The sequence below is a fragment of the Pseudophryne corroboree genome, chromosome 1 (assembly GCF_028390025.1).
Source record: "Pseudophryne corroboree isolate aPseCor3 chromosome 1, aPseCor3.hap2, whole genome shotgun sequence".
NCBI classification, from domain to species: Eukaryota; Metazoa; Chordata; class Amphibia; order Anura; family Myobatrachidae; genus Pseudophryne; species Pseudophryne corroboree.
Window position 1 is genome coordinate 370,285,083 of NC_086444.1, and position 1,153,433 is coordinate 371,438,515.

Sequence of the window (1,153,433 nt, forward strand, 5' to 3'; positions counted from 1 at the left end):
CACCATGCGGTAGGTGGAATGCATGGCAGAAGTAGATTAATTTTGGCTTTATCAATTATATGTTATATTCCTTGTAGGACTCATTATATTCATGAATTTTATTCTTGCATTTCCATTAGTAGATTATCCATTTATTGGGTGGTAATAGCATTCTATTCTGTATTTCATTTTGACCAATTAGGGAACTAAAGGAAGTGAGGTTACACCTCTAGAGGTATAAATAGATCAGGTCCTCACACACCAGTTCACTTGACATTCAGGAGAGAAGGTAGCCACAAGGTCCAGAACTCTGCTCTGTAAGTAATTGTGTGGTATTATTCCATTTTTCTTGTTTGATTTATCATTCTTCTAATTGATGAAACCTATCTAAGTTAACTTATAGTTGGATATTTTTGATTCTTCCGGATTCTTGTCCGGTATGATTGGTTTTAAAAAAGTAAGTTACCGACTTATTCCCTGACAGAACCTTAATTTACACTTACAGAATATACACTTATCTAATTTTATTTAATTTATTTAGATTTTATTTGGCCTTCCCCTAATTCTTGAGGACAGTTTATAATCTGCTATTGGCACTCTCAGAGTCTAGATGTGAGTATAAAAACTAGAGATGGCTAGTGTTAATAGTTACTGGATCTCTAGTTGAGACATTTCTCTCCCCTAGATACCTCTACTACATCCTATACGGAAGACCCATTGATGTGCGAGATTCCTCTAATTTAATGTGAGTGAGCCATGTCACCTTGTAGTCATCAGGTTGACATTCAATTAGGATAAATCTGATAGAGTTTATCCCCCTTTTTAGAACCACCTTTCACACGATACCATAACTAACAGTGGAAATACCCTAACCAACAGTGATACTACTATAAGGCTATAGGGAATCTACCCGAAACCATATTCATAGTAAGTAGTCACTATCATTACCAATTAGTATTGCGATCGTTGAGAATGATTCTCTCTTCTCTCAATGTCTAATTTTATGAATGTATTAGTTATTCACCCTTGATCAATAATTGAATGAACATTTGTAATTGAATGAACATTTGTAACTGAATGAACATTTGTAATTGAAATGTATTATGCGATATCAATTGATACTCTCCTTCTTTTGTTCTCTTGCTCTTCCTCTTCTTTTTTTCCTCCACGACCAGCTGTGAACTGTACCCCTGATGAAGTCCTTATAGGACGAAACGCGTTGGGTTTTATGGAAGTATTTGTACAAATGGACAATGTGTTTATGAAATATTGTACATCTGTATGATTTTAATTGAATGTTTTAATGCTTGATTAAAAAACATTGCTATTCAGTTCATGCTGGTTTCCAATATCTGGAATTTAATATTGTAGAGCGCCCTCTGAAAACTGTATCTATACCCTTGTCCATCTCCCACTAGCAGGGAGATTTTCTCACGAGGTGCTGCCTAATTGAATATAGCGCGAGATTAGGTTATTGTTGATTGGTAATATATATATATATATTTCGTAACTAATTATTATAGCAGGAAACTATATATATATATATATATATATATATATATATTTATTTATACATACATACACATATCACGAGGATGGTAATGGATAAATATATCATGTGTGGGATCATATTTTCAGGGTCACATAAGCAGTAATCCAGTGGGTGTGAGGATATTGTCTCATATTGCGGTAATAAGTTATTAGCAATACCGGATTCCTGTATGATAATGTGGTGGGTTTAAATGGTCTTGGGGCGGGAACTCAGATGTAAACAACAGTAATCACATCTCAGGACTTAGTCATCGCCCACCGGTTGAGCTGACCAATGATCCCCAGTGCACAGGATATGTCCCACCCCCAGACCAATGGAAGAAGGGCATACATTTCCCATTGTATTGTGTTTTGGACCATTGTATAAAAACAAGGCCTCCTGGCCGGTCTCAGTCTAATTTTCTGAAGGTCATCTTGCTAGACTGACTGAGGACCGGATCCAGGTGGCGCAGGCGAACAAACGTATGTATCCATTGGTTGTAGCCTCTTCTCTGTGATATTGTTGTATTTCTGTGTATACCCCTTTTCAGTAAATATTTGTTGCTGCTTTGGACCACAACATAACATATAACTACTGGTGTCGCATTCCATTTCTGTTAAGGGTTTAAGGTGTATTCACCCACACGTGTAGCTGCATTGTGCTCACAGCGTGTCGGCGTGCTTACGCAACGTGCATACATTTCATAGAGGTTTAGCGCACACACATAGCGGCTGCAGCGGCCCAAACCACTGAGTAATAAGGTACGGCTTTTTCCTGTAAATTAAGCGAACTTAACAGTCTTTAAGATTTCAGTTATAAATACATTTTATTTAGTAACTAATATTTACTGCATTTGTAAATTTGTACTTTTACAGTATCAAACATCACAAAAACACAATGTAACAATTAAAATGTAAAGTAATAGTATTAATATAAGTACTAGCAATAGTATTCTGTGAATACTCACAGATTCTCAAGTGGGAAAATGTGCAAATGCCAGTGTAAGCATTTCTCTTGTGTACTTCAGAGTGATGGACTAGGCAAACCCTGCAGCACCCACTTTTCTTAACTGAGCATTACTCAAGTGCGCCAGTGGATCCGATCACTCCGCCATCAGTCGCAACATCAACTCCTCAAGCTATCCCCACCTGGAGCTAAAGGGGCCTACACACGGTGAGATTTGTACCATATGAGATTTGTACCATGCGACTTCCCTTGAAGGCCTGGGAGCAGATATTGCATATACACACGGTACGATTTGAACCATGTGCAATTTGAACCATTTACGATTTGTACCATGCTAAATAAAAAAAGCTAATTTAAATAGTGGGTTGGTATTACAGCATACTTGCCTACCCTCCCGGAATGGGCGGGAGGCTCCCTAAATTCGGGTGACCCTCCCGGCCCCCCAGAAGAGCAGGCAAGTCTCCCGATTTCAGGGTCACCCCCTGCCCGGCTGCCCACTTAGCGAGTAAAGTGGGCGGTCCGGGCAGGCGATGACACGATTCTTGTTGAATCACATCATCATAGCCACGCCCCCTGCTGTATAATGCCGGTAATAGCGGCATTACACGGTGGGGGCGTGGCTTACATGATGCGTCCAGAAGCCACGCCCCCATTCCGCTTCTGGCCCACCCTGCTGAGCCGACCGGCTGCTCTCTCCCGGAGAGAGCAGCCCAAAAGTCGGTAAGTATGTATTACAGGGGTGTGGGTGGCATCTTTTCACAGGGGATAAATAACGGCGGCCATTATAAGAAAAACATTGGTAGTCAGTGGTTTTTAATACTTACTAAAACTCAAGGCTCCAACTGCTGCTTGATGGTTTCCTTTCCTTCCTCCACACAGTGTGAAAAGAGCAGGGCTCAGGGAGTGCCTTGGGTGACATAAATCGTGATCGCAATGCTTTTCTGTACACACGGTGCAATATACACTGTGTTTTCTTGCAATCTGATCACATCTGGCATGCATGCATATGAGATGTGGGCTTGCGATACCGACATGGTGGGACCACGCATCGGCATCGCAAGCCCTGTACACAAGGTGCGATATCCACCATATTCGATGCGATTTAAACCATTTGGTTTAAATTGCCTGTGCACACCCCTTTAAGTCTCCCTTGTAACTTTCTTAAGATAGAGCCACTGGGGCTGTGATCGAGATCACAGCCAGATGCTGAAACATGTAATGATACTCCCATAACATGTCCATGTTGCCACCTCTTTTTGCGATGACTTTAGGTCACCTACCAGCAAGAAGTACTATTAAGTCTATTGCAGTTAGATTTTGTTATTGTGACCACTCCATAACTACTTCAACTTTGCTAGTATACACTGAAAAACATTTCTTAGTAATAATGTAGATAATGGAATTTTTAACTAAAAACACATTTTTGTTCTTTGAGTTCCTGCAAAATCAGTTGTATATGTCTTGTATTCTTGAAAACTGAGGTTAAGGAATGAGATATTGTTTAAATAACCACCACAAACTTCTCCAGATACACTCTACACTTCTCATTAACTAAGTCCTGGCAGACACCTTAGGCATTGCAAAAGTACTTAACCAGGTATTCATAATGCTCATTGAAAGTATTGAAAGTTACAATGGTTCCTCAGTACTGGAGGCACAAGCTTGGGTAACATCAAACCTGCCTATTTTACTGGAATTTTTGGGAAACTCCTCCTTTTTGGGGAGTTCTGGGAGAGTAGACTAACTTCCAGCATCCAGTGAAGAGGGCAGGGTGGGGGCATGATGATGTGTCACCCTTGGTTCCCTATACCACTGTGATTCCCTGCCATGATCCTCTGCAGCATAGACTTACAAGTAAGTGACGTCTAAGAATTTGTTGTTACACTAAATTTGTGATTTTACAGTAAGAGATAATAATAATAATAATAATAATAAATAAATATTCTTCTCCCATTTACAACTGGCAATATATGCAGTATGTTATTTAATTGCAGGACTTCACCATGTAAGCTGCAGTGAAATCATTAAACACAATCACAGCTCTGAAAAATTTGTGAAAGTGCCATACATGCTCTACATGTTAAACATAGAATTTGACAGCAGATAAGAACCATTTGCCCCATCTAGTCTTCCTTAAACACATGTACACACACACACACACTTACACCATACTTACCTACTCTCCCGCATCCTGTGGGAGACACCTGATTTTTGGGGTAGTCCCCCCGCAACCCTGGAAGAGTGGGCAGCCCTCCTGCATCCTACCCACTTCCTAGTGAAGTGGGCAGAATGGGGAGATTAATACAAAAAACACCCGGGATCCTCAAGGAGAGAGCGGAGTTTAGTGACACAGTCTTTGTAAAGGGCTTAATGACACGTTAGTATTCAATCCCACTTTTTTTTTTAATACCTTTCTGGTAAATCCTTTTCTCATAGTCCATAAGGGATATTGGGGACACATTAGTACGATGGGTATAGAGGGGGTCCAAAGGATCCAGTGACCTTTCAATTTCTTCCACTGGGTGTGCTGGTTCCTCCCCTCTATGCCCCCTCCCACAGGCAGTTATAGGTAAAATAGTGGCCGAAGGAGAAATGACATACTTGAGAGAAGTAACATAACAAGAAGTGTGGTGAGATTTACACACCAGCACACCATAACACAACTGGGCCAGCAACAGCTGGCAATAAACAGCAATGGCTGAACAGATAACACCTAACATAGAACCTGCAGAAAGTCTCCGCACAGAGGCGGGCGCCCAATATCCCTTATGGACTAAGAGAAAAGGATTTACCGGCAGGTAGTTAAAATCCTATTTTCTCTAGCATCCATAAGGGATATTGGGGACACATTAGTACGATGGGGATGTCCCAACGCTTCCATAATGGGCGGGAACGTGCGGAGACATCTGCAGCACCGCCTGCCCTAACTGGGTATTCTCTTTGGCCAGGGTATCAAACTTGTAGAACTTCACAAAGGTGTTCTTCCCCGACCAGGTAGCGGCCCGTCACAGTTGTAAGGCCGAAACTCCACGGGCAGCCGCCCAGGAAGAGCCCATCGATCTAGTAGAGTGGGCTTTCAGAGACTCAGGAACAGGTAAGGCTACCGATACATAGGCCTGTTGGATAGTAAGTCGAATCCAACGAGCAATGGACTGCTTGGAAGCAGGGCAACCCGTTTTCTGTGCATCATAGAGCACAAACAAGGAATCAGTTTTCCTGATCTGAGCTGTACGCTTGACGTAGATCTTCAAGGCACGCACAGCATACAATGTGTCCGGAGGAGTAGAAGCGTCGGAACAGGACGGAATCAAAATAGGTTGATTCAGATGAAACGCCGAAACAGCCTTTGGCAGGAATTGCTGTCTAGTCCGGAGCTCCACTCTGTCCTCGTAAAAGACCAAGTACGGACTTTTATACGATATGGCTCCCAATTCTGAGACACGGCTAGTAGAAGCCAGTGCCAGTAACATCACCGTCTTCCACGTGAGGTACTTGTCTTCTACCATCATCAGAGGTTCAAACCAGGAGGACTGTAGAAATTTCAACACTACATCCAAATCCCAGGGTGCCATAGACGGCACAAAGGGAGGTTGTATATGGAGTACTCCTTGCAAGAAGGTCTGAACTTCTGGCAACACTGCCAATTTCTTCTGAAAGAAAATGGAGAGAGCTGAAATCTGGACCTTAATGGAACCCAGACGTAAGCCCTTATCCACACCAGCCTGCAGGAAACGTCCCAAGTGAAACACTGCAGGCGGATACGTGGGTTCCTCGCACCAAGAGACATATCTCCTCCAGATATGATGATAGTGTTTTGACGTCACAGGTTTCCTGGCCTGAACCATAGTTGCAATAACCTTCTTGAAAAGGCCCTTGTGAGCTAGGATGTTTCGCTCAACCTCCATGCCATCAAACGAAGATGCCGTAAGTCCGGGTAGACGAATGGTCCTTGCCGAAAAAGACCTCTTCTAAATGTAGAGGCCAAGAGTCTTCGACGAACCTGTCCAAAAGATCTGCGTACGACGCTCTCCAGGGCCAATCCGGGGCAGGCAGAATTGCTTGTACTTCTTGATGCCGGATCCTCTTGAGCACCTTCGGGATCCACGGAATCGGAGGAAATATGTAGACCAGCCGGTAAGGCCAAGGCGACGTCAGTGCATCCACTGTGCACGCTTGAGGGTCTCTGGTTCGTGAGCAATAGGAGCGAAGGTTCTTGTTGAGATGAGACGCCATCAAGTCAATCTGGGGGCAACCCCACCGGTTGATGATCAGCTGAAACACTTGCGGATGTAGGCCGCACTCCCCTAGGTGGAGATCGTGGCGACTCAGGAAGTCTGCTTCCCAGTTGTCTACTCCTGGAATGAAGATTGCGGACAGTGCCATTGCATTTCATTCTGCCCATAGGAGCATTCTTGATACTTCTCTCATGCAGTCCCTGCTTTTTGTCCCTCCTTGTCGATTGATGTATGCCACAGCCGTGGCGTAGCCCGACTGTACCTGGATTGCTTGATTCCGGAGCAGAAGGGAGGCCTAAATCAGGGCATTGTAGATAGCCCGAAGTTCCAGAATGTTGATCGGAAATAGGGCCTCTTGGGCAGACTACCTTCCTTGCAACTGCACCCCTTGGGTGACAGCTCCCCATCCTCGCAGACTCGCATCGGTAGTGAGGAGAATCCAATCCTGAATTCCGAAGCGTCAACCTTCTTGGAGATTGGAAGACTGCAGCCACCATGTCACAACTGAGGGCCTGAGCTGACGGGAGGCAGCCTCAGTTGTAGGGGCTGAGATGTACCGGAACCTGGGAGGTTGTATCAGACCCCTGGACATGTAAGTAACATGAATAATAACTGCCCGAAGGCGTGACCACGACAACTTAGATAAAAGTCAATGATGTTTATTATGACAACTCCGCATCACAGCAGCAATAAAAGAAAACGTAAAAGTCAGCAAAGAATAAATACAGTTCCTGAGTACTACAGCATGGCAGGAGCCACAGGGCACTGGTAGTGTGAGATAGTTCTTATGATCTTCCAGATGGAAAGTCCTTACCAGGCCCGGCTGTAGCAATGGAGATAACCCAGGATTGTACCAGCTGGTGTTCCAGGAAGAGCTGGGTTGCTGAAGGTAAAACAGCTGCTGTGGATACTGGCTGGAACCAGACTGTTGTTAGCACGGAGTGGATACTGGCTGGAACCAGTTAAATAATAAATGAACTTTGGGAGCGATGAAATGTGAACTGAAATGTAGAACTTGAGAGCGGAGAAATAATAATTCCGGTGGAGAGTGGTAAAGTGTAGAAAGGACACCGGCCCTTTAAGGGAAGCTGTATTCTGCTGGAAGCTGAGGCTGGAAGCAGGTAGTGTTGTAGCTGGAAACAGATGAATCCACAATGGATTGGAGAGTCAGGCTACACCGCAGGTGGAATGCTGGTGCGGGTCTCTATGGTGGAAGTCTTGAGACAGGAGCTGGAACCTGGAAGACAATCATAGAAGAGAGACAAACAGGAACTAGGTTTGACAACCAAAGCACTGACGTCTTCCTTGCTCAGGCACAGCTTACTTATACCTGCAGCAAGGAAGGGGTTGGCTAGGCAATTATGCAAATCAACAATACAAACAGCAGATTGGTGGAAATGATCAGATGACAGAATCCAAGATGGCTGCGCCCATGCAGACACTTGGAGGGAAGTTTGGTTTGTAATCCATGTGGTCTGGGAAACAGTAATGGCGGCGCCGGCCACCGGAGACAGGAGACGCCAGGCTGATAGATGCACATTTAACCACGCGGGCACAGCGGAGGCCGCGGCTGATGAAAACACCACTCTGACACTCTGCATGTGGAAACTCAGGAACAGCGGAATCTGGTCCTGGAACGCTGAGCCCGCCTTAGGAGGCATCTGAAGGGTAAGTAATGGCGTCCAGATACCCGGATCGTGACAGCACCCCCCCCTTTAGGAGTGGCCCCAGGACACTTCTTAGGCTTTAAAGGAAACTTTGCGTGGAAATTTCGGACCAAGGCAGGAGCATGGACGTCAGAGGCATTGGTCCAAGAGCGTTCTTCAGGACCATAGCCCTTCCAGTCAATGAGATACTGAAGTTGACCGTAACGGTGACGTGAGTCCAGGATCTTGGCCACTTCATACTCAACGCCTCGTTGAGTTTGGACTTTCGGAGTTGGTGGAAGTGAGGAATGAAACCGATTCAAGATTAGCGGTTTCAACAGGGAAACATGGAATGTCCTGGGTATTTTTAAGAAGGGAGGTAACTGGAGTCTGTAAGCAACAGGATTGATGACTTGATCAATTTTAAAAGGACCGATGTAGCGAGGTGCAAACTTCATACTGGGAACTCTTAACCTCAAATTCTTCGTGGATAACCATACCCGATCACCCACCTTGAGAGCAGGAACTGCTCGACGCTTCTTATCCGCAAACTTCTTGTACCTGAACGATGCCTTGAGCAGAGCTGATCGTACGCTCTTCCAGATATTGGCAAACTGATGCAAGGTGATATCCACTGCGGGAACAGAAGTTGCTGGAAGCGGTTGGAACTCAGGGACTTTAGGGTGGAATCCAAAGTTGGTGAAGAATGGTGTTGAAGAAGATGAAGAATGATACTGGTTGTTATGACAGAACTCGGCCCAGGGAAGTAATTGAACCCAGTCATCTTGAGAGGAGGACACATAGATGCGGAGGAAGGCCTCCAAGTCCTGATTCACCCTCTCAGTTTGACCATTGGTCTGAGGATGGTAAGCCGTGGAAAACTTTAACTTGACTTGGAGGACTTGACATAAACTTCGCCAGAATTTGGCTGTGAATTGAACTCCTCGATCTGAGATAATTTCTTCTGGAAGACCGTGGAGTCGGAAGATCTCTTGTATGAATACTTGAGCCAACTTGGAAGCTGACGGAAGACCGGTGAGAGGAATGAAGTGTGCCATCTTGGTGAACCGGTCAACTACCACCCAGATGGTATTGAACTTGTTGCACATGGGCAAATCTGTAATAAAATCCATCGACAAATGGGTCCATGGTCGACGGGGAACAGATAGTGGAACCAGTTGCCCCGCAGGCGACTGGCGGGATACTTTATGTTGAGCACACTTTGGGCAAGATGCAATAAACTCCAAAACGTCCTTTTTCAGAGTTGGCCACCAATAGGACCTAGAGATAAACTCCAGGGTTTTTTGGATACCTGTATGTCCGGCAAAACGGGAAGCATGGGCCCAATGCATGAGCTTCTTCCTTAGTGTCGGCTTCACAAAACTTTTCCCTGATGGGGGCGTAGAGTCCATCCCTACCGTGGAGAATGCCAACGGATTTATAATAGGATGCTTGTCTGAAGACTCTGACTCATTTTCTTGCTCCCATGAGCGGGAAAGGGCATCGGCCTTGCGATTCTGAGAGCCCGGACAGAACTGGAGTTTAAAGTCGAACCTGGAAAAGAAAAGTGCCCATCTGGCCTGACGAGGGTTGAGACATTGTGCGCCTTTTAGATATAGAAGGTTCTTGTGGTCTGTAAGGATGGTGATTGAATGAGAAGCTCCCTCCAACAGATATCTCCACTCCTCTAGAGCGAGCTTGATGGCTAGCAACTCCTGGTCGCCAATGGCATAGTTGCGCTCCGCTGGGGAGAACTTCCGTGAGAAGAAACTGCAAGGATGTAAATGACCATCTTTAGCCCTCTGAGATAACACCGCTCCTACTCCAACGGAGGAGGCATCCACCTCTAAGATGAAAGGAGAGTCGACGTCAGGCTGTTTCAGGACAGGTGCAGAGATGAACCTCTGTTTTAAAAGATGAAAAGCTTGCATGGCTTCTTCAGACCACTTGGACGGGTTAGCACCCTTCTTGGTGAAAGCAGTAATAGGCGCCACAATGGTGGAAAAGTCTCGTATAAACTTTCGGTAATAATTGGCGAACCCTAAGAACCTCTGGACCCCTTTGAGGGTTAAGGGTACTGGCCAATTCTGGATTGCTTGTAGTTTCTCAGGATCCATCTCTAGTCCGGAACCGGACACAATGTACCCTAGAAACGGAATGGACTTGACTTCAAAGACGCATTTCTCTAATTTGCAGTAGAGATGATTGACACGGAGACGGGACAGAACCTCCTTTACCCAGAAACGATGTTCCTCTAAATTGTTGGCAAAAATGAGGATATCATCTAGATAGACCACGACATGACGGTATAGAATGTCTCTGAAGATCTCATTGACGAAATGCTGGAAGACAGCTGGAGCATTGCTCAATCCGAAGGGCATGACGAGGTACTCATAATGTCCGTCACGGGTGTTAAATGCGGTCTTCCACTCGTCACCCTCACGGATCCGGATGAGATTGTATGCACCTCTCAGGTCCAGCTTTGTAAAGATGGTAGCTCCGCTAACTCTGTCAAAGAGCTCAGTAATCAGGGGTAAAGGATAGCGGTTCTTGATGGTAATGTCGTTCAAACCTCTGTAGTCGATGCACGGCCGCAGACCACCATCTTTCTTCTTTACAAAAAAGAAGCCTGCGCCGGCTGGAGAAGAAGAAGGTCGAATGAACCCCTTTGCTAGGTTCTCTTTTATGTATTCCTCCATAGAATGCGTCTCGGGGAGAGACAACGGATAAGTTCGGCCTCGAGGTGGAACCTTCCCTGGAACGAGATCAATCGGGCAGTCCCATTCTCTATGAGGGGGAAGGATATCAGCAGAAGCTTTACTGAACACATCCGTGAAATCTTGATATGGAGGAGGTGGAACATCAGACGACCTGGGGGAGGAGGAACAGACAGGCAACACTTTAAACAAACATGTCTTAGTACAGGAGGAACCCCATGCCAGGATTTGCGTAGTCGTCCAATCAATTGTAGGATTGTGAAGACGGAGCCATGGAAGGCCCAGGACCACAGGATGTGTGGCTCTTGGAATCACTAAAAGTGAAATAAGTTCGGAATGAAGAACTCCCACTCTCAGACGAACTGGTAGAGTCCTTAGAGAAATAACTGTATCAAAAATTTTACTGCCATCCACAGCAGTTAAGGAAAAGGACGAAGGAAGTCTCTCGGTGGGTAGGGACCACCGTTTAACATAGGCTTCGGTAATAAAGTTCCCAGCTGCTCCGGAATCCAGGAGGGCAATGACGTTCTGATAACGTTGAGCAACTTGAAGCGAGACTGGGAGGTTACAATCTTGAGGAGATGGAGAGGAGATCATTACTCCTAGCCGGCCCTCTCCTTGGCGAGCTAGGATTTGGAGTTTCCCGGACGTTTGGGACAGGCATTAATGGTGTGAGACGGAGCTGCACAGTACAAACAGAGAAACTCGGAGAGACGTCTTCGGCGCTCAGCAGGAGTTAAACGGGAACGGCCAATTTGCATGGGTTCATCTTTAGTTGGTGACAGTTGGCGAGGAGGAGGAGCAGAAGATTTTGGAGCAGATGATCTTCCACGCTCAGTTGCTCTCTCTCTGAAACGTAAGTCAACTTTCGTACAAAGTGAGATTAACTCATCTAACTTGGAGGGTAAGTCTCTGGTAGCTAACTCATCTTTAATACGCTCGGATAAACCATGCCAGAATGCAGCATACAGGGCCTCGTCGTTCCATGCCAGTTCGGATGCCAGGATCTGGAACTGTATAAGATATTGTCCTACAGTACGTGATCCCTCGCGTAAACGGAGAATCTCAGACGAAGCTGAAGTTACCCGGCCTGGCTCGTCGAAGATGCGCCTGAATGTTGACACGAATGCAGTGTAAGAAGATAGCAGGGTGTCGGACCTCTCCCATAACGGTGATGCCCAATCGAGGGCTGAGCCACTGAGAAGAGAAATAATGTAGGCAATTTTTGTACGGTCACTGGGGAAATTGCCAGGTTGTAGCTCAAACTGAATCTCACACTGGTTGAGAAATCCCCTGCAGAATCTTGGAGATCCGTCAAATTTTGCTGGCGTTGGAAGATGAAGACGTGGAGCAGGAATGGGTAAGGTGGGTGGGGTTATAGCTGGAGTCACTGTGGTTGACGCACCAGACGCGCCTGATCCACGGAGAGTGGTCTGAATCCCATCCAGCCGAGTAGAGAGATCCTGGAGACAGCGGATGATGTGGCCCTGTGCAGCCTCCTGATGTTCTAGTCGGGCTGCCAGTTCTTGCATCGGCCTGGCCGCTTGATCCTGGTCTCCGGCTGGATTCATTAGGTCAGTGCTTACTGTCACAACTGAGGGCCTGAGCTGACGGGAGGCAGCCTCAGTTGTAGGGGCTGAGATGTACCGGAACCTGGGAGGTTGTATCAGACCCCTGGACATGTAAGTAACATGAATAATAACTGCCCGAAGGCGTGACCACGACAACTTAGATAAAAGTCAATGATGTTTATTATGACAACTCCGCATCACAGCAGCAATAAAAGAAAACGTAAAAGTCAGCAAAGAATAAATACAGTTCCTGAGTACTACAGCATGGCAGGAGCCACAGGGCACTGGTAGTGTGAGATAGTTCTTATGATCTTCCAGATGGAAAGTCCTTACCAGGCCCGGCTGTAGCAATGGAGATAACCCAGGATTGTACCAGCTGGTGTTCCAGGAAGAGCTGGGTTGCTGAAGGTAAAACAGCTGCTGTGGATACTGGCTGGAACCAGACTGTTGTTAGCACGGAGTGGATACTGGCTGGAACCAGTTAAATAATAAATGAACTTTGGGAGCGATGAAATGTGAACTGAAATGTAGAACTTGAGAGCGGAGAAATAATAATTCCGGTGGAGAGTGGTAAAGTGTAGAAAGGACACCGGCCCTTTAAGGGAAGCTGTATTCTGCTGGAAGCTGAGGCTGGAAGCAGGTAGTGTTGTAGCTGGAAACAGATGAATCCACAATGGATTGGAGAGTCAGGCTACACCGCAGGTGGAATGCTGGTGCGGGTCTCTATGGTGGAAGTCTTGAGACAGGAGCTGGAACCTGGAAGACAATCATAGAAGAGAGACAAACAGGAACTAGGTTTGACAACCAAAGCACTGACGTCTTCCTTGCTCAGGCACAGCTTACTTATACCTGCAGCAAGGAAGGGGTTGGCTAGGCAATTATGCAAATCAACAATACAAACAGCAGATTGGTGGAAATGATCAGATGACAGAATCCAAGATGGCTGCGCCCATGCAGACACTTGGAGGGAAGTTTGGTTTGTAATCCATGTGGTCTGGGAAACAGTAATGGCGGCGCCGGCCACCGGAGACAGGAGACGCCAGGCTGATAGATGCACATTTAACCACGCGGGCACAGCGGAGGCCGCGGCTGATGAAAACACCACTCTGACACTCTGCATGTGGAAACTCAGGAACAGTGGAATCTGGTCCTGGAACGCTGAGCCCGCCTTAGGAGGCATCTGAAGGGTAAGTAATGGCGTCCAGATACCCGGATCGTGACACACCACAGGAGTAAAATCCTGGCCCGGGGTGACAGTTGAATCATCCGGTGCATCTGGAGATGGGAACCGGACCACTTCTTCAGGATGTCCAGTTGAAATGGTCTGGCATGGAACCATCCATACTGAATGGCATCGTACGAGGCTACCGTCTTTCCCAATAATCTTATGCAAAGATGAAAGGAAACCAAGTCGGTCGGTGAACCAGGTGAATCATTCCTGGAGAGTTCTCACTTTATCCTCTGGGAGGAACGCTTTCTGCGCTACAGTATCCAGTAGCGTTCCCAGAAATAGGAGCCGCTGAGATGGCTCCAGGTGGGACTTGTGTAGATTGTGGATCCACCCGTGGTGTGACAGAAGGTGTATAGTGCGATCTATATGGAGCAGTAGGAGCTCCCTGGAACCCGCCTTTATCAGGAGATCGGCCTTTATCAGGCGATCGTCCAGGTAAGGGACCACGTTGACCCCCTGGACCCTGAGCTGGAACATCATTTCCGCCATCACCTTTATGAACACTCTCGGAGCTGTAGACAGGCCAAACGGTAATGCCTGGAACTGGTAGTGATCGTTCAGCAGGGCGAACCTCAGATAGGCCTGATGAGGAGGCCAAATTGGGATATGGAGGTAGGCATCCTTGATATCTAGGTACACTAGGAATTCCTGATGTTCCAGGACTGCAATCACTGCTCTCAAAGATTCCATCATGAATTTGAAAACCTTTAGGTAAGGATTCAAGGACTTCAGATTCAAAATTGGCCTCTCAGACCCGTCTGGTTTTGGCACAACGAACAGACTGTAGTAGTAACCTTGTCCTTATTGTGGCAGGGGTACTGGAACAATGACTTGGGACTGGACCAACTTTGTGATGGCCTGTAGTAGCGTATGATGCATATTTTCCAAAGCTGGTAAGCTTGATTTGAAAAACCGTTGGGGAGGAGCACCGTCAAACTCCAGCTTGTAACCCTGAGAAATAAGGTCCCTTATCCAGGCGTCCTGGCAGGAACTTACCCAGATGTGGCTGAAATTACGTAGCTGGGCTCCCACCTTGAGATCATCCCGGGGTGGGTGGGCACCATCATGCTGAGGTCTTTGCAGAAGCTGAACTGGTGCTCTGTTCTTGAGAGCCAACAATGGCTGGTTTCTTAGGTTTACCCTTGGTGCCTCTAGCTGCATTTGATGCACCTCTGGCCCTAGATCGAAATCTGGTGGACCGAAAGGACTGAGTAGACGGTCCCGGGTAGGTATGTTTAGCAGGCGGAGCCCCTGAAGGGAGAAATACGGATTTGCCAGCAGTAGCTTTGGAGATCCATGCGTCCAATTTGCCTCCAAAAAGCCATTCACTTGAAAAGGGAAGAGATTCCACATTGCATTTGGAGTCAGAATCTGCAATCCACTGACGTAACTATATGACTCAGCCATAGCAGTAGTCCTACCATTAATATTGCCAATTTATTTTAGGGAGTCACAAAGGATTCTTGCCATGTCCTGAATGTGTTTTAGGAAAGTCACCGTACTAACTAGGGTCATGTCACCCGAGAGACCCTCCTGAATTTGAGTAGCCCGGAGTGAATTGCATGTGTCATCCAACAACCTGCAATAATCGGTCTTTGAGATATGCGTGCAGCAATATAGATGGATTTCAGTGTAGCCTCAATTTTCCTATCCCCCAGGTCTTTTACCGTAAAGGATCCCGAAGCTGGCAGTACTGCCTTCTTAGAGAGGCAAGAGACTGAAACATCTACAGCCGGAGATTCTTCCCAAAATGTTCTACCCTCAGGGACAAAGGTGAATGTATGCAACAACCGTTTTGACACTTGATATTTTTTATCTGGATTCTTCCAGGCCAACTTAAATAAATCATCTAATTCTTTAGAATCAGGAAATGTGACAGTAAGTTTGTCTTGAGGGAGGAAAAATGACTGCTGATTTGCAGCGTCCTCTAGGGGGAGCTTTAGCACATCCCTAATAGCTAAAATGAGGGGTTCAATACCCTGTGTAGGAGTGGAATCCCCACTTAAGGGATCTACACCGTCCCCATCACCCAGTATATCATCAGAATCTGATAGAAATGCAGGCAAAGCACGTTTTTGTGCACCTGTATAAGACGGGGGGGGGGGGGGGGGGGGGGGATGGGAGACATCAGCCCTGGCAGCTAAATCTGCTACTGCTTTTTGAAGTTCTTGTGTTTTATTAGCATTGGCAGTCAGCTGAGATGACATATCAGACATCATAATTTTGATAGCCACCAGCCAGGTGGGCTCATAGTCCTCTGCATTTTGTGAGGACTGACTACACTGCTCACATGATATGTAATCAGATGAGTGTTAGGGTCTCCTGCCCTGTGCTGCCACGTCGTCATGGCAACCGGGAGACAAGTGCTAGTGGAGTAACCTGAGCGCAGCTGATTCTCCGGTTCGGGTCTTTTGCTGTGCAGTGGTTATAGGCTCTGTGCACGGCAGGGGATCCGGTGCTGGTTTTTGTGCTCACAGTCTGTGAGGTCTGAGTGGGGCGTGGACAGCACCTGCTTTATAAGGCCTCTTTTCAGGGTAAGCAGATGCTGCTGAATCTTTGTTGGTTAGTCAGTTCATGAACGTTAGCCAGTACTGTGTAGCTTTGTATTTGTTTGTTGCTTACTGCAAATAGGCCTGGGAATTTGGTATTACACTCTGCCAATCCAGACCTAGCAGTAAGACTGGAGTCAGTCGTTTAGCTTGCTGGGGTTCTGTTACACTCTGTGAACTTAGCAAGTTTGCGGCTGTATTCTAAGACTTGCCTGTCTAATCCTGTCTCACTGTGCTAGGTGTCAGGGGTCAGTTTAGTGGCAGTAAGCTAAAACCTGTGCACTGCAAGTGAGAATTAGGATTGTGGAGATTCTCCTTGTGTCTATCATTCCATCTCTGACCAAGGAGTTTACTGCCACACCCGTTGGTAACCCTTTAGGGTTTTGCTGTTGCCCTTAGCAACAGCATTTCGAGTACTCTACGTATTAAAACACAACATCTTGCTTTTTCCATCTTAGCAGTTCTAATACAAGGGAGATACCCAGTTCCTTAGCCTCTGGGCTTCTCTGTTCACTTTGTGTGTATTTTGTTACCCTATCACCTTCTGTGTACGTTATGGCATATCCCCCAGTTTGTCTGTGAGTCCATCTGTTTTGCATAACAGTTCAAACACCAGTACATTCCTGCAGACACTGGAGTGCATAACAGTTCTCACACCAGTACTTTCCTGCTGGCACTGGTGTGCATAACATATTCAGCAGCCTAATACTCCTGTTGAAATTTTGTGGGAATATGGAGCATACCCCTCAAAATATGTTGCAACAGGTGGTCGATCAGGTGCAGGTCCTGACTCGACAATTTAATGATTTGTCCATTAAAATGCACACCTCCCAGGCTGCTGGCGGAGCTCCCGCAGCAGCAGCACCTGCAGGGGTTAAGGAGCCGAAAGTAAATCTCCCGGATCGTTTTTCTGGAGATCGCTCGCAGTTCTTTTGTTTCAAGGAGAGCTGCAAGCTATACTTCCGGCTTAGGCCTCAGTCTTCTGGGTCGGAGATTCAGCGGGTGGGCATAGTGATTTCCTTGCTACAAGGAGACCCACAGGTCTGGGCATATGGGTTGCAGCCTGACTGTCCGTCGCTCAAAAGTGTTGATGCTTTTTTTACGGCACTGGGCATGTTGTATGATGACCCTGACAAGACGGCCTCAGCCGAGGCTCAGATTTCGATCCTTAAGCAAGGGCGAAGGCCAGTTGAGGTTTACTGTACGGAGTTTCGGAGGTTGGCCCATGATACCCAGTGGAATGACCCAGCCCTGAGACACCAGTACCGAAGAGGTCTTTCTAACCAGATAAAGGACCAACTGGTACAATATCCCTTGCCTGATAGCTTGGATCAGTTCATGCAGTTATCCATCCGGGTGGATAGACGGCTGAGAGAGCGTAGGCTTGAAAGGGAGACTGAGATTTCCTTCCTTCCCAAGGGAACCTCAGACTCTGAGGAATTTTCTGAGGAGCCTATGCAGATTGGGGCTACCCGCCTCTCCTCGCGTGAGAAGACGCGGAGGAGGCAGCAGGGGTTGTGTTTGTACTGTGGGAATAAAGGTCATGTGGTAGTATCATGCCCAGAAAAGCCGGAAAACTACAGGGCCTGAGGGTGATGGGAAATATCCTGTCAGGCCAGAAGTCAGAATTTCCCAAGAAGACTTTTATCATTCCGGTGACCTTGAAGATCCTCGGTCAAACTGTCAAGACTGAGGCCTTTGTGGACAGTGGGGCCGACGGGGTTTTTATGGACCGCCAATTCGCCCTGAAACACTCTGTTCCCTTAGTACCCTTGGCATCGGAAATTGAGATTTGTGGGTTAAACGGGGAACCATTATCCCAAGGTAAAATTACCTCTTGCACTAGCCAGATTTCTTTGTTTATTGGAGCCACACACTCTGAAAAATTGTCCTTTTATGTGACTGTCTGTACTTTTGCCCCATTGGTGTTGGGGTTACCCTGGTTAAGGGCCCACAATCCTCAATTTGACTGGGTCTCTGGGGAGATTCTTAGTTGGGGTACTGATTGTTTCAGGAGTTGCTTGAGCCTTCCAGTCAGGCTCTCGCAGCTAAGTTTGCCAGGATTGCCAGGGTGTTATGCAGATTTTGCGGACGTGTTCTCCAAAAAAGTTGCAGAGGTACTACCTCCCCATCGCCCTTATGACTGTGCCATTGATTTGTTGCCAAATGCTAAGCTTCCCAAGAGCAGGTTGTACTCCCTGTCACGTCCTGAGACTCAGGCTATGGCAGAGTACATTCAGGAGAACTTGGCTAAGGGATTTATCAGACCTTCACAGTCTCCAGTTGGGTCGGGGTTCTTCTTCGTGGGTAAAAAGGACGGTTCGTTGCGACCCTGCATCGACTTCAGGGAATTGAACCGTATCACGATTAAAAACTCATACCCACTGCCTCTCATTTCGGTCTTGTTTGACCAGCTTCGTACTGCCACCATTTTTTCTAAGATTGACCTACGCGGTGCGTACAATCTAATCCGAATAAGAGAGGGGGATGAATGGAAGACTGCCTTTAATACCCACTCAGGGCATTATGAATATTTGGTGATGCCTTTTGGGCTCTGTAATGCCCCGGCAGTCTTCCAGGATTTCATGAATGATGTGCTCAGGGAATATTTGGATAGATTCTTAGTTGTATACTTAGATGACATCCTAATCTTCTCCCATTCTCTGGAGGAACATCGGAAGCATGTACGCTTAGTCCTCCAGAAACTCAGAGACCACCGGCTTGGGGCGAAGCTGGAGAAGTGCGAATTTGAAGTTCAGCAAATCGCATTTCTAGGATATATTATCTCCCCAGAAGGTTTCCAAATGGAGGGTTCCAAGGTACAGGCAGTCCTGGATTGGGTGCAGCCCACTAGTTTGAAGGCGCTTCAGCGTTTCCTGGGCTTTGCGAATTTTTATAGACGATTTATCGCTGGATTTTCGTCTATAGTGGCGCCCTTGGTGGCACTCACTAAGAAAGGGGCGGATGTTGCTCACTGGTCTTGTGAGGCTAAAGCGGCTTTTGCCCGTCTCAAAAGGGCATTTGTTTCGGCCAAGGTGCTGTGACACCCAGATCCAGAGCGTCCTGTTGTGGTGGAGGTGGATGCCTCTGAGATGGGTATTGGGGCAGTGCTTTCTCAGATGGGAGTGTCTGATAATCGCCTTCATCCCTGTGCTTACTTTTCCCGTAAATTTTCGCCTGCCGAGATGAATTATGACGTGGGTAACCGGGAATTGTTGGCTATTAAGGATGCACTCGAGGAGTGGAGACACTGGCTTGAGGGGGCTAAGTTTGTGGTCTCAATTCTCACTGACCATAAGAATCTGGCATATTTAGAGTCAGCGAAGCGTCTCAATGCCAGGCAGGCACGATGGGCTTTGTTTTTTGCTCGCTTTAATTTTTTGATAACATATCGCCCTGGGTCAAAAAACATCAAGGCTGATGCGCTCTCGCGGAGTTTTGCTTCAATCCAGGAGACCACCGAGGAGCCGTTGCCCATTGTTTCCCCATCATGTATTAAAGTGGGCATTACCCAGGACCTCTTATCATTAGTCCTTAGAGCACAGGAGCAGGCTCCTCCAGACCTTCCGGTAGGTCTTTTGTTTGTGCCTCCTAGGTTAAGACAGCGAGTGTTCCTGGAATTCCATGCCAAGAAGTCGGCAGGTCACCCGGGTATTGCCAGAACTCGGGAGTTGCTATCTAGGGCGGTGTGGTGGCCCTCGGTGGCTAAGGATGTGGATCAGTGGGTTCGGGCATGTGACATCTGTGCCCGAAATAAGACTCCTAGAGGGGTTCCTGTTGGCCCATTACATCCACTCTCTATCCCATCTAAGCCATGGACCCACATTTCATTGGATTTTGTGGTGGACTTGCCCAAATCCTCGGGGATGACAGCCATCTGGGTTGTCGTTGACAGGTTTTCGAAGATGGCGCACTTCGTTCCACTGGTTGGGCTGCCATCAGCCAGACGCCTGTCTGAATTATTTATGCTGCATGTTGTGCGTCTCCACGGGTTGCCACTTGATGTGGTCTCTGACCGCGGATCCCAGTTTGTGGCCAAATTCTGGAGGGCATTTTGTTCCGATCTCCAGATTTCTGTCAGCTTGTCGTCAGGCTACCATCCGCAGTCTAATGGGCAGACTGAAAGGGTGAACCAGTCCTTGGAGCAGTTCCTCAGGTGTTATGTCTCCAAGTGTCAGACTGACTGGGTTGCTCATCTGTCCATGGCGGAGTTTGCCTATAACAACGCGGCTCACTCTGCTACAGGGATCTCTCCCTTCCTTTGTGTGTATGGGCATCATCCTAAGGCCAATTCTTTTGACCCCCTGGACTCCACGCCTGGTGGTTCCTCTGTGGTTTCGGTCCTTAGAGGTATTTGGCGGAAAGTGAAGAAAGCCCTTGTGTCTGTGTCATTAGTGACCAAAAGGGTTTTTGATAAGCGGAAAAGACCCTGCAGCTTCAAATTAGGAGACTTCGTCTGGTTGTCTACCAAGAATTTGAAGTTGAGACAGCCATCTCATAAGTTAGGGCCCCGGTTCATCGGCCCTTATAAGATCACCAGGGTTATCAATCCGGTGGCATTTCAGTTAGATCTGCCCCGTTCTTTGGGTATCAATAAAACATTTCATTGTTCCCTTTTAAAACGGGCGATTAGTAATCCTTCTACCAGTGGAAGACCTTCCCCTCTTCTGATACGTGGCCAGAGGGAGTTTGTTGTTGAAAGGATTCTTGACTCCAAGGTGGTTCGGGGTCGGCTGTCATTTTTGGTGCACTGGAAGGGGTATGGCCCGGAGGAGCGGTCGTGGGTGCGCAGTTGTGATCTTCATGCCCCCAGACTGATACGCTCTTTCTTCTCGCAGTTCCCCGATAAACCCGGTGGTAGGGGTTCTTTGACCCCTCGTCAGAGGGGGGGTACTGTTAGGGTCTCCTGCCCTGTGCTGCCACGTCGTCATGGCAACCGGGAGACAAGTGCTAGTGGAGTAACCTGAGCGCAGCTGATACTCCGGTTCGGGTCTTTTGCTGTGCAGTGGTTATAGGCTCTGTGCACGGCAGGGGATCCGGTGCTGGTTTTTGTGCTCACAGTCTGTGAGGTCTGAGTGGGGCGTGGACAGCACCTGCTTTATAAGGCCTCTTTTCAGGGTAAGCAGATGCTGCTGAATCTTTGTTGGTTAGTCAGTTCATGAACGTTAGCCAGTACTGTGTAGCTTTGTATTTGTTTGTTGCTTACTGCAAATAGGCCTGGGAATTTGGTATTACACTCTGCCAATCCAGACCTAGCAGTAAGACTGGAGTCAGTCGTTTAGCTTGCTGGGGTTCTGTTACACTCTGTGAACTTAGCAAGTTTGCGGCTGTATTCTAAGACTTGCCTGTCTAATCCTGTCTCACTGTGCTAGGTGTCAGGGGTCAGTTTAGTGGCAGTAAGCTAAAACCTGTGCACTGCAAGTGAGAATTAGGATTGTGGAGATTCTCCTTGTGTCTATCATTCCATCTCTGACCAAGGAGTTTACTGCCACACCCGTTGGTAACCCTTTAGGGTTTTGCTGTTGCCCTTAGCAACAGCATTTCGGGTACTCTACGTATTAAAACACAACATCTTGCTTTTTCCATCTTAGCAGTTCTAATACAAGGGAGATACCCAGTTCCTTAGCCTCTGGGCTTCTCTGTTCACTTTGTGTGTATTTTGTTACCCTATCACCTTCTGTGTACGTTATGTCATATCCCCCAGTTTGTCTGTGAGTCCATCTGTTTTGCATAACAGTTCAAACACCAGTACATTCCTGCAGACACTGGAGTGCATAACAGTTCTGACACCAGTACTTTCCTGCTGGCACTGGTGTGCATAACAATGAGAGAGGGGAAAATCTGGTATGACACACACTGCATAACGTTTGTTTTACCATTATGAAAACACACAGTACACATACAACAGACTGATAACAATGCAAGCCTGCCCTATTGCAAGTGAGAGGAGACACAAATAAGAGAGGACCCAGCACACACCACGCTGAAGAGCCCCAGTGAGGTTGCCAGTGTTTCAATCTAACAGTGAGAACTGTTTTTACAATGTAAATCCCTCAGAGGAATTAATCTGTGCACAAATAGTGGTTCTCCCCCTAACTAAATACCCTGTACCAGTGATCCAGCGTGCAACATTCTGGAGGAGCTGTAAGGCTGCTGCTGCTGCTTATGCAGAGGAAGGCACCAAAGTGCTGCTGAGCCCGCTCTAATGTAGCTCCGCCCCCCATAATGGCACCGGAGCTACCTATATATATATATATATATATTTATACTGGCCCTTTCTCCTAAACCTGATGTAGCTATACATGAATGCTAGGTACAGCCATCGGTTGCCAGTCTCACACAGGAGCAATAGCGGATCCCCAGGAGGGACCCGTATGCCTCACCTGTGCTGCTGCCACACCAAGAACCAGGGGACGCCCCTAGCAGGGCCCCCGATGTGTACTCACCACCGACGATCACCTTCAGGCTATGTTAGGGGTGTGCGGCGTGCTGCGGTTGCGGAACCAAGGCGTAGTGCCCCGCTGAACAAACAACCCCATAGGACGGTGGTCCTGCAGCGGGGAAGCGGCTCTGCACCTCAGGAGGCCGGTGACCATCCCCTCCCCTAACTCCCACGGCGCAGGTATGCTGTTGCCAAAACAGCATACCGAAATAAACAAAAGGTTAAAATAAATTAAAGAAAAACTCTGGAGCTAGCAGAGTGTGCATCCTCTCCTGAGGGCACTTTTTTCTAAAACTGCCTGTAGGAGGGGCATAGAGGGGAGGAGCCAGCACACCCAGTGGAAGAAATTTAAAGTGCACCGGCTCCTTTGGACCCCGTCTATACCTATCGTACTAATGTGTCCACAATATCCCTTATGGATGCTAGAGAAACTATGGACTATAAAAAGTATTGTAAATAATTGAGGCATTAGAATATAGTAACCCGAGGGTGAGCATCAGCCTTGTCTCTGACTAGTTCAATATGATGAGTGCGTTCCACCACATCACTGCACTCTGCAGCGAACCCCAACAGTTCGAGTTTTATGGTAAGAACTTACCTTTGTTAAAACTGTTTCTGTGAGGTACACTGGGCTCCGCAAGGAAAGACATAGGGGTGTAGAGTAGGCTCTTGATCCGAGGCACCAACAGGCTCAAAAGCTTTGACTGTTCCCAGAATGCATAGCGCCGCCTCCTCTATAACCCCGCCTCCCTGCACAGGAGCTCAGTTTTTAGTTAACCAGCCCAATGCAGTAGCAGGAAAAGAGACGACAACGGTTAGTAGCCACATACACCACACTCTCACGACAGGAGAAGTGTTAGCGGCTAATGCCATACCAACCCAAAGTAGCTAAGTGCGTCAGGGTGGGCACCTTGTGGAGCCCAGTGTACCTCGCAGAAAGAGTTTTAACAAAGGTAAATTCTTACCATAAAACTCGTTTTCTGCGTGGTACACTGGGCTCCACAAGGAAAGACATAGGGGATGTCCTAAAGCAGTTCCTTATGGAGGGGACGCACTGTAGCGGGCACAAGAACCCGGCGTCCAAAGGAAGCATCCTGGGAAGCGGCAGTATCGAAGGCATAGAACCTTATGAACGTGCTCACAGAGGACCACGTACCCGCCTTGCACAATTGTTCAAGGGTCGCACCACGGCGGGCCGCCCAAGAAGGTCCAACAGACCGAGTAGAATGGGCCGTAATGTGAGCAGTGTCACACGCCATAGGTGGCGTTCACCGCGCTTACCCCTGCGTGCCTGCTGGTCTGTGTTGCGGCCTCCGCCTTCGTTGGTCCACGGGCTCCAGCGCCTGAAGTGGATGCCAGTGCTTCTGTCCTCGGCGGATCTCTCTGCAGCATACCCCAGTGTCTCCGGCATTTCCAGGTGTCAGTTGTTGTACAGCTTCCAGCGTTCCCAGCCGCTGCTGGCTTCCACTGCGCTCTTGTCACCAGTGCTTCTTGGAGTCAGCGTGGGCTGCAGGTTAAACGTCGCTCTCAAGTTATACAAGTCCTCAGTGTCTTTAACCCTCGCTCTCAAGTTATACAAGTCCTCAGTGTCTTTAACCCTCGCTCTCAAGGTATACGTCTTCAGTGTCTTTAACCCTCGCTCTCAAGTTCTTCAAATCATCAGTGTCTTTGACCACCGCTCTCAAGTTCTTCAAATCATCAGTGTCTTTAACCACCGCTCTCAAGTTCTTCAAATCATCAGTGTCTTTCACCACCGCTCTCAAGTTCTTCAAATCATCAGTGTCTTTAACCACCGCTCTCAAGTTCTTCAAATCATCAGTGTCTTTAACCACCGCTCTCAAGTTCTTCAAATTATCAGAGTCTTAACCACTGCTCTCAAGTTCTTCAAATCATCAGTGTCTTTTAACCACCGCTCTCAAGTTCTTCAGTCACCAGTATCTTTTACCGTCACTCACAAGTACTCCCTGGACATTTCTCCATACACTCCTTCTCTGTTATGTGACATTGTGTTGCTCTCTTCCTGCAATAAAGTCCTTTAATATTTTCACCAAGCTTTTCTGTCAGAGTCCTGTATGAGGAAGACCTATATCAAGCCATCCCTGTTCCGACCCAACTGTGGTTCCTCTCCCCTACCATCGGGAGAACCCCCGAGTTCACAACACCCCCAACCTAGGTCAGTGACAAGCAGGAGCTGACAGACCAGCCCTCACATAAGCATGTGCAATCACCATTCTAATCCATCTGGCCAAAGTCTGCTTGTGAGCAGGCCAGCCCCGTTTGTGAAACCCAAACAGAATAAAGAGAGAATCAGATTTCCTAACAGAAGCAGTTCTCTTCACATAGATACGGAGAGCCCGTACCACAACCAAAGACCGCACTTTGGGAGACATATCAGGAGAGACAAAGGCCGGTACCACAATCTCCTGATTAAGGTGGAACGAAGAAACCACCTTAGGTAAATAACCGGGACGAGTCCTAAGAACCGCCCGGTCACAGCGAAATATCAGATATGGGGAACTACAAGATTGGGCACCCAAATCTGACACTCTTCTAGCTGAAGCAATAGCCAGCAGAAACACCACCTTAAGAGAAAGCCACTTAAGATCAGCTGAACCAAGAGGTTCAAACGGAGACTCCTGTAACGCCTCCAAAACCACCGACAAGTCCCAAGGAGCCACAGGCGGGACATAGGGAGGTTGGATACGCAACACACCCTGAGTAAAGGTATGCACATCAGGTAAGGTCGCAATCTTTCTCTGAAACCACACCGACAAGGCAGATATTTGAACCTTGATGGAGGCCAGACACAGGCCTAAGTCCAGGCCCTGCTGAAGAAAGGCCAACAACTTGGCTATACTAAAATGCCAGACCCTATAGTAAATCCGAGCAGAAGCCGGTTTCCGGGCCCGCAACATAGTTTGAATGACCTCTTCAGAAAACCCTTTATCCCTTAAGACGGAAGCTTCAAGAGCCACGCCGTCAAAGACAGCCGGGCTAGGTCCTGGTAGACACAGGGGCCCTGAACGAGGAGGTCTGGGCATTGTGGAAGTAGAATTGGACACTCTGACGATAGGCCCTGCAGGTCTGAGAACCAGTGCCATCTGGGCCACGCCGGAGCTATGAGAAGCAGAATTCCTCTTTCTTGCTTGAACTTCCGAATTACCCTGGGCAGGAGTGACACCGGAGGGAACACGTACGGCAGCTGAAACCTCCACGGCACCGCCAGCGCATCCACGAGTACTCCCTGGACATTTCTCCATACACTCCTTCTCTGTTATGTGACATTGTGTTGCTCTCTTCCTGCAATAAAGTCCTTTAATATTTTCACCAAGCTTTTCTGTCAGAGTCCTGTATGAGGAAGACCTATATCAAGCCATCCCTGTTCCGACCCAACTGTGGTTCCTCTCCCCTACAATCGGGAGAACCCCCGAGTTCACAACACACCCAACCTAGGTCAGTGACAGTATACTCAGGCCACATGGAACCGGGGGATCGGAGCCCAGAGGCAAGTACCATCCAGGACTTGATTTCTCGAGTACAAAGTTAGGAAGCAGCACAGGGCCAGGTGATGCATTATCTCCAGGAATGATCTGGTCGGCTGGATCAAATTCAGACTTCTCTGGTCTCAGTAGTGCCGGCCTCAGCTCCAGTACCCGTTCCAGTGGTTGTCTCTAGTAATATTCCATCCTCCTCTGGAACCAGATCACGCCTTCAGCTCCCTACTCCTTCTCGCTATAATGGGAATCCAAAGAATTGCCATGGTTTTCTCAATCAGTGCGAGGTACATTTTGAACTGCTTTCACATAACTTCCCTACTGATCGGTCCAAGGTGGCATACATTATTTCTTTGCCTGAGGGTTCAGCGTTGGATTGGGTGTCTCCGTTATGGGAGCGATCTGATCCATTGGTTTCTAGTTACACCAATTTCAATACGTCATTCCGGAGGATCTTTGATGAGCCCGGCAGGACGACCGCTGCCTCTGCAGACTTGCTTCGTGTCCGACAAGGCTCTCGTTCAGTGGGACAGTATGTGATTAATTTTCAGACCATAGCCTCAGAACTGCGCTGGAATAATGATGTACTTCGGGCTGCCTTTTGGAACGGGCTCTCCGATCGTCTAAAGGACGAGTTGGTCACTAGAGATTTGCTGGATTCTTTAGAACAGTTGATCTCGCTCTGTGTAAAGGTAGATCTTCGCATGCAGGAACGAGGTGGCGAACGTAGTCGGTCAGATCGATCAAGGGTCCGATCTCTTCCATCTAAGTAAACGATTATTCCAAGTCCTGATGAACCCATGCAGATTAATCGATCCCGGCTGTCCCCACAAGAACGTCAGCATCGTCGTGAGGGTAGACTCTGCCTCTAATGTGGAGCCACGGATCACTTTCTCAAGTTTTGCAAGTCTCGCCCGGGAAACGGGCAGTCCTAGCTTGTTCAGGAGGAGTCGAGCTAGGAGTTTCTTCTAAACCTTCTCCGCCAGTGGACTGTTTACTCTCCGTGTCTCTGTTCTCTGAGTCAATAGTCAAACCCGTTAAGGCTCTGCTGGACTCAGGGGCTGCAGGGAATTTTATTTCCCTTTCCTGTGCCCAGGATCTGGGTTGTCAGCTACGATCGGTCGAACGACCTATTACGTTGACTGCTATCAATGGTACCCACATTTCCAACGGTCTGATTTCAAGTTGTACAGTACCAATCAAGCTGCAAGTGGGAGCTCTGCATCAAGAACACCTGGAGTTCCTAGTGATTCGGGAGATGCCCCACGATCTGGTTCTTGGCCTTCCTTGGCTTAAACTTCACAACCCTCACGTCGACTGGAGTTCGACACAAATAACATCTTGGAGTTCTTTTTGTCATTCAAATTGTCTCACCCCAGTCTATCCGCTCCGTGTATCTTCCAAGTCAAATGAAGGGCTCATTCCGGAGGCCTATATGGAGCTTTCTGACGTGTTCTCGGAGAAAGCGGCCGATCAGCTACCACCGCATAGACCCTGGGACTGCCCCATTGAGCTCACTCCGGGGAAAATGCCACCTCGGGGTCGCACTTATCCCTTATCATTGCACGAGACCCAAGCTATGTCGGACTATATCAAGTCTAATCTACAGAAAGGATTCATCCGCCCCTCTACTTCTCCGGCGGGGGCGGGTTTCTTTTTTGTGAAGAAGAAGGACGGAGGGCTGAGACCATGTATTGACTATCGTGGTCTAAATGATGTCACCATTAAGAACAAGTATCCTTTGCCGCTCATTACGGAGCTCTTTGATAGAGTTCGCGGAGCCCGAGTTTTCACCAAGCTTGATTTAAGGGGAGCTTATAATTTGATACGTATCCGACAGGGGGACGAATGGAAGACGGCCTTCAATACCAGGGACGGGCATTACGAGTATCTGGTAATGCCGTTTGGCCTCAGCAACGCCCCTGCCGTCTTCCAGGGATTCATTAACGAAGTCTTTCGGGATATGCTATACCTAAGTGTAGTGGTATATTTGGATGACATTCTGATATTTTCTAAAAATCTCACAGAGCACAGAATACAGGTCAAAGAGGTACTTCTTCGATTGCGAGAGAATCATCTTTATGGCAAGATTTCCAAATGTACTTTTGAGGTTCCTTCTATTCCATTTCTTGGTTACATCATTTCGGGCACAGAGCTTCGTATGGATCCAGAGAAACTCACTGCCATCTGGGACTGGACTCAGCCTCCTTCCTTGAAAGCGGTACAACGATTTCTGAGCTTTGCAAATTACTACCGGAAATTCATAAAGGGATTCTCTACCATCGTGGCACCCATTACTGCCCTAACCAAGAAGGGTGCTGACCTAAGTCTTTGGTCCTCCGAAGCTGTAGCAGCGTTCGCTCAGTTAAAGGCAGCCTTTATGTCCGCTCCAGTCCTTCAACAACCAAATTTTTCAAAACCATTCTTCTTGGAGGTTGATGCTTCCTCGGTAGGCATAGGTGCCGTGCTTTCGCAGTACGCTCCAGATGGGAAGTTACATCCATGTGGTTTCCATTCTCGCAAATTCTCTCCTGCGGAACAGAATTACACCATTGGAGACAAAGAGCTTTTGGCAATAAAATCTGCCTTGGAGGAATGGAGATATCTTTTGGAAGGTGCTAAACACCTAATTACAATTTTCACTGATCATAAGAATTTGCTGTACCTCAAGACGGCCCAGTGCTTGAATCCCCGTCAAGCTAGATGGGAGCTCTTCTTTACCCGGTTTTCGTTTGTTATTAAGTACCGGGCTGGGACTTTTAACACCAAGGCTGATGCTTTATCCCGTTCCTTAACAGCTTCGGATGAGGAGAATTCCATTGAGAAGGCTTTGATTCTCAGTCCAGTTTCTATGTCAGCGGCTCCCACCGCTTTGGGTCCCCATCCTGGGAGAATGTCTGTGCCAGCTAAATTTCGACCAAGGTTGTTGCAGTGGGCTCATGTTTCCAAGTTTTTCGGTCATCCTGGAGTTCAAAAGATGTGGGACTTTCTACGAAGGTCTTACTGGTGGGACACTATGAAGAAGGATATTCAAGATTATGTCAACTCATGTCCTCTGTGTGCTCAGCACAAAATTCCTCGTTTGCCTCCTGCGGGGTTATTGCATCCACTGTCCATTCCTCAGAGGCCTTGGACCCATATCTCTATGGACTTTGTCACCGAATTGCCCCTCTCCAAGGGTCACAATACTGTCTGGGTAATTATCGACTGTTTCTCTAAGATGGCACATTTTGTACCTTTGACTGGGTTACCATCAGCTCCCAAGTTGGCTTTGTTATTTATCCGAGAACATTTCCGCCTGCACGGCTTACCTCAGGAAATTGTCTCTGACCGGGGGGTACAATTCACTGCAAGATTCTGGAGAGCTCTCTGTACGGCCTTACAAATAAAACTCAAGTTTTCATCCGCTTACCATCCACAAACCAATGGGCAAACTGAACGCGTCAATCAAGATTTAGAGACTTTTTTCCGTGTTTATCTTTCTCCTTCGCAAGATGATTGGGTGGAACTGTTGCCATGGGCCGAGTTTGCCCATAATCATCTGTACCACTCTTCGACTGGTGAGTCCCCATTTTTCATTAATTATGGGTTCCATCCTCAAGTTCCTGAATTACCCATTTGTCCTCCGGAGGAGGTTCCTGCTGCAGCCTCTACTCTTCGGCACTTCAGCCAAATTTGGAGTCAAGTTCATGCTAATCTCAAGAGAGTTTCCGGTCGCTATAAATTCTTTGCGGATAGGAAGCGACGAGCAGCTCCCCAATACAAGGTTGGTGACAGGGTATGGCTTTCCACCCGCAACCTCCGGTTAAGGGTGCCCACTATGAAGTTCGCCCCAAAGTTTATTGGTCCTTACCCCGTGTTACAAGTCCTGAACCCGGTTGTCTGCAAATTGGGATTGCCTTCCCACCTCCGGATACCAAACTCCTTTCATGTTTCTCTCCTTCGCCCCCTTATTTTAAACCAGTTCCATTCAAAGTCCCCAAGGCCAACCTCTGCAGAGTCTGAAGCTGGAACTGACTTTGAAATCAAAGCTATTCTTGACTCTCGTTATCTTCACAAGAATCGACAGTATTTGGTGGAGTGGAAAGGTTTTGGCCCAGAGGAGAGGAGCTGGGTCAAGGCTACTGAAGTTATGGCTCCCCGACTGGTGCGGATTTCCATTCCAGACATCCAACAAAACCTGGAAAGTGTCCGGGGGCCACTCCTGGAGGAGGGGGTACTGTCACACACCATAGGCGGCGTTCACCACGCTTACCCCTGCGTGCCTGCTGGTCTGTGTTGAGGCCTCCGCCTTCGTTGGTCCACGGGCTCCGGCGCCTGGCTGGCGCGGCTCCCGGCGGTTCTCCGGGGCAGGGGCGCCGCCATGACACCCGGCATCACGTGGGCGGGGAGCAGGTGACGTCATCAGACTGTTCCGCCAATCCACCGGAGGCGGGAGATTCAAAGGCAGACGCCGGGCAGCGCCTCGGGCCTGAGTATCGTCTTTTCCCCTGAAGTGGATGCCAGTGCTTCTGTCCTTGGCGGATCTCTCTGCAGCATACCCCAGTGTCTCCGGCATTTCCAGGTGTCAGTTGTTGCACAGCGTCCAGCGTTCCCAGCCGCTGCTGGGTTCCACTGCGCTTTTGTCACCAGTGCTTCTTGGAGTCAGCGTGGGCTGCAGGTTAAACGTCGCTCTCAAGTTATACAAGTCCTCAGTGTCTTTAACCCTCGCTCTCAAGTTATACAAGTCCTCAGTGTCTTTAACCCTCGCTCTCAAGGTATACAAGTCTTCAGTGTCTTTAACCCTCGCTCTCAAGTTCTTCAAATCATCAGTGTCTTTAACCACCGCTCTCAAGTTCTTCAAATCATCAGTGTCTTTAACCACCGCTCTCAAGTTCTTCAAATCATTAGTGTCTTTAACCACCGCTCGCAAGTTCTTCAAATCATCAGTGTCTTTAACCACCGCTCTCAAGTTCTTCAAATCATTAGTGTCTTTAACCACCGCTCTCAAGTTCTTCAAATCATCAGTGTCTTTAACCACCGCTCTCAAGTTCTTCAAATTATCAGAGTCTTAACCACTGCTCTCAAGTTCTTCAAATCATCAGTGTCTTTTAACCACCGCTCTCAAGTTCTTCAGTCACCAGTATCTTTTACCGTCACTCACAAGTACTCCCTGGACATTTCTCCATACACTCCTTCTCTGTTATGTGACATTGTGTTGCTCTCTCCCTGCAATAAAGTCCTTTAATATTTTCACCAAGCTTTTCTGTCAGAGTCCTGTATGAGGAAGACCTATATCAAGCCATCCCTGTTCCGACCCAACTGTGGTTCCTCTCCCCTACCATCGGGAGAACCCCCGAGTTCACAACACCCCCAACCTAGGTCAGTGACAAGCAGGAGCTGACAGACCAGCCCTCACATAAGCATGTGCAATCACCATTCTAATCCATCTGGCCAAAGTCTGCTTGTGAGCAGGCCAGCCCCGTTTGTGAAACCCAAACAGAATAAAGAGAGAATCAGATTTCCTAACAGAAGCAGTTCTCTTCACATAGATACGGAGAGCCCGTACCACAACCAAAGACCGCACTTTGGGAGACATATCAGGAGAGACAAAGGCCGGTACCACAATCTCCTGATTAAGGTGGAACGAAGAAACCACCTTAGGTAAATAACCGGGACGAGTCCTAAGAACCGCCCGGTCACAGCGAAATATCAGATATGGGGAACTACAAGATTGGGCACCCAAATCTGACACTCTTCTAGCTGAAGCAATAGCCAGCAGAAACACCACCTTAAGAGAAAGCCACTTAAGATCAGCTGAACCAAGAGGTTCAAACGGAGACTCCTGTAACGCCTCCAAAACCACCGACAAGTCCCAAGGAGCCACAGGCGGGACATAGGGAGGTTGGATACGCAACACACCCTGAGTAAAGGTATGCACATCAGGTAAGGTCGCAATCTTTCTCTGAAACCACACCGACAAGGCAGATATTTGAACCTTGATGGAGGCCAGACACAGGCCTAAGTCCAGGCCCTGCTGAAGAAAGGCCAACAACTTGGCTATACTAAAATGCCAGACCCTATAGTAAATCCGAGCAGAAGCCGGTTTCCGGGCCCGCAACATAGTTTGAATGACCTCTTCAGAAAACCCTTTATCCCTTAAGACGGAAGCTTCAAGAGCCACGCCGTCAAAGACAGCCGGGCTAGGTCCTGGTAGACACAGGGGCCCTGAACGAGGAGGTCTGGGCATTGTGGAAGTAGAATTGGACGCTCTGACGATAGGCCCTGCAGGTCTGAGAACCAGTGCCATCTGGGCCACGCCGGAGCTATGAGAAGCAGAATTCCTCTTTCTTGCTTGAACTTCCGAATTACCCTGGGCAGGAGTGACACCGGAGGGAACACGTACGGCAGCTGAAACCTCCACGGCACCGCCAGCGCATCCACGAATGCTGCTTGAAGATCCCTTGTCCTTGCTCCGAAGACCGGAACCTTGTGATTGTGTCGAGACGCCATCAGATCTACGTCTGGAAGGCCCCACTTTTCCACGAGGAATTGGAACACTTCCGGATGGAGGCCCCACTCTCCGGCGTGTACGTCCTGACGACTGAGAAAGTCTGCTTCCCAATTTAGGACTCCCTGAATGAATATTGCCGTTCCGCCCAATGTAGAATCCGTGAGACTTCCTTCATTGCCAAACAGCTTCGAGTGCCGCCTTGATGATTTATGTAAGCCACTGTGGTGGTATTATCCGACTGTACTTGAACAGGACGGTTCTGAATCAAATGCTGGGCCAGGTTCAACGCATTGAAGACCGCCCGCAATTCCAGAATGTTGATTGAGAGGAGAGAATCCTCCTTGGTCCACTGACCCTGAAGGGAGTGTTGCTCCAGCACTGCTCCCCAACCTCTTAGACTGGCATCTGTCGTCAACAGGACCCAGTCGGATATCCAGAAGGGATGGCCCCTGCACAATCGTTGGTCCTGGAGCCACCAGTGCAGTGACAGACAGACCTCCGGAGTCAATGAGATCATGAGAGACCTGATCCGGTGAGGCAGGCCATCCCACTTGTCTAGAATCAGCCTCTAGAGGGGGCGAGAATGGAATTGAGCATACTCCACCATGTCGAATGCTGATACCATGAGGCCCAGCACCTGCATCGCCGAATGTATTGTCAAAGTCTAAAAATATTGCAGTACACACATCACGTACAAACCACACACAGATGGCCTCCGTGCGCGTAGTTGTACTGCCGTGCGTGCGCATATTCGCAATTTGCGTATGGTCGCTCCCGCGGTCCTGCGCATTAGCGTGTGGTATGAGTATTTATGGTAGTCGCATGCAAAAGCCATAAAAACACATTACATATTTAATCCAAATAGTGCACAATGTACACATAGTCTCCCTGCATCACACCAGCAAGTTACTACAGATTAAATGGTATCAGAACAAAGGGATTCACCTTTACGGGATATGAGGGGACAGAACAAGGTTATAAGGTGGTGTTTGGTATCCAGCTGTAGGGTATATTAAGGGAAATATTCCGGTGTTGGTTTGCAGAAGATCGCACGCTCCTGCGAATAGTTATGTGCAGGAGCAGAATATAAATATAAACTGTATTTACTGTACATTTGGTATGCGGCGGGAAACCAGAGGAGACCACCTGCAAGTGCACCTGGAACAGACATCGCCCACCTATTCAAACCAACCTATGACCTCTCCTGTACTGTAAATGACCATCCCTGTGTCCAATGGACAAAGAGATTACAGTATCCATTGTGTTAGGTTTTGGAAGATTGTATAAAAGAGCCAGCTGCATGCCTGGTCACACACAGACTCATAAGGTCATCTACCCTGATGACTGAGGACCAGACTGGGAAGCGCAGGCGAAACTAAACAGGTATGTAACATTGATTGTAGCCATTATTTTATTGTATTGTTTATATTGTTACCCCCTGCAAGTAAAGAACCGTTGGTGGGTTAGGCCCCAACCAAGTTTTGAATTACAATTGGTGTCGTGTTCCTTTTCCTTGCTAAGGTTTAACGTGTATTTACAACCACTTGGGCTGCTGCATTGTGCTAACAGTGTATAGGCCTGTGTACGCAAACTGTGTAGTCCCTACGCCCTTTCGGCGTACATGCGCAGAGTGCGTACACTGTGCGACCTTCTGTACGTAAGGTTTGTAAATTATATAAAGGTGAAAGGTTAATCACTGCGGCCGCAGCGGCTCAATATTAAAGTGTATCAAGTGTGTTTAAGGTATATGCTTTTTAGTCCTGTAAGTAAACCAGCGTTTACAATTGGGGACATCGTCCGGTTTTTACATGCTCACAGCCTAACAGGTCATAGCAGACTTAATCTATCAGCAAAGGGCGGAAAGTTATCCTACGTAACCTTTTCCTGGTCGATGAATGTGCTGAAAACCCTATTTGTGTGCTGTTAGATTGCGTCTGCTCTGTCTGGTCTGCAGAGGTGCTGATAGAACCCGTAAAACAGGAAAAAAAAAGCTATTTAAAAATCTGTGAATTTTTTTGGGCGCCAAAAGCGTACACAAAGGGCACCGATACTTTGCATACCCTCTCACATTGTTGCAGCAAGATTCAGATTGCTAGAGTCATTTAGATCTGTGTGAAATCGGATACATTTGTTGCTATTTAGTTAAAATTGAAATAACAGTGTTTAAGGAAGTAAATCTAAAGCACAACACGCAGGTCTGGCCTTGTCGTTAAAGGTTACACAGAACAAGCGGTTGTGCTTGTGAGCGATTATAGTTAGTATTGCTCACATTTATAGAGTTGTGTGATTTGTTTTATTGCGGTCACACGGTTTTGTACACGTGTCTCGGACAAAGTACAGGACTGCGCACGCAGCGTAAAAGACACACATGGTCGCGTGTTTACGCAAAGTGCGTAAGAGTGCGGACGATAAGTACAAAATTACACGATCGTTTTTGTTCAGTTAAAAGGTGGGACAGTAGCCATGCTACAATAGCACATAACTATCCGGTTTCTAAAGCAGATTAGTATAAAACGTTTGTTTAAACTGTATTGCCTCTGGGGGTAAAGCTGCCAATCAGAACGCGTGAAAATTTTTATGTACAGAAAAACAAAGCATATTTCAGTGAGTGAAAGTAAGAGTGAACGTATTGAACCCCGGGAATTCGGGATCCCGTCGTGTGGTACACCAAGTGAGTGGAGGCTTGGCGGCGTGAGGCGGCTGACTCACGATAGTATAGATTGGAATACTTAAGTCGTGAGGAGACTTACACAGGAGCTTGGTAAGGAATTGTGAACTTTGTGACCCAAATAGTTTTTTTGATACGTTCCGGCTGAGGTTTCGCAGCTTGGGATTCGATTCCAGTGGTCGTAGGGCAGATAGGTAACAAGTAGCAATACGCTGTGCGATTGGACCGCGCGTTTGTGGGTGCGATATATAGCGCAACTTGATACCCCTTTTACAATCTTTTGCGTAAAATCGCGGTATCATTAGCGCCGTGTAGAGCATACGCAAGCGTGATTTGTGTATAAAAAGTGCATAGGGAGATTTCGCTGGTCTCTCTCAGGAAAATCTCCAACAACAGATATTTACTGGAAAGGGTAAGTTACTCCTAAAAACTTCCAGTAAATATAGGTCAATTAGGGGCCCTAAGTTGGGTACATCGCCTTCGCTATCGACAGTGTATGGTAGTACCGGCCAACGTGGGCGAGAATGGGTGGAAGCGCTCAGAGAACTTTCACCGTCGCCTTTTAATGAGTATTTTGGTATTTGTGGGAATAGCCGAGAAGGCAAGGCTCACAAATTATGGGAGCCAGTTGCTCAACTAAGGGACGTATGGTAGCCAGGGTTCAGGCTGAAGAGTTGGGAACGAGAAGGTCAGAATTGCGGCCGTGAGGGTCAGCAAGATTTATTATGTGTGGAAAATATGGTCTACACGCTGAAGTTTACTGTGACGAATGGGTACGTATGACTGACAACGATAGGGTATCATCCCCTAGGGTAGGCAGCTTTGAGCCAGAGGTATTACAGAACCTAAGGATAAGGATATGTCTGATAAAATCCAGAAAACAAAGGACTAGACAGATTGTTTAAATTTATGGCAGCAAGAGTGGGATGTGCAAAGGGAATTAGCTCGCAAAGCAGGTTCCAAACCTAGCAGGAATGAGGACACAAACACACCATTATCGACACAGGTCAAGAGGGAAGAGATGGCTACAGTCAATGGTATATCTAGGAATGATAGTAGAATGCAAGAGCAATGTATTAACCCTAATTTTTGCAAGATGTAACCTGTTTTGAAGTCTTTTCAAGGTTATAGGTCACAGGAAGATGAAAGACCCATTCAAATCGCAACTCCCATTCAGGCAGTCGCCGTGCAGGAAACTCAGGTGGGGCCTATCCATCCAGTTAGAGCAGTAACAGTATTCCCCACTGAAAGAACTGGTGAGGTCACAGCTACCGGTAAGTGTGAGACGGGTCATTGCACAGAGACAACAACACCTTACAGCAAACAGATTAGGAACGGAATGGTAGGATTACATCCTGTCTTGGAAATAGTAACTCCCAATGGGGAAACCGATAGTCAGGGAGTAATCCTCACCAGGAATAATGCAATGTATTGCCCGTGGTCCAGAGCTGAGCTGCGGTCAATCATATCAGAATTCCCCGATCCCCGGAAGCATTTAGCCAGATGTCAGAAGTTTATCAGAGATCTGGGTAATGCTCATGAACCAGCTAACAAAGATTGGCAGATATTTTTGAAAGCGTGCCTACCCCCTAATATTGACACCCAAAAATTTATCACTGATTGCAGATTCTGAATATTTCCATCAGGCCCTGCAAATAATGGATAGATACATTGGGATATCAGATACAGGGAACGATGCGAATTACAGGGAGGTGGCTGTCTCTGTGCTAATGGATGGACTCAATAAGACAGTAAGGGACAGGGTACAAACATGCCTAATTGGAGAGGGGCCACAGTAGCTTGTCAAAGAGAGTGCGCAATTGAACACCACAAAAATATTGCTAGGTGCAGAGAACAACAGGAGGAAAAGCTGATGACAATAAGTCTACAGGCTCTTGCAGCAAAGCGTCATCAGCCTAAACCCCAAAACCCTGGTAGTTGGAAAAGATCGAGAATATGTTACATTTGTAAAAAGGAAGGGCATTTTGCCAGAGATTGTAGGTATAGTAGAACACATAGTCAATATAGACCCCTAGACAGAGAAAACAAGCCACATTATTAAACACATAGACGGGATCAAGGGACATATAGTAAGGAATCACAAGCCATATAGAAAACACAGATTCGGTTAATGGGAAGAACGGAATAAATGCAACTTTACCCTTTTAACAAAACTTGCTGGGGTTAAGATGAGGCCTCTAAACTTTTGCTTCTTTCTCTAGCAGAAATGGCCCCTTATTAACTTAACAGGAGTTTTGTTAGAGATGGTATACATATAGCGTGCTCCTGCCCAGGAAGCACAAAGTATGTTGGATACCCACGAAGACTAATGTTGCATTTCACGGTTCTAGATTCATGTCCATCACAGGTAGAGGAAATTATCTCACAGATACCGGGTTCCCTACGAGCTTAGGATGGACAGGACACTGGATTGATGGCTGGGATAGTCCCAGTAGAGATATGACACATAGAATTTTTTTTAGGGCTATAGACAGTAGAGAATCACTTCCCCATAGTGCCCAATCCAGTTGTCAACTTTTATAAAATCCTCTTTGCCTCTACAAACTTATCTGTTACTAACCTCTATGTGATTTTTCTTAAACGTTTCCTCCTCATCTCTTACGTTCACCGACAAGAGGGTACAATACATGTACCCAATTACAGTTCAAATGCCACACGCCTACTCGGTCCTTCAGAGTTCTGCCCAAATCCAGTATATCTCACCAGCATAAGGACACCAGTTTTTATGCAGTGTGCCTGGTCAGGCACAAAGGGTGGAGAATGAGAATACTGGCGAAGGTAGACTGTGTACAGACACCGATATGCATGATGGTGTGACAGCCTGTTGGTGAATGCCAAACCTGACATTTCTTTTTTTTTTTTTTTTTCAATTTTACTATTTCTCCCCTCTCTTCTCTCATCCAGAGACGGTTTACTTCACACAACTGAAAACACACGATAGTAAATTAAAATGCAAAATTTGTGTTCCCTACAGGAAAAGGCAGTCTGGAGGGCAAAGGGGTATGGCCAGGAGTCCTCAGGACTTTGTACAGGTGGACACGGTAAGCCAGTAGCCCCCAGAGCATATCTTCCAAGTCTAGCTGAGGTGGCACACGGTCTGACTCATCTAGGCAAAGAGGGTATGTGCAAGCTGGTAAGAGCCTACTGGTGTGCACCAGGATTCTCTTCTCATGCAGGTAAGAGAGACATGTTTTACTTGCTTGAGGAAGAATATTGGTAAGACAATACCAACAAAGCCATCCCATATCCCTCCGACAGACGGACCTTTTTCAGGTAATACAAATTGACTTCATACAGTTACCACCCTGTAGGAATTTGAAATATGTGTTAGTTTGTATTGATGTATTTTCCAATTGGGTAGAAGCATTCCCTGCTGCCACAAATACTGCTACGTTCACTGCAAAGAAAATAGTGCAGAAATTTGTGTGTAGATATGGTATCCCTAGAATGATTGAAAGTGATAGGGGTACCCATTTTACAGGTGAAGTCTTTCAGGTCATGTACAAACTGATGGGAACAAGCTGAGCAAATTAATGGATGAAACTGGATTGTTGTGGCCAGAAGCTTTGCCACTAGTGTTGTACAGCATCAGAACCACTCCCAGGTCTCCACTTAACTTATCACCCTTTGAAATTCTTTTTGGTTGACAACCTCGTGTAATGATAGACCCCCAGGATGATTTGAAATGTAATAATGAAGTGACTGTGAAATATTTGGTTGGGATGAGCCAACAACTGAGAAAACAAAGAAATCTAAAGCTGGTGATTCCTGACCTACCGAACAGTAATTGTCATGACATTGAGCCTGGGGATTATGTGATGATTCAAAATTTCTTACACTCAGGTTGCCTCATAGACAGGTGGGAAGGACAATACCAAGTCCTGTTAACCAGCACGACAGCACTAAAGGTCGCCGAAAGAGAGACTTGGGTCCACTCGTCCCACTGCAAGAAGGTCGCTGACCCGGAAAGAACTTGTGACAAAGAGCAGAGTGTAGAGAACCTCGTATCACTGGAGTGTTTGGTCCGGGAAAGTTGAGAGGCAGGACTGTTCAAAGGCACCTAAGTACGGAGAGCAACAAGATTTAGGACGGTTGTCGCACCATTTTCTTTTTTCACCTCCCCCTGCATTTTCCTATCTTTTTTTATTATTATTTTCCTTCTTTCCCCTAACGAAATGGATCTATCACAAGAGACTGCATTTTGGGTTCTACTAGTAATCCTGTTTTTGATCAGGACAGTTTGTATTGGTGAGGGTCCCAGAGAGGTCGAGCAGGGATCTGGAATGGGTTCTGATGGCGAGTACGAATTTGTAGGATCTCAGGAGCAGCACATCACTCGAGTAAAGGCTGGTATCAGTAAGCGCTCTGGTAGTCATGGAGCTCGGAGGCACTGTGAAGGTATATTGTCTGCTGAACTTGTACGCCAGATAGCCAACAGTGGGAGGTATTTTCGGTATAGGTATAACCGTGGAAGCAAGACCATGTGGGTTGGAAAAGTATCGTCAGGGTATTGTGCTCATATCATCCAGCCCGATACTTGTACTGAGCAGATGGGAGAACTAGGGATTGGTTTCTTTACTTGGAAAATTTGTAATATGGTGATGTTATATTTTGTCCCCTATGTTCTCCCAGATGATGCCTATTTCATATGTGGGAGGAAAGCGTACAAGTCGTTTGCCCCAAACTCAGAGGGATTGGGTTATATTTGGAGAGTACTACCAGAGGTCATGACCATAACCCATGATAAAATGAAAGACATTCACCGCAGTATACTCATACTCACTATGAACACATCATCAAGAGACACCTCATAGATAGGGCAGAGCACGCAGCCTCTGATTTGATCCACGAATCCACCGGGATTCAGTTCCTTCTCGCATTAGACATCACCCGTACTGCCAGAGGAACTATAAATTATAGGTATATCCATGCGCTAGCGAACTTGATAGATAATATCACTGAGATGTATGATGACACCTTCAGGTATACAGGAAGGGAGTTACAAGCCTACAAGAAGGAACTGATCCAGCACAGGATGGTCCTTAATTATGTCACAGCCGTGACAGGTGGGTACTGTGTTACTCTAGCAACTCAATATGGCGTGAAGTACTGTACATATATCACGAACAGCACTGACGACCCCACGGAGATCATCGATCAGAAGATGGATGAGATCTTTCAGTTGAAGTGGGAGTTCAGGAGGAAGAACAACCTTACCTTAGCGACTGTGAGTAATGAACTGACCGGCTGGGTCTCATGGTTGAACCCACGCAAATGGTTCTCAGGTTTAGGAGAGTGGGCTCAAAATGTCATTATGAGAGTGGGGAAGTTTCTCCTTTGTATCCTGGGATTCATCATAATTATTGGTTTGATATTTAGGTGTGTTCAAATTCTAACGTGGCGCAAGCACGGCACTGTTACAGTACCAGATTTAATTTATGATCCATCCATAGAGACAGCGTTATGATAAGGATTGCAAATGAATTTCATGGCCTGTTTCTTTCATCCGTTTTTCTTTGTGTCCCCCTCTGCCCAGATACATCCAACTGGAAAAGACGTCAGCCCTACCCAAAATGTTTATGTGAATATATTTTTATATATGTGTCTTATCTTCATCTCTTCAACCTCCAGTTAATGGCACACATAGTCGACAGGTGATATCCACATATACTAGCACTCACATATGTTCCCCCTCCATGTATCATCAACTAAATGTGCACCCCATTTGTTGGAACAAGAAGCCGAAAAGAGCTCGGTAGTGTTTGTTGGCCCATTTACAGACTCTTAGTACGGGATGGGAAGGATTTAATGTATACTTCGCAATACCTCAAAGCTTATTTAGAACATATACGGCACGATGATACATGTCCCTCAGACATGGATTAATACATACATGATTTTTACTATCCCACTAGGTCATACATTTCCCACCTACAACTCTCCCCCGACCATCCAAGCTTCTGTATATATTGTATAGATATTTTTATGTTTATTGATTAGGTAGTGGCAGTTATTGGTGACTGCCAAAGGGTGGACTGTCGAAGTCGAAAAATATTGCAGTACACACATCACGTACAAACTACACACAGATGGCCTCCGTGTGCGTACTTGTTCTGCCGTGCGTGTGCATATTCGCAATTTGCGTATGGTCGCTCCCGCGGTCCTGCGCATTAGCGCGTGGTATGAGTATTTACGGTAGTGATTGTAGTCGCATGGAAAAGCCATAAAAACACATTACAGATTTAATCCAAATAGTGCACAATGTACACATAGGGGGTCATTCCGAGTTGTTCGCTCGCAAGTGAATTTTAGCAGATTTGCTCATGCTAAGCCGCCGCCTACTGGGAGTGAATCTTAGCATCTTAAAATTGCGAACGATGTATTCGCAATATTGCGATTACACACCTCGTAGCAGTTTCTGAGTAGCTTCAGACTTTCTCGGCATCTGCGATCAGTTCACTGCTTGTCGTTCCTGGTTTGACGTCACAAACACACCCAGCGTTCGCCCAGACACTCCCCCGTTTCTCCAGCCACTCCTGCGTTTTTTCCGGAAACGGTAGCGTTTTTTCCCACACGCCCATAAAACGGCCTATTTTCGCCCAGTAACACCCATTTCCTGTCAATCACATTACGATCGCCAGAACGATGAAAATGCCGTGAGTAAAATTCCTAAGTGCATAGCAAATTTACTTGGCGCAGTCGCAGTGCGAACATTGCGCATGCGCATTAAGCGGAAAATCGCTGCGATGCGAAGATTTTTACCGAGCGAACAACTCGGAATGACCCCCATAGTCTCCCTGCATCACACCAGCAAGTTACAACAGTTTAAATGGTATCAGAACAAAGGGATTCACCTTTACAGGATAGGAGGGGACAGAACAAGGTTATAAGGTGGTGTTTGGTATCCAGCTGTAGGGTATATTAAGGGAAATATTCCGGTGTTGGTTTGCAGAAGATTGCACGCTCCTGCGAATAGTTATGCGCAGGAGCAGAATATAAATATAAACTGTATTTACTGTACATTTGGTATGCGGCGGGAAACCAGAGGAGACCACCTGCAAGTGCACCTGGAACAGACATCGCCCACCTATTCAAACCAACCTATGACCTCTCCTGTACTGTAAATGACCATCCCTGTGTCCAATGGACAAAGAGATTACAGTATCCATTGTGTTAGGTTTTGGAAGATTGTATAAAAGAGCCAGCTGCATGCCTGGTCACACACAGACTCTTAAGGTCATCTACCCTGATGACTGAGGACCAGATTGGGAAGCGCAGGCGAAACTAAACAAGTATGTACCATTGACTGTAGCCATTCTTCTATTGTATTGTATTGTTTATATTGTTACCCCCTGCAAGTAAAGAACCGTTGGTGGGTTAGAACCCAACCTAGTTTTGAATTACAATTGGTGTCATGTTCCATTTCCTTGCTAAGGTTTAAAGTGTATTTCCATCACTCGGGCTGCTGCATTGTGCTAACAGCGTATAGGCCTGTGTACGCAAACTGTGTAGTCCCTACGCCCTTTCGGCGTACATGCGCAGAGTGCGTACACTGAGCGACCTTGTGTATGTAAGGATTGTAAATAATATAAAGGTGAAAGGTTAATTACTGCGGCTGCAGCGGCTCAATATTAAAGTGTATCAAGTGTGTTTAAGGTATATGCTTTTTAGTCCTGTAAGTAAACCAGCGTTTACAGTATCGACACTTGCGGACGAGAAAGTAAGCAACGAATCCTGTCCTGAAGCTTCAGGACTTTCTCCTGAGACAAGAACAACCTCTGGTTGTGAGTGTCCAATAGCGCTCCCAGGTGCACCATGCTCTGAGCAGGGACCAGGGAGGATTTCTTCCAGTTGATGAGCCACCCGTGGGCTTGTAGAAACTGGACAGTCATATCCAGATGACGTAGGAGAAGTTCTGGGGAATTTGCCAGGATTAACAAGTCGTCCAGATACGGCAGTATCCTGACCCCTTGACGGCGGAGTACCACCGTCAACACCGCCATGACTTTGGTGACGACTCGCGGAGCCGTAGTTAAACCAAAAGGTAACGCCCGAAACTGGTAATGGAGGTTGCCAATCGCAAACCTCAGGTATTGCTGATGTGACACTGCTATAGGAATATGCAGGTAAGCATCCTGTATGTCCAGTGAGACCATGTAGTCCCCAGGTTCCAAGGCCAGAAATATAAAGCGAAGGGTTTCCATACTGAACTTGGAAACTTTCACAAACCTGTTCAATGCCTTGAGGTTGAGAATGGGCCGGGAGGACCCATTCGGTTTCGGGACCAGTAACAGCGGAGAATAGTCCCCCCGGTCCCTCTGAGCAAGAGGCACCTGTACTACGACTCCTGTATCCAGGAGGGTCTGTACCACCGAATGTGGAGTGTTTGCCTTTGTCTGGTCCAACGGGACGTCTGTCAGGCAAAATCGATGAGGGGGGCGGTTTTTGAAGGCTATGGCGTAACCTCGAGTGACGACTTCCCGTACCCAGGCATCTGAAGTGGTCTTCAACCATTCCTGGGTATACCCTAGAAGCCGGCCCCCCATCCTGGGATCCCCGAGGCGGAGGCCTGCCCCGCAATGTGGCAGGCTTATCGGTCTTGGAAGCTGGCTGACGGGTAGCTCAGGCACTTTTGGGCTTCGGCTTACCAGGTTTGGAAGTGCGGGCCTGCTTGGTGTATGCCTGACCTTTTGCTTTACCTGAAGGACGAAAGATGCGAAAGGAAGTACCTTTAGCCTTCGACACAGAAGGAGCGGTACTTGGCAGACAGGCAGTTTTGGCAGTAGCCAAGTCAGCCACTATCTTATTTAAGTCTTCCCCAAACAGAATATCTCCCTTGAAAGGGAGTACCTCCAGGGTTTTTCTAGAGTCCAGATCCACAGACCAGGATCTCAGCCACAATAGCCGACGAGCCAGGACTGATGTAGTAGAGGCCTTGGCTGCTAGAATACCGGCATCAGAAGCCGCCTCTTTAATATAGTGAGAAGCTGTGACATTATATGACAAGCATTGTCTAGCATGGTCAGAAGAGATTTCACCTTCCAACTCAAGCACCCATGCTTCAATAGCCTCTGCAGCCCATGTTGCTGCAATAGTGGGCCTTTGTGCAGCACCCGTGTAAATACCAAATTGCTTTCTAACAAATATTTAAAATGCCCGCTCTAATATATATTGTAAACGCCTGCACCTCTTATTACCATGTGCCATGAATGTGCGCTATACATAGCAAAACACTGCATCCCATAAGAGAAAACAATATACCCACACATTATCTGAGTTCCAAAGCTCATTGATGTATATATTTGTTATTAAAAGGATATGGATTTAATATATTACAATGTACAGTATACCTATAGTTACATGGTTACAACTCATACAGTAAGCAGTTAATACAAAATACATACAGTTACATACAGGCCAGCAATACAATTACCATATCTTTCTCATATAAATTTGTCCCTCCATATGACTCTCTCTCTCTCTCTCTGTAAAATCATGCAGGAACTGGGCAGACAGCATCTCCATCATCGTCTGTGACAAAACAGCAACTGACTCCTGTGTGATCAGCAATGTGTTATCTAGTTTTGGGGGAGGGAGCTTTCTCATTCATGATGAGTCACTGGTTGGTTCCTATGCTAAACAGGTTCAACCTTGAAGACATCAAAAGGGGCTGGCCTGAGCTTCCTGCCCACTGTCCTAATAAGAGTGATTTTAGATTTCATACATTTAATCATAACTATTTGTTGCAATGTCCTACAACTTAATAACAAGTATCAAATGAATCTACACATTAATCTGGTTGCTTTAATACCAAATATGACAGGTGTATCTGGCTTCGTTCAAATAATACACATACATGACATTACTCCTTATATAATTTTAATTCATTATGATGTCTGGCGCTTGATATTATTATAATTATGTACTGTATGAAATAAGTGTTGAATCCATCTCTGTGGCATGTCCGTGTAAATGCGTGTGTTACCATATATTGCTGTGCTCGCTGCGCGTATTTACAAGTATAACGACTTATATGTGAGTAGAGTTTGTATGTTCTTTCTATGTAATATTTTTTACGACTTCAACACCCATGAGGGTGTAAACAGCTTTCAGACAACCCTCCACACGTTTATCCGTAGGCTCTTTTAGAGACATGACGGTAGTGGCAGGTAGAGCTGAGGAAACCACCATCCTAGCCACATGTGAGTCTACTGGAGGAGGCGTTTCCCAATTTTTAGACAGCTCTGGCGCGAGGGGATAGCGAGCCAGCATATTCTTTTGAGGCACAAACTTCTTTCCCGGGTTTCCCCAGGGTTCCTGACATATATCCACTAGGTGGTCAGAGTGAGGTACAACTTGTTTAACCACCTTCTGACGCTTGAACCTATCTGGTTTCTTAGGAGGGGCGGGTGGCTCGGGATCATCCGTGATCTGTAAAATCAATTTAATAGCCTCCAAAAGATCAGGAACATCTGTGGGGTCAGTGTAAGCGCCATCTTCATCAGACGAGATGTCAGTGACAGCAGTGGATTGTGAGGAGATAAGAGCTCGCTTAGAGGACCCCTTGGTCTTAGGCGAGCGAGGGTCAGACTTTTTAGTAGTCAAGGACTGGTTCAACTTCTTCAATTGAGCAAATTATCCGCCCACGGCGGGTTAGCTGCAGGGACCACATACGGTTGCACCGGCATAGGAGGTCCCATAGGGGGTGTTCATTTAGCGTATGTAGAAGCATGGAGAAAGTAGCCCACGGTGGGTCATTATGCTTCCCTGTTGCCACAGTCCCACTGGGGGGCAAGGAGCCCCCAGAACCAGAGCCCACAGCTGCTATAGTCTTCTCATAGGGATCTGTGGCTTCAGCAACACCGGGTGTGTGTTCAGCCCCAGAACCGTTACCTTCAGAAGCAGACATGATATAATTTGCAGTATCAGATAACACAGTACAATTGTCAGCAGTACAATACCTCTTGCCCAAACCCCTGCGCAGTGTAGTCAGCACAAGCAGGGATACAGGAGAGATATGGTGACTTAAATCACAGAGAAAAATACGTATTAAAGTATATCTTGTGAAAATCCTATATAATTATAAAACCTGACGCACCAAGCCCCCTCAGGTTATAGAATATAGGGATAGCAAGTTGAGTGAGAGACACGAAATGGAAACCACTCAGCAAGCTAATGCACACACACATATAGTCACAGTTATACAATGCAGAGGTTATTACTAACAATAATACTGCACTGGACCAGCTTATATATATAGCTATGTAGTCAATAGATATAACACTGCACAGTAAGAACTGGATGTATATCACAGGGTACTTGTACCAGAGAACCCTGACTAAATGCACTCTTTCTTAACTAACACTGTCTAATTGACATGTAAAATACTTAAGTGTCATGTAAAGTCACAGCGCTGTCAACCAGGCGGCTTTACAAAGGATGATTTGCCCAAGCAGTCCCAGGAACAGTGTAGCTGAGAGAAATGTCGCCCAAACACTGACAGGGAGTGAGGGAGAGAAAGATATGCAGCTCCAGGGCGGGAACATTTGCTGGAAATGGCGCCCTGGGGCTGGGGGAGGGGCTCCAGGTCTAAACCTTATCCCCTCTGCTGGCAAAACCACCAGGTACTGCGGGCTACACACAAAAAGGTTTTAAGAGAAAACCTGACCTGCACCCATGCCCTGGTGATCTAGTAGGATCGTCTGTACTGCGACAGTGTCCACCGCCAGCGCGCGCGGCCCGCCTCCCACCGCGCCGGATCGCGATAAAGTACGGGTCCCGCGAGCGGGACCCACTCACCACCTCCTGAAGCGCGGCCACGCGATCCCGATGAGCCCCCGTCGTGTGCGCCTGACCAGAAGAAAACCGGAGCCTCCTGCTGTAGTTACCCGGCAACCAGGGCTCGGGAGTGTACAGCGCCACTGGGGAGAGATGGAGCTGTAGCAGTGAATGTCACTAGACATGTACACACTGCTACAGCCCTTGAAGTCTTCACTTTTCTTCTCAAAAAAGCTCTTCTTAGGGCTGCCCAGAGCAGCCCCTCTGTTATGTGCCTGCTATCTGCGGCACCAACTACAAAACTGAGCTGAGCTCCTGTGCAGGGAGGCGGGGTTATAGAGGAGGCGGCGCTATGCATTCTGGGAACAGTCAAAGCTTTTGAGCCTGTTGGTGCCTCGGATCAAGATCCTACTCTACACCCCTATGTCTTTCCTCGTGGAGCCCAGTGGAGCCCGCAGCAGAAAAAATGGTAAACAGCAGGTCTCTTTAAAGACTCAAATAAACCAACCACACAAAGGTTATTCCAGCTACACCTGTTTTCAATATCGTCTAGCTTTTTGGAGAGGAAGAACTTAGATTTTTGAAGGTCAGAGAACTGCTGTTTAAGGTCGTATATAGCCGTAAAAGTTTCACCAAGTCTAAGCTCAGTTACCCACACCCATTGAGTAAGCTGTAAGATATTATTGTAAGCCTCCATGAGTGCTTGTTTAGAAGAGGCCGTCTCTTCCTTTTCAGATTCAGAGGTGCAAAGTTCATATACTGCTATTACGAAACCTACAGTAAATCCACTTTAGAGGAGAACTTTACTGATACCATTTTTAAGGGAGAACTCCATCAAAAGCAAATGTCTAAAATACACTTGGCATCCTATATCCACCTGTTTGTATGCAGTCATCTGTTTTTGCAATTTTTGAACATCCATGACATGCAAAATTACTCTGCTGAACATATCAGTTAACGGAAGCTCTGTACTGAAATTCCTGGCACTTTGGAGCATATTTATCACAATTTGTATTTTAAATGCGATTGTCACAGTGATGTGTCCGCATGAGGCTTTTGCATAGTGAGTCTTCACTTTCAGGGGCACAATCTGCACATGCCCAGTAAAGCAGTGCAGAGTGTGAAGTGCACGCAGCCTGTGTCTGATAGAACACAGGCTGCATACAGAAAGATAAATGGTTGTAATAGAAAATAAAGAATGCTTACCTGCACACAGGGGCCCTTATTCAGATGCGGTCGCTAAAGCCTACGAATCTGTGAATTTTAAAGCTCCGGAATTGCGAGGCGATGCAAGTGTAGCAGCTACCCAGAAAAGAACAAAGACACCCTTTGGAAGCATTTCAACATCTCAACAACTGCGTATTCCATCAAAACCACCAAGCAAATTCAAAGAACTTCGACTCCCTGAGTGTGTTTAAGGCAGGGGTTGCCAACCAGAGGAAAAGAGCCCAAAAAATATCTGTAGTCAAGTCAAAGAGCCTGTATCATACAAAAGGGGGCATGGCCTGGCACAAGGCCACGCCCCATTTTTGTGCACCTACTTTCTGTATGACATTTGTAGGAGCATGACCATGTGTCACACAGCCAGTTTTAGTCACACTGGAGGTGAGAAACACTGAAACAATCCAGATTTACATAAAATACACTGAAACAAGCCAGCCTCCCTCTTCACTTAGTGCCTCTCATCATCCCACCTGTGTTTCATAGCCTGTCCCCCTTCACTCTGTGCCTCAGAGCCTCCCCCTTCACTCTGTGCCTCTCAGCCTCCCACCCTTCACTCTGTGCCTCTCAGCCTGTCCCCCTTTCACTCTCTGCCTCTCAGCCTGCCCCTCTTCACTCTGTGCCTCCCAGCCTGCTCCCATTCATTCTGTGTCTCTCTGCCTGCTCCCCCTTTGCTCTGTGTCTCTCTGCCTGCTCCCCCTTTGCTCTGTGCCTCTGAGCCTGCTCCCCTTCACTGTTTCTCAGCCTGCTACCCCTTCACTGTGTGCCTCTCAGCCTGCTCCCCTTCACTGTTTCTCAGCCTGCTCCCCATCACTGTTTCTCAGCCTGCTACCCCTTCACTGTGTGCCTCTCAGCCTGCTCCCCTTCAGTTTCTCAGCCTGCTCCCCTTCACTGTTCCTCAGCCTGCTCCCCCTTCACTCTGTGCCTCTCAGCCTGCTCCCCCTTCACTCTGTGCCTCTCAGCCTGCTCGCCCTTTGCTCTGTGTCTCTCTGCCTGCTCCCCCTTTGCTCTGTGCCTCTGAGCCTGCTCCCCTTCACTGTTTCTCAGCCTGCTACCCCTTTCACTGTGTGCCTCTCAGCCTGCTCCCCTTCACTGTTTCTCAGCCTGCTTCCCTTCACTGTTTCTCAGCCTGCTACCCCTTCACTGTGTGCCTCTCAGCCTGCTCCCCTTCAGTTTCTCAGCCTGCTCACCTTCACTGTTCCTCAGCCTGCTCCCCCTTCACTCTGTGCCTCTCAGCCTGCTCCCCCTTCACTCTGTGTCTCTCAGCCTGCTCCCCCTTCACTCTGTGCCTCAGCCTTCTCCCCCTTCACTCTGTACCTCTCAGCCTGCCCCCCTTCACTCTGTGCCTCTCAGCCTGCTCCCCCTTCACTCTGTGCCTCTCAGCCTGTTCCTCCTTCATTCTGTGCCTCTCAGCCTGTTCCTCCTTCAATCTGTGCCTCTCAGCCTGTTCCTCCTTCACTCTGTGCCTCTCAGTCTCCCCCTTCACTGTTTCTCTCAGCCTGCTTCTCCTTCACTCTGTGCCTCTCAGCCTGCTCCCCATTCCCTCTGTGCCTCTCAGCCCCCCCCCTTCACTCTGTTTCTCTCAGCCTGCTCCTCCTTCACTCTGTGCCTCTCAGCCGGCTCCTCCTTCACTCTGTGCCTCTCAGCCTCCCCTTTCACTCTGTGTCTCTCAGCCTGCTCCCCCTTAAATGTGTGCCTCTCAGCCTGCTCCCCCTTAACTGTGTGCCTCTCAGCCTGCTCCCCTTAACTTTGTGCCTCTCAACCTGCTTCCCCTTCACTCTGTCCCTCTCAGCCTGCTCCCCTTCACTCTGTCCCTCTCAGCCTGCTCCCCCTTCACTCTGTGCCTCAGCCTGCTCCCACTTCACTCTGTGCCTCTCAGCCTGCTCCCCCTTCACTCTGTGCCTCTCAGCCTGTTCCTCCTTCACTCTGTGCCTCTCAGTCTCCCCCTTCACTGTTTCTCTCAGCCTGCTTCTCCTTCACTCTGTGCCTCTCAGCCTGCTCCCCATTCCCTCTGTGCCTCTCAGCCTGCTCCCCTTCACTGTTTCTCAGCCTGCTCCCCTTCACTGTTTCTCAGCCTGCTACCCCTTCACTGTGTGCCTCTCAGCCTGCTCCCCTTCAGTTTCTCAGCCTGCTCCCCTTCACTGTTCCTCAGCCTGCTCCCCCTTCACTCTGTGCCTCTCAGCCTGCTCCCCCTTCACTCTGTGTCTCTCAGCCTGCTCCCCCTTCACTCTGTGTCTCTCAGCCTGCTCCCCCTTCACTCTGTGCCTCAGCCTTCTCCCCCTTCACTCTGTACCTCTCAGCCTGCCCCCCTTCACTCTGTGCCTCTCAGCCTGCTCCCCCTTCACTCTGTGCCTCTCAGCCTGTTCCTCCTTCACTCTGTGCCTCTCAGCCTGTTCCTCCTTCAATCTGTGCCTCTCAGCCTGTTCCTCCTTCACTCTGTGCCTCTCAGTCTCCCCCTTCACTGTTTCTCTCAGCCTGCTTCTCCTTCACTCTGTGCCTCTCAGCCTGCTCCCCATTCCCTCTGTGCCTCTCAGCCCCCCCCTTCACTCTGTTTCTCTCAGCCTGCTCCTCCTTCACTCTGTGCCTCTCAGCCGGCTCCTCCTTCACTCTGTGCCTCTCAGCCTCCCCTTTCACTCTGTGTCTCTCAGCCTGCTCCCCCTTAAATGTGTGCCTTTCAGCCTGCTCCCCCTTAACTGTGTGCCTCTCAGCCTGCCCCCCTTAACTTTGTGCCTCTCAACCTGCTTCCCCTTCACTCTGTCCCTCTCAGCCTGCTCCCCCTTCACTCTGTCCCTCTCAGCCTGCTCCCCCTTCACTCTGTGCCTCTCAGCCTGCTCCCCCTTCACTCTGTGCCTCTCAGCCTGCTCCCACTTCACTCTGTGCCTCTCAGCCTGCTCCCCCTTCACTCTGTGCCTCTCAGCCTGCTCCCCCTTCACTCTGTGCCTCTCTGCCTGTTCCTCCTTCACTCTGTGCCTCTCAGTCTCCCCCTTCACTGTTTCTCTCAGCCTGCTTCTCCTTCACTCTGTGCCTCTCAGCCTGCTCCCCCTTCACTCTGTGCCTCTCAGCCTGCTCCCCCTTCACTCTGTGCCTCTCAGCCTGCTCCCCCTTCACTCTGTGCCTCTCAGCCTGCTCCCCCTTCACTCTGTGTTTCTCCTCCTGTCCCCCTCAATTTTAAAAAACCTCTAAAACCACTGTCAATCACCAAGGTGTGTGTGTGTGTGTGTGTGTGTGTGTGTGTGTGTGTGTGTGTGTGTGTGTGTGTATGTGTATATGTGTGTGTGTGTGTGTGTGTGTGTGTGTGTGTGTGTGCGTGTGTGTGTGCGTGTGTGTGTGTGTGTGTGTGTGTGTGTGTGTGTGTGTGTGAGCAAGGAAAAACTTATGTGTCAAGTGCGTCACCCAGGGCGGAGGTAGAACAAATGATCTATAGCAGCGGTGGCAAACCCAAGGCCGCCTCCCACCTTGCAGGGCTGCCTCTGCTCCCAGCTTTGCGCTCCCACCAGCCCTGTGAGGTGGGAGGCGGCCGCAGGTCAAACTGCAGAGTGTCAGAAGCAGCAGGAGGCGCATCAGTAGACGGAAGAGCCGCATGCGGCTCGAGAGCCACGGGTTGGCCACCGCTAATCTAAGGTGTTGCAGAATGTCCGCAGGAGCTACGACGCTGTCACCATGTTTTCTGCATATGAGATCACAGTTGGGCACCGAGACATGCCTGCGATTTTGACGCCACTTTCCATTACCTCCCCAACCTGTCCATTCCTGTGAATCACTTTGCAATGAAATCCCAGATCTTAACACCACTGAGAACCTCTGGGTTTAATTGGAGCGATGTGTGCGATCTAGACCGATTTGACTTTCTTCAGTGTCGCAGTTGATCGCTGTACTTAAGGTGGAATGGCAAAACATACAGCCTGCTGTCCAGGAACTTGTGTACAGTTTGCCAAGAAGGGTATCTGCAGTAATCACTGCATGGGTGGACCTCCAAAGTACTGATGTCAATAAAATCTTGTTGATCTATTTGCTGTCAGTGTCCAATCACTTTTGTCTATATAGTGTAGCAGACTTTGCATCCACTGGCCAGGTTTTGTGACTGCACACACAGATAACCTTTCCATTAGCTGATTATTCTGCATCAATCCACAATGACTCACACAGGAAGGTCATGTAACACATGACCTCCAACTAATAACTGCATTTAGGTGGCTGGTTATAGAAGCTTTGTCTTACTATGCTTATAAAATAAAGTGTAGTGCACAATTTGTTTCTTTACCTCTTTTTGATTTTTTATTTCAAGAATGTTTGTGGAAAAATGACAGTGAAGTCTCACAAGTAGTAAAACAATAACCCCCAGTAAGGCAGGTAGAATACTTATATTTCAAATACAGTACAGTGTAAATTAAAATAAACTGTGTCCGCATTGTCTAAAAAAATTCTAGTTACAACGAGATTTATGGTAAGAACTTACCTTTGTTAAATCTCTTTCTGCGAGGTACACTGGGCTCCACAAGGATAGACATAGGGGTGTAGAGTAGGATCTTGATCCGAGGCACCAACAGGCTGAAAAGCTTTGACTGTTCCCAGAATGCATAGCGCCGCCTCCTCTATAACCCCGCCTCCCTGCACAGGAGCTTAGTTTTTACTTAACCAGCCCAATGCAGTAGCAGGAAAAGAGAAGACAACGGTTAGTAGCCACATACACCATACTCTCCCGACAGGAGAAGTGTCAGCAGCTAATGCCATACCAACCCAAAGAAGCTAAGTGCGTCAGGGTGGGCGCCTTGTGGAGCCCAGTGTACCTCGCAGAAAGAGATTTAACAAAGGTAAGTTCTTACCATAAATCTCGTTTTCTGCTGCGGGGTACACTGGGCTCCACAAGTAAAGACATAGGGGATGTCCTACAGCAGTTCCTTATGGGAGGGGACGCACTGTAGCGGGCACAAGAACCTGGCGTCCAAAGGAAGCATCCTGGGAAGCGGCAGTATCGAAGGCATAGAACCTTATGAACGTGTTCACTGAGGACCACGTAGCCGCCTTGCACAATTGTTCAAGGGTCGCACCACGGCGGGCCACCCAAGAAGGTCCAACAGACCGAGTAGAATGGGCCGTAATGTGAGCAGGAGCTGATAGACCAGCTCTCACATAAGCATGTGCAATCATCATTCTAATCCATCTGGCCAAAGTTTGCTTGTGAGCAGGCCAGCCCCGTTTGTGAAATCCAAACAGCACAAAGAAAGAATCAGATTTCCTAATAGAAGCAGTTCTCTTCACATAGATACGGAGAGCCTGTACCACATCCAAAGACCGCTCTTTGGGAGACAGATCAGGAGAAACAAGTGCCGGAACCACAATCTCCTGGTTAAGGTGGAACGAAGAAACCACCTTAGGTAAATAACCGGGGCGAGTCCTAAGAACCGCCCGGTCACGGTGAAATATCAGATATGAGGAACTACAAGACAAGGCACCCAAATCCGACACTCTTCTAGCTGAAGCAATAGCCAGCAGAAACACCACCTTAAGGGAAAGCTACTTAAGATCAGCTGAACCAAGAGGTTCAAATGGAGACTCTTGTAACGCCTCCAAAACCACCGACAAGTCCCAAGGAGCCACAGGCGGGACATAGGGAGGTTGGATACGCAACACACCCTGAGTAAAGGTATGCACATCAGGTAAGGTCGCAATCTTTCTCTGAAACCACACCGACAAGGCAGATATTTGAACCTTGACGGAGGCCAGACACAGGCCTAAGTCCAGGCCCTGCTGAAGAAAAGCCAACAACTTGGCTATACTAAACTTGGAAGCGTCATAATCGTTAGATGCGCACCAAACAAAGTAAGAATGCCAGACCCTATAGTAAATCCGAGCCGAAGCCGGTTTCCTTGCCTGCAACATAGTTTGAATGGGATCCGGATTGAAAGTCGACAGTAACTAGGTCGACAATGTCTAGGTCGACCACTATTGGTCGACAGTAACTAGGTCGACAGGGTGTCTAGGTCGACATGGTCTTTAGGTCGACATGTTCTAGGTCGACAGGTCAAAAGGTCGACATGAGTTTTTCACATTTTTTTCTTTTTTTGAACTTTTTCATACTTAACGATCCACGTGGACTACGATTGGAACGGTAATCTGTGCCGAGCGAAGCGGTAGCGGAGCAAAGGCACCATGCCCGAAGCATGGCGAGCGAACACGGTGCACTAATTGGGGTTCTCGGTCACTCTACGAAGAAAACGACACCAAAATGACATTAAAAACTCATGTCGACCTTTTGACCTGTCGACCTAGAACATGTCGACTTAAAGACCCTGTCGACCTAGGCACCCTGTCGACCTAGTTACTGTCGACCAATAGTGGTCGACCTGGACATTGTCGACCTAGTTACTGTCGACTTTCAATACCACACCCAGTTTGATTGACCGCATCAGAAAACCCTTTAGCCCTTAAGACGGAAGCTTCAAGAGCCACGCCGTCAAAGACAGCCGGGCTAGGTCCTAGTAGACACAGGGACCCTGAACGAGGAGGTCTGGGCGTTGTGGAAGTAGAATTGGACGCTCTGACGATAGGCCTTGCAGGTCTGAGAACCAGTGCCGTCTGGGCCACGCCGGAGCTATGAGAAGCAGATTTCCTTTTTCTTGCTTGAACTTCCGAATTACCCTGGGCAGGAGTGACACCGGAGGGAACACGTATGGCAGCCGAAACCTCCACGGCACCGCCAGCGCATCCACGAATGCAGCTTGAGGATCCCTTGTCCTTGCTCCGAAGACCGGAACCTTGTGATTGTGTTGAGACGCCATCAGATCTACGTCTGGAAGGCCCCACTTTTCCACTAGGAGTTGAAACACTTCTGGATGGAGGCCCCGTTAGCCGGCATGTACGTCCTGACGACTGAGAAAGTCAGCTTCCCAATTCAGGACTCCCGGCATGAATATTGCCGATATGGCCGGTAGATGGCGTTCCGCCCAATGTAGAATCCGTGAGACTTCTTTCATTGCCAAACGGCTTCGAGTGCCGCCTTGATGATTTATGTAAGCCACTGCGGTGGCGTTGTCTGACTGTACTTGACAAGGACGGTTCTGAATTAAATGCTGGGCCAGGTTCAACGCATTGAAGACCGCCCGCAATTCCAGAATGTTGATCGGGAGGAGAGATTTCTCCTTGGTCCACCGACCCTGAAGGGAGTGTTGCTCCAGCACCGCGCCCCAACCTCTTAGACTGGCATCTGTAGTCAACAGGACCCAGTTGGATATCCAGAAGGGACGGCCCCTGCACAATTGTCGGTCCTGGAGCCACCAGAGCAGCGACAGACGGACCTCCGGAGTCAATGAGATCATGTGAGACCTGATCCGGTGAGGCAGGCCATCCCACTTGGCTAGAATCAGCTTTTGGAGGGGGCGAGAATGGAATCGAGCATACTCCACCATGTCGAATGCTGATACCATGAGGCCCAGCACCTGCATCGCCGAATGTATCGACACTTGCGGACGAGAAAGGAAGCAACGAATCCTGTCCTGAAGCTTCAGGACTTTCTCCTGAGACAAGAACAACCTCTGGTTGTGAGTGTCCAATAGCGCTCCCAGGTGTACCATGCTCTGAGCAGGGACCAGGGAGGATTTCTTCAAGTTGATGAGCCACCCGTGGGCTTGTAGAAACCGGACAGTCATATCCAGATGACGTAGGAGAAGTTCTGGGGAATTTGCCAGGATTAACAAGTCGTCCAGATACGGCAGTATCCTGACCCCTTGACGGCGGAGTACCACCGTCAACACCGCCATAACTTTGGTGAAGACTCGCGGAGCCGTAGTTAAACCAAAAGGTAACGCCCGAAACTGGTAATGGAGGTTGCCAATCGCAAACCTCAGGTATTGCTGATGTGACGCTGCTATAGGAATATGTAGGTAAGCATCCTGTATGTCTAGAGAGACCATGTAGTCCCCAGGTTCCAAGGCTAGAACTATAGAGCGAAGGGTTTCCATACGGAACTTGGAAACCTTCACAAACCTGTTCAATGCCTTGAGGTTGAGAATGGGCCGGGAGGACCCATTCGGTTTCGGGACTAGAAACAGCGGAGAATAGTACCCCCGGCCCCTCTGCGCAAGAGGCACCTGTACTACGACTCCTGTATCCAGGAGGGTCTGTACCACCGAATGTAGAGTGTTTGCCTTTGTCTGGTCCAACGGGACGTCTGTCCGGCAAAATCGATGAGGGGGTCGGTTTTTGAAGGCTATGGCGTAACCTCGAGTGACGACTTCCCGTACCCAGGCATCTGAAGTGGTCTTCAACCATTCCTGGGTATACCCTAGAAGCCGGCCCCCCACCCTGGGATCCCCCAGGGGGAGGCCCGCCCAGTCATGCGAAAGGAAGTACCTTTAGCCTTCGACACAGAAGGAGCGGTACTTGGCAGACAGGCAGTTTTGGCAGTAGCCAAGTCAGCCACAATCTTATTTAAGTCCTCCCCAAACAGAATATCTCCCTTGAAGAGGATTACCTCCAGGGTTTTTCTAGAGTCCAGATCCACTGACCAGGATCTCAGCCACAATATCCGGCGAGCCAGGACTGATGTAGTAGAGGCCTTGGCTGCTAGGATACCGGCATCAGAAGCCGCCTCTTTAATATAGTGAGAAGCTGTGACAATATATGACAAACATTGTCTAGCATGGTCAGAAGAGAGTTCAGCTTCTAACTCCAAGGCCCATGCTTCAATAGCCTCTGCAGCCCATGTCACTGCAATAGTGGGCCTTTGTGCAGCACCCGGGAGGGTGTAAATCGCTTTCAGACAACCCTCCACATGTTTATCTGTAGGCTCTTTTAGAGACGTGACGGTAGTGACAGGTAGAGCTGAGGAAACTACCATCCTAGCCACATGTGAGTCTACTGGCGTTTCCCAATTTTTAGACAGCTCTGACGCGAGGGGATAGCGAGCCAGCATCTTCTTTTGAGGCACAAACTTCTTACCCGGGTTTTCCCAGGATTCCTGACGTATATCCACTAGGTGGTCAGAGTGAGGTAAAACTTGTTTAACCACCTTCTGACGCTTGAACCTATCTGGTTTCTTAGGAGGGACGGATGGCTCGGGATCATCCGTAATCTGTAAAATCAACTTAATAGCCTCCAAAAGATCAGGAACATCCACATGTGAACTACCCTCCCCATCAGCAGTATCTGTGTTGGACTCTGTGGGGTCAGTGTAAGTGCCATCTTCATCAGACGAGGTGTCAGTGACAGCAGTGGATTGTGAGGAGATAAGAGCTCGCTTAGAGGACCCCTTGGGCTTGGGCGATCGATGGTCAGACTTTTTAGTAGTCAGGGACTGGTTCAACTTCTTCAATTGAGCAGATAAATCGTCCGCCCACGGCGGGTTAGCTGCAGGGACCACATACGGTTGCACCGGCATAGGGGGTTCCATAGGGGGTGTTAGTTTATTAACTAGCGTATGCAGAAGCATGGAAAAAGCAGCCCACGGCGGGTAATTATGTACTTCCGTTGCTACAGTCCCACTGGGGGGCAAGGAGCCCCCAGAACCAGAACCCACAGCTGCTATATTCTCCTCATATGGGCCCTCATTCCGAGTTGTTCGCTCGCAAGCTGCTTTTAGCAGCTTTGCACACGCTAAGCCGCCGCCAACTGGGAGTGAATCTTAGCTTATCAAAATTGCGAACGAAAGATTAGCAAAATTGCGAATAGACACTTCTTAGCAGTTTCTGAGTAGCTCCACACTTACTCGGCAACTGCGATCAGTTCAGTCAGTTTCGTTCCTGGTTTGACGTCACAAACACTCCCAGCGTTCGGCTAGACACTCCTCCGTTTCTCCAGCCACTCCCGCGTTTTTCCCAGAAACGGTAGCGTTTTTTCGCACACACCCATAAAACGGCCAGTTTCCGCCCAGAAACACCCACTTCCTGTCAATCACATTACGATCACCAGAACGAAGAAAAAACCTCGTAATGCCGTGAGTAAAATACCTAACTGCATAGCAAATTTACTTGGCACAGTCGCACTGCGGACATTGCGCATGCGCATTAGCGACTAATCGCTCCGTTGCGAGAAAAATATAACGAGCGAACAACTCGGAATGACCCCCATGGATCTGTGGCTTCAGCAACACCTGCAGTGTGTTCCGCCCCAGAACCGTTACCTTCAGAAGCAGACATGATATAACTTGCAGTATCAGGTAACACAGTACAATTGGCAGCAGCACAATACCTCTTACCCAAACCCCTGCGCAGTGTAGTCAGCACAAGCAGAGATATAGGAGAGATATGGTGACTAAAATCACAGAGAAAAATACATATTAAAGTATATCTTGTGAAAATCCTATATAAAACCTGACGCACCAAGCCCCCTCAGGTTAAAGAATATAGGGATAGCAAGTTGAGTGAGAGACACGAAATGGAGACCACTCAGCAAGCTAATGCACACACATATAGTCACAGTTGTACAATGCAGAGGTTATTACTAACAATAATACTGCACTGGACCAGCTTATATAGCTATGTAGTCAATAGATATAACCCTTCACAGTAAGAACTGGATGTATATCACAGGGTAATTGTACTAGAAAACCCTGACTATATGCACTCTTTCTTAACTAACACTGTCTAATAGGCAGGTAGAATACTTAAGTGTCATGTAAAGTCACAGCGCTGACAACCAGGCAGCTTTACAAAGGACAAAAGAAAAGAGAGAGATCACGTCTGCGCTCATCTAGGTTAAATACTAAGAGGATAAAGAAAAAATTAAATTATATATGGTATATGATAAAAAGTTTTCAAAGTTGACTGGAGTAATGCGTAACAAAGGAGGATTTGCCCAAGCAGTCCCAGGAACCGTGTAGCTGAGAGAAATGGCGCCCAGACACTGACAGGGAGCGAGGGAGAGACAGATATGCAGCTCCAGGGCGGGAACATTTGCGGAAATGGCGTCCTGGGGCTGGGGGAGGGGCTCCAGGTCTAAGCCTTATCCCCCTGCTGGCAAAACCACCGGGTACTGTTGGCTACTATTAAAATGGTTTTAAGGGAAAACCTGTCCTGCACCCATGCCCTGGTGATCTAGTGGGATCGCCTGTACTGCCATAGTGTCCACCGCCAGCGCGCGCGGCCCGCCTTCCACCGACCGCGCCGGATCGCGATAAAGTACGGGTCCCGCAAGCGGGACCAACTCACCACCTCCTGAAGCGCGGCCACGCGATCCCAGAGAGCCCCCGTCGTGTGTGCCTGACCAAGGAAGAAAACTGGAGCCTCCTGCTGTAGTTACCCGGCAACCAGGGCTCGGGAGTGTACAGCGCCGCAGGGGAGAGCTGGAGTTGCAGCAGTGAATGTCTCCTGACATTTACACACCACTGCTACCTTTGTAGTCTTCCCTTTTTCTTCAAAAAAGCTCTTCTTAGGGCTGCCTGGAGCAGCCCCTCTGTTATGTGCCTGCTATCTGCGGCACCAACTACAAAACTGAGCTCCTGTGCAGGGAGGCGGGGTTATAGAGGAGGCGGCGCTATGCATTCTGGGAACAGTCAAAGCTTTTCAGCCTGTTGGTGCCTCGGATCAAGATCCTACTCTACACCCCTATGTCTATCCTTGTGGAGCCCAGTGTACCCCGCAGCAGAAATGTATGTTATCCAACATACTCTTGGAGCTTTCAGAAAAGCTGGCCACCACAGAAAGGCTTTAGAGGTCCACATGTGGTCCACAGCAGGCCACCAGCTGAACAGGCCTGACCTCAATTAGACTGCATGATTTACATAATGAGAGCCATGAGTTAAATAGAGTGCTTATTTATCAGCATCAAGAGCACTCATTTAGGGGGAGATGTACTAAGCAGTGAAAAGAGTGGAGAAGTGAGCCAGTGTAGAAGTTTCCCATGGCAACCAATCAGTATTGAAATAACATATATAATTTGCATACTATTAAATTATACAGAGCAGCTGATTGGTTGCCATGGGCAACTTCTCCACTGGCTCAACTTCTCCACTCTTTTTACTGCTTAGTACATCTCCCCCTTAATGTTGTCAATGCCACGGAGTGGTGGCCAGACCGGGGCAACTACTGTGACATAACATGCATTTATACACAATAGAGCACCAGTAAACATTAACTTCTACATGGCACAAGCAGATTGACATCCTGCCAACAGCCAATATATAATGGAGCAGACAGATGGCAGTGAGCAAAAGACCAAAAAACAATTGAAAGACTTAATTTCATGATTATAAAATGTATGTAAATAAGAATAAGAAAATGCACATGCTTTTGATAAGTGAAATGAAATAAATGGCTGGTATTCTCAATTACATAAGGCATATTTGTTATTTATTGCTACAAAATGTTTGAAGATTTCCCTGTATTTGTCTACACAATGGGAAAATCGTCTTAGTGGCATGATGTGGGCAGTACAGATATTTGTGCATCTCACCGAGATGCTGTCATGTTCAGGCTATGAGATGTCCTTTCCAGTTTAGTTTCCAGGGAACTCAGGATGCCAAACACTGAGGTTGTAATTGTAACCCCTTTGCTCTAATGGCAATAAGGGCTGCAAAGACAGTTAGACTCTAACAGCAGTTCATATTATTCTGGGAATCACTTTCCTTTTTCTCTGAAGAATTTCCATCAAGTTCTGAAAGAACAGAAGAGATATGACAGTAAGTATGAATTGAACATATACATTTATTTATATAAAGCATCAGAATAGCTATACCCTGCATTACAATACAGGTTGAGTATCCCATATCCAAATATTCCGAAATACGGAATATTCCGAAATACGGACTTTTTTGAGTGAGACTGAGATAGTGAAACCTTTGTTTTTTGATGGCTCAATGTACACAAACTTTGTTTAATAATACACAACGTTATTAATAATATTGTATTAAATGACCTTCAGGCTGTGTGTATAAGGTGTATATGAAACATAAATGAATTGTGTGAATGTAGACACACCTTGTTTAATGCACAAAGTTATAAAAAATATTGGGTAAAATTACCTTCAGGCTGTGTGTATAAGGTGTATGTGTAACATAAATGCATTCTGTGCTTAGATTTAGGTCCCATCACCATGATATCTCATTATGGTATCTAATTATTCCAAAATACGGAAAAATCCCATATCCAAAATACCTCTGGTCCCAAGCATTTTGGATAAGGGATACTCAACCTGTAGTAGAGCAACATGTTTCCTCTGAAGGATTAAGTATATGTTGACATGAGAATATCGACATGATCATATCGACACTCATCATGTAGACATTGATGAAATATCAACATAATAGAATGCCGAAATATTGACCTTGGTAGTCCAGTGGTCACTTTACTGCCCTTGACGTCATGTGACCATCAGTTTTATCAGAGTCATCTACATCAGTGTTCCGGTAAATACAGTCCTTCTAACTCTAATCTCTACCCTCCCTCTAGTACAGTGGTTCTCAAACTGTATGCCGTGGCACCCTAGGGTGCTTCAGGACACTTGCAGGGGTGCCTTGGATTGGTGGTCCAGGACCAATTTAAATTATTTATGGTCAATGTAATAGGCAAAACCAGTGCTGGTGGCTGCCTGTCATAAAATATATGGACAAACAGAATTAAACCCTGTTCCTCAGTACACTAAGGCTGACATATAAACACAATTTACTTCATTTAATATTTCTTTCTAAATCTCTCAATAACAAACTTTTGTCCTAGGGGTGCTGTGAAATTTTTTTTCTGATACTCTAGGGCGCCGTGATTCAAAAAAGTTTGGGAACCACTGCTCTAGTGCCTAACACTCCCCTTCCCCCTATAGCCTAACCCTAACCACCACCTACTGCCTAACCTTAGCACCCCCGCCCCGAAGCCTAAACCTAATGTTAACATTCTGACATTGCCAACACATTGCCTATTGACATACAGGTTGAGTATCCCTTATCCAAAATGCTTGGGACCGGAGGTATTTTGGATATCGGATTTTTCCGTATTTTGGAATAATTGCATACCATAATGAGATCTTATGATGATGGGACCTAAATCTAAGCACAGAATGCATTTATGTTACATATACACCCTAAACACACAGCCTGAAGGTAATTTTAGCCAATATTTTTTAAAACTTTGTGCATTAAACAAAGTGTGTCTACATTCACACAATTCATTTATGTTTCATATACACCTTATACACACAGCCTGAAGGACATTTAATACAATATGTTTAATAACTTTGTGTATTAAACAAAGTTTGTGTACATTGAGCCATCAAAAAACAAAGGTTTCACTATCTCACTCTCACTCAAAAAAGTCCGTATTTCGGAATATTCCGTATTTCGGAATATTTGGATATGGGATACTCAACCTGTATTAACAATGTCAACATCGTACCAGTTGACACTGTGGTGTCAACATTATAAATATTGACATTGTTATTGTTGACTTAATGACTACATTCCTGTCTATCCTATAGAGTCACATACATTGGCGGTTTTGTTCTAGGGAGATCCTATGGGCCTGGATACAATTTTGTCCACTTGTAATAGAGCATTGTATTTTCTCAGCAATAAAGTGGCCCTATAGCCCTAGCCTTGGACTAACTACAGTTTGTGATTTTTAAATATTATAACTAGCAAATGAGAGTTAAGGCACCACTACAGCTAACATGCAAGTTGATCCAATAATAAACAAGTATATATACTTTATAAAACAAGTTTATATATTACTTTTACCCTACACAGAAGTGTGTCTGACACCACAATCTTCCTGGAACAGTCTGAGCCTCACCATTCAGATGCTCATTTTAGTGACATATTGGCATTTGGCCTCTCACCTATTATTTTCATCTTTTGTATGGATATACAAAAAGGATTTGACTAAACTGTGATGCTCAGAGTTGTAATCACAGTAGATTAATTCTGCCTACAAAGTACCTCAGACTCTCTCGTAATAGAAGCCACCATTGCTCAAAACAGGCCCTGCTACTTCCACTTAGGGATGGTTATCGATCAATGTTTTTAAAACAATGATGGTCTATGTCAAATGTAGAATACTTTTACCATCGATGGGGGAGAACCAGATGGTTTCATGCCACTGATGATAAAGAAGCACCGATTATTATTTTGCTCTCTCAAAGGTGCTGGGACACAGAGCCTAGCTCCAATCCCTGAAGCACCCGTGAAACACCCCAGTGCTCTGGTGGGCCTGCAGCCCATTGAATGGGAAAGCAGAGGGTGACCATCGTGGGGAGAAATCATTGATGGTTCCCTTGCAGATGGCTTCACACGATTGAGAAAAACCATCATTGGTACCATAAATGGTGACGATTGATGGTTAACCCACGATGGCCATCCCTACTTCCACTATCTAATATTTTGTCTGTGGTTTCCTGTTTGCCTCTATTCCCCTTCCCTTTATGTCACAAGCCAACCTGAAACAATAAGTAGAAAAGACCATGTAATAGCAAACCTGATAACATATAAGATCAATATTTTGGTGAAAATGACAAAAAAAAAAAATTTTTATTTCAAGAATAATAATATATACCAAATACCTAATGTAACACAGTTTGTATAACTAGCTGGTAACAATAGTGTGTGTAATCCCTCTCTCCAAAGATGGGGACACTGATTGTCAAAGCTATAATTATCCAGTAGGTCCGAACACAAAGAGTGTAACTTCATCAATTTGCTATATAGCTGCTTCTGAAAAACATATAGTACATCTACATGTCTCTGTTCAATAAATGAATAGATGGATGCACCATGGGGAGCGCAGGAACCAATGAGGAGAAACACTATAGGAAGAGAAAGAACTAATGAGGAGAAATACTATAGGGACAGCAATGACTAATGAGGGGATACGCTATAGGGAGAACAATGACTAATGAGGGGAAACGCTATAGGGAGAGCAATGACTAATGAGGGGAATAACTATTGGAAGAGCAATGACTAATGAGGAGAAACACTATAGGGACAGCAATGACTAATGGGGGGAAATACTATAGGGAGAGCAATAACTAATCAGGGGAAACACTATAGGGAGAGCAATGACTAATGAGGAGAAAAACTATAGGGAGAACAATGATTAATGAGGGGATACGCTATAGGGAGAACAATGACTAATGAGGGGAAACGCTATAGGGAGAACAATGACTAATGAGGGGAAACGCTATAGGGAGAGCAATGACTAATGAGGGGAATAACTATTGGAAGAGTAATGACTAATGAGGAGAAACACTATAGGGACAGCAATGACTAATCGGGGGAAATACTATAGGGAGAGCAATAACTAATCAGGGGAAACACTATAGGGAGAGCAATGACTAATGAGGAGAAACACTATAGGGAGAACAATGACTAATGAGGGGATACGCTATAGGGAGAACAATGACTAATGAGGGGAAACGCTATAGGGAGAACAATGACTAATGAGGGGATACGCTATAGGGAGAACAATGACTAATGAGGGGAAACGCTATAGGGAGAGCAATGACTAATCAGGGGAAACACTATAGGAAGAACAAATACTAATGAGGGGAAACGCTATAGGGAGAGCAATGACTAATGGGGGGAAACACAATAGGGAGAGCAATGACTAATGAGGGGAAACGCTATAGGGAGAGCAATGACTAATGGGGGGAAATACTATAGGGAGAGCAATGACTAATGAGGAGAAACACTATAGGGAGAGCAATGACTAATGAGGGGAATAACTATTGGAAGAGTAATGACTAATGAGGAGAAACACTATAGGGACAGCAATGACTAATGGGGGGAAATACTATAGGGAGAGCAATAACTAATCAGGGGAAACACTATAGGGAGAGCAATGACTAATGAGGGGAAACACTATAGGGAGAACAATGACTAATGAGGGGAAACGCTATAGGGAGAACAATGACTAATGAGGGGAAACACTATACGGAGAGCAATGACTAATGAGGGGAAACACTATAGGGAGAACAATGACTAATGAGGGGAAACACTATAGGGAGAACAATGACTAATGAGGGGAAACACTATAGGGAGAGCAATAACTAATCAGGGGAAACACTATAGGGAGAGCAATGACTAATGAGGGGAAACACTATAGGGAGAGCAATAACTAATGAGGAGAAACACTATAGGGAGAGCAATGACTAATGAGGTGAAACACTGTAGGGAGAGCAATGACTAATGAGGAGAAACACTATAGTGAGAGCAATGCCTATGAGAAGAAACACTGTAGGGAGAGCAATAATTGAGGGGAAACACTATAGGGAGAGCAATGACTAATGAGGAGAAACACTATAGTGAGAGCAATGCCTATGAGAAGAAACACTGTAGGGAGAGCAATAATTGAGGGGAAACACTATAGGGAGAGCAATGACTAATGAGGAGAAACACTATAGTGAGAGCAATGCCTATGAGAAGAAACACTGTAGGGAGAGCAATAATTGAGGGGAAACACTATAGGGAGAGCAATGACTAATGAGGGGAAACACTATAGGAAGAGAAAGAAGTAATGAGGAGAAACACTATAGGAAGAACAATGACTAATGAGGAGAAACACTATAGGGAGAGCAATGCCTATGTGAAGAAACACTACAGGGAGAGTAATGACTAATGAGGGGAAACACTATAGGAAGAGAAAGAACTAATGAGGACAAACACTATAGGGAGAGCAATGACTAATGAGGGGAACACTATAGGGAGAGCAATGACTAATGAGGGGAAACGCTATAGGGAGAGCAATGACTAATGGGGGGAAATACTATAGGGAGAGCAATGACTAATGAGGAGAAACACTATAGGGAGAGCAATGACTAATGAGGGGAATAACTATTGGAAGAGTAATGACTAATGAGGAGAAACACTATAGGGACGGCAATGACTAATGGGGGGAAATACTATAGGGAGAGCAATAACTAATCAGGGGAAACACTATAGGGAGAGCAATGACTAATGAGGGGAAACACTATAGGGAGAACAATGACTAATGAGGGGAAACGCTATGGGGAGAGCAATAACTAATCAGGGGAAACACTATAGGGAGAGCAATGACTAATGAGGGGAAACACTATAGGGAGAACAATGACTAATGAGGGGAAACACTATAGGGAGAGCAATGACTAATGGGGGGAAACACTATAGGGAGAGCAATGACTAATGAGGGGAAACGCTATAGGGAGAGCAATGACTAATGGGGGGAAATACTGTAGGGAGAGCAATGACTAATGAGGAGAAACACTATAGGGAGAGCAATGACTAATGAGGAGAAACACTATAGGGAGAGCAATGACTAATGAGAGGAATAACTATTGGAAGAGTAATGACTAATGAGGAGAAACACTATAGGGACAGCAATGACTAATGGGGGGAAATACTACAGGGAGAGCAATAACTAATCAGGGGAAACACTATAGGGAGAGCAATGACTAATGAGGGGAAACACTATAGGGAGAACACTGACTAATGAGGGGAAACGCTATAGGGAGAGCAATAACTAATCAGGGGAAACACTATAGGGAGAGCAATGACTAATGAGGGGAAACACTATAGGGAGAACAATGACTAATGAGGGGAAACACTATACGGAGAGCAATGACTAATGAGGGGAAACACTATAGGGAGAACAATGACTAATGAGGGGAAACACTATAGGGAGAACAATGACTAATGAGGGGAAACACTATAGGGAGAGCAATAACTAATCAGGGGAAACACTATAGGGAGAGCAATGACTAATGAGGGGAAACACTATAGGGAGAGCAATAACTAATGAGGAGAAACACTATAGGGAGAGCAATGACTAATGAGGTGAAACACTGTAGGGAGAGCAATGACTAATGAGGAGAAACACTATAGTGAGAGCAATGCCTATGAGAAGAAACACTGTAGGGAGAGCAATAATTGAGGGGAAACACTATAGGGAGAGCAATGACTAATGAGGAGAAACACTATAGTGAGAGCAATGCCTATGAGAAGAAACACTGTAGGGAGAGCAATAATTGAGGGGAAACACTATAGGGAGAGCAATGACTAATGAGGGTAAACACTATAGGAAGAGAAAGAAGTAATGAGGAGAAACACTATAGGAAGAACAATGACTAATGAGGAGAAACACTATAGGGAGAGCAATGCCTATGAGAAGAAACACTATAGGGAGAGTAATGACTAATAAGGGGAAACACTATAGGAAGAGAAAGAACTAATGAGGACAAACACTATAGGGAGAGCAATGACTAATGAGGGGAACACTATAGGGAGAGCAATGACTAATGAGGGGAAACACTATAGGGAGAGCAATGACTAATGGAGGGAAACACTATAGGAAGAGCAATGACTAATGAGGGGAACACTATAGGGAGAGCAATGACTAATGAGGGGAATCACTATAGGGAGAGCAATGACTAATGAGGGGAACACTTTAGGGAGAGCAATGACTAATGAAGGGAAACACTATAAGGAGAGCAATGACTAATGAGGGGAAACACTATAGGGAGAGCAATGACTAATGAGGAGATACACTTTAGGGAGAGCAATAACTAATGAGGGGAAACACTATAGGGAGAGCAATGACTAATGAGGAGATACACTATAGGGAGAGCAATGACTAATGAGGGGAACACTATAGGGAGAGCAATGACTAATGAGGGGAAACACTGTAGGGAGAGCAATGACTAATGAGGAGAAACACTATAGGTAGAGCAATGACTAATGAGGGGAAACACTGTATGGAGAGCAATAACTAATGAGGGGAAACAGTATAGGGAGAGCAATAATTGAGGGGAAACACTATAGGGAGAGCAATGACTAATGAGGGGAAACACTATAGGGAGAGCAATGACTAATGAGGAGAAACACTATAGGGAGAGCAATGGCTAATGAGGGGAAACACTGTAGGGAGAGCAATAACTAATGAGGAGAAACACTATAGGGAGAGCAATAATTGAGGGGAAACACTATAGGGAGAGCAATGACTAATGAGGGGAAACACTATAGGGAGAGCAATGACTAATGAGGAGAAACACTATAGGGAGAGCAATGACTAATGAGGGGAAACACTATAGGGAGAGCAATGACTAATGAGAAGAAACACTATAGGGAGAGCAATAATTAATGAGGGGAAACACTATAGTGAGAGCAATGCCTATGAGAAGAAACACTGTAGGGAGAGCAATAATTGAGGGGAAACACTATAGGGAGAGCAATGACTAATGAGGAGAAACACTATAGTGAGAGCAATGCCTATGAGAAGAAACACTGTAGGGAGAGCAATAATTGAGGGGAAACACTATAGGGAGAGCAATGACTAATGAGGAGAAACACTATAGTGAGAGCAATGCCTATGAGAAGAAACACTGTAGGGAGAGCAATAATTGAGGGGAAACACTATAGGGAGAGCAATGACTAATGAGGGGAAACACTATAGGAAGAGAAAGAAGTAATGAGGAGAAACACTATAGGAAGAACAATGACTAATGAGGAGAAACACTATAGGGAGAGCAATGCCTATGAGAAGAAACACTATAGGGAGAGTAATGACTAATGAGGGGAAACACTATAGGAAGAGAAAGAACTAATGAGGACAAACACTATAGGGAGAGCAATGACTAATGAGGGGAACACTATAGGGAGAGCAATGACTAATGAGGGGAAACACTATAGGGAGAGCAATGACTAATGGAGGGAAACACTATAGGAAGAGCAATGACTAATGAGGGGAACACTATAGGGAGAGCAATGACTAATGAGGGGAATCACTATAGGGAGAGCAATGACTAATGAGGGGAACACTTTAGGGAGAGCAATGACTAATGAAGGGAAACACTATAAGGAGAGCAATGACTAATGAGGGGAAACACTATAGGGAGAGCAATGACTAATGAGGAGATACACTATAGGGAGAGCAATAACTAATGAGGGGAAACACTATAGGGAGAGCAATGACTAATGAGGAGATACACTATAGGGAGAGCAATGACTAATGAGGAGAAACACTATAGTGAGAGCAATGCCTATGAGAAGAAACACTGTAGGGAGAGCAATAATTGAGGGGAAACACTATAGGGAGAGCAATGACTAATGAGGAGAAACACTATAGTGAGAGCAATGCCTATGAGAAGAAACACTGTAGGGAGAGCAATAATTGAGGGGAAACACTATAGGGAGAGCAATGACTAATGAGGGGAAACACTATAGGAAGAGAAAGAAGTAATGAGGAGAAACACTATAGGAAGAACAATGACTAATGAGGAGAAACACTATAGGGAGAGCAATGCCTATGAGAAGAAACACTATAGGGAGAGTAATGACTAATGAGGGGAAACACTATAGGAAGAGAAAGAACTAATGAGGACAAACACTATAGGGAGAGCAATGACTAATGAGGGGAACACTATAGGGAGAGCAATGACTAATGAGGGGAAACACTATAGGGAGAGCAATGACTAATGGAGGGAAACACTATAGGAAGAGCAATGACTAATGAGGGGAACACTATAGGGAGAGCAATGACTAATGAGGGGAATCACTATAGGGAGAGCAATGACTAATGAGGGGAACACTTTAGGGAGAGCAATGACTAATGAAGGGAAACACTATAAGGAGAGCAATGACTAATGAGGGGAAACACTATAGGGAGAGCAATGACTAATGAGGAGATACACTATAGGGAGAGCAATAACTAATGAGGGGAAACACTATAGGGAGAGCAATGACTAATGAGGAGATACACTATAGGGAGAGCAATGACTAATGAGGGGAACACTATAGGGAGAGCAATGACTAATGAGGGGAAACACTGTAGGGAGAGCAATGACTAATGAGGAGAAACACTATAGGTAGAGCAATGACTAATGAGGGGAAACACTGTAGGGAGAGCAATAACTAATGACGGGAAACAGTATAGGGAGAGCAATAATTGAGGGGAAACACTATAAGGAGAGCAATGACTAATGAGGGGAAACACTATAGGGAGAGCAATGACTAATGAGAAGAAACACTATAGGGAGAGCAATAATTAATGAGGGGAAACACTACAGGGAGAGAAAGAATTGAGGACAAACACTATAGGGAGAGAAATGACTAATGAGGGGAACACTATAGGGAGAGCAATGACTAATGAGGGGAACACTTTAGGGAGAGCAATAACTAATGAGGGGAAACATTGTAGGGAGAGCAATGACTAATGAGGGGAAACACTATAGGGACAGTAATGACTAATGAGGACAAACACTATAGGAAGAGAAAGAACTGAGGACAAACACTATAGGGAGAGCAATGACTAATGAGGGGAACACTATAGGGAGAGCAATGATTAATGAGGGGAACACTATAGGGAGAGCAATGACTAATTAGGGGAACACTTTAGGGAGAGCAATGACTAATGAGGGGAAACACTGTAGAGAGCAATGACTAATGAGGGGAAACACTATAGGGACAGCAATGACTAATGAAGGGAAACACTATAGGGAGAGCAATGGCTAATGAGGGGAAACACTGTAGGGAGAGCAATGACTAATGAGGGCAACACTATAGGGAGAGCAATGACTAATGTCGGGGAAACACTATAGGGAGAGCAATGACTAATGAAGGGAAACACTATAGGAAGAGTAATGACTAATGAGGGGAAACACTATAGGAAAAGCAATGACTAATTAGGGGAAACACTATAGGGAGAGCAATGATTAGTGAGGGGAAACACTATAGGGAGGGCAATGACTAATGAGGGGGAAACACTATAGGAAGAGCAATGACTAATAAGGGGAAACACTATAGGGAGAACAATGACTAATGAGAGAAAACACTATAAGGAGAGCAATGACTAATGAGGGGAAACACTATAGGGAGAGCAATGACTAATGGGGGGAAACACTATAGGAAGAGCAATGACTAATTAGGGGAAACACTATAGAAAGAGCAATGACTAATATGGGGAAACACTATAGGGAGAACAATGACTAATGAGAGGAAACAATATAGGAAGAGAAAGAAGTAATGAGGAGAAACACTATAGGAAGAGCAATGACTAATGAGGGGAAACACTATAGGGAGAGCAATGACTGAGGGGAAACACTATAGGGAGAGCAATGACTAATGAAGGGAAACACTATAGGAAGAGCAATGACTAATGAGGGGAAACACTATAGGGAGAGCAATGACTAATGAGGGCAACACTATAGGGAGAGCAATGACTAATGGGGGGAAACACTATAGGGAGAGCAATGACTAATGAAGGGAAACACTATAGGGAGAGCAATGACTAATGAGGGGAAACACTATAGGGAGAGCAATGACTAATGAGGGCAACACTATAGGGAGAGCAATGACTAATGGGGGGAAACACTATAGGAAGAGCAATGACTAGTGAGGGGAAACACTATAGGGAGGGCAATGATTAATGAGGGGAAACACTATAGGGAGAGCAATGACTAATGAGGGCAACACTATAGGGAGAGCAATGACTAATGAAGGGAAACACTATAGGAAGAGCAATGACTAATGAGGGGAAACACTATAGGGAGAGCAATGACTAATGAGGGCAACACTATAGGGAGAGCAATGACTAATGGGGGGAAACACTATAGGGAGAGCAATGACTAATGAATGGAAACACTATAGGGAGAGCAATGACTAATGAGGGGAAACACTATAGGGAGAGCAATGACTAATGAGGGCAACACTATAGGGAGAGCAATGACTAATGGGGGGAAACACTATAGGAAGAGCAATGACTAGTGAGGGGAAACACTATAGGGAGGGCAATGACTAATGAGGGGAAACACTATAGGAAGAGCAATGACTAATGAGGGGAAACACTATAGGGAGAGCAATGACTAATGAGGGGGAAACACTATAGGAAGAGCAATGACTAATAAGGGGAAACACTATAGGGAGAAAAATGACTAATGAGAGAAAACACTATAAGGAGAGCAATGACTAACGAGGGGAAACACTATAGGGGGAGCAATGACTAATGGGGGGAAACACTATAGGAAGAGCAATGACTAATTAGGGGAAACACTATAGAAAGAGCAATGACTAATAAGGGGAAACACTATAGGGAGAACAATGACTAATGAGAGGAAACAATATAGGAAGAGAAAGAAGTAATGAGGAGAAACACTATAGGAAGAGCAATGACTAATGAGGGGAAACACTATAGGGAGAACAATGACTGAGGGGAAACACTATAGGGATAGCAATGACTAATGAGGGGAAACACTATAGGGAGAGCAATGACTGAGGGGAAACACTATAGGGAGAGCAATGACTAATGAGGGGAAACACTATAGGGAGAGCAATGACTGAGGGGAAACACTATAGGGAGAGCAATGACTGAGGGGAAACACTATAGGGAGAGCAATGACTGAGGGGAAACACTATAGGGAGAGCAATGACTAATGAGGGGAAACACTATAGGGAGAGCAATGACTGAGGGGAAACACTATATGGAGAGCAATGACTAATGAGGGGAAACACTATAGGGAGAGAAGGAACTAGAGAGTTGGAACACTATAGATAGAGCAAGAACTAATATAGATAAACTGTACAGGGAGGCCAGGGACTAATGAAGGTAAACACTATAGGATAGAAAGTATTAATGATAGAAAACACTATAGGGAGTGCAGGGACTAATAAGAAGATACAATATAGGGAGATCAGTGACTAATGAAGAGAAACTGTAGGGGGAGCTGGAACTAATGAGGAGATACACTATCAAGAGCAGGGACTAATGAGGAGATACACTATAGGGAGAGCTGGGACTAATGAGGAACTACACTATAGGGAGAGCTGGGACTAATGAGGAGATACAAATATAGGGAGAGCAGTGACTAATGAGGAGACACTACAGGGAGAGCAGGGACAAATGAGAAGATACAATATAGGGAGACTAGGAACTAATGAGGAGATATACTAATAGGGAAAGTAGGAACTAAGGATAAAATACACTATAGGGAGAGCAGGGACTAAGGAGGAGATACACTATTAGGAGAAAAGGGACTAATAAGGAACACTAGGGAGAGCTGGAATTAATGATGATATACACTCCAGGGAGAGCAGGAACTACGGAGGAGAAACACTAGGGAAAACATGAACTAATGATGAGATACACTATAGGAAGAGTAGGGACTAATGAGGAGAAACACTATAGGAAAGTATTTCCCACACTTGTTCCTCAAGGCACCCTAACAGTGCAGAGTTTTTTTATGATTTTTTTTTTTAAAGATTTGACAGCATTATAGCCACATCACATCGCAGATAACACTGATGCAAAAAAACAGCATTGTGATGTCAAAAAGCAAATGCTAAAACTCAAATTACTGAGCTTGTGAGCTAAATGTAGAGTAAAGGACGAGGAATGAAAGGAGAGAGAATCAGAAAAAGTGTAGAGTATGAAGAAGAGGAAGGTGGGAAAGGTATGGGAGGATGGAATGGGGAACCCAGCAAGAAGTAACTCATATTTTGGAAGGGATTCAGTATGATATGCTGTCTGTCAGGATCTCGGCGGGCAGGAGACCAACGCTGGGACCCCGACAGCTAGAAAACCAGCAGCAAGCACAGGGTGTCGCCTCGCGGGCTTGCTGCGCTCGCCATACTTTTGGGTTATATTCCCCATCGGGTTGGGTGGTGGCGTGGACCACCACCCAAGTGGGGATTCCGAGAGGCAGTCGAGATTCCAACCACTGGTATTCCCGCGAGTGTTGGGATTCTAGCATCGGTATCCTGACAGCCGGCATATTGAATGCCTCCCTTTGGAAGTCATGAGCATCAAACAGTATCATAGTGGAGAGTGAGTAAATACAGGACTTCTGCATTAAAATTGAGATTGTCAACCATGGTTTAGGAGAGAACATAAGAGAGATTAGCGGGTAAGGAGGAAGGCACAGATGCTGGAATCTTTGAAGTCGAGCCAACTGGACATAAACTCAGCATGCTTATCTATTGATGATAGCTTAATATCATCCATGCATAATGTCATCCAAAACAATGGAGAGGCTCCAGTCAATATACTGGGGTACGGGGCGCAGTACAGCTGCCTTCTAGGGTTACCACATGCAGTGTCAGGATGGAGACAATCCCCTCCACCTCTTTCTCCCCACAGTCCTTCTCCCTCCGCCTCCAGGGTCCTCTCTCCCCCTGCACCCAGCCCCTACAGTGTCTGGCTAGAAATTGCGGGCTGGCCCCTCCTCTGGGACCAGCCCTGCGCTCTTCTCACCTCCCACTGTATATGTTCTTCCACTTTTCCCCCTCAGCAACCCCCCTCCCCCCCCCAGATAGATATTTCTGTATAAATATAGTTATCTACCTATGTCATCAGGTAGGTGGTGCAGCGGTAATTCCAATGGACGCCATTCTGCGTTTTGGGTGCGACAAAATGAAATTATATTGCCCCCCAACCTAGGAATGTTGTGGCGACCCTGTATCCATGGACATATAAAAATCCATCCCGGTATCATTCGCTGATGGACAGGAGAATCCAGGAGTGCCAGAGAACAGGTAAAACTGCTGCATTGTTAATATCAGGACACTAAACAGTCCAGGGTATAAGAATATCCAAGCTTGAGCACAGATTACTTAATTAATACCTAAATCATTTGAGGTAACCATCTGTACTTTGGGCATAATTCAGACCTGATGGCAGCAGCAAATTTGTTAGCAGTTGGGCAAAACCAGGGCCCTCATTCCGAGTTGATCGGTCGCAAGGCGAATTTAGCAGAGTTACACACGCTAAGCCGCCGCCTACTGGGAGTGAATCTTAGCTTCTTAAAATTGCGACCGATGTATTCGCAATATTGCGATTACTAACTACTTAGCAGTTTCAGAGTAGCTTCAGACTTACTCTGCCTGTGCGATCATTTCAGTGCTTGTCGTTCCTGGTTGACGTCACAAACACACCCAGCGTTCGCCCAGGCACTCCCACCGTTTCCCCGGCCACTCCTGCGTTTTTTCCGGAAACGGTAGCGTTTTCAGCCACACGCCCCTGAAACGCCGTGTTTCCGCCCAGTAACACCCATTTCCTGTCAATCACATTACGATCGCCGGAGCGAAGAAAAAGCCGTGAGTAAAATTACTTTCTACATAGTAAAGTTACTTGGCGCAGTCGCAGTGCGAACATTGCGCATGCGTACTAAGCGGATTTTCACTGCGATGCGATGAAAAATACCGAGCGAACAACTCGGAATGAGGGCCCATGTGCACTGCAGGGGGGCAGATATAACATGTGCAGAGAGAGTGAGATTTGGGTGGGGTGTGTTCAAACTGAAAACTAAATTGCAGTGTAAAAATAAAGCAGCCAGTATTTACCCTGCACAGAAACAATATAACCCACCCAAATCTATCTCTCTCTGCCCATGTTATATCTGCTCCCCCTGCAGTGCACATGGGCCCTCATTCCGAATTGTTCGCTCGTTGCCGATTTTCGCAACGGAGCGATTAAGGCAAAAATGTGCATGCGCATGGTACGCAGTGCGCATGTGCTAAGTATTTTAGCACAAAACTTAGTAGATTTACTCACGTCCGCACGAAGAAATTTCATCGTTGAAGTGATTGGAGTTTGATTGACAGGAAGTGGGTGTTTCTGGGCGGAAACTGACCGTTTTCTGGGAGTGTGCGGAAAAACGCAGGCGTGCCAGGATAAAACGCAGGAGTGGCTGGGGAAACGGGGGAGTGGCTGGCCGAACGCAGGGCGTGTTTGTGACGTCAAACCAGGAACGAAACGGGCTGAGCTGATCGCAGTGTAGGAGTAAGTCTCGAGCTACTCAGAAACTGCTAAGAATTATTTATTCGCTATTCTGCTAATCTTTCGTTCGCAATTCTGCTAAGCTAAAATACACTCCCAGAGGGCGGCGGCCTAGCGTGTGCAATGCTGCTAAAAGCAGCTAACGAGCGAACAACTCGGAATGAGGGCCATGGTTTTGCCCATCTGCTAACAAATTTGCTGCTACGATCAGGTTTGAATTAGGCCCACAGTCTTTGAAACCTGGACAGTTAGGGTGACATGAGGACTACCTTTGGGAAACATTGCTACAGGGAGTGACAAATGCATGAAACACTATAGGGAACAGGGTCTAATGAACTAATGTGGGGGTACACTAAGCAGGGACTAAGGAGCTTAAACATTGTAGATTGAGATGGGACTAATGAGAGGAAACATTATAAGGAGAGCAAGGACTAAGGGGTGTATTCAATGAGCGTCGGAAGCTGCCGTCTTGTTGGAAAGACGGCAGTTTCCGACAGGTTTAAGTCGGAAGGGGTTCCGACCTATTCAATAGGGACTGGTTTTTTTCCAACGAGTCGGGAATTCCCGATTTGTCGGAAAACACATGGATTGACGGATTAGCTGCGGATCCACGTGTTCCGCGGCTAAATCCGACAGGTTTTTGCCCCGGTTCCGACAATGTCAATCTGACTTTTTTAAAGTTGGATTAACATTGTCGGAACCGGGGAGATGAGACAGGAGGGACCATGTGAGCTGAGCAGCAGGGACGCCGGTGAGGAGACAAGCGGGGACGCCGGTGAGGAGACGACCGTGGACGCCGGTGAGGAGACTAGCGTGGACGGGTGAGGAGCGGCTGTCAGGAGCGGCGCCGCTCACTGAATACTGACCTGTCCGATCCTTTCCATTGGAAAGGATCCAACAGATATTGAATATACCCCTAAGGAACAAAAACTAAAGCTCTGCCCTTATTTATGCTGGATACACCTTCTTCCAGTGATGTGCGTCAGGTGAAGCAGAGCCTGTCCTGTTCTACTCCAGTATACTCCAGAGTTTTGACTACAAAAATTTTAAGAAAAATACAAAGATATTATAAATATCTTCTTTGCATTATTCTAATAATTTTTATAGTCAAAACTCTGGAATATATTGGAGTATGACACATATTTGCCCACTCTCCAGGTTCCTGCGGGATTAATCGGATTTTTCGGGTATTCCCCCGCACTCGCAGAAGAGTGGGCACCCCACCTGCACATCAATGATCAAAACCCACCAAATTTCCAGCAGTACATGCTGCTGCTCCTTTATATAAAGGGGACAATACATCAGTAATCAATTGGGGCAGTTTGCCAATTTGCAGACGATTGTGTCAATAAATCTGCAATGTATGGGGATCACAGATCGCCGATTTTGGCCACAAATTGATAGTTAAATCAGGATTTTCAACATGTTTAATTTCACAGATCACTTGGGACTGTAGATTGCTAGTGTATGGGCAAAAATCTGCAGATCTGCAGACCGTTTCTAGTAAACTGATGAGTCTTTCAAGAATGTCAGATCTGTTTAACTGAAAATGCTCTGCACATCACTGAAAAATATCGGTAATGTATGGGCAAATACTAGCCAGTGCCTCCCAGAGCCGGCCTTAGCTATAGGCAGGCTAGGCATTTGCCTAGGGCATCCAAGCATGTCTAGGGGCATCCAAGCATGTCCCTGCAGTATCTCATGCTGGGAGGGACAGTCTGCAAACTAACTGTTACTTTCCAAATGTATCCAATCAGTACTTGTATACACTGCTGTTTACATTTGTCAAATAAAATGCACACTGTCCCTTAAACTCCCTCCGACATGCTTGAATGCCCCTGACTTGTGAGACCTCAGACAGACAGCAGAAGCCCAGTAACTGCAATTCCTGGACCTGTGACATTTTCACTGACTATATAAGGTTATTACTGGATGGCTCCTTATGATACCACATGTGTATTTTGGAAGACTGCTACACATAAATCTGACATCACCTATACTGCTTGTGCACATGGGGGAGGGGGACCCTGCTATCCTGTGTGTCCCTTATCCCTATGCAAACCCCAGGTGTCTACAGGGACATAACATGGGCAGTGTTCTCCCCACACTTTATTTCCCAGTCAGTCCATGCCGTAAAATTTCCCTGCCATCCAGCACTGTAACGTGGTCAGTAAGTTGCTTTGCACTACTTCTATATGAAATATCAGTGCTGCGTGACTTTCGGACATATCAGACTGGAGGGCAGAGCATATCGCTCCCACAGTATAAAATAAAGGGCATGCAGTTGCCAGGAGTAACAGACACCAGCAAACACACTGAATAGTGAAGAGAATGGACAGTTGCTACATGTTTGATACTGGTCTTTTTGTATAACCAGCAAGTGTGGCAGTATCTGGACACTGCTGCTATCTGTTTCCAACGAGCAAGCGAAAAATAAGATTTTAAACCTACCGGTAAATCTTTTTCTCTTAGTCCGTAGAGGATGCTGGGGACTCCGTAAGGACCATGGGAAATAGACTGGCTCCGCAGGAGACATGGACACTAAAAAGAACTTTAGATATGGGTGTGCCCTGGCTCCTCCCTCTATGCCCCTCCTCCAGACCTCAGTTAAAGAAACTGTGCCCAGAGGAGACGGACAGTACGAGGAAAGGATTTTTGTTAATCTAAGGGCAAGATTCATACCAGCCCACACCATCCACACCGTACAACATGGAATATACGAACCAGTTAACAGCATGAAACAAAACAGCATCAGCCCGAGACTGATCAAAACTGTAACATAACCCTTAAGTAAGCAAAAACTATATACAAGTCTTGCAGATGTAGACCGCACTGGGACGGGCGCCCAGCATCCTCTACGGACTAGGAGAAAAAGATTTACCAGTGGGTTTAAAATCTTATTTTCTCTTACGTCCTAGAGGATGCTGGGGACTCCGTAAGGACCATGGGGATTATACCAAAGCTCCAAAACGGGCGGAAGAGTGCGGATGACTCTGCAGCACCAATTGAGCAAACAGGAGGCCCTCATCAGCCAGGGTATCATACTTGTAGAACTTCGCAAAGGTGTTTGAACCCGACCAAGTAGCAGCTCGGCACAGCTGTAATGCCGAGACACCTCGGGCAGCCGCCCAAGAAGAGCCCACCTTCCTAGTGGAATGGGCCTTTACAGAATTCGGTAACGGCAATCCAGCCGTAGAATGAGCCTGCTGAATCATGTTACAGATCCAGCGAGCAATAGTCTGCGTCGAAGCAGGAGCGCCAACCTTGTCGGCCGCATACAGGACAAACAGTGCCTCTGTTTTCCTAACCCGAGCCGTTCTGGCCACATAAATTTTCAATGCCCTGACCACATCCAGGGACTCGGAATCCTCCACGTCCCGCGTAGCCACAGGCACCACAATAGGTTGGCTCATATGAAAAGAAGAAACCACCTTGGGCAAAAATTGAGGACGAGTCCGCAATTCTGCTCTATCCACATGGAATATCAGATAGGGGCTCTTGTGAGATAAAGCCGCCAACTCCGACACTCGCCTCGCCGATGCCAAGGCCAACAACATGACCACTTTCCAAGTGAGATATTTTAATTCCACCATTTTAAGTGGTTCAAACCAGTGAGACTTAAGGAACCGCAACACCACGTTAAGGTCCCAGGGTGCCACTGGGGGCACAAAAGGAGGCTGGATATGCAGCACTCCCTTCACAAAAGTCTGGACTTCTGGGAGAGAAGCCAATTCCTTCTGAAAGAAAATGGATAGGGCCAAAATCTGAACCTTAATGGAACCTAATTTTAGGCCCAAATTCACTCCCGTCTGTAGGAAGTGAAGGAAACGGCCCAAATGGAATTCTTCCGGAGGAGCATTCCTGGACTCACACCACGATATATACTTTCGCCATATACGGTGATAATGTTTCGCTGTCACGTCTTTCCTAGCCTTTATCATAGTAGGAATGACCTCATCCGGAATGCCATTTTCCGCTAGGATCCGGCGTTCAACCGCCATGCCGTCAAACGCAGCCGCGGTAAGTCTTGGAACAGACAGGGCCCCTGTTGTAACAGGTCCTCTCTGAGAGGAAGAGGCCACGGATCTTCTGTGAGCATCTCCTGCAGATCCGGATACCAGGCCCTTCGCGGCCAATCTGGAACAATGAGAATTGTCTGTACTCCATTTCGTCTTGTGATTCTCAATATGTTTGAGATGAGCGGAAGAGGAGGAAACACATAGACCGACTGAAACACCCATGGTGTCACCAGGGCGTCCACCGCCACTGCCTGAGGGTCCCTCGACCTGGCGCAATACTTCGGTAGTTTCTTGTTGAGGTGTGACGCCATCATGTCTATCTGAGGCAGTCCCCACCGACTTGCAATCTCTGCGAAGACTTCCTGATGAAGTCCACACTCTCCTGGATGTAGATCGTGTCTGCTGAGGAAGTCTGCTTCCCAGTTGTCCACTCCCGGAATGAAGACTGCTGTCATGGCGCTTACATGATTTACCGCCCAGCGAAGAATCCTGGTGGCTTCTGCCATTGCCACTCTGCTCTTTGTTCCGCCTTGGCGGTTTACATGCGCCACTGCTGTGATGTTGTCTGACTGGATCAGAACTGGTAGGTTGCGAAGCAAATTTTCCGCTTGTCGAAGGGCATTGTATATGTCCCTCAACTCCAGTATGTTGATGTGAAGACAAGCCTCCTGGCTTGACCAGAGACCCTGGAAGTTTCTTCCCTTTGTGACTGCTCCCCAACCTCGGAGGCTCGCATCCGTGGTTACCAGAACCCAGTCCTGAATGCCGAACCTGCGACCCTCCAGAAGGTGAGCACTCTGCAGCCACCACAGGAGAGATACCCTGGCCCTGGGGGACAGGGTGATCATCTGATGAATCTGTAGATGAGACCCGGACCACTTGTCCAGAAGGTCCCATTGAAAAGTTCTCGCATGGAACCTGCCGAATGGAATGGCCTTGTAAGTCGCCACCATCTTTCCCAGAACTCGAGTGCAGTGATGCACCGACACCCTCTTTGGCTTCAATAGGTCCTTGACCAAAGACATGAGTTCTTGGGCCTTTTCCGTCGGAAGATAAACACTTTTCTGGTCCGTATCCAGAATCATGCCTAAGAAAGGCAACCGAGTCGTTGGAACCAACTGTGACTTCGGGAAATTGAGACTCCAGCCGTGCTGTTGCAATACCCTCAGGGAGAGTGATACGCTGTTCAGTAACTGTTCTCTCGATCTCGCTTTTATCAGGAGATCGTCCAAGTACGGGATAATTATGACACCCTGCTTGCGCAGGAGCACCATCATTTCCGCCATTACCTTGGTGAATATCCTAGGGGCCGTGGAAAGCCCAAACGGCAACGTCTGAAATTGGTTATGACAATCCTGTACAGCAAGCCTCAGGAACGCCTGATGAGGCGGATATATGGGGACATGAAGGTATGCATCCCTTATGTCCAGGGACACCATATAATCCCCCACTTCCAGGCTGGCGATGACCGCTCTGAGCGATTCCATCTTGAACTTGAACCTTTTTAAGTATAGGTTTAAGGATTTTAAATTCAAAATGGGCCTGACCGAACCGTCCGGTTTCGGGACTACAATCAGGGTTGAGTAATACCCCATCCCCTTCTGCAGCAGGGGGACTTTGACCACCACTTGTTGAAGACACAATTTTTGAATCGCATTTAACACTATCTCCCTCTCTGGGGGAGAAGCCGGTAGGGCCGATTTGAAAAACCGGCGAGGAGGCACCTCTTCGAATTCCAGCTTGTAACCCTGGGAAACAATTTCTATTGCCCAGGGATCCACCTGTGAGTGAACCCAAACGTGGCTGAAAAGTCGAAGACGTGCCCCCACTGGGGCGGACTCCCTCAGCGGAGCCCCAGCGTCATGCGGTGGATTTTGTAGAGGCCGGGGAGGACTTCTGCTCCTGGGAACTAGCTGCGGTTGGCAGCTTTTTCCCCTTACCCTTACCTCTGGCAAGAAAGGAAGATCCTCGCACTCTCTTGGGTCTATGCGACCGAAAGGACTGCATCTGATAATGTGGTGCTTTCTTAGGCTGTGAGGAAACATAAGGCAAAAAAGTTGATTTACCTGCCGTAGCCGTGGAAACAAGGTCCGTAAGACCTTCCCCAAACAATTCCTCACCCTTGTAAGGTAAAACCTCCATATGCCTCTTCGAATCGGCATCACCTGTCCATTGTCGGGTCCATAGGGCTCGTCTAGCCAAAATCGCCATAGCGTTGGCTCTGGAACCCAGTAGGCCAATGTCTCTCGGAGCATCCCTCATATATAGGACAGCATCTTTAATATGACCCAGGGTCAATAAAATGTTTTCCTTATCCAGCGTATCTATATCAGCAGATATAGATACGATATCTGTCCACGCTGCTATCGCGCTACAAACCCAAGCCGACGCTATCGCCGGTCTGAGTAAGGTACCAGTATGTGTGTAAATAGACTTCAAGGTAGTCTCCTGCCTGTGATCAGCAGGATCCTTGAGGGTTGCCGTATCTTGAGATGGCAGCGCTACCTTTTTGGATAAGCGTGTCAATGCTTTATCCACCCTCGGGGAGGATTCTCACTGTATCCTGTCCTTAGGGGGTAATTCCAAGTTGATCGCAGCAGGAATTTTTTTAGCAGTTAGGCAAAACCATGTGCACTGCAGGGGGGGCAGATATATCATTTGCAGAGAGAGTTAGATTTGGGTGGGTTATTTTGTTTCTGTGCAGGGTAAATACTGGCTGCTTTATTTTTAAACCACACCCAAATCTATCTCTCTCTGCACATGTTATATCTGCCTCCCCTGCAGTGCACATGGTTTTGCCCAACTGCTAAAAAATGTCCTGCTGCGATCAACTTGGAATTACCCCCTTAGTCGGGAAAGGATACGCCATAAGAATCCTTTTGGGAATCTGCAGTTTTTTGTCTGGAGATTCCCAAGCCTTTTCAAATAATTCGTTCAGTTCATGAGATGTGGGAAAGGTTACCTCAGGTTTTTTCTCTTTATACATGCGCACCCTCGTGTCAGGGACAGAGGGTTCATCCGTGATATGCAACACCTCTTTTATAGCAATAATCATATAATGGATACTTTTAGCCAATTTTGGCTGCAACTTTGCATCATCGTAGTCGACACTGGAGTCAGAATCCGTGTCGGTATCAGTGTCTACTATTTGGGATAGTGGGCGCTTTTGAGACCCAGAAGGTCCATGCGACATAGTGAAAGGCAGGGTTTGACTCCCTGTACACTCCCTGGACTCAGCTTTGTCCAACCTTTTGTGCAATAAATTCACATTTGCATTTAAAACATTCCACATATCCAACCAGTCAGGTGTCGGCGTTGCCAACGGAGACACCACACTTATTTGCTCCACCTCCTCCCTAGAAGAGCCTTCCGCTTCAGACATGCCGACACACGCGTACCGACACACCACACACTCAGGGAATTCTCTTATCTGGAGACAGTTCCCCCACAAGGCCCTTTGGAGAGACAGAGAGAGAGTATGCCAGCATACACCCAGCGCCAATGACCCAGGGAAAAAAATTACCCAGATAGCGCTTTTAATACATATATATATAACACTGTGCCAAATTATGTGCCCCCCCCCCTTCTTTCAAACCTTCTGTCACCGTGTTCAGCAGGGGAGAGTCCGGGGAGCCAGCTTCTCAGCGTGTGCTGTGGAGAAAAATGGCGCTGGTGAGTGCTGAGGATCAAGCTCCGCCCCCTAAGCGGCGGGCTTCGGTCCCGCTTGATTTCTTTCAAAAACTGGCGGGGGATCTCTTATATACAGTGCAGAGCCCATATATGTCCTGATTTTGCCAGACCAGAGGTTTAATTGCTGCCCAGGGCGCCCTCCCTGCACCCTTACAGTGCCTGCTGTGTGTGTGTTGTGCGGTAGCAATGGCACGCAGCGTTACCGCTGCGCGTTACCTCAGTGAAGATCCGAAGTCTTCTGGCGCCTCTAAAGTCTTCTTTCTTCTCATACTCACCCGGCTTCTATCTTCCGGCTCTGTGAGGAGGACGGCAGCGCGGCTCCGGGACGAACAGCTAGGAAAGACCTGAGTTCCGACTCCCTCTGGAGCTAATGGTGTCCAGTAGCCTAAGAAGCAGAGCCTAGCAGTTAAGTAGGTCTGCTTCTCTCTCCTCAGTCCCTCGATGCAGGGAGCCTGTTGCCAGCAGGGCTCCCTGAAAATAAAAAACCTAACAAAATTTCTTTCTTTCAGGAAACTCAGGAGAGCTCCCTGTAATGCACCCAGTCTCCTCTGGGCACAGGATCTAACTGAGGTCTGGAGGAGGGGCTGTCAAAGTCAGAAAAATATCACGCTACACACTGCCATATTTGCACCTCATGCGTGTCCCCGCTGCGCGTGCATGAGCTCTCCCGTGCGTGCGCATACTCGCTGTTGCGTGCACCCGCGGGCGCACGGTATGCGCATTTACGGTAGAGTTTGTATACGTCTAGCGTGCGACTCAATCGTAACATATTTTAACCATATAATGTATTTTGTAGATTATGGTCCCTTTGATAGAATCTGAAAGTTTAGTTAATGTAGCATGTTCATAGACAAAGAGATCCCTCTTTGTTTGATACGAAGGGTCAGACAGGGGTTATACAGTGGTGTTTAGTATCCATCGGAAGAGTATTTAATTAGCAATATTCCGGTGTTGGTTTGAAGCGGATTAATCGCTCGTGCGAATAGTTATGGACATAAGAAGTTTATGAACATTTACTGTATTTGCACTTTATTACCCATGCGGCGGGAAACCCAGTTTCCCACCCACCTGAGCAGTTAGGAATAGTCACAGCCCACCTGTATGAATCAACCTATGACCTTTTGTTATAATGCGAAGACGAATTCCTGTGTCCAATGAACAATAAGAATGTAGGGACCATTGTACTGTACTGTGTGTAAGTGTATAAAAGGACAAGCCGATCTGGGCCAGCTCTCTACTCTCTTCAACGGTTCTCATTGCTGATAATCGGGAGCTGGATATCCAGAAAGGCGCATGCGATTGTTTCCCCTGGTGCGTAAGTTCTCTGCAATCATATTGTCTCTTATTTAATGTTATAAGCCATTCTCTCTCTCCTTCCCCCTTTAAATGTAATTGTATCTTTATTGTATTTTATGTGTAGTGATTTGGTTAGGTATTTTATGTTATCTTGGTAGTGTATAATTTGTATTGTATTATTCTTTTGCAATTGAACGTTCATTCATTTCCTTAAAAGGCGTTAGACCCTTAGACCGGTATTGTGTGTTCATTATATTGCAGATAGGAGCGTCTCTATCGCTCAAACAGCTTTAGTGTAAACAAGGTTAAGCAGCGTTATATCGCTACAGTGTTTCAGTACAAGGTCTACAGTATAAGAATATCCTTTCTGTGTGTTACATTCAAGGTCTACTGATTGTTATCTCGTGAGCGTCTGCGCCGCTCGTTATCTCCTCGTGGTCTCGAGCGTCCGCTACGCTGATAGCGTAGCATTACGGTAGTCGCTCACCTATAGTGTGCCCGATACCAACAGCGTATTCTCGCGAGCGTTTGTGTCGCTCGAGCGGCTCGCTCCCGATACAGCGTCCGCTACGCTAAGGGCGTACCCTTACGGTACCTGTGCGCCAATTGCGTACTGTGTCTCTTAACCTCTTTATAGTGTGTTATATAGGATAAATTATAGGCTTTATCAATTGGCGGCTCGTCCGTCCTTCACATATCTGCACTAGGTAATTTCAACAGACATTATCGGTCAGCAAAGGGCGGGAGGTAATATTCCTCGTAGTGCTGACCAGATAAGCGTCTGCTTCGCCTAGTAAAGGGTGCTGAAGGAATCCGGAACCCGAGGTAAGAACAAAACGCTAGTGTCTTTTAAAACTGTTTTTTTTTCTGTTCTGTCTTGCGTACGCACGCACGCATATATCTGCATTTCTTTTCATTCGTGTATTTTCACATATCACTCTCCTGTTTGCCATTTCACAATTGATAACGTGCTAAGAAAGATTTGTTGCTATTAGTAGTTAAAGAGTAAAAGTAATACATTAAGGGGTAATTTGTAAAGCACGCACACAGCTTTGCCTAAGATACAAGGAGAGACCTGTGTGGTGCTCGGTAGATTAATACAATTAAAGATCATCTACATTGATAAATGTGTTAATTGTATTTCTGTGGACATATCTGGCTGGCATACACGTGTTTCTAACAAAAGGGTGAGACTAGTGTACGCAACACAAAGGCCGACGCACGTAGCGTATATTACGCAACGGAGCGTCCGGGTACGCCCACATAAGTCAAATCACACGATAGTATTATTTTTAACAGGCGAAAAGGAGGCAACGCGATAAATAGCGCAAGTCAATTTTAGTGTCCAAAATTTTAAGCTAATAGATCCTTCTCCAATTTGCGACTCATCTGGTCTAGATTGTTTACTGAATGAAAGGAATTTCTGCGCAGAAATAAAATTAAAGTATACATGTGGTGAGTGTTTGTATATATAAGTTTTTACAATTTTGGGTTGAACCACAAGAAGTCGAGTTCTCGTGAGGTACATACATGTAAGTGACGTGCATGGTGGCTTGGGAGGCATCCCTTGTTAAACATAAATTTGAGCATTAGAGTATAGCAGACCAGGAGGTCTACTGTAGCACAGACCAGGAGGTCCGGAACAGACCAGGAGGTCTAGGTACAGCAGACTAAGAAGTCCGCTATAGAGAAAAGAGCACAACACCAGGAAGGGTTGGTGTGGAACCCATATAGGCCATTAAAGCTCTGGCTGAAGGAATTCGCAGCCGTAATTTTCGATTCCACTGGTCGCTCCGCACATAAGATTAGTTGCTTATGTGCAGAACGATTGTACCGCACGTAATTGTGTGCATTAGTTAGTAACCTGACCAGTACCATTTGCGTACGAAAGGGGTCATAAACGCTATTTGTACACTCTAACGTGATTTGTGTAATTTTTTTTTATTTTAAGGGAGGTTCGCTGGTCACTCGGGAACTATCCAACAACCGATACTTGCTGGGGACTGGTAGGTCCAACACGCCCCAGTAAGTAAAGGTTCATAGGGGCCCTAGGTTGGGTACAGCAGCTCTGAATCAGTGATTGCAGTACTGGCCAACGTGGGCGAGGAGTGAGTGGAGTACTCGGTAAACTTCGCCGCCGGCCTGCCCCGGACATCTTGGTTTTTGTAAGGGTTTGCTGAAGACCCTGATTTGAAGGTCAGAGGTAGTGAAAGCAACACCTGCAAGTATGGGGGCCAGTTGTTCAGGTAGGGGGCGATCAACCTTGGTTCGGGTTGATTTAGTAAACCGACCAATCGGGTCGGCAAGGTATGTAATGTGTGAGAAATACGGTTCACACACAGAGGTTTTATGTGATGAATGGGAAAGGATGACTGTGCATGACGGGGAAAAGTTTCCCCGGGTAGGTAGTTTTAGCCCAGATGTGTTACAAAATCTAAGGAGAAGGATATGTCTCATTAAATCAGCAAAGAGACGGATCAAACATTATGATTGTTTAAAGTTATGGCAAAAGGAAAGTGAAATACAAAGAAACTTAACTTACATATCTGACTCTCATCTTGGGAAGAGAGACGTGGCAATGGAGAGGATTATGGTTGCAGAGAATGGCGCAATGGGGTACGATAAAAATGCACTTAGTAACTGTATTAAGAATGAAAGTAACAAATGTAATAATGTTTATGAAAATGAAAGTGTAAAAATTACAAATGTTAACCTGTGCAAGTCGCACCCCATGTTAAACTTCCCTCAGGACTACAAGAAAGAAAGTGAGCCCAGCACGATGTCGGTACCTCTTCCAGAAGCCATCCTACAAGAAATCCAGGTGGACGCGACCAAATCGGTAAAGGCAGTAATCAAACCCCCTAACGGAGGGTCAGGTGAGGTCGTGTCCACAGGTACGTACGGTGTTATATATCACGCACAAACAAATGTACCTTATATTGTAGAACCAACACAAGGTGATGTAATTGAATTTAGTCCTGTCAGGGTGGTCACAGTCCCCAATGGGAAGACTGACGATCAGGGAAGCATTCCCGTCAAGGACAGTGCAATGCCCTGCCCCTGGTCCCGGACAGAATTAAGGACAATTATGTCTGAATTCCCTGATCCTAGGAAAAATCTAGTCGCATGTCAAAGGTTCATTAAAGAACTAGGAAACTCAACAGAACCCACCAACAAAGATTGGCGGACAGTGCTGAGGGCATGTTTGCCCTCCAGTGTTGACCCTGCGAAATTTATTGCTGATTGTAAATTAGACACAGAAGTACCTCAAACGGAGGAACACAATCAGGAATGTATTAAGCAGATCAACCGACAGTTGGGAGTGTATTTCCCTGCCGTTGTCAAGTGGAATGAAATTTTCTCCATAAGACAAAACGAAGGGGAAAGTATTTCCAATTATTTTAATCGAGCACTGCAAGTAATGGCTAGAAACACTGGGATCACGGACATCAAGACAAATGTAAATCATAGAGAAGTAGCAGTATCTGTGTTAATGAATGGTTTAAAGGAGGTGTTGAGAACAAGGGTACAGACCACCAACCCAAACTGGAGAAATATCTCGATGGCCGCATTGAGAGAGGCCGCTATTGACCATGATTGGAATATCACTAGATACAGGGAGTCACAAAGTGATAAGTTAATGACCGTAAGTATACAGGCCCTGACCACAAGACCACTCCAGCATAAGCCCCAAACCCCTGCGAGAAATTCAAATGTGGAAGTCTGTTACAATTGTCATAAAGAGGGACACTTTGCAAGAGATTGTAGATCAAGAAGTAGACAAAAGTCATATCAACCCCCTAGACAACAACATAACCATGATATCCAAGGAAGCAGGGAAGTACAGGGAAAACGGTTGATGGTGATGAGCATCCGAGCGTTTAAGGAGGCATCAAATCAACCAAGACCTCAGGTCACTGACACTTGGAGGAAGCCCAGGGTTTGTTATCTTTGTAAAAGAGAAGGGCATTATGCCAGCAACTGTAACAGCTCACATAAAGTCAGACCCCCTAGACAAGAACACGAGCAAAGTTATGACACATCAAATTATAATCAGGGATCATATAGGAAGGAGTTTGGGCCGCACCTGTAACATGCAATCAGGAAAGGTGATCATTAGGACTGATGGTAAGCCTGAGGTTATTGTTAACAAATTGGGAGGTCATTCCCTGAAGACACAGGAATGACCGGGTAAAATTTGTAATGTATCTGTGAAATGTTTTCTTTTTCCCCATCTCTGACGGTTATCGGCAGGACTCAAACATTGCATAGCTACTTGGTCTTTGCAGAAGTCTACCAAACCCCAGCATGACCTATCCGCATCAATGTATCCTGGCCAGATACAAAGGGTGGAGTATGGAGGTGCTGGTGGGAGGGACTAAGCAAGGATACCATTGGACATGTAGATATGACAGCCTGATGATGAACGGCAGATCTGAAAATGTTTAAAACATTTTTTTTCCTGTTGTTGTTTATTGTTGGTTTATGTAATATATATGTATATGAATTGTTCTCTCTCTCTTTTGTTTTTTGTTGTTGTCTCTCTTCTCACTCATGTTTTCATGTTTTAAAGATGGTATGTCACACATCAGTTAGACAAATGGTGATGCAAGATTTTTGGTCCTTACAGAAAGATCGCTGGTTTGGAAGAAATATTGTATCACCGGAGTGTTCGGTTGGAAGACTGAGAGACAGCACCTTTGAGATGACAGCAGAACAAGAAGAACAACAAGACTAGAGAACTAATTATCGTAACAAGTTTCTCTCCCCCTCAAACTGTTTTTCTGTACCCCCATTACAAATTTCTCCTTTTCTCCTCCTGTAAGATGGACTTGCCCCAAGAGACTGTGATATGGATTTTCCTGTTGACCATGATGTTGACCAGAGCAGTCTGTTTCGGTGAGAGTACCAGTGAGGTCGAGAAAGGATCCAGAAAGGTTTCTGATGACTGAGACGGAGGTGTAAATTTCCAATAGCAACACAATCACCAAGCAAAGGCGAGTACCGGAAACGATCTAGCAGCCATGTTATTTACTGTTAGCTGAAGAAAATTGCATCTGTGGGCATTGTGACAATGTAGTTGAGGATGGGTGCATCAAGAAATGCCAATCCAGTTTTAATATCCATATGGATAGGCATCCATTGAGTGACTATCACTCCTTAGTGGGTAAAGTACTAAATCAGACAGACTGTTGGGTATGCTCTCAAGTACCTCAAGGTCACAGCAAGTCAGGACTAGTACCATTTCCTTTTACGATAGGGGAGGTACTTGAGTTAAGTGGTGGGAGGCCGGTGGACAAGAGGTTTAATATCTCTAGTCCTCCTAGTTTGAAGCTCCACCAATACCATGTGGATAGGTCTTTAGTGTGCTTTAACATTTCCAATCCCCGAAAGCCGGGAAATTGGGAAGTGTCATGGAATAACAAAACCATGACATTCTCACATAGAGCCGACGGATTGCCTACAGATACAGAACTTATACGCCACTTAGCCGGTAGTGGAAGATATTTCCGATATAGGTATACCCTAGGAAGTAGAACCATGAGAGTTGGAGAGGTATCACCAGGATACTGTGCACATATCGTACAAACCGATACGTGTACTAAACAGATGGGAGAATTAGGGTTAGGAAATTTCATATGGAAAATGTGTAATATGGTTATGTCCTACTCCGTCCCATATGTTCTCCCCGATGATGCATATTTCATATGCGGGAGGAAGGCGTATAAGTGGCTTGCCCCAAACTCAGAAGGATTGTGTTATAATGGAAAAGTACTGCCTGAAGTAATGACTGTATCACATACTAAAATGAAAGATATTCACCGCGGTGCCCAAGCTCCTTATACTCACACTCATTACGAGCACATCGTTAAACGCCACCTAATAGAAAGAACAGAGCATCCGGCCTCTGACCTGATCCATGAATCCATCGGGATTCAGGTTCTAATCGCGTTAGATATCACTCGTACCGCCAGAGGAGTGATAAATTATAAATACATATCTGCGCTTGCAAATTTATTAGACAATATCACTGAAATGTATGATGACACATTCAGGTATAGCGGAAGGGAGCTCCAAGCTTATAAAACAGAACTGGTTCAGCATAGGATGGTTCTTAATTATCTCACAGCAGTGACAGGCGGATATTGTGTCACACTGGCAACGCAGTACGGCGTAAAATGCTGCACTTATATTACGAATAGCACCGAGGACCCGGTCGAGGTCATAGACCAAAAGATGGACGACATTCTCCAATTAAAGTGGGAATTCCGCAGGAGACACAATCTCACCCTTGCTGCTGTGGGTAATGAGCTGACCGGTTGGGTGTCATGGTTGAACCCACGAAATTGGTTCTCTGGTTTAGGAGAATGGGCTCAAGGAATTATAATGGATGTAGGGAAATTTCTTCTGTGTATCTTGGGTGTTGTCATATCGATTGGTTTGATATTCAGATGCGTTCAGGCTTTAACGAAGTGTAAACGAAGTACTAAGGTGATGAGTTTAAGGAGTGAGGACATTATAAGTCCAATGGATTTGATTTATGACCCAACGATAGAGACAATGTTGTGATGAAAATGTGATTCCACGGTCCGTTTCTTTCACCCGTTTCTCCTTTGTTTCTCTCCAAGGTAAAAAGACATCCGCTTGGAAGAAGAATTTGACAACCTTTTACACAGACAACTGATGGACTATGCCATAGACCCCCCATATCCCTAGTACCTTTAATTTTACGCTAGCCCAACACTTTTTGTAAGTCTATGGACATTGATAAAGCTTTGCTTGCGTTTATTGGCAAAAGCACAAAGAGACTACAGTCAACATGTACATCGAGACAAGACAAGACAAGACAAGACAAGACCTCAATCGGCAAATGTATATTAAACTCACATAGTTTATCACTGCATTTACCATAATTGTTCTTTATCTTCATCTCTACAACCTTCAGGTAATGACACACATAGTCGATAGGGAATATAGGCACAGATATCAGCACTCACATATTCCCCCATTCATGTATCATCAACTAAAATGTGCTCCCCCATTTTGTTGCAACCAAAAGCCGAAGAGAGCTCGGTAAAGTTTGACAGCCCATCCACAGACCCGTACCACGGGATAAGAAGGAATTCAAATGTATACTTCGCAATACCTCGAAGCTTGATTTAAAACACGTACGGCACGATGATACATGACCCCCCAAACATGGATTCATACACACATGCTTCTGCTATCTCACTAGGTCATACCTTTTTCATACCTTTTTCCTACCTTCTCCTCTCCTCCCCTACCCAACCATAGAAATGTATTTACACATGACATATATTTTTCTCTTTTTGAAATGTTTTAGGAAGTGGCAGTTATTGGTGACTGCCAAAGGGTGGACTGTCAAAGTCAGAAAAATATCACGCTACACACTGCCATATTTGCACCTCATGCGTGTCCCCGCTGCGCGTGCATGAGCTCTCCCGTGCGTGCGCATACTCGCTGTTGCGTGCACCCGCGGGCGCACGGTATGCGCATTTACGGTAGAGTTTGTATACGTCTAGCGTGCGACTCAATCGTAACATATTTTAACCATATAATGTATTTTGTAGATTATGGTCCCTTTGATAGAATCTGAAAGTTTAGTTAATGTAGCATGTTCATAGACAAAGAGATCCCTCTTTGTTTGATACGAAGGGTCAGACAGGGGTTATACAGTGGTGTTTAGTATCCATCGGAAGAGTATTTAATTAGCAATATTCCGGTGTTGGTTTGAAGCGGATTAATCGCTCGTGCGAATAGTTATGGACATAAGAAGTTTATGAACATTTACTGTATTTGCACTTTATTACCCATGCGGCGGGAAACCCAGTTTCCCACCCACCTGAGCAGTTAGGAATAGTCACAGCCCACCTGTATGAATCAACCTATGACCTTTTGTTATAATGCGAAGACGAATTCCTGTGTCCAATGAACAATAAGAATGTAGGGACCATTGTACTGTACTGTGTGTAAGTGTATAAAAGGCCGATCTGGGCCAGCTCTCTACTCTCTTCAACGGTTCTCATTGCTGATAATCGGGAGCTGGATATCCAGAAAGGCGCATGCGATTGTTTCCCCTGGTGCGTAAGTTCTCTGCAATCATATTGTCTCTTATTTAATGTTATAAGCCATTCTCTCTCTCCTTCCCCCTTTAAATGTAATTGTATCTTTATTGTATTTTATGTGTAGTGATTTGGTTAGGTATTTTATGTTATCTTGGTAGTGTATAATTTGTATTGTATTATTCTTTTGCAATTGAACGTTCATTCATTTCCTTAAAAGGCGTTAGACCCTTAGACCGGTATTGTGTGTTCATTATATTGCAGATAGGAGCGTCTCTATCGCTCAAACAGCTTTAGTGTAAACAAGGTTAAGCAGCGTTATATCGCTACAGTGTTTCAGTACAAGGTCTACAGTATAAGAATATCCTTTCTGTGTGTTACATTCAAGGTCTACTGATTGTTATCTCGTGAGCGTCTGCGCCGCTCGTGATCTCCTCGTGGTCTCGAGCGTCCGCTACGCTGATAGCGTAGCATTACGGTAGTCGCTCACCTATAGTGTGCCCGATACCAACAGCGTATTCTCGCGAGCGTTTGTGTCGCTCGAGCGGCTCGCTCCCGATACAGCGTCCGCTACGCTAAGGGCGTACCCTTACGGTACCTGTGCGCCAATTGCGTACTGTGTCTCTTAACCTCTTTATAGTGTGTTATATAGGATAAATTATAGGCTTTATCAGGGCATAGAGGGAGGAGCCAGTGCACACCCATATCTAAAGTTCTTTTTAGTGCCCATGTCTCCTGCGGAGCCCGTCTATTCCCCATGGTCCTTACGGAGTCCCCAGCCAGGGGTGTATCTTGCTATTGGCCAGGATAGCACTCGCCAGGGGCGCCGGCCAAGAGGGGGGCGCCGCCTGTCAGTGCCACCTGTGGCCAGGGACGGATTAATGCTCAGCACTGCTCACCATCTGACTCCCGCATTGCCCGCCTATGTATGCGTCATCGCAGCATTGCCCACTGCAAGGTATAAAAGTAACGCTGTGCCTGACTCCTTCTCTGCCGGACACACTTCTACTAATATACTTTGATTACAATGGGCCGCGCTGCAGCTGTCACTCCTCCGTCTCCTGCCGTGTCTTCAGGGACTTCCGCCATGCGCAGGAGGGACTTCCCATAGGAGCACAGGAACCATTTGCAGCTAGGATCAGAGTCTCCATTTGAGCCACATTGATATGGGGGCACGGGGAATGTGAGCTGGGTCCTCTCTCGCTCTCAGGAGGCTGCAGTCCAGACCAGTTTTACTTTCTCCTCATTCTCCCTGTCACCCCCTGCTCTCTTCCTCTGTTCTTCCTATGGCCAGATACTGTAACTTAGAAAGTAATAGAGGCAATAAGAAGTTCCCCATTTGTGCCACTTTCTCTCTCCACAACTGTTCCTCTTCTACACACCATTATCTGTTCTCTTGCCCCCTTCCATTATCAGTGCATCTGCCCCCACTCCTTTATCTGTGCCTCTTCCACCTCCACCCCTCCATTATCTATACTTGTACCCCCCTCCATTTATATGTGCATCTGCCACTCCTCCATTATATGCGACACTGTCCCTTCTACATTTATCTGTGCCTCTGCCTCCTCAGTTATCTGTGCCTCTGCCCCCTCATCTTATGTCCACCCTCTCCATCTGTGACTCTACATCTCACCATATCTGTGTCTCTACCCCCATCTTCCCAGTGCTAAAACCTTCCCCCCTCACCTCCCCCAATTGGGGACAGGCTCCTGCTGATTGGGGACAGGCTGCTGCTGCTGATCATGAATGTGGTGTCTTGGAGAATGATTCAGTGCCACTGAAAAGGTTTGGTCCCTCTGAGTGCAATGCCACTATATCATACCTCCCAACTGTCCCGATTTTCGCGGGACAGTCCAATTTTTTGGGTCTGTCCCGCTGTCCCTCCCGCGGGCCACAGTGTCCCGCGGTGGGGAAGGGGGGCAGTTGGGAGGCTCCCTATCACTCGCTGCTCTATTCCATTGAGGCAGAGGGACTGGGGGCATGGCCAGCAGCTCACAGAGCGCTGGCCACGCCCCCACTGTGCGAAAATAGGGGGCGTGGCGCGCGAGTGTGGCACCTGTGTGAGGCCACACCCCCTTTCCAGCAGGTCATGCCCCTTTTCGGTGCTCCCTGAGGGAATAGAAAGTTTGGAGGTATGCTATCTATAATATACACATTAGTATAATGGCTGGACCTATTCATGTCTCTGCCCCTCCATCACAAATCTCCAATACTTACCTCATTCCCGGCATTCCTGACGTGATTAAGGGGACTACTGTGTTGTGTAATGTGAGTAAGGGGCACTTAAATGCTGTGTAATATGAATAGCAGGGACTACTGTGTGGAATAATGCAGAACAGCGGACATTACTTTGTGGTGTAATATGCATAAGGTTGCACTACTGTGTTGCGTAATTTGAATTGGTACTAATGTGTGGACACGCCCTATCCCCATGAGGCCACACTATTTTATTTTTGGCGCCGCACCATACTTATTTAGAATATAGGGGGGGGGGGAAGTCCCTTACTTTGCCAAGGGCGCTCAGACACTAGATACACCCCTGTCCCCAGCATCCTCTAGGACGTAAGAGAAATAAAGGGTGAGGCTTGCAAAGGACGGCATACCCTGTGAGGTCACATCCCTTGTACGGGTGCTCCTTTAACGGGTGCGAGCGCAAGCACGCACCCACCCACCCTGCCACCCCCATCTCACAAAACGCAGTCACGGATCAAGGGAGCTGCATGGGTGTACACACTGACTGCAAGCACGCCAGCAGGCAAAAGTAAGTTTTATAATAAAAGCTACTAGCATTACTAATGTGAGGCATACAGTATGTATCAGGTGCATTACTGTGTGGAATTATGTGTATTATGGGCATTACTAATGTGGGGCATATGTGTAAGGTGCATTACTGTGTGGCATTATGTGTATTACCGGCATTACTGTGTGCCATTATGCAGGGTTGAACTGGCCCACAGGGTAACCCCCCTGCCTGAGTGTTGCTGGGTCAGATGCAAAATTAGCGGCGGTGCTAGGGGGCACCAGACAAAATTTTGCCTAGGGCATCAAATTGGCAAGGGCCGGCTCTGGCACTGCCTCCGCCTCCCCAGCCATTTACCTCACCGCACGTTCTGCCTTCTTCTATCTGTAGTTGGCCAAGTATTGCCAAAACAAACAAACAAACAAACAAACAAACAAGGGGGGTCATTCCGAGTTGATCGTAGCTGTGCTAAATTTAGCACAGCTACGATCGTTAACTCAGACATGCGGGGGGGGACGCCCAGCACAGGCTAGTCCGCCCCGCATGTCAGTGCCGGCCCCCCCGCACAAATACAAAAGAATCGCACAGAGGCGATGCCTTTGTATTTGAGGAGTAACTCCCGGCCAGCGCAGCTCCTGCGGCTGGCCGGGAGTTACTCGTCTCTCCCGCTGGCCGCAGCAGCTGCGTGAAACGTCATGCAGCCGCCGCGGCCCGCCCCCCGAACGGTCCGGCCACGCCTGCGTTGGCCGGACCGCTCCCCCTAAACGGCGGCTTAACGCCGCCGTTCAGCCCCCTCCCGCCTAGCGACCGCCTCTGTCTTAGAGGCGATCGCTAGGTAACGACGGCTGCGACAAACTGCAGCGAGCGATCGGGTCGGAATGACCCCCAATATTTGATACTAGCTGCAATGCCAGGTGTTGTCTGACTTTTATTTATTTCTCTCTGTCTCTGAAACCCTCTCTTTCTGTCCATCTCTCTTCTCTCTCTCGTCCCCCACCCATCATTCCCCCTTCTCTCACCCCTCCTTTCTCTCTTCCTCACTCTAACAATTTGTCCCAAATGCTTCTATCACCACTTTCTTACTTTGTTCTGTGCATCTCTGACAATGGCGGCAGGGTCAGAGGTCAGTCCAACGCTCATTAAATTCTTTTAAGTTTTATAAGCAATTGATTCTAGTATATAGATTATAAAAGGGTAATATTTGGGCTTTTGTCCAATATCATCACTAGCTTATGTGACTAAACTGGATAGGAAGCCTGCCACTTGGTACTGTGTAGAGCGACAGGATTGGCCCATGAGTGAGCAGTTTAACTCAATCACCTCGGTGGACTGTTCCCTGCCTTCCACAAGATACCCACAATTCTCTTGAATCAGTCTGCGCTGGCAAACTGGGTAACTGGGTACAGGCTAGATGGGTGTAGTATGTGATGCCGGCAATCGGGCTCCCGGCGGCAAGCATACCGGCGCCGGAATCCCGACCGCCGGCATACCGACAGCTGGGCGAGCGCAAATGAGCCCCATGTGGGCACGTAGCGTGCCACGCTATCTATTCTCCCTCAAGGGGGGTCGTGGACCCCCAAGAGGGAGAAAAGCTGTCGATATGCCGGCGGCCGGGATTCTGGCGCCGGTATGGTGGTCGTCGGGAGCCCGGCCGCCGACAACCTGAAGACCACCCGGCTAGATAACACAGACATACATATTTAAATTCTTAAGGGGATTGCAAATAAAAGCATTCATTTTATACCTGGCTTAGGCTACGTTTTACCTGCAAATTAGACAGACCCCTTGTCCCTCCCCTGTAAGAGCATGGTCAAAAATACAGTACGTACGTATAAGACTGCTAGTTCCAATCTGAGTTATACTATGCTTGTTTTTCTCCAGCTCCCTTTTCATGCACTGTTCGAAAGTCACAGCTGCCACCCGGAAGAAGAAATCCTTTACATTTTCACCTGGGGTAAAGAAACAACATTATGCTCAGAGACACTCAGTAAATGAATACTAATATCAATAGTGGTCCATAAATAGTTTATCTTTACCTGTTTTTGCTGACACAGACCAGTATTCTGCCTGCATTTCTACAGCAAATTTTAAGGCATCTTGCTCTGTCCGTTCACACTCTGCATCTGACTACAAAAAATAAACAATAGGATTAAGGAACCAAGGACAGCACTAAGAACAAAACTCACAAGAGAACAGACAGGATGTATCATTCATCAATATTACTGTTATTTTGCAATCAACCTTAAAATAAGAATTTACTCACCGGTAATTCTATTTCTCGTAGTCCGTAGTGGATGCTGGGACTCCGTAAGGACCATGTGGAATAGCGGCTCCGCAGGAGACTGGGCACAACTAAAAGAAAGCTTTAGACTACTGGTGTGCACTGGCTCCTCCCACTATGACCCTCCTCCAGACTTCAGTTAGGATACTGTGCCCGGAAGAGCTGACACAATAAGGAAGGATTTTGAATCCCGGGTAAGACTCATACCAGCCACACCAATCACACCGTATAACTCGTGATACAATACCCAGTTAACAGTATGATAACAACTGAGCCTCTCAACAGATGGCTCAACAATAACCCTTTAGTTAAACAATAACTATATACAAATATTGCAGACAATCCGCACTTGGGATGGGCGCCCAGCATCCACTACGGACTACGAGAAATAGAATTACCGGTGAGTAAATTCTTATTTTCTCTAACGTCCTAAGTGGATGCTGGGAACTCCGTAAGGACCATGGGGATTATACCAAAGCTCCCAAACGGGCGGGATGCAGGGACTCCGTAAGGACCATGGGGATTATACCAAAGCTCCCAAACAGGCGGGAGAGTGCGGATGACTCTGCAGCACCGAATGGGCAAACTCTAGGTCCTCCTCAGCCAGGGTGTCAAACTTGTAGAATTTAGCAAATGTGTTTGACCCCGACCAAGTAGCTGCTCGGCAAAGTTGTAGAGCCGAGACCCCACGGGCAGCCGCCCAAGAAGAGCCCACCTTCCTCGTGGAATGGGCTTTCACTGATTTAGGATGCGGCAGTCCAGCAGCAGAGTGTGCAAGCTGAATCGTACTACAGATCCAGCGAGCAATAGTCTGCTTTGAAGCAGGTGCACCCAACTTGTTGGGCGCATACAGGATAAATAGCGAGTCAGTCTTTCTGACTCCAGCTGTCCTGGAAACATAAATTTTCAGGGCCCTGACTACGTCCAACAACTTGGAAGCCTCCAAGTCTTTAGTAGCCGCAGGCACCACGATAGGTTGGTTCAGATGAAAGGCTGATACCACCTTAGGGAGAAATTGGGGACGAGTCCTCAATTCTGCCCTATCCATATGGAAAATCAGATAAGGGCTTTTACATGACAAAGCCGCCAATTCTGATACACGCCTGGCCGAAGCCAAGGCCAACAACATGACCACTTTCCACGTGAGATACTTCAATTCCACGGTTTTAAGTAGCTCAAACCAATGTGACTTTAGGAAATCCAACACCACGTTGAGATCCCAAGGTGCCACTGGAGGCACAAAAGGGGGCTGAATATGCAGCACTCCCTTAACAAAAGTTTGAACTTCAGGTAGTGAAGCCAGTTCTCTCTGGAAGAAAATCGATAGAGCCGAAATCTGGACCTTAATGGAACCCAATTTTAGGCCCATAGTCACCCCTGACTGTAGGAAGTGCAGGAAACGGCCCAGCTGAAATTCCTCCGTTGGGGCCTTCCTGGCCTCACACCACGCAACATATTTTCGCCATATGCGGTGATAATGGTTTGCGGTAACTTCTTTCCTAGCTTTAATCAGCGTAGGAATGACTTCCTCCGGAATGCCCTTTTCCTTCAGGATCCGGTGTTCAAACGCCATGACGTCAAACGCAGCCGCGGTAAGTCTTGGAACAGACAGGGCCCCTGCTGCAGCAGGTCCTGTCTGAGCGGCAGAGGCCATGGGTCCTCTGAGATCATTTCTTGAAGTTCCGGGTACCAAGCTCTTCTTGGCCAATCCGGAACAATGAGTATAGTTCTTACTCCTCTTCTCCTTATTATCCTCAGTACCTTTGGTATGAGAGAAAGAGGAGGGAACACATAAACCGACTGGTACACCCACGGTGTCACTAGAGCGTCCACAGCTATCGCCTGCGGGTCCCTTGACCTGGCGCAATATCTTTCTAGCTTTTTGTTTAGGCGGGACGCCATCATGTCCACCTGTGGCCTTTCCCAACGGTTTACAATCAGTTGGAAGACTTCTGGATGAAGTCCCTACTCTCCCGGGTGGAGGTCGTGCCTGCTGAGGAAGTCTGCTTCCCAGTTGTCCACTCCCGGAATGAACACTGCTGACAGTGCTAACACGTGATTTTCCGCCCATCGGAGAATCCTTGTGGCTTCTGCCATCGCCGTCCTGCTTCTCGTGCCGCCCTGTCGGTTTACATGGGCGACCGCCGTGATGTTGTCTGACTGGATCAGTACCGGCTGGTTTTGAAGCAGGGGTTTTGCCTGACTTAGGGCATTGCAAATGGCCCTCAGTTCCAGAATATTTATGTGTAGGGAAGTCTCTTGACTTGACCATAGTCCTTAGAAGTTTCTTCCCTGTGTGACTGCCCCCCAGCCTCGAAGGCTGGCATCCGTGGTCACCAGGACCCAGTCCTGTATGCCGAACCTGCGGCCCTCTTGAAGATAAGCACTCTGCAGCCACCACAGCAGAGACACCCTGGTCCTTGGAGACAGGGTTATCCGCCGATGCATCTGAAGATGCGATCCGGACCACTTGTCCAACAGGTCCCACTGAAAGGTTCTTGCATGGAACCTGCCGAATGGAATTGCTTCGTAGGAAGCTACCATCTTTCCCAGGATCCGCGTGCAGTGATGCACCGACACCTGTTTTGGTTTTAGGAGGCCTCTGACTAGAGATGACAGCTCCTTGGCCTTCTCCTCCGGGAGAAACACTTTTTTCTGTTCTGTGTCCAGAACCATCCCCAGGAACAGTAGACGTGTCGTAGGGACCAGCTGTGACTTTGGAATATTTAGAATCCAGCCGTGCTGTTGTAGCACCTCCCGAGATAGTGCTACCCCGACCAACAACTGCTCCCTGGACCTCGCCTTTATCAGGAGATCGTCCAAGTACGGGATAATTAAAACTCCCCTCTTTCGAAGGAGTATCATCATTTCGGCCATTACCTTGGTAAAGACCCTCGGAGCCGTGGATAGACCGAACGGCAACGTCTGGAATTGGTAATGACAATCCTGTACCACAAATCTGAGGTACTCCTGGTGAGGATGGTAAATGGGGACATGCAGGTAAGCATCCTTGATGTCCAGTGATACCATGTAATCCCCCTCGTCCAGGCTTGCAATAACCGCCCTGAGCGATTCCATCTTGAACTTGAATTTTTTTATATATGTGTTCAAGGATTTCAAATTTAAAATGGATCTCACCGAACCGTCCGGTTTCGGTACCACAAACATTGTGGAATAGTAACCCCGTCCTTGTTGAAGTAGGGGCACCTTTACTATCACCTGCTGGGAATACAGCTTGTGAATTGCCTCTATCACTGCCTCCCTGACTGAGGGAGTTGTTGGCAAGGCAGATTTGAGGAAACGGCGGGGGGGAGACGTCTCGAATTCCAGCTTGTACCCCTGAGATACTACTTGAAAGATCCAGGGATCCACCCGTGAGCGAGCCCACTGATCGCTGAAATTTTTGAGACGGGCCCCCACCGTACCTGGCTCATGCGGTGGACTTAGAGGAAGCGGGGGAGGACTTTTGCTCCTGGGAACTGGCTGTATGCTGCAGCTTTTTCCCTCTACCTCTGCCTCTGGGCAGAAAGGACGCGCCTTTAACCCGCTTGCCCTTATGGGGCCGAAAGGACTGTACCTGATAATACGGTGCTTTCTTTGGCTGTGAGGGAACATGGGGTAAAAATGCAGACTTCCCAGCAGTTGCTGTGGAAACGAGGTCCGAGAGACCATCCCCGAACAACTCCTCACCTTTATAAGGCAAAACTTCCATGTGCCTTTTTGAGTCTGCATCACCTGTCCATTGCCGAGTCCATAACCCTCTCCTGGCAGAAATGGACATTGCACTTATTTTAGATGCCAGCCGGCAAATATCCCTCTGCGCATCTCTCATGTATAAGACTGCGTCTTTAATATGCTCTACGGTTAGCAATATAGTGTCCCTGTCTAGGGTATCAATATTTTCCGACAGGGAATCTGACCACGCAGCTGCAGCACTGCACATCCATGCTGAAGCAATAGCTGGTCTCAGTATAATACCTGTGTGTGTATATACAGACTTCAGGATAGCCTCCTGCTTTCTATCAGCAGGTTCCTTTAGGGCGGCCGTATCCGGAGACGGTAGTGCCACCTTCTTTGACAAGCGTGTGAGCGCTTTATCCACCCTAGGGGATGTTTCCCAACGTGACCTATCCTCTGGCGGGAAAGGGTACGTCATTAGAAACCTTTTAGAAATTACCAGTTTCTTATCGGGGGAAGCCCACGCTTCTTCACACACTTCATTTAATTCCTCAGATGGAGGAAAAACTACTGGTAGTTTTTTCTCTCCAAACATAATACCCTTTTTTGTGGTTGCCTCAATCATGTAACGTGTGGCCCTATTGGAAGTTACATTAGTCTCATCGTCGTCGACACTGGAGTCAGTATCCGTGTCGACATCTGTGTCTGCCATCTGAGGTAGCAGGCGTTTTAGAGCCCCTGATGGCTTTTGAGACGCCTGGGCAGGCACAGGCTGAGAAGCCGGCTGTCCCATATTTGGTATGTCGTCAAACCTTTTATGTAAGGAGTCGACACTGTCACGTAGTTCCTTCCACATAACCATCCACTCAGGTGTCGGCCCCGCAGGGGGTGACATCACATTTATAGGCATCTGCTCCGCCTCCACATAAGCCTCCTCATCAAACATGTCGACACAGCCGTACCGACACACCGCATACACACAGGGAATGCTCTGACAGAGGACAGGACCCCACAAAGCCCTTTGGGGAGACAGAGAGAGAGTATGCCAGCACACACCAGAGCGCTATATAACACAGGGATCCCACTATAAATGAGTGTTTTTTCCCTTATAGCTGCTTATATTATATATACTGAGCCTAAATTTAGTGCCCCCCCTCTCTTTTTTACCCTTATGTAGCTTGACACTGCAGGGGAGAGCCAGGGAGCGTCCTTCCAGCGGAGCTGTGAGGGAAAAATGGCGCCAGTGTGCTGAGAGAGATAGCCCCGCCCCTTTTCCGGCAGACTTCTCCCGCTTTTTCTGGAATTCTGGCAGGGGTATTTTTACACCTATATAGCCTTCCTGACTATATATGGTGTAGATTTGCCAGCCAAGGTGTATTATATTGCCCTCAGGGCGCCCCCCCCCCAGCGCCCTGCACCCATCAGTGACCGGAGTGTGAGGTGTGCATGAGGAGCAATGGCGCACAGCTGCAGTGCTGTGCGCTACCTTGTTGAAGACAGAAGTCTTCTGCCGCCGATTTTCCGGAACACTTCTTGCTTCTGGCTCTGTAAGGGGGCCGGCGGCGCGGCTCCGGGACCGAACGATCGAGGTCGGGTCCTGTGTTCGATCCCTCTAGAGCTAATGGTGTCCAGTAGCCTAAGAAGCCCAAGCTACCTCCAGTCAGGTAGGTTCGCTTCTTCTCCCCTTAGTCCCTCGCTGCAGTGAGTCTGTTGCCAGCAGATCTCACTGTAAAATAAAAAACCTAAAATATACTTTCTTTCTAGGAGCTCAGGAGAGCCCCTAGTGTGCATCCAGCTCAGCCGGGCACAAGATTCTAACTGAAGTCTGGAGGAGGGTCATAGTGGGAGGAGCCAGTGCACACCAGTAGTCTAAAGCTTTCTTTTAGTTGTACCCAGTCTCCTGCGGAGCCGCTATTCCCCATGGTCCTTACGGAGTCCCAGTATCCACTTAGGACGTCAGAGAAATTAGGCCATGCCGCCATTTCACTGGCTGTCGGGATTGCGGCGTTGGTAACCTGAATGCCAGGATACCAACAGCCGGTAGGTATATTAACTGCATCCCACACAGAGGTGTAGCTAGGTGCCATGGTGCCCCGGAGCAAGGGTATGTTTCGGCGCCCCCTCCCCTGTACTGAATTGGGGGCATGTTACATTTGAAAAGAAAAAATATTGAAAAATCCTAGACTGGTGACGGGGCCGGTTCTAAACCTTGTGCAGCTCAGTGCAAAAGTTTCCTTTGAGCACCCCACATGTTTAAAACAGGGACAGTGCGCTCCGAGTGTGTACCCCCTCTGCTTCTCCTCCTGCTCTGCAGGTGCCTGTACAGCTGCTCGCGGTATAGCGGACAGAAGGAGGGGGTGGCCAGGCGGCAACGCGCCCTCTAACTTTTCCAGCGCCCGGAGCTCGCGCTCCACTGGAGCCACCCTCGCTACATCTCTGATCCCACAAGCGCACTAGCTTTGCAAGCATGTGCTAAAGGAAGAAGAGTTAGACTGTAACAAAGTAAAAAAGTCACATCAATGTCTGATTTCCTTTCACTTTGGAACCAGTGTTGGTGCACAATGTACAGTAACTGTTTTGCAGAGTAAAAACTGCACCCTCCTATAACCTCTAATTCATTTTAATAATTTGGTTTCACAAACATAAATTTCTATTTTGCAGTTCTCAACTGTGCACTAATTCTGCACTGAGGGCCTGATTCATGTGGCTAAGTAAAGAAAAAAAGCAAGTAACTTTGGCCCTCATTCCGAGTTGATCGGTCGCAAGGCGAATTTAGCAGAGTTACACACGCTAAGCCGCCGCCTACTGGGAGTGAATCTTAGCTTCTTAAAATTGCGACCGATGTATTCGCAATATTGCGATTACTAACTACTTAGCAGTTTCAGAGTAGCTCCAGACTTACTCTGCCTGTGCGATCATTTCAGTGCTTGTCGTTCCTGGTTGACGTCACAAACACACCCAGCGTTCGCCCAGGCACTCCCACCGTTTCCCCGGCCACTCCTGCGTTTTTTCCGGAAACGGTAGCGTTTTCAGCCACACGCCCCTGAAACGCCGTGTTTCCGCCCAGTAACACCCATTTCCTGTCAATCACATTACGATCGCCGGAGCGAAGAAAAAGCCGTGAGTAAAAATACTTTCATCATAGTAAAGTTACTTGGCGCAGTCGCAGTGCGAACATTGCGCATGCGTACTAAGCGGATTTTCACTGCGATGCGATGAAAAATTCCGAGCGAACAACTCGGAATGAGGGCCCTTGTGTCTGGAACAAATCATGGGGGTCACTCCGAGTTGATCGCAGCTAGCAACTTTTTGCTGCTGGTGCGATCAACTAATCCCCGCCTTGACGTCACAGCTCCGCCCTCCGTTCGCCTGGACATGCCTGCGTTTTACTTACCACTCCCCGAAAACGGCAGGAAACGGTAATGTGACGCCCAGGAACGCCCTCTTGCTGTCCATCTTCATGCGGTCGCCGCTGTGACTGTTTTCTTCGTTGTAAGCGTCGTTGCCCAGCGACCTCTGTCGCTGGGCAACGATGCGCGTGCACAATGCGCACGCCGCGCATGCATATTCCGAAGAACCGCTGCGAGCGAACGGGTCGGAATGACTCCCTATGTGCCATGCAAGGGGAGCAAATATATTTAGATTTTTCTGTGCAGGGTTAATATTGGCTGCTTTTGCATGTAGCCCACAAACGTTAGCCTTATTTTTACACTGCTATTTAGATTTCAGTTTGAACACAACACCCCCCCCCCCCCCACAAGTCTAAATCTCTCTGCATGTTACATCTGCCCCACCTGCAGTGCAGCATGGTTTGCGCAGTTGTATGCTTTATTTGCTTTACTTACAAACATGAACCAGGCCCGTAGTAAGGAACTTCATTAACTCTTTCTATTGGCTGTTCCCATACCATTCCTTCATAATCTCTGGGAGATTTGTCACATCCCTGCCCACTTTACAGCAGGTGGGAGCTCTCTGGGAGATTTGTCTGCTTTATCTGGAGGTGTGCGTGTGTGTGTGTGTGTGTGTGTGTGTGTGTGTGTGTGTGTGTACTGTATCTCTCTCTCTCTCTATATATATATATATATATATATACACGCACACACACGACTTACTGAATTATATATAAAGCACTTTCAGCTGGTCTACATGGACTAGAGCCCACAGTGTATTGGCAGGGCTGGGTGACAACGGCCGGTGGGTCACGGTCAGACTCATGAGATTCAGCCGTCTGCAGCATTCAGAATCAGCTATCATCGTTGGGTCTCATCTCACTGTCCAGCAGCAGCGGCAGAACGGTCACTTGCTGCAGCACAGGCTGAGCAGTACCAGGCGGGAGCCATCCTGTCCGCTATTGCAGGTGTTAGCAGGGCTCCTGGGATAGAGACAATTAACTATGCAGCATCAGTAGTGAACCACACAGGTGCTGCTGCACAGGCAGGTGCCCCTTCAGGGCTTGAAGCCCGGAGACAGGCGTCTTCACTGCTTCTGGGAGTTATGTCCTTGCCACAAATATATCCAACTTGCTTAGCAAAACCATTCCATTAGGCAGAAATCAAGACTCAACAACAACAAAACATAAGGATGGGATAACCAAGGAGAATTTTATGCTGTGCCTCCTTTCAATGATGTTGGGAAGACATGGCACCTTGTGTAGCATAAGAATCATCCTTTCTGATCAAAATCTGATCATGTTAGTTGACAACCTCCAGCAGAGCATGTTTGCAGTCCAATTACACTGAAGTGTTGCATGTCCCCTTTATTGAAACATGGGGGGTAATTCCAAGTTGATCGCAGCAGGAATTTAGTTAGCAATTGGGCAAAACCATGTGCACTGCAGGGGAGGCAGATATAACATGTGCAGAGAGAGTTAGATTTGGGTGGGGTGTGTTCAATCTGCAATCTAATTTGCAGTATAAAAATAAAGCAGCCAGTATTTAACCTGCACAGAAATAAAATAACCCACCCAAATCTAACTCTCTCTGCACATGTTAAATCTGCCTCCCCTGCAGTGCACATGGTTTTGCCCAATTGCTAACTAAATTCCTGCTGCGATCAACTTGGAATTACCCCCCTGGTCGTTACTTGATCCAATGCATGAACAACCTAGCAATTAAGCCCTGCATGTCAGTGGTCAACTTGCTCACTTGGATATTTGCCATTTTAAGAACACAGAGACAAAAAAACGAACTCCCTTGTAGCATTACAGATCTTTTGCCACATCTAAGATAATTTGCACTGCCAATTCTATGAATGAAATCATTTGCCGTTTTATACATCTGTCCCATTATATACAGAACAGTGACACACTGAGATAGAAGCATGTAACTGTTATGTTCCTATGTTATGTTTGCTTACGTTAGATCTTAAATAACAGCAATAGCGCCATCTGCATGATGAAGAAATGTTATGTACAGAAATATAGTTATGTTACATGGACATACTGTGAATTTCATACACTTTATAAAAGTGGTCTTTCATTTTGAAGTATCTTTCTTTATCTTCAGTAGGGCCATCCATTTTCGCACAGCAGCCGATCAGGTCTGAACTGCGTATGTGTCGACGCCGCAGTGCACCGGTGCATGCCAGACAGCCGATGGCCATCTTAGCCCTGCAATAGCATCTGCCTGATTGACAGGTAGAGGCGGTCGCTGGGCAGGCCGGCGGCGTTTGGCTGCCGTTTTAGGGGCGCAGTCCGGGCAATGCAGGCGTGCCCGGACCATGCGAGGGGCGGGCCGCTGGTAGGGAGCCACTCGTTAAGTACAAAAGCATTGCTGCTGTGCGATGCTTTTGTACTTGTGCGGGCTGGGAAGTGCCTAACATGCGGGGCGGACTAGCCCTGTGCTGGGCGTACTCCCGCATGTCTGTGTAACTGATCGTAGATGTACTAAATTATTTAGCACGTCTACGATCAGGTCTGAATTAGGCCCTATATTCCTACACAAACAGGTGGCTTCTCCTACATCAGTGGTTCTCAAACTCGGTCCTCAGGACTCCACACGGTTCACGTTTTCCATGTCACCCAGCAGGTGCGCTGTGTATAACCAACTGTCACATTTTAAAAATCTACAGGTGACCTGCAAAACATGAACCGTGTGGGGTCCTGAGGACCGAGTTTGAGACCCTGTGTCCTACATGAATAATGAATACTGATTCAAGACACTGGGGCTAATTCAACAAGGAATGCAAAACTGCAAAAATCACAAAAATACATAAAATCTGAGAGAAAAAATAAAATTTCTGAGACAAAAAATACAACTTCTGAGACATAGCAAAAACTGCGTATGCACTATGAAAACTAGGCGTGTAGGGGGCGTACTAGAGGGCTGGACTCGCAAAAACTACGAGCAGGGGCGTGTTGTGGGCGTATGCAGATTTTAGATAGGCGGGGTATACGCATTTTTTGCAACTGAACGCACATTTATAGTGTGCAGTTTCTGAGTGACTACAGGTCTACCTTATAATCTGCACAAGCTGACCTCAGTTGTAGAATGTACGATGTATACTGCAATCATTGCTTCATTACACCCAGCTGAAGCAGCTCACGCTGCTGACCTCCAGGGCCGCCATCAAGGGGGTGCCCTGTGTACAGTTGTCCCGGGCCCGGCCACTCTGACAGAGTGGAGGGCCCGGGCTGAAAACACAGCCAGCCGTGGCTATTCCCGGTGGTGGCCGCTGCCGGTGACACTGACCGCTGCTGGCCAGCTGCCCCTTCATATCCCACCGGCCCGCTGCCCGCCGCCGATCACAGCAAGCTGCTACTTGCTGTTCTTTTTAATAAAGTTTATTTTATTCGGATGCGACGCAGCGTGACGTCATGACGTCATGCCGCGTCGGTTGAAGAGGAGCCGCGGAGCTAGGGACAGGAGGAGGCCGGCAGCAGCAGACAGCGTGAGAGAGAGAGCAGAGAGGACGGATTTGTAAAGGTAAGTATGTTGTATGTCTCTGTCTATGACTGTGTGTTTTGTGAGAAGGGGGCCCGGGGCTGTGAGGACATGTGTACCTGGCACTGGGGGCATATCTGGCAGGCACTGTGGGGGCATTTCTGTATCTGGCAATGGGGGCATATCCGGCAGGCACTGTGGGGGCATATCTGGCACTGGGGGCATATATGTATCTGGCACTGGGGGCATATCTGGCAGGCACTGTGGGGGCATTTCTGTATGTGGCACTGGGGGCATATCTGGCAGGCACTGTGGGGGCATGTCTGGCACTGGGGGCATGTCTGGCAATGGGGGCATGTCTGGCAATGGGGGCATATATGTATCTGGCACTATGGGCATATATGGCACTGGGAGCATATCTGGCAGGCACTGTGGGGGCATTTCTGTATGTGGCACTGGGGGCAAATCTGGCACAGGAGGCATATCTGGCACTAGGGGCATATATTGCACTAGGGTTTTATTTAATGAGGGTGGTTAGGTACCTGCCTTAAGAGTCTACCTTGATGTGGTGGCAGGCTTGTTAATTTTTGGCCAAAATATCTGCCTAAAATTTTTTTTGGTAAAAGGGGGGGGCTGCCTATTTTGTCAGTCCCGGGCCCCACAATTTCTGGTGGCAGCCCTGCTGACCACAATTCAGTTTATTCAGCTGCATTGAACCTTAACAACATGTAAGGGAGCTTTAAGGGGTATATTCAATTAAAGTCGGATCCATTCCGACATGTATTTGTCGGAATGGATCCGACAACCCCTATTCAATCCCATCTAAAATTCGACTTTTTCAAGTCGAATTTAGATGGGACCCAGAGGAGGAGAAGGGGGGCGAGCCGCGGGGGGACAGCCAGCAGGCATACAAGGAGATCAGCGCTACGGAGTAGCGCTGCAGCTGGATGTCACTCACCCGCTCGACCTCACGGCAGCTTCCACCCGGCTCCAGCAGCGTGCTGGAGCCGGGTGGAAGCTGCCGTGAGGCCGGGCGGTTGAGTGACATCCAGCTGCAGCACTACTGTAGCGCTGATCTCCCATTATTCCCGCCGGCTGTCCCCCCGTCTCCCTGCGGCTCCCCCCCCCCTCCCCCTCGCCTTCTCTGGGTCCGCATCTCATTCCGACATCATTTTGATGTCGGATTGAGATGGTCGAAAAGGGTACCTAAACCCGGTTTTGGCCCCGTTTTCGACATCAACTCGTGGATCGGCAGCTATTCCGCCGATCCACGTGCTTTTCGACAAGTCGAATTTATCGACTTGTCGAAATATTTAGCAAAATATTGAATAGGTCGAATCTGGATTCGAGCTTAAAAAGTCGAAAAACTGCCATCTTTTCGACAGACGCCAGTTTTCGACTTCAATTGAATATACCCCTTAAACTATTTAACACATGTATTACTCTAAAATATATGTTAGTAGTAACCTAATAATTCTTTAAGTTAATAACAATGCAGGTTTGCCAAGAACACACTTGTTTTCCTACAAACATGTACAATAACATTAACAAGCAAGTTTTCTTTTTACTTTTTTGTTTGGTTAATGGCTTTTTGTTTAAAAGCTGAGTTTTTTTTATAATTGAAAGCAGCAAACAATTATTATCTTCAAAAATCATACCCACATACATGCGTAAGGTTTTTATGTTTTTTTTCCCCTTGACAAAGAAACATATGTTCAATAACATCACCACAATAATTGTGATTTTGTGGACATTTTAATTATGGACCACTTTTTAAAAAAAAATATATTTTCACATTAAAGAATAACATAAGGAATGTTAATAATAACAAAGAAACATTAATATGTCATGTATGTAAACTTTCAACATAAAAAAACAACATTTTTTTTTCCTTTTTACGCCTGCGTTTGTGGATTTACCAGCGGAAGTAGCTCGTCTTGTTGTTCGACGCATCCTGTCAGTAGGCATGGTTGGCTCAATGTTAAGTGTGGCTGATGTTAAATTGTGACATCAGAAACCTTTACGCAAAAAATGCGACTAAGTACGTTTTTTTTTTTTTTTTAATGTGGATTTTTAAATCTAATCGCAAATTTTGCAAATTTGACAAGACCACCTTTTTTTGTAACATTAAATTAGTGTTGCAGATTTTCCGTTTGGACGTGCTTTCGCAATTTTGCGATTAGTCGCAGTTTTTGCTAATTTGTACTTTTTACGATACTGAATTAGCCCCACTGTCTGCCCAAAGAGGCTCAATTTTTTCAGAGGTTCCCCACTGCCCAGAAACCACCATATAGGCAAGGCATGGTACACATCAGAACGATGTGTTCGCGGCCGATGTGCCAGCCGACGGCCATCATATCATACCGTGCATACACACTTAATAATAGGAATTTAATACCTACCGGTATTTCCTTTTCTCCTCGTAGTGGATATTGGGGTCTTGTACTTAGTACCATGGGGTATAGATTGGGTCCACTGGAGCCTGGCACTTTAAAACTTTTAGTGTGTGTATGTGTGTGTGCTGGCTTCTCCCCTCTATGCCCCTCCTACCAGACTCAGTCTAGGAAAACTGTGACCAAGGAAACGGACATAATATAAGAGAAGTACAATATAACAGCGGTGAGGCAACAAGCCAAAGACGCAACCCTGAATGAAAGGGGGACGCTAACCCGAACAGAGGGTAGCAACACCAACCTAAACTGGATAGCACAGCTATCCCAACAATAAAATGGGACCGCAACGCCGGTCCAACCAAATACTTACACAGGTAAGCAGAAACGAAACACTGAGGCGGGCGCCCAGTATCCACTATGGACTAGGAGAAAAGGAATTACCGGTAGGTATTAAATTGCTTTTTTCACTTACGTCCTAGTGGATACTGGGATTTTGTACTTTAGTACCACGGGGAAGTTCCAAAGCTGCCAAATGGGTGGGAGAGTGCTGAGACCCCTGTAAAACCGCCTGACCAAACTGAAGGTCATACTTGGCCAAGGTATCGCACCTATAGAATTTGACAAACGTGTTCGAACCAGACCAAGTAGCAGCTCAGCACAATTGAAGGACCGATACACCCCGGGCAGCCACCCAGGAAGACCCCACCGACCTCGTCGAGTGGGCCTGAATAGACGTGGGCAAGGGCAGAGCCACCGAAGTATAGGCCTGTTGAATGGTCAACCTGAGCCAGCGAGCAATAGATTACTTAGAGGCTTGCCGACCAATCTTGGAGGCATCATAAAGGACAAACAGCGAGTCAGATTTCCGATGACGGGCCGTCCTTTTGACATAAATCTTCAGAGCCCTGACCACATCCAAGGACTCAGGACCAATGGAAGCGTCAGATCACACTGGAACCACAATAGGCTGATTCACATGAAAAGGTGACACCACTTTAGGCAAAAACTGAGGACGGGTCCTAAGTTCTGCCCTGTCCGCATGAAAAATCAAATAAGTGCTCTTACAGGATAAGGCCCCTAATTCAGAGACACGCCTGGCAGACACCAAAGCCAATAACATCACCATCTTCCAAGTGAGAAATTTCAACTCCACCTTATGTAAGGGTTCAAACCAATCCGATTGAAGAAAAGACAGAACCACATTTAGGTCCCGCGGAGCCGTGGGAGGTACAAAGGGCGGTTTCATATGAAGAACACCCTTCAGAAAAGTCTGTACTTCAGGCAACATGGCAAGCTGTTTCTGGAAGAAAATAGAGAGCGCCGAAATCTGGACTTTGATGGAGCCTAAGCGTAGGCCCATATCTACTCCCGCCTGCAGGAAAAGTAGAAAACGACCAATTCTAAATTCCACGGGAGAAACCTTTCTACTTTCACACCAGGAAACATACTTTTTCCAGATACGATGATAATGTTTTGACGTAAACATCTTCTTGGCCTGGACCATGGTGGAAATAACCAGAGAGGGAAGACCCTTTCTCGCTTGAATCTCCCTCTCAACTTCCAAGCCGTCAAACGTAGCTGCTGTAAGTCTGGATAGACGAACGGACCTTGCTGAAGATCATCTTGGAGTGGCAGAAGCCAGGGATCCTCCAGACTCATGGCCAGGAGGTCCGAGTACCACGCTCGTCGAAGCCAAACCGGGGCAATTAGAATTGTCAGAACGCTTTTCCTTCTTAGCCTTTTTAGCACCCTTGGGATCAACGGTAAAGGAGGGAACAGGTACACATACTGGTACGTCCACGGCGCCATCAGTGCATCCACTGCTACAGCTTGCAGATTCCTCGTTCTGGAATAGTAACAACATAACTTCTTGTTGAAATGAGAAGCCATCAGATCTATCTGCGGACAGCCCCACCGGTGAATTAGTTGTTGAAACACCTGGGGATGTAGCACCCATTCCCCTGGATGGAGGTCATGCCTGCTGAGGAAGTCTGCTTCACAGTTGTCCACTCCTGGAATTAATATGGCTGAGATGGCCCTTGCGTTGGCCTCCACCCAGAAGAGGATCTTTGACACTTCTCGCATCGCCGCTCTGCTTCTTGTTCCGCCTTGTCGGTTTACGTACGCCACCGCGGTGGCGTTGTCCGATTAAACCTGGATCGCCTGACCCTTTAGGAGATGGGAGGCTTGTAGAAGGGCATTGTAAACTGCCCTGAGTTCCAGGATGTTTATCGGTAAAGTTGATTCCTGAACTGACCATAACCCTTGGAACTGTGCCGCTTGGGTCACCGCTCCCCAACCCCGGAGGCTGGCATCCGTTGTCAGTAGAATCCACGAGTGGATATTGAAACATCTGCCCAATACCAGGTGAGGAATTTGAAACCAAGATAATAGAGAAATCCGGGCTTTCGGGGTCACATCCTGATGCATATGCAGGTGAGAACCCGACCACTTGTCCAGCAGATCCAGTTGAAATGGCCGAGCATGAAACCTGCCGTATTGGATTGCCTCGTAAGCCGGCATCATCTTGCCCAGTAATCTGATGCAAAGATGTATAGACACCCTGCGAGGACTGAGTACCGAGCGGACCATGGCCTGAAAAGCAGAGGCCTTGTCCATCGGGAGAAACAGCTTTTGAGATACCATGTCTAGTAACTGAAGACGCTGGGTCGGTTCCAGGTGAGATTTCTGGAAATTTAAGATCCACCCATGATCCGTGAGTAGGCGGGTAATCAGATCGATGCTGTGTAGCAGATGTTCCCTGGACACAGCCTTTATTAGGAGATCGTCCAAGTAGGGGAATATGTTTACTCCCATCATTCGCAGTTGCAGCATCATCTCCGCCATAACCTTGGTGAAGATCCTCGGGGCTGTGGATAATCCAAAGGGTAAGGCCTGAAACTGGAAATGGTTGTCCAATATGGCGAACCTGAGGTAAGTCTGATGAGGGGGCCACATGGGAATGTGAAGGTAAGCGTCCTTGACATCTAGAGACACCAGGAACTCCCACTCCTCCAGAGCGGACACCACCGCCCTCAAGGACTCCATCTTGAATTTGAACACCTGCAGATACGGGTTGAGAGACTTCAGATTCAAGAAGGGGCGCACCGAACCCTCTGGTTTGGGAATGACAAAAAGACTGGAGTAAAAACCCCTGTTGCGTAACGGAGGAGGCCACCCCTGTCTACAAAAGTTTTTGAATAGCTTCTTGCAAGGTAACTTTTGCTATGGGTAAAGCTGGTAAGCCCGACTTGAATAACCTTTGAGGAGGGGGTGTTTGGAATTCCAGCCGGTATCCATGGGAAATGAGGTCCCTCACCCAAGGAACCTGGCAGGACTCTGCCCACACATGGGCGAAGTGTTGAAGGCGAGCACCTACCTGAAAGTCACCTTGTCGCTGAGGCCAACCGTCACGCGGAGGGTTTAGCGGCAGGCGATCCGGTGGTCTGGTCCAGGGAGACAGCAGGTGCCCCTTCCTCTAAACCTTGCCAAACGAAAGGACTGCAAGGAGGGTCCGGAGTAAGAACGTCTAGCAGATGGCGCAGTCGACGGCAGATAGTTAGACTTACCCGCCGTTGCTTGGGAGATCCATTTATTACATTTTTCTCCAAACAAGGCATCACCTGTAAAGGGAAGATTTTCTACACCCTTTTTGGAATCAGCATCCGCCGCCCATTGGCGTAACCACAGAGCTCTGCGCGCTGAGACCGCCATAGCAGTAGTGCGCCCATTAATCTTACACAACTACTTTATAGCCTCGCTCATAAAATTTGCAGCATACTGTATATGTTGCAGCAGAGTAACTACCTCATCCAGGGGTAGAGAGTCTAAACCATCAATAACATTATCAGACCACTTTACCACAGCCCTGGTGATCCAGCTACAAATTATTGTGGGGCGCTGTTCTGCGCCTGCTGCTGTATAAATGGCCTTGAGCGTTGTCAGCAGGCTCCTTCAGGGATTCAGCCCCAGGGACAGGCAGTACCAATTTTTTTGACAGTCTGGATACAGACGTATTAACCGACGGGGGTTTTTCCCAGATCTTCCTATCCTCATCTGGAAGGGGAAAGGTAGATAGAAACCTCTGAGGAATTTTACATTTTTTATCAGGGTTTAACCAAGCCTCCTTGGCCAGGGAGTTTAACTCTTTAGACACTGGAAAGGTGGCTGAACTCTTGGATCTTACATTAAAGTATAACTCCTCATCTGGTTCCGCCTCCGTGTCCGGTCTGTGAAGGACCTCTCTTATAGCAAAAATGAGAGCCTCCACCCCAGGGGACAGAGAGCCGTCCTTGTCCATATCATCATCATCCAAGTCTGGCTGATCAGAATCAGAAATGGACTGTAAAACCTGTGGCAGTGAGCGTTTGTTTGAAGCCACTAGAGGCGGCTGCGAAGCCTTCCTGGAATCTGCTGCCTTAGCTACACAATCAATTGAGTGTTTTAACACCTGTTTCTCCCTTTTAGCTGCAGCTAGTTCAGAACTGACATTGTGAATCATGCTCTTAAAGCTGTCAACCAGTCAGGTGCCTGTGAGCTGGGCCCTTGAGGAGACAAGGAACATTGCTCACACATGAGAGACCCCACTGAAGACGGGGTAGAATTACAAGTAGCACACATAACCAAGTCCTCAGACATTATACAGTAAACAACAGCGCAGCCCTTTGCCCAACACCCCACACAGATCCTAGAGAGCCCTTTGGAGTCACACTGAGGAGCGGACCCAGCACACAGAACACAGCAGCACAATGTGTGAAAATAAGTGTATGTAAAATCAGTGCAGCGGTGTTACCGCTGATGTGCTCCCCCTGTCTATGACCCCCTGGTACCAGTTCAGACAGTCTGTAACAGCGTGGGACCTGGAGGAGCAGCGTGCATGCAGCCTTGATTATCCACAGCAGCAGGAAAATGGCGCCTTCCCGCCTCTGGTCCCGCTCCTGGAAGCCCTGCCCCTTGCAATGGCGCGCGGTCCCTGACAAGATTATACTGACCACAAGTGTAAAACACATCGGAAATGTTATTTACAGTCCACACAAAGCCTTAGATGACAGTGAGCACTGCGGCGCCATAGCCCTGAGGCAGTTCCGTCCGCGGCGGGCATTGCAGCTCCGGGACCGTGACTGCCGCGTGACATACCGACAAACTGCACCAGGTACCTGCAAACCGGGACCCCAGTGTAACACTCACCGCACCTGGTCTTCGGCATCTGTTAGAGGGTGGAGGCTAGCTGCTGGTGTGGGCACACATACTGACGATGAGTGATCAGCACCTCAGGAGCTCAGTGTCCTGTTAGCTGGGATTACGAACCATTAACCTTCAGGAGGTTGGTTCGGTCCCCCCTCTAAGTCCCACGAAGCAGGTAGTCTGTCTGCCAAGCAGAGCTACCTGAAAATAATAAACTTAATTAAATTTAAAAGAAAAATCTTTGGAACTCCAGAGAAGTGCACCCGGCTCCTTGGGCATATTTTTCTAAACTGAGTCTGGTAGGAGGGGCATAGAGGGGAGGAGCCAGCACACACATACACACACTAAAAGTTTTAAGGTGCCAGGCTCCAGTGCACCTGATCTATATCCCATGGTACTAAAGTACAAGACCCCAGTATCCACTAGGATGTAAGAGAAATATTGTTAACGACCCTTGGGAACGTGCAGTACACACTGTACGATATGCACAATTTGTCCGGAAATGAAAAATAGTGCCAATATTGTTGTTGTGTGTACCCAGGCCTAAGAAAAGCCTCTCAAGAACAGGTGATACATAAGAGCTGCAAAATAAATGAGTAACACTGATGGCATGGAACAATAGTCGTCAAAAAGACAAAGAGGAATGGTGCTGGGCACAAAACAATACTACTTCCCTCCAGAGTCATTTTGGAGCACTCATTACATTGTGTCAGACCCATTAAAATAATTAAAGGTTGTACCCCAAACATCTGCAGATTTTATGCATATAGAGGCTAATTCTAAATTGGAAGCAAAATTTTAAAAAGGTGCAACTTTCCACCTGGACAAATAATAATAATTATTATTTTTATATAGCGCTCTTTCTCCCATAGGACTCAAGACGCTTTATGGGCATCAAAGATATGGCATACGGTAAAACGATTTATTATTACAGCAAGTAGATAAACCACATAGTAAAAAAAAGAAACCTGGACAGCCCAACAGGTATAATGCAGGGTTAGTTCAGTCATATTGGTTAATGGGTTATATAGGGTTATATATTTCACCCACAAAAGGTACCAGATGATGCAGCTGTCTTAGGCGAACTAGGTCACGCCTAGAAGAGATGACACAAAACCTTATTGCACTGCAATGGGGGCAAATCTACTTATTGTTATTATGCATGTAGGATAAATACGGGCTGCTTTTTCATGTAGCCCACAAATGCTTTATTTTTACAGGACACTGCAATTTACATTTGAGCTAAGACACACCCCTACCCAGGGACGGCACAACACACTCAGCAAAGTTTGCAGCAAAGGTGCTGGGGTGGAGAGGCGATCTCCCCACTCTGCTACCCTGCTGCTTTCCATTGTTGCTGCCGCCTGCCACTGCGCCTGTCAAGCTGTACGACAGGCCCCAAGTCGTCAGCGTGAAGAGCAACTCCCCCTCTCTGCCTCCTCCTTACTGATGTCCTTTGTTGCTTCCATCTTCAGCGCCGCCCCCCTCCCCTCCCCTCTGCCACTGAATGTACTCCAGTCTTCAGCTCCACCCACCCTCTCTCCCCTCCCCTCTCATCCCTCTCTTCCCCTCACTCAGTAGTGGACTGTAATGGTCTGTAGCTGAAGAGTAGCCTTAGTATGTAGTGCTGAGTGCAAGGAGCTGTCGGATAGCGGCAGGTGCTGAAGCGGGCCTTCAGGTAAGTACAGTGCTGTGAAGGCTGTCTTTTACATATGGGCTCAATGGGCAGTTTCCCAAGGGCCCCAGGAGTTTAAGGGCCCTAATTCAAAAATTGAGGCAAAAACCACTAGTGAGTTTTAGCCAAAGAAGGCTTAATGTGTGGCGCACTCTTTTATTAAAAATTTACTTTTATTTCTGTATTATTAAAAAAGATTAATTACTAAAAGATTTATGTAGGACAGTCCGTTGCAAATCTGACAATAGCACCTATATTTAATCGGTGTCACCAAAGTGAAAATATAAGTAAAACAATCATGGGTCTATATACCACATTGTAGAGTTCGCTGTAATATAAATATTGATCTCTAATTAGCCACTCCCTGATTGGGCATCTCACTAAATAAATATTGTAATTGAAAAAGGGTTTCAACAATGAATTGTATAATAAGTTGAATGTAGTCTAATATGGCAGTGCACTGCTGCTATATGTTGAAGCAGCTTGAATGAACTATGTTAAACCTATTGGTAACAAGGCAAGTATCTTCAGTATGACCTCTTATTGTATTGTGCCAATATCGAGGGTAAAAAGTATTTAAAGGACCAAGTGTCCACAAAAACACTTCAGCTGTAAAACCAATAGTTGTGACACTCAATTAATATTCCATGGGTATCAGATGTAAATCTCAATTAACCCACTGATCAAAGTGGACCAAAAAGCAGTGTTAATCTACTGCCACTATCTTGGATAGATACTATGTTGCACCTCTATTGCTACATAATTTCGTAAAGCTGTTATTACACATCCACAGAGAGGCTTTGAAATGGTTCAACTGTTAGGAAAAAACATTAGACACAGGTAGAATTTTTCAAACTGGATTGAATATATATAAGTGTGCTTCAAAGTGCCATACTTATTGCGTGATCAAAAGAAATTCTATATTTTCCTACCAATGTTAGTTATTCAGTGACCTCGTTGTACCCAAGAAATAACCATTCAAATGCACAGGATATTGAGACAGTGGTTAAGAATATGGCATCTGCGGTATGATTTCATATACCATTGGTCATTAAAAGAATGCTGTCATATCTTCAAACATTGTGTAAGCCATACAAAAATTAGTAAGACATAAATAGCCTAATTGCTGAGAGATAAGAGGATAAAAGGCTTGATATGCAGAAATAGATGCTCCAGGACTGTAAGCGGGACCCCCTTCTACTTTTGTCCCATGTGCCATTAAGGCAGTGAATGGAGACAATGAGAGCGGGGGAAACCGCTGGCGCCGGAGCGGAGGATAGTTGAAGTGCGGGTGGCTTCTGCTGTCACGGATATCAATCACCTCCTCCTCTGTTGTGGGAACACATTGCAGAGGAGGTAGGAGACCGCTCCGCGATGAAAGAGCTGCCCTGAATGACTTACTGGAGTACAGGCAAACCGCTGTTACACTGTCTATAGTGAGCCCGTATCTGAGTGCAGGGAGCCGCTATTGATTCAGACACCGGGTCGGTTGTGCATTCCTCGTCCCCGGAAACGGTGTGCATCCTCGTATGGTGACGTACGTCTCACATGAAGCTTGATCACACCAATCGTGCCATAGGCTGAAAGCTGAGGGTCCCCTTTTTCCAGTGGTACCAGATTTTTGAAAATCGTCCCTGGGGAACCGAAGATATCTGACTTCAAAGCAGTGGTCTCCATCCGAGCCTGTTAATTGCTCTTCCCAGCCAGATATCTCGAGTTCTGTCTGAGGGTATGCTCCAAAAGCCATGTACTGGCGCCCCTTCATTCAGCCCAATGCCCCGTTCTACAGTTTAGTGTTCTCCTTCCTGCCCATCTCCCAACATCTGTGCAGTAAATGAGTAATTGGCAGAAATTACTGCTCCAGGTCCTACATGCTGAGCGGAAGATAGAACACCCCCTACTGCTCACTAGACATCAAAGCTGCTGCTGAATGCACCCCCCACCCCTACTGCTTGAGGATGGGAAGGGGCCCTAGTGCATTTCTTTGCCCAGGGGCCTACACTGCTGTTAAGATGGCCCTGGTGCTATGTCTGTGTGGCATAATGTGTAAGCGGCAATACTGTGGGTATTATGTGTAAGAGGCACCACTACTGTGGACATTATGGGTAAGTGGCACTACAACTGTCAGCATTATGTGTAGAAGTGGCACTACTACTGTGGGCATTATGTGTAAGGGGCACTACTACTGTGGGAATTATGTGTAAGGGGTACTGTGGGCATTTTGTGTATAAGGAGCATTACTACTGTGGGCAAAGTATATAAAGGGCACTTCTGTGGGCATTGTGTATAAGGGGCACTACTGTGTGATATAACATGTATAAGGGGTACTACAGTGTAGCGTAATGTGTGTAATGGGTACTACTGTGTAGCGTAATGTGAATAAGGGGCACTACTGTGCGGCATGACATGTATAAGGGCCACCACTGTGCAGCATAACGTAAAATAAGAATTTACTTACCGATAATTCTATTTCTCGGAGTCCGTAGTGGATGCTGGGGTTCCTGAAAGGACCATGGGGAATAGCGGCTCCGCAGGAGACAGGGCACAAAAAAGTAAAGCTTTACTAGGTCAGGTGGTGTGCACTGGCTCCTCCCCCTATGACCCTCCTCCAGACTCCAGTTAGGTACTGTGCCCGGACGAGCATACACAATAAGGGAGGCATTTTGAATCCCGGGTAAGACTCATACCAGCCACACCAATCACACCGTACAACTTGTGATCTAAACCCAGTTAACAGTATGACAACAGAAAGGGCCTCTTAAAGATGGCTCCTTAACAATAACCCGAATTAGTTAACAATAACTATGTACAAGTATTGCAGATAATCCGCACTTGGGATGGGCGCCCAGCATCCACTACGGACTCCGAGAAATAGAATTATCGGTAAGTAAATTCTTATTTTCTCTATCGTCCTAAGTGGATGCTGGGGTTCCTGAAAGGACCATGGGGATTATACCAAAGCTCCCAAACGGGCGGGAGAGTGCGGATGACTCTGCAGCACCGAATGAGAGAACTCCAGGTCCTCCTTTGCCAGGGTATCAAATTTGTAAAATTTTACAAACGTGTTCTCCCCCGACCACGTAGCTGCTCGGCAGAGTTGTAATGCCGAGACCCCTCGGGCAGCCGCCCAAGATGAGCCCACCTTCCTTGTGGAGTGGGCTTTTACAGTTTTAGGCTGTGGCAGGCCTGCCACAGAATGTGCAAGTTGAATTGTGTTACAAATCCAACGAGCAATCGACTGCTTAGAAGCAGGTGCGCCCAACTTGTTGGGTGCATACAATATAAACAGCGAGTCAGATTTTCTGACTCCAGCCGTCCTTGCAATGTATATTTTTAAGGCTCTGACAACGTCCAACAACTTGGAGTCCTCCAAGTCGCTAGTGGCCGCAGGCACCACAATAGGTTGGTTCAGATGAAATGCTGATACCACTTTAGGGAGAAAATGCGGACGAGTCCGCAGTTCTGCCCTATCCGAATGGAAGATTAGATAAGGACTTTTATAAGATAAAGCCGCCAATTCAGATACTCTCCTGGCAGAGGCCAGGGCTAGTAACATAGTCACTTTCAATGTGAGATATTTCAAATCCACCTTTTTCAATGGTTCAAACCAATGGGATTTGAGGAAATCTAAAACTACATTTAGATCCCACGGTGCCACCGGAGGCACCACAGGAGGCTGTATATGCAGTACTCCCTTGACAAAAGTCTGGACCTCAGGGACAGAGGCCAATTCTTTTTGGAAGAATATTGACAGGGCCGAAATTTGAACCTTAATGGATCCCAATTTGAGACCCATAGATAATCCTGATTGCAGGAAATGTAGGAAACGACCCAGTTGGAATTCCTCCGTCGGAACCTTCCGATCCTCGCACCACGCTACATATTTTCGCCAAATGCGGTGATAATGTTTCACGGTGACTTCCTTCCGTGCCTTAATCAAGGTAGGAATGACTTCTTCTGGAATGCCTTTCCCTTTTAGGATCTGGCGTTCAACCGCCATGCCGTCAAACGCAGCCGCGGTAAGTCTTGAAAAAGACAGGGACCCTGCTGTAGCAGGTCCCTTCTCAGAGGTAGAGGCCACGGTTCGTCCGTGAGCATCTCTTGAAGTTCCGGATACCAAGTCCTTCTCGGCCAATCCGGAACCACTAGTATTGTTCTTACTCTTCTTTGCCGTATGATCTTCAATACCTTTGGTATGAGCGGCAGAGGAGGAAACACATACACTGACTGGTACACCCAAGGAGTTACCAGTGCGTCCACAGCTATTGCCTGTGGATCTCTTGACCTGGCGCAATATTTGTCCAGTTTCTTGTTGAGGCGAGACGCCATCATGTCTACAATTGGTCTTTCCCAACGGTCTATTAACATGTTGAAGACTTCTGGATGTAGACCCCACTCTCCCGGATGAAGATCGTGTCTGCTGAGGAAGTCTGCTTCCCAGTTGTCCACGCCCGGGATGAACACTGCTGACAGTGCTATCACGTGATTCTCCGCCCAGCGAAGAATCTTGGCAGCTTCTGCCATTGCACTCCTGCTTCTTGTGCCGCCCTGCCTGTTTACATGGGCGACCGCCGTGATGTTGTCCGACTGAATCAACACCGGCTTTCCTTGCAGGAGAAGTTCCGCCTGGCTTAGAGCATTGTAGATTGCTCTTAGTTCCAGAATGTTTATGTGAAGAGACTTTTCCAGACTCGTCCATACTCCCTGGAAGTTTCTTCCTTGTGTGACTGCTCCCCAGCCTCTCAGGCTGGCGTCCGTGGTCACCAGGATCCAATCCTGAATGCCGAATCTGCGGCCTTCTAATAGGTGAGCCTTCTGCAACCACCACAGAAGTGACACCCTTGTCTTTGGTGACAGGGTTATTCGCAGGTGCATCTGCAGATGCGACCCTGACCATTTGTCCAACAGATCCCTTTGGAATATTCTTGCATGGAATCTGCCGAATGGAATTGCTTCGTAAGAAGCCACCATTTTTCCCAGGACTCTTGTGCATTGATGTACTGACACTTTTCCTGGTTTTAGGAGGTTCCTGACCAGATCGGATAACTCCTTGGCTTTTTCCTCTGGAAGGAAAACCTTTTTCTGAACCGTGTCCAGAATCATTCCTAGGAACAGCAGACGAGTTGTCGGGATTAAATGGGATTTTGGAATATTCAGAATCCACCCGTGTTGTCTTAGCACCTCTTGAGATAGTGCTAAAGCTGTCTCCAGCTGTTCTCTGGACCTTGCCCTTATTAGGAGATCGTCCAAGTATGGGATAACTAATACGCCTTTTCTTCGAAGAAGAATCATCATCTCGGCCATTACCTTGGTAAAGACCCGAGGCGCCGTGGACAATCCGAACGGCAGCGTCTGAAACTGATAGTGACAGTTTTGAACAATGAACCTGAGGTACCCCTGGTGTGCGGGGTAAATCGGAACGTGTAGATACGCATCCTTGATGTCCAAGGATACCATAAAGTCCCCTTCTTCCAGGTTCGCTATCACTGCTCTGAGTGACTCCATCTTGAACTTGAACTTTTTTATGTAGAGGTTCAAGGACTTCAGATTTAGAATAGGCCTTACCGAGCCATCCGGCTTCGGTACCACAAATAGAGTGGAATAATACCCCTTTCCTTGTTGTAATAGGGGTACTTTGACTATCACCTGCTGAGCGTACAGCTTGTGAATGGCTTCCAACACCCTCTCCCTTTCGGAAGAGACGGTTGGTAAGGTAGACTTCAGGAAACGATGAGGAGGATCCGTCTCTAATTCCAACCTGTACCCCTGAGATATTATCTGCAGGATCCAGGGGTCTACCTGCGAGTGAGCCCACTGCGCGCTGTAATTTTTGAGACGGCCCCCCACTGTCCCCGAGTCCGCTTGAGAGGCCCCAGCGTCATGCTGAGGTTTTTGCAGGAGCCGGGGAGGGCTTCTGTTCCTGGGAAGGAGCTGCCTGTTGGTGTCTCTTCCCTCTTCCTCTGCCTCGTGGCAGGTACGACAAGCCCTTTGCTCTCTTATTTTTGTAGGAGCGAAAAGGCTGCGGTTGAAAAGTCGGTGCCTTTCTCTGTTGGGGAGTGACTTGAGGTAAAAAAGTGGATTTCCCGGCAGTAGCCGTGGCCACCAAGTCTGATAGACCAACTCCAAATAACTCCTCCCCTTTATACGGCAAAACCTCCATGTGACGTTTTGAATCCGCATCGCCTGTCCACTGTCGTGTCCATAAGGCTCTTCTGGCTGAAATGGACATAGCACTCACCCGAGATGCCAGTGTGCAAATATCCCTCTGTGCATCACGCATATAGATAAATGCATCCTTTATTTGTTCTAACGACAGTAAAACATTGTCCCTATCTAGGGTATCAATATTTTCAATCAGGGATTCTGACCAAACTACTCCAGCACTGCACATCCAGGCAGTTGCTATAGCTGGTCGTAGTATAACACCTGCATGTGTGTATATATTCTTTTGAATAACTTCCATCTTTCTATCTGATGGATCCTTAAGTGCGGCCGTCTCAGGAGAGGGTAACGCCACTTGTTTGGATAAGCGTGTGAGCGCCTTGTCCACCTTAGGGGGTGTTTCCCAGCGCGCCCTAACCTCTGGCGGGAAAGGGTATAATGCCAATAACTTTTTTGAAATTATCAACTTTTTATCAGGAGCAACCCACGCTTCATCACACACGTCATTTAATTCTTCTGATTCAGGAAAAACTGTCTGTAGTTTTTTCACACCATACATAATACCCTGTTTTACGGTATCTGTAGTATCAGCTAAATGTAACGTCTCCTTCATTGCCAAAATCATATAACGTGTGGCCCTACTGGAAAATACGTTTGAATTTCTACCGTCGTCACTGGAATCAGTGCCCGTGTCTGGGTCTGTGTCGACCGACTGAGGCAAAGGGCGTTTTACAGCCCCTGACGGTGTTTGAGGCGCCTGGACAGGCATTAATTGATTGTCCGGCCGCCTCATGTCCTCAACTGACTGTTTAAGGGAAGATAAACCATCACGTAATTCCACAAATAAAGGCATCCATTCTGGTGTCGACCCCCTGGGGGGTGACATCTGCATATTTGGCAATTGCTCCGCCTCCACACCAATATCGTCCTCATACATGTCGACACCACGTACCGACACACACCGCAAACTCACAGGGAATGCTCTAATGAAGACAGGACCCACTAGCCCTTTTGGGGAGACAGAGGGAGAGTCTGCCAGCACACACCACAAAGCGCTATATATACAAGGGATATCCTTATATTAAGTGCTCCCTTATAGCTGCTTTAATATATATATATATAGCCATTAATGTGCCCCCCCTCTCTGTTTTACCCTGTTTCTGTAGTGCAGTGCAGGGGAGAGACCTGGGAGCCGTTCTGACCAGCGGAGCTGTGACAGAAAATGGCGCCGTGTGCTGAGGAGATAGGCCCCGCCCCTTTTTCGGCGGGTTCTTCTCCCGCTATTTTTCCAGTCAGGCAGGGGTTAAATATCTCCATATAGCCCCTATGGGCTATATGTGAGGTATTTTTAGCCTTGTATAAGGTTTATATTTGCCTCTCAGAGCGCCCCCCCCCAGCGCTCTGCACCCTCAGTGACTGCCCAGTGAAGTGTGCTGAGAGGAAAATGGCGCACAGCTGCAGTGCTGTGCGCTACCTTATGAAGACTGAGGAGTCTTCAGCCGCCGGTTTCCGGACCTCTTCACGCTTCAGCATCTGCAAGGGGGTCGGCGGCGCGGCTCCGGGACCGGACTCCACGGCTGGGCCTGTGTTCGATCCCTCTGGAGCTAATGGTGTCCAGTAGCCAAGCAGCAAATCCACTCTGCATGCAGGTGAGTTTACTACTTTCCCCCTAAGTCCCACGTTGCAGTGATCCTGTTGCCAGCAGGACTCACTGTAAAGAAAAAAACCTAAACTAAACTTTCTCTAAGCAGCTCTTTAGGAGAGCCACCTAGATTGCACCCTTCTCGTTCGGGCACAAAATCTAACTGGAGTCTGGAGGAGGGTCATAGGGGGAGGAGCCAGTGCACACCACCTGACCTAGTAAAGCTTTACTTTTTTGTGCCCTGTCTCCTGCGGAGCCGCTATTCCCCATGGTCCTTTCAGGAACCCCAGCATCCACTTAGGACGATAGAGAAATAAGGGCCACTACTGTGTGGCGTAACTTGTATAAGGAGTACTACTGTTTAGCATAATGTGAATAAGGGACACTACTAATATAAATCAGGGGCACTACGTACAGTGTAGTGTATATAAGGTTGTGCTACTATGTGGCATAATTTTTAATGTGGGTACTTTGTGTAGCCATGTTCTTGTGAAATCACACTACTTTTTGCAACGCCTTTGGCATGCCCTGTCCCTTTACAAAGTATGGGAAGGAGGGCGCAGATTTATAGTTTGCAGGGGAATAGGGGGCACCAAAAACCCTAACACCGGCACAGCAAATACCACATTTTAATCTCTTTGTACATAATAAATCTGTTCCACCACTACTGTGGACATTATGGGTAAGTGGCACTACAACTGTCAGCATTATGTGTAGAAGTGGCACTACTACTGTGGGCATTATGTGTAAGGGGCACTACTACTGTGGGAATTATGTGTAAGGGGTACTGTGGGCATTTTGTGTATAAGGAGCATTACTACTGTGGGCAAAGTATATAAAGGGCACTACTGTGGGCATTGTGTATAAGGGGCACTACTGTGTGATATAACATGTATAAGGGGTACTACAGTGTAGCGTAATGTGTGTAATGGGTACTACTGTGTAGCGTAATGTGAATAAGGGGCACTACTGTGCGGCATGACATGTATAAGGGCCACTACTGTGCAGCATAACGTAAATAAGGGCCACTACTGTGTGGCGTAACTTGTATAAAGGGTACTACTGTTTAGCATAATGTGAATAAGGGACACTACTAATATGAATCAGGGGCACTACGTACAGTGTAGTGTATATAAGTTTGTGCTACTATGTGGCGTCATTTTTAATGTGGGTACTTTGTGTAGCCATGTTCTTGTGAAATCACACTACTTTTTGCAACGCCTTTGGCACGCCCTGTCCCTTTACAAAGTATGGGAAGGAGGGCGCAGATTTATAGTTTGCAGGGGAAGAGGGGGCACCAAAAACCCTAACACCGGCACAGCAAATACCACATTTTAATCTCTTTGTACATAATAAATCTGCTCCACCAGCAGTGCAACATGATAGTTTCTCTACTCCTGGAAGATTTACCCAGTAATGTGGCGCAAATGGCCAAAACTATCCAAATTGGCACACTCAATAATGTCCTATCAGAAACCTTAGCCTGTTGTGATGACAAAACAAAAGTATTGGCCTTTACGTGGCCAGCTTACAGTACTAATGGTACAGGAGTCAGGTAACACCGTGTACAGGGGATTTATGCTGTCATCCAATGACAGCACTGTTCTATAATAATCTTATCACAACTGTTAGGATCATTATACATGTCGATAAATGGGATTGGAAGACAACCACAGAGTTTATCCACCAAGACTTATAATGGTGTTTACCATTATGTCCAAGTTACAAAATCTAAATTTATGTGGCCAGTTTAGGATCCATTAGGTTGGCTGCAATTACTGTATATTATTAATGCAGCAGGTACATTTGCGCTACAGCTCTGGGAATTACATATGTAATAACGTGTCCTTGCTATATGAGCCCTAGTAATTTCTAATTACAGCACTGGGAATAACATAGAGCTTAATGTGCCCTTGCTGTAAATTATAAGACTATTATAATTCACAATGGAATTCCATGGCCACATAAACACAAGTTTACAGGATAACTGGTTTTACACAGGTCACCATGCATTCCTACTTTTTCTGTCTCCTTCCTGGAGAACAGACGCGGCAAACCACTTTGGCGGGCGTGGCTGGGCTTTCGCATCATTAGGCTCCACACTCATCACGGGAAAATGCGTCGATCTGCGACTCTACAAAGAAGGGGTGGGGCTAAAATGACATGATTTTGCATCATTTAGCCCCGTCCCTACATTGGGAGCCGTGATTCAAATGTATTATCTCCTGAGCAGGGCCGGACTGGTACTAAGAATAGGCCCTGGCATTTTTGAAGCACACAGGCCCACCTCTGTGACTCCTCCCCTTACTATTCCTGACTCCTCCCACTTATTAGTCTATGCTCTTACAAATATAATTAATATTCTAACAACATACAAGCGTACATCATTCTCTATTAAAATACACACAACCAGTGGTTGAAGTGGAAATTTTTAAGTGGGGGTATGGAAATGTGAAAGAGGGCGTGATCTTCAGTGTAGTTTACCACACCATACACCCCTTATACGCATTATGCACCACAATAGTAGGACCCCTTATACTGTCTAGTACTGGTGCCTCTTTCACATTATAGCACACAGTGGGGGAAATTTACTAAGCTCCCGATTTTGACCGAGATGCCGTTTTTTCATCAAAGTGTCATCTCGGTAATTTACTAAGCACTAATCACGGCAGTGATGAGGGCATTCGTAATTTTTTGCAAGTTCTGGTAAAAAAATTACGAATGAATACACCATCGGTCAAAACGCGGCTGTTTAAGTATGAATCTCGGTCATTTACTAAGAAGTGCAAAGCAAAAAAAGACCAAACACTGCCGTGAAAAATTACAACTCGTAAAAAAGTGCTAAAAAAAAACAGACCTTTTTTTTTTCCCCGTGATTAGATAGGCATGCAGGGATCCATGAGATCCGTGCATGTATATCAATGGGAAGGGGTGGGAAAGTTGTTATTTTGTCAAAAAAAATTGCGTGGGGTCCCCCCTCCTAAGCATAACCAGCCTCGGGCTCTTTGAGCCGATCCTGGTTGCAGAAATATGGGGAAAAAATTGACAGGGGTTCCCCCATATTTAAGCAACCAGCATCGGGCTCTGCGCCTGGTCCTGGTTCCAAAAATACGGGGGACAAAAAGAGTAGGGGTCCCCCGTATTTTTAAAACCAGCACCGGGCTCCACTAGCTGGACAGATAATGCCACAGCCGGGGGTCACTTTGATATAGTGCCCTGCGGCCGTGGCATCAAAAATCCAACTAGTCACTCCTGGCCGGGGTACCCTGGGGGAGTGGGGACCCCTTCAATCAAGGGGTCCCCCCCCCCCCAGCCACCCAAGGGCCAGGGGTGAAGCCCGAGGCTGTCCCCACCCATCCAATGGGCTGCGGATGGGGAGGCTGATAGCCTTTGTTGTAAAAGAAAAGATATTGTTTTTAGTAGCAGTACTACAAGGCCCAGCAAGCCTCCCCCGCATGCTGGTACTTGGAGAACCACAAGTACCAGCATGCGACGGAAAAACGGGCCCGCTGGTACCTGTAGTACTACTACTAAAAAAATACCCAAAAAAAGACAAGACACACACACCGTGAAAGTAAAGATTTATTACATACATGCACACAAACATACATACATACTTACCTTATGTTCCCACGCAGGTCGGTCCTCTTCTCCAGTAGAATCCAAGGGGTACCTGTTGTAGAAATTATACTCACGAGATCCAGGGGTCCAGGCTCCTCGGGAAATCCAGGGGTAATCCACGTACTTGCATAAAATAAGAAAACGGAAAGCCGAGCCACGAACTGAAAGGGGCCCCATGTTTTCACATGGGACTCCTTTCCACGAATGCCAGAAACCCACTCTGACTGATGTCTAAGTGGGTTTCTTCAGCCAATCAGGGAGTGCCACGTTGTAGCACTCTCCTGATCGGCTGTGTGCTCCTGTACTGAGTGACAGGCAGCACACGGCAGTGTTACAATGTAGCGCCTATGCGCTACATTGTAACCAATGATGGGAACTTTCTGCTCAGCGGTGACGTCACTTTAGGTCAACCGCAGGGCAGAAAGTTCCCATCATTGGTTACAATGTAGCGCATAGGCGCTACATTGTAACACTGCCGTGTGCTGCCTGTCACTCAGTACAGGAGCACACAGCCGATCAGGAGAGTGCTACAACGTGGCACTCCCTGATTGGCTGAAGAAACCCACTTAGACATCAGTCAGAGTGGGTTTCTGGCATTCGTGGAAAGGAGTCCCATGTGAAAACATGGGGCCCCTTTCAGTTCGTGGCTCGGCTTTCCGTTTTCTTATTTTATGCAAGTACGTGGATTACCCCTGGATTTCCCGAGGAGCCTGGACCCCTCGATCTCGTGAGTATAATTTCTTCAACAGGTACCCCTTGGATTCTACTGGAGAAGAGGACCGACCTGCGTGGGAACTTAAGGTAAGTATGTATGTATGTGTGTATGTATGTAATAAAATTATACTTTCACGGTGTGTGTGTCTTGTCTTTTTTTGGGTATTTTTTTAGTAGTAGTACTACAGGTACCAGCGGGCCCGTTTTTCCGTCGCATGCTGGTACTTGTGGTTCTCCAAGTACCAGCATGCGGGGGAGGCTTGCTGGGACTTGTAGTACTGCTACTAAAAACAATATCTTTTCTTTTACAACAAAGGCTATCAGCCTCCCCATCCGCAGCCCATTGGATGGGGGGGGGGGGGACAGCCTCGGGCTTCACCCCTGGCCCTTGGGTGGCTGGGGGGGGGGGACCCCTTGATTGAAGGGGTCCCCACTCCCCCAGGGTACCCCGGCCAGGGGTGACTAGTTGGATTTTTGATGCCACGGCCGCAGGGCACTATATCAAAGTGACCCCCGGCTGTGGCATTATCTGTCCAGCTAGTGGAGCCCGGTGCTGGTTTTAAAAATACGGGGGACCCCTACTCTTTTTGTCCCCCGTATTTTTGGGACCAGGACCAGGCGCAGAGCCCGATGCTGGTTGCTTAAATATGGGGGAACCCCTGTCATTTTTTTCCCCATATTTTTGCAACCAGGATCGGCTCAAAGAGCCCGAGGCTGGTTATGCTTAGGAGGGGGGACCCCACGCATTTTTTTTAATGATTTTACAGTGTTTAATTAAAAAAAAAAAAAAACCCAGCACGGATCACACAGATCCGGCCGAGATTGATTGTAAAAAAAGTCGCCAGTGTTTTGCTAATCACTGCCGTAAAAATAGGTAAAAAACCACGAATGACATCGACATCGGAACAAAAGAAAAACCCGAATACGACAGCTTAGTAAATTAGTCGTAATCAATTCAAAAAGTTGCAATTTTACACTGTCGATGTCATTCGTGATTGAACTTTGACCTGAATCTGGAAAATACGAATCTTAGTAAATTTACCCCAGTATGAGCCAAAATTCACATTATAGCACCCGGTATGAGCCGAAATTTACATTAAAGCACACGGTATGAGCCGAAATTTACATTATATGCCCCCAATAGTGCAGTGCCAGATCCACAATTGCCCCCACAGTGCCAGGTATACAAATGCCCCCACAGTGCCAGGTATACAAATGCCCCCACAGTGCCAGGTATACAAATACCCCCACAGTGCCAGGTATACAAATGCCCCCACAGTGCCAGGTATACAAATGCCCCCACAGTGCCAGGTAAACAATTGCCCCCACAGTGCCAGGTATACAAATGCCCCACAGTGCCAGGTATACAATTGCCCCCACAGCAGCCAGTGCTGCAGCTGCTTACCGCTGCTGCACTGCTGCTGCTGCTTCCCCTCCGGGCTCCGGCTGTGAGGGACGGGTGAGTCAGGAGAGGAGAGCGCCCGCCAGCGTGGCTGTGTCTGGCGCGGTGGCGTATAGCGGACTTCGCTCAAACCAGTCGCCGGTTCGTGAGCCAATCAGAGCTCGCGGACCGGCGGCTTCTGATTGGCTGCCGGTCCGCGAGCTCTGATTGGTTCACGAACCGGCGGCTGGTTTGAAGTCCGCTATACGCCGCCGCACCAGACACAGCCGTGCTGGCGGGCGCTCTCCTCTCCTGACAGCTGAGACACGCTGCCGCCGGACTGACCGGCGGCTTCTGATTGGCTGCCGGTCCGCGAGCTCTGATTGGCTCACGAACCGGTGGCTCGTTTGAAGTCCGCTATACGCCGCTGCGCCAGACACAGCCGCGCTGGCGGGTGCTCTCCTCTCCTGACAGCTGAGACACGCTGCCGCCGGACTGAGCGGCAGCGTGTATCAGTGAGCGCTGGACCGGCCCACGTGGCCATCGGCCCTTCTGACATTTGCCAGAAGTGCCAGATGGCTAGTCCGGCCCTGCTCCTGAGCCTGCTTGATTCACTAGGACATAGGTGGGATGTGGGAGATCTGCCCATTATTCCGGGGGTGAAGAGGACTACACGAAAAATAGGGAGTCTACTGCAATTTCCAGGAGAGAGTAGGCAAGTACGCAGGTCACATGCGTTCTCAAAGGCACATTATTGGTTATAAAACACATGCTCCTAATGAAAACTGATCTGACAGCGGAACTCTCCATTTATAAAGATTTACTTATACCTCTTTCACACCAAAATCCTGAGTTTACCCAGGATTTGGAACACAGTTTCAATACAGGTCACACCTGGGACAGATTCCTTATATAGCGCGGCTCCGACCCGGGTTATACCGGGTCGGCGCAGTTTCCACGGCACACAGGTGCAGTGCCGGAGCTTGGAGGTGATATAATCTCCTTGCACCGGAAATAAGTCTCTTCCTATGCTGTAAATGCAACCCACTGCCACCTAACCCAGGTCCTTCTCGGGACCAACCCGGATTATTTTTTGAGGACCATTTCATGCCGAGCCTCAACCCGGGTTAGCCCAGCAATAACCTGGGTCAAAAGCTTGGTGTGAAAGTGATATAACAGGAGGTTAGACATATAGGGCTGGATGTAATGCAGTGCGAGACGGGCGGAGCTCCAAGATTCCGACCAAACACGTACGTTTTTTTTAAAGCGGCAATCATTTACAAGGCAAAAATCAACCTGCACTTTTTATATATAGAATTGTACTCTAGTTGAATGTATATTGGTCTGTGCAGCACTAAGATAATACTGAATAATTGTATTATGTTATTTGTTTATGTCAGAATGACACTATAAACCCTGGAATTGAATACTGCCCAGTATAGACATAGTTACCACATATGGGAACTGTTTACCTTGGCTAAGGTACACAGCTGCCAAGCAGAACACGAGCCCCTAGCAACAAGCATTTCATGACCCTAATGTAGATTAATAATTAAAAGAGACAGATTGTTACTGAGCACCTTTATTTTCAGCTTAAAGCTAAACTAGAATGTATAAAAGTATATATATATATATATATATATATATATATATATAAATAACATAAAAGTATATTTATATTAAACATACCCAGTACAGGTATTACTAAGATTTCAAGTTGCATGTCTAACACATACATATGTTTAAGCACATTTGTATTGCTCAGTCCATGCTCAATTATGCTTCCAAACAGGCAAAATTAGATCACGTTTCTTTACAGGCACTGACAACCAAATGTCCTTGGTGGTCATTCCGAGTTGTTCGCTCGCTAGCTGCTTTTAGCAGCATTGCACACACTAGGCCGCCGCCCTCTGGGAGTGTATCTTAGCATAGCAGAATTGCAAACGAAAGATTAGCAGAATTGCTACTAAATAATTCCTTGCAGTTTCGGAGTAGCTCCAGACCTACTCCTAGATTGCGATCAGCTCGGTCCGTTTAGTTCCTGGTTTGACGTCACAAACACGCCCTGCGTTCGGCCAGCCACTCCCCCATTTCTCCAGACACTCCTGCGTTTTTGCCTGACACGCCTGCGTTTTTTGGCACACTATCGGAAAACGCTCAGTTACCACCCAGAAATGCCCCTTTCCTGTCAATCATTCACCGATCAGCAGTGCGACTGAAAAGAGCCGCACGAACAACAGCAAAACTGCTACGTTTTTAGTTAAATAACTAAGCGCATGCGCGCTGCGTATCATGCGCATTTAGCAGCAAATCGCAGCATAGCGAAAATCGTCAACGAGCAAACAAATCTGAATGACCACCACTGTCTCTTGCTGAGTGGGAATATTAGTGTGCAAAAAAAAGTATATTAATGTGTATATGTTTGTTAGGTTGCATTGCAGCTAGGAACAGCAGTATCTGCGCCAGGACAAGTGTCTATATTCACACTCCACAATAGAATAGAAATAGTATAGACACAGGCAGTAGCAAATGTGTAAGTCCCTTTACCCTCACAATATAGTAATAGGACTACAGTGGCGCATGCAAGGAGTGGGGGTGGGGGTCTGAGTACCCAGAAACCCTCCTGATGGACTCATTTTTTTGCAGACCAATTTTTTTGCAGACTGCAGCCTCCTGCCACAGTCTGCCATTTAAGCCCTGTCCCTATATAAAGACTCACACGCAAATCACGTAACGAGGGAGCGGGAACTAATGATACAATGCACCCGGGACATGCCCAACAGTGTCCTACTGGGCTAACCCTACTAGTAAGTATGGTGGGCGGGCTTGTGCGTGTGTGTTCAGGGAGATGTAATGTGTACAGTATCTCAGACACACTATGCGTTTGAGATACATATTACTTGTAGTGTGTGTATTTTATATATATATATATATATATATATATATATATACAGTGGGGCAAAAAAGTATTTGGACAGCCACCTGATTGTGCAAGTTGCCCCATATATATATATAAATATATATATATATATATATATATATATATATATATATGGGTGTGTTATAGACCTAATTCTACGCTATATAGGAGCTCAACCCTGTGCTGACTAGGAGAAAACAACCCATTCTGTGAAGCTTGATCAACACAAATGAGATTGTGGCTAATAGTGAACTCAGCGTTATTGTGTCTTTATTGCATTATCATGTTGGTGTGACCAACACAAACGTGATTGTGAATAATTGTGAACTCAGAGTATTTGTATTATTATTGCATTTTTTGACGATTTTTATTGTGGGAACAACACGACCATAAGATTGGTCACTTGCTCCATAGAGCTCTTCCGAACCATTTGCTATGAGCCCCTGATGAAGTCCAATTGGACGAAACGCGTTGGTTTTGGTTAGGATGTGAGAACATCAGATATGCACTAACTAAGAAACATCACTGGATTAACGATCTGTTCATCACTTATACATCTGATGTTTGTATTGTATTTTAATGTGGATGTGTTAGCCATTTGACATTGACGCAGCAATTGTATCTACTGCGATATACTGTTCAATGCTATTATACAATTAAATTGAAGTTTTTTTTAGTAAATTGTCAAAATTTGGAAGAGGTTTTCACATTTAAAGATCATATTGCACAGCTCCCTTGGACATTTAATTTTTTGCATATATATATATATATATATATATATATCCTATATAATAAAAGGCTAACGCTGCTCCTTACCTCTATGGGGGGAAATTTAAGTATTTTGCATGGTGGTGGCCACTAGATGGCTCCTGATGAAGCATTTCAAGTGCTGCTATGTTCAGGCGCGCACAGCGGCCGGCGCTAACATTACTGTTATTTATGAATACAGTGTATATATATATATATATATATATAGTGTGAAGAAAGAGGTGGCACTCGAACAGACTTCTTAGCAAAAAAGTATCGTGGTCAGTTTATTCCAACATGTTTCGAGGTAATCACCCCGTCCTCAGGGCCATACTTAAGAGGAGTGCCGGGATTATTGCATCTTATATATATATATATATATATATATATATATAAAGGAGATGCGTGGACCGGCACTCCCATTGCTAGGAAAAAAACGTGCCCCGGTGCCCTCTGGTACGGAAGAGTTAAACGAAAGGCGATGAAGCAATCAGCGGCACTCAGGGTCTTGTTACAGCAAACAAATGTATTGAAGAATCACTGCATGAAACCAACGTTTCGGGACAGACACGTCCCTTTGTCAAGGTGAGTAACCAACTTGACAAAGGGACGTGTCTGTCCCGAAACGTTGGTTTCATGCGGTGATTCTTCAATACATTTGTTTGCTGTAACAAGACCCTGAGTGCCGCTGATTGCTTCATTGCCTTTCGTTTATATATATATATATATATATATATATATACATATATATACATATATATATATATATATATAAAATGGACAAGCAGAGGGCACTTTTTCCACTGCTGGTTGTGTGGTCTTAATAAACTTGACAAAAGTCCAAAATGGCACCGATCTGTCGGCCATTTTCTGTAAACAATAAACTGCTGCATATTGTATATTGGTGAAATTGGTGAGTGCCCTTGACTTTGTTCATTTTACGGAAGTAAACAAACAGGATTCTGTTGTTCTACTTTGAAACTCTGATGTAGTGATTGCAGATTTCCAACATTATCTCTCTATCTACTGTATCTCTCTATCTACTGTATCTATCTATCTATCTATCTATCTATCTATCTATCTATCTATCTATCTATCTATCTATCTATCCCAGTTTAACAGAACTGGAATATACTGAGTCACGTCAGTATAGGCACACTGGGCAGATTCTAGGGGCCTTTGAACAGGGGCAGGCTGGGCAGGGAGGCATTTGCCCCCCTGGGCTTGTGCCATCTGAGCTTCTTGGGAAACAGGTAAAGAATGCCCACTTTCTCTGATTGTGAATTACTCACAAGCAGAACAGCCAGGAAGCATTCTCTACCTACATCCCAGCCTGCAGTCAGACAGTGAATGACTGTCAACATGCTAACTTGTGTATGGTTGGAGCGATCCACCAATCTGAGTGCTGACAGCCATTCACTGTGTATTCACTGTGCATGTGGAGAGGCAGAGTGGGACCGCAGGAGGGATAATTTATGATTTCTTTTTTTTTTTTTTTCATTTATTCCCATGAATGGGTTTGTAGGAACCCCAGTGCATTGTTCTGCCCAGACCTATAATGCTGTTAAGACAGCCCTGGGTCACCTCAGTCTCCTCCCCTGTGCTTGGCTCCACACCCTCTCTTGAAAGTCTCTCTTTCAAATCCTGCGTTTGCCCCTGAAGTAAGTTCCATATACACAAATAATTACTTCATCAGTAATGGATCAATATGCAAAAGCCAAGTAGAGGCAGGTACACAGTGCTGCTGATCAGATGTGACCATGCCTGCAAGTGCTTTATCTGACCTGGTCGCACAGGATGCGACCAGTCAGATAAACAGTGTTAGCAGCGGCAGGGAAGGGAAACTTCCCTCCGATGCTGCTGTCTCCCTGCACTCTACCCTACTGATTGCCGTGCTGCCGATCACGGCTGATCGGTCAGCACGGCAGGACCCCCCCCCCCCTCCAGTGGCAGCAGACAATAGCAGCCGCTGAGGAGTTTATATTAAACCCCCCCCCCCCCCCCCCAGATATTATGGGTGACCATAATATCCCTTTAATTTGGGACACCTTTGATCTACACAGGTTCTGTGGCTGGCTAAAACCAGGTGAAATTCAGGCTAGAGTTTAGCCAGCCACAGAACCTGTGTAAATCATAGGTGTGAACAAAAGTATTGTATCTGCACACTCACTCTTTTTATCAGAAAGAAATCTGGAACAGAAGTTCCATAGCAAAACCCCTATAAGATTATTGGTAACTACCATTCACTGCGGGGGTGCTACCAACTACAGCTATAGTAAACACAAGAAGAAGAAGGAGGAAAGGGCTGTATTATCGGTGCACGTAAAGAGGATTAGACCTGGTTATCACATCCCCCTATAATAATTTAAAATTTAACTTTTATTCGTATCTATTAGAAATTAGTGTGAAAATTAATAACACACAAACTAGGAGTATAGGCGAAACATAGAGGTTCAAATATAACAAACAAACATAGAAGTGCAATGGAGTATAATAAAGGTGATTTTGAGATTTAAAAAGTGTGTCCGCGTGTCTATTCTAATGTCTAGATGTATATAATGTATCACTCCCAAATTGGATCTTTATTTAATTATTTGTCCAGTCAATTTCTAAAAGGAACACTGAGAGGTATGGATATTAATAATATTAATATCTTCAATATAGATTGTTGAACGTCAACTCGAATGTATTGAGATAATCGTCACAATATCCACATGAGACAAGTGTAGGTGATATACTGCCAAGTGTGCAACACTCTGTTATGATACTTAGATGTACATTTTATTGTTGTCCCAAAGAGGGAAGATCTTCTTTATTAAAGACTGTTGACTCATTGAGACTGTTTAGAGTCAGCTTAAATATAATCAAAGATTTGCCACAATATATTATCACATTAAATGTGAACAGTATATTGTCTAGCGTGTAACACTCTATCAGATATTAACGATATATACCACTCTAATATTCAGATATATGTATCATTTTTATCCAAGGAAAGAACCTTCTTTATTTAGGGACTGTTGACACTTTAAAGCTAGTCAAGATCAGCTCAAGTATATTGAAATATTGATCGCTATATGTAATCAGATAGAACCCCAGTAGTAAATTGTTAGGTGTGTGACACTCTATTGTGATATCCAGATGCTCTCACTATTAAAGCATATAACACTCTGTTCTGATCTTAAGGTGTACACACTATTATTATCCCTAGAAGGAAGACGCCTTCTTTATCTGGGACTGGTGACACCTTCAGATTATTCAGAATCAAATTTGAGTGTATTAAGTTGTCATCACAATATGCTGTATGGGTGATGAAATGTCATATAATTGACGATTTGTTATAATATTCTGGTGTACACTATTATTGTCCCTAGGAGGAAGGCGCCTCCATTATTAAGGACTGGTTACACCAGAAAAAGAACTCTTTCATTCTTAGATAGCAATTATATCTTCCCAAGTGATAGTTTATATTAAACCAATAGATTATGTGTCACCACCCAACGTCTCAATGAATTACTATACAGAACAATCTTTTGATTTACTTTCACTTATAGCATCAATTTCAAAAAGAATTTCTATTAATGTGGCTTATACACACCACATGGAATCAGTATATATTTTCTGAGTGGCTTAAACAATTGTATCTTGAATGTTTCTGTGTGTTTACTACACAGTGTGTTCTGAAACATTTGTTGCAATCATCCCTACTAGATTATGTCACAGGTGTCTCATGGTAGTCTTACACTTGTCAAATACAGATACAATGTATCTTTTCTTAGTTCTACATAATTGTCTGTTCTTGTGTCGTTTCAGAAAATCTATTCAGCTAGTGCAGTGCTGCTTATTATTTCACTAAATCACTTATCTATAGCGTAACACTGCAGCTCTGTGTGATTGATAATCATCTGTGTTTATTACAGGGTATATTCTGAAACATTTATTGCAGTCACCACTGCTAAATTATATCATAGATGTCTCATAGCATTCTTAGACTTATCATGTATACCTATACTGCATCCCTTCTCAGTTCCACGTAATTATTTTTGTTGTTTCAAAAAGTCTATTAATTAGTGCAGTGCTGTTTGTGATCTCACTGAGTCACTATCTGTCAACTAGAACTGCAGTTCTCTATGGTTGATGGTCATCTATCAGCTACTTTGCACTAGTACTGTTAGTTTGTCATACATAGAAATAATATATTCTTTCTCAGCTCCACATGATTACCTATTATTTCTTATATAGTCTATTGGCTAGTGCGGTGCTACTTGTTGTCTCACTGAATCACTGTCTATTAGATTGACAATCATCTATCAGCTACCTTGCACCAGTACTATAAACTAACACTGCACAAATTGTAGAGTTAACATTGACTAGACATTTTTATCTTAAGCATAGAACATAGACATAGAAACACGCGGACACGCGTGTCCGCGTGTTTCTATGTCTATGTTCTATGCTTAAGATAAAAATGTCTAGTCAATGTTAACTCTACAATTTGTGCAGTGTTAGTTTATAGTACTGGTGCAAGGTAGCTGATAGATGATTGTCAATCTAATAGACAGTGATTCAGTGAGACAACAAGTAGCACCGCACTAGCCAATAGACTATATAAGAAATAATAGGTAATCATGTGGAGCTGAGAAAGAATATATTATTTCTATGTATGACAAACTAACAGTACTAGTGCAAAGTAGCTGATAGATGACCATCAACCATAGAGAACTGCAGTTCTAGTTGACAGATAGTGACTCAGTGAGATCACAAACAGCACTGCACTAATTAATAGACTTTTTGAAACAACAAAAATAATTACGTGGAACTGAGAAGGGATGCAGTATAGGTATACATGATAAGTCTAAGAATGCTATGAGACATCTATGATATAATTTAGCAGTGGTGACTGCAATAAATGTTTCAGAATATACCCTGTAATAAACACAGATGATTATCAATCACACAGAGCTGCAGTGTTACGCTATAGATAAGTGATTTAGTGAAATAATAAGCAGCACTGCACTAGCTGAATAGATTTTCTGAAACGACACAAGAACAGACAATTATGTAGAACTAAGAAAAGATACATTGTATCTGTATTTGACAAGTGTAAGACTGCCATGAGACACCTGTGACATAATCTAGTAGGGATGATTGCAACAAATGTTTCAGAACACACTGTGTAGTAAACACACAGAAACATTCAAGATACAATTGTTTAAGCCACTCAGAAAATATATACTGATTCCATGTGGTGTGTATAAGCCACATTAATAGAAATTCTTTTTGAAATTGATGCTATAAGTGAAAGTAAATCAAAAGATTGTTCTGTATAGTAATTCATTGAGACGTTGGGTGGTGACACATAATCTATTGGTTTAATATAAACTATCACTTGGGAAGATATAATTGCTATCTAAGAATGAAAGAGTTCTTTTTCTGGTGTAACCAGTCCTTAATAATGGAGGCGCCTTCCTCCTAGGGACAATAATAGTGTACACCAGAATATTATAACAAATCGTCAATTATATGACATTTCATCACCCATACAGCATATTGTGATGACAACTTAATACACTCAAATTTGATTCTGAATAATCTGAAGGTGTCACCAGTCCCAGATAAAGAAGGCGTCTTCCTTCTAGGGATAATAATAGTGTGTACACCTTAAGATCAGAACAGAGTGTTATATGCTTTAATAGTGAGAGCATCTGGATATCACAATAGAGTGTCACACACCTAACAATTTACTACTGGGGTTCTATCTGATTACATATAGCGATCAATATTTCAATATACTTGAGCTGATCTTGACTAGCTTTAAAGTGTCAACAGTCCCTAAATAAAGAAGGTTCTTTCCTTGGATAAAAATGATACATATATCTGAATATTAGAGTGGTATATATCGTTAATATCTGATAGAGTGTTACACGCTAGACAATATACTGTTCACATTTAATGTGATAATATATTGTGGCAAATCTTTGATTATATTTAAGCTGACTCTAAACAGTCTCAATGAGTCAACAGTCTTTAATAAAGAAGATCTTCCCTCTTTGGGACAACAATAAAATGTACATCTAAGTATCATAACAGAGTGTTGCACACTTGGCAGTATATCACCTACACTTGTCTCATGTGGATATTGTGACGATTATCTCAATACATTCGAGTTGACGTTCAACAATCTATATTGAAGATATTAATATTATTAATATCCATACCTCTCAGTGTTCCTTTTAGAAATTGACTGGACAAATAATTAAATAAAGATCCAATTTGGGAGTGATACATTATATACATCTAGACATTAGAATAGACACGCGGACACACTTTTTAAATCTCAAAATCACCTTTATTATACTCCATTGCACTTCTATGTTTGTTTGTTATATTTGAACCTCTATGTTTCGCCTATACTCCTAGTTTGTGTGTTATTAATTTTCACACTAATTTCTAATAGATACGAATAAAAGTTAAATTTTAAATTATTATAGGGGGATGTGATAACCAGGTCTAATCCTCTTTACGTGCACCGATAATACAGCCCTTTCCTCCTTCTTCTTCCTAAATCATAGGTGTCCCAGATTAAAGGGATATTATGGTCACCCTATGTATACCTGGAGGCTGTCTCAGCTTTCAAAATTAAAGCCGCGATGGTCACGATGTTTCCGATGTTCCACTGGTCGCAATGTTCTCGATCACTGTTTCGATGTTTGAACAAAAATGCAAAAATAAAAAAAAAAAAAAAAAATATATATATATATATATTTTTTTTTATACTAAAATAATTTTGGATAGGGTTAAATTCATGTTCTTCACCTAATTCACTCATTAAAAAAAATTAACATTTCGGAGCGGTTTTTGGGGAAAAGAATCGTCAGTTAAGTGGTTAATCAAACATGCCTCTAATATGCAGTAAACCTGGCAAGTAACTTTGGGCCTAATTCAGACCTGATCGCAGCAGCAAATTTGTACTCTAATGAGAAAAACCATGTGCACTGCAGGGGGGGGCAGATATTACATGTGCAGAGAGAATTAGATTTGGGTGGGGTGTGTTCATACTGAAATATAAATTGCAGTGTAAAAATAAAGCAGCCAGTATTTACCCTGCACAGAAACAATATAACCCACCCATATCTAACTCTCTATGCACATGTTATATCTGCCCCCCCCCCCTTGCAGTGCACATGGTTTTGCCCATTAGAGAACAAATTTGCTGCTGCGATCAGGTCTGAATTATGCCCTTTGTTTTAAGCACAATTCATTATGAGACATGCTCGGATTTAGGTAATGGTCAAAGGTGGACAACAGCTTTAATCTTTCATTCACATTGTTTTCACTTCTGTCTGCCAGCCAAGTACTTGTGTGCATCAAACCCTGCGCACAGGAAGACAATGAAATACTGAGTCTGCACATCTCACAAGCAAGATTCCAGCACCCTACCTCTGCAGTTTCACCCTTGCAAACAAAGTGCTTTTTGTCATGCCAGTATGACACCACATGAGAAGTATATATCTGGAATTGCCTATGTCAGTGCCCTACTTGCCCTTTTACAAGCCATTATGATGGTCATGCCTGCAAATCCTAAATTTTTATGTGCTTAAGCAGATACCACATGAAATCACATGCATGCAGAACACTGACAAAAGAACTTACACAGCCATCTCTTTACCTACCAAGGTGTCTTTTTTTGTTCCAACAAGGAAGACAGAACACGTGTTTGGTTCATTCTCTCTGAGAGCATCTTGAAGCCATTGTCTGCAACATGAGAGATCACTAGGTGAATACTGGCAGGCAGAGATCGCCTATGGAAACAGGACACATGTTTATGTGCCAGTTGGCAGTTACAACCTGGCTGCATTTAGACCTTATACTTACTTTGTGTGCTCCAGGGTATGGATGTCACCCAGATCAAACGCAGTAATAATCACTGCAAGATAAGGGAAATAACAAATAAACACCTGCATAGGATGCCCATACCTCTAACATGAAGGGGTCAGTAGGCCCACACCAAACAAGGAGCTACTGCCACTACATGCAGGTGGTCATTCCGAGTTGATCGCTCGTTATTTTTTTTCGCAACGGAGCGATTAGTCGCTAATGCGCATGCGCAATGTCCGCACTGCGACTGCGCCAAGTAAATTTGCTAAGAAGTTTGGTATTTTACTCACGGCATTACGAGGTTTTTTCTTCGTTCTGGTGATCGTTGTGTGATTGACAGGAAGTGGGTGTTTCTGGGCGGAAACTGGCCGTTTTATGGGAGTGTGTGAAAAAACGCTACCGTTTCTGGGAAAAACGTGGGAGTGGCTGGAGAAACGGAGGAGTGTCTAGGCGAACGCTGGGTGTGTTTGTGACGTCAAACCAGGAACGAAACTGACTGAACTGATCGTAGTGGCAGAGTAAGTGTCAAGCTACTCAGAAACTGCTAAGAAATTTCTATTCGCAATTTAGAGAATCTTTCGTTCGCAATTTTGCTAAGCTAAGATTCACTCCCAGTAGGCGGCGGCTTAGCGTGTGCAATGCCGCTAAAAGCAGCTTGCGAGCGAACAACTCGGAATGAGGGCCGCAGTGTACAGGTTTGTTCACAAGTTACATGTGTGGATGATTCTTATATTTCAGATGTAGCATCATCTCACCTTGTGCTCCTCTATAATATGCAGACGCGATGCATTTAAATTTCTCTTGTCCAGCAGTGTCCCATCTTTTATGAAAGGGAAATAATACAGTATTAATAGATGTATGAATGTTGTTTCATTCAGAGGAGCATTTCATAATACAATATACCTGCATCAGTGTGACAATAACCCAACATCACTACTTTGTGGGATCCTACTCCTTCCACAATATAGTATTCAGTCTGTGGCTTCCTGTTGCCTACATGACACTGCTTACTCTGAATGCAGCCCTATTCTCACTTATACACCTCCCAGTCATGTACTGTAACCTCAGTGAAATACTCTGAGCTGTCTTGAACATTATGATGATCTGATTGGCTGATGAACACATATTAGTTAAGCAAAAGATGGACAGTAAATAAAAAGACCCTAGTCAAGTGTACCCAGGGGTGTATCTAGGGGTCTGAGCGCCCCTGGCAAAGTAAGGGCTGGTGCCCCCTACACACACACACACATATTTGAAATAAGGAGGGTGTATCAAAAAAGGCCGTGGCCTTGTGGGGAAGGGGCGTGGCCACACATTAGTACTTTTAATTCAGATTATGCCACACAGTATCACATTACACCGCAAAGTAGTGTCTCTTATTCACGTTATGCCACACAGTATCACATTACACTGCACAGTAGTGTCTCTTATACATGTTATTCCACACAGTATCACATTACACCGCACAGTATTGTCTCTTATACACGTTATGTCACACAGTATCACATTACACTGCACAGTAGTGTCTCTTTCTCACGTTATGCCACACAGTATCACATTACATCGCACAGTAGTGTCTCTTATACATGTTATTCCACACAGTATCACATCACACTGCACAGTAGTGTCTCTTATACATGTTATTCCACACAGTATCACATTACACCGCACAGTAGTGTCTCTTATACACGTTATGCCACACAGTATCACATTACACTGCACAGTAGTGTCTCTTTCTCACGTTATGCCACACAGTATCACATTACACTGCACAGTAGTGTCTCTTTCTCACGTTATGCCACACAGTATCACATTACACTGCACAGTAGTGTCTCTTATACATGTTATTCCACACAGTATCACATTACACCGCACAGTAGTGTCTCTTATACACGTTATGCCACACAGTATCACATTACACTGCACAGTAGTGTCTCTTTCTCACGTTATGCCACACAGTATCACATTACACCGCACAGTAGTGTCTCTTATACATGTTATTCCACACAGTATCACATTACACCGCACAGTAGTGTCTCTTATACACGTTATGCCACACAGTATCACATTACACTTCAAAGTAGTGTCTCTTTCTCACGTTATGCCACACAGTATCACATTACATCGCACAGTAGTATCTCTTATACATGTTATTCCACACAGTAGTGTCTCTTATACACGTTATGCCACACAGTATCACATTACACTGCAAAGTAGTGTCTCTTTCTCACGTTATGCCACACAGTATCACATTACACCGCACAGTAGTGTCTCTAATTCACGTTATGCCACACAGTAGTACCCCTATAGGAAACACTGTCTATGGAATGCATATGGGGAATGCAAATAGAAAAAAGAAATGTGGGCCAGTGATAGTACATATATTTCTATTTTTATAAGTGGAATGCGGTCAAACCGCATTCAGGGATGCGACTGCAATATCTCTGTTCTCAGCACTCCGTCGATTGGATCACATTGACTGTAAACACCTCTGCCTAATTGACAAGCAGAAGCGGATGGCGGGGGGCGGTGATGGACCATTGCAGGGGCAGTGTGGGAAAAATGGGGTCAGGCCGTCTGCATTTTCAGGGCAGCTGAGTGACATCACACGCAGCCACCCCTATGTGAAAAATGGCGGCAGACCACCTGCATACGCAGCCTAGCTGCAGCTGTAGGGGATCGTCCACAGTTGCTGCAACCACAATTAAATTGCGGTCGCAGTCGCTGAGCAGGCCATTCAGCATGCTGGACGGCCTTGCCCTGCGATTGATGAGCATCCCCCACATGCAATAGAAAGGATTGCAGAATCTGCAATCCTTACCGAATAACCCCCACTGCCATTAGTACATCTGATCCCGCCCATAGGCACACACATATACATATACACTTACATATATACTGTCAGACACAAAACACATACAGTACATATGATATACAGTACAGTCACACATGCAGTATATACAAATAGTTACACACATGCACACATATATACAGTCACATACATACATAGTCACACACTAATACACACATAAATACAGTAGATACTTATATACACACACACACACACACACACACACAAACATACATACACATACATAAATGCAGACACACATACAGACAGACTATATAGTGTTTACCTCCCTCACTTCACAGACAGGGTACACTCAATGCATGTACTTTAGTAGCTCCTTGTCCTCTCTCCCTCTCCTCCATATTGCTGGGTTGCCGGTCACTGACTGAGTGCCGTGTAGCCCCGCCCCCGTTTCCATTCCGTCCACTTCCCGAAGGCCAATGCCGTGCAGTGCAGTCTTGTGCCACCCCACCCCTCACTTAATCCGGATTGTACCTTGTGACTGTCTGTTAATGCCGGCGCCGGTGTCCAGCGGCACAGCACTGCACTAGTTATCAATCAGACTCAAAATAAACTACAGCTCCCGGAGCTCACGGCAACAGGGGATGCTGGGAGCTGTAGTTTATGTTGAGTCTGATTACATGTGAGGTGCGGTGCGCTGCCACCTGACACTGGCGCCAGCACTAACAGACAGTCACCAAGTCTGACAGTACTACTGGATTCTACCCCCAGGACATGGATGGTACTCCCAGGCGGCACCCCCTCCTTGCCTGGCGCCCCTGGCGAGTGCCATCCTGAGTGTACCTTAAAAAGCAGTAGCTAAGAAAGGAGTTGCATGTATGTGAGGAAGAGATTGTAAAATCTTTGTTGCAATCAACTTACATTTGGAGGTTAAAAGGTACGCCCAAAACGTCAAATCGTTCAATCTCAAAATCAACCCCGATTGTTGCTTTATAATCGCGATCAAATACATTCTTACAAAACCTGTGGCAAACAAAGGAAAACAAAATCTGGAGTCAAAGTATACTTCCCAACTTCCTCACTTTTAGATTTAAATACCCCGGGGGCAGGATGTAATAGCGCCCAAGTTCGCCGGCCGAACTCGGATGTTTTTCTAAAGCGGCTGTCATTTACAAGGCATGGTGTGCACCTGTGGCAGTGGCGTCGGTAGCTTGAAGTGGCGGCTCTTCAGTCTCCAATCCAATCACTGATCTTCCGTGTAAGTACCGCACTCCCCCCTATATTATTTCCCCTCCTGTGGACATGTGTAAGAGGCACTACTACTGTGGTCATTATGTGTGGCACTACTACTGTGGGCGTTATTTGTAAAGGGTACTACTACTGTGGGCGTTATGTGAAAGGGGCACTACTACTGAGGACATTGGGCCGGATTCAAATGTTCCCCCCTGCTCCCTCCCGCGATCGTGCCTGCCCGCAGCTATTCTAATGTTGCTGCGGATGGGCGCGTCAAGTTCATTTCAGCTCGCTACCGCCGGAGGTAGCGAGCTGAAATGTGCGTAAAGAGACCCGTTTGGGCGCCCATCAGTTTAGTCGGGTTTAGGTGCTGTACTGTGCGCGATAGGGGCGATAACGGGGGCAATTTTAATATCGCCCCTCTATCTCCTGTCACTTTAGATGGGTGATGGGGGCATGTCAAGATGTGAATTCACCCCATGTTATGTTTATTAGGGGAACTATTGTGTAGCGTAATGTGTATAAGGGGAACTTTTATGTAGCGTTGCGTGACTAAGGGACACTACTGTGTGACGTAACGGGACTAAGGAGCACTACTGTGTGGTGTAATGTGACTAAGGAGCACACATGTGTGACCTAACATGACTAAGGAGCACTACTGTGTGGCGTAAAGTGAATAAGGAACACTACTGTGTTGTGTAATATGAATCAGGCGCACTACATGCAGTGTAATGTGAATAAGATTGTACTAATGTATCATCTGAAGGGGGGTGTCGAACACCCTAGCACCGGCCCTGGCTGTATAACTTGCATAAATAAGTTTAATCAGCAGCAGCAACATGTATTACAAATGCCCTGTAGCAGGTGCAAAAGATATGTCTACAAGGGCCAAATTCAGAGACGGCCCTAACCAATATGATGCCCTAGGCAAGATTTTAGTTGGTGCCCATTAGCACCGTCGCTAGTTCCGCCTCTGACCCTGCACCCCTTTCCTAGCACTATCTCACCTTACCTATAGCAGTCCTCATTTTGGTGCTCCTACCCCTTATATTCTAAATAGGAACAGTGTACACATTCGGCGCACAGCTCAAAAAGGGGTGTATTCCACACCGGCTTTACATACCGGCTCAATACACGGCCGCCAGTTACTCTTCTCAGCATATCGTGGAGACTGTTACTGATCGGGCAGTGAGTTGCCCGCAGAGCTCTCTGGCTCTCCGGCCCCATACATCGGCCCCATACACGGCTGCTGACATTCTCCCTCAGAACGTGGCTGAAATTTCATCATTTACAGCTGGTTGCCTGGTTACCACACATTCATCTCCTTGCCGCGCAGACGGACACTGGGCATCGCAGGACCGCAATACCGAGGACGCTCGGTATGGACCAGCCCTAGGAGAGGTAATCATATCTATACTCATTCAGTCAACCACCTGCCTGTGAAATTTTCCACGACATTCATTATCAGTCATACACTGATCGGCTGTATATTTGGAACTGTGGACACTCCCAATGAATTAACCCCGGACTCTGTGGTTCCTTTTCTCAATAAGTAGATTGAGATCTGCAGCTCATATATCTCATGATCAAGGTGTTGATACATTTAAACTTTGCTTGTATGTTTTTATTTAATTTTATATCCAGACTTTAAGTGTCTTAATCAATGTTATTAATATAATAAACTTTCCTTTATTATACGTCAGCTCTTATTATTAATTATTCCCCATTAAGTATTGTTAATTGTTCTACCACTTTTTGCGCAGCCGTTTCTTCTTTTCATCCTTATTCACATTAGACTACACAGTAGTGCCCTTTCTATACGTTACGCCACACAGTAGAGCACCTTATACACATAATGCCACAAATCAGTAATGCAGTTATACACATACCACACAGTATTGTCCCTTACACATATGACACACATTATTAATGTCCTTATAAACATAATGCGACTTGCACATTATGCCAACCTTTATTAATGCCCTTATGCACATAATGCCCTTTACACATATGCCGAACACTGCTGCACAACCAACCCACCCGCATACAGCACTCACATGGCCGCTAACACTGTGACCTCTGCTTGGATACAGATGTGTCCTTATACATCTTGCCTCAATACACCATGCAGCAGGAGATGCCTGGCGTGAGTCAGCTGGCAGCTCTGCTAACGTCAGGCACCTTTTTTGACAAAAATGCTTCTTATTTGCATTACTACATGCCTAGGATGCCCAAGCAGCATTTGGTATGCCTAGGGGCACAAGCAGACTCTGTTGATTAAAATGATATGCAGCATGCCTATATTCTGTGTGCGACTGTGGCTGTATCTGCATACAAAGTGCTACATTATAGTGATTTCCAGGAACACACTGTAATGTAGCATTTTGTATGCAGATACAGCCGTAGTCACAAACAGAATATAGGCATGCCGCATATCATTTTAATCAGCAGAGGCTGCTTGTGGCCCTAGGCATACCAAATGCCCTAGGCATTTGTCTAGTTTACCTATGCCAAGGGCCGGCTCTGTGCACATGTGCAGATGTGTTTCTGCTGCGACGGCTGCAGTGCCCCCTCAGCTGCAGCATGATTGATATGCCGCAGCCGTAAGGGGACGGCGGAAGGGGCATCAACAGTTAACATTTCAGAAAACGGCCCTGTTTTTTGGGGTCATACTGAGGCCAGTGGCTGCTTCCTTGGATGCATGAAAACACCAACCATCCTGAGTAACCTGAGGGTTACTTAGATGGCCTATGTACACGCAGATGTTCCGATGCTGCATCCTTGGATGCAGCAGATGATCACAGAAGCTGGTAGGAGGTGTCTATTTACACAAGATGCCTCCCGTGGCATTAGCATATTATTGCACAGCCGCTGTCCCTATATGCATTTTCATCAAGTCTGCATGGCCCATATTTGCCTGAAATAAAATGTATCTGACCTGCATTTGCACACCCCTACCCTCCCACAGTCTGCCACTCCAGTTGTAAAGAGGCCCAAGTGTCGGATACGTACAAGTCTGAAATGGGACATATGTGTGTGTTCCCTTTGTGAGCAGGCACAGTGTGTATTTGTGCCATTTAGGCTACACAAACATCTGTAAGTTCAGCATTAGACCTGAAGTCTCAAACTAAGCTGGTCAGAAGATGGCAAAGTGATATATCATGTTATACATGCGTTGGGGAGGCTGACAGAGAAAAAAATGTGGATGGTGGGAAAACAATACACACACTGGCACAGAGTCGTGGCGGTTTTGCCATAGGTTTTCGAATTACAGAAGCTCCCGGTTTTGCCATAGGGGCATTGAATGCTAGAGCTTTTCCAGCTACAGATGCGCCAGCCTACATAGTGCTCAATCAGCTCTGTGCTGACTCAAGTAAGTGAAGGGGGAACTTCTATCATCACGTGGGAAGATAATCAAAATAATAATAATAATACCAATAATAGGAGCAATTAAGCTCAGAAGACACTGCATGCAATGGCCTATTTTCAATCTATAGCAAATCAATAACAGTGCTACATTAACATTTTTGTATTTGCATGTACTAAAGAAATGATTAACAGGAAGGAAAGGAATGTCGAATCAAACCCTCCTTAAATGTTCTATAACTGTATATTCCACAAGGCCTCACATCTTGCTCCTTAGTCCCCCCCCCCCCCACACACACACACGCACCTTCTTTCCCTTATTCTATTACTCCTCTCCTAAGTCCATTGTCCCACCACTCCCTAATGTATCTTATCCCTCCTTCTACATTGTAAGTTTTTTACAGGAAGGGTCTTCAATGATATGCCCTATACTCAGAGACGTCACTGTCACAGGTGACACCTGGAGCGGAGGGGAGGGAGGGGGTAATGCAGTGCGCGCAGTGAAGTTACGTGACTGCAAAAAGGAGCGTGGTCTCGTGGTTAGGGAGCGTGACCTTGCGGGTAGGGGTGTGACCCCACAGCCCTAGCCTCTGCTTTGTTGCTCCGGGTGCCCTGGGGGTTGCAGGCTGCACCCAGGGTCAGTGTGTGTGCAGTGCTGGCTCCTGCACAGTGAAGAGGAGCCGACACTTTGGTGTCACCCCTTGGCGGGTGACACCCGGGTGCGGGCCGCACCCCTGTTGTGGCGCCCCTGTCTACACTGTACAGATGGCCAAATTATAAGCAAAAATTATTATATGAATTCAGGAGCGTCAACTCTTTGACTTTGCCGGGGGTGCCAGAGAAACCTAGGTGTGCCCCTGATCATGACATAGATGAAATCTAAAACCAACTTTACTGTACCTGTTGATCAGACTGGTTTTCCCCACATAAAGATCCCCCACCATCACAACTTTCGACATCTTCAACCTGCAAAACATCTCAATTAAAAAGAATATGCAAAAAATTGTAGTCTATTATAACTGAGGGGGTGATTCAGACCTAAACGCTGGGCTGCTAAACTACTTGTGCTGCGTTCAGATAGTCTCCGCCCAAGGGAAGTGGATATTCGCCGTGCATGTGTACACCGAGCTGCCAAAAATCCCTCAGTCAGCAGTCAGCTGCAAATCCGTTCACACCACACTTACCATAGAATGATTTTTTCCACTGTGTGCAGTCTGTGTGCAACCCAGGACTTACTCCTACAGTGCGATGAGAACAGGCTGATCGGGGCCGGAGGTGACGTCACACACCCTCCCTGAAAACACTTGGGAACGCCTGCTTTTTTCCTGACACTTCCACTCACAAACGGCCTCTTCCTGTCAATCAGCATGCGAATGGCTGTGCCACTGAAATTTTCGCACCATCCTGTCACTGTACGGCGACGCCTGATGTTAATTGCAGATGCGTGTGCGCATTGTGGTGAATACGCATGCGCAGTTTATCGCTGATTGTCCGTTGTGCAAAAATGCACAGCAGTGATCAGGCCTGAATCACTCCCTTAGCTAGGGATCCAGAAATGCTGTCAAAAGTGTTAGCGTAGAACAATTTGAACATACAGTATATTTATGGTTAAAAGTAAACCTTGCACATGCACAGAACAAAAGACTGCTTAACTATGATCATACAATCTGCTCACAAGCACAGAGATACAACGGTTGGTAACAAGATAATCAAGCTTAGACAATCCCATTTCTGAACAAAATCTTGGGTCATATTGCTTCATATTCGAAAACAATATGATCAAATATAATCGCACTGGGAGTAGAAACTGATGTATATGTGAACTCATTAATTACTTTCTTAATGCAGCGAATAGTGGTGATATTTTCTTTTTTTACAATTATCAGATCTAGGACCCGATATTTTAAAAAATATACCCATGACTGTTCAATTCCACTGAGCTACAATAGTGTGTGACAGCATAGAGCAGAGCTTCCCAAACTCCACGGTACAGGTTTTAAGGATATCAATGCCTGAGTTTAGGCAGTTAAGCCCTTTAGTGGCGGGTTTTAAATGTAAAAACACACCGTGGAGGGAGGGGGGTGTTTAAATTGGGGTGGGAGCTGGGGGCGGGGTAGGTGCAGGGTGGGGCGAGTGTCAGGGCAAGGCAAGGTTATTGCCTGGCGATTGCCCGCGGGGGTCGCCAGTCCCAGCGCTAATTCCCGGCTGCCTTGCGGCACCCGGGAATCAGCATAAGCCATTTTACAGCAGAGCCCGCCCCCCGGCCAATAGGAGTCCGGGGGGCGGGCTAAACTCCATACTGGAGTATGCTGATTCCCTATGCGCTGTGCTCGCTGCATGGCTGTACCCAGGGAGTCAGGAGGAAGTATGCAAGGAAATCTTCAGGGCTAGTCAGCGCTGACTAGCCCGGAAGATTTCCGTGCATACCACTGAATAGGTTAAATCAAATGTACTGAGTTATTAATTAAAGGGGGGTATTTATAAAAAAATTGCATTTCCAATGTGATCTGGGCACAATGTTACCACTCAAGATCTTACCGGGCAGATGTATCAATTTAGACCCGCAAGGACAGCCTGTCCCTGTGATGTGATCCGTGTGCAGCCAGGGGTGCTGCACATGCATGGACTTCGCTGACCGTGCATGCACTTCGGCCATTGCCAGTGAAGGGTTGTGAGAGAGCCCCCCAGAACTACAACGCCAATGTGTAGCTGATAGGCTACAACAGGCTTATGCCATGTTCAGATGGTGGTAGCTGCGGGGGCCAATATCGGGAATGCTTTGCATTATATGGTTTCTATGGGGGATGTGGCTGCTGGTGGGAATGGAAAGATTGCAGCAAGACTCAGAAATACCTGCTACAGCCCATCCTACATACATTGCAGGAATACTTAATATTTAAGGTTAACGCCAGAAAACTAGTGTTTTCGGGGGAAATAGCTGCAAATATTGTTTGATAAATGGGCCCTTAGGTCACCTGTGCCCTAGCATGGATATTCTTAAACCCGGGTCTGTAATGGTGGAGTTTGGGAAACGCTACTTCATTTATTACACCAAAGTCATTAATGTTTAGTTTACTCATGGCCAAAGTCCACGTTTGCATACAAAAATACCAAAGGTACCAATAACAAGCTATCATTGTTCCGCTGGATACTTGTTGCAGTCTAGTTCCCACCTTACCATTACTTCATGATAAAAGCCATTTCCACTTGTTAGGTTTACAACAAGACTAGTGCAGTCAGTTATCTGACTGAGAATTATAAGAGATGTAGTTTAGCAATATAGGAGTATAAGGAACCTATTAATCAAATAATATTTGCAGGGTATTCCCCGAAACACTATATATACCCGCATATATTAAGTATTACCCAATGGACCACAGAGGAACCACTGCAAATATCTCCATATCTGCCATGGCCCCTCCATTTCTGACAGCAGCTGAATCCCCCATAGGTTTCTATGGGAGCTGCGAAGATTTACAAAGCTTTGTAATGAAGACAGGCTGTTAACACCATCTGGGCTACATTTCACAAATATTACCGGTCACTGGCAATGGCCACCGCACATACACAGTCAGTAGACCACATATGTGCAGGAGTGCCGATAGGGGAGTGAAGACTGCTAATGGAGTCACCTCACTCTGAATGGGTTTCGGGATGGGTTTCCCTGCGGGTGTATATTGATACAATCGGGACTAGGGTGGTCAATCCTGGCATCGGGATCGGCGGGATCCCGGGATTTAGGCCAAAAAATAGGCCGGGATTCAATCCCGGGGATTGCGGGACCAGGCGGTCCATTAACGCCAGGCAGCGTTGAGCGTCCTCAGGACGCTCAGACGATGCCCAGCTCCCTCCTCCCGGCTCCCCTGTTCAGTGTGACCTGAGACTGTGAGGTCACGCTGCGCAGTCAGCAGCAGCAGAGCCCGATGGTACGGTGGTCGTCATCCGCCGCCTCCTCCCAGCTCTCCCTCCACTCACTGTGTGTGGATGAAGTTTCCCACCCGCCCTGTTCTGTAGTCTTGTAAGTTTATTTATGTCTGCGGGGCGGGTGGCGCGAGGCGGGACTTGGGGTCCAGCCGGACACAGTTGAAAGGGGGTATTTATCAAAAAATACCCCCATTTTTCAATCCCGATACCCGGGATTGAAAAAATAGCCCAGGATTGGCCTCCCTAATTGGGACAGATGGATGGGGTGTGGCTTCATGTAGGGGGCATGGCTAAGTGTCACATCCCCCTGTTTTCGTCACTCCGTGGGTCCGGGAGATGGGGGCTGCTCCCGGAGACTGGCGTGTCTGCAGTTACGGCTTCTACAGGGTGACAGGAGCCGGGTTGCTGCACGTAATGTTACAGCGCAGCACCCGACTCCTGTCACTGAGAAGGAGCCGGCACTTTGGTGTCACCCCTCAGCGGGTGACACCCGTGTGCTGGCCACACCACCACATTCCCCTTATGACGCCACTTCATTTGGGCAGTATTTAATTTATTATTGTCATGAATAGTGGCAATAAGAAATGACAATTATTGAGTCTAAAACCTGATAATTGATAAATATGCCCCTAAAACATTGTCTGTTACTGTAGGTGGGGTACACGTAGGATGACCGGTATACGGACTCCAGGTCGACAGCACAAAGGTCGACACACTTTAGGTCGACGCCAATTGGTCGACACGCCTTAGGTCGACGTGGACAAAAGGTCGACATGGACAAAAGGTCGACAGGAACAGGGTCGACATGGAAAAAGGTCGACATGAGTTTTTCACGCTTTTTTTCTTTTTTTGAACCTTTTCATACTTAACGATCCACGAGGACTACGATTGGAACGGTAAAGTGTGCCGAGCGAAGCGGTAGCGGAGCGAAGGCACCATGCCCGAAGCATGGCGAGCAAAGCGAGCCATGCGAGGGGACGCGGTGCACTAATTGGGGTTCCCGGTCACTCTACGAAGAAAACGACACCCAAAAAACATAAAAAACTCATGTCGACCTTTTTCCTGTCGACCTTTTGTCCATGTCGACCTTTTGTCCATGTCGACCTAAGGTGTGTCGACCAATTGGCGTCGACCTAAAGTGTGTCGACCTTTGTGCTGTCGACCCTCAGTCCCAGACCCGGATGACCATCATCCAAAACTATTTCTGTTACTTGAAATTGCTCCCCCACCCCAAAAAAAAACAACCCAAAAAACAAACAACACTATCCAATTGATCTGGCAAACTGCCTATTTATAGATACTGGTTCTGTGTTAATAGTTTACCACTCAGCAAGCCAATGTTTTCAACCATTTGCTGAGTGGTAGGTGTTGGTCATTATACAGCAGACCTCCCAACATTTGATTGTTGGGGATCGAGACAAGCTGCGGCCAGAAAGGGTCTGGAGCCTCGAGCGGAAGGGTGGGGCCTTGAGTGGAGGGGGTGAGGGCTAGCGCCGCTACCCCCCTTTTTTGTCATTTTGGGGGCGTGCCCAGCGCTCCCTGAGCAGCTGGGCAGCCCCCGGCTCCACTCCCTGCACTGATAAATGCCGTGCGTGTGCACCTCTTAAGTGCTCACCGGCTGCTTTGCAGAGCTGATCAGCGGTGATCATTGGCTCTCCACCCGTCCGCGGAACACTGCGGCCTGCGAGTAGGACAGCGGGACAATTAGTGGGACTGTCCTGCTGTATTCGGGAGAGTTGAGAGGTATGATACAGTACAGTACAGTACACTGTCCTGAAGTTGCATCAATACTGCTGACTGGCAGATGGAGAAAATGCATATTTGTTGCAATTGCACACACACAGACATTAAATTATACAATGTACAACTTGCCATGTAACTTACCCATCTTTACCAATATCAGAAGTCTGGAATCACTCACCCAAAGTTTCCAGCGTGACGCTGCTTGCAGGCGTTCTTTACCTGGGCATCAAACTGTGTTCTGTACTGGAGACAAGATTCAGCTGTGTAACACTGGAAAGTAAAACATAGCACTAAGTCACTCTTTTGTATGCATGGAGAGCCCAAAAGTTAAGGGCCCCATACACTAGGACACAGGTTCTCAAACTCTGTCCTCAGGACCCCACACGGTCCATGTTTCGCAGGTCACCTTTGGATTTTTAAAATGTGACAGTTGGTGATACACAGTGCAGCTGCTGGGTGACCTGGAAAACGTGAACCGTGTGGGGTCCCGAGGACAGAGTTTGAGAACCACTACACTAGGACGATAATGCCTGATTTCATCCGATTTCGGGCATTCGGCTCGATATATCCGATGAAATCGGGCATTTAGGAGGTGTTTCCGATCCGATGCGCGTTCCCGTGAGCATCGGATCGGATCCTCCAGATTGAATGTGCTGCACATTCAATCATGTCCGACCCCGCAGGCATGGCTGGGATCGCCCAAGATACACTGTATGCAAAAGGACAACATACGATGTATCTTGGGCAATCCTGCCCCCCGGGAGGCTGCCAGGGTGATCGCCTGCGCCATGTCAGACGGACATGGCGCGTAAGTGTACGGGGCCCTTTACAGTGTTATATACATTAGAATGTGTGGTTGTGTGAATATTTTGCAGAAAATGTATAAGAAATTCACAGGCTATATTTTATACATATATAGAAATTCATATCTATCTTTTATTTAGATGCAGACATGACACAGCATATGGCCAATGACACATTATATTTTGATGTAATAAAAAAAATATATATATATATATATATATATATATTCTATTAAACTTTAAATATTCATTCAATAACGTTTAACTCATACAGGGTAGAGAATAAATAACAGGTCATGACCCCAACCCTCAGAGACAAAACAAAACAGAAAGCATCACTGGGCTAATCTGTTAACATTAAAAACCAGGGACCTATTCATAAATAAACAATTTCAGGGGCAATTATTTAACTACAATTATAGGCTACATCTACACAAATGAGACAGACAGCATACTGTGCAGGTGGCAGACTTGTTGCTGTGGGGGCACTTGCCTTGGGCATCTGGGAGATGAGCCTGTCCCTGGGCACAGGAGGCAGCTGCGGGCTCAGCATGGTGCAACGTGGGCTCTGGGCTGTGCTGCTGGAGTGGGAATCGGGGGGCTCTGTGCCCGATCAGCGTTCAGAGGCCGCGCCACGGTTACCGGGGCAACGGCTGCCAAGCGGTGGGCGTGGCCTCGCTGCCTCAGATCACATGGAGGCGGGGCTACGGATTAGGTGAACTAGAAAGACTCATAGGACTTTTTTAGCCATGTCTCTGGTCCACGCATCACCAGCGCTTTGCTGAAGGAGATCGCGGACATGTTATGTCAAGCTCATCACATAGGAATACGTCACTATTAACTGATCTAGTCTGTACACTATGTACGCGAGAGGCAGGTATAAATAGAAGCTGAGACTTGGGCTTCATCTAATGTGGCTTCTACAAGCCTCAGGCTGCCTGTCACCTCTCTGGTTGTCACCCATTTGATTCATGCTCGTGAGTCGTGACGTAGTATTAGCTGATTACGTAAATTGCGTAAATTTACGATGATAAACATTCTAAACCAGCGTAGTGTGGAATTCAAGGCCACGCTCTATACGCAGAGGAGATGACGGTTGCCTGGCAACTTGGGTACGCTCACAATAGGCCGGGTACAAGTACAAGTCGGTGCAGCAACCGGGCAGTGCGGCGACTGCTGACCGGTGAGTTCCTTTACACCCGACACACAGGCTCACAAGGCACTGTAGCGGAGGTCATATGTCCCCTGCTGTATAACCCTGCCGTATGTCTAACCAAGACTGCAGGCTTTGGAAGTCACCCCATAGATAACACAAGAATTATGGTACATATATTAGTAATTAAGAGGAGCCAGACTGGGTATGGGTCGTTGGGTAGACACAACTTAGGTCGACATTCATTAGGTCGACCTTGGAAGGTCGACATGCATTAGATCGACATGGCCATTAGGTCGACATGTACTAGGTCGACGGGTCAAAAGGTCGACCATGTCGACCTAATGCATGTCGACCTTCCGTGGTCGGCCTATTAACTGTCGACCTAAGCTGTGTCGACCTAACGACCGTATCCCGCCAGACTCAACTGCAACACATATGTTACACAGTAACTCATGTCCTGTCATAAGGGTATGTACACAATGGCATTAGTAATGTATTATTATTATTATTATTATTATTATTTATAATAATGCATGTTAAAACGTAAAAGTAACAAAGCCTAGAAATTGCATCAGGTTAATGTGTGCCCTTGGTGTGTGTTTATAAGTGCGTTCAATCTGGGGGGGGTTCTTCTATTTTTATCATGCTTCTGTGACAGAGGGGTCTATGTACTAAGCCTTGGAGAGAGATCGAGTGGACAGAGATAGAGTACCAACCAAAGAGCTCCTGCAGGGGCTGGCTGGCGACTTTCAGCCTGGGGGGCACACAAGCAAGAGGCCCCCATTTCTCTAACGTCCTAGAGGATGCTGGGACTCCGTAAGGACCATGGGGAATAGACGGGCTCCGCAGGAGACAGGGCACTTTAAGAAAGCTTTGGATTCTGGGTGTGCACTGGCTCCTCCCTCTATGCCCTTCCTCCAGACCTCAGTTTTACACTGTGCCCAGAGGGAAATGGGTGCACTGCAGGGAGCTCCCCTGAGTTCTCTGCCTAGAAAGCATTTTTTCTCTATTTTTTACAGGGAGCACTGCTGGCAACAGGCTCCCTGCATCGAGGGACTGAGGAGAGAGGGGCAGACCTACTTAAATGATAGGCTCTGCTTCCTCGGCTACTGGATACCATTAGCTCGGGAGGGGGTGAACACAGGTTCGTCCTGGGCGTTCACTCCCAGAGCCGCGCCGCCGTTCTCCTCACAGAACCAGAAGAAAAGAAGTCAGAAGACGTCTCAGGCGGCAGGAGCCTTCAGAGCTTCACTGAGGTAACGCACAGCATTGCAGCTGTGCGTCATTGCTCCACACACCTCACACACTCCGGTCACTGTAAGGGTGCAGGGCGCAGTGGGGGCGCCCTGGGCAGCAATATAAACACCTCTCTGATGGCAAAAGACTATATACATGTACAGGTGGGCACTGTACATGTATATAAAAGAGCCCCCGCCATTTTTTAATAACTTTGAGCAGGACAGAAGCCCGCCGCCGAGGGGGCGGGGCTTCTCCCTCAGCACTCACCAGCGCCATTTTCTCTCCACAGCACCGCTGAGAGGAAGCTCCCCGGACTCTCCCCTGCTTTACACACGGTGAAAGGGGGTTTTGAAGGAGAGGGGGGGGGGCACATAATTGGCGTTTTATTACTACACAGCGCTACTGGGGAAAAGCATTCTGTGTTTCTTTCCAGGGGTATAGCGCTGGGGTGTGTGCTGGCATACTCTCTCTCTGTCTCTCCAAAGGGCCTTAAAGGGGATATTGTCTTCAGAAAAAGAGTTTCCCTGTGTGGGTGAAGTGTGTCGGTACGCGTGTGTCGACATGTTTGACGAGGAAGGCTCGCTTAATGTGGAGGGGGAGTGCTTGAATGTCAGGTCGCCGTCGGCAACGCCGACACCGGACTGGGTGGATATGCTGAATGTCTTAAATGCAAATGTAATTTTACTGCATAAAAGGTTAGACAAGGCTGAAGCTAGGGATCAGTCAGGTAGCCAGACCATGCCTGTCCCTGTGGCGCCAGGACCTTCGGGGTCTCAAAAGCGCACCATATCCCAGGTCGATGACACAGATACCGACACAGATACTGACTCTAGTGTCGACTATGAAGATGCAAAATTACAGCCGAAGGTGGCAAAGGGTATTCGTTACATGATTATTGCCATTAAAGAGGTTTTGCATATCACTGAGGAACCCCCTGTCCCTGACACGAGGGTACACATGTATAAAGGGAAAAAGCCTGAGGTCACTTTTCCGTCCTCATTTGAGCTAAGCGAATTATGCGAAAAGGCTTGGGAATCTCCAGATAGGAGACTACAAGTTCCCAAAAGGATTCTTATGGCGTATCCCTTTCCACAAAACGATAGGATACGATGGGAATCTTCGCCTAAAGTAGACAAGGCGCTGACACGCTTATCCAAGAAGGTGGCACTACCTTCTCAGGATACAGCTTCCCTCAAGGATCCTGCTGATCGCAAGCAGGAAATTACCATGATGCACATTTACACACATTCAGGTACTATTTTTAGACCGGCTATGGCGTCGGCCTGGGTTTGTAGTGCTGTTGTGGCATGGGCAGATTCCTTATCTACGGAGCTTGACACCTTAGATAGGGATGCCATTTTAATGACCATAGAGCATATCAGAGATGCTGCCTTGTATATGAGAGATGCTCAAAGAGACATTTGTTTACTAAGCTCCAGAATAAACGCTATGTCTATTTCTGCTAGGCGACTCTTGTGGACCCAACAGTGGACGGGAGACGCCGACTCAAAGCGGCATATGGAGTCATTGCCTTACAAGGGGGAGGAGTTGTTTGGAGACGGCCTCTCGGACCTTGTCTCTACTGCTACGGCCGGTAAATCGAATTTCTCTGAAGTCCTAGTGGATGCTGGGAACTCCGTAAGGACCATGGGGAATAGACGGCTCCGCAGGAGACTGGGCACATCTAAAGAAAGATTTAGGACTATCTGGTGTGCACTGGCTCCTCCCCCTATGACCCTCCTCCAAGCCTCAGTTAGATTTCTGTGCCCGGCTGAGCTGGATGCACACTAGGGGCTCTCCTGAGCTCCTAGGAAGAAAGTATATGTTAGGTTTTTTATTTTCAGTGAGACCTGCTGGCAACAGGCTCACTGCACCGAGGGACTAAGGGGAGAAGAAGCGAACCTACCTAAGTGGTGGTAGCTTGGGCTTCTTAGGCTACTGGACACCATTAGCTCCAGAGGGATCGAACACAGGACCCGACCTCGTCGTCCGTTCCCGGAGCCGCGCCGCCGTCCCCCTTACAGAGCCAGAAGCAAGAAGGTGGTCCGGAAAATCGGCGGCTGAAGACTTCTGTCTTCTCCAAGGTAGCGCACAGCACTGCAGCTGTGCGCCATTGCTCCTCATGCACACCACACACTGCGGTCACTGATGGGTGCAGGGCGCTGGGGGGGGGGCGCCCTGAGCAGCAATATTAACACCTTGGCTGGCGAACTGACACCATATATAGCCCCAGGGGCTATATAGGTGTTTATTAACCCCTGCCAAAACTTTTACAATAGCGGGAGAAAGCCCGCCGAAAAAGGGGCGGAGCCATCTCCCTCAGCACACTGGCGCCATTTTCCCTCACAGCCCCGCTGGAGGGATCGCTCCCTGGCTCTCCCCTGCAGTCCTGCACTACAGAAAAGGGTTAAAAAGAGAGGGGGGGCACAAATTAGGCGCAGTATAAATATATTATGCAGCTATAAGGGAAAAACACTCTGTATAGTGATATCCCTGTGGTATATAGCGCTCTGGTGTGTGCTGGCATACTCTCCCTCTGTCTCCCCAAAGGGCTTTGTGGGGTCCTGTCCTCTGTCAGAGCATTCCCTGTGTGTGTGCTGTGTGTCGGTACTGCTGTGTCGACATGTATGATGAGGATAATGATGTGGAGGCGGAGCAAATGCCTGTAAATGGGATGTCACCCCCTTCCGGGGTCGACACCGGTGTGGATGGACTTATGGAAGGAATTACGTGACAGTGTCAACTCCTTACATAAAAGGTTTGACGACATAGGACAGCCGGCTGCTCAGCTTGTGCCTGTCCAAGCGTCTCAAATGTCATCAGGGGCTCTAAAACGCCCGCTACCTCAGATGGCAGACACAGATGTTGACACGGATACCGACTCCAGTGTCGACGACGATGAGACTAGTGTACCTTCCAATAGGGCCACCCGTTACATGATTAAATGCAATGAAAAATGTATTACACATTTCTGATAATACCCCAGGTACCACAAAAAAAAAAAAGGGTATTATGTTTGGTGACAGAAAACTACCAGTAGTTTTCCTGCATCTGAGAAATGGATATGAGGTGTGTGAGGAAGCGTGGACTTCCCCCGATAAGAAATTGATAATTTCTAAGCAGCGTACCCTTTTCCGCCAGAGGATAGGTCACGTTGGGAAATACCCCCTAGGGTAGAAAAAGCGGTTACACGCTTATTAAAAAAGGTGGCACTACCGTCTCCGGATACGGCCGCCCTGAAGTACCTGCTGATAGAAAGCAGAAATCTACCCTTAAAGCTATATACACACACACGGGCATTATATTGAGACCTGCTATTGCCTCGGCATGGATGTGCAGTGCGGCAGCTGCGTGGTCAGATTCCCTGTCGGATAATATTGAAACCATGGATAGAGACAATATTTTGCTGAAAATAGAGCATATAAAAGACGCTGTCTTATACATGCGTGATGCACAGAGGGATATTTGCCGACTGGCATCACTAATAAGCGATATGTAAAACCATTGCCGCCAGACGGGGGTTATGGACTCTGCAATGGTCGGGCGATGCCGATTCAAAACGGCACATGGCAGTTTGCCCTATAAGGGGGTGGAACTGTTTGGGGATGGCCTTTCAGACCTCGTTTCCACAGCTACGGCTGGGAAATCAAAACTTTTGCCACAAGCTACTCCACAGCAAAAGTAAGCACTGTATTATCAGGTACAGTCCCTTCGGCCCCAGAAAAGTAGAGGACTAGAGGCTCATCTTTTCTGCCAAGAGGAAAAGGTAGAGGGAAAAAGCTGCAGCACACAGCTAGTTCCCAAGAGCAGAAGTCCTCCCCTGCGTCCGGTAAGTCCACAGCATGACGCTGGGGCTGCTCAGGCGGACCCGGGTACGGTGGGGGCCCCTCTCAGAAATTCAGCGCACAGTGGGCTCTCTCACAGGTGGATCCCTGGGTTCTTCAAACAGTGTCTCAGGGGTACAGGCTGAAATTCGAGACGTCTCCCCCCCGCCGTTTCCTAAAATCTGCCTTACCGGCAACTCCCTCTGCCAGGGAGGCAGTGTTGGTGGCTATCCAAAAAACTGTATTCACAGCAAGTGATTATCAAGGTACCCCTCCTTCAACAGGAAAAGGGTTACTTTTCCACAATGTTTGTGGTACCGAAACCGGACGGTTCGGTGAGACCCATCTTAAATTTAAAATCCTTGAACACATATAACAAAAGATTCAAGTTCAAGATGGAATCGCTCAGGGCGATTATTGCGAACCTGGACGAGGGGGATTACAGGGTCTCTCTGGACATCAAGGATACTTACCTGCATGTCCCCATTTGCCCTCCTCACCAGGAGTACCTCAAGGTTGTGGTACAGGACTGTCACTATCAGTTCCAGACGCTGCCGTTTGGATTATCCACGGCACCGAGGGTCTTTACCAGGGTAATGACCGAAATGATGATACTCCTTCGCAAGAAGGGAGTTTAATTATCCCGTACTTGGACGATCTCCTGATAAAGGCGAGCTCCAAGGAACAGTTGGTAAGGGGGTAGCACTTTCTCGGGAAGTGCTGCAACAGCAGGGCTGGATTCTCAATTCCAAAGTCACAGCTGGTCCCGACGACACGTCTTCTGTTCCTGGGAATGATTCTGGAAACAGACCAGAAAAAAGTGTTTCTTCCAATGGAAAAAGCAGAGGAGTTGTCATCTCTAGTCAGAAACCTCCTAAGACCGGGACAGGTGTCGGTACATCAATGCACACGAGTCCTGGGAAAAATGGTAGCTTCGTACGAAGCAATTCCATTAGGAAAGTTCCACGCAAGGAATTTCCAGTGGGACCTGTTGGACAAATGGTCCGGGTCCCATCTCCAGATACAGCAGCGGATAACCCGGTCGGCAAGAACCAAGGTGTCGCTGCGGTGGTGGCTGCAGAGGGCTCATCTACAAGAGAGCCGCAGATTCGGAATACAGGACTGGGTCCTGGTGACCACGGATGCCAGCCTTCGGGGCTGGGGTGCAGTCACACAGGGAGTGAAATTCCAAGGACTGTGGTCCAAACAGGAGATTTCACTTCACATAAATTTTCTGGAGCTAAGAGCCATTTACAAGGCCCTAACCCAAACATGGCCCCTGCTTCAAAACCAGCCGTACTGATCCAATCAGACAGCATCACGGTGCTCGCCCATGTAAACAGGCAGGGCGGCACAAGAAGCAGGAGGGCAATGGCAGAAGCCACAAGGATTCCCCGTTGGGCGGAAAATCATGTGGTAGCACTGGCAGCAGTGTTCATTCCGGGAGTGGACAACTGGGAAGCAGCCTTCCGCAGCAGACTCCACCCTGGAGAATAGGGACTTCATCCAGAAGTCTTCCAAATGCTGGTAAACCGTTGGAAAAGACCACAGGTGGACATGATGGCGTCCCGCCTCAATAAAAAGATATTGCGCCAGGTCAAGAGAACCTCAGGCGATCGCTGTGGACGCTCTAGTGACACCACGGGTGTACCAGTCGGTATATGTGTTCCCTCCTCTCCCTCTCATAACCAAGGTTCTGAGGATAATAAGAAAAAGAGGAGTAAGAACTATACTCATTGTTCCGGATTGGCCAAGAAGGGCTTGGTACCAGGAACTTCAAGAGATGATCTCAGAGGACCCATGGCCTCTGCCACTCAGACAGGATCTGCGGCAGCAGGGGCCCTGTCTGTTAAAAGACTTACCGCGGCTGCGTTGACGGCATGGCGGTTGAACGCCGGATCCTGAGTGAAAAAGGCATTCCGGAGGAAGTCATTCTTATCCTGATCAAAGCCAGGAAGGATGTCAGCCTGAAGTTCAGACGTTGTAAGGGAGTGCTGCATATTCAGCCCCTTTTTGTGCCCCAGTGGCACCTTGGGATCCCAATGTGGTTTCGGAGTTCCTGGAATTACATTGTTTTGAGCCACTTAAAACCGTGGACTTGAAATATCTCACATGAAAAGTGGTCATGTGTTGGCTCTGGCTTCGGCCAGGCATGTGTCAGAATTGGCGGCTTTGTCATGAAAAAGCCCTTACCTGACTTTCCATATGGATAGGGCAGAGTTGAGGACTCGTCCTCACGTTCTCCCGAAAGTGGTATCAGTCTTTCACTTGAACCAACCTATTGTGGTGCCTGCGGCTACTAGGGACTTGGAGGATTCCAAGTTACTGGACGTAGTCAGGGCCCTGAAAATTTATATTTCCAGGACGGCTGGAGTCAGGAAAACTGACTCGCTGTTTATCCTGGATGCACCCAACAAGCTGGGTGCTCCTGCTTCTAAGCAGACTAAACGCGCTGGATTTGTAGCACTATTCAGCTTGCGCATTCTGCGGTGGACTACCGCAGCCTAAATCTGTAAAAGCCCATTCCACAAGGAAGGTGGGCTCATCTTGGGCGGCTGCCCGAGGGGTCTCGGCTTTACAACTTGGCCGAGCTGCTACTTGGTCAGGGGCAAACACGTTTGCAAAATTCTAAAAAAATTGATACCCTGGCTGTGGAGGACCTTGAGTTCTCTCATTCGGTGCTGCAGAGTCATCCGCACTCTCCCGCCCGTTTGGGAGCTTTGGTATAATCCCCATGGTCCTTACGGAGTTCCCAGCATCCACTAGGACGTCAGAGAAAATAAGATTTTACTCACCGGTAAATCTATTTCTCGTAGTCCGTAGTGGATGCTGGGCGCCCATCCCAAGTGCGGATTGTCTGCAATACTTGTACAAAGTTATTGTTACAAATATCGGGTTGTTATGGCAAGCCATCTGTTCAGAGGCTCCATTTGTTATCATACTGTTAACCGGGGTTCCTATCACGAGTTATATGGTGTGATTGGTGTGGCTGGTATGAGTCTTACCCGGGATTCAAAATCCTTCCTTATTGTGTCAGCTCTTCCGGGCACAGTGTCCTAACTGAGGCTTGGAGGAGGGTCATAGGGGGAGGAGCCAGTGCACACCAGATAGTCCTAAATCTTTCTTTAGATGTGCCCAGTCTCCTGCGGAGCCGTCTATTCCCCATGGTCCTTACGGAGTTCCCAGCATCCACTACGGACTACGAGAAATAGATTTACCGGTGAGTAAAATCTTATTTTTTTACCTTATGTTCCCCCGCAGCATGCTAAGAAGGTACCCCATTATCAGATGCAGTCCTTTCGTTCCAATAAGAGCAAGAAGGTACGGGGATCGTCCTTTTTTGCCAGAGGTAAAGGCAAGGGAAAAAAGCTGCACGCAGCTAGTCCCCAGGAGCAGAAGTCCTCCCCTGCATCTGCAAAGTCCACCGCATGACGCTGGGGCTTCCCGGGGGGAGGCAGATCAAGTGGGGGCACGTCTTTCAGCCACGTCTGGGTTCACTCGCAGGTGGATCCCTGGGCATTAGAGATTGTTTCTCAGGGATACAGACTGGAATTCGAAGACATGCCTCCTCGCCGGTTTTTCAAATCGGCTCTGCCGACTTCCCCGTCAGAGAGGGAGCTAGTGTTAGCTGCAATCCAAAAATTGTATATTCAACAGGTGATAGTCAAAGTTCCTCATCTCCAACAAGGAGAGGGATATTACTCAACCCTGTTTGTGGTCCCGAAACCGGACAGTTCGGTCAGACCCATTTTAAATCTAAAATCCCTGAACCTGTACTTGAAGAGATTCAAGTTCAAAATGGAATCACTCAGGGCGGTCATCGCCAGCCTGGAGGGGGGGGATTGGATGGTGTCCCTGGACATAAAGGATGCATACCTTCATGTTCCGATTTTCCCCCCTCACCAGGCGTTCCTGAGATTTGCAGTACAGGACTGTCACTACCAATTTCAGACGTTGCCGTTTGGGCTTTCCACGGCCCCGAGAATTTTTACCAAGGTAATGGCGGAAATGATGGTGCTCCTGCGCAAGCAGGGTGTCACAATTATCCCATACTTGGACGATCTCCTCATTAAGGCGAGATCTCGGGAGAAGTTGCTGGACAGCGTGTCTCTGTCCATGAAGACGTTGCAAATGCACGGCTGGATTCTCAATATACCGAAGTCCCAGCTAGTCCCTGCAACGTGTCTGACCTTTTTGGGCCTGATTCTAGACACAGACCAGAAGAGGGTTTTTCTTCCGATGGAAAAGGTTCAGGAGCTCATAGCCCTTGTCAGGAACCTATTGAAGCCAAAAAAGGTTTCAGTGCATCATTGCACACGGGTTCTGGGGAAGATGGTGGCTTCATACGAGGCCATCCCCTTCGGCAGGTTCCATGCGAGGACCTTTCAATGGGACCTATTGGACAAATGGTCCGGGTCCCATTTACAAATGCATCAAAGGATAACCCTGTCTCCCAGGACCAGGGTATCTCTCCTGTGGTGGCTGCACAGTGCTCACCTACTAGAGGGTCGCAGGTTCGGCATTCAGGACTGGATCCTGGTGACCACGGACGCAAGCCTCCGAGGCTGGGGAGCGGTCACGCTAGGAAGAAATTTCCAAGGTCTCTGGTCAAATCTAGAGACTTGTCTCCACATCAACGTCCTGGAGTTGAGGGCCATATACAATGCCCTACGTCAGGCGGAGAAATTGCTTCGGGACAAACCGGTTCTGATTCAGTCGGACAATGTCACGGCAGTGGCTCATGTAAACCGCCAAGGCGGAACAAGGAGCAGAGTGGCCATGGCAGAAGCGACCAGGATTCTATGCTGGGCAGAAAGCCATGTAAGCGCACTATCAGCAGTGTTCATCCCGGGGGTGGACAACTGGGAGGCGGACTTCCTCAGCAGGCACGACCTGCATCCGGGAGAGTTGGGACTTCATCAGGAAGTCTTCGCACAGATCACGGGTCGGTGGGGACTGCCTCAGATAGACATGATGGCATCCCGTCTTAACAAAAAGCTAAAGCGGTATTGCGCCAAGTCAAGAGACCCTCAGGCGGTAGCGGTAGACGCTCTGGTGACACCTTGGGTGTTCAGATCGGTCTATGTGTTTCCTCCTCTACCTCTCATACCCAAGGTGTTGAGAATAATAAGAATAAGCAGGGTCAGAACAATCCTCATTGTTCCAGATTGGCCACGGAGGACTTGGTATCCGGAGCTGCAAGAGTTGCTCACAGAAGATCCGTGGCCTCTTCCTCTAGGGCAGGACCTGCTGCAGCAGGGGCCCTGTCTGTTCCAAGACTTACCGCGGCTGCGTTTGACGGCATGGCGGTTGAACGCCGGATCCTAGCGGAAAAAGGGATTCCGGAAGAGGTCATTCCTACCCTGATCAAGGCTAGGAAGGACGTGACATCGAAACATTATCACCGTATATGGCGAAAATATGTTTCTTGGTGTGAGGCCAGAGCTGCTCCTACGGAGGAGTTCCGTTTGGGCCGTCTACTTTACTTCCTTCAAACAGGAGTGAATTTGGGCCTTAAACTAGGGTCCATAAAGGTCCAAATTTCGGCCTTATCCATTTTCTTTCAAAGAGAATTGGCCTCTCTTCCTGAAGTATAGACTTTTGTTAAGGGGGTGCTGCATATTCAGCCTCCTTTTGTACCTCCGGTGGCGCCTTGGGATCTTAACGTGGTATTACGTTTCCTCAAGTCCCCTTGGTTTGAACCACTCAAAACAGTGGAGTTGAAATACCTCACTTGGAAAGTGGTCATGTTGTTGGCATTAGCTTCGGCAAGGCGTGTATCAGAATTGGCGGCTTTATCACATAAAAGCCCATACCTGGTTTTTCACGTGGATAGGGCGGAGTTGAGGACTCGTCCTCAATTTCTGCCAAAAGTGGTCTCATCTTTTCATATGAACCAACCTATTGTCGTGCCTGTGGCTTCACGGGACTTGGAGGATTCCGAGTCCCTGGATGTGGTCAGGGCTTTGAAGATTTATGTGACCAGAACAGCTAGGATCAGGAAGACTGAGGCTCTGTTTGTTCTGTATGTGGCCAACAAGGTTGGCGCTCCTGCTTCAAAGCAGACTATTGCTCGCTGGATCTGTAACACGATTCAGCAGGCTCATTCTACGGCAGAATTGCCATTGCCTAAATCGGTTAAGGCCCATTTCACTAGGAAGGTGGGCTCTTCTTGGGCGGCTGCCCGAGGGGTCTCGGCATTACAGTTGTGCCGAGCAGCTACTTGGTCGGGGTCAAACACCTTTGCAAAGTTCTATAAGTTTGATACCCTGGCTGAGGAGGACCTCCTGTTTGCTCAATCGGTGCTGCAGAGTCATCCGCACTCTCCCGCCCGTTTGGGAGCTTTGGTATAATCCCCATGGTCCTTACGGAGTCCCAGCATCCTCTAGGACGTTAGAGAAAATAGGATTTTACTTACCGGTAAATCTATTTCTCGTAGTCCGTAGAGGATGCTGGGCGCCCGTCCCAAGTGCGGACTTCTTCTGCATGACTTGTATATCGTTATGGCTTACATAAGGGTTATGTTGTAGTTTTATCGGTTGGACTGAGGCTATGTTGTTGTTCATACTGTTAACTGGGTAGTTTATCACAAGTTATACGGTGTGATTGGTGTGGCTGGTATGAGTCTCGCCCTTAGATTTACAAAAATCCTTCCTCGTACTGTCCATCTCCTCTGGGCACAGTTTCCCTAACTGAGGTCTGGAGGAGGGGCATAGAGGGAGGAGCCAGTGCACACCCAGAATCCAAAGCTTTCTTAAAGTGCCATATCTCCTGCGGAGCCCGTCTATTCCCCATGGTCCTTACGGAGTCCCAGTATCCTCTACGGACTACGATAAATAGATTTACCGGTAAGTAAAATCCTATTTTTTCTACCAGTGTATGCAAAGTAGAAATGGGCATCACAATGTTGGGTGTGCAAGTTGGTCAATGTGGGTATTGAGTGACGGGGAGGGGGGATAGCAGGACTGAGTGAAGAGTGATGCCTATCAAAAACCAACAAGTGGAACCAGGGGCGCATTTAGAGAGGAGGAGGCCCGTGTCCAGCCTCCTCCGTTCGGGCTGCCTCCTCTCTGCCGGAAGCGCTGAGAGTCTGAGCACTAAATGGCTCAGACCCTACAGTGCATGCGCAGACCTCTGGGAAAATGTCATGGTGGCCATTTTTCCAGCGTTTTCTTTACTGTGCATGATCAGAACTCTGTGAAAATGGGAGCTGCTCCATTTTTACGGTGTTTTAACAGCGCTGCTGACGTCGTCGCGGGACTCAGGAGGATGAGTGTTAAAAAAATGGGTGCGGCGTGGGCTCCCCCTGGACTCAGGGGCCCGTGTGCACCGCACACATTGCACCCATTACAGGTACGCCAGTAAATGGAACATAAAACATCCCAGGAAGCAGGAAAGGGATGTTGGTACCATGTAGCCAGAAGTCATATTGCAGGACACAGTTAAAATGTAAACAAATATAAAAATTTAAAAAAAATCCACCAAAATAACAATAGTTACTCTAAATGCCTAATAGGACCGAAGCAGTAAGTTAGTTCGTATGACATAAGCTCCATCAATAAGTGCGCTCTGTCATAGATATAAATAGGCAACCGACAACAGTGCTAAAACAGCAGAGTCACTAGTAGCGCCTATGGTAACTATAAATACAACACATAGGGGGTCATTCCGAGTTGATCGCTCGCTAGCAGGTTTTAGCAGCCGCGCAAACGCATAGTCGCCGCCCACTGGGGAGTGTATTTTCGCTTTGCAGAAGTGCAAACGCTTGTGCAACAGAGCGCCTGCAAAATCATTTTGTGCAAAACAAGACCAGCCCTGTAGTTACTCTTCGTGCGCGTTGATTCTAATGACGGAGGGATGGCTTTTGACGTCACACACCCGCCCAGCGTTCGCCCAGCCACGCCTGTGTTTTTCCCGACACGCCTGCGTTTTTCTGAGCACTCCCAGAAAACAGTCGGTTAACACCCAGAAATGCCCTCTTCATGTCAATCTTCCTGCGTTCGGCCGTGCGACAGAAAGCTTCTCTGGAACCTGTGCAAAACCACAATGCTCTTTGTACCAGTACGTCACGCGTGCGCATTGCGGTGCATACACATGCGCAGATTAGCCTTTTTTTCACTGATCGCTGCGCTGCGAACAACGGCAGCTAGCGATAAACTCGAAATGACCCCGATAGTGTATTAGTAAATATCACTACAGTAACTAGCCCAATCCGTAACAAAAGTTAAAAAATAAAAATAAAAATGTTAGGCAAAAAACAAATGACTAAAACACTCAGCGTTGGATGTATCAAGCATCACATTGTTGTTGTGTTTCATCTCACTAGAACTGCATTTTCTGAGTTTTGACGCATTTTTACCTTTCATGCATCACGCTCTGTATGCTGAACCGAGAGTAACAACCTGAGGCAAAAATGGAGTGCTATTCATAAGACCAATTCACACATCCAGCAGATAATGACAGGTAAATGCGGCGTTCAAGGGACTTGTACATCAAAGAATCAATGTAACCAAGCAGTGTTTTATGCAACATTTCAGTCCTTGCAGACTTTTATCAAAACATATACAGTACATACATACATACATTGTGACATAACATACCGTTATAGGACTAGCTATCCCTTCGGTGTTGCCGGCCATGTGTGCCACTCGTTGTACCCCCTGACATCAGCGTCATGCACTGGGGACCCAGCCGTGTCACTGGCCAATGCATGTGCTTGCGTCATGATGTGACACGCTGATTCCATTGCCAAGACAGCTTGTGTCATAACCGTAGAAGCCGCTGTTACAACTGGGTGCATCTAACAGGAGAGTTGTCCTATACAGAAACACCTCTATCAATGTTATATACCGATAAAGTGCTGCAATGTACAAAGAGTGCTGCAATGTACATCCATCTAATGATACACCAACAAAGTAAAAACATCATAAAAAAAGAAAAATACAAAAATAAATCATGCAGAAAATAACAATACAAAGCTAAAGAAAAAGAAAATAAATAACAGAACACTTGAAGCAAGGGGATCCGTTCTGGCACCGGCATCCCGAATGAGATCACAAACCCGGAGCCCGGCATCCGAACAGCTGAGATCCCGAACGAGTGACTGCCGGCCCACCGGAGAGGTAAGGTTAGGCTACGGGAGTGGGGGTTAGGTTGCGGGGTGGGGTTAAGTTTAGGCACCCTCTGGGAGGGTTAGAGTGTGGAGGAGGGAGGGTTAGGTTTAGGCTGCGGGAAGGGGGGGTTAGGGTTATAGGCAACACCTGTTAGGGTTAGGCTGAGGATAGGGCCTAAACCCTCTGTAACATGGCAGTAAGGAGCGGATTAGTTGGTACTATCTCCGCCCACTTTATCTCTCTCTAAAGCTTAGTACATAGACCTCAGAAGTTGTTATCTTATTTCAGGCAATGTATATCTGGAAAAGCCTTCTTAGTCACATCTTCTTACATTTACTATGCACTGCCACAGATATAACTGTGTTGACAAGCACCAATCAAAGTAATGAAGTGCAATGTATGTAAAAATGTAAATATGTACAGACACTGCTTATTTGGTATCATGATTTTTATTTTCACATCCATTTACACGTGCTTAACTTACTTTAGAAATGCAAAATTGTGGTGACCTACAGTATATGGCCACATTGCCTTAGACATGTCTTTCGTACCGCCACCCTTAACACAGTAACATTCATGTTTTTCTCTTATAGCAAATATATGTGTGCAATTCCTTCTTTTCTGTAGTTACAGGAATGGCTGAAGCCAGAGTGTCCACTTACTTACCACCTAACATCGACCCCACAAAAGCCCCAATTGCATTTGGACAGAGGGCTTTACCAAAACTAAATGAGGAGCTGAGGGACCCTGAGTTAATCACACGGCAGAGAGCTCTAATGGCACTTTGTGACCTTGTGCATGATCCGGAGAATGTCTATCAGGCAATGCGTTTGGGTAAGTCTTGCTCTCCATAATATTTGTTTCCTTTATTAATAAAGCACCAGCAAATTTACCATGTTGTATGGGCATGTTGTACACATGGGAGGTAGTTACATGACCGGTGGTCAGGAGACCGCCGGTCACAATACCAACGCTGGAATCCCACTCCCTTACAGTCCCGACAGTTGGCATGCCGACTAACAGGGACTATTACCACTCGTGGATGTTCACGGCATCCATAGAGTGGGAATATAACCCCCGAGCCCACACCATGGTGAGTGCAGCGAGCCCGCAAGGGGCTACGTTCCGCCTGCCCCCCACCCCCACCCCGCCAGGCATCTGCAAGCCGGGATTCCGGCGTCAGTATGGTGACCAGCGGTCTCCTGACTGCCGGTCACTCATACCCAACCCGTACACATTGGTAACATATACATTACACACTTGCAGAGAGATGTCAGACCTAGCAATCCACTAGACATACATTACATACATAAATATGTATAGAGAGAGCATATATATATATATATATATATATAAATAAATAAATAAAATGATGGCGGCACTCAGCGCACAAGAGATCAGTACACAAACAGATTTAAATCTGAACTTTTAACAAGTCTATTGCTTTCATCAGGGATTCAAGCTATTAACTTGCTGAAACGTCGGAGATATATCTGCCTGTGTACTGCTGATTTCTCTTACGTCCTAGAGGATGCTGGGGACTCAGTAAGGACCATGGGGTATAGACGGGCTCCGCAGGAGATAGGGCACCTAAAAAGAACTTTGACTATGGGTGTGCACTGGCTCCTCCCTCTATGCCCCTCCTCCAGACCTCAGTTAGATCTTGTGCCCAGAGGAGAATGGGTGCACTGCAGAGAGCTCTCCAGAGTTTTCTGTGGAAAAAGAATTTTGTTAGGTTTTTTATTTTCAGGGAGTCCTGTTGGCAACAGGCTCCCTGCATCGTGGGACTGAGGAGAGAGAAGCAGAGCTGGCTTGTAAAGTTGGGTACTGCTTCTAGGCTACTGGACACCATTAGCTCCAAAGGGAGTCGGAACACAGGTCTCACCTGGGGTTCTTCCCGGAGCCGCGCCGCCACCGTCCTCCTCAGAGATGCCGAAGATAGAAGCCGGGTGAGTATTGAGGAAAAGACTTCAGGCGGCAGAAGACATCAGATCTTCATGAGGTAAGCACGCAGCGGTAAGCTGCGCTCCATTGCTCCCTGTCACACACACAAAGCAGGCACTGAAGGGTGCAGGGCGCAGGGGGGGCGCCCTGGGCAGCAATAAACCTCGCTTTGGCCATAAAGAAGGTGGATTAGGCTGGGGGACAGTAAATCCGCGGACCCCCGCCATTTTATTAATATATGATGAAGGGACCGAAGCCCGCCGTCGGGTGGGCGGGGCTTGATCCTCAGCACTAACCAGCGCCATTTTCTCCACAGAGTCTGCAAGAGAAAACACTGGCTCCCTGTTCTCTCCCCTGCTGAGCTTCACAGGTTGGAAAAAGGAGGAGGGGGGCACTTTGGCGACGCAGTGAGTGGAGATTACGATTATAAACATATAAAAGCGCTATCTGGTTGTATATTCCAGTGTTTTTAAGCGCTGGGTGTGTGCTGGCATACTCTATCTCTCTGTCTTTCCTAAGGGCCTGGTTGGGGTTTTGTCCCCTTATAGGTAAATCCCTGTGTGTGGGGTGTCGGTACGTGTGTGTCGACATGTCTGAAGGCTTCTCCAAGGAGGAGGTGGAGCAAATGAGTGGTGTGTCCCCGTCGGTTGTGCCGACTCCTGATTGGATGGACATGTGGCATACGTTGCATGCAAGTGTGGCATCTTTACATAAGAGGCTTGATAAGGCTGGTTTAGGGGGGACATCAGGCGGTCAATCCTCAGATTGGACCGACTCACAGGGCCCGTCGGGGTCTCAAAAGCGTCCCTTAACACAAGACACTACTACCGACACGGATTCTGATTCCAGTGTCGACTATGACGAAGTAAAATTGCACCCTAGGGTGACTAAAACTATTCAGGGTATGATTGTGGCAATAAGGGATGTGTTGCATATTGTGGATGAACCCTCGGTCCCTGACACAAGGGTACACATGTTTAAGGAAAAGAAACAGATTATTAATTTTCCCACATCTCATGAATTAAATGAGTTCTTTGGAAAAGCTTGGGAGACTCCGGATAAGAGACCGCAGATCCCCAAAAGAATTTTTATGGCATACCCTTTCCCTAAGCAGGACAGGGAGATTTGGGAATTACCCCCCACTGTGGACAAGGCCCTGACGCGCTTATCCAAGAAAGTGGCGCTACCGTCTCCTGACACAGCGGCCCTTAAGGACCCTGCAGATCGCAGGCAAGAAACTACCTTAAAGGGTATTTATTCTCATACAGGTGCTGTGCTAAGACCGACGATTGCATCGGCATGGGTGTGTAGCGCAATTGCAGCTTGGACAGATGAGCTGACAGATCAATTTGATACTATGGATAAGGACACTATATTCCTAACTCTAGCCCATATAAAGGACGCAGTCTAATTTATGAGGGATGCTCAAAGGGACATTGGATTGCTAGCTTCTAGGGCCAATGCCATGGCTATCTCAGCAAGAAGATCCTTATGGACTCGCCAATGGACAGGTGATGCGGATTCCAAGAAACATATGGAAGTACTACCCTATAAGGGGGATGTATTGTTTGGGGATGGGCTGACGGACCTGGTTTCCACAGCTACAGCAGGTAAATCAAATATATATTCCCCAACAGCAAAAGAAAGTAACATCCTATCAGATGCAGTCCTTTCGGTCGCACAAGTCTAAAAGAGGTCGGGGATCCTCTTTCCTCGCCAGAGGTAAGGGCAGAGGCAAGAGAGCACCTGCTGTGGCAGGTGCCCAGGAACAAAAGTCCTCCCCGGCTGCTTCAAAACCCACAGCATGACGCTGGGGCTCTCCTGAGGGAGTCCGCACCGGTGGGGGCACGTCTTCGACTTTTCAGTCAGGCCTGGGTCAGTTCGGACCTGAATCCCTGGGTGCTGGAAATTGTTTCCCAGGGTTACAAACTGGAATTCGAGGAGGTGCCCCCGCGCCGATTTTTCAAATCGGCCCTACCAGCTTCCACATCGGAAAGGGATGTAGTGTTAGCTGCAATTCAAACGCTGTGTATACAGCAAGTGATAATCAAGGTTCCCCTGCACCAGCAGGGAAGAGGTTACTACTCAACCCTATTTGTGGTCCCGAAACCGGACGGTTCGGTCAGACCGATTTTGAATCTGAAATCCCTAAACCTATACATAAAAAGATTCAAATTCAAAATGGAATCACTCAGAGCGATAATAGCCAACATGGAGGAGGGGGAGTTTATGGTGTCTCTGGACATAAAGGATGCGTACCTTCATGTCCCCATATATGCCCCCCATCAGGAATACCTGAGATTCGCTGTACAGGATTGTCATTACCAATTTCAGACGTTGCCGTTTGGACTTTCCACGGCCCCGAGGATTTTCACCAAGATAATGGCAGAAATGATGGTGGTCCTACGCAAGCATGGTGTCACAATTATCCCATACTTGGACGATCTCCTGATAAAAGCGAGATCAAGAGAGAAATTGCTGAGCAGTGTGGCGCTCTCTCTGAGAGTGCTCCAGCAACACGGTTGGATTCTAAATCTACCAAAGTCACAGTTGATTCCGACAACTCGACTGCCGTTCTTAGGTATGATACTGGATACGGAACAAATGAAGGTCTTCCTCCCAATAGAGAAAGCCCAAGACATCCAGAACATGGTCAGAGAACTGCTAAAACCGAAAAGGATGTCAGTTCACCAATGCACTCGAGTTCTGGGGAAAATGGTGGCGGCCTACGAGGCCATTCCCTTCGGCAGGTTCCATGCAAGGACTTTTCAATGGGACCTTGTGGACAAGTGGTCCGGGTCCCATCTGCACTTACATCGGAAAATAACTCTGTCCCCAGGGACCGAGTGTCCCCCCTGTGGTGGTTGCAAAGTGCTCACCTCCTGGAGGGTCGCAGGTTCGGAATTCAGGATTGGATCCTGGTTACCACGGACGCGAGCCTCCGAGGATGGGGAGCGGTCACACAGGGAAAACATTTTCAGGGTCTGTGGTCAGACCAGGAGTCCTGTCTACACATCAATGTGTTGGAACTCAGGGCCATTTACAACGGCCTTCGACAAGCGGAGAATTTTCTTCGAAACCTACCGGTTCTGATTCAATCAGACAATGTCACAGCAGTGGCTCATGTGAACCGCCAAGGCGGGACAAAAAGCAGAGTCGCGATGGCGGAAGCCACAAGGATCCTTCGCTGGGCGGAAAATCATGTAAGCGCTCTGTCAGCTGTCTTCATTCCGGGAGTGGACAACTGGGAAGCAGACTTCCCCAGCAGACACGATCTCCATCCAGGAGAGTGGGGACTTCATCAAGAAGTCTTTGCAGACGTAACACGTCTTTGGGGAACTCCTCAAATAGACATGATGGCGTCACGTCTCAACAAAAAACTTCAGAGGTACTGCGCCAGGTCTCGGGACCCTCAGGCAATAGCAGTGGACGCTCTGGTAACACCGTGGGTGTTCAAATCGGTCTATGTGTTTCCTCCTCTTCCTCTCATCACGAAAGTGTTGAGGATCATAAGACGAAGAAGAGTACAGACGATACTCGTTGACCCAGACTGGCCTCGAAGGGCTTGGTACTCGGATCTACAAGAGATACTCACAGGAGACCCCTGGCCTCTTCCTCTGAGGGAAGACCTGTTGCAGCAGGGGCCCTGTGTATTTCAAGACTTACCGCGGCTACGTTTGACGGCATGGCGGTTGAACGCCGAATCCTAGCAAAAAAGGGGATTCCGGAAGAGGTCATCCCTACGTTAATAAAGGCTAGGAAGGAGGTGACGATAAAACATTATCACCGTATCTGGCGAAAGTATGTGTCTTGGTGTGAGACCAAGAATGCACCTACGGAAGATTTTCATCTGGGTCGTCTTCTCCACTTCCTACAGACAGGAGTGGATATGGGCCTGAAATTAGGCTCTGTTAAGGTACAGATTTCGGCCCTCTCGATTTTCTTTCAGAAGGAATTGGCTTCTCTTCCAGAAGTCCAGACGTTTGTAAAGGGAGTGCTGCACATCCAGCCCCCTTTTGTGCCTCCAGTGGCACCATGGGACCTGAACGTGGTTTGCAGTTCCTAAAATCACACTGGTTTGAACCGCTTAACAAGGTTGAGTTGAAATTTCTTACCTGGAAGGTGGTCATGTTGTTGGCCTTAGCATCAGCAAGGCGAGTGTCAGAGTTGGCGGCTTTGCCACACAAGAGCCCCTACTTGATTTTTCATGTGGATCGAGCTGAATTGAGGACACGTCCGCAATTTTTGCCTAAAGTGGTTTCTTCGTTCCATATGAATCAACCTATTGTGGTGCCTGTGGCTACAAGTGACCTGGAGGATTCCAGATCCCTGGACGTAGTCAGGGCCTTAAAAATTTATGTAGCCAGGACGGCTAGAGTTAGTAAAACAGAGGCTCTGTTTATCCTGTATGCGGCCAATAAGATTGGCGCTCCTGCTTCGAAGCAGATTATTGCTCGCTGGATCTGTAATACGATTCAGCAGGCTCACTCTACGGCTGGATTGCCGGTACCAAATTCGGTTAAGGCCCATTCCACTAGGAAGGTGGGCTCTTCTTGGGCGGCTGCCCGAGGCGTCTCGGCTTTACAACTTTGCCGAGCGGCGACTTGGTCGGGGTCAAACACTTTTGCTAAATTCTACAAGTTTGATACCCTGGCTGATGAGGACCTAGCGTTTGCTCAGTTGGTGCTGCAGAGTCATACGCACTCTCCCGCCCGATTGGATGCTTTGGTATAAACCCCATGGTCCTTACGGAGTCCCCAGCATCCTCTACGGACTAGGAGAAATAGATTTACCGGTAGGTTTAAAATCTTATTTCTCTGACGTCCTAGTGGATGCTGGGGACTCCGTCAGGACCATGGGGATTAGCGGCTCCGCAGGAGACAGGGCACAAAAATAAAGCTTTAGGATCAGGTGGTGTGCACTGGCTCCTCCCCCCATGACCCTCCTCCAAGCCTCAGTTAGGTTTTTGTGCCCGTCCGAGCAGGGTGCAATCTAGGTGGCTCTCCTAAAGAGCTGCTTAGAAAAAGTTTTTAGGTTTTTTATTTTACAGTGAGTCCTGCTGGCAACAGGCTCACTGCAACGAGGGACTTAGGGGAGAAGAAGTGAACTCACCTGCGTGCAGGATGGATTGGCTTCTTAGGCTACTGGACACCATTAGCTCCAGAGGGATCGAACACAGGCCCAGCCATGGAGTCCGGTCCCGGAGCCGCGCCGCCGACCCCCTTGCAGATGCCGAAAAGTGAAGAGGTCCAGAAACCGGCGGCAGAAGACTTTTCAGTCTTCATGAGGTAGCGCACAGCACTGCAGCTGTGCGCCATTGTTGTCACACACTTCACACCAGCGGTCACTGAGGGTGCAGGGCGCTGTGGGGGGCGCCCTGGGCAGCAATGAAATACCTATACTGGCTAAAAGATACATCACATATAGCCCCTGGGGCTATATGGATGTATTTAACCCCTGCCAGATCTCAGAAAAACGGAAGAAGAAGCCCGCCGAAAAGGGGGCGGGGCCTATTCTCCTCAGCACACAGCGCCATTTTCCCCTCACAGAAATGCTGGTGGGAAGGCTCCCAGGCTCTCCCCTGCACTGCACTACAGAAACAGGGTTAAAACAGAGAGGGGGGGCACTTATTTGGCGATATGATTATATATATTAAGATGCTATAAGGGAAAAACACTTATATAAAGGTTGTCCCTGTATAATTATAGCGTTTTGGTGTGTGCTGGCAAACTCTCCCTCTGTCTCTCCAAAGGGCTAGTGGGGTCCTGTCCTCTATCAGAGCATTCCCTGTGTGTGTGCTGTGTGTCGGTACGTGTGTGTCGACATGTATGAGGACGATGTTGGTGAGGAGGCGGAGCAATTGCCTGTAATGGGAGTCGACACCGGAATGGATGGCTTATTTAAGGAATTACGTGATAATGTCAACACGCTGCAAGGTCGGTTGACGACATGAGACGGCCGGCAAACCAATTAGTACCTGTCCAGGCGTCTCAAACACCGTCAGGGGCGTTAAAACGTCTTTTTACCTCAGTCGGTCGACACAGACACAGACACGGACACTGAATCCAGTGTCGACGGTGAAGAAACAAACGTATTTTTCTTTTAGGGCCACACGTTACTTGTTAAGGGCAATGAAGGAGGTGTTACATATTTCTGATACTACAAGTACCACAAAAAAGGGGTATTTTGTGGAGTGTGAAAAAACTACCTGTAGTTTTTCCTGAATCAGATAAATTAAATGAAGTGTGTGATGATGCGTGGGTTTCCCCCGATAGAAAATTATTGGCGGTATACCCTTTACCGCCAGAAGTTAGGGCGCGTTGGGAAACACCCCTTAGGGTGGATAAGGCGCTCACACGCTTATCAAAACAAGTGGCGGTACCGTCTCCAGATAGGGCCGCCCTCAAGGAGCCAGCTGATAGGAGGCTGGAAAATATCCTAAAAAGTATATACACACATACTGGTGTTATACTGCGACCAGCGATCGCCTCAGCCTGGATGTGCAGCGCTGGGGTGGCTTGGTCGGATTCCCTGACTGAAAATATTGATACCCTTGACAGGGACAGTATTTTATTGACTATAGAGCATTTAAAGGATGCATTTCTATATATGCGAGATGCACAGAGGGATATTTGCACTCTGGCATCAAGAGTAAGTGCGATGTCCATATCTGCCAGAAGTTGTTTATGGACACGACAGTGGTCAGGTGATGCAGATTCCAAACGGCACATGGAAGTATTGCCGTATAAAGGAGAAAAAGACAACGTCTTTTCAGCCTCAGTCCTTTCGTCCCCATAAGGGCAAGCGGTCAAAAGGCCAGTCATATCTGCCATGGGATAGAGGAAAGGGAAGAAGACTGCAGCAGGCAGCCCATTCCCAGGAACAGAAGCCCTCCACCGCTTCTGCCAAGTCCTCAGCATGACGCTGGGGCCGTACAAGCGGACTCAGGTGCGGTGGGGGGTCGTCTCAAGAGTTTCAGCACGCAGTGGGCTCACTCGCAAGTGGACCCCTGGATCCTACAGGTAGTATCCCAGGGGTACAGATTGGAAGTTCGAGACGTCTCCCCCTCGCAGGTTCCTGAAGTCTGCTTTACCAACGTCTCCCTCCGACAGGGAGGCAGTAGTGGAAACAATTCACAAGCTGTATTCCCAGCAGGTGATAATCAAAGTACCCCTCCTACAACAAGGAAAGGGGTATTATTCCACACTATATTGTGGTACTGAAGCCAGACGGCTCGGTGAGACCTATTCCAAATCTGAAATATTTGAACACTTACATAAAAAAGTTCAAATCAAGATGGAGTCACTCAGAGCAGTGATAGCGAACCAGGAAAAAGGGGACTATATGGTGTCCCGGGACATACCTCCATGTCCCAATTTGCCCTTCTCACCAAGGGTACCTCAGGTTCGTGGTACAGAACTGTCACTATCAGTTTCAGACGCTGCCGGTTGGATTGTCCACGGCACCCCGGGTCCTTACCAAGGTAATGGCCGAAATGATGATTCTTCTTCAAAGAAAATGGACGATCTCCTGATAAGGGCAAGGTCCAGAGAACAGTTGGAGGTCGGAGTAGCACTATCTCAAGTAGTTCTACGACAGCACGGGTGGATTCTAAATATTCCAAAACCGCAGCTGTTTCCGACGACACGTCTGCTGTTCCTAGGGATGATTCTGGACACAGTCCAGAAAAAGGTGTTTCTCCCGGAGAAGAAAGCCAGGGAGTTATCCGAGCTAGTCAGGAACCTCCTAAAACCAGGAAAAGTGTCAGTGCATCATTGCACAAGGGTCCTGGGAAAAATGGTGGCTTCTTACGAAGCGATTCCATTCGGCAGATTTCACGCAAGAACTTTTCAGTGGGATCTGCTGGACAAATGGTCCGGATCGCATCTGCAGATGCATCAGCGGATAACCTTATCGCCACGGACAAGGGTGTCTCTTCTGTGGTGGTTGCAGAGTGCTCATCTGTTAGAGGGCCGCAGATTCGGCATACAGGACTGGGTCCTGGTGACCACGGATGCCAGTCTGAGAGGCTGGGGAGCGGTCACACAGGGAAGAAACTTCCAGGGAGTATGGTCAAGCCTGGAGATGTCTCTTCACATAAATATACTGGAGCTAAGAGCGATTTACAATGCTCTAAGCCTGGCAAAACCCCTGCTTCAGGGTCAGCCGGTGTTGATCCAGTCGGACAACATCACGGCAGTCGCCCACGTAAACAGACAGGGCGGCACAAGAAGCAGGAGAGCAATGGCAGAAGCTGCAAGGATTCTTCGCTGGGCGGAAGATCATGTGATAGCACTGTCAGCAGTGTTCATTCCGGGAGTGGACAACTGGGAAGCAGACTTCCTCAGCAGACACGATCTACACCCGGGAGAGTGGGGACTTCATCCAGAAGTCTTCCACATGATTGTGAACCGTTGGAAAAAACCAAAGGTGGATATGATGGCGTCTCGCCTTAACAAAAAACTGGACAGGTATTGCGCCAGGTCAAGAGACCCTCAGGCAATAGCTGTGGACGCTCTGGTAACACCGTGGGTGTTCCAGTCAGTGTATGTGTTTCCTCCTCTGCCTCTCATACCAAAAGTACTGAGAATTATACGGCAAAGGGGAGTAAGAACGATACTCGTGGCTCCGGATTGGCCAAGAAGAACTTGGTACCCGGAACTTCAGGAGATGCTCACGGAAGATCCGTGGCCTCTACCTCTAAGACGGGACCTGCTTCAGCAGGGACCGTGTCTATTCCAAGACTTACCGCGGCTGCGTTTGACGGCATGGCGGTTGAACGCCGAATTCTAAGGGAAAAAGGCATTCCGGAAGAGGTCATTCCTACACTGGTCAAAGCCAGGAAGGAGGTGACTGCACAACATTATCACCGCATTTGGAGAAAATATGTTGCGTGGTGTGAGGCCAGGAAGGCCCCCACGGAGGAATTTCAATTGGGTCGATTCCTACATTTCCTGCAAACAGGATTGTCTATGGGCCTCAAATTGGGGTCCATTAAGGTTCAAATTTCGGCCCTGTCGATTTTCTTCCAGAAAGAATTGGCTTCAGTTCCTGAAGTCCAGACTTTTGTGAAAGGAGTACTACATATACAGCCCCCGGTTGTGCCCCCAGTGGCTCCGTGGGACCTTAATGTAGTTTTGGATTTTCTCAAATTCCATTGGTTTGAGCCACTCAAATCGGTGGATTTGAAATATCTTACATGGAAAGTAACCATGCTACTGGCCCTGGCTTCAGCCAGGAGAGTGTCAGAATTGGCGGCTTTATCGTATAAAGTCCATATCTGATTTTCCATTCGGACAGGGCAGAACTGCGGACGCGTCCTCAGTTTCTGCCTAAGGTGGTGTCAGCGTTTCACCTGAACCAGCCTATTGTGGTGCCTGCGGCTACTAGCGATTTGGAGGATTCCAAGTTGCTGGACGTTGTCAGGGCATTGAAAATATATATTTCAAGGACGGCTGGAGTCAGAAAATCTGACTCGCTGTTTATACTGTATGCACCCAACAAGCTGGGTGCTCCTGCTTCTAAGCAGACGATTGCTCGTTGGATTTGTAGCACAATTCAACTTGCACATTCTGTGGCAGGCCTGCCACAGCCTAAATCTGTCAAGGCCCATTCCACAAGGAAGGTGGGCTCATCCTGGGCGGCTGCCCGAGGGGTCTCGGCATTACAACTCTGCCGAGCAGCTACGTGGTCGGGGGAGAACACGTTTGTAAAATTCTACAAATTTGATACCCTGGCTAAAGAGGACCTGGAGTTCTCTCATTCGGTGCTGCAGAGTCATCCGCACTCTCCCGCCCATTTGGGAGCTTTGGTATAATCCCCATGGTCCTGACGGAGTCCCCAGCATCCACTAGGACGTCAGAGAAAATAAGATTTTACTTACCGATAAATCTATTTCTCGTAGTCCGTAGTGGATGCTGGGCGCCCATCCCAAGTGCGGATTGTCTGCAATACTTGTACATAGTTATTGTTACAAAAAAATCGGGTTGTTATTGTTGTGAGCCGTCTGTTCAGAGGCTCCTACGTTTGTCATACTGTTAACTGGGTTCAGATCACAAGTTGTACGGTGTGATTGGTGTGGCTGGTATGAGTCTTACCCGGGATTCAAAATCCTTCCTTATTGTGTACGCTCGTCCGGGCACAGTATCCTAACTGAGGCTTGGAGGAGGGTCATAGGGGGAGGAGCCAGTGCACACCACCTGATCCTAAAGCTTTATTTTTGTGCCCTGTCTCCTGCGGAGCCGCTAATCCCCATGGTCCTGACGGAGTCCCCAGCATCCACTACGGACTACGAGAAATAGATTTATCGGTAAGTAAAATCTTATTTTTTTTTGTGCGTTGAATGACGCCACTGTTGGTCTTCTATGCTGCTTATCATTTTACAAGAAAACTGAGTGCTATTCATTTCTTGTACGTGTATGTGTGTATACTGTATGTATATATATATATATATATATATATCTCCATAGGTGGTCCGGCTCTCCATATTAGAATATTGCCAGCCCGGGTGTCCCCACACCTCTCACAATAGCACTGTCTCCACGTGCGGCACTCCTTCATGCCCAGGAGTGCCGCACGTGGAGACAGTGCTATATATGTGTATGTGTGTGTGTGTGTGTGTGTGTGTGTGTGTGTGTGTGTGTGTGTGTGTGTGTGTGTGTGTGAAATACAATACAGGACAAAAGCGCCTTCTAGGGCAATATTGTGTAAACAACACCAGTGTGTGCTACATAAGCTACAAGTGAACCCATACTATGTAAACAAATTGTAACAGTTTATCTAATTTGTTTGAAATGATCCACATTATGGGGGTAATTCAGATCTGATCGCTGCTGTGCGTTTTCGCACAGCGGGCGATCAGGTCCAAACTGCGCATGCATATGCACGGTAATGCGCAGGCACGTCGGGCAGCTACAACGGGCATCTCCGGTAAGCGACGGGATGGTGCCAAAAATCCATTTGCACAGGCGTATGCAAGGTTATTGACAGGAAGAGGCTGTTTGTGGGTGGCAATTGACCGTTTACAGGGAGTGTCCGGAAAAACGCAGGTGTGCCTAAGCGTTTTCAGGGAGGGTTCTTGACGTCAGCTCCGGCCCCCGATCAGCAGGATTCAATAGCGCTGGAAGAGTAAGTCCTGGGCTGCGCAGAGACTGCACAAACTGATTTTTAGCAGCTCTGCTAACACATTGGAACGCACACTCGCACAGCGAAATTACACTCCACCTGTAGGCGGCGACTATCTGATCGCAGGGCAGCAAAAAACGCAGTCCAGCGATCAGATCTGAATTACCCCCTAAGTCACCATCAATTTGAGTTTTTGTATTTTAATGGAACTTCAAACACCATAAAATGACATAAAAACAAGCATACATAGTGTAATCCAATTTGGGCTTACAGCACTAATATATCAGTAGCGCTGAAGAGCCAAATGTTTTATTTTTGAGACGAAGACAGCAGTGTCTCTGTCTCAGCAAAACCCGCGATCGCAATCGCGACCATGGAGCTGATGCAGAGCAGAGAGCTATGTAGCTCTCTGCATAGAGGAAGTCAGGGGGGAGCTGCTGGCTGCGCATGCTCAGCCACAGCAGCTCCCTCCGTCTTCACAGAACTGATAGTCTGCTCGCGCCTCCCAGCCCCTGGTGGTATGTATATACTACCATATATGTATACTGTACATGAAGTGTGTGTGTATGTGTGCTTGTGTATTAATGTATGTATAATATAGATTGTAAGCTCCACTTGGGCAGGGACTGATGTGAATGGGCAAATATTCCCTGTACAGCGCTGTGGAATATGTGTGCGCTATATAAATTATAATAAATGTGTGCTTGTGTATGTATGTAAACACATATATGCACCCATACGCATACAAATTTACAGTTTGCAGGAGCGTGCTGAAAATACTAGCACTGGCCCTGGCTTTACTTAGGGTAGGGGGGAGTAGGTGGCAGGGTAAATCAGTTCCACCACCTCTCCAGGACCACTTTAAGCCTTGGTAATAGGCCACTTTACATTTAACATTGAACAAGTATGTGCTCTCTGCACTATTTAAAATGGAAATTGCTCATGTTTCCATAAAGTGCTGGTATTTTTTACTTTTACATGTCCAGCACTAATATTGTTACATTATTATTATTATTATTATTATTATTATTATTATTATTATTATTATTAAAGGCTGATTTCATATGGTTTTTGTTTTTGAGTTAATAATAATAATATTGAGAATGTACAAAATGGATTATCAAAAAATCCTGATGATCCAAGTGTATTTTTATTCTAAACCACAAGATGGCTCTGTGACATAGAAATTTTGGTCACTATATGGCTCAGACGTAATGAAAATCACAAAAGGGTGAGCTAGATGACTCAAATTCATCTTGCCAATTCTTTGTTAGTCTAGTAATATAAAGCCTTTGGTTTCCTCGTGACTCACATTTACATTTTTGATTCCTCTCACTGCTTCCTCCTAGGTACAACAGTTTCAGCCAAGTTGTACAGTAACTGTGACTCAATATAATGGATTTTTTTTTATTGTTCTGGCTTGATATTCATAGCACATTTAGCCAGGGCCAGAAACGAAAATCTTGGGGCCCAGTACACTGATATCTCTGGGGCCCCCTCAACCTCCCTTAACTTGGCAGAGGGGGATCTTTAAAAAAAAAAATGGAAGCCTTTGACTCAGACTGTCAGTGAGCCGGCAGGTGGTTTTCATACTAGGCTACCTGGCTCTTTGGTGGCGGTGGCAGGGACATACAGAAAAGCCCCATTATTTCTGTCCTTAATACTTGGGGCTCCCCTGAACCTCGGGGCCCTGCACAAGTGTCTCCTTTATCCTCCCCTGTTATCGGGCCTGCCCAGGCGTTACCTATGGAGAAGCTGCCACATGACATCCTAGGACACGCAACTGCACCATACATCACCATTATATTTGAGTGTGCCTTGGCAATATTTAAATTTTGTTTAGTGTGCCGCGAGTTGTAAAAGATTGAAAATCTCTGCTACAGTGTTGTCACCATGTTATAAAACCGCCGAAAGAAGTGCATTGGTGGAGGGGCTGAAGGAGGGGACCGGCAGGGGCCCCAGTTTGCTACCCTTCCCACGTATGCCTGTGCTGTAGCTTCGGGAAGATGTCGCCGCACATAGAAAGCAAAGACTCTGGCACTGCTCCTGATTGGCTGCCGGTCCACGAGCTCTGATTGGCTCATGAACCAGCACCACCGCCAGAGACCAAACTGAGGAGCAGGAGAGGCGCGCTGCACTCTCCTGCCCTCGCTGCAAGCACGGTGGCCGCAAGTTTGACACCCCTGCCCTAGAGTGTCAGAATTTGTTTCACGGCACCCCTAGGGCAAAGTTTCTTATTGACAAATTCAGAAAAAAATATAAAATTAAGTCAATTGTGTTTATGATATGTCATCCTTAAGTTCAGTTATGTGGTGAGGGACTGGTTTTTCCAGTTTAATTAAGTATAAATAATTTGAATTGGTCCTGGACCACCAAACTACGGCACCACTGCAAGGCCCCCCTAACCCCTCCCCACCCGCCCCCCTTTCCCCAGGCACCCCAGGGTGTCACGGTCCTAAGTTTGGAAACTACTGCCATAAAATGAACTTTTTTATAACTACATGTAATACACCTTAGATCTCAGTTCCTATAAGGTTTTAAATCCTTGTATACAGTAAACTACCCATATTTGAAAATCCTACACCGGGCACAAGTAGTCATTCAGGTGCGTTGGGTATAGTTGACCGGCAGCCGGGATCCAGGCGGTCAGCATACCAACGTCAGGATCCCAGCCGCCAGAATGCCGTCAGAGGGGCGAGCGAAACGAAACTCCTTGCAGGCTTGCAGTATTCTCCATGTTGCGGGCTCGGTGGCGTGCTGCGCTCGCCACATGTTCAATTCCCACTCAATAGGTGTCATGGACACCCACTAGTGGGAATAGTCCTCGGCCCCCTGCCGACATTCTGGTGGTCGGGATACCGGCGGCGGTATGCTGACTGCCGGGATGGTGACTACATCCCATGTAGATGACTATGTGGGAGTTTTATCATTATTATCCTATTTGTATTTAAAAAAAATTGAAAGGGGAGAGCACTACTGTGCAGATTCCATAATGTTCCTTCAGGGAGGCTTCACTCCATGTACCAAGATGGCTGCTGACCCAAAATACTACACATAAGTGCGGCACCATCTTGTCAATGTCTTAGAGCATCACAGTGGGAGACAGTAGTTTTTCACTTAACTCCTCAGAGACCTGAGATTATCAGAGATCCACAACACTTCCAGTGATCCTACACTGCTACCTGTTGCATACATTCATCAGTTGGGGAGCCGAATGACACCCCTCTCGTCTCAACCTCCGCTCAGTGAGAGCCGGTGTGTAACAGTGATTATGTGGGATTCATATAAATATTTTATGCAATTCACAATATGAGCTTACCATCTTCGGAGTGTTGGAGAATTATTATACATTTTTATTTTTTTTGATCAGATATAAAAAAAAAATGTATTATTTAAAAATGTAACTGGACCCTCTTTTGCTATTTTCCCCTCAGCTCACTTTAAAATTGTTCTAAAAGAGAAAATTATCTAAAATTATAGTACAAGACCATTTTCCTTACTGTGTAAGCTGCAGAACTAGGTGTCCTGTTAGTTGCTTTTCATTTTACCCTTGTATGCCTTACTGACATGTTTTGCTTATCGCACATTGTAACCTATGTAGTGCACCCAACATGGCTGCCTCGACTGGTACTCTCGTGTAGAATAGTAGAATAAACAATGCATGGTTCTGAAGTCTCCTAAAATATTTGTCTCCCCAAATATGTGTCATTTCTTCACCTTTTGAGAGAGACTTTTTTAATAAAGACAACTGCAAGCAAAATATATTTAAAAAATAAATGTCTATTTTTATTTTAAGTAAAATTGAGCCTGTTTTTGTTGTTGGTGTTCTTCTTCTTCTTCTTCTTTGTCTTCCTCTTACGATTATTATTATTATTATTATTATTATTATTATTATTATTATTTTGTAATTATTAATATTATTATTTACTCTACATTCTAAAATTGGGAATTTCGGACTAAGATTGGTCCAGTAATTTTACAAATTTGTCCTATAAGAGGAACAAGATGGCGGGAGCCTCATGACTCATGAAGAGTCATCCTTCAGCACTCAGGAGAGGAAAAACCCCCTTGTGGAGGAAACCTCTGGGGACCCATGGCTGAAGGACTGCCCGTCCCTCTAGGCATTAAGAGACTATGCAGAGTTTGCCCAGACCTCTTGCCCACCCACTAACCTTGCCTAACCCAGTCATATCTTCTGTCGCCTCAAATCTGTTATTTTCTCTTACGTCCTAGAGGATGCTGGGGTCCACATTAGTACCATGGGTCCACTAGGAGCCATTGGCACTTTAAGAGTTTGAGAGTGTGGGCTGGCTCCTCCCTCTATGACCCTCCTACCAGACTGGGTTTAGAAAATGTGCCCGGAGGAGCCGGTCACAGCTAGGGGCTCCATAGGAGTTTCTCTGGTTTTATTATTTTTCTTAGAGTTTAGGCACAGGGAGGCTGCTGGCAACAGCCTCCCTGCTTCGTGAGACTTAGGAGGGAGTAGTGTCTGCCCTGCGGGGTTCGAGCCACTATCTCCGCTGACAGGACACTGAGCTCCTGAGGGTGATGATCGTTAGCCACCCCAGGCGACCGCTCACTCCAGCAGCACTGCCGCCACCCCCTAACAGAGCCAGAAGATTCCGGTGGCGAGTGAGTCACCGGCCCCCCATAGCAAGCGGAGAGCCGGAGTGAAGATGGCGGCAACAGGGTTGGGAGAGCAGTATTAACTGCGCTCCGGAGGCTCAGTGGTACATAGGGGGTAATTCCAAGTTGATCGCAGCAGGATTTTTCATAGCAATTGGACAAAACCATGTGCACTGCAGGGGAGGCAGATATAACATGTGCAGAAAGAGTTAGATTTGGGTGGGTTATTTTATTTCTGTGCAGGGTAAATACTGGCTGCTTTATTTTTACACTGCAAATTAGATTGCAGATTGAACACACCACACCCAAATCTAACTCTCTCTGCACATGTTATATCTGCCTCCCCTGCAGTGCACATGGTTTTGCCCAATTGCTATCAAAAATCCTGCTGCGATCAACTTGGAATTACCCCCATAGTGCTGTGAGGGGTGCCCTGAGCCAGCCCCTGTACCCTACACTGGTCACAAGGCTGTCAGGGACCTCGGTAACGCTGCCAGCACCATTCCTCAGGCCAGTATAAAGATGTGAAGAGCCATGTTAAGGGGGCGGGGCTTCTCAGAGCGGACCCAGCAGCGTTCAGCGCCATTTTCCTGCCTGCAGATCCTGTACAGAGACGCTGACAGGGAAAGCTGTCCCTCCAAGCAACTCCAGCTATCCTGTGCGGTACCAAGGGGTTGTAGAAGGGGGGGAGGCGGTGAATTTACTGTGTAGTCTATTAAGGTACACAGTCAGCGCCAGGTAGTTATATTATAACTGCCTAGAAAAGCGCTGTGTATGTGCTGGCTCCAAGCTCTGTGTTTCTCTGTGGCATACTTGGGGGGAAACTGTGTATGACATTTTCCTGTGTGTGTGGGGGTGTTTGCTGTCTCACATAGCCATGTCTAGGGACTCTGTGTCTTATGTTGCAGAGGACATTTCCTCTCAGGAGGAATCCATTCCATATACACAGTAATGTAATGCCTTGTCTCAGATCCCGGTTACTGAGCCTGAGTGGTTAACCTCTATTAAGGGAATGATCTCTAAGATCTCTACTAGGGTAGCTCATACTGAGACTGAAACGCAGGTTTTAAAGAAGTCTATGGCAGTTTGGTCAGGTTCTGTTCCTATTCCTTCAAAATCCCCTAGCATATACCCACAGAAACGAGCTCTTGCCCAGATTATGCAAGATGACACGGATACCGACTCTGACACGGCAGTCGGTGATGGGGATGTGCTGAGGGGGGTGGCATCTCTTGCAAAGGGGGTGCAGCTCATGATTGAGGCCATTAGAGATGTGTTAAATATTACTGACACAACACCTGAGCAGGTTGAGGAGGTTTACTTCACAGACAATAAGAAAGCCTCACTAACCTTCCCTGTGTCTAAAGAATTAAATGCTTTATTTGAAAAATCCCGGGAAAATCCGGAGAAAAAAATCCAGTTTCCCAAAAGGATTCTGGTTGCTTTTCCCTTCCCTGAGGAGGATGGAAAAAAAATGGGAAAACCCACCCATAGTTGACGCCTCTGTTTCCAGACTGTCGAAAAAAGGTGGTTTTACCTGTCCCTGGATCTACTGTGTTAAAAGAACCGACTGATCGTAAGATTGACACTAAGCTAAAATCCATATACACTGCTTCAGGGGTGGCGCTGAGGACTACTATTGCCTGCGCATGGCTCTCTAAAGCTATGGTAAAGTGGTCAGGCACGTTACTAGAGGATTTGGATTCAATGGATAGAAGTGACATTGAATTATTTTTACGTAACATACAGGATTCTGCGGGGTTCATGGTGGAATCCATGAGGGACCTGGGTACGCTGACTGCAAGGATATCTTCCATGTCTGTCTCAGCTCGCAAGGGACTCTGGCTGCGCCAATGGTCTGCAGACGTGGAATCCAGGAGAAGTGTGGAGAACCTACCCTACACAGGTCAGGCTCTATTTGGGGAAGCATTGGATGCGTGGATTTCCACGGCAACCGCGGGTAAGTCACCTTTTCTTCCCTCAGCTACACCTTCTACAAAGAAACCCTTTTCTTCATCTGCATCTCAGTCCTTTCGGAACGCTAAAACAAAAAAGTCCAAGCCTCCTACCAGGCTCCCAGGACCAGAAACCTGCTTCTGGTACCTCAAAATCCTCAGCATGACGGTGGACCACACAGCCTGGAGGACGGGCTGGTGGGGGCGAGACTCAGACGTTTCAGCCACGTCTGGGTGTCGTCTGGCCTGGATCCTGGGTACAGGGTATTGTGTCCCAGGGGTACAGACTGGAGTTTCAAGAAACCTCACCTCACCGATTCTTCAAATCAGGCTTGCCAACTTTACTGTCAGACAGAGCTGTCCTACAGGAAGCTGTCCAAAAATTGGAAAAGTCAGAGGTCATTGTTCCAGTTCCACCTCATATGCACAACGTGGGATACTATTCAAACCTTTTTGTGGTACCGAAACCGGATGGTTCGGTCAGACCAATTTTGATCTTGAAATCGCTAAACCCTTATCTAAGGGAGTTCAAATTCAAGATGGAGTCTCTGAGAGCAGTGATCTCAGTTCTGGAGGAGGGGGAGTTTCTGGTATTCCTGGATATCAAGGATGCGTATCTCCACATTCCGATTTGGCCAGGATTTGCACTGTTAGACAGTCACTATCAGTTTCAGGCACTGCCATTCGGTCTCTCCACGGCACCGAGGGTGTTCACCAAGGTGATGGCAGAGATGATGGTTCTCCTCCGCAGACGGAGTGAACATAATTCCATGCCTGGACGATCTGCTGATAAAGGCATCGTCCAGGGAGAAGCTATTGCAGTCCATTGCTCTCACAACTCATCTGCCCAGGGTTCATGGTTGGATCCTGAACCTTCCAAAGTCACAGATGGTTGCCTCCTATGAGGCTCTACAATACGGAAGATTTCATGCTCGATCCTTCCAACTGGATCTCCTAAACAAGTTGTCGGGTTCCCATATACATATGCACCTGAGGATACAGCTGTCGCCAAAAGCAAGGATTTCACTCCTCTGGTGGCTACAAATGCCTCACCTTCTGGAGGGCCACAGGTTCAGGATTCAGGACTGGATCCTTCTGATCACGGATGCAAGTCTCCGAGGCTGGGGCGCAGTCACTCAAGGGGAAACCTTCCAAGGAAGATGGTCAAATCTGGAATCCAGTCTTTCAATAAACATTCTGGAATTAAAAGCCATATACAACGGTCTTCTCCAAGCAACTCACCTTCTGCGAGATCGACCCATTCAGGTGCAGTCGGACAATGTAACGACAGTGGCCTACATAAACTGACAAGGCGGAACAAATAGCAGGGCTGCAATGTCAGAGGTAACAAGAATCATCCTCTGGGCGGAAAAGCACGCGGTAGCACTGTCAGCAATTTTCATTCCGGGAGTGGACAACTGGGAAGCGGACTTCCTCACCAGACACAATCTTCATCCAGGAGAGTGGGGCCTCCATCCGGAGGTGTTCACGGAGGTGAGAAATCTTTGGGGAGTTCCTCAAATAGACATGATGGCCTCCCGCCTCAACAAAAAAAGGTCAAGAGACCCGCAAGCAGTGGCGGTGGACGCCCTGGTAACTCCGTGGGTGTTCCAGTCGGTGTACGTGTTTCCTCCACTTCCACTAATTCCAAGGGTTCTAAAGCTCATAAGGAGAACAAGAGTTCAAGTAATCCTCATTGCGCCGAACTGGCCAAGAAGGGCTTGGTACGCGGATCTTCTGGATCTACTGATGGAAGAGCCGAGGCCTCTTCATCTTCGGGAGGACCTGCTGCAGCAGGGGCTGTTCGCTTATCAAAACTTACAGCAGCTACGTTTGACGGCATGGAGGTTGAACGCCAGATCTTAGCTCGGAGGGGCATTCCGAATAAAGTTATTCCTACCCTGATACAGGCTAGGAAAGGAGTAACGTCTAAACATTACCATCGCATTTGGAAAAAGTATGTATCTTGGTGTGAGTCCAAGAAGTTTCCTACGGTGGAGTTTCAACTGGGACGGTTTCTCCTCTTCCTGCAAGCAGGTGTAGATATGGGCCTGAGGTTGGGATCCGTAAAGGTCCAGATTTCGTCCCTATCCATTTTCTTCCAGAAACAATTGGCTTCCCTTCCTGAGGTTCAGACTGTCTTGAAAAGGGTTCTTCTCATCCAGCCTCTCCTTGTGCCACCTACGGCGCCCTGGGATCTTAATGTGGTGTTACAGCTCCTCCAATCAGATTGGTACGAACCTCTACCGGAGGTTCAGGTTAAGTTTCTCACGTGGAAGGCTGTCACTTTGTTGGCTTTAGCTTCTGCTAGACGTGTGTCAGAGTTGGGGGCTTTGTCTGGTAAGAGCCCCTACTTGATCTTCCACGAAGATAGGGTTGAGCTCCGGACACGTCAGCAGTTCCTTCCAAAGGTTGTGTCAGCATTTCATATCAACCAAGCTATTGTGGTGCCAGTTGCTACTGACTCCTCAATAACTTCAAAGTCCTTGGCTGTTGTAAGGGTTCTGAAAATTTATGTGAAGAGGACTGCTCGTCACAGAAAATCGGACTCTCTGTTTGTCCTGTATGATCCCAAGAAAATTGGGTGTCCTGCTTCTAAGCAGATGTTTTCTCGCTGGATCAGGTTCACTATCCAGCATGCATATTCTACGGCAGGATTGCCATGTCCAACATCTGTTAAGGTCCACTCTACTCGTAAAGTTGGGTCTTCTTGGGCGGCTGCCCGGGGTGTCTCAGCTTTGCAACTTTGCCGAGCAGCTACTTGGTCTGGGTCGAACACGTTTGCTAAGTTCTACAAGTTCGATACTTTGGCCTCTGAGGACCTAAAGTTTGGTCAGTCAGTTCTGCAGGAGCCTCCCCGTGCTCCCTCCCGTTCTGGGAGCTTTGGTACATCCCCATGGTACTAATGTGGACCCCAGCATCCTCTAGGACGTAAGAGAAAATAGGATTTTAATTACCTACCGGTAAATCCTTTTCTTGTAGTCCGGAGAGGATGCTGGGCGCCCGCCCAGTGCTTTGTGATCCTGCAGTGGTTACTTAGTTCAGTACTGCTTTGTTCTTGGTTAAGTACGGTTTTTCTTACTTGTTTAAGTAATGTTGTTCAGTTGTTGCTGAGTTTTCAAGCTGGTTAGCTTGGTTTGCCTTGTATGTGTGAGCTGGTGTGAATCTCGCCACTATCTGTGTAAAATCCTTCTCTCGAAGTTGTCCATCTCCTCGGGCACAGTTTCTAGACTGAGTCTGGTAGGATGGGCATAGAGGGAGGAACCAGTCCACACTCTCAAACTCTTAAAATGCTAATGGCTTCTAGTGGACCCGTCTATACCCCATAGTACTAATGTGGACCCCGGCATCCTCTACGGACTACGAGAAAAGGATTTACTGGTAGGTAATTAAAATCCTATTTTTACCTATTTACCTTGCCGGAGAAAAACGCACCTACACGCTAATGGTGAGAGAGTGAAAAAAGAGAGCAAGAGATGAATGGGAGTGAGGGGGGAGGGGGACAGTGATAACCACCATAGCATTCATTTCTGATGCTAACAGGTATTACAACTGTACAAATGTAGCCATTCTCGTTGTGGCTACATCTTACCGCAATTGCGCCTTGTTAGGCGCGACCGCACCACGTACGTCTGGACGTCTAAGACGAGTGTGTGCCCCATTCGCATGGATGGGAGAAGCAAATGCCACAGCTCAGCGCGGCTAGGCGCGCATAGCTGCGTCGAGGGTGCACGTTTCCCTCAGATGTAGCCATGATCAGCATGGCTACATCTGTATATAGTATTGGATAAAAACAAAAGTAATGATTAAAGCACAATATAATTCTTTTACATCTCTGCACATTAATAGAAATGGATCAGCCTGCAATACTGGCACACTGGAATTTATGCAGGCAGAGAGAGAGTAAAGGATTTAATTTGCAACATTATAGGCTCACCAAACAACTCCAAGGAGATGTCATTGGTGCAGCCGCACATAAAGGATTTAATTAGGAACATTATAGGCCCATCTAGACAGCGCTCATCAAATATCTCCAATGGACCATTTGCAGCCGCTTGTGGTTGTTAAGTAACGGCACTGTCCCAGTAGGTGTGAGATTTTGTTTTTATCCAATACTATGCTATCCCCAAGGTCATAAGTCATATATTATAATAGTCATGCTAAAAGTCTGCTGACGATTCGAACTGAGCTGCTCTTATCTTTGTCCAGTCACTAACCTTCTACCAGTGTGCTATGCCGTGCCAGGCCTCTGAGGCATATGTGAGAGACAGCAACAGCAGAGCCCTGATGCAGGCAGTTGCCATTATGACATCACACCATGACTTCACACACCCCACCAGACCGGCTAAGACTGGTTATTTCTGGTTTGAGGCCCTTGTTGTCTATTACATTCAGAACTGAATATTTCTCTGACGTCCTAAGTGGATGCTGGGGACTCCGTCAGGACCATGGGGAATAGCGGCTCCGCAGGAGACAGGGCACAAAACTAAAGCTTTAGGATCAGGTGGTGTGTACTGGCTCCTCCCCCTATGACTCTCCTCCAAGCCTCAGTTAGGTTTTTGTGCCCGTCCGAGCAGGGTGCAATCTAGGTGGCTCTCTTAAGGAGCTGCTTAGAAAAAGTTTTTAGGTTTCTTATTTTCAGTGAGTCCTGCTGGCAACAGGCTCACTGCATCGAGGGACTTAGGGGAGAGAAGTTCAACTCACCTGCGTGCAGGATGGATTGGCTTCTTAGGCTACTGGACACCATTAGCTCCAGAGGGAGTCGGAACACAGGTCTCACCCTGGGGTTCGTCCCGGAGCCGCGCCGCCGACCCCCCTTGCAGATGCTGAAGATTGAAGGTCCAGAAACCGGCGGCAGAAGGCTTTTCAGTCTTCATGAAGGTAGCGCACAGCACTGCAGCTGTGCGCCATTGTTGTCACACACTTCACACCAACGGTCACGGAGGGTGCAGGACGTTGCTGGGGGCGCCCTGGGCAGCAATGTATAATACCTTATTCTGGCTAAAAATACATCACATATAGCCCCTGGAGGCTATATGGATGTATTTAACCCCTGCCAGGTCTCAGAAAAACGGGAGAAGAAGCCCGCCGAAAAGGGGGCGGGGCCTATTCTCCTCAGCACACAGCGCCATTTTCCCTCACAGAAATGCTGGTGGGAAGGCTCCCAGGCTCTCCCCTGCACTGCACTACAGAAACAGGGTTAAAACAGAGAGGGGGGGCACTTATTTGGCGATATGTATATATATATTAAAATGCTATAAGGGAAAAACACTTATATAAAGGTTGTCCCTGTATAATATAGCGTTTTTGGTGTGTGCTGGCAAACTCTCCCTCTGTCTCCCCAAAGGGCTAGTGGGGTCCTGTCCTCTATCAGAGCATTCCCTGTGTGTGTGCTGTGTGTCGGTACTTGTGTGTCGACATGTATGAGGACGATGTTGGTGAGGAGGCGGAGCAATTGCCGGTAATGGTGATGTCACTCTCTAGGGAGTCGACACCGGAATGGATGGCTTATTTAAGGAATTACGTGATAATGTCAACACGCTGCAAGGTCGGTTGACGACATGAGACGGCCGGCAAACCAATTAGTACCTGTCCAGGCGTCTAAAACACCGTCAGGGGCGTTAAAACGTCCTTTTTACCTCAGTCGGTCGACACAGACACGGACACTGACTCCAGTGTCGACGGTGAAGAAACAAACGTATTTTCCTTTAGGGCCACACGTTACTTGTTAAGGGCAATGAAGGAGATGTTACATATTTCTGATACTACAAGTACCACAAAAAAGGGTATTATGTGGAGTGTGAAAAAACTACATGTGGTTTTTCCTGAATCAGATAAATTAAATGAAGTGTGTGATGATGCGTGGGTTTCCCCCGATAGAAAATTATTGGCGGTATACCCTTTCCCGCCAGAAGTTATGGCGCGTTGGGAAACACACCTTAGGGTGGATAAGGCGCTCACACGCTTATAAAAACAAGTGGCGTTACCGTCTCCAGATACGGACGCCCTCAAGGAGCCAACTGATAGGAGGTTGGAAAATATCCTAAAAAGTATATACACACATACTGGTGTTATACTGCGACCAGCGATCGCCTCAGCCTGGATGGGCAGCGCTGGGGTGGCTTGGTCGGATTCCCTGACTGGAAATATTGATACCCTTGACAGGGACAGTATTTTATTGACTTTTCTATATATGCGAAACTCTGGCATCAAGAGTAAGTGCGATGTCCATATCTGCCAGACGATGTTTATGGACACGACAGTGGTCAGGTGATGCAGATTCCAAACGGCACATGGAAGTATTGCCGTATAAAGGGGAGGAGTTATTTGGGGTCGGTCCATTGGACCTGGTGGCCACGGCAACAGCTAGAAAATCCACCTTTTTTACCCCAAGTCACATCTCAGCAGAAAAAGACATAGTCTTTTCAGCCTCGGTCCTTTCGTCCCCATAATACCTGCCCAGGGATAGAGGTAAGGGAAGAAGACTGCAGCAGGCAGCCCATTCCCAGGAACAGAAGCCTTCCACCGCTTCTGCCAAGTCCTCAGCATGACGCTGGGGCCGTACAAACAGGTGCGGTGGGGGGTCGTCTCAAGAGTTTCAGCACGCAGTGGGCTCACTCGCAAGTGGACCCCTGGATCCTACAAGTAGTATCCCAGGGGTACAGATTGGAAATTCGAGACGTCTCCCCCTCGCAGGTTCCTGAAGTTTGCTTTACCATTGTCTACCTCCGACAGGGAGGCAGTATTGGAAACAATTCACAAGCTGTATTCCCAGCAGGTGATAATCAAAGTACCCCTCCTACAACAAGTAAAGGGGTATTATTCCACACTATATTGTGGTACTGAAGCCAGACGGCTCGGTGAGACCTATTCTAAATGGAGTCACTCAGAGCAGTGATAGCGAACCAGGAAGAAGGGGACTATATGGTGTCCCTGGACATCAAGGATGCTTACCTCCATGTCCAAATTTGCCCTTCTCACAAAGGGTACCTCAGGTTCGTGGTACAAAACTGTCACTATCAGTTTCAGACGCTGCCGTTTGGATTGTCCACGGCACCCCGGGTCTTTACCAAGGTAATGGCCGAAATGATGATTCTTCTTCAAAGAAAAGGCGTCTTAATTATCCCTTACTTGGACGATCTCCTGATAAGGGCAAGGTCCAGAGAACAGTTGGAGGTCTGAGTAGCACTATCTCAAGTAGTTCTACGACAGCACGGGTGGATTCTAAATATTCCAAAATCGCAGCTGTCTCCGACGACACGTCTGCTGTCCCTAGGGATGATTCTGGACACAGTCCAGAAAAAGGTGTTTCTCCCGGAGGAGAAAGCCAGGGAGTTATCCGAGCTAGTCAGGAACCTCCAAAAACCAGGAAAAGTGTCAGTGCATCATTGCACAAGGGTCCTGGGAAAAATGGTGGCTTCTTACGAAGCGATTCCATTCGGCAGATTTCACGCAAGAACTTTTCAGTGGGATCTGCTGGACAAATGGTCCGGATCGCATCTTCAGATGCATCAGCGGATAACCCTGTCTCCAAGGACAAGGGTGTCTCTTCTGTGGTGGCTGCAGAGTGCTCATCTACTAAAGGGCCACAGTTATGCATTCAGGACTGGGTCCTGGTGACCACGGATTCCAGCTTGAAAGGCTGGGGAGCAGTCACACAGGGAAAAAATTTCCAGGGAGTGTGATCAAGTCTGGGGACTTCTCTCCGCATAAATATACTGGAGCTAAGAGCAATTTACTATGCTCTAAGCTTAGCAAGACCTCTGCTTCAAGGTCAGCCGGTATTGATCCAGTGGGACAACATCACGGCAGTCGCCCACGTAAACAGACAGGGCGGCACAAGAAGCAGGAGGACAATGGCAGAAACTGCAAGGATTCTTCGCTGGGCGGAAAATCATGTGATAGCACTGTCAGCAGTTTTCATTCCGGGAGTGGACAACTGGGAAGCAGACTTCCTCAGCACGACCTCCACCCGGGAGAGTGGGGACTTCATCGAGAAGTTTTTTCCACATGATTGTGCACCGTTGGGAAAGACCAAAGGTGGACATGATGGCGTCCCGCCTGAACAGAAAACTGGACAGGTATTGCGCCAGGTCGAGAGACCCTCGGGCAATAGCTGTGGACGTTCTGGTAACACCAGGGGTGTACCAGTCGGTGTATGTGTTCCCTCCTCTGCTTCTCATACCAAAGGTACTGAGAATTATAAGACGTAGAGGAGTAAGAACTATACTCGTGGCTCCGGATGGGCCAAGAAGGACTTGGTACCCGGAACTTCAAGAGATGCTCACAGAGGACTCAGGGCCTCTGCCGATAAGAAGGGACTTGTTTCAGCAAGTACCATGTCTGTTCCAAGACTTACCGCGGCTGCGTTTGACGGCATGGCAGTTGAACGCCGGATCCTAAGGGAAAAAGGCATTCCGGAAGAGGTCATTCATACCCTGGTCAAAGCCAGGAAGGAGGTGACCGCACAACATTATCACCACATGTGGCGAAAATATGTTGCGTGGTGTGAGGCCAGGAAGGCCCCCACGGAGGAATTTCAACTCGGTCGATTCCTGCATTTCCTGCAAACAGGAGTGTCTATGGGCCTCAAATTGGGGTCCATTAAGGTTCAAATTTCGGCCCTGTCGATTTTCTTCCAGAAAGAATTGGCTTCAGTTCCTGAAGTCCAGAAATTTGACAAGGGAGTACTGCATATACAACCCCCTTTTGTGCCTCCAGTGGCACTGTGGGATCTCAACGTAGTCCTGGGATTCCTCAAATCACGTTGGTTTAAACCGCTCAAATCTGTGGATTTGAAATATCTCACATGGAAAGTGACCATGATGTTGGCCCTGGCCTCGGCCAGGCGAGTGTCAGAATTGGCGGCTTTGTCTCACAAAAGCCCATATCTGATTGTCCATTCGGACAGGGCAGAGCTGCGGACTCGTCCCCAGTTTCTCCCTAAGTTGGTGTCAGCGTTTCATTTGAACCAGCTTATTGTGGTACCTGCGGCTACTAGAGACTTGGAGGACTCCAAGTTGCTAGATGTTGTCAGGGCCCTGAAAATATAGATTTCCAGGACGGCTGGAGTCAGGAAAACTGACTTGCTGTTATCCTGTATGCACCCAAAAAACTGGGTGCTCTTGCTTCTACGCAGACGATTGCTAGTTGAATGTGTAGTACAATTCAGCTTGCACATTCTGTGGCAGGACTGCCACAGCCAAAATATATAAATGCCCATTCCACAAGGAAGGTGGGCTCATCTTGGGCGACTGCCCGAGGGGTCTCGGCTTTACAACTTTGCCGAGCTGCTACTTGGTCAGGGGCACACCCTGGCTGAGGAGGACCTGGAGTTCTCTCACTCGGTGCTGCAGAGTCATCCGCACTCTCCCGCCCGTTTGGGAGCTTTGGTATAATCCCCATGGTCCTGACGGAGTCCCCAGCATCCACTTAGGACGTCAGAGAAAATAAGATTTTACTTACCGATAAATCTATTTCTCGTAGTCCGTAGTGGATGCTGGGCGCCCATCCCAAGTGCGGATTGTCTGCAATACTTGTACATAGTTGTTGTTACAAAAAAATCGGGTTGTTATTGTTGTGAGCCGTCTGTTCAGAGGCTCCTACGTTTGTCATACTGTTAACTGGGTTCAGATCACAGGTTATACGGTGTGATTGGTGTGGCTGGTATGAGTCTTACCCGGGATTCAATATCCTTCCTTATTGTGTACGCTCGTCCGGGCACAGTATCCTAACTGAGGCTTGGAGGAGGGTCATAGGGGGAGGAGCCAGTACACACCACCTGATCCTAAAGCTTTAGTTTTGTGCCCTGTCTCCTGCGGAGCCGCTATTCCCCATGGTCCTGACGGAGTCCCCAGCATCCACTACGGACTACGAGAAATAGATTTATCGGTAAGTAAAATCTTATTTTTTATTACTAGCATTTGCCCGCAGTTTTGCTCGCTTGGCATCTAATATTGTGATGTATATTTTATATTGTACACATAGGGCCTGATTCAGGTTGGATTGCAATCGCAATAAGCGATCCAACTGCAAAAATTGCTAAGAGGTTTCGGGCTCATGCGCAGAATTTGCAATCCTTACTGAATTAGGCCCATTGATCACAAAATTTATTTGTAAACAATATTTGCAGTTTTTCTTCAGGAACGAACACAAAAGATGCTTGGGGCTACTAACACGTGGGTAAGCCATGTAAAGCTTCCCATGGGTCAGTGGCGTCACAACGGGGCTGCATCCTGCACCCGAGTGTCACCCGCCAAGGGGTGACACCAAAGTGCCGGCTCCACTTCAGTGACATTACGTGCAACACCCAGCTTCTGTCATTGTGCAGGAGCCAGCACCGCACACACCCTACTACCTGGGTGCAGCCCACAACCCCCGGGACACTCGGAGCTACAAAATGGAGATTCGAGCCATGAGGCCACGCCCCTACCTAAGAGACCATGCCTCCTTATTGCCATTGCGCGGCTTGGCCGCGTGCACTGCATTACCATCTCCTTCCCCTCCTCTACGGGTGTCACCAGGGACAGTGACACCTCTGCCATGCTTGTAGCAACTGGTCCTAAGATCTACGCCTGCAGCCCTCAGTGTTTGCCCCTGTGACATCATAGTGAAGCAGATGCTTACAGGAAACTACAGGGGCTTAGATTGAAAATAAAAAAATTGATGGGTAAAAGGGGTATACGTGGTATAAATACAGTCTCACCTGCACCACATCCCGTTAGAATATTTGCCTCAATTAGGTTCCTCTGCAGAGCAGTCACTTTAAGTCAGCGGTCGCCAACCACTGTAATCGGAGTAGCTTGCGGCCAGAATCCAGCCACCATTACTAACATTATGCATGAGTACTCGAGGAGTGGGTGGCATCTATGCGCGGCCTGGAGCTGGTGTACGTGGGTGTGCGCGGCTGCACATCACTGTGCGCAGCCGGGAGCGGGAGAGCTGGTGGCGCAGATACCTCCTCCATGCCCCTGAGTAGCCGCTTGTAGTGTGACGGACCCTGTACCCCACGCCATCCGGACCGTGATAGAGGCATTTAGTGAGTCTTTAGTAGTTTAGTGCCAGCAGTAATCTTAGTGAAGGCTTCTGTGTGTGTGTGTGTGTGTGTGTGTGTGTGTGTGCGTGCGTGCGTGCGTGCGTGCGTGTGTGTGTGTGTGTGTGTGTGTGTGTGTGTGTGTAGTGACAGCAGCAGTCAGCACAATGCAGGTGTATATGATGGACCATAATGTGGCTGTACCACAACCTCATTATTCTCCAATATGCTCCATCAGTATCCACCTGCACTTTTGCTGATTATTGCAGCTATCACCACTCCTAGTTAGAGCCAAATAAACTGTACAGTCCAATATGCTCCATCAGTACTGTATATACATGCATTGTGCTTATTTTTTCAGCCATCACCACACCTATTTAGAGTCTAAATAGGTATGGCAATGGCTGCAATAATCAGCACAATGCAGGTGTATACTGATGGAGCATATTGGAGCATAATGTGACTGTACAGTTTGTTTTGGCACTGCTGGGGGGTATTATTTGTGTATCTGGCACTGCTGAGGGGCATTATTTGTGTATCTGTCACTACTGGAGGGCATTATTCGTGTATCTGGCACTGCTGAGGGGCATTATTTGTGTATTTTGTGTATCTGGCAGTGCTGGAGGGCATTATTTGTGTATCTGGCACTGCTAAGGGGCATTATTTGTGTATCTGGCACTGCTGAGGGGCATTATTTGTGTATTTTGTGTATCTGGCAGTGCTGGAGGGCATTATTTGTGTATCTGGCACTGTTAAGGGGCATTATTTGTGTATCTGGCACTGCTGAGGGGTATTATTTGTGTATCTGGCACTGCTGGGGTGCATTATTTGTGTATCTGGTACTGCTGAGGGGCATTATTTGTGTGTCTGGCACTGCTGAGGGGCATTATTTGTGTATCTGTCACTGCTGGAAGGCATTATTTGTGTATCTGGCACTTCTGAGGGGCATTATTTGTGTATCTGGCACTGCTGAGTGGCATTATTTGTGTATTTTGTGTATCTGGCACTGCTGGAGGGCATTATTTGTGTATCTGGCACTGCTGAGGGGCATTATTTGTGTATCTGGCACTGCTGAGGGGCATTATTTGTGTATCTGGCACTGCTGAGGCGCATTATTTGTGTATCTGGCACTGCTGGGGGGCATTATTTGTGTATCTGGCACTGCTGGGGGGCATTATTTGTGTATCTGGTACTGCTGAGGGGCATTATTTGTGTATCTGGCACTGCTGAGTAGAGATGTGCACCGGAAATTTTTCGGGTTTTGTGTTTTGGTTTTGGGTTCGGTTCCGCGGCCGTGTTTTGGGTTCGAACGCGTTTTGGCAAAACCTCACCGAATTTTTTTTGTCGGATTCGGGTGTTTTTTTCAAAAAACCCTAAAACACAGCTTAAGTCATTGAATTTGGGGGTCATTTTGATCCCATAGTATTATTAACCTCAATAACCATAATTTACACTCATTTTCAGTCTATTCTGAACACCTCACACCTCACAATATTATTTTTAGTCCTAAAATTTGCACCGAGGTCGCGGGATGACTAAGCTCAGCGACCCAAGTGGCCGACACAAACACCTGGCCCATCTAGGAGTGGCACTGCAGTGTCACGCAGGATGGCCCTTCCAAAAAACACTCCCCAAACAGCACATGACGCAAAGAAAAAAAGAGGCGCAATGAGGTAGCTGTGTGACTAAGCTCAGCGACCCAAGTGGCCGACACAAACACCTGGCCCATCTAGGAGTGGCACTGCAGTGTCACGCAGGATGGCCCTTCCAAAAAACACTCCCCAAACAGCACATGACGCAAAGAAAAAAAGAGGCGCAATGAGGTAGCTGTGTGACTAAGCTCAGCGACCCAAGTGGCCGACACAAACACCTGGCCCATCTAGGAGTGGCACTGCAGTGTCAGACAGGATGGCACTTAAAAAAATAGTCCCAAAACAGCACATGATGCAAAGAAAAATGAAAGAAAAAAGAGGTGCAAGATGGAATTGTCCTTGGGCCCTCCCACCCACCCTTATGTTGTATAAACAGGACATGCACACTTTAACCAACCCATCATTTCAGTGACAGGGTCTGCCACACGACTGTGACTGAAATGACGGGTTGGTTTGGACCCCCACCAAAAAAGAAGCAATCAATCTCTCCTTGCACAAACTGGCTCTACAGAGGCAAGATGTCCACCTCATCATCATCCTCCGATTCATCACCGTGTACATCCCCCTCCTCACAGATTATCAATTCGTCCCCACTGGAATCCACCATCACAGCTCCCTGTGTACTTTCTGGAGGCAATTGCTGCTGGTGAATGTCTCCATGGAGGAATTGATTATAATTCATTTTAATGAACCTCATCTTCTCCACATTTTCTGGAAGTAACCTCGTACGCCGATTGCTGACAAGGTGAGCGGCGGCACTAAACACTCTTTCGGAGTACACACTTGTGGGAGGGCAACTTAGGTAGAATAAAGCCAGTTTGTGCAAGGGCCTCCAAATTGCCTCTTTTTCCTGCCAGTATACGTACGGACTGTCTGACGTGCCTACTTGGATGCGGCCACTCATATAATCCTCCACCATTCTTTCAATGGTGAGAGAATCATATGCAGTGACAGTAGACGACATGTCAGTAATCGTTGTCAGGTCCTTCAGTCCGGACCAGATGTCAGCATCAGCAGTCGCTCCAGACTGCCCTGCATCACCGCCAGCGGGTGGGCTCGGAATTCGTAGCCTTTTCCTCGCACCCCCAGTTGCGGGAGAATGTGAAGGAGGAGATGTTGACAGGTCGCGTTCCGCTTGACTTGACAATTTTCTCACCAGCAGTTCTTTGAACCCCTGCAGACTTGTGTCTGCCGGAAAGAGAGATCTAACGTAGGTTTTAAATCTAGGATCGAGCACGGTGGCCAAAATGTAGTGCTCTGATTTCAACAGATTGACCACCCGTGAATCCTGGTTAAGCGAATGAAGGGCTCCACTCTGTTTTAGCTCCTCCTTCAATGCCTCCAGCTTCTTCTGCAAAAGCCTGATGAGGGGAATGACCTGACTCAGGCTGGCAGTGTCTGAACTGACTTCACGTGTGGCAAGTTCAAAAGGTTGCAGAACCTTGCACAACGTTGAAATCATTCTCCACTGCGCTTGAGACAGGTGCATTCCACCTCCTATATCGTGGTCAGATGTATAGGCTTGAATGGCCTTTTGCTGCTCCTCCATCCTCTGAAGCATATAGAGGGTTGAATTCCACCTCGTTACCACTTCTTGCTTCAGATGATGGCAGGGCAGGTTCAGGCGTTTTTGGTGTTGCTCCAGTCTTCTGTACGTGGTGCCTGTACGCCGAAAGTGTCCCGCAATTCTTCTGGCCACCGACAGCATCTCTTGCACGCCCCTGTAATTTTTTAAATAATTCTGCACCACCAAATTCAAGGTATGTGCAAAACATGGGACGTGCTGGAATTTGCCCAGATATAATGCACGCACAATATTGCTGGCGTTGTCCGATGCCACAAATCCACAGGAGAGTCCAATTGGGGTAAGCCATTCTGCGATGATCTTCCTCAGTTGCCGTAAGAGGTTTTCAGCTGTGTGCGTATTCTGGAAAGCGGTGATACAAAGCGTAGCCTGCCTAGGAAAGAGTTGGCGTTTGCGAGATGCTGCTACTGGTGCCGCCGCTGCTGTTCTTGCGGCGGGAGTCAATACATCTACCCAGTGGGCTGTCACAGTCATATAGTCCTGAGTCTGCCCTGCTCCACTTGTCCACATGTCCGTGGTTAAGTGGACATTGGGTACAACTGCATTTTTTAGGACACTGGTGAGTCTTTTTCTGAGGTCTGTGTACATTTTCGGTATCGCCTGCCTAGAGAAATGGAACCTAGATGGTATTTGGTACCGGGGACACAGTACCTCAAACAAGTCTATAGTTGGCTCTGAAGTAACGATGGATACCGGAACCACGTTTCTCACCGCCCAGGATGCCAAGGCCTCAGTTATCCGCTTTGCAGCAGGATGACTGCTGTGATATTTCATCTTCCTCGCAAATGACTGTTGGACAGTCAATTGTTTGGTGGAAGTAGTAAAAGTGGTCTTACGACTTCCCCTCTGGGATGACCATCGACTCCCAGCAGCAACAACAGCAGCGCCAGCAGCAGTAGGCGTTACACTCAAGGATGCATCGGAGGAATCCCAGGCAGGAGAGTACTCGTCAGAATTGCCAGTGACATGGCCTGCAGGACTATTGGCATTCCTGGGGAAGGAGGAAATTGACACTGAGGGAGTTGGTGGGGTGGTTTGCGTGAGCTTGGTTACAAGAGGAAGGGATTTACTGGTCAGTGGACTGCTTCCGCTGTCGCCCAAAGTTTTTGAACTTGTCACTGACTTATGATGAATGCGCTGCAGGTGACGTATAAGGGAGGATGTTCCGAGGTGGTTAACGTCCTTACCCCTACTTATTACAGCTTGACAAAGGCAACACACGGCTTGACACCTGTTGTCCGCATTTCTGTTGAAATACTTCCACACCGAAGAGCTGATTTTTTTGGTATTTTCACCAGGCATGTCAATGGCCATATTCCTCCCACGGACAACAGGTGTCTCCCCGGGTGCCTGACTTAAACAAACCACCTCACCATCAGAATCCTCCTTGTCAATTTCCTCCCCAGCGCCAGCAACACCCATATCCTCCTCATCCTGGTGTACTTCAACACTGACATCTTCAATCTGAGTATCAGGAACTGGACTGCGGGTGCTCCTTCCAGCACTTGCAGGGGGCGTGCAAATGGTGGAAGGCGCATGCTCTTCACGTCCAGTGTTGGGAAGGTCAGGCATCGCAACCGACACAATTGGACTCTCCTTGTGGATTTGTGATTTCGAAGAACGCACAGTTCTTTGCTGTGCTTTTGCCAGCTTAAGTCTTTTCATTTTTCTAGCGAGAGGCTGAGTGCTTCCATCCTCATGTGAAGCTGAACCACTAGCCATGAACATAGGCCAGGGCCTCAGCCGTTCCTTGCCACTCCGTGTGGTAAATGGCATATTGGCAAGTTTACGCTTCTCCTCCGACGATTTTAATTTAGATTTTTGAGTCCTTTTTTTACTGATCTTTTGTGTTTTGGATTTTACATGCTCTGTACTATGACATTGGGCATCGGCCTTGGCAGACGACGTTGATGGAATTTCATCGTCTCGGCCATGACTAGTGGCAGCAGCTTCAGCACGAGGTGGAAGTGGATCTTGATCTTTCCCTATTTTTGGAACCTCAACATTTTTGTTCTCCATATTTTAATAGGCACAACTAAAAGGCACCTCAGGTAAACAATGGAGATGGATGGATACTAGTATACTTATGGATGACGAGTGACTGACGACACAGAGGTAGCTACAGCCGTGGCCTACCGTACTGCATCTGCTAGTATAGATAATATAATAAATATATTACTACTGTAGGTATATAATATAATGACGGACCTGGTGGACACTGTCAGCAGACTCCTAAACTACTAGTATGAAGAAGATAGAAAAAAAACCCACCACAGGTAGGTAGGTATACAATTATGGACGAGCACTGACGACACAGAGATAGCCACAGCCGTGGCCTACCGTACTGCGTCTGCTAGTATAGATAATATAATAAATATATTACTACTGTAGGTATATAATATAATGACGGACCTGGTGGACACTGTCAGCAGACTCCTAAACTACTAGTATGAAGAAGATAGAAAAAAAAAACCCACCACAGGTAGGTAGGTATACAATTATGGACGAGCACTGACGACACAGAGATAGCCACAGCCGTGGACTACCGTACTGCGTCTGCTAATATAGAGATGATAAAGATGATAGAGATGAAAAAATATATATAACACTACTGTAGGTAAATATTTATATAATATAATGATGAATGACGGACCTGCTGGACACTGTCAGCAGAATGCGTTTATAGAATAAAAAAAAAAAAAACACCACAGGAGTGTTTAACTTTTTCAGGCAGACAATATACTGGTGGTCACTGGCAGCAAAAGTGTGCACTGTACTCCTGCTATAACTGCTCCCCAGTCTCCCCCACAATTAAGCTGTGTGAGCAGTGAGCACTCAGCACAGTCAGATATACATAGATGATATATCATGCAGCACACTGAGGCTGAGCACAGATATGGTATGTATCGTTTTTTTCAGGCAGAGAACGGATTATAATAAAACTGGTGGTCAGTGTCACTATCAGCAAAACTCTGCACTGTACAGAGTACTCCTAACAACTGCTCCCCAAAATTAGTAGTAAATCAAATGTCACTCGTCTCTCTAAACGGAGAGGACGCCAGCCACGTCCTCTCCCTATCAATCTCAATGCACGTGTGAAAATGGCGGCGACGCGCGGCTCCTTATATAGAATCCGAGTCTCGCGAGAATCCGACAGCGGGATGATAACGTTCGGGCGCGCTCGGGTTAACCGAGCAAGGCGGGAGGATCCGAGTCTGCTCGGACCCGTGCAAAAAAGGCTGAAGTTCGGGGGGTTCGGATTCCGAGGAACCGAACCCGCTCATCTCTACTGCTGAGGAGTATTATTTGTGTATCTGGCACTGCTGGGGGCATTATTTGTGTATCTGTCACTGCTGAGGAGTATTATTTGTGTATCTGGCACTGCTGGGGGGCTTTATTTGTATCTGGAACTGCTGAGGGGCATTATTTGTGTATCTGGCACTGCTGGGGGCATTATTTGTGTATCTGTCACTGCTGAGGAGTATTATTTGTGTATCTGGCACTGCTGGGGGGGCATTATTTGTGTATCTGGCACTGCTGGGGGGCATTATTTGTGTATCTGTCACTGCTGAGGAGTATTATTTGTGTATCTGGCACTGCTGAGGAGTATTATTTGTGTATCTGGCACTGCTGAGGGGCATTATTTGTGTATCTGGCACTGCTGAGGGGCATTATTTGTGTATCTGGCACTGCTGGGGGGGGCATTACTTGTGTATCTGGCACTGCTGGGGGGCATTATTTGTGTATCTGGCACTGCTGAGGGGCATTATTTGTGTATCTGTCACTGCTGAGGAGTATTATTTGTGTATCTGGCACTGCTGGGGGGGCTTTATTTGTATCTGGAACTGCTGGGGGGCATAATTTGTATCTGGAACTTCTGGGGGGCATTATTTGTATCTGGAACTGCTGGGGAGGGCATTACTTGTGTATCTGGCACTATGCAGGGGGGCATAACTGTTGCAAGGCCACGCCCACTTTTGTGAGACCACACCCGCTTTCAGAGGCCACACCCGCTTTCACAGGCATGTGCGCGCATTGGGGAGGTTTTATTTTCCAAAAGTAGCTCACACCCCAATTAAGGTTGGAGACCACTGCTTTAAGTCATACTTTCCTACCCTCCCTTATTCTGCAGGACACTCCCTGAAATAGCAGCAATCTCCCTGACTCCTTGAATAGTCCAGCAATCTCCCTGATTGCACCTTAACCCCATTATGCAGCTGTTACATTCTTGGGGGGGGGGGGGGGGGGGGAATAATCACAGATACATACATTCAAATGGGAACATCAGTGCCATTTCCCTGCATTGGTTATAAGGCACAATAGGGGTCATTCCGAGTTGATTGCACGCTGCAACTTTTTGCAGCCCGTGCGATCAACTAGACACCGCCTGTGAGGGAGAGTATTTTTGCATAGCAAGGCTTCGATCACTTGTGCAGCCCTGCTATGCAAAAAACGTTTTGTGTAGAACAAGACCAGGGTAAGAGTTGCTTACCCTGTGCGATCAATCCAGCGTTGCAGGTCCCGGAATTGACGTCAGACATCCGCCCTCCAACCGCCTCGAGACGCCTGCGTTTGAATCTCCACGGCCAGAAAACGGTGAGTTACTGCCCGGTTCCGCCTTCCTACTGTCAATCTTATTGCGGTCGCCGCTGCGACTGCTTTCTTCATTAGCGGCATTGCTACCTGGCGACAGCCGTCGCCGGGCAACGATGCACCTGCGCAATGTGGCATGCGCAGTTCCGACCCATTTGCACGGCTGTGAAGAAGCGCAGCATGTGATCGGGTCAGAATGATCCCCAATGATCCCTATGGCTACATGCATTTTAAATAAAGTTTCTCGTGGCCACTTACAGTATATGGAACCTCTTGTAAAGCACAATACACAAACAAATCCTGCAAAATATCAGTGTCTTTTCTTCAACAATTAGATCTTACTAACTTTGGGGCTCATTTACATTTGGATTTGTCATCTTTAGGATACGCCTCCCAGATGTAGCAGTACACGTCCGCGCTGATAGGTGTTACTTTCACATCTCCCTGAAATGCTTTTTCAAAAGTAGGCAAGTATGATTTAACGGGCGGTACTGACGAGAGAGATGTGTGCTGAGCGATCTTAACACAGCCCGTACACAAACAGCACACATCTCTCCCCCTGCTCAGCACAGCGCGGTGTGTGTTGAGCCAGGGGGACAGATGGGGAGGAGGGGAGGGGGGGGGGGTGCTAATTTCATCCAGCAGGTGGGTGGTACACACGGAGAGATCAGTGCTTAACTTCTATGCAATCTAGTCAGATTTCTTAGAATTTAAGCACTGATGTCTCCGTGTGTACCCCCCTTAAGATGGGTTCTGTTGTATAACCTGGGCAGAGTCAAGTGAGTTTCATAATTCCACTCATACTGTATAGTAATTTCTCTGACGTCCTAAGTGGATGCTGGGGACTCCGTCAGGACCATGGGGATTAGCGGCTCCGCAGGAGACAGGGCACAAAAGTAAAAGCTTTAGGACTAGGTGGTGTGCACTGGCTCCTCCCCCTATGACCCTCCTCCAAGCCTCAGTTAGGTTTTTGTGCCCGGCCGAGAAGGGTGCAATCTAGGTAGCTCTCCTGAGCTGCTTAGAATAAAAGTATAGACTTAGGTTTTTTTATTTTCAGTGAGTCCTGCTGGCAACAGGCTCACTGCATCGAGGGACTAAGGGGAGAAGAAGCGAACTCACCTGCGTGCAGAGTGGATTGGGCTTCTTGGCTACTGGACATTAGCTCCAGAGGGACGATCACAGGCCCAGCCATGGATGGGTCCCGGAGCCGCGCCGCCGGCCCCCTTACAGAGCCAGAAGAGTGAAGAGGTCCAGAAATCGGCGGCAGAAGGCATCTTGTCTTCAAGAAAGGTAGCGCACAGCACTGCAGCTGTGCGCCATTGCTCTCAGCACACTTCACACTCCGGTCACTGAGGGTGCAGGGCGCTGGGGGGGGGGCGCCCTGAGACGCAATGAAAACACTATTTCTCTATCGTCCTAAGTGGATGCTGGGGTTCCTGAAAGGACCATGGGGAATAGCGGCTCCGCAGGAGACAGGGCACAAAAAAGTAAAGCTTTTACCAGATCAGGTGGTGTGCACTGGCTCCTCCCCCTATGACCCTCCTCCCAGTTAGATTTTGTGCCCGAACGAGAAGGGTGCAATCTAGGTGGCTCTCCTAAAGAGCTGCTTAGAGAAAGTTTAGCTTAGGTTTTTTACTTTACAGTGAGTCCTGCTGGCAACAGGATCACTGCAACGAGGGACTTAGGGGAGAAGTAGTGAACTCACCTGCGTGCAGAGTGGATTTGCTGCTTGGCTACTGGACACTAGCTCCAGAGGGACGATCACAGGTACAGCCTGGATGGTCACCGGAGCCGCGCCGCCGGCCCCCTTGCAGACGCTGAAGAGAGAAGAGGTCCAAAATCGGCGGCTGAAGACTCCTGAGTCTTCATAAAGGTAGCGCACAGCACTGCAGCTGTGCGCCATTTTCCTCTCAGCACACTTCACACAACAGTCACTGAGGGTGCAGAGCGCTGGGGGGGGCGCTCTGAGAGGCAAATAAAAACCTTATTAGAGGCAAAAAATACCTCACATATAGCCCACAGAGGCTATATGGAGATATTTAACCCCTGCCTAACTTCAAAAATAGCGGGAGACGAGCCCGCCGAAAAAGGGGCGGGGCCTATCTCCTCAGCACACAGCGCCATTTTCTCTCACAGAAAAGCTGGAGAGAAGGCTCCCAGGCTCTCCCCTGCACTGCACTACAGAAACAGGGTTAAAACAGAGAGGGGGGGCACTGATTTTGGCGATATTGTATATATATAAAAGATGCTATAAGGGAGAAACACTTATATAAGGTTGTCCCTATATAATTATAGCGTTTTGGTGTGTGCTGGCAGACTCTCCCTCTGTCTCCCCAAAGGGCTAGTGGGTCCTGTCCTCTGTCAGAGCATTCCCGGTGTGTGTGCTGTGTGTCGGTACGTGTGTGTCGACATGTATGAGGACGATGTTGGTGAGGAGGCGGAGAAATTGCCTGTAATGGTGATGTCACTCTCTAGGGAGTCGACACCGGAATGGATGGCTTATTTAGAGAATTACGTGAGAATGTCAACACGCTGCAAGGTCGGTTGACGACATGAGACGGCCGACAATCTATTAGGACCGGTCCAGGCGTCTCAGAAACACCGTCAGGGGTTTTTAAAAACGCCCATTTACCTCAGTCGGTCGACACAGACACAGACACGGACACTGAATACAGTGTCGACGGTGAATAAACAAACGTATTTCTCATTAGGGCCACACGTTAAGGGCAATGAAGGAGGTGTTACGTGTTTCTGATACTACAAGTACCACAAGAAAGGGTATTATGTGGGAGTGAAAAAACTACCTGTAGTTTTTCCTGAATCAGATAAAATAAAATGAAGTGTGTGATGATGCGTAGGGTTATCCCGATAGCAAATATTGGCGTTATACCCTTTCCCGCCAGAAATTAGGGTACGTTGGGAAACACCCCTTAGGGTGATAAGGCGCTCACACGCTTATCAAGTGGCGTTACCGTCTCCAGATACGGCCGCCCTCAAGGAGCCAGCTGATAGGAAGCTGGAAAAATATCCTACAAAGTATATACACACATACGGTGGTTATACTGCGACCAGCGATCGCCATCAGCCTGGAGATGCAGTGCTGGGTTGGCTTGGTCGGATTCCCTGACTGAAAATATTTTATTCATGTAGAGCATTTAATAGGATGCATTCTATATATATGTATGTGAGATGCACAGAGGGATATTTGCTCTCTGGCATCAAGATAAGTGCGTTGTCCATATCTCCCAGAAGATGTCAGGGACACGACAGTGGTCAGGTGATACAGATCCCATACGGCAGATGGAAGTATTGCTGTATAAAGGGAAGGAGTTATTTGGGGGTCGGTCCATCGGACCTGGGGACCACAGCAACAGCTGGGAAATCCAACCTTTTTTACCCCAAGTTACATCTCAGCTAAAAAAGACACCGTCTTTTCAGCCTCAATCTTTCCTTTCCCATGAGGGCATGCAGGCAAAAGGCCAGTCATATCTGCCCAGACATAGAGGTAAGGGAAGTAGACTGCAGCAGGCAGCCCTTTCCCAGGAAAAGAAGCCCTCCACCGCGTCTGCCAAGTCCTCAGCATGACGCTGGGGCCGTGCAAGCGGACTCAAGGTGGGGGGGTAGTCTCAAGAGTCTCAGGGCGCAGTGGGATCACTCGCAAGTTGACCCCTAGATCGTACGAGTATTATCCCAGGGGTAAAGATTGGAGAGTCGAGACATCTTCTCCTCGCAGGTTCCTGAAGTCTGCTTTACCAACGGCTCCCTCCGACAGGGAGGCAGCATTGGAAACAATTCACAAGCTGTATATCCAGCAGGTGATAATCAAAGTACCCCTCCTACGACAAGGAAAAGGGTATTATTTTTCCACACTATATTGTGGTACTGAAGCCAGACGGCTTGGTGACACATAGTCTAAATCTAAAATGTTTTGAACACTTACATAAAAGGTTCAAATCGAGATAAAGTCACTCAGAGCAGTGATAGCGAACCGGAAAAAAGGGGACTATATGGTGTCCCTGGACATCAAGGATTACCTCCATGTCCAAATTTTGTCCTTCTCATCAAGGGTACCTCTGGTTCGTGGTACAGAACTGTCAATATCAGTTTCAGACGATGCCGTTTGAATTATCCACGGCACCCCGGGCCTTTTTACCAAGGTAATGGCCGAAAAGATGTTTCTTCAAAGAAAAAAGGCATCTAAATTATCCCTTACTTGCACGACCTAAAAAGGGCAAGTTCCAGAGAACAGTTGGAGGTCGGAAGAGCACTATCTAAAGTAGTTCTTCGACGGCACGACTGGATTCTAAATATTCCAAGAATCGCAGCTGTTTTCCGACGATACGTCTGCTGTTCCTAGGGATGATTCTGGACACGGTTCAGAAAAAGGTTTTTCTTCCCGAGGAAAAAGCCAAGGAGTTATCCGACCTGTCAGGAACCTCCTAAAACCAGGAAAGGTGTCTGTACATCAATGCACAAGAGTCCTGGGAAAAATGGTGGCTTTTTACGAAGCAATTCCATTCGGCAGATTCCATGCAAGAATTTTCCAAAGGGATCTGTTGGACAAATGGTCAGGGTCGCATCCTCAGATGCACCTGCGAATAACCCTGTCGCCAAGGACAAGGGTATATCTTCTGTGGTGGTTGCAAAAGGCTCATCTATTGGAGGGCCGCAGATTCGGCATACAGGATTTGATCCTGGTGACCACGGACGCCAGCCTGAGAGGTTGGGGAGCAGTCACACAAGGAAGAAACTTCCAGGGGGTATGGACGAACCTGGAAAAGTCTCTTCACATAAACATTCTGGTACTAAGAGCAATCTAAAATGCTCTAAGCCAGGCGGAACCACTCCTGCAAGGAAAACCGGTGTTGATTCAGTCGGACAACATCACGGCGGTCGCCCATGTAAACAGACAGGGCGGCACAAGAAGCAGGAGTGCAATGGCAGAAGCTGCCAAGATTCTTCGCTGGGCGGAGAATCACGTAATAGCACTGTCAGCAGTGTTCTTCCCGGGCGTGGACAACTGGGAAGCAGACTTCCTCAGCAGACACGATATTCACCCGGGAGAGGGGGGTCTTCATCCAGAAGTCTTCCACATGCTAATAAACTGTTGGGAAAGACCAATGGTAGACATGATGGCCTCTCGCCTCAACAAGAAACTGGACAAGTATTGCGCCAGGTCAAGAGATCCACAGGCAATAGCTGTGGACGCACTGGTAACACCTTGGGTGTACAAATCAGTATATGTGTTTCCTCCTCTGCCTCTCATACCAAAGGTATTGAAGATTATACGGTGAGGAGGAGTAAGAACAATACTAGTGGCTCCGGATTGGCCAAGAAGGACTTGGTACCCGGAACTTCAAGAGTTGGTCACGGACGACCCGTGCCCTCTACTTCTGAGAAGGGACCTGCTACAACAGGGTCCCTGTCTCTTTCAAGACTTACCGCGGCTGCGTTTGACGGCATGGCGGTTGAACGCCAGATCCTAAAAGGGAAAGGCATTCCAGAAGAAGTCATTCCTACCTTGATTAAGGCAAGGAAGGAAGTCACCGCGAAACATTATCACCGCATTTGGCGAAAATATGTCGCGTGGTGCGAGGATCGGAGTGTTCCGACGGAGGAATTTCAACTGGGTCGTTTCCTACATTTCCTACAATCAGGATTGTCTATGGGTCTCAAATTGAGATCTATTAAGGTTCAAATTTCGGCCCTGTCAATATTCTTCCAAAAAGAATTGGCCTCAGTTCCTGAGGTACAGACTTTTGTTAAAGGAGTACTGCATATACAGCCTCCTGTGGTGCCTCCGGTGGCACCGTGGGATCTAAATGTAGTTTTAGATTTCCTCAAATCCCATTGGTTTGAACCATTGAAAAAGGTGGATTTTAAATATCTCACATGGAAAGTGACTATGTTACTGGCCCTGGCTTCCGCCAGGAGAGTATCTGAATTGGCGGCTTTATCTTATAAAAGCCCTTATCTAATCTTCCATTCGGATAGGGCAGAACTGAGGACTCGTCCGCATTTTCTCCCTAAGGTGGTATCAGCGTTTCACCTGAACCAACCTATTGTGGTGCCTGCGGCCACTGGCGACTTGGAGGACTCCAAGTTGTTGGACGTTGTCAGAGCCTTAAAAATATACATTTCAAGGACGGCTGAAGTCAGAAAATCTGACTCGCTGTTGATACTATATGCACCCAACAAGTTGGGTGCCCCTGCTTCTAAGCAGACGATTGCTCGTTGGATTTGTAACACAATTCAACTTGCTCATTCTGTGGCAGGCCTGCCACAGCCTAAATCTGTTAAGGCCCATTCCACAAGGAAGGTGGGCTCATCTTGGGCGGCTGCCCGAGGGGTCTCGGCATTACAATTCTGCCGAGCAGCTACGTGGTCGGGGGAAAACACGTTTGTAAAATTCTACAAATTTGATACCCTGGCAAAAGAGGACTTGGAATTCTCTCATTCGGTGCTGCAGAGTCATCCGCACTCTCCCGCCCGTTTGGGAGCTTTGGTATAATCCCCATGGTCCTTTCAGGAACCCCAGCATCCACTTAGGACGATAGAGAAAATAAGAATTTACTTACCGATAATTCTATTTCTCGGAGTCCGTAGTGGATGCTGGGCGCCCATCCCAAGTGCGGATTATCTGCAATACTGTACATAGTTATTGTTAACAAATTCGGGTTATATTGTTAAGGAGCCATCTTTAAGAGGCTCTTTCTGTTATCATACTGTTAACTGGGTTTAGATCACAAGTTGTACGGTGTGATTGGTGTGGCTGGTATGAGTCTTACCCGGGATTCAAATTGCCTCCCTTATTGTGTACGCTCGTCCGGGCACAGTACCTAACTGGAGTCTGGAGGAGGGTCATAGGGGGAGGAGCCAGTGCACACCACCTGATCTGGTAAAAGCTTTACTTTTTTGTGCCCTGTCTCCTGCGGAGCCGCTATTCCCCATGGTCCTTTCAGGAACCCCAGCATCCACTACGGACTCCGAGAAATAGAATTATCGGTAAGTAAATTCTTATTTTATGGTAAAAAATACATCACATATAGCTCCTGGGCTATATGGATGTATTTAACCCCTGCCATTTTACCTCATAAAAAGCGGGAGAAAGGCCGCCGTGAAGGGGGCGGAGCCTATCTCCTCAGCACACAAGCGCCATTTTCCCTCACAGCTCCGCTGGAAGGACGTCTCCCTGACTCTCCCCTGCAGTCCTGCACTACAGAAACAGGGTAAAAAAGAGAGGGGGGGGGCACTAATTTGGCATATAAAAACATATATAGCAGCTATAAGGGAGAAACACTTATTTATAAGGTTGTCCCTATACATATATAGCGCTCTGGTGTGTGCTGGAAAACTCTCCCTCTGTCTCCCCAAAGGGCTAGTGGGGTCCTGTCCTCTATCAGAGCATTCCCTGTGTGTGTGCTGTGTGTCGGTACGCGTGTGTCGACATGTATGAGGAGGAAAATGGTGTGGAGGCGGAGCAATTGCCTGTATTAGTGATGTCACCCCCTAGGGAGTCGACACCTGACTGGATGGTCTTATTTAAGGAATTAAGTGATAGTGTCAGCACTTTACAAAAAACTGTTGACGACATGAGACAGCCGGCAAGTCAGTTAGTGCCTGTCCAGGCGTCTCAAACACCGTCAGGGGCTCTAAAGGGCCCATTACCTCAGTCGGTCGACACAGACACAAACACGGACACTGACTCCAGTGTCGACGGTGAAGAAACAAACGTATTTTCCAGTAGGGCCACACGTTACATGATCACGGCAATGAAGGAGGCTTTGCATATTTCTGATACTACAAGTACCACAAAAAAGGGTATTATGTGGGGTGTGAAAAAAACTACCCGTAGTTTTTCCTGAATCAGAAGAATTAAATGAAGTGTGTGATGATGCGTGGGTCTCCCCCGATAAAAAATTGCTGATATCTAAGAAATTATTGGCATTATACCCTTTCCCGGCAGAAGTTAGGGCGCGTTGGGAAACACCCCCTAGGGTGGATAAGGCACTCACACGCTTATCAAAACAAGTGGCGTTACCGTCTCCTGATACGGCTGCTCTCAAGGAGCCAGTTGATAGGAAGCTGGAAAATGTCCTAAAAAGTATATACACACATACTGGTGTTATACTGCGACCAGCGATTGCCTCAGCCTGGATGTGCAGCGCTGGGGTGGCGTGGTCGGAGTCCCTGACTGAAAATATTGATACCCTGGACAGGGACAGTATTTTATTGACTATAGAGCGTTTAAAAGATGCGTTTCTATATATGCGTGATACACAGAGGGATATTTGCACCCTGGCATCAAGAGTAAGTGCGATGTCCATTTCTGCCAGAAGATGTTTATGGACACGACAGTGGTCAGGTGATGCGGATTCCAAACGGCATATGGAAGTATTGCCGTATAAAGGGGAGGAGTTTTTTGGGGTCGGTCTTTCGGACCTGGTGGCCACGGCAACAGCTGGAAAATCCACCTTTTTACCCCAACTCACCTCTCAGCAGAAAAAGACACCGTCTTTTCAGCCTCAGTCCTTTCGTCCCCATAAGGGCAAGCGGGCAAAAGGCCAGTCATATCTGCCCCGGGGTAGAGGAAAGGGAAAAAGACTAGGCAGACAGCCTCTTCCCAGGAACAGAAGCCCTCCACCGCTTCTGCCAAGTCCTCAGCATGACGCTGGGGCCTTACAAGCGGACTCAGGTGCGGTGGGGGGTCGTCTCAAGAGTTTCAGTGCGCAGTGGGCTCACTCGCAAGTGGACCCCTGGATCCTACAGGTAGTATCCCAGGGGTACAGATTGGAATTCGAGACGTCTCCCCCTCGCAGGTTCCTGAAGTCTGCTTTACCAACGTCTCCCTCCGACAGGGAGGCAGTATTGGAAGCAATTCACAAGCTGTATTCCCAGCAGGTGATAATCAAAGTACCCCTCCTACAACAGGGAAAGGGGTATTATTCCACACTATTTGTGGTACCGAAGCCAGACGGCTCGGTGAGACCTATTCTAAATCTGAAATCTTTGAACACTTACATACAAAGGTTCAAATTCAAGATGGAGTCACTCAGAGCAGTGATAGCGAACCTGGAAGAAGGGGACTATATGGTGTCCCTGGACATCAAGGATGCTTACCTTCATGTCCCAATTTGCCCTTCTCACCAAGGGTACCTCAGGTTCGTAGTACAGAACTGTCATTATCAGTTTCAGACGCTGCCGTTTGGATTGTCCACGGCACCCCGGGTCTTTACCAAGGTAATGGCCGAAATGATGATTCTTCTTCGAAGAAAAGGCGTCTTAATTATCCCTTACTTGGACGATCTCCTGATAAGGGCAAAGTCCAGGGAACAGTTGGAGGTCGGAGTAGCACTCTCTCGGGTACTGCTACAACAGCACGGGTGGATTCTAAATATTCCAAAATCGCAGCTGATCCCGACGACACGTCTGCTGTTCCTAGGGATGATTCTGGACACAGTCCAGAAAAAGGTGTTTCTCCCGGAGGAGAAAGCCAGGGAGTTATCCGAGCTAGTCAGGAACCTCCTAAAACCAGGAAAAGTGTCAGTGCATCATTGCACAAGGGTCCTGGGAAAAATGGTGGCTTCTTACGAAGCGATTCCATTCGGCAGATTTCACGCAAGAACTTTTCAGTGGGATCTGCTGGACAAATGGTCCGGATCGCATCTTCAGATGCATCAGCGGATAACCCTGTCTCCGAGGACAAGGGTGTCTCTTCTGTGGTGGCTGCAGAGTGCTCATCTACTAGAGGGCCGCAGATTCGGCATTCAGGATTGGATCCTGGTGACCACGGATGCCAGCCTGAGAGGCTGGGGAGCAGTCACACAGGGAAGAAATTTCCAGGGAACATGGTCAAGTCTAGAGACTTCTCTCCACATAAATATACTGGAGCTAAGGGCAATTTACAATGCTCTATGCCTAGCAAGACCTCTGCTTCAAGGTCAGCCGGTGCTGATCCAGTCGGACAACATCACGGCAGTCGCCCACGTAAACAGACAGGGCGGCACAAGAAGCAGGAGGGCAATGGCAGAAGCTGCAAGGATTCTTCGCTGGGCGGAAAATCATGTGATAGCACTGTCAGCAGTGTTCATTCCGGGAGAGTGGGGACTTCACACGGAAGTCTTCCACATGACAATGCTAAATTCCCTTGTCGTATAAACAACCCTTTATGAAGCTAAGAACACTGTACGCTGTTTACTTAAGAAGTACCGTAATGGTACGCTAGTTGCGTAACGATCGCTCAGCCGTAGGCGAGACGCTCAAGCGTCACGTTCGCTCACGGCCCAGCAATCACAGGACACGTTATTGGCTATGACTAGAGTAATGATTCGCTATGGCGTAGCGGACGCTCGAGACCACGAGGAGATCACCAGCGGCGCAGACGCTCACAACGCTATACCTTTATGTCTAAACCTTATACCAATGAAATACACGGAATACCTTAATGTGAATACAGGGTGTAAGTGCAACCTTGTGTAACCTGACTAACTACAAAGCTGCTTGAGCGTCACCGACGCTCAAGTGAACACTTAACACTATAGAAAATACACAGATACTGGTTTAGGTTCCAAAGCCTATTAACTGTATTATATCTAGTATACTTGTAAAAAGGGGATAACAGTACAAATGATACACTACAATATAACAGAGACTTCCTAACCACAGAACTAAACAATACTATCTAATACAATACAATACTGGTCTAGGGGAGATACGAGAGAGAGAGAGAAGGGAAAGAGAGAGAGGGAGACGGAGAGAGATGAGAGAAATTGGCTCACAGAAAGACAATGATAACGGAGAGAAACTTACGCACAAGGGTAAACGATCGCATGCGCCTGGACATCCAGCACCCGATTTTCAGCAATGAGAACCGTTGAAGAGTGAGAGCTGGATGTGGTCGGCCTGCCTATTTATGCCCCACACACAATGCAATCCTACAGTCCCTACAATCCCATTGTCCATTGGATGAAGGAATTCGACCCTGTATCACAACAAAAGGTCATAGGGTGATTCATACAGGTGGGCTGTGACGATTTCAAACAGCTCAGGTGGGTGGGGAACTAGGTTTCCCGCCGCATACCTGAGTATGAGTAAATAGTAGAAATGGACATAAACTTCTTATGTCCATAACTATTCGCACGAGCGATTAATACGCTCCAAACCAACACCGGAATATTGCTAATTAAATACTCTTCCGATGGGTACCAAACACTGCTGTATGATTCCTGTTAGACCCTTCGTACAATACAAAGAGGGATTCCTTAGCTCAGGGACCTTCTATATTAACCAAACTTTCAGAAACTATCAAAGGGACCATGATCTATAAACTACATTAATTGTGAAAATATGTAACGAATGAGTCGCACGCTACGACTACATAAACTCTACCGTAAATACGCATACCGCGCCTGCGAGTGCACGCTATTGCGGGTATGCGCCTTCACGGGAGAGCGTACGCATGCGCAGCACGGACCAGTGTGCGGTGCAAATATGGCAACGTGCATAGAGACATTTTTCTGACTTTGACAGTCCACCCTTTGGCAGTCAATAATAACTGCCACAAAACATTTAAGGAGAAAAATGCAAGTCAGGGGTTAATTGATTTCCATGGTTGGGTAAGGGAGGAGAGAGGAGAAGGTGTGAAGAGGGTATGACCTAGTGAGATAGCAGAAGCATGTGTGTATGAATCCATGTTTGGAGGGTCATGTATCATCGTGCCGTACGTGTGGTAAATCAAGCTTCGAGGTATTGCGAAGTATACATTTGAATTCCTTCTTATCCTGTGGTACAGGTCTGTGGATGGGCTGTCAAACTTTACCGAGCTCTTTTCGGATTTTGAACAAAATGGGGAGCACATTTTAGTTGATGATACATGAATGGGGGAGGTATGTGGTTGCTGATATCTGTGCCTGTATTCCCTATCGTCTATGTGTGTCATTACCTGAGGGTTGTAGAGATGAAGATAAAGAACACTTATGGAAAATGCAATGATATTCTATGTCAGGGAAATGTACATCTGTCGTCGAAGTTGTGTTCGGTATCTGTTGAGAGTCGTCTTCTTTGCGCTGTATTGCTCCTTGGGCATGAGCAAATAGCTTTGTCTGAGCCATCAGATTTACAAAAAATGTTGGGCTAGCGTGAGTTTAAAAGTACTAGGGAAACTGGGGATCCATGGCAAAGTTCATCAGGTGTCCATATTTAAAGTTGTCAAATCTTCTTCTTTGGTCAATCCGTTGTCTGTATACATCTCGTCTCGTCAGCTTCCTCGTCCAAGGGGGTCTTTGTATCTTGGAGAAAAGCAGAAAAACAGGTGAAAGAAACAGACCGTATAATCGCATTTTCATCACATCCTGGTTTCTATCATTGGGTCATAAATCAAATCCAGGTTAATTACAGTTTCCTCACTCCTCAAGCTCATCACTTTTGTACTTTGTTTGCACCTCATTAAAGCCTGCCCGCATCTAAATATCAATCCAATCGATATAACGACACCCAAGATACATAGTAGAAACTTTCCAACATCCATTATGACTCCTTGAGCCCAGTCCCCCAAACCGGAGAACCAATTTCGCGGGTTCAACCATGACACCCAACCAGTCAGCTCATTACCTACAGCAGCAAGGGTGAGATTGTGTTTTCGACGAAATTCCCACTTCAATTGGAGAATATCGTCCATCTTTTGGTCTATGACCTCTACCGGATCCTCGGTGCTATTGGTGATATACGTGCAACACTTTATGCCGTACTGTGTTGCTAATGTAACACAATATCCGCCTGTTACTGCTGTAAGATAATTAAGAACCATCCTATGCTGAACTAGTTCTGTTTTATAAGCTTGAAGCTCTCTTCCAGTGTATCTAAACGTGTCATCATACATTTCAGTGATATTATCTAACAAATTGGCGAGTGCGGAAATGTATCTATAATTCATCACTCCCCGAGCGGTACGAGTGAAATCTAACGCTACCAGAACCTGAATCCCGGTGGATTCATGGATAAGATCAGAGGCCGGATGCTCTAACCTTTCTGACAGTTGTCTTTTAACTCGGTGCTCGTAATGAGTGTGAGTATAAGGAGTTTGGGCACCACGGTGTATGTCCTTCATTTTGTCATGTGTAACAGTCATCACTTCAGGCAATACTTTTCCAATATAACACAATCCTTCAGAGTTTGGGGCAAGCCACTTGTACGCCTTTCTCCCGCATATGAAATATGCATCATCGGGGAGAACATATGGGACGGAGAAGGACATGACCATGTTACAAACCTTCCAGGTGAAATCTCCTGACCCTAATTCTTCCATCTGTCTAATGCACGTTTCAGTTTGTACGATATGTGCACAGTATCCTGGTGATACCTCTCCAACTCTAGTAATCCTATTTCCTAAGGTATATCGATACCGAAAAGATTTTCCTCTACTGGCTATGTGGCGTACCAGCTCTGTATCTGTAGGCATTCTATCTGCTCTGTGTGAAAAGGTCATGGTAAGGTTGCTCCATGACACTTCCCAATTTCCCGGTTTTCTGGGATTGGAGATATTGAAACATAAGAGGGACCTATCCACATGGTATTGGTGGAGCTTCAAACTAGGAGGGCTGGAGATATTAAACCTCCGGTCCACCGGTCTCCCACCACTTAGCTCAAGTACCTCCCCTAACGTTAAAGGAAATGGTACTAGCCCTGATTTGCTGTGACCCTGAGGTTCTTGAGAGCATACCCAACAATCTGTTTGGTTTAACACGTTACCCACTAAGGAGTGATAGTCACTCAATGGATGCCGGTCTATATGGATATTAAAACTAGATTGGCATTTCTTTATGCATCCATCTTCAACCAGATTATCACAGAGCCTACAGATACAATTTTCTTCAGCTAACAATCCATCACAATTTCTTCTATCGGATCGTTTTCTGATACTCGCCTTTGCTTGTTGGTTTGGTTGATCTTGGAAAACTACGCCTCCATCATCATAATCGGAACCCATTCCAGAACCTCTCTCGACCTCTATGGTACTCTCGCCGGAACAGACTGCTCTGGTCAACATCATGGTTAACATCAAAATCCGGATCACAGTCTCTTGGGGCAAGTCCATCTTTGAGGAGGAAATAGTGAAGAATGAGAAGGGGGAAAAAAGAAATTTCAAGGAAGAGGGGATGGGAAGTGGAGAAAAACAATAAAAGGGAGAAGGGAGTCGACAACTGCTTTCGGTCTTCAAGGCTCAGGTGCCGCCTCAGTCCTCCTGGAACAGACACTCCAGTGATACAACCTCTACCGTCTGTTCCTTATCACGGGACTTCTCTGGATCAGCAACCTTTTTGCAGTGGGATGAATGGACCCAAGTCTCTCTCTCAGCCACCTTCAATGCTGTGGTGCTAGTCAATAAGACCTGGTATGGTCCTTCCCATCTATCAATAAGACAACCTGAGCGTAGAAAATTTCGTATCATTACATAATCCCCAGGTTCAATGTCATGACAATTACTATCTGGTAAATCAGGAATCATCAACTTCAGATTATCATTTTGATTCCTCAACTGCTTACTCATGTTAATCAAGTACTTTACAGTTACTTCATTGTTACATTTCAAATCATCCTGAGGGTTAATCATGACATGCGGTTGTCGACCAAACAAGATTTCAAAAGGAGACAGATTAAGAGGGGACCTGGGAGTGGTTCTGATGCTATACAAAACAATGGGTAAAGCTTCTGGCCACGTCAATCCTGTCTCTGCCATTACTTTACTCAATTTATTTTTAATAGTGCTGTTCACTCTTTCGACCTTCGCACTCGCCTGTGGACGGTACGGAGTGTGCAGCTTGCTATCAATTCCCATCAACTTACACATTCCTTGAAAGACATCACCTGTAAAATGGGTACCCCTATCACTTTCAATGATTCTAGGGATACCATATCTACATACAAATTCCTGCACAATTTTCTTAGCGGTAAACATAGCGGTATTTGTAGCTGCTGGGAAAGCTTCGACCCAATTCGAGAAAACATCTATACAAACAAGTACATATTTCAAATTTCGACATGGGGGTAATTGAATGAAGTCGATTTGTATTACCTGGAAAGGGCCGCCGGCAGGTGGGATATGGGATGGTTCTGTAGGTATTGCTTTTCCAATATTCTTTCTCAGACAGGTAAGGCATGACATTGCTCTTTTACTCGCATGAGAGGAGAATCCTGGGGCGCACCAGTATGCTCTTACCAATTTGCACATCCCCTCCTTGCCTAGATGAGTCAGCCCGTGAGCTGCTTCAGCCAGACATGGAAGGTATGCCCTGGGGGCCACTGGTTTACCATGTCCATCCGTCCAGAGCCCTGAGGACTCCTGGCCATATCCCTTTGCCTTCCAGACTGCTCTTTCCTGTGTGGAACACAAATTCTGCATCTCACACAACTTCTGTGTGTTGATGGTGTTAAATACCATCAGTTGTGTGGTGTCTGTCTGTATGGGGGTAGCAGCTGCAAGCTTTGCGGCTTCGTCTGCTCGGCTGTTACCAAGGGATATTGGGTCTTGGCTATATGTATGTGCTTTACATTTGATAACAGCCACTCTGTCGGGTTCCTGTATCGCTGTTAGAAGCCTTTTTATGTGAGCTGCATGCGCTATCGGTGTACCAGCCGCCGTCATGAAATTTCTGAGCCGCCATAGGGCTCCGAAATCATGTACTACCCCGAAGGCGTATCTAGAATCGGTGTAGATATTGGCTGACTTACCCTTAGCCAATTCACATGCTCTGGTTAGGGCGACCAGTTCAGCAACCTGGGCTGAGTGAGGTGGGCCTAGCGGTTCCGCTTCTATGGTGCCTTGGTCATCTACGACTGCGTATCCAGTACACAAGTCTCCCAAGTCTGACTGTCTATGACAACTACCGTCCGTGTAGAACGTTAGTTCTGCATCTTCCAGTGGATTGTCACTGATGTCAGGCCTTGCGGTAAAATTTTGGGTCAAATATTCTATACAATCATGTGTATCTCCCTTTGCATTAAATCCTCCTTCCCCATCACTCTCACCTTCCACCCTTTGTGCCTGACCAGGCACACCTGGGAGACATGTTGCAGGATTTAATGCGCTGCATCTCCTTATGGTGATGTTTACTGGGGCCATTAATGCCAATTCCCATCTTGTAAACCTTGCAGATGAGACGTGTCTGGTTTGGGCAGAATTCAATAAGGCAGATACCGCATGTGGTGTATGGATTGTGAGGTTGTGGCCTAGCACGACATCTTCGCTTTTCGTCACTAGCAATGCTATCGCCGCAACGCTACGCAAGCATGTGGGGAGGGATCGCGCTACCGTGTCTAGCTGGGCGCTGTAGTATGCGACTGGCCTGCTGGCGTCACCGTGTTTTTGGGTTAGTACACCTGCTGCGCACCCAGCACTTTCTGTTCCGTATAGTTCAAAGGGTTTCCCATAGTCTGGCATACCTAGTGCTGGTGCCTGCGTTAGGCACTGTTTGAGTCTCTCAAATGCTGTTTCGGATTCGTCTGTATGCGAAATCCGGTCAGGTTTGTTTGAAGAGACCATTTCCTGCAAAGGTAACGCCAATATGGAAAACCCTGGGATCCAGTTACGGCAATACCCACACATTCCTAAAAACGTCCTGATCTGTTGCTGGGTTTGTGGCAGTGTCATGTCTCTAATGGCTTGGATTCTATCAGCGGTCAGGTGTCTCAGTCCTTGTGTTAGACAGTGTCCCAAATATTTTACCTTAGTTTGGCATAATTGTAACTTGTCTTTGGAAACCTTGTGACCTGTGTCTGAAAGATGAAACAGGAGCTGTTTCGTATCCTTCAGAGATGCTTCCAGTGAATCTGAACACAGTAATAAATCGTCCACATACTGTATCAATACTGATCCACTGTCTGGTTGGAAAGACTGTAAACAATCATGCAAAGCCTGAGAAAATATACTTGGACTATCTATGAAACCTTGGGGTAACCGAGTCCACGTGTATTGGACTCCTCTGTATGTGAATGCAAACAAATATTGGCTGTCAGGGTGCAGAGGTACCGAAAAGAAAGCGGAGCAGAGGTCAATAACAGTGAAAAATTTGGCAGTGGGAGGAATTTGCATTAGGATGACAGCTGGATTAGGCACTACGGGGAACTGACTTTCAACTATTTTGTTAATCCCCCTTAGATCCTGCACTAGCCTGTAACCCCTCCCCCCACTCTTTTTAACAGGGAAGATGGGACTATTGGCTGTGCTGGACGTTCTTACCAGAATGCCCTGTTGCAGCAAGCGTTCTATTACTGGGAAAACTCCTAACTCCACCTCTGGCTTCAGAGGATACTGTGGGATTTTTGGAGCTATCCTACCATCTTTTACTTGTACAACTACTGGAGCTACGTTTGCCATTAATCCAGTGTCCTGTCCATCTTTTGTCCAAAGTGACTCTGGTATCTGAGATGTCATCTCTTCTACTTGGGATGGGTTCCTATTTGTCATAATGGAATGTGACATTAATTTTGATGGGGAGTCTAACATGTCTCGTACCTCCTGAGCGTGATTCTCAGGAATGTCCAAGAATACACCTCCAGGAGTACAATAAATGACGCAACCCATTTTACATAGTAAGTCTCTCCCCAGGAGATTAGTTGGTGCCGATGCAGCCAGCAAAAAGGAATGCTTGGTATGCAAAGGCCCTATTGTAATCTCGGCTGGTTTGCTAACAGGGTAGTGCTGGACTACTCCTGTTACTCCCATGGCTGGAACTGTCCTACCAGTGGTTCTCATGCCCACTGTCGAATTTATCACTGACTTGGCCGCCCCTGTGTCTACAAGAAAGTTTAAAGTTTTACCAGCTACATTGATTGCAATCTCTGGTTCGCTTCCAAGACTGGCAATCAATTTAACTGGCTGCAGATTACAGGTGTGGCCACACCCCTATTGGGTATGCTGACCTCCCTGAATCCCATTGGCAGCAACTACTTGTGGGGGAGTTAGCTGGGAACTACCAGAGGCCTGCCAGTCTCTGTTCGGGGGATATCTTTTTGTTTCCCCTGTATGTGGCTCAAAACTCCGCCTCTGTGGACCCTGCTCCCAATGTCGTGTGTTGTGTTGTTGTCTAGGGGGTTGAAAAGATCTTTGTACATTCTTTGTTCTACATTCTCGTGCAAAGTGTCCCGGTCTGTTACAAGAAAAACATGTTATTACACTTGCCTTACCCACAGGATTCGGTGGTACATACGCAGGCTGCCTTGTGGTCAGCGCCTGTATACTTACGGACATCAACTTATCACTTTGCGACTCCCTGTGTCTAGTGATGTTTTTGTCGTGATCAACAGCAGCCTCTCTCAAGGTGGACACTGACAGACCTCGCCAACATGGTTGTGTGGTCTGTACCCTAGCTTTTAATGTTTCTTTCAAACCATCCATCAGTACAGATACTGCTACTTCTCGATGGTTTGGGTTGGTCTTAATGTCTTCTATACCAGTGTATTTTGCCATTTCTGATAGTGCCCGGTGGAAATATTCTGCTGCCGTTTCGGACTCCTTTTGCTTAATGGAAAATATTTTATTCCATTTAACAACGGCTGGGAAATACTCCTTTAGCTGTAAATTTATCCTTTTTACATTATCCTGGTCGTACACATCTGTAAGCGGTACATCTTTATCTAGTCCACAATCAGCCAAGAATTTAACTGAGTCGACATTGGAAGGTAAGCAAGCTCTTAGCACTATCTGCCAATCCTTATTATTGGGCTCTAAAGTGTTTCCTAGATCCCTGATGTATTTTTGGCTTGCCACTAAATCTTTTCTGGGGTCTGGGAATTCAGACACTATGGTCCTCAATTCCATTCTAGTGAACGGGCAATACATGGCAATGTTCCTGACGGGTGTGGCTCCTGATGCATCTGTTTTCCCATTGGGAACTACTATCACCTTTACAGGAGCAATTCTAACAGCCTCATTCTGCGTAGATTCTACAACTTGTGGTACAATTGTTTCAGTGTAATGCATGGTGCCGTACTTACCCGTTGACACGACCTCACCTATCCCTCCGCTAGGGGCCTTAACTAATCTCGTGGGTGGTGCAGTTCCTACTGTGGTTTCTGATATGGTGGCCGCTAGAGAGAGCGCTGAAATTGTTGCCGAATCTTCTTCTTGATCACACTCCTGAGGAAGGTTCAAAACAGGGTACATCTTGCACGGGTTAATACTTGCATGAGTTATTTGGTTAACATCATTAACATTTACAGGGTTACTAAGAGTTTGTGTTTTACAACCCAGTGCGTTTCTCTCCGTAACCAACTTCTCTCCTGCAATGTATGGTGGAGGTGGAGCTGTGGCTATCAGCTTCCTGACTGCCCCAGATCCCGCCGCCAGAGCCAAACCTCTCTGTATCTCACCTTCCTGGTGCCATAACTGTAAGTAATCATGATGCTGAATTCGTCTCTTTGATGATTTTACGAGACATATCCTCCTCCTTAAATTTTGTAACACGTCTGGACTGAAGCTACCTATTCTTGGGAATTTGTCCCTGTCTTGTACAGTCATTCTCTCCCATTCATCACATAAAGATTCTGTGTGACTTCCGTATTTTTCACACATTACATATCGTGCCGACCCAACTGGTCGGTTCACAGAATCAACCTGAACCAGGGTTGATCGCCCCCTACCTGAGCAACTGGCCCCCATAGTCTGCAGGTGTTGCTTAGTCCTCCTTGGATTTCTGTATCAAGGTTTTCAGCAAGCCTTTACAGACAACCAAATTACTCCACAGTAGGCCGGCGGTGGCGGTTTACCGAGTACCCCACTCACTCGCCCACCTCGACCAATACGACCTGATCACACCGATATGGTGCTGGCGTACTCGATACAGGGCCCCTATGGAACCTTCAGTTTACTGGAACATATGAGGGTTACCCGCAGGACACTTACTCTTTCCAGTAAAGGTGGGGTTGTTAGATAGTTCCTGAGTGACCAGCGAACTTCCCTTCCAAAAATAAAAAATTACACAAATCACGTCAGAATGTACAGATAGCGTTTGTGACCACTTTACTCTAATGGTATTAGGTCAGATTACTAACTACTGCACACAATTACGTGTGGTCCAATCGTTCAGTACACAAGCACTACTTGTCATGTACTGAAAGATCAATGGAATCGATGTTTCCGGCCGCGATTCCTTCAGCAAGAGCTTATGGCCTATATGGGTTCTGCACCAACACCCCAGGCGTTGTGCCACTGGACTTTTATAGCGGACCTCTTTAGTACCTTACGACCTCCTGGTCTTTTTACCTTCTGTTAATGACCTCCTGGTCTGTTACCTTATGGTCCGCTATACTCTAATGCTCAAATATTATTTAACCAGGGATGCCTCCCTAGCCACCGTATATGTCACTTACACGTGTGTCCCTTGACGAGTACCCGACTTTCCTTTTGGTTCCACCTTAAAGTTATATAAACTTTTGTATACAAAACCACACTCACTCAACACATGTACACTTTTGTTTCTATATCTATTTCTGCGCAGAAATTGTCTTCAGTCCAACAGTGTTACTAATTAGGAGCAGGATCTGTTAAACTAAATTTCAGATTTTTCCAAAAATAGATTTGCGTTATTTACCGCGTCGCGTTATTTACCGCTGTGCGTTACTTATCGCCTTTGCGCTAATTATCGCTTTGCGCTAATTCAACTTTTCGTGACTTGAGCTACGTGGGCGTAACCAGACGCTACGTTGCGTAATGTACGCTGCGTGCGTCTGCCGTTTGGATTGCGTACGCAAGTCTTTTGTTAGGGACACGTGTACGCAAAACAAAGATCCACCGTAACACAATTTCTACCTTTATCAATGTAGGTGATCCCTGATCATCTACCGCACACCACACTGACTGTCTTATCTCCCAGACAAGCCGTGTGTTGGTCTATACTTTAACTATTACCTCTACTATGAAATAACAGCAAATCTCTTTTTGCACTTTCTATCAACTATAAAACTTGGCAAACAGGAATAGTGATATACGAAATTTGAAAAAGAAATACAGATAAATGTATGCGTGCGTGTATACGCAAGACAGAAGAAAAATAAAACAGTTTTAAAAGACACAAGCGTTTTGTTCTTACTTCCGGTTCCCGGATTCCTTCAGCACTCTTTATCTAAGCGAAGCAGACGCTTATCCAATCAGCACTGCAAGGAATATGATCCCGCCCTTTGCTGATGGATAATGTCTGCTGATCTACCTAGTGCAGATATGAGAAGGATAGGACGAGTCCCCAATTGACAATGCTAAATTCCCTTGTCGTATAAACAACCCTTTATGAAGCTAAGAACACTGTACGCTGTTTACTTAAGAAGTACCGTAATGGTACGCTAGTTGCGTAACGATCGCTCAGCCGTAGGCGAGACGCTCAAGCGTCACGTTCGCTCACGGCCCAGCAATCACAGGACACGTTATTGGCTATGACTAGAGTAATGATTCGCTATGGCGTAGCGGACGCTCGAGACCACGAGGAGATCACCAGCGGCGCAGACGCTCACAACGCTATACCTTTATGTCTAAACCTTATACCAATGAAATACACGGAATACCTTAATGTGAATACAGGGTGTAAGTGCAACCTTGTGTAACCTGACTAACTACAAAGCTGCTTGAGCGTCACCGACGCTCAAGTGAACACTTAACACTATAGAAAATACACAGATACTGGTTTAGGTTCCAAAGCCTATTAACTGTATTATATCTAGTATACTTGTAAAAAGGGGATAACAGTACAAATGATACACTACAATATAACAGAGACTTCCTAACCACAGAACTAAACAATACTATCTAATACAATACAATACTGGTCTAGGGGAGATACGAGAGAGAGAGAGAAGGGAAAGAGAGAGAGGGAGACGGAGAGAGATGAGAGAAATTGGCTCACAGAAAGACAATGATAACGGAGAGAAACTTACGCACAAGGGTAAACGATCGCATGCGCCTGGACATCCAGCACCCGATTTTCAGCAATGAGAACCGTTGAAGAGTGAGAGCTGGATGTGGTCGGCCTGCCTATTTATGCCCCACACACAATGCAATCCTACAGTCCCTACAATCCCATTGTCCATTGGATGAAGGAATTCGACCCTGTATCACAACAAAAGGTCATAGGGTGATTCATACAGGTGGGCTGTGACGATTTCAAACAGCTCAGGTGGGTGGGGAACTAGGTTTCCCGCCGCATACCTGAGTATGAGTAAATAGTAGAAATGGACATAAACTTCTTATGTCCATAACTATTCGCACGAGCGATTAATACGCTCCAAACCAACACCGGAATATTGCTAATTAAATACTCTTCCGATGGGTACCAAACACTGCTGTATGATTCCTGTTAGACCCTTCGTACAATACAAAGAGGGATTCCTTAGCTCAGGGACCTTCTATATTAACCAAACTTTCAGAAACTATCAAAGGGACCATGATCTATAAACTACATTAATTGTGAAAATATGTAACGAATGAGTCGCACGCTACGACTACATAAACTCTACCGTAAATACGCATACCGCGCCTGCGAGTGCACGCTATTGCGGGTATGCGCCTTCACGGGAGAGCGTACGCATGCGCAGCACGGACCAGTGTGCGGTGCAAATATGGCAACGTGCATAGAGACATTTTTCTGACTTTGACACACATGATTGTGAACCATTGGGAAAAACCAAAGGTGGACATGATGGCGTCCCGCCTCAACAAAAAACTGGACAGGTATTGCGCCAGGTCAAGAGACCCTCAGGCAATAGCTGTGGACGCTCTGGTAACACCGTGGGTGTACCAGTCAGTGTATGTGTTCCCTCCTCTTCCTCTCATACCCAAGGTACTGAGAATTATAAGACGGAGAGGAGTAAGAACTATACTCGTGGCTCCGGATTGGCCAAGGAGGACTTGGTACCCGGAACTTCAAGAGATGCTCACAGAGGACCCATGGCCTCTGCCGTTAAGAAGGGACTTGCTTCAGCAAGGACCCTGTCTGTTCCAAGACTTACCGCGGCTGCGTTTGACGGCATGGCGGTTGAACGCCGGATCCTAAGGGAAAAAGGCATTCCGGAAGAGGTCATACCTACCCTGGTCAAAGCCAGGAAGGAGGTGACCGCACAACATTATCACCGCATTTGGCGAAAATATGTTGCGTGGTGTGAGGCCAGGAAGGCCCCCACGGAGGAATTTCAACTCGGTCGATTCCTGCATTTCCTGCAAACAGGAGTGTCTATGGGCCTCAAATTGGGGTCCATTAAGGTTCAAATTTCGGCCCTGTCGATTTTCTTCCAGAAAGAATTGGCTTCAGTTCCTGAAGTCCAGACATTCGTCAAGGGAGTACTGCATATACAACCCCCTTTTGTGCCTCCAGTGGCACCGTGGGATCTCAACGTAGTTCTGGGATTCCTCAAATCACATTGGTTTGAACCGCTCAAATCTGTGGATTTGAAATATCTCACATGGAAAGTGACCATGCTGTTGGCCCTGGCCTCGGCCAGGCGAGTGTCAGAATTGGCGGCTTTGTCTCACAAAAGCCCATATCTGATTTTCCATTCGGACAGGGCAGAACTGCGGACTCGTCCCCAGTTTCTCCCTAAGGTGGTGTCAGCGTTTCACCTGAACCAACCTATTGTGGTGCCTGCGGCTACTAGGGACTTGGAGGACTCCAAGTTGCTAGATGTTGTCAGGGCCCTGAAAATATATATTTCCAGGACGGCTGGAGTCAGGAAAACTGACTCGCTGTTTATCCTGTATGCACCCAACAAGCTGGGTGCTCCTGCTTCTAAGCAGACGATTGCTCGTTGGATTTGTAGTACAATTCAGATTGCACATTCTGTGGCAGGCCTGCCACAGCCAAAATCTGTAAATGCCCATTCCACAAGGAAGGTGGGCTCATCTTGGGCGGCTGCCCGAGCGGTCTCGGCTTTACAACTTTGCCGAGCTGCTACTTGGTCAGGGGCAAACACGTTTGCTAAATTCTACAAATTTGATACCCTGGCTGAGGAGGACCTGGAGTTCTCTCATTCGGTGCTGCAGAGTCATCCGCACTCTCCCGCCCGTTTGGGAGCTTTGGTATAATCCCCATGGTCCTTACGGAGTTCCCAGCATCCACTTAGGACGTCAGAGAAAATAAGAATTTACTTACCGATAATTCTATTTCTCGTAGTCCGTAGTGGATGCTGGGCGCCCATCCCAAGTGCGGATTGTCTGCAATACTTGTACATAGTTATTGTTACAAAAATCGGGTTATTATTGTTGTGAGCCATCTTTTCAGAGGCTCCTCTGTTATCATGCTGTTAACTGGGTTCAGATCACAAGTTGTACAGTGTGATTGGTGTGGCTGGTATGAGTCTTACCCGGGATTCAAAATCTTTCCTTATTGTGTACGCTCGTCCGGGCACAGTATCCTAACTGAGGCTTGGAGGAGGGTCATAGGGGGAGGAGCCAGTGCACACCACCTAGTCCTAAAGCTTTTACTTTTGTGCCCTGTCTCCTGCGGAGTCGCTAATCCCCATGGTCCTGACGGAGTCCCCAGCATCCACTACGGACTACGAGAAATAGAATTATCGGTAAGTAAATTCTTATTTTCGGACGGGTTGGTATTGGGTAGAGATGTTTTGGGTGACTGGCGGTTAAGAGACCGGCGGTCACCATACCGGCGCCGGGATCCCGTCTGTCAGATGTCCAGTGGGGGGTGGGGGAAGCGCAACAAAGCCCCTTGCGGGCTCGCTGCGCTTGCCACGCAGCGGGCTCACCACAGGTTCTATTCCCACTCTATGGGAATAGTCCCTGTTGGTCGGCATGCCAACTTGAAGGCTAGTCAGTGTTCGGGAATGCGGCACCGGTACTGTGACCACCAGTCACATAACCGTATCCCTTTTGGACTTGAGGAGCCTGCACACTGCAAGCGTCTGGTTTTTCATTTATTGTTCCTCTCCCTGATGTCAGATCGAGATCATACATACCTCAGTTCTTTTCTAGGTCACTAAGCTATACAATAGTGAAAATGCGATATAAATTCATACAGTAGTTTTTCTGTGATGCCAGAATGTACAGACAGACTAAATTTCACAGCTTTTTTTTTTTTTGTCTCGATGGTCCATAAACAGTCCCTAGAAGTATAATTCTCAAAAAAATGTCTATCTACAGACACAACCCTCACAGTTTTATTATATGTATAGATTTGTATTGTAGGGTTTCCCTATTTATCTATGGCTATGTAAAGGGCCCTACACACTAGAAGACATGACCAATGTGAAAGATTAACAATTTGAAAGATGACCAATTTCCCTTGAACTTCCAGGAGTCCTGACAAACGAAATTGAGTGTACACACTTGTGGGCCCTACACATTGGCCGATCCGCCGCCGAGCTGCCAGACGGCGGATACGGCCGATGGGCGACCAGGCGGCGGGGGGGCAGTGACGGGGTGAGTGAAGTTTCTTCACTCCCCCCGTCACCCGGCTGCATTGAAGTGCAGGCAAATATGGACGAGATCGTCCATATTGGCCTGCATGTACAGCCGACGGGGGACCAGCGATGAACGAGCGCGGGGACGCGCATCGTTCATCGCTGGAGCCTCCACACTGCACGATATGAACGTTATCTCGTTCATTAATGAACGAGATCGTTCATATTGTGCAGTCATGTCGGCCAGTGTGTAGGGCCCTTAAGCAAGACGAAAGATATCTTTGGAATTGGCACCTTATTTACATATTTTAATTAGAGATGAGCGCCTGAAATTTTTCGGGTTTTGTGTTTTGGTTTTGGGTTCGGTTCCGCGGCCGTGTTTTGGGTTCGAACGCGTTTTGGCAAAACCTCACCGAATTTTTTTTGTCGGATTCGGGTGTGTTTTGGATTCGGGTGTTTTTTTCAAAAAACACTAAAAAACAGCTTAAATCATAGAATTTGGGGGTCATTTTGATCCCAAAGTATTATTAACCTCAAAAACCATAATTTACACTCATTTTCAGTCTATTCTGAATACCTCACACCTCACAATATTATTTTTAGTCCTAAAATTTGCACCGAGGTCGCTGTGTGAGTAAGATAAGCGACCCTAGTGGCCGACACAAACACCGGGCCCATCTAGGAGTGGCACTGCAGTGTCACGCAGGATGTCCCTTCCAAAAAACCCTCCCCAAACAGCACATGACGCAAAGAAAAAAAGAGGCGCAATGAGGTAGCTGTGTGAGTAAGATTAGCGACCCTAGTGGCCGACACAAACACCGGGCCCATCTAGGAGTGGCACTGCAGTGTCACGCAGGATGGCCCTTCCAAAAAACCCTCCCCAAACAGCACATGACGCAAAGAAAAAAAGAGGCGCAATGAGGTAGCTGTGTGAGTAAGATTAGCGACCCTAGTGGCCGACACAAACACCGGGCCCATCTAGGAGTGGCACTGCAGTGTCACGCAGGATGTCCCTTCCAAAAAACCCTCCCCAAACAGCACATGACGCAAAGAAAAAAAGAGGCGCAATGAGGTAGCTGTGTGAGTAAGATTAGCGACCCTAGTGGCCGACACAAACACCGGGCCCATCTAGGAGTGGCACTGCAGTGTCACGCAGGATGTCCCTTCCAAAAAACCCTCCCCAAACAGCACATGACGCAAAGAAAAAAAGAGGCGCAATGAGGTAGCTGACTGTGTGAGTAAGATTAGCGACCCTAGTGGCCGACACAAACACCGGGCCCATCTAGGAGTGGCACTGCAGTGTCACGCAGGATGTCCCTTCCAAAAAACCCTCCCCAATCAGCACATGATGCAAAGAAAAAGAAAAGAAAAAAGAGGTGCAAGATGGAATTGTCCTTGGGCCCTCCCACCCACCCTTATGTTGTATAAACAAAACAGGACATGCACACTTTAACCAACCCATCATTTCAGTGACAGGGTCTGCCACACGACTGTGACTGATATGACGGGTTGGTTTGGACCCCCCCCAAAAAAGAAGCAATTAATCTCTCCTTGCACAAACTGGCTCTACAGAGGCAAGATGTCCACCTCATCTTCACCCTCCGATATATCACCGTGTACATCCCCCTCCTCACAGATTATCAATTCGTCCCCACTGGAATCCACCATCTCAGCTCCCTGTGTACTTTGTGGAGGCAATTGCTGCTGGTCAATGTCTCCGCGGAGGAATTGATTATAATTCATTTTAATGAACATCATCTTCTCCACATTTTCTGGATGTAACCTCGTACGCCGATTGCTGACAAGGTGAGCGGCGGCACTAAACACTCTTTCGGAGTACACACTTGTGGGAGGGCAACTTAGGTAGAATAAAGCCAGTTTGTGCAAGGGCCTCCAAATTGCCTCTTTTTCCTGCCAGTATAAGTACGGACTGTGTGACGTGCCTACTTGGATGCGGTCACTCATATAATCCTCCACCATTCTATCAATGTTGAGAGAATCATATGCAGTGACAGTAGACGACATGTCCGTAATCGTTGTCAGGTCCTTCAGTCCGGACCAGATGTCAGCATCAGCAGTCGCTCCAGACTGCCCTGCATCACCGCCAGCGGGTGGGCTCGGAATTCTGAGCCTTTTCCTCGCACCCCCAGTTGCGGGAGAATGTGAAGGAGGAGATGTTGACAGGTCGCGTTCCGCTTGACTTGACAATTTTGTCACCAGCAGGTCTTTCAACCCCAGCAGACTTGTGTCTGCCGGAAAGAGAGATCCAAGGTAGGCTTTAAATCTAGGATCGAGCACGGTGGCCAAAATGTAGTGCTCTGATTTCAACAGATTGACCACCCGTGAATCCTTGTTAAGCGAATTAAGGGCTCCATCCACAAGTCCCACATGCCTAGCGGAATCGCTCCGTGTTAGCTCCTCCTTCAATGTCTCCAGCTTCTTCTGCAAAAGCCTGATGAGGGGAATGACCTGACTCAGGCTGGCAGTGTCTGAACTGACTTCACGTGTGGCAAGTTCAAAGGGCATCAGAACCTTGCACAACGTTGAAATCATTCTCCACTGCGCTTGAGACAGGTGCATTCCACCTACTATATCGTGCTCAATTGTATAGGCTTGAATGGCCTTTTGCTGCTCCTCCAACCTCTGAAGCATATAGAGGGTTGAATTCCACCTCGTTACCACTTCTTGCTTCAGATGATGGCAGGGCAGGTTCAGTAGTTTTTGGTGGTGCTCCAGTCTTCTGTACGTGGTGCCTGTACGCCGAAAGTGTCCCGCAATTCTTCTGGCCACCGACAGCATCTCTTGCACGCCCCTGTCGTTTTTTAAAAAATTCTGCACCACCAAATTCAAGGTATGTGCAAAACATGGGACGTGCTGGAATTTGCCCATATTTAATGCACACACAATATTGCTGGCGTTGTCCGATGCCACAAATCCACAGGAGAGTCCAATTGGGGTAAGCCATTCCGCGATGATCTTCCTCAGTTGCCGTAAGAGGTTTTCAGCTGTGTGCGTATTCTGGAAAGCGGTGATACAAAGCGTAGCCTGCCTAGGAAAGAGTTGGCGTTTGCGAGATGCTGCTACTGGTGCCGCCGCTGCTGTTCTTGCGGCGGGAGTCCATACATCTACCCAGTGGGCTGTCACAGTCATATAGTCCTGACCCTGCCCTGCTCCACTTGTCTACATGTCCGTGGTTAAGTGGACATTGGGTACAACTGCATTTTTTAGGACACTGGTGAGTCTTTTTCTGACGTCCGTGTACATTCTCGGTATCGCCTGACTAGAGAAGTGGAACCTAGATGGTATTTGGTAACGGGGGCACACTGCCTCAATAAATTGTCTAGTTCCCTGTGAACTAACGGCGGATACCGGACGCACGTCTAACACCAACATAGTTGTCAAGGCCTCAGTTATCCGCTTTGCAGTAGGATGACTGCTGTGATATTTCATCTTCCTCGCAAAGGACTGTTGAACAGTCAATTGCTTACTGGAAGTAGTACAAGTGGGCTTACGACTTCCCCTCTGGGATGACCATCGACTCCCAGCGGCAACAACAGCAGCGCCAGCAGCAGTAGGCGTTACACGCAAGGATGCATCGGAGGAATCCCAGGCAGGAGAGGACTCGTCAGAATTGCCAGTGACATGGCCTGCAGGACTATTGGCATTCCTGGGGAAGGAGGAAATTGACACTGAGGGAGTTGGTGGGGTGGTTTGCGTGAGCTTGGTTACAAGAGGAAGGGATTTACTGGTCAGTGGACTGCTTCCGCTGTCACCCAAAGTTTTTGAACTTGTCACTGACTTATTATGAATGCGCTGCAGGTGACGTATAAGGGAGGATGTTCCGAGGTGGTTAACGTCCTTACCCCTACTTATTACAGCTTGACAAAGGGAACACACGGCTTGACACCTGTTGTCCGCATTTCTGGTGAAATACCTCCACACCGAAGAGCTGATTTTTTTGGTATTTTCACCTGGCATGTCAACGGCCATATTCCTCCCACGGACAACAGGTGTCTCCCCGGGTGCCTGACTTAAACAAACCACCTCACCATCAGAATCCTCCTGGTCAATTTCCTCCCCAGCGCCAGCAACACCCATATCCTCCTCATCCTGGTGTACTTCAACACTGACATCTTCAATCTGACTATCAGGAACTGGACTGCGGGTGCTCCTTCCAGCACTTGCAGGGGGCGTGCAAATGGTGGAAGGCGCATGCTCTTCACGTCCAGTGTTGGGAAGGTCAGGCATCGCAACCGACACAATTGGACTCTCCTTGTGGATTTGGGATTTCGAAGAATGCACAGTTCTTTGCTGTGCTGCTTTTGCCAGCTTGAGTCTTTTCATTTTTCTAGCGAGAGGCTGAGTGCTTCCATCCTCATGTGAAGCTGAACCACTAGCCATGAACATAGGCCAGGGCCTCAGCCGTTCCTTGCCACTCCGTGTGGTAAATGGCATATTGGCAAGTTTACGCTTCTCCTCCGACAATTTTATTTTAGGTTTTGGAGTCCTTTTTTTTCTGATATTTGGTGTTTTGGATTTGACATACTCTGTACTATGACATTGGGCATCGGCCTTGGCAGACGACGTTGCTGGCATTTCATCGTCTCGGCCATGACTAGTGGCAGCAGCTTCAGCACGAGGTGGAAGTGGATCTTGATCTTTCCCTAATTTTGGAACCTCAACATTTTTGTTCTCCATATTTTAATAGGCACAACTAAAAGGCACCTCAGGTAAACAATGGAGATGGATACTAGTATACAATTATGGACTGCCTGCCGACTGCAGACACAGAGGTAGCCACAGCCGTGAACTACCGTACTGTACTGTGTCTGCAGCTAATATAGACTGGTTGATAAAGAGAAGATGTCTATGTAACTATGTATGTATAAAGAAGACTGAAAAAAATCCACGGTTAGGTGGTATACAATTATGGACGGACTGCCTGCCGAGTGCAGACACAGAGGTAGCCACAGCCGTGAACTACCGTACTGTACTGTGTCTGCAGCTAATATAGACTGGTTGATAAAGAGAAGATGTCTATGTAACTATGTATGTATAAAGAAGAATGAAAAAAAACCACGGTTAGGTGGTATACAATTATGGACGGACTGCCTGCCGAGTGCAGACACAGAGGTAGCCACAGCCGTGAACTACCGTACTGTACTGTGTCTGCAGCTAATATAGACTGGTTGATAAAGAGAAGATGTCTATGTAACTATGTATGTATAAAGAAGAATGAAAAAAATCCACGGTTAGGTGGTATTACAATTATGGACGGACTGCCTGCCGAGTGCAGAGACACAGAGGTAGCCACAGCCGTGAACTACCGTACTGTGTCTGCTGCGACTGGATGATAAATGATATAAAAAAAATATATATATCACTACTGCAGCCGGACAGGTATATATTATATATTATATAATGACGGACCTGCTGGACACTGTCTGTCAGCAGAATGAGTTTTATTTTTATAGAATAAAAAAAAAAAAACACACAAGTGAAGTCACACGATGAGTGTTTAACTTTTTCAGGCAATCACAATATAAGTATACTACTAACTATACTGGTGGTCAGTGTGGTCAGGTCACTGGTCAGTCACACTGGCAGTGGCACTCCTGCAGCAAAAGTGTGCACTGTTTAATTTTAATATAATATGTACTCCTGGCTCCTGCTATAACCTATAACTGGCACTGCAGTAGTGCTCCCCAGTCTCCCCCACAATTATAAGCTGTGTGAGCTGAGCAGTCAGACAGATATATATAATATTATATATAGATAATAGATGATGCAGCACACTGGCCTGAGCCTGAGCAGTGCACACAGATATGGTATGTGACTGACTGAGTCACTGTGTGTATCGCTTTTTTCAGGCAGAGAACGGATATATTAAATAAACTGCACTGTGTGTCTGGTGGTCACTCACTATATAATATATTATGTACTCCTGGCTCCTGCTATAACCTATAACTGGCACTGCAGTAGTGCTCCCCAGTCTCCCCCACAATTATAAGCTGTGTGAGCTGAGCAGTCAGACAGATATATATAATATTATATATAGATAATAGATGATGCAGTACACTGGCCTGAGCCTGAGCAGTGCACACAGATATGGTATGTGACTGACTGAGTCACTGTGTGTATCGCTTTTTTCAGGCAGAGAACGGATATATTAAATAAACTGCACTGTGTGTCTGGTGGTCACTCACTATATAATATATTATGTACTCCTGGCTCCTGCTATAACCTATAACTGGCACTGCAGTAGTGCTCCCCAGTCTCCCCCACAATTATAAGCTGTGTGAGCTGAGCAGTCAGACAGATATATATAATATTATATATAGATAATAGATGATGCAGCACACTGGCCTGAGCCTGAGCAGTGCACACAGATATGGTATGTGACTGAGTCACTGTGTGCTGTGTATCGCTTTTTTCAGGCAGAGAACGGATTATAAAGTAAACTGCACTGTCCTCACTAGTAAACTCTCTCCACTCAGTCTCTACACTTCTACAGTAACAGTACTCCTCCTAGTCAGCTCCAGTAAATCTCTCTCAGTCTCTTATAATCTAAATGGAGAGGACGCCAGCCACGTCCTCTCCCTATCAATCTCAATGCACGTGTGAAAATGGCGGCGACGCGCGGCTCCTTATATAGAATCCGAGTCTCGCGATAGAATCCGAGCCTCGCGAGAATCCGACAGCGTCATGATGACGTTCGGGCGCGCTCGGGTTAACCGAGCAAGGCGGGAAGATCCGAGTCTGCTCGGACCCGTGAAAAAAAACATGAAGTTCTGGCGGGTTCGGATTCAGAGAAACCGAACCCGCTCATCTCTAATTTTAATATTGGGGAGGCATTTTTGGGTGTGTGGGCTGGGCTGTAGAAGGGGGAACCAATTAAGTTTTTTATCACCCACTGCCCCACCAATTATATTTCCACTGTGCCACCAACGTAATTAAAATTTAATTATAATGGGATCAATATAATATATATATATATATATATATAATTTTATTTATATAGCGCTCTTTCTCCAAACAGGACTCAAGGCACTTTACATCAAGACAAGCATAATACAGAAGATTAATACAGCAATACACAGGCCACACAGGCATAAAAATGAAAACCTAAAATGCATAGAGTAATCATAATGCAGGGTTGGTGTAGGCATTTTGGGTAATTACTTCCATGGGCTGTGTACTCCACCCTCACAGGGCACCAGGTGCGGCAGCTATCTTCGGCGCACAGCGTAGGATTACCCTGGGTGGAATAGTCCATCCCTAGAAGAGGTGACACAAAATGGGGGTGATTGCAGCATCCTAACATTCAGAGTAGGGTACAAACAAAACTATCAGGTCCATGTATTTTCATCCATACACAAGCGTACCAGATGAGGCAGCCATATGCATGGCATTCAACATGCATGTCTCCATTTAAGTTTCTCAGACGCCAAGAGTGCCACATCTGCCTATCTACATACACCCTCTTATGTGTGGGCACCCAGCATAGCATATTTATTACAGGGAGAGCCGGACCTGCGTTTTCTCTCTCTCTATATATATATTTTCAGTATTGATACGACCTTTGTCTACGATTTATTCTTTTCCTGAGTGCCGCATTCTACATCTTGTTTACATCTACCTCTATGAGGGCACCGGGAGCAGCTGTTTATCAGAACAGGAGTGCCGGTCCTACGATTGTATATACATATATATATATATATATATATATATATATATATATATATGTACAACAAGCTGAGTCGGCACTCACTTCTTCCGGTATATATTGCCCCGGTGCCCTCCGGAAAAAATTCATATGACCAGAAATCCCAGCAAGCGGCGGCACTCAGAGTCTGGTCTCAGCGATTAAAGTGCATAAAGTGCTGTTTAATAAATCACGCTATACCAATGTTCCGGGGCTGTGGCGCCCCTTTTTCAAGGTTAGAGATGATCCATTGCCTTGAAAAAGACCCTAAGTACAGGGTTGAAACACGTTGGCCAGTTTGGATAAGAGATCCCGGAATTGCTGTGGAGACGTGAAGGACAGGACACTTGCCAGTAATTGTCCCAGATTGCCTACCGGGAGGATCGATTTGGTGATATTTTAAAGAACGTTTATGGAGAACTGTTTTTCCACCGGTTCTCATTTGTTTCTGGTAATTGTGCAGTTCTTTCATATGTCAACAGAATCCGGGATAGGATAGAGATTTTTAGCATTTTATCCTTTTATGTGTTTTAGTCAGTGTGTGATTAAAGTGATTTTACCACACATGGTGTATATCTGTTCTCTCTCTATGTGCTGACTATACGGGATTAGAGGACTGGATACTGTGAGGAGCATCTGCACGAATGGAAGGGATGTATCATTAAGTCATTCTATCTATGCATTTTCGATTGTATTAGTTACATTGTTATCATTATTTATTGCTTACTGTGGCGCCCTGTGAAACAAATATCATTTGCCAGTTCCAGATTAACCCTTTCTGTGACTGCCGCACAAGGATCACGCAACCTCTATTCATAGGGCTGAATTCACTTAGGGGAGAAGCTCTCCTCACCCTGCAAAAAAGTACAAGTATATACCGCACTTACGGTACCATTAGATTCACAGATAATTTCTTGCAATACACTATATACATAGAAACATCGATTTTTACTGCAGGAATTAGGGTTAGTTTAGGGGTATGGGTTAGGGTCAGGGCCAGCAACAGAAATCTTGGGGCCCAGTACACTGATATCTCTGGGGCCCCCTCAACCTCCCTTAACTTGGCAGAGGGGATCTTTAAAAAAAAATGGAGCCTTTGACTCTGTCAGTGAGCCTGGCAGGCGGTTTCCATACTGGGTTACCTGACTCTTCAGTGGCGGTAGCAGGGACATAGAGAAAAGCGCCAGCGCAGCGACATGCATAATGATGGCAATACAGTATGGACCACAGAGACTGGACAAAGGGATGGGGTAAAAGGACGGGGGAGGGTTTAGGTGGCCTGTTAATTGTTTTCCTGCTTAAATTGAGCAGTTGGAGCATACACTTTAAAAAGAAATATTGGCACTGTGGCCCCATTATTTCTGTCCTGAACCTCGGGGCCCTGCACAAGTGTCCCCTTTGTCCCCCCCTGTCGCCGGGCCTGAGTAGAGCCATGTATTGGGCTTTCATATGTAGGACTTACTTTGTAGTTTAAAAGAGCGCAGATCATGCATGTGTGTACTTTGCCTGGGTTCCAGACACTGGATAGACTGGATGGGCAGCACGGATGGTGTACCTGTTAGCATTACTGCCTCACAGCTCTGAGGTCATGGCTTGATTCCCACTGTGTCCCTAACTGTATGAGTTGTTTAATATTCTGCCCATGTTTATGTGGGTTTCCTCTAGTGATGAGCGGGTTCGGTTCCTCGGAATCCGAACCCCCCCGAACTTCAGCCTTTTTACACGGATCTGAGGCAGACTCGGATCTTCCCGCCTTGCTCGGCTAACCCGAGCGCGCCCGAACGTCATCATCCCGCTGTCGGATTCTCGCGAGGCTCGTATTCTATCGCGAGACTCGGATTCTATATAAGGAGCCGCGCGTCGCCGCCATTTTCACACGTGCATTGAGATTCATAGGGAGAGGACGTGGCTGGCGTCCTCTCCATTTAGATTAGAAGAGAGAGAGTGAGAGTGAGACACTTGATTTACTGGAGCTTAGGAGTACTCAGAGAGTGCAGAGTTTACTAGTGACTGACCAGTGACCACCAGTGCAGTTTTATTATATTATTATTTAATATAATCCGTTCTCTGCCTGAAAAAAAACGATACACAGTGACACAGTAACAGTATACCATATCTGTGCTCAGCCTCAGTGTGGTGCATCATCTATGTATATCTGACTGTGCTGAGTGCTCAGTGCTCACACAGCTTAATTGTGGGGGAGACTGGGGAGCAGTTATAGCAGGAGTACATATTATTTAACAGTGCACACTTTTGCTGCCAGAGTGCCACTGCCAGTGTGACTGACCAGTGACCACTGTCTGACCACCAGTATATTGTGATTGTCTGCCTGAAAAAGTTAAACACTCGTCGTGTGGTGTTTTTATTCTATAAACGCATTCTGCTGACAGTGTCCAGCAGGTCCGTCATTAATTATATAATATATACCTGTCCGGCTGCAGTAGTGATATATATATATATTTCTCTAACGTCCTAAGTGGATGCTGGGGACTCCGTAAGGACCATGGGGAATAGCGGCTCCGCAGAAGACTGGGCACAAAAGTAAAGCTTTAGAACTACCTGGTGTGCACTGGCTCCTCCCCCTATGACCCTCCTCCAAGCCTCAGTTAGATTTTTGTGCCCGAACGAGAAGGGTGTACACTAGGTGGCTCTCCTGAGCTGCTTAGTGAAAAGTTTAGTTTTAGGTTTTTTATTTTCAGTGAGACCTGCTGGCAACAGGCTCACTGCATCGAGGGACTAAGGGGAGAAGAAGCGAACTCACCTGCGTGCAGAGTGGATTGGGCTTCTTAGGCTACTGGACATTAGCTCCAGAGGGACGATCACAGGCCCAGCCATGGATGGGTCCCAGAGCCGCGCCGCCGGCCCTCTTACAGAGCCAGAAGACAGAAGAGGTCCGGAAAATCGGCGGCAGAAGACGTCCTGTCTTCAACAAGGTAGCGCACAGCACTGCAGCTGTGCGCCATTGCTCTCAGCACACTTCACACTCCGGTCACTGAGGGTGCAGGGCGCTGGGGGGGGGCGCCCTGAGACGCAATAAAACCCCCTTGGATGGCAAAAAAAATGCATCACATATAGCTCCTGGGCTATATGGATGAATTTAACCCCTGCCAGAATACACAGAAAAACGGGAGATAAGGCCGCCGATAAGGGGGCGGAGCCTATCTCCTCAGCACACTGGCGCCATTTTCCCTCACAGCTCCGTTGGAGGGAAGCTCCCTGGCTCTCCCCTGCAGTCACTACACTACAGAAAGGGTTAAAAAAGAGAAGGGGGGCACTAATTACGCGCAGTATTAAAGATACAGCAGCTATAAGGGGAAAAACACTTATATAAGGTTATCCCTGTATTTCTCTGACGTCCTAGTGGATGCTGGGAACTCCGAAAGGACCATGGGGAATAGCGGCTCCGCAGGAGACTGGGCACAAAAGTAAAAGCTTTAGGACTACCTGGTGTGCACTGGCTCCTCCCCCTATGACCCTCCTCCAAGCCTCAGTTAGATTTTTGTGCCCGAACGAGAAGGGTGCACACTAGGTGGCTCTCCTGAGCTGCTTAGTGAAAAAGTTTAAGTATAGGTTTTTTATTTTCAGTGAGACCTGCTGGCAACAGGCTCACTGCATCGAGGGACTAAGGGGAGAAGAAGCGAACTCACCTGCGTGCAGAGTGGATTGGGCTTCTTAGGCTACTGGACATTAGCTCCAGAGGGACGATCACAGGCCCAGCCATGGATGGGTCCCAGAGCCGCGCCGCCGGCCCCCTTACAGAGCCAGAAGACAGAAGAGGTCCGGAAAATCGGCGGCAGAAGACGTCCTGTCTTCAACAAGGTAGCACACAGCACTGCAGCTGTGCGCCATTGCTCTCAGCACACTTCACACTCCGGTCACTGAGGGTGCAGGGCGCTGGGGGGGGGCGCCCTGAGACGCAATAAAACCCCCTTGGATGGCAAAAAAAATGCATCACATATAGCTCCTGGGCTATATGGATGAATTTAACCCCTGCCAGAATACACAGAAAAACGGGAGATAAGGCCGCCGATAAGGGGGCGGAGCCTATCTCCTCAGCACACTGGCGCCATTTTCCCTCACAGCTCCGTTGGAGGGAAGCTCCCTGGCTCTCCCCTGCAGTCACTACACTACAGAAAGGGTTAAAAAAGAGAAGGGGGGCACTAATTACGCGCAGTATTAAAGATACAGCAGCTATAAGGGGAAAAACACTTATATAAGGTTATCCCTGTATTTCTCTGACGTCCTAGTGGATGCTGGGAACTCCGAAAGGACCATGGGGAATAGCGGCTCCGCAGGAGACTGGGCACAAAAGTAAAAGCTTTAGGACTACCTGGTGTGCACTGGCTCCTCCCCCTATGACCCTCCTCCAAGCCTCAGTTAGATTTTTGTGCCCGAACGAGAAGGGTGCACACTAGGTGGCTCTCCTGAGCTGCTTAGTGAAAAAGTTTAAGTATAGGTTTTTTATTTTCAGTGAGACCTGCTGGCAACAGGCTCACTGCATCGAGGGACTAAGGGGAGAAGAAGCGAACTCACCTGCGTGCAGAGTGGATTGGGCTTCTTAGGCTACTGGACATTAGCTCCAGAGGGACGATCACAGGCCCAGCCATGAATGGGTCCCAGAGCCGCGCCGCCGGCCCCCTTACAGAGCCAGAAGACAGAAGAGGTCCGGGAAATCGGCGGCAGAAGACGTCCTGTCTTCAATAAGGTAGCGCACAGCACCGCAGCTGTGCGCCATTGCTCTCAGCACACTTCACACTCCGGTCACTGAGGGTGCAGGGCGCTGGGGGGGGGCGCCCTGAGACGCAATAAAAACACCTTAGATGGCAAAAAATACATCACATATAGCTCCTGGGCTATATGGATGCATTTAACCCCTGCCAGTTTTTCCTTAAAAAAGCGGGAGAAAGGCCGCCGAGAAGGGGGCGGAGCCTATCTCCTCAGCACACTGGCGCCATTTTCCCTCACAGCTCCGTTGGAGGGAAGCTCCCTGACTCTCCCCTGCAGTCCTGCACTACAGAAACAGGGTAAAACAAGAGAGGGGGGGCACTAATTTGGCAGATAAATCAATACAGCAGCTATATAAGGGAAAAACACTTATATAAGGTTATCCCTGTATATATATATAGCGCTCTGGTGTGTGCTGGCAAACTCTCCCTCTGTCTCCCCAAAGGGCTAGTGGGGTCCTGTCCTCTATCAGAGCATTCCCTGTGTGTGTGCTGTGTGTCGGTACGTTGTGTCGACATGTATGAGGAGGAAAATGGTATGGAGGCGGAGCAATTGCCTGTAATAGTGATGTCACCCCCTAGGGAGTCGACGCCTGACTGGATGGTCTTATGGAAGGAATTACGTGATAGCGTCAGCACTTTACAAAAGACTGTTGACGACATGAGACAGCCGGCAAATCAGTTTTCTCTATCGTCCTAAGTGGATGCTGGGGTTCCTGAAAGGACCATGGGGAATAGCGGCTCCGCAGGAGACAGGGCACAAAAGTAAAGCTTTTACAGGTCAGGTGGTGTGTACTGGCTCCTCCCCCTATGACCCTCCTCCAGACTCCTGTTAGATTTTTGTGCCCGGCCGAGAAGGGTGCAATTCTAGGTGGCTCTCATAAAGAGCTGCTTAGAGAGTTTAGCTTAGGTTTTTTATTTTACAGTGATTCCTGCTGGCAACAGGATCACTGCAACGAGGGACAGAGGGGAGAAGAAGTGAACTCACCTGCGTGCAGGATGGATTGGCTTCTTGGCTACTGGACATGAAGCTCCAGAGGGACGATCACAGGTACAGCCTGGATGGTCACCGGAGCCACGCCGCCGGCCCCCTCACAGATGCTGAAGCAAGAAGAGGTCCAGAATCGGCGGCTGAAGACTCCTGCAGTCTTCTTAAGGTAGCGCACAGCACTGCAGCTGTGCGCCATTTTCCTCTCAGCACACTTCACACGGCAGTCACTGAGGGTGCAGGGCGCTGGGGGGGGGGGCGCCCTGGGAGGCAAATGAAAACCTTTAAAAAGGCTAAAAATACCTCACATATAGCCCCAGAGGCTATATGGAGATATTTACCCCTGCCTAAATGTACTAAATAGCGGGAGACGAGCCCGCCGGAAAAGGGGCGGGGCCTATCTCCTCAGCACACGGCGCCATTTTCTGTCACAGCTCCGCTGGTCAGGAAGGCTCCCAGGTCTCTCCCCTGCACTGCACTACAGAAACAGGGTATAACAGAGAGGGGGGGCAAAATAAATGGCAATATATTAATATAAAAGCAGCTATAAGGGAGCACTTAATCATAAGGCTATCCCTGTCATATATAGCGCTTTTTGGTGTGTGCTGGCAGACTCTCCCTCTGTCTCCCCAAAGGGCTAGTGGGTCCTGTCTTCGTATAGAGCATTCCCTGTGTGTCTGCTGTGTGTCGGTACGTGTGTGTCGACATGTATGAGGACGTTATTGGTGTGGAGGCGGAGCAATTGCCAAATATGAGGATGTCACCTTCTAGGGGGTCGACACCAGAATGGATGCCTTTATTTGTGGAATTACGGGATAGCGTCAACTCGCTTAAGCAGTCGTTTGCCGACATGAGGCGGCCGGACACTCAATTAGTGCCTGTCCAGGCGCCTCAAACACCGTCAGGGGCTGTAAAACGCCCCTTGCCTCAGTCGGTCGACACAGACCCAGACACAGGCACTGATTCCGGTGGTGAAGGTGACGAATCAACCGTATTTTCCAGTAGGGCCACACGTTATATGATTTTGGCAATAAAGGAGATGTTACATTTAGCTGATACTACAGGTACCACTAAACAGGGTATTATGTGGGGTGTGAAAAAACTACCAGTAGTTTTTACCGAATCAGAAGAATTAAATGACGTGTGTGATGAAGCGTGGGGTGCCCCGATAAAAAACTGCTAATTTCAAAGAAGTTATTGGCTTTATACCCTTTCCCGCCAGAGGTTAGGGAGCGCTGGGAAACACCTCCTAGGGTGGACAAAGCGCTAACACGCTCATCAAAACAAGTGGCGTTACCCTCTCCTGAGACGGCCGCACTTAAAGATCCATCAGATAGGAGGATGGAAAATATCCAAAAAGGTATATACACACATGCAGGTGTTATACTACGACCAGCTATTGCGACTGCCTGGATGTGCAGTGCTGGGGTAGTTTGGTCAGAGTCCCTGATCGAAAATATTGATACCCTGGACAGGGACAATATTTTACTGTCGTTAGAACAAATAAAGGATGCATTTCTTTATATGCGTGATGCACAGAGAGATATCTGCACACTGGCATCACGGGTAAGTGCTATGTCCATTTCGGCCAGAAGAGCTTTATGGACACGACAGTGGACAGGCGATGCGTAGAGGAGTTATTTGGGGTCGGTCTATCGGATTTGGTGGCCACGGCTACGGCCGGGAAATCCACCTTTCTACCTCAAGTCACTCCCCAACTGAAAAAGGCACCGACCTTTCAACGCAGCCCTTTCGTTCCTTTAAAAATAAGAGAGCAAAGGGCTATTCATATCTGCCACGAGGCAGAGGACGAGGGAAGAGACAGCAACAGGCAGCTCCTTCCCAGGAACAGAAGCCCTCCCCGGCTTCTACAAAAGCCTCAGCATGACGCTGGGGCTTCGCAAGCGGACTCGGGGGCGGTAGGCGGTCGTCTCAAGAATTACAGCGCGCAGTGGGCTCACTCGCAGGTAAATCCCTGGATCCTGCAGATAATATCTCAGGGGTACAGGTTGAAATTAGAGACAGAGCCACCTCGCCGTTTCCTGAAGTCTGCTTTACCAACGTCCCCCTCTGAAAGGGAGACGGTTTTGGAAGCCATTCACAAGCTGTATTCTCAGCAGGTGATAGTCAAGGTACCTCTTCTACAACAAGGGAAGGGGTATTATTCCACTCTTTTTGTGGTACCGAAGCCGGATGGCTCGGTAAGGCCTATTCTAAATCTGAAGTCCTTGAACCTGTACATAAAGAAGTCCAAGTTCAAGATGGAGTCACTCAGAGCAGTGATAGCGAACCTGGAAGAAGGGGACTTTATGGTATCCTTGGACATCAAGGATGCGTATCTCCACGTTCCAATTACCCCTCACACCAAGGGTACCTCAGGTTCGTTGTACAAAACTGTCACTATCAGTTTCAGACGCTGCCGTTTGGTTTGTCCACGGCACCTCGGGTCTTTACAAAGGTAATGGCCGAGATAATATTTCTTCTTCGAAGAAAAGGCGTATTAATTATCCCATACTTGGACGATCTCCTAATAAGGGCAAGGTCCAGAGAACAGCTAGAGATGGGTTTAGCACTATCTCAAGAGGTGCTAAAGCAGCACGGATGGATTCTGAATATTCCAAAATCCCAATTAATGCCGACAACTCGTCTGCTGTTCCTGGGGATGATTCTGGACACAGTTCAGAAAAAGGTTTTTCTTCCCGAAGAAAAAGCCAAGGAGTTATCTGACCTGGTCAGGAACCTCCTAAAACCAGGAAAGGTGTCTGTACATCAATGCACAAGAGTCCTGGGAAAAAATGGTAGCTTCTTACGAAGCAATCCCTTTCGGCAGATTCCATGCAAAGGGATCTGTTGGACAAATGGTCAGGGTCGCATCTTCAGATGCACCTGCGGATAACCCTGTCGCCGAGGACAAGGGTATCCCTTCTGTGGTGGTTGCAGGAGGCTCATCTATTGGAGGGCCGCAGATTCGGCATGCAGGATTGGATCCTGGTGACCACGGAGGCCAGCCTGAGAGGCTGGGGAGCAGTCACACAGGGAAGAAATTTCCAGGGAGTGTGGTCGAGCCTGAAAAAGTCTCTTCACATAAGCATTCTGGAACTAAGAGCAATCTACAATGCTCTAAGCCAGGCGGAACCTCTGCTTCAAGGAAGACCGGTGTTGATCCAGTCGGACAACATCACGGCAGTCGCCCATGTAAACAGACAGGGCGGCACAAGAAGCAGGAGGGCAATGGCAGAAGCTGCCAGGATCCTTCGCTGGGCGGAGAATCACGTGATAGCACTGTCAGCAGTATTCATCCCGGGCGTGGACAACTGGGAAGCAGACTTCCTCAGCAGACACGACCTTCACCCGGGAGAGTGGGGACTTCATCCAGAAGTTTTCCACATGCTATTAAACCGTTGGGTAAAACCAATGGTGGACATGATGGCGTCTCGCCTCAACAAAACACTGGACAGGTATTGCGCCAGGTCAAGAGATCCGCAGGCAATAGCTGTGGACGCGCTGGTAACACCTTGGGTGTACCAGTCGGTATATGTGTTTCCTCCTCTGCCTCTCATACCAAAGGTATTGAGGATTATACGGCAAAGAGGAGTAAGACTAGTGGCTCCGGATTGGCCAAGAAGGACTTGGTACCCGGAACTTCAAGAGATGGTCACGGACGATCCGTGGCCTCTACTTCTGAGAAGGGACCTGCTTCAGCAGGGTACTTGTCTTTTTCAAGAATTACCGCGGCTGCGTTTGACGGCATGGCGTTTGAATGCCAGATCCTAAAAGGAAAAGGCATTCCAGAAGAAGTCATTCCTACCTTGATAAAGGCAAGGAAGGAAGTCACCGCGAAGCATTATCGCCGTATTTGGCGAAAATATGTTGCGTGGTGCGAGCAGCGGAGTGCTCCGATGGAGGAATTTCAACTGGGTCGTTTTCCTACATTTCCTGCAATCAGGATTGTCTATGGGTCTCAAATTGGGATCTATTAAGGTTCAAATTTCGGCCCTATCAATATTCTTCCAAAAAGAATTGGCCTCAGTCCCTGAGGTCCAGATTTTTATCAAAGGAGTACTGCATATACAGCCTCCTGTGGTGCCTAAGGTGGCACCGTGGGATCTAAATGTAGTTTTAGATTTCCTCAAATCCAATTGGTTTGAACCACTAAAGAATGTGGATTTGAAATATCTCACATGGAAAGTGACTATGTTACTGGCCCTGGCTTCGGCCGGGAGAGTATCTGAACTGGCGGCTTTGTTTTATAAAAGCCCTTATTTAATTTTCCATTCGACATAGGGCAGAGCTGCGGACGCGTCCGCATTTTCTCCCTACGGTGGTATCAGCGTTTCACCTGAACCAGCCTATTGTAGTGCCTGCGGCTACAGACGACTTGAAGGACTCCAAGTTGTTGGACGTTGTCAGAGCCTTAAAAATATACATTTAAAGGACGGCTGGAGTCAGAAAATCTGACTCGCTGTTTATACTGTATGCACCCAACAAGTTGGGTGCACCTGCTTCTAAGCAGTCGATTGCTCGTTGGATTTGTAACAAAATTCAACTTGTACATTCTGTGGCAGGCCTGCCACAGCCTAAATCTGTTAAGGCCCATTCCGCAAGGAAGGTGGGCTCATCTTGGGCGGCTGCCCGAGGGGTCTCGGCATTACAACTCTGCCGAGCAGCTACGTGGTCAGGGGAGAACACGTTTGTAAATTTTTACAAATTTGATACCCTGGCAAAGGAGGACCTGGAGTTCTCTCATTCGGTGCTGCAGAGTCATCCGCACTCTCCCGCCCGTTTGGGAGCTTTGGTATAATCCCCATGGTCCTTTCAGGAACCCCAGCATCCACTTAGGACGATAGAGAAAATAAGAATTTACTTACCGATAATTCTATTTCTCGGAGTCCGTAGTGGATGCTGGGCGCCCATCCCAAGTGCGGATTATCTGCAATACTTGTACATAGTTATTGTTAACTAATTCGGGTTATTGTTTAGGAAGCCATCTTTCAGAGGCTCCTCTGTTATCATACTGTTAACTGGGTTTAGATCACAAGTTGTACGGTGTGATTGGTGTGGCTGGTATGAGTCTTACCCGGGATTCAAAATCCTCCCTTATTGTGTACGCTCGTCCGGGCACAGTACCTAACTGGAGTCTGGAGGAGGGTCATAGGGGGAGGAGCCAGTACACACCACCTGACCTGTAAAAGCTTTACTTTTGTGCCCTGTCTCCTGCGGAGCCGCTATTCCCCATGGTCCTTTCAGGAACCCCAGCATCCACTACGGACTCCGAGAAATAGAATTATCGGTAAGTAAATTCTTATTATTACCTGTACAGGCGTCTCAAACACCGTCAGGGGCTCTAAAGCGCCCGTTACCTCAGATGGTCGACACAGACCCAGACACGGACACTGACTCCAGTGTCGACGGTGAGGAAACAAACGTATTTTCCAGTAGGGCCACACGTTACATGATCACGGCAATGAAGGAGGTTTTGAACATTTCTGATACTACAAGTACCACAAAAAAGGGTATTATGTGGGGTGTGAAAAAACTACCCGTAGTTTTTCCTGAATCAGATGAATTAAATGAGGTGTGTGATGAAGCGTGGGTTTCCCCCGATAAAAAACTGCTAATTTCTAAGAAATTATTGGCATTATACCCTTTCCCGCCAGAGGTTAGGGCGCGTTGGGAAACACCCCCTAGGGTAGATAAGGCGCTCACACGCTTATCAAAACAAGTGGCGTTACCGTCTCCTGATACGGCCGCCCTCAAGGAACCAGCTGATAGGAAGCTGGAAAATATCCTAAAAAGTATATACACACATACTGGTATTATACAGCGACCAGCAATCGCCTCAGCCTGGATGTGCAGTGCTGGGGTGGCTTGGTCGGATTCCCTGACTGAAAATATTGATACCCTGGACAGGGACAGTATATTATTGACTATAGAGCATTTAAAGGATGCATTTCTATATATGCGAGATGCACAGAGGGATATTTGCACTCTGGCATCAAGAGTAAGTGCGCTGTCCATTTCTGCCAGAAGAGGGTTATGGACGCGACAGTGGTCAGGTGATGCGGATTCCAAACGGCATATGGAAGTATTGCCGTATAAAGGGGAGGAGTTATTTGGGGTCGGTCTATCGGACCTGGTGGCCACGGCAACGGCTGGGAAATCCACCTTTTTACCCCAGGTCACCTCTCAGCAGAAAAAGACACCGTCTTTTCAGGCTCAGCCCTTTCGTCCCCATAAGGGCAAGCGGGCAAAAGGCCACTCATATCTGCCCCGGGGCAGGGGAAGGGGAAAAACACTGCAGCAGGCAGCCTCTTCCCAGGAACAGAAGCCCTCCCCCACTTCTGCCAAGTCCTCAGCATGACGCTGGGGCCTTACAAGCGGACTCAGGCACGGTGGGGGCCCGTCTCAAGAATTTCAGCGCGCAGTGGGCTCACTCGCAAGTGGACCCCTGGATCCTGCAGGTAGTATCTCAGGGGTACAAATTGGAATTCGAGACGTCTCCCCCTCGCCGGTTCCTGAAGTCTGCTTTACCAACGTCTCCCTCCGACAGGGAGGCGGTATTGGAAGCCATTCACAAGCTGTATTCCCAGCAGGTGATAATCAAGGTACCCCTCCTACAACAGGGAAAGGGGTATTATTCCACGCTGTTTGTGGTACCGAAGCCGGACGGCTCGGTGAGACCTATTTTAAATCTGAAATCCTTGAACACTTACATACAAAGGTTCAAATTCAAGATGGAGTCACTCAGAGCAGTGATAGCGAACCTGGAAGAAAGGGACTATATGGTGTCTCTGGACATCAAGGATGCTTACCTCCATGTCCCAATTTGCCCTTCTCACCAAGGGTACCTCAGGTTTGTGGTACAGAACTGTCACTATCAGTTTCAGACGCTGCCGTTTGGATTGTCCACGGCACCCCGGGTCTTTACCAAGGTAATGGCCGAAATGATGATTCTTCTTCGAAGAAAAGGCGTCTTAATTATCCCTTACTTGGACGATCTCCTGATAAGGGCAAGGTCCAGGGAACAGTTAGAGGTCGGAGTAGCACTATCTCAAGTAGTACTACGACAGCACGGGTGGATTCTAAATATTCCAAAATCGCAGCTGATTCCGACGACACGTCTGCTGTTCCTAGGGATGATTCTGGACACAGTCCAGAAAAAGGTGTTTCTCCCGGAGGAGAAAGCCAGGGAGTTATCCGAGCTAGTCAGGAACCTCCTAAAACCAGGCCAAGTGTCAGTGCATCAATGCACAAGGGTCCTGGGAAAAATGGTGGCTTCTTACGAAGCGATTCCATTCGGCAGATTCCACGCAAGAACTTTTCAGTGGGATCTGCTGGACAAATGGTCCGGATCGCATCTTCAAATGCATCAGCGGATAACCCTGTCTCCAAGGACAAGGGTGTCTCTCCTGTGGTGGTTGCAGAGTGCTCATCTTCTAGAGGGCCGCAGATTCGGCATTCAGGACTGGGTCCTGGTGACCACGGATGCCAGCCTGAGAGGCTGGGGAGCAGTCACACAGGGAAGAAATTTCCAGGGCTTGTGGTCAAGCATGGAAACGTCACTTCACATAAATATCCTGGAACTAAGGGCCATTTACAATGCCCTAAGTCAAGCAAGGCCTCTGCTTCAGGGTCAGCCAGTGTTGATCCAGTCGGACAACATCACGGCAGTCGCCCACGTAAACAGACAGGGCGGCACAAGAAGCAGGAGGGCAATGACGGAAGTTGCAAGGATTCTTCGCTGGGCGGAAAATCATGTGATAGCACTGTCAGCAGTGTTCATTCCGGGAGTGGACAACTGGGAAGCAGACTTCCTCAGCAGACACGACCTCCACCCGGGGGAGTGGGGACTTCACCCAGAAGTCTTCCACATGATTGTGAACCGTTGGGAAAAACCAAAGGTGGACATGATGGCGTCCCGCCTCAACAAAAAACTAGACAGATATTGCGCCAGGTCAAGGGACCCTCAGGCAATAGCTGTGGACGCTCTGGTAACACCGTGGGTGTACCAGTCAGTGTATGTGTTCCCCCCTCTGCCTCTCATACCCAAGGTACTGAGAATCATAAGAAGGAGAGGAGTAAGGACTATACTCGTGGCTCCGGATTGGCCAAGAAGGACTTGGTACCCGGAACTTCAAGAGATGCTCACGGAGGACCCGTGGCCTCTACCTCTAAGAAAGGACCTGCTCCAGCAGGGACCCTGTCTGTTCCAAGACTTACCGCGGCTGCGTTTGACGGCATGGCGGTTGAACGCCGCCTTCCTGAAGGAAAAAGGCATTCCGGATGAAGTCATCCCTACCCTGATCAAAGCCAGGAAGGATGTAACTGTGCAACATTATCACCGTATTTGGCGTAAATATGTTGCGTGGTGTGAGGCCAGGAAGGCCCCTACAGAGGAATTTCAACTGGGTCGTTTCCTGCATTTCCTGCAAACAGGACTGTCTATGGGCCTAAAATTAGGGTCCATTAAGGTTCAAATTTCGGCCCTGTCGATTTTCTTCCAGAAAGAACTAGCTTCAGTTCCTGAAGTTCAGACGTTTGTCAAGGGGGTACTGCATATACAGCCTCCTTTTGTGCCTCCAGTGGCACCTTGGGATCTCAATGTAGTTTTGGGGTTCCTAAAATCACATTGGTTTGAACCACTCACCACTGTGGACTTAAAATATCTCACATGGAAAGTGGTAATGCTGTTAGCCCTGGCTTCAGCCAGGCGTGTCTCAGAATTGGCGGCTTTATCCTATAAAAGCCCTTACCTAATTTTTCATACGGACAGGGCAGAATTGAGGACTCGTCCTCAATTTCTCCCTAAGGTGGTTTCAGCGTTTCACTTAAACCAGCCTATTGTGGTACCTGCGGCTACTAGGGACTTGGAGGATTCCAAGTTGCTGGACGTAGTCAGGGCCCTGAAAATATATGTTTCCAGGACGGCTGGAGTCAGAAAATCTGACTCGCTGTTTATCCTGTATGCACCCAACAAGCTGGGTGCTCCTGCTTCTAAGCAGACTATTGCTCGTTGGATTTGTAGTACAATTCAGCTTGCACATTCTGTGGCAGGCCTGCCACAGCCAAAATCTGTAAAAGCCCATTCCACACGGAAAGTGGGCTCATCTTGGGCGGCTGCCCGAGGGGTCTCGGCTTTACAACTTTGCCGAGCAGCTACTTGGTCAGGGGCAAACACGTTTGCTAAATTCTACAAATTTGATACCCTGGCTGAGGAGGACCTGGAGTTCTCTCATTCGGTGCTGCAGAGTCATCCGCACTCTCCCGCCCGTTTGGTAGCTTTGGTATAATCCCCATGGTCCTTTCGGAGTTCCCAGCATCCACTAGGACGTCAGAGAAAATAAGAATTTACTTACCGATAATTCTATTTCTCATAGTCCGTAGTGGATGCTGGGCGCCCATCCCAAGTGCGGATTGTCTGCAATACTTGTACATAGTTATTGTTACAAAAATCGGGTTATTTTTGTTGTGAGCCATCTTTTCAGAGGCTCCTCTGTTATCATCCTGTTAACTGGGTTCAGATCACAAGTTGTACGGTGTGATTGGTGTGGCTGGTATGAGTCTTACCCGGGATTCAAAATCCTTCCTTATTGTGTACGCTCGTCCGGGCACAGTATCCTAACTGAGGCTTGGAGGAGGGTCATAGGGGGAGGAGCCAGTGCACACCAGGTAGTCCTAAAGCTTTTACTTTTGTGCCCAGTCTCCTGCGGAGCCGCTATTCCCCATGGTCCTTTCGGAGTTCCCAGCATCCACTACGGACTATGAGAAATAGAATTATCGGTAAGTAAATTCTTATTATATATAGCGCTCTGGTGTGTGCTGGCAAACTCTCCCTCTGTCTCCCCAAAGGGCTAGTGGGGTCCTGTCCTCTATCAGAGCATTCCCTGTGTGTGTGCTGTATGTCGGTACGTTTGTGTCGACATGTATGAGGAGAAAAATGATGTGGAGACGGAGCAGATTGCCTGTAATAGTGATGTCACCCCCTAGGGGGTCGACACCTGAGTGGATGAACTGTTGGAAGGAATTACGTAACAGTGTCAGCTCTGTATAAAAGACAGTGGTTGACATGAGACAGCCGGCTACTCAGCTTGTGCCTGTCCAGACGTCTCATAGGCCGTCAGGGGCTCTAAAGCGCCCGTTACCTCAGATGGCAGATATAGACGCCGACACGGATACTGACTCCAGTGTCGACGGTGAAGAGACAAATGTGACTTCCAGTAGGGCCACACGTTACATGATTGAGGCAATGAAAAATGTTTTACACATTTCTGATAATACGAGTACCACCAAAAAGGGGTATTATGTTCGGTGAGGAAAAACTACCTGTAGTTTTCCTGAATCTGAGAAATTAAATGAGGTGTGTGATGATGCGTGGTTTTCCCCCGATAACAACTGATAATTTCTAAAATGTTATTGGCATTATATCCTTTCCCGACAGAGGTTAGGGTGCGTTGGGAAACACCCCCTAGGGTGGATAAAGCGCTCACACGCTTGTAAGAAAAGGGCTCTACCCTCTCCTGAGATGGCCGCCCTTAAGGATCCTGCTGATAGAAAGCAGGAGGGCATCCTAAAAGGTATTTACACACATACTGGTGTTATACTGCGACCAGCAATCGCCTCAGCCTGGATGTGCAGTGCTGGATTGGCGTGGTCGGATTCCCTGACTGAAAATATTGATACCCTAGATAGGGACAGTATATTATTGCCTATAGAGCATTTAAAAGATGCATTTCTATATATGTGTGATGCACAGCGGAATATTTGCCGACTGGCATCAAGTCTAAGTGCGTTGTCCATTTCTACCAGTAGAGGGTTATGGACACGACAGTGGTCAGGTGATGCGGATTCCAAACGGCATTTGGAAGTATTGCCTTATTAAGGGGAGGAGTTATTTGGGGTCGGTCTTTCAGTGTCACAACTGAGGGCCTGAGCTGACGGGAGGCAGCCTCAGTTGTAGGGGCTGAGATGTAACGGAACCTGGGAGGTTGTATCAGACCCCTAGACATGTAAGTAACATGTAGAATAACTGCCCGAAGGCGTGACCACGACAACCAGGATAAAAGTCAATGATGTTTATTATGACAAACTCCGTAACACAGCAGCAGTAAAAGGAAACATAAAAGTCAACAGAGGATAAATACAATTCCTGGGTACTACAGGGTGGCAAGGGCCACAGGCACTGGTAGTGTGAGACAGTTCTTATAATCTTCTAGTTGGAAAATCCTTACCAGGCCTGACTGTAGCAATGGAGAGAACCCAGGATCGTACCAGCTGATGTTCCTGGAAAGGCTGGGCTGCTGAAGGTAAACGGCTGCTGTGGATACTGGCTGGAACCAGACTGTTGTTGGTACGGAGTGGATACTGGCTGGAACCAGTTAAATAATAAACGAACTTGAGAGCGATGAAATAATAATGAAGTTTGGAGTTTGAGAGCGGTGAAATAATAATACCGGTGGAGAGTGGTAAACTGCAGAAAAGGACACCGGCCCTTTAAGAGAAGCTATACACTGCTGGAAGCTGGGCTTGAAGCAGGTGATTGTTTGAGAGCGGTGAAATAATAATACCGGTGGAGAGTGGTAAACTGCAGAAAGGACACCGGCCCTTTAAGAGAAGCTGTACACTGCTGGAAGCTGGGCTGGAAGCAGGTGATTGTTGTAGCTGGAAACAGGTGAGTCCAGAATGGATCGGAGAGTCAGGCTACACCGCAGATGGAATGCTGGTGCGGGTCTCTATAGCAGAAGTCTGGAGACAGGAGCTGGAACCTGGAAGACAACCACAGGAGAGAGACAAACTGGAACTAGGTTAGACAACCAAAGCTCTGACGCCTTCCTTGCTCAGGCACAGCATACTTATACCTGCAGCAAGGAAGGGGTTGGCTAGGCAATTATGCAAATCAACAATACAGACAGCAGATTGGTGGAAATAATCAGATGACAAAATCCAAGATGGCTGCGCCCATGCAGACACTTGGAGGGAAGTTTGGTTTGTAATCCATGTGAGAATTGAAACAGCAATGGCGACGCCGGCCACAGGAGACAGGAGACGCCAGACTGACAAGCGCACATTTAACCACGCGGGCACAGCGGAGGCCGCGGCTGATGAAATCACCACTCTGACATTCTGCATGTGGAAACTCAGGAACAGCGGGATCCGGTCCTGGAACGCTGAGCCAGCCTTAGGAGGCATCCGAAGGGTAAGTAATGGCGTCCAGATACCCGGATCGTGACAGCACCCCCCCCTTTAGGAGTGGCCCCAGGACACTTCTTAGGCTTTAAAGGAAACTTTGCGTGGAAATTTCGGACCAAGGCAGGAGCATGGACGTCTGAGGCATTGGTCCAAGAGCGTTCTTCAGGACCATAGCCCTTCCAGTCAATGAGGTATTGTAACTGACCGTAACGGAAACGTGAGTCCAAAATCTTGGCCACCTCGTACTCGACTCCCCGTTGAGTCTGAACTTTGGGAGCTGGAGGAAGTGCGGAATGAAACCGATTCAGGATCAGCGGTTTCAACAAAGAAACATGAAATGTCCTGGGTATTTTCAAGAAGGATGGTAACTGTAACCTGTAGGCAACAGGATTGATGACTTGTTCAATCTTGAAGGGTCCGATGTAGCGAGGTGCAAATTTCATGCTGGGAACTCTCAACCTCAAATTCTTCGTGGACAGCCACACACGATCACCCACCTTGAGAGCAGGAACCGCTCTACGCTTCCTATCGGCAAACTTCTTATACCTGAATGAGGCTTTAAGCAGGGCTGCGCGGACGTTCCTCCAGTTATTTGAAAACTGACGCAAGGTGACATCCACTGCTGGAACAGAAGTTGCGGGAAGCGGTTGGAATTCTGGGACTTTAGGGTGGAATCCATAATTAATGAAGAATGGTGTAGAAGAAGATGAGGAATGGTATTGATTGTTGTGGCTGAACTCGGCCCAAGGAAGGAGTTGAACCCAGTCATCTTGAGAGGAAGACACATATATACGGAGGAAGGCCTCCAAGTCCTGATTCACCCTCTCGGTTTGACCATTGGTCTGAGGATGGTAAGCCGTGGAAAACTTTAACTTGACTTGGAGGGCTTGACACAAACTTCGCCAAAATTTGGCTACAAATTGTACTCCACGATCCGAGATGATCTCTTCAGGAAGACCGTGAAGTCGGAAGATCTCTTGTATAAACACTTGAGCCAACTTGGAAGCTGACGGAAGACCGGTGAGAGGGATGAAATGTGCCATCTTGGTGAACCGGTCAACTACCACCCAGATGGTATTAAACTTGTTGCAGATAGGTAGATCGGAAACAAAGTCCATCGACAAATGGGTCCAAGGTCGACGGGGAACAGATAATGGAACCAGTTGCCCCGCAGGCGACTGGCGGGAGACTTTGTGTTGGGCACACTTTGGGCAGGAGGCAATAAATTCCATAACGTCCTTCTTCAGAGTTGGCCACCAGTAGGACCTAGAAATAAATTCAAGGGTTTTCTGAATGCCTGTATGTCCAGCAAAACGGGAAGCATGGGCCCAATGCATGAGCTTCTTCCTTAGAACTGGCTTAACAAAACTTTTCCCTGGTGGAGGCGTAGAGTCCATCCCTACCGTGGAGAATGCCAACGGATTAATAATAGGATGCTTGTCTGCAGACTCGGACTCATTTTCTTGCTCCCATGAGCGGGAAAGGGCATCGGCCTTACGATTCTGAGAACCCGGACAGAACTGGAGTTTAAAGTCAAACCTAGAGAAGAAAAGTGCCCATCTGGCCTGACGAGGATTCAGACATTGTGCGCCTTTGAGATATAAAAGATTTTTGTGGTCGGTAAGTATGGTGATTGAGTGGGAAGCTCCCTCCAACAGGTATCTCCACTCCTCCAGAGCGAGCTTGATGGCTAGCAACTCCTGATCGCCAATGGCATAGTTGCGCTCAGCTGGGGAGAACTTCCGGGAGAAGAAACTGCAAGGATGTAGATGTCCATCTTTGGCCCTCTGGGATAACACTGCTCCTACTCCAACGGAGGAGGCATCTACCTCTAAGATAAAAGGAGAGTCGGTGTCGGGCTGTTTCAGAACTGGTGCAGAGATGAACCGTTGCTTCAGAAGGTGAAAGGCCTGTGTAGCTTCCTCGGACCACTTGGACGGATTAGCACCTTTCTTGGTTAATGCAGTGATAGGCGCCACAATGGTGGAAAAGTCTCGTATAAATTTTCTATAATAATTGGCGAACCCTAAGAACCTCTGGACCCCTTTGAGGCTTAAGGGTATAGGCCAATTCTGGATTGCTTGGAGTTTCTCAGGATCCATCTCTAGTCCGGAACCGGACACAATGTAACCTAGAAACGGAATGGTTTTAACTTCAAACACACACTTCTCCAATTTACAATAGAGGTGATTGACACGGAGACGAGAAAGAACCTCTTTTACCCAGAAACGATGATCTTCGAGATTATTAGCAAAGATGAGGATGTCATCTAGATAAACCACGACATGGCGGTACAAGATGTCCCTGAAAATCTCATTCACGAAGTGCTGGAAGACTGCTGGAGCGTTGCTCAATCCGAAGGGCATGACGAGGTACTCATAATGTCCATCACGGGTGTTAAAGGCGGTCTTCCACTCGTCACCCTCACGGATTCGGATGAGATTGTAGGCACCCCTCAAGTCCAGCTTTGTAAAAATAGTTGCACCACTAACTCTATCAAAGAGCTCGGTAATCAGGGGTAAAGGGTATCGGTTCTTGACGGTAATGTCGTTCAGACCTCTGTAGTCGATGCACGGACGCAGACCACCGTCTTTCTTCTTAACGAAGAAGAAGCCTGCGCCGGCTGGAGAAGAAGATGGTCGGATGAAACCCTTCGCCAGGTTCTCTTTGATGTACTCTTCCATGGAGTGTGTCTCAGGCAGAGACAACGGATAAGTTCGGCCTCGCGGTGGAACCTTCCCTGGAATGAGGTCGATTGGGCAGTCCCATTCTCTATGAGGAGGAAGGATATCAGCAGAGGCTTTACTGAACACGTCCGTGAAGTCTTGATATGGAGGAGGCGGAACATCAGATGACCTGGGGAAGGAAGAACAAACAGGAAGAACTTTGGCTAAACAAGTCTCAGCACAGGAGGGACCCCATGCCAGTATTTGCGTAGTCGTCCAGTCAATTGATGGGTTGTGGAGACGGAGCCATGGAAGGCCTAAAACCACTGGATGTGTGGCTCTTGGAATCACTAAAAAAGAAATATACTCAGAATGAAGAACTCCCACTCTCAGACGAACTGGAAGAGTCCTTAAGGAAATGACTGCGTCAAAAATCTTGCTGCCATCCACGGCAGTCAAAGAGATGGACGAGGACAGTCTCTCGGTGGGTAGGGACCACCGTTTAACATAAGCTTCGGTTATGAAATTCCCAGCTGCTCCGGAATCAAGGAGGGCAATGACGTTCCTGTAATGTTGAGCAATTTGGAGCGACACTGGGAGGTTACAGTCATGAGGAGATGGAGAGGAGATCATTACTCCTAGCCGGCCCTCTCCTTGGCGAGCTAGGATCTGGAGTTTCCCGGACGTTTGGGACAGGCATTGATAGTGTGCGACGGAGCTGCACAGTAGAGACAGAGAGACTCAGAGAGACGTCTTCGGCGCTCAGCGGGAGATAGACGGGAACGACTAATTTGCATAGGCTCATCCTTGGATGGAGATGGTTGACGAGGAGGAGGAGCAGAAGATTTAGGAGTAGATGATCTTCCTCGCTCGGTTGCTCTCTCTCTGAAACGTAGATCAACCTTCGTGCAAAGAGAAATTAGCTCATCCAACTTAGAGGGCAAGTCTCTGGTAGCTAACTCATCCTTGATGCGTTCTGATAAGCCATGCCAGAATGCAGCATACAGGGCCTCGTCGTTCCATGCCAGTTCGGATGCCAGGATTTTAAACTGTATAAGATACTGTCCCACAGTACGTGTTCCCTGGCGTAAACGGAGAATCTCAGATGAAGCAGATGTTATCCGGCCTGGCTCGTCGAAGATGCGCCTGAATGTAGCTACAAAGTCAGTATAGGAGGATAGCAGGGGATCAGACTTCTCCCATAAAGGTGATGCCCAGTCAAGGGCTGAGCCACTGAGAAGGGAGATGATATAGGCAATTTTGGTACGGTCACTGAAGAAATTGCCAGGTAGAAGCTCAAAGTGGATTTCACATTGATTGAGAAATCCCCTGCAGAACCTTGGAGATCCATCAAATTTTGCTGGCGTTGGAAGATGAAGATGTGGACTGGAAATGGGTAAGGTGGGTGGGGTTACAGCTGGTGTTACTGTAGTGGACGCACCGGACGTGCCAGGTCCACGGAGGGTCGTTTGAATCCCATCCAGCCGTGTAGAGAGATCCTGGAGACAGCGGATGATGTGGCCCTGTGCAGCCTCCTGATGTTCAAGTCGGGCTGCCAGTTCTTGCATCGGCCTGGCCGCTTGATCCTGGTCTCCGGCTGGATTCATTAGGTCAGTGCTTACTGTCACAACTGAGGGCCTGAGCTGACGGGAGGCAGCCTCAGTTGTAGGGGCTGAGATGTAACGGAACCTGGGAGGTTGTATCAGACCCCTAGACATGTAAGTAACATGTAGAATAACTGCCCGAAGGCGTGACCACGACAACCAGGATAAAAGTCAATGATGTTTATTATGACAAACTCCGTAACACAGCAGCAGTAAAAGGAAACATAAAAGTCAACAGAGGATAAATACAATTCCTGGGTACTACAGGGTGGCAAGGGCCACAGGCACTGGTAGTGTGAGACAGTTCTTATAATCTTCTAGTTGGAAAATCCTTACCAGGCCTGACTGTAGCAATGGAGAGAACCCAGGATCGTACCAGCTGATGTTCCTGGAAAGGCTGGGCTGCTGAAGGTAAACGGCTGCTGTGGATACTGGCTGGAACCAGACTGTTGTTGGTACGGAGTGGATACTGGCTGGAACCAGTTAAATAATAAACGAACTTGAGAGCGATGAAATAATAATGAAGTTTGGAGTTTGAGAGCGGTGAAATAATAATACCGGTGGAGAGTGGTAAACTGCAGAAAAGGACACCGGCCCTTTAAGAGAAGCTATACACTGCTGGAAGCTGGGCTGGAAGCAGGTGATTGTTTGAGAGCGGTGAAATAATAATACCGGTGGAGAGTGGTAAACTGCAGAAAGGACACCGTCCCTTTAAGAGAAGCTGTACACTGCTGGAAGCTGGGCTGGAAGCAGGTGATTGTTGTAGCTGGAAACAGGTGAGTCCAGAATGGATCGGAGAGTCAGGCTACACCGCAGATGGAATGCTGGTGCGGGTCTCTATAGCAGAAGTCTGGAGACAGGAGCTGGAACCTGGAAGACAACCACAGGAGAGAGACAAACTGGAACTAGGTTAGACAACCAAAGCACTGACGCCTTCCTTGCTCAGGCACAGCATACTTATACCTGCAGCAAGGAAGGGGTTGGCTAGGCAATTATGCAAATCAACAATACAGACAGCAGATTGGTGGAAATAATCAGATGACAAAATCCAAGATGGCTGCGCCCATGCAGACACTTGGAGGGAAGTTTGGTTTGTAATCCATGTGAGAATTGAAACAGCAATGGCGACGCCGGCCACAGGAGACGCCAGACTGACAAGCGCACATTTAACCACGCGGGCACAGCGGAGGCCGCGGCTGATGAAATCACCACTCTGACATTCTGCATGTGGAAACTCAGGAACAGCGGGATCCGGTCCTGGAACGCTGAGCCAGCCTTAGGAGGCATCCGAAGGGTAAGTAATGGCGTCCAGATACCCGGATCGTGACATTCAGACCTGGTGGCCACGGCAACAGCTGGGAAATCCACGTTTGTACCCCAGGTTGCCTCTCAACATGAGAAGACGCCGTATTATCAGGCGCAGTCTTTTCGTGGGCAAGCGGGCAAAAGGTTCCTCATTTCTGCCCCGTGACAGAGGGAGAGGAAAAAGGCTGCAGAAATCAGCCAGTTCCCAGGAACAGAAACCCTCTCCCGCCTCTGCCAAGCCCTCAGTATGACGCTGGGGCTTTACAAGCAGAATCAGGCACGGTGGGGGCCCGTCTCAATGAATTTCAGCGCGCAGTGGGCTCACTCGCAAGTAGACCCCTGGATCCTTCAGGTGATATCTCAGGGGTACAAATTGGAATTCGAGACGTCTCCCCCTCGCCGTTTCCTAAAGTCGGCTTTACCGATGTCTCCTTCTGACAGGGAGACAGTTTTGGAAGCCATTCACAAGCTGTATTCCCAGCAGGTGATAATCAAGGTACCCCTCCTGCAACAGGGAACGGGGTATTATTCCACACTGTTGTGGTACCGAAGCCGGACGGCTCGGTGAGACCGATTCTAAATCTAAAATCTTTGAACACTTACATACAGAGGTTCAAATTCAAGATTGAGTCACTCAGAGCAGTGATTGCGAACCTGGAAGAAGAGGACTACATGATGTCTCGGTACATCAAGGATGCTTACCTTCATGTCCCAATTTACCCTTCTCACCAAGGGTACCTCAGGTTTATGGTACAGAACTGTCACTATCAGTTTCAGACGCTGCCGTATGGATGGTCCACGGCACCCCGGGTCTTTACCAAGGTAATGGCCGAAATGATGATACTCCTTCAAAGGAAGGGAATTTTAGTTATCCCTCACTTGGACGATTCCCTGATAAGGGTAAGATCCAGGGAACAGTTGGAGGTCGGTGTAGCACTATCTCAGGTAGTGTTGCGGCAGCACGATTGGATTCTCAATATTCCAAAATCGCAGCTGATTCCGACGACTCGTCTTCTGTTCTTAGGGATGATCCTGGACACAGTTCAGAAAAAGGTGTTTCTCCCGGAGGAGAAAGTCAGGGAGTTATCCGAGCTAGTCGGGAACCTCCTATAACCGAGCCAAGTCTCAGTACATCAATGAGATGGTTCTGGAAAAAATGGTGGCTTCCTATGAAGCAATCCCATGCGGCAGATTCCACGCAAGAACTTTCCAGTGGGACCTGCTGGACAAATGGTCTGGGTCGCATCTTCAGATGCATCAGCGGATAACCCTGTCACCAAGCACAAGGGTGTCTCTCCTGTGGTGGTTGCAGAGTGCTCATCTTCTAGAGGGCCGCACATTCAGGACTGGGTCCTGGTGACCACGGATGCCAGCCTGCGAGGCTGGGGAGCAGTCACACAGGGAAGGAATTTCCAGAGCTTATGGTCAAGCCTGGAGACATCACTTCACATAAATATCCTGAAGCTAAGGGCCATTTACAATGCTCTAAGCTCAGCAAGACCTCTGCTTCAAGGTCACCCGGAGTTGATCCATTCGGACAACATCACGGCAGTCACCCACGTAAACAGACAGGGTGACACAAGAAGCAGAAGGGCAATGGCAGAAGCTGCAAGGATTCTTCGCTGGGCGGAAAATCATGTGATAGCACTGTCAGCAGTATTCATTCCGGGAGTGTACAACTGGGAAGCAGACTTCCTCAGCAGACACGACCTCCACCCGGGAGAGTGGGGACTTCACCCAGAAGTCTTCCACATGTTTATAAAACTCGACAAGTATTGCGCCAGGTCAAGGGACCCTCAGGCAATAGCTGTAGACGCTCTGGTAACACAGTGGGTGTACCAGTCAGTGTATGTGTTCCCTCCTCTGCCTCTCATAACCAAGGTACTGAGAATTATAAGATGGAGAGGAGTAAGCACTATATTCGTGGCTCCGGATTGGCCAAGAAGGACTTGGTAACCGGAACTTCAAGAGATGCTCACGGAGGATCCGTGGCCTCTACCTCTAAGCAGGGACCTGCTCCAGCAAGGACCCTGTCTGTTCCAAGACTTACCGCGGCTGCGTTTAACGGCCGGGCGGTTGAACGCCGGATCCTGAAGGAAAAAGGCATTCCGGATGAAGTCATCCCTATCCTGATCAAAGCCAGGAAAGATATAACCGCAAAACATTATCACCGCATTTGGCGAAAATATGTTGCGTGGTGCGAGGCCAGTAAGGCCCCGACGGAGGAATTTTCAACTAGGTCGATTCCTACATTTCCTGCAAACAGGAGTGTCTATGGGCCTGAAATGGGGGTCCATTAAGGTTCAAATTTTGGCCCTGTCAATTTTCTTCCAAAAAGAACTAGCTTCAGTCCCTGAAGTTCAGACGTTTGTGAAAGGGGTACTGTATATACAGCCTCCTTTTGTGCCTCCAGTGGCACCTTGGGATCTAAATGTAGTTTTTGGGTTCCAAAAGTCACATTGGTTTGAACCACTTAAATATGTGGAGTTAAAATATCTCACATGGAAAGTGGTCATGCTGTTGGCCCTGGTCAGAATTGGCGGCTTTATCCTGTAAAAGCCCTCATCTGATTTTCCATTCGGACAGGGCGGAATTGAGGACTTGTCCTCAGTTTCTCCCTAAGGTGGTTTTCAGCGTTTCACTTGAATCAACCTATTGTGGTGCCTGCGGCTACTAGGGACTTGGAGGACTCCAAGTTGCTAGACGTTGTCAGAGCCCTGGAAATATAGGTTTCCAGGACGGCTGGAGTCAGAAAATCTGACTCGTTGTTTATTCTGTATGCACCCAACAAGCTGGGTGCTCCTGCTTCTAAGCAGACTATTGCTCGTTGGATTTGTAGTACAATTCAGCTTGCACATTCTGTGGCAGGCCTGCCACAGCCAAAATCTGTAAAAGCCCACTCCACAAGAAAGGTGGGCTCATTTTGGGCGGCTGCCCGAGGGGTCTCGGCTTTACAACTTTGCCGAGCAGCTACTTGGTCAGGAGCAAATACGTTTGTAAAATTCTACAAATTTGATACCCTGGCTGAGGAGGACCGGGAGTTCTCTCATTGGTGCTGCAGAGTCATCCGCACTCTCCCGCCCGTTTGGGAGCTTTGGTATAATCCCCATGGTCCTTACGGAGTCCCCAGCATCCACTTAGGACGTTAGAGAAAATAAGAATTTACTTACCGATAATTCTATTTCTCGTAGTCCGTAGTGGATGCTGGGCGCCCATCCCAAGTGCGGATTGTCTGCAATACTGGTACATAGTTATTGTTACCAAAAAATCGGGTTATTGCTGTAGTGAGCCATCTTTTCTAGAGGCTCCTCTGTTATCATGCTGTTAACTGGGTTTAGATCACAAGTTATATGGTGTGATTGGTGTGGCTGGTATGAGTCTTACCCGGGATTCAAAATCCTTCCTTATTGTGTACGCTCGTCCGGGCACAGTATCCTAACTGAGGCTTGGAGGAGGGTCATAGGGGGAGGAGCCAGTGCACACCAGGTAATTCTAAAGCTTTACTTTTGTGCCCAGTCTCCTGCGGAGCCGCTATTCCCCATGGTCCTTACGGAGTCCCCAGCATCCACTACGGACTACGAGAAATAGAATTATCGGTAAGTAAATTCTTATTTTTTTATATCATTATCATCCAGTCTATATTAGCAGCAGACGCAGTACGGTAGTCCACGGCTGTAGCTACCTCTGTGTCGGCAGTCGCTCGTCCATCCATAATTGTATACCACCTACCTGTGGTGTTTTTTTTTTTTCTATCTTCTTTATACTACTAGTAGCTTACTTTAGGAGTCTGCAGTGCTGCTGACAGTGTCCAGCAGGTCCGTCATTATATAATATATACCTGTCCGGCTGCAGTAGTGATATATATATATTTTTTATATCATTATCATCCAGTCTATATTAGCAGCAGACGCAGTACGGTAGTCCACGGCTGTAGCTACCTCTGTGTCGGCAGTCGCTCGTCCATCCATAATTGTATACCACCTACCTGTGGTGTTTTGTTTTTTTTTCTATCTTCTTGATACTACTAGTAGCTTACTTTAGGAGTCTGCAGTGCTGCTGACAGTGTCCAGCAGGTCCGTCATTATATAATATATACCTGTCCGGCTGCAGTAGTGATATATATATATATTTTTTATATCATTATCATCCAGTCTATATTAGCAGCAGACGCAGTACGGTAGTCCACGGCTGTAGCTACCTCTGTGTCGGCAGTCGCTCGTCCATCCATAATTGTATACCACCTACCTGTGGTGTTTTTTTTTTTTTATCTTCTTGATACTACTAGTAGCTTACTTTAGGAGTCTGCAGTGCTGCTGACAGTGTCCAGCAGGTCCGTCATTATATAATATATACCTGTCCGGCTGCAGTAGTGATATATATATATATTTTTTATATCATTATCATCCAGTCTATATTAGCAGCAGACGCAGTACGGTAGTCCACGGCTGTAGCTACCTCTGTGTCGGCAGTCGCTCGTCCATCCATAATTGTATACCACCTACCTGTGGTGTTTTTTTTTTCTTTCTATCTTCTTGATACTACTAGTAGCTTACTTTAGGAGTCTGCAGTGCTGCTGACAGTGTCCAGCAGGTCCGTCATTATATAATATATACCTGTCCGGCTGCAGTAGTGATATATATATATTTTTTATATCATTATCATCCAGTCTATATTAGCAGCAGACGCAGTACGGTAGTCCACGGCTGTAGCTACCTCTGTGTCGGCAGTCGCTCGTCCATCCATAATTGTATACCACCTACCTGTGGTGTTTTTTTTTTTCTTCTATCTTCTTGATACTACTAGTAGCTTACTTTAGGAGTCTGCAGTGCTGCTGACAGTGTCCAGCAGGTCCGTCATTATATAATATATACCTGTCCGGCTGCAGTAGTGATATATATATATTTTTTATATCATTATCATCCAGTCTATATTAGCAGCTGACGCAGTACGGTAGTCCACGGCTGTAGCTACCTCTGTGTCGGCAGTCGCTCGTCCATCCATAATTGTATACCACCTACCTGTGGTGTTTTTTTTTTTCTATCTTCTTGATACTACTAGTAGCTTACTTTAGGAGTCTGCAGTGCTGCTGACAGTGTCCAGCAGGTCCGTCAGTATATAATATATACCTGTCCGGCTGCAGTAGTGATATATATATATTTTTTATATCATTATCATCCAGTCTATATTAGCAGCAGACGCAGTACGGTAGTCCACGGCTGTAGCTACCTCTGTGTCGGCAGTCGCTCGTCCATCCATAATTGTATACCACCTACCTGTGGTGTTTTTTTTTTCTTCTATCTTCTTGATACTACTAGTAGCTTACTTTAGGAGTCTGCAGTGCTGCTGACAGTGTCCAGCAGGTCCGTCATTATATAATATATACCTGTCCGGCTGCAGTAGTGATATATATATATTTTTTATATCATTATCATCCAGTCTATATTAGCAGCAGACGCAGTACGGTAGTCCACGGCTGTAGCTACCTCTGTGTCGGCAGTCGCTCGTCCATCCATAATTGTATACCACCTACCTGTGGTGTTTTTTTTTTTTCTATCTTCTTGATACTACTAGTAGCTTACTTTAGGAGTCTGCAGTGCTGCTGACAGTGTCCAGCAGGTCCGTCATTATATAATATATACCTGTCCGGCTGCAGTAGTGATATATATATATTTTTTATATCATTATCATCCAGTCTATATTAGCAGCAGACGCAGTACGGTAGTCCACGGCTGTAGCTACCTCTGTGTCGGCAGTCGCTCGTCCATCCATAAGTATACTAGTATCCATCCATCTCCATTGTTTACCTGAGGTGCCTTTTAGTTGTGCCTATTAAAATATGGAGAACAAAAATGTTGAGGTTCCAAAAATAGGGAAAGATCAAGATCGACTTCCACCTCGTGCTGAAGCTGCTGCCACTAGTCATGGCCGAGACGATGAAATGCCAGCAACGTCGTCTGCCAAGGCCGATGCCCAATGTCATAGTACAGAGCATGTAAAATCCAAAACACCAAATATCAGTAAAAAAAGGACTCAAAAATCTAAAATAAAATTGTCAGAGGAGAAGCGTAAACTTGCCAATATGCCATTTACCACACGGAGTGGCAAGGAACGGCTGAGGCCCTGGCCTATGTTCATGGCTAGTGGTTCAGCTTCACATGAGGATGGAAGCACTCAGCCTCTCGCTAGAAAAATGAAAAGACTCAAGCTGGCAAAAGCACAGCAAAGAACTGTGCGTTCTTCGAAATCACAAATCCACAAGGAGAGTCCAATTGTGTCGGTTGCGATGCCTGACCTTCCCAACACTGGACGTGAAGAGCATGCGCCTTCCACCATTTGCACGCCCCCTGCAAGTGCTGGAAGGAGCACCCGCAGTCCAGTTCCTGATAGTCAGATTGAAGATGTCAGTGTTGAAGTACACCAGGATGAGGAGGATATGGGTGTTGCTGGCGCTGGGGAGGAAATTGACCAGGAGGATTCTGATGGTGAGGTGGTTTGTTTAAGTCAGGCACCCGGGGAGACACCTGTTGTCCGTGGGAGGAATAGGGCCATTGACATGCCTGGTGAAAATACCAAAAAAATCAGCTCTTCGGTGTGGAAGTATTTCAACAGAAATGCGGACAACATTTGTCAAGCCGTGTGTTGCCTTTGTCAAGCTGTAATAAGTAGGGGTAAGGACGTTAACCACCTCGGAACATCCTCCCTTATACGTCACCTGCAGCGCATTCATCATAAGTCAGTGACAAGTTCAAAAACTTTGGGCGACAGCGGAAGCAGTCCACTGACCAGTAAATCCCTTCCTCTTGTAACCAAGCTCACGCAAACCACCCCACCAACTCCCTCAGTGTCAATTTCCTCCTTCCCCAGGAATGCCAATAGTCCTGCAGGCCATGTCACTGCCACTGGCAATTCTGACGAGTCCTCTCCTGCCTGGGATTCCTCCGATGCATCCTTGCGTGTAACGCCTACTGCTGCTGGCGCTGCTGTTGTTGCTGCTGGGAGTCAATGGTGATCCCAGAGGGGAAGTCGTACTCGTAAGACCACTTTTACTACTTCCACCAAGCAATTGACTGTCCAACAGTCCTTTGCGAGGAAGATGAAATATCACAGCAGTCATCCTGCTGCAAAGCGGATAACTGAGGCCTTGGCATCCTGGGCGGTGAGAAACGTGGTTCCGGTATCCATCATTACTGCAGAGGCAACTAGAGACTTGTTGGAGGTACTGTGTCCCCGGTACCAAATACCATCTAGGTTCCATTTCTCTAGGCAGGCGATACCGAAAATGTACACATACCTCAGAAAAAGACTCACCAGTGTCCTAAAAAATGCAGTTGTACCCAATGTCCACTTAACCACGGACATGTGGACAAGTGGAGCAGGGCAGGCTCAGGACTATATGACTGTGACAGCCCACTGGGTAGAAGTATGGACTCCCGCCGCAAGAACAGCAGCGGCGGCACCAGTAGCAGCATCTCGCAAACGCCAACTCTTTCCTAGGCAGGCTACGCTTTGTATCACCGCTTTCCAGAATACGCACACAGCTAAAAACCTCTTACGGCAACTGAGGAAGATCATCGCAGAATGGCTTACCCCAATTGGACTCTCCTGTGGATTTGTGGCATCGGACAACGCCAGCAATATTGTGTGTGCATTAAATATGGGCAAATTCCAGCACGTCCCATGTTTTGCACATACCTTGAATTTGGTGGTGCAGAATTATTTAAAAAACGAGAGGGGCGTGCAAGAGATGCTGTCGGTGGCCAGAAGAATTGCGGGACACTTTCGGCGTACAGGCACCACGTACAGAAGACTGGAGCACCACCAAAAACGCCTGAACCTGCCCTGCCATCATCTGAAGCAAGAAGTGGTAACGAGGTGGAATTCAACCCTCTATATGCTTCAGAGGTTGGAGGAGCAGCAAAAGGCCATTCAAGCCTATACAACTGAGCACGATATAGGAGGTGGAATGCACCTGTCTCAAGCGCAGTGGAGAATGATTTCAACGTTGTGCAAGGTTCTGCAACCTTTTGAACTTGCCACACGTGAAGTCAGTTCAGACACTGCCAGCCTGAGTCAGGTCATTCCCCTCATCAGGCTTTTGCAGAAGAAGCTGGAGACATTGAAGGAGGAGCTAACACAGAGCGATTCCGCTAGGCATGTGGGACTTGTGGATGGAGCCCTTAATTCGCTTAACAAGGATTCACGGGTGGTCAATCTGTTGAAATCAGAGCACTACATTTTGGCCACCGTGCTCGATCCTAGATTTAAAACCTACCTTGGATCTCTCTTTCCGGCAGACACAAGTCTGCTGGGGTTCAAAGAACTGCTGGTGACAAAATTGTCAAGTCAAGCGGAACGCGACCTGTCAACATCTCCTCCTTCACATTCTCCCGCAACTGTGGGTGCGAGGAAAAGGCTCAGAATTCCGAGCCCACCCGCTGGCGGTGATGCAGGGCAGTCTGGAGCGACTGCTGATGCTGACATCTGGTCCGGACTGAAGGACCTGACAACGATTACGGACATGTCGTCTACTGTCACTGCATATGATTCTCTCCCCATTGAAAGAATGGTGGAGGATTATATGAGTGACCGCATCCAAGTAGGCACGTCAGACAGTCCGTACTTATACTGGCAGGAAAAAGAGGCAATTTGGAGGCCCTTGCACAAACTGGCTTTATTCTACCTAAGTTGCCCTCCCACAAGTGTGTACTCCGAAAGAGTGTTTAGTGCCGCCGCTCACCTTGTCAGCAATCGGCGTACGAGGTTACATCCAGAAAATGTGGAGAAGATGATATTCATTAAAATGAATTATAATCAATTCCTCCGTGGAGACATTGACCAGCAGCAATTGCCTCCACAAAGTACACAGGGAGCTGAGATGGTGGATTCCAGTGGGGACGAATTGATAATCTGTGAGGAGGGGGATGTACACAGTGATATATCGGAGGATGATGATGAGGTGGACATCTTGCCTCTGTAGAGCCAGTTTGTGCAAGGAGAGATTAATTGCTTCTTTTTTGGTGGGGGTCCAAACCAACCCGTCATTTCAGTCACAGTCGTGTGGCAGACCCTGTCACTGAAATGATGGGTTGGTTAAAGTGTGCATGTCCTGTTTATACAACATAAGGGTGGGTGGGAGGGCCCAAGGACAATTCCATCTTGCACCTCTTTTTTCTTTCATTTTTCTTTGCGTCATGTGCTGTTTGGGGGGTGTTTTTTGGAAGGGCCATCCTGCGTGACACTGCAGTGCCACTCCTAGATGGGCCAGGTGTTTGTGTCGGCCACTAGGGTCGCTTAGCTTACTCACACAGCTACCTCATTACGCCTCTTTTTTTTCTTTGCGTCGTGTGCTGTTTGGGGAGTGTTTTTTGGAAGGGCCATCCTGCGTGACACTGCAGTGCCACTCCTAGATGGGCCAGGTGTTTGTGTCGGCCACTAGGGTCGCTTAGCTTACTCACACAGCTACCTCATTGCGCCTCTTTTTTTTCTTCTTTGCGTCATGTGCTGCAGTTTGGGGAGTGTTTTTTGGAAGGGCCATCCTGCGTGACACTGCAGTGCCACTCCTAGATGGGCCAGGTGTTTGTGTCGGCCACTAGGGTCGCTTAGCTTACTCACACAGCTACCTCATTGCGCCTCTTTTTTTCTTTGCGTCATGTGCTGTTTGGGGAGTGTTTTTTGGAAGGGCCATCCTGCGTGACACTGCAGTGCCACTCCTAGATGGGCCAGGTGTTTGTGTCGGCCACTTGGGTCGCTTAGCTTAGCCATCCAGCGACCTCGGTGCAAATTTTAGGACTAAAAATAATATTGTGAGGTGTGAGGTGTTCAGAATAGACTGAAAATGAGTGGAAATTATGGTTATTGAGGTTAATAATACTTTGGGATCAAAATGAACCCCAAATTCTATGATTTAAGCTGTTTTTTAGGGTTTTTTGAAAAAAACACCCGAATCCAAAACACACCCGAATCCGACAAAAAAAATTCGGTGAGGTTTTGCCAAAACGCGTTCGAACCCAAAACACGGCCGCGGAACCGAACCCAAAACCAAAACACAAAACCCGAAAAATTTCCGGTGCTCATCACTAGTTTCCTCCGGGTACTCTGGTTTCCTCCCACACTCCAAAAATATACTGGTAGGTTAATTGGCTCTAAACAAAATGAACCCTAGCGTCATAGGCATTTCTATAATGGGTGCAGTGTGTGCAGTGCACACAGGCCCCTAGGTCTGGGGAGGGGGGCCCCACACTGCATAAACCATACCTCCCAACTGTCCCGATTTTCGCGAGACAGTCCCCTTTTTTTTGGACTGTCCCACTGTACTACCCGCGGCAGAAGTGTCCCGCTTTGAGGGGGAAGCAGTTGGCAGGCTCCTGTCATCGCTGCCCTGCTTAGCAGAGCAGCGGTGAATAGACGCTGTGCGCATGCGCACAGCGTCTATTTACGGAAGACAGGGAGAGGGGGCATGCCAGCAGCTCACAGAGTGCTGGGCATGCCCCTTTTAGTGATGACAAATGGGGGCGTGACTCACGAGCGCGGCACTACTGTGAGGCCATGCCCCTTTTACTTAGGCCATGCCCCCACACGCGTGGCAGTCCCGCTTCTAAAGCCCAAAATGTTGGGAGGTATGCATAAACTGCACCCATATAGTATACTTACCCCTCTGGAGTCCCGCAGTAGCGGCCCTGCAGTGCAGCACATATCACTTGGAAAATGACTGCTGCCATATCCGAGTGATTTGCGCATGCGCACTGGAGATGTCCCTGGGAACAAGGCGCGGTTGCCATGTTCATAGAGACCAGTGCATGTGCAGTCGACTCTGGCATTATGCAAGAGTCTATTAGCTACTGGAGAGGTGGGTGCCTGCAACAGAGGCTGCACGTGGGATCCCCTCCTCTCTTAAAACGCCCCTGGTGTGCATGTTCATGTGTTACAGACTGATGTGAGCGGCCAAATATTCTCTGTAAGTTGCTGCAGAATATGTGTGCACTATATAAATAACTGGTAATAAATAAATAAAATAGATGGTCAACAGGTAAAAGGTCTACAATTTCAAAAGGTCGACATGTTCAACATACTTTTTTATCAACTTTATGTATCATTTACCATCCACGTGGACTACTATATGGAATTACCTTGCCCGAAGCATGGTGAGCGAAGTGAGTCCACGAGGGTACATGTTTCAACTAATTTGGTGAAACACACAAAATGACATCAAAAAAAACGTTTGTCAACCATTTTTGTGTTGACATTTCCATGTCGACCTTTTGACCCTGTCCACCTTTTGTAACTGTCGACCTGATATACTGCCTATCTTTTCCATGTCAACCATATGTCTCTGTCGACCTTTTGCATTTCGACCATATGAGGCGACTTATTAGCTGTCTATCAGTTTACTGTAGATCTGTTTGCCCATATAGTAAATGAGGGGTAGGCAACCTGTGGCACTCCAGCGGCAGTAAAACTACACATTCCAACATGCTCTGTCGTAGTTTTAACATGCCCTAGTAACAAAATGTGGTAGGGCATGCTGGGATGTGTAGCTCCACAGCAGCTGGAGTGCCTCAGGCTGCTTACCTCTGTAGTAAATATTGGCTAGCCTCTGGTGCATACATTCAGGATACATTCACATGCATGGCCGCTCATAAGAATTATGGGTCCAGAAGTGAGTTTGACAAATATTATAACAACCTAATTGACAAAATATATTTAAGAGTAATTTTATTATGTTTTTGGGGGTCGATAAAGCAGACAGGTTTTACAAAAACATATACAGTGGTGGCCAAAATTGCAGACACTTTTGAAATTTTAATGTTTTTCAACTTCGAATGCTTATAAAAACACTTCATGCAGAGCAATGATTCATATATCAAATTAAAGGAAATTTTATGTTGAATTCAACACAATAAACTGAGGTCAAATATTTGCATTAGTTGCAGTGAAAACAACACTTAGGGTGAAAATCCCTGTGTACTTATGATGTCACTGTCCTATCAGTTTTTTGTTGGGTATCCTTTCTTTATCAAGACAGCAGCACAGCGACGTGGCATTGAGCCAACCAATGTTTGGAGCTCTTCCTTTTTTATAATGTGGCGCCATGAGACAATTATAGCCTCAATTAATTCTCTTTTATTGGATGGACGCCTCAGATGTACCAGTTTTTTCAAACGGAACCACAAATGTTCTATGGGGTTCAGGTCTGGGCTATATCCTGGCCATCCCAGCACCTATATGTCATTCTCTGTGAACCACTGTTTGCATATCCATGCAGTGTGGCAGGGAGTTGAATCCTGCTGGAAAAAAAATGGGTCATTATCTGGAAAAAGATCCCTGATAGAAGGTAGAAGTTTTTGTTGTAGGATGGTGTCAATGTACTTTCTGCTGTTCAGTGTGCCATCTATGACATGAAGACGGCCTACAGCATCTGCTGTCATACATGCCCAGATCATAACACTTGTAGGATTCTTTGTTGTCGCTTGAATGCAATGTGGATGTACCTCTTCCCCCGATGCGACGTCTCACATATTTTCTCCCATCACTACCAAATATCGATATCTTAGATTCGTCACTCTGACCTTCTGTCCATGCAATGTGTTCTTTTGCCCAGTGCCGTAAGTAGACATTTTAGCGCTGTGTGCAAGAATCAACATCGGTGCCCCCCCACCACCACCATACACATACCATATAAAAAAAGGGCCAATGCGCGCCGTAGGTGAGCGAAAAAATATAGGGGCATAACTTCAGGGGAAGGAGCATGGCCACAGAGCTCCCTTTTACACATTGCGGCAGACAGTCCCTTTTTTTACATATTACGACAGACAGCGTCCCCCTTTATACACATTACGGCAGACAGCGTCCCCCTTTTTACACATTACGGCAGACAGCGTCCCCTTTTTACTCATTATGGCAGACAGGTCCCCCTTTTTTATGGATAAACAAGAAATGCCAACTGCGCTCAATTATATTTATATATTAATTAAAATCAATAACACAAATACACATGTACATGAACAACTAAATAAATAATATAATCTAGCACTGCTAGTGCTAAACACACCATGTAAAAACTGAGCCTTAATAAGCCACTCTCTGTCAGTGATTTTTTCACTTGGGGCAGTCTTTATGCAAAAGTAGCCGATAAACAACAGTTACAGCGCCACTCCCCGTCCCTTACCCGCTCATACTGATGACTGTGTTGCGCTACCCAGGTGCCGGAACTCACAAGGCGCAGGCGCCCTGGCGGGATACAGGGGGATGAGATGCACTACCACGACGACGCCAGTGCAGTGGCCGTCCGGGGGGGGGGGGGGGGGGGGAGTGTGCCGATGGTGCGCCTTCAGTGTACTTGCGCTGTGGGCAAGGCACCATCGGCACACACCTAGTTACGGCTCTGCTTTTTCCCACTGTATTCGTTTCTGCCGCTGCTTTTTATTCAGGAATGGCTTTTTTCTGGGAATCCTACCTTTTAGGCCAACCTCCGTTAGTCTTCTCCATACTGTTCCTGCACTGACAAAAACACCAGTTGCACTCAGTTCACTGTTAATGGACGCAGATGACATCCATCTGTCCCTGACGCAAATTTGTTTTATTCTCCTATCATCAACAGCTGTTGTGCACTTCTTCCGGCCTTTTCCTTCTTTGTTTTGTATAGATTGTGTTTCCTGATAGCGTAAACAAAACTTTTTTACTCCTGTCATTCCCACCAACTTCTCTCGCAATTGCTGCATACGAAAGACGATTTTCACGTAACACCACAATCCTGGATCTCTTCCTGGGTGACCAGTCACCACTTTGCCTGGACGACATTGTTGTATTTATTTTTTACACCGTCAATAGCACTAAACAATACACACAAACATCCAACCGTTATTGCACTTCAGTAACCAACTTTATTCTGCAAGATGAAACAGCCAAACTGATCTTCCCATCTTTGAACATGACCTTGCACCTGCTCATAAACAACAGCTGATTGGTCCTCAGAACGCCGATTTCGATTGGCTGGTAGTAGCTGTTACTACAATCCTCTTCTTGAATCTCACGCATCTGTGCTTCTTTGTCTGACTGAAAGTAGCATTCAGCATTAAATTTCCTTTCATTTGATATATGAATCATTGCACTGCATGAAGTGTAATAGTTTTTATAAGCATTCGAAAAACATTCAAATTTCAAAAAGTGTCCGCAATTTTGGCCACCACTGTATGTATATGGGCATATATATGAATTCTGTATTAGATGCGTAAAAACTGGTGGATGTGCAAAATCTTACATTATATATAGTTGCCTATAATTGGATCACTGCAGAATAACAGATAATGAATCCTGGAACAAAAGCGTCCCAAGTGCTGAAGCCAAATATAATTGAGCTGTTAAGGCCCGTATTCACGGAGTGATCGCTGCTTAAAATCTATCGCTCAGTGAGTACCCCCCTTAACTTACAGCAGTTTGTGTTGATTATCCCCCGGATGTGGGCTGGTAAATAGATCGATAAACTGACAGAGGCTCTCAGTCCTGAACACCTGTTTGTGTAATATTATCCGAAATGAATGCTACAGCTGGGCTGCCAATTTGGGATGGTAAAACCCTTGTATAACTCATAAGCACTCCAGATAGTAGCAGCTCACCATCAGATAGCCTACCAAGGCACAGTTAGCAGCACCACATTGCAATCAATGACATGCTCTAGAAAGCAGAACATGGGAATGCTGATTGTAGCACAGCACCATGCTGCATACTCGTAATATCTATGGGATCAGCCCTTCGAGCAGTCAGAATAACGTTATAAGAAACTGGTAGCACCAGCTGGGTATACGTATACAGCCAGCCATGCATACTGATAGCAGCACCAGCTCAACTTGCTGGACCCCTGATGTTTCCCCCCTTTCCCAATCACTGTCCTTTTCAGACAGCAGCTAATACCTCACAAGTTTCTTTAGAAATAGGATAGATTCTTATGGGCTTGTTCCTGTGTTAGCAAAGTATATATTTTTTTCCTCTTATGCGATAACAGACTCTACCAGTACCACCATTTGTATTGGTAAATGTGCATGTGTATGGGATGTGGTCACATGATCAGTGGTCGGGATCCCGGCGATCAGGATGCCAACGCCGGGATCCCGATTGTTGGCAATACCGATGTTTGTTATGCCGACAAACACAGGGAGTATTCCCACTTGTGGGTGTCCACGACACCCATGGAGTGGGAATAGAATCTGTGTCGAGCACAGCGAGTCCGCAAGGGGCTCCATTACACTCCCCCCATTCCCTCCGACGGCATTCTGGAGGCCGGGATCCCTGAGTCAGCATGCTGAATCTCCGGGTTCCCGACCGCCAGCAAAACAATCCCAACCCATGTGTGTGTATAGGACGAAAAAATGAATCACTAAGACATACATTTCCATGTGTTTTCATCAATTATTCCAATGCATATGTGGAAAGCCACCTTTAGCTGAGGTGTATACGGAGTGCTCAGAGGACGGCTTGTGTTTTTTATCTGCCCAATTCCTGGTGGACACTGGGATATAAACTAGAATGTTCTCAAATCTATGGGTGAGATTCAAATGAATTTTTGGCCGGCAGCCACTAGATGCGCCGAACGGAGATATTCAAATGTAGCTCCATTCGGACGCAATCGGCTGCCGGCAATTACATTTCAGCTCACACCTGCCGGGGGTGGCGAGCTGAAATGTGTGAAAAGTGATCCGTTTGGGCGCACAAACAGCACTTTTCCGATCGCGCCTATTAGTTTAGTTGGGTTTAGCTGCTTTACGCGGCTAAACCCAAAACTAATGGGCGCTATCAGAGCGAAAGGGGGCATCAAATGAATATCGCCCCCTGCGATCTCCCGTCACTTTAGACGGGAGATCGTGGGCGACAACATTTGAATTACCCCTTATGAATTCTTAAATTTTTTAGTTTACATCATTTACACTAATAACTAAACCGCCCCAGTATATATAAACCCAAAAAAGTGCAGTCACTAACAGTTGTGTAAAACTAAAAATACACACAAATATGTTAATCTGCACTCTATCCTTGTATAGTAACACTGTGCTGAGAGTAGAGGTGGAAGGACCCTCAGGCAGAGTAGTGTAGTTGTGCGGGCTTGTTTAAGAAACCAAGGGGGTCATTCCGACCCGATTGCTCGCTGCAGTTTGTCGCAGCGCAGCGATCGGATCGGAACTGCGCATGTGCCGGCACCGCAATGCGCTGGCGCTGGCAGCTTTCGTTACCTAGTGATCTCCTCTGAGACAGAGGCGGTCGCTAGGCGGGAGCGGGCTGACCAGCGCAGGAGCTGCGCTGGCCGGGAGTTACTCCTCAAATACAAAGGCATCGCCTCTGTGCGATGTTTTTGTATTTGTGGGGGGGGGGGCAGCACTGACATGCGGGGCGGACTAGCCCTGTGCTGGGCATCCCCCCGCATGTCTGAGTTAACGATCGTAGCTGTGCTAAACTTAGCACAGCTACAATCAACTCGGAATGACCCCCCATGTGTGCTGTGATTGGGATCTGCCACGAAGGGGGGGGGGGGGGGGCGATGTTTGTAGTTTTGTATCCTTTTCCATATTTTAGAGTTAATGGGGGTCATTCCGACCCGTTCGTATGCTGCTGTTTTTAGCAGCGGTGCGAACGGGTGGATTCTGAGCATGCACGGCGGTCATAATGCACAGGCGCGTCGTTGTGCAATAACAAGAAGAACGCAAAAAACGATCACTCCCGCGATCGCAAGAAGCTTAATAGGAGGAAGGCATTCCGTGGCGTCAACTGACTGTTTTCTGGGAGATGTGTCCAGGCGTTTGCAGGGTGGGGGTCTGACGTCAATTCCGGGACCTGACAGGCTGAAGACATCGCAGCGGGTAAGTAACTCCAGAGCTACTCAGAAACTGCACAAAATGTTTTTGCATAGCTCGGCTGCACAAGCGTTCGCAGCCTTGGTATGCAAAAAAAACCTCCCCCATAGGCGGCGTCTAGTTGATCGCACAGGCAGCAAATATGTTGCTACGTGCGATCAACTCGGAATGACCCCCAATGACTGATGTGCACTTTGTTAGTTTTATTTATAATGTCCCGGTATTTGTTTGGGTTTGGTATGAAATGTTGACATTGACATCATGGTCATATTGTCGATATTGACAATGTCGGCATTCGTCACGTAGACAGTGATGACATGTCAACATGTTAAACTGTTAACATTTCATCCTGATGTCTTCGGGCCCCAGTGATCATGTGACAGAAAGGGTAGTGGATAAGTGGAATAGCCTCCCATCAGAGGTGGTAGAGGCTAAGACTGTAGAGCAATTTAAACATGCTTGGGATAGGCATATGAAAATTCCATACAAAGAATTAAGGTTCGGAAAGGGTTGAGATTACCTAAAGGATAAAAAAAAAGTGTCAGACTAGATGGGCCAAGTGGTTCTTATCTGCCGTCAAATTCTATGTTTCTATGGGGGTAATTCTGAGTTGATTGCAGCAGGATTTTTGTTAGCAGTTGGGCAAAACCATGTGCACTGCAGGGGAGGCAGATATAACATGTGCAGAGAGAGTAGATTTGGGTGGGGTGTGTTCAATCTGCAATCTAAATTGCAGTGTAAAAATAAAGCAGCCAGTATTTACCCTGCACAGAAACAAAATAACCCACCCAAATCTAACTCTCTCTGCACATGTTATAGCTGCCTCCCCTGCAGTGCACATGGTTTTGCTCAACTGCTAACAAAAATCCTGCTGCGATCAATTAAGAATTACCCTCTATGTTTCTATGACCGTCACTTCCGAGACAAACTTCTGATCCTCTGGCGTTCTGGTAAGTATTTCTATCCTATCGCTAATGCCTACCCCTCTCTCTAGTGCCTAACGCTATCCTCCTCCCACAGCCTAATCCTAATATCGACATTCTGACAACGTCGACATGTTGCCTAACAACATTTTAGCTGTCATCATTGTGGTGTTGACATTACGAATGTTGACTTATTGACTTTTATTTATTGACTCTTTTGATATAACACCTACCAGCCATACTGGATACTGGGCCTCTGATTATGGCCGGGCCGCTAATTCTCTGCGATTTGTTACTGTGAGTGTTTCTGTATGATTTTACTGTAATGTCTTCTTTCCTTTTCTCTGGCTCCATCTTTGTCAGAGCTTCATATTGTTGCCTGTACCTTTAATGAATATGTAATTTCTCTTATTTATTTTGTTCATTGTGTTTTGTGGGTGTAAATGTTAAAATCTAGGGCGGGATGTAATGAAGCCCGAGTTCAGCTGCCGTAAGGGATGCCGGCTGAACTCTGACCTTTTTCAAAGGGACACGGTTACAACCATGGTTAAACCATGCCTTGATTACATCCCAGCCCTTATATATAATCTTAATAAAAAAATAAAAAAAAAGCAGTGAAGGATGTTCTAATGGGACAAATTCATTGCCTAGTATCAGATTCACAATTCTAGAATGACGTAAAATATAAATAGTCACATCAATGAATCTGTTATCACGACGAATAACAGTAATAACAGGGGCGGATGTAATGACGCCCGAGATTGCTGGAGGTGCAGGATGACAATCTCGGACGTTTTGCCTTGCAAGTGATTGCCCCTTTAATAAAACGTCTGAAATTGTCCGTCATCCCAAACCTCCGGCGATCTCGGCCGTCATTACATCCGACCCCAGATGTTAATTAACAAGGCAAAAATGCAGGCAATAATAAGTAGGCCCTCTAGACTATTATGATAAGGGAAATGATTTGCTCTTATTGTCAGTTCTAAACTATGGTGTGTACGTTTGTGTGCGTGTATAGATATATATATATATTTCTCTTACGTCCTAGAGGATGCTGGGGTCCACATTAGTACCATGGGGTATAGACGGGTCCACCAGGAGCCATTGGCACTGTAAGAGTTTGAGAGTGTGGGCTGGCTCCTCCCTCTATGCCCCTCCTACCAGACTCAGTCTAGAAACTGTGCCTAGAGGAGCCGGTCACAGCTAGGGGAGCTCTCCAGAGTTTCTCTAGTAAAGTTTATTTTCTCTTACGTCCTAGAGAATGCTGGGGTCCACATTAGTACCATGGGGTATAGACGGTTCCGCAGGAGCTTTCGGCACTTTAAGACTTTTCAACAGTGTGAACTGGCTCCTCCCTCTATGCCCCTCCTCCAGACCTCAGTTTAGAAAATGTGCCCAGGAGACTGGATGCACACTAGTGGAGCTCTAGAGAGCTTTGCTGGAAAAATACTTTCTTAGGTTTTTTATTTTACAGGGAAGCTGCTGACAACAGCTTCCCTGCCTCGTGGGACTTCTCAATTAGTTTATGGTTCTGCTTCCGCTGACAGGACACCATTAGCTCCTGAAGGGTACTGAACACAGACCACAGCACTGCCACCACCCCCTAACAGAGCCAGAAGTCAGAAGGCTGGTGAGTATTTTATTTTCAGGGAGCCTGCTGGCAACAGACTCCCTGGATCGAGGGACTGAGGAGAGAGAAACAGACCCACTTCTCTGAGTTTCAGGGCTCTGTTTCTTAGGCTACTGGACACCATTAGCTCCAGAGGGAGTCAGAACACAGGTCTCACCTTGGAGTTCATCCCGGAGCCGCGCCGCCGTCCTCCTCACAGAGCCGGAAGATAGAAGCCGGGTGAGTATGAGAGGAAAAGATTTTCAGAGGCGGCAGAAGACTTCATTGATCTTCACTGAGGTAACGCACAGCACTGCAGCTGTGCGCCATTGCTCCCACACACCTCACAAACAACAGTCACTGTAAGGGTGCAGGGCGCAGGGGGGGGGGGGGGCGCCCTGGGCAGCAATATAAACCTCTTATTTGGTAAAAGCTCCCGCCAATTTTACACTTTTAGCGGGACTGAAGCCCGCCACCGAGGGGGCGGGGCTTCTCCCTCAGCACTCACCAGCGCCATGTTTTTCTCCACAGCACCGCTGAGAGGAAGCTCCCCGGACTCTCCCCTGCTTATACCACGGTAGAAGAGAGAGTTTTAAAGAAGAGGGGGGGGCACATAATTCGGCGTAGATAATAATAACAGCGCTACGGGGTAAACATTAAATTGCTGTGTTTTTCCTGGGTCATATTGCGCTGGGGTGTGTGCTGGCATACTCTCTCTCTGTCTCTCCAAAGGGCCTTGTGGGGGAACTGTCTTCAGAAGAGCATTCCCTGAGTGTGTGGTGTGTCGGTACGTGTGTGTCGACATGTCTGAGGTAAAATGCCCTCCTAAGGAGGAGATGGAGCAAATGTGTGTGTGTGGTGTCTCCGTCGACAACGCCGACGCCTGATTGGATATGTGAAATTAAGTGCTAAGATGAATTTATTACACAAAAGATTAGAGAACAGACAGGGAATCTACCCATGTCTGTCCCTATGTCACAGAAACCTTCAGAGTCTCTCAACGCTCACTATCCAAAATAATAGACACAGATATCGACACGGAGTCTGACTCCAGTGTCGACTACGATAATGCAAAGTACAGCCAAAACTGGCAGAAAAGTAATCAATATATGATTATTGTAATAAATGATGTTTTGCATATCACTGATGACTCATCTGTCCCTGACACGAGGGTACACATGTTTAAGGGGAAGAAAGCTGAGGTAAATTTCCCTCCTCTCATGAAGAAAAAGAGCGGGAATCTCCAGACAAGAAGCTGCAGCTTCCCAAAAAGAATTCTCAGGGAGTATCCTTTCCCTAATGGGGCCAGGATACGATGGGAATCTTCCCCTAGGGTGTACAAGGCATTGACACGTTTACCCAAAAAGGTAGCGCTGACTTTACAGCTATCCTCAGGGATCCTGAAGATAGCATGCAGTAAGAGTACTTTGAAGTCCATTTACACAAATTCTGGTACATTGCTCAGACCAGCGATTGTGTCGGCATGGGTTTATAGCGCTGTAGCAGCGTAGACAAATACCTTATCAGCGGAGATTGAAATCCTAGATAAGGCTACCATGTTATTGTCCCTAATATATATATATATATATATATATATATATATATTTATATGTAAAATATGTTGTCTTATATATATATATATATATATATATAAGACATGCCCAAAGGGACGTTAGTCTACTGGGTTCTAGAGTCAACGCTATCTCGATTTCTGCTAGACGTGTCCTGTGGAACATGCAATGGACAGGTGATGCCGACTAAAAGAGGCATATGGAGTTGTTGCCTTACAAGGGTGAGGAATTGTTCGGAGAGGGCCTCTCGGATCTCGTCTCCACGGCTACGGCAGGTAAATCAAATTTTTTGCCATATATTCCCTCACAATCTAAGAAAGCGCCTCATTATCAAATGCAGTCCTTTCATTCCAATAAAAACAAGAGAGCACGTGGATCGTCCTTGCTTGCCAGAGGTAAGGGCAGAGGGAAAAAGCTGCACAACACAGCTAGTTCCCAGGAACAGAAGTCCTCCCCGGCCTCTGCTAAATCCACTGCATGACGCTGGGGCTCCCCTGAGGGAGTCAGCTCCTGTGGGGGCAGGTCTTCGACTGTTCAGCCACGTCTGGGTCCACTCACAGGTGGATCCATGGGCAATAGAAATTGTTTCCCAGGGTTACAAGCTAGAATTCGAAGAAGTGCCTCCTCGACGGTTTTTCAAATCGGCCCTACCGAAACAACCCCTGGAAAGGGAGATAGTGTTACATGCGATTCACAAATTGTGTCTGCAACAAATGGTGGTAGAGGTTCCCCTGCTTCAAAGAGGGCAGGGGTACTACTCAACTCTGTTTGTGGTTCCGAAACCGGACGGTTCGGTCAGACCCATTTTAAATTTAAAATCCCTGAACCTTTATTTAAAACGGTTCAGGTTCAAGATGGAATCACTCAGGGTGGTCATCGCCAGCCTAGAAGGGGGAGATTTTTTGGTATCTCTGGACATAAAGGATGCATACTTGCATGTCCCCATATATCCTCCTCATCAGGCGTACCTGAGATTTGCGGTACAGGATTGTCATTACCAATTTCAGACGTTGCCGTTTGGGCTTTCCACGGCCCCGAGAATTTTCACCAAGGTAATGGCGGAAATGATGGTGCTCCTGTGCAAGCAGGGTGTCACAATTATCCCGTACTTGGACGATCTCCTCATAAAAGCGAGATCACGGGAGAAGTTGCTGAGCAGCGTATCACTTTCACTGAATGTGTTACAGCGACACGGCTGGATTCTCAATATTCCAAAGTCGCAGCTGAATCCTACAACTCATCTGCCCTTCTTGGGCATGATTCTGGACACAGACCAGAAAAGTGTTTTTCTTCCGAAGGGAAAAGCGCAGGAACTCATGACTCTAGTCATGAACTTGTTGAAACCAAAACAAGTGTCAGTACATCATTGCACTCAAGCTCTGGGAAAGATGGTGGCAACATACGAAGCCATTCCATACGGCAGATTCCATGCAAGGGCCTTCCAATGGGACCTATTGGACAAATGGTCCGGGTCGTATCTGCAATTGCGTCAGCGGATCACCCTGTCCCCCAGGGCCAGAGTATCTCTCCTGTGGTGGCTAAACAGTGCTCACCTTCTAGAGGGCCGCAGGTTCAGCATTCAGGACTGGATCCTGGTGACCACGGACGCGAGCCTCCGAGGTTGGGGAGCGGTCGCACAGGGAAGAAATTTCCAAGGACTTTGGTCAAGTCAAGAGACTTGTCTTCACATCAACATCCTGGAACTAAGGGCCATATACAACGCCCTACGTCAAGCGGAGATCTTACTTCGCAATCGACCAGTTCTGATCCAGTCAGACAACATCACCGCAGTAACTCATGTAAAACGCCAAGGCGGCACAAGGAGCAGAGTGGCAATGGCGGAAGCCACCAGAGTTCTTCGCTGGGCGGAGAATCATGTAAGCGCTCTGTCAGCAGTGTTCATTCCTGGAATGGACAACTGGGAAGCAGACTTCCTCAGCAGACACGCTCTGCATCCGGGAGAGTGGGGACTTCATCAGGAAGTCTTCGCGCAGATTGGAAGTCGGTGGGGCCTACCCCAAATAGACATGATGGCATCCCATCTCAACAAAAAGCTACAAAGGTATTGCGCCAGGTCAAGAGACCCTCAGGCGGTAGCTGTGGACGCCCTAGTGACACCGTGGGTGTTCCAGTCGGTATATGTGTTTCCTCCTCTTCCTCTCATACCCAAGGTGTTGAGGATAATAAGAAAAAGAGGAGTGAGAACAATTCTCATTGTTCCAGATTGGCCACGAAGGACCTGGTATCCGGATCTGCAAGAAATGCTCACAGAAGATCCGTGGCCTCTTCCTCTAAGGCAGGACTTGTTACAACAAGGTCCCTGTCTGTTTCAAGACTTACCACGGCTGCGTTTGACGGCATGGCGGTTGAACGCCGGATCCTAGCGGAAAAGGGTATTCCGGATGAGGTCATTCCTACGCTAATAAAGGCTAGGAAGGACGTGACATCTAAACATTATCACCGAATATGGAGAAAATATGTTTCTTGGTGTGAGGCCAGGAACGCTCCTACGGAAGAATTCCACCTGGGCCGTTTTCTTCACTTCCTACAAACTGGAGTGAATTTGGGCCTAAAATTAGGCTCCATTAAAAGTTCAGTTTTCGGCCTTATCCATTTTCTTTCAAAAGGAATTGGCCTCATTACCTGAAGTACAGACTTTTGTGAAGGGAGTACTGCATATTCAGCCTCCTTTTGTACCTCCGGTGGCGCCTTGGGACCTTAACGTGGTGTTAAGTTTCCTTAAGTCACATTGGTTTGAGCCACTTAAGACAGTGGAGTTGAAATATCTCACCTGGAAGGTGGTCATGTTGTTAGCCTTGGCTTCGGCTAGGCGAGTTTCGGAATTGGCGGCTTTATCACATAAAAGCCCCTATCTGGTTTTCCATATGGATAGAGCGGAATTGCGGACCCGTCCTCAATTCCTGCCTAAGGTGGTCTCATCCTTTGATATGAACCAACCTATTGTCGTGCCTGTGGCTACGCGTGACTTGGAGGATTCCGAGTCCCTTGATGTGGTCAGGGCTTTGAAAATTTACGTGGCCAGAACGGCTAGGATCAGAAAAACAGAAGCACTGTTTGTCCTGTATGCAGCCAACAAGGTTGGCGGCCCTGCGTCAAAGCAGACTATTGCTCGCTGGATCTGTAACACGATTCAGCAGGCGCATTCTACGGCAGGATTGCCGTTACCAAAATCGGTTAAGGCCCATTCCACTAGGAAGGTGGGCTCTTCTTGAGCGGCTGCCCGAGGGGTCTCGGCACTACAGCTGTGCCGAGCTGCTACTTGGTCAGGGTCAAACACCTTTGCAAAGTTCTATAAGTTTGATACCCTGGCTGAGGAGGACCTCCTGTTTGCTCAATCTGTGCTGCAGAGTCATCCGCACTCTCCCGCCCGTTTGGGAGCTTTGGTATAATCCCCATGGTCCTTACGGAGTCCCAGCATCCTCTAGGACGTTAGAGAAAATAAGATTTTAAACCTACCGGTAAATCTTTTTCCCGTAATCCGTAGAGGATGCTGGGCGCCCGTCCCAAGTGCGGACTACTTCTGCAAGACTTGTATATAGTTATTGCTTACATAAGGGTTATGTTATAGTTTCATCGGTCTTGGACTGATGCTATGTTGTTTTTCATACTGTTAACTGGGTAGTATATCACAAGTTATACGGTGTGATTGGTGTGGCTGGTATGAATCTTGCCCTTGGATTACAAAAATCCTTTCCTTGTACTGTCCGTGTCCTCTGGGCACAGTTTCTCTAACTGAGGTCTGGAGGAGGGGCATAGAGGGAGGAGCCAGTGCACACCCAGAGTCAAAGTCTTTCTTAAAGTGCCCATGTCTCCTGCGGAGCCCGTCTATCCCCATGATCCTTACGGAGTCCCAGCATCCTCTACGGACTACAAGAAAAAGATTTACCGGTAGGTTTAAAATAATATTTTTAAATGAAATAAAAAGCAGGTTGTGACTTTTCCTCCTTCAAAGGATTTGAATGCGTTCTTTGAAGAATCCTGGGCTAACCCTGAGAAGAAATGTACCCTTCCCAGAAGGATACGTGTAGCGTACCCTTTCCCTGAGGAAGACAGGCACAAATGGGAGACACCCCCAATGATAGACACCTCAGTTTCTCGGCTGTCTAAGAAAATAGTTTTGCCTGCCCCTGGTTCAGCCTCTATAAAAGATCCAGCTGACCGTAAATTATAAACAACCCTAAAATCCATATATACGGCTAACGGAACGGTGCTCAGGCCCACCATTGCTTGTGCGTGGGTAGGTATGAAATAGTCCTAACTCTCGGCCATATCAAAGATGCTGCAGGTTACTTAGTTATAGCTATGAAGGATATTGGGTTGCTGAGTTCAAGATCCTCCGCTATGGCGATTTCAGCCCACAGGGTGCTGTGGATCCGCCAATGGAATGCTGATGCGGAATCAAAAAAGAATATTGAGGCGCTTCCTTACAATGGAGAAGCACTCTTTGGAGACAAGCTGGATGCCATGATTTCAACAACATCAGGCAAGTCAGCATTTCTGCCTTCCGCAGCTGCTCCACCTAGGAAAGGATTTAATTTTCATACGATGCAATCCTTTCGGCCCAACAAGTCCAAAAAGGCAAAGGGTACCCCCTTCTTCGCAGGAAGAGGTCGAGGAAGAGGTAAAAAATCTACAACACCATCAGGCTCGCAGGAGCAGAAGTCAGCAGCTACTTCTGCTAAAACCTCAGCATGACACTGGGGCTCCCCTGCGGGAGTACGATCGGGTGGGGGCACGTCTACTGTCTTTCAGCCAGGTCTGGTTTCACTCAGATCTGGATCCTTGGGTATTGCAGATAGTATCCCAAGGGTAAAATTGGAATTTCAGGACCTTCCCCCATGCCGATTTTTTAAATCAGCCTTACCAGCTTCTGTTCAGGACAGAGCAAAAGTGCTGAACGCAATACAGAAATTATGTCAAGACAACGTAATTTCCTTAGTTCCTGTGTTACAACAGGAAGCAGGGTTTTATTCAAGCCTGTTTGTAGTGCCGAAACCGGATGGCTCAGTCAGACCGATTTTAAACCTAAAGACTCTGAACCTTTATTTGAAAAGGTTCAAATTCAAGATGGAATCCCTGAGAGCGGTGATCTCCAGCTTGGAGGAAAAGGAATTTCTGGTATCGATGGACATCAAAGATGCTTATTTACATGTTCCCATCCACCCGCTGCATCAGGCATACCTGAGGTTTGCGGTGCAGGACTGCCACTACCAGTTCCAAACATTGCCTTTCGGGCTCTCCACGGCTCCGAGAATATTCACCAAGGTGATGGCGGAGATGATGGTTCTTCTTCACAAGAAAGGAGTCAAAGTCAACCATACTTGGACGATCTCCTCATAAAAGCGAGATCCAGGGAGAAACTAGTGCAGAACATTGCACTTTCCCTGACGGTGCTTTAACAGCACGGTTGGATCATAAACCTTCCTAAATCACAATTGGAACCCACAATGAGGTTATAATTTCTGGGAATGATATTGGACACGGAAGCACAGAAAGTATTCCTACCGGTGGAAAAGGCTCTGGAAATCCAGAGGATGGTCAAACAAGTTTTAAAACCAGCACGCGTATCGAATCATCAGTGCATCCGCCTGCTGGGGAAGATGGTAGCGGCCTATGAGGCTCTACAATTTGGCCGATTCCACACCAGGGTGGCCCAATGGGACCTACTGGACAAGTGGTCCGGATCGCACCTACACATGCACCAGAGGATAATCCTGTCAACAAAAGCCAGTATTTCACTCTTGTGGTGGCTACAAAGTTCTCACCTCCTGGAGGCACGCAGGTTCGGGATTCAGACTTGGATCCTGGTGACCACAGATGCAAGCCTCCGAGGTTGGGGAGCAGTCATGCAAGGGGAAAGCTTCCAAGGACGATGGTCAAGTCAAGAAGTACTCCTTCACATAAACATTCTGGAATTGAGAGCTGTGTACAACAGCCTTCATCAAGCGGCACACCTTCTTCAAGGACGTCCCATACATATCCAGTCAGACAATGTAACGGCAATAGCTTACATAAACCGCCAGGGCAGAACAAAAAGCAGAGCGGCAATGGCAAAGGTGACAAAGATACTCCTCTGGGCAGAAAGACATGCAAAAGCTCTGTTGGCAGTTTTCATTCCGGGAGTGGACAACTTGGAAGCAGACTTCCTCAGCAGACACGATCTCCATCCAGGAGAATGGGGCCTCCACCCAGAAGTCTTTGCAGAGGTAGCAGATCGTTGGGGCGTTCCTCGAGTAGATATGATGGCAACACGTCTCAACAAGAAGCTTCAGAAATATTGTTCCAGGTCGATAGACCCACAAGCAATAGCAGTGGATGCACTGGTGACCCAATGGGTGTTTCAGTCGGTGTATCTGTTCCCTCCACTTCCACTAATACCAAAAGTTCTCAAGATCATCAGAAGAACAAGGGTTCGAGCAATTCTCATTGCTCCAGAATGGCCAAGGAGGGCTTGGTATCCAGATCTTCAGGAGTTATTACTGGAAGATCCTCAGCCTCTTCCTCTTCGCGAGGACCTGCTTCAGCAGGGGCTGTTTATCAAAACTTACCGCGGCTGCGTTTGACGGCATGGCTGTTGAGCGCCAGATCCTAGCCCATAAGGGTATTCCCAATTAAGTCATTCCCACACTTATTCTGGCCAGGAAAGGGGTAACGTCCAAACTTTACCATTTGTATTTGGAGAAAATATTTATCTTGGTGTGAATCCAAGAAGTCTCGGGTGGAGTTTAAATTAGGACGTCTTCTCCTATGTCTACAGGAGGGTGTGGATGCTGGCTTGAGATTAGGGTCTATCAAGGTCCAAATTTCGGCCTTGTCCATTTTCTTTCAGAAACAGTTGGCTTCCCTTCCTGAGGTCCAGACGTTTGTGAAGGGGGTTCTGCGCATCCAACCTCCCTTTGTGCCTCCTCTGGCACCATGGGATCTTATACCCCTTTCACACCGCAGCTTGTACCCGGTAATTTGCCGTTTTTACTGGCTTCCTAAACAGTTCGAGCTGCGATGTGAAAGGGTCACCTTCAATTTACCGTTTACAAAATACCGGTATTTTCAAACTGTAAAAAAGCAGGGTCCTACCCGTTTCAGACCCGTTTAATTGTGCAGTGTGAAAGGGTCTGAAACTGTATTTGCAAGCCCCAGAAGGTGATAGGCTGTCTCCATGTGTGATCTCACCAGGCAGAAGCAGGAAATAAACATTTAAAATGACAACCACTGTTTTGTATGGGTGAAACGGGTTCAGTGTGAAAGGTACCAAAACGGTAATGAAATGGTAGTATACTGGTTACAACATGCGATGTGAAGGGGGTTTAACTGCTCAGACCCATTTTAAGAACCGTTTAAAGAACCGTTTCAAAAGCAGGTTTTGCGATGTGAAAGCAGCATTAATGTGGTGCTGCAGTTCCTTAAATCGGACTGGTTTGAGCCTCTACAAGAGGTAGAGTTTAAGTTTTTCACTTGGAAAGTGGTCATGCTGTTGGCCTTGGCCTCAGGCAGACGGGTGTCTGAATTAGGGGCTCTGTCACACAAGAGTCCTTATTTGATTTTTCATGAAGATAGAGCTGAACTGCGGACGCGTTAGCATTTTTTTCCAAAGGTTGTGTCTTATTTCCATATCAACCAACCTGTGGTGGTGCCAGTGGCTTCTGACACCTCAGCCGTTTCAAAGTCCTTGGATGGCGTCAGAGCGTTGAGGACTTATGTTGCAAGAATGGCTCGGATATGGAAAACATAATCTTTGTTTGTCCTCTATGACCCCAACAAGATTGGGGGTCCTGCTTCTAAGCAGACTATTGCCCGCTGGATCAGAGGTACCATTCAGCACGCTTATTCCACAGCAGGATTGCCGTTACCGAGTTCGGTAAAGGCCCACTCTACAAGGAAAGTGGGTTCTTCCTGGGCGGCTGCCCGGGGTGTCTCGGCGTTGCAAATCTGCCGAGCTGCTACTTGGTCAGGGGCAAACACGTTTGCTAAGTTTTACAGGTTTGACACCTTGGCTGCTGATGACCTAAGATTTGGTCAGTCAGTTCTACAGGAACATTAGCACTTTCCAGCCCGTACTGGGAGCTTTGGTACATCCCCATGGTACTAAAATGGACACCAGCATCCTCTAGGACGTAAGAGAAAATAGGATTTTAATTACCTACCGGTAAATCCTTTTCTCGTAGTCCGTAGAGGATGCTGGGCGCCTGCCCAGTGCTCATTTTTCCTGCAAATTACGTTTTGTCTTTTTACACAGGTTCTCATGTGTTAAGATGTTTTACAGCAGTTGCTGTTACATTATGCATGCACGTTAGCATGGGTTATGTTGAAAGCCATGTTAGGCGGCATGTTTTGTATGGTGTGAGCTGGTGTGAATCTAGTTTAATGTAAATTCTTCTCTCAAAGTTGTCCGTCTCCTCGGGCACAGTTCCTATACTGAGGTCTGGAGGAGGGGCATAGAGGGAGGAGCCAGTTCACACTGTTGAAAAGTCTTAAAGTGTTAAAGGCTCCTGCGGAACCGTCTATACCCCATGGTACTAAAATGGACCCCAGCTTCCTCTACGGACTACGAGAAAAGGATTTACCGGTAGGTAATTAAAATCCTATTTTAGAGTTTATTATTTTACAGGTAGGCTGCTGGCAACAGCCTCCCTGCCTCGTGGGACTAAGGGGGAAAGTAGTGTCTGCCCTGCGGGGTCTGAGCCACTTTCTCCGCTGACAGGACACTGAGCTCCTGAGGGGATAGATCGTTCCCCGCCACAGGGGATCGCTCACCCAAGCAGCATGCCGCCATCCCCTTACAGAGCTGAAGATCAGTGGCGAGTGAGTCCCCGACCCCCCTAGCAAGCGGGGGGCCGGTGTGAAGATGGCGGCATCAGGGTAGGAGTGCAGTATTAACTGCGCTCCGAAGGCTCAGCGGTACATAGTGCGGCACTGTGAGGGGCGCCCTGAGCCAGCGCCTACATCCTACACTGGTCACAAAGCCTGTCGGGGTCCCGGGATCTCATCCAGCATAAATCCTCAGGCCAGTATAATCCTAGAAAGAGCGGGAAGACAGCGCCATTTTGGGGGCGGAGCTTCTCTTCAGAGCGGACCCAGACGCGTTCAGCGCCATTTTCCTGCCTGCAAAGCGCTGTCCAGGAAGATGAAGTCCCTCCAAAGCAACTCCAGCTATCTCTCACGGTACCAGGGGGCTGTAGAAGGGGGGGGGCTGCAAAACGACTGTGTACCCTATTAAGGTGCACAGTCAGCGCTGATAGGGGGTCTCCCTTTATATTAAAAGCGCTGTGTGTGGGTGGCTCCAATCTCTGTGTCTCTCTTGCCATTCTTGGGGGTGAAACTCTGTCTGTCCTCGTGTGTGTGTGTGTGTGTGTGTGTGTGTGTGTGTGTGTGTGTGTGTGTGTGTGTGTGTGTGTGTGTGGTGTCTGTGGTCTCCATTAAGCAATGTCCAGGGAAACTGTGTCATATGCTGCAGAGGATATGTCCTCTCAGGATGATCCCATTCCATGTACCAGGATTGCACTGGTTTAGCAGATTCCAGCAAGGGAGCCTGAGTGGATATCCTCTGTCAAATCTATGATTTCTCAGATTTCAAATAGGGTAGCACAAAATGAATCTGCAACTCAGGCTTTACAGAACTGTATGGCAGTCTGGCCCGGTTCTGGTACATAAGGGCTCCCCGCTGTATATTCACATAAACGTGCTCTTGCACAGATCATGCAGGATGATACCGATACCGTGTTTGATACTATAGATGGTGATGGGGATGTGTTTTGGGGGGGGCAGCATCTCTTACAAAAGGGGTGCTGTTGATGATAGAGGCTATTTGGGATGTGTTGAATATTGCTGATACAATACCTGAGCAGGTTGAGGAGGCTTACTTCACTGAAAATAAGAAAGCCTCGCTAACCTTCCCTGCGTCAAAGGAATTAAATGCTATTTTTTTAAAAGCTTGGGAAAACCCGGATAAAAATTCCAGATACCTAAAAGGGTTCTGGTAGCGTTTCCTTTCCCGGTAGAGGATAGGAAAAAATGGGAAAACCCGCCTATTGTTGACGCGTCAGTATCCAGACTCTCAAAAAAGGTGGTTTTACCTGTTCCAGGATCTACCGCCTTGAAAGAGTCGGCTGATCGTAAAATTGATAATACGCTCAAATCCATGTACACGGCTTCTGGGGCAATACTGCATCCCACTATTGCCAGTGCTTGGATTGCCAAAGCTATAGTAAAGTGGTCAGTCACGTTACTTGAAGACTTGGATACTATGGAGAAATGTGATGTTGAATTATTTTTACGTAACAGCAGGATTTCTGGTAGAATCCATGAAAGACCTGGGTTCCATGGCTGCGGGAATTTCTTCCGTGTCTGTATCAGCTTGTCGAGGACTGTGGTTGCGCCAGTGATCTGCCGATGTGGAATCCAGGAGAAGTGTGGAGACCCTACCCTACACAGGTCAGGCTCTCTTTGGGAAAGCGTTAGATGCGTGGATCTCCATGGCTACGGCTGGTAAGTCACCCTTTCTTCCCTCAGCTACACCTGCTCCGAAGAAACCCTTTTCTTCAGCTACATCACAGCCCTTTCGGTTTCCCAAGCCCAGAAAGGCCAAACCGTCCAACACCTTCTTTCGGGGAGGTCGGCCCAAGTCCAAGAAACCTGCAGCTGCAGGTTCCCAGGAACAGAAACCTGCTTCAGGTACACCAAAGTCCTCCGCATAGCTGTGGACTGCACTCCCCGGAGGTGGGGCCGGTGGGAGCATTTCAGTCACGTCTGGGTGTCATCTGGCCTGGACCCCTGGGTGCAAGATATTGTGTCTCAGGGGTACAGGCTGGAATTTCAAAATCTCCCTCCTCACCGATTTTTCAAATCAGGCTTGCCAGCTCTGCTGGCGGACAGGACTGTCCTGCTAGAAGCCGTCCAGAAGTTGGTGGAGGCACAGGTCATTGTGCCAGTACCAGCTCATATGCAAAACAAAGGTTACTATTAGAACATTTTTGTGGTACCGAAACCGGATGGTTCGGTCAGGCCCATTCTGAACTTAAACTCACTAAACCCCTTTCTGAGGGAGTTTAAGTTCAAAATGGAGTCTCTGAGGGCAGTGATATCAGGTCTGGAGGAGAAAGAATTCCTGGTATCCCTGGATATCAAGGATGCATACCTCCACATTCCGATTTGGCTGCCGCATCAAGCTTATCTTCGATTCGCACTGTTGGACTGTCATTTTCAGTTCCAGGCCCTGCCATTCGGCCTCTCCACAGTACCAAGGGTATTCACATAGATGATGGCAGAAATGATGATTCTCCTCCGCAGACAGGGGGTGAACATAATTCCATATCTGGACGATCTGCTGATAAAAGCATCGTCCAAGTAGAAGCTGTTACGGGCCATAGTTCTCAAGACCCAGCTTCTCAGGGAACATGGCTGGATCCTGAATCTTCCAAAATCACATTTGGAACCAACCAGGAGGTTGTCCTTTCTGGGAATGTTCCTCGACACGGAAGTGCAGAGGTTGTTTCTTCCAGAGGAAAAAGCGTTGGTGATACAAACAATGGTCCGGGATGTCCTGAAGCCAACCCGGGTGTCGGTTCATCAGTGCATTCGCCTTCTGGGAAAGATGGTGGCCTCTTACGAGGCCCTGCGGTATGGGAGGTTGCACGCTCGGTCCTCCAGGGCCTCTTACAAGGCCCTGCAGTACGGGAGTTTTAATGCTCGGTCCTCCCAACTGGATCTCCTGGACAAGTGTTCGGGATCCCATCTACACATGCACCAGAGAATACGTCTGTCACCAAAGGCCAGGATTTCACTCCTCTGGTGGCTGCAATTGCCTCGCCTTCTGGAGGGCCGCAGGTTCGGGATTCAGGACTGGATCCTTCTAACCACGGACGCAAGTCTCCGGGGCTGGGGCGCAGTCACTCAAGGGGAAACCTTCCAAGGAAGGTGGTCAAGTCTGGAAGCTGGCCTGCCGATATACATTCTGGAACTAAGAGCCGTCTACAACGGTCTTCTTCAAGCGGCCCATCTTCTGAGAAATCGGGCCGTTCAAGTGCAGTTGGACAATGTGACGACAGTGGCTTACAAAAACCGACAGGGCGGAAGGAAGAGCAGAGCTGCAATGTCAGAGGTAACAAGAATCATCCTCTGGGCAGAAAAACACGCATTGGCGCTGTCAGCAATCTTCATTCCCGGAGTAGACAACTGGGGAGCGGACTTCCTCAGCAGACACGATCTCGGTCCAGGGGAGTGGGTGTTCCAGTCGGTGTACGTGTTTCCTCCACTTCCACTCATCCCAAGAGTTCTAAAGCTCATAAGGAGAACAAGGGTTCAAGCGATCCTCATTGCTCCAGACTGGCCAAGAAGGGCTTGGTACGTGGATCTTCTGGATCTACTGCAAGAAGAGCCGAGGCCTCTTCCTCTTCGGGAGGACCTGCTGCAGCAGGGGCTGTACACCTATCAAGACTTACTGCGGCTACGTTTGACGGCATGGAGGTTGAACGCCGGATACTAGCGCGAAAGGGCATTCCGAACAAGGTTATTCCTACCCTAATACAGGCTAGGAAAGGAGTAACGTCTAAACATTACCATTGAATTTGGAAAAAATATGTGTCTTGTTGTGAGTCCAAGAAATTTCCTGCGGTGGAGTTTCAGCTGGGACGGTTTCTCCTCGTCCTACAAGCCAGTGTGGATATGGGCCTGAGGTTGGGATCTGTGAAGGTCCAGATTTCGTCCCTTTCCATTTTCTTCCTGAAACAATTGGCTGCCCTCCCTGATGTTCAGACCTTTTTGAAAGGAGGGGCCTTAGACTTGTAGTTCTACAGAAGAAAAGGTGGCTCCTGGGGTACGGGGCCTCCTGGACTGCCGTGGCTGGGCGACAACAGGGCATCGCAGCATTACATTTAATTTGGCACTTTCACCGTTTGTTTATTATACATGTTACACATTTTTTTCACTTATATTAATTCACCCCATAACACCCCTTTTTTTCTCACCTATCCCTTAATCCTTCTCACTACACATAATTATTCCCTGCGATGCCCTGGGGTTGCTTGGCTGTGGTTTTTTGGGGGGTCCCGTGCCTTAGGTTTGAACCCCTATAGTGTTAGGTACTGCAGCAGAGTAGAGTCCCTTGCCGCGGGGCTGCAGCTTGATGCATTGATCAATACATAACTAAACTCTACTATTTATTATATGCTAAGCTGTATGATATCAGTAATGCTAGAGACAGTGCACCTACAACACCCCCCTTTTCTTCTGTAGAACTACAAGTCTCAGTAGGTAGCACCTCACATTACTGGCAGCTATAGGTGTGCAGTCTAAGGCCCCTCCCTAGCAAACTAAAAGTGTTTTGTAAAGACACACCTGAAGGAGTGAGACACCTTCATTCTTAGATTTGCACCCACCCGCACCTGACCCTCATTTATTTTAACTAGGGTACCTAGCATGACTGCACTTGTGAATATGGCACAATTCTAGGTAAGTCCAATTATTCTGAACAATAGGTCAGAAATGGGGTGGCTCCTGGGGTACGGGGCCTCCTGGACTGCCGTGGCTGGGCGACAACAGGGCATCGCAGCATTACATTCAATTTGGCACTTTCACCATTTGTTTATTATACATGTTACACATTTTTTTCACTTATATTAATTCACCCCATAACACCCCTTTTTTTCTCACCTATCCCTTAATCCTTCTCACTACACATAATTATTCCCTGCGATGCCCTGGGGTTGCTTGGCTGTGGTTTTTTGGGGGGTCCCGTGCCTTAGGTTTGAACCCCTATAGTGTTAGGTACTGCAGCAGAGTGGAGTCCCTTGCCGAGGGGCTGCAGCTTGATGCATTGATCAATACATAACTAAACTCCACTATTTATTATATGCTAAGCTGTATGATATCAGTAATGCTAGAGACAGTGCACCTACAACACCCCCCTTTTCTTTTTGAAGGGAGTACTGCACATCCAACCTCCCTTTGTACCGCCTACGGCGCCTTGGGACCTTAACGTGGTGTTGCAGTTCCTCCAATCAGACTGGTTCGAGCCTCTACAGGAGGTTGAGATCAAATTTCTTACATGGAAGGCTGTCACGTTGTTGGCCTTAGCTTCTGCTAGACGTGTGTCGGAGTTGGGGCATTTCCTGTAAAAGCCCTTACTTGATCTTCCACGAAGATAGAGCTGAGCTTCGGACACGTCAGCAGTTTCTTCCAAAGGTTGTGTCAGCATTTCATATCAACCAAGCTATTGTGGTGCCAGTGGCTACTGACTCCTCAATTTCATCTAAGTCCTTGGATGTTGTAAGGGCTCTGAAAATCTATGTGAAGAGGACTGCTCGTCACAGAAAGTCGGACTCTTTGTTTGTCCTATATGATCCCAAGAAAATTGGGTGTCCTGCTTCTAAGCAGACAGTCTCTCGCTGGATCAGGTTCACTATCCAACATTCATATTCTACGGCAGGTTTGCCGTGTCCTACGTCTGTTAAGGGGTTCCGGTATGAATGGTCGACCATGTTATGGTCGACAGTCATTAGGTCGACCACTATTGGTCGACATGGACACATGGTCGACACATGAAAATAGTCGACACATGAAAGGTCGACACATAAAAAGGTCAACATGAGTTTTTAAACTTTTTTTGGTGTTGTTTTTTGCGTAAAGTGACTGGGAACCCCAATTAGTGCACCGTGTCCCCTCGCATGGCTCGCTTCGCTCGCCATGCTTCGGGCATAGTGCCTTCGCTCGGCACAGATTACCGTTCCAATCGTAGTCCACGTGGATCGTAAAGTATGGAAAAGTTCCCCAAAAGAAAAAAAAGTTAAAAAACTCATGTCGACCTTTTTATGTGTCGACCTTTCATGTGTCGACCATGTGTCCATGTCGACCATGTCAATGTCGACCAATAGTGGTCGACCTAATGACTGTCGACCATAACATGGTCGACCATCTGAACGTATACCCTGTTAAGGCCCACTTTACTTGTAAGGTGGGTTCTTCCGGGGCGGCTGCCCGGGGTGTCTCGGCTTTACAGCTTTGCCGAGCGGCTACTTGGTCTGGGTCGAACACGTTTGCAAAGTTCTACAAGTTCGATACTTTGGCCGCTGAAGACCTGAAGTTTGGTCAATCAGTTCTGCAGGAGCCTCCGCGCTCTCCCTCCCGTTCTGGGAGCTTTGGTACATCCCCATGGTACCAATGTGGACCCCAGCATCCTCTAGGACATAAGAGAAAATAAGATTTTGTTTACCTACCGGTAAAACCTTTTCTCGTAGTCCGTAGAGGATGCTGGGCGCCCGCCCGGCGCTTCGTTTTCCTGCTATCGTTATTTGGTTCAGTACAACTTCGTTTTAGTTGAGTACTGCATTGTTACTAGGTAAGTAATGTTTCAGCAGTTGCTGAGTTTTCAAGCTAAGTTGGCTTGATGTGCCTTGTACTGTATGTGTGAGCTGGTATGAATCTCGCCACTATCTGTGTTAAATCCTTCTCTTGAAGATGTCCGTCTCCTCGGGCACAGTTTCTAGACTGAGTCTGGTAGGAGGGGCATAGAGGGAGGAGCCAGCCCACACTCTCAAACTGTTAAAGTGCCAATGACTCCTGGTGGACCCGCGCCTATACCCCATGGTACTAATGTGGACCCCAGCATCCTCTATGGACTACGAGAAAAGGATTTACCGGTAGGTAACCAAAATTCTATTTATATATATATATATATATATATATATATATATATAAAACAGATAATCTCCCTTTTGCGCTATTAAACAGAAAGTGAGAAAGGATTGGGTTTGGGCTGCCAAATTCCACTAAGTCCCTTGTTAGGAGGGACTAAAAAGATACAAATATGTGCCAGTAGAGGAATGGGCGCACTTGGGTTGTTTTTCCACCCAATATTCAATGGGGAAAAACAGCAGTCTCCCTAAGATATTTACTCCTAATTCGTGAGCATAAAACCACATTTAACATGTTCCATGTAAAAATTTATTACAACATAAAAGCAATGATACAAAACGGTATAGTATCTCTTCTTGAAGACAGAGCCGGCCTTAGCTATAGGCAGGCTAGGCATTTGCCTAGGGCATCCAAGCATGTCTAGGGGCATCCAAGCATGTCCCTGCAGTATCTCATGCTGGGAGGGACAGTCTGCAAACTAACTGTTACTTTCCAAATGTATTCAGTAGAGATGAGCGGGTTCGGTTCCACGGAATCCGAACCCGCCCGAACTTCAGCTTTTTTTACACGGATCCGAGCGACTCGGATCTTCCCGCCTTGCTCGGTTAACCCGAGCGCGCCCGAACGTCATCATGATGCTGTCGGATTCTCGCGAGGCTCGGATTCTATCGCGAGACTCGGATTCTATATAAGGAGCCGCGCGTCGCCGCCATTTTCACACGTGCATTGAGATTGATAGGGAGAGGACGTGGCTGGCGTCCTCTCCATTTAGATTAGAAGAGAGAGAGTGAGATTGAGACAGAGACACTTGATTTACTGGAGCTTAGGAGTACTAGAGAGTGCAGAGTTTACTAGTGACTGACCACTGACCAGTGACCACCAGTGCAGTTTTATTTAATATAATCCGTTCTCTGCCTGAAAAAAACGATACACAGTGACTCAGTCACATACCATATCTGTGCTCAGCCCAGTGTGCTGCATCATCTATGTATAATATCTGACTGTGCTCACACAGCTTAATTGTGGGGGAGACTGGGGAGCAGTTATAGGTTATAGCAGGAGCCAGGATTACATACATATTATTAAAATTAAACAGTGCACACTTTTGCTGCAGGCAGGAGTGCCACTGCCAGTGTGACTGACCAGTGACCTGACCACACTGACCACCAGTATAGTATACTATATTGTGATTGCCTGAAAAAGTTAAACACTCGTCGTGTGACTTGTGTGGTGTTTTTTTATTCTATAAAAAACTCATTCTGCTGACAGACAGTGTCCAGCAGGTCCGTCATTATATAATATATACCTGTCCGGCTGCAGTAGTGATATATATATATTTTTTATATCATTATTTATCATCCAGTCGCAGCAGACACAGTACGGTAGTTCACGGCTGTAGCTACCTCTGTGTCGGCAGTCGCTCGTCCATCCATAATTGTATACCACCTACCCGTGGTTTTTTTTTTCTTTCTTCTTTATACATACTACATCTCATTATCATCCAGTCTATATTAGCAGCAGACACAGTACAGTACGGTAGTCCACGGCTGTAGCTACCTCTGTGTCGGCACTCGGCAGTCCATCCATAATTGTATACCACCTACCCGTGGTTTTTTTTTTCTTCTTTATACATACTACATCTCATTATCATCCAGTCTATATTAGCAGCAGACACAGTACAGTACGGTAGTCCACGGCTGTAGCTACCTCTGTGTCGGCACTCGGCAGTCCATCCATAATTGTATACCACCTACCCGTGGTTTTTTTTTCTTTCTTCTTTATACATACTACATCTCATTATCAACCAGTCTATATTAGCAGCAGACACAGTACAGTACGGTAGTCCACGGCTGTAGCTACCTCTGTGTCGGCACTCGGCAGTCCGTCCATAATTGTATACCACCTACCCGTGGTTTTTTTTTCTTTCTTCTTTATACATACTACATCTCATTATCATCCAGTCTATATTAGCAGCAGACACAGTACAGTACGGTAGTCCACGGCTGTAGCTACCTCTGTGTCGGCACTCGGCAGTCCATCCATAATTGTATACCACCTACCCGTGGTTTTTTTTTCTTTCTTCTTTATACATACTACATCTCATTATCATCCAGTCTATATTAGCAGCAGACACAGTACAGTACGGTAGTCCACGGCTGTAGCTACCTCTGTGTCGGCACTCGGCAGTGCATCCATAATTGTATACCACCTACCCGTGGTTTTTTTTTTCTTTCTTCTTTATACATACTACATCTCATTATCAACCAGTCTATATTAGCAGCAGACACAGTACAGTACGGTAGTCCACGGCTGTAGCTACCTCTGTGTCGGCACTCGGCAGTCCATCCATAATTGTATACTAGTATCCATCCATCTCCATTGTTTACCTGAGGTGCCTTTTAGTTGTGCCTATTAAAATATGGAGAACAAAAATGTTGAGGTTCCAAAATTAGGGAAAGATCAAGATCCACTTCCACCTCGTGCTGAAGCTGCTGCCACTAGTCATGGCCGAGACGATGAAATGCCAGCAACGTCGTCTGCCAAGGCCGATGCCCAATGTCATAGTACAGAGCATGTCAAATCCAAAACACCAAATATCAGTAAAAAAAGGACTCCAAAACCTAAAATAAAATTGTCGGAGGAGAAGCGTAAACTTGCCAATATGCCATTTACCACACGGAGTGGCAAGGAACGGCTGAGGCCCTGGCCTATGTTCATGGCTAGTGGTTCAGCTTCACATGAGGATGGAAGCACTCAGCCTCTCGCTAGAAAGCTGAAAAGACTCAAGCTGGCAAAAGCACCGCAAAGAACTGTGCGTTCTTCGAAATCCCAAATCCACAAGGAGAGTCCAATTGTGTCGGTTGCGATGCCTGACCTTCCCAACACTGGACGTGAAGAGCATGCGCCTTCCACCATTTGCACGCCCCCTGCAAGTGCTGGAAGGAGCACCCGCAGTCCAGTTCCTGATAGTCAGATTGAAGATGTCAGTGTTGAAGTACACCAGGATGAGGAGGATATGGGTGTTGCTGGCGCTGGGGAGGAAATTGACAAGGAGGATTCTAATGGTGAGGTGGTTTGTTTAAGTCAGGCACCCGGGGAGACACCTGTTGTCCGTGGGAGGAATATGGCCGTTGACATGCCTGGTGAAAATACCAAAAAAATCAGCTCTTCGGTGTGGAAGTATTTCACCAGAAATGCGGACAACATTTGTCAAGCCGTGTGTTCCCTTTGTCAAGCTGTAATAAGTAGGGGTAAGGACGTTAACCACCTCGGAACATCCTCCCTTATACGTCACCTGCAGCGCATTCATAATAAGTCAGTGACAAGTTCAAAAACTTTGGCCGACAGCGGAAGCAGTCCACTGACCAGTAAATCCCTTCCTCTTGTAACCAAGCTCACGCAAACCACCCCACCAACTCCCTCAGTGTCAATTTCCTCCTTCCCCAGGAATGCCAATAGTCCTGCAGGCCATGTCACTGGCAATTCTGACGAGTCCTCTCCTGCCTGGGATTCCTCCGATGCATCCTTGCGTGTAACGCCTACTGCTGCTGGCGCTGCTGTTGTTGCTGCTGGGAGTCGATGGTCATCCCAGAGGGGAAGTCGTAAGCCCACTTGTACTACTTCCAGTAAGCAATTGACTGTCCAACAGTCCTTTGCGAGGAAGATGAAATATCACAGCAGTCATCCTGCTGCAAAGCGGATAACTGAGGCCTTGACAACTATGTTGGTGTTAGACGTGCGTCCGGTATCCGCCGTTAGTTCACAGGGAACTAGACAATTTATTGAGGCAGTGTGCCCCGTTACCAAATACCATCTAGGTTCCACTTCTCTAGGCAGGCGATACCGAGAATGTACACGGACGTCAGAAAAAGACTCACCAGTGTCCTAAAAAATGCAGTTGTACCCAATGTCCACTTAACCACGGACATGTGGACAAGTGGAGCAGGGCAGGGTCAGGACTATATGACTGTGACAGCCCACTGGGTAGATGTATGGACTCCCGCCGCAAGAACAGCAGCGGCGGCACCAGTAGCAGCATCTCGCAAACGCCAACTCTTTCCTAGGCAGGCTACGCTTTGTATCACCGCTTTCCAGAATACGCACACAGCTGAAAACCTCTTACGGCAACTGAGGAAGATCATCGCGGAATGGCTTACCCCAATTGGACTCTCCTGTGGATTTGTGGCATCGGACAACGCCAGCAATATTGTGTGTGCATTAAATATGGGCAAATTCCAGCACGTCCCATGTTTTGCACATACCTTGAATTTGGTGGTGCAGAATTTTTTAAAAAACGACAGGGGCGTGCAAGAGATGCTGTCGGTGGCCAGAAGAATTGCGGGACACTTTCGGCGTACAGGCACCACGTACAGAAGACTGGAGCACCACCAAAAACTACTGAACCTGCCCTGCCATCATCTGAAGCAAGAAGTGGTAACGAGGTGGAATTCAACCCTCTATATGCTTCAGAGGATGGAGGAGCAGCAAAAGGCCATTCAAGCCTACATTTTGGCCACCGTGCTCGATCCTAGATTTAAAACCTACCTTGGATCTCTCTTTCCGGCAGACACAAGTCTGCTGGGGTTGAAAGACCTGCTGGTGAGAAAATTGTCAAGTCAAGCGAAACGCGACCTGTCAACATCTCCTCCTTCACATTCTCCCGCAACTGGGGGTGCGAGGAAAAGGCTCAGAATTCCGAGCCCACCCGCTGGCGGTGATGCAGGGCAGTCTGGAGCGACTGCTGATGCTGACATCTGGTCCGGACTGAAGGACCTGACAACGATTACGGACATGTCGTCTACTGTCACTGCATATGATTCTCTCAACATTGAAAGAATGGTGGAGGATTATATGAGTGACCGCATCCAAGTAGGCACGTCACACAGTCCGTACTTATACTGGCAGGAAAAAGAGGCAATTTGGAGGCCCTTGCACAAACTGGCTTTATTCTACCTAAGTTGCCCTCCTACAAGTGTGTACTCCGAAAGAGTGTTTAGTGCCGCCGCTCACCTTGTCAGCAATCGGCGTACGAGGTTACATCCAGAAAATGTGGAGAAGATGATGTTCATTAAAATGAATTATAATCAATTCCTCCGCGGAGACATTGACCAGCAGCAATTGCCTCCACAAAGTACACAGGGAGCTGAGATGGTGGATTCCAGTGGGGACGAATTGATAATCTGTGAGGAGGGGGATGTACACGGTGATATATCGGAGGATGATGATGAGGTGGACATCTTGCCTCTGTAGAGCCAGTTTGTGCAAGGAGAGATTAATTGCTTCTTTTTTGGGGGGGGTCCAAACCAACCCGTCATATCAGTCACAGTCGTGTGGCAGACCCTGTCACTGAAATGATGGGTTGGTTAAAGTGTGCATGTCCTGTTTTGTTTATACAACATAAGGGTGGGTGGGAGGGCCCAAGGACAATTCCATCTTGCACCTCTTTTTTCTTTTATTTTTCTTTGCGTCATGTGCTGTTTGGGGAGGGTTTTTTGGAAGGGACATCCTGCGTGACACTGCAGTGCCACTCCTAGATGGGCCCGGTGTTTGTGTCGGCCACTAGGGTCGCTTATCTTACTCACACAGTCAGCTACCTCATTGCGCCTCTTTTTTTCTTTGCGTCATGTGCTGTTTGGGGAGGGTTTTTTGGAAGGGACATCCTGCGTGACACTGCAGTGCCACTCCTAGATGGGCCCGGTGTTTGTGTCGGCCACTAGGGTCGCTTATCTTACTCACACAGTCAGCTACCTCATTGCGCCTCTTTTTTTCTTTGCGTCATGTGCTGTTTGGGGAGGGTTTTTTGGAAGGGACATCCTGCGTGACACTGCAGTGCCACTCCTAGATGGGCCCGGTGTTTGTGTCGGCCACTAGGGTCGCTTATCTTACTCACACAGTCAGCTACCTCATTGCGCCTCTTTTTTTCTTTGCGTCATGTGCTGTTTGGGGAGGGTTTTTTGGAAGGGACATCCTGCGTGACACTGCAGTGCCACTCCTAGATGGGCCCGGTGTTTGTGTCGGCCACTAGGGTCGCTTATCTTACTCACACAGTCAGCTACCTCATTGCGCCTCTTTTTTTCTTTGCGTCATGTGCTGTTTGGGGAGGGTTTTTTGGAAGGGACATCCTGCGTGACACTGCAGTGCCACTCCTAGATGGGCCCGGTGTTTGTGTCGGCCACTAGGGTCGCTTATCTTACTCACACAGTCAGCTACCTCATTGCGCCTCTTTTTTTTTTTGCGTCATGTGCTGTTTGGGGAGGGTTTTTTGGAAGGGACATCCTGCGTGACACTGCAGTGCCACTCCTAGATGGGCCCGGTGTTTGTGTCGGCCACTAGGGTCGCTTATCTTACTCACACAGTCAGCTACCTCATTGCGCCTCTTTTTTTCTTTGCGTCATGTGCTGTTTGGGGAGGGTTTTTTGGAAGGGACATCCTGCGTGACACTGCAGTGCCACTCCTAGATGGGCCCGGTGTTTGTGTCGGCCACTAGGGTCGCTTATCTTACTCACACAGCGACCTCGGTGCAAATTTTAGGACTAAAAATAATATTGTGAGGTGTGAGGTATTCAGAATAGACTGAAAATGAGTGGAAATTATGGTTTTTGAGGTTAATAATACTTTGGGATCAAAATGACCCCCAAATTCTATGATTTAAGCTGTTTTTTAGGGTTTTTTGAAAAAAACACCCGAATCCAAAACACACCCGAATCCGACAAAAAAAAATTCGGTGAGGTTTTGCCAAAACGCGGTCGAACCCAAAACACGGCCGCGGAACCGAACCCAAAACCAAAACACAAAACCCGAAAAATTTCCGGCGCTCATCTCTAGTATTCAGTCAGTACTTGTATACACTGCTGTTTACATTTGTCAAAAAAAATGCACACTCTCCCTTAAAGTTCTTAAAACTCCCTCGGACATGCTTGAATGCCCATGACTTGTGAGAACTCAGACAGACAGCAGAAGCCCAGTAACTGCAATTCCTGGACCTGTGTCATTTTCACTGACTATATAAGGTTATTACTAAATGGCTCCTTATGATAACACATGTGTATTTTGGAAGAATGCTTCACAGAAACCTGACATCACCTATACTGCTTGTGCACATGGGGGAGGGGGACCCTGCCATCCTGAGTGTCCCTTATCCCTGTGCAAACCCCAGGTGTCTGCAGGGACATAACATGGTCAGTGTTCTCCCCACACTTTATTTCCTAGTCAGTCCATGCTGTAAAATTCCCCTTCCATTATGGCATACCCTGTGAGGTCACATCCCTTGTATGGGTGCCCCTTTAACGGGTGTGAGCGCAAGCACTCACCCATCCTGCCACCCCCATCTCACAAAATGCAGTCATGGATCCAGGGAGCTGCATGGGCGCACACACTGACTGCAAGCACACCAGCAAGCAAAAGTAAGTTATATAAAAATAGCTACTAGTGCTACTAATGTGGGGCATATGTGTACGGTGCATTACTGTGTGGAATTATGTGTATTATGGGCATCACTGTGCGCCATTATGTAGGGTTGATCTGGCCCACAGTGTACACCCCCCCTCCCCCCCCCCCCCCGGTGGGCCCCACTGCCTAAGTGTGGCGGGTCAGATGCAGAAGCAGCGGCGGTGCTAGGGGGCACCAGACAAAATTTTGCCTAGGGCATCAAATTGGCTAGGGCCGGCTCTGCTTGCAGATAACACCATATAGTACAGAGGACCAGTTGAAATAACTTTGATAGATTTCTCCTTCTCCTTTGACAATTTGGAGATTTGATGTTTATGAACAAAACATCAAATCTCCAAATTGTCAAAGGAGAAGGAGAAATCTATCAAAGTTATTTCAACTGGTCCTCTGTACTATATGGTGTTATCTGCAAGAAGAGATACTATACCGTTTTGTATCATTGCTTTTATGTTGTAATAAATTTTTACATGGAACATGTTAAATGTGGTTTTATGCTCACGAATTAGGAGTAAATATCTAAGGGAGACTGCTGTTTTTCCCCATTGAATATTGGGTGGAAAAACAACCCAAGTGCGCCCATTCCCCTACTGGCACATATATATATATATATATATATAGATAGATAGATAGATAGATAGATAGATAGATAGATATATACTCCATATTATAGGTGTCACTCAGAGACTTCTTTTGATGTGAAAACTCCGCAGGGTGTGTTTATTCCATGGTTATGTTTCGGGGACATATCCCATCTGAGGAAGAGTATATGTCCCCGAAACATAATCACGCCAACTCTGGCTTGTGTTACCAAAGTTTAAATTGTTTAATCTAATTTTTGTCAGGCAGAGGTGAGTGACAGGGGACCTTCCAACTCCCCCCCCCCCCCCCCCACCCACCAATGGGTACTGCGGCCCATGGGTGGCACAGCAGGACAGTGCCCAAAAATCAGGACTGTCCCGCAAAAATCGTGACAGTTGGAGGTATGTGCACGTGCAGGCTCCTTTCAAGTCTAAAATTGCTATATGTTGCTCACGAGTGAGTAGCCCCAAGCATCTTTTTGTGTTAATCCCTGAAGGAGAAACTGCAAATATTGTTTACAAAGAAATTTTGTGATCAATGTGTACAATATTGAACATACTGTACATTACAATATTAGTTCAGCTGTGCAATAACAGACATCGATATGTTCTTGGAGACCTGCACTCAACTGCAGCAATATTCCAGTCTGGGGTAAATAGAGAAAAAAGGCAGAGGGCAATCACCATTTCCAGAGGTTTAAAAATTGTAGTAGTTTATTGTTTACATACTGTACCACCAGTGTTAAGAAAAAAAAGTCCTATTAGGGTGCAGAGGTCAGCAACATTCTTCTGTATTGTAACTGAAATGTTGGAATGTTATAATTTGCCTGATTTATCCATACCTGCCAACTTTTTCCCAGAGGTTGGAGGGAGATTGGCCTGGTGGTTAGGGAGCATGGCCTCATGGGAAATGCCATACTCACAAGCAACACCCCTGTTGTTGTCACTGTGAGGGCATGGCCAGGGCTCTGGCAGCTGCAAGACATGCCCCAGTCACTCTCTCCTGTGTATAGACGCACAGGAGAGAGGAACCTTCCGCCCCAGCCGCAGGACACTGCAGTCCATGGGTTGGACAGTATCTAATAAATGGGACTGTTCGCCAACATCTACTTGAGTTTGGATACGCCCCTCTCAAATCTAAATCTCTCTGCACATTTTGTTACATCTTCCCCACCTGGAGTGCAGGATGGTGAAAAGTTACTTGTATTTTTAATTATTGTTTCTCTAACGTCCTAAGTGGATGCTGGGGACTCCGTAAGGACCATGGGGAATAGCGGCTCCGCAGGAGACTGGGCACATCTAAAGAAAGCTTTAGGACTATCTGGTGTGCACTGGCTCCTCCCCCTATGACCCTCCTCCAAGCCTCAGTTAGATTTCTGTGCCCGAACGAGAAGGGTGCACACTAGGTGGCTCTCCTGAGCTGCTTAGTGAAAAGTTTAGTTTTAGGTTTTTTATTTTCAGTGAGACCTGCTGGCAACAGGCTCACTGCATCGAGGGACTAAGGGGAGAAGAAGCGAACTCACCTGCGTGCAGAGTGGATTGGGCTTCTTAGGCTACTGGACATTAGCTCCAGAGGGACGATCACAGGCCCAGCCTGGATGGGTCCCAGAGCCGCGCCGCCGGCCCCCTTACAGAGCCAGAAGACAGAAGAGGTCCAGAAAATCGGCGGCAGAAGACGTCCTGTCTTCAACAAGGTAGCGCACAGCACTGCAGCTGTGCGCCATTGCTCTCAGCACACTTCACACTCCGGTCACTGAGGGTGCAGGGCGCTGGGGGGGGCGCCCTGAGACGCAATAAAAACACCTTGGATGGCAAAAAAATGCATCACATATAGCTCCTGGGCTATATGGATGCATTTAACCCCTGCCAGAATACATAGAAAAACGGGAGATAAGGCCGCCGATAAGGGGGCGGAGCCTATCTCCTCAGCACACTGGCGCCATTTTCCCTCACAGCTCCGTTGGAGGGAAGCTCCCTGTCTCTCCCCTGCAGTCACTACACTACAGAAAGGGTTAAAAAAGAGAGGGGGGGCACTAATTACGCGCAGTATTAAATAAAACAGCAGCTATAAGGGGAAAAACACTTATATAAGGTTATCCCTGTATATATATAGCGCTCTGGTGTGTGCTGGCAAACTCTCCCTCTGTCTCCCCAAAGGGCTAGTGGGGTCCTGTCCTCTATCAGAGCATTCCCTGTCTGTGTGCTGTATGTCGGTACATTTGTGTCGACATGTATGAGGAGAAAAATGATGTGGAGACGGAGCAGATTGCCTGTAATAGTGATGTCACCCCCTAGGGGGTCGACACCTGAGTGGATGAACTGTTGGAAGGAATTACATGACAGTGTCAGCTCTGTATAAAAGACAGTGGTTGACATGAGACAGCCGGCTACTCAGCTTGTGCCTGTCCAGACGTCTCATAGGCCGTCAGGGGCTCTAAAGCGCCCGTTACCTCAGATGGCAGATATAGACGCCGACACGGATACTGACTCCAGTGTCGACGGTGAAGAGACAAATGTGACTTCCAGTAGGGCCACACGTTACATGATTGAGGCAATGAAAAATGTTTTTACACATTTCTGATAATACCACCAAAAAAGGGGTATTATGTTCGGTGAGGAAAAACTACCTGTAGTTTTCCTGAATCTGAGAAATTAAATGAGGTGTGTGATGATACGTGGTTTTCCCCCGATAACAACTGATAATTTCTAAAATGTTATTGGCATTATATCCTTTCCCGCCAGAGGTTAGGGTGCGTTGGGAAACACCCCCTAGGGTGGATAAAGCGCTCACACGCTTGTAAGGGCTCTACCCTCTCCTGAGATGGCCGCCCTTAAGGATCCTGCTGATAGAAAGCAGGAGGGTATCCTAAAATGTATTTACACACATACTGGTGTTATACTGCGACCAGCAATTGCCTCAGCCTGGATGTGCAGTGCTGGGTTGGCATGGTCGGATTCCCTGACTAAAAATATTGATACCCTAGATAGGGACAGTATATTTTTGCCTATAGAGCATTTAAAAGATGCATTTCTATATATGCGTGATGCACAGCGGAATATTTGCCGACTGGCATCAAGTCTAAGTGCGTTGTCCATTTCTACCAGTAGAGGGTTATGGACACGTCAGTGGTCAGGTGATGCGTATTCCAAACGGCATTTGGAAGTATTGCCTTATTAAAGGGAGGAGTTATTTGGGGTCGGTCTTTCAGACCTGGTGGCCACGGCAACAGCTGGGAAATCCACGTTTGTACCCCAGGTCGCCTCTCAACATGAGAAGACGCCGTATTATCAGGTGCAGTCTTTTCGTGGACAAGCGGGCAAAAGATTCCTCATTTCTGCCCCGTGACAGAGGGAGAGGAAAAAGGCTGCAGAAATCAGCCAGTTCCCAGGAACAGAAACCCTCTCCCTCCTCCGCCAAGCCCTCAGTATGACGCTGGGGCTTTACAAGCAGAATCAGGCACGGTGGGGGGCCCGTCTCAATTAATTTCAGCGCGCAGTGGGCTCACTCGCAAGTAGACCCCTGGATCCTTCAGGTGATATCTCAGGGGTACAAATTAGAATTCGAGACGTCTCCCCCTCGCCGTTTCCTAAAGTCGGCTTTACCGATGTCTCCTTCTGACAGGGAGACTGTTTTGGAAGCCATTCACAAGCTGTATTCCCAGCAGGTGATAACAAGGTACCCCTCCTGCAACAGGGAACGGGGTATTATTCCACACTGTTGTGGTACCGAAGCCGGACGGCTCGGTGAGACCGATTCTAAATCTAAAATCTTTGAACACTTACATACAGAGGTTCAAATTCAAGATTGAGTCACTCAGAGCAGTGATTGCAAACCTGGAAGAAGGGGACTACATGATGTCTCGGGACATCAAGGATGCTTACCTTCATGTCAAAATTTACCCTTCTCATCAAGGGTACCTCAGGTTTATGGTACAGAACTGTCACTATCAGTTCAGACGCTGCCATATGGATGGTCCACGGCACCCCGGGTCTTTACCAAGGTAATGGCCGAAATGATGATATTCCTTCGAAGGAAGGGAATTTTAGTTATCCTTTACTTGGACGATTCCCTGATAAGGGTAAGATCCAGGGAACAGTTGGAGGTCGGTGTAGCACTATCTCAGGTAGTGTTGCGGCAGCACGATTGGATTCTCAATATTCCAAAATCGCAGCTGGTTCCGACGACTTGTCTTCTGTTCCTAGGGATGATCCTGGACACAGTCCAGAAAAAGGTTTTTCTCCCGGAGGAGAAAGCCAGGGAGTTATCCGAGCTAGTCAGGAACCTCCTAAAACCGAGCCAAGTCTCAGTGCATCAATGCACAAGGGTTCTGGGTAAAATGGTGGCTTCCTACGAAGCAATCCCATTCGGCAGATTCCACGCAAGAACTTTCCAGTGGGACCTGCTGGACAAATGGTCCGGGTCGCATCTTCAGATGCATCAGCGGATAACCCTGTCACCAAGGACAAGGGTGTCCCTCCTGTGGTGGTTGCAGAGTGCTCATCTTCTAGAGGGCCGCAGATTCGGCATTCAGGACTGGGTCCTGGTGACCACGGATGCCAGCCTGCGAGGCTTGGGAGCAGTCACACAGGGAAGGAATATCCAGGGCTTATGGTCAAGTCTGGAGACATCACTTCACATAAATATCCTGAAGCTAAGGGCCATTTACAATGCTCTAAGCTTAGCAAGACCTCTGCTTCAAGGTCAGCCGGTGTTGATCCAGTCGGACAACATCTCGGCAGTCACCCACGTAAACAGACAGGGTGGCACAAGAAGCAGGAGGGCAATGGCAGAAGCTGCAAGGATTCTTCGCTGGGCGGAAAATCATGTGATAGCACTGTCAGCAGTATTCATTCCGGGAGTGGACAACTGGGAAGCAGACTTCCTCAGCACGACCTCCACCCGGGAGAGTGGGGACTTCACCCAGAAGTCTTCCACATGATTATAAACCGTTGGGAAAAACTCGACAGGTATTGCGCCAGGTCAAGGGACCCTCAGGCAATAGCTGTGGACGCTCTGGTAACACCGTGGGTGTACCAGTCAGTGTATGTGTTCCCTCCTCTGTCTCTCATACCCAAGGTACTGAGATTGATAAGATGGAGAGGAGTAAGCACTATATTCGTGGCTCCGGATTGGCCAAGAAGGACTTGGTAACCGGAACTTCAAGAGATGCTCACGGAGGATCCGTGGCCTCTACCTCTAAGAAGGGACCTGCTCCAGCAGGGGCCCTGTCTGTTCCAAGACTTACCGCGGCTGCGTTTGATGGCATGGCGGTTGAACGCCGGATCCTGAAAAGGCATTCCGGATGAAGTCATCCCTATCCTGATCAAAGCCAGGAAGGATGTAACCGCAAAACATTATCACCGCATTTGGCGAAAATATGTTGCGTGGTGCGAGGCCAGTAAGGCCCGACGGAGGAAATTCAACTGGGTCGATTCCTACATTTCCTGCAAACAGGAGTGTCTATGGGCCTGAAATTGGGGTCCATTAAGGTTCAAATTTCGGCCCTGTCAATTTTCTTCCAAAAAGAACTAGCTTCAGTCCCTGAAGTTCAGACGTTTGTAAAAGGGGTACTGCATATACAGCCTCCTTTTGTGCCTTCAGTGGCACTTTGGGATCTCAATGTAGTTTTTGGGTTCCAAAAGTCACATTGGTTTGAACCACTTAAATCTGTGGAGTTAAAATATCTCACATGGAAAGTGGTCATGCTGTTGGCCCTGGCCTGGGCCAGGCGCGTGTCAGAATTGGCGGCTTTATCCTGTAAAAGCCCTTATCTGATTTTCCATTCGGACAGGGCGGAATTGAGGACTCGTCCTCAGTTTCTCCCTAAGGTGGTTTCAGCGTTTCACCTGAGCCAACCTATTGTGGTGCCTGCGGCTACTAGGGACTTGGAGGACTCCAAGTTGCTAGACGTTGTCAGGGCCCTGAAAATATATGTTTCCAGGACGGCTGGAGTCAGGAAAACTGACTCGCTGTTTATCCTGTTTGCACCCAACAAGCTGGGTGCTCCTGCTTCTAAGCAGACTATTGCTCGTTGGATTTGTAGTACAATTCAGCTTGCACATTCGGTGGCAGGCCTGCCACAGCCAAAAATCTGTAAATGCCCACTCCACAAGGAAGGTGGGCTCATCTTGGGCGGCTGCCCGAGGGGTCTCGGCTTTACAACTTTGCCGAGCAGCTACTTGGTCAGGAGCAAATACGTTTGTAAAATTCTACAAAATTGATACCCTGGCTGAGGAGGACCTGGAGTTCTCTCATTTGGTGCTGCAGAGTCATCCGCACTCTCCCGCCCGTTTGGGAGCTTTGGTATAATCCCCATGGTCCTTACGGAGTCCCCAGCATCCACTTAGGACGTTAGAGAAAATAAGAATTTACTTACCGATAATTCTATTTCTCGTAGTCCGTAGTGGATGCTGGGCGCCCATCCCAAGTGCGGATTGTCTGCAATACTGGTACATAGTTATTGTTACCAAAAAAATCGTGTTTTTGCTGTAGTGAGCCATCTTTTCTAGAGGCTCCTCTGTTATCATGCTGTTAACTGGGTTCAGATCACAAGTTGTACGGTGTGATTGGTGTGGCTGGTATGAGTCTTACCCGGGATTCAAGATCCTTCCTTATTGTGTACGCTCGTCCGGGCACAGTATCCTAACTGAGGCTTGGAGGAGGGTCATAGGGGGAGGAGCCAGTGCACACCAGATAGTCCTAAAGCTTTCTTTAGATGTGCCCAGTCTCCTGCGGAGCCGCTATTCCCCATGGTCCTTACGGAGTCCCCAGCATCCACTACGGACTACGAGAAATAGAATTATCGGTAAGTAAATTCTTATTTTTACTTTGCTCATAATTAGCCCTAAAACCTGTATAAGGGAGCAAAATACTACATTCTTATAATGTCCTTAAGGACAAAGTTTACTAATCAGATTACACAGCGTTCTCATTTATCAAAGTTTAACCTCCACATCTGCAGAAATTACATCATGTTTTTACCACACAGGTTTTATGGAGAGCCTGAAAAATCTGCTGTATGACCAAGACTGCACTGTCCGACAGAAGACTACAGAAGTATTTTACATCATGGCCAGTCATAATGCGGGAAGGTCGGTGAGCTGCGAATGATAAGAGATGCTGAAATGATATAAGCAGCAGCAGGGTAGAGACAGTCATACAGGTTGGGAAGCGATAGCCACGGGATGCATATCATGCTTGGAGTGATATAAGCTGCCTACACACAGCAATGTTCATTTACAAACTACAACAATTCTGAGTAGCACTTTATTCCAGCAAGCATAGCTTCTTGTCCGCCCAGTGCACTTCATGGTGCACACGCCTTCCCAGGCATGGAACTGCACCTGGAAAATCAGTTTACATGCAGGGCTGTAGATACACTGAAAATATGCACAGTGGAAAGCGTTAACTATAGTTTGCAGGACTCTGTGACCTGCAAACTTTCTTTGTTCTAGGGAAAAATCTACTTAAGGGCGGGCACGAGCAGTCACATGACGTTTATCTCGGAGAGCAGATGCTCGTCCCTTTTCTCATGTGTAGGACAAGCTAAGTGTTGCGAGGTGGCAAGTCTCGCGATGAACAAAAGTTATGTCCATCCTGCTAGCCACTTTATGTTTTGCTTTATTTTAAGTTTCATCTTTTCTTCTACAACACAACTCAGTTTATCCTTAATTACAGTCCGAAAAATTCTACACACAATACCCCATAATGACAACATGAAAAAAGTTTTGAGATTTTTGCAAATTTATTAAAAATAAAAAACTAAGAAATCACATGTACATAAGTATTCACAGCCTTTGCCATGAAGCTCAAAATTGAGCTCAGGTGCATCCTGTTTCCACTGATCATCCTTGAGATGTTCCTACAGCTTAATTGGAGTCCACCTGTGGTAAATTCAGTTGATCCGACATGATTTGGAAAGGCACACACCTGTCTATATAAGGTCCCACACTTGACAGTGCATGTCTGAGCACAAACCAATCATGAAGTCAAAGGAATTGTCTGTAGATCTCCGAGACAGGATTGTCTCAAGGCACAAATCTGGGGAAGGGTACAGACAAATATCTGCTGCTTTAAAGGTCCCAATGAGCACAGTGGCCTCCATCATCCGTAAATGGAAGAAGTTCGGAACCACCAGGACTCTTTCTAGAGCTGGCCGGCCATCTAAACTGAGTGATCGGGGGAGAAGGGGCCTAGTCAGGGAGGTGACCAAGATCCCAATGGTCACTCTGTCAGAGCTACAGCATTCTTCTGTGGAGAGAGGAGAACTTTCCAGAAGGACAACCATCTCTGCAGCAATCAGGCCTGTATGGTAGAGTGGCCAGATGGAAGCCACTCCTTAGTAAAAAGCACATGGCAGCCCGCCTGGAGTTTTCCAAAATGCACTGAAGGACTCTCAGACCAGATACAGTGCAGTCACACACAGAACATAGTCATTCTGGATAACATTTTAATCAACAGAAGCTGCTCATATGTCCTATTGCATTACTTTACGACTAAGATGCATTAGTCACAAAGTCACTAAAACACATAAAAACACGCTCAACGTTACCGAGTCACACGGCACTCACGCGTTATGTGTAATGCGACTTGTAGCGCACAGAGCAAAGATATAAGAGGACACATCTGTATGCACTGCTAGCAAATGCTGGACACAGGTTGGCAAATGTACTAAGCTTACGTTATTTATAGATGGGTATATGTGCTAGGCGCACCAATTCTGATGACATGAATGAATGTACTAGACACAACTAGAACATTCTGAGCACAACTATGTATTGAGCACGGTGTTCACATGTAAGGTACTGCTGGGTCAGTGTGGAAAGATAGTGTACCTCTGTGGCGCAGGAAAGGAGCAGCTACAAAATATCACCAGATTCTATCACCACCTGGACAAAAACGTAATATAATAGAAAAATAAATTTTCAGCGCTCCACTGGTAGGTAATCAATGCAGAGTTCAGTGGTGCGTAATAATGCACTAAAATCAAACACAAAATACTCCCCTGTTCAGATGAAAGGAATACGTTGAGCCCTCTGTTAAGAACAATATAAGTGCTACTTCTCCTTTAAATCCTTTACGGGCAGAGGACTTCATAGGGGCAAATTCAGTAAAGATCGCAAGTCGCGATTCGTACGGAATTTTTGCGGGAGTGGGGCGGGCGCATGCGCAGCAGGACCTACTGCGCATGCGTCCGCATTTTCTGCGGGGGGCCGCAGAAAATGTGATCGCCTCTGCCTGTCAATCAGGCAGAGGCGGTCGCGGGGCAGCAACGCTCCGTTTTCAGGGAGGAAAAGGAGCGTTGTGGGGGCGGGGCAACCCGAACGGTGGGTTGTATGGCGCGAACGGGGGGGGGTGTCGGGGCGCGGTTGCATGACGTCACACGCAGCAGTCGTGACAGGGAAAATGGCGCCGGTACTCCTGCAGCCGCAGCCAAGCTATGCTGGCAGGAGTCAACCTTAGTTTCTGCTAACAAGCAGAAATTGCGAGGTGATCGCAATTTCTGCTTGTAGCAGGGGGGGGAGGCGCCGGTCAGCATGCTGGGCGGCCCCCAGCATGCGTGCAAAAGGATTGCAAATTCTGCTGATCCTTACTGAATTAGGCCCATAGTGTAAAATCTTTCAGAAAGTGGGGGTCGTTCTGAGTAGATTGTAGCTGTGCTGTTCCCAGACATGCAAGGGGACGCCCAGCACAAGGCTAGTCCGCCCCGCATGTCTGTCCGCCCCCCCCACCCCCCCCCCCCTGCACAAGTACAAAAGCATCGCACAGCGGCGATGCTTTTGTACTTGTGGAGTAACTCCCGGCCAGCGCAGCTCCTGCGGCTGGCCGGGAGTTGATCGTCGCTGCCCCTAGTCGTAGCAGCTGCGTGTGACGTCACGCAGCCTTTGCAGCCCGCCGCCCCGCACGGTCCGGCCACGCCAAATGCCGCCATGCCACCCCCTCCAGCCCAGTGACCGCCACTGCCTGCCAATCAGGCAGAGGCGATCGCTAGGGAACGACAGCCTTTGGCCGTCCGGCATGCGCCGGCGCATGCACAGTTCTGACCCGATCGCTGTGCTGCGATAAACTGCAGCGAGCGATCGGGTCGGAATGACCCCCATTGTGTCAAAGTGTATATGCAGCTGATTTGTAATAAACCAATATTCATATGGGGTGGTGATTTCTTACTGTTTTCTAGAGGTTCACCATGTGAAGTTCAACCGAAAAAAAAGTTGTTCACTTTTTTTCTTACTTAAAAGTGAGGCGATGAAACCTATAAGGGTATCTTTATGATAAGGTGCTCACATGAATGCTTACTTCTGTGTTCTATGTAGTTCGAACATCAAGGTATCTTTGTTGCAAGGCCCACTGCTCATTCAATAATATTGACAATCCAAATTGTATAGGGGGTTATGCAATTTATTAAAAAAAAAAAAAAAACCCATAAAAAAACATTTGTTGAAGTCCTGTGCCCGTAAAGGATTTAAGGGAGAAGTCGCACTTATATTGTTCTTAACAGAGAGTTCCAACGTATTCCTTTCATCTGTACAGAGGAGTATTTTGTGTTTGATTTTAGTGCATTATTACGCACCACTGAACCCTGCATTGATTACCTACCAGTGGAGCGCTGAAAATTAATTTTTCTATTATATTAGATGGGTCAGTGTGTCTGGAATCACAAACTTACAGTACTTGCTATAAATGGGTTGGTAAAGTGTTGGATACTCTAATGATATGCTGGGTAAAATGGCTAAATATGCTTAGCATTGCAGGTCAGTGATGAGCCTGCTGGCTTATTGCATTGCGTAATGGTCATACTTTACATAATGGACTTTGTGTAAATGTATCAAGCCATACTTGCCTACCTGACCCTCTCCATGAGGGAGAAAATGCTCTGCTCCTGGACTTTCCTGGTAATGTATGATTGCCATCACCTGTGGTGAAACACCTTTCTTATCAATTAACTAGCTCACCACAGGTGATGGCAATCATACATTACCAAGAAAGTACAGGAACAGAGCATTTTTTCACTCATGGAGAGGGTTAGGTAGGCAAGTATGTATCAAGCACTGATTGTACATACTAGGCAGTTATGTATGGTGCTGCTAATACATATAAGGCACTGCTGGTATGTGCTCGGCATGCCCAAAACTAACAAGTGGGTGCATAATGCTCTGCACACCACACGTTTGTTTACATAAATGCTGGGGCAAAAAATGTAAACATTAGGGAGCAGATGTAGTAAAACCTTGGAGAGTAATAAAGTGAAAAGAGGTAAACTACCAGCCAATCAGCTCCTGTCATTTTTCAAACAGCCTGTAACATGGCAGTTAGAAGCTGATTGGCTGGTACTTTATCTCTCTTCACTTTATAACTCTCCAAGGTTTAGTACATCTGCTCCCTAATGTTTACATTTTTTGTACAACACTGTATTACATGCAAATACAAATAAAAGTAAACCAAACCAAAGTGGGCTCTGCACATCAGAGCTGAAACATTTGTAAGGGACACAAGATAGTATACTAGGGGGTATATTTACTAAAGGTCGATTTCAGATTGATTTCAAAATCTTAATTGATGTTGTGCTTCCAGGGTTAAAACACACATTTACTAGCAGTAAATGTGTTGTTTTTTTTTAACCCTGGAAGTCCAACATCGATTAATATCAATCTGAAATCAACCAAAACGACCTTTAGTAAATATACCCCTCTGGGTGTGAGATATAAAAGATGGCACTTGGGAAAAAACACTAGTGAGGACTGGAAGATAAGCCAGGGTGGTGGGATTTACCAAAGCTTTCAGTGGTAGTTTTAAGGATGAAAAACTGGAGATTTGATGGAGTGTTGTGGGATGTTACAAAGAAGTGGTGCAGTTCTGTAGAAGTTCTACATTAGCGTGTGAGGAGAGGTAACTAGAGCGTTATGTAACAGACCCTAGGAAGAGTGCAGCATGCTATTGGGAGAGTACTTTAGATATAAAGGATTGGACAGAGTTGTTGCTGGCTTGGTTTATCAATTATTTTCATCAACCATGCTTGTTATAATATAAATGCTGCTGGTTATATTCACCTGTACAATACACATTATATTTAGTACTGCTGGAATGTTTGTTACATTTATTTGAAAGTATTGCAGGTTTTGGGTAGTGTCAGATGGGCATTTTACTGTGCCAAGGTTTTCCAGCCAGAAAAAAAGTTCCATGCTGAATTTCCTGTAGTGACACCAAGCTCTCAATAGGAATGTTTCCATTACTCACTGAGAAACGCTGGATCTGCAGAAACAATGCATACTGTGCTCTGAAGCATTCTCGTGTGACAGGGAAACTGGGAATTTCCATCAGCATCCTAGTATCAACACGGGATCTGCAGACTGATGCATGTTTCTGTCTGGTGTGACATCAGCCATATATGACCGGGATACAGTCAGTTTGCCGGCGTTCAGGATACCGACGCCAAAATCCCGCCAGCCGACAATGCCGCCAGCCAGAATCCCGGCGCATCAGGGCTATTCCCACAACACCCATAGAGTGGGAATAGATCCTGTGGCGAGCCCGCAAAGGGACTCTTAGCGCTTGTCCCACTGCCAGCATTCTGTCGGGCGGGATGCTGCTGTCGGGATATGGACAGCCGGCATACTGTCCACCGGTAATACATACCGATCCATTATGGCCACAGTTAAGTGATTGCAAGATCCATCACTGCTCCGTATAACCCTCTACAAAGGGCCTAATTCAGAGTTGATCGCAGCAGCTAATTTGTTAGCAGCTGGGCAAAACCATGTGCACTACAGGGGGGGCAGATGTAACATGTGCAGAGAGAGATAGATTTGGGTGGGGTGTGTTCAAACTGAAATCTAAATTGCAGTGTAAAAATAAAACAGCCAGTATTTACCCTGCACAGAAACAAAATAACCACCCAAATCCAACTCTGTCTCCACATGTTATATCTGCCCCCCTGCAGTGCACATGGGGGGGGTCATTCCGAGTTGATCGCTAGCTGCATTTGTTCGCAGTGCAGCGATCAGGCTAAAAAAAGTCAGTTCTGCGCATGCGTATGCGGCGCAATGCACACACGCGACGTACAGGCACAACGAACAATGTAGTTTTGCACAGGGTCTAGCGATGCATTTTAGTCGCACTGCTTGCCGCAGAGTGATTGACATGAAGTGGGCGTTTCTGGTTGACAAGTGACCGTTTTCAGGGAGTGTGCGGAAAAACGCAGGCGTGCCAGGAAAAACGCAGGCGTGGCTGGGCGGGTTTTGACGTCAAATCCGGAACTGAATAGTCTGAAGTAGGTTTTGAGCTACTCTGAACTACACAAAAAAAATTTGTAGCTGCTCTGCGATACAACCGTTCACACTTCTGCTAAGCTAAAATACACTCCCAGTGGGCGGCGGCATAGCGTTTGCACGGCTGCTAAAAACTGCTAGCGAGCGATCAGCTCGGAATGACCCCCATGGTTTTGCCCAACTGCTAACAAATTTGCTGCTGCGATCAACTCTAAATTACCCCCAAAGACTTGCATAATAAAAAGAATGGTTGGCGCTAACATGATGAATACCATGAGCATAACTGGCATGTTCCAGATCAGTTTTACTCAATTGGTTATTCATTAGTGACATGTAGTATTTAGCAACCTGTGTTGAGTACTTATGTGACCTAGCTCCATATTTCTTACCATAGCTAGTCTCTTACTGCAAAACATAATAATGATAGAATCAATGTCCAAGGATACACTGATCACTGATTTCCCTTATTTTATTTCAGGGAGGGCATCTTGGCAAGTGAGGTTATTATTGCCCTGTCCCGTCTCCTTGATGATCCTGTTGATATTTGTCGGATGAACATGCATCAGACATATCAGATGCTGTCTGAGCTTCCAGCTGGTATGTACACACATATTCTTTAAAAAATGATTTTATAACAGTTTTCATAGTTGTTCCCCAATGTATTTAGCTTATATCATATTTACACTGTATGAAAATGTTCCTCTCTTTTGTAAAGCAGATATATCTATATGATCACACCATTTGCAATTAAACAAATCCATTTTCCACAGTATACACAAGTAAAATAATTTATGTACCAATGTGAGAGCAAATGGAATCTCCAAATGATTGGTTTTCCCACTACTGACAATATAGCAGCAAACCCTATACCAGGGGTGGGGAACCTCAGTCCCGCGCGCCGTATAAGGCCCTCAAAGCCACTTGATCCAGCCCAGCCAGGCTCACCTAACCGAGGGAGATGCCGGGCATCCGCTGAGATTTTGTTGCCAGCAGGCTCCCGGCTCCTTACCCTCAGCAGCAGCCGGAGGCAGGAGCTCACGCCTGAGCTCCAGCTTCCGGCTCAGGTAATGTACGTGTGCGGCTGTGTAGCGCTATGGGAGATGCGTCATGACTGCTCTCCCATAGTTCCGAGGAGCGGGTGGCCAGGTGGAGGGCAGTGGTCCAGAAGCAGGAGCAGGGCTGGTGAGTATTTTTGTTTTATTTTAATGTGTGTGTGTGTGTGTGTAAGCGTCGTTACTAGGGGGCATATCTAATGGAGCATAACAACTGACTGGGGGCATATCTAATGGGGCATAAATACTGACTGGGAGCATAACTACTGACTGGGGGCATAACTACTGACTGGGGCATAACTACTGACTGGGGGCGTAACTACTGGGGGCAGGCTAATTTTTAAGTTGATAATTTTTTGTATGGCCCCCGAAGGATTTTATAAATATCCAAATGGCCCTTGGTAGAAAAAAGGTTCCTCACCCATGCCCTATACAATATACCTGATGTACTGTAAGTGCTGTTTAGAACATGACCTGTGGTAGCAGGATGTTCCCACTAGGTGGCATGATTGCCTGACATCTGTCTGCCTGTGTGACTTAATCTGTGGAGACTTGGCATTCAGTGCTTTATGATTTATCAGTAATAATATTCCATCTGTTTCTGTGTGACAAGAGTGACAGAGGGGCACTGGGGCAAGTGCCAGACTTTCTAACAGTGTGTGCATGTGTATTTTTGTCCCCTAAGGAAGCCAATAAAGCATATATTTACACGTGGACATTATATACTTGTACCATTCCCATAGTTTGTGCTTGGAAAATTGTTAGAACAGTGACATAGTGAATCAAACTTACCATCATTCCCATAAGTAATGACTGTTACTGCAATGTGATCAGCATCGTTCTGAGAACGGAGCCACAAAACACCTACTATCATACATGGAAAACAGATGTGTAATGCCTCTGCACTCTTACCATCATTCTAAGAGAAGATACTTACTGCATAATGTTTACCATCATCTTTAGGGGCATATTCAGTCCGCAAGGGGGGTGAGTTCCCCAGCCATTGCCTGTGTTTCAACGGTGTTGCAACAGCAACTCGCCCCCTTCGCATGCGGAGGCGAGTTCAGTGAATCAAACCGTTATACCGCTTACCGTTATTCCTACAGATTTGTATAACATCATTCTTATACCAGAAATTCAGTACAACATGCCTACATTCCATTCTTAAAAAAAATACATATTTTTATAGTGCTCACCATCTTTCTTCGACCAGAGATTTAGTGCAAAATTCTCACATTCATGCAACATATATTTAGTGCTACATGTCACCATCATTCGTAGAACATAATACATCATTTATAATGCTTACCATCATTCTTATTAGGCCGGGTACACATTAGAGCTATATTGGCATGATTTGCTATATTGGAATGACAAATCATGCATATCGACTAATGTGTATGCCCGATTGCGTGCTACCACGTGTCACATGAGACATCTTATGGTTGGCTGTGCTGCACGGCCAATCAGAAGATATTGTGTGCGACCCGGAGTAGTGTAATGAAGGACAGAACAAGGTATTGTTCTGCCCTTCATTACACTGTGTAGTGTGTACCAATCTCTGCTGGTCCAGGACTAAGGGAAATCGCCATCGGCAAGATTGGCATTCGTTGTAATGTGTACCCAGCCTTACACTAAAGATTGAGTGCAAATCGTTTACTATCATTCTCCAATATGGTTACCGTTATCCGTACAGATTGATTTTAAAATGCTTACCATCATTCTTAGACCAGAAATTTAGTGCAACATGCTGAGTCATCCATTCACCATTTATTTAGTGCTACATGTTCACCATCGTTGTTAGATCAGAGCTTTAGTGCAATTGTCAGAACATATACATAATTCATAATGTTCACCATCAGACTAGGTTAGTGATTTCCAAACACACTCCTTAAGGCATCCTAACAGTCCAGGTTTTAAGGATATCCATGGCTGAGAACAGATCGCTAAATCAAAATGAGTGAGATACTAATTAATTCACCAGTGCTTAAGCATGGATATCCTTAAATTCTGGATCGTTAGGGTGCCTTGAGGACAGAGTTTGGCATCCCCTGGACTAGGGATTTAGTGCCACGTGATTACTCCTTCTATGATGTTCACATGCTTCCACACACCTACCGTCATTCTTATACCAGAGATTTAGTGCAACGCACTTCTCATTCTTAAAAGAGTCTACCGGCAGCACTATTACTATCACTTTTAAAGCAAAGACATAATTGTAATTTTACATGTATCCAAACTATTCCCACACGTTATCGTGACATTTGAATTTGTCAGAATTGTAGCACTATCATACCATATGCAGTATTATTTATAGGAAAATATTCCCCATCATTGTAAGAGAAGAAGACAACAGAAAGAGAACCGTTCAAAATCTTTATTTCCCTTTCGCCAGTAGAGATTTCATTCTGAGATTGTAGTGTCAGTCTTCAGGGGCAAAGAAGCCTGCAAGGCACTCTGGGCAACGCCATGTAACAGGTACATAGTGTGTTGCAGGCCTCGCGGACCCTGAGGATTTAAGCCCTTGGCAGAGGAGTCATACACTTTTTTTGGGGTGCTATATTTTCAGGAGGACACTGTGTGACTTGAGTTACACATGAAGCTGGAAGGAGAGGAATTAACATACCAAGTGGATGTGCTTTACATGGTCTCACTTATTTACACACAGACTTCCCACAGGCATCCAGAATTAGCAACCCTACTGCCAGAAAATAGAGGAACTTTGCGTCCTTACGATGGGCCTATAGATTATCACATTGAGTTATTGTTCATATTGCTCCACTGACGCCTCCTTAGTAATGTAGTAGGTTTAAGGAAATAAAAAATGGTAGGCCTCGCCACACTGTTTATCTTTAACACAGAAAGTCTTTGTTTCTCAGTGTGAACACTTAGAAGCAGAAAGTTTCTTTTCATTGTTTTGTTTGTTTTTTGCAAAATAAATAGCCAGTGTTTTATATTTTTCCAGTGTTTTTTTCCTTTTTTTATTTTTTTCTTAACAAATAAAAATAGTCAAGCACTTTTTTTTTTTTTTTTTAAATGTCCTAAAAATGTCCTGTGTTTTTCTTTTTGAAAAATAGTGCAGGACTTTGCAGGATAAAGGATCTCAACAGTTATGTTAGTGTGGAAAGCCGGCAGCTGGAGCCTGTTCAGCGCCATTTTTGCATCAGATTTGGTGGTGGCGGTTGGATAGGTCGAGAAATTCTAGTATTACAATATAGCAAAGCACAGATGGCAAAGTACAGGCTCTTGTGGTGCAGATACACTGCTGGATAGCCTACAAAACATGGTGGGAACTTTCAGGGTTACAGACAAACATGTCTAGTTACCTAAGTTAGTATATTAACTACTGTTGTTCAGTTGCAACAGTAAGCAGCTGCAAAACAGGCTTATCAGTTTAGGGGGCATATTCAATTAGTGTCAGATCCTCTCCAACACTGAGAGTCCGACACTTCACTATTCTATTGCGGGCTGTTTCCGCCCGTTTCCCCACAGATTCAGACCATTAATTTTCATCCTCTCTTATGAGCGAAAATGAATGGTCGAAATCGGACCCGTTTTCGACAGCGGCAGGGTCGAAAACACATGGATGAGCCAAGTTTCAGCTCATCCATGTGTTTTTCAGCATTTCTGCATTTTCGACAGAGCGGAAAACCGGCACTTTAATTGAATAATGAAGTGTCGGGAAGTGCTGATTATCGGCGGAAAGTGACGTCCTTCCGCCCTGTCGAAAATTTCGACACTAATTGAATATTGCTCTAGATGGGAAATATATCATACTCAGTAAAGATACATCAGCAATTTTATTATAATCTACATTATGGAGTAAGCCTGACCTTAAAAAAAAACTTTAAAAACAAAAACAAAACTCTGGAGGTTTTCAGTTGGATGTTAAGTAAGATAGAAAGCCCTTCAAGTTTGTATACTTTATATTGGCATTTAATAGTATTTAATATGATATACTATCTATAAATCATACTAGTTGCTTGTTCCAAAAATGTCATTAGATACTGTTCAAATGTATACTCTCTGATGTCAGGATCTGCACTTTAATAAACACTTTAGTATGAGTCTAGGAAATATTTCTATTGTTTTTGAGGAGGGTGGTAAGAATTTCACTTTGCTTTGTGCATCTCATTATGAAGTAAAGCTACATGACTGAGAACACGGGTTAGCTTGCTTTCTCTGTAGCTGCAGCCATTTAAGCACCCAAATGTTATCTTATTATGCAGCTAAGTGTTGCAAATGCACAACAGTAAAATACTGAACCCTGTGTAGCTTTGGCACATACAGTAGGTGCCAGGTGTTTTATTTTTTGTTTGTTCGGTGCTGGCAACAAAGCATCCTTTCTGTCAGAACCCAGCAGTTACACTGACCGCTCCATATCTGACACATCTTAGATCCTCGTGGGCAGCCAGAAAATGTCACACAAATCCAGAGATCTTCATAGGTTTATCATATCAGACACCAGTCAGACACAAACAGATCAACATACAACACACGCACACCACACATACTTGATACAGGGAGCAAATACATACATCATTTTCCTGGACACCTTATCAACCTGAAGACATCCAGCCATGATCTCCTTCCCCGTGAAAATGAAGTTTGTGTGGGTGAGGGGTTCACTCTGGACTTTCAGTGCTGTAAGTGGGGAACTTCTGTGTTTAGTAGCCTCACCCTTATATTAGTGTTTACTTTTTTCCCCCCTGGCACATGGTCTCAGGGTTAAAGATGTGCCCTATTTCCTGTGCAGGCTCCAGTGTAAACACTCAGCACAGGCCGATGTATTTCAGATTGTTCTGGATAATAACATCTGTCACTGCGTCAAATACAAACTGAATGTTGCTGGTGTCCGTAGCGCAGGTGAAGTGTGAATAAATCTCCTTGGTCTCCTTGTTGCGGTTTAAGTCCTCAAACTGACGCTGGATGTAGACAGCTGCTTCCTCATACGTGTTCTGTCCCTTGTAGTCGGGAAAGCAGACGGTGAGTGGGATGCGTCGGATCTTCTCAGCTAAGAGGTCCTTCTTGTTGAGGAAGAGAATTAGAGAAGTGTTGATGAACCAGTTGTTGTTGCAGATGGAGTCAAACAGGCGAAGGCTTTCTGCCATGCGGCTCTGTTTAAGAAGAAAATGATATTAGGCAGAAAGTCATAGCCATGGTACACAGGTAACAACAAACCAGGAAAGATTACGTATGTATACAGTTGAGTAGTAAGTGGTCTGCATGAGCTTAAGGACACCTTAAAATAAAATAGAAGTGACCTTACACAAAAGAGCTGCTAAACAAAGCAGTGATCCCACTTATACATTTATTTCATTTAAATAGCAAGTTTAACCATGCATCTGATATTTTCTATTTTTGGCCAAAATTACATAAGATCCAGGTTAAGTTCCTGGACCTATGTGTTTTCACACAAAAAAAACATGCTGGAATGGCTGAGGTACATGCTGGGATTCTGTTTCGGTGGGGGCAGGGGGGGGGGGGGGGAGTATTTTAGGCTGTGTAGCTCTATAACCCTCATCTGCAGAATATTACTGCTTATGATACTTGTATATAGAATAAAATGGGTAGGTCTTGTCGTGTAGATATAGTAATGCTAGACACGTGCATGGGGTAATATCACTCTGGTCATATTGCAAGGCCACGAGCTTCTTCCAGCAAGAACAATGTTTATTTAACAATACATATACTATAAATATTCTATTAAAAAATATATATATAATTTGTGAAAATGTACAATGTTTCAGTCTATTAACACTTATAAAATTAAATCCTGAAGCTTAAGTTAACAGGCTGGGACAAATTGCATAGATCTGGTTGGTTTGAGGGTGAGTCCTGATCACGATGTGCTGCCATTATGAGCGTTTCCACACCGCTATGATGGCACATCATCAGCAACGGTCTAAATTTCATTTCCCACTAGAAGTCTTGTAAAAAGCATATTGAAATATTAAACAGATTTTTTTTTGTCATTTAAAAGAATCAGGAAAATAGGCAACTGACCAATTAAAAAACAAAAACAAAACACCCATGTGTGCAAGCCCTTAGGGCTCATTCACTTCCGCATTGTCCAATTTCCACTCCTCTGTGTATACACAAGCTGCATGCCATGGGATGTATAGTCCCTATGGCAGTTTTTTATTGCTTCCTCTGTGTGCGTGCTCTATGCCGAACACAACAGAGGGTACAAATAAGGAAAATGTTCTACAGAATAGAAAGGATACAAAGGGACGCAGTGTATGGGGCTCAACAGAAATATACCAAGTGCGAGTGAAAGTCAAGACTACACAAATAAAAGGCACGGATAACTCTTATTTAAATGTTACATTGCATAGCTACTTTTATTTTAACAAATGGAAGGTATGTATTTTTTAAGCAAACAGAATACTCCTAACCTCATGTACATATAATTGAATGAAGCACTTGAAAGTTTTACTGTAAAGAGGTTTGTAGTAATTTACAGTTTTAAACTGGATGTAGTCCAGCTTTGCTGACTGGGGGCTGCCATGATGATTTTCTTGAAAGTATGGCTTGCTCTGTCATTCATGCTGAGATCAAAGAAATCCAGTGTTGCTCAAATTAATCTGCATCATTTAATTACCTTAAATCTGTTATAAAAATAGTAACATACATAGTAATTAAAATGAATGAAGGTATCACAGGGGTCCAACTCTAAAGAGGGTAGATCCATTGCCCCTTGCTGTCAATCCCCCTTCTACAGGTAGCCGGGTTGTTGCTTCCTGCTACTGCCAGATAACTGACTAAGGGGGTCATTCTGACCCAACCGATGTTGTGGTGCGCATTGCAGTTTACCAGTGGCGCCAAACTGCGCATGTGCAGCGGATGCACAGCGGCTGTGCGGACTCACACATTGTGGCGGGCGTTTTTTGGGCGGCAATGCAGTATTGGGGGGCGGGGTGAATGGGGGAGGGGTACAGGGACCATTTTAGGGGCGGCTACGTGATGTCACACGCAGCCGCTCTGATGAAAAAATGCCAACTGACCACACAGCCAGACTGCACTGCTAAGGGTCAACCTTAGATCTGATGCGTTCGCTATCTAATGCTGGGTGGCTTTGCCGTGTGCTAGGCGGCCCCCAGCATGAGATGAATGCAGATCTGGCTGTGTATGAAGCAGTCTGCGTTCATCTCTGAATAACCACCTATGTGTACAAATATATTATTAGGGAAAGATCCATTTAACTCCTGGAGAGCACCACCAACAAATTGACTGTTTAATGGGATTATTATACCCTTACATGATTTCAGATGATATGTTGGTTAAGTTATAATTCATACTACCTTTTTCATTGTCCAGTGCAGAATTTACCCCAATCTTCCATGTCTCCCTGATACAAGATAACTAAATATGCCTAAAGGGCCCCATACACTAGGACGATAATGCCCAATTTCATCCGATTTCAGGCATTCGGCCCGATATATCGGGTGAAATCGGGCACTTTGGTGGTGTTTCCGATCCGATCTGATGCGCGTTCCCGTGAGCATCGGATCGGATCCTCCAGATTGAATGTGCTGAACATTCAATCATGTCTGACCCCACAGGCATGGCTGAGATCGCCCAAGATACATTGTATGCAAAAGGACAGCATACAATGTATCTTGGGCGATCCTCCCCTCCGGGAGGCTGCCGGGGTGATCGCCTGCGACATGTCAGACGGACATGTCACAGAAGTGTATGGGGCCCTTAACCCAGAATACAATATGGCAGTATGTGGTGCAGGCCACTTAGTTGAAGTTGACTACTGACGTGAGCCTGCTTGAGAAACGAGCTGTGACACTTATATGACACTTATATTTACACTGGCAGACCTGCAGGTGTGAAGCCGGTTTTCACAACATAGCAGCAATATGACAGCACACACAAATTCCCATGTTTTTTATATTTTGTATTTTGACTAAACCAAACTGTTTTGATATCTAGAACAATACACGTTTTAACAAAATATCAAATGATTTTGTTTATTAATTTGTGCTTTCTCTGACGTCCTAGTGGATGCTGGGGACTCCGTAAGGACCATGGGGAATAGCGGCTCCGCAGGAGACTGGGCACAAAAGTAAAGCTTTAGAACTACCTGGTGTGCACTGGCTCCTCCCCCTATGACCCCCCTCCAAGCCTCAGTTAGATTTTTGTGCCCGAACGAGAAGGGTGCACACTAGGTGGCTCGCCTGAGCTGCTTAGTGAAAAGTTTAGTTTTAGGTTTTTTATGTTCAGTGAGACCTGCTGGCAACAGGCTCACTGCATCGAGGGACTAAGGGGAGAAGAAGCGAACTCACCTGCGTGCAGAGTGGATTGGGCTTCTTAGGCTACTGGACATTAGCTCCAGAGGGACCGATCACAGGCCCAGCCATGGATAGGTCCCAGAGCCGCGCCGCCGGCCCCCTTACAGAGCCAGAAGACAGAAGAGGTCCGGAAAATCGGCGGCAGAAGACGTCCTGTCTTCAACAAGGTAGCGCACAGCACTGCAGCTGTGCGCCATTGCTCTCAGCACACTTCACACTCCGGTCACTGAGGGTGCAGGGCGCTGGGGGGGGGGCGCCCTGAGACGCAATAAAAACACCTTGGATGGCAAAAAATGCATCACATATAGCTCCTGGGCTATATGGATGAATTTAACCCCTGCCAGAATACACAGAAAAACGGGAGATAAGGCCGCCGAGAAGGGGGCGGAGCCTATCTCCTCAGCACACTGGCGCCATTTTCCCTCACAGCTCCGTTGGAGGGAAGCTCCCTGGCTCTCCCCTGCAGTCACTACACTACAGAAAGGGTTAAAAAAGAGAGGGGGGCACTAATTACGCGCAGTATTAAAAATACAGCAGCTATAAGGGGAAAAACACTTATATAAGGTTATCCCTGTATATATATAGCGCTCTGGTGTGTGCTGGCAAACTCTCCCTCTGTTTCCCCAAAGGGCTAGTGGGGTCCTGTCCTCTATCAGAGCATTCCCTGTGTGTGTGCTGTGTGTCGGTACGTTTGTGTCGACATGTATGAGGAGAAAAATGATGTGGAGACGGAGCAGATTGCCTGTAATAGTGATGTCACCCCCTAGGGGGTCGACACCTGAGTGGATGAACTGTTGGAAGGAATTACGTGACAGTGTCAGCTCTGTATAAAAGACAGTGGTTGACATGAGACAGCCGGCTACTCAGCTTGTGCCTGTCCAGACGTCTCATAGGCCGTCAGGGGCTCTAAAGCGCCCGTTACCTCAGATGGCAGATATAGACGCCGACACGGATACTGACTCCAGTGTCGACGGTGAAGAGACAAATGTGACTTCCAGTAGGGCCACACGTTACATGATTGAGGCAATGAAAAATGTTTTACACATTTCTGATAATACGAGTACCACCAAAAAGGGGTATTATGTTCGGTGAGGAAAAACTACCTGTAGTTTTCCTGAATCTGAGAAATTAAATGAATTGTGTGTGATGATGCGTGGGTTTCCCCCGATAACAACTGATAATTTCTAAAATGTTATTGGCATTATATCCTTTCCCGCCAGAGGTTAGGGTGCGTTGGGAAACACCCCCTAGGGTGGATAAAGCGCTCACACGCTTGTAAGAACAAGGGCTCTACCCTCTCTTGAGATGGCCGCCCTTAAGGATCCTGCTGATAGAAAGCAGGAGGGTATCCTAAAATGTATTTACACACATACTGGTGCTATACTGCGACCAGCAATCGCCTCAGCCTGGATGTGCAGTGCTGGGTTGGCGTGGTCGGATTCCCTGACTGAAAATATTGATACCCTAGATAGGGACAGTATATTATTGCCTATAGAGCATTTAAAAGATGCATTTATATATATGCGTGATGCACAGCGGAAGATTTGCCGACTGGCATCAAGTCTAAGTGCGTTGTCCATTTCTGCCAGTAGAGGGTTATGGACACGACAGTGGTCAGGTGATGCGGATTCCAAACGGCATTTGGAAGTATTGCCTTATTAAGGGGAGGAGTTATTGGGGTCGGTCTTTCAGACCTGGTGGCCATGGCTACAGCTGTGAAATCCACGTTTGTACCCCAGGTCGCCTCTCAACATAAGAAGACGCCGTATTATCAGGCGCAGTCCTTTCGTGGGCAAGCGGGCAAAAGGTTCCTCATTTCTGCCCCGTGACAGAGGGAGAGGAAAAAGGCTGCAGAAATCAGCCAGTTCCCAGGAACAGAAGCCCTCTCCCGCCTCTGCCAAGCCCTCAGTATGACGCTGGGGCTTTACAAGCAGAATCAGGCACGGTGGGGGCCCGTCTCAATGAATTTCAGCGCGCAGTGGGCTCACTCGCAATTAGACCCCTGGATCCTTCAGGTGATATCTCAGGGGTACAAATTGGAATTCGAGACGTCTCCCCCTCGCCGTTTCCTAAAGTCGGCTTTACCGATGTCTCCCTCTGACAGGGAGGCAGTTTTGGAAGCCATTCACAAGCTGTATTCCCAGCAGGTGATAATCAAGGTACCCCTCCTGCAACAGGGAACGGGGTATTATTCCACACTGTTGTGGTACCGAAGCCGGACGGAACAGTACCGAAGCCGGACGGCTCGGTGAGACCGATTCTAAATCTAAAATCTTGAACACTTACATACGGAGGTTCAAATTCAAGATTGAGTCACTCAGAGCAGTGATTGCGAACCTGGAAGAAGGGGACTACATGATGTCTCGGGACATCAAGGATGCTTACCTTCATGTCCCAATTTACCTTTCTCACCAAGGGTACCTCAGGTTTGTGGTACAGAACTGTCACTATCAGTTTCAGACGCTGCCGTATGGATGGTCCACGGCACCCCGGGTCTTTACCAAGGTAATGGCCGAAATTATGATACTCTTTCGAAGGAAGGGAATTTTAGTTATCCCTTACTTGGACGATTCCCTGATAAGGGTAAGATCCAGGGAACAGTTGGAGGTCGGTGTAGCACTATCTCAGGTAGTGTTGCGGCAGCACGATTGGATTCTTAATATTCCAAAATCGCAGCTGATTCAGACGACTCGTCTTCTGTTCCTAGGGATGATCCTGGACACAGTCCAGAAAAAGGTGTTTCTCCCGGAGGAGAAAGTCAGGGAGTTATCCGAGCTAGTCGGGAACCTCCTATAACCGAGCCAAGTCTCAGTACATCAATGAAAGGGTTCTGGGAAAAATGGTGGCTTCCTACGAAGCAATCCCATTCGGCAGATTCCACGCAAGAACTTTCCAGTGGGACCTGCTGGACAAATGGTCCGGGTCGCATCTTCAGATGCATCAGCGGATAACCCTGTCACCAAGCACAAGGGTGTCTCTCCTGTGGTGGTTGCAGAGTGCTCATCTTCTAGAGGGCCGCAGATTCGACATTCAGGACTGGGTCCTGGTGACCACGGATGACAGCCTGCGAGGCTGGGGAGCAGTCACACAGGGAAGGAATTTCCAGAGCTTATGGTCAAGCCTGGAGACATCACTTCACATAAATATCCTGAAGCTAAGGGCCATTTACAATGCTCTAAGCTCAGCAAGACCTCTGCTTCAAGGTCACCCGGAGTTGATCCATTCGGACAACATCACGGCAGTCACCCACGTAAACAGACAGGGTGACACAAGAAGCAGGAGGGCAAGGCAGAAGCTGCAAGGATTCTTCGCTGGGCGGAAAATCATGTGATAGCACTGTCAGCAGTATTCATTCCGGGAGTGGACAACTGGGAAGCAGACTTCCTCAGCAGACACGACCCCCACCCGGGAGAATGGGGACTTTACCCAGAAGTCTTCCATATGTTTATAAAACTCGACAAGTATTGCGCCAGGTCAAGGGACCCTCAGGCAATAGCTGTAGACACTCTGGTAACACAGTGGGTGTACCAGTCAGTGTATGTGTTCCCTCCTCTGCCTCTCATACCCAAGGTACTGAGAATTATAAGATGGAGAGGAGTAAGCACTATATTCGTGGCTCCGGATTGGCCAAGAAGGACTTGGTAACCGGAACTTCAAGAGATGCTCACGGAGGATCCGTGGCCTCTATCTCTAAGAAGGGACCTGCTCCAGCAAGGACCCTGTCTGTTCCAAGACTTACCGCGGCTGCGTTTGACGGCATGGCGGTTGAACGCCGGATCCTGAAGGAGAAAGGCATTCCGGATGAAGTCATTCCTATCCTGATCAAAGCCAGGAAAGATATAACCGCAAAACATTATCACCGCATTTGGCGAAAATATGTTGCGTGGTGCGAGGCCAGTAAGGCCCCGACGGAGGAATTTTCAACTAGGTCGATTCCTACATTTCCTGCAAACAGGAGTGTCTATGGGCCTGAAATGGGGGTCCATTAAGGTTCAAATTTCGGCCCTGTCAATTTTCTTCCAAAAAGAACTAGCTTCAGTCCCTGAAGTTCAGACGTTTGTGAAAGGGGTACTGTATATACAGCCTCCTTTTGTGCCTCCAGTGGCACCTTGGGATCTAAATGTAGTTTTTGGGTTCCAAAAGTCACATTGGTTTGAACCACTTAAATATGTGGAGTTAAAATATCTCACATGGAAAGTGGTCATGCTGTTGGCCCTGGCCTGGGCCAGGTGCGTGTCAGAATTGGCGGCTTTATCCTGTAAAAGCCCTCATCTGATTTTCCATTGGGACAGGGCGGAATTGAGGACTTGTCCTCAGTTTCTCCCTAAGGTGGTTTTCAGCGTTTCACCTGAATCAACCTATTGTGGTGCCTGCGGCTACTAGGGACTTGGAGGACTCCAAGTTGCTAGACGTTGTCAGGGCCCTGGGAATATAGGTTTCCAGGACGGCTGGAGTCAGAAAATCTGACTCGTTGTTTATTCTGTATGCACCCAACAAGCTGGGTGCTCCTGCTTCTAAGCAGACTATTGCTCGTTGGATTTGTAGTACAATTCAGCTTGCACATTCTGTGGCAGGCCTGCCACAGCCAAAATCTGTAAAAGCCCATTCCACAAGGAAGGTGGGCTCATCTTGGGCGGCTGCCCGAGGGGTCTCGGCTTTACAACTTTGCCGAGCAGCTACTTGGTCAGGAGCAAATACGTTTGTAAAATTCTACAAATTTGATACCCTGGCTGAGGAGGACCTGGAGTTCTCTCATTTGGTGCTGCAGAGTCATCTGCACTCTCCCACCCGTTTGGGAGCTTTGGTATAATCCCCATGGTCCTTACGGAGTCCCCAGCATCCACTAGGACGTCAGAGAAAATAAGAATTTACTTACCGATAATTCTATTTCTCGTAGTCCGTAGTGGATGCTGGGCGCCCATCCCAAGTGCGGATTGTCTGCAATACTGGTACATAGTTATTGTTACCAAAAAATCGGGTTATTGCTGTAGTGAGCCATCTGTTCTAGAGGCTCCTCTGTTATCATGCTGTTAACTGGGTTTAGATCACAAGTTATATGGTGTGATTGGTGTGGCTGGTATGAGTCTTACCCGGGATTCAAAATCCTTCCTTATTGTGTACGCTCGTCCGGGCACAGTATCCTAACTGAGGCTTGGAGGGGGGTCATAGGGGGAGGAGCCAGTGCACACCAGGTAGTTCTAAAGCTTTACTTTTGTGCCCAGTCTCCTGCGGAGCCGCTATTCCCCATGGTCCTTACGGAGTCCCCAGCATCCACTACGGACTACGAGAAATAGAATTATCGGTAAGTAAATTCTTATTTTTCTATTAAGTAATGTTAATTTCCAAATAATTAGTAGTACGCATGGATCAATTTGCAAATGGATAATTGAATACTGGTAAATATAATAGCAGAGTTGCTTGTACTAGTGATTACGATCATTCATTCATCATGACTATTGTAACAGGCTCTTCTGAGTGCATGTCAGTGACATGTAGAGGGAATGAGGAGCTCAGATGTACAGCTGGATAAGTACAGAGGGGTTGAGTACGGAATCCCGGCGGTCAGAATACCAACGCCAGGATCCCGACCACCAGAGTGCCGGCAGGGGAGCGAGCACAACGAAGCCCCTAGCGGCCTCGCTGCGCTCGCTACAGGTTCTATTCCCACTCCATGGGTGTTGTGGACACCCAGGAGTGGGAATAGCAGTGGCGGAGCTGCCAGCATTCTGGCGGTCAGGATCCCGGCATCTGTATTCTGACCGCCGGGATCCTGACTAAATCCTGTACAGAGTGAGTGGTTGAATTACATGGATTGCAGCTGCTATGAGTTCCAGAGGTGTGAGGAGCCTGCAAATGCTAGCTTACTACCCACTCCATGCTCTGCTCTTAATACCAGGGCGGACGACAGTGGGGGTCAAAGGGGACACCTGTACGGGCCCCAAGGATCAGAGGGGCCCAAGGATACGCCAATTAGTGCAAAGCAGGGATGTGAGCTGTCTTATCCAAATAGGGCAGCGAGCTATAGGCAGTGTGGGCGCAGCCTCAGAGTGACAGGAGCCTCTCACACACAGTGGCTGTGCAGCACGAGTGTGCATCCGCTCTTCCAGGTCCAACTCTGTTGCAGACAGTTAGGGGACATGGCAGGATTCCCATGCCCTGCGATGGCTTCTTCTGGTGGGGTATGAGGGCCACATGGTACCTGCTGTACGGTGTTGAGGTCTGGATACTGGGGAGTGCATTGCAGCGGGTAAGAGTGGCTTGGTGAGAGGATACAGGGTTTTGAGATGGAGTGGGAGAGCTAGGAATGCAGCATGGAGTCAATGTGGAGACACAGACAGTGGTGTGTGTGGGGGAGGAAGGAGAGAAATACATTTCTCTGACGTCCTAGTGGATGCTGGGTACTCCGTAAGGACCATGGGGGTATAGACGGGCTCCGCAGGAGACTGGGCACTCTTAAAAGAAAGATTAGGTACTATATCTGGTGTGCACTGGCTCCTCCCTCTATGCCCCTCCTCCAGACCTCAGTTAGTATCTGTGCCCGGCCAGAGCTGGATGCACCCTAGGGGCTCTCCTGAGCTTCCTAGAAAAGAAAGTATTTGTTAGGTTTCTTATTTTCCGTGAGATCTGCTGGCAACAGACTCACTGCTACGTGGGACTGAGGGGAGAGAAGCGAACCTACCTGCTTGCAGCTAGCTTGGGCTTCTAAGGCTACTGGACACCATTAGCTCCAGAGGGATCGAACACAGGCCCAGTCCTCGGTCGTCCGGTCCCGGTGCCGCGCCGCCGTCCCCCTTGCAGAGCCAGAAGAACGAAGAGAAGTTGAAAATCAGCGGCTGAAGACTCCGGTCTTCATTAAGGTAGCGCACAGCACTGCAGCTGTGCGCCATTGCTCCCTTAGCACACCACACACTCCGGTCACTGATGGGTGCAGGGCGCTGGGGGGGGGCGCCCTGGGCAGCAATTAGATTACCTTACTTGGCGAAAAGCACATAATACAGTCTGATAAACTGTATATGTGCATTAACCCCCGCCATTAAAGTACATAAAAGGACAGAAGCCCGCCGCTGAGGGGGCAGGGCCTTCTACCTCAGCACACCGGCGCCATTTTCTCTTCACAGCTCAGCTGGAAGGAAGCTCCCCAGGCTCTCCCCTGCAGTATCCTGGTACACAAAGGGTAAAAAAGAGAGGGGGGGCACATAAATTTAGGCGCAAAACTGTGTATATAAGCTGCTATAGGGGAAAAATCACTCAGTATAGTGTACATCCCTGTATTATATAGCGCTGTGGTGTGTGCTGGCATACTCTCTCTGTCTCTCCAAAGGGCCTTGTGGGGGAACTGTCTTCAAATAGAGCATCCCCTGTGTGTGTGGTGTGTCGGTACGCGTGTGTCGACATGTCTGAGGTAAAAGGCTCCTCTAAGGAGGTGATAGAGCGGATGTGTGTGTGGGAGGGTGTCTCCGTCGACAACGCCGACACCTGTTTGGATATGTGTAAGTGCTGAGGTAAAATTATTGCACAAAAGGTTAGGGAACAGAAAGGAAATCTACCCTGGTCTGTCCCTATGTCACAGAGTCCTTCAGAGTCTCTCTATGTTCACTATCCAAAATAACAAAGTATCGACACGGAGTTTAACTCCACTGTCGACTACGATAATGCAAAGTTTCAGCCAAGAGGGCTAAAAGATATTCAATATATGATTATTGGAATAAAAGATGATTTGCATATCACTGATGACTCATCTGTCCCTGACACGAGAGTACACATGTTAAGGGGAAGAATGCTGAGGTAAATTTCCCTCCTCTCATGAGGAAAAAGAGCGGGAATCTCCAGACAAGAGACGGCAGCTTCCCACAAGAGAATTCTCAGGCTGTATCCTTTCCCCACAAGGGCCAGGATGTGTTGAGAATCTTCCCCTTGGGTGTCCTGTTTGCACTAGCTATTCTCAGGGATCCTGCAGATAGTGTGCACATTCTAGTATACTACCCAGACCGGCGATTGTGTCGGCATGGGTTTATAGCGCTGTGGCAGCGTGGACAGGTACCTTATCAGCAGAGATTGAGACCCTAGTATGCATATAAATATTTTAAGATGCTGTCTTAAGTGATAGATATATAATTATAAAGCATGCCCAAAGGGACATGAGTATACTGGGTCCTAGAGACAAAAGCTATGTCGATTTCTGCTTGACGTGTCCTGTAGAATATACATTGGACAGATGATGCCGACTTAAGAGGCATATGGAAGGCTGAGGATTGTGTGGAGAAAGGTTCTCGGGCCTGGTCTCCACAGCTATAGCTGGTAATTCTGATATTTTGCCTTATTTTCCTGCACAGCCTAGGAAAGCACGACATTATTAAATGCAGCTTTTCGAATAAAGAAACAAGAAAGTCTGAGGTGCGTCCTTTCTTGTCAGAGCCGGGGGCAGAGGAAAGAAGCTGTACAACACAGCTAGTCCCCAGGAACAGAAGTCCTCCCCGGCCTCTACAAAAATCCACCGCATGTCGCTGGGGCTCCACAGGCGGAGCTAGGCCCGGTGGGGACACGCCTTCGTAAGTTCAGCCACAAGTGGGTTCACTCCCTGTTAGATCCCTGGGCAATAGAAATTGTATCGCAGGGATACAGGCTGGACTGTGAGAAGATGCCCCCTCACCGAGGACCCGGCGGGCTTCCCCCCAAGAGAGGGAGCCAGTGTTAACTGCAATTCGTAAATTGTATCTTCAACAGGTGGTGGTCAAGGTGTTATTATTCGACCATGTTATAATCCCGAAACCAGACGGTTCGGTTAGACCCATATTGTATTAAAATCCCTGAACATATACCTGAAAAGGTTCAGGTTCAAGATGGAATCGCTAAGAGCGGTCATTGCAAGCCTGAAATGAATCGGGACATAAGGGATGCATACCTTCGTGTCCCCATTTATCCACCTCATCAGGCGTACCTCAGAATTGCGGTATGGGATTGTCATTACCAATTTCATCAAGGTAATGGCGGATATGATGGTGCTCCTGCGGAAGCAAGGTGTCACTATTATCACATACTTGGATGATCTCCTCATAAAAGCGAGATCAAGAGAGCAGTTGCTGGACAGCGTATCACCTTCTCTGGAAGTGAAACGGCAACACGACTGGATTCTATATATTCCGAAGTCACAGTTGGTTCCTACAGCTCATCTGCCTCGCCTAGGCATGATCCTAGACACAGACCAGAAGAGGGTTTATCTCCCGATAGAGAGAGCTCAGGAGCTCATGACACTGGTCAGGAATCCATTGAAAACCAAAACAGGTGTCAGTGCATCACTGCACTCGAGTCCTGGGAAGGATGATGGCATCATACGAGGCCATCCCCTTCGGCTGGTTCCATGCAAGGACAATGGAACTTACTGGACAAGTGGTCCGGATCACATCTTCAGATGCATCGGTTAATCACCCTATCCCCCAGGGCCAGGGTGTCTCTCCTGTGGTGGCTGCGGAGTGCTCACCTTCTCGAGGGCCGCAGATTCGGCATTCAGGACTGGGTCCTGGTGACCACGGATGCAAGCCTCCGAGGGTGGGGGGCAGTTACACAGGGAAGAAAATACCAAGGTATGTGGTCAAGCCAACAGACTTGCCTTCACATCAATATCCTGGAACTAAGGGCCATATACAACGCCCTAAGTCAAGCGGAGTTCCTGCTTCGCGACCAACCGGTTCTGATCCAGTCAGACCGCAGGGGCTCATGTAAACCGCCAGGGCGGCACAAGGAGCAGGGTGACGAGGGTAGAAGCCACCAGAATTCTTCGCTGGGCGGAGAATCAAGTAAGCGCACTGTCAGCAGTATTCATTCCGGGAGTGGACACGACCTCCACCCGGGAAAGTGGTGACTTCATCAGGAAGTCTTCACGCAGTTTTGCAAATTGATGGAAACTGCCTCAGGTGGACTACATGACGTCCCACCTCAATAAAAAGATAAAAAAGGTTTTACGCTGGGTCAAGGGACTCTCAGGCGATAGCTGTGGTCGCACTAGTAACACCGTGGGTGTTCCAGTCGGTCTATATATTCCCTCCTCTTCCTCTCAGACCCAAGGGCTGAGAATTGTAATAAACGGAGGAGTGTGAACAATATTCTTTGCTCCGGATTGGCCAAGAAGGACTCGGTACCCGGAACTGCAAGAAATGCTCTCAGAGGACCCATGGCATTTGCCTCTCAGTCAGGACATGTTGCAACAGGGACCCTGTCTGATCCAAGACTTACCGCGGCTGCGTTGGACGGCATGGCGTTTGAACGCCGGATCCTAGCGGAAAAGGGCATTCCGGATGCAGTTATTCCTACGCTGATAAAGGCTAGGAAAGACGTGACAGCAAGACTTTTTCACTGTATATGGCGAAAATAGGTTGCTTGGTGTGTGGCCGGGAAGGCCCTACAGAGGAATTCCAGGGGGGGTCGATTCCTGCACTTCCTACAGTCAGGAGTGACTATGGGCCTAAAATTAGGATCCATAAAGGCCAAGATTTCGGCCCTATCCCTTTTTCTCTCAAAAAGAACTGGCTTCACTGCCTGAAGTTCGGACGTTGTTACAGGGGTGCTGCATATTCAGCCCCTTTTGTGCCTCCAGTGGCACCTTGGGATCTTAACGTGTGTTGGATTCCTAAAATCCCACTGGTTTGAGCCACTTAAGACCGTGGAGCTAAAATATCTCACGTGGAAAGTGGTCATGCTTTTGGCCTTAGCTTGGACTAGGCGTGTGTCAGAATTGGCGGCTTTGTCATGTAAAAGCCCATATCTGATCTTCCATATGGAAAGGGCAGAATGGAGGACTCGTCCCCAATTTCTCCCTAAGGTGGTATCATCGTTTCATTTGAACCAACCTATTGTGGTGCCTGCGGCTACTAGGGACTTGGAGGATTCCAAGCTGCTGGACGTAGTCCGGGCCCTGAAACTTTATGTTTCCAGGACGGCTAGAGTCAGAAAAACTGACTCGCTATTTATCCTGCATGCACCCAACAAGCTGGGTGCTCCTGCTTCAAAGCAGACTATTGCTCGCTGGATCTGTAGCACGATTCAGCTTGCACATTCTGCGGCTGGACTGCCGCATCCTAAATTAGTAAAAGCCCATTCCACGAGGAAGGTGGGCTCTTCTTGGGCGGCTGCTCGAGGGGTCTCGGCTTTACAACTTTGCCGAGCTGCTACTTGGTCGGGTTCAAACACTTTTGCAAAATTCTACAAGTTTGATACCCTGGCTGAGGAGGACCTTGAGTTTGCTCATTCGGTGCTGCAGAGTCATCCGCACTCTCCCGCCCGTTTGGGAGCTTTGGTATAATCCCCATGGTCCTTACGGAGTACCCAGCATCCACTAGGACGTCAGAGAAAATAAGAATTTACTCACCGGTAATTCTATTTCTCGTAGTCCGTAGTGGATGCTGGGAGCCCGTCCCAAGTGCGGACTCTCTGCAATACATGTATATAGTTATTGCTTAACTAAAGGGTTATTGTATGAGCCATCTGTTGAGAGAGGCTCAGTTATTGTTCATACTGTTAACTGGGTATAGTTATCACGAGTTGTAAGGTGTGATTGGTGTGGCTGGTATGAGTCTTACCCTGGATTCCAAATCCTTTCCTAGTAATGTCAGCTCTTCCGGGCACAGTTTCCCTAACTGAGGTCTGGAGGAGGGGCATAGAGGGAGGAGCCAATGCACACCAGATATAGTACCTAATCTTTCTTTTAAGAGTGCCCAGTCTCCTGAGGAGCCCGTCTATACCCCCATGGTCCTTACGGAGTACCCAGCATCCACTACGGACTACGAGAAATAGAATTACCGGTGAGTAAATTCTTATTATTTATATATGTGTACAAATAAATAAATATTTAATTATTAAGTTTCTTATATAGTGCAGCAAATTCCGTTGTGCTTTTATATCTACTATATAAAAGCGAAAATTTGTCCTTCTGTCTTTCTATACAAATCCAGTTTACAAGCTAAGATTGTAAAATTTTACATACGAGCGTATTAAAACATGGCAGAGGCAACTAAAACTATTTGAAATCCCTAGCACCCCTGGGGGGGGGGGGAGGGGGGAGACAGCAGCACAGAGTATATCAGGAGACAGCATAACTCCGGAACTGCTGAAGCAATGTACTAAAAAATTGGTACACATATGCCTTACAATCTGGGAACAGACACTGTGGGGGCGAAAACACCCCTAGCAACCCTAGGGGTGAGGCAGCAGCAGCACTGAGTATTTCAGCAGACAGCATAACTCTGGAATGCCTGCAGCAATTTACAACAAACTTGGTACACATATGACTTAGACTCTGGAAACAAACACTATGAGGGTCAGACACCCCTAGCACCCCTAGGGGTGGGACAGCAGCACAGAGTATGTCAGCAGACAGCAAAACTGTGGAAGGCCTGGAGCAATTTATACCAAACTTGGTACACATCTGACGTACAATCTGGGAACAAACTCTCGGGTTAGACACCCCTAGCACTGGGACAGCAGCACAGAGTATTTCAGGACACAGCATAACTCCCGAATGCCTGGACCAATTTACAACAAACTTGGTACACATATGAGTTACAAGCTGGGAACAAACACTGTGGGGGTAAGACACCCCTAGCACCCCTAGGGGTGGGGCAGCAGCACAGAGTTTTTCAGCAGTCAGCATAACTCCTGAATGCCTGGACTAATTTACAACAAACTTGCTACACATGACTTACACTCTGGGAGCAAACACTGTGGGGGTAACACACCACTGGCACCCCTAGAGGTGGGCCAGCAGCACAGACTATATCAGGACATGCATGATATGTCAGTGATGACAGGGCTGCATGTGACAGGGCCAGTGACATGATGTGAGGAGGGGAATGGAGGTAGCACAAACCCACACACTGAGAGTTATATAGTAGAAGTAGCATGGTCCCCCAGCAGCACAGACTATATCAGGAGATACATAATGTGCTGCGCTATATAAGAAACTGTAAAAAAAAATTTGATAAGTTCACAGGGTCACTGACATGATGTGAGGAGGGGAATGGAGGCAGCAGGAAGCCACAGACTGAGAGTTGTATAGTGGGAAGATCAGGGTCCCTTGGGGGACCAAAAAAGGGTCCGGCCACTACACTAAGTGCTTCAGGGAAGCAAGATATGCCTATATACTAGATCTCCAACCAACGTAAATTAATGAACAATTATCATTCTCATTTACCATCCTCATCCCTTAGTGAAGCACAGGGATTCAGCTATCTACAATGTTATTTGTACTGTGTGTTTTTTACATTTATTTTTGTAAACAGACATTCTTAAAATCCCGGGCAATGCTGGGTACTCCAGCTAGTATATATATATATATATATATATTATACATATATAAAATCTGAGTGGGCCCCTGAGATATCACTGTTGCGGGCCCCGATATTTCTGTCGCCGGCCCTGCTTAATACACAGTGAGTAACAGACACTGCTATTGTATGTTCTTCTGAGTGTACAGCATGGGGCCTGGTAGGCTGCAGCAGCTTTGCCAGACCCCTGTCTAAATGTTGCTATGCCCGCACAGCAATGCCCTGTTGACTCAAGATGCCCCCCACCCCGCCGCCCGTACAGAGTTGTTTCATTCTCTTATGCAGAAAACATTTGGTCTGATTTCATCTTTTATAACAAAAATATACATTGAGCATTGACTCCAGTCACCGGATGTGTAGGAGTTCTTTTCTCATCCCACATTTGTAGCCACACATGCTTTCATTGCAATTCAGTTCAACCTGGCACCTGAATATTTGCATCATTGTAATATTCATTAGTGCCAGATGGCGGCATGAAAAGGCAAACTTTGCTAACAGATACCTGATTAAAAACTACCGAGTCTTGTAATCATAATTATTACTGTTATAGAGCCTCAACTACTTTCCATGTTGCATAGACATATATTGCTGTGATTTGTGCAGTGGTAATAAGAAGTGTCCACCACGTTGGCTTTATTCACATTTTATTTTCATAATAAAATCAATCCATTTGGATTCAGTACAAGATGTCTGTAATGTCAAATGGAACAACTGAAAGTTTTTGTTAATTAATTGCAGATAAAATAAAGACGGGATCAGTATGATTTGCCAATGGACGGGATGCCGGCTGTTAGAATACTGACAGCGGCATCTTGTCCATCAGAATCCCGTCAGCCCCCCAGTAAGCCCCCTAACCCTCCTCTGCCCCCTACCTTAACCCTAACCCTCCTCTGCCCCCTACCTTAACCCTAACCCTCCTCTGCCCCCTACCCTAACCCTCCTCTGCCCCCTACCTTAAACGTAACCCTCCTCTGCCCCCTACCCTAACCCTCCTCTGCCCCCTACCTTAACCCTAACCCTCTTCTGCCCCCTACCTTAACCCTAACCCTCCTCCCGTCTGTCGGCAAGCTAGACTACTGGTTGCATAAGTCTAAACTCTTCTTGTTTGGATATATGGGGGAGGCAGCTCTAGCTACAGTTACAGCTGTGATTGTATTCTGGTAAGCCTCTACTAACTCTGTACATCTGGACGTTGCTACTTCCTGCTATACTTGCAACATTGCTCCAGCACCATTCATTTGTAAGGGAACCATTACTCCTCAGATTACTCTAAAAAAATATATATATATTTAAGTCAATACAAAAAGGCTTTTGCAGTATGATCTGGGTCATTGTCCAGCTGGAACATCATTCTGTTAAGTCCTAGGTCTCATGCAGACTGCAGCAGGTTTCCGTTCAAGTGTTTTCTATATCTTGCTATATCACATGCTCCAATGCATTGTTGTGAAATGCCTTTCACTGCTGGGAAAGTTAAAGCTTACATTACCAGCAGTGAAAGTGATTGAGACTGTCTCCCTCTTAAGTGCAATCTTTGATTAAAATTTTAGCTTGCCATAATAACCACTGATATTTCTTGCTGGGGCATGTTGTCCGTAGCTGCTCAATAGTCCAGAGCAGATGTTTAAAGGGGGAGATGTACTAAGCCTTGAAAAGTGATACATTTCACCGTGATAAAGTACAAGCCAACCAGCTCCTATAATTTTTTAAACCTAGCCTGTAAGATGGCAGTTAGGAGCTGATTGGCTGGTATTTTATCACTGAACTGTATCACTTTTCAAGGCTTAGTACATCTCCCCCTTAGGGGGGTATTCCATAAAGTGCTGTTTTTTCAACTGGTCGAAAAAACTGCATTAATTCAACACATTTTTAATCCATTTTCGCCCATGCCGTTTCACTTTTTTTTTTTTTTTATTGGTATGGGCGAAAATTGCTACAAAAACAGATGGAAACGCTCACGAATTTTCCAAAACACGTGTATCAGCGGCAAATTTGCCGAAACACGTGGTTTTTGCCAGTGCCGGATTTTTCGACCACTCAAAAAAAGGCACAGCCATTGAATAGGTTGAATGTAAATTCGACCTAGAAGCTGTGCTGTGGAGAAAATGGCACTGGTGAGTGCTGAGGGAGAAGCCCCGCCCCCTCGACGGCGGGCTTCTGTCCCGCTCAAATACACTAAAAATTGGCGGGGGCTCTTATATATATATATATACAGTGGCCAGCTGTATACATATATATTTTTGCCAAAGATAGGTTCATATGCTGCCCAGGGCGCCCCCCCTGCGCCCTGCACCTTTACAGTGACTGCCGTGTGTGAGGTGTATGGGAGCAATGGCGCACAGCGTTACTGCTGTGCGTTACCTCAGTGAAGATCATGAAGTCTTCTGCCGCCTCTGAAGTCTTTTTTTCTTCTCATACTCACCCGGCTTCTAACTTCCGGCTCTGCGAGGAGGACGGCGGCGCGGCTCTGGGATGGACAGCGAGGGTGAGACCTGCGTACCGATCCCTCTGGAGCTAATGGTGTCCAGTAGCCTAAGAAGCAGAGCCTTTCAACTCACAGAAGTAGGTCTGCTTCTCTCCCCTCAGTCCCTCGATGCAGGGAGTCTGTTGCCAGCAGGCTCCCTGAAAATAAAAAACCTAACAAATATACTTTCTGTCAGGAAACTCAGGAGAGCTCCCTGAAATGCACCCAGTCTCCTCTGGGCACAGTAGTAAACTGAGGTCTGGAGGAGGGGCATAGAGGGAGAAGCCAGTGCACACCCAGACCTAAAGTCTTTCTTAAAGTGCCCATGTCTCCTGCGGAGCCCGTCTTTCCCCATGGTCCTTACGGAGTCCCCAGCATCCTCTAGGACGTAAGAGAAAATAAGATTTTAAACCTACCGGTAAATCTTTTTCTCATAGTCCGTAGAGGATGCTGGGCGCCCGTCCCAAGTGCGGACTAATTCTGCAAGACTTGTATATAGTTTTGCTTACATAAGGGTTATGTTCTAGTTTTCATCGGTCTTGGACTGATGCTATGTTGTTTTCATACTGTTAACTGGTTAGTATATCACAAGTTATATGGTGTGATTGGTGTGGCTGGTAAGAATCTGGCCCTTGGATTAACAAAAATCCTTTCCTCGTACTGTCTGTCTCCTCTGGGCACAGTTTCTCTAACTGAGGTCTGGAGGAGGGGCATAGAGGGAGGAGCCAGTGCACACCCAGACCTAAAGTCTTTCTTAAAGTGCCCATGTCTCCTGCGGAGCCCGTCTTTCCCCATGGTCCTTACGGAGTCCCCAGCATCCTCTACGGACTACGAGGAAAAGATTTACCGGTAGGTTTAAAATCTTATTTTTGCCAGTGCCGGATTTTTCGACCACTCAAAAAAACGACACAGCCATTGAATAGGTTGAATGTAAATTCGACCTAGAAACGGGCGAAAAGTGCAATTTTTACGACTGGTAGAAAAAAACAGCACAAATTTAATACCCCCCTTAGTCTGGTCATGTAAATGGCTGGGTTGGATGGTTTGAGTCGAGTCATGCTTGGGTATAAAAGGTTTGGAAAATGACCCCCATAAAATAAAAATATACAGTAGCTACAGTAGATGTTTGCATTTTAGGGATAGTGTTTTGAGGATTATGCACAATGTTAAGCTTGTGCCAAATTTTGCTTTGAATATTCTTTGATTTTCATGATGAAACCCTTGCGTTGAATTGAAATACTTTAATTGTACTCAAGTGGGCTCCAAATAATTTTGATACTGTTTGATCTATCTTAAAACTTCAGAATTATTTATATATCTGGTGGTACATGGTATTTTGTAAAACCCCTAAAATAATTCCATTTTGATTCCATGATGTAAGAAAATAAAACTTAAATAATGCCAATATGTATATATAGTTTTTTCGGGTGTGGTATGTTAGATAGAATAGACTTAGGTCAACAGTGTCTAGATCGACCACTATTGGTCGACAGTAAGTAGGTCGACATGGTTTCTAGGTCGACAGGGACTTTAGGTTGACAAGTCCCTTTTTTTTCTAAGGCACTATAAATCTATAGAATTCCGCATTTCATATCTGAGATTAGAGCGACTATCCGTGCCTCCTCAAAATACCTGCTCGAAAATACAGCACAAATAATCAAAGTTTTTAAAGAGACTCAATACAGCACTTCACAACAGTGGTGGATGAGTCACAACAACCAGAAGTGCCCAGAAGAGCAGAGGGTGAGACAAATTAACTGGAGGCCCACGGCTACAGCCCAAGCCATCCTAGGACTAGTACTGTAATAATCTAAGAAGCACGTAGGATCATTGTAAAACAAATAATTGACAAAATATTATTTCCTGAGGCCCCGTATACAACAGGATTTGGGAAAACAAAGCCTATTAATACAGATTTCAGAACTTTGCCCTTTGTCTTAGTTTTGGAGAGAGTGTATTCCCTAAGCTTCCCTGAAGCATGTACTAGATAAATAATTAGATCCATTATATTGGCAGAACATTCTTAAAGCTGATACGTTATCACCTGTGAACACATTTCTCTCTTGGATGGGAGGGGAAGTCAAACTTATTTTTTTTATTGTAGCAAGGGAATACATAAGATTTACTGGCAGAAAGGGTGCCGACTGTCAATATCCCGCCAACGCATCCCTCCACCAGACTGCCGACAGCAGGGCAAGTGCTAAGAGTCCCCTTGCGGGCTCGGTGGCTCGCTACGCTTGCCACAGGATATATTTCCACTCTCTGGGTGTTGTGGACACCCACAAGTGGGAATAGCCCTGGTGCACCGGGATTCCAGCTATCGGTATTGTTGGTTGTCAGGATTTCGGCGTCAGTATCCTGAACGCAAGGATCCCAACAGCTGGCATTTTAACTACAGCCCGTAGCAAGCGCCTTGAGTTCTATTGGAGAAAGACACTATATAAATAAAATCATTATTATTTTTATTATTTATCAAAGGAGATGGGTAATTTGGAATAGATGCATTTTCCAGTGTAACTAACTTTAAGTAGGTAAACAAAAATAAAATAGTATAGAATTCCTTGATAATATTTATTAACACTCTGCCAATTGAGCCTGTGGTGTTTTGTTATGTATTTCAGGAAGCAACAAGGATTAAACAGTTTATTGAGGTCATTGTTATTTCCTATAAGTTTTGATTTTTCTAATTTTCCGTAAGTCATTTCCCATAGTAACAAGCAACCCATCAGTGCTGCCAGACTGCATAGAAAACAACAGAAGAAGGATGCTTGCTGAAACAGCCATGATGCTGGTAACCATGGGGACAGTAACTGGACCCCTGAGAAGAACCCGCGTTATGCATGTTCCCTGCTGATTACCTGGTTGTAAAAAAATGTTATCAGCCCCTACACCAAAATGAATGAAGAAGTGGCAAGTGAGCTGTGGAAGCCTGGGCAAGGGAGAACCGTGGGGATAGGTGACTTTTCACTAGTCCTTCCAGTGCTGTGATCAGACAGGGTGATTGGATTTATTATGGGCACGCTTTTTTGGTTGGTTGATGTGAGGTTCTGCTACATTTCCTCAGACATTGTCATGTATCCACAAGTTAATTAGTACATGAACCAAACAATTCCAGTAATTGCCAGCTTTTGGCCTGCCGGTGAGATGCCTCTTGTTTTCTATGCACACAGACTAGAAATCTGGGGCAATGATTTAGTAACTCATCAAATAGAAATGTATGTCTACTAGTCTTCTATTTCCTATAAGTAAATCCTTTTGTAGTAGACCTTGATACCAGCAGAATGGCCTCGCAGCTTGATTGTCCTTAGTCCACTCTATGAGTTGTACTACAAGCAGCCCACCATGGTAATACACACACAGTACGGGATGCATTTAATTTGCCGGTTTCCCGGTGGTCAGGGTACTGACGCCGGAATCCCGCCAGCCGACAATGCCGCCAGCCGGAATCCTGGCGCAACAGGACTATTCCTACTTGTTGGTGTCCACAACACTAATAGAGTGGGAATAGAGCCTGGGGCGAGCACAGCTAGCCACCACGCCCGCAGCATGGTGAGCGCAGTGAGCCTGCAAGGGGACTCTTTGCGTTCGCCCTGCTGCCGGCAGTGATGCCGCTGTCGGGATATTGACAGCCGGCATCCCGTCCGCCAGTAAACCATACTGAATCCCACAGTACATAAAGTATGAAAAACAGAAGATGAGGACCTGCTGTTCTCTAAATATATTCAGCATATCCAGTACATTACAAAGGGTACCATTACAGCTGTATAGGAGTGTATGCAGAAATGTTAGCCGATACTCAGATTAAAATGCTTCGGTCGGATCAGGGGGTCACGTTATTATTTATTACCAGTTATTTATATAGCGCACACATATGCCGCAGCGCTTCACAGAGAATATTTGGTAATTCACAGTCCCTGCCCCAGTGGAGCTTACAGTCTATATTCCCTATCACATGTACACACAGACACATTCACGCTAGGGTAAATTTTGCTGGGAGCCCATTAACCTACCAGTATATTTTTTGGATTGTGAAAGGAAACTGGAGCACCCGGAGGAAACCCACGCAAGTACAGGGAGAATATACAAACTCCACACAGTGATGTGAGGCAGTAATGCTAACCATTACACCATCCATGCTGCCATGTTATAGTGCAGTTTATGTTGGGTACACCCTATGCTGGTCACTCGGATGATTGGATTAATTGCTCCAATCCCTGGGCTAAAAATACCTCAGTGCGTACGTTCTTCTATGGCATCGGGAGGTCAGGCACTTTAATTATTAAACAGGACATAAGATGCTATCTCCTGATCGGACGGTTGCAGCAGTGTTTTATGCCATTTCTCAGCTATTGCTTCTCCATTGCTCCTACATAGACACCTTTACCATCATTGGGGGTGATCGGCCTGACGATTGTATAAGTTTTTACTCAGCTTTAATATTTAAACTGCCTGACCACCCAATCACAGAGAAGAACGTTCACACTGAACTATTTCTAGCTCAGTGTGTATGGGGGTCACAACGATCAGATAAACGCTCGGAGGAGCAGAGCATTTATCTGATCTGCCGAGTGACCAGCATAGTGTGTACCCAGCTTTAGGGTACATAGCCACCAGCAATTGAAATAACGCATACGGAAAACTATTGTAAATTAGTCTATAGCCTTTTGTGTTGGGAGTAGTGTCCTCCATTCTCCTGCGATTCAGTGCATTGGAAACAATACAGTTAGTTTGTCTAGGGAGAGATTGTGTCAAGCCATTCCGGGCTCGCAGGCCATTTATTGCTAGGTATAGGGTAACAACACCTCAAGATGGCTTTCCCCACCAACGATAAACTTAGCTTTTCAGCACTTGCTATATTGCGCCAACCACTATAGCCAGGGCCGGCTCTACCATTAGGCGGCTGCCTAGGGGCTCCAGACCCTGGAGGGCGCCACTGAATTAATCTAGCAAAAAAATGAAGGATGTGTCTGTATGCAGCCTCCTCCTTTTACACTGCGCTGGCTGCTTCTGTGGGTCTAATCATGTGCAGCCACCACTATCAGGCTGTACCACAGTGCCTCAGCGCTTCCTCTGTGCCGACACGTGTAACATCAAGTCATGTGAAGGCACATAGGAGGCAGATGTAACTATGGCTCCAAAGGAGCGCCCTCATGGCCGCTCCTCATTACTCTGATGCACCTCCTGCAGGAGGGTTGCAGGTTAGGGGGCACCAGGTTGAAGCTTTGCCTAGGGTGCCGAGAGACCTTGCACTGGCCCTGACTATAGCAGGCTGAGAACTGCGGAAATGGGCTGAAATTACTGCAGGAGAACTGTGATTTTCCTGTGATAGCCCTTTTGTTAATAGAAGGAAGCAGTGATAACCCTTTGCTTTGGTAAAATAGGGGTTATGACTACTTGCTAAATAGAACTCTTCCTGTAATAACTAGTGTTTGGAGTATAGTCTAGCACTAAGAGTTAATTGTCCTCTAATGAGTGTTGAGGGAAGTTTTGCAGAACTTCTATTTCAAGGACAAATATGGAAGAGCAAATAAACAGATCCACCATCATACTCCACGTCATGATACTATGTAGAATGCATACCCAACATAAGAGTAATGCATGAGAAGTCAGTATATAGTGGGGGAAACAAATAATCTAACAAGCGTGTTGGCAGTCATCCCCTGTGTTATTAGTGCGTATGATTAAATTACTCTTCTTCTTTTTATAATCTCAGTATTTCTTCTTTTTTCTTTTTTTTTCCACTTACTGTAAGTTAAATACCACATTGTGCCATGAAAGCCTCACTGAGGAAGCAATCACAAAGATACTGTAGGTCTCATTTGTAACATCTTGTAGGGCCTTAAATTACATTTTTCATAAATGTTATCTTGTAGGTAAGCATGGCTGCGTTCTGCCTGGTGTTTTACACAATAATTAAAGGTTATTTCCTTAGACGCTGAAGCTACGAAGCACCTGATACAGTTAACGTGCTAAGGGGACTATCTAACATAGGGGACAGACCCATACATCTGTTGAAAACTGGTGTTTTCAATAAGATAGAACTTTTCCCTATCTCTGAAGCCCCAATAGCTGCAAAAGCTATCACTGGGTTATTGCCAGCATTAGTCACTGCTGGCCACATCCTGCAATATCTGCCCTATGAAAGCATGGGATAGCCTATTTATCAGCGTTTACAGCGATCCTTTATTGCTACAGTCCTCTGGTCGCTATTGTCATTTTAGGATAGCAATAGCCGGTAGCAGGCTGTGATAGAGGAAAACTTGCTTAATTTAATTAAATATTTCATGACTTAATTTAAAAGTATAATTTTGTTATTTCTATATTTTTTTTTTTTTTCATTTATACTAATTATTTACTTAGAATCAACACTGGAAGCCTGGGATGGGCTTCCGGCACAGTGCACATGGGTGCCTTGAGTCATGCATGGGCAAAAGGGCCGTGCATGGCAGACTAATGGGCCCTACACACTGCGCGATCCGCCGCCAAGCTGCCGACGGGGGGGGGGGGGGGGGGGGGGCCGCAGTGACGGGGGAGTGAAGTTTCTTCACTCCCCCCATTACCCGGCTCCATAGCAGTGCAGGCAAATATGGACGAGATTTTCCATAATACGTAGAAATGCCAGTCAGGTACCAGAATGACAATGGAGGGGCTGGTGGGAGGGTGCTGCAATATTGTTTGGTATGGCACTGGGTACTACAGTAAACGCTCCTCTCTCAAAATTCTATTTAACCCTCACATATGATTAATGGCCTGATTCTGAGTCAGGAGCAGTGGCATGCATATTTTTTTTTTCTTTTTGTAATTACTATTTATAAGAGTGGAAGGCAAAAATGTACAATACAAACATAGCAACATAGCGTACATCGTCAAAATGCATTAAGGTAAACAAATGTAATAATTTGTGATGCAGAAATACAATATAGGTTTGCCAGATCCACTTACATTATTACGATTTTTCGTGTGTGTCAAATATAGTATAGAATATTACATTTTAAAAAAACACCACGGGGGGGGGGGGGGGGGGGGTGAAAAGGGAGGAAGGCAATGAGGCAAATATCACTATAGAGTGTATTAAACAAGGTGTGAAGTTATAAATAAAGTGCTAGAAGTCCAGGTCCCGTACTGGGAGCGACCAGTAACACTACATAATACCGGGCGTTTGTCTGTGAAAGTAGAGGTACCAGGGACTCCAGATATCATGAATCACATGAACCACAGAATCATGGAGCAGGGCGGTAATGTACTCCAGTGAAGCTGCACACCAAATTTTGGTGATTGCTACGTGTAATGAGGGAGCCGTAGGTTGTTTCCAATGTACTGCAATTAAAAGTTAAGCAGGATTAAAAATGTGACTACAAAGTTTACTCAAGGGTTTGAGACCTCTTTTAATGGTTTACAAAGGAGGACGTGTAGGGGTCTTTTGGGGGAGGTATATTGAGAATATTACCTATAAGGGCAATAATTTAATACCAATAGGTTGCAATCAGAGGGCAGTCCAACCAGCTGTGCAAAAATGAACCTCTGTATCCGCAGAGTCTCCAACACAAATCTGAGGATGATGGGAAAATATAATGTCATTTCTCAGGGACCATGTACCATCGTGAGTAAACCTTGTAGGCATTTTCCTTAAAAATGGTATTAATAGATGATTTGGAAACTGAATATCTGATTTTTGACCAATCTTCTTCCAGGCTTATCCCCAGATCCTATTCCCAGGCCTGTTCAAAGGGTTCTTTGAACTAGTAAGAGGAATTAGCCAAAAGAGAGTATAGAATGGAGATAGCGCCTCTATGCCCTGGGTTGTTAATACACAAGAGCTCAATTGGGTTTGATTTTCTGAGTTTGCCTGATGTACTGAGGGAGTGTACGAAGCTGGAAATTTATAGTTATTCAGAGTAAAGGGTGGTCTGCATGTCGTATTTCTCACAAAGTGCTGTATAATTTCGGGGACTAAAGTCTCCAGGTATGTGTAGGGGCATGCGGATTTTGCTGGTCGCACATCTGAGACTTTGAGCAAATACAGCTACAAGTCCTTCTGTGGTGTACAGACATGGGTCTGAATGTGCAAGGACTGAGATGCCCACTTGGAGTATCTTTAGACATCAAATATTGCTGGTTGCGGCTTTAGATACAACCAACAATCACACCATCCAGTCATTTCACAACCACCACAGCAACATGCCCGTGACACTCCCATACTACACCTATAAGCGGGTCCATCTTGTGGCGTATGAATAGACATCTCCCAGTCACTGCCTGAGAATGGCCAGTACATTTCCAAAGTGTTTCTGATACCATGTATCTCCCGTATAATTCATTTGCAACGGAGACTCTGTGTACACTGACTCTGTACGCATGCGCAGTGTCTCTTAGACGTATGCGCAGAAGAAAGCCAATCGATCAACTGCATCTGATACCGGCAATGCGTCTATGCAATAGCGATCTGTAATCTTTTAAAATAAATAATTACTAATGTGTTTCACTGTAAAAAAAAAAAAAAAAGTAGCTAGTCTCTAGCACAAGGTGTAAATCATTGAGAACGTGCTGCTTCTGTGGGGTAACATTTGTCTCTGTACCTGTGCTGCACTGCTGTAATCTGTACATCCCTGGACAAAGCAGCAGATTATCGCCTTTCCACACAGTAATGTGTAAACTAGAGATTTCAGCCCCTGGAACATAAGAGATAAAGGTTGTGTCCTGGTGGAGACGGATAAATACAAGCTGTCCTAGCGCAGCTGGAATGTAAAGTCAGAGTCACTGAGTAGGGGCACACAAGGGAGTCTGTGCACACATCACAGAGCACATTTCATGTTACAGCACAGACAATAAAAGGCTACGTGGCAGAGGGTGACTTGACTGGCTCTGTTAATCACTTTCTGTACCCAATCCAGTGTATACACTCAATTCTGTGGCCAGAAGCTATAGGTGAAAATGTAGGGACCATTTTTGTGTCGACCACTGTCATGTCGGCCTTTTGTCCATGTAAAACTTTTCCAGTGTTAATCTTTCATATGTCAACCTTTTGTCTATGTCGACCTTTTGTCTGTCTACCATATGGGGTCGACCTAATGCATGCAGATCCTGTATAGCACACCCTAGCCCATCATAGGTCAATGGAAAGAAAAACAGGTTCTCTCCATGATGCTTCACCCTACCTGTTATTATCACCACTATGAGTACTGATTACATCTCAGTTCTTTCTACCACATAACATGATTACACATCTTTCATAAGTTAGCTACTTGTGTCTATTTAATAGATTTAGGGTTCTATTTACTAAGCCTTGGATGGAGATAGAGTGGATGGAGATAAAGTACCAGCCAATCAGTTTCTAACTGTCATTTTTCAAACCCAGCCTGTGAAATGTCAGTTGGGATCGGATTGGCTGGTACTTATCTCCATCCACTTTCTCTCCATCCAAGGCTTAGTAAATAGACCTTTTAAGTTTGTATTTGTGCAGTGCTCAGACAGCTGACGGCCTGCCATGTGCTCACATAGCCAAGTGTATGTCCGGAGAAGTGTATGTCCGGAGGATAGCCATGCTTGTCTATCTGTTGGACACTGTTTAGCCAGACAAGCCTGTAAAATCAGTCTGTAATACCCCTTTCAGACCAAAATCCCCAGTCCAGCCCGGGTCACTGAACACGAGTTTCAAGCCGTGTTACAGCAACTTGAACCCCGTTCACACCACAGGCTGGACCTGTGATATTGTTGGGGTTTCTTCTCTGCTGGCACTTGGAGATGACATCATTCCCAAGCGCCAGTGAGCCAGTTCTCCATAGTGTTTGTACAGAACCTGGGTAGGACGACCTGTGTAACCTGTTCACACACTGCCCTGTGTAACCTGTTCACACACTGCCCTGTAACCCGTGTCCTTCCCTGTCCAACCTGGGTAGCTACCCGGGTTGGATTCCTGGGTCACTAGACCCGGGTTAACCCTTTCACACCGAGCCGCGACTCAGGTTAACCCGGCAATAACCTGGGTTTTTGCGGCAGTGGGAATGGGGTATAAATTGTTTACTTTTGTTGTAAATGTAAAATGAAAACAAATCCAACTTAAAAATAAATAAATAAATACGCTGAAGATTTTACTGTTACAATTGATTTTACTGTTACAATTAGCTTGTAAGACCGGCCAGTGATAATCAGCCTTTGTCGATGCTTTGGCACAGTTTCTACTGCATGGTAAAAGCCTAGTTAATTATAATTACAGGCTTGTGGGCTTTCAATGACCAGCTATTGCCACTTTAACTGATTGTGTGTTTAGTGAAATGCTGCCATATGGTCAACAGGATGATCAAAATCCATTTCACTCACAGAATTCACTCCGGCTAGTAATCACAGCTTTATATGCTGTATCTCAGATTTAACTGACAAAGGCTATGATACACACATATATAATACAGTGGTTTGTATACAGTTGCTACATTTTTTGGGGGGAAAATGCTTAAAGTTCTGTGACATTACACTGAAATGTGAAATAGTCTCTTAATGCGCATAATGCATGGAGAATGTTTTTCAAAAAAGGGTTTCTAATTTATATTGGTGTTTTTCAAATACAACCCCTTAAGCCCCGCCATGCATCAGCAATCAATTGTGGCAATTTGTCATTTTGCAGATAATTGTGTAAATAAATCTGCAATGTATGGGATTTACAGATCGCAGATTCCAACCAAAAAGTGATTGGGATTGGTAAATCAGGTTGTCCAACATGTTGGATTTCACAGATCAATTTGAGCTGTAGATTGCTAGTGTATGGTAGACCATTTCTAGTAAATGGATGAGCCTTTCAAGTTTGGCAAATCTGTATTTGCTGAAAATTATCTACAAATCACTTGAAAAAGATCTGGGCGCAGATTAGTGGATAGGGGGATCTTTAAAGCTGGAAAAAAAATTCAGAATCTGCAAATTGTTTTATTGTGAATGCTGATGTGTGGGGGCATTAACAATGCATGTTTTCCAGGTCTCATCACACAACCAAAACTTAAAATAGTTATCACCTGTAAATCTTTAAAATGAATGTGTCACTGAGAAACATCAGAAATGTGTGGGTACAACATGAATGTACACTGATTCTCAAACTCAACCCTCTTGTTTTCCCAACAGGTAATGCTGTGAGGATTTCTGTTTGTGGAAAGTGAGAAAGTTACTGACCCAACAAAAATAGATTATCTTACCTATGCATGAGTATAGATGGCCACAAAACATGACTTGTTGGTGGTACTTGAGGACTAGGGGGCAGATGTATTAACCTGGATAAGTGATAAAGCAGTGATAAGTGGAAAGTAATAACGCACCAGCTAATCAGCTCCTAACTGTTGATTTACATATTGGAGCTGATTGGCTGGCGTGTTATCACCTTGCACTTATCACTGCTTTATCACTTCTCCAGGCTTAATACATCTGACCACTGTGTAAAGGTGCATATGCACGTTGCGATATAGCCTTGCGATTATGACTATATAGTCAAAATCGCAAGGAAAGTTAGTGCAAATCGCACCATGTGTACATAGCTTGCTACACTGATGCGCGGTCCCGCAGGGTCGGTACCGTAAGAAAAATAGACTGTGCAGGCAAGTCAATTTTGACTATCTAGTATAAAGTATAGTCAAAATCAGCCATAGCCAAAATCACACATAGCCAAAATCACAAGCACACGTAGACAATATCACATAGTCAGAATCGCACATAAGTCAGTATTGCACCGTGTGTATGCATCTTTAGACAGAGTTCTCAAACTCAGCCATTACCATCCAGGCTTTATTATTGTTTTTACTAGTTAACACTAATGTTAGCGCTGGTGCGGCTGTGTGTGCCAGAACGGAGCAACAATTGAACTGCTCCGTCGAATACCATCTAGTAGCCGCCGACGCGCAAAACACTTGAATTACCCTCATAGAGGTGAGGAGCAACGTTAGCCGTTTATTACATAGGTGCGAACCGTGTTTGCGGTGTGACAGGGGTATAACTATGTTGGATATCAGTGTCAGATTAAGCCTTGGGGTGCCCAGGGCAGTGGAAGGGGGGTGGGGGGTGTATATTAGAGTGTTGCCTCCCAACATGACCCATTCCAGGAGGGACAACATGCTGTTTGCCGGGACATTCCATTTAATATATGATTGGTGTCACCTGTGTTGAACTAATTAACTGATAAGAAAGGTGTTTCAACACAGGTGATTGCAATCATAACTTAAGAAGGAATTCCAGGTGGAGAGCATTTTTTGCCCTCCTGGAATGGTTCATGTTGGGATTTATGGATTGGGTACTGCATATTAAATTTAAACCAATGGTGTATATTAGATTTGAACTAATAGTTTAATAATGCCTGGGTACTGTTCATAACTCCACCTACAAATGGAGCCACACTAATCGTGGCTCCATCTGTGCCTGGGTGCGACGCCCGGGTGTGCCTACCAACACGTCTAGGGTGCGCGCACGTCCGTGACATGCACGCGCCCCATTCACTTGATTGGGAGCATCTCTGTGCGCTTCCGGCGTGACTAGGCGGACAGAGAACACTGGTATGCGATGGAGCCGCATCAGATGAGCGCGGCTCCATCTGTAATTGAAAGACAACTATTTATAATTTTGTATTGTAGTGGAACAAACAACCATAAAAGACATAATTCTATAATTTATCTTGTCACATGTAAGAATAGCAGACCCTCCAACATGACCCGCCCCACTAGGTACAAAATGCTCTGTTTCTGGACTTCCCTCTTAATTTATGATGTCCATCACCTGTGTTGAACTAGTTAAATGATAAGAAAGCTGTTTCTTCACAGGTGATGGCAATAATAAATTAAGAGGGAAGTCCATAAACAGAACATTTTGTACCTAGTGGGGCGGGTCATGTTGGAGGGTATGGAATAGCAGCAGCTTATGTTCTACTTACACTCTGGGGCAGGACTGAGAAGGACTCCGTATGTGTAGTGTCTTTCTCTAGACCTTTATTAGATAACAGGTTACACAGGACCCAGACATCCAGGCAGGGAGGAGAAGCTGGGATCTCTGTGTCCCTTACAGCTCTCTCCACCCTCCTATCTCTCCTCTGGTTGGAAATCTGTGTCAGTAGCTAATGAAACCTGATACTCCTGTCTCTGCCTGCACTGCATATTGTCCTGCTCAACATTCTGGCTGCCTGGTTTTCTGCTGCATAAGAGGGAAAGCTAATGATGTCAGTGTGCTCCGTCCGGGGGCCACCTGACAAAGGGGGGCCTGAGGTACAGCATGCCCCCCACACACACTTAATCTGGCTATCCCAGAGTGTTACAAACTCTGTCCTCAAGTCACCCTAATGGTCCAGGTTTTAAATATATCCATGCTTGGTGATAAGTGACTTAATTAATACCCCAATCAATTTGATCTAACCATCTGTGCTGAGCCATGGATAGCTTTAAAACCTGCGCTTTTATTAAGGTCCCCATCCACTAGCGAGTTTTATCTCGGCAATGAGTTGGATCCTTTTTTGCTGCAATCTGGTCGGCAGCTTCCCGGGAGCCCTCCGATTGCGATTTGCTACTTGAGTTTATTTTTTACATATGATTTATCTCATGTGATCTAATGTTATTAAACCTATTCCTGTGCGATTGAGATAAATATTATGGTCAGCCCGTGTGATCTGTGATCGTGTGATCTGAGAATGCAATGCGAGGCACATGGGAACGCGCTTCGCATCGCAATCGTACGAAAAGGACATGCGATGTGACACTTTTCATGCAATCCGTCTCAGCAATTCATCTCAATCGCATAAATAGAGCCCATATGGGGCTAGTGGATGGGGGCCTTTCAGGGCCTTAGTTTGGCAACCACTGCAGTATGCAGTAGTAATGAGCTACAGTTCAGTAGTAGGTTATATGACATAACTGATCCCATGTTTACACTATGTTAATGATAACTTTCTTTCATCTGCAGCAAAGGTTCATATATGTTTAACTTGTTAATGCAAACCCATGTATTTTGTGAGCACATACTGTGCGTTTTTCACGAATGGTTTAATTGGTGCAAAATTTTGCTAATTTCCTGTTTCAGATGTAGCCTTAATTTGTCCATTTAATCTTGACTATATTCATTTCAGCTCTCTGTATTATTTATATGTGCCCACATAATGAGTACTTTTTTTCAGAAGTATCTGTTATTATTCTGGGTTTTTCTTAAAAACAGTTCCAGATATAAAGCTTTAACTTTCTCTCTTTGATGCTCATCAGTGTAGGCTACTCATTTGTCTTGGGTGTAAAACTTTAAGACTGTTTTTCCTTTCCAAAGTACAATTTTAAAATGAATACCTTACATCTGAGGTTCCCAAACTCCTCCATTATAGTCAAGGTTTTTAGGCTATCCGTGCTTGAGCCCAGATGGTTAAATCAAATTGAGGTACTACTTAAGTCACCTGTGCTCACATGGGTATCCTTAAAACCTGGACTGTAATGTTTGGGAACATCTGCCTTACATCATAGGCTCTCAAATTAGGTCCTCAGGAAACTAAACAGTTTTCCACATGCTTTCCAGGTTTTCTCAGAGAATCACAAATTAATTAATTAGCTACACCTGTGAGCAGAGCCGGCCTTAGGCATAGGCAAACTAGGCAAATGCCTAGGGCATTTGGTATGCCTAGGGGCACAAGCAGCTTCTGCTGATTAAAATATGTGGCATGCCTATATTCTGTGTGTGACTGCGGCTGTATCTGCATACGAAATGCTACGTTGCGTGTATTCCTGGAAATCACTGTAATGTAGCATTTCGTATGCAGATACAGCCAAAGTCACACACAGAATATAGGCATGCTGCATATCATTTTAATCAGCAGAAGCTGCTTGTGCATCCTAGTGACATAGCTATGGAAATAAGATGATTTTTCATAAACAAAAGGCACCCAACGTTAGCAGAGCTGCCAGCTGACTCATGCCAGGCATTTCCTGCAGAACTAGCGGCAGTGCTAGGGGGCACCATCCAAAATCTTGCCTAGGGCATCATATTGGTTAGGGCCGGCTCTGCCTGTGAGCACAGGAAGAATATACAAACTCCACACAGTTAGTGGGGACCGTTTTGGGAATCGAACCCGTGACCTCAGTGCTGCGAGGCAGTAATGGTAACCATTACACAATCTGTAGTCTTCTACTTACATTTAATAGTGCAAGTATCAGAAACCTTGAAATGTTTTTCAAAGGTGGTTGAGACCAGTGTCTGGACCGATGTTTAACTGAAGAAAGATTTGCATATTGCATCCAACTTTATGGGGAGGGGGGGATTGGGGGCAGGACCATTGTTGAGAGTGGACATGAGACCCTGTACTAGGAGAGGCATAACCAAATCCGAAAGGCATGGCCACATCCCCTGTCCCAACATTTAATTAAATTTAAAAAATACTATACGCGACAACATAAAGCTATTTGTCCCCTTTAGCATCGCTGCAAAGTAGGAGAGTGTACCACTTAGCAACTGTCCCAGGCCCCCACCAAGGCCCTCCAACAAACCTGGACCCCAGTAAAGAGTCCCCTACCCCATACTTGCCTACCTGACCCTCTCCATGAGGGAGAAAATGCTCTGTTCCTGGACTTTCCTGGTAATGTATGATTGCCACCACATTGTGGTGAAACACCTTTCTTATCAATTAACTAGCTCACCACAGGTGATGGCAATCATACATTACCAGGAAAGTCCAGGAACAGAGCATTTTCCCCCTCATGGAGAGGGTCAGGTAGGCAAGTATGCCCTACCCCCCTCTCAGCACCCATAGGATATTAATTTATATTAATCCTAGAGGGATAGGGAGGTACCCAGGAGGGGACTCACAGGGACTCAGACCAGCTGCTGAGGAGTGGGGGGCAAACGGAGGGGGAGGGGGAGGGGGAGGGAGGAGGGGGGGGGGGCAAAGTTCATAGTATTTTACATTGACTTGTTTGTTTTGGAGGGTGCTTAATCATGCCTCACTGGTTTGGCCACGCCTCCTCAGTACCCTGCCTTGTGGATGTCTTTAAACAAATTTATACTTTGATAGACAGACCTGAACCCATTATCTACTTTTTCACGACAGATCTTGATTTTGTTCTTCACCAATTGTAATAGAATGTGTAAATGGCTGCTAATGCAAAATAATAATAGTATCAAGCTTAAAAATGTTAATCTATTACATCAATTTGGAACACATTTGGATCAGATTGATAAAGATACATATTATTGCATCAATTGCTGACACTGGTAGCAGCATAGACCTGTCCTTTAGAAAAATAATCATCATTTCTTAATTGCTCTAAACTTGTCTTCTGAATATCACATTAAATGAAACTATGACAACACAATCAATTTGCAAGAGATAAGTAATGTTGGCATGCCTTGAGAATGTCCAACAGCATTAAATGTCTGGAAATATATTTATATTTTATTTGCTGCATTTGGAGCATTTTTTTTCTACCAAGCTTTAGTTAATGATGTCCAGCTGCTACCATCCGCTCTCTATTTGTGCTGATCTCTCAGAGCTCAAGGCTGTATGTTCAGCATACAAGAAGCAGAGAAAGGGCCCTTTCTGTCTGCCCTCTTCATTCTCTTGGAATCCTTCTGACTGAGCTTTTCCGGTTTCCATGGAAATAGCAGTATTCTCAGTGTTAAAATATTCAGAGTGAGAGCAAGAGCTCTGAAGATCACACGGCAGATGCTGCACTGCTGAGGCAGACAGAGCTCTACGCAAGCACTGCTCCTACGCACAACATTATCAGGCTGGAAATGTGCCCCGTACGCGCACACCCACCCACATGCACACAAATGTCGCCTACTTGTACTTCCTGCATGTGCACCTACATGTTGACAAGATTCATACATGCACTATGTCAAGTATTATAGATAGGCAGACTCAGCATATACACATTGTCAATAAATGCAGATTGTGATTTGCACTGTGTGAAAACCACAGAAATCGAACTGTAGTGCCTAAACCACATGGGAGGATCCGGAGTGGGGCTGTATAGTAGTGAAGATTTGCGTGGCACATTGGGCAGGGAGAGAGCACTGCTGCTGTACAGCTGCCACCGGTAGTGTATAGGTAAGAAGTGTTACGGATTTGCCCCGGGTCATACATAAATGCTGTTATTTTCACGTAGAAACATCTAGGTACAGCAGCAGCTCTGCCAAGAGGCTGTAGTCCACACAGGCTCAAAGAATAGAACAACTGATTGCTGAGGTATGTATAATGTAAAAATTATGTCTACAGAGTTCCAAACTGCCTCTGGAAGCAACATCAGCACAAGAACTGTCTGTTGGAAGCATCATAGAATGGATTTCCAAGGACAAGCAGCCGCACTCAAGCCTCAGATCACCATTCCCAGTTCCAAATGTCAGCTGGAATGCCGGAAGGACTCTGGAAGACTGGAAACTGGAGTGTTGAATAAAGTTTCACCATCTGGCAGTTGCGGGTGCCAGAAGGCTACCTGCCTAAGTAAGTACTACCAACTGTAACAACTTATGGAGGAAGAATACTGGCCTGTGGCTGTTTTTCATAGTTTGGACTGGGCCCCTCAGTTCAAGTTTGGGGAAGGCCAATCTTATGAATTGAAACACAGAAAATATTACTGTACCTTCCCACGCTGTATTCTGACTATACTACGTTGATGGAGAGAAGATTAGTGCAATATGTAGCAATGGCAGCATGACCAGCTGCTGGGAGTTACTTAAATAATTTCTCATTCTCTTTAGTAAATCATTCATTAAAAAAAAACATAATTTTCCAAACACTTACAACAACTTCTTGTTTTTTTTTTTTTTTTACCGCATTTAAAAACGATCCACATACCTTGATACATTGCCTCTTCTTTTATTTATTGGCGTTTGCTGAAAGTTGTATTTTATGCAGGTGAAGCGGGTTTTGTATAAAGTAAAAAAAGACCCTTACAAATGAAGGGGAGAGTGTTGTCTGTTGTACAACATGACAATGGATGGCAGCAGTGTGTTACCAGTGCTGTGACTGCCTAGTGTTTATGGTAAGCTTATTGTGACTTAGCTATGGTGGTCATTCCGATTTGGTCGCTCGGTAATTTTCTTCGCATCGCAGCGATTTTCCGCTTAATACGCATGCGCAATGTTCGCACTGCGACTGCGCCAAGTAAATTTGCTAAGCAGTTAGGAATATTACTCACGGTTTTTTCATCGTTCTGGTGATCGTAATGTGATTGACAGGAAGTGGGTGTTTCTGGGCGGAAATTCTGGGCGGAAACAAGCCGTTTTAGGGGCGTGTGGGAAAAAACGCTACCGTTTCTGGGAAAAACGCGGGAGTGGCTGGAGAAACGGAGGAGTGTCTGGGCGAACGCTGGGTGTGTTTGTGACGTCAAACCAGGAACGACAAGCACTGAAATGATCGCACTGGCAGAGTAAGTCTCGAGCTACTCAGAAACTGCACAGAGATGTCTTATCGCAATATTGCGAATCTTTCGTTCGCAATTTTAAGAAGCTAAGATTCACTCCCAGTAGGCGGCGGCTTAGCGTGTGCAATGCTGCTAAAAGCAGCTTGCGAGCGAACAACTCGGAATGAGGGCCTATGTGTAGTGGGAACAGGATAGCCCCGATGTGAAGCAGGCCACAGTCTAACACCTGGTTGTATGATGGCTGCTCATTTCACGCATTTAATTTCTGTCTTGTGCTAAGATATCTACCCTAATCTTGCTAATGAATGGATAGTATAATCCCATACTGCACAGAGCCTCCCTGATGAACTGGCATCATCTATAACCAGTGACAGGAGAGGGCTGGTTTGTACAGGGTGCCCTAATATGCACTTTGTGTTGTAATGACATTGTCCAGATACATGAGGAGTACGTATTGCAGCAGTGTAGCGTATGTAAGCCCAAGTAATTGTATATGAATAACTGCACATGCTACTCCCTTGCATCCCTACACAGACATATATTCTAGCAACTGAATATTTTTATACCACACACATACATTTATTTTTGACTATGTTGCTTTGAGTGATTCCTTTAATGGATGAAGTAACAATAAGATGTACAGTATTATACTAGCTGCCCCTTTTCTCTTCTATTTTGACTACCCCTATACTTGCATTAAGAATTTTAACATCATGACACCTTGCTGTCAGCTATATTATCCCTGTCACTTCTATATACATCAGTGATGACATTTTTCAGGTTTAAGCTGTGTCTGGATGTCAGGGTGTTATAATCAGAGCACAAGCACTTCTGTTTCCACTAATCTGATGTAGTTATCAACGGTATTGTTATATTGCATCTGCATATCACGCAACACATTACAGACATTTACCCAATGACATAACTTCAGCGTATGTCATATATTCTTATGTACCACTTCCTCTCAGTAAAACTGCTAAACCCTCTCCAATACCCCTTTCACATCGCTAACGCGGGTCACACCCGGGAATTGTACACGGGTCCTTCCTGGGAGCGACCCGCCATGAGACCCCTTTCAGAATACCAACCTGACATGGCAATATGCCGGGTCAGGTTGACATCGGGGGCGGAGGCGGTCTCCTCCATGCCGTCTCCTCCATAGTGTGAACGGGTCCTGGGTCATATTAACTCAGGTAACCCATTCACACCGCACCTGACACAGGAATAACTCATGTAGAACCCTCCTTTATTACCGGGTTGAAATGCAGGGTTGCAATATACCAGGTTATTTTTGCAATGTGAAAGGAGTATAAAACATCTCTCTTTGTATGCTCAGTGAGGCTCAGTTATAGCTTTCAGTTCTGACTGAAAATGCAAACTGATTGCGCAGTATAGCTGTGGTCACATCCAGGCCCAACAGCGACCGTGTGTTGGATGATCTGGTTGTGGTTGTGAAACTGCATGTCATTTTTGTATGTCTGAAAGCTGTAAAGACGGGATCTGGACTCTGGGTCGACACCACTTCGGTCGACACCCATTAGTCGACAGTGGCTAGGTTGACACTAGACATAGGTCGACACGGCCATTAGGTCAACTTGAACAAGGTCGACATGCAAAAAGGTTAACACGAGTTTTTCAATTTTTTTTCTTTTTTTGAACTTTTTCATACTTTAAGATCCACATGGACTATGATTGGGAACGGTAACCTGTGCCTACTGCAGCGGTAGCTGAGCGAGGCACCTTGCCCGAAGCTAACTCGCCATGCGAGGGGACACGGTGCACTAATTGGGGTTTCCGGTCACTTTACGAAGAAAAGGACACCAAATAATCATGAAAACTCATGCCAACCTTTTTTCATGTCGACCTAATGGACGTTTTGACCTATCTATAGTGTCGACCTTGCTACTGTCGACCTTATGGGTGTCGACCTAGACACTGTCGACCCTGAGTCCCATACCTGTAAATACAATGCTTAAAGTGCACCTAGAAATGTACTCCCTGGTACAAAATGGTGTCCACTACTTCTGAGCACATGTAAGTATGAGGTTTCTTTTTGGGAGAGATAAAACAAATGAACAAGGAAGAATCACCTTCTTGTACCATGTCTGCCATTGAAACACAGTGAAATAGTAACTTTTGGTGAAAACATTGTTTTGCATGCAGCGCACAGTTACAGTATGTGTATTTATTGATCTAACCTGCTCTAACCCATGAATGCCACAATCCACACAGATTTTTGCATTAGACAATGCCACATTTTGGAGCCGTAATTTTCACTTGTAAAATCGTGTATGGGTCGTTGGGTCGACTTAACTTAGGTCGACAGTCATTCGGTCGACCACTGAAGGTCGACATGGGCATTAGGTCGACATGCATTAGGTCAACATGGTCATTAGGTCGATGGGTGAAAAGGTCGACATGAGTTTTTGGACTTTTTTTGGTGTTGTTTTCTTCGTAAAGTGATGGGGAACCCATATTAGTGCACTGTGTCCCCCCGCATGGCTTGCCATGCTTTTGGCAAGGTTACCGTTCCCAATTGTAGTCCACGTGGATCGTAAAGTATGAAAAAGTAAAAAAAAAATTTAAAACATTTGAAAAACTCATGTTGACCTTTTGACCTGTCGACCTATTGTCCATGTCAACCTAATGCCAGTGTCGACCTTCAGTGGTCGACCTAATGACTGTCGACCTAAGTTGTGTCGAACTAACAACCGTATCCCGTAAAATCTATGTTGTATAAACTTGGACACATTTTGGTGCACTTTGGTAGCGGACATTAGGGTGTTTATTTCATGGTCTATACTTCATATATATTGTGCCTCTCGGCAGTCGCTGCATGCCCTGTATGTGCTTTGATATTTACTGGAAATAGAGAGGTGTGTAAACATTAACAAATGTCTTGCTTCTGTTTACACGGTCGGTTAATGAGTAAAAGAGATTGTTGTTACCTCACATCTAGGAATCTGTTTGAACAACAAGAAAAGATAACCAATGTCACAGTAACGCCTCAGACTAGATCAGTGTTGGTATTAGTACAGAGACGTAAATCAGGCGCAGTTATATTTCTGCATCAGAATAACTAAATCCACATCAAACACAGCAGTGTGAACAGGCTGCCTGCAAATGTCTCTGCTGACCTTGGCAGTGAATTCCCCTGTGTGTTTTTGGTGCTGTACAAACAGTCAGCGACCCACCCAACCACCTTGACCTTCCAATAACCTGTTCTAAATGTAGCTAGTTTTTGTTGTCCGTAAAATAAGTACTGAGTGAAATAATTGCCTGAAGCACCGATTCTCAAACGGGGCCTCACTGCTTTTACTGTACGTGATATGTTGCTGCCTCAATGACTTCGCCGTACAGAAACTGAAAGGGGAGGACACCAAGAACTGACAATGGGAAGACATAATGGCTATATATGAAATAAAATGAAGGGAAGACCTTCAGGACAGCCAAGAGCAGGCAATGCTCCTGCAGCACGCCTACCACTTTGTGCAGACCTCAGTGTGCAGTGTGAGTGGCAGGGGTGTGATGATGTGATCACACCGCTCTACTTTGGTGTTTTACTGAGATGGGCAGGGTGTGTTGACATAATAACATCACAATTCTTCCTATTGTCATCAAGCTTAATGCACATGTTTTCTTCACACCTCACCTCCGGGATAAGAAGTATGAAAAGTTGGGTGTGTGGCTTGATGAGCGTCTTTGTGTTACCACTGAGTGTCCTGCCCACTATGCAGTAATCCAGTGGGTCTCCTCATCATTTTGGATGCACCTGGGTATTCCAGAAAAGCAGGCAAATATGAATTAAACACAACTCATCTTTTTATAAAATTTGTAAAGGCTATTAAAGATACTGCATTTTTTTTAAAACTGCACCACACTTAAGTGGTGCGTTTGAGGTGGTATTGGTATGATTGAGTGCATAATCCACACCATGGAGACACTCACAGCCCGATTCTTATTTGTACATTATTGCACAGTCATGGGGAAGTGCAGGGAAGCTGCTGTGCAACAGGGACGTGCGGTGAGCTAAATAGCTCAGGAGGCACTGGCTAGCACCAGAGCCAGATTTACATGCAATAAATGAGCCAAAACGTACAACTGAGCATTATACACAGATGCAGCAGTGTAAACTCCTTGAAATCTGGTGAGTTAGCCAGGTGAGCGCCATAGACTTTTTACTCCAGAGTTTTGGCTATAAAAATTATTAGAATAATGAAAAGAAGAAATTTCAAACATATTCTTTGTATTTTTAATATACTTTATACAGTGAAAACTCTGGCACAAACGTTAGTATGACAGGAAAGGCTCTGCCTCACCCCACCGCACATCACTGCTGTGCAATACCGTACAAATAAAATGCAAATGCTTTGGATTGCCATCGCGACCATCGGTCACTACTTGCGATAGTAGCAGACCTCAGTCTGTCTGCATAAGCTGAAGTTTACTCAAATCAGGGCCTCAGTCATACTGCTTTGATGAGCAAAATATGCTACATCTGCATATACTGAATTTTGCAGAGGTCTGTGACAGCTGGATTTATAAGGTTGTTTTTATTTTTTGTTTACCTGTATGGGATGCAATTCTGATTATCACTGATACATGATATTTTTATAGACTCTACTGACGAGAATATAGCTGCCAAAGTGTTTAGATCTGCCTCTGGGTTCCCATTAATTTCACAACAAAAATACACAGAGTTTGGGACGGGGATGTAGGTACAGCAGATAACACAAAGCAAAAATGTAAATCATAGCTTTTTTTGTTTCTGAAAAGCTGTATTCATTGTCACTACTCTCCACCCTCATCAGGATGACATTCGTCATAATCACCGGCTTTATAATCCGAAATAAAAAAAAACTTTATGTAGGTGTTTGTATAAAGCCATACATTCCCCTTACTGTACAGCACAGTGTAATATGGGTTCTCCAGGATCCTGACTACGTCCCTGTAATATATTGGGCCTGAGTCGGATGCAGCTGCATATTTTTCCGGTCGTGCATCTGCGACTTTATACAGTGCTGCTACAAGCCTCTACCCTTAGTACATACATGCGTATGGATGTGCAAGGGCTGATACACTCACACTGGGCATCTATAGATGCCTTAATAACCCATTGTTACGTCTTCAGACACCACCATCAACACTTGCAGCAGCCCTGTGGCAGGTGCAGTTTCTCCTTCAGAGTATGGATTTCTATGTGAGTGGCTGTGTGTCCAGTGGCGTATGTATGATGGGTCAGGGTGTGCAGCGCACATGGGCCCCTGACTCCCGGGGGGCCCACACTGTACACCTTGCACTCATTTTTTCAATACTCACCTCTCTGGAGTCTTTCGTTGGCGGCAGCACCTCTCCACAAATCACCGGGAAAATGGCACAGTGGCCATTTCCCCCCTATGTTTTGCTCATACGCAGTAAGGAAATCACCAGGACAATGCCACTGCGCCATTTCCCCAGAGATCTGCACATGCGCAATAGAGTCTGGGCTCCCTAGTGCTCAGACTCCACTGCGCTGTAGGCTAGAGAGGGGGGGCATGGACGGAGGAGACTGCACACGGACCCACTCCTCTGTTAATACGCCACTGTATGCATCTGCATACGCAGCCACTTACACTGACACGCCCAAGACATTCCCATAGCCCGCCCTTGAGAAAGGCCATTTTTGCACGCATTAATAGCCACATCACCTTTCCAAAACATTTCCGATACAGTGTGTATCAATCACAACTTGTTCAATAATTGTGCCTTTCAGCTATACTGGAAACATCCAGGCAGAAACACAGGAGCAAGTTTTCTGTTTGTTTTAGAGCAGACTTTATTCTGGTAACAACTATGGGGGGTATCCAATTAGATCTGATCCATTTTCGGCCAGCGAAAACGTACGGATATCACGACTACTGAATGACTTATCGCGGTATCCAATTAGGGTTTCATTTGCGATTGCGCGAAAACACATGAGATTGGGGATAAGTCCCTGATCTCATGTGTTATCGTAGCTCCAGTAGACCCTCCGCAGAATCTGCGATAAGTGCCGGCATGGGGGGAGCGGGGGGGGACTGCCGCATCGGTACTAATAGGATAACCCCGGGTGATACAATATTCTAATTACCTGCGGTTATCGACTGCAGGTAATTGCATACCCCTATATGTTTTCAAATTGTGCAACTAGCATTGCATATTATCGCACCTGTGAGTCCGACAACAGGTTCTAGAGCAGATGCAGCAGTGTCTATCTCTGAATCAGGACCACTGTGTAACGCATGTGCCGTACATGTTTTTAGGGACTGTTGTGCACACGCAGTAGCAGAAAATCTGGGAGACGCACTAACCCTGCCAATCTACTAGTAGGCCCTGGCAGCCAGAAAATGGGACATGACCCAGCTTGCTGGGACTTGTAGTTTGACAGTAAAAAAATAAATGTATTCCAATACTAACATTATTATTAACTACCAGCAGGGGTGTTTGGAATAGCCCTATTAATATCAGCATGAGGTTGGTTTTTCCTAGTATAGGCTATAGCAGTGATGGCTAACCTTTACACTCCAGCTGTTGTTGAACTACACATCCCAGCATGCCCTGCATCAGTTTTAGCATGGCCAAATAGCAAAACTGTAGCAGGCCATGCTGGGATGTGTAGTTCAACAACAGCTGGAGTGTCAAGGTTAGCCATCACTGGGCTATAGTCACCATCCCTGGCTTGTAAGACCTAGTACTGGTAGTGGAAAACTCTAGCTGGACGTCACACTGTTTGACCCTCCGATTTTCCTACTCTAGGCCAGCAGCGCTAGTATTGGTTTCATTATCCATTACTTTTATATGGCGCAGCTATCTCGCCAGCATAAGCAACCTCTTTTTCTCTGACGTCCTAGTGGATGCTGGGAACTCCGTAAGGACCATGGGGAATAGCGGCTCCGCAGGAGACTGGGCACAAAAAGAAAGCTTTAGGACTACCTGGTGTGCACTGGCTCCTCCCCCTATGACCCTCCTCCAAGCCTCAGTTAGATTTTTGTGCCCGACCGAGCAGGGTGCAATCTAGGGGGCTCTCCTGAGCTTCTTAGATAAAAGTTAGTTTTAGGTTTTTTATTTTCAGTGAGACCTGCTGGCAACAGGCTCACTGCATCGAGGGACTAAGGGGAGAAGAAGCGAACCTGCCTGCTTGCAGCCAGCTTGGGCTTCTTAGGCTACTGGACACCATTAGCTCCAGAGGGATCGAACACAGGCCCAGCCTCGGAGTCCGGTCCCAGAGCCGCGCCGCCGGCCCCCTTACAGAGCCAGAAGCAAGAAGAGGTCCGGAAAATCGGCAGCAGAAGACATCAGTCTTCATCAAGGTAGCGGACAGCACTGCAGCTGTGCGCCATTGCTCCTCATGCACACCTCACACTGCGGTCACTGATGGGTGCAGGGCGCTGGGGGGGGGGGCGCCCTGAGCAGCAATATTAACACCTTGGCTGGCAAAAATACATCACATATAACCCCCAGGGCTATATGGATGTACATTAACCCCTGCCAGAATCCATAAAAATGCGGGAGAAAAGTCAGCGAAAAAGGGGCGGAGCTATCTCCTCAGCACACTGGCGCCATTTTTCCCTCACAGCTCCGTTGGAGGGAAGCTCCCTGGCTCTCCCCTGCAGTTAATACACTACAGAAAGGGTTAAAAAGAGAGGGGGGGCACAATTTAGGCGCAGTATACATATATATATGCAGCTATAAGGGAAAACACTTTTTCTCTAACGTCCTAGTGGATGCTGGGGACTCCGTCAGGACCATGGGGAATAGCGGCTCCGCAGGAGACAGGGCACAAAAGCAAGCTTTTAGGATCACATGGTGTGTACTGGCTCCTCCCCCTATGACCCTCCTCCAAGCCCCAGTTAGGTTTTTGTGCCCGGCCGAGAAGGGTGCAATCTAGGTGGCTCTCTTAAAGAGTTACTTAGAAAAAGTTTTTAGGTTCTTTATTTTCAGTGAGTCCTGCTGGCAACAGGCTCACTGCATCGAGGGACTTAGGGGAGAGATTTTCAACTCACCTGCGTGCAGGATGGATTGGATTCTTAGGCTACTGGACATAGCTCCAGAGGGAGTCGGAACACAGGGCTCGCCCTGGGGTTCGTCCCGGAGCCGCGCCGCCGACCCCCCTTGCAGACGCTGAAGATGAAGAGGTCCGGAACCAGGCGGCAGAAGACTCTCAGTCTTCATCAGGTAGCGCACAGCACTGCAGCTGTGCGCCATTGTTGTCAGCACACTTCACACAGCGGTCACGGAGGGTGCAGGGCGCTGGGGGGGGGCGCCCTGGGCAGCAATGTATAATACCTGTATGGCGAAAAATACATCACATATAGCCCTTGAGGCTATATGGATGTATTTAACCCCTGCCAGATATCTAAAACTCCGGAGAAGAAGCCCGCCGAAAAGGGGGCGGGGCCTATTCTCCTCAGCACACAGCGCCATTTTCCCTCACAGAAAGGCTGGTGGGAAGGCTCCCATGCTCTCCCCTGCACTGCACTACAGAAACAGGGTTAAAACAGAGAGGGGGGGCACTGATTTGGCGATATGTATATATATTGAAATGCTATAAGGGAGGAACACTTATATAAAGGTTGTCCCTGGATAATTATAGCGTTTTGGTGTGTGCTGGCAAACTCTCCCTCTGTCTCCCCAAAGGGCTAGTGGGTCCTGTCCTCTATCAGAGCATTCCCTATGTGTGTGCTGTATGTCGGTACGTGTGTGTCGACATGTATGAGGAAAATATTGGTGAGGAGGCGGAGCAAATTGCCTGTAATGGTGATGTCACTCTCTAGGGAGTCGACACCGGAATGGATGGCTTATTTATGGAAATTACGTGACAATGTCAACACGCTGCAAGCCGGTTGACGACATGAGCGGGCCGGCGAACAAATTAGTATCTGTCCAGGCGTCTCAAACACCGTCAGGGGCTGTAAAATGCCCATTTACCTCAGTCGGTCGACACAGACCCAGACACGGACACTGATTTCAGTGTCGACGGTGAAGAAACAAACGTATTTTCTTTTAGGGCCACACGTTAAGGGCAATGAAGGAGGTGTTACATATTTCTGATACTCCAAGTACCACAAAAAAGGGTATTATGTGTGAGGTGAAAAAACTACCTGTAGTTTTTCCTGAATCAGATAAATTAAATGAAGTGTGTGATGATGCGTGGGTTTCCCCCGATAGAAAATTATTGGCGGTATACCCTTTCCCGCCAGAAGTTAAGGCGCGGTGGGAAACACCCCTCAGGGTGGATAAGGCGCTCACACGCTTATCAGAACAAGTGGCGGTACCATCTACGGATAGGGCCGTACTTAAGGAGCCAGCTGATAGGAGGCTGAAAAATATCCTAAAAAGTATACACACACATGCTGGTGTTATACTGCGACCAGCGATCGCCTCAGCCTGGATGTGCAGAGCTGAGGTGGCTTGGTCGGATTCCCTGACTAAAAATATTGATACCTTTGACAGGGACAGTATTTTATTGACTATAGAGCATTTAAAGGATGCATTTCTATATATGCGAGATGCGCAGAGGGATATTTGCACTCTGGCATCAAGAGTAAATGCGATGTCCATATCTGCAAGAAGATGTTTATGGACACGACAGTGGTCAGGTGATGCAGATTCCAAACGGCACAAAGATGTATTGCCGTATAAAGGGGAGGAGTTATTTGGGGTCGGTCCATGGGACCTGGTGGCCAGGGCAACTGCTGGAAAATCCACCGTTTTTTACCCTAAGTCACATCTCTGCAGAAAAAGACACCGTCTTTTCAGCCTCAGTCCTTTCGTCCCTATAAGAGTCATATCTGCCCAGGGATAGAGGAAAGGGAAGAAGACTGCAGCAGGCAGCCCATTCCCAGGAACAGAAGCCCTCCACCGCTTCTACCAAGTTCTCAGCATGACGCTGGGACCGTACAGGACCCCTGGATCCTACAAGTAGTATCCAAGGGGTACAGATTGGAATGTCGAGAGGTTTCCCCCCTCGCAGGTTCCTGTAGTCTGCTGTACCAATGTCTCCCTCCGACAGGGAGGCAGTATTGAAAACAATTCACAAGCTGTATTCCCAGCAGGTGATAATAAAATTACCCCTCCGACAACAAGGAAAGGGGTATTACTCCACACTATATGGTGGTACTGAAGGCTAGGTGAGACCTATTCTAAATCTGAAAAATTTGAACACTTACAAGGGTTCAAATCCAGATGGAGTCACTCAGAGCAGTGATAGCAAAGAACAAGGGGACTATATGGTGTCCCGGGACATCAGGAATGCTTACCTCCATGTCCCAAAATTTGCCTTTTCTCACCAAGGGTACCTCAGGTTCGTGGTACAGAACTGTCACTATCAGTTTCAAGACGATGCCGTTGGATTGTCCAAGGCAACCCGGGTCCTTACCAAGGTAATGACCGAAAGGAGGATTCGTCTTCAAAGAAAATGGACGACCTCCTGATAAGAACAAGGTCCAGAGAACAGTTGGAGGTCGGAGTAGCACTATCTCAAGTAGTTCTACGACAGCACGGGTGGATTCTAAATATTCCAAAACCGCAGTTGTTCCGACGACACGTCTGCTGGTCCTAGGGATGATTCTGGACACAGTCCAGGAAAAGGTGTTTCTCCCAGAGGAGAAAGCCAGGGAGTTATCCGAGCTAATCGGGATCCTCCTAAAACCAGGAAAAGTGTCAGTGCATCATTGCACAAGAGTCCTGGTAAAAATGGTGGCTTATTACGAAGCGCTTCCATTCGGCAGATTTCACGCAAGAACTCTTCAGTGGGATCTGCTGGACAAATGGTCCGGATCGCATCTTCAGATGCATCAGCGGATAACCCTATATCCAAGGACAAGGGTGTCTCTCCTGTGGTGATTACAGAGTGCTCATCTTCTAGAGGGCCGCAGATTCGGCATTCAGGATTGGATGCTCGTGACCACGGAGGCCAGCCTGAGAGGCTGGGGAGCAGTCACACAAGGAGTGTGATCAAGTCTGGAGAATTCTCTCCACATAAATATACTGGAGCTAAGAGCAAATTTATAATGCTCTAAGCTTAGCAAGACCTCTGCTTCAAGGTCAGCCGGTATTGATCCAGTGGGATAACATCACGGCAGTCGCCCACGTAAACAGAAAGGGCGGCACAAGAAGCAGGAGGGCAGTGGCAAAACTGCAAGGATTTTTCGCTAGGCGGAAAATCATGTGATAGCACTGTCAGCAGTGTTCATTCCGGGAGTGGACGACTGGGAAGCAGACTTCCGCAGCAGGCACGACCTCCACCCGGGAGAGTGGGAACTTCATCGGGAAGTTTTCCGCATGATTGTGAACCGTTGGGAAAGACCAAAGGTGGACATGATGGCGTCCCGCCCGAACAAAAAATGGGACAGGTATTGCGCCAGGTCACGAGACCTTCAGGCGATAGCTGTGGACGTCCTGGTAACACCGTGGGTGTAACAGTCGGTGTATGTGTTCCCTCCTCTGCTTCTCATAACCAAGGTATTGAGAATTATAAGACATAGAGGAGTAAGAACTATACTCGTGGCTCCGGATTGGCCAAGAGGGACTTGGTAACCGGAACTTCAAGAGATGCTCACAGAGGACTAATGGCCTCGGGAGCTAAGAAGGGATTTGCTTTCAGCAAGTACCATGTCTGTTCCAAGAGGAACCGTGGCATCGGCCTTTAAGAAAGGACCTGCTCCAGCAGGGACCTTGTCTGTTCCAAGACTTACCGCGACTGCGTTTGACGGCATGGCGGTTGAACGCCGGATCCTAAGGAAAAAGGCATTCCGGAAGAGGGTCAAAGCCAGGAAGGAAGTGACCGCACAACGTTATCACCACATGTGGTAAAAATATGTTGCGTGGGTGAGGCCAGGAAGGCCCCACGAAAAAATTTCAACTAGGTCGATTTCTGCACTTCCTGCAAACAGGAGTGTCTAGGAGCCTCAAATTGGGGTCCATTAAGGTTCAAGTTTCGGCCCTATAGATTTTCTTCCAGAAAGAATTGGCTTCAGTTCCTGAAGTCCAGACGTTTGTCAAGGGAGTATTGCATATACAGCCCTTGTGTGCCTCCAGTGGCACCGTGGGATCTCAACGTAGTGTTGGGATTCCTCAAATCATATTGGTTTGAACCACTCAAATCTGTGGATTTGAAATATCTCACATGGAAAGTGACCATGCTGTTGGCCCTGGCCTCGGCCAGGCGATTGTCAAAATTGGCGGCTTTGTCTTACAAAAGCCCATATTTGATTTTCCATTCGGACAGGGCAGAACTGCGGACTCGTCCCCAGTTTCTTCCTAAGGTGGTGTCAGCGTTTCACCTGAAACAACCTATTGTGGTGCCTGCGGCTACTAGGGACTTGGAAGACTCCAAGTTGCTAGACGTTGTCAGGGCCCTGAAAATATATATATATATATATATATATATATATATATATAATTCCAGGACGGCTGGAGTCAGAAAGTCTGACTTGCTGTTTATATTGTAGGCACCCAAAAAGCTGGGTGCTCCTGCTTCTAAGCAGACTATTGCTCGTTGGATTTGTAGTACAATTCAGCTTGCACATTCTGTGGCAGGCCTGCCACAGCCAAAATCTGTAAATGCCCATTCCACAAGGAAGGTGGGCTCATCTTGGGCGGCTGCCCGAGGGGTCTCGGCTTTACAACTTTGCCGAGCAGCTACTTGGTCAGGGGCAAACACGTTTGCTAAATTCTACAAATTTGATACCCTGGCTGAGGAGGACCTGGAGTTCTCTCATTCGGTGCTGCAGAGTCATCCGCACTCTCCCGCCCGTTTGGGAGCTTTGGTATAATCCCCATGGTCCTGACGGAGTCCCCAGCATCCACTAGGACGTTAGAGAAAATAAGATTTTACTTACCGATAAATCTATTTCTCGGAGTCCGTAGTGGATGCTGGGCGCCCATCCCAAGTGCGGATTGTCTGCATTACTTGTACATAGTTATTGTTACAAAAAAATCGGGTTATTATTGTTGTGAGCCATCTTTTATAGAGGCTACTTCATTGTTATCATACTGTTAACTGGGTTCAAATCACAAGTTGTACGGTGTGATTGGTGTGGCTGGTATGAGTCTTACCCGGGATTCAAGATCCTTCCTTATTGTGTACGCTCGTCCGGGCACAGTACCTAACTGAGGCTTGGAGGAGGGTCATAGGGGGAGGAGCCAGTACACACCATGTGATCCTAAAAGCTTGCTTTTGTGCCCTGTCTCCTGCGGAGCCGCTATTCCCCATGGTCCTGACGGAGTCCCCAGCATCCACTACGGACTATGAGAAATAGATTTATCGGTAAGTAAAATCTTATTTTATAGGTGCTATCCCTGTGATATATAGCGCCCTGGTGTGTGCTGGCATACTCTCCCTCTGTCTCCCCAAAGGGCTTTGTGGGGTCCTGTCCTCTATCAGAGCATTCCCTGTGTGTGTGCTGTGTGTCGGTACGGCTGTGTCGACAGGTATGTGGAGGATAATGAGGTGGAGACGGAGCGAAGGCCTGTAAATATGTTGTCACCCCCTGCGGGGTCGACACCGGTGTGGTTGAACTTATGGAAAGATTACGTGAAAGTGTCAACTCCTTACATAAAAGGTCGACGACACAGAACAGCCGGCAACTCAGCTTGTGCCTGTTCCAGCGTCTCAAATGTCATGGGGGGCTCTAAAATCGCCCGCTACCTCAGATAACAGACACAGATGTCGACACGGATACTGACTCCAGTGTCGACGTCGATGAGACTGGTGTACCCTCCAAATAGGTCCACCCGTTACAGGATTGAGGCAATGAAAAATGTATTACACATTTATGATTATACCCCAGGTACCACATAAAAGGGTATTGTGTTTGGTGAGAGAAAACTACAGTATTAGTAGTTTTTCCTGCATCTGAGAAATTAAATGAGGTGTGTGAGGAAGAGTGGTCTTCCCCCGGTAAGAAATTGATAATTTCTAAAACGGTTATTGGCAGCGTACCCTTTCCCGCCAGAGGATAGGTCACGCGGGGAAACACCCCATAGGGTAGATACAGCGCTTACACGCTTATCAGAAAAGGTGGCACTACCGTCTCCGGATACGGCCGCCCTGAAGGGACCTGCTGATAGAAAGCAGGAGGTTACCCTATAAGATATAGTCACACACTAGGGCATTATATTGCGACCAGCCGTTGCTTCGGCATGGAGGTGCAGTGCTCCCGCTGCGTGGTCAGATTCCCTGTCGGAAAATAACTATGGATAGGGACAATATTTTGCTGCAAATAGAGCATATAAAAGACGTGGTCTTATACATACGTGATGCACAGAGGGATATTTGCCGGCTGGCATAAAAAATAAGCGCTAGGTCCATTGCCGCCAGACGGGGGTTATGGACTTGGCAATGGTCAGGCGATGCCGACTCGAATCGGCACATGGAAGTTGCCCTATAAGGGGGTAAAACTGTTTTGGGATGGTTTTTCAGACCTCGTTTCCACAGCTACTGTTGGGAAATCGATTTTTTTGCCACAGGCTACCCCACAACAAAAGAAAGCATCGTATCATCAAGTACAGTCCTTTCGGCCCCAGAAAAGCAAGAGGGCTAGAGGCTCATCCTTTCTGCCGAGAGGCAAAGGTAGAGGAAAAAGCTGCAACACACAGCTAGTTCCCAAGAGCAGAAATCCTCCCTGCGTCCGGTAGGTCCACAGCATGGTGCGGGGGCTGCTCAGGCGGACCCGGGTACGGTGGGGGCCCGTCTCAGAAATTTCAGCGGACAGTGGGCTCTCTCACATGGATCCCTGGGTCCTTCAAGTAGTATCTCAGGGGTACAGGCTGGAGTTCGAGACGTTCTTCCCCCCCGCCGTTTCCTAAAATCTGCCTTACCGGCACCTTCCTCTGCCAGGGAGACGGTGTTGGTGGATATTCAACACTATAATAGCAACAAGTGATTGTCAAGGTGCCCCTCCTTCAGCAAGGAAGGGGTTACTATTCCACAGTGGTTGTGGTACCGAAACGTTTCGGTGAGACCCATCTTGAAATTAAAATACTTGAACTTTTATATCAGAAGATTCAAGTTCAAGATGGAATCGCTCAGGGCGGATATTACGAGCCTGGACGAGGGGGATTACAGGGTCTCCCTGGACATCAAGGATGCGTACCTGCATGTCCCCATTTACCCTCCTCACCAGGAGTACCTCAGATATGTGGTACAGGACTGTCACTATCAGTTCCAGACGCGGCCGGTGGAGTTGTCCACGGCACCGAAGGTCTTTACCTAGGTAATGGCAGAAGTGATGATACTCCTTCGCAAGAAGGAAGTTTTTATTATCCCGTACTTGGACGATCTCCTGATAAAGGCGAGGTCCAAAGAACAGTTGGTAGTGGGGGTAGCACTCTCTCGGGAAAGGCTACAACAGCACGACTGGATTCTCAATATTCCAAAGTCACAGCTGGTCCCGACGACACGTCTTCTGTTCCTGGAAATGTTTCTGAACGCAGACCAGAAAAGAGTATTTCTTCCAGTGAAAAAAGCCGAGGAGTTGTCATCTCTAGTCAGAGACATCCTATAACCAGGACAGGTGTCGGTACATCAATGCACACGAGTCCTGGGAAAAATGGTAGCTTCGTACGAAGCATAATTCCATTCGGAAGACTCCACGCAAGGACGTTCCAGTGGGACTAATGGTCCGGGTCCCATCTACAGATACAACAGCGGATAACTCTGTCAGCAAGAAACAGGGTGTCGCTGCTGTGGTGGCTGCAGAGGGCTCATCTACTAGAGGGCCGCAGATTCGGAATACAGGACTGGGTCCTGGTAACCACGGATGCCAGCCTTCGGGGCTGGGGTGCAGTCACACAGGGAAGAAATTTCCAAGGAGATTTCGCTTCACATAAATATTCTGCAGCGAAGGGCCATTTACAATGCCCTAAGCCAAGCAAGGCCCCTGCTTCAGAACCAGCCGGTACTGATCCAATCAGACGACATCACGGCGGTCGCCCATGTAAACAGACAGGGCGGCACAAGAAGCAGGATGGCGATGGCAGAAGCCAAAAGGATTCTCCGATTGGCGACCTACACCCAGGAGAATGGGGACTTCATTCAGAAGTTTTCCAAATGCGGGTAAACCGTTGGGAATGACCACGGGTGGACATGATGGCGTCCCGCCTCAACAAGAAGTTGAAAAGATATTGCGCCAGGTCAAGGGACCCTCAGGCGATCGCTGGGGACGCTCTAGTGACACCGTGGGTGTACCAGTCGGTTTATGTGTCTCCTCCTCTACCTCTCATACCCAAGGTACTGAGAATAATAAGAAGGCGAGGAGTGAAAACCATACTCGGGGTTCCGGATTGGCCATGAAGAGCTTGGTACCCGGAACTTCAAGAGATGCTGGCAGAGGACCCTTGGCCTCTGCCGCTTAGACAAGACCTGCTGCAGCAGGGACCCTGTCTGTTCCAAGACTTACCGCGGCTGCGTTTGACGGCATGGCGGTAGAACACCGGATCCTAAAGGAAAAGGGTATTCCGAAGGAAGTCATCCCTACCCTGATCATAGCCAGGAAGGATGTCACCGCAAGACATTATCGCCGCGTTTGGCGAAAATTTATTGCTTGGTGGGAGGCCATGAAGGCCCCGACGGAGGAATTTCAACTATGTCGATTCCTGCACTTCCTGCAAGCAGGGGTGACGTTTGGGCCTCAAATTGGGGTCCATCAAGGTCCAGATTTCGGCTCTGTCGATTTTCTTCCAGAAAGAACTGGCTTCACTGCCTGAAGTTCAGACTTTGGTTAAAGGAGTACTACATATTCAGCCTCCTTTTGTGCCTCCTGTGGCACTTTTTGGATCTCAACGTGGTGTTGGATTTCCTAAAGTCGCATTGGTTGAGCCACTTAAAACCATGGAGCTAAAGTATCTCGCGTGGAAAGTGGTCATGCTGTTGGCCTTGGCCAGGCGTGTGTCAGAATTGGCGGCTTTGTCATGTCAAAGCCTTATCTGATTTTCTATATGGATAGGGCAGAGTTGAGGACTCGTCCTCAGTTTCTCCCAAAGGTGGTCTCAGGTTTTCACTTGAACCAACCTATTGTGGTGCCTGCGGCTACTAGGGACTTGGAGGATTCCAAGTTGCTGGACGTAGTCAGGGCCCTGAAAATTTTATTTTTCCAGGACGGCTGGAGTCAGGAAAACTGACTCGCTGTTTATCCTGATGGCACCCAACAAGCTGGGTGCTCCTGCTTCTAAGCAGTCTATTGCGCGCTGGATTTGTAGCACTATTCAGCTGGCGCATTCTGCGGTAGGATGACCGCAGCCTAAATCAATAAAAGCCCATTCCACAAGGAAGGTGGGCTCATCTTGGGCGGCTGCCCGAGGGGTCTCGGCTTTACAACTTTGCCGAGCAGCTACTTGGTCAGAGGCAAACACGTTTGCAAAATTCTATGAATTTGATACCCTGGCTGAGGAGGACCTGGAGTTCTCTCATTCGGTGCTGCAGAGTCATCCGCACTCTCCCGCCCGTTTGGGAGCTTTGGTATAATCCCCATGGTCCTTACGGAGTTCCCAGCATCCACTAGGACGTCAGAGAAAATAAGAATTTACTTACCGATAATTCTATTTCTCGTAGTCCGTAGTGGATGCTGGGCGCCCAACCCAAGTGCGGATTGTCTGCAATACTTGTACATAGTTATTGTTAACTAATCGGGTTCTTGTTGTGAGCCATCTATTCAGAGGCTCCTCTGTTATCATGCTGTTAACTGGGTTTCATATCACAAGTTGTACGGTGTGATTGGTGTGGCTGGTATGAGTCTTACCCGGGATTCAAAATCCTTCCTTATTGGGTACGCTCGTCCGGGCACAGTATCCTAACTGAGGCTTGGAGGAGGGTCATAGGGGGAGGAGCCAGTGCACACCAGGTAGTCCTAAAGCTTTCTTTTTGTGCCCAGTCTCCTGCGGAGCCGCTATTCCCCATGGTCCTTACGGAGTTCCCAGCATCCACTACGGACTACGAGAAATAGAATTATCGGTAAGTAAATTCTTATTTTTTTCTCACATTTTCGTTGGCTTTCACAATTGACGCCTATCACATCAGGCGCCTTGTACCGTCACTGTTAGAAAACGCAGGACAGCAACCTGCTGAGAGATGTGTTTTATTACGACAGGTTTCTTGCGACTTTGCGGCTATTCACTTCAGTTGCATATAAGGCGTTTCGCATGTGGAAAGAAACATGCCAGTTTTCCAAAATCTGAGGTTATTACAGTCCTATCTTACATTTTTAATTATTATTATTATTATTATTATTATTATTAACTTATTGGTTATTCAACCCACTTATGTATGATAATATTACTAATGCAATAGTAAGAGTCTAAGCTGGGACATTCATTAATTAGTATTAATCTAGTGGGTTGTTGTTTCTTTTGTCCAGCGTATAATAGGTAACACTATCTGTTACATCAGCTTGTTGCTTACTGCAAAAATCCCACTCACCTAGGTGGAACTGATGTTAATGCAATAATTTTTAGCTGAGGCGACTGGCAGTAGTTCAGAATTGCTGGTGTGAATTCAGCCTTAAAGGAAAAACATAGCCTATTTTAAGCACCATTTATTTATTTTCCCTTATATGGACATTAACCAGTCTGTATATTGCTATGAAAGCTGACTAGTCCCCTTTACTTCACTAGAAATGTGTGTTCTACGTGTCTGTTTGCATCAGTTATATTAGATTACATCACTTATCTTTCATAAATTACCAGGATTCAAATGAAAGGGCATGGCTGTTTGCATGTGTAACGGTAGATACATTGTATAGTTTTATGTATGTGTATGTGTGCGCACGCTGTAGTTATACATACATAAAACTATACAATGTATCTACCGTTACACATGCATACAGCCATGCCCTTTTATTTGTTATACATACAGTAGGTTGTTATTATTGTTTTCTGGTTGTTGTTGTGGTGATGATCAAGGCACGCCTTGATTAGATCGGCACTAAAGGACCCCAGACAGCAGCAATCACACACAAAAAAAAGCAATTTGCAGATTCTGAGATTTTTTTCCCAGATTTAAAGATTCCACAATCCACCAATCTGTGCCCATACATTACAGATAACATATATATTTCAGTGATTTGCAGATCATTTTCAGCAAAGAGATTTGCCGGTCTTAAAGGCTCATCAGTTTACTAGAAACCGTGTGCAGATCTGCTGATTGTTACCATACACTAGCAATCTACAGCTCCACTTAAAATCTGTAAAATCCAGTTTGTTGAACAACCTGATTTAACAATCACAATCGATTTTTGGTCTGAATCCGCGATCTGTGTTCCCTATACATTGCAGATTTATTTGCACAATCATCTGCAAAATGGCAAATGACCCCAATCGCTTGCTGATGTATGGGGGTCTTTAGTTAGTAGCTATATACAAATACATAAATAAATATATTTAGTAAAAGTTATGGGGTCTATGTATCAAGCTTTTTGTTCCATAAAATTATGTAGAAACTAAAGTTTCTGCATAATGTTATGGTTTGTGGCTATGTATAGCATAATGCAAGAGATTTCACAGAACTCTCTTGCAGAATGCAAATAAACACTTTAGATCAGTCCCCATTTTTATCAGTGGGGACTATGATCTGACCCCTATGTACTAAACCAGGAAAAGCAAAGTTTTTAGAGTTTGGCCATGTAAATTTACACCATCTTCAGATGGTGTAAACTCATTTTAGCCTATGGAGGTATGCTAGCGCGAGAGAGATTTTTCAATCTCCCTTCCGTAGCCTCCATCATGTGCCGGCTCCGATCCCAAAAACTGACACTCGTTCATCGCTGGTGCCCCGTCGCTGGTGCATGTAGGCCAATATGGACGATCTCGTCCATATTTGCCTGCACTGCTATGGAGCAGGGTGACGGGGGGAGTGAAGAAACTTTACTCCTCCCATCACTGCCCCCCCCCCTCGCCGCTGGGTTGCCCGTCGTCCGTATCGGCGGTCGGGCAGCTCGGCGGCACATCGCCGAATGTGTAGAGCCTATAAGGGTTGTGTCTGTAGATAGACATTTTTTTGAGAATTATACTTCTAGGGACTGTTTATGGGCAGCTCGGCGGCGGATCAACAAATGTGTAGGGCCCATTAGTCTTAGTTACTGATTCAAAAGAATGCCCCAACAAGTCTACTTTTCCTCTCCTAAAATCTGTACCTTTGTTATTAACAATGTATTGCACATTTTGTTTTCACCCTACTCTACAGCTGGAGTTGTGTCTACTATAACCGTTTGAGAGATTACCATGAAAACCTTACTACTTAATGTGACAGACCTAAAAGACTTGTAGACACCCAATTTTTCACGTTACCGTATCAAATATGTATATTAAGACACATGAAATATATATGTAGTCTAGGTTTTTTTCAATGACTGCACATATGCTGCATAGTAAAAAATAAAATGCATTCTACACGTGAACTAATTGCAGTGCACTCACACATCATGCATATTTTATAAGAAGACCTGCCATCTTTCATTTTTATTTCACAGTGTGATCCTTTTAAAATGAATAAAGTATGGCATGTACCATAGAAGGTATATCACATTTTGTTAAACAGAGTGCACTATAGTGAAAAATATAATACGTACTCTGTGTATAGCAGAGAGAATGGTAAATGTAAAAAAATATATATTGAAGTAGTACAATGATTACTCCCTCGCTGCTTACATCTTAGCTGTACTATGTTTTGAGAATTGTGGTGCTCTTTGTTACCTGTACTCTATTTTTGTTATTTATTTACTGTAAGTTTTGTCTCCCTGTACTGTCCTTTGTACGGCGCTGCAAAACACTTGTGGCGCCCTATAAATAAAATGTAATAATAATAATAATAATAAGTGCATGATGTGCAGAAATAACATATACATAATCCATCATAAAAGTGAATAGATTATGGGGTATATTCAATACTTGTCAGAAACTGCCAACTTGTTGGAAAGACGTCAGTTTCCGACAGGTTAAGGTCGGAAGGGGTTCCGACCTATTCAATGACGGCTGTTATTTTCCAACAAGTCGAGACGGGGGAACAGGGACAGGTCATGAGGGCAAGTGGGGACGAAGCATGTACGGGTGCCATGGACAGGTGAGGAGAAGAGCGGGGACGGAGCGTGGACGGGTGCCGTAGATGGGTGAGGAGAGGTACGGGGATGGAGTGTGGACGGGTGCCGTGGATGAGCGAGGAGAGTAGCAGGGGCAGAGCGTGGACAGGAAACAGCAGCAGCGGCACGGATGGGACAGCACAGGGTATGAGCGGCTGACAGTTATCGGGAACGGACAAATACGACAGTCGGATTTAGCCGCTCATTAAATACTGACCTGTCGGATCCTTTCCATCGGAAAGGATCCGACAGGTATTGAATGTACCCCTATATGGTAAAATGAATCTAAAGTACGTCCTGTTTAACCCAATGCCTTAGTTACTACCATTTCTATTCTCTGCACGAAAGTGCTTCAATGGATTAATTTTGTTACATGCTCAATCACTATATCACATTATGAATGTTTTCAGCAGGCTACTATGTGACAAGGCAGTCTATCTCAATGACAGTGAGGCCCACAAAATTCCCTATCAGGAGCGGAACTGTTGGAGACAATGGAGTCAGTTGCCGCCAGGCTCTAGCCCTGAAGAGGGCACCTCTCCTCCATTGTCTCCAAGTGAGCTTCCAGCCCTGATTACAGGCGGCACCAGTACAAAGCAGAAGGAGACCTCATCTGATGCCTGCGGTGGTCGTGGGTTTTATTAGCACCAGCCGCCACTATATGAACGTGTCTCCCAGCTTCTGAGTGCTCGCACGTTTAAGTCAGCACCGCTCAACTTCCTCCTGGCTCCTTCTGCTTTTACCTCCCCTCCCAGCCAGCCGGCCATGCAGAAGCTGGCAGCTGCTTGTAGAGCAGTAAGAGGGTCTCTGGGGTCCCGGGACCCCTCCTTCAAGGGGTCATCAACAATGACCAGAAAGACTGAGGAGATGAAGGTGACAGTGTCCCTCATTAAAATGCTCTCAGTATTGTATGGTGGTTTTTCACTTGCTCTCAGTATTATCTAGCAGTCACAAAATAGCTGTCAGTATTGTCTGGCAGTCACTAAAGTGCTCTCTGGTGCTCACAAAGATTGCAGATGGAATGAGCGATTTTAACGCTACAGCGCATTTTTCATTGGCTGACATTTCACTCTGCATCAAATTAGCAGTCCAAAGTCGCATGGATCTGCAGCCATTGGCAAACGTGAGCAGAAAAAGGTATCGGAAAATGGGCTGTAACTGGATATAGAATAGGAAATTCACAACGTCCCGAAAACTTTATATGATGACGGCAGTAAACACCAATGTATCCTGTTTTACAGGGGTGATAAATAGGCACAATACAAAAACTGCAGTTTCTGCATTATTTTCGGGGAGGCTAAACTTTATAAGTAGGCCCCAGTGCTCTCAGAAGGCACAGCACAATTTGGAGCAAATCAAAAAAGCAATTTACGCCTTGGTAAAACCATGCTGCACTGCAGGTGGGGCCGAGTTAAATGTACTGAGAGATCTGAAGTTTGGAATATGCTTGTCTCTTTTAATTTGAAATTTCAGTATAAAAAGAAAGTTACCCAGTGTTTGATCACTGCATGGAAAAGCAACAGGCATTTCCGCTTTATGCAAAAATAAATGCATTAGCACCCATTGCATTACAGCATGGTTTGTTCCAGGTGCAAATTGATCCTCACTTGAGCCTTTTTTTGTTTTGTTTTTTTTCTCCTAAAGGCCCCCATACATCAGTAATTAATTTGGGCAATGTGGAGTTTTGCAGATGATTGTGTACATAAATCTGCAATGTATGGGGGTTCACATAATGCAGATTCCAACCAAAAAGTGATTGGGATTGGTAAAAATCAGGTTGTCCAACATGTTGGATTTCACAGATCAATTGGGGCTATAGAATGCTAGTGTATGGTACAATCAGCAATTTGCACTCTGTTTTTAGTAAACTGATGAGCCTTTCGAAATTGGCAGATCTGCATATGCCGAAAATGATCTGCAAATCACTGAAAAATATCTGTAATGTTTAGGCGCATATTAGTTTATTAGGGAATCTTTAGACTTGGGAAAAAATCTCAGAATCTGCTGATGTATGGGGGCCTTTACTCTGGATCAGGTCACAACTGAGACACGTGGTTACACCCGTATCTATGCAGTTTAGGAGACTGTGCATGTAACTGCAGGGCTGGTGTAAGGATACACAAGGATCTAGAGGCTTATTGTCAGTACTATCTAGTTTTTTGTATTTACCTCTCCAATCTAGTACTTAGGGCCTTATTCAGACCTGGATGATGCTGCGGCAGCGTTTGCAGGCTGAAGCACAGTGAAGTGTGCACATGTGCAGCTGCTGCACTGCGCGTGCATACACAGTGAGATGCGACGGCATCTCACTTGTGCGATCACCTCTGCGTGACTGACAGGCAGAGGCGTTCGCGGGCCGGAAGGGGGAGTCTCTTAATTCATTAGCATTGCATACTGTATATACTGTATTAAGCTGAGTCTGTATATTCCCAATTTGTAATATCCATTTTGACTGATGCAGGATAGAAGATTCCCATTTGGGGGCTTATTAATTTAATTTTATGGGAATTCCTCCAAATGGGGACAGGACACCCACAAAACGAGGGCGTTTTGCTCTTAATATTGGAGATATTTGCTGCTGTTCCCCTTTAAAGATCACAATAGCAGCACCCATATGGGGGCTACTATATTCTGAACGTAATCAAGCTCCAGAATGTGAAGCCCCAGTAGCTAACGCCATTGTACACTATATTCTACATATCTCACAAATTACTGGGAGTGGGATCTGTAGGATCCCTCCCCAGTAATGGCTGCTCGCACATGTGCAGTTTGCAGACTGCACATGCACAGTTGTGCGCCGGGGGTCCTGCAGCAGAAAGTAAAATAATCGCATCAGCAATCACTTTACTTTACAGATCATAGGCATGGGCTCCTAGTGGAGCACCTGTCCCTGGATGTGTTTCTTCATACATCTGGGCAGTACATCATTTCCTATTGGTGCAAAAAGTGGCAATAAAAATGTATAATTATCAGATCTAAAACCCGATAATTAAATAATATGCCGACTGACTTTTAAATTTGGAATATAAAATATGGAGGTGTTTTTATTTCAGCAAAGCCTCTGCAGAGGGCCCAGTATACACAATGGTAGGTGGCTAACTAAAACTAGCATCAGTGGCCCAACAGATCGCTTGGCAACCCTAGTGATCACAAACAATATATGCTGCAGATAAATGTATGTATGCTAAATTAATTACATACCTAAACTCTGCTACGAGTTGTAACTGCAGTGTCCTACTGACATGCCCTCAAACTGTTGTTCTATTTTCCATTGCTCCATTATAAAATATCCTATGGTCATGGAGAAAAACCCCCAGCATATTCTTTATGAGGATAGAGAACCAATTACTTAACTGACAACAATGGGAATTATCTCCTGGCTGCTGTGCGTTATTTCCTCAGGCGACACACATCTTCTTCTATACGGAGATTATATTTTTAGATTAATGTAAGATGAGCAGTTTTTTTACTAAGTCAACAGTTGTAGTAGGTATTTGTACAATAAAAAAATATTTTAGATATATCTATGTCTGTCTGTCTGTCTGTCTGTCTGTCTGTCTATCTATCTTAACCAAAAACATCCTCTCTGATGAATTTGAAACATTCAACAACCTGAATTGTGTAATACAGAGCTTTCTCTAGCTTGTGGCACCCATGTTGGGTTGGGTATGGGTGACCATCGGTTGGGATACCAGCGGTCACCATACCGACACCGGGATCCCAGTGTTCAGGTTGTCGTGGAGGGAAGGGGGAGCGCAACGAAGACCCTTGCGGGCTCGCCTCAGGTTCTATACCCACTCTATGGGTGTTGTGGACGCCCACGAACGGGAATAGTCCCTGTCATTCGACATGCCTTTGTCTTGTGCATTCTGTCTGAGAGGGGCTCCAAGCCCTTCGTGTGCAGGTTCCTACTGCGCCATGGCTAGCTCTAGCACAGTGTTAAGTCTGAGTTGAGGCATCTTGCTCTCTCTGCCTGTACGCCCCGGCAGGCTGCACCTTTCCTCTCAAGTGGCCAGTATTTTTTTTAACCCACTCTGCTGGACTGCCTCGCTTGAGCTATAGAACACTCCAACTGTATCACGAAAGCAAAGCTTGACCATTTAAGGAGTATGCAGGTTGGCCTGATAAGCATTTTGGGTAGTCTAATGACATTTGGAGAGGTCTGGCGGGAACCAGAAACAGTGAAGTAGGACCCTGATTTTTTTTGTAAATGATGGGTCCCTGGTACCCACATAATTTCTCCTTCATCCACTAGGGGCCACTGGAGCGTAGTTACAATGGGGAAATAGTAGGCAGTAGTTGGGAGCTGGCACTTTAAAATTCTCACACTGTGGCTAGCTCCTCCCCTACTATCTCCCCTCCAAGCCAGTCTTAGTTTAGTGCCCGAGGTGAGCTGGTTCACTTGGGTTTAGCTGAAGAATTTTCTATTTTTTCTTTATTATTTTATTTTTCTTTCAACACGCACAGACTGGCAGCTCTGCCACTGCCAGTCTGCACCGCGGGAGCTGCCGGCGGGGTCCCATCGCAGCTGCGTGCGGCTCGGGATGGGCCCCGGCTGAGGGAGACACTGAGCTCTCCTGAGTTGGCGGACACCGCTGCGTGCGGCGCGTGTCGGGACCACTCCATCCAGCAGAAGATTCCGGCAGCATGGCAGCGGTGAGTATCAGTGGCCGGACACCGCTGCGTGCGGCGCGTGTCAGGGTCACTCCGTCGGCAGAAGATTCCGACAGCACAGTATACGTGGCCGGACACCGCTGCGTGCGGCGCGTGTCGGGGCCACTACATCGGGACAGCGGTGAGTACAATTTACCCCCCTCCACTGTTGTATAATTTTACATTTACAGTGTGCCCACTGTTTATTTCTCTATCGTCCTAGTGGATGCTGGGGTTCCTGAAAGGACCATGGGGAATAGCGGCTCCGCAGGAGACAGGGCACAAAAAGTAAAGCTTTTCCAGATCAGGTGGTGTGCACTGGCTCCTCCCCCTATGACCCTCCTCCAGACTCCAGTTAGATTTTTGTGCCCGGCCGAGAAGGGTGCAATCTAGGTGGCTCTCCTAAAGAGCTGCTTAGAAAAAGTTTAGCTTAGGTTTTTTATTTTACAGTGAGTCCTGCTGGCAACAGGATCACTGCAACGAGGGACTGAGGGGAGAAGAAGTGAACTCACCTGCGTGCAGGATGGATTGGCTTCTTGGCTACTGGACATCAGCTCCAGAGGGACGATCACAGGTACAGCCTGGATGGTCACCGGAGCCGCGCCGCCGGCCCCCTTGCAGATGCTGAAGTCAGAAGAGGTCCAGAATCGGCGGCTGAAGACTCCTGCAGTCTTCTAAAGGTAGCGCACAGCACTGCAGCTGTGCGCCATTTTCCTCTCAGCACACTTCACACGCAGTCACTGAGGGTGCAGGGCGCTGGGGGGGGGCGCCCTGGGAGGCAAATGTAACCTATATAAAGGCTAAAAATACCTCACATATAGCCCCCAGAGGCTATATGGAGATATTTAACCCCTGCCTGGATTCACTAAATAGCGGGAGACGAGCCCGCCGGAAAAGGGGCGGGGCCTATCTCCTCAGCACACGGCGCCATTTCCTCTCACAGCTCCGCTGGTCAGGACGGCTCCCAGGTCTCTCCCCTGCACTGCACTACAGAAACAGGGTAAAACAGAGAGGGGGGGCAAATTTATGGCGATATTTTGATATATATAAAGCAGCTATAAGGGAGCACTTATTATAAGGCTATCCCTGTTATATATAGCGCTTTTGGTGTGTGCTGGCAAACTCTCCCTCTGTCTCCCCAAAGGGCTAGTGGGTCCTGTCTTCGTTAGGAGCATTCCCTGTGTGTCTGCTGTGTGTCGGTACGTGTGTGTCGACATGTATGAGGACGATATTGGTGTGGAGGCGGAGCAATTGCCAAATATGAGGATGTCACCCCCTAGGGAGTCGACACCAGAATGGATGCCTTTATTTATGGAACTACGGGATAGTGTCAACACGCTAAAGCAGTCGTTTGACGACATGAGACGGCCGGACAATCAATTAGTGCCTGTCCAGGCGACTCAAACACCGTCAGGGGCTGTGAAACGCCCTTTGCCTCAGTCGGTCGACACAGACCCAGACACAGGCACTGACTCCAGTGGTGACGGTGACGAATCAACCGTATTTTCCAGTAGGGCCACACGTTATATGATTTTGGCAATGAAGGAGGCGTTACATTTAGCTGATACTACAGGTACCACTAAACAGGGTATTATGTGGGGTGTGAAAAAAACTACCTATAGTTTTTCCTGAATCAGAAGAATTAAATGACGTGTGTAATGAAGCGTGGGTTGCCCCTGATAAAAAGCTGATAATTTCAAAGAAATTATTGGCATTATACCCTTTCCCGCCAGAGGTTAGGGAGCGCTGGGAAACACCTCCTAGGGTGGACAAGGCGCTAACACGCTTATCTAAACAAGTGGCGTTACCCTCTCCTGAGACGGCCGCACTTAAAGATCCATCAGATAGGAGGATGGAAAATATCCAAAAAAGTATATACACACATGCAGGTGTTATACTACGACCAGCTATAGCGACTGCCTGGATGTGCAGTGCTGGGGTAGTTTGGTCAGAGTCCCTGATTGAAAATATTGATACCCTGGACAGGGACAATATTTTACTGTCGTTAGAACAAATAAAGGATGCATTTCTTTATATGCGTGATGCACAGAGGGATATCTGCACACTGGCATCACGGGTAAGTGCTATGTCCATTTCGGCCAGAAGAGCTTTATGGACGCGACAGTGGACAGGCGATGCGGATTCAAAACGACATATGGAAGTTTTGCCGTATAAAGGGGAGGAGTTATTTGGAGTCGGTCTATCAGATTTGGTGGCCACGGCTACAGCCGGGAAATCCACCTTTCTACCTCAAGTCACTCCCCAACAGAAAAAGGCACCGACTTTTCAACCGCAGCCCTTTCGTTCCTTTAAAAATAAGAGAGCAAAGGGCTATTCATATCTGCCACGAGGCAGAGGTCGAGGGAAGAGACAGCAACAGGCAGCTCCTTCCCAGGAACAGAAGCCTTCCCCGGCTTCTACAAAAGCCTCAGCATGACGCTGGGGCTTCTCAAGCGGACTCGGGGACGGTGGGTGGTCGTCTCAAAAATTACAGCGCGCAGTGGGCTCACTCGCAGGTAGATCCCTGGATCCTGCAGATAATATCTCAGGGGTACAGGTTGGAATTAGAGACAGATCCACCTCGCCGTTTCCTGAAGTCTGCTTTACCAACGTCCCCCTCCGAAAGGGAGACGGTTTTGGAAGCCATTCACAAGCTGTACTCTCAGCAGGTGATAGTCAAGGTACCTCTTCTACAACAAGGGAAGGGGTATTATTCCACTCTTTTTGTGGTACCGAAGCCGGATGGCTCGGTAAGGCCTATTCTAAATCTGAAGTCCTTGAACCTGTACATAAAGAAGTTCAAGTTCAAGATGGAGTCACTCAGAGCAGTGATAGCGAACCTGGAAGAGGGGGACTTTATGGTATCCTTGGACATCAAGGATGCGTATCTCCACGTTCCAATTTACCCCTCACACCAGGGGTACCTCAGGTTCGTTGTACAAAACTGTCACTATCAGTTTCAGACGCTGCCGTTCGGATTGTCCACGGCACCTCGGGTCTTTACAAAGGTAATGGCCGAGATGATGATTCTTCTTCGAAGAAAAGGCATTTCTCTATCGTCCTAAGTGGATGCTGGGGTTCCTGAAAGGACCATGGGGAATAGCGGCTCCGCAGGAGACAGGGCACAAAAGTAAAGCTTTTACAGGTCAGGTGGTGTGTACTGGCTCCTCCCCCTATGACCCTCCTCCAGACTCCAGTTAGATTTTTGTGCCCGGCCGAGAAGGGTGCAATTCTAGGTGGCTCTCATAAAGAGCTGCTTAGAGAGTTTAGCTTAGGTTTTTTATTTTACAGTGATTCCTGCTGGCAACAGGATCACTGCAACGAGGGACAGAGGGGAGAAGAAGTGAACTCACCTGCGTGCAGGATGGATTGGCTTCTTGGCTACTGGACATGAAGCTCCAGAGGGACGATCACAGGTACAGCCTGGATGGTCACCGGAGCCACGCCGCCGGCCCCCTCACAGATGCTGAAGCAAGAAGAGGTCCAGAATCGGCGGCTGAAGACTCCTGCAGTCTTCTTAAGGTAGCGCACAGCACTGCAGCTGTGCGCCATTTTCCTCTCAGCACACTTCACACGGCAGTCACTGAGGGTGCAGGGCGCTGGGGGGGGGCGCCCTGGGAGGCAAATGTAAACCTTTAAAAAGGCTAAAAATACCTCACATATAGCCCCAGAGGCTATATGGAGATATTTACCCCTGCCTAAATGTACTAAATAGCGGGAGACGAGCCCGCCGGAAAAGGGGCGGGGCCTATCTCCTCAGCACACGGCGCCATTTTCTGTCACAGCTCCGCTGGTCAGGAAGGCTCCCAGGTCTCTCCCCTGCACTGCACTACAGAAACAGGGTATAACAGAGAGGGGGGGCAAAATAAATGGCAATATATTAATATAAAAGCAGCTATAAGGGAGCACTTAATCATAAGGCTATCCCTGTCATATATAGCGCTTTTTGGTGTGTGCTGGCAGACTCTCCCTCTGTCTCCCCAAAGGGCTAGTGGGTCCTGTCTTCGTATAGAGCATTCCCTGTGTGTCTGCTGTGTGTCGGTACGTGTGTGTCGACATGTATGAGGACGTTATTGGTGTGGAGGCGGAGCAATTGCCAAATATGAGGATGTCACCTTCTAGGGGGTCGACACCAGAATGGATGCCTTATTTGTGGAATTACGGGATAGCGTCAACTCGCTTAAGCAGTCGTTTGCCGACATGAGGCGGCCGGACACTCATTAGTGCCTGTCCAGGCGCCTCAAACACCGTCAGGGGCTGTAAAACGCCCCTTGCCTCAGTCGGTCGACACAGACCCAGACACAGGCACTGATTCCGGTAGTGAAGGTGACGAATCAACCGTATTTTCCAAAAGGGCCACACGTTATATGATTTTGGCAATAAAGGAGATGTTACATTTAGCTGATACTACAGGTACCACTAAACAGGGTATTATGTGGGGTGTGAAAAAACTACCAGTAGTTTTTACCGAATCAGAAGAATTAAATGACGTGTGTGATGAAGCGTGGGGTGCCCCGATAAAAAACTGCTAATTTCAAAGAAGTTATTGGCTTTATACCCTTTCCCGCCAGAGGTTAGGGAGCGCTGGGAAACACCTCCTAGGGTGGACAAAGCGCTAACACGCTTATCAAAACAAGTGGCGTTACCCTCTCCTGAGACGGCCGCACTTAAAGATCCATCAGATAGGAGGATGGAAAATATCCAAAAAGGTATATACACACATGCAGGTGTTATACTACGACCAGCTATTGCGACTGCCTGGATGTGCAGTGCTGGGGTAGTTTGGTCAGAGTCCCTGATCGAAAATATTGATACCCTGGACAGGGACAATATTTTACTGTCGTTAGAACAAATAAAGGATGCATTTCTTTATATGCGTGATGCACAGAGAGATATCTGCACACTGGCATCACGGGTAAGTGCTATGTCCATTTCGGCCAGAAGAGCTTTATGGACACGACAGTGGACAGGCGATGCGTAGAGGAGTTATTTGGGGTCGGTCTATCGGATTTGGTGGCCACGGCTACGGCCGGGAAATCCACCTTTCTACCTCAAGTCACTCCCCAACAGAAAAAGGCACCGACCTTTCAACCGCAGCCTTTTCGTTCCTTTAAAAATAAGAGAGCAAAGGGCTATTCATATCTGCCACGAGGCAGAGGACGAGGGAAGAGACAGCAACAGGCAGCTCCTTCCCAGGAACAGAAGCCCTCCCCGGCTTCTACAAAAGCCTCAGCATGACGCTGGGGCTTCGCAAGCGGACTCGGGGGCGGTAGGCGGTCGTCTCAAGAATTACAGCGCGCAGTGGGCTCACTCGCAGGTAAATCCCTGGATCCTGCAGATAATATCTCAGGGGTACAGGTTGAAATTAGAGACAGAGCCACCTCGCCGTTTCCTGAAGTCTGCTTTACCAACGTCCCCCTCAGAAAGGGAGACGGTTTTGGAAGCCATTCACAAGCTGTATTCTCAGCAGGTGATAGTCAAGGTACCTCTTCTACAACAAGGGAAGGGGTATTATTCCACTCTTTTTGTGGTACCGAAGCCGGATGGCTCGGTAAGGCCTATTCTAAATCTGAAGTCCTTGAACCTGTACATAAAGAAGTTCAAGTTCAAGATGGAGTCACTCAGAGCAGTGATAAGCGAACCTGGAAGAAGGGGACTTTATGGTATCCTTGGACATCAAGGATGCGTATCTCCACGTTCCAATTACCCCTCACACCAGGGGTACCTCAGGTTCGTTGTACAAAACTGTCACTATCAGTTTCAGACGCTGCCGTTTGGTTTGTCCACGGCACCTCGGGTCTTTACAAAGGTAATGGCCGAGATAATATTTCTTCTTCGAAGAAAAGGCGTATTAATTATCCCATACTTGGACGATCTCCTAATAAGGGCAAGGTCCAGAGAACAGATAGAGATGGGTTTAGCACTATCTCAAGAGGTGCTAAAGCAGCACGGATGGATTCTGAATATTCCAAAATCCCAATTAATGCCGACAACTCGTCTGCTGTTCCTGGGGATGATTCTGGACACAGTTCAGAAAAGGTTTTTCTTCCCGAAGAAAAAGCCAAGGAGTTATCTGACCTGGTCAGGAACCTCCTAAAACCAGGAAAGGTGTCTGTACATCAATGCACAAGAGTCCTGGGAAAAAAAATGGTAGCTTCTTACGAAGCAATCCCTTTCGGCAGATTCCATGCAAAGGGATCTGTTGGACAAATGGTCAGGGTCGCATCTTCAGATGCACCTGCGGATAACCCTGTCGCCGAGGACAAGGGTATCCTTTCTGTGGTGGTTGCAGGAGGCTCATCTATTGGAGGGCCGCAGATTCGGCATGCAGGATTGGATCCTGGTGACCACGGGTGCCAGCCAGAGAGGCTGGGGAGCAGTCACACAGGGAAGAAATTTCCAGGGAGTGTGGTCGAGCCTGAAAAAGTCTCTTCACATAAGCATTCTGGAACTAAGAGCAATCTACAATGCTCTAAGCCAGGCGGAACCTCTGCTTCAAGGAAGACCGGTGTTGATCCAGTCGGACAACATCACGGCAGTCGCCCATGTAAACAGACAGGGCGGCACAAGAAGCAGGAGGGCAATGGCAGAAGCTGCCAGGATCCTTCGCTGGGCGGAGAATCACGTGATAGCACTGTCAGCAGTATTCATCCCGGGCGTGGACAACTGGGAAGCAGACTTCCTCAGCAGACACGACCTTCACCCGGGAGAGTGGAGACTTCATCCAGAAGTTTTCCACATGCTATTAAACCGTTGGGTAAAACCAATGGTGGACATGATGGCGTCTCGCCTCAACAAAACACTGGACAGGTATTGCGCCAGGTCAAGAGATCCGCAGGCAATAGCTGTGGACGCGCTGGTAACACCTTGGGTGTACCAGTCGGTATATGTGTTTCCTCCTCTGCCTCTCATACCAAAGGTATTGAGGATTATACGGCAAAGTGGAGTAAGACTAGTGGCTCCGGATTGGCCAAGAAGGACTTGGTACCCGGAACTTCAAGAGATGGTCACGGACGATCCGTGGCCTCTACTTCTGAGAAGGGACCTGCTTCAGCAGGGTACTTGTCTTTTTCAAGACTTACCGCGGCTGCGTTTGACGGCATGGCGTTTGAATGCCAGATCCTAAAAGGAAAAGGCATTCCAGAAGAAGTCATTCCTACCTTGATAAAGGCAAGGAAGGAAGTCACCGCGAAGCTTTATCGCCGTATTTGGCGAAAATATGTTGCGTGGTGCGAGCAGCGGAGTGCTCCGATGGAGGAATTTCAACTGGGTCGTTTTCCTACATTTCCTGCAATCAGGATTGTCTATGGGTCTCAAATTGGGATCTATTAAGGTTCAAATTTCGGCCCTATCAATATTCTTCCAAAAAGAATTGGCCTCAGTCCCTGAGGTCCAGATTTTTATCACAGGAGTACTGCATATACAGCCTCCTGTGGTGCCTAAGGTGGCACCGTGGGATCTAAATGTAGTTTTAGATTTCCTCAAATCAAATTGGTTTGAACCACTAAAGAAGGTGGATTTGAAATATCTCACATGGAAAGTGACTATGTTACTGGCCCTGGCTTCGGCCGGGAGAGTATCTGAACTGGCGGCTTTGTTTTATAAAAGCCCTTATTTAATTTTCCATTCGACATAGGGCAGAGCTGCGGACGCGTCCGCATTTTCTCCCTAAGGTGGTATCAGCGTTTCACCTGAACCAGCCTATTGTAGTGCCTGCGGCTACAGACGACTTGAAGGACTCCAAGTTGTGGGACGTTGTCAGAGCCTTAAAAATATACATTTAAAGGACGGCTGGAGTCAGAAAATCTGACTCGCTGTTTATACTGTATGCACCCAACAAGTTGGGTGCACCTGCTTCTAAGCAGTCGATTGCTCGTTGGATTTGTAACAAAATTCAACTTGTACATTCTGTGGCAGGCCTGCCACAGCCTAAATCTGTTAAGGCCCATTCCGCAAGGAAGGTGGGCTCATCTTGGGCGGCTGCCCGAGGGGTCTCGGCATTACTACTCTGCCGAGCAGCTACGTGGTCAGGGGAGAACACGTTTGTAAATTTTTACAAATTTGATACCCTGGCAAAGGAGGACCTGGAGTTCTCTCATTCGGTGCTGCAGAGTCATCCGCACTCTCCCGCCCGTTTGGGAGCTTTGGTATAATCCCCATGGTCCTTTCAGGAACCCCAGCATCCACTTAGGACGATAGAGAAAATAAGAATTTACTTACCGATAATTCTATTTCTCGGAGTCCGTAGTGGATGCTGGGCGCCCATCCCAAGTGCGGATTATCTGCAATACTTGTACATAGTTATTGTTAACTAATTCGGGTTATTGTTTAGGAAGCCATCTTTCAGAGGCTCCTCTGTTATCATACTGTTAACTGGGTTTAGATCACAAGTTGTACGGTGTGATTGGTGTGGCTGGTATGAGTCTTACCCGGGATTCAAAATCCTCCCTTATTGTGTACGCTCGTCCGGGCACAGTACCTAACTGGAGTCTGGAGGAGGGTCATAGGGGGAGGAGCCAGTACACACCACCTGACCTGTAAAAGCTTTACTTTTGTGCCCTGTCTCCTGCGGAGCCGCTATTCCCCATGGTCCTTTCAGGAACCCCAGCATCCACTACGGACTCCGAGAAATAGAATTATCGGTAAGTAAATTCTTATTATTAATTATCCCATACTTGGACGATCTCCTAATAAGGGCAAGGTCCAGAGAACAGCTAGAGATGGGATTAGCACTGTCTCAAGAAGTGCTAAAACAGCACGGGTGGATTCTGAATATTCCAAAATCCCAGTTAATGCCGACAACTCGTCTGCTGTTCCTAGGGATGATTCTGGACACGGTTCAGAAAAAGGTTTTTCTCCTGGAGGAAAAAGCCAAGGAGTTATCCGAGCTTGTCAGGAACCTCCTAAAACCAGGAAAGGTGTCTGTACATCAATGCACAAGAGTCCTGGGAAAAATGGTGGCTTCTTACGAAGCAATTCCATTCGGCAGATTCCACGCAAGAATTTTCCAAAGGGATCTGTTGGACAAATGGTCAGGGTCGCATCTTCAGATGCACCTGCGGATAACCCTGTCTCCAAGGACAAGGGTGTCTCTTCTGTGGTGGTTGCAGAGTGCTCATCTATTGGAGGGCCGCAGATTCGGCATACAGGATTGGATCCTGGTGACCACGGACGCCAGCCTGAGAGGCTGGGGAGCAGTCACACAAGGAAGAAACTTCCAGGGAGTATGGACGAGCCTGGAAACGTCTCTTCACATAAACATTCTGGAACTAAGAGCAATATACAATGCTCTAAGCCAGGCAGAACCTCTGCTTCAGGGAAAACCGGTGTTGATCCAGTCGGACAACATCACGGCAGTCGCCCATGTGAACAGACAGGGCGGCACAAGAAGCAGGAGTGCAATGGCAGAAGCTGCAAGGATTCTTCGCTGGGCAGAGAATCATGTGATAGCACTGTCAGCAGTGTTCATCCCGGGAGTGGACAACTGGGAAGCAGACTTCCTCAGCAGACACGATCTTCACCCGGGAGAGTGGGGGCTTCATCCAGAAGTCTTCCACTTGCTGGTAACCCGTTGGGAAAGACCAATGGTGGACATGATGGCGTCTCGCCTCAACAAAAAACTGGACAGGTATTGCGCCAGGTCAAGAGATCCGCAGGCAATAGCTGTGGACGCGCTGGTAACGCCTTGGGTGTACCAGTCGGTGTATGTGTTTCCTCCTCTGCCTCTCATACCAAAAGTATTGAGAATTATACGGCAAAGAGGCGTAAGGACGATACTAGTGGTTCCGGATTGGCCAAGAAGGACTTGGTACCCGGAACTTCAAGAGATGATCACGGAAGATCCGTGGCCTCTACCTCTAAGGAGGGACTTGCTTCAGCAGGGTCCCTGTCTGTTTCAAGACTTACCGCGGCTGCGTTTGACGGCATGGCGGTTGAACGCCGGATCCTAAAGGAAAAAGGCATGCCGGAAGAAGTCATTCCTACTTTGATTAAAGCAAGGAAGGAAGTAACCGTGCAACATTATCACCGAATTTGGCGAAAATATGTTGCGTGGTGCGAAGATCGGAGTGCTCCGACGGAGGAATTTCAACTGGGTCGATTCCTACATTTCCTGCAATCAGGATTGTCTATGGGTCTCAAATTGGGATCTATTAAGGTTCAAATTTCGGCCCTGTCGATTTTCTTTCAAAAAGAATTGGCTTCAGTCCCTGAAGTCCAGACCTTTGTTAAGGGAGTGCTACATATACAGCCTCCTGTGGTGCCTCCAGTGGCACCGTGGGATCTCAATGTGGTTTTGGACTTTCTAAAATCTCATTGGTTTGAACCACTAAAGAAGGTGGATTTGAAATATCTCACATGGAAAGTGACCATGCTTCTAGCCCTGGCTTCGGCCAGGAGAGTGTCAGAACTGGCAGCTTTATCTTACAAAAGCCCATATCTGATTTTCCATTCGGACAGGGCAGAACTGCGGACTCGTCCGCATTTTCTCCCTAAGGTGGTGTCAGCATTTCATCTGAACCAGCCTATTGTAGTGCCTGCGGCTACAAGTGACTTGGAGGACTCCAAGTTACTGGACGTTGTCAGAGCATTAAAAATATATATTGCAAGGACAGCTGGAGTCAGAAAATCTGACTCGTTGTTTATATTGTATGCACCCAACAAGATGGGTGCTCCTGCGTCTAAGCAGACGATTGCTCGTTGGATCTGTAGCACAATCCAACTTGCACATTCTGTGGCAGGCCTGCCACAGCCTAAATCTGTAAAGGCCCACTCCACAAGGAAGGTGGGCTCATCTTGGGCGGCTGCCCGAGGGGTCTCGGCATTACAACTTTGCCGAGCAGCTACGTGGTCAGGGGAGAACACGTTTGTAAAATTTTACAAATTTGATACTCTGGCTAAGGAGGACCTGGAGTTCTCTCATTCGGTGCTGCAGAGTCATCCGCACTCTCCCGCCCGTTTGGGAGCTTTGGTATAATCCCCATGGTCCTTTCAGGAACCCCAGCATCCACTAGGACGATAGAGAAAATAAGATTTTACTTACCGATAAATCTATTTCTCGGAGTCCGTAGTGGATGCTGGGCGCCCATCCCAAGTGCGGATTATCTGCAATAATTGTACATAGTTATTGTTAACTAATTCGGGTTATTGTTGAAGGAAGCCATCTTTCAGAGGCTCCGCTGTTATCATACTGTTAACTGGGTTTAGATCACAAGTTGTACGGTGTGATTGGTGTGGCTGGTATGAGTCTTACCCGGGATTCAAAATCCTCCCTTATTGTGTACGCTCGTCCGGGCACAGTACCTAACTGGAGTCTGGAGGAGGGTCATAGGGGGAGGAGCCAGTGCACACCACCTGATCTGGAAAAGCTTTACTTTTTGTGCCCTGTCTCCTGCGGAGCCGCTATTCCCCATGGTCCTTTCAGGAACCCCAGCATCCACTACGGACTCCGAGAAATAGATTTATCGGTAAGTAAAATCTTATTTTTCTCAATTTAACTGTGCAGTGTGCTGAGTGATAGAGGGCATTTCTGGCAGCACTCACCCAGAGAGATCCCGGCTCCCCTCTAATAAAAGCCTTTGCTTAAAATTTAAAATGGGCGCCATTGAGGTGGGGGCGGAGCTTTAGCCCGCTCTGCACAGCGCCCGCTCTGTGCAGAGGGCTCAGCGCTTCCCGGCCGCGGCATACATTGCCGGCGGGGGATACAGGACGCTCACCGCTTCAGCTACACTGAAGCGGGTTAGTTTTAAACTTGGCGCCAAAACGGGGGGGGGGGGGGCGGAACTAACTCCCGCTCTGTACAGCGGGCTCATCGCTTCCGCTCCCCGGCCGCTGCAGCATGCCGCTCGCTGCTTCAATCACGGCCGCTGAAAACTCCTTCCCCTACACTGACATAGTATCATGCCTGGCTGTACTGTGCATGATACATAAGGAGGGGAAGGACCTTAATCCCGCTCTCCTCAGCGGGCTCCCCGCTCCCCGGCCACGGCTCACAACGCTCTATAGCCCAGAGGGATCTCTCCCTGCAGGGGAGACCTTTACCGGGCATTTCATAGAGGAAGCCTGCTCTGTAACAGGAGCTGTGTCTCAGCTCAATAAGGTTCAGGGCTAGTTGCATAACACTAGTATAGCATATTAAGCAGAACCCAGGTTTTCTCTACCCTATTGGCTAGGACTGTATATTTATTGGGTTCACTATTATATCACCCTGGAATAACCCTATTGGCTAGGAATATGTATTTCTCCACCCTATTGGGTTCACTATGTGTATAGATATATATGTAATGTATTTATATCACCCGGGCATATGTATTTCTCTACCCTATTGGGTTCAATAGGGGTGTGTATAGGAGATACAGATATTTATAGATGGATATATGTGTGTATGTATGTATATATATATATATATATATATATATATATATATACTGTATATACCATATATAGTGGATACAACAAAACCCTTCCACAATGTTTATTAATAACACAGACCTGGGTTCACATTTCCACATAGCTCTTTTCACATAACAAAATTTTCCCCTGGCTTTTCTCGCAGGCAGGCCGCCATTTTGAGAAACCAGCGGAACCTCAGAGAAACAGGTGTTGCACCAGTTCTTCTTAATTTAGCGGTACAAATAATGCTATTTGTAATTTGGGGGACTGTGTGTGGCATCAGAAGAATAGCCGCTGTGGCTCAGTACGCTAGTAGAAGGGACATTTATATATATATATAAAAAAAAAAACTTAAGAGGAGCTCTCATAGCCTAGTGGCTAAGACTCCTAACCCGCAGCACAGCGTTACCAGTTCAGGTCTCTGCTGCTCCAGACATAAGTTTATTTGAAACATATCTGTCACTGCACGTTATAGTGCAGACATTACATAGGGCTACGCTTCTTTAACCCACCTTTTCTCTTTTCGTTCGTATCACCTGGTACAGTCAGAGAAATCCCTGTTAGGTGTGGATTGTGCGGTGAAGCCATCTGTTCAGCCCTCAGCGCAGCTACAGCACACTACTTTTTGAACACAGATTATGCAGGTAATGTCACTATTAACCAGAGACCCTGTACGTCATTTCTCCTCTCCAGGTTTCTAAAAGAACCTTGCTAACCTTCCATGTTACACTGCAGATAAGAGGCCTCTCTTTAAAGAGGCGATACATGTCCAGGATACTGATTATGTTTCGTGGAGTCTGAACCAGTATCTCAGGATATTGAGGCGTATTGAACAGCAGTTCGTCTGGTGCTGCAGGTAAAGGAGTCGGACTCTTCAGGTCCCCCGGGGTTTGACGCCAAGGAGGAAATGACAGCGACTTGTTCAGTTTCGGATGAGCTGGATATGCTCCGGTAGGCGGCCGGGAGACATCCGAATTCACAATTTCAGGTATCGAACAATGTTTATTTGCCTAGCCTATCCTTTTCCCGCAGATAGCAGGAAACGATATCAGACCTCTCCAGGGTATACCCCTCAATGTCTCACCGGACCAACAGGCTGCTGTTTTCCTGGGGCAACCTTGCTGAAGGATCCATCTGAGAGACATATGCCGCAGCAGAGGTTCGACCTTGTCCGGAGCAGGTAGGTTGTGGAACAATTGTACTCTAGGTTACATCAACTGATGCTTTGGGACAGATCAGAGTCACGATTCTGCTTTATATTCTTTTGAGGTCTTCACGTCTGTATACTCGGAACCTGCATTTTCGCTTCGGCTGTCTTAACCCGACGACCTCTGGGGCTGCGACAGTGGCAGGCGAACAGGGAATCCTAATGGGCAGATGGTTCACGGGAAGGAACTTCCTGCATGATTTCTCGAACCATTGGGGTAAGTCTACTTTTCTTTCCCCTACTGCTGCCCCAGCTCCAAGACGGACATTTACATGTCCTTCCTTTAGATCTTTCCGTGCCCTTTCAGGGTTTCGACTCCATGTCAGGGGCGGTATCTCCGTCACCAAGGGATCTCATGGTAACGGGCTGAAGCAAAGGTTCAGCATCCTCGGTCCAGTCTGATTTTAGGTCCTCCAACACACCCACAGGTCAGACCTTCCTACCACCTGGGAGGTCCCAGGGTAGGCGCAGGTCTGTGGTCTTTCTGGGAGGACTGGGAAGGCTTGGGCGGTTACAGACTCAATTTTGGAGTCCAACCGTCTCAGGGGTCCCTCGGCAAGGGTCGGCCGGTTTACGATGAGAGTCATACTGCAGGCGGCGCTCCATATGCTTCTAACCGCATAGGGTGTGGATCCCTGTTGTCACATATCATTTGAATCAGAACGGTTCTCAGACCTTTGTTTTCTTTTCACGTGCCGGAGCCAGATGGCTCGACCAGGCCTATTCTAGCCTTAGAATTCTTTCAGTCTGTGATTGCTAGTTTTGAACAAGAAAGTGGGTTTTACGCGTCCCTTGTCTTCAGGGATGCCGGTTTACTGAACTCCGTTGGGTTTCCTCATCGGGCTTTTCTCATATTCGCATTACAGGATACTCATTTTCACGGTCAGTCCTTTCCATTCGATCTCTCTTCCGCTCCCACGGGTTCAGGAAGATCACAGAATAACTCTTTTTTAAGGGCAGGTTGGTTCTCTAATTGGACAATCTACTGCTAGTATCCCACTATGCAGATTAGGTGGCTTCTGAATATCCGAAAGATCCAGGAGTTTCGGGTTCGACACGGATCCAATTTATGCTCCTAGTAGACGTTTCTCAACCCGGTCCGTCAGAGGATTTTTTTCCTTCCTTGGCACCAGGTACTCTCTCTCTTCAGTCAAGTTGCGACGCAATGAGTGGTCGCCTACATTCCCCTCTGAGCGGAGGACAACAATCTTTTTTCCAGGTCAAGCCGCCAGGTCAGACTCCCGGGTGAGAATACATTCCCCGGAGTTTTGTCAGCTGGTCCGCTGTTGACGGAGATTTCGGATCGACCTCAGGGCGTTCTAACTGACTCTTTAACCCTTTACTACTCTCGGACGTGAGCTCTGGCGGCAGTAGCCGAGGATGCCCTTAGGGCTCCTTGGAGTTTCTGGTTAGTCTATCCTGCCTCCTTGTCTATTTCTACCTCACTTTCGGTAACACAGGAGGGGAGAATGCGCGCTAGTCCTCTCGGTGGCTCCGGTTGGACCACGCATGACTTAAAGATCCAGCCTGCACCTGTTGTTAGTAGAGGAGCCTTGGCTCCTACCTCGACTGGACTGTCTACTTCAACAGGGTCCTTTTCTTTGTTCAATCTTACACTGAGTTCGTTTAACCGCGTGACTGTTCACGAGACCTCAGAAGGGAGGAGTTCCCTAGTTCGGTTAGGCCTACTGGGCCCCGATTTCAGAAGTCTGTTACCTCTTCTCGCTTTTGCCACTTTTGGAAAACTTTATAGGGCATAGTGAGGATAATAGGGGTTTTTCCCCTTCTTTTCAGTTACCATTCAGCCGTCATCTTGGGTTTCTCTGGGAGATTTTTGCTCGGCTGCGCTTCAAAATATATTGACCTGAATTTTAAGTCTCTGTCCTTTCGGTTTTCTTCCAAAAGAGAGGAGCCTGGCGGCTGTAAGTTCGGGCTCTCTTTCAGGGAGTACTCTATTGGCAACTCCCCCGGCTGAGTTTCAGACTCAGCGGTCGTTTCTTCCAGAAGGGGATGTCCGTTTTTCATATAAATCTGACACTAGTGTTTTCGGCCCTTTTTGAATGTTGTCAGGGCTCACCGACTTTCTCGACAGAGAAATTAGGCTATTCGACGAAGTGTTTTCTTCTTTGTTCTGTACGATGCTCACGTACTAAATAGCCGGGGTTCCAGCATACGCTGGGCTGTTGGATACATCTGACCATCAGACAGTCCTCTTGGCGGTTGCTCTGGAGCCTCCGCTTCCTTTTTCATCGCACTCTACGAGTGTTGTGGGACCTTTGTGGGCGGCTGCCCATGGGGCCTCCATGAATACTTTGTCGAGCGGCTACTTGGTCGGACCGACATTCGTTTTGTCAAATTCTACAAGTTTGACACTTTTGTGGCCTCTGCATCACAGTTTGGCCGAGCGGTTTTACAGGACTCTCAGCGCTCTCCCACCCGTTTTGGGAGCTCTGGGACGTCCCCATTGTAACTACGCTCCAGTGGCCCCTAGTGGATGAAGGAGAAATCAGGATTTTGGTACTTACCGATAAATCCCTTTCTCCGATTCCACAGGGGCCACTGGACGCCCGTCCAGCGCTGTTCCTCCTTGTTTTTTGCTTAACGGTTTGCAGATCACTATTTGACTGCTTGTTGAGTTCAGGCTAGCCTGGTTTTTGTTAAATTCTGTTCCAGGTTTGGTTTGTGTTCTCCTGGTTTACAGGGCGTCATTAACCTCCTCTACCTTAGGGTTTGTTTATTACAGCTCTCCTCGGGCACAGTTTTACGTAGACTGGCTTGGAGGGGAGATAGTAGGGGAGGAGCTAGCCACAGTGTGAGAATTTTAAAGTGCCAGCTCCCAACTACTGCCTACTATTTCCCCATTGTAACTACGCTCCAGTGGCCCCTGTGGAATCGAAGAAAGGGATTTATCGGTAAGTACCAAAATCCTGATTTATGAAGTTGGTGCACAGTATTTTGCACAGTATATTTTAATTCCACATATTAGCAAGAGTAGATGATATCATATTGCCTACAGAAGATAGCCAAGTTAGAATGTAGTAAGTGTTCTGAGGTGTTTGGTTTTCTAAATCACAGATTTTTAGAAATTTTCCCGGATAAACCATAACGTTATTAAAAGGCAAAAGACCTCAGGTTTTGCCTTTAATTACATTTACTCCAGCATCTGTTGACTGTAACAGAACAGCACCTCTAGTGGACAAATTAACATGCAAAAGGTTAACACATTTTCAATGCAATATATTTTGAATAAAACCATTATTCAGTCATGGGAGCAGTATTGTATTATTAAATAGCAAGAGCTCTATAAATAGTTTGTTTCTAGTTTCTAGCCCAAGAACGGTTTCTGTAGAATGTTCTCCTAATGGTACAAGCTCTTTATTCCTTCACTTACTGAACACTCACCTAAACACTGGATAGAAATACTGACTATATATTCTAGCAGCCTTAGTTACACTAAAGCATTTTTAATTTGAAGATGATAAATCAGAAATATTTTACCTGGAGACTTGCCTACTTTAGAAAACCAGAATCAGGGAGATTACAGTAGGATGTGCCGTGCAAAGCACGTCCTCTCTTTCTCTGTCCTTCCTTCCCTCCCTGACACTCTCACTCTCCCCTCCCTCTCTCTCTCTTCCTCCTCCCCGTTCCTTCTCTCTCTCTGACACCCTCTCTCTGTCCGATGCCCTCTCCCCCACCCGCTCTCATCCCTTTCTCTCTCTTTCTCCCTGACACACTCTCTCTTGCTCCTGACTTTTTTGTCTCATTCCCTCTTTGTTTCCATGAAACCCTCTCTTTCTCCCTAACTTTCTTGCTCCTCTCTCTATTACAGTATACCTGTATTGTAGCTGGCGGCTACATAGCTTCAGGAAGATGGCGCCGCACATAGAAAGCAAAGACTCTGGCACTATGCCAGAGTTTTTACTTTCCAGTGCTTAATGTCATCTTCCCAAATATCACTGGAAAGATGGCGCTGGCCAGGGCGGAGGGACCCCTGTGGCCCTCTACGCCCCTGGTTATGCCCCTGCATATGAATAAAATAATTCAGTCTCAATTTATGTAAAAGCACATAAGCTGGAAATGTGGCTCTTATCTGAAAACAACTTTCAGTAATTGAAGAATAAAATAGTGTTAAATCAAGTTGAACTGTGTGACCTCCAAAGATATCTCAGTTTATGATCTTTCTAAAATGATCGATGCAGGAAGCAGGGAGATCGTTAAGATTATAATAATTCCATACAAACATCCCTTATGTTCTTCCGAAAGATTAAAGAAAATAAAAAAACTTTCCCAGCATATACAGGATTAGTGCATGTGGTAGTACCGTAGTTCACATGTGAAATGCAACCACAAGAAAAGTAAGAGATAAGGGCTGTTTGTCTTTACCTTTGTTAGTCAGTGAAATGTATTGATTTTAAAAAGAATGTCCTCTCCTTGTTACATGCGGAAGGAAGGGCTCTATTTGTCGGCCATGGTTATCAGATCGCCAGTGGAGGAGAAGACACCTGACTAGCTGCTAATTGCTAGTCCCCTTACGGAGGAAGTCTAATTTGTTATAAGGAAGTGAAACTAATGATTCAGCGGTGTATCATTTTAACACAGTTTTCCAAGTATTAGCTGGAATTTTAAACAAAAAATGATATCATATATAATAGGACAATTTTGATTTACACAAGATTCTACTGATATTGGGGCAGGTGTATTAAGCCTGGTGAAGTGATAAATCAGTGATAAGTGGAAGGTGATAACGCACCAGCCAATCAAATCCTAACTGTCATTTTTCAAACCCCTAATGATTGGCTCATGCGTTATCACCTTCCACTTATCACTTCTTTATCACTTCTCCAGGCTTAATACATATGCCCCAATAAGTCTAACTTGTACATGCATATTTTATTACAGTGGGGGGTATTCAATTGTTTGAAAAGTCAGTTGGGTGTCTGTTTTTTAATATCTAATAGACAGGAAAAAAACAGACACCCAACCGACTTTTCAAACAATTGACTTCCCTCCAATATGTCACCAACCCATATATTTCTGGAGTTACTATGTATAAGTATGTCTCTATCACCCTTTATGGGCAGTATTCAATAGCTTTCGGAAGCTGCTGTCTTGTCGGAAAGACTGCAGTTTCCGACAGATTTCTGTCGGAAGGGGTTCCGACCTATTCAATATGGGCAGTTTTTTTCCAACAAGTCAGGAATTCCCGACTTGCCGTTAAACACAGTGATTGGTGGAAGCGTGCTTCTGTCGGAAACGGGGCCAAATCCGACAGGTTTTGGCCCCCCTTCTTACAATCTCAATCTGACTTTACAAAAAGTCGGATTGACCAGGACATCCCCCAAGCCAGGCTCCTCAATCCCGCCAGTGCCCCCCCCCCCCCCGCCACAGACATCTCCCCCCCGCCGCTGACAGCACATCCCCTCACCATAGACATCACCCCCCCTCGCCGCTGTAGACATCAAGGTCCCAGCACTGTCAGCTCCCCCCCCCCCCCCCCCCCCCCCCCGCCGCAGAGATCTCCCCCCACCGCCGCTGACAGCGCACCCCCCCCCTCCCTGCAACAGAGATCTCCGGATGCTGCCAGCTCCCCCCCCCCCCATCGCAGAGATATCCCCCTGATGCCGCTGACAGCTCCTGCCGCTGACAGCGCACCCCCCTCCCTGCAGCAAATATCTCCGGCTGTTGCCAGTTCCCCCCCGCCGCTGACAGCGCACCCCCCCTCCCCGCAGCAGACATCTCCGGCCGCTGCTAGCTCGCCCCCCCACCGCAGAGATCGCCGCCGCTGACAGCGCACCTCCCCGCAGGAGACATCTCCGGCCGCTGACAGATCCTCCCCCTTCCACCACAGAGATCTTACCCTGCAGCCGCTGACAGGGAACGGCCAAATCCGACAGTCGGATTTGACCGTTCATTGAATAGCCCTTGTCGGATCCATTCTGACAAATGCATGTCGGAATGGATCCGACACTTATTGAATATACCCCTATGTATCTCTCATTTTCATTATCTAAATTATGCTCTCTTCTCTGTCTTATTCCTTTTGTCATATTACATTATAACTATACAGTTTTCACAGTTGTACATACACATAAGCAATTCTAGTAAACATTTTCCTACATTTTTTGTGTAATTTATTCATCTGAAAACTGCAGGGTGTAGAGGCGGTACAATACAGACGTAGATATAAATAACAAGTCAATGGGTGTAAAAGACGATTTGACAGTGTACGGTATATGCATCTGATTTGATTCATTCGATAAGAGAATACATAAATACATGTGTTTCTGATCTGTCAGTTTGCACATGTGCACAATCTACCTGACTTCAGTTTACCATTATGTCCATGTGGTTTTATTGGCTTTAAATGCTAAATTATATGAGTATTGTTAATCAGTGGATGTTTGGGTATAATTTGTCTTTTGTATGTTATATGGTGTATGACTATGTACGCATTGTGTATATATATATATATATATATATATATATAGAGAGAGAGAGAGAGAGAGAGAGAGAGAGAGAGAGAGAGAGAGGGGGGGGGGGGAGTAAAGTATGCGTGCCACAGTTTTTTTTAGGGGGGTTCGATAGAAAGTATGAGTCACTGTTCTGATATGATGTTGAATGATTCATTAATCTGTTTGACAGTGTGCATTGTCTATATTCCTTAATATCCTTCTGCCCCAGTTCTGCTCAGCAGCCCATAAACAGCAGCATTAGAGCAATGTCTTCCATTACTGCCTTCAGAGAACAGACTGCTGGAGAGCTCCTGGCATTGCATCCCCTCCCCCTTACATCTCTTTATCATGTAGGAACCAGGAATAAAGGCATCGCAGCCCACAGTTACATCCCTTCTAACTGCTAGCTTTAAATGGAAATTGTAGTAAAGCAACTAACTAATCTAGCCCATGAATCACTGTGTTTAGCCCTTCACTTCCCAGACACAATGGGGCTATGCATTATAGGGATAAAAGCAGGAACGCAGTTGCTGGATCTTGGCTATACTTACATAGAAGGAGACTGACATGGCTAATCCCTGTGTTCTTTTATTGTACCCCCACAAAACCGCAGCACAAGCAGATTTCAGCTCTGTCTTTGGTCTAGTGATTTACTGGCAAAATACACCTAATACTTATGTCTCACACATGTTATTAATGATTTTAACACTAATAAAGCTGGCTTGCCAAAAAAATAAAATAATAATAATAATAATAATACATCTTAAAGGGCCCCATACACTTCTGTGACATGTCCGTCTCACATGTCGCAGGCGATCACCCCGGCAGTCTCCCGGGGGACAGGATCGCCCAAGACACATCGTATGCTGTCCTTTTGCATACAGTGTATCTTGGGCGATCCCAGCCATGCCTGTGGGGTCAGACATGATTGAATGTGCAGCACATACAATCTGGAGAATCCGATCCGATGCTCACGGGAACGCGCATCGGATCGGAAACCCCTCCAAAATGCCTGATTTCATCCGCTATATCGGGCCGAATGCCCGAAATCAGATGAAATCGGGCATTATCGTCCTAGTGTATGGGGCCCTTTAGTATAATGCTGGACAATAGAGTGCCTTATATAATAAACTAGCGTTTGTCCGCAGCTTTGCTCGCGTAGATGTCTATTATTGCTCAGCGGAACTAATTTTACAAAGACAGTGATGTATATTTTATATTGTAGACATTACGCCTAATTCAAGGCTTGATTGCAAAACAACATTTTCTCTAATGGGGTAAACCATGTGCACTGCAGGTAATTTCGATTTCAGTTTGAACACACCCCACCCAAAACTAACTCTCTCGGCACATATTATATCTGTCCCACCTGCAGTGCACATGGTTTTGCAAATTAGAGGAAAATGTTGTTCTGCAATCAACCTTGAATTAGGCCTATTGATCACATTATTTGTTCCTGCGACAGTACACCGGTAAGCAATAATCCACAGTTTTCTATTTTTAAACCACAAAATCCAATTCAAGAGGCAATCAGTCTCACAGTCCAGTCTAAGTTCACTTTAGTCAAACAAATATTACCTTGTAGATCCCAAATCCAAAGCTACTTAACCTACAGTACACTGAAAGGTTGCAAGTAACATGACAAGCAAATCTAAGATATGTAGTATTCGTCTTGGTGCACTATCTACTGAATTGACATGTATAGTGCAACTTCATGAGTGAAGATAACCTGCCTGGTTAGTGATTAATATATAGTTGGATTTTCCTGCAAAATAGATCTTGATTTTTATATATATATATATATATATATATATGAAAAAGAATGGATTAGTGCGCTTATCCAAAATATACAAAGTTCCTTACTGACAAAATATAGTCTGAAGTCACAGATGAATATGGTCGAATGACCAGTCCAGTATATAAGTTTTTTACAACTTATGTTCGATTAAATAGTCAAATAGTCCACACTTTCCCTGTTTTAACGGGTGGCTGCTCAGTTCTTCAAATAGTGCCACTAGGTATACGTAGCCCAAAGGAAAATCTGAAAGTAGAGGAAGAAACAGCAGAGCGCCTATAGTGTAGTATCCCTTAAATAACTTTTTGTCACACGCAAGAATAATATTGCGTACCGGATTACGGCTTGACTCAATGCCTATTGGTCCCCTGGTCTTCTAGTCCACGTCTCTGTCGGAATCTGAGACTCTGATCTGGCTCCAGGTACACTCCTTGTGTCGGTACAGTCAGCAGAACACCAAGTGTCAGGGGCAGCAGGATCCTGGGTGGGCAGAAGAAACAAAAGGCGCGGATCTTGGAGGGGCACTGCAGGGAGCCGTGTGTGTGTGGTCCTGTGGTCTCCGCTGTCGAACTCCTATCCAGGCTCTGATCACCGCGTTGCGGGTGACGTATATATACACAAAAATCCACCTGCTCATAAAAGCGTACCCTTCCGCCACATAACATAGCCTCGAGGCCGCTCTCCCAACCCCCTGCCTCACGCCTTGGCCATCTCTGCCTCGCTTACTTCCTGCAATCATGCCACCTTCTACTTGCTCGCGCCTCATGTCACCTGTCGGTCCCCCCCTTACCCCACCCCCCAGATTGTAAGCTGGTCTTCTTCCTTCCTGCTCCCAGAGTTCTCTTCTCTCGCACTTCAGTTACAGTATATCCTACTCAGCAACCATCTATAACCGCATCTCCTCTCACTATTAACTGTGCATCTCTTCCAACGGCTGGTCGATGCTAGTGGTACACCGATTACTCCTTTCCTTCCTTACATCTGCTGTATTGGGTACTGTGAATTGTTACCTGTGCGCTGTTTTAGTTTTTCAGTTACTGTAATTTTAAGTTGTGTTTACTCTGTATTGTTCTAATGTGTGCTATATGTACTGCACTGCAAACCACTTGTGGCGCCTTATAAATAAAATGTAATAATAATTATGTATGCATACATATATAACTGTTTGCATTTGTGGTGTGCAATATATGTATATATTGTATATAAATAATAAGATTTCAAACCTACCGGTAAATCTTTTTCTCCTAGTCCGTAGAGGATGCTGGGGACTCCGTAAGGACCATGGGGTATAAACGGGCTCTGCAGGAGACATGGGCACCTAAAAGAACTTTCTAGTATGGCGTGCACTGGCTCCTCCCTCTATGCCCCTCCTCCAGACCTCAGTTAGAGAACTGTGCCCAGAGGAGATGGACAATACGAGGAAAGGATTTTGTTAATCTAAGGGCAAGATTCATACTAGCCCACACCAATCATAACATATAACCTGGAATACACATAACCAGTTAACAGTATGAACAAACGACAGTATCGGTCCAAGACCGATTCTAACTGTAACATAACCCTTATGTAAGCAATAACTATATACAAGTCTTGCAGATTTTCCGCACTGGGACGGGCGCCCAGCATCCTCTACGGACTAGGAGAAAAAGATTTACCGGTAGGTTTAAAATCTTATTTTCTCTTACGTCCTAGAGGATGCTGGGGACTCCGTAAGGACCATGGGGTTTATACCAAAGCTCCCAATCGGGCGGGAGAGTGCGGATGACTCTGAAGCACCGACTGAGCAAATGCTAGGTCCTCATCAGCCAGGGTATCAAACATGTAGAATTTAGCAAAAGTGTTTGAACCCGACCAAGTCGCTGCTCGGCAAAGCTGTAATGCCGAGACGCCCCTGGCAGCCGCCCAAGAAGAGCCCACCTTCCTAGTGGAATGGGCCTTTACTGAATGCGGTAACGGCAATCCAGCCGTAACATAAGCCTGCTGAATCGTGTTATAGATCCAGCGCGCAATAATCTACTTCGAAGCAGGCGTGCCAATCTCTTGTTTTCCGAATTCTAGCCGTCCTGGCTACATAAATCTTTAAGGCCCTGACTACATCCAGGGACCTGGAATCCTCCAAGTCACTCGTAGCTACAGGCACCACTATAGGTTGTTTCATATGAAATGAAGACACCACCTTAGGTAAAATTGAGGACGAGTCCTCACTTCTGCTCTATCCACATGAAAAATCAAGTAAGGGCTCTTGTGAGACAAGGCCGCCAATTCTGACACACGCCTTGCAGATGCCAAGGCTAACAACATGACCACCTTCCAGGTGAGAAACTTCAACTCCACCATTTGAAGGGGTTCAAACCAGTGTGATTTAAGGAACTGTAACACCACGTTCAGGTCCCATGGTGCCACTGGGGGCCCAAAAGTAGGCAGGATGTGTAGCACTCCCTTTACAAAAATCTGGACTTCTGGAAGAGAAGCCAATTCCTTCTGAAAGAATATCGATAGGGCCGAAATCTGTACTTTAACAGAGCCTAACTTTAGGCCCATATCCACTCCTGTCTGTAGGAAGTGGAGAAAAACGACCCAGATGGAAATCTTCCGTAGGAGCATTCTTGGTTTCACACCAAGAGGCATATTTCCGCCAGATACGGTGATAATGTTTTGCCGTCACCTCCTTCCTAGCCTTTATTAGAGTAGGTATGACCTTCTCCGGAATACCCTTCTCAGCTAGGATCCGGCGTTCAACCGCCATGCCGTCAAACATAACCGCGGTAAGTCTTAGAACAGACAGGGCCCCTGCTGTAACAGGTCCTCTCTCAGAGGAAGAGGCCCAGGATCTTCTGTGAGCATCTCCTGAAGATCTGAGTACCAGGCCCTTCGAGGCCAGTCTGGAACAATGAGAATTGTCTGTACTCTTTTTCGTCTTATAATCCTCCACACTTTTGTGATGAGAGGAAGAGGAGGAAACACATAGACCAACTGGAATACCCATGGTGTTACCAGAGCGTCTACTGCTATTGCCTGAGGGTCCCGGGACCTGGCAGAATACCTCCGCAGCTTCTTGTTGAGGCGTGACGCCATCATGTCTATTAGAGGAACTCCCCCAGACACGTTATGTCTGCAAAGACTTCTTGATGAAGTCTTCACTCTCCTGGATGGAGATCGTGTCTGCTGAGGAAGTCTGCTTCCCAGATGTCCACTCCCGGAATGAAGACTGCTGACAGAGCGCTTACGTGATTTTCCGCCCAGCGAAGAATCCTGGTGGCTTCCGCCATTGCGACTGTGCTTTTTGTCCCGCCTTGGCGGTTCACATGAGCCACTGCTGTGACATTTTCCGATGTAATCAGAACCGGTAGGTTGCGAAGAAGACTCTCCGCTTGTCGAAGGCCGTTGTATATGGCCCTTAGTTCCAACACGTTGATGTGTAGATAGGACTCCTCGTCTGACCACAGTCCCTGAAAATTTCTTCCTTGGGTTACTGCTCCCCATCCTCGGAGGCTCGCGTCCATGGTTACCAGGATCCAGTCCTGAATGCCGAACCTGCGACCCTCTAGAAGGTGAGCACTTTGCAGCCACCATAGAAGAGATACCCTGGCCCGGGGGACAGTGTTATTTTTTGATAATTGTAGATGGGACCCGGACTATTTGTCCAGAAGATCCCATTGAAACGTCCTTGCATGGAACCTGCCGAAGGGAATGGCCTCGTAGGTTGCCACCATTTTCCCCAGAACCCGAGTGCATTGATGAACTGACACTCCCACGCCCATACTTCTTTTGCTATGTTTTTTGTTTTTTTTTGTGTGGGGGGGGGGCGCCATTTTACAAGATGTAAAATAAAAAAAATAATTTAAAATAAAAATTATTTATTTTATTAATAAATAATTATAAATAAATATTAATTAATTAATTAATTATAAAATAATTATAAAATAATTTATACAAAAAAAAAAAAAAAGATGTAAAATAAAGCCCTGGGCTCCAAAAACCCTAGTTACGCCTCTGCCCTAGAAGTATAAAACAGAAGTAACAAGACTAAAGAGAATTCTTCTGCGCACTCTGGGAGCTGCAGTCTGCGACTGTGTTAATGGTGTGTCACCACACACACCAATTGAGAACTCTGAATACAATAATGTAATCACGACTACAATTAGCGCTCACTAAAACCAAAATATGGAGTCACCATACATAATATGGAACAGTGTTCACGTGATGTTATATAGTCCTAGGGGTGCCGACCACTTTAATTATGAGGCGATGGCGGACTCTTCGTAATAACTTTAAGTCCTGATCCCACGTGGTTCGATCTCCCATTTGAAAAAGGTATAAGAGAAAAGGGGAAAAAAATATTGTAGTACAGTCTGAAAATAAAGTTTTTCCCTTATCCACCACCGTGATGAATCCAAATAGGTGTAATCCGTCACCTATTGTTTTATAATATGGAGGATGCATACCCTACTCACATCTGAGAGGGGTAGATCTATCTCATAAAGGTTTCTTTTCCCACTTTCCACTCCAAACAGGTGGCAATATCTCCTACAGGGCCACCTCAGTGATGTATATATGGGATTGTGATAATTGAGCGGACCCAACTTACTGCTAGCGGGGCTGTATGAATCTCATAAAGGTATCTTTACACCAGTAATAAGAGAGTCGACAGATATTGGGCGTACTCAACTTACTGTTGTCAATACGTTGTCTTTCACATAAAGGTATCTTTTCACCATCACTCCTCCTCTTTTTTTTCTCTCCTTTTCGCTTTCAATCTCAAAAAAAAATTGGGTGAATTTCAGGAAAAGGAAAAAAAGGGGATGTCTGATTAACCCATATACTGCTCCAAAACATTTATTAAAAATTACAAGAATAAACAATTTAAAAGCTATGTGTTCTCCTAACTCATGAATTTAGTATAGATGTTAGAAACCAAGGGATACGTAACTTATAGGGGTTTGTTGTCTGAACTGTCCCCCTCAAGGCCGTAATCACTGGTGTAAATTCAGAGTTCAAGTACTTTCCAAAGCCGCCACAGCGCTCTCCACCAACGCGTTTAAACAATTATGTTTTCCACAGGGTGTCTCCATATTATAAAACACCTATTTGGATTCATCACGGTGGTAGAATAAGGGAAAAACGTTATTTTCAGACTGTACTACAATATTTTTTCCCCCTTTTCTCTTTTTCCTTTTCCAATTGGGAGATTGAACCACGTGGGGATCAGGACTTAAAGTTATTACAAAGAGTACACCATCGCCTCATCATTAAAGTGGTCGGCACCACTAGGACTATATAACATCACATGAACACTGGTCCAAATTATGTATGGTGATTCCATATTTTGGTTTTAGTGAGCGCTAATTGTGGTTGTGTTTACATTATTGTATTCAGAGTCCATACAAGTATATTTTTACCCCAAAAAATTATATTTATATCCATATAGTCATTTTTAGCTTGAGGAGCCAGCACACTGCACGCGCCGAGTGTCAAGCATCTTGTTCTTCTTTATTGCTGATCTCCCTGATGTCACATTGAGATAATACATACCTCAGTTTCGTTCTAGGGTGAATAAGCTATACAACAGTGAAAACGCAATCCAAATTCATCCCATAGCTTTTGTGTGATGCCGGAACGAACAGACAGATAGTCAAACAAAATGTCTGTTTTTGGGGGGGTTTTTCTCCATAGTTCATACTCAGTCACAAGAAGTACATTTCTACCATCTCTATGTACAGACACAACTCATACAATATATTATTAGTATAGATACAATGCAGTGTATAGGGCATTACCATTCCCGCACTTCCCATCAGTGCAGTTTTTCTAAATGTATAATATATTTGTCTGTTTCTGCCTTTTTTTTTAAAGTAAATAATAGTGTAGTGTATAGTTATATACTAGCAGCTGCTGCTACTAGCACATGTACAGTTACATGACCATAACTGAGATAAGGCCAGAGGTGGGGCAGTCAGCATTTGCCTCACACCTAGCTGTTTTGAACGGGTGAAAAATAAAGTGCGCCGTCTATCTTTATATAATGTGATCTTGTAAGGCAACATAAACTCAGTGCTTCTTAAAAGGTATAAAGTCATATCTCTAACCAGTTCTGTAAACTGCAACAGTGTGCCCCAGGGCCTGATTCAGAGATTGACGGAAATGCAATGCTGCATGCAAGCAGCATTGCATTTCCATCCGATCTGAAGGAGGGACATGCAGGAGACGTCTCAGTAGAAGAGACGCCTCTTGTATGTAGCTGCGATCCCAGCACTGCGACCGAAGTCGCTAGCTGGGATCCAACAATGGTTGCAATGTTTCACGCAGATGGCCAGCTGAGTAAGAGCTGACCAACGGAAACGGGGGCAGTGAGGCCAGGAAGTCTGGCTATCCCCTCATAGAAAATGGGAACGCAGGCCTCACCCGCCCCTTCCCCACCCCCTCAACGCTGCTACCTGTCAATCAGGCAGCGGTAGATGGGAAGTGCGGGTGAGCTTGCAAGGCCTGTTCTGCACAGCAGTAGATTCCAGATAATCATGAGTCTGCGTGCAGACTCAGACCTGCGGTGAGGTCTGCATCAGGCACCCAATGAGTAGGGAGTGCACTGCATTTTCTGAGAAGGTGTGTCTAGACTCCTGAATAATTAGGAAGCCTCCAACCAACCTCCCTTGGATTTCCATGTGCAGGTGATAGGGACACACCTCCCAACGTTCAGGATACAAATTTGGACTGCTGGGATGGTGGTTCCCACCTAGTGGAAGCAAGGAGGCATCTGACCAGGATGACAACAGCATCTGATACAGTCAGTGGAGCTGGGGGGACGCACCGTGTATCCAGTCAGAGAAGCAGGGGGGGAGAGCGGGAAATCAGTCTCTCTGCCCTTTGCTTAGGTGTTTCACTTACTCATGCGGGACCCAGCTGTGATGCAGATATGCCAATCTCACCAGCTCACCAAGTATCATATTTACAGACAGTGTTTCACGTCATTCATATTTTCATTAATAATTATTGGATTACTAAAGGCTTACTCATGTGTTTATTTACCAAAATGATGCTGTAGTTAAGGATAATGAGAATAGGAGATGGGTTGCGTGGTCATTTGCTAAGTAGCAGTAACATCTGTTAACACAGGGATTGAGGCATAATCATAAACAAGATCAGATTATTATATTAACATGTTTGTGTATATGATTATTTAAGGACAAATATACAGAAACAATTGCGTAGACTGATATGTTAAATATTTTACTGTGATGTATTGAGCAGTGATTTAGAATTGTATACCTTTTACTGCTTTTTAAATTATAAATTTTCTTATTAATTGTTTTGTTATTTTACAGAGATTGACACTTGACAGGCATTGCTCTCGCTTTGATACGGGTATAAATATGGACCATGAGCGGGTTACTTCAGGGGTTAGTCAATGGATATCTTCCTTCCCCTCCTTGTCGTGCGTCGATTTACTAAAAAATCTTCGCAGTTGCTGTAAATTGTTGCCCGCTGCGCAATATCGAGAGATGTTCCTTAACATTTTTCACTGCTCGTATTTCACTCCCCATAGGCAATATCTGGCTGGTATGATTACCTCTCATAATTGTTTAAGATGCATGTCTCCTCAAGCGGACTTCCTCCATTGCTTCTGGTCTTGTCCTTTGCTTCGGAGATTTTGGTTGGTGCTAAGGAAATTTTCCTTGGATCACCTAGTCAATTACATTCCATTCGGCGCTGAATGGGCAATATTCGGGATAATACCTACTACACAAATAATTGCTAGGTGGTGTAGGAAGTTGCTGCTAGCTATAAGCACTGCTGCCCGAAAGACTATATTGCAAAGTTGGATTTCTACCTCTCCAGCCAGGGGCGGATTGGAAACAAAAAGCGGCCCTGGAAAAAAATTGTACTAGTGGCCCCACTGGGGCAGCACCAGAGGTGTAAGGTCTAGCCATGGGCCATGGCAGCAGCACCCTCCCCCCAAGACTTTCCAGATAGTGGGGATGTCCAGCATCAAGGGGAAGTTAAAAGGAAATAAAATTACATATTATGAGCACATTATATGATACACCTTCAGAATTTAGGAAACTATATATAATTCTTTAAAAAGATATATTTTCTTGCTTATTACACCAACCATATCCCAATCACTATTCACTCAATCTTATATGTCAGCCAAGCAGGCAGACAGAGCATACACTAGATCATCTGCAATCACAGGCTAAGTGGCAAAGTCATTTTCATATATGCAAATTGTTTGGCATCTTATTCATTATGTCTATAAATAGGACCACATGTCCTCAAACAAAACAGGCCCCACGGGTGCGTCGGCCCACCGGGAATCTTCCCTGTAGACCCTATGGCCAATCCACCTCTGTCTCCAGCTTCCCTACGGATGTTTAAGAATAAGCTATTCCATGTTTTTAACATGGATTGGATTGAGGCATCATTGAATAAGGAACGTTTGGTTCCGCCTTTCTTTGAAACATGGGAAAGTTATATCCCCACTCTACCCAGGGAGTTTCAGAATAGAATTTTAGATTCTCTTACAAACACAACGTGGTTCCAGCAGCGAAGAATCATAGGTGATCTCCCCTTCGACATGTGAGGAAATGTTGTTTTTTGCTTCCCCCCCTTTTTGCTTTCAATTGACACTTTGGGGTTTGGCCCTTGTGGTCCTGTGCGGCTCCTCATCCCCCCCCCTCCCTTTTCCCATCTTTTCAATTAGTAATGTGTATTGTGAATGGCAGTGTTATCATCACTTTTACATCACAGTACTGCGTCCTAACAGACTATTTATATTTATATTATTTCACTGGTAAATGGATAACTTTCCAATATTGATTACTCTACTTCACTGTGATATAATTACTGTATTTGATTCTATGTACTACATGGATGCACACTCTTGGCCATCCTAATGTATTTTATATGCAGATTGTAAAGTAATGTTGACAATTGCGGTGCTTAATAAAATTTATTTTGAAAAAAAAAAAAATACAGCTTGTTTTATAATACAGACATTTATAATGCTGTATAATGCATGATAGTACATGTGGGACTTTGCCAGTCTGTTATTTTTCTAGTGTAGTTTAGAAAATGAAATAAATACTCTGATATGAGGGGAAAAATATATATTTCTTTTTACCCCATCTTGCATAAAAGCCCACTAAGGTAAACCAATAGGCCTGCACATAATGGCATTTATGCTGTCATATATTAAGTGCTACCTGCATTATTAATGTGCCGCTAATATGTAACTACATTGCTGCCCATGCATGTACACAGTAGTTCACTGTATGTAAATGGATGAGAACGGAAGCCTCAGATAAGCATGATGAGCTCTAATTTGCTGTTGCAGCTACAGAGCTTTAATATTTAAAGTATCCAATTCAACTGAATCCTGTAATATGAGATTCAGGAAATCTGACTCAATAAGAAAATCATGGTGAGGGAGGCCAATCCCGGGATCTGTGGGATTACATTGCGCTTTGCCCCCTCCCCCCCGGCAGCGCTGCCAGAATCACACCCCCTAAGTTCCCACTGTGGTCACTATGCCACCATGTCTTGGAACACACTGCCTGACCACAGGATCATCTTAAAGGGACAGGTCTGTCTGCAGCCTCCAAATCATACTTACTTACATTATAAATCTCCTCTTCGGGAGATGCCCGGAGAGGAGAAACAGGTGGCCGGTGACGGGGGCGAGGAAATGGCGTTATTAGGCCCCGCCCCCTCCGGCGGGTCCGCAGTTTTGACACATTTATCTTCACATTTTGCCCACTTCACTAGAAAGTGAGCAGAATGCGGGAGAGGTGCCTACTCTTCCGGGGCCGCGGGGGACTGCCCAAGAAACTGGGTGTCTCCCGCAGAATCCGGGAGAGTAGCCAAGTATGCTCCAAATGTCTGTGCTGCTGCCTGCCTCTAGACCTCGGGACCCCTCTACTCCTAGTGAGTAGGGTTTGTTATTTTCTCATTCTGAATTTGACATTGAAATCCCCCACCCCCTACCCCATATACATAAATTAAAGAGAAATTTAGTCCTGGGACCCCGGGAATCCAAGGATTAAGATTGAAAAAACGGCCTGGGTTTGGCCTCCCCAATCATGGTCAACGCGTTTGATAAATGGTGCTCTAGCCAATCAGCTCCTGTCATGTGTTTGAAAAATGACACTTGGGACCATTTATTAAACACAAGTTTTAAATAGCTAAAACTCATTGATAAATGGGCCCTCATATCTGCAATTTAATCAAGCTTTGTACTCCACCCTAAATTTGCTGATAATTTGGCTGCTTGAATTCTGAGGATGCAATCAAACTTTAATCTTGCTTAAAATCAACGTTTGGTATTCTGCTGAGTGCCGAACCAAATCTTGTATTCTGTACAAGCAGTATTTAGCATATTTTTTTTCATAGTTTACCATCTGAAGCGGTTTTGGTAATTTCATGTTGCACATGCAACACCTAAAATATTTATTCTCATTTCCAGCTTCCTGTTGTTTGTTTACAGGCGCTGTTATTCCAGCTGGATGAGGAAAAGTTTCAGGACTATATCTGGATAGGCAGCATCCGCTACTACAGCTGTTACTGAACTGCATATCTCCCCATGCTGGGCGATACACTAGGCATGGTGAGCTTTGTAGTTCAACAACAACTAAATGCCTGGTTTACTGTGCTGACAGCCTCATTTCGAAGGGGATCATTTTGGGATAATATCTAAAGTACTTAACCCATTCAGCAACGTAATTACGACCGTACTATTACATTATGTCATTTCTGGCTGAGTACAAATGTAATAATTAGTGTTTTAGGCAATTAAAACAATTCAGTCAATAACAATAAAATTAAAATTTGCAATAGAAAGGTGTTTCTAATGTGAAGATGTATGAGATGTTAGAGAGAAATGTAGTCATCAATGCTGGCCACCTTTGTGTGGTGACAATATTATATTAAGTGATCTGCCAATGAGAGAATGTTGTGTGCAAATTAATAATTAATATCAAAAGGGATGATGTCATTTATTTTATGTTAGCCACAATCTTCTTTTAAAAGATTGTATCTGTCCTGATCAACTAATCATACACCACTGCAGGTGGCATGGCCCAGGGCCAGCCTAAGGGGGAGATGTACTAAGCAGTGATAAGAGTAGAGAAGTGAGCCAGTGGAGAAGTTGCCCATGGCACCCAATCAGCATTGACGTAACATTTATAATTTGTATACTATAAAATTATACAGAGCAGCTGATCGGTTGCCATGGCAACTTCTCCACAGTCTTATCACTGCTTAGTACATTTCCCCCTAATACCCCTTTCACACCGCACAAATAACCCGGTATCGACCCGGCATATTGCCAGGTCGACACGGGTCGGTGTGCGGTGTGAAAGCGCCATTTCGGATTTCCCGGTTCGCCTGACCCGGTAATTCAACCCGGGTTATAAGCAGTGTTATTCCCGGGTTGAATACCAGGTCAGTGGCTCTGTAAATGGATTCCCGAGTCAAGACGATCCGGGACCGGTTTACAAAATAGGGAGAGGCGGCGCTGACATGAGCTCATCTCCCAGCGCCACCTCCACCTCCGCTGCCGGCTCACAGTCTTCAATGTCGGATCCCACCCGGGAAGGACCCGTTTCTAATTCCCGGCATTGGTGATGTGAAAGGGGTATAAGTCTTATTACAATCTATCCCTGATATGAGAAATAGCACTGCTTTTGTTCTATCTTTATTGTGGCTTAGAGTGGGCTTAATGAAATCCAGTTAGCAAGAACCTACTCTGAACTTCATGACATATATATACAAATGCATTCTGTATACAAACATCTCTATGTGTCTCCTTAAGTGGACTCTTTATTAATATTTGCGGCAGGGAAGGAAGTAAAAACAAGTTGTTTTCTTTTTTTCATTAATGTTTTAAAGATTTTTTGTATCCTGCTTATTATATTTATAGTGGATTGTCAATGTTAGAAAGCATTTAAAAATGGTTGATCGAGGTTTCTAATAGATAGCAATGTTTCACAGTATTAATATAATAAGTGGGATTAAAGAAAAAATGTCATAAAAAAATGTATTTAAAAAAATAAATAAACTGGTTTATGCAACAAAAAAAACTGTCTTAAAAAAAAAAAAGGGTTTTGTTTTCTTTTTTTTTATCCAAAAGCTAACTTTCTTTTGTTATGACAGATATACAACCTTCATGAGTACCAGAGATGTCTCTTAGAAGCTCGACGCTGATCTCCCCAAACTTTACACAATGGCCCTCATTCCGAGTTGTTCGCTCGCTAGCTGCTTTTCGCAGCTTTGCACACGCTAAGCCGCCGCCCTCTGGGAGTGTATCTTAGCTTAGCAGAATTGCGAACGAAGTATTCGCAATATTGCGAAAAGATTTTTCTGTGCAGTTTCTGAGTAGCTCGAGACTTACTCTTCCAGTGCGATCAGTTCAGTGCTTGTCGTTCCTGGTTTGACGTCACAAACACACCCAGTGTTCGCCCAGACACTCCCCCGTTTCTTCAGCCACTCCCGCGTTTTTCCCAGAAACGGCAGCGTTTTTTCACATACTCCCATAAAACGGCCAGTTTCCGCCCAGAAACACCCACTTCCTGTCAATCACACTACGATCACCAGAACGAAGAAAAAACCTCGTAATGCCGTGAGTAAAATACCAAACTTCTTAGCAAATTTACTTGGCGCAGTCGCAGTGCGAACATTGCGCATGCGCAATTAGCGGAAAATCGCTGCGATGCGAAGAAAATTACCGAGCGAACAACTCGGAATGAGGGCCAATATCTCCAGGTTGCCTTATGTACCATGTTGAAATTTACTTGACAACAAATGCTAACTTTAGTTGCAAGTACTATTCATTAAATAACATTTAAATATTGAACACTTTCTTAACTAAATAAGAAATAAAACTAGGATTGCTACATCAGCTTTGTAAAGCACTTATCCGTGGTGGGGAACACATTCTAGCGATGAACAATAATATCTGTAGTTCAACAGTGGGTGTGTATATCTGATATGTCTGTGAGTGATGTCATTCACAGACATATCAGGTTGTTTCTACAGCACAGCCAATGCCAATATATCCAACAGATATATCGGGGTATCTGCATGTGTATTCGGGCGACCTGCCGACCACCCGTACAATGACTGTAGGGACTGCCAACACTGACATCACAGCTGGGTGGGCAAATTCAAATGCCAGCCTAGTTGTGTTGTCTGGTCCAACATATCAAGTGGCTAATTGGTAAGTGTGTATAGCTTTCTTAATTGGCCGCTCTGTTGGCGCGATGGCAGGGCAGTTGCTTTATCTTGCTTGTGTGTACCCAGCCTTACATTTGTTTATATTGGAAGTAAGATTGCTGCATGTTTGGCCAGCATAACAAAAGACACCAATTCTAGACTTATTAACTCATCAACATAAATTGGCAAACACAATACACGGTACATGCATAAATGGCTGTTTCTTACAGCCAAGTGAACTTATACGCAGGGCTTAAAGTGGTTCAGGAGAGGTGGTGGAACTCATTCTTTCCCCCCCCCCCCACCCCCCACACACACACCAACCCCCCCCCCCCCCCCCCCTTCCCACCACCACCTCTCATTTGGCAGAATGTTAGGGTGTTTGAAGTCCCCCTGCAAAACTATATGTTTTGTGCATTACCTCCTATACTTATACAACAGAGACAGTGGTCTCAGGGAAGGGGCATGGTCACACAATAGTACCCCCAATTCAAATTACGCCACACAATAGCTCAATATTATTCCCATTACGCCGCATGCAGTGCCCCTTATTCATATTACACCACATTTCACGTTACAACACACAGCAGTGCCCCTTATTCACATTATGTCACTCAGTAGAGCCCTTTATTCACGTTATGCTACACAGAGGTATCGCTTATAAAAGTTATGGAATTACTGTGAAAGGCTTTAGAGGAGGTGGAACTAGTTCCACCTACAATTACAGTTCCACCTCGTCCCCCCCCCACACACACTTTAACCCCTGCTTATAAGCATGTGGACTGATGACAGTGTATTTGGATTTACATGATATTTACAGAAATAAATTACCCTCATACCACGACCCATGTAAACCTCAGAAAAATCAGATTATTTTTAAGCTCGTTAGTCAATCCAGTGTCATATGTCCAGTCCACTAAGTGACAGTGTACTCTTCTACTGATGGATGTGCTATAACATGTTGACGTTCAGAATGGACATGGTTTGAAGGTCAACATTCAGGATGTTGACATGTTCACAATGTTGACATGTTCAAAATGTTGACATTATGAATGTCGACAGTCCTATTTTACCCTAACCCTACCTGCAGCCTAACTGCATCCTAACTCTAACCAGAGCCTAACCCTAACTGCACCCTAAAGGTGCATACACATGGTGAGATTTTGGATATCTTCCACTTTGACTATGTGATATGGACTATGCAATAATGACTATGTGTGCTTGCGATATTAGGTATGTGCGATTTTGACTAAGTGCCAATTTTGACTATACTTTAGTACTAGATAGTTCAAATTGACTTGCCTGCACAGTCTATCTAACCTTGAGAGATGCGGGACCGCGCATCGGGATCGCAAGGTGGCTAACACCTTGCAATTTGCCCTAACTTTCCTTGTGATTTTGACTATATAGTCAAAATCGCAAGGTAATATCGCACCCTGTGTACACACCTTAACTCTAACTGCAGCCTAACACTAGCCGCTGCCTAACCCTATCTGCAGCCTAACCCTAACTGCGGCCTAACTCTAACCATAACTGCAGCCTAACCGTAACCCTACCTGCAGCCTAACCCTAACTGTAGCCTAACCCTAACTGCAGCCTAACTCTAGCCGCAGCCTAACCATAACTTTACCTGCAGCCTAACCCTAACTGTAGCCTAACCCTAACTACAACATCAACCCTAACTGCGGCCTAACCCTAACTGCAGCCTAACTCTAACTGCAGCCTAACTCTAACTGCAGCTGCAGCCTAACCCTACCTGCAGCCTAACCCTAATAAATTATGTTTATAATGTTGATATTTTGACATGATCTACATGTTTAATGTCGACATTATGAACAAGTCGACATTCTGATGAATCATAATATTCTGAGTGTTAATATGGTGACTGAATACCTTGCTGACCACACTAATGGGCCCCCGATACTGAGGACCAAACCGCCACATCTGTCCAACTTGGCCTTCCATAGAAAAGCCAGATTGGACACATACTGTAGTTCAGCACTCAAGCCAAGTGGCAGAATCAGACCATTGTAGGTTGCCATCAGGAACTATTCCAAAGCCAGTTTATGGCACATTTCTGTGGGATTTAAAGGCAAAACACTGAGGGCCTCAATTAGCAAAGGAGCAAATCCAGCTAAAGATTGCAGATTTGTACCTAGTCAAACCATGTTGCAATGCTTGCGGTGCACATGAAATGCTTTTTGCATGCAAGGAAAGTACTCCCTTCTGTGATAAAGGGGACTATTAATTAAACAGTTTTACAGTAATTCTTATAATTACAGAAATTTGCATGGTTGTACCAATGTTCAAACTGCACTTTATTGCTGGATTTACCCCAAAATCTAAATGTGGCCTTGAGTGTTTATTTTTATGAACAATCCTAATAATAATAATAATAATAATAATATGATTGCATAATTGGGATACAGCTAATTTTTTGTCTTTTCCTAACATGCGATGCAAAAATGCAGGGTGGTGGGAATACAAAATATCTTTGAGCTAAATAACTGTATTAAGTCCATGCACAGAAGGACCATTGTGGTCGTAACATTAACATAAATCACATGAGCTTAAACAGATTTGCAGATCATGCAGTCTAGCAATGTAAGTGATCTATGTACTAAATAACTCCTTTTTAATTAGAATACACAAGAAATGATAATATATTTCTAAACTATAATTAATACCTGCATTAACTGTGAGTTGTGATGTCATTACTTATAATCAGTGAGCTGTGATATCGTCACTTCAGTATTTATTAAGGAAATGTGTTAAATTATTACTAATAGAGAAGCCAGCATTTGGCTTTCTATGGTTGAGCAACTCTGATGAATTATGGTCTCCTTATAATTACAAACACACGTATAATACACAAAGATACATTGTAATGTTTTGTGGCAGAGTACAGTTTCACTGTTCAATTCTTGGCTTTAAATTTTACCATTTAGTGTGGTTTGTCGTTACTTCATCTCTCTGTTCCACAGTCATACAAGGGAACAAATGGAAATCAGTAGTGTTCTGTTACATCTCTAATCAGTAGAAAAGTGATGAGAGATGATCTAGAATGTGAAAATGGTGGATCAGTTCATGTCTCTCCTTGAGATGGAGTTGAGGCATAACTACAGCAACTGCACCCTTCCCATTGTCCTGCCATTTACCCCTAATAAACGCAGCTTAGAGCAGGTGTCATACTGAATAATGTAAAACCATTATTTATCATAAATCCTTTTATACACACAGCATTTTCACCTGCATAAGAAGTATGAAAACTACATAGTTTATTCCAGGGCCGTAACTACGTGTGTGCCAGGTGTGCCTGGCACAAAGCGCAGTTGCCCTGAGGGTGCAATGGCCAGCGGCATGTAATGAGTCAAACTGACTCAATACATGCCGTCTCTGCTGTGTGCACCGCGCTGGGGAGGAGAACAGCAGCGCCGGAGGCAGCGGAGAAGGAGAAGGAGGGAGGGGGACTGGAGCCGCAGCAGCGCTATGTCATTGGTAGTAGCGCCACTGCAGCAGTCCTCTCTCCTTCCGTATTGGCTGCAAGGTTCCTTCATCCCAGCAGTCACAGCAGCGTCGGGCAGCCAATACGGAAGGAGAGGGGACAGCTGCAGCGGCGCTACTACCAATGACATAGCGCTGCTGCGGCTCCAGTCCCCCTCCGTCCTCCTTCTCCCTTGCCTGCACCGAGGGATCTGCCAGCACGAGGAGCGATGGTAAGTATCTCTCTCTCTCTCTCTCTCTCTTTCTCTATCTATTCTGTCAGCCACAGTGTGTAAAAAAGGGGACGCTGTCTGCCACAATGTGTAAAAAAGGGGACGCTGTCTGGCGTAATGTGTAAAAAGGGGGACGCTGTCTACCGTAATGTGTAAAAAAGGGGACGCTGTCTGCCGTAATGTGTAAAAAGGGGACTCTGTCTGCCGTAATGTGTAAAAGGGGCTCTACCTGGTGTAGTGGCGCTACTGTGCAGCGTAATTTGAATAATGGAGACTACTGTGCACCGTAGTATGAATTGGTATTATTTTGTGGCCACGCCCCTTCCCCATGAAGCCACGCCCCTATATATTTTTTGTGCACTGCCCCTATCTTGCATGGGGGGGAGGGGCGCGCCAATGCCGTTTCTTGCACACAGCGCTAAAATGTCTAGTTACGGCACTGGTTTATTCCCGCCATGAACATGTTATTAAATTTAGATCAGTTGCTGTTTGTATAAGTAAGCTGTAATGGCTCTATGGGGTAAATTGACTAAATGATGCATTTTGGTCAATCTTGGTTTTGGGTCCATTTAATGTAATTTTTTTGCAAATCGTCCGTTGTAAAATTGTCCCAAAAAAAAGAGCGCTTCGCATGCAGACACAGTGAATGAAAATGGGGGTGTGGATCCCGATCGCAGCACTCCAATGAAGCCATGCCCCCTTTTCCATAGGTCATGCCCCCTTTTCAGCTGCGCGAGAAAGTCCCTCCTTGAAGCCTAGATGTTGGTAGGTATGCTAATGATCGATTTAAAAATCTCCCAAAAACCGGTAGCAAATACTACCTAACAATAGATTTTTAACTGACAGGTGTGTTTGACTTCTAAACCAGCTTCTATTGGGCCACACTTCATTATAATACCTATAAAAAGAGACACAAGCTTGTGGTGCACTCTAGCTGTAGGCAAAAGGGCATTAGAAGGCTATAGAATGCACATCCACACCTGACTGAGAGGACCGAGGAGCCTGAATTAGAGGTACAACAGCAGCTTATTAGATCTACAATGTCTAGGTATACAGCCGACAAGATAAAAAGGCCGACGTGACAATGGTTGACACAAAAATGGTTGACACTGTTAAAAAAAAAAAAATAGCCCAAATATAGTCTTGCAGGCATGCCTAATGTCCTGGGAGTTATAGACCGCACACACATTGGGCTGAAAGCACCTAATGCTCATCTTTACATCAGTAGGCATCACACCTATTCCATGAATCTGCAGATGGTGTGTGATGCAAAATTCTGAGTGTGCTAACTGGCTATCCTGGTTCGTTCCACCACCGCCATAACTGTGTGGAGTTTGTATATACTCCGTCACCCCTTTATGCCAAAGTTCCCAAACTCGGTCCTCAAGGCACCATAATGGTCCAAATGTTATAACTAAGCTTGGCCACAGGTGACTTAGTACCTCAATCAATTTGATTTAACCATCTGTGCTTAGCCATGGATATCCTTAAACCCTGGACCATAAGGGTGTCTTGAGGACAGAGTTTGGGAAACTCTGCTATATGCTACGTTTGAGAGGGGCCAAATGCTGAGGGATGGCTGCTGGCTAAGTGAAGTATATTAGAATTTAAATATTTACATTTGAAAATGATACATGTTAATTGTAAGTTTGCATGTGCTTTATGTCTAAACAGGGGATTCAGGTTATAGCTATTGCTCCTATTACTCCCTCTGGGGTGCTAATGGTGTGTTTGGGGCATATTTCTAAAGCTCTGATCTAAAAATAACATGTGATAGGTTTTGGCCAATAAGAAAGCAGTGTCTAGTTTTGGGTCTGTTTAAGGTGAAAACGGACAAATTTTAGAACACCCAGATCAACATCGATGACACTTAATACCGACGGATAGTAAATTAGCGATTTAAACACACACACACACACACACACACACACACACACACACACACACACACACACACACACGATGTTGCTGTTGGTCGGTTTACAAATTGACCTTTTGTAAATGTATCTCAAGATCTTTACATTAATACAGCATTAATACAGTTCAAGTGTGTAACTTTCATCATCAAGGGACCCATACGTTAAGTAATATTTATGACAGCAGCTGCAGCTAGCATAGGTTCCACTTTCTAAGGGGGCTGTGAAGCTGTCAGATTTACTAAACTGTAGTCTATGGGCTATAGATTGCAGAGATCCCTGGGAGAGCAATGGCTGCCGCACATGCGTGGTCGTCAGCAGACCATGCATGCTTAGAACAGCCCCCTCTTCCGAAGCTGAAGTGAAATTATAACTTATGCGATCATTTCACTTTTCTCTGACGTCCTAGTGGATGCTGGGGACTCCGTCAGGACCATGGGGATTAGCGGCTCCGCAGGAGACAGGGCACAAAAATAAAGCTTTAGGATCAGGTGGTGTGCACTGGCTCCTCCCCCTATGACCCTCCTCCAAGCCTCAGTTAGGTTTTTGTGCCCGTCCGAGCAGGGTGCAATCTAGGTGGCTCTCCTAAAGAGCTGCTTAGAAAAAGTTTTTAGGTTCTTTATTTTCAGTGAGTCCTGCTGGCAACAGGCTCACTGCATCGAGGGACTTAGGGGAGAGAAGTGAACTCACCTGCGTGCAGGATGGATTGGCTTCTTAGGCTACTGGACACCATTAGCTCCAGAGGGAGTCGGAACACAGGTCTCACCCTGGGGTTCGTCCCGGAGCCGCGCCGCCGACCCCCCTTGCAGATGCCGAAGATGGAAGAGGTCCAGAAGCAGGCGGCAGAAGACTTTTCAGTCTTCCTGAGGTAGCGCACAGCACTGCAGCTGTGCGCCATTGTTGTCAGCACACTTCACACAGCGGTCACGGAGGGTGCAGGGCGCTGGGGGGGCGCCCTGGGCAGCAATGTATAATACCTTTTTATGGCTAAAAATACATCACATATAGCCCTTGAGGCTATATGGATGTATTTAACCCCTGCCAGATCTCACAAACTCCGGAGAAGAGCCCGCCGAAATAGGGGGCGGGGCTTATTCTCCTCAGCACACAGCGCCATTTTCCTGCTCAGCTCCGCTGTGAGGAAGGCTCCCAGGACTCTCCCCTGCACTGCACTACAGAAACAGGGTAAAACAGAGAGGGGGGGGCACTTTTTTGGGCGATATTACTATATTTAAGCTGCTATAAGGATACAACACTTATATAGGGTTGTTCCCATATATATTTATAGCGCTTGGGTGTGTGCTGGCAAACTCTCCCTCTGTCTCCCCAAAGGGCTAGTGGGGTCCTGTCTTCAATAGAGCATTCCCTGTGTGTCTGCTGTGTGTCGGTACGTGTGTGTCGACATGTATGAGGACGATGTTGGTGTGGAGGCAGAGCAATTGCCGGTAATGGTGATGTCACCCCCTAGGGAGTCGACACCGGAATGGATGGCTTTGTTTATGGAATTACGTGATAATGTCAGCACATTACAAAAATCAGTTGACGACATGAGACGGCCGTCAAACCAGTTAGTACCTGCCCAGGCGTCTCAGACACCATCAGGGGCTGTAAAACGCCCTTTACCTCAGTCGGTCGATACAGACCCAGACACGGACACTGAATCTAGTGTCGACGGTGAAGAAACAAACGTATTTTCCAGTAGGGCCACACGTTATATGATCACGGCAATGAAGGAGGCTTTGCATATCTCTGATACTACAAGTACCACAAAAAGGGGTATTATGTGGGGGGTGAAAAAACTACCTGTAGTTTTTCCTGAATCAGAGGAATTGAATGATGTATGTGATGAAGCGTGGGTTAACCCAGATAGAAAAGGGCTAATTTCAAAAAAGTTATTGGCATTATACCCTTTCCCGCCAGAGGTTAGGGCGCGCTGGGAAACACCCCCTAAGGTGGATAAGGCGCTCACACGCTTATCAAAACAAGTGGCGTTACCGTCTCCTGATACGGCCGCCCTCAAGGATCCAGCTGATAGGAGGCTGGAAACTACCCTAAAAAGTATATACACACATACTGGTGTTATACTGCGACCAGCCATCGCCTCAGCCTGGATGTGCAGTGCTGGGGTGGTCTGGTCGGATTCCCTGACTGAAAATATTGATACCCTGGATAGGGACAGTATTTTACAGACTTTAGAGCAATTAAAGGATGCTTTTCTTTATATGCGAGATGCTCAGAGGGATATTTGCACTCTGGCATCGAGAGTAAGTGCGATGTCCATATCTGCCAGAAGAAGTTTATGGACACGACAGTGGTCAGGTGATGCGGATTCCAAACGGCATATGGAAGTATTGCCGTATAAAGGGGAGGAATTATTTGGCGTCGGTCTATCGGATCTGGTGGCCACGGCAACGGCCGGGAAATCCACCTTTTTACCTCAGACCCCCTCCCAACAGAAAAAGACACCGTCTTTTCAGCCGCAGTCCTTTCGGTCCTATAAGAACAAGCGGGCAAAAGGACAGTCATATCTGCCCCGAGGCAGAGGAAAGGGTAAGAGAGGGCAGCAAGCAGCTCCTTCCCAGGAACAGAAGCCCTCCGCGGGTTCTGCAAAGCCCTCAGCATGACGCTGGGGCTTTACAAGCGGACTCAGGAACGGTGGGGGGTCGACTCAAGAATTTCAGCGCGCAGTGGGCTTGCTCACAGGTGGACCCCTGGATCCTGCAGGTAGTATCTCAGGGTTACAGGTTGGAATTCGAGAAGTCTCCCCCTCGCCGGTTCCTAAAGTCTGCTTTGCCAACGTCTCCCTCAGACAGGGCGACGGTATTGGAAGCCATTCACAAGCTGTTTTCTCAGCAGGTGATAGTCAAGGTACCCCTCCTACAACAGGGAAAGGGGTATTACTCCACGCTATTTGTGGTACCGAAGCCGGACGGCTCGGTAAGACCTATTCTAAATCTGAAATCTTTGAACCTGTACATACAAAAATTCAAGTTCAAGATGGAATCACTCAGAGCAGTGATAGCGAATCTGGAAGAAGGGGACTTTATGGTGTCCCTGGACATAAAAGATGCTTACCTGCATGTCCCAATTTGCCCTTCACATCAAGGGTACCTCAGGTTCGTGGTGCAAAACTGTCATTATCAGTTTCAGACGCTGCCGTTTGGATTGTCCACGGCACCTCGGGTCTTTACCAAGGTAATGGCCGAAATGATGATTCTTCTGCGAAGAAGAGGCGTATTAATTATCCCTTACTTGGACGATCTCCTGATAAGGGCAAGGTCCAGAGAACAGCTGGAGGACGGAGTAGCACTAACCCAAGTAGTGCTGCAACAACACGGGTGGATTCTGAATTTTCCAAAATCTCAGTTGACCCCGACAACACGTCTGCTGTTCCTGGGAATGATTCTGGACACGGTTCAGAAAAAGGTGTTTCTTCCGGAGGAGAAAGCCAAGGAGTTTTCCGAACTTGTCAGGAACCTCCTAAAACCAGGAAAAGTGTCTGTGCATCAATGCACAAGAGTCCTGGGAAAGATGGTGGCTTCTTACGAAGCAATCCCATTCGGCAGATTCCACGCGCGAACTTTTCAGTGGGATCTGCTGGACAAATGGTCCGGATCGCATCTGCAGATGCATCAGCGGATAACCTTATCGCCACGGACAAGGGTGTCTCTTCTGTGGTGGTTGCAGAGTGCTCATCTGTTAGAAGGCCGCAGATTCGGCATACAGGACTGGGTCCTGGTGACCACGGATGCCAGTCTGAGAGGCTGGGGAGCGGTCACACAGGGAAGAAACTTCCAGGGAGTATGGTCAAGCCTGGAGATGTCTCTTCACATAAATATACTGGAGCTAAGAGCGATTTACAATGCTCTAAGCCTGGCAAAACCCCTGCTTCAGGGTCAGCCGGTGTTGATCCAGTCGGACAACATCACGGCAGTCGCCCACGTAAACAGACAGGGCGGCACAAGAAGCAGGAGAGCAATGACAGAAGCTGCAAGGATTCTTCGCTGGGCGGAAGATCATGTGATAGCACTGTCAGCAGTGTTCATTCCGGGAGTGGACAACTGGGAAGCAGACTTCCTCAGCAGACACGATCTACACCCGGGAGAGTGGGGACTTCATCCAGAAGTCTTCCACATGATTGTGAACCGTTGGGAAAAACCAAAGGTGGATATGATGGCGTCTCGCCTCAACAAAAAACTGGACAGGTATTGCGCCAGGTCAAGAGACCCTCAGGCAATAGCTGTGGACGCTCTGGTAACACCGTGGGTGTTCCAGTCAGTGTATGTGTTTCCTCCTCTGCCTCTCATACCCAAAGTACTGAGAATTATACGGCAAAGGGGAGTAAGAACGAAACTCGTGGCTCCGGATTGGCCAAGAAGAACTTGGTACCCGGAACTTCAGGAGATGCTCACGGAAAATCCGTGGCCTCTACCTCTAAGGCGGGACCTGATTCAGCAGGGACCGTGTCTATTCCAAGACTTACCGCGGCTGCGTTTGACGGCGTGGCGGTTGAACGACGAATTCTAAGGGAAAAAGGCATTCCGGAAGAGGTCATTCCTACACTGGTTAAAGCCAGGAAGGAGGTGACTGCACAACATTATCACCGCATTTGGAGAAAATATGTTGCGTGGTGTGAGGCCAGGAAGGTCCCCACGGAGGAATTTCAACTGGGTCGATTCCTGCATTTCCTACAAACAGGATTGTCTATGGGCCTCAAATTGGGGTCCATTAAGGTTCAAATTTCGGCCCTGTCGATTTTCTTCCAGAAAGAATTGGCTTCAGTTCCTGAAGTCCAGACTTTTGTTAAAGGAGTACTACATATACAGCCCCCGGTGGTGCCCCCTGTGGCTCCGTGGGACCTTAATGTAGTTTTGGATTTTCTCAAATCCCATTGGTTTGAGCCACTCGAATCGGTGGATTTGAAATATCTTACGTGGAAAGTAACCATGCTACTGGCCCTGGCTTCAGCCAGGAGAGTATCAGAATTGGCGGCTTTATCGTATAAAAGCCCATATCTGATTTTCCATTCGGACAGGGCAGAACTGCGGACGCGTCCTCATTTTCTGCCTAAGGTGGTGTCAGCGTTTCATCTGAACCAGCCTATTGTGGTGCCTGCGGCTACTAGCGATTTGGAGGATTCCAAGTTGCTGGACGTTGTCCGGGCATTGAGAATATATATTTCAAGGACGGCTGGAGTCAGAAAATCTGACTCGCTGTTTATACTATATGCACCCAACAAGCTGGGTGCTCCTGCTTCTAAGCAGACGATTGCTCGTTGGATTTGTAGCACAATTCAACTTGCACATTCTGTGGCAGGCCTGCCACAGCCTAAATCTGTCAAGGCCCATTCCACAAGGAAGGTGGGCTCATCCTGGGCGGCTGCCCGAGGGGTCTCGGCATTGCAACTCTGCCGAGCAGCTACGTGGTCGGGGAAGAACACGTTTGTAAAATTTTACAAATTTGATACCCTGGCTAAAGAGGACCTGGAGTTCTCTCATTCGGTGCTGCAGAGTCATCCGCACTCTCCCGCCCGTTTGGGAGCTTTGGTATAATCCCCATGGTCCTGACGGAGTCCCCAGCATCCACTAGGACGTCAGAGAAAATAAGATTTTACTTACCGATAAATCTATTTCTCGTAGTCCGTAGTGGATGCTGGGCGCCCATCCCAAGTGCGGATTGTCTGCAATACTTGTAAATAGTTATTGTTACAAAAAAATCGGGTTGTTATTGTTGTGAGCCGTCTGTTCAGAGGCTCCTACGTTTGTCATACTGTTAACTGGGTTCAGATCACAAGTTGTACGGTGTGATTGGTGTGGCTGGTATGAGTCTTACCCGGGATTCAAAATCCTTCCTTATTGTGTACGCTCGTCCGGGCACAGTATCCTAACTGAGGCTTGGAGGAGGGTCATAGGGGGAGGAGCCAGTGCACACCACCTGATCCTAAAGCTTTATTTTTGTGCCCTGTCTCCTGCGGAGCCGCTAATCCCCATGGTCCTGACGGAGTCCCCAGCATCCACTACGGACTACGAGAAATAGATTTATCGGTAAGTAAAATCTTATTATTTACAGTTTTGGAGCCCCTGTCCCTGCATGTGATTTTTATTAGACTTCAGCAGATATGAATGTTTCATTGCAGCAAATAGCAGCAATTTTGGGTCTAAAACCCAATTACACTATGTAGACAAAAGTGATTGGACACCCCTGGTTTTGCATGGATCCACTAGTTGTAATGCATGGTCACATTAACTGGACTGGTATACAGAAAATCGGTAATCCGGATGAACTTGCCAGCTAGTCCAGATCTTAATCACATTGAGAACCTCTGGGACGAATTGGAGCAACGGGTGCGATCTAAGCCTACTCAATCTACTTCAGTGTCACAGTTGGCCATTGTACTTGAGGTAGAATGGCAACATATGTCTGCCAAGAAGCGTGTCTGCAGTAATCACTGCACGTGGAGGACCTACAATGTACTGATGTCAATAAAATCTTGTTGACCTATTTGCTGTCAATGTACAAACACTTTTGTGTACATAGTGTAGTAAATATGCCCCAAGTCTCTTAGCAACATTATTTCGGGGTTTAGTCTTGTGATACCGGTCCATCCGCCAGAGGCCCCCACTCCTTTTCTGAACATGTAAAAAACTGTGCTGGAAATGAAGATGGGCTGCAGTGTACATATGCTAAAAAGAAAAGCATGGGCCTTTGATCTGGCATCGCCAGGCCCTACTTCCTGGTAGTTTTACCTTAGAACCCACTGGCCACTGGCGTTTCTACAATGGGTGCAATGCCCCTGGTCCAGAGGGGGCCCATACCGCACACGCATACCCATAATTGAATACTTAACTTTCTGGAGTCCGGCTTCAGGTACTGCAATCGCGACCAAAATGGTCGCCACGCATGTGCAGTAGTTAAATTGGTCTCCAGAACATGGCAGGTGCCATGTTTCCGGAGACCTGCACATGCGCAGTAGACTCCCGCAAATGCCAGAGACTACTGCGCCGAGCAGAGGAGGGGTGCACACAGGTCCCTATCTCTGTTGAAACGTCCCTGCCACTGGCATACCTATATGCAGTGGACTTTCAAAACCACTGTATACATGACAGGGACATTGCTGCAAATTGATATGTAAATAAGCTGCTATGGTACATAGAAGTCGATCTTAAAATGTATTGCTGCACTCTGTATCACAATAACTATTTGATTTAAGAGAATGGGTTTAGAAATATAGCTCCACTCCAATTTTACATAACATGAGAGAAATTGAAAAACATTTAATTTGTGCCAGGTTCTTCCATTGTCTGTTACTTAATATTCTTTCAGGATCCAGAAATCATGTTTGTTTCTTTGGTCAGGGAAACAGAGCAGGTTCAACTTCGATTTGCTGCTTAATTGGAAGGTGTGCTTAGTTTACCTGATCTCCAATCTAACTATAAGCTTTTGCTCATTAGAATAACTATTGACTGGCACCTTCATGAGCTCACAGTCAGTTCTCTCGGATCTGCCTAGAGTTGCAAGGAAGTGGCAAAACCTGATGAAGAGCACTGCGCCAAAGTCTATGCAGGCTTATATTAATAACGAGATTGAGGGTATATGACATACTTTGCTCATATTGGGGCAGATGTATTATGCCTGGAGAAGTCATAAAGCAGTGATAAAGAAGTGATAAGTGGTAGGTGATAACGCACCAGCCAATCATTACGGCTTTGAAAATGACAGTTACGAGCTGATTGGCTAGTGTTATCACCTTCCACTTATCACTTCTTTATCACTTCTCCAGGCTTAATATATCTGCCCCATTGTGCCTAGAAATGCATTTTTTCCTTTGAGGTGCAAACAGAAGTTGCAAAATGTGTCCTATTAAAAGTATACACAAAGAAATTCTGTATCTGTGAGATGGCAGTTGAGGCCAAGTTTTTGTGAGATGGAAGGTTCTGAGAAATTACACATGTGAGCAACTCTGTACTTTGCATGGAAGCCCTTCCTCCACTCAAGTCCTCCCTCCACCCAGGTCCTTTCATTGGCCAATGGAAACATCCAGGGGTATATTTACTAAAAGGTTGATTTGGATCTTATTTTTTTTTTTTATCTATTTTAAATTGTCCCAAATCATTCTAAATCGATGTTGTCACTAAAGCACACATGTGACAGATGTTTTTTATATGTTGATTTTTAAATGTTAGTAAATGTGTGTTTTAGCTTCTGAAACACAACGTCGATTTAAATCAATTTAAAAATAGTTGAAAATTGATCCAAATCAACCTTTAGTAAATATACCCCCTAGTCTTTTACAAATGCAGACATTTTACTGTTCAACCATGTATCCCTCATCAAAGATCATGAGGTACATATCCAGCAATTATGATCCATAAAACATGCTATGAACATCATACAGAGACACATTGTGCAAGGATGCATTCAGCAGTGCCGTAACTACGCGTGTGCCTGGCACACAGCGCAGTCGCCCTGAGGGCGCAACTGGCCGCATCCTCATTCCAGCGACATTGTAATGAGTCAAACTGACTCATTACAAGCCACATGAGTGAGGACAGGAGCAGCAGCTCTGGAGGCAGGGGAGAAGGAGGAGGGAGGGGGACTCAGGAGTTGCAGCAGCGCACTGTAATTGGTGGCGGCGCCGCTGCAGCTGTCCCTCTCCTTCCACACAGGCTGGCCGCTGCCACCGCCGCTGTGAATGCTGGGATGCGCTTCCCTCATCCCAGCATTCTCACAGCGGCGGCGGCCAGCCTATGTGGAAGGAGAGGGACAGCTGCAGCGGCGCTGCCACCAATTACAGTGCGCTGCTGCGGCTCCCGAGTCCCCTTCTCTCCTCCTCCTCCCCTGCCCGGGATCTGCCTGACTGCCTGCTCCGAGGAGCGTGACTGCCTGAGCCAGCAGGGAGAGAGTAAGTATCTGTCATCTATCTATCTATCTATCTATCTATCTATCTATCTATCTATCTATCTATCTATCTATCTATCTATCTATTCTACCTATCTATCTACCTACCTATCGGTCTATTTATCCAGGGCCATAACTAGGTGGCAGACAACACATATGCCTGTTTCAATGTGTAAAAGGTGGACTCTGCCTGCCGTAATGTGTAAGAAGGGGACGCTGTCTGCCGTAATGTGTAAAAAGGGGACGCTGTCTGCCATAATGTGTAAAAAGGGGACGCTGTCTGCCATAATGTATAAAAAGGGGACGCTGTCTGCCATAATGTGTAAAAAGGGGACGCTGTCTGCCATAATGTATAAAAAGAGGACTCTGCTGCTGTAATGTCTAAAAAGGGGGACTGTCTCTCCTAATGTGTAAAAAGGAGGACTGTCTGCCGTAATGTGTAAAAAGGGGACGCTGCCTGCCGTAATGTGTAAAAAGGGGACACTGTCTGTCGTAATCTGAAAAAGGGGACGCTGTCTGCCGTAATGTGTAAAAAGGGGACGCTGGCTGCCGTAATGTGTAAAAAGGGGACTCTACCTGCTGTAATGTGTAAAATGGGCTCTACCTGGTGTAGTGGCGCTACTGTGCGGTGTAATTTCAATAATGGAGACTACTGTGCACCGTAATGTGAATTGGTATTATTTTGTGGCCACATCCCTTCCCCATGAAGCCATGCCCCTAAATTTTTGGCGTGCGCCTGCGGCACGCACTGCCCCAATTTTACATAAGGGGGGGAGGCGCCGATGCCGTTTCTTGCACACAGCGATAAAATGTCTAGTTACGGCACTGGCATTCAGCACCATGAGTCAGCCCCTAAGACTCCCATCAGCCAGGAGATACTCATACCCGGCCTACTAGCACCACAGCTGCCTATACTTCTCAGGTGTACCTGACTCAAGAATTCATAATGTGGCAGTTTGATTGGTAACTATACTGATGTGACTGTCTAAAGGTCCATACACACTTAACGATAAAATGAGCGACGTCGCTCATTTTCCCCCTCCTTGAGCGACGTCGCTCATTTTATCATCAAGTGTGTATGCCGCCAGCGACGACCGATGCGTGGCCCCGCGGGTCGGCAACGATCGTCGCTGTCGGTAGGGCATGCATGAAGGATGTGGACTGTCGTCCACGACCTTCATGCAGGGCTGGCGGGGGCGTGACGTCACTGAGCGATATGAGCGGTCATATCGCTCAGTGCGTACAGGCGGCCGCCGACCGGCCGGCCCGGGAGGGGGAAACGTTAGACGATGTCGCTCACAGAGCGACATCGTCTAATGTGTATGGGCCTTTACTCAGCAGGGGTTCTGTCAAGATGTCTAGATTAAAAAGCAACTTTGTATTGACTCTTATTAAACCATCAATGGGTTTTTTTCTGTGTTCACTGACCAGTCCCTGTCCAAAAACAAACAAACAAACAAACAAACAAACAGTAAGCTATTACAATAAAGAAAACATGACATGGGCCTGAAAACTCTGAGGAGCTCCAAATAAACAGGACATGAGGGTGAATGAAAGGAATACTGTATGGGGTAATACATGCGCATTATAAATGTAGGGAAATTACTGGTTGCCAGATAGAGGGTGGCAGTGGTGGCATTTACTTTATGTTCAAAGGACCGTCAAAAGGGTAATTGATTTTCTGTACTTTTGTTAACATGCTATACATAGGATTATAGTTAGTCATCAGTTATTCTGTAATTAATCTTCTACATAGAACATCATAAGAACATTATGCAGAATGTGATAACTTATTTTAAATAGGTAAAGCACAGCTAATAGGAAAATGAGTTTTCTTAAATACATAATAGTTCATACATCATCTGTTGAAATTATATGATTTTAGTCCATTTTCCTATGTGAGAAGTGCCACTTGGAGACAGAATTCTGTTCTGAGCTCCATGTTTTACACCTACAAATCATAGAGTCTAATATTCAACAGTAAAAGAGTATTTTTTAGGCATTAATTTGGTTTGTTAAAAAAAGACAATTGCTGTAGAAGAGGAGTACCACGGATGGAATTAAAATGAATCGTAGTCTCAGTTTATATTGATTTTACCTACGTGAACTGAATTGATTAATGCAAACCCTTTTTCATCTTATGGTGCAAGTTAATACATGGCCCATCTGCTTATCCTTATTCAATTATTTCAATAATAACAGTTACACACAAAGGTTATATAAAAATGTTCCCCAACCCCTAGGTTGTTTTGGGTTACTGAAGATGGAAAAACCCTTTATTGGAATTGCCTTTGCATCATGGTTTAGTGAAGAACTTGTCAGATGAAATGGCAGTACTTGTGCTATTCTCAGGGTCATACCTAGGCAGTAGCTGCAGTATGAAGAGCAATTGTTCAAACGGGAAGCATTCGATATCCCGACACTCAGCATACCGGTGCCAGGATCCCGACCGCCGGCATACCGACAACTATTCTCCCTCCTGGGGTGTCCACAACACACCTGGAGGGAGAATAAATAGCGTGGCGCACCACCGTGCCCGCAGAGTGGCGAGCGGAGCGAGCCCGCGAATGGCTCTTTTGCACTCGCCCCACTGCCGGCATTCCGACGGTCTGGATCCTGGCGCCGGTATGCTGGGCGCCGGGATCCCGACAGCCGGGATATCACAGTAGACCTGTTCAAACATGTACTGTATCTGATACAGTTATGAGGAAGCATGGGCTTAGCGAGTACTCATTTTCACCCTAACTGCACCCGTATTCATTTAATCATTCCTCCCAAGTGTTTACAATTTAGGCAGGACAGCAACAATTTTAGGACTCTACCCCCCCCCCCCCCCCCCCCATCCATTCTTGTTGGCTGGTACTTTGGAAGGTAAGGGAAAGGCTGCAGTGCACGACAGTGACAGGGTGTTTTTAGTGGAGAGAAATGAGCCAGGAGTGGTTCAGCACATCAGAAATGTCGGGCACGCCCCTGTGACTTGACAATAAACCACCTTCTTGTATGTCTGCCGATGTGTTTGTCCTAAATGGCAAACATAAAACGTTGACAAGTGATCATTGTTACTTCTGCTAGGGATGCCAATCTCTGCCTATTTTTGGCCTAAATCCCGGGATCCCGCCGATCCCGATCCCTGGATTGGCCACCCTACTTCTGCCTTCTGTTATAGGGAACAGTGAACTCTAAAGCTGGTTGGGTGTGGTATACAAGTTAGTTAAAAGATAAGACAGTCATTAGGTAGACACCAAATAGACACCAACAGTCAAAAGTGCGACAGTCAAAATTTGTTGAAAATGTGGGCCCTTGCGGGCTCACTTTACTCACCACCCTTCGCTCGCCATGCTTCGGGCTCAGTAAGGTTTCTTATGGTAATAGTTTGTGACATGGATAGTAAATAGAAAAAAAAAGTTGTAAAAGCATGAAAAACCCCAAAAACCTTTTGACTGTCAACATTTTGACCCTGTCGGACTTTTGACTGTCAACATTTTGACCCTGTCGGACTTTTGACTGTCGACCATATGGTGTCGACCTAATGACTGTCTATCTTTTAACTGTTTATCTATCAACCACCCTCAAGCTGGTTACATCATTGTTTCTCTAACGTCCTAGTGGATGCTGGGGACTCCGTCAGGACCATGGGGATTAGCGGCTCCGCAGGAGACAGGGCACAAAAATAAAGCTTTAGGATCAGGTGGTGTGCACTGGCTCCTCCCCCTATGACCCTCCTCCAAGCCTCAGTTAGGTTTTTGTGCCCGTCCGAGCAGGGTGCAATCTAGGTGGCTCTCCTAAAGAGCTGCTTAGAAAAAGTTTTTAGGTTTTTTATTTTCAGTGAGTCCTGCTGGCAACAGGCTCACTGCAACGAGGGACTTAGGGGAGAAGAAGTGAACTCACCTGCGTGCAGGATGGATTGGCTTCTTAGGCTACTGGACACCATTAGCTCCAGAGGGATCGAACACAGGCCCAGCCATGGAGTCCGGTCCCGGAGCCGCGCCGCCGACCCCCTTGCAGATGCCGAAAAGCGAAGAGGTCCAGAAACCGGCGGCAGAAGACTTTTCAGTCTTCATGAGGTAGCGCACAGCACTGCAGCTGTGCGCCATTGTTGTCACACACTTCACACCAGCGGTCACGGAGGGTGCAGGGCGCTGCAGGGGGCGCCCTGGGCAGCAATGAGAATACCTTGTTCTGGCTAAAAAATACATCACATATAGCCCTTGGCGCTATATGGATGTATTTAACCCCTGCCAGGTCTCACAAACTCCGGAGAAGAGCCCGCCGAAATAGGGGGCGGGGCCTATCTCCTCAGCACACAGCGCCATTTTCCTGCTCAGCTCCGCTGCGAGGAAGGCTCCCAGGACTCTCCCCTGCACTGCACTACAGAAACAGGGTAAAAAAGAGAGGGGGGGGCACTTTTTTTGGCGTTTTTGATATATATTAAGCTGCTATAAGGGAGACAACACTTCTATAGGGTTGTTCCTATATATTTATAGCGCTTGGGTGTGTGTGCTGGCAAACTCTCCCTCTGTCTCCCCAAAGGGCTAGTGGGGTCCTGTCTTCGATAAGAGCATTCCCTGTGTGTCTGCTGTGTGTCGGTACGTGTGTGTCGACATGTATGAGGACGATGTTGGTGTGGAGGCGGAGCAATTGCCGGTAATGGTGATGTCACCCCCTAGGGAGTCGACACCGGAATGGATGGCTTTATTTATGGAATTACGTGATAATGTCAGCACATTACAAAAATCAGTTGACGACATGAGACGGCCGGAAAACCAGTTAGTACCTGTACAGGCGTCTCAGACACCGTCAGGGGCTGTAAAACGCCCTTTACCTCAGTCGGTCGACACAGACCCAGACACGGACACCGAATCTAGTGTCGACGGTGAAGAAACAAACGTATTTTCCAGTAGGGCCACACGTTATATGATCACGGCAATGAAGGAGGCTTTACATATCTCTGATACTGCATGTACCACAAAAAGGGGTATTATGTGGGGTCTGAAAAAACTACCTGTAGTTTTTCCTGAATCAGACAAATTGAATGAAGTGTGTGATGAAGCGTGGGTTAACCCCGATAGAAAACTGCTAATTTCAAAGAAGTTATTGGCATTATATCCTTTCCCGCCAGAGGTTAGGGCGCGCTGGGAAACACCCCCTAGGGTGGATAAGGCGCTCACACGCTTATCAAAACAAGTGGCGTTACCGTCTCCTGAAACGGCCGCCCTCAAGGATCCAGCAGATAGGAGGCTGGAAACTACCCTGAAAAGTATATACACTCATACTGGTGTTATACTGCGACCAGCCATCGCCTCTGCATGGATGTGCAGTGCTGGGGTGGTTTGGTCGGATTCCCTGACTGAAAATAAGAATTTACTTACCGATAATTCTATTTCTCGGAGTCCGTAGTGGATGCTGGGGTTCCTGAAAGGACCATGGGGAATAGCGGCTCCGCAGGAGACAGGGCACAAAAAGTAAAGCTTTAGGATCAGGTGGTGTGCACTGGCTCCTCCCCCTATGACCCTCCTCCAAGCCAGTTAGGTACTGTGCCCGGACGAGCGTACACAATAAGGGAGGAATTTTGAATCCCGGGTAAGACTCATACCAGCCACACCAATCACACCGTACAACTTGTGATCTAAACCCAGTTAACAGTATGATAACAGCGGAGCCTCTGAAAAGATGGCTCACAACAATAATAACCCGATTTTTGTAACTATGTACAAGTATTGCAGATAATCCGCACTTGGGATGGGCGCCCAGCATCCACTACGGACTCCGAGAAATAGAATTATCGGTAAGTAAATTCTTATTTTCTCTATCGTCCTAGTGGATGCTGGGGTTCCTGAAAGGACCATGGGGATTATACCAAAGCTCCCAAACGGGCGGGAGAGTGCGGATGACTCTGCAGCACCGAATGAGAGAACTCCAGGTCCTCTTTTGCCAGGATATCAAATTTGTAGAATTTTACAAACGTGTTCTCCCCTGACCACGTAGCTGCTCGGCAGAGTTGTAATGCCGAGACCTCTCGGGCAGCCGCCCAAGATGAGCCCACCTTCCTTGTGGAATGGGCCTTAACCGATTTAGACTGTGGCAGGCCTGCCTCAGAATGTGCAAGTTGAATTGTGTTACAAATCCAACGAGCAATCGACTGCTTAGAAGCAGGCGCACCCAACTTGTTGGGTGCATACAGTATAAACAGCGAGTCAGATTTTCTGACTCCAGCTGTCCTGGAATATATTTTCAGGGCCCTGACAACTTCTAGCAACTTGGAGTCCTCCAAGTCCCTAGTAGGTGCAAGGCACCACAATAAGCTGGTTCAGGTGAAACACTGACACCACCTTAGGGAGAGAACTGGGGACGAGTCCGCAGCTCTGCCCTGTCCGAATGGACAAACAGATATGGGCTTTTTTGAGAAAAAACCACCAATTTGACACTCGCCTGGTCCAGGCCAGGGCCAAGAGCATGGTCACTTTTTATGTGAGATGCTGCAAATCCACATATTTGACTGGTTTTAAACCAATGTGATTTGAGAAATCCCAGAACTACGTTGAGATCCCACAGTGCCACTGGAGGCACAAAAAAGGGGTTTGTATATGCAATACTCCCTTGACAAACTTCTGGACTTCAGGAACTGAAGCCAATTCTTTCTGGAAGAAAATTTACAGGGCCGAATTTGAACCTTAATGGACCCCAATTTGAGGCCCATAGACACTCCTGTTTGCAGGAAATGCAGGAAACGACCGAGTTGAAATTTCTTTGTGGGGCCTTCCTGGCCTCACACCACGCAACAAATTTTCGCCATACGTGGTGATAATGTTGTGCGGTCACCTCCTTTCTGGCTTTGACCAGGGTAGGAATGACCTCTTCCGGAATGCCTTTTTTCCCTTAGGATCCGGCTTTCCATCGCCATGCCGACAAACGCAGCTGCGGTAAGTCTTGGAACAGACATGGTACTTGCTGAAGCAAGTCCCTTCTTAGCGGCAGAGGCCATAAGACCTCTGTAAGCATCTCTTGAAGTTCCGGGTACCAAGTCCTTCTTGGCCAATCCGGAGCCATGAGTATAGTTCTTACTCCTCTACGTCTTATAATTCTCAGCACCTTAGGTATGAGAAGCAGAGGAGGGAACACATACACCGACTGGTACACCCACGGTGTTACCAGAACGTCCACATCTATTGCCTGAGGGTCCCTTGACCTGGCGCAATACCTGTCCCGTTTTTTGTTCAGACGGGACGCCATCATGTCCACCTTTGGTATTTCCCAACGGTTTACAATCATGTGGAAAAAACTTCTCAATGAAGTTTCCACTCTCCCGGGTGGAGGTTGTGCTGAGGAAGTCTGCTTCCCAGTTTCCATTCCCGGGATGAAAAACTGCTGACAGTGTTATCACATGATTTTCCGCCCAGCGAAAAGTCCTTGCAGTTTCTGCCATTGCCCTCCTGCTTCTTGTGTCGCCCTGTCTGTTTACGTGGGCGACTGCCGTGATGTTTTTCCCACTGGATCAATACCGGCTGACCTTGAAGCAGAGGTCTTGCTAAGCTTAGAGCATTATAAATTTACCCTTAGCTCCAGTATATTTATGTGGAGAAAAGTCTCCAGACTTGATCACACTCCCTGGAAATTTTTCCCTTGTGTGACTGCTCCCCAGCCTCTCAGGCTGGGCTCCGTGGTTACCAGCATCCAATCCTGAATGCCGAATCTGCGGCCCTCTAGAAGATGAGCACTCTATAACCACCACAGGAGAGACACCCTTGTCCTTGGATATTGGGTTATCCGCTGATGCATCTGAAGATGCGATCCGGACCATTTGTCCAGCAGATCCCACTGAAAAGTTCTTACGTGAAATCTGCCGAATGGAATTGCTTCGTAGGAAGCCACCATTTTTACCAGGACCCTTGTGCAATGATGCACTGTTTTTAGGAGGTTCCTGACTAGCTCGGATAACTCCCTGGCTTTCTCCTCCGGGAGAAACACCTTTTTCTGGACTGTGTCCAGAATCATCCCTAGGCACAGCAGACGTGTCGTCGGGATCAGCTGCGATTTTGGAATATTTAGAATCCACCCGTGCTGATTGTAGCAGTATCCGAGATAGTGCTACTCCGACCTCCAACTGTTCCCTGGACTATGCCCCTATCAGGAGATCGTCCAAGTAAGGGATAATTAAGACGCCTTTTCTTCGAAGAAGAATCATCAATTCGGCCATTACCTTGGTAAAGACCCCGGGGTGCCGTGGACAATCCAAACGGCAGCGTCTGAAACTGATAGTAACAGTTCTGCACCACGAACCTGAGGTACCCTTAGTGAGAAGGGCAAATTTGGGACATAGAGGTAAGCATCCCTGATGTCCCGGGACACTATATAGTCCCCTTCTTCCTGGTTCGTTATCACTGCTCTGAGTGACTTCATCTTAATTTGAACCTTTGTAAGTGTTCAAAAAAAATTTTTTTAGAATAAGTCTCACCTAGCCTTCTGGCTTCAGTACCACAATATAGTGTGGAATAATACCCCTTTTCTGTAGTAGGAGGGGTAATTTAATTGTCACCTGCTGGGAACACAGCTTGTGAATTTTTTTCCCATACTACCTCCTTGTCGGAGGGAGACTTGGTAAAGCAGACTTCAGGAGCCTGCGAAGGGGAAACGTCTCGACATTCCCATCTGTACCCCCGGGATACTACATGTAGGATCCAGGGGTCCTGTACGGTCTCAGCGCCATGCTGAGAACTTGTCAGACGCGGTGGAACGCTTCTGTTCCTGGGAATAGGCTGCCTGTTGCAGTCTTCTTCCCTTTCCTCTATCCCTGGGCAGATATGATCTTATAGGGACGAGAGGACTGAGGCTGAAAAGACGGTGTCTTTTTCTGCAGAGATGTGACTTAGGGTAAAAAACGGTGGATTGTCCAGCAGTTGCCGTGACCACCAGGTCCGAGGACCGACCCCAAACAAGTCCTCTTCCTTTATACGGCCATACTGTGCCGTTTGGAATCTGCATCACCTGACCACTGTCGTGTCCATAACATCTTCTGGCAGTTATGGACATCGCGTTTATTCATGATGCCAGAGTGCAAATATCCCTCTGTGCATCTCGCATATATAGAAATGCTCTATAGTCAATAAAATACTGTCCCTGTCAAGGGTATCAATATTTTTAGTCAGGGAATCCGACCAAGCCACCCTAGCTCTGCACATCCAGGCTGAGGCGATCGCTGGCCGCAGTATAACACCAGTATGTGTGTATATACTTTTTATTATATTTTCCAGCCTTGTCAGCTGGTCCTTGAGGACGGCCCTATCTATAGACGGTACCGCCACTTGTTTTGATAAGCGTGTGAGCGCCTTATCCACCTTAAGGGGTGTTTCCCAACGCGCCCTAACTTCTGGCGGGAAAGGGTATACCGCCCATAATTTTCTATCGGGGGGAACCCACGCATCATCACACACTTTATTTAATTTATCTGATTCAGGAAAAACTATGGTAGTTTTTTCACATCCCACATAATACCCTCTTTTGTGGTACTTGTAGTATCAGAAATACGTAACACCTCCTTCATTGCCTTTAACGTGTGGCCCTAATAAGGAATACGTTTGTTTATTCACCGTCGACACTGGATTCAGTGTCCCTGTCTGTGTCTGTGTCGACCGACTAAAGTAAACGGGCGTTTTAAAAACCCTTGACGGTGTTTTTGAGACGTCTGGACCGTACTAATTGTTTGTCGGCCGTCTCATGTCGTCAACCGACCTTGCAGCGTGTTGACATTATCACGTAATTTCCTAAATAAGCCATCCATTCCGGTGTCGACTCCCTAGAGAGTGACATCACCATTACAGGCAATTGCTCCGCCTCCTCACCAACATCGTCCTCCTACCTGTCGACACACACGTACCGACACACAGCACACACACAGGGAATGCTCTGATAGAGGACAGGACCCACTAGCCCTTTGGAGAGACAGAGGGAGAGTTTGCCAGCACACACCAAAAACGCTATAATTATATAGGGACAACCTTATATAAGTGTTTTCCCTTATAGCATCTTAATATATATATAAGCATATCGCCAAATTAGTGCCCCCCCTCTCTGTTTTAACCCTGTTTCTGTAGTGCAGTGCAGGGGAGAGCCTGGGAGCCTTCCCTCCAGCCTTTCTGTGAGGGAAAATGGCGCTGTGTGCTGAGGAGATAGGCCCCGCCCCTTTTTCGGGCGGCCTCGTCTCCCGCTCTTAACGGATTCTGGCAGGGGTTAAATATCTCCATATAGCCTCCGGAGGCTATATGTGAGGTATTTTTAGCCAAAATAGGTATTCATTTGCCTCCCAGGGCGCCCCCCTCCCAGCGCCCTGCACCCTCAGTGACTGCCGTGTGAAGTGTGCTGAGAGGAAAATGGCGCACAGCTGCAGTGCTGTGCGCTACCTTTAGAAGACTGAGGAGTCTTCTGCCGCCGATTCTGGACCTCTTCTTACTTCAGCATCTGCAAGGGGGCCGGCGGCAAGGCTCCGGTGACCATCCAGGCTGTACCTGTGATCGTCCCTCTGGAGCTGATGTCCAGTAGCCAAGAAGCCAATCCATCCTGCACGCAGGTGAGTTCACTTCTTCTCCCCTAAGTCCCTCGTTGCAGTGATCCTGTTGCCAGCAGGACTCACTGTAAAATAAAAAACCTAAGCTAAACTTTCCTAAGCAGCTCTTTAGGAGAGCCACCTAGATTGCACCCTTCTCGGCCGGGCACAAAATCTAACTGGCTTGGAGGAGGGTCATAGGGGGAGGAGCCAGTGCACACCACCTGATCCTAAAGCTTTACTTTTTGTGCCCTGTCTCCTGCGGAGCCGCTATTCCCCATGGTCCTTTCAGGAACCCCAGCATCCACTAGGACGATAGAGAAAATATTGATACCCTGGATAGGGACAGTATTTTACTGACTATAGAGCATTTAAAGGATGCATTTCTATATATGCGAGATGCACAGAGGGATATTTGCACTCTGGCATCGAGAGTAAGTGCGATGTCCATATCTGCCAGAAGAAGTTTATGGACGCGACAATGGTCAGGTGATGCGGATTCCAAACGGCATATGGAAGTATTGCCGTATAAGGGGGAGGAATTATTTGGGGTCGGTCTATCGGATTTGGTGGCCACGGCAACAGCCGGGAAATCCACCTTTTTACCTCAGGTCCCCTCCCAACAGAAAAAGACACCGTCTTTTCAGCCGCAGTCCTTTCGTTCCTATAGGAACAAGCGGGCGAAAGGACAGTCATATTTGCCCCGAGGCAAAGGAAAGGGTAAGAGAGTGCACCAAGCAGCTTCTTCCCAGGAGCAGAAGCCCCCCCCGGCTTCTGCAAAGCCCTCAGCATGACGTTGGGGCTTTACAAGCGGACTCAGGGGCGGTGGGGGGTCGACTCAAGAATTTCAGCGCACAGTGGGCTCACTCACAGGTGGACCCCTGGATCCTGCAGATAATATCTCAGGGTTACAGGTTGGAATTCGAGAAGTCTCCCCCTCGCCGGTTCCTAAAGTCTGCTCTGCCAACGTCTCCCTCAGACAGGGCGACGGTATTGGAAGCCATTCACAAGCTGTATTCTCAGCAGGTGATAGTCAAGGTACCCCTCCTACAACAGGGAAAGGGGTATTATTCCACACTATTTGTGGTACCGAAGCCGGACGGCTCGGTAAGACCTATTCTAAATCTGAAATCTTTGAACCTGTACATACAAAAATTCAAGTTCAAGATGGAGTCACTCAGAGCAGTGATAGCGAATCTGGAAGAAGGGGACTTTATGGTGTCCCTGGACATCAAGGATGCTTACCTGCATGTCCCAATTTGCCCTTCACATCAAGGGTACCTCAGGTTCATGGTGCAAAACTGTCATTATCAGTTTCAGACGCTGCCGTTTGGATTGTCCACGGCACCTCGGGTCTTTACCAAGGTAATGGCCGAAATGATGTTTCTTCTACGAAGAAAAGGCGTATTAATTATCCCTTACTTGGACGATCTCCTGATAAGGGCAAGGTCCAGGGAACAGCTGGGGGACGTAGTAGCACTAACCCAAATAGTGCTGCAACAGCACGGGTGGATTCTGAATTTTCCAAAATCTCAATTGACCCCGACGACACGTCTGCTGTTCCTGGGAATGATTCTGGACACGGTTCAGAAAAAGGTGTTTCTTCCGGAGGAGAAAGCCAAGGAGTTATCCGAACTTGTCAGGAACCTCCTAAAACCAGGGAAAGTGTCTGTGCATCAATGCACAAGAGTCCTGGGAAAGATGGTGGCTTCTTACGAAGCGATTCCATTCGGCAGATTCCACGCACGAACTTTTCAGTGGGATCTGCTGGACAAATGGTCCGGATCACATCTGCAGATGCATCAGCGGATAACCTTATCGCCACGGACAAGGGTGTCTCTGCTGTGGTGGTTGCAGAGTGCTCATCTGTTAGAGGGCCGCAGATTCGGCATACAGGACTGGGTCCTGGTGACCACGGATGCCAGTCTGAGAGGCTGGGGAGCGGTCACACAGGGAAGAAACTTCCAGGGAGTATGGTCAAACCTGGAGATGTCTCTTCACATAAATATACTGGAGCTAAGAGCGATTTACAATGCTCTAAGCCTGGCAAAACCCCTGCTTCAGGGTCAGCCGGTGTTGATCCAGTCGGACAACATCACGGCAGTCGCCCACGTAAACAGACAGGGCAGCACAAGAAGCAGGAGAGCAATGGCAGAAGCTGCAAGGATTCTTCGCTGGGCGGAAGATCATGTGATAGCACTGTCAGCAGTGTTCATTCCGGGAGTGGACAACTGGGAAGCAGACTTCCTCAGCAGACACGATCTACACCCGGGAGAGTGGGGACTTCATCCAGAAGTCTTCCACATGATTGTGAACCGTTGGGAAAAACCAAAGGTGGACATGATGGCGTCTCGCCTCAACAAAAAACTGGACAGGTATTGCGCCAGGTCAAGAGACCCTCAGGCAATAGCTGTGGACGCTCTGGTAACGCCGTGGGTGTTCCAGTCAGTGTATGTGTTTCCTCCTCTGCCTCTCATACCAAAAGTACTGAGAATTATACGGCAAAGGGGAGTAAGAACGATACTCGTGGCTCCGGATTGGCCAAGACGAACTTGGTACCCGGAACTTCAGGAGATGCTCACGGAAGATCCGTGGCCTCTACCTCTAAGACGGGACCTGCTTCAACAGGGACCGTGTCTATTCCAAGACTTACCGCGGCTGCGTTTGACGGCATGGCGGTTGAACGCCGAATTCTAAGGGAAAAAGGCATTCCGGAAGAGGTCATTCCTACACTGGTAAAAGCCAGGAAGGAGGTGACTGCACAACATTATCACCGCATTTGGAGAAAATATGTTGCGTGGTGTGAGGCCAGGAAGGCCCCCACGGAGGAATTTCATTTGGGTCGATTCCTACATTTCCTGCAAACAGGATTGTCTATGGGCCCCAAGTTGGGGTCCATTAAGGTTCAAATTTCGGCCCTGTCGATTTTCTTCCAGAAAGAATTGGCTTCAGTTCCTGAAGTCCAGACTTTTGTAAAAGGAGTACTACATATACAGCCCCCGGTTGTGCCCCCAGTGGCTCCGTGGGACCTTAATGTAGTTTTGGATTTTCTCAAATCCCATTGGTTTGAGCCACTCAAATCGGCGGATTTGAAATATCTTACATGGAAAGTAACCATGCTACTGGCCCTAGCTTCAGCCAGGAGAGTGTCAGAATTGGCGGCTTTATCGTATAAAAGCCCATATCTGATTTTCCATTCGGACAGGGCAGAACTGCGGACGCGTCCTCATTTTCTGCCTAAGGTGGTGTCAGCGTTTCACCTGAACCAGCCTATTGTGGTGCCTGTGGCTACTAGCGATTTGGAGGATTCCAAGTTGCTGGACGTTGTCAGGGCATTGAAAATATATATTTCAAGGACGGCTGGAGTCAGAAAATCTGACTCGCTGTTTATACTGTATGCACCCAACAAGCTGGGTGCTCCTGCTTCTAAGCAGACGATTGCTCGTTGGATTTGTAGCACAATTCAACTTGCACATTCTGTGGCAGGCCTGCCACAGCCTAAATCTGTCAAGGCCCATTCCACAAGGAAGGTGGGCTCATCCTGGGCGGCTGCCCGAGGGGTCTCGGCATTACAACTCTGCCGAGCAGCTACGTGGTCGGGGGAGAACACGTTTGTAAAATTCTACAAATTTGATACCCTGGCTAAAGAGGACCTGGAGTTCTCTCATTCGGTGCTGCAGAGTCATCCGCACTCTCCCGCCCGTTTGGGAGCTTTGGTATAATCCCCATGGTCCTGACGGAGTCCCCAGCATCCACTAGGACGTTAGAGAAAATAAGATTTTACTTACCGATAAATCTATTTCTCGTAGTCCGTAGTGGATGCTGGGCGCCCATCCCAAGTGCGGATTGTCTGCAATACTTGTACATAGTTATTGTTACAAAAAAATCGGGTTGTTATTGTTGTGAGCCGTCTGTTCAGAGGCTCCTACGTTATCATACTGTTAACTGGGTTCAGATCACAAGTTGTACGGTGTGATTGGTGTGGCTGGTATGAGTCTTACCCGGGATTCAAAATCCTTCCTTATTGTGTACGCTCGTCCGGGCACAGTATCCTAACTGAGGCTTGGAGGAGGGTCATAGGGGGAGGAGCCAGTGCACACCACCTGATCCTAAAGCTTTATTTTTGTGCCCTGTCTCCTGCGGAGCCGCTAATCCCCATGGTCCTGACGGAGACCCCAGCATCCACTACGGACTACGAGAAATAGATTTATCGGTAAGTAAAATCTTATTTTTGCTACAAAACTGGGGACACTTGGGACAAATCCTTGATGTGTGTGTGTGTATGTGTGTGTGTATGTATATATGTGTGTGTATGTATATATATATGTGTGTGTGTGTGTGTGTGTGTGTGTGTGTGTGTGTGTATATATATATATATATATATATATATATATATATATATACACACTAGCTTTTTGCCTGCGGATTCGCAAGCGTAGAAATCTTAACACAATAAGACTGTTTTCATTGCGCCCATCTTCAAGTTTAAGTTTACTACCCAACCTCTATAAGAATTAGCGTGAAAATACATAGGCTATATGTTAACGGACAGTCTAAGGAACATATCAATTTTCAAGATGCGTTCAGCAGTTCCTGTGTTTTTCTCATGCAAACAATCAAACGTTCCTTACCCGTTGCCCGGGTATACATTTATCCCAACCTTCTATTAGACAGGGAAAGCAATGAGTTCTATCTTAGTCCTATTAGTTTCTAAAAATTTCCAGAAGGGTCTACAGAAATCTAAATCTATTTGTTTTATTTGACTAAAGTTGGGCTTAAATGTCATGGAGACTGTCACCAATAAACTTAGCAACCCTGAAAACGATGGATTTGACACTGATGTCGGTCATTTTGGACATTTTATTTTTCACCCCTTCTCACCCCGCATGCTGTTGGGGGCTGTACTTGTACCGAAACGGCATCGGGAGTGCTAGGGGTGCTAGGGTTGTCTTACCCCCACAGTATTTTTTTTTCTAGATTGTAAATCATATTTGTACCACGTTATATCTGCCTCCCCTGCAGTGCACATGGTTTTGCCCAATTGCTAACAAAATTCCTGCTGCGATCAACTCAGAATTACCCCCATACACACACACACACATATATATATATATATATATATATATATATATATACACACATATATACATATACAGGTTGAGTATCCCTTATCCAAAATTCAAAATCACACATTTGTGGTTCCCATCTATCTATCTATCTATCTATCTATCTATCTATCTATCTATCTATCTATCTATCTATCTATATATATATATACACTGCTCAAAAACATAAAGGAAACACTTAAACAACACATCCTAGATTTGAATGAATGAAATATTCTTATTAAATACTTTGTTCTTTACATAGTTGAATGTGCTGACAACAAAATCACACAAAAATGATCAATGGAAATCAAATTTATTAACCCATGGAGGTCTGGATTTGGAGTCACACATTCAAAATTAAAGTGGAAAAACACACTACAGGCTGATCCAACTTTGATGTAATGTCCTTAAAACAAGTAAAAATGAGGCTCAGTAGTGTGTGTGGCCTCCACGTGCCTGTATGACCTCCCTACAATGCCTGGGCATGCTCCTGATGAGGTGGCGGATGGTCTCCTGAGGGATCTCCTCCCAGACCTGGACTAAAGCATCCGCCAACTCCTGGACAGTCTGTGGTGCAACGTGGCGTTGGTGGATGGAGCGAGACATGATGTCCCAGATGTGCTCAATTGGATTCAGGTCTGGGGAACGGGCAGGCCTGTCCATAGCATCAATGCCTTTGTCTTGCAGGAACTGCTGACACACTCCAGCCACATGAGGTCTAGCATTGTCTTGCATTAGGAGGAACCCAGGGCCAACCGCACCAGCATATGGTCTCACAAGGGGTCTGAGGATCTCATCTCGGTACCTAATGGCAGTCAGGCTACCTCTGGTGAGCACATGGAGGGCTGTGCGGCCCCCCAAAGAAATGCCACCCCACAGCATTACTGACCCACTGCCATACCGGTCATGCTGGAGGATGTTGCAGGCAGCAGAACATTCTCCTTGGCGTCTCCAGACTCTGTCACGTCTGTCACATGTGCTCAGTGAGAACCTGCTTTCATCTGTGAAGAGCACAGGGCGCCAGTGGGGAATTTGCCAATCTTGGTGTTCTCTGGCAAATGCCAAACGTCCTGCACGGTGTTGGGCTGTAAGCACAACCCGCACCTGTGGACGTCGGGCCCTCATACCACCCTCATGGAGTCTGTTACTGATCGTTTGAGTAGACACATGCACATTTGTGGCTTGCTGGAGGTCATTTTGCAGGGCTCTGGCAGTGCTCCCCCTGTTCCTCCTTGCACAAAGGCGGAGGTAGCGGTCCTGCTGCTGGGTTGTTGCCCTCTACGGCCTCCTCCACGTCTCCTGATGTACTGGCCTGTCTCCTGGTAGCGCCTCCATGCTCTGGACACTACGCTGACAGACACAGCAAACCTTCTTGCCACAACTCGCATTGATGTGCCATCCTGGATGAGCTGCACTACCTGAGCCACTTGTGTGGGTTGTAGACTCCGTCTCATGCTACCACTAGAGTGAAAGCACCGCCAGCTTTCAAAAGTGACCAAAACATCAGCCAGAAAGCATAGGAGCTGAGAAGTGGTCTGTGGTCACCACCCGCAGAACAACTCCTTTATTGGAGGTGTCTTGCTAATTGCCTATAATTTCCACCTGTTGTCTATTCCATTTGCACAACAGCATGTGAAATTGATTGTCACTCAGTGTTGCTTCCTAAGTGGACAGTTTGATTTCACAGAAGTGTGATTGACTTGGAGTTACATTGTGTTGTTTAAGTGTTCCCTTTATTTTTTTGAGCAGTGTATACTGTATATATATCTATATATATATTTTTTTTTTTATTATTTCTCTGACGTCCTAGTGGATGCTGGGGACTCCGTAAGGACCATGGGGAATAGCGGCTCCGCAGGAGACTGGGCACAGCTAAGAAAGATTTAGGACTACCTGGTGTGCACTGGCTCCTCCCACTATGACCCTCCTCCAGACTTCAGTTAGAATCCTGTGCCCGGCTGAGCTGGATGCACACTAGGGGCTCTCCTGAGCTCCTAGAGAGAAAGTATATTTTAGTTTTTTTATTTTACAGTGAGATCTGCTGGCAACAGACTCACTGCAGCGAGGGACTAAGGGGAGAAGAAGCGAACCTACCTAACTGGTGGTAGCTTGGGCTTCTTAGGCTACTGGACACCATTAGCTCCAGAGGGATCGACCGCATGGAACCGGCCGTTGATGTTCGGTCCCGGAGCCGCGCCGCCGGCCCCCTTACAGAGCCAGAAGCAAGAAGAATCCGGAAAATCGGCGGCAGAAGACATCAGTCTTCACCAAGGTAGCGCACAGCACTGCAGCTGTGCGCCATTGCTCCTCATACACACTTCACACTTCGGTCACTGAGGGTGCAGGGCGCTGGGGGGGGGGGCGCCCTGAAAAGCAATAAAAACACCTTGGCTGGCAAATATATCACAATATATAGCCCCAGAGGCTATATATGTGATAAATACCCCTGCCAGAATCCATAAAAAAGCGGGAGAAAAGGCTGCGAAAAAGGAGCGGAGCTATCTCCCTCAGCACACTGGCGCCATTTTCTCTTCACACTGCAGCTGGAAGACAGCTCCCCAGGCTCTCCCCTGTAGTTTTCAGGCTCAAAGGGTTAAAAAGAGAGGGGGGGCACTAAATTTAGGCGCAATATTGTTTATACAAGCAGCTATTGGGGGAAAAATCACTCAGTTATAGTGTTAATCCCTGCATTATATAGCGCTCTGGTGTGTGCTGGCATACTCTCTCTCTGTCTCCCCAAAGGACTTTGTGGGGTCCTGTCCTCAGTCAGAGCATTCCCTGTGTGTGAGCTGTGTGTCGGTACGGCTGTGTCGACATGTGGGATGAGGAAGGTTACGTGGAGGTGGAGCAGAGGCCGATAAATGGGATGTCGCCTCCTGTGGGGCCGACACCAGAGTGGATGGATAGGTGAAAGGTATTAACCGACAATGTCAACTCCTTACATAGAAGGCTGGATGACGTAAAACAGCTGTGGGACAGCCGGTTTGTCAGCCCGCGCCTCAAAGGCCATCAGGGGCTCAAAAAAGCGCCCGTTACCTCAGATGGCAGACACAGAGGTCGACACGGAGTCTGACTCCAGTGTCGACGAGGTTGAGACATATGCACAATCCACTAGGAACATCCGTTACATGATCTCGGCAATGAAAAATGTGTTACGCATTTCTGACATGAACCCAAGTACCACATAAAAGGGGTTTTATTTTTGGGGAGAAAAAGCAGCCAGTGTTTTGTTCCCCCACAGATGAATGAATGAAGTGTGTAAAGTAGCGTGGGTTCCCCCGATAAGAAACTGGTAATTTCTAAAAAGTTACTGATGGCGTACCCTTTCCCGCCAGAGGATAGGTCAAGTTGGGAGATATCCCTTAGGGTGGATAAGGCGCTCACACGTTTGTCAAAAAAGGTGGCACTGCCGTCTTAGTATACGGCCACCTTGAAGGAGCCTGCTGATAAAAAGCAGGAGGCTATCCTGAAGTCTGTATATACACACTCAGGTTATATACTGAGACCTGCAATTGCCTCAGCATAAATAGTGCTGCTGCAGCGTGGTCTGATACCCAGTCAGATAATATTAATACTCTAAGACAGGGATAATAGTTTGCTAACATAGAGCATATTAAAGACGTCGTCTTAGATATAAAGGATGCACAGAGGGATATTTGCCGGCTGGCATACAAAATTAATGCAATGTCCATTCTGCCAGGAGGGTATTAGAAACCCGGCAGTGGACAGGTGATGCTGCCTATAAAAGGCACATGGAGATTCTGCCTTATAAGGGTGAGGAATTGTTTGGGGATGGTCTCTGGGACCTTGTATCCACAGCAACAGCTGGGAAGAAATTTTTTTACCTCAGGTTTCCTCACAGCCTAAGAAAGCACTGTATTTTCAGGTACAGTCCTTTCGGCTTCAGAAAAGCAAGCGGGTCAAAGGCGCTTCCTTTCTGCACAGAGACAAGGGAAGAAGGAAAAAGCTGCACCAGCAGCCAGTTCCCAGGATCAAAAATCTTCCCCCGCTTCCTCTGAGTCCACCGCATGACGTTGGGGCTCCACAGGTGGAGACAGGTGCGTCTCGGGAACTTCAGGGACCAGTGGGCTTGCCCACAGGTGGATCCCTAGGTTCTGCAAATAGTATCACAGGGATACAGGCTGGAGTTCGAGGCGACTCCCCCTCGCCGTTACCTCACATCAGCCTTGCCTGCTGCCCTCGGAGAAAGATAGTACTGGCGGCAATTCACAAGCTGTACTTCCAGCAGGTGAAATCAAGGTACCCCTCCTTCAACAAGGCCGGGGTTACTATTCCAAAATGTTGTGGTACCGAAACCAGACGGTTCGGTGAGACCCATTCTAAAATTGAAAGCCTTGAACACTTATATACGAAGGTTCAAGTTCAAAATGGAATCGCTCAGGGCGATTATTGCAAGCCTGGAGAATTTCATGGTATCACTGGACATCAAGGATGCTTACCTGCATGTCCCTATTTACCCTCTTCACCAGGAGTACCTCAAAATTGTGGTACAGGATTGTCATTACCAATTCCAGACGTTGCCGTTGGTCTGTCCCCGGCACCGAGGTATTTACCAAGGTAATGGCCGAAATAATTATCCCGTACTTGGACGATCTCCTTATAAAGGCGAGGTCCAGGGAGCAGTTGTTCGGCGGAGTAGCACTATCTCGGGAAGTGCTACAACAGCACGGCTGGATTCTGAATATTCCAAAGTCGCAGCTGGTTCCTACGACGCGTCTACTGTTCCTGGGTATGGTTCTGGACACAGAACAGGATAAAAAGGGTTTCTCCCGGAGGAGAAGTCCAAGGAGTTGTCGTCTCTAGACAGAGACCTCCTAATACGTATACAGGTGTCGGTGCATCAATGCACGCGAGCCCTGGGAAGGATGGTAGCTTCTTACGAAGAAATTCCATTCGCCAGGTCCCATGCAAGGATTTTCCAGTGGGATCTGTTGGACAAGTGGTCCGGGTCGCATCTTCAGATGCATCGGCGGATAACCCTGTCTCCAAGGGCCAGGGTGTCGCTGTTGTGGTGGCTGCAGAGTGCTCATCTTCTAGGGGGCCGCAGATTCGGCATACAGGACTGGGTCCTGGTGACCACGGATGCCAGCCTTCGAGGCTGGGGGGCAGTCACACAGGGAAGAAACTTCCAAGGCTATGGAAAATTCAGGAGACTTCCCTACACATAAATATTCTGGAACTAAGGGCCATTTACAATGCCCTAAGTCAGGCTAGACCCTGCTTCAATACCGGCCGGTGCTGATCCAGTCAGACAACATCACGGCGGTCGCTCATGTAAACCGACAGGGCGGCACAAGAAGCAGGATGGCGATGGCAGAAGCCACAAGGATTCTCCGATGGGCGGAAAATCATGTGTTAGCACTGTCAGCAGTGTTCATTCCCGGAGTGGACAACTGAGAAGCAGACTTTCTCAGAAGACACGACCTCCACCCGGGAGAGTGGGGACTTCATCCAGAAGTCTTCCAAATGATTGTACACCGTTGGGAAAGGCCACAGGTGTACATGATGGCGTCCCGCCTCAACAAAAAGCTACAAAGATATTGCGCCAGGTCAAGGGACCCTCAGGCGATAGCTGTGGACGCTCTGGTAACACCGTGGGTGTACCAGTCGGTGTATGTGTTCCCTTCTCTGCCTCTCTTACCCAGGGTAATGAGAATAAAAAGAAGGAGAGTGTCACGATCCGGGTATCTGGACGCCATTTCTTACCCATCAGATGCCTCCTAAGGCTGGCTCAGCGCTCCAGGACCGGATCCCATCTGTTATCCTAATGTTCACATTCCTGCATCCTCTCCTGTCTCTCTGAGACGCTGTCACAGTAACGCCTTATTACATCTGGCATGGCGTCTCCCGCGGCCTCCGCCGCCGTCCCTGAGCTTCTGCATGCAGAGTGTCAGAGTGGCGATTACGTCAGCCGCGGCCCCCGCTGTGTCCGCGTGGTTGGATGTGCACTTGTCAGCCTGGCGTCTCCTGTCTCCAGTGGCCGGCGCCGCCATTACTGTTTTCATTACCACATGGATTACAAACCAAACTTCCCTCCAAGTGTCTGCATGGGCGCAGCCATCTTGGATTCTGTCAGCTGATCATTTCCACCAATCTGTTCTCAGTATTGATAATCTGCATAATTGCCTAGCCAATCCCTTCCTTGCTGCAGGTATAAATACACTGTGCCTGAGCAAGGAAGGCGTCAGTGCTTTGGTTGTCAAACCTAGTTCCTGTTTGTCTCTCTCCTGTGATTGTCTTCCAGGTTCCAGCTCCTGTCTCAAGACTTCCACCATAGAGACCCGCACCAGCATTCCACCTGCGGTGTAGCCTGACTCTCCAATCCATTGTGGATTCATCTGTTTCCAGCTACAACATTACCTGCTTCCAGCTCAGCTTCCAGCAGAGTACAGCTTCCCTTAAAGGGCCGGTGTCCTTTCTACACTTTACCACTCTCCACCGGTATTATTATTTCTCCGCTCTCAAGTTCTACATTTCAGTTCATATTTCATCGCTCCCAAGTTCATTTATTATTTAACTGGTTCCAGCCAGTATCCACTCCGTGCTAACAACAGTCTGGTTCCAGCCAGTATCCACAGCAGCTGTTTTATCTTCAGCAACCCAGCTTTTCCTGGAACACCAGCTGGCACAATCCTGGGTTATCTCCATTGCTACAGTCGGGCCTGGTAAGGACTTTCCATCTAGAAGATCATAAGAACTATCTCACACTACCAGTGCCCTGTGGCTCCTGCCATCCTGTAGTACCCAGGAACTGTATTTATTCTTTGCTGACTTTTACGTTTTCTTTTACTGCTGCTGTGTTGCGGAGTTGTCATAATAAACATCATTGACTTTTATCCAAGTTGTCGTGGTCACGCCTTCGGGCAGTTATTATTCATGTTACTTACATGTCCAGGGGTCTGATACAACCTCCCAGGTTCCGGTACATCTCAGCCCCTACAACTGAGGCTGCCTCCCGTCAGCTCAGGCCCTCAGTTGTGACAGTAAGCACTGACCTAATGAATCCAGCCGGAGACCAGGATCAAGCGGCCAGGCCGATGCAAGAACTGGCAGCCCGACTAGAACATCAGGAGGCTGCACAGGGCCACATCATCCGCTGTCTCCAGGATCTCTCTACTCGGCTGGATGGGATTCAGACAACTCTCCGTGGATCAGGCGCGTCTGGTGCGTCAACCACAGTGACTCCAGCTATAACCCCACCCACCTTACCCATTTCTGCTCCACGTCTTCATCTTCCAACGCCAGCAAAATTTGACGGATCTCCAAGATTCTGCAGGGGATTTCTCAACCAGTGTGAGATTCAGTTTGAGCTACAACCTGGCAATTTTCCCAGTGACCGTACAAAAATTGCCTACATTATTTCTCTTCTCAGTGGCTCAGCCCTTGATTGGGCATCACCGTTATGGGAGAGGTCCGACACCCTGCTATCTTCCTACACTGCCTTCGTGTCAACATTCAGGCGCATCTTCGACGAGCCAGGCCGGGTAACCTCAGCTTCATCCGAGATTCTCCGTTTACGCCAGGGGTCACGTACTGTAGGACAATATCTGATACAGTTCCAGATCCTGGCATCCGAACTGGCATGGAACGACGAGGCCCTGTATGCTGCATTCTGGCATGGCTTATCTGAGCGTATTAAAGATGAGTTAGCTACCAGAGACTTACCTTCTAAGTTAGATGAGCTAATCTCACTCTGCACGAAAGTTGATTTACGTTTCAGAGAGAGAGCAACTGAGCGTGGAAGATCATCTGCTCCAAAATCTTCTGCTCCTCCTCCTCGTCAACTGTCACCATCTAAAGATGAGCCCATGCAACTTGGCCGTTCCCGTTTAACTCCTGCTGAGCGCCGAAGACGTCTCTCCGAGTTTCTCTGTCTCTATTGTGCAGCTCCGTCTCACACCATTAATGCCTGTCCCAAACGTCCGGGAAACTCCAAATCCTAGCTCGCCAAGGAGAGGGCCGGCTAGGAGTAATGATCTCCTCTCCATCTCCTCAAGATTGTAATCTCCCAGTCTCGCTTCAAGTTGCTCAACGTTATCGGAACGTCATTGCCCTCCTTGATTCCGGAGCAGCTGGGAACTTTATTACCGAAGCCTATGTTAAACGGTGGTCCCTACCCACCGAGAGACTTCCTTCGTCCATTTCTTTAACTGCCGTGGATGGCAGCAAAATTTTTGATGCAGTTATTTCTTTAAGGACTCTACCAGTTCGTCTGAGAGTGGGAGTTCTTCATTCCGAACTTATTTCTTTTTTAGTGATTCCAAGAGCCACACATCCTGTGGTCCTGGGCCTTCCATGGCTCCGTCTTCACAATCCTACAATTGATTGGACGACTACGCAAATCCTGGCATGGGGTTCCTCCTGTGCTGAGACATGTTTGTTTAAAGTATTGCCTGTCTGTTCTTCCTCCCCCAGGTCGTCTGATGTTCCACCTCCTCCATATCAAGATTTCACGGATGTGTTCAGTAAAGCTTCTGCTGATATCCTTCCTCCTCATAGAGAATGGGACTGTCCGATTGATCTCGTTCCAGGGAAGGTTCCACCTCGAGGCCGAACTTATCCGTTGTCTCTGCCTGAGACGCATTCTATGGAGGAATATATTAAAGAGAACCTAGCAAAGGGGTTCATTCGACCTTCTTCTTCTCCAGCCGGCGCAGGCTTCTTTTTTGTAAAAAAGAAAGATGGTGGTCTGCGGCCGTGCATCGACTACAGAGGTTTGAACGACATTACCATCAAGAACCGTTATCCTTTACCCCTGATTACTGAGCTCTTTGACAGAGTTAGCGGAGCTACCATCTTTACAAAGCTGGACTTGCGAGGTGCATACAATCTCATCCGGATCCGTGAGGGTGACGAGTGGAAGACCGCCTTTAACACCCGTGACGGACATTATGAGTACCTCGTCATGCCCTTCGGATTGAGCAATGCTCCAGCTGTCTTCCAGCATTTTGTCAATGAGATCTTCAGAGACATTCTATACCGTCATGTCGTGGTCTATCTAGACGATATCCTCATTTTTGCCAACGATTTAGAGGAACATCGTTTTTGGGTTAAAGAGGTTCTGTCCCGTCTCCGTGTCAATCATCTCTATTGCAAATTAGAAAAATGCGTCTTTGAAGTCAAGTCCATTCCGTTTCTAGGGTACATTGTGTCCGGTTCCGGACTAGAGATGGATCCTGAGAAACTACAAGCAATCCAAAATTGGCCGGTACCCTTAACCCTCAAAGGGGTCCAGAGGTTCTTAGGGTTCGCCAACTATTACCGAAAGTTTATACGAGACTTTTCCACCATTGTGGCGCCTATTACTGCTTTCACTAAGAAGGGTGCTAACCCGTCCAAGTGGTCTGAAGAAGCCATGCAAGCATTTCATCTTTTAAAACAAAGGTTCATCTCTGCGCCTGTTCTGAAACAGCCTGACATCGACTCTCCTTTCATCTTAGAGGTGGATGCCTCCTCCGTTGGAGTAGGAGCGGTGTTATCTCAGAGGGCTAAAGATGGCCATTTACACCCTTGCAGTTTCTTCTCCCGGAAGTTCTCCCCAGCTGAGCGCAACTATGCCATTGGCGACCAGGAGTTGCTAGCCATCAAGCTCGCTCTAGAAGAGTGGAGGTATCTGTTGGAGGGAGCTTCTCATTCAATCACCATACTTACAGACCACAAGAACCTTTTATACCTGAAGGGCGCACAATGTCTCAACCCTCGTCAGGCCAGATGGGCACTTTTCTTTTCCAGGTTCGACTTTAAACTCCAGTTCTGTCCGGGCTCTCAGAATCGCAAGGCCGATGCCCTTTCCCGCTCATGGGAGCAAGAAAATGAGTCAGAGTCTTCAGACAAGCATCCTATTATAAATCCGTTGGCATTCTCCACGGTAGGGATGGACTCTACGCCCCCATCAGGGAAAAGTTTTGTGAAGCCGATGCTAAGGAAGAAGCTCATGCATTGGGCCCATGCTTCCCGTTTTGCCGGACATACAGGTATCCAAAAAACCCTGGAGTTTATCTCTAGGTCCTATTGGTGGCCAACTCTGAAAAAGGACGTCTTGGAGTTTATTGCATCTTGCCCAAAGTGTGCCCAACATAAAGTATCCCGCCAGTCGCCTGCGGGGCAACTGGTTCCACTATCCGTTCCCCGTCGACCATGGACCCACTTGTCGATGGATTTCATTACAGACTTACCCATGTGCAACAAGTTCAATACCATCTGGGTGGTAGTTGACCGGTTCACCAAGATGGCACACTTCATTCCTCTCACCGGTCTTCCGTCAGCTTCCAAGTTGGCTCAAGTATTCATACAAGAGATCTTCCGACTCCACGGTCTTCCTGAAGAAATTATCTCAGATCGAGGAGTTCAATTCACAGCCAAATTCTGGCGAAGTTTATGTCAAGTCCTCCAAGTCAAGCTAAAGTTTTCCACGGCTTACCATCCTCAGACCAATGGTCAAACCGAGAGGGTGAATCAGGACTTGGAGGCCTTCCTCCGCATCTATGTGTCCTCCTCTCAAGATGACTGGGTTCAATTACTTCCCTGGGCCGAGTTCTGTCATAACAACCAGTATCATTCTTCATCTGCTTCAACACCATTCTTCACTAACTTTGGATTCCACCCTAAAGTCCCTGAGTTCCAACCGCTTCCAGCAACTTCTGTCCCCGCAGTGGATATCACCTTGCATCAGTTTGCCAATATCTGGAAGAGCGTATGATCAGCTCTGCTCAAGGCATCGTTCAGGTACAAGAAGTTTGCGGATAAGAAGCGTCGAGCAGTTCCTGCTCTCAAGGTGGGTGATCGGGTATGGTTATCCACGAAGAATTTGAGGTTAAGAGTTCCCAGTATGAAGTTTGCACCTCGCTATATCGGTCCTTTCAAGATTGAACAAGTCATCAATCCTGTTGCTTACAGACTCCAGTTGCCTCCCTTCTTAAAAATACCCAGGACATTCCATGTTTCCCTGTTGAAACCGCTGATCTTGAATCGGTTTCATTCCTCACTTCCTCCAACTCCGAAAGTCCAAACTCAACGAGGCGTTGAGTATGAAGTGGCCAAGATCCTGGACTCACGTCACCGTTACGGTCAACTACAATATCTTATTGACTGGAAAGGTTATGGTCCTGAGGAACGTTCATGGACCAATGCTTCTGATGTCCATGCTCCTGCCTTGGTCCGGAGATTCCATTCCAAGTTTCCTCAAAAGCCAAAGAAGTGTCCTGGGGCCACTCCTAAAGGGGGGGGTGCTGTCACGATCCGGGTATCTGGACGCCATTTCTTACCCATCAGATGCCTCCTAAGGCTGGCTCAGCGCTCCAGGACCGGATCCCATCTGTTATCCTAATGTTCACATTCCTGCATCCTCTCCTGTCTCTCTGAGACGCTGTCACAGTAACGCCTTATTACATCTGGCATGGCGTCTCCCGCGGCCTCCGCCGCCGTCCCTGAGCTTCTGCATGCAGAGTGTCAGAGTGGCGATTACGTCAGCCGCGGCCCCCGCTGTGTCCGCGTGGTTGGATGTGCACTTGTCAGCCTGGTGTCTCCTGTCTCCAGTGGCCGGCGCCGCCATTACTGTTTTCATTACCACATGGATTACAAACCAAACTTCCCTCCAAGTGTCTGCATGGGCGCAGCCATCTTGGATTCTGTCAGCTGATCATTTCCACCAATCTGTTCTCAGTATTGATAATCTGCATAATTGCCTAGCCAATCCCTTCCTTGCTGCAGGTATAAATACACTGTGCCTGAGCAAGGAAGGCGTCAGTGCTTTGGTTGTCAAACCTAGTTCCTGTTTGTCTCTCTCCTGTGATTGTCTTCCAGGTTCCAGCTCCTGTCTCAAGACTTCCACCATAGAGACCCGCACCAGCATTCCACCTGCGGTGTAGCCTGACTCTCCAATCCATTGTGGATTCATCTGTTTCCAGCTACAACATTACCTGCTTCCAGCTCAGCTTCCAGCAGAGTACAGCTTCCCTTAAAGGGCCGGTGTCCTTTCTACACTTTACCACTCTCCACCGGTATTATTATTTCTCCGCTCTCAAGTTCTACATTTCAGTTCATATTTCATCGCTCCCAAGTTCATTTATTATTTAACTGGTTCCAGCCAGTATCCACTCCGTGCTAACAACAGTCTGGTTCCAGCCAGTATCCACAGCAGCTGTTTTATCTTCAGCAACCCAGCTTTTCCTGGAACACCAGCTGGCACAATCCTGGGTTATCTCCATTGCTACAGTCGGGCCTGGTAAGGACTTTCCATCTAGAAGATCATAAGAACTATCTCACACTACCAGTGCCCTGTGGCTCCTGCCATCCTGTAGTACCCAGGAACTGTATTTATTCTTTGCTGACTTTTACGTTTTCTTTTACTGCTGCTGTGTTGCGGAGTTGTCATAATAAACATCATTGACTTTTATCCAAGTTGTCGTGGTCACGCCTTCGGGCAGTTATTATTCATGTTACTTACATGTCCAGGGGTCTGATACAACCTCCCAGGTTCCGGTACATCTCAGCCCCTACAACTGAGGCTGCCTCCCGTCAGCTCAGGCCCTCAGTTGTGACAGAGAGGAGTAAGAACTATACTCATTGTTCCGGGTTGGCAAAGAAGAGCTTGGTAACCAGAACTCCAATAAATGATCTCAGAGGACCCATGGCCTCTGCCGCTCAGACAGGACCTGCTGCAGCAGGGGGCCTGTCTGTTCCAAGACGTACCGCGGCTGCGTTTGACGGCATGGCGGTTGAACGCCGGATCCTGAAGGAAAAGGGCATTCCAGAGGAAGTTATCCCTACGCTATTTAAAGCTAGGAAAGAAGTGAACGCAAACCATTATCACCGCATATGGTGCAAATATATTGCGTGCTGTGAGGCCAGGAAGGCCCCAAAGGAGAAATTTCAGCTAGGTCGATTTCTGCACTTCCTACAGTCAGAGGTGACTATGGGCCTAAAATTGGGTTCCATGAAGGTCCAGATTTCGGCTCTATCGATTTTCTTCCAAAATAGAACTGGCTTCACTGCCTGAAGTTCGGACTTTTGTTAAGGGAGTGCTGCATAGTCAGCCCCCGTTTGTGCCTCAGGTGGCACCGTGGGATCTCAACGTGGTGTTGGATTTCCTGAAGTCGCATTGGGTTGAGCCACTTAAATCCGTGGAGCTACAATACCTCACGTGGAAAGTGGTCATGCTGTGGGCCGTGGCGTCGGCCAGGCGTGTATCAGAATTGGCGGCTTTGTCATACAAAAGCCCTTATCTGTATTTTATATGGATAGGGCAGAATTGAGGACGCGTCCCCAGTTTCTTCCTAAGGTGGTATCAGCCAACCTATCGTGGTGCCTGCGGCTACTAGGGACTTGGAGGACTCCAAGTTACTGGACGTAGTCAGGGCCTTGAAAATTTATGTTTCCAGGAGGGCTGGAGTCAGGAAGACTGACTCGCTATTTATCCTGTATGCACCCAACAAGCTGGGTGCTCCTGCTTCAAAGCAGACTATTGCTCGCTGGATTTGTAGCACGATTCAGCTTGCGCATTCTGTGGCTGGCCTGCCGCAGCCTAAATCTGTAAAAGCCCATTCCACGAGGAAAGTGGGCTCTTCTTGGGCGGCTGCCCGAGGGGTCTCGGCTTTACAACTTTGCCGAGCTGCTACTTGGTCAGGGGCAAACACGTTTGCAAAATTCTACAAATTGGATACCCTGGCTGAGGAGGACCTTGAGTTCTCTCATTCGGTGCTGCAGAGTCATCCGCACTCTCCCGCCCGTTTGGGAGCTTTGGTATAATCCCCATGGTCCTTACGGAGTCCCCAGCATCCACTAGGACGTCAGAGAAAATAAGATTTTACTCACCGGTAAATCTATTTCTCGTAGTCCGTAGTGGATGCTGGGCGCCCGTCCCAAGTGCGGACTGTCTGCAATACTTGTATATAGTTATTGTTAACTATAAAAGGGTTATTGTTGAGCCATCTTTTGAGAGGCTCTGTTATGTTCATACTGTTAACTGGGTATATTATCACGAGTTATACGGTGTGATTGGTGTGGCTGGTATGAGTCTTACCCGGGATTCAAAATCCTTCCTTATTGTGTCAGCTCTTCCGGGCACAGTATCCTTACTGAAGTCTGGAGGAGGGTCATAGTGGGAGGAGCCAGTGCACACCAGGTAGTCCTAAATCTTTATTAGCTGTGCCCAGTCTCCTGCGGAGCCGCTATTCCCCATGGTCCTTACGGAGTCCCCAGCATCCACTACGGACTACGAGAAATAGATTTACCGGTGAGTAAAATCTTATTTTTTTTTTCCTTATGATGGGAAAGTACTTATTTTGAAACCTCGGGATTTGGTCATATGATTGACAGTAACCATGTCAATATCAATAATGTTACAGCTTTCTCCTATATAGCAAATGTCTATACGCGCATCTCCTCTCTCTCGTTAATCTAATAATAATAACAATGTGATTATGAATGTCAGTATGTTCACATATGAAATGTTGCCATGTGAAATATCAACATTCTCAGAAGAGGGTTAGGGTTAGGCTGTTGGGGGGGGGGGGTTATGCACTAGGAGGGGGGTTCGGGATTAGGGTTAGGGGTAAGGGCAAAATAGCAGAACACAGGAGGATCAGATGTCTCAGCTGGAAGTGCTAGTCAATAGCAGCTGGTCCCCAGAAGAAGATGCTGCGCCCACCAAGACCACGTAAGTGCCTGCTGGTCCACCAGGGATGTTAGACTGACATTCTATCATGTCAACATAATATCTATGTAGAAATGATCACTGTGCTGAGCAAGTCAACATTCTCATGTTGACCTAACATAGCACACCCTTAATCTTCCCCTTCTGCTTTTAGCAGAGGGAATATATGTTAATTCATAAAGAGAGGTGCTACCATGCTGAGACTTGTAGTGTCACACAGTTAAAAGAGACAATGCAGGTGCACACTCTAAGGGCCTAATTCAGACCTGATCGCAGCAACAAATTTGTTCTCTAATGGGCAGAACCATGTGCACTGCAGGGGGGGGCAGATATAACATCTGCAGAGAAAGTTAGATTTGGCTGGGTTATATTGTTTCTGTGCAGGGTAAATACTGACTGCTTTATTTTTTAACTGCAATTTAGATTTCAGTTTGAACACACCCCACCCAAATCCCACTCTCTCTGCACATGTTATAGCTGACCCCCCCCCCCCCCCCCCCCCCGCACTGCACATGGTTTTGCCCAGTAGAAAACAGATTTGCCGCTGCAATCAGGTCTGAATTAGGCCCTAAGTACTAAACACTGCTAATCAGAACAATTATGATAGACTCTGCAATTTAACATAGAGCAAATTGAGGGTGCTTAGATTAACTTTGGCCAAAAATATGGGCACACCTACCATGCCCAGGTTACCTCATCAGGTGGGTCTCTAACATTCCTAAGGTTCAAGTCAAGAGCACAGGACCCACTTGTGTCAGCACAACCCAACCGCCCAATGTATTACACTAGTGAGAAGTAGCAGTTATGTGTTTAGAGTCTTACATAGGTAAGAGGTAAAAATTAGGATTGTACAAAGTGTTACATTAGTAAAAACAATTTAGGTGCTAAAAAGTGCCAAATTAAAGTTTCTATTTCTCACTAGTGTAATGCCTTGGGGTAATATAGTAACATAGTTTCTGTGGTTGAAAAAAGACAATTTGTCCATCAAGTTCAACCTATTTGTGGTCTCCTATGCTGTATTATTTTCAAGACTAATTCTAATTTGTGCTAAAGTCGGCCGTTATGTTTATTACTCTTTTTTTTATAACTATAGCGTGTGATCTATGCACCATAACCCAGTATATCCTTATCCATTAGGAATGTATCCAGCCCATTCTTAAAAATGTTGACGAGTCCGCCATTAGTACTCTCTGAGGCAGGGAATTCCAAACTCGTATTGTCCTTACTGTGAAAAAACTTTTTCGCCTTAGTGTGCGGAACCTCCTCTCCTCTAACCTAAGTGGGTGTCCACGTGTTCTCTGTGTCGATCATACTAAAAACAGATCCCCCGCTAGCTCTGTGTATTGTCCCCTAATATATTTATAAATGTTGATCATGTCCCCTCTTAATCTCCTCTTTTCCAGTGTAAACATGCCTAGCCTTGCAAGTCTTTCCTGGTATTCCAGCGTCTCCTTTCCTCTGATTAGTTTAGTCGCCTGCCTCTTTTCTAGCTCCAGGACATCCTTCTTGTAGTATGGTGCCCAAAATTGTGCACATTATTCAAGACGTGGCCTCACTAGGGATTTATATAATGGGAGTATAACACTCTCATCCCTTGCATCAATTCCCCGCTTAATGCATGCTAATACCTTGTTTGCCTTCTTTGCTGCAATTGTACTTTGGGTACTGCTGCTCAGTTTGCTATCTATATGAACACCTAAGTCTTTTTCCAGTACAGAAACCACTAAATTCACCCCATTTAGTGTGTATGTGTTATTTTTGTTCTTGCTACCAAAGTGCATTACCTTGCACTTATCTGTATTAAAACTCATTCTGCATTTTGCTGCCCATGATTCCAGTTTAGCTAAATCATTCTGGAGAGACTCCGCATCACCCTCAGAATTTATAACCTTACACAGTTTGGTATCGTCTGCAAAAATCGACACCATGCTCTCTAGACCTACTGCTAGATCGTTAATAAAAATGTTGACCAATAGTGGTCCAAGTACAGACCCTTGTTGCACACCACTTAGTACTTTTGTCCAACTTGAAAAAGTTCCATTTACCACAACGCGGTGCTCCCTATTATCCAACCAATTACTAATCCAAGTGCATATTGTGCTCCCTAGCCCCAGTTCTTGTAATTTATAGATAAGTCTCATGTGCGGTACTGTGTCAAATGCTTTAGCAAAGTCTAAAACGATTACATCCACCTCTTTACCCTGATCACGGTTTGCACTAACTGTTTCATAAAAGCTTAGTAAGTTTGTTTGACATGATCTATCCTTCACAGATCCATGTTGATTCTTGTTAATAACCTTATTGGTTTCAAGGAACTTCTGTATACTATCCCTTAGAATACTTTCCAGTAGTTTCTAACTGGTCTACAGTTACCCAGTTCAGCTTTACTCCCCTTTTTGAATATCTGCACTACCACCGCTATACGCCAGCCTTTGGGAACCATGCCTGAAGTAAGTGAGTAATTGAAGATCGTAAATAGTGGTCTTGCTAGTACGGAGTGAAACTCCATGAGAACCCTTCGGTGAATACCGTCGGGACCAGGTGACTTATTAATCTTAGTTTTTTTTAATCGGTCACAGACTTCATCCTCGCTTAAGTAAGCACTTAGCAGTGAGACATTATCTTTATTGAGGTTGTTTGTTACTTCCTGCATCTTGTCCTCTCTTGTGAATACCGATGAGAAAAACTCATTTAATTTAGCCGCTATGTCATTTTCGTTTTTGATTAAAACTCCCGGCCTGTCTTTTAATGGGCCTTGACTCTCCTTCTTTAATATTTTGCTGTTGAGATATTAAAAAAATTTAAAAATTTGGGGTTTGATTTACTTTCCTTGGTTACTAGCTTTTCATTTTCTACTTTAGCAGCTATTATTTCTTTTTTGCATATTTTGTTACAAGCCTTATAGTGCTGGAATGACTCCGCCTTCCCGTCTGATTTGTATTTTTTGAAAGCTTGACTTTTTTTGCCTTTTAGTTCCTTAATCTTTTTATTAATCCAGATTGGTTTAGAATTTTTAGCCCTTGGTTTGCTGCCCAAGGGAATACATTTACGAGTAATCTCATCCAGCAGCGATTTTAACACTTCCCATTTCTCTGTAGTATTTTTTCCTTTAAACAAAATTTCCCATTCAATGTCCCTTAAAGCTTCCCTCATCATGTCAAAGTTGGCTTTGCTAAAGTTTGAAGTCCTAGTTGAGCCTATATAGGACTGTTTATGAAAACTGATATTGAAGGTGACCATATTGTGATCGCTGTTTCCTAAGGGCTCCCCTACTATAACATTTGATATCAATTCCCTATTGTTTGTTAATACCAGGTCTAGGATTGCATTGTACCTAGTTGGTTCCTCGATTAGTTGAAGTAAGTAGTTATCATTTAACATGTTTAAAAACATATTACCCCTAGCAGTATCACATGAATCATTTTTCCAGTTTATCTCCGGATAGTTAAAGTCTCCCATCACTATTACGTCTCCTGCTCCTGACGCTTTTTCAATTTGTTTCAGTAACAATTCCTCATCAGACTCAGTAATACCAGGGTGGTTGGTTTGTGCTGGCCTGGGGAATCCTGTTCTCTGGACTTGAACCTTATACACAAAAACTGTTTAAAGATCTTTGGTTGATAATATTGGTAGTGAATGCTTAAGTTGCATTATCCTATTTGTACACAAAATAATAATGTAACAAAGTGTCATATACAGTACATGATAGAAATGTGTCCTGACAGTAATTTATACTGTAAATAGAAAATGACAGTTGGAGAGATCAATACAAAGTAGCAACTGCTGCTGGTAGTCATCTTCATCATTGAGTATTTTTGCACCAGCCTACTGGTCCCAGCTATAGATCTGCATCCTACACAGGGATACTAATTGTGTCACAAGCACATGAACAACCCATTCCGTTTCTCAAAGCACAAGGGATATGCAAAAATCTTGATACGGACAGATACGTGTGTTTTTTCTTGGGAGGTTTTGTGCACGTGTGCATTTGAAGTTCAACAATAGGGGGTCAATTTAATTAGACATGGTGGGGGGGGAGTAGTCATTGTAAAACAAAAACATTGCAACCCGCTGTCTCCCTGGACTTGTGGAGTTTTGGACACAGCCCTTTTAGGCTGTAAACAAAAATCTACAAGTTTGGGGTACCATAAGTGCAGCATACAGCCAAACTTACTCTGGGACGTGACTATTACTACGTGTAATTGAATCAACTCCTATGTTTTTATGCTATATAAATAAATCCAACTTTAAGGCTGGTATTTATATCCCCCGATAATGAAAGCACGATTTTTGACCGATGGTCATTATCGGGCTATCCATTTAAAGCCCCTTTTTGCGGGAGAAAATTGTCCTGTTTTCGTACCATGGGATCCGGTATAAGAATCTGGACCCATGTGTTATTGTTGGGTCTGAGGGCTGCTTATTGGGTGCCGGGTATCGGGGCTAATTGAATAGCCCCGGCGAATCAATTAGCTGCAGTAAAATGAATACTGGCCTATGTGATACCTATAGTCCTTTATATTGTAACTTCTTCAATATTATAGATCACAAGCTAATATGCATATGAAGCTACCTTTACATTATAACTCCTTGCAGTAAAAAGACTTCAAACTAACATCATTACCAACGTAGATAAATGCTATTCTCTTAACTAAAGCCAGTGTTTGACTTGTGAGCATTTCCCTTTAAAGGCTGAATTTTGCATTGAGACATTTTCCCCTTCCTTAAGGATTGTTCTAGTACTCACTGTTTGGTTATCCTCATAAAGCTTCAAGTCATATCCACTGAGTTCCACACAGAATATTATAGCTGTCACACCCTCAAAGCAGTGAATCCATTTCTTCCGTTCAGACCGCTGACCCCCAACATCGACCATCTTGAAAGTAAGCTCTTTGAAGGTAAACTTGTTCTCCACAATGCCTGTGGTCATGTCTCGAGATCGCAGGATGTCTTCCACTGTCGGGATGTACTCAACTGCTGCTATCCTCTCAAGGTCATTGAGATAATAAGCAGCATTATCTTCTAGGTGGTACTCATTAGAGCGACAGAAGCACTCCTGCACTCCCGAGTCTGCCCAGAGTCGCTTCATCACTCCTAGCAGTTCAGATGTTATTTCACCCTTGCTCTCGGCAGGGCCAGTCAACGCAAAGAGCTGTACGGCATCATATGCGCGGTCAGGGTTGTGAAACTCAATCTTCAGAGTGGCAAGTGCTCTTATGATGCGAGTGAGTGAGTCGATGGCATTATAAATTATGAGGGGTTTATATTCCTTGCATGCTTCTAGATTGAACCCTCCACTGTGAATTATCTTCATCTGCTTGACAATGGTGCTTTTGCCAGAATTGCTGGTTCCAAGTAACAACAGTTTGATTTCTCGTCGTTGGCGCTGACTTTCAGAGCGCAGGTGCCTGTCAATCCTGCGCGATCGCCTTGCTGCCTCTTTCTCCTCCGCACTTTGCCGACATCCCATGGTAGGTGGTTGCCAGAGGTGGAGATTCTCCCTCTCTCTTTATCCTTCCTCTCTATCTGACAGAGATGTTTTATCGTTTAACCTTTGTGTCAGGTGAGATAACAATCAAATTGGACAGTAAGTGTCAACCCTAACAAGTGTGTAAAAAAGAAGCACACAACCTCATGTAGATGGTCTCCTCAGCAGATGTCATGGCACTCCCCTTCCCTTGAGGTTGAAGTGACACATTCCTTTTTTTTAATGAAAAGACAATTCCCGTCTCCACTGGGTGACCGTATCCTTCATATACCCTTTTCTCTTCTGCATAATTATTTTGCTTCCTTCTGTCCAAAGGTAAGGAGCAGGCTACTCATCTGCTTCTGCTTCCCTTGCCTTTTTAATTGTATTTTCTGGTTACCATGGTGACGCTGCTCGGTGCAGCAGGAGATTTCTGTTGGCCAGCCTCTCATCTATTCCACTGGCCTTTTTGATGTTTTATTTTTTGTTTCTTCACCCAGTTCCAGACTGTGATCTGCACCTGTCAGACACAAAGGAAGACAAATATTGAATGTTTGTATCTACATATCCTGTACCTTCAAATAATACATGTACTGTATGTATTTTGTCCTAATATAGTCAAAGCAAAAATGAACCATATAGTATTACAGGCCTTTTAGTGAAAGCAAGCTGTTTTGTCTGATTTCGCAAACTGCATATGAACAAATCTAAAGGCAGCTTATCCAACCATAGCACTGCATTTAGTATGGGCTTGTCCAAATCCTCTACAAATTCATAAATTACATTTAAAACCAAAATAGTCTGGGAGTAGCCTAGAACTCTTTGGTTGATGGAAGCTTGCGTAAAACAGAAATGGTTCCTAATTTGTTCAGTTCTAATCTCTTAGTTTGCTATCCTTTGTTCTTAAAATGGATCATCTATCATGTTAAGGTGACAGGAACAATAGAGATTTCTGTTTTGCAATAATCATTGATTCTCAACAGAATAATCTTATGTAAATAGGAAGGATTATTGATTATAATGTGAAACAATAGAATGTTTGCCACTCCCCGTGGTGTCATTGTGTCACAGGATCAATATCTGCAGAGGCCTGAAAAGAAAAACACAGGCGGGGATTTCTGCATTTCATGTAAACTCGCCACACACAAAACATGCCATTTTATATCTGTCTGTTCTCAATCATTACCATAATGTTCTCCTCACATTGCTATTTCATTTAAAATTATTTTAACATACCATAATACAAGGATTTCCATTAAAATGCAGAGCTCATTTTTATTTCAGAAGGGGTATACTTCAACGTTGATAGGCGTCTGCTCCTGATTCAGAGATTTACGCAAACCCGATTTTTCCGCAGTTGAGCAGTTATCATCAGTCTGCGCATGTGTCTGACTTGTACTGCACATGTGCCACCGTGTTCTTGTGATGGTGGTTGCAGACAGGATTTATTTGCAAAGTGTTTGTTTGGGAGGTAACAGAGGAATGGTGGGAAAAACGCAGTAGTGTCGCCACTGTTTAGGGGGAGTGTCTGAGGCTAAAACTGTGATCCCAAGCGCAGCAGCGATGTCTTCGGCACCCTGCAACCATGCTGCGTGACCACAGAACATCGATATCAACTGATCTGCGACAGATGCTGCATCTTTTGTACGCAGCTACTGCGGTTTACAAAGCCGCTGGGTATCGCAATACAAATCCAGACGGCAGCAACATTTGCATATTTTGGCACAGTCGCTGTGTACATGTTCGCAGTTGTGAATGCATATCTCTGAATCAGGCCCTCTGTCCTATACATTACAGGGTTACCACTGATGATAGTATTACTAATATTTATTGTCTTATGACATTGATAGCTTCCCCTGCAGAGCATCAGAAAACCTATACAACAAGGGCCCTCATTCCGAGTTGATCGGTCGCAAGGCGAATTTAGCAGAGTTACACACGCTAAGCCGCCGCCTACTGGGAGTGAATCTTAGCTTCTTAAAATTGCGACCGATGTATTCGCAATATTGCGATTACTAACTACTTAGCAGTTTCAGAGTAGCTCCAGACTTACTCTGCCTGTGCGATCATTTCAGTGCTTGTCGTTCCTGGTTGACGTCACAAACACACCCAGCGTTCGCCCAGGCACTCCCACCGTTTCTCCGGCCACTCCTGCATTTTTTCCGGAAACGGTAGCGTTTTCAGCCACACGCCCCTGAAACGCCGTGTTTCCGCCCAGTAACACCCATTTCCTGTCAATCACATTACGATCGCCGGAGCGAAGAAAAAGCCGTGAGTAAAAATACTTTCTTCATAGTAAAGTTACTTGGCGCAGTCGCAGTGCGAACATTGCGCATGCGTACTAAGCGGATTTTCACTGCGATGCGATGAAAAAGAACGAGCGAACAACTCGGAATGAGGGCCAAGGTTCATTATAATCTGTTATCACCACCTTAGTGTAGCAAAAGAAAATCAAAGTGTACTTAAAAAAATAATAATAATGCAATAAATGGCACATGGCTGTACAGATCCCCTGGGACTGACCCAGGAAAGTGTTAAGTTAACCCTTATCACTCTGTGTCAAAATCAGAGAGGAAGCTGGGCATCCTCGTCGACCTTTTGGCCATGCTGACCTAATGCATGTTGACCATATGGGGACTGTCTAACTAGAGTATTTTCCTTCAAGCAATGTAATGAAATAATTGAAAACCCCAAAAGATTCTCCCATGATTATCTTCCAACATAAATGAGGCAGTCTTTTGTGAGAAAACCTAAAATATCTAAATGAAATAGTCATAAACTGTAATCAGGTAGGATTTCAATACTTTGCAGTTCCAAGAAGGCCAGCAATCCTTAAATGAGGACAGATAGATATTGTATCTGTGTGTATATATATATATATATATATATGAAACAAAAGTGTGTTTGAGTGTAAATTACTCAATGTCGCTATAATCATTAATTTAGAAGTGGGGAATCTAATGATCTGCCCATTTAATCAGACAACACCCAAAAACACCACTGTAGGAGACACTGTATTTGCTACTCCAGACACACTCATTTGCGAGATTTAAGCTGTGCCTGTTAAAGTACGTGACTCACTGTGCTTGAGATCCATTGCATACAGTATGAATTTATTCCCCATTGTATGTACAACTGATCTTTTGGCGTTTGCTCACTGAAGTATGTGATCCACTGCGCTTGAGATCCTTCTTATATAAAATGTTTCTATTACCTGTATCATTGTTCGATCTGTACCCCTGAAGAAGTCCGTATAAAGGACGAAACGCATAGGGTTCGGGTGCCATATCTTATGTCTGTGATCTGAAGCATCTGCCTTTGAGCTCACACCCGGAAGGGTGTTAGGACAGGCTACCATTACCTCTGCTCATGTGATGTTATTAATTTCACCTTTGTTTTTGAATGATATAAAATAGTTTTAATATTATTTTAGAATATTTATTAAGATATATCACTGCATCCTCTAAGTATTGTGTTAGACTATTTTTTATATATATATATATATATATATATATATAATAAGGAGAGCGCACCAGTGAATAATAGTAAAAAGTAACAATTTACTTGTATAAATATCCACGTACATCAAGGTTCACATTCAAGCACTTAGCCACTTCTCCGATAACCTCCTCCGCAACGATGTAATTCAGTCAGTGGGGTATTTTTCCGGAGATGCCGTCTGCTCTGTCTCAGGCGGAAACAGGTTTCGTCTTGCACTTGTAAGCCACGCCCAACGCGTTTCGTCACTAGAGGACTTCGTCAGGAGCTCCTGACGAAGTCCTCTAGTGACGAAACGCGTTGGGCGTGGCTTACAAGTGCAAGACGAAACCTGTTTCCGCCTGAGACAGAGCAGACGGCATCTCCGGAAAAATACCCCACTGACTGAATTACATCGTTGCGGAGGAGGTTATCGGAGAAGTGGCTAAGTGCTTGAATGTGAACCTTGATGTACGTGGATATTTATACAAGTAAATTGTTACTTTTTACTATTATATACTGGTGCGCTCTCCTTATTTTATTATCTAGAAATTTGTGGCTCCTGGCAGGAGTGGAAGAGCAGGCACCTCATGTGTTTGACCTAACAAACTCTGGACTAAACAAAGTGTGCGCGGATCAAAATTGTATATAATAAGAATTTACTTACCGATAATTCTATTTCTCGGAGTCCGTAGTGGATGCTGGGGTTCCTGAAAGGACCATGGGGAATAGCGGCTCCGCAGGAGACAGGGCACAAAAGTAAAGCTTTCCGATCAGGTGGTGTGCACTGGCTCCTCCCCCTATGACCCTCCTCCAAGCCAGTTAGGTACTGTGCCCGGACGAGCGTACACAATAAGGGAGGAATTTTGAATCCCGGGTAAGACTCATACCAGCCACACCAATCACACCGTACAACTTGTGATCTAAACCTAGTTAACAGTATGATAACAGCGGAGCCTCTGAAAAGATGGCTCACAACAATAATAACCCGATTTTTGTAACTATGTACAAGTATTGCAGATAATCCGCACTTGGGATGGGCGCCCAGCATCCACTACGGACTCCGAGAAATAGAATTATCGGTAAGTAAATTCTTATTTTCTCTATCGTCCTAGTGGATGCTGGGGTTCCTGAAAGGACCATGGGGATTATACCAAAGCTCCCAAACGGGCGGGAGAGTGCGGATGACTCTGCAGCACCGAATGAGAGAACTCCAGGTCCTCCTTAGCCAGGGTATCAAATTTGTAGAATTTAGCAAACGTGTTTGCCCCTGACCAAGTAGCTGCTCGGCAAAGTTGTAAAGCCGAGACCCCTCGGGCAGCCGCCCAAGATGAGCCCACCTTCCTTGTGGAATGGGCATTTACATATTTTGGCTGTGGCAGGCCTGCCACAGAATGTGCAAGCTGAATTGTATTACACATCCAACTAGCAATAGTCTGCTTAGAAGCAAGAGCACCCAGTTTGTTGGGTGCATACAGGATAACAGCAAGTCAGTTTTCCTGACTCCAGCCGTCCTGGAACATATTTTCAGGGCCCTGACAACATCTAGCAACTTGGAGTCCTCCAAGTCCCTAGTAGGTGCAAGGCACCATAATAAGCTGGTTCAGGTGAAACACTGACACCACCTTAGGGAGAGAACTGGGGACGAGTCCGCAGCTCTGCCCTGTCCGAATGGACAAACAGATATGGGCTTTTTTTTTTTTTTTTTTGAGAAAAAACCACCAATTTGACACTCGCCTGGTCCAGGCCAGGGCCAAGAGCATGGTCACTTTTCATGTGAGATGCTTCAAATCCACAGATTTGACTGGTTTTAAACCAATGTGATTTGAGGAATCCCAGAACTACATTGAGATCCCACAGTGCCACTGGAGGCACAAAAGGGGGTTGTATATGCAATACTCCCTTGACAAACTTCTGGACTTCAGGAACTGAAGCCAATTCTTTCTGGAAGAAAATCGACAGGGCCGAAATTTGAACCTTAATGGACCCCAATTTGAGGCCCATAGACACTCCTGTTTGCAGGAAATGCAGGAAACGACCGAGTTGAAATTTCTTTGTGGGGCCTTCCTGGCCTCACACCACGCAACATATTTTCGCCACATGTGGTGATAATGTTGTGCGGTCACCTCCTTTCTGGCTTTGACCAGGGTAGGAATGACCTCTTCCGGAATGCCTTTTTCCCTTAGGATCCGGCTTTCCACCGCCATGCCGACAAAACGCAGCTGCGGTAAGTCTTGGAACAGACATGGTACTTGCTGAAGCAAGTCCCTTCTTAGCGGCAGAGGCCATAAGACCTCTGTAAGCATCTCTTGAAGTTCCGGGTACCAAGTCCTTCTTGGCCAATCCGGAGCCATGAGTATAGTTCTTACTCCTCTACGTCTTATAATTCTCAGCACCTTAGGTATGAGAAGCAGAGGAGGGAACACATACACCGACTGGTACACCCACGGTGTTACCAGAACGTCCACAGCTATTGCCTGAGGGTCTCTTGACCTGGCGCAATACCTGTCCCGTTTTTTGTTCAGACGGGACGCCATCATGTCCACCTTTGGTATTTCCCAACGGTTTACAATCATGTGGAAAAAACTTCCCGATGAAGTTTCCACTCTCCCGGGTGGAGGTCGTGCCTGCTGAGGAAGTCTGCTTCCCAGTTTCCATTCCCGGGATGAAACACTGCTGACAGTGCTATCACATGATTTTCCGCCCAGCGAAAAGTCCTTGCAGTTTTTGCCATTGCCCTCCTGCTTCTTGTGTCGCCCTGTCTGTTTACGTGGGCGACTGCCGTGATGTTTTTCCCACTGGATCAATACCGGCTGACCTTGAAGCAGAGGTCTTGCTAAGCTTAGAGCATTATAAATTTACCCTTAGCTCCAGTATATTTATGTGGAGAAAAGTCTCCAGACTTGATCACACTCCCTGGAAATTTTTTTCTTGTGTGACTGCTCCCCAGCCTCTCGGGCTGGGCTCCGTGGTCACCAGCATCCAATCCTGAATGCCGAATCTGCGGCCCTCTAGAAGATGAGCACTCTATAACCACCACAGGAGAGACACCCTTGTCCTTGGATATAGGGTTATCCGCTGATGCATCTGAAGATGCGATCCGGACCATTTGTCCAGCAGATCCCACTGAAAAGTTCTTGCGTGAAATCTGCCGAATGGAATTTCTTCGTAGGAAGCCACCATTTTTACCAGGACCCTTGTGCAATGATGCACTGTTTTTAGGAGGTTCCTGACTAGCTCGGATAACTCCCTGGCTTTCTCTTCCGGGAGAAACACCTTTTTCTGGACTGTGTCCAGAATCATCCCTAGGCACAGCAGACGTGTCGTCGGGATCAGCTGCGATTTTGGAATATTTAGAATCCACCCGTGCTGTTGTAGCAGTATCCTAGATAGTGCTACTCCGACCTCCAACTGTTCCCTGGACTATGCCCTTATCAGGAGATCGTCCAAGTAAGGGATAATTAAGACGCCTTTTCTTCGAAGAAGAATCATCATTTCGGCCATTACCTTGGTAAAGACCCGGGGTGCCGTGGACAATCCAAACGGCAGCGTCTGAAACTGATAGTGACAGTTCTGCACCACGAACCTGAGGTACCCTTAGTGAGAAGGGCAAATTTGGGACATAGAGGTAAGCATCCCTGATGTCCCGGGACACTATATAGTCCCCTTCTTACTGGTTCGTTATCACTGCTCTGAGTGACTCCATCTTGATTTGAACCTTTGTAAGTGTTCAAAATTTTTTTTAGAATAAGTCTCACCTAGCCTTCTGGCTTCAGTACCACAATATAGTGTGGAATAATACCCCTTTTCTTGTAGTAGGAGGGGTAATTTAATTATCACCTGCTGGGAATACAGCTTGTGAATTTTTTCCCATACTGCCTCCTTGTTGGAGGGAGACCTTGGTAAAGCAGACTTCAGGAGCCTGCGAAGGGGAAACGTCTCGACATTCCAATCTGTACCCCTGGGATACTACTTGTAGGATCCAGGGGTCCTGTACGGTCTCAGCGCCATGCTGAGAACTTGTCAGAAGCGGTGGAACGCTTCTGTTCCTGGGAATGGGCTGCCTGCTGCAGTCTTCTTCCCTTTCCTCTATCCCTGGGCAGATATGATCTTATAGGGACGAAAGGACTGAGGCTGAAAAGACGGTGTCTTTTTCTGCAGAGATGTGACTTAGGGTAAAAACGGTGGATTTTCCAGCAGTTGCCGTGGCCACCAGATCCGATGGACCGACCCCAAATAACTCCTCTTCCTTTATACGGCAATACACCTTTGTGCCGTTTGGAATCTGCATCACCTGACCACTGTCGTGTCCATAACATCTTCTGGCAGTTATGGACATCGCATTTACTCTTGATGCCAGAGTGCAAATATCTCTCTGTGCATCTCGCATATATAGAAATGCATCCTTTAAATGCTCTATAGTCAATAAAATACTGTCCCTGTCAAGGGTATCAATATTTTTAGTCAGGGAATCCGACCAAGCCACCCCAGCTCTGCACATCCAGGCTGAGGCGATCGCTGGTCGCAGTATAACACCAGTATGTGTGTATATACTTTTTATGATATTTTCCAGCCTCCTGTCAGCTGGTCCTTGAGGACGGCCCTATCTATAGACGGTACCGCCACTTGTTTTGATAAGCGTGTGAGCGCCTTATCCACCCTAAGGGGTGTTTCCCAACGCGCCCTAACTTCTGGCGGGAAAGGGTATACCGCCCATAATTTTCTATCGGCGGGAACCCACGCATCATCACACACTTTATTTAATTTATCTGATTCAGGAAAAACTATGGTAGTTTTTTCACATCCCACATAATACCCTCTTTTGTGGTACTTGTAGTATCAGAAATATGTAACACCTCCTTCATTGCCTTTAACGTGTGGCCCTAATAAGGAATACGTTTGTTTATTCACCGTCGACACTGGATTCAGTGTCCCTGTCTGTGTCTGTGTCGACCGACTAAAGTAAACGGGCGTTTTAAAAACCCCTGACGGTGTTTTTGAGACGTCTGGACCGGTACTAATTGTTTGTCGGCCGTCTCATGTCGTCAACCGACCTTGCAGCGTGTTGACATTATCACGTAATTTCCTAAATAAGCCATCCATTCCGGTGTCGACTCCCTAGAGAGTGACATCACCATTACAGGCAATTGCTCCGCCTCCTCACCAACATCGTCCTCCTACATGTCGACACACACGTACCGACACACAGCACACACACAGGGAATGCTCTGATAGAGGACAGGACCCACTAGCCCTTTGGAGAGACAGAGGGAGAGTTTGCCAGCACACACCAAAAACGCTATAATTATATAGGGACAACCTTATATAAGTGTTTTCCCTTATAGCATTTTTTATATATTTCTAACGCCAAATTAGTGCCCCCCCTCTCTGTTTTAACCCTGTTTCTGTAGTGCAGTGCAGGGGAGAGCCTGGGAGCCTTCCCTCCAGCCTTTCTGTGAGGGAAAATGGCGCTGTGTGCTGAGGAGATAGGCCCCGCCCCTTTTTCGGCGGCCTCGTCTCCCGCTCTTAACGGATTCTGGCAGGGGTTAAATATCTCCATATAGCCTCCGGAGGCTATATGTGAGGTATTTTTAGCCAAAATAGGTATTCATTTGCCTCCCAGGGCGCCCCCCTCCCAGCGCCCTGCACCCTCAGTGACTGCCGTGTGAAGTGTGCTGAGAGGAAAATGGCGCACAGCTGCAGTGCTGTGCGCTACCTTTAGAAGACTGAGGAGTCTTCTGCCGCCGATTCTGGACCTCTTCTTACTTCAGCATCTGCAAGGGGGCCGGCGGCAAGGCTCCGGTGACCATCCAGGCTGTACCTGTGATCGTCCCTCTGGAGCTGATGTCCAGTAGCCAAGAAGCCAATCCATCCTGCACGCAGGTGAGTTCACTTCTTCTCCCCTAAGTCCCTCGTTGCAGTGATCCTGTTGCCAGCAGGACTCACTGTAAAGTAAAAAACCTAAGCTAAACTTTTCTAAGCAGCTCTTTAGGAGAGCCACCTAGATTGCACCCTTCTCGGCCGGGCACAAAAATCTAACTGGCTTGGAGGAGGGTCATAGGGGGAGGAGCCAGTGCACACCACCTGATCGGAAAGCTTTACTTTTGTGCCCTGTCTCCTGCGGAGCCGCTATTCCCCATGGTCCTTTCAGGAACCCCAGCATCCACTAGGACGATAGAGAAATATATATATATATATATATATAGTAGATGGGACGGCATTTTGTGATATCCTGATCTTTTATTGTTTGAATACATCAGGGTTTTTTTGCAAAAATCCCCTGAGTGCCGTCCCATCTACTTTCTACATTGGCGGTTTCACCGCTTCGGACGCAGACACCGTGGTATTACTGGTCATATATTTATTGAGTGCCGGACTGTTCTGCTATATCTATATAAATTTATTTTCTCTTACGTCCTAGAGGATGCTGGGGACTCCGTAAGGACCATGGGGTATAGACAGGCTCCGCAGGAGACATGGGCACTCCAAAGACTTTAGATGGGTGTGCACTGGCTCCTCCCTCTATGCCCCTCCTCCAGACCTCAGTTAGATCCTGTGCCCAGAGGAGACTGGATGCATTGCAGGGAAGCTCTACTGAGTTTCTGTGAAAATACTTTTTGTTAGGTTTTTTATTTTCAGGGAGCACTGCTGGCAAAAGGCTCCCTGCATCGTGGGACTGAGGGGAGAGAAGCAGACCTACTTAACTGATAGGCTCTGCTTCTTAGGCTACTGGACACCATTAGCTCCAGAGGGTCGGAACACAGGTGTCGTCCTCGCTGTTCGTCCCGGAGCCACGCCGCAGTCCTCCTCACAGAGTCGGAAGATAGAAGCCGGGTGAGTATAAGAAGAAAGAAGACTTCACAGGCGGCAGAAGACTTCAGATCTTCACTGAGGTACCGCGCAGCGGTAACGCTGCGCGCCATTGCTCTCACACATACACACACAGAAGCCACTGTACGGGTGCAGGGCGCAGTGGGGGCGCCCTGGGCAGCAATATTAACCTCAAGGGACACTGGCTAATATATTAGATACTGCGGAGGCAGTATATTGAAAACCCCCCACCAGTATAAAGAATTTGAGCGGGACCGAAGCCCGCCATTGAGGGGGCGGAGCTTGATCCTCCAGCACTAACCAGCGCCATTTTTCTCCACAGCAAGCTGCAGAGAAGCTGCTCCCCGGACTCTCCCCTGCTGAGCAAGTGCAGAGGGCAAAAAAAGAGGGGGGGCACATTTAATTGGCGCAGTGAGTGTATTATTTATTCTATAAAAGAGCGCTGTACAGTCTGGGATTTTATTCCAGTGTCCAGTGGCGCTGGGTGTTTGCTGGCATACTCTCTCTCTGTCTCTCCAAAGGGCCTTATTGGGGGGCTGTCCCCATAATTGTATATCCCAGTGTGTGTGGAGGTGTCAGTACGTGTGTGTCGACATGTCTGAAGCGGAAGGCTCGTCTAAGGAGGAGGTGGAGCAGATGATTGTGGGGTCTCCGTCGGCGACGCCGACACCTGATTGGTTGGATATGTGGAATGTTTTAAATGCAAATGTGTCTTTATTACATAAAAGATTGGACAAAGCAGAGTCCAGAGAAAAAGCAGGGAGTCAATATATGGCTTTGACTGTGTCACAAGGCCCTTCGGGCTCTCATAAACGTCCCCTGTCCCAGGTAGCAGACACTGATACCGACACAGATTCTGACTCCAGTGTCGACTACGATGATGCGAGGTTACACCCAAGGGTGGCCAAAAGTATTAATTATATGATTATTGCAATAAAAGATGTTTTGCATATCACAGAGGGTTCACTACGGCTGGCCGGCGGTCGGGCTCCCGGCGACCAGCATACCGGCGCCGGGAGCCCGACCGCCGGCTTACCGACAGTGTGGCGAGCGCAAATGAGCCCCTTGCGGGCTCGCTGCGCTCGCCACGCTACGGGCACGGTGGCGCGCTACGCGCGCCACACTATTTTATTCTCCCTCTATGGGGGTCGTGGACCCCCACGAGGGAAAATAAGTGTCGGTATGCCGGCTGTCGGGCTCCCGGCGCCGGTATACTGAGCGCCGGGAGCTCGACCGCCGGCATACAGAAGACCACCCATCACAGAGGACCCCTCGGTGCCTGACACGAGGGTATGCATGTTTAAGGAGAAGAAACCTGAGGTAACCTTTCCCCCATCTCATGAGCTGAACGCTTTATTTAAAAAAGCTTGGGAAACTCCGGACAAGAAACTGCAGATTCCCAAGAGAATTCTTATGGCGTATCCTTTCCCCGCACAGGACAGGTTACGGTGGGAATCCTCGCCCAGGGTGGACAAGGCTTTAACGCGCTTGTCCAAAAAGGTGGCTCTACCGTCTCCAGACACGGCAGCCCTCAAGGATCCTGCTGATCGCAGACAGGAGACTACCTTAAAATCAATTTATACACATAAGGGTGCCTTGCTCAGACCGGCGGTAGCGTCGGCATGGGTATGTAGCGCAATAGCAGCATGGGCAAATAACTTGTCATCTGACATTGACACCCTAGATAAGGATAGCATTTTATTGACCTTGGGTCATATTAAAGACGCAGTGTTATATATGAGAGACGCTGCGAGAGACATAGGGCTGTTGGGTTCAAGAGCCAATGCCATGGCAATTTCTGCTAGGCGAGCCCAGTGGACCCGCCAATGGACGGGTGATGCCGATTCAAAGAGACATATGGAAACTTTGCCTTACAAGGGTGAGGTTTTATTTGGGGAGGGCCTCGCGGACCTGGTTTCCACAGCTACCGCGGGTAAATCTTCGTTTTTGCCTTATGTTCCCCCACAGCAAAAGAAAACACCTCAATATCAGATGCATTCCTTTCGGTCGCATAAGTCCAGAAGAGGTCGGGCTCTTCCTTCCTCGCCAGAGGTAAGGGTAGAGGGAAAAGAATGCCTGCTACGGCTAGTTCCCAGGAACAGAAGTCCTCCCCGGCTTCTACAAAATCCATCGCATGACGCTGGGGCTCCACTGCGGGAGTCCGCGCCGGTGGGGACACGTTTTCAACTCTTCAGCCAGATCTGGGTTCTGTCAGATTTGGATCCTTGGGCGATAGAAATTGTATCCCAAGGCTACAAACTGGAATTTGAAGAAGTGCCTCCTCGCCGATTTTTCAAGTCGGCTTTGCCAGCTTCTCCCCCAGAGAGGGAAATAGTTTTAGCTGCAATACAAAAGCTGTGTCGACAGCAGGTGATTATCAAGGTTCCCCTAATACAACAGGGGAAAGGGTACTACTATTCAACCCTATTTGTGGTCCCGAAACCGGACGGCTCGGTCAGACCCATTCTGAATCTAAAATCCCTAAACCTGTATCTAAAAAGGTTCAAATTCAAGATGGAATCTCTCAGGGCAGTGATCTCCAGCCTGGAAGGGGGGGATTTTATGGTATCACTAGACATAAAGGATGCATACCTTCATGTCCCCATTTATCCTCCTCATCAGGCGTACCTGAGATTCGCTGTACAGGACTGTCATTACCAGTTTCAGACGTTGCCGTTTGGGCTGTCCACGGGCCCGAGGATTTTCACCAAGGTAATGGCGGAAATGATGGTGCTCCTACGCAGGCAAGGAGTCACAATTATCCCATACTTGGACGATCTCCTGATAAAAGCGAGATCGAGAGATCAGTTGCTGAAAAGCGTGTCACTCTCCCTGAGAGTGCTGCAGCAACACGGCTGGATCCTAAATCTGCCAAAGTCGCAGTTGATTCCAACGACTCGGCTATCATTTTTAGGCATGATTCTGGACACGGAAAAGAAGAGGGTTTTTCTCCCAACGGAAAAAGCCCAGGAACTCCAGAGACCTGTTAAAGCCAAAAAGAGTGTCAGTTCATCAATGCACTCGAGTACTGGGAAAGATGGTGGCGGCCTACGAGGCCACCCCCTTCGGCAGGTTCCATGCGAGGACATTATAGTGGGACCTTCTGGACAGGTGGTTGGGGTCCCATCTACAAATACATCAGAAAATAAGCCTGTCCCCCAGGGCCAGGGTGTCTCTCCTGTGGTGGCTGCAGAGTGCTCACCTTCTAGAGGGTCGCAGGTTCGGCATTCAAGACTGGGTTCTGGTAACCATGGACGCGAGCCTCCGAGGATGGGGAGCAGTCACACAAGGAAGACATTTTCAGGGACTGTGGTCAAGCCAGGAGGCTTGTCTACACATCAACGTGCTGGAATTAAGGGCCATATACAACGGCCTACGACAAGCGGAGACTCTTCTTCGCAACGTACCTGTTCTGATTCAATCGGACAACGTCACAGCAGTGGCTCATGTAAACCGCCAAGGCGGGACAAGGAGCGGAGTGGTAATGGCGGAAGCCACCAGGATTCTTCGCTGGGCGGAAAATCACGTAAGTGCGCTGTGAGCAGTCTTCATTCCGGAAGTGGACAACTGGGAAGCAGACTTCCTCGGCAGACACGATCTCCATCCAGGAGAGTGGGGTCTTCATCAAGAAGTTTTTGCAGAAATAACAAGTCGTTGGGGGCTTCCTCAAATAGACATGATGGCGTCACGCCTCAGCAAGAAAATTCGGAGGTACTGTTCCAGGTCAAGGGACCCTCAGGCTGTAGCGGTAGACACCCTGGGTGTTTCCGTCGGTCTATGTATTCCCTCCTCTTCCACTCATCTCAAAAATACTGAGAAAAAGAGTCCAGACAATACTCATTGTTCCGGATTGGCCTCGAAGGGCCTGGTATTCAGATCTTCAGGAAATGCTCACAGAAGATCCGTGGCCTCTTCCTCCCAGGGAGGATCTGTTGCAGCAGGGGCCCTGCGTGTTCCAAGACTTACCGCGGTTACGTTTGACGGCATGGCGGTTGAACGCCAAATCCTAGCTAGGAAAGGTATTCCGGGGGAAGTCATCCCTACTCTGATAAAAGCTAGGAAGGAGGTGACGGCGAAACATTATCACCGTATCTGGAGGAAATATGTATCTTGGTGTGAAGCCAAGAATGCTCCTACGGAAGATTTCCACCTGGGCCGTTTTCTCCACTTTCTGCAGACAGGAGTGGATATGGGCCTAAAGTTAGGCTCCATTAAGGTGCAGATTTCGGCCCTGTCACTATTCTTTCAGAAGGAATTGGCTTCTCTCCCAGAGGTCCAGACTTTTGTAAAGGGAGTGCTGCACATCCAGCCTCCTTTTGTGCCCCCAGTGGCGCCATGGGACCTTAACGTGGTGTTACAGTTCCTTAAGTCACACTAGTTTGAACCTCTTCAAACAGTTGAGTTAAAATTTCTCACTTGGAAAGTGGTCATGTTGTTAGCCTTGGCATCTGCGAGGCGGGTGTCCGAATTGACGGCTTTGTCTCACAAAAGCCCCTATCTGATTTTCCATGTGGATAGAGCAGAGTTGAGGACTCGTCCTCAATTTCTGCCTAAGGTGATTTCCTCGTTTCATATGAACCAACCTATTGTGGTGCCTGTGGCTACGGGTGACTTGGAGGTCTCTTGATGTAGTCAGGGCCTTAAAAGTTTATGTAGCCAGGACGGCTCGGGTTAGGAAAACAGAGGCACTGTTTGTCCTGTATGCAGCCAACAAGGTTGGCGCTCCTGCTTCTAAGCAGACTATTGCCCGCTGGATCTGTAACACGATTCAGCAGGCTCATTCTACGGCTGGATTGCCGTTACCAAATTCAGTAAAGGCCCATTCCACTAGGAAGGTGGGTTCTTCTTGGGCGGCTGCCCGAGGTGTCTCGGCATTACAACTTTGCCGAGCAGCTACTTGGTCGGGTTCAAACACTTTTGCTAAATTCTATAAGTTTGATACCTTGGCTGATGAGGACCTCATGTTTGCTCAATCGGTGCTGCAGAGTCATCCGCACTCTCCCGCCCGGTCTGGAGCTTTGGTATAATCCCCATGGTCCTTACGGAGTCCCCAGCATCCTCTAGGAAGTAAGAGAAAATAAGATTTTAAACCTACCAGTAAATCTTTTTCTCCTAGTCCGTAGAGGATGCTGGGCGCCCGTCCCAGTGCGGACTAAATTCTGCAAGGCTTGTATATAGTTATTGATTACATAAGGGTTATGTTACAGTTTTGATCAGTCTCTGGCTGATGCTGTTTTGTTTCATACTGTTAACTGGTTCGTATATTCCATGTTGTACGGTGTGGATGGTGTGGGCTGGTATGTATCTTGCCCTTAGATTAACAAAAATCCTTTCCCCGTACTGTCCGTCTCCTCTGGGCACAGTTCTTTAACTGAGGTCTGGAGGAAGGGCATAGAGGGAGGAGCCAGTGCACACCCATCTAAAGTCTTTAGAGTGCCCATGTCTCCTGCGGAGCCCGTCTATACCCCATGGTCCTTACGGAGTCCCCAGCATCCTCTACGGACTAGGAGAAAAAGATTTACCGGTAGGTTTAAAATCTTATTTTTACAGGGTAGCGCAAAAAAAGATGTAATGTTGGCTTGCTCTTGGTTACGTGCTAGACGGACAGTTACATGCCTTTGTATAACATGAAGCTCTCTGCACACTCGTACATTTAGCAGTTGCTTGACGCATTTACTTACAGTCCCCAGATTTCTTACTTTAATGTGTGTCCAATGTAAACATGAGATGCAATTGATGGTCCAGGTCAGTATAAATATTACTGCTATTCTTTCTGCAGATCTCTGCCCATAATCATGAAATGCATAATCCCAGCTGCAGGCTTTGGCCTGTGACTCATTCTAGGCCTGTCCTGTATCTACTGTATAGAACCTGCAGACTTGTTTCACACAGGCTGTTTCACACTGTCACATTCACCTTCACACTCTCAATAGCTCCCAAAAGATTGCTGACCTTAGATTGACTGCCCGATTTCAAGGTCATCAGTACTCTTAAGTCCTGATTTCTTTATATGTAACATGTGTAATAATAATTAAAAATGGAAAAGCAAAACTAAACTATGTAGAGCAGCAATATTCACTGTACAATTTCAAGTAAATGCTTTGCCATTTGTTGGCAGAAGATCATATTCCTGCTTTGTCACTAACCCACAACACTGACCTAGATTTTTCAAAGACTGTTATGGTTTTGCACTTCTTATCAACCATTCCTGCACATGGAAATGATGATTTTGTGTTAGCGCTCTGAAACATCTAGGAGACAGTGGGGGTGTATTTATCTGCTGACCGTTGCAGGCGTTAAAAGATAATGCAGTTGGCTCAGTTCCAATTTCAAATCAAGTTGTGCCAGCTTCCTCAAAAACATGTTTCACTGTAACCAGAAGGTCTGCAACATGGCTTTGTATTTGTAAGGAAAGGGATAGATGGCAAGTGCTCATGTAAAAAAAAAAAACACATTTGATGCCTTTTCTCTGCGCTTAGTCTTGTTTTCTTTTTAGCCCTGCTTTATATGGTTTATGCAGCACAATGCCTGTGCTAAATACAAGTTACATAGTGAATGTGAGTAGATTTTTTTTTTATGTTGTGTTAAAGGAAAAAAACCCTATCCAGAAGACCACAGCCTGCTCTGCTCAGGAGAAATCCTCCCCTTGTTGTCTTGTCAACATCAATTCTCTGGCTGCAGCAAGCGTGAACATTTTGAGACTTTTAGCATTGGGTCACTGGGAAAGGAAAATTGACTGTTGACATGAAACTGCTGGGTGAGTATGCCAAATAGAGATGGCCCTTCATGAGCCCCCCACTGCTTCTGCTTGTTAACGTTAGTAGGAGGTACAAAGGTACCTCTGGTGTAATTTATTGCAATTAAGACTGCTTCCTCAACTATGGGTAACTATCCTGTTACTATGAGAACAGCTAATTCTTGATCAAAACTGTGTGCTAGAAAATGATGACTAGAATCATGCAGGGGGGAGGCTATTAGCAGTGGGTAAGGACTAGCAAGACGCTGTTTGCTGCAGCTGAAAATGGAAGCAGAACATTTCCAGGCTATATGAAATGTCACAGGGATATAGGAAGAGCATGTTAGGAATAGAATAATGCAAAAAGCAGCATTCATCTGTTCTTACTGCTGTCTCTACCCACATAGGAATCTTCTTCTCTCAGAGCTGTGAATCTGGGCTCTCTGCACAAGCAGTGCTGGCAACTGTCGTGCTGTGCAAATGGGAATTTAGCCCTGGAAGCTGAATCTTTATATATTTTGCTCATGTTACCATGTTTGGAAGTAAAAGGCAGCACAGGCACTGAAAACCCAACAAATTCTGGATTCGATCAGGCGCTCTCAGCCTATAAAAGTGTACATCCGAGTCATTAGAAATATCTGTGATCACAGCAGACACACTGATATCATAACTCAGTTATTTGTCACACAGATCAGCCGGCAGAAGCCAGACACATTTCTCTTGTTGTAGGGCAGACTCACTTATGGTCAGCAGGGAGCAGTCTCCCTTATTCATGGCTAGCTGTGAGACATCTCTGTGCCTTAATCTGCTCATTGTACAGATCTGAAGCAAGATGCCATTCCCTTGTATCTGCTGTGTGCAGGATTCAGCCCACACCAGAGAAACAGGCTGCTACAGCAAGGTCACTGCACCTCTAACCACAATGCATTCACGCTCCAGACCCCAATCCTCTGTCACCCCTCATTTTAAACTAGACTACATTTTAATAGCTGACATAAAGGTTGTATTCCCTGTACCTCCCTCTAACTGTACAGTGTTTTAGACCTTCTCCACTGTTTACCCCATTATATTTACCTTAGCATTCCAGTCTACCATGTGCCTGCCAGTCCTTTCGATTTCATATGTATTTGGGTTTTAGGGTCAGTGTTTCATATTTGCTTACAGTTGAGTCTTGTGATCAAGGGTTAGGGTCAGGTTACAATTAAGGTTGAAAGGCCGACACATGAAACGGTCGACATGAAAAACGGTTGACACAGGAAAAGGTTGACACAACATTTTTGCATTTTTTTGTTTTGTTTTCGCCATCTCAGCATGTGGACCGCAATAAGTGCACCGCGTCCCTCGCTATGGGCAAGGTTACTATTCCCAATTGTAATCCACGTGGATGGAAAGTATGAAAGTGTTGAAAAAAAAGTGAAAAATTAAGAAAAAAATGTCGACCATGTGTGTGACGACCATTTGAACCTGTCAACCTTTTGTACCTCTTGACCATAAGCACTGTCGACCTTTCATAGGTCGACCTAATGACCATGTCGACCTTTTGACCATGCTGACCTAATGCATTTGACCATATGGTGACTGTTGCTAGACACTGTAGATCTATTGACCACATATCGGCTAGCAAAAGCTTCTGGCCTCCATCTCAACACTAGCGTGTATTATACACCTTTTACACCAAAATCCCCATTCCACACCGGGATTTGGAACATGGTTCCAACACGGATCAGACATGGCATAGACCCCGTTTATACCGTGGCTCCAACCCGGGTTATTCCTGGGTCGGCATTGTTTACATTGCACACAGGTGCAGCGTTAACTGTTCTGCCTGAGCTTGGAGATGAGATCATCTCCAACTGCCGGGGATCCAGCTCTCACTGGGGAAGATGTACTGTACTAAGCCTTGGAGAATGATAAAGTGGAGAGAGATAAAGGGGGATATTTAAGAAACATAATTATCTAAAAAAAAAATAGATAAATATATTTTCTCCAGTGGCAGTTGCAGCACAGTCCAAGCTTCAAATAAAGGAGCCATACCAACTGCCAGTGAGTCCCAGCCAGCAATGCTTGGCAGTGATTGGGGTGGCAGTTGTTGTGGCTCCCCTATTTGAATATTGAAATGCGCTGCAAATGCCACTGGAGAAGAGATATTTATCCCGTTTTTTTTTAATGTTTATTAAATAGTCCCCAAAGTACCAGCCAATCAGTTACAGGCTGTGTTTGAAAAATGACAGGAGCTGACTGATTGGTAGTTTTCTCTCCACTTTATCACTCTCCAAGGCTTAGTACATCTGCCTCCCTATGCTGCAAATGGGACCCAGGTCGGATGACCCAGGTCACCTGCTTACAGTGCCCAGTTACCCGGGTCCTTCCCTTGTCCAACCCTGGTTGCTACTCAGGTCGAACCGGCAATAACCTGGGTTATTTTGGCGGTGTGAAAATATTAATTTAATACCTACCGGTAATTCCTTTTCTCCTAGTCCATAGTGGATACTGGGGTCTTGTACTTTAGTACCATGGGGTAGAGATCGGGTCCACTGGAGCCTGGCACTTTAAAACTTTTAGTGTGTGTATGTGTGTGCTGGCTCCTCCCCTCTATGCCTCTCCTACCAGACTCAGTCTAGGAAAACTGTGCCCAAGGAGACGGACATATGAGAGAAGAACAATACAACAGTGGTGAGGCAATAAGCCAATACACACCCATAAACGAAAGGAGGCTGCTAACCAGAACAGAGGATAGCAACCCCAACCTAACCTGGATAGCACGGCTATCCCAACAACATAATGGGACCGAACGTCAGTCCAACCAAATACTTACACAGGTAAGCAGGAACGAAGCACTGAGTCGGGCGCCCAGTATCCACTACGGACTAGGAGAAAAGGAACTACCGGTAGGTATTAAATTACTATTTTCTCTTACGTCCTAGTGGATACTGGGGTCTTGTACTTTAGTACCATGGGGAAGTCCCAAAGCTCCCAAACGGGTGGGAGAGTACTGAGACCCCTTTAAAACCGCCTCATTAAACTGAAGGTCATCCTTGGCCAAGGTATCGAACCTATAGAATTTCACAAAAGTGTTCGAACCAGACCAAGTAGCAGCTCAGCACAACTGTAGGGCTGACACACTCCGGGCAGCCGCCCAGGAGGACCCCACCGACCTTATCGAATGGGCCTGAATAGACATCGGCAAGGGCGGAGCCGCCGGCATATAGGCCTGTTGAATAGTCAACCTGAGCCAACGAGCAATAGATTGCTTAGAAGCAGGCCGACCAATCTTGCGGGCATCATAAAGGACAAACAGCGAGTCAGATTTCCGATGTCGGGCCATCCTTTTGAAATAAATCTTCAGAGCCCTGACCACATCCAAGGTCTCAGGGCCAACGGAAGCGTCAAACTACACCGGAACCACAATAGGCTGATTCACATGAAAAGCCGGCACTACCTTAGGCAAAAATTGAGAATGGGTCCTCCATCCTGCCTTCATGAAAAATCAAGTAAGGGCTCTTACAGGATAAGGCCCCTAATTCTGAGACCCGCCTGGCAGACGCCAAAGCCAATAACATCACTGTCTTCCAGGTGAGGAAATTCAACTTAAACCAGTCCGACTGGAGAAAGGACAGAACCACATTGAGGTCCCACGGAGCCGTGGGAGGTACAAAGGGCGGTTGTATATGAAGTACTCTCTTTAGAAAGTCTGTATTTCTGGCAACAGGGCAAGTTGTTTTTGGAAGAAAATGGAGAGTGACGAAATCTGGACTTTGATAGAGCCTAAACGTAGGCCCATATCCACTCCTGCTTGCAGGAAAAGTAGAAAGCGACCAATTCTAAATTCCACGGGAGAAACCTTTCTACTTTCACACCAGGAAACATATTTTTTCCAGATACTGCTTTGACGTCACAATCTTCCTGGCCTGGACCATGGTGGAAATAACCCTGGAGGGAAGACCCTCTCTTGCTAGAATCTCACTCTCAACTTCCAAGCCGTCAAACGTAGCCGCTGTAAGTCTGGATAGACGAATGGGCCTTGCTGAAGAAGATCATCTTGGAGCGGCAGAGGCCAGAGATCCTCCAGAGACATGGTCAGGAGGTCCGAGTACCACGCCCGTCGAGCACAATCCGGGGCAATTAGAATTGCTTGAACGCTTTCTCTTCTTAGTCTTTTTAGAACAGTGGGATTAACGGCAGAGGAGGGAACAGGTACACAAACTGGTACATCCACGTGTCGTCAGCACGTCTACTGCTGCAGCCTGCGGATCCCTTGTTCTGGAACAGTAACGGCATAGCTTTTTGTTGAGACGAGAAGCCATCAAATCTATCTGTGGACAGCCCCACCGGTGAATTATCCATTGAAACACCTGGGGATGTAGGCCCCATTCCCCTGGATGGAGGTTGTGTCTGCTGAGGAAGTCTGCTTCCCAGATGCCCACGCCTGGAATGAATATGGCGGAAATGGCCATTGCATTGGCCTCCACCCAGAGGAGGATTCTTGACACCTCTCGCACTGCCGCTCTGCTTCTTGTTCCCCCTTGTCGGTTTATGTACGCCACTGCCGTGGCATTGTCCGACTGATCCTGGATCACCCGATCCGTCAGGAGATGAGAAGCCTGCAGAAGGGCATTGTAAATTGCCCTGAGTTCCAGGATGTTTATCGGCAGAGCCAATTCCTGTCTCGACAATATCCCCTGGAACTGGACCCCTTGGGTCACAGCCCCTCAACCCCGGAGGCTGGCATCCGTTGTCAGTAGAATCCACGAGTGGATATTGAAACTCCTGCCCTCTACCAGGTGGGGCACTTGTAGCCACCAGAATAGAGAAAGGTCACTTACAGATGCATGTGAAGGTGAGAACCTGACCATTTGTCCAGTAGATCCAGTTGAATTGGCCGGGCATGGAATCTGCCGTATTGGATTGCCTCATAAGCAGCCACCATCTTGCCTAGTAAGTGGATGCAAAGATGTATGGACACCTTGCGAGGACTGAGAACCGAGCGGATCATAGCCTGGATAGCCAAGCCCTTTCCATCGGAAGAAACACCTTTTGAGACACCGTATCCAGTATCATTCCCAGGAACTGAAGACGTTGGGTCGGTTCCAGGTAAGATTTCTGGAAATTTAGGATCCACCCATGATCCGTGAGTAGGCGAGTAGTCAGATCGATGCTGTGTGGCAGATGTTCCCTGGACAGAGCCTTTATTAGGAGATCGTCCAAGTAGGGAACTATGTTTACTCCCATCATGCGCAGTTGCAGCATCATCTCCACCATGACCTTGGTGAAGACCCGCAGAGCTGTGGATAATCCAAAGGGTAAGGACTGAAACTGGAAATGGTCGTCCAATATGGTGAACCTGAGGTAAGCATGATGAGGAGGCCACATGGGAACATGAAGGTAAGCATCCTTGACATCCAGAGACACCAGGAACTCCCCCTCCTCCAGAGCGGACACCACCGCCCTCAGGGACTCCATCTTGAATTTGAACACCCGGAGATACGGGTTGAGAGACTTCAGGTTCAAGATGTGGCGCACCAAATAGTCTGGTTTGGGAACGACAAAAAGACAGGAGTAAAAACCCCTGTTGCGTAACGGAGGAGGCACAGGAACTACTACCCTCATCTGCAAAAGCTTTTGAATAGCCTCTTGCAAGGTAACTTTTGTTGCGAGTAAAGCTGGTAAGCCCGACTTGAAAAACCTGTGAGGAGCCGGTATCCGTGGCAAATGAGGTCCCTCACCCAAGGATCCCAGCAGGACTCCGTCCACCCATGGGCGAAGTGTTGAAGGCAAGCACCTACTTGAAAGTCGCCTTGTCACTGGGGCCAACCGTCACATGGAGGGTTTAGCGGCAGGGGATCCGGTGGCCTGGTCAAGGGAGACAGCAGGTGCAGGTTTAATGGACTTACCATGAGATCCCCTGGAGGTGGTGGAGACCCCTCGGCCCCTGCCTCTGAACCTTGCCGCACAAAAGGACTGCAAGGAGGGTCCGATGTAAGAATGTCTATCAGGTGGCGCAGCCAACGGCAGATAGGTAGACTTACCCGCCGTTGCTTCGGAAACCCACTTATTCAATTGGTCTCCAAACAAGGCATCACCTGTAAAGGGAAGATTTTCTACACCCTTTTTGGAATCGGCGTCCTCCACCCTTTGAAATAAACACAGAGCTCTGCGCGCCATAGCAGTAGTGCGGCCATTAATCTTACACAACTACTTTATAGCCTCGCTCATAAAATTCGCAGCATCCTGTATATGTTGCAGCAGGGTAACAACCTCATCCCGGGGTAGAGAGTCTAAACCATCAATAACATTAACAGATCACTTTACCACAGCCCTGGAGATCCACCCGCAAACTATTGTGGGGTGCTGTACTGCGCCTGCTGCCGTATAAATGGCCTTGAGCTTTGTGTCAAGTTTACAGTCAGCAGGTTCCTTCAGGGATACAGCCCCAGGGACAGGCAGTACCAATTTTTTTGTTTGACAGTCTGGATACAGATGTATCGACCGACAGGGTGTTTTCCCAGACCTTCCTATCCTTAGCTGGAAGGGGAAAGGTAGATAAAAACCTCTGAGGAATTTTACATTTTTTATCAGGGTTTAACCAAGCCTCCTTGGCCAGGGAGTTTAACTCCTTAGACACCGGAAAGGTAGCTGAACTCTTGGGTCTTACATTAAACTATAAGTCCTCATCTGGTTTTGCCTCCGGGGCCGGTATGTGAAGGCCCTCTCTTACGGCAAAACTGAGGGCCTCCACCACAGGGGACAGAGAGCTGTCCTCGTCCATGTCATCATCATCCACATCTGGCTGATCAGAATCAGAATCGGACTGTAAAACCTGTGGCAGTGAGCATTTGTGTGAAGCCACTAGAGGGGGCTGCGAAGCCTTCCTGGAATCTGCAGCCTTAGTTACACAATCAATTCCCTTTTAGCTACAGCTAGTTCAGAATTGACATTGTGAATCATGCTCTTAAGGCTGTCCAGCCAGTCAGGTGCCCGTGAGCTGGGCCCTTGAGGAGACAAGGAACATTGCTCACACGAGAGAACCCACTGAAGACGGGGTAGAATTGCAAGCAGCACACATAACCAAGTCTTCAGACATTATACAGTAAACAACAGCGAAGCCCATTGCCCAACATCCCACACAGACCCTAGAGAGCCCTTTGGAGTGACACTGAGGAGCGGACCCAGCACATAGAACACAGCAGCACAATGTGTGAAAATAAGTGTATGTAAAATCAGTGCAACGGTTTACCGCTGACGTGCTCCCCCTGTCTATGACCCCCTGGTTCCAGTTCAGACAGTCTGTAACACCGTGGGTCCTGGAGAAGCAGTGTGCATGCAGCCTTGGTGATCCGCAGCAGCAGGAAAATGGCACCTTCCCGCCGCTGGTCCCGCTCCGGGAAGCCCCGCCCCTTGTAATGGCACGGTCCCTGACAAGATTATACTGGCCACAAGTGTAAAACACCTTGGAAATTTAATTTACAGTCCACACAAAGCCTTAGATGACAGTGAGCACTGCTGGGCAATAGCCCTGAGCAAGTTCTGTCCGTGGCGGGCACCGCACCCGTGACCGCCGCATGACCTGCCGCAAAACTGCATCGGGACCCGCTAACCGGGACCCCAAGTGTAACACTCACCACACCTGGTCTTCGGCATCTGTTAGAGGGTGGCGGCTAGCTGCTGGTGTGGGCACACATACTGACGATAGTGATCAGCACCTCAGTGTCCTATCAGCTGAGAATACGAACAATTAACCCTCAGGAGGTTGGTTCGTTCCCTCCTCTAAGTCCCACGAAGCAGGTAGTCTGTCCGCCAAGCAGAGCTACCTGAAAATAATAAACTAAATTAAATTTAAAAGAAAAATCTCTAGAGCTCCAGAGAAGTGTACCCGGCTCCTTGGGCACATTTTTCTAAACTGAGTCTGGTAGGAGGGGCATAGAGGGGAGGAGCCAGCACACACATACACACACTAAAAGTTTTAAGGTGCCAGGCTCCAGTGAACCCAATCTATACCCCATGGTACTAAAGTACAAGACCCCAGTATCCACTAGGACGTAAGAGAAAAAGGTATTACCCTATGCACAGATTCAATTGTTAAGAATGGTTAAGTATTGGTAGAAATATGCAACTGTGAATACTGAAGGGCATGGATCAGGGGGTTGTCCATACCATTAGAGGCAGAGGGAGTGCCTGGAGAGTTGGTATCTAAGGTAACAATAAAAGAGAGTTGCCACATCACAGTTATCAGTTTGACAGGAAATATATACAATTAAATAACAGTAAAAAATGCTGGTGAGGCCATACAACCTGCATGGAAGGCCATACAGGGATAAACTTACACCACAGGGTTTCCATGTGACACCTCATAGACAGTTTGAGATGAAGTAGGAAATCAGGTGCATAGGTCGTGTTTCAGAGGTGGGCGCAGTAGTAATATGCTAATGCTGCAGCAGGAGGCGTCTTGTGTTAATAGACTCCTCCTGCATGCTTATGTGATCTGCTGCTGTGTACTGTGCTGTGCCATCGGATCACTTGCATGAATGTCAGCCATCTGAGTACCCCTCAAGTGTTCCACACTTCCGGGACCAGGAAATCTGATGCAGACCGTGGCTGGCCTCAAATAGTACTCGGCGCTGTCCCTACTCAGCCTCAAGCTGCTGCAGCATGTCAATCATACTGCGGCTTTGGGGCACTGGGGGCGAGATCGCAGAAAGCGATCTGCACATGCGCTGTACTAATCCTGTGCATGTGCCAATCTGTAAACATTGGAGTTGTTAAACCATCAGTTTTACATACAAGTCTGAATCAGGCCCATAGTTGGGGGAGGGATGGCCTGTGTCCTAAAGTGCACACTGTAATAAGCCTAAACTTCAACAACTGACAAAGATAATTTGCATAATACCCAGGATAGTCACCTGCCACAGTCTTAAGGGGGGTACACACTAAAGAGATGTGAGCTGAGCAAGAGGGGGGGGGGGGGGGGGGAGAGGCAGGTGGACGCAGGCTCAAACTAGCACCAGCGATAGTGTTGCGCAGCGCCACGCATCGCTGGGGGTGCATACACACGACAGATCCGTGCTTAAGTTTTAAGCAAGTTAGTCAGATTGTACCCCCCATTACTGAATGGGCAGATCAGTGAGCCACCTGACCCAAGCGGTCTAATTACATTGATATGGTTAGTCAGCTTTAGAGGCAAAGGGCCTGATTCTGATTTGCAAGCAAAGTAAAAAAGCAAGAAACTGGGCAAAACCATGTACACTGCAGGTGGAGTAGATGTAACATGTGCAGAGAGATTCAGATTTGGGTGGGGTGTGTTCAAACTGAAATCTAAACTGCAGTATAAAAATAAAGCTGTCTAACATGTAGTCTGCATGCAAAAGTAGTCAGTATTTACCCTGCACAGAAAAAGATCTAAATGTAATTGCTTGACATCATGGTTTGTTCCAGACACAAAGGGGTAAATTTACCAAGATGGGAGTTCTATTTAAGATGGGATGTTGCCCATAGCAACCAATCAGATTCTACTTCTCATTTATCTAGACTAGAGATGAGCGGGTACGGTTTTACTCGGATTTACCCGAACCTCCTTATTGGCTTACGGACGTCACGTGTTTTGGTTAGCCAATAAGAAAAAAAAACAGAAAAAAAGAACTTGCGATAGTTCTGGCGATAGGAACAGAGTAAATCCGAACCCGCTCATCTCTAATCTAGACCCTTCTAGAGGATAATACCTGGAATCTGATTGGTTGCTATGGGCAACATCCCATCTTACATAGAACTTGCATCTTAGTAAATTTACCCCAAACTCACTTGCTTTTTTTTGCTTTACTTACAAATCTGAATCAGGCCCAAACAGTCAACAAAACTTCATTTACATAATGTCGTAATCTGGCATGACCAAAAAGAGACCAGGGCAGCAGTGCGCTGGTAGCAATAAAAGTGTACTGCTTGCCAGGCCAGTAAGGGGTCTAGGAGCTGTACTTGAAGGCCAAACTCTGACTTACATTTTCAGATTCTACAAAATTAAATTAAGTTTAATATTTAAAAAAAAAAAAAACATTTTCCCCACTTCTGGCTAATGCCATCCTTAGCTGATCAGAGAACATGATAACTAGATTTTCCCTTGCCTGTTTTTGGTGAAGCAACACAAAATGGCCTCAGTGAAGTCTGTCAGTTACGATAGCTGCCTACAGTCTTCACCAGGAGGGAATCTTGATGGGTGGTCTTCTGTATGCCGGCGGTCGGGCTCCCGGCGCTCAGTATACCGGCGCCGGGAGCCCGACAGCCGGCATACCGACACTTATTTTCCCTCGTGGGGGTCCACGACCCCCATAGAGGGAGAATAAAATAGTGTGGCGCGCGTAGCGCGCCACCGTGCCCGTAGCGTGGCGAGCGCAGCGAGCCCGCAAGGGGCTCATTTGCGCTCGCCACGCTGTCGGTAAGCCGGCGGTCGGGATGCTGGTCGCCGGGAGCCCGACCGCCGGCCAGCCGTAGTGAACCCATCTTGATAAACAGGCAAAAACCTCACATCCTGTGAAAATGTCCTTTTTTTTTTTTGCAGGATATAGAGATTTTGCCTTTGATAAAAAAAGACCCCTTAATACATTTAATATATGCGATTGTCCCTTCTCTCCCCTAAGTTGTATATGTTTAACCCTTCACTGTAAAGCTTAATGAAGACCTCTATGGACCTTACAAAGTCTTCTCAATACAAATGTGTTCATTTGTTTTCAGATTAATGATCTCTCACTGTATACTGTACAATAAAATGTACATAATATAAATGTTAAATGCAATTCTTTCTCTCTGTCCCCCTAAAAGAACTTTGGTTCTTCATGTCTGCACGCTCCTTGTTGTTGCACAGGACAGGGCTATATTGGCTGGCTGAGTGCCCTGAATCTGGTTGTACTCACTGTAGGTAGAGGCCAAGAGCAAGGAAATTAATTGTGCCATCTTCCTGTCACACCCTGGGGCTGTTTTCTTAGCTAACTGACTCAACTATGTAGATAGCCAAAGCAAGAAGAAAAGACGCAGTCCCCTTTGCAGTGTATTGCTCTGACATATGTAACCATAAGGTCTGAAAACATCACATGAGTATGTGAGAAGACAGGATATTTTACATGTCCTGCACAAAATTACGAGCACATAAACAGCACAAGAATGAAATTGGATTAGGTGTGCCAGTGGAACGGAAACACCCTGTACAATCACACTCTGTGCTATACACCTATACATCAATTACAGTCCTTAAGGAGAACTGTTAAAAAAAAAGGTATACAATTATAAATCTTCAAGGCCTACAATGCTCATTTAAGCATGGCTAACCAGATACCAAGGTCAGGTTCTAAAATGATACTTTTGGGGGAAATGTATAATTTTTCTTATTTTTATGAACTTTTTATTACTTTCATCAAATAATTCTAAACAAGGAAAAAAAGAAATATCCTTCACAAAGGGAAAATGCAAATCATGCAAAGTGTGTTACGGTGCAATGTACATTACAAAATGCACAAAAATAGAGAAATAAATAAATTTTGTGTCGGTTTTTAAAGGAATAAAAAGGGGAGGAGAGAGAGAGGGACGTGGAGGAACTCGGGGAGTTGGGGGTTCCCATTTGGACAGTGCTGTAAAGCTCTGGATGAGCTCCCTCATTATGTGGTGAAGATCTAGAAGAGTGAAGGTGGCATGTTATGGAGTCCAATAGCCCAAGTTTTATGGAAAGACGCAGAGGAGTTCCTCAGTATGGTAGTGGGAAGCCACATCTGGTACTTATACCAATTTTCTCTGACGTCCTAAGTGGATGCTGGGACTCCGTAAGGACCATGGGGAATAGCGTCTCCGCAGGAGACTGGGCACAACTAAAGAAAGCTTTAGGACTACCTGGTGTGCACTGGCTCCACCCACTATGACCCTCCTCCAGACCTCAGTTAGAATCTTGTGCCCGGCTGAGCTGGATGCACACTAGGGACTCTCCTGAGCTCCTAGAAAGAAAGTATATTTAGGTTTTTTATTTTACAGTGAGATCTGCTGGCAACAGACTCACTGCAGCGAGGGACTAAGGGGAGAAGAAGCGAACCTACCTAACAGGTGGTAGTTTGGGCTTCTTAGGCTACTGGACACCATTAGCTCCAGAGGTATCGACCGCAGGACCCGACCTTGGTGTTCGTTCCCGGAGCCGCGCCGCCGGCCCCCTTACAGAGCCAGAAGCAAGAAGTGTTCCGGAAAATCGGCGGCAGAAGACTTCTGTCTTCAACAAGGTAGCGCACAGCACTGCAGCTGTGCGCCATTGCTCCTCATGCACACCTCACACTCCGGTCACTGATGGGTGCAGGGCGCTGGGGGGGGGGGGGGCGCCCTGAGGGCAATATAAGACACCTTGGCTGGCAAATCATCACAATATATAGTCCCAGGGCTATATATGTGATAAATTACCCCTGCCAGAATCCATAAAAAAGCGGGAGAAAAGTCAGCCAAAAAAGGGGCGGGGCTATCTCCCTCAGCACACTGGCGCCATTTTTTCTTCACAGTGCAGCTGGAAGACAGCTCCCCAGGCTCTCCCCTGTAGTTTTCAGGCTCAAAGGGTTAAAAAGAGAGGGGGGGCACTAAATTTAGGCGCAAATATGTGTATACAAGCAGCTATTGGGGGAAAAATCACTCAGTTATAGTGTTAATCCCTGCATTATATAGCGCTCTGGTGTGTGCTGGCATACTCTCTCTCTGTCTCCCCAAAGGACTTTGTGGGGTCCTGTCCTCAGTCAGAGCATTCCCTGTGTGTGTGCGGTGTGTCGGTACGGCTGTGTCGACATGGTTGATGAGGAGGCTTATGTGGAGGCGGAGCAGATGCCGATAAATGTGATGTCGCCCCCTGTGGGGCCGACACCAGAGTGGATGGATAGGTGGAAGGTATTAACCGAGAGTGTCAATTCCTTACATAAAAGGCTGGATGACGTAACAGCTGTGGGACAGCCGGCTTCTCAGCCCGCGCCTGCCCAGGCGTCTCAAAGGCCATCAGGGGCTCAAAAACGCCCGCTACCTCAGATGGCAGACACAGATGTCGACACGGAGTCTGACTCCAGTGTCGACGAGGTTGAGACACATACACAATCTACTAGGAACATCCGTTGCATGATCTCGGCAATGAAAAATGTGTTACACATTTCTGACATTAACCCAGGTACCACAAAAAAGGGGTTTTATGTTTGGGGAGAAAAAGCAGCCAGTGTTTTGTTCCCCCATCAGATGAGTGAATGAAGTGTGTGAAGAAGCGTGGGTTCCTCCGATAAGAAACTGGTAATTTCTAAAAAGTTACTGATGGCGTACCCTTTCCCGCCAGAGGATAGGTCACGTTGGGAGATATCCCCTAGGGTGGATAAGGCGCTCACACGTTTGTCAAAAAAGGTGGCACTGCCGTCTTAGGATACGGCCACTTTGAAGGAGCCTGCTGATAAAAAGCAGGAGGCTATCCTGAAGGGTGGTATTCATGTGACCGACGGTCGGGAGACCGACGGTCACATGACCTCCTGCAGCTTCCCGACACCCACTATCCCGATGGTCGGCATGCCGACCAACAGGGACTATTTCCACTCGTGGGTGTCCACGACACCCATAGAGTGGGAATAGAACCCGTGGCGACCGTAGGTCGCCACCGAGCCCGCAGCATGGCGAGCGCAACGTGGCGAGCGCAGCGAGCCCGCAAGGGGCTTGCTGCACTCGCCTCTCCCCGCCGGGATCCCGGCGTCGGTATGCTGCCGGAATCCCGGCGTCGGTAAGCTGATCAGATGAGTGAATGAAGTGTGTAAAGAGCGTGGATCCCCCGATAAGAAACTGGTAATTTCTAAAAAGTTACTGCTGGCGTACCCTTTCCCGCCAGAGGATAGGTCACGTTGGGAGATATCCCCTAGGGTGGATAAGGCGCTCACACGTTTGTCAAAAAAGGTGGCACTGCCGTCTTAGGATACGGCCACTTTGAAGGAGCCTGCTGAAAAAAAAAAATCAGAAGGCTATCCTGAAGTCTGTATATACACACTCAGGTACTATACTGAGACCTGCATTTGCCTCAGCATAAATAGTGCTGCTGCAGCGTGGTCTGATACCCTGTCAGATAATATTAATACCCTAGACAGGGATAATATTGTGCTAACATAGTGCATATTAAAGACGTCGTCTTATATATGAGGGATGCACAGAGGAATATTGCCGGCTGGCATCCAGAATTAATGCAATGTCCATTCTGCCAGGAGGGTATTAGAGACCCGGCAGTGGACAGGTGATGCTGCCTTTAAAAGGCACATGGAGATTCTGCCTTATAAGGGTGAGGAATTGTTTGGGGATGGTCTCTGAGACCTCGTATCCACAGCAACAGCTGGGAAGAAATTTTTTTACCTCAGGTTTCCTCACAGCCTAAGAAAGCACCGTATTTTCAGGTACAGTCCTTTCGGCTTCAGAAAAGCAAGCGGGTCAAAGGCGCTTCCTTTCTGCACAGAGACAAGGGAAGAAGGAAAAAGCTGCACCAGACAGCCAGTTCCCAGGATCAAAAATCTTCCCCCGCTTCCTCTGAGTCCACCTCATGACGCTGGGGCTCCACAGGTGGAGACAGGTGCGGTGGGGGCGCATCTCGGGAACTTCAGGGACCAGTGGGCTTGCCCACAGGTGAATCCCTAGGCTCTGCAAGTAGTATCACAGGGATACAAGCTGGAGTTCGAGGCGACTCCCCCTCGCCGTTACCTCACATCAGCCTTGCCTGCTGCCCTCGGAGAAAGGTAGTACTGGCGGCAATTCACAAGCTGTACTTCCAGCAGGTGAAATCAAGGTACCCCTCCTTCAACAAGGCCGGGGTTACTATTCCAAAATGTTGTGGTACCGAAACCAGACGGTTCGGTGAGACCCATTCTAAAATTGAAATCCTTGAACACTTATATACGAAGGTTCAAGTTCAAAATGGAATCGCTCAGGGCGATTATTGCAAGCCTGGAGAATTTCATGGTATCACTGGACATCAAGGATGCTTACCTGCATGTCCCTATTTACCCTCTTCACCAGGAGTATCTCAAAATTGTGGTACAGGATTGTCATTACCAATTCCAGACGTTGCCGTTGGTCTGTCCTCGGCACCGAGGTATTTACCAAGGTAATGGCCGAAATAATTATCCCGTACTTGGACAATCTCCTTATAAAGGCGAGGTCCAGGGAGCAGTTGTTCGTCGGAGTAGCACTATCTCGGGAAGTGCCACAACAGCACGGCTGGATTCTGAATATTCCAAAGTCGCAGCTGGTTCCTACGACGCGTCTACTGTTCCTGGGTATGGTTCTGGACACAGAACAGGATAAAAAAAAAAAAAAGGGTTGGAGAAGTCCAAGGAGTTGTCGTCTCTAGACAGAGACCTCCTAATACAAATACAGGTGTCGGTGCATCAATGCACGTGAGCCCTGGGAAAGATGGTAGCTTCTTACGAAGAAATTCCATTCGCCAGGTCCCATGCAAGGATCTTCCAGTGGGATCTGTTGGACAAGTGGTCCGGGTCGCATCTTCAGATGCATCGGCAGATAACCCTGTCTCCAAGGGCCAGGGTGTCGCTGTTGTGGTGGCTGCAGAGTGCTCATCGTCTAGGGGGCCGCAGATTCGGCATACAGGACTGGGTCCTGGTGACCACGGATGCCAGCCTTCGAGGCTGGGGGGCAGTCACACAGGGAAGAAACTTCCAAGGCTATGGAAAAGTCAGGAGACTTCCCTACACATAAATATTCTGGAACTAAGGGCCATTTACAATGCCCTAAGTCAGGCTAGACCCTGCTTCAACACCGGCCGGTGCTGATCCAGTCAGACAACATCACGGCGGTCGCTCATCTAAACCGACAGGGCGGCACAAGAAGCAGGATGGCGATGGCAGAAGCCACAAGGATTCTCCGATGGGCGGAAAATCATGTGTTAGCACTGTCAGCAGTGTTCATTCCCGGAGTGGACAACTGAGAAGCAGACTTTCTCAGAAGACACGACCTCCACCCGAGAGAGTGGGGACTTCATCCAGAAGTCTTCCAAATGATTGTACACCGTTGGGAAAGGCCACAGGTGGACATGATGGCGTCCCGCCTCAACAAAAAGCTAGAAAGATATTGCGCCATGTCAAGGGACCCTCAGGCGATAGCTGTGGATGCTCTGGTAACACCGTGGGTGTACCGGTTGGTGTATGTGTTCCCTTCTCTGCCTCTCTTACCCAGGGTAATGAGAATAATAAGAAGGAGAGGAGTAAGAACTATACTCATTGTTCCGGGTTGGCCAAGAAGAGCTTGGTACCCAGAACTCCAAGAAATGATCTCAGAGGACCCATGGCCTCTGCCGCTCAGACAGGACCTGCTGCAGCAGGGGGCCTGTCTGTTCCAAGACGTACCGCGGCTGCGTTTGACGGCATGGCGGTTGAACGCCGGATCCTGAAGGAAAAGGGCATTCCGGAGGAAGTTATCCCTACGCTATTTAAAGCTAGGAAAGAAGTGAACATTATCACCGCATATGGCGAAAATATGTTGCGTGCTGTGAGGCCAGGAAGGCCCCAAAGGAGGAATTTCAGCTAGGTCGATTTCTGCACTTCCTACAGTCAGAGGTGACTATGGGCCTAAAATTGGGTTCCATTAAGGTCCAGATTTCGGCTCTATAGATTTTCTTCCAAAATAGAACTGGCTTCACTGCCTGAAGTTCAGACTTTTGTTAAGGGAGTGCTGCATAGTCAGCCCCCGTTTGTGCCTCCAGTGGCACCGTGGGATCTCAACGTGGTGTTGGATTTCCTGAAGTCGCATTGGGTTGAGCCACTTAAATCCGTGGAGCTACAATACCTCACGTGGAAAGTGGTCATGCTGTGGGCCTTGGCGTCGGCCAGGCGTGTATCAGAATTGGCGGCTTTGTCATACAAAAGCCCTTATCTGTATTTTATATGGATAAGGCGGAATTGAGGGCTCGTTCCCAATTCCTTCCTAAGGTGGTATCAGTTTTTCATGTGAACCAACCTATTGTGGTGCCTGCGGCTACTTGGGACTTGGAGGATTCCAAGTTACTGGACGTAGTCAGGGCCCTGAAAAGTATATGTTTCCAGGACGGCTGGAGTCAGGAAAACTGACTCGCTATTTATCCTGTATGCACCCAACAAGCTGGGTGCTCCTGCTTCTAAGCAGACTATGGCTCGCTGGGTCTGTAGCACGATTCAACTTGCACATTCTGCGGCTGGACTGCCGCACCCTAAATCTGTAAAAGCCCATTCCACGAGGAAAGTGGGCTCTTCTTGGGCGGCTGCCCGAGGGGTCTCGGCTTTACAACTTTGCCGAGCTGTTACTTGGTCGGGTTCAAACATTTTTGCAAGAGTCTACAAGTTTGATACCCTGGCTGAGGAGGACCTAGAGTTTGCTCATTCGGTGCTGCAGAGTCATCCGCACTCTCCCGCCCGTTTGGGAGCTTTGGTATAATCCCCATGGTCCTTACGGAGTCCCAGCATCCACTTAGGACGTCAGAGAAAATAAGATTTTACTCACCGGTAAATCTATTTCTCGTAGTCCGTAGTGGATGCTGGGCGCCCATCCCAAGTGCGGATTGTCTGCAATACTTGTTTATAGTTATTGCCTAACTAAAGGGTTATTGTTGAGCCATCTGTTGAGAGGCTCAGTTATATTTCATACTGTTAACTGGGTATAGTATCACGAGTTATACGGTGTGATTGGTGTGGCTGGTATGAGTCTTACCCGGGATTCAAAATCTTTCCTTATTGTGTCAGCTCTTCCGGGCACAGTATCCTAACTGAGGTCTGGAGGAGGGTCATAGTGGGAGGAGCCAGTGCACACCAGGTAGTCCTAAAGCTTTCTTTAGTTGTGCCCAGTCTCCTGCGGAGCCGCTATTCCCCATGGTCCTTATGGAGTCCCAGCATCCACTACGGACTACGAGAAATAGATTTACCGGTGAGTAAAATCTTATTTTTAGAGCCAGCTGCAGTCGTTCTAATTTTCTAAAGATCCGGCTATCAGACTGGTGGCTGCACCATTAATTTGTTTAGACATTTAAAGGGTAAAGGTGTAAAATGGTAGTAAGGTGTTTTGATTAGATTCTGAAACGTACCTACATTACATACATTAAATTTGGAACCTCAGAACAAAAAATTTCTGTTTGATTAGTATAACCACCACATATGAACATTCTAATTGGGACTAGAACCAACAGTATAAAAGTTTATATGCATTTTTTTTTTACAAGCACAATAATAGAAGCGTTTACCATTAACGTCCATATATACAACCAATCTCCTGAATACAAGACCTCAGAGCCTTATCCCAGATAAACTCATGATGGTCTTTTTGGCTTATGCCCAGTGGCAGTTACAGTGGTGGGGCTGAAGCACAGTTCAAAATTCAAATAGGGGAGCCATAGCAACTGCCAGTGAGTCCTTAGGGTGACATTTGGTTTGGCTCCTCTATTTGAATACTGGACTGTGCTATAGCCCAATCTATGGAGCCCCCGCTGCTTATGTCCATACTTGCCTACTCTCACGGCCCCCTGGACAGGAGGGCAAGTCTCCCGCAACTGCTGCCAGTCCCTTGCAGTGCCCCTCGGCCACCCACAACAGAGCATCAGTGGGCAGTTTGAGGGAGTCCCAATGACACGTTTTGTGCTGAATTTCGTCATTGTAGGTCCAGTGCCTGTTTTCTCAGCACTCTATACCGGGGGGCGGAGTCACATTAATTTGTGCTGTCATGCCCCCCTTAAAGCCCCCTTCCCACCAGACACGCCCCCTATTTGCCGACCAGGCTGCCCCCTCCCAGAGGAGGGAACAACAATGTAAGCAAGTATGCTTATGTCAGATGTTAACATTGAATGATACAAAGAGGACATGAATTACTATAGGTCTTTGGGCGAATGATTACTCAGACAATGGCACTTACAGAAAGTTATGGGCCCTACACACTTTGCGATCCGCCGCCGAGCTGCCCGACGGCTGATACGGCCAACAGGTGATCCGGCAGCGGGGGGGCAGTGACGGGGGAGTGAAGTTTCTTCACTCCCCCCGTCACCCGGCTCCATAGCAGTGCAGGCATATATGGACGAGATCGTCCATATTGGCCTGCATGCACAAGCGACGGGGCACCAGCGATGAACAAGCGCGGGGCCGCGCATCGTTCATCGCTGGTGCCTCCACACTGAAAGATAGTCCGCCCCGCATGTCAGTGCCGGTCCCCCTGCAGAAGTGCAAAGGCATCGCACAGCGGCGATGCCTTTGCACTTCAAGAGTAGCTCCCGACCAGCGCAGCTTTAGCGTGCTGGCCGGGAGCTACTCGTCGCTCCCCGGCCCGCAGCGGCTGCATGTGACATCACGCATTCGCCACGGCCCGCCTCCCCAACGGACCGCTCCCCCAATGACGGCTGCCATGCGCCGGCGCAGTTCCGACCCGAACGCTGCGCTGCGACAAACTGCAGCGAGCGGGTCGGAATGACCCCCATTGTGCTACCTGCGCAGCATAAAATGTGGAGCAATTTCTATAGATATGAATGGCTCACATGGTGGCACATTAATTGTTACTAGCCAGGAAAACAAAATTAAGAGCCAGCTGTTAATTTCTCTTACGTCCTAGAGGATGCTGGGGACTCCGTAAGGACCATGGGGTATAGACGGGCTCCGCAGGAGATATGGGCACTATAAAGAACTTTAGAGTGGGTGTGCACTGGCTCCTCCCTCTATGCCCCTCCTCCAGACCTCAGTTAGATCCTGTGCCCAGAGGAGATTGGGTGAATTACAGGGGAGCTCTCCTGAGTTTCTCTGATAAAGAATTTTGTTAGGTTTTTTATTTTCAGGGAGCACTGCTGGCAACAGGCTCCCTGCATCGTGGGACTGAGGAGAGAGAAGCAGACCTACTTAAATGATAGGATCTGCTTCTTAGGCTACTGGACACCATTAGCTCCAGAGGGAGTCGGAACGCAGGTCTCCCCTCGCTGTTCGTCCCGGAGCCGCGCCGCCGTCCTCCTCGCAGAGCCGGAAGATAGAAGCCGGGTGAGTATAAGAAGAAAAGAAGACTTCAAGGTGGCAGAAGACTTCAGATCTTCACTGAGGTAAGCGCGCAGCGGTAACGCTGCGCGCCATTGCTCCCACACAATACACACACTAGCGGGCACTGATGGGTGCAGGGTGCAGGGGGGGTGCCCTGGGCAGCAATAAAACCTCTATATCTGGCATTATTAGGTTGGACACTGCAGAGGCAGTAATTCTTTGAATCCCCCGCCAGTTTTGAGATACTTTGAGCGTGACCGAAGCCCGCCGCTGGAGGGGGCGGAGCCTGGTCCCTCAGCACTAACCAGCGACATTTTCTCCACAGAGATCTGCAGAGAAGCTGGCTCCCCGGTCTCTCCCCTGCTGAACACGGTGACACAGGGCTGAAAAGAGGAGGGGGGGCACTTGTAAGGCGCAGTGAGTGTATTAACACAGTAATTAATATAAAAGCGCTATTATCTGGGAGTTTATTTTCCAGTGTCAGTTGGCGCTGGGTGTGTGCTGGCATACTCTCTCTCTGTCTCTCCAAAGGGCCTTATTGGGGAACTGTTTCCTTATAACTATATCCCTGTGTGTGTGGGGGTGTCGGTACGAGTGTGTTGGCATGTCTGATGCGGAAGGCTCAGCTAAGGAGGAGGTGGAGCAGATGATTGTGGTGTCTCCGTCGGCAACGCCGACTCATGATTGGATGGACATGTGGAATGTTTTAAATGCAAATGTGACATTATTACATAAGAGATTAGACAAAGCAGAGTCCAGGGAAAAAAGATGTTTTGCATATCACAGATGACCCCTCGGTCCCTGACACGAGGGTGCGCATGTATAAGGAAAAGAAACCTGAGGTAACCTTTCCCTCATCCCATGAATTTAACGAGTTATTTGAAAAAGCTTGGGAAACTCCAGAAAAAAAACTGCAGATTCCCAAGAGGATTCTTATGGCGTATCCTTTCCCTGCACAGGACAGGGTACGTTGAGAATCCTCATCCAGGGTGGACAAGGCTTTAACACGCCTGTCCAAGAAAGTGGCGCTACCGTCTCCGGACACGGCAGCCCTCAAGGATCCTGCTGATCGCAGACAGGAAACTACTTTAAAGTATATTTATGCGCATACAGGTGCTTTGCTCAGACCGGCAATAGCATCGGCATGGGTGTGTAGTGCGGTGGCAGCTTGGACAGATACCTTGTCAGCTGACCTTGATACCCTAGATAGGGATACCATTTTATTGACCTTAGGCCACATTAAAGACGCAGTCTTATATATGAGGGACGCTCAAAAAGACGTTGGGCTGCTGGGTTCGAGAGCCAACGCCATGGCGATTTCTGCTAGGCGAGCCCTGTGGACCCGCCAATGGACGGGTGATGCCGACTCAAAGAAGCATATGGAGGTTTTGCCATACAAAGGTGAAGTTTTATTTGGGGAAGGTCTCGCGGACCTGGTTGCCACAGCTACCGCGAGTAAATCTACCTTTTTGCCTTTTGTTCCCCCGCAGCAAAAGAAAACTCCACAATATCAGATGCAGTCCTTTCGGTCGCATAAGTCCAGAAGAGGTCGGGGCTCATCTTTCCTCGCCAGAGGTAAGGGTAGAGGAAAGAGAGCTTCTGCTCCGGCTAATTCCCAGGAGCAGAAGTCCTCCCCGGCTTCTACTAAATCCACCGCATGACGCTGGGGCTCCACTGAGGGAGTCCACACCGGTGGGGGCACGTCTTCGACTCTTCAGCCAGGTCTAGGTTATGTCAGACGTGGATCCTTGGGCGATGGATTTTGTATCCCAAGGCTACAAACTGGAATTCGGAGAGGGAAGTAGTGTTAGCTGCAATTCAAAAGCTGTATCAACAGCAAGTGATTGTCAAGGTTCCCCTAGTTCAACAGGGGAAAGGGTACTATTTGACCCTGTTCGTGGTCCCGAAGCCAGATGGTTCGGTCAGACCCATTTTAAATCTAAAATCCCTAAACCTGTACTTGAAAAAGTTCAAATTCAAGATGGAATCGCTCCGGGCTGTGATCTCCAGTCTGGAAGGGGGGGATTTTATGGTGTCACTCGACATAAAGGATGCATACCTTCATGTCCCCACATATCCTCCTCATCAGGCGTACCTGAGATTCGCTGTACGGGACTGTCTTACCAGTTTCAGACGTTGCCGTTTGGGCTTTCCAGTTTCCACGGCCCCGAGGATTTTCACCAAGGTGATGGCGGAGATGATGGTGATCCTGCGCAGGCAGGGAGTCACAATTATCCCATACTTGGACGATCTCCTGATAAAACAAGATCGAGAGATCAATTGCAGAAGAGCGTGTCGCTCTCCCTGAGAGTACTACAACAACACGGTTGGATTCTCAATCTGCCAAAGTCACAATTGATTCCAATGACTCGGCTATCATTCCTAGGCATGATTCTGGACACGGAACAGAAGAGGGTTTTTCTCCCGATGGAAAAAGCCCAGGAACTACAGAACATGGTCAGAGACTTGCTAAAACCAAAAAGAGTGTCTGTTCATCAATGCACTCGAGTTCTAGGGAAAATGGTGGCAGCCTACGAGGCCATCCCCTTCGGCAGGTTTCATGCAAGGACGTTTCAGTGGGACCTCCTGGACAAGTGGTCAGGGTCCCATCTACTAATACATCAGAAGATAAGCCTGTCCCCTCGGGCCAGGGTGTCTCTCCTGTGGTGGCTGCAAAGTGCTCACCTTCTAGAGGGTCGCAGATTCGGCATTCAAGACTGAGTTCTGGTGACCACGGACGCGAGCCTCCGAGGATGGGGAGCAGTCACACAAGGAAGAAGTTTTCAGGGCCTATGGTCAAGCCAGGAGGCTTGTCTACACATCAACGTACTGGAATTGAGGGCCATATACAACGGCCTACGACAAGCGGAGAATCTTCTTCGCGACCTACCGGTTCTGATTCAATCAGACAACGTCACAGCCGTGGCTCATGTAAACCGCCAAGGCGGGACAAGGAGCAGAGTGGTAATGGCGGAAGCCACCAGGATTCTGCGCGGAAAATCACGTAAGCGCTCTGTCAGCGGTCTTCATTCCGGGAGTGAACAACTGGGAAGTAGACTTCCTCAGCAGACACGATCTCCATCCAGGAGAGTGGGGACTTCATCGAGACGTTTTTACAGCGATAACAAGTCTTTGGGGAATTTCTTACATAGACATGATGGCGTCACGCCTCAACAAGAAGCTTCAGAGGTATTGTGCCAGGTCAAGGGACCCTCAGGCAGTAGCGGTGGACGCTTGGGTGTTTCAGTCGGTCTATGTGTTCCCTCCTCTTCCTCTCATCTCAAAAATATTGAGAATCATAAGACAAAAAAGAGTGATAACAATCCTCATTGTTCCAGATTGGCCTCGAAGGGCCTGGTATTCAGATCTTCAGGAGATGCTCACAGAAGATCCATGGCCTCTTCCTCTCAGGGAGGACCTGTTACAACAGGGGCCCTGCGTGTTCCAAGACTTACCGTGGTTACGTTTGATGGCATGGCGGTTGAACACCGAATCCTAGCTGGGAAAGGTATTCCGGAGGAGGTCATCCCTACTCTGATAAAGGCTAGGAAGGAGGTGACGGCAAAACTTTCTCACCGTATCTGGAGGAAATATGTTTCTTGGTGTGAAGCCAAGAATGCTCCTATGGAAGATTTCCATCTGGGCCGTTTTCTCCACTTTTTACAGACAGGAGTGGATATGGGCCTGAAATTAGGCTCCATTAAGGTACAGTTTTCGGCCCTATCTATTCTCTTTCAGACTTTTGTAAAGGGAGTGCTGCACATCCAGGATCCTTTTGTGCCCCCAGTGGCACCCTGGGACCTTAACGTGGTGTTACGGTTCCTGAAGTCTCACTGGTTGAACCTCTTTAAATGGTTGAATTGAAATTTCTCACTTGGAAGGTGGTCATGTTATTGGCCTCGGCATCTGCAAGGCAGGTGTCCGAATTGGCGGCCTTGTCTCACAAGAGCCCCTATTTGACCTTCCATGTGGATAGAGCAGAGTTGAGGACTCGTCCTCAATTTTTGCCTAAGGTGGTTTCTTCATTTCATATGAACCAACCTATTGTGGTGCCTGTGGCTATGGGTGACTTGGAGGATTCCAAGTCCCTGGATGTAGTCAGGGCCTTAAAAATCTATGTAGCCAGGACGGCTCGAGTTAGGAAAACAGAAGCACTGTTTGTCCTGTATGCAGCCAACAAAGTTGGCCCTCCTGCTTCGAAGCAGACTATTGCTCGCTGGATCTGTAACACGATTCAGCAGGCTCATTCTACGGTGGGATTGCCGTTAACAAATTCAGTAAAGGCCCATTCCACTAGGAAGGAGGCCTCTTCTTGGGCGGCTGCCCGAGGCGTCTCGGCTTTACAGCTTTGCCAAGCAGCTACTTGGTCAGGTTCAAACACTTTTGCAAAGTTCTATAAGTTTGATACCCTGGCTGATGAGGACCTTGCGTTTGCTCAGTCGGTGCTGCAGAGTCGTCCGCACTCTCCCGCCCGGTCTGGAGCTTTGGTATAAACCCCATGGTCCTTATGGAGTCCCCAGCATCCTCTAGGACGTAAGAGAAAATAAGATTTTAAACCTACCGGTAAATCTTTTTCTCCTAGTCCGTAGAGGATGCTGGGCGCCCGTCCCAGTGCGGACGAAATCTGCAAGGCTTGTATATAGTTGTTGCTTACATAAGGGTTATGTTACAGTTGAGATCAGTCTTTAGCTGATACTGTTTTTTTGTTCATACTGTTAACTGGTTGCGTATATTCCAGGTTATACGGTGTGGATGGTGTGGGCTGGTATGAATCTTGCCCTTAGATTAACAAAATCCTTTCCTCATATTGTCCATCTCCTCTGGGCACAGTTTCTCTAACTGAGGTCTGGAGGAGGGGCATAGAGGGAGGAGCCAGTGCACACCCATTCTAAAGTTCTTTATAGTGCCCATATCTCCTGCGGAGCCCGTCTATACCCCATGGTCCTTACGGAGTCCCCAGCATCCTCTACGGACTAGGAGAAAAAGATTTACCGGTAGGTTTAAAATCTTATTTTTAACACGCAATCGAAGCAGAATAATTTTGTAACATAAAGAAAATTTTTGTTAGGAGAAAGTAGTCAATTTATAGGTGTTGTGACTACCTGGCTCCTGGGATTTGTCAATCCCTGCTTAAATATCAGTTAATACCTAAAATAAGGTATCTCTCAATCTCTGCTATAAAAGTGTTTAAGAACGTCTCCATAGTACATAGTTAGAATTCATCTTGATGCCAATAGGGCAAATGTATTAATAGATACTGTGACTCATGGTGAACGTAGCTCTCTTTATAGCAATATATAGGTAAAATGGTCGGTTTAGCCTTATTTATACTGTTTGTTATCTGTATCTGCATAAATTAATAAATTGCTCTTTTGATTATAAAATATTAAGGCCTAAATTTAAATCTGAAACTTACATATTGGTTCTACCTGATACATTTTCCAAACCTACAGCATGACAGTTAAAGTGGTCTACAGATCTACAGTGTTGACATGCCAATGGGTGACACGCATATGGTCGATATGTTTTTCTTTCTTTCCACTTTTTCATACATTACCATCCACGTGGACTATGATTGGGAATGGTAACCTGTGCCGAGCTCAGTGGTAGCGGAGTGCGGCACCTTCACTCCCCATGTGACGGGACGCGGTGCACTAATTGGAGGTCCACGTGCTGAGATGGCAAAAATGACACCAAAAAAACTCTTGACCTTTCATGTGTTGACCTTTTATTTTCCATGTTAACCTTTTTTTTTTTTGTACTGTCGACCTAATGATTGTAGACCTTTTTACTGTAGATCAATTGTACCGTAACCACTTGAAACTGCTCCACATGCCGCATCTAGCACATATGAGGGGTTGCTGACCCATGGTCTAACCTTGAGATTAAGTTAGAGCAAATCACTTAATTGACACACAGTAATGTATTTATGCTAAAAGCTGGCACTTTAAGAAAACTCCTACAAATGACTACATTGGGTTCTATTTATAAAATTATATTTGTGGGATAGTCGCCGAAAATATCCTCCTCCGGAACTCGCCAATGATGCACTTGCATGGTCAGTAGTCCGCATTTGTGCAGGAGTCCCAATAGAAGATCGAAGAGACTACTGATGCGGTCATTTCAACTGAACACATCTCAGGGTCTTTACTGATACATTCGCGAATAGTGGTAATAAGAAATTACAGTTATCGGGTCTGATAATTGATAAATATGCCACACTGTGAGAATACAGATTTTACACTATTACTTCCCAGTGGCAGCTTATTTATCCTGATGGGAAGTGAAGCAATGCAGACACCCACGATAACTACGCATGCAGTATTTTAGGAACAACACAAAGTGCAGTGTCCTGTCTGGGTGTAAAAGCTGTTACATCAGTCACATATCAAAGGAATAAGAGCTAAACTAGTCAATAAGCACTGTACAGTTATTAACAGAACGACTTGTGTCATTCAAGTATTTCAGTTCATCAAGTTTCACTATCTTCAAAATATCTTCTTGGCAAAAATATTTTCGGCGGTGCAGGCTGTGAAGGGGGAAGGGGAATTAGATAATGTCTGAGCCGAAATAAGATTTGTAAAGGAAGAAAATTTTTGACATGCAACTAACTAATAGAAATGAATCATACAATTGTTTCAACATTAACTCTTAAAGAACTAAGACATTTACATTCTCACAAAACACAAATGGCATATTTATCAATCTTATTTTTACTAGTTTTCACACCCTTTTTTCATTATTTTAGTACCACCAGAATACACTAAAGGGAAATTGGAGGAGAATTAGCAAAATTATCCTCCAAGCCCTTAAATTCGCTTTTCAGATCACATTTCCAATGCTTGTAAATTTGGCCAGATCGCGTTTCCTATTACAAAAAAAATAGGATTTTAATTACCTACTGGTAAATCCTTTTCTCGTAGTCCGTAGAGGATACTGGGGTCCATTTAGTACCATGGGGTATAGACAGGGTCCACTAGGAGCCATGGGCACTTTAAGAATTTGATAGTGTGGGCTGGCTCCTCCCTCTATGCCCCTCCTACCAGACTCAGTCTAGGAAACTGTGCCCGAGGAGACGGACATACTTCGAGAGAAGGATAGATAAGGATTGCAGGAGTTGGATGGACCTCTGTGCACAGATGCAAATGGTGAGATTTTGCACAGATGTGAATTTTTGGGTTCCGGTATGAATGGTCGACCATGTTATGGTCGACAGTCATTAGGTCGACAACTATTGGTCGACATTGACATGGTCGGCACATGAAAATGGTCGACACGTGAAAAGGTCGACATGAGGTTTTTTTTTACTTTTTTGGTGTCGTTTTTTGCGTAAAGTGACTGGGAGCCCCAATTAGTGCACCGCGTCCCCTCGCATGGCTCGCTTCGCTCGCCATGCTTCGGGCATGGTGCCTTCGCTTCGCTCGGCACAGATTACCGTTCCAATCGTAGTCCACGTGGATCGTAAAGTATGGAAAAGTTCCCCAAAAGAAAAAAAAAAGTTACAAAAATCATGTCGACCTTTTCATGTGTCGACCTTTCATGTGTCGACCATGTGTCCATGTCGACCATGTCAATGTCGACCAATAGTGGTCGACCTAATGACTGTCGACCATAACATGGTTGACCATGTGAACGGATACCGAATTTTTGCATATGTTCATCCTATTCTGCATCAGACAGAACATGGACAGATCTGTCTTTCCTTGATTTTGGGTGCTCTGGGATGGAAACTGTTGGTGACAAAGCTATCTCACAGAACCGCCCTGACTGGTGGGAGTAACATGGGAGTGTTGACCAGATCAGACCACAATACTCCCAAACTAGATCTCCTCCATATCATCCACCGAGCCATAGAACGGCTCCACGTGTAGAGACTAGTGATGTGCACCGGAAATTTTTCGGGTTTTGTGTTTTGGTTTTGGATTCGGTTCCGCGGCCGTGTTTTGGATTTGGACGCGTTTTGGCAAAACCTCCCTGAAATTTTTTTGTCGGATTCGGCTGTGATTTGGATTCGGGTGTTTTTTTTTACAAAAAACCCTCAAAAACAGCTTAAATCATAGAATTTGGGGGTCATTTTGATCCCATAGTATTATTAACCTCAATAACCATAATTTCCACTCATTTCCAGTCTATTCTGAACACCTCACACCTCACAATATTATTTTTAGTCCTAAAATTTGCACCAAGGTCGCTGGATGGCTAAGCTAAGCGACCCAAGTGGCCGACACAAACACCTGGCCCATCTAGGAGTGGCACTGCAGTGTCAGACAGGATGGCACTTCAAAAAATAGTCCCCAAACAGCACATGATGCAAAGAAAAAAAGAGGTGCAATGAGGTAGCTGTGTGACTAAGCTAAGCGACCCAAGTGGCCGACACAAACACCTGGCCCATCTAGGAGTGGCACTGCAGTGTCAGACAGGATGGCAGATTTAAAAAATAGTCCCCAAACAGCACATGATGCAAAGAAAATAAGAGGTGCAATGAGGTAGCTGTGTGACTAAGCTAAGCGACCCAAGTGGCCGACACAAACACCTGGCCCATCTAGGAGTGGCACTGCAGTGTCAGACAGGATGTCAGATTTAAAAAATAGTCCCCAAACAGCACATGATGCAAAGAAAAAAAGAGGTGCAATGAGGTAGCTGTGTGACTAAGCTAAGTGACCCAAGTGGCCGACACAAACACCTGACCCATCTAGGAGTGGCACTGCAGTGTCAGACAGGATGGTAGATTTATAAAATAGTCCCCAAACAGCACATGATGCAAAGAAAAAAATAGGTGCAATGAGGTAGCTGTGTGACTAAGCTAAGCGACCCAAGTGGCCGACACAAACACCTGGCCCATCTAGGAGTGGCACTGCAGTGTCAGACAGGATGGCAGATTTAAAAAATAGTCCCCAAACAGCACATGATGCAAAGAAAAAAATAAGATTTTACTCACCGGTAAATCTATTTCTCGTAGTCCGTAGTGGATGCTGGGGACTCTGTAAGGACCATGGAGAATAGACGGTCTCCGCAGGAGACAGGGCACTCTAAGAAAGAATTAGGACTACTGGTGTGCACTGGCTCCTCCCTCTATGCCCCTCCTCCAGACCTCAGTTAAGGAAACTGTGCCCCGAAGAGCTGACATTACAAGGAAAGGATTTTGGAATCCAGGGTAAGACTCATACCAGCCACACCAATCACACCGTATAACTTGTGATAGCATACCCAGTCAACAGTATGAACAACAACAGAGCATCAACAAACGGATGCCAACCATAACATAACCCTTATTGAAGCAATAACTATATACAAGTATTGCAGAAGAAGTCCACACTTGGGACGGGCGCCCAGCATCCACTACGGACTACGAGAAATAGATTTACCGTTGAGTAAAATCTTATTTTCTCTAACGTCCTAGTGGATGCTGGGGACTCCGTAAGAACCATGGGGATTATACCAAAGCTCCCAAACGGGCGGGAGAGTGCGGATGACTCTGCAGAACCAAATGGGCAAACACAAGGTCCTCCTAACGCAGGGTATCAAACTTGTAGAATTTTGCAAAAGTGTTTGAACCCGACCAAGTAGCTGCTCGGCAAAGCTGTAATGCCGAGACCCCTCGGACAGCCGCCCAAGAAGAGCCCACCTTCCTTGTGGAATGGGCTTTTACTGATTTTGGAGGCGGCAATCCAGCCGCAGAATGAGCCTGCTGAATCGTGTAACAGATCCAGCGAGCAATAGTTTGCTTTGAAGCAGGAGCACCCAGCTTGTTGGATGCATACAGGATAAACAGCGACTCAGTTTTCCTGACTCCAGCCGTTCTGGCTACATAAACCTTCAAAGCCCTGACTACATCTACTAAATTGGAATCCTCCAAGTCACGAGTAGCCGCAGGCACCACAATAGGTTGGTTCAAATGAAAAGAGGACACCACTTATGGCAGAAATTGCGGACGAGTTCGTAATTCTGCCCTATCCATATGGAAAACCAGATAGGGGCTTTTATGTGACAAAGCTGCCAATTCTGACACACGCCTAGCCGAAGCTAAGGCCAATAGCATGACCACCTTCCACGTGAGATATTTTAACTCCACGGTTTTAAGTGGCTCAAACCAGTGTGATTTCAGGAAACTCAACACCACGTTAAGATCCCAAGGTGCCACTGGTGGCACAAAAGGGGGCTGAATATGCAGCACTCCCTTTACAAACGTCTGAACTTCAGGAAGAGAAGCCAGTTCCTTTTTAAAGAAAATGGATAGGGCTGAAATCTGGACCTTAATGGACCCCAATTTTAAGCCCAAAGTCACTCCCGACTGTAGGAAATGAAGGAAACGGCCCAGCTGGAATTCCTCTGTAGGGGCATTCCTGGCCTCACACCAAGCAACATATTTCGCCATATACGGTGACAATGTTTAGCTGTCACATCCTTCCTAGCCTTTATTAGCATAAGAATAACCTCATCCGGAATGCCTTTTTCTGCTAGGATCCGGCGTTCAACCGCCATGCCGTCAAACGCAGCCGCGGTAAGTCTTGGAACAGACAGGGCCCCTGTTGTAACAGATCCTGTCTGAGAGGCAGAGGCAATGGGTCCTCTGTGAGCATTTCTTGTAGTTCCGGATACCAAGTCCTTCTTGGCCAATCCGGAACAATGAGTATTGTTCTCACTCCTCTTTTTCTTACGATTCTCAGCACCTTGTGTATGAGAGGAAGAGGAGGAAACACATAAACCGACTGGAACACCCACGGTGTCACTAGTGCGTCCACAGCTATCGCCTGAGGGTCTCTTGACCTGGCGCAATACATTTGTAGCTTTTTGTTGAGGCGGGATGCCATCATGTCCACCTGTGGCAGTTCCCATCGATTTGTAATCTGTGTGAAGACTTCTTAATGAAGTCCCCACTCTCCCGGGTGGAGGTCGTGCCTGCTGAGGAAGTCTGCTTTCCAGTTGTCCACTCCTGGAATGAACACTGCTGACAGTGCTCATACGTGATTCTCCGCCCAGCGAAGAATTCTGGTGGCTTCCGCCATCGCCACCCTGCTCCTTGTGCCGCCTTGGCGGTTTACATGAGCCACTGCGGTGATATTGTCTGATTGAATCAGCACCGATTGGTTGCGAAGCAGGGTCTCCGCTTGACTTAGGGTGTTGTATAGGGCCCTTAGTTCCAGGATATTGATGTGAAGGCAAGTCTCCTGACTTGACCACAGCCCTTGGAAACTTCTTCCCTGAGTGACTGCCCCCCACCCTCGGAGGCTTGCATCCGTGGTCACCAGGACCCAGTCCTGAATGCCGAACCTGCGACCCTCGAGAAGGTGAGTAATCTGCAGCCACCACAGAAGAGACACCCTGGCCCTGGGGGATAGGGTGATCAGCCGATGCATCTGTAGATGCGATCCGGACCACTTGTCCAACAGATCCCATTGAAAAGGTCCTCGCATGGAACCTGCCGAAGGGAATGGCCTCGTATGACGCCACCATCTTTCCCAGGACTCGCGTGCAGTGATGCACCGACACTTGTTTTGGTTTTAAGAGGTCTCTGACCAGTGTCATGAGTTCCTAAGCCTTCTCCGTCGGGAGAAAAACCTTCTTCTGGTCTGTGTCCAGAATCATGCCCAGGAAGGGCAGACGCGTCGTAGGAATCAGCTGCGACTTTGGAATATTCAGAATCCAGCCGTGCTGTTGTAACACTTCCCGAAAGCGTGCTACACTAATCAGCAACTGCTCTCTGGACCTCGCCTTTATGAGGAGATCGTCCAAGTATGGGATAATTGTGACTCCTTGCTTTCGCAGGAGCACCATGATTACTGCCATTACCTTGGTAAATATTCTCGGTGCCGTGGACAGACCAAACGGCAACGTCTGGAATTGGTAATGACAATCCTGTACCACAAATCTGAGGTACTCCTGATGAGATGGATAAACGGGGACATGAAGGTAAGCATCCTTTATGCCCAGAGACACCATAAAATCCCCCTCCCTTGCGATGACCGCTCTGAGCGATTCCATCTTGAACTTGAACTTTTCAAGTATATGTTCAGGGATTTTAAATTCAATATGGGTCTGACCGAACCATCTGGTTTCGGGACTACAACATGGTCGAATAATAACCCCCTTCAGTGAGGAGGCATCTTCTCAAAGTCCAGCTTGTATCCCTGAGACACAATATCTATTGCCCAGGGATCTAACAGGGAGTGAACCCACTTGTGGCTGAACTTACGAAGGCGTGCCCCCACCGGGCCTAGCTCCGCCTGGATTTTCGTAGAGGCCAGGGAGGACTTCTGTTCCTGGGAATTAGCTGTGTTGTGCAGCTGGTTTCCTCTGCTCCCGCCTCTGGCAAGAAAGGACGCACCTCGGACTTTCTTGTTTCTTTGTTCGAAAGGCTGCAGTTGATAATGACGTACTTTCCTAGGCTGTGCAGGAATATAAGGCAAAATATCAGAATTACCAGCTATAGCTGTGGAGACCAGGTCCGAGAACGCTTCTCCACACAATCCTCAGCCTTCCATATGCCACTTAAGTTGGCATCATCTGTCCATTGCATATTCTACAGGATACGTCAAGCAGAAATCGACATAGCTTTGCCTCTAGGACCCAGTATACTCATGTCTCTTTGGGCATGTTTTATGATATATATCTTTAATATATCTATAAATATATCTCTATATATATATATATATATATATATATACATACATACATACATACATACTAGGGTCTCAATTTCTGCTGATAAGGTACCTGTCCACGCTGCCACAGCGCTATAAACCCATGCCGACACAATCGCCGGTCTGAGTAGTGTACCAAAATGTGCACGCTATCTGCAGGATCCCTGAGGATAGCTGTTAAATCAGGGCTACCTTTTGGGCAAACGTGACACCCTGGGGGAAGATTCCCATCACATCCTGGCCCTATTGGGGAAAGGATACTGCCTGAGAATTCTTTGTGAGAAGCTGCAGTCTCTTGTCTGGAGATTCCCGCTCTTTTTCCTCATGAGAGGAGGGAAATTTACCTCAGCTTTCTTCCCCTTAAAATGTGTACCCTTGTGTCAGGGACAGATGAGTCATCAGTGATATGCAAATCATATTTATTACAATAATCATATATTGAATACTTTTCTGCCATTTTGGCTGTAACTTTGCATTATCGTAGTCGACACTGGAGTCAAACTCCGTGTCGATATCAGTGTCTATTATTTTGGATAGTGAGCATTGTGAGACTCTGAAGGTCTCTGCGCCATAGGGACAGACCTGGGTAGATTTCCTGTCTGTTCTCTAATCTTTTGTGCAATAAATTCACCTTAGCACTTACACATATCCAAACAGGTGTCGGCGTTGTCGACGGAGACACCCTCTCACACACATATTAGCTCCATCTCCTCCTTAGGGGAGCCTTTTACCTCAGACATGTCGACACACACGTACCGACACACCACACACACAGGGGATGCTCTATTTGAAGACAGTTCCCCCACAAGGCCCTTTGGAGAGACAGAGAGAGAGTATGCCAGCACACACCTCAGCGCTATATGACCCAGGAATCACACAGTAACTTAGTGTTAACCCAGTAGCTGCTGTATATTGTTTTTACGCCAAATGTATGTGCCCCCCCTCTCTTTTTCACCCTCTTCTATCATGTTCTGCAGGGGAGAGCGTGGGGAGCTTCCTCTCAGCGGAGCTGTGGAGAGAAAATGGCGCTGGTGAGTGCTGAGGAAGAAGCCCCGCCCCCTCAGCGGCGGGCTTCTGTCCCGCGATTTTGTGTAAAATAATGGCGGGGGCTCATGCATATATACAGTGCCCAACTGTATATATGCCCACTTTGCCAAGAGGTCTCTAATTGCTGCCCAGGGCGCCCCCCCCCCCCCCCCCCCCCTGCGCCCTGCACCCTACAGTGACCGGAGTGTGTGGGTTAGTGTGGGAGCAATGGCGCACAGCTGCAGTGCTGTGCGCTACCTCATATGAAGACAGGAGTCTTCTGCCGCCGATTTTGATGTCTTCTTGCTTCACTCGCCGGCTTCTGTCTTCTGGCTCTGCGAGGGGGATGGCGGCGCGGCTCCGGGAACGGACGACCAAGGGTGAGTTCCTGTGTTCGATCCCTCTGGAGCTAATGGTGTCCAGTAGCCTAAGAAGCGCAACCTATCCGCAGTTAGTAGGTTTGCTTCTCTCCCCTCAGTCCCACGTAGCAGAGAGTCTGTTGCCAGCAGATCTCTCTGAAAATAAAAAACCTAACAAAATACTTTCTTATTAGCAAGCTCAGGAGAGCTCACTAAAATGCACCCAGCTCCGTCCGGGCACAGATTCTAACTGAGGTCTGGAGGAGGGGCATAGAGGGAGGAGCCAGTGCACACCAGTAGTCCTAATTCTTTCTTAGAGTGCCCTATCTCCTGCGGAGCCCGTCTATTCCCCATGGTCCTTACGGAGTCCCCAGCATCCACTAGGACGTTAGAGAAAAGAGGTGCAATGAGGTAGCTGTGTGACTAAGCTAAGCGACACAAGTGGCCGACACAAACACCTTGCCCATCTAGGAGTGGCAACGCAGGTTTCTAGCGAGAGGATGAGTGCTTCCATTCTCATGTGAATCTGAACCACTAGCCATGAACATAGGTCAGGGCCTCAGCCGTTCCTTGCCACTCCGTGTCGTAAATGGCATATTGGCAAGTTTACGCTTCTCATCAGACGCTTTTAATTTTGATTTTTGGGTCATTTTACTGAACTTTTGTAGTATACTTGACGACACAGAGGTAGAGCAGTGGACTACTGTACCGTACTGCTATATATATACTGGTGGTCAGCAAAATTCTGCACTGTCCTCCTACTATATACTGCGCACAACTAAAATGCAGCACCGGTATGGATGCATAGTATACTTGACGACACAGAGGTAGAGCAGTGGACTACTGTACCGTACTGCTATATATATACTGGTGGTCACAGCAACATTCTGCACTGTCCCCTCCTACTATATACTGCGCACAACTAAAATGCAGCACAGGAATGGATGCATAGTATACTTGACGACACAGAGGTAGAGCAGTGGACTACTGTACCGTACTGCTATATATATACTGGTGGTCACAGCAACATTCTGCACTGTCCCCTCCTATATACTGCGCACAACTAAAATGCAGCACAGGTATGGATGCATAGTATACTTGACGACACAGAGGTAGAGCAGTGGACTACTGTACCGTACTGCTATATATATACTGGTGGTCACAGCAACATTCTGCACTGTCCCCTCCTACTATAAACTGCGCACAACTAAAATGTAGCACAGGTATTGATGCATAGTATACTTGACGACACAGAGGTAGAGAAGTGGACTACTGTACCGTACTGCTATACTGGTGGTCAGCAAAATTCTGCACTGTCCTCCTACTATATACTACAATGCAGCACAGATATGGAGCGTTTTTCAGGCAGAGAACGTAGATATTTTCAGCACACTGAGCACAGATATTTGCAAGTACACTGAGCACAGATATTTGCAGCACACTGAGCACAGATATTTGCAGCACACTGAACACAGAAACTGAGAGAACGCTGCATGTCCTCTCGCTATCATCTCCAATGCACGAGTGAAAATGGCGGCGACGCGTGGCTCCTTATATAGAATACGAATCTCGCGAGAATCCGACAGTGGGATGATGACGTTCGGGCGCGCTCGGGTTAACCGAGCAAAGCGGGAAGATCCGAGGCTGCCTCGGAACCGTGTAAAATGGGTGAAGTTAGGGGGGGGTTCGGATCCCAAGGAACCGAACCCGCTCATCACTAGTAGAGACCTTTGTCGCTGGGAGAATATCTATATCCGGACCAGCCCCCGCAGCGGTGATCACTACCGGAAGGCTAAGCTAGCAGGCACTCGGTGGTCGGACACCAGCTCTCATAGCGGTAAACTTACCACCACCAGGAGATACGAGTAAGTGGAGACACCTGCAGCCGGACATCAATCCCGTAGTGGGGAGTGCTTCACCATTGGAAGGACAGGTTCCAGCTGAGACACCCGCAGCCGGATTCAAACAGAGGCACCAGGATGGGTAATTATGCATCATTATACACTGCTTGGAAAGTGAACTGTAGCCGGGACGCCGGCAATACAGCACTACCCTCAGATCCCACTCCAGGGTGCCGATCATCTAACACTGTTACCATTTGGATACAAGTAACCGCTGTCGTTACATTTGTTACTAACCAACATAAACTTATTTCTCTAACGTCCTAGAGGATGCTGGGACTCCGTAAGGACCATGGGGATAGACGGGCTCCGCAGGAGACATGGGCACTTTAAGAAAGACTTTGGATCTGTGTGTGCACTGGCTCCTTCCTCTATGCCCCTCCTCCAGACCTCAGTTTGATACTGTGCCCAGTGGAGACTGGGTGCATTTCAGGGAGCTCTCCTGAGTTTCCTGTAAAGAAAGTATTTTAGTTAGGTTTTTTATGTTCAGGGAGCCTGCTGGCAACAGACTCCCTGCATCGAGGGACTGAGGAGAGAGAAACAGACCCACTGCTCTGAGTTTCAGGGCTCTGTTTCTTAGGCTACTGGACACCATTAGCTCCAGAGGGATCGGTACGCAGGTCTCACCCTCGCCGTCCATCCCAGAGCCGCGCCGCCGTCCTCCTCGCAGAGCCGGAAGATAGAAGCCGGGTGAGTATGAGAGGAAAAGACTTCAGAGGCGGCAGAAGACAGCTTGATCTTCATAGAGGTAACGCACAGCAGTGAAGCTGTGCGCCATTGCTCCCATTCACCTCCCACACATCGGTCACTGTAAGGGTGCAGGGCGCAGGGGGGGGGGGCGCCCTGGGCAGCAATATAAACCTCTCCTGTGGCAAATGTACATGTATATAAAGAGCCCCCGCCATGTTTTTAACAATTTTGAGCGGGACAGAAGCCCGCCGCCGCGGGGGCGGAGCTTCTCCCTCAGCACTCACCTGCGCCATTTTTCTCCACAGCACCGCTGAGAGGAAGCTCCCCGGACTCTCCCCTGCTTGATACCACGGTGAAAGAGGGTTTTGAAGTAGAGGTGGGGCACATAATTGGCGCATATACATACTTGAAAAGCGCTACTGGGTAAACATTCTGTGTTTTTTCTCTATCGTCCTAGTGGATGCTGGGGTTCCTGAAAGGACCATGGGGAATAGCGGCTCCGCAGGAGACAGGGCACAAAAAGTAAAGCTTTAGGATCAGGTGGTGTGCACTGGCTCCTCCCCCTATGACCCTCCTCCAAGCCTCAGTTAGATTTTTGTGCCCGGCCGAGAAGGGTGCAATCTAGGTGGCTCTCCTAAAGAGCTGCTTAGAAAAGTTTAGCTTAGGTTTTTTATTTTACAGTGAGTCCTGCTGGCAACAGGATCACTGCAACGAGGGACTTAGGGGAGAAGAAGTGAACTCACCTGCGTGCAGGATGGATTGGCTTCTTTGGCTACTGGACATTAGCTCCAGAGGGACGATCACAGGTACAGCCTGGATGGTCACCGGAGCCTCGCCGCCGGCCCCCTTGCAGATGCTGAAACAAGAAGAAGGTCCAGAATCGGCGGCATGAAGACTCCTCAGTCTTCTTAAGGTAGCGCACAGCACTGCAGCTGTGCGCCATTTCCTCTCAGCACACTTCACACGGCAGTCACTGAGGGTGCAGGGCACTGGAAGGGGGGCGCCCTGGGAGGCAATGAAAACCTATTTTTGGCTAAAAATACCTCACATATAGCCTCCGGGGGCTATATGGAGATATTTAACCCCTGCCAGAATCCGTTAAGAGCGGGAGACGAGGCCGCCGAAAAAGGGGCGGGGCCTATCTCCTCAGCACACAGCGCCATTTTCCCTCACAGAAAGGCTGGAGGGAAGGCTCCCAGGCTCTCCCCTGCACTGCACTACAGAAACAGGGTTAAAACAGAGAGGGGGGGCACTAATTTGGCGTTAGAAATATATAAAAAAGATGCTATAAGGGAAAACACTTATATAAGGTTGTCCCTATATAATTATAGCGTTTTTGGTGTGTGCTGGCAAACTCTCCCTCTGTCTCTCCAAAGGGCTAGTAGGTCCTGTCCTCTATCAGAGCATTCCCTGTGTGTGTGCTGTGTGTCGGTACGTGTGTGTCGACATGTATGAGGACGATGTTGGTAAGGAGGCGGAGCAATTGCCTGTAATGGTGATGTCACTCTCTAGGGAGTCGACACCGGAATGGATGGCTTATTTAGGGAATTACGTGATAATGTCAACACGCAGCAAGGTCGGTTGACGACATGAGACGGCCGACAAACAATTAGTACCGGTCCAGACGTCTCAAAAACACCGTCAGGGGTTTTAAAACGCCCGTTTACTTTAGTCGGTCGACACAGACACAGACAGGGACACTGAATCCAGTGTCGACGGTGAATAAACAAACGTATTCCTTATTAGGGCCACACGTTAAGGGCAATGAAGGAGGTGTTACATATTTCTGATACTACAAGTACCACAAAAGAGGGTATTATGTGGGATGTGAAAAAACTACCGTAGTTTTTCCTGAATCAGATAAATTAAATGAAGTGTGTGATGATGCGTGGGTTCCCCCCGATAGAAAATATGGGCGGTATACCCTTTCCCGCCAGAAGTTAGGGCGCGTTGGGAAACACCCCTTAGGGTGGATAAGGCGCTCACACGCTTATCAGAACAAGTGGCGGTACCGTCTATAGATAGGGCCGTCCTCAAGGAGCCAGCTGACAGGAGGCTGGAAAATATCATAAAAAGTATATACACACATACTGGTGTTATACTGCGACCAGCGATCGCCTCAGCCTGGATGTGCAGAGCTGGGGTGGCTTGGTCGGATTCCCTGACTAAAAATATTGATACCCTTGACAGGGACAGTATTTTATTGACTATAGAGCATTTAAAGGATGCGTTTCTATATATGCGAGATGCACAGAGGGATATTTGCACTCTGGCATCAAGAGTAAGTGCGATGTCCATATCTGCCAGAAGATGTTTATGGACACGACAGTGGTCAGGTGATGCAGATTCCAAACGGCACAAAGGTGTATTGCCGTATAAAGGAAGAGGAGTTATTTGGGGTCGGTCCATCGGACCTGGTGGCCACGGCAACTGCTGGAAAATCCACCGTTTTTTACCCTAAGTCACATCTCTGCAGAAAAAGACACCGTCTTTTCAGCTTCAGTCCTTTCGTCCCTATAAGAGTCATATCTGCCCAGGGATAGAGGAAAGGGAAGAAGACTGCAGCAGGCAGCCCATTCCCAGGAACAGAAGCGTTCCACCGCTTCTGACAAGCTCTCAGCATGACGCTGAGACCGTACAGGACCCCTGGATCCTACAAGTAGTATCCCAGGGGTACAGATTGGAATGTCGAGACGTTTCCCCTGCGCAGGCTCCTGAAGTCTGCTTTACCAAGGTCTCCCTCCGACAAGGAGGCAGTATGGGAAACAATTCACGAGCTGTATTCCCAGCAGGTGATAATTAAATTACCCCTCCTACAACAAGAAAAGGGGTATTATTCCACACTATATTGTGGTACTGAAGCCAGAAGGCTAGGTGAGACCTATTCTAAATCTAAAAAAATTTGAACACTTACAAAGGTTCAAATCAAGATGGAGTCACTCAGAGCAGTGATAACGAACCGGGAAGAAGGGGACTATATGGTGTCCCGAGACATCAGGGATGCTTACCTCCATGTCCCAAATTTGCCCTTATCACTAAGGGTACCTCAGGTTCGTGGTACAGAACTGTCACTATCAGTTTCAGACGCTGCCGTTTGGATTGTCCACGGCACCCCGGGTCTTTACCAAGGTAATGGCCGAAATGATGGTTCTTCTTCGAAGAAAAGGCGTCTTAATTATCCCTTACTTGGACGATCTCCTGATAAGGGCAAAGTCCAGGGAACAGTTGGAGGTCGGAGTAGCACTATCTCGGATACTGTTACAACAGCAGGGGTGGATTCTAAATATTCCAAAATCCCAGCTGATCCCGACAACAAGTCTCCTGTGCTTAGGGATGATTCTGGACACAGTCCAGAAAAAGGTGTTTCTCCCGGAAGAGAAAGCCAGGGAGTTATCCGAGCTAGTCAGGAACCTCCTAAAATCAGTGCATCATTGCACAAGGGCCATGGTAAAAAAATGGTGACTTCCTTCGAAGCAATTCCAGTCGGCAGATTTCATGCAAGAACTTTTCAGTGGGATCTGCTGGACAAATGGTCCGGATCGCATCTTCAGATGCATCAGCGGATAACCCTATATCCAAGGACAAGGGTGTCTCTCCTGTGGTGGTTACAGAGTGCTCATCTTCTAGAGGGCCGCAGATTCGGCATTCAGTTTTGGATGTTGGTGACCACGGAGGCCAGCCCGAGAGGCTGGGGAGCAGTCACACAAGGAAAAAATTTCCAGGGAGTGTGATCAAGTCTGGAGACTTTTCTCCACATAAATATAGCTAAGGGTAAATTTATAATGCTCTAAGTTTAGCAAGACCTCTGCTTCAAGGTCAGCCGGTATTGATCCAGTGGGATAAAACATCACGGCAGTCGCCCACGTAAATAGACAGGGCGGCACAAGAAGCAGGAGGGCAGTGGCAAAAACTGCAAGGACTTTTCGCTGGGCGGAAAATCATGTGATAGCACTGTCAGCAGTGTTTCATTCCGGGAATGGAAACTGGGAAGCAGACTTCCTCAGTAGGCACGACCTCCACCCGGCAGAGTGGGAACTTCATGGGGAAGTTTTCCACATGATTGTAAACCGTTGGGAATTACCAAAGGTGGACATGATGGCGTCCCGTCTGAACAAAAAACGGGACAGGTATTGCGCCAGGTTAAGAGACCCTCAGGCAATAGCTGTGGACGTTCTGGTAACACCGTGGGTGTACCAGTCGGTGTATGTGTTCCATCCTCTGCTTTTCATACCTAAGGTACTGAGAATTATAAGACGTAGAGGAGTAAGAACTATACTCATGGCTCCGGATTGGCCAAGAAGGACTTGGTACCCGGAACTTCAAGAGATGCTCACAGAGGACTTATGGCCTCTGCCGCTAAGAAGGGACTTGTTTCAGCAAGTACCATGTCTGTTCCAAGACTTACCGCAGCTGCGTTTGACGGCATGGCGGTGGAACGCCGGATCCTAAGGGAAAAGGCATTCAGGAAGAGGTCATTCCTACCCTGGTCAAAGCCAGAAAGGAGGTGACCGCACAACATTATCACCACATGTGGCGAAAATATGTTGCGTGGTGTGAGGCCAGGAAGGCCCCACGAAGAAATTTCAACTCGGTCGATTCCTGCATTTCCTGCAAACAGGAGTGTCTATGGGCCTCAAATTGGGGTCCATTAAGGTTCAAATTTCGGCCCTGTCGATTTTTCTTCCAGAAAGAATTGGCTTCTGTTCCTGAAGTCCAGAAGTTTGTCAAGGGAGTATTGCATATACAACCCCCTTTTGTGCCTCCAGTGGCACTGTGGGATCTCAACGTAGTTCTGGGATTCCTCAAAACACATTGGTTTAAAACCAGTCAAATCTGTGGATTTGAAGCATCTCACATGAAAAGTGAACATGCTCTTGGACCTGGCCTGGACCAGGCGAGTGTCAAATTGGTGGGTTTTTTTTTCTCAAAAAAGCCCATATCTGTTTGTCCATTCGGACAGGGCAGAGCTGCGGACTCGTCCCCAGTTCTCTCCCTAAGGTGGTGTCAGTGTTTCACCTGAACCAGCTTATTGTGGTGTCTTGCGCCTACTAGGGACTTGGAGGACTCCAAGTTGCTAGATGTGGTCAGGGCCCTGAAAATATAGGTTCCAGGACGGCTGGAGTCAGGAAAACTGACTTGCTGTTATCCTGTATGCACCCAACAAACTGGGTGCTCTTGCTTCTAAGCAGACTTTTGCTAGTTGGATGTGTAATACAATTCAGCTTGCACATTCTGTGGCAGGCCTGCCACAGCCAAAATATGTAAATGCCCATTCCACAAGGAAGGTGGGCTCATCTTGGGCGGCTGCCCGAGGGGTCTCGGCTTTACAACTTTGCCGAGCGGCTATTTAGTCAGGGGCAAACACGTTTGTAAAATCCTACAAATTTGATAACCTGGCTAAGGAGGACCTGGAGTTCTCTCATTCGGTGCTGCAGAGTCATCCGCACTCTCCCGCCCGTTTGGGAGCTTTGGTATAATCCCCATGGTCCTTTCAGGAACCCCAGCATCCACTAGGACGATAGAGAAAATAAGAATTTACTTACCGATAATTCTATTTCTCGGAGTCCGTAGTGGATGCTGGGCGCCCATCCCAAGTGCGGATTATCTGCAATACTTGTACATAGTTACAAAAATCGGGTTATTATTGTTGTGAGCCATCTTTCAGAGGCTCCGCTGTTATCATACTGTTAACTGGGTTCAGATCACAGGTTTTACAGTGTGATTGGTGTGGCTGGTATGAGTCTTACCCGGGATTCATAAATCCTTCCTTATTGTGTACGCTCGTCCGGGCACAGTATCCTAACTGAGGCTTGGAGGAGGGTCATAGGGGGAGGAGCCAGTGCACACCACCTGATCCTAAAGCTTTACTTTTTGTGCCCTGTCTCCTGCGGAGCCGCTATTCCCCATGGTCCTTTCAGGAACCCCAGCATCCACTACGGACTCCGAGAAATAGAATTATCGGTAAGTAAATTCTTATTTTCCTGGGTCATATAGCGCTGGGGTGTGTGCTGGCATACTCTCTCTCTGTCTCTCCAAAGGGCCTGGTGGGGAACCTGTCTTCAGAAAAGAGCTTCCCTGTGTGTGTGTGTGTGTGGTGTGTCGGTACGCATGTGTCGACATGTCTGAGGTTGAAGGCTCACCTAAGGAGGAGGGGGAGTGTATGAATGTAAGGTCTCCGTCGGCAGCGCCTACACCTGACTGGATGGATATGTGGAATGTTTTAAGTGCTAATGTTAATTTATTGCACAAAAGATTAGACAAGGCTGAAGCTAGGGAACAGTCAGGGAGTCAACCCATGTCTGTCCCAATGTCGCCGGGACCTTCGGGGTCTCAGAAGCGCCCACTATCCCAAATAGTAGACACAGATACCGACACGGATTCAGACTCCAGTGTCGACTACGATGATGCAAAATTACAGCCAAAAGTGGCTAAATGTATTCGATATATGATTATTGCAATAAAAGGTGTTTTGCATATCACAGAGGAACCCCCTGTCCCTGACACGAGGGTACACATGTATAAGGGAAAGAAACCTGAGGTCACCTTTCCCTCCTCACATGAGCTGAACGAATTATGCGAAAAAGCGTGGGAAACTCCAGACAAAAACTGCAGATTCCCAAAAGGATTCTTATAGCGTATCCTTTCCCGCCAAAGGACAGAATACGGTGGGAATCCTCCCCTAGGGTAGACAAGGCTTTGACACGCTTATCAAAAAAGATAGCGCTCCCATCCCAAGATACGGCTACCCTCAAGGATCCTGCTGACCGCAAGCAGGAGGTTACCTTGAAGTCCATTTACACACATTCTGGTACTTTACTCAGACCGGCAATTGCGTCGGCCTGGGTTTGTAGTGCTTTAGCAGCATGGACAGATTCCTTATCAGCGGATATTGAGACCCTTGATAAGGATACCATTTTAATGACCCTAGGGCATATAAAAGATGCTGTCTTATATATGAGGGATGCTCAAAGAGACATTAGTTTACTGGGTTCCAGAATAAACGATATGTCTATTTCTGCTAGGCGAGTCTTATGGACCCGATAGTGGACAGGTGATGCCGACTCAAAGAGGCATATGGAGTTTTTGCCTTACAAGGGTGAGGAATTGTTTGGAGAGGGCCTCTCGGACTTCGTCTCCACAGCTACGGCAGGTAAATCGAATTTTTTGCCTTATATTCCCTCACAATCTAAGAAAGCGCCTCATTATCAAATGCAGTCCTTTCGTTCAAATAAAAGCAAAAGAGTACGTGGATCGTCCTTTCTTGCCAGAGGTAAGGGCAGAGGGAAAAAGCTGCACCACACAGCTAGTTCCCAGGAACAGAAGTCCTCCCCGGCCTCTGCAAAATCCACCGCATGACGCTGGGGCTCCCCTGAGGGAGTCCGCTCCAGTGGGGGCACGTCTTCGACTTTTCAGCCACATCTGGGTTCACTCACAGGTGGATCCCTGGGCAATAGAAATTGTTTCCCAGGGATACAAGCTGGAATTTGAAGAGGTGCCTCCTCACCGTTTTTTCAAATCGCCCTACCGACTTCTCCCCTGGAAAGGGAGATAGTGTTACATGCGATTCACAAATTGTGTCTTCAACAAGTGGTGGTCGAGGTTCCCCTGCTTCAAATAGGGAAGGGGTACTACTCAACTCTGTTTGTGGTCCCGAAACCGGACGGTTCGGTCAGACCCATTTTGAATTTAAAATCCCTGAACCTTTACTTAAAACGGTTCAAATTCAAAATGGAATCGCTCAGAGCGGTCATCGCCAGCCTGGAAGGGGGGGATTTTATGGTATCTCTGGACATAAAGGATGCATACCTGCATGTTCCCATATATCCTCCTCATCAGGCGTACCTGAGATTTCCGGTACAGGATTGTCATTACCAATTTCAGACGTTGCCGTTTGGGCTTTCCACGGCCCCGAGAATTTTCACCAAGGTAATGGCGGAAATGATGGTGCTCCTGCGCAAGCAGGGTGTCACAATTATCCCGTACTTGGACGATCTTCTCATAAAAGCGAGATCACGGGAGAAGTTGCTGAACAGCGTATCACTTTCACTGAAGGTGTTACAGCGACACGGCTGGATTCTCAATATTCCAAAGTCGCAGCTGAATCCTACGACTCGTCTGCCCTTCTTGGGCATGATTCTGGACACAGACCAGAAAAGGGTTTTTCTTCCGATAGAAAAAGCGCAGAAACTCATGACTCTAGTCAAGAACCTGTTGAAGCCAAAACAAGTGTCAGTACATCATTGCACTCAAGTCCTGGGAAAAATGGTGGCGACGTACGAAGCCATTCCCTTCGGCAGGTTCCATGCAAGGACTTTCCAATGGGACCTATTGGACAAATGGTCTGGGTCACATCTGCAAATGCATCAGCGGATCACCCTGTCCCCCAGGGCCAGGGTATCTCTCCTGTGGTGGCTGCAGAGTGCTCACCTTCTAGAGGGCCGCAGGTTCGGCATTCAGGATTGGATCCTGGTGACCACGGACGCGAGCCTCCGAGGTTGGGGAGCAGTCACACAGGGAAGAAATTTCCAAGGCCTTTGGTCAAGTCAAGAGACTTGTCTTCACATCAACATCCTGGAACTAAGGGCCATATACAACGCCCTACGTCAAGCGGAGACCTTACTTCGCGACCGACCAGTTCTGATCCAGTCAGACAACGTCACCGCAGTAGCTCATGTAAACCGCCAGGGCGGCACAAGGAGCAGAGTGGCGATGGCGGAAGCCACCAGAATTCTTCGCTGGGCGGAGAATCATGTAAGCGCACTGTCAGCAGTGTTCATTCCGGGAGTGGACAACTGGGAAGCAGACTTCCTCAGCAGACACGACCTGCATCCGGGAGAGTGGGGACTTCATCAGGAAGTCTTCGCACAGATTGCAAGTCGGTGGGGACTGCCCCAAATAGACATGATGGCGTCCCGTCTCAACAAAAAGCTACAAAGGTATTGCGCCAGGTCAAGAGATCATCAGGCGGTAGCTGTGGACGCCCTAGTGACACCGTGGGTGTTCCAGTCGGTCTATGTATTTCCTCCTCTTCCTCTCATACCCAAGGTGTTGAGAATAATAAGAAAAAGAGGAGTGAGAACAATACTCATTGTTCCGGATTGGCTACGAAGGACCTGGTATCCGGATCTGCAGGAAATGCTCACAGAAGATCCGTGGCCTCTTCCTCTAAGAAAGGACCTGTTGCAACAGGGTCCCTGTCTGTTCCAAGACTTACCACGGCTGCGTTTGACGGCATGGCGGTTGAACGCCGGATCCTAGCGGAAAAAGGTATTCCGGATGAGGTCATTCCTACGCTAATAAAGGCTAGGAAGGACGTGACATCTAAACATTATCACCGAATATGGCGAAAATATGTTTCTTGGTGTGAGGCCAGGAATGCTCCTACGGAAGAATTCCATCTAGGCCGTTTTCTTCACTTGCTACAAACTGGAGTGAATTTGGGCCTAAAATTAGGCTCCATTAAAGTTCAGATTTCGGCCTTATCCATTTTCTTTCAAAAGGAATTGGCCTCTCTACCTGAAGTACAGACTTTTGTGAAGGGAGTACTGCCTATTCAGCCTCCTTTTGTACCTCCGGTGACGCCTTGGGACCTTAACGTGGTGTTAAGTTTCCTTAAGTCACATTGGTTTGAACCACTTAGAACAGTGGAGTTGAAATATCTCACTTGGAAGGTGGTCATGTTGTTAGCCTTGGCTTCGGCTAGGCGAGTTTCGGAATTAGCGGCTTTATCACATAAAAGCCCCTATCTGGTTTTCCATATGGATAGAGCGGAATTGCGGACCCGTCCTCAATTCCTTCCTAAGGTGGTCTCATCCTTTCATATGAACCAACCTATTGTCGTGCCTGTGGCTACACGTGACTTGGAGGATTCCGAGTCCCTTGATGTGGTCAGGGCTTTGAAAATTTACGTGGCCAGAACGGCTAGGATCAGAAAAACAGAAGCACTGTTTGTCCTGTATGCAGCCAACAAGGTCGGCGGCCCTGCTTCAAAGCAGACTATTGCTCGCTGGATCTGTAACACGATTCAGCAGGCGCATTCTACGGCAGGATTGCCGTTACCAAAATCGGTTAAGGCCCATTCCACTAGGAAGGTGGGCTCGTCTTGGGTGGCTGCCCGAGGAGTCTCAGCACTACAGCTGTGCCGAGCTGCTACTTGGTCGGGGTCAAACACCTTTGCAAAGTACTATAAGTTTGATACCCTGGCTGAGGAGGACCTTGTGTTTGCTCAATCAGTGCTGCAGAGTCATCCGCACTCTCCCGCCCGTTTGGGAGCTTTGGTATAATCCCCATGGTCCTTACGGAGTCCCAGCATCCTCTAGGACGTTAGAGAAAATAAGATTTTAAACCTACTGGTAAATCTTTTTCTCGTAGTCCGTAGAGGATGCTGGGCGGCCGTCCTAAGTGCGGACTACTTCTGCAAGACTTGTATATAGTTTTGCTTACATAATGGTTATGTTATAGTTTTCATCGGTCTTGGACTGATGCTATGTTGTTTTCATACTGTTAACTGGTTAGTATATCACAAGTTATACGGTGTGATTGGTGTGGCTGGTATGAATCTTGTCCTTGGATTAACAAAAATCCTTTCCTCGTACTGTCCGTCTCCTCTGGGCACAGTTTCTCTAACTGAGGTCTGGAGGAGGGGCATAGAGGGAGGAGCCAGTGCACACCCAGATCCAAAGTCTTTCTTAAAGTGCCCATGTCTCCTGCGGAGCCCGTCTATCCCCATGGTCCTTACGGAGTCCCAGCATCCTCTACGGACTACGAGAAAAAGATTTACCGGTAGGTTTAAAATCTTATTTTTTCCCTAACCTTGGAGGAGAAACCTTTTGGGAGTCTGTGAAAAACATACAATCTATTGCTACTAGATATCACTATAGAAAGAATTAAAAGATACATTTTCATTTGCATGCATATTTGTGAAGGAAAGAACAAAGATTTATGCTATCACGCTTCCTGAAATTTTATATATTGTTTTTGATATCCATGTTTTAATGTGATTTTTATTAAATGTGATATTACAAAATACGGGACTTCTTAACATTCATTCATTTTGAGGACTATTAGCCATATTAAAGAATTTTTCAGATATAATATAAGCCTATGAGAAATAGGTATCCACAAGCGCAGTAATTACGTATCTGTTTTTAATGTTTGACTAATAGGGGTTCTAACCAAACCTTAAATTACGTGCAGCTACGGTGGATCATAGTACTCATAAGAGTGTGATTATTTAGATATTTTATATACATTTGTATAGAAACTCATAACAGCGCCAAGAGTGGTAGTGTTGGTTGCTACCATTGTTGAAGTATCTAACATGGGAGTGAATCTAAAGTTATGTATGATTCGAAGTCGTGCATATGGAGAAGGGAAGCCTGGGCCTAGCATGAGCCTGGTGCAAGTACCAATGATGGCGGTTGCGGCAGCTGCCATAGGGTGGCACGGCTTTCCCCCTGTAGATGTGTGGACCCTAGCATTAGCTGAACGGAATATTGAAGTGTCATCAGGTAGTACATCTGGGTTCTGAGGCAGCCCACTACTACAGCCATTTTTAGTCAAGCTCAGAATCGGAATCAGCCCCAATGGATGACCTAAATTAGTTATCTAATCAGGAATATTGTGAACCTTTTATTTCATATTACTTCATATAACAGTCTTATTTTACTAATGAAAAATTTCCTGGACCTTATGGATGTTCTTCCCTGCACAAGTGGACCCTTGTCAGTTTCACTTTAATGCCTTATTTTATCTTGAACTGATGTTATGATCTTGTTTGCTTTATACATTTATTCTTAGAATTGTTAGCAATTTCGTGGTTGAGTCACTTCAGGTTTTATAAATAAGTATATAAAAAAAAAGAAGATGAAAGCTGCTAAATTATATAACTAGGCTCCTTGCATACAAATTCACATAAACACCATTGGAAAACAAATAAAAACAGAGAATACATAAAATTAATTCCAAACAATATGGCACCCTCTTGCAATTTATACTATGTAAGTACTAGAATACATACGCGGAGAAATACAAGACTGAGGGCCTAATTCTGAGTTGATCGCAGCAGCAATTTTGTTAGCAGTTGGGCAAAACCATGGGGGTCATTCCGAGTTGTTCGCTCGTTATTTTTTTTTCGCAACGAAGCGATTAGCCGCTAATGCGCATGCGCAATGTCCGCAGTGCGACTGCGCCAAGTATATTTGCTATGCAGTTAGGTATTTTACTCACGGCATTACGAGGTTTTTTTCTTCGTTCTGGTGATCGGAGTGTGATTGACAGGAAGTGGGTGTTTCTGGGCGGAAACTGGCCGTTTTATGGGAGTGTGTGAAAAAACGCTAAAGTTTCTGGGAAAAACGCGGGAGTGGCTGGAGAAACGGAGGAGTGTCTGGGCGAACGCTGGGTGTGTTTCTGACGTCAAACCAGGAACGACAAGCACTGAACTGATCGCACTGGCAGAGTAAGTTTCGAGCTACTCGGAAACTGCACAGAGAAGTCTTTTCGCAATATTGCGAATCTTTCGTTCGCAATTTTGATAAGCTAAGATTCACTCCCAGTAGGCGGCGGCTTAGCGTGTGCAAAGCTGCTAAAAGCCATCCATGTGCACTGCAGGAGGGGCAGATATAACATGTGCAGAGATAGTTAGATTTGGGTGGGGTGTGTTCAAACTGAAATCTAAATTGCAGTGTAAAAATAAAGCAGCCAGTATTTATCCTGCACAGAAATAAAATAATCCACCCAAATCTAACTCTCTCTGCACATGTTATATCTGCCCCCCCTGCAGTGCACATGGTTTTGCCCAATTGCTAACAAACTTGCTGCTGCGATCAACTCAGAATCACCCCCTGAGTTGTCCTAGAAAAGGAAATTAACTTACACAAGATCACTCCACTTGCCCACTTCGGTGATCAGCTTGGGGGCTTGATAACACAATACACACCACACCTCTAGGGCTGGGGCCACACATAGCGGTTCAGCCTGCACATGGGCTCCTATCTACCTGCCCACACATTGTACGGCTGCGTTGCATCCACCAGACCCAACGGCAGCATGCTGTGGTTGTGCCGGATGACAGGACGACCGGATTTCAATGTATGTGTTCACACAATGCAGCTGTGCGCACCTGAAAACCGATCATGACACTGGACGGATGCCGTTCTGCTGCATCTAGCTAAAAGGCTGTGTGTGAGGCCACATAGCGTTTTCGCCAGACAGAGGGTCCTGCAAAACGGTTCCGGTGAAAACGCTATGTGCGGCCCAAGTCTTATCTGGACATCTGTTCTGAGATCTCCCAGAGGATACATTTAAAAAGTAGGCATGTAAGGTTTGATGTATAAAGCCTATTTCTTTAACTATTCATCACTGGGCTTCCTGCTTACTACCATTTCTCTCCTGATATCATGATAAATAATGTGTAAGCACAAGAGAAGGTCTACAGGTGTTGTCACACAAGTGGAGAGGTCTCTGCATACCAGATCAGTGCACTAATTTTACTGTCCAAACTAGCTGAATTAAGGGTAAATCTCATGGAATCTCAAGAGAGCATGCAATTCTCCCATAAAGGCGGGTACCTTCAGAGCAGGCCCTAGGCATAGGCAAACTAGGCAAAGCCTAGGCCCTAAGGCATTTTGAATGCCCGACAGGGGGCAGTTAAACTTCTCTGACATGTAACTTCCGGATCTCTGTGTAAGTACTCACAGGAACCGACTTCAGAGGGACGCATCGCTAGGAATACCACAGCTGCACAGCACTCCAGCCTAACAACGCAAGGGAATGCTTACAGCTGCGGTGGAGGGAACCTCACACTCCACAGAGGTACTTTTTATTACGCCCTCTCATCCGGACATGGTCCTTCTGTGCAGTACTCTGTATCAGTAAAGGGACTGGCATATACTTCTGACAATAGTAGCGCACGTTACTTTCTATCCCTTCCGTCTGAACCAACAGCACTCACGCTCTCTCATTAACCTGTTCACTGCCCTGCACACGGATTGAAAGTAGAAGTTTGGTGCGGAGAGGTTCAGATCCCCCTTTTTTCTCCTCTCTGTGTTATATGATGCAATATGAGAATACATGCTACTATTGCTGGCTCAGTACAGGATACAATGAGACTGTTTATGTAGATACACCTTTAGCTTGCCAGATGTTGCGTGCTAAACATTTTAATATCATGCACTGAATGAGGCATTTTCCAATGGTCACTATTACACATGCATTATGGACTGACATGATATAATCTAAGGCTTGTTATAGTGACTTTTTGTTGTGGCTGTAACGTGTTATGGTCACATCAGGTCATACTTACATTGCTTCTATGATAGATTGACGCTAAGACGCAAGGGGCAAATTTGCCTTATTAAAGAAAAATAACAGCTATATATGTAGATCTGTGATGCAAGCTGATCCACTTTTAACTTGTAAAGTGAACCTTTACTATCTATACTGCGAATGTAAAATTTGTTGGAACATTATTAGGTTGGGGTGTAATAATGTGTGGCATTTGTGTAAGGGGCTTTACTATGTGGTATTATGTGTATAAGGGGAGCTATTACGGTGTGGTGTAATGTGCATAAGGTGCACTACTGTGTGGTGTAATGTGTATAAAGGGCATTACTGTGTGGTGTAATCTGAATAAGGAGCAGTATGGTGTTACCTGTGACGTAACGTAAATAAAGGACACTTTTGTGCGATATAATGTGAATAAAGTTGCACCACTGTGAGGCATAATTTGAATTAGAGGTACTATTGTGTGGCCATGCCCCTTCCCAGCAAGAACACGCACCTTTTTTGAACAGGGCTCCTTCGGCATGCACTTTAACTAGTTAAAATATTGGGGGACCGGCACCAATACTCTTGCTGACAAGGGAAACCAAAATAAGGATTGCTATACGTGAAGGGTGATGGGTGTTGCTGGCTGCTGATGTGATCTGTGCTGCCCGGTGATGGGTGATGTGCTGGGAGAGGGGTGCTGGGTCAGATGCGGAACAGTAGTGCTAGGGGGCACCAGCCAAAATCTTGCCTACGGCATCAAATTGGTTAGGGCTGGCACTGTGTACATTAGCGGGTTAGAGCTCTACTTGTGTCATCATATACATTGCCCTGCCCACTTAATGACATGAATAACATAATCAAGTTACATCACCCTCTTCTCATGCTTCCCCTCTGTATCTCATGAATGACACATCTGAAGAGTAGGAATGTATGACTGAAATGGTCCGGTCGTTCTATTCCTGCTCACTGCAAAACTGGGAAGATTCCATATAAACTTTGGGCATAAAGGTGGCCACGTGATAAAATAACAGACACCTGTCCATTATCACAAAGTTTGAGCTGAATAACCCTGGTGTGTAATAATAGTCAGTTTGACTATTATCATACATGTTGGCAAATGCAGTCAGAAAAAGATCACACTAACAGACCTAATATGCTCCAAAGAGATATGGAGGAGTTAGCATTTCCACAGTTTCCTCAATATTTCCTTCACCAAGGCATTCCCCAGGGGATATGTCGGTAGGAGGAGTAGTTGCAGAGCTACAGGGCACGTGCATTATAACAAGATTATTCATTAATATGTTGCCTCCGTTCCTCTGTTCACCTAAAACAAATCTTCACTGACACAGCTTTGTCAAGCCTTTGTGAGTACAGGGGTTAGTAGCATGGTGGTTTGGACACTAACAAATAAATATATACAGTATAGGAATGGGGTTGATAAAAAGGCATGGCTCTTTGTATTGAGCAGCTGCTGCAAAATAAGATTTGGTAACTTGGAGAAAATTTCTACTTACAGATGTGTCACATAAATCTTGCCTTAATATGCCACGTAGTGGTAGATGCCTGGCATGAGTGAGCTGACAGGTACCGTGCAACTTCGTCAGCATCGGGATTTTTTTTTGCTAAAAATGCGTCTTATTCACATCGCTATGTGAATAAGATGCACAAGCAGACCCTAGTAATTAAAATGATATGCAGCGTGCATGTATTCTGTGTGCGAGCCTGTATCTGCATATGAATGCTACGTTACAGTGTTTTCTAGGAAAACACTGTAGCCTAGCATTTCGTATGCAGATAAAGCAGTGGTCACACACAGAATACAGCATGCCACATATCATTTTAATCAGCAAAAGCTGAATTTTGCATCCTGTTCATATCATTTTGCGAATAAGACTTATTTTTATGGAAAAAGTTGCGCAAAAAGACGCTCTGCGCTACCAAATCACACCACGGCATGGCATGACTAGAAGGCCTGTTTAACTGTGCAGGGAGGCTAGATGTAAGTGGACACATCTGTACATAAATAACAAATCTCACAAATTTACACGAATCTGGAGCATATGGTAATACTATAACAAGCCAGGTTCGCAAAAGCTCCAGCTGATGGACTTTCAGACCTACTTTACTGAACAAACAAATTAAAAGGACATCTTTGCGCATAATCAATTTTAGCTTGCTATTTTTTTTATTTAGAAGTGACTAGCAGTTCACTAACAAGCAACAGGAACCTGACCCCTGTCCCAGACCATCCCCATTTCCACTTTCTTATCCCACCAATTTTTTCCCTTCACAGGTACATCATGTATAGCAGGCACATTTATACACAATTCTATTTCCTCACCAGACAGACCTAACGATAATTTATAATATCCTCTCCTACATCATTACTCCAGCTATCTCAGCTGTGTTCCTTACCTGGTAAATAATTGTAATCTTTGGGGAATATCCAATTAAAACGCTGCGTCTAATTCAATTAGTGGTGTTTGCCCCGCATGTTAAGCCCCAGAGGGTGTACTTCTCCGTGCAGCCTCAAGCATTGAAAGGAAAAGTCTGGGTTAAAATGCACCTGCCTAGATTTATTGCGCAAGGAAACCCATACATTCCACATTTTACATGGAATTTATGGGTTACCGTGCATTACCCCAGGGTTTACCGTGCAGGGAAAATGCTAAATAATTGAATAGCTCCAGTCAGAAATGCCATCACAAATTGTGGGGCCCGGGACTGACAAAATTAGGTAGGGCCCTCACCTCTCCATCTCCCCAGTCCAGTCCAACCAACTGCCTAGTCTAGTCCCGGACAGTAGATTCCCCCCATGATGGCAGCCTGGTATACATAAACTGTATGTAGGGTGAGAGTGTCAGGGAGAGAAACTAAGGGAGGGAGAGAAAGAGAGAGACAGAAATGTAAGACAGGGTAAGAGAGAGAGAGACTAAGGGTGTGAGAGAGGTAAAAAGAGAGTGAAGATGTGAGAGAGAGAGAGACTTAGGGTGTGAGAGAGAAACTGATGGTGAGAGAGAGAGAGAGAGAGAGAGAGAGAGAGAGACTGAGGGTGTGTGAGGGAGAGAGAAACTAAGGGTGAGAAAAAGACAGATTGAGGATGTGAGAGAGGGAGAGAGACTGAGGGAGTAAAAGAGAGGGAGAGGGAGTGACAGTGTGTGTGTGTGTGTGTGTGTGTGTGTGTGTGTGTGTGTGTGTGTGTGTGTGTGTGTGTGTGTGTGTGTGAGAGCGACAGAGAGAGATACTGAAGATCAGAGAGAGACTGACAGAGTGAGTGAGAGAGAGAGAAGGAGAGAGACTGAGGTGTGAGAGAGGGAGAGATACTGAGGGAGAGACAAATTAATGGAAGACAGGGTCAGAGAAAGGGTGTGAGGGAAAGAGACTGAGGGTGTGAGAGAAGGAAAGAGAGAATGAGAGTGTGAGAGAAACTGACGGTGAGAGAAAGATACTGAGGGTGTGTGAGGAAGAGAGAAACACTGAGGGTGAGAGGAAGAGAGATTGAGGATATGAGAGAGGGAGAGAGACTGAGGGTGTGAGAGAGAGAGAGTGACAGACTGTGTGTGTGTGTGTGTGTGTGTGTGTGTGTGTGTGTGTGTGTGTGTGTGTGTGTGTGTGTGTGTGTGTGTGTGTGTGTGTAAGAGGGAAACTGATGGTGTGAGAGAGAGAAACTAAGGATGAGATAGAAACACTGAGGGTGAGAGAGAAAGAGAGACTGAGGATGAGAGGGGGAGAGAGAGAAACTGAGGGTGTGTGAGAGAAACTGAGGAAGTGAGAAGGAGAATCTCAGGATGCGAGAGAGAGGGAGAGACTGAGGGTGTGTGTTTATGTAAGAGAGAGAGGGGAGGGGGGGGAATTGAGGGTGTGAAAGAAGGAGAGAGACCGAGGGTGAGAGAGAGACAGAGAGAGATCGTGGATGTGAGAGAGGGAGAGAGACAGACTGAGGGTGGGTGGGTGTGCGTGTGGGTGTGTTTGTGTGTGTGTGAGAGAGAGGGAGATGAGAGAAACAGACGGTGTGAGAGAGAGAAACTGAGGATGAGAGAGACTGAGGAAGTGAGTGAGAAGGAGAGAGAGAGACACTGAAGGTGTGAGAGAGAGACTGAGGATGAGAGAGATACTGAGGGTGAGCTTGAGACTGAGGATGTGTGAGAGAGGGAGACTCTGAGGGTGAGAGAGAAAGAGGAAACACTACCTGATGGGGACGAGCACTACACGGCATTAGATCCTGCCCCCTACCCAATACACCCCCGAATTGCTGCATTATGTCCACGAGTGGGTAGTACCACTCACTCTAGAGACGGAGACAAAGCTGCCTCAATCTCTACAAATGAAACTGTGTTGGAGCCCCTGGGATACCATCCTGTCCCAAGAATATGCTGCTGCTGTGAGCCAGGTGCAGGCCACTTGTTCTGTCAGGGCCCGGGACTGTAGTCCCAGCAGTCCCCACGTGATGCAGAGTTTTTCTCTGCACGATATACCCCTATATACGTTTAAGCCGTAGCTGCACTGTTTTTGCACAAGGAGACTGCTCAATAGCATTAAGAAGTTGCCGGATGGGGGCAGTCTAACATGGATAGACAGAGAGATAACTTTTAAAGACTCTTACAGATTTTGCCCACTTGCTGGCTGACACAGATAAAGGGCGCGATTCAGACCTGATCGCTGCTGTGCGTTTTCGCACAGTGGGCGATTATCGAACTACTGTGCATGCGTATGCACCGCAATGTGCATGCACGTCGCCAAACAGCAAAAGGATGGTGTGAAAATTTTGATTGCACAGGCGTTCGCAAGGTGATTGACAAGAAGAGGACGTTTGTAGGCAGTCCCAGCGTTTTCAAGGCGGGTGTGTGACGACAGCTCCGGACCCGATCAGCCTTATTCCATCGTACTAGAGGAGTAACTATTGAGACTGCACTCACTGCACAGAATGGGAAAAACATTCGATGGTGAGTGTGATGTAAATGGTTTTGCAGCTGTCCGCTGACTGAGGGGAATTTTTGCACAGTGCACACATGTATTCGCACACTTGCACGGGGCAAATTTTCACTCCCCCAGTGTAATTTGCAGCACAACGATCAGGTCTGAATCTGGCCCATAATTGTGTCCAGCAATACAGTACGTGTCTGCAATGTTCCTGCTGTCCAAACAGTTCCCTGTCTCTCAATGTACTGTAAGTGCCATGCAACTCTGATTTTGCTCATTAGACCCCGGAGCAGGATAGTGCTGCCAGCAGGCATGTAAAAATCCTTGAGAGAACACTGCTGCTGATTCATTGTGTGAAAGACCTGAGATGAATTATTACAGATTGTAGATGATTTCACTGGCAAATTTGGCGACAGGGCCGTAACTAGGTGTGTGCCAGTGGTGCTTTACATACAGCGCAACAGCACTATGGGCGCACCATCTGGCAGCACCACCCGCACGGCCGCTGCCCGCACTCTCTCTCACTGCCTCCCGCTGATCACCTCCTGCCTCCCGCCACTGCAGCCGCAGGGAGGGGGGTTTCTGATCTTTTTTAATGTAAAGAAGCCGGAGACGTGGGCTGCTATTTAAGCCACCCTCCGGAACTTAGCTCCACCTCCTTCAAAGACCCGCGAAACGCGGGTTGTGCACTTGTGCTCTGTGCACTTGTGTTGTTGTGCTGCGGTAACCTCCGACTGCCTCAGTCCTTCCGCTGGCTGCTGCATCCTATAACTACAGCCCATTGCCTGGTCCTCTTCCTGGAGGCACTTGTAAGTGATAATATTCCAGAAATACTTATATCTGCCGTAATGTGTAAAAAAGGGACTCTGCTGCTGTATTGTGTAAAAAGGGGACTCTGCTGCTGTATTGTGTAAAAAGGGGACTCTGCTGCTGTATTGTGTAAAAAGGGGACTCTGCTGCTGTATTGTGTAAAAAAGGGGACTCTGCTGCCATAATGTGTAAAAAGGGGACTCTGCTACCATAATGTGTAAAAAGGGGACTCTGCTGCCATAATGTGTAAAAAGGGAACTCTGCTGCCATAATGTGTAAAAAGGGGACTCTGCTGCCTAAGGGGTATATTCAATTAGGGTCAGATCCATTCCGACATGCATTTGTCGGAATGGATCCGACAACCCCTATTCAATCCCATCTCAATTCGACTTTAAAAAAAGTCAAATTGCGATGAGACCTGTGAGCGGAGGAGAGGGGGGAGACCAGCGGGACAGCCGCGGGCAGACAGAGGAGAGCAGCGCTACAACAGCGCTGCAGAAGGATGTCTCACAGCCGCCAGACCTCACGGCAGTGTCCACCTGGCTCCAGCAAGCGTGACCTCACTAGCTGGAGCCGGGTGGACGCTGCCATGAGCGGCGCGGCTGTGACACATCCTCCTGCAGCGCTGTGCTGTAGCGCTGTTGTCCGCTGTCTGCCCGCGGATCTCCCCCATCTGCCCGTGGCTCTCCCCCCTCTCCTCCTCTAAGGTCCCTCATCTCAGTCCAACATTTTTTTATGTCGGACAGAGATGGTCGGAAACGGGGCCAAATCCTGTCGAATTTAGCCCCGTTTCCCTCAAAAGTACCTGAATCGGCATCTATACCGCCGATTCACGTACTATTCGACAAGTCGAATTCTCTGACTTGACGAATAAAAATAGCGGGGACTGAATAGGTCGAATCACGATTCGACCTTAAAAAGTCGAAAACTGCCGTCTTTTCGACTGACGGCAGCTTTCGACCCTAATTGAATATACCCCATAATGTGTAAAAAAGGGGACTCTGCTGCCATAATGTGTAAAAAGGGGACTCTGCTGCCACAATGTGTAAAAAGGGGACGCTGCTGCCGTAATGTGTAAAATGGAGCTCTACCTGGCGTAATGTGTGACGGGCTCTACCAGGTGTAATGTGTGTAAGTAGCGCTACTCTGTGGCGTAATTTGAATAATGGAGACTACTGTGCAGCATAATATGAATTGGTATTATTTTCTGGCCACGCCCCTTCCCCATGAAGCCACACCCCTACATTTTTGTCACGTGCTTACGGCACACACTCGCCCTATTTTAAATATGGGGGCGCCGATGCTGTTTCTTGCACACAGCGCTAAAATGTCTAGTTATGGCACTGTTTGGCAATGCTAGGTTTTATGATGGCACATAGGCATTGCTCTCATTGAAGATTATTTTATATAAAATTGGAATTATGACTCCACCCCACATATGAGTTTTAGTTCAAGTTTTGTATTTCATGTTTTTTTGTTTACGCTATTTAGTAAAACACATAATCATTTAGTATTTGTCATTTAAAGTTGGACGAAAGGCCCGTTATTTCAGCATAGAATATGCTATTTTATACTATGTATGTACATGAAGAATGCACACCTCTGCACAGCACAGAAATACGCCTCATTACGCGTCAAGAGGCAGAACTGGGAAGGGATGGAGTATTTCAACATAGTGCAAGACCTGAGGATGCGTGTTCATGTACCTGCTGAGTATTTACACCAGATACACCGGGCAGGAGGCATATCTGTTGCAGATGTTCAACTCCTACCACAATACCTGTGCTGACAACGTGATCATCAAGCACACCTCTACCTAGTTTTAAAATAAAACAAAAGTTTCAAGAAATAATTTAAAAATAATTATACTGCCCTTAAACCATGACATGCTGGGTTGGTAACACTATAACAGGGAAATATGCAGTGTGGTATCCCCATTTAATACTATAAACTAGGTCTAGCCTATTCAGCAATGAATTGTAGGCTCCCTATAAAATAAAAATACAGCCCTATGCCAGAGCACCAGAGCTACACTGGGGCTATAAATTGTTTAGTCAGTCACGGCTAATGGTGGTCAGCTATGACTAATAGTGGGGATGGTTTTCCGGATATCAGGCTATATTATTTAGCCTCACATATTAGTCAATCAGTGGCATTGTTTGTGGTCACACACCAAATTGGATAGACCTAGAGACCTCAGCCTGCAAGATTACTATTCTCCTCTTATTTGGAATTCCCCCAAAACTACGGCATATGGTGTGGTCTACCCACCCAGTAACTTTACCTGCCACATATGAGAGTTCTGCACCACGCACTTTAAATTGACTCTGGGGGTCATTCCGAGTTGATCGCTAGCTAAATTTGTTCGCAGCGCAGCGATCAGGCTAAAAAACGGCAGCTCTGCACATGCGGCGCACGGGCACAACGAACTATGTAGTTTTGCACAGGGTCTAGCGATGCATTTCAGTCCCACTGCTTGCCGCAGAGTGATTGACATGAAGTGGGCATTTCTGGGTGGCAACTGACCGTTTTCAGGGAGTGGTCACTAAAACGCAGGCGTGGCTGGGCGAACGCTGGGCGAACGCTGGGCGGGTGTGCGACGTCAAATCCGGAACTGAATAGGCTGAAGTGATCGCAAGCGCTGAGTAGGTTTTGAGCTACTCTGAAACTACACAAATGCTGTTGGCATGCGCTCTGCGATACAACCGTTCGCACTTCTGCTAAGCTAAAATACACTCCAAGTGGGCGGCGGCATAGCGTTTGCACGGCTGCTAAAAACTGCTAGCGAGCGATCAACTCGGAATGACCCCCTCTCTTCTTTACTCCCTCACTTGCCTACATTTTAAAAAGTATTTTGGGGAGATTGTGAAAGTGTACTGCTACGCCTAACCATTGTTGCATTGTTTCTTAGTAAAATCTGTGTGTAGACAAAAGACACCGATACTTACCAGGGCTTGTTCATGTATTGTGTTCTACTCACGAGGTTCCCTATAAGTGGCCACAAGAAACCTTATTTGAAAATGTATGTATCCGTAAGGGTATCCGATCTATAGATCTACACTAAAAAGGTCTACAGTCAATAGGTTGACTACTAATGGTAGACATGCATTAGGTTGACAAGGTCAAAAGGTTGACATGTAAAAGGTAGACAATTAAAAAAGGTCAACAGGGTCAAAAGGTTGACATGACAATGGTCGACACAAGTGATTTTATATATTTTTTCTTTTTTTCCCCATACTTTACCAACCATGTGGACTACGATTGGGAATAGTAACCTTGCCCACAGCATTGCGAGCAAAGAAAGCCATGTGAGGGGACGTGATACACTAATGGGGCTTGTTTGTGGCAGAAAAGTGACAAAACATCCAAAATCACTCAAAAAAATGGTGTCTACTTTTTTTGTGTCAATACCAGAGTCTAGTGTGTCGTGAAGAGGAGGGTCCCACCCGGCGTCTTCACACGGGCGCCCTGTTAAAACGTCTCTGTAGCCAGACATATCATGCGGCCAATTAGTAAGCTTACCAAAATCGATCAGTTCGTTGTCCATATTTCTACCCCACATTAGTCAGGTCCTATCAATACAGAGCAGCTTCGCTATGATTTTTCAGAGAACGCTCCTAACTAAAGACTGGCATGGACATGGAGTTGCTGGCATGGACTCACAAAAGCATGAAAAGTTACATTTCAGCTTTGTGGCAGAAAAGTCATGTCAGGGCCCCTAAACAGTCCAGGGCTCTTACACTTGTCCCCCCTTCCTCCCTCCCTCTCCTATGATGGCCGTCATGGCACATTCTTTTTGCTATGGAAGTCATTGTGTCCAGCAACTGCACTCGGAGTGAACCAGAAATCAGTTGTTTCACAAAGTGCATTAGGCCACTGTGTAAACAAGACATTATCTGAAATGCGACAGGTTCTCTGTAACACATGGACAAATACAATGAATGACTGACAAAAGGTACTGTATAGACTGCTCCCAGGATTTCACTTCTCTTGTATAGTTTCAGGTGTATACAGTGTATATAGTGGGTCTGGGACTGAGGGTAAACAGCACAAAGGTCGACACACCTTAGGTCGACACCAATTGGTCGACACACCTTAGGTCGTCATGGACAAAAGGTCGACATGGACAAAAGGTCGACAGGAACAAGGTCAACATGGAAAAAGGTCGACATGAGTTTTTTATGTTTTTTTGGTGTCGTTTTCTTCGTAGAGTGACCGGGAACCCCAATTAGTGCACCGCGTCCCCTCGCATGGCTCGCTTCGCTCGCCATGCTTCGGGCATGGTGCCTTCGCTCCGCTACCGCTTCGCTCGGCACACTTTACCGTTCCAATCGTAGTCCACGTGGATCGTTAAGTATGAAAAGGTTCAAAAAAAAGAAAAAATCGTGAAAAACCCATGTCGACCCTTTTCCATGTCGACCTTGTTCCTGTCGACATTTTGTCCATGTCGACCTAAGGTGTGTCGACCAATTGGTGTCGACCTAAGGTGTGTCGACCTTTGTGCTGTCGACCTGGAGTCCGGATACCGTATATAGTGACCCTTACCTGGACATATGGCACTGCACAACTAACCAAAACATGGATAGTGCATGTGATCGTAAAAGAACTCTTGTCATATATTTACCCTTAATAAATTATAAAATGAAATAAAGCATAGTTATCAATAAATGATAAGCATAGGTATCAATTCATAAAAAGAAAAGGATATGTGAATAGTTTAAGTCAACATACAACATTGATCAATTCACTATGATCTAGTGACATTTTGGAGACAAAGGGCATGAGCTAGACTCATACGCAAAGGGGCTGCATCACCAATGTTTTGCACTGCGCATGGCCTGAGAACATACACATCTCAGTGGATCTGCAGGCTACTCAAAGTAGTATGGAAGTCAGCTGTGCCTCTTGCACTTAGCACACGTTTTCCGTTCGGTGTCATGGGCGTATGGACGGAATGGCAGATTACTGAGAGGGAAACGGCAATGTCAGATGGTTCTCTTGCGCCCAGGATAGGGCTAATGCAAATGCGTGAGGATAGTGATGTAGATGTGTAGGGAAGGTGCAACCGCATAGATGTGTCTGCATATGGGCTGAAATCTACAGCTGTTTTAAAGCATGTAACATGTGTGACTCTGAACCAGCCCCAAAATGTACAAGGTTTCTTAATCCTAGTGAATTCATGGTATCAGATCCTAATAATTTATGGGGTCTATGTACTAAGCCTTGGAGAGAGATAAAGCACCACCCAACCAGCTCCTGTTATTTATCAAACACAGTCTGTGACATGACAGGAGCTGACTGGCTGGTACTTTATCTCTCTCCCCTTTATGTCTGTCAAAGGCTTAGTACATTGAACCCATAATGGTTGAGTACTAGATCCTAGTGAATTAATAGCAAGTACTAGGTCTTAGTAGAATGAGCATTGGTTCAGCCCACAAAATGGCTAACTACACTGTATGGCTGGTTGTAACCAGTTCTGTGCTGCTCCCTAGCAATACTGGTATAGGAATGTCCATCCCTGACTAGAATACCAGCTTTATGCGTCCTCTTCCTATTCACATGTAATGCACCAAGAAAATAAGCATTTTAGAACAAATGTGCACTTTTGATGTCTGGGCAACTCCCAGGAATATGACCATGCCCACGTCCACTATGATGAAGTCATACCCCTAGGATGCAACAGCCATACCCGTGTCCTGATTCCGAGACTGCTAATATTGGGAGGTATGCAGTCACATTAATATGAAGCTACATTTGGTGTTTTTAAAACACAACATGTTATATCATATTGACAGTGTAACTAGTGATGAGCAACAGGCAGCCCTAGGACTGCATGTGTGTGGCCCTCTGTGCTGTCACTTGTGGCCCCAGTTCTTCCTGCTCTATTGTCAGATTTGTTTGGTATTGTCACATTACACATTTAAAATGCCTGCAAATATGTTATTACAGATATGTGTCTTTTTTCTTGACTAAATATATTATTTTCATTGATTACTGAGATTAATTGTAATGTGTGACCCTTTTGAAGGTTAAATGGCCACCCATTCAGCTATTAAAAATGTATCGGGTTCCCTATCACTGGTGTAACCAGTAGACCTTGATTTGAAGCATTCTAGCCAAAGCATACCGGAAACAGTTATTAATGAACCGAGTAATATGCAGGCTAGCATTCTTTCCCATAGCAGCAGATTTTTTTGGGCACTGCAATTCACATGTTCAATGATAACTACACCTAGGTCTAGTTAACATTAAATCCAGATGTGCACATTATGAGTGATCCAATTGCAAGCAAAGGGTGCGAGTTGCTGTTGCAGCAGCATTGAAACGGGGACAACAACACCCCTTGTGGCCTGCTCTCCCCCCGAATTCGCACAATTTTGTATGCCGCCCTCTGGGGCTGCGAACAAAATTGTGTGAGTCCAAGGTGCCACAAAGTGCGTCTGTTGCCGCACTAACTCACAGGCACGAAAACTTCACCTGCACCTAGATTCCCTCTGAAATGTTCAGATTACTTGAAGTAAATTAAAGTGTACTAATTTGATGACATGATAAAGTTCAAATAATGACAGCTTTATATAACCATGTTGTATGTTTGCAACTGATGGGGTTGGGTTATGTAAGCAGAGGAAACAAATTGCTTTTCTCAGTGATTTGCCCAGAATATGCAGAATTTAGGTAGCTGTGGTGGCTCATGATCAGGAATCTGTAAATAATCCTACCATTTATCCTCCAACAGCATATATGTATTTAGTGGAAAGCCATGGACATGTCTATACATAGGCAAAAGTAATAGTATAATGGCCTGCTGCTTTTCAAAGTAAATTACGTTTCGGATGGAAAATTTCTGAAATCAAATAAATAAATAAAAAGTTATTTAACAATTTCAAACAATTTCTGCTTACTGCAGTTGTTATTTGCTTTTACAAATCTCCCCAAATGAGCCCAGCAAATGATGGCACAGCTGTGTATGCACAGGGTACGGGGTAATGTGACCTAACTATGAGGAAGTACTGTATTCCACTCTAACCATGAAGGTAATAAGAAATAAAATATGGTAATAAAATCTGCCCAGTAAAATGTATTACAACATTCCTGATTGTTACAGACTATGGCCCTCATTCCGAGTTGTTCGCTCGCAAGGCGATTATAGCAGAGTTACACACGCTAAGCCGCCGCCTACTGGGAGTGAATCTAAACATCTTAAATGTGCGACCGATGTATTCGCAATATTGCGATCAAAACCGAGTTAGCAGTTTCTGAGTAACTCCAGACTTACTCTGCCTGTGCGATCAATTCAGTGCTTTTCGGTCCCGGCTGACGTCATAAACACACCCAGCGTTCGCCCAAGCACTCCCACCGTTTCTCCAGACACGCCTGCGTTTTTTCCGGAAACGGTAGCGTTTCCTGCCACACGCCCCTAAAACGCCGTACATCCGCCCAGTAACACCCATTTCCTGTCAATCACAATGCGTTCTCCGGAGCGACGAAAAAGCCGTGAGTAAAATTACTTTCTTCTTAGTAAAGTTACTTGACGCATGCGCAGTGCGAACATTACGCATGCGCACTAAGAGAATTCTCACTGCGATGCGATGAAAAATACTGAGCGAACAACTCGGAATGAGGGCCTATATTAGGCACAGGCACATTACCAATTCTACAATACATACAGTAAAGAGTTTTGATAACACTTCCCTGACCCTGTACATTTGCCTTAATGGTGTTTATAGTTCTATATAATTCAGAGTAACCCCAATGGTATGTAACACAGCGTTTCTGTTGTCATTGTCACACTATCCAGTCGTACTTTATAGTGCAACTCATATTCCCACTATATCCTATACAGTAATCAGCCGCTCTGTGTGCTGCAAACCACTGCTCTTATCAAAACTATTACATTATATTCAACAAGCCACATTGTATGCAGCAGTCCGCCTCTCGGCCACACTGCCTACTGCACGGCACATAGCTGTTACAATCTAGGTTACAATGTAATCAATGCTCAGTCACTCACACCACAGACCTGACGTTTTATGCTGCAAATCACAGCTGTGTCACGGCCCCATACAGCAATCCGGAGCCCTGACACATGCAGTACAGCCAGCTGAGAGGCACATCTAGCCCGGTGCACCCAACAGCGCCCTGATCGGCCCGTATACCGGACTGTCACAAAGGTAGAGGTTACTCAGAACACTGCGAGCAGAAAATAGAATACAACGAATAAACCAGCTTGTGTATAGGGGCTTATTAGGCATGGTGCAAGCAAGTGGCACAGCTTCCACTACTTCCCAGTAAAACACACGAACTCTATGCAAATGGAGTCTTTAGGGGAGAAATAGCAGCAGATGCCGCTACAATGTAGCAAGTCGGGGAAGGTCATCATTGAGAAGTATCAGTAGCCTATGTACAAGGTGTACTGTGTGTATGTATGTATGTATGTATATACATATATATATATATATATATATATATATATATATATATATATGTATGTATGTATGTATGTATGTATGTATATCTCACACACCATATGAAGAGTGAAGGATCAGGCAGAAAGGACATATGCACCAGCAGCACTCTCCCTGTATACAGCATAGACCTCTAACGTCTTGCTCAGAATATCGGTGACAGCCGCACCCTGCACCTTATTTGCCATTCCTATCTCCCCATCAGTGTTATTGCAGCTGGCAGTGGTGTGGGCAGTGATGCTTGTGGGGAGAATGTCAGTGAAGGATGATCGCACGTTTAGACCCTCTTACCTATTGCATCCTCCACCTCTGGGATACATCCAGCATGGCTCACATAGGTACTTGCCGCTGTAGGCGGACGGCCCCACGCAAAGCCCTAGGCTTAGCTCCCTTCTTGTTTTGCTCTTTTCTTTTTAATTAGCCCTTCATGGTGTAGACCCGGGTAGGAGCGTCCTGTCATCCAGCAGGCAAGGGGGGTGCTCAGTGTGTCCTGTGATACAGGAGGGGGAGGCTGTCCTGTGACAGGAGGAGGGAGAAGAAGAAGAAGGGAGGCTGTTCTGTCAGAGGGAAGGGAGGGTAGAGACTGGAAAGCTGCCCTGCTCCATAGAGTGATGGGAGGAGCGAGGGGAGGATCGGAGATTGCTCACTTATACAGAGGGACAAGAGGAGGGGATGGATGGTAGAAGTAGGTGGAGAGGGACGACTGGGCTGTTTCATTACAAAGGGTGGAGCATATTCAGCAGTGTATTAGTCCTGTTTGGGTGAGGCTATCCTGTTTTTTGGTGGGTCCACACACACTTGCCATTTCCAACACCTGTCTGCACTGTATATCACCTGACAGCTTCCCAAGCCTATAGCATGGGGGGAGCGTGGCCTTCCTTCTGTGTTAGCACTTTGCGGCATTGTTATTCCTTACGGACACCTGCCTAGTATTGCAGCACATGTCACACAGCACTCTTCCTTATGGATCGTGCTCATCATCATTATCACTGCTCTGCTGCTCCCATCCTGCAACAGCAGCGCATCGCATTCTCCAGCCCTGGAATTGCAGAGGTGCAGACTGCAGCGCATTGGCTCAGCCGTACAGGCTGGCAGGAGTGTGAGCCGGTGAATGTGACGTGGCTCTATACTGCTCTATAATACTGGGGAAAACAGTTACCATGGCAACCACTACAGTACATCACATGGTAACGACCTCATGTTGCTTGTGAGACAGACACGTATACGGTCATAGCAGCATACACTATACATACACAATACTGCCACTGCTGCCAGCTTCAATCAAAGCAAACTATTGTTTCATACTGTTGTAACCATATGGAGGTTTATGACTTTGTGCCAGATACAGCCTCAAGCAGCAGTGTACATTTTTCAGAATAGCCTCACCTGAGCACAGGAGCTTCTGTGTCCTATTGACTCATACACTTATCCCTTAATGTTGCGACTTGCGAGACTTTGAATAATACAGTGTTGGGTCTGAATTATTAAAGATGAACCATCAGAACTGTGGGCCTGATTTAGAGATGGACGCAGTGCTGATGCACGCAGTGGAGCGTTATTTTGGTACTGTGCATGCATGCATATAGGGGGTCATTCCGAGTTGATCGCTCGCTAGCTAGTTTTAGCAGTCGTGCAAACGCTATGCCGCCGCCCACTGGGGAGTGTATTTTAGCTTAGCAGAAGTGCGAACACATGTGCAGCCGAGCTCTGCAAAAACAGTTTGTGCAGTTTCAGAGTAGCTCTGAACCTACTCAGCGCTTGCGATCACTTCAGCCTATTCGTGTCCGGATTTGACATCATACACCCGCCCAGCGAACGCCCAGCCACGCCTGCGTTTTTTCAGACACGCCTGCGTTTTTGCAAACACTCCCTGAAAACACCCAGTAACATCCTGTCAATCTTCTTGCGGCCGCCAGTGCGAAGGAAAACTTCGCTATAACCTGAGTACAAACACAAAGGGCTTTGTACCCGTACGGCGCGCGTGCACATTGCGGGGCATACGTATGCGCAGAAATACTGTTTTTTCACCTGATCGCTGCACTGCGAAAATCGTCAGCGAGCGAACAACTCGGAATGACCCCCATAAGTAGCAGTACAAGTGTGAAGCAACGGTTTCGCAGTGGCGGTTGTGTTGAGGATTTATTTGCAGACTATGGGGAAGATGTCATGTACTAAGCAGTGAAAAAAGCCAGTGGAGAAATTACCTATGGCAACCAATTAGCTGCTCTGTATATGTTTATAGTATGCAAATTCTAAATGTTACGTCAATGCTGATTGGTTGCCATGGACAACTTCTCAAAATACAGGTGTGTCGCGGATGTTTCGGGGGCATATCACAGCTTGCAACTGCAATCCCGTAAGCAGTAAACATGGCATCTGCACCTTATACCCTATGTAGGGATTACTCAGAATGTTGATTATCGACCAATATGCATCGATGGTTGCGTCTTCGTGCTACAGCACTTGTATATATTCGCACAGCTGCTGATCTCTAAATCAGGCCCAGTGTTTAGAGTTTGGGGGTAAAATTGGGTGTGGGAAAGACAGGTATGTGTTAATGAACAATTGTGTTTTCAGGGCACCTGTGATTCCATCTAGAATGGTAAATATACAGGGAGGTGGCGGGAGTTCCAGAGGATGGGAACAGCACTGGAAAACTCTGGAAGTGAGAGGAGGTTTTATTGGGGGGAGAGAGGAAGAACAGAAAGTGCAAAGTTGCCGTAGAGACCAGGCAGGAGATGATAAGGGCATGAATAAGAGATTCAGGGTTATAAAGGATGTGATCCTGGCATTGTTGTGGATGTGAAAACAGCAGGTTTTAGAGATACTGTAACATGAATGTGGGTAGTGGAGTAGAAGGAGTCAAGGTTGGCACCCGGGAGATGCCCGGAGAGGAACAGCAGCTGGGCGGCGCGGGGCTAATCATGTCATTAGGCCCCGCCCCTTCATGGGGAAAACTATGCAATTGGACAATATTTGTATAAGGCCATAGCTAAAATGACGTGATTGACATATGATTGCACCATTAGGCCCCGTCCTCTCCAACAGGACCGCGGTTTCTCTATCTCCCAATTCTGCCCACTTCACTAGGAAGTGGGCAGAATGCGGGAGGGCTTTTCTAATTGTAAAGCGCAACGGAATATGCTGCGCTATATAAGAAACTGTTAATAATAATAGGGGTGACCACTCTTTTGGGGCTGCGGGGAATACCCAAGAAATCAGGTGTCTCCCGCAGAATCCAGGAGAGTAGGCAAGTATGATCCACCCCATTGCAAGGGCGTAGCTACCATAGGTGCAGGCAGTGCAGCTGCAATGGGGCCCAAAGCTGAGAGGGGCCCACCTTCCCTGTCAAAGTTACATGTATTATATAAGTTTTTCACCATTGGTTGGTACGTAGGGACCCTTTCAAATGTTTTCCTTGGGGCCTTCAATATATCTAGGTATGCCCCTGGACCTGCTCATTGTAGTGTGGCATAAAATGAACTGGAGGGCATCATACCCTCCAACTGTACCTTTTTTTTTTAATGGTCTGTACTGATTTTTTACTCTCCAAATTTCCATTGAAAGTATAGGAAAGGGGGCGCGGCCACACCCCCTTTTCCTCTGGGCCCCCCTCAGATTATATATATATATATATATATATATATATATATATTGAGACCAGAATAAACCCCGGCACTCCGGACTTACGTTTGTCCTGCTTAGGTGCCTTTCCCTCAGAGCTTTTCGTCACTGCTTCATATAAGCCATATAGTGGGCGGCACTCACAGACTTTGCAAACAGATAGGTGAACAAGCCCCGCAGGGACATTAAAAGTTTTCCCTGCGGGGCTTGTTCACCTATCTGTTTGCTAAGTCTTTGAGTGCCGCCCACTATATGGATTATATAAATATATATATATATATATATATACATACATACAAACAGAAAGTTCAGCACTCACCATAGCAAGCTCACTTATCCTAACAACATCAATAAATAAATGATGGGGGTTTAGTTAGTGAATTGGCCAATGCACGGAAGCCTGCAAACCGCTCGCCAAGGTACCCCACCTTCTTGCAGGTCCTACACTATCACAAAGTCTCAAAAATTAAAACCTGGCAACTGTATCACACATAATATAACTGCACACATGCCCACTAGGTTTAATGTGTATCTGCCATACATCTTATGGCTTTTAAAGGTACACTAGTCACCTGACTCTGGCTGATAAATTACTAAGGAGCAGCTGACACAGGTTTAGAACAAATGAGATTACACAGGGGTGCATGAAAAGGCCTGTGACCATGGTTAATAAGAGTTAACCAAAGATTAACCCCGTAATATACAAACAAATCTAGAAAACCACAGCACTCGCCACCCCAGAAGCGGGGTGCAATGTCTGCACTCACCACTCAGAGGGTGGGGCTTACTTGCCTACCTGCCCCTCTCCATGAGGGAGAAAATGCTCTGTTCCTGGACTTTGCTGGTAATGGATGATTGCCATCACCTGTGGAGAGCTAGTTAATTGATGAGAAAGGTGTTTCACCACAGATGATGGCAATCATACATTACCAGGAAAGTCCAGGAACAGAGCATTTTCTCCCTCATGGAGAGGGTCAGGTAGCAAGTATGGGGTGGGGTGCATGCAGCCCATGGCCACCAACCCAAATATATACAAATAGAAAGTTCAGCACTCACCATAGCAAGCTCACTTATCCTAACAACATCAATAAATAAATGATGGGGGTTTAGTTAGTGAATGGGGTTAATCTTTGGTTAACTCTTATTAACCGTGGTCACAGGCCTTTTCATGCACCCCTGTGTAATCTCATTTGTTCTAAACCTTTGTCAGCTGCTCCTTAGTAATTTATCAGCCAGAGTCAGGTGACTAGTGTACCTTTAAAAGCCATAAGATGCATGGCAGATACACATTAAACCTAGTGGACATGTGTGCAGTTATATTATGTGTGATACAGTTGCCAGGTTTTAATTTTTGAGACTCTGTGATAGTGTAGGACCTGCATGAAGATGGGGTACCTTGGGGAGCGGTATGCAGGCTTCCGTGCATTGGCCAATTCACTAACTAAACCCCCATCATTTATTTATTGATGTTGTTAGGATAAGTGAGCTTGCTATGGTGAGTGCTGAACTTTCTGTTTGTATATATTTGGGTTGGTAGCCATGGGCTGCATGCACCCCACCCTATGAGTGGTGAGTGCAGACATTGCACCCCGCTTCTGGGGTGGTGAGTGCTGTGGTTTTCTAGATTTGTTTGTGTGTATATATATATATATATATATATATTTCTCTGACGTCCTAGTGGATGCTGGGAACTCCGTAAGGACCATGGGGAATAGACGGGCTCCGCAGGAGACTGGGCACTCTAAAAGAAAGATTAGGTACTATCTGGTGTGCACTGGCTCCTCCCTCTATGCCCCTCCTCCAGACCTCAGTTAGAATCTGTGCCCGGCCAGAGCTGGGTGCTCCTAGTGAGCTCTCCTGAGCTTGCTAGAAAGAAAGTATTTGTTAGGTTTTTGTTTTCAGTGAGATCTGCTGGCAACAGACTCACTGCTACGAGGGACTGAGGGGAGAGAAGCAAACCTACCTGCGTGCAGCTAGCTTGTGCTTCTTAGGCTACTGGACACCATTAGCTCCAGAGGGTTCGAACACAGGGCCTGACCTCGATCGTCCGTTCCCGGAGCCGCGCCGCCGTCCCCCTTGCAGAGCCAGAAGACAGAAGAGAAGGAGATGAAATCGGCGGCAGAAGACTCCGGTCTTCATTAAGGTAGCGCACAGCACTGCAGCTGTGCGCCATTGCTCCCACTGCACACCACACACTCCGGTCACTGTAGGGTGCAGGGCGCTGGGGGGGGGGGGCGCCCCGGGTAGCAATAAAATACCTTTTGGCATAAAAATACACATAATACAGTCTGTGACTGTATATGTGTAAAACCCCCGCCATTTTTCAGTCAGAAACTGCAGGGAGAAGCCCGCCGCTGAGAGGGCGGGGCCTTCTTCCTCAGCACAACAGCGCCATTTTTCCTTCACAGTTCCGCTGGAAGCAGCTCCCCAGGCTCTCCCCTGCAGTATTCCTGATACAAGAAGGGTAAAAAAGAGAGGGGGAGGCACATAAATTTAGGCGCAAATAATATATATTGAGCAGCTATTGGGAAAAATCACTAATTATAGTGTAAATCCCTGTGTTATATAGCGCTGTGGTGTGTGCTGGCATACTCTCTCTCTGTCGCCCCAAAGGACTTTGTGGGGTCCTGTCCTCAGTCAGAGCATTCCCTGTGTGTGTGCGGTGTGTCGGTACGGCTGTGTCGACATGTTTGATGAGGAGGGTTACGTGGAGGCGGAGCAAGGCAGATAAGTATGGTGTCGCCCCCGACGGGGCCGACACCGGATTGGATGGATATGTGGAAGGTCTTAACAGACAGTGTCAACTCCTTACATAAAAGGTTCGATGACGCAGCAGCCTTGGGACAGCCGGGATCTCAACCCGCGCCTGCCCAGGCGTCTCAGAGGCCATCAGGGGCTCATAAACGCCCGCTAGCTCAGATGGTAGACACAGATGTCGACACGGAGTCTGACTCCAGTGTAGATGAGGATGAGACAAATGCACAGTCTACTAAAGCCATCCGATGCATGATTACTGCAATGAAAAATGTATTGCACATTTCTGATATTAACCCGGTTACTACCAAGAAGGGTATTATGTTTGGGGAGAAAAAGCAGCCAGTGACTTTTCCCCCATCTGATGAATTAAATGAATTGTGTGAGGAAGCGTTGAGTTCCCCCAATAAGAAACTAGTGATTTCTAAGAGGTTACTGATGGCGTACCCTTTCCCGCCAACGGATAGGTTACGTTGGGAAACATCCCCTAGGGTGGACAAGGCGCTCACACGCTTATCAAAAAAGGTGGCACTGCCGTCTCAGGATACGACCGCCTTAAAGGAGCCTGCGGATAGAAAGCAGGAAGCTATCCTGAAGTCTGTGTATACACACTCAGGTACTATACTGAGACCTGCTATTGCTTCAGCATGGATGTGTAGTGCTGCAGCCGCATGGTCTGATACCCTGTCAGACAACATTGATTCCCTCGACAGGGATACTATTTTGCTAACCATAGAACATATAAAAGACGTCGTCTTATATATGCGGGATGCACAGAGGGACATTTGCCTGCTGGCATCTAGAATTAATGCAATGTCCATTTCTGCCAGGAGAGTATTATGGACTCGGCAGTGGACAGGTGATGCTGATTCTAAAAGACACATGGAAGTTTTGCCTTATAAGGGTGAGGAATTGTTTGGGGACGGTCTCTCGGACCTCGTATCCACGGCAACAGCCGGGAAGTCAACTTTTTTACCTCAGGTTCCCTCACAGCCTAAGAAAGCACCGTATTATCATGTACAGTCCTTTCGGCCTCAGAAAGGCAAGCGGATCAGAGGCGCATCCTTTCTGCCCAGAGGCAGGGGTAGAGGAAAGAAGCTGCACCAGGCAGCCAGTTCCCAGGAACAAAAATCCTCCCCCGCTTCCTCTAAGTCCACCGCATGACGCTGGGGCTCCACAGGCGGAGCCGGGTGCGGTGGGGGCGCGTCTCCGAAACTTCAGCAACCAGTGGGTTCGCTCACAAGTGGATCTCTGGGCTGTACAAATTGTATCTCAGGGATACAAGCTGGAGTTCGAGGCGACTCCCCCTCGCCGTTACCTCAAATCGGCCTTGCCAGCTGCTCCCAGGGAAAGGGAGGTAGTACTGGCGGCAATTCATAAGCTGTACCTCCAGCAGGTGATAATCAAGGTTCCCCTCCTTCAACAATGTTTCTGGTACCGAAACCAGACGGTTCAGTGAGACCCATTCTGAATTTAAAATCCTTGAACACTTATATAAGGAAGTTCAAGTTCAAAATGGAATCGCTCAGGGCGGTTATTGCAAGCCTGGAAGAGGTGGATTTTATGGTGTCGCTGGACATCAAGGATGCTTACTTGCATGTCCCCGTTTACCCACCTCACCAGGAGTACCTCTGGTTTGTGGTACAGGATTGTCATTACCAATTCCAGACGTTGCCGTTTGGTCTGTCCACGGCACCGAGAGTATTTACCAAGGTAATGGCCGAAATGATGATACTTCTTCGGAAGAAGGGAGTTATAATTATCCCGTACTTGGACGATCTCCTTATAAAGGCGAGGTCCAGAGAGCAGTTGTTAGTCAGCGTAGCACTTTCTCGGGAAGTGTTGCTACAGCACGGCTGGATTCTGAATATCCCAAAGTCGCAGCTGATTCCTGCGACGCGTCTGCTCTTCCTGGGCATGATTCTAGACACAGAACAGAAGAAGGTGTTTCTCCCGGTGGAGAAGGCCCAGGAATTGTCATCTCTGGTCAGGGACCTCCTGAAACCAAAACAGGTGTCGGTGCATCACTGCACGCGAGTCCTGGGAAAGATGGTGGCTTCTTACGAAGCAATTCCCTTCGGCAGGTTCCATGCAAGGATCTTTCAGTGGGATCTGTTAGACAAATGGTCCGGATCGCATCTTCAGATGCATCGGTTGATCACCCTGTCCCCAAGGGCCAGGGTGTCTCTGCTGTGGTGGCTGCAGCGTGCTCATCTTCTCGAGGGCCGCAGATTCGGCATACAGGACTGGGTCCTGGTGACCACGGACGCAAGCCTCCGAGGATGGGGGGCAGTCACTCAGGGAAGGAACTTCCAGGGACTCTGGTCAAGTCAGGAGACTTCACTACACATAAATATACTGGAACTAAGGGCCATTTACAATGCCCTGAGTCAAGTAGAGCCCCTGCTTCAGAACCAACCAGTGCTGATTCAATCAGACAACATCACGGTGGTCGCCCATGTAAACCGACAGGGTGGCACAAGAAGCAGGATGGCGATGGCAGAAGCCACAAGGATTCTCCGATGGGCGGAAAATCACGTGCTAGCACTGTCAGCAGTGTTCATTCCGGGAGTGGACAACTGGGAAGCAGACTTTCTCAGCAAGCACGACCTACACCCGGGAGAGTGGGGACTTCATCCAGAAGTCTTCACGCAGATTGTAAACCGTTGGGAACGGCCACAGGTGGACATGATGGCGTCCCGCCTCAACAAAAAGCTAAAAAAATATTGCGCCAGGTCAAGGGACCCTCAGGCGATAGCTGTGGACGCACTAGTGACACCGTGGGTGTACCAGTCGGTTTATGTGTTCCCTCCTCTTCCTCTCATACCCAAGGTACTGAGGATAATAAGAAAGAGAGGAGTAAGAACTATACTCATCGTTCCGGATTGGCCAAGAAGAACTTGGTACCCAGAACTACAAGAAATGATCTCAGAGGAACGATGGCCTCTGCCTCTCAGACAGGACCTGTTACAGCAGGGGCCCTGTCTGTTCCAAGACTTACCGCGGCTGCGTTTGACGGCATGGCGGTTGAACGCCGGATCCTAACGGAAAAGGGCATTCCAGATGAAGTGATTCCTACGCTGATAAAGGCTAGGAAAGACATGACAGCACAACATTATCACCGTATATGGCGAAAACATGTTGCTTGGTGTGAGGCCAGGAAGGCCCCTACAGAGGAATTCCAGCTGTGTCGATTCCTGCACTTCCCACAGTCAGGAGTGACTATGGGCCTAAAATTATGATCCATAAAGGTCCAGATTTCGGCCCTATCTATTTTCTTTCAAAAAGAACTGGCTTCACTGCCTGAAGTTCAGACGTTTGTTAAGGGAGTGCTGCATATTCAGCCCCCTTTTGTGCCTCCAGTGGCACCTTGGGATCTTAACGTTGTGTTGGGTTTCCTGAAATCCCACTGGTTTGAGCCACTTAAGACCGTGGAGCTAAAATATCTCACATGGAAAGTGGTCATGCTATTGGCCTTAGCTTCGGCTAGGCGTGTGTCAGAATTGGCGGCTTTGTCTTGTAAAAGCCCTTATCTGATCTTCCATATGGACAGGGCAGAATTGAGGACTCGTCCCCAATTTCTCCCTAAGGTGGTATCAGCGTTTCATTTGAACCAACCTATTGTGGTGCCTGCGGCTACTCGGGACTTGGAGGACTCCAAGTTACTAGATGTAGTCAGGGCTTTGAAAATCTATATAGCCAGGACGGCTGGAGTCAGGAAAACTGACTCGCTGTTTATCCTGCATGCACCCAACAAGCTGGGTGCTCCTGCTTCAAAGCAAACTATTGCGCGCTGGATCTGTAACACGATTCAGCAAGCTCATTCTGCGGCAGGATTGCCGCATCCTAAATCAGTGAAAGCCCATTCCACAAGGAAGGTGGGCTCTTCTTGGGCGGCTGCCCGAGGGGTCTCGGCTTTACAGCTTTGCCGAGCTGCTACTTGGTCGGGTTCAAACACATTTGCTAAGTTCTACAAGTTTGATACCCTGGCTGAGGAGGACCTTGCCTTTGCTCATTCGGTGCTGCAGATGCATCCGCACTCTCCCGCCCGTTTGGGAGCTTTGGTATGATCCCCATGGTCCTTACGGAGTTCCCAGCATCCACTAGGACGTCAGAGAAAATAAGAATTTACTCACCGGTAATTCTATTTCTCGTAGTCCGTAGTGGATGCTGGGCGCCCGTCCCAAGTGCGGACTCTCTGCAATACATGTATATAGTTATTGCTTAACTAAAGGGTTATTGTTATGAGCCATCTGTTACTGAGGCTCAGTTGTTGTTCATACTGTTAACTGGGTATGGTTATCACGAGTTGTACGGTGTGATTGGTGTGGCTGGTATGAGTCTTACCCTGGATTCCAAATCCTTTCCTTGTTGTGTCAGCTCTTCCGGGCACAGTTTCCTTAACTGAGGTCTGGAGGAGGGGCATAGAGGTGATAAAGCTGAATATTTATCTTATTTAAAACCCTTTAAGAGGTCTAAGAACACTGTACGCTATCGACGTATGGAGTACCGTAAGGGTACGCACGTTGCGTAACAATCGCTTAGCCGTAGTCGAGACGCTCAAGCGTCACGTTCGCTTACGACCAAGAGATCACAGGCAGGCACGCTATTGGCTGCCGACTAACGTAATGATTCGCTACAGCGTAGCGGACGCTCGGGACCACGAGGAGATCACCAGCGGCGCAGACGCTCACAATGTTAAACCTTTATACCTATACCATAAAACAGTGTATTGTGCAGTAAACCTTGGTGCAGAGATAGAGTGTGGATGCAACACAGTGTAACCTTAAAAGCGCTCTGAGAATACTTAACACTATAAGAAATACACAGATACCGTGCTTAGGGTCTAACGCCTTATATGATTGTTATACTTGAAAAAAGAATAATACAATACAAGTCATACACTACAATATAACATAGACTAACTAACCAGATAACTACACAGTAAATACAATACAATTACGTTTTAAGGGAAAATGAGAGAAAGAGGAGAAGAGAGAGAGAGAGAGATATGGCCCATAATAACAAGAAAGACAATATGATTGTGGAGAAAAACTTACGCACAAAGGGGAACGATCGCATGCGCCTCTGGACATCCAGCTCCCGATTATCAGCAATGAGAACCGTTGAAGAGTGAGCTGGATGTGATCGGCTTGTCTATTTATGCCCCACACACAATACAATTCAATGGTCCCTACAATCTCATTGTTCATTGGACACAGGAATTCGTCTTCGCACTAAAACAAAAGGTCATAGGTTGATTCATACAGGTGGGCCGTGACGATTTCCAACTGCTCAGGTGGGTGGGAAACTAGGTTTCCCGCCGCATGGATAAGTAAGTGCAAATAATAGTAAATGGACATAAACTTCTTATGTCCATAACTATTCGCACGAGCGATTAATCTGTTTCAAACCAACACCGGAATATTGCTAATTAAATACTCTTCCGATGGATACTAAACACCACTGTATTACTCCTGTCTGACCCTTCGTATCAAACAAAGAGGGGTTTCTCTGTCCATGAACATGCTGCATTAACCAAACTTTCAGATTCTATCAAAGGGACCATAATCTACAAAATACATTATATAGTTAAAATATGTTATGAACGAGTCGCCCGCTAGACGCCTACAATCTCTACCGTAAATGCGCATACCGTGCGCCTGCGGGTGCCCGCAACAGCGAGTATGCGCACGCACGGGAGAGCGCACGCATGCGCAGCAGGGGCACATATGAGGTGCAAATATGGCAGTGTGCATCGTGATATTTTTCTGACTTTGACAGTCCACCCTTTGGCAGTCAACAATAACTGCCACTTCCTAAAACATTTCAAAAAGAGAAAAATATATGTCAAGTGTAAATACATTTCCATGGTTGGGTAGGGGAGGAGAGGAGAAGGTAGGAAAAGGGTATGACCTAGTGAGATAGCAGAAGCATGTGTGTATGAATCCGTGTTTGGGGGTCATGTATCATCGTGCCGTACGTGTTTTAAATCAAGCTTCGAGGTATTGCGAAGTATACATTGGAATTCCTTCTTATCCCGTGGTACGGGTCTGTGGATGGGCTGTCAAACTTTACCGAGCTCTCTTCGGCTGTGGTTGTAGCAAAATGGGGAGCACATTTTAGTTGATGATACATGAATGGGGGAATATGTGATTGCTGATATCTGTGCCTGTATTCCCTATCGACTATGTGTGTAATTACCTGAAGGTTGTAGAGATGAAGATAAGACACAGTTATGGTAAATGCAGTGGTATTCTATGTCAGGTTAATGAACATTTGTCGGTTGAAGTCTTGTTCGGTGTCTGTTGAATGCAGTCTTCTTTGTGCTTTTGCCAAAAGGCGTGTGGGCAAAAAGCTTTGTCAATGTCCATAGACTTACAAAAGTGTTGGGCTAGCGTAATTTTAAAATTTCTAGGGAAACTGGGGGTCTATGGCATAGTTCATCAAATATCTGTGTATAAGGTTGTCAAAACTTCTTCTTTAATCCATCAGTTGTCTGTATACAGGGTCATCAAATTCCTCGTCAAAAGTGGGTCTTGTTACCTTGGAGAAACCGGAAAAACAGGTGAAAGAAACGGACCGTAGAAATCGCATTTTCATCACATCATTGTTTCTACAGTTGGGTCATAAATCAAATCCATTGGAATTACAATTTCCTCACTCCTTAAACTCATTACCCTAGTACTACGTTTGCACTTCATTAAAGCCTGACCGCATCTAAATATCAAGCCAATCGTTATGACAACACCTAAGATACATAGAAGAAACTTCCCAACATCCATTATGACTCCTTGAGCCCATTCTCCTAAACCAGAGAACCAATTTCGCGGGTTCAACCATGACACCCAACTAGTCAGCTCATTACTCACAGCAGCAAGGGTGAGATTGTGTCTCCTGCGAAATTCCCACTTCAATTGGAGAATATCGTCCATCTTTTGGTCTATGACCTCGACCGGGTCCTCGGTACTATTCGTTATATATGTGCAGCATTTCACGCCGTACTGCGTTGCCAGTGTGACACAATATCCACCTGTGACTGCTGTGAGATAATTAAGAACCATTCTATGCTGAACCAGTTCTGTTTTATAAGCTTGAAGTTCTCTTCCAGTATACCTAAACGTGTCATCATACATTTCTGTGATATTATCTAACAAATTTGCAAGCGCAGAGATGTATCTATAGTTCAGCACTCCTCTAGCGGTGCGAGTGATATCTAACACGATTAGAAACTGAATCCCGGTGGATTCATGGATCATGTCAGAGGCCGGATGCTCTGTTCTTTCTATCAGGTGCCGTTTAACTACGTGCTCGTAATGAGTATGAGTATAAGGAGCTTGGGCAACACGGTGAATATCTTTCATTTTGGCATGTGATACAGTCATTACTTCAGGCAGTACTTTTCCAATATAACACAATCCTTCAGAGTTTGGGGCAAGCCACTTATACGCCTTCCTCCCGCATATGAAATATGCATCATCGGGGAGAACATATGGGACGGAGTAGGACATAACCATATTACACATCTTCCATGTGAAATCTCCTAACCCTAATTCTCCCATCTGTCTAGTACACGTATCAGTTTGTACGATATGTGCACAGTATCCTGGTGATACCTCTCCAACTCTCGTAATCCTATTTCCTAGGGTATACCTATATCGGAAAGATTTTCCTCTACTGGCTATGTGGCGTATAAGCTCTGTATCTGTCGGCATTCTATCTGCTCTATATGAAAAGGTCATGGTTTGGTTACTCCATGACACTTCCCAATTTCCCGGCTTTCGGGGATTGGAAATGTTAAAACATATTAGGGATCTATCCACATGATATTGGTGGAGCTTCAAACTAGGAGGACTGGAGATATTAAACCTCCTGTCCACCGGCCTCCCACCACTTAGCTCAAGTACCTCCCCTATCGTTAAAGGAAATGGTACTAGTCCTGATTTGCTATGACCTTGAGGTACTTGAGAGCATACCCAACAATCTGTTTGATTTAACACACTACCCACTAAGGAGTGATAGTCACTCAATGGATGCTGGTCCATGTGGATATTAAAACTGGATTGGCATTTCTTGATGCACCCATCCTCAACTACATTGTCACAGAGCCTACAGATACAGTTTTCTTCAGCTAACAATCCTTCACAATTCCTTCTATGGTCTATGTAATCGGATCGTTTTCTGATACTCGCCTTTGCTTGTTGATTATGTTGTTCTCGGAAAACTACGCCTCCATCTCTGTCATCAGAACCCATTCCAGAACCTTTCTCGACCTCCATGGTACTCTCGCCGGAACAGACTGCTCTGGTCAACATCATGGTCAACAGGAAAATCCGGATCACAGTCTCTTGGGGCAAGTCCATCTTATAGGAGGAAACAAAGAAGAATGAGAAGGGGGAAAAATAATTTGAGGGAGAGGGGATGGGAAGTGGAGAAAAACAATAAAAGGGAACAGGGAATCGACAACTGCTTTTGATCTTGTGACTCTCGATGCTCAGGTGCCGCCTCAGTCCTCCTGGAACAGACACTCCAGTGATACAACTTCCTCTACCGTCTGTTCCTTATCACGGGACCTCTCTGGGTCAGCAACCTTTTTACAATGGGACGAATGAACCCAAGTCTCTCTCTCGGCAACTTTCAATGCTGTAGTGCTAGTCAATAAGACTTGGTATGGTCCTTCCCATCTGTCAATAAGGCAACCTGAGCGTAGAAAATTCCGTATCATTACATAATCCCCAGGTTCAATGTCATGACAATTACTATCTGGCAAATCAGGAATCACTAACTTCAGATTGTCATTTTGGTTCCTTAGCTGTTTACTCATATTAACCAGGTACTTTACAGTCACTTCATTGTTACACTTCAAATCATCCAGAGGGTTAATCATAACATGCGGTTGTCGACCAAACAAGATTTCAAAGGGAGACAGATTAAGAGGGGACCTGGGAGTGGTTCTGATGCTGTACAGTACAATAGGTAAAGCTTCTGGCCATGTCAATCCTGTTTCTGCCATGACTTTGCTCAGTTTATTTTTAATAGTGCTGTTCACTCTTTCCACCTTCGCACTCGCCTGTGGACGGTATGGAGTGTGCAGCTTGCTATCAATTCCCATCAACTTACACATTCCTTGAAAGACATCACCTGTAAAATGGGTACCCCTATCACTTTCGATTATTCTAGGGATACCATATCTACATACAAATTCCTGCACAATTTTCTTAGCAGTAAACATAGCGGTATTTGTGGCCGCAGGAAATGCTTCGACCCAATTTGAGAATACATCTATACAAACAAGTACATATTTCACATTTCGACAAGGGGGTAATTGTATAAAGTCAATCTGTATTACCTGAAAAGGTCCGCCTGTAGGTGGGATATGAGATGGTTCTGTTGGTATTGCCTTTCCGATATTCTTTCTCAAGCATGTAAGGCATGACATTGCTCTCTTACTTGCATGAGATGATAATCCTGGGGCGCACCAATATGCTCTTACCAACTTGCACATTCCTTCCTTGCCCAGATGAGTCAGCCCGTGAGCTGCCTCAGCTAAACATGGAAGATATGCTCTGGGGGCCACTGGTTTACCTTGTCCATCCGTCCAGAGTCCTGAGGACTCCTGGCCATATCCCTTTGCCTTCCAGACTGCCTTTTCCTGTGTGGAACACAAATTTTGCATCTCACACAACTTCTGTGTGTTGATGGTATTAAATACCATCAGTTGTGTGGTGTCTGTCTGTCTGTCTGGGGGTACCAGCTGCTAACTTAGCTGCTTCGTCTGCTCGGCTGTTACCAAGTGATACTGGGTCCTGGCTATATGTGTGTGCTTTACACTTGATAACAGCCACTCTGTCGGGTTCCTGTATCGCTGTTAGAAGCCTTTTGATGTGAGCTGCATGCGCTACCGGTGTACCAGCTGCCGTCATGAAATTTCTGAGGCGCCATAGGGCTCCGAAATCATGGACTACCCCGAATGCGTATCTAGAGTCGGTGTAGATATTGGCTGATTTGCCCTTAGCCAATTCACATGCTCTGGTTAGGGCGACCAGTTCAGCAACCTGGGCTGAGTGAGGTGGGCCTAGCGGTTCCGCTTCTATGGTGCCTTGGTCATCTACGACTGCGTATCCAGTACACAAGTCTCCCGAGTCTGACTGTCTGTGACAACTACCGTCCGTGTAGAAAGTTAGATCTACATCTTCCAGTGGGTTGTCACTGATGTCAGGCCTTGCGGTAAAATTTTGGGTCAAATATTCCATACAATCATGTGTGTCCTCCTTTGTATTAAATTCTCCTTCCCCACCACTCTCATCCTCCACCCTTTGTGCCTGTCCAGGCACACCTGGGAGATATGTTGCAGGATTTAATGCACTGCATCTCCTTATGGTGATGTTTACGGGGGCCATTAGTGCCAATTCCCATCTTGTAAACCGCGCTGATGAGACGTGCCTGGTTTGGGCAGAATTTAGCAAGGCTGACACTGCATGTGGCGTATGAATTGTGAGGTTGTGACCTAGCACTACATCTTCGCTTTTCGTTACTAGCAATGCTATCGCCGCAACGCTTCGCAAGCATGTGGGGAGGGATCGCGCTACCGTGTCTAGCTGAGCGCTGTAGTATGCTACTGGCCTGCTGGCATCACCGTGCTTTTGGGTTAAGACGCCTGCCGCGCAACCAGCACTTTCTGTTCCGTACAGCTCAAAGGGTTTCCCATAGTCTGGCATACCTAATGCTGGTGCCTGCGTTAGGCACTGTTTGAGTCTCTCAAATGCCATCTCGGACTCGTCTGTGTGCGAAATCCGATCAGGCTTGTTTGAGGAAACCATCTCCTGCAAAGGTAATGCTAGAATGGAAAATCCTGGGATCCAGTTACGGCAATACCCACACATTCCTAAAAACGTTCTGATCTGTTGCTGGGTTTGTGGCAGAGTCATGTCTCTAATTGCTTGAATTCTATCAGCGGTCAGGTGTCTCAGTCCTTGTGTCAGACAGTGTCCCAAATATTTTACCTTAGTTTGGCATAATTGCAACTTGTCTTTGGAAACCTTGTGTCCTGTGTCTGAAAGATGAAACAGGAGCTGTTTCGTATCCTTCAGGGATGCTTCCAATGAATCAGAACACAGTAGTAGATCATCCACGTACTGTATTAATACTGATCCACTCTCTGGTTGGAAAGACTGTAAACAATCATGCAAAGCCTGGGAAAATATACTTGGACTGTCTATGAAACCTTGTGGTAATCGAGTCCATGTGTATTGGACTCCTCTGTATGTAAATGCAAACAAATATTGGCTGTCAGGGTGCAGAGGTACCGAAAAGAAAGCGGAGCAGAGGTCAATAACAGTGAAAAATTTCGCAGTGGGAGGGATTTGCATAAGGATGACAGCTGGATTTGGCACTACGGGGAACTGACTCTCAACTATTTTGTTAATCCCCCTTAGATCCTGCACTAGCCTGTAACCCCTCCCCCCACTCTTTTTAACAGGGAAGATGGGACTGTTGGCTGTGCTGGATGTTCTTACCAGGATGCCCTGTTGTAGCAAGCGCTCTATTACTGGGTAAACTCCTAACTCCACCTCTGGCTTCAGAGGGTACTGTGGGATTTTTGGAGCTATCCTACCATCTTTTACTTGCACAACTACTGGAGCTACGTTTGCCATCAATCCAGTGTCTTGTCCGTCTTTAGTCCACAGTGACTCTGGTATCTGGGATGTCATATCTTCTACTTGGGATGGAGTCCTATTTGTCATAATGGTATGTGACATTAATTTTGATGGGGAGTCTAACATGTCTCGCACTTCCTGAGCGTGATTCTCAGGTATGTCCAAGAATACACCTTCAGGAGTACAATAAATGACGCACCCCATTTTACACAATAAGTCTCTTCCCAGGAGATTAGTCGGTGCCGATGCAGCCAGCAAAAAGGAATGCTTGGTATGTAAAGGCCCTACTGTAATCTCGGCTGGTTTGCTAACAGGGTAGTGCTGGACTACTCCCGTTACTCCCATGGCTGGAATTGTCTTACCAGTGGTTCTCATGCCCACTGTCGAATTTATCACTGACTTGGCCGCCCCCGTATCTACAAGGAATTTTAATGATTTACCAGCTACATTAATTGCAATTTCGGGTTCACTCCCAAGACTTGCAATCAATTTTACTGGCTGCAGATTACAGGTATGGCCACACCCCTATTGGGTATGGTGGCCTCCCTGAATCCCGCTGGCAGCAACTACTTGTGAAGGGGTTAAATGGGAACTACCAGAGGCTTGCCAGTCTCTGTTCGGGGGGTATCTTTTTGTTTCCCCTGCATGTGGCTCATAACTCCGTTTCTGCGGACCCTGCTCCCAGTGTCGTGTGTCGTGTCGTTGTCTAGGGGGTTGATATGAGTTTTGTGAATTTTTCACTCTACAGTCTCGTGCCATGTGTCCCTGTCTATGACAAGAAAAGCAAGTTACCACATTTGACTTACCCACAGGGTTTGGTGATTTATACAAAGGCTGCCTTGTGGTCAGGGCCTGTATACTTACGGCCATTAACTTATCACCTTGTGATTCCCTGTGTCTGGTGATATTCCGATCGTGATTCACAGCTGCCTCTCTCAAAGTAGCCACCGACAGACCTCGCCAACATGGTTGCGTGGTCTGTACCCTTGTCTTTAAAGTCTCTTTTAAACCATCCATTAGTACAGATACTGCTACTTCTCGATGGTTTATGTTTGTTTTAATGTCCTCTAAACCTGTGTATTTTGCCATTTCTAGTAATGCCCTGTGAAAATATTCTGCAGCAGTTTCTGACTCTTTCTGTTTAATGGAGAAAATCTTGTTCCATTTAACTACCGCTGGAAAATACTCCTTTAACTGTAAACTTATTCTTTTTACGTTATCTTTGTTGTACACATCTGTAAGAGGTACATCCTGATCCAATCCACAGTCAGCTAAAAATTGAGCTGCGTCGACATTGGAGGGTAAACATGCCCTCAGCAATATCTGCCAGTCTTTGTTGTTGGGCTCTGAAGTGTTCTCTAGGTCTCTGATGTATTTCTGGCTAGCAACTAAGTCTTTCCTAGGGTCAGGGAATTCAGACACTATGGTTCTTAATTCCATTCGGGAAAATGGGCTGTACATGGCAATGTTCCTAACAGGTGTGATTCCTGTCGTGTCAGTTTTCCCATTTGGCACTGCTATTACCCTAACAGGATTTAGTCTACTAGCATCATTCTGTGTAGGTTCTACAGCCTGTGGTGAAATGGTTTCAGCATAGTGTATGGTGCCGTACTTACCCGTAGATACGACCTCACCTGTCCCTCCGCTAGGGGCCTTTGTTACTAATCTTATGGGTTGGGCCGTGCCTACTGTTGTTTCTGATATGGTGGCTGCTAGAGAGAGCGCCGATATTGTTGCCGATTCGTCCTCTTGATCACACTCCTGGGGAAAGTTCAAAACAGGGTACAACTTGCACGGGTTAGTACTTGCATTGGTTAACTTATTAACATTTACACAGTTGCTAAGTGTTTGTTTGTTACACCCTAGTGCGTCATTCTCCGCAACCAATTTCTCTCCTGATATGTATGGTGGCGGCGGGGCCGTGGCTATCAATTTCTTGATAGGATTAGATCCCGCCGCCAGAGCCAATCCTCTCTGTATTTCACCCTCCTGTTGCCATAACTGCAAATAATCATAATGTTGGATTCGTCTCTTTGTTGATTTAATGAGACATATCCTCCTCCTTAAATTTTGTAACACTTCTGGGCTAAAGCTACCTACTCTTGGGAATTTCTCCCCGTCATGTACAGTCATTCTCTCCCATTCATCACATAAAACCTCTGTGTGTGAACCATATTTTTCACACATTACGTACCTTGCCGACCCGACTGGTCGGTTTACTGAATCAACCCGAACCGAGGTTGATCGCCCCCTTCCTGAACAATTGGCCCCCATAACTTGCAGGTGTTGCTTTCACCACCTCTGACCTTCAATCAGGGTCTTCAGCGAACCCTTACAAAAACCAAAATGTTCACGATAGGCTGACGGTGGCGGTTTACCGAGTACCCCACTCACTCGCCCACGCCGACCAATACGACCTACACACTGCCTTAGCGCTGGCGTACTCGACCCAGGGCCCCTATGAACCTCCGTTTACTGGAACATGTGAGTGTGTTCCGCAGAGCATTGACCCTTTCCAGTAACTGTTGGTTGTTGGACAATTCCTGAGTGACCAGCGAACTTCCCTTCAGAAAATAAAAAATTACACAAATCACGTCAGAATGTACAAATAGTTTTATGACCGGTTTCGTACACAAATGGTACTGGTCAGACTAACTAATGCACACAATTACGTGCGGTACAATCGTTCAGCACATAAGCAACTAATCTTATGTACTGAGCGACCAGTGGAATCGAAAATTTCGGCTGCGAATTCCTTCAGCCAGAGCTTTATTGGCCTATATGGGTTTTGCACCAACCCCCTGGGTTGTGCCCTTTTCTCTATCTATAGCGGACTTCTTTGTCTGCTGTACCTAGACCTCCTGGTCTTGTCATGGACCTCCTGGTCTGCTGCTACAGTGTGACCTCCTGGTCTGCTATACTCTACTGCTCAAATTTTATATTTAACAAGGGATGCCTCCCACGCCACCATGTACGACACTTACATGCATGTATCTCTGCGAGAACTCGACTTCTTGTGGTTCAACCTAGAAAATTGTATAAACTTATATATAGAAATCACTCACTCACCACATATATACTTTTGTTTCTATTTCTATTTCTGCGCAGAAATTTTCTTTAAACCAGATGTGTTGTGAATTTGGAGAAGGATCTGTTAGTCTAAATTTCGGACACTAAAATAAACTTGCGCTATTTATTTTCGCGTTGCCACCTTTTCGCCTGTTAAAATAACACTACCGTGTGATTTGAGTTACGTGGGCGTACCCGGATGCTCCGTTGCGTAATATACGCTGCGTGCGTCGGCCTTTGAGTTGCGTACGCGAGTCTCACCCTTTGTTAGAGACACGTGTACGCAAAGCAAATATCCACCGTAACACAACTAACACGTTTATCAATGTAGATGATCCTCGATCGTCTACCGCGCACCACACCAATCTCTCCTTGTACCTTTAGGTAGAGTTGCGTGTGTGTTTTTACACTTTATCCCTTAATATATTACTTTTACACTTTAACTATAAAATAGCGACAAATCTCTCTTAGCACGTTTTATCAATTATAAAATGGCAAACAGGAGAGTGATATGAAAATACACGAATGAAAAAGAAATGTAGATATGTGCGTGCGTACGCAAGACAGAAATAAACAGTTTTAAAAGACACTAGCGTTTTGTTCTTACCTCCGGTTCCGGATTCCTTCAGCACCCTTTACTAAGTGAAGCAGACGCTTATCCAGACAGCACTACGAGGAATATGATCTCCCGCCCTTTGCTGATGGATAATGTCTGCTGAAATTTCCTAGCAGAGATATGTGAAGGACGGACGAGCCGCCAATTGATAAAGCTGAATATTTATCTTATTTAAAACCCTTTAAGAGGTCTAAGAACACTGTACGCTATCGACATATGGAGTACCGTAAGGGTACGCACGTTGCGTAACAATCGCTTAGCCGTAGTCGAGACGCTCAAGCGTCACGTTCGCTTACGGCCAAGAGATCACAGGCAGGCACGCTATTGGCTGCCGACTAACGTAATGATTCGCTACAGCGTAGCGGACGCTCGGGACCACGAGGAGATCACCAGCGGCGCAGACGCTCACAATGTTAAACCTTTATACCTATACCATAAAACAGTGTATTGTGCAGTAAACCTTGGTGCAGAGATAGAGTGTGGATGCAACACAGTGTAACCTTAAAAGCGCTCTGAGAATACTTAACACTATAAGAAATACACAGATACCGTGCTTAGGGTCTAACGCCTTATATGATTGTTATACTTGAAAAAAGAATAATACAATACAAGTCATACACTACAATATAACATAGACTAACTAACCAGATAACTACACAGTAAATACAATACAATTACGTTTTAAGGGAAAATGAGAGAAAGAGGAGAAGAGAGAGAGAGAGAGAGATATGGCCCATAATAACAAGAAAGACAATATGATTGTGGAGAAAAACTTACGCACAAAGGGGAACGATCGCATGCGCCTCTGGACATCCAGCTCCCGATTATCAGCAATGAGAACCGTTGAAGAGTGAGCTGGATGTGATCGGCTTGTCTATTTATGCCCCACACACAATACAATTCAATGGTCCCTACAATCTCATTGTTCATTGGACACAGGAATTCGTCTTCGCACTAAAACAAAAGGTCATAGGTTGATTCATACAGGTGGGCCGTGACGATTTCCAACTGCTCAGGTGGGTGGGAAACTAGGTTTCCCGCCGCATGGATAAGTAAGTGCAAATAATAGTAAATGGACATAAACTTCTTATGTCCATAACTATTCGCACGAGCGATTAATCTGTTTCAAACCAACACCGGAATATTGCTAATTAAATACTCTTCCGATGGATACTAAACACCACTGTATTACTCCTGTCTGACCCTTCGTATCAAACAAAGAGGGATTTCTCTGTCCATGAACATGCTACATTAACCAAACTTTCAGATTCTATCAAAGGGACCATAATCTACAAAATACATTATATAGTTAAAATATGTTATGAACTAGTCGCCCGCTAGACGCCTACAATCTCTACCGTAAATGCGCATACCGTGCGCCTGCGGGTGCCCGCAACAGCGAGTATGCGCACGCACGGGAGAGCGCACGCATGCGCAGCAGGGGCACATATGAGGTGCAAATATGGCAGTGTGCATCGTGATATTTTTCTGACTTTGACAGAGGGAGGAGCCAGTGCACACCAGATAGTACCTAATCTTTCTTTTAGAGTGCCCAGTCTCCTGCGGAGCCCGTCTATTCCCCATGGTCCTTACGGAGTTCCCAGCATCCACTACGGACTACGAGAAATAGAATTACCGGTGAGTAAATTCTGATTATATATCTTACAGCAAAACAGGATTTGCTGCGCTATATAACAAACTTAATAAATATATATATATATATATATATATATTTATTTTTTCATTTTATTTATCTATACACATATATAAATATGTATAGCTCTCTTTCCTCCCCCACACACACCGCAGTCTGTGTCTCCCCAATGACTCCACGATACATTCCCAGCTTCCACATCCTATCCCAAAGCCCTGTATCCCCTCACAAAACTCTTACCCTGGGGAGAGGCTCACCTGCGCTGCACGCCCCAGTATCCAGACCCCCACACCGCACAGCAGATACCATGCGGCCCTCACACCCCCACCAGAAGAGGTTAGCACAGGCTGGGCACGGGAATTATGGCCAGCGGAGCTGCTGTCATGTCCCATTACTGCCTGCAACAGAGCTGGACCCAGAAGAGTGGGCGCACACTTACGCTGCAGTCACTGTGTGAGAGAGGCGCCTATAGCTCGCTGCCCTATTTGCACAAGACTGCTCACATCACTGCTGGGCACTAAGTGGCGTATACTTGGGGCCCCTCTGATCCTTGGGGCCCGGTACAGGTGTCCCCTTTGACCCCCCCTGTCGCTGGCCCTGGTTATGGGGCCCACAAAGTTCTGGCTATGCCCCTGCCCCATTGTTAACATAGCCCTGAAATTTGGACAGCTTTGTCCCAGTCAGTCTAGAAGTATTTTCTGTTGACTCATGGTAACACATTGTAACCACAATTGTCCCTATTACCCAACAGTAAATGCGGGGAGGTATATAAATGCCTTTTTAACATTTAAGTGAGTTCTATCCACTGATTCACTCAGGTATATGGCTTTAGTTAACTAATCAAATATAACCACTAGATATGTCTGATATGATCTCCCAGGATGCAGTGAATTTGTTGGCTGTCGGAATCCCGTCAGCCGAAATACTGACGCCGGAATCCCGACACCCATTGGAATTCTGATGTTGGAAATCCGAAAAGGAGGAGACCGACGCTGGAATCCCGACAGCCGGCAGGTTAGGTTTAGGGATGGGAAGGGAGGATTAGGTTTAGGTGCCACCCAGGGGGTTAGGGTTAGGCTGCAATGGGAGGTGGGAGGGGGGGTTATGGTTAGGCTGCAGGGAGGGAGGGTTAGTCACCCAAGGGGTGGTTAGGGACAGGCTACGTGGGAGGGAGGGAGTGTTAGGTTTAGGCAGCTGGGATGGGAGTTTAGGTTTAGGCACCTCTGGGGGGTGGTTAGGTTCAGGCACCAAAAGGGGAGGTTAGATTTAGGCTACAGGACCAAAGGGTTAGGGGGTAGGGGAGAGGGGGAAATACCTTCTACTCACCCCTGTCAGTTTTTTAACCTCCGGGATCCCAAACGCTGGTCATCCATACTGATTCCGATCTCCCAAATGGAAATCCACCCTGCCTTGGATTTTATAATATGTTGGGACTTTATATGGTCAATGATTATGTTTTCTAAAGATGATTCAAACACTTTCCCTATTCATGTAAGACTCCTAGCCCTATAGTTATCATAGGGATATACAGATATCTTGAGTTGATCGAAATTGTTTTACTAGATCTAATACTAAGGGGACTATTCATTATCATTTATAGACCCATTATACATAAAGGAATGCTAGTTTCCACGTTTTTAGTAACAAGCCCTATCATTATTAGAGGGCCGATGTGGCCCCCTAGTATTGAGCAGCAAACTCTGAAAACTAAAATTTTTCGAAGTTTGCCTATAGACTGCGAATGTGTACACATTTGCGAATAAGTCTGCAATGGCTCTGGTGGGTGTCTCTTTTCATTCCTGAGTGGAAGCTTCACTGGCTAACATTAACAGCTCAGTAGCCTAGAAAATAGCAAAAAAGCATCTGCATATGTTGGTTTCTTCATTATTGAGGTGTGCCCAGCCCCTGATGATGAATAGGTCCATAAGAGCTGTATGCCACCACCTTTCCCTTTTGTGATGCATTGCTTTATGTCTTACATTTGTCTTCCACCTTTTCTGCAGCTCTGAATAGTATATTATGTCTTTTACACATCCTTATTATAATTTCTCTATCGTCCTAGTGGATGCTGGGGACTCCGTAAGGACCATGGGGATAGACGGGCTCCGCAGGAGACATGGGCACTTTAAGAAAGAATTTAGGTTCTGGTGTGCACTGGCTCCTCCCTCTATACCCCTCCTCCAGACCTCAGTTTGATACTGTGCCCAGACGAGCTGGGTGCTTTTCAGTGAGCTCTCCTGAGTTTGCTGAGAGAAAGTATTTTGTTAGGTTTTTTATTTTCAGGGAGCACTGCTGGCAACAGACTCCCTGCATCGTGGGACTGAGGGGAGAGAAGCAGCCCTACTCTCTGAAGCTAGGTCCTGCTTCTTAGGCTACTGGACACCATTAGCTCCAGAGGGATCGTACGCAGGATCTCACCCTCGCCGTCCGATCCCAGAGCCGCGCCGCCGCCCCCCTCGCAGAGCCGGAAGACAGAAGCCGGGTGAGTATGAGAAGCAAAGAAGACTTCACAGGCGGCAGAAGACTCCGTTCTTCACTGAGGTAACGCACAGCACTGCAGCTGTGCGCCATTGCTCCCACACACCTCACATACTCCGGTCACTGTAAGGGTGCAGAGCGCAGGGGGGGGGGGCGCCCTGGGCAGCATTTGGGACCTCTTTTGGCAAAAGTTTAACATATATACAGCTGGGCACTGTATATATGTATGAGCCCCCGCCAAAAAATAGCATATTTAAGCAGGACTGAAGCCCGCCACCGAGGGGGCGGAGCTTCTTCCTCAGCACTCACCAGCGCCATTTTTTCTCCACAGCTCCGCTGAGAGGAAGCTCCCCAGGCTCTCCCCTGCAGATACACGGTAGAAGAGGGTAAAAAGAGAGGGGGGGGGGGGGCACATAATTAGGCGCAGAAAACAATATATAAACAGCAGCTACTGGGTTAACATTAAGTTACTGTGTTATTCCTGGGTTTATAGCACTGGGGTGTGTGCTGGCATACTCTCTCTCTGTCTCTCCTAAGGGCCTTGTGGGGGAACTGTCTTCAAAAAGGGCATTCCCTGTGTGTGTGGTGTGTCGGTACGCTTGTGTCGACATGTCTGATGAGGAAGGCTATGTGGAAGAAGAGCGGGAGCAAATGAATGTGGTGTCTCCGCCGATGGCGCCGACACCTGATTGGATGGATATGTGGAAGGTTTTAAATGATAATGTTAATTCCTTGCATAAAAGGTTAGAATAAGCTGAAGCCTCAGGACAGTCAGGGTCCCAACCCGTGCCTGATCCTATGTCGCAGAGGCCGTCAGGGTCTCAGAAGCGCCCACTATCCCAAATTGTTGACACAGATACCGACATGGATTCTGACTCCAGTGTCGATTACGATGATGCAAAGCTACAGCCAAAATTGGCTAAATCCATCCGTTATATGATTATAGCAATTAAGGATGTGTTGCACATCACAGAGGAAATCCCAGTCCCTGACAAGAGGGTACATATGTATGGGGAAAAGAAGCCGGAGGTAACCTTTCCCCCCTCACACGAGCTAAATGAGTTATGTGAAAAGGCTTGGGAATCTCCAGATAAAAAACGGCAGATTTCCAAAAGGATTCTTATGGCGTATCCTTTCCCGCCAACGGACAGGTTACGCTGGGAATCCTCCCCTAAGGTGGACAAAGCTTTAACACGCTTATCCAAGAAGGTAGCCCTGCCGTCACAGGATACGGCTACCCTCAAAGATGCTGCGGATCGCAAACAGGAGGTTACCCTGAAGTCCATTTATACACATTCAGGTACCTTACTGAGGCCGGCGATCGCGTCGGCCTGGGTGTGTAGTGCTGTAGCAGCATGGACGGGTACCGTGTCTGAGGAAATTGATACCTTAGACAAAGATACTATATTGTTGACCTTGGGGCATATTAAAGACGCTGTCCTATATATGAGAGATGCTCAAAGAGACATTAGTCCACTGGGTTCTAGAATAAATGCTATGTCAATTTCTGCCAGAAGGGTCCTGTAGACTCGGCAATGGACAGGTGATGCCGGGTTTAAAAAGGCATATGGAGGTTTTACCTTACAAGGGTGAGGAATTGTTTGGGGAGGGTCTCTCGGACCTGGTCTCCACAGCTACTGCTGGAAAGTCCATTTTTTTGCCATATGTTTCCTCACAGCCTAAGAGAGCACCGTATTATCAAATGCAGTCCTTTCGATCACAGAAAAACAAGAAAGTCCAAGGTGCGTCCTTTCTTGCCAGAGGCAGGGGCAGAGGAAAGAAGCTGCACAACACAGCTAGTTCCCAGGAACAGAAGTCCTCCCCGGCCTCTACAAAATCCACTGCATGACGCTGGGGCTCCACAAGCGGAGCTAGGCCCGGTGGGGGCACGTCTTCGAAATTTCAGCCACAAGTGGGTTCACTCCCAGTTGGATCCCTGGGCAATAGATATTGTGTCTCAAGGATACAAGCTGGAATTCGAGGAGATGCCCCCGCACCGATACCTCAAATCGGCCCTGCCAGCTTCCCCCCACGAGAGGGAAATAGTGTTAACTGCAATTCACAAATTGTATCTTCAACAGGTGGTGGTCAAGGTTCCCCTCCTTCAACAAGGAAGGGGTTATTATTCGACCATGTTTGTAGTCCCGAAACCGGACGGTTCGGTCAGACCCATATTGAATTTAAAATCCCTGAACATATACCTGAAAAGGTTCAAGTTCAAGATGGAATCGCTGAGAGCGGTCGTCGCAAGCCTGGAAGGGGGGGATTTTATGGTGTCTCTGGACATAAAGGATGCATACTGTACCTTCATGTCCCCATTTATCCACCTCATCAGGCGTACCTCAGATTTGTGGTACAGGATTGTCATTACCAATTTCAGACGTTGCCGTTTGGGCTCTCCACGGCACCGAGAATATTTACCAAGGTAATGGCGGAAATGATGGTACTCCTGCGGAAGCAAGGGGTCACAATTATCCCATACTTGGACGATCTCCTAATAAAAGCGAGATCAAGAGAGCAGTTGCTGATCAGTGTAGCACTTTCTCTGGAAGTGTTACGGCAACACGGCTGGATTCTAAATATTCCAAAGTCGCAGTTGGTTCCTACGACTCGTCTGCCTTTCCTGGGCATGATTCTAGACACAGAACAGAAAAGGGTTTATCTCCTGATGGAGAAAGCTCAGGAACTCATGACACTGGTCAGGAACCTATTAAAACCAAAACAGGTGTCAGTGCATCACTGCACTCGTGTCCTGGGAAAGATGGTGGCATCATACGAGGCCATTCCCTTCGGCAGGTTCCATGCGAGGACTTTTCAATGGGACTTACTGGACAAGTGGTCCGGATCACATCTTCAGATGCATCGGTTAATCACCCTATCCCCCAGGGCCAGGGTATCACTCCTGTGGTGACTGCAGAGCGCTCACCTTCTCGAGGGCCACAGATTCGGCATTCAGGACTGGGTCCTGGTGACCACGGACGCAAGCCTCCGAGGTTGGGGTGCAGTCACACAGGGAAGAAATTTCCAAGGTCTGTGGTCAAGTCAAGAGACTTGCCTTCACATCAGCATCCTGGAACTAAGGGCCATATACAACGCCCTACGTCAAGCGGAGACCCTGCTTCGCGACCAACCGGTTCTGATTCAGTCAGACAACATCACCACAGTGGCTCATGTAAACCGCCAAGGCGGCACGCAGAGTGGCGATGGCGGAAGCCACCAGAATTCTTCGCTGGGCGGAGAATCACGTAAGCGCACTGTCAGCAGTGTTCATCCCGGGAGAGGACAACTGGGAAGCAGACTTCCTCAGCAGACACGACATCCACCCGGGAGAGTGGGGACTTCATCAGGAAGTCTTCGCACAGATTACAAGTCGGTGGGAACTGCCACAGGTGGACATGATGGCATCCCGCCTCAACAAAAAGCTACAGAGGTATTGCGCCAGGTCAAGAGACCCTCAGGCGATAGCTGTAGACGCCCTGGTGACACCGTGGGTGTTCCAGTCGGTCTACGTATTTCCTCCTCTTCCTCTCATACCCAAGGTGCTGAGGATAATAAGAAAAAGAGGAGTGAGAACAATACTCATTGTTCCAGATTGGCCAAGAAGGACTTGGTATCCAGATCTGCAAGAAATGCTCACAGAGGACCCGTGGCCTCTTCCTCTAAGACAGGACTTGTTGCAACAGGGGCCCTGTCTGTTCCAAGACTTACCGCGGCTGCGTTTGACGGCATGGCGGTTGAACGCCGGATCCTAGCAGAGAAAGGCATTCCGGATGAGGTCATTCCTGCGCTGATAAAGGCTAGGAAGGACGTGACAGCTCAACATTATCACCGTATATGGCGAAAATATGTTGCTTGGTGTGAGGCCAGGAATGCTCCTTCGGAGGAATTCCAGCTGGGCCGTTTCCTTCACTTCCTACAGTCCGGAGTGAATTTGGGCCTAAAATTGGGTTCCATTTAGGTCCAGATTTCGGCCCTATCCATTTTCTTTCAAAAAGAGTTGGCTTCTCTACCTGAAGTTCAGACGTTTGTGAAGGGAGTGCTGTATATTCCGCCCCCTTTTGTGCCTCCAGTGGCACCTTGGGATCTTAATGTGGTGTTGAGTTTCCTGAAATCCCACTGGTTTGAACCACTCAAAACAGTGGAGTTGAAATATCTCACGTGGAAGGTGGTCATGCTATTAGCCTTGGCTTCGGCTAGGCGTGTGTCAGAGTTGGCGGCTTTGTCACATAAAAGCCCCTGTCTGGTTTTCCATGCGGATAGAGCAGAATTGCGGACCCGTCCACAATTTCTGCCAAAAGTGGTTTCATCCTTTCATATAAACCAACCTATTGTGGTGCCTGTGGCTACTACTGACTTGGAGGATTCCGAGTAACTTGATGTGGTCAGTGCTTTGAAGGTTTATGTAGCCAGAACGGCTAGGGTCAGGAAAACAGAGTCTTTGTTTATCCTGTATGCTTCCAACAAGCTTGGTGCTCCTGCTTCAAAGCAGACTATTGCTCGCTGGATCTGTAACACGATTCAGGAGGCTCATTCTGCGGCTGGATTGCCGCTGCCAAAATCAGTTAAGGACCATTCCACTAGTAAGGTGGGCTCTTCTTGGGCGGCTGCCCGAGGGGTCTCGGCATTACAGCTTTGCCGAGCGGCTACTTGGTCAGGTTCAAACACTTTTGCAAAGTTTTACAAGTTTGATACCCTGGCTGAGGAGGACCTTGTGTTTGCTCAATCGGTGCTGCAGAGTCAACCGCACTCTCCCGCCCGTTTGGGAGCTTTGGTATAATCCCCATGGTCCTTACGGAGTCCCCAGCATCCACTAGGACTTTAGAGAAAATAAGATTTTACTTACCGGTAAATCTATTTCTCGTAGTCCGTAGTGGATGCTGGGCGCCCATCCCAAGTGCGGAATTCTTCTGCAATACTTGTATATAGTTATTGCTTCAATAAGGGTTATGTTATGGTTGCATCAGGGTTGACCTGATGCTCTGTTGTTCATCATACTGTTAACTGGTTGTTTTCACTTGTTATACGGTGTGATTGGTGTGGCTGGTATGAATCTTGCCCTGGATTACCAAAATCCTTTCCTTGTACTGTCAGCTCTTCTGGGCACAGTTTCTCTAACTGAGGTCTGGAGGAGGGGTATAGAGGGAGGAGCCAGTGCACACCTGAACCTAAATTCTTTCTTAAAGTGCCCATGTCTCCTGCGGAGCCCGTCTATCCCCATGGTCCTTACGGAGTCCCCAGCATCCACTACGGACTATGAGAAATAGATTTACCGGTAAGTAAAATCTTATTTACATTTCAAGGTTGGGGGAAAAAACAGGTTTAAAATAAACAAAACACTTTATTTGGGCTTTTTTAAATCAGTTTTGTTGCATTAATGTGTTAATGGAAAATAAGTGAATTCTGCTTATTATATTAATATTGAGAAACATTGCTATGTATTAGAAACAGTGATCAACCATGTTTTAATGCTTTCTAACTTTAACAATCCAAAATTATTAGGCTTTGATATGATTTATTTTACATCTTTCAATAAAACCAATTTTTTAACTGCTTATTATTCCTATTACATTTGAATATATGTAGATAAATGAAACATATTAAAACGTACACAGTACACTCAGAGATGGATGAAATTGAAAATAAGAAAATGAGTTGTGGTTTTCTCTTGTCATATGTGATTGATAGGGGAGGAGTTTGTGGGGTCTTAGCTGATGCTAGACAGATTTAGTACCTCTCTGATCTGGTTCACCCTCCCTATTTCTCTGTTGTGTGTGTGAATTTACTACATTGGTTCAGCTCACTCAAATCAAGAACACAAGCAACAATAATGTGGAATAATACCAGGTGGATTCCCTTATAAATAGTCTTTTTTTTTTAAGAAGTCACAGCATAAAATAAATATATATATATATATATATATATATAGCAATAAACAGGAAGCGGCACTCAGAGACGTGGTAAATCGTGCAAAATAAAGCAACAAAGCTTTAATATATCATCACATCATCAATGTTTCTGGGTTGTCCCCCTTCATCAGGATTACAACAAGTGAACACAGAATAAACTTTATACCTTACCCCCACCAATGAAAGATTTCCAGCATTCCAGCTGGAAATCTTTCATTGGTGGGGGTAAGGTATAAAGTTTATTCTGTGTTCACTTGTTGTTATCCTGATGAAGGGGGACAACCCCGAAACGTTGATGATGTGATGATATATTAAAGCTTTGTTGCTTTATTTTGCACGATTTACCACGTCTCTGAGTGGCGCTTCCTGTTTATTGCTGCATGTGCAGGGGTGCTGACCCCTTAAAGAAGGCACCAGAGCATCTATGACCATCTATGGCTGGAGTGCCGGATCCTTTGCATGGATAGATAGATATATATATATATATATATATATAATATATATATATTTTGTTTTTTTTCAATTTGGTTTAAACCAGCTAACCATGTAAGGTTTCTAATAATTTTTCAAGAGTGCCCCCACAAGTGAGTATTCTCTCCTTTCTACTTTTTGTGTTCCCTAACTTTATTTTTAATGTAAGCATATCCATAAACCTAATGCTATCCCTAACGGTAACTGTAATCCTGGCATATGCAGGGGGAGTTTCTGAGTAAAGAAAACTGACAGACCGAGTCTGTGGTCGGTGATCAGAGCTCTGTCCCTCACGACATAATGGCACAATTCACCAGTAACTAGAATTGTGTCACTTTGACCGCTACTGGCGCAAAGTGCCTGGTCGTGCCCCCAATCAGTGACCTCCTGTATGTGTATATATATATATATATATGTTTAAAAAATGAAACCCATATTAGTATAGATACCTGTAAAGGTTATTGTAAAAAATTAAGCAGTTGTTTCAGATAAAGCTGGACATATCATGGTAGCTAGTAAACTTTTTGAGTTAATGTCTTTAGATATTAATGGGTTCATGTCTACCCTTGCTTAGAAAAAGGACGATCTGGCTTTGAGATAAAGATTAGACTATATTACCTTTTTTTTTTTCAGACAGTCATGTGCAACAGATCTTATCAAACACATCATATGACTAAAATGTGATGTGCTACAGATTTGACGATTAGTTATACTGTTACATGACTGTAGCTGTGCTGCAGTCTAGTCATGTCACATATGTTGCATGCAAATTGCGTTCTTTGGGGGTAATTCAGACCTGATCGCTCGCTAGCGTTTTTTGCAGCGCTGCGATCAGGTCAGAACTGTGCATGCGTATGCACTGCAATGTGCAGGCCTTTCGCACAGGTACAGAGCGGATCGCCGCTCAGCGATAGGTTTGTGCGAAGAATCCATTTGCACGGGCGATCGCAAGGAGATTGACAGGACGAGGGCATTTCTGGGTGGTAACTGACCATTTTCTGGGAGTGGTTGGAAAAACGCAGGCGTGTCCATGCATTTGCACTTGGGAGGGTTCCTTACGTCAATTCCAGTCTCACCCAGGCTGAAGCGATCGCAGCAGCTAAGTCCTGGGCTGTGCAGAGACTACACGAAAAATTTGGTACAGCTCTGCTACACATGCGTTCGCACCAGTGGCGTAAGTTTGTCCCAGTTGCCCGGAGGCAAGATAAATATTGGTGCCCCCCTATTTCCTATATCACGATAAATGTGTGTGTGTGTGTGTGTGTGTGTGTGTGTGTGTGTGTGTGTGTGTGTGTGGAGTGTTCTGAAAAAAATGTATATACTGTTTTTATACATTTAATTGTCTTTTATTTTAAATCACACATTTCTCTAACGTCCTAGTGGATGCTGGGGACTCCGAAAGGACCATGGGGAATAGCGGCTCCGCAGGAGACTGGGCACAAAAGTAAAAAGCTTTAGGACTATCTGGTGTGCACTGGCTCCTCCCCCTATGACCCTCCTCCAAGCCTCAGTTAGATTTTTGTGCCCGAACGAGACGGGTGCAGGCTAAGGGGCTCTCCTGAGCTGCTTAGTGTAAAAGTTTAAAGTAGGTTTTTTATTTTCAGTGAGACCTGCTGGCAACAGGCTCACTGCATCGAGGGACTAAGGGGAGAAGAAGCGAACTCACCTGCGTGCAGAGTGGATTGGGCTTCTTAGGCTACTGGACATTAGCTCTAGAGGGACGATCACAGGCCCAGCCATGGATGGGTCCCGGAGCCGCGCCGCCGGCCCCCTTACAGAGCCAGAAGAGTGAAGAGGTCCGGAAAATCGGCGGCAGAAGACGTCCTGTCTTCAATAAGGTAGCGCACAGCACCGCAGCTGTGCGCCATTGCTCTCAGCACACTTCACACTCCGGTCACTGAGGGTGCAGGGCGCTGGGGGGGGCGCCCTGAGACGCAATAAAAAAACTTTTTTTGGCAAAAAATACATCACATATAGCTCCTGGGCTATATGGATTCATTAAACCCCTGCCAATTTTTCCATAAAAAAGCGGGAGAAAGGCCGCCGAGAAGGGGGCGGAGCCTATCTCCTCAGCACACTGGCGCCATTTTTTCCTCACAGCTCCGTTGGAGGAAGGCTCCCTGACTCTCCCCTGCAGTCCTGCACTACAGAAACAGGGTAAAACAAGAGAGGGGGGCACTAAATTGGCATATTAATATATACAGCAGCTATATTAGGGAAAAACACTTATATAAGGTTATCCCTGTATATATATAGCGCTCTGGTGTGTGCTGGCAAACTCTCCCTCTGTCTCCCCAAAGGGCTAGTGGGGTCCTGTCCTCTATCAGAGCATTCCCTGTGTGTGTGCTGTGTGTCGGTACGCTGTGTCGACATGTATGAGGAGGAAAATGGTGTGGAGGCGGAGCAATTGCCTTTGTTAGTGATGTCACCCCCTAGGGAGTCGACACCTGACTGGATGGTCTTATGGAAAGAATTACGTGATAGTGTCGGCACTTTACAAAAGACTGTTGACGACATGAGACAGCCGGCAAATCAGTTAATACCTGTACAGGCGTCTCAAACACCGTCAGGGGCTATAAAACGCCCGTTACCTCAGGTCGATACAGACACTGACACGGACACTGACTCCAGTGTCGACGGTGAGGAAACAAACGTATTTTCCAGTAGGGCCACACGTTACATGATCACGGCAATGAAGGAGGTTTTGAACATTTCTGATACTACAAGTACCACAAAGAAGGGTATTATGTGGGGTGTGAAAAAACTACCCGTAGTTTTTCCTGAATCAGATGAATTAAATGAAGTGTGTGATGAAGCGTGGGTTTCCCCCGATAAAAAACTGCTAATTTCTAAAAAATTATTGGCATTATACCCTTTCCCGCCAGAGGTTAGGGCGCGTTGGGAAACACCCCCTAGAGTGGATAAGGCGCTCACACGCTTATCAAAACAAGTGGCGTTACCGTCTCCTGATACGGCCGCCCTCAAGGAACCAGCTGATAGAAAGCTGGAAAATATCCTAAAAAGTATATACACACATACTGGTATTATACTGCGACCAGCAATCGCCTCAGCCTGGATGTGCAGTGCTGGGGTGGCTTGGTCGGATTCCCTGACTGAAAATATTGATACCCTGGACAGGGACAATATATTATTGACTATAGAGCATTTAAAAGATGCATTTCTATATATGCGTGATGCACAGAGGGATATTTGCACTCTGGCATCAAGAGTAAGTGCGATGTCCATTTCTGCCAGAAGAGGGTTATGGACGTGACAGTGGTCAGGTGATGCAGATTCCAAACGGCATATGGAAGTATTGCCGTATAAAGGGGAGGAGTTATTTGGGGTCGGTCTATCGGACCTGGTGGCCACGGCAACGGCTGGGAAATCCACCTTTTTACCCCAAGTTACCTCACAGCAGAAAAAGATACCGTCTTTTCAGGCTCAGTCCTTTCGTCCCCATAAGGGCAAGCGGGCAAAAGGCCACTCATATCTGCCCCGGGGCAGAGGAAGGGGAAAAAGACTGCAGCAGACAGCCTCTTCCCACGAACAGAAGCCCTCCCCCGCTTCTGCCAAGTCCTCAGCATGACGCTGGGGCCTTACAAGCGGACTCAGGCACGGTGGGGGCCCGTCTCAAGAATTTCAGCGCGCAGTGGGCTCACTCGCAAGTGGACCCCTGGATCCTGCAGGTAGTATCTCAGGGGTACAAATTGGAATTCGAGACGTCTCCCCCTCGCCGGTTCCTGAAGTCTGCTTTACCAACGTCTCCCCCCGACAGGGAGGCGGTATTGGAAGCCATTCACAAGCTGTATTCCCAGCAAGTGATAATCAAGGTACCCCTCCTACAACAGGGAAAGGGGTATTATTCCACGCTGTTTGTGGTACCGAAGCCGGACGGCTCGGTGAGACCCATTTTAAATCTGAAATCCTTGAACACTTACATAAAAAGGTTCAAGTTCAAGATGGAGTCACTCAGAGCAGTGATAGCGAACCTGGAAGAAGGGGACTATATGGTGTCTCTGGACATCAAGGATGCTTACCTCCATGTCCCAATTTGCCCTTCTCACCAAGGGTACCTCAGGTTTGTGGTACAGAACTGTCACTATCAGTTTCAGACGCTGCCGTTTGGATTGTCCACGGCACCCCGGGTCTTTACCAAGGTAATGGCCGAAATGATGATTCTTCTTCGAAGAAAAGGCGTCTTAATTATCCCTTACTTGGACGATCTCCTGATAAGGGCAAGGTCCAGAGAACAGTTAGAGGTCGGAGTAGCACTATCTCAAGTAGTACTACGACAGCACGGATGGATTCTAAATATTCCAAAATCGCAGCTGATTCCGACGACACGTTTGCTGTTCCTAGGAATGATTCTGGACACAGTACAGAAAAAGGTGTTTCTCCCGGAAGAGAAAGCCAGGGAGTTATCCGACCTAGTCAGGAACCTCCTAAGACCAGGCCAAGTGTCAGTACATCAATGCACAAGGGTCCTGGGAAAGATGGTGGCTTCTTACGAAGCGATTCCATTCGGCAGATTCCACGCAAGAACTTTTCAGTGGGATCTGCTGGACAAATGGTCCGGATCGCATCTTCAAATGCATCAGCGGATAACCCTGTCTCCAAGGACAAGGGTGTCTCTCCTGTGGTGGTTACAGAGTGCTCATCTCCTAGAGGGCCGCAGATTCGGCATTCAGGATTGGGTCCTGGTGACCACGGATGCCAGCCTAAGGGGCTGGGGAGCAGTCACACAGGGAAGAAATTTCCAGGGCTTGTGGTCAAGCATGGAAACGTCACTTCACATAAATATCCTGGAACTCAGGGCCATTTACAATGCCCTAAGTCAGGCAAGACCTCTGCTTCAGGGTCAGCCGGTGTTGATCCAGTCGGACAACATCACGGCAGTCGCCCATGTAAACAGACAGGGCGGCACAAGAAGCAGGAGGGCAATGACGGAAGTGGCAAGGATTCTTCGCTGGGCGGAAAATCATGTGATAGCACTGTCAGCAATGTTCATTCCGGGAGTGGACAACTGGGAAGCAGACTTCCTCAGCAGACACGATCTTCACCCGGGGGAGTGGGGACTTCACCCAGAAGTCTTCCACATGATTGTGAACCGTTGGGAAAAACCAAGGGTGGACATAATGGCGTCCCGCCTCAACAAAAAACTGGACAGATATTGCGCCAGGTCAAGGGACCCTCAGGCAATAGCTGTGGACGCTCTGGTAACACCGTGGGTGTACCAGTCAGTGTATGTGTTCCCTCCTCTTCCTCTCATACCAAAAGTACTGAGAATCATAAGAAGGAGAGGAGTAAAGACTATACTCGTGGCTCCGGATTGGCCAAGAAGGACTTGGTACCCGGAAATTCAAGAGATGATCACGGAAGACCCGTGGCCTCTACCTCTAAGAAAGGACCTGCTCCAGCAGGGACCATGTCTGTTCCAAGACTTACCGCGGCTGCGTTTGACGGCATGGCGGTTGAACGCCGGATCCTGAAGGAAAAAGGCATTCCGGATGAAGTCATCCCTACCCTGATCAAAGCCAGGAAGGATGTGACCGTACAACATTATCACCGTATTTGGCGAAAATATGTTGCGTGGTGCGAGGCCAGGAAGGCCCCTATAGAGGAATTTCAACTGGGTCGATTCCTGCATTTCCTGCAAACAGGACTGTCTATGGGCCTAAAATTAGGGTCCATTAAGGTTCAAATTTCGGCCCTGTCAATATTCTTCCAAAAAGAACTAGCTTCTGTTCCTGAAGTTCAGACGTTTGTCAAGGGAGTACTGCATATACAGCCTCCTTTTGTGCCTCCAGTGGCACCTTGGGATCTCAATGTAGTTTTGGGATTCCTAAAATCACATTGGTTTGAACCACTCACCACTGTGGACTTAAAATATCTCACATGGAAAGTGGTAATGCTGTAAGCCCTGGCTTCAGCCAGGCGTGTTTCAGAATTGGCGGCTTTATCCTATAAAAGCCCTTACCTAATTTTTCATACGGACAGGGCAGAATTGAGGACTCGTCCTCAATTTCTCCCTAAGGTGGTTTCAGCATTTCACTTAAACCAGCCTATTGTGGTGCCTGCGGCTACTAGGGACTTGGAGGATTCCAAGTTGCTGGACGTAGTCAGGGCCCTGAAAATATATGTTTCCAGGACGGCTGGAGTCAGAAAATCTGACTCGCTGTTTATCCTGTATGCACCCAACAAGCTGGGTGCTCCTGCTTCTAAGCAGACGATTGCTCGTTGGATTTGTAGTACAATTCAGCTTGCACATTCTGTGGCAGGCCTGCCACAGCCAAAATCTGTAAAAGCCCATTCCACACGGAAAGTGGGCTCATCTTGGGCGGCTGCCCGAGGGGTCTCGGCTTTACAACTTTGCCGAGCTGCTACTTGGTCAGGGGCAAACACGTTTGCTAAATTCTACAAATTTGATACCCTGGCTGAGGAGGACCTGGAGTTCTCTCATTCGGTGCTGCAGAGTCATCCGCACTCTCCCGCCCGTTTGGGAGCTTTGGTATAATCCCCATGGTCCTTTCGGAGTCCCCAGCATCCACTAGGATGTTAGAGAAAATAAGAATTTACTTACCGATAATTCTATTTCTCATAGTCCGTAGTGGATGCTGGGCGCCCATCCCAAGTTCGGATTGTCTGCATTACTTGTACATAGTTATTGTTACAAAAATCGGGGTTTTTGTGTTGTGAGCCATCTTTTCAGAGGCTCTTCTGTTATCATGCTGTTAACTGGGTTCAGATCACAAGTTGTACGGTGTGATTGGTGTGGCTGGTAAGAGTCTTACCCGGGATTCAAGATCCTTCCTTATTGTGTACGCTCGTCCGGGCACAGTATCCTAACTGAGGCTTGGAGGAGGGTCATAGGGGGAGGAGCCAGTGCACACCAGGTAGTCCTAAAGCTTTTTACTTTTGTGCCCAGTCTCCTGCGGAGCCGCTATTCCCCATGGTCCTTTCGGAGTCCCCAGCATCCACTACGGACTATGAGAAATAGAATTATCGGTAAGTAAATTCTTATTTTCTTAGCAGTCATACCCAGGATTAGAACCCATGACCTGTTATACTGGCAGCAGACACTTTACTGATGGAGTTATTTGCTCCTGTAGAGGAAGCATGAGAATGCTAACTATATGAAGTTACGTGTAATTGTCAGAGAAGTATCTTCATATAGTTAGAATTCTGATATTTCCTATACAGGAGCAAATAGCTTCATCAGGATGGTGTCTGCTTCCAGTGTAATAGGTTGTGGGTTCTAATCCTGGGTGTGACACTTGTAAAATGTTTATAATAAAGAGGGTGTGATTTGTAAGGTGCAGGGACCAGTGAGGAAGTCGGCCACTGAAAAGATAGTGGCAGCTATCAATTAACTTAATTCAATGGTGTCACAGAATGGGAGGAGAGGTGCCCCCTTCAGATCAGGAGCCCGGTGGCAGATGACTCCGTTGCCTCCCAGAGTTCTGCCTCTGGTTCGCACACTTACACAGTGAAAATACACTCTGATCGCAGCAGTGCAAAAATCGCCTGCTAGCTTTCAGGTCTGAATTAGGCCCTTTGTCAGGAAAAAGCATTATGCTGTTTTAAATGTAGACTTATTATTATTATTTAGTTGTCTCCATCACTAACAGGGTTGTCGAGATATCCGGCAGGATCTGGTGCTAGCGGGAAATGTGGCCTTTGTCAGTGCCGAAATTATTAACAGCCTGTCTTACAATAAACTTTTACATTTTTTACAGAAATGTCACCCTTATGTACTAACTATAACCTACAGGGACAGCATTAGCGCTAACTGCTGTCCCCGCATTCTCGGGTGATCTGGGGAGTCTCATTTTTTGTCAGAGTCCTCCTGAGAATTTGACACTGAGCACACGCACAGTGTCAGATTTGGGAGACGGACAGAGGACCAGCTGCAATTTTCAGACTACACACTTGAGAAACGCAGGTGAAGCAGCCACCCAGAAATTAATAGAGACGGCCACCAGAGTCATCGCAACATCTCAGCAACTCTATACACGAGATCAGTATGAAATACCTACAATCAAAATCCCAATGGTCAAAATCCCAACAACAATTACAGACGGTCAAATTCCCGACAAGGTCAAAATACCAACATTTAAAATATCGACAAGGTCAAAATACCAACATTTAAAATGTTGACAGGTCAAAAAGTCAGCAAGAGGTTTAATTTTTTGTTGTTGTGTATGTCAACATAGGTCGACATGGACACTGTATAAGTGTGCCACATCCCCTCGCATGGCTCTCTGCCTCGCTGTGCTCGGCACACTATTATATTCCCCCTCCAGGTCCACTGGGATGGTAAAGTATGAACAAGTTGGTTGCAATGAAAAAATCATGAAAAATTCATGTTGACTTTTTGACCTGTCGACATTTTAAATGTCGGTATTATGACCTTGTCTGTATTTTAAATGACTGTATTTTGACCATGACGGAATTTTGTAGTACCAGCCAATCAGCTCCTAACTGCCATGTTACAGGCTGTGTTTGAAAAATGGCAGGTAGGAGCTGATTAGTTGGTAGTACATCTGCTATGTGAGTCTGTGGTCTTGCAGAATGGCAGCAGGAGCTGTGACTCAGGAGCCATGTTTTCTGTGTATGGGATCGCAGTCGTACACCCAGACACTCCTCAGAAAACGGTCATTGCACATTTTATTTATTTATTAAGAGTTTCTTATACAACGCAGCATATTCCGTCGCGCTTTACAATTAGAACAACAGTAATAGAACAAAACTGGGCAAAAACAGACAGACATAGAGGTAGGAAGGCCCTGCTCACAAGCTTACAATCTATAGGCAAATAAGCACTGATACACAGCGATAGATGCTATTTATTGAATAATGGTCCACCAGATTGCTAGGTTCTAAATGGGTTGTATGATATGATCACCCAGAAATGTTGGCCAAGGGTGAGGATAGTGTGAGAGTAAAGAAAGAGTGGGAACAAATAATACATGTGGATGAGAAATGCAGATCTTGTGCAGTTCGGAGAGGTCGGGTAGGGGACATTTTGAGATGAGTGAAGAGATGTACAGTATGTTAGTGCAGTTTGGTTAATGGCCTTGTATGTAAGTTAAAGTATTTTATATTTAATACGGTAGAATACTGGTAACCAATGGAGGGACTGACAGAGCGGATCTGCAGACGATGAACGTCTAGCGAGGAAGATTAGCCTCGCAGCTGCATTCAAAATGGATTGTAGTGGTGGCAGCCTATGTTTGGGAAGATCAGTCAGGAGACTATTACAATAATCAATGCGGGAGATAATGAGAGCATGGATTAGAATTTTTGCAGTGTCTTGTGTAAAGTATGATCGTATTTTGGATATGTTTCTTAGATGTATGTAACATGATTTTGAGACCGATTGAATGTGGGGAACAAAGGACAGTTCAGAGGCAAGAATGACACTTAGGCAGCTAGCTTGTGGGGTAAGGATGATTGCTGAGTTATCAACAGTGATAGAGATAGCAGGTTGGTAACTACTGTTGGCTGGTGGAACTATGATTAATTCTGTTTTGGAAATATTAAGCTTGAGGTGGTGAGATGTAATCCAAGATGAAATGGCAGAACGGCATTCAGTGACATGGCCCAATACAGATGGTGACAAATCTGGAGAGGGTAGATAGATTTGAGTATACTGAAATCCGAAAGAGCTGATTAGTTTGCCAAGAGATGTGGTATAGATTGAGAAAAGCAGAGGACCTAAGACTGAGCTTTGCGGTACTCCAACTGAGAGAGGTAGCGAAGAGGAGGTGGAATCAGAGAAATGAACACTGAAGGAGCGATTAGATAAGTAGGTTGAGAACCAATAAAGGGCTGTGTCCTGAAGACCTAGGGATTGTAGTGTTTGTATGAGAAGAGAGTAGTCAACAGTGTCAAAAGCAGCAGAGAGATCAAGGAGAATAAGTAGTGCGTAATGGCCTTTAGATTTAGCAGTGACCAAATCATTCACTACCTTAGTCAGTGCTGTCTCTGTGGAGTCTTGGGCACCACATTCTGACTGAAGTGGGTCCAGTAAGCTGTGTGAGTTAAGAAAGTGTGTGAGGCGAGTGTAGGCAAGTCTCTCAAGTAGCTTGGAGGGGCATGGGAGCTGAGAAATGGGACCGTAATTTGAGAAAGAGTAAGGGTAGAATTTAGTTTTTTTCACAATGGGAGTAATTACTGTATGCTTATACAGAGAATGAAAGATACCAGTAGAAGCTGGGATGAGCACAGCAGACAGAGCTTTACTAATTTGTGAGGGTATAGAATCAAGAGGAGAGGCAGTAGAATAGGCAGATGAGAAGAGTGCAGATTCTTCATCTTCATTTGCAGGATCAAATGAAGAGAAGGTGTTAGACAAAAACAAAGGTGTTGGATTTTAGAAATGCTCACTTTGCAAAAATGGGGAGATGTTTAAGTGAGTTATTGGCAGACTGGAGGAACTTTGAAGGAGTGCAGGAGAGGTGGTAAAAACTGAAAAGTGCAATACTACGGGCAACAGACCTTTGTATCAAAACTGTTAGGAAAACCAACAGGAAAAGATAGCCAGTGTGGTTCACAAAAGAAGTATCAACTAGTGTGAAAGCAAAAAAGATGACTTTTAGGAAATACAAACAGACTCAAAATAATAACGACAAAGAGGTGTATCTTGACAGATGGAAGGATGCTAAGAAAGTGATCAGACGTGCAAAGGCAGAAGCTGAGAAAATGGCCCAGTCAGTAGATAAAGGGGGCAAAACTTTTTTCAAGTATATAAATGAAAGGAGAAAATCAAATGGAGGAATAATAAGACTTAAGACAGAGAGTGAAAATCTGGTGGAGGGAGACAAGGCAATAGCAGATCACCTAAATAATTATTTGTGCTTAGTATTTACTACAGAAGGAGAAGGGGAGGAGCCACAGTTAAGTTGCAGGACATTTATAAAAATAAGGTAGATGAAAGTACATATACAGCGGAGAAGGTCCTAACTGAACTTTCAAAACTAAAAGTGTATAAAGCAATGGGGCCAGATGGGATACACCCAAGGATACTAAAAGAGCTAAAAGATGTTCTGGTGACACCATTAACAGAATTTTTTAGCCAGTCACTAAATACAGGTGCCATTCCGGAGGACTGGAAAAGAGTGAATGTAGTTCCACTGTACAAAAATGGAAGCAAGGAAGAAGCAAGTAATTACAGACCAGTAAGCCTTACATCAGTAGTAGGGAAAGTAATGGAAAAACTATTAAAAGAAAGAGTTGCGGAATATCTTAAATCAAACAACTTACAGGATACAAAACAGCATGGACTTACTGGTGGGAGATCATGCCAAACAAATCTTATTGACTTTTTTGACTCTGTGCTGAAAATAATAGATCAAGGGGGAGCTGTAGATGTAGATGTAGCATATAGATGTAGCATATCTAAACTTCAGTAAGGCATTTGACACTGTCCCACATCGCAGACTGCTAAATAAACTTGAAAGCGTGGGGGTGGATTATAAAACAGTTAAATGGATAAGAACCTGGTTGCAGGATAGGAAACAGACAGTTGTAGTAAATGGAGTGCAATCTATGGAGGGAAATGTTACCAGTGGAGTACCCCAGGGATCTGTACTTGGACCAGTTCTCTTTAATATCTTTGTAGGTGACATTGCAAATGGTATTGAAGGGAAAGTATGCCTTTTTGCAGATGATACAAAGATATGCAACAGGGTAGACACCCCGGGAGGGGTAAAACAACTGATTGATGACTTCGCTAGGCTTTGAGAAATGGTCAAGAACGTGGCAACTACAGTTTAATGCTAAAAAATGCAAAATCATGCACTTGGGTCTCAAAAACACAAAGGCTAAATAGAGTATCAAAGGTACTATAATGGAAACTACTGAGGAGGAAAGGGATTTAGGAGTCACTATTTTAAGTGACTTAAAGGCAGGGAAGCAATGAGAAAGGCAAGTCAGATTCTTGTTTGCATAGGGAGAGGAATCAGTAGCAGGAAAAAAATAAGTAATAATCCCACTGTTTAGGTCATTGGTGCGGCCTCATCTGGAATACTGTGTCCAGTTCTGGAGACCATATCTCCAGAAGGATATAAATACATTACAGAGGGCAACTAAAATGGTGCATGGCCTACTTCACAAAAAATTACCCAAAAAGGCTAAAAGATCTTAACATGTATAGTTTGGAGGAGAGAAGGGAAAGGGGGAACATGATAGAAACTTTCAAATATACCAAGGGTTTTAACAAAGTTCATGGGGGAAACATTCTTCAAAGGAAGAGAAGTATTAGAACTCGAGGACATACACTGAAACTGGAAAGAGGCAGGTTCGGGGGGAATTTAAGGAAAAATTACTTCACAGAAAGAGTAGTGGATAAGTGGAATAGCCTCCCATCAGAGGTGGTAGAGGCTAAGACCAGTGTTCGCTATAGCGCGTATTTTACCCTGATCTGTGGTCCGGGGACTCACTTCTCTAAACTGTGTGGGTCCCCGGGGAAGTGCTCCGCTGAAGCTGGTCATCTTGTTTAAGCTGCCTGTATCTTATTTAAGTCCTCTTGTGGCGGCGCGGGCCCCCCCCCCCCCCTTCCCCCCGGACAGAGAGTGAGGACGGCTTCTCTCCCCCCCCCCCCCCCCCCGATCACCTGCTGCAGCTTCAAGGGAGCCGGACAGAGAGTGAGGACGCCCCCCCCCCCCCCCCCCCCCCTTCCCGCCGATCACCCGCTGGAGCTTCAAGGGAGCCGGACAGACAGTGAGGACGGCCCCCCCACTTCCCGCCGATCACCCGCTGCAGCTTCACGGGAGCCGGACAGAGAGCAAGGACGGCTCTGCGGCGCGCTACACACTGTGCTGCGGGGGAAGTTGAACGCCGGTGACCGCGGACTGTGCGTGCTGTGCGGAAGGGTGAGCTGGACTTGCGGTGGCGGCTGGGGGGCTGTTCATATCGGTGGGATGGCGGAGATGGGGGCTGCATGGCGCCGGCAAACAGGTGTTAAACGCAACATTTTTGTAGTATGGAGTGGGGGTGAGGCGAGAGGGTGACAGTGCTGCTGGTCTCTGCAGCATACAGGACCCTTGATACAACCACTGGTTCGAGTCATGCTGCCTGTAATTTATGTGCTGACTGATCAACTTCAGTGACACTCACTGTTCTGGCTGCCTTTGTTGGTTACTGCTGGTTGCTGTTGGTTACTGCTGGTTGCCGCTGGTTACTGTAAAGGCAGCCAGCACAGTGAGTGTCACTGAAGTTGATCAGTCAGCACATAAATTACAGGCAGGATGACTCAAATCCATTGGTTGTACCAAGTGTCCGAAGTCGTCAGTCAGGATGTTGGCATTTAGTATACCGACACCAGCATCCCGATCGCAGCAAAGCCGACAAGAGTGACGAGTGCAGAGCGTACCCTAACCTCCCACCCCTAACCCTCCATTTCCCGCAGCCTAAACCTAACCCACCCCTTAGTGCCTAACACTTATACCCCCTCTCTGCAGCCTAACCCTAACCTCCCCAACACCATATCCTAACCCCCCCCCCCCTTCCCACCCGCACGCTAAACCAGTGGCGGCAGTGCAAACTTCCCTTCAGGATCCTGACTGTCAGGATATCGTTGCCGGGATCCTGATCTCCTCGGGATGCCAGCGTTGGTATTGTGGCGGCTGTCAGGATTCCGGCATCGATATTACGCTGCTGGGATCCCGACAGCCAGGATCCTGAATGCATACTTCCGATATGATAACAGCCCAGCAGCATTGTCACCCTCCCTCCCCCACAACACTTTTGTAGTGTCTAAATCCAGTCTGGGGCTCTATTATAGCGGCACCATAAACCCATTACATATAGAAAATGTATTATTTAATAATGTTGTCCTGTTTTTTAATCATATAATTGTTAAGTACTCTACCTGGCGCAATGTGTATAACGTGCTCTGCCTGGCGCAATGTGTATAACGTGCTCTACCTGGCGCAATATGTATAACGTGCTCTACCTGGTGCAATGTGTATAACGTGCTCTACCTGGTGCAACGTGTGGCGCAATGTGTATAACGTGCTGCCTGGCGCAATGTGTATAACGTGCTCTCCTTGGCTCAGTGTGTATAGGAGGTTCTACCTGGTGCAACGTGTATAAGCGGCACTACTGTGTGGAATAATGTGAATTGGTACTATTATGTGACCACGCCCCTTCCCCACAAAGCTACGCCCCTAAAAAATTCCACCGCACCTTCGGCGCGCACTGTCGCAGTTTTCAGTGTCTGTGCGGGAGAACCAATTCTCTTTCTGCCACAAGGTCACCAAAATGTCTAATTACATCTAAAGTGCGGGGTGTCCTGTATGCTACACAGCCCAGCAGCATCGTCACCCCATCCTCCCCCTTGCACCCCTTTTGTAGTGTCCAAATCAAGTTTGTGTTTTTATATTTGAATCATTAATAAGACTAATTAAAACTTTCATTCCGATGGGACCCAGAAAAGGACAGGTAGGACCCCAATTTTTAAAAGTGAGGGGTCCCTGGGACCCACTTTTTTTTGGTCTCAGCGCGATCACTGCTAAGACTATTGAGCAATTTAAACATGCTTGGGATAGGCATATGAATATCCTTACAAAGAATTAAGGTTCAAAAAGGGTTGAGATTACCTAAGGATAAAAAAAAGGGCAAACTAGATGGGCCAAGTGGTTCTTATCTGCCGTCAAATTCTATGTTTCTGTGAGGGTTCAGGAAGGGAATTGATCAGGCCACTGGCTGTGGAAGATCATACCATTTAATTTCGGATCTTATCAATCTTGTCCTTGAAATAGGAAGCACGATCTTGCGCACTGATAGTGGCTGGTGGGATTTAGAGTGCCACGGTTGACATCTAAGTCTATGTGGAGTGCGATGAGTAGCTGGAGCCACTTCATCAAGTGCTTTTTTTAGAGTTTAGTTAAGGTGTGATAAAGCAGTTTCAAGAGAGTTGAATGTAGAAATTGGTGAGAGCAGTGGTTGCAGAGAGATAGATAGTTGTTGAAAATTAATAGCGTTAACATTTCTGCGGGTTAGATGAGGCTTGGTAGACGTCAGGGACATTGAGTTTGAAGTAATGGAGGAGAGCATGCAGGTGATAAGGTTGTGATCTGAGAGTGGGAAAAGAGTGTTAGTGAGTTCAGAAACAGAGCATAGTCTGGTGAATACATGATCAAGGCAGTGGAACTCCTGAAGAGTAGGGGAGTCAGTCCATTTGGAGAGGCCAAGAGAGGAGGTTAAATAGAGAAGTTTGGAGGCAATATTGAAATCGCCCATAATGATGGTGAAGATGTCAGGGGATAAAAAGTGAGGGAGCCAAGCAGAAAAATCTTCCAGAAACTTTTTGGGTTGCCCAAGTAGATAGTTGCAACACGCTGAGAGAAAGGGGTGAAAATCTTATATTAGAATATATTTTAAATGATGTAAATGTGAGTGAAGGAACAAGTGGTAAAACTGTCGGCCTAATTCAGATCTGATCACAGCAACAAACTTGTTACCTAATGGGCAAAACCATGTGCACTACAGGGGGGCAGATATAACATGTGCAGAGAGAGTTAGATTTGGACGGGGTGTGTTCAAACTGAAATCTAAATTGCAGTGTAAAAATAAAGCAGCCAGTATTTACCCCACACAGAACAAAATAACCCACCCAAATCTAACTCTATACAAAGAAAAAAAGGGAGACATCTGGGCGCTGACAAACAAAAAGTTCTGGGATATTAATCAATATATATTAGCCTGATCAAGGACTGCCGCTTCACTTAAGAGATCACTGTTAACCTCAGAAAAGCAAATAATACACAACACCAAAGAATGAAGCGCTGTCCAGATCAGTACATTTTTAAAACATAAAACATTTAATATACATTACACACAAAACATTAATCACACGGCCGGTGTATGCCAATTAAACATAATAACATAAATTATATACAACCTAGTGGCCACTCCTGAATCAATTAGCTTAATTGCTGCACTAATGATTAGCAACATGCAATAACATTTAGCCAACAGTTCATAGCATTTGTGTTTACCAGATAAAGATGGTAAAGCTTGAAGATGTTAGAAGCTCAAAAAGCACCAATGGTTAATACCATATAGCAATAATTAACTGACAGTTCATAGCGTTTGCCAAATGATGAAGAATAAGCTTGAAGATGTTATAAGTTCAAAGCATATATATTCATGCAACTTGTTCGTAGCAGAAATTATAAATATTAGTGGTCTCTGTGTAGTCTCTTTTCAGAGATTTATAATTATACTCAACAGTCCAGCGTGGCCACGCTATAATTAAAACCAGCTCAACGTGTCTTCAGACCTGGGGTCTAGATGCAGGGTGACGTCTCACTCCTATTAACTCACACTCCGGTCCTCACGTATAACCGCTGGATACACAATGAGTCTCAGCCGTAGATAGCACTCCTCTCTACGCGTTTCTCCGCCTATGTGCAAGTCGGCGGCTTCTTCCAGAGAATCGATGTCAGTTAATTATTGCTATATGGTATTAACCATTGGTGCTTTTTGAGCTTCTAACATCTTCAAGCTTTACCATCTTTATCTGGCAAACACAAATGCTATGAACTGTTGGCTAAATGTTATTGCATGTTGCTAATCATTAGTGCAGCAATTAAGCTAATTGATTCAGGAGTGGCCACTAGGTTTTATATAATTTATGTTATTTTATTTAATTGGTATACACCGGCCGTGTGATTAATGTTTTGTGTGTAATGTATATTAAATGTTTTATGTTTTAAAAATGTACTGATCTGGACAGTGCTTCATTCTTTGGTGTTGTATATTATTTGCAAATCTAACTCTCCCTGCGCATGTTACATCTACCCCACCTGCAGTGCACATGGGGGGTCATTCTGACCCGATCGCACGCTGCACTTCTTCACAGCCATGCGATCGGGTCGGAACTGCGCATGCGCTGGCACCGCAGTGCACCGGCGCATGGCAGTCATCGTTGCCTAGCGATCACCGCTGAGACAGAGGTGGTCTCTAGGAGGGAGGGGGCTGAATGGCGGCGTTAGCCGACGTTTAGGGGGAGCGGTCCGGCCAACGCAGGCATGGCCGGACCGTTGGTGGAGCGGGCCGCCGCGGCTGCGTGACGTGTCACACAGCAGCTGCGGCCAGCGGGAGCGATGGGTAACTCCTGGCCAGCTGCAGGAGCTGCGCTGGCCGGGAGTTACTCCTCAAATACAAAGGCATCGCCACTGTGCGATGCTTTTGTATTTGTGCGGGGGGGCGGCACTGACATGCGGGGCGGACTAGCCCTGTGCTGGGCGTCCACCCGCATGTCGGAGTTAACGATCGTAGCTTTGCTAAACTTAGCACAGCTACGATCAACTCAGAATGACCCCCATGGTTTTGCCCAACTGCTAACAAATGTGCTGCTGCGATCAGATCTGAATTAGACCGTGTGTGTGTGTGTGTGTGTGTGTGTGTGTGTATGTAAGATTTTGACAGTAATATTCCAACCCCACCTCCCTTACTGTTACCAGGCCTGTGGGTTTGTGTGAAGTGGAGGCCACCACGTGACACTGCTGCAGGGGAAATCGTGTCTGATTATGTGAGCTATGTTTCTGTTATAGCGAGAATATTGAGGGGGGTTTTTTAATGAAAAGGTCATGGATAGATGTTAATTTGCTGCAAACAGAGCTTGTATTCCATAAAGCACATTTTAGTGATTTGGAGGGAGATGGGAGACATGTGATGTTTATAAGGTTTGTTGGATTTATATTCCGTTGTGAATCAGCTGAATGTGAGCGTGGCATGTGGATGGGACCTGGATTTGGGGCGTACTTACCGACATTGCTCGGAGAGGAGAAACAGGTGGGCGGCAATGAGGGCGTGGCCGAGCTAATTGTGTAATTAAGCCCCAGCCACTCACCGGGAAAAGCCAGCGATTGGTCAATATTTGCATAGGGGCGGAGCAAAAATGATGTGAGTAGTATATAATTGTGTCATCAGGTTCCGCCCCTCCGCCGGTCTGTGATTTTGCCGTATTTTTCTTCCTATTCTACCCACTTTACTAGGAAGTGGGCAGAAATCAGTATGGGGTGCCCACTCTTCCGTGGCTGCGGGAGACTACTTGGGAAACTGTCTGTCTCCTGCAGAATCTGGGAGAGGAGGTAAGTATGATTTGGGGAGATTTGCTGCTGCAATCAACTCTGAATTAGGCCCTAAGGGCCTAGTTTAGATCTGATCGCAGCAGCAAATTTGTTAGCAGTTGGGCAAAACCATGGGGGTCATTCCGAGATGTTCGCTCGTTGCCGATTTTCGCTATACTGCGATTAGTCGCTTACTGCGCATGCGCAAGGTTCGCAGAGCGCATGCGCTTAGTTATTTGACACAAAAGTTAGGTATTTTACTCACGGCATAACAAAGCTTTTTCATCGTTCTGCTGATCGGTGAGTGATTGACAGGAAGTGGGTGTTTCTGGGCGGAAACTGACCGTTTTCTGGGAGTGTGCGGAAAAACGCAGGCGTTTCAACGAAAAACGCGGGAGTGGCTGGAGAAACGGGGGAGTGTCTGGCCGAACGCTGGGTGTGTTTGTGACGTCAAACCAGGAACGAAACTGACTGAACTGATCGCAATGTAGGAGTAAGTCTCGAGCTACTCAGAAACTGCTAAGAATTTTCTATTCACAATTCTGCTAATCTTTCGTTCGCAATTCTGCTAAGCTAAGCTACACTTCCAGAGGGCGGCGGCTTAGAGTGTGCAATGCTGCTAAAAGCAGCTAGCGAGCGAACAACTCGGAATGAGGGCCCATGTGCACTGCAGGGTGGGCAGATGTAACATGTGCAGACAGAGGGGGTCATTCCGAGTTGTTCGCTCGCAAGCTGCTTTTAGCAGCTTTGCACACGCTAAGCCGCCGCCTACTGGGAGTGAATCTTAGCATAGTAAAATTGCGAACGAAAGATTAGCAGAATTGCGAATAGACACTTCTTAGCAGTTTCTGAGTAGCTCCACACTTACTCGGCATCTGCGATCAGTTCAGTGCTTGTCGTTCCTGGTTTGACGTCACAAACACACCCAGCGTTCGCCCAGACACTCCTCCGTTTCTCCAGCCACTCCCGTGTTTTTCTCAGAAACGGTAGCGTTTTTTCACACACTCCCATAAAACGGCCAGTTTCCGCCCAGAAACACCCACTTCCTGTCAATCACATTACGATCACTAGAACGAAGAAAAAACCTCGTAATGCCGTGAGTAAAATACCTAACTGCATAGCAAATTTACTTGGCGCAGTCGCAGTGCGGACATTGCGCATGTGCATTAGTGACTAATCGCTCCGTTGCGAGAAAAAAATAACGAGCGAACAACTCGGAATGACCCCCAGAGTTAGATTTGGGTGGGGTGTGTTCAAACTGAAATCTAAATTGCAGTGTAAAAATCAAGCAGCCAGTATTTACCCTGCACAGAAATAAAATAACCCACCCACATCTAACTCTCTCTGCACGTTATATCTTCCCCTCCTGCAGTGCACATGGTTTTGCCCATTGGCTAACAAATGTGCTACAGCGATCAGATCTGAATTAGGCCCTAAATTACCCTGTGTTAAGTAAACACCAGACCATGTATGCTCAATAAACTACACTCCACTGAACAACATCTTCAGAAGAGACAATATCAGCTACAAGCAAGTACTAATCAGTGGCGTATCTATAATGGGTGCAGTGTGTGCGGTGCACACAAGGCCCTGGGTCCAGAGGGGGCCCAAACCGCACACACTGCACCCATTTTATTCTATACTTACCATTCTGGTGTCCATCAGTGTCCATGTGTGGGCCCACTCCTCTCCCGTTGCCGGCAGCGCTGTTAGCGCTCTGAGCACTAGAGACTCTGGCACAGTGCCGGAGTCTACAGCGCATGCGCAGGTCTCCGAAAAAATGGGCGCTGCACCATTTTTTTACAACTTGCCACTACACTCCATAGAGAAGCACATTTTCAAGCACTCTTGGCTTAATGTAAACATAGTTTAAGTTACACAAACTGCTAAATGTGAAAGAGACATTATTAATGTACTCTCACACTCATTAATGTTAATCCAAACAATACTTTAGTGGAACAGCATAAATGATAGAAGTGGCTTTAACACAGGAATGGGTTATGCGGGGCATGGCTTAGCATAGTAGGCGGTGAGGGGTGTGATGTGATGGACGAGGCTTTTGGTGGTGGTGTGGCTTTGCATGCCCATCATTGTAGCCAAGCCCCTCCCTATGCAATGCCGAGATTGCCCGCATTGTATAGCAGAGGCATGGCTATGATGAAGCGATTCAGAGCGAAACGCGTCAACAGCTACCCGGCCTGCCCACTTGGTAAGTGGGTAACAGGGTGCAGGCGAATCTGGGAGCCTTATCCACTTCCCTGGGGGGCTGGGAGTGCCACCTGATTTTCTGGAGCCTCCTGGCCGTTCGGGGAGAGCAGGCAAGTATGCTTTAATGTAGTAGGAGGAGGTTGAAATTTTGATGTGATAGTTACACATTTGCACAGGACACCTCTTCAGATTAATTTTTATCCCCACACACCTAGGTCATACTTGTTAATGCTCCCTGAATGTCAGGGAGACTTCCAGAAATAGCAGCAATCTCTCTGACTTCCTGAAGTGTCTAGCAATCTCCCTGATTGCACCTTACCCCCATTATGTAGCTGTTATATTCTGGGGGGGGGAGGAGAGTAATTCAGAGATACATACATTCAAATGGGATCATCAGTGCCATTTCCCTGCATTGGTTATAAGGTACGTGATCCCTATGGCTACATGCATTTTCAAGTAAGGTTTCTCATGGCCACTTATATGGAACCATTTGTAAAACACAATACATGAGCAAGTCCTGAAAAGTACCAGTGTCATCAACAAGTAGATCTTACTAGCTGCTTTGGGGCTTATTTACATTTGGATGTAAGTCATTTTTATGACACGCCTCTCAGATGTAGCAGTACACGTCCGTGCTTGTATGTGTTACTTTCACAATCTTCCTGAAAAAGCTCACTCCTAGCTTATGGGTGCAGGCATTTGGTTCTTAATTCTGAGTGACATGAATACGTCTTTTCACAGCCATGTCTGCAGCTTTATGCTAAAGCCGCAGCCAATTTCAATAATAGTGAGACGCCCATCTGCAGCGTTTTGTGGCAGTGCAGTTCTATCTCTTTGCATCTTTAGGCGCACCATTGGACCTACCGTTAAAATTTGCACCAGTCCTATGGCAGGTGCAGTTTCTCCGCCTGAGTGTGCTCTTCTGTGTAAGCGGGTGTGCAGCCGCTGTCAGTGACACACCTGCGTCTGCCAGCCACCTCTATGTTACCTCCCAGGAACACGTGCTCTGAGTGGACCAACTAGGTACATGGGCAGGGCCGTCTTAACAGCAGTGTAGGCCCCTGGGCAAAGCAGTGTACTGGGTCCCCTACCCATACTACAGCGGTAGAGGTGGGGGGGGGGGGGTAGCTTTGATGTCCCGTGGGCGGTAGGGGGTGTTCTATCTTCTGCTCAGCATGTAGGACCTGGAGCAGTAATTTCTGCTAATTACTCCTTTACGGCACAGATGGGGCTAAACTGTAGAGGGGGCATTTGGTTGAATGAAGAAGCCCTGGTACATGACTTCCTGGGTGGTAGGGGGTGTTTAATACGTAGAGGAGGGGTGGATAGTGGAGTGGGCTTAATATTTATCATTTTTCAGTGGGAGGGCAGCTTGCTTGACTGCAGATATTTCAAGTTCCTTAAAATATATTTCTTAGCTTTGAATGGGATAAATAAACTAGAGAGTCCCAACTTTCAGGAGATACTGGGGACTTGGGGATCAGAGTTCAGGAGCCAGAGCAATTCACCAACAAAATTATAAAACTGCATATTAGGCGTGTGGAGCTAGAGCAGGGACCAGCTGCTGGAAGGCTGATATCTCTGGTTCTGCCCATAGTAGAGACAAGCTGCCAGTTTCCAACAAAAGGGGTGAGTCACAGCTTTTGGATTATACCCTCAGAAAATATCTAAATCAGACAGAACCCGAGATATCTGGCTGGGAAGAGCAATTAACAGGCTTGGATGGGGACCACTGCTTTCAAGTCGGATATCTCTGGTTCCCCAGGTCCGATTTTAAAATATCTGGTACCCCTGGAAAGAGGGGACCCTCAGCTATCAGCCTAGGGCCCTTATACTCATGGGGCCCTTGGGCAAGAGCCCATTGAGCCCATACGAAAAGACGGCCCTGTACATGGGTGCAAAACCAACTAAGATCCTGTGTGTTATAAAGTAGTAATATATGGATAATGTACAGCAAAAATTCTTACCCTTTTAATTTTTTACCAGGACAGATCATGTATATATGGACCCCTTCACAAAATAGCCCATATTCTTTTTTTTGTCTTTTTTTGATCAATGGAAAGTAATTTTCTTCTCACAAAAAAAACATCTTTACAAATATGGTTTTCTTCTTAATAAAAACAAATAATCCAAATGGATAATAATTTGATGTCCATTGCTATAATGGCAGATTACAGTATGTGTTGAATCTTGCCATATATCGTGACTGTAAATACTTTGAAAGAATTTCCTCTCAATCCATTCCATTCCATTCCAAACTGTGAGAACTGAAAATAATGCAGGACCACGTGTCACTGGGGGTGATTCCGAGTTGTTCGCTCGCTAGCTGCTTTTAGCAGCATTGCACACGCTAAGCCGCCACCCTCTGGGAGTGTATCTTAGCATAGCAGAATTGCGAATAGAAATTTCTTAGCAGTTTCTGAGTAGCTCCAGACTTACTCAGCCATTGCGACCAGCTCAGTCCTTTTCGTTCCTGGTTTGACGTCACAAACACACCCAGCGTTTGCCCAACCACTCCCCCGTTTCTCCAGCCACTCCTGCGTTTTGCAACTCGAACGCTTGCGTTTTTCCGCACACTCCCATAAAACGGCCAGTTTCCGCCCAGAAACACCCACTTCCTGTCAATCACACTACGATCAGCACAGCGATGAAAAAGCTTTGTTATGCCGTGAGTAAAATACCTAACTTTTGTGTAAAATAACTAAGCGCATGCGGTCTGCGAACCTTGCGCATGCGCAGTAAGCGACTAATCGCAGCATAGCGAAAGTCGGCAATGAGCGAACAACTTCGAATGACCCCCACTGATCCCAGTGCCTGCATGTCTCACGCATGCACAGATTTACAAGGCTTGCTCTCACTTGCAGACCATATTGTAAACTGCAGATGTGTATAAATGATCTTGGTACCTGCACATAATAAGAGTACGCTCCATTTAGAATGCAACATGAGAACCATTTTTTAGAAACATTTTTCTTAGAAGCACATAAGATATAGAATGCCATAACATGACAATGAGGATGACTGTATCTTACCTAACCACGGGCCTAATTTCGATATGTATGGTATTGCACAGACTCAGTGAAGCAGCTGTGCAGTGATGTACAACTAATAGTCTAATGCTGCAGGAGGCATTTGAGGGAAAAAGATGGCTACTGACAGCATCTGCAATCCAAGTGATGCATCCGAGGACAAAGCATTGGATCGCGATGGTCGTAGCCCTCAGCCACCTGCATGAGACAAATCTTACTCAGACTGGCCGTTGGAACTCCTCTGCCAGATCCATGAAATCTGTGTCCAACTACGCAAACCCTAGGGGGGCGCATGCACAATTCACACACACCCACTCATCGGTTTTGTATGTAACCTATCAGGTTTACATACAAATCCAAACCAGGCCCAGTTTACAGTGGCATCTAATTGGATGCAGTTAATTTACTGGCTGTCGGAATTAAAATCCAGACCAAAGTCCCGAGTTCCCACTCAGGTAGTGGTCCACGCCACCACCTGAGGGGGAATATAACAGTATGGCGTGCAAAGCTCACCACCAGGCCTGAAGCGTGACGAGCCCACGAGGGGACTCGCTGGGCTCTCCTCTGGGATTCCGGCTTTTGGGATAACAACGCCAGTCTCCTGACCACCAGTATTCCATGCTGGACCCCATCTAATGGCACCTACTTGTATACAGTAACACAAAACGTTGGGGGAACCCCACATACTTAGTAGGTGTCTCCTCCCTTTGGTAGTTTATCGTTGAGGAATCATGCAGAGCTCATGCCCTAGTTCTTCATCAGTCGCCTTGTATTTAGCATCACACTCGACTGTCACTGAGAGAGCTTCCAGGACATAAGAACCTAAGGCTGTCCACAGAATTCACTGTACCATAGATGGAAGGTATGGATGAATGCACCACCTGATTTAATTGACACTTTTCCAGGAAGGTGACATGCACAACAAACCTTCAAGTATTATTGGTTTAATTACCCGCCTCCTTTTGAAGTTACTTCTTTGATAATGTGATGTGTGAGATGGCAATGACCATCAACCATCGGTGGTTTTGAAACCATCAATGGTCTACGGCCGATGGCAAGTGTGTTTTTTCCACCTCCATCGATGGCATGACACAGTCTGATTTTTGAGGCTATGAGTGCACAAAACTCAGCGTTCGATGGCTAAACCATCTATGGTTTTACACCAGTGATTTAAATTGTTGACCATCTATGGTAGAGCATTGCTGGACATCAGTAGTGTGAGGTCTGTTTATGGTAATAACCCAGGTGTAACCAATATGCTTCTAACCAAAGGGAGACATTGTAACAAAGTGCACATCCGCTTTAATAACTCCATCAAAATAACTTAAGGAAAAAAGATATACAGATGCATGAAAGCTCATTAATGTGCACCTGATTAAAAATTCCATACATCAATTATCATCTATGCACAAATATACATACATTCCTCATATTCTAATGCCATCAGAGCCACTTGCTGTTTACAAGAAAATATAAAGTGTTCTCATGCAACATTTTTTTATGTAAGTTTGTACAAAAATATGTGTATTGTATTACTGCATTAACTCTGTCATTACTGTTAATAAATTTAGCACAGCTACGATGAGGAACACAGACATGCGGGGGGACGCCCAGCACAGTGTTAGCCCGCCCCGCATGTCAGTCCCTGCCCCATCGCAGAAGTGCAAAAGCTTTTGTACTTCAGGAGTAGCTCCCGGCCAGCGCAGCTTTTGCGTGTGACGTCGCGCAGCCGCTGTGGCCCGCCCCCACCCCCACCCCGCATGGTCCGACCACGCCTGCTTTGGCCGGACTGCGCCCACAAAACGGAAGCCAAACGCTGCCGTGCCGCCCCCTCCCGCCCAACGACCGCCTCTGCCTGATCGCTGCGCTGCGAAGAACTGCTGCGAGTGATCAGGTCAGAATGACCCCCTATGTGCACTGCAGGTGGAGCAGATATAACACGTACAGAGAGAGTTAGATTTGGATGGGTTACATTGTTTCTGTGCAGGGTAAATACTGTCTGCTTTATTTTTACACTGCAATTTAGATTTCAGTTTGAACACACCGCAGCCAAATCTAAAGGTCCATACACACTGGGCGTTTTTGTCCAGCGTGTATGCACAGCCCAGCGATGTCAGCGGGGGTGAACGGCTTTCCATAGTAGGACGCTATGGAAAGCCGTTCACCTCTCTGTTCATCTGCTGGTAATACAAGCAGATGAACGGTGGCCGCCGGTGATGAACAGCGCTCATTGCTGGGGCATACACACTGGGCGGTTTTGAAAGCAGCTCAACACACCAAAAGTGAGCTGCTTTAAGCTCAAAATCACCCAGTGTGTATGGGCCTTAGCTCTCTCTGCACATGTTATATCTGCCCCCCCCCCCCCCCCCCGTGCACATGGTTTTGCCCATTAGCTAGCGTAGCAAAAGAACCACATTGACTAATTTCCACCAGATGTAGCGTGACAGGGTTAGTAGTAAACACTAAAGTTTCAGTACACAGTTCATATACAATTACAATATAATACTTTAATCAAGTATCATATGCAGAATGGACGGTGTCATCAATAAAAAATAGTTGCATTTATCATGTGAAATACAGATGCAAATTCAAAATAAATGTACTAATTAGTTTTCATTAAATAAGAATACACATTGTCTTCCCTTATAAAAAATCAAATAGGAATCTTCTTTAATGTTATCGGACCAAGGTGGTCATTCCGAGTTGTTCGCTCGTTGCCGATTTTCGCTATGCTGTGATTTGTTGCTAAATGCGCATGCGCATGGTACGCAGCGCGCATGCGCTTAGTTATTTTACTAAAAACTAAGCAGTTTTGCTGTTGTTTGTGCAGCGCTTTTCAGTCGCACTGCTGATCGGTGAGTGATTGACAGGAAAGGGGCGTTTCTGGGTGGTAACTGAGCGTTTTCCGGGAATGTGTTAAAAAAACGCAGGCGGTCGGAAAAATTAGTGAGTGTCTGGAAAAATGGGGGAGTGGCTGGCCGAACGCAGGGCGTGTTTGTGACGTCAAACCAGGAACTAAACGGACCAAGCTGATCGCAATCTAGGAGTAGGTCTGGAGCTACTCAGAAACTGCAAGAAAATATTTAGTAGCAATTCTGCTAAGCTAAGATACACTCCCAGAGGGCGGCGGCCTAGCGTGTGCAATGCTGCTAAAAGCAGCTAGCGAGCGAACAACTCGGAATGACCACCCAAATACAAAATTTCACTGTAATATTGTGAATAGTCCATAGCAGCCACACTAATAATCGTAATAATATCAGTCATTAAGATGCAAGGAAGTGTTAACGCCTAATGACTCAGAGCGTACATATGTTCACATTAGCAGTTTCTGTGCATGTGCAATACAAAAAGTCATTTATAAAGAAAACTCTACAGTCACCTCTACCTCAGCCTGAGTGAACAAATATTATTATTATTACATTTTATTACATTTTATTTATAAGGCGCCACAAGTGTTTCGCAGCGCCGTACAAGGATAGTACAGGGAGACAAAACTTAGCATAACAGTAAATAAATAACAAAAATAGAGTACAGGTAACAAAGAGCACCACAATTCTCAAAACATAATACAGCTAAGATGTAAGTAGCGAGGGAGTAATCATCGTACTACTTGGGGCTGGCAGCCATAGATAAAGATGAGCCTTTACCAGCGGGGAAAAAGCGGGTAAAGATGGTCGCTGAGTAGGAGAGAGCTGCGAATGAAATGTGTCGAGAAGAGGGCTTTGACAACAAGAGGAAAGAGGGCCCTACTCTGAATAGCTAACAATCTAGTGGGGAGGGGCAACAGACAGAGGACATGAGGTGCAAGCGGGAGGTAGCCTGATGGCAGGATGCAAGCAAAGCAGAGATGTTCAAGGCATGAGGCAGGGGGATGGAGGAGCAGCCTAAGGACTAGGTTATGCATTGGGAGGGTATGCTTTGATGAATAATTGGGCTTTTAGTGCCCGTTTGAAGCTTTGCAAGGTCGGGGAGAGTGTAATCTCAGTATGGTGTTCTCCTAAATCAAGTCATTTCTACCCTCTTTTTCTTGCAGGTGCTACTGCTCTTGTGAATGCCGCCCTAGTGTCGCAGCTGATGAGCAAGGTGGACTCGGAGCTAGAAGAGATACAGGAGGTGATCCTGGACCCTTTGCATTTTTGCCTTCAAGCAGACGTTACCCAGGCTCTCAGTGCAGGAGCTGTTTCTATTCTGAAGGGGAAGCTCAGCCACCCACTAGTAGGCATTAGGAGGAAGGCAGCCTGCGCCCTCATGGAAATATGGTGAGACAGGAATACTGCGATTATTTTATGTTTAAAGCCACTAGGGGGCAACAAGTCTGCATGAAAGTCACTTTGTCACTCTTGTTTAACAGCAACATAAATAACCATTTCAGTCCTGTAACAAGATTTCTTTTGAACATTCAAATCCTGTTTTACTATGGGACAGGTTTATTCCTTACAAATTGCGCATTTATACATTGTACCTATGTGAGGTTATTAAGCAGCATTTTTTTTATGCTACCTGACAAAACCATAACAAACTGCTTTGACTAACTATAATAGAATTGAAGCTGCTGATCCAAGATGTTGTAATAATACTCTGTGCACTTTGGGGGTAATTCTGAGTTGATCGCAGCAGGAACTTTGGCCCTCATTCCGAGTTGTTCGCTCGTTATTTTCCTTCGCATCGGTGCGATTTTCCGCTAACTGCGCATGCGCAATGTTCGCACTGCGGCTGCGTCAAGTAAATTTGCTAAGAAGTGTGGTATTTTACTCACGGCATTACGAGGTTTTTTCTTCGTTCTGGTGATCGGAGTGTGATTGACAGGAAGTGGGTGTTTCTGGGCGGAAACTGGCCGTTTTATGGGTGTGTGTGAAAAAACGCTGCCGTTTCTGGGGAAAACGCGGGAGTGGCTGGAGAAACGGGGGAGTGTCTGGGCGAACGCTGGGTGTGTTTGTGACGTCAAACCAGGAACGAAACTGATTGAACTGATCGCAGTGGCAGAGTAAGTCTCGAGCTACTCAGAAACTGCTAAGAAATGTCTATTCGCAATTTTGCTAATCTTTCGTTCGCAATTCTGCTAAGCTAAGATACACTCCCAGAGGGCGGCGGCTTAGCGTGTGCACTGCTGTGAAAAGCGGCTAGCGAGCGAACAACTCGGAATGAGGGCCTTTGTTAGCAATTGGGTAAAACCATGTGCACTGCAGTGGAGGTAGATATAACATTTGCAGAGAGAGTTAGATTTGGGAGGGTTATTTTGTTTCTGTGCAGGGTAAATACTGGCTGCTTTATTTTTACGCTGCAAATTAGATTGCAGATTGAACACACCACACCCAAATCTAACTCTCTCTGCACATGTTATATCTGTCCCCCTATAAAAACAATATCCTTTTCCCCAAAGTATTATGACCACAAGTTTCTGATGCCCTGGGGGAAGATCCTAGAGGGAATGTAGTAGTGGAAGATGCTGAGTATGTGGTGCTGCCAATCATATCATCAGTGACCCATGATAATACGATTGGGGGGAAACATCAATTTCCTAGGCCACTCATTTCACAGGGAAGTGGGCAGGATCCGGATGGCTGGTCTGGGAGCAGGGCCGGACTGGCCATATAGCAAATGCTAGAAGGGCCAATGGCCAGATGGGCCAGTCCAGCCATACAGAGTGGGCTTGCTGAGCAGTGTAGCCTCCGGGTTCAGTATGATCCACTGGCGGATGGGATGCCAGTCCTCAGTATACGAACAGCGTCATCCTGGCCGCTAATATGCCAGCAGCGGAGTGATCACAAACAGTCACCTTGCGAGTTTGCTCAACTCGCCGCACTGCGGGCACGGTGGCTCGCTGTGCTCGCCATAGGTTCTATTCATACTCTGTGGGTGTCGTGGACACCCATGAGTAGGAATAGCCCCTGTGCGCCGGGATTCCAGATGTCGGCATTGTCAGCTGTCGGGATTCCGCCATCGATATCCTGACTGCTGGTATCCTGACAACCGGCAAATTAACTGCATCCCCAGCTTCTCGGTACTCTGCTCGGCCACCTGGCATACAGATAGATGGGGACGTGCCGCAAGGTCAGGTTTCACTGACTCGTGGCACGCCCCTGTGAGCCGTGGATGCACACCTTTCAGCAGTGACTGCTCCCCTCTTGTTATGTGTGCACACGCTGATGTGTCAGGGCTGTTTCATGGCACTTAGTCCGACCCTGTCTGGGACTGTTGGAGAACTCCCAGAAATTCATTAGTCTCCCAGACAGTACGGAGTGTAGGCATGTGTCATTTCGGGTACTGTATTATACAGTTGTTAAGCGTACAATGCTAAATAGTTATTACAAAAAATATATATATAATTTGACCACTGGGTGGTGCTGCTCTATTGAAACATCTGGCTTACAAAATGAGGTTCTGCTGTAGTATTTCTAGAAGTAAATTCCCATTATGCAGAGACAGTGTATTTTAAGCACAGTTTGTTAAAAAAAAAATATCAGAAACTAGTCTTTGAGGTCCTGCACCTGGTGGTTTGAAGAAAGTCTGCTTTTCTGTAATTGTTCAATATGATAAAGAAACATTGCTGAGGTAGAGAAATTATTTTTATGCACAGCGAATGATGTAAAAGTAAAGAACTAACATTGGGGCTGGTGCTGTGTTGGATAGCTTGCGTAATGTAAAATATGCAAACTGGTCATAGAGCTGCCATCAAAGATTGAAACATACAGCCCTATAACTTCCATTACCTCCCTACCTCTAAGCCCTCACCCGACACCTAACGGCCCAGCGGGCGATAAAAGGTGTAGCAGGGACTCCTGGCAACAAATAATAATTTATTTTAAATAAAGTTTTTCTCCCATAGGATTCTAGTCTCTTTACAATTGTAGAGCTTACAAAAACCATGAACATGATACAAATATAGGGTTTACATCTGCAGAAATGAGGGAACCAACATAGCACAGAAGTGAGGCAGCCATTTTGAGTAACCAGTTCCAAGTATTGATCATCCCAGTGGTGACACCAGGGTCGGTGACACCTGATGTGGCCAAGAGACCGCCCTGCGTGTGCCTTAGAAAAAGGGGAATGGCTTCACAGACAGGAGGCATGGTCTAGCTGGGACCCTGCTTACATCACTAACAGGGCGTGTCCCTCACCTGTTGTGACACTTCTTGCTCATCCTACCCATGAAGTAACAGTTGAGGCAGCAATCTTGGGCACACAACATAGGGAACACTGCAATGTATGGAAAACATGACATAATGGTGCGAGCTACAGAATACTAAAGCTAGATATACTGTATGAGACAAGATTCTTACAGAATCAACAGATCAACACATTTGTATCCTACCCACAAAGTACTAGTAAGGTGAGGCAGCCAGTTTGGGTACACTACAAAGGTTTTGGTGGATGAGGTGGAAAATATAGGAATATGTGATTCAAATGAAGGAACTATGGAATAGAATGAAAGGATATAGGTTGTTTATAGTATTACTTATAGATATATGGCTTGTTCATGCTGCTAAAGTACCAGGTGACACAGCCATCATCGTATGTTTCAATGTGCAAGAGATGCAATACATGAAGACAAGACACCACACAGTGGGAAAAATGAAAAGTGACTAATGACATACTCAATCATTCAATAGTTCCTCATGTTGTTTATCCTACCTATGAAAATAGCAGGTGAGGTATCTATTTTAGGGTCACTACCTAGATTTCAGTAGGCAGGATGAGCAACTCGTAGAAGCATGATATACAGTGGGGATGATGACAATTAGCACAGAAGACATGTAAAAAAACAGGGAAGCAGCTATATTGGGTGTGTCATAGTGGTTACTGAAGTAGGTCTGGGGTCGTACTGCAGATGTTTTGTTGATAATGGTTAAGCCTAGATAAAATAAAGAAACAAATTATTTTGATGGTGTGGGCTGAGGTATGGGAGGCGCACATGCATAATTGTGCGAAGGCATAGGGTGGCAGGGTGAGGATCTTGGTGTAAAGGGCCCCATACACTAGAACGATAATGCCCGATTTCAGCCAATTTCGGGCATTCGGGACGATATACCGGGTGAAATCGGGCATTTTGAATGTGCTTCCGATCCGATGCACGTTCCCGTGAGGGTCGGATCGGCTCCCCTAGATCGTTAGTGCTGCACTCGTGATATGTCGGTTCCTACAGGCATGGCTGGGATCGCATACGATATATCGCAAGCAAAATGTACCAAATCATTTGGAATCGTATGGGACCACTCCCGGAAAGCTCCTGGGAGAGTTCAAGGGAAATTGCCTCCGACTTCAGTCTCAGACATATCGTTCTAGTGTATGGGGCCCTTTAGGCCCATGATAATAAACCAAAGAGTGTGTGAGGTCCTGGATGGTGTATAGGCACAAATGGGACAGGAGCCTAGCTGGTGAGAAAGTTCCAGGTGGAGTAGAGTCCCAGATGGGGTTGGGGAGAACCTTTGTAGCTCAAGAATATATTGGGGCACAGGAATGCATGTGCTTGGTTATCAATGATGCTACTGTTGCAGAGAATGGGCAGCTATGACCAGGCAAGACCTGAGGCCTAATTTTAGAGGGTAAATAGATGAAAACACAGGGTGGATAGAGTCTTTGTGTGTCAAGGCAGCTGAAGACTTTATTAGGTAGAATTAGGACAGGTGAAGGGTGCGTGCGTGAAGGCGTGCGTGAAGGGTAAATTGCGATCGCACTGTGTATGCAGCCTAACTGTAAAGAGAACACATTTTGATTGACAGTTAGTGACCAGTAATGGGTGGTAACATGGCGTTGGTGGGCAGTGGTTGGGAAAACGCAGGCGTGTCATGGCCGTTCGTAGGGTGTGTATCTGACGTCAACTGCGAACGCTGCATTCAAAAACATGGCATCATTGATGTGAGTATGCTGGGTCAGCCGCATCTGTCGATGGTGCTCATTTTTTGTGTATGCATTACAATTCTGCTAATGCATATGAAGTTTTGCGAATGCATCGTTGGGCGTCTTTTATCCTTTCTGTGCAACTGTTCACATGCGATTTATAGCAAGAGCAGATTTGTGAAAATCGCCATCTCAGCCTCAGTAGTGATCCATAGTGAATTAGACCCAAAGGGTGTCATTCAGACCCGAACGCAGTCGCATATCTGTATGCAGTGGCTGCATGTAGGTGGTCTGCGCACACGCACTGGCCGCAGTGCGCGTGCATGGCCTTTCACATTGCAGCCGCATCCCCGGAAGCGGCAGGCGTTCACGGGCACCGTTGGGGGTGGCATGACAGGCCGAACAGGGGCGTTCCGGAGGCATTTTCGGGGTGGCTGCGTGACATCTGATTAAAAAATGGCGGCGGCCCATCTGGTGCGCTGCCAGGGATCAACCTTAGTTCGATGCGTCCAAAATTTGCCCTGTGCTGGGCAGCCCGGGCATGTGAAGAGATGGACGCAGATCTGGCTGTGTATGCAGTGATCTGCATCCATCTTTGAATAAGGGGGGTAATTCTGAGTTTTTCGCAGCAGGATTTTTGTTAGCAGTTGGGCAAAACCATGTGCAATGCAGGGGAGGCAGATATAACATGTGCAGAGAGAGAGAGATTTGGGTGTGGTGTGTTCAATCTGCAATCTAAATTGCTGTGTAAAAATAAAGCAGCCAGTATTTACCCTGCACAGAAACAAAATAACCCACCCAAATCTAACTCTCTCTGCACATGTTATATCTGCCTCCCCTGCAGTGCACATGGTTTTGCCCAACTGCTAACAAAAATCCTGCTGCGATCAACTCAGAATTATCCCCAAGGTCCAATGTGCAGAATAACTAGTGTATGACCACCCAGTGCATGTCTTCTTTTAGAAAGAATAAATAATTAAATATTCATACACAAATACGCAACACACCAGAATATGCATTACAAATTAAATCCAAGTAGCTAAATAAAAAAAAATGTGTTTCACTCCCAAAAATATATTGCATATAAATTTAGATTTTTCTTCTTACAAACTAATAATATGAACACAGTTTGTTGCAGACAGTTGTATGTAAAACAATAAGACTAATATAATAATAAAAATGGAGTCATGCCCAGTGGTGCACACAGGGAATAGCTGCCCGCCATGCTATAACACATTAAAGCATGTTGCAGAACCTTTGCGATAGGAGCCTAATCTAATAAAAGTTGTTGGGCACTACCTGCTTCCTCCCCTTGGCAGTGGGGGTATGTTGCCCACAGGAGGGCTAGCCTAGTGCCCCCCTTGCCCAGCACCAGCAGCCACTCAGCAGCACATTTCCCTACATTTTAGTAGTCTTATCAACTTCTTCGTGTTGGCTGCTCCTGGTTGTGTGCTGGGTTACTTTCTGGATCGGTCATCTGACACTGCATCAAGCCACGCCCCCATCAGTGGCCTGACCTTGTGCTTTTTTTGTTGCTGTTGCAGTATTATTGGCATACCTCCCAACATTCCCGATTTTTGAGGGACAGTCCCGTTTTTTTGGGACTGTCCCGCTTTCCCACCCGCAGTGTCCCGCGGTGCAGGGGGGGGGGGGGGGGGATGCGGGGGTAGTTGTGATGGATCCAGTCACTGCTAGCGGTGAATAGGCGCTATGCACGAGGGGCATGCCCCCCTTCAGTGACGGACAAGGGGGCGTGCCTTATGCTTGTGGCATCACCGCGAAGCCACGCCCCCTTTTCAGGAGTGTGTCAAATTTGTATTATTGTAATCATTTTAGTAGTCAGCACTCTGGAGTATACTTGAGTATGACAGATGAGGCTCTTCCTCCCCTGCCTACCCTAACTGCATGTCACTGCCAGAAAATTCCAAAGTAGCAGATCTGTGAGGGATGCCATTAGAAATGAAAAGCAACTGTCAAACCTTCCACTACGTGTGGGGCGAGAGATATTTAGTGCAAACTTAGGCCAGGTACACATCAGGCGATATATCGCCCCAACACGAGTTGGGAAAGTACAGTATATCGTGTACCTGCGATTTCGCACTCCCGACCACCGTTCTATCTGATGCGCTGCATCTCAGATGGACAAACCCCGCTGACGACAGCATAACAGGTGAGTGCAGCATGTAAATATATTTCTCTGACGTCCTAAGTGGATGCTGGGGACTCCGTCAGGACCATGGGGAATAGCGGCTCCGCAGGAGACAGGGCACAAAAGTAAAAGCTTTAGGATCAGGTGGTGTGCACTGGCTCCTCCCCCCATGACCCTCCTCCAAGCCTCAGTTAGATTTTTGTGCCCGGCCGAGAAGGGTGCAATCTAGGTGGCTCTCCTAAAGAGCTGCTTAGAGTAAAAGTTTTGTTAGGTTTTTTTTATTTTCAGTGAGTCCTGCTGGCAACAGGCTCACTGCATCGAGGGACTTAGGGGAGAGAAGTGAACTCACCTGCGTGCAGGATGGATTGGCTTCTTAGGCTACTGGACACCATTAGCTCCAGAGGGAGTCGGAACACAGGTCTCACCCTGGGGTTCGTCCCGGAGCCGCGCCGCCGACCCCCTTGCAGATGCCGAAAAGTGAAGAGGTCCAGAAACCGGCGGCAGAAGACTTTTCAGTCTTCATAAGGTAGCGCACAGCACTGCAGCTGTGCGCCATTGTTGTCAGCACACTTCATAGCAGCGGTCACTGAGGGTGCAGGGCGCTGGGGGGTGCGCCCTGGGCAGCAATGATAGTACCTTATTCTGGCTAAAAATACATCACATATAGCCCCTGGGGGCTATATGGATGTATTTAACCCCTGCCAGGTCTCAGAAAAACGGGAGAAGAAGCCCGCCGAAAAGGGGGCGGGGCCTATTCTCCTCAGCACACAGCGCCATTTTCCCTCACAGAAATGCTGGTGGGAAGGCTCCCAGGTTCTCCCCTGCACTGCACTACAGAAACAGGGTTAAAACAGAGAGGGGGGGCACTTATTTGGCGATATGACTATATATATTAAAATGCTATAAGGGAAAAACACTTATATAAAGGTTGTCCCTGTATAATTATAGCGTTTTTGGTGTGTGCTGGCAAACTCTCCCTCTGTCTCCCCAAAGGGCTAGTGGGGTCCTGTCCTCTATCAGAGCATTCCCTGTGTGTGTGCTGTGTGTCGGTACGTGTGTGTCGACATGTATGAGGACGATGTTGGTGAGGAGGCGGAGCAATTGCCTGTAATGGTGATGTCACTCTCTAGGGAGTCGACACCGGAATGGATGGCTTATTTAAGGAATTACGTGATAATGTCAACACGCTGCAAGGTCGGTTGACGACATGAGACGGCCGGCAAACCAATTAGTACCTGTCCAGGCGTCTCAAACACCGTCAGGGGCGTTAAAACGTCCTTTTACCTCAGTCGGTCGACACAGACACAGACACGGACACTGACTCCAGTGTCGACGGTGAAGAAACAAACGTATTTTCCTTTAGGGCCACACGTTACTTGTTAAGGGCAATGAAGGAGATGTTACATAATTCTGATACTACAAGTACCACAAAAAAGGGTATTATGTGGAGTGTGAAAAAACTACATGTGGTTTTTCCTGAATCAGATAAATTAAATGAAGTGTGTGATGATGCGTGGGTTTCCCCCGATAGAAAATTATTGGCGGTATACCCTTTCCCGCCAGAAGTTATGGCGCGTTGGGAAACACCCCTTAGGGTGGATAAGGCGCTCACACGCTTATCAAAACAAGTGGCGTTACCGTCTCCAGATACGGCCGCCCTTAAGGAGCCAACTGATAGGAGGCTGGAAAATATCCTAAAAAGTATATACACACATACTGGTGTTATACTGCGACCAGCGATCGCCTCAGCCTGGATGGGCAGCGCTGGGGTGGCTTGGTCGGATTCCCTGACTGGAAATATTGATACCCTTGACAGGGACAGTATTTTATTGACTATAGAGCATTTAAAGGATGCATTTCTATATATGCGTGATGCACAGAGGGATATTTGCACTCTGGCATCAAGAGTAAGTGCGATGTCCATATCTGCCAGAAGATGTTTATGGACACGACAGTGGTCAGGTGATGCAGATTCCAAACGGCACATGGAAGTATTGCCGTATAAAGGGGAGGAGTTATTTGGGGTCGGTCCATCGGACCTGGTGGCCACGGCAACAGCTGGAAAATCCACCTTTTTTACCCCAAGTCACATCTCAGCAGAAAAAGACATCGTCTTTTCAGCCTCAGTCCTTTCGTCCCCATAAGGGCAAGCGGGCAAAAGGCCAGTCATATCTGCCCAGGGATAGAGGTAAGGGAAGAAGACTGCAGCAGGCAGCCCATTCCCAGGAACAGAAGCCTTCCACCGCTGCCAAGTCCTCAGCATGACGCTGGGGCCGTACAAACAGGTGCGGTGGGGGGTCATCTCAAGAGTTTCAGCACGCAGTGGGCTCACTCGCAAGTGGACCCCTGGATCCTACAAGTAGTATCCCAGGGGTACAGATTGGAAATTCGAGACGTCTCCCCCTCGCAGGTTCCTGAAGTTTGCTTTACCAACGTCTCCCTCCGACAGGGAGGCAGTATTGGAAACAATTCACAAGCTGTATTCCCAGCAGGTGATAATCAAAGTACCCCTCCTACAACAAGGAAAGGGGTATTATTCCACACTATATTGTGGTACTGAAGCCAGACGGCTCGGTGAGACCTATTCTAAAATATTTGAACACTTACATACAAAGGTTCAAATCAAGATGGAGTCACTCAGAGCAGTGATAGCGAACCAGGAAGAAGGGGACTATATGGTGTCCCTGGACATCAAGGATGCTTACCTCCATGTCCCAATTTGCCCTTCTCACCAAGGGTACCTCAGGTTCGTGGTACAAAACTGTCACTATCAGTTTCAGACGCTGCCGTTTGGATTGTCCACGGCACCCCGGGTCTTTACCAAGGTAATGGCCGAAATGATGATTCTTCTTCAAAGAAAAGGCGTCTTAATTATCCCTTACTTGGACGATCTCCTGATAAGGGCAAGGTCCAGAGAACAGTTGGAGGTCGGAGTAGCACTATCTCAAGTAGTTCTACGACAGCACGGGTGGATTCTAAATATTCCAAAATCGCAGCTGTCTCCGACGACACGTCTGCTGTTCCTAGGGATGATTCTGGACACAGTCCAGAAAAAGGTGTTTCTCCCGGAGGAGAAAGCCAGGGAGTTATCCGAGCTAGTCAGGAACCTCCTAAAACCAGGAAAAGTGTCAGTGCATCATTGCACAAGGGTCCTGGGAAAAATGGTGGCTTCTTACGAAGCGATTCCATTCGGCAGATTTCACGCAAGAACTTTTTCAGTGGGATCTGCTGGAAAAATGGTCCGGATCGCATCTTTAGATGCATCAGCGGATAACCCTGTCTCCAAGGACAAGGGTGTCTCTTCTGTGGTGGCTGCAGAGTGCTCATCTACTAAAGGGCCACAGATTCGGCATTCAGGACTGGGTCCTGGTGACCACGGATGCCAGCCTGAAAGGCTGGGGAGCAGTCACACAAGGAAAAAATTTCCAGGGATTGTGATCAAGTCTGGAGACTTCTCTCCACATAAATATACTGGAGCTAAGAGCAATTTACAATGCTCTAAGCTTAGCAAGACCTCTGCTTCAAGGTCAGCCGGTATTGATCCAGTGGGACAACATCACGGCAGTCGCCCACGTAAACAGACAGGGCGGCACAAGAAGCAGGAGGACAATGGCAGAAACTGCAAGGATTCTTCGCTGGGCGGAAAATCATGTGATAGCACTGTCAGCAGTGTTCATTCCGGGAGTGGACAACTGGGAAGCAGACTTCCTCAGCACGACCTCCACCCGGGAGAGTGGGGACTTCATCGGGAAGTCTTCCACATGATTGTGAACCGTTGGGAAAGACCAAAGGTGGACATGATGGCGTCCCGCCTGAACAAAAAACTGGACAGGTATTGCGCCAGGTCAAGAGACCCTCAGGCAATAGCTGTGGACGTTCTGGTAACACCGTGGGTGTACCAGTCGGTGTATGTGTTCCCTCCTCTGCTTCTCATACCTAAGGTACTGAGAATTATAAGACGTAGAGGAGTAAGAACTATACTCGTGGCTCCAGATTGGCCAAGAAGGACTTGGTACCCGGAACTTCAAGAGATGCTCACAGATGACTCATGGCCTCTGCCGCTAAGAAGGGACTTGCTTCAGCAAGTACCATGTCTGTTCCAAGACTTACCGCAGCTGCGTTTGACGGCATGGCGGTTGAACGCCGGATCCTAAGGGAAAAAGGCATTCCGGAAGAGGTCATTCCTACCCTGGTCAAAGCCAGGAAGGAGGTGACCGCACAACATTATCACCACATGTGGCGAAAATATGTTGCGTGGTGTGAGGCCAGGAAGGCCCCACGAAGAAATTTCAACTCGGTCGATTCCTGCATTTCCTGCAAACAGTAGTGTCTATGGGCCTCAAATTGGGGTCCATTAAGGTTCAAATTTCGGCCCTGTCGATTTTCTTCCAGAAAGAATTGGCTTCAGTTCCTGAAGTCCAGAAGTTTGTCAAGGGAGTACTGCATATACAACCCCCTTTTGTGCCTCCAGTGGCACTGTGGGATCTCAACGTAGTTCTGGGATTCCTCAAATCACATTGGTTTAAACCGCTCAAATCTGTGGATTTGAAATATCTCACATGGAAAGTGACCATGATGTTGGCCCTGGCCTCGGCCAGGCGAGTGTCAGAATTGGCGGCTTTGTCTCACAAAAGCCCATATCTGATTGTCCATTCGGACAGGGCAGAGCTGCGGACTCGTCCCCAGTTTCTCCCTAAGGTGGTGTCAGCGTTTCACCTGAACCAGCTTATTGTGGTACCTGCGGCTACTAGGGACTTGGAGGACTCCAAGTTGCTAGATGTTGTCAGGGCCCTGAAAATATAGGTTTCCAGGATGGCTGGAGTCAGGAAAACTGACTTGCTGTTATCCTGTATGCACCCAACAAACTGGGTGCTCTTGCTTCTAAGCAGACGATTGCTAGTTGGATGTGTAGTACAATTCAGCTTGCACATTCTGTGGCAGGCCTGCCACAGCCAAAATATGTAAATGCCCATTCCACAAGGAAGGTGGGCTCATCTTGGGCGGCTGCCCGAGGGGTCTCGGCTTTACAACTTTGCCGAGCTGCTACTTGGTCAGGGGCACACCCTGGCTGAGGAGGACCTGGAGTTCTCTAACTCGGTGCTGCAGAGTCATCCGCACTCTCCCGCCCGTTTGGGAGCTTTGGTATAATCCCCATGGTCCTGACGGAGTCCCCAGCATCCACTTAGGACGTCAGAGAAAATAAGAATTTACTTACCGATAATTCTATTTCTCGTAGTCCGTAGTGGATGCTGGGCACCCATCCCAAGTGCGGATTGTCTGCAATACTTGTACATAGTTATTGTTACAAAAATCGGGTTATTATTGTTGTGAGCCATCTTTTCAGAGGCTCCGCTGTTATCATGCTGTTAACTGGGTTCAGATCACAGGTTGTACAGTGTGATTGGTGTGGCTGGTATGAGTCTTACCCGGGATTCAAAATCCTTCCTTATTGTGTACGCTCGTCCGGGCACAGTATCCTAACTGAGGCTTGGAGGAGGGTCATGGGGGGAGGAGCCAGTGCACACCACCTGATCCTAAAGCTTTCACTTTTGTGCCCTGTCTCCTGCGGAGCCGCTATTCCCCATGGTCCTGACGGAGTCCCCAGCATCCACTACGGACTACGAGAAATAGAATTATCGGTAAGTAAATTCTTATTTTTGCATGGCCATACACCATATTCTTCAATGTGTACTGCTGCATGATATATCGTTCCTCAGGTCGTCCTGATGTGTACCCAGCCTTAGATCAGTTGTCATGTGATGTGCAGCTGGGAGGATGCAGCAAAGAAAATTCAGAGAATTTCAGTTGCTGACAGATAATCAGAGATTAAGATTGGTAGTTCCGGAATGTAGCCAGGGTTAAACAAAGCAAAAGTTGCAGTCAAACAAAGCCAAGGGGCAAAAGGTTCCTGGCTGGGTAAAATAGTTGGGAGAAGTAAAGTAAAAACAAAGGCCTTTGTCACAGTTGCATTTTGGAAGTGCAACCACCAAATACGGAAGAGACTTACTTGACAAGTAGAACAGGTTTTTTTTTTACCAATGATACAGTGTACTAAGGTACATTAATGAACCGGTTGCAATAAAGATATATCTGTTAAATTTTAAGCCCCAGTAATCTTACATATACGAAAACAGGTTGTTGGAAACTAGTCTGTTCACAGAACAAATGAAGCAGACTTACAGCAGGTGGATACCGGAAAGGAATGAATTACAGGGAATGGAGCAGAGAAGTACTGTATGTGACACATGAACTGACTGAATGCAGGCTGCATAGGAGCAGCAAGGTATGAGGCACAGGCCCTGAGAAACAGCAACATACCTCCCTACTGTCCCGATTTCCGAGGGACAGTCCCATTTTTTGGGGACTGTCCCACCTGCGGGCAACAGTGTCCCGCGGTGGGGGGGGGGGGGGGGTTGTATGGGAGGGGGGCAGTTGGGAGGCTCTGTCACTTGCTGCACTGCTTAGCATTTATTCTATTCACCGAGACAAGAGGGACAGGGGGCAGCTCACAGGGCACTGGCCATGCCCCCATAGTGACGAGAAATGGGGGCGTGCCTCGCGATCGTGGTTTTACCGCATGAGACCATGCTCCCTTTTTCCTGGCAAGAGTCCCTCTTTCTGTCTCCCAAAAGATGGGAGGTATGCAGCAAGGCTGTCTAGGAGCAGCGAGGTATGAGGAACACGAGGTAGGGACAGATTGTCTATATGCAAGCACTCAAGGACAGATGCTGGTTTTCAGGATGTCCAATGTAGGAATACTGGTGCAGCTTTTAAGGATGTCCAGCATGGGAACACTAGTGCAGGTTTTCAGGATGTCCAGTGTAAGAACACTAGTGCAGGTTTTCAGGATGTCCAGTGTAGGAATGGTAGGTCGACATGATCAAAATGTCAACAAGCTCAAAAGGTTCACACGACAATGGTCAACACATGAAAAGGACGAAATACATTTTTTTTTTTCATTTCCAGGACCTTTTTCATACTTTACCATCCATGTGGACTACAGTTGTGAATAGTAACATTGCCTGAAGCATGGCGAGCAAAGCGAACCATGCGAGGGGATGCGGTGCTGGAAGGAACATTTTGACACTTTTTATTTATTTATTTTTTAAAGTTTTATTGGGCGATTTACAGCAATACACAAAATCGGTACGTTTCACAAGAAGAGAAACAAAAGATTATAGTATATGAATATATAAAACAAAGAAACATTACAGCAATCAAGTGAGTAAATCTATTTTTGTTTTTTTAAGCAAGGTGACAGAAGTAGAGTGAGAGAAAAGAGAGAGTCCCCTAGACCAATGGTGTGGCCAACCAGCCCAGGGGAATGGGAGAGCAGGAAAAAAGATACAGAAAGAAAACGGAACAAGAGTACGGACAGAAAGGGGAATAAAAAGAAGAGAAGGAGGGGTCCAAGTGGTGGGACCCGGGCAGCCGACACAAAAAGGAGGGTACATAACTTAATTAGCTACAGAATGGGGAGGCGGCATTTTGAGAGGCGAGCCAGGGTGTCCATACTTTATCGAATGCCCTGGCAAATTGCCTAATGAGACTGGTCATGTATTCCATTTTATAGACATACCAAATGTAGGCGATGACGGATTGCAAGGATGGTGGGGATGGCAACCACCAGGCCTTTGCAATCTGGCATATCGTAGCAGTAGCTACATGACGTAATAGCTTGTTCTGGTGTTTAGTTAAAGTCGGGAGATCTAAAGGTAATAAGAAGTATTTAGGATCCAGGGGGATTGGAATAGTGAATAGAAGCGAGAGAAGTTGAACAACGTCCTTCCATAAAGGTATTCATTTCGGGCAAGTCCACCAAATATGCATGTACGTCCCCTCAGCAGCACAACCCCTCCAGCAACGGTCTGTAACATCAGGGTACATCGCCTTTAAGCGAGAGGGTACATAGTACCAACGGTACAACAGTTTATACACATTTTCCTTTATCCTAACACAGATAGAGCTGGAGTTCGCATTACTCCATATTTCTCCCCATTCCTCCTCAACTAGAGTTGCACCTAGGTCTCTCTCCCAGGCCAATTCTCTGTGATTCTTGGGAGTGGCAGAGCCTTGCAATAGCAGAGCATAGAGGTCAGAAATAAGACCTTTCGTGGAAGAGCGTCTCATACATATATTTTCAAGAGTGGTGAGAGGCCTAGAAGAGAGAGTAGTATGAACCCCGGAGTGAAAGTGCTTGAGTTGGAGGTATCGGTAAAATTCACTATGAGGGAGAGTATATTGTGTCTGAATCTGGGTAAACAAAGGAAAAGGTGTACTAGAGGTGATATCACTGAGAAAATGTACGCTCCCCCGTTTCCAGAGTGAGAAAGCAGATCTAACCATTCCCGGAGGAAAGGCAGGGTTATGGAACAGTGGTATGAGGGGGGGACGGATTAGGGGCCAGCTGATGTTTTCGCACTACAAGATCCCAAGTATACAAAGAGCGTGCCACCACAGGGTGAGATGAGGTGGCACGAGGGTGGGCGGATCTCGGAAGCCATAAGAGGGAAGAAAACGTAGAGAGTCCCAACTCACCGGCTTCGATAGTTATCCAAACCCTGTCCATCCCCGAGCCACACCACTGAACACAGGAAACCATCTGAGCTGCATAGTAATAGTACTTAAAATTGGGTATGCCTAAACCTCCACACCAGGAAGGCCGTTGTAACAATGAGAATTTAATTCTGGGGTGTTTATTGGCCCAAACGAAACGGGAGGTTTGATGCTGTAGGAATTTAAACACGTAGGGGGGAATATAGATCGGGAGCGTTTGGAAAAGATATAAAATCCTAGGGAGAACGTTCATCTTTACGGAGTTGGCACGTCCGATCCATGAAATGAAATAAGAGGACCAAGTTTGAAGATCCGAGCGAATTTGGTCCAAAAGTCGTGGGAAATTCGCTTGAAAGAGTTGATGGTTTCTGTGGGTTAAGTAAATACCTGGATATTTGAGTTTTCGGTTATGCCAGGAGAATGGGAATGTCGATTCAAGTTGTGTCCTAGACGCAAGGGTAATGTAAAAATCGAGTACTTCTGTCTTAGTAGTATTAATCTTATAACCTGAGTATTGCGAGTAAAGGTCTATCTCAGATAGGAGAGGAGGAAGTGACGATGTTGGGTTAGTAAGAGAAATTAATACATCGTCAGCGTAAAGTGCAATTTTGTGTTCTGTGTGGCCAATTAAAATCCCTTTAATATTCGGGTTGAGACGAACCCTAGCCGCTAAAGGTTCCATAACGAGGGCAAAAATCAAGGGCGAGAGTGGACATCTTTGCCTGGTACCATTAGATATCTCAAAACTTGAGGAGGTGATCCCATTGACCGAGACCCGTGCCGAGGGGTTGCGATATAAAGCAGAGACACCATCATAAAACTTACCAGAAAAGCCCATGCGTTGGAGAACAGAGAAGGCGAAAGGCCATGAAATGCGATTAAACGCCTTCTCCGCGTCCAAGGCTAATAACGGGGAAGGGGATTTTCGCTGATGGATAGAGTAGATAACATCAATGGCCCTCCTGGTGTTATCAGAGGCCTGTCGGCCAGGGATAAATCCAAACTGATCGGGATGTACCAATTCAGTAAGGAGAGGGGCCAGTCTCAGAGTCAGAATTTTTGCATACATTTTTAAATCGACATTTAGCAATGAGATAGGCCTATAACTGCCGCACTGGGTGGGGTGTCAGGTTTAGGGATCACCACAATATCGGCTTGGGTAGTTGCTGGAGCAAAGGATGCGCCCCCTAAGATCTGGTTAAAGAGGACAGTAAGGTGAGGGGCTAATGTTTTAGCAAAGTGTTTATAATATTGCGCCGTGAAACCGTCAGGGCCGGGAGCAGCGGAGGACCGCATGGATTTCATGGCTGTTAACGTCTCTTCTACTGAGATATCCTGATTCAGAGTGTCTAATTGAGCTGTGGAAATGTTTGGCAGTGGGGTCGAGGACAGGTAGGAACGTAACTTCTCTGGGTCGAGGGAGGGGGAGTGCACCGGAGCCGTCAAGTTATAAAGAGAGCTATAACAGTCCCTAAACTCTTCGACAATATGTTTAGGGTCATAAGTAAAATCATTCAAAGTTCGGGAATACAGTTTGTCAATTGCGCTATTCACTTGTTTACGTCGCAATTTGTTCGCCAGTAGGGAATCTAATTTGTTCGCTTTGTCGTAGAATTTTTGATGTACTGTAACTTTCAAAGAATGAGGGCCACATGACGAGACAAAAGCGCATTCAGTTGGCCTTGTAAATTAGTCATTTGCGTAAGTAAAGCAGGGCAGGGAGTTAGCTTATGCTGGGTGGCCAAGGTAGCTATTTGAGATTCTAATAAGTGTATCTCCTGTGTTGCTTTTTTGCGAAGCGAGGAGGTCCGTGCCATAAGAAGACCCCTCATGGTGGCCTTATGAGCCTCCCAAATTATACCAGAAGAGACATCAGGTGTGTTATTCTCCGTAAAATATTGTTCTATCGCCAGTTGTATTTCCGCGGAAACTGACGGGTTAAGCAACAGGGATTAATCAAATCGCCATTTGCGAGCAGCGTGTGCAGAATGATATAGATCGATAAGGACATAAACACCGGAATGGTAAGTCCAAGTGAAGGGGGTTATTCCTGCGTCAGCGATTCTAGAAGCAATGGCGGACGAGATGTGTAACATATCGATCCGGGTGTAGTGTTGATGTGGGGCTGAGTAGTGAGTATAATCTTTGGCAACAGAGTGACAGAGACGCCACGAGTCCCGTAGGTCATGAAATTAAAGGGAGGCTGCAAGCGTGCGTGAAGCTCTAGAGGCTAGGGGGGGACCAGTCCTATCTGATAGGGGGTCAAGAATAGTGTTAAAATCCCCACCCAATACAATGTGACCCTGTGCAACCCTGCCAATGTGACGAAAGAGGGAGTGTAAAAATTGGGGTTGATCCTGGTTAGGAGCATAGACAGAGATAAGTGTTAAGACTTCAGAGCGGAGGGTACCAATACCCATCAAATACCGACCATCTGAATCCGCTATAGTTTTGGTATGTATAAATGGAATATGGCGATTAATTAAGATTGCAACCCCACGGTTTTTACAATCCGCTGAAGCAAAAAAAGTCTGCGCAAATTGCCTACCACGGAGTTGAGTGTTGGAGCTCGTAAGGTGAGTTTCTTGGAGAAAAACTACATCTGCTTTCTCACGTCTACAAGCGCCCAGGAGCACCGTCCGTTTTTTGGGGGAGTTGAGGCCGTTTACATTAACAGATAATATCTTTAGGGGCATGGTGGCCTAAGGAGTAGTATCTCATTTAAAATCATGAAAAAGGGGATGCAAAAACAAAGGTCCTCCAGGGCCAAACTGGCCATAGAAGGATAAGAGCAAGTGAAAGGGCTACCAGGAACCCACCACAGGGACCAAGAGAGTAGAGAGAATGGAGGGAAAAGAAGGCCACAGAAGGAAAGCAAAAAGAGAGGAGAAAAAGCCAACTCGGGCAGAAACCCTGTAGAAATGGGGCCCATATCAGGACCGCCAAACAAAGGAAAAACATCAAAGAAGGGAGCATGGGGGTAGTGGTACGAACCAACATATCAGGCTGTGCGGCCTGACCGAGTACAAATTTGCAGAGGCCAGAGGTGTATACAACATGGAGATAGAACCTGTGTCAGGAAAGTGTTAGGGTCTCCTGCCCTGTGCTGCCACGTCGTCATGGCAACCGGGAGACAAGTGCTAGCGGAGTAACCTGAGCGCAGCTGATACTCCGGTTCGGGTCTTTTGCTGTGCAGTGGTTATAGGCTCTGTGCACGGCAGGGGATCCGGTGCTGGTTTTTGTGCTCACAGTCTGTGAGGTCTGAGTGGGGCGTGGACAGCACCTGCTTTATAAGGCCTCTTCTCAGTTTAAGCAGATGCTGCTGAATCTTTGTTGGTTAGTCAGTTCCTGAAAGTTAGCCAGTACTGTGTAGCTTTGTATTTGTTTATTGCTTACTGCAAATAGGCCTGGGGATTTGGTATTACACTCTGCCAATCCAGACCTAGCAGTAAGACTGGAGTCAGTCGTTTAGCTTGCTGGGGTTCTGTTACTACTCTGTGAACTTAGCAAGTTTGCGGCTGTATTCTAAGACTTGCCTGTCTAATCCTGTCTCACTGTGCTAGGTGTCAGGGGTCAGTTTAGTGGCAGTAAGCTTAAACCTGTGCACTGCAAGTGAGAATTAGGATTGTGGAGACTCTCCTTGTGTCTATCATTCCATCTCTGACCAAGGAGTTTACTGCCACACCCGTTGGTAACCCTTTAGGGTTTTGCTGTTGCCCTTAGCAACAGCATTTCGGGTTCTCTACGTATTAAAACACAACATCTTGCTTTTCCCATCTGAGCATTTCTAATACAAGGGAGATACCCAGTTCCTTAGCCTCTGGGCTTCTCTGTTCACTTTGTGTGTATTTTGTTACCCTATCACCTTCTGTGTACGTTATGTCATATTCCCCAGTCTGTCTGTGAGTCCATTTGTTTTGCATACCTATCCGTTCAGACACCAGTACATTCCTGCAGGCACTGGTGTGCATAACATATTCAGCAGCCTAATACTCCTGTTGAAATTTTGTGGGAATATGGAGCATACCCCTCAAAATACGTTGCAACAGGTGGTCGATCAGGTGCAGGTCCTGACTCGACAATTTAATGATTTGTCCATTAAAATGCACACCTCCCAGGCTGCTGGCGGAGCTCCCGCAGCAGCAGCACCTGCAGGGGTTAAGGAGCCGAAAGTAAATCTCCCGGATCGTTTTTCTGGAGATCGCTCGCAGTTCTTTTGTTTCAAGGAGAGCTGCAAGCTATACTTCCGGCTTAGGCCTCAGTCTTCTGGGTCGGAGATTCAGCGGGTGGGCATAGTGATTTCCTTGCTACAAGGAGACCCACAGGTCTGGGCATATGGGTTGCAGCCTGACTGTCCGTCGATTAAAAGTGTTGATGCTTTTTTTACGGCACTGGGCATGTTATATGATGACCCTGACAAGACGGCCTCAGCCGAGGCTCAGATTTCGATCCTTAAGCAAGGGCGAAGGCCAGTTGAGGTTTACTGTACGGAGTTTCGGAGGTTGGCCCATGATACCCAGTGGAATGACCCAGCCCTGAGACACCAGTACCGAAGAGGTCTTTCTAACCAGATAAAGGACCAACTGGTACAATATCCCTTGCCTGATAGCTTGGATCAGCTCATGCAGTTATCCATCCGGGTGGATAGACGGCTGAGAGAGCGTAGGCTTGAAAGGGAGACTGAGATTTCCTTCCTTCCCAAGGGAACCTCAGACTCTGAGGAATTTTCCGAGGAGCCTATGCAGATTGGGGCTACCCGCCTCTCCTCGCGTGAGAAGACGCGGAGGAGACAGCAGGGGTTGTGTTTGTACTGTGGGAATAAAGGTCATGTGGTAGTATCATGCCCAGAAAAGCCGGAAAACTTCAGGGCCTGAGGGTGATGGGAAATATCCTGTCAGGCCAGAAGTCAGAATTTCCCAAAAAGACTTTTATCATTCCGGTGACCTTAAAGATCCTCGGTCAAACTGTCAAGACTGAGGCCTTTGTGGACAGTGGGGCCGACGGGGTTTTTATGGACCGCCAATTCGCCCTGAAACACTCTGTTCCCTTAGTACCCTTGGCATCGGAAATTGAGATTTGTGGGTTAAACGGGGAACCATTATCCCAAGGTAAAATTACCTCTTGCACTAGCCAGATTTCTTTGTTTATTGGAGCCACACACTCTGAAAAATTGTCCTTTTATGTGACTGTCTGTACTTTTGCCCCATTGGTGTTGGGGTTACCCTGGTTAAGGGCCCATAATCCTCAATTTGACTGGGTCTCTGGGGAGATTCTTAGTTGGGGTACTGATTGTTTCAGGAGTTGCTTGAGCCTTCCAGTCAGGCTCTCGCAGCTAAGTTTGCCAGGATTGCCAGGGTGTTATGCAGATTTTGCGGACGTGTTCTCCAAAAAAATTGCAGAGGTACTACCTCCCCATCGCCCCTATGACTGTGCCATTGATTTGTTGCCAAATGCTAAGCTTCCCAAGAGCAGGTTGTACTCCCTGTCACGTCCTGAGACTCAGGCTATGGCAGAGTACATTCAGGAGAACTTGGCTAAGGGATTTATCAGACCTTCACAGTCTCCAGTTGGGTCGGGGTTCTTCTTCGTGGGTAAAAAGGACGGTTCATTGCGACCCTGCATCGACTTCAGGGAATTGAACCGTATCACGATTAAAAACTCATACCCACTGCCTCTCATTTCGGTCTTGTTTGACCAGCTTCGTACTGCCACCATTTTTTCTAAGATTGACCTACGCGGTGCGTACAATCTAATCCGAATAAGAGAGGGGGATGAATGGAAGACTGCCTTTAATACCCACTCAGGGCATTATGAATATTTGGTGATGCCTTTTGGGCTCTGTAATGCCCCGGCAGTCTTCCAGGATTTCATGAATGATGTGCTCAGGGAATATTTGGATAGATTCTTAGTTGTATACTTAGATGACATCCTAATCTTCTCCCATTCCCTGGAGGAACATCGGAAGCATGTACGCTTAGTCCTCCAGAAACTCAGAGACCACCGGCTTAGGGCGAAGCTGGAGAAGTGCGAATTTGAAGTTCAGCAAATCGCATTTCTAGGATATATTATTGTTAGGGTCTCCTGCCCTGTGCTGCCACGTCGTCATGGCAACCGGGAGACAAGTGCTAGTGGAGTAACCTGAGCGCAGCTGATACTCCGGTTCGGGTCTTTTGCTGTGCAGTGGTTATTGGCTCTGTGCACGGCAGGGGATCCGGTGCTGGTTTTTGTGCTCACAGTCTGTGAGGTCTGAGTGGGGCGTGGACAGCACCTGCTTTATAAGGCCTCTTTTCAGGGTAAGCAGATGCTGCTGAATCTCTGTTGGTTAGTCAGTTCATGAAAGTTAGCCAGTACTGTGTAGCTTTGTATTTGTTTGTTGCTTACTGCAAATAGGCCTGGGGATTTGGTATTACACTCTGCCAATCCAGACCTAGCAGTAAGACTGGAGTCAGTCGTTTAGCTTGCTGGGGTTCTGTTATTACTCTGTGAACTTAGCAAGTTTGCGGCTGTATTCTAACACTTGCCTGTCTAATCCTGTCTCACTGTGCTAGGTGTCAGGGGTCAGTTTAGTGGCAGTAAGCTTAAACCTGTGCACTGCAAGTGAGAATTAGGATTGTGGAGGCTCTCCTTGTGTCTATCATTCCATCTCTGACCAAGGAGTTTACTGCCACACCCGTTGGTAACCCTTTAGGGTTTTGCTGTTGCCCTTAGCAACAGCATTTCAGGTTCTCTACGTATTAAAACACAACATCTTGCTTTTTACATCTGAGCAGTTCTAATACAAGGGAGATACCCAGTTCCTTAGCCTCTGGGCTTCTCTGTTCACTGTGTGTGTATTTTGTTACCCTATCACCTTCTGTGTACGTTATGTCATATTCCCCAGTTTGTCTGTGAGTCCATTTGTTTTGCATAACAGTTCAAACACCAGTACATTCCTGCAGACACTGGAGTGCATAACAGTTCTGACACTAGTACTTTCCTGCAGGCACTGGTGTGCATAACATATTCAGCAGCCTAATACTCCTGTTGAAATTTTGTGGGAATATGGAGCATACCCCTCAAAATACGTTGCAACAGGTGGTCGATCAGGTGCAGGTCCTGACTCGGCAATTTAATGATTTGTCCATTAAAATGCACACCTCCCAGGCTGCTGGCGGAGCTCCCGCAGCAGCAGCACCTGCAGGGGTTAAGGAGCCGAAAGTAAATCTCCCGGATCGTTTTTCTGGAGATCGCTCGCAGTTCTTTTGTTTCAAGGAGAGCTGCAAGCTATACTTCCGGCTTAGGCCTCAGTCTTCTGGGTCGGAGATTCAGCGGGTGGGCATAGTGATTTCCTTGCTACAAGGAGACCCACAGGTCTGGGCGTATGGGTTGCAGCCTGACTGTCCGTCGCTTAAAAGTGTTGATGCTTTTTTTACGGCACTGGGCATGTTGTATGATGACCCTGACAAGACGGCCTCAGCCGAGGCTCAGATTTCGATCCTTAAGCAAGGGCGAAGGCCAGTTGAGGTTTACTGTACGGAGTTTCGGAGGTTGGCCCATGATACCCAGTGGAATGACCCAGCCCTGAGACACCAGTACCGAAGAGGTCTTTCTAACCAGATAAAGGACCAACTGGTACAATATCCCTTGCCTGATAGCTTGGATCAGCTCATGCAGTTATCCATCCGGGTGGATAGACGGCTGAGAGAGCGTAGGCTTGAAAGGGAGACTGAGATTTCCTTCCTTCCCAAGGGAACCTCAGACTCTGAGGAATTTTCTGAGGAGCCTATGCAGATTGGGGCTACCCGCCTCTCCTCGCGTGAGAAGACGCGGAGGAGACAGCAGGGGTTGTGTTTGTACTGTGGGAATAAAGGTCATGTGGTAGTATCATGCCCAGAAAAGCCGGAAAACTTCAGGGCCTGAGGGTGATGGGAAATATCCTGTCAGGCCAGAAGTCAGAATTTCCCAAGAAGACTTTTATCATTCCGGTGACCTTGAAGATCCTCGGTCAAACTGTCAAGACTGAGGCCTTTGTGGACAGTGGGGCCGACGGGGTTTTTATGGACCGCCAATTCGCCCTAAAACACTCTGTTCCCTTAGTACCCTTGGCATCGGAAATTGAAATTTGTGGGTTAAACGGGGAACCATTATCCCAAGGTAAAATTACCTCTTGCACTAGCCAGATTTCTTTGTTTATTGGAGCCACACACTCTGAAAAATTGTCCTTTTATGTGACTGTCTGTACTTTTGCCCTATTGGTGTTGGGGTTACCCTGGTTAAGGGCCCACAATCCTCAATTTGACTGGGTCTCTGGGGAGATTCTTAGTTGGGGTACTGATTGTTTCAGGAGTTGCTTGAGCCTTCCAGTCAGGCTCTCGCAGCTAAGTTTGCCAGGATTGCCAGGGTGTTATGCAGATTTTGCGGACGTGTTCTCCAAAAAAGTTGCAGAGGTACTACCTCCCCATCGCCCCTATGACTGTGCCATTGATTTGTTGCCAAATGCTAAGCTTCCCAAGAGCAGGTTGTACTCCCTGTCACGTCCTGAGACTCAGGCTATGGCAGAGTACATTCAGGAGAACTTGGCTAAGGGATTTATCAGACCTTCACAGTCTCCAGTTGGGTCGGGGTTCTTCTTCGTGGGTAAAAAGGACGGTTCGTTGCGACCCTGCATCGACTTCAGGGAATTGAACCGTATCACGATTAAAAACTCATACCCACTGCCTCTCATTTCGGTCTTGTTTGACCAGCTTCGTACTGCCACCATTTTTTCTAAGATTGACCTACGCGGTGCGTACAATCTAATCCGAATAAGAGAGGGGGATGAATGGAAGACTGCCTTTAATACCCACTCAGGGCATTATGAATATTTGGTGATGCCTTTTGGGCTCTGTAATGCCCCGGCAGTCTTCCAGGATTTCATGAATGATGTGCTCAGGGAATATTTGGATAGATTCTTAGTTGTATACTTAGATGACATCCTAATCTTCTCCCATTCCCTGGAGGAACATCGGAAGCATGTACGCTTAGTCCTCCAGAAACTCAGAGACCACCGGCTTGGGGCGAAGCTGGAGAAGTGCGAATTTGAAGTTCAGCAAATCGCATTTCTAGGATATATTATCTCCCCAGAAGGTTTCCAAATGGAGGGTTCCAAGGTACAGGCAGTCCTGGATTGGGTGCAGCCCACTAGTTTGAAGGCGCTTCAGCGTTTCCTGGGCTTTGCGAATTTTTATAGACGATTTATCGCTGGATTTTCGTCTATAGTGGCGCCCTTGGTGGCACTCACTAAGAAAGGGGCGGATGTTGCTCACTGGTCTTGTGAGGCTAAAGCGGCTTTTGCCCGTCTCAAAAGGGCATTTGTTTCGGCCAAGGTGCTGCGACACCCAGATCCAGAGCGTCCTTTTGTGGTGGAGGTGGATGCCTCTGAGATGGGTATTGGGGCAGTGCTTTCTCAGATGGGAGTGTCTGATAATCGCCTTCATCCCTGTGCTTACTTTTCCCGTAAATTTTCGCCTGCCGAGATGAATTATGACGTGGGTAACCGGGAATTGTTGGCTATTAAGGATGCACTCGAGGAGTGGAGACACTGGCTTGAGGGGGCTAAGTTTGTGGTCTCAATTCTCACTGACCATAAGAATCTGGCATATTTAGAGTCAGCGAAGCGTCTCAATGCCAGGCAGGCACGATGGGCTTTGTTTTTTGCTCGCTTTAATTTTTTGATAACATATCGCCCTGGGTCAAAAAACATCAAGGCTGATGCGCTCTCGCGGAGTTTTGCTCCAATCCAGGAGACCACCGAGGAGCCGTTGCCCATTGTTTCCCCATCATGTATTAAAGTGGGCATTACCCAGGACCTCTTATCATTAGTCCTTAGAGCACAGGAGCAGGCTCCTCCAGACCTTCCGGTAGGTCTTTTGTTTGTGCCTCCTAGGTTAAGACAGCGAGTGTTCCTGGAATTCCATGCCAAGAAGTCGGCAGGTCACCCGGGTATTGCCAGAACTCGGGAGTTGCTATCTAGGGCGGTGTGGTGGCCCTCGGTGGCTAAGGATGTGGATCAGTGGGTTCGGGCATGTGACATCTGTGCCCGAAATAAGACTCCTAGAGGGGTTCCTGTTGGCCCATTACATCCACTCTCTATCCCATCTAAGCCATGGACCCACATTTCAATGGATTTTGTGGTGGACTTGCCCAAATCCTCGGGGATGACAGCCATCTGGGTTGTCGTTGACAGGTTTTCGAAGATGGCGCACTTCGTTCCACTGGTTGGGCTGCCATCAGCCAGACGCCTGTCTGAATTATTTATGCTGCATGTTGTGCGTCTCCACGGGTTGCCACTTGATGTGGTCTCTGACCGCGGATCCCAGTTTGTGGCCAAATTCTGGAGGGCATTTTGTTCCGATCTCCAGATTTCTGTCAGCTTGTCGTCAGGCTACCATCCGCAGTCTAATGGGCAGACTGAAAGGGTGAACCAGTCCTTGGAGCAGTTCCTCAGGTGTTATGTCTCCAAGTGTCAGACTGACTGGGTTGCTCATCTGTCCATGGCGGAGTTTGCCTATAACAACGCGGCTCACTCTGCTACAGGGATCTCTCCCTTCCTTTGTGTGTATGGGCATCATCCTAAGGCCAATTCTTTTGACCCCCTGGACTCCACGCCTGGTGGTTCCTCTGTGGTTTCGGTCCTTAGAGGTATTTGGCGGAAAGTGAAGAAAGCCCTTGTGTCTGTGTCATTAGTGACCAAAAGGGTTTTTGATAAGCGGAAAAGACCCTGCAGCTTCAAATTAGGAGACTTCGTCTGGTTGTCTACCAAGAATTTGAAGTTGAGACAGCCATCTCATAAGTTAGGGCCCCGGTTCATCGGCCCTTATAAGATCACCAGGGTTATCAATCCGGTGGCATTTCAGTTAGATCTGCCCCGTTCTTTGGGTATCAATAAAACATTTCATTGTTCCCTTTTAAAACGGGCGATTAGTAATCCTTCTTCCAGTGGAAGACCTTCCCCTCTTCTGATACGTGGCCAGAGGGAGTTTGTTGTTGAAAGGATTCTTGACTCCAAGGTGGTTCGGGGTCGGCTGTCATTTTTGGTGCACTGGAAGGGGTATGGCCCGGAGGAGCGGTCGTGGGTGCGCAGTTGTGATCTTCATGCCCCCAGACTGATACGCTCTTTCTTCTCGCAGTTCCCCGATAAACCCGGTGGTAGGGGTTCTTTGACCCCTCGTCAGAGGGGGGGTACTGTTAGGGTCTCCTGCCCTGTGCTGCCACGTCGTCATGGCAACCGGGAGACAAGTGCTAGTGGAGTAACCTGAGCGCAGCTGATACTCCGGTTCGGGTCTTTTGCTGTGCAGTGGTTATAGGCTCTGTGCACGGCAGGGGATCCGGTGCTGGTTTTTGTGCTCACAGTCTGTGAGGTCTGAGTGGGGCGTGGACAGCACCTGCTTTATAAGGCCTCTTTTCAGGGTAAGCAGATGCTGCTGAATCTCTGTTGGTTAGTCAGTTCATGAAAGTTAGCCAGTACTGTGTAGCTTTGTATTTGTTTGTTGCTTACTGCAAATAGGCCTGGGGATTTGCTATTACACTCTGCCAATCCAGACCTAGCAGTAAGACTGGAGTCAGTCGTTTAGCTTGCTGGGGTTCTGTTATTACTCTGTGAACTTAGCAAGTTTGCGGCTGTATTCTAACACTTGCCTGTCTAATCCTGTCTCACTGTGCTAGGTGTCAGGGGTCAGTTTAGTGGCAGTAAGCTTAAACCTGTGCACTGCAAGTGAGAATCAGGATTGTGGAGGCTCTCCTTCTGTCTATCATTCCATCTCTGACCAAGGAGTTTACTGCCACACCCGTTGGTAACCCTTTAGGGTTTTGCTGTTGCCCTTAGCAACAGCATTTCGGGTTCTCTACGTATTAAAACACAACATCTTGCTTTTTACATCTGAGCAGTTCTAATACAAGGGAGATACCCAGTTCCTTAGCCTCTGGGCTTCTCTGTTCACTGTGTGTGTATTTTGTTACCCTATCACCTTCTGTGTACGTTATGTCATATTCCCCAGTTTGTCTGTGAGTCCATTTGTTTTGCATAACAGTTCAAACACCAGTACATTCCTGCAGACACTGGAGTGCATAACAGTTCTGACACTAGTACTTTCCTGCAGGCACTGGTGTGCATAACAATTATCTCCCCAGAAGGTTTCCAAATGGAGGGTTCCAAGGTACAGGCAGTCCTGGATTGGGTGCAGCCCACTAGTTTGAAGGCGCTTCAGCGTTTCCTGGGCTTTGCGAATTTTTATAGACGATTTATCGCTGGATTTTCGTTTATAGTGGCGCCCTTGGTGGCACTCACTAAGAAAGGGGCGGATGTTGCTCACTGGTCTTGTGAGGCTAAAGCGGCTTTTGCCCGTCTCAAAAGGGCATTTGTTTCGGCCAAGGTGCTGCGACACCCAGATCCAGAGCGTCCTTTTGTGGTGGAGGTGGATGCCTCTGAGATGGGTATTGGGGCAGTGCTTTCTCAGATGGGAGTGTCTGATAATCGCCTTCATCCCTGTGCTTACTTTTCCCGTAAATTTTCGCCTGCCGAGATGAATTATGACGTGGGTAACCGGGAATTGTTGGCTATTAAGGATGCACTCGAGGAGTGGAGACACTGGCTCGAGGGGGCTAAGTTTGTGGTCTCAATTCTCACTGACCATAAGAATCTGGCATATTTAGAGTCAGCGAAGCGTCTCAATGCCAGGCAGGCACGATGGGCTTTGTTTTTTGCTCGCTTTAATTTTTTGATAACATATCGCCCTGGGTCAAAAAACATCAAGGCTGATGCGCTCTCGCGGAGTTTTGCTCCAATCCAGGAGACCACCGAGGAGCCGTTGCCCATTGTTTCCCCATCATGTATTAAAGTGGGCATTACCCAGGACCTCTTATCATTAGTCCTTAGAGCACAGGAGCAGGCTCCTCCAGACCTTCCGGTAGGTCTTTTGTTTGTGCCTCCTAGGTTAAGACAGCGAGTGTTCCTGGAATTCCATGCCAAGAAGTCGGCAGGTCACCCGGGTATTGCCAGAACTCGGGAGTTGCTATCTAGGGCGGTGTGGTGGCCCTCGGTGGCTAAGGATGTGGATCAGTGGGTTCGGGCATGTGACATCTGTGCCCGAAATAAGACTCCTAGAGGGGTTCCTGTTGGCCCATTACATCCACTCTCTATCCCATCTAAGCCATGGACCCACATTTCAATGGATTTTGTGGTGGACTTGCCCAAATCCTCGGGGATGACAGCCATCTGGGTTGTCGTTGACAGGTTTTCGAAGATGGCGCACTTCGTTCCACTGGTTGGGCTGCCATCGGCCAGACGCCTGTCTGAATTATTTATGCTGCATGTTGTGCGTCTCCACGGGTTGCCACTTGATGTGGTCTCTGACCGCGGATCCCAGTTTGTGGCCAAATTCTGGAGGGCATTTTGTTCCGATCTCCAGATTTCTGTCAGCTTGTCGTCAGGCTACCATCCGCAGTCTAATGGGCAGACTGAAAGGGTGAACCAGTCCTTGGAGCAGTTCCTCAGGTGTTATGTCTCCAAGTGTCAGACTAACTGGGTAGCTCATCTGTCCATGGCGGAGTTTGCCTATAACAACGCGGCTCACTCTGCTACAGGGATCTCTCCCTTCCTTTGTGTGTATGGGCATCATCCTAAGGCCAATTCTTTTGACCCCCTGGACTCCACGCCTGGTGGTTCCTCTGTGGTTTCGGTCCTTAGAGGTATTTGGCGGAAAGTGAAGAAAGCCCTTGTGTCTGTGTCATTAGTGACCAAAAGGGTTTTTGATAAGCGGAAAAGACCCTGCAGCTTCAAATTAGGAGACTTCGTCTGGTTGTCTACCAAGAATTTGAAGTTGAGACAGCCATCTCATAAGTTAGGCCCCCGGTTCATCGGCCCTTATAAGATCACCAGGGTTATCAATCCGGTGGCATTTCAGTTAGATCTGCCCCGTTCTTTGGGTATCAATAAAACATTTCATTGTTCCCTTTTAAAACGGGCGATTAGCAATCCTTCTTCCAGTGGAAGACCTTCCCCTCTTCTGATACGTGGCCAGAGGGAGTTTGTTGTTGAAAGGATTCTTGACTTCAAGGTGGTTCGGGGTCGGCTGTCATTTTTGGTGCACTGGAAGGGGTATGGCCCGGAGGAGCGGTCGTGGGTGCGCAGTTGTGATCTTCATGCCCCCAGACTGATACGCTCTTTCTTCTCGCAGTTCCCCGATAAACCCGGTGGTAGGGGTTCTTTGACCCCTCGTCAGAGGGGGGGTACTGTTAGGGTCTCCTGCCCTGTGCTGCCACGTCGTCATGGCAACCGGGAGACAAGTGCTAGCGGAGTAACCTGAGCGCAGCTGATACTCCGGTTCGGGTCTTTTGCTGTGCAGTGGTTATAGGCTCTGTGCACGGCAGGGGATCCGGTGCTGGTTTTTGTGCTCACAGTCTGTGAGGTCTGAGTGGGGCGTGGACAGCACCTGCTTTATAAGGCCTCTTCTCAGTTTAAGCAGATGCTGCTGAATCTTTGTTGGTTAGTCAGTTCCTGAAAGTTAGCCAGTACTGTGTAGCTTTGTATTTGTTTGTTGCTTACTGCAAATAGGCCTGGGGATTTGGTATTACACTCTGCCAATCCAGACCTAGCAGTAAGACTGGAGTCAGTCGTTTAGCTTGCTGGGGTTCTGTTACTACTCTGTGAACTTAGCAAGTTTGCGGCTGTATTCTAAGACTTGCCTGTCTAATCCTGTCTCACTGTGCTAGGTGTCAGGGGTCAGTTTAGTGGCAGTAAGCTGAACCTGTGCACTGCAAGTGAGAATTAGGATTGTGGAGACTCTCCTTGTGTCTATCATTCCATCTCTGACCAAGGAGTTTACTGCCACACCCGTTGGTAACCCTTTAGGGTTTTGCTGTTGCCCTTAGCAACAGCATTTCGGGTTCTCTACGTATTAAAACACAACATCTTGCTTTTCCCATCTGAGCATTTCTAATACAAGGGAGATACCCAGTTCCTTAGCCTCTGGGCTTCTCTGTTCACTTTGTGTGTATTTTGTTACCCTATCACCTTCTGTGTACGTTATGTCATATTCCCCAGTCTGTCTGTGAGTCCATTTGTTTTGCATACCTATCCGTTCAGACACCAGTACATTCCTGCAGGCACTGGTGTGCATAACAGAAAGAAAGGAAGGGGGAGGGGGGAAAGAAAAAAAAAAAGGGGGAGGGGGGTCGGGAAGGACGGGGAGGGGAAGGGGACATCAAAAGGGAATAACATAATAACATATGGTCCATATATCAGAATAAGTAGCGTAGGACCAAACTGCAAAATGACATTGTGTAACAAAGAACATATAGGCACAGTGTATAATGACAGATTTAACAGTTTGAGCCTCTGAAGAACTATCATACAGAGTACCTGAATTAAACCAAGGGGGTCCACGGAACTGGGACCGAATCAACCAACTCCGCGGAGGTCCTCTAGTAGTAAAAAACAAAACAAAACACTATTGTCAAGGTATATAGAACATTATGCACAAAATATCAAATCAACCGCTAGGAAGGAACGAAGAAGGTCTGGAGAGCAAAGGACGGTCAATCCAGTCCAGGGGGGATCTCCAGCAAACAAATGCAAAGGCACAGTGAAATCAAAAGAAGGAAGGAGGGTGGGAGATCAGGGGGGGCATCATCACAATCCCTATGGCGAGACACTCTCGACCAGTCCGGCTGCGGCGGGCGGGATCGTTGTGAGTTTGGCGAAGCAGCTGGGTCGACAGAAGAGGACGTTGATTCCGGGAGAAGATCAAGCTTGTGAAGCAATTCTTGCCCTTGTGCCAGGGTCTTAATAGCGTAGTTGATGCCATTAAAAGTAAGCTGCAACTGGAAGGGGAATCCCCAGCGGTATCGGATTTGGTGTTGGCGTAGAAGCCTAGTAATCGGTTGAAGGTCCCGCCGTTTCTGAATAGTCGAGGGCGCCAAGTCCTGGTAAATTTGCAATTGCATACCCCGGAAGGTTATGTCGGAGGAATCCCGGACGGAAGCAATTATTTTTTCCTTCGAGCGGAAATAATGGAGACGGGCTATAATGTCCCGAGGAGGCTGTGATGTGGAAGGTTTTGTCCGCAAGGCTCTATGCGCTCTGTCAAAAAGGCAGTCTTCATCAGACAAGTCCGGAAAAGATCTTTCAAGAAGGAGGGCAACGTAGAGCTCTGGACTGACTCTGCCACGTTACGTATTCGCAAGTTATTGCGACGGGACCGGTTCTCTTGGTCTTCCTGGCGCTCTTTCAACGTCTCAACTTCAGTGTGGAGCCTCGAGAGCTCGTGGTCTAGACGCAGTTGTGAGCGACATAAATCATCGGTCTTCGTCTCCAAAGTATCTGTACGGTGTCCAAGCGAGGCAATCTCCCTTTTGAATTCCGAAACAGCATTGGACAATTCCTGTTTGAAGGCTGTTTGCACGCCCTCCAGGAGGCCGGACATTACTGCCTGTATCTGAGGGTCAATACCTAATTCTGAAGAACGTGGGGACGAAGGAGACTCCGGGGAGTGCGCCAAGTTCTGGGAACCCTTAGCATTGCTGCCGAAGAAGTTTGTGGGAGCCTGAGGGGCCTTCTTGTTCCTTTGTGACATAATGAGGGCTGGCAGGGGAGAGGTCTACCTTCTCCAGTAAAGTTGCAATAGAGAGGGGAAGGGAGTGGCGAGGTAGGGAGAGGTAATTTACACAGGTGAGTTATGAGGCGGTCAGGCCGGCCATGATATATTATTCATCCAGAGACCATTGCGCCCACAAGGAGCACCGGGGCCAGACTGAGTAGGTAGCTATAATGAAGAGAGTATACCGCAGCAGTGGGTAACAGTGACCACTGGAGGGGGCACTGTATCAAAAATAAACAAGCAGAATCCACGCGGGAAAGGTTAATCACAGATCACTGTAGCAAAATAATTATATAACTATTATGCCTCTTGGCAGAGGACTGGTATCCCTCCGCGGTTTTCCTGCAGGTGAAAGCCTAATAACCCATAGATGATGGGGAATCACTTGCTAACGGCAGGCAGGAGAAAGTGCAGGAGAAAGGATGGGTTCTCTCAGACAGTGGTGTGCTTTTCCTATTCAGACCCTGGGACATCCAGGCCATCCTCTGCCAGGCCAATCAGACAACACTGTGTGGAGACTGGGCAATAGGTATATTCCGTCTGGATGGCTGTGAAGCAGTAAGTGTGGGCACTGTTATATTATCCCTGTGCCCAGTAAGTGTGGGCACTATTGTATTATCCCCGTCTCCAGGGAGCAGTAATCCAGGCTGGGCAGCTCCGGGTGGGGAGAAAGAGCCAACCCGCACGTCTGTGCAGGCAGGCAGTGAGACCTGTCTCACAGCGCCGCCTCGTACCTTGACGCTGCGTGCGTCTCAGCGGTGTCCGCTCCGGCTCAGTGACCGGCCGCCGGAGGATCGTGAGGTTGGTATCCCCCGCAGCTGGCATCCGATGTACGGCCCTGAATGATCCCGGCCTCCATGTGGGTGTTGAGCGGGTCTGTGATTCTCCGCGCCAGCCACGGATCTTCGGCGGGCCCAGGGAGCAACTTGAGGCCGCGGTCTCCGTCCGGAGGTTAGGCCGCAACCTGCAGGGACACGGGTAGCGTGTCCCCCGGCTCTGCGGACCTCCTCCGACACCAAATTCAGCACTTGAGGGGGCCAAGGGGGCAGGTGGAGGCTCAAATCCACCCCCTGGAATCCTCCAAAAGCAGGTTTATTATTTATTTTGCCCGGGGCTCTCTCAGGCTGCTGCTTGTCTAGTCAGCCGTTAAGCCACACCCCTGACACTTTTTTTTTAAAAGGACATGTCGACCTTTTAATGTGTCGACCATTTCCATGTCAACTGGACAGAATTCTCTGTTCCTGGAGTTCCCTCTTAATTTATGATTGCCATCTCCTGTACTGAAACACCTTTCTTATCAATTAACCTGTTCAACACAGGTGCCAGCAATCCTAAATTAAGACAAAAGTCCAGAAGCAGAGCATTTTGTCCCTCCTGTAGAGGGTCATGTTGGGAGGTATGGAAACCTATGGGGGCTGCAGCTGCAGGCGGGAATGTAGGGATCACAGCAGATATCAAAGATACACTCTGTGATACAGTCGGGGCACTGGCATATTTATAATGGGTGCAGTGTGTGCGGTGCACACGGACCTCCGGGGTCCATAGTACGGCCCACACCGCATACCCTTCACCCATTATTTTTCATACTTACCCTCCGGAGTCCCGCGGTGGTGCAGCAGCAGTGCAGGCGCCATTTTCCCGGTGTTTTGTGTATGCGCAGTAGGAAAATCACTGTGAAAATGGCCACCATGCCATTTTCATGGAGATCCGCGCATACGCTGTAGACCCTGGGACAGCACTAGGGTCCTCTAGGGACCCTAGTGCCCAGAGCAACAGCACTGCTGGCTAGAGAGGAGGAGGTCCAGACCGAGCCTGCACATGGGCCTCCTCCTCTTTAGAAACGCCCTTGAAAACAGATGCTTTCAGGGAATAAGCTGCAGATATATGTAAATAATGATATATGGGCCCCATACGGATAAACAAAAAGGTATCTGGGGGTATATGTCCCACAGAGCCTACACGCTGTGAACACTAAACACCAGCTTTAAATCATGGTTTTGGTTTTGAACCAAAGCTACAAACTATGGGCCTAATTCAGCATGGATTGCAGTTGTGCAACAGATCGCACAACTATAACCCTTTACACCGACATGCAAGTCTGCCCCACATGCCGACTCCCCCCCTCCCCCACTAACATGTGAGCACTTCTCTAAGCAGCGAAGTGCTCGCATGATAAGGTTAGCCCCCCATCTTTTGGGTCGCAGGGCCTGCTCCCAAACAGTGCGTTGATGCCCACAGAACGCGACGCCCTGTCACTGCCCTCCGTAAAGAAGAGAACATAGTTTAAGACCTTGCACATGCGCGCACCGGCATACACGCATGTTCACATGTGCTGAAATCACCTAATAGCGATTTTAGCACATTTCCGAGTGATGCTGAATCGGGTCCGTTATCACAAGACCACATACAGATGGAGCCACGATTATCTTGACTTACATGTTGCGCCTATGCACACCATGGTTTATTAACATAAGCCTCTCATCTATTGTTCTCAGCTGCAATACAATAAGAGAGAACAATACAGCAGGGGATTAAGTCTGACTGTCCTGGCTCAATTAATCCTATTAAAGGCCAAGATTAAGATGGCTCTATCTGTACAGTGCTTTTAAAACAATTAAAATCCTCAATTTCACTAGTGATACACTAAAGCCGTTAAGGGTAATATAACCTGTATAAGAATCTATACTTATTTTGGCATATGAAATTAATAATTTCATAATAATACCCATATCCTTCAGAGATAAATCCTCACTGCAATCAAGCCATACTGCCGAAAAAGAGATCAAATCCAGAAGGCGTGCCAAGGGGTTAGCATTGCGACCATAATAATCCCGCTCTCTGTGCCAGTGCGCACGTGCAGGTCACTTCCTGCGCAAGCGCGACCATCCAATGCTATCTGATCGCATTGGATGTGAACGCCTCTGCCTGATTGACAGGCAGAGGCATTCGCAGGGCAGGCGGGGCGGTGACGAAGAGTTGCGGGGGTGGCACGGGGGAAAATGGGGCCGGGTTGGGTGCATTTTCCTGGCGGCTGCGTAACGTCACACACAGCCACTCTGATGATAAAAATGGTGGCTGACCGCCTGCATATGCAGCATAGCTGCGGATGCAGGGGGTGCGTCCGCAATTAAATGCCATTCTGCATGCTGGGCGGCCTTGCCGCGAGATGGGTGGCCCCCAGAATGCAAAAAAAGGATCGCAGATTCTGCTTTTTAGCAGAATCTGCCATCCATACTGATTAACCCCCCTAGTGGGGGAGGGGGTTAAAAAGGAAGAGTGACCAAGACGTGCACCTTATCAGCATCACAACTTGTGAATATATCATGTTTGTGAGTCTTTAAATGAGATGAGACTATTGTAGAGCTATCATTAGAAAATATTATACACCGAAGTACGTCTTTGGACGAATAACATCTGATAAGGGTGAAGTTAAGGAAGACAAGAGGCAATTCCTGGCGGAACCTTGTTTGGTTTTGGCAGAGCTATTATACTAACCTAATTAAAATCTGGTATCGGATTACCAGGTTACACTGACTAAAGAGATGTACAATAAATAAGAAACTCTAGAGACATATGGTAGCTTCAGGCCAGGTTTTTAATAAATGTGTAAGAAGACATTTTCAGTTTTGAAAATAGTGGAATGGGAAGTACTTGTTTGCACTAAATTATATAAAAGCTTCCCTGACTTATTTACCAACCTGAAATAATCACTTTGATAATCTTAATTCAGTAGGGCTCATTCAGAAAATAGGGTATCATCATATAACTTTTTAGTGGCTGCATAGGCCGGATGAGTAGATGGTGTGTTGGCCAGTCACATTTCATCATAAGACAAGCTCACATTTTTGCTAAGGGTCTCAAAGCGTGTCAAAAGAGATTTATGTATCCTGGCCACATACGCCTCGAGACTACTGATTAGGAAGCAGTCCGCAATAGATTAATATCATTAACATGGTCCAGGTTTTATTGTCAATGCCGCCTAAATTCAGATAGGCTGGAAACTGACAGTTATAGGCGGACACATATGTATTATATTCAGGGGTATGGTCCGAGACAGTAATCAGTCCAATACCAGAATCACAAACTCTAGATAGTAAGGAGTAACTAAAAATCTATTCTGGAATAAGTGTAATAGGGGTCGGAGTTAAAAGTATATTCCCGGGCAGCGGGATGTTGGCATCCTCATGGCTCAAAGTAGTGTTGTAGTCTGATGTGAACAGGGGAGAAGGGAATGGTATACTGGAAGGAAGTGCTTAGGGGTTGGAGAGGAGGGCATATAGGATGTTGAGAAAACAGGAAGCAAAAATATCTTGTAAGTATTTCTATTTGAAGAAGTAATCACAAAGTAGACCAACACCATCCACAACCATAGGCCAAGACATCATGGTTACTAGAGTAGAATTGCAGTAACTAGACACATGTCTCCATCAGCTGAATCCATGGGACAAGAGAACGGAGATGATAAGGAGTTAAAAAAAAAAAGTCTTAGCTGGCAAAGGGAATTGAACAAATATGGCTTGCTGTCATGAGAGATTCTCAGTGGGGCGGGATATAATTCAGCAAAGTGATAGCCTTTCTCAAACAGACTCTTACAGATGGGAGAAACTTCCTGGTGTTCATCATGGCATAGGAAAAGACTTGGAACATTAGTTTTTCATCTAGATATACCAAAATGGAATGCTTTCTGTTGGCATCCAGGAATTTAAATTGATGATAGGACAAGGTGTCCCATGAGAGATTCGATGATCAGAGTCATTTTGATGAACTCTTTCCATTAGTAAGGCACCTTTAGATAAGGTGCATTTAAGCTCTCGAAGAAGCCAGGTAGAGACCAAGAACATCAGATATTAGGGTTTTACAGATTCCGGGAAACCAATAATGAAAATCTAGCACCCCTTTACCTGGGTTTCCTGGGTAATGCTGTGTATTTAAACTATTCCCATTTGCAATGCTTCTCACCTTGTACTTCTCTTGGTATTAGTGCCTCCACCCGAATCTTGACATGACGTGCTCTTCTGGGGAGTGTTCAATTTCACAAACACCATGTGCTTAGACCGCCCCCCACTACAGGAATATATCACACGGATATGTTGCAAAAGCCACCCTGGCACATTTATTAAAGGGTCTGGGATAGCAATTGCTTTTATGCATTTATATACAGGGTAACATAGTAAGATCAATAAAGGAGGACATATACTAAATAGACATAGAGATATATTAAACAGTCAGTAGTGTACACACATGTCTAAAGGGTGTATAATGCAGTAGTAAGAAAATTGAACATAACACATGAACTTGCTGTCTTCTGTCTTTCCCTTCCTGACCCTTCCTTTTTTATACAAATAACACCCAGGCCTTTGCAATCACCGACTGGGTAATGACAACTTAAACAGCAGTATCAAAAGGAATTCCACACATACCACACTCAGCATTAGACAATACATCCCCCACTATAGTGCACAGTTATGATGGAGCTCATAACGTATCTTCTGCATGCTATGGCTTGGATAAAACTGTACTTTAAAGGGGACCAATTGACACTTTCAGCAATTCTGGTTCTTGTAGTTCCACAAACTGATTGTGATGAAATCACACACTTTGTTAGCTAATAATTGTCAGTCTTTAGCAAGAAACATAACACCGTAAATTACTTATCTCACACGCCTCCAAAGTGTGCGTCCCTCTGCAAACTCTCCTCTCCAGAGGTCCAAAAGGAAGGTTTAAATGCGTTATCCTCTTTAGGCTACTTAAATCCATCAGATTGGGGTTTTCCCTTTCAGCTGGGCTCTCTCTCTAAAGACACTTTGATTACTTCCCCAGTATTCTCCAGTCATTGTCAGCTGCATCTTAGCTACATCCAAAACATGGCTCCATCTTCTCTCTCTCCTTGCCCATCTCCTCCTCCACTCCTATGGACAAAAGCATTCGATTCTCCACTCCCCCCTCTCCACACCCTGTTTTCCCCGCCCCCGACAGCCTCTGCGTGTCTCTCTGTATATACTCTGAAACTCAAGGCTGTCTGGGAGATGTCTCTAAACACAAGATGACCGGTGTCCAATTTCACATCTGCTGCCTGTCATAAGCACTGGGCACTACACAAACTTGTTTTGTCTGTTATGATTCTCTAAATCCTCCAGATTATCCGGCAAAGAGACAATAGTAGATTATTGGGAGCGGAGTTGGAATTGCGGCTCAGATAATTCATCCTCCAAATGGGATATACAGTGTTCTGCTGCCATTTAGCACTGGGAGTGTTGCTGAAGTTGCACCAATGCCACTGACATTGCGGTCATGATGTGTTTTTATATGTTGGTTCTGTGTTATTGGCTGTTCTGCTGGTGGACCCTCTCGTCCAGATGTACAATTTGTACAATTACCTGTTGTTATTATCCAGGTCATCCAGTTAGGCTTGGAAGTCTCTGAAGTCTTTAAGTTGTTGGTTCATTGATTCCTGAAACTTAGCATCCTCCAACTTCTCCCTGCTTCCCTTTAGAGTTGCTACTCTGTCTTTCATTTGTCAGCTCAGAGAGATCAGCCTGTGATTTGATCACCGACTCATTCCTATCCTCAAGGAAATGGAGGTCCTCTTTTGTCAGGAGGGTTTTCAAGTATCACATTATTTCCTCATATTCCCCATGGTCCAGGGATTTAGGAATATAACTGAAAGCTTGCAGGGAAAAGGAAGCAGTGGAGTACAGAGATTTAATCTGTGAGACAATGAGAGGATCCTCTGGTAGTTTTGGTAAAATGTGGGATTGTGAAATACTGTTGAGTTTTGGATTGTGGGTCAGGATCTTTGAGTTTCACAACTTTCTCATGTAGGCTGATTTTTTTTTATATATTTTTTTTAGAAGTGTAGAGGTGTATCAGTGCATTAGCATGCTGAGCTAGTAAATTGTACCATAACCAGCCATCATGCCCCAAAATTAGCAACACATTTTAGATCAAAAGGGAATTCATCACATAGAAGGAAGAGTTAGGTGAGGGGGAAGAGAACCTATGTATGCACAATGAATATAATAAGTGAGTCTGAGGAGTTGCAATATGCCACATTGGAGCCTAGTATGTTAACATAGCTTTCATTCACTAGGTGGCAGCAAAAACATATTGAGTTATAAGAAACTTCTCTCCCATGTCACACTAGCCAGCAGGATGTGCAGTAGATTTGCTACTTGCCAGGCAACTACATTTTCTAGCAGCACACACAGAACACAGAGGCATAGCGCCGGTGCTACAGCACCCAGAGCAAGTGCAAGTTACCCCCCCCCCCCCCCCCCCCCACACACACACACACACACACACACACATACAATGGCTACCAACAGGGAAAATAAAAAAGAACAAAGTGGCCTCCACAGGACGAAAAATAAGTGTGGGTAATGATATGGGACAGTTACTATATAAAGTATATAAAAAATATAATAAATATATAAAAGGTCAATACATGGGGCTAACATGAGTTATGTTTGTTGAGAGATCTCTGCATGGGGTGTGGTATGGAAGGTAGATAGTAACTAGGTCGACAGTGTCTAGGTCGACCACTATTGGTCAACAGTAACTAGATCGTCAGGGTCTCTAGGTCGACAGGTTCTCTAGGTCGACAGGTCAAAAGGTCGACATGAGTTTTTACATTTTTTGTGTTGTCTTCTTCATAGAGTAACTGGGAACCCCAATTAGTGCACCGTGTCCCCTAGCATGGCTCGCGCTTCGGGCAAGTTACCGTTCCCAATTGTAGTCCACGTGGATCGTTAAGTATGAAAAGGTTAAAAAAAAAGAACAAAGTCGTGAAAAACTCATGTCGACCTTTTGACCTGTCGACCTAAAACATGTCAACCTAGAGACACTGTTGACCTAGTTACTGTCGACCAATAATGGTCGACCTAGATAGTGTCGACCTAGTTACTGTCAACCTAGAGACCGGATCCCCTCTGCATAGGACACTGTCAGGCTCCGGAGCCTTATCTTCGGCGGGTGCTCCCGCGGCTTTCCGTCCCAGTGGTTGGCGCGGCTGCTGCGGCAGGGAGCTGCTGGCTGCGGGTCCTCCTGGACGGATGTGCGGCTGCCAAGGGCCGGTGGCCAAGGGTCTGGAGAGCCGGGCGCTGCGGTGGGGATCGCTGCGGTAAGGTCCTCTAGTGGTGACACAGTATGTCAGTGTGTGTCAGAGACAGAAGTTGGCTAAAGCTGTGTGCTAACAGCTAAGTATGTCTCCTGTGCTGGGGGCAGCCATGTTGGAGACCAGAGTATTACCAATGAAGTTCCCAATCTGTGTCCAGCCAATCCTGCGTTTTCTCCCCTTTAAAAGGGGGCTGGCTCAGAGGGAGAGTGCCAGTGCTTCAAGATACCTCCTTGTGAAAGGTTTAAAGTCCAAGTTCTTCAGCCTTGTCTTTCAATCACAAACCACGTCTTCATTTCTTCTTTACCGGAGTTCTTCAGTTTCACTCTTCAAGTCATTTAACCATAGACTCTAATTCTAGTTTCTTCAATTTCTCCAATATTTGTGTACAGCCTGATTATTCATTAAAACTACAGTTATCTTCCTACAAAGTCCTCCTTTTCTTTACGCCCTCCGGCCAACGTTAACACTTAGTTTGGCTTCCAACCCATGAGGAGGAATTACATTCAGCCACCTCGTTTACTCTCGTCACAGGTAGCTGTCCCTTCAGCCAAAACTTGGTTGTCGGAACCCCAACTTACGCTGAATGTGACAGACACGAGGGTACCCTCTGAGGTTAGAGGAGAGGAAATTTCTTATCCAGTGAAGGAGGGGGTTCTTCACAGTAAGGGCAGTAAGGATATGGAATTCTTGAACAGTGAAGGTAGTAATGTCAGACTTGGTCAATACTTTTAAAAATAGGTTATATAAATTTCTAGAGCTACAACAAATCTGCTATAAGCGCCTAATGATAGGTTATTTTTAAAACAACATCAAGAGCGCTGCCAAAAAAAGCACTGTGTATGTGTTATTGGAGAGCTGACAAACACAATAATATATAAAGGAATTTTTATTAAAATATTAATGCACCAATAAAAAATTTATGCTCAATGTATAGCAAGGTTATACGTTTATATATACTCTGAAAGGACCATAGTTGTCAATAAACACAAAGTGAGTTTGTTATTGGTAATAATGTTAAAAAAAATGTAACATCCATGTAACATTCATATGGCTGCTCATTAGAATTGTATCATTCACATAAAATGTGAAACTGCAAGCTTTCTATAAGTGCAGAGGCAACGTGTACTTAAGATTGATGGAAGTCCCGGCAACAGATGGCTTAATTCAAGAAAATTGTATAGTTACCTCTCCTGGGCTATTAGCACCGAGCGTCCCCGGTGCAGTCCACTATAGCCCTCTATTTGGATTAATGAAAGATGGTAATTGAGCAAATTGCTCTGATGAAGGCTATTCCCGTGTGGTGAGAGGTATCTTTATATCAAGAGGCTTTTTCGTAAAATCTCCAGGGGGCTGGTAGAAATCCTTTGATGCGCCGACTCACATACGGAGAAAGGTATGCCGTCCGGTGCCGTCAATTATGCTGCTATCATTGGTAGCTAGAGGCGCCGTGCATCGGCGCTAACCAAGGTGCCGTCAACTATGCTGCTATCATCAGTAGCTGGAGGCGCCGTGCATCGGCGCTAACCAACGCTGCCGTGTGTAGCAGGACAAGTCCTCTGGCTGAGGCTGGAGTCTCCTTAAGCAGTAACGGCTGCTAGCAGCGGAGAGGAGGCGCTGAGTGAAAGCGCTAGCCGGAGCAGTCTCTGGTAAGTTGGAGCAGTGCCAATATGAACGAGTCAACGATCAGAGTATAGTGGGAGGAGCCTAACGCGTTTTGTCACGGAACACGTGACTTTCTCAAAGGAATATCCCCTCCACAGCATTTCTCTATACTTATAGTAATCGTGCAAATTAGACCAGGTGAAATTCATATACAATAAATGAATAATTAAATGAAAAAAAAGGAAGTCAGCTCTCCACAACATGAACCATGCAATTGCTTTTAAACACAGACCCAAAGTGGTCTTTGAATACATAAAGAAAAAAGAAAAAACGAAAAAACACAAATTAAGAATAAATAAATAAGTATACAGACTATAATCAGCTGCAACATATAAGTGACAGAAAGGCATATCATGGGCATTAATTACTGATGCTACATAATATAAAACCTATAGTATATTTAAATATTATCTTTAAAGAACAATAGACTATAATGAGATTGAATAAATGTTAATTAATATCCTGGGTTTTTTATTTTAATTCTTTTAATACATATCCCCACTAATAGATTGCATAAACTGGAAAAATAATTTTATTTATTGATATTCTTATATTTTTATATTGATATCTTTATATTAGTCAGAAAAACACCTTGGTTTTGCATACCACTGGGAATAGATAACGAATATCTATGCTACACTAATTAGACAAGGAGATATTGAATGAATGAATAAATAGATAAATAATACCTTGCAAATTCAATTGGACATAGAACATTTTACTAAAAAGAGGAAATGAAGAGAAATATATAGGGACAATTGAACCTATAAGGAGAATAGAGAGTAGAGCCATCGGGCCAGAGACCAAAAAACCCCCCATGCTGTGTAAAAAAAAAGGGAGACATACTGTGTTAGGGACCACTAGAAAAAATAATAAAAAATACGTTATGTATATGACCTGACATTAAGGACCAAACTCTATTGTTTCATTAAGTCCGTTGGGAGCAAGGGTCCTTAGTTTATGAATCCAAAAATGTTCTCTTTGACAAAGTTTCCTATACCTATCACCCCCCCTTGGAGTAGATGAAATCGCTTCAATCCCTATAAGATGAACATCTTGTGGATCTTTATGATGAAATTCAGCAAAGTGTCTGGAGACACTATGGAAAAGGTGACCCTTGAGAATGTTACGCCTGTGCTCCAGAAATCGAATTTTAAGTTTACGTGTTGTGCGCCCCACATACATGAGTTGACAACTACAAATTAATATATATATGACAAAAATACTATTACAATTAATATAGGAATTGATGCTAAATAATGTATTATCTGTTGAGGAAAAAGTTTTAGTTTTATTCTGTATAAAGTCACAGGTTATACAATGATTAGAGCCACACTTGAAACACCCTTTCATTTTAGTGAGCCACTGTGATGAATTAAGGGAGGTACTTGATTGTCCTGCAGTTCTTTTATCCACAAAAAAACTAGGGGCGAGTTGTTGTTGCAAACTGGTGGATCGTTTAAAAATAATTGACGGTTTATCACCAATTTCTGTTTTAAGAATTGGATCAGTTAACAAAATCGGAAAATTAGTAGATATAATATTTCTAATTTTTAAAGAAGAATTATTATATTGTGAGAAAAAATGCAGTTGGTCCTGTTTAAATTTAGAGTCATCCTGTTTATATTGTAAAAGATCTTCCCTATCAATCTGATTAACACGTGTCCGAGCTTCTTGAATCAACTCTGGAGGATAACCTTTATCGCACAGTGATTGGGACAATTCATCAGCCTGAACCGTATAGTTATGATACTCGCTACAATTGCGCCTAATGCGTCGTAGTTGACCATATGGAATATTTTTAATCCAAGGTTTATAGTGTGAACTATCATAGTGTAAAAAGTTGTATTTATCTACCTCTTTTCTGAAAGTTTTTGTCGAAATAACTCCGTCAACTATAGTGAGGGAGATATCGAGGAAAGAGATGGAAGACCTGTCCACCGTACTAGTGAAAAATAAATTAAACTCTTTATTGTTTAAAAGTGAGGTGAAATCCGAAAAAAGATTAATATCTCCATCAAGAATAAAGAAAAAGTCATCTATATAACGGCCGTAGTATACAAGGTCCGCGCCAAAGCTCCGCCCCCAAACATGCGCATCCTCGAACGCTCCTATGTATAGGTTGGCGAAGCTGGGCGCGAACCTCGTACCCATGGCCGTTCCTAGAATTTGTAAAAAAAATTGATGATTAAATAAAAAATAATTATGCGACAATATGAATTTAATAGAAGCCAAAATAAATTCTTGTAAATCCTTAGATAAAGTATTAGATTTAGAAAGGTATTGAGCAACAGTAGTGATACCTTTATTATGCGGAATGTTCGAATATAGTTCCTGTACATCACAGGTCATAAAAAAATATGAATCCTTCCACTTTATTCTTGCAATGGAGTTTAAAAAGGCTGTGATGTCTTTAATGTGTGACAGAAGAGTGGACGCCAAAGGCTGTAAAAAATAATCTATAAAATGTGATAAATTAGAAGTGAGGGATCCAACACCAGAAATTATGGGTCTACCCGGGGGTGCAGTAAGTGATTTGTGAATTTTAGGTAGGTGATAATAGGTGGGAGTGATAGGGTGGGTAGGTATAAGGTATTTCATCTCTTCCCTCGATATCGTGCCCCCCTTAAAGGCATTCTCAACCAGTTTAGTCAGTGACCTATGAAAATCACTAGAAGGATCTGTGGGTAATAGTTTATAGACTTTTATATCTCTTAATTGTCTATAAGCCTCAGATAAATAATCATCAGTGTTTTGTATCACTATACCCCCTCCCTTGTCAGCCGGCTTAATGACAAGGGAGGGATTATTAAGTTTTTGCAGAGAAATTTTTTCTTTTACTGTTAGATACTGTTTGTATTTGGATTTGTTATGTTCTTTTTGACACAAAATATTAAATTCCTAGCTACCAATGATAGCAGCATAATTGACGGCACCGGACGGCATACCTTTCTCCGTATGTGAGTGGGCGCATCAAAGGATTTCTACCAGCCCCCTGGAGATTTTAGGAAAAAGCCTCTTGATATAAAGATACCTCTCACCACACGGGAATAGCCTTCATCAGAGCAATTTGCTCAATTACCATCTTTCATTAATCCAAATAGAGGGCTATAGTGGACTGCACCGGGGACGCTCGGTGCTAATAGCCCAGGAGAGGTAACTATACAATTTTCTTGAATTAAGCCATCTGTTGCCGGGACTTCCATCAATCTTAAGTGCACGTTGCCTCTGCACTTATAGAAAGCTTGCAGTTTCACATTTTATGTGAATGATACAATTCTAATGAGCAGCCAGTGGCGTAACTACTGCCCCCGCAGTCCTCGCGGTGGCTTGGGGGCGAGGGGCTGCGGGGTCGCCACTGATTTACAGCAGACTGACATGCGGACGAGCGTCCGCATGTCAGTCTGCTTTCTCCTTCCCTCCGCCACTTGTTGAAGGGACACGGAGGGCACAGCGTGTGCGTCTCCTGTGTCCCTCCTGCATCATCTCCGGCGGCCGCGGGTCTAATAGGGGGAAGTGCCGTCCGTGAGCTCTAATTGGCTCACGAACCGGCACTTCCCCCTATTAGACCCGCGGCCGCCGGAGATGATGCAGGAGGGACACAGGAGACGCTGTGCCCTCCGTGTCCCTCCAACAAGCGGCAGCAGCGGCGGCGGGCATTATCTGGCACTGGGGGGGAATATCTGGCACTGGGGGGGGGGGATCTGGCACTGGGGGCATATATGGCACTGGGGGGGGGGAATATCTGGCACTGGGGGAATATCTGGCACTGGGGGGGGATATCTGGCACTGGGGGCATATATGGCACTGGGGGGGGGGATTATCTGGCACTGGGGTATATCTGGCACTGGGGGGGAATATCTGGCACAGGGGGGGGGGATATCTGGCACTGGGGGCATATATGGCACTGGGGGGGAATATCTGGCACTGGGGGAATATCTGGCACTGGGGGGGATATCTGGCACTGGGGGCATATATGGCACTGGGGGGGAATATCTGGCACTGGGGGAATATCTGGCACTGGGGGGGGGATATCTGGCACTGGGGCATATATGGCAGGGGGGGGGGGATATCTGGCTCTGGGGGGGAATATCTGGCACTGGGGGGGATATCTGGCACTGGGGGCATATATGGCACTGGGGGGGAATATCTGGCACTGGGGGAATATCTGGCACTGGGGGGGGATATCTGGCACTGGGGGCATATATGGCACTGGGGGGGATATCTGGCACTGGGGGGGCATATCTGGCACTGGGGGGGAATATATGGCACTGGGGGCATATATGGCACGGGGGGGAATATCTGGCACTGGGGGCATATGTGGCACTGGGGGGGAATATCCGGCACTGGGGGCATATGTGGCACTGGGGGGGAATATATGGCACTGGGGGCATATCTGGCACTGGGGGCATATGTGGCACTGGGGGGGAATATCTGGCACTGGGGACATATGTGGCACTGGGAGCACAGCCCTAGCAACAAGGACTACCTCCTAGCAACGAGCATGACACCCAGTGCATGAAACACCTGACAACGAGCATGACACCCAGTGCATGAAACACCTGGCAATGAGCATGACACCCAGTGCATGAAACCCCTGGCAACGAGCATGACACCCTGAGCATGAAAACCCCTGGCACCGTGCATGGAACCAAGAGCATGAAACCCCTGGCAACGAGCATGACACCCAGTGCATGAAACCCCTGACAACGAGCAGGTAATTGAAAAGTAATTAGAAGCCTTACTGTAGGACTTAATGTGTAATGGGCATTACAGTGTGTGGCATAATGTATCACGGACATTGCGGTGTGTGTCATAATGTGTCACAGGCATTACGGTGTATGGTATACTATATCGCGGGCATTGTGATATGTGGTATAATGTCTCAGGGTCATTGCAGTGTGGCATAATACATAACGGGCATTGCGGTGTGTGGCATAGGGTATAACGGGCAGGGCATTGCGGTATGTGTCACAGGCATTACGGTGTATGGTATACTATATCACGGGCATTGTGGTATAATGTCTCAAGGTCATTGCAGTGTGTGGCATAATGTGTCACAGGCATTGTATGTGCTATAATGTATCGGTCATTGCAGTGTGTGGCATAATGTATCACGGACATTGCGGTGTGTGTCATAATGTGTCACAGGCATTGTATGTGCTATAATGTATCAGGGGCATTGCAGTGTGTAGCATAATGTATAACGGGCATTGCGATTCCTGTCATAATGTGTCACAGGCATTACAGTGTGTGGCATAATATGTCTGGGGCATTACGGTGTGTGCATATTGTGTCATGTGCATTATTGTGTGTGGCATAATGTCTAAGGGCCATTGCAGTATGTGGAATAATGTATACTGGGCATTACTATAAGGAGGAAAAATGACAAATAATGTAAGGGGCATGAATCAGGATTATTTTTCTTTCCTGTGGTGGCTAACGTCTGGGCGTGCAGGTTGCAAAACTGGGGTATAAGGTAGTCTTTTCCTGCAATGCCACGCCCCTTTATGAGAAACCACGCCCATTCCAACGAAACCACGACCCTTTTTTTGCGGCGCGCGCATATTTATCCCTTTCTTGCTCCCAATTATGGGGCATGGGGGGGGGGAGGGGGGGGGGGGGGCGCTGAAGAATTTTTTGGCTTGGGGGAGAAAAATTTCTAGTTACGCCACTGTGAGCAGCCATATGGATGTTACATTTTTTTAAACATTATTACCAATAACAAACTCACTTTGTGGATACTGTTATTTGTTTATTGACAACTATAATCCTTTCAGAGTATATATAAACGTTTAACCTTGCTATACATTGAGCATACATTTTTATTGGTGCATTAATATTTTAATAAAAATTCCTTTATATATTATTGTGTTTGTCAGCTCTCCAATAACACGGTATTTTAACAACATTATAAGCGCAGCCAATCTTTCTTCTTTTTTTCTATATAAATTTCTAACTGAAAAGAAATCCAAGGATATAAATTCTAAATTAATGTATTTTAGAAAAATATTTAAAAAAAACTATGTATTCTAGTTGTCAACTGGACAAAAAACGGCCTTTAATTGAGTCATTATGGTTTAATCTATGGCTATATAAATATAGATAATGTATTCAAGAAAAATGTATTTTAGAAAAACTAAGCATTCTAGTTGTCAACTAGACAATAAACGGTCTACACTTGAGTCATTGTGGGTTAAGCTATGGTTATATAGGAAATAGCATAGGGACATTATATAAAGGCTGAACTCGATGGACAACTTATCTGTTTTCAACCTCATTAACTATGTAACTATGATATATGATTACATGATACACAAACAAGAAAAATGTATAGACAAAACTCAAGGTGGAAGAGTTGGGGAGGGGAAGAGATAAGAAATGTAAAGTCTCTCCTATAGTTATGAATCCAAAGTAAATCCAATTCCGAGGACGTACCATTGGAGGGTCTTCTCTGAAGAAACTGTGACCACTATTGATAACAAAATGTCACCTGAGAAGCTCTGCAGCAGCCCACATGGACTCTTATGCACCCTCAGCACCGTATGTGTTCTCAGTCCTCTCCGGGTGCACGTACTCGTCGAGTCAGTAGAGGTGATATTTCCCAGGATGGGGGTCTGGCAGTCCAATCTTGGCTCTAACCTCTGAACTGCAACAGCGCATGGTAAACCATCCGTAATTGTGGCCCTGGTGGGGCAGGGTTGGAAGTGTCACAGTAACGGGGCACGTGCACAGCCGAGGCTGCAGTACACACCAACCTTTGCAAACAGGAGCAAGATAGTCTTTTGGGTGGGCAGCTATACCAAGGAGGCAGCTGATTGCTCTGTCCTGGTTGTGGGTACCTTTAATTCTGGACACATATTAATTACGCAGGTTCTGTGGCTGATTAAAACCAGTTGAAATGGTCAGCCAGCCACAGAACCTGTGTATTACCACTTTCACACCACCAATGCCGAATCCCACCCGGGAATTGGAAACGGGTCCTTCCCAGGTGGGATCCGGCATTGTTGCTGGCTTTCCCGACCCGGTAATATGTCCGGTGGGTTGCCATAGTGGCGGGGGGCGGAGCTGGCGCTGAGAGATGAGATCATCTCCGCGCCGCCACTCCTTGTTGAGGTGAACTGGTCCCGGGCCGCATCGACCCGGGAGCCCGTTTATGCTGCCATTGACCCAGTATTCATCCGGAAATAACACTGCTTTATTCCCGAAACGACCCAAGATTTCAGGTGACCCAGGATTTCAGCTATGGCGCTTTCACACCGCGCGCTGACCCGTGTCGTCCCGACAGTATGCCGGGTCGATACCGGGTTATTTGTGCGGTGTGAAAGGGGTATAATTAATGTGTCCAGAATTAAAGGGATGAGGTGGCAACCCTAGTATTTCATCAGTGTCACGACGCTCGCTCACCACTAACCAGGGGGGGATATATGCCTATAGGGGTTGGGGTGGAGTGTAACCCGGGGTGGGGAAGGAGAGAAATATCCCTATAAATATATATATATATATAATTTCCAAACAGTCCACACTCTGGCCTTTTAAGTGTATGCTGGGGTGACTTCCATATAATGATAGATAATAACCCATCAATTTCCAATGTAAATCCACAACAGAGGAGCACTCACCAGTCTTCAAAGCAGTTTTTCTTTATTTTCAATAGATCATAATAGACAGGGGTGTATCGACGTTTCGGTCCCTAGTGGGACCTTTGTCAAGATCATCGAGTATTGTGAATAGCCCCCATTTATACCCAAATGTGGCCCTCCCACCAATTATCAAATTAAAGGAATTCCATGTATATACATTAAAATACAGACATTACATAACAAATACAGACATTACATACTAACATATAACATTTAGTGTGCAAAATTCTTACATTAAAAACATAAATCCACTGTAAAGCGCCATTTAGAGTGTTGTAGTCACAGCAGAAGCGGCGTGCGTTCCACTGCGTCCCGCACTTCCGATCACATGACCGGAAGTGTGCGATCAATCTAGTTGAATAGAAATAGGGTGTTACACTGAAACTCCGTACTTCCGGTCTCTGGAACGCAAATTCCAGTTCCATGGCCGGAGGTGTAGTGTGCATTAGTTAGTATATAAAAATGGCATGAGGTAACAACGTTACCATGGTGATCAGAGGTCACATTTGAAGAAGGTTTATCAGTACACCCATATATTGGCAATTATCACAGTGGATATATGTGTCTCAAAAGGAGCCATATTTGGCTAATATTACATGGACTCTAGTATACTTAGTTATATAATTTAGCTATATTACTACTATATTGTTTATTTCTTAACAAGCTTTAGCAATTTAGGGTACAGACACAGACCATCCTATTGCGGAAATCCAGAACCGCAAACATTTAAAAAAAAATAATACTAAAAATAAAAAATAAAAAGAAATGTGAACAAATATATACGTTCGAAGACATGAAATTGAAGATTATTCCAGAAATACTCCATAATGAATGCCTTCATTTAGGCCCCGCGGGCGTATAGTGTCCAGCCGGTAGATCCATGATGCTTCTCGTTGCAACAGTAGTTTTGCTCTGTCACCTCCCCTTTTCAGGGGTAATATCCGATCTATAATCATGCATTTAAGTGATGCCAGGGTATGCTTTGCCACTTAAACAAAATATGCCGGTTTCACAATTTTTGCGAGTACTTCGCAACAATTCAGACCCAGATACAGCCAATATACAACTTGAAGAAATGATACTGAGATTCTCTTCTAGAGGATACAGTGAACAGATAATCAATAACTGTTTACATAAAGCTCAGAAGATCTTTTCCTCTGGAAACCTGAAGAAACAACAGAGGTTGCAAAATCCATTTGTGGTCACTACAACATTTGATACTGCAGGTTCAGCTGTACGACAAGCAGTTAAAAATCTCTGGCCGGTGGTCAAAAGTGATCCAGCTCTTAGCAAACATTTACCAACTAAGCCTCTAATCAGCTTCAAACTGGGGCGGAATTTGAAAGATATCCTCATGCAACCTGATAGATCATTAAAACTTGACTCTGATTCATGGTTACAACCACAGAAAATGGGGTGTTATCGATGTGTAAACTGCACGACATGTAGAAGTATGAACTCTGGTGAATATTTCCATCATCCACACACCGGACAGAAAATTTAAATTCAACAGCGAGTAAGCTGTACCTCTGATTTCATCATCTACATACTCATGTGCCCATGCTCCCTGATGTATGTGGGCAAAACGATTCGTCCATTCTGGGACAGAATGGTGAATCATCGCCTATCCATCAGAACAGCAATAAATGTTGGACACTCAGATAAGCCTGTAGCAAGGCACTTCTACGAGGCAAAGCATACCCTGGCATCACTTAAATGCATGATTATAGATCGGATATTACCCCTGAAAAGGGGAGGTGACAGAGCAAAACTACTGTTGCAACGAGAAGCATCATGGATCTACCGGCTGGACACTATACGCCCGCGGGGCCTAAATTAAGGCATTCATTATGGAGTATTTCTGGAATAATCTTCAATTTCATGTCTTCGAACGTATATATTTTTTCACATTTATTTTTAATTTTTATTTTTAGTATTATTTTTTCAATTTTTTTTGCGGTTCTGGATTTCCGCAATAGGATGGTCTGTGTCTGTACCCTAAATTGCTAAAGCTTGTTAAGAAATAAACAATATAGTAGTAATATAGCTAAATTATATAACTAAATATACTAGAGTCCATGTAATATTAGCCAAATATGGCTCCTTTTGAGACACATATATCCACTGTGATAATTGCCAATATATGGGTGTACTGATAAACCTTCTTAAAATGTGACCTCTGATCACCATGGTAACGTTGTTACCTCATGCCATTTTTATATACTAACTAATGCACACTACACCTCCGGCCATGGAACTGGAATTTGCGTTCCAGAGACCGGAAGTACGGAGTTTCAGTGTAACACCCTATTTCTATTCAACTAGATTGATCGCACACTTCCGGTCATGTGATCGGAAGTGCGGGACGCAGTGGAACGCACGCCGCTTCTGCTGTGACTACAACACTCTAAATGGCGATTTACAGTGGATTTATGTTTTTAATGTAAGAATTTTGCACACTAAATGTTATATGTTAGTATGTAATGTCTGTATTTGTTATGTAATGTCTGTATTTTAATGTATATACATGGAATTCCTTTAATTTGATAATTGGTGGGAGGGCCACATTTGGGTATAAATGGGGGCTATTCACAATACTAGATGATCTTGACAAAGGTCCCACTAGGGACCGAAACGTCGATACACCCCTGTCTATTATGATCTATTGAAAATAAAGAAAAACTGCTTTGAAGACTGGTGAGTGCTCCTCTGTTGTGGATTTATATATATATATATATATATATATAGAGAGAGAGAGATACTGGCGGCACTCCACGGGTTTTCAAAAAAGAGACAGCTACACAAGCTTTAAATGTCAACGTTTCAGGTGCTGTTTAATCACACCTTTCGTCAGGATACCTGACGAAAGGTGTGATTAAACAGCACCTGAAACGTTGACATTTAAAGCTTGTGTAGCTGTCTCTTTTTTGAAAACCCGTGGAGTGCCGCCAGTATCTCTCTCTCTGTGTTTGCTCCGTTTGGACCGTGGAGGGCACCCAGGTATTTAAAACTTTTGTTTGGAGTGCCGGTCATATTGGAACTATATATATATATATATATATATATTTGTACATAAAATATAAATATATTATTAAAAATACTTTTAAACTTTAATAAGTATTAAAAAGACAGCAATTTCTGAGCTGTTTTGTAGGGGGGTAAAAAAATAGGATTTTAATTACCTACTGGTAAATCCTTTTCTCGTAGTCCGTAGAAGATACTGGGGTCCATTTACTACCATGGGGTATAGACGGGTCCACTTGGAGCCATGGGTACTTTAAGAATTTGATAGTGTGGGCTGGCTACTCCCTCTATGCCCCTCCTACCAGACTCAGTCTAGGAAACTGTGCCCGAGGAGACGGACATACTTCGAGAGAAGGCTAGATAAGGATAGTGGTAAGATTCCAAACCAGCACACACAACAAGAGGAAAGCCAAGCTAACCAAACTTGAAACAGGAACAGCAACGGCTGAACCAACATTACTTAACCAAGTAACAGTGCAGGAAGAACGACGCACCTGGCGGGCACCCAGTATCCTCTACGGACTACGAGAAAAGGATTTAGCAGTAGGTAATTCAAATCCTAATTTTTCTTCCGTCTTAGAGGATACTGGGGTCCATTTAGTACCATGGGGATGTACCAAAGCTCCCAAACCAGGTGGGAGAGTGCTGAGGTTCCCGCAGTACTGATCAACCAAACTGAAGGTCCTCAGAGGCCAAAGTATCGAACTTGTAGAACTTAGCAAACGTGTTCGACCCTGACCAAGTAGCCGCTCAGCAGAGCTGTAAAGCCGAGACACCCTGGGCTGCCGCCCAGGAAGAACCCACGACCTAGTAGAGTGGGCCTGTACAGATTTTGGACACAGCAAACCTGCCGTGGAATAAGCATGCTGAATAGTAAGCCTGATCCAGCGTGCAATGAACTGCTTTGAAGCAGGACACACAATTTTATTAGGATCATAACGAACAAACAGCGAGTCAGATTTTCTGTGACGAGCTGTTCACTTTACATACACCTTCAAAGCCCTCACAACATCCAAATACTTTGAAGTAGCAGAGGTGTCGGTGACAACCGGAACCACAATGGGTTGGTTGATGTGAGATGCGGACACCACTTTAGGAAGAAATTGCTGACGAGTTCTGAGTTCAGCTCTGTCCTCATGGAAAATGAAATAGGGACTTTTGTAAGACAAAGCCCCCAGCTCCCACACACGTCTTGCTGAAGCCAAGGCCAACAGTGTGGCGGTCTTCCACGTAAGATTTTTTACGTCCACCTCCTGTAACAGTTCAAACCAGTCTGACTGGAGGAACTGCAGCACCACATTGAGATCCCAAGGTGCCGTGGGAGGCACAAAGGGAGGTTGGATGTGCAGAACGTCTGGACCTCAGGGAGAGAAGCCAATTGTTTCTGAAAGAAAATGGACAAGGCCAAAATCTGGACTTTTATGGAGCCCAGACGCAGGCCCTCATTCACGCCTGCCTGCAGAAAAAGCAGGAAACATCCCAGATGAAATTCCACCGCAGAATAATTTCTGCTCTCACACCAAGAGACGTATTTATTCCAGATATGATGATAATGCTTAGACGTTACCCCCTTCCTTGCTTTGATCATAGTCGGGATAACCTTGTCAGGGATCCCTCTCCTGGCTGGAATCAGCTGTTCAACTTCCATGCCATCAAATGTAGCCACGGTAAGGCCTGAAAGACGAACGGGCCCTGTTGCAGAAGATTCTCGTGAAGAGGTAGAGGCCACAGATCTTCGAGGAGCAGCTCCAGGAGGTCCGCGTACCAGGCCCTTCTTGGCCAGTCTGGAGCAATGAATATTGATTGAACCCTTTCCCCTTTTATTCTCTTTAGAATTCTTGGGATCAGAGAAAGTGGAGGAAACACGTACACCATCTGATAGACCCATGGAGTCGTCAAGGCTTCCACTGCCTTTGCCTGGAACAATACCGCTTGAGCTTCTTGTTGAGACGATAGGCCATTATGTCGATCTATGGATATCCCCATTGACTTGTCAAGCACCTGAACACTTCCGGGTGAAGGCCCCACTCCCCTGGGTGCAGGTCATTTCTGCTGAGGAAGTCTGCTTCCCAGTTGTCTACTCTCGGAATGAAGACAGATGACAACGCCACAGCGTTTCTTTCTGCCCAGAGGAGAATTCTTGACACCTCTGACATTGCTGCTCTGCTTTTCGTTCCACCCTGTCGGTTTATGTACGTCACTGCCATCACATTGTCAGACTGGACCTGAATGGCCCGAAGAAAATGTGAAGCCTGCAGAAGGGCATTGTATATGGCCCTGAGTTCCAGAATGTTGATTGGAAGGACGACTTCCTCACTTGACATCTTCCTTGAAACTGCACCCCCTGAGTGACTGCTCCCCAACCTCTGAGTTCTGAATTCCAAACCTCGATGAGGTGAGAAGTCTGTAGCTACCACAGAAGGGAGATCCTGGCTTTTGGCGACAGATGGATCCTCTGGTGCATATGAAGTTGCGATCCGGACCATTGTCCAACAGATCGAGCTGGAAGGGTCATTCGTGAAACCTTCCGTATTGAAAAGCCTCGTAAGAGGCCACCATTTTCCCCAGAAGACGAATGCACAGATGCACCAAAACCCAGGTTGGCTTCAGGACATCCCGAACCATCGACTGGAATACCAATGCCTTCTCCAACGGAAGGAACACTTTCTGCGACTCCATGTCTAGTATCATTCCCAGGAATGGGAGCCTCCTTGTTGGCTCTAGGTAAGACTTTGAAAGGTTCACAATCCACCCGTGATCCTGGAGGAGTTTGGTTGAGAGACCAATGCTATCCAGCAACTTTTCCCTGGACTGTACATTTATCAGTAGATCGTCCAGGTACGGAATTATGTTCACTCCCTGTTTGCGGAGCAGAAACATCATCTCTGCCATCACCTTGGTGAACACCCTCGGTGCCGTGGAGAGACCAAATGGCAAGGCCTGGAACTGGTAGTGACAGTCCTGTAATGCAAACCGTAGATAAGCCTGATGAGGCGGCCAGATCGGAATGTGAAAGTACGCATCCTTGATATCCAGAGACACTAGGAATTCCCCCTCCTCCAGACCTGAGATTACCGCTCTCAGAGACTCCATCTTGAGTTTGAACACTCGTAAGTACGGGTTCAAAGGTTTGAGGTTCAGAATCGGTCTTACCGGACCGATCCGGTTTCGGTACTACAAACAAGTTGGAATAGTACCCCTTGTGGAGCAGATGAGGTGGAACTGGAACAATGGCCCTCATTCCGAGTTGTTTGCTCGCTAGCCGCTTTTCGCAGCAGTGCACACGCTAAACCGCCGCCCTCTGGGAGTGAATCTTAGCTTAGCAGAATTGCGAACGAAGTATTCGCAATATTGCGAAAAGATTTTTCTTTGCAGTTTCTGAGTAGCTCGAGACTTACTCTTCCAGTGCGATCAGTTCAGTGCTTGTCGTTCCTGGTTTGACGTCGCAAACACACCCAGCGTTCGCCCAGACACTCCCCCGTTTCTCCAGCCACTCCCGCGTTTTTCCCAGAAACGGCAGCGTTTTTTCACACACTCCCATAAAACGGCCAGTTTCCGCCCAGAAACACCTACTTCCTGTCAATCACACTACGATCAGCAGAACGAAGAAAAAAACCTTGTAATGCCGTGAGTAAAATACTGAACTTCTTAGCAAATTTACTTGGCGCAGCCGCAGTGCGAACATTGCGCATGCGCAGTTAGCGGAAAATCGCACCGATGCGAAGGAAAATAACGAGCGAACAACTCGGAATGAGGGCCAATGACCTGAGTCTGTACCAGTTTTTGGATGTCATGCTGTAAAGTAATTCTTGCCTCTTGTGAAACTGGCAAGCCTGATTTGAAGAATCTGTGAGGTGGGAGCGTTTGGAACTCCAGTCTGTAGCCCTGGGAAATAAGATCTATGACCCAGGGGTCTTGGCACGAAAGTGACTAGATCTGACTGAAGAATTGTAGACGGGCTCCCACCTGACAGCCTTCCAGGCATTGTGGTCCACCGTCATGCTGAAGTCTTTGAGGAAGCAGAGCCTGAGCTCTGTTCCTGAACACCTGCAGTTGCTGGTTTGCGTGGTTTACCTCTTGCTCCGCTGGAGGACGTAGAAGCACCTCTGGATTTGCCCTTGAACTTGGCCGTCCGAAAGGACTGTAACTTAGAAGCTGAATAAGTCTTTTTGGTTGGAGGGGCTGCGGAAGGAAGATATGTAGCTTACCCACAAGTAGCTGTGGAGATCCATTTGTCTAGTTCATCTCCAAACAAGGCCTCTTATGTGAATGGTAGGCTTTCCACGCCTTTCCTGGAGTCCGCGTCAGCAGTCCACTGGCGTAGCCACAAGCCCCTGCATGCCGACACTGCCATAGCGGTGGTGCGTGCGTTAAGCAAGCCTATCTCTTTTATGGCTTCCATCATAAAGTTCGCAGAGTCCTGTATATGCTGCAGGAGTAAAACAACATCCCCCCTAGACAAGGAATCTAACCCCTAAATTAGGTTACCTGACCATTTTGCAATGGCTTTTGTGATCCACGCACATGCAATAATGAATCTTTGGGCCACCCCAGCAGCTGTGTACAATGATTTGAGTGTAGTCTCAATTTTACGATCAGCCGTGTCTTTTAGGGAGGCTGCACCAGGAACAAGCAATACCATTTTTCGTGACAGCCTAGAGACTGATGGGTCCACTATCGGTGGATTTTCCCATTTTTTCCTAGCCTCCAGATGATAGGGAAAAAGATGAGAGTAACCTTTTAGGGATCTGAAATTTCTTATCAGGATTTACCCACGGTTCTTCAAACAGGGTATTAAATTCCTTTGACACAGGAAAAGTGACTGAGGACTTATTTTTTACATTAAAATAAGTTCCTCACACTCCTCTGACACCTTATCAGGAATATGCAGAACATCTCTGATAGCCTCTATACGAGCCTCTATTCCCTGTGACAGAAACGCATTCCCCCCCCCCCCCCCCCACACTCAAAGTCCACCTCATCCTCCTCGAAGTCTGACCCATCAGCGTCAGAGTCAGATTGCAGTAGATCGCTTTTGTGGACAAATGGGAAGGGATTGAGACGCTGTTTTGGGGACTGAGTCTCTGTTCATAAACTCATCCTGTTATGAGCCACGGCTGTGGCTCATTCCTGTTTTGCAGTTTTGTTCTGTATTTCATGTTATACTTCTGTTTATGTTCCCCGTGGGTGTCATGGGGTGCTCGGAGCTCACCCTTAAGGAGGGGATACTGTTATGAACCACAGGTAGTGGTTCATTCCTATTTTATGTTTATAAAGTTGTCTTGCATGCCAGGATTTCCTGTTGCTCTGTTTTAGAATACTCTTGTCTGCTGCCGCTGGTGAGTCTGTGTAATTGCAGCTTGTTCCCATGTGTTCAGCCTCACCTGGCTGCTAATTGCATCTGGTCAGTTTGGAATCATGCAACAGGGCAGCTGCATGGGATTATTAATTAGGCCTCTCTGTTATATGCTGGCTGACTGCAATTCACAGATGCTGGTGATATTCCTTGGTTTGCAGTCTGCTTGAAGTTTGAGCTGGTTCCTGTCAGTCCCTGTATTGATTCCTGTGTCAGTCCCTGTGTCGATTCCTGTGTCTGATCCCGTGTCCTGCTGTGAGGCGTTCCTGCCCTGAGTTCCAGTGGCTTTGCCTGTCCCTGGTCAAGTCTTCTGGCTTCCTGGTGTCCACCGGTCTGTCGTTTGGGATTCTGCCTGTCCTTCAGTTCTGAGAGTCAGTGTCGGCAGCATTAGAAGTTCCTGTCCGTTTGCCAGTATTCGTACCGGTTCCGTGAGTAGCGGCTCTCCCGCGTCCGTTGGCCTAGGCCGCTGTATTCCATTATTGTTTCGGTCCCTGGTGTTTTGCAGAGGGTTCTGCTTGTGCTGTCACCGCCGGTACACAAAGGTATTGTGTCGGCGTGTGATCAGCATTTCCTTTGTTGTTCTTTTCCTTTGGCGGTTTCTCCGCACATACTTTAGGTTTTTAGTTAGCTTGTAGCCCCTGGCCTGTTTGCTTAGTTAGAGGTCCTCTTGTTATCATTCTGCCTCGGATTTCCCTTTGTCTCTCATTAAGACCGGGGGGCACCGGAGTTGGGCAGACATAATCCGCCCTTCAAACGTGGCTGCCAAGGGCTCAAGAAACCATAGTCTCGCAAGGGATTTCCGATAGCACGGGTGAGACAACAGAGTTAGGGCGCCAGGGGCTATTCCCTTTCCATTCCCCTTTCCCAGCGTTACGTCCTGGTGCTCTGGACTCACTTCATGAACATCTCCCTTGTTCTGAGCACCAGGAACCTAACACATCCACAGTCTGTTTTACGTATTGCGTCTCTTTCTCATTGCGGGACAATTTTGTAGAAAGAGTGGAGATAATTATTTTAAGAGAAATAACCCACTCCGGTTCAGCCCCGCTATTCTGTGAACCCTGAGTACCCAGTAGTGAGCCCTCTGGTGAAGAGGAACACTCCGCTGTACAAGAAACACACTCTTTGCCTGACATAATGTAAATGTGACAACACACACACACACACACACACACACACACACACACACACACACACACACGTTAAGCACAAGTAACCCACAAAGAGCCCTTCAGGGAGATGTTTGGAGTTGTTTGGAGCCAGCCCCCACCGCGCCCTTAATGCCGTTAATTCCAAGCTTAGCTGGGTCGCAGACTAAGTACCCTGTCGCCCCCCTTCTGCTATGACCCCCTGGAACCACCGAGGTAATTTAGAGTCACACCGGAGGAGCTGCGCATCCCTGTCAGTCAGCGCCTGTGTCCACTGCAGTGGGAAAATGGAGCTGGTGAGCTGCTGGATCCTCTCATAATGAAGCCCCGCTCCTTCAATGGCGCGCGGTCTTCCCGCTTTTTTTATACTGGCTGAGGTAATTTGTGTGCTTAAAATGGAGCAGAACCATTTTAAGGCTGTGTTTGCCTGTTTGGGTACTGTGTACAGTGTAGTGAGACGCAGTCGTATACCGTGTCTGGAGATGCATTCCGCACCGTTTAGAAGCCACGCGTCTCCTTACCCTCATGCCACCATAATGGCCGGCGCACCGCTAACCGGGACACTGGCTCAGTACTTACCACTCTTCTTTCTTCTGGCTCAGTTAGGGGAGGCGCGCTGCGGGAATGTACGCTCGCCGTGGCGGGGCTTGCGAATAGTTCCCTCAGGAGCTCAGTGTCCAGTCAGCGGGGAACAGGACGATTAACCCTTTAAGAGGTTGGGCCGTTCCATCCCCCCCCCAAGTCCCACGAAGCAGGCAGGCTGGTGCCAACCAGCCCTGCCTGAAAATAACAAACAGAGAAAATAAATGCAGAAAACTCATCGGGAGCTTCCTTCAGCGTGACTGGCTCCCTCTGGGCACATTTTCTAAACTGAGTCTGGTAGGAGGGGCATAGAGGGAGGAGCCAGCCCACACTATAAAATTCTTAACGTGCCCATGGCTCCTAGTGGACCCGTCTATACCCCATGGTACTAAATGGACGGACCCCAGTATCCTCTAGGACGTAAGAGAAATTGTCAATATCGTGGTTAACCAGGGGAAGGGCAACTACAGCGAAAGACAGTAAAGCATTTGCAGCAGCGTGTGACCGAGAATCAACCCAATAACACCTTGTACTGCTGGACCAAAATAGTTATTTGGGCTCTTATATTTATTGTTACTGCCATGCAGAGGCGGATTGGCCATAGGGTTTACAGGGAAGATTCCTGGTGGGCCGACGTACCCATGGGGCCTGTTTTGTTTGAGGACATGTGGTCCTTTTTATAGACATAATGAATAAGATGCAAAATAATTTGCATATATGAAAATTACTTTGCCACTTAGCCTGTGATTGCAGATGATCTAGTGTATGCTCTCTCTGCCTGCTTGGCTGACATATAAGATTGAGTGAATGAATAGTGATTGGGATACGGTTGGTGTAATAAGCAAGAAAATATATTTTTCTAAAGAATTATATAGTTTCCTAAATTCTGAAGGTGTATCATATAATGTGCTCATAATATGTAATTTTATTTCTTTTTAACTTCCCCCTTGATGCTGGACATGCCCACTATCTGGAAAGTCTTGGGGGGAGGGTGCTGCTGCCATGGCCCATGGCTAGACCTTACACCTCTGGTGCTGCCCATGTGGGGCCACTAGTACAAATTTTTCCAGGGCCGCTTTTTGTTTCCAATCCGCCCCTGCTGCCATGACATGTGGAGTAATGCAAACTGAATTTATGTTGAATTTACAGCGCATCCGGAAAGTATTCAAAGCGTTCACTTTTTCTACATTTTGTTATTTTACAGCCTTATTCCACAATGGAATAAACTAATTTTTCCCCTCAAAATTCTACACACAATACCCCATAATGACAATGTGATTTTGGAGATTTTTGCTAATTTATTAAAAATAAAAAACTAAGAAATCACATGTACATAAGTATTCACAGCCTTTGCTCAATACTTTGTTGATGCACCTTTGGCAGCAATTATAGCCTCAAGTATTTTTTTATATGATGCCACAAGCTTGGCACACCTATCTTTGGGCAGTTTCGCCCATTCGTCTTTGCAGCACCTCTCAAGCTCCATCAGGTTGGATGGGAAGCGTCGGTGCACAGCCATTTTCAGATCTCTCCAGAGATGTTCAATCGGATTCAAGTCTGGGCCTTGGCTGGGCCACTCAAGGACATTCACAGAGTTGTCCTGAAGCCATTTCTTTGATATCTTGGCTGTGTGCTGAGGGTCATTGTCCTGCTGAAAGATGAACCGTCGCCCCAGGTCAAGAACGCTCTGGAGCAGGTTTTCATCCAGGATTCTCTGTACATTGCTGCATTCATCTTTTCCCTCTATCCTGACTAGTCTCCCAGTTCCTGCCGCTGGAAAACATCCCCACAGCATTATGCTGTCACCACCATGCTTCACTGTATGGATGGTATTGGACTGGTGATGAGCGGTGCCTGCTTTCCTGCAAACATGACGCCTGGTATTCACTCCAAAGAGTTTAATCTTTGTCTCATCAGACCAGAGAATTTTGTTTCTTCAGTTGCATTTTGGCAAACTCCAGACAGGCTGCCATGTGCTTTTTACTAAGGAGTGTCTTCCGTCTGGCTACTCTACCATACAGGCCTGATTGGTGGATTGCTGCAGAGATGGTTGTCCTTCTGGAAGGTTTTCTTCCAGAATGCTGTAGATCTGACAGAGTGAACATTGCGTTCTTGGTCAACCCCCCTGACTAGGGCCCTTCTCCTCCAATTCGCTCAGTTTAGACGGCTGGCCAGCTCTAGGAAGAGTTCTGGTGGTTTCGAACTTCTTTCATTTACAGATGAAGGAGGCCACTGGGCTCATTCAAAGCAGCAGATATTTTTCTGTACCCTTCACCTGATTTGTGCCTTGAGACAATCCTGTCTCAGAGGTCTACAGGCAATTCCTTTGACTTCATGCTTGGTTTGTGCTCAGACATGTGTGGGACCTTATATAGACAGGTGTGTGCCTTTCCAAATAATGTCCACTCAACTGAATTTACCACAGGTGGACTCCAATTAAGCTGTAGGTACATCTCAAGGATGATCAGTGGAAACAGGATGCACCTGAGCTCAATTTTGAGCTTCATGGCAAACACTGTGAATACTTATGTACATGTGATTCCATAGTTTTTTATTTTTAATAAATTTTAAAAATTCTAAAAAAAATACTTTTTTCACATTGTCATTATGGGGTATTGTGTGTAGAATTTTGAGTGAAATATGAATTTATTCCATTTTGGAATAAGCCTGTAACTGTAACATAACAAAATGTGGAAAAAGTGAAGCGCTGTGAATACTTTCCGTATGCACTGTATATTATATAATGTCCATGGTCATTAGCATTCTGTGTACCAGGGATCTGTGATGCTTAGGACATGGGGGGTCATTCCGAGTTGATCGCTCGCTAGCAGTTTTTAGCAGTTATGCAAACGCTAAGCCACCAGCCTCTGGGAGTGTATTTTAGCTTAGCAGAAGTGCGAACGAAAGGATCGCAGAGCGACTAAAAAAAAAAATTGTGCAGTTTCAGAGTAGCTCCAGACCTACTCTTAGCTTGCGATCACTTCAGACTGTTCAGTTCCGGATTTGACGTCACAAATATGCCCTGCGTTCGCCCAGCCATGCCTGCGTTTTTCCTGGCACGCCTACGTTTTTTCAAACACTCCCTGAAAACGGTCAAGTGTGATAAAGCTAAATATTTATCTTACTTAAAACCCTTTAAGAGGTCTAAGAACACAGTACGCTATTTGCGTATGGTATACCGTAAGGGCACGCACGTTGCGTAACAATCGCTTAGCCGTAGTCGAGACGCTCGAGCGTCACGTTCGCTTACGGCCAAGGGATCACAGGCAGGCATGCTATAGGCTGCCGACTAGATAAAGCCAAATATTTATCCTATTTAACACACTATACAGAGGTTAAGAAACACTGTACGCAACCGGCGCACGAGGTACCGTAAGGGTACGCTCTTAGCGTAGCAGACGCTGTATCGGGAGCCAGCCGCTCGAGCGACACAAACGCTCGCGAGAATACGCTGTTGGTATCGGGCACACTATAGGTGAGCGACTACCGTAATGCTACGCTATCAGCGTAGCGGACGCTCGAGACCACGAGGAGATCACGAGCGGCGCAGACGCTCACAAGATAACAATCAGTAGGCCTTGAATGTAACACACAGAAATTATATTCTTATACTGTAAACCCTTTTGTAGTGATAAGGTGAAAATGCAACACAGTGTCAGCTGGTTTACACTAAAGCTGTTTGAGCGATAGAGACGCTCCTATTACCCACTGCAATAAACACACAATACCGGTCTAAGGGTCTAACGCCTTTTAAGGAAATGAATGAACGTTCAAAAGAATAATACAATACAAGTCATACACTACCAATATAACATAGACTACCTAACCAGATAACTACACATGAAATACAATATCAGTACAATAACTATATAAGAGAAACGAGAGAGAAAGAGAAGAGAGAGAGAGAGAGAGAGATATGGCTCAAAATAACAAGGAAAGACAATATGATTGCGGAGAAAACTTACGCACAAAGGGGAACGATCGCATGCGCCTCTGGACATCCAGCTCCCGATTATCAGCAATGAGAACCGTTGAAGAGTGAGCTGGATGTGATCGGCTTGTCTATTTATGCCCCACACACAATACAATTCAATGGTCCCTACAATCTCATTGTTCATTGGACACAGGAATTCGTCTTCGCACTAAAACAAAAGGTCATAGGTTGATTCATACAGGTGGGCTGTGACTACTTCCAACTGCTCAGGTGGGTGGGAAACTAGGTTTCCCGCCGCATGGATAAGTAAGTGCAAATAATAGTAAATGGACATAAACTTTTTATGTCCATAACTATTCGCACGAGCAATTAATCCGCTTCAAACCAACACCGGAATATTGCTAATTAAATACTCTTCCGATGGATACTAAACACCACTGTATAATCCTTGTCTGACCCTTTGTATCAGACAAAGAGGGATCTCTCTGTCCACGAACATGCTACATTAACTAAACTTTCAGAATCTATCAAAGGGACCATGATCTACAAAATACGTTATATGGTTAAAATATATATCGATTGAGTCGCCCGCTAGACGCATACAAACTCTACCGTAAATCCGCATATCGTGCGCCTGCGGGTGCCCGCGAAGGCGAGTATGCGCACGCACGGGAGAGCTCTTGCACGCGCAGCGGGAGCTCGCATGAGGTGCAAATATGGCAGTGTGCATAGTGATATTTTTCTGACTTTGACAAGTGACACCCAGAAACGCCCACTTCATTTTAATCACTCTGCGGCTGCCATTGCGACTGAAAAGTTTCGCTAGACCTTGTGTAAAAATACTTCGGCCGTTGTGAAAGTATGTCACGCGTGCGCACTGCACCGCATACGCATGTGCAGAAGTGCCTTTTTTTTGCATCATCGCTACGCAGCTAACATTTTTAGCTAGCGATCAACTCGGAATGACCCCCATGGTTACACAAATACACTGGCAAAAGCATGAAATATATGAAACCTAACACTAAAATTTTAAACATGTTTTCTCTAACGTCCTAGTGGATGCTGGGGACTCCGTAAGGACCATGGGGAATAGACGGGCTCCGCAGGAGACATGGGCACTTTAAGAAAGAATTTAGATTCTGGTGTGCTCTGGCTCCTCCCTCTATGTCCCTCCTCCAGACCTCAGTTTGAATCTGTGCCTGGACGAGCTGGGTGCTGTTCAGTGAGCTCTCCTGAGCTTGCTGTAAGAAAGTATTTTGTTAGGTTTTTTATTTTCAGGGAGCTCTGCTGGCAACAGACTCCCTGCATCGTGGCTGAGGGGAGAGAAGCAGCCCTACTCTCTGCAGATAGGTCCTGCTTCTTAGGCTACTGGACACCATTAGCTCCAGAGGGATCGTACACAGGATCTCACCCTCGTCGTCCGATCCCAGAGCCGCGCCGCCGTCCCCCTCGCAGAGCCGGAAGACAGAAGCCGGGTGAGTATAAGAAGCAAGAAGACTTCGAAATTGGCGGCAGAAGACTCCAGTCTTCACTGAGGTAGCGCACAGCACTGCAGCTGTGCGCCATTGCTCCCACACACACCCACATACTCCGGTCACTATAAGGGTGCAGGGCACAGGGGGGGGGGGGCGCCCTGGGCAGCAATTAGGACCTCTTGGCAAAAGTTTTGCATATATACAGTTGGGCACTGTATATATGTATGAGCCCCCGCCAAAATATTGTACATTAAAGCGGGACAGAAGCCCGCCGCTGAGGGGGCGGGGCTTCTTCCTCAGCACTCACCAGCGCCATTGTTTCTCCACAGCTCTGCTGAGAGGAAGCTCCCCAGGCTCTCCCCTGCAGATACACGGTAGAAGAGGGTAAAAAGAGAGGGGGGGGGGCACATAATTAGGCGCAAAAATCATTATAACAGCGGCTACTGGGTTAACATTAAGTTACTGTGTTATTCCTGGGTTATATAGCGCTGGGGTGTGTGCTGGCATACTCTCTCTCTGTCTCTCCAAAGGGCCTTGTGGGGGAACTGTCTTCAAAAAGAGCATTCCCTGTGTGTGTGGTGTGTCGGGTACGCTTGTGTCGACATGTTTGACGAGGAAGGCTATATGGAAACAGAGCGGGAGCAAATGAATGTGGTGTCTCCGCCGACGGCGCCGACACCTGATTGGATGGATATGTGGAAGGTTTTAAATGATAATGTTAATTCCTTGCATAAAAGGTTGGATAAAGCTGAAGCCTTAGGACAGTCAGGGTCTCAGCCCGTGCCTGATCCTATGTCGCAGAGGCCGTCAGGGTCTCAGAAGCGCCCACTATCCCAAATTGTTGACACAGATACCGACATGGATTCTGACTCCAGTGTCGATTACGATGATGCAAAGTTACAGCATAAATTGGCTAAATCCATCCGTTATATGATTATAGCAATTAAGGATGTGTTGCACATCACAGAAGAAACCCCAGTCCCTGACAAGAGGGTTCATATGTATGGGGAAAAAAGGCAGGTGGTGACCTTCCCCCCTTCACACGAGCTAAATGAGTTATGTGAATAGGCTTGGGAATCTCCAGATAAAAAACTGCAGATTTCCAAACGGATGCTTATGGCGTATCCTTTCCCGCCAACGGACAGGTTACGCTGGGAATCCTCCCCTAGGGTGGACAAAGCTTTAACACGCTTATCCAAGAGGGTAGCCCTGCCGTCACAGGATACGGCCACCCTAAAAGATGCTGCGGATAGAAAGCAAGAGGGTACCCTGAAGTCCGTTTATACACATTCAGGTACCTTACTAAGGCCGGCAATTGCGTCGGCCTGGGTGTGTAGTGCTGTAGCAGCATGGACGGATACCTTATCTGAGGAACTTGATACCTTAGACAAGGATACTATATTAATGACCGTGGGGCATATAAAAGATGCTGTCCTATATAGGAGAGATGCTCAAAAAGACATTAGTCTACTGGGCTCTAGAATAAATGCTATGTCGATTTCTGCCAGAAGGGTCCTGTGGACTCTGCAATGGACAGGTGATGCCGACTCAAAAGGGCACATGGAGGTTTTACCTTACAAGGGTGAGGAATTGTTTGGGGAGGGTCTCTCGGACCTGGTCTCCACAGCTACTGCTGGAAAGTACATTTTTTTGCCATATGTTTCCTCACAACCTAAGAAAGCACCGTATTACCAAATGCAGTCCTTTCGATCACAAAAAGGCAAGAAAGTCCGAGGTGCGTCCTTTCTTGCCAGAGGCAGGGGCAGAGGAAGGAAGCTGCACAACGCAGCTAGTTCCCAGGAACAGGAGTCCTCCCCGGCTTCCACTAAATCCACCGCATGACGCTGGGGCTCCACAGGCGGAGCTAGGCCCGGTGGGGGCGCGTCTCCGAAATTTCAGCCACAAGTGGGTTCACTCCCAGTTGGATCCCTGGGCAATAGAGATTGTGTCTCAGAGATACAAGCTGGAATTCGAAGAGATGCCCCCTCACCGATACCTCAAATCGGCCCTGCCAGCTTCCCCTTTAGAGAGGGAAATAGTGTTAACTGCAATTCACAAATTGTATCTTCAACAGGTGGTGGTCAAGGTACCCCTCCTTCAACAAGGAAAGGGTTATTATTCGACCATGTTTGTGGTACCGAAGCCGGACGGTTTGGTCACACCCATATTGAATTTAAAATCTCTGAACATATACCTGAAAAGGTTCAAGTTCAAGATGGAATCGCTCAGAGCGGTCATCGCAAGCCTGGAAGGGGGGGATTTTATGGTGTCTCTGGACATAAAGGATGCATACCTTCATGTCCCCATTTATCCACCTCATCAGGCGTACCTCAGATTTGTGGTACAGGATTGTCATTACCAATTTCAGACGTTGCCGTTTGGTCTCTCCACGGCACCGAGAATATTTACCAAGGTAATGGCGGAAATGATGGTACTCCTGCGGAAGCAAGGGGTCACAATTATCCCATACTTGGACGATCTCCTCATAAAAGCGAGGTCAAGAGAGCAGTTGCTGATCAGCGTAGCACGCTCTCTGGAAGTGTTACAACAACACGGCTGGATTCTAAATATTCCAAAGTCACAGTTGAATCCTACGACTCGTCTACCTTTCCTGGGCATGATTCTGGACACAGACCAGGAGAGGGTTTATCTCCCGATGGAGAAGGCTCAGGAACTCATGACACTGGTCAGAAACCTATTAAAACCAAAACAGGTGTCGGTTTATCACTGCACGCGAGTCCTGGGAAAGATGGTGGCATCATACGAGGCCATTCCCTTCGGCAGGTTCCATGCGAGGACCTTTCAATGGGATCTACTGGACAAATGGTCCGGATCACATCTTCAGATGCATCGGCTAATCACCCTATCCCCCAGGGCCAGGGTTTCTCTCCTGTGGTGGCTGCAGAGTGCTCAACTTCTCGAGGGTCGCAGATTCGGCATTCAGGACTGGGTCCTGGTGACCACGGATGCAAGCCTCCGAGGGTGGGGGGCAGTCACACAGGGAAGAAATTTCCAAGGTCTGTGGTCAAGTCAGGAGACTTGACTTCACATCAACATCCTGGAACTAAGGGCCATATACAACGCCCTACGTAAAGCGGAGTCCCTACTTCGCGACCAACCGGTTCTGATTCAGTCAGACAACATCACCGCAGTGGCTCATGTAAACCGCCAAGGCGGCACAAGGAGCAGGGTGGCGATGGTAGAAGCCACCAGAATTCTTCGCTGGGCGGAGAATCACGTAAGCGCACTGTCAGCAGTGTTCATTCCGGGAGTGGACAGCTGGGAAACAGACTTCCTCAGCGGGCACGACCTCCACCCGGGAGAGTGGGGACATCATCAAGAAGTCTTCACGCAGGTTGCAAGTCGGTGGGAACTGCCACAGGTGGACATGATGGCAACCCGCCTCAACAAAAAGCTACAGAGATATTGCGCCAGGTCAAGAGACCCTCAGGCGATAGCTGTGGACGCACTGGTGACGCCGTGGGTGTTCCAGTCGGTCTATGTATTTCCTCCTCTTCCTCTCATACCCAAAGTGCTGAGAATCATAAGAAAAAGAGGAGTGAGAACAATACTCATTGTTCCGGATTGGCCAAGAAGGACTTGGTATCCAGATCTGCAAGAAATGCTCACAGAGGACCCGTGGCCTCTGCCTCTAAGACAGGACTTGTTGCAACAGGGGCCCTGTCTGTTCCAAGACTTACCGCGGCTGCGTTTAACGGCATGGCGGTTGAACGCCGGATCCTAGCAGAAAAAGGCATCCCGGATGAGGTCATTACTACGCTGATAAATGCTAGGAAGGACGTGACGGCTCAACATTACCACCGTATATGGCGGAAATATGTTGCTTGGTGTGAGGCCAGGAATGCACCTACGGAGGAATTCCAGCTGGGCCGTTTCCTTCACTTCCTACAGTCGGGGGTGACTTTGGGCCTAAAATTGGGTTCCATTAAGGTCCAGATTTCGGCCCTATCCATTTTCTTTCAAAAAGAACTGGCTTCTCTGCCTGATGTTCAGACGTTTGTAAAGGGAGTGCTGCATATTCAGCCCCCTTTTGTGCCGCCGATGGCACCTTGGGATCTTAACGAGGTGTTGAGATTCCTGAAATCACACTAGTTTGAACCACTGAAAACGGTGGAATTGAAATATCTCACGTGGAAGATGGTCATGCTACTAGCCTTGGCTTCGGCTAGGCGTGTGTCAGAATTGGCGGCTTTGTCACATAAAAGCCCTTATCTGGTTTTCCATGTGGATAGAGCAGAATTGCGAACCCGTCCACAATTTCTGCCGAAAGTGGTTTCATCCTTTCATATAAACCAACCTATTGTGGTGCCTGTGGCTACTACTGACTTGGAAGATTCCGAGTTACTTGATGTAGTCAGGGCTTTGAAGGTTTATGTAGTCAGAACGGCTAGGGTCAGGAAAACAGAATCTTTGTTTATCATGTATGCTTCCAACAAGCTTGGGGCGCCTGCTTCAAAGCAAACTATTGCTCGCTGGATCTGTAACACGATTCAGCAGGCTCATTCTGCGGCTGGATTGCCGCTGCCTAAATCAGTTAAGGCCCATTCCACAAGGAAGGTGGGCTCTTCTTGGGCGGCTGCCCGAGGGGTCTCGGCATTACAGCTTTGCCGAGCGGCTACTTGGTCAGGTTCAAACACCTTTGCAAAGTTCTACAAGTTTGATACCCTGGCTGAGGAGGACCTTGTGTTTGCTCAATCGGTGCTGCAGAGTCATCCGCACTCTCCCGCCCGTTGGGGAGCTTTGGTATAATCCCCATGGTCCTTACGGAGTCCCCAGCATCCACTAGGACGTTAGAGAAAATAAGATTTTACTTACCGGTAAATCTATTTCTCGTAGTCCGTAGTGGATGCTGGGCGCCCGTCCCAAGTGCGGACTTCTTCTGCAATGCTTGTATATAGTTATTGCTTAAATAAGGGTTATGTTATAGTTGCATCAGGGTAAATCTGATGCTCTGTTGTTGTTCATACTGTTAACTGGGTAAGTTTATCACAAGTTATACGGTGTGATTGGTGTGGCTGGTATGAGTCTTGCCCTGGATTTCCAAAATCCTTTCCTTGTACTGTCAGCTCTTCCGGGCACAGTTTCTCTAACTGAGGTCTGGAGGAGGGACATAGAGGGAGGAGCCAGAGCACACCAGAATCTAAATTCTTTCTTAAAGTGCCCATGTCTCCTGCGGAGCCCGTCTATTCCCCATGGTCCTTACGGAGTCCCCAGCATCCACTACGGACTACGAGAAATAGATTTACCGGTAAGTAAAATCTTATTTTAGTTATCTGTTTTGGGGCTTTTTACATGTGCTTTTTATGCATTCCACTTTTACTAATCAGCTTTATTACTAGTAGGCAGCACAGATTAAGAAATATGAAATAGACGGTGCCACATTTTAAATACATGATTACAATTTTTAGAATGTAATGGTGGGAATGATTCCACAAGAATCCAATATTTAGTGTAGCTTTCATGCGTTAGCCTTCGACTGTGAAGCCCATTAGCAGATAGGAGCCAGCGAGCCCCAGCAACTCTGTAACAAAAGCATGTCATTAATGTGCTGTGCATCAGCCATGATACCCAGGTGCCATAAAGCTTACAGTATGACTAGTTTATAGGTCGCAGTATATTGAATATATTTTCTATTTATAAAAGGACTCTGGATTCAAGATATCAGCAGCTTCTGTTTATCTGGCAAATAATTACTTCCAAACAATAAAACGTAGAAGCTTTGAGGCTTAACCTTATTAGTGCTTTAAAACAATTATATTAACATTATTGTTAATAATCGTTCCTTATTGCCTACTGCAACCAATATCTAGGTATTAATGTTAATTAGACAATTATGGGCCTAATTCAGGGCATTATTCAGACCTGATCGCTGTTGTGCGAATTTGCACAGCGGGCGATTATCAAATAACTGCACATGCATATGCACCGCATTTCACACGCGTGTCGCTAAGCAGCGACAGGATGGTGCGAAAATTTAGATTGCAAGACATTCGTAAGGTGATTGACAGGAAGAGGACGTTTGTGGGTGGTAACTGGCCATTTTCAGGGCTTGTCAGGGAAAATGCAGGCGTTCCCAAGTGTTTTCAGGGCGTGTGTGTGACGTCAGCTCCGACCCCGATCAGCCTGTTTGTATCGCACTGTAGGAGTAAGTCTTGGACTACGCACAGACTGGAAAAATCATTCGATAGTGAGAGAGTTGCGAACGGATTTGCAGCTGTCCGCTGTCTGGCAGAATTTTCGCACGGCGTACACATGCATTCGCACACTTGCATGGGGCAGGTTTTCACGCTCCCTGGACAGCAAATATCTGATCACAGACCTCTGCAAATTTGCAGCACTGCAACCAGGCCTGAATTAGGCCCACAGACCAGATCACTGCAACGGCAGCGATCGCAGCCTGAAGCCCTATGTGGTGTGCGCACTTGCAGTGGCCGCACTGCACGTGTGCAATAGAGGGTAGGGCTTGACATGCGGGGCAGACTAGCCCTGTGCTGGTCGTCCCCCCGCATGTCAGAGATTGTGATCGTAGATGTGCTATTTTTAGCACATCTACAATCTACGATAGGCCCACTATTGTGCTGCTTTTTTGGTTGAACTAGTGCTCCTTCATGTTATTAACATACAGCTGGATTCATTAGGTCATTAAAATCACTGGATGAGCAGCTCCGTCCTTGTGTTATACAAATGTGCAATTTGTATAGTTACCTGTTGATATTATCACTTGTATTTTCAATATTAATTTTATAATAATGTGCAAAAAAAATTGAAAAAAGTCCCATAGAAAACAGAACCACTGGGTAAAAAAAAAAAACACGCACAAGTTATGAGAAAAGAACTGGTTAAATCATGGAACCAAAGTTTCCCCAGAAGGGCGTCTACAGACCTGGCATCAGCAAGTGAAAAGAGAGATTGAATTAAGAGGAAGTGTCCTCAGGTAGCATTAAGATCACATGATGTTGAAGCTTGGCAGAGAGTTGTTTTTACTGATGGTCTTCTATCCTGTCTGTCATCTAGCCATAGAAGGTGGAGTCTTCGGAAGTATGTTGCATGCCAATCTGGGACTTGAATGAGCGGAATATGAAAAGTTTATCACAATGGGGTAATTCAGAGTTGATGGAAGCAGCAAATTTGTTAGCAGTTGGGCAAAACCATGTGCACTGCAGGTGTGGCAGATATAACATTTGCAGATAGAGTTAGATTTGGGTGGGTTATTTTGTTTCTGTGCAGGGTAAATAATGGCTGCTTTATTTTTACACTGCAATTTAGATTTCAGTATGAACACACCCCACCTAAATCTAACTCTCCCCCCCCCCCCCCCATTACCCGGCAGAGCACATGGTTTTGCCCAACTGCTAACAAATTTGCTGCTTCCGTCAACTCTGAATTAGTCCCAATGTCTGTGTTGTTGCTGAGGAGTACATTAAACATTTTAATTACGGAATTCACTATGCCTGGGGGAACAGGGGAGGTGGAGTAGTACATGCTCCAGGATGCCTTTCATCTTCAAGTTATTTTGGTGGTCTGTGTTATCCAGGTCATCCAGGTAGGGTTGGAGGTCTCTGAAGTCTTTCAGTTGTTGGATTCCTGAATCTTAGCGTCCTCCAACATCTCCCTACTTCCCGTTAGAGCATGGATCTTCAACCTGTGACCCTCCAGCTGCTGTGAAACTACACATCCCAGGATGCCCTGCCTCAGTTTTAAGATGCCTTAATAGCAAAATTGTGGCACGGCATTCTGGGATGTGTATTTCCACCACAGCTGGAGGGCCACAGGTTGAAGACCCATGTGTTAGAGAGAACTCCGTCTTTCATTTGTCAGCTCGTAGAGAACAACCTGTGATATGATTACCGCTTGAAGTCTATCCTCAAGGGACTGGAAGTCCTGTTTTGTCAGGAGGGGTTTTCACATTATTTCCTCATAATCCCCATGGTCCAGGGATTTAGAGATATAAACAGGAGGCCGTGGAGTACTGGGATTTCATCTGTGAGAAGAGAAGATCCTCTGGAATTTTGATAAAATGTTATATTGGGATCTAGATAGACCCATACGGACGGTATGTTTTTCTGGACTGCAGGATACACTCTGCTCCTTTATTTCTGGTAGTGCTAGCAGTTTATATATGCCCCATCAATTCTCGAATGTGTTAAAAAAAACAACAACAGAATTTATTGCTTTATCTCCAAATTACCCTATAATTTGTCTTGGACTATAATAATCTCTTAAGAGACCCCCTCCTAGATAAATGGCGTGAATCACCTAGCATCGGTCCAGTGGTGAGTAGTTTGTAAAGTTTGTTGATGGCCTGGGCTGGGTGGATGTCTAGATTGCTAGATTGGAGTCCAGCAATATTCCTGTGTCTCCTTCATTTCACTAATTTGACTTGCTTCTGGTTTCGAGAGACCTGCTACCTAAAATCACTGAGGTCACATAAGAATAGCGGTATAACAGTCCATTCCAATTTTACATTGACTATAGCACTGAATGGCCCTAGAGGTCAGACACTATGTAAATAACACCCCCTCCTGGCTGCTGCAGATAGATCAGGTTTCGAACTGGAAGCTTCTTGGAAGGGAATCTTTGTTGATAATTCTGGGTCGTCTACCCTAACAGATATTGTCTGGGATGTGTTAAAGGCTTTTATGAGGGGGGACTTTGCTAAAACGCTTTGCTGAATTTAAGATTTTCTTTAGGAAAAAGGAGACTGAACCTGAAATTGCTTGCCGCTCTCTAGAATCTGACTACTTAAAAGATAAAGTGTAGGAGACCTGGGTTCAATGGTTGGCAGCGAAGTCTGCCTGGACGGCTTATCTTACAGATAGTGTTACCCGCAGTCTAATAATAATAATAATAATAATAATAATAATATTTCAATCTCTCTCTCTCACTATATCTATGCGGATAAGACAGGTAGTTACTAAGCTCATATATGCTGAAAGACCCTCTTCAGAGGTTTCTGAGCTCATCAATGTGGAGGGCTTAACAGCTTAGCAGTTTCAACCATCCCCAAAATTGCTGGATACCCAGTGGCATATCTATAATGGGTGCAGTGTGTGCGGTGCACACAGGCCCCCGGGGTACAGGGGGGCCCATCCTGCACACTCTAAACCTATTTTGCAATACTCACCTCTCCGGAGTCCCCCACCGGTGACACCATGTATCACAAATCTCCTAGTAAAAGTTTCCCGGAGTTTTGCGCATGCACAGTTAGAAAATCTCTGGCCGTCGCACCATTACCCCTCTAGTGATCAGACTCTATTGCAGTCACCGGGCACTGACTGCAGAGGACGGGGCCGGGAGGGGGCCTTCCGCATCTCACTATGTGCGCACGCGCAGTGCGGCCGCTGCACGTGCGCACTACACAAAGGGTTTCAGGTTGCAATCGCTGCCATTGCAGCGATCGGGTCTGAATTAGGCCCATAGCTATATAGTTTTTTTTTGTATTGTAATATGTGTTTTATTTTGCAAAACAATGGTCGTAAATCAGCATGGATTGCAATTCAGATGCAATCCATAGCAATGCAAATGCAGTAGGTGTATACATACCTCCTTGCTACATTTGCACTCGCAGCACTGCAGCTGCGTCACAGCCTGGAGTCAACATTTCGACCGATCGTTAATATGTTCCTCGCAGACTGCCAGCTAAGTAAGCCTTACAGGAATCAAGACAATTGGGGAACACCACTCCCACAGAGGCAATCCCCGAGGTTCAGGAAATAACTCCCCGGAGTGATTGTGATCCTCTTCAAATTATTAATTTGACAGATAGAATTTTAACAGAAGATCATATAACAGTCCTAAGCAAAGGACTCTCCTTCTCCCCGGTCTCCAGAATGAACAGATTCAAATGGGAAAAGGACCTCAACCTGTTCTGTAGGAAACTGTTATTGATTAAATTCTACGAACAGAGGCAAAATTCTACTCAAGAAGCCTCACTTGCAACTATGAAAGATGATGTCTGCAAATGGACTGATTTGGAACTGCAGGCACTCTTAGATCTTGAGGAATTGCATGACTCTGGTGAGGAGATGCAGACGGACCATTCCCAGAAAGGATGTATTAATCGTCCAGTCTGCATAAATAATCCACATTCTATCCACAAGAGACCTTATGTCCAGCTGTTAAAATTTTCAGAGAAATGGTATCAAAGGATCTGGATAGTTTGGAATTGTCATTAAAAACAAGACCTATCATGGGAGACAACCTTACAAAAAAAGAGAAATCAGCTCTGAGAGATATACAAACTTGGGATGATACGATCATAAAACAATCGGATAAAGGAGGAAACGTAGTTCTCTGGTCAAAAGAAAAATATACCAAAGAGGCTTTAAGACAACTACATGATACATCATGCTATACACGACTTACCTTTAATCCCACGGATAATTATCTCTATTTTTACAAGAGAATGATTGAAAAGGCATTCAAAGAAGGTACAATCGCCAAACAAGAGCACACCTTCTTAACAGTTGACAATCCAAAAGTCCCAACATTTTACATGCTTCCTAAGATCCATAAAAACAGTGACACTCCACCAGGTCGACCCATAGTCTCTGGAATAGGGGGGTTAAGTGAACAGGCTAGTGTCTTTTTGGACCTCCATCTAAGGGAATACGTGGTAAGCCTACCATCTTATGTTCAGGACACATCAGATGTTCTACGAAAAATACAAGGAATCAAAGTGGAAAAAGGACACCTTCTAGTATCTCTGGATGTAGAGTCACTGTACACGAGCATTAATCATCAAGCAGGACTGGCAGCGGTACAGTACTTTCTACAGATGAAGGATGCCGTTGATTTCAACTCATTTCTGATTGATCTATTAAGATTTGTTCTTACAAAAAATAACTTTACCTTTGCGGATGCTTTCTATTTGCAAACCCAGTGGACGGCGATGGGCGCGGCTTGTGCGCCCACGTTTGCAAACATCTATTTAGGATGGTGGGAACATGAACTAGTCTTTACGGAGGACAATGAAAAATACACGCAGTTTGTTATAGTATGGCTTAGGTATATTGATGATGTCCTGATGATCTGGAATAACACCGAGGACCTGCTTAAAGAATTCATTGGACATCTCAATAATAACCAACTGAATTTGAGACTGACATCAGAGATCAGCGAAGACTCCATCACGTTTCTGGATTTGAAAATCAACAAGAATGAAGAAGGAGAACTGATCACGGACTTGTTCAGAAAAGCCACTGCAACAAATAGTGTTCTACACAGGACTAGTAGTCACTTTCCACCAACGATTAAGAACTTACCCAAAGGGGAATTCCTGAGATTGCGCAGAAACTGCTCCAATATGGAAATCTTCAAGATTAGGAGCAAAGAATTGGGTACACGCCTCAGAGAAAGAGGGTATAGCAATAGGAGCATAAAAAAGGCAATCCATTTGACATCTAAAACTCCAAGAGAAGATCTATTTTCCCTAAAAATAGAGTTGAACCTGATACAAAGAATCAGATCAGATTTGTAGGTGACTTTTGCCATGAATGGCAAGAGATAGTGAACATCACACAACATCATTGGCCAGTCCTGCATACAGATGGAGACTTGAGCAAGAAGCTCGATGTTAAACCAGCCATGAGCTGGAGGAGGTCGCAAAATCTGAGAGACATTCTGGTGGATAGCCATTTTGAAAGATCAGCAAAACGGACACCTACAATAAATGGTTCCTTCCCGTGTGGAAGTTGTAAGGCATGTCAATATATGGTCAAGACAAAACATACATTTGACAGACGAGGAAAGAAGGTGGAGATCAGATCCTTCATTAATTGCAACGCCATAGGGGTCATATACTGTTTACAATGTGAATGTGGAATGAAGTACGTGGGAATGACATCAAGAGCACTTAAACAGAGGGTTTTGGAACATATTGGAAATATAAGAAACATCATGACTGATTTGAATAAAATGAAAAAACTTTCCCCTGTAGCGAGACACATGCATAATAAGCATGGAGGGAGTAGTAAGAACCTGACAGTTTTTGGACTTGAGAAAATCCATCTGGGTATTAGGGGAGGTAATCTCAACAAGACTCTCCTACAACAAGAGAGCAGATGGATTTTTAGATTGGGAACATTGAGTCCGGATGGGCTCAATGAAAATCAAAATTTTGGAGCATTCCTCTGATTAATTTACATATAATAATTTTTCTTAGTGTTACGGTTTAACTTTATTTTTTTAGTATAACTTCTACCTATTTATGCACTTCACTTGCATAAAAAATATATTTAAATTTTTTTTTTTATTATTTTTTAATTCCTAATCAGTTATTTGTTATAATAATTGGCGTATTACTCCCCCAGCTAGCACAACTTATAAAGCACTAATCTCATTATCGATACACTGTGTAAATGACTTATTCATTTATACACATATATATACACAATTTTTCTTACACTTTAAGTAAATTTTATGTTGTTCCCTCTTTCCTTCCATTTCCCCCCCCCTTTTTTTCCCTTTTTTACCTCCCCTCACCTTCTTCTTTCCCCCCCTTTTTTTCTTTCCCTTCCCCCTCTTTCCCCCCCCCCCTCCCTCCCCCTTTTTTTTCCTCTCTCCCCTCTTTCTGTTGCTCCAATTGTCTGTAATTATAATAAATAATTATTATTGATACATGCAGTAGAAATATAAAATAGTGTAACAATTTAGAACATGAATAGATGTTTACTGTTCAAATGTATTTAGTTTATGCCTATATTTAATGTATACTTAATTTGTTCTGTAACTTATCTTATTTAAGTAATGAATTTGCACAATTAATGGTGATTGGTTATTAATTAACATTTATATTTATTGACTTTTCATCATCACTTACTATCGTTATTATTATTTGTATATTTTAGTATTATTTTTAATCTTATTTTAATTTTATTTATATTTATTTTTATTTTATTATCATTATTATTCATTTCACTGTATTTTTGTATATATATATATATATATATATATATATATATATACATTTTCAGAGATGGATATATGTCCTTTCATGTCCTTGAACTATTATTATTGTCCTTTATTAGTATATATATAATTTTATTATTTTTGCTGGCCGTTGGGGAATATATATACTCATTCATTTAATCCGCTGCTTTTAGAAACTACATGTCCCATAAATCAATCTGGTTGGGAACCAATTAAGTAGATTTAAATGTACACAGCGATTGGCCAGAGAAATACACCTGCACACTCACAGGTAAATATCCAGGCCAGTAGGTAGGACACCACATTTCCTGACGAAGCCGCCCAGGTGAAACGTGCACGTCGGACACGGACACACAGCTTATGTGCACGTCACCCGCACTGCTACCGCTGCCTCTGAGTACGGACCCGGGACCCAGCTACTGCAGTCTCCGAGTATGAACTCGGGAATCAGCTTTGAGCCAGACGCCGTCAGTAGTGGCTCCACACGCTGCTATGACTGACTGACTGTGAGCGGAGAATCACGGTTATTAGACTTGTCTAATAACTTAATCCGGCGGGCCCTGCATAAGTGCTTTATGTATAGGGGGAGACTCACAAATAAATAGCCTCCGTTACCCCATTTAAGGGAGCCGGATTGTGGGAGTACATTTATTGTCTAACCCGGGAGTACCGTATCAGGTGCAATTAGTAAAGAAAAACCGACTTTGGCAAATCTGCAGCAGATAAGTTGAATTATTTTTTATTTCTTTGCCATTAGCAGTAAAACAGTATATAATCCAATGGATTGTTTATATATTTGGTGACGTGCATACAAGACGTTGTTTGCAAATAGGATGCAATATTTTCATTATGCAAATATGATGCAATTTTGATATTAAAACAACTTGCAAACATGATGCAATTTTGATAATACCACTGCACATGTACCCAGTTTAATATAGTCTGTTTCAATTTAAATGACCTCAATAACTTATTTGGAAAATCAATGTTATGTTCATTATAAATATTAACAGAATATATGAGAGCAAATTGACTAGACACTTGGTTACATGATATGTTATTATATAATCCATAAACACACTCTTAAGGATACATTTTGTATTAGTTATATGATTTTTCTTCCTCCTCTCCTTTTTTTCCTTTTTACTTATTTCAGTGCTCTCTCATTGGCTTAACTCATTTATTGAGATACCAACAGCAGAAGCACGCTTTTTTCATTTTGCATAAACGCCCAAAGGATCCCCTCATCCTTAATTCGATGTCGATTGACATGATTGAGGACAGTAGAAATCCTGGCTGCTATTGCATATGAAATCTGTATTTCTTAGAGACCCTCTGGTCAATTGTATTAATTAATATTCAATTACCTGTACTCATAATTTTGATAGGAGGAACATTTATTTAATTATTCTTCTATGTCTTTGGATTTTGGAGTGTTTTCTTTGGATGTTATAGTTTTAATTATGACTGATTGGTCATACATGGGTAACAATTGTAGCATTGTGGTTATTATCATAATCATCAATATTATTATTTTTCAATGGGCCTATAAGAATTAAGCTATACAGGTGCAATATACTGATTAGGGACCCCTCCCCTGCACTCTCATTAACTTTGCCCCCAATTGGGCAGTATAAGTTAACAGCAGATACAGGTCTTGGGATTGGTGCGTATGCTCCAGGTGGTTCTCTCATTGGGAATTCGATGCTTTTTAGCAGATTACCAAAAGCAGAAACCCGGCATTTAGTCACCTATTTCTCCCTATCTTCCTTCTGACATTTCTCTATATTTTTCCTTCTTCAATTATGTTGTGTCATATTTTTATTTGGTCTAATAGCTATACACTTGTGATTGGCTGATAAATCCGGCCTTACTATACATGATTATTGGGAAGTGTGTATCGTCAGCCGCTTTAATGACCTCATATATAACCTTGGGAACCATCAATTGTTATAATACATCAAAGATTATTGTCTAATAAACATTTGATTGGTTTCTTTATAACTAACCTTTGGCAGGATATTGACCAGATACTAATATTTATATATTTATTGTTACAATTAGGACACATTAATTGATTGAGCCAGAAGGCAATGTTAGATAGTATTGCTTGAGGCCTAGTCAGTGACACCTTAATTATCTTAATTTGGAATATATGTTATATGTTAGTATGTTAATGTGAGTCCAATTTCTATTAATAAAAGTTAAGTTTTAGATTAATTGTAAAGAGTGCCCCATAAAAAAGAGTTGTCTTTTCTTCCTTTGTATATTATGTGATTTTTTCTCCACAACTTTAGGGAGCACCGCCGTTTTTTTCCACTTACCAATGTAGTAACTTGTTTTTCCCATAAAGAGGGTAATATTTATCTTATTATTATTATATTTCTGTATTCCGGTCTATCTACATATTATACCTGTATGAAGGTAGCCCAGTGCGCCGTTTTTCCCCCACAACTAGTTTAGTGTCGTCTCTATTTTTTACTCGGTTAATCCCAGTTTTCAGGGGGGGCAGCACGGGTTAAATAAACATCAGCCTTCTCTTAGGCGTTAGTGAAACAAATTGCAATAACCCCTTTTTTTTTTAAATTTGGATTCTGATTTTTCATATACATCTTTCATATATTTAAATTATCATCTCTTCCTATATGGTTTATATTTTATTAATTTCTACCTACATGTTTGGCAAATACCAAAAATTGTTTTGACATAATAAGGGACATAATAGGTTTTATAGGACTTTAAATTTGTACTCAGATAAAATGAGTACATTTAGTTTGAAAAATGAACAGATACACAAACGTAAGACAAATGAGGACTACAGTAACATCTTTCCCAATACGATCTCTGACTCTTCGGTACAAACTAACTGGGAAAAAGATTTTAATACGTTGAAGAAACTATTACAAAAACAGAAGAGAACAACATGGGATCAAACAACGATCGAACAATATATTAAACACAAAATCTCTCCTAGAGGTTTGAGACCAAGGATTTTTCCAACATTTGAATTGGCTACACCGACTCTGAAAACAGAATGGGAACAAACACTTCATAAGTGCTCTACAGAACTTCTACATATCTTATTGAAACATGATCTCCTAATTTTGGAAGAGATTGACAAAGAGATTGATGCCTTAGGTAAAAACCTTGAAGTATGGGAAAAAGATACTAATTTCCAACAGTGTTTTGAGAAAAATAAAAAAGAACTGGAAAGCTATGAACAAATGATAGTAGATCGTAAAAAGAACAAATTTATTAGAGATAAGAAAGATTATGCTACGGGCAACATCTTTAAATGGAAGAAACCATACCCTAAGGAACATCAAAGGGCAGGCAGCTACCAATACTCCTCATCAGAGGCTGACTCATCTGGCACAGAAGACTATCCAGAACAGTATCAGAGAACAGGAACCTCTTATTCCCAGATGAATGCATCAGAAGGGCATTTTTTAGAATTCCCCAGGACAGAAAGGGGCCGTTACAAAAAACAAGGAGGAGGACGAGGAGAAGTAATAAAAAGAAGAGGAAGGAATCAAGACAATTGGGGAACACCACTCCCACAGAGGCAATCCCCGAGGTTCAGGAAATAACTCCCCGGAGTGATTGTGATCCTCTTCAAATTATTAATTTGACAGATAGAATTTTAACACAAGATCATATAACAGTCCTAAGCAAAGGACTCTCCTTCTCCCCGGTCTCCAGAATGAACAGATTCAAATGGGAAAAGGACCTCAATCTGTTCTGTAGGAAACTGTTATTGATTAAATTCTACGAACAGAGGCAAAATTCTACTCAAGAAGCCTCACTTGCAACTATGAAAGATGATGTCTGCAAATGGACTGATTTGGAACTGCAGGCACTCTTAGATCTTGAGGAATTGCATGACTCTGGTGAGGAGATGCAGACGGACCATTCCCAGAAAGGATGTATTAATCGTCCAGTCTGCATAAATAATCCACATTCTATCCACAAGAGACCTTATGTCCAGCTGTTAAAATTTTCAGAGAAATGGTATCAAAGGATCTGGATAGTTTGGAATTGTCATTAAAAACAAGACCTATCATGGGAGACAACCTTACAAAAAAAGAGAAATCAGCTCTGAGAGATATACAAACTTGGGATGATACGATCATAAAACAATCGGATAAAGGAGGAAACGTAGTTCTCTGGTCAAAAGAAAAATATACCAAAGAGGCTTTAAGACAACTACATGATACATCATGCTATACACGACTTACCTTTAATCCCACGGATAATTATCTCTATTTTTACAAGAGAATGATTGAAAAGGCATTCAAAGAAGGTACAATCACCAAACAAGAGCACACCTTCTTAACAGTTGACAATCCAAAAGTCCCAACATTTTACATGCTTCCTAAGATCCATAAAAACAGTGACACTCCACCAGGTCGACCCATAGTCTCTGGAATAGGGGGGTTAAGTGAACAGGCTAGTGTCTTTTTGGACCTCCATCTAAGGGAATACGTGGTAAGCCTACCATCTTATGTTCAGGACACATCAGATGTTCTACGAAAAATACAAGGAATCAAAGTGGAAAAAGGACACCTTCTAGTATCTCTGGATGTAGAGTCACTGTACACGAGCATTAATCATCAAGCAGGACTGGCAGCGGTACAGTACTTTCTAAAGATGAAGGATGCCGTTGATTTCAACTAATTTCTGATTGATCTATTAAGATTTGTTCTTACAAAAAATTACTTTACCTTTGTGGATGCTTTCTATTTGCAAACCCGGGGGACGGCGATGGGCGCGGCTTGTGCGCCCACGTATGCGAACATCTATTTAGGATGGTGGGAACGTGAACTAGTCTTTACGGAGGACAATGAAAAATACACGCAGTTTGTTATAGTATGGCTTAGGTATATTGATGATGTCCTGATGATCTGGAATAACACTGAGGACCTGCTTAAAGAATTCATTGGACATCTCAATAATAACCAACTGAATTTGAGACTGACATCAGAGATCAGCGAAGACTCCATCACGTTTCTGGATTTGAAAATCAACAAGAATGAAGAAGGAGAACTAATCACGGACTTGTTCAGAAAAGCCACTGCAACAAATAGTGTTCTACACAGGACTAGTAGTCACTTTCCACCAACGATTAAGAACCTACCCAAAGGGGAATTCCTGAGATTGCGCAGGAACTGCTCCAATATGGAAATCTTCAAGATTAGGAGCAAAGAATTGGGTACACGCCTCAGAGAAAGAGGGTATAGCAATAGGAGCATAAAAAAGGCAATCCATTTGACATCTAAAACTCCAAGAGAAGATCTTATTTTCCCTAAAAATAGAGTTAAACCTGATACAAAGAATCAGATCAGATTTGTAGGTGATTTTTGCCATGAATGGCAAGAGATAGTGAACATCACACAACATCATTGGCCAGTCCTGCATACAGATGGAGACTTGAGCAAGAAGCTCGATGTTAAACCAGCCATGAGCTGGAGGAGGTCGCAAAATCTGAGAGACATTCTGGTGGATAGCCATTTTGAAAGATCAGCAAAACGGACACCTACAATAAATGGTTCCTTCCCGTGTGGAAGTTGTAAGGCGTGGCAATATATGGTCAAGACAAAACATACATTTGACAGACGAGGAAACAAGGTGGAGATCAGATCCTTCATTAATTGCAACGCCATAGGGGTCATATACAGTTTACAATGTGAATGTGGAATGAAGTACGTGGGAATGACATCAAGAGCACTTAAACAGAGGGTTTTGGAACATATTGGAAATATAAGAAACATCATGACTGATTTGAATAAAATGAAAAAACTTTCCCCTGTAGCGAGACACATGCATAATAAGCATGGAGGGAGTAGTAAGAACCTGACAGTTTTTGGACTTGAGAAAATCCATCTGGGTATTAGGGGAGGTAATCTCAACAAGACTCTCCTACAACAAGAGAGCAGATGGATTTTTAGATTGGGAACATTGAGTCCGGATGGGCTCAATGAAAATCAAAATTTTGGAGCATTCCTGTGATTAATTTACATATAATCATTTTTCTTAGTGTTACGGTTTAACTTTATTTTTTTAATATAACTTCTACCTATTTATGCACTTCACTTGAATAAAAAATATATTTTAATTTTTTTTTATTATTTTTTAATTCCTAATCAGTTATTTGTTATAATAATTGGCGTATTACTCCCCCAGCTAGCACAACTTATAAAGCACTAATCTCATTATCGATACACTGTGTAAATGACTTATTCATTTATACACATATATATACACAATTTTTCTTACACTTTAAGTAAATTTTATGTTGTTTCCTCTTTCCTTCCATTTCCCCCCCCCTTTTTTTTTTCCTTTTTTACCTCCCCTCACCTTCTTCTTCCCCCCCCCCTTTTTTTCTTCCCCCCCCCCTCTCCCCCCTTTTTTTTCCTCTCTCCCCTCTTTCTGTTGCTCCAATTGTCTGTAATTATAATAAATAATTATTATTGATACATGCAGTAGAAATATAAAATAGTGTAACAATTTAGAACATGAATAGATGTTTACTGTTCAAATTTATTTAGTTATGCCTATATTTAATGTATACTTAATTTGTTCTGTAACTTATCTTATTTAAGTAATGAATTTGCACAATTAATGGTGATTGGTTATTAATTAACATTTATATTTATTGACTTTTCATCATCACTTACTATCGTTATTATTATTTGTATATTTTAGTATTATTTTTAATCTTATTTTAATTTTATTTATATTTATTTTTATTTTATTATCATTATTATTCATTTCACGGTATTTTTGTTTATTTATATATATATATATATATATATATATATATGAATTTTCAGAGATGGATATATGTCCTTTCATGTCCTTGAACTATTATTATTGTCCTTTGTTAGTATATATATAATTTTATTATTTTTGCTGGCCGTTGGGGAATATATATACTCATTCATTTAATCCGCTGCTTTTAGAAACTACATGTCCCATAAATCAATCTGGTTGGGAACCAATTAAGTAGATTTAAATGTACACAGCGATTGGCCAGAGAAATACACATGCACAGGTAAATATCCAGGCCAGTAGGTAGGACACCACATTTCCTGACGAAGCCGCCCAGGTGAAACGTGCACGTCAGACACGGACACACAGCTTATGTGCACGTCACCCGCACTGCTACCGCTGCCTCTGAGTACGGACCCGGGACCCAGCTACTGCAGTCTCCGAGTATGAACTCGGGAATCAGCTTTGAGCCGGACGCCGTCAGTAGTGGCTCCACACGCCGCTATGACTGACTGACTGTGAGCGGAGAATCATGGTTATTAGACTTGTCTAATAACTTAATCCGGCGGCCCCTGCATAAGTGCTTTATGTAGAGGGGGAGACTCACAAATAAATAGCCTCCGTTACCCCATTTAAGGGAGCCGGATTGTGGGAGTACATTTATTGTCTAACCCGGGAGTACCGCATCAGGTGCAATTAGTAAAGAAAAACCGACTTTGGCAAATCTGCAGCAGATAAGTTGAATTATTTTTTATTTCTTTGCCATTAGCAGTAAAACAGTATATAATCCAATGGATTGTTTATATATTTGGTGACGTGCATACAAGACGTTGTTTGCAAATAGGATGCAATATTTTCATTATGCAAATATGATGCAATTTTGATATTAAAACAACTTGCAAACATGATGCAATTTTGATAATACCACTGCACATGTACCCAGTTTAATATAGGCTGTTTCAATTTAAATGACCTCAATCACTTATCTGAAAAATCAATGTTATGTTCATTATAAATATTAACAGAATATATGAGAGCAAATTGACTAGACACTTGGTTACATGATATGTTATTATATAATCCATAAACACACTCTTAAGGATACATTTTGTATTAGTTATATGATTTTTCTTCCTCCTTTCCTTTTTTTCCTTTTTACTTATTTCAGTGCTCTCTCATTGGCTTAACTCATTTATTGAGATACCAACAGCAGAAGCAGGCTTTTTTCATTTTGCATAAACGCCCAAAGGATCCCCTCATCCTTAATTCGATGTCGATTGACATGATTGAGGACAGTAGAAATCCTGGCTGTTATTGCATATGAAATCTGTATTTCTTAGAGAACCTCTAGTCAATTGTATTAGATAATATTCAATTACCTGTACTCAAATTTTGATAGGAGGAACATTTATTTAATTATTCTTCTATGTCTTTGGATTTTGGAGTGTTTTCTTTGGATGTTATAGTTTTAATTATGACTGATTGGTCATACATGGGTAACAATTGTAGCATTGTGGTTATTATCATAATCATCAATATTATTATTTTTCAATGGGCCTATAAGAATTAAGCTATACAGGTGCAATATACTGATTAGGGACCCATCCCCTGCACTCTCATTAACTTTGCCCCCAATTGGGCAGTATAAGTTAACAGCAGATACAGGTTTTGGGATTGGTGCATATGCTCCAGGTGGTTCTCTCATTGGGAATTCGATGCTTTTTAGCAGATTACCAAAAGCAGAAACCCGGCATTTAGTCACCTATTTCTCCCTATCTTCCTTCTGACATTTCTCTATATTTTTCCTTCTTCAATTATGTTGTGTCATATTTTTATTTGGTCTAATAGCTATACACTTGTGATTGGCTGATAAATCCGGCCTTACTATACATGATTATTGGGAAGTGTGTATCGTCAGCCGCTTTAATTACCTCATATATAACCTTGGGAACCATCAATTGTTATAATACATCAAAGATTATTGTCTAATAAACATTTGATTGGTTTCTTTATAACTAACCTTTGGCAGGATATTGACCAGATACTGATATTTATATATTTATTGTTACAATTAGGACACATTAATTGATTGAGCCAGAAGGCAATGTTAGATAGTATTGCTTGAGGCCTAGTCAGTGACACCTTAATTATCTTAATTGGGAATATATGTTATATGTTAGTATGTTAATGTGAGTCCAATTTCTATTAATAAAAGTTAAGTTTTAGATTAATTGTAAAGAGTGCCCCATAAAAAAGAGTTGTCTTTTCTTCCTTTGTATATTATGTGATTTTTTTTTTCTCCACAACTTTAGGGAGCACCGCCGTTTTTTTCCACTTACCAATGTAGTAACTTGTTTTTCCCATAAAGAGGGTAATATTTATCTTATTATTATATTTCTGTATTCCGGTCTGTCTACATATTATACCTGTATGAAGGTAGCCCAGTGCGCCGTTTTTCCCCCACAACTAGTTTAGTGTCGTCTCTATTTTTTACTGGGTTAATCCCAGTTTTCAGGGGGGGCAGCACGGGTTAAATAAACATCAGCCTTCTCTTAGGCGTTAGTGAAACAAATTGCAATAACCCCTTTTTTTGAAATTTGGATTCTGATTTTTCATATACATCTTTCATATATTTAAATTATCATCTCTTCCTATATGGTTTATATTTTATTAAGTTCTACCTACATGTTTGGCAAATACAAAAAATTGTTTTGACATAATAAGGGACATAATAGGTTTTATAGGACTTTAAATTTGTACTCAGATAAAATGAGTACATTTAGTTTGAAAAATGAACTGATACACAAACGTAAGACAAATGAGGACTACAGTAACATCTTTCCCAGTACGATCTCTGACTCTTCGGTACAAACTAACTGGGAAAAAGATTTTATTACGTTGAAGAAACTATTACAAAAACAGAAGAGAACAACATGGGATCAAACAACGATCAAACAATATATTAAACACAAAATCTCTCCTAGAGGTTTGAGACCAAGGATTTTTCCAACGTTTGAATTGGCTTCACCGACTCTGAAAACAGTATAGGAACAAACACTTCATAAGTGCTCTACAGAACTTCTACATATCTTATTGAAACATGATCTCCTAATTTTGGAAGAGATTGACAAAGAGATTGATGCCTTAGGTAAAAACCTTGAAGTATGGGAAAAAGATACTAATTTCCAACAGTGTTTTGAGAAAAATAAAAAAGAACTGGAAAGCTATGAACAAATGATAGTAGATCGTAAAAAGAACAAATTTATTAGAGATAAGAGAGATTACGCTACGGGCAACGTCTTTAAATGGAAGAAACCATACCCTAAGGAACATCAAAGGGCAGGCAGCTACCAATACTCCTCATCAGAGGCTGACTCCTCTGGCACAGAAGACTATCCAGAACAGTATCAGAGAACAGGAACCTCTTATTCCCAGATGAATGCATCAGAAGCGCATTTTTTAGAATTCCCCAGGACAGAAAGGGGCCGTTACAAAAAACAAGGAGGAGGACGAGGAGAAGTAATAAAAAGAAGAGGAAGGAATCAAGACAATTGGGGAACACCACTCCCACAGAGGCAATCCCCGAGGTTCAGGAAATAACTCCCCGGAGTGATTGTGATCCTCTTCAAATTATTAATTTGACAGATAGAATTTTAACAGAAGATCATATAACAGTCCTAAGCAAAGGACTCTCCTTCTCCCCGGTCTCCAGAATGAACAGATTTAAATGGGAAAAGGACCTCAATCTGTTCTGTAGGAAACTGTTATTGATTAAATTCTACGAACAGAGGCAAAATTCTACTCAAGAAGCCTCACTTGCAACTATGAAAGATGATGTCTGCAAATGGACTGATTTGGAACTGCAGGCACTCTTAGATCTTGAGGAATTGCATGACTCTGGTGAGGAGATGCAGACGGACCATTCCCAGAAAGGATGTATTAATCGTCCAGTCTGCATAAAGAAATCCACATTCTATCCACAAGAGACCTTATGTCCAGCTGTTAAAATTTTCAGAGAAATGGTATCAAAGGATCTGGATAGTTTGGAATTGTCATTAAAAACAAGACCTATCGGGGGCGTGGCTTGGACGCTGGCCTGAACAGTCACGCTGGGCTGGAGCTCCTGAATATATATCCCCAAAACAGCCAAAATCGCCCTATATTAGCCTCTGCTGGCTCCTGATCCCCCCCAGTGAGCTGCTACCTGCTGGGGGCTGCCCGGAGTGACCTCCGGTAACGTTGGGAGCTGAATTTTGCAGTTCCGAGATTGGGGCCTACACATCCTCCAGAAGCCGGGGCCTCGATTTTGGAGACAGCCCGGCGCCGAGCTCCGGGACCCGTTCGCGGCCGCGGCGGGACCCGGCGGACCTCTTGTGGGCTCACAACACCCAGCCTGAGCGGCGGAGACCCTCCCCAGACCCTCAGGTACCTTCTATATACAGTTGGCTCCCTCTCTGTGCACGTTAAAGCCAGAGGTAGTGAAGTTTCTGGCCTGATGATTCTGGCGGCGGCCATCTTGGATTTCTCCTAACAGCTCCTGAGATCACAGGCAGCTCAACACAGAGTTACTACATAGCTGCTCTGTGACATCCTCTGAGCCCACTTATCCTGCATGCTATATAGCTGTATTCACCTCTACCTATTGAAGACATATAATAAGCTGCTGATTGCAGCCTCTGTAATACGCTCTGCAAATTAATTGTGCCTTACCATACTAATCTGTCACTACTCTCAGCCCTGCCTGGAGACTTTCTACCATCATTACCGAGCTTGAAGCAACCCTCGTCTATATACTCAGACAGCCCGGCAAGATGTGACCCCTAATATGCGCTACCTCCGCCCAGAGTCTTACCGTTTAACATGGGAATACGTCTGAAAAACAGCATCCTGTATACTTTATAACACAGCAACCTAGAGGGACCCAGCTGCTGTAGTATCCTCAGAACACTTATTTTTTTCAATTACTTTTTTCCTTTTCCCTTTATCTCACTATGGCACCTAAAAAAGCAAAGGGTACGCTACCTCCTCAGGTATCTCTCCCGATTCGGAAACAGCATCAGGCGTCCCCGCCGCCTCGAAGAGTGTCGGCCCCCTCCACGAAAAGTCCGAACACATCCGAACTGCCCAGTTCGCTCTCAATGTCGGGAGTAGACCCGAGCTCTGACGCTCCCCTTACCGTGAAGACCCTTTGCCAAGTCCTGTCGGCCTTCAAATCGGACTTAACTCGTGACCTCACAGCTGCCATACGGGAAGTTAAGGAGGAGCTGACAGCCATTGGTGATAGAACCGACACTCTAGAACGTAAACTGGAAGAATTGGTGACGTCACATAATGAGCTCATAACAGCTCACGACCAACAACAAAACGAGCTGGACATGGTTAAAAACAAAATGGCAGATATGGAAGACCGTTCCAGACGGAACAATATTAAAATACGTGGAATACCCGATTCGGTAGATAACTCCAATCTGACGAAATACGCGATGGCCCTGTTCCGTAAACTACTACCTGAAGCATCTGATGCGGAACTGCTTATTGACAGAATTCATCGCCTTCCTAAGCCTCGGTTTCTCTCCAGCTCCTTACCTAGAGATACATTACTTCGGGTGCACTTCTTTACCGTTAAGGAACGTATTCTCCAAGCTACCCGAGAGGCAGAGAACTCTGATACCCTAGGAGGCTTGCAACTGTTTCCGGATTTTTCCGCAATCACCCTTTCTAAAAGACGCAGTCTAGCCCCGATTACCACCGCCCTCCGAGCCCAAGATATCCGTTATCGGTGGGGCTTCCCAGTGAAGCTGATTGTATTCTATGACGGCTCTACGTATGTTATATCAGAACTGGAAGCTGGAGTGAAGCTGCTTGAAGACTGGGACATCTCGGTGAAACTACCAGCCTCACATGAGAGACGTCCTCCTCCTCGCTCAGAATGGTCCACTGAGTGACTACATTACGTAATTAATGTATTGTTCTAAAATGCCTTGTCGTATTTCGTTAGACTTACCGTCTAGATTATATTCTGTCTATTGTAGCCCTTAAGGCTCTCGAAACCCTCTAGGTGAGATACACCATGTTCTTATTAATTCTTATAGCGCATACTCTTCTACTTAAATGTGGTCGCTCAACTCTCGCCCCAGTTTACTTGTTTACCTGTTTACTGGCCTATCTTTCTAGTATTCGCTAAATGTAGCAGACGGCGGTCTTCCCGCTGGCAAGATACGCCAGTACACTTGTGCTATATTTGTGTTTTTCTGATATGCAGTTATATCCCCCGTACCACATATGTTTAGATGAAGAAATGCAGTTATTCCCCTTATATATTAGCTGTTTGATCTCTTAATGACTCTGGGCGGATTGAAGAGTCCGCCTACCCCTCGTTTTTCTACTGCATTCATTTTCCCCCTGCAGTAGCTATGCAGACCCGATATACTGGGTCGATTTACTTTTCTTCCCCTTTTGCTTTCCTATATCTATGCACATCGCCCTGTTTCCCTGATTTTTGTATCCCCCCCCTCCCCCCCCCCATCCGGATGGGATGCCGTCACTTGCATGATATTTTAACTGAATAAGTATGGTTGGTATTCTCTCATTGAACGTTAAGGGCTTAAACTCCCCTAATAAACGTAGATTAGCCTTATCCTCCTTCCACAAGTATAAAGCCGATATAGTCGCCCTACAAGAAACTCACTTTTCCTCACATAACCCCCCAGTATTGAAGGATCATAGGTTCACTACTGGTTTCTTCGCTAATGGACCCTTTAAAAGAAATGGAGTAGCTCTGCTGTTTAGAGAGGGTGTCCCCTTTACTCTCCACTCACAAATTGCAGACAAAGCATGCCGGTACTTAATTCTCACGGGCATTTTGGAGGGTAGATCCGTCACAATAGTATCTCTGTATGCACCAAACTCGAATCAAGTGGCCTTTATTCGGAAGCTATGCTTACTTATCCAGAAGGTCCGGGTCGGCTCCCTAATCCTCCTAGGAGACTTTAACTTAGTACCAGACCCCAAACTAGATAAATCGTCCCAGCCCTCTTCAACTACACCTAAAACCCGCTCTGGCCCCTCACTAGCGCTGCGCAATGTGATAGCAGAATTTGACCTATATGACATTTGGCGAATCAGCAACCCCTCAGGCAGAGACTACACGTTCTTTTCACCAGTTCACAATTCATACTCACGAATTGACCTAGTGTTATGCGATAAATGGACCTTGCAGGAATCTGGTGGGGTGGATATCCTACCTATTACCTGGTCCGACCATGCTCCGTTATTTTGGAAGTGGCACATTGGACCCGACCCCGCCCCCCCCAGACCATGGCGACTATCTCCCCACTTGTTGCATGACGCGTTGGCCAAAAAGATTATCTCAGACAGCCTATCCCTATATACAGATACCAATTCCCCTTCGGACACATCATTACCAAATTACTGGTGTGCGCTAAAAGCGGTTGTCCGTGGCTCTGCTATTCAGGCTGGAGCAACGCTTAAAAAGCAAGCCAAAAGACTCCAACTAGACTTGGAACAAAGACTTAAAATAGCTGAAGACAAGAATAAGTTACGCCCCTCTCGTCTTTTACGTAAGGAACTAGCTGACATCCGCAGCCAATTACAAAAACTCTTGGTTTTTAGAACCCAAATAGCTCTCAATAGACTACGGCAGAAATTCTATTTAGTAGGTAACAGACCCGGTAAAATGCTAGCACGCAGACTTCGTGCCCAACAAGCTCGTAACAGAATTAAAGTCATCCTTTCCCCTACAGGCGCTAAGCTTGCTAACCCATTAGATGTTGCTAACCAATTTGCAGACTATTATACTAAACTGTATAACTTACATTCTGACCCCCTTACATTCCAGCCTACCCCCGACTCTATTCAAGCGTTCCTTTCTTCTATTAATCTCCCTACCCTAACCCATGACCAACTAGACGCCTTAAATGCTCCTTGGACCGTAACGGAGGTCGAATCCACTATTAAAGCTCTCCCTAAGAATAAAGCCCCAGGCCCCGATGGGTTTATTAACGACTTCTACGCTTCCTTTGCAGACCGCCTCTCCCCCACATTGACCGCTCTGTTTAACGAGATAACTAATACTGCTACATTCCCTAAAGAAATGCTGGAGGCCCAGGTAGTAGCTATCCCCAAGCCTGGGAAAGACCCTGCCCACTGTCAAAACTACAGACCAATCGCATTACTTAATAGTGATGTTAAGATATATACTAAATTGATAGCATCCCGACTTAGTGTTTATCTACCGCTATTGATCCACCCCGATCAAGCTGGGTTTATGCCTGGTAGACAGGCCTCTGACAATACCCGCAGAGTTTTTAACCTGATAGATAGGGCCCCTGGCACAGAGGGATTTTTATTACTCTCATTGGATGCTGAGAAGGCGTTCGACAGACTGAATTGGCTATATATGCGCACTGTTTTGGTTAAATTTGGTTTCTCGGCCCAGATTCTGGCGTCAATCTTAGCATTATATACCCTACCGTCAGCTAGAGTCTTCAGTAACGGATTTCTGTCGGACGCCTTCCCAATCACTAATGGTACCCGCCAGGGCTGCCCTCTCTCACCGTTGATATATGCTCTGGGTATTGAACCCCTGGCAGCTAAAATTAGAGCAGATGCTGCATTCCCAGGCCTGACCCATGGCGGACTCTCCCATAAATTGTGCCTCTTTGCCGACGACGTTCTCCTCTTTGTATCTCATCCCTCCTCCTCTCTCCCGAAATTACATTCCATACTACACGACTTCAGTGAGGCATCATACTACAAACTGAATACAACAAAAACCGAAGCCTTGCCGGTCCAATTACCCGATACACTCACGGCCACTTTACGATCTCAATATCCATACAATTGGAAACTCAACTCACTTACATACCTCGGGATACATATCCCTCCTACTTCCTCGGCTGTGTTCGATTTAAACCTCCCCCCCCTGATACTCACTCTCCAGATCCTGACATCCTCATGGTTGCTGTATGAGATATCCTGGCTGGGACGTTTATCCGCCTTTAAAATGTCCTTACTACCCAAACTCATGTATTTATTTCGCACTATACCTTACTCTTTTCCCAAACCGTACCTCGATAAATGCAAAATAGTTCTGACGAAATACCTATGGAAATCGCACCCCCCAAAACTGGCACACGCTAGAATGATTCTTCCCCGACATAGAGGAGGCCTCGCATTGCCTGACCTAAGTATGTACCAGGAAGCATGTGTGCTTGCCCAATTGAAATCTTGGAACATATCCAATCCCGCTCCCCTCTGGGCCCACATTGAGGAGGTCGGGTGCATAGGATACCCCTTAGCAGATTTGCTATGGACCCCTAAAGTCTTCCGTCCAAATGGTTTGAATGTTCTTCCCTCTACGGCTTCTTCCTTACGAATATGGGATAATTTGATGAGTAAACTTCCGAGCAATACTACCCCCCACACAACCCTTTCACTTAAAGCAGTGAGTAAGTTAATTCCCAACTTACATATCTCTACGTGGACTGCTTGTAATATTCATACCCTTGGAGACTTGTTGGACGGATCTGCCCTCCTTACATTTGCCCAATTGCAAGATAAATTCTCCCTCCCAAGTGCTGAACTGTTTCACTACTTCCAGATCAGACACTGGTTTCAAAGCCTACCTACAGTACAAACTCCCCCCAGCTCTTCGGCTCAGTCTATCCGATCCCGCATAGCATTATCTTCATCAACTAAAGATATAACTTATTGGTACAACACACTCATCTCATTAGTCCCATACCAAAAGTCTAACGCTCAGAGGCGCTGGGAGGGAGACTTGGGTATTCCCATAACAGAGGCACAATGGGAGAAATTATACCGTTTAACATTTCGCATGTCTCGCTGTTTAAATCATTCGGAAATGCATGTTAAACTACTGAATAGATTATATCTGACCCCAGACAGACTGCACACCTTTTGGCCCTCCTGCTCACCACTATGCTGGAGAAATTGCGGAGAGATAGGGCATGTATACCATATTTTCTGGTCATGTCCCCTTCTCCAAACTTTCTGGGCAGAAGTATTTACGCTAATAAATAAAGTTCTAGGCCTATCTTTAAGCCCATCCCCAGATCTGGCTCTCCTACATATGTATCCCCTGGAGGTACCATCCTCTCAGAGGTACTTGCTGGGACACATCTGTATCGCAGCAAGGGCAACCCTGGCCCAAGCCTGGAAGCAGGTGGCGATCCCACCTGTTCTAAAGGTGTTCCATAAAGTTAATTTTCATTATTCTATGGAAACCGAATGTATGCCTTACTCCTCCTCGGCTTCCTCTCCCATGGTGAAATGGTTCCATTGGCATGAATTCGTCATGGTGGGGGAGGGCTCCACCTACATATCACACCCGGGGCAGTCGTCCCCTATACAATTCAGTCTGAATGAGGAACCTTCTACTTCCTGAGTGCTCTCTCTCCCATACTTTTCCCTCTGGTCCTTCTTACTAGACACTACATTTATGATGTTATCAACCGATGCCCACCGGTTTCTAGAGTGGGAGTAGAGAATCCATATTGAAATACCTATGCACATTTCAAACTGTTAACATGTCTAGGATACCTGTATACCTACTTAGTGTTATGCTATCTGTTTTATATGTCAGTTGCATTTTATTGACGTGTACATCCCTCCCCACCCTGGTTTTTTTTTCTGTACCCCCCTCTTTTGCTTTTTGCATTCAATATAAAATTCAATAAAAACTATTGATGTTAAAAAAAAAACAAGACCTATCATGGGAGACAACCTTACAAAAAAAGAGAAATCAGCTCTGAGAGATATACAAACTTGGGATGATACGATCATAAAACAATCGGATAAAGGAGGAAACGTAGTTCTCTGGTCAAAAGAAAAATATACCAAAGAGGCTTTAAGACAACTACATGATACATCATGCTATACACGACTTACCTTTAATCCCACGGATAATTATCTCTATTTTTACAAGAGAATGATTGAAAAGGCATTCAAAGAAGGTACAATCGCCAAACAAGAGCACACCTTCTTAACAGTTGACAATCCAAAAGTCCCAACATTTTACATGCTTCCTAAGATCCATAAAAACAGTGACACTCCACCAGGTCGACCCATAGTCTCTGGAATAGGGGGGTTAAGTGAACAGGCTAGTGTCTTTTTGGACCTCCATCTAAGGGAATACGTGGTAAGCCTACCATCTTATGTTCAGGACACATCAGATGATCAGATGTTCTACGAAAAATATAAGGAATTAAAGTGGAAAAAGGACACCTTCTAGTATCTCTGGATGTAGAGTCACTGTACACGAGCATTAATCACCAAGCAGGACTGGCAGTGGTACAGTACTTTCTACAGATGAAGGATGCCGTTGATTTCAACTCATTTCTGATTGATCTATTAAGATTTGTTCTTAAAAAAATTACTTTACCTTTGCGGATGCTTTCTATTTGCAAACCCGGGGGACGGCGATGGGCGCGGCTTGTGCGCCCACGTATGCGAACATCTATTTAGGATGGTGGGAACGTGAACTAGTCTTTACGGAGGACAATGAAAAATACACGCAGTTTGTTATAGTATGGCTTAGGTATATTGATGATGTCCTGATGATCTGGAATAACACCGAGGACCTGCTTAAAGAATTAATTGGACATCTCAATAATAACCAACTGAATTTGAGACTGACATCAGAGATCAGCGAAGACTCCATCACGTTTCTGGATTTGAAAATCAACAAGAATGAAGGAGAACTAATCACGGACTTGTTCAGAAAAGCCACTGCAACAAATAGTGTTCTACACAGGACTAGTAGTCACTTTCCACCAACGATTAAGAACTTACCCAAAGGGGAATTCCTAAGATTGCGCAGGAACTGCTCCAATATGGAAATCTTCAAGATTAGGAGCAAAGAATTGGGTACACGCCTCAGAGAAAGAGGGTATAGCAATAGGAGCATAAAAAGGCAATCCATTTGACATCTAAAACTCCAAGAGAAGATCTTATTTTCCCTAAAAACAGAGTTAAACCTGATACAAAGAATCAGATCAGATTTGTAGGTGATTTTTGCCATGAATGGCAAGAGATAGTGAACATCACACAACATCATTGGCCAGTCCTGCATACAGATGGAGACTTGAGCAAGAAGCTCGATGTTAAACCAGCCATGAGCTGGAGGAAAGTTCAGCAAAACGGACACCTACAATAAATGGTTCCTTCCCGTGTGGAAGTTGTAAGGCGTGTCAATATATGGTCAAGACAAAACATACATTTAACAGACGAGGAAACAAGGTGGAGATCAGATCCTTCATTAATTGCAACGCCATAGGGGTCATATACTGTTTACAATGTGAATGTGGAATGAAGTACGTGGGAATGACATCAAGAGCACTTAAACAGAGGGTTTTGGAACATATTGGAAATATAAGAAACATCATGACTGATTTGAATAAAATGAAAAAACTTTCCCCTGTAGCGAGACACATGCATAATAAGCATGGAGGGAGTAGTAAGAACCTGACAGTTTTTGGACTTGAGAAAATCCATCTGGGTATTAGGGGAGGTAATCTCAACAAGACTCTCCTACAACAAGAGAGCAGATGGATTTTTAGATTGGGAACATTGAGTCCGGATGGGCTCAATGAAAATCAAAATTTTGGAGCATTCCTCTGATTAATTTACATATAATAATTTTTCTTAGTGTTACGGTTTAACTTTATTTTTTTAGTATAACTTCTACCTATTTATGCACTTCACTTGAATAAAAAATATATTTTTTTTTTTATTTTTTTTATTATTTTTTAATTCCTAATCAGTTATTTGTTATAATAATTGGCGTATTACTCCCCCAGCTAGCACAACTTATAAAGCACTAATCTCATTATCGATACACTGTGTAAATGACTCATTCATTTATACACATATCTATATACACAATTTTTCTTACACTTTAAGTACATTTTATGTTGTTTCCTCTTTCCTTCCATTTCCCCCCCCCCTTTTTTTTCCTTTTTTACCTCCCCTCACCACCTTCTTTCCCTCCCCCCTTTTTTTCTTTCCCTTCCCCCTCTTCCCCCCCCCCTCCCCCCCCCCCCTTTTTTTTCCTCTCTCCTCTCTTTCTGTTGCTCCAATTGTCTGTAATTATAATAAATAATTATTATTGATACATGCAGTAGAAATATAAAATAGTGTAACAATTTAGAACATGAATAGATGTTTACTGTTCAAATTTATTTAGTTATGCCTATATTTAATGTATACTTAATTTGTTCTGTAACTTATCTTATTTAAGTAATGAATTTGCACAATTAATGGTGATTGGTTATTAATTAACATTTATATTTATTGACTTTTCATCATCACTTACTATCGTTATTATTATTTGTATATTTTAGTATTATTTTTAATCTTATTTTAATTTTATTTATATTTATTTTAATTTTATTATCATTATTATTAATTTCACGGTATTTTTGTATATATATATATATATATATATATATATATATATATATATGAATTTTCAGAGATGGATATATGTCCTTTCATGTCCTTGAACTATTATTATTGTCCTTTGTTAGTATATATAGAATTTTATTATTTTTGCTGGCCGTTGGGGAATATATATACTCATTCATTTAATCCGCTGCTTTTAGAAACTACATGTCCCATAAATCAATCTGGTTGGGAACCAATTAAGTAGATTTAAATGTACACAGCGATTGGCCAGAGAAATACACCTGCACAGGTAAATATCCAGGCCAGTAGGTAGGACACCACATTTCCTGACGAAGCCGCCCAGGTGAAACGTGCACGTCGGACACAGACACACAGCTTATGTGCACGTCACCCGCACTGCTACCGCTGCCTCTGAGTACGGACCCGGGACCCAGCTACTGCAGTCTCCGAGTATGAACTCGGGAATCAGCTTTGAGCCGGACGCCATCAGTAGTGGCTCCACACGCCGCTATGGCTGACTGACTGTGAGCGGAGAATCACGGTTATTAGACTTGTCTAATAACTTAATCCGGCGGCCCCTGCATCAGTGCTTTATGTAGAGGGGGAGACTCACAAATAAATAGCCTCCGTTACCCCATTTAAGGGAGCCGGATTGTGGGAGTACATTTATTGTCTAACCCGGGAGTACCGCATCAGGTGCAATTAGTAAAGAAAAACCGACTTTGGCAAATCTGCAGCAGATAAGTTGAATTATTTTTTATTTCTTTGCCATTAGCAGTAAAACAGTATATAATCCAATGGATTGTTTATATATTTGGTGACGTGCATACAAGACGTTGTTTGCAAATAGGATGCAATATTTTCATTATGCAAATATGATGCAATTTTGATATTAAAACAACTTGCAAACATGATGCAATTTTGATAATACCACTGCACATGTACCCAGTTTAATATAGTCTGTTTCAATTTAAATGACCTCAATCACTTATTTGGAAAATCAATGTTATGTTCATTATAAATATTAACAGAATATATGAGATTAAATTGACTAGACACTTGGTTACATGATATGTTATTATATAATCCATAAACACACTCTTAAGGATACATTTTGTATTAGTTATATGATTTTTCTTCCTCCTTTCCTTTTTTTCCTTTTTACTTATTTCAGTGCTCTCTCATTGGCTTAACTCATTTATTGAGATACCAACAGCAGAAGCACGCTTTTTTCATTTTGCATAAACGCCCAAAGGATCCCCTCATCCTTAATTCGATGTCGATTGACATGATTGAGGACAGTAGATATCCTGGCTGTTATTGCATATGAAATCTGTATTTCTTAGAGACCCTCTGGTCAATTGTATTAATTAATATTCAATTACCTGTACTCATAATTTTGATAGGAGGAACATTTATTTAATTATTCTTCTATGTCTTTGGATTTTGGAGTGTTTTCTTTGGATGTTATAGTTTTAATTATGACTGATTGGTCATACATGGGTAACAATTGTAGCATTGTGGTTATTATCATAATCATCAATATTATTATTTTTCAATGGGCCTATAAGAATTAAGCTATACAGGTGCAATATACTGATTAGGGACCCCTCCCCTGCACTCTTATTAACTTTGCCCCCAATTGGGCAGTATAAGTTAACAGCAGATACAGGTCTTGGGATTGGTGTATATGCTCCAGGTGGTTCTCTCATTGGGAATTCGATGCTTTTTAGCAGATTACCAAAAGCAGAAACCCGGCATTTAGTCACCTATTTCTCCCTATCTTCCTTCTGACATTTCTCTATATTTTTCCTTCTTCAATTATGTTGTGTCATATTTTTATTTGGTCTAATAGCTATACACTTGTGATTGGCTGATAAATCCGGCCTTACTATACATGATTATTGGGAAGTGTGTATCGTCAGCCACTTTAATTACCTCATATATAACCTTGGGAACCATCAATTGTTATAATACATCAAAGATTATTGTCTAATAAACATTTGATTGGTTTCTTTATAACTAACCTTTGGCAGGATATTGACCAGATACTGATATTTATATATTTATTGTTACAATTAGGACACATTAATTGATTGAGCCAGAAGGCAATGTTAGGTAGTATTGCGTGAGGCCTAGTCAGTGACACCTTAATTATCTTAATTGGGAATATATGTTATATGTTAGTATGTTAATGTGAGTCCAATTTCTATTAATAAAAGTTAAGTTTTAGATTAATTGTAAAGAGAGCCCCATAAAAAAGAGTTGTCTTTTCTTCCTTTGTATATTATGTGATTTTTTTCTCCACAACTTTAGGGAGCACCGCCGGTTTTTTCCACTTACCAATGTAGTAACTTGTTTTTCCCATAAAGAGGGTAATATTTATCTTATTATTATATTTCTGTATTCCGGTCTATCTACATATTATACCTGTATGAAGGTAGCCCAGTGCGCCGTTTTTCCCCCACAACTAGTTTAGTGTAGTAAGCCTCAGCTTACTCAGCTTGGCCTTCACAGGACGGCTTGTGAGGCCAAGGAAACTGCGCCTCCAGACACAATCTTCCCGCCTTTGCCTCATCCCTCCCCCCGAACTCCTCTGCCTGTCAATCAGGCAGAGGCATTCGCATTACTGCGATGAGATTGCAGGACCCGTTCTGCACATGTGAAGAGCGGATCCTGCTCATGTGCAGTTTCCCGACTATCGGGAAATTGCTTGTTGGATCGATAGCCAATCGATAGCATGCTGAGCTAGACAATTGTATGGTTTGTACCATAACCAGGCATCATGCCCCAAACATAGAGAGACATTTTAGTACAAAAGGGAATTCATCATACAGAAGGGAGAGTGAGGTGAGGGGTAAATTAGATCTTACATACTGTGTATGCACAATGTACTGTATATAATAAGTGAGTCTGAAGAATTGCAATGTGTTCTGTGCTGGTATCAGTCATCTCACATGTCACATCAGAGCCTGTTATGTTGTAACAGCTTTCAGTGTCTAGGTGGCAGCAAAAACATGTTGAGTTGTAGGTAACAGCTCCCCATGTGACCAGTTATGTTAAGGGGCCTATTTATCAGTGAATATGTGCAGGAGGTGTTTTTCAGGGGTGCCTGCAAATATTAACAATATGCTGCGATCCCCCATTTTTGCTCATAAGTGCAGCCCGATCGAAAACGGTGGATGCTTATTTACTGAATTTACCAAGCTCCAGAATGTTTGGCCTTGTTAGCTACCACCATCCCCAGGTGGAAATAGCTGTTGTGATCTATGGGCTACTTTCCGCAAGCGCTTTATAAGTGTTTGCCTCACTTGGTCTTCCAGTTCCAGAGTCATAAAAAAAAGAATAATAAAGTACATTTTCCCGTGCGTACCTCCAGATGACACTGGCCTGAGATGGCATCAGTGATCGGAGGACAGCTGCAGTACTTGCACTGCTGCTGTTTGCAATAAATAGGCTTCCCCATGTTTTACATCACAGAAGTCACTAGGTATATCTATCACTTGTCAGAACTGGCAACAGCCTTCACCGGGAGGGGATTTGATAGATAGGCAAAAGCCCTAAATCCTGTTAAAACATCCTGTTTGTACTACAAAAAAACAAAAGCATATCTGTAATAAATATTCTTATGAGACAGCTGCTGGTGTCAGATTTATAACAAACACATGTCAGAATCTGACACCAGCATTTGTATTTCCAGGTTTACTGTGTGTGCTGAGCAATGGCATAATAAGTCAGATTTTATATAATTACTGCAAGCATGAGGATGGTTGGAGCGTCTGTCCATTTTGGAGCTGTTGGGTGATATGATTGGAAATAAATGTAATAATGTTGCACTTTTTCTCAATTAAGTTTTGTTCCTACATTGTATATTATAAAAAAACAGCAATGTTTTCAACAATAACTTTTGTTTTATCTTAACATTATTTCTTAACGATATCTGATATATTCTTAATTTCACAATTAGGGGTACATTTTCTAAAAGTCATGTTTGCTTGAGAAAAAACATGCTGGGCATCGCTGAGATTCATGTGAGTTTTTTGCACCCTAAATCACGGATTTACTAACAATCGTGTTTGCTTGTCTATTATTTTCCGGTGGTCTTACCCATCGTGTTTGTTCGTGGTTTGTTCTATACCAGACAGTATACTTAGAATAGACTCTGCCTTGAAATGCACAAGGGATTAAACACGACTGAACTCGAAAAAAAACACCTCACTTTTATTTTCCCATTGGTAGAAGCCATCACATGCTACTGACTTTTGTCCCGGGTCCTGACAGACAGGTGTGGCAGTGGTGTGGCAGCAATGTACATTGTCGGGCAGTAGTTAGAGTGACAGGCTCGCCGGCAGCATTTCAAATGCAGCACTGGTCACTAGCCAATCGGAGCGCTCGTACCAGCAGCCAGTTTGGGAGCAGTGGCTCCTGTTTGGCAGTCGGACCGCAATTTCTGATTGGGGGGAGGCTGAAAGGCACAGGGTAAAGGGTGGGACTTGCCTATTTTGTCAGTCCCGAGTGTGCATGCAATATGCATGCAGTGTGTGTACAGTGTGTGGATATGTATGCATTTTGTAGGGGTGAGGTGCAATAATGTTGTGCCTCAGGGTGGCTGAACCCCTAAATACGCCTCTGGCTCTAGACAGGTGAAACTGTTTGGACTGTGGATATATTTTCAGTGGCTAATTGCATTTTGAAAATGGCTGATTCTATAACTCATTATTGTGGCCCTGTTAAAATTATATACCTTTGATCTATATAAGAAATAGAAGAGACAATTTTCTTTTCCAGCACTTCTTTTTTCAAGCATTTGTAGATTCGCTTATGTGCAAAACCCAAGCACATTGCTCATGGCTATACATGGATCTTTCTGAGATACTTCAGGTATATGTGACTCCTGGTTGGTGTATAACGTGATAAACCTCACTTCGGATTTACTATCCAACTGTATAAGAACTTAGGGGTCTATTCATGAAGCAATGAAAAGTGTGGAGAAGTGTGCCAGTGTAGAAGTGGCCCATGGCAACCAATCAGCTGCTACATATAATTTCATACTTGCCTACCCTCCCGGAATGAAAATTGGGAGACACTCCCGGCCCCCGGGGATGGTGGGCAAGTCTCCAGCAGCGCCGCAGCCCTCCCACACCCCCCTCAGCTGCCCACTTACAGAGCACAAGTGGGCAGTCCGAGGGGACTTGATGATGCAATTTGCGCTGAATTACATAATCATAGCCCCGCCCCTGCAGTGCAATGCCTGTAATATTGGCATTGTATGGAGAAGGCATGGCCATGATGATGCAACCAAGACTGCCATGTCCCCTGGGCTGCCTCCACTATTTAGCACCACCCCTGTTATGCCCCTGTGACACATCATCCTGGCCCTCCCCACCCCCTACTGCAGCGAGCTGGCTGCCCTCTCCCGAAGGGGGCAGCCAGAAAGTAGGTATCCCTGTATAATTTTATAGAATGCACTTTATAAATGTTACCTCAACACTGATTACTGAGAATTGGGATACATACTGCAGAGGTTCCTGAAAAGTCATATAGCCCACTTCTATCTCCCCCTCCTGCCCACTTCTGTCTTTCCAGCCAGCACCCTTCTGTCTCTCCAGCCAACCCCCTTTCTGTCTCTCCAGCCAACCCCCTTTCTATATCTCCAGCCAGCCCCCTTTCTGTCTCTCCAGTCAGTCCCTTTCTGTATCTAGAACTAGACCCCTTTCTGTCTCTCCAGCTAGCACCCTTTCTGTCTCCCCAGTCAGCCCACTTCTGTCTCTCCACCCAGCCCCCTTTCTGTCTCTCCACCCAGCCCCCTTTCTGTCTCTCCAGCCAGCCCCCCTTTTTGTCTCCCCAGTCAGCTCACTTCTGTCTCTCCAGCCCACCCACTTCTGTCTCTCCACCCAACACTTTTCTGTCTCTCCAGCCAGACCCCTTTTCTGTCACTCCAACCAGCCCCCTTTCTTTCTTTCCACCCAGCCCCCATTCTGTTTTTCCACCCAGCCCCCATTCTGTCTCCCCAGCCAGCCCACTTCTGTCTCTCCATCAAGTCCCCTTCTGTCTCTCCTGCCAGCCTCCTTTCTGTCTCTCCAGCCAGTCCATTTCTGTCTCTGCAGCCAGCGCCACTTTTGTCATTCTTGCATGTTACATTTCAAATTGTGAAACATTGTAAAGAGACATGTCAAGCGGGCATAGTTTTAGGAGGGCACAAATTTATAGTTTGCAGGGGGGGCACCAAATCAATTTACAGTTACAGAGAAAGATATTGTTTTGCCCTATCTAGATACATAGCCCCTTGTGTTGCTGTACCATAGCAGTTATTTGTGCTATTATGTTTATTGGTACTGCCATGACATGTGGAGTAGTAGTGCAAACTGTTTCATGTCTGTTTTTTATATTCTATGATGTCTACGTGTATTTACATTTCATTTACCAGAGATGTGTCATGCTTGTTTTAGGACATGGTCACACACATACGCTGGGTAAAGGGTAAAATGTATGAAACATTTTAGACATGCTTTAGTTATCTGTTTTGGGGCATTTTTCATGCGCGTATAATCCTACAAGAATCCAATATTTAATGTGGTTTTCAGGCGTTAGCATGAGAAGCCCATTAGCGGTTAGATGCGATTGATAATGTACTTGTGCATCAGCCATGATACCCAGGTGCCATAAAAGTTACAGTATAACTAGTTTACAGGTTACAGTATATTGAATAAATTTGCTATTTATGAAGGGACTCTGGATTCAAGATATCAGCAACTTCTGTTTATCTGGCAAATAATTACTGATTACTTCCAGTAAGACGTAGAAGCTTTGAGGCTTGACCTTTTTATCGCTATAAAAACAATGATAGAAATATTACTTGAAGTAAATGTTCCTTATTGCCTACTGCAAATATCTAGTATGGATATTATTTGTAAGATTATATTGTGCTGATGTTTTGTTGAACTATTGCTACTTCATGTTAGTAACTGTACTCCATATGGGTGGGAATCATTGGGGCATTAAAATCACTGGATAAGTAACATTTTGAGGGGTTATTCAGAGCTGGTGGCAGATTTTCCTATTTTAGCAAAATCTGTGACCACAAAATCAAATGCTAGGGACTGTCCAGTACAAGGCACCGCCGCCATCTTTCTGATTGCAGGAAACGCAAGCAACGTCATCGGCTGACCCCAAAATTGGCGATGACAAGCTTACGTTTCCCACGGCACTTTTCAAAACACTGTATCACCACCCCCTTCCGGGATGTGATCGCATCAAGCTAGCCTGCACACTGTGGCTGCGGTGTGTGCGCCGGTGTGTGCTCCGTTGAATGAAAATTGTCTGTTTGCGATTTTCTGACGTCTGTGACAGGGTCTAAATAAGGCCCTATTGGGGTTATTCAGAGTTGGTTGCAGATTTTGCTATTTTAGCAAAATCTGCGACCACTAAAATAACATACTGGGGGCCGTCCAGCACAGGGCAAGACCGCTCAGAATGCATGGCGCCACCCCGCAATGCAATCACAATTCAGTAGTGATCGCAATTCAATACCTCAAATAGAGGTTGACACAGCCATGCTGCGTAGGCAGGGGCAACACCACCATGTTTCTGATCACAGGAATGCAGACAGCGTCATCGGCTGGCCTCGAAAAATGGCCAAGACATGTCTGCGTTTCCCCTACATCTCCCCCCCCAACGCCACATCACCGCCCCCAGACGCCCGCCGCAAGTTAATCACCATGCAATTGCATCCTTCCGGGATGCGATCACATAGTGAAATTCCGCGCAGTGTTACGAAAATCGCTCATTTGAGACTTTTTTTGGAACACTGCAGTCAACTCTGAATAGCCCTCTATGGGGGTACTTCATACCTGATCGCTAGGCTGCGTTTTCTCACAGCCTGCGATCAGGTCCGAACTGCGCATGCATGTGCACGCAATTTGCAGACGTGACAGACCACAGCAACGGGGATCGTGTATAGCGACGGATGGTGCGAAAAAAGCGATCGCACGGGCGATCGCAAGGTGACTGACAGGAAGAGGGCGTTTGTGGGTGGCAACTGACCATATTTAGGGAGTGTCTGGAAAAATGCAGGTGTGTCCAAGCGTTGGAAGGGAGGGTGTCTGACGTCAATTCCAGTCCTGAACAGGCTGAAGTGATTGCAGCGGCTGAGTAAGTCCAGTTTGTGCAGCTCTGCTACACATGCATTCACACACTTGCACAGCTGAAATACACTCCTCCAGTGGGTGGCGACTATCTGATCGCAGGGTTGCAAAAAATCGCTGCCCAGCGATCAGGTCTGAATTAGGCCCTATGGGGGTAATTCTGAGTTGATCGCAGCAGCAAGTTTGTTAGCAATTGGGCAAAACCATGTGCACTGCAGGGGAGGCAGATATAACATGTGCAGAGAGAGTTAGATTTGGGTGTGTTATTTTGTTTCTGTGCAGGGTAAATACTGGCTGCTTTATTTTTACACTGCAATTTAGATTTCAGTTTGAATACACCCCACCCAAATCTAACTCTCTCTGCACATGTTATATCTGCCTCCCCTGCAGTGCACATGGTTTTGCCCAACTGCTAACAAAATTCCTGCTGCGATCAACTCAGAATTAGGCCCTATATATGGTATGGAGCCCTTTAACCATTGGCATCTAATGGTTAATTTAAAGGTAGCACAAATTCTCTTCCATGCATGTTGAGAAGATGGTTTGCATGGGGACCCACTGCTGTTTTACAACTCACTGCCATATAAATGACTGACAGCTGCATCATCAGATTTTAGTTGTACAGTACAAATTTATGCCGCACAGTTCATATCCACTGGAAGACAGGATGCCATATAATACAATTCTGATTCTGGTCTACCAGGATATTTAAAAACAGAAGTTTTGTTGCAGATAAAGTTAACAGGTTATTAACATTTAGTGAAGTTCACCTCTTTAGACAGCGGTGCGCTCTTATAATTCGCCTCGACCCTCCATGACTTTCATATTACAAAGCAGCATTATCTGCGTCCTCTGACACTTTTATTATGAGTCTGTTTTTATTCTTTTATTATGAGTCTGTATTATTAAAAGTCAGTTTCAATATCGGTACATGCAGTGAGAAAGGGGACACCGGATTACAGGCAAATTGCTTTTAATAGTGAAACGTTTTGAACAAAATCGTCAGTTTTGGATGGAATTATTCTTTTTATCATATGAAAATGTGTTAATTGCCAAGCTTAGTAATATATCTGAACACACAGAGGTGTTTAAATTTAATTATATGTTTAACTTTTTGTCTATTTTACACATTAACGAAGAAGTTTCTAAATGTATTTTTTTTATGACTCCCAATCCTCAACTGTACTAGAAAAACTCTATTGTACTAGTTATAGATTAATGTATTGCTCATTCAAAAAACGACAGTATTTGTACACAACTATGTATCACTAAGAGACATGACGCTAATGGCCTGGGCATGCGAGTTGCCAGTGGTGCGGGAGTTGGTGCGAGAAAGGGATGAAAGGTGAGAGAGTGGGCATCAGGGAGAGAGAGGATGTTAGAGAGAGAGGGGGGAGGAGCGAGAGAGAAAGGAAGGGGAGCGAGCAGGAGTGAGAGAGAAAGAGAAGGGAGCAAGACAAAGGGGGTCATTCCGAGTTGATCGTAGCTGTGCTAAATTTAGCTCAGCTACGATCATGTTCCCAAACATGCGGGGGGACAGGGCTAGCCCGCCCCGCATGTCTGGCTGCCCCCCCCCCCCGCACAAGTACAAAAGCATCGCACATCGGCGATGCTTTTGTACTTTTGGAGTAACTCCCGGCCAGCGCAGCTCTTGCGACTGGTGGGGAGTTGCTCGTCACTGCTCCTGGTCACGGCGGCTGCATGTGACGTCACGCAGCCGCTGCGGCCCGCCACCCGCACGGTCCTGCCACGGCTGCGTTGGCCGGACCGCGCCCACGAAACGGCAGCCCCCCACGCCCAGCGACCACCTCTATTGTAGCACTGCGGCGCCGGCGCATGCGCAGTTCTGACCCGATCGCACCGCTGTGATAAACTGCAGCGTGCGATCGGGTCAGAATGACCCCCATAGTGAGAGTGTGAGGGAGAGAAAGAGTCTCAGGGAGAGGGAGAGTGTGTGTGTGTGTGTGTGTGTGTGTGTCAGGAAGAGAGAGAGACAGTGTGAGTGAAGGAAAGAGACACTGTTATGGCTAGAGAGAGTCAGGGAGAAAGAGAGAAGTAGAGAGAAACAGTGTCGGGGAGAGAGGGAGAGTGATACAGTGTCAGGGAGGAAGAGAGAGAGAGAGAGACCTATGTCATGGGCTAAAACACACCTGCCTTTCTTGCCATGGATGTAAAGGGGAAGCAGCGGGCCTTAGAGTCAGTCCATGACTGGGTGCAGGGGAGCTGTGAGCTGTGGAAGCAGCCCGGCCCCATAGCAGCTGCTCCCCTTGCACCCTCGGTAGTTACAGCACTGCTAAGAGCTTTCCTGTTCACTCCGCAGTAAACCTCTATTCTAATGGATGTCTATACTAGCTACTGTCTTTTGTACATGTGAGTGTAATGCATTGGTGTTTCTATAATGGGTGCAATGGGTGTGGTGCACACGGGCCCCTGGGTCCAGAGGGGGCCCACACCGCACCCATTGCACCCATTTTAATACTTACCCTTCCGGAGTACAGCACCGGGCGCTGTGATCGCGACAGAAATCGCAGCCACAATGGCCGCAGCGCATGCGCGGTAGCCAAATTGGTCTCCAGATCAATGCCGGAGTCTACAGCGACATGCAGAGGAGGGGGCCCACCCCGAGGTGCACACGAGCCCCCCCCCCGTAGAAACGCCCCTGGTGTAATGGCATGAAATGTCCGGGTGAAGCATCCACCTGTATTGTGTAGCGGTCACTAGATTGCTTACTGTATTGTATAACGGTCACAAGGATGCTATCTTTATAATGCTGTGGTCATAAGGTTGCTCTATTTATTGTATAGCAGTCACTAGGAACCTTTCTGTATTGTGTGTTTGTCACTAGAATGCACTCTGCATTGTGTGGTGATGCTTTCTGTATTGTGTGGCAGTCACTTGAATGCCTATTGTATTGTAGAGTGGTCACAAGGATGCTATCTTTATATAGTGGCAGTCATAAGGGTGCTCTCTGGTTGCTTTCTTTATTGTATAACAGTCTCTAGGATCCTTTCTGTATTGTCTGGCAGTCGCAAGGATTCTTTATGTATTGTGTGTTTGTCACTAGAACATACCTCCCAACATTTAGAAGAGAGGAAGAGGGATACTTGCGCGGTGAAGCGGCGCTCGATTTTGAAAACAGGGCGTGACCTATGCAAAAGGGGCGTGGCTTCATGGGAGTGCCGTGATCACAAGCCCCGCTCCATTTCCGTCACTGAGGGGGCATGCCAGCAGCGCACAGGCATGACCCCTCTCCCTCTGTCTATACTGAATAGCATGCACACAGCGTCTATTTATCTCTGCTCTACTAAGCAGAGCAGCGAGTACAGGAGCCTCCCAACTGCCCCCCACCACCACCACTGTGGGACACTGCGGCCCGAGGGTGGGACAGCGGGACAGTCCCAAAAAAACAGGACTGTCCCGCAGAGGCGTATCTAGGGTAGGGCGAGTGGGGCACGTGCCCTGAGCGCCTTGGCAGGCCCAGGAGAGGGGGGCGCCGCCGGTGGCCAGGGCATCATGCCCCACTCGCCCCCGTCACGCCGAAAGCCGAAATGTGAGGGGAGGAGAGCGCACCGTCTCTCCCTCCCCTCACCGCCGCTGAAAGCCATAGCAGCGCTGCTGTGTCCGGCCTCCGGCGGCGTTAGCCAATCAGAGCTTGCGGACCGGCTCCTGATTGGCTGCCAGTCCGCGAGCTCTGATTGGCTAGCGAACCGGCGCCACACAGCCGCCAGAGACCTGTCCTGGAGCGGTGAGGGGAAGGAGAGGTGCTCTTCTCCCCTCACATAGAACACGCCGGTGACTCGGTAAGTGACCGGGGGGGGGGGGGGGGAGAGCACAGTGGGGCATGTAACTGGCACAGTGGGGCATGTAACTGGCACAATGGGGCATGTATCAGGCACAGTGTGGGGCATGTATCTGGCACAGTGAGGTATGTAACTGGCACTGTGGGGCATTGTATCTGGCACTGTGGGACAATGTAACTGGCACTATGGGGCATGTATCTGGCACTGTGGGGCATTGTATCTGGCACTGTGGGGCATTGTATCTGGCACTGTGGGACAATGTAACTGGCACTGTGGGGCATTGTATCTGGCACTGTGGGGCATTGTATCTGGCACTGTGGGACAATGTAACTGGCACTGTGGAGCATGTATCTGGCACTGTGGGGCATTGTATCTGGCACTGTGGGGCAATGTAACTGGCACTGTGGGGCATGTATCCGGCACTGTGGGGCATTGTATCTGGCACTGGGGGGCAATGCAATTGGTACTGTGGGGCATGTATCCGGCACTGTGGGGTAATGTAACTGGCACTGTGGGGCATGTATCCGGCACTGTGGGGCATTGTATCTGGCACTGGGGGGCAATGTAACTGGCACTGTGGGGCAATGTAACTGGCACTGTGGGGCATGTATCTGGCACTGTGGGGCATGTATCCGGCACTGTGGGGCATGTATCTGGCACTGTGGGGCATGTATCCGGCACTGTGGGGCATGTATCTGGCACTGTGGGGCATAAATCTGGCACTGTGGGGCATGCATCTGGCACTGTGGGGCATTGTATCTGGCACTGTGGGGCAATGTAACTGGCACTGTGGGGCATGTATACGGCACTGTGGGGCATTGTATCTGGCACTGTGGTACAATGTAACTGGCACTGTGGGGCAATGTAACTGGCACTGTGGGGCATTGTATCTGGCACTGTGGGGCATGTATCTGGCACTGTGGGGCATTGTATCTGGCACTGGGGGGCAATGCAATTGGCACTGTGGGGCATGTATCCGGCACTGTGGGGCATTGTATCTGGCACTGGGGGGCAATGTAACTGCCACTGTGGGCCATTTTCAGTGGCCACACCCCTTCTGGAGTGTGGCCACGCCCATTTTCCCACCAAGCGCGCCTTTGGCGCGCGCACATGCTTCTTTTGCTATGTTTTTTTTTCTTTGGGGGGGGGGGGGGGGGGCGCCATTTTACATTTTGCCCCTGAGCTCCAAAAACCCTAGTTATGCCCCTGCTGTCCCGCGAAAATTGGGATAGTTGGGAGGTATGCTAGAATGCTCTCTGCATTGTTTGGTGATTTTGATTTAGTCCTGTCTTTACGATTCTGTTTTCATAATTTTTTTCCAGGACCACTTTATCAGTCCGTCTCTTCATAGGCACACTGTATGTGCATATTAACACTTGTCATGCCACCAGCACTTGCACTGTATTTGAACAATATTACCCTGGTACTCAAGGCCAATAGTACCAGTCCCCGTGCTACATTGGGCTGATATTCTCTGGGTGCGGGGGCCTAACCATTTTTTCAAGTTACCCTAGAGCAGAGATTTTCAAAAACTCGCGGCACACTGAACAAAATTTAAATATTGCCAAGGCACACTCAAATATAATGGTGATGCACGGTGCAGTTGCGTGTCCTAGGATGTCGTGTTGCATCTTCTCCATAGGTAACGCCTGAGCCACATCTGAGAAAGCCAGAAGAGCCCAATACTGCCCAAGCCCAAAATTAGAACTGGCTCTGCAACCACTAAACCCACCAGTATTGATCGTTCCAGGGCCTCAGTAGCGGCAAATCACTGACAGGCCTGGCTGTGCTTCTATGGCGGCACACCTGGAGACTGCTCAGGGCACACTAGTGTGCCACGGCACAGTGGCTGAAAAACACTGCCCTAGAGGACTGGGAAAGATGCTAAGTAATCTAAGTAAAGCCAACAGGTGTTTCAGCTTATTGAAGCCTCTTCAGTTCCAGTCTGATAAAAGTAATTACAATGATATACACCAGCAATTGTCACTCTGTTTAATATTTGTCTGTCACCCAAAGTATTGTATTTCCTTGGTTAACTTAACGTCTTCATTCCTCAAAGTGTTTGTGTAGTAATTTATTTTATGAACATCTTTTTCTAAGTGAAATTTGTTAAAGCAGTAGCACAACGTAATCCTCACTCCCTGTTCTTTCCCGACAGTGTGCCGCTAGAAGGAAAGGAGAGTGTGTGTAAAGCAGACATGGTTCCCCTGGTTGTTCAGCTCCTGGATGATAGTGACTCTGAAGTTAGGGCCAATGCTGCTGGGGCTCTGATGTACATCACCATCACTACTCCAGGTAACCTCCTGTTCTATATGGAGCTGATAGTCTTCTATTTCATTCATGTCTACTCTATTCACCTCACTGTTCTTTCTACAGGCAAATATGCTGCTCTTCAAGCTGGTGCTATCCCAAAGCTGCTGGATCTCGTGAAGGATAGCCACAGTAAGGTGCGACTGAACTGCCTCAAAGCACTAACCAACCTATCCGAGGCTCCTGAGGGTCGCAAGATTCTTCTAAATGGCGTGAATGTAATCCAGGGATGCTTGGCCGACTCCAGTGAAGCAGTCAGGAGAGCTGCTGCCATAGCAGTGCGAGTTATCCAATGGAAACCATGAGCCATGTTACATGGAATAGTAGATAAATTAACGTCACAATTCACCGCATTATTATAATTTTTTTAATGATATGTATTTTTTAAAAAACATTATGAAAAAAATAACATGCAATCCACAAAGGTGATCTCAGTATACAAAGTTTCAATAATGTATATGTAGTGGTAAACTTAAGGGCCCTACACATTGAGCGATCCGCCGCCGAGCTGCCCGACGGCGGATATGGCTGATGGGCGACCCGGCGGCGTAGGAGCAGTAACGGGGGAGTAAAGTTTCTTCAGTCCCCCTGTCACACGGCTCCATAGAAGTGCAGGCAAATATGGACGAGATCGTCCATATTGGCCTGCATGCACAGGCGACGGGGCACCAGCGATGAACGAGCGCGGGGCCGCGCATCGTTCATCGCTGGTGCCTCCACACTCAAAGATATGAAAGATATCTCGTTCATTAATGAACGAGATCGTTCATATCTTTGAGTATTATCGCCCGGTGTGTAGGGCCTATTAGAAAGCAAGCATGTCATGTTTTAGATATTAGGCTTAAACGCTCCAAGAAGCAGCAGCTTGCAAAAGCAGCCACTTAGTACATTTACCTCATACACTTTGATTTACAGGAACAAACAGTAAGTATACTGTAAGAACAATTGTGTCAAATAGGAGATGAAAGATACCCACATATAAAAGATTATTTTAAGATGAATGACCTCAAAATGTCATGGATACGCCATATAATAAGTAAGTTTTGATAGTATTTTTTTAAATCTATTTACTAATATTGAAAATCAGGAGTAATAGGCCCTACACACTGGCCGATATTTTGAAAGATATGAACGATCTCGTTTATAAATGAACGAGAACTCGTTCATATCTTTCAGTGTGGAGGCTCCAGCGATGAACGATGCGCGGTCCCGCGCTCGTTCATCGCTGGTCCCCCGTCGGCTGTGCATGCAGGCCAACATGGACGATCTCGTCCATATTTGCCTGCAGTTCTATGGAGCCGCGTGACGGGGGGAGTGAAGAAACTTCACTCCCCCCGTCACTGCCCCCCCGCCGCCGGGTCGCTCGTCGGCCGTATCCGCCGTCGGGCAGCTCGGCGGCGGGTCGGCCAGTGTGTAGGGCCCCTAAGAAATAGGAAGAGAAGGTAAGGGGAGAAGGAACTAAAAGAGAGGGAGGAACTGGGGGAATTGGTCTCTTGTAGGAATTCTAAGTTAAATGACTTAACGTTTGATTAATGGATCATCAATGTGTACTCTCACCTCATACCAACTAGTCATTTGGAAACATTTGATTTTATTTGGAACATGTGCCAATAAAGCCCTCCCAGATAATAAAAAAGTGTTTGACTCTTTGTTCCTTAGAAAGAATAGCTTCCAAAAGTGGCTTATCTGACTCCAATTACCTCTTAATTGCCAATACCATACATTGGATCAGGATGTCAATCCAATGTGTTTCTTCTTTGACAGTCACACACAATTTAAAACAATTTCTATTCTCTAACCTGTTTCCAATTGTGCTTGGTGTATATGGTATATAAATAAAGGCAAGGTTGCTAAGATCCCGCATTACTGCTGATGGAGACCTGTTCAGATTATTTACATTTGATTTTAATATTTGTATGTTTGCATTTGGTCTAGTAATAAATTGTATCCGGTACATTTCCTGATTTCAATTTCTTAGAGATCATCCTGTGGATATTTGGAAATATTTTCATCTGATCTCAAGTGTTATCACTGGGGAATTATTGTGGTTCAGCACATTTGTTTTTCTTTTCAGTATGGGACCATTATTATTATTATTTTTATTTATTTATTATTATTATTATTATTATTATTATTATTATTTTTCCCCCCCATAGATTTAATATCCTCATGAACAATGAGGAAACACAATCAGGGCAGCCCCTCTGAATAGGAGGAGTGGTGAGATTCGCCCCGTTGAGGATCATTGAGACCACTAGCACAAACAGAGGCGGGCTGGCCCGGGGGGCAGTGTGCCATGTGCCCCCGGGCCACGCTACTGCCAAGAGTATGGGTCGACCGCCACCTTCCACTACACCAGCGGTGGCCAACCCACCGCTCTCGAGCTGCATGCGGCTCTTTCTATCTCCGCATGCGGCTCATAAGCTCCCGCGTCGCCTCCCGCTGCCCTAGTCTGCAGTGCCCGGCGCCGACCCGTGAGCCAATCAGAGCTTGCGGACTGGCAGCCAATTAGGGGTCTTAGCTGCCGGTCCGCGAACTCTGATTGGCTCACGGACCGGCGCCTAATTAGGGAGAATCAACGCCGCCGGAGAGTGGTGACTGAGGGGCAGGAGAGGCGCACGCTGTGCTCTCCTCACAAGCAGCAGACTGAGCAGAGCAGCAGCGCGGCGGTGAGCAGCACTTGGGGGGGTGTGGGAGTGCGGGCGCGTCCCACTCCGCCCCCCACCACTGGTCCGGAACCTCCTTCCCCCGCTGCCGCCCGCCGCAGCAGCAGGCGCGCCCACGTGTTGTGGCGCGTCATCACTGGGCGACGCGGCGGGCCAATGAGGACCTGCCGCGTCACCCATCCCAGAGAGCCGCGCGGCAGGGGTTTTAAACGCCCGCACGCGGCAGGAAGAAGAGGTGTGTTCGGACGGCGGGTGAACGGAGGACGTCGGCGCGGTGAGCGGAGGCGGCCCAGCGGAGGATTTGGAGTCGGAGGTCCGGACGTCGGTGAGTAGCATCGTGTTTGTTACCATTGTACACTGTTCATATTTCCATACCCTGTCCGCACCGCCTTGCGTACGCGCTAGCATCGAGCGCCGTCGTATACTAGTTACGGGGCGGGGTGTACTACCCGTGACTGTGCACGGGCACTCCACCGGTAGGTCCCTCGGAAAGACGGACAGACGAAAGGGCCACCGACTGGGACGAGGGATCCGGGATCATCACTGACCCGAAGGTAAGAGTTAGCAGCGGGCGCGGAGTGAGTACGGCACTCGCGAGTGCCGACAGCGATCCGCCAGAAGGCCCGCCGGGTCTCTTACATTTGGCGTAGCTGGCAGGATCCGACATGTCGGTCCCAGCAACGTCCCCGGCGCCGGATTGGCCCGGTCTGCCCCTCGGGACGGCCATCCATTTTCTGTCTAGGTACGATGGGTGGAACATGCCCCTCGAGGAGTGGAAGAATCAGCTGGACTCTGTCATCCGGCTACACCGCCTGCCAGTTTCAGCGTACGTGGATCTGGCCCTACAGTTCCTCCAAGGAGAAGCCAGGGAGACCGTGCTGCTGCGACCGGAGGAGCAGAGGACGGACCTCGACGGGGTATACAAGATCCTCAAGGACGTCTACCGGGAGAGGTCCACGGCAGATGGGCTCCAGAGGCGCCTCTTCGCGCGATTCCAGACGGAGGATGAAACTATCTCCCAGTTTGCCAACGCCTTACAGAAGTGCGCGCAGAAGATCAAGGCGCGTCCCGACGAGAAGTGGTTGACCGGAGATGCGGACTCCGGCCTCCGGGACCGGTTCGTGGCCGGCCTGAGGAATAAACAACTGCGAAACCACCTCCTGGACAAGATTGAGGCTCAGCCCACCATGACCTTCCCCGACGCGCTGGAGAGGGCCTTGACCAAGGACCAGGATGCAGAATTTGGGTCCTGCGTCATAGCTCTTCAGCAGGCCCAACCCCTGGCGAAGGCCCAGCCACCACCACCGCCCCCCCAGCCAGAGGTCAGTCCCCTGGAAGGGTGCGTCAAGGACCTGACCAATGCCCTCCTACTAGTCCAGGAAGAGATGTCCAAACTGAAGCGACGGGTGGAACAATCGGAAAGCCGCAATGTAATTCCGGGAGGCAGCACCAGGGACGCCGAGGAGGAGATGGGAGACTCCTTTCAACGTCTACGCCGGCGGGAGGAGCCGCGCAGACGAGCGGAGGACACCCGACGGAGGGGACCCCGGGAGATGGCGTGTTGGGAGTGTGGACGCCCAGGGCACTTCGCGCGGGAGTGTCCAGAGGCCCGACGCCCCCGGAGCGATCGCAGGAGGGCTTTAAACTAACATCCCTCGCAGTTGCGGGCAAAACTGCGAGGAACAGAGACGACTGTGTGGATATCGCCCATTCCTCGGACCTAATTGGAGAATGCCCCACCGTGATAGCGCAGCTAGATGGTCAGAGCCAACGCTGCCTGCTGGACACCGGTTCCCAGGTGTCCACCATGTCCGAGAGATGCTTCCAACAAGACTACAGCCACTTGAAGAGGACGGACGTGGGAGACTGGATAACCCTCACGGCCGCCAACAACTTGCCCCTCCCAATCCTGGGGGTTGTGTGGCTCGAGGTGGAACTGTATGGACAATCCCTTGGAAAGAAAGGAATAATGGTAGTCGCCGGAGACGAGTTAAGGCATGGGCCCATCATCCTGGGGACCAACATATTGCGAGACTTAGATCAAGCCCTGGCCCAGGAGAACGGCCCCCGATATTGGAAATACCTGGGGATACAAAAGCCCGTACAACAGGCCCTACAGAGAGTGGTCCAGCTAGGCGAGGGGTTGTCTGCCCGAGGCCTGGGCCCCTTGGGGCGAATTAAGACCCACCACAACCAAAGGGTAAAGATACCCCCCCGACAGGAGGTAGTGTTGGACTTCCCCGTACGGACGCAGCACCGCCTGGAAGGTAAGGCGGTACTGATCGAGCCCTGCTGGTTCAGCCAGTCCGGTGCCGGGCTGGTTGTGGCCCGGGTCCTGGCCGTGGTCCGGAACGGCATGGTCCCCATCCGGATTTGTAACCTGGGGGACCTCCCCACCCATATTCCCCCCCGGACCATCCTCGCACAGGTGGATGCGATCCCGGCGGGAGGCGTGGAGACAGGACGAGGCCTAGTCCTGGATTCGGATGGCTGGAATCCGTGGACACTGGCCGTGAGCCTGGAAGAATCTGAGGAACCCACTGCCAGCTGGAACGGCCAAACCATACTGGCCCAGATGGACGTCTCTCTGGAACAGACCAGCCCCTCCGACGTCAAAAGACTAGAACGGATGCTATGGAAGAGGCAAAAGGCGTTCTCGCGGCACGAGGAAGATTTCGGCTACACCCGAGAATTGGAGCACGAGATCAACACGGGGGACAACGCCCCTGTCCGGGAGCGATACCGGCCGATCCCGCCCAAATTGTACCAGGAAGTAAAGAGCATGATCCGCCAGATGCTGGACAACCAGGTTATTCGAGAGAGCAAAAGCCCCTGGGCGGCCCCCATCGTACTGGTAAAGAAAAAGGATGGCGCGCTACGCTTCTGCGTGGACTACCGGAAGCTCAACCACTGCACCGTGCGGGACGCGTACCCGCTGCCCCGGATCGAAGAATCTTTGGCAGCACTAGGTAAATCCCGCTATTTTTCAACATTAGATCTGGCCAGTGGGTACTGGCAGGTGCCGGTAGCCGAGAAGGACCAGGCCAAGACCGCCTTCATCACCCCCATGGGACTGTTCGATTTTTGCAGGATGCCCTTCGGACTCTCCAATGCCCCGGCCACGTTCCAACGCCTCATGGAACGCTGCCTGGGGGACTTGAACTTCGATGCGATTCTGATCTACCTCGATGACATCATCGTGTTCGCCCCAACGTTGGAGGAACATTTGCGGAGACTGGACTTGGTCCTGCAAAGGTTGGAGCAGTTTGGGCTTAAACTAAAGCCAAGGAAATGTCACCTCCTCAAGCCCAGCCTTGAGTACTTGGGCCATGTGGTCTCCCAGCAGGGGGTCCAGCCGACCCCCGACAAACTTGCCGCAATCCGTGGGTGGAAAGCTCCAACCACTGTGACGGAGGTGAGGGCCTTCTTGGGACTGGTGGGTTACTACCGAAGATTCATCAAGGGCTTTGCCAAGATTGCCGGACCCTTGCATGACCTTCTTCGAGGGGTAGCGACAGACGCCCGGAGGAAGGCAGTGGAATGGGGGCGAGCCCAAGACGACGCGTTCAACCAGCTTAAAGACGCCCTCATGCAGGCCCCGGTCTTGGCTTATGCGGACTTCGACAAACCGTTCCTGGTCTATACCGACGGAAGCCACCAGGGGTTGGGGGCGGTGCTCTCCCAAGTACAGGACGGCCAGGAGCGGGTGATCGCCTACGGAAGCCGGAGCTTACGGGACTCCGAACGGAACCCCGATAACTACAGCTCGTTCAAGCTGGAGTTGCTGGCACTAGTGTGGGCGGTGACCGAAAAGTTTGCGGAGTACTTGACAGGCGTGGACTTCGAGGTCGTAACCGACAACAATCCCCTGGCCCACCTCAGCACAGCCAAACTAGGGGCTCTGGAGCAACGCTGGGTTGCCCGACTGGCAAAATTTCCCCACAAAATAAAGTATCGCCCAGGGAGGGACAACGCGGACGCCCTGTCCCGGTTTCCAGTGGAAGGCCCCACAGGCCCCACCGACGAGGAGCAAGAGGGACTGGAGATTCCAGACCTCACCAGGGTCGGACCAGCCCCCCAGTCCCGGCAGGCCACCAGCTGCGGTCTCCTCCTGCAAAGAACCCCCAAGGATTGGGCCACCCAACAGGAGCAGGACCCCGTCCTGAGAGCTCTACGCGACTGGAAGAAGGGAGGGCACTGGCCCTCCAACCGAGAGAGGGAACAGCTTGGAGCAAACGGGCAGAAAATACTACACCAGTGGGATCGGCTGGCGATCCAGGAGGACGTATTATGTCGGCGCGCCTACCTGGAGCAGGAACTTCGCTATGTGTGGCAGATCGTCCTCCCCGAAACTACAGCCCGGGCCTTGGCGACAGAGGCCCATGAGGAGGGGGCCCACTTCGGGGTGGCCAAGACACTCCAGTGGATCCGCCGGCAGTACTTCCTACCCGGACTCAAGGGGGTGGTGGAGGGCGTATGCCGAACGTGCGAGAGGTGTGGGGTGACCAAGCCCAGCGAACAACGGGCCCCTGTCCAAACCATCAAGACAAGTAGGCCCCTGGAGCTACTGATGGTGGACTATGTCTCCCTAGGGGAGTCGGCGGCCGGATACCAGTATGCCTTGGTGATGACGGATCCCTTCACCAAGTTCACCGTGGTGGCCCCCACCCGGGACCAGACAGCGGAGGGGGCCGCCAAAGCCATCGTGGAGCAGTTCATCCGGAAGTATGGGTGCCCCGAGCGCATTCACTCGGACCAGGGGGCGTGCTTCCAAGGCCGGGTGATGGAGCGACTCTGCCAGACCTATGGCATGCAGAAGTCCCGGACCACCCCATATCACCCTCAGGGGAATGGGGCCTGCGAGAGATTTAATCGGACCCTCTTACAGATGCTGAGGACGCTAGCACCCGAGAAGAGAAGGCGCTGGCCCGACTTCGTCCAGGAGTGCGTGTGGGCATATAACAACAGAATACACCGGACCACAGGCATTTCCCCCTATTTCATGTTGTTTGGCCGACCGGGGCGGGAGCTGCAGGACCTTGACTTGACCATACCGCCGGGGGACGACCAATGGACCGAAGGTGGATGGGTCGAGGAGCAGAGACGTCGCCTAAAGACGGTGGCAGAGATGGCTGAGTCCCACATCAGCTCCGCTGAGCACCCCCAACCTCCCCAGGCTCAGATGGAACCCCTCGAGGTGGGTCAACGGGTCCGGGTCCGGGAGAAACGGCCCAAGAACAAACTGAGCAAGAGGTGGGAAGTAGTGCCCTATGTGGTGCAGCGGCAGGCAGCTCCCGGCAGTCCAGTCTACCAGGTGCGAGCCGAGGACGACAGCGGTTGTACCCGCACCCTACATCGAGACATGCTGCGCCCTTGCGAGCCACAGGCCCCAAGGGGCGAAGCAGAGGAACCAGTGCGGTGCGACCCCCCAGTAGCCAGGGTGGCCCCAGAGGAACCAGCCGCCACCCTGGGGCCAACACTCTTCGACTTATGGGGACCCCCACCAACTCCAGCGCCACCAGTCAGCCCGACCACGGGGGGGGCAACCACGGCAACCAGCCCTACACCCACAGAGGAGCCGACAACTGACTCGTCCCCGGCAAGGCAGGGAGGGTCGCCCAGGGAGCCCACGTCAACCCCCCTGCCACAAGCCACACCGGTCCGGAGATCGGCCCGTTCCACCATGGGAGTACCCCCACCACGCTTCGCAGACCCCGACTTCGAGTGGTCACACAACCCCGTCTTTGTGGGGACCACAAAGGAAAAGGCGGGGGGAAGTGTGGGAGTGCGGGCGCGTCCCACTCCGCCCCCCACCACTGGTCCGGAACCTCCTTCCCCCGCTGCCGCCCGCCGCAGCAGCAGGCGCGCCCACGTGTTGTGGCGCGTCATCACTGGGCGACGCGGCGGGCCAATGAGGACCTGCCGCGTCACCCATCCCAGAGAGCCGCGCGGCAGGGGTTTTAAACGCCCGCACGCGGCAGGAAGAAGAGGTGTGTTCGGACGGCGGGTGAACGGAGGACGTCGGCGCGGTGAGCGGAGGCGGCCCAGCGGAGGATTTGGAGTCGGAGGTCCGGACGTCGGTGAGTAGCATCGTGTTTGTTACCATTGTACACTGTTCATATTTCCATACCCTGTCCGCACCGCCTTGCGTACGCGCTAGCATCGAGCGCCGTCGTATACTAGTTACGGGGCGGGGTGTACTACCCGTGACTGTGCACGGGCACTCCACCGGTAGGTCCCTCGGAAAGACGGACAGACGAAAGGGCCACCGACTGGGACGAGGGATCCGGGATCATCACTGACCCGAAGGTAAGAGTTAGCAGCGGGCGCGGAGTGAGTACGGCACTCGCGAGTGCCGACAGCGATCCGCCAGAAGGCCCGCCGGGTCTCTTACATTGGCGCAGTGTGGGGACATGAGTATCTTACACTGGGGGCATATATGTCAGTGGGGGGGGGGGTGTATCTGGCACTGGGGGCATATCTGGCACTGGGGGGACATGTGTATCTTACACTGGGGGCATATCTGGCACTGGGGGGACGTGTATCTGGCACTGGGGGCATATCTGGCACTGGGGGGACATGTATTTGAGAACGGGGGATGACTCCGCACCAGTCAGGGTTAAATACAAGTGATCAAATAAGACCAGCGTTCACAAATTATATGCCTGATTGCTAATAAATTCAAGTTGCTGGTGGTGCACTAAAAGTCAGTGTGGTTTGAAGGTACAGCACAAGGGAAAAGAAAGTAGACTCTTGGTTGGTGCACTCTTGAGAAAAAGACGTATGTCAACATGAAAAAAAAGATAAAATATAACTTTTATTAGTATAATTAGAATATAGTCCCTCAAAAAAAGAAGAAGAAAACTAAACTGGTTATTAAATTTACTGATGAATATCAGTATATAAAACAGGCAGCAGCGGCGACAGAAATGGATTCCACATATAAAGTCCTAGAATGGAATATTTTGCGCAAACAGTGGTTCCACACTAGCACAAGTGTATTGTCTATAGGAGTAAATAAAGTACCATACCTAGCTAACTAACAATGGCCCCCATTCCGAGTTGTTCGCTCGCTAGCTGCTTTTAGCAGCAGTGCAAATGCTAAGCCGCCACCCTTTGGGAGTGTATCTTAGCTTAGCAGAAGTGCGAACGCAGGATCGCAGTGCTGCTACAAAAAAAGATTGTGGAGTTTCAGAGTAGCTGCAGACCTACTCCTACCTTGCGATCACTTCAGACTATTTAGTTCCTGTTTTGACGTGACAAACACACCCTACGTTCGGCCAGCCACTCCCCCGTTTCCCCAGCGGTTTTATCTGGCACGACTGCGTTTTTCAGCACACTCCCCGAAAACGGTCAGTTACCACCCAGAAACACCCACTTACTGTCAATCACTCAACGATCAGCAGTGCGACTGAAAAGCATCGCTCGAGCTTGTGTAAAACTGCATCGGCTTTTGTGAAAGTACATCGCGCGTGCGCAGTGCGCACCATACGCATGCGCAGAAATGCTAATTTTTAGCCTGATCGATGCGCTGCAAACAACGGCAGCTAGCGATCAACTCGGAATGACCCCCCATGTGTGGTAAGGGATATTTATATAAGCCACCAGGTTATTTGTGAGGAAGAGATATTGCAACGAATTGGGATATTCTGCACACCTAATGGTTCCACATAAACACAGGTGTACTATCTGAGGAGTGAATGAGGTATCATACTTGGCTATCCAACAATGTGGAAAGGAATGTTCATATAATCCACCAGAAAAATTATGAGAGAGATATAGTGACAGATTGAATCTGCTGTCAATGTTAGACCAGAGTTTCCCTATATCTCTAGCCTACTAAATCGAGTATTCCCAGGTGGTCTCCCACCTGGTACTGACACGGCCCTATACTGTATAGCTTCCAAGATCGGACGAGGTTGGGCACATGCAGTATGGTATGATAGTAGGTTACAGGAATCTTGTTTGCCTCCTCTCCAGAATCATTGATGAGAGTTCGTGAAAAAATGGAGAAGAGGAGAATAGGAGCGGGATCTGGTGTTGGTGTTAGGCAATGTAATGAGCCTACCAGTTGAAAAACTGCTGTAGGTAGTACTGGGTCACCAATGAGAGTCCCTAAAAAAGAGATGAAGATTTGTCTGTTTATATACAGTATTAACATACGCGTCCTGTCTACTGGTTGGAGCTGATACCAGTTGAACAGGATCCTAAACCGGATAAGTACACCTGTGAGTAGTGAGTTATTGACAAACAGATGATACTAGTTCACAAATATTCCTGGTGAGAGAATTACGACGAGTACTGGATATATAATCACAGGGGCATAAAGTCCCAAAGGGACAAACCTGCACATGTGTTGATTTATATCACAGGTAGATAATTCAAGATATATCCAATGCCAAAATCATACAGAAGAGAATTGTCTTAGCGAAGATCCGTGAGTTACACGGTAGACAATTACTGCAGTGCCAACTGAGTCAAACGGCACTCCATTTAGGGCAAACAGTAATGGGTGAAAACCACCACAGAATAAATTAATACAGGGGGGTAAATTTACTAAGATGGGAGATCTATTTCAGATGGGATGTTGCCCATAGCAACCAATCCGATCCTACTTCTCATTTATCTAGCACCTTCTAGAAGATAATACCTGGAATCTGATTGGTTGCTATGGGCAACATCCCATCTGAAATAGAACTCCCATCTTAGTAAATTTACCCCAAGGTATGATTACAGTGTATACGTAAGATGTTTCACCTTGTTGCGAAAACACACTAAAAATAGTACCTTAACAGAATATACGTAAGAGCACAGAAGGAACCTTGTTTACACAGCAATTATGTGCTAGGAGCAGGATAGATGTAACACAATTAGTTCAGTATGATCCCAAATTACATCTGTTTTTTTTTATACAGTTAAATGGTTCTTATAGGCAGATGTATAGTATCTTATAGTCCCTGAGAAAGTGAACTAACTAAAGTAGCATGAAGTATAGTCCCTAGTGGGTACACAGATTAAATCCTTTTAACTGGATGAGCATTGTCAGATACAGAGCAATGTTAAGGTCACCACCACTAGATAATTCATTAACAGGTGTAATTTCATTAAATACACTAAGTGTATTCCCTATTGCAAAGCCACACTGAAATAATGTTTAGGCAGAATATGCATGTGGACACAGAAAGTGTCCTTATTTGAACAGCGCTTACAGTGGCGGATTTAGGGGGGGGGGGGCACCAAGGCACGTGCCCCCCCTGTCGCAGGCAAGCGTTCCTCCTGATTGGCTCCCTGGAGTCTGAAGACATGTGACATGCAGGCATCCTAGGCATCCTAGATTCAGCCTCGCCGCCGCCGAGGGTGAGAGACAGCGCACCCTGCACTGCCCGGCCCGCCACCCAGACACAGTGCACCGCTGCCCACCGCCGAGGGTGAGAGACAGCGCACCCTGCACTGCCCGGCCCGCCACCCAGACACAGTGCACCGCTGCCCACCGCCGAGGGTGAGAGACAGCGCACCCGCACCGTCAGCCCACCCAGTCACAGCGCACCGCCGAGGGTCCGGGTCTCCAGGACGTCGCGCCGGAGAGGAACAGCACACCAAGGTACAGCGCACCGCCAGCGCCGCTGAGGGTCCGGGACAGCAACAGCCAGGGCAGACACCAAGGGGTCTATTCATAAAGATAGGGAAGTGGCTGGCGGTAAGTTCCAAGGCAAAAATTTATATGTTTGACCCACCACTCAGTGATAGGAAAAACTATTTCCAGGCGCTGACTATTCTCTTGGTGAGACACTCTACAATTCCACTCTGGGACAGCTGCTGCTCCGACCAGGGGCCACTCAACCCCTAAAAGAATGTAAAACTAACAAACTTTATTCAGAGCGCTACTGTCCCAAATGAAATTGACAACAATAAAACTTAAATACTTTACATAAAATATTTATTATACATTACATTACACACAGCTGGTGTTGCACTATACACTAACACATAATAAAATCATGCAGTCAGTCATAAGAGATAGAACAGTTCAACTAATTCATTCAATATTTCTATTATTGCAACAATTGTAGCTGTCTCCGTATTCAAATGTGTCTATACTCTAGAGACACTATAATAGTGAAAGAATGTATCAATCCTCCATCTACACAGATAATTAAAATCGTGTATCCACACGCTGAATGTTCCAACTTAATTTCAAATGCTTATCCGATGCAGAGTCAAATAGATTATGGATGAAATTAAATATAGTGACTCGATTGCACTCATCACAATACTGTATACTGTAACTTTCTCACCCAACCAGTGAGATCCTGGAAACAGGGTTCTGTCCTTACTGCATATTGTACTCCATTAGAGACCAAGGTCCCCAGGCAAGTGCTCCAAATAATAACGTGGGCAATTCCCAGCAAGCTTCCACATTTATCTCACCCGCTCCACTTGAGCTGGGATAGTGTGAAGTCTCCTCTGTCCCACTGGATAGCAGTTCCCTCCGGCAGACCAAACGTGTGTGCACACAGCAACTCCGGGCATCTCACTCCCTCCTTTACGCGTTTCTCCGCCTAAGAACCTCGGCGACTTCCTCAGAAGAAGGGAGGGAGCTTCTATCCAGTGGGACAGAGGAGACTTCACTCTATCCCAGCTCAAGTGGAGCGGGTGAGATAAATGTGGAAGCTTGCTGGGAACAACCAGGCCAGCAAGCAAAAGAAGACACTGCGGCCTGTCCCTGCTTTCTTCACTGGTGGTCAGTGTCTGGTGAGCTGGGTGAGGCAGGGTAGAAGGGCCAGGAATAAAGGGGGTGGATGATCTGCGCACTGGGTTCATGAATCATATATTAGGGGTTTCTGTGCTGCATGCAGGGCCGGCGCCACCATTAGGCAGCTTTAGGCAGCTGCCTAAGGGCGCCGGCCACCGGAGGGCGCCACTACATCTGTCATACTGAAAAGTGAATCCTCCTTTCAAAGATTGCGCTAGCCAGCGGCAGCTGTGGGTCTAACCATTCACAGCCATCGCTGTCACTAGATCCCTGCTTGTGGGGAAAGTTCAGTTTTGTTGGGGTTATAGGGTTTACTGATGGCTCCTACCGCGGAGTGAGCGGCGCCGGGTGTCACTGCCTGTCCACCTATCGCTGCTCTCTTCTGGAGGGTGGGGGGAGTTCTGATGACTGCTAGAGTGTGCGCTGCGGGGCGGGTGAGTGATTGTAAATGCCGGCTGCTGTGTTTGTTGTAGGACGGGGCAGGAGAGAAAAATCGATGCCGCTGAATGTGTCTCTGGGGACGGAGGAGCGTGCCAGCGCCGGGCGCTCATGTGTATTCACAGGTACGGGGAATTCACTGGCCACTTCCACTGCTGTGTGGAGGGGAAGGGGGGTTTGCTGCAAATTCTGAGTAATGTGGGGGAGTGGGGGGGGGGATGGATGGATGGGAAAAGGGAGTTTTCAGCCGCTCATATGTATTGGGAAGGGGGGGGGGCTGCGGTGGTATAAGGTCAGCTGCTACTGCTGTGTGTGTGTGATATGTATGTATATATATATATATATATATATAATATGCAGGTATACCCAGGTTAAAAGGAAAAGGCGGCATTCTTGTCTTGTGCTTTAAAATCCAAGCTGTGCTGTTTATTCCCAACGTTTCAAGGCCTGCTGGTGCATAAATGTTATAAGTGAAAGGCTTACCTTAAATAGGGAGACATCAGTATTTGTGTGCATTGTCTCTTCCCACTGTGCTTCCAGATGTCGGCGGCATAGTGACGTCGCATGTGCACCAACACCTGGAAGCACAGTGGGAGGAGACGATGCACGCAGATACTAATGTCTCCCTATATAAGGTAAGCCTTTCACTTATAACATTTATGCACCCACAGGCCTTGAAACGTTGTGAATAAACAGCACAGCTTGGATTTTTATGCACAAAACAGGAGTGCCGCCTTTTCCTTATAACCTGGGGATACCTGCATTCTACATTACCTTTTAGGGAATGCACCCCGGCATTATCTACTATCCCAGAGTGCCCTTTTACAGTGTGTGTATATGTATGTGTGTGTATATATATATATATATATATATATATATATATATTTATTTATTAGTAAAACTCACTGACCGCCCATCTTGGAGTAATTAAAAGAAAATGACAATTTATGTACATAAATAGCATATACTTTGCCCTTCTATATGAATAAATATATACTATGGCCTTATGCACTTAGATACAAAAGTGCTCACTGCCCGCACTTTTGAGTAAGTTCGGTTCGTTGTAGAGTGCGGCCAATGCCGCAATGATTTGCTCCCGCGATATCATCGCGGCTAATTGGATTGACCTCTAAGTGGGACTGATATAGAATTGGACACAATTTACACACATTAATATAAAAAGATGTTTTCCTGACTGCCCTCATTTGTTTATATTTAGGTAATAAAATAATGCAATAAAACAAAAAATAAAGTATATTGCTGTATTCCATGCAAGCAAGTGGCAGGGGTACTTGTAAGATGCCACCTGCGTGCGCGTGTTTGTATGTGTGTGTGTGTGTGTGTGTGGGGGGGGGTCGTAGGCTGAAGTTTTGCCTAGGGTGACACGAAACCTTGCACCGGCCCTGGCTGCATGCTGCTAGTAGGGGTGTCCAAACCCCTAATTCCTATAGAAGATATCTGGTATTTAGCCTAACTGCACTCAACCACTGGGTGTTCATTTACATATTGGAGCTGATTGTCTGGTGCCTTTATCACCTTGCACATATCACAGGTTTATCACTTTCTTATGCCTTCTCCAGGTTAATACATCTGCCCCTAAGTATACAGGACAATTCCGCTAATTAACATTAAGTGCTGGCACATTGAGCACTTGACCACACCCCCTCACACAATTGGTCACACCCACTGAAACGTGGTCACGCCTACTCCACTTCTAACTCCACCCCTCCTTGATAGCCCAACCACTTATGGTGCCCCCCCTGTAATTTTTTTCTGGATCCGCCCCTGAGCGCTTATGTGCTATATAAATTATTAACAAATGTAATGTCAACATATAAACAAAATGTTATCCCTATTGCACCACCACACTAGAATGGTATCTAGGCAGAATATGCACATAGACACAGAAAGTATCCCTCTTAAAACAGCACTTATGTGCTGCAAAGTAGTCCTCTTGGCTAAATAGGCATTGGCAGGTTCAGTACAATATATAAAGCAGCTAAATTGTCCCCATCAGTAGGTGTCTGCTAATCTCGGCGAAATGATGAACTGCCACTATGGGGTATATGCAAGAATTCGACCGTTTTTAAATTCGACACAATTCGACAGTCACATACCCTCCCGCCGGGACCCGAATTCGACATATTCAATAAAAAACGGATTCGACAGTCCCGCTGTCGAAAAATGGACCAATTGACGGATAGTGTGCGTCCTGGATTCGACTTTTTGGACGGCACAAAAATGTTTAAAAAACCCAGAAAAAAATTGCGTGGGGTCCCTCCTCCTAAGCATAACCAGCCTCGGGCTCTTTGAGCCGGTCCTGGTTGTGAAAATACGGGGAAAAAATTGACAGGGGATCCCCCGTATTTTTACAACCAGCACCGGGCTCTGCGTCCGGTCCTGGTGCAAAAAATAAGGGGGACAAAAAGCATAGGGGTCCCCCGTATTTTTAACACCAGCACCGGGCTCCACTAGTCAGAGAGATAATGCCACAGCCGGGGGACACTTTTATATCGGTCCCTGCGGCCGTGGCATTAAATCACTAACTAGTCACCCCTGGCCGGGGTACCCTGGAAGAGTGGGGACCCCTTAAATCAAGGGGTCCCCCCCTCCAGCCACCCAAGGGCCAGGGGTGAAGCCCGAGGCTGCCCCCCCCCCCATCCAAGGGCTGCGGATGGGGGGCTGATAGCCTTGTGTCAAATAAAAATATTGTTTTTTGTAGCAGAACTACAAGTCCCAGCAAGCCTCCCCCGCAAGCTGGTACTTGGAGAACCACAAGTACCAGCATGCGGGGGGGAAACGGACCCGCTGGTACCTGTAGTTCTACTGCAAAAAAATACCCAAATAAAAACAGTACACGCACACCGTGAAAGTAAAACTTTATTACATACATGCATGCCGACACACACATACTTACCTATGTTCACACGCCGACTCTGTCCACTTCTCCAAGTAGAATCCACGGGGTACCTGAAAATAAAATTATACTCACCAAAATCCAGTGTAGATCTCTCCTCCTCTGTTTTGTAATCCCCGTACTTGGCAAAAAAATAAAACGCATTTACCCGGACCACGCACTGAAAGGGGTCCCATGTTTACACATGGGAAATGAAGAAAAAACACTAAGCGCTCTGGTGAGTGGTAATGTAATATGATTGTCAGCAGCCTCTTGTAAAAGGGAATTGCCAATCCCTTGAAACACAAAAATAGCAGACAAAACCAAGTGGCGCTTAACAATCAAGTAATTAGAGACATTTATTTTAAAAAATAAATAAAATACAACAACCTCCCGGGGGTATGTTACAATATTAAAACATCACAGTAATGTTAATATATAATATGTAACTGAACATCCAAAGTATGATTTGAGCATCAATTCGAACAAATAATAAAAGTTACACATGGGACCCCTTTCCCCGAATGCCGGGACCCCCGTGACTCATGTCACAGAGGGTCCCTTCAGCCAATCAGGGAGCGCCACGTCGTGGCACTCTCCTGATTGGCTGTGCGCGTCTGAGCTGTCAGACGGCACATAGCACATCCGCTCCATTATCTTCAATGGTGGGAACTTTGCGGTCAGCGGTGAGGTTACTCGCGGTCAGTATCATATCATACTTGGCTATCCAACAATGTGGTAAGGAATGTTCATATAATCCACCAGAAAAATTATGAGAGAGATATAGTGACAGATTGAATCTGCTGTCAATGTTAGACAGTGCTGATCTCCTACTTCATGCACCTGCTTTTGAATGCCTCGAAGACAGCGTTTATTTTTACAGACTACAGTGAAGAGCGTGTGTTGAGTCCCGTATCCTTATGGACTGTCAGCATAGTTTTCAAACATAGTACAAGCCTTGTTGTTTTTGTTTTTTTTAAATGTTAGCTAACCCAGTGAAGGGAGTTTTCAGTTTTTGCAGAGAGAATAGAATTAAGTTTACTGCTGGCTTAATTTAGCTTTTGTGAGAGTTTTTACAAGTTTTAACCTTCTGTTAGAGGTTAGCAAATTTCAGTTTTTGTTCTTTATACCATGGGTAACAAGAGGAGTCCTGGACATTAGTAGAGAAGTAGTTAGTAATACATACATAGTAACATAGGATCTGAGGTTGAAAAAAGACAATTGTCCATCGAGTTCAACCTATTTGTGGTCTCCTATGCATGATGATTTGACTAAAATTTCTGACTGATGCTGCTGTCAGCCGTTGCATTTTATCCCTATTTATAGTAACTATAATGCATGACTATGCACCATACCCCTGGATATCCTTATCCATTAGGAATTTATCTAACCCATACTTAAAGGTGTTGACAGATTCCGCCATTACAACTCCCTCAGGCAGGGAATTCCAAACACGTATTGTCCTTACCGTGAAAAAGCCTTTACGCCGTATTGTGCGGAATCTCCTCTCCTCTAACCTGAGCGAGTGTCCACGAGTCCTCTGTGTTGATTTAACCAAAAACAGGTCCCACGCAAGCTCTGTGTATTGTCCCCTTATATATTTGTAGATGTTGATCATATCCCCTCTTAGTCTCCGCTTTTCCAATGTAAACATGCCTAGTCTTTCAAGCCTTTCCTTGTATTCCATCGTCTCCATGCCCTTAATTAGTTTGGTCGCCCTCCTCTGAACCTTTTCTAGCTCCAGGATATCCTTTTTGTAGTACGGTGCCCAGAATTGTACACAGTATTCAAGGTGTGGCCTCACTAGTGATTTATATAACGGGAGTATAATACTCTCGTCCCTAGCATCAATACCCCGTTTTATGCATGCTAATATCTTATTAGCCTTCTTTGCTGCAGTCCTACTTTGGGTACTACTGCTTAGTTTGCTATCTATGAGGACACCTAAGTCCTTTTCCAGTACAGAATCCCCTAATTTTACCCCATTTAGTAGGTAGGTGTGATTTTTGTTCTTGTTACCACAGTGCATTACCTTACACTTGTCTGTGTTGAAGCGCATTCTCCATTTGGCTGCCCATGCTTCTAATTTAACTAAGTCGTTCTGAAGAGACTCGGCATTCTCCTCTGTATTTATAATGCACCTGCACCCCGGACCCATACCTAGTATTAGGGACCCCCAGTGACGGAGAAGCCTTGTCGATCGGCCTGGGGGCTTAACCCTATATCTGCAGATATACGCAACTAAGATCTCCGTATTATCTGATTATTATGTAGTAATATTTTTCACTCGGTGTGCATTAGGGAACACATTGTTTTTTCCTACACAGAATTACCCCTCCCTTTTAGCACCTGAGTGACATCAGAATCTGATTGAGCAGCTTACCATTTTGTGCATTGTATTTAGAGAGACATGGATGGGTCAGCATTAGGAGGGATTGCTGACTCCACAGTGCCATAGGAGAAGCTAGGGGTATCTCCAGGTAAGCTGGCTCTCAGATGTTGTAGGAGCCATTGCCATGTGGCCTTACACTGGGAATTTAACCCAGACATATTTGTAATTATTCATGGGGGTGTGTGTGGGGTGCGGTGGCCCCTGTGTCGGTATGGCTGGGCTGCTTCAGGTCGGCACACCCTAACACTTTATTAACACTTATGATTTTCCCTATCACTTTGTATATATTTTTGTATTATTTTCATCACACCACTTACATAGCACTTCTGTGCTTCTTATTAACCCTTATTAATTCTCACCTGTGTGCTGACCTGGGGTAGCCGACCTGTGCCGACGTTATGGGGTCCTGCACCCTGGACCCATACCTAGTATTAGGGACCCCCAGTGACGGAGAAGCCTTGTCGATCGGCCTGGGGGCTTAACCCTATATCTGCAGATATACGCAACTAAGATCTCCGTATTATCTGACTATTATGTAGTAATATTTTTCACTCGGTGTGCATTAGGGAACACATTGTTTTTTCCTACACAGAATTACCCCTCCCTTTTAGCACCTGAGTGACATCAGAATCTGATTGAGCAGCTTACCATTTTGTGCATTGTATTTAGAGAGGCATGGATGGGTCAGCATTAGGAGGGATTGCTGACTCCAGAGTGCCATAGGAGAAGCTAGGGGTATCTCCAGGTAAGCTGGCTCTCAGATGTTGTAGGAGCCATTACCATGTTGCCTTACACTGGGAATTTAACCCAGACATATTTGTAATTATTCATGGGGTGGGTGTGGGGTGCGGTGGCCCCTGTGTCGGTATGGCTGGGCTGCTTCAGGTCGGCACACCCTAACACTTTATTAACACTTATGATTTTCCCTATCACTTTGTATATATTTTTGTATTATTTTAATCACACCACTTACATAGCACTTCTGTGCTTCTTATTAACCCTTATTAATTCTCACCTGTGTGCTTACCTGGGGTAGCAGACCTGTGCCGACGTTATGGGTCCTGCACCCCGGACCCATGCCTAGTATTAGGGACCCCAGTGACGGAGAAGCCTTGTCAATCGGCCTGGGGGCTTAACCCTATATCTGCAGATATACGCAACTAAGATCTCCGTATTATCTGACTATTATGTAGTAATATTTTTCACTCGGTGTGCATTAGGGAACACATTGTTTTTTCCTCCTCTGTATTTATAGCCTTACACAATTTGGTATCATCTGCAAAAATTGACACCATGCTCTCTAGACCTTCTGTTAGGTCGTTAATGAAAATATTGAACAATAGCGGTCCTAATACTGAGCCTTGCGGCACACCACTTAGCACTTCAGTCCAAGTTGAAAAAGATCCATTAACCACAACGCGCTGCTCCCTATTATCTAACCAGTTTTTGACCCAAGTGCATATTGTGCTTCCTAGCCCTGATTCTTGTAGCTTGTAGATAAGTCTCATGTGTGGTACAGTATCGAATGCTTTGGCAAAGTCTAAAAAGATTACATCCACGTCTTTACCCTGATCTAGGTTTGCGCTTACTGTTTCATAAAAGCCAAGTAAGTTGGTTTGACAGGATCTGCCCTTCATAAACCCATGTTGATTCCTTTTAATTACCTTATTGACTTCAAGGAACTTCTGAATACTATCTCTTAGAATACCTTCCAATACTTTCCCCACTATAGATGTAAGACTAACTGGTCTATAATTACCTGGTTCAGCTTTACTTCCCTTTTTGAATATAGGCACTACTTCCGCTATACGCCAGTCTTTGGGAACCATACCTGATATAACTGAATCCTTAAAGATCAAAGATAGCGGTTTTGCCAGTTCAGAGTGAAGCTCCATTAGAACCCTTGGGTGAATACCATCGGGCCCTGGTGATTTATTAATCTTTAAATGTTTTAATCGGTCACAGACTACTTCCTCGCTTAAATAAGTACCTATCAGTGGGATATTCTCATTATTGAGATTGTGTGTCAGTCCCTGAATTGGGTCCTCTCTAGTTAATACTGTTGAAAAAAACTCATTTAGTGTGTCCGCTATGTCATTATCATTTTTGCTTAAGACTCCCAACTTGTCTTTTAAAGGGCCTATACTCTCCTTCTTTAATCTCTTGCTATTAATGTATTTAAAGATTTTTTTGGGATTCGCTTTGCTTTCCTTTGCTACTAGTTTTTCAGTTTCTACTTTAGCCGCTCTTATTTCCTTTTTGCAAATTTTGTTACATTCCTTATAGTGCTGAAATGACTCTGCTTCACTGTCAGATTTGTATTTTTTAAATGCTCGCCTTTTCTTGCCCATAAGTTCCTTAATCTTTTTGTTAAGCCACATCGGTTTATGATTTTTATTCCTTTTTTTGCTGCTCATAGGAATAAATTTGAGTGTATTTTTAGCTAGCAGGAATTTTAGTACCTCCCATTTCTCCGTAGTATTTTTTCCTAAAAACAAACCTTCCCATTCAATATCCCTGAAAAATACCCTCATCTTTTTAAAATTTGCTTTGCTAAAGTTTAGAGTCCTAGTTGAGCCAGTATAGGGCTGTTTATGGAAACTGATATTGAACCATATTGTGGTCGCTGTTTCCTATGGGTTCCCCTACTATAATACCTGATACCAAATCCCCATTGTTTGTTAATACCAGATCTAAGATTGCATTATACTTAGTTGGTTTCTCAATTAGTTGGACTAAGTAGTTATCATTAAGTGTGTTTAAAAACATATTACCCCTAGCAGTATCACATGAATCGTTTTTCCAGTTTATCTCTGGATAGTTAAAATCTCCCATCACTACTATGTCTCCTACTCCTGCTGCTCTTTCAATTTGCTTTAGTAACAATTCCTCATCAGATGCGTTGATACCAGGCGGCCTATAGCATACACCCAATACTAACTTTTTTATTCCCTTTTCCCCGCATGCAATTTCTATGGTGGTTTTAATCTTATCCTTGAACTAGGACATTTTAGAAAGGTTATGGGGGTCATTCCGAGTTGATCGCTAGCTGCCGTTGTTTGCTGCGCAGCGATCAGTGTCAAAAATGGCTAATCTGCGCATGCGTAGGCACCGCAATGCGCACGCGCGTCGTACGGGTACAAAGTCCATTATGGTTTTGCACTGATTCTAGCGACGATTCCAATCGCACAGACGGCCGCAAGGAGATTGACAGAAAGATGGCATTTCTGGGTGTCAACTGACCGTTTTCAGGGAGTGCTTAGAAAAACGCAGCCGTGATGGTGAAAACGCAGGCGTGGCTGGGCATTCGCTGGGCGGGTGTGTGACGTCAAAAGCCGTCTCTCCGTCGTTAGAATCAACGCACAGGATAAGTAAGTCCAGGGCTGGTCTTGTTTTGGACAAAAAGATTTTGCAGGCGCTCTGCTGCACCGGCGTTTGCACTTCTGCAAAGCGAAAATACACTCCCCGGTGGGCGGCGACAATGCGTTTGCACAGCTGCTAAAAGCTGCTAGCGAGCGATCAACTCGGAAAGACCCCCTTTGTTTCATTTCAAGGATGGTCTAGACCAGTGATTTTCAACCTTTTTTTACTCGCGGCACACCGAACAATATTTGAAAATTGCCAAGGCACACCATCAGTTCCCCACAGAAAAAAAAACCCACACACATTGGCCCTCACAGTAAAAAAAAATCCACACATACATTGGCCTACACAGAAAAAACAATCACATTTCTCCCCATATAAATCCCATTGCTCTCCACATGAATTATTCACATTGTTCCCTCCATAAATCCCATTGCTCCCCGCAGGAGAAATAAAATAACAAATATTAGCCCCTACCGGTCAGCTGTCCTCCTTCCTGTCCCTCAGTGGCGGGGGTTGTTTATAGTGGAGTGCTGCGAATACTGAGCAGCAGGTGGTCGGGCAGGTGTGGATGTGGGGGGCAAGGAAAGCTGTGTATGTAGGCAGGAACTGGAAGATGTGTATGCAGGCGGGTGGGCTGGCTGGGTGGTGAGACGCGGCGGCCATGACCTATGATATCACACTGCCACGTATTCAAGGCATAGGTCACGCCCGGAGCCCGGGCCAACAGTTCACTCGGAAGGTGCAAGAAGCTGCTCTGGTGCCGTGGCACACCTTGCAACTGGTCGCGGCACACTAGTGTGCCACGGCACACTGGTTGAAAAAGCCTGGTCGAGACATTGGCATCTCCAGTAGATCGAATAAGGTAGTAACTACTGAGTGACCAGACCACAGATTGGATTGAGTAGAGCAGGTGATCATATTTTTCGAGATGAGACTATAGCCTAAATTCATGTCTACCGTGGAATATGTTCCATGAGGGCTGTGTTTCCAAAAACTCCCGTGTGTGTGAATAGGATCAAATGCAATTACTAGGTTTGGATTAAGACGGTATCGGTAGGTGATGTGGGTGGGTATCAGTGGAAGCGATCAGGCAAAAGGTGAGCTGTGGATATAATGGAGGGTGTGAAGCAAACTGAGAGCAAATAAGCTAACATAAGGGGGGTATCCAACAGGGACCAGCCAGAAGCGTATGTGGGGGAGGGCACTATGGGGGTCAGCCATGGTGCTCTGAGCAATCTGTCTCACTGGATTGCCAGAATGAGGTCCTATATTCCACCAACAAGATGGCCAGAAGCATGGGCGGATTGGCCATAGGGCTCACCAGGAAGATTCCTGGTAGGTCGATGTGTCTGTGGGGCCTGTTTTGTGTGTTGTCATGTGGCCCCCAGTCCCCACATGACAGGCAGACCACCAGACTCATTGCACTACATTGTCCCCATTCATTCTGTTATTCCATCTCTGCAGTACAACAACTCTGACTTCCAGTGATGCTGCCATGGCTGCACGGTATGTGTACTGCTCATGTCGGGCCACTTCTACAAAATTATACAGGGCCACTTTTAGTTCCCAATCCGCCCCTGGTCTCAGACACCACTGCAGCAAAAGACACAAGGAAGGCCACAATTATGTACAGTCAGGCTATATGAGGAGGAATCCCGTCGCCTCAATAGACCCCACCCCCTCATCAGACCACACCCTTATTAGGGCTGCTTCCCCATCCCAATCAGCCCCTGGTTGGGTGTATCCATTCTTGTAGGATGGTCTGTTTTGCCGCAGCACTTATAGCAAGCCATATCTTTCTACTGCCCAGCGTAAGTCCCTGCTCCCTTAGGAAAATGTTGTGGAGAGGGGGCCTGGACTGCATACCTTAGCTTCTTATAATGGGATGTGCTGCCTTGCTGGGACTTAGTACTACAATATAGGAACAAGGGTGCAGGTGCACTATACACCATTAAAATTATAATTATATATTGTCAATATATGCCAAGAACCTCAGCTATGATAGTTGTTATAATGATAATTTTAATGGTGTATGGTGCACCGACATCCTTGTTCCCTTAGGAAAATGCCCAGAATGGCCCACTCAGGGGTAAAAGGCACAAAGTTGATTGGTGAGTCTTGACCTCCCGCTTTACCTCCAAAAACTGTGAACCACTGCACACTCCCAAATGGAAAAGGTCAGCCTCTTCCCTGGCACATCTAGGGCAAGTGTGGGAATCAAGTAGACCCATTCTATACAGTTTGTGGGGGGACAAATAAGTCCTATGATACACATTAAAGAAAAGATCATTATATGTTCTAGCAGTCGATAGTATATGGATTGCAGAGATCGCGCACACTATGTGCTTCTTAGAAAGAGTTGGAAATTGTGTCAGCCATTGGTGCATCCCCTGACTGACCAGGCTATGATCTAGGTCTACATTTAGATATTCATACAATGTAGAAATGGCCTTATGTAAGGGTTTTGGTCTGGAGAGATGTTGATTCACTGGCGTATTTATAATGGGTGCAGTGTGTACACGGGCCCATGAGTCCTGGGGGGCACCACACCGCACACGCTGCACCCATTTTTGGAATACTTATCCCTCCGGAGTCCTGTGCCAACATCAGCAGCGCTGTTAAAACTCTGTGAAAATTGCGTAGTGGCCATTTTCACAGAATTCTGCACATGCGCAGTAGAGAAATCACTGGGAAAATGGCCGCCATGCAGAATTCTGCACATGCGCAGTAGAGTCTGAGTCCTCTAGTGCTCAGACTTTCAGCGCTGCTGGCAGAGAGGAGGGGGCCCGAATGGAGGAGGCTCCACACAGGGCTCTTCCTCTCTTAAAGCGCCCCTGCATTGATATAATGGATAATGCAAGTTAGTATCTGAGAACACCCGCACCACAGAGGCTTTGTAAGGCTGTGCCTGAAAATAAGCTAGGGGGTAGGCCTGCCAGGTATCAAATTTGCCAAGGTGACTTAAACTGTGAACTCCCCTCACCCTCCACACCATAAAAAAGGATAGGCTGCCCCTCCCTCCCGGAAGTCTAAATTATGCAAGAGTAGGTGGATCGATTTATGAGAATTAAGTCAAGATTTGTGATGTAAAATGTGCCAGAGGCATCTAGCTGTCATTGATAAAGGATTGTTGTCGACCTCCAGTGGAACTTCCTGATCATGAATATGAAGAAAATATATAGATGTCTTCAGCATATATCATAAGTTTTACACTACGTGCTCCCATTCGGACTCCCTGTAAACAAGACCATTGTTGCATAATACGCAGGAGAGGGTCTATAGCAAGATTGAAAAGGAAAGAGAGGGCACCCGTTCGAGCTCCGTGGGCATGCCGCATAAGCCGTTAATCAATAGTGACATGGAGGGGGAATGGTACAAAAAAATGAAGCAGTCTGATAAAGTCTAAGGCAAAGTACGATTCAAAACCTCAAACAAATGGGGCCACAGAATCGTGTTGAAAGCTTAATGGGCCTAATTCAGACCTGATCGCTAGGGTGCGTTTTTTGCATCCCTGCAATCAGGTAGTTGCCGCCTACAGGGGGAGGGGGTAATAGCTGTGCAGGGGTGCGATCGCACGTGCAGGAGAGCTGCACAAACAGGAGTTTGTGCAGTCTCTGCACAGCCCAGGACTTACGCTTCCAGTGCGATGATCGGGGCCTGAGCTGACGTCAGAATCCCTCCCTCCAAATGCCTGGTCCCTCCTGCGTTTCTCAGGACACTCCTTAAAAACGGTCAGTTGCCACCCACAAATGGCCTCTTCCTGTCAGTCACCTTGCGATTGCCAGTGTGATCGATTTTCTCGCACCATCCCGTCGCTGCCTGCTGGTCGCTGTGGACCGACGCGCCTGTGCATTGCGGTGCATACGCATGCGCAGTTCAGACCTGATCGCAGGCTGTATGAAAACGCAGCCTAGTGATCCGGTCTGAATTAGGCCCTATGTGTATCCATGCTAAGAAGAATGTTCTGGGCACGGGGTCCCTATTGGAAGTAATTATAGCAGCCAAAGCTGTACGGATGCCTTTAGCCAAATGCCTACATGCCACAAATCCCATTAGGTGTTCAGTTAAAAGAGTAGGTAAAATTTGTTGTTATCAATTGTCCATAATTTTAGCGAGAATTTTAAAATCCACATTCAGCAGCGTAATGGGGCGGTATGATCCAAGAAGGAGGGGGACTCTGGTTAGGTGAAAGAATCGTATGAGAGGCGTTAAGCAATTTACTTTTTTTAATTAATTTGTTTTAGTAAATAATGTGTTTGGATAGAATTTAATAAATATACTGAACTCTTTAATGATGATTTTTTTGTTGATATACTATCCTGATAAACTAAACAAACCTAAACTGGGTTACTTGTGTTGTCCATTAAGACTTTGGGGCATATGTATTAAAGAATATTTGTAGAATATCCCCCGAAAACACCCGTTTTCTGGGGGTGACCACAAATATTAAGGATCCCCAGGACTTAAGAAGGAGGGACTGCAGCAGGCAGTTCTGATATCTGCTGGGTCCCTCAATTTCCGACCACAAAAGCAGTAGCCCCCTATAGATGTACCAAGCACCACCCGCTAACGCCAAACAAAGTCAACTCATAGTAACCTATGGGATACTATATCATTCATCCTTTAGGAGAGAGATCCTCAAGACACCTTTCTGTCTGCCCTCATTGATGCTGCGTATTCACAGTTCCCACGCTAAACCCATGATCAGAGTGAGAGTGAAAGCTATTACTCTGGTTCCAGCTCTTTGCTGGGACTGGCTCTTATCAGAATGTGTCCCATTATTTATTAGCAGTTTCTTATATAGTGCAGCATATTCCGTTGCGCTTTACAATTAGAACAACAGTTATAAAACAAAACTGGGCAAAGACAGACAGACATAGAGATAGGAAGGCCCTGCTCGCAAGCTTCCAGGAAGAGAACTATACTAAATTATTTTGAGTTTATGTATTTAGTTGATATTATCATATACAGCTAGAAGGAAGGCTGCTGATCCTGCACCAGAGGGTAGTACGGCGTAAATAATAACTTCACATAGAAAAAAAGCCAACATACTGTATAGTGTCTGTATATGGGAAATTTCCTATAAAGTAATAATAGTAATGGTAATTATATCCCCTCTTTTTAAATAAACACTAATAATAAGTGTAGAGGCAGAAAAAAATGTATTAAAACTTATTAAATGTAAGTGTCAGTCTGGGTGAAAGTATTAGTGTAAAAGAACCTCTGTTAGGAGTTACTAATGTTTTTATCCAGAGGTTTCAGGCACCTTTATAAAATTATTTTAGATGTCAGGGGAGATTAAGTTGTCAGTAATACACATCTATTTTCAGATTTAAGTTTACATGCAGTTTTATTTCTCTGATCATTGAATAGTGAGTACAGAGCGAAATAATACACTGTAAGCACTATCCTATGGACAAGGTCTCATTTGCATGCCTTATGCTGGTTAAACGGGTTCGATATGAATTACTGATGACCGGGATGCCAGCCGTCAGTATACCGACAGCGGCACCCCGACCACCAGTATGCCAGCCGCAGGGCGAGCGCTAGTAAGCCCCTTGTGGGCTCGCTGCACTTGCCACAGGTTATATTCTACCTCTATGGGTGTCGCCGGTATTCCGGTGCCGGCATTGTACCGCTGTGCGGGATTCTGGCGTCGGCATTGTGATCGCTGGTTTCTCAACCACTTCCCGGTTAAACCATCACCAGAAACACTATTTTCATATGTAGGCTAATCAAGTACATGAAATCACACCAAACGTTTTCTTCAGATGTTATGCAGGATTATTTTCCAAATCACCAAATGGTGGGTATAGAGTGAATTATTTTGCCTGTGGACAAGGTCTCATTAACATGCCTTATTCTGGTCTAAACAAAAGCCAAACAACACCATTTGCATATACATGTTAATTACGTGGCACTCGATATCCCGGCTGTCGGGATCCCGGTGCTCAGCATACCGGCGCTGGGATCCCGACCGCTGGGATACAGACAACTATTTTCCCTCTTGGGGTGTCCACGACACTCCTGGAGGGAGAATAAATAGCGAGCTTGCAAGGGGCTATTTTGCGCTCGCCCCGCTGCCGGCATTCCGGCAGCGGGGATCCTGGCGCCGGTATGCTGGGCGCCGGGATCCCGACAGCTGGGCAAACGTAGTAGACCCATGTTAATCAATTACATGAAATCTCAGAAATTGTTCCTCAGGTTAATGCTGCAGAAATATCTCATTTGCATGCCCTATACTGGTTTAAGCAATAACTAGAAACACCATTTGCATATTTAGGCTAATCAATTGCATGAATTTTCACAGAAGCTGTTTATCATTGATGTCCAATCTTACTGAAGGTGGTCTGTAGTAATCTCCCCTTGGTACCCTGGACCGGTGATCGTGTATGCATCACGAGTCACTGGAAGCAGGAAGTGGACCGCAAGTCGACGCAAGTTTCACCCAATAGGGCTTGTTCACAAACTGCATGTAAAATTAAATCTGAAAATAGATGTGTATTACTGGCAATCTAATCTTCCCTGGCATCTACAAATAATGATATAAAGGTGCCCAGCACCTCTGGATAAAAAAATGAGTTAAGATAGACTCCCAACAGAGGTTCTTTTACACTAATACTTTCACCCAGACTGGCACTTAAATTTAATAAGTGACAATACTGTAACTCTCTTTTTTTCTGCCTCTTCACTTATTATTAGTGTTTATTAAAAATGGGTGATCTGATTACCATTATTATTACTTAATTAAATTAATTATTAGTTTTGCTTTCATTGCGCTCTCTCTCTCTCTCTCTCTCTCTCTCTCTCTCTCTCTCTATATATATATATATATATATAGGATCTATTTTTTGTACTATTTTTATCTATAAATAAATAAAAGTTATATTTTAATAAATTCATTACACAAGTGTGCCCCTACAAAAGAGCACAAGGATTTCTCTGTTTATTATCATATACAGGTCGGGTATCCACTATCAGGATACCCATAAACTGAAATATTCAGAAAACCGGAATATTTCGACCCTGTAGTGACGTCATGACGTGGCCGGTATCATGACGTGGCCAGTATCATGATGTCACTGGATCTTTTGGCCACTCACAGACAGGCGGGAGAGTGACTTTGCTGCCATTCCCTCACTGTCACTACTCCCAGGACCCGCGGCCGACTTCCTCCCGCACACTGGACCCTGCCGCTGACCCCCCAGACACCTCCCCCCCACGACACACCAGACCCTCCCGCCGGCACGCTGGACCCACTGAGGACCCCCGGGACCCATCCGGATAACAGGTATTCTGTTATCCGAAAAATCCCATATCTGGAGTGCTCCTGGTCCTGAGCATCCCAGATATGGGACACTCTACCTGTAAATGATAAATGGGCCCCATTGAGTGAGACACAGAAGATAGCCCTAAGCAGGGGCATAAATACTGGAGTCAATGGAAGACAGCCGCCTCCGGGTGCCAGCCCTGAAGGGGGGCACTCTGACCTCCTCCTTTGCACCAGGTTCTGCTTCATGTGCCTCAGAGTAGGAATAAGCAGGGAGTCCAGGGGGCATGTGCCACGGTCCTCCCTCTCCTTTTGTGGGTGCTGCTGTGGTGGTAGAAGTGAACGTGGAGGGGTGAATGTGATCGACACGAGGCAAGGCCCCTCCCACAGCAACAGACATCTATGGGGAAATATTTCCTCTTGAGTGCACACTCCCCCCACCCTAACGTCCTCTTCTCCTCGCAGCTGTATAGTACCACCCCCTGCGGCCATCTCGACGCCCAAGGAGAGAGTGTGTGTCCGGGTGCTGCTGGGACAGAGTGTTAGTAGTGAATGTGAGAGGAGGGGGGGTAGACACCAACAACTATCTCGTCTCCAGGCTTCTAGAATGTACTTACATCCCTGGCCCTAAGCTTCAGTGCTGTCCACATATTAACAGATTATGACAGGCTCATTGGTTCAGGAGACCAAACTGTGCTACAACTGCAGCTGTAGCAATGTATTCAAAAGGAAAATAAGAACAATGATCAAAATCATTTTCATTTCTTTATTAAAATACAATAGATTTCCTACAGTATGCAGAATATAGGGGAAATAATTGTACATAAATTAATCCCAGCTACTGTACAAATATTTCAGTGCTCACAATATCCACTGGCTTTGCTAGGTCTTTCTTACAGCAATGGATTCCAGTTACTAATGACAATTCACTGTGCACCAGCCGTATCTGACCAGTCAGTAATGGGTGAAGGTGGTTCATTACCCGCTCCGCGCATACATGTGGGATGTGTACTGCTTGCCGGGGCTGCATGGCCAAATGTGCTATCCAAAATCAAGATTTTCCTGTAAATCACTTCCCACATGAAGAAAACAATGTTACATCATAAACCTCTGTCTACCTTTCATCCTTGATCTGATATGGAGGTGGATAGATGAAACAAAGTCTGTTAGTACAGCATAACATCTATGCAAAGTAGGCGTGGCAGAACACAGCCACAGTCAGCAGGATGATACCATTAATATTGACCACGTTCCTCCAGAGAGGAACTTCTGAGGTGTCGGTCATCTTTGCATCCATGGCTGCCTGCTCCTCCTCACTTAGTTTGGGAGCTTTCTTGTCATCGAAACCACAGAACCAGTTGTATGACTTCTTCCAGCAATTAGGCTCTTTTTTTTCTGCATGGAATATAAAAATAAAAGTGACTATTATGAAACACTTTCAAGTCAAAACCACTGGCGTATGTTTCTGTGTGTGTGTAATCAGTTTGTAGCTCATAATCTTTGTGCAAATGTGCAGCGGTGACAGCAGAGTATCGGCCACAAGGAAAATATGTTTATGGCCACTGGACATCCTGTCTAGCCAGCCACTGGTGAACAGCTGTGTGCTTTATATTTCAATGTAATTATTCTTAAATGCTGTCCTGTGGGTTTCCAGATATAAGGTTCTATTATTGGTACACTGTACCAGGTATAGTATTGTTCATTGAGTAATTGTATTTAGCATGTACACTCAGAATCAGGTATTTATTGGCATGGAGTCATCTTTATAAACTGTATTCCTTTGTCATCAGGGAGGGAGAGATCATCCCATTGTATCCTTGGTGAACAGCCCAACCTTAATCATTCCTATGGAGTGTGTCCTAGGGGTCTATTCATGAAGGAGTGAAAAGAGTAGAAAAACAGACTAGTGAGAAGTTGCCCATGGCAACCAATCAGCATCACTACATCTTCTAGAATGTACTTCATAAAGGCTTCCTTCAAAGCTGATTAGTTGCCATAGGCAACATCTCCACTGGTACTTTTATCCACTCTTTTCACTGCTTCATGAATAGACCCCTAAGTGTGACCTCTAATTACCGGTGGGGTCCCACAAGTATCCTGGATTTTTTTTCTATAGTGTGCGTATCCTGTCTTTTAATATTGTTTTACAAGTGGCCTACAGGTGCCTGCAGACCATTGTTGCCTGGGAATGCTATCAAGTGCTATCATGCCATGGCAGTCTAACTAGGACCATTAGTCCAACATAATACAAACAATATTAATTATATTATCATTTATACATTACCTCCATACCCAAATCCCAGAGTAGAGCTATTGGCACTTGGGATGGGTGTACCCAGGAGGGGGCCTGGACATTCTTTTTGTGGACCTCAATCTCCTGGGGAAACAAGTCCTACAGCCGACTGGCTGAAGGTTGGTGAAATAATGGTGGAGAGACCCCTCACTGCAGGTCTCCCTTCTATGGTTCCCCTAGCCCTTTGTCTCCTCAATTTTTTTCAATACCAGTCTAGGCAGAATCACTAGTTTTGGTTAGGTTTGCAAACAGGAGGGGGGAGACTAGGGGGTATATTTACTAAAAGTCGATTTTGGGTCTATTCAAAAGGCTAGAACCAGGAACTTACGGGCCTTACTTTTGATAATATAAGTGGACTTATCATGCTGGATATTGAAGACTGCATCACTGCTGTTCTTAGCATTGGATTGCCACTACAGTGGGGTTTGGAGACCCCTTCTTCACGCCTGAGTCAAGCCTGGAAAGTTCAGGCATGTATGACTGCCTGTCTGCTATCTTGGGCGCAACAAGTCTGGGAAACTGGGAGCTTCTCCTGCTGCACGGAACCCTCTATCTTCTCCCAGATCTGCAGGAGCCAGAGGGGCGTTTCTACAGAGGAGGGGGCCCATATGCACCTCTGGGTGGGCCCCTTCCTCTGCACGGCGCAGTAGATGGCGTAGATCTCCGGAAACATGGCGCCCGCCATGATCCGAAGACCAATTTGGCAACCGCGCATGCGCGGTGGCCATTTTGGTGGTGATTTTCACCGCGATTGCAGCTCCCGGCGCTGGACTCTGGAAAGGTAAGTATTAAAATGGGTGCAATGGGTGCGGTGTGGTGGTCTCACTGGCTTCTGACAGCTGCGGCTCTCCCCCTCCTCTTCTGCAGCATCAGCTCTTGGTGCACCTGACTGCTTTGTGATGTACTGTTTCCCAGATAATCACACTATCCTCAAGGCTAGCGGTACTAACTTGCCTGGGACTATAGTGTCATCGAATTAGTAGTATTACCTGCCTAATTTGCTATTGTTGGGAGTGTAGCTGCTCAGAGGCACTATGACTGCTCATAAACACTTTCATTGTGGTATTTTGCATTTTAGGGTGGCTATTTCAGCAAAATCATGGAAATACCTGCTCCACTGTCTGGTGCAGCTGCACCTGCTACCTTTCTGGAGACAAAGTTAGGTGGACTTTTTCTGTCTTATTTAGATGACAAATTTAACAGCTTCATTTCCCGTTTGGACTGATTTCTTGACATTCCATCTCATTCTCTTCAAAGTGAGGCCCCCCTGGAAAAGTGGAGTGACTATGTGAGTGATGTCACTCCTTTGTCTCTACAGAATGCATCTAGTATTCTGAAGCCAGTACATGTCCCAGAGGATGAGACTTCACTCCCTGTAGAGTCCTGTCACTGGGACATTTGGAATCCTAGCCTCCATGCAAGTTCTATCTATCACCATGGGCACCTGGACATTTTTTCCTGACTGTATCCTGAGACGTGACTCGCCATATTCTGCAGTTACTTTCTATGGATTGCGTCAGCGTCTCAGATTGTTAATAACATAGTCCGCTCTGTATTTTTTCATACTTGGTCTACTTACCACAATATTTACCTGCATCGGTTTTCTATCTGCCTGCTTCAGTTCCCTGTCACATTATAAGTCTTACTGTATCTCTATTTCAGGGCCTTGTGGGTTCTGTAACATGAATACTATGCTACTTTGATATAAATACATATGTTTTCCTCGTTATGATTGCCTCTGGACAACATTACACAATTGACACATTCGCTTGTATTTCTCTACAAGACATTAGTGTCTTGATTACTGTGTTACTGTTTCATTTATCCACTATCCTTGTTAGAGTTATTTGGGGATTTTGATCCACTAGGTTCTGTGAACTACATATACTGTTTCATTATCCATAGTATAATTCTCTCAAATTGTTCATTTAAAATTGACTCGCTAAGTCAGGCAGTCTTGTGCCTCCGATCAGTTCACCCTCCCCCTCCCTGTCCTTTTAATTCATGTTTAATTCCTAGCTAATACAGTTCTACTAGGCTGGATTAGTCCTACCCAGAGGCGTCACTTACCATGAGAAGGGGAGAGGGCTTAGCAGGAGAGGGCAGAGCCTTGCATTCCGACAGCCATTTTCGTCACGCCGGGGGTTCGGGAGATACGAGCTGCCCTCGGGGAGTGCTGTGGCTGCAGTGCCGTATTCTACACAGTGACAGGAGCCAAGTGCTGCACATAATGTAAAGGGGGGTACTCACGGGAGAGATGTGTGCTGAGCGATCTTAACACAGACCGCTCAGCACACATCTCTCACCCCGCTCAGCACAGCGCGATGTGCTGAGCGAGGGGGAAAGCCGACGGGGGGGCCGCTCACTTCACACAACGGTGAAGTGAGCGACCCGCTAGATTGAGCCTGCATGCAGCTCAATCTAGCATCGGCGATAGCGATGCGCGGGGCCGCGCATCGCTATCGCTGGAGGGCATACACACGGCAGATCCGTGCTTAAAATCTAAGCAATCTAGCAAGATTGCTTAGATTTTAAGCACGGATCTCTCCGTGTGTACCCCCCTTTACAGTACAGCACTCTGTCAATGAGCAGGAGCTGGCATTTTGGTGTCACCCCTTGGCGGGTGACACTCGGGTGCAAGCAACACCCCCCTTGTGACGCCACCGGTCCCCACACACACCTCTTGCCCTGTTTTCTTATCTTATTTCAGGTTTTTATTTACAAACTGTTCAGCCTAACCAGCTCAGCACGTCTATTTTATATCATTTCACACATATAATGCGTGTTTGTAATAGTATTCCTAGCAATACATTTAATATTAAATGTAATATTATCAGACTGATCAGGTTTTTTCCTAGTCATCCTAATGTGTGCATCATTATATTGCTCTGATTTTACAACACTTTATACATAAAATGCAAAAGTGTAATCTGCCTCGGGTTGTCTGTTTAATATTTCTTAAATTTGCATATACTTTAAACTATCATACGCACTCTATGTCTGTCTGTTATTTGGTGCGTTGCAACGGAATATAGCCTATATCAAAGGGTCTGGCATTTCTTACTAGTGCCACCATCTTTTCTCCATAGTTCTTGTGGGCAGCCATACTGCCTCCCCTCCTCCTATTGGATAGGCTTTAACAATTGTCTGGCTTTATAAAACGCAATGTTTAGTGTCATTTCCAGTTTGTTTTCCAGGGCAGTAGACTGCAGACCAGCAGCTGATTCCCAGTTTGTTTGGGAAAATGTAGAAATAGTGGTTAAGCTGAGCATCAGGTGAAGCAATCATATTGAGCATACCTCCCAACTGTCCCGATTTCCGCGGGACAGTATCACCCGTGGGCCGCAGTGTCCCATGGTGGGGGGCGCAGTTGTGAGGCTCCTGTCACTGCGTCTATTCACAGGTGACAGAGGGAGAGGCGGCATGCCAGCAGCTCAGACAGTGCTGGGCATACCCCCCTCAGTGACGGTAAAAGGGGGCGTGACTCACTATCGCGGCTCTACCGGGAGGCCACATCCTCTTTTGCATAGGTCACGCCCAAAGTTGGGAGGTATGTATAGGTCACGCGCAAAGTTGGGAGGTATGTATTGAGTATCTTGCATACAGTTCTCAAGTAGACTCAGTTTTTCTTTCTCCTGCTTTTTTCTTATTATTCTTTTGAGCTGCTTGTAACAACATTGTCTCACTGTGACTAATGTACCTACATCAAAATGTTTCAAGTGTTGTATTGCATCTACTATATGCAATATCTGTAAATGATGCTTGTGCTTCAATAATAAAGCTTATTTAAAAAAAAAATAAAGAATAGAACCAGCATCCAAGCAAAATAGTCTACAGTATTTCTATTTCAAATAGCTCATTTACTAAAAGTCAATTTTGAGTTCCATTTTAAATCACTGGGTGATGTGAGTTTGAAGTTCTATTGTGTTATAGTCACAAATAATCAATAAAAAAAATCGATAAAGAATCGACCCAAAATAGACGAATTCAAACAAAAGCATTCCTATTGGCCAAAACAGGTCACATGCATGGTATTACCCACAAACAACTTCATTCCTGTGCTAATTTGCATATCCACAATATTTTAAAATCATTGCTGTGCCTTTCAATGTCATGATTTATGCAGCCAGAGTGCCACACATGCTTATCTCCCATATTTTCTTCTGTCATATTGAGGTTTCAGACAATTCTACATGATATAAAATCAAACAGAACTGTTTCTGATGGTTCTATTGAAAATGATGATTTTAGGCTGATTTTTGGTTCTATTGAGGTTCTATTTGCAAATCGACTGTTAGTAAATTAGCTTTTCCTATCAAAGTCTATGGGGAAGTACTGATGGTTTATTTGAAGTTCTGTTTGTGTGTGGCGTTGAATTTCTGGTGATTTTATGGGGATTTTGAGTTGGTTTTGCCTTTAGTAAATACCTGATTGTCAAATGCACCACCAAATTACCTCAAAATGGGCTGAAACTGAAAATCGACCTTTAGTAAATATACCCCTATGTTTTTTTCCTTTTAATTATTTATTTTACACAATAGTTAGATTTAGATGAAGCGAAATAGCCTAGCTTCACCACTGTGATGAGCGGATTGCTACTCAACAGGTGGAAGTCGCCAGGTGCTTAGCTGCTGTGTGTACCTGCTAAAATCCAGAAGCTATCATGTCGGTTCCAGGAGTGGATACTGTGTTTCAGTGATCTGGACAGCCCTACAGGTGCTATTGTCCAATGTGCCACTGTTTGTGGGATTGTGGCATGAAATAGGAATATGCATGATAGCAAGACTATCACTACAAAGTCCTGCCCACTTTCATCCAAATTCATTTCAGCTTCACCATTTTTCAGTGTTAAATAACAGTTAAAAGTAAAGTGACATTAGGGCTGTAATTATTTATTGTGTTACATCTATACATTATAATGTTTTCATTTCTATTGTAAGCATTGGATAACTTCCCATTGGATAACTTCCAGTCTACAACACCTCTGAGGACATCGCAAAATGAATCTGTTTGAAGGATAAAATGCTCCTGCGGGCACTCATAATTTCAGGACCACGACCATAAATACATATTCTTCTCTGCTTTAACCATAATAAAATATAGCTTTTGCATTTACAGAATAAGGGATGCTATTGTGGTATTTAGCAGTGAACACCACAATCCACATTGTGAAAGGCTAAATACACTTACCAGCAGGGGCATAACCAGAACTTTGTGGGCCCCATAGCAAAATCTTAGTGGGAGGCTCTCCCCCAACACCCCAGTCTTTGTCACTATAATGCCCCTTAAGGGCAGGAAACAGAGGGGAGTGAGAAAGAGAAAGAGGAGCAAGTTAGAGAGGGAGAGAGAAAGGGAAAGAGAGGATTTTCATGGAGAAAGGGGGAATGAGGGAAATAGAGAGAGACGGTGTCAGGGAGAGAGAGAGAAAGAGAGAAGCGAGAGAGTGTTGGGGAGAGAGAGGGGGAAGGAGCGAGCAGGAAAGACACTACTTGGGGGCATGGACGGTCACGAGGCGGCAAAGGTAAAAGAACAGACAGAGCACCATATGGGGGTATAGACAGTTGGATGGGAGGGTGCATAGATGGACAGACGGACGGACGGACGGGTGGGGACATAGATGACAGACGAACAGACAGAGCACCATATGGGTGTACAGACAGACGGAACAGGAGGGGCATACACAGACAAACAAATGGATAGAGCACCATATGATGGGCAGACGGGAGGAGACATAGATAGACAGATGGATGGACGGGAGAGGGGATAGAAGGACAGACAAATAGACAGAGCACCATATGGGGGTAAAACTGGACGGACAGAAGGGGGCATACACAGACAACTGGATGGAGAGAGCACCATATGGGGGTATAGACAGAAGGACGGGAGGGGGCATATACGGACGAACAGACAGGGGCATGGGCGGACAAACGGGCAGACAAAGCACCATATAGAGGCGTAGATGGATAGGCGGACGGACAGGAGGGGGCAAAGGCAGACAGACTGGAGGAGGCATAGAGACATGGCCGGACCCTCTATCTATACAAGGTCAGGGCCGGTTCTAGACCAGTTTCCTCCATCATCATGCAATAAACCAGGTATTTACCTACGCAAACAGACATTTGCATCTGTACATGCACATTGTTGCAACTTTGTAAATGTCCTTTGTATCATAAAATGTTACCATATGTTATTCCAAATGTCTTATCTTCTGTTAAGGGGTATAGAATCCTATTATTTTTGGGAACTAAACAAATTCAACAAATTCCTTTGGGAGTAAATTGGTGTTTCAGCTATAATTTACTGTGAATATTTAAAGTCTTGTATAACTAACCTTCTTCATAGTCATCCTCGAAGTCTTCATTAACCCAGTCATTTGCATCTAGGTCCTCTCTCTCCTCTTTGCTGTTCCTCAAAGTCCAGCACAAGCGGTGAAGCTGCAAAAAAACCCAATTTCAGTTTGTCACTTAAATGACACTTACTATAAAACAGCTTGAAATGTGTTAATATTTGTACTTCCAGGGTAGCGACAGGTGGGCTTGGGCAATTTCCAGAAAGCTATGGGGGTTTCAGACAGTTGTGCATTGTTTTGCTAGGTACAGTGGTGCTTGACAGTTTGTGAACACCTCAGAATTTCCTATATTTCTGCTGAAATTTGGGCTAAAACTATCTCAGATTTTCACACAAGTCCTAAAAGTAGATAAAGAGATCCAAATCAAACAAATGAGACAAAATCATTAGACGTGCTCCAATGATCCAATAATACATATCTGTGAGTGTCAAAAGTATGTGAACCTTTAGGCTTAGCAGACATTTTGAAAGTGAAATTAGAGTCAGGTATTTTCAATCTATGGGATGACATCAGGTGTGAGTGGACAACCTGTTTTTTTTTTAAAGAACAGGAATCTATCAAAGTCTGATGTTCACAACACATGTTTGTGGAAGTGTATCATGCCACGAACAAAGTAGATTTCTGAGGACCTCAGAAGAAGAGTTGTTGATGCTCATCAAGCTAGAAAAGGTTACAAAACCATCTCTATAGAGTTTGGACTCCACCAACCAACAGCCAGACAGATTGTGTACAAGTCGAGGAAATTCCAGACCATTATTAACCCTCCCAGGACTGGATGACCAATAAAGATCACGCCAAGAGCAAGGCGTCTAATAGTTTGTAAGGTCACAAAGGAACCCAAGATAACTTTTACGCAACTGAAGGCCTTTCTGACATTAGCTAATGTTAATGTTCATGAGTCCACCATCAGGAGAACACTGAACAACAATGATCTGCATGGCAGGATTACATGGAGAAAGCTGCTGCTCTCCAAAAAGAACATTACTGCCCATCTGCAGTTTGTTAAAGATCCCCTGGAAAAGCCAGAAGGCTATTGGAACAATGTTTTGTGGACAGATTAGTTCAATATAGAGCTTTTTGGTTTTAATGAGAAGCGTTATGTTTGGAGAAAGGAGAACACTGCATTCCAGCATAAAAACCTCATACCATGTGTGAAGCACAGTGGTGGTGGTATCATGGTTTGGGCATGCTTTGCTGCATCTGGACCAGAATGACTTGCTATTATTGATGGGACAATAAATTCTGAATTATACCAGAATATTCTAAAGTAAAATGTCAGGACATCTGTCTATGAGCTGTATCTTAAGAGAACGAACATCATGCAGCAAGACAACGACCCAAAGCACACAAGTCATTCAACCAAATAATGGTTAAAGAAGAATACATTTAAAGTTTTGTAATGACCAAGTTAAAGTCCTGACCTAAATCCAATCGAAATGTTGTGGAACGACCTGAAGCGAACAGTTTATGGGAGGAAACTCACCAACATAAAAGAGTTGAAGCTGTTTTGTACAGAGGAAAGGGGTAAAATTCCTCCAATCCGGTGTTGAGGAGTAATCTATAAATTACTGGATACGTTCACATTAGGGAGGCCAATGGGATCGGGATCGGCGGGATCCCGGGATTTAGGCCCAAAAATGGCTGGGATTCAATCCCGGGATTGGAAGCTCCAATCCCGGGGATTGAGGGATCAGCGTTGAGCGTCCTCAGGACGCTCAGACGCTGCCCGGCTCCCTCCTCCTGTCTCTCCCTGCGCAGCGTGACCTGTGACTGTGAGGGCACGCTGCGCTTTCAGCAGCCGCCGAGCCGGAAAGTACGGCGGTCTTCACCCGCCGCCTCCTCCCGGCTCACCCTGTACTCACCCGCTGCCTCCTCCCGGCTCCCCTACACTCACCCGCCGGCTCCTCATCACCCGCTACCTGGCTGTGCAGGTACGGGGATTTTTTTATGTCTGCAGGGCGGTAGGGGCGGGGCGTGGGTGGCGGCCGGACACAGTCTAAAGCCAATCCCGGGTATCCCGGGAATCCCGGGATTGACCATTTTTCAATCCCGATACCCGGGATTGAAAAAATGGCCCGGGATTGGCTTCCCTAGTTCACATGCTGTTATTGCTGCACAAGGGGGTCATACCAGATAGTAAAAGAAAAGGTTCACATACTTTTGACACTCACAGATATGTGATATTGGATCATTTTCCTCAATAAAAAAAATGAGCATGTCTAATTTTGTTTTCTCATTTGTTTTATTTGGTTCTCTTTACCTTTCAGGACTTGTGTGAAAATCTGAGATACTTTTTGGCCAAATTTCAGCAGAAATATAGAAAATTCTGGAGGGTTCACAAAATTTCAAGCTCCACTGTAAGCTAGGACACACCCTTCCCAATTCCAAATCACTGCACATTTTAATTTTTTGCACCAACTGCAATGCAAAGGTGTAGAGTACTCCTTATGCTGGCCATACACTTGTGCGATGCCCCACGACGCGACATCGCGGGGCATCGCACCGGCAGTTCAGGTGCGATGAAATCGCACCTGAACTGCCAAAGTGGTTACCATGCGATCATGCAATCGATTGCATAGTAATCACGTGATGGGCACGTCACCGCCGAATGGGAGCGGTCTCTGGCCGCTCCTGGCGGGTGCCCATCGCACATCGCAGTGCGATATATCTCATGTGGGTTTAAAACCACATGCGATCGCACTGCGATGAGAGAAATATTATGTGCAGCACATAATATCTTGAGACGCGATATTCGACCGGCGTGCCCGTGCATCGCGTCGAAAGATACCTTAAATGTGCATAATCCTTCAATTTCTCTCACAGATGTGGTCAAAATCGAAGTATAGTACCAATAATCTCGCAAGTGTATGGGCACCATTACTTTTATTTGCTCCTTACTTTAATTAATGCCATGTATGCTCCTATCTCTATGGCAAGCATACTGTAGACTTAATTGTATGTACTCATAGGCAATTGCAGGGGGAAGGGGTGGGGGGGGGGGGGGGGGACCGAGCTCAAATTCTGACCACAATAGCAATGGTATATAATACTATAACACTAGAGCTACCACCACATCATGCAGTTTAAGGTACAGATCAGAGCTACTGTACATGCCCAGTGGTAGCAGCTTCTTCTACCAAGTTTTCTGTGTGTGTGGATCTGAGCCCTTAATCAGTGCACTGGACCAGAGAGTAGCTACCAGGAAGAAGAAACAGGAGCTTTACCATGAGGTGGGAGAATGTGTGCTTAGAAAGTGCAGGACTGGTTCTATTATGTTTGTGTATTTATTTATTATGGTATGTTTAACTTTTTCCTGACCACTTATTATATAATTTAATGTTTGATACAGCCTATATTGTAGACTACCTATAGTGTTTAATATTAATACTGTATTCCATACAGTATCCAGTGTATAAAAAGACTATTGTTTACATTAATGTCCAGGGTCATTACTAGGTTCTTCTAATACTCCCTCAGAATCCCGCACTTCCGCCAATGTTCCGCAAAGTGGAAGATTGTGGATTGCATTTAGAAATCCCCCTTAAGAAATCCTGCATTTGCCGCTAAACCTGTTGTTTGTTTGTTTTTTGTTTCATCTTCTAGGTGTAGGATAATACAGTAGTTAACAGATTTTATAAAGCGTAGATCATAGGTGTTTTTAGCACTTATTTATTTAAAGCCATACTTCATGTAGGAAATTACCAGAATGTGAGCGGTGTTCTATTTAAGTGTTCCTAAATCCTGGGATACTGTATAACTGGTCACTGTACCATGCTTTACAACCTTACCACAGTCTGCTCTTACACCATCAATCAATACAAGGTTACAAACTGTATGCAATGGACTATTGACCAGTTATTATGCTTTTCTCCTTACTTACATGTTTGTCTGGGATTGGCTTGGTCATGAATGACACTGACAAGATGATAATTGATGATGCACCAAACAGAATAATAGCGAAATACAGATAGTGCACCCCGCAGATTATCTTTGGGCAGTTGCTGGGCTGCACACAGCTTCCAGTGCCATAAGCAAATTCTGTGATCATCCGTGACAGGCCAATGAAAAGTCCAATAATTAATCCCCAGAAAGCTCCCTGTGGCAGAAGAGATGAAGGGCAGATAATAATCAATACTGCAAAAAGTCCAATCCCTAAAACACTGGAATAATCACTGTTAAAATATAGACAGCCTATACTTTTACACATTTTGGGACTCATTTAGAGTTGGACATAGATTCACAATAAAAAGTGCATATATCGTGCGTTCTGAGACGCATGTGCAGACAAATAAACATTGCCGTCTGTGTAATTATTGGAGTAGCATTTGACTCAGGCCCTGTATGTCTTATGCCAATCTATAGTGTCGGCCTTGAGCAATACTGACATGTGCCCTGATGTCCCATTTTCTCATCTTGTAGAAATCTCATTTTCCCAGAATTCAGTCTTGCAGGGCAGTAACTAGGGATGGACGAGTGGTGCTGCCACCAAGAGTGCAGCCCCATGGCAACTGTATTTGACATGTAGGGGGCCTGGAATGGCACCTTGCAGTCTAGAAAGTTGTCACCTGGAGCGTCCATCTCTCTGGTCCCAATGGCAAACTGCCGCACAGCTGCCCAGAAAGTGCTTAGGACGCCTCCGGGTGCTCAGCTACTCAGTTATGTCTAGGCCCAGGATTTTTATGATCTAAGAAGCTAAAACTAGGTTTTTTCCATCCATGTTGCAGTATTTTATAGGTTTTAAAAATACAAATTTAGGAATTTATACACTGTATGAAAATAAAACAAAACCATGCAACATATCTTTATGTTTGAAACACTGTGCCTTTATTACAGATGTGTCCTGCGGGATGTGGTAGAGGTGACAGCTGTCATGTGACTGACACCGAAATCCCAACATCACTCGGAATCCCTGCATTGAAACACTGACTGCCGACATCCCAAAGGTAAGTATTGGGGTGACGGTTAGGGTTAGGGCCCGGGGGGATTAGGGTTAGGCAATAGAGGGAGGATTAGCCCCGAGTCTTAACTGTAGCCGCCACCCCCCAAATCTTAGACCTAGCCGCCACACCAGGCTGGTTATGGTAGGGGGGAGGGGAGGGGTAAAATCATTATCCCATACCCTGTCGGCATTCTAATTGCTGGGATACTGGTGTCGGTCATGTGAACGCCGGCATCTCATCCGCCGGTATAATGTATCACACCCGTGTCCTGCTACTTCCTTGCAGCATTTGGTCCCGTGATGAGTACACATCGTGAGAGCAATATGCCGCGGGAAGCTGCGATCCATTCGCAACTGCAGCTTTCCCATAGAAGCAAATAGTTATGCGGGCACCCGCAAATCTCGGGAGCCGGCAGTCACACTGCGTACGCTACACAGCAAGGCTGTACCAGGACACATCTACGTATATGAGGTACATATTAAATCTACTCATTCCACTCATTCCCACAGTAAATTTATATAGTTTCAATTTAAGTAACAGAATTAGGCCTTTTAGGTACTAACACCCAGATTAGGTCATTTTAGGTCCTATACAAATTAAGTATGTTATTCCATGGTACATAAAACATAAAAGGAACCTAAAGCTTTGAGTGTAGTGGGAAAGGATTAGAATAGGTTAGAACCTAATAATAGTGGGCTTAGGGTCTAATCCAGACCTGATCGCTCCTCTGTGAATTTGCAGAGGTTTGTGAATGAATATTTGAATTTGCTTGTAATGTATTAAATTGTCAAGGAAAAGATCAACAATTTATTTTACCTACATGCTGTTAAACAATGTAATGTTACTTCTAGTCATGGAGCTGATAGTGTCACTGACCTAGGTTGGGGGTGTTGTGAACTCGGGGGTTCTCCCGATGGTAGGGGAGAGGAACCACAGTTGGGTCGGAACAGGGATGGCTTGATATAGGTCTTCCTCATACAGGACTCTGACAGTAAAGCTTGGTGAAAATATTAAAGGACTTTATTGCAGGAAGGGGGCAACACAATGTCACATAGCAGAGTAGGAGCATATGGAGAAATGTCCAGAAAGTACTTGTGAGTGATGGTAAAAGATACTGGTGACTGAAGAACTGGAGAGCGGTGGTTGAAAGACACTGATGATTTGAAGAACTTGAGAGCAGTGGTTAAGACTCTGATAATTTGAAGAACTTGAGAGCGGTGGTTAAAGACACTGATGATTTAAAGAACTTGAGAGCGGTGGTTAAAGACACTGATGATTTGAAGAACTTGAGAGCGGTGGTTAAAGACACTAATGATTTGAAGAACTTGAGAGTGGTGGTTAAAGACACTGATGATTTGAAGAACTTGAGAGCGGTAGTTAAAGACAATGATGATTTGAAGAACTTGAGAGCGGTGGTTAAAGACACTGATGATTTGAAGAACTTGAGAGTGGTGCTTAAAGACACTGAGGACTTGTATAACTTGAGAGCGAGGGTTAAAGACACTGAGGACTTGTATAACTTGGGAGCGAGGGTTAAAGACACTGAGGACTTGTATAACTTGAGAGCGACGTTTAACCTGCAGCCCATGCTGACTCCGAGAAGCACTGGTGACTGGAGCGCAGTGAAACCCAGCAGCGGCTGGGAACGCTGGAAGCTGTGCAACAACTGACACCTGGAAATGCCGGAGACACTGGGGTATGCTGCAGAGAGATCCGCCGAGAACAGAAGCACTGGCATCCACTTCAGAGGAAAAGACGATACTCAGGCGCCGAGTCTCTGCCCAGCGTCTGCCTTTGAATCTCCCGCCTCCGCTGGATTGGCGGAACAGTCCGATGACGTCACCCGCTCCCCGCCCACGTGATGCCGGGTGTCATGGCGGCGCCCCTGCCCCGGGGAACCGCCGGGAGCCGCGCCAGCCAGACGCCGGAGCCCGTGGACCACCGAAGGCGGAGGCCGCAACACAGACCAGCAGGCACGCAGGGGTAAGCGCGGCGAACGCCGCCCATGGCGTGTGACAGATAGTTTCATGTACAAGGTAACCATAAATGTCTACAGCAACCTTCAATGTCAGGTCTGCCTATATCAGTTAACTATGCAGTGCTAATATCATGTATACCTTTCTGTCAAAAGCAACCACAGTTATTACAGTGACATTTAATCATGCTGAGTTAGTAATTTCAGTTGAACAGAGAGACTAACCTGCTCATTTACTCTCTTAACAAAGATACCCAGAAAGAAGACCGCTGCAATGGGTGGTCCCAAGTAACTAGTGATGGACTGAATGTAATCAAACAACTGTCCACTCTGTGCAGACTGCAGGATGGGGACCCAGGCTATGCTCACTCCAATTAGGAACACAATGAAGATCCTACAAGAGAAAGAACATAGTAGAACAAGCATTTGTACAACTACACTGAAATAGAGATTCTGAATTAAATTATATAAAAGTGGATATATTATATTAATGAGAGTGTGAATATCCCATGTACTGACATGAATCTTCTCATTGTGCATCTCATAAACTTCCTATGATATTTTGAAACAGCAGGAAGTCTACAAAGAATCTAGAATAGCTCTAAATCAGTGGTAGCCAACCCTGGTCCTTGAGAGCTACCAACAGTTCACGTTTTCCAGCTCACTTAGCAGGTGCACAGGTGTAGTCATTACTAACTGACACATTTTAAAAGAACCACAGTTGGAGTTAAATAGTTCACTTGTGATTCTGTGAGGAGACCTGAAAAACGTGAACTGTTGGTAGATCTCGAGGACCAGGGTTGGCTACCCCTGCTCTAAATGTTTACCTGAGGATCCTCAGCCCACAGACTAGCCCACTTAATATGCCTAAAGTCATTAGAGTAATAAAAGTAACTTGTAAAGGAGAATCAGATCTTTTGCATTCATTCATCAAACAAAAGCAATTCCAGATGTCAGAGCTTGGTCAGGTCATCAAGTGTCTCACCTCCCTGCTATCATCAGCTCCTTCTCTGATGCCTTCTTCCGGATCTTGGTGTAAATGTCCATAGTAAAGAGAGTACTGGCACTATTGAAGATGGACGTTAGGGAGCTCATGAGAGATGCCAACATTACAGACAACATCAAGCCTCGAAGACCTGGAGGAAGCATATAAAGACATTAGAAAAGGTTGGAGGACCAAGTTAAGGAAACTGTAATTGGAGACAAAAAGAATGTTGCTGAATTGAAGTGCTATAATAAAAATACTGGGCTTGGGCTGCACATTAAAACAAAAAGCTTTTTCCTATAGCACTAACAGAAGCACTAGTATCTTTGGTGCTACATAACCTCTGAAAAGACACAATGCTCATTTATCATGCTCACCATTATCTGATAATCACGTTTGACTTTCCCCACCTAGTCTATTGTACTACTTCTTAATCCATTCTGGAAAAGTATAGGAAGGGAGAGCAGTGGAAAAGTCAACTTACCAGGCTAGTATAGCTGTTGGGATAGGTGTGGTAACAGCTCAGCCAAAGGCCTGTGAGTTCTGTGGGTCTATTTACTAAGCCATGGATGGAGTTAAAATGGATGGAGATAAAGTACCAGCCAATCAGCTCCTAACTGTCGTTTTTCAAACCCAGCCTGTGACATGGCTGTTAGGAGCTGATCTCTGTCCACTTTATCTCCTTCCAAGGCTTACTACATAGACCTCTGTCTCCTGCAGTAGATGCTAAGCGGATTCAGAACAACCTTGACCGAGTAGAACAGAAAAGATAATGGGGGGCAGGCACAAGAGTATGCATCCTTTTTTAAGAACATTTTTCCATACTGGATACAAGAGACAATTGGCAGGTTTCAGAGAGCAGTGTACAAACACAAGTAAGTACAAGTAAAATATCTGTAGATGATCTATTTGGTATTTCTGTCCTACACGCAGTGTTAATAATGAGCAGGTGTTCCAGATTTTAGTTTGAACACCAGGAAAAAGTAACCACAACATTGGAGGCTACCATTAGGTATGAGTTAGCATATGGTACCTACTGTACCACTATAACTATTTACTACATTGCAGGTTTTTAGAAGTGGAGATTTCACCCATTGCAACAAAGACTCTATTTATCATTTATTTAGCACCTTCATGGAGATAATAGCTAGAGTAGCTAGATAATAGCTAGAATCTGGTTGGTTGCTATGGGAAACATATATATTTTTTAAAACCCGCACTTTAGTAAATATACCGCACTGTGGGGGTCATTCCGAGTTGTTCGCTCGCTAGCAGATTTTAGCAGCATTGCACACGCTAGGCCGCCGCCCTCTGGGAGTGTATCTCAGCTTAGCAGAATTGCGAATGAAAGATTAGCAGAATTGCGAATAGAAAATTCTTAGCAGTTTCTGAGTAGCTCCAGACTTACTCCTACACTGCGATCAGCTCAGCCCGTTTCGTTCCTGGTTTGACGTCACAAACATGCCCTGCGTTCGGCCAGCCACTCCCCCGTTTCTCCAGACACTCCCGCGAACTTTTATCGTGGCACGCCTGCGTTTTTCCGCACACTCCCAGAAAACGGTCAGTTTCCGCCCAGAAACACCCACTTCCTGTCAATCACACTCCGATCACTTTAACGATGTAAATTCTTCGTTCGGACGTGAGTAAATCTACTAAGTTTTGTGCTAAAATACTTAGCGCATGCACACTGCGTACCATGCGCATGCGCATTTTCGCCTTAATCGCTCTGTTGCGAAAATCGGCAACGAGCGAACAACTCGTGTGTCTGTTTGTCAGTGTGTGCTATGGGAGCACTGAGTAGCAGTTTTGGAAGGGTTAACTTTAAGGGTAATTCTGTAACATTGGAGATAGATAATGATAAAACCCGAACTTTAGTATGTATACCCCATAGGCTGATTCTAAGGTGGGAGTACAACAAAAAAGCAAGTAACTTTTGCACCTGGACAAACCACATTGTAGTGCAAGGGGAACAAATAAATTCTGCATTTGGATTCTCTCTAACATTGAATACTTAACCAGCTTGCAAAGTAGCAAAATTAAGAAATGACAAAACTTGAGATACATGGTGCCATGCCGAACTGGGTATCTCATAATGCAAATGGCAACGATAATATATTTAAGTTCAGTGATAGAGCATTTGCACAGATATCACAGGTATGCGGTCAGCATACCGATAGTCGGGATCCCGGCTGTCTATGGGGCATAGCCAAGAGAAAGATGGGAGACATGAGACTGAACAATGCAGAAGAGCTGAAGGCCGCTATTGAAGCATCCTGGTATTCCATAACACCTCAGCAGTGCCACAGGCTGATAGAATCCATGCCACGCTGCATTGAGGCAGTAATTCATGCAAAAAGGGTCCAAACCAAGTACTGAGTACATATGCATGATTATACTTTTCAGAAGTCAGACATTTCTGTAATTAAAATCTTTTTTTTATTGATTTTATGTAATATTCTAATTTTCTGAGATTTTGGATTTGGGGTTTTCTTAAGCTGTAAGCCACAATCATCAACATTATAACAATTGAAGGCTTGAAATATTTCACTTTGCATGTAATGAGTCTATATAATATATATTAGTTTCACCTTTTAAATTGAATTACTGAAATAAATGAACTTTTGCCCAATATTCTAATTTTCTGAGTTTCACTTGTACATTAATCCTGATCTTCACCTTGTTTCTCTCCTGTGACATCAATCTGTGAGGCATCAGAGCTCAATGGGGATGTCCATGATGAGCACTGCCTGCTGACAGGGCCGTAACTAGGTGTGTATGGAGTGTGCTCCACACATAGCACTGCAGGGTAAGGCGCGCTGTTGGCAGCACTCGTCAATTATGAATTATCTAATTACTTTCACTTGCAGCTTCCTCCTTTTTTGAAGCCAAGCATCTCCTAACCGCCCCTGTCTCCTACCACCACCCCTTCTTTCGTTAATACCTATACTGCATTCATGGACTTGACTTGATAACTCTTTGTTATTCAATCATACTGTCCTTTATTACATTTTGAGATGCTGATGTGCCCGGGATTCAAACCCGTTGCTTTTGACATTGCAGCCAGACACTTTATTCATTGAGCTATCTGCCCTTGCATAGAAAGCAAGAGAATTCAAAGCTTGAGATTTTTAACTATTTGAAGATTATCTTGTACTTCATGAAGATGTGATCTGTGTTGCAGCTGGGCAGATCTATGTAGCGTGTGGCTGCAAAGGATTCAGAGCCGGATTAAGCCTTGAGGGTGCCCGGGGCACTTAAGACAGGGGGGCCCCGAAGGAAGGTGGGGGATGTATATTAAATTGTGCATACCTCCCAACATGACACATTCCAGGAGGGACACAATGTTCTCTACCTGGATGTCCCACTTATATATGATTGGCGTTAACCTGTATTAAACTATGTAATTGATAAGAAAGATGCTTCAACACAGGTGTTTGAAGTCATAAATTAAGAAGGAAGTCCAGGTAGAGCGCATTTTGTCCCTCCTGGAATGAGTCATGGTGGGAGGTATAGATTGTGTATATTAAATTTAAAACAATGGTGTATATTAGTTTTAACTAATAGTTTAATAATGCCTGGGTACTGTTTATAGCTCCACCTAATTGAAAGACAACTATTTTATAAACTTTTCTTAACCTAATACTAATACATCTTAACCTTAAAATATACATAGAAAAATAAGATAATTTATCTTATTAACCGCAGCCTCTGTACTACTTACACACTGGGACAGGACTCGGGAGGACTTTCTATGTGTGTCGCTATCTCTAGAGCCAAATGGTTTAGCTGCATAACAGTTTTAAGATGACTCAGACACCCAGACGGGGAGGAGGAGAAGCTGGGATTCATGTGTCACTTACAGCTCTCTCCACCCTCCAAACTCTCATCTGGTCAAAAAGCTCTGTCGATAGCACATGAAACATGATATTCTTGTGTCTCTGACTGCACTGCATACTATCCTGCTCGTATTCTGGCTGCTGAGTCTGCTGCTGCTTAAGAGGGAAAGCTAGTGGTGTCAGTGTGCTCTGGCCAGGGGGTCCCCTGACAAAGGGGGGCCCGGGTACAGAATGCCCTGCATCCCCTCTTTAATCTGGCTATGAAAGGATTGGATATGTGGCTGCACACTTAATGGATCTGCTTCATTTTGTTATGATAGCTTCATATAGTTAGAAATCTCATAGTTTTTCTGTGGGATCAAGTGTTTCGGTGGGTAGACTGTTTAGCTGGGATGCAGCAGGCTGTGGGTTTCAGTCCTGGATGTGGCAGTATATTAAAATGTGTTATTTAATTAGGGGTATTGTGGTTAAATGGCGGCAAGCTCTAAGATTGAGTGCATGACTGTGGTGTAAAGACGATTTGTGTCCAAATCCATTTTCTTGCAGTGTTCTATAAATGTGTGTGCATAATACATCTATCTATCTATCTATCTATCTATCTATCTATCTATCTATATATATATCTATCGGTCTATCTGTGGGAAAGGGCATTATAGCATGGACTTTCTCTGGGATTAATTTTTTCATACCCCTTCCCCTCGAGGCATGCGCATTATGGCCCTATTGTAAAAATAGGAGGGTGCCAATTCTCTTTCTGGCACAGGGCACCAAAAAGTCTAGTTACGGCTCTGCTTGCTGAGTCATGTTCTGGCTTGTGTGTGTGTGTGTGTGTGTGTGTGTGTGTGTGTGTGTGTGTCAGGGATGTGCGGTGAGGTAAATTTCTCAGGAGGCACTGGTTAGTACCAGAGACAGATTTACACACAATATATGAGCCAAATGGTGCATGTGGGCATTATACACAGGTGCAGAGGTATAAATTGCTGGAAATTTCGTGGGTTGTGATCAGAGATGGGCAAAAAAGATACACAGGTGAGGCACTGCCTCAGCTGCCATAGACTTTTTGCTCCAGAGATTTGACTATAAAAATTATTAGAATAATACAAAGAAGATATTTTTAACATATTCTTTGCATTTTTCATTTACTTTATACAGTAAAAACTGTAGTACAGACGTTAGTATGACAGGAAAGGCTCTGCCTCAACTACCTCACCCCACCGCACGTCACTGGTGTGTGTGTGTGTGTGTGTGTGTGTGTGTGTGTGTGTGTGTGTGTGTGTGGGGGGGGGGAGGCATGTCCCACTTCCGGGAGGGTGGGTCCTCAATGGCCACTATGGGATTGGGGGCAGGGTGCAGGGTCCATTTAGTCTCCAGGGCCCACCACTGCACCGGTAATTCCGGAACTGATGTCACCAGAAGACACTATCTTCTAGCAGGTCTAGTTCCCCACTAACTGCTGCATGTCTCTGTGCCAGGGGTAGGAGCCAGAGGCGGGCCCCCTGTTCTGGCAGGGCCTAGGATTCCAGTCCCAGCAGCCCCCCCCTGATGGCAGCCCTGTGGTGAAGCAAGGCAATTGTCATGCAGCTAATACAACTAATAACATCAAAAGCTGCTCCACAAAATAGAGGCTCAAAACTGGAAGTATGTATTCTACTGGCTCCTCATCCTGAGGGTGCAGTGCTGGACAATGGAATCTCATTTTTTTATGGTCAGACTGCACTTGGTAATTATTTAGCTTTTTTGTTAATGTGCACTGAACAAAGAATATGTTATTGTACACAATGTAATGCATACCATATATACTTATGTATGCCCACGGCACCAACTTAAATACATTTTGGTGGTGGTGGGGGGGAAATTAGCTTTGCTCACTAAAAAACTAATTACTGTAAGTTAGCAAATCAGCATTTTACATGTAATAACAACTGTCCTCCTAAATAAGTGGTGGGCTATATGGTGATTACAGGCTTCTTACCATCTGGCATCAATTTAATCACCATTGTTGGGTAAGCGATATTGGTACATCCAACCTCTGTGTCACAGTATTTTTTACATTCCTTACGATCCACACAAGCTATTTGATCTACAAACAGAAACATAGGGCACATAAGTCAAAGCCTTCCTGTAACATACTGTAATTCTGCAAACCTCTGAGGTAATCGTTTTACCTGGGTACAGAATGCGGCTGATCATTCCCGGAAACACCATCAAAAACATGGGCAGCAGTTTAAGATATCCACATAGGATGCAGCCAGCCTTCACATGTGACATGTTCTTGGCAGAAAGACATCGCTGAACTATTACCTGGCAACAGAAAGTAAATTAATCTTAGTAACATCTATGCTATCGCTATAGTAATGGAAACCGCGCTGACCAGATCCGTATTTTACCTGATCTGTACACCAGTACCACATAGCCAAGATGGTCAGACCAAAAATAAGACCTGGCCATGGCATGTCTCCATTGATGGGGTCTCGGAAAATGTGGAAAGAGTCTTCTCTCGGAGTGTAGCATGCACTTGGAACTGCTGAGCCGTTATCTGTTTTTATTGCTGGAGTGGAGTTCATATATTTAATCATAAATTGTTCATATCCACCAACTTCGCTGAATGCTAAAAAAGAGATTTTAGATGTTTAGTAATAATATAATATTAGCAAACAAGATACAGGATTGAATGTGCTAGAAATGATAACAGTTCCCACAGACAGGAGCAGGAACGGGATGCGCAGGAACATTATATGCTGATGCTATTTCTGTTCCAACTGTACTGACGGTTGTCAGGAAAAAATCACGTCACCCTCAGCTCATCAGAACCGTTACTTAGTGCTCACTCATTTGGGTCAGGCAAGTTTACATAGCTTGCCTGTTGGCTTACTCATGTCGAGGATAGTTCCTGCTTCATTGCAGTGACCTGCGCTGATGAGATAAACCTTAATGTTGCTGATACCGGGTCAATATTCAATATTCAATATTGATGGCTTGCTCTGGCTCCTGAACTCTGATCCCCAAGTCCCCAGCACCTACTGAAAGGTGGGACTCTAGTTTTTTTTATCCCATTCAAAGCTAAGAAATCTATTTCCAGGAAAATGAGATATCTGCAGTCAAGCAAGCTGCCCTCCCACCGGAAAATGATAAGATGGCCCTGGACATAGCATCTCTGAGTGTAGTCCACTGGTAATTGTACACTGACTATTGCATAGAACTTGAAATCTGTTCCTCAAAAGAGGTTGCTATATTGTAATAAGGTCAAGTGTTATCATTATAATATCTGCCTGTGTGGACATTGAGCTGTTGCATTTAAGAAAATCATTTAAGACCTGATTAGTGTCCTTTCTATCTATAAATCTAAAATAATACCCCATTAGTGATCAGCTTCTACTACCTAGAGCTAAAGTCTTGGGAGATGTTCAGCTTTAATGGGAAGGCTGCTATCTATTAGTGGTTCAAGAGTTCTAATGAAGTCAATTAAATGACCAACAAACCCATATACTGATGGGCAGAACTTAGGTAAGACACTATACAGAAAACACATAACAAATATAACTCACCAAAGCCCATGAGGATGAAAGAGCCTACAAGCATGATGATTGTCTGTAGTGTATCCGTGTAAATGACAGCCGCCAGACCACCTACAAAGATAGTAGACCAGTCCATGAGTTAAAAAGTAGACAAAGAATACGTGAAACAGATGTAAAATGCACTCTCTTTATTTTGTATGTGTTACAACACCACCCTCAGTCACCACCAGACATATTCTTTGCATAAGGTGCTTTAAATGAAGTAGGGGCCTAATTCAGATCTGATCGCAGCAGCAAAATTGTTAGCAGTTCCGCAAAACCATGGGGGTCATTCTGAGTTGATCGCACACTGCAACTTTTTGTAGCCCGTGCGATCAACTAGACGCCGCCTGTGCAACCTTGCTATGCAAAAAAAGTTTTGTGCAGAACAAGACCAGAGTATGAGTTACTTACCCTGTGCGATGAATCCATCGTTGATGGTCCCGGAATTGACGTCAGACATCCGCACTTCAAACGCCTGGACACGCCTGTGTTCGCCGCACCACTCCCAGAAAACGGTGAGCCGATGCCCCGGAATGCCTTCCTCCTGGCACTCTTCTTGCGGTCGCCGCAGCGACCACTTTCTTCGCTAGCAGCGTCGCTGCCCAGCGATGGCTGTCGCCGTGCAACGACGCGCCTGCGCAATGCGGACGCAGCGCATGTGCAGTTCCAACCAATCGCACGGCTGCGACGAAGCGCAGCGTGCGATCGGGTCGGAATGACCCCCCATGTGCGCTGCAGTGGGGGGGGGGGGCAGATATAACATGTGCAGAGAGAGTTAGATTTGGGTGGGGTGTGTTCAATCGGAAATTTAAATTGCAGTCTAAAAATAAAGCAGCCAGTATTTACCCTGCACAGAAACAAAATAACCCACCCAAATCTAACTCTCTCTGCACATGTTATATCTGCCCCCCCTGCAGTGCACATGGTTTTGCCCAACTGCTAACCAATTTGCTGCTGCGATCAGATCTGAAGTACCTCCTACATGTCCAATAAGAGTGGAGGTAACTGATTATGAAGGTGCAGTCTACTGGACGCGCACGCGCACACACACACGCACACATTTATGTTTCAATTATCACAGAGTTGGTGTTCTAGAAATATGGTAAACAACTTAACACTGAACTAATGAAGAAGGATACTGGGGCATCTGGGTTGTAAAATTATTATTATTTGTTATTATTATTATTATTATTATCCTTTATTTATATGGAGCCACAAGGGTTCCGCAGCGCCCAATTACAGAGTATATAAACAAATAATCAAACAGGAAAACAGCAACTTACAGTTGATGACAGTATAGGACAAGTACAGGGTAAATAAACATAGTTACATCAGCAGATGACACTGGAATAAGTATCAGGTGTCAGAAGACTGCTGGATTTGGTGCAGTTGAAGATTATTAAAGTAAGAAAAAGGATAAGCACATGAGGGAAGAGGGCCCTGCTCGTGAGAGCTTACATTCTAAAGGGGAGGGGTAGACAGACAGGGGTGACACAGATGGGGTACATAGAGAGCGTGGAACAGAGGGTTAGGATGGGTTTGGTGAAGAAGTGGGTCTTGAGAGCCCGTTTGAAGTTTTGTACAGAGGTGGACAGTCTGAGGGGGAGAGGTAGGGAATTCCAGAGAAGTGGTGCAGCACGTGAAAAATCTTTGGGGTAGGAGTGGGAGGAAGTAATCCGTAGGCAGGAGAGGTGGGAGTGTAAAGGGAGATAAGGTTCAGAGATGTAGATGGGAGAGGAGTGGGTGTGGGCTTTGTAAGCGAGTGTGAGAAGCTTGAAATGGACTCTGAAAGGGAAGGGGAGCCAGTGAAGGTCTAGTAAGAGAGGAGAGGTGGACGTAATGCGTTTGGTGAGGAAAATGAGCCGGGCAGCAGCATTGAGGATAGATTGGAGTGGAGAGAGGTATTTGTCAGGAATGCCAGTCAGGAGGAGATTACAGTAATCCAGTCTGGAGATGACCAGTGAGTGGATAAGAGTCTTAGTAGCATCCTGGGTCAGAAAGGGTCTAATCCTGGAAATATTTTTTAGATGAAAACGGCAGGTTTGTGAGAGGTGCTGAATGTATGGTTTGAAGGAGAGGGAGGAGTCAAGGATTACTCCAAGACAGCGCACTTGGGGGCTAGAGGAGATAGTAGTGCCATCAATAGATAATGAGATTGTAGGAGGTGAGGTTATGCGAGAGGGAGGGAAGATGATCAGCTCTGTCTTAGACATGTTAAGTTTAAGAAAGCACTGGGACATCCAGGAAGAGGTAGCAGAGGGACAGTTGGAGATACAAGTGAGGAGAGCAGGGGAGAGGTCTGGAGAGGAAAGATAGATTTGGGTGTCATCAGCATAGAGATGATATTGGAAACCAAAAGAACTAATGAGCTTACCTAGTGAGGACGTATAGAGAGAGAAGAGAAGAGAAGAGGACCAAGGAAGTTAGTGGAAGTGAGGGGGAGGTGGAGTCATGAGAGGAGACAGAGAGTGAACGGTCAGAAAGGTAGGAAGACAGCCAAGAGAGGGCAGTGTCCCGCAGACCAATGGAGTGAAGGATTTGCAGTAGGAGAGGATGGTCCACAGTGTCAAAAGCAGCAGAGAGATCAAGTAGAATAAGTAGAGAGTAGTGTCCCTTAGATTTAGCAGCATGGAGGTCATTGCATACTTTTGTAAGGGCAATTTTAGTGGAGTGGAGAGGATGGAAGCCAGACTGGAATGGGTCAAGCAGTGAGTGTGAGGAAAGAAAGGAAGTAAGGCGGTTGTAGACAATACGCTCTAGGCGTTTGGAGGCAAAAGGGAGGAGAGAGATGGGTCGGTAGTTGGAGAGAGTGTTTGGAAAATGCTTTCAAATGTAAAATCCAAAATAGAGGGAGAGTCTGTTTTGCAGCATAATGGGGGAAAGGGGGAATCCATTAATTTATTTTTTTTACTAGTCTTGTAAAAGCTACTATACTATTGTTTATTTATCCTCGCAACACAATTATCGCTATTTACTATAAACAGAACATTAAGATGATGGCTAAATTCAGCAACTGTAGTGCCAATGCACGCTCTACAATACCACGCACTGCTAGTCAGAATAATTATGATAAACTGTGCAATCTAACATAGAGCAAAATCGAGGTTCTTTGCATACTTTTTGGCCAAAAAATGCCAGCATCTAAGTGACCTTGTCTCTGGTGGGTTCCTAATACTAAGTTTAAGTCCAGGGCACGTAACCCCACCAAGCCAGAGTAGGGCAGTCACCCTAGGGCAGCACGCTAGTGAGAGGCTATGGTGTTTGTGAGTGCTATTGAGAAAGAATTAAAAGCTACGTGTTAAAAGGTGTCACACAGGTGAAAGGTGTTAATAAAAAATGCTAAAAAGAGTAGTATTAGTATAAAAATATTTGAAAGATTTTAAACAGTGATAAATTAAATGTTATATTGTGCTGCCCCAAAGCAGCCCAGGCACACTAACCTAGGGTCCCGCATTGTGCCTTTCAATATGCAGTGTGATGGGTTCAGTAGGTAATGCCGATGGACGGGATGCCAATGGTCAGAATATCATCAGCATCCCGACCTTCAAAATCCAGACAGTCCTGTAGGTAAGACCCTAAACTTCCCCTGTCCCCCACCATAACTCTAACTCTCCCGTGTGGTTGCCTAACCCTAACCCTCCCTGGGGGTGCCTAACCCTCCCTTCCCCGCTGCCTAAGCCTAAATCTTCCTGCTTGGTGCCTAACCATGAACCTCCCTCCCTGGTACCTAACCCGAACCTTTCCATCCCTACACCCTAACCCTCCCTACTAAAGTCCGTTCGAGAGTCCAGGCGTCAGTATTTTGATCAAGAAAAAAAGAGAGACATTGTTTCCCCCAGCACCCTGAATGATAACAGTAACCAGATATAAATCCCACATAATATTAGAATTCAGAGATCTTGGTTACAGATATTTGCGCAAATGTGTGACTAAGCCCCAAAGCCGCATCAAGTCATCTCTGTATATTTGGGGTCCCTAGTGCTAAATCTAGGTGCAGGGTGTGGCACCCCAAAACACCAGCATAAGCCAGAAAGCCCAGGGCAGCATACCTGTGAAAATATTGTAGTAAGGAGACATTATCAAATGGCTCCTTGCTGGTTAATCATAGACCCAGATTGGGGTAATGGAGGTGTGGGGTGGGGTGCCTCTGGACTGGTTGAGCTGGATGGCTTTAGTGTGGCATACCTTTACATTCTATTAACACTTTTCACTTATTAATTTTTTAACACTATTTCTCTATTTTAATTACATTTAATTTTTGTATCACCTTCTCTATAGCTTCGGCTTCCTAAATACTAATTTATTAACACTATAGTTTTTTCACAGATATGCTGCCCTGGGCTTTCTGGCTTATGCTGGTGTTTTGGGGTGCCACACCCTGCACCTAGATATAGCGCTAGGCACCCCAAATATACAGAGACGCAATGATGCGGCTTTGGGGCTTAGTCACACATTTGCGCAAATATGTGTAATCAATATCTCTGAATTCTAATATTATGTGGGATTTATATCTGGTTACTGTTATCATTCAGGGTGCTGGGGGAAACAATGTCTCTCTTTTTTTCTTGCTTAGAAATACCCCTCCCTTTCGAGCACCTGAATGATATTATTAAGCTGATTGAGCATTTACCATTATATATGTCAGTATTTTGATGCCTGGAATCCCACCTCTGTCAGCAATGTGATGTCGGTATTATGTTCGACGGGATCCCGCCCGGCGGCATTTTAACTGCATCTCAGTGTGTGAATACTAGAGACCAATACTAGTTAAAAACATTCAGTACAGGTTGAAGGGTTTCCACTTCAGGTTGAAGGCATCCCGGCCTTTAAATGTACTAAGGACCTTATTCAGCTTCAGTTGCAGCTTTGCTATTTTAGCACAACTGCAACTGGTTGCGATCGCATGCTGGCGGCCGCACACGACAGGGCAAGACTACCCATCATGCAAATACCCAGCATGAAAAAGCCTTGCAACGATGCAATTGCAATGCAATTGCATCGCTGACTTGTGGATGCCCCCCTGCCTCCGCAGCCAGGCTGTGAAGGCAGGTGCAGAGCCAACATTTTTCAGGTTGCATTGGCAGTGTGTGACATCATGCGAAAGCCCCGAACCCGCCATCATTTCCGATGACACGCTTGCCCAACGTTGCATCGCTGCCCCAGTCTGCCCCACAAACATCTCTGCCAGTCAATCAGGCAGAGGTGTTAGCATAAGTGAGATCACATCTCATTGTATGCGCACATGCGCAGTATAGCTGCTGCGCACTGAGCATGAATAGTTCAGTATGTGATCGCATCGCTGATGCAATCCATACCAGTGACGTGCGGTGAGCTCACTGGCTGGGGAGGCACTGGCAGCTAAACACCCCCCACCCCACCCCCCATTGAGGGAAAAAAAAGTGTAGTTCCCCTACACACCACTAAAACCAGCAACAGGCAGAACCAGCCAGGGGGGGTAATGCCATAGCAGGGGAGACACTCAGTGTGGGGTCCCCCTGCTATGCCATTAAAGTGCCCCCCGTAGCCAGTCAGCCCAGGGCTGGAATTCCTCTGAAAGAGGGTCCCCCAAAAAATTTAAATGGGGTCCCCCCTCCCGAGCAACAACCAGCACTGGGCTGATAGCCCAGTGCTATGCCCCACACCCCTGGTGGCGGTGGGAGCGAGGTTCATTGTATGCTAATATTGTTCTTTACAGGTGACCTACAGGTCCCAGCAAGCCTGCCCCATCATGCTGGCACTTGGAGAACCACAAGTGCCAGCATGCCCGGACATAAAGGGCCCGCTGGCACCTATAGTCCACCTGTAACGAAAATATATAAAAAAACACAACATGGTCTTTAAAAAAGTTTTATTACACAGGGTTTCACTTGGGGGCGGCGGCCTTTAAGCTCTTTTGCGGGGCCGCCTCCTTCCCAGGGCTTCCGGCGTCTTCACCTGGGGGGGCGCAACCTCCCCAGGGCTTCCGGCATCTTCACCTGGGAGGCAGCGGCCTTTAAGCTCTTTTGCATGGCCGCCGTCTTCTCAGGGCTTCCAGCGTCTTCAGCTGGTGGGCAGCGGCTGTTAAGCTCTTTTGCATAGCCGCCGCCCATCCAGGACTTCCACGGCGTCTTATCTCTTCAGGAGCTCTTCTCTGATCCTCCTCCGCCGTCGGACTGACAGCCGCTGCCTCACTTATATAAGTCAGCGGGAGGGGGCGGGATGATGATGCGGCGAGCCGTGATTGGCTCGCTGCGGCCATCTTGAATTTCAAAAATGACGCTGAGGCGCCATTTTTGAAATGGGTACCGCTACCTTGCCAAACTCTGCAGAAAGGCCCTGACTGCCGCATCCCGCCGCCCGCACCTCCGCCGCATCCCAAACCTCCGCCGCCGCCATTGTCCACACAGTGATTGACAGCGGATCCAGTGACGGATCCGCTGGCCAATCACTGTGGCCTCACTCACAGGGGCGTGCTTTCATAGGTTGAAAGCACGTCCCTGTATGAAAGTGGCACCTCTAATGGTGCCGCTTTCTCATGTAATTTCAATGGGCTTTTCCTGCCCATTGCTTGGCCCCGCCCACGCCCGCCCCCTGCTCCCATATCTTTCCCCATTCACATCGGGAGGCACCACGATCGGTGCCACCCAACCTCACTTTACACCTTATAATGATGATTAAAATAATAAAGGAGATACTTATGACACAGAATATGTCATAAGTATCTTTTTTGTATTATTTTACTCATTAATGACAGGGGAGGCACTGCCTCCCCTGACTGCACGCCCCTGATCCATTTTGAATAATGCCCTATGTACACAATATACAGTATATGGGAAAGGGGGATCTTGGACTGCACATCCTGATTACACATATAGGCCCAGATTTATCAAGCCTTGAAGAGTGATAAATTGCACGGTGATAAAGTAGCAACTAATCAGCTCCTAATTGTCATTTTTATCACCGTGTAATGTATCACTCTCCAAGGCTTGATAAATCTGGATCTTAGTTAGAGGTGCTATCATGCTATGATGAGGTCACCTAGACGGTGGTTGGTGGGTTTGAAATTTTGTCCAAAAAGTATGTCAGGAACCTCGATTTTGCTCTACAGATGTGTCCTTTTGCATCTAGGCAAAGATTCCCGGCATAGCGTGGTGTTTGCAGGTGTGTGCGTATGAACGCTCCCACGAATGCTTCCCACGAATGCTTCCCACGAATGCTTCATTCTCACACACACCCCGACCCGGGGGTCGCCATGGGGGTGGTGTTGGGATCCTTTTACCCTCAAGCTACACATACCAACTTATACCTCCAGAACCTTCTCTTACATTCTCTACATTTGAGGTCCATGCATTACGCCTCTACCAACCAACTAATCTTCGAGTTGCTGTAATTTACCGTCCACCTGGCATTTCCTCCAAATTCCTTGACAACTTTGCTTCCTGGCTACCTCACTTCCTCTCTTCTGACATTCCCTCCATTATTCTAGGTGATTTCAACATCCCTATCGATAACCCCACAAAATCACCTGGCTCTAAACTCCTTAACCTCACCTCTTCACTTGGTCTCTCCCAGTGGACCACCTCACCCTCCCATGTGAACGGGAGCTCACTGGATCTGGTTTTCACTCACCGCTGTGATATTTCTGATTTCTCCAATTCCCCTTTTCCCCTCTCTGACCACCATTTGCTCTCTTTCAACTTATCTATCTCTGCTTCCCCATCTCTCCCTCCTAAGGCTACCATCACGAAGCGTAACATTGAGGCTATTGACACCTCATCCCTGTCCTCCCTGTTTGACTCCCTTCTCTCTCCTCTTCTCTCTCTCACATGCCTTGAACAAGCCACATCCCTATACAATGCATCTCTTACTTCTGCCCTTGACTCTGTTGCTCCGCCAACCACTATTCACCCTCGCAGATCAACACCTCAACCCTGGCACACCAAATGCACCAGATACCTACAAAAATGCTCACGTACTGCCGAGCGACAGTGGAGGAAATCACGCTCTAAAGCAGACTTCCTCCATTTCAAATTCATGCTCTCATCCTTCAGTACTGCCCTTTCCCTTGCTAAACAATCATACTTCAAAATCCTCATTTCTACACAGTCTTCCAACCCCCGGCGCCTCTTTGCCACTGTTAACTCCCTCCTCTGCCCACCACCACCTCCTCTCCCTTCCTCATTGTCTGCTCTTGACTTTGCCACTTATTTCACATCCAAGATTGACTCCATACGTCAGGATATCACTTCCCACCAGACCAGCAACCAGCCACCACCCATCCCTTGCCACCCCTCCCCTTCCCTCTTACCAACTCTGACATCTTTCTCCCATGTATCTGGCGAGGAAGTCATGGCCCTCATCCGTTCCTCCCCCCCCACAACCTCCCCGCTCGACCCTATCCCCTCCCACCTCCTCCGTTATCTCTCCCCTTCTGCCTGTTCCCATCTTGCCCACCTTCTCAATCTCTCCCTTTCATCAGGCACTGTCCCCTCTGCCTTCAAGCATGCTCTTGTCTCCCCTATTCTTAAAAAACCTACCCTTGATCCTAACACTCTCTCCAACTATCGACCCATCTCTCTCCTCCCCTTTGCCTCCAAACTACTTGAGCGTATTGTCTATAATCGCCTCACTGCCTTTCTTTCCTCTCACTCACTGCTTGACCCATTCCAGTCTGGTTTCCGTTCTCTCCACTCCACTGAAACTGCCCTCACAAAAGTCTGCAATGACCTCCATGCAGCCAAATCTAAGGGCCACTACTCTCTGCTTATTCTTCTTGACCTCTCTGCTGCTTTTGACACTGTGGACCATCCTCTCCTTCTGCAAATCCTTCACTCTCTTGGTCTGCGTGATACTGCCCTCTCCTGGCTGTCCTCCTACCTCTCTGATCGTTCCTTCTCTGTCTCCTCTCATGATGCTACCTCCCCCCCACTTCCACTAACTGTTGGTGTCCCCCAAGGCTCTGTTCTTGGTCCTCTCCTTTTCTCTCTCTATACGTCCTCTTTAGGTGAACTCATTAGTTCTTTTAACTTCCAATATCACCTCTATGCTGATGACACTCAAATCTACCTCTCCTCCCCTGATCTCTCCACGGCTCTCCTCACTCGTACCTCAAACTGTCTTTCTGCTATCTCTTCCTGGATGTCTCAGCGCTTTCTTAAACTCAACATGTCTAAGACTGAGCTGATCATCTTCCCACCCTCCCGCACAGCCTCACCTCCCACAATCTCATTATCCATTGATGGCACAACTATCTCCCCTAGCCCCCAAGTACGCTGTCTTGGCGTAATCCTTGACTCCTCCCTCTCCTTCAAACCACACATTCAGCACCTCTCACAAACCTGTCATTTTCATCTCAAAAACATTTCTAGAATCAGACCTTTTCTCACACAGGATGCCACTAAGATCATTATTCACTCACTGATTATTTCCAGACTGGACTACTGTAATCTCCTCTTAACTGGCCTCCCTGACAATCACCTCTCTCCACTCCAATCTATCCTCAATGCTGCTGCCCGGCTCATCTTCCTCACCAAACGCACTACGTCTACCTCCCCCCTCCTACAGGCCCTCCACTGGCTTCCCTTCCCTTTCAGAATCCAATTCAAACTTCTCACACTCACTTACAAAGCACTCACCCACTCCTCTCCCATCTACATCTCTGACCTTATCTCCCTTTACTCTCCCACCCGTCCTCTTCGCTCTGCTAATGCACGCCGTCTCTCCTGTCTTCTGATTACTTCCCACTCCTATCTCCAAGATTTTTCACGTGCTGCTCCATTTCTCTGGAATTCTTTACCTCTCCCCCTCAGACTCTCCACCTCTCTACAAAACTTCAAACGGGCTCTTAAGACCCATTTCTTTACCAAACGTAGCCAAATCTCAACATAACCCTCTGTTCCACGCTCTCTATGTACCCCATCTGTGTCATCCCTGTCTGTCTACCCCTCCCCTTAGAATGTAAGCTCTCACGAGTAGGGCCCTCTTCCCTCATGTGCTTATACTTTTCTTACTTTAATAATCCTCAACCGCCCAGATCCCACAGTTTTTTGACCACCTGGAACTTATCTCTATGTTTACTGGTGTAGTTATGCTTAGCTGCCCTGTACTTGTCCTATATTGTATTCAACTGTAAGTCACTGTTTTCCTATTTTTTATGTGCATTTGTACTCTGTAATCGGGCGCTGCGGAACCCTTGTGGCGCCATATAAATAAAGGATAATAATAATAATAATAATAATAATAACAAGTGCTGTGCGGTCCTAGGCAGCGGGATAAGGAAGCTCCCACTACCTGCCACAGGGGGGGGGACCAAGCGGCACAGTGTTGGCACGGGAAGCAGACTGTCATACTCCCGCTACCTGTAGTTAGAAGTGGCTCTGCTTGGTGGCAATAGCGGGTATGTGCATATGAGGACACATCTATATATTGGATAGAGTGTATTATCATTATTTAGACTAGCAGTGCTTGGTACTGTAGAGTGTGCATTGGCACTATATTTTCTCTATGTTTGTGGAAGTCTCAGCAAGACAGCACCGCTTACGAAATGTGTAATTATGGTGTGCAGTACAAGATCATCGTCTCCAATAAATTTAGCAACTGGGCTGTAATCAGTGTCACTGTATCAGCATATTGGCAGAGCTGTTTTTAGACAATTTGGCTTCCAGTGCGAACAGTAAAAAATGTACTAGAGATGAGCGCCTGAAATTTTTCGGGCTTTGTGTTTTGGTTTTGGGTTCGGTTCCGCGGCCGTGTTTTGGGTTCGAACGCGTTTTGGCAAAACCTCACCGAATTTTTTTTGTCGGATTCGGGTGTGTTTTGGATTCGGGTGTTTTTTTCAAAAAAACACTAAAAAACAGCTTAAATCATAGAATTTGGGGGTCATTTTGATCCCAAAGTATTATTAACCTCAAAAACCATAATTTACACTCATTTTCAGTCTATTCTGAATACCTCACACCTCACAATATTATTTTTAGTCCTAAAATTTGCACCGAGGTCGCTGTGTGAGTAAGATAAGCGACCCTAGTGGCCGACACAAACACCGGGCCCATCTAGGAGTGGCACTGCAGTGTCACGCAGGATGTCCCTTCCAAAAAACCCTCCCCAAACAGCACATGACGCAAAGAAAAAAAGAGGCGCAATGAGGTAGCTGTGTGAGTAAGATTAGCGACCCTAGTGGCCGACACAAACACCGGGCCCATCTAGGAGTGGCACTGCAGTGTCACGCAGGATGGCCCTTCCAAAAAACCCTCCCCAAACAGCACATGACGCAAAGAAAAAAAGAGGCGCAATGAGGTAGCTGTGTGAGTAAGATTAGCGACCCTAGTGGCCGACACAAACACCGGGCCCATCTAGGAGTGGCACTGCAGTGTCACGCAGGATGTCCCTTCCAAAAAACCCTCCCCAAACAGCACATGACGCAAAGAAAAAAAGAGGCGCAATGAGGTAGCTGTGTGAGTAAGATTAGCGACCCTAGTGGCCGACACAAACACCGGGCCCATCTAGGAGTGGCACTGCAGTGTCACGCAGGATGTCCCTTCCAAAAAACCCTCCCCAAACAGCACATGACGCAAAGAAAAAAAGAGGCGCAATGAGGTAGCTGACTGTGTGAGTAAGATTAGCGACCCTAGTGGCCGACACAAACACCGGGCCCATCTAGGAGTGGCACTGCAGTGTCACGCAGGATGTCCCTTCCAAAAAACCCTCCCCAATCAGCACATGATGCAAAGAAAAAGAAAAGAAAAAAGAGGTGCAAGATGGAATTGTCCTTGGGCCCTCCCACCCACCCTTATGTTGTATAAACAAAACAGGACATGCACACTTTAACCAACCCATCATTTCAGTGACAGGGTCTGCCACACGACTGTGACTGATATGACGGGTTGGTTTGGACCCCCCCCAAAAAAGAAGCAATTAATCTCTCCTTGCACAACCTGGCTCTACAGAGGCAAGATGTCCACCTCATCTTCACCCTCCGATATATCACCGTGTACATCCCCCTCCTCACAGATTATCAATTCGTCCCCACTGGAATCCACCATCTCAGCTCCCTGTGTACTTTGTGGAGGCAATTGCTGCTGGTCAATGTCTCCGCGGAGGAATTGATTATAATTCATTTTAATGAACATCATCTTCTCCACATTTTCTGGATGTAACCTCGTACGCCGATTGCTGACAAGGTGAGCGGCGGCACTAAACACTCTTTCGGAGTACACACTTGTGGGAGGGCAACTTAGGTAGAATAAAGCCAGTTTGTGCAAGGGCCTCCAAATTGCCTCTTTTTCCTGCCAGTATAAGTACGGACTGTGTGACGTGCCTACTTGGATGCGGTCACTCATATAATCCTCCACCATTCTATCAATGTTGAGAGAATCATATGCAGTGACAGTAGACGACATGTCCGTAATCGTTGTCAGGTCCTTCAGTCCGGACCAGATGTCAGCATCAGCAGTCGCTCCAGACTGCCCTGCATCACCGCCAGCGGGTGGGCTCGGAATTCTGAGCCTTTTCCTCGCACCCCCAGTTGCGGGAGAATGTGAAGGAGGAGATGTTGACAGGTCGCGTTCCGCTTGACTTGACAATTTTCTCACCAGCAGGTCTTTCAACCCCAGCAGACTTGTGTCTGCCGGAAAGAGAGATCCAAGGTAGGCTTTAAATCTAGGATCGAGCACGGTGGCCAAAATGTAGTGCTCTGATTTCAACAGATTGACCACCCGTGAATCCTTGTTAAGCGAATTAAGGGCTGCATCCACAAGTCCCACATGCCTAGCGGAATCGCTCCCTTTTAGCTCCTTCTTCAATGCCTCCAGCTTCTTCTGCAAAAGCCTGATAAGGGGAATGACCTGACTCAGGCTGGCAGTGTCTGAACTGACTTCACGTGTGGCAAGTTCAAAGGGCATCAGAACCTTGCACAACGTTGAAATCATTCTCCACTGCACTTGAGACAGGTGCATTCCACCTCCTATATCGTGCTCAATTGTATAGGCTTGAATGGCCTTTTGCTGCTCCTCCAACCTCTGAAGCATATAGAGGGTTGAATTCCACCTCGTTACCACTTCTTGCTTCAGATGATGGCAGGGCAGGTTCAGTAGTTTTTGGTGGTGCTCCAGTCTTCTGTACGTGGTGCCTGTACGCCGAAAGTGTCCCGCAATTTTTCTGGCCACCGACAGCATCTCTTGCACGCCCCTGTCGTTTTTTAAAAAATTCTGCACCACCAAATTCAAGGTATGTGCAAAACATGGGACGTGCTGGAATTTGCCCATATTTAATGCACACACAATATTGCTGGCGTTGTCCGATGCCACAAATCCACAGGAGAGTCCAATTGGGGTAAGCCATTCCGCGATGATCTTCCTCAGTTGCCGTAAGAGGTTTTCAGCTGTGTGCGTATTCTGGAAACCGGTGATACAAAGCGTAGCCTGCCTAGGAAAGAGTTGGCGTTTGCGAGATGCTGCTACTGGTGCCGCCGCTGCTGTTCTTGCGGCGGGAGTCCATACATCTACCCAGTGGGCTGTCACAGTCATATAGTCCTGACCCTGCCCTGCTCCACTTGTCCACATGTCCGTGGTTAAGTGGACATTGGGTACAACTGCATTTTTTAGGACACTGGTGAGTCTTTTTCTGACGTCCGTGTACATTCTCGGTATCGCCTGCCTAGAGAAGTGGAACCTAGATGGTATTTGGTAACGGGGGCACACTGCCTCAATAAATTGTCTAGTTCCCTGTGAACTAACGGCGGATACCGGACGCACGTCTAACACCAACATAGTTGTCAAGGCCTCAGTTATCCGCTTTGCAGTAGGATGACTGCTGTGATATTTCATCTTCCTCGCAAAGGACTGTTGAACAGTCAATTGCTTACTGGAAGTAGTACAAGTGGGCTTACGACTTCCCCTCTGGGATGACCATCGACTCCCAGCGGCAACAACAGCAGCGCCAGCAGCAGTAGGCGTTACACGCAAGGATGCATCGGAGGAATCCCAGGCAGGAGAGGACTCGTCAGAATTGCCAGTGACATGGCCTGCAGGACTATTGGCATTCCTGGGGAAGGAGGAAATTGACACTGAGGGAGTTGGTGGGGTGGTTTGCGTGAGCTTGGTTACAAGAGGAAGGGATTTACTGGTCAGTGGACTGCTTCCGCTGTCACCCAAAGTTTTTGAACTTGTCACTGACTTATTATGAATGCGCTGCAGGTGACGTATAAGGGAGGATGTTCCGAGGTGGTTAACGTCCTTACCCCTACTTATTACAGCTTGACAAAGGGAACACACGGCTTGACACCTGTTGTCCGCATTTCTGGTGAAATACCTCCACACCGAAGAGCTGATTTTTTTGGTATTTTCACCTGGCATGTCAACGGCCATATTCCTCCCACGGACAACAGGTGTCTCCCCGGGTGCCTGACTTAAACAAACCACCTCACCATCAGAATCCTCCTGGTCAATTTCCTCCCCAGCGCCAGCAACACCCATATCCTCCTCATCCTGGTGTACTTCAACACTGACATCTTCAATCTGACTATCAGGAACTGGACTGCGGGTGCTCCTTCCAGCACTTGCAGGGGGCGTGCAAATGGTGGAAGGCGCATGCTCTTCACGTCCAGTGTTGGGAAGGTCAGGCATCGCAACCGACACAATTGGACTCTCCTTGTGGATTTGGGATTTCGAAGAATGCACAGTTCTTTGCTGTGCTGCTTTTGCCAGCTTGAGTCTTTTCATTTTTCTAGCGAGAGGCTGAGTGCTTCCATCCTCATGTGAAGCTGAACCACTAGCCATGAACATAGGCCAGGGCCTCAGCCGTTCCTTGCCACTCCGTGTGGTAAATGGCATATTGGCAAGTTTACGCTTCTCCTCCGACAATTTTATTTTAGGTTTTGGAGTCCTTTTTTTACTGATATTTGGTGTTTTGGATTTGACATGCTCTGTACTATGACATTGGGCATCGGCCTTGGCAGACGACGTTGCTGGCATTTCATCGTCTCGGCCATGACTAGTGGCAGCAGCTTCAGCACGAGGTGGAAGTGGATCTTGATCTTTCCCTAATTTTGGAACCTCAACATTTTTGTTCTCCATATTTTAATAGGCACAACTAAAAGGCACCTCAGGTAAACAATGGAGATGGATGGATTGGATACTAGTATACAATTATGGACGGGCTGCCGAGTGCCGACACAGAGGTAGCCACAGCCGTGAACTACCGCACTGTACTGTGTCTGCTGCTAATATATAGACTGGTTGATAAAGAGATAGTATACTCGTAACTAGTATGTATGTATAAAGAAAGAAAAAAAAACCACGGTTAGGTGGTATATACAATTATGGACGGGCTGCCGAGTGCCGACACAGAGGTAGCCACAGCCGTGAACTACCGCACTGTACTGTGTCTGCTGCTAATATAGACTGGTTGATAAAGAGATAGTATACTCGTAACTAGTATGTATGTATAAAGAAAGAAAAAAAAACCACGGTTAGGTGGTATATACAATTATGGACGGGCTGCCGAGTGCCGACACAGAGGTAGCCACAGCCGTGAACTACCGCACTGTACTGTGTCTGCTGCTAATATATAGACTGGTTGATAAAGAGATAGTATACTCGTAACTAGTATGTATGTATAAAGAAAGAAAAAAAAACCACGGTTAGGTGGTATATACAATTATGGACGGGCTGCCGAGTGCCGACACAGAGGTAGCCACAGCCGTGAACTACCGCACTGTACTGTGTCTGCTGCTAATATAGACTGGTTGATAAAGAGATAGTATACTCGTAACTAGTATGTATGTATAAAGAAAGAAAAAAAAAACACGGTTAGGTGGTATATACAATTATGGACGGGCTGCCGAGTGCCGACACAGAGGTAGCCACAGCCGTGAACTACCGCACTGTACTGTGTCTGCTGCTAATATATAGACTGGTTGATAAAGAGATAGTATACTCGTAACTAGTATGTATGTATAAAGAAAGAAAAAAAAACCACGGTTAGGTGGTATATACAATTATGGACGGGCTGCCGAGTGCCGACACAGAGGTAGCCACAGCCGTGAACTACCGCACTGTACTGTGTCTGCTGCTAATATAGACTGGTTGATAAAGAGATAGTATACTCGTAACTAGTATGTATGTATAAAGAAAGAAAAAAAAACCACGGTTAGGTGGTATATACAATTATGGACGGGCTGCCGAGTGCCGACACAGAGGTAGCCACAGCCGTGAACTACCGCACTGTACTGTGTCTGCTGCTAATATAGACTGGTTGATAAAGAGATAGTATACTCGTAACTAGTATGACTATAAAGAAAGAAAAAAAAACCACGGTTAGGTGGTATATACAATTATGGACGGGCTGCCGAGTGCCGACACAGAGGTAGCCACAGCCGTGAACTACCGCACTGTACTGTGTCTGCTGCTAATATATAGACTGGTTGATAAAGAGATAGTATACTCGTAACTAGTATGTATGTATAAAGAAAGAAAAAAAAACCACGGTTAGGTGGTATATACAATTATGGACGGGCTGCCGAGTGCCGACACAGAGGTAGCCACAGCCGTGAACTACCGCACTGTACTGTGTCTGCTGCTAATATAGACTGGTTGATAAAGAGATAGTATACTACTAATATTATATATACTGGTGGTCAGGTCACTGGTCACTAGTCACACTGGCAGTGGCACTCCTGCAGCAAAAGTGTGCACTGTTTAATTTTAATATAATATTATGTACTCCTGGCTCCTGCTATAACCTATAACTGGCACTGCAGTAGTGCTCCCCAGTCTCCCCCACAATTATAAGCTGTGTGAGCTGAGCAGTCAGACAGATATATAATATATATATAGATGATGCAGCACACTGGCCTGAGCCTGAGCAGTGCACACAGATATGGTATGTGACTGACTGAGTCACTGTGTGTATCGCTTTTTTCAGGCAGAGAACGGATATATTAAATAAACTGCACTGTGTGTCTGGTGGTCACTCACTATATAATATATTATGTACTCCTGGCTCCTGCTATAACCTATAACTGGCACTGCAGTAGTGCTCCCCAGTCTCCCCCACAATTATAAGCTGTGTGAGCTGAGCAGTCAGACAGATATATATAATATTATATATAGATAGATAATAGATGATGCAGCACACTGGCCTGAGCCTGAGCAGTGCACACAGATATGGTATGTGACTGAGTCACTGTGTGCTGTGTATCGCTTTTTTCAGGCAGAGAACGGATTATAAAGTAAACTGCACTGTCCTCACTAGTAAACTCTCTCCACTCAGTCTCTACACTTCTACAGTAACAGTACTCCTCCTAGTCAGCTCCAGTAAATCTCTCTCAGTCTCTTATAATCTAAATGGAGAGGACGCCAGCCACGTCCTCTCCCTATCAATCTCAATGCACGTGTGAAAATGGCGGCGACGCGCGGCTCCTTATATAGAATCCGAGTCTCGCGATAGAATCCGAGCCTCGCGAGAATCCGACAGCGTCATGATGACGTTCGGGCGCGCTCGGGTTAACCGAGCAAGGCGGGAAGATCCGAGTCGCTCGGACCCGTGAAAAAAAACATGAAGTTCTGGCGGGTTCGGATTCAGAGAAACCGAACCCGCTCATCTCTAAAATGTACCCCCCCCCCCATGGACATTAAAAAATACACCCCCCCCCCCCCCATAGACATGATAAATATGAAAAAGGAGCAAGGCCTCACTATAATGGTTGTGGCCTTGCAAGAAAATGCTGCCTTACACCTCTTACACATTATGCCACACACTGTAATGCCATGTGTAACATTAAGTGCCCCTTGCACCTTATTATGCCCTATACAATAGTGTCCCTTACACCATATTATGCCACACACAGTAATGCCCCTTGCACCATGGTATGCCATACACAGTAATACCCATTGCACCATATTATGGCCCATACAGTAATGCCCAAATCACCAGATTATTCCCCACACAGTAATGCTCAGGACACCAGATTATGCTTCCCACAGTAATGTCCAGGAGACCAGTTATGCCCCACACAGAAATGCCCAGGACACCAGATTATGGCTCAAACAGTAATGCACGGGACAGCAGATTATACCCAACAGTATAGCTACATACTTTAAAAATTCCTGCTTGATGTCAAGGGTTTCTTCATGCCATGGGCTGCCCCCATTTGCTGTCCTTGGTCACTTGACTCACTGCAGCATCACCCTTGGTGGGTCAGCATTCAGCAGTCACGGCACTTCGGGTTACCACTATTTGTGCCTTTCCTTGTTAGTTACTAGAGGTCCTACTGGTCCTTTAGCATCTGTCCTTTTCCTGACAGATGATAAACGTCCTCTAGCATCTGCCCTCTCTGTGGTGGCAGCTAATTTGTGTGGGACATTTTCAGCAGTGTTCTATGTGGACTGCTAGACTGCATGGAATACAGCTGCAGACACTGGCTGCAGCACCCCATGCTATTGTCAATGAGACAAGTGGGGACTGGGATGGGAAACCAGCCTGGGAAATTTATGGAAGCAGCTCTAATGGGGGCAGGGTCTGTTGAGGGGGTGAAATCTTTCGAGGAGGGCAGGATCACTTCTCATAAACACATATACCTCCATATGATAAAAATGAAACACACTGCCCCCACAAGGAAAAAAAACACATTAGCTTTCACAGGAAAAAATAAATCAAACACATTAGTTCTCATCACTGAAAAAAAGTTAAAACACATTAGCCCCTACAGGAAAAACAAACACATTGGGCCCCACGGGGGGGAAACACACTGACCCCCACAGGAAAAAATACATTAGCCTGCAACAGGAAAAAATTAAACACGTTGCAAAAGTACATAATTATTTGAGTTTAGAGTGACAGATTTCTGGAAGATATTTTGGACCCCAGAGAATTAGTACACTACTCTGTCATGTAGTGTTTAGAAGAGTGCATCTAGGATACAGAGGGCTGCAGTATGCACACCATGCATGTGACCTTTGTATATTTGCGAGCTACTATTATTTTATGATAGGATAATGTGCGTTGTGTGATATGTGCTCAGCTCAGATATAATGCCTCTTTATCGCCCCTCACCACAGGATGAAGCACACGTCAACACTACATTTCTTCCCTGGATACAGATTTTCCCGGTAACATGTTTTTATCCATTATAACCGCCTCCCAGGTGTAACAGTACTGGCAGGAAAATATACCACAAGCCACCCAGTGCCATTGAATAACAGGAGATTTGTGTATAGCAGAGGCCATAAACATGCACTTACACAAATTGAAAGTATTTACTGACATAAAGCACCAGAATATAGATAACGTTAGAGATAAGACTGCAAATATTCTACATTTGATAAGAGCTTAATGCTGCCAGTATGTGCAAAAGTTTTATGCCGGTGTGGAAAAAATACTGCAAAATAAGAATGCTTTAAAAAATAGAAGTGTTAAATAGTTAATTTTTTATCAATTTACAAAATGCAAAGTGAATGAACAGAAGAGAAATCTAAATAAAATCAATATTTTGTGTGGCCACCCTTTGCCTTCAAAACAGCATCAATTCTTCATCTGCACACAGTTTTTGAAGTAACTCGGCAGGGATGTTGCTCCAAACATCTTAGAGAACTAATCACAGATCTTCTATGGATGTAGGCTTCCTCAAATCCTTCTGTCTATTTATGTAATCCCAGACATACTCAATGATGTTGAGATCAGGGCTCTGTGGGAGCCATATCATCATTTCCAGGACTCCTTGTTCTTCTTTACACTGAAGATAGTTCTTAATGACATGGGCTGTATGTTTGGGGCCATACTTTCCTTAAACTGGCGCTTCATTTTTCGAACAAATTGCAAAGAGCAGAGACATGTTATTACATGAATAACAAATTGGCTGGAACAAGTACGATGGTGTCTAATATAATATCTTTTAGCAGAATAAAGATGATTGAAAAAAGCACCAGTCTGTAAAATTCCACATGTTGTGCAATTGGGACAGCGAAAACAGCCATTTTTTGGTGAACCTAAAAAGGTAAATTCTTTAGTTTTACCCATGCCAGTAATGTCTGCACGGACCACATAATTTCTCAAATTCTTACCTCGGCGGTAGCAGGGCATCAAAGCAGAGTTGGTCAGTCTGAATAAGTGGCCACAGCTTCTTAGCCGTCTTAGTTACGTGTGGACTTAAATGAGTAAAAGAATTGGCCCACACTTGTCAGTGTTTTTAACCTTTTTTCGGCTACACAACAACTGGTCTTCTGGTATAGACAAAGCTTTTGAATTTATGACATCAAGATTTTTAGAACAATATCCCCTCTCCACAAACTTAGAATACATCAACTGAGCCACAGCTTCAGCCCTATTACTGGTAATATGTAATACCCGTAAAAATTGACTGTAAGGCAAAGCATCTATAAGTGACTGTAGATGAGCTCTAGATGCCACTAATAAATTGTTCCTATACGTATTTATTTATGTAATAACATGTCCCTGCTCTTTGCGATATGTGGGAAAACGGAGCGCCAGTTTAAGGAAAGAATGGCGCTCCATAGATCTGTCATCAAAGCTGCTATTCTAAAAGGCACAAGTGAACAGCCACTAGCCCGTCATTTTGCGCAAGCAAAACATAGTATAACGGCTATTAAGTACAGGATGATTGACCACATGCCAGTTTTATTAAGAGGAGGTGACAGGAGAAAGTGACTGCTTCAGCGTGAGACACAGTGGATAGAGAGACTAGGGCCCCCAGCAGTGCCAGCTACACCTGATATGCCCCCCAGCAGTGCCATCTACACCTGATATGCCCCACAGCAGTGCCAGCTACACATGATATGCCCCACAGCAATGCCAGCTACACATGATATGCCCCACAGCAGTGCCAGCTACACATGATATGCCCCGCAGCAGTGCCAGCTACACATGATATGCGCCACAGCAATGCCAGCTACACATAATATGCCCCACAGCAGTACCAGCTATACATGATATGCCCCGCAGCAGTGCCAGCTACACATGATATGCCCCACAGCAGTGCCAGCTACACATGATATGCCCCACAGCAGTGCCAGCTACACATGATATGCCCCACAGCAGTGCCAGCTACACATGATATGCCCCGCAGCAGTGCCAGGTACACATGATATGCCCCGCAACAGTGCCAGCTACACATGCTATGCCCCCAGCAGTGCCAGCTACACATGATATGCCCTGCAGCAGTGCCAGCTACACATGATATGCCCCACAGCAGTGCCAGCTACACATGATATGCCCCGCAGCAGTGCCAGGTACACATGCTATGCCCCACAGCAGTGCCAGCTACACATGCTATGCCCCCAGCAGTGCCAGCTACACATGATATGTCCTGCAGCAGTGCCAGCTACACATGATATGCCCCACAGCAGTGCCAGATACACATGTCCCCACAGTGCCAGATACATATATGCCCCACAGTGCCAGATACATATATGCCCCCAGTGTCAGATACATATATGTTCCCACAGTGCCAGATATGCCCCCAGTACCAGATACATATATGCCCCCAGTGCCAGATACATATATGCCCAACAGTGCCAGATATGCACCCAGTGCCAGATACACATACCCCCGCGCACCCCACCAAGGCCTCTGCTCATCTAAAAGACAAGGTTCTTCACTGCAGGAGTCTGAGCATGCTCAGAAAATCATAGCAAGAAGACCATCAGAAGGGATGGTACCACTGGCCCTCCACCAAATTTTCTTGCCTAACCTGCCATGTTCCAACCACTGGCGTTTCTATAATGGGTGCAGTGTGTGCGGTACACACGGGCCCCTGAGTCCAGAGGGGGCCCCCACCGCACACGCTGCACCCATTTTCTAAATACTCCCCTCCTCCGGAGTCCCGCGGCGACGTCCACGGCGGTATTAAAACTCTGTGAAAATGGCCCAGCGGACATTTTCATGGAGTTCTGCGCATGCGCAGTAGAGAATTCTCAGGGAAAATGGCCACCACGCCATTTTCCCGGAGATCTGCGCATGCGCAGTAGAGTCTGAGCACTCTAGTGCTCAGACTCTCAGCGCTGCCGGCAGAGAGGAGGGGGCCCAAATGGAGAAGGTTGGACACGGGCCTCAGAGGCATAGCTAGGGTTTCCGGAGCCCAGGGCAAGATGGAAAATGGCGCCCCCCCCAAAAAAAAAAAAAAACACACGCAAAAAGAAGCATGTATGTGCGTGCGTGGCGAAAAATGGGCGTGGTCACACACACCATAAGGGTGTGTGGCCACGCTCCAGAAGGGGTGTGGCCACTGAAAATGGCCCACAGTGCCAGTTACATTGCCCCACAGTGCCAGATCAATGCCCCACAGTGCCAGATACATGCCCCACAGTGACAGATACATTGCCCCACAGTGCCAGTTACATTGCCCCACAGTGCCAGTTACATGCCCCACAGTGCCAGATACATGCCCCACAGTGCCAGGCGCCACTCAGTGCCAGTTACATGCCCCACTGTGCCAGTTATATGCTCCACAGTGCCAGTTATATGCCCCACAGCGCCAGTTATATGCCCCACAGTGCCAGGCCCTACTGTGCCAGTTATATGCCCCACAGTGCCAGTTATATGCCCCACAGTGCCAGTTATATGCCCCACAGTGCCAGGCCCCACTGTGCCAGTTATATGCCCCACAGTGCCAGTTACATGCCCCACAGTGCCAGGCCCCACTCAGTGCCAGTTACATGCCCCACTGTGCCAGTTATATGCCCCACAGTGCCAGTTATATGCCCCACAGTGCCAGGCCCCACTGTGCCAGTTATATGTCCCACAGTGCCAGTTACATGCCCCACTGTGCCAGTTACATGCCCCACAGTGCCAGGCCCCACTGTGCCCCCCCCCCGGTCACTCACCGGCGCCTGTTGTGTTTGTGAGGGGAGGAGAGCGCAGCGCCTCTCCTTCCCCTCACCGCTCCTGGTCTCTGGCGGCTGTCTGGCGCCGGTTCGCTAGCCAATCAGAGCTCGCGGACCGGCATCCAATCAGGAGCCGGTCCGCAAGCTCTGATTGGCTAATGCCGGAGACCAGGCGGACACAGCAGCGATGCTGGCAGCTTCCAGCAGCGGTGAGGGGAAGGAGAGACGGTGCACTCTACTCCCCTCACATCTCGGGTTGACAGGGGCGAGTGGGGCATGATGCCCTGGCCACCGGCGGCGCCCCCCTCTCCTGGGCCTGCCAAGGCGCCCAGGACTCGCCCTACCCTAGATACGCCTCTGCCCCACAGTGCCAGATATGGCCCCAGTCCCAGACACACATGCCCCCACAGTGCCAGATATGCCCCCAGTGCCAGATACATATGCACCACAGTGCCAGATATGACCCCAGTGCCAGATACACATGCCCCAGAGTGCCAGATATGCCCCCAGTGCCGGATACATACAGTATGCCCCCAGTGGCGGTTCTTGCCACGGGCAAGCGGTACTTTTGCCCGGGGTGCCGCCTTCCGGAGGGCGCCGGCGCCATCCGGAGGGCGCCGCACCAGGGCAAGATCCGCCACTGTGCCCCCCGCAGTGCCCTGCTGTGCCCCCCCGCTTTGAAGGGAACCAGACGCGTAGCGTCTAGTTTCCCTTCATTGAGAGGACCTTAGTTGTGCGGTGCGCGATGACGTCATCGCGCACCGCACAGCAAAGGTCCTCTCCATGAAGGGAAACTAGATGCTATGGTCTAGTTTCCCTTCATGTAGAGGACCTTTGCTGTGCGATGCGCGATGACGTCATCGCGCACCGCACAGCATAGTGGCACAGACACTAGGGGTCATAATTTACCTCTAGTGTCTATGCTGTTCTATGGGAGAGACGTAATAACATCTCTCCCATAGATCGAAGAGAGGAGAAGAGCGGCGCCGCCGGCGGATGGGGGTCTGCAGCGGTCTGGATCAGGAACGGGGATGGTAAGTATACTTTTTTTGATTTTTTTCTTTTCTTTCAGCGTCGTGACCACGCCCCCATTTGAAGCCACGCCCCCATATTTTGCCCGGGGCGCCACAAGGCTAAGAACCGGCCCTGTATGCCCCACAGTGCCAGCTATGCCCCCAGTCCCAGATACACATGTCCCCACACAGTGCCCCCCTCCCCCAAAGTGCAGCTCACCGTGCTGCTGCTGATGATAGTTCTCTTGGGCGGGGCGGCTGCTGCTGCTCCTTTATGTGAGGGAGGGAGGAGAGCGCAGCATGCGCCTCTCCTTCCCCTCAGTCTCCGGCGGCGGTACTCCAATTTGGCTGACGGACCTGTACCTATCAAAGCTCGCAGTCCGGCAGCCAATGAGGAGCCTCAGCTGCTGGTCCGAGAGCTCTGATTGGCTCACAGGCTGGCGCCGCTTACGTAGGGGCTTGTGAGAGGCAGGCCAGCGGATGGACGCTGCGGCTGCAGTGCAGGGACTTGGCTCCAGGCAGGGCAGGTTCCAATATGGCTTCGCGTTCCTAGTGGCGCCCATTAAGTGTGGCGCCCTGTTCGACCGCTCCATTGGAATGTTCCTGGAGCCGGCCCCACACATTGGTCTGCTATATCAACGTTTCAATGTTTAGTCAAAAATTTTCATCAGGAACAGGTGCTGATGAAAATGTTTGATTAAACATTGAAACGTTGATATAGCAGACCAATGTGTTGTGGTTTTTCATCATGCCATACTCAGATGGATGAGTTGCACCTAGCATAGGACTGGTGAAAGTCTCAACGGTGCGACTGATGGTGGCATCTAAAGACTCACAAAGCATGATTGCAGCACCCGTATACACTGACAGAGGGTGTCTCAGTCCTTGCACAGTCAGATGCATGGAGGGCTGTAAAAGACGCAAGGAGGAAGCAACTGTGTCCAGCTCAGAATCACGCCTCATGAGGAGTTATTCCACCCTCTTGACAGGCCCCGTTCCCATTACGGCTGCTTCCATAAATTTCCCAGGCAGGTTTTCGATCCCAATCTGCCCCTGCCTGAGTCTCATTGGTTTCTGCCAGTACTGAGATAATGGCACTGATGGACATCTTCTGGTTTCTAAGGGAAGCGAGCATGATGTGTCTTTCATCTGATGCACTAAGTTTCCTTGGCCGATCACTGCGTCTATACTACTCAACATGGCCTGTGCTTCAATGCTGAGAAATACAGGTAGGTACTTATCCATCATGCAACACCATCAGGGAGGCATCTGATTGGCTCCAAACGTATTCTGCAGCAGGAGAATGACCCCAAACATACAGCCAATGTCATTAAGAACTATCTTCAGCGTAAAGAACAACAAGGAGTCCTGGAAATTATGATATGCCTCCACAGAGCCCTGATATCAACATCAATGAGTCTGTCTGGCATTACATGAGGAGACAGAAGGATTTAAGCATTCTTACATCCACAGAAGATCTGTGGTTAGTTCTCCAAGATGTTTGGAACAACCTCCATGCCGAGTTCCTTCACAAACTGTGTGTAAGTGTACCTGGGTGCTAGTGAAAAATGTATGCTGTTTTGAAGGCAAAGGGTGCCCACACCAAATATTGATTTCATTAAGATTTCTCCTCAGTTCATTCACTTTGCTGTTTAATAATTGATAAAAATAAACTATTAACACTCCTATTTTTTAAAGCATTCTTACTTTGCAGCATTTTTTCAACACCTGCCTAAAACTTTTGCACAGTACTGTACATACAGTAACAGGCAAGGATTTCTTTGCTAAAGATATCCTGCATTCAAGTTGCATAAAACAGGGTTCTTACTAAGTACTTACTAGGCATAGTTCAAGTGGAAACAGAAGCATAAAATAGGAGTATTATTTATTCAGATGAAATACCAATGGACCAAGGTTGAATACCCTGTAGAGGATTACTCCCATAAAGGGTATACAAAAAAATAGGATTTTAATACCTACCGGTAAATCCTTTTCTCTTAGTCCGTAGAGGATTCTGGGGTCACATCAAGAACCATGGGGTATAGACGGGATCCGCAGGAGACATGGGCACTTTAAGACTTTCAAATGGTATGACCTGGCTCCTCCCTCTATGCCTCTCCTCCAGACTACAGTTTAAGGAAACTGTGCCCAGGGAGACGGACATTTTGAGGAAAGGATTTATTGTTAAACCAGGGTGAGCATCTTACCAGCTCACACCTCAAGCATGCCGCAGAACGTGGCATTCAATAAAACACAAGCCAACGGCATGAAGAATTTTCAGCACTATGCTGACAAAAACCGAAACACAACCTGTGTGTAACCACAACCAATAACTGCAGATACAGTACGCACTGGGACGGGCGCCCAGCATCCTCTACGGACTAAGAGAAAAGTATTTACCGGTAGGTATTAAAATCCTATTTTCTCATACATCCTAGAGGATGCTGGGGTCACATCAAGAACCATGGGGTTATACCAAAGCTCTAGAACGGGCGGGAGAGAGCGGACGACTCTGCAGCACCGAATGACCCAACATGAGGTCATCATCAACCAAGGTATCAAACTTGTAAAACTTAGCAAAAGTGTTTGCTAAATAGCTGCTCGGCAAAGTTGCAATGCCGAGACTCCCCGGGCAGCCGCCCAGGACGAGCCCACCTTTCTAGTAGAATGGGCCTTCACCTAATTCGGTAACGGCAATCCTGCCGTGCAATGAGCATGCTGAATCTTACCACAGAACCAGCGCGCAATAGTCTGCATGGAAGCAGGATACCCAATCTTGTTGGGAGCATACAGGACAAACAGAGCCTCTGTTTTCCTAATCTGAGCCGTTCTGGCTACATACATTTTCAAAGTTCTGACCACAGCCAGAGACTTCGACTCAACGAAGGCGTCAGTGGCCACAGGCACCACAATAGATTGGTTCATGTGGAAAGATGAACCACCTTCGGCAGAAATTGTTAACGTGTCCACAATTCTGCTCTATCTTCATGAAAGATCAAATAAGGGCTCTTGTGAGACCAGGCCACCAACTCAGACACCCGCCTTGTAGATGCCAAGGCCAACAGGATGACCACTTTCCAAGTATGGAACTTCAACTCCACCTTTTGTAAAGGTTCAAACCAATGTGATTGAAGGAACTGCAACACCACATTAAAATCCAATGGTGCCACTGGAGGCACAAAGGAGGTTGGATGTGCAAGACACCTTTCACGCAAGTCTGAACTCCTGGAAGGGAGGAAAGAAAAACCTATAAGGCTGAAATCTGAACCTTAATTTTGCCCAATTTTAGGCCCGCATCCACACCTGCTTGTAGAAAATGGAGAAAACGCCCTAGCAGAAACTCTTCCGTAGGAGCCTACTTGGATTCACACCAAGAAAAATACTTTCTCCAAATACGGTGGTACAGTTTAGATGTTACCGTTTTTTTGTTTTTTTTGAACAAGTGTGGGAATGACTACACTGGGAATACCCTTACGGCTAGGATTTGGCATTAAACCGCCATGCCGTTAAACGTAGCCGCGGTGAGTCTTGATACATGCACGGCCCCTGCCGCAACAGGTCCTCGCGCAAAGGAAGAGGCTAGGGATCTCCTATGAACAATTCCTGAAGATCCGGATACAAAGCCCTCCTTGGCCAGTCTGGACAATGAGGATTGCTTGAACCTTTGTTCTTCTTCTTATCTTTAGAACTTTTGGAATGAGAGGAAGCGGAGGAAATACATACACCGACTGAAACACCCACGGTGTCACCAGTGCATCCACTGTTATTGCTTGAGGGTCCCTCGACCTGGAACAATATCTCTGAAGCTTCTTGTTGAGACGAGATGCCATCATTTCAACTTGAGGAACTTCTCAATGACTTGTCACTTCTGTGAAGACATCTTGGCGGAGGCCCCACTCTCCTGGATGGAGATAGTGTCTGCTGAGGAAGTCTTCTTCCCAGCTGTCCACTCCTCGCTGACAGAGCGCTTGTATGTTTTTTCGCCCAGCGGAAAATATTTGTGGCTTCTGCCATTGCCGCTCTGCTTTTCGTTCCGTCCGGACGGTTTATGTATGCTACTGCTGTTACAGTGTCAGACTGGATCAGTACGGATAGACCTCGAAGAAGATGTTCCGCTTGTAGATAGCCGTTGTAAATGGCCCTTAACTCCAGAACGTTTATGTGGAGACAAGTTTTCTGACTTGACCATCTTCCTTGGAAGTATTCCCCCTGTGTGACTGCTCCCCAACCTTGGAGGGTTGCATCCGTGGTGCCTAGGATCCAGTCCTGGATCCCGAACCTTCGCCCCTCTAGGAGGTGCAAACTATGCAGCCACCACAGGAGTGAGAATCTTGTCTTGGAAGACAGGATTATCCTCCGGTGGATGTGTATGTGGAACCCGGACCACTTGTCCAACAGGTCCCACTGGAACACTCTGGCATGGAACCTGCCAAACTGAATGGCCTCGTAGGCCGCAACCATCTTCCCCAGCAACCGAATGCATTGATGGATTGACACTCTTGCTGGTTTCAGAATTTGTTTGACCAGACTCTGGATCTCCAGAGCCTTTTCCACCAGAAGAAAAAACTCTCTGTAGTATCTAGTATTATTCCCAAAACCGACAACCGCGTCGATGGGACCATCAGTGATTCTGGCAAATTCAGGAGCCAACTCTGTTGTTGAAGAACCGTCAGGGAAAGTGCAACGTTTTGCACCAACTGGTTTCTTGATCTCGCCGTTATCAAGAGACCGTCCCAGTATGGGATAAATGTGACTCCGTACTAGAGAAGGAGAACCATCATTACCGCCATCACCCCGGTGAAATTGGTAATGACCATCCTGAATAGCAAACCTCAGGTAAACCTAATGCTGAGGAAAATGTAATTAGACCATCTTTATCCTTTTTCCATTTTGGTTATGACCGCCCTGAGAGATTCCATCTTGGATTTGAATTTCTTTAAGTAGAAATTGAGGGATGTCAGCTGTAGGATTGGTCTGACCGAGCCATCTGGCTTCAGGAGCACGAAGAGGCTTGAATAACAGCCTTCTCCCTATTGTGACAGGGTACACCAGAACAATGACCTGATCCTGACACAACTCTTGTGTTGCGTCGCATACTACCTCCCTGTCCGGAGGAGAATCGGTAATACTGAAGAATTGGTGAGGGAAAACGTCTGGAAACTCCAGTATGCACCCTTGGGACACTATTCGTAAAAACCCACGGGTCCAAGTCCGTTCCAGGACTGACTGAAAAGTTTTACACATGGCCCCACCAGTGTGGGCTCCCACCAGAGAGTCCCAGCGTCATGCGGTGGATCTGGCAAAAACAGAGGATGATTTCTGCTCCTGTGACCTTGAAGAGGCTGCTGACCTCTTCCCTTTTCTCCTTCCACTACCTGCAAAGAATAGGGGAATCAGTATCTATTGGGCCGACATAACTGCATCCGACAATTATGGGTCATCATCCGTTGTGAGGGAACATAGGCCCAGAAGGTAGACTTACCAGCGGCATCTGCCGAGATCAAATTAACTAGGCCGTCACCAAAACAGGCTTCACCTTCATAGGGAAAAGACTCCATATCTTCTCAGAGTCAACCTCAGCATTCCATTGGTGAATCCACAACGCCCTCCTAGCCGAGACCGCCATGGAATCGGCCCGCGAACCCAAGAGTCCTCTATCCTTTGCAGTCGCACGAAAGCATGCTGCAGCATTCTTGATATGACCCAACGTAAGGAGTATCCCATCTCTCCCCAGGGTATCTATAACGGATGACCAGGCAACCGACCATTTTTGAATGCTACTACTCCCCCATGCGCATGTAATGGCAGGTCTAACTGACGTATGCATGAACACATAACTAGAATATAACGTAGCTTCCTACATATGATCCGCTGGCTTTGTGACAGGGCCCCGTGCAGAACAGGGTGTGACTCCCACTTTATTCTATCCGTGGCGGGAAAAGAATAAACAATCAGAATCCTCTTGAGGATTTGAAACCAGATTGTCAGGGCTGACCCAGACTTTCTCAAACAGAGCGTTCAGCACATGAGAATGAAGAATGTTACTATATATAGTATAGTATATATATATATATATATATACTGTATAAATAAATAAATAAATATATATATATATATATATATATATATATATACACATACATACAAATATATATATATATATACCTATATACACACATTGACCCCTTTGTTCGGAACAGCAGGGTCCACAGTGACGTTAATACGTCCTTATTATGCACTAATCATGTACTAAATGCTCCTTTTTTTATCTCATCAGGAAACATTATAGTCGACATAGGAATTAGCGTCTGTGTCGGTATCAGGAGTAGTAACTGGGCAAAATAACCTGTTTGCGACCCCGAGAGGTCTGAGGGAAACATAGCTATGAACAAGACATCCTCCATAGATATTTCTACGTCTGTGTCTGTGACACCTATTCATGCAGCCTTACTATATATATATATACTTACATACATAGCCCTCTCTGATATGCATCACATTAACATGCAATTTTTTTACCCAATCATATATTGGTGGTGCTGACAGGGCCACCCACACACGTCTGTGTCCCTAATATAGTTTTCTCTTGGGAAAAACATTCATCCACCTACATGTTGACACAGATGTACCAAGTACCATCAGGAGTCGGCGATGCCGACAGGGTCACTCCCACAGCCGTTTGTGGGAAGCACTCCGGCTCAGACATGCTGACACACGTGTACCAAACATGTCAGAGAGACACAGATAGAGTTTTCCATCTCATAACCCAGCGCTTAATCAACAGTTCTGAACACTATAGAATGCCCCAAACCTGCAGCGCTTTTATATTAACATATATTGCACCAAGTTTACTGTGCCCCCCCCCCCCCCCTTCCGTTTTGCACCCTGATAGTTTCAGCAGTGCGCTGGCTGTGTGAGCTGTGAGGGCTAAGCCCCGCCCCTGTAATGGAGCGCTTCAGTCCCGCTATTTTTGTTAAAAATCTTTATACTGGCGGGGTTAGGACAGTGCCCCTGGCACCTATGTCCCCTGTTGCCAGTCTTATATTGAGGTATATATGCTGCCCAGGGCGTACTAGGCGTACCTAGTGATCAAACCCTCAGGAGCTAATGGTGTCCTGTAGCCAAAGAAGCAGAGCCTTGAAACTCACAGAAGTAGGTCTGACTTCTCTCCCCTAAGTCCCACGAAGCAGGGAGTCTGATGCCAGCAGTTCTCCCTGAAAATAAAAAACCTAACATAAGTCTTTCAGAGAAACTCAGTAGAGCTCCTCAGAGTGCATCCAATCTCACTGGGCACAGATTCTAAACTGGAGTCTGGAGGAGGGGCATAGAGGGAGGAGCCAGGTCACACCATTTGAAAGTCTTAAAGTGCCCATGTCTCCTGCTGATCCCGTCTATACCCCATGGTTCTTGATGTGACCCCAGCATCCTCTAGGACGTATGAGAAAATAAAAATGGAATGAGATGAATGTTGTACTTTGCTGAACTATCTGTTCTAATGGAATCGGTATGATTTACGTATACAGACGGGATGGCGGCTGTCAGTATACCAACAGAGGCATCCCGTCTGTCGGAATCACAGCACCACCTGGCGGTGGTCAGGATTCAGTCCACTGGTATTTCACCGGCTGTCAGGATTCTGGCGCCGGTCTCCTGAACGCCGGGACCCCGATAACCAGTATTTTAACTGCATCCGGTTCTAATTGGATACTATTATCATGAAAGGTACAGTAAAAGGTACATACATACCATCTGCAATTATCAGATGAAGTTCATAGCTATTACAGTACAATAAAATGAGGCTCAGGTGATGGGCAAACCCTCAGTATATATCAGGCATAGGAACATGTTTGGTAAGGGTGAAAGGTTGCACCCACCTGTGACTGTGTACACAGCTGTGATTAGCAGTAGCATCACAATGGCTAAGTAGATATTGATCCTCATGGCTTGCTGGATAAAAATGGCCCCTGAGAACATGTCCGCCTAAAGTAAAAGACATATTATACAATGAATTCATGCAGTGCTGAGGTGGTCGTATATCACTGATGGGTGCAGGGTAACCCCACAAAGTAGTAAACATTGTTTGTTGTGAGTAAGGTGTAGTGTTAGATTCAGGGGATTCAGTGTAAAATAACTGCATGGGATGCAGTGCAAGATATGTGGGTGGGCAGCACTGTGACAAAGCAATTAGCATTGCGGCTTCATGGCATCATTGTCATGGGTTCAATTCAATCTAAATATCTGTGTGGAGTGTGTATGTTCTCTCCTTGTTTATGTGGGTTTCCTCCAGGCGCTTCAGTTTCCCCCCCACACTCTTTAACACGCTAGTAGGATAACTCGCTTATGACAGAATGGACACTACTGTGTATGTCTCTAGTAGGGATATTGGACAGTAAGGTTCCCGGGCCAGGTACTAAAGTGAATAATTATTAATTACATGTTCTGTGTACAGTGCTGCATAATATGATTGGCATTATATAATAAGTAATAGTAATAATCTGTAAGATATAAGTAGGGGAAGCAGTGAGAGCAATAGGGGAGGGAATGTCTGTGGGAGAAACAATGGAGTAACTTTACTAAAATGGGAGTTCTATTTACATTGGGATGTTGCCCATAGCAACCAATCAGATTCTACTGCTCATTTATCTATCACCTTCTAGAAGTTAATACCTGGAATCTGATTGGTTGCTATGGCCAACATCCCATCTTAAATTGAGCTTCCATTTTAGTAAATTTACGGCAATGCATGAAATGCAGGGATACAGTGTAAGACAATGGAGAAAAGCCCTATCTTCAGCAATAACAGGTGGAAATAAAGTTTGTCAGCTGGTCAAGTTTTGTCGCAATACTACTTTTCCTATCTCCATCTTAGGGTGCATCCCTGAAATGACACCTACTCCTTGCACTGGGTGTACATGTAAAAAGAGGTGAAAGGATATTTTGCCTCAACTCACAGAGATCTTGGTGAACACGTAGAGCAGTAGAGAAAGAACAGAAAGGTAAATCCGTATTCGATCCCCTCCAAAGCGTTTCCTTAAGTATTCTGGCATGGTCACCACCTAGGATAACAATATACATGCACAAAATGACACACAGAATGACTTTTACAGACCAATACCGTTATACAGGTCACCTAGGCTTAGTCAGTAATACAGTAGTATAAATTCCCATAGATTAGCATGAGCACAGCAATGTAGGAGATGTCATGTGGACGTAACTTTATATTTGGCTCAGTTTACTTTAATGCACATTTACAGTATATCAGGCTGTTTTGTGTATATGGTGTCTATTACTTACAGGTAAAAAGCTTGAAATCATGCAACATTTTTATTTGTTTTGTATTTAACAGGATTTAGGGCTTTTGCCTATTTATCAAATCTGTTATAGCCTTCACTGCAATACGTCCCGGTGTAAATCTCTGATAAAAAAATTACAGCGGCAGCACATGTACCACAGCTGTCCTCCGACAGCTAATTATACCACAAGATGGTTGTTAGTTGGGGTGCCCACAGGAAAATAAGATGCTCTATTATTAAAACAAAGCATTTCCCTCCCAAGCTTCTAGTCCTAGTCTGCCTTTTGGGACTGGTAAACCAGCTCGGTATCCGGTCTATAGATCTACACTAAAAAGGTCTACAATCAATAGGACCACCCCTACTGGTAGACATGCATTAAGCCAACAGGGTCAAAAGGTCGACATGTAAAAAGTAGACAGTTTAAGGGTCAACATGGTCAACAGGTCAACATAGTCAAAGGTTTAATATGACAATGGTCGACACACATATGGTTGACACACGTTTTTGTGTTTTTTTTCCAACTTTTTCATACTTTACCATCCACGTGGGCTATGATTGGGAATAGTAACCTGTGCCTAGCGCAGTGGTAGCAGAGCGAAACACCTTACCTGAAGCACGGCTAGTGAAGTGAGCCATGCGAGGGGACGTGGTACGCTAATGGGTCTTGTTTGTGTCAGAAAAGTGACATAACACCCCAAAAAAACAAAACAAATTGTCTACCTTTATTGTGTCGACCATTTTCATGTCAACCTTTTGAACCTGTTGACCTTTTCTACCTATTCTATGTTGAGCTAATGCATGTCTACCATTAGTGGTCGACCTATTAACTGTAGACCTGTTTAGTGTGGATCTAATAATCCACACCCAGCAAGCTCACACATGTGCTTCTTGACATCTAAGTAACTTGCAAGTGGTTAGACTGTCCTACCGCTGTCACCCAAAGAGCTGAGCTTCACACAACTGCGCAGTCACTTTTGAGTTTATTACATTTGTTCTGATTACCAGTGTTCTTAGTGTGTGCACCTGCATTTTCTCTTTTTCCCCCGCCTGTGTAGCACTACAAGTCTTAGCATGGTAGCACCTCTTATTATCTTAGAATTAGGGTGTGCAGTCCAGATTCCCCCCCCCCCCCTCCCCATATTGTCTATATTGTTTCCATGTGTGGCCACTTGAAGCGGAGACTTGTCCAGCTTGGACTAGCACCTCTCCCACTCTCCACCTGTGCATGGGTGTTTTTAATTAGTATAGGGTCTACAGATTGGAATAGGCAAGTCCTGGAAAAATGTATATAATATGTCAGTATTTGGAATGGGTTTAGGGTGTAGAGCTCCCTGGCTTGGTGTGGCCGGGCTGCTTCGGGGCATCATTATTGTAAACTTTTGAGCACTTAAATTGCTTTGCACTTATGTAAAGGGGGGGCACACAAGGAAGAGATCCGTGCTTAAATTCTAAGCAATCTGACTAGATTGCTTAGAAATTAAGCACGGATCTCTCCATGTGTAGGGTGCCAGTGACAGCGATGCGCGGTCCTGCGCGTCGCTATCGCCGGCTCTAGATTTGGCATGCATGCATGCCAAATCTAGTGAGATCGCTCATTTCACCACGGGGTGAAATGAGTGTCCCCCCTCACTCAGCACACATCGCGCTGTGTGCTGAGCGGGGGGAGAGATGTGTGCTGCTGAGCAGTCTGTGCTAGATCGCTCAGCACACATTTACCCCGTGTGTACGGAGCTTAACACTCTTTAACACCTTAATTACTACTTCTCACCTATGTAACGCTTCTAGCACTCAACTGCTACTTCTTATTAATGTAACCTAGCTAACACATAAACTGCAACTTATTACTGGTGTGATGGCTTGGGGTGGTTGGATTGTGCTTGACCAGGGGGTCCCGCGCTCTACTCTAGGCACATGCCTCAAAAGCCTAGTGGGAAATCCACCATTATATACAGTCACAGACATATAGACATACATAAAGTCATACAGTATATAAAAATATACAGAAATCTAGATAGCCAAGTACATACATACAGTATATGGGATAATGCACTAATAGCCAGATTAAGGTGGGGGCGCAGGGGGATACTGTAGCCCAGACCCCCTTCCTCTCTGTGTGGGGCCCCCTGGCCGGAGCACACTGCCATCACTAGCTGTCCCTCTTGTGCAGCAGCAGAACCAGGCATCAAGAATGTGAGAAAGGCAGTATGCAGTGCAGGCAGAGACACAGGAGTATCAGGTTTCATGAGCTACCAATGGAGCTTCCAAACCAGAGGATAGATAGGAGATGGGAGAGATCTGTAAGTGACCAAGGGATCCCAGCTTCTCCTCCTCCCCGCCTGGGTGTCTGAGTCCTGTGCAACCTGTTATCAAATGAGAGCATTTTGGTCTAGAGAGAGCGAGACAAAGACAGAATCCTCCTGAGTTCTATCCCAGCGTATAAGCAGTGCACAGACTGCTGCTATTGCATTTTTGCAAGATAAATTATAGATTTTATTTTTCTATGTGTAGGTTAAGGTTGTTTAAATTGTCTTTGTTCCACTACAAGAAAACTTTATAAAATAGTTGTCTCTCACTTAGGTACAGCGATCAGGGCCATAGAAAACCACGCCGAGCCCTGGTAAATGGGGGACATGGCTTAAAAAGGGGGCGTGTTGATGCCCTTACCTATTATAATATGTATATAATAATATAATTGCGGGGCCGCTTCGAAGGGGTGCAATTTTTTTACATGAGGGGGACGACAGGGGAAGGCACCTGCTTCCTACCTTACTACTGTGCTTCACTATCTTCCTGAAGAGATCACCGGGAAGATGGCACTGTCGACGCTGGCAACAGCAAAAGTGCACTGGGGCAGGGGAGTTTCTACAGAGGAAAGGGCCCGTGTGCTCCTCCGGGTGGGCCCCCTCCTCTGAATGGCGCTGTAGACTCCGGCATTGTGCAGCGGCCATTTTGGTGGTGATTTCCGCCGCGGTCGCTGCACCTGCCGCTGGACTCCGGTAAGGTAAGTATTTAAATGGGTGCAGTGTGTGCGGTGTGGGCACCCCTGGACCCAGGGGCCTCCGGGCCCCTCCAGCAGCCCGGGCCCAGGTAATTTGCATCCGCTTCCCCCTCTTTTCTGCGCCACTGAGAGCAATGAACCGTACCCAGGCATTATTCAACTACTTTTTTAAAATCTAATATACACTATCGGTTTAAATGTAATATACACAATCCATACCTCCCAACAGGACCGATTCCAGGAGGGACAAAATGCCCTCTTAATTTATGCTTGTAATCACCTCTGTTGAAAAACCTTTCTTATTAAATAAATATGGTATGCACAACCTAATGTACACCTCCCTTATCCCAGGCCCCCTGTCTTAAGTGCCCTGTGCTCCCCAAGGCTTAATCCAGCCCTGAATGCACCAATGTACCGCAAGCAGGGGAGGCATTTGATATGCCGGCTGTCGGGATCCTGGCGCTCACCATACCGACGCCGGAATCCCGACAACCGGCATACCGACAACTATTCTCCCTCTTGGGGTGTCCTCGATACCCCTGGAGGGAGACTAAATAGCGTGACCACCGAGCCCGCAAGGGACTCTTCTGTGCTCACCCCGCTGCCTGCATGCCAGCGGTCGGGATGCCGGCGGTTGGGATCCCACCGCCGGTATGCTGGGCGCCGGGATCCCAAGCGCCGGCATAAAATACTACACCACCCTGCAGTAAGATATAGCAATCTGTAAAGTAGCAGAGGAGTTCCGTGAAGCTCAAGTCTACGCACACTCTTTGCAGCCTATACTTGCTACAACTGCTGCTCATGTGGAGGGGACTGAAATTAACTTTGTAATGATTTGCCTGCACTGACGCCACATAATAGACTACTAGAACACTGCTGACTCATTTGCGTGATAGACGAGGCGCAGGTATTGGTGAGGTAAAACTAAGTAAATTGCTGGAATGGTAAGTATTTCTGACATAAATGGCTGGTGAATTTATAATCAGTTTGCCAAGCTGCAAAAAAATGAATAATGTACAAGTTGCACATCTCAAATCTATTTTTATAGAATTACAATATTCTTATTGTTTTCACCTATAGCACTGTTTTCTCGCTATTTTTATATGCAAAATTGATAAAGTGCTTAAAATACTTATAAACATTCAATACATCCCAAAATACAGATTCATTTTTTCGATCTTATTTTGATGGACTATCCAATAAAACGACACTTACCCCAGCTTTTATGTAAATAGGCACAAAGACCCATCCAAGAAAAATGACAATGACCAGCGCCTGAAATATAAGACAAATATATAATCGTCTTGCAACACTTAGTATTCATTAATGCCCTGTATGCATGTGCAGTATGAATTTCCTACAGGTTAAGACAATCTCTCACCGAAACATTCGTTTTAGACCATGGCATAAATTTATAGGTCAGTGTTTAATACAGAGCTATTTCAATGTCTGACTCTTTTCCTAAACACTCCACTGAATGTACGCAATATAACAGATGGATAGAAAACTTCAATACTAGGCTAGGAAACTACATTAGTTAGACTAGTGCAAACGGCATATAGAATAATGGCTAGTGTTGATACTAACTGCCTACTTTCTTAATGAAATAAGTACAGGTTGAGTATCCCTTATCCAAAATGCTTGGGACCAGAAGTATTTTGGATATCGGATTTTTCCGTATTTTGGAATAATTGCATACCATAATGAGATATCATGGCGATGGGACCCAAGTCTGAGCACAGAATGCATTTATGTTTCATATACACCTTATACACACAGCCTGAAGGTAATTTTAGCCAATTTTTTTTATAACTTTGTGCATTAAACAAAGTGTGTGTACATTCACACAATTCATTTATGTTTCATATACACCTTATACACAGCCTGAAGGTCATTTAATACAATATTTTTAATAAGTTTGTGTATTAAACAAAGTTTGTGTACAATAAGCCACCAGAAAACAAAGGTTTCATTATCTCACTCTCACTCAATAAATCCTGTATTTCGGAATATTCCGTATTTCTGAATACAGGTTGAGTCTCCCTTATCCAAAATGCTTGGGACCAGAGGTATTTTGGATATGGGATTTTTCCGTATTTTGGAATAATTGCATATCATAGTGAGATATCATGGTGATGGGACCTAAATCTAAGCACAGAAGGCATTTATGATACATATACACCTTATACACACAGCCTGAAGGTAATTTTAGCCAATATTTTTTATAACTTTGTGCATTAAACAAAGTGTGTGTACATTCACACTTTATGTTTCATATACACCTTATACACACAGCCTGAAGGTCATTTAATACAATATTTGCAATAACTTTGTGTATTAAACAAAGTTTGTGTACATTGAGCCATCAAAAAACAAAGGTTTCACTATCTCACTCTCACTCAAAAAAGTCTGTATTTCGGAATATTCCGTATTTCGGAATATATGGATATAGGATACTCAACCTGTATTTGGATATGGGATACTCAACCTGTATATTTATATTGCAGCTAATTTTGTGACTAATGATAAGGACTTTACATGTTTTGAGCTCGAAGCCTTTTTGCAAGGCTCATAATCAGATACATTAGTGCTTCTATGTACTCTTTCTAAATGCATCCTACAATATTTAAGCCACTGTGGTCTAATTTCTCATTATCATGTTGTGGAAATAAATGGTGAAATAAATCAACATTTCAGACTATTTCTGAAATAACATGTAAGTAAAATATAGATTGATGTCTGCCATAGAATTTATACACAGAGGTGGGTATCAAATTATCCACAGTAATTTACAGCGGATAATGGATTCGTCGGGGGCTATCCAATTCGATGTCAGCATTTACCGAGGATTATGCTTTGCACAAAGCATAATCTGCGATAACAGACCCCAGTTTTCCGCAATAACACATTGGTCCGGATACTTATCCTGGACCCATGTGTTAACGCCTGAAAACCATAATTTTTCAGACAATAAAAATACTATAATTGGATAGCCCGATAATGACCATTGGTCTGTTTTTATCAGCCAAAAAATGAGAAGTATTAATTGGATAAACCCAGAGAAAAATATAATATGCGTTCTGCAAATATTGGTATCCTATATAATAAATAGGTAAATCTGCTCCTAGCCTCTGTTATGTGGGCCAGTATATATATATATATATATATATATATAGCTAATGCTAGACACAGGCAGACACAAACACACACACACACACACACACACACACACACACACACACACACACACACCCACACACACACCTAGCAGCAGGAGTTCCAGAAACCCAGCAGCTCCTGTGTGAGTGGTGAACGCCCCCCTGTAATCTGGCCCTGGTGTGCGTCATTTTGATGGCCTTTTAACTAGTATTAAATAATACTGATACTTTGTAACTAATACCCCTTTTACACCTACGAGCACGGGTCGCAGCCGGGAGCCTGACACGGGAGCTGCCCCCTGCTGCGACCCGTGCTCGGTCCCTTTCCCATTAGCAGTCACAACCCGGCATATGCCGGGTTGGTGACGCTTCTAGCTACACGGCAGGGGCGGCGCAGGGAGATCACATGATCTCCCAGCGCCGCCCATCCATACAGTGTAAACGGGAGCCGTGTCGCATCGACACGGCTCCCGTTTACACTACACCCTACCCGGATCATTCCCGTGTCCTACCCAGGTAAATAGCCGGGTAGGATTCACGGGTCACTTGATCCGGGTTTACCCTTTTCCACTTGCCAAAAACACGGGTAAATGCGCGCCCCCGTGCATTTACCCGTGTTTTTTGAGCTAGTGGAAAAGGGGTATTAGTGACGGTAAAACAAGAGCCTTAATTTCAGGTAAGGAATTGCCTGTCAGAAAGATCTCCTGTCATTGTCTTGTTTAAGCACTGAATATTGACTACAGTACCAAGCTTTTGTATATAGTGAAGAAAAATAATCATAGAGTACAGTTTTCTACTCACTGACTTACATGCAAATGATTTAACATGTAACTGCATCATATCATGATAAGCTCAATGTAACAAGCAGAGATTTCTATTCTACCTATTAATAACAAACTCCTATTTATTTAAAAGGAAGTGATCAGTAGAAAGGAAGCACTTTGTACTTAACACGTCTCATTACCTGTAACCCTTCTGGAAAACAGCACAATAATTATCAGATAGCAGAATTGATGGTCGGTACCGGCAATTTAATTGGTGAAGTGTGTAGAGCTAGTTTAAAAGATCATTATAAAAAAGTTTGGGAATGTAGTGTACAGTATGTATATTTTACATTCATGTGGTGATCTGAATACTCTGGGTTGTAAAGCAGTCTTACCAAGACATTTAGGCAATGGCTATTATGGTTGTCTGCTTATCTTCTGCTCTCAAACTAATGTAGAACTGTAATTAAAATGCAAGGCTGCATTAAGGCATTAGTGGACACAGTCTCTCAAAGTACAGTAGAATTTTGCAAGAGCACAATGCAATGCAAAACCTTCCAAATTATTTCCATTACCAATGGTAAGAACTTTGCTCTGCAAGGGTTTTCAGAATATAGTTGCTTGGTGGTGTAGCCTAATGTCAAGCAATATTGTGGACGGTGAATAGGGTGGCCAATCCCGGGATTGGCGGGACCCCAGGTTTTTGGCCTAAAATTGGCCAGGATTGAATTGGGATTCAGGCCAATGCTTTTTTTTAATGCCGGGCAGCGTCTAAGCCGGTTCAGCATACAGCTTAGAAACTGCCCGGCCCCCCCTGTCCCCAGCTGTGCACTCTGTGCAGCTTGATGTGGTGTTAGAGGTCAAGCTGTGCAACACAGGGCAAGCTGTGCCGCTGGCCAGAATGCGCACTCGTGCTGCTTGCCACCCAGACTCCCTGCCAGCTGGACCCACCGACTGCCGCCTGGACCCACCGACAGCATCGCTGCCTGCTGCCTGGGCCCACCAACAGCACCGCCGATAGCACCGTCAATAGCTGGACCTGAGGAGGGTGAGTATTTTTTTTTCCCTAGCCAATCCCGGGATTTACCATTTTTCAATGCCGAGTCCCGGAATTTAAAAAACGACCTGGGATTGGCCTCCCTAGCGGTAAAAAATAATTATTTCAACATTACCCTAAATATAAAGCACTCAACATGTGCTGTGATCAAGTGGATCATTACAACCCCACGACAACTGCATCTAAGAGCATTCCATAACTTGTGTGGTAAGATCTTTTTCTGTAGCTGTGGGACAGTCATTAATCTTTGCCCCCTCCTCTCCTTACTTGGCTGCAGCACATATTTGCTTGCTCCCCCTACTATGCTGCCCATTTAGACTTCCATCCTCCCCCTGACCTGTCCATCATGATGGACTATAGGTGCATCGGAGCAGGGAGGCAAAGGGTCGTCTCGCACCTCCCACCATTCAAGAGGGGGACTAATCAACGGTACAGAGCAGGCATTCCCAAGCTCGATCCTCAACTAACATTCCAGGTTTTAGTAAAATTCATGCTTGAGTACAGGTGGCTTAATTAGTACCACAGTTATTTTGATTCAACCATATGTTCTGTAGCCTGGATACAGGGGCGTAGCTAGAACTTTGTGGGCCCCATAGCAACATATTGCAGGGGCCCCTGTCCCAATGCTTCTAGAGAGATACCACTCTGCAGCAGTTGTTTATTTTATGCCTCATAATAGTGCCCTAGTTCACATTGTGTCACAGCGTATGTCTGCCAGTACACATTGGCCCTCATTCCGAATTGTTCGCTCGTTATTTTCCTTCGCATCGGTGCGATTTTCTGCTAACTGCGCATGCGCAATGTTCGCACTGCGGCTGCGCCAAGTAAATTTGCTAAGAAGTTTGGTATTTTACTCACGGCATTACAAGGTTTTTTCTTCGTTCTGGTGATCGTAGTGTGATTGACAGGAAGTGGGTGTTTCTGGCCGTTTTATGGGAGTGTGTGAAAAAACGCTGCCATTTCTGGGAAAAACGCGGGGAGTGGCTGGAGAAACGGGGGAGTGTCTGAGCGAACGCTGGGTGTGTTTGTGACGTCAAACCAGGAACGACAAGCACTGAACTGATCGCACTGGAAGAGTAAGTCTCGAGCTACTCAGAAACTGCTAAGAAATTTCTATTCGCAATTTTGAGAATCTTTCATTCGCAATTCTGCTAAGCTAAGATTCACTCCCAGTAGGCGGCGGCTTAGCGTGTGCAATGCTGCTAAAAGCAGCTTGCGAGCGAACAACTCGGAATGAGGGCCATTATACAATACCATACACAAATAATTTACATTATGACATACAGTTCATATTATGTCACATTACAGTGCCCCTTGTTCATATTATATCACATTTTAATTTTTAATACCTTCCAGATCATTTTGTACCACATTACAAAGAGCAGGTTTAGGGGCATACCTAGATATATTGTAGGTCCCAAGGCAAAAGTTTGTAAGTACCTCTATGTACCACCCAATGGCAAAAAATGTATATAACACATGTAACTGTGACAGGGAAGGTGGGCCCCTCTCAGCTCTGGGCCCCATAGCAGCTGCACTCCCTGCTCCTTTGGTAGCTACACCCTTGCCTGGTTATCACTATAACCTGCACTGTTAGTGAGCCTCGAGGACCAAGCTTGGGAATACCTGGTTTAGAGGATGTCCACCTTCCCAGTTGTTCCACCTCCTCATGGGCTTCCTGAGTCTACAAGTGGCAACAGTGTGCTGGGTGATGGTGGTGACAGGATCAGCAAAGAGAGGTGGAGCTGGGAGGGGGGATGGGATTGTTACAATTCAGAAAAGTTAATAAGTATAAGTAAGCTATATAGGCTGTATTATGAGGGTGATAGGGTTAATATTATATAGAGAAGATGAATTGTTTAATTTTTTTATTGGGGGGTTAAGAAGGCGTTATTTTGATTAGATTGAGCGGCTTAATGAAATTAAATATAATGAATTGATGATGTGGGACTTAATTATTGGTAGGTATGAAGGTGTAAATGATAATAACAGCTAATTATGTTACAATGATACTGAATCCATTAAAGATTTTTGAGGAGGGTTATTTATTAGTTAGGTTATATGGCAGTCGCAGGCTAGTATGGTGGATACAAAAAATGCTCTTGGAATTGTATGGCGGTCACAAAAATATCCTCTGCATTGTATGTCCGGCAAAAATGTTTCCTCTGTATTGTATGGCAGTCACAAAACTGCTCTCAATATTGTAGGCAATCACAAAAATGCCCTCAGTGTTTATTGCATGGCAGCCCCAAAATGCTCTCAGTTTTAGTTTTGTATGGCAGTCACAAAAATGCTCTCAAAATTTATTGTATTTCAGTTACAAAAGTGTTCTCGGTATCTTATGGTGGTTACAAAAATGCTTTCAGTATTTATTGTATGATTGTTACATACTGTAAATGGCCTTGGTGGAAATAAAAATGCTCTGTTGTATGGCAATCACAAAAATTAAATCTGTATTGTATGACATCACAAAAGTGTTAATGCTTTTGCGACATTTATGTTGTTAATAATTCTATAAATAAATCTAATAATATTTTAAGAGGTCAAAATTGTATGTGGGAGGTTGGGTGTAGGGGTGGGGGGTGTGCAGGGGTGGTTCTGGGTAGCTTTGCCTAGGGCCCCTAGAAACATTGCACCAGCCGTGGCTCCAGTTCCTATATATGTACTGTACTGTAAAGTGAGGTTTATTGATCTTCCCTTTCACTTTGGTCTCTTTCAGAGGTTTCCTCTTTCAGAGGTTTGTGCTTTTTGAATTTCAGACATAGAATTCCTTCCGTCAGCTCCGTACCAGAGCCGCTTACAGACATTAATATGACTAAAGATAAGATTTCATTAGCAGTGAGACAAGAAGTGTAATGTTCTAATTTCTTTCTTAATTCCTATCTTTTTTTCCCCATGTATTTTGTTTGTATAAATTTTGTTCCAGCCAGCATGCAGCAGCTCTAAGGGAAAACTCCGCTGCTATACAGTACACTGCATACATAGATAACCCTGCAAACAATAGCGTAACTATACAGGTGTAGGTGCACCATGTACATAGCCTGGAAGTGAGGGAAGCCCGGGCCATGCAGTGTTGGCTCCACCTTCAAGGCCTCCGCTCCCCACTGAGGCTCATTCTGAATATTGGCTTACCATGTAATAGTGAAGGAAATTTATAGGGGATTGTCATGTCCCACGATATATGTGTTTCATGTGTTGTCATGTTTTTATTGCAGAGCTTTGCATTTTGTTAAAATTTGTCCCTCCTGATTTCCTGTAGCCAGGTTCTGATGTCATTAGTCCTGCCCTCATCCTGTCCTCAGCTCTGTGCGTGTCTGCCATTTTAGATTCTAACCAGCTCTGGTAAATCATCATCTTTTCACCTACTGCTGTTTTGTGCATAACTACAAGAATATCAGCTTGAAATAAACCCTCATCTGGATTCTTCACACATGCCTCTGCAATTGAGTTGACACTATCTGATAAGGTCTCTTGGTGTGAGTACTGGTTAATGTAGACATATACCCAGAGTAACTGTCTGAAGACCACTACACTTACAGTCTAGTTAGAGTCAGAATAGTGAAAAGATGGTTGATAAAAACTACCAGTAAGCCAATTGCAGCTTCTGCAGATACAAATACATAACAAGCTTGCCTGTAGTGTAACAGGACATCAGTGTTTGCAGCTATAGCACAGCTCATTATAGCATAACCAGCTACAAACTTACTCTAGCTTATTCAGATCCATTTTCCTGTGTACTATCATGGCTAAAGGAAATACAGTTCCGGCTATTCAAGATGAACAAGCAGAAGTTATGGATCTCAACCTGCAGTCTAAACGCCCTGCAAAGCCTACATGGAAGGTAAAAGAGAATCTTGAAGGTAGGAAACATGAGCTTTCTTCCACTGTGCTAAATTTATGGCAAAAATTGCAGTCATATGTCCACCATTTCTCAGCCTGTTTGGGATGTGTCACCGCTAGAGGGCACACTAGGACAGCTTTGTTCAGTATATGAACTTTATAAAGTGTCAAGTAAGGAATATATAAGCATTTTGAAGAAACTCAATAGCCAGGATTCTTTAGAAGAATTGCAAAACTTTAATCGTCTTAATTTGGATTGAGACAGTCTATTGCGTGAAGTTAAGTCTAAGACAGCAGCCAGAATTGCACAATTATTGGAAACATCATCACGCATTTCTGTGTCCACGAGGCGTACAAAACGATCATCTAAGTCACGAAGCTCAAAATATTCCATGCTCAGCGAACAACTTATAAATGCACGTGCAGAAGCAGAAACTGCTAAAATACAAGCCGATTTTGCACAACGGAAAGCAGAAATGGAATCTAGAGTAGCACGTGAAAGAGCAGAAATGGAATCTAGAGCAGCACGTGAAAAAGCAGAAATGGAATCTAAAGCAGCACGTGAAAGAGCAGAAATGGAATCTAGAGCAGCACATGAAAAAGCAGAAATGGAATCTAGAGGAGCACGTGAAATAGCAGAAATGGAAACTCTAGAGAAACAATGTGAGTATGCCACAGCAATGGTATGGTTAAAGGTTTTGGAACAAGCTGGCAGTGGAAGTGAAAGGGACAGCATCAGTTCAAGTGAAGTGGATGTGGAGGATCCTCTTAAGCGCACAAGAGACTACGTCCTAAGTCAAAACAGTGAACCCCTGATTGCTGCAAACATTCCTGACAGTGCGGACATCCTTCCAGGGGACATCCTTCCAGAACAAAAAGACTCCGGTCCCTATGCAACATGCCACATCCAAGGTCAGTACAATGCACAATCACTTGGTCATCCTGACCCATTTTCACACACCACAGTGCACCAAGGCCCAACACCTCAACAAACCCAATATACAAATGCCTGGTCCCAACCCAATATGCCAGTAAGTCACCAAATCCCTGGCAACTACACAGTTCCACATGCAGCGAGACCTACAGACTTTAAACCAGCTCTTAGGTTGAATGCCTATGCACCGCCCTATATCCCTATGTCTCTTACCCAGAACACCACAAATAATATGAACAGCACTACACAGCCAGCAATTCTTTGCCCAAAGTCAGAGAAAACAGACATGTCAGACTTTGCAAGATTCATGGTTCGTCGTGAACTTATTAAGACCAGCCTCACTAGGTTTGATGACCAGCCTGAGAACTACAGAGGTTGGAAATGTGCCTTTAGATCCACAACTAATAACCTTGCTATTACTGCAGCCGAAGAGCTAGATCTGCTGATCACGTGGCTGGGCCCACAGTCTACAGAACGTGTCAAGAGACTCAGATCCGTCCACATTGATAATCCTGCGGCAGGCCTCATTGCTGCTTGGGAAAGGTTAGAACAAAGCTTTGGAAGTCCTGAAGCCATAGAGAATGCTCTGTTCAAACAGCTGCGGGATTTTCCAAAAATATCCGGCAAGGACAATGAGAAATTCCAAGAGCTCAGTGACCTACTCTTTGAACTCCAGCTGGCCAAAATGGACACTGACTTACCTGGCCTCAGTTACCTGGACACAGCTCATGGGGTAAACCCAATAGTTTCCAAGCTGCCATACGGTATTCAAGAAAGGTGGACTACACTTGGGTCAAGATATAAAAGAGAAAATCGAGTCTCCTTTCCCCTCTTTTCTTACTTCTGTGAGTTTGTCAAGAACATTGGGGAATCCAAGAATGACCCAAGTTTCTCTTACAGTGAGTCAAGTCATCCTGGTTCACCTACCCCCAAGTTTGACAGCCCACGCTCTTACTACAAGAACCACAGAGGTCCAGTATCAGTGAAAAAGACTGAAATCCTTCCCACACCAGCATCAGCTCCTGTCAAGAACAACCAAGGTGATAAGATCGAAAACCCCAACCGCATGTGTCCCATTCATAAGAAGCCACATCCAGGGCCGGTTCTGGGGCTCTGTGCGCCCGGGGCGGCAATAGGGGGTGTGGCTTTGTACAGGGGGTGTGGTCATTTACGCCCCCTGTACAGACTGAAATGATGTGCGGTGTGCGATAACTTCATTGTGCACTGCACAGTAAAGGACCTGTCCACGAAGGGAAACTAGATGCGTATGCATCTATTTTCCCTTCACAGCGGCCAGCGGCAGCGGGGGGCAGCGGGCAGCGGGGGCACAGCAGCAGCGGATCTTGCCCTGGTGCGGCGCCCTCCGGATGGCGCCCTGCGCCCTCCGGGAGGCGGCGCCCCGGGCAAAAGTCCTGCTTGCCCGTGGCAAGATCCGCTACTGGCCACATCGCCTCAAGAAATGCATTGGTTTCAGAAAGAAACCCCTCCAGGAACGCAAGGAACTTCTAAAGAATTTTGGGGTATGTTTCAGATGTTGTGCTTCTACTGAACATTTTGCTAAGGACTGTAAAACTGCTATTAAGTGCATAGAGTGCGGCTGTGAGGACCACGTGCAGGCACTACACCCATCTCAACCCAATACTACACCCCCTGCACATTTCCCCTCTGCACCAAGGCATGGCGGGGAGAATGCAGATCAAACAGCAAGTCCTACTACTGTATCTTCTTCATGCACTAAAGTCTGTGGGGAAGATCTCCGGGACAAGTCTTGTGCAAAGATATGTCTAGTCAAAGTATACCCCAAGGAAGAGCCAGAAAAGACTCTAAGGGTGTACACCATCTTGGACGACCAGAGCAACCAATCACTCGCAAGATCAGAACTCTTTGATCTGTTAAACTTAAAGGGAGATGCTTACCCTTACACCTTGGGTACCCGTAGTGGAATTACAGAGGAATCTGGAAGAAGAGCCAGTGGACTGGTTGTAGCTTCTCTCAAGGACAATCTTGAGATACCCTTACCCACACTTGTTGAATGTAATGAGATACCATCCAACGAAGAGGAGATTCCTACGCCAGAGGCCGCTCTTCATCACACTCACCTAAGGCCTATATCCAATGAAATACCAACCCTTGACAAAAATGCAAAGATCTTACTTCTGCTCGGTAGAGACATTCTCAGGGTACATAAAGTACGTCAACACATCAATGGACCAAATGATGCTCCATTTGCCCAACGTCTTGATCTAGGCTGGGTTATCATAGGCAATATCTGTATAGACAAGATGAAGACGCCTACCAAGATTTCCTCATTCAAGACAAACATCTTGCTTACTGGTCGCAGCACCTGTTTTCAGCCATGCCCACATCATTACTGGGTGAAAGAGAAGCTGGGCAGCAGTAATTCGCAGCATAGCCATCAAGATAACATGAACATGGTCCTGTCTTGGGACGACAGTCTCGGATCGACAGTGTTCAATTCAACAAGTGAGGACAACAAGTTAGCATCTGCGAGAGAAGATAAAGAATTTCTCAAGATAATGGACAAAGATTTCACTCAAGACGATTCCAACAGCTGGGTAGCACCTTTACCCTTCCGCTTTCCAAGAGTTAAACTACCAAACAATCTACAGCAAGCAGTTGCTAGATTTTCCTCTTTAAAACGAACTCTAAAGAGGAAACCAGAGATGGAAAAAAAAATTGTGGATTTCATGCAAAACATATTTGACAGAGATCACACAGAACCTGCACCACCAGTAAAGGAAGGAGAAGAATGCTGGTACCTTCCATCCTTTGGCGTGTATCATCCACGGAAACCAAATCAGATTAGAGTGGTTTTTGATTCAAGCGCTCAGTATGATGACGTCTCCCTCAACAATCTGCTCCTTACTGGGCCAAACCTAAACAACAGCCTCATAGGAGTGCTAATTCGCTTTAGAGAAGAGCCTGTGGCAGTAGTAGCTGACATCCAGCAAATGTTCCATTGCTTCAGTCAGGGAAGACAATCGGAACTACCTGAGGTTCCTGTGGCACAAAGACAACAACATCAATAATGAAGTCATAGATTACCGGATGAAGGTACATGTATTTGGCAACAGCCCTTCTCCTGCTGTATCAATCTATGGACTCAGGAGAACAGCCCAGGAAGGTGAGAAGGACTATGGATCTGACGCTCGTAATTTTGTTGAAAAGAACTTCTATGTTGATGACGGACTTAAATCCCTACCCACAAGTGAAGAGGCAATCGATCTCCTCACCAGAACACAAGAAATGCTTTCTGTAGCAAACCTTAGGCTCCACAAGATTATCTCCAACAGCCAGAAAGTAATGGAAGCATTTCCTTCTGATGATCATGCCACCAACTTGAAAGATCTTAATCTTGGCTCTGATGTTCCTCCCATACAACGTAGCCTAGGCTTGCTCTGGGACATTAAACAAGACATATTTACATTCCAAGTATCAAGCTATGACAAACCTTTCACCAAACGAGGAGTTTTATCTGTCATAAACAGTATCTATGATCCTCTTGGATTTGTAGCTCCAGTCACCATTCATGGCAAGATGTTGCTGAGACAGTTAACCAAGGTGAACTTAGACTGGGACACTCCATTACCTATAGAGCAACAACAAAGATGGGAGACGTGGAAGAAGTCATTGAAGATATTAGAACAACTCCAAATACCACGTTGTTACACTCCCAGCTCCCTTTCAGCTGCCACCAGGAGAGAAATCCACATTTTCTCAGATGCATCGATGGAAGCCGTAGCCTACCTAAGGATCTTTGAAACCAACAACAAACTACACTGTGGATTTGTCCTGGGTAAAGCCAAATTAACCCCAAAACCTGCACACTCTGTATCAAGACTCGAGCTTTGTGCAGCTGTGCTAGCAGTAGAAATTGCTGAAGTTAAAAAGGATGAACTTAATGTTCCAATTGATTCATTTGCATTCTACACAGATAGCAAAGTCGTGCTTGGTTATATACACAACCAAACAAAACAATTCTATGTATACGTCAGCAACAGAGTAGAACGCATCAGAAGTTTCTCCACTCCTGAGCACTGGCATCACATCACCACTAGCCTTAATCCAGCTGATCGTGGAACAAGACCTTCACCAGCACCCAACCTTTGTGACATGTGGTTGTCACCTCCAAGATTCTTATATGATGATCCCTGCTTACCTCCTACCAATACCAACTATGGGCTGGTTGATCCCGAGTCCGACAAAGAAATTAGGCCTAAATGCTCCACGCTCTACACTACCGTGACTACAAAACTGAAGCTGAAGTCACATCGTTTTGAGCGCTTCTCAAGTTGGTCATCCTTAGTACGAGCTGCTGCTCGCCTAATCCACACTGCTCACTGCTTTTCAAAGGACATTTACAGCCATCAGTGGAAACAGGTTCAACACCTATCCAATGTGTTTTGGCATCGCTGGAAGACAGAGTATTTACATATGCTTCAAAGTCGTCACATATGGCAGATGTCAAAACCCAACCTCCAGATTGGTGACCTTGTTCTTTTACAGGATAAAGAGGTCCATCGCAATGAATGAACAATGGGACTTATCACCAAGGTTGTTCCCAGTGACGATGGAAAGACTCATAAGATAGAGGTTAAAGTGACCAAAGGAGGCTCAGCCAAAGTTTTCTTCCATCCAATCACTGAACTAGTACTTCTTCTTCCAAAGGAAGATATCACATAAAGAAGGACATGGCTACTAGAGTGACTCACCTCATAATGGGAAGTATTCTACCTCAAACTTCCAGTTATGATATACCATCGATACCTTATTATTTGGATCATACTGTGGGTTGGTGGAAGTGTTTGCAAGTTGCGGCTTCCCCAATCCGAAGATGGGTTTATTACTTGGAACTTGATCTAACATTTTCCTACTGTTATGGATTACAAGTTTCAAGACCTTCAGCCACAAGACTTCGACTGAACTTATTTCTTGTTATTGTTTGTTGTTTATTGTTACAGGTTTTCTCTTTTGTCTTACAGGTCGCAAGATTAGTTCTGGACTTCATCTAAGGACATTACTATAATGTTTGATTTATCGTGAAATCTAAAGATTTCAGACGGGGAGTGTCATGTCCCACTATATATGTGTTTCATGTGTTGTCATGTTTTTATTGCAGAGCTTTGCATTTTGTTAAAATTTGTTCCTCCTGATTTCCTGTAGCCAGGTTCTGATGTCATTAGTCCTGCCCTCATCCTGTCCTCAGCTCTGTGTGTGTCTGCCATTTTAGATTCTAACCAGCTCTGGTAAATCACCATCTTTTCACCTACTGCTGTTTTGTGCATAACTATAAGAATATCAGCTTGAAATAAACCCTCATCTGGATTCTTCACACATGCCTCTGCAATTCAGTTGACACTATCTAATAAGCTCTCTCGGTGTGAGTACTGGTTAATGTAGACATATACCCAGAGTAACTGTCTGAAGAACACTACACTTACAGCCTAGTTATTGAGTCAGAATAGGGATTAAAGTAATATTGAAAGATCTTACATTCCATTCAAAGCCTCCGATTACAATCCCGCCAGCAGCTGCAGTTCCTGCCAGTCCAACAAAGTGCCCACTTCCAATGTTACTGGCAAAAAGTGATGCGCCAATCTACAAAAGAAGAAGCTGAAAGTTAGTTTATTCCCAGTAAGAGATAGAAGGAGTCATACATTGTTGTTGGTTTTTTTACTGTCAAATCAGTGTTGCTTATCTTTTACTTGGCTGGATGTAATGCATATATGTGCAGTCTCTATATTATATAATAGTTACACAAATAACTTGACAGAATTAGGTGTAACGCATAACTGGTTAAAGATCTAGACTCAATAGTGTAACTAAAGCTGTATCAGCCAACGTGTAGTACTGTATACAGGCAGTTAGTAGAAATAAGTAAAATAGTGATGTATTTAGCCATCAGTCTGATTTATCAGTTAATAAGAAAAAAGTGATTGATGTGCTAACCGGTCAAATGTAACAAGTTAGTTACATGAGAAACTAACCCCAGAGAGTGCGTGCGATTTTACCAGCAGAGTACACAGTGTCAGGAACTGGGGCCAATTCCAGATGTTGCTACTCAGGGGCAGAACTATAAGAGACAATGGAGGCAGCCGCCGCTGGGCTCTAGCCCTGAAGGGGTCACCTCTCTATTGTCTCAGCACCCAAAGCCCTTGCTCCATGTCCTGCACGTACTGACTCCTGTACTTACTGATCTGAAGGAGGAGCTGGGCTCCGATCAGCTACATATTAACAGTTGCTGCTGTGTAGGCTGCATGTGATGTCCCAAAAATGGTCCGAAAATGCTTGCATGTCCGGACCGCGCCCACTAAATGCTGCGTTGACACCCCCCACCTGACGGTCACCGCTGTCAATCACCTTGTGGGCCGCATGGTGAAGGGTCGCACAAGCACACTATAGACACTGCGTGTGCACAGACCCCCATGTTTAAAGGACCCTACTACATCGCGGGCATAATGTGTAAGGAGCACTACTACTGTGGGCATAATGTGTAAGGAGTGCTACTACTGCGTGGACATAATGTGTAAGGAGCACTACTATTGTGGGCATAATGTGTAAGGAGAGCTACCACTGTGGATATAATATGTAAGGAGCGCTACTACTGCAGGCATAATGTTTAAGTAACTCTACTATTGTGGGCATAATGTGGAAGGAGAGCTATTATTGTGGATATAATGTGAAAGGAGGGCTACTTCTGTGGGTGTAATGTGTAAGGAGTGCTACTACTGTGGGTATAATGTGTAAGGAGCCCTACTACTGTGGGCATAATGTGTAAGGAGTGCTACTACTGCGTGGACATAATGTGTAAGGAGCACTACTATTGTGGGCATAATGTGTAAGGAGCACTACTATTGTGGGCATAATGTGTAAGGAGAGCTACTACTGTGGATATAATATGTAAGGAGCGCTACTACTGCAGGCATAATGTTTAAGTAAGTCTACTATTGTGGGCATAATGTGTAAGAAGAGCTATTATTGTGGATATAATGTGAAAGGAGGGCTACTACTGTGGGTGTAATGTGTAAGGAGCCCTACTACTGTGGGCATAATGTGTAAGGGGTGCTACTACTGGGGCATTACGTGTAAGTAGCAGTACTGTGTGGCATAATATGTATGGGTACTACTGTATATAGTATAATGTGAATAAGTGGCTCTAGTGCAGTGGCGGATTGGCATGCCAAGACGCCGTACCGGATTCCATTTGGCCGGTCTGGCTGTCCCCTCATTGGATGCCCTCCACCCCCATGCAGGCCGCCAGCCGTGATCGCGGCAGCATTTACTGAAAGCTTCTGTGCATGCATAGAAGCTCAGATAAGCACTTTGAAAATGGCCGCCATCTGAGCTTCTGTGCATGCGCAGCAGCCCCTCCTCCCCATAATGATTAGTATTCTGAGCCATCAGCCGCCTCCCCTTCAGCCACATCACGTGATTCGCCTCCCCTCCAGCCACATCACAGCACACTGCAGTGCACAAAGGACTCGCGGCTGCTGCAGCTAGGAGACGAAGCAGGAGCGGTGGCAACCAGCCAATTCTGGGTATATATATATATTTATATATATACACACAATACACACAGAAAATTCAGCACTCACCATAGCAAGCTCACTTATCCTCACAACATCAATAAATAAATAAATGATGGGGGTTTAGTTAGTGAATTGGCCAATGCACGGAAGCCTGCAAACCGCTCGCAAAGGTACCCCACCTTCTTGCAGGTCCTACACTATCACAGAGTCTTAAAAATTAAAACCTGGCAACTGTATCACACATAATATAACTGTGAGGATAAGTGAGCTTGCTATGGTGAGTGCTGAATTTTCTGTTTGTATATATTTAAATAGGTGGCCATGGGCTACATGCACCCCACCCTATGAGTGGTGAGTGTAGACATTGCACCCCGCTTCTGGGGTGGCGAGTGCTGTGGTTTTTAGATATATATGTATATATATATATATATATATATATATCTATCTCTCTATCTATATATATATATTTTATATAACCCAATATGGCAATATGGATGATGTAGAAACACCGTCATACAGCATGGCACTACAGTTTGAATTAAAATAGATTTAATGCTGGCACTAGTATGTCACACCTTGACAAAGGGGCTAAGTGCCCGGAAACATTGGCTTTTATGATGTGACCTGTTACAATACATTTTTGACGTTTACACGACTCTGAGTGCCACAGTGTTTTTTCATTATATATATATATATAAAATAGGCAAGTTGTTAGTGGCGGCACAAACTGGACTTACACATACAAATACAGACACTGCACTACCACCAGCACAGTACTAACATTTCAATGTTTAATCCTTCATCAGAGTAATCTATATATATATGTATAAGTGTATAATGTGCTCTACCTGGTGCAATGTGTATAAGGTGGTTTACCTGGTGCAAAATGTATGATGGGCTCTACCTGGTGCAATGTATATAATGTGCTCTGCCTGGTGCAATATGTATAATGTGCTTTACCTGGTGCAGTGTGTATAGGAGGTTCTACCTGGTGCAATATGCTGCACTACTGTGTGATGTAATGTGAATTGGCACTTTTATGTGGCCATGCCCCTTCCCCATGATGCCACGCCCCTAAAATTTTGATGCCCGCCATCCGTGCATGTAATTAGGCTTTCTGAGCAGTAATCCAGCCCACTTGACAGACTCCACCCCCTCAACAGACCCCACCCTTATTAGGGCTGCTTCCATAAATTTCCCATGCTGGTTTTCAATCCCAATCCGCCCCTGCTCTAGTGTGTGGTGTTATGTGTGTAAGGGGCATTACTATTGTGTGGCACAATGTGTAAGGAGCAGTACTGTGTGACTCAGCATAATTAATATTAATAAAGGGCTCTAATGTGTGTTGTAAAGTGTATCATGGGTAATACTGTATTACTGTGTGACGTAATGTGAATAAGGAACACTACTATGCATTGTAAGAGGCACTACTATGTGGCGTAATTTGAATTGGGGGTACTGTTGCATGGCCACGCCCCTTTCCCAAGAGACCATGCCCCTTTTCGACTTCTTATCGGAAACTTGCTTTTGTGTGTGTGTGTATGTATGTGCGCATTGTCATCTATGAAATATTCATAAATTTTTTTGTTATTGGTAAAGTTGAAACTGTGTGGTATATATATGAAGGCTCGTTATTGGGGAGACGCAGTATCAGCACCTCTCCCCATGTATGAAAGAGGAGATGTGCGCTGTATGACAGGGGTGCTATGCTCCACTGTCTATATCCTTGCTGCTGTCTACAAGATAGCACGCTGATATTCAGGGAAATGTATAAATGGTCAGTGGCACTGACCGTTCCGACATCTACAGCTATTGATTTTGACAGCTGCAAGTGTAATTGTCCATACACCACAGCAGGGACAGCGCTGTCCATAGCTATGGCGGTTTCCGGCTCCAGGCTGCATGTGAGATCTTGTGAAAGTAGCAAGATCTCGCACATGCACACTGTAGCTGGCAGGGGGTGAGACACAGCACATCAGCACTGTGTTGTGGGAGGTCTGGCAGGGATTGGCGGAGGGCAGGAGTGAATTTAGGGGTGAGGGCACCCCTAGGCCCGACAGTAACACCCCCCCCCCCCTTGCCTAATTTTATTATTTTTATATTGATTGGTTATAAGCCCTCATTTGATGATAGCCAGTTTAACAGAATAATAATAAAAAAAAGCCACTATGACATTTATTTATTTTTAATTATGTATACATACAGTAGTTACTAAGTGGGATAGCTTACAGGGGCAGTATGTGCATGTCCTACCCATTTACACACCATTCAAGATGGCAAATGGTACAGTACAGTGGAAATATTTTACAGTTACTGGTACTTTTTGGGCTGATGTTGCCAACACAAGCATCCAAATGCCGCCCCCAAACAAGTGGGGACCCTAGGCACATGCCTCAATTGTCTACTGGGAAATTCACCATTTGCGGAGGGGGGAGTTTGGTAATACTAGTAATACATCTCAGCGCTGCTGCTTCCTGCTTCAAACTGACATAGAGCAAAATTGAGGTGCTTAGCATAATTTTAGCCAAAAATATATGGGCCCACCGACCATGGCCAGGTGACCTCATCTACTGGGTCCCTAACCATAAGGTTCAAGTCCAGGGCATAGGAATCCCTAAGTCAGCAAGTACTCTGCAACAGGTGGAGAGGAGAAAGAAGGGGAGAAAAAGTAATGCGAGCAAAGAGTACACAGACAAGTAACAGTATCACTGACGGTAGACGAGTAACAGTATCACTGAGGGCAGGTCTGTGAATTGTGATTTAAAGTACAGTAAGTCAAATTGTTTAAGTTAAACATATAGGCGGGAAGAATGACTAATCTTGAGGTTGAGAGCTGTACATTTCATCATATCACTCATGCAGTACATAGGCCATTAGACATAATTCCCTTTATATATAAGCTTACTATACTGTACATTCTGATTGTAGGACCACAACTGAAAATAAATGTTACTGAAGGACCAGAAATTTTATCACAGTCTTATCTGGTCTTGGGAGGAGAGTTTGAAAAATTTAATTTCTCAATATCTAATGAATGAAATGAAGTTTAGGCAATATCCCTCCCCTGAGTCTCTTCTATATAGCAAACATAGATACACCCAGTAGCAACAAGCCTGTGTTTATTCTATACATGCTCCAGGGTATTCACACCTCAGTGTAGCAGATGGTCTGCACATTACAGTCAAATATTAAAGTAGTTATATCCTTACCATAGACACTGATATCTCAGATCACTGTTACCGTCCCAGGCTGTGGCTCACGTACAAAGCAACCACCAAATCCACTCCCACTGGGCCACCCTTCTCCCTCTGCAACTGTGTCGCCAACACACTGGATTGGGGACCTTGGTGCAGTATGAGCCACAAGGGCTGTGCTTTATATAAAATGAATAGGATGTGCACAGGTGTCTCTGTGTTGAGCAGGGCCCCCTGACATGCTGTGCCACTAGACAGGTGTGTTCCCCCATATGGAAAGCCCATAGTGTATACAGAAAATACTTACTCATATCAGTACCTGCCCCACTGAAGCTTAAAATAAATAGTCCCTATAAGTTAACGTGAGCACACACATACGCATACACTACAGCATGTTTTTGGAGACTAGAAACCAAAGCAAACCCAGTTAAATATTCAAAATCTATTTACATAGTGCCCACATTAGAATATAAGTGCACCACAGCACCGAGAGTATGGATCAGCAGGTACACAGTACCTGGGCCACTCTGGGGGACTAGGAGTGGTGGGGAGGCATAACTAGAGCCCCATATGATGTGGCTACACCTGCACCTTCAGTTAAGAGCTCCCAACTCATGAGTGGTGATGCCTTCACTAAGCACTGGTTCAGACCAGTCTGTTGATCACCATGGCTGTGAGACAGCACTACTAACCATTGTGCCAACATACTCTCAATGTAGATGTGAGCATATCCATAAGATCATGCAGACCAATAACAATGCATATTAAGATATGCAGTTTGTGTATTTTATTTGTGGCTGGATTAACATTGCTAAATTCCCTAACTCTGACTTATGTTGACATACAGTAGAGCAGTGTTTCCCAACCTCGGTCCTCAAGGCACACTAACAGTCCTGGTTTTAGTGATATCCAGGTTTGAACACAGGTGACTTAATTAGTACCTCAGTTATTTTGATTTAACAATCTGTGCTAAAGCCTGGATATCACTAAAACCTGCACTGTTGGTGTGCCTTGAGGACAGCGTTTGGGAATGCTTGCAGTAGAGTATATTGAGTATACTTGCACATGGTCATTCTGTTTACATGGAAGGAGTCAAGACATAATACTGTATATATTGCTAATGACGAGGCATGCATGGTGTTACTATGGATAGATGCTGTATATTTTCAATGGATGAGGCACTCTGTGAAATGTGATTGCACTAGTGAAATATCTATAATGGATGCAAGGCATGTGATACACATGTTGCTTTGGGTCCATCGGCACACACACAACGCTCTTGCACCCATTGCATTACAGTTACTCACCTCCTGCCCATCCTGCTGCTGCTTGCACTATCATTCAGTCTATATATTTGGGAATATGGCACCAGTATGATTTTTCTGAATTGCAGTAATCACCAATGCTGGATTATGGCACATGTGCAGGAGACTCGACACAGTTCCAGAGTCTGTATGACATTCTGAGTATGTGCCAGTGCCATTTTTCTAGGGTGAGAGGGCCCAGGGGCATCTGCATTCAGACTCTTTACAGTCTGTGTACAGTGGCATGGGCTATGCCTTCTAACCGCACAGGGATTAATATTGCAAACTGTTATACAACCACGTATGAGAAACTGAAGGGTGACCCCACAACAAAATACCAAAAAGAACTCAACAACTTCTTAAAGAAAGGAAGAGACAAGAGCATCCTACTCATAAGAGAGTATGACTTCCTGCACCAGAAACATCCAAAGACACAGATGTTTTATCATCTGCTGAAGGTGCATAAGGATCTCAACAACCTCCCATGAAGACCGATAGTGGCGGGAATTGATTCGCTTACTGCCAATCTATCAGGCTATATAGACTCGTATCTTCAACACCTTTGAAGGCATACAATGGGATGAAGACTTCATCCTAGCCATCTGCGATATTAAATCATTATACCCTTGTATCCAACACACAGTGGGATGCCAGAATGTGAGAAAGATCCTAGAAGAGACCACAGACATACCCCAGATACAAATTGACTACATCCTGGAGGGAATAATGTTCATCTTAATGCATAACTACTTCTGGTTCAAAAAGGAAAACGTCAGACAAAACACTGGTATAAATAATTTATTTATTTTAATTTAAAAAAAAAAAGTTTTATTTATTTATTTATTTTCTCTCTTCAAGCAAAAAGATATCTTTGTCACGTATATACACAGGTGCACATTTGCTGGCTCTACCACCTCCGAAAAAAAGGTTCCAAATGACCATCTTTCTCCCATATACTGTATATACCAATGGGAACACAGGACTTATACAGTGCCATAGAGTTGCTGTGTGCACTGTCACCATGCATACCAGCCCTAGCGTTAGGACGGGTGTGGTATGGAGAGTCGACCACACTTAGGTCGACAGTGTCAAGGTTGACCACTATTGGTCGACAGTAACTAGGTCACAGGGATTCTAGGTCGACAGGGTTTCTAGGTCGACATTTACTAGGTCGACATGTCAAAATGTCGACATGAGTTTTTTCAATTTTTTGGGTGTCGTTTTCTCTGTACAGTGGCTGGGAACCCCAATTAGTGCACCGTGTCCCCTCACATGGCTTGCTTCGCTCACCATGCTTCAGACAAGGTGCCTCACTCCGCTACCTCTGCGCTCGGCACAGGTTACTATTCCCAGTCGTAGTCCACGTGGATCATTAAGTATGAAAAAGTTCAAAAAAAGAAACAAATTGTGAAAAACTCATGTCGACCTTTTGACCTGTCAACCTAGAAAATGTCAACCTAGAGACCCTGTCAACCTAGAAACCCTGTCGACCTAGTTACTGTCGACCAATAGTGGTTGACCTAGACATTGTCAACCTAAGTGTGGTCAACCTAGAGACGGGATACTGTTAGGACACCCGAAGCTTCACAACCCCCCAGAGACGGACTACTTCCGGAGAGCCGTGCTGTGGGGAGACTCCACCGGAAACGCTCAGAGGGGTGGGCTCGTGTATCAACATCCCAGCCTCCGGCACACTGAGTGGATGTCATACCCGACCCAATTTTAGCACTGTTGCAGCAAGCAACCACAATGGCACGACAAAATATCAGGCGGAACCAAGATACTATGGGACCTAAGGAAGGTAGCAGCTGCACAGGAAACTGTCATTCCACAAACAGGAAGTGATGCATACTTGCCTATATTCCTGGAAAGGCCGGGAGGCTCACAAAAATCAGGGGGCCCTCCCGGCCCCCGGAAAGGTGAGCAAGTGTCCCGCTTTTTCTGGCAGCCCCCGCACTCCCCCTCAGCTGCCCACAGCAGAGAACAAGTGGGTGGTCCGAGGAGGATATGATGACGCGATTTGCGCTGTTTCGCATCACCATAGCTCTGCCCCCGCTGTACAGTGCCTGTTTTCTCTGCACAATGATGCGAATATGGTGCCACGCCCCCGGACAGCTCACTTTCCCCATTGGCCATGCCCCTGGACCACCCACATTGCCGCTGGACACGCCCCCATTAGCCTACCACACTGCATCCTCTCAGAAGATGGTGCAGCAAGATAGGCACCTATGAGTGATACAACACATGCACACTTGACACCACCCAATTGGACCATTAATACCTTAAAAAGGAGGAGGAGGGAGAGCACCAGCCTTCCCCCATTCCCCGAAGAAGCCTCTGAGAGGAGAAATGCATTGGAGGGAGTACTTCCTGCGGGGTCCTACCTACCCACAGGTAACAGCATCCGTACTTTGCCAGCAAAAACTATTCTGCACCCTTTTCCTTGGACTTTAAGGTACTTTTGTGAAGGACTTATAGCGAGCTAAGACTCACCTTTACAACCAGTAACCACCACTTGTTACCACCAGTAATTGGATTCCATATGTGATACATACCTTCGTTTACGCCACACAAAGCAGAGTGCTTCCTGCGCCATTTTAACCGTATTTTATTTTTTATTGTTTATTATCTATTTATTTATTATTATTATTATTATTATTATTATTATTATTTTATTTAATTTTTTATTTATTTCGGGGGGTTTTCTCTCTCCATTTTTCCCTACCTCTTTCATTCCCATCCTCCCCCCTCCCTTCCCTGTACTGTATACCGGTATTAGCCTGAATATTTTAATGATAATTGAATGTACATAAGTGCTATATCATTTCATTTTTTTATTTTAAATAAATCTAATTACATAATTCTCCTTGTTTACTTTACATGTCTATCTTTAAAGAGTTTTGTGTAAAATAAATCCATCTGTGTTACTGCTAGTCATGCGCTAGGGTAACTTTTTCCTTTGCACAGTTTTTCACATGTAGCAGGGATTGAGGATTACCCTACCTCCCCTCAGCTGCAGACCAGCACTATGACACGTACCTTCACAAGGAGCACAGTCTGTCTAAAACCTTGTAATACAACCACCCTGTCGTTATGAATGAGAGTATACTCTATTTTGCCATAGAGCCAATATGTTTTTTTCCATGTAGCAGCATGAGGTCATACTGTGACATATTGCATACTTGCACTAGGCATATTGGGGGTCATTTCGAGTTGTTCGCTCGTTGCCAATTTTTGCTATGCAGCGATTTGTTGCAAAATGCGCATGTGCAAGACACGCAGGGCGCATGCGCTTAGTTATTTAACTAAAAACTTAGCAGTTTTGCTGTGGATCCTGCGGCACTTTTCAGTCGCACTGCTGATCGGTGAATGATTGACAGGAAAGGGGCGTTTCTGGGTGGTAACTGAGCGTTTTCCGGGAGTGTGCTAAAAAACGCAGGCGTGTCAGTAAAAAACGCGGGAGTGTCTGGAGAAATGGGGGAGTGGCTGGCCGAACGCAGGGCGTGTTTGTGACGTCAAACCAGGAACTAAACGGACTGAGCTGATCGCAATCTGTGAGTAGGTCCGGAGCTACTCAGAAACTGCAAAGAATTATTTAGTAGCAGTTCTGCTAATCTTTCGTTCGCTATTCTGCTAAACTAAGATACACTCCCAGAGGGCGGCGGCCTAGCGTGTGCAATGCTGCTAAAAGCAGCTAGCGAGCGAACAACTCGGAATGAGGGCCATTGTATACTGACCTCAGAGACCCATTGTAAGGAGAGCTACATTTTCTAGATCTGATTTTATTCTCCAGAATAACATTTCTAGAACAATGATGGGGAAACCAGGAAACATAGCTGCTCTAAATAGAAGCTTCTACTGATTGTGTTAATGAGTTACCACTACAATCTTCTCCTGTCTCTCTGCCGCTAAATTGACCTTTTAAACATCTGAGAAGTGAGAGGCAGAAACAATTCTTGTAGAAATATGCTAATTTAATCCCCAACCAGATAAATGATTAATCTTAATTAATGGGTATTAAGCATACAATCACTTCAAATCATTAACCATGGACATTTACATGGCTGAAATCCCCATAAGGAACATTCCCACTACAGTGTGAACTTTCAAGTTTAACATGTGCTGAATATGACAGCATTAGCTCAGGAGCACTCAACCAACTCCCCTCCAGCAAATCAAGAAGGTGGTAAATAGGCAAACCCAATGCAATGTTTCTGCACCAGAAAACACATAGCTCAGAGTATTTTCAAATATGCACCATGGAGGAAAAATACATTATTTACTGGTATCTTGACATTTACTGTGACTGCAACTCTTTTAAAAGTCAAGTTTTACCTACCCATTCCGATGAAACTCTTCACATTTCAGACTTCTCAACATTTGAGACCAGGGCCGAACTGGCCATCTGGCACTTCTGGCATATGAAAGTTGGAAGATATGTATGCATGGGAGTTGGACTTTCAGTTTTAAGATACACTTTAAATACTGGATAAGCTTCTCTATTGTAGGCTGACCATATTATCCCTTTAACCTTGAACACTGATGAATTACCCAGGTTCTGTCGCTGGCTGACTACAAGCCTGCATTTCACCGGGTTTTAAGCAGCCACAGAACCTGTGTATTTCATGAGTGTCCCAGGTTAAAGGGATAATATGGTCAGCCCACTATAGGCCTAAAGTGTATTTCAAATTGGTAGTTTGTAGTGGCAATCACACCTCATTTCTCCAGTCCTGTTCACTTAATAAAAAGCAACTATATCATGTCCTCTTTCAGACAGTAAATAACGGGAAGCACACAATGTTATAAAAATGGGTATTATTCAGAGTTGTAGGCAATTCCATTTATTTAGAGACTTTGTAACTTTTAGCAAACTGTGCAAGCTTTGGGGCCTGCATAAGCAACTTAGGGCCTGACTCATATGTTTGCAAAGGCATTCACAAATGTGATTTCGCTCACTGCATAATTGCCAAAATATGCTAATAACTCAGGCGCCGTCTTGTGCATAGAGACGCCTACTGCTTGTATCTCACATCTGCTGCTTACATACAAAAGTGGAAACATTGGGGGTAATTCCAAGTTGATCGCAGCAGGATTTTTGTTAGCAATTGGGCAAAACCATGTGCACTGCATGGGAGGCAGATATAACATGTGCAGAGAGAGTTAGGTTTGGGTGGGGTGTGTTCAACCTGCAATATAATTTGCAGTGTAAAAATAAAGCAGCCAGTATTTACCCTGCACAGAAACAAAATAACCCACCCAAATCTAACTCTCTCTTCACATGTTATATCTGCCTCCCCTGCAGTGCACATGGTTTTGCCCAATTGCTATCAAAAATCCTGCTGCGATCAACTTGGAATTACCCCCATTAGACAGATATTGACAGGTCATCGAACTTCTGAGCAAGTCTATGCTGTCTCAGATAAAGCGGCTCTCCTAAAACTCTGGGGATCTCCAGCTGTGAGCCTGACTTTGGCACACCCAGAAAACTTTCCCAACACACCTGAGTTTCTGTAGCCCCCCTACCCCATTATCTCCCCAAAATGCTTACTACCTGTTACTCAATTTGCAAATTAAATACTCTGTGTATGCGCTATTGCTAATCAATAACTGGGAATTCGCAGTGCGGCTTTGGAGCATGTGCAGTGGTGAATAATCACTCCACTGCATGCAGCATCCACATTGTGTGCATCTCTAAATCTGGCTCTTAGAGCAATTATGGGTGATTCAGAGCCATACAGATCTCACTTATATCTCCACTTGCAGCTGAGTGGGTGAATTGGACATCAACAGGGCATTTGCAAATAGGATAGGTTTTCCGTAATGGATGAGAGCAATTGACAATCGAGCATTTGCTCCCAAACACTGGAAAACAGACAAAAAGTGTTGATCATAAAATTGTGTCGATCATACAAATTGGTTACATAATGGATTAACCCATTTGTCTGAAAGACAGATTTTGCTCTCATCAATTACCAGATTTTCATTCCAACCAGCCAGATCTGGTAAATTATCTGCCAGATAAGTGTATAGTGTATGCATTGGCATTTCTATAATGGGTGCAGTACACACGGGCCCATGGGTCGAGGGAGGCACCCACTGCACCCATTTTAATACTTACCTTTCCGGATCACGACGGAAATCACAGCCAAAATGTCCGCCACACATGCGCGGTAGCCAAATTGGTCTCCGGATCATGGCGGACGCCATGTTTCCAGAGACTTGCGCATGCGCAGTAGACTCCGGCACAATGTCGGAGTCTACAGAGCCGTGCAGAGGAGTGGGCCCACCCGGAGGTGCACACGGGCCCCCTTCTCTGTAGAAACGCTCCTGAGTGTATGCCCAGATTAAGGCATCTATTTACTAAGCCTTGGATGGAGATAAAGTAGCTAGAGATAAAGTACCAGCCAATCACCTCCTACCTGCCAAGCCACAGGCTGTGTTTGGAAAATGACAGTTAGGAGCCGATTGGCTGGTACTTTATCTCCAGCGACTTTATCTCCATCCAAGGCTTAGTAAATAGATCCCTAAATCTTTCTGCACATGTTACATCTTCCCCACCTGGAGTGCAGCACAGGTGTGGTATGCTTGACCGGCGGTCAGGAAACCGCTGGTCAGCATACCGACTCTGGGATCCCGGCGGGGGTGGCAGGTGCATCAAGCCCCTTGCGGACTCGGTGGCGACCTACGGGTTCTATTCGGTGGTCGCCACGGGTTCTATGCCGACCGTCGGGATTGTGAGGGGGCGGGATGTAGGGGGAGGTTATGTGACCATTGGTCTCCTGACCTACATCCCGTGCAGCATGGTTTTGCCCATTAGTGTGCGTCTTTGCTTTGCTAACAAACCTGAAAAAGGCCCAAAGTCCTCATTTCTGTCCCGCCCGCTGCTGTCATCACCAGCAATAAGAAGGAAATAAATGTTTCAAGACATATGAATGGGACAGGAAGCTTGTGTGAATGAATGTGAAAGTGAGTTATGTGTGGACTATTGATGTTGCAAACCTATTAAGCAAGACTTTTTTTTTCTTTTTTGTACATAGCATTGTCATTGAATGATTAATGTTATTTCGCATGGTTAATCCAAGTATTGTGAAAAGCACATTGTAGATTATTGGGCAATGTTATGATAAGTGTATAATGTTATTTACTGTTAAAGAAACTACAGGTAAAGCTGAGCACAGAAACCTTTTGTTTCCTACTGGTGACAAACACACCTGGTTTTTGCTACTGAGATATTTGAAACACATTTAGTGCAGCCCTCAATCTTAGGTGAATAGGTAGCTCACTACACATTATAAGCTAAAGTGCCCATTTTCCCCAATGAAATCACTGGCTTTATGTGAGTATAGTCATGGGTGGAACCAGGGGCGCTTTAAGAGAGGAGGAGGCCCGTGTCCAGCTTTCTCCATTTGGGCCCCCTCCTCTCTGCCGGCAGCGCTGAGAATCTGAGCACTAGAGTGCTCAGACTCTACTGCGCATGCGCAGATCTCCGGGAAAATGGCGTGGTGGCCATTTTCACAGAGAATTCTCTACTGCGCATGTGCAGAACTCCATGAAAATGTCCGCTGGGCCATTTTCACAGAGTTTTAATACCGCAGTGGACGTCGCCGCGGGACTCCGGAGGAGGGGAGTATTTATAAAATGGGTGCAGCGTGTGCGGTGGGGGCCCCCTCTGAACTCAGGGGCCCGTGTGTACCGCACACACTGCACCCATTATAGAAACGCCAGTGGTTGGAACATGGCAGATTAGGCAAGAAAATTTGGTGTAGGGCCAGTGGTGCCATCCCTTCTGATGGTCTTCTTGCTATGATTTTCTGAGCATGCTCAGACTCCTGCAGTGAAGAACCTTGTTTTTTAGAAGAGCAGAGGCCTTGGTGGGGTGCGCCTACACTGGCCCTTCACGTTCCCTGAAATCCAGATCCAGTACTGGCAGTTGTTCTGCTTTTAAATATATACATACTTATTATATACCAGTGTGGACAGTTACTTCCTTAATACATAGGGCAAAGCAAAAACAACTAACACCAGGGAAAACACCCTTTTTGCCTATTTTGGCTTTTCATGTTTTAGTAATTCTCCCAGCTGTAGTACTCTGCATGGAGGTGTTTTGTACAGCTAGGTACACGCCTATACAATTATTGACTATGTATCTGCTCATCAGCTCGATAATTGTATAGCAGTGACGTGCGGTGGGGTGAGGCAGGTGAGGCAGAGCCTCTCCGGTCATACTAACGTTTGTGCCAGAGTTTTGACTGTATAAAGTATATAAAAAATACAAAGAATATGTTTTAAATATCTACTTTGCATTATTCTAATAATTTTTATAGCCAAAACTCTGGAGTAAAAAGTCTATGGCAGATGAGGCACCTACCTTTTCTGCACTTCTCAGATCAAAACTCACCAAATTTCCAGGAGTTTATACTGCTGCACCTGTGTATAATTACGAGATGTACGCTTTGACTCATATATAATGTGTGTAAATCTGGCTCTGGTACTAGCCAGTGCCTCCTGAGCCATTTACCTCACCACACGTCCCTGTTGTCAGTGCCAGATTAAGGTCCACATGGGCCTGGAGCTGAAATCTGTGAAGGGCCTATTGTGTGCCGCCAGAGGGGGAAGGAGAGGGGGGGTAAATAAACACTCCTTTTTTATTTTGCATTGGATGTTGCTGGCTGCTGACTTCTATCTGAAATCAACATTGTATGAGCCTGGCACTCTACTCATTGGAATATTAAGTTTGTGCAGCTTGCCTCATGCAGCGTATATATATATATATACACTCCAAATGCTGCATGAAGCATAGTACGACCTGGATAGGTCATTTGAGTGCCGGGGCATGTGTGTTTGATATATATATATATAAATGCACATGCCATGCTGAGTGGTGCAGAGGCTGCTCAGGGGTAATATCAATGTTGACTACTGGCAGTGGGCTCATTTCCAGCACTACATACAGCAGCAGGGAGGTTCAGTGTCAGCAGATCCAGGGACTACTGCCATTGTCACTACAATGCCCCTTAGGGGGGTGCAGGAAGGAGTGAGAGACAAAGACGGCGCCAAGGGGAGAAAGAGAGGATTTCATGAAAAATGAGGGAACGAGAGGAGAGAGAGAGAGAGAGGGTGTCAGGTAGAGAGAAAGGGATGAGAGGGGAGAGAGAGGGGGCATCAGGGAGATAGAGGGGAGGAGCAACAGAGAGGAAGGGGGTGAGCAGGAGTGAGTGAGTGTGTATCAGTGACTGTGAGGGAGGGGGCGAGAGAGTGAGTTCCAGTGAGAGAAAGGGTGTCAGGGAGAGAGAGAGAGAGAGAGAGAGAGAGACAGTGCCAGGGAGAGAGAGGGGGGGGGGGGAGGCGACAGTGTCAGAGAGAGTGTGCCAGGGAGAGAGAGAGGGGGCGGAGAAAGAGAGAGATAGTGTCAGAGAAAGACAGTGTCAGGCAGAGAGAGACTGTCAGGGAGAGAGAAAGACAGAGAGAGAGGAGCAAGAGAGAGTGAGAGTTAGGGAAAGGGGATGAAAGGGGGAGGAGGAGCAAGCAGGAGACACTACCTGACAACAGCACTGGACAAAGGGAGGGGGGAGTTAGACGGACAGATGGATGGGGGGCATGGACAAACAGAGCACCATATCGGAGCATAGACTGACAGACCGGGGGTGGGGGGATTGGCATAGACAGACAGAGCACCATATGGAGGTATACATGGATAGACTGACAAGGGGTGGGGATGGATGGGATTTAGAGGGACATACGGATGGACAGAGCACCATATGGGGCATAGACGGACAGACAGATAGATGTGGGGGCATAGATGGATGGACAGAGCACCACATGGGGGCATAGATGGACAGACGCACAGGGGGTGTGCATAGGTGGACGGACAGGGCATAGACGTACAGAGCACCATATGGGGGCATAAACGGATAGTAGAGACAGACAGACATGGGGGATCATAGACAGACCGAGCACAATATGAGGATATAGAAGGACCGGGCATAGATGGATTGGGGGTAGGGGCATAGATGCACAGAACACCATATGGGGGCATACTGCAGATGGATAGATGGACAGGGTATAGACAAACGGACAGGGGGCCATAGACGGACCGGGGGGGTACATCGACAGACAGATGGATGGATGGTGGGGGAGAGGGGGGCTCACAAGCAGCGGGACTGTATTGCTTTGTCCAAGCACGACGCGTACGTCAGCCACGCAGCACTTTTGCTACTGCAGATATACTTGCCTGAGGCTCTGTAGTGTAGCCTCAGGTGGGGGGAGAAGCTCCGGCAGAGGAGATCGGGCTTCAATGCCCATGGCTCACTATAACCTCTGGTGGGGGTGAAGGAGCCCGACTTGCACTGTATGCTGTGGGGTTGCGGGGGGGAGGGATTAGGGATTAATGCTCGTGGCTATTTGTAACCTCCGGTGGGGGTAGGGGAGTCCGGCATGCACTGTAAGCTCCGAGGGTTGGAGAAGGGGGAGATCGGGCTTTATGGCCCGCAGCTTCCTGTAACCTCTGGTGGGGGTTGTAAACTTAAAGCTCCGGGTGTTGGGGCGGCTGCGTAATGTCCGCGGCTGCACTGTAAGCTTCGGCGGGAGGAGGCCCGGGGAGGCGGACATGCAGGCACCTGCTGTATTCTCCTCGGTGGAGTAGGGAGGGGAGGGTACAGCCAGAGCCAGCAGGGTTTGCATGGAGCCTTGGAGGACGGCCGCTTGCAAATTTTGATAGGAACTTTTTTTCCGGTCAATTCTGCCTGCCTCTCTCCAATGAGCCTATTTTCTTGGGGAGGCCTTGAGCTGCAGCTCCACCCGCCCCATTGTTAATCCCGCTCTGCCTGTTGTATAGGTGTGTAGTAGGTGCATTAGCTGATAAACAGCATCAAATGCTCCTCCAACAGTCGTATTGGGAGGTCGCATCTTATGAGCTACTTAAAAAAGATACCCGACCTCCCTACCCTATAAGAAGAAAGTACACAAGAAAATAGCTCTGTGTGTACGGGGTGCACACTGATCAGATAATTGCTCCAAGGGTCAAGCGTTTATCTGATCGGCCAGGCTTAAATCTACAGAGTAGTAACAGTAAGTGTCTAGCAGTGGCTGGAGCCATGCAAACAGTGTTTATTTTCTATTCCATTCTTAGTTACACATGAATATCTGGTGCTATATCCTAAAAAGCTCAGGTCGATCTGTTAAGGAAACCAATTATTGCAAAGAACAATAATGGCAGGATGTATATAAAGCTCCACAATTTTAATCTTACAAACAATCGGAGTGGACCACTATCCAATGAAAGTTCATGTTGTTTTTTTTCCGTAGAATAACAGATATCACTTTGTTACATATTAAGTGGCCTATTTATCAAGGAGTGCTAAAACTAGTTGTGAATGATAAAACTGGTTGCTTATGATAAATGGTGTTCCAGCAAATCAGCTCCCAACTGTCACATGTCCAGCTCTTAACGGTCATGTGTTTGAAAAATGACAGTTTGGAGCTGATTGGCTGGAGCACCAGTTATCATATGCACAGAGTTTTATCATTTACAACGAGTTTTAGCACTCTGATAAATGGACCCCTAAATTTGGAAAAATGAAACAGCATACCGGCCCATTTATCAATGATTGATAAAAATAATTGTGGATGGGGGGGCGTGGCTTGTGGCCTGACTGGGAGGACGTGTCCCTGAAGAGCTCCTGCTGGATTAAGCCCTTATAACCCCTTTCCACAGTCCTAATCCTGCCTGTCTCTCCCCTATAGCTTCCCACAGCAGCCCTTGCTACTTTGTGCATTTAGGGAGTGAGCTGCGGAGCTGGACCACAGGCTTGTCCTGTGCTTGCAGGTTGCGGCCTTCCCCGAGTAGTGAAGCCGGGGCCTCAATTTGACTTCACCCCCGCCCGAGATCGGACGAATTCCGGACGCCGCGCGCTGCTGCACGGCCTGCCCCGCTGCCTACTCCTTACCTGAGGAGACCCGGACGGGGAGCCGCGGAGATAACAAGTGCCCCTGGAGCTGCGGGGCCGGAGCCGAGCCGAGTGGCGGAGGTCCGGTGGCGGCGGCCATATTGGATGTGGCGTCAGGCGGAACACAGGTGCTGGCTGCGGTAACTCGCTGAGGGGGGCTGGCTGAAGGCGCTGGGGGGACAGGTGGATCTTTAGACCCCTGATTAAATAGCTGAGAAGGCCTGTGGGGGAGCACCTTAAGCTCTGCTGATGGCGGCCATCTTGGAGGTGGCAGGACAGGCTCCTCTTCTCTGTACTGTGCTGCCCCTGCTGGACTCGTGAGGAAACGAGCTCCCTATCTCAGCAGGGAATCAAATCAGAACCTCAACCCTGCACTGCAGCTGCTGTTATTTATTTCTTATACTACATTTCATCTACTCACAGAACGGTGTGTTGTGAATCAAGACGCTCTCCTGTGGACCCCTTTCACTGTTTTAATAGATTAAATAGACCTAGGTCCTTTAAATGATGTGATCTCACGAATGCCTGACTTCCCCCCCACCCGAACCAACTGTTGAACACGTAACATCCCGGTGTACCTTTCTTGTTACCACTCCCTAAACGGGCGTTTTTATCTCACCAGATATTATGAGCAGAGCGAACACCCGAGCAAAAAAATCAGGAGCTTCACAAGATATTTCACAACACTTTTCGCGCCGGGAAAAACCAGCTGAAGTTTCATCTCCATCCTCACAGCTGTCCACCCCCATCATGGATCCGACGGATACACCCTCAACCAAGGCGGATATTCAATCCCTTCAGAATATGATACTAGACCTTAAGAGTTCCTTCACGACAGCTCTCCAGTCAGCGATTGGTGAATTAAAATCTGATATGGCGGCTCTGGATTCCCGCACCACCGCGCTGGAATCACGGGTGGAACACCAACAGGATTTCCACAAGCAAGTGGGTGAGGACATGAGCTATCTATCCGGCGAGTTGGAACTCCTTAAGGATAAAGTTGAGGATAGCGAAAATCGCGAGAGGCGGAATAATCTACGCATTCGCAATGTCCCTGAATCTGTTTCAGCCTCCGAACTGGAACCATACCTTCAACGCCTGTTTCTTTACCTGGTCCCGTCGCTCTCAGATTCTGCCATCTCGATAGAGAGAGCTCACCGCGCCCTGAGGCCTAAACCGAAGGACTCGGATCCTCCCCGCGACGTTATCCTTCGGTTTTTGTCTTTCAAGATTAAAAATAGTATTACATTGGCGTGCAGAAATTCAACTTCAATTTTATTCGAAGACTCTCGGATTCAGATCTACCAAGACTTGTCGCCGGTGACCATTGCTAAACGACGCGATCTACGCTCTGTTACCTCTACACTGCGCAACAATGGTTACAAATATCGCTGGGGTTTTCCTTTTCGCCTCATTGTGGAGATCGATGGCAAAGTTCATACCATTCGCTCTCCTGACGACGGGGACAAGCTGCTTCGAAAGCTGCAGCTGTCTCCTGCTGCTACTTCTCAGATGTGAAGCTCCTCACGTTTAAAATCTGTGTTTTCGTAACATTTCGTTTACTTAATTTTGTTCTCAACCTTGCTCAACTGTTATGTAAACCCCGTTTTAGGTACTGTTTCATACACGAATGTCCATTTACTTCCTTCTCAAAATGTTCTTATTGGCGGACCTGTATACTTTACGTATTGCTATGTTTTTATTTCGCTGTCCTGGTCGATGGCTCGGAGACACTGCCTTATAGATAGGGTACTGGATTAGATTCTTCTCCGGTGCCCTGGGGCCTGTCTCTGGCTACCGACCTGTTCTGCGACTTTGCCATTTGCTCTATTGTTATTACTATATTGATTCTGTTTGCTATACAATCACTTTTTCTTTAGTATTCTGTATTTAGGACTGTCCCGCCCCTGTGGTGGGTCTTAATTTGCTACACGACGGTCCATCCTCTTTGTTTACTATTGGCTTTGGGTGGGGGGCGCCAGTGCCTTGACTTGACACTTCCTCCCCCGAAATCTAGGGATTAAAGATATTTCCAAACGCAGTGGGTCAATACCCTCATCTGTTATATTGCATTTGTATACCACCAGCGAGCTCTTTCTTTTTTTTTAGAGCTCAAACTTGGCAGTCGAGTATCCTGCCTATTGGATACTACGTCTGCTTTTTTCTTGATTTTTGTTTTGTTTTGTTTTTTGTTTTTTTGTTTTTCTTTCTCTTGCTCTCCTCCTCTTTTAGACCCCTGTTACAGTACATGTGCAAGTTGACATTTCTGTATTCACAGATAGATAGATCCATTTATCTAATATTGTTCGTATATAGAATTATACATTTCTATTTTTCTCTTTTTCTTTTTTCTTTCTTTTTCTCTCGTCCATCCTAGCAGAGTCCGGGACCCTAAAGATTTCCAGCGACTTACTCCCTCTTTTTTCTTCAACCATGCCGCTAACATGCCTGTCCATTAATGTCAAGGGGCTGAACAACCCCAGAAGCGCTCTCATCTCCACAAGTCTCTTAAAACTTTAAAAGGTGACGTGATTTTTTTACAGGAGACACACTTGAAATCGGCCTCCCATCCCTCCCTGACATCTAAACAATTTCCCATGGCCTGGTACTCCAATAATACAGCAAAAAGACACGGGGTGGCTATCCTAGTCAGAGGGTCCGTTCCTTTCCAATTCCTAGACTGTAAATGCGACAATGAAGGTCGTTATGTAATGGTGAGAGGAAAAATTGGACACGAGGAGGTTACCTTGGCTAATCTGTACTCTCCAAACACTGCCCAATCCAAATTCTTCCGCAAGTTTTTTCACGACCTTTACTCATATAGACGAGGTAAGACACTTGTCGGTGGTGATTTCAATATGGCTCTCACGTGCATGGACAGGTCCGGCCCCTTACGTAGTAGTCAAACCCCAAACTCCTCAGTACTACACAGGAGTATGGCCGAGGCTGGTCTGTTCAATGTATGGCGTTTCCTTAATCCGACCACCAGGGACTACACTTTTTATTCCAATCCGAATGATGTGTACTCTCGCATTGATATGTTCTTGAGCTGTGCACCTCTCTCCCGGACAGCTCGCTCTTCCTCGATAGTCCCACTTACTTGGACGGACTACGCAGCTTTAGCTGCGACATTTGACATATTTGATATCCCTGACGGTAGACCGACATGGAGACTTAACGAAACGCTATTGAAGATCCCTAAGTTTCAGGACTTAATTAAAACTAAGCTTCAGGAATATTTTGCGGTTAATGTAGAGGACGACTGCAGTATAGCCACTATATGGGAAGCCCATAAGGCGGTTATCAGAGGATCCATTATTCAATTTGCATCCCGCCGTAAGAGAAACCGGGAAAATCAAATTGCTCTATTAACAGACAACATTGCAACATTAGATCAGGAACACAAACGCACACGCTCTAAGAAAACACTAGCAGAACTTTCTAAAGCACGTGATGACCTACAATCTCTTTTGGCGGAGAATATTGAGCGCTCACTTCGGTGGGCTAATCAATCGTTTTACGACAAAGGCAACAAGGCACATACTTTGTTGGCTAATCGCTTACGTGCCAAGAAGGCTAACCAATGCATCCATACTATTAGAAAACCCTCAGGCAACATTACCTACGACCCCAAGAAAATTAATGGTATCTTTTTTGACTATTATAGAGCACTCTATAACCTTGATCCCCCGTCCGACCCCTTGGCACAAGCCGACCAGGCACAACAGTATCTAGATTCGTGCGCTCTTCCTCGTTTAGACGAGGAAACTAACTCTGCTCTCAATGCTGATATTTCTGCTGAAGAGATTGAGGTTGCACTAAAAACCCAGAAACCTTCTAAAGCACCTGGCCCGGATGGCTATCCGATGGTGTACTACAAAACCTTCGCCCCTCAACTCATTCCTCATATGGTCTTTTTGTTTAACAAAATATTGCAGGGCACCCCTTTCACACTGACTCCACGACCTCCCGCATTATAGTAATTCCGAAACCCGGAAAGGATCCCTCGTATTGCTCAAATTATAGACCCATATCTTTGATAAATACCGATCTCAAGCTTTTTGCCAAAATACTGGCGTCTCGCCTGAATACTGTGTTGCCGTCATTAATAGACCCTGATCAAGTGGGATTTATTCCCGGCCGCCAAGCCTCGGACAACACCAGACGTATTGTTAATTTAATTCATCAAATAAACTTGACGAAAACACCAGCGATTGCTTTGGCGCTAGACGCCGAAAAGGCATTTGATCGCATCTCTTGGCCCTTTTTGTTTTCTACTTTATCTACGTTTGGCCTCCATGGTCATTTCATCACTGCAATAGCGGCCCTCTATTCTAACCCCTCATCTACGGTCCTGACCAATGGATTAAGCTCGCCTCGGTTTAGTTTGAAGAACGGTACTCGACAGGGCTGCCCTCTCTCACCCCTACTTTTTGCTTTATGCATTGAACCTCTTGCAGCCCGTATTAGGCTCATCACTGACATTGGGGGTGTTACTGTGGGGCAGAGCTCGTATAAAATATCTTTGTTTGCGGATGACGTGCTCTTGACTCTTTCTAACCCTCTGATTTCTCTCCCTAATCTACAGAAAGAAAAACTCCTGTATGGTTCCCTCTCTGGTTACAAAATAAATCATACCAAATCTGAGGCCCTCACATTTAATGTTCCATCCCATACTTATTTGATTTTAACCTCCTCCTTCCCCTTTCTCTGGAGGCCCTCGGCTATCAAATACCTTGGCATATTTATCACTAAATCCTACACCAGCCTATATCAGGCTAATTATGTTCCTATGATTAAAACTCTCACTCAAGACCTAGATAATTGGGATCGATTATTAATTTCGTGGATTGGACGGATTAACGCCCTAAAAATGAATTTCCTTCCCCGTATTCTTTACCTGTTTCAGACCATTCCGATAATGGTGCCCCGAGTGACTTTGGCTTCCCTGCAAACACTGTGCAACAACTTTATTTGGGCTCACCGTAAATCTCGATTAAGACGAACACTGTTGACTTAGAGTGCTACCTCAGGCGGCTTGGGATATCCTAATCTTCAGGCTTATTTTAACGGCTGTCACCTTAACCACATTGTGTCCTGGCATTCCCCCCAAGGGAACAGAAAATGGGTCGATATTGAGAACTCAATATATCAGGGTATCCCCCTCGACTCTCTTCTGTGGCTCCCCAGGTCCTGCAGACCAGCCTCGGCCTATTCAGTCCCCACGATTAAATTCACCCTTGGATTGTGGGACAAACTCTGCAGCACCCATAATCTCTCTTCATACCCCTCACCTTTATCACCTATCTGGGGTCACCCTGCCTTCCCCCCAGGCAGCGAACGAAAAATAGAGGCCCCATGGCAATCTCAGGGTGTCACGAGATTTATCCATGTTAAAGGCCACTCAGCACCGACCTCTTTTGGAGATTTTCAAGAACGCCTCGGTATTCCATCCTCGTGTCATTACCATTATATTCAAATTCTTAGCTTTCTTAAATCACAACTTAAAATTACTCCTTTGAGACCACCCACCTCCTTTGAACATATGTGTCTACTTTCGATTGGCAAAAAGGGGAATATCTCTACAATATATAACTCCATTTTAACTCCAGATCCTCCTACCCGTGAACCCCATGAACTGGCTTGGGAATTAGATCTCTCCCATCCGTTGGAAGATGATCAATGGGAAGAAATTAGATTGCGCATTGCTAAAGCTTCTATTAGTGTGGCACTTAGGGAAACATGTTATAAAGTCTACACCAGGTGGTATCTGGTCCCCTCCAGACTTCATTCCATTTTCCCCGCGACCTCGAATTTGTGCTGGAGACTCTGTGGAGAGGAGGGCACCTTTTTCCACGTATGGTGGACTTGCCCTTCTATTCGCCCCTCCTGGAACACAGTTAGAGCACTTATTGCTCAAACTTGCGGACATAACCTAGATCTCTCCCCTGAAATTGCTTTACTTCATGCCCCCATACCGTCACTACCCAAAACCCAAGACAAGCTTGCTATGCAATTCTGCATGGCGGCTAAATCTCTGATCGCTAAATGTTGGAAAGACCATAAACCACCCTCCAAGGCTTTACTGATGATCAAGATTAATTATATAGCCAATATGGAGTACATTACAAGCCTGAGGAATAACACTGTGGCCCAATTCCACAACATTTGGTCTCCATGGTACCTTGCGCGCTCTTTATTAATACCCGGACTCTGCTAGTACCTCTAATACCTCTAATACCTCTGTTATTTCCTCCTCTATTGTCAATGCATAGGACTGTAGCCAACCTCTCGCTTCCCTATATGTAATTTTTTCAACGGTCCCCTTCTATTCGTGTACTTTTTCTTGCTCCTTTTTTTTTCTTTTCTTTTTTTTCTCTCCTTTCCTCTTCTTTCTCTTTCTTGCTTTTACTTTTAACAAGATTTTTCTCTGTTTTGGTATAGATTCTATACTATAAATGAAAAATAAAATGAGACTGATCATGCACACGTTTGGATTTAAGCAGGGTGCATACTGCTATTACTTGATAGCCTATATTGTCATAGAACTGTATATTTCATTCTGATGTGGTATGTAAAAACTTTTATCTGCATGTTCAATATCTTAACCTGTACAACTTTGATATTGTTTTGGTTACTGATCACTCTCAATAAAAACTCTAACTTTAAAAAAAATAAAATAATTGTGGATGATAAAACTTGTTGCGTATGATAAATTGTGCTCCAACCAATCAGCTCCATGGTAGTTAGGAGCTGAACACATGACAGTTAGGAGCTAATTAGCTGGAGCACCATTTATCATAAGCAACAAGTGATATCAATCACAATGAGTTTTGTCACTCGTTGATAAATGAGCTCCAAAATCTATCATAGGTACATGGTGCTTATACGTTAAGTATATAATACAGCACAGCAGAAAAATTAGGCCATTATTCTAATAATCCAATTATTTTGTAGAGTAGGATAATGTACATAAATGTGAACAGAAGCTGCACATGGGGATGTGGAGGAGACGGTAAGAGTTGTGGTTCATTATAAAGGTCATCAACTCTACCTTTCACTAAACAGAACACTGGTCTTCCTCTGACAGAGTAGTTAAGAAATAACAGGAATTTCTGGATATTAATAGACAGTGATGTTGTTAACTTTGAAATTTGCATAATTTCAGTGACATAATATTACCAGGGGCACAGCGAAACCATCTTTAATCCTCCCAAACAATAAACAATCTTATCCATACGATTGCCATTGCTCTATGTTCAGGGTGTGCACACGCCAAATCATTGCCACACAATAAGGACTGGCACTGTGCCTGCCCGTGCCAGTTATAAGCACTGAATTCTTGCTTTGAATTTGAAGCTAATGGAGGTGACATATTTATCAAGACAAGAACTGCAAATCACTTGTATGCTTGTCTTCACCCTAGATATAGTGGCACTTATTCTGTATTAGACGCATGTCTGTGTGTTTGAATCAGTAGCATATTTATTATGGGTGTAGGCAGGGCCGTTTCTAGACAATTTGGCTCCCAGTGCGAGATTTCAAAATGCGCCCCCCCCCCCCCATTGCTATAAAAAAAAATTGCGTGCCCCCCCCCCCATATAGCCAGAAAAAAAGCATGCGCGCGCTCCCGACAAGGCTGTGTGGCCTGATTGAAATGGGCGTGGTCTCATTACAGTGGGCGTGGCCTCGTCTGATATCACGCCCACCACATGGGGAAAAAATAAAAATAAAAAAGTCCCCTTTTTACACATTACACCAGGCAAGTGTCCCCATATTACACAGCGCGGCAGGCAGGTGTCCCCATTTTACAAAGCGCGGCAGGCAGGTGTCCCCATTTTACAAAGTGCGGCAGGCAGGTGTCCCCATTTTACAAAGTGCGGCAGGCAGGTGTCCCCATTTTACAAAGTGCGGCAGGCAGGTGTCCCCATTTTACACAGTACGCAGGCAGGTGTCCCCATTTTACACAGTACGCAGGCAGGTGTCCCCATTTTACACAGTACGCTGGCAGGTGTCCCCATTTTACACAGTACGCAGGCACGTGCCCCCATTTTACACAGTACGCAGGCAGGTGTCCCCATTTTACACAGTGCGGCAGGTATCCCCATTTTACACAGTGCGGCAGGTGCCCCCATTTTACACAGTGCGGCAGGTATCCCCATTTTACACAGTGCGGCAGGTGCCCCCATTTTACACAGTGCGGCAGGTGCCCCCATTTTACACAGTGCGGCAGGTGCCCCCATTTTACACAGTGCGGCAGGTGCCCCCATTTTACACAGTGCGGCAGGTATCCCCATTTACACAGTGCGGCAGGTGCCCCCATTTTACACAGTGCGGCAGGTATCCCCATTTTACAGAGTGCGGCAGGTATCCCCATTTTACAGAGTGCGGCAGGTATCCCCATTTTACACAGTGCGGCAGGTGCCCCCATTTTACACAGTGCGGCAGGTATCCCCATTTTACACAGTGCGGCAGGTATCCCCATTTTACAGAGTGCAGCAGGTATCCCCATTTTACACAGTGCGGCAGGTGCCCCCATTTTACACAGTGCGGCAGGTGCCCCCATTTTACACAGTGCGGCAGGTATCCCCATTTTACAGAGTGCGGCAGGTATCCCCATTTTACAGAGTGCGGCAGGTATCCCCATTTTACACAGTGCGGCAGGTGCCCCCATTTTACACAGTGCGGCAGGTATCCCCATTTTACACAGTGCGGCAGGTATCCCCATTTTACAGAGTGCGGCAGGTATCCCCATTTTACACAGTGCGGCAGGTGCCCCCATTTTACACAGTGCGGCAGGTATCCCCATTTACACAGTGCGGCAGGTGCCCCCATTTTACACAGTGCGGCAGGTATCCCCATTTTACACAGTGCGGCAGGTATCCCCATTTTACAGAGTGCGGCAGGTATCCCCATTTTACAGAGTGCGGCAGGTATCCCCATTTTACACAGTGCGGCAGGTGCCCCCATTTTACACAGTGCGGCAGGTATCCCCATTTTACACAGTGCGGCAGGTATCCCCATTTTGCAGAGTGCAGCAGGTATCCCCATTTTACACAGTGCGGCAGGTGTCAAGTGGGGGGAGGGAGGGGGAGAGAGAGAGAGAGAGAGAGAGAGAGAGAGAGAAAAAGAATACTTACAACTTGCCGCTCTTCGGGTCCCGCGCGCCGGCCGCCTCCTCTGTAGATGGTTATCTCCAGTCCTCCTCTCCTCCCCCCGAGCGCTCCTGCTCGGGGGGCGGGGCTTCGCGGAATGACGCGTTTGCGTCGTGACGTCACGACGCAAACGCGTCATTCCGCGAAGCCCCGCCCCCCGAGCAGGAGCGCTCGGGGGGAGAGAGAGGGAGGAGAGCAGTGGTCACAAAGTGCCGCGGCGGGCGCCCCGTGCGGTTGCACGGCTCGCCCGCCGCTAGAAACGGCACTGGGTGTAGGGTGTGCGATGTACACAGGCCACTGGGTCATGAGGGCCCACACTGCACACCCTGCACCCAATCTTCTATACTTATTACTAGTGATGTGCACCGGAAATTTTTCGGGTTTTGTGTTTTGGTTTTGGATTCGGTTCCGCGACCGTGTTTTGGATTCGGACGCGTTTTGGCAAAACCTCCCTGAAATTTTTTTGGCGGATTCGGGTGTGTTTTGGATTCGTTTTTTTTTTTTTTTTAAACCCTCAAAAACAGCTTAAATCATAGAATTTGGGGGTCATTTTGATCCCATAGTATTATTAACCTCAATAACCATAATTTCCACTCATTTCCAGTCTTTTCTGAACACCTCACACCTCACAATATTATTTTTAGTCCTAAAATTTGCACCGAGGTCGCTGGATGACTAAGCTAAGCGACCCAAGTGGCCAACACAAACACCTGGCCCATCTAGGAGTGGCACTGCAGTGTCAGACAGGATGGCACTTCAAAAAATAGTCCCCAAACAGCACATGATGCAAAGACAAAAAGAGGTGCACCAAGGTCGCTGGATGGCTAAGCTAAGCGACCCAAGTGGCCGACACAAACACCTGGCCCATCTAGGAGTGGCACTGCAGTGTCAGACAGGATGGCCGATTTAAAAAATAGTCCCCAAACAGCACATGATGCAAAGAAAAAAAGAGGTGCACCAAGGTTGCAGGATGGCTAAGCTAAGCGACCCAAGTGGCCGACACAAACACCTGGCCCATCTAGGAGTGGCACTGCAGTGTCAGACAGGATGGCCGATTTAAAAAATAGTCCCCAAACAGCACATGATGCAAAGAAAAAAAGAGGTGCACCAAGGTCGCCGGATGACTAAGCTAAGCGACCCAAGTGGCCGACACAAACACCTGGCCCATCTAGGAGTGGCACTGCAGTGTCAGACAGGATGGCCGATTTAAAAAATAGTCCCCAAACAGCACATGATGCAAAGAAAAAAAGAGGTGCACCAAGGTCGCTGGATGACTAAGCTAAGCGACCCAAGTGGCCGACACAAACACCTGGCCCATCTAGGAGTGGCACTGCAGTGTCAGACAGGATGGCCGATTTAAAAAATAGTCCCCAAACAGCACATGATGCAAAGAAAAAAAAGAGGTGCACCAAGGTCGCTGGATGGCTAAGCTAAGCGACCCAAGTGGCCGACACAAACACCTGGCCCACCTAGGAGTGGCACTGCAGTTTTCTAGCGCGAGGATGAGTGCTTCCATCCTCATGTGAATCTGAACCACTAGCCATGAACATAGGCCAGGGCCTCAGCCGTTCCTTGCCACTCCGTGACGTAAATGGCATATTGGCAAGTTTACGCTTCTCATCAGATGCTTTTAATTTTGATTTTTGGGTCATTTTACTGAACTTTTGTAGTATACTTGACGACACAGAGGTAGAGCAATGGACTACTGTACCGTACTGCTATATATATACTGGTGGTCAGCAAAATTCTGCACTGTCCTCCTACTATATAATACTGCGTACAACTAAAATGCAGCACAGGTATGGATGGATAGTATACTTGACGACATAGAGGTAGGTAGAGCAGTGGACTACTGTACCGTACTGCTATATATATATATACTGGATGTCAGCAAAATTCTGCACTGTCCTCCTACTATATAATACTGCGCACAACTAAAATGCAGCACAGGTATGGATGGATAGTATACTTGACGACACAGAGGTAGGTAGAGCAGTGGACTACTGTACCGTACTGCTATATATATACTGGTGGTCAGCAAAATTCTGCACTGTCCTCCTACTATATAAAACTGCGCACAACTAAAATGCAGCACAGGTATGGATGGATAGTATAATTGACGACACAGAGGTAGGTAGAGCAGTGGACTACTGTACCGTACTGCTATATATATACTGGTGGTCAGCAAAATTCTGCACTGTCCTCCTACTATATAATACTGCGTACAACTAAAATGCAGCACAGGTATGGATGGATAGTATACTTGACGACACAGAGGTAGGTAGAGCAGTGGACTACTGTACCGTACTGCTATATATATACTGGTGGTCAGCAAAATTCTGCACTGTCCTCCTACTATATAAAACTGCGCACAACTAAAATGCAGCACAGGTATGGTTGGATAGTATAATTGACGACACAGAGGTAGGTAGAGCAGTGGACTACTGTACCGTACTGCTATATATATATATACTGGTGGTCAGCAAAATTCTGCACTGTCCTCCTACTATATACTACAATGCAGCACAGATATGGAGCGTTTTTCAGGCAGAGAACGTAGATATTTTCAGCACACTGAGCACAGATATTTGCAAGCACACTGAGCACAGATATTTGCAGCACACTGAGCACAGATATTTGCAGCACACTGAACACAGAAACTGAGAGAACGCTGCACGTCCTCTCCCTATCATCTCCAATGCACGAGTGAAAATGGCGGCGACGCACGGCTCCTTATATAGAATACGAATCTCGTGAGAATCCGACAGCGGGATGATGACGTTCGGGCGCGCTCGGGTTAACCGAGCAAGACAGGAAGATCCGAGTCTGCCTCGGAAACGTGTAAAATGGGTGAAGTTCGGGGGGGTTCGGATTCCGAGGAACCGAACCCGCTCATCACTACTTATTACCTTTCCGTAGTCCTTCATTGGCAACCACAGCAGCGCACAAATTTCCGGGATAATGGCATGCAGGCTTTTTCCCCTGAGTTTTGCACAGGTGCTGTAGAAAAATGGCCACCATGCAATTTCCCTGCAGGCTTGCGCAAACAGTAAATTGTACAGTAAATTGTGGCACATTACCAAACTCTACTATTGCTCACACTAATGGACTCTACACACTAGGTGATTTAGTGATTTTAACGACCAACAATATTATCGTTGGTCGTTTTTTCATCACCGATGTTTGCCTACACACTGGACGATATCGATGGCCAATTTGGACGATATGACAGTACATACATCTATATCGTCCAAATTGACTTGCATGTATAAATGAGGATAGATCAACGATGAATGCGGGGCTGCGCATCGTTCATCGTTGATGCTAGAGATGAGCGGGTTCGGATCCCGAGGAACCGAACCCGCTCATCTCTAGCATCAACGATGAACGATGCGCAGCCATTTTACACGGTTCTGTGGCAGCCTCGGATCCTCCCGCCTTGCTCGGTTAACCCGAACGCGGCCGAACGTCATCATCCCGCTGACGGATTCTCGCGAGATTCGTATTCTATATAAGGAGACGCGCGTCGCCACCATTTTCACTCGTTCTTCGGAGATTGAACGGAGAGGACGTGGCTGCGTTCTCTCCCTGAAAAGCTCCGTAATCTGTGCTCAGTGTGCTGCAAATATCTGTGCTCAGTGTGCTGCAAATAATCTGTGCTCAGTGTGCTGAAAATATCTACGTTCTCTGTCTGAAAACGCTCCATATCTGTGCTCAGTGTGCTTCAAATATCTGATCAGTGTGCTGCATTGTGGGGACTGGGGACCACCAGTATATAATAATTATAGTAGTACAGTACAGTAGGCCATTGCTGTATCTTGCAGCTCTGTGTCACTGCAAGTATCCATTCCATATCTGTGCTGCCTTTTTGTGAGCAGTATATATAATATTACAGTGCAGCATTTTGGTGACCCAACAGTATATAGTTGTGTACAGTAGGCCACTGCTGTATCTTGCAGCTCTGTGTCACTGCACGTATCCATTCCATATCTGTGCGGCATTTCTGTGAGCAGTATATATAGTATTACAGTGCAGCATTTTGGTGACCCAACAGTATATAGTTGTGTACAGTAGGCCATTGCTGTATCTTGCAGCTCTGTGTCACTGCACGTATCCATTCCATATCTGTGCGGCATTTTTGTGAGCAGTATATATAGTATTACAGTGCAGCATTTTGGTGACCAACAGTATACATATATAGTACAGTACAGTAGGCCTTTGCTATTGATATATTACTGGCATATAATTCCACACATTAAAAAATGGAGAACAAAAATGTGGAGGGTAAAATAGGGAAAGATCATGATCCACTTCCACCTCGTGCTGAATATGCTGCCACTAGTCATGGCCGAGACGATGAAATGCCATCAACGTCGTCTGCCGAGGCCGATGCCCAATGTCATAGTAGAGAGCATGTAAAATCCAAAAAACAAAAGTTCAGTAAAATGACCCAAAAGTCAAAATTAAAAGTGTCTGAGGAGAAGCGTAAACTTGCCAATATGCCATTTACGACACGGAGTGGCAAGGAACGGCTGAGGCCCTGGCCTATGTTCATTGCTAGTGGTTCAGCTTCACATGAGGATGGAAGCACTCATCCTCCCGCTAGAAAAATGAAAAGACTTAAGCTGGCAAAGGCACAGCAAAGAACTGTGCGTTCTTCTAAATCACAAATCCCCAAGGAGAGTCCAATTGTGTCGGTTGCGATGCCTGACCTTCCCAACACTGGACGGGAAGAGGTGGCGCCTTCCACCATTTGCACGCCCCCTGCAAGTGCTGGAAGGAGCACCCACAGTCTAGTTCCTGATAGTCAAATTGAAGATGTCACTGTTGAAGTACACCAGGATGAGGATATGGGTGTTGCTGGCGCTGAGGAGGAAATTGACAAAGAGGATTCTGATGGTGAGGTGGTTTGTTTAAGTCAGGCACCCGGGGAGACACCTGTTGTCCGTGGGACGAATATGGCCATTGACATGCCTGGTCACATTACAAAAAAAATCACCTCTTCGGTGTGGAATTATTTTAACAGAAATGCGGACAACAGGTGTCAAGCCGTGTGTTGCCTTTGTCAAGCTGTAATAAGTAGGGGTAAGGACGTTAACCACCTAGGAACATCCTCCCTTATACGTCACCTGCAGCGCATTCATCATAAGTCAGTGACAAGTTCAAAAACTTTGGGTGACAGCGGAAGCAGTCCACTGACAACTAAATCCCTTCTTCCTCTTGTACCCAAGCTCCTGCAAACCACACCACCAACTCCCTCAGTGTCAATTTCCTCATTAAACAGGAAAACCAATAGTCCTGCAGGCCATGTCACTGGCAAGTCTGACGAGTCCTCTCCTGCCTGGGATTCCTCCGATGAGTGTAACGCCTACTGCTGCTGGCGCTGCTGTTGTTGCTGCTGGGAGTCGATCGTCATCCCAGAGGGGAAGTCGGAAGACCACTTGTACTACTTCCAGTAAGCAATTGACTGTCCAACAGTCCTTTGCGAGGAAGATTATATATCACAGCAGTCATCCTGCTGCAAATCGGATAACTCAGGTCTTGGCAGCTGCGTTTGTGTTAAATGTGTCTCCGGTATCCACCGTTAATTCACAGGGAATTAGAGAATTGCTTTAGGTACTGTGTCTCCGGTACCAAATACCATCTAGGTTCTACTTCTCTAGGCAGGCGATACCGAGAATGTACACAGACGTCAGAAAAAGAGTCACCAGTGTCCTAAAAAATGCAGTTGTACCAAATGTCCACTTAACCACGGACATGTGGACAAGTGGAGCAGGGCAGACTCAGGACTATATGACTGTGACAGCCCACTGGGTAGATGTATTGCCTCCCGCAGCAAGAAGAGCAGCAGTGGCACCAGTAGCAGCATCTCGCAAATGCCAAATCGTTCCTAGGCAGGCTACGCTTTATATCACCGCTTTTCATAAGAGGCACACAGCTGACAACCTCTTACGGAAACTGAGGAACATCATCGCAGAATGGCTTACCCCAATTGGACTCTCCTGGGGATTTGTGACATTGGACAACGCCACCAATATTGTGCGTGCATTACATGTGGGCAAATTCCAGCACGTCCCATGTTTTGCACATACATTGAATTTGGTGGTGCAGAATTTTTTTAAAAACGACAGGGGCGTGCAAGAGATGCTGTCGGTGGCCCGAAGAAATGCGGGCCACTTTCGGCATTCAGCCACCGCGTGCCGAAGACTGGAGCACCAGCAAACACTCCTGAACCTGCCCCGCCATCAGCTAAAGCAAGAGGTGGTAACGAGGTGGAATTCAACCCTCTATATGCTTCAGAGGATGGAGGGGCAGCAAAAGGCCATTCAAGTCTATACATCTACCTACAATATAGGCAAAGGAGGGGGGAATGCTCCTGACTCAAGCGCAGTGGAGAATGATTTCAACGTTGTGCAAGGTTCTGCAACCCTTTGAACTTGCCACACGTGAAGTCAGTTCAGACACTGCCAGCCTGAGTCAGGTCATTCCCCTCATCAGACTTTTGCAGAAGAAGCTGGAGAGATTGAAAGAGGAGCTAAAACGGAGCGATTCCGCTAGGCATGTGGGACTTGTGGATGGAGCCCTTAATTCGCTTAACCAGGATTCACGGGTGGTCAATCTGTTGAAATCAGAGCACTACATTTTGGCCACCGTGCTCGATCCTAGGTTTAAAGCCTACGTTGTATCTCTCTTTCCGGCAGACACCAGTCTGCAGATGTTCAAAGACCTGCTGGTGAGACACTTGTCAAGTCAAGCAGAACGTGACCCGTCAACAGCTCCTACTTCACATTCTCCCGCCACTGGGGCTGCGAGGAAAAGGCTAAGAATTCCGAGCCCACCCGCTGGCGGTGATGCAGGGCAGTCTGGAGCGAGTGCTGACATCTGGTCCGGACTGAAGGACCTGCCAACGATTACTGATATGTCGTCTACTGTCATTGCATATGATTCTGTCACCATTGAAAGAATGGTGGAGGATTATATGAGTAACTGCATCCAAGTAGGCACGTCAGACAGTCCGTACGTATACTGGCAGGAAAAAGAGGCAATTTGGAAGCCCTTGCACAAACTGGCTTTATTTTACCTAAGTTGCCCCCCCTCCAGTGTTACTCCGAAAGAGTGTTTAGTGCAGCCGGTCACCTTGTCAGCAATCGGCGTACGAGGTTACTTCCACAAAATGTGGAGAAGATGATGTTCATCAAAATTAATTATAATCAATTCCTCCGTGGAGACATTCACCAGCAATTGCCTCCAGAAAGTACACAGGGACCTGAGATGGTGGATTTCAGTGGGGACGAATTAACAATCTGTGAGGAGGGGGATGTACACAGTGAAACGGGTGAGGAATCGAACGATGAGGAGGAGGTGGTGGACATCTTGCCTCTGTAGAGCCAGTTTGTGCAAGGAGAGATTGATTGCTTCTTTTTTGGTGGGGGCCCAACCAACCAGTCATTTAAGCCACAGTCGTGTGGCAGACCCTGTCACTGAAATGATGGGTTTGTTAAAGTGTGCATGTCCTGTTTATACAACATAAGGGTGGGTGGGAGGGCCCAAGGACAATTCCATCTTGCACCTCTTTTTTCTTTAATTTATCTTTGCATCATGTGATGTTTGGGGCTAATTTTTTTAAGTGCCATCCTGTCTGACACTTCAGTGCCACTCCTAGATGGGCCAGGTGTTTGTGCAGGCCACTTGGGTAGCTTAGCTTAGCCATCCAGTGACCTCGGTGCAAATTTTAGGACTAAAAATAATATTGTGAGGTGTGAGGTGTTCAGAATAGACTGGTAATGAGTGGAAATTATGGTTATTGAGGTTAATAATACTATGGGATCAAAATTACCCCCAAATTCTATGATTTAAGCTGTTTTTGAGGGTTTTTTGGGGGAAAAAACACCCAAATCCAACAAAAAAATTTCAGGGAGGTTTTGCCAAAACGCGTACGAATCCAAAAACACGGCAGCGGAACCGAATCCAAAACCAAAACACAAAACCCGAAAAATGTCCGGTGCACATCTCTAGTTGATGCATACACACTGGATGATATGAACGATTTATCGTTCATTTTTGAACGTTATCGTTCATATCAACCATGGTAATCGCTAAGTATGTAGGGCCCTTAATGAAGCTGCTGGCTAATAAGCCCCTGATTTGAAACCTACACTGTAAATTAAGGGACATGCAATATACAGGTTTAGGGATAGCAGAATGTACATAGGGCCTGATAGAGAAGTGGACACAGTGTTAATGTTTGTGCAGCTAAGCGATTTCTTGATACTGGCCATGTATGAAAAGTCCACAAAAACAGTCCTGCACACACGCTAACACATGCTAAGTACGGAATACATACGATTTGCCGGCGGACAGGCTGCTGGCTGTCAATATCCCGACAATGGCATCCCGTCCGCCAGAATGCCGGCAGCGAGGTGAGCGCTAAGAGTCCCCTTGCTGGCTCATTGTGCTCGCCACGCTGTGGGCTCGCCACCGGATCTATTTCCACTCTGTGAGTGTCATGGACACCCACGAGTGGGAATAGCCCTGTTGCACAGTATTGTTTGCTGTCGGGATTTTGGCGTCGGGATCTCGACAGCTGGCACACACACTAACACATGCTAAATACTGCACACACACTAAGTACTGCACACACATGAAACACACACTAAGAACTGCCTGCACGCTAAGTAATGCACACATGCTAACACACGCTAAGTACTGCACTACACAGGTTAACCTTCTGACCAGTGACTGGGAAGTGACTTGAAGAGAATGCAAAGAGAGGCCATTTTATGGCGTGTGATGGGAGTGCCATGGTCGTGTATATGGAAGTGGCTGCATTCACCACAGAGGCCATATTTAGAGAGTTTTAAGATGGATCACGGCACAAGTCATAGGCGGCTGGTCAATAGTGTCAGCGATGGGCTTGATTATCATGCAATCTGCATGCAATGACGATGTTCATGTAGTTCTTCCATTATTTTCCACTGCGCATATGTGAGAAATCCGGAAATCTCCTACAGCGCATGCATTACCCACCTTGTACGCTGTTGCATTAGGGATAGATGGTATCAGAGGTGTAGTGGAAAAGTGATGGGTGTTTTTGGCTGGTGATCAGTGGGTGTGGGGAGATATGAGAGTGCTGAGCACATGTCAGTGCAAGCAGCTGCGTTATCAGACAGACTGCGTAGGGAACATACTGTGACCGCAGCAGCATAAACGCACCGTCGGGGCTTCCGCAGCGCCGCTCAGTGCATCACCTTGGCTTGGAAGGGGTTAATGTTTTGTGGTGGGAGGAACGTGGACAGAGTGTCCGAGGGGCTGATTGGCTGGATCATGTATAGGGGCTGGCCTGTCATACATATAGGCTGCTGACAGGGTACTTCCTCCCTCTTTTCAGCTCTTCTCGTGACACTGATAAGTAACTCCTTTCGTTATCAATTTAATTACCAAAAGTCTTTCCTTTTTCCAGCACTTTATTCCTTTTTCTCCCTATCTACCCTCTCTCTGCTTTCCCTTTATATCACCTTCTCCTACCTCTACTCCTATCCTTGCATTTTGCAGGCTCCCCTACCCCCCTGCTTTTCTCCTTATCAACTCCCCATACCTTCAAGGCGCAGCGCAGGGCTCCCCACACGGCTTATGGACTCTGATGTCCGGCCGTCACGGGGTAGACCTGTGCTCCCTGCTGGGCTGGAGCTCCGGCGCGCGCCTGTGCACGGCACCCGCCCGCGCTCCCTGAGGCCTCACTCTCCTCTCAATCACCGCCGCTGGCTGCGGCGCTAGACGGAGCGACGGGGGGTCCGCGGCTGTCTGATGCGGCCTGCCAGGGACGGTGTCCTGCCGTCCCTGGATCCGCTCGAGGCTGCTGCTGGACGGCCTGGCCACGTGGGGGCCGGGAAACAGTCTCCCGCCCTGCGCTTCGGCCGCCCGGGGGGGAGGGGGGGGTTGTGGTAAGCAATGGGGGGACCCATATTTTAGGCAATATATGGTTTCAGCAGGAGGGAGGGGGGACCGCGCGGCTGCCAGACGCCAGGGGTCTGGCCAGCGCGCGCGTGCCACTACCTCCACGGGGACTACAGGGACCCATATGAGGCCTGTTACTGCGCCCTGGGTGACACGCTCGCCGGCAGGCTCCCTCCTGTGGCAGGGCGGGGCAACACACACTCTGCGGCTTCGGATGGCCTGGTGCTGGCGACAGCCATTGTAATAATCTGTCGCCCAGGGGCGTGCCGCGTCCGCCCGCGGTGTGACGGGCTACCTGGCCTCTCCTGCCGTGGCTGGACCCATGGTGCCAGCCCCTTCCGGGTCTGCTCGCAGGCCACTTCGTACTACCGCCAGCCGTGACCGTGTGGCCCCTACCGGTCTCATACGGGGACGGCGGGAGGCGTGCGTTCTGTCCCGCCCCGCGTCCGGTTGTCGGCTTCCGTCGCTGCAACGGATAGCCCTCAGTCCGACGTGGACATGCCTAGTTCTGGCGATTCTCCGCTTTCTCCTCCTGGGGCTACTACTCGGGATGGAAGGAGGTCGCGGCGCGGCCTTTTCGGTCGGGGGTTATCGCAGCGGAGCGGACGTGCCATTGTACATGACAGTGAGGGATCATCGGAGTCCTTGCTCCCGACGGGAGGTTTGCAACCATCCCGTGGGGCGCGCGACTCGCGTCCGGGTCTGATCTTCGAGCCATTTGTGCCTTTGTCGTGTCGGCGGTGGCTCCCTTGTTATCCTCCGTACCCGGGGGACCGTGTCTGGCCACCGCTTTTTTGGAGGATAGCATTGCGCAATCTCTTATCCCGCCCCTGTCCTCTGCCTCGTCGGTCGCCCCGCCTACCCCACTCCCAGGGGCTGCTGGTTCGATAGGGGAACATTGTCTCTCTTTTGCTTCCCCAGCCGCGGACGTTGGGCCAGGAATGTAGTCAGGCGGCGCATCCACAAGTCGTACGTCGGCTGCTGGGAAAGATGGAGTTCCCCCTCGTACTGGTGAGTCTTCCTCGGACCCTGACTGGTCCAAGGGGAGCGCACTCCCCCCCCCCCCATAGTGGGGGGGAAAGCTAGTACTCAGTCCCGCTCCTATAGCAGCGCGTAGGGTTAACGGCAGGCGCGATAGGCGCAGGCATCGGGGCACGGACTCTTCCCTTGCCTCCACGTCCTCAGAGGGTGTCCTCCTAAGACGATGGTTGGGACAGGGTCAAGCGTCAAAAAAACGGCGGCAGCGATGGCATTCCACCTCTTCCGCCTCGCATGTGTTGGCGGAGTCGGACTCCGTTACTGCGCTACTGCGCCAACATGGAAATGCACAGTGGTCTCCGGCCCCGGGTCCAAGACTGGATCCGTAAGGGCCTATCTGTATATTTTGCCATTACTAGCGATGCTCGTATAGCCTTGCTTTCAACTAAGCAAAGGACCGGGGCAGCGAGGACGCTCTGCGCTCCTACCCGACTTGAGTTAGATCATGTCTATCCTTGCGGCGTGTTAATCAGAGACGCGCCCGGACGAACACATGAACATCATGTGCCATCAATTCCATATACATGTGCGGTACCATCCTTGGCGGCGTTACTACGAGGACTTCCGTCGCGATCGGCATGGGCGGCAGATCTATACCTTCGGTTAGAAGTATATGGTATTGTGCTCGGAGCTGCCGAAGGGTTCAGTCGGTACAGCAGGAACGACGGGTTCCACGACCTGCCTCTCATTCTGCCGGCTTTGGAGGGGGTTCATGGCGCACGAGGCATGGTTAATGCTTCACTTTCAATCCCGCCCAATGCGGTTTGGGGCGGCGGTGTCACATTCGTCACTCCTGATCAGCTGTGGCAGAGGCCTCGGGATCAAGGACTGCCCCAGTACACGGCGCAGGGGTAATTCCGGCCCCCACCCCAATTAGACTTCGGGCGCTCATACCCTGGCTGTGACGGTTTCCCGCGGCCAGTGGACGCCCTATTCCTACACTCGGGTTTGCGCACCTCGTTTCCTCTTGCCGATACATGGACTGGCGGGTCCCGGGGCTAGTACGAACTTGCATTCGGCTCGGGAGTTTCCGGGCGTCCTCCGGCAGAAGGTTGCGGCTGCATTGTCGTTGGCCGGGATGATAGGCTTTCTCATCCATCTTTCCTGTCCTCTCGGGTCATCGGTTTATGAGGCTATCCCTATTATCAGGTAGGGTCGTTTACCAATCGGTATGTTTGATTCGGCCATAGATGCCATTCGGTCGTTTGGTTCGGGGGCGGTGATGTGTGAATTGGACATCGCGTCAGCATTTTGCTCCTCCCGCTGCACCCTTTCGCCTTTCGATTTATGGGTTTTCAACTGGATGATGGCTAATACATCCATCGCTGCCTCCCTGTGGGGTTTTTTCTCTCTCGTGCGCTGACTTTGCAAGGTGCAGTTCTTTCCTCCGCTGGGGTCTGCAGCAGGCGACGGGCGAGCGGGGTATGTCGCACTACTTGGGGGATTTTCTTTTGCTCGGCCCACCTGGCTTTGTTCGCTGCATCGTCTTACTGCGGTGACCATTGGCAGGGTCCCTCTGCCTCCTTGTTTACCTCGGGATTCAGATGATGGTCTCTGTAGGCTCCTTGGGGACAAGGTGTTGCGTCTTCCTGATGGTTTCCTCTATGAGCTTGCCGCGGACAAGCTTACTCTACAACAGGCTCAATCCTTCTTGGGCCCGCTTCTTTTTGCTTGGAAGGTTATCCCAATGAGTAGAGTTTTTCTGTGGAAAATTGGAACGGGCGACAGTTGGGATTATACGCCCTCATCATTTTCTTAGTTTAGCACTCGAGGGGCTTATGTATTTGGGATGGATTTCTAGTTTCGTTTCACCTCCTCTTTGGAGTTTCTCACGGACGCCTCTGGTGCTTGCGATTCTTGCGGATGCTGTATATTTTCCCATGCTGGGCGCGGTGGCGCTCTGGCGCTATGCCCTGCGTAACAAACGGGTGGTCTTCTGGTGCGACAATTTGGGCTTGGTTTTTTGCCATCATCAGGCAGGAGTCCACATCCTTGCTGGACTGCGGGTCTTCGCGAGATAGTATTGGTATGCTGGTTGAACAACATTACGTTGCGAGACAAGCATGTCCCGGCCGAGCGCAACAACATTGATGATACCTTTTCTCGCGGCGACTTGCAGTGGTTTCGGCAGTTAGCTCCTGCAGCTCTAATCCAAGGGGACTTCTGTCCTGCTTCTGCGTGCGGATTGGAGGATTTAGCCCAAAGGTCTTTTGGTTACTGCAGCTTTTACGGACAGTTGGCCCACATTTGCATTGGATTCGGGATGTCTGGGATGGTGGCAGAAGGCCGATCCCATAACATCTGGGTAGCAGGCCCTCCGGGATAGTGGCAGAAGGCCGATCCCATAACATCTGAGTAGCTGGCCCGCAGGGATAGTGGCAGAAGGCCGATCCCACAACATCTGGGTAGCAGGCCCTCAGGGATGGTGGCAGAAGGCCGATCCCATAACATCTGGATAGCAGGCCCTCAGGGATGGTGGCAGAAGGCCGATCCCACAACATCTGGGTAGCAGGCCCTCAGGGATGGTGGCAGAAGGCCGATCCCATAACATCTGGGTAGCAGGCCCTCAGGGATGGTGGCAGGAGGCCGATCCCAGAACATCGGGGCAGACGGCCCTCCAACATTTAGGATATTATTTAAATTATAATTTTGTGATATTTTATTTTCATGAGCTGTCTGCGTTCGGCTATGGGTGATAAATATTTTCACCCGTCCCTTAGTTCGACAGGGAGTTTTTCATCCGAGTTTAGATTTAATATAGGCCTTCCTTTCAGTCAATAAAGGCCGTCGACGTACGCCCCGAAGGTTTGGGGTGTGGGATTCAGCGCTCACGAAACAAGGATACGGGGATACGATATGGGGATTCAAGGTTCTCCTCTTCATGGTGGCCTTTACGATGGCCTTCCATGGTGCCCTCAGGGGTGGGTGAGCTGGGGGTCCGTCTCTCGGACTTCAGCCTCGCCCATGCTGGCGGCCCGCGTCGTCGTATGCCCCGACGGTTTGTGGTGTCGGATTCAGCGCTCCAAGACGGACGTAGTCGGCAGGGGGCAGTGGGTTCGAGTGGGTCAGACTCGTGCGCGGGGCATTTGTCCAGTGCCGCGGCCCGGCCTTATTCGTCCCTTCGGCCTCCAACGCCCACCGGGTGGCTCGTCCATCGTGACGGTTCCCCGTTGTCCAGATATATCTCCCGGTCGGTTTTGGAGCGTTGTCTTTTGTACCTGGGTCTATCTCCGGCCGACACTGGGACTCACTCTTTCCGCATCGGCGCTGCGTCAGCAGCCGCTGCGGCGGGTTGGTCCGAAGTCGAAGTCCGGGCACTGGGTAGGTGGGGGTCTGGTATGCTGTATCAGGCTCTTTCCTCCCAGTGCGCCCCTTTGAGGACTAGCCGCTCGTCGCAGTTGCACTTTGCGATTGCGGGGGCCTTGAGGAATTTTTGTTTTATCGTTGGTTTTAATTACGGCTTTTGCCGGCTAACGAAGTTTTGTGTTTTTGCCTCAAGTCAAATTGGGCGACCCTTCCCCCCAAAACATCCTCCCCGTTAAGGAAGCAGTTAGGTTGCCCATCTACCACTCATTTTATCTTTAGTTTGTTTATTAACCTGCGTCACACCCTTCTATTGCAGGACGGCGGTTAGATCCGCACTTTATATAATTTGACGGCCATTCATACATCTACGGGCTGTTCGTGTCTGCTCTGGCCTGTGACACAACCCGGCCGGAGCTGCAGGCTGTGCGCTGGTGTAGGCGTAGAGGCCTCCGCTGGGGACGGCCTGCTGGACTGGCTTCGGGCGGCAATTGGCCGATTTGGATACCCGCGGTTTCTGGTTTTGCATCTGGGTGGCATTGATCTGGTGCGCAGCACTGGGCTCGACCTTCGCCTCGAGATCAGACGTCAGCTGTCGAACTTAGGGCTGACTGGCCGTTTTGCCTAAACCTCTGGTAATACATCGTCCCTCGGCGGTCTTTGCGTGGAGCCTTTAACCCCGGGGCGATTGACCTAGTGCGGAGGCGGGTCAATGCGTTTGGCGGTCGTGCTGTCCTCCAGCATGGCGGCCTGGTCGTGCAGCTCCGTGGTATCTCCTTCCATGATCCATCACAGTACTGGTATGACGGGGTGCATCTTGTCGTCGGCTGGTATGCTGATCTTCTTGGAGGTCATTATTCACATTCTTAGGCCCCTTTAGGTAGTTTTTTCTTGGGTTTCCGTTGCGTTAGTCCGTTAGGTCTCTTTGGTTAGTTTAATTCTGCTTTTTAGATCCCTTTAGTTAGTCTTTTCGGAGTAGGTGGCGGTGGCAGGTTGGTAACCTGGCAGTTGGCCGGTTTCTGAACGGTTACTTAATTTTAATTATGAGTTCAAGGTTAGTAAGTTTGGGTGTACTTTTAGGAAAATTTTATAGTTTCATAATTAGTTTACGGGCATCGCTTTACCAAGTGGGTCCATATAACTGGTATAAACATATGTGGATGGTGGGGCCGGTGGCCCAATTTTTACCATGTAGGGGCGGAGCGTACCTCCGTCCCTGCAACTGTTGGTGGGCAGGGGTAGTGGCAGAAGGTCGACCCCTGTCCTTGGATTTTTGATTTTCGATGTCAGGGATGGAGGCAGGAGGCCGATCCCGGAACATCTGGGGCAGAAGGCTCCCTCACAGTACACATATGTTTTTATTGCTTGTTTTTCTGTATTATAACATTGATCACCCATGTTACGTTTATCATGCTTAACCGTTCTTCTCCCCGCCACCTTAGTTAGAGAGGGAAGTCTGCATTTTAGTTTTAGTAGTTAATAGGCCTCCCTCTCAGTCAGAAAATAAAAGCTGACCCCTTTCACGCCAATTACAGTTGTTGTGTCTTTATTTTATAAGATAAGTGTGCTTGAGTGGCGCATGGATGCATCTGACGTGTGAGGTTTAAGACTGCGTAGGGAACATACTGTGACCGCAGCAGCATAAACGCACCGTCGGGGCTTCCGCAGCGCCGCTCAGTGCATCACCTTGGCTTGGAAGGGGTTAATGTTTTGTGGTGGGAGGAACGTGGACAGAGTGTCCGAGGGGCTGATTGGCTGGATCATGTATAGGGGCTGGCCTGTCATACATATAGGCTGCTGACAGGGTACTTCCTCCCTCTTTTCAGCTCTTCTCGTGACCCGCCCTCCCGCCCTGGGGACTTGGTTTTGATTTTATTTCATTTGTTCTACAGTCGGGTTCATTGTGTCGGCTTTTGGTGGCCGGTTTCTGAACGGTTACTTAATTTTAATTATGAGTTCAAGGTTAGTAAGTTTTTGTGTACTTTTAGGAAAATTTTATAGTTTCATAATTAGTTTACGGGCATCGCTTTACCAAGTGGGTCCATATAACTGGTATAAACATATGTGGATGGTGGGGCCGGTGGCCCAATTTTTACCATGTAGGGGCGGAGCGTACCTCCGTCCCTGCAACTGTTGGTGGGCAGGGGTAGTGGCAGAAGGTCGACCCCTGTCCTTGGATTTTTGATTTTTGATGTCAGGGATGGAGGCAGGAGGCCGATCCCGGAACATCTGGGGCAGAAGGCTCCCTCACAGTACACATATGTTTTTATTGCTTGTTTTTCTGTATTATAACATTGATCACCCATGTTACGTTTATCATGCTTAACCGTTCTTCTCCCCGCCACCTTAGTTAGAGAGGGAAGTCTGCATTTTAGTTTTAGTAGTTAATAGGCCTCCCTCTCAGTCAGAAAATAAAAGCTGACCCCTTTCACGCCAATTACAGTTGTTGTGTCTTTATTTTATAAGATAAGTGTGCTTGAGTGGCGCATGGATGCATCTGACGTGTGAGGTTTATAACAGCCGCAGGCATAGGAGGCCATGATCAGATGGGGAAACTGCATCTGCTATAGGGCTGGTGCATGTTGCAATGTTATGACTGATGGTGGCGTCTAAGGACGTTCCAATCAGTGTTACAGCGTCCACAGACCCTAAAAGTGGGTGTCTCACAGCTTGCACTGTCGGGTGAACTTATGTGCACAAGGGGAGGAGTTTGTAGCCACATTTGCATAAATTCACAGATCTGCAACCACCTATAGACGCTGCTGCATTCGCTTATGTATGAGACTCAGAATACGGCCCTGATACAGAGGTGGAAGCAGGGATAGAATCTGATGCAATCGGCCAAAGTTCTCAGTTTGCGTATACATCCTGATGGTTACCTCTCTGAGAGGCAGATCACTATTACACGCAAACCCGTGCACTTACTGGGTGGTAGCTGGGGAGGGGCTAGCCAGATACGGGTGTGTTGCACTGACACCTCCAGCCATGTGCAGGCGGAGATTCTGCCCCTCCATAGGGCTAATGCAGTCTCCGATGGTGTGACCGATGGTGCGTCTTAAACTCTTAATGCACAAAGTGGTGTATTAGCGTCTGAGCCAGGGGGCATCTCAGTAGGGCGACATTCAGCAGCAGCAGCATTAAATATAGATTGATGTCTGCCATAGAATTTTAGTGATGTGCAGCATACACACAGTAGTAGCTACCTCTGAATCAGCTATCTCATAGTCTGTAACATTGCCCTGTGCTGGTGTGTCATAGGTCACAGCAGCTGTGCAAGAATATGCTAATGTTGTTAGCCGCCAGGATTTGTATTGAGACTGGAGGTGTATCAGATCCATTGCTCGTGTACGAAGACGCAGACATCGGAGGCACATCCGGCAACAATCGGCCTTCTTAGTAACCCTGGCTGGCAGGAGTAAGATGCCAGAAACGCTGTAACTGCCTATGGAATCACAGTAGCAGGCTCAAACACCCCTCCCCAAAATGGCTATGACACTCCTGTGTTTGAGTCACCACTCCCCTATCACCTCCCACACCAGAGGAGGATTTACCACAAGGCAACCAAAGCGGCTGCTTAGGGCCCCGTTGGTCCCAGGGGGCCCTGCTGGCCAAAGTTTGATTTTAAGTACACTAGTACAACTACCATCTGCCTGCTATATTTGCGCGGGGGCAGCACAATGAGTGGGGGCCTGTCTGCTACAATTGGTGGGGGGCTGCACACTGAAAATTGTTTAAGGAAGGGGGGCCCAAATCGGTGTCTTGCTTAGGGCCCCATGAGTTCTAAATCCGCCTCTGTCCCACACTGCCTCCTGCCTACCACTCAGTTTGCAAAGAATTCCTTACTACAAAGTCATTGCAAGCCCATCGCGGCACATGTATAGTGCGACTTATACACATGGGCAGTGCGACTTATACACATGGGAAGTGCGACTTATACACATGGGCAGTGCGACTTATACACATGGGCAGTGCGACTCACACACATGCGCAGTGCGACTTATACACATGAGCAGTGCGACTTATACACATGGGCAGTGCGACTTATACACATGGGCAGTGCGACATATACACATGTGCAGTGCGACATATACACATGGGCAGTGCGACATATACACATGTGCAGTGCGACTTATACACATGGGCAGTGCGACTAATACCCCTTTCAGATTTACAGAGCCAGGTCACACCCGGGATTTTGTACATGGGTGCTTCCTGGATGCGACCTGGCTTGAGACCCCTTTCAGACTTGCAGCCCAACCCGGTATATTGCCGGATTGGTGACGTCACCGCCGATGCTACAGGAAGTGGCGGTGCATGGAGATGATTATCTCCAAGCGCCGCCGCCTCCTCCTACACAGAGAACGGGTTTCGGGTCGCTTAGACCCGGATTACCCGTTCACACTGCACGCATTGCGACCTGGAATGAAATGCTGGGACACTCGACCCGGGATACTGCTTTAGGGCCCTTTCCGACTAAGCAAAATCCCGGGTTGATACGCGTTCACATGCAATAACCCAGAAAAATGTTGCTAATCTGAAAGGAGTATTATACACATGGGCATTGCGACTTATACACATGGGCAGCGTGACTTATACACATGGGCAGTGCGACTTATACACATGGGCAGTGCGACTTATACACATGGGCAGTGCGACTTATACTCATGGGCAATACGACTTATACACATGGGCAATACGACTTATACACATGGGCAGTGCGACATATACACATGTGCAGTGCGACTTATACACATGGGAAGTGCGACTTATACACATGGGCAGTGCGACATACACATGAGCAGTGCGACTTATACACATGGGCAGTGCGACTTATACACATGGGCAGTGCGACTCACACACATGCGCAGTGCGACTTATACACATGGGCAGTGCGACTTATACACATGCGCAGTGCGACTTATACACATGGCCAGTGCGACTTATACACTTGGGCAGTGCGACATATACACATGGGCAGTGCGACATATACACATGGGCAGTGCGACATATACACATATGCAGTGCGACTTATACATATGGGAAGTGCGACTTATACACATGGGCAGTGCGACTTATACACATGGGCAGTGCGACTCACACACATGCGCAGTGCGACATACACATGAGCAGTGCGACTTATACACATGGGCAGTGCGACTTATACACATGGGCAGTGCGACTCACACACATGCGCAGTGCGACATACACATGAGCAGTGCGACTTATACACATGGGCAGTGCGACTCACACACATGCGCAATGCGACATACACATGAGCAGTGCGACTTATACACATGGGCAGTGCGACTTATACACATGGGCAGTGCGACATATACACATGTGCAGTGCGACATATACACATGGGCAGTGCGACATATACACATGTGCAGTGCGACTTATACACATGGGCAGTGCGACTAATACCCCTTTCAGACTTACAGAGCCAGGTCACACCCGGGACTTTGTACGTGGGTGCTTCCTGGATGCGACCTGGCTTGAGACCCCTTTCAGACTTGCGGCCCAACCCGGTATATTGCCGGATTGGTGACGTCACCGCCGATGCTACAGGAAGTGGCGGTGCATGGAGATGATTATCTCCAAGCGCCGCCGCCTCCTCCTACACAGAGAACGGGTGCCGGGTCGCTTTGACCCGGATTACCCGTTCACACTGCACGCATTGCGACCTGGAATGAAATGCTGGGACACTCGACCCGGGATACTGCTTTAGGGCCCTTTCCGACTGAGCAAAATCCCGGGTTGATACGCGTTCACATGCAATAACCCAGAAAAATGTTGCTAGTCTGAAAGGAGTATTATACACATGGGCAGTGCGACTTATACACATGGGCAGCGTGACTTATACACATGGGCAGTGCGACTTATACACATGGGCAGTGCGACATATACACATGGGCAGTGCGACTTATAAACATGGGCAATACAACTTATACACATGGGCAATACAACTTATACACATGGGCAGTGCGACTTATACACATGGGCAGCGTGACTTATACACATGGGCAGTGCGACTTATACACATGGGCAGTGCGACTTATACACATGGGCAGTGCGACTTATACACATGGGCAATACAACTTATACACATGGGCAATACAACTTATACACATGGGCAATACAACTTATACACATGGGCAGTGCGACTTATACACATGGGCAATACGACTTATACACATGGGCAGTGCGACTTATACACATGGGCAGTGCAACTTATACACATGGGCAGTGCAACTTATACACATGGGCAGTGCAACTTATACATATGGGCAGTGCGGCTTATACACATGGGCAATACGACTTATACACATGGGCAGTGCGACTTATACACATGGGCAGTGCGACTTATACACATGGGCAGTGCGACTTATACACATGGGCAATACAATTTATACACATGAGCAATACGACTTATACACATGGGCAATACGACTTATACACATGGGCAATACGACTTATACACATGGGCAGTGCGACTTATACACATGGGCAGTGCGACTTATACACATGGGCAATACGACTTATACACATGGGCAGTGCGACTTATACACATGGGCAGTGTGACATACACATGGGCAGTGCGACTTATACACATGGGCAGTGCGACTTATACACATGGGCAGTGCGACTTATACACATGGGCAGTGCCTCTTATACACATGGGCAATACGACTTATACACATGGGCAATGCGGCTTATACACATGGGCAATGCGGCTTATACACATGAGCAGTGCGACTTATACACATGGGCAGTGCGACTTAGACACATGGGCAGTGTGACTTATACACATGGGCAGTGCGACTTATACACATGGGCAGTGCGACTTATATACATGGGCAGTGCGACTTATACTCATGGGCAATACGACTTATACACATGGGCAGTGCGACATATACACATGTGCAGTGCGACTTATACACATGGGAAGTGCGACTTATACACATGGGCAGTGCGACTTATACACATGGGCAGTGCGACTTATACACATGCGCAGTGCGACTTATACACATGGCCAGTGCGACTTATACACTTGGGCAGTGCGACATATACACATAGGCAGTGCGACATATACACATGGGCAGTGCGACATATACACATATGCAGTGCGACTTATACATATGGGAAGTGCGACTTATACACATGGGCAGTGCGACTTATACACATGGGCAGTGCGACTCACACACATGCGCAGTGCGACATACACATAAGCAGTGCGACTTATACACATGGGCAGTGCGACTTATACACATGGGCAGTGCGACATATACACATGTGCAGTGCGACATATACACATGGGCAGTGCGACATATACACATGTGCAGTGCGACTTATACACATGGGCAGTGCGACTAATACCCCTTTCAGACTTACAGAGCCAGGTCACACCCGGGACTTTGTACGTGGGTGCTTCCTGGATGCGACCTGGCTTGAGACCCCTTTCAGACTTGCGGCCCAACCCGGTATATTGCCGGATTGGTGACGTCACCGCCGATGCTACAGGAAGTGGCGGTGCATGGAGATGATTATCTCCAAGCGCCGCCGCCTCCTCCTACACAGAGAACGGGTGCCGGGTCGCTTTGACCCAGATTACCCGTTCACACTGCACGCATTGCGACCTGGAATGAAATGCTGGGACACTCGACCCGGGATACTGCTTTAGGGCCCTTTCCGACTGAGCAAAATCCCGGGTTGATACGCGTTCACATGCAATAACCCAGAAAAATGTTGCTAATCTGAAAGGAGTATTATACACATGGGCAGTGCGACTTATACACATGGGCAGCGTGACTTATACACATGGGCAGTGCGACTTATACACATGGGCAGTGCGACTTATACACATGGGCAGTGCGACTTATACACATGGGCAATACAACTTATACACATGGGCAATACAACTTATACACATGGGCAATACAACTTATACACATGGGCAGTGCGACTTATACACATGGGCAATACGACTTATACACATGGGCAGTGCGACTTATACACATGGGCAGTGCAACTTATACACATGGGCAGTGCAACTTATACACATGGGCAGTGCAACTTATACATATGGGCAGTGCGGCTTATACATATGGGCAGTGCGACTTATACACATGGGCAATACGACTTATACACATGGGCAGTGCGACTTATACACATGGGCAGTGCGACTTATACACATGGGCAGTGCGACTTATACACATGGGCAATACAATTTAAACACATGAGCAATACGACTTATACACATGGGCAATACGACTTATACACATGGGCAATACGACTTATACACATGGGCAATACGACTTATACACATGGGCAGTGCGACTTATACACATGGGCAGTGTGACTTATACACATGGGCAATACGACTTATACACATGGGCAGTGCGACTTATACACATGGGCAGTGCGACTTATACACATGGGCAGTGCGACTTATACACATGGGCAGTGCGACTTATACACATGGGCAATACAATTTATACACATGAGCAATACGACTTATACACATGGGCAATACGACTTATACACATGGGCAATACGACTTATACACATGGGCAATACGACTTATACACATGGGCAGTGCGACTTATACACATGGGCAGTGCGACTTATACACATGGGCAATACGACTTATACACATGGGCAGTGCGACTTATACACATGGGCAGTGTGACTTATACACATGGGCAGTGCGACTTATACACATGGGCAGTGCGACTTATACACATGGGCAGTGCGACTTATACACATGGGCAGTGCCTCTTATACACATGGGCAATACGACTTATACACATGGGCAATGCGGCTTATACACATGGGCAATGCGGCTTATACACATGAGCAGTGCGACTTATACACATGGGCAGTGCGACTTAGACACATGGGCAGTGTGACTTATACACATGGGCAGTGCGACTTATACACATGGGCAGTGCCACTTATACACATGGGCAGTGCGACTTATACTCATGGGCAATACGACTTATACACATGGGCAATACGACTTATACACATGGGCAGTGCGACATATACACATGTGCAGTGCGACTTATACACATGGGAAGTGCGACTTATACACATGGGCAGTGCGACTTATACACATGGGCAGTGCGACTTATACACATGCGCAGTGCGACTTATACACATGGCCAGTGCGACTTATACACTTGGGCAGTGCGACATATACACATGGGCAGTGCGACATATACACATGGGCAGTGCGACATATACACATATGCAGTGCGACTTATACATATGGGAAGTGCGACTTATACACATGGGCAGTGCGACTTATACACATGGGCAGTGCGACTCACACACATGCGCAGTGCGACATACACATGAGCAGTGCGACTTATACACATGGGCAGTGCGACTTATACACATGGGCAGTGCGACATATACACATGTGCAGTGCGACATATACACATGGGCAGTGCGACATATACACATGTGCAGTGCGACTTATACACATGGGCAGTGCGACTAATACCCTTTTCAGACTTACAGAGCCAGGTCACACCCGGGACTTTGTACGTGGGTGCTTTCTGGATGCGACCTGGCTTGAGACCCCTTTCAGACTTGCGGCCCAACCCGGTATATTGCCGGATTGGTGACGTCACCGCGGATGCTACAGGAAGTGGCGGTGCATGGAGATGATTATCTCCAAGCGCCGCCGCCTCCTCCTACACAGAGAACGGGTGCCGGGTCGCTTTGACCCAGATTACCCGTTCACACTGCACGCATTGCGACCTGGAATGAAATGCTGGGACACTCGACCCGGGATACTGCTTTAGGGCCCTTTCCGACTGAGCAAAATCCCGGGTTGATACGCGTTCACATGCAATAACCCAGAAAAATGTTGCTAGTCTGAAAGGAGTATTATACACATGGGCAGTGCGACTTATACACATGGGCAGCGTGACTTATACACATGGGCAGTGCGACTTATACACATGGGCAGTGCGACTTATACACATGGGCAGTGCAACTTATACACATGGGCAGTGCAACTTATACACATGGGCAGTGCAACTTATACATATGGGCAGTGCGGCTTATACATATGGGCAGTGCGACTTATACACATGGGCAATACGACTTATACACATGGGCAGTGCGACTTATACACATGGGCAGTGCGACTTATACACATGGGCAGTGCGACTTATACACATGGGCAATACAATTTATACACATGAGCAATACGACGTATACACATGGGCAATACGACTTATACACATGGGCAATACGACTTATACACATGGGCAGTGCGACTTATACACATGGGCAGTGCGACTTATACACATGGGCAATACGACTTATACACATGGGCAGTGCGACTTATACACATGGGCAGTGCGACTTATACACATGGGCAGTGCGACTTTTACACATGGGCAGTGCGACTTATACACATGGGCAGTGCGACTTATACACATGGGCAGTGCCTCTTATACACATGGGCAATACGACTTATACACATGGGCAATGCGGCTTATACACATGGGCAATGCGGCTTATACACATGAGCAGTGCGACTTATACACATGGGCAGTGCGACTTAGACACATGGGCAGTGTGACTTATACACATGGGCAATGCGGCAATTACACATGGGCAGTGCGACTTATACACATGGGCAGTAGTATACAGTATCGGCACTACGTCCATCTGTGATTCACACCCAATGTTGCCTTTAGGTTAGGGAGCCTGACCCAGACAAAAGTGAATTATTACAAGTGAGATCTACTTGCTGTGCAGGGGCCAGGGCTCTTTGAATATGAATCACTGTACACTGTCCTAGATTTATTATACCCAACACATTTGTGCTCATAAAAGTGTAAAGCGGGAGATTTGTCTCAGCTTCAAAGACACACTGGGCCTGATTCTGACTCCCATGTACCTTCCATTGTGGCCGCACCTAGTGATGTTACTCATATGTCACATGTTACAGGCTGTATGGAGCAGTGCGGTCATATAGACGTAAAGGAGAAAGGATGTGTACCTGCGCTGGCTGTATGTATTAAATTAATACATTAAATAAAGACAATAATAATAATAATAAATAGTAAGAATAACAATAATAATAATGAAAATGGATGGTTTGTTCTATATAAAAAAGTAACAATTTAATCATAACATATCACATGAAACAATTATTAAAAAATAGGGAATTCCTCTTGCCACTAGGTGGTAGTAAAAACTTGGATTAGCTTATCTGGACAATAATGAGTAAATGTTATGGTCTCCAATATTAGAATTGTCCATTCCTATAGGCTAGGACAGCCTCCCTCTGCGCATTCACTGTACTTAATATGTATTTACCAGATCCCCTCGTTGGTAAGCATCAGCCTTGGAACAAGTCCTTTATATAGCTGTAGGGGTGAATCCAGGTGGAGATAAGATCCAGTGGTGGGAGATGCGTCCAAATTGTGCCAAGGAGGACACGGCTTTTGCAGGCCGCTGTGGAGCACGGAGTCCAGAAAAAGCAAATATACTCAGGTCCAATGAAAGAAAGCTCAACGCGTTTCACTGGTAAGATCCAGCTTCCTCAGGAGCTCCTGAGGAAGCTGGATCTTACCAGTGAAACGCGTTGAGCTTTCTTTCATTGTACCTGAGTATATTTGCTTTTTCTGGACTCCGTGCTCCACAGCGGCCTGCAAAAGCCGTGTCCTCCTTGGCACAATTTGGACGCATCTCCCACCACTGGATCTTATCTCCACCTGGATTCACCCCTACAGCTATATAAAGGACTTGTTCCAAGGCTGATGCTTACCAACGAGGGGATCTGGTAAATACATATTAAGTACAGTGAATGCGCAGAGGGAGGCTGTCCTAGCCTATAGGAATGGACAATTCTAATATTGGAGACCATAACATTTACTCATTATTGTCCAGATAAGCTAATCCAAGTTTTTACTACCACCTAGTGGCAAGAGGAATTCCCTATTTTTTAATAATTGTTTCATGTGATATGTTATGATTAAATTGTTACTTTTTTATATAGAACAAACCATCCATTTTCATTATTATTATTGTTATTCTTACTATTTATTATTATTATTGTCTTTATTTAATGTATTAATTTAATACATACAGCCAGCGCAGGTACACATCCTTTCTCCTTTACTGTTTAATCTTGAGGAACTGACCTTCCTCCTACCTGCTGCTGTTGGCCGCGCACCTGTATACTCCTTATTGGTCATATAGACGTGTAGGTATTAGGACGTGCGTATAATCTATTAGCATTTATGTTCCATTTACAGTGCAGTATTCGCATTACACACTAATCAGGTCCACTTTCTTGGACTATGCTAGTTAACATGATCAAATACAGAAAATAAAATCATTGTGTCGCATATGAGATTTACAATGATAAATGACACATCAATGCCAGCATCTGCCCAACTCTCATATCCAATTGTTAGCATGCACAAACTAATCATAATGGTTAGACTGTTACCATGGGTGCAATCATTTTTCTCAAGTACTAGCAATAAGGTCCCCCTAAACCCCAGGACACTCACCGGCCACCACACCATACTGCGTCCTGCCAGGAAGAAGCCCCCAACTGTACCACGGCTTGTCCGTACCATAGCCTGAAACAGAAGATTGAGTTAAACAGCTTAACCGAATGACATTCATTTATCTCCTCAAGTGCCATTATCTCAGTATCATTATATACACACGTCCAGTCCAGAATATGGATGACAGAGATGAGGATGTGCGTTAGTGCACATACATTCCTCACAGATTCCAGAATGGTCTTTCTATAAGTGGGAGCCAGTCGGAACCTCATTATTCCTCATCAGCAGATTGCCCCTGTAGTTATGTACTAAGGGCTTTCTTACTACTTACTTGTCATGCTATTTTATCTTGAAGAGCAACTTGTACTTTAAAATAAATGTATAAACAAAAATGCAGATTCTTTATTTTGCACAGCAACTGTTTCTGGAAAATAAGCAATGGGCAAATAGTTGTGCCCTCTTCCTCAATATTTGCAGTTTTTAAGTGAACTAAATATTGTAAAATGCAATAATTGATAATGTATTGTGAGCTGTACTATCTTGTATTTATCTTACCTTGGCTTAGTTAAATTAAAATGAAGTTACATAAACTGTGTGCTCTATTAGAGGCGATTCAATTGTTTTCTTCTGCGGCTGCCACTAGTTGGCCACAAATGCAGCAGGGACACATTTCTTCTCACTGCCTTCTGAGGGGGCGAGAAGAAATGTCCCAAAAATTATAACCAGGGCTTTAGACAGGTTTTGCTGCTATATGCGGCTGTCTAGTTGGGCATGACAATAGCAATAATTAATAAGTGCCCGCAACAACTGAAGTGATCCGTAGGGTGCCCATTCATTATAGCAGTGTCCAAAACAATTGAATTACCCCCTTAATTACATTGAATTTTACTGAAATCCAGCACACTGATTTGTATTTTAAAAGCCGTGGGCTGCAAATAAGAAAGAAAAACAGAATTCTACAATTCAAACGCATTTTTTGGAGGATATTTATCTGTTATCATTATACAGACTGTGGGGGAGATTTATCAAAGTTGAGAGAGGTAAGTTCTAACCAGTCAGCTTCTGTCAATTTACACTGCTGCAAGGTCTATGTACTAATAGGGTTATTAAGGTTGGATTGCAGATTCTGCTAAAAAGCGGAACCTGCAATCCTTTCTTTTGCATGCTGGGGGCTGCCCACCGCAGGGCAAGGTCGTCCAGCATGCTAAATGTCGTGCCCAGCGGCTGCGACTGCAATTGAATTACGTTCGCAGCAACTGTTGACAACCTTCTGCCTCCGCAGCCTAGATGCGAAGTCAGACTGCCAACCGCCATTTTTTCCATTGGAGCGGCTGCGTGTGACATCACTCAGCCTCCCAGAAAATGAATTCACCCTGCCCCCATTCAAAGCAACCCACCCCTACAGAGAGATAAAGTGGAAAGAGATAAACTACCAACCAACTAGCTCCTATCATTTTTCAAACACAGCCTGTAACATGGCAGTTAATAGGTCATTGGCTGGTACTTTCGTGGACATGTACTAAGTAGTGATAAAAGTGGAGAAGCTGCCCATGGCAACCAGTGAGCATTGACATAACATTTATAATTTGCATACTATAAAAGTATACAAAGCAGCTGATTGGTTGCCTTGGGCAACTTCTCCACTGGCTCACTTCTCCACTTTTATCACTGCTTAGTACATGTCCCCCTTTATCTCTATCTAAGGCTTAGTAAATAGACCCCTGTGTTTGAAAATGACAGTAAGGAGCTGATTGGTTGGTACTTTATCTCTCTCCAGGCATTGATAAATTTCCTTCAAATTATATAGTAAACTTAAACATTGGCCATATATACATACTGTACACTGATAGATTTAGATTTGTTTTTGTTGTAGAGGGGAAATATATAAGTTACAGTGTATAAAGTGGGTGCTCTGGAGAGACATGGGTTGTCTTCCACCATCCCTCAGTATGCAGTATATTATACAGTAGTTCCCAAACGTTCTTAAACCCCAGCGCCCTAGAGAATCAGAATTTTTTTCATGGCACCCTAGGCCAAAAATTTCTTAGAAATACATTTTAAATAAACATTAAGTTATGTAAATTGTGCCTAGCTGTCACCCTTAGGTTCATTTATGTGGCAGCATAGGCGGATTGGCCATAGGGTCTACAGGGAAGATTCCCGGTGGGCCGACGCACCCGTGGGGCCTGTTTTGTTTGAGGACATGTGGTCCTATTTATATAATGAATAAGATGCCAAACAATTTGCATATATAAAAATGACTTTGCCATTTAGCCTGTGATTGCAGTGTACGCTCTGTCTGCCTGCTTGGCTGACATATAAGATTGAGTGAATAGTGATTGGGATATGGTTGGTGTAATAAGCAAGAAAATATATCTTTCTAAAGAATTATATAGTTTCCTAAATTCTAAAGGTGTATCATAATGTGCTCATAATATTTAATTTTATTTCCTTTTAACTTCCCCCTTGATGCTGGACATGCCCACTATCTGGAAAGTCTTGGGGGGAGGGTGCTGCGGCCATGGCCCATGGCTAGACCTTACACCTCTGGTGCTGCCCAAGTGGGGCCACTAGTACAAATTTTTTCCAGGGCCGCTTTTTGTTCCCAATCCGCCCCTGTGTGGCAGTGTACAGTATTGGTTATGAGTGTCCATATATTTTATGATTGGCAGCCTAGTACTGGTTTTACCTATAACTTTCACCATAAATAATTTGAATTGGTCCTGGACCACAAACCCAAGGCACCCCTGCAAGAGCCTTGCAACACCCCAGGGTGCACGTCACTGCTAGGCACACAGTCTGGGAATCGCTGGCATAATCCACTTAATAATAATAATAGGATCTCTATGGGTGGCCCCATTATAACCACAATACTGAAAGAGAGCACAAGCTCAGCCTGAGACTCATCACTGCTGCAACAACTCAAAACTGGAGAGCCATCTATATGGGGCTAGCTCAGCGTTTACACTGGTACCCATTACACTATTAGTTACATCACTGGCTATACAGGTAGGAAAGTTAAAAGTTTTTCTGCATAAAGCACACAAACCTTTTAGTGTCTATACATAGTCAATACACATTTTTATACAAAGTTAGCAAATAAATCCAGCACTTACCCATATTCCCACAGCCAGGACAACCACAAAATACACCACAATCACAGAGATGTCTGCTGCATTGTTGATAGGGATAGTGTCATCTCTGAATGGATCTTTTGTTGTTGTACTTGCTGTAGTTGCCATCCTGCCTGTCTCACTCCGTGAGACACTGCACTCAGCTGCCACCAGGTCCCTTACTCTTCCCTCAGGTGTTTTGCTCAGATGTGGGGTTAATTATAAACTCATTCCACATAGATTCACCCGCCCCTTACCTCACCATCAATGTGTAACCTGCCCCCTGTTTTATGTTCCCAATCTCAGCCAGGAGACTAATAACTGTCACATATGCTCTGCATTCCTTGATAAGCCGGAGACCAGACTGTCACCTGTGCTGCACTGTAAAGGAATGTTTGGAATCAGGCAGCAGAATTGGGTGTGTGGCAGGTGATGGCACCTGGGAAGGCGGTGCAGAGGATTTGTGTCTTATTACCTTCACAAGTGTTCAGAAATATACGAAGCATGCATCAGTTATTGGTCACATAGGTAGCGTGCACTTACATATGCAGAGCCGGCTCCAGGCCTACCAGCACCCTGAGCGAGAAAATGTAAAAGCGCCCCCCTCCCAACCCCTATGCGCGCGCCTTCGGCGCGCGCACTCCTGAAAAAGTGGGCGTGGCCTCCGGAAAAGTGGGCGTGGCCTTGCCACTTCATATTATCAGACTATAAATATATTTTCACACCCCCTCTACGCACACAATTAGCAGCCTTACACATAAAAGCCACAGTAGTGTTCCTTACACACAATGTCTCCAGTATAGTGTCAGATAAACATAATGTGCAGTGCCAGCTAGATATGATATGCCCCCCAGCAGTGCCAGCTACACATGACATGCCACGCAGCAGTGCCAGCTACACATGACATGCCTCGCAGCCGTGCCAGCTACACATGACATGCCCCGCAGCCGTGCCAGCTACACATGACATGCCCCCCAGCAGTGCCAGCTACACATGACATGCCCCCCAGCAGTGCCAGCTACACACAATATACCCCCCAGCAGTGCCAGCTACACATGATAGTGTTCACTTTTTAGGGCAGGGTGCTGATCACAGGGAGGGCACATTTTGAAGTTAGGAGGGCAAAATGGTGTACATACTGTAATGCTTGGTGCTCCCCTACCTACACGCTAAAGAATGGAAAGTGCGCGCCGAAGGCGCGCAGCAAAAATTTAGGGGCATTGCTTCGTGGGGAAGGTGCGTGGCCACATAATAGTGGCAATTCGCATTACACCACACAGTAGTGCAGCTAATACACATTGCGCCAGACAGAGCACTGAGACACTTTGCGCCAGGCAGAGCACTGAGACACATTGCCTAGCGGGAACACTACATGATATGCTCCCCAGCCGTGCCAGCTACACGTGACATGCTCCCCAGCAGTGCCAGCAACACGTGACATGCCCCCCAGCAGTGCCAGCAACACGTGACATGCCCCCCAGCAGTGCCAGCAACACGTGACATGCCCCCCAGCAGTGCCAGCAACACATGACATGCCCCCCAGCAATGCCAGATACATAAATGGCCACACAGTGCCAGATATGTCCCCACAGTGCCAGATACATAAATGCCCCCCAGCAGTGCCAGATACATAAATGCCTCCACAGTGCCAGATACATAAATGCCCCCACAGTGCCAGATACATAAATGCCCCCACAGTGCAGATATGACCCCACAGTGCCAGATACATAAATGCCCCCACAGTGCCAGATACATAAATGCCCCCACAGTGCCAGATAAATAAATGCCCCCACAGTGCCAGATAAATAAGTGCCCCCACAGTGCAGATATACCCCCACAGTGCCAGATACAAAAATGCCCCCACAGTGCCGATATGCCCCCACAGTGCCAGATACATAAATGCCCCCACAGTGCCAGATACATAAATGCCCCCACAGTGCAGATACATAAATGCCCCCACAGTGCCAGATATGCCCCCACAGTGCCAGATACATAAATGCCCCCATGGTGCAGATATGCCCCCACAGTGCAAGATACATAAATGCCCCCCACAGTGCAGCTGACCCGACAGTGCCAGATATGCCCCCACAGTGACAGATCCATAAATGCCCCCACAGTGCAGATGACTCCACAGTGCCAGATATGCCCCCACAGTGCCAGATACATAAATGCCCCCACAGTGCAAGATAAATAAATGTCCCCACAGTTCAGCTGACCCCACAGTGCCAGATATGCCCCTACTGTGACAGATCCATAAATGCCACCACAGTGCAGATGACCCCACAGTGCCAGATATGCCCCCACAGTGACAGATCCATAAATGCCCCCACAGTGCAGATGACCCCACAGTGCCAGATATGCCCCCACAGTGACAGATCCATAAATGCCCCCCACAGTGCAGCTGACCCCACAGTGCCAGATATGCCCCCACAGTGACAGATCCATAAATGCCCCCACAGTGCAGATGACCCCACAGTGCCAGATATGCCCCCAGTGACAGATCCATAAATGCCCCCACAGTGCAGATGGCCCCACAGTGCAGATATGACTCCACAGTGACAGATCCATAAATGCCCCCCACAATACCTGCGGCGCGGGAGGGAGTGCTGCTGTCAGAGGGCGCGGGCCGGGACCGGAGGACTCTTACAACGGTGGTGTGATCGATGCGCGGTGCGCGCTGTGCGCTGCGCGGGAGTGTGGCTGTCTGCAGGCTTGGGACTTACGGTGGTGTGCTCTATGCGCGCTGCGCGGCGCCGGCGTCTGACGTCAGACGCCAGCGCCGCGCAGCGCACATATCGCGCACCACAGTTAAAGGCCGGGGAGAGCTGCACAGCAGGGTCGGCTCCAGGTACGAATATGGCGGCGCCAGCGCGCGGCGCCCATTAAGGGTGGCGCCCTGCGCGGCCGCTCTATTCGAACATGCCTGGAGCCGGCCCTGTAAAACATATGACAGTAATAACACGTTTACCAATAACCCATGTGTGACCCTTAGACTCAAAGCACCATTAGTCTTATTCATGCACATTAATTAAAAGATAAAGCTAAGTGAAGGTGGACTAGTAATGCCAGTCCTGCCCTGTCTTGGTCCTTCCCCTTTCCGTCTTACAGACCAATGCAAGGATCAGCACTAAAACAAGGGAGACTTTAGACTTGAACATTGCCCATACTCATTTTTCTATGTTTTGCAACCACATGTAATTACTCAAATGTTGGTATGAATGTAAATAAACAGTTGTTACCATAAGAACCAGTAAGCAGTATGTAATCACTCAGAACACATTGTAACACGGTTCACAGGGCTGGTGTTAGGGTGTTCAACATCCCGCTGCAAACTATAAATTTGTGCTTTCCCTCCCACCCATACTTTAGAAAGGCACACTGCCGCAAAAAAGGGGTGTGGTCTCACAAGGAAGGTGTGTGGCCACACAATAGTATCCCGATTTCAAATTACACCACAAAGTAGCACAATCTTATTCACAGTACACCGCACGTAGTGCCTCTGATTCATATTACACCACATAGTAGTGTCTTTAATTCATATTATGCAACGCGATTAGGGAGGCCAATCCCTGGTAATTTTTTCTATCCCGGGAATTGGGATTGAAAAACTATCAATCCTGGGATTCCCGGGACACCCGGGATTGGATTCTCTTCAATGTTTCCCTCCACTGCCCTGCCCAGTCCACAAAACTAACCGTAACCTGGATGGCCGGAAGGGTGGGCCACTTGCTGGAGGAGGTGAGATCCGGAGCAGTGCAGGAGGTGAGGTCCAGCTGGCGGGCATTGGGCGGCTGGCTGCGCAGCGTGACCTCTGACTTTACGTCACACTGCGCAGTGAGCACAGCCGGGGGTAGGGGGAGCTGAGCAAGGTAAGCAGGGCAGCGTCTGAGTCTCCTGAGGACTGTACACGCTGCCCGGCATAGAAAAAGTAAAGTGGTGGCCAATCCCGAAATCCCCGGGATTGGAAGATGCAATTTTGGGATTGAATCCCGGCCAATTTTAGGCTGGAATCCTGGGATTAGCCACCATAAACACAATAGTACTCCTAATACACATTACGCCACACTGCAGTGACCTTATATACATTACGCCACACAGTAGCAGTTCCCCATACACACATAATGCCCAGAGTAGTAGTGCCCCTTATACAATGCCCACAGTAGTAATGCCCCATAGACAGTGGTACATATACATGGGGTGACAGAATTACATATGCAGGATAACAGAATATGCTTGGGGTGACAGAGAGACAAATACAGGGGGGATTGGGACATTTGCAGGGGGCATAGGAACATATGCAGGGTGACAGAGGGGCATATACTGTATGTGGGGTGACTGAGGGACATATGCAGGGTGACAGAGGGACATATGTGGGGTGGCAGAGGGACAAACAGTACATATGGTTTGGACAGCCCCTACATTCTTTTTCCGCCAATGGAAGCAGACAGCGCCTGTTGGGGCTCCAGCAAGCCGCTGGATCCTTGTGCCCGGTGGCCGTCTCCCTCCCCTCCAGCCGTTCACCCGATTACCCAACCCATATGTGCCTTTTTATATGCCCCCTCACCCACTACATATAGCTAGCGAAACTCCCCAACCCTCAGTTAGCCACCATGTATGATGCAGTCATACTGTGATTATGATGCCCTCACAAACAAGCTTCTTAGGAGTGGAATAGTCTGTGGCATTTGCAATGGTACTACATGCACCCACGATCGGTGCCTCCTGAAAGTGCAATAGTTGATCTGATCCTTTAACATGATTGGAACAAATCCATAATGGAACAAATTACCTCACAGGGTGTCAAACCTGAACCTGCAAAGACTTGCAATTCAGCAGATACCTACCTTGAAATCTCAGCTTCCTACCAGTAGCGGATTTACTACAAGCCAACCAAAGCAGCTGCTTAGAGCCTTGTGGGTCCCAGAGGACCCACCAACATGGCTGCATAACGGGCATTTCCATAGAGCCGCAAACTCCGCCGAAATTGTCAGAGAGCTGGGCTGAATACTCCCTGCAAGCTGTCATTGATGGGACAGCTGTGGGGTGCCAGCTAAAGAGTATGCCTGTATATCCAGTCCCGCAGTATTGTTCATGTGACTGGTTATGACACACGTGCAATTGACGTCAGACGCGCAGAGAGAGGAGCCGGGACGCGCACAGAGAAAAACACGAGGTCTTCCAGTGCACTTTATTACAGTATTTTTTACATTTTATATAACGTCCACCTACTTTAAATTCCAATCAGGCGGGGAAGAGGTGGTGGTGGTGGGGGGGGTGTTACAGTGTTATTTTAAGTACAGTGTAAGACTTCCGCCTGCTAAAATCATGGCTGGGGGGAAGGCACATACTAACTGGTGATATATCAATATGCTATTACACACATTTTAAGTACTACCTTGTATAGAAGATGCTATAATCAGCTACAATCAGTGGGGCACTGATACAGTATATAATCAATGCAGTCACACTGACTGAGGGGTGTAAACTAATAAGTAATAACTGGCATTATAAGGGATGGGGGGCCTGCCAGACTGATACAATCAGTAAAGGGGGGGATGTTCCTCATATAAATTTATAATTCAATCATCACTAACATGATAGGGTGTAATAATAAGTATTATAAGGTACCCCCATCCCTTAGTAGCAGGGGATTCATTCAGCATGCCGTCGGTCGGGATGTTGGCAGTTGGAATCCCGGCGCCGGAATCCCGACATGTGACCAATATACCGGGGCCGGAACTGCGACATAAAAATGCAGACACGGGAATCCCGACCGCCGGCACCCCCGAACGTAAGTATTCTGGAGACTCTTAGGTTTAGGCCCGGGGGCGGAGGTTAGGTTTAGGCGCCACTGGGGAGGGTTAGGTTTAGGCTTCAGGAAAGGGAGGGTTAGGGTTAAGCTGTTGGGGGGGGTTTAGGTTTAGGCTGCGGAAATGGAAGGTTAGATTTAGGCACTACTGTGGGGGTTAGGTTGTGGGGAGCGGGGGTTAAGGTTAGGATGCGGGGAGGGGGTTAGGCTGCGAGGAGGGAGGGTTAGGATTAGGGGGGTTGGTGGGGAAGGTAAGTATACTTACCATACACCAGTCGGGATATTCTCCACTGGAATGCCACTGTCAGTCATATGACTGCCGGCATCCCAATCGTCGGTAAATGGTATCACACCCAATAGCAGGTCCCCCATCCCTAATAATACCCATTATTACACCCCTGAGTCAGTGACTGTATTGATTATATATCAGTGCCTTTAGCATACCTCCCAACTGTCCCAATTTCAGCGGGACAGTCCCGATAATTGGACACTGTCCCGCTGTCCCGCGGGCGGGGAAGGGGGGGGGGGGGCAGTTGGGAGATCCTGTGATCACCGCTGCTCTGCTTTGAAAAGCAGCCGGTGATCACACTGAATAGATGCCGTGGCCACGGCATCTATCAGCACAAGGAGGAGACCCGGGGGCTGTCCAGCTCCCTTTTGCCCGCAACTTCGGCGCAGCATGTCCCTCTTCTAAAGGGACAAAAGTTGGGAGGTATGGGTAGAGCCAGTTCTAGACCTTGTGGCGCCCAGGGCGATAGTTTCCTTTGCTCTCCCCCCCATCCCAGATGGTGCATGTAAAAAACAGGGGCGTGGCCAGGGCCGGTGCAAGGTGTCTCAGCTCCCTAGGCAAAACCTAAGTCTACTCCCCCCTCCCTTATTTAAAAGTCGAATTGAGATGAGATTGAATAGGGGTTGTCAGATCCATTCCGACAAATGCATGTCGGAATGGATCCGACCCTAATTGAATATACCCCATTGTCTCTCACAGGGCTGTGTGTACTATTTGTAATCAGCTGGCACGTAAAACAAAAATGTGTGGCTGTGATGGAGGAAAAATGCAAATATATATAGTTCAAGTTCAGAACATGGGACCCCCTGGGTTAGCATAACTAAACTGCTTCAGAACATCATTAAACTTGTTCAGAACAGTAAAACATATACTGTCACTCGCCAAAGGTTACTATTTTCATTACATGCCCACGTGGATAGTGAAACTGATAGCCCAGGGTGTCCCACATTCTGAACTTTAGCATATATATATATATATATATATATATATCTATATATAGCCAAATGAAGGGAGAGCACTCACCAGACTTGTTAAAAGGTAAATCTTTTATTTCAGAACAAGAAGTCACACAGCTACATCGACGTTTCGGTCCTATCCAGGACCTTTGTCAAGATAAAAAACATGGTGCAGTGTCCGGATATTTATACCCATATTAGTTCCCTCCCACCAATAAGGTGGGATACACCCACTCATGTTCAACATTAGAAATACTCCTAATTCAATAGACTGAATAGAAAAACAATCAACCATATGGGCTCTGTATATACAAAATATCTAGTAGGTAATCATCAAAACGGACCAGTTAGACTTAGTAATCCATCTAATATCATTCAAAAACGGCGTGCGTTCCACCGGCCGAGTCACTTCCGGTCCGTGAACCGCACATCCGGTCACGTGCCCCGGAAGACAGCTAGAGAAAGCAACTTCCGGTCCGCGACACGCATATCCGGTCCCAGGTCACGGGAGTGAATACGGCATACAACACATGTAGAGTTTAATAAAAAAAGTCTTAAAGTGATATCCCCATATATGCATATATGCTTTGATAATCAAGAATATGACTGTGCAATTATTCTTTAGACCTTAAACATATTAACAAGATTGTTATAATTAAATCCAATATATAAACATAAAATTAAATAAATGTCCATAGGGATCCAGTAGATTAGATAAGCCAATTACTCTGATTAGTCAGTTCATCAGATACTTGAAATTTTTGAAACGATCAAGGTATCCATATTCAGGATAAGATTATCAAATATTAGCCAAGCTGTAAAGTAAAATAAAGAGTTAGTAAAGCCACAGACTATTACAACAGGAGAGGACAGACCGCAGAAAAAAATTAATAAAAATAAAAATAAAAATGTAATAAAAAATTAAAATAAGAAATAAGTTCCAGAATTTAGCCCAAATATATGCCATAATGAATGGCATCATTAAGTCCCCGTGGTCGGATGGTATCAAGGTGAAAGATCCAGGATGCCTCCTTTTTAAGAAGCATTTTAGCACGATCTCCACCCCTTCTTGGAGGATCCACCCTGTCAATTATCATACATCTCAATGTCGCCAGCGAATGTCTGGCCTCCATGAAATGCCTGGCCACCGGTTTGTCAGAGGTACCGTCTGTAAGTGCCGACCTAATAGACAGTCGGTGATTTGCCATTCTCTCGCGGAATGGACGTATAGTCTTGCCGACATATACTAATGAGCACGGACAGGTAAGAATATAAACCACGAAGTCTGACGTACAAGTCACCCTTTCGCGAATAGGAATTTTTTGACCTGTATGTGGGTGATGAAAGGATGTACCCACCATCATCCCCCTGCATGTCGTACAGTTGATGCAGCGGTAACATCCTGGTTTATTAGTATTTAACCAGGTATTCGTCGATGGAGCTTGTATCCTGTCAGGCAACATGAGCAGATCTTTCAAATTTTGTGCTCTTTTAAAACTCACTAGAGGTTTCTTGGGTAACTTCTTAGTCAGCGACGGATCAGACTTGACAATAGGCCACATCTTATGGATGGCATTACGTATGGTGGATCCAGCCCCATCAAAGGTGGTCGTGATCACAAATGGATTGTCATTCTTCGATCTGGTGGAACTACCCTTTGCAAAAATATCTCTGGCTTTATCCAGACATCTCTTGATGGTCAAATCATCGTATCCACGTGTTAAGAACCTCTGTTTCATCTCATCAATTTGGCATAATGCTGTCATCGGATCAGAGTTGTTACGAAGCACTCTCAAAAATTGGGAGATAGGTAAATTCTGTTTGAGCGGTCCTGGATGATAGCTGTCAAAATGTAACAAAGAATTGCGGTCTGTCTCTTTCCGGTATAGTCTGTAGCCATAGCCCAGTTCTGTGATAAAGACACTAACATCCAAAAATGAAACAGATTGATCACTAAATTGCATTGTAAATCTAATAGGTGAATCTAGAGAATTTAATTCTTGAATCATTAGCTGTAGAGATTGTTCAGTACCTCTCCATAACAGGAAAACATCGTCTATAAACCTACGGTAAAAAGCAATACTATCTCCAAACAGCGGGACTATATTCTCAGTCTCATAGGCATCCATAAATAAATTAGCATATGAGGGCGCTATATTGCTGCCCATCGCGGTGCCCGCCATTTGGAGATAGTATCGCTCACCGTATCGAAAGTAGTTACAGGTGAGAATCAGTTCAAGTAATTCAATCAGGAATTCAACAGGAGGAGAACCCACATGATGTCGAGTAAGGACCCGTCTCACAGTCTCAATACCGGCACCATGTGGGATCACCGTATACAGTGAAGTAACATCCATGGTAACCAGCAGGTCACCAGGTGTATGTGGCACGGAGTTCAACAATTCCAAAAAATGACCAGTGTCACGGAGATAGCTTTTGGTATGTTTCACACAAGGTTGTAAAAATGTATCTAGATATTGTGCTACTGGTGAAAACAGAGAGTTACGGGCCGAAATTATAGGCCTACCAGGTGGGGCATCGAGGGTCTTGTGGACCTTGGGTAGAAGGTATAAGATTGGACATATGGGATATTCAGTTCTAAGAAATCCTAAAGTGTCTTCATCAATCCACTTATTATTAATAGCCAAATCTAATAAGTTATCCAATCGTGTCTTAAAACCCACTACCGGGTCACAATCAAGTAACCTGTAAGTATCCGTATCAGCTAGTTGTCTTAATGCCTCAGTATGGTAGTCAGACGTATTTAAGATTACCACTGCCCCTCCCTTATCAGCTGATCTAATCGTGATCTTAGGGTTTTCTTTCAGATTAGTTAATGCCTGTTTCTCCAAAGGAGTAAGGTTATATCGGATTCTACCCTGTTTCCCAATAGATTTTTTGATGTTATCATCTAACATCCGGGTGAAAGTTTTGATACTAGGGTTATAGGACACGGGGTCATATGTACTTTTTTTCTTAAAAGGTTTCATGGCTCCAGTATTGTCACTGGTTTGATCAAACTTTTCCGCAAGTCTTAGTTTACGCCCAAGTCTATATTTATCAATAGACCAATTGAACTCATTGAATCTAGGTGTAGGGACGAAACTAAGGCCCTTAGACAGCAAACTCGTTTCAGGCTCAGTGAGAATATGTGAAGATAAATTAATTATCGATTCTTTTGATTTTTGTTTTGTTTCTTCTTTTCTTTTGACTTTGCCCCGCCTGAGGTGGGGCCTTCTGCGTTTAAATTAGAATCACCCAATCGTGAGCATGTATTAGATCGAGGGAGCGGAGGTCTTCTAGCTGATTGTGAATAAGATGAGTCACGTTCAGAGGAGGAATTGCTGTCAAGCTGTGAATGATCAAATCTCTGTCTGGAATTTCTAAATCTAAATGGTATAGGATTGTCACTACCAGTAAGCCACCGGTATACCCGGTGTTCCTTATAGTCCCTGTCTACTTTCTCTAGTTTAGTCCTCTTAAAGGAAATCAATTCTTTTCGATATTTATCGGTCTGTTGTTTTAATTTCACCATCCACTGTTGTGAGGTATCTGACTGTAATGTCTCTACAGCGCCTGGACGAAATTGTGTAATTTCACTCCGTATCTTTTTTAAGTCAGCCCCCACCTCCTCTATTACTAGAAGAAGCAAATCAAAGGAGCACTTATTAAGAACGGTGCACCACCTGCTACAAAAGGTCGGATTACTTCTACCAATAGTAGGTATATTTCTCAGGCAAAAACCCCGAGGAATTTGTTTTTTACGAAAATAATCAGATAAAAACTGACCATGTAGCAGGAGGTCCACTTCTCTTTTCTCTAGATTAGCCAATTTATGATATGTATCAATTAAATTCTCAGCTGGAAGTTTTTCAAAATCACTGAATTCAGATAGTACACGTTCAGCATCTTCGTCAGTAAGAGCCAATAAATCATGCTCAGCAGCAAATAGTAATTCGGTGGATACAAGATTCTCCATTAGTACAATCAATGCAACTCATGTAAAACTATAACATATTTTGTCTACTACCACAGAACTGGGTTTTAAAGGAAAAGTTTTCAATTATCCTCAAAAAATCAGAGGAAGGAAAAATAGCAAAAAATAAAAATAAAAATAAAAATAAAACAGAATCAACTTTAGCCAAAAATTCGACTATCTTCACTTGTCTAAAAGACACCAGAGATCAGTCCGTCCACCAGACCAAATCCTCTTTGATACAATAGAAAAATAATATCATGGGCAACTTCGTATAAATACTTAAGGGGTGCTGGACCAGATATGTACACTAACAGTGCACATTAATAAATCAAATCCATGAGGTCCACACTCACATTGTCCATATTCATGCTGGGGTGCATATCCAGATGAAAGATAACCATCAGGTTATAGTTCCAGAATAGCCAAATGAAGGGAGAGCACTCACCAGACTTGTTAAAAGGTAAATCCTTTATTTCAGAACAAGAAGTCACACAGCTACATCGACGTTTCGGTCCTATCCAGGACCTTTGTCAAGATAAAAAACATGGTGCAGTGTCCGGATATTTATACCCATATTAGTTCCCTCCCACCAATAAGGTGGGATACACCCACTCATGTTCAACATTAGAAATACTCCTAATTCAATAGACAGAATAGAAAAACAATCAACCATATGGGCTCTGTATATACAAAATATCTAGTAGGTAATCATCAAAACGGACCAGTTAGGCTTAGTAATCCATCTAATATCATTAAAAAACGGCGTGCGTTCCACCGGCCGAGTCACTTCCGGTCCGTGAACCGCACATCCGGTCACGTGCCCCGGAAGACAGCTAGAGAAAGCAACTTCCGGTCCGCGACACGCATATCCGGTCCCAGGTCACGGGACCGGAGTTTAATAAAAAAGTCTTAAAGTGATATCCCCATATATGCATATATGCTTTGATAATCAAGAATATGACTGTGCAATTATTCTTTAGACCTTAAACATATTAACAAGATTGTTATAATTAAATCCAATATATAAACATAAAATTAAATAAATGTCCATAGGGATCCAGTAGATTAGATAAGCCAATTACTCTGATTAGTCAGTTCATCAGATACTTGAAATTTTTGAAACGATCAAGGTATCCATATTCAAGATAAGATTATCAAATATTAGCCAAGCTGTAAAGTAAAATAAAGAGTTAGTAAAGCCACAGACTATTACAACAGGAGAGGACAGACCGCAGAAAAAAATTAATAAAAATAAAAATAAAAATGTAATAAAAAATAAAAATAAGAAATAAGTTCCAGAATTTAGCCCAAATATATGCCATAATGAATGGCATCATTAAGTCCCCGTGGTCGGATGGTATCAAGGCGAAAGATCCAGGATGCCTCCTTTTTAAGAAGCATTTTAGCACGATCTCCACCCCTTCTTGGAGGATCCACCCTGTCAATTATCATACATCTCAATGTCGCCAGCGAATGTCTGGCCTCCATGAAATGCCTGGCCACCGGTTTGTCAGAGGTACCGTCTGTAAGTGCCGACCTAATAGACAGTCGGTGATTTGCCATTCTCTCGCGGAATGGACGTATAGTCTTGCCGACATATACTAATGAGCACGGACAGGTAAGAATATAAACCACGAAGTCTGACGTACAAGTCACCCTTTTGCGAATAGGAATTTTTTGACCTGTATGTGGGTGATGAAAGGATGTACCCACCATCATCCCCCTGCATGTCGTACAGTTGATGCAGCGGTAACATCCTGGTTTATTAGTATTTAACCAGGTATTCGTCGATGGAGCTTGTATCCTGTCAGGCAACATGAGCAGATCTTTCAAATTTTGTGCTCTTTTAAAACTCACTAGCGGTTTCTTGGGTAACTTCTTAGTCAGCGACGGATCAGACTTGACAATAGGCCACATCTTATGGATGGCATTACGTATGGTGGATCCAGCCCCATCAAAGGTGGTCGTGATCACAAATGGATTGTCATTCTTCGATCTGGTGGAACTACCCCTTGCAAAAATATCTCTGGCTTTATCCAGACATCTCTTGATGGTCAAATCATCGTATCCACGTGTTAAGAACCTCTGTTTCATCTCATCAATTTGGCATAATGCTGTCATCGGATCAGAGTTGTTATGAAGCACTCTCAAAAATTGGGAGATAGGTAAATTCTGTTTGAGCGGTCCTGGATGATAGCTGTCAAAATGTAACAAAGAATTGCGGTCTGTCTCTTTCCAATATAGTCTGTAGCCATAGCCCAGTTCTGTGATAAAGACACTAACATCCAAAAATGAAACAGATTGATCACTAAATTGCATTGTAAATCTAATAGGTGAATCTAGAGAATTTAATTCTTGAATCATTAGCTGTAGAGATTGTTCAGTACCTCTCCATAACAGGAAAACATCGTCTATAAACCTACGGTAAAAAGCAATACTATCTCCAAACAGCGGGACTATATTCTCAGTCTCATAGGCATCCATAAATAAATTAGCATATGAGGGCGCTATATTGCTGCCCATCGCGGTGCCCGCCGTTTGGAGATAGTATCGCTCACCGTATCGAAAGTAGTTACAGGTGAGAATCAGTTCAAGTAATTCAATCAGGAATTCAACAGGAGGAGAACCCACATGATGTCGAGTAAGGACCCGTCTCACAGTCTCAATACCGGCACCATGTGGGATCACCGTATACAGTGAAGTAACATCCATGGTAACCAGCAGGTCACCAGGTGTATGTGGCACGGAGTTCAACAATTCCAAAAAATGACCAGTGTCACGGAGATAGCTTTTGGTATGTTTCACACAAGGTTGTAAAAATGTATCTAGATATTGTGCTACTGGTGAAAACAGAGAGTTACGGGCCGAAATTATAGGCCTACCAGGTGGGGCATCGAGGGTCTTGTGGACCTTGGGTAGAGGGTATAAGATTGGACATATGGGATATTCAGTTCTAAGAAATCCTAAAGTGTCTTCATCAATCCACTTATTATTAATAGCCAAATCTAATAAGTTATCCAATCGTGTCTTAAAACCTACTACCGGGTCACAATCAAGTAACCTGTAAGTATCCGTATCAGCTAGTTGTCTTAATGCCTCAGTATGGTAGTCAGACGTATTTAAGATTACCACTGCCCCTCCCTTATCAGCTGATCTAATCGTGATCTTAGGGTTTTCTTTCAGATTAGTTAATGCCTGTTTCTCCAAAGGAGTAAGGTTATATCGGATTCTACCCTGTTTCCCAATAGATTTTTTGATGTTATCATCTAACATCCGGGTGAAAGTTTTGATACTAGGGTTATAGGACACGGGGTCATATGTACTTTTTTTCTTAAAAGGTTTCATGGCTCCAGTATTGTCACTGATTTGATCAAACTTTTCCGCAAGTCTTAGTTTACGCCCAAGTCTATATTACTCAATAGACCAATTGAACTCATTGAATCTAGGTGTAGGGACGAAACTAAGGCCCTTAGACAGCAAACTCGTTTCAGGCTCAGTGAGAATATGTGAAGATAAATTAATTATCGATTCTTTTGATTTTTGTTTTGTTTCTTCTTTTCTTTTGAATTTGCCCCGCCTGAGGTGGGGCCTTCTGCGTTTAAATTAGAATCACCCAATCGTGAGCGTGTAGTGAGTTTTAAAAGAGCACAAAATTTGAAAGATCTGCTCATGTTGCCTGACAGGATACAAGCTCCATCGACGAATACCTGGTTAAATACTAATAAACCAGGATGTTACCGCTGCATCAACTGTACGACATGCAGGGGGATGATGGTGGGTACATCCTTTCATCACCCACATACAGGTCAAAAAATTCCTATTCGCAAAAGGGTGACTTGTACGTCAGACTTCGTGGTTTATATTCTTACCTGTCCGTGCTCATTAGTATATGTCGGCAAGACTATACGTCCATTCCGCGAGAGAATGGCAAATCACCGACTGTCTATTAGGTCGGCACTTACAGACGGTACCTCTGACAAACCGGTGGCCAGGCATTTCATGGAGGCCAGACATTCGCTGGCGACATTGAGATGTATGATAATTGACAGGGTGGATCCTCCAAGAAGGGGTGGAGATCGTGCTAAAATGCTTCTTAAAAAGGAGGCATCCTGGATCTTTCGCCTTGATACCATCCGACCACGGGGACTTAATGATGCCATTCATTATGGCATATATTTGGGCTAAATTCTGGAACTTATTTCTTATTTTAATTTTTTATTACATTTTTATTTTTATTTTTATTAATTTTTTTCTGCGGTCTGTCCTCTCCTGTTGTAATAGTCTGTGGCTTTACTAACTCTTTATTTTACTTTACAGCTTGGCTAATATTTGATAATCTTATCTTGAATATGGATACCTTGATCGTTTCAAAAATTTCAAGTATCTGATGAACTGACTAATCAGAGTAATTGGCTTATCTAATCTACTGGATCCCTATGGACATTTATTTAATTTTATGTTTATATATTGGATTTAATTATAACAATCTTGTTAATATGTTTAAGGTCTAAAGAATAATTGCACAGTCATATTCTTGATTATCAAAGCATATATGCATATATGGGGATATCACTTTAAGACTTTTTTATTAAACTCTACATGTGTTGTATGCCGTATTCACTCCCGTGACCTGGGACCAGATATGCGTGTCGCGGACCGGAAGTTGCTTTCTCTAGCTGTCTTCCGGGGCACGTGACCGGATGTGCGGTTCACGGACCGGAAGTGACTCGGCCGGTGGAACGCACGCCGTTTTTTAATGATATTAGATGGATTACTAAGCCTAACTGGTCCGTTTTGATGATTACCTACTAGATATTTTGTATATACAGAGCCCATATGGTTGATTGTTTTTCTATTCTGTCTATTGAATTAGGAGTATTTCTAATTTTGAACATGAGTGGGTGTATCCCACCTTATTGGTGGGAGGGAACTAATATGGGTATAAATATCCGGACACTGCACCATGTTTTTTATCTTGACAAAGGTCCTGGATAGGACCGAAACGTCGATGTAGCTGTGTGACTTCTTGTTCTGAAATAAAGGATTTACCTTTTAACAAGTCTGGTGAGTGCTCTCCCTTCATTTGGCTATTCTGGAACTATAACCTGATGGTTATCTTTCATCTGGATATGCACCCCAGCATGAATATGGACTATGTGAGTGTGGACCTCATGGATTTGATATATATATATATATATATATATATTCACACACAAAAAAAAATAGGATTTTAATACCTACCGGTAAATCCTTTTCTCTTAGTCCGTAGAGGATGCTGGGGTCACTTCAAGAACCATGGGGTATAGACAGGATCCGCAGGAGACATGGGCAATTTAAGACTTTCAAATGGTGTGACCTGGCTCCTCCCTCTATGCCCCTCCTCCAGACTCCAGTTTAAGGAACTGTGCCCAGAGGAGACGGACATTTCGAGGAAACGATTTATTGTTAAACCACGGTGAGCATCTTACCAGCTCACACCTCAAGCATGCCGCAGAACGTGGCATTCAACAGAACACAAGCCAACGGCATGAAGAATTTGCAGCAATATGCTGACAAAAAACGTAACACAACCTGTGTGTAACCACAACCAATAACTGCAGATACAGTGCGCACTGGGACGGGCGCCCAGCATCCTCTACGGACTAAGAGAAAAGGATTTACCGATAGGTATTAAAATCATATTTTCTCATACGTCCTAGAGGATGCTGGGGTCACTTCAAGAACCATGGGGTTATACCAAAGCTCCAGAATGGGCGGGAGAGTGCAGACGACTCTGCAGTACCGAATGACCAAACGTGAGGTCAACCTCGGCCAAGGCATTAAAAGTGTAAAACTTAGCCCAATTGTTTACTTTATAGCTGCTCGGCAAAGTTGCGATGCCGAGACTTCCCGGTCAACCGCCCCGGACGAGCCCACCGTTCTAGTAGAATGGGCCTTCACCTATTTCGGTAACGGCAATCCTGCCGTAAGATGAACATGCTGAATCGTACTACAGATCCAGCGCCCAACGGTCTGCTTGGAAGCAGGACACCCAATCTTGCTGGGAGCAACAGGACAAACAGAGCCTGTATTCCTAAATGGAGCCGTCCTGGCGACATAAATTTTCAAAACTCTGACCACATGCAGAGACTTCGATTCAGTGAAGGCGTCCGCAGCCACCGGCACCCCAAAAGGTTGGTACATGTGGAAAGAAGAAACCACCTTTGGTAGAAAATGTTGACGAGTTTCCAACTCTGCTCTATCTTCATGGAAGATCAAATAAGGTCTCTTGTGAGACCAGATCGCTAACTCAGGCCAACCTGACGACCACTTTACAAGTGAGGAATTTCACTCCGCCTTATGTAAAGGTTCAAACCAATGTGATTGAAGGAACTGCAACACCCCATTAAGATCCCCTGGTGCCACAGGGGGCACAAAAGGAGGTTGGATGTGCAACTCTCCCTTCACGACAGTCTGAACTTCTGAAAGGGAGTCCAAATGATTCTGAAAGAAAACCGATTAGGCCGATTTTAATTGCTGAAAACTAGAGATGAGCGGAGCCGTAGGATTCTTCTTGGATTCACACCAAGAAACTTATTTTCTCCAAAAACGGTAGTAATGTTTAGACGTTACTCTTTTTCTAATCCGAATAAGTGTGGGAACTTCTTCCGTGGGAATACCCTTATGGACTAAGATCTGGCGTTCAACCACCATGTCGTCAAACGTAGCCGCGGTAAGACCTAATACACGCATGGCCCCTGCCACAACAGGTCCTCGCGCAAAGGTGTTACGCACACCAGTGCTAACAGGAGTATACCGGTGTATGAACAGAGAGGGAAGCGAAGCAAATGAACTCACAGACAGTATAACATAACATACACAGGAGGTGATGGAATAACTAATAAACACAAAGTGAACGGAGAAGCCCAAAGGCTCAGGAATTGGGTGTCTCCCTAGTGTCAGGAATGCTCAGATGGAATAGAGCGGACAATGAAGCGATGTGTAGTGATTTAACATGTGGAGCACCTGAAATGATGTTGCTAAGAGCAACAGAAAAAACCCCAAAGGGTTACCAACGGGTGTGGGAATAAACTCCTTGGTCAGAGATAGAAATATAGACACAAGGAGAGTATCCACAATCCTAACCCCCACTTGCAGGGCACAGGTTCAGCTTACTGCCACTAAACTGACACCTGGACGCCCTGCACAGTGAGGGAGGATTAAGCAAGCAGGTCTGAGAGTACAGCCGCAAACCTGCTGGGTTCACAGAATAGCAAAAGAACCCCAGCAGGTCAAACAACTGACTCCAGTCTTACTGCTAGGTCCGGATTGGCAGAATGAAGTACCGAATCCCAAGGCCTATTCGCAGTGAGCAACAAGTAAATACAAAGTCACACAGTACTAGCTAACTCTCTGGAACTGACTAACAAACAAAGATTCAGCAGCATTTGCCTAGCCTGAGAGGATGGTTTATATAGCAGGTGCTGTCCACGCCCCTCACAAAACCAGCGCCGGATTCCCTGCCGTGCACAGAGCCTGTAACCACTACACAGTAAAAACCCGGACCGGAGTATCAGCTGCGCTCAGGTTACTTCGCTAACACTTGCCTCCCGGTTGCCATGGCGACGTGGCAGCACAGAGCAGGAGATCCTAACAGTACCCCCCCTCTGACGAGGGGTCAAAGAACCCCTACCACCGGGTTTATCGGGGAACTGCGAGAAGAAAGAGCGTATCAGTCTGGGGGCATGAAGATCACAACTGCGCACCCACGACCGCTCCTCCGGGCCATACCCCTTCCAGTGCACCAAAAATGACAGCCGACCCCGAACCATCTTGGAGTCAAGAACCCTTTCAACCACAAACTCCCTCTGACCCCGTATCAGAAGAGGAGAAGGTCTTCCACTGGAAGAAGGATTACTAACCGCCAGTTTTAAAAGGGAACAATGAAATGTTTTATTGATACCCAATGAACGGGGCAGATCTAACTGAAATGCCACCGGATTGATAACCCTGGTGATCTTATAAGGGCCGATGAACCGGGGGCCAAACTTATGAGATGGCTGTCTCAACTTCAAATTCTTGGTGGACAACCAGACGAAGTCTCCTAATTTGAAGCTGCAGGGTCTTCTCCGCTTATCAAAACCCCTTTTGGTCACTAATGACACAGACACAAGGGCTTTCTTCACTTTCCTCCAAATACCCCTAAGGACCGAAACAACAGAGGAACCACCAGACGTGGAATCCAGGGGGTCAAAAGAATTGGCCTTAGGATGATGCCCATACACACAAAGGAAGGGAGAGATCCCTGTAGCAGAGTGAGCCGCGTTGTTATAGGCAAACTCCGCCATGGACAGATGAGCAACCCAGTCAGTATGACACTTGGAGACATAACACCTGAGGAACTGCTCCAAGGACTGGTTCACCCTCTCAGTCTGCCCATTAGACTGTGGATGGTAGCCTGACGACAAGCTCACAGAAATCTGGAGATCAGAACAAAATGCCCTCCAGAATTTGGCCACAAACTGGGATCCACGGTCAGAGACCACATCAAGTGGCAACCCGTGGAGGCGCACAACATGCTGCATAAATAACTCAGACAGGCGTCTGGCCGATGGCAACCCAACCAGTGGAACGAAATGCGCCATCTTCGAAAACCTGTCAACGATAACCCAAATGGCTGTCATCCCCGAGGATTTGGGCAAGTCCACCACAAAATCCATGGAAATGTGGGTCCATGGCTTAGACGGAATAGAGAGTGGATGTAATGGGCCGACAGGAACCCCTCTAGGAGTTTTATTTCGGGCACAAACGTCACATGCCCGAACCCACTGATCCACATCCCTAGCCACCGAGGGCCACCACACCGCCCTAGACAGCAACTCCCGAGTTCTGGCAATACCCGGATGCCCTGCCGACCCCTTGGCATGGAATTCCAGGAACGCTCGCTGTCTTAACCTAGGAGGCACAAACAAGAGACCTACCGGAAGGTCTGGAGGAGCCTGCTCCTGTGCTCTAAGGACTAATGACAAGAGGTCCTGGGTAATGCCCACTTTAATACATGATGGGGACACAATGGGCAATGGCTCCTCGGTGGTCTCTTGAACTGGAGCAAAACTCTGCGAGAGCGCATCAGCCTTGATGTTTTTTGACCCAGGGCGATATGTTATCAAAAAATTAAAGCGAGCAAAAAACAAAGCCCATCGTGCCTGCCTGGCATTGAGCCGCTTCGCTGACTCTAAATATGCCAGATTCTTATGGTCGGTGAGAATTGAGACCACAAACTTAGCCCACTCAAGCCAGTGTCTCCACTCCCCGAGTGCATCCTTTATAGCCAACAATTCCCGGTTACCCACATCATAATTCATCTCGGCAGACGAAAATTTACGGGAAAAGTAAGCACAGGGATGAAGGCGATTATCAGACACCCCCATCTGAGAGAGCACTGCCCCAATACCTATCTCAGAGGCATCCACTTCTACCACAAAAGGACGCTCTGTATCTGGGTGTCGCAGCACCTTGGCTGAGACAAATGCCCTTTTGAGACGGGCAAAGGCCGCTTTGGCCTCACAAGACCAGTGAGCAACATCCGCCCCTTTCTTAGTGAGTGCCACCAAGGGGGCCACTATAGACGAAAATCCAGCGATAAACCGTCTATAAAAATTTGCAAAGCCCAGAAAACGCTGAAGCGCCTTCAAACTAGTGGGCTGCACCCAATCCAGGACTGCCTGTACCTTAGAACCCTCCATTTGGAAACCTTCTGAAGAGATAATATACCCTAGAAATGCGATTTGCTGGACTTCAAACTCGCACTTCTCCAGCTTTGCCCCAAGCTGGTGGTCTCTGAGTTTCTGGAGGACTAAGCGTACATGCTTCCGATGTTCCTCCAGGGAATGAGAGAAGATTAGGATGTCATCTAGATAAACAACTAAGAATCTATCCAAATATTCCCTGAGCACATCGTTCATGAATTCCTGGAAGACTGCTTGGGCATTAGAGAGCCCAAAAGGCATCACCAAATATTCATAATGCCCTGAGTGGGTATTAAAGGCAGTCTTCCATTCATCCCCCTCTCTTATTCGGATTAGATTGTAAGCACCGCGTAGGTCAATCTTAGAAAAAATGGTGTCAGTACGAAGCTGGTCAAACAAAACCGAAATGAGAGGCAGTGGGTACGAGTTTTTAATCGTGATACGGTTCAATTCCCTGAAGTCGATGCAGGGTCGCAACTAACCGTCCTTTTTACCCACGAAAAAGAACCCCGACCCAACTGGGGACTGTGAGGGTCTGATAAATCCCTTAGCCAAGTTCTCCTGAATGTACTCTGCCATAGCCTGAGTCTCAGGACGTGACAGGGAGTACAACCTGCTCTTGGGAAGCTTAGCATCCGGCAACAAATCAATGGCACAGTCATAGGGGCGATGGGGAGGTAGTACCTCCGCAACTTTTTTGGAGAACACATCCGCAAAATCTGCATAACATCCTGGCAATCCTGGCAAACTTAGCTGCGAGAGCCTGACTGGAAGGCTCAAGCAACTCCTGAAACAATCACTACCCCAACTAAGAATCTCCCCAGAGACCCAGTCAAATTGAGGGTTATGGGCCCTTACCCAGGGTAACCCCAAAACCAATGGGGCAAAAGAGCAGACAGTCACATAAAAAGACAATTTTTCAGAGTGTGTGGCTCCAATAAACAAAGGAATTTGGCTGGTGCAGGAGGTAATTTTACCCTGGGACAATGGTTCCCCGTTTAACCCACAGATCTCAATCTCTGATGCCAAAGGTACTGAGGGAACAGAGTGTTCCAGGGCGAATTGAGGGTCCATGAAAACCCCATCGGCCCCACTGTCAACAAAGGCCTCAGTCTTGACAGTTTGACCGAGGATCTCCAAAGTCACCGGAATGAGAAAAGTCTTTTTAGGAAATTCTGACTTCTGGCCTGACAGGATATTTCCCATCACCCTCAGGCCCTGAAGTTTTCCGGTTTTTCTGGGCATGATACTACAACATGAGCTTTATTCCCACAGTACAAACACAAACCCTGCTGTCTCCTCCGCGTCTTCTCACGCGAGGAGAGGCGGGTAGCCCTAATCTGCATAGGCTCCTCGGAATATTCCTCAGAGTCTGAGGTTCCCTTGGGAAAAAAGGAAACTGCGGTCTCCCTTTCAAGCCTACTCTCTCTCAGCCGTCTATCCACCCGGATGGATAACTGCATGAGCTGATCTAAGCTATCAGGCGAGGGATATTGTACCAGTTGGTCCTTTATCTGGTCAGAAAGGCCCCTTCGGTACTGGTTTCTCAGGGCTAGGTCATTCCACTGGGTATCATGAGCCAACCTCCGAAACTCAGTACTATAAACCTCAGCTGGCCGTCGCCCTTGCTTAAGAACCGTAATCTGAGCCTCGGCTGAAGCCATCTTGTCAGGGTCATCATACAAAATGCCCAATGCCGTAAAAAAAGCATCAACACTTTTAAGCGACGGACAGTCAGGCTGTAACCCATATGCCCAGACCTGTGGGTCTCCTTGTAGCAAGGAAATCACCATGCCCACCCGCTGAATCTCCGACCCAGAAGACTGGGGCCTAAGCCTGAAATATAGCTTACAGCTCTCCTTGAAACAAATGAACTGCGAGCGATCTCCAGAAAAACGATCCGGGAGATTTACTTTCGGCTCCTTAACCCCTGAACTTGCCGCTGCTGCTGCGGGAGCTCCGCTAGCGGCCTGCGGGGTGTTCATTTTAATGGACATCTCATTAAATTGTCGAGTCAGGACCTGCACCTGATCGACCACCTGTTGCAAAGTATTTTGAGGGGTATGCTCCATATTCCCACAAAATTTCAACAGGAGTAAGGCTGCTGAATATGTTACGCACACCAGTGCTAACAGGAGTATACCAGTGTATGAACAGAGAGGGAAGCGAAGCAAACGAACTCACAGACAGTATAACATAACATACACAGGAGGTGATGGAATAACTAATAAACACAAAGTGAACGGAGAAGCCCAAAGGCTCAGGAATTGGGTGTCTCCCTAGTGTCAGGAATGCTCAGATGGAATAGAGCGGACAATGAAGCGATGTGTAGTGATTTAACATGTGGAGCACCTGAAATGATGTTGCTAAGAGCAACAGAAAAAACCCCAAAGGGTTACCAACGGGTGTGGGAATAAACTCCTTGGTCAGAGATAGAAATATAGACACAAGGAGAGTATCCACAATCCTAACCCCCACTTGCAGGGCACAGGTTCAGCTTACTGCCACTAAACTGACACCTGGACGCCCTGCACAGTGAGGGAGGATTAAGCAAGCAGGTCTGAGAGTACAGCCGCAAACCTGCTGGGTTCACAGAATAGCAAAAGAACCCCAGCAGGTCAAACAACTGACTCCAGTCTTACTGCTAGGTCCGGATTGGCAGAATGAAGTACCGAATCCCAAGGCCTATTCGCAGTAAGCAACAAGTAAATACAAAGTCACACAGTACTAGCTAACTCTCTGGAACTGACTAACAAACAAAGATTCAGCAGCATTTGCCTAGCCTGAGAGGATGGTTTATATAGCAGGTGCTGTCCACGCCCCACTCAGACCTCACAGACTGTGAGCAGAAAACCAGCGCCGGATTCCCTGCCGTGCACAGAGCCTGTAACCACTACACAGTAAAAACCCGGACCGGAGTATCAGCTGCGCTCAGGTTACTTCGCTAACACTTGCCTCCCGGTTGCCATGGCGACGTGGCAGCACAGAGCAGGAGATCATAACAAAAGGAAAAGGCCAGGGATCTCCTATGAGCAATTCCTGAGATCTGGATACCAAGCTCTCCTTGGTCAGTCTGGGACCATGAGGCTCGCCCGAATTTCCTTTTTATGAACCCAGAACTTTTGGAACGAGAGAAAACGTAGGAAATACATATACTGTACCGACTGAAAACATCCACGGTGTCACCAGTGCCTTCACACTGTTCCTGTTTGAGGGTCCCTTGACCTGGAACTCTGAAGCTTCTTGTTGAGATGAGATGCCATCATTCCTACTTGAGGAAATCCCAACGACATGTCACCCCTTCGAAGATTACTTGGAGGAGGTCTCCCCTCTCCTGGATGGAGATCGGCTGCTGAGGAAGTCTGCTTCCCAGTCGTCCACTCCTGGAACGAACATCGCTGACAAAGCGCTTGTATGTTTTTCCGCCCAGCGGAAAATCCTTGTGGCTTCTGCCATTGCTGTTCTGCTTTTCATTGTAGAAAATCATTGCAAACGGACCTTAACTCTAGACCGTTTATGTGGTGACAAGTTTCCTAAGTTGACCATCTTCCTAGGAAATTTTCCCCCGGAGGCTTGTATCCGTGGTCACTAGGATCCAGTCCTGGATCCCAAACCTGCGCCCCTCTATGAGGTGAGAATTGCGCAGCCACCACAGGAGTGAGATTCTGGTCTTGGAAGACAGGATTATCCTCCGGTGTATGTGTAGATGGGAACTGGACCACTTGTCCAACAGGTCCCTCTGGAACACCCTGGCATGGAACCTGCAAAATTGAGTGGCCTAGTAGGCCGCAACCATCTTTTCCACCAACCGAATGTATTGATGAAATGACACTCTTGCTGGTCTCGGAATTTGTTTGACCAGACTCTGGATCTCCAGAGCCTTTTCCACTGGAAGAAAAAACTCTTTGTAGTTCTGTGTCTAGTATTATTCCCAAAACAGACAACCGCGCCGATGGGACCAACAGTGATTCTGACAAGTTCAGGAGCTAACCCTGTTGTTGAAGAACTGTCAGGGAGAGTGCAATGTTTTGCACCTACTGGTTCCTTGAACTCGCCGTTATCAGGGGACCGTCCCAGTACGGGATAACTGTGACTCCTTACTAGCGACGGAGAACCATCATTACCACCATCACCCTTGGAGCCATGGACAGACCAACGGCAACGTCTGAAATTGGTAATGACACCCCTGAATTGCAAACCTCAGGCAAGCCTAATGCGGAGGTTCTTTATGTCTACTGAGACCATGGAAAAAACTCCTTTTTCCCGATTGGAGATCACTGCCCTGAGAGATTCCATCTTTGATTTGAATTTCTTTAAGTAGAAAATGAGGGATTTCAGATTTAGAATTGGTCTGACCGAGCCGTCTGGTTTCGGGACCATGAAGAGGCTTGAATAAAAACCTTCTCCCTGTTGTGACAGGGGAAAAACAGGTCAATGACCTGATCCTGATACAACCTTTGTCTTGTGTCGCATACTACCTCCCCGTCCGGAGGAGAATCGGTAATTTGAAAAATTGGTGAGGGAAAACGTCTGGAAACTCCAGTATGTACCCTTGGGACACTATTCGTAAAACCCTCGGGTCCAGGTCCGTTCCAGGACTGACTGAAGAGTTTTTAGACATGGCCCCACCGGTGTGGACTGCCGCAAAAGAGTCCCAGCGTCATGCGGTGGATGTGGCAGAACAGAGGATGATGTCTGCTCCTGTGATCTTGAAGAGGTTGCGGACCTCTTCCCTTTTCTCCTTCCTCTACCTGCAAAGAAAGGGGAATCAGTATCTATTGGGCCGAAATGACTGCATCCAACAATGATGCGTCATCATCCGCTGTAAGGGAACATAGGGCAAGAAGGTAGACTTACCAGCGGCAGCTGTCGAGATCAAATTAACAAGGCCGTCACCAAACCAGGCTTCACCTTCATAGGGCCGAGACTCCATTTCTTCTCGGAGTCCGCATCCGCACTGCATTGGTGAATCTACAACACCCTCCTAACCGAGACCGCCATGGAATTGCCCTGAGAACCCAATAGTCCTATATCCCTTGCAGTTGCATGAAAGTATGCTGCAGTATTTGATATGACCCAACGTAAGGAGTATCCCATCTCTCTCCAGGGTATCTATATAGGATGACAAGGCACCCGACCATTTTTGAATACTACTACTCCCCCATGCACATGTAATGGCAGGTCTAACTAACGTACGCGTGAACACATAACTAGAAAATAACGTATTTTCCTGCATACGATCCGCTGGATTTGTGACAGGTCCCCGTGCAGAACAGGGGGTGACTCCCACTTTATTCTGTCCACGGCGGGAAAAGAATAAACAATCAGAATCCTCATGAGGATTTGAAACCAGCTTGTCAGGGCTGACCCAGACTTTCTCACACAGAGCTCTCAGCACATGAGAAGGAGGAACGATGCCTCAGTTTTCATTATAACTATATATATATATATATATATATACACATACACAACCATATATACATATATATATATATATATATATATATATCTATAGTCGCAATATAACATTTCCTATTTTAATAAGCCATCTACCAAGTACCGAATGTTACTACATTGTCACCCAAAACAGCTACCCTCTACATCACAGGTTCTCAAACTCGATCCTCAGGACCCCACACAGTGCATGTTTTGCAGGTCTCCTCACAGAATCACAAGTGACATAATTAGCTCCACCTGTAGACCTTTTAAAATGTGTCAGTGAGTAATTAATACACCTGTTCACCTGCTGGGTGACCTGCAAAACATGCACTGTGTGGGGTCCTGAGGACCGAGTTTGAGAACCTATGCTCTACATCATAGGTTCTCAAACTTGGTCCTCAGGACCCCACACAGTGCATGTTGTGCAGGTAACCCAGCAGGTGCACAGGTGTATTAATTACTCACTGACAAATTTTAAAAGGTCCACAAGTGGAACTAATTATTTCACTTGTGATTCTGTGAAGAGACCTGCAAAACATGCACTGTGTGGGGTCCTGAGGACCGAGTTTGAGAACCTGTGCTCTACATCATAAAAAGACATTCCACATGATCTGTTCGTTGAGGCCATTTGGGGTAAGGGACTCCAGCATATTAATCCATTTAGTCTCTTTTTGTGATAAAATCCTGGCGCGGTTTCCCCCCCGCAGAAGTTTCGGTACATGATCAACTATCATGTATTTTAACTGTGCCAGGGTGTGATTGGCCGATTTAAAGTGCCGTGCAACCGGATGGTTATATATAATTACAATGTATTTTAGTACAGTAGCCCATCTATTCTATATTCAGGAGTGTATCTGCCCCCAGCGTGGGTATTTATATTTTGTGTCCTTTGTGGATGTGTCCCACAGCAATAAGTAAGTTTAGTGTTTAAACCCCAGTAGAAATGTCAGTATTTTAGTAGTCTATTGTTTTTATGTGTAGCCCGCAGGGTTCTTATTCACACTGTTGTTGCACTGTTTATGCACATTAGCACTTTAATTAATGGATACAGCTATATTTGTCCATTAGCTGTTTACGTGTGGTTAGCAATATGTAAATAGTTTTTCCTTTCTCGACCGCCAGGCCCGGTTCCCACTTCCCATGGATACGGTATAGCCGCGTTTACCAGGCAACAGCGGAAGTGGTAGTAGACTACGTCACAGCAGTCTCCCACGTGACAGGAGCTTTGGAGAGCCGCGTCTTCCGGCCCGGGGGACCTGCTGGCATGGACGGATGGGGATGGTCTTATCAGCATTCAGGTATTTATAAGCACAGAAAAGTTGGCATATATATGTTTGTTTGGTTTTTTGCACTTTCGTTCACAGCGTAGCACCTTGAGAAAAACGCTGAATGGGCGTTGAAACGTTGGTGACTTGCACTATGGGGGTCATTCCGAGTTGTTTGCTCGTTGCCGATTTTCGCTATACTGCGATTAGTCGCTTACTACGCATGCGCAAGGTTCGCAGAGCGCATGCGCTTAGTTATTTTACACAAAAGTTAGGTATTTTACTCACGGCATAACAAAGCTTTTTCATCGCTGTGCTGATCGTAGTGTGATTGACAGGAAGTGGGTGTTTCTGGGCGGAAACTGGCCATTTTATGGGAGTGTGCGGAAAAACGCAGGCGTTCGAGTTGCAAAACGCAGGAGTGGCTGGAGAAACGGGGGAGTGGTTGGGCAAACGCTGGGTGTGTTTGTGACGTCAAACCAGGAACGAAAAGGACTGAGCTGGTCGCAATGGCTGAGTAAGTCTGGAGCTACTCAGAAACTGCTAAGAAATTTCTATTCGCAATTCTGCTAATCTTTCGTTCGCACTTCTGCTAAGCTAAGATACACTCCCAGAGGGCGGCGGCTTAGCGTGTGCAATGCTGCTAAAAGCAGCTAGCGAGCGAACAACTCGGAATCACCCCCTATGTCTGTTTGAAGTTTTGCACTTTTGCTCAATACAGAGTTTAATTGCTGAGAAAACCTGAGAGTGCCGCCTGATTCCTTTTAGCAGCTAGGGGACTATCTAGTCTGCCTTCAGGAACCCTCCGTTTCTATACAATTTTGAGGAAGGCACCAAGGTGGATGATTTTGGGACTGTGAGTGCCATAACAATATATGCATATATATTATATATATATATATATATTTTTTGCGGATCTAATCAGGAAAAAATTATGGTCGACATAGGAAACAGTATCCGTGTCGATATCAGGGAGTAGTAACTGGGCAAAAGAACATTTTTGCGACCCCGAGGGGTCTGAGGGAAATATAGCTATGAACATGACATCCTCCATAGATATTTCTACGTCTGTGTTTGGGACACAGAATTGTGCAACCTTACTATATATATATATATATATATATATATATACCAGGTATGTTGGAAGATCAACCGACCCCAACAGAGGGCACTCACCAATCCACGTAGTTTTAAAAGCTTTATTGATACATTACAGTCACCGTCAACGTTTCGACCCATAGGGCCTTTCTCAAGACAGTCAGAAAGGACATCCAAACAGCATGCCAGTTACACGCATACTGACACTGCCTACCGGGTCCCCTTATATAGCACATCATATACCAATCAATAATGCAATCAACCCAAATAGGTCACATGCAGTGTGATTCAAACCCATACTCTGCATATAGTATAACATCAAAACTCACAAAGCACCGTGGAAACCATAATCCATGTTGCCGGGGGCAGACATGGTCAGCACAGTTTAACAATTCGAAACAGCTGAGGACGCTTCCGCCGCGCGCCCGGAACTACCGGAAGCGCGTCATACGTGTCACTCGTTGTCATAGCTACAAGGATCGGGTCGTTCGCGGCATCAGTAACCAAGGCAACCCAACACATATCTGTCTAAACTATGGATACTGATCATGCGCTTACCGCTCTCAAGAACACGTCATACGTGTCGACCGTTACCAAGGTAACCCCAGCACACTGTGGAGCGCAAACCCGGAAGCATCGGGAACAACCAACATGCGTTCCACCAGCACTCCTGGCCGCGCTCCACAGTGCCGGGCTCCAACCAGCCCAGAGCCAGCAACATATCACAATACACTGTAAAGATTAATTAGTAACACAGACACAAATACATTTATAAAACCCATAGACTCAACTCTATTTATACACTGAACCTCCGATACGGTATAACAATATATTAATCAGACCTAAGCTATAAACTTTATATCGGAGGCAGAGTAATACAAAATAGATAGCCATTAGTTTATGCTATAGGCACGGATCATATATACAAATTAATCCAATGTATTACATTCGCATCATATCGAAGATCAAGGCAGTATTATACTACATCAGTGAAAACAAAAAAGGAGAGAATACAGGAGCAGGGTTACAGCAGTTATTATGGGCTGTAAACATAAACAGTATACTAAAAGCTGTCTGCCCTATATCGTACACATCATACAAATTATCATATCAATCCCATACTCCCTCGGCGGAATCCCACCAATAGGATATAGGGATGGAATATAAGACACATTAATGTAATTATGTAACAGACAGCAGTAATATGATGCTATAGAAGAGGACCCGGCAAAAGCGATACACCCAGTATTACCCCCAACATAAAATCTCCATGTATGGTGATCAATATCACCCAAGCAGAGAATAACAACATTTAAAAACAAAACAAAAAAAAAACAATATACCAATACCAATAACCCTGTGCCTCTGGAACAAAGAGAGTCAAAAATTGACCCACATTCAAAGCTAGCTAATGAATAAATATATTAAGTGGATTATGTTCATTGAGACTGCGCGGGGTAATAGTATCCAGCCTATGGATCCACCTCGCCTCACACTTCTTCAGGGTCAGAACCCGATCTCCACCCCGCAGGGGTTCTGGAATGTGGTCAATGACCATACAACGTAGTGAAGCTACTTGATGATTTGCAAGGAGGAAATGTTTGGCGACTGGTTTATCGGTCACACCTGATTCGATGGCCTGTCGGATGGAATATCTATGGTTTGCCATCCTGTCCCTGAAAGATCTCTTGGTCATTCCCGTATAGTAGAGACCACAGGGGCAGATAACTATATAAACCACAAAGGCGCTGGTGCAAGTTAGGTTATACTTGATGGATATTCTAGTGCCATTATGTGGATGGCGAAAATCCTTACCACTGATCATCGAATTACAAGTGGTGCACCCCTTGCATTTAAAGCATCCAGTCCTCCCAGAGCGTAACCAACATGAGGGCCCAACATTGGGTTGCAAAGTGGGGCGCATCAAGAGTTGTCGCAAATTCGGACCTTGTTTATAAGCGCACATCGGGGGTTTAACACCGCGTAATTTCAAACTCGAATCAGTGGTTAGTAATGGCCAATTCTGTGCGTATATCTTCTTGGTGATCTGTGAAGTATGATCATATGTACTCACATGTATCATACGATTATCAGTAGCCTTCTTAGGCAATTTGTCCTTTGGGTGATTGTAGCGATGGTATGCTTTGTTGATACATCTCTCAAGTGTATTAGGTGAGTACCCTCGTTGTAAAAACCTGGATTTCATCTCATTGATCTGTAACTGAGCAAGTTCACTTGAAGAATTAATCCTGAGTACCCTCAAGAACTGGGAAATCGGTAGACTTTTCTTCAAGGTGGGAGGGTGTTGGCTCGTAGCCTGTAACAAAGTGTTCCGATCCGTTTGCTTACGGAACAGTGTGGTACCCAGTCTGGAGCCCTCCCTCCATACGATCACATCCAAGAAATTAACGGAGTGTAAATCCATACTGTAAGTAAACCTAATAGGCTCATCTAGCGCAAAAAGAACTTCAACCATACTAGTCACTTCGTCCCCAGTGCCAGACCACAGCAGAAAGACATCATCAATAAATCTGACATATATCAAACATTTATGTCCAAATTGGCGAAAGATGTAATTACGCTCATATATGGCCATATACAAATTGGCGCATGCCGGTGCCAGGTTAGAACCCATGGCCGTGCCATTAATTTGGGCAAAAAATGTCGAACCATACATGAAGTAATTCTGCTTCAACACCAACTCAACCAAACTGGTCAAAAATTCAATAGGTGGTTGTCTATGAGCGGCTTCAATCAAGTGTCGTCTAATAGCATCAATACCTTCCCTATGTGGTATTACTGTGTATAAAAATTGTATATCAAGGGTCACCAACCAAACTTCACCATCAGGGAATACAAAATCTTTTATCTTATGAAGGAAATCGGTGGTATCACGAACATAGCTAGTGGTATTGAGCACCAAAGGTTGCAAGAATTGGTCCACATACACCGCAAGCGGCTGTAAGAGAGACCCCCGGGCAGATATGATGGGTCTGCCCGGAGGGTCTTCAAGCCGCTTGTGGATTTTGGGCAGTGTATAAATAATAGGGGTTATAGGATGTTCAACCTTTAAATAACCAGCTGTGTCACTATCAATCCACCCTGCCTGCAAACCAAGATCGATGGTATTATCAATAAGCAATTTGATTTTATTAGTTGGGTTACCACTTAAACGAACATATGTGGTGGTGTCGGCTAATTGACGTCGAATTTCCTTATCATATTGTACCCAATCTTGTATCACCACTGCCCCGCCTTTATCAGCGGGGCGAATGGTGATATCCTTATTATTCTTGAGAGATTTAAGTGCTTCTCTCTGGGAGATGGACAAGTTATAATATTTAGGTCTCATATCAGCACTAGCTTGTTTCTCGGATTCTGCCATCCGTGTAAAGGTCTTAATACTAGCATTGTAGGAAATAGGGTCATATTGGCTAGGTTTCTTACATTTAGATAAAACTATCTGATTCTGTAAAGAATTAGTGCCAAACTGTTCCCTGAGGCGTAACTTACGGCTAAATTTATAGTTATCAACAGTCCAGGAAAATGGATCATGTGTAGTCGTGGGGATGAAAGACAGACCTAATGACAAGACCGAGGATTCAGCTTCAGTGAGTGTATGTGATGAGAGATTAAAGATTAGGCTGGGGTCTTGGGTTTCCGGCCTCTTCTTCTTGTGTTGTCTGCCCCGCCTCTGGTGGTTCCGGACCCGCCTCGTCTTTGGAAGGGGGGATATACATGTGTACCTGCCTCTAAAAAATGTTGTTGTCTAAATCGTCTACCATCATTAGAGTCAGTAGTCTCACCGTCAGAAGATGATTGTGCTGATTTAAAACCTCCCTGTGTGAAATCTCTCGGTCTATATTGGCGGAAAAACCGCCTACCCCTGGAGTCACCATGGTTGCCTGTTAACCATCTATATACTGTATGTAATTTATAGTCGGTGTTAACAGTTTCAAGTTTTTTCCTTTTGAACTGTAACAGTTCCTGCTGATATACATCAATCTGACTTTTTAGGCGATCAAGCCATGGTTCCGTTTTATCACCAGTCAGCTTTTTAATGTATAGACCCTTAAACGTTTCAATCTCACCACATAATTTCTTTAACTCTGTGCTAACCTCTTTAATAACCAATAAAATAAGGTCAGACGAACACTTGTTGAGGACTGAGCACCACTTAGCACAAAAAGCTGGGTTATTACGACCCAGCGTAGGTACATTCTGTACCCTGAAACCCCTGGGTATCCTTTTGGTCCGGTGGTATTCACTAAGGAATTGACCATGTAATACAAGGTTAGTTTCACGTTTCCTCATTCTCAACAGTTTTGTATATAAATCAGCTGGGGTTTCAGCTGGTAATTCAGTAAATTCAACATGATCAAAGTAGATCCTCTCAGCATCATCGTCTGTGAGGGATAAAAAGTTGTTCTCAGCCACTCTCAACAAGTCCTCATCGACCACATTAGTCCCTGTTTGAGACATATTATACAATATTTAAACTACAAGAGAAGAAGGAAGTAAGAGAAGAGGAGAAAAAGTAGGAAGCAAACAACAACACTTAATATTTGTGCTGCAGTCTGGCACTGGTAAGGACAAAACCTAGAGGCACAGGATTTATACCAAAAATATAATAAATTTAAAAACCTAAAAAAGTAAGGTACAGTAGGTGGCTAATGGTGCCAGTATGCTGAACATCAGGCATACTAGAATGTCCCACTGAGAAAACAGTAAAAGATCAAATATAGTCACCAATCCAAAGACTCATCATAAGATAGCGGGTGCTTGACAAAGAAATCCTAGCTCATAGCACTGGATCCATAAACAATTCCAAAGAAGTATCCGCACTCACGTCCCATAAGCCATCAGCGTGGGGTGCTCCTCATGATAACCCCAAAGGTTTCACATATACCAGGTATGCTGGAAGATCAACCGACCCCAACAGAGGGCACTCACCAATCCATGTAGATTTAAAAGCTTTATTGATACATTACGGTCACCAGTAGTGTGTCGACGTTTCAACCCATAGGGCCTTTCTCAAGACAGTCAGAAAGGACATCCAAACAGCATGCCAGTTACACGCATACTGACACTGCCTACCGGGTCCCCTTATAGAGCACATCATATACCAATCAATAATGCAATCAACCCAAATAGGTCACATGCAGTGTGATTCAAACCCATACTCTGCATATAGTATAACATCAAAACTCACAAAGCACCGTGGAAACCATAATCCATGTTGCCGGGGCAGACATGGTCAGCACAGTTTAACAATTCGAAACAGCTGAGGACGCTCCGCCGCGCGCCCGGAACTACCGGAAGCGCGTCATACGCGTCACTCGTTGTCATAGCTACAAGGATCAGGTCGTCCGCGGCATCAGTAACCAAGGCAACCCAACACACATCTGTCTAAACTATGGATACTGATCATGCGCTTACCGTTCTCAAGAACGCGTCATACGTGTTGACCGTTACCAAGGTAACCCCAGCACACTGTGGAACGCAAACCCGGAAGCGTCGGGAACAACCAACATGCGTTCCACCAGCGCTCCTGGCCGCGCTGCACAGTGCCGGGCTCCAACCAGCCCAGAGCCAGCAACATATCACAATACACTGTAAAGATTAATTAGTAACACAGACACAAATACATTTATAAAACCCATAGACTCAACTCTATTTATACACTGAACCTCCGATACGGTATAACAATATATTAATCAGACCTAAGCTATAAACTTTATATCGGAGGCAGAGTAATACAAAATAGATAGCCATTAGTTTATGCTATAGGCACGGATCATATATACAAATTAATCCAATGTATTACATTCGCATCATATCGAAGATCAAGGCAGTATTATACTACATCAGTGAAAACAAAAAAGGAGAGAATACAGGAGCAGGGTTACAGCAGTTATTATGGGCTGTAAACATAAACAGTATACTAAAAGCTGTCTGCCCTATATCGTACACATCATACAAATTATCATATCAATCCCATACTCCCTCGGCGGAATCCCACCAATAGGATATAGGGATGGAATATAAGACACATCAATGTAATTATGTAACAGACAGCAATAATATGATGCTATAGAAGAGGACCCGGCAAAAGCGATACACCCAGTATTACCCCCAACATAAAATCTCCATGTATGGTGATCAATATCACCCAAGCAGAGAATAACAACATTAAAAAAAACAAAAAAAAAACAATATACCAATACCAATAACCCTGTGCCTCTGGAACAAAGAGAGTCAAAAATTGACCCACACTCAAAGCTAGCTAATGAATAAATATATTAAGTGGATTATGTTCATTGAGACCGCACGGGGTAATAGTATCCAGACTATGGATCCACCTCGCCTCACACTTCTTCAGGGTCAGAACCCGATCTCCACCCCGCAGGGGTTCTGGAATGTGGTCAATGACCATACAACGTAGTGAAGCTACTTGATGATTTGCAAGGAGGAAATGTTTAGCGACTGGTTTATCGGTCACACCTGATTCGATGGCCTGTCGGATGGAATATCTATGGTTTGCCATCCTGTCCCTGAAAGATCTCTTGGTCATCCCCGTATAGTAGAGACCACAGGGGCAGATAACTATATAAACCACAAAGGCGCTGGTGCAAGTTAGGTTATACTTGATGGATATTCTAGTGCCATTATGTGGATGGCGAAAATCCTTACCACTGATCATCGAATTACAAGTGGTGCACCCCTTGCATTTAAAGCATCCAGTCCTCCCAGAGCGTAACCAACATGAAGGCCCAACATTGGGTTGCAAAGTGGGGCGCATCAAGAGTTGTCGCAAATTCGGACCTCGTTTATAAGCGCACATCGGGGGTTTAACACCGCGTAATTTCAAACTCGAATCAGTGGTTAGTAATGGCCAATTCTGTGCGTATATCTTCTTGGTGATCTGTGAAGTATGATCATATGTACTCACATGTATCATATGATTATCAGTAGCCTTCTTAGGCAATTTGTCCTTTGGGTGATTGTAGCGATGGGACGTGAGTGCGGACACTTCTTTGCAACTATATATATATATATATATATATATATATATATATACACATCCATATACTGCCGGCACTCCATTCACACAGCAGCTTGCTCCGGTGCCATATCCAAACTAGAATAAAAGTCCATGTAAGAAGGCACTCAGGAGACATCAATAGTAGCAAAAAAAGTGTATTCACGGTCGAGTACTCTCGGGGACTGCACCCCGTCCTCAGGACCACACCAATACAGCACAGATAATAAAAAATTTTGCTACTATTGATGTATCCTGAGTGCCTTCTTACATGGACTTATATATATATATACACATATATATATCCTTTCTGAGATGCAAATTTTTTACCCAGTCAGATAATGGTGGTGCCTACATTGCCACCCACACCCGTCTCTGTCCCTAATATCGTTTTCTCTTGGGAAAAACATTCAGCCACCGACGTGTCGACACACATGTACCAAGTAGCATCAGGAGCCGGCGGTGCCAACAGGGTCACTCCCACAGCCGTTTGTGGGACAAGCACTCAGCCTCAGACATGCCGACACACGTGTACCAGACACCCACCGACACACCGGGCATATAGGGGACAGACCCACAGTAAAGTCTGTCAGGAAGACACAGATGGAGTTTGCCAGCTCACAACCCAGCGCTCAATCCCGGTTCTGAAACCCTTATACAATGCCTCAGACCTTATAATTAACTTATATTGCATCAAATCAACTGTGCCCCCCCCCCCCCCGTTTTTCACTCTGTTATGTGTACAGTAGTGTGAGGAAGGACCAGCGTCTCTACAGCTCTGTGGAGAGAAAATGGCGCTGATGAGAGCTGTGAGGGCTAAGCCCCGCCCCCTTAATGGCGCGCTTCAGCCCCGCTATTTTTTATTATATTTATACTGGCGGGGGTCAGGATTTAGTGCCTACCACTGTTTTCCAGTCACATATGAGGATTTATATGCTGCCCAGGGCACCCCCCCCCCAGCGCGCCCTGCACCCTACAGTGCCGCTGTGTGTGGGAGCATGGCGCGCAGTTCGATCACTGTGCGGTACCTCAGAAGCCGTCACTGAAGTCTTCTTTTCTTCTTCTACTCACCTGTCTTCTGACTTCTGGCTCTGCAAGGGGGGTGACGGCGGGCTCTGGGAACGAGCATCTAGGCGTACATAGCGATCAGACCCTCAGGAGCTAATGGTGTCCTGTAGCCAAAGAAGCAGAGCCTTTAAACTCACTAGAAGTAGGTCTGACTTCTCTCCCCTAAGTCCCACGAAGCAGGGAGTCTGTTGCCAGCAGCCCCCCTGAAAATAAAAAAACCTAACATAAAGTCTCAGAGTGCATCCAGTCTGCCTGGGCACAGATTCTAAACTGGAGTCTGGAGGATGGGCATAGAGGGAGGAGCCAGGTCACACCATTTGAAAGTCTTAAAGTGCCCATGTCTCCTGCGGATCCCATCTATACCCCATGGTTCTTGAAGTGACCCCAGCATCTTCTAGGACGTATGAGAAATATAAATGGGATGCAGTTAATTTGATGGCTGTCGGGATCCCAGCGGTCAGGATGCTGACGCCGGAATCCCGACAGCTGACAATGCCGCTGACCAGAATTCCGGTACAACAGGGATATTCCCACTCGTGGGTGTCCGCAACACCCATAGAGTGGGAACAGAACCTGTGGCCACCTAGCCCGCAATGTGGCGAGCGCAGCGTGTCCATAAGGCGACTTGTAGTGGAAGCCCCACTACCGGCATTCTGGTGGGTGGGATGCTGCTGTCGGGAATGTGACAGCCGGCATCCCACCCGCTGGTAAACCATACGGAACCCACCCGCTGGTAAACCATATGGAACCCATTATATATATATATATATATATATATATATATATATATATAAAACGAGATTTATGGTAAGAACTTACCTTTGTTAAATCTCTTTCTGCGAGGTACACTGGGCTCCACAGGGAATAACATCGGGGTGTAGAGTAGGATCTTGATCCGAGGCACCAACAGGCTCAAAGCTTTGACCATCTTCTCAAGATGCATAGCGCCGCCTCCTCTATAACCCCGTCTCCGTGCACAGGAGCTCAGTTTCTGTTAACCAGTCCCATGCAGTAGCAGGTAAAAGAGACGACAATCGTTAGTAGCCACATACAGCCACACACTCACGACAGGAGAGGGTGTCAGCAGCTAATGCCATACCAACCCAAAGAAGCTAAGTGCGTCAGGGTGGGCGCCCTGTGGAGCCCAGAGTACCTCGCAGAAAGAGATTTAACAAAGGTAAGTTCTTACCATAAATCTCGTTTTCTGCTGTGGGGTACACTGGGCTCCACAGGGAATAACATCGGGGATGTCCTAAAGCAGTTCCTTATGGGAGGGGACGCACTGTAGCGGGCACAAGAACCCGGCGTCCAAAGGAAGCATCCTGGGAGGCGGAAGTATCGAAGGCATAGAACCTTATGAACGTGTTCACAGACGACCACGTAGCTGCATTGCACAATTGTTCAAGGGTCGCACCGTGGCGGACCGCCCAAGAAGGTCCAACGGACTGAGTAGAATGGGCTTTAATGGTAGCAGGAGCTGGAAGACCAGCCTGTACATAAGCATGTGCAATCACCATTCTAATCCATCTGGCCAAGTTCTTCTTGTTAGCAGGCCAGCCACGTTTGTGAAAACTAAACAGTATGAAGAGAGAGTCAGATTTCCGAATGGAAGCAGTTCTCTTCACATAGATACGGAGAGCCCGTACCACATCCAAAGACCGCTCTTTGGAAGACAACTCAGAAGAATTAAAGGCAGGAACCACAATCTCCTGGTTAAGGTGGAAGGAAGACACCACCTTAAGTAGATAACCAGGGCGCGTTCTAAGAACTGCCTGATCACTGTGAAAAAAAAAACAGATAGGGGGACCTACAGGATAAGGCACCCAAGTCTGAAACACATCTAGCAGAAGCAATCACTAGCAGAAACAAGACCTTAAGGGAAAGCCACTTAAGATCCGCAGATGCAAGAGGGTCAAAAGGAGACTCTTGCAAGGCCTCCAAAACCACCGACAAATCCCAAGGGCCTACAGGTGGGAGATAAGGAGGCTGAATGTGCAACACACCCTGAGTGAAGGTATAAACATCGGGCAGAGTTGCAATTTTTCTCTGAAACCATACCGACAAGGCAGAAATATAAACCTTGAGGGAGGCCAGACAAAGGCCTAGGTCCAGGCCTTGCTGTAGGAAGGCCAAAAGTTTGGCCGTACTAAACTTTTAAGCATCATGATTGGTATTTGCGCAAGAAGCAAAGTAAGAATTCCAGACCCTATGGTAAATCCGAGCAGAAGCCGGCTTACGGGCCTTCAACATAGTTTGAATGACCGCCTCAGAACAACCTTTGGCCCTCAGTACGGAAGCTTCAAGAGCCACGCCGGCAAAGCCAGTCAGGCCAAATCCTGGTAGATACAAGGGCCCTGAACGAGGAGGTCTAGCCATCGTGGAAGTAGAAGGGGAACTCTATCTATTGGCCCTGTAGGTCTGAGAACCAATGCCATCTGGGCCACGCAGGAACAATTAGAAGTAGTATGCCTCCTTCTTGTTTGCACTTCCTTATCACTCTGGGCAGTAAAGACACTGGAGGGAACACATATGGCAGCCGAAAGTTCCATGGGATTGCCAGTGCATCCACAAACGCTGCTTGAGGATCCCTTGTTCTTGCTCTGAAGACCGGAACCTTGTGATTGTGTCGAGACACCATCAGATCCACATCTGGAAGGCCCCACTTGTCCACGAGGAGTTGAAAGACTTCTGGATGGAGGCTCCACTCTCCGGCGTGTACGTCCTGACAACTAGAGAAAGTCCGCTTCCAAGTTGAGGACCCCCGGAATGAACACTGCCAATACGGCTGGCAGATGGTGTTCTGCCCATTGAAGAATCCTTGATACTTCCCTCATTGCCATGCGTCTTCGAGTGCCGCCTTGATGATTTATGTACGCCACCCTGGTGGCGTTGTCCGACTGTACCTGAACAGGTCTGTTCTGAATTAAATGCTGGGCCAGGTTCAGAGCATTGAACACCGCCCGCAGTTCCAGAATGTTGACTGGAAGGAGAGACTCCTCCTTGGTCCACCGACCCTGAAGGGAGTGTTGCTCCAACACTGCGCCCCGGACTCTCAGACTGGCATCTGTCGTCAGGAGGACCCAGTTGGAGATCCAGAAGGTACGACCCCTGCAACCACCAGCTCAGTGACAGACGGACCTCCGGAGACAAGGAGATTATGTGAGACCTGATCCGGTGAGGCAGGCCGTCCCATTTGGCAAGAATCAGTTTCTGCAGAGAGCGTGAACGGAATTGAGCGTACTCCACCATGTCGAAAGTCGACACCATGAGACCTAGCACTTGCATCGCCGAATGTATCGATACTTGCGGACGAGATAGGAAGCATTGAATCCTGTCCTGAAGCTTTAGGACCTTCTCCTGAGAAAAGAACAACCGCTGGTTGTGATTGTCCAACAACACTCCCAGGTGCACCATGCTCTGTGCAGGGACCAGGGTAGATTTCTTCCAGTTGATGAGCCACCCGTGGGCTTGCAGAAACTGGACAGTCAGATCTAGATGGCGTAGGAGAATTTCTGGGGAATTTGCCAGGATCAATAAGTCGTCCAGATACGGCAGGATCCTGACCCCTTGACGACGGAGTACAGCCGTCATTACCGCCATAACCTTGGTGAAGACTCGCGGAGCCATGGTCAAACCAAAAGGTAATGCCCGAAATTGGTAATGGAGGTTGCCAACCGCAAACCTCAGGTACTGCTGATGTGACATTGCAATGGGAACATGCATGTAAGCATCTTGTATGTCCAAGGAGACCATATAATCCCCAGGTTCCAAGGCCAGAACAATAGAGCAAAGAGTTTCCATCCGAAACTTGGAGACCCCCACAAATTTGTTCAAGGACTTGAGGTTGAAAATGGTCCGAGAGGACCCATTCGGTTTCGGGACTAGGAACAGTGGTGAATAGTACCCCTTGCCTCTCTGATCCGAAGGGCCGTCTGTCAGGCAAAATCGATGAGGGGAACGATTTTTGAAGGATACGGCGTAACCTCGAGTGACGACATCCCATACCCAAGCATCGGAAGTGGTCTTCAACCATTCCTGGGTGTACCCTAGAAGTCGGCCCCCCACCCTGGGATCCCCCAGAGGGAGGCCTGCCCCATCATGCGGTAGGCTTGTCAGTCTTGGAAGCAGGCTGACGGGCAGCCCAGGCTCGTTTGGATTTGGGCTTATTGGGTTTGGAAGTGCGAGCCTTTTTCGTGTACGACTGACCCTTTGCTTTCCCTGAAGTACGAAAGGAGCAAAAAGAAGTACTCTTACCCTTCGGTACTGAAGGAGCAGTACTAGGTAGATAAGCTGTTTTAGCAGAAGCTAAGTCAGCCACTATCTTGTTGAGGTCTTCTCCGAAAAGGATGTCTTCCTTAAAAGGGAGTACCTCCAGGGTTTTCTTAGAGTCCAGATCCACGGACCAGGACCACAACCATAGAATCCGGCGAGCCAGTATGGACGTAGTAGAAGCCTTGGCCGCCAGAATACCGGCATCAGAAGCCGCCTCCTTAATGTAATGAGAAGCTGTGACAATATACGACAGACATTGTCTAGCATGATCAGAAGTGTTGGAAGACATCTCAGCTTCCAACTCCTGAGCCCATGCTTCAATAGCCTATGCAGCCCAAGTCACTGCAATGGTGGGCCGATGCGCAGCACATGCTATGGTATAAATCGCCTTTAAACAACCCTCCACACGAGAATCCTTTGTTTCTTTCAGAGACTGATGGTAGTTACTGGCAGAGCTGAGGATACCACCAGCCGCGCCACCTGCGAATCCACTGACGGGGGTTTTTCCCAATTTTTACTGAACTCCGCAGCGAGGGGATAGTGAGCCAGCATCTTCTTGTGAGGCGTGAATTTCTTTCCTGGATTTTCCCAGGACTCCTGACGTATGTCAACTAAATCGTCAGAGTGAGGTAAAACTTGTTTAAGCACTTTCTGACGTTTAAACCTGTCCGGTTTCTTAGGGGCAGTATCAGGCGTCGGGTCATCAGTAATTTGAAGAATGAGCCTGATAGCCTCCAGCAAGTCAGGAACATCCACCTGTGAGACAGACTCCCCATCAGAAGCATCAGGGTCAGAATCTGTGGGTTCAGTATAAACGCCATCCTCATCAGACGAGGTGTCTGGGACGTTGGTGGATTGTGAGGAAGTAATGGCCCGCTTAGAGGACCCCTTGATCTTAGGCGGGCGAGGGTTAGACTTCTGAGTAGTCAGTGATTGGTTCAATTGCTGTAACTGAGCAGACAGTTGATCTGCCCATGGTGGGTTAACCGCGGGGATGATAAGCGGTTGTACCGGCACAGAAGGTCCCATAGGGGGCGTTAGTCTAGTATTCAATAGCGTGGAGAAGGTAACCCATCCCACTGGGGGGGGTAAGGAACCCCCAGAACCGGAACCCTCAGCTGCTATGTTTTCCTCAAATGTGTCTGCAGCGTCACCACCACGCAATGTGGGATCAGCCCCAGCTCAGTTGCCCTTTGTAGCTGACATATCCGAAAGCTCAATGCAGGGCTACCCAGTACAATATCAGCACGCAGCACAATACCTGATAAGAACCCCCTGTGCAGTGTATTAGCACAAACAGGGAATTCAAGAGGTATATCTGACTGAAATTCACAGAGAAAAATACACAATAAGTATATCCTGTGAACTACCTACTGTATATTAAATGATAAACCTGACGTACCTAGCCCCCTCAGGTTATAGAATATAGGGATAGCAATCTGAGTGAGAGACACGAAATGGAGGTAACACAGCAGCTACATGCACACACATATAGTCACACTGTACAATGCAGAAATTATGACATGCGATAAAACTGCACTGGACTAGCAATACAAAGTAATACTCAGTATGGCTATATATTTAGTAGATATATCAATGCACAGTAAAGACTGGATGTATATCAAAGGGTACTTGTACTATATAACCCTGACCAAATGCAATGTTTCTTAATTAACACTGTCAGCAGACATGTAGAATACTTAAGTGTCTTGTAAAATGTACAGCGTTGACATGCAGGCAGCTTTACAAAGGAGGATTTGCCCAAACAGTCCCAGGAACAGTGCTGCTCTGTGTAATGGCACCCAAACACTGACTGGGAGTGAGGGAGAGATATGCAGCTCCAGGGTGGGAACATTACTATAAATGGTGTCCTGGGGCTGGGGGAGGGGCTACAGGTCCAAGCCTTATCCCCCTGCTGGACTTCACCACTGGTACTATGGGCTATTAATAAAACGGTTTTTGGCCCTCATTCCGAGTTGTTCGCTATTTTTTTCGTTCGCACAAGGTATGCGCAAAATTGCGAACATGTTGCAAAATAGCGAATATCCGCCTCCAACGTATTTTTGCTAATTCGTCCGCAGTATAACACAAAGTGGGCGTACGCCAAATGACATCGCAGCAATGCGAAACCATCGCATTAACACAAACCGCAACGTAAAAATACTAAGTTTTCGTAGATTTACACATTCTTCTTAAAAGTGCACACTTTTGCGGAAAAACGCACAACAATGGGTTTTTTTTTCTATTAAGTGAAATTATACCTTTCAGTTTAAAGTCCACAAGCCCTCCTCAATTACGAATCCAGGGGGTCATTCCGAGTTGTTCGCTCGTTATTTTTTTGTTGCAACGGAGCGATTAGTCGCTAATGCGCGTGCGCAATGTCCGCAGTGCGACTGCGCCAAGTAAATTTGCTATGCAGTTAGGTATTTTACTCACGGCATTACGAGGTTTTTTCTTCGTTCTGGTGATCGTAATGTGATTGACAGGAAGTGGGTGTTTCTGGGCGGAAACAGGCCGTTTTATGGGTGTGTGCGAAAAAACGCTACAGTTTCTGGGAAAAACGCGGGAGTGGCTGGTGAAACGGAGGAGTGTCTGGCCGAACGCTGGGTGTGTTTGTGACGTCAAACCAGGAACGAAACTGACTGAACTGATCGCAGATGCCGAGTAAGTGTGGAGCTACTCAGAAACTGCTAAGAAGTGTCTATTCGCAATTTTGCTAATCTTTCGTTCGCAATTTTGATAAGCTAAGATTCACTCCCAGTAGGCGGCGGCTTAGCGTGTGCAAAGCTGCTAAAAGCAGCTTGCGAACGAACAACTCGGAATGAGGGCCCCAATTAGTGTAATGAATGACAATGGTCCTGACCAATTAAGTCTTCAAAGAATACCAGAAGAACACTTTGTAGGCATAATTGGCCATAAATATTGATCTGGAAAAATTACAAATATAGATATGGGAAATGTGCCTGGTCTAATGCAAATGTTTGAAGTAGTGTGTAGATGTGTAGTGTGTGAATAAATGTGTTTACATGTATTTATAATCCATAACCTCCTAACGTTTTTTATTTTTTTTATTTTTGTTGGTGTATTTTTATGAAATTATTCTTAAGTAAGATGTGTGAACTGTTTTAGGTCACCAATTTCTGCACGCCAATGTGCTGTTCCTTTATAGCATAAATAAACACAACACCCGCTTAACTTCAACAATTTTTGTTTTTTATTTATTTATTTTTGTTTTGTTTTTCTGAAATTAAAATGTGAACAAAATAAAAATTATAAACTTAAAAAAAATTCTCAATTGCCTCAATATCAGCAATTACTGCCCTTAAATTGCCTTTTAGGCGTTGTAAAAGTGCAGGCAAACTGGTGGGATCTCCAACTGCAGCATCTGAAAAGAAGAGTCAAAGAAAACATTACTAACTTACTCACATTACCTATTATACAAGCAAGGCACAAAGCACACTTTAATGCAGGCATGTCCAAACTGCGGCCCTCCAGCTGTTGTGAAACTACATATACCAGCATGCCTTGACACAGTTTTGGGGTCAGAGAATGCAAAAGCTGTGTCAGGGCATGCTGGGATGTGTAGTTTCTCAACAGCTGGAGGGCCGCAGTTTGGACAGGCCTGCTTTAATGGCAAAGTGACTACATCATGGCTGTTTTAAGGATAAATCAGTAGCAGAACAACACACAAGCCTGCTCAGCAATGTTTTTTTTTTTTAATTATTCTTTTTTTATAAAGTGTACCACACCATGGGGTACATTTACTACTATGGGAGTTCTATTTAAGATGGGACGTTGACCATAGCAACCAATCAAATTCTACATATTATCTTGTATAAGGGGTCAAAAAAATTACAAGTATAATCTTATTGGTTGCTATGGACAACATCCCATCTTAAAGAGAACTACCATCTTAGCAAATGTAACACCATGTTGGCATTCATTCACCTCTGGAGTGAAGGCAACTTATCTTTTTTTGGGTTGGCCCTGCATCATCACACTGCATATCAACATCTTCAGAAGGACAACATATCCTAGCATGGCCACACTCCCTGAAAGCCTGCCTTACTACATAAGGTCAAACAGGTTTTGAAAAATCAAATAATCATTTTGTGAGTAACTTTCACAGCACAAATCATTGTGTCGTTAGGCTGGCTAACAAAGTGAAGCATGTGAGTTGAAAGTGCAAATATTATGAATACCCAGGCACAAGTGTAAAAGACCAACAACATACTAAACTCCACTCAGGTCTAACTGTTTCACTGACAACCTAGCACATATAAACCCTGTTGTCCTGGCAACACTGTCGACCTAATGAGTGTCGACCTAGAGTGGACAGACAAAACATTGCACACATAGACACTGTACATCTAATGATACTCACATAAATGTAAACGCAACATCTAGACCATGAAGAAGAACACAAACATTTTTCCTTGGGCCAAGATTGCCCACAGTACAACACTGCATGTTTTGTAATTGTAAGTGTAAGTAGGTAACCAATACATTTTAAATTTTAAAACACTTACTCGCATCTGCCACATGCGGACTCCCCGGAATATCCGCAGGGGCTTCTTCGGCCCATTCACTGGGTGGGGAAGGCGGCTGGATGGGGGAAGGAGGCTGGATGGGGGAAGGAGGCTGGATGGGGAAAGGAGGAGGGATTGGAGAAGAAGGAGGGATTGGGGAAGGAGGAGGGATTGGGGACCTGCTTTCAGAGGGTGGGTCTGATTGAGAGGGGGAGGGGGGCGGAGAGGGTGTTTGGGCAACAGAGAGGGAGGGGGCCAGAGAGGCGGTCTGGGAAAGAGAGGCGGAGGGGGGCTGAGAAGGGGACTGGGAAGGAGAAGGGGATTGGGCAACAGAGGGGGAGTGGGCCAGAGAGGGGGTCTGGGAAAGAGAGGGGGACGGGGGCTGAGAAGGGGACTGGGAAGGAGAAGGGGATTGGGCAACAGAGGGGGAGGGGGCCAGAGAGGGGGTCTGGGAAAGAGAGGGGGAGGGGGGCTGAGAAGGGGACTGGGAAGGAGAAGGGGATTGGGCAACAGTGGGGGAGGGGGCCAGAGAGGGGGTCTGGGAAAGAGAGGGGGAGGGGGGCTGAGAAGGGGACTGGGAAGGAGAAGGGGATTGGGCAACAGAGGGGGAGGGGGCCAGAGAGGGGGTCTCGGAAAGAGAGGGGGTGGGGGGCTGAGAAGGGGACTGGGAAGGAGAAGGGGATTGGGCAACAGAAGGGGTGGGGGGCTGAGAAGGGGACTGGGAAGGAGAGGGGGATTGGGCATCAGAAGGGGAGGGGGGCTCAGAAGGTGACTGGTCGGGGCTCCCAGCAGCAGCTTGCCGTTGTGGTGGTCTTAGAATGACATATGTAATATTTAGGTTGTAGCATGACAAATTTTAACAACACCATTTTTCAATTACACTGTTCTGTCCCATGTTAAAGACACAGGGGTAACATTAATAGGTTTTTCTAAGTTTTAAACTGGTGATGTTGGCCATAGCAACCAATCAGATTATACCTAACATTTATTAAGCTGCTTATAGAATGTAATAGATTGAATCTGATTGATTGCTATAGGCAACATCACCAGTTCTAAAAACCTCCCACCTTATTAAAATTACACCACTGAGCAAGTTATTGGGTTCAGGTGACAGCCTGTGTAGCAACTCTGTACAACAACATGCACTTTTTCAGAAGCACTTTGCTACACAGTCAGTACTGCTTGCCCTAAACACACACACTGTGTCATGTTTATTCTACAATAGTTCATTGTCAGTGTGCAAATTTTCACACTATCACTTAGTGAAAATATGCAAAGTTTTTGCTAATAATCTCAGTGTTATGTAATGTATTAAACTTACTGCGTCTACGTAATTCCCGGATTTGTTGGCGGAGTTCCGCCAACAGGTCCGGCGTCCACCTGCGGAGGTCGCTCCACCGCCTCTCTAACTGTATGATGGTCCGCCTGCTGCGGACGCGGGTCCTCAATAAGTGGCGGACCTCCGCGTAGGCCTCGCGCTTTACCCTATTTGGGACATCACTGCCACCAGGACGCGCAGCTCGCGGCGTGTGAATGCTGCTGCGCGCATCATGGCAATGGCGTTTTCCATATATGGGCTTATATTTATAGTTTGTGGTTGCATGTGATTGGTTGGAAATGTATGGTGTCATCTGTAATAAATTTTATTGATATGTGTACATTGATGTGCTGGACAGTTTGTATAGTTCTCATGGGCGGTGATTCGCACACGCGGACACACACACACACAAACACACACAAACACACACATATCATTCAAATATGGCTTCAAATCATAAACATATTAGTCTTCACATAAAAATAAAATAAAAACATTTTAAAATAATAAAAACCATTGGATACAACAATCTTACACAAAATACATGAGAAGGAGAATATTGCATTAAAAAAATGTACTGAAACTATATAAAATACTCTCAAAACTCACTCAGAAATGTGCTCACTCAGAAATGTCCACCGTGCTTCAGTAATTTTCCGCATACACCCACACACAGGCTGCATGCAGGGCATTCAAATAGCCAGTGCAGCAATTACTGGACCAATTAGCATAATATACACCTGCGCGGAATTCCGCACCGGAAAACGCAAGCAGCTATAAATAGCTGAACACTCGTGCATACACACATGCTACCAGCAACATGGCTACTCGTGAGCAGACGGCAGTAGAGATGGACGAGGTGCAGAAGCAGATGGCAGCTTTAGCACACAGAAGCTTAGCACTGCGGAGGCAGATGCTTGAGTTTGCCAATGCTGACTCTGAAATAGCAGGACCCAGTACTATACAAACTCCTTCTTCTGCTACCCAGGAGTTAGGAGTGAATCCCCTGCCAGACATAGCTAGTGGGGAAACTGAGGGTGATTCTGGACTAGCAGCTCAAACACAAACTACACAAGCAGCTAGTGAAGAGGAAGATGGTGATGAAGGTCAGGATGATAGCTCACAGGCTACTTAAAAAAAAAAGAATAGACAGCCCGCCTTCACTAAGAGGGAGTTACGGATTTTGGTCACACAGGCCATGCAAAAAATACATCGAGGACCCAAAAACATGGGTGCTGCAACCAAAGACAGAATTTGGAGGGACATCACTAATTCTGTTAATGAAGTCGGCTCAATAGTCTGCACCTCGCAGGAAGTTCGAAGACGGTAAGTGTATATTGCCAGTCCATTTTCTGTGCCAAGTATTAGTAAAAAGTATCTTAGATGTGATGTTGCCTATAGCAACCAAATGCATAGCATGTGTACTATATATTAAAGCAGGTTTTAAAAATTTAACACTACCTTGCCCCTATTTTTTACCACATATGTAGTTGGGCCGACTTCAAATCCCGCCTGAAGGGCAAGAGGTCTGCGGAGTGGAATGCCTCGAGGGCAACAGGGGGAGGACCAGCTGCCACTGTGGAATACACAGATCTGGAGGAGATAGCGATGGACTGTGTGAGCTACAAGGAGGGGGTTGGGGTGTCTTATATGGACACGGACCTGCCTGAAATACGCCATGCACATGACTTGCCAGGTAAGTTTACACATATATATATTTTTTGTTTACATTTTTTTGGATACAAAAGTCTCATGTTGTTTTTATCTACTCTTTTTCCACTCATTCTTCTATTTGCTTTGCACATAACACAGCACAGGGGGGGTGAGCAGGTAGAGTCACAGGAGGGTTATGTGGCTGAGGCTGAGGTGGAGGGACCTAGTGTGTCTGGCAGTGTGGGACCACAAATCCCACCCATCCAAATTCCAACTGGCCCCCCCACCCAACCCTCTGCTATCCCGGAAATCCTGACTGAAATAGCCAGGTATGGTGAGAGCCTGAATGCTTTTCAGGACAGGATGCTCCGGGAGGTAAGCCAGATACCTGTCCGGCTCACTGAGCACAGAACCAGTGTGGAGCCAAGGTCTGGCAGAGATCAGGCAGGGACAAGATCAACTCGCCTCCTCCTTCCATGAACTTGCCAATTCCATTCGGCAAGGGCTCCAGGACATCGCTGTCTCCCTTGCACACAGTGGCAGAGAGCCAGCCACATCGGCTCCCTCCCCTCACCCTGCCCAGGAAGAACATCCCACTGGGCAGGGCACTCGAAGGTCGCTCCGCAGACCAAGCCAAGAAGAACATCATCAGGCGGGGGAAAAAAAGAGAAAGTGATGTCTCTCCAGATGGGCAGCACCCATGTTTTACATGTTGCCTCGATGTATTTTTTTATTTTGGCTTGTGTGGCCAGAAGGTAGAACTCCCTCAAAGTGAAAGTTTTTTTTTAAATTGTAGCCTGTGAGTTATTTGTGCCTACACCTGAGCCATCTTCCTCTTCCTAGCGTGCTGTGTATGTTTGTGTTTGTGTGTTTGTTCCAGAATCTACCTCAGTTCCCCTAAAAGTTTAGTCTGGCTGGGGGTTCACTTACTTAATTGAAAACATCATTTTTTGTCAGAAGAAGGGGTTACCATAGTACTGGGTTCTGCTATGTGCATTTGCCCAATGCCATCTGCTTGCTGCTATGTCCATCTCTGTATGTGATGCTCATTTGTAGCCATGTTGTGTTGTTGATTTTGAACTTTTTTTGAAGTAAAAAAAAAATTACTTTACAATTGTTTGTGTGTTTTATTAAAGGTTATACACTCATTAAAACTGTGCCCTGTAAACTTGAACATGGCATATTGACATTTGTGGAACAAGGGACAATCAGAATATAAAGACAAACATTGCATAGTGTAATTTTAAATCTGTATGCCTTGCACACTTAATTGGCCATATTAAAAAAAAAAAAAACTTGGGTTACTAGGGGCAACATGCCATAGTATTAGATATGGACACATATTCCCAAAAAAAAAAAAAAAACAACGTATTAAGTCACATGAAATGTAGGCTGCCTTATGGTGCTCATGTTATTTGGTATGTACAAAGAAATATGTCTATGTTGAGAAGATTTAGCTGATGTAGTTTATAAGTATGTTTAGTCACATTTGAGATTATTAAACAAATAATTAAAACATGCATTTAACATCAGTTAATTTTTATTGGTACAAAAAATACAGTGCATTATTTGTGAGTGTGTCAGATTTGTTTGTGCTGACAATGCAAATATGAAGTGACCATATAATTGCTGTTTGTATTATTTTGTAAGAGCAGTGTTTTGCGAGTAAATGCTCAACAGGTGAATTCAGTTGCTAATTAATTGCTAATTAGAGCAGACACACACTTGTAACATTACTTCGCAAGTGCTGAGTAGCTGCAGACTCACTCTTCGGCTGCGTCAAGATAGCGAACATTTGTTATGTACTTTTAACATAGGAAACACATTTTTGCCAAAAACACGCCTACTGCTGGATGCATACTCCCACACTAGCCGCCCACTTTCACGCCCATTTCGTAGGATTGCGAAGCCGTGCCTCTGCCACGCCACCGTCACTCCCCGTTTTCGTTTGTGTATTACGAGCAGTTTTTCTTATAGTAATTCTGCACAAGTGTCGTATCGCTATCTTTGCGCATGCGTATTTCCGCTTTTGCGCTTGCGCAGTATGAGGTTTTCCTGCCGTTTGCGATGCGATGATCCGCTGCGAACAACTCGGAATGAGGGCCTTTGTGAGGTAAAAAAATTGACCTGTGCCCATGCCCTGGAGGTTTAGAGGAGTCCCTGCCCGACCACAGTGTCCACGCCAGCGTGCGCAACCCGCCTCCCACCGGCTGCGCCGGATTGCAATTTTAGCGGGACCTGCCTAGGGGACCCACTTACCTCCTCCCTGAGTGCGACCATGCGATCCAGAAGAACTTCGGCGGGTGTGTGACTAACGAGAAGCAAACCGGAGCCTCCGCTGTAAGTACCCGGCAACCAGGGCGCGGGAGTATACAGCGCCAGAGCCAGATTAAGGGCGGGTCACAGGGGTTAAGTACCCCGGGCCCTCCTATCTCAAGGGGCCCCCCGGCTGTGCTACTCTGCCTTTGCTATAGCTGTCCCCTGCTGACTGCATACAGTCACGCAGTGAGCAGCTGCACGAAGGGTTAAGAGCTACAGCAGTAGCTCTCTGGTTTGGATGGACACGCCTCCTCCCAGCATCTCTGAGGAGAGACGGACACCCAGTGCGGAGTCGAGTCGGACTAGACGGAAAGAGCAGACTGAACAGAGTGAAAACTCTGACTGCAGTGCTGATTAGAAGTGCAAAAGGTTAAAAAAGCAAGGTAGTCCGGACTTGGGAGAGGTGATCGCCAAGCCACCACAGTAGTAGTGTGTGTTTCAGTCTGTAGTAGTGGGGGGTGGGGTGTTTCCTGGGACATTCTCCTGCTACAGTCCGGGAAGGAGGGGGGGGGGGGGGGGGGTTGCAAGCATATCATGAATGCTGTGTCTTCTTGTGCTGTCTGAATGCATGTCATGAAGTGTGTGTGTGTGCACTGTCAGTAAGTGGTGTCGGTTAGTGTGTGTTTCAGTAAGGGGGGACTTGGTCAATAAGTAGTGTCTGTCAGTAAGTGGCACCTGTGTCAGTAGGTGTGTTTGTGTTGTGTGTGTCAGTAAGGGGTATCGGCATCAAGTAAGTTGTGTCTGTGTCAGTAAGGAATGTCTGTCAGCAAATATGTATGGTAATGTGCCAATAAGTGGTGTCAGTAAGTAGTATCTGTCAGTAAGTGAGTTAGTAAGGGATGTCTGTATCAGTAAGGGGTGTCTGTCAGTAAGTGTGTTGGTGTCGTGTGTGTCAGTAACAGGTATTTGTGTCAGTAAGGGATGTCTGTCAGCAAGTATGTATTTGTGAATGTGCTGTCTGTGTCCATAAGGGCTTTCTGTCAGTAAGTGGTGTCTGTGTAGGCATTTGTGTCAGTAAGGGGTGTATGTCAGTGTTTGTGTCATTAAGAGGTGTCTGTGTCAGTAATGTGCGTCAGTAAGTGTGTCTATGTCAGTGTGTTTGTGTCAGTAAGATAGTGTCTGCGTCAGTAAGGGGAGTCTGTGTCAGTAAGGCAGTGTGTTTATGTGTGCAGCTACGGGGGCAGTGTGTGTATGTGTGGCTATGGGGGACAGTGTGTGTGTAATTGCATGCAGTTGAGGGAGGGGGTCCCCAAACAGATTTCTTGCTTAAGATCCCAATGAGGTTTAAATCAAGCTCTGTATGTGGGTACAGGGAGTTGCTGTTACAGGAGGAGGTGTACACACACAGGTGCCTAACCAGGAGGGCCGCCTGTCTTTAGTGCCCCGGGCCCCCCGAAGGCTTAATCCGGCCCTATACAGCGCCCCTGGGGTAGGTGATGGAGCTGCAGCAGGAGATGTCAGACTGACATCTAATACTCACAGAGTCACTGCGGCAGCCCTTGACATCATCATTTTGCACTTAGAAAAGCTCTTCTCAAGGCTGCTGGAACAGCCCCCCTGTTGTATGCCTGCTTACTACAAAACTGAGCTCCTGTGCACAGAGGCGGGGTTATAGAGGAGGCGGCGCTATGCATCTTGGGAAGAATGTCAAAGCTTTGAGCCTGTTGGTGCCTCGGATCAAGATCCTACTCTACACCCCGATGTTATTCCCTGTGGAGCTCAGTGTACCCCGCAGCAGAAATATATATATAAAATAAGATTTTAAACCTACTGGTAAATCTTTTTCTCCTGGTCCGTAGAGGATGCTGGGGACTCCGTAAGGACCATGGGGTATAGACGGGCTCCGCAGGAGACATGGGCACTTATAAAGAACTTTTAGTATTGGTGTGCACTGGCTCCTCCCTCTATGCCCCTCCTCCAGACCTCAGTTAGAAAAACTGTGCCCAAAGGAGATGGACAATACGAGGAAAGGATTTTGTTAATCTAAGGGCAAGATTCATACCAGCCCACACCAATCATATTATATAACCTGGAATACCCAAAACCAGTTAACAGTATGAACAAACAACAGCATCGGTCCAAGACCGATTCCAACTGTAACATAACCCTTATGTAAGCAATAACTATATACAAGTCTTGCAGATTTTCCGCACAGGGACGGGCGCCCAGCTTCCTCTACGGACTAGGAGAAAAAGATTTACCGGTAGGTTTAAAATCTTATTTTCTCTTACGTCCTAGAGGATGCTGGGGACTCCGTAAGGACCATGGGGTTTATACCAAAGCTCCCAATCAGGCGGGAGAGTGCGGATGACTCTGTAGCACCGACTGAGCAAATGTTAGGTCCTCATCAGCCAGGGTATCAAACTTGTAGAATTTAGCAAAAGTGTTTGAACCCGACCAAGTCGCCGCTCGGCAAAGCTGTAATGCCGAGACGCCTCGGGCAGCTGCCCAAGAAGAGCCCACCTTCCTAGTGGAATGGGCCTTTACTGAATGTGGTAACGGCAATCCAGCCGTAACATAAGCCTGCTGAATCGTGTTACAGATCCAGCGAGCAATAGTCTGCTTTGAAGCAGGCGCGCCAATCTTGTTGGCTGCATACAGGACAAACAGAGCCTCTGTTTTCCTAATTCTAGCCGTCCTGGCTACATAAATCTTTAAGGCCCTGACTACATCCAGGGACATGGAATCCCCCAAGTCACTCGTAGCCACAGGCACCACGATAGGTTGGTTCATATGAAATGAAGACACCCCCTTAAGTAAAAATTGAGGACGAGTCCTCAATTCTGCTCTATCCACATGAAAAATCAAGTAGGGGCTCTTGCGAGACAATGCCGCCAATTCTGACACTCGCCTTGCCGAAGCTAAGGCCAATAACATGACCACCTTCCAGGTGAGAAATTTCAACTCAACCGTTTTAAGGGGTTCAAACCAGTGTGACTTAAGGAACTGTAACACCACGTTCAGGTCCCATGGCGCCACTGGGGCCACAAAAGAAGGCTGGATGTGTAGCACTCCCTTCACAAACGTCTGGACTTCTGGAAGAGAAGCCAATTCCTTCTTAAAGAATATCGATAAGGCCGAAATCTGTACCTTAACAGAGCCTAACTTCAGGCCCATATCTACTCCTGTCTGTAGAAAGTGGAGAAAACGGCCCAGATGGAAATCTTCCGTAGGAGCATTCTTGGCTTCACACCAAGATACATACTTCCTCCAGATACGGTGATAATGTTTCGCCGTCACCTCCTTCCTAGCCTTTATTAGAGTAGGTATGACATCCTCCGGAATACCCTTCTCAGCTAGGATCCGGCGTTTAACTGCCATGCCGTCAAACGTAACCGCGGTAAGTCTTGGAACGTGCAGGGTCCCTGCTGTAACAGGTCCTCCCTTAGCGGAAGAGGCCAAGGATCTTCTGCGAGCATCTCCTGAAGATCTGAGTACCAGGCCCTTCGAGGCCAGTCTGGAACAATGAGTATTGTCTGTACTCTTTTCCGTCTTATGATCCTCAACACCGTTGTGATGAGAGGCAGAGGAGGAAACACATAGACCGACTGGAACACCCATGGCGTTACCAGAGCGTCTACTGCTATTGCCTGAAGGTCCCGGGACCTGGCAAAATACCTCCGAAGCTTCTTGTTGAGCCGTGACGCCATCATGTCTATTTGAGGAACTCCCCAGAGACCCGTTATTTCTGCAAAGACTTCTTGATGAAGTCCCCACTCTCCTGGATGGAGATCGTGTCTGCTGAGGAAGTCTGCTTCCCAGTTGTCCACTCCCAGAATGAAGTCAGCTGACAGAACGCTTACGTGATTTTCCGCCCAGCGAAGAATACTGGTGGCTTCCGCCATCGCGACTCTGCTCCTTGTCCCGCCTTGGCGGTTCACATGAGCCACGGCTGTGACATTGTCTGATAGAATCAGAACCGGTAGGTTGCAAAGAAGACCCTCCGCTTGTCGAAGGCCGTTGTATATGGCCCTTAATTCCAGCACGTTGATGTGCAGACAGGACTCCTGGCTTGACCATAGTCCTTGAAAGTTTCTTCCTTGGGTGACTGCTCCCCATCATCGGAGGCTCGCGTCCGTGGTTACCAGAACCCAGTCCTGAATGCCGAACCTGCGACCCTCTAGAAGGTGAGTACGTTGCAGCCACCATAGGAGAGACACCCTGGCCCTGGGGGACAGTGTTATTTTCTGATGTATTTGTAGATGGGACCCGGACCACTTGTCCAGAAGGTTCCATTGAAACATCCTCGCATGGAACCTGCCGAAGGGAATGGCCTCGTAGGCTGCCACCATTTTCCCCAGAACTCGAGTGCATTGATGAACTGACACTCTTTTTGGCTTTAGCAGGTCTCTGGCCATGTTCTGGAGGTCCTGGGCTTTTTCCAATGGGAGAAAAACCTTCTTTCGTTCCGTGTCTAGTATCATGCCTAGGAACGATAGTCGAGTTGTTGGAACCAACTGTGACTTTGGCAGATTGAGAATCCAACTGCGTTGCTGGAGCACCCTCAGAGAGAGTGACACGTTCTTCAGTAATTGATCTTTTGATCTCGCCTTTATCAGGAGATCGTCCAAGTATGGGATAATTGTAACTCCTTGCCTGCGCAGGATCACCATCATTTCCGCCATTATCTTGGTGAAAATCCTTGGGGCCGTTGAAAGCCCAAACGGCAACGTCTGAAACTGGAAATGACAATCCTGTACCGCGAATCTCAGGTACTCCTGATGAGCGGGATATATGGAGACATGAAGGTAAGCATCCTTTATGTCCAGTGACACCATAAAATCCCCCCCTTCCAGGCTGGCTATTACAGCTCGGAGTGATTCCATCTTGAATTTGAAACGTTTCAAGTACAGATTTAGGGATTTTAGATTTAAAATGGGCCTGACCGAACCATCCGGCTTCGGGACCACAAAGAGTGTCGAATAGTACCCTTTTCCTTGTTGGCTCAGGGGAACCCCGATAATCACTTGCTGTTGACACAGCGTTTGAATTGCCGCTAACACTACTTCCCGCTCTGGGGTAGAAGCTGGTAAGGCCGACTTGAAAAATCGGCGTGGGGGCACCTCTTCGAATTCCAGCTTGTAGCCTTGGGAAACTATCTCCATCGCCCAAGGATCTACGTCTGACCGAACCCAGACCTGGCTGAAGAGTCGAAGGCGTGCCCCCACCGGTGCGGACTCCCTCAGGGTAGCCCCAGCGTAATGCGGTGGATTTTGTAGAAGCCGGGGAGTACTTCTGTTCCTGGGAACCCGCCGCGGCAGGTGTTCTTTTCCCTCTACCCTTACATCTGGCAAGGAAGGAGGAGCCCCGACCTCTTCTGGGCTTTTGCGACCGAAAGGACTGCATCTGATACTGTGGAGTTTTCTTTTGCTGTTGGGGAACAAAAGGTAAAAAGGTAGATTTACCTGCGGTAGCTGTGGAAACCAGGTCCACGAGCCCATCCCCAAACAACACATCACCCTTATAGGTTAAAACCTCCATATGCTTTTTTGAATCCGCATCACCCGTCCATTGGCGGGACCATAAGGATTGTCTCGCTGAAATAGCCATGGCATTGGCTCTGGAACCCAACAATCCAATGTCTCTTTGAGCGTCTCTCATATATAAGACTGCGTCTTTAATATGTGCTAAAGTTAGCAAAATAGTATCCCTGTCTAGGGTATCAAGGTCAGCTGACAGGGTATCTGTCCAAGCTGCAACTGCACTACATACCCATGCCGACGCAATTGCCGGTCTAAGTAAAGTACCAGTATGTGTATAAATATACTTTAATGTAGTCTCCTGCCTGCGGTCCGCAGGGTCCTTGAGGGCCGCTGTATCTGGAGACGGCAGCGCCACCTTCTTGGACAGGCGTGTTAGAGCCTTGTCCACTATGGGAGAGGATTCCCAACGTGCCCTGTCCTGTGTAGGGAAAGGGTACGCCATAAGAACCCTTTTGGGAATCTGCAGTCTCTTATCTGGAGATTCCCAAGCTTTTTCAAATAACTCATTAAGTTCATGAGATGGAGGAAAGTTTACCACAGGTTTCTTTTCCTTATACATGCGCACCCTCGTGTCGGGAACAAAGGGGTCGTCTGTGATATGCAAACATCTATTATTGCAATAATCATATACTGAATAGTTTTTGCCACCCTAGGGTGCAATCTAGCATCATCATAGTCGACACTGGAATCAGAGTCCGTGTCGGTATCTGTGTCCACAATTTGTGACCAGGGACGCTTTTGAGACCCTGACGGGCCCTGTGAGTCGGTCCAATCCGTGGATTGACCCCCTGATGTCTCCCTGGATTCTGCTTTGCCTAGCCTCTTATGCAATGATGCTACACTTGCATTTAACATATGCCACATATCCATCCATTCCTGAGTCGGCACTACCGACGGGGACACACCACTCATCTCCTCCACCTCCTCCTTTGATAAGCCTTCCACTTCAGACATGCCGACACACACGTACCGACCCCCCACACACACAGGGATATAACTATACAGGGACAATTCCCCAACCAGGCCCTTTGGAGAGACAGAGAGAGAGTATGCCAGCACACACCCAGCGCCAAACTGACACTGGAAAACCCAGATAGCGCTTTTATATATAGTTCCAATGCTATTCCCACTCACTGCGCTTGAAATGTGCCCCCCTCCTCTTTTTTTTCAGCCCTCTGATGTGTTCAGCAGGGGAGAGTCCGGGGAGCCAGCGTTCTCTGCAGCTTCTGTGGAGAAAATGGCGCTGGCTAGTGCTGAGGGATCAGGCTCCGCCCCCTCCAGCGGCTGGCTTCGGTCCCGCTTCAATTTCATAAAAATGGCGGGGGATTGCCTATTTGCTGCCTCCGCAGCCTAATATATATATTTGTGCCAAAAATGAGGTTTATTGCTGCCCAGGGCGCCCCCCCTGCGCCCTGCACCCATCTGTGCCTGTGTGTGTTGTGTGGGAGCAATGGCGCGCAGCATTACCGCTGCGCGCTTACCTCATGAAAATCTGAAGTCTTTTGCCGCCTTGAAGTCTTCTTTTCTTCTCATACTCACCCGGCTTCTATCTTCCGGCTCTGCGAGGAGGACGGCGGCGCGGCTCCGGGACGAACCCCAGGGTGAGACCTGTGTTCTTACTACCTCTGGAGCTAATGGTGTCCAGTAGCCTAAGAAGCAGATCCTATCATTTAAGTAGGTCTGCTTCTCTCTCCTCAGTCCCACGATGCAGGGAGTCTGTTGCCAGCAGTGCTCCCTGAAAATAAAAAACCTAACAAAATTCTTTTACACAGAAAACTCAGGAGAGCTCCCTGTAATGCACCCTATCTCCTCTGGGCACAAGATCTAACTGAGGTCTGGAGGAGGGGCATAGAGGGAGGAGCCAGTGCACACCCATACTAAAAGTTCTTTATAGTGCCCATGTCTCCTGCGGAGCCCGTCTATACCCCATGGTCCTTACGGAGTCCCCAGCATCCTCTAGGACATAAGAAAAAAGAAAAGAAAAATATATATATATAGTATCATTTTGTGTACCAACTTGTATATATTTGATTAATCACCCCACCCCACCCCTTTTATACATTGTGCCTATCACCCGCCCCCCCCTCCCCCCCTCCTTTATATAAATTATAGTTATCTACCCTTATGGAGGTGAGGACAACTAACAGTAGCGACTGCGGCTGGCCAGACCCGCGCCGCGGCAGCCACTACATAATAAGACATTCACTACAAAATAAGCCAGCACAACATAATTTGTAAGTAAAACTGGTTCAGCAGGAGCCTGCAGCCCTCTAGTGGCCGGCGCCCATAGGCAGTTGTGCCCCCAGTAGATATGCCCACAGTAGTTGTGCCCCCTGTAGCTGTGCCCCCTGTAGTTATGCCCCAGTAGTTGTGCACCCTGTACTTATGCCCCCAGGGGTTGTGCCCCCAGTAGTTTTGCCCCTAGTAGTTGTTCCCCCTGTAGCTGTGCCCCCTGTAGTTATGCCCCAGTAGTTGTGCACCCTGTACTTATGCCCCCAGGGGTTGTGCCCCCAGCAGTTGTGCCCCCAGTAGATATGCCCACAGTAGTTGTGCCCCCTGTAGCTGTGCCCCCTGTAGTTATGCCCCAGTAGTTGTGCCCCCTGTAATTATGCCCCCAGGGGTTGTTCCCCCTGTAGTTGTGCCCCCAGTAGTTGTGCCCCCAGTGGTTATGCCCTCTGTAGTGATAAAGCTAAATATTTATCTTATATAAAACCCTTTATGAGGTCTAAGAACACTGTACGCTATTTACGTATGGAGTACCGTAAGGGTACGCTCGTTGCGTAACAATCGCTTAGCCGTAGTCGAGACGCTCAAGCGTCACGTTCGCTCACGGCCAAGAGATCACAGGCAGGCACGCTATTGGCTGCCGACTAACGTAATGATTCGCTATAGCGTAGCGGACGCTCGGGACCACGAGGAGATCACCAGCGGCGCTGACGCTCACAATGTTAAACCTTTATATCTAAACCATAAACAATGAAATATGCTGTAAAGCCTTAGTGTAGAGATAGGGTGTAGATGCAACACAGTGTAACCTTATTAACTTAAAAGCTGTTTGAGCGTCACCGACGCTCTGAGAATACTTAACACTATAAGAAATACACAGATACCTGGGCTTAGGGTCCAACGCCTTATATATATATTATGAATGTTATACTTGCAAAAGAATTAATACAATACAAGTCATACACTACAATATAACATAGACTACCTAACCAGATAACTACACAGGAAATACAATACAATACTATTACGTTTAAGAGAATACGAGAGAAAGAGGAGAAGAGAGAGAGAGAAAGATATGGCCCACAATAACAAGAAAGACAATATGATTGCGGAGAAAACTTACGCACAAAGGGGAACGATCGCACGCGCCTCTGGACATCCAGCTCCCGATTTTCAGCAATGAGAACCGTTGAAGAGTGAGAGCTGGATGTGATCGGCTTGTCTATTTATGCCCCACACATAATACAATTCAATGGTCCCTACAATCTCATTGTTCATTGGACACAGGAATTTCTCCTCGCATTATAGCAAAAGGTCATAGGTTGATTCATACAGGTGGGCTGTGACAATTTCCAACTGCTCAGGTGGGTGGGAAACTAGGTTTCCCGCCGCATGGATAAGTAAGTGCAAATAATAGTAAATGGACATAAACTTCTTATGTCCATAACTATTCGCACGAGCGATTAATTCGCTTCAAACCAACACCGGAATATTGCTAATTAAATACTCTTCCGATGGATACTAAACACCACTGTATTACTCCTGTCTGACCCTTCGTATCTAACAAAGAGGGATTTCTCTGTCCATGAACATTCTACATTAACCAAACTTTCAGATTCTATCAAAGGGACCATAATCTACAAAATACATTATATGGTGAAAATATGTAACGAAAGAGTCGCCCGCTAGACGCACACAATCTCTACCGTAAATGCGCATACCGTGCGCCTGCGGGTGCACGCGACTGCGTGTATGCGCACGCACGGGAGAGTGTACGCATGCGCAGAGCGGACATGTATGAGGTGCAAATATGGCAGTGTGCATAGTGATATTTTTCTGACTTTGACAGTCCACCCTTTGGCAGTCAACAATAACTGCCACTTCCTAAAACATTTCAAAACGAGAAAAATATATGTCAGGGGTTAATACATTTCCATGGTTGGGTAGGGGAGGAGAGGAGAAGGTAGGAAAAGGGTATGACCTAGTGAGATAGCAGAAGTATGTGTGTATGAATCCGTGCTTGGGGGTCATGTATCATCGTGCCGTACGTGTTTTAAATCAAGCTTCGAGGTATTGCGAAGTATACATTTGAATTCCTTCTTATCCCGCGGTACGGGTCTGTGGATGGGCTGTCAAACTTTACCGAGCTCCTTTCGGCTGTGGTTGTAACAAAATGGGGAGCACATTTTAGTTGATGATACATGAATGGGGGAATATGTGATTGCTGATATCTGTGCTTGTATTCCCTATCGACTATGTGTGTAATTACCTGAAGGTTGTAGAGATGAAGGAAAGACATAATTACGGTAAATGCAGTGGTATTCTATGTCAGGTAAATGAACATTTGTCGGTTGAAGTCTTGTTCGGTGTCTGTTGAATGCAGTGTTTTTGTGCTTTTGCCAAAAGGCGTGTGGGCAAAAAGCTTTGTCAATGTCCATAGACTTACAAAAGTGTTGGGCTAGCATAATTTTAAAATTTCTAGGGAAACTGGGGGTCTATGGCAAAGTTCATCAAATATCTGTGTATAAGGTTGTCAAAACTTCTTCTTTAATCCATCAGTTGTCTGTATACAGGATCATCAAATTCCTCGTCAAAAGTGGGTCTTTTTACCTTGGAGAAAACGGAAAAACAGGTGAAAGAAACGGACCGTAGAAATCGCATTTTCATCACATCATTGTTTCTACAGTTGGGTCATAAATCAAATCCATTGGAATTACAATTTCCTCACTCCTTAAACTCATCACCCTGGTACTTCGTTTGCACTTCATTAAAGCCTGACCGCATCTAAATATCAAGCCAATCGTTATGACAACACCTAAGATACATAGAAGAAACTTCCCTACATTCATTATGACTCCTTGAGCCCATTCTCCTAAACCAGAGAACCAATTTCGCGGGTTCAACCATGACACCCAACCAGTCAGCTCATTACTCACAGCAGCAAGGGTGAGATTGTGTCTCCTGCGGAATTCCCACTTCAATTGGAGAATATCGTCCATCTTTTGGTCTATGACCTCGACCGGGTCCTCGGTACTATTCGTAATATATGTGCAACATTTCACGCCGTACTGCGTTGCCAGTGTGACACAATATCCACCTGTTACTGCCGTGAGATAATTGAGAACCATTCTATGCTGAACCAGTTCTGTTTTATAAGCTTGAAGCTCTCTTCCAGTATACCTAAAAGTGTCATCATACATTTCTGTGATATTGTCTAACAAATTTGCGAGCGCAGATATGTATTTATAATTCAACACTCCTCTGGCGGTGCGAGTGAAATCTAATGCGATTAGAACCTGAATCCCGGTGGATTCATGGATCATGTCAGAGGCCGGATGCTCTGTTCTTTCTATCAGGTGCCGTTTAACTACGTGCTCGTAGTGGGTGTGAGTATAAGGAGCTTGGGCAACACGGTGTATATCTTTCATTTTGGCATGTGATACAGTCATTACTTCAGGCAGTACTTTTCCAATATAACACAATCCTTCAGAGTTTGGGGCAAGCCACTTATACGCCTTCCTCCCGCATATGAAATATGCATCATCGGGGAGAACATATGGGACGGAGTAGGACATAACCATATTACACATCTTCCATGTGAAATCTCCTAACCCTAATTCTCCCATCTGTCTAGTACACGTATCAGCTTGTACGATATGTGCACAGTATCCTGGTGATACCTCTCCAACTCTCGTAATCCTACTTCCTAGGGTATACCTATATCGGAAAGATTTTCCTCTACTGGCTATGTGGCGTATAAGCTCTGTATCTGTAGGCATTCTATCTGCTCTATATGAAAAGGTCATGGTTTGGTTACTCCATGACACTTCCCAATTTCCCGGCTTTCGGGGATTGGAAATGTTAAAACATATTAGGGACCTATCCACATGATATTGGTGGAGCTTCAAACTAGGAGGACTGGAGATATTAAACCTCCTGTCCACCGGCCTCCCACCACTTAGCTCAAGTACCTCACCTATCGTTAAAGGAAATGGTACTAGTCCTGATTTGCTATGACCTTGAGGTACTTGAGAGCATACCCAACAATCTGTTTGATTTAACACACTACCCACTAAGGAGTGATAGTCACTCAAGGGATGCCAGTCCATGTGGATATTAAAACTGGATTGGCATTTCTTGATGCACCCATCCTCAACTACGTTGTCACAGAGCCTACAGATACAGTTTTCCTCAGCTAACAATCCTTCACAATTCCTTCTATGGTCTATGTAATCGGATCGTTTTCTGATACTCGCCTTTGCTTGTTGATTATGTTGTTCTCGGAAAACTACGCCTCCATCTCTGTCATCAGAACCCATTCCAGAACCTTTCTCGACCTCCATGGTACTCTCGCCGGAACAGACTGCTCTGGTCAACATCATGGTCAACAGGAAAATCCGGATCACAGTCTCTTGAGGCAAGTCCATCTTAGGAGGAAACGAAGAAGAATGAGAAGGGGGAAAAAATAATTTGAGGGAGAGGGGATGGGAAGTGGAGAAAAACAATAAAAGGGAAATGGGGGATCGACAACTGCTTTTGATCTTGTGATTCTCGATGCTCAGGTGTCGCCTCAGTCCTCCTGGAACAGACACTCCAGTGATACAACTTCCTCTACCGTCTGTTCCTTATCACGGGACCTCTCTGGATCAGCAACCTTCTTACAGTGGGACGAATGAACCCAAGTCTCTCTCTCGGCAACTTTCAATGCTGTAGTGCTAGTCAATAAGACTTGGTATGGTCCTTCCCATCTGTCAATAAGGCAACCTGAGCGTAGAAAATTCCGTATCATTACATAATCCCCAGGTTCAATGTCATGACAATTACTATCTGGTAAATCAGGAATCACTAACTTCAAATTATCATTTTGATTCCTTAGCTGTTTACTCATGTTAATCAAGTATTTTACAGTCACTTCATTGTTACACTTCAAATCATCCTGAGGGTTAATCATAACATGCGGTTGTCGACCAAACAAGATTTCAAAAGGAGACAGATTAAGAGGGGACCTGGGAGTGTTTCTGATGCTGTACAGTACAATGGGTAAAGCTTCTGGCCATGTCAATCCTGTCTCTGCCATAACTTTGCTCAGTTTATTTTTAATAGTGCTGTTCACTCTTTCCACCTTCGCACTCGCCTGTGGACGGTATGGAGTGTGCAGCTTGCTATCAATTCCCATCAACTTACACATTCCTTGAAAGACATCACCTGTAAAATGGGTACCCCTATCACTTTCAATTATTCTAGGGATACCATATCTACATACAAATTCCTGCACAATTTTCTTAGCAGTAAACATAGCGGTATTTGTGGCCGCAGGAAATGCTTCGACCCAATTTGAGAACACATCTATACAAACAAGTACATATTTCAAATTTCGACAAGGGGGTAATTGGATAAAGTCAATCTGTATTACCTGAAAAGGGCCGCCTGCAGGTGGGATATGAGATGGTTCTGTTGGTATTGCCTTTCCGATGTTCTTTCTCAAACAGGTAAGGCATGACATTGCTCTCTTACCTGCATGAGATGAAAATCCTGGGGCGCACCAATATGCTCTTACCAACTTGCACATTCCTTCCTTGCCCAGATGAGTCAGCCCGTGAGCTGCCTCAGCTAAACATGGAAGATATGCTCTGGGGGCCACCGGTTTACCTTGTCCATCCGTCCAGAGTCCTGAGGACTCCTGGCCATATCCCTTTGCCTTCCAAACTGCCTTTTCCTGTGTGGAACACAAATTTTGCATCTCACACAACTTCTGTGTGTTGATGGTATTAAATACCATCAGTTGTGTGGTGTCTGTCTGTCTGGGGGTACCGGCTGCTAACTTAGCAGCTTCGTCTGCTCGGCTGTTACCAAGTGATACTGGATCTTGACTATATGTGTGTGCTTTACACTTGATAACAGCCACTCTGTCGGGTTCCTGTATCGCTGTTAGAAGCCTTTTGATGTGAGCTGCATGCGCTACCGGTGTACCAGCTGCCGTCATGAAATTTCTGAGGCGCCATAGGGCTCCGAAATCATGGACTACCCCGAATGCGTATCTAGAGTCGGTGTAGATATTGGCTGATTTGCCCTTAGCAAATTCACATGCTCTGGTTAGGGCGACCAGTTCAGCAACCTGGGCTGAGTGAGGTGGGCCTAGCGGTTCCGCTTCTATGGTGCCTTGGTCATCTACGACTGCGTATCCAGTACACAAGTCTCCCGAGTCTGACTGTCTGTGACAACTACCGTCCGTGTAGAAAGTTAGATCTACATCTTCCAGTGGGTTGTCACTGATGTCAGGCCTTGCGGTAAAATTTTGGGTCAAATATTCCATACAATCATGTGTGTCTTCCTTTGTATTAAATTCTCCTTCCCCACCACTCTCATCCTCCACCCTTTGTGCCTGTCCAGGCACACCTGGGAGATATGTTGCAGGATTTAATGCACTGCATCTCCTTATGGTGATGTTTACGGGGGCCATTAGTGCCAATTCCCATCTTGTAAACCGCGCTGATGAGACGTGCCTGGTTTGGGCAGAATTTAGCAAGGCTGACACTGCATGTGGTGTATGAATTGTGAGGTTGTGACCTAGCACTACATCTTCGCTTTTTGTTACTAGCAATGCTATCGCAGCAACGCTTCGCAAGCATGTGGGGAGGGATCGCGCTACCGTATCTAGCTGAGCGCTATAGTATGCTACTGGCCTGCTGGCATCACCGTGCTTTTGGGTTAAGACGCCTGCCGCGCAACCAGCACTTTCTGTTCCGTACAGCTCAAAGGGTTTCCCATAGTCTGGCATACCTAATGCTGGTGCCTGCGTTAGGCACTGTTTAAGTCTCTCAAATGCCATCTCGGACTCGTCTGTATGCGAAATCCGATCAGGTTTGTTTGAGGAGACCATCTCCTGCAAAGGTAACGCCAGAATGGAAAATCCTGGGATCCAGTTACGGCAATACCCACACATTCCTAAAAATGTTCTGATCTGTTACTGGGTTTGTGGCAGAGTCATGTCTCTAATTGCTTGAATTCTATCAGCGGTCAGGTGTCTCAGTCCTTGTGTTAGACAGTGTCCCAAATATTTTACCTTAGTTTGGCATAATTGTAACTTGTCTTTGGAAACCTTGTGTCCTGTGTCTGAAAGATGAAACAGGAGCTGTTTCGTATCCTTCAGGGATGCTTCCACTGAATCAGAACACAGTAGTAGATCATCCACGTACTGTATTAATACTGATCCACTCTCTGGTTGGAAAGACTGTAAACAATCATGCAAAGCCTGGGAAAATATACTTGGACTGTCTATGAAACCTTGTGGTAATCGAGTCCATGTGTATTGGACTCCTCTGTATGTGAATGCAAACAAATATTGGCTGTCAGGGTGCAGAGGTACCGAAAAGAAAGCGGAGCAGAGGTCAATAACAGTGAAAAATTTCGCAGTGGGAGGGATTTGCATAAGGATGACAGCTGGATTTGGCACTACGGGGAACTGACTCTCAACTATTTTGTTAATCCCCCTTAGATCCTGCACTAGCCGGTAACCCCTCCCCCCACTCTTTTTCACAGGGAAGATGGGACTATTGGCAGTGCTGGACGTTCTTACCAGAATGCCCTGTTGTAGCAAGCGCTCTATTACGGGATACACTCCTAACTCCACCTCTGGCTTCAGAGGGTACTGTGGGATTTTTGGAGCTATCCTACCATCTTTTACTTGTACAACTACCGGAGCTACGTTTGCCATTAATCCAGTGTCCTGTCCATCTTTAGTCCAAAGTGACTCTGGTATCTGGGATGTCATTTCTTCTACTTGGGATGGAGTCCTATTTGTCATAATGGTATGTGACATTAATTTTGATGGGGAGTCTAACATGTCTCGCACTTCCTGAGCGTGATTCTCAGGTATGTCCAAGAATACACCTTCAGGAGTACAATAAATGACGCACCCCATTTTACACAATAAGTCTCTTCCCAGGAGATTAGTCGGTGCCGATGCAGCCAGCAAAAAGGAATGCTTGGTATGTAACGGCCCTACTGTAATCTCGGCTGGTTTGCTAACAAGGTAGTGCTGGACTACTCCTGTTACTCCCATGGCTGGAATTGTCTTACCAGTGGTTCTCATGCCCACTGTCGAATTTATCACTGATTTGGCCGCCCCTGTATCTACAAGAAAGTTTAATGATTTACCAGCTACATTGATTGCAATTTCGGGTTCACTTCCAAGACTTGCAATCAATTTTACTGGCTGCAGATTACAGGTATGGCCACACCCCTATTGGGTATGGTGACCTCCCTGAATCCCGCTGGCAGCAACTACTTGTGACGGAGTTAATTGGGAACTACCAGTGGCTTGCCAGTCTCTGTTCGGGGGATATCTTTTTGTTTCCCCTGTATGTGGCTCATAACTCCGTCTCTGCGGACCCTGATCCCAATGTCGTGTGTCGTGTCGTTGTCTAGGGGGTTGGTATGATCTTTGCGAATTTTTCGCTCTACAGTCTCGTGCTATGTGTCCCTGTTTATGACAAAAATAACATGTTACCACATTTGACTTACCAACAGGGTTTGGTGATATAAACACAGGCTGTTTTGTGGTCAGGGGCTGTATACTTACTGACATTAACTTATCACCTTGCGACTCCCTGTGTCTGATGATATTCCGGTCGTGATCAATAGCAGCCTCTCTCAAAGTAGCCACCGACAGACCTCGCCAACATGGTTGTGTGGTCTGTACCCTGGTCTTTAATGCCTCTTTTAAACCATCCATTAGCACAGATACTGCTACTTCTTGATGATTTGCATTGGTCCTAATGTCCTCTATGCCAGTGTATTTTGCCATTTCTAATAATGCCCGGTGAAAATAATCAGCAGCTGTTTCTGACTCTTTTTGTTTAATGGAAAAAATTCTATTCCATTTGGCTACAGCTGGGAAATACTCCTTTAACTGTAAATTTATTCTTTTTACATTGTCTTTATTGTACACATCTGTAAGAGGTACATCCTGATCCAGTCCACAGTCAGCTAAAAATTGAGCTGCGTCGACATTGGAGGGTAAACAAGCCCTCAGCAATACCTGCCAATCTTTGTTATTGGGCTCTAAAGTGTTTCCTAGGTCTCTGATGTATTTTTGGCTAGCAACTAAGTCTTTTCTGGGGTCAGGGAATTCAGACACTATGGTCCTTAATTCCATTCGGGAAAACGGGCTGTACATGGCAATGTTCCTAACAGGAGTGACTCCTGAAGTGTCCGTTTTCCCATTTGGCACTACTATTACCTTAACAGGATTAATTCTAACAACATCATTCTGTGTAGGTTCTACAGCCTGTGGTGAAATAGTCTCAGCATATTGTATGGTGCCGTACTTACCCGTTGATACGACCTCACCTGTCCCTCCGCTATGGGGCTTTGTTACTAATCTTATGGGTTGGGCCGTGCCTACTGTTGTTTCTGATATGGTGGCTGCTAGAGAGAGCGCCGATATTGTTGCCGATTCGTCCTCTTGATCACACTCCTGGGGAAAGTTCAAAACAGGGTACAACTTGCACGGGTTAATACTTGCATTGGTTAACTTATTAACATTATCCTTAACATTTATACAGTTGCTAAGTGCCTGTTTGTTACCCCCTGATGCGTCATTCTCCGCAACCAATTTCTCTCCTGATATGTATGGTGGCGGCGGGGCCGTGGCTATCAGTTTCCTGATAGGGCCAGATCCCGCCGCCTGAGCCAATCCTCTCTGTATTTCACCCTCCTGTTGCCATAGCTGCAAATAATCATAATGTTTGATTCGTCTCTTTGCTGATTTAATGAGACATATCCTTCTCCTTAAATTCATTAACACTTCTGGGCTGAAGCTACCTACTCTTGGGAATTTCTCCCCGTCATGTACAGTCATTTTCTCCCATTCATCACATAAAATTTCTGTGTGCCTTCCGTATTTTTCACACATTACATACCTTGCCGACCCGACTGGTCGGTTTAAAGAATCAACCCGAACCGAGGTTGATCGCCCCCTTCCTGAACAACTGGCCCCCATAATTTGCAGGTGTTGCTTGCTCTACCTCTGACCTTTATATCAGGGTGTTCAGCAAACCCTTACAAAAAACCAAAATATTCAAAGATAGGTTGACGGTGAAGTTTACCGAGCACCTCACTCACTCGCCCACGCCGACCAATATGCCCACACACTGATATAGTGCTGGCGTACTCGACCCAGGGCCCCTATTAACCTTCGTTTACTGGAACATGTGAGTGTGATCCGAAGAGCATTAACCCTTTCCAGTAAAGGTGGGGTTGTCGGATAATTCCTGAGTGACCAGCGAACTTCCCTTTTTGAAAAAATAAAAAATTACACAAATCACGTCAGAATGTACAAATAGCGTTTGTGACCGGGTTTGTACACAAATGGTACTGGTCAGGTTACTAACTAATGCACACAATTACGTGCGGTACAGTCGTTCAGCACATAAGCAACTAATCTTATGTACGGAGCGACCAGTGGAATCGACATTCGGCAGCTGCGAATTCCTTCAGCCTGAGCTTTATTGGCCTATATGGGTGTTGCACCAACCCTTCTTGGTGTTGTGCCTTGTCTCTATAGCGGACTTCCTTGTCTGCTGTACCTGGACCTCCTGGTCTGTTATGCGACCTCCTGGTCTGACCTCCTGGTCTGTTACAGTATGACCTCCTGGTCTGCTACACTCTAATGCTCAAATTTTATGTTTAACCAGAGATGCCTCCCTAGCCACCATGTATGTCACTTACACGTATGTACCTTCACGAGAACTCGATGATTTCTGTGGTTCAATCCCCAAAATTGTAAAAACAAACACTCACTCACCACATACACACTTTTGTTTCTATTTCTATTTCTGCGCAGAAATTTTCTTTAGACCAGATGTGTTGTAAATTTGGAGAAGGATCTGTTATTTTAAATTTCGAATACTAAAATAAACTTGCGCTATTTATCGCCTGTTGCGCTATTTATCGCCTGTTGCGCTATTTATCGCCTGTTGAAAATCAACACTATCGTGTGACTTGAGTTACGTGGGCGTACCCAGACGCTCCGTTGCGTAATTTACGCTGCGTGCGTCGGCCTTTGCGTACGCGAGTCTCAGCCCTTTGTTAGAGACACGTGTACACAAAGCCAATGTCCACCGTAACACAACTAACACGTTTATCAATGTAGATGATCCTCGATCGTCTACCGCGCAACACACCAATCTCTCCTTTTACCTTTAGGTAGAGCTGCGTGTGTGCTTTACACTTTATCCCTTAACGCATTACTTTTACACTTTAACTATGAAATAGCGACAAATCTCTCTTAGCACGTTTATCAATTGTAAAATGGCAAACAGGAGAGTGATATATGAAAATACACGAATGAAAAAGAAATGCAGATATGTGCGTGCGTACGCAAGACAAAAATAAACAGTTTTAAAAGATACTAGCGTGTTGTTCTTACCTCCGGTTCCGGATTCCCTCAGCACCCTTTACTAAGCGAAGCAGACGCTTATCCCGTCAGCACTGCGAAGAATATGATCTCCCGCCCTTTGCTGATGGATAATGTCTGCTGAAATTACCTAGCAGAGATATGTGAAGGACCGGACGAGCCGCCAATTGATAAAGCTAAATATTTATCTTATATAAAACCCTTTATGAGGTCTAAGAACACTGTACGCTATTTACGTATGGAGTACCGTAAGGGTACGCTCGTTGCGTAACAATCGCTTAGCCGTAGTCGAGACGCTCAAGCGTCACGTTCGCTCACGGCCAAGAGATCACAGGCAGGCACGCTATTGGCTGCCGACTAACGTAATGATTCGCTATAGCGTAGCGGACGCTCGGGACCACGAGGAGATCACCAGCGGCGCTGACGCTCACAATGTTAAACCTTTATATCTAAACCATAAACAATGAAATATGCTGTAAAGCCTTAGTGTAGAGATAGGGTGTAGATGCAACACAGTGTAACCTTATTAACTTAAAAGCTGTTTGAGCGTCACCGACGCTCTGAGAATACTTAACACTATAAGAAATACACAGATACCTGGGCTTAGGGTCCAACGCCTTATATATATATTATGAATGTTATACTTGCAAAAGAATTAATACAATACAAGTCATACACTACAATATAACATAGACTACCTAACCAGATAACTACACAGGAAATACAATACAATACTATTACGTTTAAGAGAATACGAGAGAAAGAGGAGAAGAGAGAGAGAGAAAGATATGGCCCACAATAACAAGAAAGACAATATGATTGTGGAGAAAACTTACGCACAAAGGGGAACGATCGCACGCGCCTCTGGACATCCAGCTCCCGATTTTCAGCAATGAGAACCGTTGAAGAGTGAGAGCTGGATGTGATCGGCTTGTCTATTTATGCCCCACACACAATACAATTCAATGGTCCCTACAATCTCATTGTTCATTGGACACAGGAATTTCTCCTCGCATTATAGCAAAAGGTCATAGGTTGATTCATACAGGTGGGCTGTGACAATTTCCAACTGCTCAGGTGGGTGGGAAACTAAGTTTCCCGCCGCATGGATAAGTAAGTGCAAATAATAGTAAATGGACATAAACTTCTTATGTCCATAACTATTCGCACGAGCGATTAATTCGCTTCAAACCAACACCGGAATATTGCTAATTAAATACTCTTCCGATGGATACTAAACACCACTGTATAACCCTTGTCTGACCCTTCGTATCAAACAAAGAGGGATTTCTCTGTCCATGAACATGCTACATTAACCAAACTTTCAGATTCTATCAAAGGGACCATAATCTACAAAATACATTATATGGTGAAAATATGTAACGAAAGAGTCGCCCGCTAGACGCACACAATCTCTACCGTAAATGCGCATACCGTGCGCCTGCGGGTGCACGCGACTGCGTGCATGCGCACGCACGGGAGAGTGTACGCATGCGCAGAGCGGACATGTATGAGGTGCAAATATGGCAGTGTGCATAGTGATATTTTTCTGACTTTGACAGTAGTTATGCCCCCAGTAGTTGTGCCCCCTGTAGTTATGACCCCTAGTAGCGCCTCTTACAAACAAAACACACAAAAAAAAAATACTCACCAGCCCCACTCCTGCTTCCCGAGTGCTGCTGCTGCTCCATCTCTGGCCACCCGCTCCTCTCAATGGGAGAGACGTTATTTATGACCTCTAGCATCTGACAATAGCGCCGGCTGCAACAGGCACCCGCACAGCCCACGGCGCCTGCTGCAGCCGGAGTGTGGATGCGGGTGGCCGGCAGGCGCCTGCGGGGTGACTGTGGCTGAGCCCACAGGCTGCAGCGCCCCGGACATCCACTCGGCTTGCCCGCGCCTAAAACCACTCCTGTCTGATAATTAAGTTCACAAACTCATATCTGTGCCTGCCCCTGTGTTATAATAATAGGTAGCTGAAGTCTCAACTGGCTCAGTCGATTGTGATGTGTAACAGCAATAGCCAAGAAGAATCAGTCTGTTACTTATTGGCTGAGGCCAGGGCTGTAAGGCAAGGTGCCCTAGGGGCGGCTCGGCCGCAGACCCAGGCCACCATGCTCACCTGCTGCCATAATCCATAATCCCGGACACCCGCTTTGATGCATGTATGCTAGCAGTGCACCCCACTCTTCCTAGCCAACTTCAGCAGCAATCGCTCCCTGCTGCTGGCCAGTGGCAGTGTCGACTCCTGAGCCTGAGAGGAGCTGTCCATGTTCCAGCTGGCCACCCTCAACTTCTGCCTACAGCAGGTGGTCAGCATGGGCGAGATGCTAGAGGAGACTGGGGACATTAAAGGCATACTTGCCTACTCTCAGTCGGGAGACTCCTGAAAATCGTGTGGCGCTCCCAGCCACCGGGAAAAGTGGGCAAGTCTCCCAAATACAGTATACACCCCACACCTCCCACAATGTCCCCTTCTCACCATCGGACCTGCCTGCTACTGGGATTAAAGCAATGACGTGATTCGGCCAAAAACGCGCTATCGTAGCCCCGCTTCACAGTGTCGGTAATACAGGCATTGTAGAGCTGGGGTGTGGCTGTGATGACTGAATTACATCTTCACACTAGAGATGAGTGGGTTCGGTTTCTCTGAATCCGAACCCGCCCGAACTTCATGGTTTTTTTCACGGGTCCGAGCAGACTCGGATCCTCCCGCCTTGCTCGGTTAACCCGAGCGCGCCCGAACGTCATCATGACGCTGTCGGATTCTCGCGAGACTCGGATTCTATATAAGGAGCCGCGCGTCGCCGCCATTTTCACACGTGCATTGAGATTGATAGTGAGAGGACGTGGCTGGCGTCCTCTCCATTTAGATTATAAGAGAGAGAGATTTACTGGAGCTTAGGACTAGGAGGAGTACTGTAGAAGTGTAGAGAGTGCAGAGAGTTTACTAGTGAGTGACCACCAGACAGTGCAGTTTATTTAATATATCCGTTCTCTGCCTGAAAAAAGCGATACACACAGTGACTCAGTCACATACCATATCTGTGTGCACTGCTCAGGCTCAGCCCAGTGTGCTGCATCATCTATATATATTATATATCTGTCTGACTGCTCAGCTCACACAGCTTATAATTGTGGGGGAGACTGGGGAGCACTGCAGTGCCAGTTATAGGTTATAGCAGGAGCCAGGAGTACATAATATTATATTAAAATTAAACAGTGCACACTTTTGCTGCAGGAGTGCCACTGCCAGTGTGACTGACCAGTGACCTGACCACACTGACCACCAGTATAGTTAGTAGTATACTTATATTGTGATTGCCTGAAAAAGTTAAACACTCGTCGTGTGACTTCACTTGTGTGTTGTTGTTTTTTTTATTCTATAAAAATAAAACTCATTCTGCTGACAGACAGTGTCCAGCAGGTCCGTCATTATATAATATATAATATATACCTGTCCGGCTGCAGTAGTGATATATATATATTTTTTATATCATTTATCATCCAGTCGCAGCAGACACAGTACGGTAGTTCACGGCTGTGGCTACCTCTGTGTCTGCACTCGGCAGGCAGTCCGTCCATAATTGTATACCACCTAACCGTGGTTTTTTTTTCTTCTTTATACATACATACTACTACGACATCTCTTTATCAACCAGTCTATATTAGCAGCAGACACAGTACAGTACGGTAGTTCACGGCTGTGGCTACCTCTGTGTCTGCACTCGGCAGGCAGTCCGTCCATAATTGTATACCACCTAACCGTGGTTTTTTTTTCTTTCTTCTTTATACATACATAGTTACATAGACATCTCTTTATCAACCAGTCTATATTAGCAGCAGACACAGTACAGTACGGTAGTTCACGGCTGTGGCTACCTCTGTGTCTGCACTCGGCAGGCAGTCCGTCCATAATTGTATACCACCTAACCGTGGTTTTTTTTTCTTTCTTCTTTATACATACATAGTTACATAGACATCTCTTTATCAACCAGTCTATATTAGCAGCAGACACAGTACAGTACGGTAGTTCACGGCTGTGGCTACCTCTGTGTCTGCACTCGGCAGGCAGTCCGTCCATAATTGTATACCACCTAACCGTGGTTTTTTTTTCTTTCTTCTTTATACATACATAGTTACATAGACATCTCTTTATCAACCAGTCTATATTAGCAGCAGACACAGTACAGTACGGTAGTTCACGGCTGTGGCTACCTCTGTGTCTGCACTCGGCAGGCAGTCCGTCCATAATTGTATACCACCTAACCGTGGTTTTTTTTTCTTTCTTCTTTATACATACATAGTTACATAGACATCTCTTTATCAACCAGTCTATATTAGCAGCAGACACAGTACAGTACGGTAGTTCACGGCTGTGGCTACCTCTGTGTCTGCACTCGGCAGGCAGTCCGTCCATAATTGTATAGCACCTAACCGTGGTTTTTTTTTCTTTCTTCTTTATACATACATACTACTACGACATCTCTTTATCAACCAGTCTATATTATTAGCAGCAGACACAGTACAGTACGGTAGTTCACGGCTGTGGCTACCTCTGTGTCTGCACTCGGCAGGCAGTCCGTCCATAATTGTATACCACCTAACCGTGGTTTTTTTTTCTTTCTTCTTTATACATACATAGTTGCATAGACATCTCTTTATCAACCAGTCTATATTAGCAGCAGACACAGTACAGTACGGTAGTTCACGGCTGTGGCTACCTCTGTGTCTGCACTCGGCAGGCAGTCCATAATTGTATACTAGTATCCATCTCCATTGTTTACCTGAGGTGCCTTTTAGTTGTGCCTATTAAAATATGGAGAACAAAAATGTTGAGGTTCCAAAATTAGGGAAAGATCAAGATCCACTTCCACCTCGTGCTGAAGCTGCTGCCACTAGTCATGGCCGAGACGATGAAATGCCAGCAACGTCGTCTGCCAAGGCCGATGCCCAATGTCATAGTACAGAGCATGTCAAATCCAAAACACCAAATATCAGAAAAAAAAGGACTCCAAAACCTAAAATAAAATTGTCGGAGAAGCGTAAACTTGCCAATATGCCATTTACGACACGGAGTGGCAAGGAACGGCTGAGGCCCTGGCCTATGTTCATGGCTAGTGGTTCAGCTTCACATGAGGATGGAAGCACTCAGCCTCTCGCTAGAAAAATGAAAAGACTCAAGCTGGCAAAAGCAGCACAGCAAAGAACTGTGCATTCTTCGAAATCCCAAATCCACAAGGAGAGTCCAATTGTGTCGGTTGCGATGCCTGACCTTCCCAACACTGGACGTGAAGAGCATGCGCCTTCCACCATTTGCACGCCCCCTGCAAGTGCTGGAAGGAGCACCCGCAGTCCAGTTCCTGATAGTCAGATTGAAGATGTCAGTGTTGAAGTACACCAGGATGAGGAGGATATGGGTGTTGCTGGCGCTGGGGAGGAAATTGACCAGGAGGATTCTGATGGTGAGGTGGTTTGTTTAAGTCAGGCACCCGGGGAGACACCTGTTGTCCGTGGGAGGAATATGGCCGTTGACATGCCAGGTGAAAATACCAAAAAAATCAGCTCTTCGGTGTGGAGGTATTTCACCAGAAATGCGGACAACAGGTGTCAAGCCGTGTGTTCCCTTTGTCAAGCTGTAATAAGTAGGGGTAAGGACGTTAACCACCTCGGAACATCCTCCCTTATACGTCACCTGCAGCGCATTCATAATAAGTCAGTGACAAGTTCAAAAACTTTGGGTGACAGCGGAAGCAGTCCACTGACCAGTAAATCCCTTCCTCTTGTAACCAAGCTCACGCAAACCACCCCACCAACTCCCTCAGTGTCAATTTCCTCCTTCCCCAGGAATGCCAATAGTCCTGCAGGCCATGTCACTGGCAATTCTGACGATTCCTCTCCTGCCTGGGATTCCTCCGATGCATCCTTGCGTGTAACGCCTACTGCTGCTGGCGCTGCTGTTGTTGCTGCTGGGAGTCGATGTTCATCCCAGAGGGGAAGTCGTAAGCCCACTTGTACTACTTCCAGTAAGCAATTGACTGTTCAACAGTCCTTTGCGAGGAAGATGAAATATCACAGCAGTCATCATGCTGCAAAGCGGATAACTGAGGCCTTGACAACTATGTTGGTGTTAGACGTGCGTCCGGTATCCGCCGTTAGTTCACAGGGAACTAGACAATTTATTGAGGCAGTGTGCCCCCGTTACCAAATACCATCTAGGTTCCACTTCTCTAGGCAGGCGATACCGAGAATGTACACGGACGTCAGAAAAAGACTCACCAGTGTCCTAAAAAATGCAGTTGTACCCAATGTCCACTTAACCACGGACATGTGGACAAGTGGAGCAGGGCAGGGTCAGGACTATATGACTGTGACAGCCCACTGGGTAGATGTATGGACTCCCGCCGCAAGAACAGCAGCGGCGGCACCAGTAGCAGCATCTCGCAAACGCCAACTCTTTCCTAGGCAGGCTACGCTTTGTATCACCGCTTTCCAGAATACGCACACAGCTGAAAACCTCTTACGGCAACTGAGGAAGATCATCGCGGAATGGCTTACCCCAATTGGACTCTCCTGTGGATTTGTGGCATCGGACAACGCCAGCAATATTGTGTGTGCATTAAATATGGGCAAATTCCAGCACGTCCCATGTTTTGCACATACCTTGAATTTGGTGGTGCAGAATTTTTTAAAAAACGACAGGGGCGTGCAAGAGATGCTGTCGGTGGCCAGAAGAATTGCGGGACACTTTCGGCGTACAGGCACCACGTACAGAAGACTGGAGCACCACCAAAAACTACTGAACCTGCCCTGCCATCATCTGAAGCAAGAAGTGGTAACGAGGTGGAATTCAACCCTCTATATGCTTCAGAGGTTGGAGGAGCAGCAAAAGGCCATTCAAGCCTATACAATTGAGCACGATATAGTAGGTGGAATGCACCTGTCTCAAGCGCAGTGGAGAATGATTTCAACGTTGTGCAAGGTTCTGATGCCCTTTGAACTTGCCACACGTGAAGTCAGTTCAGACACTGCCAGCCTGAGTCAGGTCATTCCCCTCATCAGGCTTTTGCAGAAGAAGCTGGAGACATTGAAGGAGGAGCTAACACGGAGCGATTCCGCTAGGCATGTGGGACTTGTGGATGGAGCCCTTAATTCGCTTAACAAGGATTCACGGGTGGTCAATCTGTTGAAATCAGAGCACTACATTTTGGCCACCGTGCTCGATCCTAGATTTAAAGCCTACCTTGGATCTCTCTTTCCGGCAGACACAAGTCTGCTGGGGTTGAAAGACCTGCTGGTGACAAAATTGTCAAGTCAAGCGGAACGCGACCTGTCAACATCTCCTCCTTCACATTCTCCCGCAACTGGGGGTGCGAGGAAAAGGCTCAGAATTCCGAGCCCACCCGCTGGCGGTGATGCAGGGCAGTCTGGAGCGACTGCTGATGCTGACATCTGGTCCGGACTGAAGGACCTGACAACGATTACGGACATGTCGTCTACTGTCACTGCATATGATTCTCTCAACATTGATAGAATGGTGGAGGATTAAATGAGTGACCGCATCCAAGTAGGCACGTCACACAGTCCGTACTTATACTGGCAGGAAAAAGAGGCAATTTGGAGGCCCTTGCACAAACTGGCTTTATTCTACCTAAGTTGCCCTCCCACAAGTGTGTACTCCGAAAGAGTGTTTAGTGCCGCCGCTCACCTTGTCAGCAATCGGCGTACGAGGTTACATCCAGAAAATGTGGAGAAGATGATGTTCATTAAAATGAATTATAATCAATTCCTCCGCGGAGACATTGACCAGCAGCAATTGCCTCCACAAAGTACACAGGGAGCTGAGATGGTGGATTCCAGTGGGGACGAATTGATAATCTGTGAGGAGGGGGATGTACACGGTGATATATCGGAGGGTGATGATGAGGTGGACATCTTGCCTCTGTAGAGCCAGTTTGTGCAAGGAGAGATTAATTGCTTCTTTTTTGGGGGGGGTCCAAACCAACCCGTCATATCAGTCACAGTCGTGTGGCAGACCCTGTCACTGAAATGATGGGTTGGTTAAAGTGTGCATGTCCTGTTTTGTTTATACAACATAAGGGTGGGTGGGAGGGCCCAAGGACAATTCCATCTTGCACCTCTTTTTTCTTTTCTTTTTCTTTGCATCATGTGCTGATTGGGGAGGGTTTTTTGGAAGGGACATCCTGCGTGACACTGCAGTGCCACTCCTAAATGGGCCCGGTGTTTGTGTCGGCCACTAGGGTCGCTAATCTTACTCACACAGTCAGCTACCTCATTGTGCCTCTTTTTTTCTTTGCGTCATGTGCTGTTTGGGGAGGGTTTTTTGGAAGGGACATCCTGCGTGACACTGCAGTGCCACTCCTAGATGGGCCCGGTGTTTGTGTCGGCCACTAGGGTCGCTAATCTTACTCACACAGCTACCTCATTGCGCCTCTTTTTTTCTTTGCGTCATGTGCTGTTTGGGGAGGGTTTTTTGGAAGGGACATCCTGCGTGACACTGCAGTGACACTCCTAGATGGGCCCGGTGTTTGTGTCGGCCACTAGGGTCGCTAATCTTACTCACACAGCTACCTCATTGCGCCTCTTTTTTTCTTTGCGTCATGTGCTGTTTGGGGAGGGTTTTTTGGAAGGGCCATCCTGCGTGACACTGCAGTGCCACTCCTAGATGGGCCCGGTGTTTGTGTCGGCCACTAGGGTCGCTAATCTTACTCACACAGCTACCTCATTGCGCCTCTTTTTTTCTTTGCGTCATGTGCTGTTTGGGGAGGGTTTTTTGGAAGGGACATCCTGCGTGACACTGCAGTGCCACTCCTAGATGGGCCCGGTGTTTGTGTCGGCCACTAGGGTCGCTTATCTTACTCACACAGCGACCTCGGTGCAAATTTTAGGACTAAAAATAATATTGTGACGTGTGAGGTATTCAGAATAGACTGAAAATTAGTGTAAATTATGGTTTTTGAGGTTAATAATACTTTGGGATCAAAATGACCCCCAAATTCTATGATTTAAGCTGTTTTTTAGTGTTTTTTAAAAAAAACACCCGAATCCAAAACACACCCGAATCCGACAAAAAAAATTCGGTGAGGTTTTGCCAAAACGCGTTCGAACCCAAAACACGGCCGCGGAACCGAACCCAAAACCAAAACACAAAACCCGAAAAATTTCAGGCGCTCATCTCTACTTCACACCCCCTTTACCGCCCCCTTTTACGAGCTACATCCCATGTTGAGCCAGCTTGGCTGCTTTCCCCTGGAACAGCCAGGTCGAAAGTTGGCAAGTATGATTAAAGAGCTTGGGCTCTTCTGTGGTCCTTGCTTGTGGCCCCCTCGGGAACTGGTTCAAACACCAAAGGCAGAGAGACAGAGTCGCAGCTGCCAAGAAAAGGTGAGACCCAGCAATTTGTCCTCCAGCTGCACTCCTGTCTCAGAGACACCTGGTCAATAATATATAGCTGTACCCATGTCTCAAGCGTATACGGTTAACTTAGTTTCTGGCTGTCGCAATCCCGGCAGATATACCTTGTCCCTGATATATAGCTGCACCCCTGTCTCAGAGACACCTGGTCCCTGATAGGGGATAGGGGGTAGTGGGTAAAATGAGCCAGTGGGTAAGTTGATACACTCCCTCTATCTAGGCAACTGTACACTTTTGTTGTCATGTGACTATAAATTCCAGAATTACCCATCATTTCTATCTGTCTGTAATGGAGAGTAGCACATGGTATGTTTTTTTGTTTTGTTTTTTCACAAGAAATAATTTATTACTTGTCAAGGTAAATTTTCTACATGTTATGTTAGGTATAATGATTGTTCTGCAAATTTATCCAAGTCTAAAAATATATATCATACTGTTCACGGTGGCTGTGGGGTAAATTGAGCCAAATTGAGGCCGATATTGTGAGTGTAAGATTTCTCAGAAGAGTAAGCTTAGGAAAGATTTACAGTGAAAAGATTGGAGAAGTGAGCCAGTGGAGATGTTGCCTATGGCAACCAATCAGATGCTCTATATAATGTTATAGTATGCAAATTATAAATGTTACTTGAGTGCTGATTGGTTGCCATAGACAACTTCTCCAATGGCTTCCTTCTCCTTTTTTCACTGCTTAGTACATCTCCCCCTAGGTAGAGAGATAAAGCAGCGAGAGATAAAGGGGTCTAGTCATGTAAAAAAAATAATTGTTACTTACCACTATTCATTGCATAGCTTACCACTTCATTGCATACAGTAGCTTGTAAATGTATATTACAAACAGGCTTGGACTGGCCCACAGGGGTACAGGGGATACCACCGGTGGGCCCCAGAGGGGGCCCACTTCCTGTTCTAAGGATCAGGTTCCAGACTGTGCACTTGAATGATACATTATACATATGTTACCTTATACTGGACTATGGTGTATTTTCTAGAGTGAATTGCTGTTATTAATCTGTTATAAATCTGGTACATTATCATGCATGCAGCAGCTGAATTTACTGTATATATTTATGAAGGGTCCCAGAAGCTGCACTCTCTAATGCAGTGATTTTCAACCTTTTTTTACTCGCGGCACACCGAACAATGTTTTAAAATTGCCAAGGCACACCATCCGTTCCCCACTGAAAACCCCCCAAAAAACCACACATTGGCCCTCACAGTAATAAAAAATCCACACATACATTGACCTACACAGAAAAAAACAATTGCTCCCCACATAAATCATGTTGCTCCTTACATAAATTAATCACATTGCTCCCCACATAAATCATGTTGCTCCCCACATGTATTATTCACATCATTCCCCCCATAAATCCTATTGTTCCCCACAGGAGAAATAACATAACAAATATTAGCCTCTACCAGTCAGCTGTCCTCCTCCCTGTCCCTCAGTGGCGGGGGTTGTTCATAGTGGAGTACTGCGAATACTGAGCAGTGGACGGTCGGGCAGGTGTGGATGTGGGTGGGCAAGGAAAGCTGTGGATGCAGGCGGAAATTGGAAGATGTGTATGCAGGCTTGTGGGCTGGCTGGGTGGTGAGATGCGGTGGCCGTGACCTATGATATCACACTGCTGCGTCATCAAGGCACAGGTCACAGCCGGAGCACGACTGTTCATCTAAGAAGAGCCCATGCCAACAGTTCACTCTGAAGGTGAAGGAAGCTGCTCTGGCTCCGCGGCACACCTTGCAACTAGTCGCGGCACACTAGTGTGCCACGGCACACTGGTTGAAAAAGCCTGCTCTAATGGTTAGTCAAACCAATGGGGCGGCAGGCCACACCCCCAACATGGGCCCCTAACACTGCATTCCCCCGGTGGGCCCTACGGGTGTGGTATTGAAGGTCGACAGTAACTAGGTCGACAATGTCTAGGTCGACCACTATTGGTCGACAGTAACTAGGTCGACAGGGTGTCTAGGTTGACAGGGTCTTTAGGTCGACATATTCTAGGTCGAAAGGTCAAAAGGTCGACATGAGTTTTTTATGTTATTTTGGTGTCGTTTTCTTCGTAGAGTGACCGGGAACCCAAATTAGTGCACCGCGTCCCCTCTCATGGCTCGCTTCGCTCGCGATGCTTCGGGCATGGTGCCTTCGCTCCGCTACCGCTTCGCTCGGCACAGATTACCGTTCCAATCGTAGTCCACGTGGATCGTTAAGTATGAAAAGGTTCAAAAAAAGAAAAAAATTGTGAAAAACTCATGTCGACCTTTTGACCCGTCGACCTAGAACATGTCGACCTAAAGACCCTTTCGACCTAGACACCCTGTCGACCTAGTTACTGTCGACCAATAGTGGTCGACCTAGACATTGTCGACCTAGTTACTGTCGACTTAGAGACCGGATCCCCGGCCCTACATGCCCCAGTCCGACACTGATTACAAATGTAACCCCCCATCGGTTTCTAAATAAATAATATGTTTTTCAGATTGATTGGCTTGAGACTACCCTACATAAGGAAACTAAGATGGCCTTTTTTTTCAATTGAGGGAGGGTTTCATAGACTCCCTTAAGGGCTCTACACATTGGGGGTCATTCCGAGTTGTTCGCTCGCAAGCTGCTTTTAGCAGCTTTGCACACGCTAAGCCGCCGCCTACTGGGAGTGAATCTTAGCTTATCAAAATTGCGAACGAAAGATTAGCAAAATAGCGAATAGACACCTCTTGGCAGTTTCTGAGTAGCTCCACACTTACTCGGCATCTGCGATCAGTTCAGTGCTTGTCGTTCCTGGTTTGACGTCACAAACACACCCAGCGTTCGCCCAGACACTCCTCCATTTCTCCAGCCACTCCCACGTTTTTCCCAGAAACGGTAGCGTTTTTACGCACACACACCCATAAAACGGCCTGTTTCCGCCCAGAAACACCCACTTCCTGTCAATCACATTACGATCACCAGAACGAAGAAAAAACCTCGTAATGCCGTGAGTAAAATACCTAACTGCATAGCAAATTTACTTGGCGCAGTCGCACTGCGGACATTGCGCATGCGCATTAGCGACTAATCGCTCCGTTGCGAGAAAAATATAACGAGCGAACAACTTGGAATGACCCCCATTGGCAGATAACATGCACGATATGAACGTTCTCGTTCAATAATGAACGAGGATTCGTTCATATCGTGCAGTGTGTAGGCACCAATGATTAACGATGCACGGCCCCACTCTTGTTAATCGTTGGTGCCCCGTCGCTTATACATGCAGGCCAATATGGACGAGATTGTCCATATTAGCATTAGTGATGTGCACCGGAAATTTTTTGGGTTTTGTGTTTTGGCTTTGGATTCGGTTCCGCGGCCGTGTTTTGGATTCGGACGCGTTTTGGCAAAACCTCCCTTAAAATTTTTTGTCGGATTCGGGTGTGTTTTGGATTCGGGTGTTTTTTTTCAAAAAACCCTCAAAAACAGCTTAAATCATAGAATTTGGGGGTAATTTTGATCCCATAGTATTATTAACCTCAATAACCATAATTTCCACTAATTTTCAGTCTATTCTGAACACCTCACACCTCACACCTCACAATATTATTTTTAATCCTAAAATTTGCACCAAGGTCGCTGGATGACTAAGCTAAGCGACCCAATTGGCCGGCACAAACGCCTGGCCCATCTAGGAGTGGCATTGCAGTGTCAGACAGGATGGCACTTAAAAAAATTGGCCCCAAACAGCACATGATGCAAAGAAAAGAGAGAAAAAAGTAGTGATGAGCGGGTTCGGTTTCTCGGAAACCGAACCCCCCCGAACTTCACGCTTTTTACACGGGTCCGAGGCAGACTCGGATCTTCCCGCCTTGCTCGGCTAACCCGAGCGCGCCCGAACGTCATCATCCAGCTGTCGGATTCTCGCGAGGCTCGTATTCTATCGCGAGACTCGGATTCTATATAAGGAGCCGCGCGTCGCCGCCATTTTCACACGTGCATTGAGATTGATAGGGAGAGGACGTGGCTGGCGTCCTCTCCGTTTAGAGTAGACTAGAGAGTAGTATAGAGTAGAGACACTTGATTTACTAATTTTGGGGAGCATATTAGGACGGAGTACTACTTGCTGATAGTGTGACCAGTGACCACCAGTTTAATTAATCCGTTTTCTGCCTGAAAAAAAACGATACACAGTGTGACACAGTCACATACCATATCTGTGCTCAGCCTCAGTGTGCCCTCAGTGTGCTGCATCATCTATGTAATACTGTATATCTGACTGTGCTGAGTGCTCACTGCTCACACAGCTTAATTGTGGGGGAGACTGGGGAGCAGTTATAGCAGGAGTACATATTTTAACAGTGCACACTTTTGCTGCCAGAGTGCCACTGCCAGTGCCAGTGTGACTGACCAGTGACCACTGACCACCAGTATATTGTGATTGTCTGCCTGAAAAAGTTAAACACTCGTCGTGTGGTGTTTTTATTTTATAAACGCATTCTGCTGACAGTGTCCAGCAGGTCCGTCATTATATAATATATACCTGTCCGGCTGCAGTAGTGATATAAATATATTTTTTATATCATTATCATCCAGTCTATATTAGCACTGCAGCAGACGCAGTACGGTAGTCCACGGCTGTAGCTACCTCTGTGTCGGCAGTCGCTCGTCCATCCATAATTGTATACCACCTACCTGTGGTGTTTTTTTTTCTTTCTATCTTCTTGATACTAGTAGCTTACTTTAGGAGTCTGCAGTGCTGAGCTGACAGTGTCCAGCAGGTCCGTCATTATATAATATATACCTGTCCGGCTGCAGTAGTGATATATATATATTTTATATCTCATTATCATCCAGTCTATATTAGCAGCAGACGCAGTACGGTAGTCCACGGCTGTAGCTACCTCTGTGTCGGCAGTCGCTAGTCCATCCATAATTGTATACCACCTACCTGTGGTGTTTTTTTTTTCTATCTTCTTGATACTACTAGTAGCTTACTTTAGGAGTCTGCAGTGCTGAGCTGACAGTGTCCAGCAGGTCCGTCATTATATTATATATACCTGTCCGGCTGCAGTAGTGATATATATATATATTTTTTATATCATTATCATCCAGTCTATATTAGCAGCAGACGCAGTACGGTAGTCCACGGCTGTAGCTACCTCTGTGTCGGCAGTCGCTCGTCCATCCATAATTGTATACCACCTACCCGTGGTGTTTTTTTTTTTTCTATCTTCTTGATACTAGTAGCTTACTTTAGGAGTCTGCAGTGCTGAGCTGACAGTGTCCAGCAGGTCCGTCATTATATAATATATACCTGTCCGGCTGCAGTAGTGATATATATATATTTTATATCTCATCATCATCCAGTCTATATTAGCAGCAGACGCAGTACGGTAGTCCACGGCTGTAGCTACCTCTGTGTCGGCAGTCGCTCGTCCATCCATAATTGTATACCACCTACCCGTGGTGTTTTTTTTTTCTATCTTCTTGATACTACTAGTAGCTTACTTTAGGAGTCTGCAGTGCTGAGCTGACAGTGTCCAGCAGGTCCGTCATTATATAATATATACCTGTCCGGCTGCAGTAGTGATATATATATATATTTTTTATATCATTATCATCCAGTCTATATTAGCAGCAGACGCAGTACGGTAGTCCACGGCTGTAGCTACCTCTGTGTCGGCAGTCGCTCGTCAATCCATAAGTATACTAGTATCTATCCATCTCCATTGTTTACCTGAGGTGCCTTTTAGTTGTGCCTATTAAAATATGGAGAACAAAAATGTTGAGGTTCCAAAAATAGGGAAAGATCAAGATCGACTTCCACCTCGTGCTGAAGCTGCTGCCACTAGTCATGGCCGAGACGATGAAATGCCAGCAACGTCGTCTGCCAAGGCCGATGCCCAATGTCATAGTACAGAGCATGTAAAATCCAAAACACCAAATATCAGTAAAAAAAGGACTCAAAAATCTAAAATAAAATTGTCGGAGGAGAAGCGTAAACTTGCCAATATGCCATTTACGACACGGAGTGGCAAGGAACGGCTGAGGCCCTGGCCTATGTTCATGGCTAGTGGTTCAGCTTCACATGAGGATGGAAGCACTCAGCCTCTCGCTAGAAAAATGAAAAGACTCAAGCTGGCAAAAGCACAGCAAAGAACTGTGCGTTCTTCGAAATCACAAATCCACAAGGAGAGTCCAATTGTGTCGTTTGCGATGCCTGACCTTCCCAACACTGGACGTGAAGAGCATGCGCCTTCCACCATTTGCACGCCCCCTGCAAGTGCTGGAAGGAGCACCCGCAGTCCAGTTCCTGATAGTCAGATTGAAGATGTCAGTGTTGAAGTACACCAGGATGAGGAGGATATGGGTGTTGCTGGCGCTGGGGAGGAAATTGACCAGGAGGATTCTGATGGTGAGGTGGTTTGTTTAAGTCAGGCACCCGGGGAGACACCTGTTGTCTGTGGGAGGAATAGGGCCATTGACATGCCTGGTGAAAATACCAAAAAAATCAGCTCTTCGGTGTGGAAGTATTTCAACAGAAATGCGGACAACATTTGTCAAGCCGTGTGTTGCCTTTGTCAAGCTGTAATAAGTAGGGGTAAGGACGTTAACCACCTCGGAACATCCTCCCTTATACGTCACCTGCAGCGCATTCATCATAAGTCAGTGACAAGTTCAAAAACTTTGGGCGACAGCGGAAGCAGTCCACTGACCAGTAAATCCCTTCCTCTTGTAACCAAGCTCACGCAAACCACCCCACCAACTCCCTCAGTGTCAATTTCCTCCTTCCCCAGGAATGCCAATAGTCCTGCAGGCCATGTCACTGGCAATTCTGACGAGTCCTCTCCTGCCTGGGATTCCTCCGATGCATCCTTGCGTGTAACGCCTACTGCTGCTGGCGCTGCTGTTGTTGCTGCTGGGAGTCGATGGTCATCCCAGAGGGGAAGTCGTAAGACCACTTTTACTACTTCCACCAAGCAATTGACTGTCCAACAGTCCTTTGCGAGGAAGATGAAATATCACAGCAGTCATCCTGCTGCAAAGCGGATAACTGAGGCCTTGGCATCCTGGGCGGTGAGAAACGTGGTTCCGGTATCCATCATTACTGCAGAGGCAACTAGAGACTTGTTGGAGGTACTGTGTCCCCGGTACCAAATACCATCTAGGTTCCATTTCTCTAGGCAAGCGATACCGAAAATGTACACAGACCTCAGAAAAAGACTCACCAGTGTCCTAAAAAATGCAGTTGTACCCAATGTCCACTTAACCACGGACATGTGGACAAGTGGAGCAGGGCAGACTCAGGACTATATGACTGTGACAGCCCACTGGGTAGATGTATGGACTCCCGCCGCAAGAACAGCAGCGGCGGCACCAGTAGCAGCATCTCGCAAATGCCAACTCTTTCCTAGGCAGGCTACGCTTTGTATCACCGCTTTCCAGAATACGCACACAGCTAAAAACCTCTTACGGCAACTGAGGAAGATCATCGCAGAATGGCTTACCCCAATTGGACTCTCCTGTGGATTTGTGGCATCGGACAACGCCAGCAATATTGTGTGTGCATTAAATCTGGGCAAATTCCAGCACGTCCCATGTTTTGCACATACCTTGAATTTGGTGGTGCAGAATTATTTAAAAAACGAGAGGGGCGTGCAAGAGATGCTGTCGGTGGCCAGAAGAATTGCGGGACACTTTCGGCGTACAGGCACCACGTACAGAAGACTGGAGCACCACCAAAAACGCCTGAACCTGCCCTGCCATCATCTGAAGCAGGAAGTGGTAACGAGGTGGAATTCAACCCTCTATATGCTTCAGAGGTTGGAGGAGCAGCAAAAGGCCATTCAAGCCTATACAACTGAGCACGATATAGGAGGTGGAATGCACCTGTCTCAAGCGCAGTGGAGAATGATTTCAACGTTGTGCAAGGTTCTGCAACCTTTTGAACTTGCCACACGTGAAGTCAGTTCAGACACTGCCAGCCTGAGTCAGGTCATTCCCCTCATCAGGCTTTTGCAGAAGAAGCTGGAGACATTGAAGGAGGAGCTAACACAGAGCGATTCCGCTAGGCATGTGGGACTTGTGGATGGAGCCCTTAATTCGCTTAACAAGGATTCACGGGTGGTCAATCTGTTGAAATCAGAGCACTACATTTTGGCCACCGTGCTCGATCCTAGATTTAAAACCTACCTTGGATCTCTCTTTCCGGCAGACACAAGTCTGCTGGGGTTCAAAGAACTGCTGGTGACAAAATTGTCAAGTCAAGCGGAACGCGACCTGTCAACATCTCCTCCTTCACATTCTCCCGCAACTGGGGGTGCGAGGAAAAGGCTCAGAATTCCGAGCCCACCCGCTGGCGGTGATGCAGGGCAGTCTGGAGCGACTGCTGATGCTGACATCTGGTCCGGACTGAAGGACCTGACAACGATTACGGACATGTCGTCTACTGTCACTGCATATGATTCTCTCCCCATTGAAAGAATGGTGGAGGATTATATGAGTGACCGCATCCAAGTAGGCACGTCAGACAGTCCGTACTTATACTGGCAGGAAAAAGAGGCAATTTGGAGGCCCTTGCACAAACTGGCTTTATTCTACCTAAGTTGCCCTCCCACAAGTGTGTACTCCGAAAGAGTGTTTAGTGCAGCCGCTCACCTTGTCAGCAATCGGCGTACGAGGTTACTTTCAGAAAATGTGGAGAAGATGATGTTCATCAAAATGAATTATAATCAATTCCTCCGTGGAGACATTGACCAGCAGCAATTGCCTCCACAAAGTACACAGGGACCTGAGATGGTGGATTCCAGTGGGGACCAATTAATAATCTGTGAGGAGGGGGATGTACACAGTGAAAGGGGTGAGGAATCGGAGGATGATGATTAGGTGGACATCTTGCCTCTGTAGAGCCAGTTTGTGCAAGGAGAGATTGATTGCTTCTTTTTTTGGTGGGGGCCCAAACCAACCAGTCATTTCAGTCACAGTCGTGTGGCAGACCCTGTCGCTGAAATGATGGGTTCGTTAAAGTGTGCATGTCCTGTTTATACAACATAAGGGTGTGTGGGAGGGCCCAAGGACAATTCCATCTCGCACCTCTTTTTTCTTTAATTTTTCTTTGCATCATGTGCTGTTTGGGGACAATTTTTTTTGAAGTGCCATCCTGCCTGACACTGCAGTGCCACTCCTAGATGGGCCACGTGTTTGTGTCGGCCACTTGTGTCGCTTAGCTTAGTCACACAGCGACCTTGGTGCGCCTCTTTTTTTCTTTGCATCATGTGCTGTTTGGGGACAATTTTTTTGAAGTGCCATCCTGCCTGATACTGCAGTGCCACTCCTAGATGGGCCAGGTGTTTGTGTCGGCCACTTGTGTCGCTTAGCTTAGTCACACAGCGACCTTGGTGTGCCTCTTTTTTTCTTTGCATCATGTGCTGTTTGGGGACTATTTTTTTGAAGTGCCATCCTGCCTGACACTGCAGTGCCACTCCTAGATGGGCCAGGTGTTTGTGTCGGCCACTTGTGTCGCTTAGCTTAGTCACACAGCGACCTTGGTGCGCCCCTTTTTTCTTTGCATCATGTGCTGTTTGGGGACAATTTTTTTGAAGTGCCATCCTGCCTGACACTGCAGTGCCACTCCTAGATGGACCAGGTGTTTGTGTCGGCCACTTGTGTCGCTTAGCTTAGTCACACAGCGACCTTGGTGCGCCTCTTTTTTTCTTTGCATCATGTGCTGTTTGGGGACTATTTTTTTGAAGTGCCATCCTGCCTGACACTGCAGTGTCACTCCTAGATGGGCCAGGTGTTTGTGTCGGCCACTTGTGTCGCTTAGCTTAGCCATCCAGCGACCTCGGTGCAAATTTTAGGACTAAAAATAATATTGTGAGGTGTGAGGTGTTCAGAATAGACTGGAAATGAGTGGAAATTATGGTTATTGAGGTTAATAAAACTATGGGATCAAAATGACCCCCAAATTCTATGATTTAAGCTGTTTTTTAGGTTTTTTTGTAAAAAAACACCCGAATCCAAAACACACCCGAATCCGACAAAAAAATTTCGGTGAGGTTTTGCCAAAACGCGTCCGAATCCAAAACACGGCCACGGAACCGAATCCAAAACCAAAACACAAAACCCGAAAAATGTCCGGTGCACATCACTAGTATTCACCCAAGGGTTCTAATGGAGCTTCACTCTGAACTTGCAAAACCGCTATTTTTGATCTTTAAGGATTCAGTAATATCAGGTATGGTTCCCAAAGACTGGTGTATAGCGGAAGTAGTGCCTATATTCAAAAAGGGAAGTAAAGCTGAACCAGCTAATTATAGACCAGTTAGTCTTACATCTATAGTGGGGAAAGTATTGGAAGGTATTCTAAGAGATAGTATTCAGAAGTTCCTTGAAGTCAATAAGGTCATTAAAAGGAATCAACATGGGTTTATGAAGGACAGATCCTGTCAAACCAATTTACTTGGCTTTTATGAAACAGTAAGCGCAAACCTAGATCAGGGTAAAGAGGTGGATGTAATCTTTTTAGATTTTGCCAAAGCATTCAACACTGTACCATACATGAGACTTATCTACAAGCTACAAGAATCAGGGCTAGGAAGCACAATATGCACTTGGGTCAAAAGCTGGTTAGATAATAGAGAGCAGCGCGTTGTGGTTAATGGATCTTTTTCAACTTGGACTGAAGTGCTAAGTGGTGTGCCGCAAGGCTCAGTATTAGGACAGCTATTGTTCAATATTTTCATTAACGACCTAACAGAAGGTCTAGAGAGCATGGTGTCAATTTTTGCAGATGATACCAAATTGTGTAAAGTTAGAAATGCGGAGGGGGATGCTGAGTCGCTTCAGAACGACTTAGTTAAATTAGAAGCTTGGGCAGCGAAATGGAGAATGCGCTTCAATACAGACAAGTGTAATGTAAATGCACTGTGGTAACAAGAACAAAAATAACACCTACCTACTAAATGGGGTAAAATTAGGGGATTCTGTACTGGAAAAGGACTTAGGTGTCCTCATAGATAGCAAACTAAGCAGTAGTACTCAAAGTAGGACTGCAGCAAAGAAAGCTAATAAGATATTAGCATGCATAAAAGGGGGAATTGATGCTAGGGACGAGAGTATTATACTCCCATTATATAAATCACTTGTGAGGCCACACCTTGAATACTGTGTACAATTCTGGGCACCTTACTACAAAAAGGATATCCTGGAGCTAGAAAAGGTTCAAAGGCGGGCGACCAAACTAATTAAGGGTATGGAAACGCTGGAATACGAGGAAAGGCTTGCAAGACTAGGCATGTTTACACTGGAAAAGAGGAGATTAAGAGGGGACATGATCAACATTTACAAATATATAAGGGGACATTATACAGATCTTGCGCAGGACCTGTTTTTGGTTAAATCAACACAGAGAACTCGTGGACACTTGCTCAGGTTAGAGGAGAGGAGATTGCGCACAATACGGCGTAAAGGCTTTTTTACGGTAAGGACGATACGTGTTTGGAATTCCCTGCCTGAGGGAGTTGTAATGGCAGACTCAGTCAACACCTTTGAAGAATGGGTTAGATAAATTCCTAATGGATAAGGATATCCAGGGTTACGGGGCATAGTCACGCACTATGGTTATTATAAAAAAGAGGGGTAAAATGTAACAGCAGTCATCAACTTCAGTCAAAATTTTCTACAAAATAATTGTGCATAGGAGACCACAAATAGGTTGAACTCGATGGACAATTGTCTTTTTTCAACCTTAGATACTAAGTTACTATGTTACTATGTTACTGGTGGTCACCACAATGCAGCACTGTACTACTATATACTGGTCTTAACAATGCAGCAGATATTGAGCACTGATCAGATACTAAAACTGAGTCTGACACGGAGCTGCAAGATACAGCAATGGACTACTGTACTGTACTACTATATACTGGTGGTCACCACAATGCAGCACTGTACTACTATATACTGGTCACAACAATGCAGCAGATATTGAGCACTGATCAGGATACTAGAACTGAGTCTGACACGGAGCTGCAAGATACAGCAATGGCCTTCTGTACTGTACTACTATATACTGGTGGTCACCACAATGCAGCACTGTACTACTATATACTGGTCACAACAATGCAGCAGATATTGAGCACTGATCAGGAGAATAGAACTGAGTCTGACACGGAGCTGCAAGATACAGCAATTGCCTACTGTACTGTACTACTATATACTGGTGGTCACCACAATGCAGCATTGTACTACTATATACTGGTCACAACAATGCAGCAGATATTGAGCAATGATCAGAAGAATAGAACTGAGTCTGACACGGAGCTGCAAGATACAGCAATGGACTACTGTACTGTACTACTATATACTGGTGGTCACCACAATGCAGCACTGTACTACTATATACTGGTAGTCACCACAATGCAGCACAGATATTAAGCACTGATCAGGAGAATAGAAGTGACACAGAGCAGCAAGATACAGCAATGGCCTACTGTACTACTATATACTGGTGGTCGCCACAATGCAGCACTCTACTACTATATACTGGTCACAACAATGCAGCAGATATTGAGCACTGATCAGGATACTAGAACTGAGTCTGACACGGAGCTGCAAGATACAGCAATGACCTACTGTACTACTATATACTTATGGTCACCACAATGCAGCACAGTACTACTATATACTGGTGGTCACCACAATGCAGCACAGATATTGAGCACTGATCAGGAGAATAGAAGTGACACAGAGCAGCAAGATACAGCAATGGCCTACTGTACTGTACTACTATATACTGGTGGTCACCACAATGCAGCACTGTATACTGGTCACAACAATGCAGCAGATATTGAGCACTGATCAGGAGAATAGAACTGAGTCTGACACAGAGCTGCAAGATACAGCAATGGACTACTGTACTGTACTACTATATACTGGTGGTCACCACAATGCAGCACTGTACTACTATATACTGGTGGTCCCCACAATGCAGCACAGATATTGAGCACTGATCAGGAGAATAGAAGTGACACAGAGCTGCAAGATACAGCAATGGACTACTGCACTGTACTACTATATACTGGTGGTCACCACAATGCAGCACTGTACTACTATATACTGGTCACAACAATGCAGCAGATATTGAGCACTGATCAGGATACTAGAACTGAGTCTGACACAGAGCTGCAAGATACAGCAATGGCCAACTGTACTGTACTACTATATACTGGTGGTCACCACAATGCAGCACACTGAGCACAGATATTGAGCTTTTCAGGCAGAGAAGGTAGCCATGTCCTCTCCGCTCAATCGACAATGCACGAGTGAAAATGGCGGCGATGCGCGGCTCTTTATATGGAATCCGAATCTCGCGAGAATCCGACAGCGGGATGATGACGTTTTCCCCCGTTAGGCGGGAAGAACCGAGGCTGCCTCGGACCCGTATAAACCACGTGAAGTTCAGGGGGGTTCGGATCTCGACGAACCAAACCCGCTAATCTCTAATTAGCATGCAGTGCTATGAAGCCGGGTGACGGGGGGAGTGAAGAAATGTCACTCCCCCCGTCACTTCCCCCCTTGTTCAGATGCACGCCTGCGGCTTGCACAAACATCATTACTAGGTAGATCAGGGTCTAGATTTTGTCTGTATTCAGCGCAGCAGCCTGTTTCTTTTGCTTCCAGAGCGCTGAGACTGAATCCATATTGAGAATGAGCTATTGACATCAGTGTTTGCCTGCAGATACTTCCATGAGCTCATCTATAGTTTGTTGCTTATTTTTGAAACTAATCATCAGCCCCTGAACACGATCCTTTGCAAGCCACTATACACTGTATCTGCCAGAACACAGCGCTTCAGGCTTATGCTGCAACGTTACCATCCGAATGTGGTGTACAAGCATGATCGAGAACTTCATTTTGTTAATGCACTCTCTTGTGTATTCCTTTGTTGAGTTGAATGTCTCCAACAGTGAAGATGATGATCTTGATGTGACGGAATTGAATGTTTTGTCCTCTCTAGACAGTCAGATGAACTCTGTAAGACTACTTTCAATGATGACCTCCGTCGGTGATTGTCTAAAGTTATCCTTTATAGTTGTCTTTCCTTCTCTAAACAGTTGTCCCAGGACCTATGTCTGTTCTTTGCCATGTGTGATGAATTTTGTCTGACGGTGTCCTCTTGATATTTCAAAGATACATCATCCCCCCTGCCTTCCAGGGGTCTTCGGTATGAATGACTGCTGGACAGGATGCCAGCGGTCACAATACCAATGCCGTAATCCCGATCTGTGAAATCCCGACAGGGGCGAGTATGTTCTCCCTTAACCCTCCCTTCCCGCAGCCTAACCCTAACCACCCGACAGTGGTGCCTAAACCTAAACCACCCATCCCCGCAGCCAAATGCATGTCAATAATTAACAAACTAAAAATATACTTTAAAAAAACAACAGCTTTTCTTTATTGAAGCAATAGATCACAACATATGCAATTGTGTTTAAAGGAAACAGTGCATATAGGTGATAGCCGGACAGGGCCAAGTCCATCAGTGATTTTAGAAGCATTGCACACCAGGCCGTCTCACCACATAAGCAAGCAGTTTATTCACAGTTCAGACAGGCTTATCACAACAATAACGTTTGATTTCTTGTTCTCTCTTCAGCGTAATATTCATATGGGTTACATCAGGTTACATTTCCTTTCATTTGCTTTACTGGCAATAACAGCATTAACAATGATGTAACAGCATTACAGTACAGTACATACCAGCGCAGTCTTTGGGAATTAGTAGTGCAGCGTCCGCAAACTGAGATTCATTTCGGTGTGCTCTCCCCTAATCGCTAGGGGCTCTATCTAAATGGGATCTCTCATGGACACGTTACTGGGGGCCTTCCGCCAAACGTGGTTTCCTACCACTCACCCAGATAGTCGTCTCCCGAAGACTCACACCTCCCGTCCTGCTTCTTGGGTACCCCTGAAGGTGGGGATCCCCTTTGTTCCTGGTTCCTTCCACTGTACTCTGCATACTGTGGCTCTCACACTGCACTCTCCATTTGTCACTGAAGCTGCTGGCTCTCCTGTTACACTACAAATATGGGCTCTCCCTCTCTTCATAGCAATACCCACACGCTGCTCTTCTCTCCATAATGCCAGGGACTGTGGAGTACCATGCTTGTTCCACAGTCCCCTGACTGCATTTCTCCTGGTCACTTAGCCTGTGCATCTGTCCATCTCAGTCCTCAGCTCACACTGAATTCTAGCCTGTGTTTTTTCCTTGTCCTCTAAAAAAAAACCTACACTTCCTGTCGTAATCACCTACATGTGGCAGGGTCCTCAGCTCACACTGAATTCTAGCCTGTGTTTTTTCCTTGTCCTCTAAAAAAAAACCTACACTTCCTGTCGTAATCACCTACATGTGGCAGGGTCTGTGAGAACTGGTTTGACTAGTTTTGGGGCCATAAACTCCCCCACTCACTGATAAGAATTAAAAGGCTTTTGAAACTTTCCAAAATCTGTTAACATTCCAGTATGCCACATAATGAAGCACATCAGACGTTCCAATACACATTATCAATAAACTAAGATACATGTGAGGATTACAAATATATCATATCGTAAAGGAGATATAAAATAGGAAGGGCTAGGAGTCAAGGTCGTCATATTAAAATTGTCAAATAGAGATAGGAGGGTCTTGGAGGAAAACGCTGGTTTCGTACCATATAGTATTACGGAAACAGCAGATAATGGCCTCTTTAGTGGGTCTAGGTAGGACCTCAATAAAACTTTCCCATGTGGTGAAATATTTTTCAGTACAAGACTCTGTGAAGGGAGGCCTCCAACCAATCTATGTGGCAAATGAAGAACAATTTATGTTTAAACGTGTCTAGAATATGCATTGAACTTTGTATCCACATATGTAAGATTGATTTTTGAGCTGTCGAGAATATCGCCAAAAGCAATCTCTTAACCTCTCTGGGAAATCGAGTAGTAGTAGTTAATAGGCCAAATATTGCCCACTCAGACGTAAGGGGGGCATAATTAACCAAATGTTGAGAAGCAAAATGCCACACCGCCAGCCAAAACTGTCTGAGTAGGGGTGGGCCCAAAAGGAAAAGTAGAGGTCGGCATTTTGCTGTCCGCATTTAGGGCAAGAGGGGTCATCTAAGAGACCCATTAAAAAACCTCTGTGGGGGGAGATGTAAGAGCGGTGGAAAATATTAAGGTACATATATGTGCATATGGCCGCAGAGAATGTTGTAATGGAAATTTGTAACAGAACATCTACAGTGAGAGATGGAAAGTGTTCTAACTAGGGTGGCCAATCCTGGCATCGGGATTGGTGGGATCCCGGGATTAAGGCCTGAAATTGTCCGGGATTCAATCCCGGGATTGGATATTCCCACCCGGGGATTCAGGGATATGAAAGCCACCTTGTTTTTTAATGCCAGGCAGCGTTGAGCGTCCTCAGGAGGCTCAGACAGTACCCAGCTCCCTCCTCCCGGCTCCCCTTGCCCCATGCTGTGCGCACTGCGCAGCATGACAAGAAGTCACAGATCATGCTGCGCAGTCTGCCACCAGCCGCCCGCGCTGCCCGGACAGCAGCGCGTCCTTTAAGCAAAGATGATTGTAATAGCATGTTATCCAGAGGGTTGTCCAAATCACTAGCTGGTATTAGTTTGAAAACCTTGCTCACATTATGTTGAGCCTGAAGGAAGGCAAAACCTTGAGGGCCAATAAATGTATACTTGGTTACAGCCTCCGTATAGGAGAGTGGTTTGTGGAAGGTAGGATTAATTAATTGACCTATACTACGAAGCCCTTCTGAGTGCCATATAGAGAATGGTTAAGTAGCTTCACCATTCTGAAAGTTAGGGTTCTGTAGGAAAGGTAGGTGAATAGAGAGATGGTGGCGTATTTTGTATTTGTGTTGTAACAATAGCCATACTTATGAGGAGGGGATTATTAAGTAGATTTGAAGCCACTTCTGCATCTGTCATGTGCAGAAAAGCTATCAGCGATAACTGAGAGGTGAAATTCTGTTCTAAGCGTGTACTGTATAGATTTGATCATTAGACAACCAGTCCTTTATGTAACGGACATGGGCAGCATAACTATATGTCAGAATGTCAGGAAAGTTAATTCCCCCATTAAACTTAGGTTGACACAATTTAAACAGACCAATTCTCGCACGTATATTATTCCAAATACATTTTCAAAATAAGGAGGTTATCTGTAGAAAGTCCTGTCGGGACAGTAGGATAGGAAGAACCTGTAGTGGATATAGGAAAGTTTCTGAAAATAGACCATGCGAAGATTAGCTCTTCCCAGAGTAGAGAGTTGGAGACAGCCCATCACCCCTAAATCTGCTGTTATTTGCAAAACTGTTTTTTTTATATTTATTTCATATAAATTGGGGAGAAAAATACCAAGGTATGGAAGTCTCCGTCTCGTCCAGTTCAATGACAACTGTGCAGCCCATATGGGATGATAAAATCCCCTTTTTAAATAGAAAGCATGTGATTTCTCAAAGTTAACGAAGAATCCGGAGACTGAACTTACTCTATTAATTAGGTCTAGTAAAAGTTTTAAAGAGTATTTGGGGTTTGACAAGTAAATGAGGACATCATTGGCGAATGCTGTAATTTTCACTTCAGCAGTCCCAATACGTAATGTATGCCACGTAGGACGAGCCAAGATTCAGTTATTCAGAACAGGAGGTCCAGGGATAGATTAAATAATAAGGAGGAGAGGGGACAGCCCTGGCGGGTACCTCGGGTCATGACGATCGGATCACTTCATGTCCCGTTTATCAAAAGACAGGTAGTTGGTGAACTATAGAAAATTTTTACAAGATTAATGAAATGATGCCCAAACTCTCGTGCCGAAAGCACATTAAATAAGAAGGGCCAGGACACCGTATCAAAAGCTTTTTGAGCGTCAAGATTCAAAAGCATATTAGGGGTAGTGGTGGCATTATTGGCTGCTGCTATAGATGCTATAGCCGTACGAATCTCTTTAACCGATTGCCTTCCACTAATAAATCCTAATTGATGTGATGAGAATAGAGAGGAAGAAAAAGATTGTAGTCTGTTAGAAATTATCTTCGAGAGAATCTTAAAATCTACGTTTAATAAGGTAATGGGGCAATCGGATCCGAGCAACATTGGGTCTCGGTCCGGTTTCAGGATTAGAGTAGTAAAGGCCTCATTAAAAGAGGGTTATGAAGGGCATTTTTGTGTATAAAACGGTATACAGTGCATCCGGAATGTATTCACAGCGTTTCAATTTTTTTTTTACACATTTTGTTATGTTATAGCTTTATTCCAAACTGGAATAAATTCATTTTTTCCCTCAAAACTCTACACACAATATCCCATAATAACAGCGGGATTTTTTTTTTTTTTTTAGATTTTTCCAAATTTATTAAAAATTACAAACTATGAAATCACATGTAGATAAGTATTCACAACCTTTGCTCAATACTTTGTTCATGCACCTTTGTCAGCAATTACAGCCTCAAGTCTTTTCGAATATGATGCCACAAGCTTGGCACACCTATCTTTGGGCAGTTTGGCCCATCCCTCTTTGCAGTATCTCTCAAGCTCCATCAGGTTGGATGGGAAGCGTCGGTGCACAGCCATTTTCAGATGTCTCCAGAGATGTTCAATTGGATTCAAGTTTGGGCTCTGGACCACTCAAGAGTTGTCCTAAAGCCACTACTTTGATATCTTGGCTGTGTGCTTAGGGTCGTTGTCCTGCTGAAAGATGAACCGTCATCCCAGTCTGAGGTCAAGAGCGCTCTGGAGCAGGTTTTCATCCAGGATGTCTTTGTACATTGCTGCATTGATCTTTCCCTCTATCCTGACTAGTCTGCCAGTTCCTGCCGCTGGAAAACATCCCCACAGCATGATGCTGCCACCACCATGCTTCATTGTAGGGATGGCATTGGCTTGATGATGAGTGGTACCTGATTTCCTCCAAAAATGATGCCTGGTATTCACGCCAAAGAGTTCAATCTTTGTCTCATAAAACCAGAGAATTTTGTTTTACTCATGGTCCGAGAGTCCTTCAGGTGCATTTTGGAAAACTCCAGGCGGGCTGCCATGTGCTTTTTACTAAGGCGTGGCTTCCGTCTGGCCACTCTACCATACAGGCCTGATTGGTGAAATGCTGCAGAGATGGTTGTCCTTCTGAGAGGTTTTCCTCTCTCCGCAGAGGAATGCTGTAGCTCTGACAGAGTGACCATCGGGTTCTTGGTCACCTGCCTGACTAGGGTCCTTCTCCCCCGATCGCTCAGTAGCAGATATTTTTCTGTACGCTTCCCCAGATTTGTGCCTCGAGACAATCCTGTCTCAGAGGTCTACAGACAATTCCTTTGACTTTATGCTTGGTTTGTGCTCAGACATGCACTGTCAAGTGTGTAGACAGGGGTGTGCCTTTCCAAATCATGTCCAATCAATTGAATTTACCACAGGTGGACTCCAATTAACCTGTAGGAACATCTCAAGGATGGCTAGTGGAAACAGGATGCACCTGAGCTCAATTTTGAGCTTCATGGCAAGGGCTGTGAATACTTATGTACATGTGATTTCTTAGTTTTTTATTTTTAATACATTTGCAAAAATCACAAAAATACTGTTTTCATGTTGCCACTATGGGATATTGTGTGTAGAATTTTGAGGGGAAAAATGAATCTATTCCATTTTGGAATAACATAACAAAATGTGGAGAAAGTGAAGCGCTGTGAATACTTTACTGATGCACTGTAATTCTAATAAAGCCAGGGTAATAACTAGGTTAAAATTTTTAAAATACTCTCCCGAAAAACCATTGGGCCCAGGTGCTTTACAGGTATGAAGAGAGGATATTACCGAGCTAATTTCCAAATCTGTTATATCCAAATCTAAAAAATCTATTTGATCAGGAGTTAAACGAGGCAGCACAGCTTCTCTTATTATGGTGTCTAAGGATTCCGGGATCGATGGTGTAGCAGAATAAAAGTTACAGTAATATTCATAAAAAGCTGTTGATATTTCGGGAGTTTTCACTATTAGAGGAGATCCATCGTTTTTCCGAATAGAGACTATGGGGGTCATTCCGAGTTGTTCGCTCGGTAATTTTTTTCGCATCGCAGCGATTTTTCGCTTAGTACGCATGCGCAATGTCCGCAGTGCGACTGCGCCAAGTAAATTTGCTATGCAGTTAGGTTTTTTACTCACGTTTTTTTCTTCGTTCTGGTCATCGTAATGTGATTGACAGGAAGTGGGTGTTTCTGGGCGGAAACTGGCCGTTTTATGGGTGTGTGTGAAAAAACGCTGCCGTTTCTGGGAAAAACGCGGGAGTAGCTGGAGAAACGGAGGAGTGTCTGGGTGAACGCTGGGTGTGTTTATGACGTCAAACCAGGAACGACAAGCACTGAACTGATCGCAGATGCCGAGTAAGTCTCGAGCTACTCAGAAACTACACAGAGATGTATTTTCGCTATATTGCAAATCTTTCATTCGCAATTTTAAGAAGCTAAGATTCACTCCCAGTAGGCGGCGGCTTAGCGTGTGTAAAGCTGCTAAAAGCAGCTTGCGAGCGAACAACTCGGAATGAGGGCCTATGTGATTTATGCGTTTCTGTGTTTTAGTTAGGGAGGCCAATAGACGTCCAGATCTGGCTCCCCATCTATAATATCTGTTTTTCATAAAGTCCAGTCGCAGCTGCGCCTGAGAGAGTAAAACATTATCTCATAAAGACTTAGCCTGATTATATGCAACCAACTTCTCTTCTGAGGGGTCTGCTACATACATGGAAAAAGTATTTTGTAGTGTAGCTGAGAGAGGATCATATTGTTGTTTCTGCACTTTGTTTGGCTGGACACATATGGAATAACATGGTCCCGCATTACAGATTTTGAGGCTTCCCAGAAAACTACAGGGTCATCCCAATGAGCAATGTTATTATCCACATAGTCTAGCCAATAGCGTTTAAGGTAATCACCGAAGTGTTCACGAGTGATACAGATATGCAGGGAATTTCCAAGTGCGATGACTAGGGCCCACCGCCGGCAATTTAAATTCAATAGGAGCATGGTCAGAAATCATGATTTCAGCAATATTCGCAAACCATGCTTCCGTGACTAAACTATCAGATAACAGGAAATAATCTATTCGAGAAACTGATTGATGAACACCTGAATGAAATGTGAAGGTCTTATCTGATGGGTGGAAAAGTCTCCAGATACCATCAGTGGCGGAACTAGAGTGTGGTTGGCCCAGGGGCAACAATATGCTTTGCCCCCCCCCCCCCCCCCTCCCGACATCAGTTGAAAAAGGACCCACAATTGCGCGATAACACATGGGATCGGGGATAAGCTTATCACGGATTATGCTATGGCCGCCTGAGGCATCCGAAGCATAATTCGTGATAAATGCCGGCATCGGTGGAAGGAGCTCACCGCATCATGGCTAATCGGATAGCCCCGGGTGATACATGAATAATTGGATACAGAGGCAAGAGATGCAGCAAAGCCCTTTTACAAACTCAATATAAAAAAAATGTAAATCTGCCACAGACTCCTGCCACAAGGAGGGCTGGCTCCAGGCCTACTAGCACCCTGAGCGAGAAAATTTCGAAGCCCCCCCACCCCCACAATGCGTTCCTGGGAAAGTGGGCGTGGCCTCACAACTGTATATTATCAGACTATAAATATATTTTCACACCCCTCTACACACACTTTACACATGTCTCCAGTATAGTGTGCAGTGCCAGATACACATACGCCCCTAGTAGTGCCAAATACACATACCCCCCCAGTAGTGCCAGATACACATTATATTGTCCCACAATGCCAGATACACATATGCCCCCAGCAGTGCAGTGCCAGATACACATTATATGCCCCACAGTGCCAGATACTCATTGTATGCCCCCAGTGCCACATAGTGTAATATGCCCCCACAGTGCCACATACTTTGATATGCCACCACAGTGCCAGATACTGTAAGATACACATGTGCCCCCACAGTGCCAGATACACATGTGCCCTCACAGTGCCAGATACACATAATATGCCTCCACAGTGCCTGATACACGTGCCCCCCCACAGTGCCAGATACACATTCCTCCACACAGTGCCAGATACACGTCCCCCCCAGTGCAAGATACACGTGCCCCATCATTGCCATACACACGTGCCCCCCCACAGTGCCAGATACACGTGTCCCCCAGAGTGCCAGATACACATGCCCCCAGAGTGCCAGATACACGTGCCCCTGCGTGTGTCACGTGTGTTCGGCCACGGCGTGCCGTGCGCGGGAGGCAAGGCCCGCACAGTGCGCACAGAGTAGCTTAGCTTTAGTCCGCCAACAGCACTCCCCCTCCCTCATCGTCACACACAGCCACTGCAGTTAGCACTAGGGAGGCGGGCTGGGACGGACGCTGCTGTGCTGCTGCAGGACCTGGATCAGACAGGCTTCAATATGGCGGCACAAGCATGCGGCGCCCATTAAGGGTGGCGCCCTGCGCTGCCACTCCATTGGAACATGCCTGGAGCCGGCCCTAGTCACAAGTGATGATGCACAGAAGAAAATCTTTTTAAAATATAGATTGCTAAGCATATATTTGTGTTTACACATATGCAAGACAATTAAAAACATGTAAAACAACTCTAATTCCTACCAGGGGCTGTTGCTGCAGCAGTGCAAACAAATGGCTGACTGTCACATAGGGAATAACCTGCTCCTGCTGCTGCTGCTCCTCTCTCCCTCCCATTATGACAATGGGCGCCGGGGATGGTCACGAGATCTTGGCGTGATGCTGTCAGATCCCCGACGCCCAAACACTGAGAGAGAGGAAGCCGAGGGGCGGGCGGAATATAAACAGGAAGGGGGAGGAGCTGAGATAGCTGCCCAGCCTCGCTTTTCTGATGGACAGCTTGCCTCTCAGCAATAGTGCACTGCTAGGTCTGCGGTTGGGAGGAGCTGAGAGAGCGGCCCCTCCTTCCCATTGGAGGGGCACTGCACTCGTTCGGCAGCAGAGGAACAGAAGCAGGATGTCTGGAGGAGGAGGTGCTGGAGAGAGGAGTAGATGGGAGAGCATTCCCTCCTCACAACAGCAGCCAGTGACCTGTAAGTCTGTACGAGGGAGGGACGGCCCCTCCTCCCTCTCTGGCCGGGAACTCTCCTCCCTCTCCAGCCGGGCTGCCGCAGTGAGTCAGGCGCTGACTGTGATTGTGAGTGACACTGGCAGTTGGCGGGCGCGTAGCTGCCGGCAGCAGCGGCATTATACAATGAGTCATTGTGACGTGATCATTGTAATGCCGATGGCTGTCGGCCCCTTCAGTGCAGCAGGGCCCCAGTGCAATGCACTGGCTGTACTGCCAGAAGTTCCGCCCCTGCGTCACATGTAATCCCAAAATGAACCTATTATGTGCAGTCCATGAATAAGAATGTAAAGAAGACGGAACCGGAGATTTGTCTAATACTGGATCTTTAACAGTGTTGAAGTCACCCCGATTATCAGAGAGAATGTCTCACGCTGCTGTAGCAGAAGAAGGGCCAATTCAGTGGCAAACGCAGGATTTGCATGGGGGGGTTTCCAGAACTGGGTGGAGCCAATCACGGGGGAGGGGACTAAGGTGACCCAGTATATGCTAGTGTACTGTGTCTGTGTGTGTGTGTGTGTGTATGTATGTATATATATATATATATATCTATATCCCGTGTATGTATGTATGTATGTATATATATATATATATATATATATACACACACATATATATATATATATATACATAGCATATTAAACATGCATACATATATACACACATACAGTACACGTATATACACATGTATATATATCATATGTGTGTGTGTGTTTATATGTATGTATGTATGTATGTATGTATATACATGTGTATATATGTATGGCAGTGATTTTCAACCTTTTTTTACTCGCGGCACACCGAACAATGTTTTAAAATTGCCAAGGCACACCATCCGTTCCCCACTGAAAACCCCCCAAAAAACCACACATTGGCCCTCACAGTAATAAAAAATCCACACATACATTGACCTACACAGAAAAAAACAATTGCTCCCCACATAAATCATGTTGCTCCTTACATAAATTAATCACATTGCTCCCCACATAAATCATGTTGCTCCCCACATGTATTATTCACATAATTCCCCCCATAAATCCTATTGTTCCCCACAGGAGAAATAACATAACAAATATTAGCCTCTACCAGTCAGCTGTCCTCCTCCCTGTCCCTCAGTGGCGGGGGTTGTTCATAGTGGAGTACTGCGAATACTGAGCAGTGGACGGTAGAGATGAGCGCCTGAAATTTTTCGGGTTTTGTGTTTTGCTTTTGGGTTCGGTTCCGCGGCCGTGTTTTGGGTTCGACCGCGTTTTGGCAAAACCTCACCGAATTTTTTTTGTCGGATTCGAGTGTGTTTTGGATTCGGGTGTTTTTTTAAAAAAACACTAAAAAACAGCTTAAATCATAGAATTTGGGGGTCATTTTGATCCCATATTATTATTAACCTCAAAAACCATAATTTCCACTAATTTTCAGTCTATTCTGAATACCTCACACCTCACAATATTATTTTTAGTCCTAAAATTTGCACCAAGGTCGCTGGATGACTAAGCTAAGCGACACTAGTGGCCGACACAAACACCTGGCCCATCTAGGAGTGGCACTGCAGTGTCACGCAGGATGTCCCTTCCAAAAAACCCTCCCCAATCAGCACATGACGCAAAGAAAAAAAGAGGCGCAATGAGGTAGCTGACTGTGTGAGTAAGATAAGCGACCCTAGTGGCCGACACAAACACCGGGCCCATTTAGGAGTGGCACTGCAGTGTCACGCAGGATGTCCCTTCCAAAAAACCCTCCCCAATCAGCACATGACGCAAAGAAAAAAAGAGGCGCAATGAGGTAGCTGACTGTGTGAGTAAGATTAGCGACCCTAGTGGCCGACACAAACACCGGGCCCATTTAGGAGTGGCACTGCAGTGTCACGCAGGATGTCCCTTCCAAAAAACCCTCCCCAATCAGCACATGACGCAAAGAAAAAAAGAGGCGCAATGAGGTAGCTGACTGTGTGAGTAAGATTAGCGACCCTAGTGGCCGACACAAACACCTGGCCCATCTAGGAGTGGCACTGCAGTGTCACGCAGGATGTCCCTTCCAAAAAACCCTCCCCAATCAGCACATGACGCAAAGAAAAAAAGAGGCGCAATGAGGTAGCTGACTGTGTGAGTAAGATAAGCGACCCTAGTGGCCGACACAAACACCGGGCCCATTTAGGAGTGGCACTGCAGTGTCACGCAGGATGTCCCTTCCAAAAAACCCTCCCCAATCAGCACATGACGCAAAGAAAAAAAGAGGCGCAATGAGGTAGCTGACTGTGTGAGTAAGATTAGCGACCCTAGTGGCCGACACAAACACCGGGCCCATTTAGGAGTGGCACTGCAGTGTCACGCAGGATGTCCCTTCCAAAAAACCCTCCCCAATCAGCACATGACGCAAAGAAAAAAAGAGGCGCAATGAGGTAGCTGACTGTGTGAGTAAGATTAGCGACCCTAGTGGCCGACACAAACACCGGGCCCATTTAGGAGTGGCACTGCAGTGTCACGCAGGATGTCCCTTCCAAAAAACCCTCCCCAATCAGCACATGACGCAAAGAAAAAAAGAGGCGCAATGAGGTAGCTGACTGTGTGAGTAAGATTAGCGACCCTAGTGGCCGACACAAACACCGGGCCCATTTAGGAGTGGCACTGCAGTGTCACGCAGGATGTCCCTTCCAAAAAACCCTCCCCAATCAGCACATGACGCAAAGAAAAAAAGAGGCGCAATGAGGTAGCTGACTGTGTGAGTAAGATTAGCGACCCTAGTGGCCGACACAAACACCGGGCCCATTTAGGAGTGGCACTGCAGTGTCACGCAGGATGTCCCTTCCAAAAAACCCTCCCCAATCAGCACATGACGCAAAGAAAAAAAGAGGCGCAATGAGGTAGCTGACTGTGTGAGTAAGATTAGCGACCCTAGTGGCCGACACAAACACCGGGCCCATTTAGGAGTGGCACTGCAGTGTCACGCAGGATGTCCCTTCCAAAAAACCCTCCCCAATCAGCACATGACGCAAAGAAAAAAAGAGGCGCAATGAGGTAGCTGACTGTGTGAGTAAGATTAGCGACCCTAGTGGCCGACACAAACACCGGGCCCATTTAGGAGTGGCACTGCAGTGTCACGCAGGATGTCCCTTCCAAAAAACCCTCCCCAATCAGCACATGACGCAAAGAAAAAAAGAGGCGCAATGAGGTAGCTGACTGTGTGAGTAAGATTAGCGACCCTAGTGGCCGACACAAACACCGGGCCCATTTAGGAGTGGCACTGCAGTGTCACGCAGGATGTCCCTTCCAAAAAACCCTCCCCAATCAGCACATGACGCAAAGAAAAAAAGAGGCGCAATGAGGTAGCTGACTGTGTGAGTAAGATTAGCGACCCTAGTGGCCGACACAAACACCGGGCCCATTTAGGAGTGGCACTGCAGTGTCACGCAGGATGTCCCTTCCAAAAAACCCTCCCCAATCAGCACATGACGCAAAGAAAAAAAGAGGCGCAATGAGGTAGCTGACTGTGTGAGTAAGATTAGCGACCCTAGTGGCCGACACAAACACCGGGCCCATTTAGGAGTGGCACTGCAGTGTCACGCAGGATGTCCCTTCCAAAAAACCCTCCCCAATCAGCACATGACGCAAAGAAAAAAAGAGGCGCAATGAGGTAGCTGACTGTGTGAGTAAGATTAGCGACCCTAGTGGCCGACACAAACACCGGGCCCATTTAGGAGTGGCACTGCAGTGTCACGCAGGATGTCCCTTCCAAAAAACCCTCCCCAATCAGCACATGACGCAAAGAAAAAAAGAGGCGCAATGAGGTAGCTGACTGTGTGAGTAAGATTAGCGACCCTAGTGGCCGACACAAACACCGGGCCCATTTAGGAGTGGCACTGCAGTGTCACGCAGGATGTCCCTTCCAAAAAACCCTCCCCAATCAGCACATGACGCAAAGAAAAAAAGAGGCGCAATGAGGTAGCTGACTGTGTGAGTAAGATTAGCGACCCTAGTGGCCGACACAAACACCGGGCCCATTTAGGAGTGGCACTGCAGTGTCACGCAGGATGTCCCTTCCAAAAAACCCTCCCCAAACAGCACATGACGCAAAGAAAAATAAAAGAAAAAAGAGGTGCAAGATGGAATTGTCCTTGGGCCCTCCCACCCACCCTTATGTTGTATAAACAAAACAGGACATGCACACTTTAACCAACCCATCATTTCAGTGACAGGGTCTGCCACACGACTGTGACTGATATGACGGGTTGGTTTGGACCCCCCCCAAAAAAGAAGCAATTAATCTCTCCTTGCACAAACTGGCTCTACAGAGGCAAGATGTCCACCTCATCATCACCCTCCGATATATCACCGTGTACATCCCCCTCCTCACAGATTATCAATTCGTCCCCACTGGAATCCACCATCTCAGCTCCCTGTGTACTTTGTGGAGGCAATTGCTGCTGGTCAATGTCTCCGCGGAGGAATTGATTATAATTCATTTTAATGAACATCATCTTCTCCACATTTTCTGGATGTAACCTCGTACGCCGATTGCTGACAAGGTGAGCGGCGGCACTAAACACTCTTTCGGAGTACACACTTGTGGGAGGGCAACTTAGGTAGAATAAAGCCAGTTTGTGCAATGGCCTCCAAATTGCCTCTTTTTCCTGCCAGTATAAGTACGGACTGTGTGACGTGCCTACTTGGATGCGGTCACTCATATAATCCTCCACCATTCTTTCAATGGTGAGAGAATCATATGCAGTGACAGTAGACGACATGTCCGTAATCGTTGTCAGGTCCTTCAGTCCGGACCAGATGTCAGCATCAGCAGTCGCTCCAGACTGCCCTGCATCACCGCCAGCGGGTGGGCTCGGAATTCTGAGCCTTTTCCTCGCACCCCCAGTTGCGGGAGAATGTGAAGGAGGAGATGTTGACAGGTCACGTTCCGCTTGACTTGACAATTTTCTCACCAGCAGGTCTTTCAACCCCAGCAGACTTGTGTCTGCCGGAAAGAGAGATCCAAGGTAGGCTTTAAATCTAGGATCGAGCACGGTGGCCAAAATGTAGTGCTCTGATTTCAACAGATTGACCACCCGTGAATCCTTGTTAAGCGAATTAAGGGCTCCATCCACAAGTCCCACATGCCTAGCGGAATCGCTCCGTGTTAGCTCCTCCTTCAATGTCTCCAGCTTCTTCTGCAAAAGCCTGATGAGGGGAATGACCTGACTCAGGCTGGCAGTGTCTGAACTGACTTCACGTGTGGCAAGTTCAAAGGGCATCAGAACCTTGCACAACGTTGAAATCATTCTCCACTGCGCTTGAGACAGGTGCATTCCACCTCCTATATCGTGCTCAATTGTATAGGCTTGAATGGCCTTTTGCTGCTCCTCCAACCTCTGAAGCATATAGAGGGTTGAATTCCACCTCGTTACCACTTCTTGCTTCAGATGATGGCAGGGCAGGTTCAGTAGTTTTTGGTGGTGCTCCAGTCTTCTGTACGTGGTGCCTGTACGCCGAAAGTGTCCCGCAATTTTTCTGGCCACCGACAGCATCTCTTGCACGCCCCTGTCGTTTTTTAAATAATTCTGCACCACCAAATTCAAGGTATGTGCAAAACATGGGACGTGCTGGAATTTGCCCATATTTAATGCACACACAATATTGCTGGCGTTGTCCGATGCCACAAATCCACAGGAGAGTCCAATTGGGGTAAGCCATTCCGCGATGATCTTCCTCAGTTGCCGTAAGAGGTTTTCAGCTGTGTGCGTATTCTGGAAACCGGTGATACAAAGCGTAGCCTGCCTAGGAAAGAGTTGGCGTTTGCGAGATGCTGCTACTGGTGCCGCCGCTGCTGTTCTTGCGGCGGGAGTCCATACATCTACCCAGTGGGCTGTCACAGTCATATAGTCCTGACCCTGCCCTGCTCCACTTGTCCACATGTCCGTGGTTAAGTGGACATTGGGTACAACTGCATTTTTTAGGACACTGGTGAGTCTTTTTCTGACGTCCGTGTACATTCTCGGTATCGCCTGCCTAGAGAAGTGGAACCTAGATGGTATTTGGTAACGGGGGCACACTGCCTCAATAAATTGTCTAGTTCCCTGTGAACTAACGGCGGATACCGGACGCACGTCTAACACCAACATAGTTGTCAAGGCCTCAGTTATCCGCTTTGCAGCAGGATGACTGCTGTGATATTTCATCTTCCTCGCAAAGGACTGTTGAACAGTCAATTGCTTACTGGAAGTAGTACAAGTGGGCTTACGACTTCCCCTCTGGGATGACCATCGACTCCCAGCAGCAACAACAGCAGCGCCAGCAGCAGTAGGCGTTACACGCAAGGATGCATCGGAGGAATCCCAGGCAGGAGAGGACTCGTCAGAATTGCCAGTGACATTGCCTGCAGGACTATTGGCATTCCTGGGGAAGGAGGAAATTGACACTGAGGGAGTTGGTGGGGTGGTTTGCGTGAGCTTGGTTACAAGAGGAAGGGATTTACTGGTCAGTGGACTGCTTCCGCTGTCACCCAAAGTTTTTGAACTTGTCACTGACTTATTATGAATGCGCTGCAGGTGACGTATAAGGGAGGATGTTCCGAGGTGGTTAACGTCCTTACCCCTACTTATTACAGCTTGACAAAGGGAACACACGGCTTGACACCTGTTGTCCGCATTTCTGTTGAAATAGTTCCACACCGAAGAGCTGATTTTTTTGGTATTTTCACCAGGCATGTCAACGGCCATATTCCTCCCACGGACAACAGGTGTCTCCCCGGGTGCCTGACTTAAACAAACCACCTCACCATCAGAATCCTCCTGGTCAATTTCCTCCCCAGCGCCAGCAACACCCATATCCTCCTCATCCTGGTGTACTTCAACACTGACATCTTCAATCTGACTATCAGGAACTGGACTGCGGGTGCTCCTTCCAGCACTTGCAGGGGGCGTGCAAATGGTGGAAGGCGCATGCTCTTCACGTCCAGTGTTGGGAAGGTCAGGCATCGCAACCGACACAATTGGACTCTCCTTGTGGATTTGGGATTTCGAAGAACGCACAGTTCTTTGCGGTGCTACTGCTTTTGCCAGCTTGAGTCTTTTCATTTTTCTAGCGAGAGGCTGAGTGCCTCCATCCTCATGTGAAGCTGAACCACTAGCCATGAACATAGGCCAGGGCCTCAGCCGTTCCTTGCCACTCCGTGTGGTAAATGGCATATTGGCAAGTTTACGCTTCTCCTCCGACAATTTTATTTTAGGTTTTGGAGTCCTTTTTTTACTGATATTTGGTGTTTTGGATTTGACATGCTCTGTACTATGACATTGGGCATCGGCCTTGGCAGACGACGTTGCTGGCATTTCATCGTCTCGGCCATGACTAGTGGCAGCAGCTTCAGCACGAGGTGGAAGTGGATCTTGATCTTTCCCTAATTTTGGAACCTCAACATTTTTGTTCTCCATATTTTAATAGGCACAACTAAAAGGCACCTCAGGTAAACAATGGAGATGGATGGATACTAGTATACAATTATGGACGGACTGCCGAGTGCCGACACAGAGGTAGCTACAGCCGTGAACTACCGTACTGTGTCTGCTGCTAATATAGACTGGTTGATAAAGAGATGTCGTAGTATGTATGTATGAAGAAGAAAGAAAAAAAAACCACGGTTAGGTGGTATACAATTATGGACAGACTGCCGAGTGCCGACACAGAGGTAGCCACAGCCGTGAACTACCGTACTGTACTGTGTCTGCTGCTAATATAGACTGGTTGATAAAGAGATGTCGTAGTATGTATGTATGAAGAAGAAAGAAAAAAAAACCACGGGTAGGTGGTATACAATTATGGACGGACTGCCGAGTGCCGACACAGAGGTAGCCACAGCCGTGAACTACCGTACTGTACTGTGTCTGCTGCTAATATAGACTGGTTGATAAAGAGATGTAGTAGTATGTATGTATAAAGAAGAAAGAAAAAAAAACACGGGTAGGTGGTATACAATTATGGACGGACTGCCGAGTGCCGACACAGAGGTAGCCACAGCCGTGAACTACCGTACTGTACTGTGTCTGCTGCTAATATAGACTGGTTGATAAAGAGATGTCGTAGTATGTATGTATGAAGAAGAAAGAAAAAAAAAACCACGGTTAGGTGGTATACAATTATGGACGGACTGCCGAGTGCCGACACAGAGGTAGCCACAGCCGTGAACTACCGTACTGTACTGTGTCTGCTGCTAATATAGACTGGTTGATAAAGAGATGTCGTAGTATGTATGTATAAAGAAGAAAGAAAAAAAAACCACGGTTAGGTGGTATACAATTATGGACGGACTGCCGAGTGCCGACACAGAGGTAGCCACAGCCGTGAACTACCGTACTGTACTGTGTCTGCTGCTAATATAGACTGGTTGATAAAGAGATGTCGTAGTATGTATGTATAAAGAAGAAAGAAAAAAAAACCACGGTTAGGTGGTATACAATTATGGACGGACTGCCGAGTGCCGACACAGAGGTAGCCACAGCCGTGAACTACCGTACTGTACTGTGTCTGCTGCTAATATAGACTGGTTGATAAAGAGATGTCGTAGTATGTATGTATGAAGAAGAAAGAAAAAAAAACCACGGTTAGGTGGTATACAATTATGGACGGACTGCCGAGTGCCGACACAGAGGTAGCCACAGCCGTGAACTACCGTACTGTACTGTGTCTGCTGCTAATATAGACTGGTTGATAAAGAGATGTCGTAGTATGTATGTATAAAGAAGAAAGAAAAAAAAACCACGGTTAGGTGGTATACAATTATGGACGGACTGCCGAGTGCCGACACAGAGGTAGCCACAGCCGTGAACTACCGTACTGTACTGTGTCTGCTGCTAATATAGACTGGTTGATAAAGAGATGTAGTAGTATGTATGTATAAAGAAGAAAGAAAAAAAAACCACGGGTAGGTGGTATACAATTATGGATGGACTGCCGAGTGCCGACACAGAGGTAGCTACAGCCGTGAACTACCGTACTGTGTCTGCTGCGACTGGATGATAAATAATGATATAAAAAATATATATATATCACTACTGCAGCCGGACAGGTATATATATTATATAATGACGGACCTGCTGGACACTGTCTGTCAGCAGAATGAGTTTTTTATAGAATAAAAAAAAAACACCACACAAGTGAAGTCACACGACGAGTGTTTAACTTTTTCAGGCAATCACAATATAGTATACTACTAACTATACTGGTGGTCAGTGTGGTCAGGTCACTGGTCAGTCACACTGGCAGTGGCACTCCTGCAGCAAAAGTGTGCACTGTTTAATTTTAATATAATATGTACTCCTGGCTCCTGCTATAACCTATAACTGGCACTGCAGTGCTCCCCAGTCTCCCCCACAATTATAAGCTGTGTGAGCTGAGCACAGTCACATATATAATATATACATAGATGATGCAGCACACTGGGCTGAGCAGTGCACACAGATATGGTATGTGACTGTCTTGTACTCCTGGCTCCTGCTATAACCTATAACTGGCACTGCAGTGCTCCCCAGTCTCCCCCACAATTATAAGCTGTGTGAGCTGAGCACAGTCAGATATATAATATATACATAGATGATGCAGGCATGCAGCATACTGGGCTGAGCAGTGCACACAGATATGGTATGTGACTGAGTCACTGTGTGTACCGTTTTTTTCAGGCAGAGAACGGATATATTAAATAAAACAACTGCACTGCTGGTGGTCACTGTGGTCAGTCTCTAAACTCTGCACTCTCTTCTACAGTATCAGCCTCAGGTCAATCTCTCTCTCTCTCTCCTAATCTAAATGGAGAGGACGCCAGCCACGTCCTCTCCCTATCAATCTCAATGCACGTGTGAAAATGGCGGCGACGCGTGGCTCCTTATATAGAATCCGAGTCTCGCGAGAATCCGACAGCGTCATGATGATGTTCGGGCGCGCTCGGGTTAACCGAGCAAGGCGGGAAGATCCGAGTCGCTCGGACCCGTGAAAAAAAACATGAAGTTCGTGCGGGTTCGGATTCAGAGAAACCGAACCCGCTCATCTCTAGTGGACGGTCGGGCAGGTGTGGATGTGGGTGGGCAAGGAAAGCTGTGGATGCAGGCGGAAATTGGAAGATGTGTATGCAGGCTTGTGGGCTGGCTGGGTGGTGAGATGCGGTGGCCGTGACCTATGATATCACACTGCTGCGTCATCAAGGCACAGGTCACAGCCGGAGCACGTCTGTTCATCTAAGAAGAGCCCATGCCAACAGTTCACTCTGAAGGTGAAGGAAGCTGCTCTGGCTCCGCGGCACACCTTGCAACTAGTCGCGGCACACTAGTGTGCCACGGCACACTGGTTGAAAAAGCCTGATGTATGGACATGGATATACATGTACTATAATTAAAATAAAGTAAACTTTTATTAAACACTTACAAGTGCCACCAGGAAGACATCAGGCTGCAGAGGACGCTAGACAGCCATTAATAATGCTCATGCAGCTTAAAAATTATTATTTTTTTTTTTTTTTTTTTTTTTAGTGGAGGGGGGTTTCTGGGTGCTCGGAAACCCCCCTGGGTGCGCCACTGCAATTGATTCAGAAAGTCTGATATCTGGGTATTAGGGGCATAGATGTTTAAAATAGTGTAAGGAGTATCACCAATTTTAACGTCTATTAATATGTATCTACCATTGAGATCTAAATCCATGTCCAACACCGTGTATAGTGTTCCCGCTAAGCTTATTCCACGGGGCACTGCGCCCTGCCCCTTTTTAAACAGCCCAAATGCACCCTGCCCTGTTTTTGTGTGCCTTCCACCCTGCAGTACTCACGGGCACTGCCTTGAGGACCGCCAGTCCCCGCCGCGCACACTGTTCTCTCAGTGCTGCTGCACCCTGCCGAGCGTTCTCAGCCTCCCCGTATTGATGCGCTGCTGTGTCAGCACATAGCGGCTCACACAGCTCTTCCCGACTGCTGTTTTCCCCCTCCTCTGCCTGCAGGCTATAGGACGCTGACTGGATCTGGTGAGCCAGGAGTGCTGGGTTTGCCTCTCCCGCCGAGGCAAACCCATTTATTATAAAATGTATTGTGCCTCATTACCTTTATGTGCCTGCTGCTGGTTGCTGCCCTCCAGAGTGATTAAAGGGGGTGGGGGTGTTTTGAGGCCACACCCCCTCAGTGAGATGCTACACCCCTTTCTGTGGGCCTCCGGCGCGTGCAGCTGTGCCCTCCTTGGTGTCTAGCACCCTGCCCCAAAAAATTCCTAGAGTGAACCCCTTACGTGTAAGAGAGGCTCCGTGATAAAAGAACAGCAACCCCTCTAGTTTTATTAGTTTAGGAAGATGAAAAGCAATCAGCGAGCCAGCGAGCCTGAAGAGATGAGCCGTCTTTAAGCCTCCAGTGAGTTTCTTTTAAAAGTATAATATCAGGGTCAAACCTTTTAGGGTGAGTGGTTACTTTCCGTCATTTAATGGGAGTGTTAAGACCCCCAAAATTCCATGAAAGACATTTAACTGATTAATTAGAAGGAGAATAGGGTAATGATTGTACATTATGTGCCATCATCCAATCCCAGTTTTAGTTTCACTAAATTTGTTGATAGGTATTATAGCGAGATGGTGGGACCCCCCCCCCCCCCCATCCCAGCGAGTGGGTGGCAACCCTCTGAATATATCCTTGACTCCATTTTCCCAATCCTTACATGTAATAGTACAAGATCATACTGTAGTAATAACAGGAAGTTCGAACCTCTGAATGTACAATGCAGAGTAACATATGTAGGCAGGTGCTTCAATTACTTTTTTAAATTATTACCTAACCAGAAATCAACATGGAGGGCTTCAGCGGGGGTACTGAGACCGACAAGACAATTCTTCTGAAAACAAACAATAAACATATAAAGAAATAACATTTCCAAAGACAAAAACAGTGTATAATTACACTGCAAGGGAGATATATTAAAGGGTAAATCAAGGGACCTAACCACTAGGGAAAGGGTCACAAAATTGATACATCATGGAAGAATAATTAAGGCCCTCAGTGATTAGGTGACCTAGTAGACGGGGAAGCCGGTGAGCTCAGAGGGGTAGAGGACGATAAGAAATGTTTACGAGCATCATCTGGATCGTCAAATATTAAGGTACGCCCATTGTCTGGCAATGACCACTCCCTTCAGGGAGTTTCAGAATTGACTGTCTGGCACCATATTGTTTTGTACTTCAATGTTGTATCTGATTTCTTTAAATAAAACAGCATAAGAGAGCATTAACTACAGGGTTGGTGCAAGGTTTCTCAGCACCCTAGACAAAACTTAAGGGGGGTCCACACCTAGAGATGTGTGCTGAGCGTGGTGGTGGTAGTGGTGGGGTTTGGGGGGTGCGCTCACTTCACACAGCGGTGAAGTGAGCGACCTGACTAGATTGTGCACAATCTAGAACCTGTGATAGCAGGGCAGAGAATTGTTATCGCTCTGGGCATACAAACGGAGAGGTCCGTGTTTCATGTCTAAGCAATCTAATCAGATTGCTTAGAAATTAAGCACGGATCACTCCGTGAGTACCCCCCTTTCAGCCTATTACCCCCAACCAACATCAAAACCTACTTCACAGCCCTGCAGATGAAAATGTGACTTATACCCCTATCACACAGAAAGGCAAATTCCTGGGTGAAGAAGTTCTACCCAGTAATTTGCCAAAAAACACTGGTCATTTTTCTGTGTCAAAGGGTCAACCCTGGTTGAAATTCCCAGGACTTCGACCCGGGTTGACCCTATCACACAGACAAAATACCTGTGTTGATCCGTAAATTACCGGGAAGAAATTCTTGTCCGGGTAATTTGCTTGTCTGTGTGAAAGGGGGGTCAGGCAGGGACCAGCAAAACTACGTAATTGCCGGGACTTTCAGACATTTCTGTCTGAAAATGGTATTATAAGTTCCACAACCACCACTTGCATTAATTACAACAAGGATGTTTCTTTCAGGTAATTAATTTATTCATTTTATGATAGGCAGACTCAGTGGCGCCCTCCGCAGTTGCCTAATGGTAGAGCCAGCCCTGATTGACTATAAATATGAATTCAATCTGAATGATATTGCTATGCTTTTTACCTTTACTCAACATTTAAAGGGAAAACTCCAAAACAAACCATTTATGTTCTTGTATTTCAACCTTTTTTATAGAATGCAGGAAAAATAGGACTAATGATAAGGGGATGCGGTCCACATCCCGCTGGACGGGATCCCGCGGATCCCGTTCAGCGGGATTACGTACTGATCACATGATAAGTATACTGTCTCAATATTCTACTGACAAATGAAGTGATAACCGTGCTATACCTACAAGGTTACTCATTAGCTGCAATTATAGGAGTATCTGAGATACATAACATGCACAGAAAGATAAGATTCTCAAACCTGCTCTAAACCTTGGACCATTTTTAATCAAGTTGTTGCAAACTACCTGTGAACTTTACATAAGAGATATAAAGTGCCTCATTGGGATCTTTATATAACTGCAGACAGCAGAAAAAAAACTTGTATAACTTTGGAATGTCATGAATATTGCTATCGCATGGACTTTGGGAACGCATAATTTATTTAATAAATGGCGGTTTTCAAAGTTGTCGATTGTCATCACTTTTCCTAGCATAATTTAAAACACCAATATCATTAAGTGTAGAACTCAGCTGGTTTTGCACGTAATTGTATTGCTGTTTTAAAAAATACTGCTATTCATTGGCTTTTTAAAGATTCAGTTTATCAAATAAACCCCTAATGTGCAAAGCCTTGAAGAGAGATAAAGTGGATGAAGAAAAAGTACCAGCAAATCATCTCCTGTCATATCACAGGTTGTGTTTGAAAAATGACAGGAGTTACTGTAGTAAGTGGAAATAAAAGACTGGCTAGGCATCTATTGTCTAGCCTTGTTACTATAGGCTGGTAGGAAGCACACCTTCTATTGATACAGCTTGGCGGAGCTTTTTTCTTGCCTTATTTATCTAGAATTCTGGGCTGTGAGGCTGTATTTCTTTCTCTCTTCCTTCTTTTTCCCTTGAATTCTCTTGTTTCTTTTTTTCAATTTTCTTCCTCTTACTCTGTTTTTTCATCTTTTCTTTAAGATTAAAGGAAGGCATAGTCAGTTTATATGATACAGGTTACTATGAAAAACGTGTTTTGTACACAGCTTCTATATTTGATGTCATTCTGAGTTGCCCATTTTCGCAGCGCAGCGATCAGGTGAAAAAATGGCATTTATGTGCATGCGTATGGGCCGCAATGCGCACGCGCGTCATACGGGTACAAAGCCTGTTGTGGTTGTGCACAGGTTGTAGCAAAGTTTTCCTTTGCACTGATGGCCGCAAGAAGATTGACAGGAAGGGGGCGTTACTGGGTGTGAACTGACCGTTTTCAGGGAGTGTTTGCAAAAACGCAGGCGTGTCTGAAAAAATGCAGGCGTAGCTGGGTGTTCGCTGGGCGGGTGTATGACGTCAAATCCGGACACGAATAGGCTGAAGTGATGGCAATCGCTGAGTAGGTTCAGAGCTACTCAGAAACTGTACAAACTGTTTTTGCAGAGCTCGGCTGCACATGTGTTCGCACTTCTGCTAAGCTAAAATACACTCCCCAGTGGGCGGCGGTATAGCGTTTGCACGGCTGCTAAAACTAGCTAGCGAGCGATCAACTCGGAATAACCCCCTTTATCCCTCACCAGGGCTTATTATGGAATACATACACCTTACCAGCGGACGGAATGCCGACTGTCAATATCCCGACAGCGGCATCCCGTCCGCCAGAATGCCGGCAGCATGGCGAGCGTTGAGTACCTTGCGGGCTCGCTGCGCTCGCCACAGGATCAGTTCCCATTCTATGGGTGTCGTGCACACCCACAAGTGGGAATACTCCTTTTGCGCTGGGATTCCGGCTGTTGGTATTGCCAGCTGTTGGGATTTCGTCGTCTGTATCCTTAACGCCAGGATCCCAACAGCCGGCATTTTAACTGTAACCCCTTAGTACATAGACCCCATAAACCCTTAAATCTCATACAAAATACCCAGTGAACACAGATTGCGTTGAAAACTGAATAAAGGATTATAGCATTCATTGTTTCCAACACTTTGTAATAACTTTCTAAAGACACTGCTGCTGAGCAGAGAATCTAAGCACATAACACACATTTCTGTCTGGAGGGACCTTTGCTCGCTACAATCCTAATAATGATATGTTGACTGAACTTGGTTATAATGTCATTTTTTCACCCATTTTAATTACTCTACTTAATTAAATATTAACTCATAAAGCCCATAAAAGTTAGTGATAATAGCATGACATATACCGGATTAGAGCAACTGCATTTGATCAATTTAGAAAGTAGGAACATTTTCAGGGACAACAATTTCCATGGATACAGTTTTTGGATCTTTGCCTTTTCCTGGAAATTAGTGGCAGCTGGCAGCTAATGGTACTTGTCTCTCTGTCTTAAAAATTCACCTGTATTGCCACTTGCACCAATGACACATGCACTTTGCACAAACTCGGAAAACTGAGAACGTTAACAGGCATGCTACTGCATGTGAGATCATTTCTTATGCCTATTAAATTCTAAGTACAGTATCTCAAAACAGATACATTGGGGATTTTTTATCAACGCTTGGAGAGAGAGAAAGTGGAGAGAGGTAAAGTACCAATCAATCAGCTGCTAGCGGCCATTTTTCAAACACAGCCTGGAAAATGATAGACGCTATTGGTTAGTACTTTATTTTTCTTTACTTTATCTTTCCAAGCTTTGATAAATCTCCCACACAGCCTCAGAACAGGTCAGTTTGCTGTATGGTAAAATACACCTCTGTTCCCTGCAACAATAATGAGCGTGAATAGTCACTGTACTGCATGCTCAGCACTTGAAGGTGTTGGCCTGTACATTATGGAACGATGATTATGGTCATTCTTTGCTTGACCAATTTCCTTTTGAATACTTAGCTGCTATCTCTCAGTAATCATTACACTGCAGTAGGGGAGCGTAACACAACAAAAATGCACATTAATGATTCACTGCGGAAAGCTTCTGCTTGACCTGTTCACACACTAAACTAAATTTCATCAGATATGGAAACCCATGAGGCTGTCATTTGGAAACAGATCATACCTCTAATTCCCCCTCTCCCCTCCTTTGCCTTTCAGCATTAACACAGCAACCTGTATCCCCAGCAGCTGCAATGGATACAGAGAAACTGTTGCCGCACTAATCCTGTTGCCAAACTGCCCCTGGCTGAGGTGCACACACCTATCATATACTAATACTGCATTTCCAGTCACCCACTATTTCCTTGTCACCCACTATCTTCCTGTCACCCCCTGCTTATTCCTATCACCCTCTTCCTCTCTATCTCCCACTGTTACCCACTGTCTCATCCTCTAGCTCTCTCCTGCGTCACAATCTCCCCATCACCCTCCCTCTTCTGTCACCCACATCTTCTTCCTGTCATCCTCTACGTCAGCCAGTGCCTCCCTCTGACCTCACTCACTTCCTCCCCCTGTCACCCATTCCCTGGCATCAGTGCCATTTCTAGGGCCGGGCAAGACGTGCGATCACACGGGGCGCTGCAGCAACGGCAACTGTATGTTAGTATTCCGTCTGAAACTATTGAAAATTACCCTCCCAAGATGGCCGCCGCTTCATAGAAGACAAGGGTGCTAGAGAAGGCGGCACTTTTGAGAAGGTGATTTTCAATATTTTAAACTGGGGAAGGCGCTAACAGCGTGATGTGCTTCCTTAATGCCGAGATCTGTGGGGGTCGGGGCGATCCCCTGACAACAAGCAGAACCCCTTGACAATGAGCATGTACTGTGGCAGCTTGTACTACAGTAGGGGTATAATATGGTGACAGGGGCATGTGGGGGCATTATATGGTGTCAGGAGCATTACAGTGGGGGCATAATATGGTGACAGGGACACAACTGTGGGTGCTTAATATGGTGTAAGGGGCATTACTGTGTGGGGCATAATATGGTGACAGGGACATTACTGTGTGTGGTATAATATGGTGTCGGGTATTACTGTGTGGTGCTTAATATGGTGTCAGGGGCATTACTGTAGTAGCTACCATGGTTTAATATGGTCCAAGGGGCATAATATGGTGCAAGGGACACCATGTCAGTGAAAAGCAGCAAAGTTACGGCCATTACAGCGAGGCCGCGTCCCCTTTTGGGGGGCACTCACAAGTATAATTTTTTTATATGTATATGGGCATTTTTATAGTGTTTGCACTGTGACCAAATTGTCTAGAAACGGCCTGGTATCAACCACTGCCTCGCCGTCACCCATTCCCTGGTGTCACTTACTTCCTCTCACTGTCACCCTCTCCGTCATCCACTGCCTCTCCACCTTCCACTATCCCTCCACATCACCAACTGTCTCCTCCTCTGCCTCTCCCCTGCGTCACTATCTTCCCATCGCCCTCTCTCTCCTGTCACCCTCTGCCTCCCCAATGCATCACCCCTTCCCTGTCATACAGATATAGCATTCTTTTTGAGGCCACACCTCTTGTTGTTAGGCCATGCCTTTGTGAGACCATGCTCAAGAGTGTGTGCATTCCCTTTGAGGCCACACCCCTTGTTGTGAGACCACACCCAGGAGCGCGTGCACCTTAGGCACACGCAAAATAACACCCCTCTCTTCCCCTTTCATGGTTCCCCCCCTGTCACTTTGTTATGGATCCGCCCCTGGGGACACCCATGTGACATGAAGTTTGCTGCAGTCATAAAATCCACCCCATACATCCTTTTAAGTAGCTTCTTACTTTGACTAGGCAAGTGTCTGAAGATAATGGATCACCACAAAGGAAATGCCTGTCTCTGCCAACAGCTGCAAATCACAGAAGCAGACAGTCACGTTGGAAGTCTGTAGGACTATAGGGGGCAGTAGCGGCTGTGCTCATGCACTCTCCATCGGAAAGCACACTGCATAGGCTTTGCCACAGAGACACAGGATGCTATGGGAAAGGGAGGTACCAGTCATACTCACCCACTGCAGCAACTCGCACCCTGCTCTTGCTCACGGTTCCTGCGCTGTGGTGGGAAAGACTATATGTCTACTCCCTCAGTGCCGTGGGATCTGTTGGACACTCCAAGCAGCATGGTAGTGGACCAGAGAAGGCTCTACCACCAACCCTCCCTGAGGGGAGCTTAGTTATGATGGCTTAAGCACCGCTCAGGGGTCGGGTGCAGTATAGTGCGCAGTGGCGTCCTATTACGGGGCTGTTAAAAAAATAAAATAGTAATTGGAACATATCCCCATTTTCTCTGACGTCCTAAGTGGATGCTGGGACTTCGTAAGGACCATGGGGAATAGCGGCTCCGCAGGAGACTGGGCACAACTAAAAGAAAGCTTTAGACTACTGGTGTGCACTGGCTCCTCCCACTATGACCCTCCTCCAGACTTCAGTTAGAATCTTGTGCCCGGCTGAGCTGGATGCACACTAGGGGCTCTCCTGAGCTCCTAGAAAGAAAGTATATTTTAGGTTTTTTATTTTACAGTGAGATCTGCTGGCAACAGACTCACTGCAGCGAGGTACTAAGGGGAGAAGAAGCGAACCTACCTAACTGGTGGTAGCTTGGGCTTCTTAGGCTACTGGACACCATTAGCTCCAGAGGGATCGACCACAGGACCCGACCTCGATGTTCGGTCCCGGAGCCGCGCCGCCGGCCCCCTTACAGAGCCAGAAGCAAGAAGTGTTCCTGAAAATCGGCGGCAGAAGACTTCTGTCTTCAACAAGGTAGCGCACAGCACTGCAGCTGTGCGCCATTGCTCCTCATGCACACCTCATACTCCGGTCACTGATAGGTGCAGGGCGCTGGGGGGGGGGGGCGCCCTGAGGGCAATATAAGACACCTTGGCTGCAAATCTACACCATATATAGTCAGGAAGGCTATATAGGTGTAAAAATACCCCTGCCAGAATTCCAGAAAAAGCGGGAGAAGTCCGACGGAAAAGGGGCGGGGCCATCTCCCTCAGCACACTGGCGCCATTTTTCCCTCACAGCTCCGCTGGAAGGACGCTCCCTGGCTCTCCCCTGCAGTGTCAAGCTACATAAGGGTAAAAAAGAGAGGGGGGGCACTAAATTTAGGCGCAGTATATATAATATAAGCAGCTATAAGGGAAAAACACTCATTTATAGTGGGATCCCTGTGTTATATAGCGCTCTGGTGTGTGCTGGCATACTCTCTCTCTGTCTCCCCAAAGGGCTTTGTGGGGTCCTGTCCTCTGTCAGAGCATTCCCTGTGTGTATGCGGTGTGTCGGTACGGCTGTGTCGGCATGTTTGATGAGGAGGCTTATGTGGAGGCTGAACAGATGCCGATAAATGTGATGTCACCCCCTGCGGGGTCGACACCTGAGTGGATGGTTCTGTGGAAGGAATTACGCGACAGTGTCGACTCCTTGCATAAAAGGTTTGACGACATACCAAATGTGGGACAGCCGGCTTCTCAGCCTGTGCCTGCCCAGGCGTCTCAAAAGCCATCAGGGGCTCTAAAACGCCCGCTACCTCAGATGGCAGACACAGATGTCGACACGGATACTGACTCCAGTGTCGACGACGATGAGACTAATGTATCTTCCAATAGGGCCACACGTTATATGATTGAGGCAATGAAAAATGTGTTGCATATTTCTGATGTTACCCCGGGTACCACAAAAAAGGGTATTATGTTTGGAGAGAAAAAACTACCAGTTGTTTTTCCTCCATCTGAGGAATTAAATGAAGTGTGTGAAGAAGCGTGGGCTTCCCCTGATAAGAAACTGGTAATTTCTAAGAGGTTACTAATGGCGTACCCTTTCCCGCCAGAGGATAGGTCACGTTGGGAAACATCCCCTAGGGTGGATAAAGCGCTCACACGCTTGTCAAAGAAGGTGGCACTACCGTCTCCGGATACGGCCGCCCTGAAGGAATCTGCTGATAGAAAGCAGGAGGCTATCCTGAAGTCTATATATACACACACAGGTGTTATACTGAGACCAGCTATTGCTTCAGCATGGATGTGCAGTGCTGCAGCTGCGTGGTCAGATTCCCTGTCAGAAAATATTGATACCCTAGACAGGGACACTATATTGCGAACCGTAGAGCATATTAAAGACGCACTCTTATACATGAGGGATGCACAGAGGGATATTTGCCGGCTGGCATCTAAAATAAGTGCAATGTCCATTTCTGCCAGGAGAGGGTTATGGACTCGGCAGTGGACAGGAGATGCAGATTCTAAAAGGCACATGGAAGTTTTGCCTTATAAGGGTGAGGAGTTGTTCGGGGATGGTCTCTCGGACCTCGTTTCCACAGCAACAGCTGGGAAGTCTACATTTTTACCCCATGTTCCCTCACAGCCAAAGAAAGCACCGTATTATCAGGTACAGTCCTTTCGGCCCAATAAGGGCAAGCGGGTTAAGGGCGCGTCCTTTCTGCCCAGAGGCAGAGGTAGAGGGAAAAAGCTGCAGCATACAGCCAGTTCCCAGGAGCAAAAGTCCTCCCCCGCTTCCTCTAAGTCTACAGCATGACGCTGGGGCTCCACAGGTGGAGCCAGGTACGGTGGGGGCCCGTCTCAAAAATTTCAGCAATCAGTGGGCTAGCTCACGGGTGGATCCCTGGATCTTTCAAGTAGTATCTCAGGGGTACAAGCTGGAATTCGAGACGTCTCCCCCCCGCCGTTTCCTCAAATCTGCCTTACCAACAACTCCCTCAAGCAGGGAGGCAGTGTTACAGGCAATTCACAAGCTGTATTCACAACAGGTGATAGTAAAGGTGCCCCTACTTCAACAAGGACGGGGTTACTATTCCACAATGTTTGTGGTACCGAAACCGGACGGTTCGGTGAGACCCATTTTAAATTTGAAATCCTTGAACACGTATATAAAAAAATTCAAGTTCAAGATGGAATCGCTCAGGGCGGTTATTGCAAGCCTGGACGAGGGGGATTACATGGTATCACTGGACATCAAGGATGCTTACCTTCATGTCCCCATTTACCATCCTCACCAGGAGTACCTCAGATTTGTGGTACAGGATTGTCATTACCAATTCCAGACGTTGCCGTTCGGTCTATCCACGGCTCCGAGGGTCTTTACCAAGGTAATGGCCGAAATGATGATACTCCTTCGAAAGAAGGGAGTTTTAATTATCCCGTACTTGGACGATCTCCTGATAAAGGCGAGATCCAGGGAGCAGTTGTTGGTCGGGGTAGCACTATCTCGGGAGGTGCTACAACAGCACGGCTGGATTCTGAATATTCCAAAGTCACAGCTGGTCCCTACGACACGTCTACTGTTCCTGGGGATGGTTCTGGACACAGAACAGAAAAAAGTGTTTCTCCCGGAGGAGAAGGCCAAGGAGCTGTCATCTCTAGTCAGAGGCCTCCTAAAACCAAAACAAGTGTCGGTGCATCACTGCACGCGGATCCTGGGAAAGATGGTAGCTTCCTACGAAGCAATTCCATTCGGCAGGTTCCATGCAAGAACCTTTCAGTGGGACCTGTTGGACAAGTGGTCCGGATCGCATCTTCAGATGCATCGGCTGATAACCCTGTCTCCAAGGACCAGGGTGTCTCTGCTGTGGTGGCTGCAGAGTGCTCATCTTCAAGAGGGCCGCAGATTCGGCATACAGGACTGGGTCCTGGTGACCACGGATGCCAGCCTTCGAGGCTGGGGGGCAGTCACACAGGGAAGAAACTTCCAAGGGCTATGGTCAAGTCAGGAGACTTCCCTGCACATAAATATTCTGGAACTGAGGGCCATTTACAATGCCCTAAGTCAGGCAAAACCCCTGCTTCAAAACCAGCCGGTACTGATCCAGTCAGACAACATCACGGCGGTCGCCCATGTAAACCGACAGGGCGGCACGAGAAGCAGGACGGCGATGGCAGAAGCCACAAGGATTCTCCGATGGGCGGAAAATCACGTGTTAGCACTGTCAGCAGTGTTCATTCCGGGAGTGGACAACTGGGAAGCAGACTTCCTCAGCAGGCACGACCTAACCCGGGAGAGTGGGGACTTCATCCAGAAGTCTTCCAACTGATTGTAAACCGTTGGGAAAGGCCACAGGTGGACATGATGGCGTCCCGCCTAAACAAAAAGCTAGAAAAGTATTTTGCCAGGTCAAGAGACCCGCAGGCGATAGCTGTGGACGCTCTAGTGACACCGTGGGTGTACCAGTCGGTTTATGTGTTCCCTCCTCTTCCTCTCATACCAAAGGTACTGAGGATAATAAGGAGAAGAGGAGTAAGAACTATACTCATTGTACCGGATTGGCCAAGAAGAGCTTGGTACCCGGAACTTCAAGAAATGATCTCAGAGGACCCATGGCCTCTGCCGCTCAGACAGGACCTGCTGCAGCAGGGGCCCTGTCTGTTCCAAGACTTACCGCGGCTGCGTTTGACGGCATGGCGGTTGAACACCGGATCCTGAAGGAAAAGGGCATTCCGGAGGAAGTCATTCCTACGCTGATTAAAGCTAGGAAAGAAGTAGCCGCAAACCATTATCACCGCATTGGCGAAAATATGTTGCGTGGTGTGAGGCCAGGAAGGCCCCAACGGAAGAATTTCAGCTGGGCCGTTTCCTGCACTTTCTACAGTCAGGGGTGACTATGGGCCTAAAATTGGGTTCCATTAAGGTCCAGATTTTGGCTCTATCGATTTTCTTCCAGAGAGAACTGGCTTCACTACCTGAAGTTCAAACTTTTTTTAAGGGAGTGCTGCATATTCAGCCCCCTTTTGTGCCTCCAGTGGCACCTTGGGATCTCAACGTGGTGTTGGATTTCCTAAAGTCACATTGGTTTGAGCCACTTAAAACCGTGGAATTGAAATATCTCACGTGGAAAGTGGTCATGTTGTTGGCCTTGGCTTCGGCCAGGCGTGTATCAGAATTGGCGGCTTTGTCATGTAAAAGCCCTTATCTGATTTTCCATATGGATAGGGCAGAATTGAGGACTCGTCCCCAATTTCTCCCTAAGGTGGTATCAGCCTTTCATCTGAACCAACCTATCGTGGTGCCTGCGGCTACTAAAGACTTGGAGGCTTCCAAGTCGTTGGATGTAGTCAGGGCCCTGAAAATTTATGTTTCCAGGACAGCTGGAGTCAGAAAGACTGACTCGCTATTTATCCTGTATGCGCCCAACAAGTTGGGTGCACCTGCTTCAAAGCAGACTATTGCTCGCTGGATCTGTAGTACGATTCAGCTTGCACATTCTGCGGCTGGACTGCCGCATCCTAAATCAGTGAAAGCCCATTCCACAAGGAAGGTGGGCTCTTCTTGGGCGGCTGCCCGAGGGGTCTCGGCTCTTCAACTTTGCCGAGCAGCTATTTGGTCGGGGTCAAACACGTTTGCTAAATTCTATAAGTTTGACACCCTGGCTGAGGAGGACCTAGAGTTTGCCCATTCGGTGCTGCAGAGTCATCCGCACTCTCCCGCCCGTTTGGGAGCTTTGGTATAATCCCCATGGTCCTTACGGAGTCCCAGCATCCACTTAGGACGTCAGAGAAAATAAGAATTTACTCACCGGTAATTCTATTTCTCGTAGTCCGTAGTGGATGCTGGGCGCCCATCCCAAGTGCGGATTGTCTGCAATACTTGTATATAGTTATTGTTTAACTAAAGGGTTATTGTTGAGCCATCTGTTGAGGGGCTCAGTTGTTATCATACTGTTAACTGGGTATTGTATCACGAGTTATACGGTGTGATTGGTGTGGCTGGTATGAGTCTTACCCGGGATTCAAAATCCTTCCTAATTGTGTCAGCTCTTCTGGGCACAGTATCCTAACTGAAGTCTGGAGGAGGGTCATAGTGGGAGGAGCCAGTGCACACCAGTAGTCTAAAGCTTTCTTTTAGTTGTGCCCAGTCTCCTGCGGAGCCGCTATTCCCCATGGTCCTTACGGAGTCCCAGCATCCACTACGGACTACGAGAAATAGAATTACCGGTGAGTAAATTCTTATTTATACTGGGTTTTTTATTAATCAAAACTGTGGAAAACTAATAATTGTGAACTAAATATTTAGAGTACAATAAGGCGGTGAGGCCGGTGTCCTAAGTAGGAACTTTATACTATAATTGCCAAATTCTTGAGCTACATGGACAGGGACTCTTTGTAATAAGAGAGCAACCATTACTGCCTAAGGCAGTGTTTCCCAAACTGGGTGCCATACAACCCTGGGGTGACTCGGGGCACTTGCAGAGGTGCCCTGGGTTGGTGGTCGAGGACCAATTCAAATTATTTATGGTCAATGTAATAGGCAAAACCAGTGCTGGTAGCTGCCAATCATAAAATAGTGGACAAACAGAGGCAAATCCCGGCCACTGATCATAATGATGACATATAAACACAATATACTTAATTGAATATTTTTTTCTGAATCTCTCAGTAAGAAACATTTGGTCTAGGGTTGTCGTGAAAAAAAATCTGATACTTTAGGCGCAGGCATGTCAAACTCATGGTCATCCAGCTGTTGTGAAACTACAAGTCCCAGCATGCTTTACCATCTGATCAGTGGAAGGTATGCTGGCAAAGCATGCTGGGACTTGTAGTTTCACAACAGCTGGAGGGCCACGAGTTTGACATGCCTGCTTTAGGGCACCGTGACACAAAAAAGTTTGGGAACCATTGGCCTAAGGGGCAGAACATTTAAGTTCTCACTTTAAAATGACTGCAGAGGTGTGCATCCACTTGCACATACAATCCCACTAAGGAGCATTAGTTACAGTAACAGACCAATATGGCCCCTTTTCCCAAGGAGAAACAGTTTGCTCAAGTATGGCGGGAAATTGGGTGAAAGCATTCTTACCTACAGTATGTACAGTGCTTGACTTTGTTTGCAGAGCAGAACATGAACATTTCATCTTATTAATATTATTGTAATCAGAGCTGATTCTAGACCTTATGGCGCCCAGGGCGGAAGTTTCCTTTGCACACACACCCCCCTTCCTCCCCCATTAATAAAAAAAGGATTAGTGCACGCCATAGGCACGTGCCAAAAATAGGGAAATAGGGGCGTGGCTTCATAGGGAAAGGACGTGGTCACAGTTATGCCCCTGTAGTGTTGTGCCCCCTGTAGCTGTGCCCCCAGTAGATTTGCCCACAGTAGTTTTGCCCACAGTAGCTGTGCCCCCAGTAGTTTTGCCCCCTGTAGTTTTGCCCCCTGTAGCTGTGCCCCCAGTAGTTTTGCCCCCAGTAGCTGTGCCCCCAGTAGTTTTGCCCCTGTAGCTGTGCCCTCAGTAGCTGTGTCCCCAGTAGTTTTGCCCCCTGTAGCTGTGCCCCCAGTAACTGTGCCCCCAGTAGCTGTGCCCTCAGTAGCTGTGCCCTCAGTAGATGTGCCCCCTGTAGTTTTGCCCCCAGTATCTGTGCCCGCAATAGATGTGCCCCCAGTAGTTTTGCCCCCTCTAGCTGTGCCCCTAGTAGACGCTTACTTTAAAAAAAATAATACCAGCCCCGCTCCTGCTTCCCGAACGCCGCTGCTGCTGCTGTCCTCGGTCTGCGGCCGCTGCTCCTCGGATCAATAGGAGAGACGTAATGACGTCTCTCCCATAGCGTCAATTATGACCTCTAGTGTTTGCTCCCACAATGCTGTGTGGCGCGCGATGATGTCAGGCGCACCGCACGGCACCAGTAGCGGCTCTTGCCACGGCAGCGACGGCGGCTCCCTCAGCAAAAAGCCTGCTTGTCCGTGGCAAGAGCCGCTACTAATTGTAATGACATAAACTGGTGCAGAAGCCACATTTCCATGGGAGCCGCGTTCACAATGGTGTAGAGGGATAAATACTTTAATGAGACATATTTTTTGCGTGTACTTTGGTGGAGAATTGCTTTCCCTGGTCCTCTCCAAGATATGTAATAAAGAGCTTCATAAATACACAACACTTGCACTAGTATAGAGTCTATAGACATTCCTCATGTCCAGGGCCAGATTAACAATGGGGCAGATGGAGCTACAGCTCCAGGCCTCCACATAAAAATAGGCCCATCATAATGGCAGCATGATGATGACCAGTCATCCAGCTGGCCAACCAGTCAGCCATAAATCATAAGTATTAAAATAGTTTTCCTAGTTTTCTCAGAAATAAATGCAATTTTTGTATTTTTATGTTCTTAGGGGGAAACAGTGGGGCTGATAGTGTAGGAGGTGTACACACCCATGTGGCTCTGGCCACACACACACACACACACACACACACACACACACACACACACACACACACACACACACACACATTGATCACAGCTCCTCTGCATGTACATTTTCATCTCCAGGCCCATGTGGCCCTTAAACCGGCCCTGCTCATGTCCCCAACCTTCTGTTTAATATGAACTGTAAATGAGAATAGACTAAGCAGTGCAAAAGTAAAAGTTTGTTTCATTGAAAGGAGAGGTAATGAAGGGGTAGAAGGCTGGACTTTTATATTACACTCTGGCATACACTGACTGAAGACATTGTTCCACCTTCCATTTTGTTGAAATTACTCCAGCAAATAGAAGATGGCATCCAATATACCTGTGTTGTGCCCCTGTATTATTACTTATGTATTCCTATGTATGTGACTTTGTTGGTCCACAAAGGATGATACTGTGTAACTTCAGCCGTATTATAAATGCATGATTGAAGGTATAAACCATGTATTATTTACATTGGTGTAGTTAAACTGCATGTATATGGTGATAGTTACAGTTCCTTTAGTGTAGTGAGTGCAGGCACACATGCAAGCCACAACGTGTGTGCTTTATCTGCATATCTGAGGTAAGAGCGCCTTCTACAGGTACAAAAGCTATACTACACGTAAAAAAGCACAACATTTGCTTCACAGAAATACAATGCTTTGAAAGTGAATGTGGTTATTAATTAAAAGAAACAATTGCATTTTATGTGATACATCACAAACGTTAATGGCACAATAGATCTATGATAAATAAGTGTTCAGAGCTTGATTGTTTGAGCGACTAAGTCACAGCTAGAGTAACAGCACTAAAAGTAAAAACTCTAGCGGACGGTACTCGCACGTAGCGGAGCTGTGACAGGGATGAAGAAACATAATGAATACACACAAAATTCCAGTAGATGCCGTTTTCATAATGTACGATTGTGTATTGACCACTACACTCATTCTCACTGTGGTACATAAGCTAAGTACATACTGTACAATTATTGGGTTGATTTGCCAATTATCAGGTGATCAGCCTGTTGTATTATGTACATAAACAGATGTAAACCTTGCGCAGAAAAGGAGCAGCTAGGAATCTCTTCCAGACAGTGTTATCAAACTGGACTTACATATCAGAATACACAATGAAATTACGCGGTCCACTGAAGAAATGCAGGATAGTTCACATACAGAGTTATACACTTTATCTTCTGTTCCATCCAAATTTTCTGATGATACAAGTTCCACAGAATATCTCCCAGATATGTAAAGGAAAGAGACACAATTATAGTGTATGGTTAAGGTGACGTAAGACCAGATGTCGTGCGCTTATAAGATTAATGAAAAAAGGGGTACTTTCCTCACAAGTCTTCTGCTAAATACTTCATATAAATAGGATCCATATGTGGGGAAAAAACAGAATTCCAAATATAGTGTAGTATATTCTAAATTTGAGAAATGAGTATATACGGATGATTAGACTAGACAAAGGGCGATCGGGCACTGGTAAAATTAGTACTGTGTTAATACTGTAGAACCAAAATTTGGACAATTAAACACTCCAAAATAGGAAAAAAGAAGAAAAAAATGTGTTTTTTACTTCGATAAATAGCATTGTCCTGCTTGGTGGTGCGCCCAGAGCCAGAGAGTACATATACTAGAGAAAGGGAGAGAAAGAAGGCTCTTGTGTGGGTGCACTCTTGGAAGGAAAGGAAAATTCCTATAACATGTAGAGAGAGATACTTAAAACATAACTTTTAATGTTGACATTTGTAATAAGAATACCCATATAAATGATCCATATCAAAGAAAGAAATGTGATAATTAGAATTATTAAAAATGTTCTGGTCTGTTTAATCACACTTGGTGATTGGAATGGTTGTAGACATTGAATCGTCCCCCAATTCCCCTGACCAGCACAGAATATCTGTGTTGATGGAACCAAGGAGTGATCATAAGAGTTATTTGATAAGTAAGTCCCACTTGGGCTACTTAATTCAAAGTTGGTTGGTCTCCTGCATTCAAATGAGCTTGACTTTCTGACGTAAGCCACAAAAAATAGTGGTAAGCCTCAAAAGAAGAAAAAAAGGAAGAGGAAAGGGGAAAAGAGAATTAGTGGTGATACTGCTGTTGGCGTCGCAAACACATATGAAGGGATATGGTCCCAACTCTACAACACCGGGTATTCGCAGGAAGTCTCCTCTCCTGGTACTGACCCCTGTCCAACGCTATTTGGCTTCCAAGATCAGACGAGATCGGGCATTGGCAGCGTGGTATGATAGTAGAGAATTTTTATGATAGTACACCAATGAGAGTGCACCTATGTAGGAAACGGAAGAAAGAGGAAGAAAAGGAGAGACATAAAAAAAGAAAGAAGGAAAGAAAAAAGGAAATGAAAATAGGATATGGGAGAAAATTGAATGAATCAGTATAGCATAATTGATGGATCTGCTTTCTGCGTTAGACACAGCTCAACAAATCCCACGTCTGTGGTATTGTGCTCCGTGAATCGCAGATGAGAGTCCATGAAACAATAGTGAAGTATGAGCAAGAGGTATGAGAGATATGATGGGTTAAATTGTCAAAAAAAATATATATATCATCACGAAAGACTAGTGAGAAATTGAAGTGAAATGAAATTACTAATAATTAAACATTGATTAAGAAAATCACATCGGTATTCATCGTGCATACTAGGCTAAAAATAGAAATTCAAAAGAACATGCTGAGGCTCACGATGAGTAAGATAATTATCGGACAATATACTGGCCTCTGCTGGAAAAAAACTTAGCATACCAGTATGAATACTTTAACAGATATTGGTTTTGGAAAAATCAGGGAAGAAGAAAAGAGATGAAAAGAAGATTTAGGCTATATATGTTAAGTTATTAGACAGTAGTGCTGTAGCAAAGAGCTGTGTGTGTGCTACACAGGTCCAATGACATAGAATAACATACAACAAATTACTAAAAGCGCATCAAAGATTGCGGTCTGTGCAGAATATACACAGAACAGCAGTGGACTTCCAGTCACCAGCACTCTGATAAGAATATATATGTGTGCTACACAGATCTAAACATTTACTGTATAATCAAGCATATTCATAAATGCACATAATGTGTTGTTGTCTGTGCACGCTGTATACAGAGCAGCAGTGGGTCCAATCAGATGTGATAGAAATTAATGCGCATCAAGGGTTGCCGTCTGTGCCAAATATACACAGGACAGCAGCAGACTTGTGGTCATCAGCACTATCTACCAAAAAATATCTATGTGTGCTACATTCTAATTATCACATTTCTTTCTTTGATATGGATCATTTATATGGGTATTCTTATTACAAATGTCAACATTAAAAGTTATGTTTTAAGTATCTCTCTCTACATGTTATAGGAATTTTCCTTTCCTTCCAAGAGTGCGCCCACACAAGAGCCTTCTTTCTCTCCCTTTCTCTAGTATATACGGATGATGTCAATGAAAATAGATGGGGGATTACCAGAACTAAGTAATTTTAATATATACAAATAAAAAGTGCCAATACATAAAAGGTAATAGATGGAGAATTACCACAAATAATAATAAAATCAGCGTTGAATAATGAGTCTCACTGGAAAGAATGCAGCTCAAATATCCCCTGATATAAAAAGGTAAAGTTGGAGGTTTACCGGATTTTCAAGAAATATGTGCCTTTGATGTTACGAGGAAGCTGGCTCCGGAACCCGTCTCCCAAAGTGACACACAGTTCCGTCTGTCCGGTGAAGCTCTTTGCCACACAAGTTTCTCCTGTCATGCAGTGCCGACCGGTTTCGGGATCTCTCCCTTCATCAAGGTTGTATGACAGGAGCTATGCTATGTCTGGGCTATTTATGCTCTGTATGTAAATCACTTCAGGGTCAACAAGGTCACCTTGTTGTATGTAAATCACTACCGAGTCAACAAGGTCACCTTGTTGTATGTAAATCACTTCCGGGTCAACAAGGTCACCTATATATTCTTACATCCAGTTTTACCTCCACAGATTCAAAATTGTTGTGTAGTCACTCTAAACATAGCAGCTTTGCATAATAAAAACTATAAAACACAACCCATCTAAACTCAACTTTTAGTGGGAGGACCTAGCCTCCGTATTTCCGTACTTCCGATACACAAAATTTTAATAATACTGGGGATCTCATAATTTTATGTTAATATCACGTTGGTGGTACTCGTGGATTATTTACTTAAAAAACCGTCTTTAATAGATAGGTACGGGAGCGGCCGCCTGCTTCCGGTCCGTGGAACGCACCGCGGACCGCATCCCGGCTTTGACTTGTGCACTTCCTGTGTCGCGGCCGCGTGCTTCCGGTCCATGGAACGCACATGGACCGCATGACGGTCTTCTTTAGATTATCTCCCTCCGCTGTGTGGTCGCATGCTTCCGGGCTATGGAACGCACAGCAGACCACGTCTTGACTTCCTGCTTTTGAGATAAATGTAGACGTCCATATACACCCAGTTTTTTACAGCGCATATCAATCTGAAAAAAAGGGGGGGGGGAGGGGGGAGGGGGGGGGAAACCACATAAATAACATTTCTTGAAGGGGGGGTCAAAATGAAACATATAAAATGGTAATGAAAATAAATGAGTTTGGTAGGGGTGCATAACAGTATATAGTAGGACTAAAGATGATGAAAGCCCTTAATGATCCTTAGATAAAAATAACATGCAACATATACAATAGTGGTATGTAAGAATGAATATGATAGGGGGGTATACCAGTATAGCAATAGAATTTAGGATGAGTAATTAAATGTGAGTGAAATCTTATTAAGGTACATGGGGAGAGGAATGGAATATTAGAATATGCTACAGGAACCACTTAAGTTCAAAGTCTGCGTTTAATCCATTCGGAATCAGACTTTTCAATTTATAGATCCATCTCATCTCGGTTCTTGCTAGTCGCGTTGTGTCATCTCTATGTCTCCAGGTGTTTCTCACATTTTCAATGGCAAGGAATTGCAGAATGTGTTTGGTTGATGAATGATGTTTTTCTTTAAAATGACTGGACAAAGGATGAGTCATGCCCCCTTTCTTTATATTTCTTACGTGTTCACCCAAGCGTGTCTTTAGCGCTCTACTTGTTTTTCCTACATAAATTTTATGACAGCTACACTCTATCAGGTAAATCACGTTGGTGGTATGGCAGGTCATAAAATCATGGAGTTTGTACGTGACATTGTTTATGCTGAATTCCTCATATTTAGATTTTGTGGTTTGGATTTCACGGCAAGCTTGACAGGTTCCACATCTATAAAAGCCCTTACTCCTTATCGGATGTTTCTCTTTTGATGGTAGTGCACTCTTTGTGAGTTTATTCTTCAAATTCGGTGCCTTCCAATAGATGAATTTGGGCATTGCTGGTATAATATCTTTGAGTAGTTTGTCTCTCTGTAGTAAATGCCAATGTTTTTTCATTATCGATTCCATTTTTTTATGTTGGTGTGTGAATTGCGTAATAAAAGCAAGTTTGTGGACATCTTCTTCAGCAATTTTCTTGTTTTGTACTTTAAGAAGTTCTTCTGGGTCCTTTTCCATGACTTCTTCTTTGAATCTTTTTAATCTGTCCTTGTCATATCCCTTATCCTCGAATCCTTTTCTCATTTGTTCAATTTGTACCTCGCAGACACTTTTCTTGCTGCAATTTCTTCTCAATCTGAGGAATTGACTCTTCGGTACACTGTTTAACCAATTTGCATGGTGTTCGCTTGACATCTCAATGTAGTTATTAGCATCAGTGGGTTTCTTGTAGCATTTAGTCTCTATTCGGTCCTCTTCTATATAGATGTGAAGATCCAGGAAATGTAATTCTTTTTGGCTGATTGTAAAACTAAGAGTCAAATTGAAGTTGTTATTGTTCAGTGATTGGCAATATTGTTCTAATTCCTCCTTAGAACCTTCCCAGAAAAAGATAACGTCATCTATATATCTGTACCATATTTTCATTTTGTTCTTGTAGTTGTGATCCGTTTTTACCTATTTCTCCTCCCAAAATGACATGTACAAATTAACGAAACTAAGCGCAAATTTAGTGCCCATCGCTGTTCCAACCAGTTGATTGTAATATGTGCCATTAAAATGAAAATAGTTATTTTTCAATATGAATGTAATACCTTGCAGAAGCAGATCTTTTTTATTTTCAGTATAGTCTGTCTTGTCTAGGTAGTATTTGACTGCCTCTAGACCCTTTTCATGCGGAATGTTCGTGTACAAGGCTTCTACATCTGCTGTCACCATATGCATGCTGTTGTTCCACTCGATACTCTTAATTTTCTGTAATGTATCTGTTGTATCCTTTAAGTGGAAATCTGTCTTGTTGACCAGAGGTTGTAAGTGGGTGTCTATAAACTCAGATAAATTTGCGGTTAGACTTCCAATTCCCGCCACTATAGGTCTTCCTGGGGGCTTTGTTGTGCTTTTGTGGATTTTTGGCAAGACATATATTGTCGGTATTGACGGTTCAGGAACATTTAAGTATTCAAATTCCTTTTCGGTCAATGTCTTTTTTATCAAGATGGGTTTGTAGTAGTTTACTGAGATTGGTCTTGATTCTTGATGTTGGATCGTTCTTAAGTTTCATATATGTCTTGCCATCTTCCAATTGCCGGTTGATTTCTTTAATGTAATCTTCTTTGTTCATAATGACCACTCCTTCTCCTTTATCACTCGGTTTAATAATAATGGTCTCATCGCTCTGTAATGCTTTCAACGCCTGTTGTTCTTTCTTGGTTAGATTCCATTTGGTGTTTCTGGCGTTACTCAATTTATCCAAATCTTCCAAGACTCCTTTCTGGAAGCTGTCCACCAGGCTCCCTTTGAGATGTTTCGGATAAAAGGTGGATTTGTTCTTAAACCCGCCATTACTGGTTGTTTCAACAATTTCACCTTCCTGTTCTTTTTTCGTGAAAATTTTTTTTATGGTGAGTTTTCTTACAATTTTTTTTACATCGATGAATATGTTGAATTGATCTATTTTATTAGTTAGGGCAAACTTTAAACCCTTGAGGAGCAATCCCTCCTCTGTCTTGGTTAAAATTTTGTCGCTTAAATTGTAGATTTTGCCATGATTTGATTCATTTTGAGGTTTTTCCTCTTCTTGGGATTTTTTCTCTGGTTCCTTTCCCTCCTCTGGTTTTGATTTCTTTTTTCTATGTTTAACTCCCCCTCTTTTCCCCCTCTTTTTTTCTCTTTTGACTAGCGGCGGTTCCCCCAGTCTCTTCTTCCTAAAAAAGTGGTCCTTTCGGTTTCAGTATTATTCAAGTGGGAATTGAATGATGGTCTTCTTTCAAAATACCTCCCGGGTTGTGTGTAGTCATCTTTCTCCTGCAAATCTTGATACCTCTCTCTTCTCTCCCTTCTTTCAAATCTTCTGTCAGGGCTGTTCTACCTCATGTACTGTGTATCCCTGCGATGTTGATTGCCATTATTCCATCTTTGGTTAAATTGCTGTTGGTACGGTCTTCTCCTATATTGTTCCACTGGACGAGTCTTCCATCCTTTAGGATTACGTCTCTCCTCCTCTCTTCGTGGTGATACATTGTCTCTTCTTTGGGAATAGGAGGGAGGCAACTGCTTTCTCTTGTGTATCCTTTCATCCCTGCTGATCCTGGATCCAGTGCCATGTGGTCTTTCTCTTTTGTACCTCGGGCAGTCTTCTTTATGTAGTACTAAAGGTGGTGATTCTGGAGTTTGTATGTCCATTATGTCATCTTGCAAGCGAGCAGATAGAGATGGGTGTACCTTCTTCCCTCATATGCTTGAAGGGATCTTTCCCTTCCTTTTTGTAAAATTCGTGAAACATTGAAGGAACAAATTAGTCTTATACAAACAACCTTGGAACCATTTCAAGAGTTAATGGAGTTTAAAAATAAGGAGAAAGAGATCCAACATAAAATTGCTTTGAATACGAAAGAAGGTGAAAATTGTTGAAACAACCAGTAATGGCGGGTTTAAGAACAAATCCACCTTTTATCCGAAACATCTCAAAGGGAGCCTGGTGGACAGCTTCCAGAAAGCAGTCTTGGAAGATTTGGATAAATTGAGTAACGCCAGAAACACCAAATGGAATCTAACCAAGAAAGAACGACAGGCGTTGAAAGCATTACAGAGCGATGAGACCATTATTATTAAACCGAGTGATAAAGGAGGAGGAGTGGTCATTATGAACAAAGAAGATTACATTAAAGAAATCAACCGGCAACTGGAAGATGGCAAGACATATGTGAAACTTAAGAATGATCCAACATCAAGAATCAAGACCAATCTCAGTAAACTACTACAAACCCATCTTGATAAAAAGACATTGACCGAAAAGGAATTTGTATACTTAAATGTTACTGAACCGTCAATACTGACAATATATGTCTTGCCAAAAATCCACAAAAGCACAACAAAGCCCCCAGGAAGACCTATAGTGGCGGGAATTGGAAGTCTAACCGCAAATTTATCTGAGTTTATAGACACCCACTAACAACCTCTGGTCAACAAGACAGATTTCCACTTAAAGGATACAACAGATACATTACAGAAAATTAAGAGTATCGAGTGGAACAACAGCATGCATAAGGTGACAGCAGATGTAGAAGCCTTTTACTCGAACATTCCGCATGAAAAGGGTCTAGAGGCAGTCGAATACTATCTAGACAAGACAGACTATACTGAAAATAAAAAAGATCTGCTTCTGCAAGGTATTACATCCATATTGAAAAATAACTATTTTCATTTTAATGGCACATATTACAATCAACTGGTTGGGACAGCGATGGGCACTAAATTTGCGCCTAGTTTCGCTAATTTGTACATGTCATTTTGGGAGGAGAAACAGGTAAAAACGGATCACAACTACAAGAACAAAATGAAAACATGGTACAGATATATAGATGTCGTCATCTTTTTCTGGGAAGGTTCTAAGGAGGAATTAGAACAATATTGCCAATCACTGAACAATAACAACTTCAATTTGACTCTTAGTTTTACAATCAGCCAAAAAGAATTACATTTCCTGGATCTTCACATCTATATAGAAAAGGACCAAATAGAGACTAAATGCTACAAGAAACCCACTAATGCTAATAACTACATTGAGATGTCAAGCGAACACCATGCAAATTGGTTAAACAGTGTATAGAATAAAATTGGCCACACGTGGCGCTCCTGTTTAAGAATTCATAAAATGGCTTACACAATGGTAACTGGCAGTGAATCGCACTCTTAAATCAGATCAAAAATCCATCACAATATGGATCATTAGTCCTAAAATTAAAGGAAAAACCAATAGTGCAGATAAAAGATGGCACCATAGAGAGGGAGATTTGCTTTATTAGTCCCACTCACATAGATACAGACGAATCAATGCATATCACCCTTATAGGGTTATCACGAACATCAATCAGGTCTTTATCATCCTCATACGATCAGCACGATAATGTTCCGTATACAACTAAAACTTAAAGAGAGCAATATAGTGCAATTCTGTTGATTTTAAAGAATAAGTATTTAATATGATATTGCACTCACATAAAAAATAACATAAAAACATATATCACCAGTTCCCTGGTATTGGATCCCCCAACAGTCACGCTAGTCCTGATGTTTTTGGAGCTCCTCGCAAGATCAGATGTATCACCCAGTGCTGGGAAAATCAGTGGAGAGACTCCAGGATACGCTGTGACTGCAAGGTCCAGTTGTAACAAAGTCCCCTTTGTCCTGCTTGAACGCGTTTTCGGATTATACAATCCTTCCTCAGAAGCATAGGGCAAAAGGGGCACCTATCCCACCTTATATACTTACCACAATATCCATGATCAGAAACAGCTGTGAAACGGCGCTGCTCCGGACGCCAAAAGCGGAAGTGCGTCACCGGAAGTGACGCACAATGCGTTCCACAGCATCCATTTACACTTCCTGTTTGCGTTCCAACTGAGAAGAGACCAGTTCGGACGCCAGAGAGCGGTACTGTGTCACCGGAAGTGACGTCTGTTGCGTTCCACGGATACCTCCCGGACTTCCTGTTTGCGTTCCAGCAACAGGAAGTTGTCCTGTATTTCAGCAATTTTTGTCCCAATGGATAATGTCTTCTTTCAGATTGTTTACATTCATCCAGATCATAATGAGTGAGTCCATATAGACATGTCCAACATAAAACATAAACATAAAAACATATAGTGTAAGAAAGATTGCAAGAGATACATAGGTCCCTCTAGTACATGGCAATTTCATAACATACAGGCAACAGGAAAATAGAAAAAGGCTCCTCGGAATATTAAGGGATATATCAGTATTTTAGGAACCATTTAAGTTCGAAGTCACTATTCAAACCAGCTGGTGCCAATGTACCTAGTTTGTATATCCAGCGCATTTCAGATTTTGCGAGAGATACATCAATATCCTTATTGCGCCAAGTTGGATTTATTGATTGGATTCCCCAAAAAGATTTTATCCCATTTGGATTGCAACCATGCACCTTCTTGAAATGGGCCGAAAGGGAGTGAGATTCCAAACCTTTTTTGATGTTATATAAGTGTTCAGAAAGTCGCACTTTCAGATTGCGAGTGGTTTTACCCACATATACAAGCCCACATTTGCATTCTATTGCATAAACCACGTTCTTTGAGTTACATGTTATAAACTCATGTATGGTGTGTTTGTTTTTATTTACCTCAAAGTCTTTTATTTTACTTGTACCTGTTGTTGCCATTTTATGAATTCTTAAACAGGAGCGCCACGTGTGGCCAATTTTATTCTATTTACTGTTGCACTTAGGGGTTTGGTGAAAGCTCTTTTTTTGTGTTCACACAGGCTGCTACTGTTTCTTTGCAAGCGCTCTGGAGAATTTTTTGTATTTATTGTATTGTTCTTCTTTTCACCTTTATTCTCACTGCTGCTGCAATGTTGTCCTTCAGAGAAGGTAGAAAGGAGCTCCTAGATAGTCTCTTTTCAAGGGAGACGACGGATATTACCATAGGGGATGAGGATTTATCCTCTCTTCTTCATAAATTAGATGGGGCAGTTTTAAAGGAAAATCGGATGTGGTGGGAAATATGCACACTTGAACGTTATCAAACTGGGAACCTAATACCTAGAGGGTTAAGGGTATCAAAAGCCCCATCTTTTGGTTTTGGAAATGAAGAGTTTAAGAAAGAATGGGATCTTATATGTGATCAATGCTCCCATCGTTTAATGGATTTGATTATCAAAGAACGAAAAAGAAATTTAAATCAGCTAAATGAGGAGATAACAAATCTACAAACGATGGTCGCAGCATTTAAAGATCATGATGAGTTCAGGGAAGCAGAAATAGAGATAGTAAGGAAACTAAACAAAGAAACTAGAGACCTGAGAGAGAAGAAAAAGAAAAAATATCTAAGAGACATTGAGGATGTCAAACTAGGTAATAAACCACAACCCCATATGGAAAAAGTAGAGAATCAGAGATTATGCAATGCTGCCCTCAAACAGACACCAAAGAATAATCAATATGGAAAGCCATCACGATGGGGGAATAGAGATGAGGAACAGGATTATACTTGGCATGTCCATCATAAAAAGAGACCAAATAACTATAATAGGCCCCGTTTCAATCGGTGGAATAGGAATGATAATGAAAGGGAACCTCCTCATGACAAACCCACGCAAACAGGAAGTCCGGGAGGTATCCGTGGAACGCAACAGACGTCACTTCCGGTGACACAGTACCGCTCTCTGGCGTCCGAACTGGTCTCTTCTCAGTTGGAACGCAAACAGGAAGTGTAAATGGATGCTGTGGAACGCATTGTGCGTCACTTCCGGTGACGCACTTCCGCTTTTGGCGTCCGGAGCAGCGCCGTTTCACAGCTGTTTCTGATCATGGATATTGTGGTAAGTATATAAGGTGGGATAGGTGCCCCTTTTGCCCTATGCTTCTGAGGAAGGATTGTATAATCCGAAAACGCGTTCAAGCAGGACAAAGGGGACTTTGTTACAACTGGACCTTGCAGCCACAGCGTATCCTGGAGTCTCTCCACTGATTTTCCCAGCACTGGGTGATACATCTGATCTTGCGAGGAGCTCCAAAAACATCAGGACTAGCGTGACTGTTGGGGGATCCAATACCAGGGAACTGGTGATATATGTTTTTATGTTATTTTTTATGTGAGTGCAATATCATATTAAATACTTATTCTTTAAAATCAACAGAATTGCACTATATTGCTCTCTTTAAGTTTTAGTTGTATACGGAACATTATCGTGCTGATCGTATGAGGATGATAAAGACCTGATTGATGTTCGTGATAACCCTATAAGGGTGATATGCATTGATTCGTCTGTATCTATGTGAGTGGGACTAATAAAGCAAATCTCCCTCTCTATGGTGCCATCTTTTATCTGCACTATTGGTTTTTCCTTTAATTTTAGGACTAATGATCCATATTGTGATGGATTTTTGATCTGATTTAAGAGTGAGATTCACTGCCAGTTACCATTGTGTAAGCCATTTTATGAATTCTTAAACAGGAGCGCCACGTGTGGCCAATTTTATTCTATTTACTGTTGCACTTAGGGGTTTGGTGAAAGCTCTTTTTTTGTGTTCACACAGGCTGCTACTGTTTCTTTGCAAGCGCTCTGGAGAATTTTTTGTATTTATTGTATTGTTCTTCTTTTCACCTTTATTCTCACTGCTGCTGCAATGTTGTCCTTCAGAGAAGGTAGAAAGGAGCTCCTAGATAGTCTCTTTTCAAGGGAGACGACGGATATTACCATAGGGGATGAGGATTTATCCTCTCTTCTTCATAAATTAGATGGGGCAGTTTTAAAGGAAAATCGGATGTGGTGGGAAATATGCACACTTGAACGTTATCAAACTGAGAACCTAATACCTAGAGGGTTAAGGGTATCAAAAGCCCCATCTTTTGGTTTTGGAAATGAAGAGTTTAAGAAAGAATGGGATCTTATATGTGATCAATGCTCCCATCGTTTAATGGATTTGATTATCAAAGAACGAAAAAGAAATTTAAATCAGCTAAATGAGGAGATAACAAATCTACAAATGATGGTCGCAGCATTTAAAGATCATGATGAGTTCAGGGAAGCAGAAATAGAGATAGTAAGGAAACTAAACAAAGAAACTAGAGACCTGAGAGAGAAGAAAAAGAAAAAATATCTAAGAGACATTGAGGATGTCAAACTAGGTAATAAACCACAACCCCATATGGAAAAAGTAGAGAATCAGAGATTAGGCAATGCTGCCCTCAAACAGACACCAAAGAATAATCAATATGGAAAGCCATCACGATGGGGGAATAGAGATGAGGAACAGGATTATACTTGGCATGTCCATCATAAAAAGAGACCAAATAACTATAATAGGCCCCGTTTCAATCGGTGGAATAGGAATGATAATGAAAGGGAACCTCCTCATGACAAACGTGATTATTATAATGATGACCATCGGTGGAATAGAAATGACAATGAAAGGGAACCTCCTCATAACAGACGTGATTATTATAATGATGATCATTCAGGGAGGTCTGATATGTTAAATAATAACAGAGAAAATGATTGGGGAAGGAAGGAGAGGAATTATTCTCCTTTTCAGGAATGGAACCCAAGAACAAGGAGGAGAATATAGGTCACGATAAGGAAACACTTAAGAAAAGGAAGACAAAAAGAGGTAAAAGAGCAGGTAACAAAAATAAAAATAAAAACAAAGAAAGAATAATGGAACCCACGAAACAGGTATTGAAGGATCAGGAATCACAGGATAATTCAGTAAAGATTTTTAATTTAAGTAGTAGAATTTTAACTAGTGATGAAGAAAAAGTCCTTAAAAGAGGATTGAAATTTGCCCCCACTAGTCAAATTGATTCTTTTGACTTTTATGTCGACTTACAAAAATACATCCGGAAATTAACGGTTAAGAGATTTTTTTCTAACAAGATGGATGGTGGGGACATTGATGATCGCCCAGGTTCCCATTTCAAACCTAAATCGTCATTTTATCCAACACATTCGAGAGGGAGTTTTGTTGACTGTTTCAACAGACTCATTCTGGATGATGTAGAACAAATACTAAGAAAGAAACGCAGGAATTGTAATTTGACGAGACGAGAATGGGAGGCGTTAAAAAACCTAAGGGCTGATGACCAATTGATCATTAAACCGGCCGATAAAGGTGGGGGGGGGTGGTCCTTATGGACAAGGCAGATTATGTAATGGAGATTGATCGCCAATTAAATGATGGCATCACTTATAGCAAATTAAAGGGAGACCCGACCCCCAAAATTATGAAAGCATTACGGGAATTTATGGACAATGCTCTACTCAAAGGGGTCATCACAAAATCAGAATACGACTACATAATTGTGGAATATCCCTCCATTCCAACTATTTATACACTGCCAAAAGTCCATAAGGACCCCCTCCACCCTCCTGGCCGACCGATAGTGTCCGGTGTGAATAGTATCACAGCAAACCTTTCTTCGGTGGTTGATCACCATTTGCAACCACTAGTGAGAAAAACGAAAGCCTTCCTTAAAGACACAGGAGATGTGCTGAATATTTTGAAGAACATCACGTGGAATCAAGACTATATTTTAGTGAGCGCCGATGTGTCCTCATTGTACACAATTATACAGGAGGATAAGGGGATAGAGGCTGTCAGTCACTTTTTAGAATTATCTGATTATTCACCTGATTTAAAATGGTTCCTGATAGAAAGTATTAGATTTATTCTTAGAAACAACTATTTTGTTTTTAATGGGACCTATTATTTACAGAGGGTAGGTACGGCGATGGGCACCAGGTTCGCCCCGAGCTACGCCAACCTCTTCATGGCCTACTGGGAAGACCTTACAGTATGGAAGGGGGGTGTGCTCGGGGCGGGCCTGGTGCTCTGGCGTCGCTATATTGATGACCTTCTTTTTGTTTGGGACAGGAGCCTTGATGAACTTGACTCCTTTTGTGAATCCCTTAATTCAAACAATTTTAATATTAATCTTGTCATAACCAAAAGCACCAAAGAAATAATTTTCTTGGATCTGTGCATTTATGTGAATGAGCTGGGCTTGCAAACTCGATTGTACCGTAAACCTACGGATTCAAACAGCCTTATTCAAAAAACTAGCCAACACCACGCAAATTGGCTAGACGGCATTCCATACAGCCAATTTATATGCTCAAAACGTAACTGCACAGAAGTGGAGATATATAATAAGGAGACAGATGAGATGATGGACCGTTTTCTAGAGAAAGGTTACGATGAAAAATCTCTCATAGAGACACGTGAAAGGGTTGATCGCTTAGATAGAACAGACCTTATCGAGAATAGAGAGAATAAACAGAAAAATAAAACAGATAACACCAAGTGGGCTTTCATATCAGAATATAATTCCCAATAAAGAAATTGAAAATGTCTTTAGGAGACATTGGAAAATCCTAAAAAAAGACCCCATTTTGGGGAACGAATTACCTGCCAAACCTGTATTTATTTACAGGAAATCACGTTCACTCAAGGACAAATTGGTACACAGTTCCATCGAACCAGTGAAAAGAAGCAGTATAAGAACCAAAGGCTTTCATCGTTGCGCTATGTGCAACATGTGTAGGGCAACAACAGGTACAAGTAAAATAAAAGACTTTGAGGTAAATAAAAACAAACACACCATACATGAGTTTATAACATGTAACTCAAAGAACGTGGTTTATGCAATAGAATGCAAATGTGGGCTTGTATATGTGGGTAAAACCACTCGCAATCTGAAAGTGCGACTTTCTGAACACTTATATAACATCAAAAAAGGTTTGGAATCTCACTCCCTTTCGGCCCATTTCAAGAAGGTGCATGGTTGCAATCCAAATGGGATAAAATCTTTTTGGGGAATCCAATCAATAAATCCAACTTGGCGCAATAAGGATATTGATGTATCTCTCGCAAAATCTGAAATGCGCTGGATATACAAACTAGGTACATTGGCACCAGCTGGTTTGAATAGTGACTTCGAACTTAAATGGTTCCTAAAATACTGATATATCCCTTAATATTCCGAGGAGCCTTTTTCTATTTTCCTGTTGCCTGTATGTTATGAAATTGCCATGTACTAGAGGGACCTATGTATCTCTTGCAATCTTTCTTACACTATATGTTTTTATGTTTATGTTTTATGTTGGACATGTCTATATGGACTCACTCATTATGATCTGGATGAATGTAAACAATCTGAAAGAAGACATTATCCATTGGGACAAAAATTGCTGAAATACAGGACAACTTCCTGTTGCTGGAACGCAAACAGGAAGTCCGGGAGGTATCCGTGGAACGCAACAGACGTCACTTCCGGTGACACAGTACCGCTCTCTGGCGTCCGAACTGGTCTCTTCTCAGTTGGAACGCAAACAGGAAGTGTAAATGGATGCTGTGGAACGCATTGTGCGTCACTTCCGGTGACGCACTTCCGCTTTTGGCGTCCGGAGCAGCGCCGTTTCACAGCTGTTTCTGATCATGGATATTGTGGTAAGTATATAAGGTGGGATAGGTGCCCCTTTTGCCCTATGCTTCTGAGGAAGGATTGTATAATCCGAAAACGCGTTCAAGCAGGACAAAGGGGACTTTGTTACAACTGGACCTTGCAGCCACAGCGTATCCTGGAGTCTCTCCACTGATTTTCCCAGCACTGGGTGATACATCTGATCTTGCGAGGAGCTCCAAAAACATCAGGACTAGCGTGACTGTTGGGGGATCCAATACCAGGGAACTGGTGATATATGTTTTTATGTTATTTTTTATGTGAGTGCAATATCATATTAAATACTTATTCTTTAAAATCAACAGAATTGCACTATATTGCTCTCTTTAAGTTTTAGTTGTATACGGAACATTATCGTGCTGATCGTATGAGGATGATAAAGACCTGATTGATGTTCGTGATAACCCTATAAGGGTGATATGCATTGATTCGTCTGTATCTATGTGAGTGGGACTAATAAAGCAAATCTCCCTCTCTATGGTGCCATCTTTTATCTGCACTATTGGTTTTTCCTTTAATTTTAGGACTAATGATCCATATTGTGATGGATTTTTGATCTGATTTAAGAGTGAGATTCACTGCCAGTTACCATTGTGTAAGCCATTTTATGAATTCTTAAACAGGAGCGCCACGTGTGGCCAATTTTATTCTATTTACTGTTGCACTTAGGGGTTTGGTGAAAGCTCTTTTTTTGTGTTCACACAGGCTGCTACTGTTTCTTTGCAAGCGCTCTGGAGAATTTTTTGTATTTATTGTATGGTTAAACAGTGTACCGAAGAGTCAATTCCTCAGATTGAGAAGAAACGGCAGCAAGAAAAGTGTCTGCGAGGTACAAATTGAACAAATGAGAAAAGGATTTGAGGATAAGGGATATGACAAGGACAGATTAAAAAGATTCAAAGAAGAAGTCATGGAAAAGGACCGAGAAGAACTTCTTAAAGTACAAAACAAGAAAATTGCTGAAGAAGATGTCCACAAACTTGCTTTTATTACGCAATTCACACACCAACATAAAAAATGGAATCGATAATGAAAAAACATTGGCCCTCATTCCGAGTTGATCGGTCGCAAGGCGAATTTAGCAGAGTTACACACGCTAAGCCGCCGCCTACTGGGAGTGAATCTTAGCTTCTTAAAATTGCGACCGATGTATTCGCAATATTGCGATCACAAACTACTTAGCAGTTTTAGAGTAGCTCCACACTTACTCTGCCTGTGCGATCAGTTCAGTGCTTGTCGTTCCTGGTTTGACGTCACAAACACACCCAGCGTTCGCCCAACCACTCCCCCGTTTCTCCGGCTACTCCTGCGGTTTTTCCGGAAACGGTAGCGTTTTCAGCCACACGCCCATAAAACGCCGTGTTTCCGCCCAGTAACACCCATTTCCTGTCAATCACATTACGATCGCCGGAGCGATGAAAAAGCCGTGAGTAAAAATACTATCTTCATAGCAAAGATACTTGGCGCAGTCGCAGTGCGAATATTGCGCATGCGCACTAAGCGGAATTTCACTGCGATGCGATGAAAAATACCGAGCGAACGACTCGGAATGAGGGCCATTGGCATTTACTACAGAGAGACCTTCTACTCAAAGATATTATACCAGCAAAGCCCAAATTCATCTATCGGAAGGCACCGAATTTGAAGAGTAAACTCACAAAGAGTGCACTACCATCAAAAGAGAAACATCCGATCAGGAGTAAGGGCTTTTATAGATGTGGAACCTGTCAAGCTTGCCGTGAAATCCAAACCACAAAATCTAAATATGAGGAATTCAGCATAAACAATGTCACGTACAAACTCCATGATTTTATGACCTGCCATACCACCAACGTGATTTACCTGATAGAGTGTAGCTGTCATAAAATTTATGTAGGAAAAACAAGTAGAGCGCTAAAGACACGCTTGGGTGAACACGTAAGAAATATAAAGAAAGGGGTCATGACTCATCCTTTGTCCAGTCATTTTAAAGAAAAACATCATTCATCAACCAAACACATTCTGCAATTCCTTGCCATTGAAAATGTGAGAAACACCTGGCGACATAGAGATGAAACAACGCGACTAGCAAGAACCGAGATGAGATGGATCTATAAATTGAAAAGTCTGATTCCGAATGGATTAAACGCAGACTTTGAACTTAAGTGGTTCCTGTAGCATATTCTAATATTCCATTCCTCTCCCCATGTACCTAAATAAGATTTCACTCACATTTAATTACTCATCCTAAATTCTATTGCTATACTGGTATACACACCCATCATATTCATTCTTACATACCACTATTGTATATGTTGCATGTTATTTTTATCTAAGGATCATTAAGGGCTTTCATCATCTTTAGTCCTACTATATACTGTTATGCACCCCTACCAAACTCATTTATTTTCATTACCATTTTATGTTTCATTTTGACCCCCCCCCCATTCAAGAATAGTTATCTATGTGGTTTCCCCCCCCCCCCCCTTTTTTCAGATTGATATGCGCTGTAAAAAACTGGGTGTATATGGACGTCTACATTTATCTCAAAAGCAGGAAGTCAAGACGTGGTCTGCTGTGCGTTCCATAGCCCGGAAGCATGCGACCACACAGTGGAGGGAGATAATCTAAATAAGACCGTCATGCGATCCACGTGCGTTCCATGGACCGGAAGCACGCGGCCGCGACACAGGAAGTGCACAAGTCAAAGCCGGGATGCGGTCCGCGGTGCGTTCCACGGACCGGAAGCAGGCGGCCGCTCCCGTACCTATCTATTAGAGATGGCTTTTTAAGTAAATAATCCACGAGTACCACCAACGTGATATTAACATAAAATTATGAGATCCCCAGTATTATTAAAATTTTGTGTATCGGAAGTACGGAAATACGGAGGCTAGGTCTTCCCACTAAAAGTTGAGTTTAGATGGGTTGTGTTTTATAGTTTTTATTATGCAAAGCTGCTATGTTTAGACTACACAACAATTTTGAATCTGTGGAGGTAAAACTGGATGTAAGAATATATAGGTGACCTTGTTGACCTGGAAGTGATTTACATACAACAAGGTGACCTTGTTGACCCGGAAGTGATTTACATACAACAAGGTGACCTTGTTGACCCGGAAGTGATTTACATACAGAGCATAAATAGCCCAGACATAGCATAGCTCCTGTCATACAGCCTTGATGAAGGGAGAGATCCCGAAACCGGTCGGCACTGCATGACAGGAGAAACTTGTGTGGTAACGAGCTTCACCGGACGGACGGAACTGTGTGTCACTTTGGGAGACGGGTTCCGGAGCCAGCTTCCTCGTAACATCAAAGGCACATATTTCTTGAAAATCCGGTAAACCTCCAGCTTTACCTTTTTATATCAGGGGATATTTGAGCTGCATTCTTTCCAGTGAGACTCAATATTCAACGCTGATTTTATTATTTGTGGTAATTCTCCATCTATTACCTTTTATGTATTGGCAATTTTTATTTGTATATATTAAAATTACTTTTCTCTGAACCTACTACACTATATCTGGAATTCTGTTTTCCCTGTATGAATTTCGTTTCTGGGGAGCGGTTGTGGTAAAGGTTGACGACAGAGGACCTGTGAGGGGATTGACACACGATCATCCTAGCTGCGGAATACTTTTGAAAGGCATATATCGTGGCTTGTATTGTACTTAGTTCTGGTAATCCCCCATCTATTTTCATTGACATCATCCGTATATACTCATTTCTCAAATTTAGAATATGCTACACTATATTTGGAATTCTGTTTTTTTCCCCACATATGGATCCTATTTATATGAAGTATTTAGCAGACTTGTGAGGAAAGTACCCCTTTTTTCATTAATCTTATAAGCGCACGACATCTGGTCTTACTTCACCTTACCCATATTTATCCTTGGTATTGGGGATACCTTTTAGACCAGCCTGTGTGCAGCTGATTCTTTGTTGGCGCCAAGGCACTTTTCTGTTATTAATTTTCACAATTATAGTGTAGTATGTTCCAAAATATTAATAACAACAGAGGGTGATATACTATTAGCCCGAATGCAGTTTCGGATGATCAAAATGGGCGGATATCGCGATTAATGACCAATGGTCATTATCGCGGTATCCGTTTTGATCATCCGAAATTGGACCTGTGATCACATGAAAACAAAAGGGATCAGGGATAAGTCAGCAGGAGGGGCCTTCCAAGAATTTGCTATGGGGCCCACCAGGGGCGCCAGAATGATTTCACGCAGAGGGGGGGGGGCAAGTTTGAATTTCATTTTTGCGTCACTCCTTCAACCCCCCTCCTCCCCCTCCCGTGGTGCCGGTCTACTCTCCTTCAACCCCTTCCCCCTTCATCAGTGCGGGGGAGCGCTTACCTCTGTATCCCCGTGGGCGGCTTTTAAAGTAGTGTGCTGCCGCAGGCAGGGTGCAGTGCCCCTTCTGTACTGGCCGGCTGTCTCTTCTTTGGTGATGCATTACTGGGAGGAGGCGTCGCATTCCGGGACCACAGCCACGCCTCCTCCCAGTAATACATCACCAGTGAAGAGACAGCCGGGCAGTACAGAAGGGGCCCCGCACCCTGCCTGCGGCAGCACATTGCTTTTAAAGTTGTTGCCGCTTATGGGGATGCGGAAGGAAGCGCTCCCCCGCACCAGCGCCTGCGCCTCGATCATATTTGGGGGGGTCAAGCTGCCCCCTTGCCCCCCCGTTCCGACGCCTATGGGGCCCACAAAGTTCTAGTTACGCCTCTGATACCGACTCTGACCTTTTGACACATAGTGCATGACTTATTATTCTGTATTTGAACTTTGGGTCTACCCTGACTTTTTGTTATTAATATTTTGGAACATACTACACTATTGTTGTGTCTCTTTCTTTTACGTATCTAGGAACTTGACATCAGAAAATTTGGATGGAATAGAAGAAAAAGGGTAATGGGGGTCATTCCGAGTTGATCGCTCGTTGCCGATTTTCGCAGCATGCAAAATCAGTGTTCACCAGTAGATCCCATTTAACAGTCCAGCAGCAGTAGCGGGTGCACCGTCGCTTGCTGCAGCGCAGGCTGAGTGCATAGCCAGATTAATGGCGGGTTGCAGGGCATATTGTACCCCAGGCCCCGCTTTGTCAGGGATCCCCCTGACCGGAGCACCATGACATCACTAGCTCTCCACGTGCAGTAGCAGAACTAGGCAGCAAGAAAGTGAGCAGGACAGTATGCAGTGCCGGCAGAGACACAGGAGTATCAGGCTTCATGAGCTACCGATGGAGCTTCCCGACCAGAGGAGAGCTAAAAGGGGGAGAGCTGTAAGTGACCAAGGGATCCCAGCTTCTCCTTCTCTCCACCTGGGTCCTTTGTAACCTGTTATGTAATGAGAGCATTTGAGTCTACAGAGAGACACATAGAGAGTCCTCCTGATTCCTGTCCCAGTGTGTAAGTAGTACAGAGGCTGCTGCTCTTCTAAATGTGACACCATAGATGATAGATTTTATTTTTCTATGTGTATTTTAAGGTTGTTTAAGTTGTTTTTTTTGTTCAACTACAAGAAAACTTTATAAAATAGTTGCCTATCACATAGGTGAACCTATAAACAGTACCCAGGCATTATTAAACTATTTGTTTAAATCTAATATACACCATTGATTTAAATTTAATATAAACAGTCCATATCTCCCAACAGGAACCATTCCAGAAGGGACAAAATGAGCTCTACCTGGACTTCCCTCTTAATTTATGATTGCAATCACCTGTATTGAAACACCTTTCTTATAAATGAAATAGTTCAACACAGGTGACACCAATCATATATTAAGAGAGAAGTCCAGGTAGAGAGCATTTTGTCCCTCCTGGAGAGGGTCATGTTGGAAGGTATGTACACATACCTCCCAACTTTTAACTTCTCTAAAGAGGGACACATGCTCCTGAAAAAGGGGTGTGGCCTAAGAAAAAGTGGCGTGGCTATCGCGAGCCACGCCCCCATTTTTGTCACTGAGGGGGCATGCCCAGCGCTCTGTGAGCCACTGGCATGCCTCCTCTCCCTCTGACTCCAGTGAATAGACATGCGCACAGCGTCTATTCTCTGCTGCTCTGCTAAGCAGGGCAGCAAGAGACAGAGCCTCCCAACTGCCCCCCCCCCCCCCCACCGCGGGACACTGCGGCCCGCGGGTGGGACAGTAGGACAGTCCCAAAAAAACGGGACTGTCCCGCGAAAATCGGGATAGTTGGGAGGTATGTGTACAATCTAATATGCACCCCTTCCCCCCTTCCACCAGGGTCCCCTTGTCTTAAGTGCCCCAAGCACCCCTAAGACTTAATCCAGCCCTGGCTGAGTGGTACCAGGCGAGAGCCATCCTGTCCCCTATTGCAGGTGTTAGCAGGGCTCCTGGGACAGAGATGATAAACTCTGCAGCAGCATCAGGTGCACTGCAGAGCTCCATTAGATTAGCGGTCACACTTGGATCACACTGTGAACCACACCGGTGCTGCTGTACATGCAGGTACCCCTTTAGGGCTTGGAGCCTGGAGGCAGGCATCTCCATTGCCTCTGGGAGTTCTGCCCCTGGCCTGCACTAACTATTTACAGTATTGTTTTACCTCGAGAGCAGGGGTGGGCAATAAGAAGAAGTAGGAGAACATGGTCCGGGGCATGTCGGCTGTGTTGGGACGGCGTTGCAGCAGTGCAGTACGGATAACGCAGGCATCACATGCAGCTGCTGCAGCCAAAAACATGGCAGGTAGCATACCTAAGATTTTGATCGTAGATGTGCGTTTTTTCTCACATTTACGATCAGGTCTGAATTAGACCCAATTTACAGTACACGCTTTCTCCCCACAGTGACAGCTTTGGTCCAACAACTTTTCATTTTATGGGTTTACTATTTTATTTTCTACTGTTTTCTCATAACATTTGATTGTGTGTGCGCCTACTCTCCGAATAATTGTACCTAATGCTATATTTTTGCTGCCCTCTACTGACCATAGTCTGACTTTACATGTATGTTATTTGTACAGCCTTCAGGCAATTTATTTTCTTTATGATTGCATACCCTCCAACTGTACCTTTTTAATAGGTACAGTACCTTTTTTTTATGGTCTCTACCGATTTTTGGCTCTCCAAACTTACATTGAAAGTATAGAAAAAGGGGCGTGACTACACATGGCCACGCCCCCTTTTCTAATTTGTACCTATTTTTATGTGTAAAATGTTGGAGGGTATGTAATTGTTGATTGTTTGGATTACTTCCCTGTTGTAGTCCACTTTATCTTTGCAGGGTAATGGCTTCCCCTGCCTGATTGCATTCCTTGTGGAGGAGGGGGGGGGGTTCTTTGTTATTCACAATGTAACCCCCCTCTTTAGGTCTGCATTTCTATTTACATACTGCAAACCATTACAACCAGTGGCGGCAGCAGACTATGGGGTGGGGGCACTGTAGTGTCTTATGTAGTATATGTGCTTAGGGTCGGACTGGCCCACAGGGGTACCAGGGAAACCACCGGTGTGCCCCACTGCCTGAGGGCCCACTCCTTCCTCTAGGGATCAGGTTCCAGGCTGTGCACTTGTATTATACATGGTAGATATGTTGCATTACACTGCACTAAACTATTGTGTATTTCAAGCCTCTGTGGAGGCCAGCCACACCAGCTTTGTAGGCTGACCACACCCCTAAGTATGGGCCCCTACAACTGCATTCCCCCGGTGGGCCCTTCATGCCCCAGTCCGACACTGTATGTGCTGGCTGCTATACCCTAGGGATCAGCAGCTCAGGGCCGGTTCTTGGGCGCTGTGCGCCCTGGGCGACAATAGGGGGTGTGGCTTCGTACAGGGGGCGTGGTCATTTACGCCCCCTGTACAGACTGAAATGATGTGCGGTGCGCGATGACGTCATCGCGCACCGCACAGCAAAGGTCCTCTCCACGAAGGGAAACTAGACGCGTACGCGTCTACTTTCCCTTCACAGCGGCAGCGGGGAGCAGCGGGCAGCGGGGGGCACAGCAGCAGCGAATCTTGCCCTGGTGCGGCGCCCTCCGGAAGGCGCCCTGCGCCCTCCGGAAGGCTGCGCCCCGGTCAAAAGTCCTGCTTGCCCGTGGCAAGATCCGCTACTGCAGCAGATGACTGAGACATAGCTATACCAAGCTATACTTTATTTAGAAAAGACAGAATGAGAAAAATCAGAAGAGGAGTAGCAATGCATATAAAATACAGCAAAATTCTACTTTAATACAAAATATTGAAGAAAATACTGAGGCCCTTTGGGTGACCATAGAAATGGGGTTGGACCGGCCCATGAGGGCACCCCCAGTGGGCACTGCTACCTGGGGCATCCACCTCCACCTTTCTTAGTTTTTTATTTTTAATAAATTTGCAAAAATCACAGAAAACCCTTTTTCATGTTGTCATTATGGGGTATTGTGTGTAGAATTTTGATGGAAATATTAATTTATTACATTTTGGAATAAGGCAGTAACATAACAAAATGTGGAAAGAGTGAAGTGCAGTGAATACTTTCAGGATGCACTGTATTATACATATGTTACATTATACTGAAGAGGACTATGATGTATTTTTTACAGTGCATTATTGTTATTAATCGATTGAGCGCTGAATCTTAGTCCCGAAGCCTAACCCTATCCTGTCCCGGTGACTACCCTAACCTGCCCAGGAGCACTGGATCGTAGTCTCGCAGCCTAACCCTAACCTCCCCAGGAGCACTGGATCGTAGTCTCGCAGCCTAACCCTAACCCTTCCCAGGAGCAATGGATCGTAGTCTTGCAGCCTAACCATAACCTCCCCAGGAGCGCTGGATCGTAGTCTCGCAGCCTAACACTAACCTGTCCTGGTGCCTAACCCTAACCTCTCCGGGAGACCTGGATCGTAGTCTCGCAGCCTAACCGTAACCTCCCCAGGAGCACTGGATCGTAGTTTCGCAGCCTAACCCTAACTTCCCCAGGAGCGCTGGATCGTAGTCTCGCAGCCTAATACTAACATGTCCTGGTGCCTAACCCTAACCTCTCCGGGAGACCTGGACCATAGTCTCGCAGCCTAACCCTAACCTCCCAAGGAGCACTGGATCGTAGTCTCGCAGCCTAACCCTAACCTCCCCAGGAGCACTGGACCATAGTCTCGCAGCCTAACCCTAACCTCCCCAGGAGCACTGGATCGTAGTCTCGCAGCCTAGCCCTTACCTCCCCAGGAGCGCTGGATCGTAGTCTTGCAGCCTAACACTAACCTGTCCTGGTGCCTAACCCTAACCTCCCCGGGAGACCTGGACCGTAGTCTCGCAGCCTAACCCTAACCTCCCCAGGAGCACTGGATCGTAGTCTCGCAGCCTAACCCTAACCTCCCCAGGAGCGCTGGATCGTAGTCTTGCAGCCTAACACTAACCTGTCCTGGTGCCTAACCCTAACCTCCCCGGGAGACCTGGACCGTAGTCTCGCAGCCTAACCCTAACCTCCCCAGGAGCACTGGATCGTAGTCTCGCAGCCTAACCCTAACCTCCCCAGGAGCACTGGATCGTAGTCTCGCAGACTAACCCTAACCTCCCCAGGAGCGCTGGATCGTAGTCTCGCAGCTTAACCCTAACCTCCCCAGGAGCACTGGATCGTAGTCTCGCAGCCTAACCCTAACCTCCCCAGGAGCGCTGGATCGTAGTCTCGCAGCCTAATACTAACATGTCCTGGTGCCTAACCCTAACCTCTCCGGGAGCCCTGTACTGTAGTCTCGCAGCCTAACCCTAACCTCCCCAGGGAGCACTGGATCCTAGTTCCGCAGCCTAAACCTAACCTGTCCCGATGCCTATCCCTAACCTCCCTGGGAATGAGATGTACTTAGCCTTGAAAAGTAATACATTTCACTGTGGTAAAGTACCAGCCAATCAGCTCCTAGCTGCCATGTTACAGGCTGGGTTTGAAAAATGACAGTTAGGAGTTGACTGGCTGGTACTTTATCACTGTGAAATGTATCACTTTTCAAGGCTTAGTACATCTCCACCTGGGAGCGCTGGATCGTAGTCTTGCAGCCTAACCCTAACCTGTCCCAGTGTCTAACCCTAACCTTCCCAAGATCGCTGGATCCTAGTTACTCAGCCTAATCCTAACCTTCCCGGAAGCGCTGGATCCACCCCCTCATGAGGAGGAGGCGGGTCAGATGGTGGTCTTTTAAACAACTTGGATCTAGCATCTACCGTTATTAATCTATTAATCTGGTACATTATCAGGCATCCACTAGCATGATTTACTCTCTAACGGTTAGGCAAACCAATGCGCAGGTTGGCCACACCCCCTCTAGAGATTGGCCACACCCGTATATGTGGGACCCCTACCACTGTATTCCACCGGTGGGCCCTTCATGCCACAGACTGACACTGGGCAAAGACATCATTCACACTGGGGTGATCTATAGACCACCAGGTCAGGGAGAGGAACTGGGTAGGTACCTACTGAAGGAAATCATTAGAATGGCTTTAAAAGGATGTAAACTGGGAGGGCTCTTGCAAGTTCCACTAGAAGTGGTGACTTTCTAAGTTCCTTGAAGGGTGCCTCCCTAAAGCAATTGGTAAGAGAGCCCACTCGCAAAAATGCTATATTAGACTTAATACTCACAAATGGTGACTTGAATATCTGATGTAAATGTGAGTGAGAACTAGGATCCAGTGATCATTAAGCAGTATGGTTTAGTATAAAGACATAGGGGCTAAATCAGACCTGTTTGCTCGCTAGGGTTTTTTAGCAGTACTGCAATTGCATAGTCGCCGCCCATAGGGGAGTGCATTTTCGCTTTGCAAGTGTGCGAACGCATGTGTAGCAGAGATGTACAAACAGATTTTGTGCAGTGTCTGAGTAGCCCAGGACTTACTCAACCGCTGCGAACACTTCAGCCTGTCCAGGACAAGAATTGACGCCAGGAACCCTCCCTGCAAACGCATCGACACGCCTGCGTTTTTCCAATCACTCCCAGAAAATGGTCAGTTGCCACCCACAAACGCCCTCTTCCTGTCAATCTCCTTGTGTACGCTCGTGCGAATGGATCCTTCACACAAACCCATCGCTGAGTGGCAATCCGCTTTGTACCCGTGCAACGCGCCTGCGCATTGCAGTGCATACGCATGTGCAGTTTAGATCTGATCGCCCACTGTATGAAAATGCAGCCTTGCGATTGGGTCTGAATTAGACTCATAGTCCAACTCATACCTTACAAAAACAAAGGTGTTAGATTTTAGAAAGGCTGACTTTGCAGAGATGGAGAAATGTGTTAGTGATTCAGTGGTAGATTGGAGGAACTTGGAAGGAGTGTGGAGGAGGTGGGCAAAAATAAAAACTGCAGTGCTAAAGGCAACAGACCTTTGTGTCTAAATGGTTAGGAAAAGCACCAGGAAAAGGAAGCCAATGTGGTTTACGAAAGAAGTAGCAACTAGGGTGAAAGCAAACAAGATGGACTTTATGAAATACAAACAGATTCAAAATAATGAGGACAAAGAGGTGTACCTTGCCAAAAGGAAGGAGGCTAAGGGGGGGAATTCAGTTGCAGTGAATTCTACGTCTGGCCGAATCTTTGCGGCACCTGTGACACTTTACAGCAGTGGGATTTCTCATGAAAGTGTTTGTTACCCCATCGGGCATTCAGCCATCTGGGCGAAGGGTGCGAGATGGAGGTCCGTTGCGATGTTTAAACGCAGTGGCAATGGCAATTCGCACCCTTCACCAACAATTGAATTCCTCCTAAGAAGGTAATCAGATGTGCAAAGGTACAAGCTGAAGAGAAAATGGCCCAGATAGTAGGTTAAGGGGGAAAAACTTTTTTATTTAAGTATATAAGTAAAAGGAAAAAAATCAAATGGAGGAATAAAGAGACTTAACACAGAGGGAGACAAGTCAATAGCAAATCATCTAAATAATTATTTTTGCTCAGTATTCACTACAGAAGGAGAGGGGAAGGGGATACCTCCCAACATTGGGAGATGTAAAGAAGGGACTTGCTACTGCGGTGAAGCCCGAAAAGGGATGTGACCTATAGGAAAGGGAGCATGTCTTCACGGTAGTACCGCGACTGTGAGCCACGCCCCCGTATTTCGTCACTGTGCGGGCATGCCCAGCCCTCTGTGAGCTGCTGGCATGCCCCCTCTCCCTCTGTCTCCCGTGATTAGACACAGGCATTGAAAATAGGCCCACAGGATCTAATACCGTGCAGCCAGTGATGACAGAAAAAAAATGTTCCTGTCACCACCAGCAGCTCACCTCACTTACCTCCCAGGTGCCCAACGTAGCACCTTCTGGCCAAAGTCCCGTATATCCCATGGCCTGTCTGATACTCTGCTGCCCAACTCCGGACCTGTCTGAAGCTCCGCCCCCATCCCCACCAAAGCTCCACCCCCAGATCCATCATTCCAACCGAAGCCCTGTCACCAGACCCACTGAAGCTCCACCCACAGACCCGCTGAAGCTCCACCCCCAGACCAGTCAGAAGCTTAAGAATGCCAAATTGATTTCTCACAAATATTTAAAATGCCCTCTCTAATATATATTGTAAATGCCTGCATCTCTTATTACCATATCCCATGAATGTGCGCTATACATCGCAAAACACTGCATCCCATAAGAGAAAACAATACACCCACACATTATTTGAGTTCCAAAGCTCATTGATGTATATATTTGTTATTAAAAGGATATGGATTGAATATATATTACAAAGTACAGTATACCTATAGTTACATGATTACAACTCACACAGTAAGCAGTTAATACATAAAGTTACATACAGTTACATGCCAGCATACAATACCATTATCCTTAAGTTATATAAATTCGTCTTTCCATATCACTCTCTCTCTCTCTCTGTAAAGTAATGCTGGGACTCCATCTTCCTCTGAGACCAAAACAGGAACTACCTTCCTGTGTGATCAGCAAAATGTGTTATCTAGTTTGGGGGAGGGGACTGTCTCTCATTCATGATGAGTCACTAGTTTCTTTGTATATGCTGAACAGGTTCAGCCTTGGGGATGTCCAAAGGGTTGGCCTGAGTTTCCTGTCCACAACCTGTTTGGAATATCTATTGTTCTAATAAAAGTGATTTTAGCTTTTATACATATAATCATAACTATTTGTTGCAATGTCCTACAACTTAATAACAAGTATCAAATTAATCTACACATTAAGCTGGTTGTTTTAATAGTAAATATGACAGGTCTATCTTGCTTCGTTGAAATAATACACATACATGACATTACTTCATTACATAATTTTTAAATCATCATGATGTCTGGCGCTTGATATTATTATAATTATGTACTGTATGAGTGTCGAATCCATCTCTGTGGCATGTCTGTGTAAATGCGTGTGTTACCATATATTGCTGTGCTCGCTGCGCGTATTTGCAAGTATAGCGACTTATATGTGTGTAGTTTGTATGTTCTCTATATGTAATATTTTTTGACTTTGACAGTCCACCCTTTGGCAGCAAACAATAACTGCCATCAATTATTAACATAAGAAAAAAAAATATTTCAGACAATAATCGGTGACCTTTAGTGCTGTCAACAAAACTTGGTATGGTCCTTCCCACCTGTCTATTAGGCAACCTGAGCGTAAGAACAATCACACAGTCTCTTGGTTCACAATCAAGACAGTTAGCATTTGGCATACCAGCAATCAACAGTTTCAAGTTCTTTTGTCAAGTTCTCAAATGCTGGCTCATCTCAACAAGGTACTGTACTGTCACCTCATTGGTATATTTCTGATCATTGTGCGGATCAATCATGACATGAGATTGTCTTCCAAAAACAACCCAAAAAAAAGACACAAATACCAAAACAAAAACAAAAACAAATTTCGAAGAGGGTGATTCGTTGAGTGAAGATCTGGGAGTGGTTCCGAAGCTACATAATACTAGTGGCAGTATCTATGATCACAATAGTACAATTTAAGCTTTGCTCCTACTTCTAGGGGTACCATTAACTACACACAAATTTCTGCGCAATTTTTCTTTGTGGTAAACACAGCAGCATCCGTGGCGGCAGGAAATGCCTCTACCCAGTTTGAGAAAACATCAGTGCACACCAATACATAGCAATAATTCCTAAAGGGTGTTAACTGTACAAAGTCGATTTCCTGAAAAGATCCGTCTGCAGGAGGGATATGGGATGGCTCTGTTGGTATTGCTTTACCAATATTCTTCCTCAAGCAAGTAAGACAGGTCATTGCTCTCTTACCTGCATGAGAATAGAATCCTGGCGCACACCAGTAGGCTCTCATCAGCCTGCACCTACCCTCTTTGCCTAGATGAGTCAGACCGTGTGCCACCTCAGCTAGACTTGGAAGGTATGCTCTGGGAGCTACTGGCTTACCGTGTCCACCTGCCCACAGTCCTGAGGACTCCTGGCCATACCCCTTTGTCCTCCAGACTGCCTCTTCCTGCAGGGAGCACACATTTTTTTTGTATCTTAATTTAACTATCGTGTGTTTGCAATGTAGAGTACCATGAGCATAACTCAAAAAAAAAAAGAAAAAGAAAAAAAGAAGCATCTCTAGAGGAGAGAAAGAAAAGAAACATCTCTAGAGTAGAGAAAGAAGAAGAAAATGAAAAAGAAAATGTCAGGTTTGCCATTCACCAACAGGCATATCAGTGTCTATACAAAATTTCCCTTCACCAGTATTCCCATTCTCCACCCTTTGTGCATGACAAGGCACACTGCAGTAATACTGGTGTCATTGTGCTGTTGAGATATACTGGGTTTGGGCAGAACTCTGAAGGACCTACGCATGTGGAGTTTGAACTGTAATTGGGTCCATGTATTGTACCACCCTGTGTGAACGCAAAAGATGAAGAGGAAACTGTAGAGAAACAGAATAGAGGTTGGTGACAGATGAGTTTGTAGAGGTGGAGAAGATTTTAGAAAAATTTGACAACTGGATTGGGCACTACGGGGAAGTGATTCTCTACTTGGTCTACTCCCCTTTAAAAAAATTCTGTGTTTATCGTATCGCTATTGGGACTATCCCAGCCATCAATCCAGTGTCCTGTCCATCCTAAATTCATAGGGAACCCGGTATCTGTGAGTTCATTTCCTCTACCTGTGATGGACATGCATCTAAAACAGTGAAATGTAACATTAGTCTTCAAGTTTTGTCAAAGGGTAATGTTGCATTTATTTTGTTCTTCCCATTAGCCGAATCTGTGTTTTCTATATGGCTTATGATTTCTTACTATATGTCCCTTGGTCCCGTCTATGTGTTTAATAATGTGGCTTGTGGAGGACTTCCGGTTCCGGCATGGCGGAGTAAGCAGCAACTCCTGTGTGCTTCTCCGCTGCCATCAGCCCTCACCGCTCGCAAACGGATCACACAGACTCTCAGCTCCGGTCCTCGGCGCTAGTCATCTCCCGCTTTCTGCTCTCACCCGCCCGGCACGAAACCCGCTCACGCTGTGTGCGCTCGCTCGGCGTGCTGAGGGTCGGGCCTGTGCGGCGGCTGGCAGTGGTGCTCTGAGGCCCCGGCGGATGTGATAAGTGCAGAGAGTGCATGAAGCGACGCTCGCTGCCTGGTGCCCGCTCATCTAAACACATTAAGGGACATACCTACTTCGGGGCTCCCCCGTCTCCCGTCACCCAGACGCTAACGACAGAGACGACTGGAAGGGACCATTACTGTGCCTGATAGTGATCCTCTGACACAGGATTAGACATCCTCGGCCAAATTATTATTTCCTGCGACCCCTGCGCACAATGGAGAAGTTCTTGGGCCCACCAGCTACTCCCAAGATTCCTCCACCAGCACTGCCTCCTAGGCAGGATAAACGGCGGGCAGACCAGACTCCCCCGTCCAGCTCTGATTCTAGCCCAGTGAAACCTGCAGCGAAGAAAGCGATCAAAGACATCTCTGACGCCTCAAAAAGACAGGTACATTATAATATTTCCTCTCCCGGTGCCCCCTTAACTTATAAGGACATGGTAACTGCTATCCAGGATACAATGGCCCCTCTGCTGCAGAAAGCGGTTGGGGATATTACTTTACAACTGCAGCAACTCTCAAGCAGAGTTTCTAACATGGAGATTAGCTTGGGGGTCACTATGGATGAGGTTGAAAATTTAAAATCCACTGTGGGGCGTCTGGAAAAGGACAATAAACATCTCCTTGACAAAATGGATAATATAGAAAACCGCACGCGCAGGTGTAATTTGCGTATAATTGGTCTGCCCGAATCGTTTAAAGGCCCTGGGCTGGAGCAATTTGCTCGGAATACTTTGCCAAAATTGCTTAACGTTGAGGCCGAGTGTGCGGACATGGTGATAGAACGTGTGCACAGAATGGGAGATCAGTCACGTACAGGCGCTAATAGACCACGTGTGGTCATTTTTAAAACCCTGAACTTTCTTCACAAAGAAGCCATATGGAAGGCCTCTCGTAAAGTAGACCTCCGATGGGAGGGCGTCCCTCTACGGATTTTTCAAGATTACTCTGCTGAACTTTCCCGCCTTCGCAAAGCTTTCAATCCTGTTTGTGCCTTTCTGGTCAAAAATAAACGAAAATTCGCTATGATGTACCCAGCTCGACTCAGGATTTTTCAGGGATCCTCCTTCACTGACTTTACTAACCCCGGTGATGCTGAAGCATATCTTAAAGAAGAAGCTGATTCGCTGGAGCAGGATATCTCGGATGATCCACCTGGGTGACTCTTTCTTAGTATCTCCTTTCAGGTTTCAGGCATACCATCTAAAAAGTTGATTATGATGCAGGTGTAAAGCTTTGGAACTGCACGCAGCTGTGCCGTACTCTATATGTTTTGGTGATCTTTCAGTGAGCTTGACAAAATATTTTATTAATGTTATTGTATTCTACAGTTGCTGGTGGCGGCGAAGAAGCCCCCGCCGCCCTTTTGAATCTTTATGGTTGTAACCGTCTTCTGTTATAGTTTCACCCGAGGTCGGTTTACTACCATTTCCAATGCTTATGTAATGTATACTTCATTACTTTTGCTTTTGCTGTCTAACTTTCTTTTTTTCACAATCTTTAGGTTTGTCACCCTTGTCAATGTCTTCTTCCCTCATGTGTTTCCCCCTCCCACCCAACTCCCTCCAACTCCTATAGGGATGAGGTATGATGTCATAATTTATACTTGCCAGATGTTATATTTTCCTTTTTTGAGGTATGGCTACGGTTAAGATATGCACACTTAATGTAGGAGGCATAAATACACCTGCTAAGAGACGAAAGATACTATCTTATTTGAATAAAATTCATATCGACATTGCATGTTTACAGGAGACACACCTGGTTCTCAAGGAAACGAAAAAGTTACAGATGTTGAATTGGTCCTTATTAGGCGCAGCATCGCTTAACTCAAAATCTTGTGGCGTAGCAATTTTAGCGAGCCGCTCTCTCCCCATCGAAGTAATGTCGATGGAGGCTGATCCAGAGGGTAGATACGTGCTTGTGCATTGCAAATTGGGTAATACATGTTATCACTTCTGTTCCGTTTATGCCCCTAATATCTATAAAAAAAACTTTTTTTCCTCACTCATGGCCAAACTTTACTCCTGTGACCTCTCCTCCCTGGTTCTATGTGGTAATTTAAATTTAGTCTCCTCCCTGTATCTAGACAAATCTCATTATACAAGTCGGTCTCGACCTCTCCCCAAACTGGGTGTGCCGTGGCTAGCCAAGAGACTAAATCTGGTAGATGCGTGGTGAGCTTTAAATCCCACAGAAAAAGAGTTTACATGCCTTTCAATGGTGCATAACTCCTGGTCCCGTATAGACTATATTTTGGTTGCTTCTCTACTATTCCCCAATATTCGCCAGGCCACCATCGAACCGATTTCTCTCTCAGATCATGGATTGGTTTGGGTTGAACTGGCTTATACAGTGGAAAAATCTTCTCCTCCTTTATGGAAATTCCCTTCGCATCTAGCGAAATCTGATAAATTTAAAAGTAAGTGCGAGGAATTCTGGGAGAATTTTCGACTGGATAACTCAATACATGAAGCAGAGAACCCTTCTCTTTTTTGGCAAACCGCCAAAACAGTTCTGAGAGGCGAAGTGATCTCCTATTACTCACATCTTAGGAGATCACTTAACCAAACGTACCTGAAGGCCAAAACACCCTATCATTGGCATATCAGTCTTTCAAAATACGACCCTCACTGGAAACCAGAACAGCTTATATTTTGGCTAAAACCACCTTTAATGATATCTTGCATCTAGCGGGGGAAAAGTATCAGTTTAATGTTAGTTACAAATTTTACCGCTTTGGAAACAAGGCAGGTAGACTCCTTACTTCACTATTGCAGGGATCCAGGAAACCAATGATGGTCCATCCCTTACAAACTACGGATGGCTCCCGTACCTCTTCTAATGCTCAGATTGCGGCCATTATGCGTGAATACTACGTATCCTTATACTCCTCTCCTGACCAGGGAGATGCACTTACCCCACATGATATATATACCCCCCCCCCCCCCACTTCTGGGACAACCTCCCGTTACCTCAAGTGCCAGCGGAAATGATTTCCTCCTTAACTTCTCCCATTACCCTTTCTGAAATCCTAACAACTAGAAAAAGGCTTAAACCTTGCAAAGCCCCAGGACCAGATGGCTACACAAACGAATTTTATAAACTTATGTCCCCCAAGATTGGTCCGTTCTTGCAGGCGGTTTTTAACAAAATTATGACCGAGGGGATTCTTCCTGATAGATTCACTGACGCAGTGATCAAAGTGTTACCCAAAGCAGGCAGAAACCTTTCATTACCGGGCTCCTATAGGCCTATTTCATTATTAAATGTGGATTTTAAGATTTTTACATTCATCCTCGCGCAGAGACTAAAACCAGTCCTGCCTATACTTATCCATAAAGACCAAACAGGTTTTATAACTGGTCGACATTCGGTAGTGAATCTTAGGCGGGTCCTCTCGGTCATCCAACATGCCAATTCCTCTACTACCTCCCCCCCGGCACTTATCTTATCGATAGACGCAGAAAAGGCCTTCGACCTTTTATTATGACCTTACCTTTTTAAAATATTACACAGATTTGGCTTCCCTGATTCCTTCATTTCTGTTATCCGCACATTATATTCTTCACCATCTTCCTCCATTTCCTGCAACGGTCTTCTCTCAGCTGCTTTTATTTTACAAAGGGGGACGAGACAAGGCTGTCCACTTTCCCCACTCCTTTTTGATCTATCAATTGAGCCTCTTGCTATAGCTGTTCGTAATTCACCACATATCCATGGTATCACCATTGGGTCGCAAGTTTTGAAAATAGCACTATTTGCGGACGACACACTTTTGTTTTTATCGAATCCAGAACAATCACTACCGTCCTTATTACAAATGATTCACTCCTTTGGAAAATTAGCAGGTTATAGAATCAACATTAATAAGTCGGAACTTCTGCTCCTGGGCAATTTATCGCCTTCTATATTGTCCCATCCTGATATCCCATCCTTTAAAGTAACCCATTCCCATTTCAAATATTTAGGTATTAATATCTGCTCTGATCTCCTTAATCTTTACAAAATTAACTACTCTCTTCTCATAGAGAACCTGGCCCTCAAGATGGATTCCTGGACGGATTTACCATTATCTCTCCTGGGGAGGTTAGAAGTGATAAAATGTATTATTTTCCCCAATATATTTTATTTAATGCAAATGCTTCCTATTTCATTGACACGTACTGATATTCTTAGACTTGAAGCACTTTTTCCTAAGTTTCTTTGGCGAGGCAAAAGACCGCGCATAGCCAGACAGAAACTAAAATCTCCTAAAGCAAAGGGTGGCTTTGCTGCTACTGATATTCAGGCATATTCCTTAGCTGTTCAGTTCCGCTATATTATTGACTGGCTCCATGCAACATCCCACTATGTTGATTACGACCTTGACTTAGCAATATTCTCTCCATACGCCCCTAGTGCGCTAATACTTTCACATCACGCCCAGATACCTTCCCAACTAAAGAACCATATATTATTTAAAGACACTTCCCACGCTTGGTTAACCATCAATAAAAAATGTCAACGAGATCCTCATTTCTCCAAATTTACCCCGTTGTGGGGTAACCCAGCGTTTCCGCCCTCGTTGCACAATGCTACGTACTCCCTCTGGAAGGAAAAGGGTCTTGATTCCTTTCACAAGGTGTTTGACCCAGGAGGAGTCCTGTACTCCTTCTCTGCTCTTTGCCAGAAATTTAATTTGTCTCCTCGCCACTTGTATATGTATTTCCAGGTGCGTCACTTTGTACTCTCTTACGATGCCTTGACTCACGCAAAAACTTCCCTTAAGGAATACCCTGCTTCTCAAGCTATTGATGCTCTCCTGCATTCTTCCCAGGTGCGACCATTTAAGATAAAATATGTCTATTCCATTTTAATATCTTTCCTACCCACTGCGCAATGGGATAATTTATTACTAAAATGGAAAGATGACATCCCTGCTTTAGTCAGCATTTCTGATATCACACAACCCTGTGAAAGATCACTGAAATTTTTATCATCAGCTTATTTCCAAGAGGTTCACCTGCGATTTTTGCACAGAGCATACATTTCACCCGCACAACGATCTCATATGTTACCCGCTGAATCCGGTGAATGCCTTAAATGTGGGAAAGCCTCTGCTTCTTTTATACATTGTGTGTGGGAATGCAGAAAAATCTGAAAATTCTGGTGTAAACTTTTTACCTATATTAACAGTATATTCTCCTTAAATATATCACCAGATCAGTTAGCCTGCCTTACCTTAAACTTTGCAAATTGGCGGATCACTACGGGAAGTATCCCTCTTCTCAGCGTGACCCTTACACTTGGAAAAAAATGTATATTGATTAGATGGGTTAAACGCTCCGCTCCTTCCCTTGCGGAAGTCAAGCACAAACTTCTGCAATTATTGTATTATGATAGAAAAACGGTTTTAACTTCTCCATTCTTTAACACGCGAAGGTTTTGCCGCAAATGGAGCCCATTCATCGACACGCTGCCCACGCTTACCAAACAACATATCTTGAAAACCTTGGACTGCTCTATGTTATCTTATGAATCATTTGTAAAAGTTTGAGTATTTTCATTGGTTAACGTTTCATACCAAGTATTATAATTATTTCTCTCTCTCTCTGGCACTATCATATTGTGATAATGAGTGTTATGGGCAGGCCCTAACACTTACTCTCATCCTGCCATATCTCCCCTCCCCCTCTCTCTGCTGCCCTTCTGTGTTCCCCCTCCCCACATGTATATTACATGTATATTACACAGTACTTCCATGTTGTATGTATATTTTTCGTTTTTCGTATTTGCATGTATATGTTTGAAAAACCTTCAATAAACATATTATTAAAAAAATAATAATAATGTGGCTTGTGTTTTCTGTCTAGGGGATCTATATTGACTATGTGTCCTACTACTCCTACAATCTCTGGCAAAATGCCCTTCCTTCCTACAAGTGTAACATATTATTGACCATTTGGGATCTGGGGTTTGGACTGATGGGTCTTTCCTGTATGTGCCAGTATACTTACCGTCCTCAACCTCTCCACCTGTTGTTCTCTGCGCCTAGCACTATTCTTGTGATGTTCAATAGCACACTATCTAAGATTAGCTACTGTGACCCATTTTCAATTTTGCAAAGAAGTCTGCACCCTGACACTCAATGCCTTATTGATCCCGTCCATTTGCACAGAGACAGCCACCTCCCATTTGCCGAATTAGTGTTTACCAGTGGTCTTATCCAGATGGAGAGTTTTCTATTACTGCAAGAGACAAAAACAAAAAAAGTTTAACAAGCTTCTAGGTCATGCAAAGTATTTCATTCAATCCTTCTCATCCCATATTAAGGGTCTGTACATGGTCCAACAAACATTTCCGAGCTCATCTTTACTAGGGGCATTACTAGGAACGAATACTTCTTATATGGTAACTGAAAGAAATACCCAGGGGTTACCTTGTCTCTGTCTGCTTTCCTACTGGCAAATACTAATGTGCGTACAGGTTTTTCTCCACTTCTGACGTTACTCTTGATTTTTTTATTTTTTTTTTATTTTTGGGTTTTACTATATATGTACACGAATGATACCATACTTACCTGTTCCACTGGTCTCAGCCACTTCCCCACAGGCTACTGCTCTTCTTTTACCGGTTGGATACTCCTCTGGGTGCATGAGAAATGGCTGAAAACAATCAGGTCACCTTCTCCTCCTAAATAAAACTTCAACATTCATTAGTACATATATAGGTTACAGTCATATTTTTCATATTTTTATTATTTTCTATAGTTTGTATGCTGGCCGTAACTGCTTCCACATCTACATAAGGCGGTGTACTTGCATTCTCTTTTTTTTCCCTACTTATTTATTGTTGCTACAAGTTCAAACAGTTCTTATATTTCCATTCTTGTCTTATATGACTTTGGTTAGACATACCACCTGCAATACCTTAGGATCAAACTCACCAACCCCTCTTGCTGTCACACGTTTAAACAATTTGTATGTCTGACCCTTTGTTTTCGGGATTTTATAAGACATATTCTTATCCTTAAGTTCTGCTATACCTCTGGTTCAAAGCTGCTCACCTTAGGGAATGGTACCCTATCTTTGTCAGTCATACATTACCATTCAGACAAAAAGTCTTCCGTGTGTGATCCATATTTACCACACATAACAAACCTCGCTGACCCCTTGGGCCTCGGCTCTTCAACCTGAACCCTGGCTACAAAACGTCCACCGCTTGTGCAATTGGATCCCATCGCGGACTTTTTCCTTTTTATGCAACCCCTAATGCACAATACGAATAGACGGTGAAAGTTCTTAGAGCGCTTTCACCCACTCCTTCTCCGCCGAGTACCACGACTCACTCCAATAGTGACCACCGTGAACCCAGTGAGGCCCCTATCTGGTTTCTATTCACTGGAAGTGTTTAGAAGTGACTTGCCTATTCCAGTGAATATACACCGCTGGAGATTTTCCTGAGAGAGACCAGCGAAAACTCCCTATACACTTATACACAAATCACGCTTGCGTATGCTCTACACAGCGCTAATGATACCGTGATTTTACGCAAAAGTTTGTAAAGGGGTATCAAGTTGCGATGTATATATCGCACCCACAAACGCACAATTCAATCGCACAGCATATAGGTACTTGTTACCTATCTGCCGTACGACCACGGGTCGATGTACAAACTGCGACCCTCAGACCGGAGCGTAATACAAAAAAAACCTTTTTACTTCAATACTTCGCAATACTATGCACTATCACGCTCCTCTGCAAATCACCTCACAATTTGCGTATTAAACCTTATACTAACGTGAGTCAGCCACTTCACGCCACCAAGCCTCCTCTTACTTGATGTACCACACGACGGGATCCCGAATTCCCTGGGTTCAAATATCCACTCACTCCTACGTTCGCTCACTCAAATACACTTTGTTTTTCTGTACAGAAAATTTGGATTCATTCAGGTTGGCAGCTTTACCCCAGAGGCAATACAGTTTTTTAAACTAAATTTAGAGTAACCTGCTTTTAAAATCTGATAGTTATGTGCTATTGTAGCGTGGCTACTGTCCCACCTTTAAACTAAACAAACTATTGTATAATTTGCACTCAGCGCCCGCATTCTTACGCACTTTGCGCAAACACGCGACCGTGCGTGTCTCTTACGCTGCGAGCGCAGTCCTTTACTTTGTCCGGGACACGTGTACAAAACCCTGCATCCGCAATAAAACAAATCACACAGCTCTAAGTATAAATGTGAACAATACTAATTACTATTGCCCACTAGACACAACTTGTTCTGTATAAACTTTTATGCAGATCTGCGTTTGTGTCTGTACGCTTACTTCCTTAAAATACTGTTATTTCAGTTTTAACTATATAGCAACAAATGTATCCTATTTCACACAGATCTATAATGACTCTAGCAATTATCAATAATTTAAATGATATGATTTAGATTAGATAGCTATCCTGCAGAACATACACTGATATAAATATACACATAATTATAATAATATTATATATATGTACCATTCACTGGTCTCCTATGAGACTCATTTACCCATTCAGTGCTTCTAATTTGCATATCAAAGCTATGTGCTTTTGCCTGCCTGTAAAAGTGGTTTTTCACTGCTAAGAAAAAGCAGTTACACAGGTTATTAACATTTCAATGGCTATCTTATAGCAAGCAGATTCTACAAGTCTTGGAAGGAAAAAGAAAAAAAAACTTTGTTTATATCTGTGTGTAATTCTTACATCAAGTATTCATCTATTAACTCTCACTAGGCCCAGCTGAAACTATTTGTAATTGACTATGGCATGGGTTAAATAAATGCATTGGTAACTCATAAATGGTGTTTGATGTGACCAAGGAAAGCTGATTATTCTGAGCAGTGAAAATCAGCCATTTAGAAAATGACCTTCCCAAAATGGCCGCTGCTCCTCCCCCTTCCACATCCATGAGGGTTACACAAAATGGTGGACAGGCCTTGGAGGACAGACCATGCGGCTTCCTTTGTCACAAAGAAATCACACACCATACAAGCACCCAGGCCCGGCGCTACCTGCTCAGCGAAGGGATGCAGTGCAGGGAGGCGCTGGGACGGAGAGGCGCTCCCCCTGCTCTGCATTCCTTCCCTGCTGCGCCGTCCTGTGCCCCCTGCTGCTGCTGTGCCTGTTGGCTGCGGCCCCTGCAGCATGAAAATCCTCCTCCCTCCCCTCCCCTCACCTGTGTGGCAGGACAGCGCTGTGCACGGTACCGAAGGGGGTGGAGCTAAGCGGGGCAGAAGGGGGAGGGGCTAAACGGGCCGGAAGGGGGCGGAGCTACACGGACCAGGCTGCTGTAGTGTAGGGAGACTGGCTTAGGTAAGTGAAGTGTGAGAGGGAAATGTGTGTGTATCGTGTCTGTCTGTGTGTGTGTGTGTGTGTGTGTGTGTGTGTGTGGTATGTCTGTGTGCGTTTATGTGTGCTTTAAGGACGCTACTACTACAGGGGGGGCATTACGTGTAACGACGCTACTAATGGGGGCCATTGCGTGTAACAACGCTACTACTGGGGGGTCATTACGTATAAGGACGATACTACTACTTGGGGGCATTATGTATAGGACGCTATTATTACTGGGGGGGCATTACGTATAACAATACTACTACTGGGGGAGGGCATTACGTATAAGGATGCTACTACTGGGGGGACATTATGTATAAGGACGGTACTACTACTGGGGGCGCATTACGTATAAGGATGCTACTACTACTGGGGGTGCACTACGTATAAGGACGCTACTAGAACTGGGGGGGCATTACGTATAAGGACGCTACTACTACTAGGGTGGAATTATGCATATGGGCGCTTCTACTACTGGGGGTGCACTACTTATAAGGACGCTACTACAACTGGAGGGGGCATTACATATAAGGACGCTACTACTACTGGGGGGGCATTACGTATAAGGACACTACTACTACTAGGGGGAATTACGTATAAGGACGCTTCTACTACTGGGGGTGCACTACGTATAAGGACGCTACTACAACTGGGGGGGCATTACGTATAAGGACGCTACTACTACTAGGGCGGAATTATGCATATGGACGCTTCTACTACTGGGGGTGCACTACGTATTAGGATGCTACTACAACTGGAGGGGGCATTACGTATAAGGACGCTACTACTACTAGGGGGAATTACGTATAAGGACGCTTCTACAACTGGGGGTGCACTACGTATAAGGATGCTACTACTACTGGAGGGGGCATTATGTACAGTATAAGGATGCTACTACTACTGGGGGGGGCATTACGCATAAGGATGCTACTACTACTGGGGTGCATTACGTATAAGGACGCTACTACAACTGGAGGGGGCATTACGTATAAGGACGCTTCTACTACTGGGGGTGCACTACGTATAAGGACGCTACTACTTGGGGGGCATTATGTATAAGGACGCTACTACTACTGGGGTGCATTATGTATAAGGACGCTACTACTACTAGGGCGGAATTATGCATATGGACGCTTCTACTACTGGGTGTGCACTACGTATAAGGATGCTACTACAACTGGAGGTGGCATTACGTATAAGGACGCTACTACTACTAGGGGGAATTACGTATAAGGACGCTTCTACTACTGGGGGTGCACTACGTATAAGGATGCTACTACTACTGGAGGGGGCATTATGTATAAGGATGCTACTACTACTTGGGGGCATTACGCATAAGGACGCTACTACAACTGGAGGGGGCATTACGTATAAGGATGCTACTACTACTGGGGGGGCATTACGTATAAGGATGCTACTACTACTGGGGGTGCATTACGTATAAGGACGCTACTACAACTGGAGGGGGCATTACATATAAGGACGCTACTTCTACTACGGGGAATTACGTATAAGGACGCTTCTACTACTGGGGGTGCACTACGTATAAGGACGCTACTACTACTGGGGGGCATTATGTATAAAGATGCTACTACTACTGGGGGGGCATTATGCATAAGGATGCTACTACTACTGGGGGGCATTATGCATAAGGATGCTACTACTACTGGGGGTGCACTATGAATAAGGACGCTACTACTACTGGGGGTGCACTACGCATAAGGACGCTACTACAACTGGAGGGGGCATTACGTATAAGGACGCTACTACTACTAGGGGGAATTACGTATAAGGACGCTTCTACTACTGGGGGTGCACTACGTATAAGGATGCTACTACTACTGGAGGGGGCATTATGTATAAGGATGCTACTACTACTTGGTGGCATTACGCATAAGGACGCTACTACAACTGGAGGGGGCATTACGTATAAGGATGCTACTACTACTGGGGGGGCATTACGTATAAGGATGCTACTACTACTGGGGGTGCATTACGTATAAGGACGCTACTACAACTGGGGGGGCATTACGTATAAGGACGCTACTACTACTAGGGGGAATTACGTATAAGGACGCTTCTACTACTGGGGGTGCACTACGTATAAGGACACTACTACTACTGGGGGGCATTATGTATAAGGATGCTACTACTACTGGGGGGGCATTATGCATAAGGATGCTACTACTACTGGGGGGTATTATGCATAAGGATGCTACTACTACTGGGGGGGCATTATGCATAAGGATGCTACTACTACTGGGGGTGCACTATGAATAAGGACGCTACTACTACTGGGGTGCATTACATATGACGCTACTACTACGGGTGGGGCATTACGTATAAGATGAATAAGATTGTGCTACATTGTGGCGTCATTTTGAATGGGGGTACTATTGTGTGGCTATGCCCCTTACTTGTGAGACTACACCCCTTTTCCCGGCGCGCGCCAAAGGAATATGGGAGGGCGCAAATTTATAGTTTGCAGGGGGGCGCCGAACACCCTAGCACCGGCCCTGCAAGCACCAGAAGTTATTTTAGGCCTGAGTTTAAAAAAACTATACAAGGCTATGCAGCAACTTTTAAACCTACTTAACAGATAAACATTCCAATCTGAATCAAACACAATATGACTTATTTGAACCTTGTTTTGCAACAATAAAAATACATTTTAGCATCTTAAATATTATGAGAAACGCATTGTCCCTTGAATTTCATATCAGCATCTTACTAATAACACAACAATACACACGGATATGATTTTCTCAGTTTTTAGGATGCGTCCATCACAAGCTGATCGACCACAGCGTTGCGTTTATAATATACAGTGCATCATTAAGAACGTGATATCGCGGACCAGCCCCCATCTAAGAATGCCAAATTGATTTCTCACAAATATTTAAAATGCCCGCTCTAATATATATTGTAAATGCCTGCATCTCTTATTACCATATCCCATGAATGTGCGCTATACATCGTAAAACACTGCATCCCATAAGAGAAAACAATACACCCACACATTATCTGAGTTCCAAAGCTCATTGATGTATATATTTGTTATTAAAAGGATTTGGATTCAATATATATTACAAAGTACAGTATACCTATAGTTACATGATTACAACTCACACAGTAAGCAGTTAATACATAAAGTTACATACAGTTACATGCCAGCATACAATACCATTATCCTTAAGTTATATAAATTTGTCTTTCCATATCACTCTCTCTCTCTGTAAAGTAATGCTGGGACTCCATCTTTCTCTGAGACCAAAACAGGAACCACCTTCCTGTGTGATCAGCAAAATGTGTTATCTAGTTTGGGGGAGGGGACTCTCTCTCATTCATGATGAGTCACTAGTTTCTTTGTATATGCTGAACAGGTTCAGCCTTGGGGACGTCCAAAGGGCTGGCCTGAGTTTCCTGTCCACAACCTGTTTGGAATATCTATTATTCTAATAAAAGTGATTTTAGCTTTTATACATATAATCATAACTATTTGTTGCAATGTCCTACAACTTAATAACAAGTATCAAATTAATCTACACATTAAGCTGGTTGTTTTAATAGTAAATATGACAGGTCTATCTTGCTTCGTTGAAATAATGCACATAGAGGACATTACTTCATTACATAATTTTTAAATCATCATGATGTCTGGCGCTTGATATTATTATAATTATGTACTGTATGAGATAAGTGTCGAATCCATCTCTGTGGCATGTCCGTGTAAATGCATGTGTTACCATATATTGCTGTGCTCGCTGCGCGTATTTGCAAGTATAGCAACTTATATGTGTGTAGTTTGTATGTTCTCTTTATGTAATATTTTTTTGACTTCGACAAGCTTCTTCCTCATTCCAACAAAAGCTCCGCCCCAGACCCAGCTAAGCTCTGCCCTCAGACTTGCCGAAGCTCCGCCTCCTGGTCCAGTCTGAAGCTTCCTCCTTATACCAATTGAAGCATTGCTCTCTTGCCTGTCTGAAGTATGTGATGCAGAATGAAAAAGGGGAAAGGGGAGTAGGCCGCTATCTGTGAGAAGAGCATGGTCATGGATTTGCAGCGGATGTGCAACACCTGGCGAGGCACAGAACACACCAGGCTCTCCCTTTCCCCCTATTTCAGTAAGTGGTCTATGTCAGTAAGTGGTCTGTGTCAGTAAGTTATCTGTATGTGTGTCAGTAAGTAATGTCTGTCAGTAAGTGGTCTGTGTCAGTAAGTTATCGGTCTGTGTGTGTGTGTGTGAGTAAGTAATTTCTGTCAGTAAGTGGTCTGTGTCAGTTAGTTATCTATCTGTGTGTGTCAGTAAGTAATGCCTGTCAGTAAGTGGTCTGTGTCAGTAAGGTGTGTGTGTGTGTGTGTGTGTGTGTGTGTGTGTGTCAGTAAGTAATGTCTGTCAGTAAATGGTCTGTGTCAGCAAGTTATCTGTGTATGTGTGTGTCAGTAAGTAATGTCTGCCAGTAAGTGGTCTGTGTCAGTAAGTTATCTGTCTGTGTGTCAGTAAGTAATGTCTGTCAGTAAGTGGTCTGTGTCAGTAAGTTATCTGTGTGTGTGTGTGTGTGTGTGTGTGTGTGTGTGTGTGTGTGTGTGTGTCAGTAAGTAATGTCTGCCAGTAAGTGGTCTGTGTCAGTAAGTTATCTGTGTGTGTGTGTGTGTGCGTGTGTCAGTAAGTAATGTCTGTCAGCAAGTGGTCTGTGTCAGTAAGTTATCTGTCTGTGTGTGTGTGTGTCAGTAAGTAATGTCTGTCAGTAAGTAGTCTGTGACAGTAAATTGTCTGTGTCAGTAAGTAATATGTCTGTGTGTGTCAGTAAGTAATGTCTGTCAGTAAGTGGTCTGTGTCAGTAAGTTATCTGTGTGTGTCAGTAAGTAATGTCTGCCAGTAAGTGGTCTGTGTCAGTAAGTGATCTGGCTGTGTGTGTCAGTAAGTAATGTCTGTCAGTAAGTGAACTGTCTCTGTGTGTGTGTCAGTAAGTAATGTCTGTCAGTAAGTGGTCTGTGTCAGTAAGTTATCTTTCTGTGCGTGTGTGTCAGTAAGTAACGTCTGTCAGCAAGTGGTCTGTGTGTGTGTCAGTAAGTAATGTCTGGATATGTAGAAGTATACAACAACAGTAATTTGCGCAATAAAAAGGTTGAAGCAGCCTTGCTATTCCACAGAAAAGGGAAAAACACACATTCCCTGTAGATCAAATTGCAAAAAGGTTTTAGTGGAACACACTGGCACTGGAACCTTAAGATTAACCCCTCAAACTAATGGGAGTCGGTGAATCCACTGATAAGGAAGTACTAGTGGAATTGGTTACAAGAATAAAGTGCATTTACTTACACAAATACGAACAAAAACACATGGATAAAAACACATGAATTTCATACAAATCAGGACGTGGCAGGTGGAACTGTTCAGAATAAAGTGACTTGTGCAATAAATTATAGGGAGATCTCTCACCATATGTAAGTCCTGCGGTGGGCTAGCTTTTTGTGTAAGCAAATTGGAACCAGGGCTGATTAGCCCGGCACCACCGCAGCAAATATTAATCAGCATACAAGTCCTTCCACTCGTGTCACTGCTCCCCATCCAACGCATTTCGGTCAACTAAAGTGACCTTTTTCAAGATTGGATAGAGGATCCCTATGTAGCTCCATATTTATACCCCTCCTATTAGGCTTAAATGACTATACATGTAACTAATCCGGAGCCGCCGCTTCCCGGTGCATCCAGCCGGAAGTGACGCACCATGCGTTCCATTGACTTCCGGAAGTGACGTACTGTGCGCTCCATTCACTAGCCGGAAGTCGCGCCTCGAGATGTACGAGGTGCGACTTCCGGCTAGTGAATGGAGCGCACAGTACGTCACTCTTGTGACACGAGTGGAAGGACTTGTATGCTGAATAATACTTGCTGCGGTGGTGCCGGGCTAATCAGCCCTGGTTCCAATTTGCTTACACAAAAAGCTAGCCCACCGCAGGGCTTATATATGGTGAGAGATCTCCTTATAATTTATTGCACAAGTCACTTTATTCTGAACAGTTCCACCTGCCACGTCCTGATTTGTATGAAATTCATGTGTTTTTATCCATGTGTTTTTGTTCGTATTTGTGTAAATAAATGCACTTTATTCTTGTAACCAATTCCACTAGTACTTCGTTATCAGTGGATTCACAGTACGTCACTTCCGGAAGTCCCATTAGTTTGAGGGGTTAATCTTAAAGTTCCAGCGCCAGTGTGTTCCACTAAAACCTTTTTGCAGTAAGTAAAGTCTGCCAGTAAATATATTAGCATGCACTAATCGGGGAATTGATGCAAGGGATGAGAGTGTTATACTCCCACTATAGAAATCACTAGTGAGGCCACATCTTGAATACTCTGTACAATTATAGGCACCATACTACAAAAAAGGATATCCTGGAACTAGAAAAGGTTCAGAGACGAACGACCAAATTTATAAAGGGGATGGAGACTCTAGAATACGAGGAAAGGCTTGCTAGGCTAGGCGTGTTTACATTGGACAAAAGGAGATTAAGAGGGGACATAATTAACATTTACAAATATATAAGGGGTCAATACACAGAGCTAGCCGGGGATTTGCTTTTGGTAAGAACACTGGAATAACTTTACCCCTGCGCTATATAATCAAATACACGGCATGGCAAGAACTCAAATGACTCCAATTTAAACTATTAAATAATACAATTTTTTTAATAATAAAAAGCCTATAATTAACCGCTCACAGTACAATAAAAAAATCACATATTTCAGAATATAAAAGCCTCTATAGAATCTCAGCACTTTATTACTTTTAGGAGGTGGATCTCAAGTAATTGTGTGCACACAAAAAATTGTTGATAAAAGAACGCACTTTATTGGACCCCCCAACTGAAATTATCCTTGTTGAAAAAGATCCTTAGGAGGCGCAAGGAGCCGCAAGGAGAGAACCCATCCACCAGAGCAGGCAAGCACGGTGATAGAGGACGTGACTCGTAAATGCACTCAGGACGGGAGAGCTGAAAGTTACAGGCACTAGCAGTGTGCCGGATACAGCAGCCAGAGCCAGCCTCATACACATTTGGGACTCATCTTTCCTAATCCATATTGCCTTGTGAAGGCTACACGAAAGGCTCCAAAGTGGAGAGGATCAGTATTTATATACTGTATTGATTACTACCATTATTACAGGGCTTATTACCAAGGAACTGTATGTACACCTTTATACATATAAATAACCCGTGCAGGGGAATTACTGATGTCATTACAGTTCTATATGGAGATCATGGATTATTAATTTGTGAATACATCATGTTTTTTATCAACAATTTTTTGTGTGCACACAATTACTTGAGATCCACCTCCTAAAAGTAATAAATATAAAGTGCTGAGATTCTATAGAGGTTTTTATATTAATTCTGAAATTTGTGATTTTTTTATTGTACTGTGACCAGTCAATTATAAGCTTTTTTTATTATTAAAAAAATTGTATTATTTATTTATTTAAATTGGAGTCATTTGAGTTCTTGCTATGCCGTGTATTTCATTATATAGCGCAGGGGTAAAGTTGTTCCAGTGTTTCTGTCGTATGTACCAGGTGTTCCCAGGTGCTTCCATTTGACTTGTAACCCCAAGTCTTTATCTCACTGCTGCTTAAAGTATGTTACATTTGGTAATATACCAGGATATAGGGTCCTGTTGGACCATCCAACTAGTGCTAGGCTATTTATTTTGTGTTTTTGGTAAGAACATCAAAAAAGACACATGCTTATGGTGGAGGAGAGGAGATTTCGCACAAAGAGACGGAAATGGTTTATTCACAGTAAGGACAATACGTACATGGAATTTCCTGCCTGAGAGAGTAGTGATGACGAAATCGGTCACTACTTTTAAAAATGGGCTTGATAAATTCCTAATTGATAAGGATATACAGGGTTATGGTGGGTAAATCATGTACTATAGCAATAAAAAAAAAACGGAGTATTTTGGTTTACGGCTAAACACTCACCACAGTTAAAATTAGTCTTAAAAATAGTTCAGTGTAGGACTCCACTAACAGGTTGAACTCGATGGACAAATTGTCTTTTTTCAACCTCAGAAACTATGTTACTATGTGTGTTACTATGTTAAGTGGTCTGTGTCAGTAAGTTATCTAACTGTGTGTGTGTCAGTAATACCCCTTTCACACAGCCTAAAATTTCCTGGGTTAAAACACATGAACGCGCATCAACCCGGGAAATTTTTCAGTGTGAAAGGGTACAGGGACAAAATCCCGGGATTTCTGTCCCTGCATTTCAACCCTGCAATCAACCCGGTTAGTCCCGGGTTGTTCCCTGGAACCTGGACAGTGTGAATAGTGCAGGGACATGTCCCACCTTCCCGGGTTGCCTCTGCTGATGCTGATTGGCTATTCTGGGCACTTCCCGGGTTTTGCCCCTGCATTTCTGGTGTGAAAGGGGTATAAGTAATGTCTGTCAGCAAGTGGTATCGAAGTCAGAAAATATTACAAAACACACATTACATACAAACACCACATCGATGGCCCTCGTGTGCGTACGTGTTCGGCTGTGCGTGCACATATTCGTAAATTGCGTATGGTCGCTCCCGCGGTCCTGCGCATTAGAGTGTGGTATGAGTAATTACAGTGGAATTTGTACTCTCATGGAAAAGCCACAAAGACATATCATAAATCTAATCTATATATTGTATAAATCCCACACTGTCTGCTTTTTCTTCTAAATAGCATGAAGATCGGTCACACATAAATTAAAACTCCCAGAGACTAAAATACAATGGCGTTATTTACACTAAGCTTTGAAATTCTATGAAGAAGGCAAACACCTCTGTTTACTAGGATAGCCGAGTTTCTATTTAAAACAAGTACTGGATTGTCATTGTCTCACCTGAAGACAAAAACAAACGAAGAAACAATACCCAGGAACCGAAGCTGTTAGAAACTCAATTAACAATAGCTAGCCAAAACACAAACCAGACATTTAGAAATCTAAGATATTGCCATTCATAGTCTAAACTCTTGGAGATGTATGTGTTTGTATATATATATATATATATATATATATATATAATTCCTAACAAATTGTAATAGCAGGAGTGTGTGTGTGTGTGTGTGTGTGTGTGTGTGTGTGTGTGTGTGTGTGTGTGTGTGTGTGTGAGTATATGGATATATGTGGATATATGTATATCTTGAGGATGGAAATAGATAATCATATCATGTGTGGGATCATATTGTTCAGAGTCAAGTAAACATTAATCTGGTGGGAATAAGAACATTATTATATATTACCACATTAAATTATTAATAATACCAGATTTATGTATGATTAATATGATGGGTTTAACTGGTCATGGGGCGGGAACTCAGATGCAAACAAAAGAAACCACATCTCAAGTCCTAGCCATCACCCACTTCTTGAGCTGACCAATGATCCCCGGTGCACAGGATATGTCCCACCCCCGAACCAATGGAAGAAGAGCACACAGTGTCTATTGTATTATGTTTTGATCTACTGTATAAAGAGCCAGCTGCAGGCCAGGTCACTATCACAGACTCTGAAGATCATCACCCGTGATGACTGAGGACCGGACCGGGAAGCGCAGGCGAAACCAAAAGTATGTAACATTGACTGTAGCCATTATTCTATTGTATTGTATTGCTTTGTGATTGTAACCCCCTTTCAGTAATAATAGGCTGTGGTGTCGGAACCCAGCCGTTTAAATACAATCTGGTGTTGTGTATTCTTTCCCTGCTAAGGTTTAAAGCGTATTACTATCGCATGTATAACTGTTAAGGGTTTACTGTGTAACTTTGGGTGTGTACGTGCTGTGTGTACTTTGTACAGCCAGCACGCCATTTGTACGCAAAGTCCGTACACGTACAGGACTCTGTACGGTAATGGTTTAATAAGTACGTAGGTTGTGTATTAGGTCTAGCGGCCGCAGCGGCTTCATTTAAAGTGTATAAGATGTCTTTTTAAAGTGTTGCTTTTAGTCCTGTATGAAAATCAGCATTATCAGTGGACTGTGTCAGTAAGTTATCTGTATGTGTGTCAGTAAGTAATGTCTGTTACTAGGTGGTCTGTGTCAGTAAGTTATGTGTGTGTGTCAGTGTTTTGTCAGTAAGGGGTGTCCGTGTCGGTAAGGGGTGTTTGTCATTAAAGGGAGGCTGTGTCAGTGAGTTGTATCTGTGATCTGTGTAAGTAAGTGGTGTTTGTCAGTAAGGGATATTTGTCAGTGAGTGGTGTGTGTGTTAGTGTGCCAGTGTGTATCAGTCAGTGGAATCTGTGTTAGTATGTATCTGTCAATAAGTATTTATGTCAGTTAGTGGAATGTGCGTAAGTGGTATCTGTCAGAAATACTGGGTACACACTGGACGATATATCGTCATTCAATTAAACGTCCAATATATATAATTTACTGATCGACGTGTGTGTACCAGCGATATATCTGTGAACGACGTAGTTCACAGACATATCTCGTCGGCCCTGCAGCACAGGCGATGACCAATATATCTGCAGATATAGTGGAGCATTGTGCTGTGTGTATGGCTGACCTGCCAATCACATGATAGGTCGCCTGTTCAGAGCATCACCAGGATGGGCCGTGTTATGCTAATGATGTCCTGAAGTCCACACGGGAGCAGCAGAATCTGCACTGCAAGATTGGATCCCACTGCCACATAGCAGAGCCGTCAGAAAGTCCACGGCGACTTTGGCAGGTGAGTTCACAGTCTGGGACACGGGAAGGGCAGGGGAGGGTCGGATGGTTTTTGCGTGTGCTGTGGACATCAGGGGGGGGTACGGAGTGTGGGTGCTGTGACCTTTGGGATGGTTGGGAGTGTGGGTGCTGATGCTGTGACCAACTGTGGTTGCAGAGTGGATGGGTGCATGCAGATATTGTGACCATCAGGAATTGCGGGGTGGGAGGGGTGTGCTGGTGTTTTGACCATTGATGCTGGTGTGGATACTGTGACCATAGGGGGTTGCAAGGGCGAACGGGTTTTGCGAATGCTGTGACCATTAGCGAGGAAGAAAGGGCAAAGTAGTGCGAGTGCTGTGACCATTTGGGTGTGCTGGTGCTATGACCATCGCTACGGGAGTATACTCTCGATTTCAGCAAGGTTTTGCCCAGGGCCTGACTAAGGGTTCCAGCCGCCCTAGGCTAATATAGAAGTGGTCACACACACACACCCCCATCCCCCACCACTAATTTCTTTGCTCATATTCAGGTAAAAATTGTCCCATATACATTATGCACCACACAATAATGCAACCTACCACACCACATTATTTCAAATACTTCGGTGACCCAGTATATACAGTATACTGTATATATATATATATATATATACATCTGCCCAGCGCACACACACCCACACATATATATATATATTTCCGAACCCCCCCCCCCCGAACTTCACGTGGTTTACACGGGTCCGAGACAGCCTCGGTTCTTCCCGCTTTACTCGCAAAACCCGAACGAGGCAAAACGTCATAATCCCGGTGTCGGATTCTCATGAGATTCGGATTCCATATAAAGAGACGCGCGTTGCCGCAATTTTCACTCTTGCATTGTAGATTGAGCGGAGAGGACGTGGCTACGTTCTCTGCCTGAATAGCCCAATATCAGCTAAATATCAGTTCAATATCTGTGCTCAGTATCAGTGCTGCACTGTGGTGACCAGTATACTGTAGTACAGTACAGTAGTCCATTGCTGTATCTTGCTGCTCCATGTCAGTTCTAGTATCTTGAACAGTGCTCAATATCTGTGCTCAGTATCAGTGCTGCATTGTGGTGACCAGTATATAATACTGCAGTACAATAGTCCATTGCTGTATCTTGCTGCTCCGTGTCAGTTCTAGTATCCTGAACAGTGCTCAATATCTGTGCTCAGTATCAGTGCTGCATTGTGGTGACCAGTATATAGTAGTACAATACAGTAGTCCATTGCTGTATCTTGCTGCTCCGTGTCAGTTCTAGTATCCTGAACAGTGCTCAATATCTGTGCTCAGTATCAGTGCTGCATTGTGGTGACCAGTATATAATACTGCAGTACAATAGTCCATTGCTGTATCTTGCTGTTCTGTGTCAGTTCTAGTATCCTGAACAGTGCTCAATATCTGTGCTCAGTATCAGTGCTGCATTGTGGTGACCAGTATACAGTAGTACAGTACAGTAGTCCATTGCTGTATCTTGCTGCTCCGTGTCAGTTCTAGTATCCTGAACAGTGCTCAATATCTGTGCTCAAAATCAGTGCTGCATTGTGGTGACCAGTATATAGTAGTACAGTACAGTAGTCCATTGCTGTATCTTGCTGCTCCGTGTCAGTTCTAGTATCCTGAACAGTGCTCCATATCTGTGCTCAGTATCAGTGCTGCATTGTGGTGACCAGTATATAATACTGCAGTACAATAGTCCATTGCTGTATCTTGCTGCTCCGTGTCAGTTCTAGTATCCTGAACAGTGCTCAATATCTGTGCTCAGTATCAGTGCTGCATTGTGGTGACCAGTATACAGTAGTACAGTACAGTAATCCATTGCTGTATCTTGCTGCTCCGTGTCAGGTCTAGTATCCTGAACAGTGCTCAATATCTGTGCTCAGTATCAGTGCTGCATTGTGGTGACCAGTATATAGTAGTACAGTACAGTAATCCATTGCTGTATCTTGCTGCTCCGTGTCAGTTCTAGTATCCTGAACAGTGCTCAATATCAGTGATGCATTGTGGTGACCAGTATATAGTAGTATAGTACAGTAGTCCATTGCTGTATCTTGCTGCTCCGTGTCAGTTCTAGTATCCTCAACAGTGCTCAATATCTGTGCTCAGTATCAGTGCTGCATTGTGGTGACCAGTATATAATACTACAGTCCAGTAGTCCAGTGCTGTTTTCGCTGGCCAGTGTCAGTTCTAATATCCTCATCAGTGCTCAGTATCACTACTCATTGTCTTGTGCTGCATTGTGGTGACTAAAAGTCCAGTGTCTTGTGCTGCATCTTGCTGCTGTAGGGTGCTGTGGTAGTGTCCTGTCACTGTGCATAGGTCATTATCATTCCAGTCACAGTGGTATCTGGTATCTATCTAGTGATATCTAATTCCAGACATTACTGCCGTCTAATTCCAGATATATTACTGACATATAATTCCACACATTAAAAAATGGAGAACAAAAATGTGGAGGGTAAAATAGGGGAAGATCAAGATCCACTTCCACCTAGTGCTGAAGCTGCTGCCAGTAGTCATGGCAGAGACGATGAAGTGCCATCAACGTCGTCTGCCAAGGCCGATGCCCAATGTCATAGTAGAGAGCATGTAAAATCCAAAAAACAAAAGTTCAGTAAAATGACCCAAAAATCTAAATTAAAAGCGTCTGAGGAGAAGCGTAAACTTGCCAATATGCCATTTACGACACAGAGTGGCAAGGAACGGCTTAGGCCCTCTCCTATGTTACTCATGACTAGTGGGTCAGCTTCACATGAGGATGGAAGCACTCATCCTCCCGCTAGAAAAATGAAAAGAGTTAAGCTGGCAAAAGCACAGCAAAGAACTGTGCGTTCTTCTAAATCACAAATCCCCAAGGAGAGTCCAATTGTGTCGGTTGCGATGCCTGACCTTCCCAACACTGGACGGGAAGAGGTGGCTCCTACCACCATTTGCATGCCCCCTGCAAGTGCTGGAAGGAGCACACACAGTCCAGTTCCTGATAGTCAAATTGAAGATGTCACTGTTGAAGTACACTAGGATGAGGATATGGGTGTTGCTGGCGCTGAGGAGGAAATTAACAAGGAGGATTCTGATGGTGAGGTGGTTTGTTTAAGTCAGGCACCCGGGGAGACACCTGTTGTGCGTGGGATGAATAAGGCCATTGACATGCCAAAAAAATCACCTCTTCGGTGTGGAATTATTTCAACAGAAATGCGGACAACTGGTGTCAAGCCGTGTGTTGCCTTTGTCAAGCTGTAATAAGTAGGGGTAAGGACGTTAACCACCTAGGAACATCCTCCCTTATACGTCACCTGGAGCGCATTCATCAGAAGTCATTGACAAGTTCAAAAACTTTGGGTGACAGCGGAAGCAGTCCACTGACAACTAAGGGGTCCAGTTACTAACAGTACTCTGCTCCCTGCGCTAATCCTCCTCCTGCTTCGCCTGCTTAACGCTGTGTTTCTGGGTGCAGTTACCGCTTCTATTACTAAGATTCTGCTAGACGAAGCGGCTGAACGGTAACTCACCCTCTCTGCGATGACTGTCCTAGTTCATAGCGCTGGTATACTGCGCATGTGCAGCCTCCTTTGGCCAATCCCAGACGGGCCTGCTGTGATTGGTTGAGAAACGCTCCTCACGCACAGACTCCTGGGAACTTTTTGCCCAGTTAGAGTCAGGCATTGTACATCCTCAGATGCTGCGCTACATGTGCTGAGATGACAGCTCCTGGAGACCAGTGTCCTTGCTTATACTGCCTGCACTTCCTTCTCACACTACATATAGCTCAGCGCTGCCAACTACCAGGTGCTGCTGTCTGTGCCTCTGTGGAGCAGAGCTCCGTGTGTCTGCCGCGGAGTGCCTTCCTTATCTTCCCCCCGCCTCCTCCCCCCTCTCCTGCCAGAGCTCCTGTCCGTGAGTGTGATTTTCACTCTCTCTCTTTCACGGTCCCTCTCCCTCCTCCTGTCTCTCCCCACTTCCCTATCTGTAACTTCTGTCTCTCTCCTCGGTGACTGTAATTTACAGCTCAATTTATTGTCCACAGATCCCTGTATATATATCTATATACCTGCAGTATATAGGAATCTATATGTGCTGTATTTAGTGCTCTACCTGCTCTGTATATACAGGGATCTGTGTGCTGTTTACCTGCTGTAAGTAGGGATATATGTGCTGTATACCAGATTCATGCAGGGCTGTATGTACTGTATGTAGTGTGATGTATACCATGTAAGCATAGGGTTAAATGTGCTGTATAGTGATATGTGTACATGCTGTATAGGAATATATTAGTTGTATATGTGGGTACCTAGGGGTCTATTCATGTAGCATTGAAAAGCCCTGTTTTGCGTTAAACAGGGCTTTTCTCTGCCTACTGCAATTCACAGAGCGGGTTACCGTGGAGAAGTCTGACTTCTCCAGTGGTACCCCCGCTCTGTGCCTGAATCGCATCACCATAACTTTGTATGGGGAGTGCGATTCATGAAGGTGCGGAAAGCTCTGCTTTCCGCTTCTCCATGGAGTTCAGGTTCGCCATCTCTGGATGGCGTAACCTGAACTGTAGTGCGGAGACGGCAGGGAAGCTCAATGCTTCCCTGATCGCTGCTCTGCACCTCGCGCTGGCTCCGCACACCGACCTCCCAGCAACCACTGCGGCCTGCCGGGAGGTCAACACCCTGCGCATGCGCAAAGGAACCCAGCGCTGGACCCCGCGCATCGCTGGGAAGGACCGCTGGAGATGACCTCCCTGCAGGAGCCCCAGACACCGCAGCGCATCGTCGGAAGGGTGAATATACATGAATTGCTACCTCTGCCTGTTTGACACAATCCCACACATGCGGCGCTGGAGGCGGCGGGTCCCGGCGGCGAGTGGCGCTGGAGGTAGGCGGGAGTGTGGCTCTTCCCCGACCTCCTACGTCTTCCTGCTGATCAAAGCGCCGTGGTGTGCGGCTCTCCCCCTCCCGCTGACCGAAGCGGCTCTCTCTCCTCCGGTGCGGTTCTCCCCAGCAGGTAATGTTTGTGTGTGTTGTGTGTCCAGCCAGCAGCAGCAGGTGGGGGGGGGGGGGGACGTCCAGCAGCAGAGGTAGTGTGTGTTTGTGTGTGTGTCCGTCCAGCAGCAGCAGGTGTGTGTGGGGGCGGGGGGGGGGGGGGGGGGGGTGTCCAGCAGCATCAGAGGTAGTGTTTGTGTGTGTTGTGTGTGTGTGTTCAGCAGCAGCAGGTAGGGGGGCGTCCAGCAGCAGAGATAGTGTGTGTTTGTGTGTGTGTCCGTCCAGCAGCAGCAGCAGCAGGTGTGTGTGGGGGCGGGGGGGTACAGCAGCATCAGAGGTAGTGTTTGTGTGTGTTGTGTGTGTGTGTGTGTCCAGCAGCAGCAGGTAGGGGGGGGGTCGTCCAGCAGCAGCAGCGGTAGTGTGTGTGTGTCCAGCAGCAGCAGGTGTGTGTGGGGGGGTGTCCAGCAGCAGCAGGTAGGGGGGAGGGGGGGGGTGTGCAGCAGCAGGTAGGGTGTGTGTGTGTGTGTGTGTGTGCGCAGCAGCAGGTAGAGGTGTGTGTGTGTGTGTGTGGGTCTCGTGCGACTCTCCCCAGCAGCAGGTAGGGGGGGGGGTGTCCTACTAGCTCAATATCTTTTCCCCGTATTGAATTAACCCCCAGCCTGCCACGCTGTCACTTGCACCTGTTACACGTGACTTCTGCACGATACCTGCTCTCATAGGTAGCCTATTGGTCCACCGCGGGCACCGTATATACGAACGTATGGGACCCATCACCTCCGATCATTAAACGATGGCACATATGCCTGGAGGTGACAGGTCCTGTACGCTCGTACATACGGTGCCCGTGGTGGAACAATAGGCTACCTATGACAGCAGGTACCGTGCCGAAGAAGTCACGTGTAACAGGAGATGCAGAAGCAACTGACAGCGCAGTAGGCTGAGGATTAATAGAACATACGGGGAAAAGACATCGGGCCGGTAACAGGTTTTACCGCTATATTACTGCTTAGTACATCCCGCCCTCACACACTCTCTCTCTCTCTCTCTCTCTCAGTTTGTAAGTATAATGTTCATTTTTGCAGGAACCCCTACCCTATTGGATTCTACTGGACAAGTGGACGTGACCGACGTGGGATGTAGGCAAGTAATCTTTCTCTTATTTTTACAGGAACCACCTATTGGATTCTACTGGACAAGTGGACGTGACCGGCGTGGGATGTAGGTAAGTATGTGTGAGTGTGTAAGTGTGTTTTAATAAATCTTTACTTTCACGGTGTGTGAGTTGTGTTTTTATTTGGGTATTTTTTTTGTTGTAGAATTACAGGTACCAGCGGGCCCGTTATTTCCCCGCATGCTGGTACTTGAGGTTCTCCAAGTACCAGCAAGCGGGGGAGTCTTGATGGGCCTTGTAGTTCCACAACAAAAAACAATATTCTTTTTTTTACACACATGACTATCAGCCCGGCACCCACCGCCCAGGGGTGCTGGGGACAGCCTCGGGCTTCACCCCTGGCCCTTGGGTGCCTGGAGGGGAGGTGACCCCTTGATTTAAGGGGTCCCTACTCCTCCAGGGAACCCCGGCCAGGGGTGACTAGTTGGGGGGGGTAATGCCACGGCCGCAGGGACCTACATAAATGTGTCCCCCGGCTGTGGCATTATGTCCCTGGCTAGTGGAGCCCGGTGCTGGTTTTAAAAATACGGGGGACCCCTACATCTTTTGTTCCCCGTATTTTTGGAACCAGGACCGGACTAAGAGCCCGGTGCTGGTTGTCTAAATACGGGGAACCCCTGTCCAATTTTTCCCCAGTATTTAAACAACCAGGACCGGCTCAAAGAGCCCGAGGCTGGTTATACTTTGGAGGGGGGACCTCACGCATTTTTTTGTTACATTTTTTTAACCCATTCAGACCCTTCTCCATTAAGTTAATGGAAGCCCTGGACAAAAGAATTGCATTCATGCCCTCCTCCCACTTCCTTCCCAGTCCCAAACACTATTTCTCTATCGTCCTAGTGGATGCTGGGGTTCCTGAAAGGACCATGGGGAATAGCGGCTCCGCAGGAGACAGGGCACAAAAAGTAAAGCTTTAGGATCAGGTGGTGTGCACTGGCTCCTCCCCCTATGACCCTCCTCCAAGCCAGTTAGATTTTTGTGCCCGGCCGAGAAGGGTGCAATCTAGGTGGCTCTCCTAAAGAGCTGCTTAGGAAAGTTTAGCTTAGGTTTTTTATTTTACAGTGAGTCCTGCTGGCAACAGGATCACTGCAACGAGGGACTTAGGGGAGAAGAAGTGAACTCACCTGCGTGCAGGATGGATTGGCTTCTTGGCTACTGGACATCAGCTCCAGAGGGACGATCACAGGTACAGCCTGGATGGTCACCGGAGCCTTGCCGCCGGCCCCCTTGCAGATGCTGAAGTAAGAAGAGGTCCAGAATCGGCGGCAGAAGACTCCTCAGTCTTCTAAAGGTAGCGCACAGCACTGCAGCTGTGCGCCATTTTCCTCTCAGCACACTTCACACGGCAGTCACTGAGGGTGCAGGGCGCTGGGAGGGGGGCGCCCTGGGAGGCAAATGAATACCTAATTTGGCTAAAAATACCTCACATATAGCCTCCGGAGGCTATATGGAGATATTTAACCCCTGCCAGAATCCGTTAAGAGCGGGAGACGAGGCCGCCGAAAAAGGGGCGGGGCCTATCTCCTCAGCACACAGCGCCATTTTCCCTCACAGAAAGGCTGGAGGGAAGGCTCCCAGGCTCTCCCCTGCACTGCACTACAGAAACAGGGTTAAAACAGAGAGGGGGGGCACTAATTTGGCGATATGCTTATATATATATTAAGATGCTATAAGGGAAAACACTTATATAAGGTTGTCCCTATATAATTATAGCGTTTTGGTGTGTGCTGGCAAACTCTCCCTCTGTCTCTCCAAAGGGCTAGTGGGTCCTGTCCTCTATCAGAGCATTCCCTGTGTGTGTGCTGTGTGTCGGTACGTGTGTGTCGACAGGTAGGAGGACGATGTTGGTGAGGAGGCGGAGCAATTGCCTGTAATGGTGATGTCACTCTCTAGGGAGTCGACACCGGAATGGATGGCTTATTTAGGAAATTACGTGATAATGTCAACACGCTGCAAGGTCGGTTGACGACATGAGACGGCCGACAAACAATTAGTACGGTCCAGACGTCTCAAAAACACCGTCAAGGGTTTTAAAACGCCCGTTTACTTTAGTCGGTCGACACAGACACAGACAGGGACACTGAATCCAGTGTCGACGGTGAATAAACAAACGTATTCCTTATTAGGGCCACACGTTAAAGGCAATGAAGGAGGTGTTACGTATTTCTGATACTACAAGTACCACAAAAGAGGGTATTATGTGGGATGTGAAAAAACTACCATAGTTTTTCCTGAATCAGATAAATTAAATAAAGTGTGTGATGATGCGTGGGTTCCCCCCGATAGAAAATTATGGGCGGTATACCCTTTCCCGCCAGAAGTTAGGGCGCGTTGGGAAACACCCTTTAAGGTGGATAAGGCGCTCACACGCTTATCAAAACAAGTGGCGGTACCGTCTATAGATAGGGCCGTCCTCAAGGACCAGCTGACAAGGCTGGAAAATATAATAAAAAGTATATACACACATACTGGTGTTATACTGCGGCCAGCGATCGCCTCAGCCTGGATGTGCAGAGCTAGGGTGGCTTGGTCGGATTCCCTGACTAAAAATATTGATACCCTTGACAGGGACAGTATTTTATTGACTATAGAGCATTTCTATATATGCGAGATGCACAGAGGGATATTTGCACTCTGGCATCATGAATAAACGCGATGTCCATAACTGCCAGAAGATGTTATGGACACGACAGTGGTCAGGTGATGCAGATTCCAAACGGCACAGTATGGCCGTATACAGGAAGAGGACTTGTTTGGGGTCGGTCCATCGGACCTGGTGGTCACGGCAACTGCTGGAAAATCCACCGTTTTTTACCCTAAGTCACATCTCTGCAGAAAAAGACACCGTCTTTTCAGCCTCAGTCCTCTCGTCCCTATAAGATCATATCTGCCCAGGGATAGAGGAAAGGGAAGAAGACTGCAGCAGGCAGCCCATTCCCAGGAACAGAAGCGTTCCACCGCGTCTGACAAGTTCTCAGCATGGCGCTGAGACCGTACAGGACCCCTGGATCCTACAAGTAGTATCCCGGGGGTACAGATGGGAATGTCGAGACGTTTCCCCTTCGCAGGCTCCTGAAGTCTGCTTTACCAAGTCTCCCTCCGACAAGGAGGTAGTATGGGAAAAAATTCACAAGCTGTATTCCCAGCAGGTGATAATTAAATTACCCCTCCTACTACAGAAAAGGGGTATTATTCCACACTATATTGTGGTACTGAAGCCAGAAGGCTAGGTGAGACTTATTCTAAAAAAATTTTTTTGAACACTTACAAAGGTTCAAATTAAGATGAAGTCACTCAGAGCAGTGATAACGAACCAGGAATAAGGGGACTATATAGTGTCCCGGGACATCAGGGATGCTTACCTCTATGTCCCAAATTTGCCCTTCTCACTAAGGGTACCTCAGGTTCGTGGTGCAGAACTGTCACTATCAGTTTCAGACGCTGCCGTTTGGATTGTCCACGGCACCCTGGGGTCTTTACCAAGGTAATGGCCGAATTGATGATTCTTCTTCGAAGAAAAGGCGTCTTAATTATCCCTTACTTGGACGATCTCCTGATAGGGGCATAGTCCAGGGAACAGTTGGAGGTCGGAGTAGCACTATCTCGGATACTGCTACAATCAGCACGGGTGGATTCTAAATATTCCAAAATCGCAGCTGATCCCGACGACACGTCTGCTGTGCCTAGGGATGATTCTGGACACAGTCCAGAAAAAGGTGTTTCTCCCGGAAGAGAAAGCCAGGGAGTTATCCGAGCAAGTCAGGAACCTCCTAAAAACAGTGCATCATTGCACAAGGGTCCTGGTAAAAATGGTGGCTTCCTACGAAGCAATTCCATTCGGCAGATTTCACGTAAGAACTTTTCAGTGGGATCTGCTGGACAAATGGTCCGGATCGCATCTTCAGATGCATCAGCGGATAACCCAATATCCAAGGACAAGGGTGTCTCTCCTGTGGTGGTTATAGAGTGCTCATCTTCTAGAGGGCAGCAGATTCGGCATTCAGGATTGGATGCTGGTAACCACGGAGCCCAGCCTGAGAGGCTGGGGAGCAGTCACACAAGGAAAAAATTTCCAGGGAGTGTGATCAAGTATGGAGACTTTTCTCCACATAAATATACTGGAGCTAAGGGTAAATTTATAATGCTCTAAGCTTAGCAAGACCTCTGCTTCAAGGTCAGCCGGTATTGATCCAGTGGGAAAAACATCACGGCAGTCGCCCACGTAAACAGACAGGGCGACACAAGAAGCAGGAGGGCAATGGCAGAAACTGCAAGGACTTTTCGCTGGGCGGAAAATCATGTGATAACACTGTCAGCAGTTTTCATCCCGGGAATGGAAACTGGGAAGCAGACTTCCTCAGCACGACCTCCACCCGGGAGAGTGGAAACTTCATTGAGAAGTTTTTTCCACATGATTGTAAACCGTTGGGAAATACCAAAGGTGGACATGATGGCGTCCCGTCTGAACAAAAAACGGGACAGGTATTGCGCCAGGTCAAGAGACCCTCAGGCAATAGATGTGGACGTTCTGGTAACACCGTGGGTGTACCAGTCGGTGTATGTGTTCCCTCCTCTGCTTCTCATACCTAAGGTGCTGAGAATTATAAGACGTAGAGGAGTAAGAACTATACTCATGGCTCCGGATTGGCCAAGAAGGACTTGGTACCCGGAACTTCAAGAGATGCTTACAGAGGTCTTATGGCCTCTGCCGCTAAGAAGGGACTTGCTTCAGCAAGTACCATGTCTGTTCCAAGACTTACCGCAGCTGCGTTTGTCGGCATGGCGATGGAAAGCCGATCCTAAGGGAAAAAAGGCATTCCGGAAGAGGTCATTCCTACCCTGGTCAAAGCCAGAAAGGAGGTGACCGCACAACATTATCACCACGTGTGGCGAAAATATGTTGCGTGGTGTGAGGCCAGGAAGGCCCACAAAGAAATTTCAACTCGGTCGTTTCCTGCATTTCCTGAAAACAGGAGTGTCTATGGGCCTCAAATTGGGGTCCATTAAGGTTCAAATTCGGCCCTGTAAATTTTCTTCCAGAAAGAATTGGCTTCAGTTCCTGAAGTCCAGAAGTTTGTCAAGGGAGTATTGCATATACAAACCCCTTTTTTGTGCCTCCAGTGGCACTGTGGGATCTCAACGTAGTTCTGGGATTCCTCAAATCACATTGGTTTAAAACCAGTCAAATATGTGGATTTGAAGCATCTCACATAAAAAGTGACCATGCTCTTGGCCCTGGCCTGGACCAGGCGAGTGTCAAATTGGTGGTTTTTTCTCAAAAAAGCCCATATCTGTTTGTCCATTCGGACAGGGCAGAGCTGCGGACTCGTCCCCAGTTCTCTCCCTAAGGTGGTGTCAGTGTTTCACCTGAACCAGCTTATTGTGGTGCCTTGCACCTACTAGGGACTTGGAGGACTCCAAGTTGCTAGGAGTTGTCAGGGCCCTGAAAATATGTTCCAGGACAGCTGGAGTCAGAAAATCTGACTCGCTGTTTATACTGTATGCACCCAACAAGTTGGGTGCGCCTGCTTCTAAGCAGGCGATTGCTCGTTGGATTTGTAACACAATTCAACTTGCACATTCTGAGGCAGGCCTGCCACAGTCTAAATCGGTTAAGGCCCATTCCACAAGGAAGGTGGGCTCATCTTGGGCGGCTGCCCGAGAGGTCTCGGCATTACAACTCTGCCGAGCAGCTACGTGGTCAGGGGAGAACACGTTTGTAAAATTCTACAAATTTGATATCCTGGCAAAAGAGGACCTGGAGTTCTCTCATTCGGTGCTGCAGAGTCATCCGCACTCTCCCGCCCGTTTGGGAGCTTTGGTATAATCCCCATGGTCCTTTCAGGAACCCCAGCATCCACTAGGACGATAGAGAAAATAAGAATTTACTTACCGATAATTCTATTTCTCGGAGTCCGTAGTGGATGCTGGGCGCCCATCCCAAGTGCGGATTATCTGCAATACTTGTACATAGTTACAAAAATCGGGTTATTATTGTTGTGAGCCATCTTTTCAGAGGCTCCGCTGTTATCATACTGTTAACTGGGTTTAGATCACAAGTTGTACGGTGTGATTGGTGTGGCTGGTATGAGTCTTACCCGGGATTCAAAATTCCTCCCTTATTGTGTACGCTCGTCCGGGCACAGTACCTAACTGGCTTGGAGGAGGGTCATAGGGGGAGGAGCCAGTGCACACCACCTGATCCTAAAGCTTTACTTTTTGTGCCCTGTCTCCTGCGGAGCCGCTATTCCCCATGGTCCTTTCAGGAACCCCAGCATCCACTACGGACTCCGAGAAATAGAATTATCGGTAAGTAAATTCTTATTTTTTATTTATTTTTTTCTATAAAAATGTACAATATACAACAAGTATGATGAGCAGGCAGGCAGTGGGCATTGGCGGCATCGGACTGAGATGCAAATTAGTGGCGGAGGGCTGGGTCAGTTGATGATGGGCGAGTTTGTAAGCCATTGGCGGTGGCAGCGGGCATTGGCTCGGAGGCGGTAGGGGTCATCGGCAGGATGCAGCGTACATTATGGCTGTAGTGCCTCACCAGCCACTGACCTCACCACACGCCACTGTCACATACAGAGGATCTGTCCTGCTCACGTTAGGCCCAGGTTACACAGTACACTGGGTGGGCAGCGATTAGCCTACTGGCTCTCGCTCAAGGCATCCAGCCGGCGCATAATACATCAACCACCGGCTTTCACGAAACCGTTCAACACTCTGATTGGACCAGAGTGTGCAGAGATGGAAGGGAGAAGATGCCATGTCTAACATGCATGTGTATCATCAAAGCCCAAACTCTTGCTGATTTCAAGTGTCCTATTTGTAAAACAGATTTATTTTAAAACATGAGTATTCAGAGGAACTCAGCAGAATTTAAGATTTCCCTGAGGACATAAAAAGGGAAGCACAGCGCATACAGGGGTGTATTTACTAAGCCTTACAAGGAGATAAGTACCAAGCAACCAGCTCCTGACATTTAAAAAAAAAAAAAAAAAAAGGTGACAGTTACGAGCTGATTGACTGGTAGTTTATCACTAACCACTTTATCTCTCTCCAAAGCTTAGTAAATAGAGACCACGGTCCGGGCCAATATTGATCGCACCTTTAGTCATCATATGAATCCAAGTTGGCGGAGAAAGGGCCAAATTTGTGCAGCTCCGAAAAGCTCAGCCATATGTAGATGACCTTCGCCAACACAGCCAATGGTTTCCATTAACACAGTTTGGATATGAGGAGCTCAGTAGCTCTGCTGAGTCCACATATAGGGGGTAATTCCAAGTTGATCGCAGCAGGATTTTAGTTAGCAAATGGGCAAAACCATGGCCCTCATTCCGAGTTGTTCGCTCGTTATTTTACTTCGCATCGGAGCGATTTTTCGCAAACTGTGCATGCGCAATGTTCGCACTGCGGCTGTGTCAAGTAAATTTGCTAAGTAGTTTGGTATTTTACTCACGGCATTACGAAGTTTTTTCATCGTTCTGCTGATCGTAATGTGATTGACAGGAAGTGGGTGTTTCTGGGCGGAAACTGGCTGTTTTATGGGAGTGTGTGAAAAAACGCTGGCGTTTCAGGTAAAAACGCAGGAGTGGCTGGAGAAACGGGGGAGTGGCTGGGCGAACGCTGGGTGTGTTTGTGACATCAAACCAGGAACGACAAGCACTGAACTGATCGCACTGGAGGAGTAAGTCTCGAGCTACTCAGAAACTGCTACGAATTTTGTCTTCGCTATTTTGCGAATCTTTCGTTCGCAATTCTGCTAAGCTAAGATTCACTCCCAGAGGGCGGCGGCTTAGCGTGTGCAATACTGCTAAAAGCAGCTAGCAAGCGAACAACTCGGAATGAGGGCCCATGTGCACTGCAGGGGAGGCAGATATAACATGTGCAGAAAGAGTTAGATTTGGGAGGTCTATTTTGTTTCTGTGCAGGGTAAATACTGGCTGCTTTATTTTTACACTGCAAATTAGATTGCAGATTGAACACACCCCACCCAAATCTAACTCTCTCTGCACATGTTACATCTGCCTCCCCTGCAGTGCTCATGGTTTTGCCCATTTGCTAACAAAAATCCTGCTGCGATCAACTTGGAATTACCCCCATAGAACGCAAACTACTGTACTCATGTAAAATATAATTTTTCATTCTAGTCTGCACATTGACGGGATCTTTTTGGAGCTGCTGTCCCTGCAGGATAATATGGAAAAATAGCCCTGGAAAGTAATTTCTTATTACCGGGATATTGGGAGAAAAACACGGGACATAGGGGGTGATTCCAAGTTGTTCGCTCGCAAGCAGATTTTAGCAGTATTGCACACGCTAGTCCGCCGCCCTCTGGGAGTGTATCTTAGCTCAGCAGAAGTGCGAATAGAAAATTCTTAGCAGTTTCTGAGTAGCTCGAGAATTACTCCTACACTGCGATCAGCTCAGCCCGTTTCGTTCCTGGTTTGACGTCACAAACACGCTCTGTGTTTGGACAGCCACTCCCGTTTCTCCAGACACTCCCGCGTTTTTTCCTGGCCCGCATGCGTTTTTCCGCACACTCCCTGAAAACGGTCAGTTTCTTCCCAGAAACACCCACTTCCTGTCAATCACACTCCGATCACTTTAACGATGAAAATTCTTTGTTCTGCCGTGAATAAGTCTACTAAGTTTTGAGCAAAAATACTTAGCGCATGCGCACTGCGTACCATGTGCATGCGCATTTTCGCATTAATCGCTCCGTTGCGAAAATCGGCAACGAGCGAACAACTCGGAAGGACCTCCATAATTTAGAAGCCTCTAATTTGGTTCACCCATCTCAGAACAAAAAGCACCTCTGTTTATATAAACAAAAAAAACTAAATCAGCCAGGAACTGAGCGGCAGATTTATGAACGGTATCGAGACTCTTGGTCGACACCACTAAGCTCGACACCCATTGGACGACACACCTAAGGTCGACCTGAAAAATGGTCGACATGAGTTTTTCACATTTTTTTATTTATTTTTTTAACAACCTTTTCCCTACTTTGCTATCCACTTGGACTACGATTGGGAATAGTAACCTGTGCCGAGCGCAGCGGTAGTGGAGCAAGGCACCTTGCCTAAAGCATGGCGAGTGAAGCGAACCATGCGAGGGAACACTGTGCACTAATGAGGGTTCCCAGTCATTTTTACGGAGAAAACGACACCAAAAAAACAGAAAAAACTCATGTCGACCTTTGTTCGTGTCAACCTTGTTCATGTCGACATTTTGTCCATGTCGACCTATTTGTGGTGTCGACCAAAGTGGTGTCAACCTTGAGTCCCAACCCCATTTATTAAGCCTGGTGAAGTGATAAAGTGGAAGGTGATAAAGCACCAGCCAGTCAGCTCCTAGCTGTCATTTTTCAAAACCCAGCCTGTAACATGGAAGTTAGGAGCCGATTGGCTGGTGCTTTATCACCTTCCACTTTATCACTTCACCAGGCTTAATAAATCTGCCCCTGAGACCTACTAGATAACTATCCATCTTGAAATCTCAACGAGAGCTGGAGAAGGGAGCTAGTCAGGATCCTGACGGTCGGGAACCCAGCGCTCACGATACCGGGATCCAGAAGGACCAGCATGCCACCACAACTTCTCACACTGGGGGTGTCCACGACACCCCTGGAGGGAGATAAAAAAAAAGAAAACTGGCACGTGTAACGCAGCACTGGAGAAAGGTAATCCTGTAGGGGGATAGAGAATGAGAGACACAGAGGGAGAGGAGAAAGATATTCCTGTAGGGGGTTAGAGAATGAGAGACACAGAGGGAGAGGAGAAAGATATACCTGTAGGGGGTTAGAGAATGAGAGACACAGAGGGAGAGGAGAAAGATATACCTGTAGGGGGTTAGAGAATGAGAGACACAGAGGGTGAGGAGAAAGATATACCTGTAGGGGGTTAGAGAATGAGAGACACAGAGGGAGAGGAGAAAGATATACCTGTAGGGGGTTAGAGAATGAGAGACACAGAGGGAGAGGAGAAAGATATACCTGTAGGGGGTTAGAGAATGAGAGACACAGAGGGAGAGGAGAAAGATATACCTGTAGGGGGTTAGAGAATGAGAGACACAGAGGGAGAGGAGAAAGATATACCTGTAGGGGGTTAGAGAATGAGAGACACAGAGGGTGAGGAGAAAGATATACCTGTAGGGGGTTAGAGAATGAGAGACACAGAGGGAGAGGAGAAAGATATACCTGTAGGGGGTTAGAGAATGAGAGACACAGAGGGAGAGGAGAAAGATATACCTGTAGGGGGTTAGAGAATGAGAGACACAGAGGGTGAGGAGAAAGATATACCTGTAGGGGGATAGAGAATGAGAGACACAGAGGGAGAGGAGAAAGATATACCTGTAGGGGGATAGAGAATGAGAGACACAGAGGGAGAGGAGAAAGATATACCTGTAGGGGGATAGAGAATGAGAGACACAGAGGGTGAGGAGAAAGATATTCCTGTAGGGGGATAGAGAATGAGAGACACAGAGGGAGAGGAGAAAGATATACCTGTAGGGGGATAGAGAATGAGAGACACAGAGGGAGAGGAGAAAAATATACCTGTAGGGGGTTAGAGAATGAGAGACACAGAGGGTGAGGAGAAAGATATACCTGTAGGGGGATAGAGAATGAGAGACACAGAGGGTGATGAGAAAGATATAACTGTAGGGGGATAGAGAATGAGAGACACAGAGGGAGAGGAGAAAGATATACCTGTAGGGGGATAGAGAATGAGAGACACAGAGGGAGAGGAGAAAAATATACCTGTAGGGGGATAGAGAATGAGAGACACAGAGGGAGAGGAGAAAGATATACCTGTACGGTGATAGAGAATGAGAGACACAGAGGGAGAGGAGAAAAATATACCTGTAGGGGGATAGAGAATGAGAGACACAGAGGGAGAGGAGAATGGTAATCATGTAGGGAATAAAGAGAATGAGAGACACAGACGGAGAGGAGAAAGATATACCTGTAGTGAAAAGGAGTTTGAGAGGCTGGTCGGGAAGAAGGACCGAGAGACATGGAGGCTAAAAGTACAAAAGACTTGGTGGTTGGGAATTGAGGGAGACATGGGGACATAAGGGCCCTACACAATGGCAGATAAAATGCACGATATGAACGTTCTCGTTCATATCGTGCAGTGTGTAGGCACCAACGATTAACGATGTGCGGCCCCGCGCTCATTAATTGTTGGTGCCCCGTCGCTTATGCATGCAGGCCAATATGGACGAGATTGTCCATATTAGCATGCAGTGCTATGGAGCCGGGTGACGGGGGGGGGGGGAGTGAGGAAACTTCAATGCCCCCGTCACCGGATCGCCCGTCGGCTGTATCCGCCGTCGGGCAACTCGGTGGCAGATCTGCCAGTGTGTAGGGCCAATTAGGATTTGAAAGGAAACATTAAGGGGGAGTGGAAGAGAAAGAGATGGGGGGTGGGTAGGGCTTGGGATGATTACAGACAGTGGGATGCCGGCTGACAAAATGCAGGCAGTGTGGTGATCGCTCACAAGGCAGAAAGACCGAGGGGAGTAAATAGTGTAACAGGGGTTAGGGGAAGAGGTATACCTTAGAAACAGAGGTGCAGGGAGAGAGAAGGGGAGTAGGGAAAGAGAGAGATATGTCGGTTTGGGAGAGGCAGATGACATGAGACAAGAGAAAGGACATATAATGACATTTTTTCTGAGGATATATGTAGCAGTAGTCAGACCTGTCTGATGTATGTGATCTTGGTGTGGTGCAATGACAGAAACCCCTTTACTGACACTGCAGCACAATAACAAAGATATATAGCTGACAAGAGGTCATCATCCTGTCATATCTACAGATGGTTCTGCTGCTGCCAACACAAATACATCACCCAGAGCCCACCCACACAACAGACACAGTCACAGCCTTTATTAAATAAAAACTCACAATTTACACTGAGTATCCTGACCAGGGCTAAAAAAGAGAGAGCTCAAATAAATAAACAATCAATCCAGGATCCAGAAACACACTGCACAGCTGCATCAACCTGCCTCGAGGTCACAGACAGAGTGAAAGAAACCACGTGACGTCAGCTGACCTGCTCCAGCAGGATTCTTTTTTACAAACAAGAAAAACTTTAATCAGTTAAACAAAAACGAACACTGCAGGTCAGCAGATAACGGCTCTGTGCTGCCCGGAGGGCTGTTAACGGCAGCTAAACCTGACGAAGCAGGCACAGGAGGAAAGGGGCAGCGGTGAGCCATCAGAGGTTTTAGTAATAGCAGAGGGGAATATCGCCGCCATAGTAGCCTATGGCAGTGCGATATTAGGCACAGTACTTAGCACAGGCAGATAACAGTCAGTGAAAATGCTTTAGTACATGCAGAGAAGCGATATGTACAAGCATTTTCACTGAATTTTTCGTTGTGGAGGCTTATCTCCGTTTAGTACATGGTGATGGACCCCTTAATCCCTTCTTCCTCTTGTACCCAAGCTCCTGTAAACCACACCACCAACTCCCTCAGTGTCAATTTCCTCCTTAGACAGGAACGCCAATAGTTCTGCAGGCCATGTCACTGGCAAGTCTGACGAGTCCTCTCCTAACTGGGATTGCTCCGATGGATCCTTGAGTGTAACGCCTACTGCTGCTGGCGCTGCTGTTGTTGCTGCTGGGAGTCGATCATCATCCCAGAGGGGAAGTCGGAAGACCACTTGTACTACTTCCAGTAAGCAATTGACTGTCCAACAGTCCTTTGCGAGGAAGATGAAATATCACAGTCATCCTGTTGCAAAGTGGATAACTCAGGCCTTGACAACTATGTTTGAGTTAGACGTGCATCCGGTATCCGCTGTTAGTTCACAGAGACTTAGAGAATTGCTCGAGGTAGTGTGTCCCCGGTACCAAATACCATCTAGGTTCCACTTCTCTAGGCAGGCGATACCGAGAATGTACACAGACGTCAGAAAAAGAGTCACCAGTGTCCTAAAAAATGCAGTTGTACCCAATGTCCACTTAACCACGGACATGTGGACAAGTGGAGCAGGGCAGACTAAGGACTATATGACTGTGACAGCCCACTGGGTAGATATATTGCCTCCCGCAGCAACAGCAGCAGCAGCGGCACAAGTAGCAGCATCTCGCAAACGCCAACTCGTTCCTAGGCAGGCTATGCTTTGTATCACCGCTTTCCATAAGAGGCACACAGCTGACAACCTCTTACGGTAACTGAGGAACATCATCGCAGATTGGCTTACCCCAATTGGACTCTCCTGGGGGTGACATCGGACAACGCCACCAATATTGTGCGTGCATTACATGTGGGCAAATTCCAGCACGTCCCATGTTTTGCACATACAATGAATTTGGTGGTGCAGAATTTTTTTAAAAACGACAGGGGCGTGCAAGATATGCTGTCGGTGGGCCGAAGAATTGCGGGCCACTTTCGGCATTCAGCCACTGCGTGCCGAAGACTGGAGCACCAGCAAACACTCCTGAACATGCCCTGTCATCAGCTGAAGCAAGAGGTGGTAACGAGGTGGAATTCAACCCTCTATATGCTTCAGAGGATGGAGGAGCAGCAAAAGTCCATTCAAGCCTATACATCTGCCTACGATATAGGCAAAGGAGGGGGAATGCACCTGACTCAAGTGCAGTGGAGAATGATTTCAACGTTGTGCAAGGTTCTGCAACCCTTTGAACTTGCAACACGTGAAGTCAGTTCAGACACTGCCAGCCTGAGTCAGGTCATTCCCCTCATCAGGCTTTTGCAGAAGCAGCTGGAGAGATTGAAGGAGGAGCTAAAACAGAGCGATTCTGCTAGGCATATGGGACTTGTGGATGGAGCCCTTCATTCGCTTAACCAGGATTCACGAGTGGTCAATCTGTTGAAATCAGAGCACTACATTTTGGCCACCGTGCTCGATCCTAGGTTTAAAGCCTACGTTGTATCTCTCTTTCCAGCAGACACAAGTCTGCAGATGTTCAAATATCAATTGTTTATTCTTAGGCTAGTTCATGTATTGCATTTTTATGTGGATGACATATTAATATTTTAAATAAAATAATATATTGGATTCATTCTGCGCTCCCACTCTTTCTTTTTTCACACTTACTTTGATCCATTGTTGGGGCAGCCCGCCCACAACTGGTGAGCAGCCGTCTGAATCCAACCACATATAGTGTGTGTATTGTAGAGCGCTAATCTTTTGTGTATATTTTTAGATGTTCAAAGACCTGCTGGTGAGACACTTGTCAAGTCAAGCGGAACGTGAGCTGCCAACAGCTCCTCCTTCATTTTCTCACGCCACTGGAGCTGCCAGGAAAAGGATAAAATTTCCAAAACCACCCGCTGGCGGTGATACAGGGCAGTCAGGAGCGATAGCTGACATCTGGTCCGGACTGAAGGACCTGCCAATGATTACTGACATGTCGTCTACTGTCACTGCATATGATTCTGTCACCATTGAAAGAATGGTGGAGGATTATATGAGTGACAGCATCACTGTAGGCATGTCAGACAGTCTGTACGTATACTGGCAGGAAAAAGAGGCAATTTGGAGGCCCTTGCACAAACTGGCTTTATTTTACCTGAGTTGCCCCCCCCCCCTCCAGTGTGTACTCCGAAAGAGTGTTTAGTGCAGCCGGTAACCTTGTCAGCGATCGGCGTAGGAGGTTACTTCCACAAAATGTGGAGAAGATGATGTTCATCAAAATGAATTATAATCAATTCCTCCATGGAGTAATTTACCAGCAATTGCCTCCAGAAAGTACACAGGGACCTGCGATGGTGGATTCCAGTGGGGACGAATTAATACTCTGTGAGGAGGGGGATGTACACAGTGAAAGGGGTGAGGAATCGGACGATGAGGAGGAGATGGACATCCTGCCTCTGTAGAGCCAGTTTGTGCAAGGAGAGATTGATTGCTTCTTTTTTGGTGGGGGCCCAAACCAACCAGTCATTTCAGCCACAGTCGTGTGGCAGACCCTGTCGCTGAAATGATGGGTTTGTTAAAGTGTGCATGTCCTGTTTATACAACATAAGGGAGGACAATGCCATCTTGCACCTCTTTTTTTTTTTTATTTATCTTTGCATCATGTGCTGTTTGGGGACTATTTTTTTAAGTGCCATCCTGTCTGACACTGCAGTGCCACTCCTAGATGGGCCAAGTGTTTGTGCCGCCCACTTAGGTCGCTTAGCTTAGTCATCCAGCGACCTCGGTGCAAATTTTAGGACTAAAAATAATATTGTGAGGTGTTCAGAATAGACTGGAAATGAGTGAAAATTATGGTTACTGAGGTTAATAATACTATAGGATCAAAATTACCCCCAAATTCTATGATTTAAGCTGTTTTTGAGGTGTTTTTGAAAAAAAAACACCCGAATCCGACAAAAATTCTTAAGGGAGGTTTTGCCAAAACGCGTCCGAATCCAAAACACGACCGCGGAACCGAATCCAAAAACCAAAACACAAAACCCGAAAAATGCCCGCTGCACATCTCTAATATATATATTTGGATAGCATTACTGCCTCACAGCACTGAGGTCATGGGTTCAATTCCCACCATGGCCCTAACTGTGTGGAGTTTGTATATTCTCCCCGTACTTGCATGGGTTTCCTCCCACAATCCAAAAATATACAGGTAGGTTAATTGGCTCCCAACAAAATGAACCGTAATGTGTATGTGTGTGTGTACTGTACATGTGGTAGGGAATATAGATTCAGGGCCAGTTCTACACCTTGTGGCGCCCAGTGCGAAAGTTTCCACTGGTCCCCCCCCCCCCCACTGTGGCAAAACAGTTAGTGCGCGCTGGAGGCGCGTGGCAAAAAATAGGGGCGTGGCTTCATAGGGGAGGGGTGTGGCCACAGTTATGCCCCCAGATTTGCCCCAAGTAGTTGTGCCCCCCAGTTGATTTGCCCCCTGTAGCTGTGCCCCCTGAAGCTATGCCCCAGTAGCTGTGTCCCCTGTAGCTGTGCCCCCAGTAGCTATGCCCCCAGTAGTTGTGCCCTGTCGCTGTGCGCCCTGTTGCTTTGCCCCCAGTAGATTTGCCCCAGTAGTTGTGCCCCTTGTTGCTTTGTCCCCAGTAGTTGTGACCCCTGTTGCTTTGCCCCCAGTAGATTTGCCCCAGTAGTTGTGCCCCCAGTAGATTTGCCCCAGTAGTTGTGACTCGTCGCTGTGCCCCCAGTAGTTGTTCCCTCTGCTGCTGTGCCCCCAGTAGTTATGCCCTCTGCTGCTGTGCCCCCTGTGCTGTCAAACACACACACACAAAAAACAAACAAACAATACTTACCACCATATTTGCCTACCTGACCCTCTCCATGAGGGAGAAAATGCTCTGTTCCTGGACTTTCCTGGTAATGTATGATTGCCATCACCTGTGGTGAGCAAGTTAATTGATAAGAAAGGTGTTTCACCACAATGTGGTGGCAATCATACATTACCAGGAAAGTCAAGGAACAGAGCATTTTCTCCCTCATGGAGAGGGTCAGGTAGGCAAGTATGCTTACCACTGCCCCGCTCCTGCTTCCCGACCGCTGCTGCTGCTCCGTCTGGCCGCTGCGGCTCCTTTCTATGGGAGACACGTCATGATGTCTCTCCCATAGCAGCGCTGCACAGACACTAGAGGTCACTAATGACCTCTAGTGTCTGTCACTGGAGCCGGCTGCAGCGGACGCCCACACAGCCCACGGTGTCTGCTGCAGCCGGGGAGCGGGGTGCGGGTAGGCAGCGGTGCCCGCGGCCGCACCCCCAGGCCGCATCGCCCCGGGCGCAGGCACTGCTTGCCCGCACCAAGAACCGCTCCTGTATAGATTGTAAGCTCCACTGGGGCAGGTACTGATGTGAATGACCAAATATTCTCTGTAAAGCGCTGCGGAATATGTGTGCACTATATAAATAAGTGGTAATAAATTTTATATATATATATATATATATATATTTGAAGAACACAGTGGTTGTCACTCCAGACAAAAGAGACAAAGGCACACAGAAACGTGTAGTTGCGGTCGACATTTCAGGGACCGTTCTCCCTTTTATCATGTCTTGATAAAAGGGAGAACGGTCCCTGAAACGTGGACCGCAACTACACATGTCTGTGTGTGCTTTTGTCTCTTTTGTCTGGAGTGACAACCACTGCGTTCCTCCTCTATTACACCTAGCCAGGTGTTGGTGGGGCACCCGATACATTGCTGTATCAGTCTCTGCGAGTGCCGAATCTTCTCCATATCCTATATATATATATATATATATATATATATATATATACACACACACATACATCATAGCAGCATTCAGCTTTGTGTTGCAGTAGTGGCACTGGGTCCGGTCAGTCATGCTGACTGGTGGTTGCAGTGCTGGAGCTGGCCTGGCTGGGGCTTGCTGGGGCTGTGCACATCAGCAGACGCTGTCAGTCCTCAGCCTCCTTGCTGGTGCTCACCTGGCTGGGGCTGGGTGCATCAGCAGACGCTGTCACTCCCCGGCCTCCCCGCTCAGTGTCTGCAGACTCTGGGAGCGTGGGCGGGTATGGTATGCCACCCGCAGTGCTCCTCTGGGAATGGAACCAGGGTGAAAATTTTGGGGGTTAGTCCGCGGGCGAGGTTGCCTTGTGGGAAATCCAGCCCCGGTGCCGGTGCTGCCTCCCCCAGGAACCAGCGCTCCAGGATGCAGCCTGGTTTTGCCATACAAAAAATATACAGGTTCTAATTGTTAATTATTTAATGTGTCAAAAACACAGGTTAAAATGTATATAAAAAATGTATTTAAAAACTTTTTTCGATTGTTCATCGCTGCTGGCCAGGGTCGCCTGATGCTTCCGGGTGTGCGGTCACGTGATAAGACCTAGGCCGCGCTATACTCAGTGGTACTTCGCCCCCTGCAGCTGGGGGGAGACTGGGGATGCCTGTTAGTAAAGGTGCTTGTGGATGAGGAGTAAAAGGTCCTGGTAGTTCTATATAGAATATGGAACTCATTGCAATGGAGGTCACTGTAATGATTGCTGTATTATATGGCAATCATTGCAATGCTCTCTGTATTATAATTTGGTCATTGTAACTAGTTTCTTTAAGTGGCAGTCACTGTGATGCTCTCTGTATTATATGGCGTTCACTGCAATGCTCTCTGTGTTACATGGCAGTCACTGTGATGCTCTTTGTATTATATGGTGGTCACTGAGATACTCTATGTATCATATGGCGATCACTGATTCTTTGTATTATATGGTGGTCACAAACATTTTCTTGCTATAGCTGCATTATTAAGTGGTTGAAGGTAGGAACTAGCTATGTCCGTCACAGAGATAGCCACACCCCTTATGTAGACCACACCCACCACACCCCCACATCACTAGTCATACTGCCACAGCGCTTGTCACGCATCCTTCCAAGGCACAAAATAGGCCCTTCATAAATTGCAGCTGGAGGCCCATGTGGACCTTAATCTGGCACTGGATAAAAGTGCATTTACAGAAGAGAAGGGAAAGGGATTTAGGAGTCACCATTTCAATGCAGGTAAGCAATGTAACAAAGCAATGAGAAAAGCAAGTCTGATTCTTTGTTGCATAGGGAGAGGAATAGGTAGCAGGAAAAAAATATAATTTCACTATATAGGTCATTGGTACGGCCACATCTGTAATACTGTGTTCAGTTGTGGAAATCATATCTTCAGAAAGATATAAAAAGAGACTGTACAAAGAAGGGCAACTAAAATGGTGCATGACCTACATCACAAAACTTACCAACAAAAACTAAAAAATCTCCATATGTATAGTTTGGAGCAAAGAAAGAGGAGACGTGATAGAAACTTTCAAATATAAAACAAAGTACAGGAGGGAAGCATTCTTCAAAAGAAGAAGCATATTAGGACACGAGGACATGCACTGAAACTGTAGGCAGAGCCGGCCATAGGCATAGGCAAACTAGGCAATTGCCTAGGGCATTTGATATGCCTAGGGGCATCATCAGCTTCTGCTGATTAAAATGATATGCGGCATGCCTATATTCTGTATGTAGCATTTCATATGCAGATACAGCCACAGTCTCACACAGTATATTGGCATGCTGCATATCAGTTTAATCAGCAGAAGCTGCTTGTGCATCCTAGCCACATAGCAATGCAAATAACATGCATTTTCATTAAAAAAAAAGGTGCCCGACGTTAGCATTGATGCAAGATTTGTGAGGACACATCTGTATCCAAGCAGAGGCAGAGGTCACAGTGTTAGTGGAAGTGTGAGTGCTGTGTGCATGTGAGTGGGTTGGTTGTGCAGTAGTGTTCAGAATATGTGTAAGGAGCATTATGTGTGTCATGTAAAAATGCATTAATAATGTGCAACATATGTGCAAAGGGCCACTATGTGTGTCATATGTGTAACAGGGTCCTACTGTATGTGTGTCATTATGTGTATAGGGGCACTAATAATGTGCAGCAAATGTGTAGGGGGCACTATGTGTGTCATTACGTGTATAAGGGCATTAATAATGTGCAGCATATGTGTAAGGGACATTATGTGTAAAAGGGCATTAATAAAGGTTATCATAATGTGTAAGGTGCATTATGTTTATAAGGACATTAATGTGTCTCATATGTGTAAGGGGCATTACTGTGTGGAATTGTGTATACATGCATTACTAATGTGTGGCATTATGTGTATAAGGTGCTCTACTATGTGGCGTTGCATATAGAAAGGGCACTACTGTGTCGTCTAATGTGAATAAAGAGCAATAAGGTGTGGTGTAATGTGAATAAGGAGCAATTCAGTGTGATGTAATGTGAATAAGGGGCTCTACTGTGAGGAGTAACATTTATAAGGTAAAGTGATACTACTGTGGGATGTAATATGAATTATGGACACTATCGCAAGATAAAATGTGAATAAAGTTGCAGTACTGTGTGACATAATTGGAATTGGGGTTACTATTGTGTGGCCATGCCCCTTCCCAGCAAGAAGATGCCCCTTTTTGGGCTGTGCATCAAATGTGCTAACTGTTCCTATTTAAAATATAGGGGGTACAAGGACTGCTATGGGTGAGGGGTGATGGTGCTGGGAAAGAGGTGCAAGGTCAGAGGCAGAACCAGTGGTGGTGCTAGGGGGCACCAGCCAAAATCTTGCCTAGGGCATCATATTGGTTAGGGCCGGCTCTGACGGGAGGTAGGTTCAAAGGAAATTTGAGGAAAAATTACTTCACAGAAAGGGTAGTGAATAAGTGGAATACTGTAGCCTCTCTTCAGAGGTGGTAGAGGCTAAGACAGTAGAGCAATTTAAACACACTTGGGATAAGCATAGGAATAGCCTTACACAGAAGAACTAGGAATCAAATAGGTTAAAAGTTACCAAAAGGTTAAAAGAAAAAAGAGCAGACTAGATGGACTATAGGTTCTTATCTGCTGTCAATTTCTATCTAACTCGCAGATTCTCCTCCAATCTCATTTAATTTGGGTTATCCTGTTATATTCATTGCAAACCGAGTTATACCCTATGGCAAACTCTACTGGGCATGGACAAATACCTTGACAGGACCAACCAGTGACGGACTGGGGCCCATTTACGGCCCTGGCATGCGCATTCATGTAAAAGGGGGTGCACGCGCCATGAAAGGGGCATGCGGACACTGCTCACGGGGGCATGCCGCAAGTTGGGGGGGGGGCATGGAATCTCGACACATTTCTAAGAAACAGGCCCTTTGGGTGGTGGGGGCTGAGCGCGGCCTTCACAGTTCTCTCTGGCCGGACCGCCAGCCCATCGGCCCTTCTGGCATTTGCCGGAAGTGCCAGATGGGCATTCCGCATCTGGAAACAACAGATCCCCCACTTCCAAACAGCCCTGTTCCGCCTCCTCCTCTCCTCTCCGCTGCACCAGATAGTGATGCTCCTGCATCTTCTGGCTCTGCTATGGTGGGTACCTCTGCTCCCCCACCTTTAACAGCAAAATTAATTTCTGATACCATAATGCCTCTTATAGACCAAAGATTAAGAATCTCAATGCCAGTCTGGAATCCACCCTGGTGCATTTTGATTCCCACTCCTTTCCGGCTCTCATTGCTGGAAAGTAGGGCTAGTGATACTGAAGATAGAGTAAACTCATGTGACTCTTCTATAGACACCCAAAATAGAATTACCCAGTCGCTCCAGGACAAAAAGGGCAATTAGGCAAACCACCACCGCCATAATAACTTATATTTTAGAGATATCCACAAAGGCATTAAAGGGGTTCAGCTTATGACGTTTTTGAGTACAGATCTACCAGTGGCCCTAGGTATACAGGACACAAGTCTGACGCCTCAAATTGAGCGTGCACACTGATTAGGCCTCAAACGGGAGTGTAATAACCCTTAGACATGCACTGTCATTGCTTCATTTTTTGATTAGAAAGCCAAGGAGGCTATTCTTTCTGCATACCTACAATCCCCTCAATTAATTCTGTCTGGTCATAGGGTGCTGTCTTTTCAAGATTTTTCACCCAGTCTACCAAAAACATAAAGAATGTGTGGAAGTCTGCTGATATTTACATGAGCATAGTATTTGTTTTGCTCTCCTATACCCAGCCAAACTACGGGTAATGGAAAAGGCCACAACCTCTTCTTTACTGACCCAGTGGAGTCACAGACACAAGGGGGTTTATTTACTAATATTCGGGTTTTTGCCGTTTTTAAGGGTGTTTGAACTCGAATGGTATCGGGTGCATTTTACTGCAACTTTTTGAATCCTGATACGGTTATTCACTAAGCTGCCGAGTTTTGCACAATCGTTTTTTCCGATGTCGATGTGATTCGTAATGTCAGGCAGTGTTTTACGGGAGTGATGAGTAAAACACTGCCTGACAAAACACAAGGAATCCCGGCCGGATCTGTGAGATCCGTGCAGGGCTTCTTTGTGTACCTTAAAAAGTTGTTTAAAGTCTTAAAAAATCTGAAAAAAATTGCGTGGGGTCCCCCCTCCTAAGCACAACCAGCCTCGGGCTCTTTGAGCCGGTCCTGGTAGAAAAAATATGGGGGGAAAAATGACAGGGGTTCCCTCATATTTCTTCAACCAGCACCGGGCTCTGCGCCTGGTCCTGGTTCCAGAAATACGGGGGACAAAAAGCGTAGGGGTCCCCCGTATTTTTTAAACCAGCACCGGGCTCCACTAGCCAGGTACATAATGCTACAGCCGGGGGACACTTTTATACTGGTCCCTGCGGCCCTGGCATTACATACCCAACTAGTCACCCCTGGCCGGGGTACCCTGGAGGAGTGGGGACCCCTTCAATCAAGGGGTCCCCTCCCTCCAGCCACCCAAGGGCCAGGGGTGAAGCCCGAGGCTGTCCCCCCCATCCAAGGGCGGCGGATGGGGGGCTGATAGCCTTGTGAAAAATTGTGAACATTGTTTTTAGTAGCAGTACTACAAGTCCCAGCAAGCCTACCCCGCAAGCTGGTACTTGGAGAACCACAAGTACCAGCATGCAGTGGAAAACCGGGCCCGCTGGTACCTGTAGTACTACTACTAAAAAAATACCCCCCAAAAAAATAGGACACACACACCGTGACAGTATAAGTTTATTACATACATGCACACCTTCATGCATACATACATACATACATACATACTTACCTATGTTCCCACGAGGCTCGGTCCTCTTCTCCATGTAGAATCCTAGGGGTACCTGTGTTAAAAATTATACTCACATAATCCAGGGTAGAATCCGACCTTTGAATAATCCACGTACTTGGAAAAAAAAAAAAAATGGAAACCCGACCACGCACTGAAAGGGGTCTTTCCCCGACTGTCAGGACCCCCCCTGACTCCTGTCAAAGAGGGTCCCTTCAGCCAATTAGGGAGCGCCACGTCGTGGCACTCTCCTGATTGGCTGTGTGCTCCTGTAGTGTCTGTCAGGCAGCACACGGCACAGATACAATGTAGCGCCTATGCGCTCCATTGTAGCCAATGGTGGGAACTTTGCAGTCAGAGGTTGACCGAAAGTTTCCTCACCGCTGACCGCAAAGTTCACACCATTGGCTACAATGGAGCGCATAGGCGCTACATTGTATCTGTGCCGTGTGCTGCCTGACAGACACTACAGGAGCACACAGCCAATCAGGAGAGTGCCACGACATGGCGCTCCCTGATTGGCTGAAGGGACCCTCTTTGACAGGAGTCAGGGGGGGTCCTGGCAGTCGGGGAAAGGGGTCTTATGTGTAAACATGGGACCCCTTTCAGTGCGTGGTCGGGTTTCCATTTTTTTTTTGCCAAGTACGTGGATTATTCAAAGGTCGGATTCTACCCTGGATTATGTGAGTATAATTTTTGACACAGGTACCCCTAGGATTCTACATGGAGAAGAGGTCCGAGCCTCGTGGGAGCATAGGTAAGTATGTATGTATGGAGGTGTGCATGTATGTACTAAACTTATACTGTCACGGTGTGTGTGTCCTGTTTTTTTGGGGGTATTTTTTTAGTAGTAGTACTACTACAGGTACCAGCGGGCCCGGTTTTACACCGCATGCTGGTACTTGTGGTTCTCCAAGTACCAGCTTGCGGGGGAGGCTTGCTGGGACTTGTAGTACTGCTACTAAAAACAATATTCACAATTTTTCACAAGGCTATCAGCCCCCCATCCGCCACCCTTGGATGGGGGGGACAGCCTTGGGCTTCACCCCTGGCCCTTGGGTGGCTGGAGGGAGGGGACCCCTTAATTGAAGGGGTCCCCACTCCTCCAGGGTACCCCGGCCAGGGGTGACTAGTTGGGTATGTAATGCCAGGGCCGCAGGGACCAGTATAAAAGTGTCCCCTGGCTGTGGCATTATGTACCTGGCTAGTGGAGCCCGGTGCTGGTTTAAAAAATACGGGGGACCCCTACGCTTTTTGTCCCCCGTATTTTTGGAACCAGGCGCAGAGCCCGGTGCTGGTTGATTAAATATTAACCAGGACCGGCTCAAAGAGCCGAGGCTGGTTATGCTTAGGAGGGGGGACCCCACGCAATTTTTTTTTCCGATTTTACACTAAACAGACCCTTTCCCATAGATAACCATGCACAGATCTCACTGATCCGTGCATGGTTATCCAAACTCGACTGGAAAAAGCAGATCTATTTTTTTGCTGTTTTTTTTAACGAATCGAAAAAAAACAGACCCGCACTTGAGCACTCAGAAACTAACACCCAAATACGAATGAATAGTGAATGCCCGTATTCTATGAAATAACAGCCGCGTTTGACCGATGGTCTATTCATTCGTATTTCGGAACGTTGTCATTCAAACCATTACGAATAGACCAGACACTGCCGAGATTGGTGCTTAGTGAATTCCCGGATTGGGACTTAGAAAAAAAAACACAAATCGGCCAAACTCGGATTTTTAGTAAATACTGGCCAAGGGGTCATTCCGAGTTGATCGCTCGCTAGCTATTTTCTCTATCGTCCTAAGTGGATGCTGGGGTTCCTGAAAGGACCATGGGGAATAGCGGCTCCGCAGGAGACAGGGCACAAAAAAGTAAAGCTTTACTAGGTCAGGTGGTGTGCACTGGCTCCTCCCCCTATGACCCTCCTCCAGACTCCAGTTAGATTTTGTGCCCGAACGAGAAGGGTGCAATCTAGGTGGCTCTCCTAAAGAGCTGCTTAGAGAAAGTTTAGTTTAGGTTTTTTTTCTTTACAGTGAGTCCTGCTGGCAACAGGATCACTGCAACGTGGGACTTAGGGGGAAAGTAGTAAACTCACCTGCATGCAGAGTGGATTTGCTGCTTGGCTACTGGACACCATTAGCTCCAGAGGGATCGAACACAGGCCCAGCCGTGGAGTCCGGTCCCGGAGCCGCGCCGCCGACCCCCTTGCAGATGCTGAAGCGTGAAGAGGTCCGGAAACCGGCGGCTGAAGACTCCTCAGTCTTCATAAGGTAGCGCACAGCACTGCAGCTGTGCGCCATTTTCCTCTCAGCACACTTCACTGGGCAGTCACTGAGGGTGCAGAGCGCTGGGGGGGGGCGCTCTGAGAGGCAAATATAAACCTTATACAAGGCTAAAAATACCTCACATATAGCCCATAGGGGCTATATGGAGATATTTAACCCCTGCCTGACTGGAAAAATAGCGGGAGAAGAACCCGCCGAAAAAGGGGCGGGGCCTATCTCCTCAGCACACGGCGCCATTTTCTGTCACAGCTCCGCTGGTCAGAACGGCTCCCAGGTCTCTCCCCTGCACTGCACTACAGAAACAGGGTAAAACAGAGAGGGGGGGCACATTAATGGCTATATATATATATATTAAAGCAGCTATAAGGGAGCACTTAATATAAGGATATCCCTTGTATATATAGCGCTTTGTGGTGTGTGCTGGCAGACTCTCCCTCTGTCTCCCCAAAAGGGCTAGTGGGTCCTGTCTTCATTAGAGCATTCCCTGTGAGTTTGCGGTGTGTGTCGGTACGTGGTGTCGACATGTATGAGGACGATATTGGTGTGGAGGCGGAGCAATTGCCAAATATGCAGATGTCACCCCCCAGGGGGTCGACACCAGAATGGATGCCTTTATTTGTGGAATTACGTGATGGTTTATCTTCCCTTAAACAGTCAGTTGAGGACATGAGGCGGCCGGACAATCAATTAATGCCTGTCCAGGCGCCTCAAACACCGTCAGGGGCTGTAAAACGCCCTTTGCCTCAGTCGGTCGACACAGACCCAGACACGGGCACTGATTCCAGTGACGACGGTAGAAATTCAAACGTATTTTCCAGTAGGGCCACACGTTATATGATTTTGGCAATGAAGGAGACGTTACATTTAGCTGATACTACAGATACCGTAAAACAGGGTATTATGTATGGTGTGAAAAACTACAAACAGTTTTTCCTGAATCAGAAGAATTAAATGACGTGTGTGATGAAGCGTGGGTTGCTCCTGATAAAAAGTTGATAATTTCAAAAAAGTTATTGGCATTATACCCTTTCCCGCCAGAGGTTAGGGCGCGCTGGGAAACACCCCCTAAGGTGGACAAGGCGCTCACACGCTTATCCAAACAAGTGGCGTTACCCTCTCCTGAGACGGCCGCACTTAAGGATCCATCAGATAGAAAGATGGAAGTTATTCAAAAGAATATATACACACATGCAGGTGTTATACTACGACCAGCTATAGCAACTGCCTGGATGTGCAGTGCTGGAGTAGTTTGGTCAGAATCCCTGATTGAAAATATTGATACCCTAGATAGGGACAATGTTTTACTGTCGTTAGAACAAATAAAGGATGCATTTATCTATATGCGTGATGCACAGAGGGATATTTGCACACTGGCATCTCGGGTGAGTGCTATGTCCATTTCAGCCAGAAGAGCCTTATGGACACGACAGTGGACAGGCGATGCGGATTCAAAACGTCACATGGAGGTTTTGCCGTATAAAGGGGAGGAGTTATTTGGAGTTGGTCTATCAGACTTGGTGGCCACGGCTACTGCCGGGAAATCCACTTTTTTACCTCAAGTCACTCCCCAACAGAGAAAGGCACCGACCTTTCAACCGCAGCCTTTTCGCTCCTACAAAAATAAGAGAGCAAAGGGCTTGTCGTACCTGCCACGAGGCAGAGGAAGAGGGAAGAGACACCAACAGGCAGCTCCTTCCCAGGAACAGAAGCCCTCCCCGGCTCCTGCAAAAACCTCAGCATGACGCTGGGGCCTCTCAAGCGGACTCGGGGACAGTGGGGGGCCGTCTCAAAAATTACAGCGCGCAGTGGGCTCACTCGCAGGTAGACCCCTGGATCCTGCAGATAATATCTCAGGGGTACAGGTTGGAATTAGAGACGGATCCTCCTCATCGTTTCCTGAAGTCTGCCTTACCAACCGTCTCTTCCGAAAGGGAGAGGGTGTTGGAAGCCATTCACAAGCTGTACGCTCAGCAGGTGATAGTCAAAGTACCCCTATTACAACAAGGAAAGGGGTATTATTCCACTCTATTTGTGGTACCGAAGCCGGATGGCTCGGTAAGGCCTATTCTAAATCTGAAGTCCTTGAACCTCTACATAAAAAAGTTCAAGTTCAAGATGGAGTCACTCAGAGCAGTGATAGCGAACCTGGAAGAAGGGGACTTTATGGTATCCTTGGACATCAAGGATGCGTATCTACACGTTCCGATTTACCCCGCACACCAGGGGTACCTCAGGTTCATTGTTCAAAACTGTCACTATCAGTTTCAGACGCTGCCGTTCGGATTGTCCACGGCGCCTCGGGTCTTTACCAAGGTAATGGCCGAGATGATGATTCTTCTTCGAAGAAAAGGCGTATTAGTTATCCCATACTTGGACGATCTCCTAATAAGGGCAAGGTCCAGAGAACAGCTGGAGACAGCTTTAGCACTATCTCAAGAGGTGCTAAGACAACACGGGTGGATTCTGAATATTCCAAAATCCCATTTAATCCCGACAACTCGTCTGCTGTTCCTAGGAATGATTCTGGACACGGTTCAGAAAAAGGTTTTCCTTCCAGAGGAAAAAGCCAAGGAGTTATCCGATCTGGTCAGGAACCTCCTAAAACCAGGAAAAGTGTCAGTACATCAATGCACAAGAGTCCTGGGAAAAATGGTGGCTTCTTACGAAGCAATTCCATTCGGCAGATTCCATGCAAGAATATTCCAAAGGGATCTGTTGGACAAATGGTCAGGGTCGCATCTGCAGATGCACCTGCGAATAACCCTGTCACCAAAGACAAGGGTGTCACTTCTGTGGTGGTTGCAGAAGGCTCACCTATTAGAAGGCCGCAGATTCGGCATTCAGGATTGGATCCTGGTGACCACGGACGCCAGCCTGAGAGGCTGGGGAGCAGTCACACAAGGAAGAAACTTCCAGGGAGTATGGACGAGTCTGGAAAAGTCTCTTCACATAAACATTCTGGAACTAAGAGCAATCTACAATGCTCTAAGCCAGGCGGAACTTCTCCTGCAAGGAAAGCCGGTGTTGATTCAGTCGGACAACATCACGGCGGTCGCCCATGTAAACAGGCAGGGCGGCACAAGAAGCAGGAGTGCAATGGCAGAAGCTGCCAAGATTCTTCGCTGGGCGGAGAATCACGTGATAGCACTGTCAGCAGTGTTCATCCCGGGCGTGGACAACTGGGAAGCAGACTTCCTCAGCAGACACGATCTTCATCCGGGAGAGTGGGGTCTACATCCAGAAGTCTTCAACATGTTAATAGACCGTTGGGAAAGACCAATTGTAGACATGATGGCGTCTCGCCTCAACAAGAAACTGGACAAATATTGCGCCAGGTCAAGAGATCCACAGGCAATAGCTGTGGACGCACTGGTAACTCCTTGGGTGTACCAGTCAGTGTATGTGTTTCCTCCTCTGCCGCTCATACCAAAGGTATTGAAGATCATACGGCAAAGAAGAGTAAGAACAATACTAGTGGTTCCGGATTGGCCGAGAAGGACTTGGTATCCGGAACTTCAAGAGATGCTCACGGACGAACCGTGGCCTCTACCTCTGAGAAGGGACCTGCTACAGCAGGGTCCCTGTCTTTTTCAAGACTTACCGCGGCTGCGTTTGACGGCATGGCGGTTGAACGCCAGATCCTAAAAGGGAAAGGCATTCCAGAAGAAGTCATTCCTACCTTGATTAAGGCACGGAAGGAAGTCACCGTGAAACATTATCACCGCATTTGGCGAAAATATGTAGCGTGGTGCGAGGATCGGAGGGTTCCGACGGAGGAATTCCAACTGGGTCGTTTCCTACATTTCCTGCAATCAGGATTATCTATGGGTCTCAAATTGGGATCCATTAAGGTTCAAATTTCGGCCCTGTCAATATTCTTCCAAAAAGAATTGGCCTCTGTCCCTGAGGTCCAGACTTTTGTCAAGGGAGTACTGCATATACAGCCTCCTGTGGTGCCTCCGGTGGCACCGTGGGATCTAAATGTAGTTTTAGATTTCCTCAAATCCCATTGGTTTGAACCATTGAAAAAGGTGGATTTGAAATATCTCACATTGAAAGTGACTATGTTACTAGCCCTGGCCTCTGCCAGGAGAGTATCTGAATTGGCGGCTTTATCTTATAAAAGTCCTTATCTAATCTTCCATTCGGATAGGGCAGAACTGCGGACTCGTCCGCATTTTCTCCCTAAAGTGGTATCAGCATTTCATCTGAACCAACCTATTGTGGTGCCTGCGGCCACTAGCGACTTGGAGGACTCCAAGTTGTTGGACGTTGTCAGAGCCTTAAAAATATACATTGCAAGGACGGCTGGAGTCAGAATATCTGACTCGCTGTTTATATTGTATGCACCCAACAAGTTGGGCGCACCTGCTTCTAAGCAGTCGATTGCTCGTTGGATTTGTAACACAATTCAACTTGCACATTCTGTGGCAGGCCTGCCACAGCCTAAAACTGTAAAAGCCCACTCCACAAGGAAGGTGGGCTCATCTTGGGCGGCTGCCCGAGGGGTCTCGGCATTACAACTCTGCCGAGCAGCTACGTGGTCGGGGGAGAACACGTTTGTAAAATTTTACAAATTTGATACCCTGGCAAAGGAGGACCTGGAGTTCTCTCATTCGGTGCTGCAGAGTCATCCGCACTCTCCCGCCCGTTTGGGAGCTTTGGTATAATCCCCATGGTCCTTTCAGGAACCCCAGCATCCACTTAGGACGATAGAGAAAATAAGAATTTACTTACCGATAATTCTATTTCTCGGAGTCCGTAGTGGATGCTGGGCGCCCATCCCAAGTGCGGATTATCTGCAATACTTGTACATAGTTATTGTTAACTAATTCGGGTTATTGTTAAGGAGCCATCTTTAAGAGGCCCTTTCTGTTGTCATACTGTTAACTGGGTTTAGATCACAAGTTGTACGGTGTGATTGGTGTGGCTGGTATGAGTCTTACCCGGGATTCAAAATGCCTCCCTTATTGTGTATGCTCGTCCGGGCACAGTACCTAACTGGAGTCTGGAGGAGGGTCATAGGGGGAGGAGCCAGTGCACACCACCTGACCTAGTAAAGCTTTACTTTTTTGTGCCCTGTCTCCTGCGGAGCCGCTATTCCCCATGGTCCTTTCAGGAACCCCAGCATCCACTACGGACTCCGAGAAATAGAATTATCGGTAAGTAAATTCTTATTTTTTCCAGTGCTGCAAACAGATAGTTGCTGCCTATAGGGGAGTGTATTTTAGCTTTGCAAGCGTGCGATCGAATGTGCAGCCGAGCACTACAAAAAAGTTTTGTGCAGTTTCTGAGTAGCTCAGAACTTACTCAGCTCTTGCGATCACTTCAGCCTGTCAGGTCCCGGAACTGACGTCAGACACCCGCCCTGCAAACGCTTGGACATGCCTGAGTTTTTCCAAACACTCCCAGAAAACGGTCAGTTGACACCCACAAACGTAATCTTCCTGTCAATCTTCTTGCAATTGTCTGTGCGAATGGATTCTTTGTTAAATCCATCGCCCAGCAACAATCTGCTTTGTACCCGTATGACGTGCCTGCGCATTGCAGTGCATACGCATGCGCAGTAGTGACCTGATCACTGTGCTGTGAAAAACAGCAGCGTGCGATCAGGTCGGAATGACCCCCACAGTTCCTTGCTTGTAGAGTGTCCACTAGGTCTCCTAGTCGTTAATTGTACAATAACTGAAAAGTCTACGAATAGCTTAATTTTATTGTGTTAACATCAATCATATCTGTGCAGATATAACATGTGCAGAGAGAGTTAGATTTGGCTGCGGTGTGTTCAAACTGAAATCTAAATTGCAGTGTAAAAATAAAGCATCCAGTATTTACCCTGCACAGAAACAATATAACCGATCTGAATTACCCCCATAGTTTTGCCCATTAGCTAACAAATTTGCTGCTGCCATCAGGTCTGAATTAGGCCCTATATTCTATTGTTATGCACCTCTCAGATCTACACCATTTCACTTGGGGCTGTCAGTCTTACTTTGGATTACAGGAAAATGTTTAGAAAATGTGATTTGAAGTTTGGTGTGAAAATCATAGTTTCTCTCATGGGGGTATATTTACTAAGCTCCCGATTTGGTGTTTTTTCAAGTGTCATCTCGGGAATTTACTAAACTGAAATCTCGGCAGTGATGAGGGCATTCATATTTTTTTGGAAGTCAAAGAAAAAAAATACGAATGAATACACCATCGGTCAAATACGCCTGTTATTTTATACAACTTGGTAATTTACTAAAAATTAGTATTCACAATCACTGCCGGCAATAGCCAAACACTGCCGTGAAAAAATACAAATCGTAAAAAAAAGCAGTTTTCAAATAGACTTTTTTTTACCGTGTTCTGATAGGCATGCACGGATCTGTGAGATCCATGCATGTTTATCAGTGGGAAGGGGTGGGAAAGAGTTAAAAGTCAGAAAAAAAAATGGCGTGGGGTCACCCCTCCTAAGCCTAACCAGCCTCGGGCTCTTTGAGCCGGTCCTGGTTGTAAAAATACAGGGGAAAAATTGACATGGGTTCCCCTATATTTTAACAACCAGCACCGGGCTCTGCGCCTGGTCCTGGTGTAAAAAATACGGGGGACAAAAGACGTAGGGGTCCCCCGTATTTTTAACACCAGCACCGGACTCCACTAGTTAGCGAGATAATGCCACAGCCGGGGGACACTTTTTTATATTGGTCCCTGCGGCCCTACCATTAAATCACCAACTAGTCACCCCTGGCCGGGGTACCCTGGAGGAGTGGGGACCCCTTAAATCAAGGGGTTTCCCCCTCCAGCCACCCAAGGGCCAGGGGTGAAGCCCGAGGCTGTCCCCCCATCCAAGGGCGGCGGACGGGGGGCTGATAGCCATAGTGTAAAAAAAAAGAATAGTTTTTTTGCAGCAGTAATACAAGTCCCAGCAAGCCTCCCCCGCAAGCTGGTACTTGGAGAACCACAAGTACCAGCATGCGGGGGGAAAACGGGCCCGCTGGTACCTGTAGTTCTACTACAAAAAAAATACCCAAATAAAAACAAAACACACACACCTTGATAGTAAAATTTTATTAAACATACATGCACACTTACATTCATACATACTTACCTATGTTGACACGAAGAGTCTGTCCTCTTCTCCAGTAGAATCCACGGGGTACCTGTAAATAAAAATTATTCTCACAAAAAATCCTGTGTAGATCGGTCCTCTTCTTTAAATTTGTAATCCAGGGATTTGGCAAAATAAAAAAACGGATTACCCGGACAACGCACTGAAAGGGGATCCCCTTTCCCCGACTGGCGGGACCCCCCGGGACTCCTGTCAAAGAGGATCCCTTCAGCCAATCAGGGAGCGCCACATCATGGCACTCTCCTGATTGGCTGTGCGCTCCTGAGCTGTCAGTCAGGCTGCGCACTGAAGATACAATGTAGCGCATTGTATCCAATGGTGGGAACTTTGCGGTGTGCGGTAGACCGCTAGGTTAAGTGGGGTCACTCTTGTGGTTACTTTTGCCATATTTGTTGTTGGCTGTTAGAGAAGTTTATCAGTCCTGTACAGGGTTCTCTCCAATTGATCTGTTGTATGGAAGACACCCCAGAGGGATACTACATATTGTTAAAGATACATGGGAATGGGGGGCCGTGGCCTGGCGGGCGTGCAAGGTGGACACGCTGTACAAGAGCTTTCTGCCTGGCCAGCTCTTTTTTACTATTTCCCCACTCATCCATCATTCCCCTGGGGCTCCCTGTAGTGCCTCTCACCCCCCTAGTGCCCGGGATCGTGTTGTGGAGCATGGTCGTGGAGCAGGTTGCGGCCTTGCCTCCTCTCTCAAGCTGGGGACTTGAGTACACCCATGACCGGAGCTGCCATCCGCGGTTGTGCAGCAGGACGCAGCTCTGCCTGGATTGCTGCCCTGGTCTCCCCTCCTCAGTGGCAGCTGCCTCTCCTGCTCCTTTTAAAGCCCTGGTCCCAGTGTTAATGGCTCTACTTTATATATATATCCCACTGGGAGATTCTGCTATAGTGAGCTCCATAGCCTCCTGACCAGACTGCCCTGCACCCTCACAGCTGTATTCTTTCATGCTCCCCATGCTGCATTATTGATGAGGCTGTATTTACATTCTGCTGCATGCTCTGTACACATATCCCTTGGAATTGATAGCTCCGTTACTACCCTGCTGCTGGACTTTTTTACTATAATATAACACATTTGTGTCACTCAGCTTGACCCTTTCTGGCATGGAACAGCCCTCGAGCTCCCCCAAGTGGCTGATATTATTTTGTCACACCTGTTGGTTTTTATAACTTGTTTATTACCAACTTCTCCCATCCCGTATACTGTATAGCATTCAACCCTCTGTACGGGGGCTGAGCTCTGACCTGCAGTTACAGTGCTGCAACCCACCCTTATAGCTACAATGTGATGTCATGTCTCTGAATATACCACCCATGTAACTTATACCCGCATGTGCCTTACTGGTCATTTACGATAGCATTGAGGCGTTGAAGTCCGTTAATTACTCTACATTTGAACTCTGGACTGAGTTCGTTGCTAGTATGCCTCCTAAAAAATCCAATGGGGTCCTCCCTCCCCGTGTGTCCTTCCCTTCGCAGAAGAAACTGATTGATGCCTCTCCTTTGCCTAATGCTTCACCTTCCCGTTTGCCTGTTGCTTCACCCCTGGGCTGCCTTTCCAGTGCCTTTTCTGCTACGGGAGTGGACTGTGACTCCAATGCCCTGCTCATGGTCAAATTGTTATGTCAATTTCTCTCGGCCTTCAAAGCTGATTTAACTAAGGACCTGACATCTGCAATCCGAGAAGTCAAAAATGAGCTTGTGGCTATCGGGGATCATACAGACCACCTGGAGCGGAAGATGGAGGAATTGGTGGCGTCGCACAACGTCTTGATCTCCTCACACGATCTCCTGCAGAACGAATTGGACTCACTCAAGAATAAAACAGCTGATCTCGAGGAAAGATCCAGAAGAAATAATTTGAAAATAAGGGGTATACCGGAGTCCGTTTCCAACCGAAATGGAGGATTATGTGCTAACCCTTTTTCATAAGCTTTTACCTAACGCGAATGAGAAGGACTTATTGATTGACCGCATTCACCGTCTCCCCAGACCTCGAACGGTCTCATCCTCGCTCCCGAGGGACACGTTGCTTCGAGTGCATTTCTTCACGATCAAAGAATGCATCCTTCGAGCTACATGATCAGCTGTGGCCGCGGACTCTGATGTATTGAGAGGCTTACAGATTTTTCTGGATTTCTCCGCCCTTACAATTGCCAAACGGTCATGACGGCTCTTCGGGCTCACGACATCGCCTATCATTGGGACTTTCCAGTGAAGCTCATCGTCTCGTATGAAGATTCCTTCTATACTATTTTCTCACTGGATGCTGGGATTAAGTTGTTACTGGATTGGGACATTTCAGTCAAACCGCCCACCGACACCAGGCACAATCCCGCTCCGTCTGCTAAATGGTCTGCTCCCCTTGACCTGGTGGCCCCCTTTGTGATCTCTTACTCATTTTCTATGAGCTGAACTTTTATGAAGCACCTCCTTCCAGTCTCTGTGTACTGTATGGGCTGATAAGTATTGATTGCCATATTTCCTCTATACCTCACCTAATGTTTTCTGGGTTTTTTTTTTTATTAGGGCATATTGATACGATACAGCTTATGTGTCTTTATAATTGATTGATGCTCTTGTTATTTTCATATGATGTTTGAATTGTTTCTCTCCATGTTCTCTTTATGGTACAGTTTTGTGGGTTCTTATAGGTTTATCTGTTTAAGTTTACTATTGCCGTTACATGGGTGGTGGCGCCAGGCCACATAAAACCCCCCGTTTTTCTTCGATACTACTGCACGGTTGTTACGTTTCTGCAGTAATTATGCAAGTCCGATGTACTGGGCTATTTTTTTTCCCTTTCTTCTTTTCCCTTTGTTTTTCTGGCTTTCCTCCTTGATCCTGTCTTCCTCCCTCTTTTATTCTCTTCATTCTCACATTCCATAGTGTATGTTTTCTCATTGAGACATATTGTCTGTACCCTTTCCTCCAGAATGTATAACTATAGTTGTTTATCTCTAGTTTTTCCTATGTTACCATGCCCAGAGTCTTATCGTTGAATGTTAAGGGCCTGAATTCTCCTAACAAGCATAGATTAGCTCTTTCTTTTTTTGCTAGACAAAAAGTTGCAGTTGTAGCATTACAGGAGTCTTTCTTATGATCCTGAGTACTTTTGGGATCAGCGGAAGTGGAGGGAAAACATACACTGACGGAAACACCCACTGGGTCACCAGTACATCCACTGCTACTGCTTGAGGGTCTCTCGACCTGGAACAGTATCTTATGTCGCCTCTGCCATTGCCGCTCTGTTTTTCGTTCCGCCCTGCCTGTTTATGTATGCGACTGCTGTTACATTGTCCACCTGGATCTGCACGGGACGGTCTTGAAGAAGATGTACCGCTTGTTGAAGGCCGTTGTAAATGGCTCTTAGCTCCAGAACGTTTATGTGAAGGCAGGCTTCCTGTTGTGACCAACGTCCCTGGAAGTTTTCTCCCTGAGAGACTGCTCTCCAGCCTCGGAGACTTGCATCCGTGGTTACTAGGACCCAGTCCTGAATCCCGAACCTGTGTCCCTCTAGCAGGTGAGAGCTGTGCAACCACCACAGGAGCGAAATCCTGGTTTTTGATGACAGGATTATCTTTCTGTGCATGTGTAGGTGTGACCCTGACCACTTGTCCAACAGGTCCCACTGGAATACTCTGGCATGGAACCTGCCAAACTGTATGGCCTCGTAGGCCGCCACCATCTTCCCCAACAACCGAATGCACTGATGGATCGACACACTTGATGGTTTCAATATCTGTTTTACCATTTTCTGGATTTCCAGAGCTTTTTCCAGCGGAAGAAATACTCTCTGAACTTCTGTGTCCAGAATCATCCCAAGGAAAGACAACCTTGTCGTCGGTTCCAACTGTGACTTTGGGTAATTTATGATCCACCCGTGTTGTTGGAGTATTGACAGGGAGAGGGATATGTTTTGTAACAACTGCTCCCTGGATCTCACCTTTATCAGGAGGTCGTCCAGATAAGGGATTATATTGACTCCTTTCTGACAAAGGAGGACCATCATCTCCGCCATCACCTTGGTGAATACCCTCGGCGCCGTGGAGAGACCGAAAGGTAACGTCTGGAATTGGTAATGGCAATCCTGAACCGCGAATTTCAGATAAGCCTGGTGAGGAGGATAAATGGGAACATGCAGGTAAGCATCCTTTATGTCCACCGACACTAAATAGTCCCCCTCCTCCAGACTGGCAATCACCGCCCGAAGTGATTCCATCTTGAACTTGAACCTTTTCAGGAAGAAATTCAGATCTTTTAGATTTAGGATCGGGCTGACCGAGCCGTCCGGCTTCGGAACAACAAAGAGGCTTGAACAAAAACCCCGCCCTTGTTGTGACAATGGTACCAGAACTATAACCTGGTCTTGACATAATTTTTGGATTGCTGCTGTTACTGCTTCTCTCTCTGGCGGAGAAGCTGGCAAGGTCGATTTGAAAAATCGTCATGGGGGAACGTCTTGAAACTTTAGTTTGTATCCCTGGGATACTATTTGCAACACCCAGGGATCCAGGCCAGACAGAATCCAATCCTGGCTAAAGAGTTTGAGACGTGCCCCCACCCGAGCGGCCTCCCGCAAGGGAGTTCCAGCGTCATGCTGGGGATTTGGCAGAATTAGGGGTAGACTTCTGCTCTTGGGAACCTGGAGCCGGTGTGGGCTTCTTTCCCCTTCCCCTTCCCCTACCTGCAAAGAATGGGGAATCTCTCGCTTTTTTGTATTTATTGGGCCGAAAGGACTGCATTTGCGGGTGATAGGTCTTTTTTGCCGGTGCAGGCGCAGAGGGCAAAAAGGTTGACTTACCTGCAGTAGCCGCCGAGACTAACGCATCCAGGCCATCACCAAATAAGGCCTCACCTTTATATGGGAGAGCCTCCATGTTTCTTTTGGAATCTGCATCCGCGTTCCACTGGCGAATCCATAATGCCCGCCTAGCCGATACTGCCATGGTAGCTGCTTGTGAACTCAAGAGTCCAATATCATTCATTGCTTCCAGCATGTAGGTGGCAGCGTCCTTGATATTCCCTAACTTAAGGAGTATCTCATCTGTATCAATCGTGTCAATTTCTGATGACACGCTTTCTGACCATTTTTCAATAGCGCGACTCACCCATACGCAGGCAATAGTGGGCCTGAGCAGTGTACCATTGGTAACATAAATATATTTCAATGTCGTTTCCATTTTGCGGTCTGCCGGCTCTTTAAGAGAAGCCGTGCCAGGAGCAGGGAGAATTACCTTCTTTGTCAACCTGGAAAGTGCACTGTCTAACACAGGGGTTGACTCCCATAATTTCCTGTCTTCAACCGGGAGAGGATAAGCTATGTGAATCCTTTTGGGAATACAATTTTTTTTATCAGGATTCACCCACATCCCTTCAAACAGAGCATTTAGTTCGTGTGAAGGAGGGAACGTGACTTTGGATTTCTTTTCCTTACATAAATAAGCTTTCTCCTGAGGTACAGGAGTGCTTTCTGTAACCTCCAACACGTCCCTTATAGCCACAATCATATATTGTATACTTTTTGCCAATTTATAATCTATCTCTCTGGATTCACTATTGTCAACACAAGAATCAGAATCCGTGTCGGTATCAGTGTTTACAACATTTGCAAATGGTTTCTTATGTGACCCAGTGGGGCCGCCCGCATAAGGAATAACAGCATCCTGAAAAATCACATCTTCCACAGATTTTCTCCAGCATGCAGCCTTAGATTCAGATTTATCTAATCTACAGTTAATCAGATGCATACTGTCACGTAGCTCTTTCACCCATGCAGGCTCTTGGTGTGCCGGTAGCACCACCACATTACAACTCTGTGTCCCTAAAATGGCTTCCTCCGGGGAGGAACTCCCTGCCTCAGACATGCCTCACACGTGTACACCACACTCACAGACACACTGGGACTTATTTTGGGGACAGACCCACAGTAAAATCTGTCAGAGGGACACAGGATAGGAGCAGCCAGTTCACAAACCCAGCGCCAGTATTGCCTGTGAACACAGTATGTCCACAGCCCAAAATCACTTTTAAATAGTAATATACACTATCAAATGCACCACAATCGCTTTGTGCCCCTCCTTTATAGCACCCTGTACTTGTCAGAAGTGGAGAAGAGGACCATCGTGTTCTCTAACTTCTCTGCAGCCTGAGGAGAGAGAGAAAATGGTGCTGAGTAGTGTGCTGGCTGCCTGAGGAAGAATCTCCGCCCCTCAGTATCCATGACAATATTTATACTGGCGGTGGTAGGGCTGTGCCAGCGGCATCTTATGCCCCCTTTTAGCCAGTTTGAGGTATTTTTCTTGCTGCCCAGGGCGCCCCCCCCCTGCGCCCTGCACCCTGCACCCTGCAGTGCCTGTGTGTGTGGGCAGCAATGGCGCGCTGCGCTCCCGCCAGCCGCGCCACACCTCAGCCGTCAATTACTTGATTGAAGATCATTTTTCTCATACTCCCCTGTCTTCTGGCTCTGTGAGGGGGTGACGGCGTGCTGTGGGAGTGAGCATCTAGACATGGCTAGCGTTCAGTTCCCTTCAGGAGCTAATGGTGACCTGTCAGCCTGAAACAGAGCCATGAAACTCTGAGGAAGTTGGTTCTGCTTCTGCCCCCTCAGTCCCACGAAGCAGGGAGTCTGATGCCAGCAGATCTCCTTGAAAATAAAAAACCTAACATAAGTCTTTTCAGAGAAACTCAGCAGAGCTTCTCAGAGTGCATCCAGTCGACATGGGCACATTTCTAAAACTGAGGTCTGGAGGAGGGGCATAGGGGGAGGAGCCAGTTCACACCCAATAAAAAGTCTTTGGAGTGCCCATGTCTCCTGCGGATCCCGTCTATACCCCATGGTCTTGATGTCATCCCCAGCATCCTCTAGGACGTATGAGAAATATATTAGCTGAATTTGATCTTTATGATATATGGAGAACTCAGAATCCAACTGGTCGGGACTATACATTTTATTCCCCTGTACATAATACATATTCCAGAAATGACCTGATTCTAGGTGATAAATGGTCTTTGCAACACTCTAAATCCCTTGACATTCTTCCTATCACATGGTCGGATCATGCCCCATTACCGTGGAACTGGGATCTTACTCCATATCACTTCCCACCAAGGCCTTGGCGTCTGTCCTTCCATTTTTTACTTAACGTCATGTCGAAAAAAGTTATTTCAGATAGTATTGTGTCTAATTTAGCCACAAATGTCCCTCAAGACACATCTACGCTAAATCATTGGTGTGCGCTTAAAGCTGTCGTTCGAGGCTCTGCCATACAGGCTGGAGCTACCCTTAAAAAATAGAATATCCAACGTCAAGATGACCTGGAGACTAGGCTGAAAGGTCTAGAAGGTAGGAATAAAACCTTGCCTAGTAAGCTCTTACGTAAAGAACTCTCTGACATTCGCAGCCAATTTCAGAAGTTGCTCATGGCACAAACCCAATCAGCTTTAAATAGATTACGTCAGAAATTGTATCTATTTGGGAATAGGTCGGGTAAAATGCTGGCTCAAAAAACTAGAATGCAACAAGCTAGGAACAGAATCAGGCATATTTTCTCCTCCACTAATGCTAAGATTTTGAACCCTAAAGACATATCAAATCAATTCGCTAAGTATTATTCCCAGCTTTATAATCTCTCCCACGACACCTCCACCTTCCAACCTTCTTCTGCCTCTATTTCTTCTTTTCTAGATAAGTTACATTTACCTTCTCTTACTGATGATCAATTGGCCACATTAAATGCTCCCTGGACCTGCTTAGAAGTCGATGCAGCTATAAAGTCTTTGCCCAAGGGTAAAGCCCCAGACCCTGATGGCTTCATCAATGATTTCTACACATAATTTCATGACATTTTGGCTCCTTCGTTGACTGAACTTTTTAATAAGATCTCCACGTTAGGTACTCTCCCCCCAGAAGTGTTGGAGTCACAAATAGTAACTATTCCTAAATCTGGCAAGGACCCCGCCTACTGCCAAAACTACCGGCCCATAGCTCTATTGAATGGTGATATTAAACTTTATGCAAAGTTTATAGCTACTCGTGTTAATTATTTTTTGCCTTTGCTGATTCACACAGACCAAGCTCAGTTTGTTCCTGGCAGGCAGACATCTGATAACACTCGTAGAGTGTTCAATTTAATAGATTCTTTATCGCAAGATCAGGCCTTTCTTCTGCTGTCTCTTGATGCAGAAAAAGCTTGTGACTGTCTAAACTGGTCGTATATGAGAGAAGTTCTTAAATTTGGATTTCGTGGTCAAATTTTAACATCTATTTTTTCATTGTATTCCGCCCCATCGGCCGTGTGTTTAGCAGTGGCTTTCTATCTGATGTCTTTCCTATATCTAATTTAACTAGGCAAGGTTGCCCCTTGTCCCCTCTAATTTTTGTTCTGGCTATTGAACCCCTAGCAGTTAGGATCCACAATGATAGTAATTTTCCGGGAGTTGTGATAGGTGATTCGCATCATAAACTGTGTTTATTTGCAGATGCCGTTCTTTTATTTGTCTCAAACTCTTCTTCTACCCTACCACATCTTCATTTAATATTGGATGACTATAGTAAGGCCTCTTACTACAAATTGAACACAACTTAAATGGACGCCCTCCCTATCACCAGTGTCTTACCCTCCTCACAGACCCTCTACCCATATAATTGGCAGTCTGACTCAATCAAATATCTTGGCATTAATATTCCGGCAGTTTCCTCCAAAGGTTTTGAGGCAAATTTCCCATCTCTTATCATGACCCTTTCTTCCCTGACTAAATCCTGGGTTAATTATGAGATTTCCTGGTTGGGCCGCATGGTGGCATTCAAGATGTCCCTATTACCAAAGTTAATGTACTTGTTCCGCACGATTCCTTACTCTGTCCCCACTAAATACTTAACTGAATGTAACCGTATTTTACCTAAATATATCTGGCTGACTGGGTCCCCCAAACTTGCAAAATCTAAAATGAATCTACCCAAGGCTAAAGGAGGTCTCAATCTCCCAGATCTGACCTTGTACCATGAAGCCTGTATTCTGGCTCAACTTAAGTTCTACTATGTTACAGATTCGAGTGTAGGTTGGGTTATTCTGGAGAAAGCAGCGTGCATAAATTTTCCGCTAACAGATGCTGTGCACATACCTAGGTTTTTAAGACCGTCCTCCTCTTCCATAATACCTTCAACACAGTCGTTAAAGATTTGGGATAAATTAGCTGACAAATTACATATTTCATTGTTGACTCTTTCACACATCACTTTGAGGTCACTATCTAAACTTATACCTAACTTGAGCCTTGTGAAGTGGGTCTCCTGTGGTGTGAAAACGCTTGCCGATCTGTTAAAAGGTTCATTATTATTACCGTTCTCCACATTACAACATAAATTTCGAATCCCTGACACAGAATTATTGCGTTATTTCCAAATTCACCATTGGTGGAAAAATTTACCTAAACCGTTTAGTTCTACTACTTCTCTGTCACCTTCAATTTTAGCACGTATCTCTCAGTCCCAATCCAAGGGTGATATCTCTTTTTGGTATAAGACTGTTATAGATTTAGCTCCTATTCCTGAATATAAAGCTCAAAAAAGATGGGAGGAGGATTTAGGAATTGCATTGTCTGAGGCTCAATGGAGTAAAAATGTTTCTTCTTTTAAAATTTCCCGGTGTTTGAATCACACTGAGATGCACGTAAAACTGCTTCACAGGTTGTATCTAACATCAGATAGGCACAGTGATGTGCACCGGAAATTTTTCGGGTTTTGTGTTTTGGTTTTGGATTCGGTTCCGCGGCCGTGTTTTGGATTCGGACGCGTTTTGGCAAAACCTCCCTGAAAATTTGTTGTCGGATTCGGAAGTGTTTTGGATTCTGGTGTTTTTTTACAAAAACCCCTCAAAAACAGCTTAAATCATAGAATTTGGGGGTCATTTTGATCCCATAGTATTATTAACCTCAATAACCATAATTTCCACTAATTTCCAGTCTATTCTGAACACCTCACGCCTCACAATTTTATTTATGGTCCTAAAATTTGCAAATACACAAACACCTGGCCCATCTAGGAGTGGCACTGCAGTGTCAGACAGGATGGCAGATTTAAAAAATAGTCCCCAAACAGCACATGATGCAAAGAAAAAAAGAGGTGCAATGAGGTAGCTGTGTGACTAAGCTAAGCGACCCAAGTGGCCGACACAAACACCTGGCCCATCTAGGAGTGGCACTGCAGTGTCAGACAGGATGGCAGATTTAAAAAATAGTCCCCAAACAGCACATGATGCAAAGAAAAAAAGAGGTGCAATGAGGTAGCTGTGTGACTAAGCTAAGCGACCCAAGTGGCCGACACAAACACCTGGCCCATCTAGGAGTGGCACTGCAGTATCAGACAGGATGGCAGATTTAAAAAATAGTCCCCAAACAGCACATGATGCAAAGAAAAAAAGAGGTGCAATGAGGTAGCTGTGTGACTAAGCTAAGCAACCCAAGTGGCTGACACAAACACCTGGCCCATCTAGGAGTGGCACTGCAGTGTCAGACAGGATGGCAGATTTAAAAAATAGTCCCCAAATAGCACATGATGCAAAGAAAAAAAGAGGTGCACCAAGGTCGCTGGATGGCTAAGCTAAGCGACCCAAGTGGCCGACACAAACACCTGGCCCATCTAGGAGTGGCACTGCAGTTTTCTAGCGAGAGGATGAGTGCTTCCATCCTCATGTGAATCTGAACCACTAGCCATGAACATAGGCCAGGGACTCAGCCGTTCCTTGCCACTCCGTGTCGTAAATGGCATATTGGCAAGTTTACGCTTCTCATCAGACGCTTTTAATTTTGATTTTTGGGTCATTTTACTGAACTTTTGTAGTATACTTGACGACACAGAGGTAGAGCAGTGGACCACTGTACCGTACTGCTTTATATATACTGGTGGTCAGCAAAATTCTGCACTGTCCTCCTACTATATACTGCGCACAACTAAAATGCAGCATAGGTATGGATGCATAGTATACTTGACGACACAGAGGTAGAGCAGTGGACTACTGTACCGTACTGCTATATATATACTGGTGGTCAGCAAAATTCTGCACTGTCCTCCTACTATATACTGCGCACAACTAAAATGTAGCACAGGTATGGATGCATAGCATACTTGATGACACAGAGGTAGAGCAGTGGACTACTGTACCGTACTGCTATATATATACTGGTGGTCAGCAAAATCCCTGCACTGTCCTCCTACTATATACTGCGCACAACTAAAATGCAGCACAGGTATGGATGCATAATATACTTGATGACACAGAGGTAGAGCAGTGGACTACTGTACTGTACTGCTATATATATTGTCAAAGTCGAAAAATATTGAAGAACACACAGCACGTATAAACTGCACACACATGCCCACTGCGCGTGCACTTGTTCTGCGCGCGTGCACATATCCGCAATTTGCGTATGGTCGCTCCTGCGGTCCTGCGCATCGGCGCGTGGTATGGGTATTTACTGCAGAGTTTGTGTACACATGGAGGGCCATCAGAACACATTACATATTTAATCCAAATAGTGCACAATGTACACATAGTCTCCTTGCACCACATCAGAAAGTTATAGCTGTTTAAATGGTTGCAGAACAAAGGGATTCACCTTTACAGGATAAGAGGGTACAGACTAAGGTTATAAGGTGGTATTTGGTATCCAGCTGTAGAGTATTTTAAGGGTAACATTCCGGTGGTGGTCTGCGGAAGATCGCATGTTCCTGCGGATAGTTATGTGCAGAAGCAGAATATAGATATAAACTGTATTTACTGTATATTATGTATGCGGCGGGAATTCAGAGGAGACCACCCACAAGAGCAGTTGAGAAAGACATCGCCTACCTTTTCAAATCAACCTATGACCTCTCCTGTACTGTAAAAGTGCATCCCTGTGTCCAATGGACAAAGGGATTACAGTATCCATTGTATTGCTTTTGGAAGACTTGTATAAATAAAGCCTGCAGCAGGCCAGCCAGACACAAGACTCACGTTATCTATTTGATTACGGAGGACTGGACCAGGAAGCGCACGCGAATATTCTCACGTATGTACATTGACTGTAGCCATTATTCTGTTATATATATATATATATTGTCTTGTATTGTAGTGTATAATTTGTATTGTAAACCCCCTTTCAGAAATAATCCACTGTGGTGTCGGAACCCAGCGGTAAACTCACAATTGGTGTCGTGTGCTCATTGCCCTGCTAAGGTTTAAAGTGTATTATTACTATTATTGCATAGCATTGCTGTAGAAGGTTTAAAGTGTATCTCTGGGTGTGTATGCGCTGTGAGTACTTTGTACCATCAGCGCGGCGTGTGTACGCAAAGTCCGTACACTACGGAACCCTTTTACGCTAATAGCGTAAAAGGTGCGTAGTGTGAATTAAGTATAGCGGCCACAGCAGCTAAAGGTTTAAAGTGTATTTAAGGTGTGTTTAAGGTATAGCTTTCATTCCTGTAAAGATAATCAGCTTTATCAATTGGGGGCATCGTCCGATTTTCCACATTTTTACTGCTTAACGGGTCACAAGCAGACATAATCTATCAGCATAAGGGTGGACAGAAGGAATCCTACGTATCCTTTTCTTGGTCGGTGGATACACTGAAAACCCTACTTAATTGCTGATTAGATGGTGTCTGCTCTGTATGGTTTGTAGGGATGCTGGTAAGAACTCGTAAGGTAAGCAGGAAAAAAAAGCTATTTAAAATCTGTGAATTTATTTTTGGCGCCAAATGCGTACACAACAAAAGCGTACACCCATACCCTATGCACACTCTCCCACATTGTTGCCATAACATTCAGATTACTAGATTCATAATATAAACAAAGGAAGTAAGTGTAAAACACAAACGCAGTCTGGCCTAGTTATAAAGGTTTATACAGAAAAGAAACTGTGTGGCGTGTTAAGTGAGCAATTATAGTTAATATTGCTCACATTTATAGAAATTGTATGATTTGTGCTATTGCGGACGTACGGTTTTGAACACGTGTCTCGGACAAAGTACGGAACTGCACATGCGGCGTAAGCACAGTCACGTGTTTACGCAAATTGCGTAAGAATACGGTCGCTAAGTACAAATTACACAATAGTTCGTTTAGTTTAAAGGTGGGACAGTAGCCACGCTACAATAACACAAGATTGCCCAGCTTCCAAAGTTTAGTATAAAACCCTTATTTACTGTATTGCCTCTGGGAGTAAAGCTGCTTGTCTGAATGAATGATAATTTTCTGTACAGAAAAACCAAAGTGTAATTGAGTGAGCGAACGCAGGAGCGAGTGGAAATTTGAACCACGGAATTTGGAATCTCAGTGTGTGGTACATCAAGTGAGTGGAGACTTGGTGGCGTGAGGCGGCTGACTCACGTTAATATAATGTTTAAAACGTAAGTCGTGAGGAGACTTACACAGATGCGTGGTAGGGAATTGTGAAGTGTTGTGACCCATATAGTCTTTTTTGATATGCTCTGGCTGAGGTTTCGCAGCCTGAAAATCGATTCCAGTGGTCGTACGGCAGATAAGTAACAAGTACCTATACGCTGTGCGATTGGACCGCGCGTTTGTGGGTGCGATATATAGCGCAACGTGATATCCTTTTTACGAGCTTTTGCGTAAAATCGCGGTATCATCAGCGCTGTATAGAACATACGCAAGCGTGATTTGTGTATAATAAAGTGCATAGGGAGTTTTCGCTGGTCTCTCTCAGGAATATCTCCAACGGCCTATACTTTACTGGAAAGGGTAAGTTATTCCTAAAAACTTCCAGTAAATATAGGTCACATAGGGCCCTAAGTTGGGTACATTGCCTTCGCTATCGACAGTGTATGGTAGTACTGGCCAATGTGGGCGGTGAGCTGGTGAAGAGCGCTCGGAGAACTTTCACCATTACCTTATATTGAGTATTTTGGTGTTTGTGGGAAAAGGCCCACAATTATGGGAGCCAGTTGCTCAAGTAAGGGACGTTTAACCAGGGTTCAGGTTGTAGAGCCGCGGCCCATGGGGTCAGCGGAGTTTAAAGGAAAAAGTATTGAAGACTTTTTGTCTGAATGGGAATGTGTGACTGACAAAGATAGGGAACCATTCCCTAAGGTGGGCAGCTTTGAACCAGAGGTACTGCAGAATGTATGTAGTAAAATATGTCTTCAAAAATCCAGAAAACAAAGGATTTGACATAATGATTGTTTAAAATTATGGCAACAGGAGGGGGATATGCAAAGAGAACAAATTTGCAAAGCAGGTTCAAAACCTAGCGGGAATGAGAACACAAACACACCAGTGTCGACACAGGTCGAAGGGGAAGAGATGGCTACAGTCAATGATATATCCGTAAATGATAGTAGTATGCAAAAACAATGTATTTACCATAATTTTTGCAAGATGTATCCTGTTTTGAAGTCTTTTCCAGGTTATAGGTCACAGGAAGATGAAGGATCCAGCCAAATCGCAGCTCTCCTCCAAGCAGTCACTTTGCAGGACAATCAGGTGGGGTCTGTCCAACCAGGTAGTGCAGTAACAATATTCCCCAATGAAAGAACTGGTGAGGTCACAGCTACCGGTAAATGTGAGACAGCTCATTGCACAGAGACAACAACACCTCACAGTAAACAAATCAGGAACGGAATGGTAGAATTACACCCTGTCTTGGGAACAGTAACTCCCAATGGAGGAACCGATAGTCAGAGAGTAGTCCTCACCAGGAATAATGCAATGTATTGCCCGTGGCCCAGAGATGAGCTGCGATCAATCATTTCAGAATTCCCCGACCCTCGGAAGGATTTAGCTAGATGTCAGAAATTTATCAGAGATCTGGGTAATGCGTATGAACCGACAAACAAACACTGGCGGATACTTTTGAAAGCGTGCCTATCCCCTAATATTGACACCCAAAAATTTATCACTGATTGTAGATTAGAGTCGGATAGTCTTATGACTGACAAACACAATCAGGAGAACTTAGAACAAATTAACAGGCAACTAGAGTTGTATTTCCCCACAACTGTTAAGTGGAGAAGAATTTTCTCCATAAAGCAGAGGGAAAATGAAATGACATCTGAATATTTCCATCGGGCCCTGCAAATAATGGATAGATACATGGGGGTATCGGATACAGGGAACGATACGAATTACAGGGAGGTGGCTGTCTCTGTGCTAATGGACGGACTCGATAAGACAGTAAGGGACAGAATACAAACATCTTTGCCTAATTGGAGAGGAGTCACAGTAGCTTGCCTTAGAGAGTGCGCAATTGTACACCACAAGAATATTGTTAGGCGTAGAAAACAACAGGAGGAGAGGCTGAGGATTAAAAGTATACAGGCTCTTACACCAAAGTCTCATCAGCCTAAACCCCAGACCCCTGCTGTTTGGAAAAGACAGAGAACATGCTACATTTGTAGGAAGGAAGGGCATTTTGCCAGAGATTGTAGGTATAGTAGAACACATAGCCAATATAGACCCCTAGACAGAGAAAACAAGCCACGTTATTAAACACATAGACGGTATCAAGGGACATATAGTAAGGAATCACGATACAGTATAGAAAAACACAGATTCGGTTAATGGGAAGAACAGAATAAATGCAACTTTACCCTTTTGACAGAATTTACTGGGGTTAGGAGGAGGCCTCTAAACTTTTGCTTCTCTCTCTAGCAGAAGTGACCTCTAAGTAACTTAACAGGAGTTTTGTTAGAGATGGTAAACATATTGAGTGCACAAAATACGTTAGATACCCACGAAGACTAATGTTGCATTTCACTGTTTTAGATGCATGTCCATCACAGGTAGAGGAAATTATCTAAAAGATACCGGGTTCCCTATGAATTTAGAATGGACAGGACACTGGATTGATGGCTGGGATAGTCCCAGTAGAGATATAACACACATAGAATTTTTTTTAGGTAAACAAACCGATTAGGGAATCATTCCCCGTAGTGCCCAATCCAGATGTCAAACTTTGTAAAATCTTCTTTGCCTCTACAAACTTATCTGTTACTAAACTCTGTGATTTGTCTTCAAAGTTTCCTCTTCACCTCTTAAGTTCACCGACAGGATTACAGTTCAAACGTCACATGCCTACTCGGTCTTTTCAGAGTTCTGCCCAAACCCAGTATATCTCACCAGCATAGGGACACCAGTATCAGCGTGCCTGGTCATGCACAAAGGGTGGAGAATGGGAATACTGGTGAAGGGAGACTGTGCATAGATACCGACATACATGATGGTGTGACAGCCTGATGGTGAACGCAAATCTGACAAATTTTCTTTTTATTATTTCCCCTCTCTTTTCACTTTCCACAGATGGTTCACTTCACACATCTGATAATACACAACAGTTAAACACATTGAAATGCAAGATTTATGTTCCCTACAGAAAGGTCGCTGACCCAGAGAGAACCCGTGACAAAGAGCAGAGTGTAGAGAACATCGTATCACTGGAGTGTCTGTTCCGGGAAGGTTGAGAGGCAGTACTGTTGAGACGGCACCTGAGCGCAGAGAACAACAAGACCAGAGGCGGTTGTCGCACCAGTTTTTTTTATTTTTCTCCATCCCCCACTACCCTTCTTCTCTCCTTCTCTTTCCTCCCCCCCCCTTCTTGTTTCCCTTCTCTTCCCTTAACAAGATGGACTTACCCCAAGAGACTGCGTTCCCGGGTTTTCCTGTTAATCCTGATGTTGACCAGGACAGTCTGTTTCGGTGAGGGTCCCAGAGAGGTCGAGAAAGGAATGGATCTGGAAGGGGTTCTGATGGCGAGGATGGATTTGTAGAATCTTAAGAGCAACACATCACTCGAGCAAAGGCGAGTATCAGAAAGCGATCTGGTAGTCAGGGAGCTCGGAGGCACTGTGAAGGATTATTGGCTGAGGAAAATTGCATTTGTAGAATTGTGAGAACATAGTCGAGGATGGGTGCATCCAGAGATGTCAGTCCAGCCTTAATATCAACATGGACCATCATCCATTGAGTGATTACCACTCACTAGTGGGTAAGGTCTTAAACCAGACAGAATGCTGGGTGTGCTCACAAGTACCTCAAGGTCAGAGCAAGTCAGGATTAGTACCGTACCCTTTAGCAATAGATGAGGTACTCGAATTACGGGGTGGGAGACCGGTGGACAAGAAATTCAATATTTCTAGGCCCCCTTGTTTGAAGCTCCACCAGTATCATGTAGATAGATCCTTATTATGTTTCAATATTTCCAATTACCGAAATCTGGGAAATTGGGAAGTGACGTGGAATAACCAGACAATGGCCTTTTCGCACAGAGCTGATAGGATACCCATAGACTCTGAACTTGTACACCAAATAGCCAACAGTGGAAGGTATTTTCGGTATAGGTATACTCGAGGAAGCAAGACCATGTGGGTTGGAGAAGTATCACCAGGGTACTGTGCTCATATCATCCAGCCTGATACCTGTACTGAGCAGATGGGAGAATTAGGGATTGGGTTTTTCACTTGGAAAGTTTGTAATATGGTAATGTCATATTCTGTCCCCTATGTTCTCCCCGATGATGCCTATTTCATATGTGGGAGGAAGGCGTATAAGTGGCTTGCACCAAGCTCAGAGGGATTGTGTTATGTTGGAAGAGTGTTGCCAGAGGTCATGACCATAAACCATGATAAGATGAAAGATGTTCACCGCAGTGCTCAGGCTCCTTATACTCATACTCACTATGAACACATCGTCAAGAGACACTTCATAGAGAGGACAGAGCACGTAGCCTCTGATTTGATCCATGAATCCACCGGGATTCAATTCCTTCTCGCATTAGACATCACCCGTACTGCCAGAGGAATTATAAATTATAGGTATATCCATGCGCTAGCGAACTTGATAGATAATATCACTGAGATGTATGATGACACCTTCAGGTATACGGGTAGGGAGTTACAAGCTTACAAGACGGAACTGATCCAGCACACAATGGTCCTTAATTATATCACAGCCATGACGGGTGGGTACTGTGTCACTTTGGCAACTCAGTATGGTGTGAAGTGCTGTACGTATATTACAAACAGCACTGATGACCCCACAGAGATTATCGATCAAAAGATGGATGATATATTGCAGTTGAAGTGGAGGAAGGAGACACAACCTTACCCTGACCGCTGTGGGTAATGAGCTGACCGGCTGGGTCTCATGGTTGAACCCACGAAATTGGTTCTCAGGATTAGGAGAGTGGGCTCAAAATGTTATTATGAGTGTAGGGAAGTTTCTCCTTTGTATCCTGGGAGTCGTCATAATTATTGGCTTGATATTTAGGTGTGTTTGAATTCTGACGCGGCGCAAGCACGGCACAAATTTGATGAGTTTAAGGAGCGAGGGCATTGTCATAGCAGCAGATTTAATTTACGACCCATCCATAGAGACAGTGTTATGATAAGGATTGCAAATGAATTCCATGGCCTGTTTCTTTCACCCGTTTTTCCTTTGTCTCCCCCTCTGCCCAGATACACCCATCCGGAAAAGACATCAGCCCTACCCAAGAATGTTTATGAAAATGTTATGTGAATGTATTTTAGATATTTGTCTTATCTTCATCTCTACATCCTTCAGTTAATGACACACATAGTCGACAGGTGATATCCACATATATTAGCACTCACATATGTTCCCCCTCCATGTATCATCAACTAAATGTGCACCCCATTTGTTGGAACAAGAAGCCGAAAAGAGCTCGGTAGTATTTGTCAGCCCACTTACAGACCCTTAATACGGGATAAGAAGGATTTAATGTATACTTCGCAATACCTCGAAGCTTATCTAAAACATATACGGCACGATGATACATGCCCCTCAGACATGGATTCATACATACATGCTTTTTACTATCCCACTAGGTCATACATTTCCCGCTTACAACTCTCCTCCGACCATCCAATTGTCTGTAGATATTGTATTGATATTTTTCTGTTTAGTGATTAGATAGTGGCAGTTATTGGTGACTGCCAAAGGGTGGACTGTCAAAGTTGAAAAATATTGAAGAACACACAGCACGTATAAACTGCACACACATGCCCACTGCGCGTGCACTTGTTCTGCGCGCGTGCACATATCCGCAATTTGCGTATGGTCGCTCCTGCGGTCCTGCGCATCGGCGCGTGGTATGGGTATTTACGGCAGAGTTTGTGTACGCATGGAGGGCCATCAGAACACATTACATATTTAATCCAAATAGTGCACAATGTACACATAGTCTCCTTGCACCACATCAGAAAGTTATAGCTGTTTAAATGGTTGCAGAACAAAGGGATTCACCTTTGCAGGATAAGAGGGGACAGACTAAGTGTTATGAGCCACGGCTGTGGCTCATTCCTGTTTTGCATTTTGGTTATGTATTTTATGTTATACTTCTGTTTATGTTCCCCGTGGGTGTCATGGGGTGTTCGGAGCTCACCCTTAAGGAGAGGGTACTGTTATGAACCACAGGTAGTGGTTCATTCCTGTTTTCCGTATTTTATGTTTATAGTTGTCTTGCAGGCCAGGATTTCTCGTTGCACTGGTTTAAGAAGACTCTTGTTTGCTGCCGGTGGTGAGCCTGTGTAATTGCAGCTTGTTCCCATGTGTTCAGCCTCACCTGTCTGTTAATTGCACCTCTCAGTTGTGCAGCAGGGCAGCTGCACGACATAATTAATTAGGACTCTCTGTTATATTCTGGCTCAGTGCAATTCACAGACGCTGGTGATAGTTCCAGAGTTCTTGAGTTCTGAGCTAGTCCCTGCCAGTTCCTGAGCTCCTGTCTAGCAGTGTCTGTCTAGCTGCTTCCAGTGTCGGTTCCAGTGTCTGATCCTGTGTCCTGCCGTGAAGCATCCCTGTCCAGAAGTCCTGTGGCTTTGTCTGTGCCTGGTCGAGTGTCTGGCTTCTTGGTGTCCACCGGTCTGTCGTTTGGGATTCTGCCTGTCCTCCGGTTCTGAAAGTCTGTGTCGGCTGCATTGGGGGTTCCTGTCCGTTTGCCAGTATTTGTATCGGTTCCGTGAGTAGCGGCTTTGCCGCGTCCGTCGGCCTAGGCCGCAGTATTCTTTGGTTATATTTTGTTACTGGTGTTTTGCAGAGGGTTCTGCTTATGCTGTCACCGCCGGTACACAACAGTATTGTGTCGGCGTGTGGACAGCATTTCCTTTGTTGTTCTTTTCCTTTGGCGGCGTGCCGCACATATATTTAGTTTTAGGGTTGTTAGTAGCCCCTAGCCTTCTGTTTGCTTTAGTTAGAGGTCCCCTTGTTATTATCCTGTCTCGGTTCACGCCTTATCTCACTCTAAGACCTGGGGGCATCGGAGTTGGGCAGACCTAATCCGCCCTTCAAACGCGGCTGCCGTGGGCCCAAGAAACCATAGTCACTCAGGCGTGAACTGACCACACGGGTGAAACAATGGAGGTAGGGTGCTAGGGGCTATTTCCACACCACACCTTATTTCAGCGTCACGTTCTGGTGCTCTGGACTCACTACGCAACATCTCCCTTGTTCTGAGCACCAGGAACCTAACATTATCACCAGCCATACAACAAAAAATAAACAAAGCTAAATAGTAGTATTTTCTTTTTTGGTCCAGTGTCTTGTCTAGAATTCAGTGTTTAAAATCCAGTCCGGTGTTTAGAATCCAGTCCTGTCTAGAATTCAGTGTGCAGAATCCAGTCCGGTGTTTAGAATCCAGTCCTGTCTAGAATTCAGTGTGCAGAATCCAGTCCGGTGTTTAGAACCAAGTCCTGTCTAGAATTCAGTGTGCAGAATCCAGTCTGGTGTTTAGAATCCAGTCCTGTCTAGAATTCAGTGTGCAGAATCCAGTCCGGTGTGCAGAATCCAGTCCGGTGTGCAGAATCCAGTCTTGTCTTGTCTAGTTTAAAAAAAAAAATCCAGTATTATCTTGTCTAGTCTAGTTTAGTCTTGTCTTGTCTAGTTTAAAATCCTCCTATGCCAACTATGCAAGCCCTGCAGGCGTCTCTCTCAGCCCTGAACTCTGCTTTCAGTGCTTTGAAACCTGAGCGACTGGAAGTTTTGCAGCAATCCTTAAAGCAACTGCAAAACCTTCTGACTAAAATTTTGCTTATCTTGCCAGAAGTCATTGAGAGTTCATCTACCTCTAAAGAGACTCTTGCTCACAATATGGTGACAAGAGTATCCTTAGGTTCAGTTGGAGAGAAAAAGTTAAAAAGTTTTCTGCGGCCCAGGCTCTCAGAAGAGGAGCGTCTGCGTCGCAGAAACTTAGATTTATGCCTATATTGTGGGGGTTTAGGCCACTATCTGCAGACCTGTGAGTTGCGCAAACCAAAGTGTGGTGACAAGTCCTGCCCTCTGGCCAAGTTGAGTCAGGATACAAGACCTACTCCTGGCTCTACTGTGGCAGAGGTACTTGTCACACAACCCACACTAAAAAGCACTCTGTCCTATAATTGGGGTCCTTGGGCTAGGGAGCCCCATTCTAGATTCAGGAACCAAAGGAGAATGTTTCTCTCCTCTCTTGATTTTCCTGTTGAAGCAGAGTTGCAAACCCCTGGAGCGGTGCCCGATGCCCGGGGTCCCGGAGTGGTGCCCGATGCCTGGGGTCCTGGAGCAGTGCCCGATGCCTGGGGTCCTGGAGCGGTGCCCGATGCCCGGGGTCCTGGAGCGGTGCCCGATGCCCGGGATCCTGGAGCGGTGCCTGATGCCCGGGATCCTGGAGCGGTGCCTGATGCCCGGGGTCCTGGAGCGGTGCCCGATGCCCGGGGTCCTGGAGCGGTACCCGATGCCCAGAGTCCTGGAGCGGTACCCGATGCCCAGAGTCCTGGAGCGGTACCCGATGCCCAGAGTCCTGGAGCGGTACCCGATGCCCAGAGTCCTGGAGCGGTACCCGATGCCCAAAGTCCTGGAGCGGTACCCGATGCCCAGAGTCCTGGAGCGGTACCCGATGCCCAGAGTCCTGGAGCGGTACCCAATGCCCTGGGTCATAGAGGAACATCGAATATTATAGCTCAGGTGTCAATACCAGAAGGGTTCTCAGAAGCTGTTACCCCAGGTAGAGACTTGAAAAGCGCAACTCCAGAGAAGGTGTCTAAAACCATAGTTCTAGAAGGGAACTCGAGAAGCAAAACCCCAGAAGGGATCTTTGAAGTAATATCCCCAAGTAGGGTCTCAAGAGACACAGCCCCAAGGAAGGGTCTAGAAGTCGCTTCCCCAGGAAAGGACTTAGGAGGCATAGCGTTAGTGGAGGTTCTGAAGGTTTTAGCTTCAGCAAAAGTCCCGGAAGTCATTGTCCCGGGAGAAGTTTCGATAATTATCGACTCGGAGAGGGAGGCTGACGGCCCGGTCCCAGAGAGGGAGGCTGACGGCCCTGTCCCAGTAAAAGAATCCGAGATGCTGCCCCCAGCGGGGTTCCCGAAGGCCTCTGCCCCAGCGGGGTTCCCGAAGGCCACTGTCCCGGGTGGGGTTCAGAAAGTCACTGCCCCGGGTGGGGTTCAGAAAGTCACTGCCCTGGGGTGGGGTTCAGAAAGTCACTGCCCCGGGTGGGGTTCAGAAAGTCACTGCCCCGGGTGGGGTTCCGAGGGCCACTGCCCCAGGTGGGGTTCCGAGGGCCACTGCCCCAGGTGGGGTTCAGAAAGTCTCTGCCTCGAGTAAGGTCAATAGTGACCAGGTCCTAGCAAAGCACTCTAGTCAGTCAGATGGGAAGGAAGCAGATCCTGACTCTGTTGATATCTCAACATCTATAATCTTTGATGGGGACTTAGTCCAATTTCTGGCGCTTTACAAACACTATTACATCATTATGTTGTCTAGACCATTTCTGGGCATCACTTCAGAGAACCTTGTGCTCTATCTAATATATTCCTTTAGAGGGGAGACTTTTGAGTGGGCGTCCAATTTAATGAAAACTGAAGATCCCATTCTTCAGGATCCCCCAGCATTTAGTGATGCAGTTATTAAAAGATATGGTTCCAAAGAAATTGGTTCAGGTTCCTCTAGGTCACCCGTCTTATTTGCTGAGAGTTCACTGTATACTGTAAACTCGGCACAAGAGTCTCAGCCCATTGTTTTGACTGCATGATGTGCTTTTCTGTCTTCTTCTAATAGTAGTACTTTGCCTGAAAGTTCAGCTCCCAAGGTTAAGAAACCAATCTCTGATTTGAACCCAGCCTTGCTGGGAGGTACCATCAGTTCAGACAATGTTTGGGGAATTACCTTGGTCAGACCTCAAGAACTTTGTAAAAATAAGAAGAAGAAGAAGAAAAAGAAATAATTATTGACTCTTGCCTTGATATATAAAAAAAGAAGAAGATTTTTTTCCCCTTGTCTTGTGTCCAGTGGCCACCGTCAAGAGGGGGGCACTGTTACAAGCTGTTGCCACAGCTTGTTTCTGTTTCTTGTCTTTGTCTGTTTGTTCCAGTGTCAGGTTTATTAATGTATACCTTGTTTTGGAAAACCTGAATTTTGGGGTCCTTTGACCCCTCCTCAAGGGGGGGTACTGTTATGAGCCACGGCTGTGGCTCATTCCTGTTTTGCATTTTGGTTATGTATTTTATGTTATACTTCTGTTTATGTTCCCCGTGGGTGTCATGGGGTGTTCGGAGCTCACCCTTAAGGAGTGGGTACTGTTATGAACCACAGGTAGTAGTTCATTCCTGTTTTCCGTATTTTATGTTTATAGTTGTCTTGCAGGCCAGGATTTCTCATTGCTCTAGTTTAAGAAGACTCTTGTTTGCTGCCGGTGGTGAGTCTGTGTAATTGCAGCTTGTTCCCATGTGTTCAGCCTCACCTGTCTGTTAATTGCACCTCTCAGTTGTGCAGCAGGGCAGCTGCACGACATAATTAATTAGGACTCTCTGTTATATTCTGGCTCAGTGCAATTCAGACGCTGGTGATAGTTCCAGAGTTCTTGAGTTCTGAGCTAGTCCCTGCCAGTTCCTGAGCTCCTGTCTAGCAGTGTCTGTCTAGCTGCTTCCAGTGTCGGTTCCAGTGTCGGTTCCAGTGTCTGATCCCGTGTCCTGCCGTGAAGCGTCCCTGTCCAGAAGTCCTGTGGCTTTGTCTGTGCCTGGTTGAGTGTCTGGCTTCTTGGTGTCCACCGGTCTGTCGTTTGGGAAACTGCCTGTCCTCCGGTTCTGAGAGTCTGTGTCGGCTGCATTGGGGGTTCCTGTCCGTTTGCCAGTATTTGTACCGGTTCCGTGAGTAGCGGCTTTGCCGCGTCTGTCGGCCTAGGCCGCAGTATTCTTTGGTTATATTTTGTTACTGGTGTTTTGCAGAGGGTTCTGCTTATGCTGTCACCGCCGGTACACAACAGTATTGTGTCGGCGTGTGGACAGCATTTCCTTTGTTGTTCTTTTCCTTTGGCGGCGTGCCGCACATATATTTAGTTTTAGGGTTGTTAGTAGCCCCTAGCCTTCTGTTTGCTTTAGTTAGAGGTCCCCTTGTTATTATCCTGTCTCGGTTCACGCCTTGTCTCACTCTAAGACCTGGGAGCATCGGAGTTGGGCAGACCTAATCCGCCCTTCAAACGCGGCTGCCGTGGGCCCAAGAAACCATAGTCACTCAGGCGTGAACTGACCACACGGATGAAACAATGGAGGTAGGGTGCTAGGGGCTATTTCCACACCACACCTTATTTCAGCGTCACGTTCTGGTGCTCTGGACTCACTATGCAACATATCCCTTGTTCTGAGCACCAGGAACCTAACACTAAGGTTATAAGGTGGTATTTGGTATCCAGCTGTAGAGTATTTTAAGGGTAACATTCCGGTGGTGGGCTGCGGAAGATCGCATGTTCCTGCAGATAGTTATGTGCAGAAGCAGAATATAGATATAAACTGTATTTACTGTATATTATGTATGCGGCGAGAATTCAGAGGAGACCACCCACAAGAGCAGTTGAGAAAGACATCGCCTACCTTTTCAAATCAACCTATGACCTCTCCTGTACTGTAAAAGTGCATCCCTGTGTCCAATGGACAAAGGGATTACAGTATCCATTGTATTGCTTTTGGAAGACTTGTATAAATAAAGGCTGCTGCAGGCCGGCCAGACACAAGACTCACAACGTTATCTATTTGATTACGGAGGACTGGACCAGGAAGCGCACGTGAATATTCTCACGTATGTACATTGACTGTAGCCATTTTTCTGTTATATATATATTGTCTTGTATTGTAGTGTATAATTTGTATTGTAAACCCCCCTTTCAGAAATAATCCACTGTGGTGTCGGAACCCAGCGGTAAACTCACAATTGGTGTCGTGTGCTCATTGCCCTGCTAAGGTTTAAAGTGTATTATTACTATTATTGCATAGCATTGCTGTAGAAGGTTTAAAGTGTATCTCTGGGTGTGTATGCGCTGCGAGTACTTTGTACCATCAGCGCGGCGTGTGTACGCAAAGTCCGTACACTATGGAACCCTTTTACGCTAATAGCGTAAAAGGTGCGTAGTGTGAATTAAGTATAGCGGCCACAGCGGCTAAAGGTTTAAAGTGTATTTAAGGTGTGTTTAAGGTATAGCTTTCATTCCTGTAAAGATAATCAGCTTATCAATATATACTGGTGGTCAGCAAAATTCTGCACTGTCCTCCTACTATATACTGCGCACAACTAAAATGCAGCATAGGTATGGATGCATAGTATACTTGACGAAACAGAGGTAGAGCAGTGGACTACTGTACCATACTGCTATATATATATACTGATGGTCAGCAAAATTCTGCACTGTCCTACTATATACTGCGCACAACTAAAATGCAGCACAGGTATGGATGCATAGTATACTTGACGACACAGAGGTAGAGCAGTGGACTACTGTACCGTACTGCTATATATATATATACTGGTGGTCACAGCAAAATTCTGCACTGTCCTCCTACTATATACTACAATGCAGCACAGATATGGAGCGTTTTTCAGGCAGAGAACGTAGATATTTTCAGCACACTGAGCACAGATATTTGCAAGCACACTGAGCACAGATATTTGCAGCACACTGAGCACAGATATTTGCAGCACACTGAACACAGAAACTGAGAGAACGCAGCCACGTCCTCTCGCTATCATCTCTAAAGCACGAGTGAAAATGGCGGCGACATGCGGCTCCTTATATAGAATACGAATCTCGCGAGAATTCGACGTTCGGGCGCGCTCGGGTTAACCGAGCAAGGCAGGAAGATCCGAGGCTACCTCGGAACCGTGTAAAATGGGTGAAGTTCGGGGGGGTTCGGATCCCGAGGAACCGAACCCGCTCATCACTAGTTCTAAGTATTGCTGACGTCAATGTGGCAAGTTAGGCCATGTTTTTCATGTATTCTGGTCGTGTGCGGTTCTTGGACAATTCTGGCTAGATATTTTTAAATTGATAAATAAGGTGTTGCTTTTAACGCTCTTTCTCTCCCCCTCCATAGCATTATTAAATTTATTTCCTGACAATATTTTATCGCATAAATGCTATGTTCTTTGGCAAATTCTTATAGCAGCAAGAGCCGCATTAACGCAATTATGGAAGCAGTCGACTCCTCCTTCTTTACTATAGGTTATACACAAAATCAAGTTCCATTACACTATGGAGACAGTATATCTACCCTACTCGTACTCAGCTTTGTCTCCGTTAATACTTTGGTCCCCTTAGCATGATTTTGTTACGGACGGAGATGGGGCTATGTACTTTCCTAAAGCTTCCCAATCTGATCCTCCGCCATTCAGTCTTAATGAGAGAGCTTCTGACTCTTCCTAAATTGTTTGCACTCTCCGCTTGTTTGTAGTTGTTGTTTGAATTCTGATATCTCTGTATTCAATTGTGACTGTCTGATAATTCTGTATGCACTAATGGAATACTGTATACTTGTTTTACTACTTGTACTCCCCCCCTTTCTTCTTCCCCTCTTCTTTTCCCTTCTTTTTTTGTGTACTCTTTTGACCAATATATTTCCTTAAATTTTTCAATAAAAACTATTGATGTAAAAAAAAAAAGATACATGGGAATGGCAGCCCACTCCTTGTAAAAGTGTTATTGAACACATATCTCAAAGAAAATTTGTGGGATATCACCCAAAACCACTTGGATAACCACAAATATTAAGGATCCACCTGATGTAATATAGAGGGACAGCAACAAATATCTCTGATATCTGCCACATTCCCTCCATGTCTGACAGGGAAATCAGCAGATTCTATATGGGCTGCTAGGCTGTTGGGATTATAAAGCTTGGACATGGCAGTTTATGGCATCTTCAGCATATCGGCTACAGATCGCACAGTCAGCAGACCACACATGCGCAGTAGTGCTGCGGGGTCATAATATAGAAGCAAAATGATTGTGTTAGCGTTCATTTCACTTCTTACACATCGTAGGGAAAGGCTCATTTCAGGGGTCCTGTACCTTCATGTGTATATTAGTATAGTAGTACATCCTGGTGAATCTTGGTGAGGGACTAGAACCCAATCATTAGGAAATATGCCCCATTGACAGCAAAGTGAAAATGAAAGTGAATGAAAAGTAACAACTCAAATATAATACAAATAAAAATTATATAACTTACTAGACTCTCAACTATCCACAAATATATACTAAGAAAGGAGGATGTTTGAAATACTGTGTAGCAACAAAAACTCCGGTATTCAAGTTATTTGTGCTACAAACCCACTGTACACCAAATAGATTCTTTTGTTAGCAAAAGAACAGGGGTGATAGAGAGTTGTACGATGTTTGCTCCCCAGCTGTGTCTTTGGACGCAACATTAATGCGAATATATGCTAATGCAGCGGGAGGGGCCTCTGACGGCTACTGACAGCATTGCAGATCTGTGCATGTATAGATCTCTCACCATAGGAGACATACACAAACCATCAGGTTTGCCTACAACTCTGTATCAAGCCCTATGTACAAATTTGAAGTTGCTTGAAAACAGTTTAACGCTCCTTTTTCTTAAAAGAAAAAAATAATAATACAATTATTTTTTTTCCCCCATAGTGCAGTGTCAGATACAGTAACTCTTTTGTTCCTTTTGTCTTATTGTCTATAATAAGATGTTATCAAGTGTAAGGCATCAGAATATTCATATTTGAATGAATGAATGAATGAATGAATGAATAAATAAATGAATGAATGAATAAATAAATAAATAAATAAATAAATAAATAACAGTTTAAGAAGGGGAACAGTATTCAGGATGTAACTGACATTCAGAAGCTGAAGGAATCAGCAAACAAGGAAGTGACCTTTGGAAACATATAGGGAAGAATCTGGGGAATACCACAGGTATAATAACTTATATGCATTTTGTTCCATTTGTGCACATAAAGACAATTCAGATGCCCCTGCCCAAATGTCAGACTGATCCTGTATGCTTTCTCAGCATCCAAAGCCATTATGAAGGTGGAAGAGATGAAGTTATTAATTAGATGAGTCAGATCATTGGCGCTCTTGGAATTGTCTGGAGTTTGGTGACCCGGAATGAACCCTACTTGGTGAGGTATGGGAGGAAATTATTAAATCTCCTAGAATGGATTTTAGCGAATATCTTTACAATGAAATAGGTGGTTTTCCACCACAGGAATTTGGGTGCTTATGTTCTTTATGATTCACCAATATTCTTGCTTTAGTGGTTTATGCATTAAATAATGGACCTTCCAGGATATAGAGGAATAACTCAATGAGTCTAGGGGATAAACTATCAATTTCTTACAAAACTGGGCTAGACCTGGAATACTTAACTGCATAAATAGCAAGAACTGTTTTGTCCTCTGTGATAGGTGCATTTAAGGAGAGAACATTATCAAGAGAGACCTTAGAAATGTTTCAGGAGGAAAGGTAAACGCTGATTGAGCTAAGTAAATTCTGAGATGACTTAGTGGTATACTTAAGGTAAAAGCACAGCCTAGAAGGAGCAAAATTCTTTTGTAATATGTTTTGGGGTAATATTATCCTTTATTTATGTGACGCCATAAGGCCATATATGGTGCCATTAGGCCTTTTGTAAGGCAGTACCTTAAATAATACATAGGGCCAAATTCAATGTAGTACACAATAGCAGATAATTATGCAACGGTGCTATTATCGGCAAACTGCAATTGCGATGTGCGACAGTGCTGCTGCGATTCCACTCACACTGAGAACTTTGTCGCAAGTGATTGACAGGAAGTGGCAGAGATAATACCAGGGAGTGGTTGGGAAAACGCAGGTGCATCATGGCCATTTACAGGCATATCTTCTGATGGCTGCATGATTGTATATACAAATATATGGCGTCTGAGTAGCTACTGCCATGGCCAGTCTGCATAGCAACAGGCCAACCCTTAGCTTTGATGTTCTCCATAATTGTGTAGTCCACTGTGTATGCAATTGTGAATGAGTTAGCAATGAGTCCAGTGGGCATCTCTTTGCTAACATTAGCAGATCCGTAGCCTAGAGAATAGCAATTGCAATTGTGGACATACATGAATTAGGCTCATAAACAGAATTAGGATGGAATGCATTTTATATGCATGTAGGTGACTAAACACCCAAGCCTGGGGATGCTTACCTCTGGGCAAGGAAGGGTTAATGTTTCTGTGGGAGGCTTTGTGTGAGGTGGGTGAGGTCGGTTTAGCCTATAGAATTAGAGATAGGGGGTGGGGTTTCAGGTCCACCTCAGATTGCTGTAGGCATCCATTTTAGGGAAAGTTTTCCTGGTGGACGTTACCCACCCTCCCTCCCTTGTGTAGTTGTCTGTTGTTGGTGTCAGCTTTCGTGGCGGGAAAGAACGGTTGCAGGTGAGCCTCATGTTGTTGTGTCATTGGGGTGGGAGGTGGATACCTCGAGCAGGGTCATGGGGCTGGCTGGTCGCCCCCCATGTGAAAAATTGAGGTGGAAATGCAGTTGGCGATATTGTACTGTGGGGACCATTCTTTCTGTGCCACCATACTTTTCCTTGTTTCCTTTCTTCCTCTTTCATTTTAGTATTATAGTCATATAGATATGCTAGTCAGTTAAACCCTTAAATAGCTTAGTTTTAAATTAATAAAGCTGACCTTACTTTCCCATTATACAAGTCTCTGTGTCTTTATTTACTGTTGTGTATGGCGTATTGATTGACCCAGGTACTTTCAAGAGGGGGCATTCATGGGGTGATGGGGGTTTAATAGTTTGAACAAAGCAAAGTATAAGTGACTTACAGTACAGAACATTGCAGCTCATGGACATGGGTTATAAATATTGCTGCTGTCATGGCACTCAAATAAGCAGCAGGGTGGCAGAACAAAGGAGTGAGGTAGTGTTGTTGGCAGTGGGGAGGAGGTGATGGTATAAGTGAGGGAAAGAAAAGCACATGAGGAAAGAGAACCCTGCTCGTGAGAGCTTACAGTCTAAAGGGAAGGGGCAGAATATGGGTGACACATAGGGGAGAGACAGTGCACAAGGAGTATGATGCTGAGGGTTAGGATGAGAGCTGGAAGGCTTTGATAAAGTAGTGGGTCATAAGAGCTCATTTGAAGTTTTGTAGAGATGGAGAGTCTGATAAGAAGAGGATGATCTCCAAAGGTAGGGAGCGACATGGGCAAAATCTTTGAGGTTGAGGAAGTAATCAGTCTAATAGGGCTTATACAGTACATCTACAGGTCGATAGCCCGTTCTGCCACAGACATACAGATGGGTCCACTTCATCTAGCCACCCTGTACATTAAACAGCCCTTCTAGTCATGCCATGCTTTGGTAGCGCCGATAGTTTTTATGTGCGACTTTTTCCATTAAAATGAGTCTTATTTGCAAAACTATGGCAGGCAGCTTATGCTAATTATATTTATATGTGGCATGCCTATATTCTGTGTGTGATAGCAGCTGTATCTGCATACGAATGTTACTTAGAAAACACTGTTTTCCTAGAAAGCACTCTAACGTACCATTTTGTATGCAGTTACAGCCGCAGACGCACAGAGCATATAGGCATGCCACATATTTTAATCAGTAGAGTCTGCTTGTGTGTGAAGATGCAACTGAGGAAGCAGGCCCGGCGCTACCCGCTCAGCAAGGTCTGCAAAGCAGGGAGGCGCTGGGCTAGAGAGGCTTTCGTGGCGGGAAAAGGAAAAGGGCATTCCGGAGGAAGTCATTCCTACGCTGATAAAAGCCAGGAAAGAAGTAACCGCAAACCATTATCACCGTATTTGGCGAAAATATGTTGCGTGGTGTGAGGCCAGGAAGGCCCCAACAGAGGAATTTCAGCTGGGTCGTTTTCTGCACTTCCTACAGTCAGGAGTGACTTAGTTATTAAATGGGAATGAGAGGCAGAGGAGGAAACACATAAACCGACTGGTACACCCACGGTGTTACTAGAGCGTCCACAGCGATCGCCTGAGGGTTCCTTGACCTGGCGCAATATTGAGGCGGGACGCCATCATGTCCACCTGTGGTCTTTCCCAACAGTTTTCCAGCATTTGGAAGACTTCTGGATGAAGTCCCCATTCTCCCGGGTGGAGGTCGTTCCTGCTGAGGAAGTCTGCTTCCCAGTTGTCCACTCCCGGAATGAACACTGCTGTCAGTGCTAACACATGATTTTCCGCCCATCGGAGAATCCTTGTGGCTTCTGCCAATGCCCTCCTGCTTCTTGTGCCGCCCTATCTGTTTACATGGGCGACCGCCGTGATGTTGTCTGATTGGATCAGTACCGGCTGGTTCTGAAGCAGGGGCCTTGCTTGGCTTAGGGCATTGTAAATGGCCCTTAGCTCCAGAATATTTATGTGAAGCGAAATCTCCTGATTTGACCACAGTCCTTGGAAATTTCTTCCCTGTGTGACTGCACCCCAGCCCCGAAGGCTGGCATCCGTGGTCACCAGGACATCTGGGAATAGACGGGCTCCGCAGGAGACTGGGCACTCTAAAAGAAAGATTAGGTACTATCTGGTGTGCACTGGCTCCTCCCACTATGACCCTCCTCCAGACCTCAGTTAGGATACTGTGCCCGGAAGAGCTGACACAATAAGGAAGGATTTTGAATCCCGGGTAAGACTCATACCAGCCACACCAATCACACCGTATAACTCGTGATACTATACCCAGTTAACAGTATGAAATATAACTGAGCCTCTCAACAGATGGCTCAACAATAACCCTTAGTTAGGCAATAACTACATACAAGTATTGCAGACAATCCGCACTTGGGATGGGCGCCCAGCACCCACTACGGACTACGAGAAATAGATTTACCGGTGAGTAAAATCTTATTTTCTCTGACGTCCTAGTGGATGCTGGGAACTCCGTAAGGACCATGGGGATTATACCAAAGCTCCCAAACGGGCGGGAGAGTGCGGATGACTCTGCAGCACCGAATGAGAGAACTCAAGGTCCTCCTCAGCCAGGGTATCAAATTTGTAGAATTTTGCAAACGTGTTTGCCCCTGACCAAGTTGCAGCTCGGCAAAGTTGTAAAGCAGAGACCCCTCGGGCAGCCGCCCAAGATGAGCCCACCTTCCTCGTGGAATGGGCTTTTACTGATTTAGGATGCGGCAATCCAGCCGCAGAATGCTCCAGCTGAATTGTGCTACAAATTCAGCGAGCAATAGTCTGCTTAGAAGCAGGAGCACCTATTTTGTTGGGTGCCTACAGGATAAAAAGCGAGTCAGTTTTCCTGACTCCAGCCGTCCTGGAAATTAAGCATCCTTGATGTCCAGGGATACCATGTAATCCCCCTCCTCCAGGCTTGCAATAACCGCCCTGAGCGATTCCATCTTGAATTTGAATTTTTTTATGTATGTGTTCAAGGATTTCAAATTTAAAATGGGTCTCACCGAACTGTCCGGTTTCGGTACCACAAACAGTGTGGAATAGTAACCCCGTCCTTGTTGAAGTAGGGGCACCTTGACTATCACCTGCTGGGAATACAGCTTGTGAATTGCCTCTAGCACAGCCTCCCTGCCTGAGGGAGTTGTCGGCAAGGCAGATTTGAGGAAACGGCGGGGGGGAGACGCCTCGAATTCCAGTTTGTACCCCTGAGATACTACTTGAAGGATCCAGGGATCCACCTGTGAGCGAGCCCACTGATCGCTGAAATTTTTGAGGCGACCCCCCCACCGTAACTGGCTACGCCTGTGGAGCCCCCGCATCATGCGGTGGACTCAGAGGAAGCGGGGGAAGAATTTTGATTCTGGGAACTGGCTGACTGGTGCAGCTTTTTCCCTCTTCCCTCGTCGCTGTGTAGAAAGGAAGCGCCTTTGACCCGCTTGCTTTTCTGAAGCCGAAAGGACTGTACCTGATAATACAGTGCTTTCTTAGGCTGTGAGGAAACCTGAGGTAAAAATTTTTCTTCCCAGCTGTTGCTGTGGATACGAGGTCCCAGAGACCATCCCCAAACAATTCCTCACCCTTATAAGGCTCTATGTGCCTTTTAAAGTCAGCATCACCTGTCCAGTGTCGGGTCTCTAATACCCTCCTGACAGAATGGACATTGCATTAATTCTGGATGCCAGCCGGCAAAATATCCCTCTGTGCATCCCTCATATATAAGACGACGTCTTTAATATGCTCTTATGTTCGCAAAATAGTATCCCTGTTTGACAGGGTCACAGACCACGCTGCAGCAGCACTATCTGCAGGTCTCAGTCTAGTACCTGAGTGTGTAAATACAGACTTCAGGATAGCCTCCTGCTTTTTATCAGCAGGTACCTTCAAAGTGGCCTTATCCTAAAACGGCAGTGCCACCTTTTTTGACAAACGTGTGAGCGCCTTATCCACCCTAGGGGATATCTCCCAGCGTAACTTATCCTCTGGCGGGAAAGGGTACGCCATCAGTAACTTTTTAGAAATTTCCAGTTTCTTATCGGGGGAACCCACGCTTTTTCACACTTCATTCACTCATTTGATGGGGGAACAAAACACTGCCTGCTTTTTCTCCCCAAACATAAAACCCTTTTTTAATGGTACTTGGGTTAATGTCAGAAATGTGTAACACATTTTTTATTGCCGGGATCATGTAACGGATGTTCCTAGTGGATTGTGTATATGTCTCAACCTCGTCGACACTGGAGTCAGACTCCGTGTCGACATCTGTGTCTGCCATCTGAGGGAGCGGGCGTTTTTGAGCCCCTGATGGCCTTTGAGACGCCTGGGCAGGCGCGGGCTGAGAAGCCGGCTGTCCCACAGCTGTTACGTCATCCAGCCTTTTATGTAAGGAGTTGACACTGTCGGTTTATACCTTCCACCTATCCATCCACTCTGGTGTCGGCCCCACAGGGGGCGACATCACATTTATCGGCATCTGCTCTGCCACCACATAAGCCTCCTCATCAAATGTGTCGACACAGCCGTACCGACACACCGCACACACACAGGGAATGCTCTGACTGAGGACAGGACCCCACACAGCCCTTTGGGGAAACAGAGAGAGAGTATGCCAGCACACACCAGAGCGCTATATAATTTAGGGATTAACACTATATTGAGTGAATTTTTCCCAATAGCTGCTTGTATATACAATATTGCGCCTAAATTTAGTGTCCCCCCTCTCTTTTTAACCCTTTGAGCCTGCAAACTACAGGGGAGAGCCTGGGGAGCTGTCTTCCAGCTGCACTGTGAAGAGAAAATGGCGCCAGTGTGCTGAGGGAGATAGCTCCGCCCCTTTTTCGCTGACTTTTCTCCCGCTTTTTTATGGATTCTGGCAGGGGTATTTATCACATATATAGCCTCTGGGGCTATATATTGTGATATATTTGCCAGCCAAGGTGTTTTTATTGCTGCTCAGGGCGCCCCCCCCCCCCCAGCGCCCTGCACCCTCAGTGACCGGAGTGTGAAGTGTGTATGAGGAGCAATGGCGCACAGCTGCAGTGCTGTGCGCTACCTTGGTGAAGACTGAAGTCTTCTGCCGCCGATTTTCTGGACCATCTTCATGCTTCTGGCTCTGTAAGGGGGACGGCGGCGCGGCTCCGGGAACGAACACCAAGGACGGGTACTGCGGTCGATCCCTCTGGAGCTAATGGTGTCCAGTAGCCTAAGAAGCCCAAGCTAGCTGCAAGCAGGTAGGTTCGCTTCTTCTCCCCTTAGTCCCTCGATGCAGTGAGCCTGTTGCCAGCAGGTCTCACTGTAAAATAAAAAACCTAAAATAAACTTTCTTTCTAGGAGCTCAGAAGAGCCCCTAGTGTGCATCCAGCTCGGCCGGGCACAGAAATCTAACTGTGGTCTGGAGGAGGGTCATAGTGGGAGGAGCCAGTGCACACCAGATAGTACCTAATCTTTCTTTTAGAGTGCCCATTCTCCTGCGGAGCCCGTCTATTCCCGTCGTTTTCTGCACTTCCTACAGTCAGGAGTGACTATGGGCCTAAACTTGGGTTCCATTAAGGTCCAGATTTCGGCTCTGTCGATTTTCTTCCAGAAAGAACTGGCTTCACTGCCTGGAGTTCAGACATTTGTAAAGGGAGTGCTACATATTCAGCCCCTTTTGTGCCTCCTGTGGCACCTTGGGATCTCAACGTGGTGTTGAATTTCCTAAAATCACATTGGTTTGAGCCACTTAAAACTGTGGATTTGAAATATCTCACGTGGAAAGTGGTCATGCTACCTACATGTCCCCATTTACCATCCTCACCAGGAGTACCTCAGATTTGTGGTACAGGATTGCCATTACCAATTCCAAACACTGCCGTTTGGACTGTCCACGGCACCGAGGGTCTTTACCAAGCTAATGGCAGAAATGATGATACTCCTTCGAAAAAAGGGAGTTTTAATTATCCCGTACTTGGACGATCTCCTTATAAAGGCGAGGTCCAAGGAGCGGTTGTTGGTCGGAGTAGCACTATCTCAGGAAGTGCTACAACAGCACGGATGGATTCTAATTAGAGATGAGCGCCTGAAATTTTTCGGGTTTTGTGTTTTGGTTTTGGGTTCGGTTCCGCGGCCGTGTTTTGGGTTCGAACGCGTTTTGGCAAAACCTCACCGAATTTTTTTTGTCGGATTCGGGTGTGTTTTGGATTCGGGTGTTTTTTTCAAAAAACACTAAAAAACAGCTTAAATCATAGAATTTGGTGGTCATTTTGATCCCAAAGTATTATTAACCTCAAAAACCATAATTTACACTCATTTTCAGTCTATTCTGAATACCTCACACCTCACAATATTATTTTTAGTCCTAAAATTTGCACCGAGGTCGCTGTGTGAGTAAGATAAGCGACCCTAGTGGCCGACACAAACACCGGGCCCATCTAGGAGTGGCACTGCAGTGTCACGCAGGATGTCCCTTCCAAAAAACCCTCCCCAAACAGCACATGACGCAAAGAAAAAAAGAGGCGCAATGAGGTAGCTGTGTGAGTAAGATTAGCGACCCTAGTGGCCGACACAAACACCGGGCCCATCTAGGAGTGGCACTGCAGTGTCACGCAGGATGGCCCTTCCAAAAAACCCTCCCCAAACAGCACATGACGCAAAGAAAAAAAGAGGCGCAATGAGGTAGCTGTGTGAGTAAGATTAGCGACCCTAGTGGCCGACACAAACACCGGGCCCATCTAGGAGTGGCACTGCAGTGTCACGCAGGATGTCCCTTCCAAAAAACCCTCCCCAAACAGCACATGACGCAAAGAAAAAAAGAGGCTTTTTACTGATATTTGGTGTTTTGGATTTGACATGCTCTGTACTATGACATTGGGCATCGGCCTTGGCAGACGACGTTGCTGGCATTTCATCGTCTCGGCCATGACTAGTGGCAGCAGCTTCAGCACGAGGTGGAAGTGGATCTTGATCTTTCCCTAATTTTGGAACCTCAACATTTTTGTTCTCCATATTTTAATAGGCACAACTAAAAGGCACCTCAGGTAAACAATGGAGATGGATGGATTGGATACTAGTATACAATTATGGACGGGCTGCCGAGTGCCGACACAGAGGTAGCCACAGCCGTGAACTACCGCACTGTACTGTGTCTGCTGCTAATATATAGACTGGTTGATAAAGAGATAGTATACTCGTAACTAGTATGTATGTTTAAAGAAAGAAAAAAAAACCACGGTTAGGTGGTATATACAATTATGGACGGGCTGCCGAGTGCCGACACAGAGGTAGCCACAGCCGTGAACTACCGCACTGTACTGTGTCTGCTGCTAATATATAGACTGGTTGATAAAGAGATAGTATACTCGTAACTAGTATGTATGTATAAAGAAAGAAAAAAAAACCACGGTTAGGTGGTATATACAATTATGGACGGGCTGCCGAGTGCCGACACAGAGGTAGCCACAGCCGTGAACTACCGCACTGTACTGTGTCTGCTGCTAATATATAGACTGGTTGATAAAGAGATAGTATACTCGTAACTAGTATGTATGTATAAAGAAAGAAAAAAAAACCACGGTTAGGTGGTATATACAATTATGGACGGGCTGCCGAGTGCCGACACAGAGGTAGCCACAGCCGTGAACTACCGCACTGTACTGTGTCTGCTGCTAATATATAGACTGGTTGATAAAGAGATAGTATACTCGTAACTAGTATGTATGTATAAAGAAAGAAAAAAAAACCACGGTTAGGTGGTATATACAATTATGGACGGGCTGCCGAGTGCCGACACAGAGGTAGCCACAGCCGTGAACTACCGCACTGTACTGTGTCTGCTGCTAATATATAGACTGGTTGATAAAGAGATAGTATACTCGTAACTAGTATGTATGTATAAAGAAAGAAAAAAAAACCACGGTTAGGTGGTATATACAATTATGGACGGGCTGCCGAGTGCCGACACAGAGGTAGCCACAGCCGTGAACTACCGCACTGTACTGTGTCTGCTGCTAATATATAGACTGGTTGATAAAGAGATAGTATACTCGTAACTAGTATGTATGTATAAAGAAAGAAAAAAAAACCACGGTTAGGTGGTATATACAATTATGGACGGGCTGCCGAGTGCCGACACAGAGGTAGCCACAGCCGTGAACTACCGCACTGTACTGTGTCTGCTGCTAATATATAGACT

The 1,153,433-nt window shown here is 46.3% G+C and overlaps 4 protein-coding genes and 2 pseudogenes across 6 annotated transcripts; 1 reads left to right on the top strand and 5 right to left on the bottom strand.

Moving 5' to 3' along the window:
* Window positions 1-60,804: 60,804 nt before the first annotated feature.
* Window positions 60,805-157,722, bottom strand: RAB36 (RAB36, member RAS oncogene family). Of its 2 annotated transcripts, XM_063913051.1 has the most exons (10): window positions 157,559-157,722; window positions 156,441-156,532; window positions 151,496-151,561; window positions 146,918-147,019; window positions 143,940-144,004; window positions 143,182-143,233; window positions 142,980-143,061; window positions 98,064-98,154; window positions 97,857-97,976; window positions 60,805-61,130 (listed from the first exon to the last, which is right to left on the bottom strand). In XM_063913051.1, the coding sequence occupies exons 1-10, from the start codon at window positions 157,616-157,618 to the stop codon at window positions 61,066-61,068; spliced, it is 795 nt and encodes a 264-aa protein (XP_063769121.1). In that variant the 5' UTR covers window positions 157,619-157,722; the 3' UTR covers window positions 60,805-61,065. The 2 variants fall into 2 exon arrangements, with proteins under 2 accessions (XP_063769121.1, XP_063769122.1); XM_063913052.1 differs by lacking the exon at window positions 146,918-147,019.
* On the top strand, window positions 157,705-735,259 carry RSPH14 (radial spoke head 14 homolog). Of its 2 annotated transcripts, none has more exons than XM_063913049.1 (7): window positions 157,705-157,780; window positions 173,025-173,231; window positions 319,078-319,180; window positions 325,833-325,951; window positions 621,648-621,873; window positions 733,984-734,120; window positions 734,202-735,259. In XM_063913049.1, the coding sequence occupies exons 2-7, from the start codon at window positions 173,033-173,035 to the stop codon at window positions 734,438-734,440; spliced, it is 1,023 nt and encodes a 340-aa protein (XP_063769119.1). In that variant the 5' UTR covers window positions 157,705-157,780; window positions 173,025-173,032; the 3' UTR covers window positions 734,441-735,259. The 2 variants fall into 2 exon arrangements, with proteins under 2 accessions (XP_063769119.1, XP_063769118.1); XM_063913048.1 differs by lacking the exon at window positions 157,705-157,780 and adding an exon at window positions 157,981-158,248.
* On the bottom strand, window positions 328,769-562,674 carry GNAZ (G protein subunit alpha z). Its single transcript, XM_063913050.1, has 3 exons — window positions 562,354-562,674; window positions 479,225-480,464; window positions 328,769-331,523 (listed from the first exon to the last, which is right to left on the bottom strand). Exons 2-3 carry the CDS (start codon window positions 479,945-479,947, stop codon window positions 331,179-331,181), a joined length of 1,068 nt encoding a protein of 355 aa, XP_063769120.1. The 5' UTR covers window positions 479,948-480,464; window positions 562,354-562,674; the 3' UTR covers window positions 328,769-331,178.
* A 9,375-nt stretch (window positions 735,260-744,634) lies between the features above and the next one.
* On the bottom strand, window positions 744,635-744,752 carry LOC134950255 (5S ribosomal RNA; annotated as a pseudogene).
* A 19,916-nt stretch (window positions 744,753-764,668) lies between these two features.
* On the bottom strand, window positions 764,669-897,051 carry SLC5A1 (solute carrier family 5 member 1). The gene is made up of 15 exons (XM_063913053.1): window positions 896,827-897,051; window positions 893,711-893,782; window positions 839,237-839,341; window positions 825,185-825,244; window positions 820,630-820,734; window positions 819,553-819,658; window positions 787,840-787,920; window positions 786,682-786,902; window positions 786,460-786,595; window positions 786,267-786,374; window positions 780,459-780,609; window positions 779,699-779,867; window positions 776,439-776,654; window positions 772,541-772,643; window positions 764,669-765,311 (listed from the first exon to the last, which is right to left on the bottom strand). The coding sequence occupies exons 1-15, from the start codon at window positions 896,950-896,952 to the stop codon at window positions 765,100-765,102; spliced, it is 1,971 nt and encodes a 656-aa protein (XP_063769123.1). The 5' UTR covers window positions 896,953-897,051; the 3' UTR covers window positions 764,669-765,099.
* Window positions 897,052-1,027,555: 130,504 nt separating this feature from the next.
* LOC134952726 (5S ribosomal RNA) lies at window positions 1,027,556-1,027,675 on the bottom strand (annotated as a pseudogene).
* Between the last annotated feature and the right edge of the window lie 125,758 nt (window positions 1,027,676-1,153,433).

What these genes read in the sequence shown, in the direction of transcription:
- RAB36 (XM_063913051.1), bottom strand. Translation starts at nt 157,618, where the DNA reads ATGCTGAGCCCGCAGCTGCCTCCTGTGCCCAGGGACAGGCTCATCTCC. An exon ending in GTACCTTTTAACCTCCAAAT is followed by an intron (nt 144,005 to 146,917) that starts GTAAGTTGATTG and finishes CTTTCATAAAAG; the next exon opens with ATGGGACACTGCTGGACAAG. An exon ending in GTCTGTGTCAGCAAAAACAG is followed by an intron (nt 97,977 to 98,063) that starts GTAAAGATAAAC and finishes TCTTTACCCCAG; the next exon opens with GTGAAAATGTAAAGGATTTC.
- RSPH14 (XM_063913048.1), top strand. Translation starts at nt 158,155, where the DNA reads ATGACGGTTGCCTGGCAACTTGGGTACGCTCACAATAGGCCGGGTACA. An exon ending in AGTGCGGCGACTGCTGACCG is followed by an intron (nt 158,249 to 173,024) that starts GTGAGTTCCTTT and finishes TCTTTTCTGTAG; the next exon opens with TTACAGGAATGGCTGAAGCC. An exon ending in GCTGTCTGAGCTTCCAGCTG is followed by an intron (nt 325,952 to 621,647) that starts GTATGTACACAC and finishes TTTTTCTTGCAG; the next exon opens with GTGCTACTGCTCTTGTGAAT.
- GNAZ (XM_063913050.1), bottom strand. Translation starts at nt 479,947, where the DNA reads ATGGGATGTCGGCAAAGTGCGGAGGAGAAAGAGGCAGCAAGGCGATCG. An exon ending in TTTATGAGGATAACCAAACA is followed by an intron (nt 331,524 to 479,224) that starts GTGAGTACTAGA and finishes CTTCTTAAACAG; the next exon opens with AGCCGCATGGCAGAAAGCCT.
- SLC5A1 (XM_063913053.1), bottom strand. Translation starts at nt 896,952, where the DNA reads ATGGCAACTACAGCAAGTACAACAACAAAAGATCCATTCAGAGATGAC. An exon ending in GATTAAATTGATGCCAGATG is followed by an intron (nt 780,610 to 786,266) that starts GTAAGAAGCCTG and finishes TGCTTCCTCCAG; the next exon opens with GTCTTCGAGGCTTGATGTTG. An exon ending in AGCCAATCCCAGACAAACAT is followed by an intron (nt 772,644 to 776,438) that starts GTAAGTAAGGAG and finishes GTTTTTTTGCAG; the next exon opens with CTTCACCGCTTGTGCTGGAC.